General features: G+C 47.2%; 2 protein-coding genes across 2 annotated transcripts; both read right to left on the bottom strand.

Moving 5' to 3' along the window:
* Positions 1 to 24,131: 24,131 nt before the first annotated feature.
* Positions 24,132 to 318,439, bottom strand: LOC138528196 (vomeronasal type-2 receptor 26-like). Its single transcript, XM_069639649.1, has 6 exons — positions 317,148 to 318,439; positions 312,729 to 313,020; positions 279,457 to 280,299; positions 111,646 to 111,873; positions 46,815 to 46,938; positions 24,132 to 25,045 (listed from the first exon to the last, which is right to left on the bottom strand). Exons 1-6 carry the CDS (start codon positions 318,437 to 318,439, stop codon positions 24,132 to 24,134), a joined length of 3,693 nt encoding a protein of 1,230 aa, XP_069495750.1.
* Positions 318,440 to 436,799: 118,360 nt separating this feature from the next.
* On the bottom strand, positions 436,800 to 1,115,902 carry LOC138528195 (transient receptor potential cation channel subfamily M member 2-like). Its single transcript, XM_069639648.1, has 33 exons — positions 1,115,741 to 1,115,902; positions 1,105,646 to 1,105,734; positions 1,090,197 to 1,090,365; positions 1,059,569 to 1,059,749; positions 963,973 to 964,139; positions 860,613 to 860,793; positions 823,863 to 823,924; positions 798,170 to 798,370; positions 793,955 to 794,057; positions 733,460 to 733,581; positions 709,038 to 709,382; positions 706,344 to 706,355; positions 702,236 to 702,364; positions 698,911 to 699,040; positions 684,618 to 684,763; positions 668,183 to 668,295; positions 653,356 to 653,593; positions 624,360 to 624,478; positions 620,692 to 620,824; positions 620,432 to 620,603; positions 613,192 to 613,372; positions 611,222 to 611,403; positions 606,320 to 606,452; positions 602,440 to 602,527; positions 591,683 to 591,770; positions 587,705 to 587,856; positions 581,150 to 581,226; positions 529,901 to 530,002; positions 511,836 to 511,922; positions 452,243 to 452,348; positions 451,063 to 451,164; positions 439,814 to 439,924; positions 436,800 to 436,925 (listed from the first exon to the last, which is right to left on the bottom strand). Exons 1-33 carry the CDS (start codon positions 1,115,900 to 1,115,902, stop codon positions 436,800 to 436,802), a joined length of 4,509 nt encoding a protein of 1,502 aa, XP_069495749.1.
* Between the last annotated feature and the right edge of the window lie 37,531 nt (positions 1,115,903 to 1,153,433).

Here is a 1,153,433-nt window from a genome sequence, read left to right as displayed (position 1 = left end):
AAGCTGTATTCAATCTGTAAAGTGGACCTTCTCCCCGGAATACTCCAGTTTCTTTGCGGGGCTGGAGGACCAAAATCATTTAAGATGGTCCACCTATAAGGCGGCCATCTTGAAACATTTTTCTGTTCACAGAAATCCTCAAGAGGCTCGCAAGGCAGCCTACAATTTGCAATGTGGGGAGGATCAGGCCCCACAAGAATTTGTGCAAGAACTGAAACGTGCCTTTGCGCAGACCACCAGAAGGGTGCGCACAGACAGCAGAGAATTTATTAATACGTTTTTCCATGCCTTGCCCAAATATATAATGACCCAGCTCGTGAGAGATTTTCATGAGAAAAGATCTTTAGAATGGGTCATTGAACAAGCCACCCGCATCTACGAGGTGCAGAAACCGGTGGAAAACAAAAACCGGCCCAAAAACCCCAAAACTAACAGCACCCCTGCTGCTGCCAAGGTGGCAGAGGTAAAGGTCACCCCCGTTTTAGAGTTGGAGATGGGGGGGCCTAAAAACCTACCTGCACCTAATAATGCTAGGCCCAGAAGGTCCTCGGGCCAGTCACAGACAGGGAGCCAGGGAGGCAGCCCCACAAATGGGGTCCCTCGCTCTCCTGATTATGTAAGCCCCCGTTACAAGGGAAACAGACCCATCCTGGGTTATGTGTGGACTCCTCCAGCCCAAGGGGGGGGGGATCCAGCCAAGCACCTAACCCAGGGAACTTCCCTCCCAACTTCCCGCAGGAGGACAGAAATTCTCCAAATCCTGGGCAGAACTTTTTCCCCAGGTATCCACCCAAGTTCCAGCCCCAAAATCATCCACCCTTCTTTCCCCAATTCCCTGAGCCCAGACCACTGAATCCGGGAGAGGGGAGGCCAAGGGTGGAGGGCTACCCAAATCTTCCCAACCCGGGGTATTACCAGAGGAGGGACAGCTACCCTTCCCGGGATCAGCCCAGGGGAGAAAACAGGGCCCCGTATCAGCCGAGCGGGTTTCCCAGTTAGAGCGCCAGGTCCAAAATATGGCAGGGGATCTGGGTCAAATACTGAGGGCGCAGCAGAACCCTCAGATGGGCATGCCGGAACAGAATGCCCCAAACTCTGGACCTGGTACTCCAGAACAATGACGAAGGCAGCACCCCGATAACTCACCGGTTCCCAGGGAGGAGGCACAAAGGGAAGGGGGGTGTAAAGCCTTGGAGGAAGCTTCCTTCCTCACTTGTAAACAGCCCCTGGAAACCCAGGAACCGGAAACAAAATCTCTTGCCCCTGAAAGTCTGCCTCCTAAGGAGCAGAGGGGGGGCAGGAGAAACAAAAGACCCAAACAGACTCAGTTTGAGGAGGAGGTACAGATCTTCCAATTTGAGGGAGAGGGATCCTCAGAGGATCCTGGGAAAAGGATCTTCTCCTTCAGAGAGGGGGGAACTCCTCCCAAAGAAAAATGGGTGCCTAGGGATGCACATCCAGACTGGGGAGATGTGGAGACTGAGCTACCGCCACCCACCATCTCATCCCAGAACCAACAGCAAGAAAATCCCCTGGTTCAAACCCATCCTGGTGACTGCCTCCAAAAAGGGGGGGGGGGCGGCCCAGAACCGGAGCCAGGGGAACCCACAATGGCTCTGATCTCCAGTTGCCAACTTTTTCTTTCAGATTCCCAAGGCTCTCCACAGAAGTCTGCCCAAATTTCTTCTCTTGAAATGTCCAAGACCAGAAAGTTAGCCCACCAGTTGTCCAAAAATGTGCATTATCTGTGCCCCCTTGAGGAGAAGGAGGGAAGATACTATGCCCCGGTACAAGTACAGGGGCAGGGTACAATTTTAGCGCTGGTGGACATGGGATCTCAAGCTACCCTTCTGTCCAGAAGGGCCTTTGATGTACTGAATGCAGGAAGGGGAGAGAATTACCAAATTCCTCTCACCTCACTTCCTGGACAACTGCAGAACTTTGACGGGAAGGAAATTCCCGTCGAGGGGACGGCAGACTTGGACATTAAAATTGGGCGACACAAGTTGAAACACCCAGTCATAGTTGTGACTCCAGAGGGCACCCCTTGTTTACTGGGGAATGACCTCCTGAGGAGGTTGTCACCCTTAATAGATTGCGTAAACAAGGTCCTCTGGACCCAGACTAGCCGACCAATAAAATTAAAACAGAGTGTCAACCATGTTAGTTTAAACGGCACCTGCCACATGGTTGAACAAAAACCTGACCAAGTAGAATTTCACTTCCAGAATAGCCAAATTCCAGACGTGACAGTAATAGCAGTAGGACAACAGACTGGTGATGGAGGGTCCTCTCTATTTCTGAAAATCAACCTTCCTTCCAGTCTAAAGTGGTACTTCACGCTGGAAGGAAACACTCTGAGATTCTATACTAATCCACAATCAGAAACTCCCACTCCTATAGTCCAGAAAGATGTGAAATCATCTCAGAGCCTGAGTGATATTCAGCAAATTGGAGAGCAGTTGTTCATCCCTGTCCAGTTAAATGATGGGAAGGACTCTGTTCTCGCGCGAGTGTGTGTGAACAACGGTAAGAGCTTCATCAGCGAAGCCATGTTCCGCCAACTCCCAAAAGATCCAGCCATTCCCACATTCAAACTGATAGACAAATGGGAAATGGACCTGGAAGCGCCTAATTCCAAACATCTCCTGCAAAGCAGGTGTATGCTCAAAATCTCCATTGGCAACAAGAGCATAATCCATAATTGTTGGGTCGTGCGAGACGTCACTGCCGCCTTTTACTTAGGCAGTGACATTCTCAATCGCTTTGCCATTAGTTTGGACCTAATAAACTTCAAAGCTTGGTCCCGATTAGCGGATAATCCCATGGGCTTTGATGATCCAGAAAAAGCATTTAGGTCAGCTCAATTGCTACCTTATGCAGCTGAAATTCAGATCAAAGAGGAAGTCACCATCCCAGAAAGGACCCGACAATTCTCCCTGGAAGTGAAAGTTAAAAGAGGACAACATTTGAAAAACCCTGATGCTTACATACATCTAAACGCTTCTCTCCAACAGCAAGGGTTGGGGGTAAACCCAACTCCATTAGTCAACATAGAACATGACACCAGTCCAATAGAGGTGGATAACAGCGACTTAAAGAGTATTACTCTAGCCGCAGGCACCATTATTGGAATGGCGGTTGATGACCGACATTTTTCCATAGATTTAGGTAATGAACTGTTAGGGCCAATCCCCAAGGACTGCTTTGACAGTGACAGTGAGGACAATACAACACCAGACAGGATTTTTACCCGACATGGGGGGAACTTCCTGGTGTACACTTCCTGCCCCTATGGTAAGGAAGATGTGACTTGTGACTTCAGGAGGGATGAGGTGATTTTCCAGGTCCATGAGGGCTGCCTTTCCCACCTGAAGCCTCCAGTCCAAATCAGCACTCTGACCAGGGACTTCTCCACCCAGCTGGAGGAGGCCGCTGAAATAGCCAAACCAGAAGTCTTTCCAGGCTTCAGGCAGATGGTGGAAGAGAGAGTCAACCTAGCTGATGCCTGTGTGACTCTGGAACAGAAGCAAAAGTTGAAACAAGTTTTCTTGGATTTCCAAGATCTCTTTGCGGTAGACTCATATGACTGTGGTCGCACCGACATCCACACAACAACAATCCCCACGGACCCTGGCATGACTCCTGTGTTTGTGAAGCAATATCGCTTGCCTCTCGCATCAATGGAGTCCCTTACTGAAATAATTAAGAACCTTGAGTCCCGGGGAATAATCCGTCCTGTCCACAGCACCTTCAATAATCCGGTGCTGGGAATATTGAAGCCAAACGGCCAGTGGAGACTCTGCGCCGACCTCAGGGAGCTCAACAAACGGGTCCATACTTACCAATGGCCTCTGCCCTACATTGACCAAGGGCTGGCCCAGATCCAGGGGTCACAGGTATTCACTGCAATAGACCTGACCAATGGATACTGGACCGTGCCTCTCAGCAGGGAGGACCAATACAAACTGGCTTTTACCTTTGGGGGCCAGCAATACACATGGACCCGGACTCCCTTCGGATACCTCAACTCCGGTAATGAGTTCAATATTTTCCTACATAAAGCCATGCCCGACCTGGGTGCGAGGGGTAACCTGGCTTATGTAGATGATGTCCTCATCAAAAGTTCATCTGTGGAGGAACACATAGCGGAGATCCGTTATGTTCTGACGCAGTTGAGGGCTGCCGGAGCAAAACTTTCCTTTCAGAAAGCACAGTGGTGTAGAACCTGTGTTAATTTCTTGGGGCATGAGATTACTCCTCAGGGTCTCTGTCCCCAGGAAAAGAAAGTGGAAGCACTTCAGAAACTGAAAGACCCCACAACTCTGCGGGAACTAAGGAGCCTCCTTGGACTGACTAATTACAGCAGAAAGTTCATTGAGGGCTACACAGAGATCAGTAGACCCCTGATTCATCTCCTGAAGGGGCGGGTCAAGTGGGAATGGGGTCCAGAACAAGCCGAGGCAGTAAAACAACTCAAAAGAAGCCTCTCACAAGCGCCTTGCCTAGCTTACCCTGTCAGAAACAAGGAGTTCTTCCTGGAGACGGGGTTCTCTAATACGTGCTTGATGGCAGTATTATACCAAAAGCATGACAAGGTCAATAAAGTAATCTCCTATGCGAGCAAAACTTTATCCTCTGTGGAGGAAAAATTCAACGATTGTGAGAAGGCACTCCTGGCAACGTTGTGGGCATTGAAGAATTACCGCCCGTTTATCCAGGGGGAACACATCATAGTGGAGACTCCACACCAGCCTCTGCAATATCTCCAAAGTGACAGAATCCGGGCCGGAAATGTGAGTAATTCCTGAATTACTTCCTGGATTCTGTCAATGCAAGGCTTTCCTGTGGAGGTCAGATATGGCCAAAACAAGAAGAGTCCCCTCGCGCAAGGTCTGGCTGACTTGCATGATTGTGCCAGAGAAAACTGTCTCGAGGACGAAAGTCTAAAAATAAAGGACAACATGGAGGCATACCTTAATTCCCCCCACAAAGTCTTTGAAGAGGACAAATGTGAGGGAATGCCCACTGTATATGTGGATGGATGCTCTTACCATGTTGACAACGACGGGGAGAAAGAACTGGTGGCTGGCGTAGGGAATGCATGGGTGAATGAGTCCCCAGAACCCTCCGCTGGATACAAAATTGGTCCCCGAAGTAGTCAGGTGGCAGAATTGATGGCTGTGCATCAGGCCATCCTCACTGCTGTCCAGCATCAACTCCACGAACTGGTCATAATCACAGATTCGGATTATGTACGGAACGGGTTCGTGGAGCACCTGGTTAATTGAAAAACCAGAGGCATGTTATGTGCTAACAACAAACCCTTGAAACATGGGAAGTTGATCCAAAACATTGATGATCTGGTCACCTCGAATGAGATGACCATCTATTGGAAAAAGATCAAGGGTCATTCCAAAGTAGAGGGACCAGACAAAACTGGAAATGACTTAGCTGATCAGCTGGCCAAAACCGGGGCCATCCAAGGGGATCTAATTGAGATTGAGTCCCTGTTGGGGGAGATCCAGGTCGCTGCTATCACTAGGTCACAGACAAATGCTCACAACGACCTTTCAATTGCACAATGGAGTAAGGAGACCCCTGATGCTGATTTAATTACAGCTCAGAAAGGGGATCCAATAATTGGTAAGTTTTACCAACACCTTGAGGACCCTGAGAACTTTCCCCTGACGGATACCGATTACATTGGGAAAGAGGACCTAAGAGTGTTGATGAAATGTCCAAAAATTTTCCGAATCCAAGACGGTTTGCTGGTAAGGAAATCCAAAGCGGGCCACGATCAGTGGGTGGTTCCTACCTCATTCCGAAGCCTGATGTTAAGTCACGCCCATGATGCGGCCACCGCCGGTCATAGGGGGTTTCACACAACATTGGAAATCTTAAGAGAGGTTGCATACTGGCAACACATGGGGCAGGACCTCGACCAATACTTGAAGGGGTGTCTTGTGTGTGCACAATTTCAGCCATCATCCCTCACGCACCGTGCGCCTCTCCAAAAGAGGGGGATGACACTGCCATGGTCAGATTTACAAATCGACTTTGTAGGCCCCGTGATTCGCTCTGCTAGGGGGAATAAGTACATGTTGACTGTGACATGCTTGTTTACCAAGTGGGTAGAATGTCTCCCAGCCCCAAATTGCAAGGCAGAAACTGCAGCTGCCTTGATGATTAACCACATCTTTTCCCGTTTTGGTCTACCTCAAAGGATTGAGTCAGACAGAGGTAGCCACTTCACCAGTGAAGTAATGACAAAGATGTGGGAGATACTGGGGGTCAAAAGGAAGTTGCATATTGCTTACCGGCCAGCTTCTTCTGGAGCAGTAGAACGCTACAACCGGACAATTGTGAGCATCTTAAAAACGTTTGTGGCAGATTCTGGGCCAAGTTGGGATATCCGATTTCCTCTGGTCCTAATGGCCATCAGATCTACCACTTCATCTGCAACCAAAATGTCACCATTTGAGTTGATGACTGGGCGCAAGATGGTGCTTCCTCAGCATTTGCTCTACAGGACCCAAGAGCAGACACTGATAAATGCCTCCACAACTCTTGAGTATGTTGAGAATTTAAGGAAACACCTTCAACATGCTTTTGCTTATGCTCAGCGGAATCTAGAAAGATCAGCTGATAGCATGAAGACCCACTATGACCTGAAGACTTCCAGGAAGGAATATCAGGTGGGGGACCGGGTCTATCTATACAATTTCCAAAGGAACCAGGCAAAACAGCGGAAATTCTTGTCTACATGGAAGGGACCCTTTGAGATCATCGACAAGATCTCCCCTGTGGCCTACAAAATCCACAGCCCCAAAGGTCCTTTGGCAGCGGGGGAAGACAAGTGGGTCCACATAAACCAGTTGAAATCTTGCCATCCCAGGTACACTCTGCAACAACTGGAGGAATCCTCTGGAATCCTAGCGGGTACTGTCTCAGATTAATTCAGTTCCAACCATAAAACATACCACATCTAGTCTCTAAAATATTGTGATTTGCATGAAACTGTCTCTTAGTTATACTGTTTTTTTTGTTTAAAATAAGAATGTAATGTTTCGTTATGATGAAATGCATATGCTGCCCCACTATCTCAACAGTGGTGAAAAAATGTCTATGAATAGGTATTGCCGCTCTTCCTTTGTCGTCCTAGGAGAAAGAAAACCTGGAGACGGGCCAAGAAGGACGATCCGGAGACCGGGAGCAGAGACGCAAGGGGCCCAGAGTACCGCCCAATATTCCCATCAGGACCGGCGAGGAGAACCGATCGATCCGACCGGATGGAGAAAAAGATGCTGAACTGTGCCATCTATTGGAAGAAGATGAGGAAACATCCCAGGTCTTGCGAGTCCCATTAGTGAAATAGAATGGCCATCGCAAGAGGGGGGCTTGTGGGATGTTTTTATCCACGCATCCAAGCCCTACCTCAAAACTGTGCAGTACTGACATTGAAAACATCATGATGGCCAGAGCTTCCCAGAAAATGCACAGGGAAATGCATGAAGAATAGGCTGCCACTCATTTTTGCCGATGTTATGGGCACAGAAGGACACTGCCTAAAACCACCATTGGACTACCCACACAGTAGTCTGAAACCATTGGGAATGGCAATGCTGATTGCCAAAAGCAAACCCATAACTGTTGGGAATTCATTTTCTTAAATCCCAAAAAGGGGTGCAGTACCAGTACTCACCACTATCAAAAAGCCGGCGTTTAAAAACAACACCAGATTTTACTTTTTTTGTGTAAAACTGAATAAATGAACCCAAGGCAAGCCAAAGAAAGACTTACTGAGAGGTGGATCCAATGTAAAGTTATATTCTGAAGTGACTTGAAGGTTTATAACAAGACTGGCTGAGCTGTGGATTTCAGCAGTTTAAGTAAATTTGGACTGAAAGACACTAAAAATCTAAATGTTTAAAAGAAATGAGTGACCTACTTTGAGTGTCACATAGGTTGCAATTGTTTAAATGTCATAGTTTTAAACTTAGAATCAGCATTCTAGCTGCATATGTAAACATTGTCTTGACTTAAACTGGGTAACAAAAAGTGACATTTTATCTGAAACCTGGCTTAAGGAACTGAATTCTGCCTGACAACTACCCCATCAGGAGTGAAACTTGAGTCACAGCTGTGTTCCCAGGCCTATCTGCCTTTTGCTGGCCACACTAAGGATATGCCATCTCTCTGATAATTGAATTAAGGGGAGCCCCCACAGAATACAGGAGCTCTGAACAAAGCCCTGTCCTGACTCAGGCAAATGTTTTATTGGCGGGAGTCGTAAATGGAGCTTCCTCCTGGAAGGACAGGGGAGGAGCACTGCCTGTGAGAGCAAGCTGGTTTGGCAGAACTGGAAAAACCAGAAATTCAACCTTGTGCTGGGGGGAAACCACACCCCTTTGGGGCCAGAACATAACTCTAAAAAGATGAATAACTCATAGTACGGACTTGTGAAAATTATTTAAATGACACCATAATTCTTGTGATTTTTCTGCCCACATTTTAAGACGTGTTAGGACCCGGTGGTATGTTCAGGGGGGTTTTAGCGGAAAAGAGGATATTACTCAAAATGTGTGCATGTGAAAAATCTGACACTTCATCAACTAATGTCCATACTCCTTGCGCACATGTGTGTAAATTTGGGGTAATGTCCGGTATTGCAAACCAGTTAAAAAGTGCAAAATATTGCCATTTCTGAATGCAAGCTCCCAGGAAGAGCAGAGTTTGAACAGCGGATACCTCCTGTGATATGTGAGGGGTGCATGTAATTTTAAACAAATGTGTACCTGTGCAAATATGTTTTTTTAATCAAATATAGATTGGGTGCAATTTGACAGGGGAGTGTCCTCTCTGCAAGGCTGTAAAATGACATCACTCTGACACAATTTAGCTCCCCCAATCAGGGGAGAAATGAAAGCTTGGCCAATGATAAGTGGAGAGGGGTAGGGGCTAGTGATGCTGCACACACACCCATTTTCAAAACAGATAAAAGCAGACAGACAGGACAGATAGGGACCTTCAAATCCATTTGCAGCTGGAAGCTCTGCCGGGAAAATCCATACTTCACCTCCCTCAACCTTCAGAGAGCAGACATAGAGACTTCAAATCTATCAAATTTCCAGAACCAGAGAGAGAGCAGAGCTGACCCAGATCACTGTTAGCAGAACCAGAGACCCAGACCAGACCAGCAGAGTAGAGCTGACCCAGACGCTGTGCGCAGAGACCGTCCGGGGCGAGTGAAGAAAACTTGACCAGATCCGTGGCGAGGCCCATTCTAATTCAAGAATATAGTGTGAGTACCTAGTAGAACTGTGCAGAACCAATCTCATAGTTAAAATAATATAATTCAATCTATTTAATCTAAGTAGAACTGCCTCATAACTGTCACCTGTCATTTTCTAGTTGCAAGCTGCACTTGTCTTTTTGAACTTTAAAATTTCGAATCTGAAAAACGACCTTTATTTAATCGCTCATATCTCCGTGACCGTTTGTCCTAGAGACTTGCAGTTACTTTCCTCTGAAAGCTGAGAATCATGGCTTTCCTACGAACTTAGAACCGCATACCCCCGATACTTTTGCCGCAATCGCGGATAACGCACTCACGAATTTACCGCGATTTGCAAATTTCTCAACGTGTGAAAACAGCAGTTTTCTTGCTTTCAGTTGCCAAAAATTCGTTTAACCTGCTAGTTACACCCTAGATCCTTGCTAAAGTGAGCCTGGACTAATATTAACTTGATATCACTCACCCTGAACTCCTAGAGGGAATTAAAAGCATTTTAGCATATTTTTCACTTCATTGCCAGCACATATAAAAGCATTTTGGGCCTGTGTTTCCAACTTCTGTGGTCTAAGCTTGCTGGGGTGAACTGAATTACAGTTGATTGCATTTCTGAGAACTGTGTGCTTTCCTTCCATTTCCTTGCATTGCATAAAGGGGGGAGGGGATTGCCAGAGAAAAGTGATTACATTGTTTTGTTGAACGCATATTGAGTATTTTCTGTACTGCATTTTCATTCCACCTTGCATCCATTTGAAACCATAAAGTATTGTTGCTATCTTATCCATCCTATAACCACTCATCATTGCTTATAAAGAAGTGTGCTAGTGCCAGATTCCCCGTTGTTAATCTTTATCATATCAGATTAAGTGTGCTATTCAATTATTAATTTATTCTAAAGTGTGATATATATTATTCTGTCACATTTCAGGTGAAAAGTTTCTTTTCAAGCCTTTTTAAACCTACCTAACATTACTGGTGCTTGTTTATATATATATATATATATATATATATATATATATATATATATATTTCTCTTAAGTGTAACAAGTTTAGTTAAGGGACAATTACGGTGAATAAGATCAGTACAACAAAATTCTGGAAATTCAGAGAAAAACCTTTAGTTGAGTGATGTTAAGGAACTGATTTAATGCAACTAAATCCCTGTAATTAAGCAGGTGTTGGAAGCTACACCACCTTACCCACGAGGCCCCTATTGCACAGCCTCTAAGCACAATCATGACATCATTGAGGAAATCACATATGATGTTACTTAAGACATGTCAGATGCCATCAGTGTTGACCTCATTTGAGAAATCAGGCAGAACGCAACGTATGACCCCCTCGTCACCTTACTGGTAAGTACCAGCCATGGAGAAACATGTTTAACTGGATTTAGAGATAAAGGCCAGATGCTATATACCCTATATATGAAGGCACAAACGCATTTGACAAGCATTGCAAAGAATGGCAGGGCAACTACAGAATGTTGGTCTTGCACATAGCAACCTACAAATTCAGATGAAATACTGCAGAGCCTGCAACGATTGTATCTCCAAAGGTTTTACATTCCAACTTCCACAAGCCCTACCCAGCATAGGCAATGGTGAGGGATCATGGGAGTCATAGCTCAAAACATGTAGCAAAATGCCGGCTTCAAGCCCTGGCGCTAAAACTATTATAACTTTCTTCCATCCAGTACTGACAGTACGTAGCCTGATACATGAAGATGTATGAAGATACAATGAATTCAGAAACCTTTACTTCTCATGTTTGTTGTATTCCTCAGTGGTCTGGTGCAAAGCCGTTATTGTACTACCCAAATGTCTTCTGAATAGGGGACTGTTTTCAGAACAGCGTGATACAGGTACTAGAATATCTTCTAATGGTAAATTCTCATTAACTACAGAGCATCTCTAGTGAGTAAGAATACCGTGGTTATATATGGACAGTTTTTTTTTAAAACCACTCTTCTATGCAAAAACACACATTTAAAATTGTGCATCTCTCTTAGTTGCATGCTTGGTCTGCTGCACCATGTGTCATTGATGATGCACAAGTGATGTCATATCGGGTGTTGTCAGTGTTGTCTTTTGTGAAGTCATCAGTTTGCTTAGGAGATGCACAATGGGGGCCTCATAATTAATCTTCAATAGTTTCCAACACCTGCAGAGTTTGCAGTAAATTGGCACCTTAGTCTCATTTCAAATATATTTTTTTCACTGAATTTCAAGGGTCTCTTTGCATCAGAGACTAAAATGTTTTTACTGAGTTTCAAGTTTTTGTTGCACTGATCTTTTTCACCTTAAGTAAAAAGGTGAAAACGTTTCGTCCTTTAAGTAAAGATTTTTCACAGAATTTCAAGGGTTTTGTTATGCCATACCACCAGCTGTAATTGTGAATTATTTCTAAGAACATAACGGATGCATTTTCATTTATTATCAATATCTGCTCTTCAGCTGCGCAATGTCGTGTTCATCAAGTATTATGTCTTTTTTTGTCCACTGCATAATAATGAATTCTAATGGTGTACTGTGAGTAAGGATAGTGGGGAACTGTGGCGAGGAAGAGGGATGTGGAGGTGAAGGTTAGAGTAATACTGGGTACTGAGAAGACGAAGAGGGATGTCGGGTAAAGTTAAGATTAACATGTTATACTGGGACAAGGACAAGGAAGGAGATGGCAAAGTAGGATTATAATTAGTAATTGGGTATTATTAAGTAGTTACTGGGATGAGAAAGAGTGATGTGGGGGTAATGATAGTGAGAATTATTGGGAAATGTGACAAGGAAGAGTGTGGCCTGAGAAGTGGGAGTCTGTGATGATAAAGAGTGAGGTGGGATAGTGGGGGACTGTGATGAGGAAGAGTGAGGTGGGGATAGTGGGTGCCCGTGATGAGGAAGAGTGACATAGGGTTGTGGGGGATTGTGATGATAAAGAGTGAGGTGGGATAGTGGGGGACTGTGATGAGGAAGAGTGAGGATGGGGCAGCCGAGGACTGTGATGAGGAAGAGGTCATTGGGTTAGTTAGGGACTGTGACAAAGAGGAGTGATGTGGGGGTCAGGCTAGTTTTTAATATTGGGGTTCTGTGACAAGAGTGAGGTGTGTGTAGTAGGATACTGTGAAGATGAAGAATGAGGGGGGTACTGGGAACTTTGACAGGTATGAGGGAGGTGGTAGTAGTGGGGGACTGTGATAGGAAGAGTGTGGTGGGGTAGTGGGGTCTGTGATAGGAAGAGTGTAGTGGGCATAGTGGGGGACTGTGACAGGAAGAGTGTGGTGGGATAGTGGGGCACTGTGATAGGAAGAGTGTGGTGGGGTAGTGGGGGACTGTGATAGGAAGAGTGTGGTGGGGTAGTGGGGGACTGTGATAGGAAGAGTGTGGTGAGGTAGTGGGGAATGTGATGCAGAAGAGTGGCATGGGGTTTTGCAGGACTACAATGAGCAAGAGTGAGGTGGGGTAACAGGGGACTGTGATGAGGAAGAGTGTAGTGGGGTAGTTGGGGACTGTGATAATGAAGAGTGAGGTGGGGAATTGGGAAGGCGTGAGGAAGAGTGCGATGGAGGAAGTGGAGGACGCTTATGAGGATGAGTGATGTGATTCTAGTGGGGGACTGTGATAACGAAGAGGGAGATTGGGGTCATGGGGGTCTGCAATGGGGAAGAATGAGGTGGGCTTAATATGGTACTGTGAGGAGAATGCAGGAGTTGGGATAGTGGGGGACTGTGACGAGGAAGAATGAGGTGGGGTAGTGGTGGATGGCAATGAGGAAGAGTGAGACAGGGCAGAGGGGGATTCTGATGTGGATGAGTGAGGTGATTATGGTTTGGGACTCTGAGGAAGAGGGAGGTCGGAATGTGATGGGGAAGAATGTGGATGAGTAGTGACAGATGTTAGTGAGGAAGAATGCGGCGGGCTAGAGGACGATTCTGATATGGATGAGTAAAGCAATTATGGTTTGGGACTCTGGGGAAGAGGCGGGTGGGACTGTTATGGGGAAGAATGTGGTGAAGTAGTGACAGATGGTAATGTGGAAGAGTGAGGTGGGGTAGTTGGTAATTGTTATGAAGAAACGTGAGGGGAAGAGGCTGCACAACCACTCACACCCACACCCACTTCATCTGATGCACACAGGGTAGCTGAGATTTTGGGGGAGGGGTTTCAACAGTATTTAAGAGATTCAACAAGATTCTTTCAATCTGCCAACAGCTCACCCGTCTAAGTGAAGAAACTGCTGCCATGTCTATGGTCGACCCAACATCTCTACAGGCACCTCAGCTTTACCCCAGTGACTTCATTTATGTGCGTTCATTTTGTGTGCATATGGAGCGACTGTAGGTTCCAAGGTCTTTACAGGGTACTGCATGCTGCCTCGTCTGCAATGGGAGTGAATGAGCTAAAGTATTGGATTCATCTATCTGACATCCGGAAAATGAATGGTACAGCGCCGCCACCAGCAGGCACTCAAGAACAGTGATATTAAAAAAAATATATATAGTTACCTTTCTAGAGACATTTCTGCAAAACGCATCCCACTGCGGACACCATAACACTATGTCTTTCCCACAGCGTTCAGGATTAAGATGTAATGCAGTGTACATATTGTTGTGTATAGTTTTTTTTCTGTCTTCTTCTTTCTTTTATTATAGGTAAATGTATATGAGTTGTGCATAAAAAAGGGGCATGGGTATAACACTACCACTGAAACATTAAGTATAGGGATGGAAAGCAATGAAAGGGAAAAAGAAAATGAGATTGAATTCAATGAGTACAAGGGGGTCATCTTAGATACAGTAATGGATGTTCCCCACCCCGAAATGGATAATAAATAGTACATCCACATGGGGGATGGTATCAAGTAATATTATCCCCACCAAAAATATTGCTGTATATATGGTAGTTTGGAATGGCCATAGGCAATATTTCTGGGGTTTTTGGGGACGGGGATTGCTGGGGTGTCCCCCAGAGGTCCCATGCCTTAATATTGCCGCAAAAATATGGTGATAATTTTGTATGGCGATATTTTTGCGGGGATATTAACACATGGAACCTGCGGGAGGTGGGAAGAGCAAAGTCAAATGAGAGCTGCTACATTTGCGCCCTTATACCCCATGCAACAGGAATTCCCAAACTGGTCATCCCGCAAAAAATGCCAATTCTTATAGCCCAATGTTTAGTTCACCTGGCCCGTTGCAGAATACAAAGCTTCTTTCAGGGACACATGGTCCAGGCAGTCATAATGGACAGAGATGCCAAATAATGCTATTACTGAAATTTGAGGCTATTTCCCAATGACAGTTTGGTGAAAGGACTAGTGAGCTGTGCAGTGGGGGGTTTAATGGGGTTTTCGGAGGATGAAGTGGCACGTGCCAACCAGAAATGTTCTAAAACATGGAGTACTCATATGTCAAAACGTGCATAGATCGAACAGAACGAAAAGCCAGCCAAGGTGGCACATTTCTCCTTTTGCTTCAGAGGAAATAGCACTATATTGGTAGGCACAAATAAAAAGGGCAATAAGACTTTGTTCATTCCCGACTTAACTAATGTCACATTGGCATCAATGGATTTCTATTGGATGTGCAGACAGTATGCTTATCTCCACCTTCCCCCATCCCGGAAAGCTGTCTATTCGCTCACCACCTTGCATTCGACCTTTCTTATAGTGCCCGACACGCATTTCACCGTCATAAACGTGCCACCAACAGTCGCAACTGAAAATCCTTCCCATCAGAGTGCTCGCTGCTCACTAAGCGGTTGACGACAAAAGAGAGCAAATTATTGGTCCCAGGATTCCTCTGATGAGGTCAAAACGATCCCAGAACAATTCCATCTGTTCACAAAGGCGGAAGTGTTCTTTACCTCCCTCCTTGTGCCTGGAATCCAAACTTCAGCCAGTGCCAAGAAGTTGCAGATTGCCAGGTAGGACATGCTCCAGATAACAAACGAGGCAGAGCAGGGTCCCAATTCCAAAAAAACAGAATTACTGTCTATCCATCTCATGACCCTCCCGAACCAGCATGTTCTAGACGGTTACCAGTCAATTGGTCGAAAAAAATTGGTCGACTGGACAAATGGTCGAACCAATTTGGTCGAAAACCAAATGGTCGAATTTTTTTTATTTTTTATTTTCACCCTTTCTTTTTTTTTTTTTTGGTGGGGTCCCCCCAACCTCCTTTTTTTCCAAAAAAACCCTTTTTTTTAAAACAAAAACCCGAAAAATAAATATATAATTTTTTAAAAAAATTCGACCATTTGGTTTTCGACCAAATTGCGTCGACCAAATGTCATTCGACCAGTTTTCAGTCGACCAAATGACTGGACACCGTTCTAGACAGGCCTATGGCAATGGAAGGGTGCATGTGCAAAATGATAGGAGTTTCTTGCTGCAAATACACTCCCAATTGATACAGACAATGGATCTTTAATCCATGCCATAGGAGCCTTCCACATCTTATGGATTGCAATGAAAAAGAAAGCTGGAGTCCAGAGGCCAGGTCCAGGGTTGAGGTAGCAGGAGTTCCATCATTTTGGATTTCAGGGCTCATTATAAGATGTGTTCGTGAAAGTATATGGAGCTGTGGCTCTGTCCAGTGCATTAAGAGATGAGTCCCCCTTCAATCCCCCAGAGAGAAGTTATGCTAGAGAGTTATGCTAGTTCACAGGGAGCCATGCTGTGCCAATAACAGCTAATTGGGTGCAGCTGCAGAGGTCAGAAGAGAGCTGGGAAAGGAATGCTCGATCCTGGAAAGAAAGGCATGGTTGCGCCATTTGAGGACTGAGTTCATGTGAGTAGGGCATGTGCTTCTGTGATGCCAAGAGGCCTGATGAAGATTTTGAGCACTACAGCCCTCACCCGAAGAGCGATCATCCTATTTGAACTGCAGGTGCTGACCTCTAGGGATCCATAAACAAGCGAAATTCAAACATATGAGTGGTGCCCCGATCACGACATTCATGGCACCTGGGTTCCCAGAGAGATACGGGAGGAGATGTGCTAGGACTGTATCATGATTTGGGATGGGAGAAGCCAAGGTGATGTGTCTACAAGGGCAGGGAGCTGTCAGTGTGTGCCACAGTGTGGTATAAAGGGCAGGGCCATTAACCAAGTAGAGTTGACCTCGCTATTCACAATTTAATCAGGCCCCGATGGAGGGGTGCACATCACATGATTGTCAGGAAAATGTACTCATTAAATCAATGTAATATGGCAACAATGTACCTGGTTGTCATCCAACTCCTGAGTTTCTTACTGATGATGTGGTGGGTCATGTGTTCAGGGGAATGTGTTTTAGATAATGTGTGACCAAATGAGTAATGGGCTATAGGGTATATGTAGAATTCTATGTAGGTGTTAGTCAATGCGGAGTGCAGGATAATGTTGTAATCTTTATTATGCATATATCTGTCAATTTGCGGTTTTCCGCTATAAATGATTTGACTCCTGTGGTTGCTGAGAACTCTGTGTTAGTCCAGTTCTATGGGACCATCTGATACTTTTTGCATGTAATAAACCTTTGTTTTCCTTGCAGTGATCGTTTGGCATACATGGAATTGTTTTTTATTGTTCGGGTTTTGGGTCATTCACCTGCACTCACATTAAACATCTCACAGGCACAGAAACAGCTTCTTTTAATACAGATGGCTGTTGGACCATCTAACTATTCCACAACAGTTAGGGACATGTTTGACATTACTTGATACAGTCTGCTAAGACCTAGATTTGTCTATCATCTATTTTGATTTTTTCAAGTAATACAGACTCATGATAACTCTGGTGAATTGAAGTGAAGATATCTTAATATTCTGGCACAGGAGCCTCTGGTGATGTCTAGAGAAGGTTATGCTAATTCTGTCCGATGTTTCTGTTTTAACATACCCAGGCATTGCCCACGAGCATTAGCGGATCAAATGAATGAGACATCTGCTTGTATGCACTCCTCTTGTCCCAGGAAGATAACGAATGGTCCAGTCCCACCCAACCACTCTTTTGTTAGCTTAGATTGTAGCACCTCATTTACAAGTATACAAGGTTAATTTTAAGGGTGGGTATGAACGATGACCATCTCAATAGAAGCTGCTAGAAGGGGGTGGATGGGTAAAGGAAAGTTAAAAAAAGACTGGGAAGCCAAGTCTACTGGGATGACCTTGTGAGAGGAAATAAATTGACGGAAGAGACTGTTTAATCTTCAGGAGAAATACATGAGAAGAGTGGTAGAAGACATGGAGGATGGGACAGTGGAAGAAGTATTTCTGCCATCTTGGACTACTTACATTCATACCTTGTTCTACCCCAAAGTGAATTTGTGGGAACTGGGAGAATGAGTACTATATGAGACGACAGAAGTTTCAAGTTGTTCTTGTTGAATAATTGCAGAAGGATTGAAAATACACCAATCACCTTCCATAGGTTTGCTAAAAATGGGGTGTTCACCCCTCATCCTTCTGAATTAGTTAACAGTTTCATTCCGTTTGGGTGAAGAGATTTATTGGGAAAAATTGAATGGATGCCCTCCTCAAAGATCTCTACAGCATAGCGAGCCTTCAGCTAGAAGAACCTAGAGCCTGACTGAAGGTCAACATACTTTTACTGTGGCAGCCCAGGTACCCTCAGTGGGCTAGGGGTTCTGTAGGTAATATTAAACACTTGTATGTTATGTTATGTTATTTTGCATTTATATAGCGCCTTATATACCATTGGTATGGTCTGAAAGCGCTGGTAGGTTGAACGCCCTTGGGAACCGAAGTTCGGATCAGTAGAGAGGGTAGAGAGAGTCAAAGGGTGCGTGTGCGCACCAGGTATGTGTGCAGCTGGTGCAAAATTCGTGTAGTAGCTGCTTCTTATCAGTAGGTGTGGTGGTTGAGAGATCAAGAGTATGTGTTCGTTCTGGCAGGATTTATCCAGACCGAGTGTGGCTGCGTTAGGCCTGAGGAGAACGCCTGGCTGGGGGTGAGTAACCAGCAGTGATTACTTAGAGTGATGGGCAGTAAGCGGGAGATGTTGATATGAGAACAGTTATTCCGAATGGTGTCATAGTATCTCTGTGCTCTAGTTGAGTGGTGGTGTAAAGAAGAGAGTAAACGTGTGGCGGGTAATTATGGGATATATGCTTTTTCAAATGTTCCCTGCATTTCAAACCATACTATGTATGTCAAGTAATTCTATGGGATCAAGTCGGTTCTATGCACTTTTATTCATTTCATGGGCCCCAGATTGCCCTACACACTACGGTCTGCTCGACACACTCACGCACTCCAGTCCGCCTTGTGTGCTCTAGTCCATCCCTCGCTCCAGTGCGCTTTACGCATGCACTCCTGTATTCCTACGCATATGTTCCTGTCTTCCCCACTCATGCACTCCTGTCTGCCCCGCGCATGTACTCTTGTCTGCCCCGTGCATGCACTCCTTTCCGCCATGCGTGACCCGTTACGTCACACGCACTCCTGTCCCCACTGCGCACTCGTCCCCGATGCGCTCTCGTCCCCACTCTGCGCTAGTCCCCTCTAGGCACTTGTCCCTTCCAGGCGCCTGTCCCTTCTAGGCGCATGTCCCCTCTAGGCGCATGTCGCCTCTACGCACCTTTCTTTCGTATGCACTTGTTCGGTCAGCTCTTGTATTTGTCGGCTTTGCCAGTAGTCTGTTCTATGCAGTGCACCACTCTACATTTTCTTCCCAGCTCATCATCTCGCTCTGCTTATCCATCCATTCCCGTACTCATCCGTTCTATGCATTCATTAGCTCTACATGCATTCCGTATTCATCTGTTTTTCCTACTTATCCATTCTACGCACTCAACCGGTATATGTAACTCATCCGCCCTAGGTTTTGTCTGCCTTATGTCCTCGGATGCACTACACCTTCGTCTGTTCTACGCATTCATCTACCCTACGCAGTCACCATCTCCTCACACTCAATCGCTCTCCGCACTCACCTGTTCCCCGCACGTATCTGCTTGCCACACTTGTCCGCTCGCCACACCCATCCGCCGCTCGCCACATACATCCGCTCACCACATTCATCCGCTTGCCACACTCATCCGCTCGCTACGCTCATTCGTTCGCCACACTCATTCGCTTGCCACACTCATCCGCTTTCTATGTACATTAGTTACCTGCATTCATCCACCCCGCACTCATCCATTCTCCGCACTCCCCGCTATGCACTCATCCGCTCTGTGCACTCGTGCTTTCCACGCATTCAACTCATCCGCTCTACGCATTCCTCACTCATCTGCTCGCCTCATTCATCCGCTCGCCACACTCATTCGCTCGCCATACTCATCCGCTCGCCATACTCATCCGCTCGCCACACTCATCAGCTCTCTACAGTCATCCGCTCTCTACAGTCAACCGCTCTCTACAGTCAACCGCTCTCTACGTTCATCCGCTCTGAAGTGGGAGAATGGAAGAACAGACTCCCGCCCTTCCCCTCTCGCGCTTGGCCTAGAGGATCACGGCCTAGACACCCGCCACGAGAGGAGTGTGCCTATCTACCAGACGACCAAATACCCTGGTACAGGAACATACGGATGTGCCCACCTACCTGCCCAGCAGCCCGCCCTGCCCATGCCGACACCTGCGGCATGGATCAACTCGACTAAACCTACACGTCGTTAGAGATGCCATGACGACCTAGCCAACGGTCAGCACACCTGTGCAAACATGCACATTGGACACTCCCACACCAATCCACACGAAGAACATACTCAGTGCTATGACGTAGGTGACAGACATACCCACGGACGTGCATCTTTATTATTTTCCACATAGGCTCTCAAAATGCAGAAACGCAAGACGCATAATGAACTTATCTAAAAAGGCTTGCTCACGCTTCTTCTAAGAACCATGTACCATAATGAAGAATATAACGGAGACACGATACTGAGGATAGAGCAATATGATACTGCAACCTAAAGCGCTCTGCATCAAATGGTTCCACCTATGCACCAGGCCCAAGTAGGCGGCAAGCAAAAGCTTCCATGAACATTGAATGAGCAAGAGCTCGGTTGCTGACCCTGCAGAATGAGCCCGGCGAAAGCACACTGCCAAGGGCACGATGTTGCAATCTCGCACGCTGCAAGCCAACGCCAAGGTTGCACCTGCAAGATAAACCAGGCACACAGTGGGAAAAACAATATTAATTGTGCTGAATTCTGCCTCAAACACGGTCCCACCTCACGTGACAAAGCCAAACCTGACAGGATACGTAGCCCAGGAGGAAGGAGACGCCTGAATCCCACGTTTCAAGACACAGGCAGATACAATTAAAAGACTCATTGGACATCTGCAGCAGTGGGAGTAGTCGACCTCCCAACATATGAATAAATCCTCACATTGTTTACACCTACCCATAGTAAAACATTGTTGCAAATTACAAGTGCACCGCGAGCTGGGAACAGCGATAGTCCCAGACTGGGAGGCTCGCGAGTGGACCAATCAGAACATGGGGCCCTTATCACTGACGCCATTAACATCGACCAATCCTCAGAGGTCTTCATGTAACAATTTTCATGTATCAAATTGAAGGGACAGCCCAAGTATATCACCTGACTAACCCTCAACCACTAACACCGTTCTCTATATGTATGCTAAACTAACCCTACCACTCGAGTAACCAATCCAGAGTGGAAATAGGTTTTTTGCTAAACTTTGTAAGATGACGCAAGTAGCGTGTCATACTAAGGTAAAAAGGCTCTGCGAGCCCCACGATTGTGTGTGTGTCAGGACGGACGCGTACGATCCTTGACCCATCCCTGCCGTTTTGCCTAATAAACAGCAGAGTCACCTTGCTTCTTGCGTGTGTCTCATACTCTATCTCTTTTGGGATATACGGGAGGAGTTGGGCCCTCCCTGCCCGGAGGTCTACGGACGGCCCAGCCGACCCCGGCAGAATTTCCCCCCGACAGCTCTCTACGTTCATCCGCTCTCAATAATCATCCGCTCTCTACGTTCATCCGTTCCCTGCATTCATCTGCCCCCTACACTCATCCTTTCTCTGCACTCCCCGCTAAGTATTCATCCGCTCTATGCACTCGTGCTTTCTACGCATTCAGCTCTTCCGCTCTCCGCACTCATCCGCACGCCTCACTCATCCGCTCTCCATAATCATCTGTTCTCGGCACACATCCGCACTATGTACTCATCCGTTCTAAGCACTTGACCGCTCTATGCATTTCTTGTCTTGCACGTATTTGACACGTCTGCTCCCCGCACTCATCTGCTCTACCCACACTCATCTGCAATATGCACTCAACCGCCTCTAGAGTCATTCACTGATACGCAGTAATCTTGTTCATATGCATTCATCTGTTCTCTACACCCATCTGTTGTCTCCACTCCTCCGTTCTCTAGTCTCCTCAGTTCTCTAACCTCCTCCGTTCTCTATCTCTTCCGTTCTCTACACTCGTCTGTTCTTTACACTCCTCCGTTCTCAACACACTCATCCGCTCTGTACACTCATCCGCTCTGTACGCTCATCCACTCTGTGCGCTCATCCGACCTACACAATCATCCAGTCCACACACTCATCCGGTCCACACACTCATCCGGTCCACACACTCATCAGTCCACACATTCATCTGCACTACACACACATCCGCTCTACATACTACTCATTCGCTCTACATACTACTAATTCGCTCTACATACTACTCATCCGTTCTACACATTCATCTGTTCTACGTACTCATCCGCTCTACGTACTCATCCACTCTACGTACTCATCTGCTCCACACACTCATCCGCTCCGCACACTCATCCGCTCTACACACTCATCTGCGCCACACACTCATCCGCTCCACACTCATCCACTCTACACACTCATCCGCTCTACACACTCATCGGCTCCACACACTCATCCGCTCCACACTCATCCGCTCCACACACTCATCCATTCCACACACTCATCCGCTCCACACACTCCTCCGCTCCACACACTCCTCTGCTCCACACACTCCTCTGCTCTGCACACTCATCCGCTCTAAACACTCATCCGCTCTACACATTCATCCACTCTACACACTCGTCCGCTGTACACACTCGTCTGCTCTACACACTCATCCGTTCCACACTCATCCGCTCCACACACTCATCCACTCTACACACTCATCAACTCTACAAACTCGTCCGCTCTACACACTCATCCGTTCCACACTCATCCACTCCACACACTCATCCGCTCTACACACTCATCCGCTCCACACACTCATTGTTTCCACACACTCATTCACTCCACACTCATCCGCTCCACACACTCATCCGCTCCACATACTCATCCATTCCACATACTCCTCCGCTCCACACACTCCTCCGCTCTACACACTCCTCCGCTCCACACACTCTTCCGCTCCACACACTCATCCGCTCCACACACTCTTCCATTCCACACACTCCTCTGCTCTACACACTCATCTGCTCCGCACACTCATCTGCTCCGCACACTCATCCGCTCTGCACACTCGTCCGCTCCCTACGTTCATCCGCTCTGCACGTTCATCCGCTCTGCACACTCGTCCGCTCCCTACATTCATCCGCTCTGCACGTTCATCCGCTCTACACGCTCATCCGGTCTATACGTTTGTCCGGTCTATACGTTCGTCCGGTCTATACGTTCGTCCGTTCTGTATAGTCATCAGTTCTATGCACTCCTGCGTTCTATTCGCTTCTCTGTATTTACGCACTCATCAGCTCTACAAGTTCATCTGCTCTACACACACAACCACTCTACACACTCATCCGCTTAGCATGTTCATCTATTCTGTACACTCATCCGATCTACATATTCATTTGATCTATCTAGTCATCTGTTCTTCCACTCATGCACTCTTCCACGCAGTGCATTCATCTGTTCACCACGCTTCATCCATTCTAACTATTTTGTCCACGCCATTCACTTTGTTCCCTCCTCATGCATTATGTCCATTTCAGCAGCTGAGATCTCCTTACTTTTCCCTATGATTTATTCATCTTATCCACTTCACTGTTTTGATCTACTTTACTCGTTTAGTTCTGTTTGCCTTGAGAAGAGCAGAAGAAGGCCCCTGCTTGGGCACCGTTCCCATACTGTGCTGCCAGCATCTTTTACAGATCAAGAGGATAACCACTGACACTGCAGTTGGTTGAAATGTTATCAAGAAGAATGTGAGCCTCTTTTGAAAGATTAAGCCACATTTGTACACCTGACGGGGCCAGATGCTGCTTCACACTCCTGACTGCCAACTGATCCCCAGAGACCTGTTACACCTGAGGTGCCCCGCCAGCGATATCCTCATAGGAAGTAGTAACTGATAGCCGCTCAATACATCAAGAAACCTGGACTGAAAATTATACTTCTAGTGCAAGGAAAAGCACCAAGAAGACCTGCTGGGCTCGGCTAAGATTTCTAAAAGAGGCACAGGTGGGGAATTGTTAGACTAAGTGACCCTCTCTCGGGCACACTAGGTAGCCTAGAGCCCTGGCCTTACCTTGCGATATCAAGGCTTGTTAGGTATCTGTTTGCTGCCTTCACTAAGAACATTTTAAAGGATACTTACATTAATTGTTTTTCCATCTGTTTCCCATATTCCTTCACCCATTTACTTATGTTCACAGTTTACCTTTCTGCCTATAATGTATATTCAACTGTTTTATCTCTATGCCTGAAAAACCACTGAGCCGCATCATGGTACATGATTGTGCATAGTGCACTCAAGCCGTTGCTCTCCTGTGTACTTTTGTCCAGACCAGGATTTTGTCTCATGTAGCTAATTTTAAAAGTGCACTAAATTGTCATGTGCATTCCATACCACTCAGCTATTAGGAAGACACCTAAACCTCAACCTGTATTTACTTCGGTTACTTCATGAGGTTGTAAAATGTGCTTCCTGTTTAAGATGTCCTCTTCGGTTTTTGTTTGGTCTGATCAGAATGATATAACACTTGGGAAGGAATATGCAGCCGAGCAGCCCGGCACTGGAGCAGAGGATGGCAAACACCTCCACGGCCACCATGTACTTCCCGCGTGTGCTCAGGTACGCTGGGATGAAGGAGATCCAGACACTGACAAACATCAGCATGCTGAAGGTGATTAGCTTGGCCTCGTTGAAGCTTCCAGGGAGATTCCTGGAGAGAAAGGCCACGATAAAGCTGACAGTGGCCAGGAGGCCCATGTATCCCATCATGCAGTAGAAAAAGATGCCTTCTCCTTCATTGCACTCGAAGATGATCTTTTCACTGTACGTTTTCATGTTTAGTTCTGGAAATGGAGGAGACTTCACTAGCCAAACAACAGAAATAAGGACTTGCACCAAGCAGCAGAAGCAAACAATGCAGCATGGTATTTTGAATGCCAACCACTCCCTTGCAGAGCTGCCGGGATGTGTTGCCCTGAAGGCAACAACGACAATTACAGTTTTTGCCAGAACAGATGATACACTGAGTGAAAAAACAATCCCAAAAACAGGCTGTCGTAGCATGCAGGTGAGCGTCTCGGGACGGCCAATGAAAATAAAGGAGCAGAGGAAGCAGAGCATGAGGGATAGGAGGAGAAGATAGCTTAGCCCGCGGTTGTTGGCTTTGACAATGGCAGTGTTTCGGTACTGGATGAATACCAAAAGGATAGCAGCAGCTAGGATGATAAAGAGCGTAGCAGAGAAGGTCAGGATTAGTCCCAGCGGCTCTTCATACGAGAGAAACTCAATCATTTTTTCGATGCATTCATCCTGTCTTTCGTTGGGCCATTGGTCTTTGGGGCATTGCACGCACTTGACTGTATCTACAAAACACAAGGAGAATTAATCATTCTCTGAAATGCTGATAAATGATGCACCAACAATGTTTTATTTTACCAGTGAATCCTGCATGCCTAACTTCCCATGGAGGTTAAGTAAGGGATTGCTTCCAGGAGCTCCTTTAGACAATGTTGAATTACCAGTTCACCAGACTGTTTTAAGATGGTCATTAACCAGTAGAATATTTCAACGTAATATGGAGTCTATATGTTCCCATAGTTTTGACATAGGTATGACACATTTCTTAAGAACTGGAGCATTATTTGAACATAAATTGACATTACCTTGAATTATATGTAGCACATTTCACCTGTCAATCCTTACAAATGTTTTAAACTCTGTGGCAAAATAACATTGGGAGTGGCCATTGGTGAGGGCCAAGACATTCTTGGATATTTGGGACACAACCCGGTATGTGATATGACCCCTGGAGCTAGGATACAGCCGGTTCCCCAGCACCCCACTAGACCCCACAACCAATATCAAAGAAGGGAGCCGTATGGTTAGGAGGATTTCGCCGTCACATACCACAACCCCATAGAACCCAGTGATAAAGGCAAGAAGGAAGAAAGAGATATTATAACAGGAAGTCCAAATAAAGTGCCTGGGTATCTGCACCGTGGAATGAGGGACACAGAGCTGCCATGATTAATACCTTCCAACTCCGACGCCCAAGCCCAGCTAAAACAAGTCAGGGCAGTTGGACTCTCATCCTAGTACTGTTGGCCTGTACTGGAACAAAGCACAGAAATCCTGAATGTTCTTAATAGGGGCAGGAGAAAAGGGGACGCTTGTGGCACGACCACCCTATTCGGGGAGAGACCAAAAGGAAATTCAGGATACCTTTGATATGAGAATTCGAGGGAATTCTTTAAAAGTTTGGGGGAACTATAAACACTGGGGAAAACCAAGCTTCTTCACTTAGAAATCTTAGAGAGGGGAAAGGGACAGGAAACTAGACCACAGTCCATGCAACACTGACTTTCCCAAAGTTCTAAACATGCCAGAAGCCTTACATGCAATTTGACATCACTACACATCAAGCACTCACCTGAAAACAGTGAAACCATTGCAGAAATTTTCAAACTAGAGTCAAATAGTGATCATCGGGTTCCTTGACTCCCTGGGCAAATCAATCCCAGCAAGGATGCAGTGGACCCCAAGGGAAACAGCAGAATCGGGCCTGTGAAGAGAGTTGGAATGGTGCCTGACCTAAAAATGGCACCTGTCCATTAAATGACATTGGACCTTAAAATGAAGCCTGTCCCTGTTGAAATATGTCAAACAAATGCAGGGCCCACCTGCAGTCCATTACTCCATTACCCTTGTTATTCATTCTCCAAGGGAGGGCGCAACAATCCCTGAACAATGGGACAAACTGAACCCACAACACCTGGCCCTGAAGATTTGGTGAAGTGAAACACAGGCTGATAGTGTGGAACAATTACTGAACATCGAATCAAGAACATAGAGGCTAATGGTGAAACTGATGCACAACACAGCATGCTTATTGGTTACCAGGTTGTGAGGAAAAGAAGCTGAAGAGGCATGAGGTGGGTATGCCAGGTGGACCACACCAGAAAAAAGATGACAAGCAACAGTTGGGTAAGCCAAAAGATTGGCACAAAAACCAGAGGTGATCAATGTTGGGGGCCAACCCCTGGGAATACTAAGAAGCCAGAGGTGACAAGAACATGTTGCTTCATAGAATCTGGTACATGGAGAAACCGTGTATACCAAAATGTCAGTTTTGGTTATGTGCCTAAATAGAGATAGAGGAAAGGGATAAATAGAGCTGTCCGAGGGGACAGCTCCCATTGAGTTTCAGGCCACCTTCACATGAAGGAAATGGAAAGTAAAAAAACGGGGTTTTAATTAAAAAAAAAACAAGATGGGAAGAAACCCACATTTCTTGAAGCAGCAAAGATCCACCAAGCTAGCGGGATAGACGATGAGAGGTTTCCAAGCCCCGATGGCCACACCAAAACCCAGAGACAGACCAATGAAGAGGCCCACAAAAAGCTGAAAAGTGAGCCGATTTCTATATCTGCAGGAGTGTGTAGCACCCCGGGAAGCGAGCAGGCTTCATGAATGGGAAATCAGGGAGGCGCTGATGTGGTGGCTTATGGGAGGGATGAGTGGTACTCATTCCATACTGGAAAAGGGGGAAGGTCTAACAAGACCGACCACTTCGGATACCAACAACATGCAAGACTTGATCGGTGGGATAATTGCTTGGTCTTCACTAATACTCCCGTTGTCCCCAAACAGCGAATATAACTGAATACTCCCTTACACTCCTCTTCATTCTTTTCTTCTTTCCTCCTCTACTTTTACTGCCACAGGAGCACTTATAAGATGGCCAGTAGCCCCATGTACATGTAGAACATGTGTGTTTGTTTGTAAGGAATAACCAGCTCTTAATGCAAGAATCTAACAACAGTGGGATACTGATGCATATTTCTAATGCAAGAGACTGTTTACTAAGTGCTAAATAATTCTGTTTATCCAGGGTTGCTAACATCTGAATAGTGTGTATTAACTATATAAGGATATTGAGATAACTAACGAAATGTTATGCACAGTGTCACTGTCTCGATTACCTGTGATTTTGAACAAGGATTTTGTTTCTATTGTTGCATATACACACAGCTACGCCTTGACAAAGCCCGTATCGGGGTGCGGCATTAGCGTGTGCCACCATTGTGTTAATGTTGGTTTACACAACTTTAGACAGAACCTCACGCAACCTGGGATTGTACCTAAGGACCTCAGAGAGCTTTTGATCCAAACTAAAAATAAACCTTCTGTTTGATCATATGCACCCGTTTTTGATTCTATTTTTTGACGTGGGGCAGAAGGGGCAGAAACATAGCTAACTAACACACCGTTGTGTAACACAAAATAGCCTCTTTTCTAGTCGCCCCATGACAGTATGCGAGGAGCCAACCAAAATGTGTGGAGGAGCCGGTAGGTAATCCATGAAGGTGAGTGCGTAGGATCCCTCCCAAAATGGCAGGCGCAAGGTGCACTGACGTCACTTAGGAGCCATTTGGAAGGATATGGTGAATTCACACAGTAAATTCAGATCATGCATAGTCAAGGAATCAGTAACTGCATCTCTCAAGTAGCTCTCGGAAAGTCGCCTTATCTGAAAAATGCCCTGAGAACACCTCTTCCTACAACCAACTGCAGTAGAAATGACAGCAGGTAAGACACTAAATAGATCTTCTCATTCCAAGGGGAATGTTCATATACAAATGAGGGGACAACACGTGCTAATGACCAGAAATGCACAGTAAGCATCACAGAAAGGGCTGTGTAACCACCTGCACACTTTCTGCAATGTATAAGTGGCAGGGGAGCACGCACATACAGACTGTCTTGCCTATGCTACCCCTTGGCCATGCTCTGTTATATAATGTATTGATGATAATTGCGAGAAAATTAGTTACAATCAGTGATTGAAGTGTGTAGGAACGGTCGGCTGCGCAGTTCCATTAGTTTTATGTTTTGCTGTTAACAGTTCCACTACTTTTAATAACTACATTTTCAATTCTGAAACTGTAAACCTGGAAGATACTAACTAATCGCAGCAGCTGCTACTAACCGGCACCTGTCCATGCTTGTATGAAGCCTAAATGACAGCCTGGATGAATTCTAGCTGCCTTCATCTTATCCAGGGGAAGATGGAGGAGGTCCTGCTGACACGAAGAAGTAATCTATTTTCACAGACTCCCCCTGATTTCTGGACAACTTGTCAAGTTATTGTCTCAGGTTAAATGCTAAGACTACATAGTGTCTAAAGGTCCATGCAATTTGTAACGGACACTCGTTTAATATCAGACGTAAAGTTGTAGTAGAAGACTCAATGACTAGTCGCTTGGACTATTGCAATGCACGCCTGGGCGGTATTCCAATGAAACCTGTTAGCAGACTCCAGATTGCTCAAAACTGATTGGTTTCTGGATGCAGGAAAAGTGATCCTGCCCACGCTGCTCAGAGGAACCAAGTGTGGCTTCCGGTAAAGTAGAGAATATAGCTACAAAAACTGTGCATCCTTTTCAAATGAATCCAGGTGGCTACACCTGCCCACCTTCAGGATAGCATCCCAGAGTAATTCCCTAGAGATGATCGCATACTATTCAGCCATACACCTCTGCCAGGCCATAGGAGATAAGGCTTTCATTCCTGGGACCCAGGATTTGGAGTAAATTACAATGTTCTGTTCATGGGAATGCAGGTTATTTTTTAGTTCCAGACCCCTGTAGAAGCGCTATTAGTAAGGTAGATGTTGAGTATTTTATTCTAGTGTATTTGTGATCAGCATGTCTAGGCCATATATATGATCCCACCGACACACTGAGTGAGTAGAAAAAGACCAAAACAGTGGCACTGCCTACTTTTGCACATTCCACCCACTTTGCTATCAATCCACAAATCATTTGAAGTAACATCACCAAATGGCTGAATTTATAATGAGAAATTAGTGACATTTAAAAAATAAATGTCAGAATACATTCAAAGTCATATTCGCTGATTGCAGCTTTGTTGCTCTATATGGGTGATTCTATACAGTGCCTAGCCCTATTGGCCTTTCCTATCCGAACCTATCCTATCCTATCCCTCGTGATCTTTCTAATGACTACCTCATGGCGATTATCTCATGGTGGGACCACCTAGTTTCACACAAATTTAATTTGACAGTTGATATGTTAAAATGTTTCATATACAACTAAACTACTGATTGGTGTCGCCGCGCTGGTTATCCTGGGGCGGGCCTCTTCAGTCATTGGTGACCAATAGAATTGTGAGGTGTGAACAGTCTGGCAACAAAAAAGAATACTTTGCATCCTTTCTCATGAGACCTAAAAGGCTGGCACCAACTTACCGTTCTCAACCTTGTGACTGCTGAACTGGCAATCAATGTTGCAACTTCTTGCTTGAAACACATTTCCCTTCTCATGCTATGCCTACATGACTTCATGGGGCATGCTGCTTGACTTCTTGCTCTGAGACATGTACACAACTAAATTGTGTATTCAGTGAAAAGGTGGGTGTGCATGGTATGTATATCTAAATGCAGATGCGCTTAAATAAGTGCCAGGAAACTCCATGCGTTATGTTCGTACATTACTTAATATACATTCCTTAGATTCTACAACCTTATGTTAAACATCTGTGTATGTTCTTGATGAAAGGTTCTTGCACCTATCTAAAGCTTTTGCTTGCCTCCTAAGTGAATATTTTCCTACAGGGGCAGTGTGTGCGTGCTGTCTGAGAGACTTTGGCATATACACGTTTCTGCCTATTGCCTCATTTCCACCAAACTGTGACCTTGCATTTGTTAGCTTCTAAGAACATGGTCAGGGACTTCATTGGTTTTATATTTCATGTGTTAGCTGTGTGGGTCCTTGCTGCACCTTCATTTTTGTAACCAATCCCTACACAGCACTTTGGCAGCATTACAGCATTACATTTTGGACCTTGGATTGTGAAATGCTTCACTCATGCGTCAGCCACGCCCAGCTGCACCTGTGGACTCATAAGCAGCGGCCTCGCACCTGTGCACACACCTGGCCAGGTGACCTGCAAGTCACAGGACGGATCAGAAGATCGCGGTCCTTCTGTGATTAGTTTTCCCCATATGTATCTGCTTTCTAATATAATCTGTCAGACATGTATATCTTCCGTAGCAAGTCAGCCACAGAACCAATATCAGAAACAGTTTCCCCAGGAGGTAGTTATCACCAGGATCAAGCGGGGACATCTCGTGGGGAACACAATGTTCTGATTGCTTCAGCTACTACAATGTATATATTAGACTCTGGTGAGGGCGTACGAATGCTAACTACTCAGCTCACTTCTTTGAAGACTTTATCCCAGAATAACAGTGACTGGGCACAGTGCATGATTGAGCCAGTTACAGTAATGGCCAACACATGGACGTCATTTAGGGGCTGTCAAGGGTCGCACCTGCGACCCCTGAGGTCTCCCTTGCTACCCCTAAAAATGTTTACTTTTTTTTCTATTAAGGCTCATGGGCTGTGGCCAGCAGCATGTGGCTCTTTCTTTTTAGAGGGGCTGTTTTTCTGATATCTGTAGTGGTAAGATAGCTCAGTGGGTTGAGTCCTCGCTGCTGCAATGTGTGTGTGAGCTGCAGGTTGCAGGTTCAACTCCCGGCAAGGTGAACTCAGCCTTTCATTCTGCTGAGGTTGATAACACATGTTGGGTGATATTGTATGTATATTTCTTTTATATATAGTTGATGTGTATATGATGCGCATCACAGCTTGTGACTTTCTTCGCATTTCCCCACATCTTGAAGAGGTGGCGCCGCCGCTCTCACACACCACTCTGCCACTCACCGACGCTAGGTCGCTGGTACACGGAAATATTCATTATAAAGCCGATAAGGCAGGGACGTCATTTAAGGGTCGCCAGAGGTTGCAACTGCGACCTCTGAGGTCTCCCTTGCGAACTCTAAAAAAAATGTAAACATTTTTTTTAGTTTTTTTGTTTTTTGTAATGGAAGCTCCTGGACTGTGGCCAGCACCATTTGGCTCTTTACTTCTACTTCTGGAGTGGCTGGCTTTTTTGTTCAGGCCCCTTAAAACAAAGAAGAAAAATAAGAACAGGAGTGCCACAAGTCTAACACTTTCAGCACTGACCCTAAATAATAAAGAATAGGAATACCAAATCATGTGTCTTTCTATACAATAATTGCTAGACTCATTAAAGGTTTATTTCAGGCACACTTCAGGGGGTGAGTCACTGATTTAGTCTGTTCTTAAACACCTCAACTCAGCCTTTAATCCTTCTGAGGTCTATAAATGAGTACCAACACAGGTTGGGTGATATTGGGTGTATCTTTTTTCTTTATAAAGCGCTTAAGCGTAAGTGCTATACAATAACACATCATTATCATTTGGCCATGGACGTCTGCTTGCATTCATAGTAATTTGGTAATATGGGCCTATACACACTGATCTTAACGATACATATGGCAATCCATTCTTCTGTGAAATGTACATCACATTATAGTGATATCGTAACCATATTGTTGTAGTCTACAATGCTATGTGATGCCACTTCCTATTTTGTCAACGGGTGAAAGTTTGTGCTCCATCGCTTCCCTCAATATCACCTCGGGGTGGGGCCAAATGACATCAGCTCCTGTGATGTCATCAGGGGTCAAGGGCCGTGTGATGTCACTTCCGCTACCCCTGGCATTTTGGTGAAATGGCGCCCCTGCGATAAGGCGAGGGGACGGAGAGTTTGTGGAATAATTCTGATAAACTTAAGGAACTGTGATAAGCCTGTTTTGCCGGCTGCCTCTTTCAAAAAGCACAATTCCACGCAAGATTCCTTCCCACGTCTCGGTGCAAGCACTGGTAGACGCACAGGGATAGAGAGGGCAGCCTGCTTTGAAGCAGGTCACGATGATGACATCAGGGATAAGGGCCTGCTGAATTTAAACCGCTCACAGTGTATTCGGAGGGTTTATGTAAGAACATGTGGTGCCTCGGCCAGTAATACTAACAGCTCAGATAAATATGCCATCTCTGCTTGGCAGAATATACTACTAATGATGCGGAGCCCCAGGGCAATGTTCACCCTACCCTCAGAGGCATGAGCTGTTTTTGCCCTTAACATACTGAGCAGAATTAGAAGCCCATTCCTTGCAGTTAAGTGTACTCAAATTAAATATGGGGGAAATGGGCTGAGTCCCCCTCTCAACCAGCAATATCTGGAGTAGGTAAAACAGTTGACCGAAATGAAATCTGCGCTTTCACACATTGAATCTCTCCTTCAGGGGGAAAAAGAGAATCGGATACAGGGAGCTACTACCGCTGAGCTAGCTCTTCAGCGAGCTCGCAGTGACGCGAAGGGTGTTACTCAGCCCTATGGCCAAGGAGAAGGAAGAACCCAGCGTTACTTCACGGAATATGAGAGTCAGCCCCAAACCTAATATCTCCTGCGAACAGTCGCCATTTCATGCAAAAAAGCCAAATCAACAGTCAAAGAATTGCTGCAAAGTCCCGCACAATGTGTATCTAACAGAAGAGCTAGCCAATGAGGCACAATCAAATGACTGTACCAAGGGTAGGCTAAAAACGAGAAGGGTCGTAGGATCTACGAAGCTTATGTTGGAGTGAAGCTGCTCAGGTGTGAGCACCTATACTTACAAGTAAGGAAAAGTCAAGCTGCAGAGCTTCAGAGAGCTTGGAAAGAACATGCCCGGGTCCGTATTGCCCACTAGCAAGATTGATGAAATCAAAGACAAAGGTAACACCACCATCCTACTCCTCTTAGACCCCTCAGCGGCCTTCGACCTGGTCGATCACAAAATCCTCTGCAACCACCTATCTTCTGCTGCTCACTTCTCCTCCTCTGCTGTCATATGATACAATCCTTCCTGGCTAATAGAACCATGAGGGTTTTCTCACTTTCAGCCGCAGCAGACCCCATCCCTATCACCTGTGGTGTCCCACAAGGCTCATGTGTCTCGCCTACTTTGTATAATATATTTACAAAGCCCCTCTTTGACAAACTGGACCATCTGGGTGTCACCTAAACCAACTACGCAGATGACACCCAGATACTCCTCACACTCTCAGGCAACTATAACACCCACTCCATCCGGATTAACAAAATCTTCTCCATCATTCAGGCATGGATGGCCACACATGGCATGTGCCTGAATGACGAGAAAACTGAACTTCTCCTTGTCGGCTCACCCAATAACTTGCTGAAACTCAGCCCAGCTACAATAGCTTCATCATCGATGATAACACTATCCCCATTGTCAAAAGTGTGAAAACTCTTGGTTTCTATCTTGATGCCAACACCAATCTCACTAAACAAATTAATATGACTGCCTCTGCTACTGCCTACACGGGTAAGCTGATCAGGGCGTGTAGACCGTTCTTATCCACTAACAGCTGCCTCACGCTGGCCAGGGCACTCATACAGTCCAAACTGGACTACTGTAATAGCCTCTACCTAGGCGCTAACCAATACATAATCAACAAATTACAAATACTCCAAAACAACGCGCTGCAAGCAGCCTTAAACATCCCCAGGCGAGAGCACATCTCTACTGCCAGAAAATCATGCAAATGGCTCCCTATACAACAATAAATCGACCTAAAAACCATCTGTCTCACATATAAAGCCCTAAACCAGCTAGCCCCACCTTATCTCACCAACAAATTCACCTTGAAATCTACTACCAGAATCACCAGATCCACTAAAACACTATGCCTAACAGTGCCCAGATTCACCCAAAAAAGAGCTGGAGGATCCAGTTTCACGGTCCTTGCCTCCCAACTCTGGAACACCCTTCCTTTCAACATCAAGTCTATCAAATCCTTTCAACCCTTCAGGAAACAGGTTATTAGATGGTTACTGGAAAAAACTAGCACTCACCATCTTCTCTCCCCACTCCCGACGTCACAGCCCATTCTTTAATTGAGCAAACTGTATTATGCATATCTATAACTGTAAATTGTATCTAATGTACTATGTAAACTGTGTCTAATGTACCTGTAACCATGTCCTAAAGCGCCCTTTTACCTCTGGGTCTGGAGCGCTATATAAATAAATAAAACAAACAAAACAAACTTCAACTCAACAGAGACCACAAATACTTGCCACGGACAGTGAGACTAGTGTCGGGCAGGGCTCTTTTAATAACTCCTCGACCTCTTATGCAGATGTGGCGAGACAAGGAATCTCAATTCCACAGTGTGCAGATTCCACAGCACACGCTTGCACCTCTGCTCTCCATCTCACAGAGGAATCTGACTGATCACGAATTGATTATGCCCAGAAAGGGAGCTGGCCTCCAAGTTGCTGATCAGAAAACTGGATCTCTGATTCCCGTGGCTACTTTTACTGAGATTAGCAACGATCATCAGGAAGACGACTCTCTGTTAAATATTAATGTGGAGCTATTGTCCAGCAATCGGGACGTTAGGCGTATGGTGAAATTTGAGAAAGTGACAATGCTAAAAAGATTGGACTCCCAGAATAACTGGGCATGGCTTCCTAATTGTTTGACTACCAATTGTTGTTCGACGCAGATGCACAGGAGATGCTGCCCATCGATATGTAATAGGTTGAGCGTACGTCCATACATCCAAACCTTTAAGAACTGAGGATCGGACCCTCTACAGCAAAGCCTTTGCAGGACAAGGCCACAGTGTTGTGTGACGCAGGTCCACAGGAGACACTGCCCGTTGATACGTAATACATTGCACGTACATCCATGCATCCAAACCTTTAAGAAGCCAGCATCGGACCCCCTGCGGTAAAAGCCCTTGCAAAACAAGGCCCTGGTGTTGTGCGATGCTGGTATTTATTGATGAAGGGGCAGTAGTGCAGAGTGCAAGCACGTGGTGAAGCTGTCGACCAGCAGCGACTGAAAAAAGTAAGATATGTGCGGGAAGTGGGGGCAGCCACTACTGCTCTCTATTACACTTCCCAGCCTTTGCGTGTACTTCCACCTAACTGTCTGACATAATGACATAACATACACTGTCTCTGTACAACCCAAGGCTCCCCCCTTAGCGGTTAGCCGTACTTTGTATTTTTGTGTCCTTTCTTCACGTCCCCTTCTATTGCGCTTACTGTTGCTCTGTGTACTGTGTCCCATTAGGCTCTCTCCCGCTCTCTAGGAGCCCATTTATCTGTGGTTACTGCTGTGCTGTGAACTGTGTCCCAGTAGTCTCTCTCCCACTCTCTTGGTCCCCATTCATCAGTGGTTACTGTTGCTCTGTGTACTGTGTCCCATTAGGCTCTCTCCCGCTCTCTAGGACCCCATTCATCTGTGGTTACTGTTGCTCTGTTTACTGTGTCCCATTAGGCTCTCTCGCGCTCTCTAGGACCCCATTCATCTGCGGTTACTGTTGCTCTGTGTACTGTGTCCCATTAGGCTCTCTCCCGCTCTCTAGGTCCCCATCCATCTGTGGTTACTGCTGTGCTGTGAACTGTGTCCCATTAGTCTCTCTCCCACTCTCTAGGTCCCCATTCATCTGCGGTTACTGCTGTGCTGTGAACTGTGTCCCAGTAGTCTCTCTCCCACTCTCTTGGTCCCCATTCATCTGTGGTTACTGTTGTGCTGTCAATTGTGTCCCAGTAGTCTCTTTCCCACTCTCTTGGTCCCCATCCATCTGTGGTTACTGTTGTGCTGTGAACTGTGTCCCATTAGTCTCTCTCCTACTCTCTTGGTCCCCATCCATCTGTGGTTACTGTTGTGCTGTGAACTGTGTCCCATTAGTCTCTCTAACACTCTCTTGGTCCCCATCCATCTGTGGTTACTGTTGTGCTGTGAACTGTGTCCCATTAGTCTCTCTCCCACTCTCTAGGTCCCCATTTATCTGTGGTTACTGCTGTGCTGTGAACTGTGTCCCAGTAGTCTCTCTCCCACTCTCTTGGTCCCCATTCATCTGTCGTTACTGTTGTGCTGTGAATTGTGTCCCAGTAGTCTCTCTCCCACTCTCTAGGTCCCCATTCATCTGCGGTTACTGCTGTGCTGTGAACTGTGTCCCAGTAGTTTCTCTCCCACTCTCTTGGTCCCCATTCATCTGTGGTTACTGTTGTGCTGTGAATTGTGTCCCAGTAGTCTCTCTCCCACTCTCTAGGTCCCCATTCATCTGTGGTTACTGCTGTGCTGTGAACTGTGTCCCAGTAGTCTCTCTCCCACTCTCTTGGTCCCCATTCATCTGTGGTTACTGTTGTGCTGTGAACTGTGTCCCATTAGGCTCCCCCCACTCTCTAGTTCCCCTCCTTGCTGGGGGTAATATTTCTACTGCTGTGTTCACCTGTCTGCTCCTCCTGTGTGCTCCCTTCTGTGTGACCCTCCTCCCCCTTCTGCGTATCTCGCACAGTGCAGTGTTGGGATGCGCATCTCACCATTCTCTCTCTCACTCCCTCCTCCGACTTTCCTCCTTGCTCCCCCTGTGGTGCTCTCTGTTTCTCCTATCGTCTCTAACTGCTACTCTCTCTCCTATCCTATCCCTCTCACTAAGTCCGGAAGGAAGAAATTCAAGAGGGACATCCTGGTCTCCAACCCAGGCCTCCCTATCACTGATACCTACATTAGTGCTTCATCCAGACAGACTCTCAGCAACATCCTCTTTATCGTTGCCTCACAGACCTACAGACCCCTCATATGGTCTTGGCTCTCTCTCTCCTATCTCTTCCTCTCCCAATAATGGTGGTACTCAGTGGGAAACCCTCTTTGCCTCTTTCCACTCCTCCAAGATCATCATTAATGTCTATTTGAATGGCACCGTGTTGGTCCAGGGCCCTCAATCCAATCTCCTCCTTTTTGATAGGCGTCTCCTTCATCTTATAAACTTCCTTCTCCTGCTACCACTCCTAGTACCTCTGAGCACCTCTGCCACCTCCTTCTTCCACCACCTCTCTGGCACATTCCACCTCCTCTCTGTCTACTTTGCCACCTCCTGCTACCACTTCTGCCCACTCTCTGCCCCCCACCTCCGACGCTGGGTGTACCTCTAACCTGTTCCCCAGCCCGGATGTCTTTAAAATGTGGCAACTTGCTCCACATCGCTACTCTTAACTCTTGCTCTGCTGTCAAACAGTCCTCTGATATCTGCTACCTCCTTGAAGAACTTGACCTGGATGTCCTCGCTCTCCCCGAGACATGGTTCACAGCCAGCTCTGTCACAAGTTTTTACACTCTCCTCCCTGACGGTCACAAGGTCCTCTCCAAACCCAGAACCAACCGACCCGCAGGTTGAGTAGCACTGATATTGCCAGAGTGGGTCCCTGAATCTGTCATTCCTGTGCAGGCCTACTCCTCCTTTGAATGCATGGTCTGCTGCCCTCTTCCTCTCAGAGTGGGCGGACCTCTCCTTTTCTCTCCTTGCCTCTACCTCTAAACTTCTCCTCCTTGGAGACCTCAACATCCCCCTGGATACTTCTAATCCCTCTTCTGGGCTCTTCTGCAACCTCTGCGACACTCTCTCTCTTTCCATTTTACCCTCTGGTCCGACACACTCTGTTGGTCACACCCTGGACGTTCTAATCTCTTCAGATATCCCCCTCTCTAACTCTATCACCACTCTTCTCTCTTGGACTGACCACTTTCTGCTCTTCTCTCACCTAAAACTCTCTGTCCCTCAGGCTAAGTCCACCCAAGCACTGCCACCTACCTTCTCAGTCATTCGGCCCGTGAAGTGTGTGTCAGTGGATGCCTTTGCTGCTATTGTATCTGCTCTTCCTAGGCCTGCGGCTGACTCACACTCTGACACAGCCCTCTCTAACCTTCACTCTGGATAGCTTTTCTCATGTCATGAGGATGCACCTGAGCCTACCTTGGTATGATTCTGACCTCACCGCCCTGAACAGCAAGCGCAGGGTGGCTAAGCGGAAGTGAATGGCTTCGGGCGCATCCTCTGACAAATCTCCTTCTCCGCCGCCTTTCTCCTCTTTCTTTCCAACAACACCTGACGATGTTTCTAGACTAGTCCGATCTATGAAAGTGTCATCCAAACAAGTGCTTCCCTGCTCCTCCAGAACCATCAAGGACCACATTGACACCCTCGCTCCAGCCTTGGCCAATTTCTGCAATCACTCTTTTGCCACTGTATTCTTCCCCTCTCTCCTCAAGCACTCCCTTGTACACCCCCTCCTCAAAAAGCCTTCTGCTGATCCTACCTGTCTGGCAAACTATCACCCGATCTCTATCACTCCTTTCCTGGGCAAACTCTTGGAAAAGCTGGCCATCTCCCAGTTTACACTCCACTCTGAATCTGTTGGTTGTCTCCATTACCATCAGTCTGGCTTCAGAGCAGGGATAAGCAAGTGTTGTGAGCACAAGGGTTTCCTCAATTTTTTAAGGGGGCTGTGGTATGTGAGGAGAGATACAGCAGAAAAAAACGTACATATACCACTAGCTACCCACCTCTAACACACCAAAAGGTGGCTACTTGTCAGAAATTTACCTCACAGTAGGAATTTCATAGGATTATATCTCCCACCATAGACAAAGAAATGTGTTTAGCATACTTTAATTATTATATCAAACAACATGGTAAAACAACATAAAAAACCTATTTCCAGCGTTCGTTATTTGTAGAAACACAAATGGACACCAAAACATTTGCAATGTACAATTTGTGTGATGTTAGTAATGGTGTATTTTGATCACATTTTCAATTATACAACAACAAGGTATAATAGCGTCAACATTTGAATATGTTTCTAGGGAGAAGGACAACACTGTTGCAGTTTAAAGCTCGTCAGTAAAGTCCAACGCTCCGTCTTCAGGACGCGATAGGTTAAAGAAACACGTTACACTGGCAACATGGCGCCTATGTGTCAGTGTGGTGACCTTAAAAGTGATTTCTTTTGGTGTGATGGTCAAAGCGATTGCATGAATCAATTTAATTGAGGCGGCAGACCAGTCCGTCTTAAGAATTCAAGCACTTTATGTGTAAGGCAGGGATTTTTGTTTCAAGTCTTGCAGAGAAATTTCAGTGGTGTACCGAGTTTCTATGGTATTCCGGATACTACATGTCCCATAATGCATCATGGAATTTGGCCATAATGATCCCCAAGGCTGTCTTGCATTGTTATATATTGGGTTAGATATTTTAAACCGCTCGCGTGTCAGTGAATGGCTCTGTCGGGTGTGCATTTGCCTTCACAGAATCGCTTTGCCCCGTGGAAAAAGCCTCTGTCCTGTCCAAGAAGAGAGTCCACATCCAAGCCCGGGTCTCTGCGGCCTCTAACAACATGGCCAACCTCTCTAAAATCTACAAGGAGCTGGACAATCCTTCTGAAGTTTCCACCTCTCCTGTTCCTTTCCAGGCATTCTGTATGGGTCTGGCTTCTCACTTCACCACTAAAACTCAGGACATCCTGTCCTCTTTCTCCTCTTCCTCTCCCTCTATCACTCTCAGCCCCACTCTGACCGCCTCTCCTCCTTCTTTCTCCTCTTTCTCTCCAACAACACCTGTAAGGGTGACGGTAAGCTTACCAGCAACCTTGTTTCCAGACCAGCAAATTACAAGTTTGCCTGGCAAGGCCTCTGCACCCGACAGGTCTGACCCTGCCGGGTGCAGCGGGCACGTAAGGCAGACTCTTCACAGAAGCACCCGCTCCGTTACTAACACTGCCATCGCTTCCGTCTCCCGACTCTGGGACTCTATGGTAATGGAGAGTTACGAAATCTGGTGCCTGACTTCCCGCTCCGCCAGGGCTTGTAATGTCACGGTGGCACCGGGAAGGCAGGCGTCAGTAATATGTTATGAGTCTGGCGGAAGCCCGTTGGTAGCACCGGCAGGGTTACCGCCACACTCATAATGAGGCCCACTGTCTCCAGAGCCCTCGTTCTCTCTAGACTGGACTACTGCAACAACCTTTTCTCAATCTGCCTTCCCCTACTCTCGGCCCTCTGCAACTAATCCAGAACTGGACTGCAAGGACCGTACCTCTCCAGCCCTGAAATCGCTCCACTGGCTCCAGGTGGTTGCAAGGATCAAGTACAAGACCCTTTGCATCATCCACAAGGCTTTCTGGGGCTGGGTCCCACACTACATCCAACTTTCTCTTCCAAATTACCTTCCCTCTCGAGCCCTTCGCTCAGATACCTCAAACTCTCTGATGGTCAGACCCTTCTCCAGGCAGAGAGAGGGGGTAGATCTTTCCCCTCAGCAGGTGCCTCCCTCTGGAATGGCCTCCCTGCACCTTTCAAACTGTAGCTGGACCAGTTTATAGTGATTACATCGGATGCCAAAGCATCAAATGCCTTAGCATCTAAAAAAAAGCAATGAAAAAAAGCATTGAATGCATTTGAAAAAAATAAAAAAATGTAATGGGGGGGCCCTCTCAACCCCCGTTTTTTTACCACTTAAAACCCATTATAATTAAAATAAAACCTTTACCTTTGAAAAAAATGCATTCAATACTTTTTTTCCAATGCATTTTTTTTGATGCTTTGGCATGTATTTGATTCAATGACTGGATACCAGCTGGACCACCTGAAGTTCCGTAAGCAGTTCAAGACATTCCTTTTCTCCTCTGCTTTTTCTCTCTCTCTCTCTCTCTCTCTCGCTCTCTCTCTCTCTCTCTATCTCTCTCTCTCTCTCTCTCTCCCCACCCTTCTGACCTACCTGTCTCCTGTGCCGACTGGTTGCTTGCCTACCCTCACAGTCCTCTGGGTACCAGATTCCTCCATGATCAGTCTCCCCTGCACTGCCTCCGGTCCTACTGCCCACTTAGGGGGCAGTAGGACCGGAGGCAGTGTTACCCACAGTCCCCTGCCTCCTTGCACTTACCCAGAGCCACACTGCCCTGGCTGCACTTTCTTCGAGCAATGCTGCCCTGATTGTACATCCCCCCTCCCTTTCCCTGGCATTCACCCTCCTCCCTTCCCCTTGCACTTTTACAAAACCCCACTTCAACAAAATCTCCAAACGAACTCGCCAATCCTACTGCCGTCTCCATTTCTCCTCTGTCTTCCCTGGCCCTCTGCACTTCTCTGTCCTCGCACTTCATTACTAAAACTCAGGACAGCCTGGCCTCACTCTCCACTAAACCACACCTTTTTCCCCTCACACGCTCTCAGGCTTCCCTTTGGTCCCCCTTTCCGCCTACTCTCCTCTTTCTCTCCCACATAACCTGAAGATGTTTCCAGACAAGTCCACTGTATGAAAGTCTCATCCAAACAGCTGCTCCCCTGCTCCTCCAGAGCTATGAAAGACAACATTGTCTCTCTCCCCTCACCCTACTATTTATTTATTTATTTATTTATTGGTTTATACCACGCCGAAGCCCACAGGCATCAGGGCGCCACACAGAAACAAGGACAAGGCATGACAAAACAATTAAGGGCCGCTAATCCTAATCTTCATTTTTATTTTTTTGGTCTGAGAGATTTCAAGCTGAGGTTGGATTATCTGATTCACTTAAATACGTGAGTCTTCAGCTTTTTTCGGAAGCTGTGGTAGTTCCGTTCCTGTCGTAGCTCATTAGGGAGTTTGTTCCATATTTGGGCTACTCTAACTGGGAACGCTCTGCCCATGCCCTGTGATCATGTGAACGGGGTACTTTTTATCTGGTTGATGCCTTCTGATTTTAGGGATCTTGTAGGTGTGTATCGGGTGATCCTTTCTTTGAGGTATCTTGGAGCCTGTCCAAATAGGCACCTGTGTGCCAGGGTCATGCTCTTAAATATGATTATTTCTTCCACTGCAGCCAGTGGAGATCAACTTGGTCTTTAGTAATGTGTTCTCTCCGTGGTCTCTTTTTTATTATTCTGACTGAATCGTTTAGAATCGTTTAGCACTTGGCCAAGCAGCTTTTACTAGCGCCAAGCAACAAGGCATTTCCATAATCCAACCGTGATAGGATAATGGCTCTTGCTACGGTTGCTGTATTCTCTTCGCTTAAGTATGATCTAATCGACTGGAGTAAGCATGTGTAGTATTGGCAATACTTTTGTAGGTACATGACATGAGCCTCATCCCCCAGGGATGCTTCCATCGTCATACCTAGTGTTTTCACTTCATCTCTAACTGGGATGGCCGAGTCCTTGATCGTGAGAGACTTATACTGGGGACTGAGTTTATTTGTAGCTTGGGTGGAGCCGAAAATCATGAGCTCAGTCTTCTTCGCATTCAAGCACATCCAGTTGTTCAGCATCCATGCCTCGATGATGTTATATATGTCTCTCAACCTGGCGCAGTCCTGGCTGTAACTCCCGCTTAGTTCAACCGCCACCTGGGAGTCATCTGCATAGTTGTTAAAATATGCTCCTATGCTCTCGAGCACAATACAGAGACACCACAGGTATAGGTTGAACAATAGCGGGGAGAGACTAGCGCCTTGTGGGACACCACATTCGATGGGCATTTCTGCAGAGAATTTATCGCCCCAATGGATTTTGGATTTTCTCCCTGAGATGAAGGAAATCAGCCATTTGATGGCAACTGGGGAACAGTTTGCTACTTTTTCTCGGACTAACAGGAGCTGCTTGTGGTTCAGCAAGTCAAATGCGGCAGTTAGGTCAAGCAGAATGAGTAGACCTGTTTTGCCTTCGTCCCTGATGTTCAACATGTGGGTCTGCTGGTCTATCATGGCCGTTTCTGTACTGTTGGGAAATCTAAAGCCGGATTGTTGTTTGTGTAAAAATTAATTCTCTTCTACAAATTCTCATAGCTGGGTTGTCGCAATCTTGCCCATAATCTTAAAGAGAAAATTGCAGTTTGTTATTGACCGCAGGTTACTGGGTTCCTTGGGATCTTGTGACTGTCTTGATCTTCTTTGGGATTATCCCTTCTTTGAAAGATGCATTCCCCATCTTTGTTAGTAATGGTGCAAAAATCTCTTTATTGTCCAAGATGATCTTTGGAGGGAGAATGTTCTCTGCACAAGCAGACGGTATCATGGATGTCAGTATTTACAACATCTCTTCCGATCGTATTGGTTGGAGATCAAATTTATCCCTGATATCTGGTAACTTGGTCAGGGTGGCAGACTTTGGCTGGGATAGTTGTAAGATTTGCGCAATTCGTATGATTTCTCTTGCCTTGATTATTATATTGGGAAAGAAATCTTGCACTTTGTTACAATCTTTCTGAGATGGGGCAATAGGTGCAGATAGTGCCTTGGGTTTTTCAATCGATTTCAATATATGAAATAATATACTAGATGAGTTAGAGGCCTGCCGGATCGCTTCATTAAAAAAGTTATTTTTGCCTCCCCTTTTTCCTTTTTTAACTTCTCTAGTTCGGAGTTCGGAGTGAAACCATTTTTGGTGGTTTTTGTTTGCTCTGACTAACTTGTTTCTCCGAGAAGCTTCTTGATCTAATAGTTTTTGTATGTGTCTGTTATATTTAGTAATAATCTCCTCACAAGTGTCATCTGTGGGACTTTCTTCTAGAATGGTATTAAGACAGGTTTCTAATTTAGCAGAGGTAATGTTCGTTTAATTTCTGTTCAAGATTCTTACATGTGCATTGTCTTTTCTTAGCTGATCAATTTTTACGGTCATGGTGAAAGACACTTTATAGTGGTCGGTCCAGACGCAGGGTACCTTTTTCACTATTTGAGCATCGATTTTATGGGTAATTATCCAATCGAGTTGATTTCCTTTGTCTGTGGTTGGTTCAGAGTTAAGTACATGGTATGTGATATTGTTTAGTGCCTTCTCTAATTCAATTGCTTTCTTGTCCTCCGTGTTGCCTCTCCACCTATTTAGGTCACCCAGTACTAACAATGATGTATTTGGGTCTGTAATGGCAGTGAGCTGCTGGATAATTTCATCATTAAAGTCCAAAATTAGAGAGGGTGTACTATAGATCACTAGTATGTTGATACAGCTGTTGTTCATCGGTGTATATTTGAGGGGTAAGACCTCGCACCCTTGCCAATTTATGGAGGAGAGGAACATATGAATGGAATCCTTAACAATTGCTGCAACTCCTCCACCTGCTCCTGTTTCCCTGTTTTCATAGTTAATGGAGTAGTCTTCAGGTACTGCCTTGAGCCACAGGGGTCTTGGAGCTAGGTCTGCGTAAGAGACAGAATGTCTAAATCATCCTCGATAATTAAGTCATGTATGTTTAACACATGTTTGTTCATTGATCTGGTGTTCAATAAACAGATTTTCAATTCTTTATTTGCATTTGTTTGCTTGGGTAAGTTTTCCTTCGCTATAGGGTGGTGTTTCTTTCTTCTATTTCTGAGGGTGTTCCTATCTGGGCGTATTTGAACTGTAAAGACAGGGGTTTGGGATTCCTCAGGTGCCAGGGCATCTGTGCAGTCTTGCCCTCTCAACCTTTTACTTTCCATGTCATCCTGTACTGCTCTCTGTACATCCCCCAACCATTGTTGATGCTGGTTGGTGAGCATTTTCGCATGAATATGTTGGGTTCCTGCTTACCTTAGCGTAGCAGGGGGAGGAAGAGATCCTTTGTTTGCTCCCAAAGAATTCATATATGAGGCAAAAAACCATGGTGGCATCTTCAATTCCTCTCTCTCCTTCTCTCCTCACATCACAGACCTTGCCAAGAAGGCCCACTTTCAGCTGCACTTCTTCTAATGCATTCTCCCTTCCCTCACCTTCCTTCAAAAACTCAATGTCTCCAGAGCTCTGGTCCTCTCCAGGCTGGACTACTGCAACAGCCTCTTCGTCAACCTGCTTAATGCCTCCCTTTGCCCCCTTCAACTAATCCAGAATAAGACTGCAAGACTTATCCTTGGCCTCAAGCCCAGGGACAGCATCTATGCTGCCCTAACATTTTTCCACTGGCTCCCGGTTGCTGAGAGGATCAAGTTCAAATCCCTCTGCATTATCCACAAGGCTTTCTGGGGCCTGGGACCCCGCTACATCCAGCTCTCTCTGCCTAAATACCTCCATGCTAGAGCGTGTCAGTCTTCAAGCTCCAACTCTCTGCAGATCAGACGCTTCTCCACGCAGAGTGAGGGGTAGATCTCTCTCCCACGCGGGTGCCTCCCTCTGGAATGGCCTCCCTTCCCCTCTCAGACTTCACCCGGATCTCCTTAGTTCTGAAGCTTCTCAAGACCCTCCTTTTCTCTTCCTCCTTTCCTCTCCCCCTCCCCTACTAATGTTCCCCCTCTGCCTCTTGACTGGCTGTTTGATTCTGTCTGAGTCTTACAGGGCACATGGCCCTCGCTCACCAGTCTACCTCTGCACTTGGTCTCGCATGACCCCCTGCCCACCTTCACTTGCACTTAAGGGCTGCCTCCTTCTGCAATAGCCTGGCTGGACCTGCACCCACTGAGCCCTTCCAGCCCCGTGCCTCACTCTTAGCATGTGGATCTTCTGCCCCTGCACTCTCTTCTCCCTGGGCTCTGTCCACCTGGCCTCCCCGGGCACTCGTTTAACCCTCCAGCACCCCCTCCCCTCTCCTCTGCACTTCTGTTTACTGCACTTGCAGAAGGAGGAGTGTTTTTGTTTTGTCATCCCTGTCCCCTCCCCGCCCCTTATCTTGTTGCCTCTTGAAACACATTGTCAATAGGCGCATTATAAAAAACTCAATAAATAAAATGCATGATGACCACTGCTGAATGAGAAAGACACACCTTGTGGCAGAATGTTGGCAGTGCCTTGAGCCGCTGTTTCAGCTGCATCCCAGGGAGAGTAGTGACAATAGGCATTAATGAAGAAACCATTGCAGGTGAGAAAACAAGAGCATGATCTTCAAATACCCCTCTTCAGTACAGTGAAAACACAGGGAATACAGTAAACCTGCATGTATGTAAACTTTACACTAAAGGTCCAGCTGGCCCTCATAAAGCAAATAGAATGAGGTTAGCCCTTATGATATGATATGATATGATATGATATGATATATGATATGATATGAGTTTCAATAACAAATAATGGGACCTGAGCTTAAGACCTTTTTGGTAGGAAGACACAAAAGGGACACTTTGCTGATGGTGGTGCATTGTTTCCCTGTGAAAATTGTCAAAATCCCAGAGTTGATCGCTGCTCATCTGTCATTCCATAAATTAGGCTTTAGACCTACAAAATCAGGCTTTAGACCTACGAAATAAAGCAACCTCAAATGACATCAATCTTCAACACATTTCAACACCCACCTTTTTATATATTCTTTGCAACATTGCGCATACCAGGTACAGTTGATTTACATGAACTAACATGGCCACTAATTTGTCAAGAGTGTGGATAGCCAGGAGTCGGATGCCCAAAAGATTATTTCATTAAAAGAAGCTGCACCTCACCTGTGCCATTGCTGATCTCCCCTTGAAAACAAGGCACACAGTCATAGCAGCAGACAGGCTCCCCCTCCCGGGCAGCCTGTCTGTAACCAGGTTGACAGCCTTTACTGCAGGTCGAAAGTGGAGCCTGTGAAAGGAATATAGTGAGCGTTATTATTATTTTGCACTTTTATTGTTATTTACACATTTCTGCAACAAATTCTTAAAAAATGATGAATAAAATGTACATTTGAAGACATTCCGAGACAGTTAAAAGGAAGAAAAACATTCCAATACATACACCAAATTTATCACAGTACAAAAAAAAGAAATCATCAGAATTCGTACAATTGATATGATATGATATTTGATATATATCGCGCCCATACACAAGTGTTTCAGGGCGCGACGAGGCAATGGATGGGTACAGCAAGGAAAGGGTACAAGGGAGGACAGAAACAATGGATCTTTCACGGCCCAGTGACATTGGGAACACGCAAGTGCAGGGGAGAGGGAAGGGGGAAAGTGCAAGGGGCAGGGGAGGAGTGGAAAGTGCTGAACACATGATCAAAAACAATAGGTGTTGCGGCCAGCAAGTGGCAAGTGCATGAATTAAGCGCAGACAACGGGTATAGATAAGTGCAGGTAAGGGGACTGCAGGGTTGCAGATACAGACCCAAGTGCAAGGGAAGCCAGGAGGCAGTGCGGGTATGCAAATGGGTGGGGAGGGATCTGGGCCTGATATCAGAGGGTAAACAGATGCCCAGTGGAGAAACAAACAGAGATCAGCAGGGAGAGGAAGAGAGAAGGCAGAAGCAAAGAGGAAGGTCTTGAGGTGCTTCCGGAACAGAAGATGGTTCTCCTCAAGTTTCAGAGAGACAGGGAGGCTGTTCCAGAGGGAGGCCCCAGCCGGAGAAAGAGATCTACCACCAACTTGTTGCTTGGAGAAGCAGCTGACCCTGAGGCAGTTGGAGCTGGAGGAGCGAAGAGCTCGAATTGGAAGTTATTTCCGAAGGGAAAGTTGAAGGTATTGGGGACTCAGGCCTCAGAAGGCCTTGTGGACAATGGAAAGAGTCTTGAACTTGATCCTTGTAGCCACTGGGCGCCAATGGAGAGATTTCAGGGCTGGAGAGATACAATCCCTGGACTTGAGGCCAAGAACAAGTCTGGCAGTCCTATTCTGGATGAGTTGCAGAGGGTGGAGAGTAGTAGCAGGCAGATTTAGAAAGAGGATGTTGCAGTAGTCCAGCCTAGAGAGAACCAGAGCTCTGGAGACTATTACAGTAATCAATATCACAAATCTAACACTCCTTTTCAAAAATGTATTGCGGCTACCAGCCAATGATTAGGGCCACATCGTTTCATGACAAGGTGCCACACCATTTCAGTGTGTAAGTGATCATAATGCTTTAGCAAGTGACCAAAGTAGTGAAGACGTCTGTCTTTCAATACCGACAATGCAGCAAGATTTGGTGTTAAGTTTACACTTGACCCAAATCAGAACAGTGCCCACATATCCTTTGATCCCTGTTTTTTTTAAATTCTGGTACATTATTTCATTAGTGGGTAGTAGGTTTAACCTTAACCTCATTGCCAAGACACGCCATGAAGTACTCAATGACTTACTCAAGTATGCTGGGTACACTCCCACTAACGTCAATTAACATAACCACATATAGCCTATACATGCTCACTTCATCGATGGTGTGTATCCAGTCCATTTCTTTCACTTTTCTTTTAGCTTCTACAGGGTGGGTCAAAATCAGTTCTCTGGAAATACCAGAGACCTCCCAGATGGTATCACAATGTATCTCCCATTTATTTAGGGCAGGCCAGGATTTCTTCTCCAGTAGAAGTTTTAATTCCTGCCAGACCTTCCTCTGCACACCAAATGCTCCTCAACATTAAACAGTTTTTAGAAAGAATGTGGAACTTAATAGAGGAAAGGCCTAGTTCATAGCATATTACTGCTGCTGGTACAACATTAGGTAGTTGCAGCGCCTTCCACCAAAACCACCCTTCCAGTGCTTCCCAGTCGAAAAATATCAGGACCCCCAAATATTCACCACCATAGGTTATTACTGGGAAGACTTTGAATTTATAGAAGTCAAAGACTGGGGACAAAGAAAAGTAACCAAACCTGCGATTTATTGCAACAGTTTGCGCAGCCAGCATGGTCATTTTGCAGATTGCGCAGCCAGCATGGTCATTTTCGAGTGGTAGCAGCCAGCATGGTCATTTTGCAGCTTGTGCAGCCTGCATGGACATTTTGGAACAGTAGTAGTTCTGCAGCTTGTTTTTATTCTGCAGCTCGAACAGGCAGAGTCCCAAGCACACAAAGTTAGAAACTCTCTCCAGGGTTAATCCACTCAGACACCAGTGAAAATTCTTAAACCTTTGCTTCTGACCTGGCTTTCAAGCCACAATCTTTGATTTTGACATATGAATAACCAGTTTGTTCTGGGCAGCATTGATGGAAACACCAGAAAGACAGAAAGACAGCATTTCACCTGAAGGGGACAGATGTGAGCAGACTTTTCTTGCGGGAGCCACATGAGGAAAGGGAAGCAAGATGCTATTATTAGAAACACCTCTGTCACCTACGTTCTCATGCCTGCTCATCAATAGACAGCACATGATCTTAATGTATTGCTCTGTTTCAGGGAACCACTGGAGTTGTCATTCAGGTGTCAACATGTCCCATTAGGATACACTTTCCTTCAATCTCCTGCTGCAACTGGACTGGTTTCAGCTGTGCCTAAAATTGAGAGCATACCTTTAGAGCCAATCAGTAGCATCCTCTTTCCAGTTCATGCACACTTCCTGAATCCTCGGGTGGCCCAAGCTCTTTCTCATTCTCCATGCCACTTTCAGTTGATATTTCCATCTTCCGGCTCTGGTTTCCAGCTTCCAGACTCCAGACTCCTGACTTGGTAATTTGCCACCCTTTTTCTAGTTGGCAGATTTTATACTTGTTTTCCCTGAATCTGTCTGTAGATTTTAAGATCTGCTCTCTTGCTTCTGATCTTGTCACTGTGCTCTTTTTCATGAATAAGAATTCTTCTCTTGGGAATGTGTTTGTTTATGTATGCTGTTCCATACTGAAGACTTGGGACCGTCTCATTGGACACTGATCTCTAAGCTATACGTCTTGAAAAGCCACCTGGGATGTTGAACATCTCATACTGCACCTCTGGCATGAAGCCGCTGATCATTTGTATGTCGTATTGGTTGGTTAATGTATGATGTGTCCTCAACCAAGGGCTCATCAGGCACCATGAATCCTTTGTTTGTGCTTCTGAGAGATACTTGGCTTGTTTAGAGTGCCTCAAGATGATAATGTTATCTGTTGCTCCACTGGTTGATGGAAGACTGTCTCGGGTAATTCTAGTGTGTTGTATCCTACTATACCCTCTGGGCGACCATTTCCAGGTGGTACTAAAAGCAGGCAAACTTCACAGAAATCCATTTGTTTTATGTCAGCAGGAAAGTCTCATGCTGCATAAAACAGATGGTTTAGAAGATGGACAGGGAAGGGGAAACACAATATATATCCCCTTCCGCCTTCCACTCTTCCTGGAAAACCAATTTAAAACCACCCAGAGCATAATATGTAAATACTGATGAAACTGTGTTATGCTTTGTGTTAATGTTTTGTCAGCTCCAGGAACTAGACAGTGGATCTCATTCCGACTCAGGCGTTAGGGGGTTTACGGCGCCGTAAACGGCGCCGACCCTTAACGCCTGATTACAAGGTCCCCTTTGCGGGATGGCTGTTTAAAGGCTGCTTTTTGCAGCCGTTAAAAGCCATGCCGCAAAGGGACCTTGGCGATAATTACGGCACCGTAATTTACGGTGCCGTAATTATCGCCTTTCCCCATTCCCATTATGCCCTATGGGGCAAAAATGGGAAAGGGGAAGGGGCCATTGGTGAATGGGGAATTACCGCCCCACACACCTTGGAATGGGGCGGTAATTCCGCCATCCACCATGGCGGAATTGCAACCTTAGCGGCATCGACCATGGTGCTAATAGGACCATGGTCCTCTGCCAAGGTTGTAATGAGGGCCAGTGACACGCCAATGATTTCTTCATCAGCAACATTAACATGGTGGGATCACAGGATGCAAATTAAACTTGGTTTATAGCACTGATATCTGTGTATGTAGGATGTAGACATTGTGTGCAATTAGCCAATTCATGAAAAGCATTTTTGTATTTGCCAAGTTGTCTTACAGATAGGCAGTCGATGAACACTAAAAGCGCCCTGAGACATTCCCAGCTGCAGTCTCAAAAAGTGATGATGCACTCCATTAAGCAAAATTAAACAGAGTTCTTTTTCAAGGAATTCCTGATCAGGAAAAGACGCTCATAAAAATCATACATCTTTAATAATACGGTAAAAGTCTACACAAAAATACTTACAGCAGGAGAAGAGAATCCCAAAATATGAGGTTTTCAATAAGATGCCTAACACAGCAGTATTTGCAGGGTGGGCTCTCCCTAGTCTTAAATGTATGGTTTTTTTAAATCTTTTTCCCAACAAAGTGAGGGTTATGATCAGCACCTCCAGTCACCAATTCAGCTTGAGGCTAGGCAATAGGAAAAAGGAAATAAGATGTTATGCCTAAAGGGTCATCCATATAGGAAGACTCTTATTTGAGGAAGACAAATAGCTCGGATGGGGGTAAAAGAGTATACTAAATTAACTTCTGCAAATTATTTTAAGGTTGGGTCAACTATGGGTAGCAAGTTAATTCAGTATCACTTATTTAATCAAAGAATTCAGAATGTATAATCATTTTGAAATTATATTTTTTAATGTAATAATGTCAAGTGTTGCACATAGGTGTGCATGACATCATGTTTACATAATAGCTGAGAACGTCACATAGCTGTATAATTGGTATACAGTTGTTTTGCATTGCAAACAGGTTTTTTTTATTTTTACAAAAAATATTCATCCGGAAAACATTGAGGAAGGGTGAGTTAGGGGATCAAAGTGGTAGGGGGTTAGGGATATGGTTTAAATAATAGGCAAGGGGTTTGGGCATCCCTCCAAATATAAAAAAAATATGTTGATGAGTTTTTTCAATGAAAAATATTCATTAAAGAACCCATCGTAAAAACAAAAAACCTGGCGGTAAAAGGACATAGGACTGTAAAATGACTGTTTTTGAGCTCAGAGTAATTTGGAACCAATCAGACTGGCCCTAATGCTATTGAATGGCTCTAAATGAGTGCTTTGAATCAGGCATTGGGAAATAAAGTAGCATGCACTATTTAAAATAACTATAAAAAAACTAGACCTTCTGTTTTACTCAATGCAACATGGTCCAGTGCAACTCAATGCAACATAGTCCAGTGCAACTATCGACACGGGAAATACGTGAAATGATGTCCACATTCATGACAATGCTACACACGAATAGGGTACAGTGTGACAACAGTGATATATCTTTGTTTGATGTCCTGATGCATAAAAAGAAAAAAGCCTATCAGAGGGCGACTGCTTGTATCAGGAGATCAACCATACTGACCCAGGTGGGCAAAACAGCTGGCCTCATCATCTGCTCGTTATAAGAACTGGCTGATGCCAATTGGACATTCCTCTGCACCTTGTTAAAAGCGAATAACAGTAAAATGTTTTGATACTGTTACTGATAATATCTGGCTGAAAATAAGGCACAAGAGTTGAATTCTGATCTCTGAATCCACCTGGGAGACACATACTAGGGATCTAGTAAACCCATTTCAGCGCACAGCCTATTCATGGATTTTAACATCTATAACCAGCCGTGGCGCAGAGTGGCACAGCGACCCTGTAGCAGCACCAGTAACGCCCCCAATCCCGCCCCGTGCGCCAAAAACATCGCACAAATCTCCTACATGGCACAAAGGCCAGGGGACCAGCATACAGCCCCCCCAAGCACGAAAACACGTGTAAAAGTCCACGCACACCCCTCAGAATACACATACCGCTCTCGTGCTATCGAAGACGCGTGGAAAACTCCCAGCGCACGGCTCGGAATGCACATACTCCGCTTGCGCTATCGAAAACGCATGTAAAAGTCCACACGCACCCCTCGGAATACACGTACCGCTCTCGTGCTATCGAAAACGCGTGAAAAACTCCCTGCGCACCCCTCGAAATACACCTACCCCGCTCGTGCTATCGAAAACGCGTGTAAAAGTCCATGCACACCCCTCAGAATACACATACCCCGCTCGCGCTATCGAAAATGCGTGGAAAACTCCCCGCGCACCCCTCGGAATACACGTACCCCGCTCGTGCTATCTAAAACGCATGTAAAAGTCCACACGCACCCCTCAGAATACACATACGCCACTCGCATCAGGTAAAATGTGTGTAGAAATCCACGCGCACCCTTCGGAATACACGCATGCAGCCCATCCTCCCTCCCCATCCCCCACAGGCAGCCCATCCAACCTCCCCATGCCCCACAGGCAGCCCACACCACAGGGGACTACCCTACACCCCTGACCATGCCCCGCAGGCAGCCCACATGGCACCATGCACTTGTGAGCCCCAACACATGTCCCCCACCCACCGACCCACCATTGACGGCCACCTGCCAGCAGGCCCCGACTAATGTCCCCCACCCACCATTGACGGGCATCTGCCAGCAGGCCCCAACTCATGTCCCCCCACCCGACACGTCATCACACTCCAGAATCATTGCCCAAATCCCACCCCACGCCACCCCAGTCTAAACACCAAACCAAGCATTCCATTCACTCCACATTGAATTCCCAATGCCATGATAGAAAATAAATAACCAGCATGCCCATGAATACATGTCCCTCAGACACACACAATGGCGACACAAGACTGTGAAAAACCACATTGTGACATGCACAAAACAAATGAGAGATGACCACACAAGTAAAGTATAGAAAAAAAAGTGTATTGAAGAATAAACCAAATGAATAAAAAAAAGCAGACAATAATAAAATAAAAAATATTCAAAGTCCGGAAGTCCAAAAAATGAAAAAAAAATGAATGCTGTAACAAATAAAATCAAAAGTAAAATGGCTCCAATGAGTCCGTCCATCAGACAAAAATCAGAGTTCCAAAAAGAAAAGTATTCCACCATGTGTCCAAGAAAATGAAATCCAGGTCCAAAACTATTTACAAATGAACATGCAAGGGTCCATGAGCCCAACAATCCAAAGAAACCTAACCTAAATCCTACCTAATTAATAACTATATACAAAAAGGCGGGGCATAGTCCATGCGCCCCAAAGGAAATAAAAATAGAAAGGACACTTACACCTACATAACTATTTACAAAGGCGGTGGGTAAGTCCAAAGGCTCACTTGTTGATGTCCCGGGCCAGGGCATCATCGAACTCCTGTTCAATGTCTTGGAGGCGGGCCTCTTCCCTGGCCCCGAGGTCTCGCAGGGATAAAACCATGTCCACCTTCAACTCCCTGCGAATTTCCTCGAGGCACTCAGCCCGCCTCAACGCTCTGCGCATGGAGATCTCCGCCCTGACCATAGTGAGCCGCGCCTCTTCCGCCCGCCGCCGCTCCACATCTATTTGCCAGTCCAACCACTGCCACACGGAAGACACTCCCAATCTAGGGTCCTCCTGCCCTCTGGCCGATGCCTGCCCCTGTGATGTTGATGGCCCGAGCCCTCATCCCTCCCACCTTGAGCCTGCTGCTGCCGTGCATGTGCCCTGCCTGTTGAATGCTGCACATCCTCCTCCTGCTGGTGTCCAGTTGTTGGGGTGGCCACCCCTGCTGGACCTCCGACTCCCGACTGTGGCAGGGATGTGTCCTCCACCAGCCTGGCCACTGGTTCAGGGGCAGCTCCACAGGGGGCCAGGTGATACTTGGCCAGGAAGATGGCACGGAGGACAACTGGCGCATAGGGGGTTCAGTTGAGGAGGGGGTTGGTAGAAGGTCCAGCATACGGAGGAACCCAGCCACAGTGACCTGTCCTAGTAGGTTGACGCGGTCAACGAGGCATCTGTAAAAACGTGCATTGTCCACACAGGAACCCTGCATGTCTTCACGAATGCCACGTTGACGCAATGTCACCCCAGCCAAGACAGGCTCAACACGGTCCGGGATTGCCATGTCCGCAGGGAGAGGAAGGCCAGTTGTTGTTCGCGAATCCCCTCCCTGGGAACCGGTCTGGAGGGAGGCATCCCTGCTGGTGCCGGATGATGCAGTGACAGGATCGGGGACAGGATTACACACAGGCACCTCCGCGGCCGCCTATGCTGCCTCCTGTCCCTGCCCCTGGACTGCACCACTAGCTCCAGTGGAATACCCCCTCCAGGCCCCGTGCGTGGGCCTTCCACGGCCTCCTCCTCAACCAATCCCCCCAACAACCTGGATGACTCCATGCCATCTTCATCCATAGGCCCCTGTGGGGTCTCTGCTGCCGAGGAGTCCACCTCCGACCTCCGCCTCTTGGACTTACCCTCAGCAGCTGCGGCCGCGGGCGCGGCTCCAGACTCCTCACTCCCCGAACAGATGACAACATGGGAGAGGAGCTGGGCCTTGTGTCTCCGGCTGGCGGTGGGATCCCTGCCGCTGTGCTCCACAGCACCGTCTCCACCCTCTTCATCAGTTGACGCTGCAGACAGGGAGAGACAGAACACAGGCATCAGGGCACTGTACAATGGTCTGATACACACATGACAGTTGCACATGAGTGGCAATCTCGAACTTCACAGATGGTGTCATGATGCCTACCCCCGGGCATCAGGACCAAGTCCCTCAGCTCTGGGAGCAAGCATCCATATACTTGCTAAAACCCCAACAGCCCCGGCTGGGGGCTGTTTGGGTTCAGTCCTAGCGCCTTCGGCGCCAGGCTCATAGACTTTACGTACCTGATGCAGACCATGCTGCTAGTGAGTCCAAGCCAACGTGAGGCTTGGTTAGGACTATTTTGTTACAGGAACTATTTTTTACTCGGGTGTGGTTCTTGGGAACTTCTTACCTGGAACTACTTTGGAGGCTATTTAAACCATGGCCGATCAGCAGCACACGCTTTGCGTTATTCTGCATCCAGCAGTGTAACGCTCACCGTGCCTGCAGTCTGCATCCAGCCTGCTGCCACGCCCGCCTCGCATCTGGAGCTCCTAAAACAAAGAGGAAATTAAAGGACAAGGTTAGAAAACAAACTATTTTCAAATTCCTCACCTGATTTCGGATCCATCTTGCCTCCGGACCTGGAAAGAGCATCATTTCTGTTCGCGTCGCATCTCCAGCTGCAACGCCGCACCATACTCACCAGTCTTCACAGCATCTTTCGATTTGGCGCTGCCTCCATCATTTCTTCGCGGAACTCTGGCACCTGAGGGACAAAAGAAAACAACAAGGTGAGCCGAGAAAACCAACAAATATCACTCTTATCACCATAGACTTACCTGATTTACCACCGGAGGCATTATTCTATAACTCTCCACATCTTCATGTGCCGCATCTGCAAAGGGAGAGAAAACAACGCGTTAAACACGTGCAACATTTACCGGACAGCGTCGGGTAACACAGACTCTTACCTGAACGCCACCAGCTGCCACAAGGGTATCTTCTCACGATCCCAGCTGCAAGACAAGGAAGGAAGGGGGGACAAGAGTGAAACATCGGACATATTGAACTCTATGAACTTGATACTTACTGGATATTGCCAGGAACCTCAGAGTCAATACTCGCCGGAAACTCTCCCACGCCTTCAAACCAGTGAAGTAACTGGCATTCAACGCGCCCCTGCAATCCATGCAGGATGGAGACCTCATCATTTAAAAACATAAGGTGAGGCTCTTGAGGGGATATCGGAGGTGACCAGAAGGGAGAACAGTGGGAGGGGGCCATCACTGAAATCCACGGGTGGCTAAATCCCTTTCTCCACTTGCAGGAGAATACTTCTACGGATCAAGCAGACGAGATTAAGCGGGCCAGTCCAGACAGTTATCTCAGCACTTCGCATCACGTTGGTGGAGACCGCAGCTGTCCGGGTCCGATCGACCCCCCTGTGGGAACCAGGTGAGCGTAACAGAACGCGAAGACTATTTACAAATCCCCACCCGGGCGTAATGGAAACCTCAGAAACCGACCAACTAGCCCTATTGTTAGGGGAATTTAGGGCAGAAGTACACGCTGCGCGCCAAGAAACTAATGCCCTCAGGAGAGAACTGATTGTGTAAAAGAAGCGCACTGATGATCTTGCTAGACAATTGCTGCAAAACCAAGCTGGGCAAACACCATTACCTGGACTCTGGGGGAATCCAACTCCTATTTCATCGAGCAATCCTGTGCAAGTGGTTCTACCAGGGAGCATTCCTTTAGCTCCGCCCAAACGTTTTGCTGGGGACCCGAAAAAGGTTTGCCGTGTTTATGAACCAATGCCGCTTGCACTTTTTATGCAGACCTGGAGCTTTTCCGAACGACCAAGCCAAAGTAGCCTTTGTACTATCATACCTTAGTGGCAGCGCAGCGGATTGGTCAATTCCACTAGTCAACCAGGATGACCCTCTTCTTCGGGATTTTCAGGGTTTTCACTTGAGCATCGAAAGACTATTTGCCAGACATTCACAGGGACAGGCCCTGGATAATGAACTTTTATACCTACGACAAGGTAGCCAGGATCTACTAACCTATATCGCAACCTTCAATAGGTTGGTGGTGGAAACCGGATGGCCAGAGGGAAAACGAATTACATTATTTCATCGTGGACTTCGGGGTGAACTCAAAGATGTTTTGGCCCAAGTTGTGAACCCACCCCAGGATTGCGCAGAATATATAGACTTAGTGGTCCAGTTAGACCACCGACTTCAGAATAGAAAGACTGATTGAGCTAAGTTTGAGTATCGGGTATTGGTTAAACCCAATGTTACCCTCAAAGGAACAGATGCATCAGAACCGATGCAGATCGGAGGGGTCAAGGGGCCCTTAACTCAAAAGGAAAGAGAAAGGAGACGGCAGATGCAATTGTGTCTGTACTGTGGGTCCTCAGGACATTTTCTATGGGATTGCCCTATAAAACCATCCAAAAAAGTAGTCGGAGTTGCTGATAAGAATCAAACAGGTCCTGATTCGGGAAACGACCACGCCCGACAAGCGTAGAGGTCCGCTTGCCGAGCTTGAAGAAGGATACTCAGACCTCGCACTTCATCATACCAATGGTCTTCATGGATCCAAGGCAGCCATCACGTATGCACGCAGTAAGGGCATACATTGATAGCGGGGCCATAGGAAACTATGTGGACCACGAATTGGCTACTAGGATGAATCTATATCTTTGCAAAAAGACAACTTCGGATGTCATCACCGCTACAAAACCATTATATTAAAAAAAGACAGTCACAAGGGGGTCTTAACTCGTTGGAACTGAAATTGCCATTGGGTCTGTAACTCATTCCACCGCAGAGATGACACTATTGGGTCAGGATGGGCATCGAGAGACTATTGTGTTTGATTTAATCAAAGCCCCGCAGTTCCAAATAATACCTTGGTTGGAGACACATAATCCTTGTATTGATTGGCGAGAGAAGAGAATAACCTTCCCGGATTGTGCACATACTTGTTACCTGGAAAAACCCTTGAACAAAGGCCTGGCCACAGTCGCTACTCCAGTCGTGCAGTTACCTCAGGAATATCAAGAATTCCAGGATGTTTTCCAAAAAGAACAGGCAAACACCTTACCACCTCACAGATCATACGATTGTCAAATCGATCTCATACCCGGTGCACAACCTCCATGTAGTAGGATCTACGCCCTTACGGAACCCGAAAACCTTCATCTACGACAATACTTGGACCAGTACCTTGCTAATGGCTTCAATCAGCCATCCACGTCCCCTGCATCTTCAGCTTTGTTCTTCGTGCCTAAAAAGGAAGGTGACCTCAGAACGTGCATAGACTACCGTGCACTAAATCAGATCACGGTTAAGAACCGATACCCATTGCCTCTGGTTCCTGAATTACTAGACCAAGTAAAGGACGCTTACATCTACACTAAATTAGATCTCAGAGGGGCATATCATCTGGTACGTGTAAAGAAAGGCGACAAATGGACGACTGCCTTTCGCACTAAGTACGGGTTATTCGAATACCAGGTGATGCCCTTCGGGTTGTGCAATGCACCAGCAGCCTTCCAGTATTTTATGAACAATGTCCTTCATGAACTCATTGACCTCTGTGTTGTCGTATGCGTAGACGATATTCTAGTGTACTCCTCCTCAGAATCAGACCATGTGAAGAACGTTCGTGCAGTCCTTGAGAAACTACGCCAGCACAAGTTATATGCAAAATTGGAAAATTGCGTTTTTCATGCTACGGAAGTTGAATTCCTTGGATTTATCCTGACTCCAAAAGGCGTCCGAATGGACTCTCGAAAGGTGGACGCAATTTTCAAGTGGCCATCACCCAGTTCAGTTAAAGGGGTACAAAGCATGCTCGGATTTGCTAATTTCTACCGCAGATTAATTCCGGAATTCTCACATGTTGTACACCCTATCACAGCACTTTTGCGAAAAAACAAACGCTTCTTGTGGACCGAATAAGCTGAAAAGGCCTTCCAAGAGCTGAAAGCAAAATTCACGTCTGCACCTGTCTTAAAGCATCCACGCCCTGAACTTCCATACATAGTTGAAACTGATGCATCCAGTTTAGCCATGGGAGCTGTCCTATCCCAGAAGGATCCTGAAACCGGTCAACTTCACCCAGTAGCATTTTGGTCCAGAAAGTTCTCGGCACCCGAGTTAAATTATGCGATTACCGATAAAGAGTTAATAGCCATCAAATGCACCTTCAAGGCTTGGCGGCATTATCTACTCGGTGCCAGGCATACCATTACTGTAATCACCGATCACCGGAACTTGCAGTGTTTAAAAACAGCCAAGGCCCAATCGTCGCGCCAACTTCGATGGGCATTGTTCTTTGCCGAGTTCGATTTCGTGATCACTTATCGACCAGGCTGTAAAAATGGCAAGGCAGATGCCTTATCCCGAATAGGGATGGGTGAAGCATATGCGAACCCGGAACCGGTGCCTATAATTTCAGAACAAAGAATTCTTGGCATAACTACTCTACAGACACTAGAGGATATTCAGGGAAAGATCCAACAACTCTTCGATCCAACAGCCCTGCAGGACTGGGTAAGGAAAGGCCCGGACTACTCAGTCATCAATGACCTACCTTATTATCAAGGGCGACTATTTCTACCACACAAGGAACTACAAGAACTCGTCATCTCCAATTATCATGACACCCTGATGGAAGGGCACCCAAGTATCGCAAAAACTGAGGCTAAAATTAAGAGACAATTCTGGTGGCCCACCTGGCGAAAAGACATAAAGTCATTTGTGATGTCTTGTGGCATTTGCGCCCAAAACAAAAGTCAGAAGAAAAAACCAGCTGGCCTTTTACAACCTTTGGATATTCCACCTACACCATGGCACACCTTATCTTTAGACTTTATTACCGATCTACCTCCATGTAATGGATTTAACACCATTCTCGTTATTGTCGATCTTTTTTCCAAGATGTTCCCACTTTATTCCTTTAAAGGGATTACCATCTGCCTCAATTCTGGCCAAGGAGTTCCTCGAAAACATTGTTCGCATACACGGATTTCCTTCCGTATTGGTCTCTGACCGAGGTAGTCAATTCATTTCCCATTTTTGGAAGAAATGTTGTCAATTGGCGCAAATCGACGTGAGGTTATCAACCAGTCACCATCCCCAGACCGATGGTCAAACGGAGAGGACCAACCAGACCCTTGAAAAGTACCTACGTTGCATGCTACACCAGACCGAAAATAATTGGAAAGATATTTTATGGATTTCCGAGTATGCATATACCAACTCTGTACATTCAGGAACCGGACAAAGACCCTTTTATACCATATATGGACATCACCCTCGAACCTCAGAACTAAATTCGCCTCAGCATTTAGAAATGCCCGCAGTTAGTCATTTGCACTCTACTATTACACAAGCTTTTGAGGAGGCGACAGAACATTTGAAACAAGCAAAAGATAAATATAAGAAAAATGCTGATCAACATAGAAGTGAAACTCCACAATACCAGATTGGGGATCAAGTTTGGCTGGGCACAAAACACATACCTCTGAAGGGAGCTTGGACTTTTAACCCTAGATATTTGGGACCTTACACCATTAAGGCCATTATCAACCCTTTGGCCGTCAAATTGGAATGACCCTCTAATATGCGCATTCATCCTGTCTTTCATGTTTCACTTTTAAAACCAGTTCAACCAGGAACAAGATTAACCAAGCCACCCAACCCCATCTTGATAGATGGAGAACCTGAATTCGAGGTAAAAAATATCCTGGACTCCAAGATGGTTAAATCAAGACTTTTTTATTTAATCGATTGGAAGGGCTACGGACCACAAGAAAGGTCATGGGAACCTATTGACCACATTCATGCACCTAGGTTGGTGAAGAGATTCCATCGGGACTTCCCAGACAAACCAGGAACAAGGGGAAGAACAACTTTAGGAGGGGCCTTGGGGGGGAATGCTGTCATGATGCCTACCCCCGTGCATCAGGACCAAGTCCATCAGCTACGGGAGCAAGCATCCAGATACTTGCTAAAACCCCAACAGCCTAAAACAAACAGGGCTGTTTGGGTTCAGTCCTGGCGCCTTAGGCGCCAGGCTCATCATGGAAAACAGTCCTGGCGCCATAGGCGCCAGGCTCATAGACTTTACTTACCTGATGCAGACCATGCTGCTAGTGAGTCCAAGCCAACGTGAGGCTTGGGTGGGACTATTTTGTTACAGGAACTATTTTTTACTCAGGTGTGGTTCTTGGGAACTTCTTACCTGGAACTACTTTGGAGGCTATTTAAACCACGCCCGATCAGCAGCACACGCTTCGCGTTATTCTGCATCCAGCAGCGTAACGGTCACCGTGCCTGCAGTCTGCATCCAGCCTGCAGCCACACCCGCCTCGCATCTGGAGCTCCTAAAACAAAGAGGAAAGAAAACGACAAGGTTAGAAAACAAACTATTTTCGAATTCCTCACCTGATTTCGGATCCATCTCGCCTCCGGACCCGGAAAGAGCATCATTTCTGTTCGCACCGCATTTCCAGCTGCAGTGCCGCGCCATACTCACCAGTCTTCACAGCATCTTTCGATTCGGCGCTGCCTCCATCATTTCTTCGCCGAACTCCGGCACCTGAGGGAGAAAAGAAAACAACAATGTGAGCCGAGAAAACCAACAAATATCACTCTTATCACCATAGACTTACCTGATTTACCACCGGAGGCATTATTCTATAACTCTCCACATCTTCATGTGCCGCATCTGCAAAGGGAGAGAAAACAACACGTTAAACACGTGCAACATTTACCGGACAGTGTCGGGTAACACAGACTCTTACCTGAACGCCACCAGCTGCCACAAGGGTATCTTCTCACAATCCCAGCTGCAAGAAAAAGGAAGGAAGGGGGGGACAAGAGTGAAACATCGGACATATTGAACTCTATGAACTTGATACTTACTGGACATTGCCAGGAACCTCAGAGTCAATACTCGCCGGAAACTTTCCCACGCCTTCAAACCAGTGAAATAACTGGCATTCAACGCGTCCCTGCAATCCATGCAGGATGGAGAGCTCATCATTTAAAAACATAAGGTGAGGCGCTTAAGGGGATATCAGAGGTGACCAGAAGGGAGAACAGTGGGAGGGGGCCATCACTGAAATCCACGGGTGGCTAAATCCCTTTCTCCACTTGCAGGAGAATACTTTTACGGATCAAGCAGACGAGATTAGGCGGGCCAGTCCAGACAGTCATCTCAGCACTTCGCATCACGTTGGTTGAGACCGCAGGTGTCCGGGTTCGATCGACGCCCCTGTGGGAACCAGGTGAGTGTAACAGATGGCATCACACACCGCAGCACACATATCATTTGTACCCACACACATGTGCAAATAACAGGAATGATGCAGCAGGCAGCACCATCCATACGCATACAACAGCATGAGCATCCAAAGGTCAGCCTAACGTCACATGCAGCACGGGGAGTGCCAAACACATGCACACACGGCACCAGATATACATGCATCTGTACATCTCCACCACCTGTCACAGTGAAATCATCGGCAACTATGTCACATCTGCCAATCAGCCTCCTACATGTCGGTGTCACATGCATCCATGGTGTATCACAGTGGAACACATTTCAAATACACACACACGCATATGTACAACGTGCACGTACAAGAAGGTGGAACCAGCATCCATGTGTCACACCCCAACCATGCCATAGTGCATACACAGAAATGTAAACATGTGTGCAACCACGCATGCCTTTGGCCATCATGCATTTGAACACATACACCATTGATGTGACTCACACATGACTGGACTCACACGCGGCAGGCTCATGTCCCTGTACATACACATCCATACATGGCCCTTTCTAGACATAAGTCCAACCTGCACACTCCTGGCACACCTCAACATGCACTGCATCCAATCAGTACGCATGGACACTTACCGGTCGACGCCGGACGTGTCGGCATCTGAAGGACCTGGAGGTGGAGCGCTGGGTGTATGCATTCCAGGACCCTCATCTGGATGTTGGTGAGGTGGACCCGGCACCCCTCTGCATGCTTTGCCTTCAAGAGGTGCCGGGCCTTGCTGAGGGTCCTGGACCTGAAGTCCTCCCAGCACTTCCGGACATGTGCCATGTCGCGGGCTGCCACCCCATCCACGTTGATGGCAGCCACAATGTCCTTCCAGTTCCTCTTCCGTCCTTCATTGTCGGCGCGTGAACTTCCAAAGAGGGCATCATGATTCACCAGGACTTGCTCCACCAGGATACCAACTTCTGCGGCACTGAAGCTGGTAGCCCTCTGCCTCTCTGGCTGAGGGTTGCCAGTGGTCTCCGATGGTGTTTCCCCCGACATGGCAACTCCTGAGGCAGGTGTGTGTGGGCAACTGGGTCCTGGTGCTGGGCTGTGGAGCGATGTAACTTCAGTCGGGAGTCTTCTGTTCCAGCAGGGGTGGTCACAGCAACTGGACCAATGCAGATGGCTGACGTGCAGGCACCAAATAGCAGGGCACGTGGCCAGCAGGCAGGCATCAGCAGATGGCAGGTGGGAGCGGGCTCAGTGCTCCGGGGGGCAGGAAAATGGCCTTCTGGTCAGGAGCATGGTCTTCCGTGTGTTGTCGCGTGGCCAGCTTGATACGGAGTGAATTGGCACATGAAAAATTGCACATCAGCGTGTAATTCGAGGAAAGGCCCTTAGCGCATATGCGTGTCTGTGACGTGACACGCACGGGCGTTCCCCTGGCACGGGTTGAAGTTCCCACGTGGGTTTCCATCGCTCTGTACGTGCTTTTCGTGGAAAGCGGTGCGTGTGTTTTCCAGGCGTTGGGGTTCACACGCAATTACTTCTCAGCAGATGGGTGTTGGCTATGCGTTGTTCTTCTACACGCAAGGCAGACGGTGAGTCGCACACGCTATTTTTCCCACTGCGGGTGTCCCTGTTTGTCGCGTACCCCTTTTTTTACGGGTAAACTAGCCTGTGCGTTGATCGCGTACGTATTTTTTGTGCTCCTGGCTGGCACAGCGTACTGCTTTGTTTTTTTACACGCACGTGGGCAACTGGGGTCGCTTATCTCTTTTTCTTGCTTTTATGGGATGCCTGTGCGTTGTGTGACAAGCCATTTCTCCTAGGGCGCCACAGAATGGGTCATTCATCGTAGCTTTTTGTAATGCGCAGGGACGCTGCCTTCATGTGGCGGACGTGTTTAGGCCTGTGTGTGTCTTTGCCCGTGCGCGGGTTTCCCCTATTCGATTCCATGAATACGTGTGTTTCGCGTGCGTGTGGGCGTTCCATGTACTTCCCAGCAGTACATCCCAAGTTACGCCCTTATTTTCACACATTGTTCCCCATTCCGCGCATTACGCCCCGTGTTCTGCCCCCTTTTTGGTGTGTGCGCTTACGTTGTGCGCTTTCGCTGTGCGCCTCGCACACAGCATTCTGGATGTTGCAATGATGTGTGTGCCCGTGTGCGCCACGCACGGATTCGGCGCACTTCCCGGGGGAAACACGCGCAGGGCCTTCCATGAATCGCACGTGTGCTCGTGCGCTTGCGTTTTCACGCTTGCGCCACGATTTTCAGCGCACATTTCTTCCATGTATCGGCCCCTCAATGTCTCCAAACGTTTTGAAGTGGATGAGATTTTAACTGTTATGTAGAAATTAAAAGCCTCATGTGCCACCGGCCCTGACTCTGTAGCTAATGCTGTCATGAAAGCTAACCCTAACTTTTGGGATTCTCTGTTAGAGAGTTTGTTCTCTCGTATTCTGATCCTGGGCTTTATTCCATCGATTTGGAGGGAATCCATTCTGATACCGGGCCATAAAAAGGGGGCTAGAATGGACCCTTCCAACTACAGGCTGCTGGCCATGCTAGACTCCAGTTCTCACTCAGGGGCCGATTCATGGAAAAAATGTGCGCCGAAAATCTTGGCCCAAGCAGGCGCAGGCAGGCGCAAGCGTCAAAAAACAGGCACACGCACACGGGTGCGATTAATGGAAGTCCCTGCGCGTGTTTTCCTCAGGATGTGCGCCAAACCCGTGCATGGCGCACACGTCATTGCAACAGCTCGAATGCCGTGCGCGACGCGCACAGCGAATGTGCACAACCTTAGCGAACACACCAAAAAGTGGTCGTAACACGAGGCGTAACACGCGGAATGGGGAACAACGCGTGAAAAAGAAGGCGTAACTGGGAAGTACTGCAGGGAAATACACGGAACGCCCACACGCACACGAACAACACGTATTCATGGACTAGAAAACGGCACGGGCAAAGATGCTCACAGGCCTAAACACGTCCGCCACACGAAGGCAGGCGGTAGCGCCCCTGCGCATTAAAAAAATGTGCGCTAACAAAAAGCACGTATACACAGCTCTGATGAATGTCCCATACTGTGGCCCTCTAGGACAAATGACGTGCAAAGGGGTACGCGACAAACACGGACACCTGCTGTGTGAAAAATAGCATGTGCGTGTATTTCAGGGGTGCGCGGGAAGTGTTACACGCGATCGGGCCTGGGTGAGCGGGGTATGTGTATTTTAGGGGTGCGCGGGAAGTTTCACATGCGATCAGGCCTGGGGGAGCGGGGTACGTGTATTTTAGGGGGGCGCGGGATGTGTAACACGCGATCGGGCCTGGGGGAGCGGGGAACCACTCACCATCTGCCTTATGTGTAGGAGAACGCGTAGCCAACACCCACCCACTGTGAAGTAATAGCGTGTGAACCCCAATGCCTGGAAAACACATGTACCGCACCCCACGAAAAGCACATACAGAGCAACGGAAAGCCACGTGGGATCTTCAAGCCCTGCCAGGGCAACCCCATGCACTATACGTCACAGACGCGCTTACGCGCTAAGGGCCTTTGGTCCAATGAAATCGCGTATGCGTGCTGACGCGCTTATGCGCTAAGGGCCTTTCCTCGAATTACACGCTGACGTGCAGAATTTTCACGTGCCAAATCACTCCGTATCAAGCTGGCCACACGTAAGCACACAGAAGACCACGCTCCTACCCAAAAGGCCGAATGACTGCCCCCCAGAGCCCTGAGCAGCCTCCCACGAGCCATCTGCTGCTGCCTGCCTGCCTGCTGCCACCGTGCCCTGCCATTTGGTGCCTGCACATCAGCCATCTGCAGGGGTCCAGTTACTGTGTCCACCCCTGCTGGAACAGAAGACTCCCGACTGGGATACCATCGCTCCACAGCCCAGCCCCAGGACCCAGTTGCCCACCCACGCCTGCCTCGGGGGTCGCAATGTCGGGGCAAACACCATCCGAGACCACTGGCGACCACCAGCCAGAGGGGCAGAGGGCCACCAGCTTCAGTGCCACCGAAGTTGATGTCCTGGTGGAGCATGTCCTGGGGCATTATGATGCCCTCTTCGGATCATCACGCGCCAACAAGGAAGAATGGGACAGGATCTGGGACGACTTTGTGGTTGTTCTCAACGCGGAGGGGGTGGCAACCCGCAACATCAAGCAAGTCAAAAAGCGCTGGGAGGACTTGAGGTCCAGGACCCTCATAAAGGCCCGGCGCCTCGTGGAGGGGGGCCGGGGCCGCATGAGTACCATCCAGCTGAGGGTCCTGGAACGCGCATGCCCAGCGCTCCACGCCCAGATCCTTGAGGGGCAGACCTGTCTGGAGTTGAGCGGTAAGTGGCCAAGCATTGCTGTGTGAGACAGGGCATGTTGCAGTGTGCTGGTTGTCTGATACTTGCCTGTATGTGTGACATAGGCCATGTACGTATGTGTGTGTGCAGGTACATCATGGTCATGCATGTGAGACCAGTAATGTGTGAACCACATGGTTGGTGCATGTGTTTAGATGCAACATGGGGAGCTCTATGCGGAACGGACACATGAAAGCATGCCAGTCTCTGTTCCTGGACATGGGTGGGGGTGAGGGATGGGTGCTGATGCCATGTAAATGTATGGTGTCCATGTCTGTGTGTCTGACCTGCGTGTCCGTGACTTGTAAATGGCATGGGTGCATGACACATGTCTGTGACAATGTTCAGATTCACTGATGCAACCTAGTCATCCTTGTATCCACTGTGTCTGGGGTGTAGGAGTCCAGATGGATGAAACTACGGTGAAGTGTGTAAATGTGAAAGGCATGACCCATGCTGCATGTGAGTTCAAAACCACATTGTATGTTTCAAGAGTCCCTTGGACATGTATGCTAATGTCCATAGCATGCGCCATGCCTGTTACTGCATGTGTTTTGCCTGCACCGACCCATGTGCTGTGGAGGGACATGATGGAAGTGATGTTTGACAGTTCCACTCATCTGCTATTTCTTCCTGTCTAGGTGACCATTGTACAGTACCCTGATGCTTATGTTCTATGTCTCCCTCAACACAGCGGCAAGTGAAGAAGAGGGTGGAGCCAAGCGGCGGGGATGCCCCCACGGCTGCAGCGGAAGGGGTGGGTGATCCCCCACAGGGGCTTGCAACGGCGGAAGACGGTGTTGAGCCATCCAGGTTGGTGGTTTCCACAGTGGAGGAGGAGGCCGCTACTGAGCCGCACATGGGGCCTGGTGGGGGCATCCCTGCTGGTGCAAGTGGTGCAGTCCAGGGCCAGGGGCAGGAGGCAGCACAGGTCGCCGCGGAGGGGCCTGTGCATGTCACTGTCCCTGACACTGTTACTGCACCACCATGCACCAGCAGGGATGCCCCACCTCAGGCCCGTCCGCAGGTAGGGGAGATGTCCATGTCATCTGACACTCCTCTACCTGCGGACGAGGGGACACCCAGCCGTATGGAGAAGGTCCTGATTGGTGTCTCGTTGCGCACGGGTGTCATTCGTGATGAGCTGCGTGCTTCTCGGGGGGAGCACACACGTCATCACAAAGAGCACCGTGCCAACGTGGCCCAGTTGGGAGCGACCATGGTTGGGGGTTTCGTACATGTGTCGGCCACTCTGGCGACCCTCTCCTCTTCTGTGGAGGCTATGCGCCTGTCGTTCTCCATGCCGTCTTCCAGCCCAGATGCCACCAGGGCCCCCTGTGAACCTGCCCCGACCAACGCAGCCAGCTCGTTGGGGATCCCATCCCTGCCACAGTCGGGAGTCGGAGGTCCAAGCAGGGGTGGACACACCAGCAACTGGACCCCAGCAGATGGAGGATGTGACGGCATCATCTTGCAAGGCACGTGCACGACGGCGTCAGTGGATTCCATCAGCCTGGATGCCGTTGTGCTGGCAGAGGCAGTTGCGTCAGAGGCAGCGGCAGGCTCGACGTGGGAGGCATCATGGCTCTGGGCCATCAACATCAGAGGGGCAGGCATCGGCCGGAGGGCAGGAGAACCCTGGAATGGGAGTGTCTTCCGTGTGGGAGTGGTTGGGCCAGCAGATAAGTGCGGAGCGGCGGCGGGGGAACGGCTCACAATGGTCAGGGCGGAGAACTCCATGCGGAGGGCGCTGAGGCGGGCTGAGTGCCTCGAGGGTATTCGCAGGGGGTTGGAGCTGGACACCGCGTTATCCCTGCGAGACCTCGGGCCAGTGAACATGCCCGCCTCCAAGCCATTGAACAGGAGTTCGATGATGCCCTGGCCCATGACATCAACCAGTGAGCCGTTGGACTTGCCCGCCGCTATTGTATATAGTTAGTTAGTGTTAGGTTTCATTTTGGTTTTCATTTATTTTGGGGTGCTTGGACAATGCCCCACATTTTTGTATATAGTTCTTAATTAGTTAGCGTATTTTGGTAGGTTTCATTTCAACTGTTGGCCTCATGGACCCAGGATTTCATCCTTGTAAATAGTTGGACTGTGGATTTATCAGCTTTAGGAATTTTATTTCACCATGGAGCAATGGATTTTTCTTTTATCTTGCAGTTTGGATTTGCTTTATTGCAGTGAGAGTTTGGAGACATTTTGATTTGTGTTTCGTTGTGATTCTGATTTCAATTTTTTATCATTTTATGTCTTTCTGCATTTCATTCCTTATGTGCATTGTTTTGTGTTTTCCTTTGTTTCACTGCATTTTTGGTCCAATACATATTTTTCCTTAGTTCAATGTGTGGTATTCTCTCATTGGTTTCATGCATGTCACGATGTGGCTTTTCACATTCACTGTCCCCCATTGTGTGTGTGTGACAGACATGTGTTGATGTACATACATGCCATTTGGGTTGTTTCATGTAATGGCCATTTCTATGTGGGGTGTTTGTTAGACTTGGTTGGTTATTTGGCCAGGGGTGGCGTGCGGTTGGATTCGGGTGGACATGAGGGCCATGATTGTGGGTCATGTTGACGTGTTGGGGGGGACATGAGTGGGGGCCTGCTGGCAGGTGCCCCTGACTGCTGGGTGGTCGGGGTGCTGGGGGACATGAGTGGGGGCCTGCTGGCAGGTGCCCCTGACTGCTTGGTGGTTGGGGGTGCTGGGGGACATGAATGGGGGCCTGCTGGCAGGTGCCCCTGACTGCTGGGTGGTTGGGGTGCTGGTAGACATGAGTTGGTGATCATATTGCAACGTGACATGTGGCTTGGCTGGGGGGCATGCCCATGGTGGATGTGCTGCCTGCGGGACATGACCAGGGGTGCAGGGTAGTCCCCTGTGGTGTGGGCTGCCTGCAGGGGCCGTGGAGGGGGTAGAGAGGACACCTGGGAGGAGCCACACTGCCAATTCACATGGAGGACTCCCCGCGCACCCCTGAAATACACGTACACAGGCCAATCGCATGTGAAACTTCCCACTCACCCCTTGTCATGATGCCTACCCCCGGAGCACCAGGACAGGCCAAGCACCCCCGGGAGCAGGCATCATGCCCTCGGGTAAAAGCCCAGCGGCCCCTAATAGGATTGGGCTTTGTCCTGGCGCCAGGCTCATAAAAGAGGGTGTTTGGTGCACTTACCTGACGCAGACCATGCTGCATGAAGCCTCAAGCCAAATGAGGCTTAGGAGGGACTATTTTATCAAAGGAACTATTTTACTTGGGTGGGGACCGTGGAAGAATACTTACCTGGAACTTCTTCCAAGGCTATTTAAACCACGCCCGGACTGCCACACGTGCTTCGCGTTGCTCTGCATCTAGCAGCTGAACGCTCACCATGCCTGCTCCTGCATCTTCCCTCCAGCCACGCCTGCCTCGATCTTGGGATACCTGAAAGGAAGGAAGGGAAGAGAAAAGGTGAAAACCAAGAACTTAATCTAACTTCCTACCTGTGTCCAGAACCATCACGCCAGCGATGCTGAAGATAGACATTCTTTAAAAGCATTGCGCTACTTGTTGCAGCGCCGCGCATCACTCACCTGGCTTGTGGGCTCTTCACTATCCACCGCGACCTTCTGGGCATTCCGCCACATCTCTGCACCTGCAGGGGAGAAGAAGAGACAAAAGGTGAGCAGGAGGAACAAATGAGGAAAGCCTGATTTTCCGTCACAAGACTTACCTGGCCATATTTGATGGAACCACTCCTCATTTCGGGTCGGCGCCACTTCTTGGCCTGGTACCACACCCCAGCCCCTAAAAAAGAAAGACATTACTAGGGGGATTCAAACACATTTAAAGGGATCATTTTATCACGAACTCACCTGAGTTTATCTCCGGCAATATCCCTCAAAGCATCACTTCCACTCTGCACCTGAAAATAAGGACAGATCGCAGGTTAAGAAAAGCAAACAAACTTTTTAAACTGCATACTTACTGCATTTCGCCTTCCTAAACCAGTGAAGTAACTGGTCAAATACGCGCCCCTGCACCAGAAGCAGGATGGAGAGCTCATCCATTCAAACATTAAGGTGAGCATTGATTGGGGATTTCGGAGGTGGTCAGAGAAGAACAAAGGGGAGGTGGGAAGCAATCACAATACTCTGCAGTCAGTTAATCCCCTTTCTCCAATTACAGAAAGATTTTTCTACGGGCCAGACAAGCCAGATTTGGGGGTCCAGTTCAGTCGGTGTTTCGAATCCTGCGCATCACGCTTGAAGAGGTCACAGCAATCCAGACCAGGTCAGCGCCTCTGTGGGAGCCAGGTGAGCGTTACAGAACGCGAAGCCTTCCTACAAATTCCCACCCAGGCGCTATGGAAACTTCTGAGACTGATATGTTGGCCCAATTACTGGGGGAATTACGGGCCGAAATAGATGCCGCTCGTCAAGAGACTAATGCCCTCAGGAGGGAAATAATCGTATCTAAGGAACGAACTGATGACCTGGCTAGGCAGGTATTGCAAGGTCAAGCTGGGCAAACCCCTCTACCTGGTTCCGGGGGGAATTCTGTTCCTGTGGCTTCAAGTAACCCTGTGCAAATCAATCTACCTGGAAATATGCCGCTGGCCCCACCTGAACGCTTTGCTGGGGACCCCAAACGGTTCACCGTATTCCTGAATCAATGTCGTTTGCACTTCCTATGCAGACCTGGGACCTTCCCTAATGACCAGACCAAGGTAGCTTTTGTGTTGTCATACCTTAGCGGCTGTGCTGGCGATTGGTCAGTACCACTGGTTACTCAAGATGACCCAATCCTCCGGGATTTCCAAGGATTTCAAGCAAGCATGGAGAGATTATTTGCTCGACATTCTCAGGGACAAGCTCTGGATGATGAACTTCTATCCCTGCGACAGGGCAACCAAGACCTCCTCTCCTACATAGCAACCTTTAACAGACTAATCGTGGAAACTGGGTGGCCAGAGGATAAAAGAATCACATTATTCTATCGGGGTCTACGCGGAGAACTTAAAGATGTCTTGGCCCAAGTTGTAAATCCGCCCCAAGAATGCACAGAATATATAGACTTAGTGGTCCAATTGGATCACAGGCTCCAAAACCGAAAAGCGATCGGTCCAAGTTTGAAACCCGGGTGTTGGTCAAGACCCACGTCACTCCCAAGGGTGCCGATGTCTCCGAGCCTATGCAAATTGGAGGGGTTAGAGGACCTTTAACCCAAAAGGAACGTGAAAGGAGGCGGCAGTTAAAATGATGTCTTTATTGTGGGAACTCTGGACACTTTCTACGAGATTGCCCGGCAAAACCGCCCAAGAAGGTGGTAGGAGCCGCTGATAAAAACCATGAAGACTCTGTTTCGGGAAACGACTCCGCCCGACAAGCGTAGGGGTCCGCTTGCCGAGCTTGAAAACTAACTCTTAGACCTTGCATTTCATTGTGCCACTGGTTCTCGTAGATCCGGAACAGCCTAAGCGGTTGCATGCAATAAAGGCATACATGGATAGTGGGGCTATAGGAAACTATGTGGATCGTGAATTGGTCTCTAGGATTAACCTCCCTCTGCATCCAAAAACCAGCAAAGATGTCATCACCACAGTCGATGGAACTGAAATTTCCTCAGGACCGGTAACACATTCCACTACTGAGTTGACTCTTATTGGTCCGGACGGCCATCGGGAGGCAGTTGTGTTTGACGTAATCAAGGCCCCACAGTTTCAGGTTATTCTTGGAATTCCTTGGTTAGAGACACATAACCCTCGAATTAATTGGCGAGCAAAGAGAATAACCTTCCCGGATTGTGCACAAACCTGCTACCCAGAAAATCTGAAGATTAGTCTAGCATCTGTAACCTCTGTCTCCATGCAACTATCTCCGGAATACCAAGACTTTCAGGACTTCTTCCAAAAGGAACAGGCCAACACGTTACCCCCCCACAGATCTTACGATTGCCAGGATTTATGCCAGGATTTATGCCCTTACTGAACCTGAGAACCGGCATTTGAGACAATATTTAGATCAATACCTAGCCAATGGTTTCATTTGCCCGTCAAAGTCCCCGGCATCCTCGGCTTTGTTCTTCGTGCCCAAAAAAGAAGGCGACCTTAGTACTTGTATCGACTACCGCGCATTGAACCAGATAACGGTTAAAAACCGTTACTCTCAGCCTTTGATCCCTGAACTCCTTGACCAGGTGAAGGACGCTTGCGTATACACCAAGTTAGATCTCCGGGGGGCTTATCATCTGGTGCGAGTAAAAGAAGGCGACAAATGGAAAACGGCCTTCCGTACAAAATATGGTTTATTCGAATACCAGGTGATGCCTTTTGGGTTGTGCAACACGCCTGCTGCCTTCCAATTCTTCATGAACGATGTCCTTCGGGAACTTATCCATGTTTGTGTTGTCGTATATATCGATGACATTCTTGTGTACTCCTCTTCGGAATCTGATCACAGAAAGCATGTCCGGGCCGTCCTTGAGAAATTGCACCAGCACAAACTGTTTGCTAAGCTGGAAAAGTGTGTTTTCCATACCACCGAGGTGGAGTTTCTTGGATTCATCCTGACACCTAATGGGGTCCGAATGGACTCACGGAAAGTGGAGGCCATCCTCAAATGGCCATCTGCTAGCTCGGTAAAAGGGGTCCAAAGCATGCTTGGTTTTGCCAATTTTTATCGCAGATTTATTCCGGAATTTTCACGTGTAGTACAACCCATCACTGCACATTTGCGGAAAAATAAACGTTTCGAATGGACCAAGGAAGCCGAACAGGCCTTTCAGGAATTGAAAGCTAAATTCACGTCTGCACCTATTTTGAAGCACCCGCGTCCCGATCTCCCATACATAGTCGAAACTGACGCATCCAGTTTAGCCATGGGAGCTGTCCTGTCTCAGAGAGACTCTGAAACCAACCAACTGCATCCTGTAGCATTTTGGTCCAGAAAGTTCTCCCCACCTGAGGTAAATTATGCAATTACCGATAAGGAATTATTAGCCATTAAGTCCGCCTTTAAGGCTTGGCGGCATTATCTTCTTGGCGCCAGGCACACCATCACCGTGATCACTGATCACCGAAATTTACAATATTTAAAGACTGCCAAGGCTCAATCATCACGTCAGCTCTGATGGGCTTTATTCTTTGCTGAGTTTGATTTTGTAATCACTTACCGTCCCGGCTGTAAGAATGGCAAAGCAGACGCACTATCTAGAATAGGAATGGGAGAAATAGACACTAATTCAGAACCTGTGCCGATCATTCCCGAACAAAGAATTTTGGGATTAACCTCCTTACAAACCTTTGAAGACATTCAAGCACGAGTAAAACAACTCCTGGACTCTACCGCCTTGCAGGATTGGATCCAAAGGGAGTCTTACTTTTTGGTCAACGATGGCCTACCTTACTTCCAAGGACGCTTATTTCTGCCAGAAAAGGAATTACAAGAACTGGTTATTTCCCGTCATCATGATACCCTGATGGAAGGACATCCTGGCATTGCCAAAACTGAGGAAAAAAATTAAACGACAATTCTGGTGGCCTTCCTGGCGAAAGGATATTAAATCTTTTGTGATGTTCTGTGGAGTTTGTGCCCAAAACAAAGGCCAAAAGACAAAACCCGCCGGTCTTCTTCAGCCTTTAGACATTCCACCAGCGCCTTGGCACACCTTGTCACTAGATTTTATCACAGACCTGCCCCCTTGTAATGGATACAATACTATTCTGGTTGTGGTGGATCTATTTTCTAAAATGGCTCATTTTATTCCGTTGAAAGGATTACCTTCAGCTTCTGTCCTTGCTAAGGAATTCCTCGAAAATATCATCCGCTTGCATGGATTCCCGTCCATATTAGTCTCCGACCGGGGAAGCCAGTTTATTTCACATTTTTGGAAAAGGTGTTGTCAACTGGCACAAATCGACGTAAGACTCTCAACCAGCCATCACCCACAGACCGATGGTCAGACGGAGAGAACGAACCAGACCCTTGAACAATACCTACTGTGTATGTTGCACTAATCGGAGAGTAATTGGAAGGATTTGTTATGGGTGGCTGAATATGCATACAATAACTCGGTGCACTCTGGAACTGGACAAAGCCCCTTTTACACCCTATATGGACATCACCCTCGTACTTCAGACCTGGACTTTCCTCTGAGCCTTGAAATGCCCGCAGTAGACCGTTTGCATTCCACTATAACTCAAGCATTCAAGAATGCAACTGCCCATTTGCAACAAGCGAAAGAGAAATACAAGAAAAATGCAGATCTGCATCGGAAGGAGGCGCCTTCATACCAAATAGGAGACCTAGTATGGTTGGCTACCAAACATTTATTGCTCAAGGGACCTCGAACTTTTAATCCAAGGTATTTGGGCCCTTATTCGATCAAAGCTATCATTAATCCAGTGGCAGTCAAGCTCGATCTGCCAGCTAACATGCGGATTCATCCCGTTTTTCATGTGTCACTTTTGAAACCAGTGCAACCAGAAATAAAGCCACCAGAACCAATTCAGATAGATGGGGAGCCTGAATTCGAGGTGAAGAACATTTTGGATTCTAAAATTTCAAAATCAAAACTTTTCTATCTAATTGATTGGAAAGGGTACGGGCCTCAGGAAAGGTCTTGGGAACCCAGCGACCACGAACATGCACCTCGGCTGGTAAAAAATTCCATCGGGATTTCCCAAACAAACCGAAACCTCCAGAGGGAACGACCTTGGGAGGGGCCTTGAGGGGGAGTGCTGTCATGATGCCTACCCCAGGAGCACCAGGACAGGCCCAGCACCCCCGGGAGCAAGCATCATGCCCTCGGGTAAAAGCCCAGCGGCCCCTAATAGGGGCTCTTTGGACTTTGTCCTGGCGCCTTTGGCGCCAGGCTCATGTTGGACATCAGTTCTGGCGCCATAGGCACCAGGCTCATAAAAGAGGGTGTTTGGTGCACTTACCTGACGCAGACCAGGCTGCATGAAGCCTCAAGCCAAATGAAGCTTAGGAGGGACTATTTTATCAAAGGAACTATGTCACTTGGGTGGGGACCGTGGAAGAATACTTACCTGGAACTTCTTCCAAGGCTATTTAAACCACGCCCGGATTGCCACACGTGCTTCGCGTTGCTCTGCATCTAGCAGCTGAACGCTCACCGTGCCTGCTCCTGCATCTTGCCTCCAGCCACACCCGCCTCGATCTTGGGATACCTGAAAGGAAGGAAGGGAAGAGAAAAGGTGAAAACCAAGAACTTAATCTAACTTCCTACCTGTGTCCGGAACCATCACGCTAGCGATCCTGAAGATAGACATTCTTTAAAAGCATCGCGCTACTTGTTGCAGCGCCGCGCCTCACTCACCTGGCTTGTGGGCTCTTCACTATCCACTGCGACCTTCTGGGCATTCCACCACATCTCTGCACCTGCAGGGGAGAAGAAGAGACAAAAGGTGAGCAGAAGGAACAAATGAGGAAAGCCTGATTTTCCGTCACAAGACTTACCTGGCCATATTTGACGGAACCACTCCTCATTTTGGGTCGGCGCCACTTCTTGGCCTGGTACCGCACCCCGGCCCCTAAGGGGAAAAAAGAAAGACATTACTAGGGGGATTCAAACACATTTAAAGGGATCATTTTATCACAAACCCACCTGAGTTTGTCTCCGGCAATATCCCTCGAAGCATCACTTCCACTCTGCACCTGAAAATAAGGACAGATCGCAGGTTAAGAAAAGCAAACAAAGAGAAGACTCTACTCTGGAACTTTTTAAACTGCATACTTACGGCGTTTCGCCTTCCGAAACCAGTGAAGTAACTGGTCAAATACGCGCCCCTGCACCAGAAGCAGGATGGAGAGCTCATCCATTCAAACATTAAGGTGAGCCTTGATTGGGGATTTCGGAGGTGGTCAGAGAAGAGCAAAGGGGAGGTGGGAAGCAATCACAATACTCTGCAGTCAGTTAATCCCCTTTCTCCACCTACAGAAAGATTTTTCTACGGGCCAGACAAGCCAGATTTGGGGGTCCAGTTCAGTCGGTGTTTCAAATCCTGCGCATCACGCTTGAAGAGGTCACAGCAATCCAGACCAGGTCAGCGCCTCCGTGGGAGCCAGGTCAGCGTTACACCCCTGAAATACACGTACCCCACTCGCACAGGGCCAATCGCGTGTGAAAACACCCACGCACCCCTGAAATACATGTACCCCACTCACACAGGGCCAATCGCGTGTGAAAACACCCGCGCACCCCTGAAATACACGTACCCAGGCCAATTGCATGTAAAAGTTCCCGCACACCCCTGAAATACACGTATCCAGGCCAATCGCGTGTAAAAGTTCCTGCGCAACCCTGAAATACACGAACCCAGGCCAATCGCGTGTGAAACTTCCCGCGAACCCCTGAAATACACATACCCCACTCGCACAGGGCCAATCGCGTGTGAAAACACCCGCGCTCCCCTGAAATACACGTACACAGGCCATTTGCGTGTGTAACTTCCCGCTAACCCCTGAAATACACGTACCCAGGCCAATCTCATGTAAAAGTTCCTGCGCACCCCTGAAATACACGTACCCAGGCCACTCGCGGGTGAAACTTCCCGCGAACCCCTGAAATACACGTACCCCACTCGCACAGGGCCAATCGTGTATGAAAACACCTGCGCACCGCTGAAATACACGTGCACAGGCCATTCGCGTCTGAAACTTCCCGCGAACCCCTCAAATACACGTACCCAGGCCAATCACGTGTAAAAGTTCCCGCGCACCCCTGAAATACACGTACCCAGGCCAATCGCGTGTGAAACTTCTCGCGAACCCCTGAAATACACGTACCCCACTCGCACAGGGCCAATCGCGTGTGAAAACACCCGCGCACCCCTGCGCCCCCGCGCACACCGATAATAGTGTAACTGTTTGCATTAATCAGCATGGCTCCCTCACTAGGGTTATCCCCACAAACCGAGGCCTCTCACAGTGGTGCATATTTACTTGCTATTCAATCTCTAAATTCCCACAAAGAATCGTGGTGGAGGCTTTTTCATAGATGAGCTGCGCTGATGACACGGTGCTACTTGACCACACACCTATCGGTATCCAGAACTCCATGGACGCTCTGGCGGCCTTCACGGTTCAGAATGACATGGAAATAAATCCCATCCAATCGAAAATCATGGTCATTGGTGATAGATGCTGTAAAATAAAAAAAAATCCCCTGTAAATGGAAATTGGCTAATCACACACTAGAAATAGTGGACAGCTACTTATATCTGGGCTTTCCAATTAATATGGTAACCATATAATGGCTGATCATTAAAAGATTCCTCACCAGAAAGAGGGGTTATAACATTGAAGGCCTTTGCACTATACATTCCACGAGCATTGTACCGGGTCTCTTGTATGGTTTGAATCACTCACCAACTTCTACACGTCTTGGTTTGACAAGATGGAGGAAAATATACTCTGCTCTTTACTGGGCGCTCCCAAAGCAGTACCGGTTAAGGCCTTAAGGTGCGGACTTGTGCTGATATCCATCAGGACATATTGACTAATTCAGGAATGTAGGTTCTACATGAGACCCTGTACCTCTTCCCTGGAGCGTTCAATCCTACTGCGGAACCTGACTTCTCATTTGCAAGATGGTAATTTAAACCTTTTCTTGGCTGGCATGCAGACGACATCCTGGAACCATCTAGATAATATCGGTATGACTCTGGATCAAGATTGAACACTTCTGAATGCTGACATTATCATGAAAGACAAAACTAAGGTATGGGACGGATCAGAAAATATAGCAAAGCTGTCCCTCACAAAGCACTATACATACTACTGCAATAACAAACACAGTGCCCCATTTCATCACACAACAGCAGCACTGCTAGTGCCACACCCATGTACCCACGTACACCCACCCTGCAATGATGACCCAAGACCCCCAGAAGCGTATGACAGGCCGATAGGTATCCCAGAAAGCCACATGCATGAGAGCAATACACAGCCACAAGACAACCACCTGGAACACATGTCACTGACAGACACATCACGATACATCTGCTGCAATATAACAGGGTGCATGTGATGCCAATACAATGCATGATAACAGTGACACAGAATCCACAGACACATGCCATGGGATGAAGCCCCATACACATGCACATGATGACTATTTGCCATGATACTGTGTAAGTCCACCAGCACACATTTCACAGTGACTAATGTCTGTGCCTCTCCCCATGCAGGTGACTCCGAATATACGCAGTTGTCCTGGATAATGACCCCTGCTCGTGATCTACGTACACCGCACAACATAGCCCACAACCACGCACACAACAGGATCCATGTGTGCATTGAGCGCGCCTTATGGACTCTTGAAGGCACGTTTTTGCTGCCTACATCCTGCAGGTGGAGCCCTTATGTACGCTCCAGAGAAAGTAAGAAAACTAGTGCTAGTGTGTGCCATGCTACACAACATCTGCATATCAAGGAATGTACCCCTACCCCTGACATGGACATGCCAGCCCCAGATGAAGATGACGAATGCCTAAGTCAAGGGTCAAAGCAGGCAAAATCAGAGATGAAGTGAGGGATGGGATACTGGCTCGCCAGGCACTGATTGACAATTCAACTGTTTTATTCTAACTATGTGCCCTGACTATCCCACCTACCCCCTCCCACCACCAACTCCGCAGCACACTATCCTCCTCCCACCACCAACTTCCCAGCACACTATTCCCCCTCCCCCTCCCATCGCCAACTACCCAGTACACTAAACCCCCTCCCACCACCAACTCCCCAGCATGGCCACTCAGGGCAATACGTGTCTCTATGTTGCCTACAACTGTGGCCTCTCCCCCCCTACCAGCTCCTGGTCATCTTGGGCACAGATGGGGCTAGGACCGATGCCTCAGTGTGCTCTGCTGTGACTCCTCTGTGGCAGTTGTAGAATTAAAGGGATTGAGCCTGGCCCCCGGAGCTGTTGGCATGTCAATTTGCTGCCCTGGCAGATGGCCTCAGCGAGGGCTGAGACACCTGTGGGCGTCTCCCTGACTCTCTGCCCGTATACTGTCAGGGTGGCCATACAGGCAGCTGCCTCCACCCAGCTCCTCGCCATGTTCCGCGCAATACTGCGGGTGGCCCCTTGTAGGCAGTCACAGATTACCTGCAGATGTTCGGAGTGTGGGAACCCTATTGCCTTCATCTCCCTCTGTCTGAGCTCCACATCATTTAGCCTATGCTTGGCGGTGTGTGGTGTATGAGCGAGGGGATGTGCACTGGCTCTGTGCTGAATTCAGGGCGCCATAAGAGGGTGTGTCAATGTCCGGCTCAGGTGTCTGAGCACGCTGGCGGCAGCAAGGGCAGCTTTGGGTCTGCGGACGCTGGCAGAATGGAGGGCTCTCTGGAGTTTGTTGACACTGGTGGCATGGAGGGTTCTCTGGGGTCTGTGGATGCTGGTGGCATGGAGGGCTCTCTGGGATCTGTGGACACTGGTGGACTGGAGAGCTCACTGGGATCTGTAGCCCTTCTATGGCTGGTGACACCGGATTGGTGTCACCCCGTGTCTCCACATTTGCTCTACCTGCAGGTGAGGCCTCAGTGTTTGAGCCTCCAGGTGCAGGAGTGGGTGCACTGTACCTTGTGCTGGTCCTGGTGGGCTGTGGAGTGGATGTTGGCTTGGCCCTGCTGGGTTGTGGTGTCTCATGGTGGGACAACAGCATAGTTTTACTGTGCCTTTGCAGGGTGGTGGTGGTGGTGGGAGACCTTGAGGGCCCCAGATGCGCTGCCCCCAGATGGGCCTGCAACCTCCTCTTCCTGTGATGCCTCTGGTGATGCCTGAGGGCCTGTAGGGAACATAGGAAATGTTCTCAGGTTTGGTTCCATCACATGTGTTGGCATGTGAGACACATTTGCTACGGTTCAGATGCGACCCCACACATATGGGCAAATGGGCATGGTTGGTTAGGGGAGATTGCATGTGGGCTCAGCATCATGGGGATGCTTGTGGTAATGAGTGTGTGACACATGGCAAATTGGTCTTTGGCCTGTGTGTGGGGAGGGCAGGGTGTCCATGCTGGGGCAACTGATTTATGGCATGCATGCTAGTGATCCTTCAGGCCCCTACATCCCCTTCCTGGGTGGAACTCACCTGGTGGGGGTGGTGGCTTACTCAATGGGGCTCAATGGGGCACTCACTGCTGTGCAGCCAGCAGGGTTGCACTGTGGTGTACAGTGATTGGAAATGTGAGCGCATGTCGGTGTAGCGGGGCATGTAGTTCCCTGTGGCTTGTCTGCCATGCCAACATGGGGCAGGCCAACTGGTCCTGTGACATGCTGGAGTGACTGATGCAACAGTGTTCACTCATACACCACAATCCTGCTGGCACAGGGTGCGCCAGCAGGGGTGTGGTGTGCATGGCATTTGGATCGGCCACTTGCCACCCCTTCCTGCTGCTGTGACACTCATGGGTGCCCGTGGTCTGAAGGAACGCCCCTATAAACTCACACCAGCAGTGCACCCAGGTTTTCTTTAACATGGTGCAAAGCTTGGACGGTGTGCTCTTAAAGAGGCTGTTGATCTTCTCCACTATGTTGTAGGCTTGGGGTAATAAATTGAACACATCCAGTGTTTAATGACAAGTAGTGCTATGATCTCCCTGAAGAGCTCATTGAAAAAAGGTGGCGTTGACTTTAGTGCATCGCATGCGCCCCATTGAGGAAAAAATTCACCCACCAGAATTTTGGCAGTGCATTTGGTATCCGGATATGCACAAGGTCCAGCTTCGACCCATCGTGACAAAGGGCATACCACAACAATCAAAAATCAGGAACTATTGCATCTTTCTTCCATGTCTGCATAGTCTATGAGTAGCTCACGGAAGGGCCCAACGGGGTGGGGTAGGGTGCCTCGTAATGTCCGGAGCATGACAGACCGTCATGCACTGTTTTAGTGGTGTATGCCTAATCAGAGTAAAAGGTCATGTGGCAGCCTTGCAGTCGGGAAGCGGCATGCACAGAAGCTGCTCTGTCTGGTATTATTCTCTTGCCGCCTGCTGATATTTAGTGACCTAGGTACAGCACTTCCTGCTGGCAATACTGTAGCGTGGTTCTGTCAACTTTGTAGCCCTTTCGGGCCAGTAGTTATAAGAGAGTGATGTCATCTCTTCTGCATTGCTGCTCAGTGTCGCTGCACACAAGCAAATCATCCACGTACTGGATGATTGTGCTGGGTACTTGGATGTTACCTAAGTCAGCATGTAGCATTCTGTTAAAAATACTTGGGCTATCACAGTACCCCTGAGGCAAATGACTATGTTCGCAGTGCTTTCCAACATGAGTGAAGGTGGTCAAATATTGTGAGTCGGGGTGCAAGTGTATTGAGAAGAACGCATTCTTGATATCTACCGCTGTGAAGTGGGTTGCTTCTTTGGGGATGCTGCATAAAATGGTGGCAGGCTTAGGGGGCGTACATCCTGGATCATCCTCCAATTGCACCCCATTGCCTTTTTGACAGGGTAGATCACCGTATTACACAGAGATGTGGATGGCATTATTATGCTTTGATTGAGTAAGGCCTGTATTGTGTCTCTGATATTAAATAATGTTTCACTCGGGGGTATTACAGCTCCTACCTTTAGTGTTATGTGTACTGGGGTCACTTCCTTTAAAATCCCTACATCATGTGGGTTGGTGGTCCACAATTGGCCAGGTGCATACTCTAGGTCTGTTTCAATATAAGGGGATGGGGCTACAACAGCCATCAGGGGGCACTGAACTTTTCTGTATTGAACCATTATTTCAAAGTGGATGCACAGCTCTAGAATTATCTCTCCATCAGTGTCATTGTTCTCAAACAAGTCTGCATCTGTTACTTCCTTTAGGGGAACAGTGGGATCAATACAAAGCACTTTATGCCATTTGCATCCATGCCTGTCTGTTCCTAGAACAACCACTCTTTTAGCCGAGATCAACAATCCCTGCAGATCGAGACCACCACCAACTCTGGGGATTCCACAGGGAGAAGATAAAAATCAGTTGGGACTCCCCAGCAGTTTTTCCCAATTGGTGGTACTGCCTCCACAAGTAATGTTATCCCATATATAAACCTATCTGGGTCACTGGTATTTTGTGGACTACTACCTCTCCTGCTAGTGCCTGTATTACCACCATCGCTCTCACTCATGGCATGGAGCAAATAATGCCATGATCTTTGAATGAGATTGTCATGTTCAATTTGCTGATCATGTCTCTGCCCAACAGGTTGACAAGAGAAGAGTATAATAAGGGAGCGTGGACTGCTTTTCCTCCAACCTTTACATCCAAGTCTTTGGTGTACAGAACTGTGGAAATAGCCCCATAGAATCCCTGCGTGTTGAGAGTTTTGCCCAATAATGGAAAATGCCCTTCACTGATGAATGATTTTGCAGCACCTGAATCGACCATAAAAATGAATTGTTTATCTCCTATCTCTGCCCCCACCAAGGGTTCCTCGCCAGGGTTGAGGGTCATCGACAGGACCAGACACGCAAGAGTTCTGTGTGGGCTGTCTGAGACAGGATATGCATTTGTCCCGGGAAACGAGAAAGGATTCCCTCCTACCACGGCCGTGCCTGTGAAAGAGGCAACAGTACTGTTTGGAGTTTTGTTGGCCCGTATGCTGTGGTGTGTATGGTTGTACTGCCTGTTGCTGTTGGGCAGGAGGGACAATCATTCGTGGAGGTAATTGTGAGTAGGTCTGGTGTGCCTCATAAGGGATGGACGTTATTCTGGGGGCTGACCCTTGTGGGGGCCCTTGAGACAATGGGCGTAGCTGTAACCCATTCCTTGCCTGCTTCTGCACTCCCATTTGAAAGTGCCCCCACTTCCCACAGTTCCAACACTGTGAAGGCCCCATTCCTCCCCCTCTAGGTCCCATACCACCAAAATGGCATCCTTCCTGTACCTCACATTACAAATCTTGTCATTATAAAATAAGGTGGGGTGGCCATGTTCTTAGATCTGTTATGGGCAGTAAGTTTATGGTTGGTGGTCTGTGATCATCTACTATCATGGAATTCAGGGGTCTCGGGACCAGGGCAGTTGTAGGGGCTATAACTCGTAGTTGGCTGGGTGGGGTTTGGGGCCTGCGCTGGCCTAGCTGCGATAATGTGCACAACGAGGCGCCTAGTGCTATCTCATGGCCTTGCAGGGCACATTCCTTCTAAGACAAACATTAGAGCAAAAATGTGTACAACAAACGAGGGTCTACGTGGTGACTGGCAGCTCACTATTGCTTGGGCCTAGTCAGATTCCCCTTGTAGGTTTGCAGTCTATATCTAATGCACTGAACACTGCGCGGCCATGCAGGCTTTGTACATTGGTTATAGTTTACACTAAAATTGCGTTAACTCGCATACATGCATTGCGTCTAATATCTAAATTAGATGTAATAATATGATAGTACATGAGATACCAACATGAAGGCGAGTCCGTGGAGGATTATGTTACTGCTCTGAGACATTTGTCATTAAATTGTAAATTTGGTGGGGGGTTGGACGAACATATAAGGGACCAAAAATTTGTGAGGAAGTGTGGCTCAAAGATGATCCTAGTTTGAAGGAAGTTGCTCGTATAGCCAAAAGAATTGAACACACTTTACAATGTGTTGCTAAGTTGTCTGTTAATGTAACTAAAGCAATCCAGTCCACAGAGGTCTTGAGGGTGGGTGACAAAAAGAAAGAAGGTATGAAAGAAAAAAAGAGACACAAGGTCAAAACTGTCAAGCAGTATAATGCTAATCAAGATAGAGGGGGTGTGAACAAACTGGGCAATAAACGGCCTCAAAAATAAAGCTTGCAAGGAAATGCAAAGAGGGATGATAGATTGTGTTTTCGTTGTGGTAGTGCACGCCATCTATCCACGTCTCCTGTTTGTCCGGGGAGACGTGCCAATTGCGTCATTTGCAAGAGGTGGGGTCATTTCGAAAATTGTTGCAAAAATTACTGCATTGGTGGAGGAAAGGGAACCATGTTGGTTGATGAATATGATGCAATCTCATCGGAAGAAGGAGAAATGTCAGAAAATTAGATTGTTACTGTAAAAATGGTACAATGTTCGGGATATGATGAGTTTGAACACCCTTCTGCATGGGTTGAGGAGAATGGACATCAAGTGAAGATGTTGGCTGATTCTTGTTCGAAAATCACCTTGATGTCTAGAGTGGTTTATGAAAACACAATTGGCGGTAGTATGGAGGATTTGAGTACCTCGGATAAGAATCCCGGGGGATACAATGGAAGTAGAATTGAGGTACTAGGATGTTGTAAGGCTCAATTTAAATTCAAGGGTAGGGCAACTTATGGGAAAATGGATGTCACTAAGAAGGGTGAGACTTTGCTTGGATGGAGGGAGCAGAGGGGGCTGTGCATCAAACTTGATCCTAACAGTAAAGAACTGGTTCTGAATGTGGCCAACACGACTGGATTAGATAAAATTGCCCACAAGGGTTATGACACAATTTTAAAATATCCTGAAGTCTTTAGCAAGGGTGTGGGATGTCTAAAAAGGGATGTTGCACAAAATAGTGGTAAAAGAGGGAAGTATGCCTGTTGCAGCTAAACTTAGACCTTTGCCGTTGTCGATGCGCAATGCATGTCGCGAAGAATTAGAAAAAGCAGGAATAATTGAACCCGCCAAAGCTGTTGAATGGATTTCCCCAGTTGTAGTGGTGAAGAAAGCCAATGGTGACTTGAGAGTTTGTGTTGACTTAAGGGAACTCAATCGGTGTGTAGTAGCTGATCGACATCCTCTTCCAAATATGGGAGAACTCTTGAGACGCATTGGTAACGCAAAGTTCTTCGCCAAATTAGATATGGCGAGTGCTTATCATCAGATAAATTTGGATGTGGAGTCTAGAAAACTCAGTGCTTTGATTACATACGAGGGAATTTACCAGTTTCGCCGCATGCCCTTTGGACTGATATCAGCATCCTCTGTATTTCAGAAAGTTATGGATAAATTGTTAAAGGATGTAAGTGGAGTATGGTGTTTTCAGGATGATGTCTTTATATGCGGGAAGAGTGAGGAGGAATTGAAAGACAGGGTTGAGGTAGTATTGGAAATTTTCAAAGCAAGAGGTATAACATTGCGAGGGTAATATATATGTTTTGTTTATTTGTTTTTGGTAGCAAAAATTAATTTACACCTTTACAAAATTACTCATCAACAATAATAATACATAATCAAAACATATTTTGTATAAGAACACATCATAAGACATTTTAAAACATTTTAAAAAAAAAACCACATAACCAACAAAACATGAAAAAGCCAAACAGAATCCAAATGCGTTCAAATTGGTGGGCAGTTGCTACTTAGACAGAGATGAACAATCTAAGATCTGCCCGCTAAACATGGCATTATTTAGTGGCAAAAGGTGCTCCTCAATCATCAAGACAAGTCTAACGGTTGCCAGCATAATAGAGTTGGATTGGCCCCACATACAACGAAGCCAAACTAGATGACATTCAAAAAAGGAATAGGAAACCAAAAAAGCGCCCAGACAACGTCGCCTGTGTTGGTCAAAGTAGTTGCAATGCATAAACAAATGTTCTAAAGTTTCGAGGTCGCCAGGCTTTAGACAGAACCGGCAGCAATCCCACTGCCCCAGGTCCCTATACCCAGACCAATTCCTAAAACGGGAACCCGTATGGATAAGATCCAGGCGGAATCGCATATATGTCCTTCTTGCATTTTTGTCAGGGAAGCATAATACATAAGGCAACCGAGGAAAAACAGCATGCCAGAATGTAGCATAGTTACTGAATGAGGAGAAATAGAAGCCGGGCACTCTTGTATGAGCATTGACTTAAAGTTCTCATAGAGAGAATTAGGTGGGGGCGAGATCATTTTACTGAATGCATTTACCATCTGCCATTCATATTTGTCTGCCAAGGGATAAAAGCCCAGTTTGTGTATGATAATAGCTTTAGGTAAATATCCAGGTAGACCTAAGATCCTTTTCCAGAGTTTGCCTTGCATAATATTTAATAAAGGCCCCAACTTCAACAAACATAAGTCCACAGCGTAAAGTAAGATGGGCTCTACTTTCAGAGTGTAATAGTGCAAGAGGGGCATGAGAGAATATCTGCAATACCTTGAGAAAATAATTTGCATTTGGGCAGACAGGTGATTAAGCTTGGTATTCAACACTGTGCGCCACTTGCCGACAGACATCCCATTTGATATGTGGTACCCCAAATAGATTATCTCTTCTTTTCTCATAATCGTGAATGACAAAATTGAACCTGGGCATTTTTTTCTTAGATGTAAAGACTATAATGTGAGATTTAGCTGGATTGATTGTCATGTTGTTCAATACACAGTAATCGTGGAAGATATTTAATTTATTTTGAAGTCCAAATGGTACCTTATCAAATAGGATGACATCATCGGCATATGCCAACCAGTGAAGATGCAGTTTGCCCAAAGCTACCGGAAAGATGTTGGTTCCCAGCCAAATTCTTTCAATGTCGGCCAGGTATAGATTAAATAATACCGCGGCCAGAATACAGCCCTGTTTCACACCAATTTGCGTGGGGATGTTGTCGGTTAGGAGACCATCAGAGTTGATACGGACCCTATATGAGGTATTTGGATGCAATGCAATTGCGAGGGGAAAAGTGTGTTTTTTCAACCCGAGTGGTAGAATATTTGGGTCATGAAATTTCAGAGGATGGGTTGAGGCCGAAAAGAAATTTGGTGGATAGTATTATGAGAATGCAATCACCAAAGAGTAAGGCGGAATTGAGATTGTTTTTGGGAATGATTGAGTTTTACCATCGTTTTGTGGAAAACTACGCTGATAGTGTAACCAGTTTAAGGGCAATTTTGAAGAAGGGAGTAGAGTTCCTGTGGAGCGAAGAGTGTGAGCGAGAGTTTAATGAAATTAAATGGAAGATTGAAATGGCAAAGCCTTTAGCCATGTATGACACAAGAATGAGGACCAGAGGTTGTTGTGTTACATGCCTCTCGTATGTTGAAAGGTGCGGAACTTAACTATTCTGTCCTAGAAAAAGAAGCCTTGGCATGTCATTGGGGCATAGAGAAATAGAGAAGCTAAAAAACATTGTGTGGGGACAGGAATTCATACTGAGAACTGACCATAAACCTCTGAAGGCTATATCTGAAACCAAGGGCCTCGATAAAGTGTCAAGGAGGGTTGCCTGTTGGGTGACAAGGCTGCAATGTCATAAATTTGTTATAGAAGTGGTTTCTGGTAAAGAAAATGTGCAGGCCGATCACGCATCCAGAGAGAGGATGGAAGAGGTCAATGGTGAAGAGAGAGAGAGGTTTGTTGAGATGGGAAATATGGTGTTTGCAACTGTAGAAGTGTTATGAATGCACTACGATTTTGTCCCAAGTAAACACTGGGAAGAAACAAAAGACCACTTACCTGGGCTGTGGTATAACGAAACAGGAATCAGAAGTAGACCTGGTGTTTCTAGGAACTTCGTGTGAACCCTTGAAGAGTAATAGGAATTCCCCTGAGGACCCCTCGAAGGGCCTGCTCAGGGCTTGCCCTTCGAGAAACTCTGAGTGAAACCCTCGTGGGGAATAAAACCCTAGAAGAGCTGCTAGTGTATGTTGTCTTCCTGAGTTGACCAGGCGAAGAAGGCTGGTCTGGTTATTCTTCTGACAGGTTTAACGATTTGCTTTCGGAACTGGACTGTAGCAAGTGGATAGAGAAAAGACACTGTTAATCCTGATTATCTGCCTACCCTTTACTTTCAAGTCGTTTTGAACCAGCCTGGAAAGATGAGGTTTGTCTGAAATGCTCCAGCAGGGTATCGCTGAAAAGGAGGGATTTACAGTGAGTAGCGGGCCTCCGACAATCGTGAGACTGCCGAAAGGAAAGGGTGATACAACAGATGAGTACCTAGTGGTTCCCTGGAGGAATGCGTGGAGGAAAGCGTGGACTGTGCCTCCAAGGCACGGGATCTACGCGTGCTCTGGCATAGATAGGTCAGATCCGATTTCGGGAATGAAAACGAAAAGTTCCGTACTGACTCCTAAGATACGAGAGAGGAATCGGGAAAAGGAGGCGTAAGTAGACGAGGAAATAAGATTGAAATTGAGAGAGATTTTCGTAGCCCTAACAAGACGAACTTACGAAGCGTAGGCCGGCTCCTATGAGAGTAGCAACGCGTCTTCCTTCCGGTGCTGCCGGGCTATAAGTGGGTAAACAGGAAGTGATGGTAGAAGGTTGAGAGGCTTCCTGGGAATGAACAACTAGCCTGTGCAGTACGTTTGAGTTGGGTACCGCTGCGGCGGCCATCTTGGAATCAGGAACAACTAGACTGCAGCGAGGGTTATTTCTCAGGGCAGAAGCGGCGGCCATGTTGGAAGTAGGCCGGAAAGCGAAATTCGTATTTGTGATCATCACAAGAAGGTGTTATACAGAAAGATGAATGGACACAGGTGATGGAGTCTGATGAAATGTGGAAACGGTTAGTGAGTTTTGTTAAGGAGGAATGGCCAGAAAAAATGATATTGTCTGGTGAAGAGAGAGAATTGTGGGAAGTGAGGTTTGAATTGTCTGTGAAGGATGGGTTAGTGTATTGATGGGACAAGTTGGTTGTTCCGCATTGTTTGAGGGAAAAGCTAATAACAACGGCACATCAAGGTCATATAGGTGTGTACAAAACTAAAGAAATAATAAAAGATGACTACTGGTGGCCAGGTCTATATCGTGAAATTGAGAAAGTGGTTGGAGGTTGTGTAGATTGTATCAAATCAGGAAAAAACTTGTCAGCTGTGTCTCAGCCGGTGAACAAGGTTCAGGCACCCAGAGGAGTGTGGCAAGATCTTACCATAGATATTTTGGGTCCGGTTGATATGGGAACAGGGCGAGGAAGATTTGTCCTTGCTTTGGTAGACACATTTTTGAGATGGACAGAATATAAAGTACTTAGAGAAGTAACATGCCAGCATGTTGTGGGATTCTTGTCAGATATATTTGAGAGGGAAGGACTACCCATGAGCGTGCTTACGGATAATTGTCCACAATTTGCTGGGAGATTATTTGAAGAATATTTAATCAAGTGTGGGATAAAGCACAACAGATCTGCGCTGTATTATCCACAGGGAAATGGCATGATTGAAAGAGTAAATCGGTCCAAAATGGAAGCTATCAGAGGGGCGAGTGCGTGTGGCAGCGATAAAAAGGTGGCAGTGAAGGAACGCTTATATGCTTTGCGAATGGCACCGTGTGCCGAAACAGGAGTTAGTCCTTTCGACTTATGAGAGGTCGTAAGGGTAACGCACTATTGTCACCGGCCTGGCTGGGTAGAGCAAGAGAGACTGATATTGTTGTGGATGGTTTCATCATGATGTCACAAACTGGTCTGACATTCTATCTGGAAAATGTGTTCAGTTATATATTGATTTCTTTTTTGTTTAAATAAGGGAGGGGGGGTGTTATGTATATGCTTGGTATGTTTATAATATGGTATGTCATTTCTTGTAGAATGCTCTGTATCTGGCTGTGCTTATGAGGTCAGAGATTCTAGAGTTGGATTCCCCAGCCTGGTTGTTATTGCTCAAAGTTCATCAGTTTGATGTGGGCTGCTTTACTGGTTGGGGGTCTTTAATATATGTCCTTTAAATGCCAATAAACCAATTAAGGAATTCTGCTGGTGTGGTTATTGGCGCAACAGTCCTCCTCCCCCCTGGTGTATTATAGCTCTCTCAATGGGGCGATCCTCACTCTAAAGCGCCTACTGGGGTGGGTCGGGTTTTCCCAACAGTGTCCTGCCCCAAGGCTGCTGTGGAGGGTGGCGGATGTGCCACCCTGTCACTCCACCCTGTTGGCATGCCCAGCTTCGTGGTCTGCTGACATGTGTCCCTGTCCACTGGGGCATCTTATGCTGGGCTGTCATTTGGGCATGTATTTGTGTTGGTGGGGTTGACTCACCTCCTGCCTCCTGGCTGCTGGCACCCTCCTTGCACCACCTACTCCCCCTATTCCTTCTATATCCGGCAGTGTGCTGCACTTTTCTTCCCAGGCAGTGAGGACCAGGTGCTCCACAGTGCCTCCTCCAGTCACCAGGGACACCTGGAAGTGTTGGAAGAGCAGTCCCCGCACCCTGACCATCTGGTCATTTCACCGCTTGTAGCATTTCTCTCCAGGACAGGATACACTCGCCACTGCAGTCACCTTCTGGCTGATGGCATGCCAGATTGATGTGCTGTCCAGTGGTCTTATGCTGCCGACTGCCATATAATTTGTCGCAGTGGGCAATGACCTCATCTGTGAGGACCACGAGCTCCCCCTCACTAAATGTTGGTTTTTGCAGACGAAGTTCTGCCACCTTGCCTCCGATCCCCTCTTGAGGCATTCTGGCTTCTTTCCAGGACCAGATGGCTGCAGGAAGTGGAGAAGCCATTGTATCACTGGGTGGCCTTGACCTCATTGGTCACTCTAGCACCCTGATTGAGGCCTCTCGGGATATGCCCATCACAAGTTGTCGAAAGTTATCTTGACCAGTAAGAAGAGTATTTGGTTGTAACAATGTACCTAAGTATAATGAAACAATCACGTTACAGTGCTTCCTGTTGACGGCATCATTAGGTTATCTTGTAAGGGGTTGTAATAGATATGTACGACCAATGGGGAGTTGAACTATAGAGGATGTTTAGATTTTTGTATAGGTGTTAGCCAATGGGGACAGTGGGATTATGTTGTATCTGATACATTTTGTTTATGCTAATATGCAGTTTTCTGCTGGAAATGGGTGTGTCGAATGTGGTTTCAGTTTTCAGTTCTAACGGACTGACTGACAATCCCGGTCATATTTGCATGTAGTAAAACTTTGTTTTTTCTATTATTGACCCCTTCTGAAGTGATTTTTGTATCAATCGGTTTTTGGGACTGACCTACAAGAACTCATAGGAAGAATTCTTATTGTTTTTGTGTAAATGAACATTAAATGGCCCAAAATTCTCTACATGTTTTAATCACTAAAACAAAAATCATGTACACTTGCGCTGTAGTGTCTCTAGATTGTCATATAATAGGAACTTATACATGATGCTTTCAAGCTTCTGTTCAGTAATTATGTATATTAAATCGCTTAGATACTGATGCACTACACACATTAAAAAGAGCACTGTCAAACAAGGGATTCCCAATGTTATCATTAATATGCTGGAATATCATTTTACCACCCTACTATTTTCCTACTAATTTTTGGGACTCTAAAGCCTGTAGCGAATCAGCAATGAGCACAGCCATCTAAAATATGGCACATTACAACTTTAAGCAAACATTCGTATTATTGCTTTCAGGAAAAGGTGAGCCAGTGGACATGTAATACTTCAGACACTCGAACCCTATTGAATGGAAGGCCACAATCATAATCAAACCCATAGCTTCTAAAGGTAACGACCTGAAATCAATCCTACTAGATAAGCTGCTCATCCCATCTTTGAGAATTCAGTTTTGTAATCTCTGTTCGATTTTGGATCCGCTTTTGTTCAGGTTCATATGTGTAGCTCCACCCACTTGTAGTACTTCATATCAATCATTAATTTTGTTTCTAAATGTATTGCATGATTTCTAGCAGCCAGTCCTGCCAATCTCCCTTTTGAACGACATTACCTTTAATCTAGTCTGCCCCATTGGTCAATCATTTGCAACCCGTACTTTAAAAGAGGTGCATTATACCTTAAAATAATAGTAAGATCATTTTTCACAAATAATGACCTTGCAATGTCTTAATGCGAAAGTATGCTATCTAATATCATGTATAGTGGGCAATGATTCTCTAAGGGTGCAGGTGTTTATATTATTGAGGTACAACTTCCCTTGTAAGCATTAACATCATTACTGCTCAATTTAATAACAGGATGTGGAAAAGCAACTGGCCTTGTTTTACATCTTCAGTACTTCATGAGTGGTTGGTGTCTAAGAACAAATTCAGCACAAACCACAACTTTTGATTCTTTAGATGAACAACATCTGTATTAAACAAACCCACCTCTGCATGATTGAATTAATGTTTGCAAAGTAATAAAATAGAGCACTACTGCATTCCACATTGTGAAATGCGAAAGCAAAAAATGACTAGCGTGTTCAATGCAGTGTGTAGGTAACATGTCTTTAAACCACTTGTACCATGTATCTTTCTTATAGATATGCCATTGACACGCTATACTTGGGTGATGTATTTTGGAGTTCATTGAAATTCATTTATATGAGGAGTTTTCTGTCATTTTATTATGAGTGTAGCTTACAGACTGTGTTTTGGGTGTGATGGGAAGTTGGGCAGAATTAACTGACTGAGTCTGATCACCAAGGTGTACTAGAATGTAATCACTGTACCTTTGCATATTACATGTGTTATGGAGGATGGCCCACATTTGTCCCTTCTCTATTTTGTGCTGGTTTGTTTGGTGTCTCCATTGGTCATTCTTTGGATCCAAGTTTGTGATGACTGCTACGTGGGTCGGCTTCTATGTGGTCTGGCCTACTGGAGTTGTGTGTCAGCGTAGGTTCATCTGACTGTTTCTTGGGGGTCTTGGAATGTTCAGCCTAGGTTGGCTAAAAGGCTGAATATGTTCCAACTGGTAAGGTTTTTGAAGGTTGCAATGTTATCTAGTCTGTGGAGGTATTGCGAATACCAGGTTTGGAGAGAATTCCTGAAGACAAGGTAATCTTCCTGTGCATTCAGCATATTGGGTATTGAGTTCATTTTTTACACTGACATGCAAAGCAAAATTAAACACTCACTGAATGAAAAACCACAAAGTGCAAACACGTGAGTAATGAAACATCTGTAATATAGAGAAGCATTCAATGATCACAATGCAAAACAACGCATTGTGAATTGGATTTTGAACACCAAACCGATTTAAATTTTTAAAGTATTAAAACATATCTAAAACCAGCTCTCTCAACATCAGAATATCTCTCATGATTCCCTGATTCAAAGCAATATGTACATTCCCCTTTTCAGCAAAGATATGAGGCTTTCAATTATGGCCCATATTAATCGACAGTCAACTGAGAATTCTTTGACAGACTGAGAGATCCCCTGTGTAAGTGCCAAATGGTGTAATGGTCCAATGGAATGCAGTTTGATCTTGGTTTAAAATATGTGAACGTTTTCCTCTTGGGAAAATTGCAAAGTCAGCTAAAATATCTGGAGATAGCGGGTAGTGGAGAGACTCACCAGGTTGATATTCTCTTTCCAGGCTGTTCTCCACTGGCATCTGGACGCTATGGCATTACTCCATACATCTATCACTAACCTGGAAACTAGATCCACTTAGCAGGAGGGTGATAAATTGGCCCAGAACAGAGGTTACAACCGGATGTGTTCTGTCTACATTGTTCTATTTGCTTCTAGCCGCGATAAGCGAAGTGATGAACAAGAAGGACAGCAGACAGAGAACACAAAGGGAAGGTTTTCCAAAGAGCTGCAAGCTGCACGTGAAGAGTGCCGTTCAGTAATGAAAGGAACATTTGGACGGCCGTTGTTGCTGACTTTTTTAATTTTTTTATTTTTATTTCAAACCGTTGTTTTATTAGTTCGATCAACAAACTTTTACAACTTTCATAAAAAATGAGTTTTTCTTGTTATAATACAGTAGAAAGACATTTTTTTTTGTGTTTCATTTCTGCAATTTAACATATCTTATAAAAATATATTTTCTTATTGATAGCAATAAAAGTCCATTTTTATGTATCACCTCTAAAATATCGATGTGACAATTTGTTTTCTTTGATATACTATTCCATTTGGGTAGTAGGCACGAGTTATATACCTTTAAGTCATGACAATAGGTCAACGTGATGCATTTCTTATCCATTATAATAACGCCATTTTGACAACTTCCCATCTACCTATTTTTTACAAGAGTTCCAGCGGTAGACAACACAATATGATGTAACTTCATTGTCACACTTGCAATTAAATTCGAAATTAGGATATTAATTTCAACCAACAGTAAGGGAATTCAGATTCTAGGAGGGATTATGAATAGGAAAAATCAATTTACTAAGGATTGACATAACATATTCTAACAGTAGCTCCAATGTGCTTTATAGATCAGCTAAGTGCCATTATTTTCTTATTAGCCTCAGCAGGTGGGCTGCTCGTCATTCTTGTGAAACATCTTCTCAAGTTCATTGTTTATAATTACCAGCAATCTGCACAGTGCTAATATAAAGCTTGTGCGAGTCCCCCACATGCAAGCTAACCAAAGCCATTCCCTGCTTGCCTCAGTTAATATACAGTCGATTGCAATTGTTGATACACGTATTGCCACAAAATATGTACAAAATATAACCAGATGTTTTAAGGTTTCTTGAATCGAACCCTTCCTGCAGAACCTACATGCTAACTGCGCTTCTACTTTCCAGTGCAGTTTCCAACCACTGATTCTTTCTAGTGTAAGAGATTGGTTCATTTTAAATCGCACATAAGTTTCCCTAGCCTTATCACAGGGAAACTGGATTACGTAGGGTTTGTGAGGCCGTCTTGAAGAGCAAAAACGAACTGCTTCCTTGTAGCCTTCAAGACCCGCCATTCCTGCTAGCGTTTACACCAGTCATTTTCTATGATACGATGTTTGACATGATTAGGTCTAAATTCGAGATCAGCTGGTACAAGTGCAATTTCGTCCAATAAATGAAGCATTTGTGTATAATAGATCGTGATGGAAGATCGTTCAGACGCGACCATGAGTTGGCCCAAATCTTCATAAAGACAATTTGCAGGTGGGTGTAACATTCTTGCAAAATTAGCCAGTAAACGCCAGTTACGGCGAGCGGATAAGGCAGTAATACCAAGTTCCTGCCTTATTACAATATTTGGTGTGGATTTAGCCAACCTCAAAACCCCCTTCCATATGCACCCTTGCAGTTGGTCGAGGTAGGTGTTAATGTTTGCCAGGCACATATCTAAAGCAAAAAGGATAACAGACTCTACTTTTAGGATGTAAAATTGCATAAGTGGCATAAATGAAAATGTACAGAACTTTAGATATACCATCCGCATTTGCGTGGCAAGAGGGGCAGCTTTTTTTTGTAATATCTCCCTCCACATTGCTAGAGATTGGGAGTCATTTATGGTATATCCAAGATAGCGAATTTGAGGAACTATGGTTAGGGGAAAATTCTCAATTCTGCAATTGCGGGTGATGTTCTTTCTCTTGCGATTCCTAAATACTACTATGTTGGATTTTTCCACATTACATTTCAGATTATGAGTTAAACAGTAGGATGCGAATAATCCAATTTGGTCTGCATGCCTTTGGGTGTACGATCAAATATTACAATATCATCCGCAAAAGCTAGCCATTGTATTTTGAGATATCCAAGCATTGCTGGATAGGAGATCTGGGTGTTCCAAATATCATTGATGCCACATAAATAAAGATTGAAAAGGGTGGCTGCTAAATTACATCCTTGCTTCACACCAAGGTCGATCTTTATGGGATGTGTTGTAGCACCTTGGTTATTTACCCTTACCAAATAGGTGGTATTTGTGTGGAGCTTGGATATTAGTTGTATGATGTATTGTGGTATGTTCATAGCAGCCATTTTTTTCCATAAAAGTGATCGTACAACTGAGTCGAATGCGGATGAGAGGTCTATCGATGCCATGTATAGTGGGCCAGAATCCTTAAGTTTATGTTTAGCTAATAAATGCGCCATAATTGTAGCATTTAGAGGAGTCCCCATTCCTGCACGGAAACCAATCTGATATTTAGACAGGATCTTAAGGTTCCTAATGACTGTTTGTAATTCCCCCAAAAGCAAACTTGCAAACACTTTAGCAGCTGTGTCAATTAGCGCTATTGGACGAAAATTGCATGGCTGCGACCTCACTCCTTTTTTATAAATTGGAACAATGATGGAATTTAGCCATGACGGTGGGGTGTACACAGTTGTCAACATGTTATCAAACAGTTTCTTGAAAATCCCTGCCCACAAAGCTGGATTGCGTTTAAGAACGCAAGGCGGAATCCCATCTGGGCCTGCTGCTTTTGAGTATTTCAGGGCAATTATTGCAGCTTCAATGCTCAAAATATCCCAGAGTGGAAAGGAGGGTGATGCTAAACAGGTCCATTTATAAACAATTTCTACAAATGCAGATGGGAGGGCAAACTTTTTTTCGAAGTAAATTCTCCAAGATTGCGCAGAGATGGATGAAGATTGATCAGAGGAAAGTACAGTAGTACCTGCCCTAAGCAAACTCCAAGTAGCGCGCCTATCCCTGTGGCACAATGTGCTAAACATTTTCTGATTCTCCTGATTATGCATAAAAAGTCTGTGATCTCTACATTTATTCCGATAAGTGTTCAGAATGCTTTTTTTCTCTGCTAGGTAAACCTCCCATGTGGGAGCGGTTTTCAGAATACTCCCCAAGGCCGCCCTCTTTAGTCTTTTTGCTTCATGAATAAAATTCAGGGCTATCGGCGATGATCTTACTTCGGGAAGCGATGCATGCACTTGGAGAGATTGAATTACCTCTGTTATTATGCTAGATAGCACAGTAATCTCCTCAATAGAATTGTTAGAATAGAAGACAGAACTGTGGTGCAGTGTTAAACGTGCAGAGACCATGTCATTCACCTTATTACAGAGTTTAGTGGCCCAGCGAATTGACAGGCCAGGACGGTCCCTTCTATGAACCCTTGCTGGGGGTCCATGTGCAGGTGCATCATGTCACAATGAAGATTTAGATGGATCATGTAATGGTCACTAAGGCCGGAATCATATATTGCTATGTTATCGGAATACGATTGCAACCCTCGCGATATGGCGAAGTAGTCAATACATGTCGATCTATCCCCAGGTGTAACACCCGCCACTAGTACAAAACGGAATAATGTCAAGTTCCCAGGATTTTAAGTATTCTTGCCACAATCGGCCTCTATGCCATGTTTGGTAGGTACTCCCAGAACTCAACGGAGTAGAGTTACTTTTCATACAATAAGCATTGAAGTCCCCTCCTAATACAATATCACAAGCAGGATGACGAACCAAGATGTCATCGAATAAGGTATTGAGCTCTTGAAATGCACTTGTTTGGTTGATCGTATTAGGGTTGTGATATAAAGACACCAGGAGAATAGGAGCCAGCCGCGAGCCCTTGAGCAGGATTAGTACAGCCATCATTACAGTTGCTTTAAAAACATCAAGTACCAATATATTTAGATTTGTATTCAAGGCTATCGCCAACCCCCCGTATGGCCGACCACATGTGCCTTGTTTCGCGTGAGTTTGAATAACATTGAAACCGGGCAACACGAGATCGTATGTGCACATAGTTTCTTGACATAGCATAATATCACACTCCAATCCTACATGCGGCTTAGTAAACCATAGCTTCAAATTGCTGTACCCGCATGAATTCCAAGATAGGATGGAGAGAGATGCAGGCTACTTAGTGGGGAATGTTAGACATAGCTGAGTTTCGAGTATTTTGTAATGCGGCTAGCCATGACCAATCCTTACTAGTATTAGATAGATTTACAAGTTGTGCGATCACTTCCGCATTAATGCCGCTCTTAGAGTCAACAGTGTCCGACTTTGGCAATTCCGCCGGACCAGGCGCCAAAGGCATTTCATTAAATGAAATGGCATCATCGATGGAATCGAACGGATACAGCATTAGGCCAATAGAACGTAACTCATCCATGTATTGCAGGAGAAGGTTGGTGATAATGGCTGATTGCACCTTACATACCATGCGATGGTTTTGCATGGGTGGCAGGGTTATCCATTCGATATCATTCGAGTGCAACGTACGCAAACCAGGTATACGGTTGAAGGCTTGCATCAAGGCAGAGCGGTTAAGTCGCTTTATGCCATTCTTGAATGATATGATTTCCCATCCTAGGATAGTGGTGGATTGTTTTGTGGCTTCCCCGAGTTCTTCAGAGTGAGCCACAACCCGTTCTGGCACTGACTCCTGCTGCTTTTGCTTACCACCGACTCCCAATTTGTTTAACATAGGTGAGGATTTCTTCACAGTCTCTTGATCATTGCAGGGATTAAGTGACTCGATGTCATCGTCACCTTCTGTGGTCATCGCATCAGTGATCACCATCTCGGTCACCGTCCCCCCAATGATCAAGGGGGACACAACTACCTTACCTATTTGCGTTGATTTGTTATCAATAGGTTTAAAGAAGTTAGGTAGTTGCGTCTGAGATGAGGGATGTCCTAGCTCCTCATTCCCAGAACGGGGTATTTGGAGGTGCACTTTTTTTGTTTGTTTAGTTACAATTATTTCGTTAGTGTCCAAGTCATTTGCAAGACGTTTCCGTCCAGCAGACTTGCTCAGTGACTTCGCTGCACTCTTGTTCTCAATTTTTATTTTGTTTTTTTCATTCGATTTTGTGGGAGGAATTAATTCATCTTGGCACATCTTTGCCGTTTTTTTCCGATCAGCTTTCCTTTTTAAAGCACGGAAGAATAGCCTTTTTTCCTTCCTTGATATAAAGGACCGCTCGGGTAGTTGCGGGAGACTATTCTCATCAATAGATTGCCTGATATCAGGGTCAGAAGTGATGTTATCAAGATAGGAGTCAGTTTGGCTGGTGGTTTCAAACAGTTTAGTTAGTACAGAGGGGCTGTCCGGATGGAGTTCCTGTCCTCCCTCCAAGCAGGAATGATACGGGCCCGCTTTTTCCTCCACCTGGCTGGGTTGCAGGAAAAATAGGAGCTGTTCCAGCTTTTCCGAATGGATTGCTACTTCCGTACATAGTTGTGCGTGCGAGAGAATATTACATGTGGTAGGCGGTCTTGGGACTGCCAGGGTATGTGCAAAGAATTGCGGGAATGCATAAGTGAGTGTGGGGACATTCGTAGTAGTAGATTCATTCACTGGAATTTCTAACACATCTGTTTGGGTCGAGACCGAGCTGGTTAATAGCTCCTCTTTTCTCTGTGGTTTATGCCCGTCCTGACCCAGTCTGAGACTGTCTGCAAAAATGAAACCCTCTAGTTTATTTATTTTTAATAGGATTTCTGTAAGTGTGGTTTTGCAATCCCTCAATTCGTAGTGCGTGTACTCATGGCCACGATCCAACAAGTTTAGTATTCTTGTTAGTACCGGATAAGATGCTTCCAGAGATTGCATGTCAGCTGTGGGTTCCAGCATGTCAAAGCCCAATGGATGATTCAATGCCTTTTTGGGGGGGAAAAACAGGGGATCGGTTGCTGAAATATTAATACCAGGTACAACCCGGGTAAGGGAAGGTGGCCAAGGAGGTGAAGACGGCCATGAACTAGAAGCAGGTGAGGGGACAGACTGGTGTACATTAGAAAGGGGTGATGGTGAGCTATTTACGCCCTCCATGTGTATGGGGTCTTTGCAGTGAATGTGATCATCAGCTCTTTTGGAACTTGGAAAGGTAACTGGTGTTGAAGGACCCACCGATAACCTTACCCGTTTCTCCAGGGCAGCAAGTACCACTGGCGCTAATATAGAGTTGTCAGAGGGGGAGGGAGGAGTAGCGTCAATGGGATGCACGGGCTCAGAGACTACAGTGTCCATGCGCATACTCAAGAAGCTTTTATGGTCAGGTTTGGGTAAGGGCTTCCTAGGCGGGAATTTGCAATCAGCTGGGGGCGACCCATCTGGTGCTGGTGCAAGTGCCTGTGCACGCGCATAAGAGAATGCCACCTCATGTTTTATTAGATCATGATCAGTAATTGGACCCCAAAGTGCCGCTGTAGCAGTGCACGCACTCATTCCAGGAACAGCACTTTTCACAACCTCTTTAGGCAGTGACATTATTATTTTATTAGTTCGGCTTTTTTTGTTATTTTAGCCGGAGACGATTTCATGGGGCGCCCACTGCGCAAACTTGATACCATTTAATCCAGACCTACAAAGTTAGGACTCAAATTTCATAAAAGAAAATATACACTCACTTGTCCCGCGCTCCCAGCACTCCCAGCCTCACTGCCTAACAGCTCAACAGTCCACTTGGAGCCCACTTCGATTCGCACACGCGATGCGCTAGTGCACGGGCTAAGTAGGGAAGCTGGCAGCTGGCAGGGGGCCAGGGCAGCGAGCAGGGGGCGGAGCTACAAGACTAGTGAACTGCAACAAAATAGAAAAGAGATACTGGATAAGCACAAACACAAGCACAAACACAAGAGACTCCTTAAAACTGCCACGGCAGAAATTCCAATTTGAGAAAAAAGAAAGGAAGGAGAATCTAGGCCAAGTCTAGTCCATAAAAGTTCATTACTTGGTGTCCTGTTTCGCACACAGAAAACTTCCTCTTGCGCACGGCACGCAGCGTTCCAAGAAAACGAATAGGCACAGCCGATCCACCCAGCAATTCGGGACAGCCCAACAGTCCACTTGGAGCCCACTGTTGCTGACTTTGTAGATCTGACACCACAATTGGTGATGCGTCTATCTTCGCACAACATGTTCTTCACCTAAGGAAGACTCCCTTATGTTGTTAGGTCTGTGCACCATGCTTGGTGGCCATAGGTGGAGCAGTGCACTAAGAATGTTTATGTGGCAGCCAAGCAGGGGCAAAACAAGATGGCTGAAAGATTCTGACTCATTGCCTCCCCTTCTGACTGATCGTCTGCAAATATCTGCCAACCACATGCAACAAGGCTGGCCATATTAGCACAGGAGAGTGTGTTTTCCTGATTTTTGTTTTACCAGACCACAGCTGGGACTGCCCGAGTTGGCGTGACCTGATCTTCTTTTGTTAAATGTGGCTGTGTGTATTCAATGATGACGGTGCCTCGTGCATCAGGGCCGCTCTGGATTCTCATCGGGTACATCTGCATATAATTGGACATCAGTGAGCCCAGCAATCTGGGGCCCAGGTGGTCAAGAAATGCAACCAACATTACAGAACAGCTCAAGGACAGTGTGCCTGACTATTGCACCACAAATAAAGATATTGTCTAATAGCGATACACGCATCATTCTACTTTGTAAGCCAAAAGATGAACAAATGGGCAGTTCTATAATGTATAAGGCCTAAGCATTTTGACATTCCTCCTTTTTCAGGCAATAGTATTCTTAAACCACAAGCTATTGCAGGTAGTTATTCCTCCAAGTTCATGAAGAATGTACGGCAAAGGGTGAGCTCTGTTAATGGCATTTCTGCTCTGGCGTGTTCCGCTTTGAGTGCAGACATATAAGCACATGTGATGGACTGCTCAATACTAATGAGAGTGTAACCTGAACTGGTGCGTTAAGGCTAACGTGCAATGTCTTTGGGTCAGATTGTTGAGAGCGTGAGAGATGTAGCATAGACTAGCCTCATGAGTGGATTGTAGGCCCTGCTTTGGGTCAAATGGGTCAGGCATGCTGAGAACAGTGGCATTGTGCTACTAGAAATGAAGGGTCAGTCCATAGAGACCCTCTATGAACTCCCTCATCAATACTGGGGTTATGTTCAGTGTTATCTAGGAGCAGATGATGAGAAGTTGAAGTCCAGCTCTCACCATGATGCACTGCTACCATGCAGACAAACACGTCTTCCAGGGATAAGTTAAGGTCCTACAGGAACTACAAGGATAATGCAGGGGATATGGGGATATTTTTACGCAATATAGAAGTGAAAAGCCACTGCATTTTAAATTCCACATCTGATGCTGAATTTACCTTTATCTGCATTCTATATGGGCTCATCTACAAAGGTGGAAGCGACAACCAGACAGTGGTGGTGTACACTCTACAGCTTGTCAAATCCCACTACACAGTGAATGCCCTATTATATATGGCAGATCACTATGTTGTTGTGGCTTTTATTCTGCCAAAGCAGGTTCAGGAGGAGACAATCTCTTGCAGATCAGGGCATCATTTAATTGGTATGTATTCCTATCCCCTGGGAAATGGGGACGAGATGTGCCAGCCTAATCACTCAATACTGAGTCAAGGGGCACCCTGTTTCCTGGATAAGTGGCATAAATCATATGTTGAATGGAGCAGCATTTTTCTCTAAAGTTCATCTCAATAATGGCTACTACAAATTGGTACTGCACTCCCTATCCCAATATACATGCCACCATTTACCAGAAAGGTAGCTATATAACTGCCTCAATGTTGTTTTGTGACCAGTGGCCAAAGAGTTTGGGATGAATTTCACAAATTAAGAGCATGAGCACATTCTTGTCAGGATGGGTACCTTCTATGCCCGAATGACACACAAGCCTTCTTTGACTTTATCCTGGTTCGCCCTCAACCCTTTGACCTCCGCTATCCAGCTGATAGGTTCACTCTTGATATGGCATGTCTCCAGCCCTGAAAAAATATCCTGTTATCACCCTACTCAAAACTGAAATTCAGTGTTACCTGCGCAAGTGATGGAATTACCTCACCCCCTCACTTCCCATCACCTACACAGAGGCTCTTCTCACCTTCACTTCTGTCTGATCCTCTGCCAAATTATCTTAATTCATCAATATTATTCCTAACATATGCTCTCAACCTTGCAAACTCTCCACCGATCACAATATTTCTAAAAGCAGGTCTATTCTTACAACTCCTAAACCCCCCCCGAACATTCTTGTTCCACCCACAAACTCCCATATCTCCTCTGTATTGAAATTCTTCCTTTCTGTCAGTGTCTGTCCATCCTGCTCCAAGGTGACAACTGTCACTCCTCTTCTAAAAATGCAATCAACACACCCTTTGCCATCCCATCATCTATCAACAGGCTTCGCGCCTCCCTCTTTCCTCTTGGATCCTTATATTTCTAGGTTCCAGTGAATATGTTCTACTATGAATTGAACAATGTTAGGAATCCGCTTCAATCAGAGATTCACAATTGGCACTTGACTGAATCAGCCCTCATTGGATTTTCTAACCTCACCTCTGCTCAGTGTCCTTTTCTTCCATTCTAATCCTTGTGTGCGCAGCTGCCTTTTATACTGTGGATACATTCTTTCTACTCCAGGCCCTCAAGGGCCTTGGTATCCAGAGGGCCAGTCTCAGATGGATCACATATTACCTTTCTGATAATATCTTTTTTATCTCTTGCAATGTCGAAACCTTTGCCCCACCTCTGCTCCCTGCTGGGGTCTTGCAAGGATCCATACTGGGCTCCTTTTATTAACCATTTACACTTCCTCCCTTGGACAACGTATCTGGTGCGTTCTGTCCTCTGATCACCTCTTTGTGTATGACATCCCCCGTTTTCTTCTCCATCTCCACACTTACCATTCACCTCCTCTTTGTTTGAAATAAACTGACTGTCTGAAATCTGCTCCTGGGTGGCACTTTGATGTCTTATGTTGATCTCAACAATGACCAAAGTAATCTACCTTCCAGCCTACTGCTCCTCTGCTCCTCTCACTCATCTCCTTCCAACCCGATTCACTTTTCCCCTCTCCCAAGGAATGGAAGTCCTCTTTGACGGCAACCTTAATCTTTATCACTTCATCACCCTTATAGCAAAAGTTGCTAGGGTCAACTTTGTTGACATTATACAACATCTCACCACTCCTTACCTACTAAACTCCTCACTCTATCCCTGGATCTTAGACACTTGGACGTCTGTGCTAGCCTCCTCATAGCCTCCCTTTATGCACCTTTGCTAAATATGGTGATCAACATTGCCACATTGATACAATCTGCCTGCTCCAGTGGGAAATCGCTATTTCGTCAGCATTGTTCTACTTGTCTTCAAATCCCTGCATGAACTTGCCCCCCCACTTAGCAAACAGTACATCCCATGCAAATCTACCACACACCCATTGCTCTTCTTCACTGCATACTCTCTCTCTCGCCCATCCTCTCCTCTGACCTCTCTCTCGCTACCCCTCATGTCAAGCCATCCCCAGTACTGCCACCTACCTTCTCGGTCATCCAACCCATGAAGCGTGTTTCAGTGGAGGGTTTCGCTGCCACTTTCTCTCCTCTTCCTACACCTTTGGCTGACTCACACTCTGACACAGCCCTCTATAACCTTCATCTCTCTATCTCTAACACTTCTGATGTCCTTGGCCCCGTCATGAGGATCCGCTTGAAGCCCACTTCCAAGTGCAACTCTTGGTACGATTCTGATCTCGCCACCCTTAAATGGCAAGTGTAGGGCGGCTGAGAGGAAGTGGAGGGCATCAGGCGCACCCTCTGCCAAACTAGCCTGCCGACTGCGCCAAAGGCAGTACAGACTCTCTATCTTCTCTAAGAAGAGAGCCTACATCCAAGCCTGCGTCTCTGTAGCATCTAACAACTCAACCAAACTTTTCAAAATCTGCAAGGAGCTGGCCAATCCTGCTGCAGTCTCTACTTCTCCTGCTCCCTCCCAGACCCTCTGCCGGGCCCTGGCTTCTCATTTCACCACTAAAACTCAGGAAATACTGCCCACTCTCTCTTCCTCTACCGCCTCTTCCTCTTTCACCCCGGCCCGTCTTTGGCCACTTCCCCATCTCCTTTCTCCTCCTTTCCCCTGTTCACCCCTGAGAATGTTTCTAGACAAGTCTGATCTATGAAAGTCTCATCAAAGCAGGTTCTTCCCTGCTCATCCAGAACCATCAAGGACCACATTGACACCCTGGCTCCAGCCTTGGCCGATTTCTGCAATCACTCCTTTGCCACTGAAACCTTCCCCACACCTTTAAGCACTCCCTTGTAAACCCCCTTCTTAAGAAGCCCTCTGTCGATCCTTCCTCTCAGGCTAACTATCGCCCGATCTCCATCATTCATTTCCTGGGCAAACTCCTGGAAAAGCTGCTCATCTCCCAGCTTAATCTGCATACTAAATATATTGGTTGTCTCCACGACTACCAGTCTGGCTTCAGAGCTGCCAGGAGCATGGAAACTGCTCTCCTGAACACATTTGAATACCAGCTCTCTAATCCTGAGTCTAATCTTCCTTCTGTCCTTATCCTCCATGATCTATTCTCTGCTTTTAACACTGTCAAGTATGCCATCCTGCTCAATGGCCTTTGTGACAACCCGGTATCACTGCCCAGGCCCTGTCCTAGTTGGCCTCCTTTCTCACTGACTGACCCTCCCAGGACAAACTGGGGCCTTATCTCTCTCTCTCTACTTGTGGTGTTCCCCAGGGGTCTATGCTTTCTCCCTGGCTATTCAACCACTACCTGGCATCTCTGACCCACTGCATCACTACATTCTGTTCTAACTTTCAATGTTATGCGGATGACACCCAGCTCTCCATCAGGCTCTCTTCAGCTACCTCTGATCCTTCTCTCATACCAGACTGTGTGGTGGCAATTCATGAATGGTGTGCTGCCAATGAAGCCTGCCTTAATGCCAGTAAGACCGAGATCCTCCTCACCGAGACTCATGCTCCCTCCTTTCCTCTCTCTCTATTTCTGGCCGCCCACCCTGGACCCACTTCCTGCTCCTTCCTGTGAAGCTAAGAACCTTAGTGTCATCTTCGACTCCACCCTCTCCTTCCCTCCTCACATCTCTGATGTCTCAATGAAGTCACAATTTCAGCTGCACCTCCTTAGAGGTATTCTTCCTTTTCTCACTTTCCCCCAGAAGCTCACTGGGCCTCATTCCGAGTACGGCGCTAACCAATGGCGCTATTAACGCCTTGGTTGACGCCATACCCAGACCGGCAGCGCCTTGGTGGATGGCGGAATTACCGCCCCATTCCAAGGTTGGCGGGGCTGTAATTCCCCAATCCCCATTTACCCTTCCCCATTCCCATTCTTGCCCCATAGGGCATAATGGGAGTGGGGAAGGCGTTAATTACGCCACCGTAAATTACGGTGGCGTAATTAACATCAAGGTCCCTTAGCGCCATGGTTTTTAACACCTGCTAAAAGCAGGTGTTAAAACCTCCATGGCGCAAAGGGAACTCGGAGTATGGCGGTAAGGGATTACCGCCACCGCTCTCGTTAGCGGTGGCCGCTATCCCTTACCGCCATACTCGGAATGAGGCCCACTGTCTCTAGAGCCCTGGTCCTCTCCAGGCTGGACTATTGCAACAGCCTCTTTCTAAATCTGCCTGTCTCTACTCTTCGACCTTTACAACTCATGCAGAACAGCACTGCAAGACTTGTCCTTAGCCTCAAACCCAGGGATCGTATCTCTCCATCTGGCTCCCTGTGGCTGCAAGAGTCAAATTCGAAACCCTTTGTTTCGTCCACAAGCCTTTCTGGGGCCTGGGACTGCACTACTTCTCTTCCTAAACATATTCCTCCTCAAGCTCTTCGCTCATCCACCTCCAAATCTCAGAGGGTCAAACACTTTTCCAAGCAGAGAATAGGTGGCAGATCTCTTTCCTCAGTTGGGGCCTCTCTCTGGAACAGCCTTTCTGCCTCTCTCAAACTTCAGCAGAACCACCGCTGGATCAGGCAAAAAAACTCAAGACATTCCTTTTATCTTCCGCTTTCTTTCTTCCTCACCCCTGCTAATGTCCCCGATAGCCCTGCACGCCGGTCACCTTGCCACCCCTGAACTCAGGCCCAGGCTCCTGCATGTCCAGTTGTCCTCACACTGCCTCCAGGATCCCTCAGCACTTAAGGGTCTGTATCTGTAACCATACAGTCCCTTCTCTTTGCACTTAAGAGCCACCCTCTGCCAGCACTTATTGAGTCACCTGCACTTCTCCTCACCTCCCAACCCCGCGGGCACTTCTCCCCTCCCCTCTTTCCTGCACTAGCACAATCTGAATGACACAAGGCCTAGTAATATTGTTGTTTGTCCTCCTTTCTGTTTCCCCTCCTTGTGTACAGGCTCATTATAAATGACTTATATCATATCATATCATGTGCTCCACTCAATTATGCTCCTTCAAGCTTCTTGCCTCACTGATCATCCTTATTTACATGACCATTTGTGTCCATTTTCGACCTAACCTTCCAGGCAGAGCTTGAAAAGGATGAAACTATGAAACTGATGTTTTTGACAAAGTCACTCAGAAGGAGGATTATTGCTGTTCCCACTTCACAGACACATTCAGCTTTTAAGATAGCAACTTTTCAAACTCCTTGGAATGTGGCATACGGGGAGCGGTTCATAGAAAGCATCAACCTTTCAGACTCCTTGCAATGTGGTATACAGGGAGCGGTTCAGGAGAAAGCATCAACCTTGCAGACTCCTTGCAATGTGGCATACAGGCAGCGGTTCAGGAGAAAGCACCAACCTTTCAGCCTCCTCGCAATGTGGTATACAGGGAGCGGTTTTGGAGAAAGCATCAACCTTGCAGACTCCTGGCAATGTGGCATACAGGGAGCGGTTCAGGAGAAAGCATCAACCTTTCAGATTCCTTGAAATGTGGTATACAGGGAATGGTTCAGGAGAAAGCATCAACGTTTCAGACTCCTTGCAATGTGGTATACAGGGAGCGGTTCAGGAGAAAGCATCAACCTTTCAGACTCCTTGCAGTGTGGTATACAGGGAGCGATTTCAGGAGAAAGCATCAACCTTGCAGGCTCCTTGCAATGTGGTATACGGGGAGCGGTTCAGGAGAAAGCATCAACCTTTCAGACTCCTTGCAGTGTGGTATACAAGGAGCGGTTCAGGAGAAAGCATCAACCTTGCAGACTCCTTGCATTGTGGCATACAGGGTGCGGTTCAGGAGAAAGCATTAACCTTGCAGACCCTTTGCAACATGGCATACAGGGAGCGGTTCAGGAGAAAGCATCAACTTTTCAGACTCCTTGCAATGTGGCATACAGGGAGCGGTTCAGGAGAAAGCATCAACGTTTCAGACTCCTTGCAACGTGGCATACAGGGAGCGGTTCAGGAGAAAGCATCAACGTTTCAGACTCCTTGCAATGTGGCATACAGGGAGCGGTTCAGGAGAAAGCATCAACGTTTCAGACTCCTTGCAACGTGGCATACAGGGAGCGATTCAGGAGAAATCATCAACGTTTCAGACTCCTTGCAATGTGGTATACAATGTGGTATACAGTTCAGGAGAAAGCATCAACGTTTCAGACTCCTTGCAATGTGGTATACAGGGAGTAGTATACAGGGAGCAGTTCAGGAGAAAGCATCAACATTTCAGACTCCTTGCAATGTGGTATACATGGAGCAGTATGCAGGGAGCAGTTCAGGAGAAAGCATCAACGTTTCAGACTCCTTGCAACGTGGCATACAGGGAGAGGTTCGGGAGAAAGCATCAACGTTTCAGACGCCTTGCAATGTGGTATACAGGGAGCAGTACACACAGAGCAGTTCAGGAGAAAGCATTGTGAAACATTTGTTTGTTTTCGACTGCAATTTGCATGTCTCACCTCTGGCACTTTCAACTTTTTGAATTGCAGAGTAGAGTAGGTCTCGACAGGTTACTGAGATAAACTTTCAGCAATGGGCCCATGAGTCCAGTTGTATTGTTTAAACAATTTTGAGTGCACCAGTTCTTCCTGTTTCGAGCTTCTAACTCATTTCCAAGAGCTAGACCAATGTGTTTGCATATAGGGCAATCATGATCTCCCAATGCTTCATGTAAGGCCCAGATTCGTTAGCTAAACCCTAAGCTTAGATTTGTCTATAAGGTCAAAGGCTTGGGAGAAATCTTGGAACTCTGCATATAGAGGCACATTTTGGCAATTGCATACTTGTGAGAGATATGTTGAAGCATACAAATGTCATCGATAGTGGATTGTTCTGCTCAGAATCCAAACCTTCATGGTCCCCTGAGTTTCCAACACCCCCTCCACCACCCAATTGCTTAATAATTATTACATTCTGAAAAGCAAGGGTGAATTATTTAAACTTGCTCAAAGTATTGTGAGAAACCAAAGGGTGTCTCGCCTACTAGTCCCCAGGGATATCTCTCTCAGGTGGCTAGGGCACAGGCATTGCCGTTGGATCCAGGCCCTAGGGGTGCACCAGTCCGGGAGGATCACCTGGGTGAGTAATCTTCAGGGAGTGCGGGTGAGGCAGCCGATGCTGAGACGTGGTATCCCCCCTTTTTTGTACACCTAATCCATTCTATTTTTTTGGATGCTTCGATATCCCAACTCCCCCCGTTTCTACACAAACACTGGGCGTGGAAGACGGTGACTTAGAGTAATAAGACTAACTCTTATACATCGCACTGGACATTTCCCGCTAATCGGGTCAGGCAAAGTGAGGCACTTGACTTTAAGTGCATTCATCTGATACTAATTAGCTCTCCTCACACAGATAAAAGGCAGAACATAGAGACAAACTCTGAGCTAGGTGGAACACGAGTAAGAGCAGAATTTCTGGGGCAAAGGCAAACCTACTGGAGCAGAGTGACGGATCAAGGGACGAGAGCAGGGTGTCTAAATCCCCAGGAGTTCCCTACAGGAGGTTGTTGCCTCCAAAAGGCAGCAAAAGACATGTGGAGAAGGCCACATCCCAAAGCAGAAGGCTGCATTGTCTTTCAAGTACACCAGTGACCCTCCCGGGTGAATGGCAGAGTTGGGGAGGCATGGCCAAGTCTGACTCATGAATTGGGAAACTGTAAAGACAAGAAAGAAACGTGCACAGCCGGTGAGTTGGAAAACGACCTGAGAGACTTGTGTGTGTTAAGGAAAGATTAAAATTTCAACATTATATTGCAAGTGAAGGCTGCATGCGTGTGGGTGAGATGCCAAAAAAGGCAGATCTGTGAATGAACTTTGAAGTAAGGATAGCTGTGAAACCAGCGATACTGAGTAACGGAGTGGTCTGGTGAAAAGAAGTAGCCCACTCAAAAGTCTCAGTGAAAGGTGAATTGTTTGTAGCGACAAAGTGAAAGAACAATAAAAGCGAAGTGATTAAAATTAACCCAGAGAGAAGGGGAGAGTAAAATGCAGAACATTAAACTTTGAGTCCAAGTGGTCCTGCGCAGGTCTGTAGAGAAAGCCACGCACATTCAAAAGTCATCAACATCCGGAAATGGTCCGAGACTGACTGAGGGAGACATGAAGTGTAATAGGTTTGGTGAAGGGAACCCCCTGCAAGTATTGTAAACATTTTGTTTGAAGTGGCTTGAGCCCAACAGAGGGGGAACAGCGTGTACTTTTTGTTGAACGTTGCTTGGAAGACTGTAAAGAGCGACTTTAACATGGAAGGCCAGACGGACCTCGACCCACTTTTTGAACTGTTTTTGTGTTAAAAACCAGAGCCAGAGTGTGTTTTCCTGCCTACAAGGACCGCCTTACTCCGTACTGTCTAACGTGGGGAGAAGAGCTGATTCAGCTGCCTTTATTCTTTATATTTGAACACTGATTTTCGTTTATATACATTTCTCCTTTATACACTTTTTGTACAAGAGATAGGGCAGGCATTAGGTGCTGTTAGCATAGGCCATTTTGATTTGACGGACGCTACTAGGACTGCTTTATTTATTGTTTGATGGTTGAGACTAGTCCCATCCTAGTTATCAGGCAAAGTAGAAGTCTTTCCAAACCCAGAAACTTTAATAAATATTTTACAAATTGTACCTTTTGTGTCAGTGTTACACTTGTGATACCATGCCTCCCCTACAGTATGCTCAACTCTCAGTTGAACACAGAAAGAACAAATTAAGCCTCTTGTATTTCTCAGTCAACTATTGGTCTTGCTTTGGGACTTTAGTAAACAGTTGATAGTTCAAGGTGAAGACAACTCCTCCGTAGTGAGATTTATGACAACAATTTCACATGCAAGTTTTATATATCAAAAAAGACATTTGATTTACAATTCCCAGGCCAAAGAAGGTCCTCATACGCCTCCATTTGTATTTCCAAACTCACCTGAGAGGATCCATCACTCCACAAAATGGCACTTGCGTTGATTGTGACATCTTTGCCTCCTCTTGCTAATGGGTCCAGCTTTCCCACCTTAACAAGCTCCAAAACTCCATCCTGGGATATCTGGACATTAAGTATATCATAGTTGGCAGGTGCATCTCCATTTGCATCAAATGATATTTTCTCTCCACTTTCCATTTCAAAATGCACGCGTTTCAGATAATGAAGAACCTAGAGTGAGTTTATATGAACATACAAAGTAAAGTACCGTTCAAGGCCATTGATGGCGAACATATGTAGCATGGGTACCAGGTTTACCACTATGTCCTCTCTTTCCACCCTGCCTAAGTTTATATCCTGTCATTTTTACCTACTCATTTCCATTACCGCTTTGCCCGGATGAATATCTATATTACAGGGTCTGCGGTAGCAACCTAGTAGATATGCTTAAATTGTTCAACTCGTAGGAAGAAACATTTTTAGGTGGCTTATATCTTTGGTGATGTTTGAGAAATCTGCATAAAACGTAGCAAAAAAAGGATGTAGCCAACTTAGAATTATTGGTATACGTAGATCACATCGCAGAAGATTCAGTTGAAAAGGATTTAATAGAATTTTCTTTGAGCACTTTTCACTGCACATATATGTGGGGGGTTGGATTGGGGTAATAACCAATGTGGCGATATATGGGGTGACTGCGGAGGGTCTCCCCTGTATATATTTGCTGTGAACATTTCTTTTTTTTTAAATCCATCAAATTGTCTTTGAGAAAATATTCTCGATGAGATCACATAAATGTAAATTATTTTGCAAAGTTTTGTGTGGGTTCGTCAACGGGGGAACGTCATAGGATAGACATGAATGGACATTTATTTGCTCGCGATTACAGCCCAAACCGCTGCACAGATTTGTACCAAATCTGCGCAAGGGGCAGTGGCCTGGTCCCAAAAGCGTTCTTTTGCAAATTTTGGTGTTAATCCATGCAGTACATTTTATTTAAATGCCCCAAAGGTAGATCATAAAAATGTGTGATATCACCATTTGGTCCGCGGACTTACTTATTGGACATTCACCCACAGAACTGCCTTATACTTTTGTCTAGATACCATCAAACTGAACTAACTACTCTCATCTTCATGAACGTACGCTCTGCCCTCCTTAACCACCAACAGAACTTCCGCCATATATGTATATTGCACCTGCACCTTAAGTAAGTCATGCACTTCCTCTCCCCAACTACTTTGCCTATACTGTCGCTATTCAGCTACCTCCTCATACTAACACTACCTTTACATATTATTGCCTCTAAGGCCAACTACCAGATACACAACACCTTAGTAACAGCCAACACCACTATGGTCATGCCTAATGAGCCTCGGCTTTCTCTTACAATGACTACTCCACTACCATAGTCAGATCTTATAATACTGACAAAATTCTTACCACCTCTACAACTAGTCACCGACAACCCTACACCTATTTGCAATACTGTCACAAGCCCTAACTGTCTACTAACCCCAGCTCAATGGATCCAATGATATGCCACCTGGCCAACACCTTGCCAACCTTTCTCTACTAACTTCAGAAATTACAGACTTGCATCAGGACTGAAAAAGGACTTTCAACCGCCAACCATCAAAAGTGACAAACCAAATATCAAAACCTCACTAAAGAAGAGATTCAAACAAAAGCTTAACCACGTTATTTCTACCAATAACCAAACTCGAAAGAAAACTGTGCCCTATCCGCCAAACCCACCTGACAATGACTTACCACATATCAAAGGTGCATTTATAAATGCCAGATCTATGGTAGCTCATGCATTAGACATTGCTGACCTCATTGTCTGAAACCAACTAGATTTCCTAGCCATAATTGAGACTTGTCTTCATGCAGCAGCAGGACCAACTCTGTTACTAGTTATACCAGAATATTATATACCATATTAAGGTTAGATAGAGAAACATCCAGAGGAGGCGGCATTGCCTTCATTGCCAAAACAAAATTGGAACTCAGGTTCCTCCCACATCTCCTGTTCCCCTCAGGAGAACCCTTGACAGTCAAATTGCCACTCACTACGTCACACACTATAATTATGCACCTCATGTATAGACCACCTGGTCCTATCTCTACTTTTGAGGAAGATATCACTTCATTACTTAATATAAATACAACACCTAGTTCACAAATAATACTACTAGGAGACCTCAGTCTAGGACTTAATTACTTGAATGATGACAATGCTTTAGCACTCGGCAATACGATCACTGAATTAGGATTCACACACTGCATCAATGCGCCAACACATACTAAAGAAAGAACCCTAGTCTGTTAGCTGACCTCAACTGCGATACCAACATAATATCTAATGAACCTTGTGCCTGGACTGACAACCACCTTATCTCTTTCATCTTACAAGATAGCTCACAAACCAATTTGAGGAACCTTCAGGCCCCCCCCGTCACTTACTAGAAACAAGCATAACACAACAGTGGAGAACCTATTACCGTTACTCCAACTTATTACCAATTCCACTTACACTAGCTCAGACCCTGCAGCTCTGGTAGTATTATACAATTCTACAATCAAACAAGCCATTGAAAAAATAGTGACCTTGAAAATGTGCAAAGGTAAACCTCGAGCACACTTAAACTCCTGGTTTTCCCTGAATCTTAAAGTGTTATGGAACAGTAAAAGGAGAGCAGAATCCTTATGGAAAAATAACCCTACAGTTTTGAATAAGGAAAAATTCTCCAAAATCTCCACTAGATATAAATCTGACATCCTTCAAACTAAAAGGGACACCTATAATGACAGAATGAATAAAGCCAACTCTAGTACGAGAGAACTCTTCATAATCTTAAGAGAATTAGAGTCCCCTACTCCTCCTACTGAAACTTGTATCAAGGACAAGACTTGGTGTACAAATATTCAAACGGCGCTCTCTAAAAAATCTCTCTCCTACAAGAGAAAATAGAAATCTCAATCTTTCTAGGGACATGCCCTTGCGTGAGTCGCAGGCAATTCCCACAAAATCATGTTATCGCTTCAAATTCATCCCAGTTTCTACCCATTAAGTCGTGGGCATAATAGCCTCCCTTAAACTTTCTAGATACCAAGCGGATACTTGCCCGGCACCTACAATCAAAGAGGCAGCTAGGGATCATGCGCCATTCATCATCACTACCTTAATAAACTCTTCCTTTGCCACATGCACCGTCCCAACCAATCTAAAAGATGCATGGGTCCTCCCTCTTTTAAAAAATCGCAATCTTGACCTCAACAGTCCAACCAATTACAGACCAATAGCGACTGTTCCATTTCTCTTAAAAATTCTAGACAGAGTGGCCTACTCACAGATACAGGCCCACCCTGAAGCCAACAATCTCTTCGAACTCCATCAGTCAGGTTTCAGACCTAAACATGGCACAGAATCTGCTCTAATAGACCTGAAAAGTCAAATGGACGAGATAAAGGACAAACGGAAGCTTGCCCTCCTTATATTCTTGGATCTCTTAGATGCTTTTGATTTAGTTAAACAAAGTTTTATTTAGTCATTTGACGTCAGATGCGCACTTTTCCACCAAAGCCACTGCCAGGATACAATCCTTCTTGGATAATCTGCCTCAACTGAGCCTGCACCCATCACCTGTGGAGTACCCGAGGGTCGTGTGTCTCTCCCACGTTGTACAATATCTTCACCAAGCCACTTTTCGATGACTTTGATAATCTGGGTGTCGCCTACACTAACTATGCAGATGACACTCAAATTCTTATTCCCATCACTGGCGATCATCACATCAACTCAACCTTGCTTAATAAAAGTTACCTTATTTTCCAAGCCTGGATGGCCAATCGTCTTAACGATGAAAAGACGGCGCTCCTGCTTATTGGTTCTACATTGGCTCTACGGTAAGACTAAGCAAATTAAGCAAACCGTTTAAATCATTCAACATTGACGGTATAAATATCAAAGTTTCTAAGGAGGTAAAAACCTTGGGCTTTTACCTTGACTCAGCCTTAAACCTTAACAGGCAAGTCAATGCCATAGCTTACACTTGTAAATTAATTCATGTTTGCAAACCATTCCTCTCGACAGCTAGCTGTACCACCTTGGCTAGAGCAGTAATTCTCCACCTGCTCACATAAACTACCACTTAATAGTACCATGCCAGTGTTTACCAACTGAATTTCCTTTCATTACACAAATATTAATGTTTGTTAACTACTGCTGTACCTGTACACTGTATGTTCCTTATTAAAGTACAAATACAAGAGGCCTTACTAAAATGCTTCAGCTTTCCTTACATATACATCTACAGTGTTTTATATCCAATACGACCACATTTCATATAGTGGCACAATATTACACCTTAGGAAAGCAAGTGCCACTTAAAACAGTGGTTACAATATTTTGCAAATGCATGTTCCTTACTTCAAAAACACAGAAACATGGTGGAAGTGTCAAAGTATCTATGCATTTTTCCCTTTGACTGAATTCCTACTAAAACACACAATCCTAAACGCAACACTTTTCCTTACATGAAAAGAACTAGTCTTTTGCAACCACTGCTATAACACACCATATCCTGCAACATACACTGCTGCAACTGCAAGTTCCACGATATTACCACTAGCCCACAGTTTGTCCTACTTTTTTAAAATACTGCAACACATCTGCCATTTCCATATTAAAAGCACCAGAACTTTTCCCTGGTGCAAACATGCATTAAAAATGCATCTTATTTGCACTATGACAATGTTTAGCCTGTTGCTTATAATATGCCAAACTGCACTTGTCATAGCACAATCGTGTTGTAATGTATCCCTCTGTTTTTAAAAATAAGGTATTAACACTGTGCACCTTTCCACTGGCAGCAGTGCAAACATTCTATAATCTCGCCCCAGATTGTAACAACATAGTTAACATACTTTATCATTCCACACATAACACTACTTTATTCACTCTTTTTTTCGATAACTGCTCTTACCAGAATAAATAACAAGCTATGCTTCTGAAACTACTGTGTGGATGGGACTTTAATCACCTTAGCCCAAAGCAGGCCCACCACTTAAGAAACAAGCGCACGTTTTGAACGTAAAGAAAGTTTACCAGAGGCGTTAAACAGGGATGCCCGCTGGCGCTGGCACTTTACAATGCCTACATGGGAGACATGGCAGATCTAGAAGATACCATTAGATCTTTCCCGCCAACTATAGAAGAACAAAAGGTCCAACATCTCCTATATGGGGCCTCTTTTGGCGCAGTTTTGAAATTGCCAAATTCAACATCAATAGCTTGCATAAGGAAAGAACTCAGCCTGGTTTCATCAAAGGGAAACACTGACAGGAGCAGCCTGTTGTTTTTCGCGAAGATACAACGCGTCCTCCACCCAAACATTTTGGAAATAATCAAGAAGGAAATGGACGGAGGTAAAAACATGATGCTAACCGACTGGTCAAGAAGGAATAGAAACCTCCTAATGAGATTGGTAGCTCAGAAGAGGAGCAGGAACGCAACCCATCTAAAGTAAAGTTGAAACTTAAACAACAAGACTGGATCCAAACTATGGAAACGGCAACAAAGAATAAACTGACTGCACACCTACATATAAACACACAAAACGTCAACCAAGTCAGGAAATACTTTCTTGAAAGCACGACTAAACATCTTAAAAACCAATGAAATACTGAACATTCGAGGCTTATCGGCATCTAACACCTGTCGCTATTGCAAAAATAGAGAAACGACAGAAACAATCAGACAGCTCTTACTGTCATGCCCTGGCACAGCAAACTCAAGAAACATCTATCTGAGCCATAATTTACTGGACCTGTTTATGCACGAGGAGGAACTCTGGTGGCGCAGACAGATAAATGGCGATAGAACAAGCCTTGTCATTGTGACAGGACATAGGTTTGGAGCAGGAAACAGGCACCAAATCTCTCATCAGAACCACTTGAGACCAAAGCACATTCCCACCCTTCACAAATCTTAATTTTAAAGCAAGAAGCAATTATCTCAATTAACAAACCACAAGATAATGGAGGTGAAAAAACCCTCGCTTCACAGAAAAACCAAAGACTTTGGATTGTATCTTCATTTTGTAAAAATTGTTAAAGAAACAATTAAAAGCAAAGAAAAAAAAATAGAGTTTATTGTACAATAATCCTGGGAGGAGCTAGATGACACAGTAAAGTCAAACTAACCCAAATCTGACCCAACCACATAGGTTGACACATCATATACATTTCTGCAACAGTTAAAACAATCCTATATATTTCATTACAACCCAGCACCCATATGTGATTAGACGGAACCTATACATATAAATCCAATCTTTTTGGGATTTGTCCGTGGTAGGTCATGACATCATTACATGGTTACACATTTATATACAAACATGACATGCATTACTTACCGTAATAGCATTTCTGATGATTGTATCTGCTTAGAGTCACATGCTGTGCATATGGTCCGACATCCAGTGGTAACCGCAAAGTATTGCATCTTGTCTTTCGGGGACCGAAAGGGAACGTCGGCATAGGCGTGTCTGAAACACTATCCCTATCCTGACGTGTGTAGTACCCAAAATCCCTCACGCACCGCGGTCTCTCCGATTGTATTTTTTCTGCCATGAGGGAGCCCAAGGCTATAGTGAGTGAGTACATGAAGAGAGAAAGTAGTAAGAAGTCTATGTTCCTTCCACCCCGAGCGGGGAGGCAGGGAGGGCGCATGTGAATCTAAGCAGATACAACCATCAGAAATGCTTTTACGCTAAGTAATGCATGTCTTCTGATGCTTGTTAATCTGCTTAGAATCACATGCTGTGCATAGACTAGCGAGCAGTACCCGGAGTTGGAGGTGGGTTGTGAGAAGGAACAGTAGAAAAAAGATGTCTTAGTACTGCTTGTCCCACCTGTGAATCAGACCTAGAATGAGTGTCTAGGCAATAGTGTTTTGTAAAGGTGTGTACAGAAATCCAGGTTGCCGCTTTGCAAATGGACTCTAGGGGAACATTTGCAATGAATGCTATGGATGCCCCAGTGCCTCGAGTAGAATGTGCTCTAGGCTTGAAGGGCAGTTCTCTCTTTGCAAGAGAGTAACTTAGTGTGATGCATTTGACAATCCACCTTGATATTGCTGATTTAGAGACAGGGTCCCCTTCTCTACCAGCTGCCACTGAAACAAAAAATTGTTTAGTTTTCCTCAGTGGTTTAGTTCTATCCATGTAGAACATGACTGCCCTGCGCACATCTAGTGTGTGAAGGCTTCTTTCGGCCATGTTAGTAGGTCTATGGAAGAACGTGGGTAGTTCGATTAACTGATTCACATGGAACTTTGAAATAAATTTCGGCGCAAATCTGGGATGAGTGCGCAGAACTACTTTACCCTTGTGGACTGTAACAAAGGGGTCCAAGACCGAGAGGGCCTGTAGTTCGCTAACTCTTCTGATAGAAGTGATAGCTACTAGAAAGGCTGTCTTGTAAATCAGGTCTTTCAGACTAGCTTTATGCATAGGCTCAAAAGGGGGTCCCATGAGCCTAGTTAAAACCACATTTAGATCCTACCCAGGGGCTGGGTGAGTGAAGGGGGGATACATTCTTTTAACCCCTTCCATAAAGGCTTTAATCACAGGTAATTTCCACGTGTGCTGTGACGTGGTGTAGGCTGACAACGCCGCTAGGTGAACCTTTGAGGAATTGAAGACTAACCCAGAGTCCAACAGATGGGTTAAATATAACACAATGTGTGAAAGCGAACAATCGGTGGGATTGACGCCTTTGGAACTGCACCAAATGACAAAACGTTTCCATTTGCTGGCATAGCAATAACGTGTGTTAGGCTTTCTTGCCTCCCTCAGTATGTCCATGCATCTTTGAGGGAGTTGCAGATGTCCAAACTCTATGACTTCAGGAGCCAGGCTGCTAAGTTCAGAGTTTGTGGGCATGGGTGCAGAGTCTCCCCCCTGTCCTGAGACAACATGTTGTACGGACAGGGCAGCTTGACTGGTGGGGAGAGGGACATTTCCGTCAGGTGCGCGAACCAGGGTTGGCGGGCCCACATGGGAGCCACCAGAATCATGGTGACTTGTTCCTGGTGCATCTTGTGCACTATCTTGTTCAGAAGGGGAGTCGGGGGAAAAGCGTAAACAAATTTCCCCGACCAAGTTATCCAGAGACCAATCCCCTTGTATCGGTTCTGGGGGTACCTAGAGGCGTAATTTGGGCATTGGGCATTCTCCTGGGTAGCGAACAAGTTGATCTCTGGAAACCCCCATTCTGCAAAGACGTTGGATACAATGTCTTCGTGGAGACGCCATTCGTATTCTTCTGGCAGAGGAAAATCTCTGCTGAGTACGTCTGCCAGAAGATTGAGTTCCCCTGGAACATGTTGGGATATCAGGAACATCTTGTGTTTGAGAGCCCATATCCAGATGTTTTGGGACAGCTTGGATAGCCCTGGAGAGTGAGTGCCCCTCTGCTTGTTCAGATAATACATTGCTGTTGTGCTGTCGGTTAGGACCAGCACTGTCTTCCCTTGCAGTTGCTCCTGAAAGGCCTTCATTGCTTTGAACACTGCTAGTAGCTCCAGTAGGTTTATATGGTTGGACGCTACCTGAGGGGACCACACTCCGTGCGCTGTCTGTTGAAGCAGGTGAGCCCCCTACCCTGTGAGAGATGTGTCTGTCGTGAGAGTGGCTTCCACTGCAAGGGTGGTCAAGGTTTTCCCCTTCAAGAGGTTCTCCCTCGACCACCACTGCAGAGAGAGAACGAGGGCTGGCGAGACAACTAACAGATCTTCCCATTGTTCGCTGGCCTGACACCACTGGCTGTTGAGCCACTCCTGCATGGGACGCATGCGCAGCCGCGCGTCGGGGACCAAGTATATGCATGATGCCATCATCCCTAGCAAACGCACCTTCCGACCAGCTACATACTGAGGAACTTTAGAGAGCATGTTCTGAACCCTCTCGCTGGAAGGGAAGACTAGACCGTCTTCTGTGCGAATTAGAGCCCCCAGGAACTGTTTTACTTGGCTGGGGACTAAGCTGGATTTCTTTTCGTTGATAGAAAATCCTAGGCTGAACAGTAGGTCTACTGTCTTTTGGGTGTTCAAAAAACAAACGTCGAACGAGTCCCCCGTGATGAGCCAATCGTCGAGGTAAGGGTAAACTGGAACTGAAAATCTGCCCAGGTGTGCTGCTGCCACTGCCAGGACCTTGGTAAACACCCGTGGCGCCGAGGCTATGCCGAAGGGGAGTACCTTGAACTGGTAGTGTTTGTCCTGAATCACGAACCTTAGGAATTTTCTGTGCGCTGGCAGCATTGAAATATGAAAGTATGCATCTTTCATATCCCATGTTGTCATGAAGTCCCCTTGTTTTAGCAATGGGATCACCTCTTTAAGTGTTACCATGCAAAACTCTGGGGCTTTATGAACTTGTTCGCTGGGCGCAGGTCTAGAACAGGCCGCATGGTGATATCCTTTTTGGGTGCAAGGAAGTATATTAAATAAATACCCTTGTTTACCTGAAGAATCAGGACGGCTTCTATGGCATCCTTTCCCAGCAGCGCCTCCACCTCTTGGACCAGGATCTGCAGATGTTCCGGTGAAAGGCGTCGATGTTTCGGCGGTCTGAACTGTGGGGGTCGGGCGAATTCCATGCAATAACCGTGGGCGACCGTCTTTAATACCCACTGGTCTGAAGTTATCCCCTCCCATGCCTTGAGGAAAGATGTTAATCGCCCCCCGACTGGGGAGACATGGGAGGGGACCTGAACTTGGTGGTCATTTCTGACCCGAGGTTGACGCATCTCTGGAATTGGAGCCTCTGCCTCTATTCTTTCTGCGCTTCTGACCCCTCTGGGGATAGTAAGTGGGGCTTGCAGCCGGTTGACTTGCGTTGAAGTTGCCCGTGCCGAAAATATTTTGAGCGGCGCGGGCTTGTGCTCGAAAGGACCGCCGAGAATTGCTGCCCCTCTGTGAAGAGGGTTTTTGGGAAATGTGGTGCAGCGACTTAATAGTCTCATGCTCCTTCGTGGCTGTCTCCAACGCATCGTCTACCGCCTTCCCGAAGAGGTTGGCCTCTTCTATGGGTTTATTGATGATGGATGCCTGGGTCTCAGGCCTGAAACCCGACGTGCGCACCCACGCGTGTCTCTTTAGGAGAGTACCCTGTGCGAGAGACCTGCCTGCTGTCTCTGCGGAGTCCAGGGTATTCTTTACAACATTTTGATTGGCAAGTTTTCCCCCCCGAGACACTGGCGAGAAGCTTGGCTCTGGTTGGTTCCAGAACCTCCTGGAGGCCTTCCTGGAATAGGTTAAATTGGGCGTCGACATAGCTTGCCAGTAACGTTGTGTTATTGGCAATCCGGACGGTATAAGCAGCCGCCGACGTGACCCGTTTGCCTAAGGCATACAACCTTTTGTACTACTTGTCCGGGGGTGACTCTCCCGTGGCAAGGGGAACCCCTGCTCTCTTGCGAGTGTTGGTCACCACCAGCGAGTCTGGGATTGCGTGCCCTTTGATTTAAAGCAGGTCGGTGGGGGAGGGCCGGAAGAGTTTTTCGACCCTTGGGTTCACAGCCCTCGTCTGAGCGGATGTGAGTAAAGAAGGGGCCTGCCGTCTCTTTACAGAGCTCAAGAGAGGGAAAGACTGGCTAGCCGGAGGCTTGTCATTAATAATGTTTTTGGCGAAATCCTGTTCAATCAATGCCTCAATCGTGGCAATTTTAAAGAATTCTGCTGCTTTTTTCAATGTGTTGTTGAAAGCCATTTGATCATCCACCGGGGAAGCCTGCCTAACCAGTGTGGATGGGGGAGAGTCGAGGCAAACGATATCAGAATTCTGATCGTCCTGCTGGGTGTCCTCCCAGTTGTCCGTTGCGCCTTGATCTTCCCCATAATTGTCCAGAAAAGAGGTCTCCTCTTCTTCTGTATAGATGTCTCTATACATGTCTTTCTGGACATCTTCTTGATAATCAACATAGTGTTGAACATCTCGGTGTTGGGCAACTTGTGTATGAGGGTTAGAGTCTACCCGAGCTTTTTTCGGCGGAGGTTGATCAGAAGCACCGAAAACCTGCTGCAGCCGATCCATATACCCCTCAAATTGCTCCGTGGTCCACTTGGATGACCCAAATGGACCCAGCTGAGCAGGAACCGGGTCCTCCGCCCTAAGACGTTCAGAGGATCTCCTCAGGGTGCTTGAGATGGGTACCTGGCTCTCTTCGTAAGAGTCCTCAGGACCGTCTTCCAAAACCGTGGAAAACCTTTCGGCGGATTGGCCCATAACTGTGGGCGAAACCAGTACTAGGCCCACCGCCGTAGCAATCCTGTTGATGCTCTTACTGATAGTTACCGAATCTTCGGGGGACAACGCCTCCGATGATGGCTTCCCGGGTAGAGGCCTAGTTAGAGGGCTACTCGTAGTTTTCGGGCCTGCACGGGCCTTGGAAACCTTGAAAGTCGTCGAAGTTTCTTGTTCAGAAACTTCGGCGTGTGTAGTTTGGGGAGTAGCGCCTTTGTTAAGTTTATTAAGCCCAGTCGTCATGCGCTGCTGCGGATGCGGGGAAGGCTTCGGATCAGATCGATCCGATGGCGCGTGCGCCTTCTTCGACGTCGTCGAGGAGGGCGCTTGGGTTGTGTGTTTTGTGTGGTGCGATTGTACGCCCCTGTCACCGGGTGTGGCCCCTGTAGCAAGACCGGAGTCGAGCCTGGAAGGGTCGGGGACGTGCGTGGCGGCTCTAGAATAGTCCGCCTCAAGGTCTACAACATCCGCATTGGACGTTTGGTCATCCGATGTACCCCCCGTCACTCTCGGCTGGTGTCGCGGCAGGGGAGAGAGGCTCCACGCGTGACATACCGTATGCGGTCCACCGCTTCAACCGGCGCTCCTTAAGGGATTAGGTTTAGGAGTTATACGCCGAACACCGCTTTAGTGCTCTAGGGGGAGACAAGCGTACACGAAGTGTGCTTGTCTTTCCACGGATATCTGACCCTTCACAGAGGGCAGAATCTAAATCGAGTCCTTTCCATTGCAGAAGGGAAGGGTGACCAGACCAAAAAGGAAAGAAGTGGAAAAGAGGAAAGACATCATAGCAGTATGGCAAACCCCGAGCCCACTCTCCCTACTGTGTAGGCCAGCCAGAAGGCCCGACCACGTGGAGGTCCGAACGCCGGATCTTAGGTGCCGGAATCCACAGCCGTAGATGGTTCCCCCATAGTCTTTGTCAAAGATGTTCTTGATAGACGAAGTGACTTAACAGGGATTAAACCGACAATTCGGTAAGATAAACAATGTCTCATGAAGAGCTCTGCTATAGGGCGACCAGTTATCTGGGCGGAAAAAAACAATCTGAGGGACCTCGGCATGTGAGGGATTTTGTGTACTACACACGTCACGATAGGGATAGTGTTTCAGACACGCCCTATGCCGACGTCCCCTTTCGGTCCCCTGAAAGACAAGATGCAATACTCTGCGGTTACCACTGGATGTCGGACCATATGCACAGCATGTGATTCTAAGCAGATTAACAAGCATCAGAAAGTTCTTTACAAGTCACTGCTGGCCTGAGTCCTTTAACCTTGAACATAATTTGCACATGGTGTGCATGAATACTTCAAATGACACGAGGAGAAGGGAAATAAACAGGTTCTCTTTGAACTGACAATAACCATCTCACCCATTCTAACTTTACTTGCAGCTCGGAACATTCTAGTCTATTCATTTCAGCACTCACGGCACATCCTGAGAAGACAATAATCAAAACCACTGAGTATCAGTCACTCTGGCCCTGAGCCTCACTTCACCCCATATTTATTGTTAGCCAAACAAATGGCCGGGTCCCTCTGCAAACTCTCATGCACTTAAAAGAGAGTACATCTGCCTCCTGCAAAACTACCAGGCCATAAACACTCTGGCCATTTTGTCAGCTGACCATCGACTTGGTTAATCATTACTTCTACTTTGGCCTCCTGCAAGACTAGTTGTTCCCAGATGCTCTGAGTTCAATCTGCAAACTTCTGGCTGCAAAGTTTAATGAACTTGTAGAGAAGGCACAGCACATGTAGATTTATAAATTCCCTATGTACATATATCAGTTGGCATGCATGTTTAATAACTGTCATCTCTTCTTCACAATGGGTTCTTCATGACAAGCCCCCATTCCTTGCATGTGCATTTACATTCCCCATGCATCATTCGTGCCCAGAGAGTTTCAAGGCAGTCTTCGTATTTTATATTTATGAATTTCATTAACAGATTAGTTCTCTTGGTTTTAAAATAAGGGCAATATAAAATTAAATGTTTCAGCGTTTCGCCAGGTTCCTCACATGGATGGAAACGACATTTTTCATTTGTCATGACATCCTTAGCTTTGTTCCAATGTTTTGTCCTTTCCCTTGTATGGTATAGGTTAAATTTAAACCACATATAGCACTTTCTAAAGTGATTACAAGGGAAAGACTCAATGGGCCTCATTAGGACTCTGGCGGAAAACCATGGTGCTGTTAGCACCATGGTCGATGCCGGAGTCCGCCATGGCGGAATGGGGAATTACCACCCCATTCCAAGGTTGGCGGGGTGGTAATTCCCCATACCACCATGGCCCTTCCCCATTCCCATTTTTGCCCCATAGGCAACCCTTAACACCTTACTACGAGGCCCCTTTGTGGGCCCCTACTTTAACGGCTGGTCTAGACCAGGCGTTAAGGTCTGGACCCGCAAAGGGACCTCGTAGTAAGGTGTTAAGGGTTTAACGGCGCCAACACCTTTTACGGCGCCGTTAACCCCTTAACGCCTGGGTCCGAATGAGGCCCAATGTATTTGTATCTGGGAACACGTTTTTTAGTATAGATGGAATATTCAATGTATGTTTTGTATTTACGTATTTCTGTCAGAGTTTTACACCAGTCATACCCATAAAGTTTATTCTTTACATACCCATGTCTTAAACATAAATCATCAATTGTGAGGTTTGCCTCGACCATTATAGCCTGCAATTCACGATGATATTGATTAATTGACGATGTGTTATTCAACAAAAGATTCATTTTTAAGTCGACATAAAGGGAATTAGTCAGGGGGAACACATTTTAACATAATTGGTCAATTGTCTCAATTTCCTTCGAGAGGATAAAGCAATTAAGCCTACTTCATTTCTAATTACACAATTTGGTAAGGTCAATGGAAAGTGCATTGCTGATTTCAGAAGCCTTCCTTGCAAACTATCCAAAAAGATGTTCAGGTCGGTGAGGCAATTGTCCAAAGGGTACAAAAGGACACTTTCGACCTTTAGAGTGAAGAAATCTATTAAGGGTACCAGAGAAAACTTGCAATATTTTGCAAAAATTATTTTTAGCTTTTTAGAGCAAAGGTCGACTTTTTAAATTTAATAGTGAGACCCAAGATTTAATCGAGTTGGTCTCAGATATATGATAGCCCAAGTAAATTGTGTTTGTGATCAATGGTATTGATGTATTCAATAAGTACCATTGAAAACTTTTGCTCTTGTTCTTTACCCCTAATCTCATTATAGCTGTTTTAGTCGGATTTGGGGTCATATTATGCACTCTACCAAATTCTTCGAATAGTTGTAATTTCGTTTGCAACCCTGTTGGAGTGGGGTCAAAAATATTAATATTGTCTGCATAGGCGAGCCATTGCAGACATAATATACCAAGTTTAACCAAGAATAGATTTCTGTCACTCCAAGCATGGTCTAAATCCGCAGTGTACACGTTGAAAAATGAGGCAGCAAGATTACATCCCTGCTTCAGTCCAAGGAAGGTCCTTATTGGTTTAGTAGTTCTCCCATCAGCAGAAATCCTAATCCTGCATGATGTGTCCGTATGTAATTTTACGAACCAGTAAATTAGTTCAGATGGAATTCCCGATTTAACTATTTTGGCCTATAGTATATTACGGACAACACTGTCAAAGGCTGCAGACATGTCAATCAGGGCAATGTATACAGGATACGCGTTCTTAGATTTCACCCCAGTTGGCACATGAGCAATAATGGTAGCATTTAAGGTGGTACTCATTGCTTTACGAAAACCTGTTTGGAATTTAGAGTATAAACCTTGTTTCTCAATAAACTTTTCCAACTCATACAAAAGCAGGATTGCAAAGATTTTAGCATCTGTGTTAATCAGCGAGATGGGTCGATAATTTTCAGGTAAGGAAAGATCGCCCTTTTTATAGATGGGAATTATGTTGGAAGTCTCCCAAGATTGGGGAATGGTCCCGGTAGATATTATATCATCAAATTTTGATTTAAGGATTGCGGCCCCCAAATTTGGGTCGGATTTATATACACATGGAGGAAGCCCATCAGGCCCTACAGACTTAAAAAAAGATAGTTTATTGATTGCCCATTTTATGTCATTGGTCGACCATTGATATTGGCACATCTCGCTATAACACAGTGATGGATTTGGTTCGGTCATGAATTCCTCAGGAAGGCTAAATTTGGTTGTAATATAATCACACCAAACCTTCTCAGGAATGCAGTTTGGCATGGATGGTACAGAACGATCATCAGCACTTTTTATAGTTTGCCAGATAGTTCTGGTGTCATGTCTACATATTGCTTTAATCAGGGCACAGTTGACATTGTTATGACTGAGGATACGCACATGTCTCAGCTTGTTTTTATATTTCAACAATATCCGTTTGCACGATGTATGGTAATTGGGGGTGTATAATTTGCTATTTCTTAGTCTCCTCAATTCCTTATTTTTTTCCCTTTTTAAGATCTTACAAGTCGGATCATAAGAATGAGAATGAAATTCGTTTTATACCTAGAGCCAAAATGTACAAGTGCAATTTTTATTACTTTTGAGCACATTGCCTCCATATTGGCATTCGATCTGATCTGGACCATGTTGATCTTTGTAATATGCATAGAGACAAACCCAACAAATTGTTTGCATAGGCCAGTGTTCCATCAAAGCGATATGGAGTGACAATGGTCTTCTAGGAAAGCCAAGGAAGGATCTGAGTCTAGCATCGGGCAGTCGAGTCTTAGTGAAATAGATAACTGGACATGGTCATCATATAGTATTGGACTGTTTGTTAATGGACCTGCTATCGAAATGATGTTATGCGATAGAAATATGTAATCTATCATTGAGAAGTTGGAACCACAACTCCATGAGAATTGATGACCTGACACATTTGATTCGACAATATCAATATCCCAATCATGAAAGTATGAGTTCCAAATTGTTCCTCTCATTTTCATAGGGGCTCTGCAGTAGTTTGCTTGAAAATCAACTGAGGACTGTCTGTCAGAGTTAAAATCTCCACCAATAATGATTTCATAGTCACCAATCACAATAACCGATGTTTCAAGACAGTTATCCAGTTAATTGAGCATGATATCTATGGGGGTGCTACTGGGGTTCCAATATAAGCTTATTAATAAGATTGATTTACATTTCTTATTATTCAAGGTCAACCATATACCTAAGACAAGTTTAGTTTGGGCTCTGATGTTATAGTTTACTGCGATTGCTAGACCACCAGAAGGGCGCCCCAATGACGTTCACCTAGCTGGTGAAAAATATGTAGTATAACCTGTAAGGGTGAGAGAGTCCATTTTCATAGTTTCCTGGAGCAATATAATAAAGGGATAGTTGAGAGTAGTCAAAGTACCGAACCATTTGAATAGGTTATGAAACCCATAAGATTTCCATGACATGATCTCTAGTTCACCACTTGACAATGGCTATGTCAGACATGTTTCAGTTTTGGAATTTGAAATTTATTTTGACATAGGTTCTAAACATGACATGTCTTTATTTTTTCCTACTAGGTTCAACAATTCAACAATAGATGTAATCTTGTCATTAAGACCATTACTGGCTTGTTGGTTTGTTTCATCATTGTCAGCAGGACATGGGCAAGAGTACGATATAAATTCTTGAGCAGTCATTTCATTGGTGAAGGTAGTTAGTAAAAACCCTTGTTGCTTAATCTCTGCTCTGCAAGACCAAATACATTTTAGAATTATTTCTGAAGTAAGGTAACAAATCATCCGATAATTATTTCATCTTGCCAGTGAGATTCTTGCAAGATCCTCTGATTTGGGGATCCTTAATTGCGGTATACGAGATAGCAACGCAAGAAAGAAGGAACGATTGATTCGAGAGCTGCCAAGGGAGTTAGAGCTACCTTCAAGGCCAATGATGTGATCCCCGTCCGATGGTAACTGACCACTAGATGTGGGCGTTATTACCGGGACCTCCCTAGAAGGTGTGATGTTCAAAGACGTGAGAGCACTCTTTGCTGTTACCTTTAAATTTAGATCGATCGTAGCAGGTGTATGGAGTGGAGAAGAATTGGTCATTGTTTCAGCATAAATTTCTCCTTCCTGAATGGCCTTTCTCAAAGACACCAGGATTTCACCACGATTATCGTTAGTGTTACAATTTGGTGAAACATTATTGGGAAGTTTCTTGCATACACCCAACCCGTGCAAAGATGTTATTTGATCTTTGCTATTACAAGAAGGTCCAGATATGCCAATGCATAACAAACCCTTTAAGTTATGCACTTTAAGGGACTTAGGATCAATGGATAGGGACCGGGCTTTACTCCCCCCATTGACTATCATAAATTTATTGTTGTCAATTGGGGGTAGAGTACTGGCCGTAGATTGATCAGCCATGCAAACTTCGCTATAGAATTTTGTTTCCCGAAAGATTTGTAAAGGTGCCAGTGGTGCCTCCACCTTGGGTACTTCATGCATCCTTGTATCAGTCTGTAAACGATCAATGGTAGTACAACTCCTTCCACTAAAAGGGAAGTATGCATTTAGATTTGTTTTTAATTGTTTCAAGGGAAGTTCAGATGCTTCTGGATTTAATTCAGAACATTTAAGGACACCTTGGGGCTTTTTTATAGCAGGCGTGGAAATCGATCGAGATTGTGTAGGTTTGGCAAGAATGGCATCTGATTTATTCGGTATAGTCAATAATGGCACCTGGGGCATTTGATGATTACTAGGAGAAGACACGGTATCAGTACTTGTTGCAAGAGGAAATAGAGCAGCTTGGCTCTCTTTGGAGAGTTGATGGACATCAATGGGGTCTTCTTCGATGATTTCTGCCACCATACCTGTGGTGGATGACATAGGTACCTTCATATTAGAATCAGGTGACATATTAGCCTCATTCTGTCTTGCTTTGCCATTTAAGAAGGCCTCTTTGCGTCTTTTTGCATAGCGTTTAACAGCTCGCAAATGTGCTTTTTTTTGCATGGCGAGACAGAAAGCCTATGTTTTTTTGAGGGTCAGGGCAGGTATTTCCATCTTGGTTCAGGTGAGCCATTGCTTTTAGGAGAACTGAGGGGCTATCTGGGGGTTCTGAGTGTTGCATAGAGTTGGTGCAATGTTGGGCAATGATGCATTTCATGTAATCTATAGAGGCTTTCAGCTACTTCATCTCAATCCCAGAGCTACACGTGCAGAAATTAAACGGAGTAGCTCTAGGCTCGGGTGGAAGCAGTAAGGGTGTTACTGTGTCGGCAGGGAGGATGACGTCTAATTAATGTTGTGTTCCTTTTTCAACAAAGCACACCATAGGATTCAATGTACGGGCCTTAACTGACTCTTGTTTTTGGATCGTTATAGACTCCCAGGCTAGAATAAAACCCTCTATACGATCAATTTTGGAACATATCTGACGCATTGTACTTTTTAGTTCACGAAGTTCTAAATGTGACAAGTCATGCCCTTTATCTAGTAAATCGAGGATTTTAATTATTACAGGGAATGTGTGGGGAGACCACCCTTCATTGTTCTCCACGGATTGGGAACATGAGGAAGACAGAGATAATTCGTTTGCGGCTGAGTTAAGTCAGGAGAGTATAACATTTGTGCTGGTATGGGTTCTTTGTTGATATCAATGTCAATGATAGAATTTTTTATTAGGGCCATTGAGGGGACGTTACACAGAGGAGTTTTAGATTGAAGCTTCCACTGCGGCAACCTTGTAACAAGGGTAGTAAGCATACGTATGGATCGGCAAACTTGAATGTCCAAGTCTACCATATATCCGAGATCAGATTTAAGTAAGTCGTGAGTGAAGGAGCGAGAAGAAAGTGATTTTGAACAAGCTTTTTTCCCTTCAGCTCGCTTCCAACTCTCAGCACCCACAGAGTCTTCATAATGGGAAGGGTCAAGATCAGAAGACACAGGGGAAGTTGTGCATTCAGAGGAGTGAATCTGTGTAATGTGGGTTGGAAGCATCAAATGGCATAGTTTGGGAGAGTGAGTTAAAGGATCCTTAGATGTGGGAAGATCAACATACGAAGATCTACCTGGACAAATCATTGAGTCAATTGAGGTGCTCGTAATGGTGGGAGGCAGGACATCAATGCAGCGACTGCTGCGTAAGCCATTCACCATATACTTAACTAGTCAAGCCGATACATTTACCGCGATCACCCAAGAACCCTAGCAAAATCAAACAACGTATTGATAAGAGATTGGTTATAAAGCACAGCTGGCTCGAAAAGCACAAACCAAAACTTACTTTCCTTTTCCTTCCGGGCCGCTCCAATCACCCAAACAAACCACGATAAAGAATATTACAAAAAAATGTTCACAGTAAAGTTGTCAGCAATCTCATAAAAACTCTAAGAAGTCATGTTCTACGCTTAAAGACTTCCACAGGAAACTAATCCCCGAAGCTCTAATCAAAAGTGAATCTAAATTAAAGAAATCATTCTTTACATTGATTTTAAACAGAATAAAATCACTAACTAAATGAATCAATAAACTACAAAAAATACTTCTAAAAATGTGCAATGTCAATTTGTATAACTTTTCAAATGTCTGTGAATGTGAATGGTTTCCCACAAAGAGCACAGAACCATATGTCAATGAAGAGGCTTATAAACAAGAACACATAAACCCAAATGCCATGAACAACAAGGCGCGAGGCTATGGAGTGGCAGCACACAGCACTATGGTAAAAGAAACACTTTTTGAAAAATCTTCCACAAAAAACTTTTAACCCACTTTTCCTTTTAGCAAAACAAGTTATCCAGCATAAAAATGGACCAGACGCTCAATATGTAACATACTTCAACAGTCACTGAAATGTTTATGACAATTCCTCTATCACTATGTGAAACAAAAAGACAAAAGTAGAATTAAAGTTTTACAAACAATGTACTCCAGCCCAGTACGAATCTGAACTGGACTGCGAGGACATTCATTAGCCTGCATTTCTGGAACTGCTTGTAAAAGCACCTTCCATCACATCAAAATGTTAGCAACACATCATTCTGCTATGTAACACCGTGTCCATGGATTGCACTATGCCAAAAGTCCTGTACTACAACTGCAAAAATGAGAACATTCTCCTACATGGAACAGTTGAAGATATCCTTCGAGAAATAAAATGCATCCAAACTAAATATTTTGGAACTTAAGTTGACTTACTAAAAATTCAGTTATTTAAGAAAACATTAACAAACACCTCACAAACAGCAACCTCTGTACAAACATATACAAAAAAGAAATAGCAAAGTTTCAAAACACATCTGCTGAAATACCAGACAAACAGCCTCATCACCAATTGGGCTTAGAGCGGAGGTAAATGCTGCCAGCCCGAGATTGGGCAGCCCGTTAAATGTGGCGGTAATAGCATTAACGCCGGATTTAAGGGCTACCACCCAACTCGTGATGAGGCCCATTGACTTTCATCCTATATCTTCGAATTGGAAGTGTTTTACATGTCTATCTTGTGCTGCTAGGTGGAATTAAGTCTGCTATATACATATGATTGAAACAGGTTGTGCCACTAAACAGAGGGGTGTTCAAAGCTATAATCAAAAATGGAATCCACTTACTGTTTTTTTTAATGCCTCTTCATCAAGTTCTATTCAATGTGCCATTATATGCATTTGTTTATCTCTATCCTTTATGTGTCATGTTTTTTTCTTCGCCTTTTTGAGTCAATGTGTACAACATTCTTGTCCTTCAATGTAATGGCTTTGTTTATCTTTGGTATGATTCTCTCTTTAGTATCAAGTTAATGTATCATTTTTGTGATGAGACATGGGGTCTGATTCACAGAAGCATTCTAAAATGGTGCAATCCCTTTGCAAAACGATCGTTGAATCAGGCCCTTGAGCTTTTGAACTGTTTTGCTTTTCCATGTATTTATCTTTCATTTTATGCTATGATATATTCATAACTATGTCAACTGTCGACTTCTACAATGTGTCATTATACCATATAAATGCCTAATGCAGGTTACTAGCAGTAGAATTTTGGGGATACAAATTGCTGCTTTTTCCTTTCTGAAATGCCTCTCACCAACCCAGCTGCAAAGCACCATTGGAGATATAGCTGTTTTTGCGGAGAAAGGGTCCACCCCATTCTCTGTCAAATATTTTAAAAATGACTGGACGCAATAACCCCAGACCCTCCTGGAAATGGAGTCAAACGGTTCGTTCCTGTTTCATACCTGGTCCAATTCCATTCAGTTATTTTGGCTGTGCGCTGGAGTACTAGGTCAAAACAACATTTTGTTTTACTTTCTTAATAACTTCTTTCCTTCGTAATTGATCATTGTTTCCCACATCTGCTGATTTTCAAGGGCTTTGTTGCGTTAAATCTGCTCAATTTAGATACACTTTAACTAAAGTTTTTCAGCGAATATATCTCTCGCTGCATTACACGGCCCGCGGTAGCGGACGTGTAGCTATTGTTAAGTTGCTAAACTCATAGGAAGAGCACTTTTTCTGCATCTTATAACTTTGCTCCCCCAGGAGGAATGCTCACCAAACTTTGCAAAAAAAGTATATGGCCAGGTCTGAATGTTTTCACCAAGTTGGGGGATGTTTCATGCGGGGGGGTCAAATTATAGGGGGGTCCCACATTTGTTTTTTCCATAGATTGAATGGGGAAACACTTTGCTCACGGCTACAGGCCGAAATGACTGGACAGATTTTCACTAGATTTGCAGCAGGAATGGGGGGTTGGATCAGAAAGCGTGATTTTGTGTGTTTGGTGGAAATCCGACCAGTAGTTTTTTTGCAAAGTACTGAAATGTACGTCCCAAAAAATGTGTGATATCTGGGTCCGCTGCACAGACCCATTTCCCTTTTCGCACCATGGACAGAAGTGTCATTGGCTCGTGGTACGGTGTGCTGTCGGAGAAGTTTGGACACAGCCGGTGGTTGGCTGGAGGGAAGCATGGTGTACGTCAACATTTTTTGGGAAAGCTGCCATGGTGTATCGGAGGTCAGTGCACGGCAGAAGGGTCTGGAAAATGTACAGCACGGAATGTGTTGGTGGCAATATGGGAGGAAACGGGTGGGGGAGTGAGAAGTGCTTAATGTGACATAAGTAGGCGAGTACTGTGTGTGTTGATTGACGGCAGCTGTCGTAACGGCCCCATAGCTTCTGCCGCAACCTGTTTGCAGAGACCTCTTTTCGTGGTGGGGGTAGCAGGGAAATTGCAGAAGGGGAGTGATTTTTACATGACATAGGGTGGGTGGGAGCGTGGGTGGCTGTGCGCTGCGGATGGAATGTGGTAGTTGGCGACTTGGTGGCATGTATGGCTGAATGAAGGTGCAGTGGTTCTGTGGAAGGATTGGACTAATGGGTGCATGGGCGAAGGCCGTAGGCCGTAGGGTGTAGGGCATGCACTCAAGAGCGTAGGACTGCAACATACCCACCGCAGGAATGCATGTTTGACTCTGCATTTGGTACGTGGTGGTGCTTGTATAGTGTGGTATGTGCAGATTGGTTACAGTAGGGCTAGTGTTGCGACCAGAATGCGGGTAGGTTGGCAGCGACACATTACTTTGTGAATGGAAGTGGGACGCCCATAGTAAGTGAATGAAAGTGCACAGGGGTGCAGTAGAGAGTGTTTTCTTTGCACATTATGTTCACTGTTGGAATTTGTTGCTGCATAGCTGCATGGCGGTGCACATGTTGGGTAGGTGTGCTGGTGGCAGTGGTCTGTGTGTGGATGGTGGTAGTGGGTGCAATGTTGACATGCATGGTGGCATCTTGTTACTGTGGCTGTGTTCACGGCCTATGCTGTGTGCAGATTTCTTCAAGTAGGTCCAATGTTGTGAAAATGTTGTGGTTAGTGACACAATACTTTGTGAATGGCTGTGAGTAGTGGTGTGTTTGTGGAGTCTGGTAATTGTGACCTGTTTTCACGCATGGGTATTTTATTTGTGCTTAATGTTAGCTGCCCACATGGGCGTTTTGTTAATTGGTGCAATTTGGTGTTGCTTAGCGCCATGGGCGCTGTACAGTTTGGGTAGGAGTGCTGGTGGCTGTGGTGTGCATTTGGATTGTCGTACTTGCTGACATGATGACATGTATGGTGGCATTACATTGCTGTGGGTGTGTTCAAGAGCCTAGGCCTTGAGGACACCCATGGCAGTGCTGCATTTTTTAATGTGTACCACTTAAAAGGTGGTGACATGTAAGGAATGGTTGTGGAGCATATTTCAGCCGTTATAGGCCAGTGTTGCGAATAGATTGTGGGTAGATTGGAAGTGGCACAATACTTTGTGAATGGAAGTGAATATGCCCATAGTATGTGATTGAAAGTGCACAGGGATGTAGGAGAGATTGTTTTGTTTGTACATCATGGTAACTGTTGCAACTTGTTGCTGTATACCTCAATGGCGGTGCACTGTGTTTGCAGATGCTGCAGTGAAAAGTCACGCAGTGTGGGCTTTGGGTGCAGTGTTTGCATACTGTCAGTATGGTAGAGCTGTGGGTGTGTTGAAGGCCTAGACTATTGGGTGCATGGCCAGAGGTTGTAGGCCATGCACTGAAGAGCTTATGCCTTGAGGACATCCATGGCAGTAATGCCTTGTTGAATGTTCATCAGTTAGAAGGTGGTGTCATGTACGGAATGTTTGTGGAGCACATTTCAGCCGTTACAGCCCAGTGTTGCAAACAGATTGTGGGTAGGTTGGAAGTGGCACAATACTTTGTGAATGGAAGTGGGTACGCCCATAGTATGTGATTGAAAGTGCACAGGGATGCAGGAGAGATTCTTTTGTTTGTACATTATGGTAACTGTTGGAATTTGTTGCTGCATATCTCCATGGTGGTGCGCTGTGTTTGGAGATGCTGCAGTGAAAAGTCACACAGTGTGGGCTCTGGATGCAGTGTTTGCATACTGTCAGTATGGTAGAGGGTATGTGTGAAGGGCAGCTTATAGGTTCTTGGATAGTGTGCTGTGTGCTCAATGCATGCTGTATGGGCAATGTTGTAAACATTTTGTGGTTACGTTGGCAGTGACAGAATACCTTCTGAATGGAATTCGGTAAGACAATAGTATGTGAATGAAAAGGTGTAGGGGTGCCGGAAACAGTGTAATGTTCATACAATATAATAACTGTTGCATGTAATGCCGTGCATGTCCATTGCAGTGTGGAGGTTGGTTAGGAGTGCTGGTGCAAGTGGTGCATATGTGTTGGTGACATGCGACATGCATGATTGCATTACAGTGCAGGGAATGTGTGCAAGGAGCACACCCACTGGAGTAATGCAGGTTTGATAGTGCATGAGGCACAGGGTGGTGATCTTTGGAGAATGGGTGTGGAGCACATTGTCGACGTGCTATAGCAGTACAAGTAAGTTGCGAAGCATGTATTGTGCATTCCATGATTGTGGTGATAGTTGCAACGTGCTACAGTATTTGGTGTGCAGCAGGAGATGGTGCAGTGAGAAGTTGTGCAGTGTGGCCACAGGGTGCACTGTGTAGGTAATGTGAGTATGGTTGAAGTGCAGTTTACATGTGGTTGGTTACTGTGCTGTGTGCTTATTTATTGAAGTAGGCCCAATATTGTGCAGCTGTTGTGCATAGGTTGCCAGTGACACAATACTTTGTGAATGGCAGTGCATTGGGGTAATGCAGGCTGTGATATGTTTGTGGAATCTGCTAAGCGTGACATGTTTTCGTGAATGGGTGTTTTATGGTGTGGGGGAGTTGGGTGGGAGTGCCGCTACATATGTTACGTTTGTGCATAATGGTAGGTGCCCACATGGTCACTTGCTTGGATGTATAGTGTGGTGGTGGGTGTGAATAGGGCTGCAATGTTGTGTGCATGGCTAAAGGTGTGCTGGGTGTGTCTGAGGTTCTTTGTGGATGCTGCAATCGTGCATTATTTAGCAGAAGTTTTTGGTGGAGGGGCTTTGCAATGAAACGGAACGTGTACTGAGAGTGTTCAACAGTAAATATGGAGTGCTGTATGGAAATGACAGTGTGCAATGCAGAGGGTTTGTATGTCATTGCTGCATGCTTGTTTGACAATGGGGGAGTGCTGCAAAAAGTGACTGTGCATAGGGAAGAAGTATTGTGTTAGATTTAGTGGGCCGTGGATCTCACTGTAGATGGAAAAGCACATGTGCACATCCTGCTATCATGAGCAGGGTGGCAAGGGAAATGGAATTGTGGGAAATAGGCAAGTAGGAGTTTAGGGCGTGGTTCAAAGGAAGGGGCGGTACCATTTCCTCCCAATACTCTGTCGTGAGGGTAGTGGAGATGGAGAGACGCACAGTACTTATTGTCGGTGATACCTTTGATACCTTTGTGCACCATCTGTACAGGTGTTGTGTGCAAAGAGGCGTTGCTGGTAATTATGGTTTGTAAGGAGTGGATGCTCTCTGGGCCTGTCAGGGTGACTGCAGTTTCGGCAGATGGGTCGCCTTTGCAGATATGTGGCTTCCGTCAGAAACGTTGACTTTGTCGTGCTGCACTATGGAAGTCTACATTCGGGTTACCTGTCGTGTGGACAATTAATCTGTCATCTGAAGAGGTTGCTGACAGCAGTGATGTGTATTTTCCCTACTGCGAAGGTCGTTTACTAATGCATAACACCAAGAGGAGTTTGGGTCCATGACGGTGTAATTTGTCCACAGCCAGAGGTCGGAAGGTGTGCTATAAACAGAATTATGCGTGAGTTTATGCAGACTGCTGGCCTGTTCTCCATCCACTATGAGATCACGAGGTCGCTAAATATGCAGTGGTTCCATAGAAATGGCATTTATTTGAGTGCCTTTGGCAATGCCGTTTTCTTTTACACTGTGCAAGAAGCATTGACCAGAATGTGGTAAACATGTGAAAAGAGGCAAACAGATAATATAAAGAGAACATTTAAAAAAAAGTTGCTGGCACGCAGGTCACAAAAAAAACAAAAAACAAACACCTTCATACATCTACGATGGAAGAATGAATCCCCTACCCAGTTTGATATTGTTTAGCCCCCCCACACTATCACGAAAAGGTAGTGCATTACGCGGTACTTTCAGGATTACACGTGCCACATCTAGGGTGGCTATGGGATGTACAAGGATGGAGAACTCATGCATAATTTCATTGAACTTTGTAGTGGACGTGCTTTGGAATGGTACGTCATTTGTACAGCAAATGTGTAACAGTACATTTTTTCTTTAAACTTTGGTTTTATTGGTAGATTTTTAGAAAGAAAATACAAACGGCAACGCTGGGAGCGTTGTAATCATCACTTTTAACATTGTCATAAAACCCCCAGGTTCCCTCCCCCCCTCCCCCCCACCCCAACTCCTCCCCTCCCCCCAGATCAGAGTCACTTCAAAAGTCGAACAGCTGGAGCTGTCATCGTTGCTCGTTGTACGTTGCCACAGAGGTATGCTATACTCTCGCGTCCAAGTTGGCTGAGTGAGATCCGCTTTCTCCCGGGTCCTGGGCTACTCCTACATCCTTGATTAAAGCGTTCCAAACCCACCCCCCGCCATCTCGCCAGAGTGTTCTCATATTGTCAGTGGGGGTCCCAACCCCATGCCCCATAGACCCCATACCAGTTAACCTGAAAGGAGCCCAATTCATTATTTACCATGGCCGTCAATTTGTCCATTAAGAACATGTTTTTGAGTTTCTTAAGCCAATCTTCTTTGGATGGTGTCTCTGGGCTCTTCCACCTTTGTGCAAGGGCCACTCTACCCGCTCGCAACATCGTCTCCCACATTCTTGGGTACCTATACAGTTCGGTGTCCTCCGGGGGGAGGCCCAGCAACATCGTTAGTGGGTTGGGTGGGATTAGTTCCTCGGTGACCTCGGCCATCCACCCCCGTACCTTCTCCCAGAACTCCTGCACCTTGGGGCAGGACCACCACATATGCCCCCTCGACCCCACTTGGCCACAACCCCTTGGGCATCTGGGGGACACTCCCGGGAACATCTTGGACAGTTTCAACGGATCCCTGTGCCAGCCCTGTAGAATCTTGAAGTTGTGCTCCATGTCCGATGTAAATAGGTTCCCATGAAATGCTATCTTAAAGACTTTGGACCACGCCTCCTCTGAGAGTGGTTCTCCTGCCAGGTCGTCCCAAAACCCTCGAAACCCTCTTCTCCCCTCCAGGTTAACAGTGTTCAGTATTTGGTACATTTTGGAGACCGCCCCCTTCCTTGATGTGGCCGTGTCCAGAAACTTTTCGAAGGGGGTCAGCTGTCTCCGTAGGTCCTGGCCCCATGTTTGGTCACAAAGGATGCCTTTCAGGCGCAGATATTCAAAGATTGAAAGGGACTCCCGCCCCAGTGCGTCTCGCAGGGCCTCGTATTCGAGGAACTCGCCCTCTTTGAACAGTTGTCCCGCCCATTCCAGACCCCCGTCCGACCAGGACTGGGCACTCCTGAATCCCCTGCTACCTAGTTTGAGCGGGTGGCCCCAAAGCGAAGACATTGGAGAGGGCCATGTCGTGAGGTATGAGGTTGTGGGTCCCTCTTTCCAGATTGTCCAAAGTATTCCCAGGGTTGGGTGGGCTTTCAGTTTGCTAGGGATGAATCTACGTGGCAGCCACAGGAGGTCGCGCACTTTCAGAGGGTGGGCGTCCATGTCCTCCAGGTATGACCAGTAGGTGCCCATCCCCTCTTTCATGTGCTCCAGCAAGACCCGCAGCTGGGCGGCCCGGTAGTAAAGGAGAAAGTCCGGTAGTCCGAACCCGCCCTCCTCTCTGGGCAGTGTTAGGGTGGCCTTTCCTATCCTCGGGGCCCTCCCTTGCCATATAAACTCGCGGATTGCTTTTTGTAGAACACGGAGCAACTGGGTGGGGACCTCCGTTGGGAGTGCGGTGAATAAATATAGTAATCTCGGCAGAACGTTCATCTTTATCGCTGTCATGCGCCCATACCAGGACAGAATCATACCATCCCATCTCCTCAGGTCAGACGTAACCCCCGCCAAGATAGGCCCATAGTTCACCGGGGCCAATCTCGAGAGATCTCTAGTCAGGGTTACCCCCAAGTACCTGATGGAATCCTTCCCCACCGCAATCCCCGCACACCTGTCCCGGGGGTCCAACCACGGGTCCTGGACCCTCATGGGTAGGAGCTTTGATTTTGCTGCATTTATTTTTAGTCCCGAGAACTGCCCGAAGGCTGTCATCAGACGCAGTAGGGGGGGAGCGAGGAGCTGGGCTCCACCAAGTACGCTAGGATGTCGTCAGCAAACAGGGAGAGCTTGAACTCTACTTCTCCCCTTTTGATCCCTTTGATGTCGGGGCGGGCCCGGACTGCTATGGCCAGAGGTTCCATCGTCAGGACGTATATTAACGGAGAGAGTGGGCACCCCTGTCGTGTTCCCCTCGTGAGGGGGAATGAGTCGGAGAGTTCCCCGTTCACCTGCACTCTCGCTGTTGGGGCTCCATAGAGGGCGGAGACCCAGGTCCTGACGTGAGGCCCGAAGCCCATTCGACGGAGGAGGAGTTGCATGTACCTCCACTCAACCCTGTCGAATGCCTTCTCGGAGTCCAAGGAAAGCAAACTAGCCTCTAGGTCTGATTCCTGGGCATAGTGGATTAGGTCAATAGTCTTCCTGATATTATCCGAGCCCTGCCTGCCCTTCACGAACCCCACTTGATACCCGTGTACTAATTTGGGCATTATCCCCTCCAACCGTTTACCCATCACCTTGGCTAAGATCTTAACATCTATATTTAAGAGGGAGATCGGGCGGTAGGAGGAGCAGTCAGTGGGGTCTTTTCCTTCCTTGGGCAATACCACTATGATGGCTCTCATCATCGTTTCCGGCAGGGTGCCCCCCTCCAGTACTGCATTGAACACCCTCGCCAGGTGTGTGGCCAAAATGGACCGGAACCTCTTGTAGAAGTATACTGAGAACCCATCTTCCCCCGGGGACGTTCCCGCCTTCATCCCACCGATTGCATTCTCCACCTCCTCCTCTGTGACCCCTCCCTCTAGACCTTCTGCCATTTCGCCTGTCAGGGACGGGATCTGGATGGAGTCCAGGAACTCCTCAATCTGAGTGTCTTCCCCGGCATATTCTGACGAATATAGTTGTTCATAGTAACGTCGAAAAGCCGCTCCTATGACTGGGGTGCTATGGTCTAGTGAGCCCTGTTCGTTCCTGATCGCCCTCACCATTCTGCTTCTCTGGACCTCTCTAAGTTTCCAGGCCAGGATTTTATCGGCTCTATCCCCCTTCTCATAGTATTTTTGTTTCACTAGCTCGAGGTTGCGCTCAGTTTTATGCAACAAGAGATCTTTCAATTGAAGTTTGTAATTTTCTAGGGCAGTGATCTGTTCCATAGCCAAGGTTGACTCCGGGGGGCCTCCCGGCTGGAGCTGTGCGATCTTTTCCCTAAGGGATTTTTCCTGGGCCTCCCTTTCCCTTTTTTTCTGAGCCCCCATTCTTATGAGTACCCCGCGTAAGGTCGCCTTGAAGGCGTCCCACAGCACATGCGCACCCACCTCGCCATTGTCGTTCAGCTTGAAGTATTCCATAATGGCGTCCTGCACTTCCTGCGCCAGGACATCGTCCTTCAGCAGGGAGTCGTTGCACTTCCATCGCCCTTTTCTGCCACCTCGCCATTCCCCTATAATGGTGGTACGGACCAGGTCATGGTCGGACCAGGGGACCGGGTCAACCTCATAGCCAGAGACATATGGGCGCAGGGACTCGTCTACCAGGATGTAGTCTATTCGGGAGTATGATGTGTGGATTGCAGAATAGTATGTGAAGGAGGGGTGTTCTGCCCTAGGGGTCGGGATGGTGTCCTCTAGGCCCAGCTCTGTGTTGACCCATTGGAAGGAGCGGGCCATAATTTCGTCTGCAGCCCTGGTCGTTGTGATTCCAAGCGTTTCCTATCAACCTTCGGGTCCAGGACCATGTTAAAGTCCCCCCACACCACCATCAACCCGCGTACGAATAATTTCAATCTGTTCTTCACTTCCTCCCAAAATTGCGCCTGGCCTTCGTTGGGGCTGTACACAACTGCAAGTGTTAAGGGGGAGCCCCGCAGGGAGCCCCTCGTCAGCAGGAACCGTCCCTCTGGGTCTTTCAATGAGGCTTCTACTTCAAAGCCAATGTCCCTCGTTAGCACTATGGCCACCCCCCTTTTCTTGGTCTTGTGGGAGGCGCTGAGGACTTCCCCAATGCCCCCCCCCCGTAGCCTTGGTTCTTTCCCCCTCACCCAGTGCATCTCCTGAAGGAAAAGCACGTCTAGTTTAGCCCTCCTGAATTCCCTGCAAACCAGGGATCTTTTGGTGGGGGTGTTCAGCCCCCTCACGTTAAGGGAGCCCACGCCCAGGGTAGGCAGATCATCAGCCATTGTCTAAGATTAACCAGCTACTGGATAGCTGACTCGTGGCACTTTCCTTGTCCGGCTCTTTTCGTGTTATCCTCTGATCTCCCATTTCCCTTCCCCCCTCCCCCCAGGTGGTCCTGAAACCTTTCCCCAACTGACCCCTGGTCCCCCCTGTGAACGTAACCACATCAACAAACCCCCTACCCCCCTCCCCCCACCCCGGCGTCCAGCCAAACAGTTCTACCATTGTTGGTAGCTGGCCGGACCACCAGCCTACCGCCTCCTGCTGGGTGAATATCCATATTAGAGCCTCCATGAGGCCCCCCCCCTCCCCCCTCAATGTAACTCTCATACTTGCTGTTCCGGGAGGATCCACATAAGTTCGGACCCCATGGTCCTGGAGTTCGGCCTGTCTGCGGGCCGGAACAGATGGTGAGTCCCCGTGATGAATTCTTTACACAGTTCCCCCGAGGCTGATGTCGCCTGCCGTGAGATGCCTCAGCACCCTTCCTCCCCCGGGTCCGACAGTCCCGCTCCACCCTGGCCGGGTTCCGTGTCATTCCTGTCCGTCGATGGGGACGGTGGGTTCAATTTTTTAAATTTCCGTGGGCCAGTCTTTTTTCTCCTCTCTCCTCGTGACCGGCGCGCTCTGGCTTCATCCGCGGCGAACCCGGAGGGTTCCCTCTGCGGGGTCGGGTCCGTTGCGTATTCCTGTATGGCTCCCCTTATATCTTCCTCTGTAATCAGGTTCACTCGTTGGCCTTCGTATTCAAACGTGAGGGAGAAGGGGTACCCCTATCTGTAGCGCACCCCCTTCGTTTTCAGCATCTGGGTCAGTGGGCGGCACATCCTCCATTTGGCCAGCGTGTATGATGAGAGGTCCTGGAAAATGGCCACCTGAGCATTGTTATATGTTATCTCTCGGGATTTCCTGGCCTCCTCTAGAACCTTCGCTTTTTCAGTATAGTAGTGGGAGCGAACCAGAATTGACCGGGGGCCCCCAGCTCTTCCCCCCGCTCTATGGATCCGATCAAACGTCGGTTCGGTTGTCATCTCATCCGAGAAGAGGAGGGTAATGATGTCCCTCACCACCAGGGTCAAGTCTCTTTCCGTCCCCCCCTCCGACTCCGGCACCCCAAAAATTCTGAGGTTGTTCCTCCGCTCTCTGTTTTCAAAGTCGTCCATTTGTCTTGCCCTCTCCTCATCTCTCTTTTCCAGGGCCGTTAGTCTCAGGGCCGTGTCCAGCTCCTGGGTCGCTGCTGAGGACTGGTTGGACTCTAGTTGTGACATTCTATCCTCGACTTTGTCCACTCTGCGGTCCATGTTTTCCATTTTTTGGGCGTTGTCTGCCCGCATGTCCCTAATCTCCTGCAAGACCGAGGCAAAGCCCTTTTCCATGGTGAGGGTGGGCAGGGGTGGGGTCTCGGAATGGGACATGCCGGTCCGTCGGTCCGGGTCGCTGTTCTCCCTGCTGGTGTCTTGGTAGCGGTACTCCTGGAGGGTATGGCTCCAACTCATTCGGTCCTCCTACTTCTCCCCTCCGCTGGTGCGCCCCTGGGGGCAAGGGACAGAGCCCGGTCGGGGAGCGCGCTCTCTCTCCTTCTGGTATGGCCCTCTGTGGGGGGCCTCTTGTGGGCGGGCACTCGCCCCACCAGACCTCCGGTGGGGGCCTCACACCCCCTCCCCCCCTTGTGTCCTCTTCCTTTGGTCGGCGGTTCTTAGGGTGGGGGGGAGCGGCCATGGATGTCCAATAGCGGTCTGTTGGGGGGCTCTCAGGTGTGATTCCCCCAGCGAGAGCCCCCAGGCGGGCACTCGCCCTGGGATAGAGCCCAGGGGCCTCCACCTAGGGAAGTGATGAGCTCGAGGATACTCTCCTCCGAATGTTGTGTGTCACCTCCAGGACTGGGGACGTTTTCCCCCTCGTCTTCCTGATTTTTTTTTTTTTTTGGGCTTGACGGGGGGGGGGGGCGGGGCCGACTCGCCCCTCCGAGCCCTCCGGTGCGCCCCGCGACTGGTCCCCCGGGGTTCTTGAGGGTTGCGTGGGGGCTGGGGCGGGCTCCCCCCACCTACCTCGGCTCCGAACTCGGGAGCGCGGGCAGACCGCCTCTCCTTAAGCGGGTCGCGGCCCGCGTATCTTCCGGCTCCTCAGCGGGGGGACTTCCCCTCCGCGACGGCTCTGTGGTCGGGTGCTGCAGGGGTGTCGCCGGCGGGTCTTCAGCCGGGGCGCCGGCGTGCTCCGTGTTCGGGGAGGAGAGGGGGTCGTGCGCGCCTTCGAATCCAGGCCGCCGGCGCACGCCACTTCCTCCCTCGATGGTCGAGACGCTGCCTGGGGCTCTCCGGGGCTCCTCCCTTCGGGCCGCAGAGCTCGTTCTCGGGCACCCGGGGGTCCCCAGATGCCGCTCTTTCGCCCCGGGGGGCGCCCGAGGTTCACGGGTTCCGCGGACCGTGAATGTCCCGTGGGGGGGTTGCGGGGGGGCTCAATCTCTCTGCGTAGCCCAGTTACGGCGGGAGCGGCGTGTTCAGGCTGCCATTGCCTGTGCGCCCCCTGGTGGCCTCCTAACAGTACATTTTAAGTGTTGTACAGGAGTGACAGTGTTGGATGATGGCGGCTTTGATGCGACTGGTGGATGCGTGTGTGCATATTTACGCATAACCCAATGAAGTGGAGCTGCAGAGAACATAATGCAAAGGGAAGAAGGAATGGTCTAGCTTTACAGGGGCGCGGCTCTCGCGCTACTTTGGGAGGTGCACATACCAAAATTACACCACCTTGTCTAATTGGCATGGCAGTGTGGGGATTAGCCAATCAAGTAATTTCACTGTGGTTAACAGGAAGGGGAGGAGTAACTGTTTTACATTATATTCTGCGTACTGAGGGTGGCTGACATGGCGAAACGGATTATATGACTGTAGGTGATCCCTTTGTCATAGATCTGCACAACTATGCCCTGCAAATACACTTTGACAGCAATTTTCCTTTGGAAGGAGCGGACGCATCATGGAACGCTGTGTATGAGTGCAATTTCACCGATATGCCTGCACTTTGCAAATACCTCGCCACTTTTCAAGTAGTAGATGTCATCGTCATCCATTACGGCGGCATGCATATAGGTTGCCTGCCTTGCTTACATTTGTTCCGTAGACTGAGGAGATTGCTGAATGTCGTGAGGAAGCTTTTTCCCACCACAAAGGTGCTTTTCTCATCCATAATACCACAGAGAGTATGGCCTACCGCTCATGGTTGTTGTTCCAAGCCAGATGGAGGAAGGTGTCTCATTAACAGAAGCATGTATACTTTTTTGTACGCTTGTGGAATGTTCTTCTGCAACAATGACCGCATTAGCTGTGGAAATGCAGAGTGTTTCCAAGAAAATGGCATTTTGTTGTCACCCATTGGCAATGCAGTTTTGTTTGCTCATCTACAGGCTGCGGTGAAGAGTTTACGGTACTAATGTGTGCAGAAGAACTAAAAAAAGCTAATGAAAACAGAAAAAAAGGTGTTTCCGTAGAAGCATCTAAAGAAAAAAAAACAACCATCACTTTGACGAGTCGCCCCTTACCACAAACTACCCCTACCATGGTTGCAAGTTATTCCCCCATGCCCGAACGCAGCACGAAAGCTACATCCGGGGATTTTGCGAGTGGCAGCCACGAAAATGGAACTGTGGGGATTGTCCAATCACATGATTAGGGTGTGCACCAATAGGAAGAGGCACTGCTGCTTCATTTGGGCCTGGCCCTCGACGTACTTAGCGACCCACATGTGCCACATCAGGCGCTTCTCACCATGCTGGCCTATGGAAATGGGACTGTAGCGATTATCCTATCAGGTGGTGCTCAGGGTGTGCGTCACAGGAAAGAGCAACAATACGAAGAATGACTCCTCCTGCTGTACCAGGGCGTGGCCCGTGTGGTACTTAGAAAAAGGCACTTGCCACATTCTGCGCTTTTTAGCATGCTGGCCAATGGAAATGGGACTATGGCCTTTGCCCAATGAGGTGCTCAGGGTGTACATCCAGGAAAGAGCTCCAGTAGGGAGAAGGAATCCTCCTGCCTCACTGGGGCGTGGCCCTCGGGCTCATTGCGGAAAGGCACGTGGCACATTTTGCGCTTCTCACCATGGTGGCCAATGGAAATGAGACTATGGATTTTGGCCAATCATGTGCTCTGGGTGTGCGTCACAGGAAAGGGCGGCATTCAGTATTCCCATTACTTTGTGTACTGTGGCTGGCAAACATGGCAAGATGCACAGTTTTTGTCGTGGGTAATGGCTTTGTGGAAGATCTGTGCATGTATGCCCTGCGAGAAGACTTGTCTGGCAACTTCGGTTTGGAGGGAGTGGACACCTTGTGGTGTAGTGTCGAATCGTGCTGTTTTGGCGGACAACTTCTAGAATGACGACGCGTGGCCTCTTTGGCAACTGTACATTTTGTGATCGTGCACTTTGGAGCCTTCTTTTTGGGTTACATGCCTTGTCCCCCGTATGTTTAATCAACTAAAGATTATGATGAATGCAGTGCAGCGCATTTTTCCTACTGCCAAGGTGCTTTTCTCATGTATACCCCTGAGAATAGTGTGGAAGTATTCCAAGGATTTGTGTCGCCAGCCAGAGGTCGGAAGGGGTCTCATCAACAGTAGCATGCGCGACTTTGTGAGTGCTGCTGGGATGTTCTCTTGTCAGAATGAGAACATTGGTTCACGCTACATACACTTTTTCAAGGCAAATTGAATTTCTTAGTCGCACAGTGGCAATGAAATGTTGTTTCACAATTTACACACTGCAGTGAACACCCTATTATAAGAATGTGAGATGACGTTGAAAAAACACATTTACGCATGAAGACAACAAAAAAAGTGTTACCACGGAAGCACCTTTACAAAAAAAACAGAAAAAAAACAAAGGTTCTTTTAAGAGCCACCACACCTAACGATAAAGTTTGTGGGTGTGGTGTGTACGGACAGACTGTGGTACACAGTGTATTTGTCAACAGAAATGCAGAGGGTGCGGTTATGGCTGTGTGTTTCAAGAGGCAAAGCGTGCAGGTTTTAGGGGATTCTGACATACATTGAGTGAAAGTGAATGGAAAACACTGTGCAGTGGCTACTCATTTTGAAATATATCATGTGCATGTGTAGTGATATGGAGTAGCTATAAGGAAGTGCCAGATTTTGGTTTCTCTGTGTGCCACTTTAGTGACACGCGATCATGCCAATATTATTGCTGTTCATTGTGCAGGGAAAATGGCGCAGCATGTTACACAACCTTAAGTGCCATTTGCAATGAAGGCGACACTTGCCCAGTTAATGAGTTTGTTTCAGATCTCTTTCATACGTTTCTATCGCATTATGCAGCCACCGATGTGGCAGTGTAATTTCCTATTTGGTCTGTGAATGAAGACAGTGCGGTACATTGCAAAGAAGGGTATTTGTGGCTTTGTTCGACATGTGCCAGTGGCATCCTTCACCCATGGGACTATGACGTTTCACAGCACAAACACTTTTCCCCAGCTATAATGTTTTCCTTACTATGTGAGGCATCCGATTTTTGCACACCCCATCTAAATTGACTTGGTGCCCTTATTGAAAGTAGTGACTTTTTTGTACTTAGTGCTGCGCTGTGGCGCTCTTGAACACCTAAAAAAACCTCTTTGTACAGTGACCCCCTTTGTTATCAATTGAACTACAGTGGTTACCACACTGCCACGCCTCCCGCCCTCCATGCATGCATTGGCAATTCTGTTGTTGTACTGTGAAAGGTGCTTTCTTTATTTACCTTTTTCCCTTTCACAGTTCATTTTTATTTATTATGGTGTTCTCACACACGCCATAGAAGGAACGGCAGGAAAGGTCCGGTACAGAAGGGGCAGCACCTGTCTGGGTACTATAGGGGACGTGCCAGGAGACGGAATTATTGGGTGGTCCTCAACTACATAGGTGCCTGTCATTGTAATGCTCCCATAAGGACCGTTCCCACGCCCTTCCAAGTACCTTCCCTCTGTACAGTAGCGTGTTGCAGTACATGCACAATACAATGCCCTTTTCCAGGGAAGGTTCTGTAGCGCGGCATATGGTTTGCAAAGGTTGTTTTACAGCTCTGCTGCCTACAGGAGTGCCCCTCTTTTTGCCCCAAGCAGATGTGCAAAATGCTGTACATGAAAGTACCCTACATAATGGCTGGAAGGGCGGTAGCCTGCCACTGGTCCCTTGTGCTTTATTTTCAGTTGTCGTCATATGCAGTAGAAACACTTTATGCTACGCCATTCGTGTGAGGGGTAGCATTCATGGATATACATACATTGTGGAATACAAGAATGTTTACAAGGACGGGAAAGACAACTTCATTACGTGCAGCAGGAAGCCATTTATTCTGTGCGACCCATGCAGCTACAGCTCTTTTCTAACCGGCACTAAGGTTGTTTGTGCTCTGCATATTTTGCTGTTTCATTACTTGCCTTTACATGCACTAGTGTTACGCTCACCTGGCTCCCACAGAGGCATCGATCGGAACTGGACAGCTGCGGTCTCCACCAATGTGATGCGCAGGGCCAAGACTGGACTGGCCCACCTAGCTTCGTTTGCTTGGCCCGTAGGAATATTCTTCTGCAAATGGAGAAAGGGAATTAACCACCCGTGGAGTTGAGCATAAATCCCCCCACCCCCGCTGTTCTCCCCACAGATCGCTTTTGATGTCCCCTTATAGTCTGATGGTTTGAAAAGATGAGTGCTCCATCCTGCATTGAGCGCAGGGGCGCGTTGATAACCAGTTGCTTCATTGGCTCGAAGGAATTGGTGAGTTCCAGAACAATATTGACTCTGAGATTCCCAGCAAGACGCCGTAAGTATTAAGTTCGTAAGAGTTCAAATGCCTGACTTTCACTCTTGTCCGATTGCTTGCAGGTTGCAGCTTGACCCTAATGAAGAGTTCCTTGTGGCAACCGGTAGTATTCTGGTAAGGATTTGTATTTTCCAACACAGTTCGATAAAACAAAGTCAATATGTAACCTGTTGCTTTCTCCCTTATTCAGGCGCTGAGAGAAAGTATGAAGTCTTGGGGAATAATACCTCCGGCGGTAAAATCAGGTAAGTCTATTGTGGTGAGGAGGGTTCCCCTGGTTAGTCCCTTTGTTTCACCTTGCTGTCCTTTTGTTTTTCCCTTAGGGGCCAGGGTTTGGCGAAGATGCAGTGGAAGCTGCACCGACCCGTGAAGAGGAATAGTACCCCCGGTGGTAAAATCAGGTACGTCTATGCGGGGGTAACTAATATTCCTCTGTGTATTCCCTTAGCTCAAATTGCTGTTCTTGTCTTCTCCTGAGGTGCCGGAGTGCGGCGGGAACATGCGGGAGGATGTGGTGGAATGTGAAGATGCTGCGAAGGCCGGTGAGTTCAGCGCGGCGCTGCAGCAGGCGAGGTGATGTGCATAAAAATAACTTCTTTCTTCCAGCTCGAAGGCGCGATGGATCGGGAATTCAGGTAAGGATTAAAGGATAGTTCCGGGACTTTTTTTTATTGTCCCTACGGTTCGGCCATGTGTTTTTAAGCGTAAATCGGTAGATCGTAGAAAACTTTCCTATGGACCTTACCCGACTTTTCGTCCATTAACGCACTCGAAATTAGCCGCCATTTTGTGATAATCCTATCATTTCCCCCCATCGCCCTGGCTCACCTGCGTTTGCGGCACTAAATCAAATCCCCCGCCCCTGAGCCTGACATCAGCAGACGCGTACCGCCCATTTCCCAACGCCAAAGCACGTTTCGTGTCAACAATCGCTGCGCCTCAGCTAATGAAGTGTCGCCATGGAAATGGCAGGACGCCTCTTTCCTCAATAAGTATAAACACACCGTTTCACAACACACAGCAGCAGATTTTCGATTCCATTCCTCTCTCTGTGTTACTTTGAGTATTCTGTGACTCGTTTCTGTGCTCTGGTCAGCTACCTTCGCCGCTTCTAGGCCTTGTGAACACCTGTACCATCTCTGTAAATTATTTTACTTTCTTTAGCACACAATGGCTACAATAATGCCGTATATGTACGAGCCCGAGTACACCGAGGAGGAACTACTGGAAAGGCAAGCACGCGAAAACGATGGGGATTCGGACGGCAGTTGGGAGGACCAGTCAACGGATGAAGAGCCTGGACCATGTCGCATGGACGGCGTCTCCACCTGGTGCACGTGCAATCGGTGCGAGCTAATGCCAACTGAGGAGGAGAACTGCTGCTGCCGTGAAAATTCCGGGTGCTTGGCCTACATTTCGGAAGGCGACCCAAGTCCGCAATGCATCACCGAGCTGCCAGAGTTCAGGGAAGCCTGCCTCTCACGGACCGTGTTGAGGATGATGATGGTGCTTATGCACGAACTTCGTGGCACTGTTCGTCCGCGTAATCCGAGTAACGAGTAAGTATACTCTGGTTGTGATGTCAGTGATGCCACTACTATTTCATGGTCGTCTCCCACATATAAAATTAATCTACATATCATTCGAACGCATGTAAATTGGTTCCATTGCATCTTTCTTTTTCACAGGTGGTACAGGCTGGTGGCCTATCGTTGCTTCACTTGGTGGCTTCACGGGAGGCTCGGACACCGCGTTCGGAGAGTAATACCTGCCTGGGCGGTACTTGCCATTAGACAACATTTCCCCAGCGACAGTGGACAATACCGCAGATTTTCCCTGGATGTGCTGCAACCGGAACTTTACAATGTGTAATGTTTATTATTTATGTTCAATTGAAATTAAGATCTAAAATAAAACCCAACATATATTTTAACAATGGTTGTTTTGATTTTTTAAATGAATCTAGTGTGTCTCCATTGAATAGTCTTCCTGTGCCTTGTCTTGTCACACCACATGTCTCCGGCCAGCATCCTCCCTCACGCTGGCCGCCCACCTTCAATCCACATAAGTGTGTCTCCATTCACGAGTCTTCCTGTGTCTTGTCTGCGCGACCACCGCCCCAATCCACCCCCCGCCCTATCAAAGGCAGTTCGCACCGGGGTACTTGCGCTGGCAAGTGGAGCTGTCAGGGAGCGATAAAGGCCAAGAGGTGCCAACGACCATGTACACTTCAAAGTGGTCTATAGAGCATGGGTTGTTGTTCCCATGTCTACCTCCAGACCCCGTGTCTCCTGCCAAGCATCCTCCCTCACGCTGGCCGCCCACCTTCAATCCACATAAGTGTGTCTCCATTCACGGGTCTTCCTGTGTCTAGTCTGCACGACCACCGCCCCAATCCACCCCCCCCGCCCTATCAAAGGCAGTTCGCACCGGGGTACTTGCGCTGGCAAGTGGAGCTGTCAGGGAGCGATAAAGGCCAAGAGGTGCCAACGACCATGTACACTTCAAAGTGGTCTATAGAGCATGGGTTGTTGTTCCCATGTCTACCTCCAGACCCCGTATCTCCTGCCAAGCATCCTCCCTCACGCTGGCCGCCCACCTTCAATCCACATAAGTGTGTCTCCATTCACGAGTCTTCCTGTGTCTAGTCTGCACGACCACCGCCCCAATCCACCCCCCGCCCTATCAAAGGCAGTTCGCACCGGGGTACTTGCGCCGGCAAGTGGAGCTGTCAGGGAGCGATAAAGGCCAAGAGGTGCCAAAGACCATGTACACTTCAAAGTGGTCTATAGAGCATGGGTTGTTGTTCCCATGTCTACCTCCAGACCCCGTGTCTCCTGCCAAGCATCCCCCCTCACGCTGGACGCCCCCCTGCAAACCGCATAATGCCACGACATATACACGTCATTCATTCACAAACACACCCCTGTTTCGAATTCTTTATAACCCACTTCATATTTCGAATGAGAACTTCTTTGCGCTTTGCTAGTCAACCCGTGAAGGTGCTGGTTATCTGCTCTTCGTCTCTGTGAACTTCCGTGACCACCTAGCCTAGTAGGATCGTTGCCTGTCTTCTCCTTGTTCCCCCCCCCTGCCTCGCCACGCCTTGAAAAACTTTGTATAGGCGCGTTGCAAATGCCATATTATATCATATCAGTGACGATGTGGTCCACTGGCGCTCAGGCGGCTCTGAAAAAGGCGGAGGAGAGGGGGTGGGTTACTGGAAATGATGCACTGTCCTAGCTATGAAATAATTTCCCGACCTAATATATAAAATGAATCATTTTAATAAAGATCTGATGGTGAGACTCATTTCATTTTTTATGTTTTTAAAACAGGTACATCCTTCATTATTGTCCGTGTCACGAGTACCAGACACCGGCGGATGGGTTTTATAACCGCCAGTTGCTTCTCCGCGTGAACAACGTTACCACCCTGACCATTTTATGGGACGATCGCCAAGTACAAGTATGCCCTTACGCGGTACTAATGGCTAGATGCAACATACATACCGTTGTGGTGGCCTAGTGCCTCGTTGTTGGAACAGCCATGCGATTATCAGTGCGACCGAAGACCTTATTTTATCGTTAACCAACACCCTGTGTACTGCACACGAACATCGCTTGCCTCAAGACGAACTATTTTGGATCGAGAGCAAAGAAAAATGCAAATCGCTGAATATTCTCTAAACATTTGATGTCCAATAAATATACTTTACCAAATGTACCGTGTTGCTGTTTGATTTAAAAGTACAGTTTCATATTCCGAATTGTGGCGCGCTGTGTTGTGAGCTGATCTGTGTTGGTTTCCGGGTTCTGTGTGGAGTCGCGTAGAAGACGCCTGGGCGCATTTGCCTACGCAGCACAGTCACGTCACGGATAGAGGCGGGGAATATGAATGTTTTGATAAAGTCTGTTTCAGGGGCGGGGTATTTGATTTAGTGCCGCAAACGCAGGTGAGCCAGGGCGATGGGGGGAAATGATAGGATTATCACAAAATGGCGGCTGATTTCGAGTGCGTTAATGGACGAAAAGTCGGGTAAGGTCCATAGGAAAGTTTTCTACGATCTACCGATTTACGCTTAAAAACACATGGCCAAACCGTAGGGGCAATAAACCTTTTCTCCTTCTTTCTCCCTTTTTCTAGGAGCTCCAAACTCGAGGCGGGCGTGGCAGAAGGCTGGATGCAGACTTGCAGGCATGATGAGCGTTACGCTGCTGGATGCAGAATAATGCGAAGCGTGTGCTGCTCTTCGGGCGTGGTTTAAATAGCGTACCAAAGTAGTCCCAGGTAAGTATTCCTTCCCAGCCCCGCCCGAGTAAAAAATAGTCCCTAAGTAAAGTAGTCCCTTCCAAGCCTCTTTTGGCTTGGAGCTCTTGCAGCATGGTCTGCATCAGGTAAGTTTTAATCTATGAGCCTGGCACCTATGGCGCCAGGACTGACTCTCCACATGAGCATGGCGCCATAGGCGCCAGGACTGGACCCAAATAGCCCCTAGCAGGGGTTGTTGGGCTTGCTTAGGATAACTTGATGCCTGCTTCCGGGGTTGCTGGACGTGGTCTGGGCCCCCGGGGGTAGGCCTCATGACAACTAGTATGTGCGTGAGGAAGGTGCCGCAGCTTCTCCATTTTGCAGACTAAGTACAAACTGTCCCACCAGCAGTTACATGTTTTCTTCAAATGTACAACCGGCAGGCGACCTCATGATACTTTTGGTCACAACGCTGAGTGCAGAAACAATGTATTTGTTTCACGGGTCATGGAAAGGCAAGCAGCAGAAAAATTAAAGTCATGCGACATTCAACACAGCCACGTGACAATGTAGGTTGCTCGTCCTGGTTTAACAGTGGCCGTTATACAGTTAGGAGTACTGTAGCCACGCATTGGTAGGTTTGCAGAGCCACCCACGAAGTCGGCAGCAGTACTTTAAATGTGGTAGTTTACTGCATGATTCCGTAGGGCTGGTGACAGAGGCGGTGTTACCAGCATACAGTGGATGACCAATGCATGGGTCTCGGTGTGGAATGGAAACACGTGCGCTTCCACAACTACTTAAAAGTGCATTCGAAGATACGGCCATGCGGCCACTAATGGAGTCCTACGGATACTTGCAGTGTGATTGCACATACGCTGGCCAGGTGCAGTGTCCCTAGGAAACATCCATATTGCTCATCTGTAGTCATCTCGGCCAGGATTGTGCGGCACAGATTTATCATGCCCTGTTAACACAAAAAGAGTCACTGCCAGACTACACAACATTTACTATGTACATCTATAATTGGTATGATACGCCACACTATTCGGAAAAGTAAGGGGTAGCACAAATGGATACATACACCAGCCAATTTGCCCTTTCCATACATTTATCTTGAGGGCAGCCAAGGAATTACTAACAAACCGATGTTGACATGACGTTATGGTTATGTTGCCGTACGAAATACCTATCGTCTTTACAGAAAACACTATGATAAAGCAATGTTCTGCTTACAGTGACCTACTAAAAAACTACGAAATTCACTAACAAAAACATTGTTAAAGGGATGTTATGGTGAAGTTGCACTAGCAAAAACCTATGAAATTCTATGGAAAAACGTTGTTACAGGGGCGTTATGGTTACAGGTAAAAACGAAATTCGACAGTTATGGTAAGCTAAGCAACCATAACTCGTGCCACCACTGTACACTGCTAAGACTTACACCCATAACATCAAACATTCCCAAGCTGTTCTCAGAAGGGCCTGGAAAAATTAAAAACTTTGTACATAAGATACTGCTCAAGGCAAATGCAGTCCCTGTAAAACACAAAGTAAGGCCCGTCCATGTGACAGCTAGAGATATACTCAGAACTCAGCTCGACAAAATGGTGAAGGAAGGCACCATTGAAGAGGTCAAAGCTTCAGAGTGGTTGGGTCCCGTAGTTCTCATCAAGAAACAGAACTCACAAGACTTAAGGGTGTACATTGACCTTCGCAGCCCCAACCTGGAAGTCATCTCAGATAGCTACCCCCTTCCAAGCATTAATGAGCTCATTCTTATGATGAAAGAAGCCAAAGTGTTCTCCAAGTTAGACATGAGGGATGCGTATCATCAAATACACTTGCACAAAGACTCCAAGCCACTAACTGCGTTCATCACCCCATTCGGCACCTACCAGTTCACCAAGATGTCCTTTGGCCTGTCGTTTTCTGCATCAGCATTTCAGCGAATGATGGACCTATTACTATGAGACATAGGAAACGTGTCCTACTTCCAGGATGATATACTGGTGTATGCTGCAGATAAACATACACACAATGTCACTTTAAAGACGGTCGTCACCAAGCTACAGGATGCCGCAGTCAAGCTTAGGTATGAAAAGTGTGTCTTAAGGGCATGCAAAGTGGAATACTTGGGGTACAATATTTCGTCCCAGGTCATAAGCCCCAAACAAAACCTGGTATGAGCCATAATCAAGGCTGCAGAGCCAACTAACAAGGAAGAAGTGAGGTTGTTTCTAATACTCGCAGAGTAATATGCCAAATTTATCCCCAGATTTTCAGAAATCAGGACGCCACTGCGAGACCTACTCAAAAAAGGCACAGAGTTCACCTGGCGAGAAGCCCAAAACATAAAAGGGCGCATAGTGAAAGCACTTTGCCTGCAGCTGTTCAATCCTGAATGGAGTACAGTCATCACCACGGATGCCACTGTGTGTGGGTTAGGGGCCGTACTCACCCATGAAAAAGGGGATGCAGAACATGTGTGACATTCGCCTCTAAAACCCTGTCCACGGCCGAGAAGAACTACTCCACAGTGGAAAAGGAGATCTTAGCCTGTGCATGGGCTGTTGAACATTTCAGGACGTACGTGTGGGGCACAAAATTTAAACTGCTCACCGATCATAAGCCCCTCATTCATATGCTCAGTCCAGCAAGGACCAAATCGCAGCATGGAGAAATGCCCAGGCGGACTACATGTCAAGGCTACCGGAAGACAAAAACAGAGCCTCCACCTTCCTGCAGGATGAATGCATCGCAGCGTCAATTCAAGACCTCAGAGGCCTAGATTTCCTAGAACTAAGCGAGGGGCATTGGAATGAAGAAGACAGTAAGGACCCTACGATGGTGAGACTCAGAGAGTGGGTTAGGAATGGATGGTCAGATGAAAAGTCTGTACAGGAAGGCATGAGGCCGTATTGGAAAGTGGCAGAAGAAATTTCAGAGGTGGATGGATTGATCATGAAAAGCGATCAAGTGATACCACCGGTGGGGATGAGAAAAGTAGATCTGTGCAGAGCCCACTAAGGGCATCTAAGAAACACCATGATGCGGCGGAGAGTGATGGAAGTGTACTGGTGGCCCGCCATGGATCAAGACATTTGCGCAATGATAGAGAGATGCCACAAGTGACTCAACAGTGACAAGCACTTGAGAACAAGGCAAGCTCCGATGAACCCCACAGAGATCCCTGAAGCACTGTGGTCCAAAGTGGGGTTAGATTTTATTGGACCGCTGGAAGCAATGACACCCGAGCATCGATTCGGCATAGTATTGGTGGACTACCTGTCGAAATTGGTAGAAGCAGAATTCATCCCCAACATCACAATGCCCACTGTCATAGCAGTCCTCACATCCATATTTCAGAGGGAAAGTCTTCCCAAAGAGTTAGTCACAGACAATGGAGTACAGCTAGTGTCGAGGGATATGGAGTCATTCCTGCACAAAAAAAACATTAATCAGAGAAAGGCTGTGTTGTACCATCCCCAAATGGAATTGTGGAGAGAGCCAGTAGGTTGATTAAAGGAGTCATCCAACTAGCAACTGCTTCAATTATGGATCCCCTCAAAACGGTCAAGGAGGTCATTGCGGCTCACAGATTAACTCCCAACGGGATCACCCACATTTTGCCATTTTGCATGTTGAGAGGGAGGAGAGCAGCGTCTACATTGGTACCACCTTGGTTGACCAGAGTAAGAGAGGATGACGAAGTGGATATGACTGAAGTCGTGTGGAGACTGGAAAATAGTAAAGCATGCATGAAAAGATGGAGCAATCAAAGAAGAACAACCCAAGGTTGCAAAGTCAAGGAAGGAGACTGGATCAAAATACGACTACCAAATAAGGACCAAATGACAGGTTCGATGTTCAGTCAACCAATAAGAGTAATCCATAGAGGGACAAACCACGTCCGCACCAAGGGTGGCCGCACATGGAATATAGAGCGAATGGCCATGTTTGCGAAGCACCACGAAGCAGAAAGGTCACAAGAGGAACCCAACCCCTGCAAAAGATCTGACAGAGAGACTGCCCGAGAGCAAGAACCAGAAGCCATTGAGAGAGAGTCCATGGAACAGGAACAAAGGGAGATGCATCAGAAGCCTCTCCTGAAGCAAGACAGATACTGGATACCAGTGGCAGGAAAGAAGATCGGCCGAGAAGGGAGCACAGAAGACCGGGTAAGTATTATGACTGTTTTGCAATAGGTTTTGCTGCGCTATCAAGGGGAAGTGTGTAGAGATCTCACGTGACACTTAGTCTTGCGAGACCTCACACAGGACCTGGAAGAGCCGGGTTGCGTGAGCGCTAAGCGCCATTTGGAAGGAGCAGAGGACACGGAGCAAGTCGAGCCCTCGGCACCCCCTTTCTGAAAGGAATTGAACACTTTATAGAAACTTTGCAGACTGCATCATCCAGCACAGTTAAGGGCCTGTTGCCCATGGATCCTATGTCATGCATGTTAGTATGCCTTGGTTGGCTGGAGCCAGTTCAATAATAAGTTAAGTTCTTCACTCAAGAGTCTCCTGCTCATCATTATACAACACCCCCTTTTCTCTATTTTCCTACCCTGTCGTCGATATCCGGTCTAAGAGCAAATGAACCAGAGGGTTTACATGGCTACTATTTTGCATTCAAAAGGTGCTAGAAGCAGGCTGAGTGGATTTATGAGACCCCACTGCTTGGGGGCAAATACAAGATTGACCCTGCTTTACCTTTCTGTAGCTAAACATACTCATTGGGTTGTTATAACAGGCATTGAAGCATATGAAACATCATGTTCCATCGGATGGAAACCTGCTGTATAAGACCATGCTAGGGTAGGCCATCTGCAGTTGAAATGCTCTCAGTGTCCAGCAGGGTTTTACATAATGGCCAGACGTTTGATAAAATCTGAACTTTACATTGGCAACCTCTATGTCTTGTACTATAAGGTTCAAGCATTTGCCATTCAGCCTTCGATGTACAATATTGATACAACTAATATTCACACAAAAAAGTCAAAGTTTTGGTTGACGTCAACAGAAAACATGGCATTAAATACTGCCCTTATGTTTGCTAGCTTGTGTACTTTCTCCATGGCAAACATTGCAAGCATTGCTGACTGGTGAATTTGTTGTTGGTGTTGCAGCTGAGGTAGTCTAATGAGCAAATCATGAAAAGAGGCCTAATGAACAGTGATGTAAATATAGTTGGCTGCCTGCCCACTGCTCAACATGTCCTTTGTTACGCTAATCATGTGCACTATGACAGCAGCACTTTTACAATTATTGCTAGAATTGTGCAGTGAAGGGCAGGCAACAGTGCACAAATGTATGTGGATTTGAAATTGATATTTGGACAAACAGCTCTGAAAAATTCCAAAAAGGCTTCAGTGGCCGACAACTAATAGAGCAGGAGTTGCACTGCCAACATTTTGGCCAGCGCCATGTTTTAAATAGGCCGCGAGGGATGGATGCTGCTTGGTGAAAAAGAGTTGTGTTACTGGTTTTATGAGACTGTTTGACTGTAAAGTGTGCTTCCAGGGTGGGTGTCTGGATTACTAAGGGATGGTGGCCATAAAGGAGGAAAGGTGGATGGTTGGTTCTACATGGAGGCCCATGCTGATGGAATTGGACAAGTGTTCTAATGGATTGTCTTCTTGCTTGAAGCAAAACACTGTTCTGTCAGAAGGGTTACCGGACATTTGGTCGAAAAAAAAGGTCGACAGGACAAATGGTCGACGCAATTTGGTCAAAAGATAAATGGTCGAATTTTTTTGTTTGTATTTTCACATTTTTTTTTTTTTGGGGGGGGGTCCCCCAACCCCTTTTTTTTGCTTAAAAACCCTTTTGTTTTCCTAAACGAAAACCTGAAAAATATATATAAAAATAAAAAATAAAATTCGACCATTTGTCTTTCGACCAAATTGCATCGACCAATTTTCTGTCGACCAAATGACCGGACAGCATCAGAAGAGGTTCCAGCAGCTGACACACTTTGACTATTTTTCTAATGAGCATGCGATTGCCCTCAATGATTATTTCAAAGTGACTCCACCACTGTTATGACATGTGTAGAGAGTGAGCATATTGTAATTATTGAAGGTGACATTTCTTTATGTTTTTATTTTTTATTGAAGTGTTTGTGGTTAAAAACATAAACCTTAAACACTACATAATATAATAGAATACACACAAATATCAAAACATTAAATTCATAATATAATACATTACACTTTAATCCTTAATAATTCATAATATCTAGTAACTAAAAGCCTTATATGTTTAAACATTAAAATACATTACGATGATTAAAATCCATTATTCACCTTTTCAATTTTCTTCATCACTTGCTGCCAAATGTGATATAAATTATAACTCAAGTGTATATTTTGTCCAGAGTGCATGTATGTCCACGATTGATCTCCCCTTATGTTATGAATACTCTTGTAACCTCCAGAACCTTTCTGAAAGATGGCCATAACAGCTGGGAAACCTACATATCTGGAGTTGTGTGTTTCTACATGGCATAGTCAACAGAGTCTTTTCTGTCTGGGAATGGCAAACCAGGCACCAAGTCGTGACCAAGTTGGGAGTTGCTCTACTCTTAACTGCAAAATAAATCTATGCACCTTGAGATCCCAAAATATACATGGCTCGTCCCTCATTCCTAAAACTTTGTTTTACCTAATACACAAAGGTCGTTTTCCCCCCAATTCTCGCAGATTACAATCACGGTCCCAAACATCTGCTTTCTTTTTTATTTCTCTGGCTGCCACCCCAACATTTATCGGGTGCTCAATTTCATAGCCAATATTTTCAAAGAAGATCTGAATATCCTCCAGTCATTTCTTTAAAATCTTGTGTGGTAGCTCTAAGTCAAGTAGATCTTCAAAAGGTTGTATATCGTAGTCTGTTGAGTACACTTTACAATCATCTTTAAATAAAAGATACTCGTGGCGTGACAAGGTAAATGAGTACCAACTCACATCAAATAGCTTCAATAGGAGTTAAAGAGGAAAGGCCCAAAATAACTCATCAGATTCTACTCTCCAATTTCGTAAGCCACATAGGCTCCAATTCAAAGAATCCCGCTCGAAGAAGCGCGCGCACATCGTGCCGAGAACGATCATGCACCACGCATGTGCCAGCCATGGCACAAACCAGCAATTGCGCGGCACAAGTATTCATGGATTTTGTGAGGCATCAGTAATCGTGGCGTGATGATCTCTAGTACCACCCTAGCCAGAACCTGTATCTCATAAATGAACATGTCAACATCTGTGGGCACCCCCCTTACCGCAACCTCATTTGTCATGGTACTGATCATTAGCATTGCTCGCACTGGACACCCCCTAGAGTGGAGCAGACTAGTCCCCTTTCTGTAAAGGAGATGGTCGTATTAAGCTTACTAAGGAGGTCCCTCCCCAGCAAAGTTATGGGTGAATCTTCATGGTACAACAGAGGCGCTCAAACCGTTTTCCCTCCCACTGTTATGTCCAAATCTTTTGTGTAAGGAACTTTTAAAATGTCCCCAGAAAACCCCTGCGTTTCCACATTTTTCCCTGAGAGGGGAAACCGGCCCTCCATGAGGCATGATTGTTCTGCTCCCGAGTCCACCATACATATAGATGAACGGTATGTTTCCTATCTCTGCCCCCACTAGTGGCTCCTCTTCTGCACGTAGAGTAGTCGATAGGACTGGACATGCAAGTGCTTTCTGTGGGCTGTCTTAATCGGGGTATGTGTTTATTTTATTTATTTATTTATTTATTGCATTTGTTACTCGCCCAGACCCAAGGGTAACATCTTATAGAGTTTCTTATACAATGTTACATAACCATCAAAACAATAGTAGCAGACAGCTTATAGTATTTTTTATACATATCCATCAAACAGTAATAGTCGATCATTTAAGACTCTTGTTGCATAATAGGCCACTGGGCATACATTTAGTGCATAGGACCGGTTAGATAAATCGAGGTAAGTGTTACGCTCACCTGATATCCACGGGGACGCCTGTATGCCCTGGTTGCCGGATTTCCCCCAGATGTACTCAATTCGGGATGATGTCTTCTATGGCAGGTGGGCCTGAAAACACAGGAGGACTGGGCTTAGGTTCAGATTTCGTTTCTTCCCACCAGTCTCTTGGACTCGACCTGAAGGCCCCCCCTCCTCACCTTGTTATGATGTCTGACATGCTCTCCGTCCTGCTTTCTGCGCAGGGGCGTGTAGTTTCTGCAGGTTGAAGCGATCAAGTTAACTTCACTGATGCTAACTCATTCAAGTGTCTTTAAAGAGGTAAGTTTGATTATAGTAGTCTTTGAGGACCTTTGCTTTCTTGCGGGCTATTAATGTCTTTCCCGGATTGTTTCCCCCTTAGGTATGCTGAGGTTCGCTGGGTGCGCTGCTTGGGTTTGGCTCCTGCCGGGATTTATGGACACGGAGCGTATGAAGAAAGGTAGGCTCGGCGCAAAGTGCGGCATGCTAATGTCTTTTTGGGCTAACTTTATTCTGTATTCCTTTTCAGGTTACGATGGTCTTTCTGTGCGTGCAGTGTTTTCCGGAACGGAACCGGCCAATATATGCCCAGCCAGGTGAGGAGATTTTGGTTACTGCTGAGTTTGCCGTGAGTAACGTGTTTAACGTTGTCCCTTTTTCTCTCCTCCCCAGGTGCTTCGTTCCCGTGCGAGCGCGATGTCCTGAAGATTCTACCAACGGGATGGAAGACCGCGAGCAGCTGGGATCGAAAAATGGAAGACTGCAGGTAAGCTGGGACTGCTAATAATGTTCATTTGTCTCCCCTGCAGGCCCGTGATTCCAGGAATGCCGAGTGCTGGTCTCTGAACACGGTGAGCGTTACGCTGCTGGCTGCAGAATCACGTTCTTTAGCTTGGGTGTGGTTTATATAGCCTACACTGTAAAGTAGTCCAGGTAAAGTAGTCCAGGCTACCACACCCTAAAACACTGCACTGCAGTCTGGTTCTTAGGGACTAGATTGTGTGGGTGCCTCCATGTTGGCTGCAGGCCTCCATATGAAAAGTAGTCCCTTCAAATCCCATTCCAAATATGAGCCTGGCGCCAAAGGCGCCAGTACTGACTCCAGGAAAGTCTCCGGTGACAATGCAAAGCCCTTGGGGCCCCAAATAAACCCCGAGCCCTAACCCTACCTGGCTTGTCACCTTGACAGTGGGGTTGTGGGTCACGGGTCGTGACAGTAAGTCAGGGACCCTCGGGTACCCTCGCTGATTATGAATAGCTGAGTTTAGTATTTGGTGAACAACCAGGTTTTCAGGGCTTTCTTGAACCCTAATAGAGTGTCCTCATTTTTAATATTAAGTGGTAAGGCATTCCAATGAGTTGGGGCTAGGACTTTGAAACTACTTCCACCTGCTCTCTTATATTTGTATTGCAGTATTTCTAGTAGAGCCAAATTATTGGATCTGAGGGCCCTATGAGAACATTTTTTCTTGATAGTGTTGTTGAGGTAGCTAGGGGCTTTGTTTGTGATGCATTTATGAACAACACATAGTGTTTTGAAAATGATTCTAGCTTTTATAGGCAGCCAGCGATTTTCTCACCTAATGTTGGATATGTGTTCAGATTTCTTTATACCTAGAGCCGCTCTAAGGGCTTTGTTCTGCAATAATTGTATCTTGTTGATATTATTTTTGGAGGTACCTAGGAGAAGGATGTTGCAATAGTCCAATGTTGTTAAAATCTACGCTCTAGCCATTGTGATACAGTTTGTAGGAGTGAGGAATTGGCGACTGAGTGCAATAAGTTTGGCTGTATATGCTGTTGAGGAGGAGAGGGCTGATATTTGTAAATGCATAGTGAGATTGGCGTCTATATATAGCCCAAGAGTTTTAACTTGCAGTACTGGGATACGAGTGCCGTCTATGTTGATGTGTGATTAATCAGGATGGAGGGTGTTTATTCTTTTTTGTGAGCCCACGATGAGGCGTAGACTTTATTGATGGTTTGGGTATCTTGGGTGTAGTCACCCGTAATGGGGATGAGGATCTGGGTGTCATCTGCAAAATTTGTATAGATGACACCCATAGCATCTAGGGCTGAGAATAGGAGTTTAGTATATTTAGTATACTCAAATTAGCACCAAACCCACACATGAAAAAGGAAGGATACTTGACTGGGTTGCGGTTCTAAATTGTACCATCACCCTACTAGATCCGACTCCACTAGTATGGTCAGACCACCACCTTATCTCCTTTGAATTGCATATCAACAACTTGGAAAAGAAAAAGCCCATTATTGCTCCCCCCTGCCTCACAAGGAATAAACGTAACATCACAGCAGATGCTCTAGTTCCTTTGGTAGCCCCCCTACTCAATGCCCTACCGGACACCAATGATCCTAACACTCTAATTAACATTAACATCTACAATGAGACCATGACTAAAGCCATTGATGATATTGCCCCGCTAAAACTACGTAAAAGCAAACCCATAGCCCATCTTAACTCGTGGTTCACTCCAGAGCTAAAAACACTCTGCACTGAAAAAAGAAAATGGGAATCACGTTGAAAATCATCCCCTACACCTGAAAACAAAACTAACCTGCCCACTATCACTGCCACTTACAAAAATAAAATAATCCAGGCCAAAAAAGAAACCTATAATGACAGAATAGCCCAAGCCAGCTCCAGTACTAAAGAATTATTCAACATTCTAAGAGAACTAGAGAACCCCAACCCACCACCAGATACATGCAATAAGGATAAAGCCTGGTGTACCAGCATTCAAAATGCCCTCTCCAATCAAAGGACTGCAGACCAAAATAGCTGACAAAAGATCCCAACTAACAGTCACTACACCAGCTCCTACCTCTACTCCTCACATTAACTCAGGTTGCACATTAAAAAAAGTCACCATTCCTGAAGTCCACAAAATCATCGCGTCTCTTAAACCATCTAACTGCAAGGGCGACAGTTGCCCAGCGCAGATTATAAAAGATGCAGCTAGAGATCTTGTCCCTTTCATTACTAAACTTGTAAATTCCTCCTTCGCTAATAACTCCGTCCCAAGTAACCTCAAACAGCCCTGGGTTCTACCAGTATTAAAAAAAAAACAGACCCACTAACTATAGACCAATTACGACAATCCCCTTTCTATTGAACATTTTGGACAGGATAGCCTACTTGCAAATACAAGATTATCTTGAAGCCCACAAATTACTCGGCACCCGTCAATCTGGCTTCAGACCTCAGCATGGAACAGAAACCGCACTTGTCGACCTAAAAAGCCAGATCGATGAACTGAAAGACAAAGGAAAGATGGCCATACTACTTCTACTCGACCTCTCTGCGGCTTTTGATCTGGTGGATCACTCCATACTTTGTAACCACCTATCCTCAGCGGCCCATTTCTCCAGCTCTGCAGTTGCCTGGATCCAATCTTTCCTCGCCAACAGAACTATGCGAGTGTTCTCACCTTCAGCAGCTGCTGACCCCATCCCCATCACCTGGGGAGTCGCTCAAGGATCCTGCGTCTCGCCCACTTTGTACAACATTTTTACAAAGCCACTATTTGACAAATTGGACTGTCTGGGTGTCACCTACACAAATTATGCGGATGACATCCAGATACTCCTACCCCTCTCAGGAAACTATGATATAGACGTTGCACGGATCAACAAAGTCTACATCATCATTCAGGCATGGATGGACACACATGGCCTCTGCCTGAATGATGATAAGACTGAATTACACCTAGTCGGATCATCTAACAACCTTCTCAAACTAAGTCCTCACTACACAAATATCGTCATCGATGGGAACAGTATACCCATTGCCAAACATGTAAAAACTTTAGGTTTCTACCTCAATGCCCAGTCTAAGCTAACTAAGCAGATTAACATGACCTCATCGGCCACTGCCTACACCGGCAAGTTGATCAGAGCCTGTAGACCTTTACTATCCCCCACTAGCTGCCTTACTCTGGCGAGAGCGCTCATACAATCCAAATTGGATTATTGCAACAGTCTTTATCTAGGAGCAAACAAAACCATCTTAAATAAACTACAGATCATGCAAAATAATGCGCTCAGAGCCGCCCTGAATATTCCCAAAAGAGAGCATATATCAGAAACCAGAAAGCACCACAGGTGGCTCTCTATACAGGACAACATTGCCCTAAAAATTATCTGCCTCACTCACAAAGCGCTTAACCACCAAGCCCCCCCCCTACCTTATAGATAAGTTCACATGGAAGGTATCCAACAGAATCACCAGATCTTCCAACATACCATGTCTGGTGGTGCCCAGAAACAATCTAAATAGAGCCGGAGGTTCTAGATTCCCAGTATTAGCCGCCCAGCGTTGGAACACTCTCCCTCAGAATATTCAAACCATCCAAACCTTTAACAGTTTCCAAAGCCATGCTATCACTTGGATACTAAATAAAACATAAAACAACAGCTCTTGATACCACTAACCTTTAGGTGATCGGCACATACTACTGCTATGACCCGATGTATAATATGTATAATGTTTAATATGTATACATGTACCATTGTTACTTTACCTTGAATGTTCAAACTATATTCATGCATATAACTGTCTATTCCATGCCTTGTAACCACTACTATCCTATAGCGCCCAATTACCTCCGGGTCAGGTACGCAATATAAATAAAATAAACAAGCAAACAAATATGCGTTGTAGAGGGTGGGGGGAGAGGCATGATCCCTGGGGAACTCCTATGGGAACTGGTATAGGGTCAGCTGAATCATTTCCTATGGCAACTCTGGATGTTCAATCAGTTAAAAAGGTTTTGATCCAGAGTGTGGCATTGTTTGAGAAATTAAAGTCTTTTTTTAGTGTTTCACAGAGTTTGCCATGGTCTACCAGGTCAAATGCTGCTGATAGGTCTAGCAGCAGTAGTTTAGCCATTTTTCCTGTTTCTCTGATGGTATCTAATTGGCTTTTCAGGTCTAGGAGGGCCGTCTCAGTACTATGGTTAGGCATAAAGCCAGATTGTCTAGCCCCTAGTAGTTTATTTTGTTCAAAATGTATTTGGTTATAGGCTACTTTGTCAATGATTTTGAGAAGAAGGGGACAGTAGTTATGTGCCGGTAGTTGGTGAGAGCTAGAGGATCTAGCGTGGGCTTTTTTAGTAGTGGCGTGACCCATGCTTCTTTGATGCTAGCTGGGACCAGATTAGAGTTGAAAGAGGAGTTCACAAAATTGGTGATTATAGGGGTGAGGGTAGGGGCACATAGTTTGACTAGGTGTGCTGGGAAATTGTCTCCCTTGCAGTTGGATGCTTTGAGTTTAGCTATAGTATTTTGTACTACTTCTTGGGTGACTGGGGAGAAGTTGAAAGTAGGAGTAGTGTCTCCTGAGTGCTTAGTAATTTGGTTCGGCGTGAGGTGGTTTTGAAGAAGTTTAATTTTGGTTGCAAGAGCATCTTGAATGGTAGTGCACCATTATTTACTCAGTTGAACCAGGTTAATGATAGGGATGGGATTTTCCAACTCTTTAAGGATGGAGAATAACTCTTTTGTGTCAGAGGACGCATTTTTGATCCTATTATTGAGGGCATCTGCTTTATGAGCAATGATAGCTGCTTTATACATTTTATTGGTGGTATTGAATGCTTCTGCAGCTTCTGGAGTGTGGGTTTTGTTTAGACGGTGTTCAAGTGATTGTTTAGTCTGTCTAAGGGAGAATAATTCATCATTAAACCAGAAGGAGGATTTTTTGTCCTTATGTCTGGTTTTGGTGACACAAGGTGCTAGGGTATCTATTGTGTTAGTTAAGCATTTGTGGTAGGTGTCAGCCAAGACATAGGGGTTCTCATTAGTAATCATTTTGTCATTGAGGGTGAATGCTAACAGAGGGTTAAGGTTATCTGCTGAGAATTTGAGGATATTTCTAGTTACATAAGATGCCGCTATGTTAGATTTAGGTGGGTCTGGTTCATTACGCAGGATAGAGAAGTTTACACTGTGATGGTCTGACCAAGATACTGTGTTGATGGAGTCTATGGAAACTGAGGTATTGAGTGGTAGTGCCAATCTAGTATTCTCCCTTTCGTACGGGTAGGGTCGTTCACGAGTTGTGTGAAGGCCATGTCTTTAAGTGCACTGTGTAGTGCATCTGCTTTATAGTCTTGGGTATCATTGAAACCCAGGTTCAGGTCGCCAAAGAATGTGCATTTTGTTTTGGGTTTAATGAGTGGCATAACTAATAAAGGTATGTCTACTTCAGGATGAGATTTAGTGTTGGGCGCTCTGTAAATGGTTACTATGTTAATAGTAGTTTTGTGGTTAGTGGCTAGTTTAGCTAGTAGGATTTCATACCTGTCTGGGTTCTCTATGGGGCAGGCTCTTATTTTAAGTTGGGTTTTAGCAATAATAGCTACTCCCCCACCTATTGACTTTGTTCTGTCCGTCCTGAGGATAGTGTGATCTGGAGGAATGGCAATGATAAGTATTGGTCCAGAGGCTTGGTGGAGCCAGGTTTCAGTCACTATGAGTAGGTCAAGCTGTTGCTCAATAATGTAGTCATGTATTTCTGAGGCATGTGCCCCTATGGAGCGTGCAATAATGAGTGCTGCTTTGATGTGCTTAGAGGTGGGTGGCTCCTGGACTACAGGTGGTAAGCAAATGTTGGTAATCGCAACGGTAGTAGTTTGTTGTTTGCTTGTGCTAATCAATTTGGAGGGTTTGGGCTGGTAGGCTGATGCGTGTACACTGCCTGTGGTATTAGATGTAGTAGGGACAGGTAAGCTGGGGCAATTTATAAACCGGGATTTGAGTATTTGAGTTCTGGTGCTGCCCTGTAGCGGAATCTGTTTGGATTGCTTGGTTATGGTATAATCCCTGTCTGGACAACATGAGGTGGTGTAGGTCCGTGATCTAAGTCTAGCACCCTGAGTACATTGAGGACCGCGTAGGTCATTGTGGGAAAATTATTGGTAATGAGTGTAAATGGTTTGGACGTAATTTGCAGCTTCTGGGCCATTATAGTGTCTGTTTGCATGTTGGTCTGGTGATAGTGCTGGGGGAAAGGGTTGGTGTGTGGTAGGAAAGGCGTGGGACAGGGTATGGGGTGATGATGAGGACATGCTGCCCTGAGGAGGCCATTTTCATGGGTAATGAAGTGGGAGCCTGTGCAAGGCAATTCGCACGGTACAATGCAAAAGGGGAACATCATAAGCAGTAGCCAACCTGGCATGGTTTAATTGAATTAGAGGACTAGATGTCTTTTGTCCGTGGGGTGGCTAATGGTGACAGTTGGAGAGAAGGTGGCTGGGCAGGCATAGTGCTGAAAGTTCTCTAAGTCATTTGGTTTACCAGAGATGCGATTGTAAGGCAGTAACAGAATGGTAGTAGTTGCACTCATGCGCGTAATGGTATGACTGGTAAGGTTAGTCACAGAATTACAACACTGCACAGGTAGGGAGGGAAGATCACTATCTACAGTTGACTTGGGTGGTGTTACTGGGACACTTGCAATACATATGAGGAGAAAGTGATGCTAGAATACATGCAAAGTAACATGGTTATTGACTATGGCAAAGCAGCAGAATACATGGAGGGTAGTTGGTGATCAGGATATGCTCAGGAAACAATACAGATAAAGTAGTAAGTAAATCAGTGGGCAGTAGTAAGTGGTACAATAAGACTGTGTTTATACTTATTGTTCCTATTACAGTGATCTCACAGTCTTACCAGGTCACTGGCTGGGTTAATGGAGAGGCGATATACGGGTCCTGGGACGGTCCAGTCGGGCATAGTGGCTGGCCCTGGGCTCTGTTTGGCTCAGGACAGGATCCTTTGTTCTCCGCCTTAGTGCGGATGCCGTCTTACGCCTGCCGGTGAGTCAGGGTAGGAGATAAGCTATGGTGCAGCCAATCAGGTGATAGCTTGGGTGAGGGAGCAGCAAGCTCTATAGGTCGGCCAACTTAGAACGGTCTGACCACCTTAATACAACAGGGCATGTGGTGAGTAGATGAAGGCACAGCAACTGCAGGTGGAGGCTGCGAAAATAAATGCACATATCATGCGCAGCCAACAGGCTCCTGCAGGTAGAGGGAGGTGGGTGGACCCCAGGCTCGTATATAAATACAAAAAGGAGAAAGATTTGATACAAGTACATCAATATCTCATTGGCCCACAACTCGAGGTAGATTCTTCTAATACAGAACGCCCTGAAAAAATGGATGTCCTGCACACCTCAATTTTAATTATAAACATCAATTAAATTTATTCATAAAATTGTTACTTAAAAATATCTTCATCATGAAAGAATTTTTACATTTTTTTTAAAACACATCCCACATATAGACCCTTGAAAAACATACAATAGAAGGAAATCACCTGTGTTAGTCATAAGTGCATCAAATAAAACATATTATAACATACAAATAAGACCACAAATATTAAGACATAAAATCCTCAACAAGTATCTCTGAAACCACTATCCCAACATATTTCTGTTCTTATTGTCATGAATGACTGAACATTCTTCAGGGGAAATCTTTAGAATGTGGATTCCTTCAACACCAATAGTTCAAGGTCGGAAAAGAACTTCAGGAGAGAGATGTCTTTAAAACCTATTTATGGTTTTGAGTCCCCTGCAACTTTCTTTCTTTCCGTTAGTTGCCTAGTGCTTGAAAATTCAAGCCTTCCAAGTACACATAATGCTCACAAATGGCATTAGAATCCAAAGGTATGTTAGTGGTTCACAATTTTATAACCACATCCATGGCATCCATCCATCACTAGAACAAGAGCTCGGTACTGTCCATCAGTTACCCATAGTTCATATTTCACTAAACCGTTAGTCCATAGTACTGCTCGCCTTCTGTGCGCAGCTGGGCTCAGGATGAGAAGGGGGCACTACTCCTGCAATGTGCCTCGATGGGTGATGTACAAGCCGAAAAAAAGGGCTCCCATAGCGTTTAACCGTTATATGGTAGGACTGTTGGCAGAGTATGGGTGGCACCGGCCTAATCGGTGCAAACAGGGGTAAATAGGGGCCTTATGAGGGCCTTAGCTGGGCCGCCGGCGTATCTGCCTGCCGGCGAAGTTTGCTGCTTGAAATAGTGCTTGTTTCCTAGCAACGAGGCAGCAGCCTCGCTTTGGTGCCGTGCTGCGCTCGGCATCAAGGGGTCAGGCAAGGAAGGTCAGGCACAGGTTTCCGTGCTTGATTTGAATGAAAATACTGCAAATCAGAGGCAGCTGCAGTCCAGGCAGTATGGTGCAGCCTTTCCCAGTAAGGTGCTCTTCGCAGTACAGCTGGGCCTCGAGAATTCTTTGTCGCTGCACGAGGGGCAGGCAGGGCCACGTGTGGGGCGATCATCGTAGGTGAGGAGGGGCTCCTGCCCTCTCCTCCGTGTGGCTGCTGGGGGGACTGAGAAGGCTCCAGGGGTAAACAGGGGCCTTATGAGGGCCTTAGATGGGCCGCCGGCGTATCCGCCTGCCGGCGGAAGTTTGCTGCTGAAATAGTGCTAGTTTCCTAGCAACGATGCAGCAGCCTTGCTTTGGTGCCGCGCTGCGTCCGGCATCAAGGGGTCGGGCAAGGAAGGTCAGGCATGGGTTTCTGTGCTTGATTTTAATGTAAATACTGCAAATCAGAGGCAGCTGCAGTCCAGGCAGTATGGTGCAGCCTTTCCCAGTAAGGTGCTCTTCGCAGCACAGCTGTGCTGGGCCTCGAGAATTATTTGTCGCTCCACGAGGGGCAGGCAGGGCCACGTGTAGGGCAATCGTCGTAGGTGTGGCTGCTGGGGGGACTGAGTGTTGGTTCCCGGGACAGAGCAAACATTGTCTCCAATTACTGCTGCACCGCAGAACGGCGCTGGTGTGCCGTTGGCTGTAGTAGAAAAAATGTTAGGATGTGTGTTCCCCATCGTATTCTGGCATGCTGGTTGGGATTGCATGCCTTGCCTTGTGCTTGTTGTCTGTGTTGAATATGTTGTTTGTTTGTTTGTTTGTTTGTCTATTTTTTTAGCATGGCGCACAAAACCCAGAGGTAACAGGGCACAACAGAGAGCAGGAAGGAAGGATTACATAAAAATTGCAGGATAAGGCACACATGAAAAAGAAGCATAGCATTACATTGTGTGGAATGTGCATATATACATATAGTTAATAAATTGCTTACATATTTACATATTTAGTGCTGTGCATAGAAACAGTTCGGTTGAACTTACATATTTACATATTTAATGCTGTGCATAGCAGTCAGGTTTGAACAAAGGCATGGGCAGGATGAGATCGCAGGTTTAGTCATGGGGATCAATGGACCGTAACCAGGTGAGGGTATTTCTCCTGAAGCTATAGTAGGATTGGTCTGTCCTAATGTTGAGTGGGAGGGCGTTCCAATGTTGGGCTGCGAAGATAGGGAAGCATGTTGTGTTCCTTGTGGGTAATTTAGCTCATGTTGTCCATTGCATCCCAATGGCAATCCATATGGGCTGTCTGGGTGAGGGTGGCCGAATTGCTGTTCGTTTTCCATGGGAGGTGGTCCTTGATAATATCCCACAGGCCGTGCTCGACATTCTCGTGAAAAGTGTCCCCATCTCCCACAATTCCAACAAGACCCTTGACCCCCTCCTCACATCCCTTGTCCTCCAAACCCTCTGGTTCCCTGACCTCCAAATCCGCCTCTCTGTCTCCTGTACACACCTCGTCCTCTTGTGGGCCTTCCCTGCCATTGGGGTCCTTCGTACTGCTCCTCTCCAGCCCATTGTTCCTGTCAGTTTGCAGAGCATGTGGCTGCCATCCTTGCCAGTGTACTCCCTGGCCCCTCCTCCCAGTCTCCCTGTCTCTCAGTGGGTATGGCTGCATTAACCGCGGCAGCCTTCACCAGTTTATTCTGTACAAGCTTCACCTCGCCTGCCAACCTTCTCTGTGCAATTTCTTTCTGTCCTTCTTTGATTCTCCTACAATGATGTACTATAATGCTCTGAATCGCAGGCCAGCCTTTGGCTTCTATCCCAGCTATTTTATCCAAGGACTTTTGTACATCCTTTGGGAGGCCCCTTTTGATGATAAAGTAAAAGAGGGAGGTGGATTGCTCCCAAGCCGTGCCCGTTTCTGATCTCAACAAGTCCTGCACCCAAAGAATGAATTGCGCAGCCTCCTCCTCCTCACCCATGGTGCATTGCGTTACCAAATGTAAATCTGGGGTATCAGGGAAGGTTCTCTGCAGTGTTCTCACATTATTAAATCCTGACCCATCGTGGCAGTCACAATTTATTGTTACTTCCTTGAAACCTGCCTTCACCCACACCCCGTCTGCTTGGTCTCCCACTGTAGACACTAAAACTTTTTACATCCCCTATGGCCAAAGGCACTCATGCTGTGTTTTTTCAAATGCATGTATCCACTTTCCTGCCCCTCCCGAAAGTGGGGGAAGGACCGTCAACAAGTTATTCTTGCCCATGTTTGCCCATGGTATGTAATGGCATCTTCCTGCTCCCTTGTTGATGAGAGGCATTTGCAGTCTTGTTTTACTTCCTTTTTTACTTACCTTTACTCCTTTGGCTTTGCCCAATGACACATTTCCCAACCTGCTCCTCAACCTTCCCTGCCACCTTTCCCTTACTTCCCCATCCTCTGGGTCCTCTTGTAGTGGTAGGGATAATCCTGCTGCTGGTGCTCCTTCTTCATACTTGTCTAAATCACTCCACACCTCGTCTACCTCCCTGTCTGAGTCCCCACTTCCTTGTTCCTCCCCCGCTTGGCTGCCTCCTTGTTCTGCCCGCAAAATTTTTATGGGAGTATCATTAAGATGGAAGAAAAACTCTCCTGACTTCCACTCATGTTCGGCCCCTATTGGTAAATTCCCCCGTGGTAGCGGTGAAGGTGTTGGTCCACCCGCTGCGCTTGATGGTGCCTCTCCTCCCGCAGGCAACATTTGTCCTTTGTCCCATAATGCTCGTAATTATGTTAATTCCATCTGTGTGAAGGCAAGTTGTCTTCCCAAGTCCCCAGTGAGACATGCTATGTTTAATGGAGCGGCGCTCGTAGGTCTGTACAGCCCTCTAGGATCATAAGGAGGCAGGCTGTGGCCTAGTTAGTAGTGGGTACAATCTAGTGAGGTCATTGTCCCCTGGTTTTACCACTTTTTCTTCTGTTGTTACTTCCCCCTCTCCTGTTTTGGCTGGTGGCACTTCTGGCATTACCTCTTTTATTACATCATTACCGGGGGATGCATCTTCAAACAACCTCCAGAGATCCAATATTTCACGTCTATTTTGGAGCTGCTTACCTCGATACATTGCTAGCAGGTGGGTTGTCACAAGGTCTAGCCCTTTTTTATCAAATGACCCCCCTTCTGGCCACACTTGGGATGCTCCCTATCCATTTATTTCCGTGAGCCACGGTTCATGGTATTTTTGTATTTTCTCACTAGACAGGGGGAAGAGCGGTAGATATGAGCTAAAGGTGTTTCTGCCCTCATGGCTCCCCTGCTTACCTTTTGCGTTTACTCATGTGTGGGTAGTGTGTCACAATACAATTGAGGGAAAAAGATATGTCGGACACTCTGGCAATACTTCAACACTTACTGCATAATATTGCAAAAACTTTGTTACTTACACCTGCTTGTTTCTATATGAACAACAACGTACACACTTTCAATAGTTATTACGTGGACGACAAACGTACATATACTTTCTGAACAGACTAACAAGTTTGACTTTAACGACAGTTAACATATAACATATATTTTGCTTTGGTGCTAGTTACACTCCTACCCTATCCTAGTCGCACTTAGCCATATTCGGTTTTCCCATCCCCTCTCCTTGCCCTCCTTCCCTGAGCCCCTTTGGGCTGACTTTTAAAAGAGTCACACTTACAAGAAAAAGAATTTACTAAATATACTAATATCTCCCGAATCTACATAATATATTGAATGAAAAAACTTTGTTAGAGGGGCGTTAAGGTTGAGTTGGACTAATAAAAACCTATGAAATTCAATGAAAAACCTTTGTTAAAGGGACTTTACGGTTACAAGTAAAACCGAAAAACCCCAGAAATTCGCCAGTTGTGGTAAGCTAAGCAACCATAACTTGCGCGCCCACCGTGCACTGTTAAGATTAACACCCATGACATCAAAGATGGCATCACAAATGTCGCTCCTACCGCAAATATGGTGAAATCCAAACCTCACCAAACTTTGCAAAGAAATTCATAGTGAGCCATATACTGCAAAGTTTGGTGAGGATTCGTCCAGGGGTTATAAGCTGCTCAAAAAGTGCTCTTCCTATGGGTTTAGCAACTTAACCATAACTACATGGCCGCTACCGCAGGCCATGTAATGAGACTCCTACGTTTTTCATCTCCACTTATTTCCCGCACTGGTCGAGACAATGCTACCCGCGCCGCCTTTTTTCCCCTTCGGAGCTAGGTTCCCGTACTCTTCCCTTATTCCGTTAACTCTGTATTAACAACCTAATGGCCATATAAAGAAAAGATAAGAAAAAGCCTATCAGTTACATTCACACAGTCCCTAGACCCGAAATCTGACTCCCCACTATGTTACTTATTACGATCCTTGCACCACTTATATTCCCCTTCTTTGAGGTTCTCACAACCAGTACTCACATGTCTAAGGTGATCCGAGAGCCTCCGTTCACGGTCTATCCACAATTGGGGCCGCACCCCAACCAAGCCGTGACTCGCCCTGGCGAACAGTCGGGTATTCGCAATGCGGCGACCCTTGGAACCTCTTCTTTTTGTGCGCACACTGGTCAGCCGCAAGAGGCAATGGTTTTGCTGGGGGCGTCCCGGATCTCGCCACATGGCAAAGGGGTTTCTCTTGGTGCATCCTCGATCATGTACCAGGGGTCACCAAGTGAAAGTACTCACTCCCCACAATACAAATGAAATTCAGAATAAAGGACACATCCCAGTAGCGAATGAGACCACAAGAGATGATTTCAAGTTGTCAGAGATTTATATGAAATTCAGCATCCAGGGAAATCTGCTGCCTTGAGAACACTCTGGCAAACAATACAATACAATGGGCCTCATTACGACCGTGGCGGCCACGGTATGAACGGTGCTGGTAAGGGACCAGCAGCGTTCATACCGGGCGGCCACATTACGAGTTCTACAGCAGGTCCCGCTATGTATGCCTGGCCAGACCAGACGTGCAGAGCGGGACCCGCTAGCAGTACAGGATGCTAACAAAGGGGCCGTCATTAACAGGCCCATTGTTAGCATCCTCCCCATTTACATTGAGCTCTATGGGGGATCAAATGGTAATGGGAACGTACCGGGTCTGGGTCCCGCGAAAGGGAATTACCGGGCCCTCCAAGGTCGGAATGGCCCGGTATGTCCCCTTTTACGGGACCCGGACTCAAGTTTGGGGGTAGCGGTGCCGCTAAAAATGGCATGGGTACCTCCAAACACATAATGAGGCCCATTGTGTTTTTAAATTGTTACAGCATTATCAGTGATGATTTCTATACAACCAGCAAGTTACAATATCATTGGTTAGAAGGTAGGTGCACATATGGTTATTTAGGGGTCGGCTCCACAGGATTGGCCGATGACTTGACGGGAGGTTGGACATCACGTGATTCAGCTGGGCCGGTCCATGCGAGGTGAAGGCTAGGCCATGTCGGAGAGGTGGCTGGACCTCACTAGCTAATCTATACACTTATTCTAGACATGCAATAAACAATGAGCATCAATATACCTTTGAATAAATCTTAGAGGCTTATAAGTTATACATACATAACTTCATCATCTCACATTGGGTCATTCATAAGGTGAACGGTGTGGGGGTCTTGCCTTCTGTGATAACCTGAGGACTAGGCTGGTCTGGCACATCAGGACGAGGCAGGGAGTGGAGTGACACATGTTAGTTTAGGACAGGATATACTGTGACAGGGGTCTGGGTTTATTGGGGGCACTCTGGGGTGGCCAACACAGTAGGGGCATATTAGGCAGTATCCTGTGCAGTTCCCTTGGGGAACATTGCAAAAAGATTAAGACTACAGGAGTTAGCAGTAAATCCAATTGGTAGGAGTCTGCACCACCCAGATTTACCTGGTAGCTGTGGCTGAGCAGTCAGACTTCTCTCAAGAAGGGTATGACAGTATGTAGAGCATACACAATAGGGCCAAAAAACAGTAGAGCAAACAAACACTGAACAGAGCTTTGTATAAAAAGTATATAATTATTATTTAAAACACACTTTATGGCATATACTGGCATTCTCAATCAAAAGCAAGTTAAAACACAGCCAGGTAAAGTATACACACCTCCCTTAATATCTATCAGACAATTCAGGGTTAAAACACTACTATTTGTTAGAACAGATGTGAGCGCTTAACCAAGGTGGCACTCTAATAATGTAGTTAAAGGGAGAGAAAAAGGCAGAGCATAGAAATAAAACAGCTCCCAACACTTTAGGAATTCAGAGCAAGGGGAGAAAGTCAGGTTATACTGTAGAGCCACATTTCATAGGCCAGGCCCACTTTAAATGGAGCAAAGCAAAATGTGCCCAGGATCACACGGTTTAAAGTGCACTAAAAGTCTTTGCAGAGTGTTCAAAGGAGGTTGGGGTGATTCAAAAGATATAGTTAGAAGGCCTAGAGCCAAGCCAGTTTAGAAGCCAAGGATTTAAGGGTCACCTTTAGCAATCTGTAGAAAGGGAGGCCAGGCAGGACACAGTACCGTAAAAGGGAAAGGAAGCTCCAGCGGGGGAAGTTGTTCCTGGCAGTGGTTGAAGTTCATGGTTCCGTCTGGGGGAAGAGAAGATCTCATGGAGGAGGGAACATGGAGTTGTTGCACTGCACAGAGATAACACCAGCCGTGGAGTTCCTGATAAAAAGGTGCGGTCCTTTTATTCGCAGTCAAAAGTGGTGAGCTTGGCTATCCGGCTGCTGGGGTGCTTGGCAAGGGCGATTTGACCAAGAGTCGTCTTTGGAAGGTGAAAAGGGCAAACTGGTTGATCCCACCAGCTCAGGGGAAGAAGACTTGTCCAGTAAAAGATCTTCTCTTGTCGTCGGGAAAGTGGTGAGGCAGTTGAAGCAGGGCTTCACCGGTGGTGTCGTCATTGCAGATGGCTCAGCTTCTTCCCTCTATGGATTCTTAGGTCCTGTGGTGAATTCTGAAGTTCCAGTCCCAAAGGCCCTGCTTTTATGCAGAAAACCCCCATTCATCAGCCTAGCTGTCAATCACACATGCTAAGTGGTGAGCCGGGCGGCTCACCCCTGGGCCAATCAGAGTAGAGTGCAACTTGGGTTGCTAAGGCAATGCAGTCCAGGGTGCCAATTCCCCCCTCCACCCTTCCTGTGGAACCCAGACAGAGTGGCACCATTTGGAGGGCTTCTGTGGAGAAGCCCACCAAAATAGTGGAACAAAGGGCTCAGCCTTGGTCAGAGTTACAGAGACGGACACAAATGCCATTTTAGAATCAAGTTCTGGCAAAAAGACCCAACCGGTGATTCAATATTAAATAAATAAACCAGCAGTATCTTTAACATTGCACCAAAAAGTGATGCGTTTAAAATCAATGGGAAAATCCCATAGAGAATATTCCGGTGGAATATTTTGCATGGTAACCACTGCCACGAGCCAGAAACTCGACGAGGGGGGACGGGACAGTGCCCCCTCGAAAACAGACCCATGGGCAATCGAATTACCCCTTAACAGTACTTCCACAATATGATGGTTTGTACTGGTTCTGTTCACAATTTTGGACTAGTAAAGCCAATGGTGACTTTACATGCCCTCAAATTCTCATTGTGAATTTGAGGGAAAAGTTGTTCTTTTTCAGTTGTGAGATAAATAGTTTCTTCGTCTTCTTCTTTTCTTCTTTTTGTTCCTTTCTTCTTCTTCTTCTTTTTCTAAACATTATTTTACTATTATTATTGCATAATGATTAAGCACAGGTCTAGCCGGGGCGTGGCTAGGAAGCCATGTGAAAGGACGTGTCTGTACGGGGGCTCCCGCAGATCCGTACATTATCCGACTGAAAACCGTGCAAGGACCGATGTAATTTGGCTGAGACTGATATGGCTGCGTACATGAATCTCGGGTGCACGTGTGGACACATTTCGATACGGGCCTGCACCGTGAAAGCGCAACAAGAAGCTAAGAGAAGACTTGGAGGTGAGAGTGCGATGAACGAGAAAATGGCCGCCGCCGCTTAACGAAGGAACAAAGGAGTGATTGATCTGGGCGCCTGACGATCGCACTGGAGCGTGGTGGTAGTGAAGGAGCATGACTCGGGTGCATCGTGGTCATTAAGGACACCCGGGCCCGCGAGGCCGACGGCGTGGACCTGGGAAGGGAGCAGGGCCTGGCCGAAGGTACTTTGTAACCGGACGTGCGGATAGCATGGGAGCGTGCGGTGTGACCTGAAACTGTGCCCCTGACTCTTCATGGCCTAAAGTGCGCTTCAAAGGGTGAGACGCGACCTGGCCTAGCTAGTAGACAAGATGGCCGGGGGAGCCGGAGGGCAAAGGAACTTTGTGTCGGAGATGTGGCGATAGCGAGGGGACACCCGAAGAGCGCACTGTGACACCCTGCCCCAGATCCGAGCGGGGATAGAAGGACAGGAGACATGTCTAATAAGCTCCTGAGAGCGAAGAACAAACAGCCCACGCTCGACGAATACGCTAAGACGCCTCCCGGCCCAGACGGAGCCAGAAGCAAAGATAAAACTCAGGCCAAGGAAATGGCCGCCGGGGGTGCGAACCAGGAGGTCCTCGCTGCGATCGCGGACCTGAAAGCGACCTGGGAGACTAAGCTCCAGCTCGCTGTGGCTGAACTGAAGACCGCAATGGAATTCCAGGTTGGGGCGGTGCAGGAGGACGTGAACCTCCTAAGGCAGGACGTGCGTGCCTTGGCAGAGCGCACGGAGACTTTGGAAAAAGAAATGGGCCCTACCGCGGCGGACTGCGCTGTGCATAAGCGTGAACTCCATGCCCTGGTGCAACGTGTGGGCAATCTAGAGAGCAGGGCGGAGGAGGCAGAAGGACGCGCCCGGAGGAACAACATCCGTATCGTGGGCCTGCCGGAGGGAACTGAGGGCCATAATCCCACGGAATTCATCGAGAACATGCTACTGCAGGAGATCACAGGAGGCACCCTGTCACAGGGTTTTGCGGTGGAGAGAGCGCACAAGGCCTTAACTAGGAAGCCACCGCCGGGAAACCCGCCCAGGCCGGTGATCGCCAAGATCCTTAATTATCGGGACCGGGAAAGGATCCTTGAACACTTCCGCAAGGGAGGCACAATACAACGAGGAGCGGCGAACATAACTGCCTATCCCGATTACACCCTGCAGGTACAGTGCAGTCGTATGAACTTTGGATCGGTAAAGAGGAGATTGCGGGAAGCGGGGTTTAAATACATGTTGCTCTATCCGGCCAAACTGAAGGTTTTCTTTCAGAGCAAGCTGTTGTTCTTTGACACTCCGGAAGATGCCATGGAGTGGCTGGATGCGCAAAACTGCCCTCAGGAGCCAGATGTTCAGACGGCTGGCGAAAAAAAGACGAGATAAGTAACGCTGTGGGCCCGGTCGGGTTACGAACATTGGGACTTGAATATAGTCATTGAACTCGCTGGAGAACATGTGCGCGTCAGTAGTTATGAAACATGGTCCGTGAGCACGGACATGGTTGCGAGGGAGAGGAGCCTCCAGAGGCCGCTCTTTACACCCCTTTTTTGTGTTTAGTTTAGTCACTGTTAGTGGGGTGACACCCTGTCGGGTTCTCTATTTGGGTTTCCCAGAGAGGACCGAACACAGGGATGCCTGAGATCCAGGGATGGAGCTGGGCAGTTGTTTGGGTTAGGGGTTTGGGGTGTTTTAGTTTTTGCATGAGCCTGGGAGTGAAATCGGGATTGGGTGTCCGCAAAGTGGGGAGGGATTGCCTCGGATGGGGGGAGGAAACTACTGATAGGCCATGGGAGACCTCAGGATATTAACGTGGAACGTTAGAGGGCTTAACAGTTATCTGAAGCGAAATAAAGTCATGTTGTATCTTAAGAGGCAAAAGATAAACGTAGCCCTGTTACAGGAGAAGCATCTAAAGCGAGAAAAACTGGAGCTGGTAGGGAGGAAGTGGAAGGGGACAGTGGTAGGATCAACGTACTCCGCCTATGCCAGAGGAGTGCTGGTGTGGGTGGCGCCACATGTCCCATTTAAGCTAATTGAGGAGGTTGTGGAGGCGGATGGGAGGTTGGTTATGGTGAGGGGGTTGATAGAGAACAAAGTAGTGTGCATTGTAAACACATATGCGCCTAACCAGGACACGGCGACATACTTTAGGACGCTGTGCACTAAGCTCAGTGTCGGGATGGGGGGTACGGTGATATGGGGTGGCGATTTCAATTGTGTATTGAATCCCAGGGAGGATAGGTCGGATGACAAGATGGCTAAGCCCAGTCCGGCGGCCAAAGTATTGCAGACGCTGCTGGCGGATTTTGGCCTGGTAGATGTGTGGAGAGCGAAACACCCGGGCAGGAGGCAATACTCGCATTATTCGGCCCCGCATCTACTGCACACGAGGCTTGATTACTTTTTCGCCACGCCGGACATAGTTGCGGAGTGCGACCATATAGACTATAGAGCGAGAGTCCTCTCTGACCACTCGCCCCTGGTCATGCGATGGCAGCTGTATTCCCCACGAGCGCGTATACCAACATGGCGCCTCAGGGCGGAGGCGCTCAAGGACCCTGCCTTCAGAGAGGATATGAGGGAGGAGATAACTGCTTATTTTGAGGTGAACACAGGTAGCGTTAAGTCGGCTGGCACCTTATGGGAGGCCTTTAAGGTCGTAATGCGGGGGATCGCCATTGCGAAGTCTAAGGGATTGATGGGGGAGTCCTGGCGGATCTGCATAGAGCTGAGACTGAGTTGGAGGAGGAGCTGGAAGGTGGTGGGATAGATGCGGAGGCGGTCTCCAAATTGCAACAGAAGTGTGCGGAACATTGGGACAGGCTCTGTAATCTGAACTATAGAAAGTATATTGAGAGACTGCATGCGGGGGGAGACAAAACGGGCCGACTCCTAGCTTGGCTGTACAAGAGCGAGACCCCACGATCCCCGATCAGATTGGTAATCAATGAAAAGGGTGAGGAGGTGGACACCCAAGAAGGCGTAAACAGGGCATTCGTGGAATACTATAAGGTCTTATACGAAGATTGTGAGGGGGGCAGCCAGGAGGAGATAGACGAAGTGCTGGAAGACGTAGGCTTGCCCAGGGTCAGTGACGAGGAGCGAGAGGAGCTGGATGCTCCGATCACCCTGGAAGAGTTGAAGGAGATTGTGCGGCAGTTACCCACTAGCAAGGCCCCAGGGGCGGATGGGTTCCCCAGTGAATTTTATAAAGTATATGCGGAAGAAGTGCTCCCGCCCATGCTGGAAATGCTTAACGAAGCGTACGAGGTGGGACGGCTGCCGGAGTCACTCAGGGAGGCGATTATAATACCGCTCCCCAAGCCAAATAAACCGGGACATGGTTGTGGCTCCTACAGGCCCTTGTCGATGCTGAACCAGGACAGCAAGATCCTGACAGCTGTCCTGGCTGCTAGGATGCGGAGAGTGATCAGCAAGTTGATGCACCCTGACCAGACGGGCTATGTCCCAAACAGGAACATTACTCACAACCACAGACGCCTCCACAGGGTGGTCGAATGGGGATGTAGTGATGACGGCGAAATGGCGATAGTGGCATTGGACGCGGTTAAAGCGTTCGACTCTGTTCGGTGGCCGTGGCTGCTGGCGGCTCTGAGATGGTATGGGATGGGACCAGGTTACGTTAGGTGGGCCGAGATGCTATACAGTGCGCCACTGGCCAGGGTCCGCACGGGTGAAGTGGTATCAGAGAGATGGCAGTTGGGCAGAGGCACTAGGCAGGGGTGTCCCTGGTCCCCAATGTTGTACATCCTGGCCCTAGAACCCTTGGCAATTTACCTCCGGCAGCAATATGACCCGATCGGCATCGATGTAGGAGGAGAGTGTCACCTTATATCCCTGTATGCAGATGATATGCTGCTATACCTGAGGTATCCAGAATAAAATTTGCAGTATGTCTTAGAGGTGATGGGGAGGTATGCCTGGTTGTCCGGTATAGCAGTAAACCCCCAGAAATCCACTCTATTTCCGCTGGGTGGCTATGTGGGGACTCCGGTGGAGAGGTTGCCAGTGTTGCAGATCCCGTGGGCGACGAGCTCCTTCCGATACTTGGGAATAGACGTGTATCACACGACTGAGGAAGAACACAAGCACAACACTGAACTTGCTGTGGGGAAGATCGAGAAATGCATGCGGTTCTGGGAAAGATTGCCATTAGCGATGATGGGCCGGGGAGCTATGCTTAAAATGGTGGTACTAGCCAGGCTTTTGCATTATTTTAACAACATCCCTTACATTATCCCTAAGAAGTTTTTTGTGAGGCTACATAGTGTTTGCAGGGAATTCCTGTGGCACGGCACGCGTAACAGAGTCGCACTGTGGAAGCTGCAGAACTTCTACGAGAAGGGCGGAGTTAAATTGCCGAACTTTGAGGCCTATTATGTGGCAGCGCAGCTGCAATATGCGTCCAGGTGGCTCTCTGATGACGAGACCCCTGAACACAGGCTGTTTGGGAGGGATTGTTCCCCTTTTTATCTGCGAGAGGTGATCTGGGTGACTAATGCATGCATGAGGGAACGGCCTAGAATGCTAGCTTTGGGACGGAACATGTGGAGACGGGCCTGCCGGATGATGGGTAACCCTTTGCCGTGTGTGCCGCAGTTACCATTGGTCGCACTGGCGAAGGGAGACGGGCAGCTCAGAGCAATCATCCGGACATACTGGGAGTCAGTGGGGTTGGTCACCATGGGAGATATTTGGCAGGATGGGACCATCATGGAGTTCGAAGAACTAGAGGCAGTGTCGGGATTGCACAGGGGTCAATATGTAACATATCACAGGATAGTGCAGGAGATCCGGAGTAGGTAGCCTGAAACTACCTTGGCCGATGAACCGGACACCACGGTGGAGATACTATACGACACATCGGAGGGCGGGCATGAGGTCTCTAGGTTGTATGAGATGCTGATGGCAAAGGTTGGGAGTGATTTAGTGCACTTGAGACTGGAATGGGAAACGGAGATGGGGGCCCCGATGGCAGATGGGTTGTGGGAGCGTGCCTTGGGGTATCATAAAAAAGTATCGAGGAATGCCTGGTTTAAGCAAATACAGCTTTATATAACGCACAGGGCATACATGACCCCCTTGAGAATATCCAAATTTCGGGACGTCGGACGCCAGGCGTGCCCCAAGTGTGACGAGGAGAATGCAGACATGATACACATGTTCTGGGCGTGCCCAGTAATTGCAGGCTACTGGGGTGAAGTGGCGCAGAAGCTGGCAGGGAAGGGTATCACGCTCAAAGTGGATTCAGCCTGGGCCTGCTTGCTGGGGGGATATCCCAGAGCGCGTAAACTCAGACATGTTGAGAAATTGAAAGATTTGGCTTATGTGCTTGCTAAACGTAGGATTGCCATGGGATGGAAGGAGTGTCATAAGCCACGAGTGGAGGTCTGGTGGAGGGATCTCCAAAAATGGGCAGAGGCCGAGACGGCGGTGTGGCGGGATACCAGTATTGCAGGGGAGGAGGAGGAAATGTGCTCCCTCGCGGTGTGGAAATTGATGATAGCCGAACTGTTTGGAACGGGGTCGGCTCCAATTGAATCTGAGAGCGATGACGCCCCTCCGTTCACAGCGGATACCGATGGCGGACACCATACAGGCTCATAGGGGGGAGGGATGGGGATTGCAGTGCTTTTGTTGTTAAATGTGTTTATTTATGTTCTGTTGTATTGTTGTTTGGTTTATATATAAAAATAAAAATAATTTTGGGACATTTGGAGCTGCTTTCTTGATGCATATGGATAAACCTGATCTTTGACCTGGGGTAATATGTACTTACCCTTGAACACTCATAATCTGTATAATACCTATAGTTTGTGTGATGGTTTTTGTAATGCCCTTTTGTCTGAGGTATAGTATTTTGCATTGAAATTTTTGGTTTATGTCTTCTACTCCTACGCTCTTATTCTCTTTCTTCCTTTTCTTTTTCTTTTTCTTCTTTTCCTTTCTTCCTTCTTGTTCTATTTTTGATGGTTATATGTTTGGATTGTTTATGGCGAATTGATTACTTTGCTTTCACTTGGTTGATATGTGTGTATCTCATGGACTGCTGTTCATTTATTTATGTTTGCTTAATGTGAAAATAAAAAATTTGAATTCATAAAAATATATTTAAAAAAAAAAGCACAGGTCTAGCCTCAGGAAGCAGCAGAGTGCTCTACAAATCAAAGAGGGAGGGACTGTCAGGTCTTACTGGGGTGGGTCAGGTTAAGAGTTTCAGGCCTTAGAGGGGTGGGTCAGGTTAAAAGTTCATAAATACTTCTGTACTGATGTTTATTTCTTCATCCAATTAGGTTTGGTCCTTGACAATCCTTTTACAAATTGAGTTCTTCCCAAACCATCATGGCAGTGAAGATCCTGGGAGCTGATTGTTGAAGATCGATCTAAGCTGCTGATTGGTGGGCTTAGGCAAACAGGAGCAGGAATCAACATTCTAAACTGTCTTTCATTGTCCATATTAAAGTAGAAAGGTTCTGTTCTTTTAAGTTTCTCTGATAATTAGGCCCTTAGTGAAAATATATCATTTTATTCCTTCTGAAAACCCAGTGAAAGCAGCACTCAAGTCAGAGTGGAACAATACAGTGGACGTGTGGTGGGAACGTATAATTTGGAGTATCTGAGGAAAAGTAAGACTGGTTCAATTGACGGGTGTTTTTTTATCATCTGTTTGTAAGTTTAAGTTTAGGTATTTAGTTAGTTCAGCAAAGATGTATCTGATCATTTTGTTTGTCCATGTAAATACTTGTGGGAGGGAGAAACAAACTGAATGCTCCTAGCACAAGCAAGCGTATTAGCCTTCTCCCGTATTCAGAGCGCCGAATTTTAGAAGCAGTTACAAGCGACGCAGTGTCTATCTTTCAGAAGGACTTTGCCAGAGATGTGAGAGCACGTAAGGATTCAACAGGAGTTTTGGTGAGCACATGAGTGAGAGCAAGATAATTCATCTCGAAGCGTATGCACGCTCAAGGGAGCTAGGACATGGAATTAAAGGTAATAGAGTTCAGAAAATGTTTCTGACAAATATAAACAGAGCAAAAAGTTCAGTGTAAAAAGCCAGACACAGTGAAAAGCTTGAAGAAGGTAAAATATTACAGACTCAATTTTGGAAGTAGAAGTAATGTGACATTTTCAGGATTTCAAAAGGTTTGTCTTCTAATGTTCATGAGTGATCCAGGATCAGAAAAGTAACACATTACCTCATACCTGTTGTGGAGGTTAGCATAGGTACTGAAAGAGGTCAGGGGAGGGGGTGAGTAGAGAGAATGGAAATAATATATGGTGTTTTCTCATCCTCTGCAGAAATTTACGAGTAAGAACACAGAAATCTGATCCCTTTTTTATTTCATCCACTTCCCCTTTACTTTAGGGGTGTATGGATTTCAGCTGTTTTACAGTTGTTGACTATACATTCCCGGGGGTCTGTGGGGTTCAGCTGCTTCAGAGGGCAGGACCTGCCATTGTTGTCAAGGCTAAATGATAGCAAGTCAATAATCATTGCAAAGTGTTAGAGAGTGTTAGAGAGAATTCAGTGATTTACACCTGAGAATTTTTTCCAGGATTGGCCCCCAATGGTCCTGTCTATGGATGTACATGAGGAGACTATGGTCCTCATTACAAGGTTGCTGGATAGGTAGAATCGATGCCAGTAGCACTGTACCGGCATCCTTTTTCCTGGACCAGAGTATTCTGAGTCGCGATGCTGGTGTCACCGGCAGCGGCCCACAGTGGCAGGCCACACCATTGCCAGTATCAGCGTTGACACATGGCATCCGTGCCAGTGACACCGGCATGCCACAATTAGGCCCACATTAAGAGGTGCATGGACATCCAATTACCGGTATGGATATGCCGGTAATAATGGATACAATGATGCCATAAACACTGGCATTGCGGAGCAACCGTTAATAGGAATCTGGTGTGTAGAAACCTGCCGCAGGTGCTCACAATCAACACAGGTGGAGGCAATGGATTCTGGCAGAGCACAAAAGGAGCACTCCCACGCACCACACCCCTACCAAATCCACAATGCTACCATTAGCACTAGCAGTACTGGAGCTGGAGGACATGCCTGCACAGCTACTCTTTGAGGAGGCAGTGACCCTGAGTGTGCAGTGGAGGCGCAGGAGGAGACGGAGGGTGAGAATGTGCCAGCAGATACCCATTGTGCAGGCAGTTGTAACCCGCATCAATCCCTCCCCTAAGGGCCATCCCATTCAATCTATCCCCTGCTCAGATCCACACCCTGTACCGGCTGGACAGGGACACTATCACCACAATAGTGGACCTCATACATGATGACATGGTGAGCCTAAGCAATATCCAGACAGCCATCCCCCCCTTGCTGAAGGTAGTGTCTGTGCTACACTTCCATGCCACAGGCACTTATCAGCATACAGTGGGGCAGCTGCATGGAATCTCCCAACCCTGTTTCTCTTGTGTGCTCACCCAGGTGTTAGTTGCACTCCTGTCCCATGTACACGACCGCATTAGCTTACCACGGACTGCAGAGAAGGTGAATGACACCAAAATAGCATTCCATGCACTTGCAGGGATGCCAAATGTAATAGGTGCGCTTGACTGTACCAATGTGGAGCTGGTTGTCCAGCATGCTGTGGAGGTAGTGTACTGCACCAGGAAGCTGTAGCATTCCCTGAATAATCATGCATTGCTGTGCAAGATCCCCTGGCTCCACACATGACACCATGGTGCTGCGCAACTCCACGCTGCCCCTCTACATGGCACGACACGCTGGACATCGTACCTGGCTGTTGGGTAAGTCTAACCACAGGGGCATGAGGAGTGTTGAATTGGGGGGTGGGGCAGCAGTTACCAGCATAGGCAACCTGTCAGCTGGGTGGGCCATGAGGGGTGTTGAATTGGGGGGGCTGTTACCAGCAACTGCTGGGTGAGTCTAACCACAGGGCCATGAGGGGTGTCGGAAAATAGCATAGGATTGCATGTGTAAGGAAGGAAGGGGCGAATTAGCCCCCCCATGCATTCTACGTGAAATGAACCTCTTGCTGTTGCACTAGTGGGGGACGCCTCCATCGCCCTTCTGCTGCCCTGAGGAATAAGGCCTTGGCTGGAGCAGAGGTGGGGCTATTGCAAGACACACTTGGACTCCATTTTGTGTGCCCTCGACTCCATCTTTGGACTAGGCCGCAATTCGATAATACAAAGTCTCCTCTCCCCTCTGCAGCGCCACACCCTGCGAGCACTAACCGCCCCCACCTTTCCTGCACGGCCCAAGTCCCTTTCTCACAGATGCGCTGAAGTTAAATGATACAATTAAAACTATGTATTGTATCACCCTTCCTCTGAGATCACTGCCCCGTGTGTGAACCGGTCTGAACCATGACTTGTAGCTCATCTGTCTCCACAAACCTGCTCCTGCACTCCTCACCCTCTCTGTTGGAAAATTACTGCTTGTTTAACCCTGTGCCCTCCTAAGGTATTCTCTTGATGTAACATAAGTGTGCCCTGTTAGGGAGAATTCTCTTATAAGGCTAATTTCCCAAACCTAGTGAGTCCCCCAGCAGCTTTGCTGGATTTTTGGGGTTTGTTTTTTTCTCCTGCTAAGAATGAGACTCTTTTACTCCCACTCTTAGGCATGATTTCAGGTATGTCTTTGACTTGTTATGTGCTTATGGGCTATGGGGTTTCTTTTTACTTCATAGGGTATCATCTGTTTTTCTGTATGTGTGGTACACAGCACCCTCAGTGCAGTACCACAGGGGTGTCACAGTGACCCCCAAACATAAACTCCATACCCTAGGACTGACTACTAATCTTCACTGCCATGATGGTTTGGGAAGAACTCAATTTGTAAAAGGATTGTCAAAGACCAAACCCAATTGGATGAAGAAATAAACATCGGTAGAGAAGTATTTATGAACTTTTAACCTGACCCACCCCTCTAAGGCCTGAAACTCTTAACCTGACCCACCCCAGTAAGACCTGACAGTCCCTCGCTCTTTGATTTGTAGAGCACTCTGCTGCTTCCTGAGGCTAGACCTGTGCTTAATCATTATGCAATAATAATAGTAAAATAATGTTTAGAAAAAGAAGAAGAAGAAGAAAGGAACAAAAAGAAGAAAAGAAGAAGAAGAAAAGAAGAAGATGAAGAAACTATTTATCTCACAACTGAAAAAGAACATCTTTTCCCTCAAATTCACAATTACAAAACCATTGTATACCTGGATGAACCATAACAGTTGAAGGTTATAAACTCAAACCTAACCTAGACAACTATTAGCTCAAATGCACAGCTGTCTACCAATAACAGTCACCCACTTACCTCAAGAGGAGCACTCCAAGTGTTGAGTTCACAAAAATGAAAGAAATTGTTCTAAAAAAGACAATTATCTCAATCAAGCAAAGGTGACTGCCCGTATATTTACATATTGAGTCTACCCCAGGGAATATCACTGGAAAAGCCTTCTTTGAAGTCAACCTGTTAAAAAGAGGTGAATTGCTCAACACAAACACGTTAAAGATCCAGAGGAATGATTGTCAAAAGAAGAATGATGTTTCCAAATGACCCCATGTTTCAAGCATACACCTGAATACCGGCTTCAATGAAAAATCCATGGAGATAAAACACATAAGCATCAAGTATTGGAAGGCATTAACACAACTGATAATGTCATGGTCATGAAGTCAGTGGCACAGGCATGCAGGGGTCGCATGCACAGGAGACTTGGGTGTACACTGTCCTGGCTCCTTTGGCACCAGGCTGATGAACAAAAGTAAACAAGAACATCCATTTAACACCAAAAAGCTATTATGGACATAGCACTTCAGATGCATTAACCTTGAACATTCCATCCATTAAACAGGATGCATTAACCTTGAACATTCCATCCATTAAGCAGCCCCAAGTGTATTCTTGGGTGTTGCTGCTAATGGATTGCCTTTGCACGTGTTCACTCTCTAAGAGTGGCAGTGTGTAGCTGGTAAGCCAGCCCTATTGGGCATGCCCACGATCTCGGCTATATAAGCTGCCCCCATCCTCAAGACAGGTGCGTCGCGTTATTCTGCACTTGCAAGCAGCGTAACGCTCACCGTCGCCTGAGGTCAGACTTACCTTTGAAGATCCTGCTTCCTGGACATCCTGCTTCCTGCCAGCATGCTTACCAACTGGGGGAAGCTGTTCTTACCTGTACATCTCTTCAGTGAATCATCTTTACACCTTCTGGAAGGCCGAAATCTTCATCTTGGCACTGCAGCATGATACGCTCCATCGTTGACAGGAGCGCCTGCAAGGAAAAACAAAAGACAAAGTAAGACATCGAAAAAACAGTCAGTTTAAGGTTGCGCTTCGCCATACTTTGCACTTTCCTTAAACCATCACGTACCTGCTGACGAACATTGCAGTAGCATCCATCTTCCATCCCGCTGCATCTCGCGTCTCACAGCTGCATTGAGGCCACATTGCCATCTAAGGGGAGAAAACAGAAGAGAGACATTATTGCGGGCATACATAGGAGCAACATAAAAAGACATTAAACAGAACGAACAGCATCACAAGCGCTAAAAAAAAACCTTACCAATCATAAGGAGAAGCATCGTCACAGCAGGACTGGACTAATCCTTATCAGGGATCAGTGAAGGAACTAGATCCCATTCGACGCGCCCCTGCCAGAAGTAGCAGGATGGAGAGCTTATCTCCCATAATTCACAGGTGAGGTTTATGGGCCGGCGTATGCTCACAGAAACCGTACTTTGGGGTGAAGGGTTCGAGAGGTACAACAATCACAGTCTGGCTCACTCATACACTCTTATCTCCAATCAGGAGCAGTATCACCACGTACCACCGCTCACAGCTTTTCTACTAAGGGAGAGGCCTGAAGGGGGAGATTCAAGTTCAGGGAGGGCTCTAACCGTGCCCCAACGCCTCCGCGGAGACCAGGTGAGTGTAACAGAACGCAAAGCCTCTAATACTCTCTGCCTGGGCATTATGTAAACTTCAGAAACAGATCAGTTAGCGCTCTTACTAGGGGAATTACAGGCTGAAGTACATGCTTCAAGACAGTAAACCAATTCATTACGGAGGGATCTTATTGTAACTCGAGAAAGAACTGATGAATTGGCAAGGCAAATGCTACAAGCACAATCAGGACAGGTTCCACTGCCTGGAGTGACCCATTATTCTCATTCTTCCACACCACAACAATCAACACCAGTTCAGGTGGTTCTTCCAGGAGCAGTGCCTTTAGCCCCTCCCGAATGCTTCTTCGGCGACCCAAACAAGTTCGCTGTATTTATGAACCAATGTCGCCTTCATTTCTTGTGCAGACCAGGAGCCTTTCCTAATGACCAAGCCAAAGTGGCGTTTGTACTCTCGTATTTAGGAGGTAGTGCGGCGGACTGGTCTATACCTTTGGTAAATCAAAATGACCCTTTACACCGAAACTTTGGGAATTTCCAACATGAGATGGAGAAATTGTTTGCCCGACATACTCAAGGACAAGCTCTGGACAACGAGTTGTTGTCACTCAGACAAGGGAGTCAGATATATTAACCTATATTGCAACTTTCATTCGTCTCATAGCCCAGACCAATGTAACGCTCACCTGGTATCCACGGGGACATCACTCAGCCTGTTCTGACCTCTTACGACCTCAAACCCTTCCCTGGAGTCTACTCGACTGGAGAGTGGCCTTGTTTTCTTGGAAAGTGTGCTCTGCGTCCTGCTTTCAGCACAGGGGTGCATTGATTGATGCGGGCTTGTTGCTGCCTAGTTACTTCACTGGCAAGAGTCCGACAGGTAAGTATAATGAGTCTTTTGAACAGTTCTCTAACTTGGTTCCTTTCCTTCCTTAGATGATGGCCGGCGTCCGGAGATGGCGACATGCTGCTGAGATGAGTAGCGCTGAAGGTGAGTGAGAGCGCGATGCGAGATGCGACCCTTTCGTATTTGTATTGAACTGAGTTCTTTTTCTGTGTCTTATAGGTGCCGCAACATTTTCAGCGTGGATGCCGGTTATGAAGAAGAAATGCGATGAGTAAGCGCGGTATGCAGCGCCTCTAGATGTTTCCACGCTAACCTGGAGTGTCTTTTCCCTCTTGAAGATGGATGAGAAATTCCAGAGACAGAGTTCCCCTAGAGCGGCGTGTGTCATACCCTAGATGGGAATGACACTGCCGAAGATGCCCGCAGAACAGAAGGAGCGATGAATGATGGGCAGAAGCGCCGCAAGGTAAGGCTGTTCCTAGTGGTGTTCTTGTTCTTGCAGGAGCTGAGCGCAGAAGAAAGATGCAGGCCTACTGGAGACTAATCCGAACACGGTGAGTGTCACGCTGCAGGTGCAGAAAACACAAAGCATGTTTCTCAGCCTGGGTGTGGCTTAAATAGTCTCTGGGTATCCCAGGTGTCCCTGGGCTGAACCACACCCAAAAGACTAGACTGCACATGCAGTTCTGGGAACCAAAATATGTGGGGGCATCCATCTTGTCCCCATCAATGCACTACAAGTCCAATCCCCAATGTTATTCTATGGGAGTGAGTGAGTCTGGTGTCACAAGCGCCAAGTCTGACTCCAAGTGGGTCTTTGGAGGGATGGAGAGGCCCTTGAGGGCCATGTAGATAATCATGGCCTGGCTCCAGCCTGACATCTTGGAGGGTTTGGGACGTGAGGGGCAGGAATCATGACACAACTAGCCAGAAGAGAAGAGGACTACACTCTTTTACTGAGGGTCACGTGGAGAATTTAAGGATGTGTTGGCGCAAGTGGTGAATCCCCCTGAGAGGTGTGCGGACTACATAGACCTGACGGTGCAACTCGATCATAGGTTGCAGAAGCGGAAAATGGATTGAGCTAGATCAGAGGGACGTTCAGTTTACGTACGACCTCGTGAGAATCAGGCTAAACCACATGAACAGTCTGACCCAATGCAAATTGGTGGATTACGAAGTCCCCTTACCAAAGCAGAAAGGGAAAGAAGAAGATAACAACAGCTTTGCTTATATTGTGGACAAGCAGGTCCCTTCCTCCGTGACTGCCCGGTAAAACCACCCAAGAAAACGGTTGGGGCAACAGACAAAACTGATGAAGAAGAAGAACAGAACTCGGGAAACGCCAATGCCCGGCAAGTGTAGGGGTCCGCTTGTCGAGCATGAAAAGGGAATCCGTACAGACCTCACATCTAGTCATTCCAGTGCTTTTGGTGAATCACAAACAACCATCAAAAAAACATGCCTTGGAGGCATACATTGATTGGGGAGCTGTGGGTAACTACATTGACCAAGATTTGGCCCGCAAATAGGCCTTCCTCTCCGACAAAGGCAAAAATCGGAAAACATCACTGCTGTGGATGGTTCTCAGCTATCATCCGGCCCAGTGACACAATGCACAGAGAAAGTCAAGCGTATGTGTCAGGACGGGCATCAAGAGGACATTACCTTCGATCTCATCGTTGCTCCTCAGTTCCAGATAATATTGGGAATGCCCTGGCTGGAGACCCACAATCCTAGGATCGACTGGCAAAAAAGAGTTCTGACATTTCCTCATGATTGTGCCGACACATGTTACAAAAAAGATGACACCAATCTGAAACAGAAGAAAGGAATTGTGTTGGGCCTCGTCAGCTTCTTGCTGCTTGAATATCAAGATTACCAGGATGTCTTCAAAAAAGGGCAAGCCAACGTTCTACCCTCGCACAGACCCTACTATTGTCAAATAGATCTTGTACCCAGAGCCCAGATCTCTTGCAGCCGAATTCACTCTCTGACAGAACAGGAAAATCAGCACCTTAGAACTAACCTGAATCATTACCTTGCGAATGGTTTCATTCGCCCGTCCAAGTCACCTGCCTCCTTGCCCTTATTCTTCGTGCCTAAAAAGGAGAGGGACTTAAGAACGCGCATCGAGTATAGAGCCATCAATCAGATCACAGTAAAAACATCGATATCCTTTACCAATTATATCAGAGCTCCTCGACCAAGTCAAACATGCTCAAATCTACACAAAACTGGATTTAAGAGGAGCATACCATCTTTTAAGAGTAAAAGAGGGAGACGAGTGGAAAACGGCCTAGCGCACAAAGTACGGCCTCTTTGAATACCAGGTAAAGCCTTTCGGACTATGCAATGCCCCTGCGGAATTCCAATTTTTTATGAATGATGTACTCCGTGAACTACAGGACATTTGCGCTCTTCTTTACATTGACGACATTCTTATCTACTCAAATTCCATGGAAGAACATGTAGGCCATGTCCGGGCAGCAACACCAATTGTATGCCAAGTTGGAAAAATGTTTTTTCCATGTAACCGAGGTCGATTTTCTCAGTTTCATGCTCACACATATGGATACACAAAAGGTGGATGCAATCCTCCAATGGCCCTCACCAACATCCACGAAAGAAGTGCAAAGCATGCTCGGATTCGCCAACTTTTACAGTCGGTTTATAGCTGGGTTTTCACATATTGTACGTCTAATTACCTCCTTGTTAAAGAAAAATCCAAAGTTCCATTGGTCGACAGAAGCTGAAGAAGCCTTCCAGAAGTTGAAACTAGCATTCACTACAGCACCAGTCCTTCGGTTCAATTCTGGATGATGTACCATTATATAACGCCCCTCTTTTTGAATTCCCCCGGTCTCACTGAACCAAGAAATAGGTTTGTTTTGCAAATTAAAATATTTATTTGAGCAATTGAACAATATATAGATTACACTTTTATGAATATGAATAATATCTGAATATCACACTTATGAATATGAACAATGATCAGCAATGGGTAATATTACAATATCAACAGCCTCTTTAATCAATTAGGAGTAGGAATAGGAAGAATAGTGTATCAGAGAATAACTTTGTGTGGGTTAAGGAAATGCAATGATATGAAAGAATGCAACACAGAAATAAAACTTGATATGATATAGACAATATGATCACTCTTTCCCCTTGTTGTTACTCACTCCCCCCAATATGCAATATGAAGAGATGGAATGGGGGCACACAGGTATCAGGAATAATAATCCACAATTGCAGTTTCAATCCCACTTCCCCCCAGCAAGCAGAGAGAAACAGGGCTGATTTTAAACAGGTCAAAATGCTTTTAAATGTAATATGAATTGAATGGGAAAAATGCTACAAATGATTTTAATTCGCTCAATTGAATTCAGAACTAGCGAGAGTGGCTTGGATTGGGTCATGTCAACACTAGCAATGATTGCAGGATGATTAGCAGATGGAAAACGAAATTCAGAAGTTGAAAACAAGAAATAGCTATTTTTACAAAGAATGAAATTGAGCCAAATAGCAAATCGCTGAAACTTTTCCGCGTGCGGGAAACGCGATTACGGAAAAACTATAAGGAATTGGAATGTTGTTTTGGGTTCGTTTGAAAGCTGAGGATGTTAGCTTTAAAATGACAGTTACATTTTTGTGAAGGTCGATTCTTCAGAAACAGAGTCAAGATTTCAAAATGACAGATTGCGCTTTAAAGATTCGGAACCAATATGGACTTATACTAAGGGGCTATGAAAGTACAAGATATCCCACGGGACAACCACCAGAACAGGGCGCCTTCCACTCTGGTTGTTGTGGACCCATCAAAGATCTGGTCAAGGGTTTGGCCCCACTGCTTCAAAGTTCTAGAGTTTGGTTCTATAGTCTGGTCTCTGGATCTATGTCTGGAGCCTGGATCTTCCTGCAGGGTGATTCGCCAAGAAATCAGTTGAGGAGTGGAAAGTGTGCGTGTTCTCTGTCCTCAGCAGTCCCTATTTCTGTATTTCCAAAGTGGGTGGGGAGGCTTATTCTACTATGCCCAACCCTCTAAGGATCTGATAGGTCAGAGAATTTCCCCTCTCCTGATTTGAGACAGGAGCAGTGTGTCATCAGGTGTCAGAGTGATGCTGTGTTTATGGCCCAAAGGAAATCCCTCCCCTTTGCTTTTTCTTAGGAAATCTATTTTCCCCAAAAAACATATTTCCAAGATACACAAGTTGTTGAAAATAAGTAATTACATGACAGATTGCGTAAGGTACATTTCTCCCATCTTCCTGCGAGCTATGGTTCATAAATGACAACTTTTTCATGCTTTTGGTGGGCTTCTCAAGGTTAGTTCTGCACCAATATTTATACATGCATGCACGTCCTCTCTGGGCACATTGCTGTAATTTTTCATGTTCCTAACATAAACACAATGGCTACAATATGAATTATTTCCGGGTTTCAGTCTCAGAACATCGCACAGATTCCAACTTAGTCTTAAACTGTGAGCAAATTTTTCATTTTAACAATCTCTAAATTTCATATTTTTGTCAGTTCAGTACACATTGCTATAAGCATTTTTCTAAAAATATATTTAATCCAATGTCAAATCAACAATTTCAGTCTGGCCCGCCCCCAGAGCTGGGCTGAGTCAGAGGGTCACATGGCTTGCCTTCCTGCCAGAGCAGTTGTTGTGAGTTACACCGAATTAGCATTTTCTATTCAGCCCAAGGAACCCATTGTTTCTTTCTCCTGGCAGCAGAGGAAATCTCCTCCCCTTCTGATTAACATGTCAATGCGAAATGCTCTCCTTTTGGTGGGAATGAACAAGGTGTCAGTTTCTCAAGGGAAGAAAGCCTCTTGGAAGTTTTAACTGAATCAGGTTACCTTCTGGTCAATTGTAACATAGTTCCTTGTGAAAAAAATACATTTATAAATTTAAAATAAGCAAACCCATCTTTACTTCCAGTCCTTTTTCAACATGAAAATCAATGTGTGGCACTCTTATATGGCATTTTGATGGAACTCTCTTCTTTGGCATAGTTTGAGTTCAATGTTCAACTTTACACATGATAGGTTTTAAATCGCCGGCTTCTGACAGAGGTGAGTGACGGTACTACACCCATTTTTGACAGCTTTCTTTCCATTAAGTATCTTTAAAAGAGGATTTTGTTCTGATAACATATTATTCTTGCTGACATTGTATTTATGTGGATTCTTGCAGTAGAATAATGTGGAACACCCAAAAAGGAGGTTGGATCTTTTTGGTGATTTGTGAGCCATGATTTTTGCACATTTTTGACAATCAAGCTCTGTGTTTCTTTTTGGCAATCAGCATTGCTTTTTCAAGTGATTTCAGGCTATTTTGTGGGTAGCCCGATGGTGGGTTTTGGCAGTGGTCTCCTGTGTTACCACTGACATAGGCAAAAGTTGATGGCAGCCTATTTTACAGATTTTTACTGCGCACTTCCTGGTGATTTTTAGCAAGCAGCATGCTTTCCGGCGGCCATTATGATGTTTCTGCTGCAAGCAATGCACAGTAATATTGCAGGGCTTCGACTAGTGGGTTGAGACATCACACAAGACCTTACCTTATTGGGGCGAGACATACGGTCACTGTCATCATGGACCACCGTAACTTGCAATACTTGAAGACCGCCAAAGCACAATCCTCGCGTCAACTTCGTTGGGCTCTCTTTTTCACGGAATACAGTTTTATTATCACTTACAGACCTGGAGTATGCAATGGGAAAGTAGACGCTCTATCATGCATGAGTGGAGAAAAAGAGGCTTTTACAGCATCCGACCCCGTGGCCATAATTCCTGAGGAAAGGATTAAAACCGGAATAGCTGCCACCACGTGTGTGGATGAACAAAGAACCAGTTTGCAATCCCCGATGGATCAATCAACGCAACAGGAATGGCTGTTAAAAGGTGACCAGTACACCATCGAAGACAATCTACCGTATTTCTAAGTACGATTGCCAAAATCGATCTCTGGTTGTCCACAAGCCATCACCCTCAAACTGATGGGCAAACTGAACGAACCAACCAAGCTTTAGAGGAATATGTCAGGTGTATGTTGCAACAGTCCGAGGATTCTTGGAAAAATATACTCTGGATAGCTGAGTATGCATACAAAAACGCAGTTCACACAAGCATATGGCAAACTCCATTCTACACTGCGCATGGAAGACATCCAAGGACATCAATATTTGATCCACCCGATACCATGGAAATGCCAGCCATAAAAAAATTGCATAAAACCATCACTCGGGTTCTTAAGGAGGCGACAGAGCATCTGACCAAGGCTAAGGAAAGACAAAAACAGTTTGCTGATCAACATCGGAAGGAAGCTCCCGCCTACCAGACTGGAGAAAAGGTGTGGTTAGCATCCAAATATATTCCCCTGAAGGGGCTAAGAGCTTTCCGCCCAAGATACCTGGGCCCCTATACTATAAAGTCCATAATCAATCCTGTCGCCATGAAATTAGAGTTACCATCTCACATGAAAATTCACCCTGTATGTCATGTCTCTCTCCTCAAACCAATGAAGTCCAATACACGGCTTAGTTCTCTGCCAGAGCCCGAAGTAATAGATGGAGAACCAGATTATGAAGTCAAAAATCCATCCTGGACTCCAAGGTGGTTCGATCAAAATTGTATTACCTAATTGAAAGGTTACGGACCTCAAGACCAAACTTAGGAACCCAGTGAACACGTCCATGCTCTGCATTTAATCAGACAGTTTGATCATAATAATACCACCAAACTAGGACCGGGAGGAGAACCATCCTTGAGAGAGGCCTTGGGGGGAGTGCTGTCATGGTCATGAAGTCAGGGGCATAGACATGCAGGGGTTGCATGCACAGGAGACATAGGTGGAGACTGTCCCTTTGGTGCCAGGCTCATGAACAAAAGTGAACAAGAACATCCATTTAACAACAAAAAAACAACAAAAAGCTTTTATTATGGACATAGCACTTCAGATGCATTAACCTTGAACATTTCATCCATTAATCACTATGCATTAACCTTGAACATTCCATCCATTAAGCAACCCCAAGTGTATTCTTGGGTTTGGCTGCTAATGGATCACCTTTGCACGTGCTCACTCTCTAGGAGTGCCAGGATGTGGCTGGCAAGTCGGTCCTAATGGGCGTGCCCACGATCTCAGCTATATAAGCTGCCCCGATCCTCAAGAGAGACGGTTCGTGCTATTCTGCACTTGCAAGCAGCGTCACCGTCGCCTGAGGTCAGACTTACCTTTGAAGATCCTGCTTCCTGGACATCCTGCTTCCTGCCAGCATACTTACCAACTGGGGGAAGCTGCTCTTACCTGTACATCTCTTCAGCGAATCATCTTTAAACTTTCCGGAACGCCAAAATCTTCATCTTGGCACCACAGCACGACACGCTCCATCGTCGACAGCAGCGCCTGCAAGGAAAAACAGAAGACAAGGTTAGACATAGAAAAAACCGTCAGTTTAAGGTTGCGCTTTGCCATACTTTGTGCTTTCCTTAAACCACCACTTACCTGCTTTTGAACATTGAGGTAGCATCCATCTTCCATCCGGCTGCGTCTCGCGTCTCACAGCTGCATTGAGGCCGCATTTCCATCTAAGGGAAGAAAACAGAAGAGAGACATTATTGCGGACATAAATAGGAGCAACATATAAAGACATTAAACAGAATGAACAGCATCACAAGTGCTCAAGAAAACACTTACCAATCATAAGGAGAAGCATAGTCGCAGCTGGACTGGACTAATCCTTATCAGGGTTCAGTGAAGGATCCCATTCGACGCGCACCTGCCAGAAGTAGCAGGACAGAGAGCGTATCTTCCAAAATTCACAGGTGAGCTTTATGGGCCGGCGTATGCTCACAGAAACCGTACTTTGGGGTGAAGGGTTACAAGAGGTACAACAATCACAGACTGGCTGACTCACACATTCTTATCTGCACACAGGAGCAGTATCTCCACGTACCACTGTTCACAGCTTTTCTACTGAGGGAGAGGCCTGAAGGGGGTGATTCAAGTTCAGGGAGGGCTGCAACCGTGCCCCAACGCCTCCGCAGAGACCAGGTGAGCATAACAGATGATGACATACAATGAGCACCACTAGCAGACACTGGAAGACAGCATCATTAAGGTATATTCCTGTACTGAAACCTTTCTAAAGTCAGGTCATGGCACACGTTCTGACATGATTGCAAAACTGCGGGAAACATTTGTGCAAACCTGATCATTGCAGAGCATGACAGCTATAACAAAGAAACATCAGCCCAGCCGCACATACACACATGTATCAAGGAATCCATAAAATATGAAAAGAATATTTCTTGTTTGAGAGTATTTGAGCATCACAGATTCCATGCTTGTTTGAAGCCAGGGTCCTCTATCAAATAGCACCCAGATAAAATCAAGACATTTCACACCCTATGGCCAAGCCCTGCAAAGAAAAGCATGGAAGCAACATTGTGGACTTCAGCTACTTTGGAATCTACAACATCTCCCGATAAACCTGTTAGACAACTGTGAGACAGAACGATGATCAGCTTTGATATGAAGGCTCCTGCTGATCAAAGGCTGGAAGTGAACTTCACACCTTTCTTTGTTTATGAGCCTTCCCTCCCAGACATACGCACCATATGATAGCATTGTTCAAAACAATGCTCTCCAGGGTGCCATTCGTATCCCAAGAAGGGATCACATCTCAGCTGCCAGAACACAGGCGCACTGTCTACCCGTTAAAGAGCGTGTCATTTTCAAAACCTTGGCCCTCACCCATAAATGCATCAACCACGCAGCACCACCATATCATTCACAAAGACTCACCAGAACATTCACAGAAAGGCCTATCAGAACCCCGTACACAAACCTACTCTCAGTGCCCAAGATCACAGGAGTGCAAGTGTGTGGCGCCAGCTTCCCTTTCCTCGCTGCGACCCAATGGAACTCTCTTCCACTCAACCTCAGGGGAATCTCCTCACACTCAGGCTTCTGCAAAGAAATCAAAACACGACTGTTTATCCAAACTCCCTTAGGGTATACCTAGAGGGCTTTTTTATGCACTGAACTGTCTTGTATGTACCATCTAAGCAATTATGTCATGTTTTCGACTTTGCCATCCATGTACCGAGCTCCAACATTGCTGCGCTTCTTGTAACCAGTAAGCAAATGCAGAACGTGCAACTAAGTAACGTGTAACTAAGTCAAATTCTGTAACAGCATCTCGATGCCCGTGGGCTGGCAGTGCACTTTATGAATCCAAACAAATAAATAAATAAATTAGTATTTATAACATTCTCTGTTTGGAATTTCTCTCCGCTGTCTTATGAATTTTCTTTGTATGACATGTCTTGCTCCAAGTGTCCTTTTGCTAAAATTGTTTAGTCCATAGAAGCAGATTCTATGAGATGAGATGCATTGCTGATCAGTTTCTTAATCCATGACTTAGTCTTGACCTCATGGCAAGGTACTGGCCCAAATGATATACTTATGGGCATGGTTTATTGTACATTTCCCTGATGCACAGGCCTTGATCCCCTTCCCACACTATATTGATGATTCCCTTTCATTTGGGTTTTTTGTTTGGATTTTGATGATGCTGCACTTTGATCAGAAACCATTGCCACTGCACATAAAAATAGATGCTATTACAAGGATTAGACATTATTGATACTTGCTTTCTCTGCCTAGTCAGTCACATCCATTTGAGTTGGCCTATTACCTTCTTCTGACACTGAATTGTAGGCCCATCACCCCCAACCCCAGGCCTACTGTCTGTAGTTGTTTGCCTTCATACCTACATTCAGTGCTATTGATGTAATGCAGGTTCTCATTCATTCCCACTTTAGGCCTTGCTCTAGCCCTCCCTCCTCTGTATTCCTGTATGCAGCATCACAGCTGGGAATTGGGTTTGGAACCACAGTTGCAATGGCGCTGCCAAGTTGCCAAGTGGTATAGATGTACCCTGGTATGAATTTTCCAATGACTGTTGGACACAGTTGAATGATTAAGGTTGGTCGGATTTATTGGTGCGTTGGTCAAATCACAATAGTTGCCCAAGGTGGGCAGACAAATTTGTTTACAGTTGCATATTGGGTATATGCCGTTTGCATGTCATGAATTGCCAACACATGTTTCGACCTAGGTTCTTTCTCAAGGCGTCTAAGGGCAGGCCTGGTTGGTCCTGGATGTGAGTAGCTGGGTAGCCTCTAAAGCCCGGCGGGGCTTGGTGATAAAGTTGCAGGCTCATAGATAAGCTTATCAGACGATCGCCTTACAGTACAGTATCACAGTTGCCTGACCACAGACTGATTTTGACAAGACTAAACGCATTTAATGTACACTGATCCGTTATCAGTTCAGATCGATTTGCGGATGTACCATTATAATGTTATTCTTTACCATGGAGCCATCACACTGTTTTGCTCATATTTTCCATGCATGCCCCCACCACAACGCACTGGCCGATATTTACACCCCAGACCCTCTACATATCTCTCCCTTTCTCTTCATGGCTGACAATATACATCATGGCTGCTCCTAGAGAAACCGAAGACCAGTATGTCCCCCCCTTTTAACCCTCTCTGTCAGTCATCACTGTGCTCAATATTTGCTGGTTTACTTTAAATTAAATAAAGTGCTGATGCCCTTACCAAATTAATCTGAGATAGGACACATGCTTCTACTGAACAGCACATGCCATTAAGTAATGTCGATGACTTTAATGCAAAGCTATCGCTAAATTGTTACTTATACTTCACTCCATTGGATGAGGCAGATTGGTATGTAATAAGGGTTATATTTTATTTGTACTTGGGCATCAATGCTCTTCTTTTCACTGTTGTGCTTGATGTATCCACACTTATCCCAAAGCAGCCGCATCCATGGTAGTGCTATTTGCATCATGTATTCATATTATCACATATATGACCTATGTATTTACATGGTCTGATTGCACAAAATATTGTGTAAGGATTGTACATGTGCCTTGCCTGTTTTTAACATTCACTATTGAGCATTGTGCATCGAACATGCATCATATCCAGTGTATGTATTTGTGTGCAATCAATTGTGCCACACTAATAAACATGGATTTGACAAGTCTTTGACAGGCAAAAAAATGCAATACATATTCATAAAATGGTCACGTCATTGATTACATATGAAAGTAAGAGAAGTTGGATGAGCATAGGACCGTGATAGAAGGGAAAAGGAACAAGTCCAGCTATAGGGATGAACGCTTCTGAAGAATGTATATTAGCACCCGGGTTCTGCGAACAACCAATCAAGTTGCTTGGATTGTGGGTTGAATCCCCCAATACAAGCCAGTGTTCCTTCTATTCATGTCAAATTTCCCATCCCTTCCAGGCCCACTTACCTTTTTAATTCTGCGGCTGTGGCGCCCATCACCTCCACTGCTGCTGCCACTCAGTCTCCCTTTTGGCTGCCAGGCACATGGATGAGGGGCTGCGCCTTCCTGATCCATGGCGGCCATCTTTAGTGAGTATTTTGTTTCAATGAATGGGACAACATGAGGCATCCAGTTCATTGAAACAAAATACTTTACTGTTGCCACCATGGGTTCCATTCAGTTCCCAATCCAGAATACCAGGATGCTAAGAGCAAAAACAGACACAAGTGATCACAGTTCAAGGGTGTTTATTTAACTGTATGAATGGGTGAGAAAAAACAACTAATCTAAACCTAAATCTAAGGTCAGAGCAAACTACGACCATCAAATAATAATAAGGCAGTCCTAGTGACGTCTTGTCAAATATAAAGGGCCTATACTAAATAAACTATTGCTAATCCTTTTCTCTAAGTTACAAAAAAGTGTGGGATAATATTCACCAGAAAAGAAAGAAGTATTCACCAAATAATAAGTCAGGATGGTATGGCTGGGGTCTCCCTTCTCCATGTTTTTGACACAGGACAAGGTGGGACTTGTGAGCACTGCACACTCTTGGGCCTCGCCAGCATGAGGTTATAGTTCCTTTCAACTATACCAGGATCTTCTGGGGCCAAGTCTCTTTTCTGCAAAGTCTCTTGCCTTAGAAGGTCTGATGGACCATAAACAACAAATAAAAAGTATCTTCAATAAATCTTCACGTTGGGTGATTTCTCTTCAGCCTTGGATCCCCCTTAACCGGGCTCCAATCCTTCTTGCAATATGGGCCTCACTCAATCGGGTTCAGTACGGCCTATTTCTCAGAATATTTCACTTGTTGTATTCACAAGTCTCAATGTATTTTTAAACAATCTTTCACTAAGAACATCCCTCAGCCGGGTTCACTCTTGTCAACACAATGCTCACAGGGTTATCGTACTTCACACCATTTTGCAGGCATCCCTCAACTGGGTTCACACTTGCCAGTTGCACAGTTCACTTTGCTTTACTCCTGGTTACGGGTCAAAGACTTTCGATTGTACAAGGGGTTTTACTCGACCCTTGTGTGACCGCTTTGACCTCTTGCATCACCTATCCTTGGCTTCCTAGGATCTGTAGTTTTAACAAATGGGGACCGGTCAGTCTTTCGAATGAGCGCCCACGTGGCGCCGACCACTCTGCAGCTGTTCTCTCCGTGGATTGTTTCAGCAGTTCCATAACACACAATTATTTGTTCTTTGATACACATTATGTTGCCATTTGCAGCCTTCACTCAACAAAGTTTTGTTTACTATCGGTTCTCCCTCTGACTCACTGGCTGTGATGAACCCTTGGTATTTCTTGTCTCTGGAGTCAAGGGCGTTACCACAGTAGCAAGCTTCTCTCCCTGACTTGGTTATCAGTATAGGCGGGCTCCGTGCACCATTGGCATCTGTTACATCATGCGCTAGCTATCGTTCTTGGACTTATAATTCCTTTCACAGAGGCTTTGTGGGTCTGGGTTGAAAAGGGCTAAGGCAGTTGCCTCCTTGTCATCCGTTCGGTTATCACCACCTTTCTCCTCCTCTTGAACTGCCATTCTGGCATAGCTGCCTCGTCGTGCGGTCTGCCTTGCTCAAAGTATGCTCTCGTGCTCCACCTTTTATCCCTGTGGAGAAGGGAAAGGGTGTCAGGTGTGTATGGTTATTGCCAACTGCCTGACACTTGTTTTGGGACACGTCAGGTAAAGGGCCCTGGTGTTAGTCAGTTGTCTTTCGTGGTGTAAGAAAGTGTTTGTGTCGGAAAAGGGGGAGGTGTAGAGTTTCTCAGTATCCTATGGGGTAGGATAGGAAAAAGGTGTTATAAGGAAGGGGATACGGCATCTCACTCATTGGTGTCACACTTCCACTCCACGAGGACCCCCTATCCAGGTGATCCTCCCGCACTGGTCCAACCCCAGGAACTGGATCCAATAGGGATGGCCGTGTCCTGGCCACCTGGATGACAGATCCCCAGGGAGTAAAGCGTGAGACACCTTCAGGTTAGTCACAGAACACTGGGTGCTAATAGTCATAATCACCCATCCACCTCGTTTGAGCATATTGACTCAGGCCCTAGGCCATTATCACCTGTTCCAGCCCATGGAACAGGAGATTATGGCTAAAGAAAATGTGTGTTAACTTTTCATCAATGTGTATAGCCAGATACTTGTGTTCACTGTGATGACCCACTATCCATATGGTGAAACCGGTCATAAGGATTCTATTCTTTACCATGACTTACCAACTCCTGTTCTGGCCTGAAATCTCTTTATTTCTGCTGTGAGTGTGGGCATAGAGTGATTTATGGAGGACAATGCTACATTTCCGTGGATATATATCAGTTTATTTTTTATACTTTTTATGACATCTTTGTACAATTTTTAAAAAAAGAGCCTGATTTACATGTTGTACTTATTGTACATAGTTATTCGATTATAAACTTTATAAAAGGTTTATTATTATATAGTGAAACCGTACACACCTTCTAATGATTTGAATATAATTGTGTACATTAATGTTGAGTCCCTTAGGCATCCCCACCTTACCCAAAGTGTAAACAAAGGGCATGACAGAGAGTAACTAAACAAAGAAAATGGCTTAGTAAATAATATGACTTCTAGTTAGAGAAGCTGCAGGCAATACACTCTCTGCCTTTCCCCCTGCCACCCTGGATCATAGGCCTAGCCTTCAATGACCCTCTCCCTCTACCTATTCTGTTGTGATAAGTATTTGGGGGTTTGCGATGTGCAGATTATACCTGAGAAGTTGTCAGGAAGGCACAGGGCTTTCAATCTAATTACTAATGCAATGTAGATAGTGTGTAGAACACAAAAATGGCATCACAAGTGGCAATTAATTATTCTTAATTATATTTATTTTATTTATTTATAGTGGTGTTACAAAATAACAGTGCAATGTACATGTGAGAAAATCTAAATTTAATTCAGCCAAGAAAGAGTTGTCAGGTAAACTTGTCACAGCATGACACCATCCACATGTGCCCAGCCTCAAGATAAATGGGCATGGATGTGCAGACAGGATGTGCAATAGAGACGGATGCTGAATGCGCCCTCTGGTAAAGGTAAATGGGGCTGTGATGAAACCTGCGGAGCATCACTAAACCCCAGCCTAAAGTCTCCTCCCAGGTGGAATGGGGTAGGCACCCGCTACCTGATGTTAACCCTGCTTGGGGGTTGTACCATGAGGGAGGATCACATGGGAGGTTATGGCTGTCAGGGTGAAGTGGTGACTCTGTTAGGAGGGACGCAGTATTCATTCTCTCTGAGGATGGGATTTCCCTGATACCTAAATATCTAGTGGCATGCTGCAATATAAGGTTCCCTCTCCCATTGCTACCCAAAGTCAGAACATGAACACTCTTTTAACCAGCATGAAAGTGGTATATTGGGGGTTCAGGAAGTTTATCTCACAACTTCTCATTGTTGAAATTATGCCTTATATTGTGGTCTAAAACCCAAGGGCAAACCACCAACTCCTTTAACAACTTCCTTTGAATCTGAACACTCTGTTAACAAATCAACTTTAATGCTAGTAGTACTGGTACAAGGAAGAGGGACTCTGAGTTTATGAAGTATCATGAGCGGTCTAGTTATAATGGCAGAAAACACCTGAGCGGGACCTTTGAATATATAAATTGGCTTCAGGTGCAGAAGCAGGGAGAAGCTGATGGTGTAGTTGTGGCAGCAGCAAAGCGCTGTACGGGAGACGCTGTACATGCTGGGGCACCGTAGCCATGCAGATAATGCACTGTGGAAGGCAGTTCTGAAGCAATCCATGCCATGTGGGGGTCGAGCTCCAGACATGCCGTGAACTGCTCCGGTGCTGTAGTCGCAGAGGAGATCACTCAGAGCTGCCAGAACTCCTATGAAGAACTGCGTGTACAGCGTCAGTCAAACCAGAGCTGGCAGAAGCAGAGAATGCCTGAAGAGACCCACAGCAATACCAGCGAGTCAGAAGGAGATGCAAAGGCATACCGGTGAGTTGGCCTGAAGCTGGTGACCCCAGTGTGCTCTGAAGTAGACCCCCAGGTGAAAGTAATAATTCTGAATACCGAATAAATGAACGGATGCAAACTGGGTGCATATCTCCTAATAAAGAATAAAAATTAGGTAACCATTGGAACCTGCATTGCAAAAGCCAGAAAAGAGGAATATCAAAGCTAACTGGGTGCAACTAGCCTAACGAGGAATATCAATTGGGAAATAATTGGAATCCACATTGCCAGCAGCCAAGAGGTTACATAGCCAGAAGATAAAGGCAAGGGGAGCAAAGCCCTCCTTTTATGAGAGACCAAGGGGGAGAGAACTGTAACCTGCATTACCTACAGCCAAAAGGTGAGCAAGATAACAACTATTCTTTTATGGAATATCCATTTGGGAACAGATGTAACCCACTTTGTTGAGAGTCAAAAGACTATAAAGAGAAGCAGTTGGTTCAAACCGCATCATTCATGTTACTGGTGTGGAGAGCTTTGCAAGAAGAATTACCACAGAGTACAATTTTAGTAGTAGGAGATTGTATCCAAGCTAGGAGTAAACCAGGAAAGGGACCAATTGTAATTTGTCCTGGCATGTGAGTATACCAGGAAAGAAGATGATTTAAAGTACTGTGGGTGTGGTAACAAGGTGTGGTGGAATAGAAGGGTTAATTCCATCTCTTTGTCTTGATGAACTGTTACATTTCAGAAAGTGATTATTGAGCTATCCTGACTCAAGTGTTTCTTTTGAAGAATAAGTATGATATATTAACAATTGCTTGGCCTTTGACGAAGGAACATTTACCCTAATTTATGAACTTGTCTTTTGAGGAAAAGACTGTTGTTTTGTCAAGCAGGAGATTCTGGGCAATTGACAGTTGCTTTGATTTATGAACAAGCATTTGGAAGAATGATATTCACTTTGCCAAGTGAAACGATATATTGAATGGAAAAGACGTTGTATGTCATGCTGAATGGAACTCTATTATTGCAGAGAACATTCTTGAAAGGGAACTTTGCTTAAGGTATTCCTAAATGAATCCAGGGGAAGGGAATCCAACCCTGGTTACACGGAGTATCATTTCAAGCTTTTGAGTTTGAATTGATATATTCTTTTGTGGAATTTAAGACAACCAAACTAAGCTTGTATAATTTTATTGTATGTATTAGTGTGAGGGTCAGATGCTTTTAGGACACTATGTCATTTTTCTTTAGCCTTAGTTTGTTAGGCATTGACAATCCTAATAGGTAAGGGAAACATAGGCATTTGTGATAGGCGTTTGTATCACCCCTTTTTTATTGTATAAAATGGCAACTTGTGAGAAAACAATACCTTTAAACCCATCTCACATTTTGACCCCTCACAGGCGTCCCACACTAATGAAGCTGCATCCTGTTTGGTGGTGTGAATTTGGAAATATATGTGGGCGCATTTTACTGTTGTTATGGGTAGAGGTAAAAGATAAGAAAAATATGTTTTGGAACATTTACCAGTAGCATGGTGGGTGTGGGTGGGATCATGTACATTTGTAAAGGGGTTGAGGTTTACTGGGTGGCAAGACAGTCACATGGATGGCAATGAGGATCCCCTTTTCATAATTGTGTTCTCCTTGTTCAAATCAGTTACATCAGATGAGGTTTTCCTCCACTAAACTCTAGAGTTCCCAGAAAACATATGGGCGAGGTGACCACTTTTTTTGGAGTCCACCCTCATGAGTATTCTTCATTGTTTACAACAGCTCCATAGTCTCAATTTATAACTGTTCATATGAAAATAAAGAATGCTTGTGGGACAGAGTCCTTTGGGCTTTCCAAATAAATGAATTTAAAGGGAGGATGGACAGTTTTAACTGTTTATAGTAGCCAATAATGCATCTCATCTCCTGCACCTGCGCTGGGAGTTGCTGTTGGGATTGATACGAAGGAACACACAAAATTCTATGAATAGTTGTGTACATGTCAACAATAAGTATACACATGCATTTGTTTCAGCACGAATATGAAAAAATGCTAACGCCAATATAATAAGTACATTGATATAGCGGCGCATTTATGTATTGATGCTATCAGGGATTTTAAGAAGAACAGAGTGGACAGATAAATTGATGAATATGTGTTTCTTCATTTGTTTATCAAACTTTCTACAACATGCTTCCTAAATGCAAGATGCACCGTATTGTACTGCCTATCAGCATGCAGAATGTAGAAGTTAAGTGAAGTGATTAGCTTCAGGGGGGTCTGAAGCAAAAGTAGCTACATAATGCAGCTGTGTACCTATGGAATGTGAAAATGAGCTGCAATAAGTAGTGGAACCAAACATATACAAAAGCGAAAGTAGTGGGCTTCCGTCCATGTCAGTTCTAACAGACTTTTAGCATGGATACGATCATTTACATGTGAAATAAGCCAGGCACATTCTTTGATCCCTGGCAAGTATGGAAGGGATGAGGTAAATTAACATTTGATAAAAAATAATCACACACTCACCAGCTCACTCACCCTCACTCACGCATGAAATGACTTAATCACTCATTTATGCTTGCCCACTCACTTAGTCAGTGACCCAATCAATCATTTTCTCTTTCACTCTTTCATTAATGTTTCGTCTCCTCCACCCAAGCTGTCATTTCCTCAGCCATGGGGTCATTATGAATCAGTCAGTCAGTCAGTGCAGTTGAAAACATGTGGTATTTGGACGACTGCATTGATTTACTACCTTCCTCACTATGAGTGCATGTGGCATTCACATCATGCAATTGTTTCGTATCTCCCCGGGACTGAAATCTCTGCAATGGCTCCCAGTGGCTGCACAGATTAAGTTCAAAACCATATGCATTGTCCATAAGGCCTTCTGGGATCTGGGGCCTCAATACCTTCAACTCTCTCTTCCTAAATATCTTCCTTCTCGAGTTCTTCGCTCATCCGCCTCCAACTCCCTCAGAGTCAGTCGCTTCTCCAAGCAACAAGTTGGTGGTAAATGTCTTTCGTCAGCTGGGGCCTCCCTCTGGAACAGCCTTCCTGCCTCCCTCAAACTTGAGGAGAACCATCTCTGGTTCCGGAAGCACCTCAAAACCTTTCTCTTTGCTTCTGCTTTTTCTCCTCCTCTCCCCTGCTGACCACCTGGCTGTTACCTGAAACTGCATTGGTTACCTGGACACCCTCTGATCTCGGGCCCAGGTCCTCCCCCGCCAGTCACACACACCTGCACTGCCTGTCTGGCAACCTCTGCTCTTGTGGGACTGTCTCTGTATCCCTACATTCCCTGTACCTGCACTTGACACCTTATGTCTGCACTTGCCCTGGCACTTGCCACTGGATGGCCGTTACTTACTTATTGTTATTATCTATTCCCATGTACTGCACTGTTCCTTCCCCTTCCCATGCACTTGCGCGATCTGAATGATACCTGGCCTAGGAGGATCATTGTTTGTCCTCCCTTTGTTCCCCCTCTCTTGCCTCGTCATGCCTTGGAACACTTGTGTATAGGCGCGTTATAAAAGCACCAAAGCAGGAGGGAGTAGTTTCAGAGTCCTTGCCCCCACCCTTTGAAAATCCCTACCACTGCAAATCAAAAATGAGGAAACCATGGCCAGATTCAATAAATCTTTGAAAACATGGCTATTAAACAAATTCTGACTGACTAGGCCTCCCCTCCAGCATATTCGGAACTCTGAATCATCTCATTAAATGAACAACCCAATGAACAGTTCTGATTAACCACATGCATTACTGTGTAGTGTTTTCTGTTTGTTGTAACATTGTATAAGAAATGTATCAAGCTGTTATGTAACCTCGCCGTGTCTGGCTGTGTAACAAATTAAATAAACAATTAAATAAATAAATGAATATCATATATCATATCAATATTGCTAAACTACCTATTGTAGTAAATACGGTTCATTAATATTGGAAAAATCATTACATTGTGTGCTTATTAATTTGCTTATAAATTTGCATCAGCAACTTATGGTGTCTAATACAAAAGAAATTATTTTCTGATAACAAAAAAGTAATTTCAAAATAATTGTCACTAAAAGAGATAGGTTGTATTGAAGGAATATGGTAATCTAAGCAACTCATTTTTAAATCAGTGCCATGGCTTTTGGGAATGAATCAGATTTTCCTTTTAAAATATAGAGAACTCACTACCAAGTAGGAACTTTTATTTTGGAGAGATACAAATGCCTTGATACATGGAAGTCTCACACAATCAATAGATTATAAAATTGAAATGGAAAAAGAATCTGCAAATTAACTTTAATTGAAATTAGGAGTCAATTTAAGGCAGCATCCTTCTTGTTCCTTCTTATTTTCTTGGGAATGAAGGGGAGAAACCTCCTTTCCTATTCTATTTAATGAGTAGAAACTTCGATTGAGTATTATTTAAATAAACCATGGTTTTCAAAGGTCAAGAAGTGTATTAGTTCCAGCAAATTTGTGAGATATGTTGTACACCATACCCGCAAACCCAGGTAAAATGTGCTCCTGTTAAAACTCTTGTAATTAATGAATAATTTAATGTGTTACTGTCAGAGACAAATATGCCCTAAATAATTTAAGATGCTACGACAATCTGTTTTAAATATATTGCCACATAGCAGCAGGCGAAACCCAGACTCCATAAACAAGAACAGTTGCCTGAACTTAGTTTGTTTTCCTTTAGCGGTGGTAGGGCCAGTTAGATAGCTCAGGCTTGGCCAGACAACAGAGTTGAGTGGTATGCAATGTCCTGGCGAGAACCTGTTTGTTGATTTGTTAAATAGGGAACCTCCGTTCTAGCAATAGGTATACATGGGGGATTTGCTTTCTGTTTAACAAACCTTAAAGTGGTTTACCAACCAAAGATGTCCGGTTGTCCCAGTTCCATCTCCGATCCATCACACTACCTAATCCGTTCTTTTTCTTTTCTACTTCCAAAAATTCTTTCTGTGTGTTTCAATTTAAATAGCAATCAAACTCCACTCATGCAGTATCTTTGATAATTTTGGACTGAACAGCGCCACACCCACAAGGATACTCCTCTTTGTTTTGATTGGCCTTTTGAAATAGTTGTCATGAGGGCATGTGCTAGCATGAGGTAGCCCTTGTCTTTGGAAAGTAAAATCAAAGTTGGAATGACATTTTTATTTCTCTAATAATTACAGCGGTGATGGTAATACGTAATATACATTCAGATGTGCAAGAACATTGTGAATCCAGAGACATCCTTTATATTTTCTTCACTGAGTGCATAACAGCATTATTTAAATATGCAATTGTATTATCAATAAGTCATGTGCATGTTGTTTCCCTTGTGCTCCTAAATTCAAATCTGTTTTCAATTCTTAAATCAAATAAAGTGTTTTAAATAATATATCTCCAACTTTAAAATAGGTTGTTCCTTATGCAGCACAGAATTACATATGCTGCTTAGGTATTAGAATCAGTATAAAACATCTGCTGGTATGTTATAAATACAAGACCTTTTAAAAGGATACTTTCACAGAGCAGATACATTACAGAAGATTTATTATTGCTCTGCCAGGGTCAATGGTCAAGGCATGTTTGAGGCCTTTGCTATTATGAATGCACATTATTGACCCACCTGAACCTATTGATTTTCCTGTGAGCTTAAAATATACATCCATGGAATTGAGCTGAATTCAATATAACATTCATATTTACAGTATTCTCCTGGTAATTTGGAACACAGTCTTGGTTCTTCAAGTAAACTCATTTGTAACATTAGCCTTTTCAATGTATAAATATGGCAGATCCTTTGCATTTTCTAAATTAGTTTTTGGATACATCATTAGGTTTTATTATGTTTTACATTAGTTTACATGGTATCTCACTGTGAACTATTCTATGCTTTACATTCAACCAGATAATGTTTGTGATGACTTGCAAGATAGCCTGTGAGTCCTATGGCCTCTCTTATCTATTGTAGCTGAGAAATGTTGAACCCACCCACATGGTATAGAGTTGGTTCAGGCTCACTTTTTCCTAACAATTTTGAAAAAAATATGTACATGCCATCAATGTAAACACTTATCAGCTGGTACCGAAAAGCATGTTGGGCCTAACTATGAATTTGGCTGTTATTCCTAACAAATTAACTGAAACTCAGATACCATTACTGCCACTTGTATTTGGGAAAAATCTATGTGATTACAAATAGCAGAATGGTGGTATCGATCCCCATTATGGAATTCACAGTACTACATGGGGGTTTGGAGGAATGATCATAGATGATATTTTTGCTTATGGTAATTCTTCAATTCCTGGCAGAAAAGTGAAGGAGATACTACCAGCCACGTCCTGGATGCATCTCTTCCATTTTACAGTAATTCCAAGCTTGTTATGTGTCTGCAAATGGAATTACCACAATTTTATTGCAACTACCACTTTTTCCTGTCCGCTAATCTCTTAATATGGCAAGATATGTAATGCACGATCAAATATGTAAACAGTAACATTACATTACATGTTAGTGCTGTTTAGTTATGGTTAAATTGCTAATCCCATAGGAAGAACAATTTTTGGGCGGCTTATAACTTTGCTCCCCCTGGATGAATCCTTACCAAACTTTGCAAAAAAAGTATATGGCCCACTCTATATTTTGCAAATTTTAGTGAGGTTTGGTTCAGGGGGGGCAAAGTTATAGGGGGGGGGTCCCAAACTTTCTTTTTTCCCATAGACATAATGGGAAAAAACTTTATGCATGCCTGCAGCTCAAACCGCTGGACGGATTTCCACCGAATTTGGGACAGGAGCAGCGGCTTAGTCCCGAAAGCGTGATTTTGTTAATTTGGTATAAATCTGTCCAGTAGTTTTCATTTAAATGGCCAAAACGTAAGGCAAAAAAAATAGTGATATCTATGTCCGCTCTGCAGACACACTTCCCTGTTCGCTATGTTTCGATGCACCCGCCATCTTGGATCACCAACAGCACGGTTGCTTGGGGAGGGTTGAGGAGTAAGAGATGGGTCAAATACTGTATTTGTTTAGGTGGCAGGTGCCCTTGTTGTTTTCGCCATGCCCGCGGTCGTAGCAGCTGTCCACGGACATAATGAATGCACTACTAGCTATTTTACGTTGGTTTTGGGTTGTTAGTACAGCATTGATTATATGATTATTGTATTATATGATCTATAAGCAGCCCACATACCACAGTCAAAATGTTTGGTATTATAGGTGTGTTATGCTGTGGTGGTTGTGGCCAGGGCCTTCGCCATGCACCCAAGACTCTAGGCCCTGGCCACAACTGCTGCATCATAACACACCCATAGAATCAAACACCCATCAAATATCCACAACCCAAAAGTGTGTAATGTTTCATTTGTAGAGTTTGTATGTGAACTTTTGGCTAGGTTATGCAGTTAAGATTGTAGAGTTTGTAACAAGGAGTGCAGTGTTTCTGAGTTTATTTATTGGATACTTACTGGCTGAGTTGTTTGTGGTTGTATGCAGTTTTTTCATGACATGGGTAACTGGACCAGACATACTTTTGCAATCTCTGTGATAAAAGAAAATATCATATGTTAGAGCAGGTAGTTCATAATGAGTTATTGCATTTTATAATAGACATATCTGTATTTTCTTTACCCCCAAATTTAGTACTTTACATGTACTACAATTCAAACCAGTGTACTGTGCAATTTGCCCAGTTTCTGTGTTTGTTTTCTAAATCATTGGGTCTGTGGGAAAATAATCCATGCTGGATTAAAAAAAAAAAACTTCTATGGTGTGGTACAATACATTTCTTTCATTGTTTTACTGTTTATTTCATGTTTCTTGCTAATCCTCTATGTTTGGCTTGTTGTAGATTTGTGAGGCAATTAGATACCTGTTGGCGTATTATAATTGTTTATTTTTACTTTTATGCTATTCATCTATCTGTTGGGTTGTTGCAGATTTTTTGGGGCAGTTCGGTACCTGTTGGAGTATTCTAACTGTATATTTCTTGTTTGATTTTAGTAGTATTTGATTATCTGTTTGCTTGTTGCAGATTTTTGGGGCAGTTTGATACCTGTTGGCGTATTCTAACTGTGTATACCTTGTTTGATGATAGTGGTATTTATTTATGTGTTTGCTTGTTGCTAAATATGGGGCTGTTAGATACCTGTTGGCGCATTCTAACTGTTTATTTCTTGTTACATTTTAGTGGTATTTATTTATCTGTTTGCTTGTTGCAGAATCTTGGGGCAGTAAGATACCTGTTAGCGTATTCTAACTGTTTATAGTTTTCTAATTGAAGTTTTGTTAATGTTTATATATAGATGAGTTATTACATTTTGGTTTTAAGGATATTAAATAAGCTTTTATAAGATTTGCTGGTAATCTCTGCTTTGGAGTAATTGTACTATCATTACATTCGAACCATCCACAATTCTTTTTTATGTATGCAGTGTAGTAACCTGCATTGGTTGTGGCTCCTGCGTGGTAGATTATACCTATTGTTGTGACGGTTTTCTTGACCATGTGTATATCCAGTCAGCTTACAGTTGTTTTTGGTACCATCTGCGTTGGAACGTAAAAGCATTACTATTACCTATTTACTATGTGACTGTATTTGTACGGTGGAGCGATTATCTGAATTGCAGGTAGTACATAATCTGCCATGGTTTGCATTTTGTACAAGTTGTTGAAATGGAATGGATTGACCGTTAGGTTTGGATACAAACACAAAGCTTTCATTAGGGACTTCCTGTTCCACATGGTTGCAGAGAGTGCATGTATGTTTCCACATGTATGAAATCTGAAAGTTTTCATTTATATGTATGTTTTTGTTTTCCAGTACTTGTAGTAAGTACATTAGAAATTCTTGTGGATCTTCTTAAGAGTTTATAGTGAATTTGACAATTCCAGCACAGTAGTCCAATTCTTGTCTTATTCCATGAGCACTGTAAGTGTTGTCAGGATTGTTGGTTGCATTTCTATGAAGGACTAACATTTGCAAACACAATTGGTCTGTACTGTGTAAGTAAATGTCCTCAATAATTGGTGGCAATTGGAATAGAATATGTATTGCTACATTTGCCTAGAAATTTACAGCAGTTATATTTGAAAATTTGAATGGACCTGATAGTTCTGTGTGGAAGCCATTTGTTTGGAGTGTGTGTTGCTTCTTTGAAAAAGTAGTTGAGTTACTTTGACCACTAGATTCTTGTTTGATTGTGGTACTTGATGAAGTATTAGTTTCTTTTTTTTTCTTTGGAGGAATTGTAGTGATATCCTGTATCGTTTCAGTTTGAAGTAGTTTTCTTTTACAGTGTTTTGTTTGTTGTGGAACAGGATAGGTTTTCAGATGGGGTTGTGGAGTGAACGCAGCCTATTGTATTCTAGAATGCAAGGAATATCAGCATTTACTTTACTTGCAATAAAAGTTGATTATAAATATCCCGTCAAGTGTACGTAAGCGTGATAGTGCTACGCAGCTCATGCCTTCTTTAAAGACAGTGCTACCAATATCTATTAATGCTTTATCTTGGGTAAGACCTTGTGATTTGTGCATGGTCACTGCGTATGCTAGAGTTAGTGAAAATTGTTTTCCTGCGTACATACATGTCATTGAAAAGAAGGAAGCAGGCATTTGAGCATCCTATTCTTTTAGCTTCTGATAGTTTGTCAAAGAGAATATTGACAAACTGAATGTTGGTGTCACGTGGGTATGTTTGAAAGCCAACAAGTGTACTAAGTGCTCCATTAACTAGTACTTGCTCCACGTCAAGGTTACATTTAAGCATTACTCTACAGTTTAAAGATAATTGTAATATTTTTTCCAAACCAGCTGTGTTGGAGATAGAGTTTTCTAGGGTATTTAGTCTTGTTGTGGCTTGTTGACACATGGGTAGTGTCATACCATGTACGTCCAGTTTATCTGTGAAGCAAATTTCAATTATTGGTTGCATTTCTTTTTTCAGCATTGTTTCGTTGAATTTGGAACAGCTTGCAAGAGTTGGCATCAAGGACATACAATTGACATGTTTTGTGCTAATTGTTGCATGACATCAGTAGCACATGAGTTATGGCCATAGTGTGCATGGATGTGCCCGGTTTTTGTATTGCGCACCAGACCCAGGGGTATTCGGGCGCGAAGGCAGAAAGAGGGATGTTCAACTTAGGTTACATGTTGCAAATAAACAGGGAATACAGCTGCTGTTACAGTGCTGTAGACCTGTGGTGTCAGAGGATCCTATAAATATGTACAATAGGCGTACAAGAATACAGAATTGACAGATTAATAGAAAAGAGCGCATATACAGAATATACATGAGATCCCAAATGGCAGTACCGCGAGGTTAAACGTCATTAACTTTTAGCGATTGGATCAGGTTGGATCTGAATTGCTAGTAGGGGAGATCTTCCCTTAAATCAGTTGGGAGGGAGTTCCATAGTTGTGCCGCTTTGACAGCGAAGCTGCTCCCGCCAGATTTGGTGAGTTTAAATCTGGGTACTAACAGGAGGTTAGAGTTGGCTTTTTGTAAGGGACGGGATGCTGTTTTTCTGGTAAATCTATCTATGAGGTATTGCCGGGCTGCATGGTTGAGGCATTTATGGGTGAAGGAGGCTGTTTTAAGGAGGATTCTGTCTTTAGTAGATAGCCAGTTGGTGGATCTCCTAAGGTCTGATATGTGGGCATTTTTAGGGAAGTTAAGGGCGGCTCTCAGGGCATTGTTTTGCAATGTTTGAATTTTAGAGGTGATGTATTTATTGCTGCCTATGTAGACGGCGTTGCAATAATCTATTTTCGACAGGATAAGTGCTCTTGCTAGAGTGACACAATTGTTAGGTGAGAGGAAGGGCTTGGCTGCTCTAATTAGCTTGCAGGTATAGGAGGTGGCTGAGGCCATCGAATTCACCTGTTTATCAAAAGTAAGCGTAGAGTCTATGTAAAAACCGAGGGTTTTGACTACTTTGGCTACAGAGATGGTGTTGTTATCAATTATGAAGGAGTCATAGTTGGTGCCTAGTTTTTTGATGTTGGAGGAGGTGCCTAGAATGAGGGGTTCAGTTTTGTCATCATTCAGGCATAGACCGTGAGCGGCCATCCATGCCTGGATGATGAGGTAGACTAAGTTCACAAAGGTCAAATCCTTGTCATAATCTCCCGTCAGCGGAATGAGGATCTGTGTATCGTCTGCATAGTTGGTGTAGGTGATACCAAGACCGTCTAGATAATTGAAAAGGGGCTTTGTGAAGATATTGTAGAGGGTGGGTGATACGCAGGATCCTTGGGGTACACCGCAAGTAATGGGTGCGGGGTCAGCAGCAGCTAGGGGAGAGAAGACTCGCATTGTCCTATTGTCTAGGAAAGACTGGATCCATGCGAGTGCTTCTTGGGAGAAACAAGCTGCCGTGACCAGATGATTGCATAGTATTGCATGGTCTACCATATCAAACGCGGCAGAGAGGTCAAGGAGTAGTAGGAGTGAGGTTGTGCCATTGTCTCTTAGTAAGTCTATTTGTGCCTTAAGGTCTAGGAGTGCAGTCTCGGTACCGTGCTGACGTCTGAAACCGGACTGTCGGACTCCTAGGAGGTGCTTTACTTCCAGGTGGTGTTTAATTTGTTGGTAGGCCACTTTGTCTAGAATTTTCAATAGGAACCGCACAGTGGTAATGGGGCGGTAATTGGTTGGGATGGAGGGGCCCAGAGTTTGCTTTTTGAGGAGGGGGAGGACTCTTGATGACTCTCAGTACAATTCAGCTGTATTGTATCAATAACAGTGGATCTGAGCTGTTAACAGTCCTTCCACTCTGACGCCTAAAGTCTTTGCTGGCCAAACTTGTATATGTGCTGGATATTTGTTGTGTTATGTTATGTTGATTTATGCCATGCACTGCTGTCATTTTCATAGTCTCCAGATGCTTGTGTGGCCCTGTAAGAAAGTGAGTGGGGAAGGTTAACAAGGGAAGAGGTATAGGGGCTTTCAGAACCAGGAGAATCTAGCACCTGTGTGTGTCAGCTTCCTGATTGTCTGCAATGGGGTTCTATGTTCATTTTTTGACAGGCATTTTTTCGATGTGTTTTTTGCTGAATTAATTTTTCTTGATAAAAACCATCAAAGATTGTATTTTTCTTTTCCGGGGGGGGTTCGATCTTACACCATTCCTGCACACCCCAACCCCTTATACAACCTTCCTGACAGCCCACTATTTTTTTCCATGTTTTTTTGCAAAGAAAAAAAAAAGCAAAGAACCCATCATAAAAAATGCATGTCAATGAATGGACGTCGTACCGGCTTGTTGTGTCCGGAGGGGAAACATCCAGTGTCTGATTGTTCTTGTGGCAGATGCATGATGTGTGGCTTATCTGTTTGTGTGTTTCGTAAGGCTGACCTTTTGGGCATGTGTGCTACTTGGGAGGTGTGCTGGAGAGGATCAAGGAGCAGGTTGGTTAGTAGGTTAGTAGATTTTGGCTTATGGTGTGTCGTTGTTTTATTGTAAGTTTGATGATCTGGTCTGTCCCATTTTTACACAATCGGCAATGTTAGGCTGACTTTGTTTAAAAAAATGTGCACCTAACCCAAATTGCATTAAGTATTTAGGGATTCAGTCATACAACTCTCACAGACATACATGATAGATATAAAGCTCTTTGATCATACGTACACATGTTGCCAAAATGCTCTGCAATATACCGAACAGCCAAAACCTCATTTATTTTATTGGCCCCACTCCCCATTATAATTAGAGTTCTTTCTAATCAAAATACACTGTGCTAAGCAATAATTTCTATGTTCAAATACAAATGCCATGAATTTTTAAAAATATCGCAACAATTAGGGTTTCCATTTTCAAAATGATGCATAATTTTACATTATTATTAATATTATTATTTGTGTATTTATTTCGCGCAGTCCTAACTTTGAGAAGCAACGCAGAGGTTTATAGAGGTATACAACAATACAGATATATAACAGAGGGCTTTAGTGGTATTAAACACATGCCTTTGCTTAAGCCAAGCACAAAGTTCCTGTTGGAAGGTGACTCCAAAATCTAATGCGAAAAGAACAGCTCAGACGGAGAATATATGTTCTTTTCACAAAAGCAAGTTTATTGCATGTTGTCAGCTTGTAGGAATTAGGCAGCCTCATGAAGTTGAAAACTAACAGTTCCTTCCTGTGCTCAGCAAATTTGCACCTTTTATACAGACTGAAACAATGTACATAATTACACATATTTTGTTACAAAGGCATCTCACAAAATCCCATCGGCTAACCCTAATAAAAAGAAATCTAATCCCTTTACATTCTGCAAGGATCTCGCCAATCCTACTGTAGGCTCCACTTCTCCTCTCCCATCCCTGAACACCTGCACTGCACTGGCCTCCCACTTCATAACTGAAACTGGGGACATCCTGTCTTCAATCTCCTCTACACCCTTCCGTCTTCCCTCATCTGCTCTCAGGCCTCCTTTGAGCCCCCTCTCGCATTCCCTCCTACTCTCCTCTTTTAGCACTGAATAAGGTCTCTAGACAAGTCCTCTCTATGAAAGACTCCTCCAAACTGATGCTCCCCTGCTCCTCCAGAAGTATGAATGACACAGTTCCTCCCTTGCTACAGCCTTGGCTGATTTCTGCAATCACTCTTTTGCCACTGGCTCCTTACTGCTACCCCTCAAGCACTCCTTGTACACCCTTTTCTCAAAAAGCTTTCTGCTGACCCCTCCTGCCTGGCTAACTCCCTCCCTATCTTCATTGCCCCCTTCCTGGACAAAATCTTGTAAAAGCTGGGCATCTCCCAATTCATCCACCACACAGAATCTCTTGGTTGTCTACATGACCACCAGTCTAGCTTCAGAGTAGCCAGAGGCACAGAAACAGCTCTCCTGGACACCCGTGAAGACTTGCTCTCAAATTTTGATTCCAACTCTCCTCCCATTCTCCTCTATCTTGATCTTTCATCTGCCTTTGATACAGTCAGTCATGCCACCCTTATAAATTGGCTCAGTGATATCCTTGGCACCACAAACCTGGCACTGGACTGGTTGACCTAATTCGTCTCTGACTGACCTTCCCATGTTCAACTGGGCACTTTTCTCTCCTCCATCACCCTCTCCACCCATGACGTCCCCCAGGGTTCTACCACCTTGCTGTGGCTCTTCAACATTTACCTGGCCCCACTGGCCCTCTTGATCGCCACCTTCTCTCCTCACTTCCAGTGTTATTCAAATGACATGAAACTCTCCTCAAGCTTCCAGCCACTGCCTCTTCTTCTTCCTCTCTCATTCCTGACTGTCAGACTGCTGTTCAGGCATGGTGTGCTACTAATGATCTCTGCCTTAATGCCAGCAAGACTGAGATCCTTCCCATTGGGACCCCAGTTCCCTCCTACCCTCCTAGCCTCTGGCTGCCCTCCATGGGTCCCCTCCCTTCACCCTCTTGGCGAAAATCCTTGGTGTCATCTTCGACTTCTCTCCCTCATTCACTCCTCGCATTGAGACCTTGCCTAGAAGGCTGACTTTCAGCTGCACCTCCTCAGAGGCATTCTCCCTTTCCTCACCTTCTCCCGGAAGCTCAAAGTCTCCAGGGCTCTGGTTCTCTCTAGGCTCGACTACTGCAACAGCCTCTTTCTCAACCTGCCTTGATCCTCCCTTCACCCCATCAAATAATCCAAAATAGGATTGTGAATCTTATCCTTGGCCTCAAGCACAGGGACTGCATATCCCCAGCCCTAAAATCTCTGACTGGCTCCCGGTTTCTGCGAGGATCACGTTGAAGACCCTCTGCATCATCCATAAGGCCTTCTAGGGCCTGGGACCCTGCTACATCAAAATCTCTCTCCCAAAATATCTCCCTGGTAGAGCCCTTCAGTCTTCTAGCTCAGAATCTCTGCAGATCAGATGCTTTTCCAATTAGAGAGTGGGGGGTAGATCTCTCTCTTCTGCAGGAGCCTCCCTCTGAAATGGCATCCCTGCCCCGCTCAGGCTTGAGCCGGATCTCCTTAAGTTCCAAAAGCTCCTCAAGACCCTCCTTCTCTCTTTTTCATTCCCTCTCCCCCTCCCCTGCTAATGCCCCCATCTGCCACATTTCACTGCTGCCTGGTTCCTACTGAGTCCTACAGGCCACCAGGCCCTCCTTGCCCAGTCCACCCCTATCCTCGCACTTAGCATGCGGAGCTTCACTCCCTGCCATCCATGCATTCCATGTCACTTGTCTACCTGACCTCCCCTTAGTACTTGCCTAGCTCCTGGGGCCCCCTCTTCCCCCAGCACTTACACGTTCTCCACTCTGCCCTACATTTCCGTTCCCACCCTAGCATGATTGCATTCTGCTCCCACGGCACTCCCCAGCCTCCACACTATCCTCTCCCTCGCACTTCTTGTTATTGCATGTGCACGATCCAAATGACACAAGTCCTAGTAGGACTGGTATTGTTATTTTTCTTCTCTGCCCCCACCCCCCGCCACCCAGGCATGGTGCCTTGAAACACCAGTTGCTGTATAGGTGTTTTATAAATATCCAATAAATAAATGAAGACATTCTTCAACCCCATTGGACACATGAACAAGACATGATCCCCTTTCACCAAGTGATTGTTTCCGTAGTCTGTCACGACATCCTAAACATAATTCTCCTTAATATCTAAAAACAATTAATCAGTTAACTTGTCCCATTCATCAGAGAAACTTTAACCCAGTATGTGATGTTTGTGCAAGGCTTTTCATTAACACTTGAAAAACAAGAGGAGGGACCAAAACAAGAAGCATTCCTTCGAACCAGCAGTACAGTTCATATCATCCCAGGCAGGCTGGTGTCTCAACAACAAAAAAGTCTTTTTTCAGAGACGCGTTTCACCGTTTAAAAACAGAAGTGGCAAATAAATTGTGCAGGGCCCTGTGCATTTTTTTAGAAGTGCGCGGACCTCTAAAAACTGTGCAGTGCTGCCCTGTCACAAAAATTGCCCTTTTCTCTGGGAGGAAGTGGTGTCTCTGAAAGAGCCTTTTTGTGGTTTTTTTTGTGTTTCAAAAACTTCGAATGGTCAACACCTACTGCAAAATGGATTGCTGTAATTCCCAAAAAGGTTGCAATGAATTTTGTATATTTCACAGAAAAATCGGATTGCCAGCATAAGTAAGATGTACTCCATCTCTGCGAAAAATGTGTGTGCTACAAAACACAAAATTTTCATTCTGAAAAGAGGACATACCAACATCTCTCCAAAAGGCACAAATAGCCTTGTTAACATTGCGCCTTGCTTTCTCCATTTGTGTAGAAAAGAACGCACATTTGTCTCTGCGCAATACGGGAAAATATTACTCTGGAATTTGGATACTTGTCCATGGCCCTCAATCCGAGTGGGGCGGTAAGGGATACCAGGCACCGGTAAGAGGACTGGTGCCGGTAATCCCTTACCGCCCTACTACGAGGTCCCTTAGCGGGTCCCTTCCGTAACGCCTGGTCTGACCAGGTGTTAAGGACTGGACCCGTTAATGGACCTGGGCGCAAATAACGGGCATGGCATACGCCGGCCCGTTATTTTAACCCTCCCCATTCCCATTGAGCCCTATAGGGGCTCAGATGGGAATGGGGAATGGTTTGGTGAATGGGGACTTACGGTCCCGCCAAGTTCGGACTGGACCAGTAAGTCCCCATTTCACCAATCCGGACACGGTACCGTTATTGGTGGTAGTCATGGCGCAAATATACCACCAACCTCGTAATGAAGGCCCATGAGTTTCCCAAATCCTTCTTTCATTGCAAATTACAAAGAGATTCCAGACAAATGTCCTAAACTGTTCCCTCCACAATGAATAATAATAATGTCTGGATGACGCTGTGTCACCAAAGAAGCACAGAGAGGTAGCAAATCCACCCACTTCATTCCACACACTCCATACCAGTGCACTTCCACATGAGAGAATCCAAGATTTGCAGCCACTTCACAGTGATCTGCATGCACCGCCAACCAATTTAACCATGAATCTCCCAAAATCCAAACCACCTGCTTTCTGAAACACACAGCCATAGCTATCTGCTCTTCTCTCAGGGAAAACACCTACTGACAAACTCTCCCCTTCCACAACATACCCAGTAAACCTTATTGACAATACCTTCTCTGCTCAGACTCATTTGCATGCCTCGCAACCCCAAAATCCTTGTATGTAATACGCGCTGTCCATGAACAACCGTGCTGTCCGTGGACAAATGGAAAAATCTGAGTGTGGAGAATGAAAATTTAAATAGTGTGCCTCATTTCCCCTTTGAGGTTGGCTCTGGCATTTTAAAAAATGTTTGCCGATGCTTCATAAACACCTTTTTTTATTTATGTTTTCTTATTTTCCTCCAAAAATCTTCACATTAGATTCTCCAAAGCAACCCTTATGTTCCAAAACAGCATGGCATTTCCCATAAAAGATAAAGAAATGCCATCTTCTTTAAAATAAACAACATTACCAGATTCAATGTTCTCATTATTGCAAAAGAACATACCAGCTCTAACCATGAAAGCAAACATGCCTCGATTGATTGCACACATAGCAATATTTTGCTGAGGATAAAAAACACAACTATTGTCCCATACTGCTCTAGGTAGCAAAGCAGAAAAAATAACCGTGGCATTTGGAAGGACTTTCATGATTGCCTGAACTAAGTTTTGCAGATCTTGCAACAAAGTAGGGGCATTGATATAGCCCAAAAGAACAGAACCACAGTGCAGGACAACTACATGTGGACTATGAAACCTAGTCATATCCTGACAAACTACTAGAATTGCCTAAAAATCAAATCAGGCACAATGCTCCACACCACATACACTCCTTTTGTGGCAAAATGGTTAGCCACATTCCTATATTCAGCATACTGCTCCAAACCATTCACAAACATATCTCCAACCACCAACACCCTGACTTTCTGCACCTCCGCCATCTTCACTACACACAGTCGCTATCAATACGAAGCAGAACTTCAATACCTGATTGGCTAATCCTCAAAATACACTCCCACTTCATGCTCAGAAACCCCGGATGTGGCATGTCCTGTCTGCGAACATCCACGCTGTCAGTGGAGCGCGTAGGTAACACTGCGGCAGCCCTTCTAACCTTTCCACTACACTCTCTGCATCACTTCCTCATTGGCTACTGTTAAGCAGTCAAACAATCATCCACCAATCACATCCAAGAATTCTACATCTAACTCTGTCATCATAGATCAGCACTTTAGATGTACTCTTGTTTGTTTGTTTGTTTATTTGTATTGCACACCAGACCCGGGGGTATTCGGGCACGAAGGCAGAAAGAGGGTTGTTCAACTCAGGTTACATGTTGCAAATAAACAGGGAATACAGCTGCAGTTACAGTGCTGTAGACCTGTGGTGTCAGAGGATCCTATAAATATGTACAATAGGCTTACAAGAATACAGAATTGACAGATTAATAGAACAGAGCACATGTACAGAATATACATGAGATCCCAAATGGCAGTAGCGTGAGGTTAAACGTCATTAACTTTTAGCCATTGGATCAGGTTGGATCTGAATTGCTGGTAGGGGAGATCTTCCCTTAAATCAGTTGGGAGGGAGTTCCATAGTTGTGCCGCTTTGACAGCGAAGCTGCTCCCGCCAGATTTGGTGAGTCTAAATCTGGGTACTAACAGGAGGTTAGAGTTGGCTTTTCGGAAGGGATGGGAGGCTGTTTGTCTGGTAAATCTATCTATGAGGTATTGCGGGGCTGCATGGTTGAGGCATTTATGCGTGAGGGAGGCTGTTTTAAGAAGGATTTTGTCTTTAGTAGATAGCCAGTTGGTGGATCTCCTAAGGTCTGTATGTGGGCATTTTCAGGGAAGTTTAGGGCGGCTCTCAGGGCATTGTTTTGCAATGTTTGAATTTTAGAGGTGATGTATTTATTGCTGCCTATGTAGAGGGCGTTGCAATAATCTAGTTTCGACAGGATAAGTGCTCTTGCTAGAGTGACGCAATTGTTAGGTGAGAGGAAGGGCTTGGCTGCTCTAATTAGCTTGCAGGTATAGGAGGTGGCTGAGGCCATCTAATTCACCTGTTTATTAAACGTAAGCGTAGAGTCTATGTAAAAACCGAGGGTTTTGACTACTTTGGCTACAGAGATGGTGTTGTTAGCAATTATGAAGGAGTCATAGTTGGTGCCTAGTTTTTTGATGTTGGAAGAGGTGCCTAGAATAAGGAGTTCAGTTTTGTCATCATTCAGGCATAGACCGTGAGCGGCCATCCATGCCTGGATGATGAGGTAGACTCTGTTCACAAAGGCCAAATCCTTGTCATAATCTCCCGTCAGCGGGATGAGGATCTGTGTATCGTCTGCATATTTAGTGTAGGTGATACCAAGACCGTCTAGATCATCGAAAAGGGGCTTTGTGAAAATATTGTAGAGGGTGGGTGATACGCAGGATCCTTGGGGCACACCGCAAGTAATGGGTGCGGGGTCAACAGCAGCTAGGGGAGAGAAGATTCGCATTGTCCTATTGTCTAGGAAAGACTGGATCCATGCAACTGCTTCTTGGGAGAAACAAGCTGCCGTGACCAGATGATTGCATAGTATTGCATGGTCTACGGGATCGAACGCGGCAGAGAGGTCAAGGAGTAGTAGGAGTGAGGTTGTGCCATTGTCTCTTAGTAAGTCTATTTGTGCCTTAAGGTCTAGGAGTGCAGTCTTGGTACAGTGCTGTGGTCTGAAACCGGACTGTCGGACTCCTAGGAGGTGGTTTAATTCCAGGTGGTGTTGAATTTGTTGGTAGGCCACTTTGTCTAGAGTTTTCAATAGGAATGGCACGGTGGTAATGGGGCGGTAATTGGTTGGGATGGAGGGGTCCAGAGTTTGCTTTTTGAGGAGGGGGAGGACTCTTGATGACTCTCAGTATAATTCGGCTTGTATTGTATCAATAACAGTGGATCTGAGCTGTTAACAGTCCTTCCACTCTGACGCCTAAAGTCTTTGCTGGCCAAACTTGTATATATGCTGGAAATTTGTTATGTTATGTTATGTTGATTTATACCATGCACTGCTGTCATTTTCATAGTCTCCAGATGCTTGTGTGGCCCTGAAAGGAAGTGAGTGTGGAAGGTTAGCAAGGGAAGAGGTATAGGGGCTTTCAGAACCAGGAGAATCTAGCACCTGTGTGTGTCAGCTTCCTGATTGTCTGCAATGGGGTTCTATGTTCATTTTTTGAGAGGAATTTTTTTGATGTGTTTTTTGCTGAATTAGTTTCTCTTGATAAAAACCATCAAAGATTGTATTTTTCTTTTCGGGGGGTTCTGATCTTACACCATTCCTGCACACCCCAACCCCTTATACAACCTTCCTGACAGCCCACTATTTTTTCAATTTTTTTTGCAAAGAAAAAAAAAAGCAAAGAACCCATCAGAAAAAATGCATGAATGGACGTCGTACCGGCTTGTTGTGTCAGGAGGGGAAACATCCAGTGTCTGATTGTTCTTGTGGCAGATGCATGATGTGTGGGTTATGTGTTTGTGTGTTTCGTAAGGCTGGCCTTGTGGGCATGTGTGCTACTTGGGAGGTATGCTGGAGAGGATCAAGGAGCAGGTTGGTTAGTAGGTTAGTAGATTTTGGCTTATGGTGTGTCGTTGTTTTATTGTACGTTTGATGATCTGATCTGTCCCATTTTTACACAATCTGCAATGTTAGGCTGACTTTGTTTAAAAAAATGTGCACCTAACCCAAATTGCATTAAGTATTTAGGGATTCAGTCATACAACTCTCACAGACATACATGACAGATATAAAGCTCTTTGATCATACGTACACGTGTTGCCAAAATGCTCTGCAATATACCGAACAGCCAAAACCTCATTTATTTTATTGGCCCCACTCCCCATTATAATTAGAGTTCTTTCTAATCAAAATACACTGTGCTAAGTAATAATTTCTATGTTCAAATACAAATGCCATGAATTATTAAAAATATCGCAAATATTAGGGTTTCCATTTTCAAAATTATGCATAATTTTACATTATTATTATTATTAATTGGCCTCATGTAGATTATGCAGAGGCTTGAGCACATAAAATAGGGTCCCATTTTCCTATCCAAGTATCGTCTTTAATTCCAGCTTCTGTCTCCATGGCCTCCTGTAGATTATGCATTAGCTTGAGCACATACAATAGGGTCCCATTTTCCTATCCAAGTATCGTCTTTAATTCCAGCTTCTGTCTCCATGGGCTCCTGTAGATTATGCAGAGGCTTGGTCACATAAGATAGGGTCCCATTTTCCTATCCATTTATCGTCTTTAATTCCAGCTTCTGTCTCCATGGGCTCCTGTAGATTATGCAGAGGCTTGGTCACATAAGATAGGGTCCCATTTTCCTATCCATTTATCGTCTTTAATTCCAGCTTCTGTCTCCATGGCCTCCTGTAGATTATGCATTAGCTTGAGCACATACAATAGGGTCCCATTTTCCTATCCAAGTATCGTCTTTAATTCCAGCTTCTGTCTCCATGGGCTCCTGTAGATTATGCAGAGGCTTGGTCACATAAGATAGGGTCCCATTTTCCTATCCATTTATCGTCTTTAATTACAGCCTCTATCTCCGTGGCCTCATGTAGATTATGCAGAGGTTTAAGCACATAATGATAATGATAATGATGTATTTATATAGCGCCTTAATCCAAAGCGCTTTACAGAGCACATATTTACATACAATATGACCAAACCGAAATGTATCGACCTCGGAAGGATAAAAGGCTCAGTTGGCCTTGCCGGGATTCAAACCTGCGACCTGCAGATCACGCGCAGATCGCAGCAGCGAGCGCTCAAGTATCGTCTTTAATTTCAGCCTCTGTCTCCATGGCCTCATGTAGAATATGCAGAGGCTTGATCACATAAGATACCTTCCCATTTTCCAAATCATTGGGCAGCACACAAGTGCAGCTAGAAACCCCTATCTTTTACCATATCCACATTTAATTGCGGTAAAAGGTCTAGGCTGTACCGATTTTGAAGTGACATGAGATGCAAGGACCTTATTTCCTCACATATGGCATTAAAAGCAGATTCTGATTGTTTGGCAGGCTGAATAAATTCATACCTGGTGACCTGGAGCCATTTAGTGCTTGTGATGGCTTGAACACCCGGGGCCAGGAGAGAAGTAAAACATATATCAGTCTGACGAAAGAGTCTAAAATGATCAAGAATCTTCTTTAATGCCTCTGAAGAGGCCCATGAGAGATAATTACTCCAGGAATATCTTCTCCAAGGTTCAGCCTTTTTATGTCCTTTAACAGTCTCAAGTTCATATGCAGTCAACAAGGGAGAGGACACAGGGGGCACAGAAGTGGCTTAGGGTGGCCACGTTAGAAACAGCCAGATGGGCCTTGGGGACAATCATCACTGGGGAGTGCAAGGTAGCACAGCTGAACACTCACTTCTTGACCAGTGGAAGCTGAAGATACGACACGGTCCTAGAAAGCCCACTACCTATTGAGAATAGCAGATGTCCCACTGCCAAAATCCACAACATGAAAAGTCTTGGTACAATTTCCGTTTACTCCAACTGGTATAGTGCAAACACCCCTTAAGTATGTATTAATGAATCTCCCTATGTAATTTGCTCTTGTGCTGATGGAGGGTGCTGACATCTGTATGTCTGTGATCTGGATACAGCCAGTATTGCTCTCCACCTTCACTGCACTGTAGTCACATAGATGACCTTATGTGAACAATGGAAGCAATGGTGGCCCTACCGATTGACAAAGGTCCGAACACATACACAATCCCACAGAAGGAGCCACAGCCATTGTAGCACTTCTGATTCTTGATCAATGTCCTCTGTTGAAGCCGGCTGGTTGATGAAAAGAAACAACCTGTGAAGATATACATCTAACAGATTGGGTTAAGTCCCTAAGGTAGGCCCTAAACTCCTTCCCTAGAATTTCTGATGATTTCTGAGCATCTTTCCTCTCTGATCGACCCTCCCAGGTCCAACTGGGGTCCTTCCTATCATCTATCTTCCTCTCTACCTGCGGTGTTCCCCAGGGGTCTAACCTCTCGCCCTGGCTTTCCAACCAATACCTGGCAACTCTCGCCCACTGCATTGCCATTTTCTGCTCAAATTTCCAGTGCTACACTGACAACACTCAACTAATTTTCAGGCTGCCCTCGGCCACCTCCTCTCCCTCTCTCATCTCTGATTGCCTAAATGCTATTCAAGATTGTTGTGCCGGCAATGTTCTTTTTCTGAATGCCAATGAAATGGAGATCCTCCTCCTCGGCACACCTTCACCATCCTTTCCCCTCACTCTCTCGCTGCCCTCTCTTGGCCCTCCTCCTCCCCCCACCTGCGAGGCTAAGAACCTCAGGGTTATCTCTGAATCCACATTTTCCTTCTCTGCCCACATCTCCGAGGTCTCTAAAAAGTCAAACTTCCTTCTGCACCTCCTCAGAGGTACTCTGCCTTTCCTCTCCTTCCCCCAGAGGATCACTGTCTCCCAAGCTCTGGTTCTCTCTAGGTTGGAGTATTGTAACAGCCTCTTTCTAAATCTACCTGCCTCTACTCTCCGCCCTCTGCAACAAATACAGAACAGGACTGTGAGACTTGTCATTGGCCTCAAGCCCTGGGATCGTATCTCTCCAGCTCTGAAATCTCTCCATTGGCTCCCAGTGGATACAAGGATTAAATTAGAAACCCTCTGCATTGTCCACAAGGCTTTCTGGGGCCTGGGTCCAAAATACCTTCAGCTATTCCTCTGCAAATACCTCCCATCTCGAGCTCTTTGCTTCTCTACCTCTACTTCCTTCAGGGTCAGTCGTTTTTCACAGATACAAGCTGGGGGTAGATCTTTGACTTCAGCTGGTGCCTCCCTCTGGAACAGCCTCCCTGCCACTCTAAAACTTGAGGAGAACCATCTCCGGTTCCGGAAGTACCTCAAGACCTTCTTCTTTGCTTCTGCCTTTGCTCCCCCTCTCTCCTGCTGATCTGCTCTCTCTTGGCACTGTGCACCTGGCCACCCTTTGTCCCCTGGGCCCAGGTACCTTCTCACCCTGCCACCCTCCTGTACTGCCTCCTGGCCACCCCTTGCACTGTGGACTGTATCTGTACCCATACAATCCCCCACACCCTCATTTTCTTCTTTTTCTGCACTTATCAGACTTACCCAGTTCTGCTGCCGTAAACATAGCACTTGCCACTTGCTGGCTGCACTACAACTGTTTATTGCCTCCATTATCTATGTATTTGTATTTATTATTATTTATCTGTTTCTCCTCTGCGCCACACTTCCCACTCTCCCCCTTACATGCACTTTTCCCCTTTCCCTTTCCCGTGCACTTGCACGTTCTCAATGTCACTGGGCCTAGTAAGATCGTTGTTGTGTTCTCCCCAGTTCCCCTCCCTTGCCTTGTCGCGCTCTAAATCACTTGTGTATGAGCGTGATACAAATAAATATCATATAATCTGATGCTATGCGTGCGGGTGAACGTGGTTTATGCATTCGTCTCTCTGTGACTATCTCATGTAGGGAAAAAGGTGCTTATGAAGATAAAACAGAGCCTGAGGGAGGCAATGCACCCAGTTTTTTTTAAGATTAAATCAGAACTTTGACAATCTATTTTTCAGAAAACTCTTCATGTGCTCCATGAATCTGTTGGCTTGTGGGTGATACACCAAACAAAACTTGTCCTTAATGCCCAAAGTGATTTCTGCGAACAGCTCATTTAAAAAGTGAAATCCATTATCAGATTCCAAGACTTCACCTATTCCCCACCATGGAAATACCTCTTGCACCAGAAATTACCACTGTATTTGGGGTGTGCACAGGGTCCAGCCTCAACCCATCGGGTAAATGGATAAACTACAACAATAAGGTAACAAAAATGACTACACCTGTTTACCATATCCACATAACCAATGTGAAGTTCCCCAAAGTTCAGGGTAAAGTGCCTATTCATTTCTTCATTGTATTTCCATTTTTAAACTGATGACATGTTGAACAGTTAGCCACAAACTTACTCCTGTTCCTGTTTGGGATGTACATGTCTTCATGGTGGTCTGCTGTTATTTGCAGTTGAGAAGTGTGCGATGGATAATGCAGGTGCTCCAGAGCCCCGTTAAGTAACTCTAGAGGCATAACTACTTTACCTGTAAGCTTCTGTCTCCACAACAAATCCGTGTGCGAGAGGGCACATCCCAGTTTTGCCCATTTTTCCTTCTCTGCCTTTGGTGCTCGCTCCTTCATTTACATAATCTGAATTAGGGGAACTGTGGTATATGGGACTGTGTACCTGCTGAGTCACGAGTTCTACATTTTGAGGAACTGTAAATAGTAAACAGGCAGCCTCCTTTCCTGCTTTATCACCTGCATCATTACCAAGCACTATTTCCTCAGTACGGTTAAGTATGTGTGGTGCACTTAATAATGGTGTCTTCTGCTGGCAATGTGAGTGCTTCAATCAATCTGGACAGTAATGTAATGCAGCATGTTGGACAGGATCTTCTATATCCTCCCCTATGCCATCTAAGCAATCCTGAATATACAGCGCAGGTGAGATACGCAGAGTCAGAGTGAATGGTGACTGACTTCCCCTTATTCATCTCTAGCACCTCTATGAGTGCTACCAATGCAGCCTGCACAGAATATTGAAAAGGCAATCATTTTGTCACCCTGACCCAGTGTTCGTCATACACAAGGCACACAGCTGCCGCACCTGTATGTCTTTCTCCAGTGTCCTGATCAATTGTCGATGAACAGTCGACAAAGAATACCTCCCCTCCCTCTAGTGCATCTTCCTTGACATTTGTACTCTCATTCCCTTCTCCTTCATAAATCGCATAATCATGTACGACTTAGTCAGGTTTCACTGGCTCAGCTACAAATGTTGCAGGATTGATTACGTGATACCTCACTGGATGAATAGATGCATTTGACAAGATTACCTTGTGTCCTGACATTTTCTGGATATTGAGGGTCAATTTTGGATTACTCTAAGATTGCAAAAACTGCATGTTCGATATACAGTGTCACCGAGCAGCCCATAGTTATGGTTGAAGACTTTTGAATCACAAAAGCCACTGCGGCCAGAGCTTACTCACATGGGAAATTATCCTGCATGTTGGGTTCTAGGAGTCCACTGTAGTATGCCAGAGGCTTATGGCCCATAGACATTCTCTGGGTGGGGACCGTCTTCATCACCTGATCATATGAATAAGATAACAAATGAAATGGCTTCTTGCAGTAAAGGGTTACCAAGACTGTAGCACTAATGATTGCAGCCATAAGTTCCCGGAAACAAGCTACTATCTCTTCTGACCACTCATTCAGACGTTTTACCTTCTGTGCTTCCTTGAAACTGCAGCATCTGCTTTATGGTAATTGGCTTTGGTGTAGTCTGAACTGCCACAGCTTTCTCAGGCATCACTTTTCTTCCTGCTGGCAATATTACTTTCCCCAGGTACACTACCTCTGTCTGACAGTACTGTATTTTCTCCCTGTCTACTTTGTATCCGTTCCCTGCAAGCAGGTTGATAAGCGTTATTGAGCCTCCTCTACACAGCTCATCTGAAGTAATACAGACCAGCAACTCATCCACATACTGGATTACTGTAATGAACACATGTACTTTTCCCAAATCCATCTGAACCACCCAGTACCCATGTGGCAATCTCATTTACTGGAATCTTTGGTCACAATATGTCAACGCAGTCAGGTACTGAGAATCAGGGTCTAAGGGGACTGCAGAAAATGCATTCTTCAGATGAATTACAGTAAAGTGGGAGGATCCAGTTGTGATTTTAGAGAGAATGTTATCAGGGTTTGTAATCACTGGGAACTCTGCCTCAACAATATGATTCAAAGGGCGCAAATCCTGAACCATCTTTGAACTGGACCCTTTTGCCTTTTTCAAAGGATAGAAAGCTGTGTTGCATGGTATCACTGTAGGCTGAATTATACCTTGCTTCCACAATCCCACAATGGTTTAATAAATCCCTTTGCCTGCCTCCCTAGACATGGGTTACTGTCTCACACGTGGCAATATTGTGCCAGGTTTAAATGTTATGCTTTTTTTATTTTTATCGGCCAGCAGTTCAGCGCGGCATCATTACGCAATACAACTTCACCACACAATACAATTTCACTTCAGCATGTTGTCCCTCAACACAATCTTAGCCCACTGCATTTCCTACCAATCGGATACTTTATGCAGACGGTTTGCGCTTCCTAGGACCTATGTGTCCTTCCATCCCGTATTCAGCTCTCACAAGACCCAGTACCTTTACCTCTCTTGAGGCAACACTATTGCACAACCCTCATCCAACTAAGAATGGACTCTCCTGTATATATTTATTTTCTCACCAAATCGAGCATGACACTCCGACCACGGCGCTCATATAAACCTTAATGTCACTGCCAGGCACATTGCAATTAGTAGCAGCTGCCTAACTTACAGCTACATTGACGCCCCCACTTTTCTTCCCCTTTTACCTTTTGTTCATGCGGAGCCCAATGAACATTTTGCATACTGGATGATAATTCTGCCAATGGCTATTGCGAACCACACAGAATCTGCTCACCTTGAATCTTACCCATCTGATAAGATGCCATTTGGCCCCTTTCTTATACTCTCTCTACATGTCCAACTTTGACAAGCATCTAATTTAGTTTTATCTCTGCTTCCTCCCACTTTTGTCTCCTTTTTCCTCCTCATCCTCTACATATTGTTCTACTGTCTATTATGACTGACTGTCATTCGACGCATCTGTATAACATTGTAATCTAATTTTCTCTGCTTGTTGCAATGAAGTGACCAATGTTAAATCTCAAACACACTGTCACTTTTCACCACTAATCACAATCTCTTGACACCTTAACACAATGACAACACTGGCCCACTTGCCCCACAAAATGTATTTATTGGCATCCTGTAACAAATCAGCCTTGATAAAGACCCTCCGGGGTTGAAACACGTGTCGGCTGACCTTCTCCTTCCAGACAATGGACCTCATTACGAGTAGGGAAGTAGCCATGCTGCTTTTAGTGGCATGGGTACCCCCATACCGGGTACCGGGTCTGGGTTCCCAGAATGGGGAAATACCGGGCCATTCTGACCTTGGAGGGCCCGGTAATTCCCTTTCCTGGAACCTGGAACCCGGACTCGGTACATGCCCATTCCCATTTGAGCACCCATACAGCTATCGGGAGAATAGCCATCCATCCATTGTGCCACATTCGATTCAAATTATCCCTGCTGTCCTGGCTGTCTTTCCTGTCCCTCAATGGAGCTTGTAATCATTACCCCTTCTAAACTTATTTTAGCCAGTTTCTTTTGGACTAGCACTGTGCTTTCTGTGCCTGCTCTGTGGCCTCTTTTTCTTTATCTTGACTCCTTTTACAAAAATGCACTATATGTGCTTGAGTTTCTGGCCAACCCTTCCCCTCTATTGCCACTACTTTGTCCAGATCATGTTTTACATCATGGTGAGTCCCTTTTTTAACATGTGATAAAATATTGCCATGTTTTTATCCCATGCCTCCCCTAGCCTATGAAGGTGAGAGGCCCCTGCAGGCCTGTCGGTAAGCTACCGACAGAGTCCCAGGAGGGAATAAGACCAAGACCAAGCGAGAGTGCTGTTAAAGGCTTTATCTAAAGCTAGGGCAAACAGAATCTACTCTGCTCACGCCGAGAGCGCTCTGCAGGAAACACGTTACATTTCATTTATATACACAGAATGACACATCGAACATGGGGTGGCCTAGGGGGCACATATTTGATCGGGATTGGTCACTAAGGGGAGACACCTATGGGTGCTATATGGTCAGCGATAGCTGATTGCCCATGGGTGGGTGGTGACTTGACATCATGATGTGGTACGCAGGGTCAGTAGTTCATCCAGGCTCATCTGTCCAACTTCTGACAAATTGACACATCACATCCTGGCCCTATCACATTTTTCCCTTGTGGCCACAAATTCTCATCCGTTCATACATGTAATCATTTCTTTTGGCAGCAAGGCCAGTAGGTTGCACATGTAAAAAGAGGGCATGATTCTCTAACATTGAGCATCAATTATATGTTCTTTACCAAGGATATCGCTTTCATGTCAAAACACATTCGGATACCGGGTCGGAGGCATCTGTTCACTATTGGCAGGGGGGTGCGGGGGTATATGGTTGCTGTGAATGGATTTCAGGAAATACATCTCATCTTTAGACGTGTCCTTCCTTCGAGGGGTCTCACTGATTAGGTGTCCAAACAACATACCTCAACACGGGGCCAGGGTGTTCTGGAATGGGCTTAAGGTCCTCCTTCTGAGGTTTTCAGTTTCACATCCCTAAATGGCTTGGGTCTTTTATATCTACATATAACAAGTTACTGCTTCATGCACGCTTAACTGCTTCTTTACTCGGGAGGAATAAACTATGACATTGTTCAAACTTCATATACTTTGGGCAATTTCATAGCACAAGAACAAGGAGGTGGGGAGGAAGGGATGGCTGGCACGCAATCAATACGACACGGACAACTAAGTACGATCAACAGTTCATATGAATCGGTGTAATGGTATGCATAGACGTACATTCTACATTATCAACAGTGAGGTAGCATTGGTGAGTTTGCATAGGTCTCTGGCTTGTTTACTCGTTACGGAACTACACGTTAATCGTGCTGGCGTTTAAATGTTATGAGTCAACACACACTCTAATTTCAATGGAACAGGCTATCATAAAAACTTCTAATGATACACTAATATGTATTTACACTGTTATGCTCATTGGCTTTATTTGAGATGTCAGCGGGTTTACATATATTCCAAATGCAAGGAGAGGGCCTACTTTCACACATGTAAGTTGGAAAGGGAAGATACATTTGTCACTTTAAAGGTCTCTGTTGTTGACTCTGCTCTGAGGTACACAGGGATTAGGTGTCTGCGGCCCAGATTTGAAGGGTGCAGGACAGGTTTTTCAGAGACAGATAGCCCTGGCCTTCGCCTCCTCCCCTTAAGCTGCCTTTGAGTCAATAGAGAGAGTTGGGACGGCACGTGATACAGTGCAGAGTTTGTTGCTTTTCTGCTGCCAGCCTTCTCATGGGAACCAGGCAAAGACGGCAAAGAGGAGGTGGCAGGGGAGCGTTACACTGACTGTGCGCTTCCAAAGATGGTTGCAAGTCGGGTTGAAATCTGAATGCCCCCTTTCCTATCTGCAATATGGAGTCTGTATGGTACAAAATGGAGTCTTGACTTAACCTTATAATGGCGTTTATAAGAATATGACACTGATCATCGATGCTCTACATACTGCATGGAGGCTATGTCCCTGTCTAGCATACTCATCTGGGGTGCAGCTCAGATACATGCACCCTCCATCCCCCTCTAAATCTACCCATACCTCCTTATACCAGCATAACTCGCGGGGTTCTTTTATGGTTGTGTGGTATAGGCTATCAACTATGTGCCCTGTGTTATATACTGCAGTCATTCTGTATTTGGGACCCGGGGCATCCCGCGTTTGCACTTCCGTCTCGTCTTTTATCTGTGCACACCATTTGCACATCCCATTGTCACCATCATTAGCGCACCGTTTGGTACTGCATTTGCACAGCATCGAAGTCCTAATTGGCACACACAAAATATTAGGAGTAAAAACACAATGAGAGGCATGAGTACTTTTACAGTCATTCCAAGCCATGTGGGCACCCATGAGAATAGTGTGATAAAGTTCTGCTTAATGACTCCTAATGAATAGTGGATGTGGAGACAATTACTTTAAATTACATCATATGCTTACACTTACAATATAAGAAGCACTTTAAGAGGTGCCCTTCTCTAATATCAGCTGCTTGTTTTGGTTGCTAGGTAGCCAACGAGGCGGAGGACGAGACGCAGAGTGACAGTTACGTGTGGGTGTACTGAAGCTATACAAGTACGAGAGTTTAATGTTGTGTTCCTGGTTTACTGGCGCTGTTGCGCTGTGAAACTTTTGTTGAAGTTTATAATAATAAGGCGCCATTGCGCTGTGGAGCTCCAGTTCGCTCGTATTCATGTTGGGAGGGCGGCCGTTTGCCGGCATAACACGTTTCATTGGGAGCGCCTGAGGAGATACGGCCACAGTAAGAAAACTTTGGGAGGCTGTGTCTTCCTTTCCTCCGGCTCCAAAAGAGAACTGTTGACAGCGATCAGCTGGCTCGCAGCTGGAGCCTTTTGCGAAGCAGATCGCCTAAGAGGAGGAGGTGGGGCCAAAAAGAAACAGAGACAGCTGCGCTGTTCCAAAGGAAGAGAGGAGAGCACTCCGAGCATTTACAGAGTGTCGAAGCCGGCGAAGTGACAGGAGGTCTGTCACTGACAAGGTACGTGTGCCTATAGAGACAGTGAAAAGAGGTCCCTATTGGCTGCTAACAGAAGGAAGGCTAACATGAAGGGGAACAAACTTTCTTTCGAGATCTATGCAGGTGTGCAGAGTTTCTGTTAATAAATACTACGTCGATGAGGAGAAGTTGTACCCCAGCACAAAGTCAAAGTGAGGTCATCAGGCAAACGTTAATGCCCTAGTATCCGTAAACAGTTGAAAGGTAAAAGAAAGAAGGCGGCTGGGTAAAAGACAAGTGTTGTAAAGAGTTAGAAGACAAAGAAGAGAAAAGGGGAAGTCTAGAGATTTTATGAGGCAGTTTTGAAATTAAAAGAAAGAGGGAGTGAGACTCAGTGAAAGCTGTTACAAAAGACAGTTACAGAAAGTCGAAACTATGAGGAAAGAGACTGTAAGATTCTTCAAGTCCACTTACCTGTATAATTCTTCCGCCAGAAGAGGAGCGAGTAGAGAAGATATCTGAAGGATCTGCAGCAAAGACATATCCTGTTTCCCTAAAAGAAAGAGAGGAAAAAAGTTCTTGTTAATAAATAAATCTGTTGGGTAGGAAAATCCCACGAAAACTACTCTCTGGCTCTGTGTCCTTAATTTAACATAGAAGCATCTCCCTTACAAATAGGTTGTCAAACCAGGTGCTAGGCTTCGTTCCTCCTTCGTTCTTCATCCGATCACCGAGGTCGTGTACCGCAGCTATTACGTGTGACAGGGAACCATTCTCTGCGTCGGCAGAGGGTACAAATGTGCAACATGCACTCCCGATTTTTCAGCAAACACCTCCATCGATTGCAGTCAATAAGTCCAGTACGTATTGATTCTGCATTGTCATCAATCGCAAGGCCTGCAGTTCCACCTTGAGGCCATTAAACCCTTCTTCAGTGTCGTTGGCCAGCTGGATGAGCTCCCACCTTGTGATCTGCAACCACTTGGCATTTGCTCTCGCCTGGATGCTGGGAACAAGTGATTCAAAGAATGTCTCCACTGAACTAAATAGTCTGTACTTGCCTGGGATCTGGGCCAAAAGTTCGGATGACTTTGTGGAGATATAATTGGATGACCTTCTTCTCCTTCTGAATGTGCCTTGTTCCTCTCCCTCATTCAGAACGTCTGCAGGCTCTCTCTCAAACGGTGTTGGGAAGGGTGCATCTCCACTTGCGGGTGTTTCACGTTTCCCATTGATGTGGCTCTCTGGAATCACCATTTGTGCGGAATGCAGTGTTGCCATGGAGCATATTCCCTTCTAGGACTGCGGAAAATGCAGGTAGGCCATGTTGCCGCTAACCCAGTATGTGTCCATCAAAGCTGCAGTGCCTTTCTTCATGTCGGGGATTATCAGCAACTTACTGCAATTTTTGTTTCTTCCCATGTCCTTTTTCCCTTCTCCATTGAAGCACAGTTCATACGAGATGTTTTTCTGTAGCTTGAAGGTTTTTTTTGATGGTGCTAACCCATGTTAGTTTGCTTATATGTTTAGTCCACGTGGGAGTGCATGTTCTCTGTACCCATGCGAGTTTATCCTCTGAGAGGCCCCGGAGTGCTTCTGCTTTACACATGACTTCCTCCCTCTGCCACTTGTTGTCAGCATGCAACGTGCCTTTTATTACCAAAAAAGGTTCCTTTACGCAGCCTACTCCTTGCGGCCGGGTGTAGCATGTACGTTTGTTTTGTAACAGCTCAAAAGACACTGTGTTTGCTTGAAAAGTATTTTTGATTCGACAGTGTAAACTGTACAAGACATTGGGCATCTGCAACTGGTATTTCTTGTGGCAAAAACACTTTGGGAGTACCTGAGGCGTGGGGAATAAGGGAGCAGATGTAGCAGCTCTCATTAGTTGTTTGTTGTGCCATCTGACTCATATCAGAATACCATTTGTTTGCTTGATGCGGGTGTTGGGGATTATCAACTGTATCTAAGTCAAAGTTGTATTCTTCTTCCGCCCATCTGCCTCTGTGTCCCTTCTTCTCCTCTCCAATGTTTTCCCTCCCCCCCCTTTGCTTACTCTTCACAACACTATGGAAGTTGTCATTATCTCTGAACATCATTCCCCCTTCATCATACCCCCCTCTAGTAGTTGAGCCGGGGTATCCGCTTATTCCTTCTATTGCCATAGTGGTGGGGTATGGATGGGTCAGCACTCACGTTAGTTCTGAAGGTGTTTTATCATTCATTGTGTATACGTTAAAATGTGCATTTTGCACTGTTAGGGGTGATGTTGTGTTGTGCACCTCAGTGGCATTGATTGTAGTATTCAGGTCGTGTTCTGGGGTCCAGTAACCCCATATTAACCTTGCCCCATCCCATATCAGGTGGGTTCCTTTCTCTATTGTCTTTATGCCGGCACACCCATTACCAACATCAATTGAGATATACACTATGGCCCAGTACAGGAACAGGCCAAATAACACTGTAAAGAATACCACTGCGCACAAAAATAACACGCATTCATACGAATAGCTAGGACATAACTCTCTCCTCCTTCTATTTCTTTCTACACTATCGCTAATTGTATTCGGAGGCTTGTCCATGCCTGGTGAGTTTCCTAATAAATGAAACATAAGCACTTGTTCATCATGCATAGCAGTATATGCATTACATGTTTAACCATGAATGGGTTACTCTGAACTCTCATCATTATCGTTGTGTCGTTTAAGTTTTCTTGCATTCTTGCTTATAACTTATATTATTTACATGCCTGGCCATGTCCGTCCATCACTACTCCCACATCGTGCGTTTGGGGAAGAGAGAGGGAGGGAGGCATGTGCCATGCTTGTATCACTTCACTGTTAGGGAGAAAAAGACGTTGCTCACACATCGTTATTGTACACCATACTTTGAATCATGAAATGCAGTCATTTTCATTAGCTTTCTCATGTTTTATGGTACCACATATTGTTGCCACATTTACACTAATATTTACAGTTCTTACCCCCACTAGGGTTTGTAAAGCATTCAATGGGATACTAATGTCCCACCCCGTCCCATTATTGCGTTTGAGTGTCACCCTCTTCCACACCATCTTGGGCATTTTGAACATCTATGTTCCCGTGGGCCCTGCGCACATCTGTCAAATGCACCCAGTAATGTAACCCTTCTACCTTGACAGCTGTAGGGGTGCAGAATATTACCTTATATGGGCCATTGAACCTGGGACCATTCCATCTCCTTACAAAACTCCTGACATAAATCATGTCACCTGTCACCAGCTGGCAATTAGCATTTTCTGTTATAGGTGCTGCTGTGTTTGTCAGTGCATCATGCGTGAAGGGGGCGCTATTTGTTTTTCTATCACACATGCTGCTTTTGTCAGGTTTCTGAGATACTCATGGGATTCGCCACCTAAGACTGTGGCGCTTTGATGGGCATCTGACTGTCTGCACAGGGGCGAGTAAACTGTGTGCATTTTCCGTTCTGTCACAATTTCGTGTGGTGACAGGTGGTGGTACTTGCTGGGTTGGTGCCTCATTTCAAAAAGCGCTAGGGGTAAACAATACACAATACAGTTCCTTTTGAGAGTGTGACACAGTTTAGACAATCTACTCTTGAGCAATCCGTTCATTTTTTCTACCACGCCATTTGATTGCGGATGATAAATCGTGCAGAGCTTGTGTGTTATGCCTAGCATCACTGTAATGTGCTTGAACATGTTATTCACAAAATGTGTTCCGTTGTCGGGACGGATGACGTCACAAATACCCCAGCGAGGGAACACCTCCCTCACTCGGAATCTAGCTGCACATAGTGCATCTGGGTGGGCACATGGTCCTGCTTCCACCCACCGGGAGAATGGGCACACAACAACAATTAGGTATCTGGCTCCATTACACCGTTCTCCCATGTCAGCGTAGTCTATGTGTAGTTCTCTAAAGGGCCCTTCCAGTTTTGGTAGTGTTCCTCTGAGTGTACGCAGTGTCATGCCAGAATTGTAGGTCTGACACGTAACGCATTCTACTATCAGCTTTGTGATATGTTCCTGCAATCCAGGGGCAAACCATTTTTCCTGAATTTCTGCAATGATGTGTTGTTTGGCATTGTGGGCTGGGAAGTGCAACTGCTTAAATGCTACCTCTAGCAATTTGGTTGGCATCACCACTTTGCCGGTGATCTTTTGTATACAGAGTAGGTCAGTAGGGGACTGACCACACCCTCTCTTCACCCACAATTCCTTTTCCTCGCCCGATGCATCATGCTGGAGCTCAATTATTTGGGAAACTGGTAACGCATTGAAGCTCTCCGGCTGTTCCTCTTCTCTTACCTTCTGTAGTATGTACTCACCTGTTGGGCTCTTAGGTAGGTGGGAGGCCTCCTTGGCAGCAGCGTCTGCTGCCGCATTCCCTAATGAGATGACATCATCACCTCGAGTGTGGGCCTGACATTTCACGACCGGGACAAGTGTGGGCTCTTTTAGGGCGTTGATCAGATCGCTTAATAATGCTGTATGTTGTACTGGTGACCCATCAGCTCTCCTGAATCCCCTTTTACCCCACCAGGCTAGCCCTCCGTGTACTGTGGTTGTCATGTATGCAGAGTCTGTGTATATTGTTACCATGAATCCCTTTGCTGCATGTAGTGCTTCTATCAGCGCTACTAATTCTGCTGCTTGAGCCGAAAAATGTGGGGGCAACCTCTTCTCCACAATCACCTCGAACTCCCCATCCTCCACCCGTACTACTGCTGCTCCAACATGTTTTTCTCCTGTCTCACAGTCTATGGAGGCAGACCCATCCACAGAGTATACTTCTTCTGATAATGCAGTTTCGTGTGCTTGCTGTGTATCTCCGTCACTCCCCACATACGTAGCACAGTCATGTCGTTGCATATCTTCTACGGTGCATGCCTCTCTGATAAATGTGGCTGGATTTACACTTTTACACTGAACTATGTGAATGTTAGGGCTGGAAATAATTAGTTCATAGGCTATGGCCCTTTGTGTCGTCAATGTGCTTTTAGACCTTTCAAGTATGGCAAACAGGGAATGTTCTACATACAAAGTGACAGTGCATCCAATCACAATAGTAGAACTTTTTTCTATTGTGAACGCAGTGGCTGCGAGAGCCTGTCCGCATGCAACGTGTCCTTGCATCACTGTGTCGAGTGCTCCACTATAAAATGTCAGGGGTTTGTGGCCCAGCAATGTGGTTTGTGTCAGCATGGCAGTCATGAGTGAACCATTGCAATGTGAGAAAAGATTAAATTCCTGTTCATAGTTTGGGGTCGCAAGAACCGGTGCTTTGGATATCAGTTCCTTGAGTGTGTTAAAGGCTGTGTGCATCTCTTGTGTCCATTGTAGTTTAGTGTTGTCCCTGTGTGCCTCTTTGAGGGCCTGTAACAGGGCCTTTGTGTATGACACATAGTCTTATATCCATGCCCGGCAGTAATTACACATGGCGAGAAATGTCTGCATCTCTTTCACTGTACTGGGCTCTTTAACTGATTTTATTGCTGCTGCTCTGTCTGGTATGATTCTTCTACCATCTTTTGAGATCAATTGGCCTAAGAACAATACCGCTGTTAGGCAGTACTGCAACTTCTGTCTGTCTACCTTGTACCCTTTCTGGGCCAAGTGTGTCAGGAGAATATTTGAGTCTTTTCTGCACTCACTCTCATTCTTTCTGCAGACCAACAAATCATCTACATACTGAATTATAGGGCTTGCTGTGTGCATGTTCACGAGGTCTTAATGCAATATTCTGTTAAATATGCTGGGGCTCTCACAATATCCTTGGGGCAACCGACAATGTTCATACCTTGGGTGAATGCTGTCAAATGCCACGACCCTCGATCGACTGGTATTGAAAAGAATGCATTCTTCAAGACTACCACTGTGAAGTGCGTAGCTTATGTTGGAATGCTGCATAGTATTGAGGCAGGATTTGGAACTAGAGGAATTTCCTTCTGTACCACATCATTGAGGGGGCGTAAATCTTGGATCATCCTCCATGCTCCTCCCTTTGCTTTCTTAGTCAGGTAAATGCAGGTGTTACAAGGTGAGCTCGAAGGTACTATTATGCCCTGCACTATTAGTGCATGAATTGTATCTTTTATTCCTTCCTCCGCTTCCCTTGACATAGGGTATTGTTTTACTCGGGGTAAAATGGCCCCAGGTTTGAGCTTAATCTTTACTGGTGTAACTTCATGTAGCAGCCCTACGTCATGTGGGCCCATTGTCCACAGCTGTTGAGGCACTAGAGACATATCTTCTTCAAAATACGCGGGTGGGGCTCTGATCATGGCTACAAGGGGTAACTGTACTTCTCGCCTTTGGATCATTATTTCACAAGGGATTGCGATTTCCATCACTATTTCCCTTGTGTCTACTGTGTCAATGAAAAGTTCTTCATCATATAAATCTCACAGGGCCATATTGGCGCCGATGTACAGAACTGTTCTCCACTGGCACCCCTGCATGTCCATTACTATTACTGCTATCCTGTGCGCCGATACTTGCACAGTGTGTATGTCTAGGGACACGATGGACCCTGGCAGTATTTCTGGGTCTGCCACAGGCCGAAAGATGAACTCAGGGGGCAATCTCCATTTGTTGTTCTTTAGTTCTGGCACCACTCGTGTTAGTATTCTTAGCTCCTATATGAACATGTCAGGATTCACAGGTATGCCTCGTGTTTGCGGGAAGCCTGCTTGAGTGTGTATTAAAAACATTGCCCGCATTGTGCATATGCCAGGTGGAGCATATTATCCCTCTCTCTGTAAAGGAAATTGACATATTGAGTTTACTGAGAAGGTCCCTTCCCAGCAAGTTAATGGGTGATTCTTCATAATACAGAATGGGGGCACATACAGTCTTCCCTCCCACTGTTATATCTAGTTCTTCTGTGTATGGAACCTCGACCACCGCCCCAGAGAACCCCTGTGTTTCCAAAGTCCTATTCGAAAGCTGAAACCTGCCCTCCTTAAGGCATGATTTTTCCGCTCCCGAATCCACCATGAAAATAAATTGTTTGTTTCCTATTGCTGCCCCTACGAGTGGTTCCTCTGCTGCATCGCAGGTTACCGATAGTACTGGACATACAAGTGCTCTCTGTGGGCTGTCCTATGCTGAGTGCCACGGGAGCTCGTCTACGTCAAAAACATTCCCCGTTACTACTGTGGTTCTTCTGCATAGTGCTGCTGTGGCCCCATTGGCGGTAGTGGCGTAAGTCTGATTGCGCACATGGGTGGCATGGTTGTGGCAATGGGGGTGTGTAGATGAGTTCTGTGGGGACACTGGGTGCTCACTTGTGTGCCTGTGGTCAGGCTGACTGTTTCTCCTCCCACTACTCATCGGCAGCCCATACAGGCTTTTTGAGTGAGGGTGCCCGCTTGCGTATGAGTTGCTTGGCCTGCTTCGACACTCTTGCATACAATGTCCCCACCTCCCGCACTGCCAGCATTGTCCTTGCATTCCCCCTCGTGGCCCTCCATATCCTGCGCCCCCTCCTCTTGGTCTTCTAAATCCCTCTCTACTTCCTCGCCCACCTCTCAACTACCACTGTTGCCCCTCATATCCGTTCTCTTCTACCCATTGTTCCTGACCATTACATGTCCACTTGGCCACCATTCGCATTAGTATTCCCATCTGCCTGTCTTCTTCCTCCCACTCCCTTCCTGCTGCGCTGGTGACTACCGCTGCATTGACCTTCAGTAACTTTTAGCTTTGTCTGCCAGCCGCAGATCTCTTTGATCCTTTTGCAGTGGTGCACTATAATGCTTTGAATTTCAGGCCACCCCTTGGCTTCTATCCCAGCTATTTTATTAAGGGCCTTCTGCACTTCCTTTGGGAGCCCTCATTTAATAATAAAGTAAAACAGGGACATGGATTGATCCCAGGCCGTACCCGTTTCTGCTCTCCACATGTCCTGCACCCGGAGAATGAAGGACATCGCATCTTCCTCATCAGTCATGGAACATTGCATCACTGACTGTAAATCAGGAGTGTCTGGGAATGTTTCCTCAGCGTATCTCACACGCGTGCCCGCACTGTGTAAAACTGTGTTAAATGAGGCCCCATCATGGCGGTCACAATCTAACGTTATTCTTGGGAACCCTGTCTTTGCCCAAACCCTGTTATCCTTATCTCCCACTGCAGACAAAAGCAGGCTTTAAACATCCCCCACTGTCAAGGGCACTCCTGCTGTCTGTTTTTCAAATGCGTATATCCACTTGCTGGCGCCTCCAGAGAGTTTGGGTAACTGCTTGAGCAGGTTGGCTTTGTCAATTTGGGCTCATGGTATGTAATTTGGCCTTCCCACCCCCCCGGTGTATCAGAGGCAGCTGCACATTTTCCTCCCCTTCTTAGTACGCACCTTTTTCCCTTTCTTTCCGATCACTGCTATACACCCTGTCCTGTATACTATATGAACAATCAACATCCAGTATTAGCAAGCATTTATTTTTTACCAAAAATCCATAAAGAATATCATCACTTACCATCAAGTGACCTGTAATCAATAGCATTGGCTCATTAATGGAACCCATCTCATCATATATTGACAAACATCTACAACCATTGGCAGCTAACCTCGCCTCTTTCATCAAAGATACAACAGATGTCATAAATCAATTGGAATTATTTGAATGGGAACAAGATTTCAGACTACTAACTTTTGATGTGACTAGTCTTTACACCACCATACTTCATCAAAAAGGAATGGAAACAACAAAATAATTTCTAGAAACAAGATCCATCTCATATAAAAATCAAAATGAAATGATTCTAGAGATGTTGAACTTCACGCTCAACAACAACATGTTTCTGTTTAATGGTGACATGTATAAACAAAAATGAGGAACAGCCATGGAGGCAAAATTTGCCCCATCTTATGCCAATCTATATATGGGTTCTTTTGAATTACATCATGCATGGCAACATCGATCTTTCAGTGAATTAAACCAGATAATCTACTGGAGAAGATTCATTGACGACATTTTAATTATATGTAAAAGAGACAAGCAATCACTCAGTGAATACCACCATTTTCTAAACAACAACCAATACAATCTAAAATTAACCATGGATGAGAGCGTTTACAAATCCACTTTTTGGATTTAGAATTATACATCTGTAACAATAACCTTATACACGACACCCACAGCAGGCAACAGCATCTTGCATGCAGCAAGTTATCATCCACCTCAAATCAAAAATAATATCCCATATGGGAAATTTTTGAGGATCAAACGAAATTGTACAGAAAATGAGGAAATGCATTAGCCTGAAATCAGCAAAAGAAAAATTCTTAGAAAAAGGCTACAAAACTGATCTACTGACCATGGCCAAAAACAAAAGTCAAGAATGAAACAGACCAGATCCCTTGAGCTCCAAACCATGAAAACAAAATAAGGCGGCTAACGCAAGTGTTCCAACCATTAGATTTGTAACAACCTACAATACAGAGGCAATTTCCTTGAGGAAAATCTTGAAAGAATATTGGAATATATTAACCACAGATCAGGATTTGAGACCCTATTTACCAGAGACTCCATGCCTAACGTATAGAAAGGCACCAAATCGGAAAAATATTTTGTGTCCATCTCACTTTGTAGAACACAAAAAAATAAAAGGGCAACACCAACTTTGGGCAACAGAAAATTTGAAAGGATTTTATAAATGTGGAACATGCAAGATGTGTAACTATGCAACCAATGGCCTTAAGGAATGTTCAAAAGCAGATGGCTCAACCTAGAAAATCAAAGATTTTTTAAATTGCAACTCCAAATTTACAGTCTATGCCATTAAATTCATGTGTGCCAAAATATACATAGGAAGCACCATCAGACCACTCAAAATAAGGATTTATGAACATATTCAGACAATAAAATAACGTGATACCCGTTATCCTCTCAGCAAACACTTCCTAGAAAATCACAGACAAGAAGATATTGCTCTTATAAGATTCTTTGGTATAGAACAAGTAACAGTTTCAAATAGAGGGGGCAACAGAGAAAAGCAATTGCGCAAAGTGGAAGCAAATTGGATTTTCTACATGGACAGCACAAACAAAGGTTTAAATGCGGACCATTGAACTATGTCATTTTTTATGATCTACTATCATTACATAAAATGTCAATGCATACATGTCATTTTGGTTCACCTATCTTTTTTTGATTTACAGCATAGTTAAAACATTGGACACCCGAAGTGTTTTAACCCCAGATTAGTTAACCCCAGATTAGTTTTAAATTTTCCCTCAAAATGATGGCTCTCAAAAAGTGGTAAGAAAACAATCTATATATATTATGCCTTACCATAGACACTTGTGCAACACTTATGAGTTGGTCAAACTCATTGAAACCATCAGTAACATTAGCATGCCATAAACAATAGCGAACCTGGAACAAACAAGTTCATTGGTAAGACCATTTTTATTGACAAGGCACTAAAATGGTTTTTTTAGTGGCAATGTAGAAATGCAATCAACAAGAGATAAACCATCAAAATGGCAGCCGCAACTTGATGCAGGACATACACCAACGGGCGGATGATGTCATCACACTAAGGCACGCCTAAACAGACACCTGCCAAGTAATACCAAGAGCAACACCCTATATTGAGTGTAGCAAATGCATGACTAAGTCAGGCAAACATCTATTCCTTTATAATTAAAACATGCGACCTTAATATACTAGCAAAAGAGAAACTTTTTTCAATTTGATTAACATCTTGGATCCAACCGACATTCCAAAATGGCGTCTATAGCGTGATCACGTTCATTACGTATTTCTACGGATGACGTCATGACGCTATTAGACGCAAATAAAAGGCGGCCATTTTATCTGACCCGAGCGAGCAGTTCCAGCTATGATATACAATCAGGTGCAATCGCACAAAAGGAGAAACCCAGGTATGAAAACTTGCAACTCTATAAGATGCAGAGGTGATTATTTCAACTCTAGTATGTATATTTTTTAAATTAAAAGGATGGAAAACCTCAATCCATTACAAACTTAGTTTCTCTACTAATAAAGAAGCATAACTTCAGCTAAGACCCTTAAACCATCAAGAAGCACAGGAACTCAACCATCTAACCACTACAAATCACAAGGCAACATTGATTAGTAAGAAATGTTCTTTTATATTTTTGGTTCTTACCTTTGAGAAAAAAATGGGTAAAAATGAGACAGGAGGCTGAGAATATTATTCAATCTTGGTATACATTTGCACCTTTAGGCATCATGTTTGTTTAAATATCAACGGATATTCTACAATGATGTTTATGTGTTATAAATTGATCACACACCTCTTAAAATCTTTTTTTCTTCTAAATTGTACCTTTTCTTTTTCTTTTTCTTCTTGTTCAAAATAGCAATATATGCAAATTTACCTCCTGCATAACCACTGAACTCAAAGTGGGGAAACACATGTTGATGGCTAAACAAATGTGAAATATTCTTTAGATTTTGTGAAGACAACAGACATCCTTTAATAACAATTCAAATAAACACTCATTTTGGAGCACCTGTCAAACAGTGTTTGGATTCTTTTTTTAACGTCCTGTCCTGTTCCTCAGCCTCCCTGTCCATTCCTCTATCGGCAATAACTCTTCTGTGGCCGAAGAGAAGTCCCCTACCTTCTGTTCTCCCCCTGTTCTTCTATGTCATTCCAGTCCTCCTCCTCTCTCTCTGACAGTGCCCCTCCTTCTTCTTCTGCTTCCCGCTCACTTTCTACAGTGTTTATTTCTATTATTCGCGTTGGGGTATCATTAATTCGGAACAAGATCTCTCCCTTCTTCCATCCATCTTCCCCTGTTCCCATACTCGGTGGGGGAGTGTCATCTCGGTTTGCCCGTGGGGTGGATGTCCCTCCCCCTCTCCCAGCGCCCTTATATGGGACAGTTCTGTGCAGCCCATTGTGAGGCGTGATTCCAGATCTTGGGCTAATTTTCCTATATCGACTGTTGAGCTATCTAGGGGTCGTGTTACACTTTGGCTTTCGTATGGGGGTGGTGCAGTAGCCGATGTCTTGTGTACAGGCGGGGCTGTGGGCTGTGCTACATACACAGGGTCACTGTACCCTTCAGCAGGTTCTGGTTTTGACAACAAAGGATAGATATGTGTTACCTCTATGTTCTTCTCATCTTGAGTGGGTGGCCCTGCATTGCCAGCTGTTGTCAGGGGAGATGCATTCTGTTCGCTATCTTTACCTGGGGGCACCTCCTCAAATAGGTGCCACAGATCCAATATTTCTCTCCTATTATGGAACTGCTTTCCCTTGTACTTAATGAACAAACAAGTGGCGACCATATCCAATACTTCCTTGTCAAAAGACCCCCCCTTCTGGCCATACTTGGGGTAATCCCTCCCCCTTCAATTCTGTGATCCACTGCTCGTGGTATTTCCTAATATTGTCAGCATAACCTGGTAGTGTCTTACAAATATGAGCAAGGGGCGTTTCTGCACCCATTGTACCTCACTCTTACGACACCTTACCTGGTTGGCCTACCGTGTACTTATTCGTTGCTCGTATACTCAACTTCCTCTGTGTTACAATTTTCAACTGTTTAATTACCTTTTAGTATTTTCACTCTGCACTATGTACCAGGCAATTCCCTTTTTGAATCAACAAATCTGCATTGCACATTGCACACCAAAAATTGTCATTTCACATGCGGAATAGACATTTAACGTTTACACAGACAACGGAAAACATAGACACAAACACCCACTCCCTCGTTACTTTCCCAAGTTTTAACTCCTTACCCTACCATGTACCAATCCACCCAGTTAGGAGGGCAAGGCGAAGAATGAGATTAGAAAAAAGGTCATAAAAAAGCGTTTCTACCTAACACCCTGGGTCTATCTGCTGACCCCTTGATCTCTTTTATTTTTTCCCTTTTCACTTCAACTTCTTACACCTCTATTTCCTGTACTAGTCAAGATAGCACTATGCGGCGCCGCCTTCTACTCCCCACGGAGATAGGATCCCTGCTAGCTTCTTTTCCCTTTCATTCTGTTTATGTCCTAATGGCCATATGCGATAGTAGGAAAAATAGGAAAAGACCCCAGACTCCAGAACCTCTTGTCGCTCCGCCTCAGGTTCACCCTTACACTCCCGCGGGTTACCTGAATTATTTTCATTGTACCCTCAACCCTTCCTAATCTGACTCCCACCCGCGCCTTTAATATCACTTGCACTTAATACTTATACTTAATACTTAATATTCACGTGTCCGTCTTGATCCGAGACCCACTGGACCCGATCAGGCAGGGTGCCGCTCCTTGCTCAAAGACCCGACCCGGCTCCGGCGAGTCGTGCGTATGGGTTTTGTTAAGAGAGATCCCGTAACCGCTCGCCCTACTGCCTGCGCATGTCTAAGTGTACCGGTTGCCGTTGGCAGGCAGATCATGAGGGAGCGCGCTCAGGGTCAAAGCAGGGGGGCGTCTCGTGCCAGACGGATGGAAAGAACACAATCGCGTCGGGGTCACCAATGAAGGTGAGAGGCTCCTGCAGGCCTGTCGGTAAGCTACCAACAGAATCAATAAAGGTACATCACATGAGGGAATAAGACCAAGACCAAGTGAGAGTGCTGTTAAAGGCTTTATCTAAAGCTAGGGAAAACAGAATCTACTCTGCTCACGCCGAGAGCGCTCTGCAGGAAACAGGTTACATTTCATTTTTATACACAGAATGACATGTCCAACAGGGGGTGGTCTATGGGGCACATATTTGATCGGGATTGGTCACTAAGGGGAGACACCTATGGGTGCTATATGGTCAGTGATAGCTGATTGCCCATGGGTGGGTGGAGAGTTGACATCATGATGTGGTACGCAGGGTCAGTAGTTCATCCGGGCTCATCTGTCCAACTTCTGACGAATTGACACATTACATCCTGGACCTATCACATTTTTCCCTTGTGGCCACACATTCCCATCCGTTCACACATTTAATCATTTCTTTTGGCAGCAAGGCCAGTAGGTTGCACATGTAAAAACAGGGCATGATTCTCTAACATTGAGCATCAATTATATGTTCTTTACCAAGGATATCGCTTTCATATCAAAACACATTCAGATACCGGGTCGGAGGCATCTGTTCACTATTGGCAGGGGGATGTGGGGGCATATGGTTGCTGTGAATGGATTTCAGGAAATACATCTCATCTTTAGACCTGTCCTTCCTTGCATGGGTCTCACTGAATAGGGGTCCAAACAACATACCTCAACACGGGGCCAGGGTGTTCTGGAATGGGCTTAAGGTCCTCCTTCTCAGGTTTTCAGTTTCACATCCCCTAAATGGCTGGGGTCTTTTATATCTACATATAACAAGTTACTGCTTCATGCACGCTTAACTGCTTCTTTACTCGAGAGGAATATACTATGATATTGTTCAAACTTCATATACTTTGGGTAATTTCATAGCACAAGAACAAGGGGGTGGGAAGGAAGGGATGGCTTGCATGCAATCAATACGACACGAACAACTAAGTATGATCAACAGTTCATATGAATCTGTCTAATGGTATGCATAAACGTACATTCTACATTATCAACAGTGAGGTAGCATTGTGTGAGTTTGCATAGGTCTCTGTCTTGTTTACTCGTTACGGGACTACACGTTAATCGCGCTGGAGTTTAAATGTTATGAGTCAACACACACTTCAATTTCAATGGAACAGGCCATCATAAAAACTTCTAATGATACACGTATATGTATTTACACTGTTATGCTCATTGGCTTTATTTGAGGTGTCAGCGGGTTTACATATATTCCAAATGCAAGGAGAGGGCTTTCTTTAACGCATATAATTTGGAAAGGGAAGATACATTGGTCACTTTAAAGGTCTCTATTGTTTTTGATTCTGCTCTGGGTTACACAGGGATTAGGTGTATGCGGCCCAGGTCTGAAGGGTGCAGGGCAGGTTTTACGGAGACAGATAGCCCTGGCCTTCGCCTCCTCTCCTTAAGCTGCCTTTGAGTCAATAGAGGGAGTTTGGACGGCAAGTGATACAGCGCAGAGTATGTTGCTTTTCTGCTGCCAGCCTTCCCATGGGAACCAGGCAGTTATGCAGACGGCAAAGAGGAGGTGGCGGGGGAGTGTTACACTGACTGTGCACTTCCAAAGATGGTTGCAAGTCGGGGTGAAATCTAAATTCCCTTATGCCTATTTGCAAGATGGAGTATGGTACAAAATTGAGTCTTGACTTAACCTTATAATGGCGTGCATAAGAATATGGGAGTGATCATAAATGTGTTTGCACAAAAGGGGTGATGGTTCCCTGAGGTGTTCTCACATGAGTGCCCCAAGGGCGGGGCCCTGGACTTGGAGCAGGCATGACTGGGCCCACCTGGGAAGCATGGCAATAAGAGGGGGGGCTTGAATGTCCCCTCCTCCCACTCACCTGTTAGCCAGGATTGAATTCATAACCAGAGTATCCGGACACAAAACTCGTAAAGCTCACCACACATCTGCCCTACAATTATTAAAATGTGATCCATCATTATTATTTTCTCTATATGGACCCAGGGAGAAGTAATTACCCAACAGCCAACATAACACCAGCTCACCAGCTGTCTGTTTTTCTCAGTGCATAAATCCACTTCTGTGCCCCTGCAGTGAGTGAGGGTAGCAATGTCATCAAATTATTCCAGTCCATGTGTCACCATGGGACATAATATGCATTTCCTAATTCCTTTTGAAGCAACTGGAACTGTGTTGTTTTCCCTTTATCTAAGATTTCTCAGTTTTCCCCTTACCCTTCATTACTGCCATGTGACTACCATGCCGCATCCTAAAATCCCAGGGTGTTAATTCCTATATGGCTGCTGCAGTTGCTGCTGCACCCTGTTCTTCATCCGCTTCCCATTATTCCTCTTCGTCTTTCTCTACTAACACATTCATTGTCCTCTCTGAGTGCACCGAATCGTAGTCCATGCTGTGAGAAACCTGAAGGTGTCTCCCTGGCTAGTCCCCAGGGATCTGTCATCCAAGAGGCAAGGAAACGGCCATCGCTATTGGATCCAGTTCCAGGGGGTGGACTAGTGACGGAGGATCACTTGGATGATGGGTGCTTGGGGAATAGGAGTGGGACATTGATGGGTGAGAGACAGTATCCCCCTTCTTTCAACACCTTTTCCCCATCCCACCACATAGGACATTCTAAAACACTGCCCCCCCCTTTTTCCACATGATCACTTTCGCAGAACATGAAAGATAACTGACTAAAACCCGGGCAGTTTACCTGACGTATACCAATACCAGGGTCAGGCAAAGTCAGACAATATACCAGGATCATTCACACCTGACGGCCCTTCCCCACAGGGAAAAAAGGTGGAGCACAAGAACACAATACGAGCAAGGCAGACCGCATGCACAGAACTACAGTTCAAGAGGAGGTGAAGAACAGCAAATACTGAGAGGGTAACAAGGAGAGAAGTGACCTTGCCCTTTCTGACCAAGGCCCGTGAAACTTCCCCAAATCGAAACAAACCACAAAAGCCAGCATGTGTTGCAGCAGATTTCTACGGTACATGAGACCCTCTTCGGCTGATAACCAAGCCAGGGAAAGACGCAGGTCTCTGTGGTACTAACCCCGACTCGAAGGAGAAGAAAGTCGAGCAGTTCATCAGAGTTGGTGAGTCGAGGAAAAAGCTGATAAGAAACCGAACTGTGTTGAACGATAAACAGCCAAGGGTTAAATTGAACTTTAAAAGCTAAAGAGGTGGAAACCCACCAACAGAGGAAGCCGGCACCACTTAATACATGAACTATATATCATAAAATTAGTAAAGGTGAACCTGGTGGAGGGATGCTAATGAGAGGGGGCAAAGTCTAAAGTCCTGTGATGAACTGTCTATAATCATCAGCAAGATTGAACCCAGCAGAGGGAAGCTGACAACCAAAGGTTGGTGAGAGTGAACCCTGGAAAAGGGAAACAAGTAACGAGGGGCAAAGGCTGAATAGTTGATTAAAAAGACATTGAGATTTATGAAACCAAGACGTGTTGCAAGAAAAAGGGGAAGGAAAGAGTCCCACTTGTCATTTGGGATTTGAGCTCGGTCGAGGGAGCCAGGTGTGAAGCCGTCACAAAGTCTTTTGTTTGGTGAATACATCAGGACTCAAAGGAAAGAGACTTTTGTTGAAAAGAGACTTCACCATCTTAGAACCTGATAGCTGGAATGGAATTGTCAGCTTGTGCTGGGAAGGAGCGAGCCTGTGCTGTGCTCAAAAGTCCCACCTTGTCCCGTGCTAAAGACATGGGGATAAGGAGACCTCAAGGCAATCATATCCTGCCTTATTATTTGAACACAGTTTCCTTTGTTTTGATACCCTATACCACACTCTTTCTGTAATTAGTTGTAAGGGGTTGGCAATGGGTTTGTCTTAGTGCAGGCCCTTAGATTTTGACACAACGCCACTAGTACTGCCTTATTTTTCATTTGATGGTCGACGCTTGCTCCCATCTTATATTTAGGTTCAGGTTAGCCATTTTTCCATCCTGCATTGAAAGTTCAATAAACACACTTGAACTGTGATCACTTGTGTCTGTCTTACTGTTGCCACAATAGGTTCCTTTCAATGCTAGCATGGCACACTGGTTCTCTTATTGCTGGGTCAAATTATGCTTGCAAAGCAACACCTCCCTCTTCAACTTCCATCTTAACATCTTTGATAACAACCCTATCCATCTTGAAAATAACCTGCCCTAACTTCCATTCATCCAATCATGTCTCTACTGCCTGTCTGTTATGTTCTCCTTGCTCTACTCTTTGCTACCTTAATTATGCTAACTCTTCCTCTGCTTTCTGTAGTGCTTTCTCCATGCCGGATTCTCTACCACCTTCCTCAATCTGTCCTCAATCCTAGCCGTAGGAGGTGTTACTCTTCTTTCTTCCTCTGTTCTCAGCCTGTCTGCTAACCTGGAGGTTGGAGTCTTTGCTGTCCTTCTTCTTACAACTTCTGGCATGGTGGATGCAGATGGAGGCTCAAACTGGGGATTAGTATATATATGGTGGTGGGGTTGCACCTGCCCTATATCTCCATCCTTACCCCTTGTGGCCTTCACTGCCTCCTCGAACAACTTGCCTTTTCTCCAACTTGAACCCCTTATACCTTATAGATAAACATATATATATATTTTCCAACACCCCTTTATCATAAATCTCTTCTTCAGACCAAGATTTGAACATTCTACCCTTAGTTTCTTTTGCTCATTCTCTATGATATTTCAGAATCTGATCTTTATATCTTGAAAGTAACTGGCACAGATGATTGAACAGAATCTCCATTCTCCTTTAAAAAAAATGTATTTAACCAAAACACAAAGGTTAAACACAATGCCGAGCCTGTGGCACACCAAACCGTATTAAAATTCCAAAATGAAAGACAATTCTATCCCCCCAAATCTTTTAAACCCTTCAACAATTACTCGCCTTGTTACCACTTACTCCACAATCACCTAACAAAATGTGTCACTAATCCACACTAATCATTTTTACACAAAAGAAAGCATGTTATCAATAATAAAACAAAATACCATGGCTCCTCATCAATAAATCTCCTTCACTCGGGTACTGAAGGAGTGCAGTGTGGTTGACTACAGAACAGCTCTCTCTCTCTTTTCATCACTATTAGAGAATTTTCAACTACAATACTATCTTTTTACCAACTATGGAAAGATCCCCTTCCACTACATTGATTAACAATAAATAAAGGAAAAAGGAATAACAAAGCACTTACAACATATAACATTTCAGCATACCATCACATTCATAAGTAAAATCTCTCCCTTTCATTCAGTTTCACTTAATCTCCAAACAAAGCTCAACAACCTCTCTGACTGCACTCCTCTCTGGTGCAATCCCATAAATTAAAAAATAACTTTTTCCTCTATTTCCTTGGTTTTCTCTTAACGTAGACGTACATAAATAGTTGTCTGCTGCAGCTCTCTGAACTTTTGCCCTTTCAAAGAACATGCACAGCTGGACTGCGGCACCCCGGCTGAGTAAGCAGGCAGGTCTTCAATCAATTTAGTGCCTGCAGGTCGCTCTTGATGTGCACATAAACTGATAATTGCAGGTAGGAGCCACAGCCGAGTATGGATGACAGGGTAACCCCCAACCAAGGGGCTTAAGACTACGATACAGGTCACCAAATGTAGAAATGTGTCTTCAAAATTCAATGCCAGTCAGTCAAACAAGTTTATTCGGATTATGAAAAATCCATTAAACGACAAACAAGAACACAATTGATCACAAATATAGTTGCAATTCATAAAACTCATCCTAATAATAAAATCATAAGCATTTGTAACCATGAAAACCTGCCATATACATTGATCAAATAATTACATAAATGATTAAAACCCATGAAAACACTGGCAGTATCAGTTAGAAAAAAAAGTTAAACTTTAAATCCCAGAGTGCTAACTAGCATCTCCCTGCATTAATAATAGACCCTTTCTAAAGAACATCGCTCTCTTCAAGAACATAAGCAGTGCCCACGCTGTGTAGGACGTGTCGGCACTCAATAGAAACACGAGAGCTGCCCTGTGTGAGCGTATCGCTGTCTTCTTAAGGGCAGGAATCAAGGTCGCTCTACGAATGCCGACATAACCAGTACAAAAAAACAACAAATGGGCTAGATCCTCGAGATGATGACCACAGATTGGACAGCCTGCAGAATCAGGGAAGCCTTTCCATTTGTAGGTGTTCCCTTGTAACCTTAGGGAATCAAACCGTGCCCTCGTAATCAGCCACCTATCCTTTTTATGAGGGCTCCAAGTCAGATAGGGTTGTATTCCTGTGAGCCTGCTAATACTGGTGTGGAATTGACCAGATCTGTGGCCATACTCCTCCAGAGTTCTTTTCCTCACATTAATCTCCCCCAATGCTAGTTTATATTGCACCCCCTCGCTCTTTGTAATTAATGTGGTGGGTCGGAAGAGGGATCTTAAATTAGCTGCCCCAGAGTTTTCCAAACATATACAAGCCATGGGATTTTTTTCCAACCATCTCTGCCCAGCACAGCATGAATAATGGAATGGCAGAGAGAGGCATGTTCATTGGCCCATAACCGGACCCAAAAAAAAAGTGGAGCCATTGCCCACTGATCCTCCCAGAACTCCACGCCCAGTTCTCTGTGTACAGCTATTCCAGAGACGCTGGGCGGGAGTCCCAGCAGGTTTTTAAAAAATGTTGCCTCCTTCCTTTGTATCTCGGCTGCATTCTGGAAACCCCAAATAGACGCACCATACATAGTGGTGGCTACGGTTTGTACTCCGTAGATCTTGGTAATGACATCCAGTGGTTGTCCCTTACACTTGGTCATAAATCTAGATATGCCCCCTAGTTGTTGGCTCATCTTGGCTGATTGTTTAGCCACATGGGCTACACCGGTTAATGCTTCTGAGAATCTAATTCCCAGATAATCAAAAACCTTAACTCTAGGTATGGTTTCCCCAACACAAAGCATTAGCTTCATGGGGGCAGAACGTTTTCTGCCCACACAAGCCATGACTGCTGATTTCTTTGTGTTTATTTTTAAAACCAGGTTGTTCATAAATGTTGCATAAGCATTGATCAGAGCCTGTAGAGCCCTAGGTGTTCTTGCTAAAAGGACTGTATCGTCAGCATAGGCCAGTACCGGGTAGCCCCTACCCCCCAGAACCAGGAAGTCTGCCAGAGTATCAATAAGGTCCTGGGAAAGGCCGTTAATATAAAGACAAAAACAAATGGGGGCCAACACACAGCCTTGTCTTACTCCACACCCCACCTGAAAGCAGGCTGTGCAATGTCCCCCTGGACCACTGCGAACACATGCCTGGTTGTCTGTATGCAGATCAACCAGCGCCTTCAAAATATCCCCAGGGCAACCCAAGGACCCAAGCACAGCCCAGAGTTTAACTCTGTCCACTTTATCAAAGGCTGTGCTCAGGTCCATAAAGACCAGGTAAACTGCCTCACCCCGGCTAAATACTGAGTTGGCCACTAAGAGGTATAAGTTGAGGCTTTGTTCCATTGTGCCCACACCAGGGCGAAACCCAAATTGGATGTCAGAAAGGATAGACTGTTCACATATCCAGGTTTCAATTCGGGCCAACAGAATTCTTCCAAAGATTTTGAAGGAGGAATCCAACAATGATATTGGCCTATACGCACCAGGTCTTGACATGTCCCCCTTCTTGAAAATTGAGAAAATTATCGCCTTTTTCCAGGAAGGGGGATACTTCCCCGATCGAAGGCACGCATTAAACACCACCGTTAAAAGTGGGGCCCTTAAGTCAACAGGATCTTGAAATAGGTCAGAGGGGATCATATCGGGGCCCGGGGCTCTATTATGCGCTTGAAGCCTAATGGCCTTTTCAGTCTCCTCCACCTCGAATTTCAGGCATGGCCCAGCATAGTCATGGTACACCTGTATATTTGTTGACCCAAACAAGCTTCCAAAATGAGTTAACCAGGCTTCTTCTTCCACATGGGTACCACTACCCACGTTGGACCAACAACTCTCCGGCCCATTTTTTACAAAGGCCCAAAAGGCCTTCTGGTCCCCCCTCAAAGCAGCACTCAAAAAACCTTCCCACGCTAACCCTTCCAACTCCAGTTTCCTCCTCTTTATCTCAAGGCTATACGCCTTCCTGGCTATGGCAATCGCAGATCTGCTGCTCAAAACATCCTTGAGTGTCCGCAGCAGGGATTTCTTCGCCCTTTTACATGCCTCATCAAACCACCCTTTCTTCATTCAAAATTCAATGCAAAAAAAGCTCTGATGGAGAATTAATGCACTTTGTCACAAAAGCATGTCGGCTGGAAGGGGTTAGCCTTGTGAAGTTGAAAACTAACAGTTTCCATACCACCAGGGGGCGCACAGGCAATGGCTGCCTGATTGCTGAGCTCCACCGAAGTCAGGCCAGCAAAGGGGATTGAGCCCCCCCAAAACCCCCCAGGTGGACAGAATCAGCCAGACCGACTGGTGACCCCCCAGAGCCTCCCCCGCTCGAAAGAGCGACGTTCAGGGACCCCTGTGGGGCTGGGATCGAGCACCGCGGCCTGCAAGGGGAAAAGTGCTGGGGAGCTGCATGGCCGTGATGCCGCTAGAGGAGCCACGGCTCGCCGGAGCCCGGAGAACGTGCAGGGGAAGCCGGGCCCCTCTCCCCCTTCAGCCCGCTCATTGCACACGTCGGAGGGGGGCCTGGCATGAAGTTAACAGCACCAGAGAAGCCGGAGCGGGCCCCCCGAATGGGGCACGGGACCTCCCCACCCCCCCACTCGAGCGGGAGAAAGTTGTCCTGGGAGCGCGTGCCAGCGGTCAGCACAGCCTCATGGTCCTGGAGCCGCCTCCCTGAGATTTGGAACGGGGGAGCCGGGGAACATTGCCCCTCGGTTCTCGTGGTGGACGCGGGACGGCGACTTCGCTGGTCCGGAGGCAGAAGCCGGCCGTGATAGGGCTCAGCACGTACCTGGGAGGCCGGCCATCCCCACCGCGGGCGGCCCTGACCCTGCTCCGGAGTTCCCCCCACAAGAAGATCACGTGGACCATCGGGGCCCCGTGGAGCAGACGGCCCCCGTCACGGAGTCTGTTTGGGAAGGAGCGCCTTTCCCCCCTCCCCCGAGAGGCCCAGGAGAACACAGGGCCTGCATAAACTGTACGGTTAGAGAGGGGCAGAGGCATATTGCCCGGAAAAGTAGGTGGTGGCCCCTGGGACCATTCCCTGAGCGTGTGCCAGCCTAGAGTCAACCAGGAGTGAGCGGCTGGTAGGGACTCGCCTAAGACGACAAACATCATTGATATCCAGAACCACCCGTACCCCCTTGGCACAGTGGAGCAGTACATCAAGCGACTTACACCACGGAAACTGGCCTGGTGTGTTTGCTGCCCGGTCCCCGAAGCGGCCTAGCACACGTCAACAACAAATACAGATGGACGTGTGATTGTGGAGGGCGTTGGTAATCGTCGGGTTCACAGCACTGCAAAATAGTGTGTTGGGTAGAGTGGCGCACATTGCCGGCACACACTGCAGCGTGGGCGGGTCGATACCCACTAAAGATCACTGTCAATCTGTGCCATCTGCTTGCATTGACATTTAGTAGGTGCACTCGAGAACATTTGTGCATTGCAGGCAGTATGCAGTTCTAACAGGCAGCTTGAACTGAATGGCATACAGTGATAGACTCACGGCCTAACACTTTATTACAAGGCACTGGCGAGTGATGGCTAAGGGCTGTTGGTGGATGAGATGTTAACAGTCGCACTTATATTCTTGGTGCCGAATTCTGAGACTGGAAAAATTCAAGAGAATTCATAAATGTTTTCATGTGTGCACGTGTTGCCTGAAGCTGAGATAGAAAGCCATCAGGAGACACACAACAAGTGGGAGATGTCCGATCATCCACGATAATAAGCCTGGATAACCTCCTGCTGCAAAGACACAGCTAGGGCAACACAAGAAATGAAACTTGCCGAGGCAGGGTACATAACGGCAGAGGGCAAGTTCCGTGTTCTAGATACATGCGAGGACACAGCCAATTCCAGCAATACACAGCTATAAGAGTGAGGTACTGGACACCCGGTGACGCAGGAGTAACATCCAGGCATGAACTTGCGAATTAAGCTCCAGTGTGCTACGAATTCCCATTTAACACATCCGGCACTGCCTGCTGGCCGCATAGATTGGTTGACCAGCTGGCACGACCATTAAAATACTGCATGCAGGGATAGCAAAGCAGCATCATAAGGTAATCTGACACACAAAGAGGCATGTAAAGAACGCTGTGACACGACAAGGGAAGCTTCACTGGGCTCGTAGCAGATACCATTGCTAATAAAATAAGGCAGCTGGAAAGCACAACATGACCCTGATCGAACATCCGTGAGCTGTGGGTCTGAGGACGAGCCCGGTGTGTGGCGGAGCCCACTGCCTGGAGAAGTGAGGAGCCCACCCCAGGCGGTGGATTGGACTCGCGAACTGTGACAGACTGCGACGGACATATAATAGCTGATTACTCAAGCCAAACCCAAAAGAACATTGGCAACGATAGCAACATATACTCCACACTGGGAATAAAGCTTGCCGACAGTGGTCAGAGCAACTCAGATGCCGGGCACCAAATCTAAAACGGGCCCAACCAGAGCAAAAACCCCAGTGAGACCCCAGGAAGGGCAAAGTGAGAAGTGCTGGTGGCAGAGGCGTCAAACACATGCAGAATCGCCATCCCCTCCACCGGGGCCGACTCCTGCAATAAAGGACCTCCCAACTATCATAATGGCAACAGACAAAGATGAACTCTTGAACTGCTTGAAAGGAATGGAGGCCAGAATGACCAAAGCTTTCCATAGTCAAATGGAACAATTAAGGGAGGACCTGAAATCATCCCTCCAGGAGGTCAATAAAGAAATGGCGGAGATGGGTGAAAGAGTGGACATAGTTGAAAAGGGGCCTCTTGAATGTTACCGAAGAAACAAATCAAAATAGCCTGCTACTGGACCAGTTGGCGACCGCAACAAACAACCTAGAACTCCAGGTGGAGGATCTGGAATATCGCTCAAGGAGATCTAATATTAGGGTCAAGGGCCTGGTGGAATCGGTGCAGGACAAAGTTCTAAAAGATACCATGCAACTCTGCTTTAGCAGCCTGCTAGCAGATATCCAACCGGAGACGATCGGCTTTGACAGGATACACCGCGTGGGCCCAATACGCAATGAACCAGGGTCGAGACCTAGAGATGTCCTGATAGCAATGACATCGTATGGTCTGAAAGAGGAGGTGCCACGCGCAGCAAGAACAAACGGAGACCTTACGATAAATGGATCCCACATACAGTTATACCAGGACCTTGCCCTGATTACTCTCCACAAAAGAAGGCTAATGCAACCTGTTACGAAGGCCCTTCAAACACAGCAAATCCGATATAGATGGACGTACCCATTTGGCCTGGAAGGAAAACATAGGAGAATTGGGAACTGCGCAGAGGGCTTGGCTCTGCTGCACCTGGAGGATGAGCAACCAGAGGCACCCGTGCGCCCGCGCCCAAACATGAATGGCCCGTCCAGCAAACCATGGGAATGGTCAACAGAGAGAAAGCAAAGACGAGGGAGGAAAGGAAGAACCGGAAGCTCACAGCTGACTCATGACCGGGAACGGACAGACCCAACAGATCCGAACTCGGCCCATCACAAGAACAAGTGAAGTGCTATCCAAATGTGAGAAAACAGCACAGCTGAATGGAAGCGCCTGCATGGAGGTAGGAGGTCATAAATCTTGGAAGCAAGGTCAGCTAATATAACTCCCGACTATTGTGAACTGGGGAAGGGTTGGAGGCCCTAAGCCCACGGTGACCAGCGGGGGGCCCCTAGGGAGCCCATGCCTCATGCACTCCCAGGATTGGGGAAGGGGGGGTGTGTAAGGGAGGGAAAAGGAACAAAGGACAGGAAAGCAGAGAACCAGAAAACCGGGAAGAAAGGTGAGTCAGCTCCACGAATGTGTGAAACGGAAGCAAGAACAGGCAGAGAAAGCTATAGCGAACGAGAACATGGGGCCCAACAGGCAGATAATCCTCACCTAGGGAGTAATGGAGGAAATGAACATTGTCTCGAATAATATCCAGGGGCTAAACTCCCCTGCTAAAAGGCGTTTGATCTTAGGCAGACTGGAAGCTATGCAATCAAAGATAGCGATCCTACAGGAGACGCATCTGCTCCAGAAAGATGAAAAAAGGATGCGGAGCAGAACATACCCTCTTCACTTTTTCACCTCAAGCCAGACAAAAACAAAAGGGGTGGCAATCCTATGTAGCAGAGACTTAGACCTTCGCAAACAGCAAGCAATGAAGGATCAGGAAGGTAGATACCTGGGGGTGAAGGGTACTGTTAATGGCCAATTATATGCAATACTAGCACTCTACGTCCCCATTGAAAAACAGGACCAGTACATCCCTAAACTACTCCAGAGGGTGGGAGGATGGTGCGAAGGCTGAGTGATAATAGGATCTGATTTTAATTGTGTGATGGACCCGCAATTAGATAAAACACTCCCCCTAACCGCAGCAGATCAGCAAAACAAACAGGCCCTCAGAAAACTTTTCAGAGATTTGGAGGTGATAGAAATGTGGCGATTTTTCCACCCGGAAACCCGAGAGTATACACACTACTCAGCAGTACACAGCAGTACACAGGGGTTACTCTAGAATAGACATGATTCTGGTGTCCTCTACATTGATCCCCTATGTCAAAAAAATAGAAATCGGTGTTCAATACCTCTCCGATCACTGCAAGGGACAATAAATAGACCCGACCACAATGGAGGCTAAATGAAACAATCCCGAGGGAAATTGCACTTAGGGCACATATGGAAGAAGCCATAGGGAACTATTTCCTTGAAAATGACAATGGGGAGGTAGACTGGAGGTTGGTGTGGGACGCGGGGAAAGCAGTCATTAGAGGGGAATTCATAACACAAGCAACGCAATATAATAGGGAGAGATCCCTTATAACGCGCAAATTAGAAGAAGAGGTTAGAAATGCTGAAAAGCTCCAGAAGACCCGTCAGACGCCCAGAGCCTGGCAAGACCTTAAAAAGGCCAGAGCCAAACTAGAAAACCACACCGCAGATAGAACTGCACAAATACTGCTAAACACCAAACAATCATATTACATACACGGGGGGAAAGCGAGCAAATTCTTTGCAGCCAAACTACACAAACAGAAGGCGCGTAATCATATTACCCGGCTAAGAAATGGTAGAGGGGAACTGCAAACGGGAGCTGAGGAGAAACTAGAAACGATGGTCCACTTTCACAAAAAACTGCTGAGTAGCGAGAACCTGAATGCAGCAGAACAAGTGTCTTATTTGTCAGCCGTAAAACTGCCACAGATATCAGAACAACAAAAAGAAAAATTAGAGGACCTCCTCACAATACAGGAAGTGTGTGCTGCGATAGCAGCGCTACCCAGGGGAAAGTCACCAGGCCCAGACGGCTTAGGGAATGGGTTTTACAAAATGTTCCAGACAGAACTGGCAACCACCCTCACTCGCCTTTTCAATCTAATCAGGGATAGGGGAGCAGTTTCAAAGGACATGGGACACTCGACCACGATATTACCCCTAAAACCCGGGAAAGACCCAGTAGAATGCACCAGTTACCGCCCCATAGCTCTCCTCAACACAGATACAAAATTGTATGCAAAAATACTGGCGAATCGGTTGGCAGCAGTACTGCCCGCGATAATACACGCAGACCAGGCAGGCTTCGTAAGGGGGGGACACACTCAGAATAACGTCCAGCGCGTAATTGACATTATAGACTGGGAGGCCAGGGGGGCCCAAAAATTCTCGATCGCCGCATTAGATGCCACACGAGCATTCGACAGCATAGACTGGGAGTACCTAAGATTGATACTGGAGGGTTTTGGCTGTGGACCGATATTCACCAAGACGGTTCTGGAAAATTACCAGCATCCATCTATGCAACTAATGGTGAATGGCTATACCTCAGAAAGAATCAATATCCGCAGGGGTACTCGGCTGGGGTGCCCTCTATTCCCGCTCATATTTGCCATGGCAATGAACCATTTGCCTGCAGAATAAGGGAAGACCCGGGAATTAGATAGATGCGCATCGGGGAGATCCAAAACAAGATAGCCCTCTACGCAGATGATATCATGCTCTACATGGCAGACTCAAGACACACATTACCCAGAATAATTAGAGAACTGCAGAAATTCGAAAAGACAACAGGGTTCATAATAAACTATTCAAAATCTAAAGCGCTGAATATAACTGAAGGTAGCGGGGACATAGCTTTCCTGAAGGAACGTTATCCCCTGAAATGGGAAAAACAGTCCCTCGAATATTTAGGAATCCATATCACTAGAACTGTCAAGAATCTGCTCAAAGCAAACATTACACCTCTATGGAAGCGCCTGCGGGAAGACTTGCAGAGATGGGACGCTCAGGAATTATCATGGTTTACTAGAATAGCGGTGATAAAAATGACCATGCTACCCAAATTACTGTATGTAGTAAGCTCAACCCCAGTGGACACCCCCCCAAAACAGATCCAAGAACTCCCGAAGGCCGTGTTTAAATTTATCTGGGGAAATAAGAGGCTGAGGATCCAAAAACAGATCCTGATGCGGCCCACGCTTCTTGGGGGGCTGGGAGTCCCTGATATGGGGAGATATGTGTTAGCAGCTCAATTGGCACCAGCACTGAAATGGGTGGGTAAAGACCCTCTTCCAGGTTGGGGGAAAATAGAACAGACTGCGACAGATATCCCATTGGGAAAGCTACCATTCCTAAAGTCAAAAGCAAGAGATATGGGAGATATCCTATTAGCGGCCGCTAAAACGACTCTACACAGCTGGGATAAGGCTATCCATAGCAGGGGGGTCAAACTAGGTCTGGGCCCACTATCCCCTATCATGGATCTCACACCCAGAGGTAAAAAGAGCAGGGTTACGACCCCCGGTAGGCCTAGAACTAACAATACGGGAGGGGATACATGAAAGAGGGATTACTAGACTATACAAGCTACTAGACAAGGCGCAAACAGACGACACCCTCCAGTTATGAAGGACTGGGAGCGGGACATAGGAGATGAGATTACACAGGGATAATGGAGTCAAATCTGGAGGAGGGCTCATAAACTATCCAAATCCACGGCAATTAAAGAATCAGCATACAAACTATGTTATCGCTGGTATTTGCCCCCAAGTAGAATACACAGAATGATCCCCATGTACCCCCCAGAATGTTGGCGTCAGTGTGGAGAAAGAGGAGACATGTTCCATATGTGGTGGTCGTGACCAAGGATAAAAGTGTACTGGAAAGAAATACTGAGCCTGATCAGGGAGATAACGGGCGCAGACCTACCATGGTCCCCGAAAGTCATTCTGCTGGGGGCAGTGGCAGAAGGGATATATGCGTCCTCAGGAAACAGAGTGGCTCTCATAACCCACCTACTCACTGCAGCAAGGATGACAGTGGCCCAACAATGGAAGACAGTGGAGGGCCCTACACTCCATGGTGGTGGGTGAAAGTGTGGGGGGTCATGACAATGGAGAACATCTGCACCACAAAATCAGGGACATATCTGAAATTCTTGGCCATATGGAATCCACTTCAGGACTATGTGGAGGAGCAGGAGAATCAACACTTGAAACCCTGGGCTCTTAGAAACATCTATATCAGATAAAGACAACAGAAGATATGGCGGAGGGGTTGCCTCATGGAACTGTTCTGGTTACAACCATGGTTTTGATTGGTTCAATTAATAAAAGGAAGGGGGAGTGGGTGGGGGGGGAAGGGTGGGGAAAAGTATGAAGACAATACTAGACTCTACAAGAAAGTTCAAGGGTGTGGAATAAGAGGTTCTTGTTGATAACAATGTTCTTAACACATGTTGTAACGAAAGCTCAACTATTATCTTAAGTTAAAATGAAAATAAAGTTGGTTAAAAAAAAAGAAAACTAACAGTTTCTTCCAGTGTTCAGCAAAGTTGCCCCTTTTATACACATTGAAATAATTTAAAAATTTGACATATTTTGTTACAAAGGCATCCCACAAAATCCCATTGGCTAACCCTAATACAAAGAAATCAAATCCCTCTATATTCTCTAACTCCTTTTGACACATTAAAAAGACACAATCTCCTTCCACCACGTGATTCTTTCCATTGTCTAAAAACAATTAATCATTTCACTTGACCTATTCATCAGAGAAACTTCAACCCAGTACGTGATGTGCAATGCTTTTCATAAACACTTAAAAAACAAAATGATGGAGAAAAACAATAATCATTCCTTTGAACGCGCAGTCAAATTCATATCGCCCCAGGCTCAACGGCTTCTCATATTATTTCTTCCTACATTCCTTCATGTCACCTTATTTGTAACTACCATCTGAAACCATACACCTCAGCACAAATCTTGCACCTTTTGCTTAGTGCCCATGAAACACTGAAGAAGCTTTGCCCCTTTAAGTACCCCATGCATATGTTTTATTAACTAACCCCCAATTCAACCCACTGTGTAACTGGATTTCCTGTTCATTGAATAACAAACCTATATGCTCTCACAATGATTGCCTCTTGTATCTACAAACCCAGTCTGGACATAAAGCACAACCAAATGGTCTTTCATTCCATTCTCGCCTTCAGCCGTTTGTGATGCTATCACCTGCTGCTGTTCGCTAACAACCCCCTTTCATGACCTGGGTCATCCAGCTCTCCAAGTCAGGCAAAAACCATTCCTGCAACACCAAATGACTGTGCGACTTGTGCAGAACCCAACTAAGCGAAACCATGTGTTTCCTAATGTCCTAAAATGTGTCTGTAATTTAAACCATTGCGGGATGCACACATTTACACTGTTCAAGATTGCTGCATCCCCTCACATTGATTTCCCCTCAGAGAGCTTCTCGCTCGTGTGAGCATAGTTCCCTGTGCTTCTAAGCACAAGTTGTACATTGCACAATAACATTGTATGCATGCTACTGCTAATTATGTCGCTATCCATTGCAAATCTAAAATGTATAAAAATCTACACACTAAGTAACACTTATTCTGAACTACACACAACCACATATTTAGTTGCAACATTGCATCCAATCCAGCTGCATCATGGCCTAGTACAACTTGCGTAACGTAGACCTCTTTCCCGTGTTGGGACCTTGAATGTCCACCCCAATGTTCCGATAGCTGGAGATTGAAATGATGTTCAGATGTAAGCACTTCTTACCCTAACCGGGTTCCATATTTGGGAGGTATGTGGCCACATAAAATGGTGCAAACATAAAGAGATTGTCCAGAAGTTAAAATGGCAAGGAGAAAATCTAAATCTGAAAGTCAATCAAGAAACATGTGAAAGGATATGCAAAGCCATAGAAGAGGGAGAGCAATCAAAAACTGTGTGCCAAAGGTACACACTATTTTACAGCTATAGAGAAGAGAGGTCTGTGGTGTCCTATCAAGATATCACTTCAGCCATCTTTGCAGAAGCTGCCCAGTGCCAAGCAGGCAACTGGCATCCCTGCAGGATTCATCATGTGTCCATGATGACATTCAGCTGCGCACTCAGCACCACCAGGAGAACCAGCTGCAAAGTATCCCACACAATGCATAATAGTTACATGTATAACTAACCTTTACATGAATTAGATTTTAAATACAAGGTTGGACATTTGCAGTGTAACAGTACCTCAAACTACAGCAGGAAATGTGTATCTATAAGCCACACATCTCAACAATATTAAACATTTCAACCAGATCAAATGATTTAACTAACATGTTAAATTACCATGAATGCAACCTGGAAAGGCCCATAGCCTAATCCACCCCCACAAAGGTAATGTTGTGCTGGAATGGCCGACCCATTACTCAGTTTTGCCTTTGGATTGTTGGGTATGTTGGACAATAGCACAAACAGCAATGATGTAAGAAGTATTTAACACTTAATGTAATCTAATCAAACAATATAATAAAGTCCAGATGCATGTTTGTCCTGTATGTTAGTCTGATGCAGCAGCATTGCCTGTTGTCACCAATAGAGGGAGTTTTTACCTTAGGATATATAGAGACAATGCCAATTCACATAGTTGTGTCTGTTGTCACCGCTAGAGGGAGCTGTTTCCTTAGGATATATAGTGGTCCTACTGTGTTAATGCAAACCTGCACTTTGGCCCATGTACACAGGCTTCTACACTAGTTTGTTATAGAAGCTGCCTGCACTACACTGCACAGCTGCGAGGAATGATGTTGGTTTCCACCCTTGAATGTTCATTGTCACCCTTATCCATTAGTCTGTCATGAGAATTCACAGCCAAAGCTTCCAAGAACCTTCTCCAACTGGCTTTTCTCTACTGAGGTGTTTATGTCCAGAGTAAAAAAATGTCACTTGTGATTTTGCCATCTTGTAATGGTATTCAGCCCAGGGATTGGGGATACATGGACTGCATCAGGTGGTTTACCTTATTTCCATTTTTCCCCATACTAACGCCAGAGCTCAAACCATGGGAAGGAGGTTGAATTATTTATATTGAACATTGCTATATCATGTACCTGGTCTGCTTTCATATATTTCATATGTAAACTTTACCATTTCACAAGAAGGCATGTAGAAATGTAGCGATGTTGCGTGAAACATTCATATTACAGACCAGTATAGGTGCTTCTTATGGGGAGACAGCAGGCAACTCTGAAGAAACCAGATATTGGAATTGAAACCAAAATTCCTCATTCCAATACTCCCTCACTTATGTCAAGTTGGCAGGCAGCTTATGTTCTGATTGCTTCCTCTAAATGATTGTTTTCTAACCTAACCAAAAGTAGACAAATGGCCTCAACAAGTAGAATGCACTCAAATGTAGAACACACTGCCTTCTGCAAACCTTGGGCAGCATAGGCCTAGCTTCCTAGGTGAGTGTCGGAGGCGGCCTCAGTGTTTCTCTCTTGTTGATCACATGTATTCCGAGGTGTGGCTTGACACATAGACCCACGTTGCAGGGTTCTTTCCTCTAACCACTTCAGGTAGAGAGTGCGGGCCATGTGGTGGAGCTGAATCGGAATTGGAACAGAACCTGAACCCGAAGTTGAAGTTGAGCTGAAGTTGAGCGGGTGATCCTGTGTGCTGCGTGCCGCAAGACGTTGGGAGCAGAGAAAAGCTGTGTGAGCCGTGCGAGCTGATAGACCAGTGCCCGGTACTACCTCTTGGTCCCGTCTCATTGAAAGCAGTGGGTGGCAGTGAAGGCCTTTGGGCTACTGACGAGTAGAACGAGTCATCTGTAAGGGACAGGGGGCAGTGAATGCTATGGTCATAGCTTCAACCCGGATCTGCTTCGATATTGCCCCGATACTGCTCTGAAGTCTGCAAGCAGGAGAGCAAGCAAAATTAGTGTGATGAGACAGATCTCCCATTTATAATTTACAAACTGCTATCTACATTATTCAACCCTCGATCCCTAAGCATTAATCTAAAATCAATCCCCTCACCCACAAATTTATGCATACACACTCTTGACGCTACTGTGTGGTCCACCCCCGTTATTTGGCTCTCTAAGCGGCAAAAGTTCCACAAACTTTTTCAACATATCCATTATAGGATATTTGGATTTTTGCTATACCCTGAGTAGAGCCTTGACCCATAAAAAGTAATCGTCATTGGGGGTATTTTTGGAAGAAGGGGTACCCTATTGGCCTGATTGCAGTGATCACCTCTCCTTGAATACTCGAGGAAAAAGGGCGAGAAGCCCATTCCTAATAAAGTGCGGTCGTAATGAGCTGTCAAAGGGGGAAAAGTCTGTCTGCCCATTACTATGCCCTTGCTAAATTCACAAAAGGACATAAAAACATTCTTTTTTTCTTAAGAGGAGTCAACAAAGACTCAACAGTCTGTGTTATCTTGCCGCGGTACGACAGACCAAGATTCATTAATATCGATTGACAACAATGGATCGTTGTTAAAACTATGTAAAGTGGCCAAAAGAAATTCATTTATGCCTGGCGAGTTAGAGTCTAAGAATCTATTAATATCAAACATATCAGCCTCCCCTGACCTTGAACAATTAATGGACTCTTCTGAATCAACCATTGAATAGACAAACGACAAAGAGGCCAGTATGGCGTGTGAAGAAAAGGTAGCCAGGGAAAGTGAGTGCTTAAAAGAGGCATGCTGCCCATTATATCTGGTAAAGGGATTTGAGGCACTTGAAGTTAAGATCGAAGCCCTGTTCCAACTGTGTGTTAAAGTGACTACAGAACAAAAAGCTGCGAGAGAGGATATGGCAGAAGTTATTCTTCCACTGAAAAGTTGGAAGGATCTCGCTCCTGGGGAGCGGAATAAGCAGGAACTGGCCCATATTGAGATTCTGTCATGGTCATGAAGTCAGGGGCACATGCATGCAGGGGTCACATGCACAGGAGACTTGGTTGGACACTGTCCTGGTGCCCTTGGCACCAGGCTCATGAACAAAAGTAAACAAGAACATACATTTAACACCAAGAAGCTTTTATTATGGACATAGCACTTCAGATGCATTAACCCTGAACATTCCATCCATTAAGCAGGATGCATTAACCTTGAACATTTCATCCATTAAGCAGCCCCCAGTGTATTCTTGGGTGTGGCTGCTAATGGATTGCCTTTGCACGTGCTCACTCTCTAGGAGAGGCAGGGTGTGGCTGGTAAGCCGGCCCTAATGGGCGTGCCCATAATCTCAGCTATATAAGCTGCCCTGATCCTCAAGACAGACGCTTCGCGTTATTCTGCACCTCCGTGCAGCGTAACGCTCACCGTCTCCTGGGATTCAACTTACCTGAAGAGATCCTGCCATCCACAATCATGCTCACCATCTGGCAAATTCTGCTCTCACCTGAACGCTTCCTTCTGGCACTGCGGCTCACCTGCACACATCTTGGAGCGCAGTCATCTTCTTCCTGGCACCGCGGCTCACCTGCAAACATCTTGGAGTGCAGTCATCTTCTTCCTGGCACCGCGGCTCACCTGTAAGCATTTTGGAACGCAGACAGCATCATCTGGGCACCGCGGCACAACGCGAATCATCTGAACTCGGAGCATCTGCAATAGAAAGGCAAAAGACAAGGTTAGACACATAACAGACATTTGTTAAAGGTGTGCTGTCATTTAACCTCACGCCTTACAAAAGCCATCACTCACCTGCTGCCGGACATTTCGGTCGCATCCATCTTCCGCTCAACCACGTTCCGCACCTCCACCACTGTAGCAAGGCCGCATTTCCATCTATTGGGAGAAAACAGAGAGGAACGTTATTCAGGAGAAAACAACAACGTTAAGATCAAAAAACATCAAGAGACATTGAGATAAAGCAGAAAAAGGGGAAAGGACAAGAGACATTGCAAGAAAGCAGAAAGAGGAGCTTAGTCGCAGCAGGACTGGACTAAGACTCAGAAATCAGTGAAGGAACTTGATTCCATTAAAAAGCGCCCCTGCCAGAAGCAACAGAACAGAGAGCTCATCATTCACATTTACCATGTGAGCCTTATTGGCTGGTAGGTACCCCTGAAATCGAACCTTGGGTCGAAGGTTTAGGGAGATACCATAGTCATCTATCAGCGCACTCACGTTTCCCCATATCCATACAGGAGCAGTGCCACAGATTGTCGCCGCCCACAGCTATTTCGCAGGGGACGAAACCTGAAGAGGGTGATCTAATTCCAGGGAGGGCTGCAACTGTGCCCCAATGCCTCCGCAGAGAGCAGGTGAGCGTAACAGACTCTCAACTCATCTCCAAGAAAACAAGATTTGGCCCTAGATAGGTCGTATGTAGTGGCTGACTCAGACCGCAGGATGCTTGAGGCATTATGTGTAGAAATCTCTTATGAATGCCTCCGATTCCCCTCCAAGAAAATATTGGCGGGTTAAAGCATCTGCAGATCTGAGGAAAAAGCAAAAAACTACAAACAAGCAAGCAGTGAAGGAGCCACCATTTAAACAGCAAGTCCAGCTAAGCCCAAAACTTTAACAACGGTTACGAATAAGTTCTTTGACGTGGAAATTAGACAAGTACAACTCAGAGGCCCACTGGATGGCTGGATCTTTAATCCTCCACCTCCTCATACTAAGAAAGAGCTGAAAGTGTTGAACAAAGGGGAAGAAGGGCTCCAACAGCTGGTGGGGATTACTGACCAGTTCACCCATAAGGATGTCCCCCTCCTTGATTGTCAAAAAAGCCAAGTTGCAAAAGCCAACAATCAGGGCCAGTGGTGACTATAAGAGCAGCTGAACAATCGGTTGGGCAAACCAGGACAGCAAAAGCTAGTACACTGGACTCCCGGATATCCTGGGAAGGGAGAGTAAGCCAGTTAAGACCAAGAACTCTAATCAAAGAGCGACAAGCTAAGGACCCTCGTTGGTGCAAGGATTTAATGCACATGAAAATGGGGGAATGAAATCCCATGGCAAATAGCCCGTTGGTGATATCCTCTGAAGATATCGTAAAACAGGAACTACCTGAGATAGACATTGTGGATAACTGGGTGATAATGACCTGCATTTCCCCGGTGGTGGGTGATAGGATATCTAAAAATCAAGGAGCGTTAAACCAACTGGGATTTGATCTGTTTGTTTTCGTTGCTACTAACCTGGAACAGGTTTGTTATAAAGAAACCATAAATTAAAAAAAAACAGAGACTTATTGATAAGAAGTTATCTGATTTGGACGCTAGAAGAGTGGAAGGCCAATGGGAAGCGATCCAAGTAACCTCGGAGTGACAAAGGAATGTGGTACAACCTAGCAGAGGTTTGACAATTTTATCATGGAACTCTAGAGGACATGGGTCATTTTTATGTAATGCAGAGATATTGTCGACCCTGAATGAAATGTCTTGCTTTTGTTTGTAAGAAACCTGGTTGTGCAAAGATTGCGTGTTAGATGGCTACACAATACTACATAGATTAGCTTAACATCCGTTAACGGGAAGACCAAAAGGGGGCCTATGCATAGGGGCGAAAACCTGGTTCAATTTGGCGGAATTTACAGAGGGTCCCTGAAATCTGAATTTCTTAGCAGCCACTATTGATAAGCCCATTGATAGATCCCCACCTATATTGGTAGCAACGCTATACGACCCCCTGGGTGGGGCCATGACTTTGGAAATCAAAGATACTCTTATTAGAACACTTCGATCATGGAAAGCCATGAATAAGAGTGGGGTGGTGGTGATAGCTGGGGACTTTAACGTGGACTGTGGCTACCCTGTAGGGGGAACTCAGTTGAGAAAGAGGGATGGAATGCCATCATCTAGGGGGAAGTGTACCCAGAGAGCCACAGCATGGCTGAGAACAATGGCAGAATTTGACCTCACTCCTATTTACCCAGAGATTGGGGTAAAGAACACCACTTGGACAGACGGTAAATCCTCCTCAAGTATCGACTTTATATTTGCGAATAAGCAGGCTGAGCCTAATCCCTTGAAGTTAGAGTTAATGGCCACTAAAGTTAGGGACCACGTAATGCTTAGTGTCAAACTATATGAAAACATTCCTAGACCAAAAACATTTTTGAGAAACAGCGTAGAGGTCATCCCGGATAGCAACCGATTACACTGGACCCCAAAATCAATGCTCAGATTTAATGCTCTCCTAAGGACCCAATTGGTAGTCAAAGAAGGAGAGAGGGTACAAGACATCATTGATGAAGTTTTCTGCCGAGTAGCATCTGGGGCTGTTATATCTAAGAAAGGGGTGTATAAGAAGGTATTGCGATCAACTCAGCGATATGACCCCCTTATTGCTAGGAAGAAACAAGAGAAGAACTTGGCAATTAGGAAATTAGGGAACAACTTTAAAGGATCCCTGATAATTTCAAAAGAGTGGTTAACGGCTGTAAGGAATAATTATAAATCCTGGCTCCATAATCACAGAGAGTCCTTAGAAGATTAGGGGTGGAAACATCTGAACAGAATAATAAGAATAAAGGACTCAAAAAAGTTCTGCCACTGGCTAGGGAAGGCTCAGGGACTGCCGGGGCCACAGAAGGAGATGGTCACTGAAACTGAGGATAACTGGATGGAGTTTATTAAAAAATCTTCCTGGGGCCCGGAAAAGACGGTTCAGGTCACCCAGGACTTATACAACAGTAAAGTTGGTGACTTTTTGAAAACCATTGATCTTGTGGCATGAATTAAGAAATGAAAATCATCTAGCGCCACGGGTCCAGATGGCCTAAAGAATTTGACTTTGAAAAGCGACCCTGAGCTATGGGCCAGTACGTTAAGACAGATGTTTCTTCAGATATGCCATACTGGGGAGATCCCAGAGACATGGAAAGAGGCTATTTTGATCCCCATGTTTAAAAAAGGCCAGGGAGATAGGCCGGAACATTACTGACTCCTAGCAATGTTAGATTGCAGCGGGAAGGTATTTGCCAATATCCTTCTCGAACTACTCAAGATTGGGTGACCCAAATGGGTATTCTTACTAACCATCAAACAGGGTTCAGAAAGGGTGTTCTACAACCCACCCTATCCGGACCATGTTAACACTGATATCTGACCTGGATGCCAAACTGGGGTTTGCTCTGTTTGCCTGTTTTATACTTCATAAAAGCCTTTATGGAGATACGGCAGTAAGAATCAGGTTGTCTCAGGAGGGGCCCTTTCTGAAAGTATCCCTACCCGAAGGTGCTTGAAGCAAGGGTGTTCCCTAGCCCCTTTGTTCTTTAACATATATCTCTCCCTGCTGACAAGAAGATGGGGGGAAGTCCATAACACCCCACCGCAATATGGTAACAAGGGATTGACTTGTATCTCATATGCATAAGATGTGCTGATTCTGGACAGGACTAAAGTTGGGTTACAACACTCACTTACCGCACTATCCTCCTTCTCATTGGAGTTGTCACTCAAGCCAAACAATAAAAAAACAAGGATCATGATATTTGGTGACACAATGATGATAAATCACCAATCCAGCAATCCAGCAAGCATAATCAAAGACTGTGCGGCAGCATTAGCCCCCTTCATCACAGCCTTCATGAATGCTTCATTCACATCTGGCACAGTTCCATCTTCCCTTAAAGAAGCTGGGGTCCGGCCACTGCTAAAAAAAAACACACTAGACCCTGACTCCCCAAACAATTACAGGCCAATCACCACAGTGCCATTCTTGTTGAAAATCCTCGACAAAGCTGCCTATCTGCAGATCCAAACCTACCTCGAGGGCCGAGTCATGAGGGTTTTCTCAGACCAGGCATCAACCATCCCATCTCCTATTGGCTGTGGTGTTCCACAATGCCCATGCACCTCCCCTACACTCTACAACCTTTTCACCTTACAACTGTTCTATGACCTAGAAGACTTCGGCATAACATTCACCAATTATGCCGATGATTCACAAATTCTTCTCCCTCTTACTGGTGATTACGCACATGACCTCACAGCCCTACAAAACACATACGCCATCATCCAGGCCTGGATGGCAGCAAATGGCCTCTGTCTCAATGGAGACAAAACCGGAATTCTACCGGTTGGCCCCAAAGAGACCCTAAAAAAACTACTGCAGCTTCAGTCTCAGCTTTAGTCACAGTCTCAACTGCTGTAAAAACCCTTGGAGTCTTCCTGGACTCAACACTATCTATGGATAGACAAGTCAGCTACTTCTCCTCCTCAGCAGCACTCACAACCAAAATGATCAATGCTGTAAAACCGTAACTCTCAGCCAAAAACTGTCTCAACATTGCCAGAGCAACTATAGGTGCAAAACTAGACTATTGCAATGTCCTCCTACTCGGTACATCCGCCAAAAACATCAACAGACTACAAATCGCCCAAAACAATGCACTTAGAGCAGCTCTCAGCATTCCCAAGAGAGAGCACATCTCTCAGGCAAGAAAAGATGCCCACTGGCTCCCCATCAGAGAGCGCATGCTGTTCAAAGCACTCACAATAACCCACAGATGCCTATCCCAATCAGCACCCGCCTATCTAGTGGAACGAATACACAAAGTCCAAACATTCAGACCTAAGCGGGACATATACTCACACCAGCTCACTATTCCTACCTTCAATAGAACCAAAGCCGGTGGCACCAGTTTTGAGGTTCTAGCACCAAAATCCTGGCACTCACTTCCATTCGAACTCAGAACAGAAACCTCACTCATGGCCTTCAGAAAGGCACTGAAAACCACATTATTCAAGTGAACCTCACCTGCTCAGCTGTTCTCCCTGTAACCTCTGAACTAGAGCAGCGTATGTACTTAACTACTGAACCTCTACCTAAGCAATGTAACTATGTCTAACCTGCTGCCAAGTGAAAATGCTGTAACTGCGCCTCGATCCCCGAGGGCAGTTTGTGCGCTTTATAAATGCAAATAAATAAATAAGTAAATAAATAAATAAAATAGTGAGTGGTGGTTAGGGGGAGAAAGAGTAGAAACCACCAATAGCTATCGCTTTCTGGGAATTACCATAATGGCAAAGTTTACGGCGGTTTCTATCTTAGAAGAAGTGACCCAAAAAGCCTGGGGAAAATGGTTACCTCTTAGGCTCTTAGGAAAACAATTGACATGCAAGGAGGAAAATGTCTTGAAGCAAAACTTCTAGCATATAAAATATCAATTGTTCCCACAATTATGTATGCCTTGAAGGTCTTTCCCTGGAAAAGGGTTGCGGCAATTGAGAAACTAGAAAGAAGAATCTTGTGTTTAATGTTAAGTCTACCCCTTGGTACCTCAGTCCAGGCGATTAGACCAGAACTGGGGTTTGCTTCTCTGAGAATGCGATGGTCAGTAGCCTCCTGTAATTTGTGGGCTAAAATAAAGTTTGACCGAGCAGGCACAGATAGTTTACTTTTGCTCACTACACAACATGCAAACAGGTATGAGACCAGCCATTGGTTTAGGGAATTAGATTCTAGAGTAATACATTATAGGGATAAGATTGGGATTACACAAACCCCGAAAACATGGCTAGAATTTAATCTGGCCAAAATCCCTGATAAAGCAAGGATGGATGACATAGACTCTGCACTAACCCATCTTGGTAGATTAAAGAAATTTGGCGAGTATGTCAGGCAATCCTTTGATAGACACAGTCCCAGATTATACCTGATATGGAAGCGATACCCGACAATGACTAGGTCAATCAAACATTCAAGGTATTGGAAAACAGGGGTGCATGGAGTGGTATTCCGCGATCGCAAAGGCTTTGTAGACTCTGTGGGAGAACCATTGAGTATGCCAGGCATTTGCTAACACAATGTGAAGAACTAGGAGCAGGTTATAGGCGGGTGTATGAAAAATCAGTACTGCGGCGTTGCATGTGTGGGAGGTGGCTAGCAAAATGTTAATAAAAGTCAATGGGGACAGTTTTTAAGTCGTTTTAAGATAGTCCTTCATGGAGGACTTTTGTATGAATTCTATGTTTTTTTAATTATTTGAATGTATTTTAAATTTTGTATGTTATGTATTGGTTTTGATTATATGAGTGCAAAAACAAAAAAAAAAATAGGCCTGAAAACGTTCTTTCAACTAACATCACATAAAATATTACAGGCTTACAGGCTTGAATTAATAGACTGAAAGCAATAACTTTCTGATCCCTGACACAGCCTGTGAAACGCCCCTATGTTGTTATGGAGCCAAAATAGGGGACAAAATGGGGGCGGAGGGGCACAGTTTGGCCAAGGTGGACAGAGTGTGTTGAAGGGATGGAATCTGTTAAAGGTGCAAAGCATGGCAGCGGTGGAGTAAAATTGGGGAGTGATGTACATGCACTTATTTTATTGTTAATTTATAACACGCTTAATACCAGTGAGTGGTTTATAAGTGCATGATCGGGATTCAAAACTGTTTTGCACTGCGTTGTCATGCTTCCAAGACAAACGCGTTGCACTTGAGCTATCGTTCCTCCCGTTAGCTGGGCCTAAGGAAGCAGTACATTTAAATACACCACTGAATTAAAGTATAATTCTTTTTCCACTTGGTCCTATATAGCGAACTGGCTCATTCACTCACTGTTTCATTCACTCAATTAAGCAGCTTTTTTCCAGTGATTCGCTTGTGTGTTTATTAGCTCACTAATGCACTGACCATTTAAATCATTCACTCAAATAATCATTCACTTACTCATTCACTTCTTGTTGTACATTATCTCAACAATGCCTTGCCGTTGATTGCTTTTGTTTGTGATTTATGTGGATATCCATAACATCTCTTACCTGCCATGGTCTGATGTCTTTGATGTCTGCACATGTTCCATTCATGAAAGGGCCTTGACCGGTTGTGCAGGATATCAGATTGTCTAACGCATGGGCAAAGGCATACACTGCAAGGTAGCTGTGATACGTGTAACTTAGGTCATGCAGCTCAAATGTGGATGGTGTTCTTTTACCCAAAGTATCTGTCACTGAGCAAGACTCCATCACCCTGCCCTGAGCATTTTCAACCTTAGTCCATGTCTCATTGGATCTGGGCCATTCACAGCTGAAAGCCTGCTCCCAGAATTCTTTAAGGAACATATCATCAGGAGATGTGCTGGGATTGAGGTCCGACAGGAACTCTTGAAATCTGGGCATGGGGCCTGTGGACGGTACAAGTCCGATGGTCCCATTTAAAATGTTCCAAGCTTGGTTTGTGAAGAGACCAGGGGTTATTGCAAAGGATGCAGAGAATATCCAGACGTGCTGTGTTACCTTCTGCATGTAGAGCGTTTCCAGAAGCACCTTGACATGAACCTCTGCACTGTGAACAATAATCACCTTCGTTGAATAGGTTTGGATGATGTCCACCACTTGATGCACCTTCTCCAGAGTGTAGCGCAGGTGTATTTGTACCATGAACGCCACGCAGCCTCCGTTTCTCTCTATCCACTGCCTTACTTCCTGGCCCCCCAGGAAACCCAAGTCATCGTCTGAAATGACCATCCCCACCCACGTCCAATCAAAGTGGTTAATTAACTGTGCCAGTGCCATGTTCTGGAATGTGTTACCTGGCACAGTGCGTAGAAAGGACGGGAACTGGAGTTTATCACTAAGTGTGGAGATGACAGATGAATGGCTGATCTGTGTGAAAGAAAGAGAACATGTTCAGACATGAATCATACACATATTTACGGGTCCATCATATTAGTCATTGAAGTGCCAACTGTACAACAACTGCATTGTGTGCACTTGTTAGGAAAGATTTTCTTTTTGCAGCCTTTCCCTACCTAGTTTCTTATGGAACCCCATTCGTTCTGCTCTGTTGTTTTCCTGTCTTTACTTTTTTGAAGGGAAGTAAATCCTTCAGCTTCACTTCACTGGCCTGTTGATAATTGTTATGGGGAAACTGACCAGTCCTTCAGACTATCAATACTGGGAAACTTAATTTCCTCTTTGAATGCTTCTCCCTTTTAACATTGCATACAGCACCTTACAGTGCAGTGCAAAAGGGATACATTTCTATCACCCTAACATTTTACACTTGGGATTTTTGGTTTCTTTTATATGGACATGCTCGTTGTTAGGCAGAAACCTGTGCAGTTCCCTTGGGGAACACTGCAAAAGATTTAAGACTACAGGTAGAGCAGTAAACCCCTTTGGTAGCAGTCTGTACCACCCAGATTTACCTGGTAGCTGTGGCTGAGCAGTCAGACTTCTCTCAAGAAGAGTTAGGCAGTATGCAAAGTATACACAATATGTACCAACACACAATAGCACAAGCAAACACTGACCAGAGCTTGGTTTCAAAAGAATATAGTTATTTATTTAAAAACACACATAAGTAAAAAAACACTCTAGCAACGAATATGGTAAAAACACTTCAACACAGTTATACTGAAAGTAAATTCAATCCTTTCTCCTATCTAGACAACTCTAGGTTAACACCACTTAATTAAAACAGAGGTGAGTGCTTAACGTTAGATGACACTCTAGTAGTTTCCAAGAAAGGGAGAGAAAAAGCAGAAATAGGTTAGACACACCACTCTAAGGTCCAGAACACTTGCAATAGGCTTAAAGAAGAATAAAGTCACAGGTGAGCAAAAGTCACTAGGCAGGGCCCACTCTTAGAGTAGCCGGAGCGAAAATGTGCCCAAGATCACACTGTTAGTTAGAGATTCAAAGTCTTGCAAAGAGTCAAAAAGAGTTTAGAGTGGCTCAGAAAGTTTAGCCAAAGTGTCCCAGGCACTCCCAGGTTCGAAAGCCGGGGACTAAATCTACCCCGTACAGTCGGTGGCAAGGGAAGCCAGGCGGAACACAGTACCTTAAGCGGGAAGGATCCTCCAGCGGGGGCAGTTGTTCCAGGCAGTGACAGCAAGGCTCGACGTCGGTCAGGGGAGAAGAATATCTCGCTGAAGAGCAGAAGAGAAAGGTCGTAGCACTGCCCGGGAAGAAACCAGCCGCGGAGTCCTCCGGTTAAAGGGTTGGTACCGACTTTCGCGGTATGGGGGTAAAGTGTGGTATTCCGGATGCCGGGGTGCTTGGCACAGGCAAGGCGGCCACGAGATACCTCAAAAGAACGGAAAGAAGGCGAAAACTGGTTGTCCCCACCAGTCAAGGGAAGGAGCCACTCCGTTAAGAGTTCTCCTCGGTCGTCGGGAAAAAGTGGTGAGACGGTTCAGCAGGGCTCCACCGGGTGGTGTCGTCGAAGCAGGTCGGCTCAGCTCTTCCCTCGTCGGATTCTTGGTCCTGTGGCGACTTCTGAAGTCCCAGTCCCCAAAGCCCTGCTTTTATGCAGCAAGCCCCCATTCACCCAGCCTAGCTGTCACTCAAACATGCTAAGTGGTGAGCCGGGCGGCTCACCACTTGGGCCAATCAGGACGGAGTGCGACTTGAGTTACCAAGGTAACTCAGTCCAGGGTGCCTAAATCCCCCTCCACCCCTCCTAAGTACCCCAGACAGAGTGGCACCACTTTGGAGGGCTTCTGTGGAGAAGCCCGCCAAAAGTGGAACAAAGGGCTCCACTTTGGGTCAGAGTTACAGAGGCGAACACCAACGCCATTTTAGAATCAAGTTTTGGCAAAAAGTCCCAACCGGAGTTATAAAAATAAATATATAAACCGGCGGTATGTTTAAGGCTACCGTAAATAAATAATTAAATGTGTTAGCCTAAAACAATGGGAAATCCCATAGGAAAATATTCGCGGTCGAATATAAAAAGTAGTTTCCACTGCCACCAGCCAAAACTCGATCAGGGGGGACGGAGACGTGCCCCCTCGACTAACAGACCCTGGGGCAATCGAATTGCCCCAGCCAGTACGTCCACAATATGATGGTTTGTACTGGTTCTGTTCAGGATTCAAGACTAGCAAAGTCTTTTGTGACTTTACATGCCCTGGGAGACAGTAGTCAGTCCCAGGGTATGGAGTCTATGTTGGGGAGTCCCTAGGACACCCCTGGGTCACGGCACAGAGGGTGCTGTGTAACCCACATCACAAAAATACATGAGGCCCTATGGAGTAAAAGACCCCATAGCCCATTCAACACAAGGTTTAACCAAGAAAACACACTTCAACATGTCCAAGAGTGAGGGTAAAAGAGTCTCACTCTTGGCAGGAGAAAAAAATTAAACCCCAGAAATCCAGCAAAGCTGCTGGGGGACTCACTAGGTAGGGAAATTCAGCCTAAACAGAGAATTCTCCCTAACACTCGCCCCCCCCAGACTAAGGGACAGGAGGATTTAATCCACTCCTGGATGAACCTCATACCTCTAGTCGATGATATACATCCTAGAGAGTCCATCAGCATTTTGATGGTGACACCTTGACCTATGTTCAATGGAGAACTCAAAGGTTTTCTTTTGTAAGCTAAAGGACCTACAGACCCTTTGAGGAACATCAGTCTTTTTGTTATAGGGGATCTGGTTGACCAGTCCCTCAGAAGTTGGTACAACTTCTGAACCTATGTTAGGCTTTTTCAAGGGGTCCTTATAAAGGATTCCCTTAGATCTAGAGGGGCCTCCAAGGTTCCTCACCACCTCTCTTGTGGGAGCAGGTTGGGTCTTAGGCCTCTTGGTTGGAGGGGTTGGGGTTAGGCAATGTACCTGCTTCCCCTTCCTCTTAGATCTACCCTTACCTATTTTAGGAGTTTCCCCCCTAATATTAGGATTTGAGTTGGGGTCTTCAGTAGAAGGTCCAACAGTCTGAAGGTTTTTGGCCTTAGACTTTTCTTTTCTGGTTTTCCACCAGCACTGAGAATTACCAGTTCTCTCAGGTCCAGATAGGGGCCTAGTTGGTCTATCCACCTCTTCCTCAGAAGCAGGGGGAGTCAGAGACTCTGAGACTAGGGGAACAATGTTGGAGCTTGGTTGGGGCGCCCATGTTCCTAGCATACTATCCGGAAATGTGCCTGGGTTAGAGGTCAACTTACTAACACCAGGGCTTGTAGTGGGGTTCTCAGTAGAGGGTCCCACAGGCTTAGAAGGGTCCTTCAAGGTAGCCTGTCTAGCCAATTTGGTTAAGTTCTGCTTCTCCATACTAGGAGGCCTGGGGGTATGGGACACTACTCCTAGAGTTCTTAGGTCATTCCCCAACAGGACCTTCCCAGGTACCTCAGTCTGAACACTGACAGGGATCCTCACTGTCATGTTGTTACACTGAATGAGGGCTGGTAGAATAGGAACCATTTGGACAGGGCCTCCAGACATCTTAGTGGGACCTTTGGGTGCTTTGGCCACATCCTCAGGTTGAAAGAAGCTTTCATCCACTACTGTTCTGCTGGCCCCAGTGTCTCTCCTGGCAGGAGTATCCTGGCCATTGACAAGAACACTGTCCACATAATACACCTTAGAGTTAACAGGTAGGGAGTTATACACAACCCTATTCTGGGGACTAACCAGACCCATAGGCTCTAAGTTTACAGTTGCTTGAAGACCCAAGGGTTCTTCAGCAAAGAGTTCAAAGTGGGCACTAGCCATCTGTACTTCATCCTCAGGAGTGAAGGCTAAGGAGACTGTGCTGATCCCTGCAGGTTTACCCTTGCACTTGGGATCTCCTTTGATATGGTCAGTACCCTGACAGACATAGCATTGTCCAAATGCTCTCTGGAAGGGTGGCTTGTTCTGACCTCCTTCTGGCTTGTGGCCAGAAGGTACAGTAGCCTGAATAGGTTTCCCATGTGGCTTACCCTGGTTATTTTGTGGTTTGGGGCCCTCTTTGGGATAGGAATTATTAGAATTCTCTTTGGAGTCTTTTTTAGGCTGTTTCTCCCCATCCTTCTTCTGAGTTACCCCAGAATCCTTGTGAGTGGCCCTGTTGGCAACCCACAAGTCAGCAGCCTTAGCTAGTTTCCGGGAATCCAATTCCCTGGAATCAGCCAAGTGTTGTCTGAGCTCAGGAGAGCAGGCATCATAAATAGTCTCCAACATAAACAAATTCTTCATACCTTCATAAGTGTTCACCTTGTAACCCTTAATCCATCCCTCTAAGTTTTTCAAACATTCACTCACCCAGGTAGCCCAAGGGGTACCATCATGCTTTTTGAGGTTCCTAAACCTCTTAAGATACTGGGAAGGGGTCTTCCCAAACCTAGCTATCAAAGCTAGTTTCACACATTCATAGTCCTTCCTATCCTCCTCCCCCATCTCCATTACCACATCAGTTGCAACAGGGGGAAGCCTAGAGAACAACCAGGTGAGTAAGTCATTTCCTGTGATGTTCTGGAGCCCATGATTATATTCAAACAGAGACAACCAATCCAACACATCCAACTTAGGCTCATACATACCAACCAATTCTTTAGGCATCCGGGGTCTTTTAGGACTGGAACTTCTAGAGGAGCCAGAGAGAGAAACATTCTCAACAGATAATTTCTTCATTTCTAAGTCATACTTGAGCTCCATTTCCCTTAGCCTTAGTTCTTTGTCAGTTTGAGCATTAAGTTTCTTATACTCCAATTCTAGCTTCATTTTCTCCAGTTCAAAGTACTGAGGACTAAATGTGGGACCTGGTAAAGGTCCAGTAGGCACAGCAGGTAGAGCAGGCAGAGGCCTAGGGGGGACAGTTACAACAGCCTCACCCTCCTCTTCTGACTCTTCCTCAGAAACATCAACATTTTGCTCCATGTTAACTTCAACACTGTCATCTACAGTTGCTGGAGTGGTAGGTTCCTCTGAACCATCACCCAGACTTTGGTTAGCTAACAATCTTTCAATCAGCTCCATTTTCTTGCCCTTAGTCAGGAGATCCTTATGTTTACAGAGCACTCTTAAACAATCAGCAGTTTTGGCTGCAAGGGACTCTTGACTATAGCTTTCTATAACTGACATGTTAGAGGTTTTACTTTTTCAGTGCTAAGCTTTGTGGTTAGTTGCACTAAGGTATCTAAAGCACAATAAAATGTATACTCAATACAAATCCCACCGCTGTACACCAGTGTTAGGCAGAAACCTGTGCAGTTCCCTTGGGGAACACTGCAAAAGATTTAAGACTACAGGTAGAGCAGTAAACCCCTTTGGTAGCAGTCTGTACCACCCAGATTTACCTGGTAGCTGTGGCTGAGCAGTCAGACTTCTCTCAAGAAGAGTTAGGCAGTATGCAAAGTATACACAATATGTACCAACACACAATAGCACAAGCAAACACTGACCAGAGCTTGGTTTCAAAAGAATATAGTTATTTATTTAAAAACACACATAAGTAAAAAAACACTCTAGCAACGAATATGGTAAAAACACTTCAACACAGTTATACTGAAAGTAAATTCAATCCTTTCTCCTATCTAGACAACTCTAGGTTAACACCACTTAATTAAAACAGAGGTGAGTGCTTAACGTTAGATGACACTCTAGTAGTTTCCAAGAAAGGGAGAGAAAAAGCAGAAATAGGTTAGACACACCACTCTAAGGTCCAGAACACTTGCAATAGGCTTAAAGAAGAATAAAGTCACAGGTGAGCAAAAGTCACTAGGCAGGGCCCACTCTTAGAGTAGCCAGAGCGAAAATGTGCCCAAGATCACACTGTTAGTTAGAGATTCAAAGTCTTGCAAAGAGTCAAAAAGAGTTTAGAGTGGCTCAGAAAGTTTAGCCAAAGTGTCCCAGGCACTCCCAGGTTCGAAAGCCGGGGACTAAATCTACCCCGTACAGTCGGTGGCAAGGGAAGCCAGGCGGAACACAGTACCTTAAGCGGGAAGGATCCTCCAGCGGGGGCAGTTGTTCCAGGCAGTGACAGCAAGGCTCGACGTCGGTCAGGGGAGAAGAATATCTCGCTGAAGAGCAGAAGAGAAAGGTCGTAGCACTGCCCGGGAAGAAACCAGCCGCGGAGTCCTCCGGTTAAAGGGTTGGTACCGACTTTCGCGGTATGGGGGTAAAGTGTGGTATTCCGGATGCCGGGGTGCTTGGCACAGGCAAGGCGGCCACGAGATACCTCAAAAGAACGGAAAGAAGGCGAAAACTGGTTGTCCCCACCAGTCAAGGGAAGGAGCCACTCCGTTAAGAGTTCTCCTCGGTCGTCGGGAAAAAGTGGTGAGACGGTTCAGCAGGGCTCCACCGGGTGGTGTCGTCGAAGCAGGTCGGCTCAGCTCTTCCCTCGTCGGATTCTTGGTCCTGTGGCGACTTCTGAAGTCCCAGTCCCCAAAGCCCTGCTTTTATGCAGCAAGCCCCCATTCACCCAGCCTAGCTGTCACTCAAACATGCTAAGTGGTGAGCCGGGCGGCTCACCACTTGGGCCAATCAGGACGGAGTGCGACTTGAGTTACCAAGGTAACTCAGTCCAGGGTGCCTAAATCCCCCTCCACCCCTCCTAAGTACCCCAGACAGAGTGGCACCACTTTGGAGGGCTTCTGTGGAGAAGCCCGCCAAAAGTGGAACAAAGGGCTCCACTTTGGGTCAGAGTTACAGAGGCGAACACCAACGCCATTTTAGAATCAAGTTTTGGCAAAAAGTCCCAACCGGAGTTATAAAAATAAATATATAAACCGGCGGTATGTTTAAGGCTACCGTAAATAAATAATTAAATGTGTTAGCCTAAAACAATGGGAAATCCCATAGGAAAATATTCGCGGTCGAATATAAAAAGTAGTTTCCACTGCCACCAGCCAAAACTCGATCAGGGGGGACGGAGACGTGCCCCCTCGACTAACAGACCCTGGGGCAATCGAATTGCCCCAGCCAGTACGTCCACAATATGATGGTTTGTACTGGTTCTGTTCAGGATTCAAGACTAGCAAAGTCTTTTGTGACTTTACATGCCCTGGGAGACAGTAGTCAGTCCCAGGGTATGGAGTCTATGTTGGGGAGTCCCTAGGACACCCCTGGGTCACGGCACAGAGGGTGCTGTGTAACCCACATCACAAAAATACATGAGGCCCTATGGAGTAAAAGACCCCATAGCCCATTCAACACAAGGTTTAACCAAGAAAACACACTTCAACATGTCCAAGAGTGAGGGTAAAAGAGTCTCACTCTTGGCAGGAGAAAAAAATTAAACCCCAGAAATCCAGCAAAGCTGCTGGGGGACTCACTAGGTAGGGAAATTCAGCCTAAACAGAGAATTCTCCCTAACACTCGTGGCCGAAGTTAAATTATCACCTTATTTTTGGTCTGAACATTTGCATTTACTACGTATGGCTACTAAACCTTGTTAGTGCCCTAAATTAGCCACGCCACAAGACTTTCGCTTGTTCTTTGCCATATTGGTGTTTATGAAGCCAGAAAATCCCTTATAGGGTCATGCACTTGACTGCGAAAGCCACTGCTTTTGCCGGCTTTTGTACCTTAGTTTACTTTACTTTACATTAATCCATTCATAACGCCACTATGGACCCTGAGACCTAAGGGTGCACAAGAAAACATAACGTACATGACAAAACAGGACGGAAACACACATTTGAGAGTCACGTTAAATGAGAGGGAAGGCCCCAGCCTGGGGACAATCCTTATTGGAATATAAATGTTTTCAGCCTTTTTCTAAATATTGATGTAGAACTCAGTTCTCTTAGATCTGGCGGCAGGGCGTCCCATGCCCTTGGAGCAGCTGAAGCAAATGTACAATTCATGGCCTTGCTAGATTTGCATGCCAGTACCTTTAGCTGGTTAGTGTTATGAGACCTAAGTGCCCTTACACTAAAATTCTCAGTCAACACCTCACTCAGATAGACTGGCATTGATCCCAGGAGTCATTTATGGGTGATCACTAACAAGCAATAGTGAATCCTTGCCTCAACTAGAAGCCAATGCAAATTACGCCTAGCGTCTGAGATGTGAGTCTCACTCCACTGTTCTGAATAACTTGAAGACAATTGCATTCGGATTTAGAAATTCCCACTAAAAGACTGTTACAGTAATCAATTTCTGACCTGACAATGGCCCTCGCTACCGTCTCAGAATTGGCTTGAGAAATATATGGTCTAAGTTGAGCTAGAAATTTTATGTAATAGGCCGAGGATGAAACCATGTTGCTTTCATGAGCTTGCATAGTCAGGTTCTGATCTAAAACAATCCCTAACCTTTTCACTTTTTTCTTTGTCACAATATCACACCCTGCTACTCAAAAACAATTGTAGTCAGGACCATGTTTTCTTATTTTATTCTCGGTCCCTACCACCATCAACTCCGTTTTGTCTTTATTGAGCGCTAATCCATTACCTATCATCCATGTTTGTATAAGGTCATACATTAGATTGAGAGTTCTTGCATCCTCCATGTATATGCCGGGTAGCGGGATGACACATTGTGTGTCATCCGTGTAATTGGTAAAAGCAACACAATCTGTTTCCAATAAATTAAAAAAGGGAACGGTGAAAACATTGTGTAAAGAAGGTGACAAACAAGCCCCCTGTGGCACATCATAGGCTAGGAGCACAGGTGGGGCTTCTGTGTCCTTGCCACAGACTCTGCACCACCTGTTACTCGGAAAGAGGTGATCCAGAGAGCAGCATTGTCGGAAAAGTGAGCCACCTCTTTTAGTCTGATAATCAGCAGCGTATGATCGACCAGATCAAAAGCTGCGGAAAGATCCAACAGCATATGCAGAGCGGTTTGACCTTTATCGATGGAGTGTAGCTGTCTTGATTTCAAGTCAAGCAATGCTGTTTCGGTCCTGTTCCCCTGCCTGAAGCCAGACTGCCATTTATTTAAAATCATATGTTCATTCAAGTGTGCCGGGATTTCAATGTCAGCCACACAATCCAAAATGTTTAAAAGAAAAGGGGTATTAGTGATTGGCCAGTAGTTAGCTGCAGAACTCGGGTACAGTCTAGGGTTTTTTAATAGCGGTGTGATCCACGCACTTTTGAGCCCAGCGGGGACGTGATTTTCTGCTAAGGGTGCATTCACAAATGTATACAGAGGACTAATCAAGGTGGTAGAACAGGCCTTTATAATAATTGCCGGGCAAGGATCCCCTTTGCAGGAGACACTACTTCATCCGTGTTAACAGCTGGATCATTGTTGGTCCTCTTTGCCTCAATATACTTTTTTATCCGATCCAACATCCCCCACATCGCATCTTGAATCAATTTACAACAAGCCTCCCAGCCTATGGATTACTAACAACAGGAAATCAATGTCCTACATAAGAAAATATTGAGATCCCAGACAACCCAACTCCTAAGAAATCAAAACAGGGAGGTGACATGGAAGAAATTCCAGGAATCAGTGACATGTATGCGTTATTATTGAAGGTTTCTCAGGATGTAGGAGAAATGAAAGTCACTTTGAGTGAACTATCCGCTCACGTAGGTCATCTGGAGGTTAGAGTGACTAAAGTGGAGACAGAGAATACAACACTGGCCTCTGCAGTTGCTGGGAGCTATAGAGCATACAAAGAATTAAGCTATGAAGTCGCTGACTTAAAGAAAAAGAATCTAAGAATGGAAGCAGAACAGAGAAAACTGAACCTACGCTTGCTGGGAGTGAAAGAAAATCCAGACTTGGACAAAGACCTTAATTCAAGAGTCAAAGGAGTCCTATCTGAGACATTGGGGAGATGATGTCTGCACAATGGCGTAGGCATGTAGATCTTCTACACTTTCCCCTAGAGCAATTCTGTCACCGGTGGATGGAACTGGCTACAAATCGGCACCAACTACCTTTATAAGGTCTTGCTGGAAAGATCTCTGGAAGAAAAGCAAGAAGGAGGTTTCTGAGAACGGTTTTACTTCAATCTGGTTGAATCCAGACATTAAATTGGATGGAAAGACTCTTTTCTGGCCAAACTGGTTACTGGGAGGTGTACAGTGGCTGGAGGATCTTGTTGAAGGAGAAAAATGTATCCGTTTTAAATGATTGACTCTGATTAAAGATCTTGAAGATTGCATTATGGAGGAATATAAGAAGTTGAAGAAAGCTCTAATGAACAAGATTCTGGAAGAGGTTGGCAGGTCTGGCTGAGAGACTATAAATCTGAAAGTGGTATGGCTTCAAAGGTGTACAAAAATCAAGACTAGTATAAAGAACCGAATAAGGATTTACTGTCAAAATGGTCAGACATAATTGGATAAGAGATGTCTGAGGACAGGTGGAGGAATCTGTGCAAGAATGTGGCTCTAACCTCTTTGAATCTGGGGGAAAGAAATCGCCAAAGCAAAATTTGAAACAGTGAAAAACTACATGAAAGAGGTTTAATGGATTCAGATGTCTGTTGGAGGTGGAAGCATGCTAGTGGAACTTTTGAACATATGATTTGGGACTGCTATGTGTTAAGATCTATCTCGAATGGGGTCACTGGGAAGATGAATGTGATCTTGATGTTGCATGAAGATTATGATTTCATGACTGTAATTCTGGGAGAAGATGTTATGGTGGAAGATCTCTTCTTCCCACAGAGGAACTGGTTTTTCAGGGCAGCAAATTCCGCCAAAAAATCATCTTGAGGAAGTGGAAAAGTGAGGAAAGGACAACGATTTCAGAATGGATGGATGATCTAAAACATGTCTCAAGATTTGAAAAGATAATCCTTTACAGAGAAAAGAAAAAGAATTTATTTGATCAAATCTGGAGGATATTTTTAGATTTATGATATAATTGAATGATTATGTAATATTCCTTTTTCAGTTTGGTGCTTTGAGTAACCTGTTTGTGATGAACATAGTTGTACATTTCAGTTTTTGTGATGTTTGTAGATTTATGTTGTAATGTTTATAACATTAATAAACATGTAAATTAAAATAAAACAATTATTCTGATATGGAATTTTTAGTTCCCTCAATATTTTAAAAAGTTCTTTAGCTTCCGATTGAGATTTTGCTATACTCTTTATAGCTGCTATGACAGCTGTTATTTTTTTTCCAACTCTTTTTATTGAAGGGTTTTTGTGAAGCAGAAAAACAATGAGAAGAACATCAGGATAAGATTGGCGGCACACGTATGTGGGTTTTATAGTGCACTACAGACATGGTTTAGATTGCTTGGAATTCTTTTTATTGGATACAAATAAATGGTATGAGCAGTCCTGAGGTTCCCGTCTCTTCGGCGGTTTCCCATCTGAGTCCAGTGGGACGCCGTGTCCCTATTGCCCCCCCTTCCCCAACAACATAACTTAGAAACTCACTACTTGTCTGTCTTGTCCTGTCGGTGTGCAGGTTAATATGAACGACTAGATATATGGTTCTAACAGCGCCCCAAATCTGACTCCTCTATAAGGGCAAGGCCATGATTGCCGGTAAAAGGCAACCTGCTCGAGCCTGCTTGTCCTGGATAGAGTAGCGTCCCATTCTCTTTGCGATGGTGGGCTTGGTGCTTTCCTGTGCGATACAAGTAGTTTGTGTGCTGTGAATAATATGAGGTTGATAAACCTGCATGTTAATGCGTCTCCATGCCATTCCTCTTTTCCCATGCCTAGGAGCATTGCGCTGGGGGTGAAGTCGAGATCTGCCCCCTCTATGCTTGTTATTTGGTTATGTACTCTGCGCCATTATGGAGTTAGTACCGGGCATGTCAAAAGCATGTGCCCCATGGTCCCTATGTCTTTGCAGCCCCTCCAGCAACCGGCCGTCGGCTGGAGACCCATTTTATGGAGTTTATTCGGGGTATAAAAGAGTCTGTGGAGAATGTTCCTGTTTTTGAGGCAGATGGATACTTCCGGGATGGCCTGGATGCTAGCGATCATGTCTGGGCTATAATTTGGGACCCCAAGGTCTTCTGTCCATAGTGTGGCTAGCGCTTGTATCCTATCTTTGTTGTCTGGGCGTGACACAGTATAGAAAATGCAGAGCCGGTCAGGTAATTCAAGGTTTTGTTCCATTTCTCTCTCGCACGGTGAGAGGGGTCATAGGCGAGATTCTGCAGTTGTGTGTCTCTGGATTGTGGCCTGGATGGTGTGGTAGCACAGCCAGTCCCCCTCCCCATGTCCCAAAAGGTATTGCATTTCTTGAAAGCCTACCAGTGCCCCATCCTCTAGGATGCCCATGATACGTACTTTTTCCCATTCGGTCACTTGATTCTTGTGTATAGTGTGAGCTTGTCCGTATGCTAGTATTGATCTAAGGCTGGCCCATATAGGTGCTTGGTTGGTTGCCGCCCCCTGGGCTGCCCGTAGTTTGTGCCAATGTAGTATGGTCGGGCTTATGATTGGGTGTGTTTTCAGTGTTGGGGGAACCTTGTGCAGCAGAGTTGCCATGACCTCTATGGGGGTGAGTGGGGTCATTGCGGTTAGTTCCATGCTTCGCCAGCTGGTATTGTTTACATTTAGCCAGCGCTTCATCCAGCTCAATTGAGCCACCTGGTGGTAACACGTACGCAGGCTTTTTTCCCACGCCAAATTAATTTGGAGATGGCTGTGTTCAGGTCTTTGTACATGTTTGGGGATGGGCTATTTGGCAGCATCATGGTAATATAAATCAGTTTGGGGAAGGAATTCATTTTGAGGGTGTTGATTCTGCCCCTCAGGGACAGTGCCAGCGTGTCCCATCTCGCCAGGTCCACCTTTATGTTGCAAATAACAGGTGGGAAATTGACGTCCCTTAGTTCCGCTACTGCGGCACTTATGCGTATCCCTAGATACTTTATGTATAGGGGTTGTAGGGTAAATGGCGCGACACTGCATGGGTCTCAGGGTACGTCTTGCCGTAATGGCATTACTTCAGGTTTACTCCAGTTCACTTTGTATCCCACGATCGGGCCGATGTTTTGCATGAGGGAGTTGATGTATGGGAGGGTTGCTGTGATTATGCTGGTGTAAGCAGGTCATCTGCATACAATGATAGACGGTGTTCCTCTGACCCTTGTCGTATGCCCACCCAGTTATGGTCCACGCGCATCCTAATGGCTAGGGGCTCGATGGATAAGGCATATAGCAGGGGGGAGAGTGGGCAACCCTGGCGCGTGCCTGTTTGGATGCAAAACTCAGAGGAGGCAACCCTATTGGTGACCACTGAGGCAGTCAGATTTGTGTACAGGAGTCTGACTATGTGTATTAGGTGCTGGGGCAGGCTATATCTGGGCAGGACACAGAACATGAACTCCCACTGCACCTTATCAAACACCTTTTCTGCGTCGACTGTTATTATGGCATCTTGGGAATCCGTATCGCCCGCAATGATATGTAGCTGCCTACGTACATTGTCGCTGGAGTGGCACCCTTTAATGAAGCCTGTTTGATCCGTGTGCATTAGCCAGGGGAGAGTGTTTTCTAATCTATGTGCGAGGTATTTTGCCAATATTTTGGTGTCGGAATTTATTAAAGCGATTGGCCTATATGAACCGCATGTTTCAGGGTCCCCTCCCCCGCTTATGAAACACTATAATGTTGGCGGCCAGCATCGATTTGGGTAGTTGTTTCTGGGTGAGGACTTCTTTGAAGACGGCTTAAAATTTCGGGGCTTCTATGCATTTGTAGAGATCAACTGGGATCCCATTGGGTCCTGCTATCCCGGGGGTTAAAGATAGGATCACCCGGGTAATCTCTGCTTCAGTGATATGTGAGTCCATGTCATGGGCTTGTTCCTTTAAGATTTTGGGGATGGGGATTGAGTCGAGGAAGCTTTGCATGGCCTGCAGCGTGAATGAGTCAGTAGCCCTGCATAGTTCTTGGTAGAATTCAGCAAATCTCGCATTGATTAGCTCATCCCCCACTATTATGTTATCCGCCTTGTCCTTGATGGTTGTAATTATTTGGCCGGCTTTCTGTTTTATTTAATGCTAATGTCATCAGATGTAGTGGTCTATCATTCTCTATATAATATCTTTGCGACCAGTTCGTGTAAGAATTTTGTGCCCTATCTGTGGTGATGTGTCTGATCTCTGCTCTCAGCGTCTTGAGTTGGCCTCGTAAGTGTTTGTCTCGGGACGTCTTGTGACGTATCTCCACTGTCTTGCTGTGAGGCAGGCCTCCTTTTCCCCCCACCGCTTCTGTTTATATGACCACTGAGAAATGCATTGGCCCCTTAGGTATGCCTTGAATGCGTCCCAGCACCTGTACGAATTGAACCCCGGTGTGTCGTTATTGTCCCAGAAATCCTCTATGTGGTCTCATAGATGACCAACAATGTCAGGGTACTTCAGGACCCAGAGGTTTAGGCGCCACGACGGGGGGTTTGTGGGCAATATCGGGGAGTAATAATTGTAACGTGACTGAGGCGTGGTCTGAGATTGTGGTCAGTAGTATGGTGCAATTCTGATATCATGTGAAGTTTGCTGGCCGGCATCAGCCAGTAATCTAGTCTTGAATAACACCTGTGGTGATGAGAATAATGTGTCTTGCCTGTTCGCGTGGAGGTGACGCCAAACATCTTTCAGACGTAGATCGGTCATTAGAGTTCGGAGGGTCAACCCTTTCCTACTGGCGGATGGATTATCTTGACTAATCCCCTGGCGGTCTACGGCTGGGTCTAAGGTTACATTTGGGCCCCCCCCATCACTGTAAGATTCTGCATGTATCTGGCACATTTGGAAAATGTGTGGGTGAAAAAGGCTGGTGTGTCCTTTGTGGGGGTGTAAATATTTAGTAGGGTCATTGCTTGTTGCTGTATTTGGCCTTGCAGCAGAATTACTCACCCCATTTTGCCATTGAATGTGTGCTGCACTTGGAAGGGGACCCGTTTGTGTATCAGGATCGATACTCCCTGCTTCCTGTGGCATGGTCAGAGTAGTGTAGTGCCCACCCATCTTCTTGCCAATTTTTCAGCTTCAGTTTGGTTGAGATGGGTCTCTTAGAGGAATATTATGTCCCCCTGGATATCTCTTAGGTTTAATTTAGCTCGCGCTTGATGGGGTGACCTGGTCCCTGAATGTTGAGGGTCACTAGCGTCAGCTTAGACAGTGTGTGTGTGAGGGGAGCATCACAGTGTTCGGTCCCCAATGGTCTCTCTCCTGCAGACTGTGGTTGATTCTATTGGTATTGAGCACGTCTCACATTTAAACCCTGCAGTAACTAACAAGTGGATAACCATCAACCACAGTACAGAGAACAGGCCCAACCATGGGCCAGTGGTAAACAAACATAGGTGACATTGGGTGGGCCCAACAGTCGGCCCGTGCCCAATACAGGGCTGAAGAGCCCATATATGAGGTTGGAGGGTGCAGGCTCCAGAGATGCACCATCTTCCCATGTATCTTGTCTTAGTTGTCCCAAGTGGGCAATGGGTGATTTATGGGGTGGGTGTCGCTCTGGTTGGCGGTTGCCTAATCCTCCACCCGTTGGTCTTATGGAGAAAAAAAAAGAAAAAAAAGATTTAGGTTGAGTCCTGTCCTCACTCAGCATTTCCCTCAGCACGGATCGGGTTGTCTTAATATTGGTTCGGTTCCCATCGAAGGGTGGTTTCGAGCTCCCTTTCCTTGTCGGTGATCCTGAGGCGGTCTATCGTCAGGGTTTCTCAGTGTGTTTTTTTGAGCCGTGGCTCCATCCTTTTGGGCCTCTGTCTGCTTTTTGCCACCTCCACTTAGATCGTGAGCATTCCAATCTTGCTGGGGGGAGTGGTTCGATCTAGTGGCCTTCGCTGTCTGACTGTCGAAGTCCGTCATCACAATGTTCTATTGTTGTAAGAACCGCCAGGCAGGTTACGGGTCCCCAAACGAATGTCATGTTTTGTCTATTTGTATACACCAGATTGCAGGACATTTTAAGTAGTGTCTATGTTCTGTGGATTTGAGGGCTTCAAAGAAGGGGCTTAAGCCCTTACGTCTTCTGGACACTTCCTGTGAATAATCGTTGAAGATTCATATTTCCCCCTGGCTGATGCGCACTGGTGCTGCTGATCTGAATGCCTTCAGGATAGCCACTTTATGTTTAAAGTTCAATAAGTGCTTGGACGTTCATTTGGTGATGGCTTGGTGATTTGCAGGAGGTCACAGATGAATTTTTCCATGTTCATTCCCTCTGCGTTTTCCGGAACACAGACGATTCACAGATTATTCCTCTGGGACCTATTTTCCTGATCTTCGATCTTTTTGCCTAATCTTTGGACTTCCCTTATGACTCTGTCCATGTAGTTTTCAGCAGTCATCAGATTATCCTCCAGGGCGCTGATGCGCTGTTCATTTTCCATGGTTCTCTCAGATTGAGTCGTCAAGTGGCTTTGTACTTCTTGAAGGTCATGTTTTATGTCTAGGACAGCTGTATTTGTTTCCTGCATTTTTTGGCTAATTATTTTCATCTCGGCCAGTCTGGCCTGAAGTTGCGTTTGTAGCTCCATTTCAGGTTTTTTTCCTCACAGAGCGTCCGGGGAGGCCCCCAGTTTGCACATTATCTGGCCCGTCCCTAATATCTGAGGTGTGGGATTCTGATCCTGATCGCATGCCCCTTTGTTCTGTTGATGCTTTGTGGGGTAATGTTAGCTGGACCACAGTGTGATTGGGATTTTCTCCCCTGGGCGTGCAATGTTTGATTTCGGGAGAGCAAGTTCGTTGGTTATAGCTGCGTCAAATAGGTGTGGGGGGGATTTGTTGCTCCCGGACTCTGCTGTGGAAGGATTCACCCTTTGCCTTGTGTTCGGGCCGTTGACCCTGTGATGTCCTGAGGCTAGTTTGTGTCCCCCCACCGGTTTTGGTGCTGGGGCCTCCTCTGTGGCACACCTTTTGCTGCCATGAGGTACCGTTGCGGCCCTGAGTGCTCCCCCTCTCCTTGTGGTTAAGTGCAGGCCTTCCGTGAGACCCTGACTGCTTGTGCGGTTATTCTCGGTGGGCCTTATCCGGTCCTTGAGCCTAGGCTCCTACTCAGAGCTGGCATTTGCGCAAAATGAAGGGGGTGATGGCACCAATCCTGGGGCCTGGGCTGAAGATTTTGCCTGGGAGCTGTTGGGCATAGGGTTGAGTATGGCTGGATAGTCTGTGTGCAGCTGTGGCCTCTTGGGGGATGGGGGTTCTTTGTGCCCTGGCCACAGCGTTGGTGTTTATGAGAGACTTCCCCTCCTCCGAGGGTCTGCCCCTAGTCATGACCCGGGCCGTTCCCCCTGCGGTGTCGTGGGGCCGTTGCAACAAGCCTCCTTGATTGCTTAGTTGGGGGCTCTTCTGTGGTTCCCTCTGTGGAGCTCCGGGGTAATGCTGCCGCCCTGTGTGGTCTCCCTTTTCGTTTCTGGTCCCCATGCGGGCCTTCCGTGGGTTCATTAACGCCTGTGTTGCTTCTCTCAATTGGTCGGGGTCTTATCAGTTCCTTGGGTCTGAGGTCAGATATAGAGCGGGTTTCTGCACGATATACAGGAGGAAGCAGTACCACTCAGGGGCTGGGTTTGGGAGATGCGTCTGGTGGGTGCAAGGCTTAATGGCTGATGTGGCTGGTCTGCAGAAGTGAGGCCATGGTCCCTTGGGAGGCCTTCGTTGCGCCCCGTTCACGGTAGGGGTTCATCTTTGGGCGCTTATTATATAGCCTTAGTTATATTATATAGCCTCGGGGTCATCTTCGACTCCACACTCTCCATCTCTCCTCACATCTCTGACGTCTCTAAGAAGTCACACTACCAGCTACACCTCCTCAGAGGTATCCTTCCTTTCCTCTCCTTCCCCCAGAAGCTCACTGTCTCCAGAGCTCTGGTTCTCTCTAGGCTGGACTACTGTAACAGCCTCTATCTAAATCTTCCTGCCTCTACTCTCCGCCCTTTGCATCTCATCCAGAACAGGACTGCGAGACTTGTCCTTGGCCTCAAGCCCAGGGACCGTATCTCTCCAGGACTGAAATCACTACACTGGCTCCCAGTGGCTGCAATGATTAAGTTCAAAACCCTCTGCACTGTCCACAAGGCCTTCTGGGGCCTTGGGCCAAAATACCTGCAACTCTCTCTTCGTAAATATCTTCCTTCTCGAGCCCTTCTCTCATCCACCTCCAACCACCTCAGGGTCAGCCGCTTCTCCAAGCAACGAGCTGGGGGTAGATCTCTCGCCGCAGCAGGGGCCTCCCTCTGGAACAGCCTTCCTGCCTCCCTGAAACTTGAGGAGAACCATCTCCGGTTCTGGAAGCACCTCAAAACCTTCCTCTTTGCCTCTGCTTTCTCTCCCTCTCTCACCTGCTAAAATCACTGAACCTGCACTGAATCTGCAACTGGGCCACTCAGCGATCTCGTGTCCTGGCCCAGCCACTCTTGCCTGCACTGCCTACCTGCATTACGGGACTGTCTCTGTATCCTACAGCCCCTTCTCCCGGCACTTACCTTGCACTTGCCACCAGCTGGCCCTACTATTTATCTCATATTCTATTAACCATGTACCGCACTTTCCTTGCACTTGCCACCAGTTGACCCTATTATTTATCTTGTATTCTACTAACCATGTACTGCACTTCCCCTCTCCCCTTCCCCTGCACTTTTCCCAGTCTCACTACCCTTGCACGTGCGCGATCTGAATGACACCTGGCCTAGTAGGATCGTTGTCTGTCTCCCCCTGTCCCCCCTGCCTCGTCGCGCCTTGAAACACTTGTGTATAGGCGCGTTACAAATACCATATCATATCATAGCATATAATATCATATCATATCATGATATGCTATGATATGCTATGATATGATATGGCATTTATAACGCGCCTATACACAAGTGTTTCAAGGCGCGATGCGGCAAGGGAGGGGAAACAGAGGTAAACCAGAGACAGAGATCCTACTAGGCCAAGTGTTATTCAGATCGCGCAAGTGCAGGGGAAGGGGCAAGGGGAAAAGGGCGGAATGGGAGGGGGTGGAGACATTGCAGTACATGGGATAAAGAATAAATGTTAAAAAAACATAAGAGAAGTAGGGCCAGCTGGTGGCAAGTGCAAGGGTAAGTGCAGACATCGGGTGTCAAGTGCTGGTTGGGGACTGTGGGGGTACAGAAACAGTCCCCAAGTGCAGGGGTTGGCAGGGAGGCAGTGCAGGTGTGTAACTGGCGGGGCAGGGGACCTGGGGCTGAGATCAGAGGGTCAGGTAACCAGTACAGTACAGTTTCAGCCAGGAATTCAACAGGGGAGAGGACGAGAGAAATTAGAAGCACAGAGGAATGTGTTGAGGTACTTCCGGAACCAGAGGTGGTTCGCCTCAAGTTTGAGGGAGACACAGAGGCTGTTCCCCAGCCGAAGAAAGAGATCTACCACCACCTCGTTGCTTGGAAAAGCGACTGACCATGAGAGAGTTGGAGGCGAATGCGGGAAGAGCTCGAGTAGGAAGATATTTAGGATGAGAGAGTTGAAGGTATTGAAGCCCCAGTCCCCAGAAGGCCTTGTGGACAATGCAGAGGGTTTTAAACTTAATCCTCACAGCCACTGAGAGCCAGTACAGAGATTTCTTTTTTTTATTATAAATTTGGTTAGCTGATAACATCAACCTTTCAAATCAACAATTTATTAAATAATAACATTGTTCTGATTGTCCAAATACAAACAATAACAGAATATTCTTTTACAAATACAACAAAATAAAATGATATGCTAATACAATACAATTTCTTTGAAGGATAAAAAAAATGTAAAATGTAAAATATAAGGCAAAATAGGTTCAACAGATGTGCATAAGTCAACTTAAGTCACTGTACAATTTATAGGCCAACACTTGGCATAGATTAAAGCAACATAGAAACGTATTACTAGCTTATTATCTGCCAGGAGCATGCCCATGTGACCTATATAGAACTAGGGACATTGCTTTAAAGATGGCTGTACTGTCCTCTAACACCTTATAAGACAGAGTTATAAGAGTTGGAGAAAATTAGTTTTCGTATGCTGTCAGAGTCTAAAGAGCGATAAATGCAAATCACATTTTTAAAGTATAGCTGACGTTTGGTTACCAAAGCAGGGCAATCTACAATAAAATGCTGTAATGTTTCCTGTTGCAAAATATCAGCACAAAACCGGCAGATGTTCTGTTCTTTTGAAATCTTACCCCTTCTAACTAAGACATCATTAGTAGGCCATAAGTGTAACCTAAAACGTAGATATTGATTACGAAGATAGGGTGTTGGACACTTTACTAAATAGTCTGCCAAAAGCGAAATCTCTTGTGTCCAAATAGAGCCCCATTAAAATCTTTGTAAGGGTCATATTTAGAGTGATTGCTTGTCCAATCAAATTCAAATAATTTGATCTTTGCTCGGGTGGGATTCTCCAATAGGAGGTCCAATGTTATGGCGGTATCTGATGCGTCCAAAACACAAGTTTGCCATTTGCAGGGAAAGTAATGATCAGATTTCAGAAGATAGTATGTAACTACACTCAGAATGTTGTTTATTCTGAGGCCTAACAAACATTTGCGCAGCAATGTGGACATTTTCTATAAAACATGGACATGTAAGGAAAGAGAGCCCAATTCAAATCGTATGATTGGTAGGGGCGCGCATTTTGGGAGTTTTAATACTTGTCTCCAAAATCCCACCTCCAGCAGATCCCAACTTTATTTTGCTCTTGGGAGTCTTGCTTCAATCCTCTACAAGAGAATTGGGACAACTTTTTGTTGAAAAAACATCATTACATGCGTGCAGGAGAATTTGCCATATTTATACAACAGAATTTTTGTCTGCGAGATCAGTGTTGTTAGTTTTAAGTCTAGGCTTTGTTCAAAAATGGCATCTGACGAGTTGTTAAATGGCACCCCTAGTTATTTGTATTGCATAACTACCTTTAGTTCAGAGTAACGACCACTTGAAATTTGCAGTGATTGTATTTTAAGTAACAATGTTGCACACAACTACCTGTGTTTTGTCTATGTTTATTAACAAATTGTTGTCATAGGCGTACATGTTTAACCTATCAAGCAGATTTTGTAACCCTTTTGGGGTTTGGCATAGGAGGACAAGATCGTCCGCGTAGAGGAGCCATGCAACTCGTTGTAGGCCCAGTTTCGGTGCATCTGAGACTATGGCTGTGAATGTTTCACCCATGTCTAAAATAAATCGGTTAAACAGAATAGAGGCCAAAATGCATCCCTTTTTTAGGCCCTGCTCTGTCGGAAAACATGAGGACAATAGTCCTTCCAATGTTAGTGTCACCTGCATGGTTGTTTCTGTATGCAAAAGTTTAATTAAGTTGATGAGCGAACTAGGGCATTTGCAACGGATTCGTTTTTCATACGATAGGTGGCGGCCGATGGAATCAAATCCCATCCGGAAATCTACAAATGCTAAATATAGTGGTTGTTTCCGAGTGGAATAATATAATTTAATCATATTTAATCCGCTGATGTTGAGCGAGGTACCTAAAACCAGCCACAAACCCAGATTGGAAGGGGCCTCTCATGTGCATGTCTGAGGACCACTTATTTAAATCTGGCAGAATGATTCGACAGAAAATTGTACCATGGGCATCCAGGAGTGCAACTGAACGGTAGCTGGATGGTTTACATCAATCACCTTTTTTGTAGATGAGCAAAACAATGGAACGTTTCCATGATTGAGGTAGTTGCTGTGTAGTGTTTACATGGCTAAAGATGTTATACAACACCTCTGCCCAGATCTCTGGATGTTGTTTAAAATTAAAATTTGAGAGACCACCCTGGCCCAGAGCTCGCGAACGACTCACTTTATGGATGTAAAATAAAATGTCTTCTTTATCGAAGTCAAGATGGAATTTTGTTGTTTCTAATGCAGAGTTGAAATGCATTATTTCATCCGGGGCAGCATATAGTTGTGAATAATAGGTGATCCAGTCACATTCTCTGACCCCTTGGGATTGTAAAGCTTCCTGAAGCCCTGTGGACGCTTGGTTAATGGCTGACCATATTTCAGCTGTGTTTTTAGTTTTTAGTTTGCAATACACTCAACATCTTTGCTCCATCAAGTTGATACATAAGAGATTTACGACTACGGAGCCAGTTTTTTTATTTGTTTTTCAGTTGAATTAAGACTGCTCCCCGAGAGCCATCGGTCAGTTTTAAGGCTTCTGGTTTATGTAGTCGATACAGAGTTTTCTGTTCTCTTATATCTTGATTGTATACATGTAATTTTGGGGCAGTTTTGATTTGTTGACGAGTAGTAGATTGAAAAAGCTGCATTAGGTCATGATATATGATTTCCTGATGCGTTACACCAATGATGTTTTTATTTATTGTGGTTACTGAATAATTTCAAGGAAGACTCAGACCAACGTAACCTTTTACGACTAGGGCTAATTATTAGTTGACCCTTGGTCAGATTTTGGATGGTGGAGGCACAGGGGCTTTTTACAGACCATGGGCCTCATTACGAGTTTGGAGGCAGCCATGGTGCTATTAGCACCATGGCTGCCTCCAAACCGGGCTCCATTACGGGGTTCCTACAATGAGGACTTACCGGGTCATTCCGACATAGGAGGACCCGGTAATTCCTCCTTGCAGGAACCATTCCCCATTCCCATTTGAGCCGCCATAGGGCTCAATGGGAATGGGGAGGGAGGCAATAACGGGCACATAACAACTGGCCTGTTATTATCTCCCTCTTCCCCTTGCGGGACCCAGAAAGGACGCCTGTTTTACCAGGCATCCTTACAGGGGCCCGCAAAGGGAACCTTGTAATCGGCGCTCCGTAATGAAGGGGGCCGGTCCCGTACCGGCCCCCTTCATTACGGGAGCGCAAGGGTCGTAATGAGGCCCCATGTCATTATAAGCATGTTGTGGTCACTCAAGTCTGTTGACAGAACCCGAAAGTCAGTGACTTGGGTTATGAAGGCAGAATCAATGTAAACATAGTCAATAACTGCAGAGCTATTTTCTCTATGCCACGTTGGTTTTAGTGGAATGTCGGCTTTAAAGGTTCCATTTAACATTTGGAAGTTTTGAGTTTCAACAAAATTGCTCCATTTTGCCAGTATCCCAACAGACTGGGAGGGGTTGGTTCGTAAGCAATGAAGATTCAGGTCCCCCGCTATTATGATCTTTGAAACATTGGAATCCAGCAATATAAGTTCCGTTAAGATCTTTGAAGAAACGTTCATCAGATATTCCCATTGGGTTACAGTAAACATTCACTAAGTCGTATAACATGCCATAGTGGTGCAGTTTTACCATCTGTATGAAAGCATAAGAGAGGCCCATGGCTCTGAGGTAAAATTTGGGCTCTGTTTAATAGCAATTAACAGCCCTGAGGTGGGACGGCCACGCATGGCTTTGGTGGCTAGGGTCATGTGCACATCATGGCTATCCCATGTAGGGATAGAAGTGAGCCAAATCTCTGTAAGAAGATCACATCGTGATTGTTGATCTCAAGCAGACGATTGTTTAGTAGGTGTTTAAACCCCCTGGAATTCCAACTGAGTAGGGAAACTGAACTAGATGGTAAAGCATGATCTAGTTATTGATGATTTCCATTGCATTTGCAGACACATTGTAATGCCACCTGATCCGGTGTCTCTTGGCGTGGCTTTGAGGCTAAAGTCGAGGTGGGTTGTAAAGAAAGGACATTGGGCCCTGAACCCAGATTGTTCATTGGGGACGAGCCTGCCAACAGAATGAAGCCCATGGTGTAGAGTTGTGTTTTGGCAAGCAATATAGTGTTTTGAACCAGTCGAGATTTCATCCATATCTTGACAGTGCTCAGCTTGCTTTCTTGGGTAAATTCAACCAATTTGATATCTGAAGAGGCAATATCCTCTAATACTGGAACATCAGAAAATATTTCCATAATGGATTGCTGATTCAGGTCATATTGGGTGAATGGCATCGGTCTGCAGGATAACAGCAAGGAGAAGGGAGCTGGACATTTTACAGGTCGAATGGCTTGATTTTTCGAATGAGCCAATATGGGATGATTTCTAGCTGATTTTACTATTGGAGGGTTTCTTGTCTCTTTGTTGTTTATTAGGGCAGTATCAATCAAACGTAGTATCTCATGGGCGGGGGAGGCTAATGTAAGAGTCCCTTCAGACATATTGTGAGCCGTGTCATGAGCGGTTATTATCTTCTGCGTTCGTTCTAATAGTGAATTGTGACCTAGACTTTGAACATTTTCACCCTTCTTCACAGTGGTGAGGCCAGGTCTCACCCAGGACGCAGAGGCGTGTTGGAGAGGAGGACCCCCAAGCTCCTCTATGTTTTGATTTGTGGACTGCTTGGATGATTGATTGTCCAAGGACAGAGTGATGTATTTTTGTGATGGTTGGGCCGCCATGTAAACATCAACTGCTTTCTGGATTTCTTGCCGATAGAATTCATTAGAGCATTGTGGAGGTGCTTTGTTAGGTGGTACAGCCTTGGGTGGGACACATGCATCTTGGGGATATGGTTAATAATCTCTCTCATCAGCGGCCGCGGCTGTGGCTGCAGCGACCAATTGATCAAGTGGAGCATATGAGGGAATGCCCAGATTAGTATTAGGAATAGATTGCATTTTCCTGTCATGGGCTTGTCGAGCATATTTCATTGTCACAGCCTTTGAAGCTGTGAATAGAGCTCCCTTAGGTTGACTTATTGATGTGATGAATTGCTTCGTTTTTGTCGTGAGTGTTTTTACAGATTTTAGATTTTTGGATTTTTTGGTTTGTAGGTTAAGAGAGGGCTTAAATATTTCAGAGAGAGGTTTATTAGCATGAAAAATTGTGTATGCACGTTTACTACTGGAGGGAGGAGAAGAATGCTCATTTGTGATAGGCACATTTGCTAAATCCACATTTTGCATTTTTGCGATCCCATCATGGATAATATCGGCAAAGTGTGGTAGCATGACTGTCATGCTTTCGGGATCCTGAATCCCCATTGTTGGAAAAAGAGTGTCTAAATCATGCATATAAATAGTGGTTTGACAAGATACAGAAGTCATGGGAGCAATTGATCGAGGATATTGTTCATGGACTCGTGCCTCAAGACTTTGGGAATTACGTATGTTGTTTTGCCAAGTAAGAATTCTATCCATTTGGACAGCCTGATGCGTCAATTTAGCATCCAGAGTGTCAAATATTCTGGTCATCGAGTGTATGGCAAGATTCATGGCATTGGGCCTCATTACGACTTTGGAGGTAGCCATGCCCTTAGCAAGGGCATGGCTGCCTCCAAAATCGGGTCCGGGTTCCCTGAATGGGAACTTACCGGGCCATTACGAGTTTGGAGGGCCCGGTAATTCCTCCTTCAGGGAACCCGGGCCCGGACCTTCCCCATTGCCATTTGAGCCCCCATAGGGCTCAATGGGAATGGGTGCGGGAGCTAACAACGGGCCCATTACAACCGGCCCGTTGTTAGCTCCTGTCATGATGCCTACCTCCAAGGAGCCAGGTCCGACCCAGCAACCCCAGAGGCAGGCATCATTCCCCCCAGGGAAGTGCCAGCGGGCCCAAGCTGGGGCCCTTTGGACACAGTCCTGGTGCCTTAGGCGCCAGGCTCATGTTGGACCCCTGTCCTGGCGCCTTAGGCGCCAGGCTCATAAAGCTAGACATGTGTTCAAGTGTTTTAATGTGCACTTACCTGATGCAGACCATGCTGCTACATCCAGGCCCTCTTGAGGCCTGAATGGAACTACTTTACCTGTGGGACTACTTTCCACCTGGGTGTGGTCGGGGAAGGATACATACCTGATCGGTGGAAGGATACGTACCTGGAACTTCTTCCAAAGCTATTTAAACCACGCCCGATCAGCAACTCACGCTTCGCGTTGTTCTGCTCCTCGCAGCTGGACGCTCACCGTGTCAGCTCCTGCATCTGGACTTCAGCCACGCCTGTCAGCATCCTGGGTCGCCTGCAAAGGGAGATAAGAGAGAATTGGCAGAGAAAGAAGACCTTACCTGCTAAAGCTGCATCACGGAGACATCACACCGACGATCCTGAAAGGGAAGACATCATTTTAAAAGCATTTCGCTTTGATCGCTGCAGCGCTGCATTTCACTCACCTTTCCTGGGCGCCTCCATCTTCAGCAGCGATCATCCGGATCCGCACCCACTTCCCAGAGCCTAGAGAGAAAGACAGGAAAACAAGGTGAGAGAAGGAAGGGAAATAGGAAAAGCTCAGTTTTCTTCTAAGACTTACCTGTTGGGTCATTCCCATTTCGTTTCGGGTCCTGCCGCTTCCTGGCATTCCGGACCCCGGCTCCTATGGGAAAAAAGACAAAGACATTGAATGAGCGAAAGCAAAGACATTACCTGAACGCTCATCCAGAACTTACCCGTTATTTACTGGAACTGCACGTTTCACTTCGGGTCGGCGCCATATCTCCGGCATTCCAAACCCCGGCCCCTAAGGGGAAAAAGACATAAGCATTAGCGCTTGCTGCAATAAGATAATGAACATTATTATTTAAGCGTGAACTTTTGAACTTGCAACAGAACTCTTACAGCGCCTCACCTGAATAGTCAAGCTTATTTTGAACTCCCATCAAACCTCAATCCAGTGAAGTAACTGGGTTTCAACGCGCCCCTGCATCAGAAGCAGGATGGAGAACTCATCCTTCCAGACCCTAAGGTGAGACTTCACGGGGAATCGTGGAAAGGTATCGTGGAGGGTTGGAAGGGAGTGGGAGGCTTGAGCATTATTCCGTCAGTAGGTAATACTCCCTTTTCACGCACAGGGGAATATTCCTGCGAGCCAGAAAAGCCAGAGTAGAGGGGCCCTTCCTGTCCCTCTTCAGAGTCCTGCGCTTCACCATTGAAGAAGCATCAGCACTCGAAGCCAGACCTGCGCCTCCGTGGGAATCAGGTGAGCGTGACAGCTCCCTGGACCCCTCGCGGGACCCGTTCTGGACGTCTGGTAAAACCAGACGTCCACATCGGGTCCCGCGAGGGAACCTCGTAATATTGCGGAATGGGTTTAACGGCGCCGCCACCATTAGAGGCGCCCATTAACCCATTCCGCAATACTTATAATGAGGTCCATTGAGTGTGATTTCGAGCAATTTGGTTGAAGATTCCGATTGACTAGGGGGTTTGAAACTCAGTGATGATTCACGTGGTTTGCGAGGGGTAGGGGCTGAATAAGAGACCGCTATACCGGAATGTGGATGGCTAAAATCAGGGAAGAGATCTGGTGACCTGGAGAGGTTGTGAAAGGAGTCATGAGCCACGAAGCAGGTGCCATTTAGTTCTAGATTAATCACAGCCATGTCAATTGGCTCCAGTTGGTTTTAATTATTGTTAACAGATTGTACCGGAGCAGTAAATACATTATTCAATAGAGCACTGTCTGTTAAAGAAATGTTTAAATTAGAGCCTATTTGTAAGGCATTCGATGGTAAAGGCTTTGACATTGGTGAGGTTACAGAAAACGCAATTGTTTGTGGCACGAGGTCGCTAGAAGGATTAGTCTTGTCCACTACAGATTTTGGGTCTATTAGTTTGGGCGGGCCAATATCTGCATTTTGCAAGTGAATTGGTGACTCACCAGTCCAAACCATTGCTTATGTCCGGCTCCTTATAGAATGAGCGTCTATCCGTATTCATAGTTGGTTTGGTCGAAGAGAGCGTCAGTTTCTTGATGGAGCATGTTAATGGGCCTCATTACGACCCAGGCGGTAAGTTACCGCCTGGGTCGTACCCTTACCGCCATGTTGTAAACTACGTTTACACCATGGTGGATGGCGGATTTACCGCCCCATTCCAAGGTGAGTGGGGCGGTAAATCCCCATTTCCCATTTTACCCTTCCCCATTCCCATTTTTGCCCCATAGGGCATAATGGGAGTGGGGAAGGCGCTAATTACGCCACCGTAAATTACGGTGGCGTAATTAGCACCATGGTCCCTTAGCGCCATGGATTTTAACGCCTGCAAAAAGCAGGCGTTAAACTCACCATGGCGCAAAGGGACCTCGGAATCAGGCGTTAAGGGTCGGCGCCGTTTACGGCGCCGGTAACCCCTTAACGCCTGATTCGTAATGAGGCCCAATGTCGTGGAGCATGTTTGTTTGGAATCTTTCCGTTTAACACAGGCAGCAGGTGATTTGGATTGGACATTGTTGTTGTGAACGAGGGCCAGAGGAGGCATACCAGTCCTCAAAGTAAATACACCTCAGTGCATTTATCAGCCAAAATTGATAATATGCAAGCAGATGTTTTCACTACCAACCCTCCAGATGGAAAAAGATGCTAATATAAATACCAAGAGCCCTTTCTGTTCGCGAAAGTACTAACACGGTAGAATCACTTGACTGCAAAAGCGTGTCAAGCGCGGCAAAGCGGCCATGCCGATACTTCTGGGTACTTTGCTTGGGTGTGTGCACGCGGGTGCGTGCGTGTGCTGACTTTTGTAGTGATGCACCAAAAGGGGCGGGGCTCTTGCAGTTAAAGAGCTAATATGCTCTCAGTAGTGCCTAAATAACAAAGAAAAAGTTGGTATTTTAGTATAAGAGGCACTTCCAATAATGGTAGAATGCAGTAGTCCAGTAAATCAGTGTTATACTGTTGAGCAGAGAGTTGAAAAAACAAATCCACTGAAAGGGAAGCAGAGAGAACGGCCAATCAGATACTTCCGGGTACTTCGATTGAATGCGCGCACGCGGGCGTGCGTGCGTGCTGACTTTTGTTGTGATGCACCAAAAGGGGCGGGGCTCTTGCAGTTAAAGAGCTAATACGCTCTCAGTAGTGCCTAAATAACAAAGAAAAAGTTGGTATTTTAGTATAAGAGGCACTTCCAATAATGGTAGAATGCAGTAGTCCAGTAAATCAGTGTTATACCGTTGATCAGAGAGTTGAAAAACCAAATCCACTGAGAGGGAAGCAGAGAGAGCGGCCAAGCGGATACTTCCGGGTACTTCGCTTGGGTGCGCGCCTGTGTAGAGATTTCAGTCCTGGAGAGATACGATCCCTGGGCTTGAGGCCAAGGACAAGTCTCACAGTCCTGTTCTGGATGAGTTGCAGAGGGCGGAGAGTAGAAGCAGAGTTTCGTGAGTCCCTGTGGCGTCGTTTGCATGTTCCATCAGGGTGTCCTGTGCTCATGGTTCCACTGCTGGCATGCTGGGGTTTAGTTGCCTGCGACCCGTTGTGTGGGCCACCCCATGCCGCTGGTCGTGGGGAGGGGGTGCCTCCACTAGGCGCTGCACTTGCTTGACGGGCAGGGGTCCTCGTCCCCACGCTGCATCCACTTTCCCCTACCGGCATCAGGGGGGCCCGCTGCGCCAGCTGCAGCAGCATCGGAGTGGCCGCTTGTGGTGGGTGCTGAAGTCTTGTTTTTGCTACAGACTTCGCCCATCCCTGCCGGACATGTTCCAATTTGCATATCTCCGTTGAAGCGGCTTTAGGGGTGAGTTGGTGAGGTGAAGGTCGCTCATAAGCGACGGTCGTGAGCAGAGCTATGCTGACCCACCACCATTTTGCTTTGGCACTCGAGCGCCCCCTCTATGACTGCTGTTTTAGAAATGTTTGCAGCCATCTTGAGATGATCTCCATGCATAGAAATAGTCATTTTAATTTTTTGTAGTTCGGGAGTAAACCAGTCATTGCCCTTTTACTTGTTGACCGATTTGGTTTATGCGTAGCTTCCTCCAGGGATTGCATATAAGTGTTAGCCATGTCTTCAGCTGTCTCTAATTTACCAATCTCCTGCAGTATGGGCCGTAACCACGGCAACAAGGCTTCGGGCTTAAGCCTTTTAAAATTCCTAACTCTAATACTCTTTGTGTGTGTGTGTGGCCCAGGAAGGGGACGGGGACTGTCTAGTTCCAGTCCACATCCATGGTACCGCAAATTCTGGGTGTGAGGCAATTTTGAAACCATTAGTTGTCCCAGATGGGATAACTACTGGCTGTATTAATGGTGCATATCCTTACCATTTGGGGGGGTTGGACTTGCATCCAGCTCACAATTTAGATAAGAAGAGGATCTCCTCAGTCATTTCTTCAGATCTGCATTGGAGCCAAGAATCTCTCGCTGAAGGGTAGCCTGCAGAAGATCCAAATAGCTGAGAAGTGGCCCAGCATCTATTGCAGTATTGCGCCTTGAAACACTTGTGTATAGGCGCAGTATAAATAACAAATCAATCAATCAATCAATCAGCCTGGTGAAGCCCTGCTCCTTTGCCTAATCTCCGAAGACCATGAGCACTGCTCAGCCCTGGACTAGTAGGACCAACTAGTCCTGATGCCTTCTCGAGGATCCAGCACTTCAGAGCCTCCAGAAATGTCCCTGGACTGCATGTGGACTGATCAGCTCTCTCGTGTGCTTTCTTGCCAGAAGCATCACTGCCATTGTTTGAGTCCGGAACTTCAGTGGTAATCGGCCTGTGCTACTAGTAGCCAGCTCTCAGAATTTCAGCATTCTACTTTGAAGGATACCTATCCTGGATCAGTTCCTGTGACCGTGACTGGACGGATGTTTGTCATCACCTGTGTCCAGAGACCATCACTGGAACTCACCTTCCTCCAAGCTCTAAAGTGTCCTGAGGAGTTCTGCATTGTTGGATTCTTAATGTCTTCTCCGAAAAAAGTGTACATCGTGCATTTTCATTCAAACAAGATGACACAAACCTGCTACTTCTGGGCAGCTCTCATTGAAACAAATGGTGGATTGCCAGGGGACATTGCTGGCCAGATGTCGTCTGTTTGCCAGGTTTGGAATGAACAGTGACAACTTTCTACCAAAGAGGTTCTGGGACTGGCTAATTGCAGGCGATTTCAGCCCTCTCACAATCGCAGTGGTAGAAATACTTGAAGGCTGTAATATTGTGGCCCAATCTGGGGTATGATTTGGAGACTCTAGGTATGGGTTCTGAGGACTCCCTTGGTATATTCTTGGAAAGACTTTGAAGGATGGTTTAGTGAGTAGTTCGTAAATTGTGTTTTCTTTGTAGCAATCCTTAACTTTATTGTTTATGTAGGCAGATCTTTGTCTTTTTTATCTAACTCATTACTGCTTAATTGTAAATATTCAGAAGGGTGAGATCTCATTTCATTCAGTTTAACTGGAACAAGTGTGTGTGCAAGTTTTATAGATTTTTTAGATTTTTTGCTTTCTTTGTTCATTATTACATTTTTTCTTCTTTTTTTTCTTCTTGTCTTTTTTGGATTTAATAAGAGTTATATGTGAGATGATACTTAAGTATGAATTTGTTTGCTAGATTTGTAAAAGGTTGTTTCAACCAAATACAATAAAAATAAAATTAAAAAAAAGAGATTGCCCATGGGCAGGAACAGTGTCTGCGAAGGCCCCTATGAAAGAACCTAAGGGAATATCCTGCAACTCTCCATTGCTCGACTGGAGCAGCCCCAGCGGAAGCGATGTTTAAGAGATGCCCGAGGGGCCTCTTGCCGGATGCAGGTTACTGGCAACTGACAGTGATCGATGACCCCCAAGTGCCGGGGGACAGGAGATACCGAAACAAGGGCAAGAACATGAGACGGGGGCTTCGGCAGTACCAGTTAGCCCTGGGGGACGAGGTGATACTAAGAAATAGGCACCCCCAAGGGAAGCTGTCATTGACATATGAACCAAGCCGCATGGACGTGTATGCATTGAAGGGGTCTATGGTGACAGCCTCGGATGGAAATGCCCTTGTTACCAGGAATGCCAGTTTCTTCAAGAGCCTGGGAGATGGTGCACGGCCCGGTGTATCCCTGGCAGAGATTGTGCTGAGGAACCTGATGAAGGTGGTGGGACTGACTGCTCTCAGACTCCCTTGGACCGAGGGAATGCAGGTGAGGAGAGGCTGAGCTGGGAAGGGGGCAGATGGTAAACCCAGGGAGCTGGCAGAGGGAGACCTGCCCACCTGAATGACTATGTACTGGACCATAGAGTCAAGCAGCCGAGAGTTTCTGGAAACAGTTTAGAGGGTGTTATTTGCCACGAGTTTGTGTGGGTGGTGGTTTTGTGATGTCGTTGTTATTGTTATGAAAAAGGAAGAGTGGGGTGTCCCTTTAACGTGGCAGAGTGACATAACTCTGTCATGTGTGGAAAAGAATAAATGGGGTGTGTCACGTGTGCTCAGCAGAGCACACGTAGGACCCAGACGGGAAACAGAGTCTCCTGTGTCTTCTGTTGGTCGGGGGGCTCACACTATGATGGGAGGCCTCCTAGCAGGGGGCCTCCTTCCACAGTGCTCACATGACCGCTTCCTGATCTCACACATCACGTGACATTAGTAATTGCATCCCTGATGGCAGCCGGTATAAAATTACAGATGATATCATCACATGAGAAATCGCAAACACCATCATTTCAGGAGTAAATCATAAACCCAAAATATTAGAAAACCACCTGGATTTTAAATGCGATCCCGCAACCATAACTCAAAACCTCTACTGTGGGATTTTGGTAACTAACCATATCTTCCCATTTTAAAATAGCTAAATCTACTCCGCAGCAAGCCCTCACTTACCTGTGGGTAGTGAAAGACCCCTAGAATTCTGGCCATTGGAAGAGTCAACGCTGACATTGTCTCCGCAACGATTCCAGCCAATGGTGCTGCCTGCAGAGTGCGGTACCCAGGAGCGGCTCCACTCTTCCCCGCCAGGAGCTGGAGAGCCCCCTGGATGGCTCGGTTCTCAGACATGCAGGAATCCAGGATCTGGAACCCCAGGGTCACATTTTCTAGTATGTCAGGAGACTGGTTGATTTCTTCAATGGCAAAGACCATGGCCAGTAGTTCACGGTAATAACGAATGAAGAACCTGAATGTAAAAGAGGCATTTCAGGCAGATTCATTTTATACAAATACTGTAGCATCACTATCTACGCGTCCTATCTCTTCAGAGGTGCAACATTTGCATGCGCACAATGCAGCACTGGAAAGCTCCCACCTCAAGCTCATTCCCTGTGGAACTCTCCTGGAAAAAAAAACACATTTTACACGGGCATATCCAGTTACACAAAAAAGGGGTTTAAGCCGGCGTGTTGTGTGTGCTCATTTCAATGACTCCACACGCGGAACACAAGTGCCGTGGGACCTGCCCAGTGGTGAAAAAGCGCTTTGCACAGCCTACGTACCATAACATAACTAAAACTCTACACTTGAGTTGCAAACTATCCATATGTGTAACCAATCATTTTACTTTTTAAACTTTCTTTATTGTGTTTTCAACTTCCACAGTTCAACATACTATACAATTAGACGTCACTGAGGTGACATGAACTCCCAATGTAATGCCCCCCCCCGTACTCTCCCCTAGTCCCTTATGCAGGTTTCAGGCATGATGGCAGCATATATTGGCAATTGTGTTATTATACACACTCCCTAGTCGAAGACATGGAGACAGCACTGAACAGGTTGCAGACACCCAAAGATTACAAAGCTCCCATGTATTGGGCTCCTCATGCCTGTATTAGACTGATCCCTGTGAGATCTGTCCCTTCTTGTTCGGTGTGGGGGCCATTTCATCCATTTGCGCATTCAGTTTCCAGTCCAGGTAGTATTGTCGGAATGGTGGGCAATAGTCTATTGGTCTGCTGTTGAAGGGCAGAGTTAGGGAGTACCTGGATTCACGTTGCTCGCAAAGGTGCATGTAGTCCACCCATCTATTAAGGGTGGGTGCTGCCTTTTCCCCTACATGCTGGCTATGAGATATCTTGCTGTCTCAGAGGCCATACCAAGGAGTTTCTTTTCTCCCCTTGTGCCAGTCCCCGTCAGGGACAGGAGCCATATTGTTGGTGTGTTCTCCCATGTATTCCCCAGCATTCCCGACATGGCTTCTGCTATCCCTTCCCAAAGTGGGCGTATTCGTAGGCACGTCCAAGCAACATGGAAGATGTGAGCTGTCTCCATATTGCATCTTCTGCAGTTGGACGACGGCTCCGGGTAGATTCTGTGTAGTTTGGCGGGGGAGTAATATACTTGGTGTAGGAATTTGTAATGTGTCAGCCTAAAACGGTTATTCATGGAGAGGTTACGAGATTGGCGTCCGATGAGCTTCCATTGTTGGTCATTCATTGTTTTCCGGAAAGGAAAGGCGTGTATTACTACCTGCCAACCCTTAGTGCACTCCAGAGGGAATAAAATCCCAAAACGTATTAGTGTTGCAGGCACGTGGGCTATAGGAAGGTTCCCACTGCTTGCAATTCAGATTTTAACTGAAGGTATGATTTCTTTTTTTAGGTTTTAAATTCCTAAGGTACAAGGTGGTTAGGTAAGGTGTACAGTCACCGCTTCACTGTTGTGTTATATCCAACAATAGTATTTTACTTTTTTGGATTCAATTCACAGGGTGTCACAATTTCGCAAATCCGTTATTTGATACAAAATATTACAACCTTAGTGAAAGTAGAAAAACCCTTCATGGGTTATTTTAATCAAAATATATAGTTTTTTTCTCAAAGCCTTATTGTTAAATACATTCTAAATCATAAAACTTTGTTTTCATACATGAATTCACCAAATCCCTTTTTGGGTAATGACAAAATAAAGTAAGACAAATTTCTTGGTTAAAGTCACCAAACCAAACTAGTATCAAGATTTATCAGTGTGTTGCCAACGCGTTTCGGACTTTTCTGACAGTCCATCTTCAGGGCTAATGACACTATTTGTTCCAACAATACATGTGTTTCTTGAATTCAATTCCTACGATAAAAACATAGACAATATTTTCACTATTAGTGTTCTTGCATCACTTATTCAAAATAATGGGAAACTCAACAGTAAGAAATAACAACTTGAAAGGTTGCCTTTCAGACAATTCAAAACATTACTTTTAACGCACCTTTTTCTATTGCCTCTGGCACCTTGCTTCCTGATTCTTTGACACTATCTTGTTGATAGGTTAAATACACCTAATCTGCTCTGTGTGTGAACAATTGTACTTCAAGGAGAATTCTTCTCAAAGAGTTTCTAGAAAAAAAAAAAAACCAACAGGGGGAGATTATTTTTTGGATACTTGGTAGGCTCCACTGAGAATTATATTTGCAAGTTATAAAAGTGAACCGCTATGTGTTAGTAGAGTAGATCCAGGGGTATACTATTCCCCCATAATGTTAATCTGGCTGTATTCTTTTAACTAGATGCACATTGTGCATACTATTTATCTAGTCAAATGATGTAGGGACCAGGGCTGCGCCTGTTAAATCTGTTCTAAATCTCTTTCTCACCTCTAGGTGCAGCGTGTGGGTGCCTTGTAAGTCCTTGGGTATCCGGAGCATCGAGCGGAGCTCTTCGGTTCGTAGCCTTGCCTGGTGGTAACTGTTCTAAATAGTGTGGGGAGCCTGTGCGCATGCCCGTGAGCGGACCGGGCCGCTTACTATTCGCGCATGCGCACGGTGGAAGTTCGTGTCTAGTCTGACTTCGTGTGCGCGTGGGCGGGCTGTGCCACTGATTCCACGCGCATGTGTGTCGACAGGAGCTTGGTCCGATTTCGTTTAGGCATGCGCGGGTGCATTGTGTGAACCTCTGTTGCGCAGATGATGTGCCCGTCTAATCGCAACTCGGTTCAGGACCACTGTGCCTCCACGCATGCGTATGCATACCTGATGTATCTCGGGGAGGGGCGAGCCCTATGCTGACTTGCAGTTTAGTGAGCCGGTACTTGCTAGGTAAGGCATCTTATCCCATCCATTTGGGAAGATAGGATAAATTAATATGGTCAATCTCGAAAAAATAACATATGTTTTTTATAAAAGAAGGTTCTGCCAAAAATCTGTATCATAGAGCCACAGTGTGAATGAGTGGGGAGTGACGCAGACAGCTAGTCTGCTTGGGTCCCCTTTCATTCCACACTGTGGCTGAAACGTGACACAATAGTCTCTCTCCTGCCTCTCTGCTACCTGAAAGGCCTGTTGTTTCAACATTTTAACAAGTTGGTCTCTGCCAATTAGATGGCTCACATTCTGTGTGGTTTATGAGCCAAATTTTGCTTTTGCATATAATCAAACGTGGCTGACATCAAGGCATTTTAGACATGTACATTAGTCAGTTGGAATTACAAAGTTAGGTGCCCGGAGGTAGGGTAGAGTATATTTAACAGAAGAGACATCTGTACATTTACATACTTGTGACCCGAAACATGCATACATTCAAACATAACACATTAGATCAAACTCTATGTTCATGCCTCTAGGGCTAAGGCAGTCAAGGGTGTCAATCCATATTATCTCCCTCTGGTGGAGAGTTCTTAGAATGTTTCCGCCTCTAGGGCCAAGTTTTACATGTTCGAGTATAACACATTTCATTTGTGCTACCGAGTGTCTAGCTTCTGAGAAGTGTGTGGCCACGGGTGATTTCTGACTTTTTGTTCTGATGTTAGACTTATGCTCTGACCATCTGGTTTTTACTTTTCTGGTGGTCATGCCCACATAGAATAGGCCACAAGGACACTTGAGTCCATAAATGACATTTGATGCATCACACGTGCATGAGTGTTTCAAGGGGATAGGTTTTCCTGTGTATGGGTGGCTGATGGTATTGCCTTTTAATATATTGTCACAATGTTGGCAGTTGTGGCAGGGGACAGTACCCTTGAATGTAGTTTTTCCGGTTCCCATGGTAGTTATGTCTGCTTTAATCAGGCTGTTACGTAAGGATTTATTGTTCCTGTACGCGAACGTTGGTATATCTGGGAAGAGTTGTAGCAATTTCGGATCCATTTGGAGCAGGTGCCAATGTTTCTGAAAAATCCTTTTGATCCTCTTACTCTGGGTGGAGTATGTCGTAACGTATACCAATTTCTGTTGATCTTGGTTGGTTCTGGGAGTAAGTAGAGTATCCCTTTGGGTTGAGTTAACTTTGTCTTTGATTTCAGAAATTAGATTTCTATCATATCCTCTCTCGATAAACTTTGTTTGTAAGGTTGATGATTGTCTGGAGAATTCTGACATTTCAGAGATGTTTCGCCTGTATCGTAAAAATTGGCTCAACGGTACACTATCCAGTGTTCTTTGAGGATGAAAGCTTGTTGCTAGTAGTAAGTTGTTCCTGTCTGTCTCCTTTGTGAAGATCCTTGTTTCTAGTTTTCCTTCTTTCGCGTAGATTTCGACATCAAGGAAGTGTATTCTAGAGTCACTAGTGACTGATGTAAACTTGATTCTGGGGTTCATTAGGTTCATCATGGTAAAGAATTGTTCCAACTCGTCTGCTGGACCTGTCCAGATACCGAAGATGTCATCAATGTATCGTGTGTAGAGTGATAGGTGTCGAGACCATCTTGGGGGGGTGAGGACATTTTCATACTCTAGGTAAAACATGAATATATTAGCATAGCATGGTGCCATAGCGGCTCCCATGCTGGTTCCTGATACTTGTAAGAAATAGCGCTCTCCAAATTTGAAAAAATTGTTCATTAGAACCAATTTTAATAAAGTCAGTACAAACACTCGATCTGCCTTGCAATCTGCTGTTCTTAGGAGCATCCACTCTACTGCCTCTAGACCGGTCTCATGGGTGATATTAGTGTAGAGGGATGTGACATCCATGGTGAAGAGCATGTCACGGCCCGCTACAAATTCAACATCTTGTAGTTTTTGTAAAAAATGTGTTGTATCTTTTAGATACGTCTCTGTGTTCTGAATCAAAGGTTGCAGTATTCGGTCCAGATACTGTGCTAGGGGTTCTAAGATGCTATTTGTAGCTGCAATGATTGGTCGACCTGGTGGTTTCAATAATCTTTTGTGAATTTTAGGCAGTATGTATAGTACTGGCATAATTGGATGTTTGTTGTTAAGGAACTTATGCGTTTTCTCCGAGATTTTGCCCATTTCTTCAGCTTCGTCGAGAGTTTCCTCGATTAGTGTCATGATCTGATTTGTAGGGTCGGAGTTGATTTCAATATAAGTTTCTGTGTCGGCCAGTTGTCTCTCAATTTCCTCCAGATAATCGCTCTTGTCCATTAAGACTAGCGCGCCTCCCTTATCAGCGGGTTTGAAGATTATCGTCTGGTTGTCCAATAGATTTTTTAGAGTCTGCTTTTCCCATTTCGAGAAATTCCCATAGCCCCTGTTCTTGAATTCCAGTTTTTTGAGGTCTTGGAGTATCATTTTTTCGAAAGTAGAGAGCACATGGTTCTGTACTTGAGGATAAAAATGGCTTTTTGGATTAAACTCAAGAAATTCTGGTGTTTCTTTAGGGTCTTGATCTTCTTCGAGGTCATCGTAAAATATTTTTAATTTCATTTTCCTCAATAGTCTAAAGAAGTCTATTTTTTCTTTCAGAAGTGTGCTGTTGCTCTGGGGGACAAAGGACAGACCTTTGCGGAGTACCCGAAGTTCTGGGTGAGTCAGGGTGTGTGACGAGATATTGATTACTAGGTCTTTTTCTGGGTCTTCTTCCTTTGCGCGTTTCTTCTTTTGTCCACGTCTTGTTGGCCTATTTCTAAAAAAGGCGTTTCTTCTGTAGATGGTATTTCTTCCTGTGGGACAGTTGGTTGGGAGGTTTCTGGTATCACTGTTGGATCCATTTCTGTACTTGATGCATCTGAGGTTGTAACTTCGGCTTGTGGTGTGGCTGGTTTCATTGTTTTCCCCCAGATTGGCTTCCCATTTGGTTCTGTAGCTCTGTGTTGTATTGGCCCTCCCCCCCCCGATGTTGACATCAGTTTTCGGGTCGACAACAGATTTAATACGTACTGTAAGAGTGTCTGTGTAGTCAGACTCTGGGGAAGTTTGGCCATCTCATTCGCAGGACCTCTCTGACCCTATATCCAGTACATAAGCATTGTGACCGCAGTACATGCACTTTCAGATTGCAGCATATCCCACATGATGAACTGCCCGTCTTGCACCAGGTCCCCCAGCGTCTGGATGCCCTGTCTCTGGAATAATGTTTCAAAGGTTCTTTCATGTGTTAATGGAATCCCATGGGTGTTATATAATGGGATATCTGGTGAGTATGTGGTTGTGTCACCCATGAGGTGTAGTGTCTGACCCCATGCCTTATAAGTCACAGCTGAGGGTTGTACTTCTCTCTGTGGGTTTCTGGGTTGTGTACCACACAACATCCCCCCAATATCATGTGGGTGTGCAGCTTCCCTGGCCACTTTAGAGTGGGGGAAATCTGGGGTGGATTGTTTCCATCCCGCTATGTATTGCAAATGGGCTGCCAGATAATACATGCACAGATCTGGGTTTTCTAGTCCCCCCTGGTGGTACGGTTGGGTGAGGGTTTCGTAGGGTATTTATTCTTGCATGCTTCCCCGCCCATACCAGTCTGATCATCAGGCTCCGGACACGTGACCGGCCATATTGGGACGTTATATTAAATACATATAGTAGCTTGGGTAACAGGACCATTTTCGCCAATGCAATTCGAGCTGCTTGGGACAGGGGCAGATGTATCCAAAATTCTACTTTTAGCTCCAGGATCTCTAAAGTTCTCACATAGTTATGGGTGTATAGGGCGCATACATTCGTTGTCACCCTCACCCCAACGTAGCGCATTCCATTGGGGCACCAGCGGAATTCTGCACCAATGTCCGTTCGGGGCACCGCTGGGGTCAGGGGCAGTATCTCAGACTTGGTCGAATTGATTTTAAGGCCTGAGAGTTCACCAAACCTGGTGAACTCCCGGGTCGGAGGTGGGGATTTTCTTTGGGGTGTTTGACATATAGCATGATGTCATCTGCATACAGGGATATGATGTTAAGGTGCACTCGGAGACGTATCCCACGATGTGCGTGGTGGTCTCTAACGTGGCAAGCCAAGGGTTCCATCACTAAGGCAAATAGTATCGGGGAGAAAGGGCAGCCCTGTCTAGTGCCCCTGGATGGATGTATGAGCTCTGACATCATCCTATCCATATATATCGCTGCACTGGGGGCTGGGTACAATAACTTGACCCATTGTATAAATTGTAAGGCAATGCCCTAGCGCCTAAGAACTTCAATGAGAAATGGCCACTCAACCGAGTCAAGCGCTTACTCTGCGTCTAAAGCTGCAATCGCAATAGGGAGTTCAGGATCAACATTGTGCATTAGCCCAAACAATCTTCTCAGGTTGTGTTGGGTCGATCGGCCCGGTACAAACCATGCCTGATCCGGAACGACCAGCGCAGGGAAATGTGGGAGTAATCGGTTTATTAGGATTTTTATTATGTTCTTATCATCAATATTGATCAGGGATAAGGGGCAATATGAGGAGCACTTCTGGGGGTCTTTATGTCACGATCACCCGTCCCTGGAAACTATGGTGGAAATGGAAGAAGGGCTACTGAACGGAAACTAATGCAGCGCTCTAGTTGTTCACGGCGCATCACATACATATACGCGTCACGCCTAAGCGACAATGCGTTGCAACCCTCTATCTGTGTGTTTACACGCTTGTCCTCCGTCCACCATTCTTGTGGTTCTGTATCCCTTGTTTTCCGCTGCCTTCCTGCCTTCCTTGCTTGCTTTGCCTTCTCCGAGCCTCCTATTTCCTTTTTCTCAGCGGTTTGTTCTGTTCCTTCGACTGCCGCTCTGCCCCTCCCCTGTGCTCCGCTTTCCTTCAGAGCGTCCCTCCGCTCCGAGCCTTCTATTCTTACCTTGAGTTTATACTACGCATCATTGAGCCCTCTTTGGTGTCCTGTTCGCTCACCGGGGTATTCTGGGTATTCTACCGGCGGCAGGGTTGCTATCTGTGAAGAATCCCCTTCAGCACTTTCTGGAAAGTCAGGATTCGCCTTCGTCCCACAAAGTCTACTGCTTTCAAGAAACCACGGCTTAACATCGTCCCAGGGTTTTTTCTGCCTCGCTTTTCCCTGGTTGTGGGGCGGTCCCCCTCGAGGTCCCCACTGCCGGGCCGATTGCTATTAGGCAGGGTGGCCTCCGGCATGGCTCTTCCTAAAACTCACCCAAAGAAGCCGGAGCACGCCTGGAGAAACCGGAGGGAGATTTCTTCAGAAGATTCATCCGAGGAATCACGACAGGTGAGGAGGAAGGGGAGTCTGGGTCAGAAGAATTGTTCTTGGATAGTTTAGCCCACAATCCTGAGACTTTATCAGGTTTGAGTAGGACCATTATCAATGCCGTTCTTGTCAATATTCATCAGGGTTAAGGGGCGATATGAGGAGCACTTCTGGGGGTCTTTATCAGGTTTGGGTAGGACCGTTATCAATGCCATTCTTGTGGATTTGGGGAAAACACCTTTCGACAGGGCGTCATCATACAACTCTTTCAGGTAAGGGAAGAGGATGTCTACGTATGCTTTGTAAAATTCTGCAGTAATTCCGTCACTACCCGGGGCCTTAACACTCGGGAGGGACAGAATTGTTTTCCGAATTTCATCTTCTGTGATCGGGTTATTCAGTGCACCCCGTGTTTCTGGGTCTAGCCACCCCAGTGTGACTTTGTCTAGGTTTTGCAGTATGTGGCCATGTTGTGCCCTGGTTTGGGATGAGTAAAGCTGCTCGTAATAGTCTCTGAAGGTTACATTAATGGACTGCAGGTCTTTGACAAGGGTAACATAAACATTCTCTATGGCCATTATGGGGTTCAGCTGCCTTTGCTGTTTAACTGCCCTGGCTAGGGTTCTGCTAGGGCGGTCACCCTCACTATATTTCACTGCCGCGATTGGATCAACCGTGAACCTCTCTGCACTAGATGCAGTGGAGAACATTTCTTCCCTTATCTCCCTGAGGGCCCTGCGTAATTCTTCGGTGTCCCGTTCCCCTTGTCGCACCTCCAGGGTCTGTATCTGTTTTTCTAGTTTCCGCATGGTGCCCCTTAGTGCTTTAAGTACACCCCCCCGCCTTCCTTGGAAATACAGCAACCTCTTCTGTAGGCTTTAAATGCCTCCTATATCACTTCAGGTTCAGGCCAGAGTTTACATTTACAGTGAAGTACATCTGGATATCCTGGGCTATTTCATCCCGGAACGCCACGTCCTTTAATGCGGTGGCTCTAAATCTCCACTGTAGTTGTCTAAGGGGGGGGCCTGCAAACTGGCTTTGCGTACTAAAACAGGGCAGTGGTCAGAGAGGGTGCGCGGCAATATGAAGGATTCTGTCCCGTTTCTCGTTAAGGCGGTGGTGGCCATAATATAGTCTATCCTGTTTAACCAATAATTAAGGCACACTGAGACATATTACATAAATCTATCATATATTTATACTGCATATTTGCATTTATAACCCAAACACACCCTACAACAGATTTGACATGAGTAGTAAAACTGTCAATGTATTCATCACTCCTCTCTAGCCCTCTCTCTATCTGCCTGTATGTAATTAATTAAACAGATAACACTGTTTTCCCAATCCTTTTATGAGGTCAGACTTTTGGCAGCTGTGTGGCTTATTCATTGTAGGGGGGCCAGCCACAAAGCTATCATTTTCGTGCACATGCGCATACAAGGTTTCCTAAATGATGTCACTAAAAAAAGCACCACGTGCCTGGTGTGCACGCAATGCCATTTGCTCCATAAAACACACCACACCACGTCAGCATTGCATATGTGCAGAAGCACAAACAGGAGCACCTATTTATGACAATGTCATGTAGGGAAATGTTCTGTGAATGCACAGTCTGAAAACGGCTTTACAGGTGGCACTCTACAACGCGCCAGCCTCAAAGTAACCATAACACAAGTTACCGTCTGTGGAGTTCTCGCAGACTCCAAGACAGAAGAGAATAGTTAATGGTGACACCAACTAACCAACCCCGAGGTGACCCGGTGCACTGAGGTGATATTCCTGAGGTCTTGGGCTGTCCCTTGACGAGAGCGGCAGTGTTGTTACCGAAAGGGTCAGCCCGCTGCCAAGAGGCATACCACAATTACCACCCGTGTATTTCCCTACATGGATGCTAAGGGTGTTTTTTTTTAATTACAAAACAGGAACGTGTTATATCCGCCCTACGTCCCGCAGCGCGGTGACGTAGGGCCGTTTAATAAAAGCCCCGCCCCCGGCAGTGGGAGGCAGTTCCGGGCAAACCCAGCACAGCGTGTGGGTGTCTTTTTTGTCCGCGCTCCTGCCGATGCCGCGCCCCAGGCCGCGCGGCCTCCTGGACCGGTGCCAGCCCCACGTGCGGGGTCCTCCGGAGCACCGGTACTTAACAATGGCGACGAGGAAGTGAGCGAGCAACCACGCGCTCTAGATCAACTCACACGCGGACGCCCCACGGACGTCCCGTACGAATTTTTTGGACACCCGGTGGGGGCCACCGAGACCACGTGAACCCCACCCCAAAAAAAAAAAAAAAAAAAAAAAAAATTCTCTCTCATTCCCTATCCTAAAGGGGTCGAGAATTTTTTTTCTCTTCTTTTGCCATTTCTCCTGCATGGCGCACATGCTACAAGGCGCCCATCGGTCGGCGCACATTCACCGCAAAAGAACACTCCTCAATGCAATGTGCGGACGAACCCATGAGGCAGGACAACATCAGGCCAGCACGACAGCATAAACAACAAACCGAGGGTACGTGACACCATGGCGGCTGGGTCATCAACTCCTGGACCCTCCACGCCATCCAGGATTGCGGCAAACCTGTCGATGGCGTCACCACCACCCCGCACGCTGGGCAGTTCGTCGACGTTGGTTCAACCTTTCGACCCATTCACCGACCCATCATCCAGTGGACCCAGATGGCAGTTATGGCTGCAAAAGTTCGAGATGGCCATGGAATGCAAGGACATCACGTCATCCAGAAAGATGAAAGCTCATCTACTCCTCAGTGTGGGCGACGAGGTGCTACGCATCTTCAACTCCCTGCATGTTGATGATGGCCAAGACGCATACCTGAGTGCAAAGGACGCCTTAACGGCACATTTCCTCCCGCAACTAAATCCAGACTATGAGACTTTCATTTTTTGCACAACCATCCAGGCCACTGATGAGACTCTAGACGCCTACCACACGAGGCTGAGGAAACTGGCCATGTCGTGTGAGTTCACGAACACTGAGAGGGAGATCAGACGACAAATCATAAATGGCATACATTCGGAGAAGCTGAGGCGTCTCGTACTCAGTGAGAAAGGCATCCCTCTACAACGCATCCTGGAACTGGGTCGACAGAGGGAGCTTGCCCACTCCAGGGCCGCCAACATGGAAGCAACATTACAGAAACTGCAGCCGTCCCTCTCCACAGCGATGGTCGCCCAGATCTCCGACAGACCATTTACGAGAGGTGAAAGTGGCGGCAGCCACACCCAGAACAGGTGGCAACCTCGAGTACCAGGACCCACGGAATGTGGGTGGTGTGGTGGTCAAAGACACGGAAGGCGAAACTGCCCGGCGCAAGGCACGATGTGCGGAGCGTGCAGCAGGAAGGATCACTACGCGAAAGTGTGCAGATCAGCGAACACGCCACTGCAGCCCCCACAAGGCGCTCAGGAAAAGGGGTCACCGAAAAAAAAGAAGCAAGCCAGCGCAAGGAGGGTTGCAGTAGTCAACTCCTCGACGGAAGAGGAAGGGGATGATCTCTCAGCCCTACAAACGGCAGGCACGGAGAGCGAAGGAAAGGGCCGAAAGGTATACCTGGTATCTGTACTGAACCAGGGTCCAGTACCGCTGAAAAGAACCGCCAGGCGACGAAAATGCACGGTCTCCATCCAAGGCCAGTACGTACAGATGACCATTGATACGGGAGCCTCGGTAAACGTCATGCCAACCAGTGTCTTCCAAACTCTTACACCACCACCTGAGCTCAAATCTACAGACACTCGTCTATTTGCTTACGGTAGCCGGAGACCCCTGCCAGTCATCGGGAGGTTCCGCACCACTCTTGAACATGGCGAACAGAAGGTGTGGTCAAAGATATATGTCGTGAAGGCGGGAATCGAAAGCCTACTGAGCGAAGATGCGGCTGAAGACTTGGGCGTGGTCAAATTCATCTGCCACATTGACTACGCAGCCGAAGTCGAGAACTTTCTCAGGCAACACCCCAAGCTACAGAAGGGGATAGGCTGTCTCAAGGGAAAGACTACACATTGATCAATCAGTGCAACCACGTGCGGTGAGACACCGGAGGACACCGTTCCACATGAGGGAACAGGTAGAGAACGAGTTAAGGTCACTGGAAGCTGCCGGCATCATTGAAGAAGTCACGGGACCAACGCCGTGGGTCTCCCCGATGGTGGTCACCAGGAAGCCCAAACAGCCCGGAAAAGTCCGGATCTGTATTGACATGCGCCTGCCCAATGCGGCCATAAAAAGGGAACGACACATAACACCAACAATCGATGAAATCATCACCGACCTCACTGGGTCATGTGTGTTCTCGAAGGTAGACCTAAAAGCGGGGTACCACCAACTTAAGCTCCACATTACCACTTTCTCAACCCACCTAGGTCTGAGGAGGTACAAGCGCCTGAGCTTCGGCATCTCATCGGCCGCGGAAGTCTTTCAACAGACCATCCAGGAGGTCATCAGAGGCATACCAGGGGTATTGAACGTGAGCGATGATATCCTAATACATGCACCTGACACCAAGGAACACATCACGAGACTCAAGACACTCCTGGGCAGGTTGGAAGAAGCCGGACTCACAATCCATCGAGAGAAGTGCGAGTTCCTAAAATCGGAAATAACCTTCTTCAGGTACAAGTTTGACCGCACCAGCATCTCACCTGATCCCCAAAAAGTGCCGGACATCCAAGCTGCTAGTCCCCCAGCGACCCCCACTGAAGTACGCAGTTTTCTGGGAATGGCCACCTACTGTGGCAGATTCATTCGAAACCTAGCAACCCTATCTGAACCGCTACGGGAACTAACAAAGGTCAGCACCAAGTGGGTCTGGGGGCAGGAATGCCAGGAAGCTTTTGAGAGCATTAAAGACTCCCTGTCGACTGATACCAAGATGGCCTACTACGACACGGACCTCCTGACAGAACTATTTGTGGATGCCAGCCCAGTAGGACTTGGAGCAATCCTGATGCAGGTCACGAAAGAGGGCGAAAAAAGACTGATCGCATATGCATCCAGGGCACTCACAGCTACGGAACAAAGGTACTCCCACATAGAGAAGGAGGCCATTGCCGTACTATGGGGGTGTCGACACTTCCACATGTACCTGTATGGGCGCAAGTTCACGGCAATCACTGACCACAAGCCCCTACTACCAATCTTCACCGGGTCATCGGCACACCCACCAGCCAGAATCACCAAGTGGCTGCTACACCTCCAGCAATATGATTTCGAACTCGTCTATCAGCCGGGCAGTGGCAACCCAGCGGACTTCCTTTCGAGACACCCACGACCAGCCACTCAGCGGGAAGTTCTGATCGCCGAAGAAACGGAGGAACACATTTGTCAAGTGGTTCGCACCATGAGGCCCAAAGCGGTAAACATTGAGGACATTGCAACAGAAACCCAGAATGACCCCTGTTGCGACCTCGTAAAAGATGCCATCATGTCAGGTAACTGGAAGGAATTCATGACGCATACCCGCAACAGAACCGAGGGGGCTAGGGAGTTCCTGTCCGGCATGTTCACGGTTCGACAAGACCTCTCAATCACCGAAGGAGGGCTCCTGCTAAGGGGAGATCGCATCATCATACCCCCAAATTTGCAAGACAGGATAGTAGCCCTAGCGCATGAAGGACACCAAGGTCTCGCAAGAACAAAGGCCCGGGTCAGACACAGGGTGTGGTTCCCTCACATCGACGATCGTGTCGAAGGCTTAGTGAACACATGTTTGCCCTGCCAAATAACGGGTGGGCCCCCAGATCCAGAACCGGCCGGGCACGATGGGAAGCGATCAGTATTGATTTTTGCAAAATCAGAGAGGGTCTACATCTACTGGTGGCAATCGACGATCACTCACGCTATCCAGAGGTCGAGATACTGGAGTCCACCGCCGCGGAAGTGGTCATCCCGGTGATAGAAAAGATGTTTGCCACTCATGGTCTGCCCACAACCATCAAGAGTGACAATGGACCCCCGTTCACAGGCGAAGAGTTCAAGCAATATCTACAGGAACTGGGCATCAAATACCACTACATCATGCCGAGGTGGCCACAAGCCAATGGGGACGTCGAGCGGTTTATGAGGACCATCAATAAGGTGCTCCGAGAATCAAGGGCAAATGCCAGCCCGTGGAAGATCGACCTATACCGCTTCCTGCGGAACTATCGGGTCACCCCACACAGCACCACGGGCATACCACCTGCTGACCTCATGTTTGGAACCATCATCAAATCGTCGATTCCCCATCACCCAAGCAGGACCCCCGATGACGTCAATAATGCCCGCATGGAGATGAGAAGAACACGTGCCAATGCTCACATGAGTGCCAAAAGAAGAGCAAGGCCGTCCGACCATCGGGTGGGTGACCAAGTCATCATGTTACGAAACCCCACGAAGTCCAAGCTAGACACCAGGTACGAGGAACTGCCATGGACTGTCAGCAACCGGCGCGGGACCATGATAACGGTGACCCGGGGGCATCGGAAAGTGACAAGGAATGCCTCCTGGTTCAAGCCCGTGCCCTGCACTCTCTGGACGGATTGCGAGGGCCCTCAAGACGACGACAACTTACAACAAGACAGCGAAGAGCTGGGACAAGACCCAGAGGAAGAAGCGGCCTGGGACCGCAGCTGGCAACCAGAGAGCCTGGCCGGCAGTGGGGACGCATAGGCAGTGAAGGTGAGCAGATTCACGAGCCGAGCGGGGACAGCCCCCAGGTGAAGCGGTATAGTCTGAGAACCAACACGAGGCCGCCCGCGAGGCTGAATGACTATGTATGCTGAGCGGACTGTGTCAGGAGTTTGAAGTTGAGTATGTTGATTGTGTTGATGTTAAGTTTATTTGAAATAAAGGAGGAATGTTATATCCGCCCTACGTCCCGCAGCGCGGTGACGTAGGGCTGTTTAATAAAAGCCACGCCCCCGGCAGTGGGAGGCAGTTCCGGGCAAACCCAGCACAGCGTGTGGGTGTCTTTTTTGTCCGCGCTCCTGCCGATGCCGCGCCCCAGGCCGCGCGGCGTCCTGGACCGGTGCCAGCCCCACGTGCGGGGTCCTCCGGAGCACCGGTACTTAACAGAACGTACCTGCAGAAAGCATCAGTCCATTTTCAATGTCGATGACTGTGACATCATCAACATGAAAAGGGACTGAGGGAACTGCAGCACTGCACGGTGACGGGCTGCAGAGCGATATTTTATATATACAAAAAAATACATTAGCACCCGTGTAGTTAACTACACAGGTGCTACGGTGAGGGGGAGCGGGGTAGGGGGGCGTTGATTACCCAGCTTGCTCGGAGCATGGTTTTGTACCAGACAATACAGCCCGCATTACGAGCATCCTGATTGGTCAGCACCACCTTCCAGGGTGCTAATAAAATAAAAGCTTTTTCTTCTTTTAAAATCTGCTTTGCTTCCCCCGAATATTTTATTAGGATTAATTGCACATCAGCTCTGTGTTACTCATCACAATCGATTTTTAACTGAACTTAGTTCATTTGTTAATGCCTTTTTGGAAGAAGTGGGACTAACTGTAACACAGTTGATGGAACTCCCGAATCCTACTCTTCCGTTGAAAAAGCACCTTAGAACTTGGGATATTAATAATAGCTTATCTCGATTGGCAGCTAAAAAGAATTACTCTACCTAGATAACATGCAGAGTTTTACGCCTAACTCCCCACGCACCTATCTCACAAAGCTTTGTTCTGTTCATCTAAGAAGATTTGCCATGTATAAACATGTAGGAAGATGGAAAGAAAATCCCACGCGAAGACAGGTTTTGTCGATTATGTACTACATACATCAAAACCGCCCCAACACATCTTGGCTAAAAGTTCCCAGTTAAAAATGTGTATTTGAATGGATATTTAGACATTGCGCCTTCCCTTGACTTTGATCAATTGTGGGTTAACATAGTTGGTGCTGAACCCCTTGTGATAACAGCGACTGCCTTTCATATCTGGGTAAAGATTCAAGAAACAATTGAAAGCTTAGGTATGCCGGTGGTTCACATTGCTTCGGAATTCATACAGGGTGCTTTGAAACACAATTTCTTGATGCATAAGCGCCTTACAAATGCACAATCAATAAATAAATAAATTAGATATTTTTATGCTTACCTTGTTGCTGATATATATATATATATATATATATATTACACAGTCACGGTAGTGGCTGTGTAGTTATGGTTAAGTTGCTGTTTCCAAAGGAAGAGCACTTTTTGGGCAGCCTATAACTCCGCTCCCCCTGGACGAATCCTCACCAAACTTTGCAAAAAAAGTATATGGGCACTCTGAATTATTTTGCAAAGTTTGGTGATGTTTGGTCCAGGGGGGCAAAGTTATAGGGGGGTCCCAAAACGTCTTTTCTTCCCATAGACTGAATGGGGGAAAACTTTGCGCACGGCTACATGCCAAAACGCTGGACGGATTTGCACCAAATTTGCGGCAGGGGCAGGTGCTTGGTCGCAATAGCGTGCTTTTATAAATTTTGTGACAATCCGTCCAGTAGTTTCCTTAAAAACGATCAAAAAGTATGTCTCTAAAAATTAGTGATATCTATGTCCGCTCCGCGGTCACACTTCCCTGTTCGCTCCGTGGAGAAGATTTCAATTGGCTATTCCATGGCGTGCTGCCCGCGACCATGTTGCGCTTTCACCGATTGGTTGTGCCACAGCGTGAAGTGCATCATAATCGTTCGATACGGCCGCCATGTTTACTTCGTTTTCTGTTGTACGCGGACATCGCTGCTAACATACATAAACGAAGAAGACACCAATGCACTTGTTACACTTATGGAACACTGTTTCGAAAGGTGAACGTTAATGAGATGTGGCAGTAGAAAGTCAAACATTGGTGTATTCTTGTCACCAGTGTCATACGGTACAGTGGGACTTGCTACTCATTGTACGACATGAACTTACTGCGTCCATGTTACAATACATAAACAACATTACTGCGGTCAGACTGGCGTCCTACAGTTTGGAATCTGAGCCAGCCACCTGCACTGTTTCGTATACACAGCACTTCTGCGGGTGTACGGGAGTAGCGCTTCTCATGAATAGCTGCTGATATGTTGTTTCAAAATGACAATGTATTTGCATTCGGAGTGAAGGTCACTTGATTTTCTCTTTTCAATACGAGCTCAGTACGGCCACATATTTGTCGGCACCCATAAGGGTCACTTGTTTTTTTACCTTGAGCTACAGGGAAAAAGCAGAAAGAATGCAGGGAGTAACAGTTTGAAAAACATATCGTTTGATAAGGTTATGCTTCAAAAACGGCCACATATTTGTCAGCACCCATAAGGGTCACTTGTATTTTGACCTTGAGCTACAGGGAAAAAGCAGAAAGAATGCAGGGAGTAACAGTTTGAAAAACATATAGTTTGATAAGGTTATGCTTCAAAAACATTTGTAAGGAACATGAAATATCAGTTCCCGAAGAGGCACTCTTCCAAATACCCTACTGTCTGACTGTACCGAACGCAATGGAGGCGGTCCACATTATGTAAGTTTACTTTTGACGCCTGTATACCGAACTGGCATTACATTTTTAATTTCGAAAAGAAAAAATGTATTATTGCTAATGAATTACAAGCTTTCTGTGCTGTTGAATTTTTTTTTTCCATTATGGAGATTGCACATTGTCGCCGTTTGTAGGGTGCCACTACATTTCCCCACATTAAATTAATATTTAGTAAAAATGGTATTTGTTACAACGTTGGTTTGTGCAGAGGTTGCGTATTGATACACGTTTTATTTCCCCTTTCCCGCTCAGCTACTTCCAAACAAAAATGTTATTATTAATAATGACGTACCACCTTTCTGTGGCGTTGAATTTTTTTTCCCATTATGGAGATTGCACATTGTCGCTGTTTGTAGGGTGCCACTACATTTCCCCACATTAAATTAATATTTAGTAAAAATGGTATTTGTTACAACGTTGGTTTGTGCAGATGTTGCGTATTGATACACGTTTTATTTCCCCTTTCCCGCTCAGCTACTTCCAAACAAAAATGTTATTATTAATAATGACGTACCACCTTTCTGTGGCGTTGATTTTTTTTTTCCCATTATGGAGATTGCATATTGTCGCCGTCTGTAGGGTCCCACTACATTTCCTCCTATTAAATACATTTTTACTGAAAATGTTATGTATTACAACTTTGGTTTGTCCAAAGGTTGCATATTGATACATGTTTTATTTCCCCTTTCCCCCTCAGCTACTTCCTTCCCTATTGTGATTGTCACGGATTGCAGCTGCTGAGTGACGGCTTTTTTAACTGTCAAATGCAACTGTTCGTCACCGGTTGTCGACCAAAGAGACAAACTTACTATTTCTATGGAAATGTGAATAGGGCGATCATTTTGCACAGTTTATTGTGAAATAAAACTACTTTACTGATTCTTAAATGTTAGGGTTTTTTAACAATTTCACTCTCCTATTTCAAAATGCGGCGTGCTACGTCGCAGGTCGTAATGTGTTCTTTTGTAGGTGATGCATCACGGCATGTAAGTCCTTATGGACACATTTGTTTATGCTGCCAAGGAACGTTATGGAGAAAGGTATTGCATACCACTTGCTTTGGCTACGGGAGGGTCAGGCCAATCTCATATGCTTTAGTGCCGTCAGGCCAATTTCTGTCACCCAGATGCCCCATTAACCAACATTAGTTCAGAATGATTAGTATCTTTCTAAAAGAGGAAAAATGAGGTAAGGTGCACTGAAAGTGTTTGCTGTATAGAAATGTTTGTAAAATAATACATGGTTACACCCTCCCAATACACATATCTTCACACCTTTCGACCTGTGCCACTTACGAAATTATGTGTCGAAAGGTGAGTGGTAATGGTGTTGCTTGCAGTATTTCTGACGTGATTGCACTTGACATCACAGAGTTTGTTGGGATTTTGTGCAGACGTAAGAAGACTACTCCTTTGCGTTTTCTTAGCACATTTTTACAAAAAGAAATTACTGCATGTACAACACATGTATGTAAAGGTCATTTCCAACGACCGAAAAGCTTCGTGTTGTGCATGTGGTAGTGTTTTGATATTTGACAAGTGTCGTCATGTACATAACACATCAACGGTACAGCTTCCGTCTCTGAGGGGTAGGCTCTAGGCATAGTTAGTGGCCACAATGTCGGGGATGTGGGTACTGGCCATTACTGGAAGGGACAAAACATTGCATTGAAGTCGCCATGTCCACCAGGGACTGGCTTTCTGGTAAAGGTCTTGCTCATAACGACACATCTCACAAGGAAGAAAAATGTGGTCCTGCTATTACGGTCACCCGTCTTCCCTTTCTATGGTGGCCATCTTGGAAAAGGATTTGATTTCTTCAGCCGGGAATGCCGGAGGCGTTCCGGTTGAAGACAAAAAATCCTCTTTTTTGGTACATTTCTGATGTCATCTTTGATGTTCTGGGTGTTAGTCTTAGCAATGCACGTAGGTGGCGCGAGTTATGGTTGTTTAGCGTCCCATGTTTAGGGATTGCCAAGTGTTTTTCGGTTTTACTGTGAACTATAACGTCCCAGTAACAAAGTTTTTTCACTGAATATACATATGTATATATATATATATGGCAGTGAAGAAAAACAAAGGGGCGAAACATGTGATGTCGTCAGTGATGTCATCAATGACATTTGTGATGGCATCTTTCATGTTCTGGGTGGTAGTGGTAGCAGTGCACAGTGCTAATGGCAGGAGTGGGTGCTTAGCCTACCATAACTGGCAAATTTCAGGGGTTTTTAGGTTGTAATGTGATCCGTAATGGCAGGCTGGAAACGTTTCTTTAGTGAAGTGCACATGTTTTTGGTAGGGCAACCTAACCATAACGTCCCCTTAAAGTTTTTTTTGTAGTGAATATATATATATATATATATATATATATATATATCACTACAACGATATATATATATATATATATATTCACTAAAAAAAACTTTTCCACCTCCCCATTATAGTTCAAATTAAAACCGAAAAACCCCAGAAATTTGCCAGTTATGGTAAACTAAGCCACCATACCTGCCATCACCACTGTGTACTGCTAACACTAACACCCAGAACATGAAAGATGGCATCACAAATGTCATTGATGACATCACTGACGACATCACATGTTTAGCCCCTTTGTTTTCGTTCACTGCCATACATATATATGTCCATTCAGTAAACAAACTTTGTTAAAGGGATGTAACACTTCACATTGAAACCAAGAAACACTGCACATTCCCCAATTATGGTAAGCTAAGCAACCATAACTCGCACCACCAGCGTGCATTGCTAAGCCTAACACCCAGGACATCAAAGATGACATCACAAATGGTCATCGTACGCATTTGTCTGCAAAATTGCAGAATTGGCGCAACATCGCCATCAGCCTCAGCACTCCACACCACCTCCACTCCTCTCACATCGAAATGGTGTGCCACATGCCTACTATCGGCATAGTGCTGTAAGCCATGGGCAAAAATATCTCCAAACACCAAAAGCCTGACTCTCTCCACCTCTGCCATCTTCAGTGTACGCACCGTCTTTCGACACAAAAGAGCAATGTGAACGTCTGATTGGCTAATGCCTACAGTCCCCTTTCCATGCTGGATCTGCTGTAGAAACCCATATGTGACACGCCCTACCCGTGGACAAGCATTGTCTACGTTACCCAGTCCTTCTAGCCTTTCCACCTCAGTCGCAAATCCAGTTCCTCATTGGACACAACTAAGCAGTCACACAACCATCCACCAATCACATTAAACATCGCTAAATCTAACTCTGTCAGCAACATTGCGCACTTCAAATTTACTATCGATGACTCTGAATGGAAGTCACATATCGTTGCAAAGCACCTACCTCACAAACGACTGTGCAAGTGTTGTGGATTTCTACATACACCTCCATGCATGTGCACATTTATGAGTATAGAGTACAGGTATGCATATTTTAATCAGAGAAGATGTGCAACCCTTATGATTTCAATTAAACAAATTAATGCCACTAAATCTGCATAGGCAATACATACCGCTTCTTCCCATTTTAAGTGCAAGATGTCCGATTTTTCATTGGCAAACCGCACTATGCCTTATTGTCTCCCGCATAACCTATACATACGTTACATGCATGCCTATTTAGCGCGAAACTCGAGTTTACATTCAAAATGTCTGAGTTGTGTACTGTGTACGGCCTACAGTAATGCTACTTGCAATGCGATCTTATGGGAAAAGTAAGCGCTCCTGATTGCTGTGGTGACATCTCCCTCTGAGGGTCTCTTGATTTTTCGGCATCGTACTTATAATTTGAAAGTAGAAAATGTTTTCCCATCTACTATAATGTCCTATCGCTTACAAGCCTCTCTCCTATAGATAAAATAGCTTTAAAAAACAAGGCATTATCATAACCTTAAAATTGTTCTCATTTCTGAAGGACTTGCAAGTAACATATTGCAAAAAACATACAAAGACAGCACATAGTGAAGTGAAATGCACACATGCACTGTGTTGCAATATGAAAGGAGAATACTCTGACAAATGAAGCACAATTAACTTATACCGTATCATCACTGCTTTAAACACACAAAGTGAATATTTTTTTTTTCTCAATCGCAGTGAAGACTACTCTCCTGGGAAGCAACAGCATCTACACTGCAAATGACATATCCCAAGAAACCTGGTCTTTTCGCAAAAACTATTCCTCAATGAGGGTGCGTGGGTTATTTGTTAACTTTGGGCACCAAAGCAAACATTGATTTCTGCACCATTCTACTCACAAATCACCATTTGTTAAACAAAGAATAACAGGCAGAATGGCTCACAAATCCCCGTGTGTTTGGAACTGAAATAATATGTGGAATCATTAGAATGTTAGTACTAGGAAAGAAATAGCTGTTTCAATTTTATGCCATTTTGTTTACAAATAATGCTTCTCGTCACCACTAGGCCATTTTGTACTGTCATCTGAAGCACATTGTAGTGCTATATAAATAGAAAAATAGCCTCCCAAATCATTGCAAGAGTCCAATGCACATTCACACACCACGGCAAACAGCTTCCCCATCAAAATCATGCACGCATGCACACAACACACATACATTGTACAACAGACCAAAGCATGCCTTCTTTTTTTCAACAGACACCAAAGAATGCCTACCAAAAAGCAAGTCCGTAGAAAGGAACGCAGAATTAGAGCAAATAAAAAGAAAAGTGTCCAATCTAAGCATCCATCTGTAGTAGAGTTTGTAGAGAACGTAGGAACAAACCAGCTAATACAGTCGTTTAGCAAAACAAAGGAAGCGTCAACTACTGAAACTTTACCTCCACAAAACACAAATATCTTGGCAAACAATCGGCTACCAGTATAGCTAGCAATGCTCCTAATAATCCTGATATAGTAACAAGAACCCACAGTAAAAAAAGTATTTTACCAAAAAAGTTTCGCCAGAGAGTCCTTCAGAATCTAATAAGAAGAGGTCCGAAATCATCCTCAACCCTTAAAACCTACCGTAGAAAATGAATCCTACAAGCTCTCATGGACAGTGCAATCCTTCTCAAAAGGAAGTTGTTTATATTAGTGTTCAGTAGGATGAAAGCACTAACAAAACTAAGTACCAAACTACAAAAGAAACTCAGCAATAAACGGAATGTGAACAAAAATAATTTCTTAAATGTTTGTGGAGGTGAATGGAGTCACACGACAACCACAGAACCATATTGTAATGAAGAAGAATACAAACAAAATCAAACAAACACAATTGCCATCCATAGCAGTGGACGAGGGTATGAAAAAATCAATAATACCATCATGGAACAAGAAACACTGCTTACAAAAGTATCCCCTGAAAACTCAGAATTACCTCTCGATTCTACAGAACCACACCGTCCAGTATACAAATGGCCGCGCACATCAATGTGTGCCATTCCAAACAAATCTTTCAAATCTTTACGTCAGTTCCTCAATCAGTATGTAAAAGGTAAAGACAAAAGTAAAATGAAAGTGCTGCAAAATATGGATATTTTTCCAGTGCGCAAATACACAGGACTACAAGGACATTCATTAGCTTGCATTTCTGGACCTATTTGCAAAAGCACCTTCCATGATATCAAAAGGATATCAGTACATCATTCAAATGTAAGAAATCTAGTGTATAAAATATACTATACAAAAAGTCCAGCTTCAGAATTAGGCAATTTAAATAATACTCTTCTGCATGGTACACCCAAATACTTACAAGAAGAAATTGACCGTATTCAGGGAAAATATTTTGGAAGTCAAAGCCACTTACAAAATGCAATAGTTTTAGAACATAGTAGCAACAGTTCTGCACATAGCAACCTTCTATTACACACATACAGAAAACAAATACTAAAATGTAAAAGGGCATCGGCTGAAGTACCAAACCAAGTGTGTGTGTGTTGCCGCAGAAAGTTTTACAAAAGGAACACAAAAAATATAGACATAGCATACAAAATAGAAAACAATGAAGATTCTAAATTGTTTGAATTAACTGTCTACCTTTTAGCAGAAAACAAATATGAACTGAACGCCTAATATGTTGCAGTTACTGCACTACAAATTAGACAACAACCACACTCCTTCACGTGCTATTACAAATAATTTGGAATTGTTCCCACTACCAAAAATCCTGCAACAACTCAATTTGTATTAGAGCATCATAATTCAAACAGTTCACCCATTTCAAGCAATTATAAGCCTTCATCCAAAAACAGCAAAATTACCTCCCTCTGAATTGGTGAAAGGCATTTGTGGCAAAGTAGCTTATTTGCCATTAGATCTAACTGAAAATGTACACACTCTAGGAGGGCAACGTTCAATAGAGCATTCTTTAATAGTCTTGGTAAATGGTGTACCAACAAAAGACAAAAGAATTTGGCAACAACTGGTGGATTTACATAAAGTTAGACAAGCATTGCAATATCTAAAAGACAATAACAAGTACTACACGGAAATAAATATTGAAGAAAGCTTAAGGGAAACAACTGAAATAATTCAAGAGCCGTCAGAAACTGGACAATCGAACTTCTGGATCGTGCTACAGTATCCACTCTTTTGGACCAGTACACAATTCATCCATTGCATTCCAATGAAAGCATATATGATGCACTAGAAACTTACCAAATGTGACAAACCAAAGGTTCACCAATGAGTATATGGGAAAAAAGTATAGACGCACGTGCTTTTCCACTGCTATTTCCTACTGGAAAAGGTGGAAGATACGATGATAGACACATTCAGATTGGGGCATCAGAATACCGCTCATTACAAATGTGTTCGCAAGATCCCAGATTTAGACAAAATGTGGAATACATATTCCACCTACTCTATGAAAGTGAATTAGCAACGCTATGTCACGGAGGGCTCAATGGGAATGGGGAAGGCGGTAATTACGGTACCGCAAATTGCGGTACCGTAATTACCTCCAAAGTCCCTTTGCGGGTCCTCCCTTAACGGCTGGAATTGGGCGGTAAGGGATTACCGGTACCGGTGCCCTTACCGGTACTGGTAATCCCTTACCGCCCGGGTCGTAATGAGGCCCTATGTATCAGTATCAAGAAGATACAGAAAACTTAACTGTACAACAAGCAAAACTTAACAAAGATCAGCGCACCATTTTTGAAGATGTAACAAAACAAATTGTACATGGTGTACAACACGAAAATAAAGAATGTAACTGCCAAAATTACAAACCTATACTGCTGTACGTGAGTGGTGAAGCTGGATCAGAAAAAACATTCTTGATCAAAATCATCAGCAAGTTTCTTCAACAATTGACAAACAACAAACTGTCAGCTGTTGTAACGGCCCCCTCAGGTTTAGCTGCCTACAACAACGGCGGTGTCACTTTACACAGATTACTACTGCTTCTAGTAGAGCATCAAAATAAATTAGACTACTACAAACTTTCTGCAGAAGCTGCAATGGAAGTATGCAGAGTATTGAAACAAATGAAAATGCTACTAATAGATGAAGTGAGCATGGTCTCCAACCTAATGTTGGCTTTGATTCACCTCAGATTGCAGGAAGTACTTAAAAATAACAACGAAGAACTCTTTGCAGGGAAACACATTATTGTTTTCAGAGATCTCCAAATGACACCAGTGAAAGGTGAACCTATTTTTGAAACCTTAGGCCACAAACTCTGACGTAAAACTGTTGGCAGCATAGGTAATGTCAACCTTTGGCAACATTTCCAATACAGAGAATTAACAGAGAACATGCGGAAATCCGCAGATCTCACTTTTGCCAACATCTTAAAAAGTATTAGAGTTGGTGTACTATCGCAAGAAGCACAAGTAGTATTGAAAAACCGGCACATTCATGCACTTTATGGCGATAATGCATGTGCAACTGATGTTATGGAACAATTAGCGCACAAAAATGTCAATTGTATGGCATTAATGCCAACTCTTGCAAGCTGTTTCAAATTCAATGAAACAATGGTAAATAAAGAAATGCAACCAATAATGGACATTAGGGATACAGACAAACTAGACGTACATGGTATGACAGTACCCATGTGTGAGCAAGCCACAACAAGACTAAATAGTTTAGAAAATTCAATCTCCAACACAGCTGGGTTGGAAAAAATATTAAAATTATCCTTAAATTGTAGAGTAATGCTTAAACGTAACCTTGACGTCGAGCAAGGGCTAGTTAATGGAGTACTGGGTACAGTTGTTGGCTTTCAATCATACCCACGTGATAGCAATATTCAGTTTGTCAATATTCGCTTTGATAAACGTTCAGAAGTGAAAAGGATAGGGCGCTCAATTGCTCGAATCTTTCTCTTCAAAGACATGTATGTACGTAGAGAGCAATTTTCTCTAACTCTTGCATATGCAGTTACTATTCATAAATCCCAGGGTATTACCCTAGACAAAGCATTGATAGATATAGGAAACGCAGTCTTTAAAGAAGGAATGAGCTAAGTATCATTATCACGCTTACGTACACCTGACGGTCTATTGCTAATGAACTTTGATGCAAGTAAAGTCAGAGCTGATATTCCTTGCATTCTAGAATACAATAGACTGCGTTCACTGTACACCCCCCATCTGAAACAATATCCTGTTCCAGATAAAGTAAAACGTGGTAAAAGAAAACTAAATCAAACAGAAATGCAACAGAATCCAACAGCAAATCCCTCAAAGAAAACAAAAGAAACTAAAGCTTCATCAATTACCACAAACAAAGAAGAACCTATTTGTGAATGTGAACCAGGTACGTCTTCAAAGAAGGAACAGAAACTCTCAGATGCAGAACTAGCTTGTCCATTCAAATTTGCAAATGAAACTGGGGTAAGTTGCTTTGCAAATGTAGCAATGAATATTCTATTTCAATTGCCACCAATTGTTAACAATATTTACTTACACAGTACAGACCAATTGTGTTTGCAAATGTTAGTGCTTCATAGAAACGCAACAAACAATCCTGACAACACGTACAGTGTGCATGGAATAAGGCAAGAATTGGACCACTGTGCTAGAATGGTGAGATTCACTATAAACTCACAAGAAGATCCACAAGAATTTCTAATGTACTTACTACTAGTATTGGAAAACAAAAGCATACCTGTAAATGAAATCTTCCAGATTTCGTACATGTGGAAACATACATGCACTCTCTGTAGCAATGTGATACAGGATGAAATCCCAAATGAGCGATTTGTGTATGTTTACATACCTAATTGTGAATCTATTCCATTTCAGCAACTTGTACAGAATGCAAACTATGGCAGATTATGTACTATTTGCAATTCGGACAATCGCTCCACCTTACTGATACAATCACATAGTGCCTACATAATACTTATGCTTCTACGATATAATGCAGATGGTACTAAAAACAACTGTAAACTGACTGGATTCACACACGGTCAAGTGTCACTTAGAAAGAAAACCTTTACAACAATAGGTATTATCTACCATGCAGGAGCTACAACCAATGCAGGTCACTACACTGCATACATTAAAAAGAAATGTGGATGGTTCGAATGTAATGATAGCACCATTACTCTAAAGTAGAGATTGCCAGCTAATCTTACAAATGCGTATTTAATCTTCTTAAAGCCAAAATTTTATAAATAATGTGTACTTCAAGATTACCAAAAAATTATGTGAAAGACTACAAACAGTTAGAATACGCCTACAGGTATCTAACTGCCCAAGAGGATATAACAACGACACAAATAAATGAATATCACAGATCTGTAAGAACAAATGCACAGTTAGAATACACCTACAGGTATCTAACTGTTGTTAAAAATCGGCAGCAAGGCAACAAACATAACATTAATCAGAAAGAAGAAGGAAGCATTCAAAGGAAACAAGGAAGTAGTTAGTACCATAGCAAATAAAGTTTTTTTTTAATCCGAAAAGGATTTTTTTTTTCCCAGACCCAAGGATTAGAAAAGCAAACACAGAAACTGAGTGGAATGCACAGTACACTGGTTTGTAAACTAAATATGAGGGTCCAAAAAAAAAAGTTTACTGTCCATTATGCAATGTAGTAAGTTTTCATAAAATGCAAAGACTAACATACCTTTTTCTTTTATCACAGAAATTAAGAAAGGATACTTCCGCCAAGTACTAAAGGCATTTTAAACATATATGGATTCCGAACAAAGTAAGGTGTAAGTATATTAGCAGTCATTTTGTACACATGCGAACCTACACGTCAAATCTATGGTAGCAATATGCTGCTGTGGCTGTAGGCTGGCCCTTGCATCTTGGTTGTGTAAACTACCACCTACGCCTTACGACCAAGGTACAAAGAGTATAGTTCCTACCCACATCCATCGCTGCATATCAAAACCTTGGTCCTTGTAAATTAACTACTTTTAAGTTAACTTTTGGGACCATCGTCTGCAGCCATGCAGCCAAGATGCTAGGACGTGTACACAACTACCGCATTACACGCACCCATATTCACTTATAACCCCACTGCTTATGACTTCAGTCTTGGGTGCATGGCCTTTGGGCATGCAGGCAACACTCTGGGTCCGGGCAGAAACACCACAGCATATCGGAACCACTGTGCCTTGTAATTTCACTACTTACAAAGTTGGTTTTCAGAGCAAAACGCTACGCCCTCCCCACAACCATCTTAATGATGTTGCATAGTACAAGTGTACCTATAGCTGTGATATGCTGCAGTAGTTTGTAGCCACGGGCTACAGACATGTGTGTGAGGTCATAGATTTATCAATGAATGGGTATACAGTATATAAAATCCATAGGTGCTTACAACTGCAGTGCATATTACTTTGTTCAAATACTCTATATCCTGGGCACTACTACCACACCATATGACATCCATTGGGGCATATAACAACACTACGTACAAATGTGCTTTTGGGGGCATGGCCTTCGGCCATGCATCCATAACTGCAGCCCCTCCCCACAGCCGCCTGAGTGATGCACTACCACACCATATCACACCCATTGTGCCTTGTAAGTACACTACATATAACTGTGCTGTTGGGTGCATGGCCTCCGGCCATGCACGCATGACTGCAGAACCTCCCAACAACCACCTCAGTGATGTGTGGTAGTTGGGGTTTTTCTATAGGTGTGGTATCCTTCAGTGCTTCTGGCCATAGGCTGCACTCCTAGCTGTATGCCCATAGATATTACATGGGATAGGTGTGCAGTGGCTTGGACGTCCAGTGCTTATAACTTTGTTCTTGGGTGCATGGCCTGTGGCCATGCACCCAAGAGTGTACATACTCCCCACAACCAGGCAATCGATATGCAATACTACGGGTGTATTCATGGGTGTGTCATGCTGCGGTGGTTGTGGCCAGGGCCTACAGTCGTGGAAGTAAGGCCTTCGGCCTTCGACCGACGGACATGCATCCAAGACTCTAGGCCCTGGCCACAACCACCGTAGCATGTCACACCCATGGCGGCATACTAATGAATACAATACCCATAGGATAAAGTAATGCAATTGCGACATGTTGTCAATTTCAATGGTCGCTAACACCGCGCGTGTTCCTACAACAGTTACAAGTTGCCTGTGCACTGCATGGACTGAAATACTACCGTTATTGGACCCCTCATTTTCTGTGCGTACAAAGTGGCCATAGAAAATACACCATGAAGACCGACCGCCAGAACAAATGCATTGATCACCCATGTCTTACTGTCTGAACCTTTCCCAACGCTCTATGACACAGCAAAAAAAAAAAGTTTTATAAATATAGCATGTTTGCGCTGGTTGACGCTCCGCTATCGGCGGATCCAAGATGTCGGGCGCATCCAAACAATCTGACGCAGAACACATCTTGCTGCAACCAATCGGCAGAGACGTCGCGTGTCCGCGGTAATGACGCCAGCCCCTTAGCCAATCAATATCTTGTCCGTGGACCGAACAGGGAAGTGTGACCATAGATATCACTAATTTTTTTAGACCTACTTTTTGGTCATTTTTATGAAAAGTACTGCACGGAAGGTCACCAAATTTACAAAAACACGCTTTCTGGACCAAGCCCCTGTAACTGCCGCAAATTTGGTGAAAATCCGTCCAGCGGTTTGACCTGTAGCCGTGCGCAAAGTTTTTCCCCCCATTCAGTCTATGGGAAAAAAAGACGTTTTGGGACCCCCCTCTATAACTTTTTCCCCCCTGGTCCAAACCTCACCAAACTTTGCGAAAAAATTCAGAGTGGCCCATATACTTGTTTTGCAAAGTTTGGTGAGGATTCGTCCAAGCGGAGCAGAGTTATAGGCCACCCAAAAAGTGCTCTTCCTATGGAAACAGCAACTTAACCATAACTACACAGCCACTACCGTGGCTGTGTAATGTTTGTTTGTTTCATTGATGAATTGTTCTTAAATGTTTGCTTGTATTAATGAAACTTCTATGGATTATGTAATTAATTAATTTGTGAAATAAACCAGCCATCTCGCCCCAACGTATTAGGATTCTGAGGTGTATTAGTTGTGAATCATAGACTATCCCCCATGTTTTAACTCAGGGGACAGTGGTGAGGTTGGGTAAAGCTGGCCTACTAGACCTCTTCTGGAGTCTTCTATGGACATGCACAGTTCAGCCAGGAAGTTGGGATACTTGATAGCTGTAATATGCCACTTGGTTAACGATCAGAAGATCAGTCTTTAGTCGCCCATGAAAGCCGATCACACACCTCTCTTAGCCCCCAAGGGACGTTCCCAGTAAAATATGTATGTCACCCTTTCTTAAACTAAAAGTTGAACTGGAGAAAATATGGAGATCCACTCTCGGCAGAGGACCATGTGGGCTGAGGTTTGTCACAGATTTCATGTTCCTCTTTTCATCTGTATAGTTGACCTTTGCTAGGGCAGCAGAAGGTGGAAACGGCTACTTATGGTAAAATAATCTTGGTTTTAAACATTGTGAAAGGCAATGACCAATTTAATGAGTGGAAAACAACAAACATAAAATACAGTGGTAATATAACATCAATGAATTTGTTTGTGCACTGTGGTTTCATCGAAATCAAGTAACTATGTGGCAATTTACCTGATGGAAAATTACTCAGTGGAGTAAAATAGATAGCAGTATATAGAGCGTTAGGGGTGGGTAAAGGTAGGGTTGGGTAGGTTTGCACCCTGGCTGAGGACTAGGTTAAACATTATCCAGATTATGCAATTCCTTGAAAAAATATATCTTTTGCACTAGGGTCATATTTGCTCTAGTGCTAATTACACCGACGCTGGATCTGAACCGCTCCTACCCACAAATGCAGTCTTACACGTGTGAAGGAAGCAATACCAGAGAGCAACGTGGTAGCAAAGAAAAGTGCTTCAACAGAGCTTCCTTAATGGGCCACTGCACAACCACAGTGGCAGGCCGCTAAATGTGGGTAGCGTGGATGAACTCAAGAGTTCATTGTGACAGAGATGCTGCGAAGAACGTCGAGTCCAGGCAATGGATCATCTGAAAATAATACAAATGGCTTAATTAGCAACCCCTGAAAGATTGGCATAAATATTAATTAGGATGTAAGTATTAAGAACTATTATATAATTATATATTTAATGTCCATTTAAATGATCAGGCAGCAGTATACAGGGCATTCCGCGTGCTGGCTAGTCTATAATTATTGTTATTAATAGGGTAATTATCGAGCATGGCACTAGCTTCGGGAAGCAATAGAACACTTTACAATTCATAGGGGAAAGTACACTGTGAGGGAAGCGATTGCAAGGGATGTGGTATCCTAAAGTTATGGCCAGATGAGAAAAGCTACCTCACAAAGCCCAGGCCAAGATGAAGCATGTTTAACAATGTTGGCTGGGGGCGTGGCTTGGAGTCATGGCGGTCGGCACGGCTCTGTAAGAGCTCCCGGCTGAAGCCACGCACCTTTTAGTAATGCACCGGGGAGACTGAGTTATTTGTACAGCTTTTGCCAAGACTTTTGAAGCGGACCTCCCACGGCAGTCCCTGGTCGCCTTCGGAGGCAGGAAACGGCTGTTTTAAGCACTTTGTGGGACCCGGGGGAGCAGCGGCGGGGGAGGCTGCGGAGATCAAGATGGCGGACGCCTGAGGCAACGTTCACCCAGGGGTCCGCAACCCGTGTAGCATCTACGGTCCAGCAGAGCTCCTCTGAGCATAGCGCCGCTGACCCCCCTGTGCCCCGGGGCAGCGACCCGTCGGGTCTCGGGGCGGAGCGCGTTCTGAGGCGAGTGAGAGGAACCCGAGTTGGTGGAGCCCGGTCGGGGCTGTGAGCCAGCGGGGCGAGGAAGTATCCAGCTGCCGAAGGCTACAGCGGCGGTGAAGCGGCCCGCTGGAGTGGTGATCCCGCGCCCCCTCCACCCCTCTGCTGGGGAGGTCAGCAATTGTGAAGTTGGGGATCCGCGGCGGGACAGCCATGCTCTGGTCCCGCCTGACCTGGCGGCCATCGGCGGGGGCCGTCCTGGGTCCCGCCGTGGACGGCACTTCTGCGGGGCCCACGCCGGGGGCCGGAGGCTGAGCGGGGGCAACACAACGCGTCGCAAAGGCCACATCCCAGGACTCCGGAGGGGAGAGGTGGAGCTGCCGGGTCCTGCGTCGTCTGGGAGCGGTAGCCTCTCACGGCCCAGCTCTGATAGCGGAGCGGTGCGGGGGCAGAGCAGGGGCACATCCCATCGCCGCGGCCCGCTTGGTAGCGGAGCCCGTTCCCTCTCCTCCCAGCAGAAGACCAAGCCACGTCACCGCAGCTGAAGAGCCCAATTCAGAGGTGGGTGCTGCGTCTCTGTCGGCTCGGCTGAGGAGCACAGAAGCGGGAACCCAAGCCCCGGGGGGGAAGAAAAATACAATAAAATAGTCAGCCAGGGGCACTTGCCCAACAAAACGCAGGCAAGAGGGGTTGGAGCCCGGTGGGAGCAGAGGCAGACTCCCGGGCCTGGTCCAGCAAGACAAGAAGCAACTCAGACATTAGCAGTGGCAAAGGCCACCCGGGGACACTTCCCCCATGAGTTCCACCCCCTGTGGTCAAACACAGCCGGAGCCCAGTCGTCAGAGGTGGAGTGGTTCGGGGGCTCAACCCAGCGCCAAGGTGGTAAAGTCCCACGGGAGCCAAGGCACACAATCCGATCGCGGACGCCTGGCAAACAATCAACCACAGGCAGCCCCACCATGTCAAGTGCCAGACGGGGGTCGCACCACCCCCCACGCCAGAAGGGTAAACATATCCGGTCAACACTTGTCGGAGAGTGTCCCCCGGGCTGGGAGCTTCATCGCACCCCACCTGCATCAGCTAAGCTAGTTGCCTTCTGGCGGAGCCGTACTCTCCCCTGCTCCTCTGAACTGTATTCCAAGATCAGCAGTGCGCCGCGCCGTCGTCAAGCCCCCAACCCAAGTCACCATGGCTAAAAATTCCAGCAGGCAAACCGACATTGCAACCCTCTTATCCACTCCGGCCACAGATAAACCCAGGAGAGGGGAACGCCATGAGATGGGGGAGACAGATGTTGAAAACACTCACGGGCCGCAACCCCAGGGTGAGCAGTTGGCAGCGGTAACAAAGTCAGACCTCCAGGAGCTGCTCTCGGCATTAACTAAGGAGTTTCAGAGAGGGACGGAGGAAGTGAAAAACACAATCACCGCGCTGGACTGCAGAGTGGGGGAACTGGAAACCAGGACTGCAGAAGCAGAGAACACCCTGTGTGAGCATGAATACGAAATTGAGAAGGGGTCAGACAGACTGGCGGCACTGGAGGCCAGATGCGAGGCCCTCGAGCTGAAACAAGAGGACACAGAGAATTGCTCTCGTCGCAATAATATACGTCTGAGGGGCATACCCACATCAGTCCCGGATGCTGACCTGGAGAGCTATGTGCGTGACCTCTTTCACTTCATCCTAACGCTACCGGACGACAGGCCCCTGGTGATTGATAGGGTCCACAGAACCAGAGCCAGGCCCAACCCCTCGGTCCCACCGGACGTCCTTGCGAGACTGCATTATTACAAGGTAAAGGAGGAGATCATGATGGAAGCTAGAAACTCCCCCCGTATCCTGTTCAGAGATGCCACAATTTCCCTATATCAGGATCTTGCGGCATCGACGTTGGCAAAGAGGAAGGCGCTGAAGCCAGTCACAGAATGGCTAAGGGAGAAGGGAGTCTCATACCACTGGGGATTCCCCACTGCACTAATCTTCTCTTGGAACGGGAGCACCCGCCACATACGCAACACTCACGAGGCAGAGGGGTTATTGTTCCCGGATGGGGGCGAGGGAAGCAACAATGAAGACCCGCCCTCCGAACAGGAGGAACGAAAAGCCTCCCACCAGGCCTGGTCACGCGTCGAGAGGAGGCGCCGGAGGACCAGAGGCCCCCCACAAAAAAGCAAATGGCCCAGCAAAGATGGCTAAGGCGCCCCACAGAGCCCTGAGGCCGAAGCGTCACCTATTGGTCCGAATGCCACCGGCGGACCCCACCATTGTGCGAAACCCATGCAAGTAAATCTACGACCAGCACACATACTCAGTTCTCACCTGTTAACAGCAAAGGCCAGTTGGCCCATATCCCAGAAGGCAGCGTTAGCCCAGCCGGAGCCCCCCCTTTGTTTGAAGGCTGGTCCGGAAAACCAAGTTCTGTTGTTTTTTTGAGGGGGGGGGCAGTGGAGTGGGGTCTAATACCAGTAACACAGAGGGCAGACACAATGATTTCTACCCATACGAAGCGGCAGAGAAGGGTGGGAGGCAGCAATAAGGATCAGAAATGGGGTCACCTACCACTAACCTAACCATGATCACATGGAACGTCCAGGGCCTGAACTCCCCCAGGAAAAGGAAGTCCGTGGAACATCGCCTGGCCCAACTTGAGGCGGACATAGTATGTCTGCAAGAAACTCATCTCCTGGCGGCAGACGAGCAACGCATCAGGTTCCATAGATTCCCCAAGAGATTCTTTGCTTCCTGTGGCAAGAAAAAGAGAGGGGTCGCTATTCTACTTAGCCAAGCGGTGGCGCTCTCCAAGGTCACGGTCAAACGGGACCCCAAGGGCAGATTTTTGCTGATTAAGGGACTCCTGGTCGAACTTCCTATCACCATCGCAGCCATCTACTGCCCGAATGAGGCCCAGGAGCGCTTCTTACACAAGGTGCTCCCAGTGTTAACCACCTTTACTGAGGGGAAACTACTAATTGGGGGGGACTTTAACCTTACCCCGGACCCCACTATCGATAAGTCCCTGCCGCCCAATGGATCAGACTTCTCAAAAGCACTGGGACTGGCGGAATTCCTGAGGGAGACGGGGACGGTTGACGCATGGAGATTGGCTAATGACAAAGCAAGGGACTACACCTTTTTCTCACACGTCTACAGAGGTCTGTCGAGGATAGACAACCTCCTGTTCTCGAGCGTCCTGTTCCCCTGCATCACAGATATCCATATAGGATTGAGGATCATCTCGGACCATGCCCCAGTGGTGAACTTCGCAAAGCAAAAGTAGTCCTCGAAATGCATCTGGCGGATCGGACGGCCCAAGCTCTAACATTTACAAAGCAATATTACTACCTAATAGCAATAAGGCCAACCGTCTGCTGGTGCATAAGCTGAAGAAACTGCACACCAGGAATACCATCAAAGTCCTCTGGGACCGAGAGGGGATACCCCGCTGTTTGGACTCAGAAAAGCTTGCCATTATCACCAAACACCACAGGGAGGTGATGTCTGGGAAACCCACAGAGGTGGATCAAATTGCGAAGTTCCTGCAGTCAGTCCCAAAGCCGCCCCGCCACCCACAGATGGACGCCCTGGAGGCTCCTATCTCCTCGGAGGAGGTGGCTGAGGTGATCAAAACTATGAAAAACACAGCTCCAGGCCCACATGGCTTTCTCGCCCCATTCTATAAGAAATACAGCCACATCCTGGCCCCGCGTCTGGCCTCTTTGTTCAACACCTTCCTGGAAACAGGCTTGGTCACCCCCTCCATGGAGGAATCTGATCCCAAAACCCGGGACAAACCTGGAACTTTGCTCATCGTACCGCCCCATTGCCCTACTAAATGTAGACAATAAGATTTTTTTGAAGCTCTTGACACGTAGACTCGCTGCTCTCCTCCCAGACCTTATACACCCAGACCAGACGGGCTTCAATCTGGGTCGCAACACCCAGGACAATATTAGACGGAGCATCAACATCATCGAAACAACCAACAGAACTGGAGAGGAACTGGCTGTGGTGTCGCTTGACGCACATAAGGCCTTTGACAGGCTGGACTGGGGCTTTATGAGAGCTACACTCCAACACTATGGGGTGGGACCAAGGTTCCAGAAATGGATACTGGCAAACTATCAACAGCCCACCACAACCCTCAGAATCAATGGGGCGTGGTCCCCTAAAATAGCGATCACCAGAGGAACCCATCAAGGATGCCCCTTGTCGCCCCTCATATTCGTGTTATCCATGGAGCCATTCGCTGCCAGGATCAGCCTAAGCCCCACTATCCTAGGCCTAAAATATAAGCAAGAGACGTATAAAGCTGCCCTGTATGCGGACGATGTGTTGCTGACACTGACCCACCCAAGCTCATCTCTCGTGGCACTAGAGGAGGAGTTGGCGGGCTTCAAAGCTGCTTCCGGGTACACAATTAACCCCAAGAAGTCAGTGGCTTTGGGCATTAATATGCCCACAACAAAGCTGGAGGCGCTACTAGCCGGCCTCCCAATCCCGTGGGCCAAAACACATCTGAACTACCTGGGTGTTCAACTTCCCAAGCTGGCTGAACACACGTACAAGCTGAACTTCCCGTCCCGGTTTAAGGACCTGCAAGCGCACATGTCCCACTGGCAAAAACAAGAGATATCTTGGACGGGGAGGATCACAGCAATAAAAATGAACTTGATTCCCAGACTGCTCTATCTCTGCCAAGCTCTCCCAGTAGCGATCCCCTAAAAGGCCAAGCAAAACCTCCAAGCCAGTATGATGAAATTTATTTGGGCAGGAAAGAAGCCACGAGTCGCCTGGAAAATCATGCTAAGGAGCCCCGGCTCCGGCGGCTTGGGGGCACCGGAGGTTGAGAGATACTGCCTGGCCGCCCAGCTCTCTGCAGCATTCATGTGGCAAGCGTCAACCAACAAACCCCGCTGGCTCAAGTTGGAGGAGGAATGGAGCCACCACCCACTGGATTCCCTGCCACACATCACAGGGCGTAGAAACCCGCCAAACTCTGGCCCGCTTACATCAACCTGGAACACAGTTAGCAGCTAGAGGCAGGCGACGAGGAGGTGGAAATGCAGGGGCCCAGCAGGCCCCCTCTCCCTGATCTGGGATAACCCGGATTTCACTCCTGGGGTGGGTCAGGGTGCCTTTTCCAGTTGGAAGGCAGGAGGCCTGAAGCGGGTCGCAGTCTTTTTCGACAGGGACGTCCTGCTCACTTTTGAGGACTGCAAAAGTAAATTCCAGGTCCCGGAAGCCGAAAGATTCCGATATACCCAACTGTGTCACTGGCTTTCGCAAAACCCAATGAGCAATGAGATCACGGGCACACAGAGAACTCACGGCACTGGAACAAACGGTAACAACCACCCCGCCCAAAGGAAAGATCTCATCCCTATATAAGCTACTGGATAGGGTAAACCTGGACTCGAAGGAGTCCTACATGGAAAGGTGGGAGCGAGACCTTGGCAAAGAACTAGATATGGCTAGTTGGATTCGCATATGGACGAGAACCCACAAATCCTCGAAATGTGTCACGAATAAAGAGGGGGCCATCAAGGTCTGCTACAGGTGGTATATCACCCTGGAAACCATGCACAAGTGTGACCCCACCATCCCGCCACATTGCTGGAGAGGTTGCGGAGTCACCGGCACGCTGTTCCACCTGCTCTGGACCTGCCCGAAGGCCGAGAGGTTCTGGAGGGAAGTCCTAGAACAGATCCAGCTCATCACAGGACTGACGATTCCGTGGGATCCGGGAATCGTCCTTCTAGGTGATACAGGGGAGGGTCAACTGCTGTTGTCAGGCAACCTGGCAAGCCTCTGCACGCACTTACTCACCGCAGCCAAAATCTCCATCGCCATGTTGTGGAAGCTCCCGGAGGGTCTGACAATCCCTGTGGGGTGGGTGAAATGTTGGGACATTGCAGCCGCGGAGAAAATCATGGCCCTCTGATTCGGAAACAGCAATAAGTTCTATAACATCTGGTCCCCATTCCTGGACTACGTGGAGAAATTCCCCGGGGTGGCAAGACAACCCCTCTCCCTCTGTTGGTTGCTGAAGATGGACTAGCCCCCCCACCCCTCATCCGATATCATCTGCTCCCTATTCCGCTGTCGCCCTTGAACATAGCCCCTGTAACCGCGATTTAAGACTGCAGAACCCCCCCTCCTGAGGTTTCCTCCTTGACCCCCCCCCGCCTTTGTTCGCCTCAGAGGAGGCCAAGTTCTTTTGGTTGATTATTAACGAGATAATATGGTAATATGTCATTGTGAATACTGAAGCCTCTGTTTTCTATAAATGCCAATAAAAAGAGTTTTTGAAAAAAAACATTGTTGGCTGAGCTCAATATGGGCTTGTATTGAAGAGCGCTCGAGCAGGTGACAACGCTCCAGGAAATAGATGATGCCCATGGAGACGATAGCTAGAGGTGAGCACCTCAGATTGATTAGGAGGTCTTCCCTGTGTGGATAAAATGCTTCCAAATCCCAGAAGGATCTGAAGAAGTACAGGTGTCATGCCTTGCAGTGCTCATCTTAAAGAATTGTTTCAAACCTTAAAATAATGTTTAGTATAAGTTTTAATCAGCGGTAACTCTGTAAAGTTGATGCAGCATGGTATTTGGACCAAGCCTGTAAATACATGCTTGCCCTTGTTTATGGTTTAAATCGATTTTAATATTTTCTATACATGCCTTTTGATTAGAATCCAAATAAAAGTGATTTGAGCTACAAAAAAAAGCATAATATCAGAATGCTATCCCATGAAATCAAACAGAGGGAAACCTAACATTGTAACAAGTTCAAATGATATGTAATGACAACGAAAACATTTTGCAAAATGCTCTTATTGTGTGAGTTGATCGAATCAAGGTTTGAACCTCTCAGATCCTTCTGAGTTTCAACTCCAAATATTTAATTCATTAGAATGGATTAAAGTTCTGATTGTTAAGGTAAATTCACAACATGATCTGGAGCTGGTTGTTAGACAGAAACCTGTTCAGTTCCCTCTGGGACCACTGCAAAAGGCTTAGGACTACAGGTGTTGGCAGTAAAACCAATTGGTAGCAGTCTGTACCACCCAGATTTACCTGGTAGCTGTGGCTGAGCAGTCAGACTTCTCTCAAGAAGAGTTAGGTAGTATACAGAATATTCACAATAGTTCAAAAGAACACAGTAGAACAAGCAAACACTGACCAGAGCTTGGTGTAAAAGGGATATAATTATTTATTTAAAAACCACATCTAATAAAACAAACTGGCACTAAGATCAAGCAGTTCAAAAACACGGTCACTAAAAGATATACACTCCCTTCAATGATTATTAGACAAGTCTTCAGTAAAGCAACACTTATTTTCAGACAGCGGTGAGCACTTAGCGAAGATGGCACTCTAATCAATCGGCTTACAACGGAGAGAAAGGCAGAGCAAAGATAGAAACAGATCCCAACACTTTCGTAAGCACACAGTAGGAGTAGAAGGCAGGTTAAAACCGTAAAGTCAAAGTTAACAAGGCCGGACCCACTTTAAGAGGCTCCGGACGAAATGTGTCCAAGGTCACACGGTTTAAAAGTGCACAAAAGTCTTGCAAAAAGTTCAGAAAGGAGTTGGATCAACAGAAAGGGACCAGTTAGATGGTCAAGGCGGCCAGCCCAGTCCAGAAGGTTAAGGGGTTATTATTACCTTGTAGCAATCTTTAGAAAGGGAGGCCTGGCGGACACGGTACCTTGAAATGGTGAGAACGCTCCAGCGGGGGCAGTTGTTCCTGGCAGTGATTGCAAGTCGGTGCTTCGTCCGGAGGAAGAGAGGATCTCGTTGAGGAGGAGAGCAGGAGTTCGTTGCACTGCCAGGGAAGAAACCAGCCACGGAGTTCTCAATTAAAAGGAGCGGTCCTTTTATTCGCGGTGCAAGGGTAAGTGGCTATCCGGTTGCCGGGGTGCTTGGCACGGGCAATTCGACCACTTGGACGTCTTGGAAGTGAAAAAAAGAAGGTAAACTGGTTGTGCCCACCAGTCAAGGGAAGAAGACTCTCTAGCAGGGAGATCTCCTCTGTCGTTGGGAAGTGGTGAGTCGGTTCAGCAGGGCTCCACCGGTGGTGTCGTTGTAGCAGGTCGGCTCAGCTTCTCCCTCTTCGGATTTTCAGGTCCTGTGGAGACTTCTGAAGTTCCAGTCCCAAAAGCCCTGCTTTTATGCAGCACACCCCCATTCACTCAGCCTAGCTGTCAATCAAACATGCTAAGTGGTGAGCCGGCCGGCTCACCACTTGGGCCAATCACACAAGAGTGCGACTTGAGTTACCAAGGTAACTCAGTCCAGGGTGCCTAAACCCCCTCCCACCCCCCCTGTGGTACCCAGACAGAGTGGCACCACTTTGGAGGGCTTCTGTGTAGAAGCCCGCCAAAAGTGGAACAAAGGGCTCGACCTTTGGTTTGGAGTTACAGAGGCGAACACAAACGCCATTTTAAAACCGAGTTTTGGCAGAAAATACCAACCGGTGAATTAATATTAAATAAATAAACCGGCGGTATGTTAGAGGCTATGTTAAAAAAGTATTAGCCTCGAACAATGGGAAAATCCCATAGAGATATATTCGCGTTTGAATATAAAAAGTAGTATCCACTGCCACCAGCCAAAACTCGACGAGGGGGGACGGGACAGTGCCCCCTCGAATAACAGACCAGGGGCAATCGAATTGCCCCTACCAGTACGTCCACAATATGATGGTTTGTACTGGTTCTGTTAGTAATTTGGGACTAGTAAAGCCAATGGTGACTTTACATGCCCTGGGAGACAGTAGTCAGTCCCAGGGTATGGAGTCTATGGTGGGGTGTCACTATGACACCCCTGTGTCACTGCACTGAGGGTGCTGGGTAACACACATAGTAAAAACACATGAGACCCTATGGAGTAAAAGACCCCATAGCCCATAAAACACATTAACAGTCAAAGGAACGCCACAAATCATGTCCAAGAGTGGGAGTAAAAAAGAGTCTCACTCTTGGCAGGAGAAAAAAACAAACTCCAGAAATCCAGCAAAGCTGCTGGGGGACTCACTAGGTTAGGAAATTCAGCCTAAACAGAGAATTCTCCCTAACACTGGTCCACCCACCCTAATCACGAGCAATCGAACAGCTTTCAAATCAAATCCACAGGAGAAGACACAAAAGCATTAACATTTCCTTAATCTCCTTCATCTTCTCCTGGTATTCATGATCAAGCCCATGCCTGGGTTGAATCCTGCTTGGCACTTTGCCAATTCTCTGTCTCCTGGAACAACAAAACATCTCAACTCACTCTTCTAACTATTGGTGTTACACAAGGCTCTGTCTTGGGTCCTCTCATCCTTACACTCTCTACCTGTGCTCTTGGGGAACTTTTATTTTTTTATTGTGGTTTTTGTTAAACAACTAAACTTTCACATGTTTACTTTACAAAAACAATAGTCATTAATTTCTATATATGACATAGGAAAAGTAAATTATGCATGTTCGTTATATTGCAATACAACAAATTATCAAACATTTATATTCATATTCATATTAAAAGTAAGAAGCATCAAAAGGTAAGATTAGACTTGGCTTCTAGATTAGATAAAAAGAACTACAAACCGCATGTCCTAAAAACTATACAAAGTTTAACTGATGTTATCACTGCGATTGTAAGATGGGTTTCATCTACACTGGACAATCCCAACCAAAGGTCCTCTGGACCAATCATGTGTCAGGCACAACAACTAAATGCCTTTACTTGATATCTGTGAAGGGTTTCACAGTCCATTAAAAGATGCCTCAGGGTTTGAATGGTGGCGCCATCATTGCAAATTGAGCAGAGTTCGGATATAGTCTGAGAATGATTTCTGGTACTTCTCATCTGGTTAGTAAGTACTAAATTCAAACAAAATCATAAAACTTGCTGTGTAAAGTATGAATTTGGAAACTCAGAAAAGTATCTTGACCGAACACCCAAAGGTTTGTCCATTAGGTCAGACTTGAGTGTATCCTTCAATTGTGCAATACTGCAATAGTTTCAATCAAATCATTTTTTAATCATTACAATTATAATTGTTCTTTTTCAAAGCGCTTAATACCTACCGGTTTCTAAGCACGAGCCCGGGATTCAAACCCGTGTTGCTATGCGTTGTCTTGCTTCCAAGACTCACACGTGGCCCCTGAGCTAAATCTTTAATCCTAGTTGGATTTTCACAAAGGTCCACAGTTCTACAGTCTATGGTCCTCAAAACACAATCTGCTCTGCTATAAAAGTCAACCATGAGACCAGATGTCTTTCCCAAGGACTCTGCCTTAAGGTTGACCTATAAAAATTCATCATATGACGAGAGAATATTTCTGTAAAAGGACAACACTCTCCAGTCCAAGTGAGCCTTCATAGATGTTATAACTAGCTCGTATCTCAATGCAGTCATCTGCAGGATCTGCGTGATTTTTCCGTCACAGAAAAGTCAGCAACGGAAACGTTTGCATGAGAAATGTGCGAACCACAAAAGGTTCGCACATTTCCCATGCGAACACGCATTGAAAACCCTTACATACCCACACCCCCACCCACACCCACAATACTCCCCCGCCAACACCCTCAACACACCTCCACCCACTCCCCCAACATAAACAAACCCTACTTACCTTTATTACATGCTGAGTCCCTGCAGCGCCAGTTCCCTTTCACTTCCGTGATCGGGAACCGGCGCCACGCACCGAGGGTTCCATGTCATTTCATCGCAGGATGAAACAGTGATGGGTTTTTCTCAGTTGATATTTCAACGCGAAAAGCAATATTTTTTTTTTTATTCCATCCCCATCCCCTTTAATTATTTAACTATCCCCGAACACCCACACCCCATCTATATATTTTTTTAACCCCCCTACAAAATTCGACGAGTTTTCACGTTGAAATGACAACAGTGAAAAACCCAGCGTCCCCTCATCCCACGATGAAAGGGCGGTGTACCGCACCGAGAAGGACACTGCACGAGCCTGCACGCAGAAGAAAAATGCACAACACGTGTATTCATGGAATTCTTCACATAAAGTAACCGTATTCGCAAGTCGCGCCTGAACGCCCCTGCCCGGCCCACCCGCAAAGCTGAAAACCGCTAGATCAGATACATTTGCACGCTCCTCTGCAAATACATGCACCCTTCAAACAGTGTGTGGGGTCCCCTGTAAACAAGCCTGCGACTTGGGGATCGTGCTCTTGGTCCATGCAACTGTATCCGGCACCCCGACAACTTGCGTATAAAAAATCATAACTCAGCAATAAGTCAGGATATCTGCGTGCGGACTCAGGTAAAACGTTCCTGCACCCTGCTACACTGCTTACATGCACCCTGAGTTACATAATTTCCCTGATTGAGTACATGAACCCCAAAATCCGACTTGCGACTCCACCTGCGCGCTGCATATCCTACGTGCAAGTGTACCTACGCCTGCCTTCGATTGGTGGATTTTATGAAAGACTTGCATGGCCATTTCCAAGCCGAGAGGTTGCGCGATTGAATACATGAATACGTCTCGTGCCTCGCAATAGTGGGTGTCCTTGGAACACCCAATTTTTTGCAAGTTCTTCCCCATTTTTGGTGTTCCACTCCCTTCCCAGCCCTCTGCGCAGGACACACCCACACTCAGCTCGGAGTCTCAGGCAAGGCCCTCGTCGGCTTGCACAAACGTGCCGAGCCAGCATGAAATCCATGGAAGTGCAGGGAAAGTACAGAGCATTCTATTCCATGAATCGACAAAGGTGGATTTTCGTGCAGTTGCGCGCAAGTACCCTATTTTCTTCACAGATAATTCCATGAATCGGGCCCACAATGTCATTGCGCTATTGTCATACTAGTGGGTCTCTCGGATATAGCTCAGTCAGTAGTGCAGTGAGAAAAATGTGGCCTAGCCTATTGGACTTTTCAAGCTACACCTCCCTCAGCTAAATCATATTTTATTGTTGTACATATTCCTCTACAGATGCCAATTTTAATTCTTTACCTCATGCCTTAACTGGTCCAGCCGCCTCATGCCTCATCCTTTGTCCAACAACACGTGTGCCTGCTTTATTTATATTATTTTTGCTCAGACCAATATACACATTTTTCCTGAAACACTCATAATGTTTGGAACAAATATGCACGTTTTGGCTTTTTCGGTTTATGTCTTAAGTGCACCCGAGCTTCTTCAATAGTAAACTCCTAAAGCGTTCTATTCCCAGCCTTTTGACTTGCTCTTGCACGTGAAGGAATAAAGTGCTTTCTGTGTCATGGACTGAGATTTCTAAGTGCAGCCCATAAAGCGTGCAGACCTGCAGATAAGATTATAAACGATGCCTGTGTGGTCTGAGAAGAAAGCATGCCAGTGGAGGTGTGACTGCTCTGAGCTTGAGCCCAGCCGTGTGACTGGTTGGATAGTCTACCATTTAAGCACTGGCCTCTCACCTGGGTTCAGCCTGCACTTTACAAGATTGAATCCTGCAGCAGGACTGTATCTGCCCGCGTTTCTCCTGAGGTTCATAAACTGAGCAACAGTAAATGGGGAAAAATAACACCAATTATTAGAAACGCTTAGAAGCACGTTGAATCTGGCATCAAGCGCTACAAGAAGACACGTTGGTCATATTTATCGAAAGTGGCACCCATTAGCTCTTCAATGAGTTCATTCTACTTTTTAGGACACAGGATGTACTTCCTGGTCATCTTTATATCAGAAGGATGCATTTCTGCTAGTCTCAGACTCAGATGATAAATTGTGAGTGACCAAAATAGAGGAAAGGAGAAACGTGAAGCTTGTGAGGCAGCTGAAAACAATGGCATGAGAGCAAATAACAGCTAGAGACCTAAGAGATCAAAGTAACTCTACTGACGATCAGATCATTCAAACACAACTGATGAAAACTGTTCCCACTAGTATGACTTGTATAAAGTTTTGAAAAAGGGATGGACGCGATCTCTATAATTCGAATGCAATCGTAGGCTGTTATTGTGTTAAGCTATTTCTCTACATAGCTTCATGTTTGATTCACCTGTCTGACTATTTGGGTGTGGTGGGAAAACAAATGATTGTGCCATTTAATGCTGTGCCGAGTATTTCTAAAACAACATCTCCCTTCACTTATTTAGTGGTCAGGCGCGTCAGCACTGGTGCACCATCACCCACCTGGTCAGCACCAGACCGCGACGTAGCGCTGGAATGCTGCTAGTTCTCCTGTTGTATTTACTGTTTTCCATGTTGGTAAGAAGGCACTGGCACATAATTCATATGTATGCTGTTGTGACCCGGGTGGCGTAGCTTCCCACCATCCTGCATCCGCTTAACCACTTAATTAGCTGGAGTGCATTGTCCGCCAACGCTATGTCTGAGTCCCCTACTACTTAAGGCATTGCTGATATGCTGTTGTTTTACCTTAGCACAGGGCTCTAGAGGAAGTCTTATCCTCTAGAGATGTAGGCCCCCTTAAAGTTAAAGGTACTCCTATTGAACAGTTGATTTCCTCCCCTTTGGGTCGCCTGGGATAGGTAACATTTTATGAGATAATGTTATGTCTGCTGGAGGAAATAGTTTCTGGTTACGATTGGTGGCGGATTGGAGTTCTTGGAAGTAATGGGTGGCTTTGGCAATGCGAATGGCTGTTTTATATTTGTTGCAGCAGTGCCTCTGGGGTGTCCTGGTTGAGGGGCGTGAGTCATATTGCAAGGCTCTTCCTAGGTGTCTGTGTTCATGCGCGAGAGAGAGGAGGGAACTGTTGAACTAGGGTTTGTGCTGTTTATTGTGGTGTTTTTGTAATTTGAGAGGTGCAGTTTTGTCGAGTGTCTGTGTGATGATGGTGGTGTATTGGTGGAGTAGGATGGAGGGATGTGTGTGTTGTGTGGGGGAGTGGTGTTCGTGGTGTTAGGGCCATGTCTGCAATGTTTTTGGTTTGTCTGGCTCTGGGATTAGGGGATGTGTGGCAGGTGGTGGGATTCTGTGTGGTAGGGTGAGCTTTAAGGGCATATCAACGTGGTCTGATCACGATACTCAGATTTGATTATCCACAGAGAGATTATTTTTGCGTGTGATCAAAACTGTCAGGGAGTTGCCAGCAGTGTGTGCTGGATAGGTGATGAGGTGTGTGAGGTTGTAAGGTGTGAGTTGAGGGAGGATACTCTTTAGTATGGCATTGGTGTCTGGAAGGGAACTACTATGGTAGAAGTTGCCAAGGTAGATGTTGTTGCAGGGGGGGTGTGGCGGTTAGTAGTGAAGTCAGTGTAGAAGTTTGTATTGTGTATAGGAGGGTAGCACATGAGGTAGAAAAGGGTAGGGTGTGGGTCTGAGGGAGGAGAGCAAGTGAGAGAGAGTGTCAAAGGATTTGCATGGCGTTGTTTGTGATTACTAATTGTGAATGTGTCTTTACATATGATGGCAATGCCACCACCTTGTTAAAGTGGGCGGTCTCAGTGGTTGATGAGATAGTGAGTGGGAAGTTTGCCAGGGATAATAGGTGTGTGGTGAGGTTTGAGCCATGTTCTGTTACTACTGATCTCTACTTGAGTCACATTTTCAGGTTTATCACAAGATGACTTGCTCCCAAATCCAGGTCAGTGCCCCCCTTCTGACAATAAATATTCGGACACATTGATATATCAAGACTGATGACCTAATAAAACCCAGCCCAATATCTTATTGTGAAGTTCACAACAGAAACACTTGTGTACAGGTGTGTTATAAATGACATATCATATCATATAATAACATCATGGGATATATGTGGAAGACCAAACCACCACTTTTCCAACTGGTGGTTCTGTTTTTTCCAATTCTGTCCTTCCACTTCAAGGAGGCGTCCCCTCTCATACCCCCATTTTCTCCCATCCACCCCCCCAAGTTCCCTTTTGCCGATAACCCATTTAAACACATTTATTTTCAATTATATCGAGAAACAATACATCAATCTTAATATCAACATAAATCCTCACAACATCATACATAATTAAAATTACAAAATATTACTTAAATACTGTTTAAAACTCATACAAGTGTTTCAAAATTTTTCCAAATAAAATGTGCAGCCAGCAGCAAACACCAGCGACTCCCCAGAGTAGGTGGTACTCCAAAATTGATCAGTGTAAATTGATTGTAGGTTACTAACAAATGTGTGGCAACCATTGACATTCTTTCCCTGTAATCATTCAATAAATATCTAGAAGTCTCAACCGACATGTTACACAGTCTGCAAGTCTTATTTACATATGGGATTTTTTTCCAGGCTCCTCTATTTTCATAGGTTTCAAGGAGATTACGCTAAGCTTCGCAATAAATCTTCTTAACAAGGCACATTTTGTTTTTGCAATGCATGAGCAAGGATGAGGGAATGGTTTTTGGTTTAGCGGATACTTTCTCCAACAATGTCCCTCTTTCCCATATTATGGCCTTGCATTTCATTAGGTTGGTACTCACTCTTACATTAAAAGGTAATTCCATTTTAAAATAAATCCAATTAAAAAATGCATACACTTGATCAATATTAATCTGGAGTACTCCCATCAGTTTCCAAGTACCCCAAAACCATAGGTAAAAAACATCCAAGCAAATAATATGTGTTACCACCGTCTTGCATCTTCAAGTATAAGGAACATCTCTGAATCCCCCAAAGATTCAGGATGGAGTTGAGTCCTACTTCACAGCAGATTGCCTCAGATGGTACACATTGAGGCAAACCAAGAGTACGCTCCCACATTTTACTGTCAATCTGTTGAAGATAGAGTACCTCATCTTCAGTAAGCATCTCCATCCTGTTCAAAAGGCTTGGTATCAAACAGGCCTTGTATAGGGTTTAAAAACACTCCACAGATCAATCTCCCTTTCCACGAAATGACGCTTTTTTCAATAACTGGGGCATTATGGATCTGCGTAATGCAGATTTATGTAATTTGGAATTAACTAACACACCCAGGTAGACATCATACTCAACTATTTCAATGTTTGCCCTATCCATTTTCCACTTGAATTCCCTAGACTTTTTCAGCCAATTTCCCACCACCAGTATATTGGTTTTAGAGGGATTCCTGAAGAGGCCATTCTCTTTGGAGTAGTGAGTCAGGGCATCAATACTGTGCTGCAATCCAATGGGCATCCTATCCAGTAAGACAGTATCATCTGCATAGAAAAGCAAGAGCAGCATGCTGACCCCAATCCTGCTCAGGAATTTGCATCCAATCTCCCTCCCGGGTCTGCCACAAATATAAGTTATAGAATAATGGGTCCACATGCAACCCTGTTATACTCACTGATTTGTGACAATATTGTGAGACACACGCCCTTCGAGAACAAGCGTTACCCGCACGGAGGTACATCTGTGTGACCATAGCAACAATTGAAGGATCACAACCCCAGGCAATCAGTTTCTTCCACAGCTGCTTTCATACCAATCGAAGGCTGCAGAATAATCTACAAAACATACAAAAAGCCTGAAGCCCTTATTTGACACAGTGGATCTCATAAGGTACAGAAGGCCCCAAAGATTGTAAATGGCACCCATACCTTTTCCTGAATCCTGAGCACTTGTTATCACAGAAAACTGTTCTTACCCCTCACATGTTATTGGCTGTGGCTCTTCTTCAAATGTGGGTTCCTGTGACGTGAAGAGTGAGTGAACTACAAAATCTCCTCCAATGAGAATGTCTCCCTCCCTGGAGTAGGGTTCCCGCTTCCAGGGGGGGAGCTTGCATGCTAGTTGCACCCTTCCCTTCCCAATTGTGGAGAGCAAAATAAGCAAGAAGAGAAAGAAATCCATTGGTGGTGAGAAAGGTCCACTAGAGCTTCTTTCAATCCAACAAATGTAGGATTACTATAGCAGTGAATAATGTAGCATTCAGGAAACATGCCTGGTAAAGCTTCATTAAAAGTGAGAACTAACTCTGTCGTTTAACATGCCATCAGTAAGCCTAGAATGCACAAAACATATTTAAAATAGCCCTTACTGTACACCCTTTAAGAAGCACCAATAATTGCTCCTGTTTGTTAGTTTGCCTAGTAAGTAGTTTTATACTGTGTGCCAAAAACCCCAGAGTGCAGGCAGACCTATTATTTCAAAGTTCATGTTTTAAGTACATGGGGAAATTATTACTATAATTGTTATTTTATAATGCACTTAATACCGAAGAGGTTTCTAACTGCAGACCTGGGATTCGAACCTGTGTTGCTCTGCGTCGTCTTGCTTTCAAGGCGAGTGCTTGCCACTGAGCTATACTACCTGGGCCTATGATGAGCAATCTCCTCTAGGTATTAGCCTCTTCCTCTTAATCACTGTCTTTAGCATAATAATACGTTGTGTAATGCCAGGTTTAGAGAACCTCATTGTTGAAGACGAGTTGTCTTATTCTGCAGGTATTCATTAAGAGACGGTCTCCATGAGGACTATCGCAGCTGTTCAACATCTGTGCTAGTTCGCTCAGGGATGCGTCATCTCCTAATGGCTGCCAGTCAGAGACCACAGCATGTGCAGTAGAAATAATGACTCTGGCCTTCTCTTTCTGTGCCTCGTTCTTTATTTATGCTCTGCTAGTGTGATCCCCTCTCTTCTAGAACAGACATTCTAGCTGCCAGGTCAGACCCACTGGGATTACCCCAGGTGTATATTGGGACGTAGCTGAAACTCGTATCTTTTGGACACCATGCTACTCACCCTTTGGGAAGAATGGCAGGAAGAGCTATCACTATCGCTGACACATCCACTAAAATGACCCCCACTAGAGTAGTACTTGGCTTGGCGGCTCAAGATCACTGTTCGCCCCCCCCCCTGGGTATCCACTGCCCCAATGATTTCTCGAAAGCATGCAGGCTTTTCAGCATTTCAGGTTTGCTAGCCTTACTGCTATTGTATTCTTTTGTTTGTTTTATATGTATACCGCCCTTTCCCCATTTGTATGGCCTCAATGCACTGTGGTGGAGTCCACTCTTCCGACATGGATCGTGAAGGGCACTGGGCTTCAAGCCCTTCACTGTATTCATGCTCTGCTCCAAGGTGCCAGTACATTAACCGGCAGTACCTTTCTCTTGGCTGACTATGTTGTACTGCTCTGCAAAGTACAGTGCTGAGTAGGGGTTACAACCCCCACACTATTGCTAAACCATCAGTGATTTTAATAATAAAGGTGGATCACTTGAAATCAGGCAGATATAGCTCCTTTAACTCTTGTGGTGACGTAAGCTGAGGGCAGGCTATACACTAGGAGGGGTGTCAGCTAGCAGCAGGCCACACATCAGTACCACAGTACCAAAACTAAAGAATGTCCATACCTGCATCTTTAAAAATAGGAGGCTTTAAACTAAACATACTAATACATTAATAAAGAACAAGTTATCTACCTCAGTAGGAGGAGGCACGAATACAAAGGCAATATCGCAGCTGGAAAGTTAAGTTAAACGAAGACAGCGGGCCTCATTACGAGTCAGTCGGTCCAGAAATAACGGTGGCGGTAAACCCGCCGCCACGTTGTTTCCGGACCAGCTGATCTCGAGTCCTGCGAGCGGGAGGTGTCATTCCCGCCAGGTCTGACCTGGCAGGTTTAACACCACCTGCCTGCAGGTGGACGTGGAAACACCGGCACCATTACAAGATGGTGCCAGTGTTTCCACTTCCCCATTCCCATGGAGTCCTATGGGACTCCATGGGAATGGGGATTTACTGAATTCCGCCTCCGGAATTACCGGGTCACCGGGGTTGTAATGCCCCGGTGATTCCGGGAATCACGGAGGCGGAATGGTAATACGAGTCCGGCGGTAACCTGCCAGAATTTCAGGCACGGTTACCGCCGGATTCATAATGAGGTCCAGTATTTAAGAGTTAAGGAGCTGGGTTTTTTAATTCCACTAGGGTCCTCTAAGGCAGACATGGGGTATTTGAACCACTTCATTACTTGGCTAGGCTGACATTTTGGGCCAGACAGTCTAGCCATTTCATAGTGTAGCATGACCTTTTTTCCCAGGGGACTTATTTTAAAGCAAGCATTTTACATGTTATTACGTGGCTACACTGGCATTTTGGGGTACCCCGTCACACCATTTCATACTGGGGTAAAACACCTCAATATCAACATCCAATATGATCATCCACTTCAAAGGACAGGTGCCATTTAGATTATTCCTCAATGGTGATCCTCAAAGTGAAGTTCTTACTACCTGATTTAGAGATACATAATCTACCCGCATTGATAGACCGTGGTGCAGCAGGTCTCTTTGTGGATGATCAGTGGCCAGGAACAACAGATTACCTCGCACACCCAAGGAAGTTTCCATCCCAGTGGAAGGAGTGGATGGTAGTCCATTAACTTTTGGCCCTATAATTGAACAGACCGTTCTCTTATCGATGTGCATTTATTCTCACAAGGAACTAATCACTTTTGATATAATTAAGGCTGCACATTAGCCATTTATATTGGTGTTACCTTGGTTGAGGTTACATAATCATTACATGAACTGTGCTGCTGGATCCATGTTTTTAGGTTCCGAACATTGCATATTTCACTGCCTAACAGAAGGTTCAGTAGGGTTACATACCACCTTGCCTCTGGCTATTGTCTCCAAGACTAATACAGTGATTGATAATATTCTAGCCTTAGCAGAGCCGTAGCGGGAATACCAAGACGTATTCACCACACAGAAATATTCTGATTTACCCTTCCCCCCATCATAGGGATGATTGCGTTATCCAACTCCTACTTGACCAACCAATACTCTTCAGGAGAATGTATATTCTTTCAGAAAAAGAGAAATCAGTACTGAAGGAGTACTTGCAAAATAATCTCTAGAATGGTTTGATCACCGAATCGACCTCTCCAGTGGGAGCTTCTCTATTTTTTGTATCCAAAAAGAATACAGATTAATTAGATTCCTGCATTGATTTTCATGGCCTTATCAAGATAACGGTACCAGATCTTTATCCCTTGCCCTTAATCCCAAATATCCTGGAGGCGGTTAAGGGTGCATCCATTTATACCAAGTTATATCTCAGGGATGCCTACCATCTCATCCGTATCACAGAAGGTGATGAATGGAAGACAGTCTTCAGCACTCCCTTTGGACTTTTTGAATACAAGGTGATGCGCTTTGGTTTATCAAATGCCTTTGCCATCTTACAACGATTTATGGATCACATTTTTTCTGATCTATTATAACACTCAGTTATCATTTACCTCGACAATATCCTCGTATTTTCACACAATACTTTTGATCATGTCCTTCATGTTCAGATGGTACTGTCCAGATTCCAAGAAGAACATCTTTTCTGCAAGCTGGAGAAATGCAACTTCAACCAACCTGAGGTCCCTTATCTTGTACATATCCTATTTGCTAAAGGCATTTCTATGGACCCAGAGAAGGTGCCTGCTGTATTAGATTGGCCTCCTCCATCCATAGTGAAAGAGGTACAACGGTTTCTGGGATTTGCCAATTTTTACAGGCAATGTATATCCCACTATTCACTCTTCACTCACTAGTCTTCCCTTAATTGCTCTTTTGAAGAAAGGGGTTTTGTTCTCATGGACAGATGAGGCTCAATGCGCCTTTACAGAACTTGAGACCCTATTCTCCTCGGCACCCATTTTGAAAGCACCAGATCAGAATAAAGGGTTCATAGAAGAAACCGACACATCCCATTATGCTTTGGGGCTGTATTATTACAGGAATCAGAAAAAGGAATTGACTGTCCAATGGCTTATCTTTCCAATACCCTATCTCCCTCAGAGTTGAATTATATTTTGTCTTAGAAAAAAACCTCTTAGCGGTTAAAAGAGGCTTTCATGATGAAGACATCTCCTTTTGGGTGCTAAATTCCTGTGGTGGTCAGGACGGACCATCAGAATCTAAAGAGCCTTCAATATGCTGAGGCTAGGACCAGCCGTCAAGCCAGATGGGCTAATTATTTCCGATATAACGTTACATTTACCTTTATCCCAGCAGGGCTAAGCTCCAGGCAGATGCTTTGTCAAGAAAGGACACACGATTCCCTCCATGTTTCCAATCAGAACACCTTTTTCCAAAAGCCATATTTATCCATGTGGTCTCTGATTTTATTCAAACAGTTCATAGAGAGACAGCAGCTAATGATAGCTTGTTATAATCTACTGACGCTAACTTCTACCTGATTTACGAAGGTGGCTACTATTTCTGTGGTGAAAGGATTTGCTTTCGCACAATTGCACTTCAATGCAAAGCTCTTCACATGTACCATGCCTCAGTGGCTGCTGGTCATCACAGAATTACTACCACCCTAAACCTCATACAGATGCGCTTTTGGTGGCTTACCTTGGTCCATGACATTCAGGAGGACTACATTGCTGCATGTACATCTGTCTACAAACTAAAGTACCTAGGAAACATCCCCAGGGCCAGCTAGTGAGGATGCTGATACATGCCAAACCTTGGCAAATCATCTCCATGGGCATTGTGGTGGATTTGCCTCCTACTAAAGGATCCACTGCGGTCATGGTAACCATTGACTATTTTACCAAACTCTTGTTGTGCCGGTTGCAGGTCTAGTGTCCGGATCTGATGCTGACTCCTTCCTGTTTCCTCCTCAGTCCAGAGTCAGTATTAGTTATATGCAGTCTCCATGGGAACCCCAGTGCATCGCTACTCTTCGCTCAAGATGCTCTATAAGTTCGAAATCTTTGCCTTCTGTTACTTACTAACACAGCTCCCTGAATTTCTGTATCTGTTGCCTTGTTTCTTTTCTTGCTCATTAGGAAAACCCTGGAAGTGCGCTTAGGAAGCCTTCTTCTACCTCGCGCATGGTGCCTTCATGGAAGAAAGCATTGGCACATTCCTTATGACACACGCTACAACTAATTGTCATTCAGTCGCTCTCCCTCTCTAATTCTGTCTGTATCTCTCTGTCCCAGCACACCATCGTCAGGCATATTGCACCAGAACCCACATGGTGCGAATAATGTAGGCTGACATTGACAGTCCACCTCCTAGTCTCTCAACTCGATTCCTGATCCTGCGATTCTACGAGTGGCTGCATATCTACTGCAAAACTTCAGATCCAGACAATAGGGATTTCCTCCCCAAGGGGTTTTCCCAGGGGCCTTTGTTTCTCCCTGTCTTACCTTATCAGAGAATGGAGGAGTGCAGGGGTCTTGGGGAAGCCTTTCGTTTTCCCACTGTTCTGTGCCTGATCAGGTTAGTTGCGTTCTGTTTACTCTTGAATGTAACTGGGTAAAAGAGTTGACATAATATACACCGTCATTGTAACATGTATGTTGTTTTTCCACAGTGGTAGGGCCAGATAGTGATTAGGTTTGGAATGAGGACTTCTTCGGACGACGGAGAAGCCCCCTTTGATTCGTTTTGTAGGTAGGGAAAACCCCTATCAGCTGTGGGGATGGATAGGCTTTTTCATATTACTTTAAATAGACGCCCTTGAAATGCCATCCTTGAATCTGTCTCTTTCTTCTGCTTTGCCACATATGGCATTTTTCACTGGGCATCTAAGATAAAGCAAGAATGATGTGTTATTCCGTGACTAGACTGGCATTTGAGTGCAGGCATTATCCGCAAAGCAAACACGAGTATATTTTTATATGGGAATACTGGCATATGTTAGTGCAGCCAGCATGGAAATGTATGGGTGGAACCAGGGTGAATATGTTTTCATAAAGGATTATATTGTGGGCAAAGGCATTATGAAAATTATGAAAATGTGTTGGAAATGCTATTGTGCACTGTTGCATTGGTGATTTTTGGATTTAAGTTTCACTATGAAACTAATTACAAACTGGCTGGCTTTTTTACACAATGTGTCACGCGGTAGAATGCATAATTCTAAGCTGTTATTAGAAGACATTTTCCCGGTAGAAATTCCCCTCAACCTCCTTGTCTCCTTTGGGCTCCCTCACTACTCTCGGTGGCTCAGGTATACCTGTGGGAAATATTAACGCCACTACTATAACAAAAACCAGCCGCTACTAGTAATAAGGTGGGCGAGCCCCTTTCTGTATCAGGGGCTTTCTTGCAGACACAGGCAGGGTTTCAGAGGCAGAGCACAACCAGCCCGCGTACTGATGTAGGTGGACTGGGAGGGAAACAGTCGTGATGTGTTACCATGTATTCATTTATTTCTTAGTGTTATTATTGTTCCATAAGATGCGAATGTCATAAGCAGATATCATAGGGGAACCCTATAAACATACTCTCTCCTCACACATTCCAATGTCCACGTCCATAGACAATATAGCATGGTCACTAAGTTCATTGACCTTGAAATTCGAGATCAAGCGTATCGCTGAATTGTGCTGCTTGTTGAACATGGGATCCTTGAGGCTGCAGGTAAGATGTATTTAAGTTCTTTATTATGTTTCTTCAAGTTACTTCATAAGTAAGAGCTGAAGCACCTGGGAGCCCACTGGCTGCCACCACCCAGGCTACATAACTCCAACTGCCTGAGCTGGAACCACAATCATACACAAACATTCTGGTCACTCATTCAACATTCTCTCTCTGACATCAAGCAGGAAGGCACAATAAAACACACCTCCGTTCCTTTAATATTAATGAAAGAATGCAGCTGCACAACACTTACGCTAACAGTTACATTCAAAACATTAGGATGCCGCAATGCAACACACCTTCCTTCCAAACACACGAGTTACCTGACCCACACACATCTGCAGGAAGAACAGAGGGATCCTGACTCTGAAGGTGTAACTCACCATCCAAACAGCATTCCCGCACCACAGTCCCTCATTCTAAACCAGATGAATTATAACTTAATACCTTCTACCCAAAACTGCCACCAAAGGGGTGCAGGCCTGCCACGCCTAAGTAGAAACCTTCCGATCCTTGGGCCTAACCCCTACATTCTCTGCAAACTGCAACTGCAATAAAACTCCTTTCATCCATTAGTGCCACTAATGGACCTTAGGGCTGCCACCAATAAGTACTGACCTTCCCCTTCTTTGGCGGGTATGCAGACTTACTGCACCAAACATGCATAACTAACAAACATAAGAAACACATCTCGTTGAGATAACACTACCTGCAGGAAGAATACCAGTATACAACCATACATAATGCAAGCACGCGTGCAAACACACATCTCTAAACGCAACACACATACCCACAAGGTGACAACATGCCACAATCAAATGTTTACCTACTTGATGCTCCATGCAGAAACATAACAACACTTCCACCTTGCCCTAGTTTGTTAGCCAGACAAACTAGGCACCATATAGTGAAACTCAACAGAGAAAGACAAATGCTACACTTCCATCCAAGAAAACAAGTTGCAGCAACAGCTGAAACAACAGTTGTCATACTGACCAAAGCACAAGATGGATTTTGCTCTTCCCTAGTGTTGCTGAGCAGCGTCGTTCAACAAAAATAAGTTTCCTTTCACCACTCTTTTCCCTGAGTTAGCCTGCCCCTATAAGGCCAGGGGACGGCAGCCGCTACCTGATCCTGACCCTGTGTGGCGGCTATATGAAGGAGGACCACCCGGGGGAGATGTCTCTCAGTGAGATAAGATGACATCATTGATGCAAGTCGCATACCCCTTTTCCCTTCCAGGGATGTTTCCTCTATTACCCATACCTTAATGGCATATTGCCACACTCTTCCCCAACCTCTAGGTACATCTACTTTGACTACTCTCCAAATTCCCATTAGGAATAACATATTGACAACTGGGAAAAGGAAGAGGCAGGGAGCAGTGAGGATCACTCCTAAGAAAGTCCAGTATCCACTTCCACCACGGCATCCAAGAGATGGTTGCATAACCTCTGATATGAGAGAGAACAACAGAGTAATGAAGATCACTTGAACCGGGTGGCCAGCGCAGCAGTCTAGCTGTTGGAAAAGGTATAATCGAGCCAGGAAGTTGAAGTGCGAACCGGCTACAGCTGACAAAGAGGTTAGGTTGACCTATGATTCATATATGTAGTTTGGGTTACATATATGAAATCTCTGTTACACTTGTGACACTTTCCCGAAATGAGCTGATACATATATGCACCAAAAAAATAATTATTTCTGTGCATTTTTTAAACATTTGGAGATATACATTCAATGCAGCTTCTTCTAAAGCCACTGACTACAGTCTTTTTTTGCATTAAGTGCATTTCTCACAAACATTTTGAACATTTTCGCACTTTGCATCACTGGTGACAAAGAGAGAAAATTGTGTTTTTTTCTGTGGGGGAAACACTTAGAGTGCTGAAAATTAATCTGTGAGCTCACTAGTACCAAGCCATTGCAGCCATCTAATTTAAATTCAGCAAACATGTAATACCTTTTTGAGGCTCCAAGGGGTACAAACTCAGAATTTTACCCTACACAGAGTTCCATGGCATCAGACCGAAAAAGCACATGTTTAACATTTGCAGATATACATTCAATGCAGCTTGTTCTAATTCCCCTGAATAGTCTTTTTGAGCATTTCTCATGAATATTTAGAAATTGTTTGCACTTTGCGTCACAGCTGATAGAGATAAGAATTAGTTTTTATCAAAAGGTGACTCCCAGAAATCCTGATCTTTGACTCAAGTCCAGAAAGAAAGACACAGAGAGAAAAATGTGTTTATTTGTATAGCGCCTCTATAAATATACTAATAATAACAGATTTTTACATAGCTTCAGCAGAGGCCCCCATTGCCTTCAGAGACCCTCTCATAGTCCTATAATACCCATACAGCACTGGCACCTCCCGCCACACACACCATAGCTATGATAGTCTCTCTTGAGGCTACTACCCGATGTATTGATGTATACTCTGCTCGCACTGCCAACTGTTATGATCTCCAGTGCTCCATTGTGTGTATCCCCGCCTCCGGTCCTATATGTTGCATGGCATGCTCCCCCCTTCCCATGGTCGCTCCCCTACCATTTATTGTATGTTTGGAGGGCGTATCCCCCCTCCATTGTTTATATGTTTTGTAATGTGTGTCCCCCGTCCATTAAGCGTATGTATTGCAATGCGTGTCACCTTCCCATTGATCATGTGTGTGGAGTGCATGTCCCCCCTCCATTGGTTATATGTATTGTAATACCTGTCCCCTCTCCATTGAGCGTATGAGTGGAGTGCATGTCCCCCCTCCATTTGTTATATGTGTGGAGTGCATGTCCCCCCTCCATTTGTTATATGTGTGGAGTGCATGACCCCCTCCATTGAGCGTATGCATTGTAATGAGTGTCCCCTTTCCATTGATCATATGTGTTGTAGTGCGTGTTCCCCCGCCATTGATTGTATGTATTGTAATGCGTGTCCCCGCTCCATTGAGCGTATGTGTGGAGTGTTAGGAAAGATTTTATATTTTAATGTAATTTTCCCTCCATGTGTCAACCCCCAAACGTTTTGCTGCTGTTTTACACCCTGATCTAACCTTTGCCAGAGAAGCACAGCCCTCAGCTGCACTCCTCTGGGCTTTCGCTCACTTTGAATGGGGAAACTGACATGCCCTTAAGACAGTCAGTACTGGGAGACTTTGTTTACCTTAGTCCTTTCCTCATGTTGCAGCTTTTGTGCAACATGTAACAAGTGTGCAATATAACTTACTTTACCGCACCCTTGGGTCTCTAGTCATTCCAAAGGCCCTAGAAACTCTTGTTGGACTTTTTATGAACTGTGCAGATGTGTCATGGACATGACTGGTGGCAGCTATCATTTTACTGTATTTTTAACCCATTCTTGCCATGTAAAACATGCTTACCGCACTTGGCACAAATCGGTGGCCTGGCTCCAAAATGGCCATGCCATGAGGTTCTTTGTCCTGTCCTTTGGCCATCTTGCCACTTCACCTTCCCCAGGTCGAGCCGACCCGGGTCAGTCCTTATTTGGTCATGCACTTTCCCGCGAAACCCAATGCTTTGGCGGGCTTCTGCATGCTGTGTGTGTGTGCCTCCAGGATGTGGGCTGGGATGTCTGTTCCCAATACACATCCTGAGTGCCAGAGAGTCTGGACTGTCCTGAATGCCTGAGACCACCATGGTCCATGATTGGTCCGCATATGGAGTGAGTGTTTGTGAGCAGATCTCCCAATGGGTCCTCTCCGTTTTGGCGCGAAGGGAACTTTGGATAAGAGGAGGCCGAAAACACCACTACCAAGTCGATCTCCTGAGTTCACATGAACAAAGGATAAGGAGCCAAGTATCCTGCAACAAGAAGCCGAGTCGAGGAACCGCTGGTGACCCGCTGGAAGGTTTGGCACCCTGAGCCCGCTGTCGTCCTGTGAGACCCCTCTGCATCTGATCGTCCTAGAAGGTCTGTGAAGACGCTTCGATCCATTGGAATAGTGGGATCAACTATTCTCGGCACTTTCAACAAACCCTGCAAGTAAGCCTCTTCCGAAGTGTCAGTGGGCCAACCAGTGGGCTGACCAGCTTACAAGGGACATTTGCTCTGTTACCACCGCTGTTTTGAGGAGGTCCTCGAAACTTGGTAGATTGTTTGCTCTGTGTCCACGGCACCCTCACACAGACTTTCGTACACTTGGCATTCCCTGGTCTGAAGTGAGACGAGTGCGCCCGGACCGGAGTAAACACGGTTACCATGTTGCCCTGCTGTGGCAATTACCTGTGCAAGTTTGCTGAACTCGTGACCCCCTTGACCCTGAAGCCTGCTGCAGTGGAACTGGGCCGATTCTTCCCCCCTGAGTGGAGAAATTGCCACTGTCCTGTTTGGGAATCTCTGCTGTATCTCGGAAGCTACACGGTGCCGAGACGTCGTGATTGTCGCATTCGAACCTGCCAGGGAAGTGGACTGTACTGGCGAAGTCTGGGTCTGCCTGCGTCGGGGACCGATGAGTAGTCCTTACCCCAACCGGTGGCCCCTAGCATAGGAGCCCATTTTTATGCATGAAGTGGCCCCCAAGGGCCCCTTTCCTTTCCACAGATTTTTGCAAAATAGCAACCCCATCCCACACTCTCAAAATGCCTCTGCCCTCCAGTGGAGGTCCTGCTTGAATAGTGGGAACTTGTTCTCCATCGCCGCATCCACCTTCTTGAGTTGCCAGAGACACTTGAAGAGACCCTATTTTGTCCATTGGCACCAGTGCGTGCAGATACTATTGAGCATAAGGCTCTTCTCTTCGTAGGGCTTGGACTGCCTCTTAGTTAGGTGTATTCTTGATGTGGAACTGGGTCTAAAGATTACTTGCACTGCCTGTTTTCCTCCCCCTCTAGGTGGTCTACATATTTCGTGCTTTCTATTCCGTTAGACCCCTCTGGTCCTGTATATATATTGTATTGATTGTGATGTGTTGGTTTACTTTAGTGTTACTGTGATTCTTTGCTATGGTCTACATTACAAAGGCCTTGTAATAAATGTGTCTATATTTTAATATAACATCTGTCTGGAGTAATTTGTAAGTGTCCTTGCTTTGTGTGCTCATTGAGGTCTTTCAGTCACCCTCACCCCTCTTGAGAGTTAGTCTTGACCGCTTGCCATAGCTACCCTGATTGGTCTGGCTTGTCCAGAGGTTACCCTGTTCCAAGAAACTAGGTTGGCCTTCTGAACCTCTGCCCCTCGAGTTCAGAGTTCAGAAATCCCTCTTAACATGGAGTGCCTGTCCCACCTCTATTGGTTATGTGTATTGTAATGCATGTCCCCCTCCATTAAACGTATGTATTGCAATGCATGTCCCCTTCCCATTGATCGTATGTGTGGAGTGTGTGTGTCCCTCTCCATTGGTTATATGTATGTATTGCAATGCGTGTCCCCTTCCCGTTGATCGTATGTGTGGAGTGCATGTCCCTCCCTCCATTGGTTACGTGTGGAGTGCATGTGCCCCATCCATTGGTTATATGTATTGTATTGCTTGTCCCCTCTGCATTGAGCGTATGAATTGCAATGCGTGCCCCCTTCCCATTGATCGCATGTGTGGAGTGTGTGTCCCTCCTCTATTGGTGATATGTGTGGAGTGCGTGCCCCCCCTCCATTGGCTGTATGTATTTTAATGCGTGTCCCCTCTCCATTGAGCGTATGTATAGAAATGCGTGTCATCTTCCCATTGATCGCATCTGTGGAGTGAGTGTCCCTCCTCTATTGGTTATATGGGTGGAGTGCATGTCCCCCCTCCATTGAGCGTATGCATCGTAATGAGTGTCCCCTTTCCATTGGTTATATGTGTGGAGTGCGTGCCCCCCTCCATTGGTTATATGTGTAGAGTGTGTCCCCCCTCCATTGGTTATATGTGTGGAGTGCATGTCCCCCCTCCACTGGTTGTATGCATTGCAATGCTTGTCCCCTTCCCATTGATCGCATGTGTGGAGTGTGTGTCCCCCCTCCATTGGTTATATGTGTGAAGTGCGTGTCCCCCCTCCATTGTTTGTATGTATTGTAATGCGTGTCCTCCCTCCATTGGGTGTATGTATTGTAATGCGTGTCCCCTTCCCATTGATCGCATGTGTGGAGTGCGTGTCCCCCCTCTATTGGTTATATGTATGGAGTGCATGTCCCCGCTCCATTGAGCATATGCATCGTAATGAGTGTCCCCTTTCCATTGGTTATACGTGTGAAGTGCGTGTCCCCCTCCTTCGGTTATATGTGTGGAGTGTGTGTCACCCCTCCATTGGTTGTATGTGTTGTAATGCGTGCCCCCCCTCTATTGAGCGTATGTATTGTAATGTGTGTCCCCTTCCCATTGATCGCATGTGTGGAGTGTGTGTCCCCCCCTCCATTGTTTGTATGTATTGTAATGCGTGTCCTCCCTCCATTGAGCGTATGTATTGTAATGTGTGTCCCCTTCCCATTGATCGCATGTGTGGAGTGTGTGTCCCCCCCTCTATGGGTAATATGTGTGGAATGCATGTCACCCCTCCATTGAGCGTATGCATCGTAATGAGTGTCCCCTTTCCATTGGTTATATGTGTGGAGTGCGTGCCCCCCTCCATTGGTTATATGTGTAGAGTGTGTCCCCCCTCCATTGGTTATATGTGTGGAGTGCATGTGCCCCCTCCACTGGTTGTATGCATTGCAATGCTTGTCCCCTTCCCATTGATCGCATGTGTGGAGTGTGTGTTCCCCCTCCATTGGTTATATGTGTGGAGTGCGTGTCCCCCCTCCATTGTTTGTATGTATTGTAATGCGTGTCCTCCCTCCATTGAGTGTATGTATTGTAATGCGTGTCCCCTTCCCATTGATCGCATGTGTGGAGTGCGTGTCCCCCCTCTATTGGTTATATGTATGGAGTGCATGTCCCCGCTCCATTGAGCATATGCATCGTAATGAGTGTCCCTTTTCCATTGGTTATACGTGTGAAGTGCGTGTCCCCCTCCTTCGGTTATATGTGTGGAGTGTGTGTCACCCCTCCATTGGTTGTATGTGTTGTAATGCGTGCCCCCCCTCTATTGAGCATATGTATTGTAATGTGTGTCCCCTTCCCATTGATCGCATGTGTGGAGTGTGTGTCCCCCCCTCCATTGTTTGTATGTATTGTAATGCGTGTCCTCCCTCCATTGAGCAGATGTATTGTAATGTGTGTCCCCTTCCCATTGATCGCATGTGTGGAGTGTGTGTCCCCCCCTCTATTGGTAATATGCGTGGAGTGCATGTCACCCCTCCATTGTTTGTATGTATTGTAATGCGTGTCCTCCCTCCATTGAGCGTATGTATTGTAATGTGTGTCCCCTTCCCATTGATCGCATGTGTGGAGTGCGTGTCCCCCCCTCTATTGGTTATATGTGTGGAGTGCGTGTCACCCCTCCATTGAGCGTATGCATCGTAATGAGTGTCCCCTTTCCATTGGTTATATGTGTGGAGTCCATGTCCCCCCTCCATCGGTTATATGTTTGGAGTGTGTGTCTCCCCTCCATTGGTTGTATGTGTGGAGTGAATTTCCCCCCTCCATTAGTTATATGTATTGTAATGCGTGTCCCCTTCCCATTGATCGCATGTGTGGAGTGTGTGTCCCCCCCCTCTATTGGTTATATGTTATATTATGTTATTTGGCATTCATATAGTGCCTTATGTACCATTGGTATGATCTCATGTGTGGAGTGTGTGTCCCCCCCCTCTATTGGTTATATGTTATATTATGTTATTTGGCATTCATATAGTGCCTTATGTACCATTGGTATGATCTCAAAGCGCTGGTAGGTTGAACGCCCTCGGGAACCGTAGTTCGATACAGTAGAGAGAGAGTCATAGGTGTGTGGGTGCACCGGATATGTGTGCAGAAGGTGAGGCAGTTGCATGATAGCTGCTTCTTAGCGGTAGGTGTGGTGGCGCGGCGGTCAGTTATATGTGTTCAATTCTAGAGGGTGGACACTCAGACTGATTTATGGCTGTGTTAGGCCTGAGGAGATGCTTAGGCTAGCGGTGTGTGCTTGGCTAGATGTGTTTAATTAGGATGATAAGGAGTTTGTGGCGAGTGTTAGTATGGGAACAGCTATACCGAATGTGTCATAGTATCGCTGTGTTCTAGTTGAGTGGTGGTGTATAGGAGAGAGTAAGCGAGGTAGTGTGATATGGTGGTTATCAGTAAAGCGCTAGAGATCGAGTACTCCATCTGTAATATCTATTCTATCTGTTTTGTTTACTCTGTCCATTCATTCCACTTCGTCTGTACATGCATTTCGTCTGCTACATCCATTTAATCTATTAGTCCTTCTATTCATTCCACCACTCGACCCTTCATCTACATGATCTAGTCCTTCCATTCCGTAGACCTATATCATCCATCCCATCCGTTTAATATGTTCTATCCGTTCCATCCTTCCTATTCATTTGATCCGTTACATGTGTTCCACCCATTCACTTGTTCCATCTATTCAGTCCGTTCCGCCTGCTTTATCCGTTCTATCCACTCCATCTGTTCCATCCACTCCATCTGTTCCATCCACTCCATCTGTTCCATCCTCTCAACCTGTTTCATCCTCTCGACCTGTTTCATCCACTCCATCTGTTACATTCACTCCATTTGTTTCATCAACTCCATCTGTTGTGTCTACTGTATCCGTTTCATCCACTGCGTCCCTTTCATCCACTCAATTTGATCCATCTATTCCATCTTTTTCACCTGTTCCATTTGTTAAATCTACTCATCTTTTCCATTCATTCAATCTGCTCATTCATCTCGTCTGTTCAATCTACTCATCCGTTCTATTCATTCCACCCCTACATCTGCTCTGTCTGTTCCTTCCACTCAGTCTGTTCCTTCCACTCCGTCTGTTCCATCCACTCCTTCTGCTCCATTTAGTCCATCTGTTCTATCCACTCGTCCGTTCTATCAGTTTGATTCACTCCATCCGTTCCGTCCACTTGGTCCGTTCCATCCACTCTGTCCGTTCCATCCACTCCATCCGTTCCATCCACTCCATCCGTTCCACCCAGCCCATCTGTTCTATCCACTCATCCGTTCCATCCACCCGTCCACTCCATCCATTCCATCCACTCCATTCGTTCCATCCACTCCATCTGTTCCATCCTCTCGACCTGTTTCATCCTCTTGACCTGTTTCATCCACTCTATCTGTTACATTCACTCCATTTGTTTCATCAACTCCATCTGTTGTGTCTACTGTATCCGTTTCATCCACTGCGTCCCTTTCATCCACTCGATTTGATCCATCTATTCCATCTTTTTCACCTGTTCCATTTGTTAAATCTACTCATCCTTTCCATTCATTCAATCTGCTCGTTCATCTCGTCTGTTCAATCTACTCATCCGTTCTATTCATTCCACCCCTACATCTGCTCTGTCTGTTCCTTCCACTCAGTCTGTTCCTTCCACTCTGTCTGTTCCATCCACTCTGTCTGTTCCATTTAGTCCATCTGTTCTATCCACTCATCCGTTCTATCAGTTTGATCCACTCCGTCCATTCCGTCCACTTGGTCCGTTTCATTGACTCGGTCCGTTCCATCCACTCCATCCGTTCCATCCACTCCATCCGTTCCACCCAGCCCATCTGTTCTATCCATTAATCTGTTCCATCCATCCGTCCACTCCATCCACTCCATCCGTTCCATCCACTCCATTCGTTCCATCTACTCCATCCGTTCCATCCACCCCATCCGTTCCATCCACTCCATCCGTTCCATCTACTCCATCTGTTCCATTTACTCCATCTGTTCTATCCACTCATCCGTTCCATCCACTCCATCCATTCCATCCACTCGATTTGTTCGATCTGGTCCATCTGTTCTATCCACTCATTCGTTCCATCCAGTCATCTGTTCCATCCGCCCGGTCCGATCTACCCCCACCGTCTGTTCCATCAGCTCTATCCGTTCCATCAGCTCTATCCGTTCCATCAGCTCTGTCCGTTCCATCAGCTATGTCTGTTCCATCCACTCCATCCATTCCATCCGCTCCATCCGTTCCATCCATTCTATCCATTCATCCGTTCCATCCTCTCCATCTGTTTTATCCGCTGCATCCGTTCCATCCGTTTTATCCACTGCATCCGTTCCATCAACTTCATCCGTTCCATCCACTTCATCTGTTCCATCCACGTCATCCGTTCCATCCACTTCATCCGTTCCATCCACTTCATCCGTTCTATTCACTTCATCCATTTCTTCCATTCCTATCTGCTCCATCTGTTCCAACTTCCATTTGTTTCGTCAATTCCTTTTTTTCCATCTATATCATCCGTTCCATTCATTCCAATCAATACACCCACTCTGTTTCGTCTGCTCTGTTCACTCTGTCGGTTCCATCTATTCTGAGCAGTGCATCCTCTCCAGCTAGCATTCCGTCCCATCCACTCCAGCTAGTACGGCCACTCTGTTCCATCTGTTTCATCTGCTCCATCCGCTCCGTCTGCTCCATCCACTCCATCCGTTCGTTCTGACCAGCTGACTCAATCGGACCAGCTCTCTGTTCCATCCATTCTACCTGTTCCATCGGTTCATTCCTTTCATTCAGTCTATCCGTTCCATCCACTCCATCCGTTCTATCCACTCCATCCGTTCTATCCACTCCATCTGATCCATCTACTCCCTGGTTCAGATCATTCACCCTTTCATTCCATTTCATTCCTTTATCCACTTTATCCATCCACTCCATCCTTTCTACGCATTCAATCTACTTTCGGTTTTGTCTACTTAATTTGTTCTTTACAATTGATCAGTTTGTTACATTTCTTCCGTTCTCACTACCTCTTCTGTACCATTCATTTCTTCCGTTTCACCCGCTTCATTCCAGTTCATCCGCTTTGTTCCAGTTCACCCACTTCATTCCAGTTCCATCCACTTTCTTTCAGTTCCATCCACTTCCGTTCCATCCACTTCTTTCGTTCCATCCACTTCTTTCGTTCCAGTTCCATCCACTTACTTCTGTTCCATCCACTTACTTCTGTTCCATCCACTTCTTTCGTTCCATCCGCTTCATCCGTTTCATCCACTTCTTCCGTTCCTTCCACTTCATTCGTTCCATCCACTTCATTCGTTCTACTCAGTTTATCCATTTTATTTACACTGGCCGTTTGGTTTTCTGTTTGATCGATCGGGTCTCTATGCAGGATTGTTATCTTTGTTCAAACAACCATGGGATTCTGTTTATTGTTGTTGTTTTATCCTGTTTGTGCTATTAGTTGATTTTTAAGGGAAGAGCCACATTTTCAGTTGTTTGCAGAAAGACATGAGGTCTTCGGTGAGTCGAATGTTGGGTGGAAGTGAGTTTCACAGAGTGGGGGCCAAGGCTGAGAATGATGATCCACCTAACCTGACTGAGTTGGTGTTTAGTATCACTAAGAGGCGGGCAGAGCTTGATCTTAAAGTGCATGGTGGATGGTAGGGTTTTAGCTTGTCCTGAAGATATTGAGGTCCGGTTTTATGCATTGCTCGGTAAGAGATGCATAAGGTTTTGAATGTCACCCTTCGTCCAACCAGGAGCCAGTGGAGAGTTTTGAGAGCTGGGGAGGTGTGATCTCTAGGGCCAAGTGCTAGTAGTAGTTTGGCTGCAGCATTTTGCTCTACGTAGTTTACTCAGGTGGTATGCTTGGACTCCGAGGTAGAGGGAGTTAGCATAGTCCAGTCTTGACATTACAATTGATTGGACAGCGGCAAGTCTATTGGGAAAGGAGAGGTATGGAAAAATGCACCTAAGAATTTTGAGGTCGTAGTAGCAGGACTTAGAGACGGTTTATAGTCATAATACCGAAGTTCTAAATCTCGAAAAAAAAATCTTGAAAAAAAAAAGGCCGAAAAAAAATATCGAATTTTTTTTTATGACGTTTTTTTTTCGAAAAGGGTGGGGTTCCCCCCCAACCCCCATTTTTTCTATTTTTTTTTATTTTAACCCTTTTTTTTACTTACCTGACCCAAAAAATACATATATAAAAAACAAAACAAAAAATCGATATTTTTTTTTTCGCCCTTTTTTTCCGAGATTTTTGTTATTCGAGATTTTTTTTTCTGCCTTTTGACCGACCACCCTTAGAGACATTGTTGACTTGGTGCGAGAGGGTTAGGTCAGAGTCGAGAGTGCATCCAAGGTTTTTTACTGAGGTTGTCGGGGGATTGCCCATGGATAATGGCCAGGGAAGAGGGTACAGGAGTAGTTTGGTGTTGCCACACACCATGATTTCAGTTTTGGTAGGGTTTAAAAGAAGGTGGTTTATGGTCATCCGGTGATCAATGTCAAGGAGGCAGGCAGCGAGGTCAGACTGGCAGCTGGGTTGTGAGTTAAGGAGTTTTAGGATTAGTTGGGGGTCATCGGTGTAGTTATAGCACAGGATATTGTGTGAGCGGATTATTCGTGGGAGGGTGGACATGTAGAGGTTGAACAGGAGGGCTGATAGGCAAGCTCCTTGTGGAACTCTGGTATTGACTGGTCGGGCAGCGGAAGCAAGGGGGGGGGAGGTTTATTTGGTTCCTATTGTTGAGGAAGGATGCTATCCACTTGAGAGCATTTCCACGGATTCCTATGGAGTGGAGGTGGTCGAGGAGCATGCAGTGGTTGATTGTGTCAAAGGCGGCAGATAGGTCAAGAAGGATTAGTGCAGCGCATCTCGCAGAGTCTGCAGTGTTTTTAAGGTCATTCAGATTGAGGTCAGGGTGGTTTTGGTTCCGTGTCGGGGTCTGAAACCTGACTGAGCGGGGTCTAGAAGATTGTTGGCTTCGACAAAGGCATTTAGTTGGGAGTAAGCGGTCCCCCCTCCAGTGAGCGTATGCATCATAATGAGTATTCCCTTTCCATTGGTTATATGTGTGGAGTGTGTGTCCCCCCTCCATTGGTTGTATGTGTGGAGTGCGTGTCCCCCCTCCATTGGTTATATATATATTGCAATGCGTGTCCCCTTCCCATTGATCGTATGTGTGGAGTGCGTGTCCCCCCTCTATTGGTTGTATGTATTGTAATGCGTATCCCCCCTCCATTGAGCGTATGTGTGGAGTGTGTGTCCCCCCTCTATTGGCCACACATTTTGTAATGTGTGTTCCCCATCCCGTGGTCGCAGTTCTTGCATCATGCTCCCCCCTCCCCCTGACCACTTGTGATGGGGTACGTATACCGCCCCCCACCGTAGGACCACATGTGTATAAGGTAATCACCCTTCCACTTTATGGTAGCCCACACATTCACATCCACCTACCTGAATCGTTCACCCCTCCCAATCCCCAGTGCTGTTTTGTTTCACCCTTCTCACCTGTTGCGTAGTGTTTATGCCCCCCCCACACTCTCCCCTAGTCCCGGCGTTTGTATGTAGCAGCCGCACTGCAACATGGGGCAGGCACCATGTATTTGCTTACCTACTTTGAGGCCGTATACATACTATGAGGTAGCTCCCAGTAACAAGAGGCGAGAGCCCCTTAGTATCTACCCCTTGCACTCCCAGGTGCTGCCTGCCTGCTTTGTAGCACTGTATTTTATATGCACTTTTGAAACCATATTCTTAAGCGAAAGCGCCTTGGCACCCTAGGGTTTTGGGCGCTATACAAGAACAATAAATAAAATAAAAATAATCGCACCCTGAACCCTCTCTCTTTGCTGCTTCCATAAATCCAGCATAACTAACAATGTTCCTGTGTCACTAGGCCTATCGCTTTAAAGCAGTCCTTTCCTTGTGGGTGTTTGTGTTGTAAGCAACTGGGTTAGTGTCTCCCCCATGGGTGCGGCTGCGAGGGGGACCCCCCTGAAGGTGCATTGACCTGCTGCTTGCTGCCTACACCAGCACTCCGCCCCCCATCATAACTATGCTAAAGTGCCCCTGTGACCTCACTTTGTGCTGCATGCCCCGCCCCAGCAGGGGGTGGGGAGGCCCTGATTGCTCTAGTGTCATGCAGCCTTCACTCTGGGAGGCTGTGAACCACCCCTGCAGGGAGGGGGAGGGGCTGAGTCTAGGCCAGTGTGCTCAGCTCGCGGCAGCCCCTTGTCACACCCGCTTACCTGCCGCTCTTCAGACCCAACCCATATCCCCCTCCCATCTACTAATGTCTGGACTCTGGAAATTGTCATCTTTTCTTCCCCAGAGCTCCATTAGAATATGTGGCATGCACGCCTAAAAGATGGGCTTCATGGCACTTAGAGTGCAGGGATGCCAAGGCAACCAGTAGATGTGTGGGAGGTTTTGCGGTCCCTTGGCAATCCCCAATGATACCCTTCATCCAACGTGACTCTGAACATTCTATTCAACCTTGCAGTGCTCCATGCCACAAAGAGGCCGCACCATAAACATTCCTGTGACTGCCTCACTCACTCAGACAAATACTCTCCTGTTCTCTAGCAAAAGATAAAAGGCTTCATGAAAACAACTTCGTGTTGCCCCAAAATGCATAAGTGCATCAGTGAACAGCATAACTCTGAACCTTGCCGGCTGCTTGGAGGGTGACAGTTAGGAACGGCGGTAACGTTCTACGGCCTTTCACTGCTGATGACTTCACAGGAAATGATGTCACATGACATTTGCCACCAGACACATCTCATGAAGTGACTTCCCTGAAGCAGACAATACATAACTTGCGAGAAGTGTGAGTTTATTTTAAAATGTATTAAATCCGTTATGCAAGTGCTGACACTTGTGTGTTTGAAAGTTTGAAGAGCACCAGTTTCGGGAAGTAAATGGCACAGCAGACTAGAGGTGACTTCAAATGTAAAAGAATGGGAGCGACTGTGGGAATATTTTTGTGGAATATGGAATGGAAGTGAAACTCTCCTTTTGATCCTCTTTCCAACATTTTCAAGAATGGCTGTTAGGTAAGATTTCCACGGAGCTGGTAAATCTTCCTTTCCTGGTTCAACTGGTTCACTCCAGAACTTTTTGCTTTTCTAGTGGGATATTTTTCATTAATACCTCAGTGAGTGGGAACCTTTTCCACACTCACCTAATCTTTAACTCTTTATGGGTGTCATTTTTAAGACTCTCCATAGTTTATTTTTAAAAGTTATCATGTCTAACAATTTATTGGAAAAAAGTGCCTGTTGTTGTTTGGTTGCCCTAGGGGCTCCCCATTTAACTTTCTTGTGCTAACCTTGAGTGAACTACAATTCCCAAGGGTAGAAAGGATCTTTGGATCCTTTTACATTTTTTTCTGTGAAACCAGCACACCCCAACTTATGTGGAGTGCTGGGGAGATACAGTTTTAATGTGAAAGGGGATACATTGTAACAATTATGTTACAGTGACAAGCTTACCTTTAATGGCTGGTGGCAGTGATACCTTTTACTAATTTGGGGCACCTTTACCGCGGGCTGTAATCCCAGCTGCAGTAAAGGCACCTAAGGGTGCTCATTTTACCAAAATGGCCCCTGCCTTCTTTTTCTGTCATTTTATTGTTTCTTGTCATTTCTTGTTCCTTCCCCTGACATCCAGGGTGGGAAATTCCTTTGTTTGAGTTTTGTCTTTGGCGGGAGTCCCCTGGACACCCCACCCAGGCTCTAGTCAGTCTGTAAGCACAGGAAGTGGGGGAGGAGTCTAAAACTCCTGCATCCTTTGTCTTACACCTTCCTTCAACTGGGACAAATCCCAGTCGGGGGCTGGCTGTCCTGATTGGACAACCAGACGCCCCTTTCTTGTAAAATGCGGGGAGAGAATGCAGAGGTTGTGCTGTAGTTGCTGATAAATACTGGAAAGCTGGAAGCTGAAGTCATGTCGACCACTGGAACAGAAAACCGAAGAGGATGATGAAGGAAAAGCGGCAGGAATGATTTCCAGCAACTGGAGAGCCTGCTGTGTAACCAGAGCCTGCTGCAGCCCTTCCTTCCAATCGACCTGGGATCTCCGAAAACGACAACCCGAACCCAGAGCCTATTGAGACCCACTAGACTCAAGAAGACCTGCATTTTGAGCCACCCCACAGGTTGCTGCAACCTTGCATTCTTGCAATACCCCAATACCCTGGGACCTCCAGCCACTGTGCGGCGCGCAGTGTTCCAAATTCCGAATCTCAATGAAACTTCGTGGGCATCCTGGTGTATCTCCAGAGACATGGCTCAAGTCCAAAAAGTCCCCTCACAAGAGTGCTGGACCTTTTCAACGACGAGAATTCAACCCTGATTTTCTGTCTTCTTCTGTGCTCCTTGAAAAGGCGCCAAACCTGCAGAACCGCTTTCAGCCATGAGGGAAATCTTGCCTAGAGCCTTCTTCATTGATCCCTGCTGCAAAGTCCCTTCTGAGGTCTTGTGTTCAGTCTCCAGGACAAGGAATCCACTGGCCGGGTATTTGGCTGCAGTCCCTGAAGTTCTCCTGCTGCAATCTCTTCTTCATTGCTGAGGTACTGTCTTGGCTTGGGTATATACTTACCTTAAGCCTGTTGGGATTTCTGTGTAGCTTTGGGGTGTCTTCTGTGATTGGGAGGTCCCTCATCCAGTGCACCCAGTCCCACTGCTAGAATCCTGCTGGGGTGTCTTCTGTGAAGCCCTGGACCCTCTTCTAACCCTAGAAGTAAAGTACTCATCTGTTTGCCCAGTTTTCCTAAGGAACTCTGACTTTTGCTACTAACGAACTTATTCTAACACTGCCTGTTGGTCACTAGCCCTAGTGACCCCCCTTCTGCCACTGAGAACACTTATGCTCCAAGAATAAGGGAAAGGCTTTGAAGGGACTGGGACTTCTGCCTAGAAAGGAAATCAAGTGTTTTACTTACTTGTAAAGAGTCGGTGGGTAACTGTAATTCTAAGAGTGAACAGTTACAAAAGTTCTTACTGATCTTGAATGTGTGATGCACTATTCTTAAAAGTATCGTTAACATCTTTTCTTCCTTAGCCACTGTTTTGCCAATCTAAAAGAAAGTAGATGTAAAGGTGTTTTACTCTCCTGTGATTAGGTTGTGCTAGTTTCACCAGATTATTCCTGCAGGGTAATTGTACGAGTGTCCTCCAAACTGTTGGTATCACCAGGTTAGTCCTGTTAGGATAACTGTATGAGTGTCCCCAACTGGGTCTTGCTTCTCCTGACTTGCTGCTGACCTGTCCTTAATAAGTCTACACTAGGTTGTTGCCTACCTAGAATAGCTATTCAGTAAAGTGTGACATTGTGTTTTACTTTCCGCCTTCATTGTGAAGTTAAAGTAAGTGGGTTTTACTTACCTTGTGTTAGCTGTGTGCCATCCAAAACAAGTTACCAGAGTTATTGCTTACCTCAATCCGGGGTTCCCTGATTTCCAAAGCATCTGTAATTGTGTATTACTTCATTAGGTTTCTACTGCACCTAGAATAAGTGTTTCACTATTCACCAAAAAGTATATTGTCCAGTTGACTGTGTATGTGATTTGTTCCAAGAGTCACTGTACAACTAGAAGGGCCTACTGCCCTTGTATTACCAAAAGTAATCTGAAAGTTACCATTGGTCTTTTACTCCCAAAGAATAGGCTTGACCTATACTAAATGTGTATAACAAGGTTTTGACTTCCCTGGAACTACTGTTTGGTGTTCCCAATAAGGTTTCTACTTGGGTCTGTGTACTTTCAAGTATAGTGTTGTGTTTTATATTGTGATTTTATATAATGTGTTAGTACTTACTTAACCCCTAGATTTATCTGGGCCTACCTGTATTTAAATAACTCCTTTACTTTTACAATACATAGTGTTTCAGTGTTTCTTTGGATCATTTGTATTACAATTTCACTTGTACTGTATCTACTGCCCTCTCTCCCTCCTAAAATAAGCCTGGCTGCTCTGTCTACGCTACCCTGAACTCAGGTGGTACAGCCTTATACTAAGAGTGGAGTCTTGTACTGCCTCAGTTGAATGGTTTTACTAAGCCCTTAGTTGGACTTCAGAAAAACTGTCCTAACACTGTTGGCATGCACTGGGATAAAGGTGGATTGCATTGCATTGATTATTGATATACTTTGTGTCCAAAGGAAACCATCCAGTAGGTTTGGGTTAGCCATGGTAAAGTGTACTTATTGTATTTAACACAAGAACCAACACCATGGCTTGTTTTAGGCCTGAGGACTATTCTTATGCTGCAATGGAAAATGTGGTCACAATGTGTATAGAGAAGGGCCTCGATTGTGAAGGAAGTAGGCTTGAATTATTACAAAGGTTATGGGACCATATGCATGGTTTCAGTGAACCTATGTCCACTTCTAACAATATTGCTGGGAGTGAGGATGATGAGGGTTCAGACAGCTGTCCAAACTCCTCAGAGGAGGAATATGAGGGTTCTGATGAGGAGGATGTTAGTTAACCCCCTCCCCTTCTCTTGCCTCTACCTTACTGCCTACCATGTGCTCTGAGATATCTAAGGAACTGGATATAAGAAAACTCCTGTGGAAAAACAATATGATAATGTGGGAATATGGGAAAAAGTCTAACAGGTCTGTAGAAGACAGTTTTCTGCACCCCTCTTCTTTTTCCAGGTCTTCTGTGTCTACAACTTCCAGGTTCCCAGAATTGGTGAGTCTGTATGATCTGAAGTATGACATTGTTGTATGGCTGAAAACCTTTGACCTCACTTGTAAAAGGTTTGGTCTGTGCGAGAGTGATAGAATACCCTGGGTTCTTTTTAGACTTCCCAAGAGAAACTATCAAGTTCTCTTGGATTTACATGACGTAGAAAGAGGTAACTGGTCTAGGGTAAAAAAACAGCTCTCAGGTATCAGAAGAAAGCTTCTCCATATCTAAACCTCTTAAGGGACTCTGAGAATAGAGGTAGGTCAAAAAGTGCTCTCTCCTCATCCCTTAAGAAATCTGTCAATACTGAGTATAGCAGAAAAGTTGTGGTCTTAGACTCAGCTGAGACCTCTTGTAAAAAGGCTGAGGCTCTTAACCTTGAAGTAAGAGAGGTCCCCTTAGGAGACCCCTCCGAGATAAAAGGCATTAACTGCCACTCTGAAGGGCACTTGGGTGTAGCACCCATAACTTCAAATAGGGACAAAGCCCCTAGGCCCACAAAGCTAGAGGTCACTTCTGTGACCCCACCTTTAGCTGCTGCTAAGGTGATAGAGCCTCTTGAAAAACCACATGTAGTGGAAGTGGTTCAACTAGTTCCCAGAAACTTAAAAAATTCTGTCCTAGTACCAATATGGTGTAATACCATTAACCAGGTCACTGTTGTGACCCCACCTTCAGTTAACACTGAGTTAAAAGAACCTCTTGAAAACCCACCTAGAGTGGAAGTGGTTCACCCAGTGGATATAAACGTATATATTCCTGTCCAATCTATAACACTGTGTAAAAACGTTGTTGAACCTGACAAGAACCTTAGTGTTCATGTCACACACCCTGTGTGGTGTATGTCCTTTAGAATAAAGGCCCCTTCAGTTAGACCTGTAGTGGCTGAAATATTTGAAAACCCACTTACAGTGGAAGTGGTTCCTTAAACTCTAAACATGGATACACCTGAAAACCCACTTACAGCGAAGGTGATCCAGATGGATGTACAAAGCTTAGGTGTTTTTAACAACCCTAAGAGGGCAAGGAGTTTCCTTGACCCCAAGGTAGGAATTGAGTTTTCTCCTTTAGTTCAGAGTGCCCAGAATGTAACTTCTAGGCCTGAAAAACTGAAAACCAAAAAGAGTTGTAAGAAACCTAAGAATAGCTTTCTTCCTAGGCCTTTGTAATAAAAAGCCTGTGACTCCAACTACTACAAGAGAGATGGATAGGTGTTCTGACAAGGCTAGGGTCCCTGTTTCAAGAGACCACTCTAAACCTGTGGGATCCTCTATAGCGAATCCTACTGAACGTCCTAATGTTAGAAGGGAAACCTCAATAAAAGGCAAATCAAAATCTAGAATATTAGGGAAATGGGAGCCCAAACCATGCCCTGCCATTTCAGTTTCAATTCTAATGTCTTTGACCCACGCTGCTTCTGAGGAAAGGGTGGATAGACCAGTTGGAAACCTAACTAGGCCTTTGAGGACTGGTAAACCTCAAAGCTGGTGGAAATCCAGAAAAGATATGTCTAAGGCTAAACCTCTTGACATTATGGGCTCTTCTGCTGAAGACCCCCTTGTAAATCCTAGTGTTAGAAGGGAAAACCCTAACCAAGGTAAAAATAGATCTAAGAGTAGGTGGAAGGGTGTACAATGCTTTGCCACAACCCCTCCAAATAGGATACCTGAGACCCAACCTGCTCATGTGAGAGAGGTGGTAAGGAATCATGGAGACCCCTCTAGGTCTAAGGGATTTATTTATAAGAACCCTTTTAAAAAGCCTATTTTAGGTTCAGAGGTTGTCACAACTTCTGAGGGACTGTTTAATCAGATCCCCTATCCCTTAGACAAGAGTAAAGTGCCCAACACTACTTGTAGGTCATATAGTTTGCAAATGATAACTAATATAAGAAAAAGTATCACAGCAGGGGTTACAAAAAGATGGACTCAGCAAACAGTTTTACCGACTTGAAACAAGATATCCATTCAGGTAAGGATTAGCTTCTCCTGTTCCTTAGTCTGGGGGGACAAGTGTTAGGTAAGATTTCCACAGATCTGGTAAATCTTCCTTTCCTGGTTAAACTCCAGAACTTTTTGCTTTTCTAGTGGGATATTTTTCATTAATACCTCAGTGAGTGGGAACCTTTTTTCACACTCACCTAATCTTTAACTCTTTTTATGGGTGTCATTTTTAAGATTCTCCATAGTGTCTTTTTAAAGTTATCATGTCTGAACAACTTATTGGCAATAAGTGCCTGTTGTTGCTGGGTTACCCAAGGTGCTCCCCATTTAACTTTCTTGTGCTAACTTTGAGTGAACTACACTTCCCAAGGGTAGAAAGGATCTTTGGATCCCTTTTACATTTTATTCTGTGACACCAGCACACCCCAACATATGTGGAGTGCTGGGGAGATACAATGTATAGAACTGTATGATACCTTTTACTAATTTGGTGCACCTTTACTGCAGGCTGTAATCAGAGCTGCAGTAAAGGCACCTAAGGGTGCTCATTTTACCAAAATGTCCACTGTCTTCTTTTTGTGCCATTTTAGTGTTTCTTGTCATTTCTTGTTCCTTCCCCTGACATCCAGGGCGGGACATTCCTTTGTTTGAGTTTTGTCTTTGGCGGGAGTCCCCTGGACACCCCGCCCAGGCTCCAGTCAGTCTGTAGGCATAGGAAGTGGGGGCAGAGTCCAAAACTCCCCCTCCTTTGTCTTATACCTTCCTTCAACTGGGACAAATCCCAGTGGGGGGCTGGCTGTCCTGATTGGACAACCATATGCCCCTTTCTTGTAAAATGCGGGGAGAGAATGCAGAGGTTGTGCTGTAGTTCCTGATAAATACTGGAAACCTGGAAGCTGAAGTCATGTCGACCACTGGAACAGAAAACCGAGGAGGATGACGAAGGAAAAGCGGCAGGAATGATTTCCAGCGACCGGAGAGCCTGCTGTGTAACCGGAGCCTGCTGCAGCCATTCCTTCCAATCAACCTGGTGTCTCCAGCCACTGTGCGGTGCACGGTCTTCCGAAATCCGAATCTCGCTGAATCATCCTGGTGTATCTCCAGAGACACGAATCAAGTCCAAAAAGTCCCCTCACAAGAGTGCTGGTACCTTTTAAACGACGAGAATTCAACTGTGACTTTCTGTCTTCTTCTGTGCTCCTTGAAAAGGCGCCAAACCCGCAGAACCGCATTCATCCATGAGAGCAATCTTGCCTAGAGCATTCTTCATTGATCCCTGCTGCAAAGTGCCTTCTGAGGTCTTGTGTTCAGTCTCCAGGACCAGGAATCCACTGACCGGGTATTTGGCTGCAGTCCCTGAAGTTTCTCCTGCTGCAATCTCTTCTTCATTGCTGAGGTACTGTCTTGGCTTGGGTATATACTTACCTTAAGCCTGTTTGGGATTTCTGTGTAGCTTTGGGCTGTCTTCTGTGATTGGGAGGGCCCACATCCAGTGCACCCAGTCCCACTGCTAGAATCCTGCTGGTGTGTCTTCTGTGAAGCCCCTGGTCCCTCTTCTAACCCTAGAAGTAAAGTACTCACCTGTTTGCCCAGTTTTCCTAAGGAACTCTGACTTTTGCTACTAACAAAAACTTATTATAACACTGCCTATTGTTCACTAGTCCTAGTGACCCCCCTTCTGCCACTGAGAACACTCATGCTCCAAGAATAAGGGAAAGACTTTGAAGGGATTGGGACTTCTGCCTAGAAAAGAAATCAACAGGCCGATGCATGGAATTAATGTGCGCTGAAACTTTCCGCCCAAGCGTGCACAAGCGATTCATGGAAGTCGGTACGCGTGTAAATCCATGGATGTGCGCTAAAATCCTGCGTGGCGCACGCTGGCACACTGTGATGCTGGAAATGCATCGGAGGGACAGGGCATCCGTATCCTTGTCCTTTACAGCTTTTTATCGTGTGTTCTGTCGTGTTTTCCACGCAGGAGTTCATGTGGGACTCCTGGCGGTGTAGCTCTCTTTCTTTTGGTTTGGTGAACGGACCCGTGGGATACCCTTATGGCACCCATGGGTGGGGGTACAACCCTGTGCCCCTAGTGTATGTTTTTGGGCACCTGTGGGTGGCCCGCAGAGCAGGGTATGGGCCGGTGGCAGCTCCATGCTGGATTTGACAGGTGCGTGGAGTATCCTCCATTTTGGGATACCCCGGCCCTGCCATTGGGATCAGTTGATTCCTGATGGAAAATAAGATGGCCCCGGTGGCCTCTTGCTTTCTATTACCCATTACCTTGTTTTCCCAAAGTCCTGGGAAGCCCTGACTCTGTCCCTTCCCCCTGACTGGCTGTTGGGTGGAAATGCCATATATGGTGTTGTTGTGAAGGCCCGGCCAGACTAGCTGGAGCCTTCCCAGTGATGTATGTTGTGGGTACCTCCTGTGGGTAGGACCCGGGTGAATAGAGTGTGTGACGAATGTGCATTCTGTGTTGTGGATGTCTAGTATCTGGTGGTTGACACAATGACAGACAGCCCTGCCCGAAACCGGTATGAATGCAGCTTGGAGTGTTGAATGCCTCGGTACTTGTCCCAATACACATAACTTGTTGTGAGTGTCTGGAGAGAAGTGAATGGCCTGAATACCTCGTGTGCCTGATTGGCTGCCTGCCTGCATGAATGCCCTTAGTCGTGATTGGATGCTTGAGTGTGACCCAGCGGAATGAATGGGAGATCAACAGTATATCTGGGAACCTCTCAACGCTAGGAATCGTGTTCAGATGCTGAAGTCCACAATGACGAGTAACTGGAGTAGCTGACGCTTGACCTTGAAGCCCTGCTGGACGAGAAGAATTGCTGTTGCTCTTCTTCGCAATCTGAAAGCTGCTGTGCCTCCAAGGACTGACCCAGAGAGGACCTGGTAAGGCGCCCTCTTCCCTAGCTACGAGGGACCATCGTGCACAGCTGATATTTGCCAACGCTCCCTGGTAGACAGACCTTCGACAGGCTGCCGACCCGATACGGGGACTGCTGCGGAAATCCAAGGAGAAGCACTCAGACTGTTGTCCGCCACTGTCGACGACCGCCGTCGCCGACCGGAGCCGCCATGCTCCCGTTTGCCTAAGAACTTCCATTGATCATCGGACAGTCTCGTCTGCATCGTCACCTGCTTGTCTCCCGCTGGAGAAGGCCTGACCGTCGACGCGCCGAGGAGCATCCACCGGTGGGTTTCCCGCCACCTAAAGACCACAGAGACGCTGACTACTCGACGCCCTTGCTGGGCCACAGTTCTTCATCATCTCTTTGCGGTCCAGAACTATCATCACCGAGGTGCCCTGCACGCCTCTTCGTTGCAGGACGCCAACGCTCTGTCGTCGACTAGGACCGCTAGGAACAAAGCTGCCACTTCACGGCCGTAGTTCAACCTGTTCACCGTCGGACGTTCGACGACCCGTGACTCCTGTCTTAAAGGGAGGGCACTCAAGAAGGGCTGTCGATTCCCCGACACTGAACGCCGAGTTCCTCGACACCTCTCGACGATCCGTGGCTCCTGCCTTAAAGGGAGTCCCTCAAGACTGATCGGTCGATGCATCGTCGGAGAACTCTACTCCACCAGGTACGTTGGGGGGTAAAACCTTAATAGGAAGTAAGACTAGTGAACATTACATGGACTGAGCTTGTGCTATATATATTTATTTACAGGTTGCCCAGGTGGGGGGGGGATTTCCACACAGATCTGTGCCTCGTGGTAGGGGTCAGCATTCTGCCTACCGTTTCAACCATCTTACGTTCCTTCCTATCTCTATTGCTGGTTTCCTCGTTATTGATCTGTATGACATTTTAACAGTACAGTTGATGCACTTTAATGAGATTTGATAACATTGGTGGTACCACTTTAGAATTGTATATATTTATCATTATTGACTTCCGAGTACAAAGTGCGTTATTGTGCTCGTGAACATACCTTTGAATATTAATTATATAAAGACTGTGTTTTCAGTAATACAGTGTGTGGACATTCCTTTGTGGGGGATCGGGGACTACACTGTACTTAAGAACCAGCCTGCATCACCTCCTGAGAAGCTAGGCCTTGATTGCTCGACCACGTACCAATAATAGAGAATCTTGGCTGGGGTCCTCTGTGCCTCTCCTCTACCATATAGAGAGCGGAAGTACAGACAACCCCTACCAGTCTTTACACTGGTGGCAGTGGTGGGATGCTTATGGTTTTAAGAATCAGTGTATAACCGTGCCACTTACAAAATATCTGCACTTTATTAGATTAAGGTTTGGGTGTGTACAAAATAACTGCATCACAGGCAATGGAGTCTATTGCGAATGGTAAATTGACTCGGATGAGCTTAGAGGCTCTCCAGAGTGCTTGTGAAGCCAGGGAGTTAGACTTTGTGGATAAGTCTAGGGCTGAGCTGATAGCTGCCCTGGTGGACTACCAGACCGATGGTGAAACTCTTGATGAGGGGGGGAATGCAACCAATGAGGACTCTGCCCCTGGGGTTTCTACTGAATCTGTTTCTGGAAAGGCCACCATTCCTGCTGCCTCTGTTCCGAACCCCAGCAATTCCTTGGAGCTTGAGTATTGGCCTTTGAATATCGCAAGTTGGAAATAGACGCTGAGCTTAAGAAGGAGGAGTTGGCTCAACAAGTTGAACTCAAAAATAGGGATCTTGAACTCAAAGACAAGGACACTGAATGTCAGAGAATCCAGCTAGAGAAAGCTCGAGTGGAGACTTCAGCGAAACCCAGTGAGAGTGTCAGGTCCCCAGCAACTAAATTTATGAAGGATTTGGTTGGTGTGTTTTCGGAGGGTTCTGATATCCTCCAATGGATTGAAGCGTTTGAAATGGCTTGTGCAATTCATGATGTTGACAAAAGAGATCGGGCTAAGTGTTTGCTAAGCAGAGTGCCTCAAACTGGATATGACTGTATTCTGAAGCTGAGTGTGGAAGAAAGGGGTCAGTATGAGTGTATGAAATCTGCTTTGATTGCCAAGTTTGGCAAGACGCCTACCCAATACCTTAAAAGGTTCAGGGATTTTAAGAAAAGAGAGAATGTGTCTTGGGTTGACTGGGTGAGTTCTGCACACATGAATATGATGGGGTGGATTGATGGTTACAAGGTGAAAACTTTTGTTGAATTGTCCCACCGGTTGTTTTTTGAGCATTTTTCTGAAGCCTGTTCACCAGAGCTGCGTCAGTATGTTGCTGACCAGAACATTTTGGATCCCTTTAAGCTGGCTAGGTTGGCTGACAAGTGGGTCTCCCACCGGGTGTCCCCTAAGGACTCCAGTGGGAAGGACAAGGACCAGGAAAAGGGGGCCTCTCAGAAAGCTGAGGAGTCCCAAAAGCAGTCACAGTCGAAAAAACCTAAACCCTCCTCTCCTAAGACCCAAAATCTAATGGGGATAAGTCATCTGTGGGTGGGAATAAGAGTAGTGGTCCACCTGCTGCAAAGCAGACTCCCGGTGGTTCCAGTACCGTACCCCGCACTCCCGGCACTTGTTGGGACTGTGGGCCTCTGGATCACAAAAGGGGTGACTCCAAGTGTAAAGGTAAAGCACTCGGAGTACAGGCTGTCAGCCTGACCTACCCTTACCCCATGTCTGAGGTGGAGGCCACTGTCCTCCCCTCCTCTACAGTGATCACTGTTGGTACTCCCATAGAGATTTCCTTAGTGTCCCTTGGGGCCTGGGACCAGTACGCGGAAGTACTGGCGACTATCCCACAGAACACCCGTAGATTTTTGAGAAGTGTCCTCCTGAATGGCCAGCCTTCTACTGGTGTGAGAGACACTGGGGCAAGCATGACAGTGGTGGACAGGACCCTGCTCAAGCCAGAGGACTATGTAGATGCTCCTCTGAGAACCACCAGGTTAGCTGGTGGGCCTCCCAAATTATCGCCTGTAGCCCGAGTCACACTTGTAATTGGAGACAAGACAGCAAAGCTTCCTGTCCTGGTTCAGGACAATGTCCCTGCTAACATTCTGTTAGGTAACGATCTAGTAGAGTTGGGGTTGATCGTGGATGGTCTTCCCATGGCTGCTGCTGCGGTCACTAGAGCACAGGTGACTCCGGGTCTGGCTGTGAGTCAGGTACCCGAGCCGAAGGCGCGGCCTAAGGCACGACGAAGGAAGGGCAGGAAGGCCACCTCTGTGGAGGGAGCTCCTTCTCTTCCTGCTGTTCCTACAGCACCCATTGGGATCCATGCTCCGGACGGGCTGGGTCCAGTGGTAAACCCCGTCTCAACTCCTGTGGGAGAAGAGCCAGAAGACTCTCCTGTGGGAGAGGTTTTCAACCCGGAGGATCATCCCGATCTTCAATGCTTGTTAGCTGAAGGGGGACCCTCCCGGGCAGACTTCTGTAAAGGACAGAGAGAGTGTCCCTCTCTCTCAAGGGTCTGAGGAAACAGGCCCTGTCCCAGGCACAAGGAGAAGTGCCTAGGATTTTCCGGATTTATTGGGAGGGTGAGCTCCTAGTTAGTGAGCCCACTAAGCCTGAACCTGGTGCCCTCAAGAGGTTGGTGGTACCCCAGGTTTACAGGCCCTTCCTACTGCAGTTGGCGCATGAGGTGCCCTTGGCTGGTCATCTTGGTACCAAGAAGACTAAGCAGAAGCTCCCTGCCCATTTCTACTGGCCTCGGATGGGAGTAGAAGTGGAGTCCCACTGCAGGTCCTGCCCAACTTGTCAGTGGCTGGCAAAACTGGAGGCAGTGTCATTGCCGCACTACAGCCATTGCCAGTGGTTGGCACACCGTTTGAGAGGGTGGGCATCGACATCGTCGGTCCCCTTGACCCTCCCACGTCAGATGGACATCTGTTCATCCTGGTTTTGGTAGATCATGCCACCAGGTACCCTGAGGCTATACCCCTTCGGATTGTTACTGCCAAGGTGGTTGCCCGGGCCCTCCTAGGCATTTTTACCCGTGTTGGATTCCCCAAGGAGGTTGTCTCTGACCGAGGATCCAACTTCATGTCTAGTTACACGAAAACCATGTGGAAAGAGTGCGGGGTAACCTACAAGTTCTCCACTTCTTACCACCCCCAGACCAATGGTCTGGTTGAGAGATTTAATAAAACTCTCAAGGGCATGCTAGGTGCTTTGGAAGAGCCCCTAAGGAGGAAATGGGATCTCCTCCTGCCATGCCTGCTGTTTGCTTACAGAGAGGTACCTCAAGAAGGCGTTGGTTTCAGCCCCTTTGAGTTACTCTTTGTTTATCCCGTGAGGGGGCCCCTCGCCTTGATCAGAGAAGGTTTGGAAGCCACCCCTCTCGGTCCTGCCAAGCAAGTGGGGGACTATATGTTAGGCCTCAGACGGAGGATGACACAGATGATGGGTCAAGCAACAGCGAATCTCAAGGCCAGCCAGGAATTGAACAAAATACTGGCATGACCTTAAAGCATTGCAAGTGGATTGGACTCCGGGACAGGAGGTCCTCGTGATGGAGCCTACCAAGCCTCGGGCATTGGCAGATAAATGGACTGGACCCTTCAGGATAATCTCCAAGATGGGCGAGATCAACTATCTGGTTGACATGGGAGTCCCAGGGGTAGCCCATCAGGTATTCCATGTCAATAGGCTCAAGCCTTTCCACAGGCGAGCAGAAGTCTCATGTCTCTTGCTAGCTTCAGAGCAAGAAGAGGATGAGAGTGAGCCCCTTCCTGATTTGCTGCATAGCAACCCTCAGGATGGCTCAGTGGAGGGAGTGCAGCTCTCTCCAGATCTGACAACCGAGCAGCAGAGGGCCTGTAGTACTTTGCTCCAGCAGTATGCCTCTCTGTTTTCGCTGACGCCGGGCCTTACACCGTGGTGTAAGCACGAGATTGACACTGGTGACAGCGTGCCTGTCAAGAGCAGGAGCTACCGAATGTCAGATAAGGTTAAGAACCACATCCAGACTGAGGTCGCCAAGATGTTGGATCTGGGTGTTATTGAACCCTCAAACAGTCCCTGGTCCAGTCCCGTGGTCCTTGTCCCCAAGGCAAGTTCCCAGGCAGGTACCAAGGATTGGAGGTTCTATGTGGACTACCGAGGAGTCAATGCCGTCACCAAAACTGACGCGCACCCATTGCCCAGGGCTGATGAGATCGTGGACACCATAGGTGCTGCCAAATTTGTGAGCACCTTTGACCTCACCTCGGGCTATTGGCAAATAGCTCTGACGGACCATGCCAAGGAAAAGACGGCGTTCTCAACACCAGAAGGACTCTACCAGTTTAGGGTCATGCCTTTTGGGTTGAAGAATGCCCCTGCCACCTTCCTTTCAATCATGCTCTCAGTGGGCTGGAAGCCTTTTGTGTGGCTTATTTAGACGACATTGCCATCTACAGTTCTACTTGGGAAGAGCACTTGACACATCTGGGTAGATTGTTGCAGGCCTTAAAGAGGGCTAACCTCACTATCAAGGCCACCAAGTGCCAGATAGCTCAGGGGAAAGTCACGTATCTTGGTCATGAGGTAGGAGGGCGTCAAATCCAAACTCTCCCCAGTAAGGTACAGGATGTACAGGACTGGGAGACTCCCTCTACTCAAACCCAGGTGAGAGCTTTTTTGGGCCTCACTGGGTATTATCGCAATTTCATGGCGGACTATGGAACCATAGCTGCACCACTGACAGCTCTAACTTCACCCAAGCAGCCTAGGAAGGTCAATTGGACTGAAGACTGTCAGAGGGCCTTTGATGGCTTGAAAGAAAGTCTGTGTCGGGCACCCGTTGAGTGCGCCTGACTACAGCCGACCCTTTATCGTCCAGACGGATGCCTGCGACACCGGAATTGGAGCTGTCTTGTCCCAGTTAGATGACAAAGGGAGAGAACATCCTATCATATTCATCAGTAGACAACTCAAGGGTAGAGAACTTAGGTGGGCTACTGTTGAAAAGGAATGTTTTAGTATAGTTTGGAGCCTTAGGCGTTTTAGGCCCTACCTTACGGGGTCTACCTTCAAGGTCCAAACAGATCATAAGCCCCAGAAGTGGCTTATACAGATGAAGGGTGAAAACCTGAAACTGCTCAGGTGGTCCATTAGCCTGCAAGGGCTAGACTTCACCATAGAGCACAGACCAGGGAAGAGTCACGATAATGCAGATGGCCTTTCCAGAAGGTATGTTGACCGTCTGGATGAGGGTGTCTATCCCGTGGGAGATTAGGCACCCTCCACCTCAGTCTGGGGGGGCCGACTGTGATGCTGGAAATGCATCGGAGGGACAGGACTCCGTATCCTTGAAATTTATGGCTTTTTATCGTGTGTTCTGTCGTGTTTTCCGCACAGGAGTTCATGTGGGACTCCTGGCGGTGCAGCTCTCTTTCTTTTGGTTTGGTGAACGGACCCGTGGGATACCCTTATGGCACCCATGGGTGGGGGTACAACCCTGTGCCCCTAGTGTATGTTTCTGGGCACCTGTGGGTGGCCCGCAGAGCAGGGTATGGGCTGGTGGCAGCTCCATGCTGAATTTGACAGGTGCGCAGAGTATCCTCCATTTTGGGATACCCCTGCCCTGCCATTGGGATCAGTTGATTCCTGATGGAAAACAAGGTGGCCCCGGTGGCCTCTTGCTTTCTATTACCCATTACCTTGTTTTCCCAAAGTCCTGGGAAGCCCTGACTCTGTCCCTTCCCCCCGATTGGCTGTTGGGTGGAAATGCCATATATGGTGTTGTTGTGAAGGCCCAGCCAGACTAGCTGGAGCCTTCCCAGTGATGTATGTTGTGGGTACCTCCTGTGGGTGGGACCCGGGTGAATAGAGTGTGTGACGAATGTGCATTCTCTGTTGTGGATGTCTAGTATCTGGTGGTTGACACAATGACTGAGACAGCCCTGCCCGAAACCGGTATGAATGCAGCTTGGAGTGTTGAATGGCTCGGTACTTGTCCCAATACACATAACTTGTTGTGAGTGTCTGGAGAGAAGTGAATGGCCTGAATACCTCATGTGCCTGATTGGCTGCCTGCCTGCATGAATGCCCTTAGTCGTGATTGGATGCTTGAGTGTGTCCCAGCGGAATGAATGCGAGATCAACAGTATATCTGGGGACCTCTCACTGCTAGGAATCGTGTTCAGAAGCTGAAGTCCACTACGACGAGTAACTGGAGTAACTGACGCTTGACCTTGAAGCCATGCTGGACGAGAAGAATTGCTGTTGCTCTCCTTCGCAATCTGAAAGCTGCTGTGCCTCCAAGGACTGACCCGGAGAGGACCTAGTAAGGCGCCCTCTTCCCAAGCTACGAGGGACCATCATGCACAGCTGATCTTTGCCAACGCTCCCTGGTAGACAGACCTTCGACAGGCTGCCGACCGGATATGGGGACTGCTGCGGAACTCCAAGGAGAAGCACTCGGACTGTTGTCCACCACTGTCGACGACCGCCGTCGCCGACTGGAGCCGCCGTGCTCCCGTTCGCCTAAGAACTTCCATTGATCATCGGACGCTCTCGTCTGCATCGTCACCCGCTTGTCTCCCGCTGGAGAAGGCCCGACCGTTGACGCGCCGAGGAGCATCCACCGGTGGGTTTCCCACCACGTAAAGACCACAGAGACGCCAACGGCTCGACGCCCTTGCTGGGCCACAGTTCTTCATCATCCCTTTGCGGTCCAGAACTATCGTCACTAAGGTGCCCTGCACGCCTCTTCCTTGCAGGACGCCAATGCTCTGTCGTCAACGAGCACTGCTAGGAACGAAGCTGCCACTTCACGGCCGTAGTTCAACGTGTTCACCGTCAGACGTTCGAGGACCCGTGACTCCCGTCTTAAAGGGAGGGCACTCAAGAAGGGCCGTCGATTCCCCGACACCGAACGCTGAATTCCTCGACACCTCTCGACGATCCGTGGCTCCTGCCTTAAAGGGAGTCACTCAAGAAGGATCGGTCGACGCATCGTCGGAGAACTCTACTCCACCAGGAACATGGGGGGGGTAAAACCTTAATAGGAAGAAGTAAGACTAGTGAACATTACATGGACTGGGCTTGTGCTATATATCTTTATTTACAGGTTGCCCAGGTGGGGGGATCTCCACACAGAACTGTGCCTCGTGGTAGGGGTCAGCATTCTGCCTACTGTTTCAACCATCTTGCGTTCCTTCCTATCTCTATTGCTGGTTTCCTCGTTATTGATCTGTGTGACATTTTAATCGTACAGTTGATGCACTTTAATGAGATTCAATAACATTGGTGGTACCACTTTAGAATTGTATATATTTATCATTATTGACTTCCGAGTACAAAGTGCGTTATTGTGATCGTGTACATACCTTTGAATATTAATTATATAAAGACTGTCTTTTCAGTAATACAGTGTGTGGCCATTCCTTTGTGGGGGTTTGGGGACTACACTGTTCTTAAGAACCAGCCTGCACCACCTCCTGAGAAGCTAGGCCTTGATTGCTCGACCACGTACCAATAATAGAGAATCTTAGCTGGGGTCCTCTGTGCCTCTCCTCTACCATATAGAGAGCGGAAGTACAGACACCCCCTACCAGTCTTTACACGCACACGTCTTCAAACAGCGTGCGCTACGCACACAGCAAATGCGCACATAGCGCAGCGCACACAACAACAGTAGGCGTAACACGGGGCATAACACGCGGAATGGGGAACAACGCGTGAAAATGTGGGCGTCACGGGGGAAGTACAGGAGGCAAATGCGCGGAACGCCCACACGTGCGCCTACAACATGTATTCATGGATCGAACGGGGCTAATGCGTGCGCCAAAAAAGACGCGCTAATCTGGAAACACGTACGCCAGCAGGAAGCAGGCGTACGTGGACCCGCGCAGCATACAAGTGCGCGTAAACAACAAACAAGCTCAGACGCCAAGATGAATATACCGTTCCTTGCAGCAGTGGTCGTGGGATACCGGAGGAGGAGGAGGAGGATAGGCAGGCCCAGAATTTTTACACCCAGAACCAGCTTTTTTGGGATGCCTCATGACCAGGTGTATGGGAGGTATAGGTTTCCACCTCACATAATACTCGACCTGGTGACTGTCATGTTTTTGCAATGTTTCATGGCGTGTTGCTGTTATGTGTTGGTGGTAAGTATTTGTTCATATGTGCTGTTTGTTATTGATTACTGGGAGCATATTGTCTGTGTGCAATTTCCATTTGGGACAGTGCACTTTGTGACACTTGTGTCAGGTCTTGTGCATTGCTTTGTTTTCTTTCACATTGCATGACATGCCATAGTGTGTTGGGTGGCGGAGCTGGGGAGGGGTTGGGTGACATGACGCTGTTTTCATGTTGTATTTTGCAAGGGGGTTATCAATTTAGCAGCATAGATGTATGTCTTATAATGACACAGCATTGGTGGTGTTTCGGTAGGTAGGGATGCACACAATGTAACGCTTCCAGGTGACCAATCTCAGGCTGGTATGGTTGTGACAGTCCCTTATGTCATCATCATTGATTGTCAGCTGGTATGTGCCAGGGCTGTGTGGCTGAGAATCCTCCTGGGTCTGCACCATCTCCTGAACCTCACCAGCATCAAGTGTGTCGTCACCTGCAAAAACATGAAATACAAGAAATGGAAACCGGCATGAGCACCATAGCACACACATAGGCCTGACAAGACAGAGATCCTGTACATGGCTTACACATGTCCCACATGACTATAACCCTGGCATGCATGCACTGTCAATGTGTTTGAAGGGGAGTCAAAAAGGCAGACAATCAGGACACCGAGATGGAAAAGCAACACATTCGCAGCATGTTGTGTAGCACTGGCATCACACATCAGCCTGTAAGTGGCATGTCCAATACACATACATGACACATGCCAGCACACAGATGTCATGTAGCATAGCCATGGTAAATTAGACAACTACAGCGATATGTCAGTGAATGAGTACTGTCACACATCCATGTCACATGGACATGATGAGAAGATTAATGCAGAATAGTGTTGCAAAATATGCATGTGCCACACACTGCAACACATCCAGTGTACAATAAACAGTGATTGTAGGCAGATGTACACATCAATGGTTGGTCACTTCAACATGACAGTAAACAACTATCATGTTCCACATGCAAACAGGCCCTAACAATAAATTTCAGCAGGCCAATACTCCCTCGCCCTGAATGGTCTAATCATTCACATAACCAGGTAACTAAAGTGGCACAATGTGGGGGTGTAAACAATGACAGAAGCATGTCACATATGTGGCATTAGGGATGAAAAAAGCATATGAAAAATGGGATGATCTAAACAATCAGCCTGAATGAACACAGAAAAAATCAGAACAATGTTGTTGCAAGATGATGTTTCAAGGGCAACAGCAGTAATGTGGGGCTAATTGGCTACTGTGGGCAGAAGGGATACTGTCATACCCAAATCAAAGGCACGTGAATGTATTGGAGGAAGCACATGGGTGACCCATAACACTTAGGAGTACACACCCTCACCTGGCACTCAATCAGAACCCGTCACCCAAACAACATACACATGGATTACACACACATGCATGGGCACTCACCGGACAATCCGTCATAATCAGGTAGGTCTCCCACGCCTTGGATCTGTTCCTCTGTGACGAAGATCCCAGCAACAGACTCATGTTCAGTGAGTTCATTGTCCTCTGGTGGAGACCCACCGCCAGTCACCAGAATAGCGGCATGATTTGAGGCCAGCTTGTTCTTTGCTCTGCGTTTCAGGTCATTCCACCGCTTGTAGCAATCATCAGCTGTGCGCCTCACAAATCCAAGGGCACTTATGCGGTCCGCGATGGTCTGCCAGTGTGCCCTACGTTGACCAGGTGTGGTCTTGCACCCTGCAGTCACCACCATTTTGCGGCTTTGTGCCGACACATAGGTCACAAGTGCATCAAGTTCGGCGTCATTAAAGCTAGGCTTCCTTGACGTGCCGGAGTGTGTAGCCGTGTCTGGGGTCTCAGCCTGTAGTGCCAGAGCACCCTTCCTCTTTTTCAAAGGTGGAGCAGAGCCTGAGTGGCTTACGCTGCTCTGGTCAGTAGGGGCAGAAGCGCCGGTGGACTGGGTACTAGGAGTGTGCGAAGGCACAATGACCATAGGTCTTGGTGCAGGCATTGGCTGAAGTGTGATGTTGGCAGGGGCAACGTCAGTTTGATGGACCTGGACCGACACTGTCCCGGCTGGGAGACTCAGAGCTGGGGTGGATAGAGCTGCAGCTGCCCCTGCATCCTCCCCACCCTGCCTACTTGGGGCAGCAGATGACATTGCTGCCCCAGATCCTCGTAGCCTGGTGACACCAACTTGCACCACCACACGTGGCTTAGACTTGCTGACCTGGAAGTCAGCCTGGGAGTCATCCTGTGCCGGGTCAGGTGCCACAATGGGCTGGTCCAACAAGGGCTGAGCTGGGATGGTGTCAGCTACGTTTCCCACAACCATGGGGGGGGGCATGGGTGTCCCTGATTGGTCGTCCACACATGAGGGTCTAGGGGCACCCTGCAAATCCTGGCCACGTCCCCTACCGCGCCCACCACGCTGACCTTTTGGAGGTCGGCCACCTTTGCCTCCCTTACCGCTTGGTCGCCTCCCAACCATGGCAGTGATGTTGTTGTGCGTATGGGAGTAGCAGTAAACGATTGTCCTGGGCAATTGGGGGTGAAAAGGGTAGGGTACTAGATGGAAATCGTACCCTAGTGCTCTAGCAAGGCTGTCTGTGACCCCTGGGGGAAGATGACGGGTCACTCAACGCACAGGCACCCCGAAAACAAAAAATAACATGTACGCAACCCCTCGTAGACCACGTGCGTGGAAAAATGACCCAGCACTACGCTGTGGCACCCAGGAACATAAAAATAAGTGTACGTGTGTTACACGCAGCCTACAATGACCTCTGAAGGGGTACGCGACACACAGGGCAAGCACAGTTGGTAAAAACATGCGCGACTCACCATCTGCCTGGAAAAAGAACGTGAAAAAAACACGTGTGTGCGCGTTGGCAACACCCACGCCAAAAGAAGAATTGTACGCTGTCTGAGGAGACAGGACAAAAGAAGAAGTGAACGCTGTTTGAGGAAACAGGCCCAACAAAAAAATGAACGCTGTCAGAGGTAACGGAGTACGAACTTGAAACGCTGTGAAGTAATCGCGTGTGAACCGACAAGAAGTACAGAATTCACCCACTCGCTCTCCACGAAAAGCACGTACAAGGAAATGGGGTCCTACACGTACCTTTTAAAGCAGCCCACATGTACAACATCACTTACGTGTGTACGCGCTAAGGCCCTTTCCTCCAATTACACGAGCCGACACTCGGACGTGCAGTTTTTGGACGTATATGATGAACATGCACCCGTGTTGATGGAAACGCCCGTGTGCGTCACGTCACAGACGCGTAGGCCCTTTCCTCGGATTACACGCATAAAAACACACTGACGTGCAGTTTTTTCATGCGCCATGAGCCACTATGCCCACGTCACGAGGGAAACGCCCGTGCGCGTCACGTCACAGACGCACTTACGCACTAATGGCCTTTGGTCCAATGAAACCGCGTACGTGTGCTGACGCGCTTATGCGCTAAGGGCCTTTCCTCAAATTACACGCTGACGTGCAAGATTTTCACGTGCCAAATCACTCCGTATCAAGCTAGCCACGCAACAACACACGGAAGACCACGCTCCTGCCCAGAAGGCCGAATTACTGCCCCCCAGAGCCCCAAGCACGCTCCCACCTGCCATCATCTGCTGCTGCCTGCCTGCTGCCAACGTGCCCTGGTAGTTGGTGCCTGCACATCAGCCAGGGTTCCAGTTGCTGTGTCCACACCTGCTGGAACAGAAGACTCCCGACTGGGATACCACCGCTCCACAGCCCAGCCCCAGGACCCAGTTGCCCACCCACGCCTGCCTCAGGGGTTGCCATGTCGGGGCAAACATCATCTGAGACAACTGGCGACCCCCAGCCAGAGAGGCAGAGGGCCACCAGCTTCAGTGTGAAGGAAGTTGGTGTCCTGGTGGAGCATGACCTGGGGCAGTATGATGCCCTCTTCGGAATATCACGCGCCAACAAGGAAGGACGGGAGAGGATCTGGGACGACGTAGTGGTTGCCATCAACGTGGAGGGGGTGGCAACCTGCGACATCAAGAAGCGCTGGGAGGACTTCAGGTCCAGTACCCTCCACAAGGCCCGGCGCCTCTCGGAGGGGGGCCGGGTCAGCATGAGTGACATCCAGATGAGGGCCCTGGAACACATATGCCCAGGGCTCCACGCCCAGATCCTTCGGAGGAAGACCCATCTGGAGTTGAGCGGTAAGTGGCCAAGCATTGTTGTGTGAGACAGGGCATGTTGCAGTGTGCTGGTAGTCTGATACTTGACTGTATGTGTGACATGGGCCATGTATGGATGTCTGTGTGCAGGGACATCAGGTTCATGCATGTGAGACCAGTAATGTGCGAACCACATGGTTGGTGCATGAGTTCCAATGCAACATGGGAAGCTGTATGGCAAATGCACACATGAAAGCATGCCAGTGTCTTTTCTTGCACATGGTGGGGGTGTGAGAGATGGGTGTTGCTGTCATGTACATGTATGGTGCACATGTGTGTGTGTCTGAGAAGTGTGTCTGTGACTTTGATACCCCATGGATTCATGACACATGTCCGTGATGATGTGTACATTCACTCATGCAGTGTGGTCACCGTTGTATGCACTGTGTCTATCTAATGTGTCTGTGGTGTACAAGGCATGATGCCTGACCCTCCGGTGATGTGTGTGCATGGGATCAGTGTGAGCCATGATGCATGTGAGTTTGAAGGCAACATTTTGATTAATAGAGGCCCTTGTACATGGATGCTGATGTTGATTGCAGGCGCCATGCCTGTTTATGCATGTGTGTTGCGTGCATTCACCCATGTGTTGTGGAGGGACAGGATGGAAGTGACGTTAGACACTGCCACTCATGTGTTATTGCTTCCTGTCTAGGCGAATATTGTACTGTACCCTGATGCTTGTGTTCTATGTCTCCCCCTACGCAGCGTCGAGTGAAGAAGAGGGCGGAGACGGCGCTGTGGAGCCAAGCAGCGGGGATGCCTCCACTGGGCGGCGACGCAAGGCCCAGCCAACCTCCCAGGACTTGCCATCATCTGGGAGCGAGGGGGCTGGTGCCGCGTCTGCCACTACGGCTGTGGCAGAAGGGCCGGGAGAGCCCCCACAGGGCTTGCAATGGCAGAAGATGGTACGGAGATATCCAGGTTGGCGGTCTCCACAGAGGAGGAGGAGCCCGCTACTGAGCCGCACATAGGGCCTGGTGGGGGTAGTACCACTGGTGCAAGTGGTGCAGTCCAGGGCCAGGAGGCAGCACAGGTCACCACGGAGGGGCCTGTGCATGTCCCTGTCCTTGACCCTGTGACTGCACCACCATGCACCAGCAGGGATGCCCCGTCCCAGGCCCATCCGCAGGTAGGGGAGAGTGCCATGTCATCTGCCTCTCCACTACCTGCGGACGAGGGGTCCAATGAACGTATGGGCTCTGTCCTGATTGGTGTTGAGTTGCGCACGCGTGATATTTGTGATGACGTGCGTTCTTCCTGGGCAGAGAACGCACGCCATCACGAACAGCAGCGTTGCGACGTGGCACTGTTGGGAGGGGCCCTGGTTGGTGGGTTCCTACATTTGACACGCACTCTGGCAGGCCTCTCCTCCTCTGTGGAGACTATACGCCAGTCATTCTCCCTGCTGTCTTCCGGCCCAGATTCCACCAGGGCCCCCTGCGGACCTGGCCTGACCAACACAGCCAGCTTGGTAGAGATCCCATCCTTGCCACAGTCGGGAGTCGGCGGTCCAGCAGGGGTGGACACCACAACTGGAGACCAGCTGATGGAGCATGTGCAGGCATCATCGGACAGGGCACATGGACAGCAGCAGCAGCAGGAGCAGGCTCTAGGTGGAAGCAATGATGGCTCAGGCCCATCGACATCAGGGGGGCAGGCATCGGCCAGAGGGCAGGAGAACCCTGGAATGGATGCGTCTTCCGTGTGGCTGCGGTTGGGACAGAGTATAGGTGCGGAGCGGCGGTGGGCGGAGGAGGCGCGCTCACCATGGTCAGGGCGGAGTTCTCCATGCGTCGGGCAGTGAGGCGGGCAGAGTGCCTCGAGGCGACTCGCAGGGAGTTGGAACAGGCCATGAGTGCCTCCCTGCGAGACCTCGGGGCCAGGACAGAGGCCCACCTCCAGCAAATAGACATGGAGTTCGATGATGCTCTGGCCGAAAACATCAATGAGTGAGCCGCAGGACTTGCCCATCGCCATTGTAAATAGTTTATAGTGTTAGGTTTCCTTTTTTTATTTTTATTTTGGGGCTTTTGGACTATGCCCCACACTTTTGTAAATAGTTTTTTGGTTAGGTCGGTTATTAGATAGGTTTCATTTGTTTCGTTGGGCTCATGGACACTTGAAAATTGTATTGTACATAGTTGGACGTTGGATTTATTTGGACATTTTAATTTCATTTCACCATGATCAATGGATTTACCTTTTTGCGTTTCATTTGGATTTGGTTTGGTGGACAGAGAATTTTGGCCATTTTTTTTTTTTTGGATTACTTGGGTTTATTTTTTTTTATTTGGACATGCATTTCATTTCATGTTTGCCATTATTTTATGCTTTAAGTACTTTCAATTGGTGTTCATGTTAATACATTTTGATCTTTTACTTCAATGTGTGGGATTCACTCATTGGGTTCATGCATGTTGACATGTGCGTTTACTCAATCAATGGCAACCTGTGTGTGTGACAGACATGTGTTGATGTACATAGTTGACTTTTCGTTTGTGTCATGAGATGGTCATGTCACTGCTGGGTGGTTGAGTGGGTGGGGGGACATGAGTGGGACATGAGCGGGGGCCTGCTGGCAGGTGCCCCTCACTGCTGGTGGGTGGGAGTGCAGGGGGACATGAGTGGGGGCGTGCTGGCAGGTGCCCCTCACTGCTGGGGGTGGGGGTGCAGGGGGACATGAGTGGGACATGAGTGGGGGCCTGCTGGCAGGTGCCCCTCGCTGCTGGGGGCTGGGGGTCCAGGGGAACATGAGTGGGGGCCTGCTGGCAGGTGCCCATCACTGCTGGGGGGTGGGGGTGCAGGGGGACATGAGTGGGACATGAGTGGGGGCCTGCTGGCAGGTGCCCCTCACTGCTGGGAGGTGGGGGTGCTGGGGGACATGAGTGGGGGCCTGCTGGCAGGTGCCCCTCACTGCTGGGGGTGGGGGTGCTGGGGGACATGAGTGGGGGCCTGCTGGCAGGTGCCCCTCACTGCCGGGGGGTGGGGCTACTGGGGGACATGAGTGGAGGCCTGCTGGCAGGTGCCCCTCACTGCTGGGAGGTGGGGGTGCTGGGGGACATGAGTTGGTGATCATGTTGCAAGGTGACATGTGGCTTGGCTGGGGGGCATGCCCATGGTGGATGGGCTGCCTGCGGGACATGACCAGGGGTGCAGGGTAGTCCTCTGTGTTGTGGGCTGCCTGCAGGGGACGTGGAGGGGGTAGAGGGGAGGACACCTGGGAGGACCCACACTGCCAATTCACGTGTAGGACTCCCCGCACACCACACTGGATACACTACCCCGCTCTGACAGCAAAATCGCCTGTGAAACTTCACGCGCACCCCCGAAATACTCGTTCCCCGCTTGCACAGGGCCAATCGCGTGTGACACTTCCCGCAAACCCCAGTAATACACGTACCCCGCTCACACAGGGCCAATCGCGTGTGAAACTTTGCGTGAACCCCAGTAATACACGTACCCCGCTCGCACAGGGCCAATCGCGTGTGAAACTTTCCGTGAACCCCAGTAATACATGTACCCCGCTCGCACAGAGCCAATCGCGTGTGACACTTCCCGCGAACCCCAGTAATACACGTATCCTGCTCGCACAGGGACAATTGCGTGTGAAACTTCCCGTGAACCCCAGTGATACACGTACCCCACTCGCAAAGGGCCAATCGCGTGTGACACTTCCCGCAAACCCCAGTAATTCACGTACCCCGCTCGAACAGGGCCAATCGCGTGTGAAACTTCCCGCGAACCCCAGTAATACACGTACCCCGCTCGCACAGTGCCAATCGCGTGTGAAACTTCCCGCGAACCCGAGTAATACACGTACCCCGCTCGCACAGGGCCAATCGTGTGTGAAACTTCCCGTGAACCCCAGTGATACACGTACCCCACTCGCACAGGGCCAATCGCCTGTGACACTTCCCGCAAACCCCAGTAATTCACGTACCCCGCTCGAACAGGGCAAATCGCGTGTGAAACTTCCCGCGAACCCCAGTAATACACGTACCCCGCTCGCACAGTGCCAATCGCGTGTGAAACTTCCCGCGAACCCGAGTAATACACGTACCCCGCTCGCACAGTGCCAATCGTGTGTGAAACTTCCCGCGAACCCCCGTAATACACGTAGCCCGCTCGCACAGGGCCAATCGCGTGTGACACTTCACGCGAACCTCAGTAATGCACGTACCCCGCTCGCACAGGGACAATCGCGTGTGAAACTTCCCGCAAACGCCAGTGATACATGTACCCCCCTCGCACAGGGCCAATCGCGTATGAAACTTCCTGCGAACCCCAGTAATACACGTACCCCGCCCGCACAGGGCCAATCGCGTGTGAAACTTCCCGCAAACCCCAGTAATACACGTACCCCGCTCGCACAGGGCCAATCGCGTGTGAGACTACCGGCGCAGCGGGGTACGTGTATTCGGAGGGGTGCGCGGGGAGTTTTACAGGCGTTTGTGGTTGTGAGCCTGTGCGCCATGTACGGGATTTGTGCGCTGTACATGGGGCACGGGGAGGGGTTGGGGGCATAACTGGCGCTGTTGCAGGCTCGATGCGCCACTCTGCACCATGGCTGGTTTTGGATGTTAAAATCCATGAATACGCTGTGCGCGGAAATGGATTTTAGCGCACGGTGCTGGCGCATTAAGTCGCACGAGCACACTGTGCGCCAGCGCGTGCGCCACTTGTGCGCTGAATTCTATGAATTACCCCGCAAGTGTTTTACTTACTTGTAAAGAGTTGGTGGATAACTTTAATTCTAAGAGTGAACAGTTACAAAAGTTCTTACTGATCTTGAATGTGTGATGCACTATTCTCAAAAGTATGGTTAACATCTTTTCTTCCTTAGCCACTGTTTTGCCAGTCTAAAAGAAAGTAGATGTAAAGGTGTTTTTCGCTCCTGTGATTAGGTTGTGCCTCTTTACAAAAGTAATGTGTTGGTTTCACCAGATTATTCCTGTAGGGTAATTGTACAAGTGTCCTCCAAACTGTTGCTATCACCAGGTTAGTCCTGTTTGGATAACTGTATGAGTGTCCCCCAACTGGGTCTTGCTTCCCCTGACTTGCTGCTGGCCTGTCCTTAATAAGTCTACATTAGGTTGTTGCCTACCTTGAATAACTACTCAGTAAAGTGTGAAATTGGGTTTTACTTTCCCCTTCATTGTGAAGTTAAAGTAAGTGGGTTTTAATTACCTTGTGTTAGCTGTGTGCCATCCAAAACAAGTTACCAGAGTTATTGCTTACCTCAATCTGGGGTTCCCTGATTTCCAAAGTGTCAGTCCAGAAAAGAATAGACAACCCTCGATCGTTAGGCACTATACTTTGTTGGCCAAAGACCAACCGTCTCATGTGTTTAGTAATAGAAAAGGTGTAGCAAAAGTTAACCATGGTGTGGCCATTTTAAGGTGACTGAAATCACCATTTTGTTTTCTTTTTGTTTTTCTCTAACGTTGCCTTTTTGCCTCATGTAAAACTGCTTTGCTGAAATATTATTCTGCTTCACTGGTGCACAATGCAAGGCCGCGAGTGGCATGTTGAAACATAACGCAGTAACCCGGACAGAAATGCCCGGTCCCCTCCCTCGCATATCCTTGGAGAGTGAGCAGCAAGGCATTCTAATCAGTACAGCAGGTGCCAGCTAGTCTCGGTAAGCACAGTAGAAATGCTAGAGCGAACATTAAATGACTTGAATTATGCTCTTCTTTGCGGCCCCCCTTTCCTGAGCCCGGTAGAGCCCTGGAGAGCAAGTTGACACCCAGTACATGAATAGAAACGAGGAGATAGCAAGGCCTGGAATGTGTCTCTCCCTACGCACAGCTTGCTTGTAGAAACAGAAGCATTGTGTTCTTTGTGTTCTTTAAAACAAAGACTTATGTCTGTGAGCTTACAAAATTGCAAACTGTTACTAAATGAATGTTTGAAGGTATCATACTCGTCACCATTGTCAATCATCGTGCCTAGTTCAAAGGAAATGCAGCAGGGGCGGTATAAGTTGTGACACTACTGATTACTAGATGCTTGTTTTGTATATATGTAACTGTTGTACGAATTTCTCTCTCTTGCGTGCCCCGAGGTCTGGTAGACACACGTTGCGGGGCGTGGGACCAGTTGGCCAACTGAGACTATTTGCTTTGCAATAAACCCTAGATTTTGGGAATACAACCTCATGTCTGGCGTATCAGTTTGTGTATGGTGATTGTGCCTTGTTTCCATACGTTAGGGTCCCTCAGGGGCCCCTTCAAGATGGCGCCCGAATAGGGACCCTCCCCCACTTGTTCCATCGTGTACGTTGTAAAATAAGGAAGGTGGAGAGAACGGCGAGGACGGGACGATCGAGCCGGGATCAAGAGGTGTTCGGGGCACCCCTGCGAAAGCGATGAGAGATTCCTTTGCAGATCTGCAGACAACTGATCCCTGATCAACGTGCCCGGCCAGAGAACAAGGGGGCGAGGGTCCCGAAACGAGGCAGAGTGAGCCAAGATACGCAGACACAACGTAATTGGTTGCGTCAGTATACCGACAAATTGTGTCTTGAAAAGACAACTTGATTGATCAGGTGAGTCGTGCCCCAATTCAAAAGTGATCCTGATATTGGTGAGAGTTGATTTTGCAAAATCAAACACCCAGTGTAAGTTTGATTGGCCATGGGTAAGGTTAAAACATGCCTGGGGTATTGTCCCCCCCTAGTGGGATTTTTCTACTGCAGCCGACAATCTTTGGAAACTGGCCAGGTTGCGCCACCCGAGGAGTCGCCGGCGTATGAGATGTATCTGAAGTATGGTGTGGGAGCGATAATGTTTTGTGAGATTTGGCATAAGCAAACCAGAAAGCAGGAAGATCTTCAATGGCCGAATCATGGGAGTTTTGAAATGACGAGAATAGATAATTTGGAGAAGGTGTTGATGAAAAAGAAAGCACGTCCTGCAGCATTTGATATCCTTAGGGACTGGAGAAGGGAAGCAATGGTTTACTGGAAAAATAGAGAGAAACATGCGCGCAGGCATAAGTCGAAAGCAGAGGGAGCGAAGGAAAAGGAAGAGTGGAATGATAGACTGAGAAAGTCAAATAGACGCCAGCAATTGAGCATAGAAAAGATATACCCACAGCGGGAGTTGCATTCATCAGACAAATTAATAGATAAAATATTGACAGACACAAAGCAAGGTCCAAGAAGAGAGACTAAAACGATCACATCAGTAGCAACTGCTCAGCCCCCTCCTGTTGCTCAGCCTCTCCCAATTGACCAAATCCCAGCCCAGCCACACACTGCACAAACAGTTCCTCCCATTAGCCAGTCAGCGCCGCAACAGTCAACTGCCAGTCCTGCTGTCCCATCCGCACCTCCCTCTCAAGAGATTGGTTCTGTCCCATCTTCCCTTTCTGTGATTGAACTTGAACTTGTTGAAACAGACGAAGGGGCTGAACAAAGGGGATGTACGAGAGTAACTCGTAGTGCGATTAGCAAGGAGAGGAAGCGAGAGTTGCAAGAACAGGCCGAAATGTATATAGATGGTAATGATGAAACGTCCGCGATGGCTTCAATATTCAACTTCAGGAGGAGCAACGAAAGACAGGTAGTGTTGGAATGCATGGGGGAGTATTTAGTGGCGAGATGGAAACAGTTAATTGGGAAGCTGCCTCCGCAACGACTGTTGGATTTGAATGCATTGGCACGTTGTAGAGGGAGGGATGAAGAGATGAGGGAACATGTAGACCGACTTTTTGAACTCAAGAATGAACTGAATAATGGGCGTGGCCAGCGCGCGGACGATGCAAACGTGAGCCGAGTGAGCTCCCGCAGGCGCCAAAATAATCCTGCATTTTCATCCTGATTCCTGGGGATTTCGTGCAAATAAACACTGCGACCGAGCCCATAACGCTGCGGGCCCGGATTGACGGAGGTGGTGGCACCTGCCTGCCTAGACGACGGAGATAAATCCACATTTTGCCGAGGCCCGGCAGCGGAGCTACGCGACCAAGATGGCCGCCGGTGTCTGGGGACGGACTTCTTCTGCCTGATCGAGAGGCCCGAGACGACCTGACACGGCGGGGCACGGGACAGAACGTGAGGCGGACGCCCGGAACCTATCTTCCTCCACCGCCGAACATGAGATTATTCACCGGCTGAGCCTTGCTGACACCCGGAGGATGCCCGAACGGATTCGATCCGCGAGAGAAGTGCGGGGGAAAATGGCAGCCTCCTGAGGTCCCGGTGGGGTGCGGCTCCTGCCTCCTGACTGCAGCCGTGTTAGAAGTAAGTGACCGAGCCCTGCCCGGTGCGGACTGTACTGTACCGCCCGCTTGGGGGAACAGCTAGAAGTGCCGGAGGTCCACGCGTATTGTGGAGGCCCACTAAAGGGCGCTGGGCCTTAGAGTACTCTCGTCACATAAGCCCCAGGCCCTGGTGGAGAAAGCTTTTGGAACTCATACCCCCTCACTTGACTCGCTGCTCGGCCACCATCCCATATACCGGGGGGTACGACCACTCCAACGGCGTTCATACAATAATTCCAGCCCCGTCGTAGCAGACACCACACTACTCCCGAGAACATGGGGAAGGACAGGCAGAAGAAACCATCTACACAGAGCAGCATGGACCAGTTTGCCGTTGATACCACCCCAGCCCCGGCGGACCCTGCAACACGACCAAACTCCCCCACGGGAGATGAATCCCTCTCCTTACGGGACGTAATGGCGGCCATCGCCAACTCTCGCTCCTCCATGGAGACCAAAATAGACAGTATGGCGGCGGATGTCTCCTTCCTACGCCACGATCTGCAGAAGCTGACTTCCAGAACAGGAGTCGTGGAACACCGCATCTCCGAAGCGGAGGACAGCATTGGCGGGATCAACCGTCAGCTGTCCCAAGCCTTAAACCGCCTGAAAGCCTTGGAGGCGAGAGTGGATGATGGAGAGGGAAGGTCCCGCCGCAACAACGTTCGCATCCTGGGCCTGCCGGAGGGGGAAGAGGGACAATGCACGGAATTGTTCCTGGAGCGGTGGCTCGTGGACATCTTCGAACTCCAATCCTTCTCAAAATTCTTTTCGGTGGAGAGGGCTCATAGAATACCTTCGGGCAAACCGCTCCCGGGCGCTCCGCCCCGGACTATCATCGCTCGCTTGCTCAACTACCGCGACAGGGATGCCATTCTGCAATTGTCACGCTCGCAGGGGACGATCACCCATAACGGCTCCCGAATCGCCTTCTTCCCGGACTATACCCGAGAAGTGCAGAGGGCACGACAATCCTTTGAACCAATCAAGAAACAACTTGCTTAGATGAACGTGAAATACGGCCTGCTCTTCCCGGCCCAACTTAAGATCTATCATAAAGGCACTACTGTCCACTTCACCGACCCACAAGACGCCTGGAAGTGGGCAGAGGCTCACATAGAGGGCGATTGGACTGCAAGACCAAGGAGACCGAGAGGACGACCCCGACCCGGGCCGAGGCGGGCCTCCCCGAGGAGACACCCTGAACGGGGAGGACAGGAGATCCCGGAGCCACCGGCACAACAAGAAGAGGAATGAACTAACTATAGTCCCCTACGAGGACCTTAGAACACTGCTGGGACACACGAGGGTGTACCGACCGTGCCTCTGATACCGACACGCAATTTACCCACCATGGAAGAAGTCGACGATGGGCGCAAGGTGGGAACTCTGGGGAAAGGTCTGAACTCTCCCCTGGTTAGACCTCTTCCCCCCCTCTCTTTTTCTTGTTGGTTTCGACCCTATCTAAGGGTCTGGTTTTTGAGCTGACACCTTAAGTTGAAGGATCAGCATGGGCGACAGGTACTTCGTGTTGGGGTGGAGTATGGGGTGGGGGTGTGTTGGGAAGGTTTTAAAATTGTTTGTTGGTTTCTTCAGGACTGCCACTTGCTCATGGGCCGAACTACTCACTGTCCCCTGTTAGGGGCGTCTCGCACTGTTCCACGAAGCAACCCTGCTTCCTTAGTACAGGCGAACAATACACCGCCATCTCTTATGAATCGCTATACCCCAAATATCCCCATCATACGTAGTAAATATCCTCTACGCAAACTCACATATCCCTCATGCAGCACACTAAGTCCTTGAAACTCCTTACCTGGAATGTGAATGGGATGGGGTCAGGAATTAAACGGCGCCTTATCATGCAATTCCTACATAGACATTCCCCTGATGTGGCCCTCCTTACGGAAACCCACTTGGCTGGGGTAAACTGTGTCTTCTTCCAAAGAACTAACTATCGCCTTGCCTTTCATGAGGGATACACAATGGGCTCCAGGGGCACCCTTATTCTGATACACAAACGTATACCATTTATTCAGCATACCGTAGAACAAGATCCCAGGGGCCGATACGTGTTCATCCTGGGAACGATCTGGGGTCAAAAGGTGGCAATTGTCTCGATCTATTCTCCACCGGGTCTGGGACAGGAATTACTGGATGACCTCACCACCCTTATAGCTAAACATCACCCTGACATATACATCCTAGGGGGGGATTTCAATGACACCATGAATAACAACACTGACCGCTCCCACCTCCGAAATCGTAACCCAGATACCCCTACCAAATTAGCCAACTTTACATCTGCCCTTGGGTTCCGGGATGTATGGAGGGAGCTACACCCCGATGTTAGGGAATATTCATTCCACTCTGGTGCCCACGGTTCTATGTCCAGACTGGATTATTTTCTTCTATCGCACACTGACCTCTATAGGGCAATGTCCGCAGAACTGCTCCCTCGGGGCATCTCGGACCATTCACCGCTTTCGATGGAAATATGTATGCACGGCGCCCTCCCCCCCAGAACGTGGAGACTTAATAGCTACTACCTGGGGTTCCCGGAGCTGATAGATCGCCTAGAGGAAATATCCGCCGAATACTTCGAAATTAATGAAGGATCGGTAGATAACCCCGTGACTGTATGGGAGGCATATAAAGCAGTGCTTAGGGGCGAAATCCTCTCCTGGACGACACATAAAAGGACCACCCGGCTCCAAAAGATACTAGAGGCCGAGAAGGAAGTGAGCGACAGGGAGGCTAAACATATTTCCGACCCCACGCCTGACACCCATCGTTCCCTCCAACGTGCCCAAGAGCGTCTTCGGAACAGAGCGATGGATGACGCTAAGCAGGCCCACTGGCAGGCTAAAGCGAGAATATACGAACTAGGGGACAAAGCGGGCAAATTGCTCGCCTGGCTGCAGAAGAGAGACGAAGGACAACGCCATGTCCGGGAAATAGTCACACCACAGGGCGACAGCTATCACTCTGACGCTGAGATTGCTGAGGCCTTCTCGATGTTCTATGCAGACTTGTACCGAGCCCCAGCCTCTCCACTAGACCCATCCCTCTTAGCCGAGCTATCCTTGCCGACGCTCTCCGTGCAGCAGAGGGAGCATCTGGACTCCGCCGTATCAGAGGCCGAGATTTCAGAGGCACTATCTCAGCTCCAGTCGGGGAAAACACCGGGCCCGAACGGATTCCCCGTTGAAACCTGGCAAAAGCTAGGAGCAGACAAGATGGTGGCCCCCCTGCACAGAATGTTCCTTGCCGCCCGGGAACAAGGGACCCTCCCACCAGACCTATGTAAAGCGACCATCGTGGTCATACCCAAACCTGACAAACCTCCACACAAATGTGCTTCCTACAGACCTATCTCATTGATTAATGGAGAGGCCAAGGTCCTCGCAAAACTCCTGGCGAACCGGTTACAACTGGTTACATCCACCCTGATTCACCCGGACCAATGCGGATTTCTGCCCCACAAATCGACCCGGATGAATCTACGCCGTCTCCATTTGGCAATGGAGAAATCCCCGATCATAATCGGACCTTTGGCCCTGCTGGCAATCGATTTTGAAAAAGCGTTCGATTCAATTCGATGGGATAGCCTTTGGGAGATTATGCGCCGTATGGGATTCGGGGAAGTCTTTATAGGATGGGTACAATTACTTTATACTAACATCCAAGCGGAGGTAAAGGTAAATGGTGGTCCTCTCGATCCTTCCCCTTGGGCCGAGGTACGCGGCAAGGATGCCCGCTCTCTCCCCTTTTGTTTGCCCTTGCAATCAAACCACTCGCTGTTTGGCTTTGCCAAAGCACAGCCTGGACGGGGTTTAGTTGGCCAGAGGGCTATGAGGACCGTACATCTCTTTACGCAGACGACCTCCTTATATACCTGGGAGACCCGCCTCGATCATGTCCCATCGTAACACAGCTGCTCATCCGCTTTGGTAAATTTTGCGGACTCAGAATCAATTGGGATAAATCAGTTTTCTTCCCTGTGAAGGGTGGAGAGCAGGCCATCCCCCAGGAATGCCCGTACCGAGTTGAACGACAAGGCTTTCGATACCTGGGAATCTGGATATCCGGGGACCTAACAAGCTATGTAGAACACAATCTCCGACCGATCGCAGACCGGTTCATTATCGATGTCCTTATGGGTAGAGCGGCACTCTTTAAAATGATGACCCTTCCCAGATACCTCTATGTCCTTCAAAATGCCCCACACAGAATTCCAGACTCAGAGTTTCACCTAGCAGAGACACTTCTTAGGGACCTTATATGGGGGGGAGGTCAACCACGAATAGCGTTAACCACCCTTCAGAGATCGATCTGGGAGGGGGGAGTGAGAGTCCCCCGTCTCCACACCTACTACTGGGCATCACAATTGGCTGTGGTTAACGATTTGCTTCACGGGAATCGGGACCTACCTCACATACGAGTTGAGATGGCCACTATACAGATGCAGACCCGCTGGCCATTCTTTATCAACCCCTCCCGAGAACCCCCCCACCCACAACTACAACGCACCTCACTATGGCACACCGGTTCGTTGGGTGGGATAATAAAGTTACCATCGCACAACCTCTCTGGCAAAATAATAATCTAGCTGCGTCCCGTAACCTAGAGCCATGGCCCAACTGGATGAAAGCAGGGGTCACGCGAGTGGGGGATATGCTCACAAATGGGAAACTGGCCTCATTTGAAGATCTACAGTCACACTTCCAGATCCCAAATACGGAACGGTGTCACTACATACAACTAGCCCATGCTTTAAGAACCCACTTAACAGCTGACACAAGGCTACCGGACTACACCCCCGTAGAGCGTAACATCCTACCAGCGTATATCCCCACCAAATGCACTTCCATCTTATATAACGCCATATCCTCCTTTGCTACCCCCGAACTGAATGAGCTCAAGGTAAAATGGGAAGCGGATGTGGGAGAGATAGATTCGGAGGACTGGATACAAGTCCTCATGCACTCTCGTGAAATTGCTATCTCCTCTAGGCTCCGACTGGTGCAGTTGAAGATACTGCACCAGGTATACTACCCTAGGACACGACTATACGGCTGGAAAAGGGCCCCAAACCCAAACTGTCTCCGCTGCGGGGAGGAGGGAACCTTCTTTCACACCTTGTAGGCATGTCCCTGGATGCAAGCCTTTTGGAATGCATGCTGTGGGGAGCTCTCCAGGGTCCTGGGCCAGACCATACCACTGGACCAAAAAGCCCTACTCCTGGGAATACCTAATTAAATCGAAGCTAACAAGTGGGAGAGATTGCTCTTACACACGGCAGCAAGGCTGATCAAGCGTAATATAGCGCAGAAATGGGGAGCCCCTGACCCCCCGACAATGGATCAATGGAAACTGGATATGGACGTGTGCGCCATGATGGAGCATAGGATCTATTTGGCAAGGGGTTGTCCCAACAAAGCCTCGAAAATTTGGGATAGGTGGGAAGATGAAGCGATCTAAGACTCCCTCCTGCATGCTGGGGAGCGTGCAATGGGTATTATGTACTACACGCCGATATATGTACTAAGGAAGACTTTTGACCACAGCTGATATGTGCACTGCCTTTGTTGATTGAGACTGACCATGATAGTCCTTATGTTGATTTGTTTTTGATTTTTGTGATTGTTGTAATACTATGATAATAATAAAATACTAAAAAAAAAAAAAGAATGAACTGAATAATGAATATGCTGAAATGTTTGCCACACCTGGGTATAGGAGTAGAGATATTAGGAGAGATAGAACTGAAGCGGTAGAGCCCTATATACAGCGGCGATATTTGTCATTGTCAAGACGGACAGGCGACCGACTAAAAGTGTGTATACGAGAGGCGTTGAAATGGATTTCAGATCCTAGTATTCTCACAATGGAGATACATGAGATATTTGATAAATAAACCTTGCCCATGAAAAGAAAAGCACTGCAGATAATGGCTGAACATCTGATAGACAAAGATATAAATGAGAAGAAAGCCAGCCCCTCTGAAATAATAGCAGTATATAAGAGGGCATTTGAACGCGGAACAGGAGAAACAGCCTTATCACTCGACATGGGAATATTACTACAGATGAGAGAGGGGGGAGGAACAGTGAGTGCGGTATTTCCCATGAGAGAAGTCCCACCTACCTTTGTGCCAAAAGTAGAGATTCCTGCAACAGGCACCGTAGCGGCGCAGGTAACGCCAGCCCATTATACCGCCCAATATGTACATGTTCCCTTTTCCAGATAGGAAGTGAACAACATAAAACAGACGATTCCCGATATAAGAAAGAATCCTGCAGGATTCTATAAAGCAATAGAGTCCTGTTTGCAGTCATCCGTACTCACTATGGGTGACATAGATTTAATATTCCCAGTAATACTGCTAGCAGACATATGGAAGCAAATAAGAAAAGTGGATGATGCAACGGCCTATGGCGCCACATGGGCAGTTTTAGTACTAGAGGATAGGAATAAAGAGGTGGGAGGGAAACCAGGGCCAAATATGGCAGCATTACCAGCACGAATAATACAGAAATTGAAAGAAATTGTTCCAGAGAAAAGAATTCAATGGGACAAATTGACTGCATGTGTTCAGGGCAAGGATGAACTAGCCACAGAATATTTCAAGAGCTTCGAAGAAGTATTTACAGATTTCAGTGGACAGGATGGAAGTACAGAAGCAGGAAAAAGGCTATTTGTCAATAAATATGTGAGAGGGTTAATACTTCCCATTCAAAACTTAATAATGACATTGGAAAGTGCATGGCAAGCAAAAACGTTGAGTGAAGTACTACATATGGCTCAATATTATGAGAACAGAGTGAACGCGTGAGAAAGAGGCGAAGGATAGAACACATTTAAAGACAAGGGTGCTACTCCAGCCGGTAGCGGCGACACAATAGAGGTAGAGGAAACGCCCAGGGCAGAGGTAATTCGAACATGCGTGGAGGGCCCCTGGGACTGAATCAATGCCCGTATTGCAGAGAGGAAGGTCACTGGCGAGCGCAATGTCCACACTTGCAAAATAGAAATGGGTACGGCCAGAGAAGACAGCATAAGGGGCATCCAGGAGCAAATGGGCATAACAGAAATAACATGCAGCAGCACCAAAATAGTCAAGGGAATGGTGCCCAATATAAGAACCAAGCTCAGAATCAAACCTCTAATCAGAATCAGAGCCAGCAGAACATGCAAAATGGGAGTAGAGGAAGGTGCGGGAACATTTTTGATACTCATGCGAATGCGTACTTTCATAACAGCAGCGATTACACATCGGATGATGTGTTGTTTCCTCAATAGGACAGCCCAAGACAGGTGTTGGAGCCAGTGTCTATTCCCGTGAATCAGAAAGGACCCGACGTAGTAATGAAAGTCGGGAATAGTGAGCACAGATTCCTCGTGGATACGGGGGCACAAAAGTGTTCGATAAACCATCACTTGATTCCAGAAATACCACTGTCAGGGCGAACAAATATTTCAGTAGGGTTCGCAGGCATCCCAGTGATAAATCCAATGTCCCACCCAGTAGCAGTGACATTAGGCCCATTCACTGAATACTGTCCTTTCCTTTTAACAGAGAACTGTGGGGAGAATCTCTTGAGATTAAATGTATTGAAGAAATTGAGTGCAGTAATCCACTGTACACCAGATGGAGTATTTTTGACCATTTCACCACAGAATGTACCGGTATCCGAATTTGTGTCTAAACCTTTGCCAGGCGAATTGAGTAAGGTGCCAACTTGTATTTGGGCTATAAATGACAATGATGTTGGATGCTTGAAGATAGAACCAGTGAAAATTGCTTTGAAAGAAGGAGTAACGTTACCGCGTATTCCGCAATATAAAATCTCAGTAGAAGGAGATAAAGGATTGAAAAGTATTGTTTCTGATTTGGTAAAATTGGGGGTGATTGAAGAGATTACAGGCAGCACGTGTAACAGTCCCATTCTCCCGGTGTATAAGAAAGGAGGTAATGAGGTACCGTACCGTTTCATAATTGATCTGCGGCATTAAACAAGGTGGTAGATCCTCAATTCCCGTTAGTCCCAGATGTTAGCACGATGTTGACCATGATTCTTGCCTCAGTTGAGTATTTTAGTGTTATTGACTTGAAGAATGCATTCTTTAGCATTCCAGTGCACAAGGAAAGCAGATTTCTGTTAGCCTTCACGTTAGGAGGACGATCGTTTACATTCACGCGCATTCCACAAGGCTACACAGAAAGTCCGAGTATTTACAGCAGAGCATTGAAAAACAACTAGACATGCTAGAGTTACCAGCAGGTTGTGTATTGTTACAATATATAGATGATTTGTAGCTCGCTGCAGATACAGAAGAGATTTGTAAAGAGAGTACTGTTTTATTACTTGGCAGCAGTTGGCCACAAAGCGAGTTTAAAGAAGTTTCAATATTCTCGAAAGGAGGTGATTTATTTGGGTTACCTACTTTCGAAAGAAGGGAGAAGACTGACGCCAGAGAGAATAGAGAGCATTTCTGGTATGCCTATTCCAAAAACACAGAAAGGAGTCAGAGCTATAATAGGCATGGCTTCTTATTGTCGGCAGTGGATTGTGAATTTTTCCCTAATTGTGAAGCCAATGGTGGATTTGACAAAGAAGGATTTTGTGATGCCCTTGCAGTGGAATGAAGAATGTCAGAGAGCATTTGAGATGCTCAAAACTGCGTTGTGTTCTGCTCCAAATTATGAAAACATTTTCAGATTGTTTGTACACGAGAGTGAAGGCTGCGCGTTGGCTGTTTTGAGACAGGAACAAGGTGGAAGAAATAGGCCATGCAGCTATTTTTCTTCTGTGCTGGACCCTGTAGCGCGTGCACTACCACAATGTTTGCGAGCTGTTGCAGCGGCTGCTGCGTCAGTGAAACAAACAGAAGGGATGGTATTGGGGCACACCTTCATTTTGATGGTGCCACATGCCATAGACGTTCTACTCAATAGAACGCAGACGCAACACCTCACCTCTGCTAGATTGACTAGATATGAAATTGTCCTCTTTGCGCCACACATCCAAATTATGAGGTGTATCGCTTTGAATCCTGCTGAATTAATGCCACTACCCATGGGAAAAATTGATGGGAATGAATCACCTCCCCATGATTGCTTAATGGTTACTGAGGAAGAAACGAAGGGGAGAATTGATTTAACAGATACCCCACAAAAAGAGCCAGATGGAGAGTTGTTTTGTGACGGCTCCTGTTTTAAATTGCCAGATGGCACATCAACTGCTGCTTATGCTATCACCATGTTAAAAAGTATTGTGGAGAGTAAAAGAATCCCCTACAACTCTGCACAAGCGGCAGAGATAATAGCCTTGACCAGAGCTTGTGAGATTTCTGAAAATCTGAGTGTAAACATCTATACTGACCGCCAATACGCCTTTGGCGTGGTTCATAACTTTGGCCGACTCTGGGCTGAGAGAGGTTTCCCATCATCACATGGGGCTAGAATACAACATGGCCCTTTGATGGCACGATTATTGTCTGCACTTACGCGTCCAAAGCACCTGGCAATAGTAAAATGCGAGGCGCATAAAAAAGTAACATACAAAGTGGGAGAGGGAAACGCATTTGCAGACAGAATTGCGAAACAAACTGCCACTGATCTGAATACCAAAATGTTAACAGTACAGTCGGAGGAAGTGCCCTGCATGATAGAGAATGGAATTGCCACTGTCAAAGAGATGCAGGCAGAAGCCTCTGCAGATGAGATAAAAGGGTGGGCTGAGGGCTCTGCTGAATTAGATCTGGAGGGATGCTGGGTAGACAAGAAGAGTAGGAACTGGATGCTGCCCAATTCCTATGTAACTGCAATGGTCACGATGGCCCACAGCCCTACTCATATTTGTGCCAAAAAGATAGTCCAACATTTAGCCACAGTATGGGAGAATGCGCACATAAAGAAAAATGCCGAGAGGTTGGTCCAGAATTGTATCACGTGTCTACAACACAATGTGGGGAAGGGAACAGTGACTCCAACAGGAAGTTCTGGCCATCCCTCTATGCCTTTTGAGGTAATCCATTTTGATTTCATAGAGATGGAGAGATGTCAAAACTCAAAGTATGTTCTGGTGGTCATATGTGCATTTAGCAAATGGGTGGAAGCATATCCATTGAAAGACTGCACTGCCATGAGCACGCGAAAGTGATGTTAAAGGAATCCCTTTTGGTTTGCCCCGTGTCATATGGTCAGACAACGGTCCACATTTTGTGGGCGCAGTAATATTACAGATTTGTGCAGGTCTCCAGATTGATAAGCGATTCCATTGTTCTAGACACCCCATGTCTGCCCGTCTTATTGAACACCACAACGGTATCTTGACATCTAAGATAAGCAAGGTATGCGCAGGAAACAAGTTAAGCTGGGTAGATGCATTACTGCTACCGTTACTGTGCATGCGCACATCTGTGCAGGCAAGAACTGGGCTCTCCCCGTACAAAATCGTTATGGGGAGACCGTAGAATGTTTGGTGTGCACCTCAGCCAAAAAGGCTGAGGGAACTCGAATACCCTGGCAGACGTAGAACGTGTACCACTTTGGCGGCCACCCTCTTTCATTGCGCCGCAGCCTGAAAGGAAAGCTTCATCATCACTGTGGCACCCACCATCATCTACTAGTGCGCCACAGGCGGACTCCGAGCTGGAGTCTGGAAGTGCATCCGCACTATTCATTGATCACACGATACCAGGAGCAAGGCGATACAATTTGCGGCCTAGGAAGAAGGAGTGATCAAACCTGCATTTCTGTTGATCTTTTTGTTGCCTCTGTTTCCTATTCTCTAGGAACTGGAGGCCTAGAGGAGAGCGGCGTGAGGGTTGTGCAAATCAGACAGCCCAATAAATGAGGCTCCTCAGTGCTAACATAAAATCCATGTTTCCTGAACCCGTACGAACGAACGGGGCACACATGGTACGAAGGCAATTGATAACTGCTCTGGAGTTCCTTGAGCAATGTGCAGACGCACAGAGATCTTGCCCAGCATGTAGCAATCCAGGCTGCTAAGAACTGGCAGAAAAGACTGTGACATTTATCAAACTTATTGACATTCCAACGTGTGCAACGACGAGAGACATTCACAACAAACACTGCAGAAGAAGAAGGACAGTGAGAGAAAAATGCCGGAACCAGCTTTTGCCCCCTCCTGCACCACTGCTGATAATGAATTAAACATAGCGCATAGAAGGGCACAGAAAGTAAATGGTCAAAGAAATTGTATGCTGAGCTTAACGATAATAATGTGTATAATGAGTATATTGGCCCCAATAATGACAGTATTGGTATTATGGTATTTGGAAGAAATGCACCCATTAGAAATGTTCTTGCCCATGAGAAACATCTCCACCACTGAAAGCCCTGTTCATGTAATTACTTACACTCTGTCCCCAATGGAGGAAACACATAGGGAAGGTTATGGAAACAACGCATTACTGCAAATAATGAATATGACACATTCAATTTTGAAAAAGAACAACTGTTGGGTGTGTGTTCATTTGCCACAGCATGGTGGCAAATGAATAGGTTGGTACGTGCAGCCACTGACATTGAGTTCTGCATGCAGTGCATCCCTGAGTACATTATATTATGGGAAATGGACTAAAAGTGAAACGGGTCAATTAGATAGCACAAACATGAATGAATTTGAGGAGATAATTATGAGACCTATAGGTTGCTCCGTATTTCATAGAGCACAAATGATAATGCCAAAAGCTGTGCCCAAACCAATGCCACACAATAGATTGTTCATGCCGGAAAAATCATCTGTAATCATATTTCGTATGAGATCAGAAGGAAATAAAGATGCAGTGCCTCCCCCCTATACTGTAAACTATAGCCCACGTTCTGTTCCTTTTTGCTTAAAGAAGAAGGGCTCCTATTCAGTAGGGACATTCACTAGATGTATGAATACAGCGATTCTTAATAGGGAAGTAGAACCAGTGTATGTAGGTGACCCTGTATATTTTATATGTGGGGAAAAAGCGTATCCCTGGTTGCCTAGAAACTGGGGAGGTACTTTGTTATTTGGGACTTTTGTTCCCAGGAGTGTTTCTTTTAAAAACAACAGACATAGCCAAACTAGATAGGCCACAGAGGAGTAATGAAGACGGATTAATAGTAGAGGACGTAGCAAAATCATTTATACCATTATTGGCCCAAGCAATAAACTCCTATAATATACGACAAATATCCAGAATCTTAGAAAAAACAATAAATGGAACAACAGATATATTATACAACATGACATTAGAGGAGTAAGGGATTAGGTTAATGACACTACAAAATAGAATGGCGCTTGATGTAATCCTGGTTGATCGTGGCAGTGTTTGCAAAATCGTGGGATCAGCATGCTGTGTATTCGTAAACGACTCCTCTCCCACGATTTTTGAAGCGATAAGAAAGCTACATGTCTTGAGCTCTGAACTCCATACCCAGGAAGGAGGTTGGGATATAGACTCCTGGTTCTGGGAGTTGTTATATTTGTGGGGATGGAAATTATTTGCGATCCTAGTAGCAGTACTAGGAATATTCATGACATGTTGTTCCTGCATACACTGCCTACCTGTAATATGCACTGAAATAAGTGAAGAGTGTGTACATATGATAGAAAAAGAGAGCACTATTAAATCAAATACTCATGGTAATGATGAAACAAGAACAGTAAAAGAATTCATGTCAATTGATATTGAGTATAATGAAGATGAGACCAGTAGTGTGCAAGATTCAGAATCTGATTCAGATACTCGGTCGGAGGAGGATGCAATGTATGGATGAGGCGTTTGGCATACAGCCAAAAGGAGGGTTTTGTCAGTCCAGAAAAGAATAGACAACCCCTCGATCGTAAGGCACTATACTTTGTTGGCCGAAGACCACCCGCCTCATGTGTTTAGTAATAGAAAAGGTGTAGCAAAAGCTTAACCATGGTGCGGCCATTTTAAGGTGACTGAAATCGCCATTTTGTTTTCTTCTTGTTTTTCTCTAACGTTGCCTTTTTGCCTCATGTAAAACTGCTTTGCTGAAATATTATTCTGCTTCACTGGTGCACAATGCAAGGCCGCGAGTGGCATGTTGAAACATAACGCAGTAACCCGGACAGAAATGCCCGGTCCCCTGCCTCGCATATCCTTGGAGAGTGAGCAGCAAGGCATTCTAATCAGTACAGCAGGTGCCAGCTAGTCTGGGTAAGCACAGTAGAAATGCTAGAGCGAACATTAAATGACTTGAATTATGCTCTTCTTTGCGGCCCCCCTTTCCTGAGCCTGGTAGAGCCCTGGAGAGCAAGTTGACCCCCAATACACAAATAGAAACGAGGAGATAGCAAGGCCTGGAAAGTGTCTCTCCCTACGCACAGCTTGCTTGTAGAAACAGAAGCATTGTGTTCTTTGTGTTCTTTAAAACAAAGACTTATGTCTGTGAGCTTACAAAATTGCAAACTGTTACTAAATGAATGTTTGAAGGTATCATACTCGTCACCATTGTCAATCATCGTGCCTAGTTCAAAGGAAATGCAGTAGGGGCGGTATAAATTGTGACACTACTGATTACTAGATGCTTGTTTTGTACATATGTAACTGTTGTACGAATTTCTCTCTCTTGCGTCCCCCGAGGTCTGGTAGACACACGTTGCGGGGCGTGGGACCAGTTGGACAACTGAGACTATTTACTTTGAAATAAACCCTAGATTTTGGGAATACAACCTCGTGTCTGGCGTATCAGTTCGTGTGTTTGTTGATTGTACCTTGTTTCCATACGTGAGCGTCCCTCAGGGGCCCCTTCAAAAGCATCAGTAATTGTGTATTACTTCATTAGGTTTCTACTGTACCTAGAATAAGTGTTTCATTATTCACCAAAAAGTATATTTTCCAGTTGACTGTTTATGTGATTTGTTCCAAGAGTCACTGTACAACTGCAAGGGCCTACTGCCCTTGTATTACCAAAAGTAATCTAAAAGCAACCATTGGTCTTTTACTCCCAAAGAATAGGCTTGACCTATACTAAATGTGTATAACAAGGTTTTGACTTCCCTAGAACTACTGTTAGGTGTTCCAAATAAGGTTTCTATTTGGGTCTGTGTACTTTCAAGTATAGTGTTGTGTTTTATATTGTGATTTTATATAATGTGTTAGTACTTACTTAGCCCCTAGATTTATCTGAGCCTACCTGTATTTAAATAAATCCTTTATTTTTACAATACATAGTGTATCAGTGTTTCTTTGGATCATTTGTATTACAATGTCACTTGTACTGTATCTACTGCACTCTCTCCCTCCTAAGATAAGCCTGGCTGCTCTCTCTACGCTTCCCCGAACTCAGGTGGTACAGCCTTATACTAAGAGTGGAGTCTTGTACTGCCTCAGTTGAATGGTTTTACTAAGCCCTTAGTTGGACTTCAGAAAAACTGTCCTAACAATGGCAATGTACCCTAATGTTGCTCCCATAGAGTGGCTAATGCGCCGCCTCTCCTCGCTGGATTTCAGGAATGACCGGATTACAGGAGGTCATCTTCATTACTCTGAGGCACACTCTTCCTCGTCAGCTTCCCATGTGAAGGAGGCCTGCATCCCCAGCCAACGTTAACCATCTCCCTTCACCTCCCCAATCATTTTCCCTAGCTCCTGGTCCTCACAAAAGGACTGCAACCTCCCCCCTGTTCTATCTGTAGGTGCCCACCCCCCTGACACATGATTGATTGATTGATTGTTTATTTGTATAGCGCCTATACATAATGTGTTTCAAAGTGCTTCAATGTAAGGGAGGGAGCAAGGGAAAATGCAATGACATTCTTACAAGGCCTTGAGACATTAAGAATGTGAAATTAACTATCTTACTAGGCCTGGCGACATTTCAGACAGTGCAAGAGCTTTGACAATGATAAGGAGGGGAGGGAGGGAGGGAGGGTAGGAGATGAGACAGACAAAGACTATCATACTAGGCCTGGCGACATTTCAGATAGTGGAAGAGCTATGGCAAAAATCGGGAGGGGAGAAGGGGGCGTAGGAGATGTAAAAACAGACAAGCGACTATCATACTAGGCCTGATGACATTTCAGATAGTGCAAGAGCTATAGCAAAAATAGGGAGGGGAGAAGGGGGGGTAGGCGATGTAAAAACAGACAAGCGACTATCATACTAGGCCTGATGACATTTCAGACAGTGCAAGAGCTTTGGCAGTGATAAGGAGGGGAGGGAGGGAGGGGGAGGTAGGAGATGAGAGACAAAGACTATCATACTAGGCCTGACAACATTTCAGACAGTGCAAGAGCTTTGACAGTGATAAAGAGTGGAGGGAGCGGGGTAGGAGATGAGACAGTCAAAGACTATCATACTAGGCCTGACGACATTTCAGATAATGCTAGAGCTTTTCTTTCAAGACATGCACGCTGCCCCTGAGCTATTCGCATGTTCAGAAATAGCCCTGTAAGTAACATAGCAAAGGTCCCAACTCATACTGCTACTGACAGCACTCCTCCAAAGGATGCATCACAGTCTCCTCCTACCCTAAGGTGGTAGTGGGAAACTAAAGGGTGTGTAGAAATGCATGTGGCTGCCCTGCAAGCATCAGGTAAGGGGGTATCTATAGCTTCCAAGAGGTTGCCATCTACCAGTGGATCATTCCTGCGTCAGAACCTAAACCCTGCGCTAAGATTCTACTATGGTGGCCCAGACTCATTTTCTCAAAGTGGCAGCATATGGGCGTGCCACCTGGCCAATTTCCTGGTTGATATGGAAGGCTGTCCCTACACAAGAACAAGAGGAAGGTCCCAAGGAGGCAGTTCATACCAGGGAACTTTGAAGTGCTCGAGAGGCAAACAAGAGTACAGTTGAGAGCCCACATCATGGTTCCCGAAAAGCATGAATAGCTTCCCATTATACCCGCAAAGTGGACATAGATATCCTAACGAGGATCCCTTCATGCAAGAATGCCCTTTCATGCCCTGCCTGGAGGGCAGACACAGCCTATAATGGCACGCCAGGCCGAGCTAAGGCAGACCTAAGTGAAGCGAGGGCCTCAGCTCGGGCTGTGGGCCGTTAAAGGCCATGTCCTCCAGCCAGGCAGGGCATGAAAGCCATTCGCACGCTGGGTTTCAAATGGCTTTCACAATTTTGCCTCAGGAGATCTGCACTGCTTGCGCAGCCGATCTCCCGATGTAAAATGGAAAAAACGAAAGATGGCCGCCACCATATGGAAAAGCATGTCTATGGCGGCAAGACGGGAGGTGCTCCGGGACCGGAGCATTGCGCTCTGGCCCGCAGGTAATTGGAGGGGGTGGGGAGGGGAAGCGGGACACAACTTTGCATTGCACTAATTTTGATATTATTTATACATAATTCATGCATTTATAAATTGTACTTATGCCAGCCTCAGAAGAAGAGACATTCTCGAAACACGTGTCAGGCTGATTCAATCCACTGTTAAATCTGCATAACTATGCAATGAAAAGCTTTGTGTTTGGTGCAGTGTGATTGTACAAAACGTGTGTGATAGCATTCTGAATTGTGGTGTGTAGGGCAATACACCCACACGGTACATATATCGTGCAGCCGTTGAACAAACACTTATTGCAACATAGTGCTAGCGCTGGACGTCTCTGTTCTTTCTTGCCCAAATAGCTTCTCCTTTTCTACATAAGCTTGAGATATCTAGCTGCTGCACGGTAGACCTTTTAAATTATGGCAGAAGCAGCCGAATATATTCTCACTAGGGATGAGGATATCAAAGCATTGTTTGCCCCAAGAGGGTCAACCCTCAATCCATTTAAAAGACTTTATAATCAAAAAGAGGACCCAGTTCCAAATTTGTCAAATTGGAAAGATTAAGTATCAAGGAAATAAATAAATTCTGGGAGAAAACTATGCTCAAGCACTACCTAGCAGAAAACAAAATACCGAGGGGACTTAGAATCCTTATCTTACCCGATTTTGAGGATCCTCTAGACAGCAACCTAGCTTTAGAATGGGAAGCAAATCTGACCTCATGCTCCAACAATATGATGAAATTACTCATAGAGGATGGGGAAAGGGAACATGCATGTATAGTTAATCAAATTGATGAGTTGAAAAATGAAATAGAATTATTTGATGCACCTAGTGCAACGATTGACAAAGATTTTAAGACCATGTACAATATACTAAGAAAACACCAGGATGAGGTGAAAATGAGGAAATCAAGAACATGTTCGCGTGATGACAGACTATAGAGACAATCGTGTTTACACATGTCAACCGAAATTTGATGAAGTATCAAGATCACGTAGCAGCAGCTTAGCCTCATCAGTTGCAAGCTCTGATATTGGTAGTGATTCTGACAAAACAGATACTACTACAACAGTAGAACCTGTGGAGCCCAATAATTAACAAACTGATGAGGAAGAAGAGGTACCTCATGGACTCCCAATACCAGGACCATCGTCAGGTCCCCTTTTTTTAGAACAAATCAGACAATTCAAAAAAGGCAATCGACAAGAAGCTATACGCAAACAGGTCAGATTCCGACTTCCATCAGGTTCATATATTGTAACACCTGGTGCAAACCAAGGGGCACAAGGGGTGGCAAACATAGGCGTAGGAAACACAGCACCAACAGGATCTCGATTGACCAGAGCCTCTTATCAGAAAGCTCAACAAAACCAGAACAGATAGATTTAGTCTATAATTTGAGCCAGCATCAGCTCTAGCCAGCTTTACATTCTGTCTTAAACAAGGGACTATCATTTGCACCGTCTGGTACAAATGATTTGGTACGGATTCAAATTGATCTTTTTAAGTTCATTAGAAAACAAACTAAAAAAATACTTTGCTACACAAATTAAAAAATTCTCAAGCAAGACTCGGATACTGGAACCATCAGAAGTATCTTTGCAGACAATGATGACCACACATATACTCATGTCCCTAGACGATGCCGCGGCTGATAGGGACCTGAATATAATGGATACTTTGCAGGATCTAGATATCCAACAACAAAACTTAAAAATTTAAGAATTTCACAAGCAATCCAAGTTTACGCCTATTTTTTCTGAGAATAATATTATTGACACCTTTCACCGTGCTGTAACTATTGATATCCAGGCTTTGGCAGACAATCCACAACATAAGACTTTCAATTCTAATCTCACACGTTCTGAAAGGGTAGCGTTACAGAATTTGGCATCGAATAATGCAGTGATTATTAAAGAAGCGGAAAAAGGTTGGAATGTTGTAATTTTGGACAGGCAAGACTACATTGAGATGGGGCTATGTCACCTCAATACGATTGGATGCTACGGGATCCTTAAATTTAATCCACTGCCTACTCTGAAACAAGAACTGAAGATTCTCATAGACAAATGGCATAGCAAAGGGGTTATTTCTGATGTTGAAAAACTTTACCTTATGGTTGACTGTCCAACTATTCCGACCGCCTATTTTCTTCCTGAGATCCATAAGGCCTTTGATAAAATACCAGAGGGGAGACCTATCATTAGCAGTCAAGGTGGACTTATGGAACCAATATCAATTTATGTTAATGAATGCTTAACACCATTAGTGTCTCTACAACACCAATTTATATACGTGACACTATGCGTATCTTGTTGATACTGGAGCAACTGAAATATTGTCTGAATCTAATCTTAGTTACACTTGATGTAAAGGTGTTATATATGTCAATCGACCATAAGAGAGCTATTGACAGTGTTGACTATATTTTTGACAACAATCAGCTTCCTATCATTTGGTTTAGTAATGATCAAAGAACTATTGATTTGCACTCCAAAACAATGTTTTTTTTTTCGATAACATTTATTTCAAACAACTCATTGTTATTGCTATGGAGGCTAGTTTTGCACCATTAGTGGCTAATATTTTTATGCATCAATTTGAGCAGCAATATGTCTTCACTAACAAAACATTTTCCTCTGTGATTTATATTTGGAAAAGGTTTATTGATGATGTCTTTGTGATTTGGTCTGATACTGTTGACAATCTATTACTATTTGTTCAATATTTGAATAATAATGTATGGGGTTTGAAATTTACACTTCAGTGGAGTGAATCCTCAATTGATTTTCTTGATTTAACGATTTCAGTGTCTACAGATGGTTTCAAGACCAAAACGTATCGCAAACCTACTTCTGTGAATGCCGTATTGCATGCATCTAGTTGTCACAAAAAGTCAGTGATTGATAATATCCCAAAAGGTGAATATATTCGGGCTAAACGTAATTGTTCAGCTATTTCTGATTTTGATGACAAAAAAATGTTAATTCATCAAAATTTTAAAAATAGAGGATACAAGCCCCCAATCCTTAACAAAGCAGTAAGAGATGTTACAAATCTGATGAGAGCGGACCTACTGACTCCTCGTTCAAAATATAAGAAACAACCCAACCAAATTAGACTGATAACCAGATTTAATGCTGACAATAATAACATCTATACAATTTTGAAGTTCCATTGGCATCTGCTACACTTGGATCAAGATCTTACCAAATGGCTTGAACCAAAACCGGGGATCATTTTTAGCAGAGCCCCAACGCTTAAAAATATTTGTGTCCATCATACATGCAAAACCAAAAGAGAAGCAGCACATGGTTATCTCTCGGGTGTCCGAATGGTTTCTATAAATGTGGTAATTGCAATATGTGTGCATATACATTAGAAACATCAACGTTAGACTAGACGAAATTTGTAGTTTATTGCATAACTTGTATCTGTGGACTGCGTTACATTGGAAGTACCATTAGACCGTTGAAAATTCGGATTAGAGAACATTTGTCATCCATATCTAATTGTGAGAGTAAATATCCTCTGGCAACTCATTGGCAGGAAAAGCATCAAATGGATAACAAGCAGGCTATTCGATTCACGGGCATGGTCCAAGCAAGCATTACACAAAGAGGTGGGGATCGTGAACTGAGATTGAGGCAACTGGAGGCTAGATTAATTTGCAAATATAGATTGACAACTCGGGGCCTCAACTCAGATCATGAATTTCATGTATTTTTATAATTAATAATGAGTTAACAAGACACTGTACCTCAGGTTGTTCGTTTGTGTATGAAGATCATTGCTAACCTGCAGTTTTAATTTTGATAATTTATGATTTTCTTTTATTAATTAATTTCCCACTCGGATTGCATTACTATCACACTGATGCAGAATAATGCTATTTAAACTTAAGGTCATAGAGAGCGCACCCAAGATGTGTCATGGCGCTATCAATATGTGTATATTTGAAAATATATTGAAAACAACGGTTCACAATATATATATTATTGGTTGTTTATCAGAACATATCTTTTGGATTGTAAAAGGTGCCGCTGATGGCGACGATGGAGTGCATCGCGTGTCTGCATAACTCGAATGTAAGTCTGCATTGAACGCGTAAATGGTGATTGCTACAACTTCTACCTTTAATCCGCAAATATCTAGGATCTTAAGTACTTATAATATTTAATCATCAGTAAAATAAAAAACAATGGTAGCGATCGAATTATGGATGGAATTGGTGAGCGACTGTTATTTACTCAACCAAGATGGCGGACGCACGGAAGCGGCTACAGGCCAATGTTAACAGTCTAGTGTGTGTTTATACATTCCTAGGAGAGACGGCGGCGGTTTCTCCCGCATAGCTGTCAGAAGCCGAAAGGCTGGTGGGTGAGATGGTTGTGTGTGTTTATCTATGGTCCCTAAACAGGCTGATACGATTACCTATTGACAAATTGGATGAATAATGACTAATTAGATGCTTGTTTGCATTTTCTATTTTTTTGGGTTACCTACATGTTTGGCTATTCGCAATCTGTTAACTTGGGATACAATTTGGATGGTTGCCTTATTTGGCGAATCGCGTGCTGTTTAATATCGGCGCACAGTTCAACAATCCGTTAATTAACTAGCATTACAAACTTAATGGAAATGGCAGGTAATTAAGGAATTTTCTGCGTATTTATATAGGTGTGGAAAACAAATGACTAATGAAATCAGAAGTGTATCTGATAGGGGATTTCGTTGATTTACAGATATATGTAGCATACTAAGATACATGATTTACTAATGCTCGTGTTGGTAAGTTACAGTCTTCAATAATATGGCATACTAACAATAGTCTATATATTCAATTGATGACAATTGGTCTTATCTTTTATCTATTTTTTCTTGCATAATTGGTGGCTATTTAAGAAATCGGACTAGTGGAATTGGTAAATATATTACTTGGTTATATACACTTCTGATCATGACGTGACACACTTTATCGCTGTGCATTCAACTGAAATGAGATGGCCAATAGACCAATGAGTCTTATTTCTTTATTCTTTGGCTATTCTTCACTTATTATTGCCTCACAACAATTGGTATGTACTCATGATTATGCATTTCATTTATTGTCTGCACAACTGTAATATGAATGGTTTGGATCACCCCTTGAAACTCCTTGCCTTGCACTACCTATTTGGAATGTCAACTTTGCATTGCACTAATTTTGATATTATTTATACATAATTCATGCATTTATAAATTGTACTTATGCCAGCCTCAGAAGAAGATACATTCTCGAAACACGTGTCAAGCTATCCCAATCCCCTATTAAATCTGCATAACTATGCAATGAAAAACTTTGTGTTTGGCGCAATGTGATTGTACAAACCTTGTGTGATAGTACTCTAATTTCTCATCCTTAATAGTTGATAGTTAAACTACAATTGTACTGCACAAAATTCAGGGTAACTCATATATGCTTGGTATATTTCTGTCTAAAATAAAACATTTCAAACAAGAAAATAAATACTAATTATTTGCAACAAGTATTTTACTGTATTCAAATTAAAAAGTGTGTTTATTAAAAAACAAACGCGCCACCCAGGGCATACATGGAGCTCAGTTCTTCCACATCAAGTCCCATTTTTACATTATTAGCAAATGGCTGCTCCTGCCATTGCTGCTGAACTAGGACATAGGCTGTCAGCAATTTAAGTACTTTGTGAGCCAAGCAGACAGACGCGCTTTACTTTTTTTTCCATTGTTTGCAAATACTTGTGTACAGGCGCGTTATAAATGCCATATCATATCATATCAATAAATACAGATAGAAAACAGATTAAAATGTAAACATCAGTAAAACAAAAAGAAAAAAACGAGACTTGCATATAAAGGACAGCCAACAGTGGGGTAAATCCAAGTAAGGATGCTAAAATGGTACTACCATTTTTCTCAAATTTTATTTTGCTGCATTTTTGACCACTATTTTTTACAGCAAACACACAGATGGGAGTTTCAGGTTAGAAATATAGAGAGCGGGGAGGGGCGAGGGGAATCCTGTGCTTTTTGTGGTAAAAAAAAGAGGTAAAATAGTCAAAGAAAAATGCAATGAGAATGTCATTCAGCAACAAACAAAAAAGTTGGGTAATCTTCATAGATCCGGGGAACTAGCAAACTGGATGAACTCCATGAATCTGGAGTGTTTCTCTGCCATCACCTTCTGCTTATCTCTGCCATCACCTTCTGCTTATCTCTGCCATCACCTTAGGGTTATCTCTGCCATCACCTTCCGCTTATGTCTGCCATCACCTTCCGCTTATCTCACCTTCCCCTTATCTCTGCCATCACCTTCCACTTATCTCTGCCATCACCTTCCGCTTATCTCTGCCATCACCTTCCACTTATCTCTGCCATCACCTTCCGCTTATCTCTGCCATCACCTTCCGCTTATCTCTGCTATCACCTTCCGCTTATCTCTGCCATCACCTTCCACTTATATCTGCCATCACCTTCCGCTTATCTCTGCCATCACCTTCTACTTATCTCTGCCATCTTCTTCCACTTATCTCTGCCATCACGTTCCGCTTATCTCTGCATGTGCATCTACAATTCAGACCATTACAGATTGTCGCTCCAAAACCACTTCACTGGGCACCTTACCAAGAAAACATTTATCCATGGCTGAGAATTATATTTTCTTTCTTTGAAAATATCAATATAATAATTTAGATTATGTGGGTTCAAAATCACAATCCTGCTCATGTATAAAAGACAAATGCACCATACTTGTGTAATAATGATGTCAAATAGAATATGACCATAGATATACAATCAGTGCATGCTAGAGTTTCCACTGAAGTGCAGCAGACCAGGCTTTTAAAGTGACATGCGACTGTGACATGGACTAGCCTCTGACTTTACGCTGTCTGTGGGATCCGGTTTGAACTGGTCCTGGATCTGCAGTTGATTCTGGTGTTTAGCTTAGTCAGAATTTACACAACTGATAATTTCTTGGCTGGTGTCACAGGTACTAGATATGGCTTGAGGTCCAGGTGTCCAGGTGTTTAGTGGAGACCTTTCCTCTGATTATGGAAGTACCACAGGACCAACGATGCTTCAAGCTGTGCTGGCATGAAGTTGCCCCTTTTCCCTGAGAGCTGACAGTCAATCACATATTAGAAGCTCTTGCTGGAGCCATGCATGCTGCAGATGGTTGGAGAGTGCTTCCTGTACGAGCACGGTCCACTCTCCAGAAGCAACCTCATGATGTTCTCTTCCGCTTTCCAGAGTTCTGTGCCACCGTCTGGGCTGACCATGCCTTGTGTCCTTGCTTACACCAAATAGATGTATTTAAACCCTGTGTTATGACACTCTTTTGCCCGCCAGGCACAGCCTACTCTGCTCAGTAGTGACCAACAAAAGGGCTTTTTCAGTGGCAAACCCTTGATCCAAGAATGCGTGGTTTTTCCGAGCACTCCCACTCACTTCCTTCTTAGTAATACATGGTTTGCCTGCCCAGTAATGTGGCTGTAGCTCTGTGAGGCTACTAGCGCCCATCTCAGTAGTGAGCTCTAAAGTTCTCAGTCGCTTTACGGAGAATTTCCTTCTGATTTGCAAACAGCGGAATCTTCTGATCCACGACCTGCCAGCGGATGGAGAACTCAGGCTCACGGTCCAGAATATTCTGCAAGAGATACAGTCACATTGAGTTACCATCAGTCAAGGCCCAAGTGTTTAGACAGTCCCTACTACTGGTGTGCACATTATGGCGCGGGGCATGATTGATGAATGAGCACACATGAAGTGTGAACTCCTATAGTCTCTACAATTGTCATACGATATGATTGTGGATATAAGGACTCAAAGAGCAGTAAATCCACCCACCCTGAAAATAACCTATTTGATGGACACTAAATGGAGAAGCAGAATACAAACAACAGTCCCAAAAGTACTAGGTGAACAGTCCTAGGCAAAAGGAAAGGGGTTACAGAAATCTCATCTCAACCTTGGCACACAGGTTCAATCTACAAGAACATGCTCATAGAATTAGTCTCTTCATGTTTGTTCTACCAGAGGCCTGCACTCCAAAAATATAATCTCAAGTTAGGATTTTTGCTTGCTTGTATAAAGGTCAGGGCATTCAGTCACAAAGCTGTCAGTACAAGGACCAGCAGCAGTGGGGGGAATCCCCAGCACATGCACTGGCTGACCCCTCCCCTCTCCTTCTTAGCCCCACCCTCCCACTCCTAACTGGATCATGCCTTTGAAAGAATGAACCAACAGCCTTCCTTCTACTTCATGTCAGCACTCACTGATATGTGATTGCACCACCATTTCCCCAAACACTGACCACACACGTGAGTGGAGTTGGTTCATTCACTTGCTGCTCTGTGTTCCAGAACACCCTCCCCTTTCCAACAGGTTCCCTGCACAATCTTCATTTTTAAGCTTCCAAAATAGCTGTGCCACGCCTAGCAGGTGGGGCCCAGCAAAGTAATGGTGTGGCGATCTGGGTGCGGTTAGGAGAGGCCAGGGCGCGTCTGCCAGGTGCAGCCTGTGAAGACGGTGGCATCTGGGGGCAGGGTCAAAACTCCAAAAGTGAGGAGGAGACATGCATTGGAGGGGCGGGGGTTAGTGCCCGGGCCGCGTCTGTCAGGTGCATACCAGGCGGGGTGGTGAGCTGTCTGGGTAGCGGGGCTGCTCCCTGGTGGTGGCACTTAAACTACTGTGTGGCATGCATCCTCATTCCCGAAAACAAGGAAAGGGGTGCTTTTTGAAGTGTAAAACACAGAGGTTTGCCTCTGTAAAATCCTGATAAAGGATTGATTTTTTAAAGTCTTTTTATTACTGGGCTGGGGCAGACACAAGTGTGAAATGGAGAATGCTAATGGCCACATTTCCTGACATGTCACTGGGAAGGAGTCATTAGCATTCCAAAGCCCCTCATTCTCCGTATAATCCACAGTAAATGACTGCACCACATAAGCCTGATTTTTTTCTAGCCAGTCTGCAATGTGTTTAAATTGACCTGAAAACAGTGAGGTAATAATGCATACACACTTGCACCTTTTATTTAGACGATGCATGTGGTAACATTTTGTGATATGTAGACAAGTTGGGCAATACACAGATGTCTGGTGGTCTTAAGCAGGTTAGAGTGCTTCAAGCATCATGGTGTTGTAATTGTTTTACGGACTCCTTGATTTGGGGAATAAGGGGTGTTTAAAAGGAATGTTGAAAACAAGGAAAGGGGGTGTTTTAAAAAAAATGGAGAGCAGCGTGGGTACAACTTTAGACTAAGTGTGCCACCACTGGCGGCTGTTCTTAGCTCGGAGCTCCCATGAAGTGAGGGAGCGCTGCACTCAGAGCGCTGAGCGCAGCTCCGCCTTGTACATCGCTATGACGCTTGCCACAATCTGCAAGCTGCAACGGTTGGTATAGCTCACAGATTAGCCAATCGCTGCAGCACATGCCACTGTGGGGTGCACTCTTTACTTTTATTTTATTGATTTATTGCATTTGATAAAGAGCTGACCTAGCCCGCAAGAATCAGCAGGGGGGCGCACCCAATAAAAAAGTATCTGTCAAGGATGTTCCAAAGCAATTCATATTTAAATCATAAAAATACTCTAAAAGAATGATAATTAGGCTACAAGCAAAGCAATCTAATGTAATACATTAACCACTCAAAATACAAAGAACAGAACAGGTGTTTAGGGAAAGTTAATAGTATTTCAGATAATGATCTTCTGAAATAGGTATTTAGCTTTTCATGACACCCTGATGGCAAATGGCAGCAGCAGCGTGACCCTGGCTGTGAGTTCCACTAATAGGCACATAACCAGAAAAAGCTGGAGGATTATTGCCGCGCCCCAGATTTCGCTATTTTATTACAATGACCTCTTTGGATGTCCATTCATCTCTGCAGCAACATGACATAATATCTAGAACTCTTAAGAGAATTGTGATACAGCACACAAACCATGACAACCTACAGGTAGTGCACACACAATATTACATCAACACTAAGGACGGTCCTGTGTGATGAAAATCCTATGAATTTTTAATATACTCCATAGAGACAGCATGTGCATGCTTGGCAATCATTTTGTTTAATTTCCTTATAACTTATGTTATGATTTCCATTATACTTGCTCTTTAACACATATATTATGTTATTTTGATTCAATTTATTACATACACATGGCATTTTAGGGACCTTGAAGAAGGTCATTAGAATTATCTGGCAGTGGAAACACTCAAATATATGTCTTGCCAGCAAGGGTTTGCGTAAACTGTTTTTGAAACAGATTTGATGAAAATGAAATGATCCTACCTCATAGAGAAATGTGGTCACGTTTAATGAAAGGCTGGCAAATGTCTTTGATTATTGCAACTGTTGGTTATCGTCAAGACATTAAGGGAAATCTAAACTATTTTGTGCAAGCTTGGAAGTTCTACGGGAATCTTTCTGTGAGAACTTTGTATATTTTGTGTAAGGTTGAAATTAACCCATATCAGGATAAATAAATAGAATAAATAAGCCATATCATCACATGATAAATGCCTTACCTGTGTCAGCTGATCCAGCTTCTCCGCAGACTCCAGGTGCACGTTTATCGCCAGTGTCTCGATCCAGGCGTTGTCGGTGTTCCTTGGGTCATCCAAGTAACCCCTGTACACCTGTGGGCGGAGGGAGAGGTTAAGAAATACCCAGTGGAAATAAACACCACATGTTTTGTTTTGTTCCACACACAGAAAAAAATATAAACACAAAATACAAATGCAGGTCTCATCCATGCAGTTACTTGCCGTATAAATAGACCTATGCGACAAAAGACAATATATGCGATTGAACAACATTACGATTTCCAACTAATGGCTAAGCAATAGATATACAGCTTGACAACTACTGAAAACGAATCAATCTAGGGCCACTAACTGTAGAGAGTCCCAAAAATAAAGCTATAGATCAGCATATTTAATAGATACATTTCTAGCTAACAATAGCTAATAGATAGTCTTGGGATTTGTAAAGGTCTCAAAGAAGGAAGCTGACACAAAGGTGGCATGGTTTTGGTTATACCCCTTTATTTCTCAAAAATAAACCTCACTGTCCCCATCTCTAAGAGGGGCTTCCTTGCCTTGAACTAAAACTAAAGGAATTGTCAGAAGGTCTGTGAAATCAAAGTCCCACCGTCCTGTGCCAAATCCTACTCTAACCACCCCATCAGCCTTGGGAGGATAGCTCAGGGGCAACATGCTCACCTTGGAAGCAAGACGACACGGAGCACCACAGGTTCAATCCCCGGGTCCGTGCTTAGACACCTCTGGGTATTAAGCGCGTTATAAATAACCTATCATATCATATCACTATAACTAAAGGCATAAAGGTCCTTCTTCGGGAGGATGGCTCCGTCTCCTGCTTCTTGAATAGTGTCCTAGAATGTTCTTTTCCAACAGAAATGCTGGGGGAATAACTCCCTTCCCCTGGCTTACGTGCTTCACCCAGTCTTCATGCAGTACCCAGGAGAATGACTCCCTTCCCCTGGTTTACGGGCTTCACCCAGTCTTCATGCAATGCCCAGGAGAATTACTCCCTTCTCCTGGTGTAAACATATGCAGTTCCCAATAAAATCAGGGGGAATGACTCCCTTCCCCTGGTGTCTCCAGTACAGCTCTTAGCCCAGTACCAAGAGAATACCTCCCTTCTCCTGGTGTTAATTTGCACAGTTCACCACAAGGCCAGGGGGAATGACTCACATCCCCTGGTGTCTTCAACACAAGTCCTGGGCCTCTACCAGGAGAATGATTCCCTTCTCCTGGTGATGCTTGGTTCAGTTCACAATACTGGCAGGGAGAATGAGTCCCTTGCCCTGGTGTCTTTTCACAGATCTTTGTTTGATACCAGGAGAATAAATCTGTCCTCTTCATATTACTTGGCACAGTTCTTTCTCACTGTTGGGGTTCCAGACCCTTCTCGGTTGGCCAGTGATTTCCTTGTTACCACTGCGCGGAGGAAGATTTCCTATGATGCTCTCTTTCTCACTGTTGTGGTCTGTGAGAAACAAGAAGGTGTCTCACTCTCTAGTCCCCGCAGATCTCTCTCTCTGGTGGCCAGGGCACAGCCATCGCCTTTGGATCCAGACTCTGGGGGTGGGCCAGTGCAGGAGGATCACCTGGATGAGGGGTCTTTGGGGAGTGGAAGTGGGACACTGGATGGTGAGACGCGGTATACCTCTCCCTGTAACACTTTTTCCCCATCCTACTCAATGGGATATTTAGAAACTCACCCCGCCGCCCCCTTTTCCTGCACAAACGCTTTTACATGGACAGCCCGCTCTGAGAGAAAACAGATTCACACCTGAGCTGTGTACCTGACATGTCTCAATACTATGGTCAGCCGAGTTCACGCCATTATCGACAATCACTTACACGTGACTTCAATTACACTTCCCCATATGGATAAAAGGCGGAGCACAAGAGCACACTTTGAGCAAAGCAAAGCACACAAAGGTACAGCAGTTTAGTTTTGAGTCGGCAGCTGGACGAGAGGAGAAAGACGGCAAGGCACGAGAGGTTTGTGAGGGCAAACCCCTTGACTTTTTTGGCAGGAAACCGTTACTTTCAAGAAACCTTCAAGGCAGAAAGCATAAAACCAGGAAACCAGGCTGAATAATCCTCCATTGTGTGTCATAGATATCGAGGGCCCTCCTGTGTAACTGACCAAGGTGGGGAGGAGCTGCAGACACCGTTGTATTGTCCTTGGCTCCAAGAAGAAAGAAACGACAGAGGACAACACAGCTGGTTAGTTGGGGAGACCAATACCAGACCGGTCTGTGTTGAACTCATGGTTGCAAGCAGCAACATTATAAAGCAAACTTTGTTAAATGCGTGTGATGAAAGGCACGAGTACAGCTACATTGCTGGTGACTATATGACCTTAAGAAAGAAGGATACAATGCGGTTGATAGTGGGCTCCCTGACAAAGGAAAGGAACTTTGATGTTTGTTTGTTACATCATACCCTCTGCAATAAGAGACTGTCATTGTGAGAGGGACTTTGGCAGAAGGCCCTGATGCATATGTGTTGAACTGTTACTTCCTGGTCAAGAAGCCAGAGTGTGTGTGAAGCCTGCACATGCCGGCCTGGCCCCCTGCTGAAAACGTGGGGAAGGGAAGCCAACTGCTCAACTATGCTGACATATAATTTCTTGAACACTTTTCTTTTGCATACATTGTTATCCCACACCATTCTGTGTTTAGAAGTAAGGATTGGCAATAGGTTTATTAGTATGGGCCCTTTTATTTTGACAGACTCCAGTAGGACTGCGTTATTATTGTTTGATGGTCGTAGCTTGCTCACATCTTCAGATTTAGGTTTAGATACGCATTCAGCCAACCCATTTAAAGTTCAATAAACACCCTTGAACTGTGATCACTTGTGTCTGTCGTCACTGTTTGATACCATGCCTTCCTTACAGGTCCCAGACCCTTCTCTGGTGGCCAGTGGTTTCCTCGTTAACACTGCGCCAAGGAAGATTTCCTCTGATACTCTCGTTCTCATAGTTGGGGCCCCATAACCTTCTCTGGTGGCCAGTGGTTTGCTCGTTACCACTGCATTGAGGAAGATTTCCTCAAATGCTCTCTTTCTCACTGTTGTAGTTCAGACCATTCTCTGGTGGCCAGTGGTTTCTTTGTTACCATTGCGCCGAGGAAGATTTCCTCTGACAATCTTTCTCACTCTTGGGGTCCCAGACTCTTCATCATTATTCCCATAAACGTCTTCGCTAATACTGGGCCGGGGGAAAGCCACCTTAACCTCTGCATCTACCCCTAACTCCTGTCCGGTTCAAGTGTACCTCCCCTTACCTCTTATGGGGCTCTGGTATGTTGCCGGGACTTCCTGGAACCAGGGCACACTTCTCCAGCTCTGTGCAATTCTCTCCACTGCACTCGTGGCTTCAATGCGTCTTCCTGGCTTCGGGATTTAGTCTGCCTCAACTTGGCAGGCAGAGTTCTTTGGCATACTCTTGCCACTCTCTGCTTTTCCCCAGCTGTTGGTCGGCTTTTGAATCTCCCACACTGGAGAATTCGTACGTCAGCTGCTTTCCCCAACAAGACTGGATACTGCTGTACCTGCCACCACTGTGCTTCTCATTACACCTGCGTTTGGCCCCGTGGCCGGGCTTGACACGTCTAACGGTCCTTTGTTCCTCTTCATACATTGCATCCATTTCTTCTAATGCAGATTGCACAAGTCCTTCACTTTTACTGATCTGATCCTCATGACTCCATGGGGCCATCTTGTAACAGTGTCATTACAGTCAATGTTCTTTATGTCTCCTGTGTTCTGCCTTGTCCTAGTGCTTTTGGCTGTAGGCCCTATGTTACAACCATAAATGGGTTTGCTTTCAATGAAGTGGCTCTGGACATTACGGAGTGCTAAGGAATGTCAGGGAGTAACAGCATTCATTGGCCTGTACCCCAGGTGATCATCCTTACCAGAGGAGGAATCAGAAGTCCTCCTGCATTAAAGCACCCCTAGGGAGACTATTGGGTAGCGGCCATACCTCCCTAGCCTCATGAAAAGGGGCTCCCCCTCGGGAGAAGTAACAACGCCTTGTGAATCGTCACAGGTTGCATAGCTGTAGTTGAGTAGAGTCCAAGCTACGTATCTATAACAAGTTAGTGGCTTTATAGGAAGTATGGCGTATCATTGCTTCAAAACCCCTACCGAGAGAGTGGGGCAGGATTATCATCCAGCTTCAGAGGTTGGGTTTACCTACCTGTGCAAGTACTGCTGCGGGAGGTGCACCTTCAGCTCCAGAGTCGGAGATCCCAAGCAAGATGTCCTGTGGCCTAAACAACCACCAGAGAAGGTCTGATGACAAGGTCGAACATAGGAGTTGTGATTGATTCCCCTGCATGTGCCGGGAGTAGGGATGTATGTGCGGGTTATTGAAGCTGGATGCCAGCATCTGCCATGAAGAACATGGGGGAGAGGTCCTCCAGATCACACCATTATGCTCCATGTCCAAGGCATGGGAATATCATCAGTGGTGCACCCTTCGTGCCACCCCAAGTTATGTAGGAGTCACTTTCCCCCTGACCCTGCCAGATAAGGTCCTCAAGTGGAGCCACAGAAAGGGAGAAAGACATTAGAGATTCTTACAGTAATGTGCAACCCCCTTCAGCAGCAGGCTGGATGTGCCCAGGCACGTGTGTATGCTGCCTTTTGCTCTGCACATTAATGACCAGAATTTGGTGTCAGGGACCTGGCTACTCCTGAGTGCAAACTTACCAGGTCCCTGCCATCAATTTGTGATTTTATATAAAATGAGCTCCCAAATAGGTGGGAAGAAGGAGAGAGAGAAAGGAGGTTATTAACCAACTATCCCTATATTTGCCTTATTTAATGTCATCAGCCATTGTATTTTCATTATACCTGTGTATAAAAAAGGGCAGTGGACCAATCCCAAACATGATAGAATCTTAGCTATGCTGGATGTGTCAGCTAAGATCTTTGCATAGGTACTTTAAATTGAGTTAAATCATTGGGCTTCGGATGCAAACATTATACCCTTCAATCAGATGGGAGTTCAGAAGGGCGCTGACATTCATGCTAATGTCTTAGCTCTGGTATCTACGGTCGGATTTCCGTGGAAGGTTCAACAGCAGCCCATTTATGCAGCCTATATCGTTTATAGTGCTGCTTTTGACACGGTACAGCGTGAGGTCGCATGGGAAAGGTTAGCTAAATGGCTGGGCAACTTAAAATGATTATTACCCTCCACTCTGACACTAGTGTTAATGTGAGGTTATCCCTCACTGAAGCGGTCACTAATCTGAAGCACTCATTTCATGGATTGATGCAGGGTTGTGTTCTTGCCCTCACCCTATTTAATCTTCACCTTTTCGACCTGTCTAGTGAGTTGCTTTCTACTTAAGCCTTCCAACATAGATTGGGAAACATGAACATTCTAAATCTTGGGTATGCTAATGACCTGGTTCTCTTAGATTGCACTCCTAAAGGTCTCCAGCAGCAGCTCAAGATCCTGAATTCTTATTCATGTAAGAATTAATGATCTATTTATGTTCATAAAACAAAGATTATGGTGTTCCATCCTGGCCAACCTAAATCAACTAAAAGGTTCTGCTGGAAGATTGGCTGCTATCCTTTAGATATGGTTACTCAATATGACTACTCAGGAGTCACTATTGATAACAAGCTTACTTGGCAAACCCAGCTGAACAAAATTGGTATTAAAATGTGCCAGCAGCTTGGAGCCATTTTGGCATTCTCTTGGAAGCACTGCAGCTATTCCTTCAATTATATTTTCTCAGTATATAAAACTAAAATCCCTCCTGTCCCGCTTCTTCAAGCAGAATTTGGGGACATAGACATGAAACTAGAGACCCAATGGGCCTCATTACAGCCATGGCTGTCCGGGAACAACGGTACCAGTAAGCATGCCGGTACCGTGGTTCCCGGACCACCATACTACGTGCTCTGCTCGCGGGTGCTATTTCACCCGCCAGGTTTTTCCTGGCGGGTGTAACGGCACCCAAGAGCAGAGCACGTCAGGTGCACCGGCACAACTCTGAATGTACCGGTGGATCCGACGTCCCCATCCCCATTCAGCCCTATGCGGCAGAATGGGGATGGGGACGCCCTTGATTCCGGCACCCAAAAATGGGCAATTACCGGGTCCGCCGAGCTCGGCATGACCCGGTTCTTGCCCATCCACGGGTGCCGGAAAAAATGTAACTCTTAATAAGGGCACGGCTACCGCCAGAGTTGTAATGAGGCCCACTGTCTCAAAACCAGCTCTAAATGCCCCAATAGCCTGCCGATTGAATTCCTACTTTTGGAATTTGGCCTCAATAGTATTGCTAGTTCCCTTAAGGTGCGTAGAGTAAATCTCAATTGGAATTCTTCTGATAATTCCCTTTACCACTACATTAGGACTGCTTTTGACACTGGAATAATTGGCTTGAGGAACACTACCCTGACTTTTATGCTTAGTGAAATCAGTGGTTTGTGTCAACGCACTAAAACCAACCCTCTCAGCATTACATACATTCGTTTTAAATTTAGTCAAAAATGAAATCTTGGCTGTTGATTCTAATCCAACCCTGATTTATTTGGCTAGCAGATCTTTGATCAGCGAGTACATTTTGCATGATATTTTGGGTATGAAAATTCCCTTATATATTTGTGAATATCTGGTTAATTGGATTCTACATGAATATTTGAGAATCAAATTTACCCTGGCCAATATCATGGAAATTTTGGGAGGGAGAGTGGGATTAAATGGGGATTGAAGACGCTGCAGATTATGTGGTAAGAATGTAATGGAGAGAGTAAAAAGCACCTTTTACATGACTGTGATCTTATCTTGCAATGAAGGAACTTTCTTCAAGTTTATGGCACACCTTCGTATCCAGTCAATACCCTGGAAACAATTTGCGACAGTTTCCTTTGCGTAAATTACATTACGTTGACATACTGAATGGCAAAAATGTGCTGATAATTCTATTTTAGACATTTTTTTTTAAAGCATTTGTTTATCCAATTTTTCAAAAACAAATGTGACTAATTCAACAAACAAAAAGTAAAAGCATATGTAAATAGAGACAAAGGTAAATGCAATTGAGGGTATAGGCTTATAAGACAACAATGAACCAGCAGGGTAACTAGCGATCAGGTCAGAAGATGTCCATGTAAACTCTGACACTTAGTACTGAAATCAGGAAACATCATCTCCTCAACCTTACAGCCCAGCCCCTGGTTCGCCCCCAGCCTCAGCAATGAAACAGGTGAGGACTAAATCAGGGAAAAGTGTTTAAGCAGCTGTGGATTAATCGAACGAAGAGGATACCCATTGTAAAACACATGGAAAGGAAGCCAAACCCCAATGTGGATAGCCATACAACCCCGAGTAGTGGTGCAAATCTTTTCTGATGAGGCTATTTCACAGATTTTGTACTACCAGATATTTATGTGTGGATCCTCCTTCAATTTCCAGCACATGACCAATGTAATCCGGGCCACCCATAATAGGTGGCTAATCAATGACACCTTGTGCACATGCATGGGGTAGACAGCCTCTACCGTTTCACTCAACAAAACCACCAAGAGGCCCATTGGCAACTGTAACCAAATTATATCCTTTATCTAAGCCACAATTTCCTTCCAGAATACTGGTCCACCAGAGGTGTTAAAAAGTCTCCCTCCAACCCATAATCTTTCTGGCACAGCGGAGAAATGGAACCATTGACCCTATTCAGACGGGACAGCTACATGTACCACCGAGTATGTGTTATCTTTGTTTGTCACACATCGAGATACCGCTGCGGCCCTTGCACAGGTTCTGCCCCAGGACTCGTCAGAAATTGGCTGCACCAAATCCCTCTCCCACTGCGACACATTTGAAAGCTGCATCGCCGGCCGGGTCTGATATGTCTAATAATATATAGAATCTAGTTTTTTTTGTGAGCCACCCTCCCATAGTGTGAGCCCCAATTCAGTGGGTGCCCGTGTTCCAGCCCTGCACACCGTGGCACTAGCCGCCCAGTGCCTGAGTTGGCAATACCTAAACCGCTAAGACTCAGAGACCCCAAACTCTTTACACTCTTCAAATGCCAATAAAGTGTCCCCGTGATACAGCTACCTCAGTCGTCAGTCGTCCCCCACACCAAGCACCAAAGGCCCCATCCACCAAGTTTAGCGTAAAATCTGAAGACTGGCGACAGTGGGCCCATACTCCCAGGGAACCCTCCATAGCCTTATAGCCTTATCCCAGTAATAGAGCAAAGCCGACGAGGAGGGAAGGAGAGTACCTGTACTGCACGACCCAAGTGCGGTAAATCCCATAGGGATTGTGCAGAAAATGATTGCTCAATATCCACCCAATCGGCCCCATCCACATCCCCCTGCCACTCCAACAGGTGCGATAAATTGGCTGCCATGACAGTGATAAAGAACCGGAAGGCCCAGGCCTCCGCCCTATTTGTCAGCATGGAGTACCTGTCTAACCACGCGCAGCTTACAATCCAACCACACAAATTTCATCATCTTCTGATGGAGGGATTGAATAGCGGCGGTAAGGATCGGACTCGGCAAAGCCATCAGAGAATAGAAAGTATGGGGACGATATACATTTTTTTCTGCTGTGATCCGACCCATCCGGGAGATCTCCTGGTTACCTCACCGTAAAATGTCCTCAGCCAGATCTTTAAGCAAGGAGGGGATATTAGCCTGGTACAAGCCCCCACAGGTAGGCATTAACCTAACCCCCAGCTAGTCTAACTGGACATCACTCCAAGTGTAAGAAAATTTGCTTTGAATCCCGGCGATTTCAACCGGGGACTCTGAGACATTTTGTCCCTTAGATTTGCTTAGATTCACACGAAAACCTGAGGCTTGTTCAAACTGGTGTAGTTCCAACATCAACGCTGACAATGATGAGCGAGTATGCAACATCATCGCAAAACATCATCTGCGTACAAGGCACCCTTATGGTCCATCCATTCAATCGGATACCGCTAATTCCCAGGTTGTTTCTAATTCAGGTCTCCAGGGATTCCATCACAAGGGCAAAATTGAGGGGTATAGGGGGCATTCCTGCTGCATTCTTCTAGAGATTGGTGTATAATGACAGTATAACCCATTAAGGTATATCCTCGTTTTCGGAAATTTGTAACAAGCTAAGACTCTGGCAATACATTGGGGCCAAACCGAAACATCTGGAGCGTTGCCTGAATAAAGCCCCAATCAATACAGTCAAAAGTGATATTAGCGTCAAGTGCCAATATTGTCATTGGCATTCCCCCCAATGTCCTGCCTCCACAACATCTATAGCTCACCTAATGTGATCATGCATGCTACGACCCACAATAAATCCTGTTTGATCCTGGTGAATCAAAGACGATAAAACCCCCATCACCCGAGAGGCCAATACTTTGAAATATATCTTGGCGTCCGTGTTGAAGAGGGAAATTGGGTGATAGGAATCACACATTGTAGAATCTTTGCTTGGCTTTAAAATCAAGGGCAGCAAAGAGTCACCCATTGTGTCTGACACAGCTCGTGTTCAAAAAGGAATTAAAAAGTACCTGCAAGGGAGCTAACAACTGGGCCTTGAAGGTTTTGTAGAACAATGGAGTGAATCCATCAGGCCCCTGGGCCTTCTGAGTAAGGAGCAAACTGATAGCCTTGTCAGTTTCCTACACCATAATAGGGAGCTCCAACTAGTCACAGACCCCTGGGAAAGCCCGGGAAGGTCAGTGAACGCCAGGTAAGAATCCAGCTCACCCAAGGCCAGACTCTACAAGGTCATCTTGTGCTTGTGGAATGCTGAAAACACCTTGAGTTTCCCATCTTCTGTGAACTGTAAAGTTCCAGAGGAGTCCCTAATGCCTGCAACATGGGTCCTGGATCTCAACTTCCTCAACTAGTACACCAACAGCTTATTGGCCTTATTAACGTGTACATAGTAATACTACTTCATGTGCAGTAGGGACGTGGCGGTGCAGTTGCCATCAGTGCCTCCAAACTAGATCTAGCCAACCTCAATCCCTGAGATTTTGACTGGGTGTGAGCCTTTTCCCGATGGCGAACCCCGGCCTCCAGGTGCTGTCTATTCTGCTTCTTAGATCTAAAGTAGGACATGGACCTCCCAATCTCACCAGCGATGTCAGAGGTCCATTGCTGCACCCCCAGGCGCCCTGAACAGGGGGGGAGAGGAAGGAGAGGGATCCATGCAGCGCTCCTCACCAAGCGCTTGCGAGAAGGGAGCCCCCAGCATCCATCCAGAGTGCCACACCCCCAGTGAATCTGCTTCCAATGGAGCCGTCTGCCGCTTCCTGTGACTCCAGGGGAGCTCCAGTGCTGTGCTGTACTAAATCCGGCGTGTGTGGAGCAGTTGCGGGCCCCACGTTGCCCAAGGTCCAATGCCATCTTTCTCCTGGCCAAGGCCCCATTTTAGACCTTTTGATCATGTAATTGTGTATGACTGTATGATTTTGTTTGACTGTGTTATTGTATAAGTATAAATTCATTGGCTAAATTATAATAAAATAAGTAAATAAATGCATTGATAAAATATGTGCAGTGAACATTCTGTAATGAATTTCCTGGATGCTGGACAGCCAGTGGTGGTTGGAACATGTGCCCTTTTTCCTGACCTCACCTTGTTTTTGCTAATTGCAAGCCATTACAGGATGTAGTAGCATTGCTATGGTTCATAAGTACTTCTGTCCAGTATTTACTGGTATCGCACGAAAATACCATATATAAAAAACTGAATGGTTCAAATGATCGGATTTTGGCTGTATCAGCCGAAAATGCCGAATATTTTAACCATTCGGTTTTCATCATAGCGAACAAGGGAAGTAGGTGTTGCAGGGGTATCCCCCACATCCAAAACAAAGCTTTGGTGGAAAAAAAGAAAAGAAAAGGACCCTGCAGCGCCGGTTCCCATCCACGGAAGTGAAGGGAACTCGCGTTGCAAGGACTCAGTGGCACGCATCGAAGTGTGCCACCAAAAGGTAAGTAAGGGGGCGGGGGTAGCGGGGTATAGAAAGGCAATGTAGTATAGGGTGCTTATTTCGAATACCAACATTTAGAATGGAAGATTTCCGTCTTCGTAATGTTCATATTCGAAATAATCACGTACATCCATTCTGTCCCAGCTCATTGTAAATGTGTGTCGGGCTATCATGTCCCCCTGCCAGTCTCACTTCTTCAGGCCAATCATACACATTCCTCTGTTGGTGCCAGAACCTCACAGTTCTTTGATGAATATGCAAACCCACCTCTGTGCCCTGGACCTGCATGGCCTCAAACTGATGCCAGAATTCCTCTTTCAGAATCTCCTTCAGTTTGGAAGGTAACTTCTCCCCTGGTGCCAAGGTTCCCTAGAATTAAACCAGAAATTAAATGAGTTAGAACTTCTCATGAGGTGCCGGGCCCATATACTGCTAGACTACTTTAAGAAAGATTTCAATCCAGCCGTGGCCGGAGGGTATGTGCCATGGCACTGCCATCCAGCGTACGTGATTCCAAATCACCGCCCTGCTCAAGCACTAGGGACCACAAGTGTAGATCCGCGCAAGCTGAGCAGTCCCTGAGAGCAGTGAAATGATATGAAGTGTGGCAGCTGTGATAGCCAATGACTGGGCTCATAACAAGTGTGCCAAGCTGGAAAAAATGCCAGTAATTCCAGCTTTGGCATTTTCTCTGGACGGCACACTTTAAGTTTGCCAGTGGTGGCCACGGATCTCCCGGCAGGCCTGGCCTGCCAGTAGATCAGGCCCCTACCAACAAAGAAATGCCGCAATTAACGGCACCAGTAATACCTATGAGACGCCATGGGAATGGGAAGTTGCCGGCACTCTGCCGCCCGTAATATCCCAGTAATATCAGGATATCAGGCGGCGGAGACAGTAAGGGCAATTTTCCAGTATCCCGCCAGAATTACCGACAGGATACCGGGAAACTCTTAATGAGGCCCTTCTCTGGAGCTGTACAGGGAAAGCAGTTCTGATAGTCTTCTTTCTGGCCAGAGTCCTTGCAAAATAAGGGACAAGAATGGAGATAAATGGTGCAGAAAAGGGAGGCTACCCTGGTATTACACTCCAATTGTGTTACGAAGCAACTGCTTTCACAGTTGTATCATGAAACTATAATACATAAGTACACAAATGCACAGACTCTCTAGGACTTGGGCAAGTTGACACAAGCACAATGAGAATCTGATTAAGAGGTTTACTGGGATTCATTTGAAGTTGTAAAGAAAGGCCACAATCTCCGTTTGGTTGCTGCATGGAATGTGCACCAGAAATGCAACACCAACCGGCCTTCTCAGCAGAGAGAATGACATTCTAAATTCCATCTGATTCTCATCTGAGTGCCTTGGCTTGAAGGTGTTCTAGAGAGCGGCCTAGTGAAATCCCTCCAGTAGCCCCTCCCCCCCATTTCCCTGGTTTATCTTACCCCTGGAAGAGCCCAGTGTTCTGATGTGACCGGTTTCACTGCCAGGATTTCCAGCATCTTCTTAGAATTCTTTCTACTAATCGATCCATTTATATTTCTCCTCCAGCTGTGAAGAGATAACATATAATCAGACTGTATTAATGGCTGTGTCTGTTCCAATAAAGTGAGCCTCTGCTGCCTACTGCCCTATAGACCTGCATTACAGCAGATGGTACGTACACATGTCCTGCTTTTCAGTTTATTCAAAGCATGTGAATCTATGAAAGATCCAGTGCTGGAGAAGACTGCAGGTCTCCAGCATTGGTACCTTATATAGAATCACATGGAAACCACCCCCCATCCCCTCTGGAGAATCCACTGGTTCGTAGCTGGTACTTCAGCCGGCTAGAATCTAAATACAGCTTGAAGGGTTGGGGCTGAGAACTCAACGTCCTGTTGGCTGAGAGAGAAATAACATAAAACAAGGTGGATGAGCAGCAGTAGACACTGCTTTTTTGCTTTAACATAGTACTGAAGATTACCAGCCTGACATGGGGAACTATTCAAAGCATGTGAATCTATGAGAGCCAGTGCAAAAGAAGGGGGCTGTTTCTGAGAACCCTCGATGAATATCTTCCGTTTAGAAAAGCGTTGAAAACCCATCTTTTCCAAATTAACTTTCTCCTTCCCTGTTAGAGCGTGAAGCAATGTCTGTCCTGAGTTGCTCCTGTTTTTTCGTTATCGCCTAGGTGCCTTCTGACCTTAGTTCGCACTCTACACATTTTCAAATAACAATACTTGCATCGATGTCACTTTACCTGTATGAGGTCAACCTACCTGACCTGGAACATCGTGAGTCACTTCCTGCTAAACTGGGTAAATAAAACACACAATCGATGTCTATGCTACGTGGAAAATGTTATACTTCTTGATACCACCGAAATAGGGCTAGAAACGATCTCCAAACAAATGGCCAAAAGTCACACATCACATGCTATGAAAATGGCAACATGGAAATTGTTCCTGGGAGGAGTTTCGAATGGATTGTGTCCTCCAACGTATTCCTCATCTTTGACATGTACTGTCCAGCTTCAGCTGCATCGGAAAACCTTTTCAGCAGAGGGTGCCGTGCGTCAGCGGCATCGAGTCGATGTCCCTCGAAGGTCACCGTCGAGGGTGACGTCATTGGGGATGATATATAGCACGCGCGGGCGCCGGTTGGGCTCAGTTCCGTTTTTCCGTGACAGCATTAGCTTTTGGTGCGCCTCATTGTTCTTCACATTTCTTTAGAGAAATTCTTTGATTTCGATCGTCATGTCTTCATCTTCGATGCCATCTACGCCGAAGACCGGCTTCAAAAACTGCGGGTCCAAGATGTCTCTCACCGACCCGCATTGTGTCTGCCTATGGTGCCTCAGGGAGGCTAACGACTCGTCTAATTGTGTAAAGTGTCAATCCATGACAGGAAAGTCCTTGAGGGTGGAGCAGAAAGGGAAACTCCAGGTAGGAAGAATATCCAAGTCCCCTAAACACCGACCTGCTAAGCCTTCAACCGACGAGTCGGGAGGAGACTTTCCTCGAAGGAAGAGGTCTAAGCACTCCAGATCTAGGAGTGGCTCCCACCACTCATCGTCTTCCTCGAAGAAGTTGAAGAGAAGGCACCGGAGGTCGTCTTCATCGACTTCTTCGTCCGACGCCTCACCCGAAAGGGTCACCTGTCCCACCAGAAAATCTACCCCAGCAGAATGGGAAGCTTTCCGAAAGGAAATGTTCAAAGTTTTTGTGAAAGGTCAAGTCCCTACTGTGCCTTTAGAGCAAGCCGTCAAGGAGAGGACTCGCCCAAAATCCTGTGTGCCCTCGAGCTCGGGAAATCGACATGATAAACATTGGGAGCCATTGAGGCCCTCTTCCGATGTCAAGCACAGGGAAAAGTCGAGGTCATCGACGCCTTCAAGACCTTCGATGCCAGCAGTGTCTTCGACACCTGCTAGGCCCTTGACAACGAAGGTGTCCTCGACACCAGCCGGGCTCTCGACGTTGAACAAGAAGATTTCAAAGCCTTCAAAGCCAACTGCACCACATACGCACTACGGTAAGCCTTGGGGCATTATCTTGCATCTGCAGAAGGGTAACTATAAAATTTGCAAATTTGAAATTTGCCATCCACTGGCCACTTAACTATAAAGGGCTACCCTGTAACCATTTCTGCGCTTCTGTGAATTGTGCAGATTTGACTTCGCCATTACCGTGTAGCTTATACAAACCCAATGCACTCCACCATGGCTGCTCTGCGTCACTAGGGTGCTCTTCACCAAACCAACCCATACATAGCTGCTTAAGCTAACCAATGACTTGGGCAGCCTGCAAGTTTATACGGTTGCTGCATTCCAGATACACATTGCCCACCTACTAGTCACATGCTACACCTGATGTACCCTATGTCACCATATATTCACTGTTAAATTTAGTAATACTTCCAATTATCCTATGTTTGTTATCCCATGATTCTACACACGCCTAATTGCATTGCTGCTGCTAATGCCTCTGCCCCTGCTTCTGCCTTTGCTGCCTGCACTGTGCCTATGCTATCTGAAATGTAATCTTTATAGACCATCGTCCTCATGCTTCTTGAACCTTAGTCACTGCAGCCCTTGTGCCTATGCTGAGCCCTGCTCACTGCGCCATTGTTTCACTTAATCACTGTAGCCTATTGCGCCTTTGCTAAACTTTGCCTACCGTGTCCTGCTTAATCCAGTCACTGCAGTCTACTGTGCACATGCTGAATCCTGCCTACCGTGTCTCTGTGTAACTTAGTCTTTGTAACCCATTGAGCTTTTGCTATCTGAACTTTAGTCACTGCAACCTATTTTGCCTATGCTGAACTTTGCCCACTGTGCCATTGTGTAACTTCGTTTCTGCAGCCCACTGTGCTTATGCTACTTGAACCCTAGTCATTGAAGCCTACTGTGCCCTTCCTACTTTGCCCATTGTGCCCTTGTATAAATTTAGCCCATCCTACTCGAAGCATTGCCTGAAAACCTGCCTGACCTTTGCTACACTAGTAAATCGCATCTAGACTGCCTAAGAACCTGTTATATTTGGACTATCCTAGTATACGGTATCCAGATTGCCTGAGAATTTGTTGATTTCCACTACAATAGTAACATTGCATTTAGATTGCCGAAGAACCTGCAACAATTGGACCATTTTAGCAAATTGTATCTAGATTGCCGAGAACCTGACTATCTTAGCCATAATAGCAAAATTGTATTTAGACTGCCTAAGAAATAGCTTCATTTGGACTTTTATCAAACCGTATCTAGACTGCCTGAAATCTTTGCTTGATCAAATTTCGTAGCTGGTCCTGACTGTTCTTAGTGGCAGCTTTGCATAATGTCAAGCTTACTTAAAATCTACTGCATATTGGCCATGTCTACATTCCATGTCTCTAGTAACCAGCAATGCCACATCGAAGTCCCCCCACGTGAGCTAGCACTCGCCCCCGCTTCCTACCGATCTTATCCAATGCATTTAATAACTCCGCCCTCACTTGCTAAAGCACCATGCTGCACTAGGACCATTAGCCTATGCTTCTCAGCCCAGCTCGACCAATGATAGAAATAACAAACTACGAGCCAGAGTCAACAAACTACACAAGCCGCCTAGAAGACTTCTCCCTGTTATAAAACGGGATATGAAAGGCCAACACATTACGGAATGTAGTGTTCCTAATTTCCCCCCTGCCCCACCAGCCACTACGAACTCCCTAACCCTTAAACCTAAGCTTAAGTCTAATGCTAAAAGTATACCAAAAACCACACAAATCAAAGTGGAATCGGAAGTGCATTCCTACAAAGGAGCGCTCCTTAATGTAAGATCTCTAGCTGCCCATGCCCTTGATCTAGCTGACCTAATCACAGAAACCAATTTGGACTTCATTGCTATAACCGAGACATGGCTACATAATGCGGCAGGGTCGTCACTCATGTTGGCCAGCCCTGACGGTTATACTATATTTAGGCAAGACCGAGAGGGCTCCCACGGAGGTGGGATTGCCATCATATCCAAAATTAACCTATCACTAAGGGTAGCCCCTATCCAAACCTTGCAATCTTGTGAAGCTCTTACAGCCAAAATCCCTATAAACAATACCCAATCTCTAATCATATACCTAATTTACAGACCACCGGGCCCACTAGGAACCTTTGAGGAGGATCTGCACAGCCTACTAACCAGCAATGTTAAAACTACCTCACAACTGTTCGTACTAGGGGACTTTAACTTAGGTTTTAATGACCAAGCAGATGCGCACGCATCAACCATTGCCAATACTCTCAACTCACTAGGACTATCCAAAAAGGTCAATAATCCTACCCACTTGAAGGGTAGAATATTAGAATGGGTTGCTGATTCCAACTGTACAGCCGCCATCTCCTCCATCACGCCTTTATCCTGGACCGACCACTCACTGGTGTCCTTTAATCTCCTAAACACCAGACCTTCCACCTCAGCCCCACCTACGGCTCCATCCTACCTAACCAGAAATAAAAAGAACATGACAGTGGATAACATTATTCCTGCTATCCTCCCTACCCTAAATGCACTGCCAGATAACCTAGACCCCAGCAGACTAGTTCACGAATACAACAGTATCATGTGTAAGACCATGGACAAAATCGCCCCACTCAAATTGCGAACAAGCAAACCTAGGGCACACCTAAACAAATGGTTCACGCCGGAACTCAAGGCCTTACGCCTAACAAAGAGAAAATGTGAATCAACTTGGAAACTTTTCCCAACTGACAAGAATAGGGCTAACTTAACCTGTATTTCTCGCCATTATAAAAATGAAGTCTGCCTGGCAAAGCGAAACTCCTACAATGCTCGCATCGCCAACTCTAATTCAAGTATGAAGGAACTCTTTTCCATTCTAAAATAACTTGAGTCACCTATTGCCACACTAGACAACTGTACTAAGGATCAGACCTGGTGTGCAGATATCCAACATGCATTAGCAAATAAAATAAACACCCTCCAAAACAAAATCCAACTAAAAAAAGACTCACTAAACCTCCCTAACAAGTCTCCGCCTAATGTCATCCTCAACGGCCATACTAATAAATTCTCCTTCACTAAAACCCCTACAATAGAGTCAGAGAAAACTATCCTCTCCCTTAAACCTTCCAATTGTAAAGGCGATATCTGCCCAGCACAAATAATAAAAGACGCTGCCAGAGACTTATCACCTTTCATTTCCAAACGTATTAATGCCTCCTTTTCTACAGGTAGAAGAAGACTCTAGACCCTCTCATCCCTACCAACTATCGTCATATGACTATGGTACCATTTCTACTGAAGATATTGGACAAAGTTGCATACACACAAATTCAAAGGCACCTTGAAATACACAAATTATTGGGAGCTAGACAATCTGGCTTCCGACCCATTACATGGAACTGAAACAGCCCTCATTGACTTAAAGACCCTAATAGATGAACTGAGAGATCAAGGAAAGACAGCACTCCTCCTCTTACTTGATCTCTCAGCTGCATTTGATCTTGTGGACCACAAGGTCCTCTGCAGACATCTGGACACTGCTGCTCATTTCTTCAGCCAGGCTATCAGATGGATAGAATCATTTCTGAGTGAGAGAACCATGAGAGTGTTTTCCCTCGGCAGCAGCAGACCCCACACCAATCACATGTGGAGTCCCTCAGGGCTCCTGTGTCTCTCCAACATTATACAACATATTCACCAAACCCCTTTTCGATGATCTGGACCATCTAGGTATCACCTACACTAACTATGCAGATGATACACAGATTCTCCTCCTGCTTTCTGGGGATCACAGTAGGGACAGGGAGTTGGTGAATAGGGTGTACCTCATCATTCAGGCTTGGATGGCATCTCATGGTCTTTGCCTGAATGACGATAAGACAGAGCTGATCATTGTGGACACGCAGGCTAATATCAACAAATTAGGCATGGACTACTCCGCGTTCAGTATAGACGGCAATATCATTAAGGCCTCTAGAGAAGTAAAAACACTTGGTTTTTACCTTGATTCCACCATGTCATTCACCAAACAGGTCAATTCCTTAGCTTCCACCACAGCATATACCTGTAAACTAATAAGAGCAGACAAGCCCTTCCTATCCAACGATAGCTGTATGATCCTGGCGAGAGCCTTAATACTATTCCGACTTGAATACTGCTGTCATGATTCCTACCCCCCCGGGAGCACCAGGCCAGGCCCAGCACCCCCGGGAGCAGGCATCATGCCCCCGGGTAAAAGCCCAGCGGCCCCTTATAGGGGCTCTTTAGACTCTGTCCTGGAGCAGTTGGCGCCAGGCTCATGTTGGACATCAGTCCTGGCGCCATAGCCGCCAGGCTCATAAAGGAAGGTGTTTTGTGCACTTACCTGATGCAGACCATACTGCAAGATTCAGGCCTCCCTGAGACCTGAAAGGGACTATTTTTTCATTGGGACTATTTTGCCACTCGGGCGTGGGCAGGGAAGGATACTTACCTGGAACTACTTTGGGGGCTATTTAAGCCACGCCCAGACAGTAGCTCACGCTTCGCGTTGTTCTGCATCCAAGCAGCTGAACGCTCACCGTGTCTGCTCCTGCATCTGGTCTCCAGCCACGCCCGCCTCGATCCTAGAACACCTGTAAGGAAAGAAGAGAAGAGAAAGGTGAAAACCAAGAATTTTATCAAACTTCTTACCAGCATCCGGAACCTTCACGCCAGCGTTCCTGAGAAAAGACTTTCATTTAAAAGCACCGCGTTGCTCGCTGCAGCGCCGTGCTTCACTCACCTGTCCTCTGGAGTTCTTCTGGCTCCACCGCGACTGTCTGCACCGGTCGCCACATCTCTGCGCCTAGGGGAGAGAAGAAGAGACAAAAGGTGAGCAGAAGGAACATATGAGGAAAGCCTAATTTTCCGCCATAACACTTACCGGTCTTCTGTTGGTGGACCATTCCTCATTTCGGGTCGGCGCCGCTTCGTTGGCAGGTACCGCACCCCGGCCCCTAAGGGGAAAGGACAAAAGACATTACTGGAGGAATATAAAGACATTAAGAGGGATCGCCCCCATCGCTAACTCACCTGAGTTTACCATCGGCAATTCAATCCCTCAACGCATCGCCTTCATTCTGCACCTGAAATAAAGGACAGATCACAGGTTAGGAAGGCAACAGAAAAGGAGGCTCTACACTTGAACTTTTGTAATCTTCATACTTACGGCGTTCCGCTCGGAAAAGTCAAGTGGATTTTGCCATCGCCATTCTGAAAACCAGTGAAGTAACTGAACAAACACGCGCCCCTGCACCAGAAGCAGGATGGAGAGTTCATCCTTTCAAACCATAAGGTGAGCTTCAACCGGGGATTTCGGAGGAATTTAGAGAAGAACGAAAGGGGGAAGGGGGAGCAAGCACACTATTCTGCAGACTGTTAATCCCCTTTCTCATCTGCAGAAGGATATTCCTACGGGCCAGACAAGCAAGTTTTGAGGGTCCTGTTCAGTCGGTGTTCCGAGTTCTGCGCATCACGCTCGAAGAGGCCACAGCAACCCAGACTAGACCAGCGCCTCCGTGGGAGTCAGGTGAGCGTTACAGAACGCGAAGCCTTCCTACAAATTCCCACCCAGGCGCTATGGAAACTTCTGAGACTGATCAGTTGGCCCAACTACTGGGGGAATTACGGGCCGAAGTACACGCCGCTCGTCAAGAGACTAATGCTCTCAGGAAGGAAGTGATTGTATCAAAGGAAAGAACTGATGACCTGGCTAGACAGTTTTTGCAAGGTCAAGCTGGACACACTCCTCTACCCGGTTCCGGGGGGAACCCCGCTCCTGTGGTTCCCAGTAACCCTGTGTAAACATGCCGCTGGCCCCACCCGAACGCTTTGCTGGGGACCCCAAACGATTTGTCATATTCATGAATCAGTGTCGTCTGCACTTCCTATGCAGACCTGGGGCCTTCCCTAATGACCAGACCAAGGTAGCCTTTTTATTGTCATATCTCAGCGGCTGTGCTGCCGATTGGTCAGTTCCACTGGTTACTCAAGATGACCCGATTCTCCGTGATTTTCAAGGATTTCAAGCAAGCATGGAAAGGTTATTTGCTCAACACTCTCAGGGGCAGGCTCTGGATGACAAACTCCTATCCCTGCGACAGGGCAATCAGGACCTCCTATCCTACATTGCAACCTTTAATAGACTAATTGTGGAAACTGGGTGGCCAGAGGATAAAAGAATCACGTTATTTTATCGAGGTCTACGCGGAGAACTTAAAGATGTCCTGGCCCAAGTTGTTAATCCGCCCCTAGAATGCACAGAATATATAGACTTATTGGTCCAATTGGATCACATACTTCAAAACAGAAAAGCAGATCGGTCCAAGTTTGAGACCCGGGTGTTGGTCAAGACCCACGCTAACTCCAAGGGTGCTGATGTCTCTGAGCCTATGCAAATCGGAGGGGTTAAAGGACCTTTAACTCAAAAAGAACTTGAAAGAAGACGGCAGATGCAATTATGTCTTTATTGTGGGTCCTCTGGACACTTTCTACGAGATTGCCCGGCAAAACCCCCCAAGAAGGTGGTAGGAGCCGCTGTTAAAAACCATGAAGACTCTGTTTCGGGAAACGACCACGCCCGACAAGCGTAGGGGTCCGCTTGCTGAGCTTGAAAACTAACTCTCAGACCTCGCATTTCATTGTGCCAATGGTCCTCGTAGATCCGGAACAGCCTAAGCGGTTGCATGCAATAAAGGCATACATCGATAGTGGGGCTATAGGAAATTATGTGGATCGTGAATTGGTCTCTAGGATTAACCTCCCACTGCGTCCTAAAACCAGCAAAGATGTCATCACCACAGTCGATGGAACTGAAAATGACTCTGGACCGGTAACACATTCCACTGCCGAGGTGACACTCATAGGTCCGGATGGCCATCGGGAGGCAGTTGTGTTTGATGTAATCAAGGCGCCACAGTTTCAGGTTATTTGCGGAATCCCTTGGTTAGAGACACATAATCCTCGAATTGATTGGCGAGCGAAGAGAATAACCTTCCCGGATTGTGCACAAACCTGCTACCCAGAAAATCTGAAGATTAGTCTAGCGTCTGTAACCTCTGTCTCCATGCAACTACCTCCAGAATACCAAGACTTTCAGGACGTCTTCCAAAAGGAACAGGCCAACACGTTACCTCCCCACAGATCGTACCATTGCCAAATCGATCTGGTGCCCGGTGCACAACCCCCTTGTAGCAGGATTTATGCCCTTACTGAACCTGAGAATCTGCATTTGAGACAATATTTAGATCAATACCTAGCCAATGGTTTCATTCGCCCATCAAAGTCTCCGGCATCCTCGGCTTTGTTCTTCGTGCCCAAAAAAGAAGGCGACCTTAGAACTTGTATCGACTACCGCGCATTGAACCAGATAACTGTTAAAAACTGTTACCCTCTGACTCTGATCCCTGAACTCCTTGACCGGGTGAAGGACGCTTGCGTATACACCAAGTTAGATCTCCAGGGGGCTTATCATCTGGTGCGATTAAAAGAAGGTGACGAATGGAAAACGGCCTTCCGTACAAAATATGGATTATTCGAATACCAGGTGATGCCTTTCGGGTTGTGCAACGCGCCTGCTGCCTTCCAATTCTTCATGAACCATGTCCTTCGGGAACTCATCGATGTTTGTGTTGTCGTATATATCGATGACATTCTTGTGTACTCCTCTTCGGAATCTGATCAGAGAAAGCATGTCAGGGCCTTCCTTGAGAAATTAGGCCAGCACAAACTGTTTGCAAAGCTGGAAAAGTGCGTTTTCCATACCACCGAGGTTGAGTTTCTTGGATTCATCCTGACACCTAAAGGGGTCCGAATGGACTCACGAAAAGTGGATGCCATCCTCAAATGGCCATCACCTAGTTCGGTGAAAGGTGTCCAAAGCATGCTTGGTTTTGCTAATTTTTATCGCAGATTTATCCCGGAATTTTCACGTGTGGTACAACCCATCACTGCACTCTTGCGAAAAATTAAACGCTTTGAATGGACCGAGGAAGCCGAACAGGCCTTTCAGGAATTGAAAGCTAAATTCACGTCCGCACCTATTTTGAAGCACCCGCGTCCCGATCTCCCATATGTAGTCGGAACCGACACGTCCAGCTTAGCCATGGGAGCTGTCCTGTCTCAGAGAGACCCTGAAACCAACCAACTGCACCCCGTAGCATTTTGGTCCAGAAAGTTCTCGCCGCCTGAGGTAAATTATGCAATCACCGACAAGGAATTATTAGCCATTAAGTCCGCCTTTAAGGCTTGGCGGCATTATCTTCTTGGCGCCAGGCATACCATCACCGTGATCACTGATCACCGAAACTTACAATATTTAAAAACTGCCAAGGCTCAATCGTCACGTCAGCTCCGATGGGCTTTGTTCTTTGCTGAGTTCGATTTTGTAATCACTTACACTTTCACTCATTGGGACTATTTTGCCACTCGGGCGTGGCCAGGGAAGGATACTTACCTGGAACTACTTTGGGGGCTATTTAAGCCACGCCCAGACAGTAGCTGACGCTTCGCGTTGTTCTGCATCCAAGCAGCTGAACGCTCACCGTGTCTGCTCCTGCATCTGGTCTCCAGCCACGTCCGCCTCGATCCTAGAACACCTGTAAGGAAAGAAGAGAAGAGAAAGGTGAAAACCAAGAATTTTATCAAACTTCTTACCAGCATCCGGAACCTTGACGCCAGCGTTCCTGAGAAAAGACTTTCATTTAAAAGCACTGCGTTGCTCGCTGCAGCGCCGCGCTTCACTCACCTGTCCTCGGGAGTTCTTCTGGCTCCACCGCGACTGTCTGCACCGGTCGCCACATCTCTGCGCCTAGGGGAGAGAAGAAGAGACAAAAGGTGAGCAGAAGGAACATATGAGGAAAGCCTAATTTTCCGCCATAACACTTACCAGTCTTATGTTGGTGGACCATTCCTCATTTCGGGTCGCGCCGCTTCGTTGGCAGGTACCGCACCAAGGCTCCTAAGGGGAAAGGACAAAAGTCATTACTGGAGGAATATAAAGACATTAAGAGTGATCACCCCCATCGCTAACTCACCTGAGTTTACCATCGGCAATTCAATCCCTCAACGCATAGCCTTCATTCTGCATCTGAAATAAAGGACAGATCACAGGTTAGGAAGCCAACAGAAAAGGAGGCTCTACACTTGAACTTTTGTAATCTTCATACTTACGGCGTTCCGCTCGGAAAAGTCAAGTGGATTTTGCCAGCACCATTCTGAAAACCAGTGAAGTAACTGGACAAACACGCGCCCCTGCACCAGAAGCAGGATGGAGAGTTCATCCTTTCAAACCATAAGGTGAGCTTCAACCGGGGATTTTGGAGGAAGTTAGAGAAGAACGAAGGGGGAAAGGGGGGAGCAAGCACACTATTCTGCAGACTGTTAATCCCCTTTCTCATCTGCAGAAGGATATTCCTACGGGCCAGACAAGCAAGTTTTGAGGGTCCTGTTCAGTCGGTGTTCCGAGTTCTGCGCATCACGCTCAAAGAGGCCACAGCAACCCAGACTAGACCAGCGCCTCCGTGGCAGTCTGGTGAGCGTTACAACTGCAATGCCCTTTATAGCGGTGCCAATAAAGCCATCACCAAAAGGCTACAAATCTTACAAAACAATGCCCTAAGAGCTGCTCTTGGCATAAATAAAAAGGAGCATATTTCCTTTATCAGGCGCCAACATAAATGGCTCTCCACTGACAACAAAATACACTTAAAAATGATCTCTCTGACCCATAAAGCTCTCAATAATGCTGCACCTAGCTACTTAATGGATAAAATAAAAAGAAAAACTTCCAGCAGACCGACATGAACTACCAATTCTAATTGTCTGATAGTACCTAGATTTAAACTCGCCTTCCCTGTGATAGCTGCCAAATTGTGGAATGCTTTGCCACACAACCTGAGAGCAGACCAACCGTTCTCACACTTTAGAAGGAACTTTATCAAACACATTAACTCGAACAACTTGTAACTCACCGTTAGATACCCTGCAGCGTCAGCATAACTGGATTGTATATATGTATTATCAGAAATATATTAACAAGGTATATAACCACTACTTTGCATGTAAATGATTGTATCTTCTCGATTTAATTGCCTTTAACCACTGGTTTATACCTGAACCATTGTATAGTATGTATATTGTACATTTTTGCTTCATTGTAAATATCTGTAAAGTTGTAGATTCTTGATTCTTGTAACACTTAAGCTTTGCATATTCTTTCTGCTGCGCATTACAAATAAATAAACAAACAAACATACGCCAGTTGTCCAATTGAAACCCAGTGTCCCTCCTCTGTCCCTTTTTTGTCAAAGCCTGTTTCTTCCATTCCTGAAAAAGTTGTCACTCGCTTCCTAGAAGAGTTTTTCAAGTCACTGTCTTCAATTTATGAAGATGAGAGTTCAGAGGGGGAAGATGCCCCATTTGGGTTGCAGTATGGGACACCCAACTTTCCTGAGTGTCTAATTTCTGAAGAGTCCAGTATTAAAGACTTATACTACTTCTTACAGTATACAAGTGGAGTAGACACTTCACCAGAGCTGGAATTTGGGCGACCTGAGCCGGGCTGGACCTGAGCCGGGTGAAAATGCAGACGCTCCATATAGGCAACTCATGTCCAAAGTTGTTAAGTACATGGGATGGAGCAGACCACTACTCCCTTATGAACAGGATGACCTAACTGATATATTGGATAATGGTCCGCAGAAGGACCCTTCTTTGCCATTCCATGTGGCATTGCAAAGAAAGGTGGCTAAAAAGTGGGAAACACCGGAGACCAATCCGGCAGTTAATAAAAATCTGACAAACAAGTAGTGACCCTGACTACCTGTTGAAACACCCCACTCCGGAGAGTATGGTGGTGTAGGCAGCTACAACCACTTCAAAACAGACAGCGTACTCTACCATCGCTCCTGATAGGGACGACAAATGTGTAGATGGATGGACAAGAAAGGTATTTTCAGCAGGGAGCATGGCCTTGAAATCAGCCAACTCCACTTGTGCCCTGGCAACATTTTCGTACACTCTGTGGGATTGCATATCCATGGCGGCAGAGCATATTCCCGAAGGGGAAGAAAGGCTTCTTGGCTATAATTAAGGATGGCAAAGAGGCTAGTTGTGAATCCCTTCAGTCAGGATTGGATACTGCCGATAGTGTCAGCAGATCCATGGCTACAAGCACCGTAGTACGTAGACATGCGTTGTTGAAGAAGTCGGGTTTTGCACCAGATGTGCAATCTAGACTGCTCAAAATGCCTTTTGATGGGTCTCATCTTTTTGGCAGCAAGCCTGATGAGAGCCTTGAGAAGTTGCAGACCTACAAAGCGGCGGCCAAATATTTAGGCCCCACTGTTAGGCAACCTCAGCCTTTTCTTCCTAGGGACCAACCTTGTGGGGGTAGACCTTTTCGCTGCTACTCCTCAGTTGGAAGGGCAAGAGGAATGGCCAGTCAAGGGGGCCAAAAAAGGTTTTCTCGTGGTGGACGAGGTAGAGGTGCAAAGCCAGCTCAAGCAGCAGCCTCTTTACCATTGGCCTCTGCAGAAGCCGCCACAAAACCACTCTGAGGTCTTGAGTCACAGTACACCAGTGGGGGGCAGACTGTCTCAGCAGCTGCAAGAATGGTGAGACATTACTTCAGATGCTTGGGCCCTGGAAACAGTAGCGCACGGTTGCTGCCTTCCCTTCATAAGAAGACCTCAGAACAATCCACCGGGGAGCCGTTCTTTGAGGATTCCGGATCCGGGCCTTGTGCAGGAAGTTTTAACCAGTACCAGTAGCGGAGAGGGACAAGGGATGGTACTACCCATATGTTTCTATCCCCAAAAAGGACTGAGGACTGAGACCCATCTTGGACTTGACTTGAACAAGTTCCTCAGGAAGGACAAGTTCAAGATAGTCACACTTTCTCAGATCCTTCAGGCCCTCCAATTTCAGGATTGGTTTGTGTCATTGGACCTTCAGGATGCTTATTTTCATGTGCCAACCCATCTCAAGCACAGAAAATACCTGAGGTTCGCAGTTGGCAGCTCTCACTATCAATTTCGAGTTCTGCCATTCGGCTGACCTCCGCCCAAGGGTTTTCACCAAACAGATGAGTCCCATATGACAACTTCTCAACAGCTCCAGTACATCGGGCTGTTTAGGACACTTCCTTGGGAAAGAGCTCACCACCCAAGGTGAGGGCTCAAGACATTCTTCAGATGGTTACCAAATTTCAGAGTGGCCAAAATTTTCTGGCATTCGATTTCTTAAGGTTGCTTTGTCTCATGGCATCCTGCATTTTTCTGGTGCCAGAAGCCTGCCTGAGAATGAGATCCCTTCAAATGGCTCTAAGAACACAATGGTCCCAGTTCTCAAGAAAGATGTCGGACCGAATTCAGATTCCAAACAGGGTCTCACAGGATCTTCTGTGGTGGTCTGCGAGGACAACATTCTGAAGGAAAACCCTTTTGGCAGCCATGGCCGGAGATTACAGTAGTGACGGATGCCTCACTCACGGGGTGGGGAGCCAAGCCAACGATCTGATAGTCAGCAGTCATTGTTCTCCATCAGAGTCCAAACTACACATCAATCCTTTGGAGTTGAGGGCAATCAGACTAGCACTGAAGGCCTTCCTGCCCTCTGTACAGGGAAGGAATGTCCTCATAATGATGCACAACTTGGTGGCTATGTACTACCTCAACAAGAGAGGAGGTGTAGGGTCACTACCACTGTGCAGAGAGGCAATGCAGCTCTGGTACTGGGAAATTTAAGAAGGAATCTCCCTATTGGCAGTTCACCTAGCCGGAGAGGAGAACACGGCGGCGGATGCTCTGAGCAAGCAGAGCAGAGTCTCCTACGAGTGGGAACTAGCTCAGGAAGTCCTTCACAAGATCTTCACCCTTTAGGGAACCTCTGAAGTGGATCTGTTCGTGACCAATGTCAAATGGAAGTGCGAACTGTACTGCTCAAGGGAATTTCCCTCAAGAGGAGGTCTAGGAGACGCATTCGTGGTGGACTGGGAGTTTCCACTCCTGTACGGGTTTCCTCTAGTCCCTGTCATTCCTCACGTGATCAGGAGGTTGAGAAAGTTCAGGAAACACATGATCCTTAATTGCCCTGTATTGGGCCAGTAGGACATGGTACCCAGACCTTCTAGACGTGTCCATCTGTCCTCCGATATGTCTTTCACAGAGAGAGGATCTTCTCTCATGAGAGGAAGCTCAGGTTCTCCATCCAGAGGTCAATACTCTGAACCTTCACGCTTGGTTTCTGAAAGGTTGAGGTATAAAGATTGGGACCTCCTGGATGACGTGATGGAGGTGTTGCTTTCGGCTAGAAGACCAGAAACAAAATCCTTGTACCGTTGCCATTGGAACAAGTTTTGCAACTGGTGCAAAGATCAGAATGTAGATACTTTTCTGCGTAAAACACCATATGTGTTATCATTCCTTCTATCTTTAGCCAATTTGGGGCTCCGGATTGGCACTATTAAAGGCCATCTGGCAGCGCTATCCATTTTTAAGCACTTGTCAGAGGAATGTTCCTATTTCAAAATCCCTCTGGTGACTCAATTTCTAAAACGACTCACTAACTTATATCCTCCGTCTCCTTTCAAGGTTCCTGTTTGGGACCTTAATTTGGTTTTGAAATTCTTGATATGTGCACCCTTAGAAACCCTGCACATGTGTCCTTTAAGGTTGTTAACCTTGAAACACATTTTATTGGTTGCTCTCACATCAGCACGCAGAGTGAGCGAGTTGCAGGCACTGTCAGTAAAGCCACCCTTCACAGTATTCTACAAGGACAAGGTTGTCCTGAAGGTCAAGACTTTGTTTCTCCCAAAAATAATTTCGGATTTTCATTTGAACCAGAAAATTGTCCTACCTTCCTTCTACCCTCTGCCTCACCCTAGTAAGGCGGAGGAAAGGCTTCATAGGTTAGATGCTAGAAGAGCTTTAAGCTTTTACATTACAAGAACATCCAAAATACGGTTAGATGATCAGTTGTTCATAGGGTATACAGCACAAACTAGGTCAGGCTGTTACCAAACAGACCTTATCTAGGTGGGTAATTATAAGAACCAGGACGGGAGATGGTATTGATGCTTCAAATAATACTTTATTTCTTTAAGGTTCAGGATGTCCTTTTCTCTTTAACAAACTATAATAAGGGTTGTTGGTAGTTTCTTCACTACCTCAAAGTCTTGGGGATAGGCTGTTTCTCAAGAGGCTCCTTCTAGTCACTCGAGCCCGGATAGGCCCACCATTCACTTCCTCTCTCCTCTCCGGGGTTCTGGAAAACAACAACACAGAAGAGTCCACGTTATCCCTTTTATACTTTGCAATTGGCTTATGTCCCCACCAATCAGCCTCTGGCCAAGTCTCTCCCCTTCTGATAGACTGCTATCTACATGTGTCACTCCTGATAAAAGGAGTTGCCGTCCCCTCTGCAGCAAGTTCATGGACGGAACCTTCCCAGCAGTCTTCTGGGTAATGATGCCTCTGCAGCCGCCTCCCATTCCCTGCCCCATTCTTGGCGTGCCATGAGCTGCCGTGAGTTCTTCCCCTCCCAGCTTCGGTGTGCCTCAAGCCCCGCCCCCTTCCAGGAAGTCTCATTATTGGAGCTGCGTAGGCCGTGTAGGCCATGGTTACAGGTGCGGCACATGAGGTAAGGGGCCTGGGGTTGTGGGCTGTTTCCAGGGGATGATAGACTGCTCCCCCTCCTCTTCCGGTCTGGCAGGCAGGGTATGGGGCATGTATGTCTCTCGTCTGTGGCCGGACCGCAGCAGGGTGGGAGGGCATCCTCTCCCTGCTGCTCGCTGCGGCCGTGGCGTGGGCGTCTCACGCCCAGCTTCATTGCTGCAGCTGGTGTTGTTGTTCACCGTGTGCTGGCCGAGAGCGGCGCAGCCGTGCTGGGAGACACTGTCCGCTCCTCGTCCATGCCTATAAGTGGGCTTGCACCTGTCCAGACCCCACTATCCCCACATACCCCCACCACAGACCCAGGCCAATCGGGCAGGGTCGAGCATCGGGACAGGTAATCAGCCATCAACTGGAAGCCAGCTGTACGGTGAAGGGTAATAAAGTCGAAGGGTTGTAACGATAAAAACCAACATAGCACCCTCTGATTGGAGACCTTATGCCTAGCCAGCCATTGCTGGGGTGCATGATCGGTGTACAATGTGAACTTCCTCCCCAATAGGTAATAACGCAGGGAATCCACTGCCCACTTGATTGCCAAGCATTCTTTCTCAATCGTCGAATAAACTGCCTCGTGTGACATGAGTTTGCGGGTAATGAAACAGATTGGGCGGAGGAATCCCATAGATTCCTGTGAGAGGACTGCACCTAGTCCCTGTCCAGAGGCGTCCGTCTGCAGAAAGAAGTGTCTGGTGAAGTCCGGGCACAGTAACACCGGGAACAACGTAATGCAGCATTTGAGGTTGTCGATGGCTCGAAGGGCTGCCTCGTTGGAGGAGAGATCGGGCGATTCACCAGCTCTCAAGGCATCAGTCAAAGGGGCTGCTTGCATAGAGAATTCAGGGATGAAGCGCTGGTAATAGCCGATGAAGCCCAAGAAGGCTCTTATCTGCTTCCTGGTGGTCGGTGTCGGGATGTTCCGTATAGCTTTAAGCTTGGAGACCTGAGGACGTATAGTCCCCTTCCCAACCAGGTGACCTAAGTACTTGTTCTCTTGAGCACCGAGCATGGATTTGTTTGGATTGATGTGCAGGCGGAGCGTCTTAAGGTCCCGATCACCCTTTCTAAATGGGATTTGTGTTATTCCCATGTTCTACTGTATATCACAATGTCGTCCAGGTATGCTGCTGCGTAGCTCTCGTGCTGTTGGAGAAGTATATCCATTAAACGCTGAAACGTGGCCGGTGCTCCGTGTAATCCAAAAGGTAACACTTTGAAGTGGAGCAAACCTTGGGCTGTTGAAAAGGCGGTTTTCTCTGTATCTGCCATTCTTAGCGGGATCTGCCAATATTCCTCGGTCAGGTCCAATGTACTGAGGTATTGGGCTGATCCCAGCCTCTCTAGAAGTTCATCCATCCTAGGCATGGGGTATACCTCGTATTGTGAGATGGAATTCAGCTGTCTGTAGTCCAAGCAAAATCGGACCGATCCGTCTGGTTTTGGTACCAGGACTATAGGGGAACACCAGGCACTAGTGGAAGGTTCAATGGTGTCCAAACTTAACATTTGCCTTAACTCCTCTTTGATCACTTTTCTTCGTGCTTCCGGGATTCTATATGGACATAGGCGGACCTTCTGTCCTGGCGTCATTTTGATACAGTGCTCCATCAGCTGTGTTCTTCCGGGTAAGGAGGATAAGGTTTGCTTGTGTTCATTCAGGGTTTCCAATATCTCTTTCTACATCTTGTTTGTTAGGGTCTCCCCCATTTTACCCCTCCCAGGGATTCATCCCTGGTCTGAAAATCCTCACCTTCTATCCCACTAGGGTTTAATACAGCCATGGGTTTAGGTTCCGTCCATTTTTTAAGGAGGTTTATGTCGTATACCTTGGTAGAGGGGGTTTGGTCTGGTTGGTGGATTTTGTAGTTGACTGGTCCTGGGGCCTCCTTTACCTTGTATGGTCCTCTCCACCTGGCTAGTAGATTGTTGGTGCTAGTGAGTAACAATATTAACACTTGTTCACCTGGTTGGAAGCTCCTTATAGGACTTCCTTTGTTGTATGCTCACTCTTGGTTGGCTTGGGCTTGTCCTAGATTAGCTTCTGCTAGGGCCAGTAGGGCAGATAGGTGAGTTTTTAGGGTTTCAGAATACTCCATTAATGAGGTTTCCTGGGTGTTTTCCCAGTCTTCCTTCACTATGTCCAACACTGTTCTGGGTTGTCTCCCGAAGAGCAGTTCGAAAGGGGAGAACCCAGTTGAGGATTGAGGTGTGTCCCTCAGTACCATGAGTATTAGAGGCAACACCCGATCCCAATCCAGTCCTTCTGGTCCTGTCACTCTTATTAGCATTTTCTTGGTGGTTTTATTGTAACGCTCTGCCAACCCATCGGTTTGAGGGTGATATACTGAGTTGCAGAGTTGCTTTATGCCTAATCAGTTACTGACCTGGTGCATGACGGTTGACATAAAATTAGTATCTTGGTCCGTGAGGACCTCGGTGGGTAATCCTACCCGAGCAAAGAACGGGATAAATTGGCCAAATATCTGCCTCGCTGATGTCCCCTTTAACGGGAAGGCTTCCAGGTACCTTGTAGCATAGTCCGCAATGACTAACAGGTACTTATATCCCCTGCTAGCCGGTTCCAGTGGTCCCACCAAGTCCATACCGATGCGTTGGAAAGGAATAGTGATGAGGGGCATGCATTGCGGAGGTGCCTTTGCAGGTTTTTACCCACTTGTCAGCTGGCAAGTCAGACATTCTTTGCAAAATTTGGCAACATCTCCATAGACTCCTGGCCAATAGAACCTTTTCAATATGTTTTGTTGCGTTTTCAGCGAGGCCATATGGCCTCCACATGGATGATTATGTGCTATCTATAGGATAACCATTCGATGGGTCTTGGGTAGAAGAAGTTGTTGCCTTTATATCCCGTTTTCTGCATTATAGGCCCTGTATAGTAGACCGTCTCAGGAGACAAACCCAGGACCCTGATTCAGGTCAGGGTTTGGTTCTTAGAAAGCCCTTTCTTTGGCTACCTTAAGGGTGGGGTCTACCAAAGTTTCTCCCCAAATGGAGTCTTCGTGCTCCTCCGGGTTCCATTCAACTCATTTGTGTGGCATATATGGAACGGCAGTATGCTAGCCTGTTCTCTCTTCACTTGCTCAAGGAAATCTTCGGGCCCTTTGTATCTGCTTCTACCGGGTCTTGGGGAAAAAGGGGCTTCGGACCACCAATCGGGATCCATGGACTTCATTGTTTGATGGAAGAGGGGTAGATCTGTCCCTATAACGACTGGAGCTGGTAGGGAGGGCAGGACGGCAGCTCGCAGATTAGCCATATCATGGCCTATTTCCATCTGTATATTTTTCATAGGATATGATCTTACGTCCCCATGTATACAACAAATAGGCACCCGTATATTAGGTAAGTAGGGGTTTTTACTTATAGTTGGCGAAATGGCGGTCTGTCTGCTTCCGCTGTCTATTGATGCTTGCAACGGAATCCCAGCCACCCGGATGTCCATAGTATATGGTCCCGAAAAGGATGCTCGTGTATCTGCTTTCATGTACCCGATCTCCATGGGTTGCGTTGTTAGGGAGAATTCTCTCTTTAGGCTGAATTTTCTAACCTAGTGAGTCCCCCAGCAGCTTTGCTGGATTTCTGGAGTTTGTTTTTTTCTCCTGCCAGCCCACTCTTGGACATGATTCATGGTGTTCCTTTGACTGTTGATGTGTTTTATGGGCTACGGGGTCCTTTACTCCATAGGGTCTCATGTGTTTTTACAATGTGTGTTACACAGCACCCTCCGTGCAGTAACACAGGGGTGTCATAGTGACACCTCACCATAGACTCCTGGGACTGACTACTGTCTCCCAGGCATGTAAAGTCACCATTGGCTTTACTAGTCCCAAATTATTAACAGAAACCAGTACAAAACATCATATTGTGGACGTACTGGTCGGGGCAATTCGATTACCCCGGGGTCTGTTAGTCGAGGGGGCACGTCTCCGTCCCCACTGATCGAGTTTTGGCTGGTGGCAGTGGAAACTACTTTTTATATTCGACCGCAAATATTTCCCTATGGGATTTTCTCATTGTTCGAGGCTACCAACTTTAATTATTTAATTCTCATAGCCTCGAACATACCGCCGGTTTATTTATTTAATATTAATTCGCCGGTTGGTATTTTTTGCCAGGACTCGATTCTAAAATGGCGTTTGTGTTCTCTTCTGTGAGGCCAACCCAAGTCGAGCCCTTTGTTCCACTTTTTGGCGGGCTTCTCCACAGAAGCCTCCAAAAGTGGTGCCACTCTGTCTAGGTACCACAGGGGTTGTGGGAGGGGGTTTAGGCACCCTGGACTGAGTTACCTTGGTAACTCAAGTTGCACTCTTGTGTGATTGGCCCAAGTGGTGAGCCGGCCGGCTCACCACTTACCATGTTTGATTGACAGCTAGGCTGAGTAAATGGGGGTATGCTGCATAAAAGCAGGGCTTTGGGCACTGGAACTTCAGAAGTCGCCACAGGATCTGAGAATCGACGAGGGAGAAGCTGAGCCGACCTACCACGACGACACCACCGGTGGAGCCCTGCGGAACCAACTCACCACTTCCCGACGACAGAGAAGATCTCCCGGCTGGAGAGGCTTCTTCCCCTGACTGGTGGGCACAACCAGTTTACCTTCTTTCTTCGCACCCCAGACCGGTTTGTGGTCGAACTGCCCGTGCCAAGCACCCCGGTGGCCGGATAGCCACTTACCACTGGACCGCAAATCCACGGACCGCTCCTTGTACCTGAGAAACTCCGCGGCTGGTTTCTTCCCTGGCAGTGCAACGGACTCCTGTCTTCCTCCCCGACGAGATCCTCTCTTCCCCCGGATGAAGCACCGACTTGCATCCGCTGCCAGGAACAACTGCCCCCACTGGAGTATTTTCACCACTTTAAGGTACCGTGTCCGCCAGGCCTCCCTTTCTAAAGATTGCTACAAGGTAATAATAACCCCTTCACCTTCTGGACTGGGCTGGCCGCCTTGACCCTCTTAACTGGTCCCTTTCTTTGGTCCAACTCCTTTTTGAACCGTTACAAGACTTTTGTGCACTGTAACCGTGTGACCTTGGACACATTTCGTTTTGATCCTCTTAAAGCGGATCCGGCCTACTGACTCTGAACTCACGGTGTTACTTTGCCTTCCTCTCTTGTTGTGTTCGTGAAAAAGTGTTGGGATCTGTTCCAATTTATTCTCTGCTTTTCTCTCCCTTTTTAAAACGAATTATTAGAGTGCCATCTACGTTAAGCACTCACCGCTGTCTGAAAATAAGTGGGGGCTTTACTTAAGACTTGTCTAATATTCTTTTAAGGGAGTGTATATCTTTTAGTGACCGTGTTTTTGAATTGCTTACTATTAGTGCCTGTGTGTTTTTCTAGATGTGGTTTTAAATAAATAATTATATCTCTTTTACACCAAGCCCTGGTCAGTGTTTACTTGTTCTATTGTGTTCTCTTGACCTATTGTGAATACTCTCTATACTGCATAACTCTTCTTGAGGGAAGTCTGACTGTTCAGCCACAGCTACCAAGTGAATCTGTGTGGTACAGACTGCTACCAAGTGGGTTTACTGCCAAACACCTGTAGTCCTAAATCTTTTGCAGTGGTCCCAGAGGGAACTGCACAGGTTTCTGCCTAACATCCGTCCCTCTTCTCTTCGGGCAAAATCTGGCCATATGACCCCACTGGCCGCAATAATAGCACTGTGGCTGGCGGAACCCGGTGGTTGTAACAGTGGTTTTCCCTTCGGTCCCGGTTCTTCTCTCCTCCTCTGGTCTGTGTATGCATTCCTCAGGGATTCTCCACCTAGGTATTATGGCTCGGGCTCCTTTATTTGGTTGTGGATTGTTGAGGGGTATTAAGGTTCTGACGGGTGAGTTTGTTACAAACGGCCTGTTCACCCCAGCCGTTTGGTAGGCGGAGGCAATGTCCACAGCCTCTGCTAGTGAGAGTCTTTGATGCTGGCGGACCCATCTTTGCATGGGGGAGGCAGGGCCTCCACAAAGTGTTCCATAGTAACTTTATCCAGTATGTCTTGGGTGGCTGGGTTAGAAGGTTGAAGCAATTTTTCCACAAGGTCCTTGAACCTATAAAACAACTGACGTGGGATTTCTCCGGGCTTTAGTTTGGTGTCTCTCAGTTGTATGTGGTAGGCTTCTTCATCCAGGCCCAGTCTATCCGAAACAACTTTCTTTATTTCTGCATAAGGTGTATTCCCATTGGGGTTTACAGCTTGGTAGGCCCCTTGGATTATCGCTGATAATAAGGGAGCCACATACTGTCCCCATCGTTCCACTGGCCATTGTGCATTCCGGGCTATCCGTTCAAATCCGGTGAAGAAGAAGGCAGGATATTCTCCCTCTTAGAACTTTTGTAGGATAGCGGAGGGAACCAGTGGTTGGTTATGGGAACTCGCCACCACATCCGTCAGTCGAAGGATTGTCTCATGTTGTTTGTCCTGGGAGGCCGCCTGCAGGGAACTTGTAACTGGATCGCCTGTTGGAAAGCCTGTCGGTCGGCAACGGCTTGTTGGGACTGCATTTGTAGCAGCTGCTGCAATTGCTGCTGACCCTGCGATAATATTTTTATGAGGGTTTCCATTGCGTTATCAATACGCCACTTGTAAGAACCATGACGGGAGACGGTATTGATGCTTTAAATAATACTTTATTTCTTTAATGTTCAGAATGTCCTGTTCTCTTTAACAAACTAGAATAAGGGTTGATGGTAGTTTCTTCACTACCTCAAAGTCTTGGGGATAGGCTGTTTCTCAAGAGGCTCCTTCTAGTCACTCGAGCCCGGATAGGCCTACCATTCACTTCCTCTCTCCTCTCCGGGGTTCTGGTAAACAACAACACACGAGAGTCTGCGTTATCCCTTTTATACTTTGCAATTGGCTTATGTCCCGACCAATCAGCCTCTGGCTAAGTCTCTCCCCTTCTGATAGGCTGCTGTCTACAGGAGTCACTCCTGATGAAAGGAGTTGAAGTCCCCACCTCCTCCTCAGCTGCAGCAAGTTCATGGACGGAACCTTCCCAGCATTCCTCTGGGTAATGATGCCTCTGCAGCCCCCTCCCATTCCCTGCCCCGTTCTTGGCATGCCACGGGCTGCCGTGAGTTCTTCCCCTCCCAGCTTTGGCTTGCCTCCGGCCCCACCCCCTTCCAGTAAGTCTCATTGCTGGAACCGCATAGGCCGTGTAGGCTGTGGATGCAGGTGTGACACATGAGGTAAGGAGCCCGGGGCTGTGTGCTGTTTCCAGGGGATGATGGACCGCTCCCCCTCCACTGCCGGTCTGCCGGGCGGGGTATGGGGCATGTATGTCTCTCGTCTGCCGCCGGACCCCAGCAGAGTGGGAGAATGGTCCTCTCCCTGCTGCTCGCCGTGGCCGCTGCGCGGGCATCTCACGCCCAGCTGTCATTGCTCAGCTATCATTGCCGTGGCTGGTGCTGTCCGCTCCGCGTCCGTGCCTATAAGTGGGCTTGTACCTGTCCGGATCCCACTATCCCCACAGTGATTTTGGCAATTTCTGAGTGCTACAGGCTAGCAGGAAAAGACCCTCCCGAGGGTTTGCAGGCTCATTCCACTAGGGACATGGCCACATCGACAGCCCTGCAAAGGGGAGTTCCCATTAGAAATATATGTGATACGGCAACGTGGTCATCAGTACACACGTTCACAAAGCATTATGCTCTGGATGCTTCCCAGTCTCAAGATCTTGTTTTTGGCAAGGCGATACTTTACTCTGCCCTTGACAATGTGTAATTTCTAAAATTCTTCTACTTCCTCCAATCATAAACACTGCTTTGGGAGTCTGTCAATGATGAGGAATATGTTGGAGGACACAATCCATTCGAAGAACAAGTTACTTACCCCTGGTAACGTTCTTTCGACTGGATGTTCCTCCAACATATTCCTCGTAGCCCTCCCAGCCTACTCCTCTAAAGAATTTCCCATGCTGTTACAGCTTCCGCTCCACCAAGGTTGATTACTGTCATGTCCATATTTGTGGACATCTGGGCTACATGAGGAGGAAGAAAAACAGAACTGAGTGCATCCTGGTACAGAAGGGTTAACACTGCGGTACATTGGGATACTGGACCAGAAGCTATTTCCGTACCATCAACAGTGGTGACTGTGTCAGTGGTTGACTTGGGTCATAAAGGAAGCTCCATCTTTCCTGAGAGATCTTGGTCCATATAGTTCCCAACTGCTCCACTGTCTATGTATGCTTTTATGGCATGCATCCGAGATGGTTGTTGGTGGTTGATCAAGATCACTGACGATGCAAAATGGGAGGTCGGTAGTTCACTTTCTTCGCTCAACAAGCGGACCCCTACACTTACCAGGCTTGGTAGTTTTCCGACTCTTTGTTGGCGTCTTCCTTGTCAGTGGCCCCTGCGGTTCTCCTTGGTGGTTTCACTGGACACTCCTTAAGGAAATGGCCTGAAGTTCCGCAGTACAAACATAGCTGCTGCTGCCTCTCTTGTCCCTTTCAGCCTTAGTCAAGGGGGCCCTTACCCCTCCGATCTGCATTGGTTCCCCTGAACTTTCTATTGCTTGTGGGACATTGTCCTTTGATCGTACATACATAGGGCGAGTGTCATGATCTCTGCTTCCAAAAGGTCAGGGTTTTCCCAACTCCCTTGGAAGCAGATCCATAACCCAGGTTCCGAGGGCCAACCAGTCCCAATTGGGACCTTTTGGACCCAGTCCTGGCGCCAGTGGCACCAGGCTCATAAATATGCCCAGTCCCAGCGCTGGAAGCGCCGGGCTCATAATGCTTGGGTGGACTTACCTGCAGCAGACCATGCTGCTTACTTGCCTGCCAGTTGAGCCTCTGATCCTCTTCTGTTTGGAACTACTTTTCCTGTTCGGAGGGGCAGGAGCCACTCCCTAGGTTCAGAACACTGGAACTCTTCTGGAAAGCAGGAACTCTTTTCTTACCTAGGCGTGGCTGTGGAAGGAGACACCTAAGCACTACAGGAGGCTATTTAAACCACACCCGATGGATGAATCTTGCTTTGCGTTATTCTGCATCCTCTGCAGCAGAACGCTCATCGTGTCTTCTGCATCTGATCCTGGGCCTAAGGAAAAAGGCTTACCATCCTGAATCCAGTCTTCAGCAACACCTATAAAGACAAGAAAGAACAGGTTAGCATTACGGTCTTCAGTGACAGCGCTTCACTTACCTGGTCCATCGGCTATCATCAACGCCTCGCGCTGCATTCCGGCATCTGAAAGACAAATGCTTACCTACTCTTCGTGCGCTCCGGAGGTCTTCGCACTGCATTCCGGCATCTGAAAGACAAAAGCTCACCAACTCTTCGCACGCTCCTGAGGCCTTCGGCTCTGCATCCCGCATCTGAAAGACAAAACAAGGTGCGTTTAAAGACATTGGGGAACTTTAATACTCACGTGCCATTACTCCTTTCCACATCTAACCCAGTGGGTATTCCGGCACCCTGCAGCCGCTCCGAACTTGTACCTGCAAAATAAAAAGACAGTTAGAGCGCATCGTGAAGCAGGCAACAAGCGCTTACTTACGTGCTTCCAGGCGCTTCTATTCATCACACGGGCTCCATCTTCAACTCACTTCAGCCCGTCATCCGCCATCGCCGGAACCCTGCAAAACAAGAGACATCATTACTAAAGACTTTTAAAGACATTAGAATTACTCGAAACTTACCGTTTGTGCAGTAAACGACGGACAGAAGTCAAGAGGCCTGCTCCCCTTATCCAGTGAAGAAACTGGTTACAGCACCCTGCCCCGAGGCAGATGGAGAGCACGGCGTTCACTTACCTAAGGTGAGAGCGTTGACCTTTGGGGTTCTACAGGAGAAGAGAAAGGGAAGAAGAGAGAGACATTCAATAACCCAGTTCATTAATCCCATATTTTCTATCTGCAGACATCTTACCCTTCGAGTCAGACATACAGTGCACAGAGGTCCAGCCCAAAGAGCCAGCCGTGTGTTACACATCACCTTTGAAGATACGGCATACGCCCAGTCAAGACCGGCGCCTCTACGGGAATCAGGTGAGCGTTACAGAACGCAAGGCCTACCGCAAAACTCCCGTCCAGGCGCTATGGAAACCTCGGATACCGACCAGCTAGCCCAGTTACTTGGGGAACTAAGGGCAGAAGTGCATGCAGCCCGTCAGGAAACGAACGCTCTAAGAAGGGAACTGATTATTTCCAAGGAGCGAACAGATGATCTCGCTAGACAATTGCTACAGTCACAAGCCGGACAGACCCTGTTACCCGCATCTGGGGGAAATCTTCCTTCTACATCCTCTATGAATCCAGTGCAGATCAACCTACCTGGGAATGTACCTCTGGCTCCGCCCGAACGATTTTCTGGTGACCCAAAGAGGTTTGCAGTATTTATCAATCAGTGCCGGTTGCATTTCTTATGCCGGCCAGCAGCCTTTCCAACTGATCAAGCTAAAGTAGCTTTTGTACTTTCGTACCTTAGTGGCAATGCGGCAGACTGGTCGATCCCTCTAGTAAATCAAGATGATCCGGTCCTCCATGATTTTCAAGCTTTTCAGCTCAGTATGGAAAAACTGTTCGCAAGACATTCACAGGGGCAGGCCTTGGACAATGAGCTTCTTTCGTTGCGACAAGGTAATCAAGACCTTTTGGCTTATATTGCATCTTTCAACAGACTGATAGTGGAAACTCAATGGCCTGAGGACAAAAGGATTACGCTGTTTTATAGAGGTCTACGTGGAGAGCTCAAAGATGTGTTAGCCCAAGTAGTGAATCCCCCACAAGATTGTTCGGACTACATAGACTTAGTCGTTCAAATAGATCACAGACTGCAGAACAGGAAGGCCGATCGTTCCAAGTTTGATGCTCGAGTATTTTCCAAACCGCCAACTCCTTCCAAAGGAGTAGACTCCGGGGTACCCATGCAAATAGGGGGCCTGAAAGGTCCTCTAACACAAAAGGAGCGGGAAAGGAGAAAACAGTTGCAATTATGCCTCTATTGCGGAAACTCAGGGCACTTTCTTCGAGACTGTCCGGTGAAACCTGCCAAGAAGGCAGTAGGAGCTGCAGTTACCAAAGTTACAAACTCTGAGCAGGGAAACAACCTCGCCCGACAAGAATAGAGGTCCTCTTGCCGAGCGTGAAAACCAGTTCCGTGACCTCGCATTTCGTGATACCTATGGTCCTCATTAGCCCTGATAATCCGGATCGATTACATGCAATTGAAGCTTACATCGACAGCGGTGCCATCGGCAATTATGTGGATCATGAAATGGTTTTGAGGATGAATCTAACTCTTTGTCCCAAGGCGGTAAAGGACGTCATTACTACGGTGGATGGAACGGAGATAGCCTCCGGACCAGTAACGCATACCACTCAAGAAGTGACGCTAGTAAGTCAAGATGGACACCATGAGAAGATCGTGTTCGATGTGATCAAGGCTCCTCAGTTTCAGATTATTCTAGGAATACCTTGGTTAGAGAAACACAATCCTCTGATCGATTGGCGAGCAAGAACGGTCCAGTTTCCAGAATGTGTCTCTACTTGTCACCCTCCACCTGGTGTTGCACTGGCAGCAATTTCTTCAGAGACTCCCCAGTTACCTCCCGAATACCTAGAATACCAAGATGTCTTCCGGAAGGATCAGGCTAACTCTCTACCTCCTAATAGGTCTTATGACTGCCAGATAGGCCTGATACCTGGATCTACTCCTCCTTGTAGTAGAATTTATGCCCTCACCGAGCCTGAGAACCTTCACCTGCGACAATACCTGGATCAATACCTGGCAAATGGGTTTATTCGTCCTTCCAAGTCCCCTGCTTCTTCAGCTTTGTTCTTCGTTCCAAAAAAGGAAGGAGACCTTAGAACTTGTATAGATTATCGCTCCCTGAACCAGATCACCGTCAAGAATACCTTTGATCCCTGAACTCCTGGACCAAGTCAGAAAAGCATGCATATATACAAAGCTGGATCTTAGAGGAGCCTACCATTTGGTACGAGTAAAAGAGGGCGATGAATGGAAGACGGCCTTCCGCACCAAATATGGGCTATTTGAATATCAGGTCATGCCCTTCGGACTTTGCAATGCCCCGGCCGCCTTTCAATATTTTATGAACGATGTCCTCAGAGAACTCATAGATGTGTGTGTTGTTGTTTACATTGACGACATCCTCGTTTATTCTTCATCGGAATCTGAACATCGGAAACACGTGAAAATGGTCCTCGAAAGATTGCGTCAACACAAACTTTTCGCTAAGTTGGAAAAATGTGTTTTCAACGTGACTGAAGTTGAATTCTTGGGATTCATATTATCACCTAGCGGAGTGCGTATGGATTCAAAGAAGGTCGATGCAGTTCTCAAATGGCCATCACCATCCTCCGTAAAAGGTGTGCAAAGCATGTTAGGCTTCGCTAACTTTTATCGCAGGTTTATCCCCGAATTTTCTCGGATAGTCCAGCCCATCACTGCCTTGTTAAAGAAAAACTAACGTTTTGAATGGTCTACCGAGGCGGAACAAGCTTTCCAGGATTTGAAGACTAGATTTATCTCTGCACCAATCTTAAAACACCCTCGCCCCGAACTCCCCTACATCGTGGAAACTGATGCTTCAAGCCTTGCCATGGGGGCAGTTCTATCACAAAAGGACCCGGTAACCAATCAGTTGCATCCCGTGGCATTTTGGTCCCGCAAATTCTCGCCTCCTGAAATCAACTACACGATTACTGACAAGGAACTTCTGGCTATCAAGTCTGCCTTTAAGGCTTGGCGGCATTATCTGCTGGGGGCCCGACACACCGTTACTGTGATTACGGATCACCGAAACCTGCAATATTTGAAAACCGCAAAAGCCCAATCCTCTAGACAACTCCGTTGGGCATTATTCTTTGCCGAGTTTGACTTCATAATTACCTATCGACCTGGTACAAAAAACGGTAAAGCTGATGCCCTTTCTCGGATGGGAGTGGAAGAACATTTGATCAACCCTAAACCTGTACCAATCATTCCCGAACAAAGAATTCTGGGTGTAATCGCCACACAATCCATAGAGGAAGTTAAGGATAAAGCCAGGCAACTTGTAACTCCAGCAGACATACAGAATTGGCATCTGCAGGGAAAGGACTTTGCAGTAAAGGACAACTTATTGTATTTCCAAGAACGATTATACCTGCCCAGCACAGATTTACAGAAAAAAGTAATCTCTTGTTATCACGATTCTTTAATGGAAGGACATCCCGGTATGGCCAAGACCTCAGAAAAGATCAAGCGCTACTTCTGGTGGCCGTCTTGGAAAAAAGATATCAGAGACTTTATAATGTCCTGTGGAGTATGCGCCCAAAACAAGAGTCAAAAGGAAAGAACAGCAGACCTCTTACGCCCTATTGACATCCCACCTCGCCCTTGGCATACGCTTTCTATGGACTTCATCACCGATCTACCTCCATGCTCCGGATACAATACGATTCTAGTAATCGTGGACTTATTCTCCAAGATGGCGCATTTCATTCCGCTCAAAGGCTTGCCAACAGCAACTCTGGCCCGAGAATTTCTCGAAAACATCGTCCGACTGCACGGTTTTCCTTCGGTTCTAATTTCGGATCGAGGTAGTCAATTTATTTCTCATTTTTGGCGAAGTTGCTGTCGGTCGGCTCAAATTGATGTGAGACTATCGACCAGTCACCACCCTCAGACCGACGGACAAACCGAGAGGACCAATCAAACTCTGGAACAGTATTTACGCTGCATGCTGCAACAAACTGAAAAAACTTGGAAAGACATCCTTTGGATAGCCGAATATGCCTACAACAACTCTGTCCATTCGGGAACTGGGAAAACCCCGTTTTTTCTTTTATACGGCAGTCACCCTCGAACCTCGGAGTTGGATCCCCTCCAAGATCTTGAAACACCAGCAGTAGACTACCTGCATTCTACAATCACCCAAGCCTTTAAGGAAGCTGTTTCTCACCTTCAAAGGGCTAAAGAACAATACAAGAAAGGAGCAGATCAACATCGGAAAGGAAGCCCCTCAATATCAAGTAGGGGATCAAGTCTGGTTATCCACCAAATATCTACCTCTAAAAGGGCCACGCACATTCAACCCAAGATACCTTGGTCCCTATTCCATCACTACCATAGTAAACCCAGTAGCGGTCAAGTTGGACTTGCCCCCGCACATGAAGATACATCCGGTCTTCCACGTCTCTCTATTAAAACCCGTGCAACCTCAAACCCGACTAACTAAATCTCCAAAACCCATCCTAGTTGATGGAGAACTCGAGTTTGAAGTCAAAAGCATTCTGGACTCCAAGATCTCCAAATCTAAACTATTTTACCTAATTGACTGGAAAGGCTACGGCCCCCAAGAGAGATCCTGGGAACCTGCTGAATATGTCCACGCTCCTCGCCTAATCAAAAGATTTCACCGAACATTTCCTGACAAGCCAAAACCCCCAGAGAAGCCCGGTTTGGGAGGGGCCTTGAGGGGGGTACTGTCATGATCTCTGCTTCTGTCATGATCTCTGCTTCCAAAAGGTCAGGGTTTTCCCAACTCCCTTGGAAGCAGATCCATAACCCAGGTTCCGAGTGCCAACCAGTCCCAATTGGGACCTTTTGGACCCAGTCCTGGCGCCAGTGGCACCAGGCTCATAAATATGCCCAGTCCCAGCGCTGGAAGCGCCGGGCTCATAATGCTTGGGTGGACTTACCTGCAGCAGACCATGCTGCTTACTTTCCTGCCAGTTGAGCCTCTGATCCTCTTCTGTTTGGAACTCCTTTTCCTGTTGGGTGGGGCTGGAGCCACTCCCTAGATTTAGAACACTGGAACTCTTCTGGAAGGCAGGAACTCTTTTCTTACCAGGAACTCTTTTCTTACTTAGGCGTGGCTGTGGAAGGAGACACCTAAGCACTACAGGAGGCTATTTAAACCACACCCGGTGGATGAATCTTGCTTTGCGTTATTCTGCACCCTCTGCAGCAGGACGCTCATCGTGTCTTCTGCATCCAGTCCTGGGCCTAAGGAAAAAGGCTTACCATCCTGAATCCAGTCTTCAGCAACACCTATAAAGACAAGAAAGAACAGGTTAGCATTCCGGCATCTGAAAGGCAAAGGCTTACCTACTCTTCGTGCGCTCCGGAGGTCTTCATACTGCATTCCGGCATCTGAAAGACAAAACAAGGTGCGTTTAAAGACATTGGGGAACTTTAATACTCACGTGCCATTACTCCTTTCCACATCTAATCCAGTGAGTATTCCGGCACCCTGCAGCCGCTCCGAACTAGTACCTGCAAAATAAAAAGACAGTTAGAGCGCATCGTGAAGCAGGCAACAAGCGCTTACTCACGTGCTTCCAGGCGCTTCTATTCATCACACGGGCTCCATCTTCAACTCATTTCAGCCCGTCATCCGCCATCGCCGGAACCCTGCAAAACAAGAGACATCATTACTAAAGACTTTAAAAAGACATTTGAATGACTCGAAACTTACCGTTCGTGCAGTAAACGACAGACAGCAGTCCTCTGAAGTCAAGAGGCCTGCACTACCTATCCAGTGAAGAAACTGGCTACAGCACCCTGCCCCGAGGCAGATGGAGAGCTCGGCATTCACTTACCCAAGGTGAGAGCGTTAACCTTTGGGGTCTACAGGAGAGGAGAAGAGGAAAGAGATAGGGACACCCCAATAACCCCAGTTCATTAACCCCATATTTTCTATCTGCAGACATCTTACTCTACACGTCAGGCATACAGTGCACAGAGGTCCAGCCCAAAGAGCCAACCGGGTGCTACACATCACCTTTGAAGATACGGTAGTCGCCCAGTCAAGACCGGCGCCTCTGCGAGAATCAGGTGAGCGTTACAGAACGCAAAGCCTACCGCAAAACTCTCGCCCAGGCGCTATGGAAACCTCGGATACTGACCCCCTAGCCCGGTTACTTGGGGAACTAAGGGCAGAAGTGCATGCAACTCGTCAGGAAATGAATGCTCTAAGAAGGGAACTAATTATTTCCAAGGAGAGAACAGACAATCTTGCTAGACAAGTGCTACAGTCACAAGCCGGACAGACCCCGTTACCCGCATCAGGGGCAAATCTTCCTTCAACATCCTCTATGAATCCAGTGCAGATCAACCTACCTGGGAATGTACCTCTGGCTCCGCCCGAGCGATTTTCTGGTGACCCAAAGAGGTTTGCAGTATTTATCAATCAGTGCCGGTTGCAATTCTTATGCCGGCCAGCAGCCTTTCCAACTGATCAAGCTAAAGTAGCTTTTGTACTTTCGTACCTTAGTGGCAATGCGGCAGACTGGTCGATCCCTCTAGTTCATCAAGATGATCCGGTTCTCCATGATTTTCAAGCCTTTCAGCTTAGTATGGAAAAACTGTTCGCAAGACGTTCACAGGGACAGGCCTTGGACAATGAGCTTATTTCGTTGCGACAGGGTAATCAAGACCTTTTGGCTTATATTGCATCTTTCAATAGACTAATAGTGTAAACTCAATGGCCTGAGGACAAAAGGATTACGCTGTTTTATAGAGGTCTACGTGGAGAGCTCAAAGACGTTTTAGCCCAAGTAGTGAATCCCCCACAAGACTGTTCGGATTACATAGACTTGGTCGTTCAAATAGATCACAGGCTGCAGAACAGGAAGGCCGATCGTTCCAAGTCTGATGCTCGAGTATTTTCCAAACCGCCAACTCCTTCCAAAGGAGTAGACTCTGGGGAATCGATGCAAATAGGGGGTCTGAAAGGTCCTCTAACACAACGGGAGCGGGAAAGGAGGAAACAGTTGCAATTATGCCTATATTGCGGAAACTCAGGGCACTTTCTTCGAGACTGTCCGGTGAAACCTGCCAAGAAGGCAGTAGGAGCTGCAGTTACCAAAGTTACAAACTCTGAGCAGGGAAACGACCTCGCCCGACAAGAATAGAGGTCCTCTTGCCGAGCGTAAAAACCAGTTCCGTGACCTCGCATTTCGTGATACCTATGGTCCTCATTAGCCCTGATAATCCGGATCGATTACATGCAATTGAAGCTTACGTCGACAGCGGTGCCATCGGCAATTATGTGGATCATGAAATGGTTTTGAGGATGAATCTAACTCTTTGTCCCAAGGCTGTAAAGGACGTCATTACTACGGTGGATGGTACGGAGATAGCCTCCGGGCCAGTAACGCATACCACTCAAGAAGTGACGCTAGTAAGTCAAGATGGACACCATGAGAAGATCGTGTTCGATGTGATCAAGGCCCCTCAGTTTCAGATTATTCTAGGAATACCTTGGTTAGAGAAACACAATCCTCTGATCGATTGGCGAGCAAGAACGGTCCAGTTTCCAGAATGTGTCTCTACTTGTCACCCTCCACCTGGTGTTGCACTGGCAGCAATTTCTTCAGAGACTCCCCAGTTACCTCCCGAATACCTAGAATACCAAGATGTCTTCCGGAAGGATCAGGCTAACTCTCTACCTCCTCATAGGTCTTATGACTGCCAGATAGACCTGATACCTGGATCTACTCCTCCTTGTAGTAGAATTTATGCCCTCACCGAGCCTGAGAACCTTCACCTTCGACAATACCTGGATCAATACCTGGCAAATGGGTTTATTCGTCCTTCCAAGTCCCCTGCTTCTTCAGCTTTGTTCTTCGTTCCAAAAAAGGAAGGAGACCTTAGAACTTGTATCGATTATCGCTCCCTGAACCTCTCCAGATCACCGTTAAGAATAGATATCCGTTACCTTTGATCCCTGAACTCCTGGACCAAGTCAGAAAAGCATTCATATATACAAAGCTGGATCTTAGAGGAGCTTACCACTTGGTACGAGTAAAAGAGGGCGATGAATGGAAGACGGCCTTCCGCACCAAGTATGGGCTATTTGAATATCAGGTCATGCCCTTCGGACTTTGCAATGCCCCGGCCGCCTTTCAATATTTTATGAACGATGTCCTCAGAGAGCTCATAGATGTATGTGTTGTTGTTTACATTGACGACATCCTCGTTTATTCTTCATCGGAATCTGAACATCGGAAACACGTGAAAATGGTCCTCGAAAGATTGCGTCAACACAAACTTTTCGCTAAGTTGGAAAAATGTGTTTTCAACGTGACTGAAGTTGAATTCTTGGGATTCATATTGTCACCTGGCGGGGTGCGTATGGATTCAAAGAAGGTCGATGCAGTTCTCAAATGGCCATCACCATCCTCCGTAAAAGGTGTGCAAAGCATGTTAGGCTTCGCTAACTTTTACCGCAGGTTTATCCCCGAGTTCTCTCGAATAGTCCAGCCCATCACTGCCTTGTTAAAGAAAAACAAATGTTTTGAATGGTCTACCGAGGCGGAACAAGCTTTCCAGGATTTAAAGACTAAATTTATCTCTGCACCAATCTTAAAACACCCTCGCCCCGAACTCCCCTACATCGTGGAAACTGATGCTTCAAGCCTTGCCATTGGGGCAGTTCTATCACAAAAGGACCCGGTAACCAATCAGTTGCATCCCGTGGCATTTTGGTCCCGCAAATTCTCGCCTCCTGAAGTCAATTACACGATTACTGACAAGGAACTTCTGGCTATCAAGTCTGCCTTTAAGGCTTGGCGGCATTATCTGCTGGGGGCCCGACACACCGTTACTGTGATTACGGATCACCGAAACCTGCAATATTTGAAAACCGCAAAAGCCCAATCCTCTAGACAACTCCGTTGGGCATTATTCTTTGCCGAGTTTGACTTCATAATTACCTATCGACCAGGTACAAAGAACGGTAAAGCCGATGCCCTTTCTCGGATGGGAGTGGAAGAACACTTGATCAACCCTAAACTTGTACCAATCATTCCCGAACAAAGAATTCTGGGTGTAATCGCGAATCCATAGAGGAAGTTAAGGATAAAGCCAGGCAACTTGTAACTCCAGCAGATATACAGAATTGGCATCTGCAGGGAAAGGACTTTACAGTAAAGGACAACTTATTGTATTTCCAAGAACGATTATACCTACCCAGCACAGATTTACAGAAAAAAGTAATCTCTTGTTATCACAACTCTTTAATGGAAGGTCATCCCGGTATAGCCAAGACCTCAGAAAAGATCAAGCGCTACTTCTGGTGGCCGTCTTGGAAAAAAGATATCAGAGACTTTATAATGTCCTGTGGAGTATGCGCCCAAAACAAGAGTCAAAAGGAAAGACCAGCAGGCCTCTTACGCCCTATTGACATCCCACCTCGCCCTTGGCATACGCTTTCTATGGACTTCATCACCGATCTACCTCCATGCTCCGGATACAATACGATTCTAGTAATCGTGGACTTATTCTCCAAGATGGCGCATTTCATTCCGCTCAAAGGCTTGCCAACAGCAGCAACTCTGGCCCGAGAATTTCTCGAAAACATCGTCCGACTGCACGGTTTTCCTTCGGTTCTAATTTCGGATCGAGGTAGTCAATTTATTTCTCATTTTTGGCGAAGTTGCTGTCGGTCGGCTCAAATTGATGTGAGACTATCGACCAGTCACCACCCTCAGACCGACGGACAAACCGAGAGGACCAATCAAACTCTGGAACAGTATTTACGCTGCATGCTGCAACAAACTGAAAAAACTTGGAAAGATATCCTTTGGATAGCCGAGTATGCCTACAATAACTCTGTCCACTCGGGAACTGGGAAAACCCTGTTTTTTCTTTTGTACGGCAGTCACCCTCGAACCTCGGAGTTGGATCCCCTCCAAGATCTTGAAACACCAGCAGTAGACTACCTGCATTCTACAATCACCCAAGCCTTTAAGGAAGCTGTTTCTCACCTTCAAAGGGCTAAAGAACAATACAAGAAAGGAGCAGATCAACATCGGAAGGAAGCCCCTCACTATCAAGTAGGGGATCAAGTCTGGTTATCCACCAAATATCTATCTCTAAAAGGGCCACGCACATTCAACCCAAGATACCTTGGTCCCTATTCCATCACTACCATAGTAAACCCAGTAGCGGTCAAGTTGGACTTGCCCCCGCACATGAAGATACATCCGGTCTTCCACGTCTCTCTATTAAAACCCGTGCAACCTCAAACCCGACTAACCAAATCTCCAAAACCTATCCTAGTGGATGGAGAACTCGAGTTTTAAGTCAAAAGCATTCTGGACTCCAAGATCTCCAAATCTAAACTATTCTACCTAATTGACTGGAAAGGCTACGGCCCCCAAGAGAGATCCTGGGAACCTGCTGAATATGTCCACGCTCCTCGCCTAATCAAAAGATTTCACCGAACATTTCCTGACAAGCCAAAACCCCCGGAGAAGCCCGGTTTGGGAGGGGCCTTGAGGGGGGGTACTGTCATGATCTCTGCTTCCAAAAGGTCAGGGTTTTCCCAACTCCCTTGGAAGCAGATCCATAACCCAGGTTCCGAGTGCCAACCAGTCCCAATTGGGACCTTTTGGACCCAGTCCTGGCGCCAGTGGCACCAGGCTCATAAATATGCCCAGTCCCAGCGCTGGAAGCGCCGGGCTCATAATGCTTGGGTGGACTTACCTGCAGCAGACCATGCTGCTTACTTTCCTGCCAGTTGAGCCTCTGATCCTCTTCTGTTTGGAACTACTTTTCCTGTTGGGTGGGGCTGGAGCCACTCCCTAGATTTAGAACACTGGAACTCTTCTGGAAGGCAGGAACTCTTTTCTTACCAGGAACTCTTTTCTTACTTAGGCGTGGCTGTGGAAGGAGACACCTAAGCACTACAGGAGGCTATTTAAACCACACCCGGTGGATGAATCTTGCTTTGCGTTATTCTGCACCCTCTGCAGCAGGACGCTCATCGTGTCTTCTGCATCCAGTCCTGGGCCTAAGGAAAAAGGCTTACCATCCTGAATCCAGTCTTCAGCAACACCTATAAAGACAAGAAAGAACAGGTTAGCATTCCGGCATCTGAAAGGCAAAGGCTTACCTACTCTTCGTGCGCTCCGGAGGTCTTCATACTGCATTCCGGCATCTGAAAGACAAAAGCTTACCAACTCTTCGCACGGTCCGGAGGCCTTCGGCGCTGCATCCGCATCTGAAAGACAAAACAAGGTGCGTTTAAAGACATTGGGGAACTTTAATACTCACGTGCCATTACTCCTTTCCACATCTAATCCAGTGAGTATTCCGGCACCCTGCAGCCGCTCCGAACTAGTACCTGCAAAATAAAAAGACAGTTAGAGCGCATCGTGAAGCAGGCAACAAGCGCTTACTCACGTGCTTCCAGGCGCTTCTATTCATCACACGGGCTCCATCTTCAACTCACTTCAGCCCGTCATCCGCCATCGCCGGAACCCTGCAAAACAAGAGACATCATTACTAAAGACTTTAAAAAGACATTTGAATGACTCGAAACTTACCGTTCGTGCAGTAAACGACGGACAGCAGTCCTCTGAAGTCAAGAGGCCTGCACTACCTATCCAGTGAAGAAACTGGCTACAGCACCCTGCCCAGAGGCAGATGGAGAGCTCGGCATTCACTTACCCAAGGTGAGAGCGTTAACCTTTGGGGTCTACAGGAGAGGAGAAGAGGAAAGAGATAGGGACACCCCAATAACCCCAGTTCATTAACCCCATATTTTCTATCTGCAGACATCTTACTCTACACGTCAGGCATACAGTGCACAGAGGTCCAGCCCAAAGAGCCAACCGGGTGCTACACATCACCTTTGAAGATACGGTAGTCTCCCAGTCAAGACCGGCGCCTCTGCGAGAATCAGGTGAGCGTTACAGCTTCCAAAAGGTCAGGGTTTTCCCAACTCCCTTGGAAGCAGATCCATAACCCAGGTTCCGAGGGCCAACCAGTCCCAATTGGGACCTTTTGGACCCAGTCCTGGCGCCAGTGGCACCAGGCTCATAAATATGCCCAGTCCCAGCGCTGGAAGCGCCGGGCTCATAATGCTTGGGTGGACTTACCTGCAGCAGACCATGCTGCTTACTTGCCTGCCAGTTGAGCCTCTGATCCTCTTCTGTTTGGAACTACTTTTCCTGTTGGGTGGGGCAGGAGCCACTCCCTAGGTTCAGAACACTGGAACTCTTCTGGAAAGCAGGAACTCTTTTCTTACCTAGGCGTGGCTGTGGAAGGAGACACCTAAGCACTACAGGAGGCTATTTAAACCACACCCGATGGATGAATCTTGCTTTGCGTTATTCTGCATCCTCTGCAGCAGAACGCTCATCGTGTCTTCTGCATCTGATCCTGGGCCTAAGGAAAAAGGATTACCATCCTGAATCCAGTCTTCAGCAACACCTATAAAGACAAGAAAGAACAGGTTAGCATTACGGTCTTCAGTGACAGCGCTTCACTTACCTGGTCCATCGGCTGTCATCAACGCCTCGCGCTGCATTCCGGCATCTGAAAGACAAAGGCTTACCTACTCTTCGTGCGCTCCGGAGGTCTTCGCACTGCATTCCGGCATCTGAAAGACAAAAGCTCACCAACTCTTTGCACGCTCCTGAGGCCTTCGGCTCTGCATCCCGCATCTGAAAGACAAAACAAGGTGCGTTTAAAGACATTGGGGAACTTTAATACTCACGTGCCATTACTCCTTTCCACATCTAACCCAGTGGGTATTCCGGCACCCTGCAGCCGCTCCGAACTTGTACCTGCAAAATAAAAAGACAGTTAGAGCGCATCGTGAAGCAGGCAACAAGCGCTTACTTACGTGCTTCCAGGCGCTTCTATTCATCACACGGGCTCCATCTTCAACTCACTTCAGCCCGTCATCCGCCATCGCCGGAACCCTGCAAAACAAGAGACATCATTACTAAAGACTTTTAAAGACATTAGAATTACTCGAAACTTACCGTTCATGCAGTAAACGACGGACAGCAGTCCTCTGAAGTCAAGAGGCCTGCTCCCCTTATCCAGTGAAGAAACTGGTTACAGCACCCTGCCCCGAGGCAGATGGAGAGCACGGCGTTCACTTACCTAAGGTGAGAGCGTTGACCTTTGGGGTTCTACAGGAGAAGAGAAAGGGAAGAAGAGAGAGACATTCAATAACCCAGTTCATTAATCCCATCTTTTCTATCTGCAGACATCTTACCCTTCGAGTCAGACATACAGTGCACAGAGGTCCAGCCCAAAGAGCCAGCCGTGTGTTACACATCACCTTTGAAGATACGGCATACGCCCAGTCAAGACCGGCGCCTCTACGGGAATCAGGTGAGCGTTACAGCGAGTGTCCAGTCTGATTCGATCTGCTCTTTGGTCTTGCAACCTATGATCTAGTTGAAAAACAAGGTTAATGAACTCTGCACAGTCTTTCGGTAGGTCAAGCACTTGAGCAAGAACATCTTTTAGCTCCCCCTGTAGGCCCTGATGAAATAACGTGGTTCTCTTCTCCTCAGGCCATCCTGCTTCGACCACGAGCCTATTGAAGGTTGCTATGTATGTTAATATGTCTTGGTTTCCTTGGCGAAGGGACAAAAGTTTGTTGTCTAATGCCTGTGCATGGGGACCACGAGCAAAGAGTTTCTCCATCTCCGGCTGAAAACCCCTGAAGTCGTGTAGCAAAGGATCATCCTGACTGACAAAGGGCACAGACCAGTCTGCAGCACTGCCGCTCAGATAAGATAGCACGAAAGCAGCCCTTGATTGGTCGTTTGGGAAGGCCCCCGGCCTACAAAGGAAATGAAGACAGCATTGGTTCATAAATGTTGCATACTTCTTGGGATCTCCCGTGAATCGTTTAGGTGGGGCCAAAGGAACTGCCCCAGGAAGGGTTATCTGTACATTATTGGCTGATGGTACTGGCATTGATGAAACGTTATCGGGCAATGGTGCATGTGACTGTAGAAGTTGCCGGCTCAAGTCGTCAGTGCGTTCTTTAGTGACTATCAACTCTCTCCTCAGGGCATTGGTCTCCTGCCTGGCTGAATGTACCTCAGCACTTAACTGCCCCAGCATTTGGGCTAACTGGTCGGTTTCTGGTGTTTCCATGACATCCAGGTGGATTATGGTATAAAGGCTTTGCGTTCTGTAATGCTCATCTGATATCCACGGGGACGCCACTCAGCCTGATTGGCCCACTCACTATCTCGAACCCTTCCCTTGAAATCTGGTTGACTGAGGATTGGGCCTGAAATACAGGAGTTTCGGATTTTAACTTTACTGTTTCTTGTTGCTTGCCCCCCACCTCCCTTGAGAACCAAACCTTCCCCTATGGCCTCTCCTCACCTTATTTTCTTGTATTGTGCGCTCTCCGTCCTGCTTCTCGGTGCAGGGGTGCGTTGTTTGATGTGGGCGCGGCACAACCTAATTGCTTCACTGATGCGGGCCCAATGAGTCTGGACTTGCTGTAACTCCAGTCCGACAAGGTAGGTTTGTTGATTTTGGTGAACTGTCCTTTTCTTTTCCCTTGCCCCCGTATGGCAGCGAGGGGTCCTCAGGCCCCCTCGCATCGTACGCTCCTCAGTACAAGGCTTGGACTGCATGCCTCCGGTAGTGGTATTGCCCCTTGCCCTTATGTAAAGTTAACCACGGTTGACTGCTACATAGATGGGACTACTGAGCAGGACACGGGGCATCCATCTTTTGTGCCCCCTTTCGACTCCATCTTGGGTAAACAGGCCTCACTGCGATAGTACAGCAATGCTCAGCTCCCCTTTCCACCGCAGCAGCCAAGGACAGAGACACACACACACAAGGCGCGCAGGCAGCTGGCTGGCCCCCACCCTTGCACTCCCCCTGCGAAGGAAAGCTCTGCGCTTCCATTCTCACGCTGAAGCTGGAGAAAGTTGCAACAATCAATATGCTACAGTTTTCTTCCTCTGAGATCACTGTTGGCCTGAAAACCGGCATGTGAACCAGGACAAGCTAAGCACTTTCTGCTCGATTCGTCCTCATAAACGTGCAAGCCACCCACCCCCATTAGAACAATTTATTGCCATCCTGACCCTGCACCCCCTGTAAGGTATTTCTTTCAAGTGCCAGACCCTCGCCTGTGCTGCGAAACCCACCCAACACACCCACTACTAACCTTAAGCATTTTTATTATTATATATGCTTTTACTTGCACTAATGAGTTTGAAACCTAGAAAGAGATGCGAAACATAGCCTGATTCTTTTACATGCACAATAAAGGTCAAGGCCTTCAATTAAAGCGACGAATGACCCAATTGTACTGACAATAATCATTGTGTGTAACTTATGTAGAAATGTGACAAGTAGCATAAAATGTTTTAAATAATTTGTCATTTAGTATGCAACAATACTAGCTTAGGTAGTGACCACAGTGACCGGACCCCGACCTGCATGGAGCGCAAGATGTTTGACGTCCGTCAGCTACTCAGCCAACCAGGAGGAAGAGATGCTACCCACACCTACAGCACCACACCGTCTGGCCAATCGGGTCCATATAGTATTTTTTGTTAGAGTTACTTTAACTAATATAAATGTTGGCACTGATGTAAATGAGGGAGAGTTTTTTTTGGGTTATTTCCTAGCTGGAGAAATAAACCATCCTTTGAACTCTTGCAGCCGGGTCTCAGTGCCTCTTTCCCCGACAAGGGGTTTTGTCTGCTATTTTATTTTTTCTCTCACACGTAGTAAGACGGGGAAAGGCACCTACATTTTTGGTGACCCCCGCAATGTGATTTAGAGAGGTGCCTTGAGGCCTGAGCCACCCGGCAGCGAGATCCAGGGCGCCCCCCAGCAGAACCATCGCCTCCGCGGTTCACCAGACTGTGCACACCAAGAAGAAAGGGTCAAGGGTTCCGGTTGACGAATACCCGATCGAAAAAAGCTGCTCGCCAAGGCAGGCCACGGCTTGGTTGGGGGACGGACCTGAGCGAGGTCCGGCCGTGAGCGGCGACCCTCGGAGTACCTGACTGAACACGTGGAGTCCCGGTTGCAAAGACCCCAAAGGAAGGTAAGGGGAAAATACGGGAAGAAGGGAATTAGCAACAAAGGGAAGGTAGCCAAGAATAGGGTCTGCGTGAGTGACGATGAGGCTTTTCTGATCTATCCTTTATATGGCCATTAGGTGTTGTAAGAAGTGAGAAGAAGAAGTGAAGTGGTATCCTAGCCCGTAGGGGGTAGAAGGCGGCGCCGCGTAGCATTTGTCCCGACCAAGTGCAGAATAGAGATAAAGAGAAAAATAGTAGGGGTCTCGTGTAGGCTCGGAGTAGTTTTTAGAATATTCTTTTTCCGTGGAAGAAATCTTGAGACATAATAAAGGTGGAAGAGGTGGGGAGTGAATGCGAAATAGTAGGTAGTACAGGGAAGAAGAAAAAACAGGAACAGTAACGGGAATAGGGAAAGAACAAATGCGCGCAGGCAGTGCATGTGTATGTTGCATGATTATATGTTTGTTGGTCTGCTTTTATGTATATGTTTTATTGAACACGCTAAAGTATTTTAATACAAGTAATTTGTGATTGATATAAGGTAAAGCAGAAGAAATAAACTGTGAGGGGTGATCAGGTAACACCTCTCAAAAAGCTAATGTGACATATGGTAATTGTAAGCATTGATAAAAAATGTATTATTTCCACATATTGTAACTGACATACCTAGTTAGAGGTGGGAAGAGATTCAAAGGTACCAGAATACACAAGAAAGGAAAAGAAACATTGCCATGGGGGGAGTAACACCACTAGCACATATTTGCCAGCACCTTCCACTATATAGCGACAGGATACAGAAATATCACGATCAGTGGATCACTGAGATAAAGGGAGACGGGGTCACACCAATTTGGCCAGAAAGAGGATCATTTGACAAAAGAGTGTTGGACCTAGTATCAACACATTTGCTAGCACGATACAAAGGGAAACAGTTACAGAACCGGAGAGGTGTTAGATTTATGGCGAATGTTTGAGGAAGTTGCCCCCACGGCAGAGGTAGGTACAAGCCGAATGACAGAAAAGCAGAAAAACCCTGAAAAAGTAGACGGGACACCAAAAGGGGAATGCTCAACAACTACAACCGAAAACGAAGTAACAAAAATCTATCCCTTAATGACTAGGCCAGCGGTAGGGTTTAGTGAACCCCTGTATATACCACCCACCGCCACTGCCCAGAGCGGGACAACAGCCCCCTAACTGCCACCATATGACAAAGGAGGACTGTATGGCCCCACAAGTGCGCCTCCTGTGGACATAGCATGTTTAACAGGTGATTTGAACCGTCAGCTAGCACACGCACAATTGGAAATAACACGGTTAAGAGCTTTATGTGAGAAAGGGCAATTATGTGACAAGGGGCAAATGCTGCCAGGGGGAGGGGAGGTATCCCCGCTGTCACTGGCAGATCTCACACCCCCTATAGGGGCAGCAAACAATGCAACCCCAGTAGCCTCGGTATCAGGGCAGTCTATAGTATCGCAAGGGACGTCATCGCAGCAGAGGCAAGAACAAGAGTGGCAGTCAGGACAGTTCCTGTTCCAATTGAATAACAAGCCAGTGAGAATTATACGCCCAGATACACCGGAGAGTCAACAAAGTGGAGATCAGAGTGAAAGACAAGGAAGTGAACCCAAGGAAAACTGGGAGGATAATAACGAACTAGAGTCAGAAATAGAAGAAATATGGGACGATTTAGATGAATACGAAGAGGCAGCTGCCGCAGAGGGTTCCCCACTGCCAAACCGCCGTTACCCAGACACATTATCACCACCATTATGGCAAGGTAGATTAAGACAACGAACAGGGAGGATAGGAAACATACTGTTAAGTAAAACGAAAAAAGGGAAGACAAGCAGAACGGGAAAGAAACAAAAACTACAAATGCCACTGATACATAAAGGAGCAGGTAGGCCAAATTACAATCCGTGGGCCCAAATGGACAAAACCAACTTGTTAAAACTCCTCCCCCCGCTGACGGGCGGGGCAGGTAAGTGGATACATGTATTTGAGAAGAACACGGCAGGTGTGCCGTTAGCTATAGGTGATGTAAAAAGTCTATTAGTTTCAGCAATCGGGGACTAAGCAGACACAATCTGGGAAAGGGCAGGGTTCCCAGGAGTAACGATGAGCTGTGACTGACACGATGGATCACCATTTAACAATGTTCGAGCACAAGTGTGGGATGCATTGCGGCGTGCATTTCCAGACGTTCCAGATTTACATGCAGTGATGCAGCGCACGATGGAGGAGAACGAGGATCCTGCGCAATTCATTTTGCGAGTGCAAGATTTATGGAGAAGCGAAACTGGTACGGCATGGAATCAATCAACAGCTTTATTCTATTTTCTCATTAAAAAGGGGTTGCCGAAAGAGGTGCAGAAGGCCTTGGACAAAATAGCTGGGATCGAAGCCAAAGGGTGGCCTGAAATTCAGAGCATAATTTTACACCACTGGAGGAGGATCAAAGAGAAGGAAAAGGAGGTCACGCAAAAGAGGCTGGCTGACGAAGCAAAATTGGTACAGACGAAATTAGTGAAGGTCGCCACCATTACTGCCAGTACAACAGCAGACAGAGGAAACGAAGGAGAGGAGAACGCGGGAGGAAGGCCCGTTGGGATAGCAGCGCAGTGGGTTTGTGAAGATCAGGGATAGTGGAACAGAGAGGGACAGCCATGCCAAGGATCGCAGTGGCAGAACAGGCCGGCCCAAGGAAGAGGTGGGTACCGCGGGCAAAGGGGAGAATACGGAGGAATGGGAAACAGAGGGTATAGCGGGCAAGGACCAAGGGGAGGACAACAGGGATCGTGTTGGAATTGTGGAAGATGGGGACATTATTCACGAGATTGTAGAATGCGACCATCAGGGTATTTTCAACAGCAACAACAACAGCCCATGAACAATGAACAGGGGTGGGGCTGCCCACACCCAGGTAGCCCTTGTGGAGCTCCAATGGGGAGGGAGCAACAACAGGATCAATACTGCTATGACCCCCAAATACAACAGAGACAGCCAGCCCCACAACAGCAGCAACAGCAGCAGCAGCCACAACAGCAAAACGCACTACAGCCTATGGCGAGACAAAACCCAGTAGGAAACATAAACAATAACCCTTTTGCAGCGGCCGCAAACGGTGCCCCTGCACCATTCCGCAGCGTAACGGTCGTGGGTGACAATGTTTTTTCAATGCCAGGTCAGCAAAGATACCAAGACTAGGACAGCCCACAGGGAGCACTTGCGTGGCCAGTCCTATCCACCACACAAAGTGCAAATGAGGAACCACTAGTGGCGGCAGAGATAGGAAACAAGCAGTTTATCTTTATGGTAGAATCTGGAGCAGAAAAATCATGCCTCCCAGAAGGGCGGTTTCAGCTCTCGGGAAGACATTTGGAGACGCAGGGGTTCTCTGGGGCTATTTTAAAAGTTCCTTATACAAAAGATCTTGATGTAACAGTGGGGGGAAAAACAGTGCGTGCACCCTTATTGTATTACGAAGACGCGCCAATCAATTTGATGGGACGAGACCTACTCAGTAAGTTAAACATGACCATAGCCTTTACTGAAAGAGGAATAGTGTGCTCGACGCCAGGGGTATGCCCCGTACGGGCACTCTTGATAATAAGCACGATTACAAAGGAAGTTGCAGTAAGAGGGATTCCCATTGACATGGACATGTTTGTCTATGGAATACAGGTATTAGCCCGAGTAGTGCCTGAAATAACACAAAAAGAGTGAAGAAGACCATCCGACTTCATATTCCGCCCAATTACACCAACAGATGTAGTGCCAGGCACAATTATGTCTATAGACATTGAGGCAGTTCAAGTTTGCAACAAACGCATTGTGGTCATAGGCCTGGACACGCAAGGATGCGAGTGGAGAAGTGTGCTATGCATAGAGCCAAACATAATGCTAAAAGATATTACTGATGAAGAATTGTTTACTGATTACGAAGGGGATGGAGAAATAATAATGGAAATAAGCATACCATGTGACATTATGATTCAATACAGAGAAATACACAACCCACTCATGGCTAAGATAAAGGCCCCACTGACAATATTTGAAGAAGACATGGCCAGGGTAGCACCTGAAATTTGGACTACAGGACCACACGATGTAGGATTGTTACACGAGGTAACTCCCATAAAAATAAAACTGAAACCAGGTGCCCTCCCACCCAGAGTGAAACAATACCCAATATCCAAAGAAGCAGAGGAAGGTATTAGAGAAACAGGGAATGCACTCCTAAACCAAGGTATCTTAGTGCCATCAACTTCCCCATGCAACACAGCGATTTTTCCGATTAAGAAAGCAAAAGGAGGGGTGTGGAGAATGGTCCAGGACCTCCGCCCACTCAATGACTTCATCCAAAAAGAGTTCCCTTTAGTGCCTAACCCGTCATCAATATTGTGTAGTATACCAAAAGAGGCAACTTGCTTCACTGTCATTGATCTGAAAAATGCCTTTTTCTCTGTGCCACTCGCACAAGAGTCGCAGTACCTTACAGCTTTTACATTAGGAAACAGCAGATATGAACATCGCAGACTCCCACAGGGGTATTGCGAGAGTCCAAGCATTTTTAACAGAGTACTACGAGACGACATTGGCAACATAGATGTAGGGAGCACCATTATACAGTACGTAGACGATTTACTCGTCTGCAGCAAAATAGAAGAAGAGTGTAGAGAATACTCGATAACACTGCTTAACGTATTGGCTGCCAAGGGATACAAGGTGGACGTTGTATATCTCGGTCAGCAAATATCTAAAGATGGAAAAAGAATACTACCAGACAGAGCAGCAGCCATTCGACACATTATCATACCAAAAACAGTGAAGGACATGCAGAAATTTCTTGGCATATGTAACTATTGCCGAACGTGGATCCTCGATTACGCAGAATACATACGGCCAATGCTACAAGCACTAAAAGAAGCACAAAAGAACAGAGCCCCAATAAAATGGACACAGGAGACAATTGCTCGATTCTTTCGATTAAAAGACCTTATTTCAGACGCCCCAATCCAGATTATGAAAGGGAATTTTTCCTGTTTTTACACAGCAATCGAACATTAATGACAGCAGTATTGACACAAAAGACATCGCTAGGCCACAAACCATTAGCGTACTACAGTGGAATATTAGACCCAGTAATGCAGGGACATTTCGCTTGCGAACAGACCCTCGCCGCAGCGGCCTTCGCCATTGAGAAAAGTGCCACAATCGTAATGGGATGTTCAGTGACGCTATATGCGGAACACTCGTTATTTGCTATCTTAGAAAGATCAAAATCTACCCTCACAACACAGAGAGCCTCTGCTTATGAAATAATAATATCAAGTCCAAATGTACATGTGGTCAGATGCAAGACAGTGAACCCAGCTGCCTTCATTACAGAGCCATGCACAACTGAGGATTTACAGGAACACGATTGTAGCACATATGAGGGAGAGGACGATGACATTCCCAAAGCAAGCGAAAACGCCCTTACAGAAGGAGAAATGTATTTCATAGATGGGTCAGCATCCATAAACTCAGAGACAGGAGAGAAACATGTGGGGATGGCGGTAGTGCGCATGGAAGAAGACACATACGAAGTGATTGTGCAAAAACGCCTCCCCTCACATTACGCTGCACAAGCAGCTGAACTGACTGCACTAATCAGCGCGTTACACACAGCCAAAGATTGTGCCGTGACAATATATTCAGACTCAGCTTATGTCACCACCACAGTTCACTCAGGGCTATCACGTTGGCGAAGGAGAGGGTTCAGAAGAGCAGATGGGTTCCCTGTACAACATGCCACGCTGCTTAATAAACTAATAGAAGCTTTAGCAAAACCATCGGTAGTAGCGGTGGTTAAATGCCAAGCCCATACCCATAACACAGACGCCGTCTCATTGGGGAAGGCGGCAGCCGATGCAGCAGCGAAAGAAGCCTCGTACTTCAATAAGACACCAACATCAGAGTACATTGTAAAAAAAAACACAGCAGAATAACCAGCAGATGCATAAAATAACACGCCCATAGCACAATTGATAGAACTCCAGAGAAGGGCCCCACCGGAAGAACAGGAGTTGTGGGGCAAACGAGGGTCTAAGCAATCAGCCACAGATCTCATTTGGAGACAGGAAACGACAGGCATTTTCCAGCTCACGTTGCAAAACAACACATTGCCTCAGATATTCAAGAGGATTGGTTTGTTCCTAATCTACACGAATACTTGACTAAATTTGTGATTGAATGTACTACATGCCAAACTTACAATTCAGGAATGACCTTATGAACCCTGCGTGGCATTTTGCCACGCCCTACAGGTCAATTTAGAGAACTACATATCGATTACGCCGATATGGGAGAAAGATGTAATGGAGCAAGATACATGATTGTGGTGGTATGCCCTTTTTCACGGTGGGTGGAAGCGGGCCCCTGTCCCCATCCTGATGCAAAATGTGCTGCCAAGTTCCTTTTACGAGAAGTATTCTCGCGGTGGGGAATCTGTGACGTGATCCGTTCAGACAAAGGCATGCACTTTGTGAATGACCTCTTCAAAGAAGTAACCTCCCTTCTGGAGGTGAAACACAAGTTATGTTCGATTTATCATCCAATGGCCAATGAAGTTGTGGAGAGGATCAACAGGCTGCTCAAAAGCAATTTATCTAAATTATGCAGCACGTTGAAAAGAAATTGGGTATATTGCCTGCCCCTAGCACTGTTCCAACAAAGAAACCAACCATGCAAGGATCATCATTTAAGCCCGCACGAAATCGTGAAGGGAAGGAGAATGCACACACCGCTCTCCCCTGTTAGGAGGGCGTCTGATGCGCACAGGGCTGCCACAGTGCTGGGAGAAGAGTTTAAGGAATACCTAACACAGCTAACGCGCGCAGTACGCAGCATAGCAAAACAAATTGTTTCACCATTTACTGAAGATGTAGCAACAGACACCTCCATGCCAACAGCAGACAGCCCGGAGGGGCCTTTAACACCAGGGGAGCAAATTCTTGTCAGAAACCTTGTAAGAAGGTGGAATTCACCAAGATTTCATGGTCCATACACAGTGGTGTACAGCACCCCAACTGCAGTTAAGGTTACAGGGTTAAAGTACTGGGTGCACCTCTCAGACATAAGAAGGGCACACAGTGTTACACCTCCCCAAAATGAAACTGACTGTGTGGATGCCATCATTGGCACAGGTTGACATGATGACAATTGCAACTTAGACAGGGACAGTATAGCGGAAAAGCAAAGGTTTTATATATTTTTGTCTCTCTCTCTCTTTTTTTTCTTTTCATATAAATCGTGTTGTTTTTTCTATTTTTTCCTAATTTATTCCATGATGAAATGAAAAGGAATTGTTACATGCCTAACTGAGTAAAGAAATGAAACAGAATGAATAATTGCAATTATTTTTCTTCCATATGACTTAACGAATTTGTCTCGTCCACATAGGTTCAACATGAGCCAATGCGACGAAATGGCTTAGCAAGCTGAAATGTTAGATAGAAATAGGGATGCCACTAGGGCCAGTAGATTAAATAATTTGGAATGTGTTATAAAATATGCTGCCATATTATTTGCAATAATGATGTTTTATCTTATTTGGTATAATGTTGTTTTATATGTGACAAATGAAATGAACAAAGGGGGGAGCGGAACTGATATGACAAAACCAGGGTCTAAACTAATATGGACTGAAGCAACGGCTATTTTGAAGGACACATATAACATTGAATTGAATAGTAAAAATATAACATTGCCCTTTGTACAATTGCACGTAAACAAAACTGCTATCCCATTGTTGAATAATACTGTGGTCAAGGAAATAGAGCTTGGATGGAATGTAAATGATGATTACTATTGGTTAACTAATTCCAGAAATACAAGCATGCGTACACACACTGCACCAGAAACCACTACTGAATACACACGTCACCATGAACAATATAGATGAAGCATGGTCTAGAATATTCCCTATGCAATATCCACGAGTTGGTACCCAATTAAAAAACAGAAGGAGGAGAAAAAGGGGGGTGGGAAAAAACAGATACGATATTTATCATAACCTGGGGTTAGATGAAATAGAGGATCCCCGACACCCTGACCAATCAAACAAATAGTATTCAGACATGAGCACAGCAGCAAAGCAAGCAAGTAACGAAAGTTATGTGTGCTCACTTATTCCTCACGCAACTGGAACCCCAAAAATGTTAATCCCACAGGAAGTACCCTTGTCTGAGGCCCAATGTTTGATTCATATGATGCTGTGTAGAATAAAAAAGACATTTCAAGCACACACAGTCACTATGGAAAAATTGGAGAACGAACAAACTTGCACCAGCAGACGACAAGGAGTAATCTGCCTCCAGGAGCCATTTTTCATTATAAAAGGGACAAGATATGCAGAAGTGGCATGATAAAACGATTGAATGCAAAGCTGAGGGGCTTCGAAGGCTGCCAGATGAAACATATGAATGGGCAAAAGAAACGTGCATCCCCATCTGGTCACAGCATATCACCAAGCTGACATGGGTCACACCCTTGGAGAGACCCATAAAGATTCAAAAGGAAATACCGCACAAACTTTGCTTCCATGGACAAGGGAAGGTGAACATGGGAACCGTGCGGCAGTGCAATAAGACTTTAATAATGCCAGTTATGAAAAAAGGCACTGCTGCATTAATGGACATATACTGGATCTGTGGCAAACGAGCTTACCTGCATCTCCCAGCATCCTGGAGGGGCACCTGTGCCCTAGCCACACTTCACTCAGCACTAATGGTGATATCAGAGAGCCACGTCCAGTTTACAGCAAGGCCTTCGGCTGACACATCGACAGCAGGCCAATCGACTGACACATCGGCAGCAGGGGCAATCGGCTGAACCATCGACAGCGCCCAATGAGGCAATCAGAGAGCCCCCAGCATACGAACTATTGTCAGAAGAAACTTTGAAAACCAAGTTGTCACGCAGCAAAAGATCCAATTATATTTCGTCTAAATCGTCAGAACTCCTTGCGAAAATCCCACAACAGTATAAGCTTTTCTCATCTGCAGAAACATTCTTTGCATCGTTCCTAGCACCAGGCGTTCAAGCAAGGGCAAACGCGAAATGGCTGCAGATAACACGCTGGGAGCTCATCCAGCTGGCCAACAACACTGAAGAAGGATTCAACATCATAAAAATAGAGCTCCGTGCACTGCGCCTGATGATGATGCAAAACAGATATGTCTTAGATCTTATCACAGCGATGGACGGTGGTGTTTGCAAAAAAATTGGGGGGCGTGTTGCACGTTCGTACCAACTTCCGATGCTGATAACGGGACACTGTCACATGTGATAACAGCAGTGCATAATTTAGGAGAAGGAATGAGAGCAGAAGGCGGAGTAGACAACCACACGTGTTTCGATGATCTGTTCAGCTGGATACCATCGTGGGTGAACATCGCAGCAAAGATACTCATTCCCATCATAGTCTTTCTTCTCTTAATATTCTGTGTGTGCCAACTGGGACTAAGATGCTGTGAAAATAATATGCCTAATTCAGCAATGATGATGGTAACAGTGGGCCGACAGACAACGGTGGCTACCATGATAGATGCCCATGTACAAACCGGAGAATACACCGCGCCACAGTATAGGATGACTGCCATCTATAGACAGTATGGGGACGTGGTCGATAATCTACATTACACTACCATTAGAGAACCAAAAAACTTGCTGTGGTATAACGAGGTATGGATAGATTTAGATGGGGATGGTGGGATATACTTAATGGTCACCCCATAAGAATATGCAAGAAGGGGTAGCATCTTAAGAAGCGTGTGTAAAGCATGGATGCCAATAAAGGGTACACCTGCTTGGGATGAGGCTGTGGCTGAAGCTGAGCGCTACCGAAGGGAGAACGGAAAGAACGAGATAAAGTAGTTTGTTACTTTAGATGTAACGAAAGGGGGAATGTATGGGAGCGAGGGTTCCTCAGGCCCCCTCGCATCGTACGCTCCTCAGTACAAGGCTTGGTCCGCGTGCCTCCAGTAGCGGTATTGCCCCTTGCCCTTATGTAAAGTTAACCACGGTTGACTGCTACATAGATGGGACTACTGAGCAGGACATGGGGCATCCATCTTTTGTGCCCCCTTTCAACACCATCTTGAGTAAACAGGCCTCACTGCGATAATACAGCAATGCTCAGCTCCCCTTTCCACCGCAGCAGCCAAAGACAGAGACACACACACACAAGGCGCGCAGACAGCTGGCTAGCCCCCACCCTAGCACTCCCCCTGCGAAGGAAAGCTCTGCGCTTCCATTCTCACGCTGAAGCTGGAGAAAGTTGCAACAATCAATATGCTACAGTTTGTGAACCAGGACAAGCTAAGCACTTTCTGCTTGATTCGTCCTCATAAACGTGCAAGCCACCCACCCCCATTAGAACAATTTGTTGCCATCCTGACCCTGCACCCCCTGTAAGGTATTTCTTTCAAGTGCCAGACCCTCGCCTGTGCTGCAAAACCCACCCAACACACCCTCTACTAACCTTAAGCATTTTTATTATTATATTTGCTTTTACTTGCACTAATGAGTTTGAAACCTAGAAAGAGATGCGAAACATAGCCTGATTCTTTTACATGCACAATAAAGGTCAAGGCCTTCAATTAAAGCGACGAATGACCCAATTGTACTGACAATAATCATTGTGTGTAACTTATGTAGAAATGTGACAAGTAGCATAAAATGTTTTAAATAATTTGTCATTTAGTATGCAACAATACTAGCTTAGGTAGTGACCACAGTGACCGGACCCCGACATGCATGGAGCGCAAGATGTTTGACGTCCGTCAGCTACTCAGCCAACCAGGAGGAAGAGATGCTACCCACACCTACAGCACCACACCGTCTGGCCAATCGGGTCCATATAGTATTTTTTGTTAGAGTTACTTTAACTAATATAAATGTTGGCACTGATGTAAATGAGGGAGAGTTTTTTTTGGGTTATTTCCTAGCTGGAGAAATAAACCATCCTTTGAACTCTTGCAGCCGGGTCTCAGTGCCTCTTTCCCCGACAAGGGGTTTTGTCTGCTATTTTATTTTTTCTCTCACACGTAGGAAGACGGGGAAAGGCACCTACACCCCTAATAATGTCTCCTCTTCTCCCTTTAGGTGTTGGAAGAGGTCGTTGATGATGTCGTGCTGCTTAGGGGGCCGAGCACGAAGCGGTGAGTGAAAGTGCGATGCACAGCGCTGTTCGCCTTTTTCTTGTGCTGACCTATGTCTCTCTTTTCCCTTGCAGGCCATTGTAATGTCCCAGTATGGCTGCCGGCTGAGAGAATAAGTAGCAGTGAGTAAAGCGTAATGCGCGGAACCTTCTTGTCTTCTATGTGCTAATCTGTGTTGCTTTTTCTCCTTTGTAGGTCAATGGTATGCTCCGGAACTGAAGTGGACATGAGAGGCTCGAGTCCAGGTAAGCGTGTGATTATCCTTGGTGGTTTTTTTGGGGAATCGGAATATGAGAACGCTTACTAATGTCTTTTCCCTTTGTTCATTTCTTCCCAGGATGCGGGGTTCCGCATTGGAGATGGCGCCGCCCAGATGCTGTCCACTGGACCAGAGGAACGATGGATGGAAGCAGGATTATCCTCAAGGTAAGTGTTGTGCTAATGTTTCTTTCATGTACGCGGTACGAGGAGGGCAGGCGAAGATCTCAGGGGACCGATCCGAATGCGGAGAGTGTCACGGTGCAGGCACAGAGTAACGCAAAGCGTGTTTCTCTGCCCGGGCGTGGTTTATATAGCCTCCAGGTATCCCAGGTCTAGGTCGAACCACACCCAAAAAGTTAGACTGCAAAGTTCAGTTCATGGAACTGAGCTATGTGGGGGCATCCATATTGCACCAAAGTGCATTACCAAGTCCAGTTTCCAGTCTTTCCTCTGAACATGTATGAGCCTGGTGCCACAGGCGCTGCTAGGGAGAATTCTCTTATAAGGCTAATTTCCCAAACCTTGTGAGTACACCAGCAGCTTTGCTGGATTTTTGGGGTTTGTTTTTTTCTCCTGCTAAGAGTGAGACTCTTTTCCTCCCACTCTTAGGCATGATTTGAATTTTGTCTCTGACTTTTTATGTGCTTATGGGCTATGTTCTTTTTTTACTCCATAGGGTATCATCTGTTTTTGGTGTATGTGTTACACAGCACCCTCAGTGCAGTAACACAGGGGTGTCATAGTGACCCCCAAACATAGACTCCATACACTGGGACTGACTACTGTCTCCCAGGGCATGTAAAGTCACCATTACCTTTACTAGTCCAAAATTGTGAACAGAACCAGTACAAACCATCATATTGTGGAAGTACTGGAAGGGGTTAATTCGATTGCCCCTGGGTCTGTTTCCAAGGGGGCACCGTCCAGTCCCCCCTTGTCGAGTTTCTGGCTGGTGGCAGTGGTTACCAGGCAAAATATTCCACCGGAATATTTCCTATGGGATTTTCCCATTGATTTTAAACGCACCACTTTTTGGTGCAATGTTAAAGATACCGCCGGTTTATTATATTTATTTAAAATTAAATCAACGGTTAGGTCTTTTCGCCAGAACTCTTTTCTAAAATGGCGTTCGTGTCTGTCTCTGTAACTCCAACCAAGGTCGGAACCTTTGTTCCACTTTTTGGTGGGCTTCTCCACAGAAGCCCTCTAACTGGTGCTACTCTGTCTGGGTTCCACAGGATGTGTGGGTGGGGGAATTGGCACCCTGGACTGCGTTGCCTAAGCAACTCAAGTCGCACTCTGTTCTGATTGGCCCAGTGGTTAGCCGCCCGGCTCACCACTTAGCATGTGTGAGTGACAGCTAGGCTGTTGAATGGGGGGTTTTCTGCATAAAAGCAGGGCTTTTGGGACTGGAACTTCAGAAGTCACCACAAGACCTAAGAATCCGAAGAGGGAAGAAGCTGAGCCATCTGCAACGACGACACCACCGGTGGAGCCCTGCTGCAACGAACTCACCACTTTCCCAACGACAAGAGCAGATCTGCTGCTGGACGAGTCTTCTTCCTTTGAGCTGGTGGGATCAATCAGTTTGCCCCTTCGTCTTCCAAAGACGTCTCTTGGTCGAATCGACTGTGCCAAGCACCCCGGCGGCCGGATAGCCAAGCTTCACCACTTTGGCCGCGAATAAAAGGAACGCACCTTTTAACCGACTAAAACTCCGCGGCTGGTTTCATCCCTGTGCAGTGCCTCGACTCCAAGTTTCTTCCTCGACGAGATCCTCTCTTCCCCTGGTCGAAACAACGAACTGCAACCACTGCCAGGAACAACTGCCACCACTGGAGCTTCCTCTCTCTTTAAGGTACCGTTTTCTGCCTGGCCTCCCTTTCCACGGATTGCTAAAGGTGACCCTTAAATCCTTGGCTTTCCAACTGGGTTGGCCCCAGACCTTCTAACTTTGCATCTCGAATCACCCCAACCTCTTTTGAACATTCTGCAAAGACTTTTAGTGCATTTTAAACTGTGTGATCTTGGGCACATTTCGCTTTGCTCCATTTAAAGTGGGCCTGGCCTATGAACTTTGACTCTACAGTGTATACTGCCTTTACTCCCTTGCTTTGAACTTCTAAAAGTGTTGGGAACTGTTTTATTTTTATGCCCTGCCTTTTTCTCTCCCTTTAACTTAACTATTGGAATGCCATCTAGGTTACACGCTCACATCTGTTTTAACAAATAGTGGTGTTTTAACTCTGACTTGTATAATAGTTATCAAGGGAGGTGTTTATACTTTACCTGACTGTGTTTTAACTTGCTTTTGATTTAGAGTACTAGTATATTGCCTAAAGTGTGTTTTCAATAAATAATTATATACTTTTGATACAAAGCTTTGGTCAGTGTTTGTTTGCTCTACTGTGTTTTTGGCCGTATTGTGTATACTCTATATACTGCCCTACTCTTCTTGAGAGAAGTCTGACTGCTCAGCCACAGCTACCAGGTAAATCTTGCTACCAATTGGGTTTACTGCTTACTCCTGTAGTCTTAATCTTTTTGCAGTGTTCCCCAAGGGAACTGCACCGGATTCTGCCTAACAGGCGCCAGGACTGACTACAAGTGGGTCTCAGATGAGATGGGGAGGCCTTTAAGGCCTCTAAGGCCCATATGGAGGATCGGACCCTGGCTCCAGTGTTTTGCCTAAGAGGGTTTGGGACAGGGATAATGACAACTTTTGGTGGGAGCAGATAGTCGGCTTCTTGCGATGGGATGCCCAGCAGATAATCTTCACAATACTGGCTCGTTAGGACTCGATGTAGGCTTCAGTTCAGCGAAGGTTGTCACATGACAGGCTTCTCTCGGTTTCTCGGCCCCTGACTTGGAAGAGGAGGTGTCTCAGAGTGGGAAAAAGTCACAGCAAGGATGCCCACAAGGTTCCAACCAAAACCCCACTTCAGGAGACGGTGCACAGCAAAATGGTCCCAAGTATTGGGAGATTACAGCCCAGGATGGTCGCAGCTCTTCTAGGGATGGCTCAAAATGCAGTTGGTCTCAAGACTGGTTAGACCCACTATTCCAAGGTGGAAGTCATCCAGTCTGGATTTTCCCTGTCGAGTAGAAGAGGAGGTTGGAGCAGCAGCGGCTACACAGCAGTCCTTGGCGGTCGCTGGAGGTGGCTGCAGACATCCTTCTTCTTTGGATTCTTCTTTCCATTGGTCGGCTCTGCCTTTCTGCTCCAGGAGCCCCGCCTTTTATGATGGAAAACGTCGCCAGTTACCATTCAAGCCTTCATGCAAATCTCGGGGCTGTACTGTCCAAAAGGACAGCCAGACACCCAGTTCGAACTGGATCCAGGCAGATACACTGCAGTACAAAGGGCAGGGGAGTTTTCCCACTTCCTGTCTTTTCAGGCATGCAGAGAGCCTTAGCCAAAGACAAAGGACTTAGCAGGACCTCCTCCATCCAACTAGGCAGAAGAAGGCTCAAGAAAGGACACGTCAACAAGAGTTGGTGAAAAGAAAGTACAGCCACCATTTTAGGTCAATTATGACCCATGTGTCCCTTACCGCAGTTGCAATAGTAGCCTGCATGTTCAGTTCACAAAACCTTGGTAGAAATCCTCCACTGCCACCAGCCACTCAGATGAACTTGTCACTGTAACTAGAAAGCTACAGCAGAAGTGGGAAAAGGGATACATTATGTCCCCTCAGCACTCGACATAAGGTGGGGTGTGCTGATTCTGCAACAATAAAAGTCAGGTAGGATTAAAAGTATCCACCCTGTCCTTGCAACGATTGTTATCACCAGGAAAAGAAAAAGAGCAGCTCAAGGAGCTCCCAGCAACAGTGCACAGAAAGTGCTGTGTACCACAATAATAAATTGCAGATGCCTAAAATGTTGGAGGAAAGTATACCTCAGAAAAGAAACAACCAAAAGGGTTGAAAAATGTTCCCAAAGTTAGAGTAAACGACTGGGTGAGTGTGGAATAAAGTTCCAACCACTCAGGAGAACTGGTTGAAAAACGTGCTGGCGACTCACACGTGGGGAGAATTACAGCCAAAAAGGAAATTGTTCCCAACACATTGGGACACATCCTTATTGCTTCAGCCACTTTGGTCACCATGCACTACCTCCTTTTCTCAGCCATAGTTTGATTTACAAAAAATCAAACCCTATTCACATTATTACAGCAGGTCAATTTTTGAGGAATAAATCTGTGTAAGGCTTGGATTCTGTGGTGGATCAATATACATTAATTCCCTGTTCTCTTCACAGGGCCTCTGCAGCAGATTGCCACCATTTATATGCCATAAGGCATTCAGGGAGAAGGGAGAAGGGAGAAAAGGATACTGGAGAGCCACACCACTGTCAATTGCTGGAAATTCTAAAACATGCAACACATCTGAGTGGGTCCCACAGCTCCACAGTTTGTAATATCCTGTGAAACCGGAAAGAGTGTTGGCTACAAAAAAACTCCAGCCTAAGGGGGAAAAGCAGGGATTGTGCTTTCAAAAGCATGGATAACCTCCAGTCAGAGATGTCATTGGGGGGTCGCAGTTGCGACTCCTGAGCTCTACCATGCTACCCCTAAAAAAAAAGATATTTTTTATGGATGCTGTTTGCTGTGGCCCGCGCCATGTGGCTTTTTGTTTCTGGAGTGGCTGGCATTCTTGTTCAGGCCTCTGAAAATAAAACAGGAGGTTCCACAAGTGTAACAAGTTAAGCAGTGACCCTAAATAAAAAAGAATAGGAATTCTACACAATAATTGCTAGACTCATTAAAGGTTTACCTTTTTAAAATTACTTTCAATGGCCGGCATGGAAAGGGAGAACAGACTTCATTTTCCCTTCCACGGCGGCCATTTCATTGTTTTTTTTGTTTTCTTCCTTAAGTACCCCAACCAAAGGGCCAGGTTACGAATAGCAATAATAACCTCGCTGGGGGGGTATTACCGAGTCAGGTAATGCCCCGGGCCTTCGTTAAGGCCCTTGCTATGCACAGGCCTGTAACTATGGGCCCCGGAGCATTACCTGACACCGACTCAGGGGCTACCGCTTAAGTAGTGGTTCATAACACAATGGTACATATTTTTAACTGCACAAAGATGTCAATTCTGACCCTTTCAGGCATTACATGGGCAGGATGGTGATAGGGGGGGACATCAGACATGCCCTCCTTCCCATCCCTTACATGTTCCAGCCTACATACTTTTTTACGTATTGAAAGGAAGTGACTGTGCTTCCCATCTGTACAGTTACAAAAATGTTGTGACCAATGTGACCTTTTTACCGCCACCTCTTTGCCAGAGATCAAAATGGGCAGATTTCTGCTTTAGTAATCCAATGTGTAATACCTCTGGCGGTATTCCTTGGGAACAGCCACAGAAGTATAAATGAAATGAAATACCCCAGTTTTTTTTTACTATCACTGCCCACTCATTATGACCCACGTATGTGGCAACCACACAGAACAGTTGAAGACATCACAATGAAGTGGAGACACTACAGAGTGTGAACCAGATGCAGAGAATGATGTGTATTTTTACAGTGGGTAGCATGACTGAGAATCAGAAAAGGTGCAGCGTAATGTTCACCACTTACCGGGTTAGAACTGGGTGTAGAGAATGGTTTGGCCCATAGCATCTCAGACTTCCAATCCCTCGTATTCCTGTCCGGCCCATTGGATTTCTGCAAAAATGCCAAAAATATTCAAGATTAAAACAGATCCTTAAACTTAAAAATATTCAGTATTTTCATAACTCTTTATTAGAACCTAAAAGGGGTCCCCAAAAATGTAAAGATTCTATTTCACTTGTGAAGAGCTATATCGATTCTGAACGTCTGGGCTGAGCACTGAGGTACTGTCTGGCATTAATGCCAGACTGGGCTGTTCTCTGAGGTGCTGCTGGCATGAATGCCAGACCGAATTGCTCTCTGAGGTACTGTCTGGCATTAATGCCAGACTGGATTATTCTCTGAGGTACTGCTGGCATGAATGCCAGACTGGAGCGATCTCTGAAGTACTGCTGGCATTCATGCCAGACTGGATTATTCTCTGAGGTACTGCTGGCATGAATGCCAGACCGGATCGTTCTCTGAAGTACTGCTGGCATTCATGCCAGACTGGATTATTCTCTGAGGTACTGCTGGCATTCATGCCAGACTGGATCGTTCTCTGAGGTACTGCTGGCATTAGTGCCAGACTGGGTTGTTCTCGGAGGTGCTGCTGGCATGAATGCCAGACTGGGTTGTTCTCTGAGGTACTGCTGGCATGAATGCCAGACTGGGTTGCTCTCTGAGGTACTGCTGGCATGAATGCCAGACTGGATTGTTCTCTGAAGTACTGCTGGCATTCATGCCAGACTGGGTTGTTCTCTGAGGTACTGTCTAGCATGAATGCCAGACTTGATTGTTCTGAGGTACTGCTGGCATTAATGCCAGACTGGATTGTTCTCTGAGGTATTGTCTGGCATGAATGCCAGACTGGATTGTTCGCTGAGGTACTGCTGGCATGAATGCCAGACTGGGTTGCTCTGAGGTACTGTCTGGCATGAATGCCAGACTGGATTGTTCGCTGAGGTACTGCTGGCATGGATGCCAGACTGGATTGTTCGCTGAGGTACTATTTGGCATGAATGCCAGACTGGATTGTTCTCTGAGGTATTGTCTGGCATGAATGCCAGACTGGATTGTTCGCTGAGGTACTGCTGGCATGAATGCCAGACTGGGTTGCTCTCTGAGGTACTGTCTGGCATGAATGCCAGACTGGATTGTTCGCTGAGGTACTGCTGGCATGGATGCCAGACTGGATTGTTCTGCGAGGTACTATTTGGCATGAATGCCAGACTTGATTGTTCTGAGGTACTGTCTGGCATGAATGCCAGACTGGATTGTTCGCTGAGGTACTGCTGGCATGAATGCCAGACTGGGTTGCTCTCTGAGGTACTGTCTGGCATGAATGCCAGACTGGATTGTTCGCTGAGGTACTGCTGGCATGGATGCCAGACTGGATTGTTCTGTGAGGTACTGTCTGGCATGAATGCCAGACTGGATTTTTCTCCGAGGTACTGCAACAGAGAAGAAACCGTTGGTGCCCCCCAGACCGCAGTCCTAAAGTCAGAGTCAATCCAGCATAGCATTGCACCCAGCCCTGAGCAGAAGTGTCTCTGCTCTGCATGCTGTGACATGTACGTGTGACATTATCTGCATGTTAGGCGCAGATTTAGTGTAACCTCTTGCAACTGTGTTGATACATTGGTTTGATAAATGTTGGTCAAATGCAGTGGACATCTTGGGTTCCCAGATGCACCAATGAATGGACTGGGCCATTCCTATTGGTTATGAAGATGCTTTCCTGTTAGGAGCATTAATGCTTAGGTTTCGTCTCATATAATTAGTTTGGGTGGATTCAATTAATCGTCACAGTGAAAAAAGAAGAAAACTATTTAGTGCTTTCTTTTGGAAAAATTCCTTGTCGAAATTAGCTACCTTTAACAATTTACGACTAATATTGGGCTCAGGGTGCCTCATTTAACAACTACCTTCAATGTATTCTGTGCTTTAGAACAGACAGATTATTGATTATTGTCCCAATCCACAAAAATACGCCTTAGGGAAAATCAAGATAACTACAGATCAATTTTACTTTTAGATTCCATTGGGAAATTATTCTACAAAAAGGCATATTATCACTTAGATTATTGAATTGCTCCAAAAGTATGTTCTATGAAAAAGAAAAGTGTACACATGCTTTGTTGATTTAAAAACTGCATTCGACGTATTGAAATGCTTACTAAACTAGAAAATACCAATTCTGACCATACAATCGATTTTATGGTTATAGCCTAACAATAATAATTCAGTAAGGGGGGGCATGCATGGGGAAAGCACCAGCATGTTTAATGTTGGCAAAGGGTTTGAACAAAGCTGTGTGCGGGCCCCTACGCTGTTCTGCGTCTATATAGACGATATCGCGACAGAATCATACACCATCCAAACAAATGCTCCGGTTATAGGCAGTGATAACATTCCAATGCGGTGCTACTATCTAAGACCATAGGTGACCTAAAGAAGTTGGGGGATACGTTTGTCAATCCATGCCAATGCAAAGGCATAGAGCTTTATATATCTAAGACCAAAACTATGGTTGGTACAAATAAGAAGGCAATTAGCAGGACAATTAATTTGTTAATTAATGGTGAACTAGTCAAATAGGTTTTATTTTTTGACTAACTTGGCATTCGTTTTACCAGAGTAGGGGCATAGAAGAAACACATGGAAAAGTCAACATGCACATTAAAAGGTTACTCAGAAGCGACATTAAGCTTCTCTCGCCAGCACGGACTGAGAGCGGTGGGTCCCACCCTCTCTGTCTACAAAAGTGAGGCCAGACAAGCCACTATATATGGAACATTAATCTGGTGCCACGCAGGGGCACAGAATTTGCATCTCAGGACAATGGGCTCTTAAAAACAGTATTATGCTTAACTAAATCAACACATACCCCAATTCTTTGTTTAGAACTCAATTGGCAAGCGATGGAACTCATTCTGAAAACGAGAAAATAGAGAAGGCAATGGGCTCTTAAAAACAGTATTATGCACACATTTTCTATTGCCTTTGGCTCTGGTCCTCCCCAGTATTAGGCAAATATAGAGAAGCATCCCCGATGTGATAAACATCCAAAACAGTAGGACCCTGCCTTGGCTCCATCACGTAAAGACACTTAGTGAGAAGCTTGGTAGATCACACCTAGAACGATGTAGGCAACCTGGCTCCATCACGTGAAGACACTGTGTGAGAAGGTTGGTAGACCGCACCTAGCATGATGGAGGCAACCTGGTGTTAGGCAGAATCCTGTCCAGGTCCCTTAAGGAGCACTACAGAAGATTAAGACTACAGGTGAGAGCAATAAATCCCCTTTGGTATCAGTCTGCACCACAAAGATTTAGTTGGTAGCTGTGGCTGAGCAGTCACTCTTATCTCAATGTTAGGGAGAATTCTCTTAAAAGGCTAATTTCCCAAACCTAGTGAGTCCCCCAGCAGCTTTGCTGGATTTTTGGGGTTTGTTTTATTCTCCTGCTAAGAGTGAGACTCTTTTCCTCCCACTCTTAGGCATGATTTGGGGGTATCAGGTAATATTATCCCCATATATATGGTTGCCGTAAATAATATCGCCGGGAAAAGGTCGTGGCGATATTATATGGGTGACCATATATATGAGGACAGGGGCAAAAAAAAAAGGAAAAAAAAGAAAAAAAAATGTGGGGGTTGCGGGGGTGTCCCCTGCATGTTCCATGCAATCATGTCGCCACAAGAAATGGCCATTTTTCGGCGATATTTTTGCATGGAGAGATTTTTGTGGCGACATTATTACATGGAACCGATTTGAGGTATGTCTTTGACTCTGTGTGCTTATGGGCTATGAGGTCTTTTACTCCATAGGGTATCACCTATTTTTTATGTGTGTGTTACACAGCACCCTCAGTGCAGTAACACAGGGGTGTCATAGTGACCCCCAAACATAGACTCCATACTGTCTCCCAGGGCATGTAAAGTCACCATTGACTTTACTAGTCCAAAATTGTGAACAGAACCAGTACAAACCATCATATTGTGGAAGTACTGGAAGGGGTTAATTCTACGGCCCCTGGGTCTGTTTTCAAGGGGACACTGTCCAGTCCCCCCTTGTCGAGTTTCTGGCTGGTGGCAGTGGTTACCACGCGAAATATTCCACCGGAATATTCTCTATGGGATTTTCCCATTGATTTTAAACGCCCCACTTTTTGGTGCAATGTTAAAGATACCGCCGGTTTATTTATTTAATATTAAATCAACGGTTGGGTCTTTTTGCCAGAACTCTTTTCTAAAATGGCGTTCGTGTCCGTCTCTGTAACTCTAACCAAGGTCGAGTCCTTTGTTCCACTTTTTGGCGGGCTTCTCCACAGAAGCCCTCCAAATGGTGCCACTCTGTCTGGGTTCCACCCACAGGATGTGTGGGGAGGGGAATTGGCAACCTGGACTGCGTTGCCTTAGCAACTCACGTCGCATTCTATTCTGATTGGCCCAGTGGTGAGACGCCCGGCTCACCACTTAGCATGTGTGAGTGACAGCTAGGCTGTTGAATGGGGGGTTTTCTGCATAAAAGCAGGGCCTTTGGGACTGGAACTTCAGAGGTCGCCACAGGACCTAAGAATCCGAAGAGGGAAGAAGCTGAGCCATCTGCAACGACGACACCACCGGTGAAGCCCTGCTGCAACGAACTCACCACTTTCCCAATGACAAGAGAAGATCATCTGCTGGACGAGTCTTCTTCCTCTGAGCTGGTGGGACCAGCCAATTCACCCCTTTCGCCTTCCAAAGACGTCTCTTGGTCGAATCGCCCGTGCCAAGCACCCCGGCGGCCGGATAACCAAGCTTCACCACTTTGACCGCGAATAAAAGGAACGCACCTTTTACCAACAAACTCTGCGGCTGGTTTCATCCCTGTGCAGTGCAACGACTCCATGTTTCCTCCTCGACGAGATCCTCTCTTCCCCTGGTCGAAACAACGAACTGCAACCACTGCCAGGAACAATTGCCACTGCTGGAGCTTCCTCTCTCTTTAAGGTACTGTGTCCTGCCTGGCCTCCCTTTCTTCGGTTTGCCCAAGTTGACCCTTAAATCCTTGGCTTTCCAACTGGGTTGGCACCAGACCTCCTAACTTTACCTTCTTGAATCGCCTCAACCTCTTTTGAACATTCTGCAAAGACTTATAGTGCATTTTAAACCATGTGATCCTGGGCACATTTCACTCTGCTCCATTTAAAGTGGGCCTGGCCTATGAACTTTGGCTCTACAGTGTATACTGCCTTTATTCCCTTGCTTAGAACTCCTAAAGTGTTGGGATTGTTTTATTTCTATGCTCTGCCTTTTTCTCTCCCTTTAACTGAACTATTGGAGTGCCATCAGGTTACACGCTCACATCTGTTTTAACAAATCGTGGTGTTTTAACTCTGACTTGTCTAATAGTTATCAAGGGAGGTGTGTATACTTTACCTGACTGTGTTTTAACTTGCTTTTGATTTAGAGTGCTAGTATATTGCCTAAAGTGTGTTTTAAATAAATAATTATATACTTTTTATACAAAGCTCTGGTCCGTGGTGGTTTGCTCTACTGTGTTTTTAGCCCTATTGTGTATACTCTATATACTGCACTACTCTTCCTGAGAGAAGTCTGACTGCTCAGCCACAGCTACCAGGTAAATCTGGGTGGTACAGACTGCTACCAATTGGGTTTACTGCTTACTCCTGTAGTCTTCATCTTTTTGCAGTGTTCCCCAAAGGAACTGCACAGGATTATGCCTAACACTGGTGTACAGCGATGGGATTTGTATTGAGTATACATTTTAGAGTGCTTCTGATACTTTAGTGCAACTAACCACAAAGCTTAGCACTGTAAAAGCTATTTTTGTTAACAAGTCAACTATGGAAAGTTACAGCCAGGAGTCTCTTTCTGCAAAAACTGCTGATTGTTTAAGAGTTCTTTGTAGACATAAGGATCTTCCTGTAAAAGGCAAGAAAATGGAACTTATAGAAAGATTGTTAGAGAATCAAAGTCTGGGTAGTGGTTCAGAGGAGCCTACCTCCCCAGCAAATGGAAACCACAGTCATGAGGACGATATGAATCAAAGTAATGATAGTATTGTTGTAGAGTTAGAAGAGGAAGAGGAAACTAATGTAACTGTCCCCACTGGCCCTCTGCCTGCTCTAGCACCTCAGCCTGTGCCTACTGGACCTTTGTCAGGTCCCCCACTAAGTCTGACATTCATTGAACTGGAAAAAATGAGACTTGAATTAGAGTTCAAAAGAATTAGTGCCCAATCTGAACAAAAGCACCAAGAACTAAGGCTCAGAGAAATGGAGCTCAAGCATGAGCTAGAGATGAAGAAATTGTCTGTTGAAAATACTTCTCTCCCCGGATCCTCTAGGAGTTCCAGTCCCAAAAGACCCTGGATGCCTAAAGAGATTGTGGGTATGTATGAAACTAAGTTGGATGTGCTAGATTGGTTGGCTATGTTTGAGTATAATCATGGGCTCCAGGACATCACAGGGAATCAGATGCTTCCTTGGTTGTTCTCTAGGCTCCCCCCTGTTGCATCTGATGTGGTAACACAGTTGGGGGAGGTGGATAGGATGGACTATGAATGTGTGAAGCTAGCTTTAATAGCTATATTTGGGAAGACCCCTTCCCAGTACCTTAAGAGGTTTAGGGCCCTCAAAAAGCATGAGGGTACCCCTTGGGCTACCTGGGTGAGTGAATGTTTGAAGAACTTAGAGGGATGGATTGAGGGTTACAGAGTGAACACTTATGAGGGAATGAAAAATCTTGTTGTGTTAGAGTCAATTTATGATGCCTGCTCTCCTGAGCTCAGACAGCACTTGGCTGATTCAAAGGAAATCGATTCCAAGAAGCTAGCTAAAGCTGCTGACTTGTGGGTTGCCAACAGGGCTACTCACAAGGATTCTGGGGCAACTCATAAAAAGGATGAGGGGAAACAGCCTAAAAATGACTCCAAAGGGAATTCCAATAATTCCAATTCCAAAGATGGCCCCAAACAGAACCATAAGGGTAAGCCACATGGGGAACCAAATCAGGCTAGTGTACCTTCTGGTCCCAGACCAGAAGGATGTCAGAACAAGCCACCATTCCAGAAAGCATTTGGAACATGCTATGTCTGTAAGGCTACTGACCATGTGAAAGGAGATCCCAGATGTAAGGGTAAACCTTCAGGGGTCCACACTGTCTCCTTAGCCTTCGCTCCAGAGGAGTAAGTACCAATGACAAGTGAAAAATTTCTACTACTGGCTGAAGATCCCATTGGAGTCTCAACCAGTGTTTCTTTAGTATCCCTGGGGTTGTGGGAACAACAGAATTTAGATGTATATAATTCTATCCCAGATAATACTAAAGAGTATTATAAGGACAGTGTCTAGGTGAATGGTCAGGAGACTCCTGCCATTAGGAACACTGAGGCCAGCATAACTGTGGTGGATGAATCTTTTTTCAAGGCAGCGGAGGTTGCTAGGGCACCCAAATGCCTCACCAAGTTAGCTGGAGGGCCTGTGCTGATGTGTCCCCAGTTGCCAGTTCTCATCCAGTGCAATGATATGAATGTGAAGATACCTGTCAGTGTACAATGTGAGGTACCAGGAAGGGTTCTGTTGGGAAATGACCTGAAAACTCTTGGAGTTGTGACACATACCTCCAGACCTCCTATTAAAAGGTTACAGGAACTAACCAGATCTACAAGGGAGAAAACCTTGAGAGGTTCTCCTAAGGAGATGATGGAAGAAGAAATCACTCCTACTCCACTGGAGCTACTTACCGCTATAGCTGAACAACCAGAAGCAAAGGGGAAACCCAAGACTTCTAGAAGGAAACCAGCAGCAAGCACTCCAGTGCTTCCAACAAGGACTTCCCCTAGGTAGTCCAAAGTTACACCTGAAACTGCACCTCCAGCTGAGGCTGAGAGGGAGGTACAACCCTGTGTGGTTGAACTAGACTCTGAAGAAGAGCTTGTAGGAGGCCAAGAACTTATTGGAGATCTGGACCCTGTTGACCATCCTGAGCCGCAGCCTTTACTGGCAGAAGGTGGACCCAGCAGGTCAGGTTTTCGTAAGGGACAAAGAGAATGTCCAACTCTGGAAGGTCTCCGCCACCAGGCAGATTCTCGGGCTGATGGGCAAGAGCCTGGGAAGTATAGGTTACACTGGGAAGATGGCCTCTTCTACAGTGAACCGACTGAGTCTGCACCTGGAGACTACAAACAACTTGTAGTCCCTCAAGAAAACAGACTCCAGTTCTTGCAGCTAGCCCAAGGAATTCCTTTGGCTGGTCACTTGAATTTCAGGAAGACCAAGGAAAGGCTCTCACTCTATTTTTATTGGCCAAAGATGGGGGCTGAGGTAGATAAGTTCTGCAAGAACTGTCACACTTGCCAAACTTCTGGTAAAAGTGGTTCCAAGAATGTGGCACCTTTAGTGCCCCTCCCAGTAGTGGGAGCCCCATTTGAGAGGGTAGGGATTGACATTGTTGGTCCCCTTGATCCCCCAACCTCCTCAGGCAACAGGTTTATCCTTGTTGTAGTAGACCATTCTACTAGGTACCCTGAGGCAATTCCTATGAGGACTGTTACAGCTCAGGCTGTGGCTAAGGCCCTCCTTGGTATTTTTGCCAGGGTTGGGTTTCCTAAGGAGGTAATCTCTGACAGGGGGTCGAATTTTATGTCCCACTACATGAAAGCCATGTGGAAAAACTGTGGAGTTACCTACAAGTTCTCTACCGCCTACCACCCACAGACAAATGGGTTGGTTGAAAGGTTTAATAGAACAATAAAGAGCATGATAGGTGCTTTAGAGGAACCCCTTAAAAGAAAGTGTGATCTTCTACTGCCATGCCTTCTATTTGCTTATAGAGAAGTCCCTCAGAAGGGAGTAGGTTATAGTCCCTTTGAACCTCTTTATGATCATCCAGTCAGAGGTCCATTGGCCCTGATTAAGGAGGGGTTGGAGAGTGCTCCTACCCCCAAGCCAGTCAGAGTGACTGACTACGTGATTGGACTCCGGAGGAGAATGTCACAGATGATGGCCCAAGCTAGTGATAATTTGAAGGCTGGTCAAGCTTTGGTCAAGCATTGGCATGATCAAAAGGCTAACATGGTTGAGTTAACTCAAGACCAGCTAGTTCTTGTTATGATTCCAACAAGGCAGAGGGCCTTGCAAGACATGGATGGGACCCTTCAAGGTTGTGGGAAAACTTGGAGAGGTGAACTATCTGGTGGACTTGGGCAATCCCAAGGAGGCTCCCAGAGTCTTCCACACCAACAGACTAAAAGCGTATGTCTCTAGACCTGAAGTAGGAGCCTTGCTTCTAGCTTCAGCAGAAGAGGAAGAAGAGAGTGAACCTCTCCCTGATCTCCTCAGAGGCTTACCTTTGGATGAAAAGATTGAAGGAGTTAATCTTTCTTCAAATCTGACACCTGAGCAACAAGAGGAGTGCAAATCTATGTTAAATCAGTTTGCCTCCCTGTTCTCACTTTCACCAGGCTTGACCCCTTGGGGCCAGCATGATATACTCACTGGTGACTGTCTGCCAGTAAAAAGCAGAGGATACAGAATGTCAGAGAATGTAAGAATCCACATCAAAGGAGAGGTCAGCAAGATGCTTGACCTCGGGGTAATAGAGCCCTCTACTAGTCCATGGTCTAGCCCAGTTGAGTTAGTACCAAAGGCAGGATCCAAAGAATTGAGATTCTGTGTGGACTATAGAGCTCTTAATGCAGTCACCAAGACTGATGCCCATCCTTTGCCAAGGACAGATGAGTTGGTGGATAGACTTGGTTCAGCCAAGTACCTCAGCACATTTCATCTGACGTCAGGCTATTGGCAAATAGCCCTGACAGACCATGCCAAGGAGAAAACTGCATTTTCTACCCCAGTTGGCTTATACCAAGTTAAGGTTATGCCTTTTGGACTGAAAAATGCACCTGCTACATTCCAAAGGATGGTAAATCAGGTTCTGGCTGGGATGGAGGACTTATGCATGGCATTCTTGGATGACATTGCAGTGTTCAGCCAATCCTGGGAAGAGCATGTTGACCACCTAGGACATGTTTTCCAGGCTCTAAAGCAGGCCAATCTGACCATAAAGGCAAGTAAATGCCAGATTGGACAGAGTAAAGTGGTCTAACTTGGACATGAGGTAGGAGGTGGAGAAATAAGGGCTTTGCCCAGCAAGATTGAGGCTGTGCAAAATTGGACAATACCTACTACTCAGACCCAGGTGAGAGCCTTCCTAGGCCTCACTGGGTACTACAGGAATTTCATATAGAACTATGGGACCATAGCTTCTCCACTGAATGTGATCTCCTCTGCTAGGTTCCCTAAAAAGGTCAGATGGAATGAGGAGTGCAATCAGGCTTTTGAAAACCTGAAGAAAGCCCTTTGTCAAGCTCCAGTGCTAAGAGCTCCTGACTACCACCAAACTTTCATTGTACAGACAGATGATTCTAATGCAGGTATAGGTGCAGTCCTTAGTCAACTGGATGGGAAAGGTAGGGAACACCCCATTTGCTTCATCAGTAGAAAACTGAAGGATCCTGAGACTAGGTGGGCAACTATTGAAAGAGAGTGTTTTGACATTGTGTGGGCTTTGAAGAAGTTTAGGCCATACTTGTATGGTTCTACTTTTGTTATTCAGACTGACCACCAACCCTTGAGATGGTTAATGCAAATGAAAGGGGAAAACCCAAAACTATTGAGATGGTCAATCTGCTTCCAGGGGTTTGATTTCACCATTGAGCACAGGTCAGGGTGTCACCACCAAAATGTGGATGGTCTCTCTAGGATGTTTATAACAGACTAGATGTATGAGATTCATCCAGGAGTGGATTCAATCCTCCTGGTCCCTTAGTCTGGTGGGGGGGGGGGCAAGTGTTAGGGAGAATTCTCTTATAAGGCTAATTTCCCAAACCTAGTGAGTCCCCCAGAAGCTTTGCTGGATTTCTGGGGTTTGTTCTTTTCTCCTGCTAAGAGTGAGACTCTTTTCCTCCCACTCTTAGGCATAACTTGAGGTATGTCTTTGACTCTTTGTGTGCTTATGGGTTATGGGGTCTTTTATTCCATAGGGTATCACCTATTTGTTATGTGTGTGTTACACAGCACCCTCAGTGCAGTAACACAGGGGTGTCATAGTGACCCCCAAACATAGACTCCATACCCTGGGACTGGCTACTGTCTCCCAGGGCATGTAAAGTCACCATTGACTTTACTAGTCCAAAATTGTGAACAGAACCAGTACAAACCATCATATTGTGGAAGTACTGGAAGGGGTTAATTCGATTGTCCCTGGGTCTGTTTTCAAGGGGGCACTGTCCAGTCCCCCCTTGTCGAGTTTCTGGCTGGTGGCAGTGGTTACCACGCGAAATATTCCACCGGAATATTCTCTATGGGATTTTTCCATTGATTTTAAACGCACCACTTTTTGGTGCAATGTTAAAGATACCACCGGTTTATTTATTTAATATTAAATCAACGGTTGGGTCTTTTTGCCAGAACTCTTTTCCAAGGTCGAGTTCTTTGTTCCACTTTTTGGCGGGCTTCTCCATAGAAGCCCTCCAAACGGTGCCACTCTGTCTGGGTTCCACAGGATGTTTGGGGAGGAGAATTGGCACCCTGGACTGCGTTGCCTTAGCAACTCAAGTCGCACTCTATTCTGATTGGCCCAGTGGTGAGCCGCCCGGCTCACCACTTAGCATGTGTGAGTGACAGCTAGGCTGTTGAATGGGGGTTTTTCTGCATAAAAGCAGGGCCTTTGGGACTGGAACTTCAGAGGTCGCCACAGGACCTAAGAATCCGAAGAGGGAAGAAGCTGAGCCATCTGCAACGACGACACCACCGGTGAAGCCCTGCTGCAACAAACTCACCACTTTCCCAACGACAAGAGAAGATCTTCTGCTGGACGAGTCTTCTTCCTCTGAGCTGGTGGGAGCAACCAGTTCACCCCTTTCGCCTTCCAAAGACGTCTCTTGGTCGAATCGCCCTGTGCCAAGCACCCCAGCGGCCGGATAGCCAAGCTTCACCACTTTGACCGCAAATAAAAGGAACGCACCTTTTACTGACGAACTACGCGGCTGGTTTCATCCCTGTGCAGTGCAACGACTCCACGTTTCCTCCTCGACGAGATACTCTCTTCCCCTGGTCGAAACAACGAAATGCAACCACTGCCAGGAACAACTGCCACCGCTGGAGCTTCCTCTCTCTTTAAAGGTACTGTGTCCTGCCTGGCCTCCCTTTCTTTGGTTTGCCCAAGGTGACCCTTAAATCCTTGGCTTTCCAACTGGGTTGGCCCCAGACCTCCTAACTTTACATTCTTGAATCACCCCAACCTCTTTTGAACATTCTGCAAAGATTTTAGTGCATTTTAAACCGTGTGATCCTGGGCACATTTCGCTCTGCTCCATTTAAAGTGGGCCTGGCCTATGAACTTTGGCTCTACAGTGTATACTGCCTTTATTCCCTTGCTGAGAACTCCTAAAAGTGTTGGGACTCGTTTTATTTCTATGCTCTGCCTTTTTCTCTCCCTTTAGTCTTAATCTTTTTGCAGTGTTCCCCACGGGAACTGCACAGGATTCTGCCTAACACTCAAGAGGGAGATAAGCAGTATTCAGGGTTTACACAATAGGCCTACAGTACTATGGCACAAGGAAACACTGACCAAAGCTTTGTATTAAAAAGTAGATATATATTTATTTTATACACTTCTAATACAACACATGTATCACAGTCATCAAGCAAGTTAAATAAGTCAGATGAATAATATACACACTCCCTAGTTAAATTGTAGACCAAGTGAACCAGAGTGAAAACTGAGCAAAACGGCACAGTGAAAACCACACACAAGGGATACTCTATCAATTTCTCACAAGGGAGGGACAGCACAAGTTATCGAGAAATAGCTTCTTATGCACCCTAGAAACACTTCCCATAAGTTTGTGAACCAGATTAGGCAAGACAGTGCATCAGTATAGGCAATACTTAGATGAAAACGGGGCAAAATGGCATTTCACACGGTTTAGAAAGGGGTAAGAAAAGGGTAGTTATAAGAAGTAGGTGCACCAACACAGTTCTAGTTGAGAATCAATCTAAAGAAGGCAGTTCTAACTAATGTAGCCAGAGTCAGTAGGCCTGTTCCAGAGTCAGTGGTACAGGGCAAGGGCCCAGGAGCAAAATGTTCTTGTAGCTGCAGTCAAGTCTTTGGTTAACGATTTTGAAAAGGTGCATGCAGAAGTTGAAAGACAATGTTAAGGGAGAGGGGCGGCCAACCCAACAGGTAGGTAAAGGATTTAAAACACCTCTAGTGCTACCGCGAAGAAAGGGCGGTCTGGCGGAACAATGTACCTTTAAAATGAAGAAGCAGCTCCTGCAGTGGCGGTTGTTCCTGGTAGTTCCTGCAGTTTGGGTGATCCAGCAGTGGAAGAGAGGCTCTCGTTGTGGAGGAAGGTTCGAGTTACTGCACTACCCAGGGATGAAACCAGCTGCGGTGCTGCCCGACGAATAAAAGGTACGCTCCATTAAATCGCAGTCTGGGTGGACTGGTGCCTGGCTATCCGGCCTCCGAGTACAGGGTACGGGAGATTCGACCAAGCCAGGTCCGGGAAGGCGATTGGCCAACTGGTTGGCCCCACCAGCTTAAGGGAAGAAGGCTCTTGCAGATGAAGATCTTCTCTTGTCGTGTGTGAGAAAAGTGGTGAGATGATGCAGAAGGGCTTCACCAATGGTTCAGTCGTTGCAGATGTCTTTGGCTCCTCTCCTCTTCGGCTTCTTAGTTCCGGTGGCGACGTCTTGCTATTCCAGTCCTCAGGACCCTGCTTTTATGCAAAAAGATCCCCATTCATACAGCCTAGCTGTCACTCACACAGTGGAGTGGTCAACTTGGCGGGAGACCTTCCAGCCTATCAGGATAGAGTTCGACATGGGTTGCTGAGGCAACCCTGTCCAGGGGTCCTACTCCCCCTCCCACACAATGGATCAACCCCAGACTCAGTGGCGCCGAAAGGAGGGCTTCTCGGCAGATGCCCGCCAAAAGGACGAACAAAGGATCCCTGACCTGGGTTAGGAGTTTAGAGAAAGAGACAAGTTCTGGCAAATAAAACCTACCGGAGTCAAGTTAATATTAAAATGCACCCGCGGTATGTGAGAGGCTGTCAGAAAAAGTGGTAGCTTCGAACAATGGGAAAATCCCATAGGAAAATATTTGCGGTTGCATATTTATGGTAGTAACCACTGCCACCAGCCAGAAACTTTTGAGAGACGGACTGTACGGTACCCTCTCGAAAATGAACATAAGGGAAAAACTATTAACCCTTTTCAGTACCTCCATAGTAAGATGGTTCGTACTGGTTTAGTTCATAACAATTGACTAGTAAAGTCAATTGGGACTTTACATGCCCTGGGAGACAGTAGTCAGTCCCAGGGTATGGAGTCCATGTTTGGGGGTCGCTACGACACCCCTGTGTCACTGCACTGAGGGTGCTGTGTAACACATGTCAATAAAGATGGTTCCTATGGGGTTGAGAAAATCCCATAGACATTAAACACAAAATAGCCTAGAACACACATAGCAAAAAATGCCTAAGAGTGGGAAAAAGAGTCTCACTCTTAGCAGGAAAAAAGAAACAAACCCTTAAAATCCAGCAAAGCTGCTGGGGGACTCTATAGGTAAGGGAAATTAGCCATAGAATGAGAATTCTCCCTAACACCTGGCTCCATCATGTAAAGACACTGTGTGAGAAGCTTGCTAGACCATACCTAGCATGATGGAGGCAATCTCCTAGGCCTTCTTGAAAACCAAGTTAATTGAATGCAATCTTTCTTTGTTGTTGAATACATTATTTATGCATTAAAGATGGAACAGGCATAGCAAAATATTTAGACCTCACCAAACCCCCTTTAGAAGTACCTTACTCTTCAAAACTAAGAGCTGGCATATTAGCCTTAAGTACATTTACTGTACTTGGAAGGATGGTGGTTCACAAATATGTCATCTCTGTCCGCAATGCAGGAAAACAGTATCCCATTTCCTGTTCATCTGCCAGAATTTGCTAAATTCAGACAGACCAATTTAAAACCCTGATTAAAAGAAATCACTGAATCAGTGATATGCGTTCAACAGGATTGTTCTGCTAAAATTGGAATCAATAGGTGTAACTTTCCCTGTTGTCCATTGCATAAGCAGCAGAGGGGTCGCTATGGGCAGCTGGGGGGGCTATAGTCCCGGTTCCCAGCAGTCCCGATATTAGCATAGTCCTGGATCTTTTCCAGACCTAGCACCACCCCTGGTAAGCAGAATTAAGTTTTTAAAAACTTCTGGTTAGAACATAAGGGAACTTGCGCAATGGTCATGCTTACAATGATACCGGGATAGTTAACGGGGAGCTCACTTTAGAGGGGATCTAAAGGTGGCTTCTCATTTTCTTTTCATTAGTTAGATCTTGCCATTCGTCCATAAACTGTTGATTGCTGCATAAGGCTTAACACAATCTAGCCCACACTAATACATTGAACCATTGATGAGATCGAAAATGAATGGATTGATGACCGATCAAGGCATCAATTGAGTATGCGTTGGTTAATTTATTTATTTAAACATGGCTGCTTTTAGTGACACAAATCTTATTTGGTCATTTAAGGACACGTGCCACGTGAATCTAGCTTTTGCTTTTATGATGTTCGACCATGCTTTATTTTTATTTTGATCTTTTTATTGCTGTTATGGTGTTCATGCCGAAATAGAGCTTGCATTGATTGAAAGTATGTGTTAATTGCCTGCCGGGCTCCACCAGCACTTGTACTTGCGTGTTGCTGGTGCACTGGCACAGAGCGCAGTGTGTTCACGAAGAGGGAGTCACCTCTACTCTTCACTTTCACTCCCTGCTCCGTGAGAGATGAAACGTGTTTTATAATGAAGTCCTGTGGAATCCGGCTGGTATAAGCAGGTGCTAAACCGATGCGTATTCCAAAGGAATCCTTTGGTTTGGTTTTACACAAGCATGAAAATCTAATGGAGGCATAAAACCATGTGCTCTTCCAAAGAAGAGCAGGAAAGCAAAGCAGCGATGCCAACTCTGCTTTGCTGTTCTCCTACACGCAGCTAAGGCACACAACTGAGCCGGAGCGGAAACACAATACACCACACAGGAAAATGAACCCATTGTATATTTTTATGCATGTTTCTAGAACTAGTAGAACTAGTACCAATAGCACATGGGTAGTCACTCAAATCATATACAAGGGTTATGTGTAAGCACTCAGAGCAGGCAGGCCCATAATGGCAGCCTGTTTGCTTCATGTACTACCTTTACTTGCGGAAGAGTCACCCTTACCTTACACTCACTACTCAGAGACACTACCAATGAACACTGCAATGTCTAAGCAGTAACACGTGATTGACACTACTATCAGGACAACCTTTCTGCTGTGAAATGCTCATGCCCTGAGAAGACATACACAGTAGAGTAGCCGTGCAACGTCTACCCACTCAACGCTCAAACCACTCCCAACAGCTCTCAGTGTTGCACTCCACACTTCTGGACCAACATCCCAAAAGAAATAGGAAACACCATAGATCACCTAAAATTCAGGAAATTACTAAAAACCTGGCTCTTCAACACCACAGACTCAAACTGAAAACTGAAACAAAAATTACTAAACTGGAGAGGACACTGACAGCCCCAGTTCCGACGGGAAAGCCCCCACGGCACCTGGACAGGTAACGCCAGGTAGAGTGGAACACAGGCAGCACCCATAGAAACTGAGTCAACAACCTCTGCCAATCCTACCTAACATCCTCACTCACCCCTTAGGTGCTACTAGGTACCACAGTGTTGTGGAATTGTCGGGATATCGGCATTCACCACACTAGCTGAGCTGTGGACATGGGCAGGTCCACTGGCCTTATGAGTGGGAAGGGAGGACAGATGGGGTTGTGAGGGAGGCTGGTAGAGGTTGGGGCCAGATGTGAAAGGGACCTTGAATACTGAATTGGCCCAAATCAGGACAGAGGTGCATGGTTGCCCCCACACATCACCTGGGGGAGACTACACAAGCCCAGCGCCTCAATTGAGGCTAGAGAGGCCAACTAACCAATTCCACTAAAAATTTCCCCCTTCTGCATACACCCCTCAAACTCCAAACCAAACACAACCACAGACCAACAGCACAACAAATCGCACAAACTTCACTGCATTGCAAGAACAAAACAAAAAACACACAGACTCGTACAACAGCACATGACGACTACCGGCCGCAAACCCTCCAGGCCCAGCCAACGGACCCACCGGGCTGAGGCTACCAACAGCACATCACTGCCCTCTTGCACTTTTCCAGCTTCCTCCCACTAACTCACCCCCCCTTCCTCTTTCAGAGCCGCCAGAGGGCCAAGGGACCACTCCGGTGGTGATAGTACGCGGTACAAATGTCCTTTAAGATTAACATTAACTTCTAAAGGGCATTACTCACTGGCAAAGCCTATTGCAACTGGGGATTGTTTGTAAGCATGTAGGTAGGGTTATCCAACTCCAGGCTTTGTGGGCTGGAAATATGTCGGGATTTTCAGAATATGCCTCATTAATATTCATGAGATACATTTGCATACATTGATTCTAAATATGAACATTCTCATGAATATTAATGAGAGATATCCTCAAAACCCGTCAGGATTCCAGCCTTCAAGGACTTGAGTTGGACAACTATGAGTAGAGTGTGTTGGGTGTAGGTATTGTGCACATTTTGTGTGTGTCCGCCTAGTGGTGGTATGTTCGAGGGCTGTGGATGGAATTGTAGTTGGGTTTGGGATGGAAGGTTAGCAAGGTGACTGGAGGCTGTTCTGCAATAAGGCGGGCATTTCTGTCCATCTGAAGACTTTGTGTAACATAAACATGTGTTTCCAAGCTTCTATGCGCTGTGACAGTGGCGGCGATGACGCAATTTCAAGCAATGGTGAACCCCTCAGCCTTCCCCAGATGCAAAGCCTGCTTATTCTATGCAATGTCCCGGCATGTAGTGGGGCCTGGCCCCTCACTATGCCACGCCCAACCCCTTGCAATAGTCATGTGGTCAGTCACTCACAGTGGCAGCCCATCCTTCACCATGTAGGTCCCACAACAGCTGCGCAGGTCGATGAGGCCGTCCAGGGCATTATACTGGCGCGTCAGCAGATGTTCAGGTGACCTGAAAAATAGGAAGACATACAGTACAAACACTTAAGAAAGCAGTCAGACAGGACAAAACATCAAAACTAATCTGGAAGTGGCTGAAAGAGTGAATAAAGAGGCAAGCATGAAAACACAATATACTGAAAGAAAAGGTGGATGAGGGCAAATTATTTTTTTCGATTTTCTGTAATAACTTTTGATTTTTATATTTTCAATAGGTTTTCTACAGTGAGTTAACTTATTATTCATAGGCAAGGGGCTCTTCTTTCAGCCTCCTTGCTCGCCCTTCCATCCACTGTGGCTCTTGTAGACATTGACTACACAAGCAAACACCATGTCTACATTTATTTATTGAGTGTTATCTGTTTAAGGATACTAAGGAATTATTCTTGCAATTTCCCTCCTGTTGAGCATTCATCCAATCAGGTTTGTGCCTGACAATTACATGACAATTCCTGGAACAACCTGATTGGATGAATGTTCCTGTGAATCAAACCATAGCACTACCTAAAGAAAAGTGCCCCCCTGCTTGCACTCTTTAGTGCCCTCTGTTGAGATGGCTTTTATTAGCCACATAAAACAATCCATGTAGAAAGAGCTGTTGAGCAGCGCTGCAACATACCCGGCACTGCTTATTACAATAATAATAATAATTGTTTACAGGCTTAATACCCAGAGGTGTCTAAGTGCGGACCCGGAATTCAAACCTGTGTTGCTCTGCCCCGTCTTACTTCCAAGACGAGCACGTTGCCACTAAGCTATACTACATGTGTGAACTTGCTGCAGCCAGCGTGTTGCCATTGCTAGGCAACCAAGTGTTGAGATCCCACCTGTGCCACTGTGTGTCTGGTTCTACATGATGTGTGTTGCTTCAGCCTCCTCTTTTCCTGGTAGTCCGCACACCAGTCCTCCCTTTAACCCGCCCGTGCTCATATTGTTCCTTCCTGCAGATCCCCCCACCCACTTGCGATGGAGCCTGATGTCCCGCTGGACCAGTGTATAGTGTGTACCCTAGGCCAGGGCTGGTGGTAGAATGAGCAGCTGAGGCGTCAACCACGTGGATCCTAGGCCAGGGCTGCTGGTAGAATGAGCAGCTGAGGCGTCAACCACGTGTACCCTAGGCCGGGGCTGCTGGTAGAATGAGCACCTGAGGCGTCAACAACATGTACCCTAGGCCGGGGCTGCTGGTAGAATGAGCAGCTGAGGCGTCAACCACGTGTACCCTAGGCCGGGTCTGCTGGTAGAAGGAGCAGCTGAGGCGTCAACCATGTGTATCCTAGGCAGGAGCTGCTGGTAGAATGACCAGCTGAGGCGTCAACCACGTGTATCCTAGGCCGGGTCTGCTGGTAGAATGAGCAGCTATCCTAGGCCAGGGCTGCTGGTAGAATGAGCAGCTGAGGGGTCAACCACACGTATCCTAGGCCAGGGCTGCTGGTAGAATGATCAGCTGAGGGGTCAACCACATGTACCCTAGGCCGGGGCTGCTTGTAGAATGAGCAGCTGAGGCGTCAACCACGTGTACTCTAGGCCGGGGCTTCTGGTAGAATGAGCAGCTGAGGCGTCAACCATGTATACCCTAGGCCGGGGCTGCTGGTAGAATGACCAGCTGAGGCGTCAACCACGTGTATCCTAGGCCAGGGCTGGTGGTAGAATGAGCAGGTGAGGCGTCAACCATGTGTACCATAGGCCAGGGCTGCTGGTAGAATGAGCAGCTGAGGCATCAACCACGTGTATCCTAGGCCGGGGCTGCTGGTAGAATGAGCAGCTGAGGCGTCAACCATGTGCACCATAGGCCAGGGCTGCTGGTAGAATGAGCAGCTGAGGCGTCAACCACATGTACCCTAGGCCAGGGCTGCTGGTAGAATGAGCAGCTGAGGCGTCAACCACGTGTACCCTAGGCCAGGGCTGCTGGTAGAATGAGCAGCTGAGGGGTCAACCACATGTACCCTAGGCCGGGACTGCTTGTAGAATGAGCAGTTGAGGCGTCAACCATGTGTATTCTAGGGCGGGGCTTATGGTAGAATGAGAAGCGGAGGGGTCAACCACGTGTACCCTAGGCCAGGGCTGCTGGCAGAATGACCAGCTGAGGCATCAACCATGTGTTCCCTGGCCGGGGCTGCTGGTAGAATGACCAGCGGAGGCGTCAACCATGTGCATCCGAGGCCAGCGCTGCTGGTAGAATGACCAGCTGAGGCGTCAACCACGTGTATCCTAGGTTGGGGATGCTGTTAGAATGAGCAGCTGAGGCATCAACCACGTGTATCCTAGGCCGAGCATGCTGTTAGAATGACCAGCTGAGGGGTCAACCACATGTACCCTAGGCCGGGGCTGCTTGTAGAATGAGCAGCTGAGGCGTCAACCACGTGTATTCTAGGGTGGGGCTTATGGTAGAATGAGCAGCTGCGACGTCAACCATGTGTACCCTAGGCCGGGGCTGCTGGTAGAATGACCAGCTGAGGCGTCAACCACGTGTATCCTAGGTTGGGGATGCTGTTAGAATGAGCAGCTGAGGCGTCAACCACGTGTATCCTAGGCCGGGGATGCTGTTAGAATGAGCAGCTGAGGCATCAACCACGTGTACCCTAGGCCGGGGCTGCAGGTAGAATGACCAGCTGAGGAGTCAAACACGTGTACCCTAGACCGGGGCAGCTGATAGAATGACCAGCTGAGGCGTCAACCACGTGTACCTTAGGCCGGGGCTGCTGGTAGAATGAGCAGCTGAGGGGTCAACCACATGTACCCTAGGGCGGGGCTGCTGGTAGACTGACCAGCTGAGGCGTCAACCACGTCTACCCTAGGCTAGGGCTGCTAGCAAAATGAGCAAGTGAGGCATCAACCACGTGTATCGTAGGCCGGGGTTGCTGGCAGAATGACCAGCTGAGGCATCAATCACGTGTAGCCTAGGCCGGGGCTGCTGGCAGACTGACCAGCTGAGGCGTCAACCACATCTACCCTCGGCTGGGGCTGCTGGTAGAATGACCAGCTGAGGCGTCAACCACGTCTACCCTAGACCGGGGCTGCTTGTAGAATGACCAGCTGAGGCGTCAACCACGAGTACCCTAGGCCGGGGCTGCTGGTAGAATGACCAGCTGAGGCATCAATCACGTGTACCCTAGACCGGGGCTGCTTGTAGAAAGACCAGCTGAGGCATCAACCACGTGTACCCTAGGCCAGGGCTGCTGGTAGAATGAGCAGCTGATGCGTCAACCACCTGTAGCCTAGGCCGGGGCTGCTGGTAGACTGACCAGCTGAGGCGTCAACCACATCTACCCTAGGCTAGGGCTGCTGGCAGAATGACCAGGTGAGGCATCAACCACGTGTATCCTAGGCCGGGCTGCTGGCAGAATGACCAGCGGAGGTGTCACCCACGTGTACCCTAGCTCGGGGCGGCTGGTAGACTGACCAGCTGAGGCGTCAACCACATCTACCCTAGGCCGGGGCTCCTGGCAGAATGACCAGGTGAAGCGTCAACCACGTGTATCCTAGGCCGTGGTTGCTGGTAGAATGAACAGCTGAGGCGTCAACCACGTGTATCCTAGGCCTGGTCTGCTGGTAGAATGAGCAGCTGAGGCATCAACCATGTGTACCCTAGCCCAGGGCTGCTGGTAGAATGAGCAGCTGAGGGGTCAACCATGTGTATCCTAGGGAAAGGCTGCTGGTAGAATGACCAGGTGAGGCGTCAACCACGTGTATCCTAGGCCGGGGCTGCTGGCAGAATGACCAGGTGAAGCGTCAACCACATGTATCCTAGGCCGGGTCTGCTGGTAGAATGAGCAGTTGAGGCGTCAACCACGTGTATACTAGGCCGGGTCTGCTGGTAGAATGACCAGCTGAGGCATCAACCACGTGTACCCTAGACCGGGCTGCTGGTAGAATGACCAGCTGAGGCGTCAACCACATGTACCCTAGGCCAGGGCTGCTGGTAGAATGAGCAGCTGAGGAGTCAACCACGTGTACCCTAGGCCGGGGCTGCTGGCAGCATGACCAGGTGAAGCGTCAACCACGTATATCCTAGGCCGGGGCTGCTGGTAGAATGACCAGCAGAGGCGTCAACCACGTATATCCTAGGCCGGGGCTGCTGGTAGAATGACCAGCAGAGGCGTCAACCACGTGTATCCTAGGCCAGGTTTGCTGGTAGAATGAGCAGCTGAGGCGCCAACCATGTGTACCCTAGGCCAGGGCTGCTGGTAGAATGAGCAGCTGAGGCATCAACCACATGTATCCGAGGCCAGGGCTGCTGGTAGAAAGAGCAGCTGAGGGGTCAACGACGTGTATCCTAGGCCAGGGCCGCTGGTAGAATGAGCAGCTCAGGGGTCAACCACGAGTAGCCTAGGCCGGGGCTGCTTGTAGAATGAGCAGCTGAGGCGTCAACCACATGTACTCTAGGCCGGGGCTTCTGGTAGAATGAGCAGCTGAGGCGTCAACCACGTGTAGCCTAGACCGGGGCTGCTGGTAGAATGACCAGCTGAGGCGTCAACCACGTGTACCCTAGGCCGGGGCTGCTGGTAGAATGAGCAGCTGAGGCGTCAACCACGTCTACCCTAGGCTAGGGCCGCTGGCAGAATGAGCAGGTGAGGCATCAACCACGTCTATCCTAGGACGGGGCTGCTGGCAGAATGACCAGCTGAGGAATCAACCACGTGTAGCCTAGGCTGGGGCTGCTGCCAGAATGAGCAGCTGAGGCATCAACCACGTGTATCCTAGGCTACGGCTGCTGGTAGAATGACCAGCTGAGGCGTCAACCACGTGTACCCTAAGCCAGGGTTGCTGGTAGAATGAGCAGCTGAGGCGTCAACCACATGTATCCTAGGCCAGGGCTGCTGGTAGAATGAGCAGCTGAGGCGTCAATCACGTGTACCCTAGGCTGGGGCTGCTGGTAGAATGAGCAGTTGAGGCGTCAACCACGTGTATACTAGGCCGGGTCTGCTGGTAGAATGACCAGCTGAGGCATCAACCACGTGTACCCTAGACCGGGCTGCTGGTAGAATGACCAGCTGAGGCGTCAACCACGTGTACCCTAGGCCAGGGCTGCTGGTAGAATGAGCAGCTGAGGCGTCAACCACGTGTACCCTAGGCCGGGGCTGCTGGCAGCATGACCAGGTGAAGCGTCAACCACGTATATCCTAGGCCGGGGCTGCTGGTAGAATGACCAGCAGAGGCGTCAACCACGTATATCCTAGGCCGGGGCTGCTGGTAGAATGACCAGCAGAGGCGTCAACCACGTGTATCCTAGGCCAGGTCTGCTGGTAGAATGAGCAGCTGAGGCGCCAACCATGTGTACCCTAGGCCAGGGCTGCTGGTAGAATGAGCAGCTGAGGCATCAACCACATGTATCCGAGGCCAGGGCTGCTGGTAGAAAGAGCAGCTGAGGGGTCAACGACGTGTATCCTAGGCCAGGGCCGCTGGTAGAATGAGCAGCTCAGGGGTCAACCACGAGTAGCCTAGGCCGGGGCTGCTTGTAGAATGAGCAGCTGAGGCGTCAACCACATGTACTCTAGGCCGGGGCTTCTGGTAGAATGAGCAGCTGAGGCGTCAACCACGTGTAGCCTAGACCGGGGCTGCTGGTAGAATGACCAGCTGAGGCGTCAACCACGTGTACCCTAGGCCGGGGCTGCTGGTAGAATGAGCAGCTGAGGCGTCAACCACGTCTACCCTAGGCTAGGGCCGCTGGCAGAATGAGCAGGTGAGGCATCAACCACGTCTATCCTAGGACGGGGCTGCTGGCAGAATGACCAGCTGAGGAATCAACCACGTGTAGCCTAGGCTGGGGCTGCTGCCAGAATGAGCAGCTGAGGCATCAACCACGTGTATCCTAGGCTACGGCTGCTGGTAGAATGACCAGCTGAGGCGTCAACCACGTGTACCCTAAGCCAGGGTTGCTGGTAGAATGAGCAGCTGAGGCGTCAACCACATGTATCCTAGGCCAGGGCTGCTGGTAGAATGAGCAGCTGAGGCGTCAATCACGTGAACCCTAGGCTGGGGCTGCTGGTAGAATGACCAGCTGAGGCGTCAACCACGTCTATCCTAGGACGGGGCTGCTGGCAGAATGACCAGCTGAGGCGTCAACCACGTGTACCCTAGGCCAGGGCTGCTGGTAGAATGAGCAGCTGAGGCGTCAACCACGTGTACCCTAGGCCGGGGCTGCTGGCAGCATGACCAAGTGAAGCGTCAACCACGTATATCCTAGGCCGGGGCTGCTGGTAGAATGACCAGCAGAGGCGTCAACCACGTATATCCTAGGCCGGGGCTGCTGGTAGAATGACCAGCAGAGGCGTCAACCACGTGTATCCTAGGCCAGGTCTGCTGGTAGAATGAGCAGCTGAGGCGCCAACCATGTGTACCCTAGGCCAGGGCTGCTGGTAGAATGAGCAGCTGAGGCATCAACCACGTGTATCCGAGGCCAGGGCTGCTGGTAGAAAGAGCAGCTGAGGGGTCAACGACGTGTATCCTAGGCCAGGGCCGCTGGCAGAATGAGCAGGTGAGGCATCAACCACGTCTATCCTAGGACGGGGCTGTGTCACGGCTCGCTCCCTTCGCTCCCGTTCCCGCCACTTGGGGGCATGTTTTGGGGTTTATTCCCTACTGGACATTTCCTCCGAACCTTATGCTACAGTGTCCTGATGAATTGGGAGCGCTAAAACCTTATTTCCCAAATTACTTCCCTTCCGGATCCATTCCAGGTTTTTGGCAGCCAGCATGCTACTGCTACTTTAATCAAATGACTATGCTTCCCAGAATGCCTGGCTCACTGCTTCACCTCCTCCCTTGCAGGACAAGGCTGGGTGAAGGATAGGCAACACCTGTGGCTGCAGGTGCAGCAGGCGGCACGCCTGAGGGGTGTGCTCGTTAAGCAGCTTTAAAAGCCTCAGTTTGCTTCAGTCCAGCGCTGGTCATTGTTGCTGTGTTCCTGTTGTGACTGGTCCCTTGTTCCTAGCTTTTGTGCCTAGTACCTAGTTCCTGTTCCTAGTTCCTAGCTTTTGTGCCTAGTGCCCAGTTCCTGTTTCTTGTTCCTCTGCCCTGGATTTCGGATTCTTGTGCTTAATTGATTTCTGCTCACTGGATTTCCCTTTCTGTCTTCCTCTGTCTGCAGGCAGCCTGTCTCTGTGCATTACCCTTTAATGCTGCCCAATTCGCCTGTGTTTTCTGTTTCTTTGTTGCTGTCCTTTGCTACTGAAAAACCTGATGCTTTAGTCTTTCCCTTTATAGATTCAGCTTCCTGCCTCAAGGTTTCCTTTTGTGATATCATTTCCCTGCTCCTGATCCTTACTTTCTATTGGGATCCATTCCATGTTTTCCATCTCACTTCTGCATTCATTTCCCATGGATTATTAGGTGTTGGTGTTATTGTAACTAGTCCCAGTGTAAATGCCCTTTTTGTTTCCTCACTATTTTATATCACTATTTCTACTCGCCCCTTGACTAGGGTCTTATGTATTTAGTTTCCTCCACCCATTGCTGTTATAGCCTTCAGGGTTCCTGTTTGATCAACTGGGTTCGTGAGTTTACTGACATTCAAGTGGTCTTTCCGGTCCTCGTGAGTACAGTTTCTAAGTTCCTTATTCTGTATCATCCAGAGTGTCAGCTCACAGATCCTGTCCTTGCTTGCCCTCTACGTGGGTTTAGCGCTGTCAGTATCTGTAATAGCATAGTGGGTAAGGAGTTTGCCGACTTTCCTTTCAGTCATAAGGAGGTTCTAAGTGCTTACCCCACATTCCTTTTCATATATAGGTATTATTGTTTCTCCTGGGTTTTAGTACACACAAGTCTTGGGTTTTGTATGCACATATTTAGATTCAAAGTTGTACAGTGTGAGATTCCGTGCACATTGCCTTCTTCCTTTCTTAACAGAATGACCAGCCGTTATTCCTGTTTGAATATGGCCAGTTTAAGAAAGAAAGGCAGCAAGGTCACTAACAAGTTAGTACAGAAAGTTTCCCCTAAGTCTACCTGTGACAATCAAGTCATTGATCCTGACTTAAAAGAACTCCTTGATCCAAATGGGTATTTACGTGCTGAGTATTTTACCCACAGGATGGCCCATCGTACATTGCCTGATCCTAGTTCTGTCTTTAATTTTGATCCAGATTCTATGTCCGCACAAGCCTTAGCAGCGGAAAACAACACACTGTTAGATTTATTACACACAAGAACGTCTGTTGTTGAACCCCATGATTCCGGTTGTGCTTTACCTCAGATTGAACAGTTTCATGATTCAAACATAAAGAATGGAGGGGTTCATTGCATATCTTCTGTTTTCAGCCCTCAGTCAACTGCTTACTCCTCTGCACAAGTACTTACTGTAGTCCCTAATGTCAAGAGGTCTGATGTCAGTAGTCTGCTTAATGGTAACACAGACCAAGTCGGTAAGAGTGAGTATAGATCACAAAACCTGCAAGCAGCAAATGACAATGTACAATCAGTGCATACCCGGATGGTTGGGGCAGGATCCAGCCCTGATGCCACCATGCCTTCCCCTGTGCCTACTGATAGGGATGTACAGTTAAGGCGGGGCATGCTAAAAGCTGAACTTGAGGAGTTAAAACAAGAATACATTACTTTACTAGAGGAGAATAAGACGTTACAGTCTTTTCTGAATACACCTCAAACATTATCCGTTGATGAAGTGAATACTGTTCAATCCCTGAGTGCGGAGGTTTTTGTAGGTCATGATACTTGTCAATATGAAGATTCTATCGGGAGTGAAAGTTCTCTTTCTAGCACAACACTTATTCAGGGCACAGGTTCTGACAATTGTTCTACCGTTTGTCAGGAATTGCCGTTAGTTGAAGTTTTACAAGCCACTCCTTTACCTAAGATTTCCTGTTTAGCAGTCAGTCATAATTCTGAGCTTGAACACATACATGCTTCTGATTCCCAAACACAATCCATAATGGTGGCATACACAGAATCAGTCACTACTGTAGGCTTAGGTTCAGCCCTTGATCTAGCTGCTGAGACTGAAGTAGACATTCAAGCTGATGTGGAAAACGATGCTACCTCTGTGTTCGCTCCTTCTTCTGCCAATTTTTGTCTCAATGAACAGTCAAAGACAGTACAAAATTCATGTTTTGATGGACTCATTCCACAGTATACTGAACCAAAGACCCGGCAGGCAATTCCTGAACTGTTGATTGTTAATATGCCACTTTCAGAAGCTAAGTCAGAGGAATGGACATTTGACGAAATCCTGACTAACAGAGACTTTACTATGGTGATTCCTCTGGTTGATTTTGACTTTTACAAAGGAAGAGACTCTGCGTCATCCACTAAGGAGAGGGACGGCATGGTTACAGCTCAGTCTTTGGTTACTGGTGCCAAGGAGTCAACCGCCCTAAAGGTGCATTCCATTCCTGAGCCACAAATGTGTCTGTCGACTTCTGGGACTTCTGTTTGTCCTCCTACAACCATTGACTCTTCGATTATCCAGTCCACGGCTCTGCAGTCATCATTGTCTAACGTGTCTTCAATCAATGAACAATTGCTATGTCTGCCAATCACTCAAGAGCCTTCACCATGTACGTGGTCAGAGTCAAAGACCTTGACAAGTTTGTCATCAGCTAACGAGACGGCTCCAGCTTGCATGCCCTCAGCCTCTGAATTTCCTCTGGCATGCCTGTTTTCGGCTACAGTGACTCATCCAGCGGATTATCCTTCAGCCATGGAGCCTCTGGTAACACATCCTGAGTGCCTGTCTTCGGTCCCAGAGCCTACTGCTAGTTTGGCTTCAGTTCATGAAAGACCTGTATCCTGCTCAGCCTCGCTGCCAATATCGGAGGTGCACCTGTCTGCTCTGTTTGATCGTGTTGCAGATTCATCTACTTCAGAGCTACCCCCTAAATCCCAACCATTTATTATGGATGAACGTCCAATCTGCCCTTCTTATGCTTCAGGAGGATCACCAGAAGGCCTGCCTTTTACACAAGTTAATTCTCCCAACTGCTTGACTGTAGAATCAGCACCTCCCGCATATGCTACATCTGAGTCTGAGACTTCTGCCAGAAACATCAAGCTGGATCACGACTCGGGAGGGCCTTACATGCAAGGCCGTTGGACTTGCCTGGAGTGTTACAAGAGGGAGACGGATACCATCCGCCATGGCCCAGACATCGAACAAGTAGCCAACCAGGATAACGGGCTGGACGGTTCACATTTGGGGGCCGGTTTGGATCAGCCGCTTGACAGCCTTTTTGTTGCCGGATCCCACATGAGCCTGAAGGAAGGGACGGGCACGGCCCCCCAACTGCTGCACCATTCGGGTGCTAGTAACCAAAGGAAGGATATGACTGCTGCAGTTCAAGATGTGCCCGTTATTGCTCCTGCTGCGAGTGTGCCTGATGTACCAAGTACTGCGTCTATCACTCCTATCGGTATGCCAAACGTTCCTGCGGTTGTATTCCATGTGCAACAAGGTGGCTACATGACTGACACCAAGAGTGCCAGCCTCGTACAACCCATTGGACTTCCAGGCCCCCAAGGCGTGGGACAGATGCAGTCGAACCTTGGTCACCCTCAACCACAGGCCTTTAATCAAATGGATGATGAGAGAAGATCCGAACCTCTACCTCGGCCGCCACCTTCTTTGTCTGAACATGAACATTTCCTGAAACCTGCTGATTTCTCACCTCCTGTGTGTCCGCTCTCAGCAGGGGGGCTACCAGAGCATCAATCATTGTCCAAAGCATGTTGCACCAGCCTGCCTCCCTCCTCAATGATGTATGAGTGTTCGCTCCCAGAGACTGAGCTTTCTGGACCTTCCAAATCTGCTTCAGGTCCTGCAAGTCCTTCATGCCTTTCTTCGACCCATGAGTCTCTTCCTCACCGAAAACCTGCCTATGGCTCTTATAGACTGCGGCCTGATTCTATTCATTCCAGTCCTTCTGCTTCTGCCCGTGGGTCATCGTTTCCGTCAGTGCCACTTCTGAAGACAAAGCGCTCCTGTCATGGAAAGAAGATGTTTTGTGCGAGTAACGGCCGCCTGGAGTCGGCCGTGGGAGGGGGTATAGTGTCACGGCTCGCTCCGTTCGCTCCCGTTCCCGCCACTTGGGGGCATGTTTTGGGGTTTATTCCCTACTGGACATTTCCTCCGAACCTTATGCTACAGTGTCCTGATGAATTGGGAGCGCTAAAACCTTATTTCCCAAATTACTTCCCTTCCGGATCCATTCCAGGTTTTTGGCAGCCAGCATGCTACTGCTACTTTAATCAAATGACTATGCTTCCCAGAATGCCTGGCTCACTGCTTCACCTCCTCCCTTGCAGGACAAGGCTGGGTGGAGGATAGGCAACACCTGTGGCTGCAGGTGCAGCAGGCGGCACGCCTGAGGGGTGTGCTCGTTAAGCAGCTTTAAAAGCCTCACTTTGCTTCAGTCCAGCGCTGGTCATTGTTGCTGTGTTCCTGTTGTGACTGGTCCCTTGTTCCTTGTTCCTAGCTTTTGTGCCTAGTACCTAGTTCCTGTTCCTTGTTCCTAGCTTTTGTGCCTAGTGCCCAGTTCCTGTTTCTTGTTCCTCTGCCCTGGATTTCGGATTCTTGTGCTTAATTGATTTCTGCTCACTGGATTTCCCTTTCTGTCTTCCTCTGTCTGCAGGCAACCTGTCTCTGTGCTTTACCCTTTAATGCTGCCCAATTCGCCTGTGTTTTCTGTTTCTTTGTTGCTGTCCTTTGCTACTGAAAAACCTGATGCTTTAGTCTTTCCCTTTATAGATTCAGCTTCCTGCCTCAAGGTTTCCTTTTGTGATATCATTTCCCTGCTCCTGATCCTTACTTTCTATTGGGATCCATTCCATGTTTTCCATCTCACTTCTGCATTCATTTCCCATGGATTATTAGGTGTTGGTGTTATTGTAACTAGTCCCAGTGTAAATGCCCTTTTTGTTTCCTCACTATTTTATATCACTATTTCTACTCGCCCCTTGACTAGGGTCTTATGTATTTAGTTTCCTCCACCCATTGCTGTTATAGCCTTCAGGGTTCCTGTTTGATCAACTGGGTTCGTGAGTTTACTGACATTCATGGTCTTTCCGGTCCTCGTGAGTACAGTTTCTAAGTTCCTTATTCTGTATCATCCACAGTGTCAGCTCACAGATCCTGTCCTTGCTTGCCCTCTACGTGGGTTTAGCGCTGTCAGTATCTGTAATAGCATAGTGGGTAAGGAGTTTGCCGACTTTCCTTTCAGTCATAAGGAGGTTCTAAGTGCTTACCCCACATTCCTTTTCATATATAGGTATTATTGTTTCTCCTGGGTTTTAGTATACACAAGTCTTGGGTTTTGTATGCACATATTTAGATTCAAAGTTGTACACTGTGAGATTCCGTGCACATTGCCTTCTTCCTTTCTTAACAGGCTGCTGGCAGAATGACCAGCTGAGGCATCAACCACGTGTAGCCTAGGCCGTAGCTGCTGCCAGAATGACCAGCTGAGGCATCAACCACGTGTATCCTAGGCTACGGCTGCTGGTAGAATGACCAGCTGAGGCGTCAACCACGTGTACCCTAAGCCAGGGTTGCTCGTAGAATGAGCAGCTGAGGCGTCAACCACATGTATCCTAGGCCAAGGCTGCTGGTAGAATGAGCAGCTGAGGCATCAATCACGTGTACCCTAGGCTGGGGCTGCTGGTAGAATGAGCAGCTGAGGCGTCAACCACGTGTACCCTAAGCCAGGGCTGCTGGTAGAATGAGCAGCTGAGGCGTCAACCACGTGTATCCTAGGCCACGGCTGCTGGCAGAATGACCAGCTGAGGCATCAACCATGTGTACCCTAGGCCAGGGCTGCTGGCAGAATGACTAGCTGAGGCGTTAACCACGTGTACCCTAGGCTGGGGCTGCTGCTAGAATGAGCAGCTGAGGCGTCAACCACATGTACCCTAGGCAAGGGCTGCTGGTAGACTGACCAGCGGAGACGTCAACAATGTTTATCCTAGGCCGGGGCTGCTGGTAGAATGAGCAGCTGAGGGGTCAACCATGTGTACCCTAGGCCAGGGCTGCTGGTAGAATGAGCAGCTGAGGCGTCAACCACGTGTATCCTAGGCCAGTGCTGCTGGTAGAATGAGCAGCTGAGGCGTCAACCACATGTACCCTAGGCCGGGGCTGCTGGTAGAATGACCAGCCTACGCGTCAACCATGTGTACTCTAGGCCGGGGCTGCTGGTAGAATAACCAGCCTAGGTGTCAACCATGTGTACTCTAGGCCAGGGCTGCTGGTAGAATGAGCAGCTGAGGTGTCAACCACGTGTATCCTAGGCTGGGGCTGCTGGTAGAATGAGCAGCTGAGGGGTCAAACACGTGTATCCTAGGCCAGGGCTGCTGGCAGAGTGACCAGCTGAGGCATCAACCACATGTACCCTAGGCCAGGGCTGCTGGCAGAATGACCAGCTGAGGGGTCAACCATGTGTACCCTAGGCCAGGGCTGCTGGTAGAATGAGCAGCTGAGGCGTCAACCACGTGTATCCTAGGCCAGTGCTGCTGGTAGAATGAGCAGCTGAGGCGTCAACCACATGTACCCTAGGCCGGGGCTGCTGGTAGAATGACCAGCCTACGCGTCAACCATGTGTACTCTAGGCCGGGGCTGCTGGTAGAATAACCAGCCTAGGTGTCAACCATGTGTACTCTAGGCCAGGGCTGCTGGTAGAATGAGCAGCTGAGGTGTCAACCACGTGTATCCTAGGCCGGGGCTGCTGGTAGAATGAGCAGCTGAGGGGTCAAACACGTGTATCCTAGGCCAGGGCTGCTGGCAGAGTGACCAGCTGAGGCATCAACCACATGTACCCTAGGCCAGGGCTGCTGGCAGAATGACCAGCTGAGGCGTCAACCACATGTACCCTAGGCCAGGGCTGCTGCTAGAATGAGCAGCTGAGGGGTCAACCACGTGTATCCTAGGCCAGGGCTGCTGGCAGAATGACCAGCTGAGGCATCAACCATGTGTACCCTAGGCCAGGGCTGCTGGCAGAATGACCAGCTGAGGCATCAACCACGTGTATCCTAGGCCAGGGCTGCTGGCAGAATGACCAGCTGAGGCATCAACCATGTGTACCCTAGGCCAGGGCTGCTGGCAGAATGACCAGCTGAGGCGTCAACCACGTGTACCCTAGGCTGGGGCTGCTGCTAGAATGAGCAGCTGAGGCGTCAACCACATGTACCCTAGGCAAGGGCTGCTGGTAGACTGACCAGCGGAGACGTCAACCATGTTTATCCTAGCCCGGGGCTGCTGGTAGAATGAGCAGCTGAGGGGTCAACCATGTGTACCCTAGGCCAGAGCCTCTAGTAGAATGAGCAGCTGAGGCGTCAACCACGTGTATCCTAGGCCAGGGCTGCTGGTAGAATGAGCATCTGAGGGGTCAACCATGTGTACCCTAGGCCAGGGCTGCTGATAGAATGAGCAGCTGAGGCGTCAACCACGTGTACCCTAGGCCGGGGCTGCTGGTAGAATGACCAGCCTACGCGTCAACCATGTGTACTCCAGGCCGGGGCTGCTGGTAGAATAACCAGCCTAGGTGTCAACCATGTGTACTCTAGGCCAGGGCTGCTGGTAGAATGAGCAGCTGAGGTGTCAACCATGTGTATCCTAGGCCAGGGCTGCTGGTAGAATGAGCAGCTGAGGGGGTCAACCACGTGTATCCTAGGCCAGGGCTGCTGGCAGAATGACCAGGTGAAGCGTCAACCACGTGTATCCTAGGCCGAGGCTGCTGGTAGAATGACCAGCTGAGGCGTCAACCACGTGTATCCTAGGCCGGGTCTGCTGGTAGAATGACCAGCTGAGGCGTCAACCACGTGTATCCTAGGCCGGGTCTGCTGGTAGAATGAGCAGCTGAGGCGTCAATCATGTGTACCCTAGGCCGGAGCTGCTGGTAGAATGAGCAGCTGAGGCGTCAACCACGTGTATCCTAGGCTGGGGCTGCTGGTAGAATGACCAGCTGAGGCATCAACCACGTGTACCCTAGACCGGGGCTGCTGGTAGAATGACCAGCTGAGGCGTCAACCATGTGTACCCTAGGCCAGGGCTGCTGGTAGAATGAGCAGCTGAGGCGTCAACCATGTGTACCCTAGGCCAGGGCTGCTGGTAGAATGAGCAGCTGAGGGGTCAACCATGTGTATCCTAGGCCAGGGCTGCTAGTAGAATGAGCAGCTGTGGGGTCAACCACGTGTATCCTAGGCCAGGGCTGCTGGTAGAATGGGCAGCTGAGGCGTCAACCACATCTACCCTAGGCTGGGGCTGCTGGCAGAATGACCAGCTGAGGTGTCAACCACGTGTATCCTAGGCCGGGTCTGCTGGTAGAATGAGCCGCTGAGTCGCCAACCATGTGTACCGTAGGCCAGGGCTGCTGGTAGAATGAGAACCTGAGGCGTCAACCACGTGTATCCGAGGCCAGGGCTGCTGGTAGAATGAGCAGCTGAGGGGTTAACCATGTGTATCCTGGGCCAGGGCTGCTGGTAGAATGAGCAGCTCAGGGGTCAACCACGTGTACCCTAGGCCGGGGCTGCTTGTAGAATGAGCAGCTGAGGCATCAACCACATGTACTCTAGGCCGGGGCTTCTGGTAGAATGAGCAGCTGAGGCGTCAACCACAGGCTAGGGCCACTGGCAGAATGAGCAGGTTAGGCGTCAACCATGTGTATCCTAGGCCGGGGCTGCTGGCAGAATGACCAGCTGAGGCATCAACCACAAGTAGCCTAGGCCGGGACTGCTGCCAGAATGACCAGCTGAGGCGTAAACCACGTGTATCCTAGGCCAGGGCTGCAGGTAGAATTAGCAGCTGAGGCGTCAACCACATATACCCTAGGCCAGGGCTGCTGGTAGAATTAGCAGCTGGGGCATCAACCACGTCTACCCTAGGCTAGGGCTGCTGGCAGAATGAGCAGGTAAGGCGTCAAACTTGTGTATCGTAGGCCGGGGCTGCTGGCAGAATGACCAGCTGAGGCATCAACCATGTGTAGCCTAGGCCGGGGCTGCTGGTAGACTGACCAGCCGAGGCATCAACCACATCTACCCTAGGCCGGGGATGCTGTTAGAATGAGCAGCTGAGGCGTCAACCATGTGTACCATAGGCCAGGGCTGCTGGTAGAATGACCAGCTGAGGCGTCAACCATGTGCATCCTAGGCCGGGGATGCTGTTAGAATGAGCAGCTGAGGCGTCAACCATGTGTACCATAGGCCGGGGCTGCTGTTAGAATGAGCAGCTGAGGCGTCAACCACGTGTACCCTAGGCCGGGGCTGCTTGTAGAATGAGCAGCTGAGGCATCAACCACATGTACTCTAGGCCGGGGCTTCTGGTAGAATGAGCAGCTGAGGCGTCAACCACGTGTAGCCTAGACCGGGGCTGCTGGTAGAATGACCAGCTGAGGCGTCAACCACGTGTACCCTAGGCCGGGGCTGCTGGTAGAATGAGCAGCTGAGGCGTCAACCATGTGTACCCTAGGCCGGGGCTGCTGGTAGACTGACCAGCTGAGGCGTCAACCACGTCTACCCTAGGCTAGGGCCACTGGCAGAATGAGCAGGTTAGGCGTCAACCATGTGTATCCTAGGCCGGGGCTGCTGGCAGAATGACCAGCTGAGGCATCAACCACAAGTAGCCTAGGCCGGGACTGCTGCCAGAATGACCAGCTGAGGCATCAACCACGTGTATCCTAGGCCAGGGCTGCTGGTAGAATTAGCAGCTTAGGCGTCAACCACATATACCCTAGGCCGGGGCTGCTTGTAGACTGACCAGCTGGGGCATCAACCACGTCTACCCTAGGCTAGGGCTGCTGGCAGAATGAGCAGGTAAGGCATCAAACTTGTGTATCGTAGGCCGGGGCTGCTGGCAGAATGACCAGCTGAGGCATCAACCATGTGTAGCCTAGGCCGGGGCTACTGGTAGACTGACCAGCTGAGGCGTCAACCACATCTACGCTAGGCCGGGGATGCTGTTAGAATGAGCAGCTGAGGCGTCAACCATGTGTACCATAGGCCAGGGCTGCTGGTAGAATGACCAGCTGAGGCGTCAACCATGTGCATCCTAGGCCGGGGATGCTCTTAGAATGAGCAGCTGAGGCATCAACCATGTGTACCATAGGCCAGGGCTGCTGGTAGAATGAGCAGCTGAGGCGTCAACCACGTGTATCCTAGGCCGGGGCTGCTTGTAGAATGAGCAGCTGAGGCGTCAACCACGTGTATTCTAGGGCGGGGCTTATGGTAGAATGAGCAGCTGAGGCGTCAACCATGTGTACCCTAGGAAGGGGCTGCTGGTAGAATGACCAGCTGAGGCGTCCACCACGTGTATCCTAGGCCGGGGCTGCAGGTAGAATGACGAGCTGAGGCGTCAACCACGTGTACCCTAGGCCGGGGCTGCTGGTAGAATGAGAAGCTGAGGGGTCAACCATGTGTACCCTAGGCCGGGGCTGCTGGTAGAATGAGAAGCTGAGGGGTCAACCACGTGTACCCTAGGCTGGGGCTGCTGGTAGAATGAGAAGCTGAGGGGTCACCCACGTGTACCCTAGGCCGGGGCTGCTGATAGACTGACCAGCTGAGGCGTCAACCACATCTACCCTAGGCCAGAGCTGCTGGAAGAATGAGCAGCTGAGGCATCAACCAACCATGTGCACCCTAGGCCAGGGCTGCTGGTAGAATGAGAAGTTGAGCATCAACCACGTGTATCCTAGGCCAGGGCTGCTGGTAGAATGAGCAGCTGAGGCGTCAACCATGTGTACCCTAGGAAGGGGCTGCTGGTAGAATGACCAGCTGAGGCGTCCACCACGTGTATCCTAGGCCGGGGCTGCAGGTAGAATGACGAGCTGAGGCGTCAACCACGTGTACCCTAGGCCGGGGCTGCTGGTAGAATGAGAAGCTGAGGGGTCAACCATGTGTACCCTAGGCCGGGGCTGCTGGTAGAATGAGAAGCTGAGGGGTCAACCACGTGTACCCTAGGCTGGGGCTGCTGGTAGAATGAGAAGCTGTGTGGTCACCCACGTGTACCCTAGGCCGGGGCTGCTGATAGACTGACCAGCTGAGGCGTCAACCACATCTACCCTAGGCCAGAGCTGCTGGAAGAATGAGCAGCTGAGGCATCAACCAACCATGTGCACCCTAGGCCAGGGCTGCTGGTAGAATGAGAAGTTGAGCATCAACCACGTGTATCCTAGGCCAGGGCTGCTGGTAGAATGAGCAGCTCAGGCATCAACCACATGTACCCTAGGCCGGGGATGCTGTTAGAATGAGCAGCTCAGGCATCAACCACATGTACCCTAGGCCGGGGATGCTGTTAGAATGACCAGCTGAGGCGTCAACCATGTGTACCATAGGCCGGGGCTGCTGGTACAATGACCAGCTGAGGCGTCAACCATGTGCATCCTATGCCGGGGATGCTGTTAGAATGAGCAGCTGAGGCGTCAACCTTGTGTACCATAGGCCGGGGCTGCTGGTAGAATGACCAGCTGAGGCATCCACCATGTGCATCCTAGGCCGGGGATGCTGTTAGAATGAGCAGCTGAGGCGTTAACCATGTGTACCATAGGCCAGGGCTGCTGGTAGAATGAGCACCTGAGGCGTCAACCACGTGTATCCTAGGCCGGGGCTGCTGGTAGAATGAGCAGCTGAGGGGTCAACCATGTGTACCCTGGCCGGGGCTGCTGGTAGAATGAGCAGCTGAGGCGTCAACCATGTGTACCCTAGGCCAGGGCTGCTGGCAGAATGACCAGCTGAGGCGTCAACCATGTGCATCCTAGGCCGGGGCTGCTTGTAGAATGAGCAGCTGAGGCGTCAACCACGTGTATTATAGGGCGGGGCTTATGGTAGAATGAGCAGCTGAGGCGTCAACCATGTGTACCCTAGTCCGGGGCTGCTGGTAGAATGACCAGCTGAGGCGTCAACCACGTGTATCCTAGGTTGGGGATGCTGTTAGAATGAGCAGCTGAGGCGTCAACCACGTGTATCCTAGGCCGGGGATGCTGTTAGAATGAGCAGCTGAGGCATCAACCACGTGTACCCTAGGCCGGGGCTGCAGGTAGAATGACCAGCTGAGGAGTCAAACACGTGTACCCTAGACCGGGGTAGCTGATAGAATGACCAGCTGAGGCGTCAACCACGTGTACCTTAGGCCGGGGCTGCTGGTAGAATGAGCAGCTGAGGGGTCAACCACGTGTACCCTAGGCTAGGGCTGCTGGTAGACTGACCAGCTGAGGCGTCAACCACGTGTACCCTAGGCCGGGGCTGCTGGTAGACTGACCAGCTGAGGCGTCAACCACGTCTACCCTAGGCTAGGGCTGCTGGCAAAATGAGCAAGTGAGGCATTAACCACGTGTATCTTAGGCCGGGGCTGCTGGCAGAATGACCAGCTGAGGCATCAATCACGTGTAGCCTAGACCGGGGCTGCTGGCAGACTGACCAGCTGAGGCGTCAACCACATCTACCCACGGCTGGGGCTGCTGGTAGAATGACCAGCTGAGGCGTCAACCACGTCTACCCTAGACCGGGGCTGCTTGTAGAATGACCAGCTGAGGTGTCAACTACGTGTACCCTAGGCTAGGGCTGCTGGCAAAATGAGCAAGTGAGGCATTAACTACGTGTATCTTAGGCCGGGGCTGCTGGCAGAATGACCAGCTGAGGCATCAATCACGTGTAGCCTAGGCCGGGGCTGCTGGCAGACTGACCAGCTGAGGCGTCAACCACATCTACCCACGGCTGGGGCTGCTGGTAGAATGACCAGCTGAGGCGTCAACCACGTCTACCCTAGACCGGGGCTGCTTGTAGAATGACCAGCTGAGGCGTCAACCACGTGTACCCTAGGCCGGGGCTGCTGGTAGAATGACCAGCTGAGGCATCAATCACGTGTACCCTAGACCGGGGCTGCTTGTAGAAAGACCAGCTGAGGCATCAACCACGTGTAGCCTAGGCCGGGGCTGCTGGTAGACTGACCAGCTGAGGCGTCAACCACATCTACCCTAGGCTAGGGCTGTTGGCAGAATTACCAGGTGAGGCATCAACCACGTATATCCTAGGCCGGGCTGCTGGCAGAATGACCAGCGGAGGCATCACCCACGTGTACCCTAGGTCGGGGCGGCTGGTAGACTGACCAGCTGAGGCGTCAACCACATCTACCCTAGGCCGGGGCTCCTGGCAGAATGACCAGGTGAAGCGTCAACCACGTGTATCCTAGGCCGGGGCTGCTGGTTGAATGACCAGCTGAGGCGTCAACCACGTGTATCCTAGGCCTGGTCTGCTGGTAGAATAAGCAACTGAGGCATCAACCATGTGTACCCTAGGCCAGGGCTGCTGGTAGAATGAGCAGCTGAGGGGTCAACCATGTGTATCCTAGGGAAAGGCTGCTGGTAGAATGACCAGGTGAAGCGTCAACCACGTGTATCCTAGGCCGGGGCTACTGGCAGAATGACCAGGTGAAGCGTCAACCACATGTATCCTAGGCCGGGTCTGCTGTTAGAATGAGCAGCTGAGGCGTCAACCACGTGTATACTAGGCCGGGTCTGCTGGTAGAATGAGCAGCTGAGGCGTTAACCATGTGTACCCTAGGCCAGGGCTGCTAGTAGAATGAGCAGCTGAGGCGTCAACCACGTTTATCCTAGGGCGGGGCTGCTGGTAGAATGAGCAGCTGAGGCGTCAACTACGTGTACCCTAGGCCAGGGCTGCTGGTAGAATGAGCAGCTGAGGAGTCAACCACGTCTACCCTAGGCTAGGGCCGCTGGCAGAATGAGCAGGTGAGGCATCAACCACGTCTATCCTAGGACGGGGCTGCTGGCAGAATGACCAGCTGAGGCATCAACCACGTGTAGCCTAGGCCGTAGCTACTGCCAGAATGACCAGGTGAAGCATCAACCACGTATATCCTAGGCCGGGGCTGCTGGTAGAATGACCAGCAGAGGCGTCAACCACGTGTATCCTAGGCCAGGTCTGCTGGTAGAATGAGCAGCTGAGGCGCCAACCATGTGTACCCTAGGCCAGGGCTGCTGGTAGAATGAGCAGCTGAGGCATCAACCACGTGTATCCGAGGCCAGGGCTGCTGGTAGAATGAGCAGCTGAGGGGTCAACCACGTGTATCCTAGGCCAGGGCCGCTGGTAGAATGAGCAGCTGAGGCATCAACCACGTGTAGCCTAGGCCGGGGCTGCTTGTAGAATGAGCAGCTGAGGCGTCAACCACATGTACCCTAGGCCGGGGCTTCTGGTAGAATGAGCAGCTGAGGCGTCAACCACGTGTAGCCTAGGCCGGGGCTGCTGGTAGAATGACCAGCTGAGGCGTCAACCACGTGTAGCCTAGACCGGGGCTGCTGGTAGAATGACCAGCTGAGGCGTCAACCACGTGTACCCTAGGCCGGGGCTGCTGGTAGAATGAGCAGCTGAGGCGTCAACCACGTCTGCCCTAGGCTAGGGCCGCTGGCAGAATGAGCAGGTGAGGCATCAACCACGTCTATCCTAGGACGGGGCTGCTGGCAGAATGACCAGCTGAGGCATCAACCACGTGTAGCCTAGGCCGGGGCTGCTGCCAGAATGACCAGCTGAGGCGTCAACCACATGTACCCTAAGCCAGGGTTGCTGGTAGAATGAGCAGCTGAGGCGTCAACCACATATATCCTAGGCCAGGGCTGCTGGTAGAATGAGCAGTTGAGGCGTCAACCACGTGTACCCTAGGCTGGGGCTGCTGGTAGAATGAGCAGCTGAGGCGTCAACCACGTGTACCCTAAGCCAGGGCTGCTGGTAGAATGAGCAGCTGAGGCGTCAACCACGTGTATCCTAGGCCAGGGCTGCTGGCAGAATGCCCAGCTGAGGCATCAACCATGTGTACCCTAGGCCAGGGCTGCTGGCAGAATGACCAGCTGAGGCGTCAACCATGTTTATCCTAGGCTGGGGCTGCTGATAGAATGAGCAGCTGAGGGGTCAACCATGTGTACCCTAGGCCAGGGCTTCTGGTAGAATGAGCAGCTGAGGCGTCAACCACGTGTATCCTAGGCCAGGGCTACTGGTAGAATGAGCAGCGGAGGCGTCAACCACGTGTACCCTAGGCCGGGGCTGCTGGTAGAATGACCAACCTACGCGTCAACCATGTGTACTCTAGGCCGGGGCTGCTGGTAGAATAACCAGCCTAGGCGTCAACCATGTGTACTCTAGGCCAGGGCTGCTGGTAGAATGAGCAGCTGAGGTGTCAACCACGTGTATCCTAGGCCAGGGCTGCTGGTAGAATGAGCAGCTGAGGGGTCAACCACGTGTATCCTAGGCCAGGGCTGCTGGCAGAATGACCAGCTGAGGCATCAACCATGTGTACCCTAGGCCAGGGCTGCTGGCAGAATGACCAGCTGAGGCGTCAACCACGTGTACCCTAGGCTGGGGCTGCTGGTAGAATGACCAGCTGAGGCGTCAACCACGTGTACCCTAGGCCGGGGCTGCTGGTAGAATGACCAGCTGAGGCGTCAACCACGTGTACCCTAGGCCGGGGCTGCTGGTAGAATGAGCAGCTGAGGCGTCAACCACGTCTACCCTAGGCTAGGGCCGCTGGCAGAATGAGCAGCTGAGGCGTCAACCACGTGTACCCTAGGCTGGGACTGCTGGTAGAATGACCAGCTGAGGCGTCAACCACGTGTACCCTAAACCAGGGCTGCTGGTAGAACGAGCAGCTGAGGCGTCAACCACGTGTATCCTAGGCCAGGGCTGCTGGCAGAATGACCAGCTGAGGCATCAACCATTTGTACCCTAGGCCAGGGCTGCTGGCAGAATGACCAGCTGAGGCGTCAACCACGTGTACCCTAGGCTGGGCCTGCTGCTAGAATGAGCAGCTGAGGCGTCAACCACATGTACCCTAGGCCAGGGCTTTTGGTAGACTGACCAGCGGAGACGTCAACCATGTTTATCCTAGGCCGGGGCTGCTGGTAGAATGAGCAGCTGAGGGGTCAACCATGTGTACCCTAGGCCAGGGCTTCTGGTAGAATGAGCAGCTGAGGCGTCAACCACGTGTACCCTAGGCCGGGGCTGCTGGTAGAATGACCAGCCTACGCGTCAACCATGTGTACTCTAGGCCGGGGCTGCTGGTAGAATAACCAGCCCAGGCGTCAACCATGTGTACTCTAGGCCAGGGCTGCTGGTAGAATGAGCAGCTGAGGTGTCAACCACGTGTATCCTAGGCAAGGGTTGCTGGTAGAATGAGCAGCTGAGGGGTCAAACACGTGTATCCTAGGCCAGGGCTGATGGCAGAATGACCAGCTGAGGCATCAATCATGTGTACCCTAGGCCAGGGCTGCTGGCAGAATGACCAGCTGAGGCGTCAACCACGTGTACCCTAGGCTGGGGCTGCTGGTAGAATGACCAGCTGAGGCGTCAACCACGTGTACCCTAAGCCAGGGCTGCTGGTAGAATGAGCAGCTGAGGCATCAACCACGTGTATCCTAGGCCAGGGCTGCTGGCAGAATGACCAGCTGAGGCATCAACCATGTGTACCCTAGGCCAGGGCTGCTGGCAGAATGACCAGCTGAGGCGTCAACCACGTGTACCCTAGGCTGGGGCTGCTGCTAGAATGAGCAGCTGAGGCGTCAACCATGTGTACCATAGGCCAGGGCTGCTGGTAGAATGACGAGCTGAGGCGTCAACCATGTGCATCCCATGGCGGGGAATGCTGTTAGAATGACCAGCTGAGGCGTCAACCATGTGTACCATAGGCCAGGGCTGCTGGTAGAATGAGCAGCTGAGGCGTCAACCACGTGTATCCTAGGCCGGGGCTGCTGGTAGAATGAGCAGCTGAGGCGTCAACCACGTGTAGCCTAGACCGGGGCTGCTGGTAGAATGACCAGCTGAGGCGTCAACCACGTGTACCCTAGGCCGGGGCTGCTGGTAGAATGAGCAGCTGAGGCGTCAACCACGTCTACCCTAGGCTAGGGCCGCTGGCAGAATGAGCAGGTGAGGCATCAACCACGTCTATCCTAGGACGGGGCTGCTGGCAGAATGACCAGCTGAGGAATCAACCACGTGTAGCCTAGGCTGGGGCTGCTGCCAGAATGAGCAGCTGAGGCATCAACCACGTGTATCCTAGGCTACGGCTGCTGGTAGAATGACCAGCTGAGGCGTCAACCACGTGTACCCTAAGCCAGGGTTGCTGGTAGAATGAGCAGCTGAGGCGTCAACCACATGTATCCTAGGCCAGGGCTGCTGGTAGAATGAGCAGCTGAGGCGTCAATCACGTGAACCCTAGGCTGGGGCTGCTGGTAGAATGACCAGCTGAGGCGTCAACCACGTCTATCCTAGGACGGGGCTGCTGGCAGAATGACCAGCTGAGGCGTCAACCACGTGTACCCTAGGCCAGGGCTGCTGGTAGAATGAGCAGCTGAGGCGTCAACCACGTGTACCCTAGGCCGGGGCTGCTGGCAGCATGACCAAGTGAAGCGTCAACCACGTATATCCTAGGCCGGGGCTGCTGGTAGAATGACCAGCAGAGGCGTCAACCACGTATATCCTAGGCCGGGGCTGCTGGTAGAATGACCAGCAGAGGCGTCAACCACGTGTATCCTAGGCCAGGTCTGCTGGTAGAATGAGCAGCTGAGGCGCCAACCATGTGTACCCTAGGCCAGGGCTGCTGGTAGAATGAGCAGCTGAGGCATCAACCACGTGTATCCGAGGCCAGGGCTGCTGGTAGAAAGAGCAGCTGAGGGGTCAACGACGTGTATCCTAGGCCAGGGCCGCTGGCAGAATGAGCAGGTGAGGCATCAACCACGTCTATCCTAGGACGGGGCTGTGTCACGGCTCGCTCCCTTCGCTCCCGTTCCCGCCACTTGGGGGCATGTTTTGGGGTTTATTCCCTACTGGACATTTCCTCCGAACCTTATGCTACAGTGTCCTGATGAATTGGGAGCGCTAAAACCTTATTTCCCAAATTACTTCCCTTCCGGATCCATTCCAGGTTTTTGGCAGCCAGCATGCTACTGCTACTTTAATCAAATGACTATGCTTCCCAGAATGCCTGGCTCACTGCTTCACCTCCTCCCTTGCAGGACAAGGCTGGGTGAAGGATAGGCAACACCTGTGGCTGCAGGTGCAGCAGGCGGCACGCCTGAGGGGTGTGCTCGTTAAGCAGCTTTAAAAGCCTCAGTTTGCTTCAGTCCAGCGCTGGTCATTGTTGCTGTGTTCCTGTTGTGACTGGTCCCTTGTTCCTAGCTTTTGTGCCTAGTACCTAGTTCCTGTTCCTAGTTCCTAGCTTTTGTGCCTAGTGCCCAGTTCCTGTTTCTTGTTCCTCTGCCCTGGATTTCGGATTCTTGTGCTTAATTGATTTCTGCTCACTGGATTTCCCTTTCTGTCTTCCTCTGTCTGCAGGCAGCCTGTCTCTGTGCATTACCCTTTAATGCTGCCCAATTCGCCTGTGTTTTCTGTTTCTTTGTTGCTGTCCTTTGCTACTGAAAAACCTGATGCTTTAGTCTTTCCCTTTATAGATTCAGCTTCCTGCCTCAAGGTTTCCTTTTGTGATATCATTTCCCTGCTCCTGATCCTTACTTTCTATTGGGATCCATTCCATGTTTTCCATCTCACTTCTGCATTCATTTCCCATGGATTATTAGGTGTTGGTGTTATTGTAACTAGTCCCAGTGTAAATGCCCTTTTTGTTTCCTCACTATTTTATATCACTATTTCTACTCGCCCCTTGACTAGGGTCTTATGTATTTAGTTTCCTCCACCCATTGCTGTTATAGCCTTCAGGGTTCCTGTTTGATCAACTGGGTTCGTGAGTTTACTGACATTCAAGTGGTCTTTCCGGTCCTCGTGAGTACAGTTTCTAAGTTCCTTATTCTGTATCATCCAGAGTGTCAGCTCACAGATCCTGTCCTTGCTTGCCCTCTACGTGGGTTTAGCGCTGTCAGTATCTGTAATAGCATAGTGGGTAAGGAGTTTGCCGACTTTCCTTTCAGTCATAAGGAGGTTCTAAGTGCTTACCCCACATTCCTTTTCATATATAGGTATTATTGTTTCTCCTGGGTTTTAGTACACACAAGTCTTGGGTTTTGTATGCACATATTTAGATTCAAAGTTGTACAGTGTGAGATTCCGTGCACATTGCCTTCTTCCTTTCTTAACAGAATGACCAGCCGTTATTCCTGTTTGAATATGGCCAGTTTAAGAAAGAAAGGCAGCAAGGTCACTAACAAGTTAGTACAGAAAGTTTCCCCTAAGTCTACCTGTGACAATCAAGTCATTGATCCTGACTTAAAAGAACTCCTTGATCCAAATGGGTATTTACGTGCTGAGTATTTTACCCACAGGATGGCCCATCGTACATTGCCTGATCCTAGTTCTGTCTTTAATTTTGATCCAGATTCTATGTCCGCACAAGCCTTAGCAGCGGAAAACAACACACTGTTAGATTTATTACACACAAGAACGTCTGTTGTTGAACCCCATGATTCCGGTTGTGCTTTACCTCAGATTGAACAGTTTCATGATTCAAACATAAAGAATGGAGGGGTTCATTGCATATCTTCTGTTTTCAGCCCTCAGTCAACTGCTTACTCCTCTGCACAAGTACTTACTGTAGTCCCTAATGTCAAGAGGTCTGATGTCAGTAGTCTGCTTAATGGTAACACAGACCAAGTCGGTAAGAGTGAGTATAGATCACAAAACCTGCAAGCAGCAAATGACAATGTACAATCAGTGCATACCCGGATGGTTGGGGCAGGATCCAGCCCTGATGCCACCATGCCTTCCCCTGTGCCTACTGATAGGGATGTACAGTTAAGGCGGGGCATGCTAAAAGCTGAACTTGAGGAGTTAAAACAAGAATACATTACTTTACTAGAGGAGAATAAGACGTTACAGTCTTTTCTGAATACACCTCAAACATTATCCGTTGATGAAGTGAATACTGTTCAATCCCTGAGTGCGGAGGTTTTTGTAGGTCATGATACTTGTCAATATGAAGATTCTATCGGGAGTGAAAGTTCTCTTTCTAGCACAACACTTATTCAGGGCACAGGTTCTGACAATTGTTCTACCGTTTGTCAGGAATTGCCGTTAGTTGAAGTTTTACAAGCCACTCCTTTACCTAAGATTTCCTGTTTAGCAGTCAGTCATAATTCTGAGCTTGAACACATACATGCTTCTGATTCCCAAACACAATCCATAATGGTGGCATACACAGAATCAGTCACTACTGTAGGCTTAGGTTCAGCCCTTGATCTAGCTGCTGAGACTGAAGTAGACATTCAAGCTGATGTGGAAAACGATGCTACCTCTGTGTTCGCTCCTTCTTCTGCCAATTTTTGTCTCAATGAACAGTCAAAGACAGTACAAAATTCATGTTTTGATGGACTCATTCCACAGTATACTGAACCAAAGACCCGGCAGGCAATTCCTGAACTGTTGATTGTTAATATGCCACTTTCAGAAGCTAAGTCAGAGGAATGGACATTTGACGAAATCCTGACTAACAGAGACTTTACTATGGTGATTCCTCTGGTTGATTTTGACTTTTACAAAGGAAGAGACTCTGCGTCATCCACTAAGGAGAGGGACGGCATGGTTACAGCTCAGTCTTTGGTTACTGGTGCCAAGGAGTCAACCGCCCTAAAGGTGCATTCCATTCCTGAGCCACAAATGTGTCTGTCGACTTCTGGGACTTCTGTTTGTCCTCCTACAACCATTGACTCTTCGATTATCCAGTCCACGGCTCTGCAGTCATCATTGTCTAACGTGTCTTCAATCAATGAACAATTGCTATGTCTGCCAATCACTCAAGAGCCTTCACCATGTACGTGGTCAGAGTCAAAGACCTTGACAAGTTTGTCATCAGCTAACGAGACGGCTCCAGCTTGCATGCCCTCAGCCTCTGAATTTCCTCTGGCATGCCTGTTTTCGGCTACAGTGACTCATCCAGCGGATTATCCTTCAGCCATGGAGCCTCTGGTAACACATCCTGAGTGCCTGTCTTCGGTCCCAGAGCCTACTGCTAGTTTGGCTTCAGTTCATGAAAGACCTGTATCCTGCTCAGCCTCGCTGCCAATATCGGAGGTGCACCTGTCTGCTCTGTTTGATCGTGTTGCAGATTCATCTACTTCAGAGCTACCCCCTAAATCCCAACCATTTATTATGGATGAACGTCCAATCTGCCCTTCTTATGCTTCAGGAGGATCACCAGAAGGCCTGCCTTTTACACAAGTTAATTCTCCCAACTGCTTGACTGTAGAATCAGCACCTCCCGCATATGCTACATCTGAGTCTGAGACTTCTGCCAGAAACATCAAGCTGGATCACGACTCGGGAGGGCCTTACATGCAAGGCCGTTGGACTTGCCTGGAGTGTTACAAGAGGGAGACGGATACCATCCGCCATGGCCCAGACATCGAACAAGTAGCCAACCAGGATAACGGGCTGGACGGTTCACATTTGGGGGCCGGTTTGGATCAGCCGCTTGACAGCCTTTTTGTTGCCGGATCCCACATGAGCCTGAAGGAAGGGACGGGCACGGCCCCCCAACTGCTGCACCATTCGGGTGCTAGTAACCAAAGGAAGGATATGACTGCTGCAGTTCAAGATGTGCCCGTTATTGCTCCTGCTGCGAGTGTGCCTGATGTACCAAGTACTGCGTCTATCACTCCTATCGGTATGCCAAACGTTCCTGCGGTTGTATTCCATGTGCAACAAGGTGGCTACATGACTGACACCAAGAGTGCCAGCCTCGTACAACCCATTGGACTTCCAGGCCCCCAAGGCGTGGGACAGATGCAGTCGAACCTTGGTCACCCTCAACCACAGGCCTTTAATCAAATGGATGATGAGAGAAGATCCGAACCTCTACCTCGGCCGCCACCTTCTTTGTCTGAACATGAACATTTCCTGAAACCTGCTGATTTCTCACCTCCTGTGTGTCCGCTCTCAGCAGGGGGGCTACCAGAGCATCAATCATTGTCCAAAGCATGTTGCACCAGCCTGCCTCCCTCCTCAATGATGTATGAGTGTTCGCTCCCAGAGACTGAGCTTTCTGGACCTTCCAAATCTGCTTCAGGTCCTGCAAGTCCTTCATGCCTTTCTTCGACCCATGAGTCTCTTCCTCACCGAAAACCTGCCTATGGCTCTTATAGACTGCGGCCTGATTCTATTCATTCCAGTCCTTCTGCTTCTGCCCGTGGGTCATCGTTTCCGTCAGTGCCACTTCTGAAGACAAAGCGCTCCTGTCATGGAAAGAAGATGTTTTGTGCGAGTAACGGCCGCCTGGAGTCGGCCGTGGGAGGGGGTATAGTGTCACGGCTCGCTCCGTTCGCTCCCGTTCCCGCCACTTGGGGGCATGTTTTGGGGTTTATTCCCTACTGGACATTTCCTCCGAACCTTATGCTACAGTGTCCTGATGAATTGGGAGCGCTAAAACCTTATTTCCCAAATTACTTCCCTTCCGGATCCATTCCAGGTTTTTGGCAGCCAGCATGCTACTGCTACTTTAATCAAATGACTATGCTTCCCAGAATGCCTGGCTCACTGCTTCACCTCCTCCCTTGCAGGACAAGGCTGGGTGGAGGATAGGCAACACCTGTGGCTGCAGGTGCAGCAGGCGGCACGCCTGAGGGGTGTGCTCGTTAAGCAGCTTTAAAAGCCTCACTTTGCTTCAGTCCAGCGCTGGTCATTGTTGCTGTGTTCCTGTTGTGACTGGTCCCTTGTTCCTTGTTCCTAGCTTTTGTGCCTAGTACCTAGTTCCTGTTCCTTGTTCCTAGCTTTTGTGCCTAGTGCCCAGTTCCTGTTTCTTGTTCCTCTGCCCTGGATTTCGGATTCTTGTGCTTAATTGATTTCTGCTCACTGGATTTCCCTTTCTGTCTTCCTCTGTCTGCAGGCAACCTGTCTCTGTGCTTTACCCTTTAATGCTGCCCAATTCGCCTGTGTTTTCTGTTTCTTTGTTGCTGTCCTTTGCTACTGAAAAACCTGATGCTTTAGTCTTTCCCTTTATAGATTCAGCTTCCTGCCTCAAGGTTTCCTTTTGTGATATCATTTCCCTGCTCCTGATCCTTACTTTCTATTGGGATCCATTCCATGTTTTCCATCTCACTTCTGCATTCATTTCCCATGGATTATTAGGTGTTGGTGTTATTGTAACTAGTCCCAGTGTAAATGCCCTTTTTGTTTCCTCACTATTTTATATCACTATTTCTACTCGCCCCTTGACTAGGGTCTTATGTATTTAGTTTCCTCCACCCATTGCTGTTATAGCCTTCAGGGTTCCTGTTTGATCAACTGGGTTCGTGAGTTTACTGACATTCATGGTCTTTCCGGTCCTCGTGAGTACAGTTTCTAAGTTCCTTATTCTGTATCATCCACAGTGTCAGCTCACAGATCCTGTCCTTGCTTGCCCTCTACGTGGGTTTAGCGCTGTCAGTATCTGTAATAGCATAGTGGGTAAGGAGTTTGCCGACTTTCCTTTCAGTCATAAGGAGGTTCTAAGTGCTTACCCCACATTCCTTTTCATATATAGGTATTATTGTTTCTCCTGGGTTTTAGTATACACAAGTCTTGGGTTTTGTATGCACATATTTAGATTCAAAGTTGTACACTGTGAGATTCCGTGCACATTGCCTTCTTCCTTTCTTAACAGGCTGCTGGCAGAATGACCAGCTGAGGCATCAACCACGTGTAGCCTAGGCCGTAGCTGCTGCCAGAATGACCAGCTGAGGCATCAACCACGTGTATCCTAGGCTACGGCTGCTGGTAGAATGACCAGCTGAGGCGTCAACCACGTGTACCCTAAGCCAGGGTTGCTCGTAGAATGAGCAGCTGAGGCGTCAACCACATGTATCCTAGGCCAAGGCTGCTGGTAGAATGAGCAGCTGAGGCATCAATCACGTGTACCCTAGGCTGGGGCTGCTGGTAGAATGAGCAGCTGAGGCGTCAACCACGTGTACCCTAAGCCAGGGCTGCTGGTAGAATGAGCAGCTGAGGCGTCAACCACGTGTATCCTAGGCCACGGCTGCTGGCAGAATGACCAGCTGAGGCATCAACCATGTGTACCCTAGGCCAGGGCTGCTGGCAGAATGACTAGCTGAGGCGTTAACCACGTGTACCCTAGGCTGGGGCTGCTGCTAGAATGAGCAGCTGAGGCGTCAACCACATGTACCCTAGGCAAGGGCTGCTGGTAGACTGACCAGCGGAGACGTCAACAATGTTTATCCTAGGCCGGGGCTGCTGGTAGAATGAGCAGCTGAGGGGTCAACCATGTGTACCCTAGGCCAGGGCTGCTGGTAGAATGAGCAGCTGAGGCGTCAACCACGTGTATCCTAGGCCAGTGCTGCTGGTAGAATGAGCAGCTGAGGCGTCAACCACATGTACCCTAGGCCGGGGCTGCTGGTAGAATGACCAGCCTACGCGTCAACCATGTGTACTCTAGGCCGGGGCTGCTGGTAGAATAACCAGCCTAGGTGTCAACCATGTGTACTCTAGGCCAGGGCTGCTGGTAGAATGAGCAGCTGAGGTGTCAACCACGTGTATCCTAGGCTGGGGCTGCTGGTAGAATGAGCAGCTGAGGGGTCAAACACGTGTATCCTAGGCCAGGGCTGCTGGCAGAGTGACCAGCTGAGGCATCAACCACATGTACCCTAGGCCAGGGCTGCTGGCAGAATGACCAGCTGAGGGGTCAACCATGTGTACCCTAGGCCAGGGCTGCTGGTAGAATGAGCAGCTGAGGCGTCAACCACGTGTATCCTAGGCCAGTGCTGCTGGTAGAATGAGCAGCTGAGGCGTCAACCACATGTACCCTAGGCCGGGGCTGCTGGTAGAATGACCAGCCTACGCGTCAACCATGTGTACTCTAGGCCGGGGCTGCTGGTAGAATAACCAGCCTAGGTGTCAACCATGTGTACTCTAGGCCAGGGCTGCTGGTAGAATGAGCAGCTGAGGTGTCAACCACGTGTATCCTAGGCCGGGGCTGCTGGTAGAATGAGCAGCTGAGGGGTCAAACACGTGTATCCTAGGCCAGGGCTGCTGGCAGAGTGACCAGCTGAGGCATCAACCACATGTACCCTAGGCCAGGGCTGCTGGCAGAATGACCAGCTGAGGCGTCAACCACATGTACCCTAGGCCAGGGCTGCTGCTAGAATGAGCAGCTGAGGGGTCAACCACGTGTATCCTAGGCCAGGGCTGCTGGCAGAATGACCAGCTGAGGCATCAACCATGTGTACCCTAGGCCAGGGCTGCTGGCAGAATGACCAGCTGAGGCATCAACCACGTGTATCCTAGGCCAGGGCTGCTGGCAGAATGACCAGCTGAGGCATCAACCATGTGTACCCTAGGCCAGGGCTGCTGGCAGAATGACCAGCTGAGGCGTCAACCACGTGTACCCTAGGCTGGGGCTGCTGCTAGAATGAGCAGCTGAGGCGTCAACCACATGTACCCTAGGCAAGGGCTGCTGGTAGACTGACCAGCGGAGACGTCAACCATGTTTATCCTAGCCCGGGGCTGCTGGTAGAATGAGCAGCTGAGGGGTCAACCATGTGTACCCTAGGCCAGAGCCTCTAGTAGAATGAGCAGCTGAGGCGTCAACCACGTGTATCCTAGGCCAGGGCTGCTGGTAGAATGAGCATCTGAGGGGTCAACCATGTGTACCCTAGGCCAGGGCTGCTGATAGAATGAGCAGCTGAGGCGTCAACCACGTGTACCCTAGGCCGGGGCTGCTGGTAGAATGACCAGCCTACGCGTCAACCATGTGTACTCCAGGCCGGGGCTGCTGGTAGAATAACCAGCCTAGGTGTCAACCATGTGTACTCTAGGCCAGGGCTGCTGGTAGAATGAGCAGCTGAGGTGTCAACCATGTGTATCCTAGGCCAGGGCTGCTGGTAGAATGAGCAGCTGAGGGGGTCAACCACGTGTATCCTAGGCCAGGGCTGCTGGCAGAATGACCAGGTGAAGCGTCAACCACGTGTATCCTAGGCCGAGGCTGCTGGTAGAATGACCAGCTGAGGCGTCAACCACGTGTATCCTAGGCCGGGTCTGCTGGTAGAATGACCAGCTGAGGCGTCAACCACGTGTATCCTAGGCCGGGTCTGCTGGTAGAATGAGCAGCTGAGGCGTCAATCATGTGTACCCTAGGCCGGAGCTGCTGGTAGAATGAGCAGCTGAGGCGTCAACCACGTGTATCCTAGGCTGGGGCTGCTGGTAGAATGACCAGCTGAGGCATCAACCACGTGTACCCTAGACCGGGGCTGCTGGTAGAATGACCAGCTGAGGCGTCAACCATGTGTACCCTAGGCCAGGGCTGCTGGTAGAATGAGCAGCTGAGGCGTCAACCATGTGTACCCTAGGCCAGGGCTGCTGGTAGAATGAGCAGCTGAGGGGTCAACCATGTGTATCCTAGGCCAGGGCTGCTAGTAGAATGAGCAGCTGTGGGGTCAACCACGTGTATCCTAGGCCAGGGCTGCTGGTAGAATGGGCAGCTGAGGCGTCAACCACATCTACCCTAGGCTGGGGCTGCTGGCAGAATGACCAGCTGAGGTGTCAACCACGTGTATCCTAGGCCGGGTCTGCTGGTAGAATGAGCCGCTGAGTCGCCAACCATGTGTACCGTAGGCCAGGGCTGCTGGTAGAATGAGAACCTGAGGCGTCAACCACGTGTATCCGAGGCCAGGGCTGCTGGTAGAATGAGCAGCTGAGGGGTTAACCATGTGTATCCTGGGCCAGGGCTGCTGGTAGAATGAGCAGCTCAGGGGTCAACCACGTGTACCCTAGGCCGGGGCTGCTTGTAGAATGAGCAGCTGAGGCATCAACCACATGTACTCTAGGCCGGGGCTTCTGGTAGAATGAGCAGCTGAGGCGTCAACCACAGGCTAGGGCCACTGGCAGAATGAGCAGGTTAGGCGTCAACCATGTGTATCCTAGGCCGGGGCTGCTGGCAGAATGACCAGCTGAGGCATCAACCACAAGTAGCCTAGGCCGGGACTGCTGCCAGAATGACCAGCTGAGGCGTAAACCACGTGTATCCTAGGCCAGGGCTGCAGGTAGAATTAGCAGCTGAGGCGTCAACCACATATACCCTAGGCCAGGGCTGCTGGTAGAATTAGCAGCTGGGGCATCAACCACGTCTACCCTAGGCTAGGGCTGCTGGCAGAATGAGCAGGTAAGGCGTCAAACTTGTGTATCGTAGGCCGGGGCTGCTGGCAGAATGACCAGCTGAGGCATCAACCATGTGTAGCCTAGGCCGGGGCTGCTGGTAGACTGACCAGCCGAGGCATCAACCACATCTACCCTAGGCCGGGGATGCTGTTAGAATGAGCAGCTGAGGCGTCAACCATGTGTACCATAGGCCAGGGCTGCTGGTAGAATGACCAGCTGAGGCGTCAACCATGTGCATCCTAGGCCGGGGATGCTGTTAGAATGAGCAGCTGAGGCGTCAACCATGTGTACCATAGGCCGGGGCTGCTGTTAGAATGAGCAGCTGAGGCGTCAACCACGTGTACCCTAGGCCGGGGCTGCTTGTAGAATGAGCAGCTGAGGCATCAACCACATGTACTCTAGGCCGGGGCTTCTGGTAGAATGAGCAGCTGAGGCGTCAACCACGTGTAGCCTAGACCGGGGCTGCTGGTAGAATGACCAGCTGAGGCGTCAACCACGTGTACCCTAGGCCGGGGCTGCTGGTAGAATGAGCAGCTGAGGCGTCAACCATGTGTACCCTAGGCCGGGGCTGCTGGTAGACTGACCAGCTGAGGCGTCAACCACGTCTACCCTAGGCTAGGGCCACTGGCAGAATGAGCAGGTTAGGCGTCAACCATGTGTATCCTAGGCCGGGGCTGCTGGCAGAATGACCAGCTGAGGCATCAACCACAAGTAGCCTAGGCCGGGACTGCTGCCAGAATGACCAGCTGAGGCATCAACCACGTGTATCCTAGGCCAGGGCTGCTGGTAGAATTAGCAGCTTAGGCGTCAACCACATATACCCTAGGCCGGGGCTGCTTGTAGACTGACCAGCTGGGGCATCAACCACGTCTACCCTAGGCTAGGGCTGCTGGCAGAATGAGCAGGTAAGGCATCAAACTTGTGTATCGTAGGCCGGGGCTGCTGGCAGAATGACCAGCTGAGGCATCAACCATGTGTAGCCTAGGCCGGGGCTACTGGTAGACTGACCAGCTGAGGCGTCAACCACATCTACGCTAGGCCGGGGATGCTGTTAGAATGAGCAGCTGAGGCGTCAACCATGTGTACCATAGGCCAGGGCTGCTGGTAGAATGACCAGCTGAGGCGTCAACCATGTGCATCCTAGGCCGGGGATGCTCTTAGAATGAGCAGCTGAGGCATCAACCATGTGTACCATAGGCCAGGGCTGCTGGTAGAATGAGCAGCTGAGGCGTCAACCACGTGTATCCTAGGCCGGGGCTGCTTGTAGAATGAGCAGCTGAGGCGTCAACCACGTGTATTCTAGGGCGGGGCTTATGGTAGAATGAGCAGCTGAGGCGTCAACCATGTGTACCCTAGGAAGGGGCTGCTGGTAGAATGACCAGCTGAGGCGTCCACCACGTGTATCCTAGGCCGGGGCTGCAGGTAGAATGACGAGCTGAGGCGTCAACCACGTGTACCCTAGGCCGGGGCTGCTGGTAGAATGAGAAGCTGAGGGGTCAACCATGTGTACCCTAGGCCGGGGCTGCTGGTAGAATGAGAAGCTGAGGGGTCAACCACGTGTACCCTAGGCTGGGGCTGCTGGTAGAATGAGAAGCTGAGGGGTCACCCACGTGTACCCTAGGCCGGGGCTGCTGATAGACTGACCAGCTGAGGCGTCAACCACATCTACCCTAGGCCAGAGCTGCTGGAAGAATGAGCAGCTGAGGCATCAACCAACCATGTGCACCCTAGGCCAGGGCTGCTGGTAGAATGAGAAGTTGAGCATCAACCACGTGTATCCTAGGCCAGGGCTGCTGGTAGAATGAGCAGCTGAGGCGTCAACCATGTGTACCCTAGGAAGGGGCTGCTGGTAGAATGACCAGCTGAGGCGTCCACCACGTGTATCCTAGGCCGGGGCTGCAGGTAGAATGACGAGCTGAGGCGTCAACCACGTGTACCCTAGGCCGGGGCTGCTGGTAGAATGAGAAGCTGAGGGGTCAACCATGTGTACCCTAGGCCGGGGCTGCTGGTAGAATGAGAAGCTGAGGGGTCAACCACGTGTACCCTAGGCTGGGGCTGCTGGTAGAATGAGAAGCTGTGTGGTCACCCACGTGTACCCTAGGCCGGGGCTGCTGATAGACTGACCAGCTGAGGCGTCAACCACATCTACCCTAGGCCAGAGCTGCTGGAAGAATGAGCAGCTGAGGCATCAACCAACCATGTGCACCCTAGGCCAGGGCTGCTGGTAGAATGAGAAGTTGAGCATCAACCACGTGTATCCTAGGCCAGGGCTGCTGGTAGAATGAGCAGCTCAGGCATCAACCACATGTACCCTAGGCCGGGGATGCTGTTAGAATGAGCAGCTCAGGCATCAACCACATGTACCCTAGGCCGGGGATGCTGTTAGAATGACCAGCTGAGGCGTCAACCATGTGTACCATAGGCCGGGGCTGCTGGTACAATGACCAGCTGAGGCGTCAACCATGTGCATCCTATGCCGGGGATGCTGTTAGAATGAGCAGCTGAGGCGTCAACCTTGTGTACCATAGGCCGGGGCTGCTGGTAGAATGACCAGCTGAGGCATCCACCATGTGCATCCTAGGCCGGGGATGCTGTTAGAATGAGCAGCTGAGGCGTTAACCATGTGTACCATAGGCCAGGGCTGCTGGTAGAATGAGCACCTGAGGCGTCAACCACGTGTATCCTAGGCCGGGGCTGCTGGTAGAATGAGCAGCTGAGGGGTCAACCATGTGTACCCTGGCCGGGGCTGCTGGTAGAATGAGCAGCTGAGGCGTCAACCATGTGTACCCTAGGCCAGGGCTGCTGGCAGAATGACCAGCTGAGGCGTCAACCATGTGCATCCTAGGCCGGGGCTGCTTGTAGAATGAGCAGCTGAGGCGTCAACCACGTGTATTATAGGGCGGGGCTTATGGTAGAATGAGCAGCTGAGGCGTCAACCATGTGTACCCTAGTCCGGGGCTGCTGGTAGAATGACCAGCTGAGGCGTCAACCACGTGTATCCTAGGTTGGGGATGCTGTTAGAATGAGCAGCTGAGGCGTCAACCACGTGTATCCTAGGCCGGGGATGCTGTTAGAATGAGCAGCTGAGGCATCAACCACGTGTACCCTAGGCCGGGGCTGCAGGTAGAATGACCAGCTGAGGAGTCAAACACGTGTACCCTAGACCGGGGTAGCTGATAGAATGACCAGCTGAGGCGTCAACCACGTGTACCTTAGGCCGGGGCTGCTGGTAGAATGAGCAGCTGAGGGGTCAACCACGTGTACCCTAGGCTAGGGCTGCTGGTAGACTGACCAGCTGAGGCGTCAACCACGTGTACCCTAGGCCGGGGCTGCTGGTAGACTGACCAGCTGAGGCGTCAACCACGTCTACCCTAGGCTAGGGCTGCTGGCAAAATGAGCAAGTGAGGCATTAACCACGTGTATCTTAGGCCGGGGCTGCTGGCAGAATGACCAGCTGAGGCATCAATCACGTGTAGCCTAGACCGGGGCTGCTGGCAGACTGACCAGCTGAGGCGTCAACCACATCTACCCACGGCTGGGGCTGCTGGTAGAATGACCAGCTGAGGCGTCAACCACGTCTACCCTAGACCGGGGCTGCTTGTAGAATGACCAGCTGAGGTGTCAACTACGTGTACCCTAGGCTAGGGCTGCTGGCAAAATGAGCAAGTGAGGCATTAACTACGTGTATCTTAGGCCGGGGCTGCTGGCAGAATGACCAGCTGAGGCATCAATCACGTGTAGCCTAGGCCGGGGCTGCTGGCAGACTGACCAGCTGAGGCGTCAACCACATCTACCCACGGCTGGGGCTGCTGGTAGAATGACCAGCTGAGGCGTCAACCACGTCTACCCTAGACCGGGGCTGCTTGTAGAATGACCAGCTGAGGCGTCAACCACGTGTACCCTAGGCCGGGGCTGCTGGTAGAATGACCAGCTGAGGCATCAATCACGTGTACCCTAGACCGGGGCTGCTTGTAGAAAGACCAGCTGAGGCATCAACCACGTGTAGCCTAGGCCGGGGCTGCTGGTAGACTGACCAGCTGAGGCGTCAACCACATCTACCCTAGGCTAGGGCTGTTGGCAGAATTACCAGGTGAGGCATCAACCACGTATATCCTAGGCCGGGCTGCTGGCAGAATGACCAGCGGAGGCATCACCCACGTGTACCCTAGGTCGGGGCGGCTGGTAGACTGACCAGCTGAGGCGTCAACCACATCTACCCTAGGCCGGGGCTCCTGGCAGAATGACCAGGTGAAGCGTCAACCACGTGTATCCTAGGCCGGGGCTGCTGGTTGAATGACCAGCTGAGGCGTCAACCACGTGTATCCTAGGCCTGGTCTGCTGGTAGAATAAGCAACTGAGGCATCAACCATGTGTACCCTAGGCCAGGGCTGCTGGTAGAATGAGCAGCTGAGGGGTCAACCATGTGTATCCTAGGGAAAGGCTGCTGGTAGAATGACCAGGTGAAGCGTCAACCACGTGTATCCTAGGCCGGGGCTACTGGCAGAATGACCAGGTGAAGCGTCAACCACATGTATCCTAGGCCGGGTCTGCTGGTAGAATGAGCAGCTGAGGCGTCAACCACGTGTATACTAGGCCGGGTCTGCTGGTAGAATGAGCAGCTGAGGCGTTAACCATGTGTACCCTAGGCCAGGGCTGCTAGTAGAATGAGCAGCTGAGGCGTCAACCACGTTTATCCTAGGGCGGGGCTGCTGGTAGAATGAGCAGCTGAGGCGTCAACTACGTGTACCCTAGGCCAGGGCTGCTGGTAGAATGAGCAGCTGAGGAGTCAACCACGTCTACCCTAGGCTAGGGCCGCTGGCAGAATGAGCAGGTGAGGCATCAACCACGTCTATCCTAGGACGGGGCTGCTGGCAGAATGACCAGCTGAGGCATCAACCACGTGTAGCCTAGGCCGTAGCTACTGCCAGAATGACCAGGTGAAGCATCAACCACGTATATCCTAGGCCGGGGCTGCTGGTAGAATGACCAGCAGAGGCGTCAACCACGTGTATCCTAGGCCAGGTCTGCTGGTAGAATGAGCAGCTGAGGCGCCAACCATGTGTACCCTAGGCCAGGGCTGCTGGTAGAATGAGCAGCTGAGGCATCAACCACGTGTATCCGAGGCCAGGGCTGCTGGTAGAATGAGCAGCTGAGGGGTCAACCACGTGTATCCTAGGCCAGGGCCGCTGGTAGAATGAGCAGCTGAGGCATCAACCACGTGTAGCCTAGGCCGGGGCTGCTTGTAGAATGAGCAGCTGAGGCGTCAACCACATGTACCCTAGGCCGGGGCTTCTGGTAGAATGAGCAGCTGAGGCGTCAACCACGTGTAGCCTAGGCCGGGGCTGCTGGTAGAATGACCAGCTGAGGCGTCAACCACGTGTAGCCTAGACCGGGGCTGCTGGTAGAATGACCAGCTGAGGCGTCAACCACGTGTACCCTAGGCCGGGGCTGCTGGTAGAATGAGCAGCTGAGGCGTCAACCACGTCTGCCCTAGGCTAGGGCCGCTGGCAGAATGAGCAGGTGAGGCATCAACCACGTCTATCCTAGGACGGGGCTGCTGGCAGAATGACCAGCTGAGGCATCAACCACGTGTAGCCTAGGCCGGGGCTGCTGCCAGAATGACCAGCTGAGGCGTCAACCACATGTACCCTAAGCCAGGGTTGCTGGTAGAATGAGCAGCTGAGGCGTCAACCACATATATCCTAGGCCAGGGCTGCTGGTAGAATGAGCAGTTGAGGCGTCAACCACGTGTACCCTAGGCTGGGGCTGCTGGTAGAATGAGCAGCTGAGGCGTCAACCACGTGTACCCTAAGCCAGGGCTGCTGGTAGAATGAGCAGCTGAGGCGTCAACCACGTGTATCCTAGGCCAGGGCTGCTGGCAGAATGCCCAGCTGAGGCATCAACCATGTGTACCCTAGGCCAGGGCTGCTGGCAGAATGACCAGCTGAGGCGTCAACCATGTTTATCCTAGGCTGGGGCTGCTGATAGAATGAGCAGCTGAGGGGTCAACCATGTGTACCCTAGGCCAGGGCTTCTGGTAGAATGAGCAGCTGAGGCGTCAACCACGTGTATCCTAGGCCAGGGCTACTGGTAGAATGAGCAGCGGAGGCGTCAACCACGTGTACCCTAGGCCGGGGCTGCTGGTAGAATGACCAACCTACGCGTCAACCATGTGTACTCTAGGCCGGGGCTGCTGGTAGAATAACCAGCCTAGGCGTCAACCATGTGTACTCTAGGCCAGGGCTGCTGGTAGAATGAGCAGCTGAGGTGTCAACCACGTGTATCCTAGGCCAGGGCTGCTGGTAGAATGAGCAGCTGAGGGGTCAACCACGTGTATCCTAGGCCAGGGCTGCTGGCAGAATGACCAGCTGAGGCATCAACCATGTGTACCCTAGGCCAGGGCTGCTGGCAGAATGACCAGCTGAGGCGTCAACCACGTGTACCCTAGGCTGGGGCTGCTGGTAGAATGACCAGCTGAGGCGTCAACCACGTGTACCCTAGGCCGGGGCTGCTGGTAGAATGACCAGCTGAGGCGTCAACCACGTGTACCCTAGGCCGGGGCTGCTGGTAGAATGAGCAGCTGAGGCGTCAACCACGTCTACCCTAGGCTAGGGCCGCTGGCAGAATGAGCAGCTGAGGCGTCAACCACGTGTACCCTAGGCTGGGACTGCTGGTAGAATGACCAGCTGAGGCGTCAACCACGTGTACCCTAAACCAGGGCTGCTGGTAGAACGAGCAGCTGAGGCGTCAACCACGTGTATCCTAGGCCAGGGCTGCTGGCAGAATGACCAGCTGAGGCATCAACCATTTGTACCCTAGGCCAGGGCTGCTGGCAGAATGACCAGCTGAGGCGTCAACCACGTGTACCCTAGGCTGGGCCTGCTGCTAGAATGAGCAGCTGAGGCGTCAACCACATGTACCCTAGGCCAGGGCTTTTGGTAGACTGACCAGCGGAGACGTCAACCATGTTTATCCTAGGCCGGGGCTGCTGGTAGAATGAGCAGCTGAGGGGTCAACCATGTGTACCCTAGGCCAGGGCTTCTGGTAGAATGAGCAGCTGAGGCGTCAACCACGTGTACCCTAGGCCGGGGCTGCTGGTAGAATGACCAGCCTACGCGTCAACCATGTGTACTCTAGGCCGGGGCTGCTGGTAGAATAACCAGCCCAGGCGTCAACCATGTGTACTCTAGGCCAGGGCTGCTGGTAGAATGAGCAGCTGAGGTGTCAACCACGTGTATCCTAGGCAAGGGTTGCTGGTAGAATGAGCAGCTGAGGGGTCAAACACGTGTATCCTAGGCCAGGGCTGATGGCAGAATGACCAGCTGAGGCATCAATCATGTGTACCCTAGGCCAGGGCTGCTGGCAGAATGACCAGCTGAGGCGTCAACCACGTGTACCCTAGGCTGGGGCTGCTGGTAGAATGACCAGCTGAGGCGTCAACCACGTGTACCCTAAGCCAGGGCTGCTGGTAGAATGAGCAGCTGAGGCATCAACCACGTGTATCCTAGGCCAGGGCTGCTGGCAGAATGACCAGCTGAGGCATCAACCATGTGTACCCTAGGCCAGGGCTGCTGGCAGAATGACCAGCTGAGGCGTCAACCACGTGTACCCTAGGCTGGGGCTGCTGCTAGAATGAGCAGCTGAGGCGTCAACCATGTGTACCATAGGCCAGGGCTGCTGGTAGAATGACGAGCTGAGGCGTCAACCATGTGCATCCCATGGCGGGGAATGCTGTTAGAATGACCAGCTGAGGCGTCAACCATGTGTACCATAGGCCAGGGCTGCTGGTAGAATGAGCAGCTGAGGCGTCAACCACGTGTATCCTAGGCCGGGGCTGCTGGTAGAATGAGCATCTGAGGGGTCAACCATGTGTATCCTAGGCCAGGGTTGCTGGTAGAATGAGCAGCAGAGGCGTCAAACACGTGTACACTAGGCCAGGGCTGCTGATAGAATGAGCAGCTGAGGCGTCAACCACGTGTACCCTAGGCCGGGGCTGCTGGTAGAATGACCAGCCTACGCGTCAACCATGTGTACTCTAGGCCGGGGCTGCTGGTAGAATAACCAGCCTAGGCGTCAACCATGTGTACTCTAGGCCAGGGCTGCTGGTAGAATGAGCAGCTGAGGTGTCAACCATGTGTATCCTAGGCCAGGGCTGCTGGTAGAATGAGCAGCTGAGGCGTCAACCACGTGTATCCTAGGCCGGGTCTGCTGGTAGAATGAGCAGCTGTGGCGTCAACCATGTGTACCCTAGGCCGGGGATGCTGGTAGAATGAGCAGCTGAGGCGTCAACCACGGGTATCCTAGGCTGGGGCTGCTGGTAGAATGACCAGCTGAGGCATCAACCACGTGTACCCTAGACCGGGGCTGCTGGTAGAATGACCAGCTGAGGCGTCAACCATGTGTACCCTAGGCCAGGGCTGCTGGTAGAATGAGCAGCTGAGGCGTCAACCACGTGTATCATAGGCTGAGGCTGCTGGTAAAATGACCAGCTGAGGCATCAACCACGTGTACCCTAGACCGGGGCTGCTGGTAGAATGACCAGCTGAGGCATCAACCATGTGTACCCTAGACCAGGGCTGCTGGTAGAATGAGCAGCTGAGGCGTCAACCACGTGTACCCTAGGCCAGGGCGGCTGGTAAAATGAGCATCTGAGGGGTCAACCATGTGTATCCTAGGCCAGGGCTGCTGGTAGAATGAGCAGCTGTGGGGTCAACCACGTGTATCCTAGGCCAGGGCTGCTGTTAGAATGACCAGCTGAGGCATCAACCACGTGTACCCTAGACCGGGGCTGCTGGTAGAATGACCAGCTGAGGTGTCAACCACGTGTACCCTAAGCCAGGGCTGCTGGTAGAATGAGCAGCTGAGGCATCAACCACGTGTATCCTAGGCCAGGGCTGCTGGTAGAATTAGCAGCTGAGGCGTCAACCACATATACCCTAGGCCGGGGCTGCTGGTAGACTGACCAGCTGGGGCATCAACCACGTCTACCCTAGGCTATGGCTGCTGGCAGAATGAGCAGGTGAGGCGTCAAACTTGTGTATCGTAGGCCGGGGCTGCTGGCAGAATGACCAGCTGAGGCATCAACCATGTGTAGCCTAAGCCGGGGCTGCTGGTAGACTGACCAGCTGAGGCGTCAACCACATCTACCCTAGGCCGGGGATGCTGTTAGAATGAGCAGCTGAGGGGTCAACCACATGTACCCTAGGCCGGGGATGCTGTTAGAATGAGCAGCTGAGGCGTCAACCATGTGTACCATAGGCCAGGGCTGCTGGTAGAATGACCAGCTGAGGCGTCAACCATGTGCATCCTAGGCCGGGGATGCTGTTAGAATGAGCAGCTGAGGCGTCAACCATGTGTACCATAGGCCAGGGCTGCTGGTAGAATGAGCAGCTGAGGCGTCAACCACGTGTATCCTAGGCCGGGGCTGCTTGTAGAATGAGCAGCTGAGGCGTCAACCACGTGTATTCTAGGGCGGGGCTTATGGTAGAATGAGCAGCTGAGGCTTCAACCACGTGTACCCTAGGCCAGGGCTGCTGGTAGAATGAGCAGCTGAGGCATCAACCACGTGTACCCTAGGCCAGGGCTGCTGGTAGAATGAGCAGCTGAAGCATCAACCATGTGTACCCTAGGCCAGGGCTGCTGGTAGAATGAGCAGCTGAGGCGTCAACCACGTGTATCCTAGGCCGGGGCTGCTTGTAGAATGAGCAGCTGAGGCGTCAACCACGTGTATTCTAGGGCGGGGCTTATGGTACAATGAGCAGCTGAGGCGTCAACCATGTGTACCCTAGGCCGGGGCTGCTGGTAGAATGACCAGCTGAGGCGTCCACCACGTGTATCCTAGGCCGGGGCTGCAGGTAGAATGACCAGCTGAGGTGTCAAACACGTGTACCCTAGGCCGGGGCTGCTAGTAGAATGAGCAGCTGAGGCGACAAACAACCAGGTGTACCCTAGGCCATGGCTGCTGGAAGAATGAGCAGCTGAGGCATCAACCACATGTATCCTAGGCCAGGGCTGCTGGTAGAATGAGCACCTGAGGCATCAACCAGGTGTATCCTAGGCCAGGGCTGCTGGTAGAAAAGCTGCTGAGGTGTCAACCAACCACGTGTATCCTAGCCAGGGCTGCTGTAGAGTTGGCAGCTGAGGTGTCAACCAACTAGGTGTACCCTAGGCCAGGGCTGCTGGTAGAATGAGCAGCTGAGGCGCACCCGTGATCCCTCTCTGTGTAAACGGGGTTGGTGTGCTTGGTGTGCGGTTGCTGAAAGATCTTCGAGAATCCTGTCCCATGACAAGCATTTCTTTTGTGGTGCATGCACTGTTCCTCTCGTACCCTTTGTTGCATACACTCACATTTCCTTGCCTCTGCACGGTAAACGGTGGGATCATGCTATGCACCCTTGTTGTGGGAGCTTTCTACTCCTGTCTTTATACTCACTCATTCACCAGTCCTCATCTCAATATTTTACCCATCCTTACACTCATTCATCAATTTCTACATTGTTCTGTAATCTATTCCTTCATATCACACATATTTATCTATATACATCATTACACTATATGTCCTTTAAGTTTCATTTATTCATCTTCATAACATTTCATTTAACCCTCTAGCACGATACTCTTACCCATTCCTCTTTCCTCATAAGAACTCATTCACACATCCGCCCTCAGTCTCATCCATCAATCAATCAATCCTCACATTTGCAGTGATTCACCACTCTTGCACCCTTTGTATACTTTCCCTATTCATTAATCTTTAATAACGCACTTAATAATGGAGATCAGTCTCTAAGTGTGGGACCGGGATTCAAACCTGTCTTGCTCTGCGTTGTTTTGCTTTAAAGACAAACATGTTGCCCCTGAGCCATTCTACTGGCCTGCCTAGGTCTGCCTACGTGGGTTTGAAATGGCTGGGTGCTATGTAGCTCCTGCTCGAACCTAGAAAGCCTGGTTATCCTGAAACCTACAGCTACCAGGAGCTTCTTTTCTTTCTCCAGACTAACTGGCACCAGACAAATACACACATTTGACATTAACTCTGTATATTTGGGAATGTTTATAATGGGAAACACAGGATAGATCCAAGGGATAGCAAAGCAGTATGGAACATAAATAATGGACCATGTGAATGTTAGGTTTCCGGTGCACTATATACTTGCTCTTGGTTCCCCAGAGCTCCTGTCTCCTGGGGGATGTATAATACCAAAGAGCTGCTTTTAGCTTCTGCTCATCAAATCTTAATTTTGATCCCTAGAGAACAGGCAAATGATTGGCTTTCACTAGTGCTTGTTTTTAACTAGGAAAGAACGTCAGTTGCAATGTCATTATCATCTCTACCCGACTCTACCATATGCACCTTATTAGTGCCTCCAGTGCCCTCGGCTTCTGAGTGTGCTCCATGCCCTGCCAGTCCTGCTGGGACATTTAAATTCTGCACTTCTAGGTAGGCAGTTTTCAGTCTTCCTGCACCAGGAGGTGGATGTGTTTGCTGCACACAGAACAGGTGCACCCACCTCAAGCTTTGTGGCTTGACAGACTCAATATGATAAATGACATTTTAAGGAACTTGTGGGTCGGGGGCACAGACGCCTTTGGAGGCCCTAGACCAAAATAAATGAAGGGATCCAGACACTTCTTTCATAATACAGCCATGAGGAAGGCATACCAGCCAGAGTGTAAATGCAGGGCACAGATCAGGAGCTGTATGAACAAGCATTGACAAAGACAACAGTTTTGGCTTGTGTATAAGTGTTAGTTAGGTATATGCCAGGCACAGCTATTAAATGCAGGGTTCGAAATTGCAGAGAGCTGTCTTGCTCCTGGTTATATAGAGCCAAGGGCAGCCTGGCTAGCTTGACACCAACAACTACCAGGAGCTACACTTGATTCCTCTGGCAAATAGTGCCAAGCAAACATAGCTATGTGATATTAAATGTGTAGCTATGGGAATAACTTTACATGACAATAAATGACACGCCTAAGGGACATTTAAAGCATATTGTATAATATGCAAATGGTCAACAAGTGAAAGTTTGCATTTTGCGCTCATGTTATATTTGCTGTGTGCTCTGGGCGGACTCCTGGCTCCCCAGAAGTAGCTCCTGCGTAACGGGTGATGCTTTATACCCAGGAGCTGTGTTTTGCTCCTGGTCAACAAATCCCTATTTCCATCCCTGTAAATGCCCGGGTACTCGCACCATGTTGCACCTGCTATCATCAAAGGCCAGTTAATACCACTATGGCAGTACCTGGCAAGTGCCTTTCTCATGCCTAACAAAAGCCCAAACTATTGGTATTGCCAATGTTTGTTTACAGCTTGTAATGGAAACCAGAAACCGTTGCCACAGAAAAGGAATACTTAGGAGTGCACTGCACACCCAGCCCACTTTCCTGTAGTGTGTGCAAGTAAAAACAGCGGGAAAAAGACAAAATGTCTAACTCTGTTGCTCATAGACACCCAGCTCAAGGATGAAAACGCACTTCATTATGAGGACCTACACTTTGAATATTGACTCTAAGCAAAAACAACACGAGTAGCTGAAGTGTATGCTAAACGTGGACATGCCGAGACACATTGCCAGAGTGCAATATAATTGGAAAGACTTAATTCAACAAGCGTCTTCCCCATGCCTACATAAAAGCCCAAACTGTTGGCATTGCCAATGCTAGCTTAAGAAGCTTGGTAACGTGGGTGAACAAGTTACTCACCAACTGGTAACGTTCATTCGATTGGATGTTCCTCCAACGTATTCCACATCTTTGACATGTAATGTCCACAGCTGTGTAGTTCGGAAACTTTTTCAGCAGAGGGCGTCCTGCGTCGATGACATCCGGTCGATGTCCCTCGAAGGCCTCCGTCGAGGGCAACGTCACGAAATGTTATAAATAGGATGCACAACGCCTGTAGCCTCAGTTTATGTTTTTTACCCCATAACGTGTGGCACCAATACAATGCCTGCTTGACTGCACATAGCTTTGCGGAAACGTAAGCTGCAATCGCATAGGAAATCCTCCAGAGGGGCAGGCTGGGAGGGGGATGTGGAATACGTTGGAGGAACATCCAATCGAAAGAACGTTACCAGTTGGTAAGTAACTTGTTTTTCGAATGGATCCGTATTCCACATCTTTGACAGACTCCCAAAGCAGTACCAGAAAATGAAGAAGGGAAAATTTAGAATACCCAATCAGATAGCGGAATAAAGAACCGCCTTACCAAAGGCCATATCTTGACCAACGCTCCTATCCAGGGAATAATGTTTAACAAAGGTGTGGATAGAAGCCCATGTGGCTGCATCACAAATATTCCTAATATGAACTCCCCGTTGTAGGGCTGTGGAAGTAGTCATGCCCCTAGTGGAATGAGCCTGCATCCCTTCAGGAGGGTCCTTACCAGCCAATCGGTAACATTCAGTAATGGTGAGGATAATCTACCTGGACAAGGTCTGTTTGGTAACAGTCTGGCCCAATCGGTGTCCAGCATATCCCACAAAGAGTTGATTGTAGAGTTGATTGTCCATTCTGACCCTGGACATCCTAGAAATATAAAAGCTCAGAGCTCTCCTAGGATCCAACCGATGGAGTCGATCCTCTTCCTTACCACGATGAGGAGTAGGATTGAAAGATGGAAGAACCACTTTCTTGCTCAAATGAAATTCAGATACAACCTTAGGTAGAAAGGAAGGACGTACCCTTAGTACAACCCTGTCCTTGTGGAATACAGTAAAGGGCGGCTTAGAGGAAAGTGCCTGCAATTCCCTCACACTGCGAGCGGAAGTAACCGCAACCAAAAACACTGTCTTGAAGGACAATAATCTCAAAGGACAAGAGTGCAAAGGTTCAAACGGAGCACCCATTAGACATTTCAAAACCAAATTCAAATCCCAAACCGGCACCTGGAAAGGGGACGGCGGGAAAACATTAGTCAGTCCTTTTAGAAATTGAGAAATCAAAGGAATCTTAAAGTAAGAGCATTCTTCAGACGAGTGCTTAAATATAGACAGTGCCACCAGGTAACCTTTAATGGTACCGACTTGAAGGCCCCTGTGGGCCAAAGAAAGTAAGAAAGACAAAACCATAGGAATGGAGCACTGAACAGGATCAACATTTTGTCCCTTGCACCAGTCGCAAAACTTATGGCAACGGCAACGGTACATGGATTTTGTTGCTGGCCTTCTGGCCGAAAGCAACACCTCCATCACATCATCCGGGAGGTCCCAATCGTTATATCTCAACCTTTCATATACCAAGTGTGAAGGTTGACAGTCCTGACCTCTGGATGGAGAACCTGAACCCCCTCTCGCAAGAGTAGATCCTCTCGGTAGGGAAGACGGCGTGGAGGGTAGATGGATGTTTCTAGAAAGTTCGGGTACCACGCTCTCCTGGCCCAATCCGGAGCAACGAGGATCATGTGGGAATTGAACCTCCGTAACCTCTGCAACACTTGAGGAATGACCGGGTCTTGAGGAAACGCGTACAGTAGTGGGAATGACCAATCCACTACGAATGCGTCGCCTAAGGATCCTCTCGGAGGAAAGTCCCTTGAGCAAAATCTCTCGCACTGGTTGGCACTGGTGGGGTTCCCCAAAGGGCAAAGATCTCCAGAAGGACTTCCTGAGCCAACTCCCACTCGTGAGAGATCGTGCTCTGCCTGCTCAGAGCATCCACTGCCGTATTTTCGTCTCCGGCCAGATGAACTGCCGAGATCGAAATTCCCTGCTGGATGGCCCAGAACCAGAGCTGCATTGCCTCTCTGCACAATGGGAGTGACCCAACCCCCCCCCCCCTTTTTTGTTGGGATAATGCATGGCCACTGTGTTGTCCGTCATGATCAGGAAACTCTTCCGTCCGCACAGACTGCAGAAAAGCCTTCAGGGCTAGCCTGATGGCCCTCAGCTCTAACAGATTGATGCTAAAGGCAGCCCATTCCTCCGGAGTCGAGGACTTCGTTGGGCCAGCCGCTTTCCTCGAGGCACCATCCTCTGAGGAGGACGGGGAAGGCGACCGGTGATGGCGCTTCCTTGAATGCCGAGACGAGGACGACGAATAGCGGGAACCACTCTGTGACAGAGACCCCCGAGAATCCTTCTGACTCTGAGAGTCGCCCCTCGAATCATTGGTGGACATACCCTTGGACTTGGAAGTACGTTTGGACTTACTGGGTTTAGCACCCCTACCTACCTGAAGCTTACCCTTACCCTCCCGCAAGGCATTAGCAGTCAGCGACTGGCATTTAGAACAATCGTTGTTGTCGTGACTCTCGTCCAAGAAGACATCTTCACAAGGAAAAACATGAGGCGTGCCGAGTCTCCGAAGCAAACACGTTTGCAGAAAAAACAGAAATGAGGCTACGGGCGCCGTGCGTCCTATTTATAACATCCGGTGATGTCGCCCTTGATGGAGGCCTTCGAGGGACATCTACCCGACGTCATCGACGCAGGACGCCCTCTGCTGAAAAAAGTTTCCTAACTACACAGCTGTGGACATTACATGTCAAAGATGTGGAATACGTTGGAGGACACAATCCATTCAAAATGTAGTTAATATATATGTTTACTTAAACCATTTTGGCCTGTGGACCCTTATTTGGTTCACACCCCCTGTTTTATTTGTGTTCCCTGGTCCACTCCCTCCCAGCCACCCCGCCAATATTGATTTCTAGAGAGGCCACAGCTGCCATATGTTTAGATGATTTCATTGCTATCGGAGAACGCTTGCACTGCCGAGACTTTTATTGCAATAGGAATCTGGCTCTGCGATCTAAAGATACTTTCAATCATCACTATGGAATTGTGCTCAGCGTGCTGCTACTTCTGTCTGATAAAGCCGGGGCCGGTCTCTGAAACCCTCATCTTCCTACAACAGGGACATGCTGCGAGGGGACTCACGTAGCCAATACCAGCAGGCCCGAAAACAGGCAAAGAGGAGAGGATAAAAGCATAGGATACGAAATATTACATAACATCCGCAGCCAGCCAAAATCTACTAACGCCCAGAGTTCTTAAAGGCTCTCTCAGACCTATTCCAATTCTCACTGTTAATCTGACCCCACCTCCCATGCAATTGTGTCCCAGGCCCCATTTGTACTCACTATAGCCAGGCGACACAATATTTTGATGCCTGCCGTACCCGCTCGTACCCGCATCAAATCAGAAGGGAGCCTGACCCTTTCAGTGTGATGTTCATAAAACCAGAACTCTAGTTGACGTGAAAGTCACGCCAGGGAGGGCCGTGGTTAGATCCTTACCACCTGCTACAAACGGTGTAGCTTCGGGTTGGTGACGATACATGTCAATCAGTCTCCATCTGCCTGTATGAACAAGCACCCTCAGAGCCCAAGAGAAACGTCATGGGCTATTCCAACTATTTCTGTCCCTCGGCGTTCATCACCGTCAAGAAAGTAAAGTGAGACGCAGTGTTAAAAGCTTGTCCTGTTTATTTTCTGCTTTTAAATTTGCCCAGTGTCCTCTTCGTTAATAACAACGCAAGCAACGAGACTGCATAAAAAACTAGACAAATACCTCACAAGTCCCTACATGTACAATTTGTAAGCCATTTTAAAAGAAAACTTAACTCTTACAACACCTGCCTAAATGTCATTAAAAAACACTAAAATATGTAACGTTACTTAACATATGCTGTAATTATTTTTAAAAGCATCAATTGACTGAAAATACTTTTTTATAACATTAAAACATGGCAGTCGCCATTTTGGAAGTAAAAATGGCCAACAAATCCACCACACAGTAGAAATTCAGCCAAAGAGTGGAAAAAGAGGCATGTCGTGGTTGGAGATAGGTGGGAAGGGGTGGGAAATCCCATCCATTTCACTTAGCAATGGGCGCTAAATGGGTGGGACACATAGTCAAACTACCATGTATCCATCCTTATATGCCAACCTGCATTGAAAAGCATTACAACAAACCTGCATCCAAAGCCCCTGTTTCAAGCTCTCATTTTAAAGCTCTTATTATAATGACAATAGTTTCGTCTTTTCTGAAAGGCTGGCTGTCTTTAACATAGATATTGTGCAACTCTGGTTAGTCCCAGGAAACGGGACAGTGAGGAAGAAAACAAGATGGCTGACATAAATTATGAGCGGTACAGTACTGTCAGAGGCACTTGCAGTTTCTCTTTTCACACCTACTCTGTCAGTGGCCCAAAGGCTCCTCGGTCATCTCTCTCTGCGATATGGAAAGGTGGGTCATAGATCAGGAACTCCACCTATAGACAAGAAACACATTATAGCATTCATCACAAAGAAACTCCTAAAGAAACACATTCCATGCACTGTTGTAAATGGTGTACTACCCCCCTCCGGCGTGAACCAGTCCAGTATAGAACCAAAGTGCATCCAGTCTTTAAACTGCCTTGAAAAGGTGCAACCATTGGTGGGGTTAAGATTGCGCTGGCCAACGGATAACTGATGCACTTCAGGCTACCGGAGAAGAAGTTCAGTACTCCTAAGTTTTCATCATTACAGCATTGGCTGTAGGGACAACAGGCACAGAGATACCTATTGCTTAGCAATGGACACCCTTTGCATGCATGTATATTTCGGTGGACAGTCATAATGTCGACAAAAAAATGTCGAAAAAAAAAATGTCGACTTTCGTTTTTTTTAATTATATATTTATTTTAGGGGTTCGGACTAAAAAAAAAGGGAAAAATTTAAAAAAAAATTAAAAAAAGGGGGGCTGGGGAGGAACCCCCCCATTTCGAAAAAAAAATGCATTGAAAAAAAAAAGTCGACATTTTTTTTTTCGACATTTTTTTTTTCGACTTTTTGACTGTCGACATTTTTGTTGTCGACATTATGACTATAAACCGTATATTTCATGGTCACTTGTAGCCAATGAGCTTTTGTGTGAAGAAATGGAGGCACATTGACTGTTCTGAAAATGGTTGGCGCCTGTGGGGGAGACACTGGGAAGGTTAAAAGGTGCATGCTTCCAAAACATCCTGTGTCCCTCCCAACTTCGCCCATGAATGGCTCATGCCCACAGTCAGTGGTCCAGGGCTAACTGACCTTCCAACCTCACCCATGCATGGCTCATGCCCAGTCAGTGGTCCAGGGCTAACTGGGCTTCCAACATCACCCACGCATGGCTCATGCCCACAGTCAGTGGTCCAGGGCTAACTGACCTTCCAACTTCATCCATGCATGGCTCATGCCCACAGTCAGTGGTCCCGGGCTAACTGACCTTCCAACTTCACCCATGCATGGCTTATGCCCGCAGTCAGTGGTCCAGGGCTAACTGACCTTCCAACTTCACCCATGCATGGCTCATGCCTACAGTCAGTGGTCCAGGGCTAACTGACCTTCCAACTTCACCCATGCATGGCTCATGCCCACAGTCAGTGGTCCATGGCTAACTGACCTTCCAACTTCACCCATGCATGGCTCATGCCTACAGTCAGTGGTCCAGGGCTGACCTTCCAACTTCACCCATGCATGGCTAATGCCCACAGTCAGTGGTGCATGGCTAACTGACCTTCCAACTTCACCCATGCATGGCTCAAGCCCACAGTCAGTGGTCCAGGGCTAACTGACCTTCCAACTTCACCCATGCATGGCTCATGCCCACAGTCAGTGGTCCAGGGCTAACTGAGGTGCTGTGTTTGCTTTTCAATGGAAGAATTAGGAGGCCCTTTTCTATGTATGAATGTAAGTGTGCGTCATGAAGACATATTTACATGTACACATAGGAAGTTGAATGGATGTAAAACGCTGCACACATGCTTGAGTGTTTTGGTGCGCTGGTTCGCTGACAGTAGGTGCTGGGCGAGGAGGACCACATGTGATAGGAGGAAGAGGAGGGGGCGATAGCCCAGGGGGATCAAGTTCAGTTATATATCAAAGGGGTTACTATCCAGACCTGTCTCTGTGTGGTTTGTGTGTACAGGCTGTGTGTTACGAGGGTAACAACTGCCGACGAGTGACGGAGACAGCCTACGCATTGACATCCCACTGAACACTGGGGGATAACGGCTCATTACCACGGGGGTGCCTGGGTACAGTGGGGCACCTGCTGTACATACATTTGCTGATGTAACTGACTGTACCAGCCTAGCAGCCAGCACTGTTGATGGAAAGAGCCCTGCTACGAGCAAATGGGGCCGAGCTGGTCCACACAACCACTTAGAGCCACTCAGGCCAGACCCCCACGTGCACCAGTTAGAGGTTGGAGGTAAGAGCTGTGGCGGACCGCAAGTTCGCCGCAGTATTTTCAACTCGCTGTTGGCAGCGAGTTGAAAATACTGTGAAAGGACGGACATGGGGTGGCAGGGAGAAGACACTCTAGCGCCTCAGCAGACCAGTGCAAAGGTGTCCTTTTTAGGAAAACCTAGCCCATTCGCATCGCAACCGCAGCAGAACAAGAGCCCACGGTGGGTGGAATGGGTTGAGGAGTTTGATGACTTCATAAAAGCACAGGGGAGGAGAAGTCATCCGTTCTCAAGGAAATGTTCATGAATTTGGCTGGTAAGGAGATCAAGAGATTAATTAAAACGATCCCAGCGGAAGAAAGGGTCGCCTATGACGACCTTGTGACAGCGCTAAACAAGAAGCTGGTGATTCAACCCAATAGAGACTATGAGAGGTACGACTTCAATCAATGTTTGGAATCACCACATGAAACTGTGGAAGAGTTCATAACCTGCCTCAGGCAAAAACTGGTGCACTGCCAGTAATCGCAGTTCTCGGATGATGAGGCCATCCAGTTACGTGTCATTGAGGGCTGCGTGTCGTCAGCATTCTGGAAGCAGCTATTGAAGAAACCCCTGGCGATTGATGAGGTGATTGAGCTACCGTGAGTTCATGAAAGGGTAGAGATACAGGCTAATATCTTGGCGATGCCAATGAGGCAGACAGAGAAGGACACAACAGTTGCAGCCCTCTCGGTGTCCAGGGACACGAGCAGAGGACCTGTGCAGAGCCATCTGCATCCCAGAATGGGGCCTCACCACAGAGGTCATGTTTCAGATGTGCCCAGGCATTCCTGCATGCTGGCATGCTCCCCGCTGTTAGTCAACAATGCTCCAAGTGCAGGAGGGAAGGCCATTTCCACTCCGTATGCAGAGAAGGGAGACCATTCCTGACTGGCCGGCAACTGACCCTAACCCCCCCCCCCGAGCTGGAAACATGTGCCCAGAAAGACCCTGCAGATTGCGTGGAGGCCGACACCTGCTTAGCCGCTGATGCCAAGAAGGATGACAAGGGCCCTGGACCAGTATCCGGACTATGGGGAAGCGCAATATGAAGAACAACCAGGCCAAGCTATCTACTACCCTGACCAGTATGAGTATCCGATGGACATGTAACCTGACTATGAGGGATATGCACAGGATCTGTACCCAGAGTGCACTGATGAGTTTGTCAGCCTCATGCACAGTGAACAGGAGGGGCTGGAAATCCGTAAAGTAATGGTTAAGATGGGAGAGGCAGCACATTGCTTCCTAATAGACACGGGTGCCACCGTCAACATCAGGGGGAGCAAGAGTTTCTACAGACGGGATACCAAAGCAAACTAAACATCAAACGTATGCATTTTTCTGTGGGGGGCAAATACATTGCTGCCATCTATGGGGCACTTCCAACGGACACTGTTGCATAAAGGGAAATCGATGACCACCACCATCCCTGTCCTCAGAAGCCCTGCAAGTAGCTCAGCTATAGGACAGCGAAGCAGCTAGGACTCATTGACCTCCACTACCAGGGCAGTGACATAGTGCAGTGCAGCGTGGACACCACCAGCACATAAAGCATCTCCCATATGAGGGGGACGAATATGGGGAAAAACGTTATCAGACTTACGTTTCCAGAGCTGTTCAGAGGACTAGGAAGACTGCAGGGACCGTGGTCAGATTACACATTGATGAGAGGGCCAGGCCCGTAGACAGCACTCCAGGAGGTGCGAGGTTCCACTTGCAGCAGGCAGTGTCCCAGGAACTACAGCAACTAATAGACAATGGCATCATAGAAAAAGCAGTGGGGCCGAAGCTTCTGGATTTCACCTGTGGTGGTAGTACCAAAGGTGGGGGACAAGATCAGGCTCTGCATTTTCATGAGTGGCCAACACATCAATACAGAGGGAGAAACATGCAGAACCACAAATAGAGGACATGATCCTCCAACTAAACAGAACAACCAAGTTCTCGAAACTAGGCCTCAACCGGGGTATCACCAGCTCGAACTACACCCTGAGTCGTGGCTCATCACGACATTCTCCACCCGTGTGGGTTTGTTCAGGTATAATCGCCTCAACTTTGGAATTTCATCGGCCACAGACACTTTTCAGGAGGCAATCAGACAGCTGCTCCTTCCTGTCAAGTCGGCATTCACATATTCAGATGACATCTTGGTATATGGAGCAACCCAAAAGGAGCATGACCAGACTCTCATGTCTGTGTGTAACATTTTGTGCAGGGAGGGCCTCAAACTGAACTAGGAGATTTTTAACATTAACAAGGACATTCTACGATTCTATGTACACATTTTCTCCAGCTGGGGGTTGCAGCCAGACCCTGAGAAAGGGACGTACCCAATTTGATTGTTTTGAATTGATCCTATGGTACATCTGGCCGAATTCGGCCAGTACCATTTGATCGATTTGAAACGATAAAATGGGGTATACAGTACCAAACATGGGGAGTGGGGGTCCCAGGGGTGTCCCCCGCTCTCCATGTTTGGTAGTGATGGCCTTTGGGGGTAGCAAGGGTGTCCCCCGCTTCCGGAGGTTTGGAAGCGGGGGACGGGAAAAAAAAGAAGAAAAGGGGACCCTGCTGCGTTGGATCCGACCCGCATAGGAGGAACAGAACTGACGCTGCAGGGTCAGAAGAAAACCAGGCATGAAAAGATAAGTAGGGAGTGGGTGGGGGGATGTATTGGGGGCCGTGGGGGTTAAAGGTTGGCTGGAATTGGCCACGGCAAAATTGTCTTCACAGCAAAATTGACCACGGTAAATTCGGCCACGAAGAATTCTTCCATGGCCAAATCGTATACATCCCGAGAAAGTATGCACCATCAGTGAACTGCCTGCACCACTGCAAGTGGCCGACGTGCGCTCATTCCTGGGAATGGCTGATTATTGTGCCGTGTATCTCCCCGAATACGGCATCACCACAGAGCCTATGAGGAGACTGCTACGAAAGGAAGTGCCGTTTTGATGTTCACTGGAGTGCCAGGAGGTGTTCTACTACATCAAGGATGAGTTGGCGAGGGCGACACACCTGGCCTATTTTAACCTGGCATGGCCCACTGAGATCATGATCGATGCCAGCCCTGTTGGGCTGGGGTCCATACTGGCTCAGCTGGAAGAACTGGAGGCACCAGAAAGCTACGTCGTGGCCTATGCTAGTTGGGCGCTGTCACTCACAGAGGGAGCCAAGAAGAAGAACCTGGCCGCCGTCTGAGCTTGTAAGCACTTTCACCATTTTGTAATAGGCAAGAAATTAATGCTTTTGACGGAGAATACGACTATGACATAGGCTGGGGAGAGCACAATCCGGCTGATTACATCTCAAGGCACTGGAGCAAACAACAGCAAACACTGAGGGATGGCGATGCAGAGCACTTCTACTATGTCACTGAGCACGCCCTACCACCGGCACTGACGATAGAAGAGCTAGCCCAAGCATCGATGAGGGATCCGTCCATTGTCAGGGAAACAGAACTGAACACCACCAATAAATGGAATGATTACAGGAGACGGCTGTCAATGCACAAGGACGCTGACAGAAGGGAAATTGAAAGGCTGGCCAGAATAAGCACGGAACAGGCGGCCATCGGACCAAGGGATCCTCCTAAGGGGATGCAGTCTGGTCATACCAGCCACCCTCAAGCGAGGCATGGTGCTGATGGCACTTGAAGGCCACAGGGGAGTGGACGCTACCAAGAAGATACTCAGACAAACCGTATGGTTCTCATTCATGGACAGCATCAAGAGACCCGTCAGACTCATCGAAGAGATGTGAGATGGATGTAAGGAGATATGTGAGGGGGAGGTGTTGCGGGGATGAGGGGGTTATGACATGAGCCTAGGCAAGGGGAACCAGACGTGATAGGAGAAAGAGGAGGGGCGAGAGCCTAGGAGGCACGAGTTCAGTAAGAAATAAAAGTGGTTACTAACCAGACCTGGCTCTGTGTCCTTTGTGTGTACAGCCTGTGTGTTAGAAGGGTAAGAGATGGTAGCCCAGAGTCATCACCAAAGGAAAAAGAAATAAACCTAAATCAGCATGAAGACTGCACTTCATGCAGAGTAACTTCAACTTTAACTTGAATTCAATACGGACATTCCAGACGTGGACCCTTTTTTTCTTTGTGCTTAATTAGGCGCTGCAAGTCCATCACAAATCAATGACGATGTCCAACTAGGGAGAAACCTGTGTCTGGGGTTGTTGTTGTTGCTAGTCACCAGGAATTTCATTCCTGGACTGGTCTTGTGGGTAGAGCCAGACTGATGTGAAAATGGATATTTCTCCTCAGGTGTTTTATAGGGAACTGAAAGGTTGGTGCAGAGCTTAACGTGTGGGCAGCACCCCATAGTTCTCAGCAAAGAGGAGGTCACATTTCTGGCTTGTATTCAAGATTATTTTCATCGTGGACCATGAGATGAAGGAATCCCCAGCAAATTCTGCAATGCACCACCAAACATTAGCCTAGGTCACATGTCAACTCCCAAACGCCTGATACCATTCTCACCTGCCATGGAACCATCTCATCTGGAACTGGGAAGCGGTGGACATTGGAGTCAGGATACAACAGCTCGCGGGCGTTCACGTGATAAGGATATGCAACGCCTTCTGCTACCTCCCCAGCGCCCGCCTCGCCTTCTTCAAGTGACTTACTGTGCACTGAAATACAAGTCGAGAAGCCCCTTGAATGCTGAAACCTTCAGAATTTCACACTCTACTCAAAAGGCCAGGGAGAGGAACTGAGGTGGGGTGAGTGGTCTAATTGAAAGCTTTGGGGAGTGGGAACAGAATGCCTAAATGTAAAGTGTGTGATGGAGGGAGAAGAGGTTCAATGTACTATGGAAAAAGAGAGTGTGTGTGTGCGTGTGTGCGTGCGTGCGTGCGTGCGTGCACCCAGGCATTCTTCGGTATGAAGCATGACAGTGCATTTTAGTGGATTAAGGATGGTTATTTTTATCTGTACTGATGGTCTAATGCATGCTTTACCTGTCAGCATCTCTATTTTGGAATGATTCTTACCACGTACATGGCTGGCACCCTAGGCACTGTGCTGTCATCCCCTTTCCTCTTTGTTGTTCTAACAATTAGATGCCAACATTGAAGAACTATGGGCATATGGGAGTGGAAGCACATTAACCCTACTCATTACAATTACAGATGTCCCTTAGTCAGTCGTGCTAGATGTTTCTTCTGTGTGAATCATGTTAATTTGCTCAGATCACGTATAAGGCTCTTTCTCAGGCCCCTGGATCTAATGCTGTCCTCTGTCCTCCTGTGTACAATGTACCACATGGGTCAGTCCTAGATCCCCCATACATTTCTCTTAATCGTGCCAATCTTTCTCTGATAAATGTTCCTCAAATTGATTCTTTTCTCTATTTTCTGATGCTCTTCCAACTCATCTTACTCCTCATCATTCTGTGGCTGAGAGATGGTTGGTGGGTAATATTGTGCACTCAACTGCTTTCAAAACAAGATATATAGGCCGGGAGGATATCTCTGGGGCAACGTGTTTCTCCTGAAAGCCAGACGACACCGAACATAGGGGTTGAATCCCAATCCTACGCTGAGAGGCTGGTCTCCAGTATTAAGTGCTAGATACATGATTAATTGAATGTATATACTTTCCTTGTATTTGCTACCATTAGCCCATACATTTCTTTATTAACCTCCCTCATCTAAGTCTTTTTTTTTTCTCAGCGCATAATTAGGGTTTTATTTTCATTTCCCCTCTGCACAGAGCAGACTGCTGCAAGGTATGTGGCAATCAGTTATTTAGCTATTTTCACTTCTCTAAAATTCCTTCTGCAGACATCAGTGCTCGTTTGTTTTCATTTTTCTTTCCCTCTTTATATCACACTTTCTCAATATGAAACTCATCTCTGATCTCTTTTGGGTTTTCATTGACTACAAACTGGCCCTCTTAAGTAAACTACCCTTTTCAGGGCCTTTGGAACCCAAAAGATTATGATGGCCTGACCCCAAAGGTACCTCACACCCTGACAGGTGGAAACTGCGTGACAGCTGAGGTGATCCGGTGATGGGCGAGCTTGGTGTTGCAAAGTGGAAAAAGCCTAAAGGCATTCAGAATGTCAGGTGGGGTCAGGAATCAGACTGGGGGACCAGGTACAACAATCGAGAAAGAGTAGAGCACCTGTGGGCTGACAAACCCAATGCTTTGGGGACCAAGCTTGAAGCATTCTGATGCGCTAGAGACACACTGGGAAGAACAATTACAGCAAATCAGAATCCAGAAATGTGGCGTGCTGTCTTCAGATTGGACAACCTGTGAGACTATAGGAACTGGTTTAGCCAGCAGAATGACTCAGCAGACCACATTCCAAGCCTATCTGCAATGCATATTGTACCGGCAGCCAGTCCCCACGATGGACCTGGGTCATTTGCATACTATGACAGGCTTGTGCACATTCTGTTAAGGTAAAGAAGTGGTCATTAACCCAGGAAGTAGAGATCACTTGTATCCACTATTTGTCATGAAAGGGGGAGAGGGGCTATAATAGCTTTATGGAGCCCACCCTTGAGCCAAACTGGGTGTTATCAGCGCATAAACCTCGTTAAATGCCCTTGTGTGGTCTTCGGGGCCCATATCAACTCCTACTGTCCTTGGAGCGGCTCTATAAAGATTGATGAGAACATGGCAATATTGTCAAGGCCATTGTAGACAATTCAGAGGCAGAGGGCAATACTAGCTGGTACAGGGTCTGCTAGCCAATATCTTCTTCTGCCCAACCACAAAATGCCAAGAGTTTGCTGGCTCTTAGCGCAGGGGCAAGGAAGACTAGGTCTTTCACCACACACCCCTTTGCCACAGTAGAAAGGTACCAAATGCTGTAACTTGTCAAGGGGCAAGATCATTTCTATCAGCTCCCAGCAGGGGATAAGATGTCCCTGTAAATAACCGATGTGCGGAACAACCCTTCTGCCAGCTCACAGAAGGAGAGAAGCCTACACTGCATGAATCCTTCTGGCGCCCATGCCATCCTTTCCCACCAGGCAAAGCCAGACTCCCATTATGGCACGTTCCACCTGCCCGGATTCAGAACCTTGTTTCACTGATCTGCAAAAACCTCAATACCAAAGGCCCACAGAACAAAGGCTTGCTAAATGTTAAAATGAAAGGATTTTAACACCATTGGACTATTTTTGATGTAGGGTTGTTTGTACCCGTTCCTGCCTATGGGATTTGATCCTGTTTCATATATTCTTAAAATATCATCATTAACTACCGTTTTGTAATAGCAGTGCTTGTGTTTATGCTTGGACATTTAGTTCCCTTTATTAAAATGAGAATGTTCTGTTACACTGTGCTTTGCCATCAACTCATTCTCTCCTGTAGGGATTAAACCTTTTATCATGGCCAGGCATGGTGAGCCAAGAGTGGGTCACAGAAATCTTTTCCTTCCAATGTGGTACCATCTCCCTCGGAACAAGTCAAGTCACTTGATCTATCCCCATTTCTGCTTCACAACACCATGGGACTAAGAATTTGAAAAAAAGCATGTTTGGGGTGTAACTCAAGGAATCTGAGGAGGTGATGTCTAAATGAGGCAGCTCAGTGAAAGAAGTGTTTTGAGCGATGGGCACAATTTTGAGAGATGCCCTAGAGGAGAGCAGACAGAAAAAGTCAAGAAGTGGATGGTTGCAATAACTTGAAAGTGAATCGAATGGATCCCAGCGCCAACCTCCAATAGGTGATTGGAGGATCAATCAAACAAGTCTTCTTGGTTCATGAGAACAGTATCATACATTCAGTAAATGTTGGGACTCTCAAACCTGTTTCTGTTTTTAAACGGGCTTTGCCATTATTCGATTCACTGCACAGTGTGCACTGAGACTCCTGGACCATCACCAGGAAAGGTCTTTATTGGAAAACAGTGAGAATTTGGACACAGAAAGGGGCATAGACACCCAAAACCAGAACCTGTTCTCGGGTTGCTGAAGTGCTCAGGCAGCTAAGATCCAACCCTGGAAAGTCACTGAAAGCATGTTTGGGTAAAACCAGCCCTCGATTTTAGAAAGTTGGTAAACAGTCAAACAATATTTGAGTGACTGAATACTGGATTTACTTCATAAGGGAGGCATCTGAAAACACAAAAGGTCCAGTACCACCAGTCTTGGTGAGTAAAGAAGTGAGCAAGCATATTTTGCACTCAAGAGATCTACTAGAGGTGGTTACAGTCGGCTTGAGAGGTCTGCATTTGTGATGCTCAGCTTGTCGATGAAGGAGATGAAGCAGACAAAAGGTAAATATTGTCCAGATAGTTAAAGAGACAGAGAGATGGGAGAGGGAAGACCAAGGAAGAGCAGAGTTTCAGAAGCCGGCAAGTCTTCAAGCTTGCATGGTGTTTACTGGCACTATACTCTTCTATAAGGACTACAGGCCTAAGTGTCGGTGTGCACACAAACAGCATGTCTCAAATGTACATCATCTCTGACCCTTTCATCCTTGACCTCCGCTACTTACCCAGGACGGGAGCATTGGCCTTCGATCCAAACCCCTTTTCTGACAGCACCTCAATGATCCAGCTCAGGGCCTTGGTGGACTGGATCATCTAAGTAATAGTAATAGAAGTAATGATCTATACTCGGAGACAGGAACTTTCTTCATAAACGAATATACATTCAGATAAAACATACAGACTGTAACGTGGCATCGTTGAACATTGCAATCAGAGTCTGTCTAATAGACAGTGTAACAAATGTATAACTTAATAATACCGTTAATAAAATAACCTGCTGGCCCTCCACTCCACCCTGCCTCTCCCGTGCTGGATCTCTAGATGATGGCTAGATGAAGCACTCAAAACTAATGCCTTTAAATTTAACTTCCTACACATAATCCACGGCATGCATTAGAATCTCCTATATAGCTCACCTTGATGACTGCAGGATCCCCTTATTGTAGAGCTGCCAAGTGGCTCAATTTCAGGAGGGACCTCCTACTCCACTCCAGGGATTTGCTTTTACCTTAATTTGACTTCAGTCCATTTTATTCAATTAGAGTGCCCACACACTCCCTGCAGGCAATTGACAGAGAATTGAAAGCCCAGGACTGGGACATTGTGCCCATACTGACATGGAGTCATCTGGAAACCCAACCTTTGTGCTGGCTCTGGGAACTTGAACCTGAAACTCATTTCTAATTTCCCCACCCGCTGTCCCAGGAATTCCTCAGGTGCAAGAGCAGCACGTAAAGGCCTCCCAATCTTGATGCAGACTTTCCTTACATGGTGATTGTTGGAAATGTATTTGTTCCTCTCTGTTCCGATTACCTGCGCCATTTACCCTTCATTTTCTACCACTCTGAGACGCTCACTCACTTGTTACCTTCTCTTTATCCCCTGCATCTCTTCCCTCCTTCAGCAGGATCAGGAATGCAACCTCGCCTAGGTTTAGATGGTATAGTCCCCTGATCTTCACTCTCTACCTCCCTGTCTCACTCCCACTCTATAGCCTGGTTCCGTAATGCAACCCGTCACAAACCAGGATTTAACTGCTATAGACCCCTCACCTTTACCTTCAACATCACTGCCTCCCTGTTTTGTCTACTGTCAAATGGGAATATGCCTTTTGCATTGTTATGTTGCAAACCTGTTATACTGCGCTTTATCGCCAGCATAATTCCTCAGAGCGCCTAGGCTTGACCAACAAGAGGTGAACTGTGCCCCCGCCAGGCATTTCCAGACTGCGGAAAAAGTTGAAAAGGAGAGAGAGTAGAGGGAAAGGGTACGAACGGCTTAAAACAGACTACGGGTAGTGATTGTGGGAGCTTGGATGTGTGAAGCAAGGACCATGAAAAACATGGCAGAAGGTGAGAAGTAAGCTCCAGGTTGAGGAACTAAAAGACAAAGGCAGAGTTGCCATCCTACTTCTCTTAGACTTACCTGCAGCCTTTGATCTGCTTGACCATAAAATACTATGTGATCACTTGTCATCGGCAGCACACTTTTCTAACTCTGCTGTCACATGGATTTAATCTTTCCTTGCAAATAGAACTATGCTCGTCTTTCAACCCACTGCTGCGGCCGACCCGATCCCCATCCATCACCTGCGGAGTCCCACAAGGCTCCTGCGTATCGCCCACTTTGCACAATATCTTTACAAAGCCACTATTTGACAAACTAAACCGTCTGGGTGTCACCTACACTAATTATGCAGATGACACCCAGATATGCCTAACATTATCAGGCACCTATGACACAGATGTCTGCCGGATCAGCGAAGTCTGTACCATCATTCAGGCATGGATGGCCACAAATGGCCTTTGTCTGAATGATGGCAAGATTGAGCTGCTCTTAGTCTGCTCTTAGACGGCTCACCCAACAACCTTCTGAAACTTTGTCCGAACTACACAAGTATCCTCATTGATGGGAACAATATACACATTGCCAAAAATGTAAAAACCTTAGATTGTTACCTCAATGCCAACTCTAATCTAACCAAACAGGTAAACATGACTACCTCAGCCACCGCCTACACCGGCAAGCTGATCAGGGCATGCAGACCCCTATTGTCTTCCAATAGCTGCATCACACTGGCCAGAGCACTTCTACAGTACAAACTGGACTATTTCAATGGTTTATACTTAGGCGCTAACACATCCATAATGAACAGATTGCAGATTCTACAAAATAATGCGCTCAGACCAGCATTAATCATCCCCAGAAGAGAGCACATTTCGGCAACTAGAAAGCATTGGAAATGGCTCGCCATACAAGGGAAAATTGACTTAAAAACCATCTGCCTTACCCACAAAAGCGTTAAACCACCAAGCCCCAACATATCTCACTGACAAATTCACACGGAAATCGTCAACCAGAACCACAAGATCCACCAACACCTCCTGCCGGGTGGTGCCTAGGTATAGCCTTAAAAGAGCTGGCCAAACTAGCTTCCCGGTTCTAGCTGCCCAGCTATGGAACACACTCCCACTGGACATCAAGACTATTCAAACATTTGAAAAATTCAGAAGCCACGTTATCACATGGCCACTCAACAAAAACGAACCTCACTTACCTGACAACACCCTGCATATCCACGATCCTATTCCTACTACATGCATGTAACCCTCTCTTTCTTTCTCTGTTCATGTTTTAAATATTACTGATTTGCTTCCATGCACTACCGTCTATCCCCTGTATCTTGATTGCATAAACTGTATTTCATCTGTATAATCTGTATCATGTAACCGTCATTTTTCACCTAAGCGCCAAGATACCCCTGGGTCAGGCGCGCTATATAAATAAAATAAACAAACAAACAAACCTTTATTGAATTAAGCTTTAGGCCTTGCCTATTTACATATTTCCCTATTTTCCTCTTCTATCCCACAGTTAATGAACCAAGGGATCACACATTGATCTTTGAAGTTATTTATGCCCTGACTTTTTCATCATTTTCACACACCTGTCAGCTGCATAGAATCACATGGACCTGTTTTTTTGGGGGGTAATGCATGTGCATGTGCCAATGGTTCACTTGCTCCATCACTGGCCTATTACACTCTATAGTCAATTGTTTTAAGAGCCCATCCTACCGGGACTCTATTTTTACCCGCATTTTTTGATAGTATATCACAATGATTCACTTGTATGAGATTCGAATCATAGCCCTCTTCATATTTGTCCCTTCTGTGCACTACAGCTCCCATATGCCCTGAAGTCCCCACCTTTTTTAGACGTTATCAGGCACGTTAGCGCCGGCTCATCTAAGCTGGTTTGTGCCCGCTTGTGGGAGGTGAGAGGGCTCTACAGTCTTTACCCCGCTTACCGGTGTGGCTACATTGTTAAAAATAGTACGTGCTAGGTTTCTGTAATAACGTTTGTTAAGCTTATACTGATTATTTGCACTGAATTTCGCGTAGTGAACTAATCAGCCGGATTCAGCATAATCGTAAAATGAGGCTACAAGCCCTTAATCGAGACTGTGCACAAGAACCCGTCCCACTAATTGGTGCACACACAATGGTGTTGAACCAGATGGGTGCAGATAAGCTCCTTATTTTGGAGGAAATTGCGGGTACTATAGCAGTCATGAATCAAGCAGAATCTGAGCCAGTAGTTTACCATCTGGCCCCCACTGTTTCCCTTAAAACAATGCTGTTAAACACACGCTCTTTGGCATTTCATACTTCTAAGGTGGCCGACCATATCCAGTCGGAAGAACTGGACTGGATTATCCTAACGGAAACTTGGCTCTGTGAGGCTAATTTACACTCAGCCCAATTAGCCACACCACCTGGTGACAAGATCCTGCACTCAGCCCGGGTGGGACAAAAGGGAGAGTGGTGGCCATAACCTACAAGGATAATCTTAAACTGCTTTCATCCAGTATACCAGTGTTGGATGCCTGTGAGACCATGTTTGTGAAATTAACCCTTAATTATACCTTCACACTCATTTTTTGTTCTCCACCACCCACCTGCCTCCACTGCAGCCTTCCAGGAGAAACTCCTGGCTTTCCTCGGATCTCACACTAAACCACAAGGCCTGCTGTTAGTGCTAGGAGACTTCAATCTCTGGGCATATGCCCCTCCAATTCTGAAGCCAGTGCATTTTTGAATCTTTTAGAGATTATTGTGCTGAAACAGTGTTTTAATGTGCCTACACACCAATGGGGTCACGCTTTGGACTGGATTTTATCCAGAAACGAGACCCCACATTGGATGTACAAAGATGCTGCTGGTCTGACCATCACATTCCTGTCCCCGTTTCAGTAAAGGAAAGTGTTTGCTCACGCCCTAAGGCCATCTTGCGTAGAGGCACTCGGAATGTCTCCCAGAGGCTTCCCACTCTATTGTCTCATCCCATTTAGCCGCTCTGGAAGTAAATTGCTCCTTGGAGTCATTTACTGTACAGTTACGTGACACAATGAATAGAGCTTTTGATAAATTAGCACCCATTAAGGTAATATTAAAAGTGAAAGATATTTCAAACCAATGGTTCTCTCCAGACACCTTGGCAGCTAGGCAGCTTAAACGCCTGGCCGAAAGTAGCTGGAGAAAAGAATCCCTCCAATATTTCTCTGGCAATGTACAAAGAGGCAGCTAAAACTTACTAAGGTGCTATTTTTAAAGCTAAAAAGGACAAACTGGAGGAACGAATCATGGGGTCGAAATCAAGCCCTAAGGAGCTATTTATTATTTTGATAAAAGCTCAAAGGTACAGCTCCTGAATCACATATAACTATTGACGATACCAGGTATGCACACCAGCTAACACCCTTATTTCACAGGCCATAGATATAAGTTCCAAAATTACTAGCACGGAGGGGGACAGTGCAGTGAATGCGTTTGTTTTTCAGCAGGTCACAGTCCAAGAAGTGTCAGCAACTGAGGCCCAAATGAAACCCACGTCCTGTAAGAGTGACATTTTTCCAGTCCCATATTTTAAGGACTACTTTACTATCATTGCGCCATCAGTTACGTCCTTCAAAAAACAATCTTTTCAGGAAGGGTTGGTTCCTGATCATATCAAAGAGGCCTGGATCTACTACTGGACTACTAAAGAAAGAGGGTCTAGACCCAAATGAGCCTGCTACCTATTGACCTATAATTAATGTACCTTTTTTGTTAAATAAGATTGCCTGTACGCAGTACAATGCTTTTGTGGAAGAGAAAGGAATTCTGGCTAAAGGGCAGTCAGGCTTTACGAAGAAGCATGGGACCAAAACTGCCCTGGTGGACGTCAAATCCTGCTTGGCTGAGATTGTGGATCAGAGTAGTCTGCCCACGCTATTGCTGCTAGACCTGTCCGCCGCTCTAGGTTAGCAGTGAAATGGTTTAGATATTTTCTTGGATCGAGGAAGGCTAGGATTGTCAGGGGGGACTCTCAGCCACAACAATCTTTACTCAGTTGCAGAGTACCACAGGGCTCCTGTGTTTCACCTCTGCTTTATAATATCTATTCGAAACCCTTAGTCGATCTCCTAGATGGTCTGGGCATCAAATTCGCTAATTATGCGGTCATTCGGGAGCTCTCTGGATCTTATGAAGTAGATCTATTGAAAGTCGGCAAGATTTTCAATGCTGTCAAAGCATGGATGGCAGAGAATTGTCTTCACCTAAACGATAAGAAAACAGAGATTTTGATTCTTGGGAGTGCTACAAAGTTGAAAAAACTGGATATCCAGTATGGGGCACTAACATACAGGTCTTCGACCATGCGAAAACCCTGGGGGTCATTTTTGATCGCAACCTCAATTTCGGTCAACACGTGTCTTACTTGAGCTCCTGCTGCGCTTCTATGACACAGCTAGTTTGGCAGATACGCCTGTACCTATCTGAGGAAAACAGGGCTCTGATTGCAAAAGCTACAGTAAATTCCAGGCTGGATTATTGTAATGGGTTACTAGTTGGCTCCTAGCAGGCAAACGGGAAGAGGCTGCAGACCATTCAAAATGGTGCAGTCAGAGCTGTATGAGGGACTGACGAGTAGATATCATGTTACTGCTGCCCATAGGAAGCTACAGTGGCTCCCTGTTGACCAGAGGATTTGCTTTAAAGCATCCTGTCTGGTCTATAAATGTCTAGCAGGTGATGCCCCAGATTACCTCAGTTCACGAATCACGAGGCTGCTGCATAGACACATTTTACGATCGAGCAATAAGGACCTGTTGATACAGCCTTGCTTTTCATTAAAGAGTTTTGGAGACCTGAGCTTTAATGTCTGGGCATCGAGGGTCTGGAATGATCTTCCACAGTCTCTGAAACATCTACCGTCAATTGTCCAACTTAAGAAAGCCCTGAAGACACATCTGTTTGATGGAGGAGGAACCTAGGATTCTCCGCTCTCTCGTAGGCTTTCTCCCATCAGGTTTCTCTCTCATCGACTCTTCACCACTGTTCCACACCTCTCTTTCGTGTTTCTTGTTTGTCTCCAGTCATGTGAACGCCCTGAGGCCTGCAGGCGTGTTGGCGCTATATAAAAATTCTTTAGAATAGATATTGTGGCAGAGCCACCAGGGGGCGCGGACATGAGCTGAGCTCCTATGTTGCGCTCCGCCACAGAGGCTGCTAAAGAGGAACTGAGCCCCCGCTAGCAGTGCCTGAAAGAGTGAACCGACCGCCCCCCCCATGAGATAGCTAACCCTGTGGGGCCTCCGCAGTGCAAAAAAGTACTCTGGAGCCCACGGGGAGTGGAAGAGACGCCATGCCCCTCAGAAGGCATACCGCAGGCCCAGAGTACATGCACAATCACCCCCGTGAGTAAGCGAAACTCGCACCTAGAGGGGGAGGGGACTTAGACTGCTGGAGGTTAACGGGACTCCGGGGGAGACCCCTCCGCCTGGGTCGGACCCCCAGGACAAGCCGCTTACAACACCACCAAGAGAGCAGTGACTGAGGATCGTAGGACCACCCACCGGTGATGCGGCTCCCACCCCCTATCCTGAGGGAGCCGGCCAGGCCTGCGTCTTCTGAACACCTTCTCAGCCCTGGAGCCATGCAGGCCGGATGCAGCTATCGTCCAGCCCCGATCCCTGAAGCTCAAGCCTGCTCAAGCCAGGGCTCCAGCAAGGAGGTGAGTGAGCCCCCGGCCTCCGCTACCACCCTCCAGGATCGTTGAAGAGCGGGTCTTCCCCACTCACACACAGGGCCCCCGCATGGAGGCGGGAGTGAACGCTGGTCCCCACTGCGCCTCCCTGAATGGAGCGAACCGCCACCTGGGGGCTCCATAAACATCCTCCTAGTCATCCTGGACATGTATTTGTTGAGGGCAAATGGCAGCTGCCAGCTTAAACTTGAATGCCCTAAAAAAACATCCATCTTGCTGGTTGGGCTGTGCCGTGGAGACTGTTTTTCTTTACTGCAAAAGACACAGGTTGATCGTGGGAGCCCCAGGACAGCATTGATTTAAGCTCCCCCACATCCTGCCGAACTGCCAATGTATAAACTGTTGCTAGTGAGTTCACACACGATATAGGGGTTATAGCATTGCATCCATCAATAGGGCTTTTGGCGACAAAGCCCGCCTTGCCAAATCCTGCAACAGCTAGTTCATCGAGAATGGCACGGCTACCGCCAAACTCGCATCCGACACCGGCATCCACGAATGGGCAATTACTGGTCCATTCCGAGTTTGACAGGCCGGTAATTGCCCATTCGTGGGTGCCATAGGGCTGAATGGGAATGAGGAGTGCGGATGCACCGGCACCGTTTACAACGGTGCCGGTGCACCTGCGAGATGTGCTCGAGGGTGCCTGACAGCTGTCAGGCACCCGCGAGCACAACTCAGAGTATGGCGGTGCGGTACTGCCATACTCCCAATGAGGCCCAATGTATTATTGGAAGGTTCTGGATCTGTTCGTGTTTCGTTTTGGTTTGTTTACCATGTAATGTTCAATGTGTAAACTCAAAACTACTCAAATGTTTTATTTAAAAAAAATAAACAGCATAGAAGATGAAAGAGAGACATCCTTTGCAGGCCTGGTAACCAGCTTTACCTGTAATGTATATTCATTGCCTTAGATTGCTTTTAGGTTGTTCTTAGTTAACTGCCCTTAGAACCCATGGACTTGTGATAGAGTTTCTAACCCTTTCCTTTTAGTTATTATTCACCTGTCTTCTGGCTCATCACTCCTGACAGCACCAAGATTGTGAGTAAGATAGACGTTTTACTTTTTCACAATGCCTACACACACGATGCTAATTGGTTATAGGTTGCTTTAACAGTCTAGAATTGAATAGAAGTATAAGGTGCTAGGGATCTATTCAATTACTTTATTGCTCATATAGGGAGGTGCATATTGTTTGACTATACTATTTTGAATGCTCATATTATTTTTACAATAGAATACATACACGGAAATGCTAAACAAGAGAGCGAGACCATTCTTAATGTGTTTCTATTCATTAGCAAGTGCAAAATCCTACTGGTTTAGTAATAGCATTGTGTAGGGAAGATGTTAACATAGAATGTTTATTATACACACAAGGATAATAAACATTGGTTCTTAGATACTCTAGAGCTAGACACAAGGTATTGCTGTCCAATGGTAAGCCTGCCAGGTGCTCATGGATAGGGGCTTCTCTTACACTTAAGCGCAGGGACCAAACTCTCGCCAAAGCCTTGCATGGGGTACAACACTATTCTCTGCCACAAAACCTGCCACAGCCCCAGGTGGGCATTTAGACAGAGTGTGGGGTTGATATTAGGCTCTGGCATGCAGGGATGATGAACATCATAATACAACTGCTGCTACTAGATTGTGGGATTCAGCTAATAAAACTGGCCAGAGAGAAAGGAGAGTATATTTTCTACACCCATTGTGTGTGTGGGCAGCTGGTGCCCACAATGTCTCCTTCCCCAGTGCTGAGAGAAAACTAAAGCAACTCACCGACCCACTCGTATGTCTGGTTCCGAGAGGGCGGGTCATGTATAACACTGCTGCCGTTTCCCCGAGAACACTGGCACTGATCTCACCCTCCTAAGGCCACATCCGATGCAGGGATGGCGTTGCTCTGAAGTGGTCCCCAGCAGCAAGGACCTTGCACTCTTTAATAGTGATAACCCCCACCTGTGGCAGCAGCAAAGCTCGCTCTTTGACTTGGCCTGCTACTGAAACATTCTTCCCGCAACGCAGTGTAACAGGCAAACAAATACATCAGTTGACTATTTCAACCAAGAGCATAGCAAGCACAAGAATAAAGCTGAACATTGAAAACCCAGGAAGCACAGAAGCACCCTGCACTCATTTCTAAAACAAACACCCCAAGATTAAGCTTTAAAGCAAAACGCTATCAAAAGTGGCTTATGCGTTGAAAGAGCAACAAGGAAAGCAGATGGATATAGGAAAGGATGGAATTTCATGGTCTGGACATCAGGGCTTTGAAGTGCCCCTATCACATGTTCAGGAAAGTTGAAACTGCACATTGCCCCAGGGTTTCATGGGAAATGTACCCAGCTTGTGAAAGTTGAAACTGCACATTGCCCTAGGGTTTCATGGGAAATGTACCCAGCCTGTGAAAGTTGAAACTGCATATTGCCCCAGGGTTTCATGGGAAATGTACCCAGCTTGTGAAAGTTGAAACTGCACATTGCCCAAAGGTTTCATGGAAAATGTACCCAGCTTGTGAAAGTTGAAACTGCACATTGCCCTAGGGTTTCATGGGAAATGTACCCAGCTTGTGAAAGTTGAAACTGCACATTGCCCCAGGGTTTCATGGGAAATGTACCCAGCTTGTGAAAGTTGAAACTGCACATTGCCCAAAGGTTTCATGGAAAATGTACCCAGCTTGTGAAAGTTGAAACTGCACATTGCCCTAGGGTTTCATGGGAAATGTACCCAGCTTGTGAAAGTTGAAACTGCACATTGCCCCAGGGTTTCATGGGAAATGTACACAGCTTGTGAAAGTTGAAACTGCACATTGCCCCAGGGTTTCATGGGAAATGTACACAGCTTGTGAAAGTTGAAACTGCACATTGCCCCAGGGTTTCATGGGAAATGTACACAGCTTGTGAACTTTTCTTATGCTGCCGAAATTTCAAGTGTAGAACGTGAAGCATAATCCTCGCGTTCAGTCTTGCCACAGAATTTAAAATCATGACGCCTATTTTATTTTCAAATAAAAAAGGGGTCACTAGAGAGGTACCCATTTCTAGTGGGTTGTTTTTATTTGTTAAGGAAAAAGAATAATATGAAGATACTGTGATGTGTTGAAATAATGCTTTTGTTTAATCAGGCATTATTGACTGTGGGGTTGTCCTTAATGCACATGTAATGTTCAACCATTGACTTTGCTGTTGGGGGTTCCTCAGAATCACTTTTCCATTCTACAGTATCATTCATTGTCACCAGATCCACCTAGCATAACGCTGGAGTTTGTAAGTATGTATTTATTTTCATGTATGGTTTTGATATGTGTTGCTAAGCACCATCACATGATTCCTATTGTGAGTTTGAGGTTTCCAATCTGGCCTAGGATGGGTGGGAAAAGCTCCACCTCTTCAGACTGAGGCCATCCAGGCACCACAGTGTTGTGATGTTTGGGATACAGTGTTCAATGCTGTTGGCAGGGGGAGGTAGTAAGAAGAGTGGAGATGATTCGAGCGTAAGATCCCAGATGGACACTAAAACCATGCATTGCAAGGAGTCATCACAGGACGGATGAAGGGGCGCAACTGCCTAAATAGAAAGGAAGTCCCTAAAAGGGTTTTCTGTACACAGCTTAAAATAATGGAAGAACATTCTAACAAATCAAAGGAAAGGTCCCTGTCCCCTCACCTGCACTTCCAGGAGTGCCAGCTTCCGCTCCATCATCCGTGACCGCTTCTCCTGGTCAATCTCCAACAAATTCACCACTGCACTGACCCTACAAAGAGGCAGGAATACAAGGCAAAGCTCATAGGTGCTTCTTGTAAGGTTCACAGTGCATGCATGACTGAGGCAGCTGAGTTCCCCGCTCAAGCTTGCTGAACTCGTAACTCATTATCATTCTTGGTTTTGCTAATGTGCTGAGAGATCCAATGGCCTACTTCAGATTATTCGAGAATTCAGCATGAGACGTGGCCCAGAGCTTCCATTAACACCCTTTGGAGCTATCTTCTGTCTGTAATTCAGGTCCTCTTCCGTTGCTGCAGCATTCTCGCTGTAAGTGCCCGAACGCTGCAGCAACGCGTGGTCCATGCTGGCTGCTAATCAGGGGATTCAATCACACCGATGGTCTGAATAATTCGAGTAATGGCATCTACTCTAGCTGAATAATTCACACCCCAAACTTGAATCCAAACGTCCATCAAAAGGACATTGAGATCTGTACCCTATGCTATTTCCTCACAGGGTATCCGGGTATGTAAGAAATACCAGAAATTTGGCAATATTCTTCTAGATTCATATGGGAGTCTTTGACCAATTCGTGACCACGCCGTGACTAATTGAGAACACGAGAACAGTAGGACACCTTCAGTTCAACTTGTTTCCCGTCCTGATGAAGGCCAACCACTTGCCAGCTTTATGGATCAGCTGATGAATGGTCAAAACACAGAAGTGTTGACTCCTTTTTCCCACAGTTTGTAGTGTCAACACTGTCATTTATGTACTGTTTTGTACTATATTGACATGTTACTTGTACACCAAAATCCCTAGATTCTGTAAGGGATTATACATGTTCATTTACACTGAGGTCCAGTCAATGTGACTGGATAGAATATCAATATATTGTTTACAGATTTTGTTTTGTTATCATTTTGTTTCCTGCTCTGATAGACAACTTTGAAAATGACTTTTTATGCATTAAAATAATTGGGCAAACAGCCAAATTGTTCATACTTTGACGTAGAACAATGTCTCTCTTCTCTTCTGTGTAGGGTCAATGTTATGAGTGTACATAGGTTCAGTCTCCCTGATCACTTTGCCATATAGGTTTAGGACACAGACTTTTAAGTTGAATTTACTGACTCAGACTATCCTTAGTTTCTTTAGGTAGGGAAATCCCACCTTAGCATAGGGCAAATTAGGCCTTACATCATCCTGACATTTAAGTTCATAACAAGTTTTTGTTTGAACTTAGAATCTATTGTCTGTGTCTTGCTTCTTGATGCCTTCACAACACCCAAAGCACATGACATCTGTATGACATCACGTATGCATGGAGTACACTCTAACAGCATACCACTGCATTGGCAGAGAGTACAGTATAAGTACTACCTAATATCATGTTACCACACTAAGTACAGGATAGAATATTCTCCAACAGTATGCCCCCACCCTGGAACAGAGTAGACATTAGAATACCCCCCAAGGTGATGGCAACAGCAGACATTGACAAAGTCTGAGCACAGGGTACAATTCTCTATGAAAGCATTGTACCACACCAGCGCCAAGTACAACGTAGAACACTCCAGTGATATTGGGAGATGGGTTCATTACTCTCCTATACCATGGCACTGGTCTGATAATGGGTGCAGTGTAGATGACTCTCCTGCTGCTCGTACAGAAGACTAGGCAGGTCTTAATGCAGTTGAGATTTGTTCTCTAAGCACAAGTAGGGTTCTGACACCTTATGCATGTTGACAAAAGGTGGTTGTGTTAGGTTGCTTGCGCGCAGCCTTAACAAATTGTTGGTTCACAAATGAAATTTTGATAAGTGGTTTGCTAATTACTTTTTTTTTTTTTTATTATTGGTTATATACCAATACTTATAATATAAGGACATGGGTGCCAACATACTCCATTTGGAGGGACGTGCAGTAGTTTCTCTCTTACCTGGGCTTGCTCAAGGCACACGTATGATTGTATATACAGTATATAGTGTTGTTCTATAAGCACACTCCTTCACAAGGTTTGCACATCAAAATAAGGTTCATGTAGGACTGAATATGCAGGTTGCTCTTAATGCAGATTAAAGAAAATCTGTATATGAGAACAATTACCTGCATATTGAGTGTGTATCTGTGTAAGCAAACCATACATGCTTAAAAGTGTGAAGTAACACTGGCTCCCAGTTAAGCAAAGAGTGATGATTATACCCCTATGTCCCACTCATCGAGACCACATCACGCTCCTGCTGGAATCCAGACACTGGCTCCCAGTCAAGCATAGAGTGATGATTTTACCCCTATGTCCCACGCATCGAGACAACATCAGGCTCCTGCTGGAATCCAGACACTGGCTTCCAGTCAAGCAAAGAGTGCTGATTATACGCCTATGTCCCACTCAACGAGACCACATCAGGCTCCTTCTGGAATCCAGACACTGGCTCCCTGTCAAGCAAAGAGTGATGATTATACCCCTATGCTCCATGCATCAAGACCACATCACGCTCCTGCTAGAATCCAGACACTGGCTCCCAGTCAAGCAAAGAGTGATGATTATACCCCTTATGTCCCACTCATCGAGACCACATAACGCTCCTGCTGGAATCCAGACATTGGCTCCCAGTCAAGCAAAGACTGATGATTATACCCCTATGTCCCACTCATCTAGACAACATCACGCTTCTGCTGGAATCCAGACACTGGCTCCCAGTCAAGCAAAGAGTGATGATCATACTCATCAAGACCACATCAGGCTCCTGCTGGAATCCAGACACTGGCTCACAGTCAAGCAAAGAGTGATGATTATACCCCTATGTCCCACGCATCGAGACTACATCAGGCTTCTGCTGGAATCCAGACACTGGCTCCCAGTCAAGCAAAGTGTGATGATTATACCCCTATGTCCCACTCAGAGACCACATCACGCTCCTGCTGGAATCCAGACACTGGCTCCCAGTCAAGCAAAGAGTGATGATTATACCCCTATGTCCCACTCATCGAGACCACATTAGGCTTCTGCTGGAATCCAGACACTGGCTCCCAGTCAAGCAAAGGGTGATGATTATACCCCTATGTCCCACTCAACGAGACCACATCACACTCCTGCTGGAATCCAGACACTGGCTCCCAGTCAAGCAAAGAGTGATGATTATACCCCTATGTCCCACTCAACGAGACCACATCACACTCCTGCTGGAATCCAGACACTGGCTCCCAGTCAAGCAAAGAGTGATGATTATACCCGTATGTCTCACTCATCGAGTGGAATGGGCAACAGGCTCCCAAGTACCTGGCTAAAGAGGTACATTATTATATCCAGTGCACCCTGCACAGGATCATGCAAGAAAATACAACATGGCGGGAGAGAACCGGCTGCCTCAAGCCCACACTCAGGAATGAGCGATCACAAAACAAAGACTCCATGATGGCCAACTAACGTGCAGAAAGACAGAACACCCGGCTATGGCAACATTGCTTTCTATATCAATGCACACCTCCAAGAATTAACTGAAATGATTCCCAAACTATGAATGAACCGGGATAAATGGTATGTGACTTACCTTAAGCAACAGAAGTTGCTTACTCTACAGTTTGCCAATTTAGCCCAGTGACATACTTCAGGTTGTTCCCTCTCCCTCCACTCCTTACCCAAACCCTTCCTTCTTGGTGCTCTGACGGGGGAGGGGGAACCTGATGTGTAGCGTGGTAAACAAATAGATAACTATTAGGCTCTGTATGGATTGAATTATGCCCCATGTGAGACAGGTGGTTGGAATGTTGCTCCTCATGGACCGCAACTACGTTTTGGAAGGGTCAGGTCTGGCCTGAGCGTGCACGGTGGTCCTTACTTTTCAGAGGTGTCCCGGATCTTCTGGTCTGTGCTCTGCTGCTGCTTATACTGCTGGCTCTGGAGGTAATTCTCCTTCATGTAGGACTCCCAGGATAGCAGCGCTGCCGACTCGCTCTCGTCCAGCGTCCGCACTGTCAGATAACATGCAAATACATGAATGTTACTTTCCTTCACGAAAATAAAAGCGTGGCCTCCAAAAACTGTCCTCCATCAGAAGAAGCCTTTATGCTCTATGGCAAATCCACCACAGAGAACACTGTCTCTGCAGTGCACAGATATCCATGGCAGTTTATTGCACAGTGAATGGCCCCGGAAATAAGCCATTTAACCAGAAAGCTGTGGGTTTTCACTGTAAAATGGCTGCCAATGGACTACTCATCATGTTTAGCCGTACAATGCAGGACACTCTTTCACAAAACGCCTTCTCCATAAGAGAATGGGGAACCCTTTCAAGAGAAATGCTGAGAGGATGGGCTGAAACTTCAGGATTGGCTGTCTCAGGCTTATCCTTTCCATGAGACCACAGCATGCACCAGAGGCTAGGACAGCAAATTAGTACTACTGGTCCCATGTAATCTGCCCACTTCCCTTCCCACATTTAACAATAATCAGCATAACCATCTGATCTTTCTTTGGTGACACTGACTGTCTGTACCTTCTTACTCCTTCACCAGCTCTCAATTATTCAACTAGTGGGTTCCTTCTTTCTGGAGGCTGTGTGCTGCATTTTCTTCTTTTCTGACTGTCTATATTTAAACGTTATGTTTCACTTGTCCTATTACTACCTTAGGAAGAGACCCATGTGGTCTTGACAGCTAATAAATAAAGGTTAAAGGAATTGTCCCTGCAAGAACCCCTGACTTTGCCTTCAAAATAAAAAGAAAACAGCAGAATTATTTTGTAGGAAGTAAAGTAAGTATTCCCATTCCCAATAAGCTACACTTCTTTGCAGCTACTAGCTTGAAGTACCTTTGCGTTCCTTTTCAGATCAGGCAGTAATGATATTAAGAGTACCTACCAGTGGTGCTGGTAATCTGGTAAATGGGTGGGAGCAGGGGGAAATCTCCATCATGCCCGTTGTTTGCTGTGTTTTCCTAAGTGTACTTTTACTCCCTATTTTTGCTGCAAGTGTCTGCCTATTTTGGTAGTACAGGTGACTCATAGGCCCTCATTATGTTGGTGCTGTCGGTAGTACTGGCGGACTACTGGCAAACTCGGCTTACCGTTTCCGATGCCCAATAACCCAGTAATACCGGGATATTACAGGCAGCGGTGGAGCGGTAAGTTACCATTCCCGTAGAGTCCCATAGGACTCCCGGGGAATGGGAACACTGAAGCACTGGCACCGTCGGCACCGTTAGTAACGATGCCAGTGCTTCAGTGAATTATCTACCAGTAGGGGCCTGGACTAGCGGCAGGTCAGGCCTACGGGTAGTTCACAGCCCCTACCAGCAGACTCAGAGTGAGCCGGTCCTGGAAAAGGTCCCACTAACGCTGTCACTGGCACCTCATTTTCGGACTGGCTGGGGGGCCCCCTCTAATACAGAACAGCATCCTCCTCTGATGTGTTTGTTCCACATGGAAATAGTATTGCACACAGGTTATTTTTCAATCGCCCTTCTTCAGATATGATGCTTAAATGGCCACCCATCTCTGGACACATTACAATGTGCCTTTATCCTTTGTGAACCCTTTAACAATTTGTTGAATCTTCAGGATGCATTACAACAAGAACACAACCCCATTTTGCAGCATCTAGGTTGGATGTAAAGGCAGGGGGGTCATAAGGCCTCTGCCGGTCTGTACAGAAAGTGCCGGTATTTCTGTATACTGGCACATTTCCAGACCGGCAGAGTCCCATTTTGCTGGTGGGGGGTCAGGGGCTACCTGATTTACATCCAGCCAAGAGCTGTATTACTGGCACTGGCCTTACTGATGCCAGTAATACCGGCAATCCCCTCCATGGAGTCCTGTGGGTTGCATGGAATGGGGATTTATCACACTTCCCCCTGTACTATGCCAGTAATGCTGGGGCATCAGGCGGCGGGAACGGTAATACCATTTGCCGGTATCCCGCTGGAATTACCAGCAGGATACCGTGAAACAGGGTCATTACGCGTTTGCCTGTACCCCATCGGTAATTCTGGCGGGATACTGGCAAACGTGTAATGATGACCCTCAATGACCACTCAGTCGTTTCCCAGGACTGTAAGATCTAGAAACTGTTCTTTGAGGGGTGGGGTCTTGGATGACTTTCTCGAAGAGACTGGGCAAGGAACCAGGGGTGAATGAGGTACTGAGGGACTCTGTGAAGGAAGCCGTAAGAACCTGGGTGTGGCCTTGGCTATGGTGGCTGGGATTGCATCATCTTGTACTGGGATGGCCGAGGCTTTGGTTTGGTTTAGATGGTGAAAGCAAGCGTCCCCAAACAGCACGATCCTCCCCGCAATGAGAGACAATGAAGGACTCTCCCAAAATGGGAATAAGGCCAAGAAAGAGTGCGGGTGAGCGTAAATGGGAATTTATCAATCAGAATTGGGCATGCAAAGAACTCTGCAAACTCCGAGAGCGCTCTGTCTGACAATAGCAAAGACAGGCGTATATATTTACAAAAAACGTCATCAAAACCTACATACTATAGGGGGCACAAGTTCATTGGGATTGGGTGGCGAGGGCTAACTATAGGTGCTGCTGCGGCGTGGTTGGTCTTGGCTGAAGGACGTCATTGGTCACCCTCGTGGGTTGGGCTGGGCCTGGCAGGTCGGCTTGAGTTCATCCGGGCGGTGTTGGCGTGCCAATGCTGCCTGTGGCAGAGATTAATGCCTTTTCTGACTTACTTGCCCTCGGCCATGCACACTGCAGTCATTCAGTCATTTACAGTGCTATTCTCTTTAGTAAATCTTCCAATAGGTTATTTTTATAGGTTAATGCAACACAGGAGGAATGCACCTTGTGAGGGGTCTGGAGGTAATATATCGAGGCCTGGTTACTTGTGACCTGTTGACCGGGACCATAGGTCGAGGGGCTAAGCTTCGGGGACTGGGGCGGGTGGTACAGGTCTTCCTGTCTTGTTAGAAGTGGTTATGGATGTTTCGCTGTGTGTTGTCAAAGTGTTGGGTGTCCTGATTGCACAGGGCCATAAGTCTGAGACAGTCCGGTGGGTTGTGGGGTTTACGAGGGGGCGCTTGAGTTTAGACAAAGGTTTACTGCTGTGCTGTAAATAATGCAGGTGGCTGGCCGCGGCCTTGGGTGCTGCAGTGGGGCTACAAGTCTTTGAAGCGGCTCCAGTCGGGTCGGGGGAGGCGTGATAACGCAGAGCGGGGCTCTGTTCTCATGTCTTGGCAGCCTTCGCAGGGAGGGAGGGGGATACATCGAGACCTTGTACGCATTCACAAAGGTATCTCCCTCGTGTGTTGCTGAATGTAGGTAAAGACATCGCAAACATTTGAACACTTTCTATAATACTTATTTAAAATCACTTCAAAACATGCATTTAACCTTTGCTGGATGTGTCTCGATTATACCCAGTCCGAGCATCATATTTGTACATTATATTCTAGCAGCTACAGTGTTTTAGTTACATGCATATACATTCGCAGTAAATGAGGTAGTAGTTAGATCAGTGGAGTACATAGAAAACGACCCGCCACTGTACGTGACGGTGGTGGCACATAAGGGGCTTAGACATACACACATTATAAGTGCATTCTCGCGCATCCTTTACATGAGTTCATAGTATAGTTGCATTCGCTTTCTCGTGTATTCTAGCAGCATTAGCTTTAGTTATGGCGCAAAACCATGGGAGGTAGGCTGCCCAGTGATATACGCAACAAACAGATCCCTGGAGCGTTCCTTTATTATTAGTATCCACCTGCAAGGGTGTGAACTCGCCATTGCTTATATCATGGGAGCATGCTTTCTCATTTTAATACATTCTACAGGCGTTTGTAATATAGGAGATTTTGTGGAAGAAAGCATACTTCGCAAGAGGTCTTGACATTAATATATACATATATATAAAGACTGTCTGCCATCAGATGACCATTTTGCCGTTTTTCTCATTGCTCAGGCCTGCTGGCCGGGTCATGCTGATAGTGATAGTACACTGCGGGAGGTGAACTGTTACAATGTTAGCGTATTGCGCTAGCTCATGTCCGTCTTGTTCGTGGGAACGTGCTCGCAGCGGATCTGCCAGGGTGCTGCGGCAACAGGGATGTACTCCAAGGGTGGGGGCCGCGCTACAGTGCGCTGAGCTCGCACCATCTTTACCGGGCAAAGAATGGTTTCTGGGCCTAGCTAAATTTGTGTTGTAATCAATACATGTGGGTATTCGATACGTGTGGGCAATGTCTCCAGTGGGTGAGCCCTCCACCACCTGGGCCCGGGTGGCATGAGGGAACGCCCAATGGGCCATAGCCCTCACCTGGGGAAGAAACGCAGGCGAGAGGGGTCTCCTGGACCAGTCCTCCCCTACAATGGTGATAGAAGAGCAGATGTTGGTACGGCAGTAATGGTCAGCTGCTGGGGGTGTAGAGAGGCACGCTGGGTAGTGATTTTGTTGTGGATGTTTTGGAACTGGAGACTTTGGGCGGTTGCACTGCGAGTGAGGAGTGCAGAAAGAGTGTAGAAGGATGTGGATAGTTTAACACTTTAAGGCAGCCAAGAGGCAAACTCATCCACAGTGTGTGCCATATAAATGGTCACACTCCCTCACCACTTCTCTGCCTCCCGTTGATATATAAACAGGTCTTCATTTCCAAAGAAAAATATAGAATTCCCCACAGTGAAAGGGTTAATGTTGGCCTCAAACATTCTGGAAGTCCTGACCCTCTTCCAGCGCCCCCCCACCCACCCCCATATCTGATGCCCACCCCATGGGGCACCAGCAGGCCATACTCACTGAGATGTTTCTGCCCCCGTGCTGGCCTGCGCATCATGACATATTTCACCAGGAAGTGAAGGTGACTGAGGAGGATGAAAGGGGGAGGCGCAGGAGGTCGGTTGTTGTACTCTTCGATCAGGTCATGGCGCTGGAACTTCCAGATCTGATCAGTGTGATCCTGCACTTCTGCAAAAGTATAACTGGGAGAGGAGAAAGGAGTGAGATCCAACTAGCGTCCAATCATAAAATAAGCGTCATATGCCTTGAACTCAACTCATGCCCCCACATCTGCACCAACTCATACTATGCGCCTCCCCACAGTTTCAACCATTCAAAGCGGTCCTGGCTTTCAATTCAGGAGGCGATGTTGTCTAGTGGCTAGTTGATTAATTTTCATCCATAAGACTTGTCTGTGTACCTAGGCTTCACACTTGTAGACCTAAGGGTACCAAAATATTGTTGGGGAAGGGCTTCTGGAACAATTTAAAGGCAAGAAGAAGCTTGAATTGGGAGCAGTTGCACATAGATGGCTACTCAGTGCAACAGCAGCGCAGAGAGGTCAGCGATGAACAGGGGAGTTTGGAGCAGGTAGCAAAGTTCAGCACTTAACAGCGAGGAGCAAAGGCACAGGAAGAGGGGGTGCAGTGGTGGAAAGGGTGGAGATAGATGGCTAGCCCGTGTAACTGCGGCGCGCGGAAGTGGATGATCAACAACGGAGCTTGGTTGAAGGTAGCAAAGTTCAGCTCTTTGCTGAGAGGACCAAAGGCTCAGGAGGGGTCCCGTGAGGAGCTGCTGCAGTAGTGTAACCTGCTGAAGGGTGGAGATAGATGGCTATCCTGTGTTACTGGAGCGCAGAGAGGTGGGAGATGAACAGGGGAGTTAGTGCAGCACTTTACTGAGAGGAGCAAAGGCACAGGAGGGAGGCGGGTCCCATGAGGACCTGCTGCAGTAGTGTAACCTTCTGAAGGGTGGAGATAGATGGCTATCCTGTGTTACTGCAGCACAGAGAGGTAGGAGATGAACAGGGGAGTTTGGTGCAGGTAGCAGAGTTCAGCACTTTACTGAGAGGAGCAAAGGTACAGGAGGGAGGCGGGTCCCATGAGGAGCTGCTGCAGTAGTGTAACCTTCTGAAGGGTGGAGATAGATGGCTATCCTGTGTTACTGCAGCACAGAGAGGTAGGAGATGAACAGGGGAGTTTGGTGCAGGTAGCAGAGTTCAGCACTTTACTGAGAGGAGCAAAGGTACAGGAGGGAGGCGGGTCCCATGAGGAGCTGCTGCAGTAGTGTAACCTGCTGAAGGGTGGAGATAGATGGCTATCCTGTGTTACTGGAGCGCAGAGAGGTGGGAGATGAACAGGGGAGTTAGTGCAGCACTTTACTGAGAGGAGCAAAGGCACAGGAGGGGGGCGGGTCCCATGAGGACCTGCTGCAGTAGTGTAACCTTCTGAAGGGTGGAGATAGATGGCTATCCTGTGTTACTGCAGCACAGAGAGGTAGGAGATGAACAGGGGAGTTTGGTGCAGGTAGCATAGTTCAGCACTTTACTGAGAGGAGCAAAGGTACAGGAGGGAGGCGGGTCCCATGAGGAGCTGCTGCAGTAGTGTAACCTTCTGAAGGGTGGAGATAGATGGCTATCCTGTGTTACTGCAGCACAGAGAGGTAGGAGATGAACAGGGGAGTTTGGTGCAGGTAGTAGAGTTCAGCACTTTACTGAGAGGAGCAAAGGCACAGGAGGGAGGCGGGTCCCATGAGGAGCTGCTGCAGTAGTGTAACCTTCTGAATGGTGGAGATAGATGGCTATCCTGTGTTACTGCAGCGCAGAGAGGTGGGAGATGAACAGGGGAGTTTGGTGCAAGTAGCAAAGTTCAGCACTTTACTGAGAGGAGCAAAGGCACAGGAGGGGGGACCCATGAGGAGCTGGTGCAGTAGTGTAATCTGCTGAAGGGTGGAGATTGGTGTTTTAGTTGAGTAAGGCATCAAAGACTCACCTGAACATAGCGATGAGCAGGTTTATAATGAGGATGTTGGCAAACAGCAGGTAGAGGCAGAGTAAAATGATGGTCAGCCATTCCGGGAAGAGCGGGTTGCCCGCGTCATCAGCATAGGCACATTTTGGCAAGTTCTGGTCCGTTGCATTAGGTGAGCACTTTGTTACGTCAAAACCTGAACCTTAAACACACAAGAAATACTGCCACATGTTATATATATTTAATAGTACACACAGAATATACCTAATGCGCGCGGACACATGCACACACACACGCACACACACACGCAAATATAGCAAGTTCCTTATCCCAAGATGCACCATCCACTACATATACAAACAAATGAATTTTTCCAGTGCCCTTTTAAAGTTATTTCACCTAGAATAGTGTGTATGCTTTGCACCAGTCCTGCTAAACGACCACTCAGGAAATGCAGAAGCGTTGATGTTGGAGGAAGAAATGCTGTTATACAGGAGCCTCTCGGGTGGATAGCACAGGGGCAACCCGCTCCTCTTGGAAGCAAGACAACACTGCGCGACACAGGTTCGATCCCCGGGTCCGCGCTTAGAAATCTCTGGGTATTAAGAGCATTATAAATAACCCATTACATTTACATTCAATGAAAGCAAAATTGCACACACTCATGACCAGCCTACAGGGATCAATAGCTTGTTTCTGCGCGTGATCTACCCACCTGCACTCCGCTGTTTCCTACATAAGGTTGCCTTGTGTACATGCTAGGCTCTCAGGGGGCACTCATATGTTCAGTGTAAAGGCACATGGGCCATGTGACCTGGAATTCCTAACATAGGTAAATCCTGCTGTGCCGGAGCACATCTGGAGCAAGTGCAGGACCGCCTTTGATTTGCACACGAGATGCTTGAGGCTGCAGCGAGTCAAATGTGACCCTCAAGGCTAGCTTGTAAAATGCACCCATAATAGAATTGCACGACAATGCTAGCGGCCCTTCTGATATGTGAGGACATTACTAGTCACGTGCATTTTATTCAACTGTGATTAAATGTGAACTATTTCAAGATCTAAATTACAAACAATAGTATAACTTAAGAAACCTTTAAAGAACTAGGCAAGGTTCACTCTGGCCAGGCCTTGGAAGAATCCTTGATCTAATAAGATTCCCACCGCCAGCAAGGATGCACCCTCTGGGGTCCCTCCAAGCAAATGGGTCTTTTGTGCTGGGAGGGCCGGCGGGTTTACAATTGCCTGTGCAGCTTACTAGACAGGCTACACCTCCCCTCACGAGGCAAATGGGGGCCTGGCTTTACTGAGCCAGAGGCACTGGAAGGAAGGGTCAAAGTTTGAGCTTGCTTTGCTCAGGACTCATTACAGGCGTTCATCTTCCTTAGAGGGGAAAAACATAGGACAGCACGTGGGTCAAAAAGGGAACAGTTATGCAGGCTGGGCGAGCCCACCTTGTGTTATGGGGGGCTTTATCAGACAGCACAGGAGTCAAATAGGTATAGTTAAATGGAGTGGTCAAGCCTCTCCTCATGTTGCGGGAGGTTACATAAGATAGCAGATGGGTCGAATAGGTACAGCTATGCAGACTGGAGGAGCCACACCTCATGATACGGGGGGGCTACAACAGAAAGCACGAGTCAGATAGGTGTAGTTATATGGACTGGCTGAGCCTGTCCTCATGTTAAGGGGGGCTACATCAGACAGCACATAGGTCAAATAGGAACAGTTACATGGGCTAGCAGAGTCTAACTTCCTGTATAGAGGGGCAACATCAAACAGACTGCCTTGCAATAAGGACTCTGTGAGTTGGTGCGATATAAGCATTAAACGTATAAGTAAAGGTCTTGTTTACATGAAGTGCACTGTAGAGGCACCTTTAACATTGGGTGTTGAAACAAAAATGGATGCACAAAGCTAAGACCACCCAGATTTGATTTATTTTACATCAGACAGTCTACAAACTAAAACGAAAGTGGATTCACAAAACTAAAATCATCTAGATTCGATTTTTAACATCGGGCACTATGCGCATTAAAACAAAAATGGATGCGCAAAACTAAAATCACCTAGATTCAATTTTTTTACATCAGGAAGTCTATGCATTAAAACAAAAATGGATTATTGAAGACAAACAACTCTAAGACGTGCATGGCAAGGTGGTGTTGACGTAGTGGTTACTGGAAGCTAACATATGATAGTCAGGAAAGTGTGTAGCAGTCAAGGTGAACAAGGTTTGTGTCGCAACAAGGAGTATCACACCTTGTGCCTCATGGCTGCTTACCGGGCGAGATAGAAGCCTGATGGAAGCCGCAGTGTTGTGTGTCCAGAGTGAGTTTTGCCGGGAAGCCCTCTTTCCTGCTCAGACAGGCTTGGACAGGGGCCTTAGTGTGGGCCTTGGTGCAGGGGGCCGGCTTCTCACCTGCCAGCAACCCTGATTTGTGTTCTATGGTCCAGGCCGGCCAATCACTGAAGCTGCAGGCCAGGCTGAGTGAGGCACTTTCAGTATGCAGAAAGTGTTGGCCATGTTGAAGGTGGTGGGCCAGGCGCAGCACAAAAAGTGTAATAAGTGAACATAACACTTTTAAATTAGTCGCCCAAAGCCATCTAGGCCTACCTGCTGTGGCGCGTTAGCTGTAACCTCAAGGCACTGGGCCAAGAGCACAGTGGGAGGCTGAAAGCGTGCACCAAACTGATGGCCATGCATCCTTACTTGCCCTTGTTAAGTGCCCTACCTGTTATAAGAATGTTCTTCCTTTTCAAAGTTCTTCACTCACAGCATCCGCCAAGCAGACCCGAGGTGGTGCAACTCACTTCCAGAACGACCTTTTCTCGCCTGGTACTTTTCTTCATGTCATTAGAGTTGCACCGAGGATTCCTACTTTGGGCCTCATCACGAGTTTATTACCGCCGGATTTAAGGGTCTGCCAAATCAGAGCTTCAGCGGATTTCTCCCCAGCTCTGAAAATTACCGCCACGGGAAATCCGCCGGCGGTAAAAGCGCAAAAATTCCCCCCTTGAGCCCAATGGGGAATGGGGCATTCCCGAATGGGCTCAGTGGGGAATTCCATTACCGCCAAACCCGTGATCCGGCGCTAATAGCGCCGGGGGTTTGGCCGTAGGGCTAATACCGCCGGCGTTACCCCCAACTCGTGATGAGGCCCATGTATGCCGGAGAGGAGAGGAGGAATGTAACTTACATTTTCGTAACTCCCTTCGCCACTGCCAAGCAAATACTCCAGCATTTGCGTCAGCATCCATTTTCATGCAAATGTTGGGGATTCCTATGGAATACGCTGTTGTTTGCACCAGCAAAAGCAGGCAGACTCCATTGTAAACAAACTGTCCAGCATACATGGCAGGCAGGCAGCGTTTACTCAATTTGCACAGCAGAGTGCAAAAAGGCGGCCTACATGTGTGTAGGGCACCTTTTTACCCTCCTCATTTACACTTCACTGTGCAAATGAGGAAAATACAGTGGCAGAGACTGTGTACGTGAAAATGTATCGTCCTGCCGCCGAATTACAGGAGACTAGAAAATGAGCTCCTTAGTATTTTATACCACTAATTTTGTGGACCATAGACAATTATCTCTTGACTATTTTCAACTGGTGTCACTTTTTCATGCACTGACTAGCATCTTGGGCGTTAAACTTTGAGCTTGGTCTAAGCTACCAAAGGGAGAGCTAAAGGTCCCTCACAGAGTCCTGGCTTACCTCAGTGGTTGTAGTGTATGCTGCCATGCCAGGGCTGCTGTGGGAGCTCTGCTAGACACATTAAGCTTCTTCTCACTTGCAGTCAAGCCAGGATGCTCTCACAATTTCCCACACACACAGGTGGACCTTCCTTGCCAACTCTCCCCATCACTGAGTTGTCTAACTTTTTTAAAGTCTGTTTGTTCTAGGCTTGTTATAGCTCAGCTTCATCCTCAACCAAAATGTGAAGCTCTGCCCCTTTCAAATATGTTCTCATTGCATGAGTAGTAAGGAGCAGACCACAAAGATAACTTGATATTGGGGTACTCATAATGTGTTTTATCCTCAAAGTGAAAAGGGGAAACACAAACCCAACAGATAATCCAAAGTAAAAAGGAACTTCCTGGTCCTCTGTTTAGATTGAATAGGAATATTTTGAATCGCAAACAACCCTCTCTCTTGGAGGTGAAGCGGTTCTCTTCTGGGTCTGAGCCCCCTTCAATTTCTTGAGGATGACCTACAGGGTGCAGCACCGCTCAGGAGGGCATTGTCCTCACAAAGGAATAGCTCAAACCTTAGATAAGGAACCTTTTCGAAGGTTCCTAATCTAATGGACTGGAGGTCCAGCGCCATTCCCTGCTCTCAAGGAGAAGCAAAGGTTCTCAGTCATCCACTCAGGATCATGTCCAGCCAAAGCTCACAGCCTAAGGAGTTTAAGGACGGCTGCATACTTCTTTCACAAGGTTTGGCTTCCAGTTGAGATTGGGGTCTTTATCTTGGCTTGGACCGGGAGCTTGCATTATCAAGTGAAGTGATATGTTTGCGGCAAAGACAAGGCAACGGTCTGACAAGCTACTTGGGCAAGAGCTCAAGGGTCAACCCCACCCGCTTGCCATAGGCATATTTAGCAGATAAGCACATGTTGGTATTCGCCCGCCCCCCAATATGGCTACTCCTGGATAGAGGCTCTAGCCCTTTACTTAGGTCAAAACTAGCAAGTGTTACTTTGTTTGTGCAGGTGGCTTTGCTAGTCTCACCATTGTCTGGGATATAGCTCACAGCCTGCCTCCACTCACCCTTTCTTAAAGGGTTTTAGGGGGAGTTCAGGGAGCACTTCTTTTCCAGTCCTTAAAATCAGGCTACCTGGATTATACAGTTCTACTGTTTTACAGACTTGGCTATCCTCAAGCTGTGGCTCAACTGGCGCAGTCTACTCGCCTGCCCACAGGTACATTCTACCTGGCCCCTTGGCTTGGCCACATCACTGCTCTTTCTCCTTTTATTGTTTTCTCTCTCTGGTCAAAATTCTCTGTTAGGAACGATGACTTCTGTCACTGCAAATCAGTCAGCTTCTGTTCCCTTTTATACTCTGGCTGATTGGGTGAGTGAGTGATTCAATGTGGTTTCTGATTTGTGGGCCTGATTTCCTTCCTTCCTTCCTACTTCATAACCCAGGATTGGTCCTGACATACTAGGTCCACCTCCTCAAGAATTCAACTGTTGGTTGTTGTAATTCCCTCCATTATGGTGCATAATTACTCATTATTGATTGGTCCAATCTCAGGTCCTGTTGCCCAAAGAAATAAGTATTCTGTCCACCATGTTGGAATGAGGTGCCAGAGAAATGATGACTGGGGAGCCGGCACGTAGCCCTCCCTACTTCGCTGACGGTAAGCAGGTCCTTCCACAAAAGCACTGCATCAAACATGAGTATTGATCGCCTAGATTGTTGGTGTCTGTTCGGAGATTGTCAAGAAGCCCCAATCCAAAGTCAATGCTGGAGTCTGCTTACCTGGTTTAGACTCAGCACAAGGTCCCGCTCCGCACATGGACCTGCACAGCTTTCAATAAAGCAGATGTCAAATCATTGTTTGGGGCAGCTCTTTCTTTGCAAGCTCTTTCACTCCATCTTGCCCTCTCTTTACCCTGGATGTCATCACTGACCCAACGGCTGAAAAATACCATGCACCTCCATCTGCACAGATGGGGAAGGTCTTGCTGTCCCACTCTCCTTGCACCAACAAAGAATGCTCGTTAGCTCGCCCCAACACACTAGAATCTTAACTACTGCAGTAGATTCATCTTGTGACTGTACTCTCACTTTGCAAGCTATTCTCAGACCTCCAGATTATGCTAGCTAGCCCCCATCCCCACTTCATCTCCTCTTCTTGCCATACAGGTGAGTTTGCCTTCTGCTTCTCCCCCATCTGTTCTAATATAAGAGGCACTTTTACAACATTCACGACTCTCTCCCCCACCTCTTTCATTGTACACACTCTACAATAATTTTCGTACATCAACACAACTGAACTCATATCCATTTTCCGATCTAACAACCTCACTTGTGCTCCAGTGTACCCATTTGCACCAAAGACAATTAAGTAGCGTCACCCCTTACCTGCTTTTTCATCTCCTTTATTCAACCTACCGCTAGCCCCTGGACCATCCCAGCTTGCTCCAAGATAGCTACCCTCCTACCCATCCTGAAAACAGCATATGCCAAAAACATCACAAATGATTACCCAGTTGTATAATGGCCTGTCTCCCATATGCCCTTCTTTTCGCAAGTCCTTAAACCTACTGTGTTCAACTGCATGAGACCCTACCTCGAAGTCACATAGAAACAACACAGGAATTGGATCTTGCCTGTACGGATACAATAAGCCAGTGCACAGAACCAATCATTTGCAAGCCAACGCACAAAGACGCTAGTTTCTCTGATTCTGGACCTATCCTATCACTCTTCCCTCAGTTACAAAGACAGTGGGCCTCATTCCGAGGCTGGAGCTATCCATGGAGTAAAGAGCACCATGGTAAGCAACCATGGAGCTATTTACTCCATAGAAATCCGGCATGGTGAATGGAGTAATTACCGGTCCATTCCAAGGTTGGAGGGACCGGTAAGTCCCCATTCACCATACCGGTTCCCCATCCCCATTCCTGCCCACATAGGGCTCAATGGGAATGGGGAAGGAGTAAATTACGGCACCGTAAATTACGGTGCCGTAATTTACTCCAAGGTCCCTTTGCGGGTTGGATTTTTAACGCCTGCTAAAAGCAGGCGTTAAATGCCAACCCGCAAAAGGGAACTCGGAATATGGTGGTAAGTGTTAACGGTCACCGTTGCCATTAACGGTGACCGTTAACCCTTACCTCCAGCCTCGGAATGAGGCCCAGTGTTCTTTCTTGCAGAGCCACGTGAGCACCTGGAGACTGCCCTTGGGCGGTAGCGGTGCACGGTATAAATCCACATAACATAAAATACTCCCTCAGATATCAAGAGACTTGCTTTCCAGTGCAGTAAAGTACATTAAACCCATTGCTATCAGCCTAGCACGTGCCACCAAACATCAGTGAAATTATGCCATATTTGTAATATACTGAGATGTATAATCTAATACACTGCAAATGACGTCATACCATAATCAGTCCTGTATTTTATGTCACCAACCATGAGCAGAAAGATTCACTGACTGCCCAACAGTTCAGGGACTGAAGCAAAGACAAAGGCAAATCTCAATGGTGGCTCAAGGGAAATCAGAACGAGCAAGTCTTTTGCTGCTTACGTTCGACATCAGTTGGGATTTGTCCGAAGAGGGTGAGGAAGGGCTGGTAAACAACACTACGCAGAATCCAGTCCAGGCGATCTTCATTGTGGACCAGGATGGCCTGCTTGGCAACGCCGTACGAGACGATCCACACAGCCAATAGGAAGAGGAAGAAGAAGATGTCCTTCATCTGGAAGCCAGAGAAACAATGTTTAGAAATCTGAGGGGGAGCCATGGGCTTTTCTTAGCACAGAGCTTGCATGCACATCAAGGTTTACCATTCTCTGCATCATGATGATCTTGGGCCCAAGGACTTTACTGACGGTAAAAATATGCATTAGACGGATGCAGAAGATGATGAAATCTAAAGACAGTAAAATTCTGCCCAAGTAGAGGGTGATCGAGAAGAATCTGAAATAGGAAAAAACAAGCCCCAAATCATCTTATTGTACAACTCTCATATAAAGAATAAGACTTCCTCCTTCTCAAGTCAATACATGACCTTGGGGGCTGACGCGTCATGGTCATCATTGGTCTATATTTCTTCCTTTCCTCATACAGCAGGCCAGGGGAGGAGTGAGTCCATGGGTGTCAGAGTGGAGTAATGGATCCAAAGAGATACTCTCTTCATCATAGCAGTGCATTTCAATGAATACCTTTGCCTGCACTTTAGGCGTTTGAAACACTTACGGCCCTTTTTTAGACACTAAGAACGGGGTCACATGAGTGGTGAAAAGGAAACATGAACAGTGTGCACGTCTATTCTGGCTTATCCTTGATATAATTCTCATCAGTGTGTCACATTTAGGGTTCTCCACACAGGGAAGAAGATCTGACTGAAGTCGCACAATGGTTTGTGAGCTTGTCAGGACTATAATGTTTTGGAACCATTTTTTGAACTTTGCCCTCATTCTAGGCCATTCTGCCCCAATCCAGATGTCCCAAATCTAGATGTTACTGCATTTACTGTTGCGCCCCCATTTTAGCCATGTGTCCCATTCAGATAAAATTGAGAAGAGTAAACATGCGTCACACTTAGAAAGAATTGTGAAGATTACCCATGTGTCACACTTCAGAGTGAAATGTGAAGTTTAGCCATGCATCAAACTTAGATAGAATTATGAAGTTTAGCCATGCATCACACTTAGACAGAATTATGGAGATTAGTCATTTGTCACAACAGATAGGACTGTGTAGACTAGCTGCATAGAAGAACTTAGTGGCTAGCCAAAGCACTAACTACCCTGCTTCTACTTCCTCAAAAACACCACCCAAACTATGCACGCCCACTGGGCTAGCCAACCTATACTGTAACACACATCAAACACAAGCAACACACACTTACACCAAACAAACTTGGGCCAAGGACCTTCCCCGTATGGACACAACAAGCCAGTGCGCACAACGTTAAACAACTGCCAATCTACACATAAAACACATACACGTCCCTACATAACAAACTGTCACATAGAAACATGCCAGGCATTGAGCCTTAAGTGGGTGGATACAACACGCCCGGGCGCACAACCCTAAATACCAGCAATCCACACATAAAACACACAGATACACCCCAACACAACAAACAGCCACACAGAAAACATCCCAGGCATTGGACCATACCTGTACGGCTACAACAAGCTGTTGAATGCAACCTACCCTCTGCAAGCCAACACACACACAGGCCAGTTTCTCCTGGTTCTGTACCTATCCTATCATTCTTCCCGTGCTATCCAACCATGTCCTCTTTCTTGCAGACCCACTTGAGCACCTGGAAACTGTCCTTGGGCGGTAGCGGTGCATGGTATAAATCGACATAACATAACATGACAACTTACCACTCAAAATAGCTCGGAGGCTGCAATTCTATTTCATTAAACTGATTTCATGCTCTGTTATGTTACTAATTAGCTGTAAAGTGCACCAGTGACAATAAAGTGGGTTATTGGTGCCAAGGTTAACATTGTGCTATTGAAGGAGGAAAAAAGAGGCAGAGACATTATTATTACTGTAGCGGTGCACAAGGGTCTTTGTTTCAGATTGTATTAGGTGTTGAAAGGGATCTCCACAGAGATTGTGTTCAGTGCCAGGAGAGGTCCCTCAAAAGAGAGGCATGAGAGGCTTGGCCACCCTTCTTGGTGATCTCAAGGGTCTCATCAATACCCTCATGGTGCCAGTCTTGGTACTGCAGCGGCAGCGCCCTGGTGGCGTATGTGGTGGTCCGCTTAATTATGAAGCTGGGGAAGGCTTCACCAAGGAAAAAAGGTGTGTGATGTGGGAGGATTTGATAAGGTTATCAACCCCACTCCCTCCCCGGGTTTCTTTAGAGGTGGAGGGATTTAGGCTGTTTTCATGGAAAGATGAGAAGGACCAGTATCAGGATGAGGCAACCTCGGGGAGGAAGCCCTGCCGCTAAAAACCCAAACAGAAGCTATGCCCAGACCACTGCATTCAGCCAGTATGGCCAGAAGATGGCCTAAAAATGCAGCAACAGCAGGAAAAGGCAGGAAATCCTCGAGTGGGTAAGCATACCTGCCCCCTTTGCAAAAATCCAGCAGGACTTCACTCGGTTCTATGTCTTTTTGTAGGTCGCCTTACAAAAAGACTTATTTTTTTCAGCTGATTTAAGGCGGTCTACAAAAGGTGAAACGGCAACATTGCTTTGCCCCCCTTACATGCCTACCCCCACCCTCTCTGGAGGTGTTAGTCTGAAATCGAGGGAGTACACCACCGAACCTCCCTCCCTCAGCCCCGTCCGCCTCTCCCAACATAAACACATATACGCAATAGATACACGAATACAAAAACTTACCGGTTCTCCCCCGACGGCGCATCCAGGTCCTGGCATGCCTGTCAGCCCCTGAACCACTCGTGTGCATTGCAGGGGCTGACAGTTCGGTTTAGAAAGACCGATCTGTGTGACCACAGAGCAGTCTTTCGAAATCATGGTCACAGAGCGGTCTTTCTAAACCGATCTATTTTTAAATCGTTTTTTTAAAAACGAGTAATTGATTTAAGAATTTTAGCTCAGGAACAAGGTTTCCCCCACGCATTCCTTCACTCACAGGGCTCCATCAATCCTATTTGGAATTTAAAACAAAGGATTTGGCAGACAGATAATCCTGTTGGCCCCATAAACCACCAAACACCCCGGAGCACCCTCAGAGGAAGAGTAGAGGCCCGGGAACTAGTCAAAACAAGTCTAAAGACTATGGAGGCTGCCGGCTTGGACTTCCAGGGAGCCCACCTGGGCCGAACAGCCACTTTTTTGAGGTCTGCCTCATGTTTTCCCTGAACAAGTGAGCTCCTAAAACAAAATGGCAGAGGGTAAGAATTGTAAATACCCATTAGTGCCTTGATAGCTTCCATAAAAGTGCATTGGGCTACTAGAGAGGTGAATCGGCTTACACCCCCATTGAAGCCAAAAATAAATATTAGCTGCCACCAGCCTACCCCCTAAAATCACTTTACAGACATAAAATCAGCCTATGGCAAAAGTGAGAGGCACCCCTGTGACTAGGCACCGTATAGGCAACCCAATACCATAAAGCTGAAGTAAGGTCATGCAGCATGTAGCAGCAGGAGGATTTCAACAGAAGTCCCTCGGACTACCAAAATAAATTAGAAAACCCAAAAAAGTCAAGTGGGTAAAAGCAAAACATGCAGGGTTCCCATAAATGAGAGTACAGAACCCCTCAAAAGGGAATCCTGCGCTAACAGAAGTAAATTTGCTGGTAGTCTGTTTCTGATGGTGGTTTGGGAAGGACATGAGCTTTACTCGCTCTTCCTGAGCACTCTACAAGGTCAGGAAGCACTTCAAATACGATGTGCAGATTAATGGCATGGTCTGCCATTGACTCTGTGGAACCTATACACAGTTTTACTTAACCCAACTGTATGGGCAAGCCTCTTGAGAAATAGCCAACAGAGCATGAAACTCACTACCAACCTGCAAGCCAGCCCCGTGATGAACAAGACGAGACCCAGAGCATCCATCTGGTTCCAGAACTTGCTGATATACAACAGGCATCTCTTCTTAAATCCCGTACCCTCCGGATCATAAAAGCACTGTGGGGCAAAGGAAACAGAAGACAACTGAAGGATATTCACCTATTTGCATGAACCCATACTCCAGAGACACCATAGACCTAAAAGTCTTGCTGGCAGAAGTGCAGTGTGGTGATGGCGCGGTTCTCACATTTTGCAAAGTGTGACTACCACGGCCTACACCGACATTTTTTGGGACTTTTATTTTGTTTCCCTTATATTCTACAATATCATATAGAAATATTAAAACTATTCACCAGGGATATTTTTGGCCGGGAAATATTCAACAGATTGGACTAATTATTTGGGATTGAATATTTAATAAAGGTCAGTGTCAAGATCCACACTGTGGGTCAGATAAAAGAAATAGTCCTGCCATCAGCCTTTCTCTTTCAAGCAAATTGTTGAACTGAGGGTACACATGTGGAACAGTTGTCAGGGGACATGGAGTAAGGATTGCATGGCAAGAAGTAGGTGTGCCCCAACATGGAGCAGGGCTCAGCAACACAGTGGACCCCCACCGCCACCGCAACAAAACCTGCTCGGTGCCACAGGTGAGTGTGGCTCTGCCCACCGAAACACACAGATTTAGGGCCTGATGTCTTAAAGGAGGGGTTAGTTTAACTTGTGCAACATTATTTCTTGAACATTTCCAGGACTGGATATGGGTTGGCTGCTAGAGACTTGGAGTTACCGGGCAGTCTGCAGGGGCAAAAACACCACATACTTGCAGAGAAAAAAACTCTATTAACAGGCGAGGTGTAATAATGTTGTATTCCTTTTTATGCATTGTGTGTCTAATCATGACACTGTTTTATGTTTCTTCTGATTGATGTTTTTCATGACAATTTCTTTACAGCTTGGACATTTTAGCAGAGATACATTTTGATGTATAAGTGCCAATATGAGACCACATCCCTTAGGGTTGTTAGCACAGCTTACGCGGCCTCAGTTGGAAGAACAGATGGCACATTAACAAATAGGCAAGGGCGGCTTTAGGCAGCTGGTTCTAAGCAATGATAATGCTGCTTCCTCAGAGACATCACTTGGCGTGGACACTTCAACAATAGAAGATTAAGGAATTGAATGTGGGGCTGGAACCCGGGTGAACCCTGGGACTGGAGATTTCCAGAAGGTTCTGAGTCAGGTCTCTGAAACCTATTGGGTGAGCTTTGTTTCTCTGGCAGTCAAAAAGAGTAGGAGTTTGGAATGCCTTCTGTAACACAGGTTTTCCACAAACATGGTTCTCCCATACGAACTGGAGTTTGTGTATTCTAGCACACACCCAACTGGGCTGCAGAATGTGAATTGCTGGGTGTCACAGAGGAAGCACTGACACCATTCTTGGGTACAGATCCTGTATACATCTTACACTAATAGATAACTTTGCGGAGTTGAACAACAGAAAGCAGGAAAAAGAAAAGAAAAGCAATGGATGGATATGCTGAGGAAATCCAGCACCCTCCAGACCAGTTTCTTAAAGCTCCCAACTTTGGGAGGTAAATCAGCTGGGTCACTGGGGCAGGACATTATTTAACGTTACAAGTATCAAACTATTGAGGAACCGGTTATGATTAGATACGAGAGCCAATCCTGACCCACTAACCACATCGAAAACATATAAATAATATTCTTCTGCCCCTTTAATAATGTTGTGCTCTACTCATAGGTGCAACAGATCTCTGCAGCTTAGCAGCTGAACTCACAATCCCTCCGTGGTTTTCTAGTATAACATTTTCAGAACAAGATCAACATGGGCAGGGAAAAAAGTCAGAAAAATGATAAGACCCCACTGATATCCTCCCTGTCTTTTACAATATCTCTGGAATTGCGACCATTCAACATAAGACATCTCGTTTCTGACTGGTACCCCCTGTCCCGCAGCCATCCTAACACAGACAAACACACTGAGTGGTATTTACTCATGATAAGGCCTCTTTCAGATATTTCACCCTCATGAAAGAAGATGGTACATGTCACTCTGAAGAAGCATTGGATTCAAAAAATGTTCCTGGTAAGGAAAGTCCATCACCAACTTCTCTGAAAGAGAAAGACCGACAATGGTTTCGTGCCACAGCAAGCTGGAGAGTTAAGGCCCTCTTGATGAGGTGCAGACGGCTTCTCATCCTCGCCCAGCTCAAGCACTGCATTGACCGTCATCTGGAAGAAGCTTCTGGAGATCAAAGTCTTAAGGTCCCATCAGAAGCCTTGCTGCTGCCTTTGACCTAGATGACTATAGAGCACTTCATCGTATCAGATCTCAGACTTAGTTCAAATGGATCCCAATAAGGACAACCTTGCACTGACCCTACCCTGCTACTAGAAGCAGCAAGGTGGACAGTAGGAGAAGAAGATGCAGAAACACCACAGCTGCATTGTGTTAGGAAAGATTTCCCTTAGGTACAATTTTCCCTCTATTTGTGAACCCCCCAAACTTTCTGCTTTCATTTGGAGTAACTAACCTGACTTTTTCCAGTGGAGCACAGGCTTCAGCTCTCGGCTGTCACTCATTCGTTATGGGGCAACTGACACGTCCTTCAGGGTGTCAGTACTGGGAAACTATGTTTCCCTTTGTTAGGCAGAATCCTATGCAGTTCCCTTAGGGAGCACTACAGAAGATTAGGACTACAGGTATATGCAATAAATCCCCTTTGGTATCAGTCTGTACCACACAGATTTAGTTGGTAGCTGTGGCTGAGCAGTCAGACTTATCTCAAGAGGAAGATGAGCAGTATTCAGGGTTTAGACAATACGACTACAATACTATGGAACACGCTTTGTATCAAAAAGAATATATATATATATATATATATATATATATATATATATATATTTATTTTACAGCAAGTTAAAACAGTCAAGAAAAGTATACACAACTCCCTATTCAAATTGTAGACATGTTAGAGCAAGAGTGAAAACTGAGAAAAACGGCACAGTGTAAACCAAGCAGAAATGGCACTCTAACAATTCCTTCAGAGAGAGGGAAAGGACAAGTTATACAGGTTTAGACTCTATAAAACACCAGCAACACTTCCCAAGGGGATTGTGAACAAGTTAGGTAAGGTAGTATTTTAGCATAAGCAAAACGTACGTGAAAACCAAGCAAAATGGGGTAGGAAAAGGAAAAGGGGAAGGAAAAGTTGGTTATAAGAGTTTAGGAGCACCAACGCATTTCTTGATGAAAAGCAATCTAGAGAAGGCAGTTGTAACAGAATTAGCCAGAGTCAATAGGCCTGTGCCAGAGTCAGTGGTACAAGGCAAAGTGCCCAGGATCAAACTGTTCTAGTAGCTGCAGTCAAGTCTTTGTTTAACGATTTGAAAAGGCGGATGCAGAAGGTAAAAAGATAATGTTAGACGATAGGGGCGGCCAACACAGAAGGTAAGTAAAGGATTTAAAGCACCTTTAGCAGTACCCAGCGAAACGGGAGGCCTGGCGGAACAATGTACCTTAAAAGTGGAAGAGGCTCCTGCGGTGGTGGTAGTTCCTGGCAGGTCCTGCAGTTTGGGAGATCCAGCAGGGGAAGAGAGGATCTCGTCGTAGAGGAAGGTTCGAGTTACTGCACTGCCCAGGGATGAAGCCAGCCGCGGTGCTGCCAAAACAAAATAAAAGGTATGCTCCTTTAAATCGTGGTCGTGGTGGACGGGTGCCTGGCTATCCGGTCTCCTAGTGCAGGGCACTGGCGATTCGACCAAGGCAGGTCCTGGAAGGCGATTGGCCTTGAGCTGGTGGTTGGCTCCACCAGCTCAAGGGAAGAAGACTCTTGCAGGTGAAGATCTTCTCGAGTCGTTGGAGAAAAGTGGTGAAGATCTGCAACAGGGCTTCACCGGTGGTTCAGTCGTTGCAGATGTCTTCAGCTTCTCTCCTTTTCGGGTTTCTTAGTTCCAGTGGCGACGTCTTGTCCTCCAGTCCTCGGAGCACTGCTTTTATGCAGAAAAACCCCCATTCATACAGCCTAGCTGTCACTCACACAGTGGGGTGGCTATCCTGGCGGGATAACCCCCCAGCCTATCAGGGCATAGTGCGACTTGGGTTCCCTAGGTATCCCTGTCCAGGGTGCCTATTCCCCCTACCACACATCCTGTCTACCCCAGACTCCATGGCGCCGAAAGGAGGGCTTCTGTGTAGAAGCCCGCCAAAAGGACGAACAAAGGATTCCCGACCTGGGTTAGGATTTGAGAGAAAGACACGAGAAAGAAATATTATTAAAGATCTGGCAATAAAAACCTACCAGAGTAAAGTTTTTTTTTTTTTTTTAATATTTTATTGATTTTATATTTTAGAAAACCAAACAGCACACAACACAATACGACTGTTACAGCATGTCGTCATCGAAGCACCATATAATATAACAAAAACACAAAAAATACGAAAAACTCCCCCCACCCCCCATCAAGCCAGAGCCGGCTCCCTTGTATCATCAGTCGGGGCACCGTCGGGTGGAGCATTGTCCGTATGCCCCTCATCCGAATTCTCAGATTCGTCCAAACCCTGTTGTGGGTTGGTCATAGAGGCCACCAATTGTCACCAGGCCAGCAAGGGCCCTATCTCCTCCTCGCCCCCTCTAGTGACCGCTTCAAACCACACCACGGATTCCGCCTCCGCCCACCTCACGAGGTCCGCCCACCATAGTTCCACTCTCGGCCTGCTGGCCGCTTTCCAGTTCATAGCAATCCTGCGTTTGGCCAGAACATATGCCAGGTCCCTCATCTTGCTCAGGTGCCTCGAGTGTCTGGGCCTGGGGAAGATCCCAAGCATACACGACCAAGCCGATCCCACGTCCAACACCACTCCCCCACCTGCAAGCTTCATCTTAACCTCCTCCCAAAATCTGCACACTTCCGGGCAGGCCCAAAACATGTGTAGCAACCCTGCATCCACCTCCCCGCACCTGGGGCATTTTTGAGTGATCGAGCCTCCAAACCTTGCGATCTTCTGGGGAGTCAGGTAGGCCCTGTGAGTAACATACAGCTGGAGTTGTTGGAGTCGTGCATTTCGGGACACCTTTTTATGATACCTCAGGACCCTCTCCCACTGACCCTCTGTCATAAGTCCACCCATCTCCTCCTCCCATTCATGCCTCAGTTGGAGCAACTCTTTCCCAGCCTTTGCTCTAAGGAGTTCGTATATCCGTGATATTTCATGCCCGCCCTCTGAGACATCATACATAGTTTCAAGGGAGGCATCAGGGTCATCTGCCAGTGCCGTCTCCGGCCATCTCTCTCTTACTCGTTTCACAAGCCTGGCATAGGTGATGTATTGGCCTCTATGCACCCCCGTCTCATCCTGCAGCTTTTGGAAGTCCAACGCATCCCCTTCCTGCCATATGTCCCCGAGCGTGGCCAGGCCCACCGGCTCCCAATGTCTACGGACAGACTGAAACAGTTGGGAGTCGTTCCCGCACAGCGCCACCAACGGGGCCTGCTGAGAGAGCGGTTCCGACTCCCCCATCAATTTCCACGTTCTGTGCCAGACCTCTCATCCCAACCTCAATAGCCGCCCTCTTCCCGTCAGTTTGTTCCTCTGTAGCCACACTACCTCTTTTAGGAAGTATGGGTCCGTGTCCTCCCGCAACAACCTAGATTCCGCCGAATCTTCATCAGACAGCCACCTGGCCACATACAACAGCTGCCCCGCCAGATAATATAGTTCGAAGTTGGGCAGGCCTATACCCCCCTTCTCGCACGGGTTCTGGAGCTTCCACAGGGCCACCCTATTCCTGGAGTTACCCCACACGAAGCCCCTACACATACTATGAAGTCGCACAAATAGGTTCCTAGGGATCAAATACGGGACGTTCACAAAGAAATGCAAGAGTCTGGGAAGGACGACCATTTTGAGCAAGGCCGCCCTCCCCATCATGGATAGGGGCAATCTAGACCAGAATGCCATGCTGTTCTTGACCCCCTCTATGGCTCTCTCTGTGTTATGCTTATGTACCGCCTCAATCTGGTGGTAGATATTTACCCCCAAGTACCTGAACGTGTCGGTCCGCCATGGTATTGGCAACACAGGCAGCCTCTCCAACGGGACATCCCTGTACCTGCCCAGAGGGAACAAGCTAGACTTCCTGGGGTTCACTGATATGCCCGAGAGGACGGCGTAATGATCCAGTACCTCCAGTACATACTGCAGGTTCTCCTCCGGGTAGCGCAAGTAAAGCAACATGTCGTCCGCATACAAAGATATTAAGTGACTGCCACTGGCAGTGCTAATGCCCACCTCTTCGTATTGTTGCCGCAGGCATATCGCCAGCGGCTCCAGCGCGAGTATATATAACATAGGTGACCAAGGGCATCCCTGCCTGGTCCCCCTACTGAGTTGCCAGGCATCCGAGACTGTGGCTCCCGTCTTGACCCTCGCCACCGGGCTGCTATATAACAACTGGACCCATCTGATATACCCAGGACCCATGCCGTATCCCTGCAGGGCCGCTTTTAGCCAAGGCCATCTCATTGAATCGAAGGCCTTGACCGCATCCAGCGACACTACCACCATCTCGCCCATGTCGTCCTTAGTATGGTCGATAACATGGTGCAGCCTCTTATGGTTGTCAGTGATATTCCTGCCGGGGACATATCCCGTTTGGTCCGGGTGGATCAGCTTGCCGATCACCTTCTTCAACCTATTGGTCAGCACCGCCATGAGTATTTTGCTGTCCTGGTTAAGCATGGACAGAGGTCTATAAGATCCACACTCAACAGCCGGCTTACCTGGTTTCAGTAATGGGACAATCATGGCCTTACGGAGGGACAACGGAAGTTCTCCCTGCTCGTATGCCTCATTAAACATGGCCAGCAGTGGCTGGAGCAGCTCCTGCACGTATACCTTGTAAAACTCACTAGGCAATCCATCCGATCCAGGCGCCTTACACGTGGGGAGGCCCCGAATCAGCACCTCCAGCTCGTCTGAAGTGACAGGGGCGTCCAATTCCTCCCGCTCCAGGTCGTCTAGGGTGGGCAGACCAATGTCTTCGAGTGTGTTCAGGATGTCCTGACTCCTGTCTTCCCCAGTGTCCTCATACAAACGTTTGTAGAACCTGAGGAATTCCTCGTTTACCCCGTCCTGGGTGTTGCGAAGACAACCGTCCTCACCACAGATCTCATGAATTACCACCTGAGGGGCCTCGCTCTTGTATAGCCAAGCCAACAGTCTGCCTGGCTTGTCGCCCCCAGCGTGCAGCCTCTCGGTGTATTTCCTGTGGTTCAATCTGCACAGTCGATCCCAAAGAGCACTGCACGCTACCTGAAGGTCCCTTGCCTTAGTCTTGTCCTCCTGGGTGGCGTTCTCGAGACGAGCTAGGCTCTCTAGTTCCCTTTCGGTGTCCTGGAGCTCCCTCTCGATACCCCCTTGAAGCCCTTTGGATTTAGAGATGGCCACTCCACGCACCACTACCTTAAAGGCCTCCCACAGAGTTCCCACAGAGCGCACGCTACCCGTGTTTATCTCAAAGTATTCCCCGATGGCAACCCTCAAGTCCTCCCGGAACCCCTCATCCTGCAGTGCCTCCGACCGAAGCCTCCATGTAGGGACCCAAGGCCTAGGGGGTTGGTGTCGCCACTCTACCACCAAGGGTGAATGGTCTGATAATACTAGGGCTTTGTATTCTGCCCCCACTATTTCTCCCGCTATCTCGGCAGTCCCAAACACGTAATCCAATCTCGTGTATGAGTCATATGGCGCCACATAGTGCGAATACTGTCTATCTGTGGGGTGGAGTTTCCTCCACACATCTACCAGTCCCAGGTCTCCCAGCAATGTCCCGAGCGCCTTGGCCGCCGGCGACATTTTCCCTTTTGTATCAGCGGACCGGTCAATTCTGGGATCCAAGACGCAGTTGAAGTCCCCACCCCACACCATCGCACCCCCTACCAGGGGGCCTAGTTTGCCATAGAGGGATCTAAAGTAGGCTGCAGTATCATGATTGGGGGCATACAGATTGAGGATGTGCACTTCCCTGTTTTCCAGGAGCCCTGTTACCGCCACCATTCTGCCTTCCGGGTCCACTATCGAGTCAAGCACCCGGAACGGCACGTGCGGCGCCACCCAGGTGATAACCCCCCCTAGCGTACGCCGAGTACGTGGCACCCACCACATTGCCCTTCCACTTTTTCTTGACCACCTCCAATTTCTCCCTAGTGAGGTGGGTCTCTTGTAGCAGGGCTATATCTATCCGCATCCTTTTCAGGTATAGCATTACCTTGTTCCGCTTGAGATAGCTATTGAGGCCTCGGACATTCCAGGTGGCTATGCGCAGATTATCCGATGCCATCAGTTCGGTCTGTACTCAACCCCGCCCTCCCTACAATGCTCCCTTTGTCTAACCCTCCGCCGGCTCTCCCATCCTTGATCCCCAACCCGCCTCCCTGTTTCCTAACTACACACCAGAGCAAAGAACCCATCCCACCCCAACAAAGGCCCAGCTCCATCCCTGGATCTCAGGCCCACCCGCGTCTGGTCTTATCCCGTATACGAGGAGTAGGACACCGCGGGGCGTCGCCGATCTAACAGCGACCTAAGTAACTAGATATGTTACTACTGGGGTCAAAGGAAGCCTCTCGGAGCTCCTAGCCATGTAACCAAAGGTAGGCACGCCCAATGGGCCAGCCAGTCAGAACCACATCACACACACCATGTGCCGTATAAATGACTATATTCAAGTCCCAATGTCTCGGCCCTATCACCCTAGGCGACACAGCCGTAAGCTACTTATCTTCCGTAGTCTCCGCCTGGATGCCCGGTTCCTGAAGACTGCCCAGCGTGTCCAGCCAGTCCATTGCTTCAGTCGGTGTTTCGAAGAACAGGGATCTGTTTCTGTAAAAAACTTTCAGTTTGGCCGGGTAGAGCAGCATATAGCGATGGCCAGCTTCTCTCAGTCTCCTTTTCACCGACCCGAAGTTCATCCGACTCCGCTGTACTTGTAGCGTGTAGTCGGGGTAGGCCGTAATCCTGGCAGATCCTCTGTCAATCGTTCCCCCTTTTCGAAAGAATTCAAGAATCTTTTCGCGATCTCGGTAGTTCAGGATTTTTGCGATCACCGGCCGCGGGGGGGCCCCAGGAGGCGGCCTCCTGGTTAGGGCCCTATGCGCCCTCTCGACTGCAAACCCCTGGGTCAGCACCCCGCCAGTAATCTCCTGCAGAAGCATGGATTCCACAAATTCCGTGGGGTCTGATCCTTCCGTTCCTTCAGGTAGGCCCACAATACGAATATTGTTGCGTCTGGCGCGTCCCTCCGCCTGCTCCGCTCTGTCCTCCAGGTTGCCCACCCGTTGCACAAGGGCGTGGAGCTCCCTCCTATGAGTGGCGCTGTCTGCCGTGTTCGTGGCCGTCTCCTTCTCAATGGTCCCCGTGCGCTCCGAGATCGCCCTTACATCCTGTCGTAGCAGGTTTACCTCCTCCTGGACGGCACCGATCTTGAGGTCTAGGCCTTCCTGCAGCTCTTTCATGGCAAGGCCCACCTTGGTCTCCCATGACACTTTTAAGTCCGCAATCGCCGCCAGCACCTCCTGTATCGTGCCCGGCGACTCTGCGACCGCCATGGGGGTCTCTTTGTTCTTGCCTCCTTCCGCCCCTGAGGGGGATTTGGCGTAGGCCTCCATCGTGGGCTATTTGGCCTTGGGTCACACCCCTCTCATGGTCATACTGTTGTATGAGTCTGGCGGGAGCCCGTCCCGCCAGGCACCGAAGGGAGTTCACGCCACTCAGTGCAGGCGCAGAGCCTGTCCCATCACACCATGGGGCACCCAACACGCCCAAAACACACCAGCTCCCGGGCCCACGGTCCCGTCGTCGCAGCTACATCCGTTCGATCCTCCAGCTCGCCGGACCACCGTGCGTCTCAGGCGGTGCTCGTCGTGTGCTGGTCCCCACACAAAGGGACCAGTAGGTCCTGCGCCCGTGATCGCGACAATGTCTTCACGGCCTTCGATGTTCACAAAGTGTCACCGCCATTTTGTCTTGTCCGCCTACACAGGGCTCATCCCAGTCAATCGCATTTATTTCGGTTTCCGGGCCTCCCAGACATCACAAACTTTCAGCGGGTGTGGTGGTGGCATTCCCACACCTGGACATCGATTTCCAGCGTCGGCCGGCCCCCGTGGACGCACCTTTCCACCAGGATCAAGACAGGATCAACAGAGCTCCTCCAGAGTGCGACCCTTTACATGGCCGTCCAAGCCACGCCCCCCAGAGTAAAGTTAATAATAAAATAAACCAGCGGTATGTTAGAGGCTGTCAGTAAAAGTGGTAGCCTCGAACAATGGGAAAATCCATAGGAAAATATTTGCTGTCGAATATTTACGGTAGTAACCACGGCCACCAGCCAGAAACTTTGGAGAGAGGGACTGGACAGTACCCTCTCGAAAATGAACACCAGGGAAAAACTATTAACCCTTTCCAGTACATCCATAGTAAGATGGTTTGTACTGGTTTTGTTCATAATTATTGACTGGTAAAGTCAATGGTAACTTTACATGGCCAGGGAGACAGTAGTTAGTCCCAGGGTATGGAGTCTATGTTTGGGGGTCACTATGCCACCCCTGTGTTACTACACTGAGGGTGCTGTGTAACACACATGCAAAAAGATTATTCCTATGAGGGTGAGAAAAACCCCATAGGCAATAAGCACCAAGATAGCCTAAACACACACTAGCAATCTGTCTAAGAGTGGGAAAAAAGGGTCTCACTCTTAGCAGGAGAAAAAAATAAACCCTTCAAATCCAGCAAAGCTGCTGGGGGACTCTATAGGTAAGGGAAATTAGCCTTAGAAGAGAATCATCCCTAAAACCCTTAGTCTTCGACTTTGTTGCCATTTCATGGTAACGTTTTATCTATGTGCCAAGTCCCTTACAGTACCACGCATAGGGGTCCTTTTGTGTTATGGCCCTAGCCACCCTCTAAGGATTTTCTGGTGTTTGTACAAGTGTGCCCAGGATGAAATGGTGGCAGCAGTTTACATTTAAAGTATTTTTACTTTGTTTTTCTAGACCATACTGTGTTTACTGCGTTTGGCCCAAAACTGTGGCCAAGGCCGAAAATTGCCATTTTGGCCCTTTTCCTTCTCCCAGTTCGAGAGACCCTGATAGCCCTTATTTGGACATGCAGCCTCCAGCGAAAACCGCAGCTTTTGCTGGCTCTAGCATGTCACGTGTGTTAGTGCCCAGGAAGAGGGTTGGTGCACTACTGGTGCACCATTAAGTGCCATTAAGTCTGGTAGCCATGAATAACTGGAACCACTGTGGGCCACGATTGGCCCATGCATGGCGTACATGCATTGGCTATCTGTGATTTGAGCGCAAACCAAATCTTGGATAAGAGAAGGGGCTCTGCATCCATTCCAAGTTGATCTAATGAGGGTCACATTGAACCTCATAAGGAGGCAAGTATCCTTAAGAAGAAAGCAGACTCGAGAAACCGCCGGTGACGTGCTTGGAAGGTTTGGTACCCCGACCTTGCTGTTGTCCCATCGGACCCCTGTTTCTTCATTGCACCAAGAAGGCTTGCAGGGGCGCTTGGCCCCTTTGGAGTAGTGGGAACAACTACTCTCAGCTTCTCCTACTCACTCTTGCAAAGAGATTCTTCTGTAGTGTTCTTGGGCCATCCAGTGAACTCACCAGCTTAAACCCAGGGTATTGCACAGGAATGCTCCCGTCCCGAGTTGAGACTCAAGACTTGGGAGATCACTAGATTGTCGTACTGGGCCCTCTCCCGCCAAACCTCTTTGTCCTAGCTCCTTTAGGTTGCGATTTACGAGAGTGTGCCACGCCACGCTACACGCCACAAACATTTGCAATCCCTGCGTCGCCCCGCTACGGTGACCATCGCTGAAAGTGCCTGCAGTTCTTGCCACCATGTCCTGAGACGAGCCGCATCAGAACAAACCTTCTTCCTTCAAGGGCTGAGAAAAAGCAAACGTCCCGTCACGGACGATCGTCCTGTACCGCCGCCGCTGAGAGCCGGAGCATCCCAAAACTGCAGGGTTAATACCAACAGGCGAAGTGGGCTAGACTGACAAAGTTTGGTCCAGACTGTGCCAAAGACCAATGAGTACTTTTCTAACTTACCGGTGGCCTTCTGGCACATCCATTCATTTTTACTCACAAGTGTCCCTCAAAAGATACTCAGCCTGGCTGGGATAGCCTGTGCTCTCCAGCTATTCCCGAACTCTGAAAGTCGCTCTATCCGCAAGGGTAGACCATCTTCTAGGAATAGGAACTTATTCTTCATTGTCTCCCTTCCTGAGCAGCTACAGCCCCTGAAGAGAACCAGTTTTTTCGTTTACGAGCGTTGTTAATGCACAACTGTACTTTAAGTGCTAGGCTCCTCTCTTCGTAGAGCTGGACTACATAAGTTAGACAATCAAAAAATAGTCCATAGGTGCACCTCTGTGAGAACCAACATGGCTAAATGACCTGTTCTTTGGGATGGTACCCACTCGAGAGTCTGCAGCCACACTTTAGCTCACTGCACCTTTCACAGAAGGGAAATATCCATTTGCACATCAGTCTGTGTCCCACCCACATGGGCAGTCTATCACCGAAATGCTATGGCAATTCTCTTCTGAACGAGAGTACCAACAGCAACCCCATACACGTGTTTCAGTCTTGTTGGGCCTCATCAGTGAGGCGGAGCTGTGTCTGTCTCAGGACAGTGAGCAAAGGGTCCACGTCTGGATGACCCTAGGAAACTTAGGGTGACTAAACCTAAGTTCGTTAAACAATCAAAAAATATTCCATGGACTATTTTGTGACTACATAAGTTAGACATTGTAGATGAAGGACTGCCTAAACTGATATCTGTGTTGATTAAACCCCTTTACTGTTACAGGTCGTGGTTATTTTCTTCCCCCATTATCCGCCTTAGTCTTATCGTACGATTGTATAGATGTTAGATAGTGTATGATCGTGTGTGGTATTGTTTCTTCATAAGTGTGGTTTGATTGTGTTTTCCTTATAAGGCCTATAATAAATGTATTTTTGATACATCTGTCTAAGAGTATTCTGTGGAGTGTTACTGTGTGTGCTCATTGTGGGCTTCGGATCACTCGAACCCCTCCTGAGACTTATTGCATCATTACAAGTCCCGCGGTAACCCTGCCGGTCATACCGGCGGGTTGTCGCCAGACTTGCAATATTTACTGGCACCTAACTTGCTGGTAACACCAGGGGATTGCAACCCGGCGTTCCGGGAAGTCAGGCGCCGGTAAATTGTAATTCCCCATTTCCATTACAGTCCCATAGGACTCAATGGGAAAGGGGACCACAGAAGCAGTGGCACTGTTAATGACAGTGCTGGTGCTTCCGTGAAACTCTGCGGGCAGGTGCCGTTCCACCTGCCAGGTCTGACCCCGCCCACAGAGTCGTACTGTGCCAGTCTGGTAACAACAGTGCCGGTAGGCTTACCGGCACCGTTGTTTCCAGACCGGCACAGTCGTAATGAGGCCCTAAGTCTTGACCGCCTGGCAAGCCACCGTAGATTGGTCTGGTTTGTCCTCTCTCCCTGGCCTGTTCACCCAATACCTGGCACCTCTTGCGCACTGCACTGCCGCTCTCTGCCCCGACTTCCAGTGCTATCCGGTTGACACTCAGATCGTTTTCAGGCAACCCTCTGACACCTCTTCTCCTTCTCTCATCTCTTACTGTCTGTCTGATATCCAGGAGTGGTGGGCCACCAACTATCTCTGCCTTAATGCCAGTAAGACAGAGATTCTCCTCATTGGCACACCTGTACCCTCCTTTCCTGTCACCCTCTGGCCTGCCGCCCTTAGCCCTCTTCCTGCTGCCACCTGTGAGGCTAAGAACCCCAGAGTCATCTTCGACTCCACACTTTCCTTCTCTCCTCACATCTCTGACATCTCTAAGAATTCAAACTACCGACTGCACCTCCTTACAGGTATTCTTCCATTCTTCTCTTTCCCCCAGAAGCTCACTGTCTCCAGAGCTCTGGTTCTCTCTAGGCTGGACTACTGCAACAGCCTCTTTCTAAATCTGCCTGCTTCTACTCACTGCACTCTGCAACTTATCTATAACAGGACTGTGAGACTTGTCCTTGGCCTCAAGCCCAGGCATCATATCTCTCCAGCACTGAAATCTCTGCAATGGCTCCCAGTGGCCGCGAGGATTAAGTTCAAGACCCTCTGCATTGTCCACAAGGCCTTCTGGGGCCTAAATACCTCCAACTCTCTCTTCATATATACCTTCCTACTCGAGCTCTTCACTCCTCCACCTCCAACTCCCTCAGGGACAGTCACTTCTCCAAGCAACGAGTTGGTGGGGCCTCCCTCTGGAACAGCTTCCCTGCATCTCTTAAACTTGAGGAGAACCATCTCCGGTTCTGGAAGCACCTTAAGACCTTTCTCTTTGCTTCTGCCTTCTCGCTTGCTCTCCCCTGTGGATTTTCTATATGAAAATGCACTAGTCACCTAGCTACCCTCTGATCTCAGGGCCAGGTCCCTGCCCGCCCAATTGCAGCCCTGCACTGCCTCCGGGCAAACCGAGGACTTGGGTCTGTAACTGTAACCCTACAGTCCTCATACCTGCGCTTTGAACTCCTGCTGTCTGCACTTGCCCTTGCACATGCCACCCGTTGGGCGTACTTCTTTTTATTGTTTTGATCCCATGTACAGCACTTCCCCGTCCCCTTACCCCTTGCACTTTTCCCCTCTCCACTCCCCTGCACTTGCGCAAGCTCAATGTCACTTGGCCTAGTAAGATCGTAGTCTCTGTCCCCCTTCTGTCCCCTCCCTTGCCTCGTCGCGACTTGAAACACTTGTGCATTAGAGTGTTATAAATACCATATCATATCATTACCTTAATTTAAATATAGGGACACTGGACTAAAAGGACTCTGGTCAGCCCTGGTTGAAGCATAAACAACATATGAAATAAAGACCGGGTGCTAGAGTTTACTGCTACAGGAGGCCATGCCACAGAAAGGTCATTTGTGAAGAGAGAAAAAAAAAAAGAAATTCAATTCGCTCTCTTTATTTACAAAAAGTAAATTGCTAATGTATTAATCTTTAAAAAAACACACTAGTCGCAGTTAAAACTTCAATTTAGTGTTAAAGATAAAACAAACAATGAATACCTTGTTAGACTATTTCTTAATACATAAACATTGTCAACAATTGATTTCAATATTAATACACAGACAAAATACAGAAAAATACATTATTCACACAACAATTATTAATTCATAAAAAACATAATGTAAAGCGATAAAAAAGTGCTTAAGTGACGATCTATTACAGTTTGTCTAGCCTTCAAGGTAAGGCTAATAGCTAGCCAACATGTTTCATTCCTATCGAGATGTTCAATAAAATTATATGAACTTCTTCAGGGGGATTCTGTTTAATTTCTGTGTCGTGATGAAAACAACCTCCAAATGGAAGTTGATCAGTCCTTTTTTTTTGTCCTGTGGTATCCTAATGTATATTCTTTACATAGGTTATCTCAAGGAGTTTAATTTCGCTCATAACTCTCTTGTCAGAGAGTTGTGCTTGTGCTTAGATGTAACTAATGTGCGAGTGCCTTCTTCTTAGCAGTAGCCGTAGGTCTCGCGCAGGGGGTAAACACCAGACATTTCAGAATGTCGAGTCCAGTTTTGCTTGTGTGGGGTCCTTAATAGCCGTCTACACTCAGCAACAGTTGCCTGTTTATCGGTACAGGGATCAAATGGTCTTCGGTTCTTCCTCGCCGCTGTGTCGATTACTAAAGACGCTGAGCTAGCCACACCTATTGTCATCCAATCACTGCAGAGCCTCATTACCTCAAAGGAACAAGGAACATGTTTTGGGCTTGTTAACTGTCTTTTCTTTACCTATAGCCCCAGTCTAGCCCAACTCATAACTTACACCTGTTCCTTCTCAGTCAGCCATCCACCCCTTCCCTTTCTACTCACCCACCTAACCTCTGTCTCTCTTGGTCAGCACCCTCTCATCATTGTCTTTACCTGCCTATTTCTTCTACCCTCTATCATGCATCTTGGCCGTTCCATTCCTCCTTCTACTCACTCTTCTCTTTCCCTTCTCTCATAGCCTTCAGCCTCACCTTTGTGTAACTTCTGCATCACTCTCCGGCCTCCCATCGTCCCCCTGCATCTGAATCACTCAAAAAGACGCCCCCTTCCTCCCAGGATCTCCAAACTCATCTATCTCCCTTGGCTACTGCACAACACCTGCTCCTCTCCCCCACCTCCTATAAATATTTTACTTGGCCTCTGGAATGCACAATGCCAACACGTCTTTCTATATCACGGACCACTTCGACACTCATCACTCTCATCTTTTATTTCTTGCCATCACAGAAACCTGGATCTACCCTCCACACACTGACTCTGCTTTCTTCTAGCACTCCCTTCAATCTGTCTGAAAGGACAACAGTGCCGGGTTGCTTATCAATGAGGCCCTCAACACTGCGTCTATACCACTGTCTGACATCAACTCTTTCTCTTTTAAACATGTCCCTATTCAACTCCTCTCTCCTATTCCTTTCATTGTTCTGGCTCTCGATCGACCCACTGGTCCTCTAGACCTCTTGTTCCCTTATCCTTGAGTCAATTTCTACTGCCATCCCAATTGCCATGCCGGGGGACTTTAACCACCCAAGCCTGCTGCAGCCACTTGCCTTGAACTCAACTTCCTCCTAAATTCCTTAAAGTTGTTCTGTAATCGCATTTCTTGCGCGCTGAAAAGTTTGCCGCGATTTGCATTTGGCTCAATTTCACTCCATATAAAAATAGCTATTTCTTGCTTTCAACTTCTGAATTTCGTTTTCCATCTGCTAATCACTCAACAATCATTGCTAGAGTCTACCTGAACCAATCCAAAGCAACTCTCACTAGTTCTGAATCAATTTAGCGAATTAAAGTCATTTTAGCATTTTTCCCATCACTTCGAATTACATTCAAAAGTATTTGACCTGTTTAAAATAATTCCTGTTCTCTACTCTTGCTGGGGGAATTGGGATTGAACTTGCATCTGTTGATTGTACATTCCTGAAACCTGTGTGTCCTCATTCCATCTCTTCATACTGCGTATTAGGGGGGATTGAGTAACAGGGGGAAAGAGTGATTACATTGTCTTTGATTGAATTCATATCAAGTTTCATTTCTGTGCTGCATTAATTTCATATTATTGCATTTCATTGAACCCACACGAAGTTATTCTCTGCTACATTATTCTTATCACTCATACTCCTATTGATTAAAGAGATTGTTGATTATTGTCTTATCACCCATTGCTGATCATTGTATAAATATTAATAAGTGTGATATCTAGATATTGTTCATATTCATAAAAGTGATATATATATATATATATATATTGTTCAATTCATCAAATAAATATTTTAACTCTGCAAAACAAACCTACTTCTTGGTTCAGTGAGACCTTGGGGATTCAAAGAGGGGCGTTATATAAGGGTACATCATCCAGAAATAAAAGAACTTTTGACATACAAATATATAAATAAGGGTTCCAGCTGGGCATCTCATGCTAGGCATTGACTTAGGTGGAGTACTGGGTTGAAGCCACTTACAATCCCTGTATTTTAGGATTTAGCTATTTCCAGGTATAGACTGTTTTAACTGGTGCAGCCAGGCTCTGTGGGTATAGTTGGCTACACTTGTCATCATGCGTCGCTTCACATAGGGCCAGGGCATCATTAAGATACCTGACCCTCGATGATTGCATTAATGGGATCAGGTGAGCGGCTCCGGGTCTTTATAAAGAGGGCAACAAAATACAAAATGGTACAGGGACTCAACAATGTCATTACAGTGAGGGCCAGAAGCACTGTAGCTTGTATTCCAGAGATTCTCTGGATGACCTCACGGGAAGGTACCTAGCCTAAATCGTATAAAGAGTGATCTGGTGAATTGGGGTTTGATAATGTCTAGGCGTAATCCAAACCCTGGCCAGTATTTATTCAGTAGCCCAGAGCCCTGGCAAGATGCAGGCACCTGCTCCACATTATGCCCCCTATAGAAGGATTTCACAGATACCTGGGGCGATTTATCGATTGTCCAGGGATTAAGACATAAGTCATTCATGTTCAGTTCTTGCAGCGTGGCTTAGTTATACCTGCACCATGACATTTTATTTATTTATTGATCATTTGTAATGCGCACTATACATCAAATTGTGTTTCAAGGTACATCAAGACAAGGGGGGAGGGAAAGGCAAAAGGTACAAAAATTTAAAAAAGGAGAAACACGTTCTTAAAAGGTTTTGAAACATTCGGAATGTGCACATGCTATAGCATGAAAGCAGGGGAGAGAGGGAGAAGGGGAAGTGCAGAGAGGGGGTAGACAAACAAAAAGAACGTGCCCTGCTGCTTCACAACATCCCTTAGTCCCTCCTGAATTTATATTAAGCAGGTGTAGGACCAAACTCTTATCCAGAATAAGCACCAGGTCATATTCAATATTAGGCCAGTTCAGTTTGAGTTTTAACTATGTGTTTCTCGTAGATTTGGTTAGGGATACCAGTTTTTTCAAAAAGATGTTCTCTATTATGGTTATTTTACCAATATTACCAAAACCTCATAGATCTGGACCATACATGGTGGATGCTTTTGCCTTGGCATGATACAGTTGTAGCGCTGGTCTCACTGCGCTATTCCCATGGCTAATTGCAAGTGTAGCAATAGCACCAGATGATTTTTCGAGGATAGAATCCGATTTCACTATTTGCCTTGTCCATGTGTCACCTGTTCAAGAGTTACACGTTCTAACTTAATTGTTAATTTAGGGAACATTTTTGCCAGGTGTGTGGAATGCTGTGATTTTGGTCCTTGTCATATTGATTTCCAGCCCATTCTCCTGACAAAACTTAAGAAACAAATTACACTGTTTATGTAGACCTTTTGGTGTCATGGAAATTAAAACGGTGTCCTCCGCGAATATGAGTAGTGACAATCTATCAAAGCCCAATACTGGAGCATCCACAATGGAATGATCAAACAAATCAAGTAGAGGGATGACAAAAAGGCATAGCAAGGATTAAACACCAGGGTGACCAAAAAGTTGAGCGGAAGCCTACCAGGAGTTGGAGAGAGGAGAGGAAGTAAAAAGGAAGATCAGCTGGAGAACAGAAAAGCAGGAGGCAGAGAGGATTGACCAGAGACTAGAGGGGAAGACTGACAAGAGCAGAAACTGAATGGCAGAGTTGGGCCTGAGGGATGTTTGGCGGGAGACACGTGGGGATGAGGCGGGTTATACGTTTTTCTCGGGAGTGCATGGGACCGATTCTAGGATAGATTACATGTGGGTATTAGCGTCCCTCCTGGGGCGGGTTAAGGAGGTGGAAGTGGGTCCCTTGGGTATAGCGGATCATAAAATTCTTACTATGCATTTAGAACTAGGGGAGAGGAAGAGGGGGATTTGGAGCTGGACATACCCGGCGGCCCTCATGAGAGATCCAGTACTCAAGGATGAAATAGAGGGTAAAATGATAAAGTTCATGGAGGAAAATAGAAGAGGGGATATATCTGAGGGGATAAGATGGGACGCGTTTAAGGCCACTATCAGAGGCGAACTTATAGCAGCCAAGGCCAATCAGGGTAGGCAAATGGGGGAGCTTGAGAGACAACTGGAGGGTGAAGTTGAGGCTGTCTGACTAAGAGAGGAGGCAGCACCGTCTAGATCCTCTCTGAGAGTATAGGCGAGCTGAGGGGCAGCTCTGAATCCTCTGAATGAAAAAAGCTGAGGGGGCCTTACTGTTCGTTCGACAAAGATACTATGCCAAGGCGAACAAATCTGACGCCTTATTGGCCAGACTCCTGAGAGGGGAAGCAGCGAAGAAGGTGATAGTGGCCCTTCGGTCAGAGGCGGGAGAAAGGGTAACGCGAAATGAGGACATCCAGGAACTCCTCGCAGCCTACTAAGAGGCACTCTATACATCACAGCACCCCACCCCTCGAGTTCAGGAAGAACTGCTAGGGAAAGTTAATTTGCGCAAAATCAGTGAGGAGTCTCAGGTGAGCATAAGCCAAGAGAAAACAGAGGACAAGGTGAGAAGAACAAGTTACTTCTTACCTTGTAACGTTCTTTCGACGGGATGTTCCTCCGACGTATTCCTCATCTTAGATATCTCCTTCCAGCTCTGCTGGCCTCGGAACATTTTTTCTCTAGAGGGCGCTGCGCGTCGACGTCTTCCGAGTCGATGTCCCTCGACAGCCGCCGTATCGACGTCGACGTCATCCTGCCTATAAAGGCTGCGCGCAGCGTCCGTTGCTCAGTTCCGTTTTGTAGCCCACAATAATATTTTCTGGACTAAACTAATCACCCTGAAGGAGCGTAAGCTGCAACAACAAGGGAAGTAGAACTGCGGGGATGGATGGGAGGGTCGATGAGGAATACGTCGGAGGAACATCCCGTCGAAAGAACGTTACAAGGTAAGAAGTAACTTGTTCTTCGAAGGGATTGTGTCCTCCGACGTATTCCTCATCTTAGATAGGCTCCCATAGAGTATTCTATTATTGGAGGAGGGAGTACTGACTTCACGCTGTCTTCTATTGATGAATAGAATGCAGTACAGCCCTTTCAAGCCTAGTCTCTTGACTGGAGGAGGAATCCAAATTGTAAAATCGTGTAAAGGTATGGACAGACGACCATGTAGCGGCCGCACAGATGTCTTTAACCGGCACGCCTCTTTTGAGGGCCGATGAAGCTGCAATACCTCTGGTCGAATGAGCCCTAAGGTTTTGAGGGGGCTCTTTCCTTGCCAGTTTATAACATTCCAGAATGGCTAGAATGATCCATCTGGAAATGGTCTGCTTAGTTATTGGTAACCCCAGCTTGTGACCTGTGTAACCTACAAACAGCTGGTCTGCCTGTCTTATCCTGGCTAGTCTACTGATGTAAAAACTTAAAGCCCTCCTAGGGTCTAGCCTGTGTAACCTCTCTTCCTCTTTCCCCGGATGAGGAGGAGGATAGAAAGATGGTAGGGTAATGTTCTGAGTGATATGGAATTCAGAAACCACCTTTAGGAGGAAATTAGGCTTCACTTGCAGGACAACTTTGTCTTTGTGAAATATTGTGTGAGGGGGTTTACAAGAAAGAGCTTGTAATTCGCTCACCCTTCTAGCAGATGTAAGTGCTATTAATAAAACAGTTTTAAGCGTAAGGAATCTTAACGAACAAGAATGGAGTGGTTCGAAAGGTGTGCCCATCAGGAAAGTTAGTACTAAGTTTAAATCCCATAGGGGAACTTGGAATGGTCTTGGGGGATAAACATTGGTTAACCCCTTTAGAAACTGTATTACCAAGGGTAACTTGAAATAGGATGGTTCTTCCGCAGTGCGCTTAAAGATGGATAGCGCTGCGAGATAGCCCTTAATGGTGCCAACTTGAAGGCCTGAATTCGCCAAATATAGAAGGAAGGACAAAGCCATTGGTGTACCACATGAAAAAGGGTCGATATTCTGTTCTCTACACCAGCTGCAAAATCTGTTCCAACGGCAGCGGTATAAAGACTTTGTTGCTGGCCTCCTTGCCGAAAGCAACACCTCCATAACATCATCAGGGAGGTCCCAATCCTTGTACCTCAACCTTTCAGAAGCCAAGCGTGAAGGTTGAGGGTTTTGACGTCTGGATGGAGAACCTGACCTCCCTTCTGTGAGAGTAGGTTCTCTCTGAGTGGAAGTCGAATTGGAGGGCAGATGGACAAGTCTAGAAGGTCCGGGTACCACGTTCTCCTGGACCAATCCGGGGCAATTAGGATCATGGTTCTCCGGAATCTTCTCAACCTCCTGATCATTTGAGGAATGACAGGGACCGGTGGGAACGCGTACAGAAGCGGAAACTCCCAGTCCACTATGAACGCGTCTCCCAGAGCTCCTCTCGGGGGAAATTCCCTTGAGCAGAACAGATCGCATTTCCTGTTTACACTGGTGGCGAACAGATCCACCTGAGGGGTTCCCCAAAGGGCGAAGATCTCTTGAAGGACTTCCTGAGCTAGTTCCCACTCATGGGAGACTGTGCTCTGCCTGCTCAGAGCGTCCGCTGTCAAGTTCTTCTCTCCGGCTAGGTGAACTGCCGATAGAGAGATTCCTTCTTGGATTGCCCAAAACCAGAGCTGCATCGCCTCTCTGCACAGGGGTAGTGATCCTACGCCTCCTCTTTTGTTGAGGTAATGCATGGCCACTGTGTTGTCCGTCATTATCAGGACGTTTTTCCCCTGTACAGCTGGCAGGAACGCCTTCAGCGCAAGTCTGATGGCTCTCAGCTCTAACAGGTTGATATGTAGTCTGGGCTCCGATGGAGACCAACGACCGCTGATGGTCAAGTCGTTGGCGTGGGCTCCCCACCCCGTGAGTGAGGCATCCGTGACTACTGTTATCTCCGGCCAGGGTTGCCAAAACTGTTCTCCTTTCAGAATGTTCTCCTGACAGGCCCACCACTGAAGGTCTCGAGCCACCCTGTCGGGAACCTGAAGAAGATCTGTCATTCTCCCTGAAAATTGTGACCACTGAGTTCTCAGTGCCCACTGGAGGGATCTCATTCTCAGGCGAGCCTCTGGCACTAGGAAAATGCAGGATGCCATGAGGCCTAGCAACCTCAAAAAGTCGAAGGCTGGGAGACGTTGGGCATCTTGGAACTTGGTAACCATCTGTAGAATATCTTGAGCCCTCACCTCTGGTGGCGAGGCTTTTCCCAGGGAGGTGTCCAGGATCGCTCCTATGAACTGGAGTCTCTGCGATGGTATCATTTGTGACTTCTTTAAATTGAGGGAGAAGCCCAGTCTGTGAAGGGAGTGGCACACGTGATTTAGCTGGATCTGAGCTTGTTCCGAAGAGACAGCCCTGATCAACCAATCGTCCAGGTAGGGGTAGACGTGAATCCATACCCTCCTTAGACTTGCCGCCACTACCGACATTAACTTGGTGAAGACCCTTGGGGCGGAGGTCAGCCCAAATGGCAGCACTCAAAATTGATAGTGAGAGTTGCCAATTGCGAACCTCAGGTATTTCCTGTGTTTGAGATAGATAGGCACATGGAAATAAGCATCCTGAAGGTCCAGAGATACCAACCAGTCCTGGAACTGAAGGGCCTGGAGGATCTGAGAAAGAGTGACCATCTTGAATTTGTCTTTCCTGAGGAATTTGTTCAATTCTCGCAAGTCCAAGATGGGTCTCAGTCCTCCGTCTTTCTTTGGAATGAGAAAATAAGGGGAGTACCAGCCCTTGTTCCTCTCCGCTACAGGTACCGGTTCTATGGCACCTTTCTCTAGCAGGTCCAAAATGTCCTGCCAGAGGAGCGGATCTGGAGCTTTCTGAGAGCTGATCCCCGGTGGATGACTCTAAGGTATGCGTAGGAGAGGCAGGCAGTAACCTTGGGCAACTGTTTCCAATGCCCAAGCATCTGACGTGATAGCCTGCCATTCCGCCAGATGTTGAGTCAACCTGCCTCCTACAGGTGTCCTGTGAGGGAAGTCCTCGGAGTGGTTTTGGGGCGGCTGATGCGGATGCCGATGGTAAAGAGGCACCTGCTGTTGCTGTGGCTTTTGAATATCTACCCCGTCCACCTCGGGTAGTTCTTCTTTGTCCCCTTTGAGCCGGTCGTCCTCTACCTCTTCCGAATGCGGAGTAGAAGCGAAAGGACTTGCCCCTCGCAGAGGTTCCTGTGGGACGAAAAGGTGTCTGACGGATTGCAGCGCCTAGGGATTTTGCAGCTGCTTTTGAATTTTGCAGTTTCTCTAAACTGTCATCCGCCTTTTTCCCGAACAAAGAAGAGCCATCGAATGGCATGTTCAAGAGCCTGGCTTGCACATCAGGGGCAAAACCAGACTTTCTCAACCAAGCGAATCTCCTGGTTGTTGTACTTGCCGCCATTGCTCTGCTGATATTGTCAGCCGAATCAATGCCCGTCTGGAGGGATTCGCACATAGCGTCTTTACCGTCCTGTATGATATTCAGGAACGCCTCCCTTTCTTCTCCCTCCGGGATGCAGTCAGCCGCTGTAGAAGCACCCTCCCAAAGTGTATGGCTGAATCTAGCAAGGCTGCAAGTAGCATTAACAGATTTTAACGCCATGCTACATGCCGAAAAAACTTTCTTTGCCATAGCATCATATTTTTTATCGTCCCTGTCCTGTGGGACGGTAGGATAAGCCGTCTTGACATCGGTAGAAGATGCTGCCTGTACCACCAGACTTTCTGGGGATGGGTGTTTTGACAAAAACTCCGGGTCTGTAGAGGATACCCTGTATTTTGTAGACAGTTTTTTATTTACTGCAGGGACGACATCTGGGGTTTCCCAGTTCGTCATAATCTTCCTCTGAAGAGCTTTATGAAAAGGCAACACAGGATCCTCCTGTGGGCCTTTGTCAAGAATATCCGTGAGGTCATCTTGTTGGAAAGATTGTGAAGGTGCAGACCACCCCACAAACTCTGTGATTCTGGCCATTAAGGCTCTATAGGGGGTTTCAGCATGCTCCCCCGGGTCTGGCCTAGCAAACTCCACCTCAGGGGAAGTGTCTAACCCACTTGCCTCATGTAAGGAATCATGAAGATCCTTTAACCTGCGTTCTTCAGAGGAAAATTCCTCTCTAATTGGGGTTACAGGTCCATGCAACTCAAATGTGTCTTCCTGTTCAGACAATTCACCCTCTTCCATAATTGAGGACATAGTTCTCAATTGTTCTGAACTCATAAAGGGTGTAAATCCCATTTCCAAGGCAGAGGGGGCCGAACTTGTCATAATCGGCCTCGAAAACGTCGATGTCGTCGACGCCGAAGGCTTCGAGCGTGGCGTCGAAAACAAAGGCGGAGGCCTCGATGACCTCGACAGAATTGGGATTCTACTCGACAATCTCGAAGCCATCGTCATCGAGGACCTGGGGATAGTCACTGGGTGTGTCGTGACCGTGACTTTTCTTGGCGTTCACGTCGGTGTCGAAGCTGGCGTCGAGTCGACAGACCCGTGTGTCGAAGGTCCCTTCGACAACGGCGTCGAAAGACACCGACCTCGGCGTCGACGGAACCTTCGAGGAAGGTTTGGAGGTCATAGTCCTACTCGAGGGTTCGAGACACACTCGAGAGGTTTCCTTCGCCGGGTACTGCGACTCGCGGCGTTTTTGACCTTCGGGTCTTTCGACCAGAGCATCGCTCTCGGCAGTCTTCGAGGGGGTCGAGGCTGCTTTCTCGAAGACGCTCATCATATTTTTGCGGAATTCCTCCCATTCAGCCCGGGAACTATGTTTCGTGGGGCAAGGGATTCTTTTTGGCGAAACAGGGGAAGAGGAAGACGGAGAAGGGGATCTTCGACGTCTCCTCTTCGAGTGCTTCGATCTCGAGGAGTGATGGGACCCACTCCGAGACCTGAAGCGCGAATGGTGACGAGGAGACGAATGTCTCGACTTCCTCGACGAAGAAGAAGCTTTAAAAGTCTTACCTTTCTCCAGCTTCCCCCTACGCTCCTTCAGGGCCTTAGCTGTCATGGACATACAGTCCTCGCACTCCGAACAATGGTGTTCAGCTCCCAAACACCACAGACAAACTCTGTGAGGGTCAGTCAGCGTCATCTTTTTCCCACAATCTCGGCATTTTTTGAAGCCGGATCGAGGAGTTGTCGGTTCCGACGAAGAAGCCATCGAGTACGGATCGAATAACTCGAGGTAAATAGGTTTAACCTGACAAAACTGAGCAACGGTATTCCGAGGCACTGAGTAAGCGCGGAAAAACGGAACTGAGCAACGGACGCTGCGCGCGGCCTTTATAGGCAGGATGACGTCGACGTCGATACAGCGGCTGTCGAGGGACATCGACTCGGAGGACGTCAACACGCAGCGCCCTCTAGAGAAAATGTTTTCCGAGGCCAGCAGAGCTGGAAGGAGATATCTAAGATGAGGAATACGTCGGAGGACACAATCCCTTCGAAAGGTGATATTATATTAAATCTTCCCCCTTGTAAGGCTCCAGGCCCTGACGGCTACATGGCCGCATTTTATAAAACATGCTCGGCTTTTCTTGTCCCGCACTTGACCCACTTATTCAATACGTTTAAGGACACCAGACGTATCACTCCCTCTATGGAGGAAGCTAAAATGTCCCTGATCTTGAAATCCCATAAGGACCCCCTGGAACCGTCTTCGTATAGGCCGATAAAATTGATTAATATTGATGCTAAAATCTACACAAAGATTTTGGCCAACAGATTAGAGGGATTGCTCCCGGAATGAATCCACCGAGACCAATCGGGGTTTATCCGTGGCAGGTAGACGGCAGATAATCTACGGCGTATAGCACATTTAGTGGAAAAGACACAGAAAACAAACACTCCTGCGGTCCTACTCTCTTTGGATGCTGAGAAGGCCTCCGACCACGTGCAGTGGTCGTATCTCTTTCGCACTATGGATAAGATGGGTCTGGGAGGGGACTTCTAACAAATGGTGAAAGCCAATTATCAAGAACCAAAAACCCAGATATGGTGAATGGGACCCTCTCACGCATCTTTCACTTAAGTAGGGGTACAAAACAAGGCTGTCAATTGTCCCCGCTGCTTTATGCCATATACTTGGAGCCACTCCTGCAAATGATACGGGATGAAGATGGGATACAGGGGATTCTGTTCGGGGGAAAATCACATAAGGTCACAGCATTTGCTGATGATATGCTTCTCTCCGCAACCAACCCAGTAGATTCTATCGAGGCTAGTAAGAAGGTACTGGATAACTGGGTACTGGAGGCCCCCGGGACTTTGCATCAATTTGGGAAAATCGGATCTTATGGGTTTGTCCCTGGGTGGGGCCTTGAGCGACAGATTGAAAGTGGATACTCCGTTTATCTAGTCCCCCGGAGGGAATTAAATTTCTGGGAGTGCGGTTACCCCTACTCTTAGGGATGGGACGCGGCTAACTATCTCCCTCTCCTGCACCGGATTAAAAGGGACCTCAGGAGCTGGGGGTCACTACATATCTCCTGGCTGGGGCGTCTGGCTGTGATCAAGAAGGTCATATTGCCACGTTTGCTTTATTTGTTTCAAGCCATCCCGCAGATGGTCCCAGAGAAATTGTTTAGGGAGATCCAAAGCTTAACAAAGGAGTTCATCTGGGAAGGAAGACGGGCTAGACTCAGCAGAGGCCTGCTAGAGGCCTCCAGGGGGGATTTGGGGGGGGGGGGCTCTTCCTAATTTCAGGCAATATTACGAAGCAACCCAGTTATGAATTATCAGAGAGTGGTTGCGGGAAGGTGAGGGACCCTTATGGGTTGGCATGGAGGGGGTTTTGTGGTTGAGGAAGGACCTGCCACCTAAACATATGTATGAAAGGTCCATTACGGGCTTAATGGCGTCCAACTGGGACCGGCTGGCTAGTAAGAAGGGAATTATGTCCTTCCCATCCCCTTTTACACCGATATTTAACCACGCTGACTTCACCCCCGGAACCGAAAAGGGAGCATTCACGCAATGGGAGGAGGGGAGATGTAGGCTAATGTGTGACATGTTTCAGAATGGGGAAATACTGTCATTTAGAGACTGTAAAGAGGCCTTTGGGATCGGCGAGCGAGAGAGGCTTAGATATGCTCAACTGCGCCATTGGCTGCTTCAGCCCCCAAACAAACAGGCGGCAACAAGGGAAGTCACTTCCCTCGAGAAATTCCTACTCACCAATGATAGGTCTAAAGGTCTAATTGGCAACCTGAATAAGATCTTGGAAGAAGCTACCCCTCATGAAAGATGGCCCTTCATGACAAGGTGGGAGCGGGTATTAGGGAGAGGGTTGTAACTCGAGGTTTGTTCCCGATTGTGGAGGGAAATCCCTAAGGTGGCAAAGGCTTCGCAGACACAAGAGGCCTGGTATAAGATAATATACGGATGGCACTATACAATGGTAATCCTGCATTGGATGAATCCTGAGGTCGCAGGGGAGTACTGGAGAGGCTGTGGGCAGGAGGGAATGGCTGAACATATCTGGTGGAGGTGTCCTAAAATCACTCCATTCTGGGAGGAAATACAGAGGGGACAGGAACAAGCAATGGGAGAGGGGGGATTGAACCTCCTGAACATATACTGTTGGGCATCCGAGGCGGAGGCGCGGCCGGGGAACCGCGCAGCAGAGTGAGAGCAAGGGTGATATTGACACTTACGGCTATGACTCTTATTGCCCAAAGATGGAGAAGTATTAATATTCTGACCGTCCAAGACTGGCTACGAAGGTTATGGGACACTGTCACTCTTGAGTGGGCGACTTATGCAATGAATGGGGATTTGTCGAGATTTGCAAATGACTGGGGAGAGACATTGGCCTACCTCAGAGACGATTACAGAGCAAATTGGTGCCCCCAACGCCTTAAGATTTTGGACTTGTATCAAGCTTAATGTGTATGCCCAACCAGAGGCTTTACTGGAAGGGTGGAGATACTCGCCCGTGGGGGGAGGGGGGTGATTTGGACGAGGGTTCTGTTGGTTTTTTTCTTTGTTCTATGTTACCGTTCATGTGTAAAATATAATAGAGATGTAAAAAAAAAGAGCAGGAACTAGTTTCTCTGGATTCTTCCAGGTATAGCCAGTATCTGTACCTTATTATTTGTAGAAGGGCCTATTGAGGTGGTTTGCACGGTCCATTGAAATGATCAATGGTTAGAATAGTAAAGAAGTGAATGTCTACAGTTCTTTGATAGAGATGGACACGCTCACCCAAGGTCTTACTAGATATGACAGAATTAGTGGCTCTAGTAGTCGGAAATCCTAAAATCAAGCAGATTGAATTTTAGAATTTAAGAAGGTTAGAAATCTACAATTGGGTGAACAGGTGAGAATTTATTTTGACTTCATACTATGTAAGAGCATCTATTGCGGCCATTTGAAAAATATGACGTGTGACGATTTTGTGGACGATGCACAGATGCTTGTTTGCAACAGAAAGGTAAGCACGTATGTCTGAAGATGCTTGATGTCCTTACCTGCCTCAGTTCCTCACATAGCACAGAGAAAATCCAGACATAGAGCAGGCACTCCCTCCAAGATGGCAAGGTCTGGAAATCAATCATGAGGACGTGGGCGAAGAGCCAGAGGAAGCCGATGTAGGATATGACGTTCCAATAGAAGACCACCACGGGGGCCGCGAAGAAACCACTGAGACGTGCAATGCAGCTGAGTGGCTGAGGCTTCTTAAGTCCGTCAGAAGAGGATATGTTGGTCCTACCATTAATACATTTGGGAAAGCAGAACCAAATTTACATGAACTCCATAAAAACAATCTTAGAAATACAGTATTTTCTAGGGTGGCATATTAAAGCGCTATTAAAATCATTTGTTTGTTTAAAATGTATCATAATATTGAAATGCTGGCAGGCCCTTGTGAAGATGGATTTGCAGAGGGCCTTAACCAGTCACAAAGCTTGATGTTTTGCTCCAACGTTCTGTCTCAATGCACCGTGCTATCCTTAGCCAACATTGCATTAGGAAAATCCTCACTGCAAGATTATCTGCACCTTCTCCAACTGTTGCACTTGTTTTTAAGCTGTTTTTGTGATTTAGCCACATGATAATGGCATTACAGCCCTAGGGAGAGGGATGCAACAGGTGTTATCTGCCCACTCCATTACCCCTTCTTATGCACCCTTGGGTTCACCCCTGGTCCGGAACTGGAGTGTGGGCAATGACACCTCTTACAGCCCCCTCCCCAAGGACTGGAATGCCTCATCACATTCTTCTTTTTCCCTGCCTCTTGTAGTTATTTTGCACAGTCACCCATCCACTCTCTCTAACTGTACCTCTCTACATAAGGTGCCAGAGTGGACCAGAAGACATGGTGCTGATCAGGCCAGACAGGTGAACAATGACATTATTGACTAGACAAGGAAAATGACAGCAGTCTGGTGCAGGCAAAAACCCAGACCAGGGTAGGGCATTACAGAATGTAAGGGGTGGCAGGCGACATGTAGTGGTGTCTTGGACTATTTCAGCAGAAGATTTCAATGCGAGTTGGTGAAACAGTTGCTTGGGGTAATCATATTTTTATAAAGATGCACTGTGTTCCAGAATGAATAAGCAGTGCATAGGTAACAGAGGGGACACAAAATGCCTCACAAAAGGCAAAAAAGGTTGCAGTTTTCACGGGGCCCACATGAATGAAATGGCTGTTTTGTTGGGGTTCAGTAAGGGCTGGAAAAAATAAACTGCTATTTTCTGATTTCACCAATAAATACAATAAACAGAATGGGAATGAAATGAAAGTCCAAGTCAAATCCACTGCATTTGGCAAACACCTGGTCTGGCTGCATCCAAACATGCCAACGCTAATGCACGTATGGACAAGCATGCATGTGACATGCTCAGGAGGCACAAGCATGAACATTACGCTTGAAATATACATGCGCACAATCAACATACTCTTAAGGATTATGTGAACCCAGGTCTCCAAACGCAACCCACACAAGCAATCTGCACCACACACACAAACACAGGCAATAGCCCAAGAGAAGACACTGAGGGGAACTACAAACATTGCACTCAGAATAAGTGTATACAGATTCAATATGGCCAAACTGTAAGGAAGCACAATAGGCACATCTAATATGCATGGAACGGTAGTGAGCACAGACAATACACTCAGAATCTGCAGGCACACACATGATACAAACAGGCAGGCATTTAGAATGTATGTAAGTACAGAGCATCCATTCGTAATATGCATACACAGAAACACACACACTCGTTCATCAACACACACACATATACAGTGAACACACAAATAAAAAAAGGAAATCAGTGAAAATAAAAATGTATTTTTAAAGACTAGCAATGCTGGTTATTGCGTGCTATACCCTGCGAGCAATGCAAAGCCAGTCCTTCCCCTGAGGAGGATGACATCAGTTGAGAGGGTCCAAGATCCTATCCCCCCAGCATGCGATTATGCAATACACCTTTGTCTCACACCATGCACCATATACAAAGATCTCCCAAGACTCTTCCTGTTTCTTGTAGAGAAACCGAACTGACTATGAGCCAAGGTAAGCCATACCAGAGAGAGAGAAACCTCACAAGAGTCCCATGAACTGTCATCAGAAGGCAGGACCTGAATACAGGCAACACTCCAAAATACAGCGCTAACAGCGTCCCGCACTGGAAAGAAAAACAAACCAGCCGAGCAGTAGCAAGGTGGTGGAGAACAAAGTCGCATAACGTTCTCCAGCAGCAATGCTCCGCAGCCGGTGGTTTACTCCTTAGACCACCAAGGACTTTCCAATGGGGTCTTCACCTCCAAAGGAACTGTACTCACCAGGGGGGAACTAGAGCCCAGCTCCCTACAATGGTCAGGAACACACAATGCCTCTGGCTGCCAGCAATATTCTGCAACAGGCCCGCACAGAGGAATGGGGCGGGGCTTATCCCACCATTAACATTTCTGCTGATTATGTCACACCCCGGAAGGGAAGGACAGGGATAGATTGGATAGGGGAAGTGATGGCAGGAGGTGGGGGAAACTAAAAGGAAGAAAAAGAAGCAGGAAGTTGTAAGTAATTCGGGTGAGGTCAGAGGAGGTGGAGGTGGCAGACCACGAGACCAACAGGAGGAAGGAAGGTGCAGCGGATTGTGAGAAAAGGGTGAGGTATTGGTTAGTGAGCGCAAGTGGTATTGTATTTTGAGTGTGCGTGTTAGTGTGGAATGTATTCTTAGCAGAATAAGGATTGAATGTGAAGTGTTTGGAACTAAGTGGGAGGAGAGTGTCTTAGTAGAAGGTGGGTGGAGGGGAGTAATGGGGTGGAGGAGGGAGTATTAGCGAGGGAGAGGGTGGAGTTACATCATGGGGTGGAGGTGAGGCCTAGAAGGAACAAGTGACATCTGAGGGACGGAAGAGTAAAAAAGGAGAGAACAAAGGTGGGTGGAGTTGGAGACAGAGAATCGGGAGAGCAAAAAGTGAGCATGGCAGAATATGCACTGAAGTAACCAGGGTGTCTGTAAGGTACGATTCCCTATCCGTATAGAACACTAACCACTGGTTATAGTAGGGACCGTTTTAAGAAGTCCCTGAGCGAGATTGTTATACAAGGCAGTCCTATTTATTACAGGAAAGAATTTAGACTACAGGGGATAACATTCAGCGTATACTAATCTGGGGTCCGGGATGCTTCAGTTAGGGAGGTGGTGCGTTTCAAGATGAAAGAGAGAGAGAGAGAGAGAGAGAGTGAGAGAGAGAGAGAGAGAGAGAGAGAGAGAGAGAGAGAGGGGGGGGGGGGGGAGTCCTTAATGAGCCCCTGTGAGGAATTGCCATCTGGCACGGGTACAAAGCCCTGGCCTTTATTATTTTTATTAGCACATACAAAAGCATATTGCACTTGTGCCCTGCTGCATCAGTAGCCCGATCCGCAGCGCTTGCTCTGCTTGTGACGCAGGGCAGGTTCCAGAGTCATAAAATGCCTACTCAACTGCCGCAGCGACAGCAAAGTCACTGCAGCACAGGGGCAACATTTAAGATATGTCCCCTGCACCAAAACTACGATGATCATGAGTATTCCATGCTGGTGGCAGGGGAATCTCCAAGCATAAGCTACGTCTTAGTTTAGGCATTATGCATAGCGATACTTATGATCATGGCCACCACGTCAAAGTTGATATTGCACATCTGTCAGCTCCTGTGAGTCAGCCCTGCTGTGGAAGGGAATGTGTATTTGGTTCAGAGGGCTGATACTGCCACATGGCAGGACATACACCCAGAGGATTCAGCCTCTCTTTGATTCTCTTTTGTAGGGCTGGTAACCCCTTCCCCAGAGACAGCAGCACAGCTGGAAGCCGTCCTGGGCCCAGGTATCAAAGGGGCACATCCATTCAGGAGGAGTAGCCTCACACCAGGTAGCTGTATATCCAAAGATCTTTGCTTTCAGTAGGAGGGAAGGGGGCGGGAGAAGGATAGGCAGACGTGCTCTGGACATTGGAAGCTATGCACACTGGAAGAAGCCTTCCACCATCGTGTTTCTCACTGTCTCTATGTCCCTTTCCTGTCTGCTCCACTTCCCCCGGAGCATAGCACTTTGGGTGCAAGATCAACAGGGAAACGTCCACTCCAGCCAGGAGTAGTGATTGGTCCCCTAAAGCAGGCTAGCTTTAGGCCAATCTCCCGAGGACGTGTGCCTTTAAAAGAAGGAGTCTCGCACCCCTTCAACAGAATTCCTACAGTTCCTTAAGCATCCTTTGAGGTTGAAGAGACATTCTGAACATTCTCAACTGGATTTCCTTTGGAAAGTTGCACTGTCCAAAGCCCTCAGCCTGAGGTGAAGAAGGAGCCATCCAAGACAGAAAGAAGATATGTCCTCTAACTGTCGAACTGGAATATTAAATTATGCCTCCTATTGTAACGATTGTACGTATATTGGCCTACGCCAAGTTGCTTAAAATTGTACGCGAATAAGTCTCTACGGCAAGGTCTAGACCTTAGAAATTGATGTAAGCCGCCATCTTGAATCAAGCCTCCATTTTAGGTTAGAACAGCCATTTTTGGGGTTTTGACAAAGTCACCCTGTAATCTAAAATGGCCGTCTCGTGTGCTCTTGTTCTTGCCTCAACCTCTTCAACCTCTGTAGGAGAGTTAATGTCCAACCTGCCTTCAGGCTACATGTTAGGGTCATGTAGACCTTGTCCTTTGTTGACCTCGGGAGCAGGGGATTACTTGAATCAGCAATGTTAAACTACAAGTATACAAGAACAGTAACGCTATCCGAATATAAAATGCGAAACATTTGTTTGATCTGTATTAAAACAGTATGTAAAGAGTGTAACGTTAAATTAAAGAATAATGGAGTGTGTTAGTAAATGTATTCAAAAGTAAACCGCATGCACGAGATATGTAAATTAGGAAAGTCAACCTGGCGCGACCCTAGCCCAATGTATTATTAACTTGTAAGAGGCTGGATATCATTTTTACAAATTGTATAAATACGTCGATGTCCAGCTAGGAATTCTATTCACTGCTCACATTGAACCCTGCTGGTGGTCTCTGTGATTTATTGATGGCCAAATAGTTATTTGTGTACTTTGTTGAATACTGTTCAGTTTTGTAATAAAGATTCTGGGAATCTTTACAAGCCCATGTCGGTGTATTTTCCTTTGCTTGGTGTAACAGCTTTGATATTGTATTTTTTCTGATGCCACATAACCACTCCATGGGAACATTGGGAGTGACTAGTGCTGTGGACCAGGACCAACCATTCTGCAACTGTCCCTCTGTGCCAGAAGAGCAGGTCCTGAACTGGAGTATCCTGTCCTAAAGGCCTTTACGAAGTCCTCACAGCAACTGGAGGGATAGACCAGCCGAAGCTCCCTGTTCTATCACAGAAACGGTTGCTCCATGTTCCCCGTATCCTGAACAACAGGAAAGGTGCTAGTGCTGGTGTCTGTGTTCCTCAAACCAGCCAAACTATTGCACTTCATCTAAACTAGCTTGATACTGCATCATGTCCTCGTGAAGCATGTCACCTGTTAGGCCCGAAGTGTCTGCTCAACGCCGGAACCCGAACCAAATCTCTGGAGAATCACTCGCCAACTAACTGGGGGTTACAACCATGGCTCGGACCAGCTAGCCCGAGAACCACCGCCTCATTGACTGCATATTGACAAACCTAGATCACCACTTCAACGGCCATCATCCGTCAACTCGAACGGCCATCATCCGCCAACTCGAACCTCAGGAGCGTCACTCACCGACCTCTCCCAGCAACCAGAGCCTGACTCGGCCTGGCCAACTGTGAAGCATTCTTGGGACTGCCCTGATCTTCGTCATTGGACCGCCGTGGTTTGACCGCACAGAGCACTGGCATTCGGCCCTACTGGACACCTGCTTGCTGCCAGAGCCTACTATGTGCCCGACTGAGCCTGATCAGCTCAGATCAATGTTCGAACCTTGGTCTGATGCGTCAGCCGACCAAAAACGGAATCCAGGTACTGTAACACTGAACTGCCCCACATGGGCCCTAGAGACTGGGTAGATCACGATTGCTCCTGTTTTCAACCTAATATCTTTTTATGGTAGTACCTTACCTACCACCCCTGGAACTAAGCTTGAAGTGCTACTTTATCCAGTCTGTCGCATCTTCCCTGTCTTTCCTCTGCGGTGGGTCTTTGTACAGTAATCTCTTTTCGTTCTACTTGCAGATGGTACATTTTATTAAAGTGTTTCTATTTGTATAAAAACATTGATTGGACATTGCCTTTATTTTGGACTGCGGTACTGTATTGTTTGGGTCACTACTGGTTCACCTCTACACCCCTCTTGGAAGTATAGCATTCACTCGGCCCGCGTTACCGCAAAAGGCAAAGGAGGTATATCTCTTGATTGTCCCTGTTTTACCTTTATGATTGCTTGAGTTTTGGTTTGTAGAAGTGTGAGGACTGAGTGGGCCATTTTACCCCTACTCATTCGTGTACTCCTGCGAGGCGGAATCCAATTCATCACAGCCCCTCCAAGACGGATGGCCCTTACTGAGCCCCTCCAACCACCTGATACCAATACTGAGGTCATTCTATGCTTAGTTACTAAACTGTGTAATGTGCGCCGAAGAGCTGGGGTCCCTAACTGGAATAATAATTTCTTGAAAAGGCTTTTATGAAAATGTACTGCAGCCAATTTTATAATCTACTCAATAGAAAAGTTTAAAACAGGAATTTATTTACAAAACAGATGAACAACTAGACCCAACAAAACAAAGACTTCAAACTGTAAGACTTTCTTCATAACCACATCAGTAGCACCAGTACTCAGGATATGAACTCTATTATGTCTAGATTGTAACCTAAATGCTTGCGGGTCGCTTTTATGAGTAGTACATGTTTCTCTACATAGGTGTGTATTGTCAAAAGTATGTATTGCTCAGAATCAAAACAATTAACACTTTGTAGCCCCCTAGTGTTTAAACATGAGACCTTGTTATCTGTTACTGTGGCAGTTTTCTGTCCCTCAATACAGGCATCTTGCACAACACTTATCCGGAGCCCTGGGTTCTTAATTGAGCCAACAGGGCAGTTGAGTGGGTATTTGCTGCTGCCTCCGCCGGATCCTCAATTTCAGGTAATAGGGCATGGCTGGGCTACAGTATAGCTGAGATGTCCGACAAGATGGCCAACCTCAGAGTCTCACAATTGTAGTGTTTTGTCCTAAAGTGCAGTGTCTCAAGCATTTCTATGGTTTCTGCACCTTTTTCGTTGTGGCTAACCTCAAAGAAGGTCCTTTGTCTCTCTTTGCCTACACATGCTTTTAGGACAATTTCCAGGCCATATACATGAGATATGTGGTGCCGTGGCGTGACCGCAAGCAAGTCGTGGTGGACAAGTGGGTCCGTAAACAACGCTGATACCACTTACTTTGATGTAAACCGAACCGACTGAAGAAAGAACAGGGAAACCACAGAAGTTATGAGAAGCCAAACTGACAAGTGAAAGAATGGGTCTCAGCTGCGACGTTACCCCTAAACAATCCAGGAACCAGGAAAAGCAGGAGAACCAGGAGGGGGAGAAAAGATTATTACTGGAACGTTCATACTCATCCCAGTTGTGGCAGAGTATCAAGAGTGAGTGAAGAGAAAGAGCATCATTATGGGCATGGTCATATGGTTTCAGTCGAGATAAAGTATCAAGGGTAAATGAAGAGGGCGAGCATCATACTGGAACGCTCATACTCGTCCCAGTCGAGATAAAGTATCAAGGGTAAATGAAGAAAGCGAGAATCAAACTGGAACAACTTGTTCCAATCGAGATATAGTATTAAGAGTGAATAAAGGACAAGAGAATCAATACTGAAACATTCAAACTCTTCACAGTCAAGAAAAATAGTTGACATTGAATATGGGAAAAACCTTAAGTCTGAATAAGGAGAAAGGAATAAACTTATCCCATGAAACGAAAGGGACAAACCAAACTAGAATAATACAAGAGAAGAACAAGAAGGAAAGAAAGAGTAATCAAGTGAAAGAGATGGTTGAAACCTTGAAGGACCCAGTATCAGTACTGTGTGACTTAAAGGAGTTACCACGACCAACCTAAGGATACTTTATTGAACTGAACTTGGTGAACACCAGCTCACAGGAGAAGGGAGTCATTCTCCTGTGCTTTAGTTGTTCTAACATACATTAGTTGGGAGAGTGGACTGATCTTGAGTAGGAGTTTTCACTTTTCATTTAATCATATTCAGCAGTGAGATGGAAAATCAGATTCTGTGTTCTTCTTCTGACCCACCGCAAGAGGGAGTAATAATTGGAGAGAGGAGTAGTCGTGTGGAGGAGGGAGTAAAGCAGAGAAGGAGGTAGTAATAACAGTGGAAGGATGGCTAACATCAAAATGTGAGGGCAAGAACTAGCATGAGTGCGAACATCAAATGGACAGAAGAGTGCTGGGAGGGGTGAGGCACAGAGGACAAGATGAGAGAGCAGTAAAGGGAGAGGTGTGAGTGTTCATGTAAGACAAAGTCTGAATCAAACAGAGTATTTGTAAGGCACCATCTTTAATCCTATTAGATTACCCAACTATGCAAGTGTGGCCATTAAAACCTAAAAAAGAGAATACACCCTTAAACAAGTATGAAAAGTGTCTCCTTGAACATAAGATCTTACTAAGATATGCCTGCTCATATTAATCAAATAACCTTCCCTCCCCACCCATGAGTCCTCTACTTGACTCTACCACACCTTATGACCCTAACTACCGCCCATGTCCACATTTAGATATTACTGGACAACCTTGAATCTGCCTTCCTGGGCTCTGCGAAAGGATACCAAACTTGAACATACATCCACCTGTCTTATGTTTGTTCTAATATAAATGTCGTTCAAGCACCAGAATTTCTGTTACTCATAATCCTTAGCAAAAATATCATCCACACTGTGTAACTGAACTGTCAGCTCAAATATCAGATACTGACTGTAAGTAAGCCGGCTACTTGGAAGTGTAACCTCAACTCATGCTTCCTATGCTTTTGTACGCATGTCACACAAGCACTTAGAAGCAGTACCTTTGCAATGCAATATAAAACTCAAATACTAATTTGCCTTTTAAGTATTTTGAGTGGGCAAATATCATGCTCAGTGTCTCCTACTTTGTTAACATTACCCTGTAGGCGGAGAGCAGGAATGCAACATCATTTATTTGGCATGCAAGGAATAACGGGTATGGACTATGTCTGGCATTACTTGTACAAAGTATTAGAATGACTGATATTCAGACAGCTAGAATGCCTTTCACACAATCTGCATCCTTTCCAGGTTTTCAGAATTGCATTGGGCATAGACCGTAAACAAATGATATGGCAACTCGCTGCTATACAAAAACGGTTTCACTGAGCACTCGTATAATCCTACCGAACAATGTTAGGGTAGGGTATGTTGTAAACAATTTCTATACACTGCTAAATAATTGTGTACATGAAGAATTGTGACATGTTAAAATGCACATAACATCACAGTGATGCTTTAAAAATGTTTTGCTTGAAAAGTATTGTGGCTATGCAAATATCCCAGTAAATATCTCAGTAGAACAAGTTACTTACCAACTTGTAACGTTCTTTCGATTGGATGTTCCTCCAACGCATTCCTCATCTTAGATGTATATCATCCAGCTTTGCTGCTCTTCGGAAAATTTTTCGCCAGAGGGCGCCGTGCGTCGATGTCGTCCAGTCGATGGTCCCTCGAAGGCCTCTGTCGAGGGTAACGTCATCGGGTGTATAAGTAGCACACGCGGCGTCCGTTAGCCTCAGTTCTGTTTTTCCCGTTTTTATCTTTGATCTTGTACTGTGTAGATTGTGCCGGCAGACAGGTATGAGCCTTGCGAGATTTGAGATGGCAATAACACGGAAACATCTACAGAGGGGTAGGCTGGGAGGGCGATGAGGAATACATTGGAGGAACATCCAATCGAAAGAACGTTACCAGTTGGTAAGTAACTTGTTCTTCAAGTGGATTGTGTCCTCCAACGTATTCCTCATCTTAGATAGACTCCCAAAGCAGTATGGACAATTCCTCTGGAGGAGGGGGTAGATTTTTCGATACTCTTAGATGGCTGAGTATAGTACTGCTTTTCCAAAAGTTAGCTCCCTAGACTGGGAAGCATCCAGGTTATAGAATTTTGAGAAGGTGTGCAGCGAAGACCAAGTTGCTGCTTCGCAAATGGATCTTATTGGAACACCTCTTTGAAGGGCCGTGGAGGAGGCAATGCCTCTAGTGGAATGAGCCCTTAACCCTTCCGGAGGGTCTTTTTGAGCTAGTCTGTAGCATTCTGAAATGCAAAGCACATTCCAGCGTGAAATTGTCTGTTTATTCACCGATTTACCCAGTTTCCTTCCTGTGTAACCTATAAACAGCTGGTTAACCACTCTAAGTCTAGAAAGTCTATAGATGTAAAAGCTTAAAGCTCTTTTAGGATCCAACCTGTGTAATCTTTCCTCCTCCTACGAAGGATGGGGTGGAGGATAGAATGCGGGTAAGACAATTTTCTGACTTAAGTGAAAATCAGATATTACTTTCGGTAAAAATTATGGTTTTACCCTCAACACAACTCTGTCCTTATGGAACACAGTATAGGGTGGCCCAGAAGACAGTGCCTGCAATTCGCTCACTCTTCTTGCTGATGTTAGAGCAACCAAGAAGGCTGTTTTCCACGTTAGTAATCTTAATGGACACGTGTGCATAGGCTCAAAAGGAGCACACATCAATAATTTTAGGACTAAATTGAGATCCCAGATCGGTACTTGAAATGGGTGAGGAGGAAACACATTAGTGAGCCTTTTTAAGAATTGTATTATCAAAGGAATTTTGAAGTAGGAGCATTCTTCCGACGAGCGCTTGAAAATGGAAAGCGCCGCAAGGTAACCTTTTATTGTTCCAATATTCAGACCTCTATGTGCTAGGGTCAGAAGGAAAGATAATACTTCCGGAATAGAACATAGAAAAGGATCGACATTCTTTTCTCTGCACCAGTTGCAAAACTTTTTCCAACGGCAACGGTACAGAGACTTTGTTGCTGGCCTTCTTGCCGAAAGCAACACCTCCATAACGTCATCTGGAAGGTTCCTATCCCTGTATCTAAGCCTTTCAGATACCAAACATGAAGGCTGAGCGTTTTGACCTGAGAGAGAAGGTTCTCTCTCTGTGGAAGACGTATTGGAGGGCAGATGGACATGTCTAGAAGGTCCGGGTACCCGTTCTTCTGGCCCAATCCGGGGCAATTAGGATCATGCGGCTCCGAAACCTTCTCAGCCTCCTGATGACCTGAGGATTGACGGGAATCAGAGGAAACGCGTACAATAGTGGGAAATTCCACTCCACCACGAACGCGTCCCCCAGGGCTCCTCTCGGGGGAAATTCCCCTGAGCAATACCTTTTGCATTTTCGGTTGATTCCGGTTGCAAACAGGTCTACTTGAGGGGTTCCCCAAAGGGCGAAGATCTCTTGAATGACTTCCTGGGCCAGTTCCCATTTGTGGGATACCGTGCTCTGCCTGCTCAGAGCATCTGCCGTCATATTCTCTTCCCCGGCTAGATGAATTGCCGTTAAAGAGATTCCCTCCTGAATCGCCCAATACCAGAGCTGCATTGCTTCTCTGCACAGGGGTAGTGACCCCACGCCTCCTCTTTTGTTTAGGTACTGCATGGCCACTGTGTTGTCCGTCATTATCAGGACATTGTTTCCCGTGACAGATGGCAGGAAGGCCTTCAGCGCTAGTCTGCTTGCCCTCAGCTCTAAAAGGTTGATATGTAGTTTGGACTCCGATGGAGACCAACGACCGCTGATTGTCAAATTGTAGGCATGTGCTCCCCACCCCAGGAGTGAAGCGTCCGTCACTACTGTGATCTCCGGCCATGATTGCCAAATGGGTTCTCCTTTTAGGATGTTCTCTGTACAGGTACACCATACAAGGTCTTGTCTGACCTTGTTCGGAATCTGAAGAAGATCCGTCATTTGACCCGAGAACTGGGACCACTGAGTCTTTAGGGTCCTTTGAAGGGATCTCATCCTCAAGCGTGCGTCTGGCACCAGAAAGATGCAGGATGCCATGAGGCCGAGCAACCTTAAAAAGTCATAAGCCTGGAGATTTTGGGCATTTTGGAATTTGGAAACCATCTGAAGAATGTCTTGAGCCCTCGACTTGGGAGGCAAGCTCTTTCCCAAGGACGTGTCCAATACAGCTCCTATGTACTGAAGCTGTTGGGAAGGTGTCATCTGTGACTTCTTGAAATTGTGGGAAAAGCCCTGTTTGTGGAGGAAGTGGCAGGTGACTTTCAGATGATCCAGTGCTTGCTCGGCAGAGCGCGCTCTGATCAACCAATCGTCCAGGTAGGGGTAAACATGCATCCCCCCTCTCCTGAGGTGCGCTGCCACCACTACCATTAACTTGGTGAAGACCCTCGGGGTGGAGGTCAACCCGAATGGCAGGACTCGAAACTGATAGTGTGAGTCGCCAACTACGAACCTCAGGTATTTTCTGTGTTTGAGATGAATTGGCACATGAAAATAAGCATCCTGGAGGTCCAATGGCACCAACCAGTCTTGGAGTTGATGGGCCTGAAGGATCTGAGAAAGGGTAACCATCTTGAACTTGTCCTTCCTGAGGAACTTGTTCAAGTTTCTTAAGTCCAAGATGGGTCTCAGTCCTCCGTCCGTTTTGGGGATCAAAAAATACGGGGAGTACCAACCCTTGTTCCTCTCCGCTGCAGGTGCTGGTTCTATAGCACCTTTCTCCAGCAGGGTTAGAACTTCCTGCTGTAGGAGCAGGTTTGAAAGTTTCAACGGGTGTCTCCCTGGTGGATTGCTTTGAGGTTGCTTTAGCAAAGGAAGGCAACAGCCTTGGGCTATTATTTCTAGAGCCCAAACATCTGAAGTAATGGCTCGCCATTCTTGCAGATGCTGCGACAGCCTGCCTCCTACAGGTGTTTTGTGGTGCAAGTCATCAAAGTGGTTTTGTGGCGGATGTTGCAGCTGCTGATGGCAAAGAGGCTGCAGCTGGAGCTGGCTTAGCACGTTTTCCTCGTCCACCACGAGTGGCCTTTCTTTGGCCCCTTTGACTGGCCATTCCTCTTGTCTTCCCGTATGCGGTGTAATAACGATCGGATCGTCCCCTCCATGATTGCCCTTGCGCACGAAAAGGCTGAGGTTGCCTAATAGCAGCTCCTAAGGATTTTGCCGCTGCTTTTGAGGTCTGCAACCTCTCAAGGCTCTCGTCAGCCTTGTTGCCAAAAAGGTATGACCCGTCAAAAGGCATGTTCAGGAGGCGGTTCTGTACGTCTACTGCAAAACCCGACTTCCGTAACCACGCAAACCTGCGCATTACCCTGCTAGTGCCCATGGACCTGCTTACACTATCCGCAGTGTCCAATCCAGTTTCCTAGCCTAACGATGGCTAGGAAACCTTCCCTTTCTTCCCCTTCTGGTATGTGCTCCGCCGCCATTGCGATGCACTCCCATAGAGTGTATGAAAATGTTGCCAAGGCACATGTGGAGTTGGCAGATTTGAATGCCATGCTCCCGGCTTAAAATACCTTCCGTGCCCAACCATCCACACGCTTATTGTCCCTGTCTGGAGGGATAGACGGGTACGCAAGTTTGTTGGAATCTGTGGCTGCTTGTATGACCAAACTCTCAGGAGTTGCATGTTTTGACAGATAGCTGGGGTCGCTACTGGCTGGGCAGTATTTTGATGCGAGGGATTTATTTACCGGAGGAATAGAATCCGGAGTTTCACAATTTTTGGCTACCCTGTTTTGTAAGGCTACATGAAAAGGTAGTACTGGGTCTTCAGTGGGACCATGGTCCAATATGTCTGTTAAATCGTCCTGTATGAATTGGGCTGGTGGTCTAGACCATCCCAAGTAATCTACCACCTTGGTCATTAACTGACGGTAAGATGGACTGGCATGCTCTCCTGGATCTGGTCTACCGAAGTCATTCTCAGGAAAGGTGTCAATGCCACTTGCATTGTGTAAAGACGCCACCAAATCCCTCATTCTGCTTTCCTCTGAGATCAAGCATTCTGGGACATTTGGGGTGCCATACTCCAATCCAAAAGGTACATTTTCCTCCTCAGATCTCTCCTGTTCCTCAAATATTGAGGTCAAGGATTTGAAAAACTACTTCCTAGGGCGAGGCTTGAAAACCTTCTCTGGGAGAGGAGGAGGAAGGAACAAGTTACTTACCTGTAACTGTTGTTCTCCAGCATGGGTCTGGCATGGATTCACATGCGAACCCTCCCGCCTGCCCCTCTGCAGCTCTTCACTTGCTCATACTGCCACTTTGCGTGCTACCAAATCTGAGGATGGCTGCCAGAGGCGGGGCTTAGGGAGAGGGCAGTCATTGGCTGGGGGCAGTATGACCCAGAGATCAGTGATTGGTTACTACTAAGAAAGACAGATCAGAAACGAAACTTATACTGATTTTTTCTTTACCGAGGATTCCCAGCCTGACGACGGGGAATATTCATGAGCATGTGAATCCATGCCAGACCCCATGCTGGAGAAGTTAGGTAATGTCACTTGAGAGACAATGTTTCCGGCAAAGCACACATCTCAGATACTATCCTATCATCTGAGAGAGACTACAATGCAGACTTCAAAAGTCTTTAAATGACTCATTAATGTATGACACATGGTATTACAAAGCTGTGCAAAGCACTCAGCGTCTCCTGACCCACACTAGCATATGATGTGACTGAAGAAGAGCACAAAGCCTGCCGAGAGCTGAGCATTCCCTTCCCACATTCCAAACAGCACACCCAGCATCCATCTCACACTGACTATTCCAGAATCTAAAGTCTCACCTGAAGGTAACGAGGCCGGTGTAGATGAGAGGGAAAAGCAGCATACACAGGAGGACTGAGACAAGGCCATTATCCACAGAGAGTCGTCCCCACCATATTTTGGTCAGAAGTATCTACAGGAGGGGAACATTTTGGGAAAACCAAGATCAGCATGTTATCTTCAGAGCACATTTTCCATCGCTGTCTCAGAGGTTTCAAAGTGCAGACCCGGGATTCGAACCTGTGTTCTGCATCGTCTTGCTTCCAAGACGAGTGTGTTGTCCCTGAGCTATCCTCCCTGCCCATTGCTGAAAGAGTGTAGGAGTACCTGGAAGTGAGGATCTCAAGGGTGGGCACCCAGGAGAGAACTCAGCTCAATACAGGAAATGAGTGACTTCCAACGAGCTTTGACCTTGGTTGCTTAGGACTAAGGTGATTGTGAGGATTGTAAAGTAAATTATATTAAACTGATTGAAATACTGCCTGGGTTGGAGCATAGGCAAATATATCTTGCTAAAGGAAATATTATCTTCAATAAAATGCTAGACATTCCTTATAAGAAGTATTCAAAAACTTGCCATGATCAGTTGTTTTGTCCTGCGACTCCCATGATCGCTGACAAAGCTGGCTGGGGCTGATGGGAGTTGTAGGCTAAAATATCTGGTGGCTGCCAGAGGCTACCCATGGTCTAGGTCGACTAGAATCAGGCGCTAAAAATATACCTCATTGGGGAGGCCTCAGTGACACTGTCCTGACTTATGTCTGGGATTCGAGTGAAAAAGGCAAAAAGGTACACTCAGATGGCAGATAATGTTGAGAGAAGAGCCAATAGTCGGGATAACAAAGGAGATGCAGAGGATGTAAGGAAGAAAGAAAGTAAGCCTTGGATTGAAGCCATTCAGGGGAGAGGGCGGATTGGTCAGAATCAAATCACTAAATAGACCAAAATAAATGTATGGTAAGACTTGTGTTTTTAAGAATTAGGTTTTTATTCAGGGTTGTCAATTAGGAATTTTATTCAGGGTTGTCAATCTTGGGGTTATCTTCAACCCATCGCTTTCCTTCATTCCACAAATCAATGAGATCATCAGAAAAATCACATTTTGAAGTCAACATGATAAGACAAATCATACCCGATCTAGAAATGTAAAAAAAAATGGACTTGACCAAAGGCCTAGTGCTCTGGAGTCTGTAATATTACAGTAGTCTCTACACTGGCCTCAACAAGTCCTCTGTGCTCCTTCTACAAGAGCGGGCAGATGTAGCTCAATAAGGAAACCACAGTATCGGACATCAGCCGGCTTAAAAGTACTCAACTGGCTCGCTATAGAGATAAACTCCAGGGTGGCTTTATGCATCAAGCACAGGAGAGTTTAAAACATAATGACCAACTAGAAATCTAAGAGCTGCATGGAGCAATGGTCTCATCCCTGACAAATACAAGGAAACTAGGCTAGGGGACACACCTTTGCCACCTGTGCCCCTAGTCTTTGGAATATACTGTCTTCACACCTAAGAAACAATAATAGCTTTAACAGTTTCAAAAGGAATTTCAAGCTAAGGTTTTGGGAAAAAGACAAGCCTCCCTTACCAATGACCTTGCTTCACTGCTGAGTCTACACTCCCCCATATGGTACTTCTGAATTACCAATGTTATGCTATGTTATATTAATTACACTTATAAGGCGCCAAAGCCCGCAGGCATCCAGGCGCCGAAAGACAGAAGTAGTTGCAGACAGAGCTGGAGTTATTCTATTCAAACAATATAGTCTTCAACTGTTTACGAAAAACAAGGTGGTTTTCTGTCAGGCGCATCTGTGTCGAAAGTGACACTTTCAGAGCTTTTTAATTATAACGCTACCCAGAAGCTAGAGTGCATTGGACCCAGACTGAACTTACTTTTTTACATCAATCCGGTACTGCGAGCTCATCTACGCTCTTGCCGGCAACTGCCCTTCCAGCGCGCTTCCTGGAGGAGGCGGGGCAACATTGTGACACGTGACTCCTTCACGTGATCCTGGGATCATTTAAAGACCGGAGGCTACTGCCCGCCCAGTGTGTGCTACCCAGTAGCTAGAGTGCATTGGACCCAGACTGAACTTACTTTTTTACATCAATCCGGCACTGCAAGCTCATCTACGCTCTTGCCGGCAACTGCCCTTCCAACGCGTTTCCTGGAGGAGGCGGTGCAACATCGTGACACGTGACTCCTTCACGTGATCCTGGGATCATTTAAAGACCGGAGGCTACCACCCTTGCGGCGTTAAGCCCGACAGGAGTAAAGCCCTGAGGCTGTTGTGTGGCTGTTTGGTGGCGATGGTGCAAGGCAGCTGAAATTAAAACAGACCCTGGCGCAGACAATCCTCACGAAGCAAATAGGGACTAGGCAAGAATTGACAGTGGAGACTGCGGGCATATAGCCTTTGATCCACTGCAAGATACAACGGTCTGACAGATACATCCAGACAAGAGGCACTAGTAGACTCAATAAAAGACCAAACAACACTCATGGCTTTGATACACTCCAAAAAAGTTATCTAGAGCAACGCATGAATAATATATTGGAGCGACTAGACATCGAAGCACAAAATAGCCACTTTTGGCAAAGCAGGCTATTTGACATCGCCCGTAGCGACAGAGCTGAAAAGACAGACCTCACTAACGCACTAATTAAAATGATGACAGAAACTAACCAAGTCAGATCAAAGCAGATGTCTCATGCAAAATACCAAAGTCCTAGTAATATGAAAAAACAGAAAGAATGGACTGAGAACAACGAACCCTCATACTTACTGGAAAAACATGAAGCAAATAGGAACCTTAATCCTGCAGAAATAAATCTTATTGACCTTACCCGAGAACCCTCCAAGGAAAGGAAGGCACACACCCATACAGATACAGACAAAGGAAAAGAGATTAACAAACCAATTGACGATGAGGGACTTATACCCCATTCAAAAGGGAAAGTGACGTATGAAATCTTCTCCAAAGGAAACAAGATACCGCCCAACAGAGAGCAAGAAAAAAAAGGAACAATACTCAATAAACAAAAAAAGCAAAGGGGCTCACAAGCATTCTTGAGAAATCTAACAAATCCTCCAAAAGAATTACATCCCAAGATGAACAAAGCAACACAGCAGAATAAGCAAAACAAACTTGAACCCAAAGCAAAAAAGAAAAACCCAGACAACAATGAAGTAGACACAGAATTAGATGAACTAATCAACCTATTAACCTACACGGAGGACGAAATAGATCAATCTGAAAAAGCCCAAATTGAAATGGCAGAGGCATCATTGATTACGGTAGATGAACATGAAGGTGAGAAACCAGAAGAAGACCAAAACCTCGAAGAATCAGGATATGAAATGACACTTGATGAAATATCCAAAATAGAATGGGAAAACAACGATGAAACAGCATCGGATGCGAATAACCATCCCTCACCCATAAGGGAGCCCCAAAGCAACAACGATGATGATAAAACAACCGATGGACAAACAGAAAAAATAAAACTGCCAATTTTTGTGCTTCCACAAAAACAGCAGACAGAAATAAAAGTCAAGAAAATAAAATGATCAAGAATAACAACAAAAAATGATAACCTAATCATGAACCGCTCAAATGTACTAAGATTGATACAAGCCATTCCTAACATGAAAGAAATTACAACTAAAGATATAAGAACAGTCGAATTCTGTGATGAAATAACATTGGACCAAGTGAAGATATATTTTCAATCTGAAAAAAACCCTGAACAAAATAATAGACAATAAAAATATTTGCAAGCAGCTAGGCTTCGAAGTGACCCTGATCGAAGAAATACACAACAGAGAGGAGAAAAAAACAAAAAACAGTAAGCTGGAGCCAGCCTGAAATGAACCAAAGCAAATACGAACTGGATGATGTCTATAGGAATAGATCACCGGAACACAAGAACGATGGCGAGATGTATGAGAGTAGAGCAAATGACAACAAAGATTATCAAAGTCATCATGACCTTCATAGAAAATATGGACTATGGAGGTAACCAGAGAACTCACCCACAAATACAGAAGATAGACACAACCAAAGAAGATAACAATTAAAGGAAGAAAGTCTGCATCCAACCAGGATCTGCTCATGGAACACGCAGGGACACAGCCATTTATTCAATACAACAAATTGAAATTTTATTATGGCTGACATAATCTGCATCCAAGAGTCATGGATAACGCAACAACCAATAGCAGATAGATACACCATACTAATGAATCCTGCAATCCAAAAGCAAAAAGGCAGATCGTCTGCCGGACGCCTAACGTTAATCAAAAATGGACAAAACATTGACATACTAGAACACGACAACAAGAAATAGAAAAATCTAACCTATCACCCCGAGCTAAATGCTGGACTAAAGAATTATATTGCAGAAATATTAGGAGATCTGACAGTATCGACACAACCAATGGAAAGCAAAAGGAAACCTGGGCAAGAGGCAAATCCACTGCCATAATTGATTACATATACCTGACCGAAAATTTACATAAAGATTTGCGGGAATCCAGAAATATCAAAACGGAAGAAAGTGATCATTACATACTGGAAAGAACGCTGAATACTGGAAAAATGGTGAAAGATAAAGCTGATTCAACAAAAATCAAAATACATATCAGCAACAACAGATTAAGAATTAGGGGGAAAAGAATGGAAGAATTGCCAAAAATAATGAATAACTCAACACTAGATGATCTAGAAAAGATCAACAATGGAGGTTTACTGTCACCTTACAGATGCAATAATACACAAAATGGAAAGTCAACAGCTAAAAAACACATCCATGCATACAACAACAATATAATGAACAAGAAAAGAGAATTGAGAACAAAATTGAGAACAAAAATAAAATTACTAATTAAACAAAATTTACCGGATAAATATAAAGAAATCAAAACAGCAAAACAACATTACAGAAATTGGCGAAAGAACAACAAAGCCTTGATATTACAAGAGGATGCAGAAAAGATGCTGCTGACACTAAAGAACAGAAACACAAAACAACTATGGGCGTTACTACACGACAATACCCACACACAAAACAGCATGGTAACTGATATACCAGAAGCAAGTTGGACAGAATATTTCTCAGAGATCTATGGGGGCAAATACCCAATGAAAGAAGCAAACAATATACAGCAACACATATGGCAATGGGACCGTGAAGATCTAAAAAGGGCGATTAATACTCTAAATGCTTCCAGAGCCCCAGTCTGTCCAACATGATAATCAAGCAGAATGCAGCAGTATGGACGGAAATATGCGAAAGCATCTTCCAAATGATACAAAACACAAAAACAATTCCAAATACATGGAAGCAAGCCACCATCGTACCCATATTTAAGCAGGGCGACACAAAAGATCCACGAAACTACCGACCGCTGGCGCTCCTAGACCCTTTGGGCAAAAGTTTTGCTAAAATATTACTAGATAAACTAGACAAAATATGCCACAAGACAAACTGGTTTCATTAAAACACTGGGCACCAACATCAAACTATTTCTACTAAACATATTAAAGCATGAAGCCATAAGATACAAAATCCAAATCTATGCCGCTTTTGTCAACTTACGGCTAGCATTTGACTCTGTCAACAGAGACATTCTATGGGATAAACTGACCGGTAGGTAGTGTCCAACAGACATCATCGAACCGATTAAACTCTTATACGCGGACACCAGCGTTAGAGTCAAATTATCGAAAGAAGGGGCACTCACAGATCAAATCAGAACATGGAATGGACTAAAACAAGGATGCCTATTGGCAGCCACTTTATTTCATCTCTATATGGCAGATCTTGAACGAAATATCTATACACCTCAAACAAACCCCCCAAAAATCAATAACACAGCAATACCTTGCATTATATATGCTGACGACATAGTACTCCTGGCCAAAACTCCGAGAGGTTTACAGATTGCACTTGAAAAATTAGAAATATATATGACAAAGAACAAACTGAAAATAAATACGAAAAAAACAAAAATCATGACTCTAAAAAAAGAAAACAATATCAATCGCCAGCTCGTCTACTTTTATATAGGCAAGGAAAAAAATGGAAACAGTAAAAACCATAAAATATCTTGGAATATGGATATCCCAATCAACAACAGAAGAAGAATGGGCAGCACACCTGAAAGAAAAAACCTTGTCCCTAGCCCGACAAGCAAAAATAATACATCGAAAGTATGGAAAATTCTCCATGACCACAGTAGCTACATTTTACAAAAAAAAGTCACGGCCATCTGGAGCAGAAAGCATGATAAACACCAACAATGACATCTGGGATAAACTAGAAGGGAGTTTCTGGAAAAAAGTACTAAATTTGCCAGCTTCGCTACCTACGATACGAATCCGAGCTGAATTTGCACTTCAATCGCTTGAGTCCATTGTTCTATGGAAACAACTTGACTTATACAGGAAAATAATGACTAAAACCAACACCCCACCTTTGGAAATATTCAGAACAGAAAACAGCTGCAACTACGATCATGTCTTGGAAAAATGGAAAACAGCGACAGAAGTGAAAAGAAAAGAGCAAGAGATATCGATGGAAATGCTAATAGAGAGACCAGAAAAAGCAAAAACAAAACTAAAAGAAAATGATTGGATGAAAACCAACCGAGAGAAAAACAAATACCGGCACAACATACAAAATCCATCTGACAACAGAAGACTCAATCAACTTCCTTCATACTTACAAATATTTCCATCGTCTAAAACAAGAGACACATTTATGAGATTGCGGCTAAATATCCTCCCGACCCGAGAAATAATGGCAGCCAGAAAACAAATACCCAATTGCAAACAATACTGCCGATTTTGCAAGAACCCCCAGATGACCGAGAGCCTTCATCATATAATTATGATATGCCCGGCACTGAATGAAAAACAACAACAATCGAGAGAATGGTTCATGAACACACAAACTGTTCTAACACCAGAAGATCGTTGGGCAAGAATGCTCTCTGGAAACGAAAAAAAAACGAGTATTCGCCCTGACATCGTTCTGGAACAACATCATGAACAATAAAGGAACAGCGTAAAATATAAGCACGCGGGATCAAAACAAGAAGAAAGAACAAGAATAAGGATAACATTTCACTAGCCCACACTCTGCAATTTGAGCAATACACACAATGAAAGTCAGATGAAAGGTTTAAAGCGCAAACCAAACATAAAAAAAAAAAAAAAAAATGATAATCACCAAAACTTTCACCTTCCAGATTTCTGCTACACAGATGACGCCTACCCTATTACCACCCTGTACTTTTTACAAAGCACCCGCTTTTAACACTCAGTAATTTAGCTTGCAATGGGGATGGGTCAAGCATGCATATTCTGTGTACGAAGGGACATTTGTACATAGCTGTTTGTTTGTAATCTTTCTCCCTCCTTATTATAGGGCATAATAATAAGGGCATATATATTTTAAGATTATTTTTGCTTTGATGATCAGGAATAATTGTTGTGCCCTGTATACAGGCATGTTCCAATTGATGGTGAGGGGTAATTTGTGTGCCCTGTACACAGGAATGGTCCACTTGGTTCACTTTATGATGCCTGCCAATGTCCGAATAATAGCTTTTACTTTACTTTACTTCATTCAATTTGTAACACGCTGCCTTGGACCCGGAGGCGTGAGGGCGCGAAAGACAAGACAAACAGGACAATAACCGTTAAGAATGGAAGTGAACAAGTCAAAGAGGTAGAGAGACAAGAGGAGCATGAGGTGTGGAGCGGCCACAGCCGAGAGGTGCAAGAGTAGTTTGTTTAATAGAAGAAGTGCGTCTTGTGGTGCTTCTTAAAAGAGGAGACGGTTCTTTGTTTCTCTTCTGGACAGTAAAAAAATGTAAAATAAGTCTGGAGAAATGTTCAGATTTTTATCTCCAACCCCGAGGTCCTAGAAAAGGAACTGCTGGCAATGAAGCTTGCATGAAAAGAGTGGCATCATCTGTTGTGGGTGCCCCATGGTCCACAGAAATACACACTGATCAGCGAAATCTACAGCTCCTACAAAAGTATGATTGTTGGTCTAATTTCTTTTCTCTTTATGATTTTAAGATGCCATTCATCCCTTGCTATACTAACCAAAAACTGTTGTTTTTCTTTCAATAACGCATGTACATTCCGCATCCTCACTCATGACACAACAGTGACCGGACATCGAGGGATCACTTTCACTTTGGAGCTAGTTCAGAGATATTGTTGTTGGCCAAAGATGCAACAAGAGGTACATGAGTATGTGTTAGCTTGTTCACTTGTGCTCAAAACAAGAATCCTGGAACATATCTTGTACACAAGCCAGAATACCAGACAGGCCATGGCAGAGAATATCAACAGATTTCATAGTGGATCTGCCCTCCTCAAATGAGGGCACTGTGGTCGTGATAACTATTGATTTTTATTACAAGATGGCTCACTTTTCACCTTTGAAGAAGAGGCCTTCTGTATATGAAATGAGCCAAGTGTTCTTATGGGATATATTTAGCCTGCATGGGATACCCTAGGTCATTACCTCAGAGCAAGGACCCCAATAGACTTCTAAGTTCTGGTCTGCCCTCTGTAAGGCTTTGGGAGTCAACAGAGCCACTTCTTTCGGTTATAATCCTGAAACAAATGGACAGACGGAGAGAATAAATCAGAACTTTGGACAGAATCTCATGATCTTCACTAAGGCCACTCAGCATAATCGGGCTATGTGTTACCTGGTTGCAGAGTTCTCATACAATAACTCCTACATTCGTCCAGCAAGATGAGCCCTTTTTTTTACCCATGGGTACCATCCCATATGGTTGCCTTCTTTACCATGTACCAATTTCAGGAGTGCATTTGGCAGAAGAAGTCCTTCAGGAATTACATGGCATACATCATCTGCTCAATAAGCCTTGTTAGATGCACAAGAAGAAACAAAGAGATATGTAGACTTCAAACGGAAAGAAGCATCGACCCATAAACCAGGAGATCTAGTATGGTTATCCTCAAAATACCTGCCCAAACATCGAACACTTTCCAAATTCTCTCCCAGGTATTTTGGGCCTTTCAAGATAATCAAGATAATTCATTATGTGGTTTACAAACTATAAGTACCTCCAGGATTGCATTGAATACATCTAGTTTTTCATGTTTCCTTATTGAAACCCTAGCTACACTGATAAACAGGATAGCAACACTAGCGGAGATGCCACTGGAGGAGCGTATGCATAAGGATGAGTGTTACCAACATCCAGATTAACTCGTACACTGACCACCACTTCGAAGAGCCAAATTCAAGGCACTGCCAGCGGGAACTTTTCCCACAGACGGATTACTGACGGTGCAGAGTATTTACTAGAGATGAATTACTGATGGTCATGAGACCCTTCTAAAGAAAGGGCCCTTCAAAGAGCATACTGGGGATTGAGTATATTGATAAGATTCCCCGCAGACAGCCTCACACACCTACCCAATCGAGCCTGGGTTGTGACAGCAGCGTACAAGCAAGATTGGTAACAAACTAAAACTTCAGAGCCATTACACTGAGTGTATTTCTAAAGAAGTGACAGAAATTTGCCACCTCCTGATGAATGTTCGCCATTTGTTGGAACAGAACTGAAACATGTTGAGCTGAATGTTTAGGCCAAATAGCTTTTACGAGATACGTGTTAATTAGAACAGAGACAATATCTTCATCAGTTTAGAAAATATACTGCATGTCTGAAGTACCATATATACCACCCACTAAAAGTGGATAAGACATTTGCATAACCCTAGTCACTCTTTAAGAATTGTATCTAAACTTAAGAATTCACCATCTTGGATCATTGTATTTATGGATTTTTTAACTACTTTGGATTTAATAAATGTATATTTGTTTGAAATTAATTGTTTGTTGATTTGACTGCTCAACATCACAGGCTGTGATTTCTCAAACCCCTATTATCCTCGAACCTATTGAAACCCATCATCATGAGAAAACTTGCAAGTCCCAAGCTATTTTGCTATACTGTTGCTGACAGATCCTGGGAACCAGTGGAAAATGTTAGTGCCCCATGACTGGTTCGTAAATTCCATCAGCTTTTCCCCTGGAAACTGGGAGAAACTTGCGTGGGAGGGGACATGATGGCAGAAGGGGCCTCAAACGGCTCCCAGCTTCTTACCTGTCGTTAAAAAGCCGCAGGAAGAGGAACCCATCTTTCGTCAATTGGAGGATATACCAACCGGTTTGGCAGACGCCAATCCAAAAATGGCAGAACCACGCGTTATACTCCTGTGTGAGCACATATGGAGACGCGAAGTGTCATCACGCCAACATGGCACCGTGGTCTGGGAGCCATGGGAACACAGAGGCTACAAGATGGATTATCCCGAGGTAAGCAGTGAGTCACAACTCTCCCTGGTATGTTGCATACGCTGTGTTAACTAATCTCTCCCTGCCTTCCTTTTCTCTAACCTCTGTCCTTACTACCTGTACTCGCGCCCCTCCCTGATACCAGCCCTGCCTGTCCTGCTCAGCTTCCTTGATTCACACTAGATTGGACCTAAATTCATATCTGCTGCTACCAGCCATTAGGCTTACCTTACAGACTCCTGGACCTGGATTCCTTCATCCAGGAATTGAATATTAGTCCCCTTTAGGTTTTTCCTCCTTTGGACCACACTCAGCATCCAGCATTCGGTTCCCATCCAGAGGGGAAGGTGGCTGCTTTGGCAGAACAGACCCATCAGGTAAGGCCAGTCGCAGAGAGATTGCGATGCCACCTACAGCACGATAGGATGGAGCAATTAGAGGAGCTATTAGAAGCCATCCAAGCCTTTACTACAGAGGTGCAAAATCCTAAGGCCGTTAATTCCATATTAGGCTAATTATGGTTAAAAGAGAGGAAGGTTTTCCTCTTTGAGGGGCTTCCATAGGGAAGCTTCATGGAGACCCTAAAAGGCTCAAAGAATTCTTAGATGCATGTACCGTGGCCTATGTTTTTCGGGCCTGCCTCGTTTCCCATGTATGGCTCAAAAGTGGAATTCTTGATATCACATCTTGCAGGTAATGCACTGGCTTTGTCCACCGCTCTCATAACCACAGGTGACCCCCTGATGGACGATTACATAGGATTTGTTACTGCTTTCAAACGGTTTTTTGACAGACCAGTGTTGATCTATACTTCACAAGATACAATTTTGGACTTTGCTCAAGGCAATTTGGATGTTTTATCCCGCACCAGCAAGTTCAAACAACTGGCTCAGCACATAGCCTGGCAGGAGGAAGCTTGCCAAGGGGGCTGTCAGATGAACTTAAAGATGAATTGGTCAGAGTTGCCCATCTGGCGAATTCAAAGATTTGATTAGGATGGTCTTGCAGCTAGATTTTTGTCTACAAGACCGAAAGCAGGAGAAGAGAAGGGGTAGGATTGTAGTCCCTTGAAACCAGTGTAACCTAGCCACCAAGTGGTTCATATGCTTCAGATAACTCCGAACCAATGCAAATAGGGACAGCTCCCAGACCCCATTTGGATGAAGAAAGGATTTGGCAAAGGCCCAATGGTCTCTGTATGTAAGAAATCAAGTGGGTATACATGCTAGAAGTGGTTTAGCACTGTCCTTGTTGTATTTTATGTTGTATTGCACTAATCATACTGTGCTTGGGATATATTATATAGTCTGGTTTTGTGTTTATACCAAAACGTGGGTTTAGAGGATTGACATGTTTACCCTAATTGTCATGGATAATAATAACAAATGATATTCTGTTCCCCAACGTGCTAGTATTGTCCTGAATTTCTGGATGCACCACATTCTTTAAACAGATTGTTTAATTCTTGTTTAGGGCCATGTACTGTTAGATTAGTTAGCATATAGCAGATGGGGAGCAGGTGCAAGTGGATCTAGGTCACCTGGCCTAAGCCCCGCCCACCTGGTACCTTCCTGCCTGCTGCTATTTTTCACCACTTAGCAAGCCCCACCCACCTGGTGCCTTCCTTCACCATCACTGTCTTGTGGCCAATGCTGGATTTGACTTTTATGGACTTCATTCATTCACGGTGCGTCACTCTTTCTCAACTCTCATGCTGGACTTCCTTTGCATCTTGTACTCATGGTGGCCCTGAATCATGCTGTTCCCATCTTCATCTTGTATCCTGGCTTGCAACATTATGTGTTACTACTGACTTCTGCAATTGTATTCGCTCTCCACTCTTGCTTCTCCACTCTTTTTGACTGCTTACTCTCTTTTCTCTCCTCCTTTCCCTTCTCCCTTTTCCCATCTCCTCCCCTTACTTTCTTCTATGCACTTACTCTATCAGAACTGTCCCTGGACCTAATATGATAGCAACCTCGTCTGTTTCCACCACCCTCCCATTACTGTTTTTTTTAACCCCCACCACCCCTCCAGCACTATCTGAAATGTTGTCAGCCCTAGTATGATAGTCGCTTGTTTTGTTCCTCCCCTCCCTTTCTGCACCCCTCTCCCTCAGCTTTTATTTTTTCCGGCTCTACCAGAAATATCGTCAGGCCTAGTACGGTAGTCGCCTGTCTGTTTCCATTTCCTTCCCACTCCCCCCCTCCCTTCCTTATCTATGTCTTAGCTCTTGCACTATCTGAAATGTCGTCAGGCTGAGTACGATAGTTAATTTCACATCCTTACTGTTCACGGCCTGTAGAAATGTAGTTGTATTTTCCCTTGTTCCCTCCCTTGCCTTGAAGTGCTTTGAAACACATTGTGTATAGGCGCTATATAAATAAACAATCATATCATAACGATCATATATTAGATCTGAGATATTCACAGCATATTTCTCTGTATGTACTGCAGGTCTGCAGGCCATCTCTTTAGTCTTTGTCCCCTGGCTCCTCCCCACAGAGGGGGAAATGCCAGCTCCAGTTCATAATTGAGATACATGTTCTGGAGTTAGACCAGAGTCCCGTGCCACTGAAGGAACAAGGGCTAGGCCATGGCTCTTCTGGAATTGAAGGTGCATCTGGAGTTGCTACGGATCACATCACAGAAACAGCATCTCTGGTGGATTCAGGAGCAGCTGGTGTCTTCATGGACAAGTCTTGGACCCAGAAATGGGTATCAAGAGCATCACTAAGGAGGTGGCTCAGCCAGTGGAAAGAGTCAATGGAGACCCTTGAAAATATAGAGGAACTCACAATGGAGTTTGCATAACACACAGAGATCTTGTCTTTTGTCCTAATAACTGCCACACATTTTCCAATTATTCTGGGGATTCCCTGGCTAACCCTTCATAATCCATACATTAACTGGACCACTCGTACCTTGTTCTTAGGATCTTAGGATAAGAGACATGTGTAAACAGAGGCAAGACCCTGACTGACAAAGGTGACCGGACACAAGAAAACGTCACCCTGGTAGCTCAAGTACAGTATGCTATTCTAGAGAAATATTGCAGCTTTTCAGAAGTATTTCAACAATAGATTAACAAACATTTGCCTCATCATAGGGCGTAGGATTTCACAACAGACCTACTTCCTGACACTACAGTTCCATTCAGCAGAATGTATATGTTGTGTCCTGGGGAGAAACAAATCCTCAAGGAATATCTGCAGGAAAACTGCAGGAGTGGCATGATTACCGGATACACATCTCCAGAAGGAGCTTCATTGTTTCTTATCCCAAAGAAAGAAACTTCAGAGTTAAGACCATGCATCGACTACAGGGGTTTGAACCGGATTACAGTGAAGGATAAATAGTCACTTCCGCTGAATCCAGATATACTGGAAGCAGTACATTCAGTTCATAGTTTTGCTAACTGAATTTACAAGGTGCCTATCACCTCGTACGGATAGGAGGAGATGAATGGAAAACGTCTATTCGGACATTTTCACTACTGCGTTATGCCATTCGGGTTATCAATGGCGCCGGCTGTTTGCCACAGGTTTATGGGTTACCTACTTCTTAGGTCAGCTATCATCTATTTAGACAATGGGCCTGATTACGAGGTTGGTGGTAATCATGGCGCTATTAGCGCCATGACTACCACCAATAACAGGACCGTGTCCGGTCCCGTTCAATGGGGACTTACCGGTCCAGGCCGACCTTGGCGGGACCGGTAAATCCCCATTGGTAAAGCCATTCCCCATTCCCATTTGAGCAACCAAAGGGCTCAATGGGAAGGGGGAAGGCGGCAATAACGGTACCGCAAATTGCGGTACCGTTATTGACCCCGAAATCCCTTAACGGGTCCCGTCCATAACGCCTGGTAAAACCAGGCGTTAAGGGAGGGACCCGCTAAGGGACCTCAGAATAGGGCGCAAAGGGATTACCGACACCGGTGTCCTTACCGGTGCCCGGTATCCCTTTGCGCCCACCTCGTAATGAGGCCCAATATCTTGATTTTTTCGAAAGAAGCCAAGGAACAGTAATATCATCTTACAGAAGTCCTGCAAAGATTACAAGACCAGCAGTTATCACTCAAACCCGAGAAGAGCCTTTTCAATGTGTCGCCAGTTTCCAATCTAGGATACATTTTGTCTGACCCAGGGGTTTCTATGGACCCAAGAAAGATCCAAGCTCTCACAGATTGGGACGCCCCCAGATTGGTAAAAGAAATACAATGGTTCTTGGGTTTAGCAAGCTTTTACAGCAGGTTTATACCTGTATTTTCTTGACTGGTTTTACCACTCACTAGGTTACTAAAGAAAGACATCCCTTTTTGATGGGCAAATGAGACAGAGAAAGCCTTCCAACATTTCAAGGTGCGATTTATCTCTGCCCCTCTTCTTAAGCAACCTAACCCCGATAGGCCTTTCATTCTGGAGACAGATGCTTCAGAAAGTGCAGTCGGTGCAGTTCTGACAGTAATTCTGATACATCTTTCTTTTTTTATACCAAACTCGTAATGAGGCCCTTGTTTTTTTTCTATCCAAAACAGAGTCTACAAATTGTAAATTAAGAGGTATTAAATGTAAAACATGAGAACGATTTGAATACCATCGTTATTATGATGGCACCTGCAGTACTATACCATTATACATTTAAATTTGCACTGTTACCCTATTCCAGTGGGCACTGGGGATCTCCAGATTTTCTGGACTATGATTTCCATGATCCCTCATCATTCACTGTATGATGTGATAGGTTATTTATAATGCGCTTAATACCCAGAGGTTTCTAAGCGCAGAACCGGGGATCGAACCTGTGTCACACTGCATTGTCTTGCTTCCAAGGCGAGTACGGTGCCGCTGAGCTAGCCTCCCGGGACCCGGCTGGGGCCGATCAGAATTGTCAACCAAAATGTCTGGAGTGCTAAAGGTTGCAGAGGCCTGCTTACTTTATGGCACTCCTTTTACCCTCCTTGCATGCATGAAAGCAGTCAATCAACAAGTATTAAATCGTGCTACTGGCATGTACCATGCTGATTTCTCGAACTTGTAATATAGCCTACAAAACTCTGAAGGAACTATTTCATATTGAATAAAGTTGTACGTTTAGTAATTATAATTATAAATGATTATTTATAACATGCTTAACAACCAGAGGTTTCTAAGTGCGGACCCGGGGACCGAAGCTGTGTTGCTCCGCGTCAATGCGTTGCCTTATAGCTATAGAAAAGTCAAAAAGGAACACTTGCGGTGAAAGAGAAAAGAAAGGCTCCACTAAGGGGCAAATTGAAATAAGACCATGCAATGAGGCAATTTCAAAACGACAGCATCAAAATAAAGGTGAGAGTGAATAGTGTGCAAATCCAGGGCGTAAGGTAAAGGGACATACAAAGAGAGAGCAGTGCCAATATAGAAGGATTGGAGAAACATAGAAATAACGTTTTATCAAGCACAAGAGAGACAAGAATAGAAAAAAAGATATCTCAAGAAACGGAAACAAAGGGAAAGGTTAATATAATACTCCTGCAATAAGACAAACGTTAGGATTGGTGAGAGAGCCAGGGTGTGGAGGGACCCAACCACCTAACGCCCTGAAAGTAGAACATTCAGAAATGTGACATCCAAACCTCTTGACGGCCCCAATGCAATGTACTGCTTAATCAATGAAAGTCAACATGTGTTTATCATCTCTAGGCGCTTTATCAAGGCAAGTATTGTCTAGAGTGATCCTGAAAAAAGGCAAAAGGTTGTTAAAAAATCATTCAGGCTTTATTGGCCAGTGTAATCACTGGGGAGAATGGGGAAGGGTGCTGGTGCTCCACTCAAACATCAAAAAGATATTTCTTGTTTATTTACACAAGTTGCAGGTTCAAGTTACTCTCAAGTTTGCGTAGCTATGGAGACACCTGCCAACCGTCCACCCCACTCTACTCACACCAACATTCCACTCACCTGACCATTCACTCTTGCACGCACCCTTGTGGAGGTTACGTCCCCAAGAGTGGGCCACACAAATATAATTCATTCAACTGACATGCATGCGAACGTTGTAGACCAAAGCACAACAGAATGTCCTCCAGGCACACAGCAAAATACTGACCTGGACTCCACCCTGCGACATGAAGCGCATGGCCTTGGCCTCCCGGGCCAGCTGTAGGCAGGTGGTTTTACCCCAGGCTGGGGAAATGCGCGTCAGGAGCTCCTCAGCCCGGATTTCATTTTTTCGATAGCACTCTGAAAACACCCCTAAAAACAGCATAAAGTATCAAATTTAATGCCACAGTCCTGCTAAAAGATGGCCTCTGTGGCAGCAGGTTAAAGTTTCAGTACCACTGGATCCAGCGGCAGCGTACAAGGTTTTATATGCATTCAGAACAAGGGGAATAATAATGGCAAAAGTCACCTCCTGAGACTAATACACCCCATTGGGTTCTGGCCAACGGTTCCACAATGAAGCTGCAAGGAAATGGAATGGTCTCAACTACGGTTCAATAGATGTGCAGCAACTTGATCCAGTTTGAATTATTTGAATGGGAAGTACAACCAATGGAAATTATATGCCACATTTTAAATATGTATAAAAGTCAAGATTAATCCTTCGACTGTCCCCATCACCCTCTATTTCCCCACATGTCCATTTATCAGTGTTTTCCCTGGTTCATGTCCTAAGAACTAACATCACTGACTCACACTCGTATTGCTGCGTAAAGCAACCAGTCTCATGATCGCCCTGATTAACATATGCATCTTTTGTAAGTGTTCCTGTTCAAAGCACATTGTTTCTCAGACCATTAAATACAATAAAAAACTATTGCCGTGCCTTTTAATATATAACAGCAATGTATGATAACTGAATCGAAAAGATCAGGAAAACACATAAAACACAGCAGCTGAGGAACACTGTATGAAGATTACATGACACATCATACACCCCAGAGTATGGTGAGATTAGGCCTGTAACTAGAGTAGTTCCACGGCTGAGGCCCACCAATGGGTATACTCAGCCGAATAATGGTACAGATGACACTAATCCATACTCCACTTCAAGCTGCAGGTCCATCCCAAGGCTGACATTGAGATTGGCCATGGAGAGCCACATATTAAGGATCACAGCTTTGAGTCTAGGTTTCTCTCTCCGGGAGGATCCTTTAAGACATCATACAGCCGGTGGACAATGTCATTTATCCAGCGCGTTCCCTAAATATGCTACCCCAGGAATGCTGACTCAGGTTTGTACAGTGGAGATGTTCTCATAAAGCTGCAGTACTCATTCCAGGCAAGTGTCAGGGATATATCGGACACCCAAAAAAACACAAGAAACAAGTCATGGTCAAGAAGGTCCCTATCTAAGGGCATATCTCCAAGTGTGAGAAATTGGCCACTGCACAGCCATTTGTTTATGCATTCGACTGGATACGGTCCAATGGAGACTCATCAAGAGGGATCAGTGCCCCCTGGTATTAGGGTATGAGCTACATTGGAAACATCTGGCTACGCTTCAGTGGGTTCACTGGTAGCTAGAGCTCAGTTTAATCAGAGTACCAAATAGAACGTCGTTGCAGCAGCCTCCCAGAACCATTCAGTTTATGATGTAAAGAGTATTTTATTTATTTATTTATTTAGACATCTGTAAAGCGCACCTTGCCCTGAGGTATCTAGACGCTAGTTTTTTTAAAGGTACAGTAGAAAAGTAAGTGCGTACAGGTGTAAAAAAGTATAGGTTAACGGTTCTGTACAGCGTAAAGCATACAGTTAGAAGTGCTGGAGAATGTGTGCGGAATTGTGCGGTATAAAGGTCATATGTAGTTAATGTGTGGTGGTGCAGGCCCTTTCCCCTTTACAGCCAGTAACGTGTAGCGAAGTCCCATTCCTAAAACAGTGGCTCTACACCATGCGCTTGGTTTTTATTGTGAGAGAGTCTGCTACAATGTTTTACAGGACCTAAGATAGTGGCCAATGAGACATGGTCGATGAATGGTGCAGGAACCACTTTGGCTTCAAACAACTGTCAGTGTTGACTATAAACAAGCTCCCCCGAGGTCTGCCCTGCTGGGGTGATTCTGTGTGCCACCTGCAAATGATCATAACACTTTATTATTATTGTTATCACCCAGATTACGCTAACATAGAATAAATCGCCCATGATTTTGACCTCTACACACTGGGATGAAGGATATTGGCTATTGTAACGGACCTCAAATAAATACAGGGGATGTGGCCGTATTCTTTGCCTACATAGTAACTGCTCTCCTTACCCCCACTCCTTTCCTTTCATTCCTCTCTTGTAATTCCTTTTTGTTCCTCAAGGACCCCACATGGGCACTTCCACACCGTGACGTGATGTACATTGGCTCAGGATACGCCACCTCCCCCAGACCTAAGAGAAAACAACTTTGGGCCCTTTACCCCCATCATCTTGTGAGAACAAAAAAAATCCCGCTCTCTCCTTCATTCCTCACATCATGGACCTTACTAAGTAGTCCCACTTCCAGCTCCACCTCCTCAGCGGCATCCTTCCTTTCCTCACCTTCCCCTGAAAGCTCAATGTCTCCAGAGCACTGGTCGTCTCAAGGCTGGACTACTGCAACAGCCTCTTTCCTAATCTCCCTCTTTCCTCCCTACGCCCCCTACAGCTAATCCAGAATAGTGCTGCAGAACTTATCCTTGGCCTGAAACCCAGGGACCGTACCTCTCCAGTCCTAAAATCTTTCCATTGGTTCCGGGTGGCTGCAAGGATCAAATTCAAGACCCTCTGCATCATCCATAAGGCCTTCTGGGGGGGCCTGGGACCTCGCTGTGTCCAACTTTCCCTCCCTAAATACTCCCCTGCTAGAGCCCTAGGCTCCTCTAATTCCAACTCTTTGACTGTCAACCGCTTCTCTAAGCAGAGTGGAGGGCAGGGCTCCCTCCTCGGCTGGCGCCTCCCTTTGGAACAGCCTTCCTGCCCATCTCAGACTTGAGCCAGACATCCTCAAGTTCAGGAAACTGCTCGAAACTCTGCTCTTCTCTACATCTTTCCCTTCCATGCTAAACACTCTACTGCCACTGTGACTGGTGGCCTGGATTCCAGGCCCTTCTTCCCAGTCTATACCAGCACCCCCCTGCTGCACTGCCCTGCAGGCCCCTGTTTGATGGCACTGCATCCCACCCTTGTGAGTCACGTGCACTTGCCCTTAGCCTGAGAATTCACCCCTGTTCCCTTACCATTTAGCCTCCTACTCACTCTCTGAGATCAACCTGTTTGGGAAGTAATCAAGTAATCATGTGATTACATACGTGTTTCAATATGATTGTCAATATCGGACGGTTCACTTCCTTCAGGGACGACTCTGTTGTCCACCCAACTTTCAAAAGTATCTTCAGAGAGTTTGTTTGCCATCTCTCTGGGCTGCTGTTATAGATCAGTTTATGTTGGTTATTGTCAGTGATCGAGGATCAAAAGGTGAGGTTGCCTTGTTCTACCCATACTGAATTACTACTTTCAAAATGCGGGATTTCAGCTCCTGAGCATTTGTCTGCATACGCCTTGTTGGTATTGCACCTTTTTCTGTGAGGTCTGCATCTAATCAGACATGTCAACACCACAATGGTCCTCTGGTATGCATGATCTTGCAACTCTTCCAAACATTACCTCCGAAAACATTTGTCTGTCGTGCTGCGTGTAGTTTTGCGGTAATCCCTCAACAATTGAGAGTTTGCACTACTGGACCTGCGGTTATCCGACAAATTTGCAGAGTCAGTTTCACGAAAGATCCCACAGACCGAAAATGGAGTCACTGGACAGTGATGTAAGCTAAGATATCCTGCAACTAACTTGAAATCCCTGCCACCGAGTGGTGGTCCTTTGTCAGGTTTGACAATGTATGCAATAACATTTGCAGCAAAACCTTTGTCTAATGCCAGAATAGTAGAGGTTGCTACTGTGGATGAAATCACATGCTGTTCTAGATATCGCAAACACTCATTAGGAACCACCATGACATATGCATCTGTGTGTCTGGGTAAAAAAAGAAATCAACAGCAACATCTTCCAAGATGGCTGCCGGAAGCGGCATCATCTGTAACAATTCAGGGAAAGTTGTTTTACTAGGTAAGTCTATTTTGGGAAACAAGACCTTTTACCACAACAGCCTTTTTGTGGCAACCATGCCCAGTTGACACTCGTGGTAGGGGCGGGGGGTGCCAATATCTTCTGAAACAATGGAATTGGTATGACAATCTTAATTTTGAAAAGTATTCATGAAGTGGTCATGGATAAATATTCCTTGCTCAGAATTCATCTTTTCAAGCGCATCTTGGTCGATGTTTGTGACAGATTGAAACATCTTCTTAAAGGAGAGGTTCTCCCAGGAGTTGTAATTGATCAATCAACAAGGCATCTATTTTTTAGCACATATCAATCTTACCATATCTTTCCAGACATTTAGACATGCAAACCACATGTGTCCGAAACAGCCATTGTGTGATAATCTAATCAGTCGATCGATCGTCCTATGCTGAAATGCCTTGGCGGCAATACATCATAATATGTGCCCCTGTATGTGACATCAGCATACCAGACCGCTGTGCTACGTACCTTTCAAGACATCAGTGCACAACATAGACAAACGTCCTCTGTACACAATTTATTGATGTGTCGCCATGGAAATCACAGCAAACCTTTTCCCCTTGATAACATTATAGTTTCTCCTGCCTTCGTGTCCATCAATTTTATTTCCTTCAAGGCTCGTTCTTTTTGCTCTGTTCAGCTACCAACTATGATGCATACAACACAAAAAGATACTGCCACTACTAAAATGACTTTTCCCCACATGTGCTTCTCATTTACATAATTCCGCAATTGACAAATGTGTTTGCTAAACCAGGTATAAAAACGAATCTTGGACCAGTACGTTATTTCATGTGCAAATTATCACTTTGCATATGTTTGCCTAATGTGGCGTATTTGATCTAATCTAACTAATGTATTTTTTTAAATGCATAATTGACTATACATTGATTTTCTCAAAAGAGTTTGTTGTCTCTTTGTCATTTCTCTAAAAATACCATTTATAAACGACCCATCCATATATATAGATATATATATTTAATAATAAATCTACATATTTCTTTTCCACGCAGTTTTTGTTCACCAATTGCAATCCTCAAGCATTATGGACAGTATTGATGTATGAACCAGAATACAAGGATGAGGAAATGTATGAGAGGGAAAACCAGCAACAACATTTTCAAGGACTGAAAAGTGGTTTAGGTGATTCACAGGATCCAGATCCGAGTCAAATGGAAGACTTTTCCAATTGGTGTACGTGCGTTAGATGTCAATTGATGTCAACGTGGATTGAAAACACATGCGGCCACGAAAATTCAGGCTATTTGGCCTACATATCCGAAGATGAAACTCCAGCACTATGCGTGACGCAGCAACAAGACCTCTGGGCAGCCTGCCTTACACGTTCTGCATTGGGAATTATGCTGGTGCTTATGAACAAACTTCGTGGAACCGTTCACCCTCGTGGTCCTAGCAATGAGTAAGTGTTGGGTCCATCTTTTTTAACTGAACAAACGGTGCACTATTGCCTTATAAATTATTTTAAAATGCTAACGGGATCTCATTAGTTCACTATATTTATAGTCATAAATGTATTATATGTATGTTTTGATAAACAAATCAATATACTTTTTCTATAACTCCTCATATTTCCTTATCATAGTCATAACATACCACCAAAAAACTTCCTATCAAGTTAATTATTTCCCTGGAAATATCAATTTGCATATCTTAGTTTCCAAATATTTGACGTTGAACTCCTTATCTCCAAATATATATTTTTTCTTTCTCCTACATATGCCTAATATTTTTTTGTTGTTGTTGTAGAAAATAACAAATTAATGATCCTATCATTTCTCTATCATTTTCATAGATGGTACAGGCAAGTGGCCTAGAGATCGTACATGAGGCAGAGTCACAGAACATTGAGGTTCCAAGCTCCAAGTGATCCAAGCAGGACATCACGCTTGTGAATGGGGAACGGAGGTGCCGCCTGGATTCAATTGATGATCCACAGAAGGAGCAAAGCCCACAACAAGAAATGAAGGTCCTGCAGAAGATGACCAAAATAACTGTGGTTAACGAAACCACCGGTCGACCAATATGCCCATGAGCCTTCTCATGAGCGCAACGATGTCCAACTAATGAAGCTTGAACACGTCTTAAATTACTTCTTTTACCGCACAATTCCGCTTGTGTCTCACCTTTTTAACCCATTCTTTAGGTATATGTGTATACTTGTTGATTAGGGAGAGTCTCCTCGCTATCCCTTTTAGATAGGCGGTGCACCACCAGACACCTAGGGAGAGATATCCCTTATAGGGTCACAGTGTTCTTATTAGTAGGGACAGTCTGCATGTGTGTTCCGTCAGCAAGATGAACATTTTGTCTTTTCCTCTCACTTCATCCAGATCTCCCCTCTTTGTTATCAAAGACAGTTCTCACTTTGGCCCTGCTCTCGCAATGGTGATGGTGGGTGGCCCACTGACCTCCACATCCCAGGTACCGACCAGAATGTACAACTCAAAGGGGTCTTGCGTCTAGGAACCCTTAGCCACAACATAGACCCAGTGTTCCCATACTTCTCTTTGAAGACAATGTCCAGGCAATCACTATATGTATGCCAAAGTTCACGCGGGCAGGCATCTGTTCCGCTGGCCTCATCCTGACCCCCCCCATATCAAAGGTAGTTTCTCACTTTCGCTGTGCACTCACAATGGGACTGGGCGAGTGTGCCCACCATCCTCCACATCCCAGGTGCAAACCGCAATGTAGAACTCAAAGAGGTCTTGCATCTAGAGACCCTTGGCAACATGGCCAACCCAACTCCATACTTCCCCTTGAAGATAATGTCCAAACAATCAACATATGTGTTTCACCATCCACAGGGGCATGGACCTTTTCCGCGGGCTTCATTCTGTGCCACCTCTCTTTTCAAAGTCAGTTCTCACTTTGGCCCTACTCTCACAATGGTGGTAGGTGTGTTGGCTCACCATCCTCCAAGTCCCAAGTGCCAAACACGAGGTAAAACTCAACAGGTTCTTGCATCTAGCGACCCTTGGCCACATGGCCACCCCAGACCCGGTGTCTCCATACTTCCTTTTGAAGACTCTGTCTGTGCAATCAAGATATGGGTGTCACCTTTCCCACGGGCCTGGAGCTTTTCCGTTTGCTTTATCCGGATCCCCCTTCTTCCTTATCAAAGGCAATTCTCACTTTGGGTGTGCACTCAAAAAGGGGGTTGTTACCTGTGCCCGCCGTCCTCATTTTGCGGGTGCAGGCCACATTGTACATCTCAGTGAGGTGTTGCATCTAGTGAACCTTGGCCACATCACACCCGAGGTCTCCATACTCCCATTTGAAGACAATGTCAAGGCAATCATAATATGTATGTCACTGTTCAGGCGGGCCTGGGGCTTTTACACTGCCTTCATCCTGATTCCCCATCTCCCTTATCAAAGGCAGTTCTCCCTTTGGCTGTATTTGTATTTAAGTTTATATAGCGCTTTACGCCAAAGCGCTGCACATTTTATCAACAGGGTACATTTAATGATAACAAATTAACAGTAACAGTAGTAGCAAATTACAATTTTGAATCAGACCAACAAAACAGTATGTAGAGCAATTGGAGAGAAGGGAAGGGGAGAGTAGTGGAGTAGAACTGAGAGGAAGAGGGAGGGATGGGTAGGAGGGGAACCGGAGGGGCGAAGGGGGTGTGAAAGGGGTGGGAGTGGAGGGAGATGATTATGGGGAAGAGGGAAAGGGTGGGAGAGAGGGAGTGATAAGGGGGAGGGGTATCATGGCGGGGAATGGAGAAGGAGAGATTTAAGGGAGGTGCGGAATAAGGAAAAGGTAGGAATAGAGCGGATTGAGAGAGGGAAGGAGTTCCAGTGGAGGGGAGCTAGGAGTTGGAAGGAGTGGAAATGAGAGGAGGCACAAGGGGAAGGAGGAACAGTGGGAAGGAAGTGGTCAGTGGAGCGAAGGGAGCGACAGGGAGTGTAGAAAGAGAGAAGGGAAGAGAGATAAGGGGGAGCCAGATCATGGAGAGATTTGAAGACTAAACAGAGAAAGTGAAATTTAAGTTGGGAGTGAAAGGGAAGCCAGCCAAGGGAGGATAGGGAAGGAGAGATGGAGTCTCGGGAGGTGAGGAAACAGAGGGTACAGATGGCAGAATGGTAGATAGATTTGAGGGGGGCGAGATGTGAAGTAGGTAGACCAAAGAGTAAGGAGGAGCAGTAGAAGAGGTGAGAGAAGATAAGGGAGGAGATTAAAAGTTTAGTGGCATGGAAAGTAAGAGAGGGGCGGACTTTGCGAATATTATAGAGGTGGTAGCGACAGGCACGAGAGGTGAGAGATATGGTGGGAAAAAGTGAGAGAGGAGTGAGGAGTCAAAGTGAATGCCTAAGTTGCAAGCGTGGGGGGAGAAAGTAAGATAAGAGGGGGGAAAATGAATGAAAGGAGGAGGAGCGGGTGGGGGAAGATAGTTGGAGGGGAAGAAAAATACTTCAGTTTTGTCAGAGTTAAGGGAAAGAAAGCGAGAAGACATCCAGTTTTTAATGGCAGTAAGACAGGAAGAGAGTTTAAGGTGGAGGTCAGGAGAGAAGGAAGAGAAGGAAAGAAAGAGCTGCGTGTCGTCGGCATAGAAATGGTGAGAGATGCCAAATGAGGAGATAACAGGGGCAAGGAGGGAGGTGTAGATTGAGAATAGGAAAGGGCCAAGCACCGAGCCTTGGGGAACTCCGTATTCCAGAGGTGTGCTCTCACAATGGCCGTAGTTAAGCACATGGTCTAGTATGTAATTTTACATCATCAATCCTGCATCCACCTCAAAGTTTGCACACAGCCATACTGGGGTACATCCTCAATACATATCACGCCCTGAAAAAAACTACCAAGAGATTTCAAGGGTAGTCCTTCCGCTGTCCATCTTCACATACACACTCAGTTATCCTACTGTTTTTAAACATCTTTGAACCCTTAGCCAGTAAGCATGTCTAACTTCTACTACGGTGTCATTGTCCCTCCTCCCTGGAAGGTGTGGGACCGATGACGCCGGTGTCATTAGCTTGCAATCACGTTCTCGCCGGAACACACTGGACCGCTCTCGTCTTCCTTCAAGATGTCACCGCCCCATTCTCTACAACTGTAGCCTCCAGACTAAATGCAGCCGGGTAAGATGCTGTTTTTCCTTTGCGTTTCTTTGCCCTTTCTCCAGCCCTTGCAGTTCTAAATCTCTCTGAGTTCCTGGTACTGCCGCTCCCTCCTGCGGACCTCCAGCCTTTCGATTTATTGCTCTGACTTTCCTGTGCCTAATTGTTCTCTTCCTGCCTTCCTGCATGCTGCTACCTTTCGTTCCACTCCAGTCTAACTTCTGATGTTCCCTTTTCAACAAGCAGCTTGATTACTCTTGCTACCTTCCTGTTATCATTTGTTTCCACCGGTGCTGCTGGTATCAGTACTACCTTAACACCAGGGATCGATCAACACTGGATGGACCCTGTGGAATATTACAGAGACCTATTTCTAATACCTGTGTATTCGATCTGCAAAAGATTGAAGGTTTATTTTTTAAGCCTTCTGGCTTTTTTCTCTTTGCATTGCTGTTTTCGGGCATTGTTCTCTTTCCTTAGCTGGTTTTCCTGGCGGGCATAGTGGCTACCCCTCGGGATCGGCCTTACCTCTATAAAGACTAGCAGGATCACTTGAACCGACTACAGAGGAAGAATCAGGTGAGGGGGAATCTGTGGATTTTGACATATGGACATTATCAACACACAGCTATTTGTCTTTGTTGCAGAATCCCCACGTACATCTTTTAATACCACAGGTAATATTATTTACAAAGTGCATTCATAGTACTTTTTCATGCTGGTTTCCCTCCATTTTGACTTTTCTTGTATCTCCATTATTTTACAATGTTCAACATTTGAATGTATTTTGAGATCCTTATACACTACATGACATTATGTTATTTTGTTAATAATGTACTGTTTTATAAATCAGTTGCATACTTTGATAATTAATATTTACTTTTTAAATGTATTTTGAGAACTTCTTGTGCAGCAAACAATGCCTTCCTATATTGGGTTGAGTTGTCCAAATTCCAGCCATTCCAAGACTTCTGCTACAGTGCTGCACATTTTCCTGAAGGACATGTCTTTGATACAAGTATGTTTGTCCAACTGTGGCTTCCCAGATTCTGGGCTGGAGAGCGAAGCCAAGAATGTCTTGAAGGATGTAAGGTTTAATCGATTCTGCATGTGCAGCATCAACTTCTCATCAGATAAATATGAATCTTCAAAATTCACTAACAAGGGTCGGCCCAGACTGGCCTGTCAGTTACTTGCCAATGCTGTTGCAACTGTGTTTAATCACACACACACAGTTAGGTAAGCAGTGTAAGGTAAGTAACAACTACCAATAATTATTGTATATATATTACTTGGTGTATCCTTATACGATCTCTCCCGATTTCTACTGCAATAATTTCCTGCTAAATTTCTGTTCTTTTACAAATTGATATGATAACACTTGTAATATTGTGAATTTTATGTAATAGCAATTGTCTTTATTTTTAATTTTATGCAAGCTTATATTCTTAATTTTGTTTAACTAAATCAACTAATAGCAATGTCACCCTCCCTGTTAGCAAGTAATTGTAAGACCTGTTATTTTATTGGTCAATGCATTGTTTTATTAATTTAAAAGTTTTTAATTACGTAGATACAGCAGGTGGAAGTGCAGCCGGCTACTTCAGAAGAAACGTCAGACACTTCTTTGAACCCTCCAGTGAGCCCTTATGATGACATGCCTAGCGGTTACAATACTTTTATTTGTCCATGTTTTAGATATACTATGTTTTCTAGTGAGTGTGTTCATAGATAATCAATTCTCCACTGGATCAAGCTTCCAAGTCATACAATTGTCCAGGATCAACAGAAACCTTAATTGCCTTTCAAGTGCTATTATTGTATTTCCTAATGTGGCTACATGTAGACTGTAGCTGCATTAGACTCTAGACTGTGTGCTATAGCAGACTCAATAAACTTGATTTGTTTTGTTTAAAAAAAAAATCTTGTCATACATTGCTACCTTTCAATGAATACATTCATCTTATAAATAACTGTATGTCATATGCAAGAGGACGCTGGTACGTCATCAACTTAGCCTTCTTCATTTGGTACTGCTCATGCTGAGGAGGTATTAAATATAAAAAAAGTAAACACTTTACATATGAAATAAATGCACAAATAAATAAATATATAAATAAATATGATGTTTGTCCTTTGTTTAATGTAGTTTGTCACATTTCTCCAGTTTATTTTTTTCAAGGTGTACATTTGAAACTTCTATGGGTTTTTGGATGTGATTGAGTGTGTTATATCATATTCTCTAACATGTACCATTGGAAAAATATTAAAACATCATATCTTAATTGCTGTGTTGAGCACGTTGCACCCTTTACCGTCAGCAGTAATACGTAAATGAGAGTTTTGGTTGATATCATTGACTTGTTTTCTCCTCTAAATGCACAACGTACATGTTTCTATACTGAAAACCTAAACAGCAAGCCAAGTACTGCTACTGCCTATATATTGTGTTCTTACTAATTTTGATTTAAAGGTGGCTGTGGTGCTAAATTTGACATCTATGTCCCATGACACTAGCACTGTGCAACAGGTATATATTATATAAGTGTTTTATTTTAAAACCTGAAGTGCAGAATTACTGTACCTGGAAGATTAATTAAATATAGAACAATATCTGTAATCACAAATTAAATGCAACTGAGAGTCAATATTCATACTGTCAATGATTTTCTGTATGCTTATTTCATGTGTTACTATGTCCCAGAAGTCAACTACTGATGCGGTGGAGCTGTAAGAAATACAAGGAGCACAGGTCAAAAAAGGTAAAGTGGCAGTCCTAGTTAATTATTTGTTGTGGTGTCATGTACCTTTCCCTGTGAAAAGTGAGCATTAAAGTGAAATTGTGTGATATCTTGAATGGACTTACTGTCTTTGTAATGCTAATTCTACTTTTTTGCATGCAAGCAATAATATTTTTCAATGTCAGATTATATATTGTGTTCAGATCACTTTTTATCTATGATTTGCAGAAGGATACAGTTGTGCAAACCTTCTGCTCTATTCCCTATGACACTAGCGATGGATAAAAGATATTTCCCATCACTAGCCGGGCTCCACCTGACATACGCAGCTCAGCTCTGAAAATGATTCTAGCCTCCCAGGAAGCAGACTTGCACTGTCTCCTTCCCTTCACTCCTTCTCTGAACAGTCTTTTTCTAGCAATCTTTCTTTCCTTCAGAATGCTCTCTTCCCTGCCCAGTCCACTGCTGGGCAGGAGGTTTTCTCCAATGTTCTCTGTTTTTCCTTTCTTTCACATGGTGGGCTGGATGGTTGAGTCCAGATAAGACCTTTGTAGTTAACCCAGAAACACTACATACACTATATTGTTCTCCACACCCTGGGGTATGTGCCTTTATTTCTTTATTTCCCTCACAGTACACACATGTACGCTACCTAGACAGGCCCAAATTGGGCCAATGGCTACAACTATATAATAATGTACTATTCTGCTGGTGTCGTTCTTGTATCAACTGTTGGTAAAGGGTGTCTGGACAAATAGTCAGTGAGGTTTTCCAACTTTCCAGGCTTTGTATGAAGTTCCATGAACTGAGGAATGTGATGTCTGAAAGAGCAGTAGCAATAATGAAGACCTCAGAACCTAAAACAATGAGGGAAATGCAACCATTTTTAGGCCCATGTAAGTATTGCAGGCCCTGGGTATTCGATTACATTACTTATACAGTCCCGGGAGGATAGCTCAGTGCAATGTGCTCGCCTTGGAAGCAAGATGACACAAAGCAACACAGGTTCGATCCCCGGGTCCGTGCTTAGAAACCTCTGGATATTTTGAGCGTGTTATAAATACGCAACTAAGACAAAAAAAAAAACACATTTACGCTAAAAAAAAAAAACGATTCCTGTAACAGCACCTCGATGCCCGCGGGCTGTGTGAGCGCTTTCAAAATGCAAAAATAAATATATTCGACCACTTTTAAAAGGGCTTAAAGAAACACAGCTGGACAAGAGGAAAATAATATGGACAGATGAGATGACTTTAGGATTTGAGTAATAATATTTAATCAAAGGGCACGCCTTCCTCATATTATCATTTTACTGATGTTTCTTCTTAGGACACAGATCAAATTCCTGTGAGAACGGTATTGTTTTTTTACATAAGGTCTGCGATAATGTTCCTTTTCTTGCGAAAAAACGAAAATGTTTGGCTTGAAATCGTCTTCCTTAGATTTCAACAAATCTGTCAAACTCACCAGTTAGTCCTCTTTTACCATCCCGACTGAAGGCAAACCCCCCAGCCCTTTCCCCAATATAATTTTAAGCTTTTCTTTTTCTGATCTTGCAGGATTCTCGCAGAAACACTTGCATCGAGCATTAAGAATGTGGCGACTTTTCATTCATGAAAAACCTCACTTGCTGCTCTACACTATAGGAGATATGTAAACTAAGTTTGCGCCAAGGCACCCCTTTCTCAGCCAAATTTTAAAACAACTTCTGGAAGGATCTGCACCAAAACACGAAGAGGCAGCTCTGCACCACTTTGCACCCAAGTTGTTTCGAATTTGAAGCAAATCCATCCAGCGGTTTCAGCTGTGTGCCTGTCCAATGGATGCACATTTGTGCCTATTTTGAAATTTTGGGTAACAGGTCAAAAACAAACCCCTTTTCAATGTAATATAACTTTTAAACTGTTTGACAAATGTCTCCAAAACCTTCCAATTTTGGGGGGCCTGCACCAGAAAACATCTTTGGAAAATGTTTACAAAATCAATGGATCAAAGGTTTCACCTTAAGTATGGGGAGATTACTGTTACCCTATAATTCTGGTCCTTTCTATTTCTTCCTAGACCAATTGCTAAATAAGGCGACGCCCTCTATATATTGAGATAATATGTATCCAAGTTGGTTGGCGGTGAATGCAAAGACAGTCGGGTAGACACAGGCTCTCTCCACTCTTAGATTGCATGGATGCTGCATATTGGGTTACCCCTAAAGTAATTTAAAGTCTTGAAAATAGCAATACAAATCGTTAAAGAAGGCCCACTTCACCATGCAACCATAATGTAAAGGAACATTAGGACTTGAAATGTCATACAAGCATAGGCACACACTGATACAGAGAAGGGCTAATTGACACCGCCAACGTGTTTCAATGTTTGCATGTATGAGTATTTGCGTCAATCGTGCTTCAGAGAACATCTTCTCAAATAGGAGTGGAAAGGTAAGCGCTGTATTCGTACCCACTGCCCGCTCCTCATACAGGGCTGCCAACGCCAGCATGTTCTCGGAGTTGTCCGCCTCATCTGCCTCCTTTGAGAGCTCCTTCAGAATTTTGCTGCATGCCAACGCGGCCACAATGCAGTCTTGATCCTGAAAGAGAGCAAGCAGTTACTAGATGTGAGGCCATCCATTAGGGGGAAACAATCCTCTAACCAACCAAACCCACCTCTCACAGGTAAGGAACAGGAGTTCAAGGGTCTCGGAGCACTGGCTGATGTCTATCAGACCTTCCAAGTGAGGAGCATATGGGTGTGTGCCCTGCTCCCAGGACATACCCTGGGCGGTTAGTGTTGAACATGTTGAACGTAGGTCTGGAAAATGCCCTTTTCATATTTCCTTACAGTAAAACCATAACTGTTGTTTGCCACAAAGGGTCTGAACCCTTCCAACTAGTGGTGGAAGTGAGTGACAAATGTAAACTTCAATGTCATTTATTCCCAATATTTCTGGAATGCCTGACAAATCCCCAAACTAGAAACAGCATGATCATCTGTTCCCTAAATGAACACATTGAGAAAAGATCTTCTTCAAGCCTTGCAGGGAGGTAGATAATAAAACAGCTTTGTCGGCAAATAAAAGAATGTTTAAGCGCATCTTATTTATCAAGGGGGCATCTGCCTGGAATGCTAGTAGCGAGCTGGCAAGATCGTTAATAAATAAGGAAAACAGAAAAGGTGCCAGAACCTAACCTTGCCGTACTCCTCTAGGAACCGGGAATGAATCTGTCCTCTGCCCCTATTTTCCCATCGATCAATGGCATTATTTTCTGTGTGTGTCGACCATATGCAATTTACCAGCTGCAAAGGGATGCCAAGTCTATACATTGCACCCCATAATAGCTTGCGGTTTACATGGTCAAAGGCTGTCTTCAGAGCGATCAAGATCATATATAAAGGCATAACTTTCTGTGTAACATTATTGTCAAATCAATGTCAATCGGAAGGCCTGTTCTATAGTTCCAGTGCCTTTACGTGGTGCAGAAGATATCCTTCATTCATAAGTTTGAGTAGCCTGTAAGCCAGAACCTTTGCATATACCTTTCCCAGACTGCCAAGGAGGGTGATAGGCCGCAAATGTGAAGGGTTATTTCTATCCCACTTTTTGAAAATTGCGATGATTCCTACTGATCGCCATGATGCTGCTGGTTCGTTATTAGTATTAAGCATATTACCTTTTTTTATCAAAACAGGGAGCCAGTAGGCGGACTCTAGTTTACATAGGTTGACTGGAATCCCGTCAGGTCCGGGCACTTTAAGAGTTCAGTGGAATTCTGGCCGTAATTCTGCCGAAATGCCATCAAACTCAATTACTGTTATGGTTTCATGGAATTACCACGGGATTACAAGTGGTAGTAATTCCCCATGTTTGGAGGCCATAGGACTCCATGTAGATTTTTGGAGAATTTACCACTGGTGGAATTACTGTGCGGTAAATCTGCCGATTTCTAGGGGTTAAGTGGAGGATTTACCGCTAGCAACATGCTGGAGGCGAGTCTACCAGTTTCCCTCTGAAAATGGATGCATTTACCACACAGTAATTTCGCTGGCAGTAAATCCACCAAAAATTTCAATCTGGCGGTGCAGAAAAAGTGGCACTAATGGAATTACTGTCACTTTTCTCATGCAGCGATAAACTAGCTCCTTGTATTATTTGCTGCACACTCATAACTGCACCACTACCACTGGCCCCACTGCAACAGGAATGGAAAACAGTGGAGTCAGCTGTTCTGAATGTACCTGGGGTGTTGATTGATCTACTCTTGTTATCCAGCTGTGGGAAGTGCCAGCTCTGCCGTGTGGCACAGTGTTACAGAGCCTTCGCCGAGAAGGTCATTGGTCGACACCAAACGCTGTTCAAGAGCAATCAAAGTGCATTAAAATGTTCTGCTTTATCTAGAAGATTGTGTGAAATGAGCCATACACAAAACACAGGTCATAGCATTGCCCAAATGCGGCTTGGATCTCAGGCAATAGACCAAAGGCTGGATGGTCAACACAGAGAGATTGCTTCAAACCACCCACCTAGCCTACAGTTCTTCCCTGATCTCCAGGGTGGAATTCATGGTGCAGAATCTGTCCTGCAAAGAGGTACTCCATTCTTTAATGCTTAATATTCAAGCTTTTCACGGCATTTGGATTCTTATTTTAAATTAAAAAAGTGCATGCGGCTGAGCATTCACAGCATGCAATGGATAAAGTCCACATTAAGATGGAGTGTTTTCTAGGGTCTTGGAACATTTCCTAATCACAGTAAATGTATTCGGTGGCATGGACATGAAAAAGACTAACCAAAATAATAAGAGAGTTCAAAACACTTTGTTTTAGATCTGCTGTGAGACACTCATTTCACTTTTTTAAATTCCCCAGTGGGTATTAGTACCCGGGGAATGTGCAATTATGCAGCGCACTTTGGCAATGTTTATGGCAGAGTACTGGAGAAATAAACTGCACGTTGTTGCAAAATAAGGCACATAACGCTGTACCTCCTTGATCATCTGCAAATGTTGCTCTATGTGCATAGTTTTCGTTTTTAATGACTGTATGTTGTGTGCTCCTGTGTTTGTCGAGTGGGTGAATTTAAGTGTTTTTGACATTTCTTTATTGTGTAATATGTATTAGCACCATGGAGAGAGTGCGGACCCAAATCTGTAGTGGCCAGTTGGTCTACTAATGACATTTTGTATTCTTTTGTACTACCCTGAATTTGCTTAGGATAAAGTTCCTTCTTCCTATTTTTAGATTGTATAATATCCGTACATTAGCTGAGGCCAGGGTGCCAGTGTTCTCCCCCCCGCCCCCGCAAGAAGGTTGCCCATTCTATTTATGGTTTTATTGAACATGCATCATTCGTGAGAAAATCAAATGGTTTTTAAAGAAGGACAAAAGTACTTAAGCAGATGTTTTGCATTTTGTTTTCTTGTATGATTTCTTTGTACTTTTGTGAAATGAAAATGTAATTGAATATCACAAGAGATACTTGTGTGATTCTGGAGTGAACTTTACTGGGCAGAATCCCTGGACATAACTGCAACGGCACCAGGACAGGGCTGCCTTATATGGTGCATGACACCAACCACATGTGAACACACCTGTTCTATGACCCCCTAACAGGCTGTTTCCGGGATAAAAAGGGCAAGTCGCTAATCATTTCTGCACTTGCTGGTTTGCATGGATTATAAAGTATTAGTTAATCGTGCTTTGTGTGTTGGTGCTCATGCATCGGCCCTATGGATCGCATCTCTTAGCTCAGGTCATCTTTTCGTAAATGGGAAGAGCCATTTCATACCTGAGACCAGGCGATCTCAGCCAGCTCCTCGCGGTTCTGAAGGATGGACCAGATGAGAAGATCCCGCAGGGGGTAGACAGGCAGCGGCGGGGCTTCTTTGGGATGGGTTTTACGCTTCTTACCCAATATCTGAAAACACACATAAATGGGACATTTGACATATATTCGCAACCTCAGACATGACCAACTCTTATCCACCTCATATCTGGCTGCCTGACTGCTATCAGGCACGGTGCTCTGCCAGTGATCTCAACCTTAATGTCAGTAAGACGGAGATCCTTCTCATTGGGACGCCTGCTCCTTGTTTCCACCCCACTGTCTGGTCAGCCCCCCCTTCCCCTCTCCCCCACCTACTTATGAGGCAAAAAACCTTGGGATCATCTTTGACTCCTCTCTTTCTTTGTCTCCACACATCACAGACCTTGCCAAGAAGTCCAACTTTCAGCTCCACCTCCTCAGGGGCATTCTACATTTCCTCACCTTCCTCCAGAAGAGCAACGTCTCCAGTGCCCTAGTTATTTCTGGGCTGGATTACTACAATTGTGTCTTGATCTAACTAGCTGTTTTCTCCCTTCACTCCCTTCAACTAATCCAGAATAGGACTCCAAGACTTATCCTTGGCCTCTAGCCCAGGGACAGCATCTAAAAGCTCTCCACTGGCTCCCAGTGACCGCAAGGATCAAATTCAAGACCCTTTGCATCATCCACAAGGCTGTCTGGGGATAGAGACCTCGCTACATCCAGCTTTTCCCTGCTAAATACCTCCCTGCCAGAGTCCTTTGGTACTCTGGCTCCAACTATCTGCAGGTCAGACGTTTCACCAAGCAGAGAGTTGGAGGAAGATCCCTTTCCTCAGCTGGTTCCTCCCTCTGGAACAGCCTCCCTGCTCCCCTCAGACTTCAGCCAGACTTGAGCCGGATCTTTTTAAATTCTGGAAACTTCTCAAGACTTTCCTTTTCTCCTCTTCCGTCACTCTCCTCCTACCATGCTAACTCTCCCTATGCCGCTGCAACTGGGGCCTGGTCCCTGAGTCAAAGGGGCCAGACCACCACCCTACCAGTCCCCCCAGCATCCCTTGCCAGCACTTACCCTCGGGCTCCCTTCCCCGGACTAGCCCTAACCTGGTCCACCCTGCCCACCGCACTCATCCTCCCTTCCCCCCTCTTTCCACTGGCACTTGCCATCTTGGCCCCCCAAGCACTTGCCCTCCCCCCTCCCTTTGGGCACCCCATTCATGCACTTCTCCACTTACCCCGTTCACTTACCACCGTGTCATGCACTTGCACGGTAGGCTTGTCACAAGACCAATATAACCGTTTTTGTTGTTCTACTTTCTTCCTATGTTCCCCTATCGCCCACCCTCCCAACTTGTCTTGTGGCCCCTGGAAATACTTGTGTATAGGCATCATACAAATGTCCAACTAAATAAATAAAATAAATAAAAACCAATGTATTGACTAGTGCAATTGATGCCATGCAACATCCCTGCCACACGTATTTTAGGAGAATTTCTTTGAGATTAATATTTTGCACTGAAAAAAGGTATCGTCCAGACCTACTTAGAGAATGTAGTGTGAAATAACACATCTTTACGACATTCCATTTAGGGGCAGCTCGTCCATAATAGGCAGGGGCATCGACCTGTCAAAACCCCTGCTCAGTATGGAGGACTATAGTGATTTATAGGCTATTTTAGCATACTGGCCAAAAAGAAACCTAGGGTCCTTTACTCTATTTGTTTATGTCACTTTGCAATGCTAGGAATGCATGAACGTTTCAGATATTTTATTGGCACTGTTCGTATAATAAAGTGTCTGATATGTGTGGAAGCAGAATTACAGTTGATATTCTGTGCGCAAACATTTGAAGGACACCCCCCCTAATAATCAATGCACCAACATAAATTCCCTAGAATGAGGGCATGCCATGCACCAGGTTTAGGGAGTGAGGGTGGGCATTTATTCTTTAAAAATGTACATTAAAGGAACATGCCAACCAGCACATTCAAAAGCACAGCGTGTCGCATCTAGTTTTTCAACTTGTGTAGTAATGTTCCGGATGATTAAACATGTTTAAAATGCTGCTGTTGTGGGCTCTGACAGCATATATGTGCATATATTAAAACTACAGAGGACACATACATTGGACAAAACATGTACCCCCAATTATACCATCCCCACAACATTTTCAAGTATATAAATGCCACTGCTCACAAGAAACGCAAGGGGAAGATAGTTGCTAGGTATGAAAGATTGCTAAAAGGCTCCATTTTACTTTGACAAGCTCGAATCTGATGGAAACGCCTCTGTGCCTCCTGAATGATCTGTGTTGACAAATGAAGACTGTGAAAAAACAGGAATAACCCTCCAACCCTTGCACAATTCCCTTACTTACCCCCAGTCACAAACAGAACGCCACTGCTTGTTCTTGCACTGGTCCTACGCATCACACCAGCTCCACCAAATCCTCTGGAGGGGATAGTCGATGATGGTTCACCACACCTTCATTTGGTGGTCATCATCTCACCAGTCGATCCACAAGCCACCAACAGGCGAAACCAGACACTTCCAGAAAAGGCACTCCTTTCACTTACAGCCTCATAATTGTCCAACCTCTGGCCATCCAATATAGAATGAACAAATAGCTTCATTTACCCTACAACAACGAAAGATGGCTCATCCAGAATCTGAATGACTACGGTCCCAGCTCCACCAACACTCTTAGAATACCAGCCGCACCAGGAACGTGGACTTGCCTTGTGTGAGAAACCAGAAGGTGTCTCACCCACCAGACCCCAGTGATTTATCATCCAGGTGGCCAGGAAACAACCGTCACTTTTCGATCCAGTTCCTGGGGTTGGTCCAGTGCAGGAGGCTCAATTGGATGAGGGGGCTTCGGGGAGTGGGGCACTGCATGGCGAGACACTAATCCCTTCCCTGTAACACCTTTACCCCATCCTACCAGTTAAGATACATAGGAACTCTATCCCACCCCACCCCGCCTCTTTCCTACTCAAACACTTTCACACGGACAGCCCGCTCTGGGAGAAAACAGACTAACACCCGAGCAGTATACCTAACGTGTCCCAATACAATGGTTAGGCGAGGTCAGGCAATTATTGACCATCATTCACACTTGACTTCCATTAAGCTTCCCCACACGGATAAAATGCAGAGCACGAAGGTAAAATCTGAGCAAGGCAAAGCACATGAAGGAACAGCAATTTCGAGACGGCAGGTGGATGAGGAAGTAAAGCCTGCAAACACAGAGGGTTTGTAAGGAAGGAAATTCCCTTGACCTTTCTGGCAAGAAACAGTTGCTTTCAAGAGCCCTCAAGATTAGACAGCTAAAGACCAGGAAACCAATCTGAAAAATCATGCATTGTGTGTCAAAGATACCTGCAGTACTCCTGCATGACTAATCGAGTCGGGGAAAAGCAGCAGCCGCTGTGGTACTGTCCTTGACTCCAAGAACAAGGTAGCATCAGAAAAATCAACACAGCCGGTGAGTTGGGGAGTCCGATACAAGACTGGTCTGTGTTGAAGCCAAGGGTGCAAGCAGCAACATTGTATAACGAGCGCTGGGACGAACATTATCAAAACGCGCGTGATGAAAGACAAGAGTAAGGCTAAACTGCTGATGAATGCTTGAGCTTTGAAAGAAAATGTACAATACTGTTGATAGATGGTCCGGCACTGCGTGCATGCTCAATTGAAGGTCTCTGTAAGGTGCCCAGCTGAGAAGTGGCAGAAATAAAAGTTAAAGAATTGTAGTAAGAAAGAAATCGTGAATCGAAGTGATCCTGTGACGGGTCAAGCAAAATCCCATGCCGAGTCGAAAGTCTTCGATTTGTGATGCAGAGAGGAAAGTTTGGAAAGTGAGACAAAATGGTCTGAGCCTGATTGAGGGAGACCAATTCAGAACATTGTGTTAAAGTGGGTCTGAGCCCAGCAGAGGGGGATCCGGGGTGAACAGTGAATCACCCGAGAAATTGTACATGTGAAATTCCTGCGAAGAAAGAAACTTGTATGTTTGTTTGTTGCATCAGGCCCTCTGTAATAAGAGACTTTGAATGGCAAAGAGACTTTGGCACAGAAGGCCCTGTTACTGAGATTTTGAACTGTATCCTTGTGCTAGAAAAGCCAGAATATGTGCTAGGCTCGAGTGTGCTGCCTTGTCCTGTGCTGAAAACGTGGGGAAGGTAAGCCAACTTCTCAGTTAGCCTGATATATTGTTTCTTGAACACTTTTCTTTTGCATACACCATTGTCCCACATCATTTGTATTTAGAAGGGTTTTTTAGTATAGGCCCTTTTATTTTGACAAGACTCTACTAGGACTGCGTTATTATTATTTGATGGTTGTAGCTTTCTCCCATCTTTAGATTTAGGATTTTACCAACCCGTATGAAAGTTCAATAAACACCCTTGAAGTGTGATCACTTGTGTCTGTCTTCACTGTTTGATACCATATCTTCCTCACACTTCACACATCCTAGCTTCCTGGCAGCTCACAGGAGAGACTCTCAAAGCAGCATTCTGGTGGGGTATAGCTCAATAATATGGCACAATGATACCGTCTTTACAAATTGTAACGTCACTGAAACCCCATCTTCTTGTCTTCTCTAGGAAGACAACCCCACTTCATTGACTGATCATAAATGTAGAGCACTAAAGAGCAGCCAGTTGGAGCCTCAGGGCACACCTAGTGCAGAGTTCAGCAAGGATTGGAAGAAGGCCTTCAAGACAGTAGAGAATTTACCCTATGGCATAGGGTTAATTAGCCGGTCTAAGCTTTCTTCCAGATATAAAATAAATAAAGGTGGTATGTTAAGGAGGGGGCGGGGGTGAAAAGCATCTGTTCCTCTCGAAGAATAACTTTATATTCAGTGCCATAGCATCTGTGCGGACAAGACCACATTCCTTGTTGCATCCACCCACAGACTCAGCCACATATGTAAGGTTTTCAGTGGCTTGGGCTACCAAATCCTAAACAATTCCATAGTCTACCAAGCCTAGATTGATCACTCAGCAGGTCCATTTATCTCTCCCAATGCTGGGGTATTCCAAAATCCCAAAATCCCCTCCCGCACTTCTGGAAAGTAAACATGAACAGTATTCTGGGATTTTAAAGATCTTAAAGTGGCCTCAATGTATCACTTTCATTAGTTTATCTTGTAATGTGATAATGAACTCAAAGCACCCAATGGACCAAATTCTTCACACATCGATAAAGTCTTGTTATTCATACAACACTTTCGGTCTCTAATGAGGCACAAAAGAATAGGTCTGCTTATAAAAAACTAAAACAACCACTGTAATCAACATCAGAAAACACTGCACGACATCAATTGCAGACAAAGAGCACATCTTCACGTAGCTTCCCAAAAAATGCCTTGCTGTGTCTTTTTCATGTCTTGCTAAATCTAGCTTCTTTATTGTTTACAATCCTCTACAACCTGCTCACCATTATATTTTCTACCTTACATGAGAGTGTGCTGCTCCCAGGTGTCCAAGAGACTGCTGTCATTTTTGTGAACACATGTTTCACATACAGCGGGAGATCTGACACAGTAGCACATACCCCGAGAGCAGGAGAAAGTCAGATGTTGGGCTCTAGTGGATTACAGTAGTGCAGAGAAGAGGGCAGTGCTTTGTTGTTGCTCAGAGCTGCCGGCAGTGTGGTTGTCGATCTATAGCTTGGGTATCAGTCATTCATTTGGTGAATACATTATTATGACTCATACAAAAACGATTTCATAGTCGAGAACTAAATGTGTAGCAGCTATGCTGGCAAGTGCTGGTACTGTCCTATCAAAAGCAGAACAGAAGGGCTAAGTCTATAGTCCCAATGAAATAATTAATGTCTTGCTGAAAGGTGCCAGTCCTTTCCTTTTGTACAGTCAAAATAACCTAAACAAGCGTCCGATGAGAAAAAGTACCTGAATTGGTCTAACTCGGAAGCACGTATCCTGTCCATTTGAACTGGCAGGGATGGATCTGCAAATAGACTGAATGGAATGACATTAGTTGATGAGCCCATATGTTTATGTTGAGTCTGCATTGACAATTGGGAGTCAACCCAAAAGCCAAGAAAGTTCACAGATGTGGAGACAGGAGTTGTGACACTATCATGTGGTATCCAATGATTTACAAGGATTGTGGAACAAGAATTAGAAACAAACCGAAGTCAGTCTTAGAGGTGTTTATAAATTATCATTCCCCATGCCCCCAATCCTGCAATCCCCAGGAAGTTCTTCTGCCGGGGATATCCCGATATCCCATATGAGGAGCTGAGTGTCATCCTTGGTGACTCCCCACCTGCTAGATATGGATCTTAAATAATCATTCTTGGAAGAGCCACCGGAGAACTGTGAAGGGAGGTTCCCGGACAGTCAGGAGGAGCTCTATGGCAACGAGATATGCGTAGGAGGGATATTGTGCGTGCCATAAACAGACTGAATTCAATAAATGCATAGGATACAAGTATTATTTCAGGTCTTTTTAGTTTTAATTCACATGATTTTCAATAGTTCAAAATGTAGCCAGGAGTTTATGCAAAAGACTTCCTTTAATTGGCATGGCGATAACTTTCTGCTTCCAACAATGCTCTTGAGTGAAACTCATTGCAATATGAACAGATAAACAGTTCTCAGTACTCATTCAGTACTCATTCAAGAGAGCACTCAAGACTCTACTCCTGCATCTCCATGGCCCTCTAGCGCTTCCCCGTGAGGCCATTTCTGTCCCTCTCTTACAACACTCTGCTGCTTGCCATTTAAGTACACACCCATACTTACACACATTTACCTTTATGTTGATTTGTGGCACTATAGATGAGCGGGAGCTTTTGAAATTTGGATAGAGTAGCTCTGTAAACTCTCCCAGAAGCTCCTTTATGACCCGGGCGACATGGTGGAGCTGGATGTCGGAGCGACCCTTCGGCTGGGGCAGCTGCTCCTCCTCTGCCAGGAGCTTCTCCAATTTGCTGTAGACTGGACTGGACGGCTCCATGTTGTTGTAGAGTAATTTCAGGGCATCCCATGTCAGGAATTCCTTCAGGCTCACTCCATGGTCCAGGAAAAGCCGCACAAAGTCAGGCTTGTTATCGATCAGTGCGATGGTCATCACTGGATACAGATCGGAAGGCTATCAGACAAACAAGATATTCCATAAGTAAGCAAATACAGAGCTGAACATCCGCAAATACAGATCAGAGCATCCCATTACTAGGAACAATCCTTGGTGGCTCAACATAATAGTTAGAGGAGGTACACTGGGAACAGATGAAGATTCAGGGACTGCAGAAGTACACAACACTGGTCTTCAACCCTTGAACAGTAGTCACCAGTGCCATACTCATGGCCAAAAAGTTAAGCTTTACCCAGTGGTTTGTTACCTAATAAAGTCTTCAATTATGTTTATTTGGATATAAAAACATTCATCAAACACAGACAATATGAGGTATCATTAAAATACTGCATGTCGATAAAACAATTACCATAACAAGTTCAATACCTTTGAACAGAAACATTAGAACCATAGATCTCAAAATACCAAAACCATTTCTATCCCTTTAAAATCCCCTTTCTTCTAAGCATAGCACTTTTCAGATAAGGCAAAAGGGCCCAGGCAGTCAATTCTGATTCCGCCAACAAAATTAACAACAAGGCGGGCCTATAGCAGCGAATATCAGTGAGCTTGATAATCTGCAGGATAGTATGTTGTCTGATGTCACCGTACCCGGGGCAAAATAACAAAGTGTTTCAGATCCTCTCTTGGCGCCCAACACGCTGGGCAGCCAGGATCATTTGGGTATCCTGACCACTTTCCAGTATTTCCCCTTAGCAGTAGGCAGTCAAACCTAGCCCTTGTTTTGAGCAAACAAGATATTCCATAAGTAAGCAAATAGTGAGCTGAACATCCACAAATACAGATCCGAGCATCTTATTACTAGGAACAATCCTTTGTGGCTAAACACAATAGTTAGAGGAGCTACACTGGGAATAAATGAAGATTTGGGGGCTGCAGAAGTACACAACACTGGTCTTCTACCCTTGAACAGAAGTCACCAGTGCCATACCCATGACCAAAAAGTTAAGCTTTACCCAGTGATTTGTTACCAAAGAAAGTCACATCTGGCCCAATAAGGGATGCATGCGTATAAAGAACACACAATAGTGTCTGTGCCTAAGCCTAGGTGAACTGCCTATTTCTTTACCGAATTGTGAAATCTTTTCAGCTGCAAAATGTATGGGGGGCACCCCTCACAGCCGACCTTTTAACTCCCAACCACAACCAGCACCTCTTTAAACTCAATATACTCTTATCCAAACCAATCTACCCTTTTCTCCATGTTTAGTCAGTGGATTACATTGTAGTGAACATTCTGCACTGAAGAATATTTGCGGTTAGTATTTTTCTGTGAAATCACTGAGGCCAGACTTGCTAATGAGACTTTCAACTCTTCTCCTGAAATTTGGGTTGCTTATCGAGTCTTATTTATTTGCATTTATAAATCGTGTATCAGCCCGGAGGCATTGTGGCGCTATTAAAAGCAGAATGACCTGGTTACATAGCACAATGGATATATACAGTGGGATAGCAATGGGGGGGGGGGCAGATAGGGATGAGTGTATTCAGTTGTTCAGTTGAAGAGTGAAGTTTTTATCATTTTCCTGAAAGCTGTGAGGGAGGTCTCCACTCTGAGAGCTGGGGGTATGGCATTTCAATGTTTAGGTGCTTGATATGAGAATCCAATCCCGCCTGCTTTGGCCCTGTTAATGAGCGGGATGTGTCGTTGTTTAATGTAGAAAGATTTTATGGGGCGTGCAGAGTTGGTTCTCGCCAGGGGCGTTGCTAGGGGGGGCTAAGGGGGCTATAGCCCCTGATCTTTTGGCTGTAGCCCTGGATAGAATGTCAGGAGCTACAGCCAAAAGATTAGCTAGCCCCCAGTCCCAACAGTTCCGACATCAGCTTAGCCCCGGGTCTTTTCCAGACCTAGCAACTCCCCAGGTTCTCGCAATGGCCTCTGATAGGTATGGTGGGGCTGTGAGGGACAGGCATTTGTGCGAGAGAGTAAGGATTTTGAAGGTTATACGATCTCTTATGGGGTGCCAGTGTGCAGCCTGCCTAGCTTGAGTGATGTGATCTCTTTTGGGAATGCTCAGGGCTGCTCTAAGAGCATTGTTTTGTGTGATTTGGAGTATTTTTATATTTTATGCCGACGTACCTGCTAGCATTGCAATAGTCTAATTTAGCCCCAATGGTGGCTCTAGCTATTGACATACAGTTTTGTTTGGATAGGTAGGGTTTAATCGCATTAATAAGTTTGGTGGTGTGAGCGGAGGCCGCGGTAATGGCGCTAACCTGCCTATTCATAGATAGCGTAGAGTCTAAGTAGACCCCTAGAGTCTTGACTGAGGAAGATACAGCGATGATAGTGCTGTCTGTACTGAAGTTATGCTGTCCTAGTTTGTTCAGAGTCATTTTAGATCCAAGAATGATAATCTCAGTCTTTTCTCCATTAAGACAAAGGCCATTGGCCGCCATCCAGGCTTGGATGGTAGCGTAGATTTGATGCAAAGCTTTGGTGTCTTGATCATATGAGCCGGAGAGTGGTAGGAGTACTTGTGTATCGTCAGCATATTTAGTATATGCTATAACAAGTGCATCCAGTTTATCGAAGAGCGGTTTGGTGAAAATGTTGTATAGCGTGGGGGCTGTGCATGAACCGGGGGGGACTCCATAGTGAATGGTGGTGTGAGCAGCGCTAGCCTGGTTAGAGAAAACTTTCATAGCTCTGCCTTCCAGGAATGATGTGATCCAAGAGGAGGCATCTTTAGAGAAATTGGCAGTCTGGGTGAGATGTGATGTAAGGATTTTGTGATCCACCAGATCGAAGGCAGCCGAGAGATCCAGGAGTAGTAGGAGTGCTGGCTTGCCTTTGTCCATGATTTGAGTGATTTGGTTTTTAAGGTCTACCAGTGCGGTTTCTATGCCGTGCCCTTTACGGAAACCAGATTGTCTATTGCCTAGGATAGAGTTAGATTTAAGAAAGTGTTGAATCTGGGTGTGGACTGCTTTATCCAAGATTTTTAAGAGGAAAGGGACAGTGGTTACGGTCTGGTAGTTATTGGGCAAGGCGGGGTCTAGAGTGTTTTTTTAGGAGGGGCATACCCATGCAAGCCGCGACGATACCCGTTTTGAATGAAGCATTGATGAATGCTGTTAGGAGAGGGGCAAGGGAGTCAGCACAGTCGTTGATGATATTAGGTAGCTAAATGTCACCTTTGCATATAGACGGTTTGAGGGGCTGGAGGAGGTTGATGACTTCTGATTCTGTGATGTCACGGAAGACGAATAGGGGATTATTTGACTTCGAGGTGTCAAGGGCTGGGTGTGGAGGCTGGATGAGGTGAGGTCAGGCTTTGTAATGCTCCTGGATTTTAATTTGGAGTAAGTCAATTTTACTGAGCAGTGCGGTTTGTATACTTGAGTACTAGGCTTCATCTTTGATGATCTCATCTGGGCTGTCGGGAGGGGAGATGAGTTCATTGGAAATTGAGAACTTTAGTTTGTGAATTGGCTTTGGTGATCCGGGAGTTGAGTTAGCTTTAGCTGTAGTGATGGCCCCTTGTACTGGGTGGAAATCTGTTTGAAGATGTTTTTTATTTTTTTATTCGTATTTATATAGCGCACAACAGCCCAAGGACATTGTGGCACTTGTTACAGTACAAAGCTTAGTTACTTAGTTACATGGTCATTAGCAATATATATACAGGTTGCAATGTAGTTACATAGTCATTAGCAGTATATGTACAGGTTACAATATAGTTATATTACATTTGTGTTATATTACAATATACATGGCAGAAGTGGAGGAGGCAGTCCTCCACTTGCTAGTTGAGGAGAGTGGCCTTGAGGTTGTTGCGGAAGACAGAGATGGAAGTTTCAGCTCTAAGGGTGGCAGGGAGCGAGTTCCAGAGTCTCGGTGCAATATAGGAGAGGCCTAGACCTCCCGCTGTGGCTCTCTATATGCGTGGTATGTGTAGCTGGTTGGTGTACTCAGCTCTGGTGGGGCGAGTGGATGTGGTCCTTGATATTGCTTCAGATAGGTATGCTGGAGTGATTTTGTTGATGCATCTGTGAGTGATGGTGAGGATTTTCAGAGCAATACAGTCTTTGACCTGGAGCCACCGGGCTTCACGTCTGGCGGGGGATATATGGTCTCTTCTACGGATGCTCATGGCGGCTCTGAGGGCATTGTTTTGTGTGGTTTGCAGTCTGTGAATGTTTTTGCCGGAGGCGCAAGCTATGAGGGCGTTGCAATAATCGAGTTTGGCTCCTATAGTTGCTCTAGCTATGGCCAAGCGGTTGGGGGTGGATAAGTAAGGTTTAATGGCATTGATGAGTTTGGTGCTGAACGCTGATGCAGGGGCTATGGCGCTGACTTGTTTGTTCATCGATAGATTTGCATCAATGTGAACACCCAGAGTCTTGACAGAGGATGATACGGAGATGGTTGAGTTGTCTATGTTGAAGTTGTTGTATTGGGGGCTTAGTTTCGATAATGTGTTTGTCTGGCCCAGGATGAGAATTTCAGTCTTCTCCCCGTTAAGACAGAAACCTTTGATTGCAATCCAAGCTTGGATAGTGGCATAGATGTTGTGAACGGCTGTGGCGTCTTGGTGTCCTTGGTCTGATCACTAGGGTCAGCTTGCCAATTGTTTAATGCCTCTCATTTGCTTGAACGTAGATCCTGTAGTTCCTCAGTGAACCAGGAGTTGGTGTGCATAGATTTTTTCTCCTTTTTGCATTCGATGGCGGCTATAGCTTCAATAGCTTTGGTGAGGGTGTCCGTATATGTTATTTGCCATTTATATAGCACCTTATATATATCACTGGTATGACCTCAAAGCGATGGTAGGTTGAACGCCCTTTGGAACCATAGTTCAGGTCAGTAGAGAGAGATAGTGTCGTATGGTGCGTGGGTGCACCGGATATGTGTGCAGCTGGTGTAGTTGTTGGATGATAGCTGCTTCCTAGCGATAGGTGTGCTGCTGAAGATATCAGTTGGATGTGTGCAGTCTGGTGGGTGGATACCCAGACTGGGTTCTGGCTGCATTAGGCCTGAGGAACGCCTATGTGAGCATCTGACCGGAATGTGCTCAGCTAGCTGCGTTTTATTAGGGTGATGAGGTGTTCATGGGGTCGTATTTGAATGTGGACTGCTAGGCCGAATTATCAGGGGTATAGCTGTGTTCTGGTTGAATGATGGTGTATAGTAGAGAGTAAGCGTAGTGGTATGATATGGTGGTTATCTGTAAAGCGCCTGACAGGCACGTGAACAGGACGGTGGGACATACATAGCGACATATAGATATAGCGACAGGGGTCAGTACAGATATATATGGGGATACAGATATATAGCATATACAGGGGATACAGATATCTGGCAACAACACGGGAGAAGGTGCACAGTGATACAAAGCATGGGGTGAGTTTCAACGGGTTAGACTCATTCTATTCTGCCCCATTCGTTCAGTCCACTCTGTTAATTTATTCTGCTTCGTATACTCAATCCATTCCACCTATGTTATCTATGTCACCTATTCCACCTATTCTATTCACTCTATTCATTCTACCTATTCTCATGCGGGATATGCTATCATTCATAATTCTAGCTAAGTGAGAGGTATGCTACCAATCATAATTCTATCTAGATGAGGCACATGCTAACATTCACAATTCCATCTACGTGTGGCACATGCAATCAGTTACAATTCCAACTAAGTGAGGGATATGCTACCAATCATCGTTCTATGTAGGTGAGGCACATGTTATCATTTCTAATTCAATCTAGGTGTTGAACATGCTATCATTTAGAATTCTATCTAAGTGAGAGATATACTATCATTCACAATTCCATCTAGGTGTTGTACCTGCTGTCGTTTACAATTCAATCTAAGTACAGGATATGCTACCATTTGCAGTTCCACCTAAGAGTGGGACATGCTATCCTTTACAATTCCATCTAGGTGTTGCACATGCTATTATTTACAGTTCTATCTAAGTGCGGGATATGCTATCATTCACATTTCCATCTAAGTGTTGCACATGCTATCATTTATAATTCTATCCAAGTGAGGGACATGCTACCAATCATAGTTCAATCCAAGTGTGGCACATGCTACCATTTACAATTCCATCCAAGTGTGGGACATGCCGGCGAACCATGGGCTAGATGCTGCCACACTTGTGAATCAAGTTTGGTTTGTAAACTGTCTTGCGAAATAGAGGTATACCAGTATGAGCAGCAGGAACACTTTTACCACCTTTTTACTGCCCCCAGACTTTCGCCAGTAACCTTGTGTACCTTGATCGACACTAACATGGGAAGGCTGTGGACTCCCACTTAACAAAACCACCATATCTGAAAATGTATCCCGTTCCAATGATCAAACATCTGGCGTCAATTTACACTCACCTCATGGGGTGCATGTCTTACAGTCAGAGGACGCCATTGTTTAGATTGATAAAGATTTGCAATAAGAATAAGTTTAGAGTCTGTACCTGTACACTTAGGTTGTGTTCACCTTTCCTTGTAGGATTTCTTTTGAGCCTTTATAGTTTGGATCCAAGCTAAGGGTACCATTATAAGATGATAAGAATATATTTAGACTGATGTCACGCCAGTTGATGAACTCCCAGAATACAGTTCAGGCCTTCACTTTTCCTTCCATTTGTATTGTTCTAAGATAATCTGGTTTTAGACATCAGACTCGGCATGCAAATTGCCAGACTTGATGATTCCCACATTGTGCCGCTAGTGAACAAGATTGTAACATCTCTCCTCTCACCCTGAAGAATGTCCACATGGTATCAAAGACAAACAGAAACATGTTACAATCAACTATTTCCATATAGTTTCTGAATGAGCGCACAGTATACAGTGATGACATATTGGACATTAGGGATAGACCTGGCACCAGATGCATGCGTTATGCACACCAAGGGACTAGTCAAAGTGACAATTATGTCTGTAATAATCCCTAATGCGACTTTGTTTTTCTCCCATATTTTTTCCTCTACTCATTTCCTTTTTCTTTTATAATATCCTTTTCCTTTGTAACTATTAGTTTTCTCTTTCCATACAAATGGCAATTTATTTATATGGATTGGTTTGTGTATTAGGTTATGTTTTAGCTTGATGGTCACTGCCGCAGATCGAATGGGAAAAGTGACTCGAAACACCTGTTTTTTTCGAAGATTTGGTGAGAAAGAGGGACTTGGAGAACGAGAGGATGAAATTCCCATGACTGTAGCCTCAGGTTTGGAGTCAACACCAGAAGGTAGAGCGGAAGACGAGATGCCAACACCCGGCGGGGCAGACGGCTATGCCACTAAGGCAGTGGAGTAACTTTGCTGAAAATGTTGGGGCCGGGGGGGACATGACATCTGAAGAAAAGTTGGCCCAGCCAAATGAATGGGGACAAAATGGTGTGTCATGAAATTTGGGGGGGGGGGACAAACAGCCCTGTCCCCCCCATAAAATTACGCCCATGCACTGAGGAGGCAGGCAGGAAAAGATATCTCAGCCACGAAAGAAGAAGGTGCCATGCAAGATTCCAGGACTCTATAATGGGAGACTAGGCTTGAAAGGACACGGACGAAAGCATGCCACCGATGTTGCCCATGTTGGGCCAAATAGAGTTTGGTATGTTACCATGTTATGCCATGTTTGAAGACTGTCATGTTTACACTGACGTAGGTATGAATAAAGGGTAATCCCTATTTTTTGTTGACGGGGGATCTAATCTGATGGAAGGGATGATCTGTGAAGAGAAATTGTGAAATACAGATTGACTACCCCTCTCTTTTAGTCTTGTATGGATCCCAGGTCGGGAATCAGAGCAACCTGTGTATTACATTAACTAGGTTATCGCTTAGTTGAGAGAAATTGCGCTACAACTGCAATTTTATTACAAAATATATCTTTTTAATAGTCATAAAACATCTTAAAAAACATTTCAGACATGATTATCAGTCATTCCATTCATTCGTCATACATATATTCTAACAGGGGAGTTCTACAACTGAGGAAAAGACTTGTGCATAACAGTTGTTCAATGTATGCAATTTAGACATTGGAAAAAGACATTGGATTTTCCTTAGGCAGTCGACATATGTTTCGGCCCCTTATAGTATACCACTTATGTCAACAGTGGTCACCACAGTTAGTATCGGGCCATCTTCAGGACAGTTATTACTTAATGGTGGATCAATCTTCTTCCCCATTAGCACACTCACACATACATGTGCGTCTTCTGTGTGTGTGTCTTTAAATGCCGTCTTGCTATGGCTGTGGCTGACTCGGTGTCTTACATGCTATTGTTACGTAAGGCTCTTAGAGATAGTATACAGTGGACTTCTCTGATGTTTGTACAGGTTAGCTGCTGCTATTTGTATATTGGGAACTGGTCTTGCTTTTGCTGCGTGTGGCCAAGTTTCCTTTTGTACAGGTTATTTGGGCATATGTTCCAATAATGGATTTGTTGCCTTTTTCTACTCCGTCCGTGCACTGGAAAGGGAGCCTGTCGACAGGCTCGACAAGTCCACTGTATACTATCTCTAAGAGCCTTACGTAACAATAGCATGTAAGACACAGAGTCAGCCACAGCCATAGCAAGACGGCATTTAAAGACACACAAACAGAAGACGCACATGTATGTGTGAGTGTGCTAATGGGGAAGAAGATTGATCCACCATTAAGTAATAACTGTCCTGAAGATGGCCCGATACTAACTGTGGTGACCACTGTTGACATAAGTGGTATACTATAAGGGGCCGAAACATATGTCGACTGCCTAAGGAAAATCCAATGTCTTTTTCCAATGTCTAAATTGCATACATTGAACAACTGTTATGCACAAGTCTTTTCCTCAGTTGTAGAACTCCCCTGTTAGAATATATGTATGACGAATGAATGGAATGACTGATAATCATGTCTGAAATGTTTTTTAAGATGTTTTATGACTATTAAAAAGATATATTTTGTAATAAAATTGCAGTTGTAGCGCAATTTCTCTCAACTAAGCGATAACCTAGTTAATGTAATACACAGGTTGCTCTGATTCCCGACCTGGGATCCATACAAGACTAAAAGAGAGGGGTAGTCAATCTGTATTTCACAATTTCTCTTCACATGTTTACACTGACTACATTCAGGAAATGTTTATTTCATTGTTACCGAAAAATGAGGAATGTGATGTGGTCACGTGGTGCGACAGGAACATTCTGCCGTTACGCGTGTTAAGGAAGAAGAGGGCGATCCTGCACCACGGCAGTGCGCACCGGGAGCCCAATACGGCAGGACCTGTGTCCTTCTGTTCCATTCAGGGACATGTGGGGCAAGGCCTGCATGCGGGGGTCCTGGGGCAATACGGCTTATAACAGATGTGTAGAACGTGCTGTAAAAGTTCTGAAATGCTACTTAAGTGGTGGAAAATGAAGTCCTTCACTAGTCCTTTGAGCTCTGAGGATCAAGCAATGTTAATTCCGGATATCGCATGCCCAGGGCACCAGTGTTGCCAAGCATGACCCCTTGGGAGAACCTAATTTCAATCAGCAGTCCGGCTAAGGACATTAGCAAAGGAACTGCGTGACTTTAGCAGCTGCAGATTTCTGCCGCAATTGTTAATTGTTCTTACTGCAAAACGGTTAAATCAATGCACTGCATTCTGGGCTGGCACCTGATTTAGTTAAATGGTGCCTACAGCTAAGCGCTGAAAAGAGAATAGTAAGATGGTGCATGATAGTGTGTCACTGGACGATCTCTGCTTGGTTTGTGAAACATGAATGCTCTTTCTATGCGTGAATTGATATTTGTTCTTTAGTACAACAGTCACAGCAAAAGATCTACAAGTAGAGCAGCCACAAACAGGCAGGAGGGAGATCGGGTGAAACCCATGTGTACTCCCCTCACCCCCTGGTGTGTCTGTAGTCAACATCAGACGCTGAGCTTCTCTGACATCCAAAAGCTGTGTTGAGGATTTTCTAGTCCTTTCCAGAGAGCCCTGGGTGTGTAGATTGGAAATGCTATTATGTCGAGGTAATTGATGGGAAGGGATATGTTCTGACGTAGGTGTCTATAAATATGACTCTAGAAACACAAGATAGGAAAAGACCTGAAGGAAAGAGACCTGTGGGAAAATGAGAGGGTTATAAGCTGCAGACGTGCACAGGGGTGCATGCATGTTGAGACTTGAATGTCGTGTAGGCAGAAGAGACCTCTGTCCCCAAGTGTCACACAGAGAGAACCCAAAGTCACTCCCTGTGCAACCCTTGAGGCCACAAGTGGAAGATGTTCAACTCCGGAACCACGAACCTCTGGAGACCCCAATCCACTGCAAATAAATACTGATTAAGTACCAAGCCAAAACAGTTAACAACAGTGCAAAAACAATGTGGAATGGGCTTACCAGAAAGGCCAGAGAGGAGACTGCTAAACATATGAGGTTGAGGGTCTGGGACTCACGTGGGCAGTGCTCCTCATGGTGGAGCAATCCGTGACAGAGCCCAAAGAGTAGTGCGGTATGAGTCCACCTGATTGCAAGAACGAGATCTGGTAACTGTGAAGAACTGAGCCAGGAAGCAAAAGAACCAGATGCAGAAGGGAAATCCGATAGCAATCCAAAGAACAGTCCGTGGTCAATCCGTGAAACACATCCAAGTTACCAATTGCCGATAGGGTATTCCAGGAGAAGTCCGTAATTCCAAAAACCAGGGTCGAATCCAAAATGTCTAAAGAAGTCCACAACGAACGTGTGACGCCAAACAGAGTTACAGGTAACAGCTGTGAAGCGGCGAGTATATGGCAATCCGTGTTTAAATACTCGCATTTCTGGCGCTACTCCCAGTCACGTGACGAGCAACCGCATCACATGGGCGGAATCCCAGGTCACGTGATCGAGACTTTGGAGGATAGAGCATCCTGAATGGTGGTTCACCAAGCTTTACTGGGATTTATGGGGCTGGTCGGTAGGATGGGGGATTCTAGATCTCTAATAATTGTAAATAATTCTTTAGTGTTGGAGGCCGTGTTTGAGAAACGGTTATTGAGCAATTCTGCTTTGTGAGAGAGTACACAGAGTTTATAGGCTTTAGATAGTTGTTGCAGTTTGGTTTGGAGTTCTGGGCAGTGGTGCTTCTGTCTAAGTGTTATAGATCTCTTTTTTCCCTTCCGAGTTCTACGAGTTTGTTATTGAACCAGGGGGCGCTGTGTTTGGGTTTGGGCACTTTGGTTTTGAGGGGGGCCACTTCATCTATCGCTAATTGTAAGCACTGCTGGTAATGCTTCGAGATGCTCTCTGTGCTAATACTGTCCAGTAGTTTAGTGTTGAGCAGGTCATTAAATACTGGATTTAGATTCTCAGGGGTAAGCTTACGCGCATTTCTGACCTGAATGGGCGCTGGGCTACATGTTTCTCCCAATAAGAATTGGCTACTTTTCCCTAACCATTATTTGCCTTTCTTCCCTCCCCGGTGCATGAATGTGTAGGAAACGTCTTGAAAAGGGGGCTAAGCCAATCCCAATGTCTCTGTGTGGGTTTTCCACTTAATGCCCAAAGCAACATAGAAAGTTCAATATCCCAGTTTGTGTTTGGAGATCCATTCCTGTGTTTTTGTTAAGTTCGGGGCATGGAATTTTCTCTCCCCTTCTTTGCATTTGCTGGTCTAGGAGACCTTTAATTTATGATGCAAGCTTGCCGGCAGTCATAGCCCTTCCCGTGACGTGGGATTTCGGCACTGCACTAGTGCACACTGTCTCCCATTCTTAGGTAGGTGCTCTGCTGAGCGTTGATCTCTCAAGGGCTGTGGTGGATCTTCTTGGCTTTTCTTTTCCATTGGAAGCCTGGGACCCTGTTGTAGGTTCTCTCGCGTGGCCTTCTCTGTTTTGCCTCAACATTGCTCTGGAGCTTCCTGAAAGTAACAACTAACACTGGCGAGTATCCGCACCAAGAGGCAAGGCTAGAGATAAGGAACAAGTTACTTACCTGTAATTGTTGTTCTCCAGCATGGGTCTGGCATGGATTCACATGCTCATGAATATTCCACGTCGTCAGGCTGGGAATCCTCGTTAAAAAGAAAAAAGCAGTTTCAGTTTCATTTCTGAACTGCCTCTCTCCTAAAACCAAGAGTCTAGAGTCGGCCAGGCAGTGCTGCGCAACCTGTTTGATTGAAGGTGAGCCTGGTGAGGAGGTAAGAGATGCTTAATGTTGAGTTGTTGAGATGCTTAATGTTGAGCCTTGCCACCTCCAGTGGTTGTACATTTGTGTACTGCTATGCATTCTTTGTTCATGAGCATGTGAATCCATGCCAGACCCCATGATGGAGAAGGAACAAGTTACTTACCTGTAACTGTTGTTCTCCAGCATAGGTCTGGCATGGATTCACATGCGAACCCTCCCGCCTTACCCCTCTGCGGCTCTTCACTTGGTCCTACTGCCACTTTACTATATGTGCTACCAAATCTGAAGATGGCTGCCAGAGGAGGATTTTAGGTAGAGGGCAGTCATTGGCTGTTTACAAGAGAGGGCCTGGATCTCTCCCACTCGTTGTGTAGAGGTGATGGCCACAAGAACCGCTGTTTTCCACGATAAAAACTTCAGCAGTGCCGAATGCATAGGCTTGAACAGGGGACCCATGAGCCTAGTCAGCACCACATTGAGCTCCGAAGCCGGGGCCGGAGCGTTCAACGGCAGGAACGAACAGAAAAGTCCTTTTATGAATTCCTTGGCCAGGCGGTGTGACCGCAATGGCGACCGCCCCAGAGTTCTGGTGTAGCGGGAGATAGCTGCCAGATGCACTTTGATGGAAGCATGGGCCAACCCTGCCTTGGCCAGCGACATCAAGTACAGCAGCACCTGCAGAGCCCTAATCCGTAGAGGGTCACGTTTCTGTGCGCAGCACCAGACGGCGAACCTCTTCCACTTATGTCCATAGCATTTCAGTGTAGACGACGCGCTGGCCTTGGCAAGCACTTCCTTGCAGTCTGCCGGGAGATCGTATCCACCAAACTCTAGCGCTGCAGGAGCCAGGCCTGCAAGTTCAGCGACCCTGGGTCATGGTGCAAAATCGCACCCCCTTCCCTGGCGAGAAGATCTGCATCCACCTGAAGCCTGACTGGGGTGACGCTGACATGTCCAGAAGGTCTGGGTACCATATCTGCCTCGGCCACGCAGGTGCGACTAGGATCATCATGCACCGGGACCGCCTGAGTTGCTTGATGAGTCGCAGAAGCAATGGCATCTGGGGGAACGCATAGAGGAACAGGTGGTCCCAGGTGAGGAGAATGCATCTCCAATGCTCCCCAGCTGGGGAAACCTGCTGGTGAACCTCCGGCACTTGGTGTTTGTCGCCGTAGCAAACAGATCGATGTGGGGATTGCTCCATCGTCAGAATAGAAGATCCACTTGGTCCTCTCGAAGCTCCCACTTGTGGCAACAGTGTTCTTCACTCCTGCCAGGTGAAACGGGACGAGGAACATCTCCTGGGTGACGGTCCATCTCTATAGGTCCTGCGCTTCTTTGGAGAGCGCCGGGGATCTGGTGCCCCCTTGCTTCCGGATGTAAAACATTGTGGTGGTGTTTTCTGTGAAGATCCGCACCACCTTGCCCTTGAGGGATGGAAGGAAAGACTTGAGGGCCCAAAACACTGCCCTTAGCTCCAGAACGTTGATGTGCAATGACTTCTCCTCCGGTAGCCACAGGCCTCTTGCGTGGAGACTACCGTTGTGCGCTCCCCATCCTTCCAGGGATGCGTCCGTCGTGACAGTCTCCTGATGGGGTTGGGGGGTCTGGAAATCCGCACACGCCGACAGATGCGCGGGTACCCCACCACCGAATCGCTCAACAGAACCTCTCGTCGAGGGCGATCTTGTCCTCGAAGCTTCCCGATACCTGGTCCAACGGGCGTCGAGGAACTCCTGCAGCGGTCCCATCCACAGCCTGCACAGGCGCACAAGGTATATGCACAACATCATCATGCCGAGGAGGGGCTTGATGGACCTCACCCTTGCGATCTTCAGGGTCAACAGCCTTGTGTACCTTGCCCAAGATGGCCACCATTCTCTCCTCCGACGGGGACGCCAGGCATGACACCATGTTGAGCCTGGACCCCAGAAACAGCGTCCTGCAATGGCACCAAGCAGGACCTCGCAAAGTTTATTGAGAATCCCAGTTCCGCGCGTAGCCGGACGGTCCCCGCCGTGTGCTCGACGGCGGTCTCTCTCAACTTTGCTCAGATGAGCCAATCGTCCAGGTATGGGTAGATGTGAATCCCCTGCAGGCGCAACCGAGCCACCACTGGAATTGGTAATGCTGCCCTTGGACCACGAAGCGCAGAAATTGGGTTGTCCTTTGTGAATGGGGATGTGGAAATAGGCATCCTCCAGGTCCAGCGACGATAGGAAATCTCCTTCTTCCAGTTGTCCGAGCATGTGCTGAAGGATGGCCATCCGAACTTCTGGGAACTGACGTACTTGTTGAGGCGGCGGAGGTCCAGTATGGATCTCCAACCGTCCGTCTTCTTTCTGACGAGGAAGTACACTCCGGAGCCCCAGAGTCTTTTTGGGACGAGTTCTTTCTCGCCCTTCCTCAGCATGGCCCATATTTCCAGATGAAGTTGAGGGACATGGTTTTCCTTCCTGCGTTGAACTTCCATTGAAATTCCAGGGTGTGCCCATGGGCCAGGGCGTTCAGCACCCAACGGTCGGTGGAGATGGAATTCCACATGCTGGCGAAGTTCGCCAGCTGGCCTCCCACCGGGGTACGCAAGTGGGGGCCCGACATAATGGCCAGTTCAATCCTGCTTCGCCGTGTGGGCGCCACTTTGGAAACCTTGGCAACGGCGACCTCCTCCGGACTTGCTGCGGCCCCTGTAGGCTTCCTGCACTGCAGAGCGGGGCGGTTGATGATAGGATGAAGAGCCACCATCAAAACCTTTGGAGTATTCCCTGGGACTTTCCTTCGGAGGTCCGAAAGGACGGTCGTCACTGCTAGAGCATGCACAAAGCCCGAGCCATCTCGGTATCCGCCTTAATGGCCAATCCTGTGTCGGTGATGCCCGTGGCCACAGTGATGGCATGGTCTGATGCCACCTCGCCTTCCTGCAGGATCTCCAACGCTTCCGCTCTCTTGTCGTCAGGAAGGAAGTCGCCCCATGGCATCCAGCTTCTTTCCCTTGCCGTCCAGAGGACGTCGACGCCGAAGATCCAGAAGACTTCTTCGCCACCGCCGAGACCACTGAGTCACAGCTGGGATCTGAGACACTTGGGTGCAGAGTCCGGCACTCTGTACTTCTTCTCGTACAGGGCCAAAAAGACTGGTTCGTCATAAGGGGCAGTCCCTCGCCTCAAATATCATCCAAAAGAGGGATTGAAAGCACGGTCTTCCTCTTAGCCTCCTGGCGCTGGTAGAGGAAGTCTTCCTTCTCCTCCCCGGGGGCCAGCTGGAACATTTCCAAGGCCCTAGAAATCATTGCATGGAAAGAGGCAATCTCGTTGGGCGGTGAGGCCCTGGGCACTGGTGGGCACTGGTGATGGGAGGTCCACCCCGTCGCCGTTGTCCGTACCCGTGCCCGTGCCCGTCGTCGCCGTAACTGGTTCCGTATCGTCCCTCGGAGGAGGGGATGACGGCAAAGTATGGAAAGGAGGAGGAGGGTGAACTCTCCTTCTCTTGACGAGGGTTCCCCCGACGGTCCAGGTGCCGCGGGATCTCCTGCCAGCGACAGAGGCATCCTTGTCCGGATCTCGGATCTCTGAGCACAAGGTGTGCAGTGCCTGTAGGATGTCCACTGACATGTCCGCTGGCGGCGGTTGCTGTGGTGGCTAAAACGGGAGCGATGGCAGTGGCCTGCTGTCCTCCGGCTCCTCACCGCCCTGCTGCTCCTTGACAGTTTCCTTGCTGCTCTCCACATCCGCCTTGCTGGGATCCTTCCCATAGGAGCTGGCCTCGACAAACTTCTTATCCAGTACGGCCTTCAGACCAGAAATTTCCTCCTCAGAGATGTCCGAGCCCTGCAGGACTACTGCCCTCCCCCCCCTTCTGCTCGACCAGCGGGGATTGTCTAGGGGAAATGATCGGCATCGTCTTCACCATTGTCTTCTCAATGGGTAGAAAGGCTGATTCTCTCTGAGCAGGCAGAGAAACTCTCGTCTTTTGGGCCGCCTCCTGCGAATCCACGGCCTTCGCTAGGGACGCCACCACTCCTTCAAGAGAAAATTTCACCTGTTGAAACTGGGACTCCAGATCTCCAGAAGTTTACCCAGATAGTCCGACTTCCTCTTCTTCGCTGACCAGGAGTGGTCCTCATGGTCGAGGGTGCCAGAGATGTCGTTCCCGAACTGGCCACGAGGAGCCTGCCCAACGGCGCTCCCAGTGCCCGCGGGCTCGCTGTACTTTGCCTTGTGTTGGGCCCCCGTCGCCAAAGCACCCCCAAAGGTCTTAGAAAACCGCTCAGATTTCCTCTTGCTGGGTAAGGCTTCCTGCCGGGACTCACCCGCCGCCGGGATCTTCGTCTGGATCCACTCGGAGAGCCGCTTGCGATGGTCCTTCATGCTGCGAGGCACCATATCCTTGCAAGACGCACAGGCCTCCTCCACTTGCGTTTGATCGGAATGTAGGCAGTAAAGGCACAGGGAGTGCCCATCGTCCAGGAAACGTTTCCGTAGTCCACATCCAGGGCAGATCCTGAACAGAGGCGTTGAGTCTCCTTTATCTTCAGCCATGTCCACGCGGAGTAGGCCTCAAATAATCTTCCGGAATCCTCCAAGAAGGGAACTCGACGATAAATCGCCCTTGAGGGGTGTAGACATTTCCGAAAAACGGGTCCCCGTTAGTCGGATGATGGATCGATGGAGCTTGAGGCACGATTGACCGGAAAAATAGAGTAAACTCTAAGAAAAAGCGCAAAACGCAGTAAAAAGCCCGAGAGCTAATCACGAGAACTCCTACCACTCTAACGTGCGGTAAAAATCTGAAGATGACTGCCAGAGGAGGGGCTTAGGTAGAGGGCAGTCATTGGATAGGGGCAGTATGAACCAGAGACCAGTGATTGGTTGTTAGGATACCCCGTCTCCTTCCACCATCCACTTCAGGGGTAGGACTGGCACTGGATGGCTCCTTGGTAGGTCTCCCACCTGAGAAGGGTTCCCGTCCCCTCTTGACAAGGCCCAGTTACTGGCCTTGTCACAGCATTCAAAATACCAGAAGTAGATCCAGGTGTTTGCATGTGAGATGTGACAAAATGTATAACCAAATTTAGATTGTAGATTTAGATTGAAATTGAAATTCAAGAACCAAAAATAGAAAACACAAAGAACCATGAATCAGTGGTATCAAAAGATCATCGTGAAATTACGTGTCCAAGAGAAAGAAAGATAACATGACACCAATATCGTCAATTTCCGCCTCACCCAATGGAGAACTGCTTTAAGCCACTTTGAAACTAAATCACACATTCACGATTACCATCCACCTGGTCTATCATACCCCTGGGCCAACAGTATCCTTCAAAGAAGATATCATGCATACTTTGTTCACCAAGACCAAACCCTCATCCAAAGTCCTGCTCCTGGGAAACAAACTTGGGATACAATGACCGTGGCGATAACAATGCCTCATCGCTAGCTGCATCCATGGCCTCGAATGGCTTCACACAACATATCCTGACCCCCACTTACTCTAAAGCCTGCATCTTGGATTGGCTCACAGACCTCAACAACCAAGCCTCAATCACCTTCATTCTGCCTTGCCACTGGACGGACCACCATATCATTACATTCTCCATTCTCACTGACACCTCCAACCCAATGCCTACCACACCGCTGCCTACCAAATAGCATGGAAACACCTGCAACATCATCAAAAACAGCATCTTACTCTTGCTGTAAGAGTTGCAGCCACTATTCAATCAGCCACCTGATGTTGCCATCCTAGTAGAGTTCTACTATTGACTCTATCACTCCTCTGACCATGCTCAAACCTAAACCCACCAAGCATCGGAACAAGTGGTTCACTATTGTCATCTGCACCCTCCGACAAAATAAACATGAGCCAGAAATCACTTGGAGGAAAAGTCCAACAGACAGCAAAAAAGCACTCTCTGCCTCCTTGGCAAAAGAATACAAAATAGCTTTACTACAGGCTAAAAGAGCCACATACAATTCCAGAATCTCAAACGCCAAATCAAGGTCACAAGAGCTTTTCTCTATTCTGTGCAATCTAGAATTACCCACTGTCACCCCATCGACCTGCACCAAGGATGTAGCCTGGTGCTCCAGCATATATGTGGCTCTCATCAACTCGAGACTCTCGGAAAAAAAAGATCTTCACCAAAAAAATGACTCAGTGTGCCCACCCTCTGCCCCCACTCAACAACATCCCTCCGGCAGACCGACCAAACCTTCCACTTTCATCAAGCCGTTGTGGCTGAGTTCCCTCTACTCATGAAAAGCCCAAAACCCTCCCGATGCCTTGGTGACACCCGCCCAGCCATGGTCATCAAAGACTGCACTGATGCCCTAGCACCTTTCATCACCGCCATCATTAATGTCTCCTTCTCGTCCTGTCAAGTGCCAGCCAGCCTGAAGGAAGCCCGGGTGTTCATTTTACTGAAGAAATCCACCCATGACCCAGAAATACCCACCAACTATCGCCATATTATACTGTCCCATTTTTATTGAAGATCCTCGATAGAGAAGTTTACATCCATATACAAAGCTACCTCAAAACTAACAACATCTTAGGCTTTAGCCAATCTGGCTTCAGACCTGGGCATCGAACTGAATTGGCACTACTCGACTTATAAAAACAGTTAGATGACATTAAGGATGCTAAGTCAGCGATCCTGCTCCTGATTACCCTATCTACCACCTTCCATTTGGTGGACCACCAACTATTGTGCTAGCACCTTGCCATAGCATTTAACTTCTCACCGGAAGACATTCACTGAATAGCCTACTTCCTGGCCCACAGATCCATTAAAGTCTTTTTGGACACACCAGCAACCTCCCCCTCCACCTCACCTGTTACCAGTAGTGTACCACAAGGATCCTGCGTCCCTTCAGCCTTGTATAACATCTTCACAAAAACGCTATTAGATCTGCTCAATGAGCGAGGCATTTCTTATACCAACTATGCGTATGACACGCAGGTCCGTGTCCTACTCTCCGGCAAATATGCCTCTGACTCCAACATGCTGCGCTTAGTATACCAAATATTAGTATTTGTATTTATTGATATCCATGCCTGTAAATAAAACAGGCATGGATGACCTCTCACCTGTTTTGCCTGAATGACGACAAGACTGAGTTCCTCCATGTTGGCTCCCAAACCGTCTGCAATAAACTACACATTCACCATCGATAGGTTAACAATCCCAGTATCGAGCTACGTTAAGATCTTGGACGTACATCTCTCTGAAGGAGCATCACAAATTTTTAAAAATCACGTGCCGCAGGGCCTGATGTTGTGTGTAACTTATTAATAAAAAAGCAACCAGAGCTTTGGGCTACTGCACCTACTATTCGTTCAAATGGGTAAATAGGTAAGATAGGTACCATCCCAAAAACTTGGCAATCTAGCCATATACTAACTGTCCATAAAAAAGGTGCGTGGGATTGTCCTAACAACTTCTGCATGTTAGAAATGCTTGATACATCATCCAAGATAGTTGCTCGTGTCCTTCTGCAGGAATTGAATTGTGTGGATTAGAGACAAAAAGATATTACCAATCAAATTGGATTCCGCGAGGGGTCTAGCACTGTGCACGGATTGTTACTGAGTGAAACGTAATCTCGTGTGTATATCGACTTCTCTGCAGCGTTCGATACGGTGAACAGAAACCGTTTATGGAAGAAGTTGCATGCATGGGGTATCCCTTTGGGTCTCCTTCGGATGCTCATGTTGCTGCATACCAATACTACGGTGCGGATCTGTCTAAATGAAATGGGTAAATTGTCAGCCTCTATAACGACAACTAGTGGTGTAAAGCAAGGTTGCATGGTGGCCGCACTACTATTCAATCTATACCTGGCGGACATGCAGACCGCATTTCAGCTATACACAGCTAATCCAGTGAAGATCACCGGTGTAATCATCGGATGGTTAGCCTACGCCGATGATCTCATTTTACTGGAGTAAACGTCTGCTGGTCTCCAGCAAATGCTGGATGCCCTTGGTAAATATTGTGCTGACAACGGACTGTCGATCAATATTGATAAATGCAAAGTGATGGCTTTCACAAAAAAACGTCAACCTAAAAAATATGTGTGGAGGTTGAGTGGTAAAATAATGGAACAAATGACGACCTATAAATATTTGGGCATCATTGTAGATGATAAATTAATGTGGGCCGCTCGCTGGATTTCACTTCAGGAGCGGTGTTCAACAGCAACTAATACCTTGAGTATATTTATTGGTCGCAACAGTGGTTACTCAGTCTCAGCGGTTTTTACCATATATTTGGCAAAAATAAGATTGATACTTCTATATGCCATCATTATATGGGGCCACAATCTAATCAAACGGGTGGAGTGTTTTGAAGCACGTCTGTTACGCAAATTGTTCCGATTCCCAACGAATGTAAGCGTTGAGTATATTTACTTGGAATTTGACTTAATTGGTATTATACACGCATTTACCCACCACTGTGTGATAAGTTGTGAAGCTAAACAGACTTGAAATAGATACAATTAGGACACCATATATAGCAGCGTTTCCGAGACTGGATGCAATGCTCTTTTTGGCATCATGGCCAATTTAAAAATGCTCCACGTTAAGTGGGTTGGCATGCTTAATCATAAACAATTCAGTATATACACCATGAAACTCATGCTAAAAAGAACATTTAAAGAGGTCAGTTATGAACAACAGTTAACCAACTTAGCCACAACATCACATAGCAGTAATTATATCCAAGAACGAATACCCTAGATGCTCCACTCCGGCATATATCAATGCATACCCTAGTCCACAAGTTGTCAGGCTATACCTGCTGTTGCAATTTAAAATGTCAGAAGCATTGGAAACAAAAGCAGCTGAAATGGGCATACCACACGACCGTTGAATGTGTCGCCTGTGCGGTAACAAAGTCACTGAGTCCTTACACCACTTAATGATTGTATGCGATAGCCTATATGCATTGGGCTATAAGCATATGAAGTCATACAAGAAAGTCTTTGTGCCTGTCGAAATAGATATGTTATGGCAGCTATTCCTAAGTGGCAATGATATCAACCTGATATACTTCATGGTTGCTTTTTACAAAAGGATCGTATTGATTTTAAGATGTATTGATTGATTTTATTGCATATTGATTTGCACAGTGCTGCGAGATTTGATTGTCGATTTATGTTGATTTTAACAGTTGTGATGTAAATGTTAATCTGTGTGATACAAAGCATTTGTTTTGCTATATGCCCAGCACCCTCGCCAATTGTAAAAAACCTGGGGATTCTGATGGACAATAATCTCTCGCTAGAGCCACAAGTAAACTCTCTCCTCAAGAAATGCTTCTTCCTCCTGCGAGCGGCAAAGAGGATCTTACCGTTCCTATCGTTCACCAACAAAACAACCACCATCCTCGCCCTCGTCATGTCCAAAGTAGACTACGCCAATAGCCTATACCTAGGCATGCCTGAATGACTCTTAAAAAAACTACAACGCATTCAAAACGCGGCAGCCAGACTACTTCTGAAACTACCCCAAAGAGAAAACACTGCACCAGTGCTGAAAACACTACATTGGCTACCAATAAAACAACGAATAAAATTCAAAACAATGTGCATTACGCACAGAGCAGTACACAACAAAGGCGCTGAGTTCCTAAGAGACAAACTGCGCCTACATCAACCAAGAAGAACGCTTAGATCAAGCATGGACATCCGCCTGGAACCAATGTCCTACAACAAAAGAAAACTCTGAGGATCCTCCTTCTCTCACCAAGCCCCGAAAACCTGGAACGACCTTCCAAAGTACATACATAACACAAAAAACCACCTATTATTCAGGAAATTACTCAAAACCTGGCTCTTCACGTTATAACTAGAAAGACCGGCCAATGGGGCACACGCACAACTAAATCATCAATGAACGCAGAGAGACCCTGATACACACCGACCAATCAATGGGGATAAGCTAAGGTAAATATCCCACGACATACTAAACGACCAAACGGGAGACAGCCGCAACACGACCAAAAACAGTACATATAGCAAGACAAAGACAGAAACACTAGGATGAATCATCAAGAGGACCATGACCTTAATTACAACCATCCCCAACAGCCCTAAGGACAAAATATAGAGAGGGAAAGGAAGCACTGTACCACAAACCCCAATCCAGCGGGTGAGAAACAGAATGTTTCATCACTACACACCATCCACCAATACACAGCAGGAAGCACAACACCCCATCTCACTAAACTACAACTAAACAATAGCCCCAAGGATGTTCACCCTATGGAAACTAAAAAAACAGTCAGGACAGAAGGAAACGAATGACTAAACACACAGGCTCACCAAGACGGATGCACCAGGACCACATCAACACGGCTCCGAACCATTCAAAGCCTCAACCGACCAGGGTCACACTAGATAACCTGAGAATAGATACTACTCACCCAGTCCCACACCTGAAGATCGGGTTCAGACGCACCTACCAATCCAAACATTACTCAATATGACACAGCTGGATCTGCACATAACCACCAAAGCGAGTCGACCCACGAGGAACAAGCAACAACCCAACCCACAGGCATACAACTCTAACGGAACCATAAGTACCTTAATAAGGATACAGACCCCACTAACCCAACCCTCAATCTTCTGCATAATTAAACCCACACAAAGCTACACAACCATCTCTCTCAGAGCAATCCGCACGCACTTTACCACACCGCATCAAAAAGACAAACTTCACCCACAGCACTCGTGGACTTGCCAGATCCGATACTAGCACCAATGCCCAGTACTCGGTGTATACCGAGCTGAAGCTGCCAACAGCACATCACGTCTCCCACTCTCCTGCTCCCCTCCTCCCGACTAACCCTACCCGCCCTTCCTGTTTACAGATCCGCCAGAGCGCCTGGGGACCAATTCCATTGGTGACGGTGCGCTATACAAGTACCTTTAACATAACATAACATATGTATACAATAAACTTTGAAACTTTGAAGGAGCAGGTCAATGCCATTGCCTCTTCTGCAGCCTGCTCCACAAAACTACTCAACGACAGCAGACCGTTTCTCTCCCCCGATAGCTGTCAACTTATCACCCGGGTGCATATTGGCTCAAGGATTGACTACAAGGATTGACTACTGTAACTCTCTTTGAAGGTGCATCCAGCCGAAATATCAACAAGTAGTAGAGAACAATGCCATCAGAGCTGCACTTAATGTCTCTAAGCGTGAGCATATATCCGCTGCCAGAAAACAGGCTCAGTGGCACCCAGACAGAGTGTGCATCATTTTTAAAACATTAGCCATTACCCATAAATCCCTCACAAACGCTGCCCCTGCCTACCTGTAACACAAGTTTAACAAAATGCAGTCCGCCAGACCCACCTGCTCCACTTTTACCCACAGGCTGAATACCCCAAGATGCAATCTAAAGAGATCAGGTGGCTCAAGTTTCCCAGTCATTGCCTGCAAATGCTGGAATACGCTGCCCCCACGCTAAGAGCCGATATGATATGATATGGCATTTATAACACGCTTATACACAAGTGTTTCAGAACAATCCTATTGGACATTCAGGAAACTCATGACTCTGCTCTTTGCGCAGGGTCCACTGTAAAAGACTGGACGCTGACAACCAACCACAGACTCTGCATCTTTGTAACCAATCTATGCAACCTTTGTAACCAGCGCCTTGATGCCTAGGGGTTTAGTGCGCAAAATAAATAAATAAATACATACATTTCAGAAGGAAGCTGGGAATAACAAACAACAACCACCTTCACACAAAAAAAGGGAATGTAAACACAAAATGTAAATAAAAGGTTTGTCAGCACCGATCCATTCTTAATATGTTAACCAAACAAAGAGAGAAAATGCCAATTCAAGCGGCATATCAAAGACAGTCAATGTGCATTAAAGAGCCAGATAACCATTGGCACAGCGAGAAACTAATTCCGTGGTCATAGTCCGCTGGCATCACTTACCTTCCATTGCTTATCATCGGTGAAGATGTCGCTCTTTGCGATATCCACCCTGTTCCATGACACAGCCAGCTTCAGTTGGTAGTCCCAGTTCTCATGGCCATGGTGATCAAGGCGGGCGGAAGCTAAAGAGTCGAAAAAGAAAAAAAGAAAAAAAATACAGCTTAAGTAGTAGCACTGCTTCAGGGGTGTTATTAGTTGACATGTTATTAAAAAGACACTGATTTGTTAAGTATTTGGGAAACTGCCGTAAATTAAGCCTTATAGAAGAAGTGAGGGCGCGTTATTACAGGATAATGACCCACCCCTCGGGCAATACTTTGGTTAAGCAAACAAAGGAGGGTCTGGGAATCTCTCTACCAGCACGAACACAGCCCAATGACCTGTTCTTGGGTGAATAACCCCTGGGAGAGACTCTACCAAGTCTTTAGCTCACTGTCCTTTTCACAGAGAAGACATTTCCCCGCATATCAGCCTTTGTCCTGCCCAGGGGCAATTCTCCTCTGAACAAGAGTACCACCAGTAACCCCATACACGTGTTTCAGCCTTGTTGGGCATCATCAGTGAGGTGAAACTGTTGCCTCTTTAGGAACAGTGAGCAAGGGGTCCACGTCTGGATTGCCCTGTTAACTTAGGGTGAAACCCAAAGTTAATGTATGCAAACAAAGGGGGGTCTGGGAATCTCTCTACCAGCACGAACACAGCCCAATGACCTGTTCTTGGGTGAATAACCCCTGGGAGAGACTCTACCAAGTCTTTAGCTCACTGTCCTTTTCACAGAGAAGAAATTTCCCCGCATATCAGCCTTTGTCCTGCCCAGGGGCAGTCCAGCGCCGAAATGCTAGGCAATTCTCCTCTGAACAAGAGTACCATCAGTAACCCCATATACGTGTTTCAGCCTTGTTGGGCATCATCAGTGAGGTGAAACTGTTGCCTCTCTAGGAACAGTGAGCAAGGGGTCCACGTCTGGATTGCCCTGTTAACTTAGGGTGAGACCCAAAGTTAATGTATGCAAACAAAGGGGGGGTCTGGGAATCTCTCTACCAGCACGAACACAGCCCAATGACCTGTTCTTGGGTGAATAACCCCTGGGAGAGACTCTACCAAGTCTTTAGCTCACTGTCCTTTTCACAGAGAAGAAATTTCCCCGCATATCAGCCTTTGTCCTGCCCAGGGGCAGGTGCATCATCAGTGAGGTGAAACTGTTGCCTCTCTAGGAACAGTGAGCAAGGGGTCCACGTCTGGATTGCCCTGTTAACTTAGGGTGAAACCCAAAGTTAATGTATGCAAACAAAGGGGGTCTGGGAATCTCTCTACCAGCACGAACACAGCCCAATGACCTGTTCTTGGGTGAATAACCCCTGGGAGAGACTCTACCAAGTCTTTAGCTCACTGTCCTTTTCACAGAGAAGAAATTTCCCCGCATATCAGCCTTTGTCCTGCCCAGGGGCAGTCCAGCGCCGAAATGCTAGGCAATTCTCCTCTGAACAAGAGTACCATCAGTAACTCCATACACGTGTTTCAGCCTTGTTGGGCATCATCAGTGAGGTGAAACTGTTGCCTCTCTAGGAACAGTGAGCAAGGGGCCCACGTCTGGATTGCCCTGTTAACTTAGGGTGAAACCCAAAGTTAATGTATGCAAACAAAGGGGGGTCTGGGAATCTCTCTACCAGCACGAACACAGCCCAATGACCTGTTCTTGGGTGACTAACCCCTGGGAGAGACTCTACCAAGTCTTTAGCTCACTGTCCTTTTCACAGAGAAGAAATTTCCCCGCATATCAGCCTTTGTCCTGCCCAGGGGCAGTCCAGCGCCGAAATGCTAGGCAATTCTCCTCTGAACAAGAATACCATCAGTAACCCCATACACGTGTTTCAGCCTTGTTGGGCATCATCAGTGAGGTGAAACTGTTGCCTCTCTAGGAACAGTGAGCAAGGGGTCCACGTCTGGATTGCCCTGTTAACTTAGGGTGAAACCCAAAGTTAATGTATGCAAACAAAGGGGGGTCTGGGAATCTCTCTACCAGCACAAACACAGCCCAACGACCTGTTCTTGGGTGAATAACCCCTGGGAGAGACTCTACCAAGTCTTTAGCTCACTGTCCTTTTCACAGAGAAGAAATTTCCGCGCATATCAGCCTTAGTCCTGCCCAGGGGCAGTCCAGCGCCGAAATGCTAGGCAATTCTCCTCTGAACAAGAGTACCATCAGTAACCCCATACACGTGTTTCAGCCTTGTTGGGCATCATCAGTGAGGTGAAACTGTTCCCTCTCTAGGAACAGTGAGCAAGGGGCCCACGTCTGGATTGCCCTGTTAACTTAGGGTGAAACCCAAAGTTAATGTATGCAAACAAAGGGGGGTCTGGGAATCTCTCTACCAGCACGAACACAGCCCAATGACCTGTTCTTGGGTGAATAACCCCTGGGAGAGACTCTACCAAGTCTTTAGCTCACTGTCCTTTTCACAGAGAAGAAATTTCCCCGCATATCAGCCTTTGTCCTGCCCAGGGGCAGTCCAGCGCCGAAATGCTAGGCAATTCTCCTCTGAACAAGAGTACCATCAGTAACCCCATACACGTGTTTCAGCCTTGTTGGGCATCATCAGTGAGGTGAAACTGTTGCCTCTCTAGGAACAGTGAGCAAGGGGTCCACGTCTGGATTGCCCTGTTAACTTAGGGTGAAACCCAAAGTTAATGTATGCAAACAAAGGGTGGTCTGGGAATCTCTCTACCAGCACAAACACAGCCCAACGACCTGTTCTTGGGTGAATAACCCCTGGGAGAGACTCTACCAAGTCTTTAGCTCACTGTCCTTTTCACAGAGAAGAAATTTCCCCGCATATCAGCCTTTGTCCTGCCCAGGGGCAGTCCAGCGCCGAAATGCTAGGCAATTCTCCTCTGAACAAGAGTACCATCAGTAACCCCATACACGTGTTTCAGCCTTGTTGGGCATCATCAGCGAGGTGAAACTGTTGCCTCTCTAGGAACAGTGAGCAGGGGGTCCACGTCTGGATTGCCCTGTTAACTTAGGGTGAAACCCAAAGTTAATGTATGCAAACCAAGGGGGGTCTGGGAATCTCTCTACCAGCACGAACACAGCCCAATGACCTGTTCTTGGGTGAATAACCCCTGGGAGAGACTCTACCAAGTCTTTAGCTCACTGTCCTTTTCACAGAGAAGAAATTTCCCCGCATATCAGCCTTTGTCCTGCCCAGGGGCAGTCCAGCGCCGAAATGCTAGGCAATTCTCCTCTGAACAAGAGTACCATCAGTAACCCCATACACGTGTTTCAGCCTTGTTGGGCATCATCAGTGAGGTGAAACTGTTGCCTCTCTAGGAACAGTGAGCAAGGGGTCCACGTCTGGATTGCCCTGTTAACTTAGGGTGAAACCCAAAGTTAATGTATGCAAACAAAGGGGGGGTCTGGGAATCTCTCTACCAGCACAAACACAGCCCAATGACCTGTTCCTGGGTGAATAACCCCTGGGAGAGACTCTACCAAGTCTTTAGCTCACTGTCCTTTTCACAGAGAAGAAATTTCCCCGCATATCAGCCTTTGTCCTGCCCAGGGGCAGTCCAGCGCCGAAATGCTAGGCAATTCTCCTCTGAACAAGAGTACCATCAGTAACCCCATACACGTGTTTCAGCCTTGTTGGGCATCATCAGTGAGGTGAAACTGTTGCCTCGCTAGGAACAGTGAGCAAGGGGTCCACGTCTGGATTGCCCTGTTAACTTAGGGTGAAACCCAAAGTTAATGTATGCAAACAAGGGGGGGTCTGGGAATCTCTCTACCAGCACGAACACAGCCCAATGACCTGTTTTTGGGTGAATAACCCCTGGGAGAGACTGTACCAAGTCTTTAGCTCACTGTCCTTTTCACAGAGAAGAAATTTCCCCTGGGCAGGACATGCGGGGAAATTTCTTCTCTGTGAAAATGACGGTGAGCTAAAGACTTGGTAGAGTCTCTCCCAGGGGTTATTCACCCAAGAACAGGTCATTGGGCTGTGTTCGTGCTGGTAGAGAGATTCCCAGACCCCCTTTGTTTGCATACATTAACTTTGCATTTCACCCTAAGTTAACAGGGCAATCCAGACGTGGACCCCTTGCTCACTGTTCTTAGAGAGGCAACAGTTTCACCTCACTGATGATGCCCAACAAGGCTGAAACACGTGTATGGGGTTACTGATGGTACTCTTGTTCAGAGGAGAATTGCCTAGCATTTCGGCGCTGGACTGCCCCTGGGCAGGACAAAAGCTGATATGCGGGGAAATTTCTTCTCTGTGAAAAGGACAGTGAGCTAAAGACTTGGTAGAGTCTCTCCCAGGGGTTATTCACCCAAGAACAGGTCATTGGGCTGTGTTCGTGCTGGTAGAGAGATTCCCAGACCCCCCCCTTTGTTTGCAATACTTTGGTTAAGGGTCACTATTATAACAATGAACCCTCCCGAGCTCCAGAAGGCTAAAAAGTAGAACATGGCCTTGTGAATCCAGTGTCCCTAGGGCTTATCAAAAAGGTAGACCTGCTGCTTCTCTCGAGCAGCTGCTATGCTCAATTGATATAGAAAAAACTTGGCCTGGAAATATTCCAGTGTGCTGTCACCGGTGCGCAGAAAAAGAAATGGTATTACCTAAATTGTCCTTTTACAATTGACCTTTTGTCCTAATTGACCTAATTATAGTGGTCCTAATTGACCTTCTGCACAATTCACCTTTATATTATTTTAGTCATTTATATATGTATTGGGTAGGTTTTGGATTATAAATAATATAAGGGGATTGGTTCTGGGGTTGTGCAGGCGTTTGGATTGGGTGGGGGTTTGGGGGGGTTTCCCCCCACATATATGTCCTAATTGACCTTTTAAAATAGGTCAATTCTCCAGAGGTCAATTGTGAAAAGGTCAATTAGTATACATCCAAAGAAATACCACCCATTTGCTGTTAAGCATCAATAGGTACATTGTTATTTTGGTGAAATTATTTATATTCTATGGTTTGTGGTAAAGGATCTTGTTAGCAAATAGTATTATTTCCTTACTTTTGACGATAATTATGAACAATAAAAATACATTTGCTTATGGCACTGTTGGAAGGTGCTACTTTGGCAACTACGACTTAATGTTTTTATTCTCATCATCTCTGGCAACTGATTATGATATCAATAATAACTGTAATCAGACTAAGGAAATTCCACCTACCTGGAAAAAAGCAAATATTGTCCCAATCTTCAAGAGAGGCGCAACTGACGATCCAAAACAGTACAGGGCGATTGCCCTTTTGGAAGTCATGGGGAAAGTTTTTTCGTCCTTTGTATTGGAAGCTTTCCAAAGGTGGACTCGTTCTACCAATTCCATGGACCCCTTCCAGAATGGTTTCATCAGAAACTCAGGAACAACTACCAACATCTTGCTCATGAGCCCCCTGAAGGCTAAAGTTCTACAAGATGGCCTCCCGATCTACGTTGTCTTTATTGACCGGGTCCAAGCCTTTGACCAGGTCGATAGACAGCGCCTCTGGGCGAAATTGGAATCAAAAGGATGTCCGGATTCAATCCTAGACCCCATAAAGGCTCTACATCAAGGGACCTCCATACGTGTTCGCCTTAGTGCGGATGGACGCTTGTCTGAGGAGATCGGGACAGCCCGAGGAGTTAAACAAGGTTGCCCCTTGGCTCCCTATACAACTCCTACATTGCAGATTAATGGGGAATCAAGTCAAACGGTCAGGCACTTTCCACCTTCGTTGGGAGGAGAGAAGATCGATCGCTTATTGTACGCCGATGACATCATCCTGATGGATTTGACGCCCATTGGCCTTCAACGCCAATTGGACAATTTGGTGTCATACATGTCAGAAAACAACTTACGGATACATAATGAGAAAACCAAAGTGCTCTTCCTGGGCAGGCCTGCAAAGAAGAAACAAAAACCCTCTTGGCACTGTGATGGCAAGAAACTGGAAACAGTTCATGCTTTTAAATATCTCGGAATTACAATCAGTAATGATAGGGATGAAAAGACCATGCAAGAAACAATCTGGTCAAAACTAAAGAACCTCACAGTGCAAGCAAAGCTGTGGACAGGAAGCACGGTCGCTTTTCAATTATCCCCATCCTGAGATTCTTCAAGTCAAAGGTGGTTCCTGCCTTGTTATACGGCATGGACGCAATGCCACTGGCTCCAAACTCCATATAGGAGAAATACGAAAGCTTTTTCTGGCGAAACGTCCAAGGCTTGGCGACATCCAACCCAATATCACTAATAAGGAGAGAACTTTGCATATCATCAATGTTAGCAACAAAAAAGAGAGCCACCTTGATGCTATACCGCAAAGTCATCAACAAGCCAGAAGCACGAGTGCTAGACCTCATTCGAAAGGAAATCATAGACGGTGACAACTGGATGCTCGCGAAATGGGAACAAGCCAATTTATCGATCTTGAAAGAATTGGACCTGCCAGTGGAAACACTAATCCAAAATCCCAACAGAGTGGCGAAAAAATTGTTCGAAGCAGACTGGATTCATACGCAAGAAGTGGCAAATAACTACTCTTTGACAGCCAGTTTGCCAAGTGCTCAGATGAAGCTTAATACGGTGCGAGGTTACCTCCATAAATTTCCAGACAAGAGCCTCAGTCGCACGTTCTTACGATTTAAATTAAACCTACTGAAAACCAATGAGATTCTGGCTATTCGTAAGCAAGTGCAAACAAACACATGTCGCTTTTGCAAATCACAGGAAAATATAGAAACCACAAAGCACTTGATACTTGAATGCCCTGGCCTGGTGACAGAAAGACATTGCTTTCTTATGGACCCGCTGAAGCACTATTCAACCCTAAACTTGGAAAACCTTTGGTCACTGCTGACTGACGGGAACAATAAGCGATGTGTCATAGGAGTGGCTCTGTTTCTCAAATCATTGAACTTAAACTAGAAGGAGTTAGCTCCGGGGAGGTTTGTCATCAATAACTCTCAACTGTGAACTCACTGAAGCTCCCCTCCTCCTCTGGTGTATTGGGACTTAGGTTCAAAGACTGAGCAAAGCCAAAGCAGAGATTTGACAGGAGTTTACAAACAGCCTCTGTTTTTGTAAAAATTGTTATACAATTAAATAAAAAATAAAATAAATAAAAATAAAATATCTTTAATATCTTGTGAAACTATTGTGGGGATGCCGAGGAAGCCAGGTGCAAAGGACAGAGTTCAACCCAGCCGTTATGGGTTTCGGGTCTCGGGGCGTGGTTGGTTAAACGCCTATTGGACATATAGGTAACAGCTCTAACAAAATGAGCCTAGCTATTACCAAAAGGTGTTGAGGCAAGAATAACAGAAAGTGGACATGGCGCCCATGAAACCCAACCTCGAAGGCTCCAAAGAAATCAAAGAACGATAGTTCCCTAGGCTTAACAAGTCCTTGGCCCGTAGGGACACCCTACATAATCCAAAAGAAAGACCAAAAGTGATGGCAGAAAGAAATGCGAAAGCCCGCTCACTCTTAACCAGTCCCGTTAGCCCCCAGGCTAATCAACAAATAGTCCCAAAATGTTCTGGCCAATAAAAATCCACAACCAACCAAGTAAGGCATGGTCCAGCCCTAGGATACAAAGCAAGTATAATCCAGCAGTGGCCAGCACTGCTTTCAGTGGCTTCTTTTTCCTGATCACCGTGGTTCAGTGTCTGATAAGGTCAGACTTCCACTAGGGCCCTTTGTAAAGACTGGAGGGGGTGTCTGTACTTCCGCTCTCTATATGGTAGAGGAGAGGCACAGAGGACCCCAGCCAAGATTCTCTATTATTGGCAACGTAGTCGAGCAATCAAGGCCTAGCTTCTCAGGAGGTGATGCAGGCTGGTTCTTAAGTACAGTGTAGTCCCCGAACCCCCACAAAGGAATGTCCACACACTGTATTACTGAAAACACAGTCTTTATATAATCAATATTCAAAGGTATGTACACGATCACAATAACGCACTTTGTATGTACTCAGAAATCAAAAATGATAACTATATACAATTCTACAGTGGTACCACCAATGTTATCAAATCTCATTAAAGTGCCTCAACTGTACGGTTAAAATGTCACACAGATCAATAACGAGGGAACCAGCAATAGAGATAGGAAGGAACGTAAAATGGTTGAAACAATAGGCAGAATACTGGCCCCTACCGATCGACACAGTTCTGTGTGGAGACCCCCCCACCTGGGCAACCTGTAAAATAAAGATATTTAGCACAAGCCCAGTATTGATCCGGGCCTTATTTCCTCCTATTAAGGTTTTAACCCCCAAGGTACCTGGTGGAGTAGAGTTCTTCGAAGACGCGTCAAAGGATCCTTCTTGAGTGACTCCCTTTAAAGCAGGAGCCACGGATCGTCGAGAGGCGTCGAAGATGGTGAACTTGGCGTTGACGGCGGCGATGAGAAGTTCAAGTGTGCCGAGACCCCGATGTCGATCCAGGCAGTGCTCGTCAGCGACGTCCTACGAGGATGAGGTGTGCGGGGCACCTCGGCGATGGATTGTTCAGGACCGCAAAGAGTTTCAGAAGAACTGTGGCCCAGCAAGGGCGTCAAGTCGTCAAAGTCTTTGTGGCCTTCAGGTGGCGGGAAACCCACCAGCGGATTCTCCTCGGCGCGTTGGTCGTCCTCGACTTTCTCCAGCAGGACAAAGCGGTCGACGTTGCGGGCAAGGGAGTCCTTGGATTCAAATGTTCTTAGGCAAAGGAGCGGGCGGCTCCGGTCATCGGCGGCACGGCGTCAAGTGGTCCCCACGGCTGGGCAACACAACTTCGACTGGCCTCCAGCGGTTACACAAACCTGCAAACCCTGGTCGAAGGCAATAGACTTCGACAGCGGTGAAGTCCAGGTGCTTTGCTTTGTTCTCTTCAGCGGTCCCGTCTCGGGTCGGCAGCCTTTCGAGGGTCTGACTTCCAGGGAGCTTTGGCGAAGGTTAGCGGTGCTCGATGGTCCCTCGGAGCACGGGGAGAGGGCGCCTTACCAGGTCCTCTCACGGATCAGTCCTTGACGAGTTCGTCAGCTTTCAGATCAGGTCGAAGCAAATGCAACAGCAAGTCTTCTTCTTCCAGCTGGGCGTCGAGGATCAGCAGTACCAGTTACTCTTAAAGTGTAGAAACAGCTTCTGAACAATTTCCAGTGGTGAGAGGTCCCCAGATATAATATCTTGTCTCTCATCCACACTGCTGGGTCACTCTCAGCAGCCAATCCTACAGAAGGGCTTTCATGCAGTCAGTCAGCCAATCAGGCACACAGTGCATTCAGGCCATCCTCCTTCCTCTCAGACACTCACAACAAGGAATGTGGATTGGGACAAGTACCCAGCCATTCAACACTGCACACTGCATTCAGGCCAGTTTCGGGCAGGGCTGTCTCAGTCTTTGTCTCTCATACCAGAAACCAGACAGCCACAACAAGAAGTGCATATTGGTCACACACTCCATTCACCCAGGTCCCACCCACAGGGCGTACCCACAACATACAGTCACTGGGAAGGCTCCAGTCAGTCTGGACTGGACTTCACAACACCACCATATATGGAACTTCCACCCAACAGTCAGTCAGGGGGAAGGGACAGAGTCAGGGCTTCCCAGGCCTTTGGGAAAACAAGGTAACAGGTAATGGAAAGCAAGAGGCCACAGGGGCCATCTTGTTTTCCATCAGGAATCAACTGATTCCAATGGCAGGGCCGGGGTATCCCAAAATGGAGGATACTCAGCGCACCTGTCAAATTCAGCATGGAGCTACCACCAGCCCATACCCTGCCCTGCGGGCCACCCACAGGTGCCCAAAAACATACACTAGGGGCACAGGGTTGTACCCCCACCCATGGGTGCCGTAAGGGTATCCCACGGGTCAGTTCACCAAACCAAAAGAGAGAGCTGCACCGCCAGGAGTCCCACATGAACTCCTGCACGGAAAATATGACAGAACACACGATAAAAAGGCAGTAAAGGACAAGGATACAGAGGCCCTGTCCCTCCGATGCATTTCCAGCATCACACCCTTTCCCTCAGCCCTTAACACTTAGTTTGTTCTTTTACCAGAGTCAACAGAAAAGCTACCTCTGCTCAGATGGAGTCTTCCACTTTCTCCAGAGGTGGCGCACAAGGGTACTAACACTCCTTCTGGTGTACAACGCTCCAAGTCTTCCGAGTATCAGGCAGTGTTCTCACATTCATTTGTGTCCTCCAAGTTAAGACGTGACTGCCTGCAGCCTCTTTTGTACCCATGAGGCAGTGGGCTGTCATTTAAGTCTGCTTCTTATTGGCCCAATCGGGGACCTTGCAAGATACCCTGTACTGACTGGGCTTTAGGCAATTCAGATATCATTTTTCTATTTGTTTATTTTTGTCTCTCCACCATTGGTTACTCATGAAAGAGGAACCCACATGCGTCAATGCTGGCAGTCGCAAGGCTTTAAATGTTTGTGGTCTTAGGCGCCATCTTGGAATCTCTACAGCTTTGCCCACTGATCCGTCGCATTCCGAGACCGCCAACCTCCTTCCATTATGTGCCAGTGGAGTGTTTGCATGTTCACGACTCAAACAAACAAGAGGTTTTTGCTCTGCTCATGGAAACATTCAGGTACATTTCCTCGGGTGCCTTTCTTAATTTTTTATGCTCTGCTCTGTGGTATTTGTTGTTTCTGGTGCAGGGCTGCTACCTCACGTGGTCCTTTTGGGTTATTCTGGAAACAGGGCTGCCCTTTGTGGTCAGGGTTTTACTGCATCGCTGAGGAGACATTGAGTCTAGGGGATCCTGCTCTGACTCAGTTTTGCAAAAATAAAGGATGGTGAGCACCCATGAACACATATACCTTTGCTTTCTTCCTGGCTCCCCTTGGATTTTCAAAGCGATACCCAAACAGGAAGCCTGCATTATAATGGGCGCTGTCCTGCCAATGGATACCTTTAAAGGTGTGCAGTTAAGAGAATGGGGAGCCATCGCATAATCCAATTACTGTTGTCCTTATTCTTAACCAACCATACCAAAAGTGCATGAACCACCTCCAGTTGAAACCTTTGTCTAGCTAGTTAATACTTTAGGAACCCCACAGCCACTTAATAGCGAGGGACTCAAGTTCGATTGTGGAGAACCTCATCTCTCTGTCAAAAGGTTTTTGGCTGGTAAATAATATTTGTTAGGAGTTACGGAGAATTCTCATTCAATGGCTAATTTCCCTTACCTAGTGAGTCCCCCAGCAGCTTTGCTGGATTTCTGGAGTTTATTTTTCCACTTGGTAAGAGTGTGCCTATTTTTCCCACTCTTTCCTGTGTTTTGCCATGTGTATTTCATCTGTATTTGTGATTGTGGACTCTGGAGTACACCACTTCCATAGCCCCTTCTTTTGTGTGTTTCACAGCGCCTTCAGTGCAGTGACACAGGGTTGTCTTTTAGACTTCCCGACTCCATTTCTGAGGCTGACTACAGTCCCCCAGAAAAGGGTAAAGTTGCCATTTACTTTACTTAGTCAAATAACCACAGATCCAGTACACCCCATCTTACATGGAGTACTGCGAAGGGTTAATCCTCAGCCTTTTTTATCAGTACCTCCTAGAGCATTGTTTCGCTCTTTTAACATTTAGACTTGGCTGGTGGCAGTGGTATCTACCCTAACTTTTCTACCGCGATTATACTATATAAACGTGGTATTGTTTTAGGCTGTTATATTAGCCTCGCACATAAACCCACTTGACCAAATGCTCTTTCTTTTGGCTCCGGTTGGGTTTATTCACCATTCCTTTTTGTTAAAGTCCTTCTTGTGTTTTACTTTGCGCAGCAAACCAGGTTTGCCTTCTTTGTTCACTGTCTTTTTGCGGGCTTCTGCCAAGAAGCCCTCCTCTAGAGCCTGGGTGTCTAGGTGGGCTGCATGTGAGGGAAGGGTGAAGTCACCCCCTGCACAAGGTATCCTAAGTCGCACTTTGCCATAATTGGCTGAGGTCGTTGTCCGGGCTGGACAACCCCCCTGCTGCGTGGTTGAAAGCCAGGCTGTGTGAATGGGGTATTTTCGCATAAAAGGCAGAACTCTTGGGCTAGAAGTCAGAGTCGCCACTGGAACTACAAGGAACCGAAGAGAAGCGGGGAGAGCGACGGCTGCTGCAACTATCCCGTCCCGGTGAAGCCCTGCTGCAGTCCTGAGCTATCTACCCTTCGACTACCAGAGAAGATCCAGTCCGGAATCTTCTTCCCTTGAGCCTGGTGGGGATAACCAGCTCACCTTCCACAGCCAGAGGATCTTCTTTGTGGTCGAAATCGCTGCACACTGCTGTAGTGGTCCGGATAGCCATCTGAAGAGCCTCTCCTGTTTTTAAGGAGCATACCTGTCATTCGCCGCCGCTGCTGCCGGTTTCATCCATGTGTGGTGCAGACCCCTCCAGACGTCCTCCTTCGTACCAAAGCTCCAGGAACCGTGGGTCTACAGGATATTACCAGGAATAACTGCTGTGGCACCAGCTTCTTCATTGAATAAGGTACTGTGTTCTGCTTGAGGAATTAGGGTGAATCCCTTCTTTCCTCCTCCAAGGCGTGTGTCATGACCCCCATCCAGAAGACCCCCTGGCAAGCCCATGGGCCAGGAAGGTTCCACTAAAACCAGGCAGGCATCCTTGGCCTAGGCCTTCTTGGGGCCAGTACTGGCGCCTTTGGCGCCAGGCTCATACTTGATAAAGGACTTGTATTGGGAACTACTTTATTACAGTGTCAATCAACATGGAGGCATCCACATAGCTTGGCTCCTTGGAACCAAGCTATGCAGTATAGTATTTTTGGGTGTGGTACCATAGGAACTATTTTACTTGGTCTACTTTCTTGAAGCTATCTAAACCACACCCGACTGGGATAACACGCTTTGCGTTACTTTGCAATTCTGCAACGCGACTCTCACCGTGTTCAGCTGCACCCGCGAACCTCGGAAGAACAGCATCTGCTAAGGAGAAAAAGGACATCGTTAGCATAGCATCTTACCTGTAATTTCATCGTTAGCTGTCCACGGCTCTTGAGATCAGCATCCTGGAACCAGCGCTCCTCCCCAACCGACGGATCTGCAAAAAAGGAAGAAACAAGGCATTAGACATTTTTACAATTTAATGAACGGTTCCGAAAAGCTTACCTCGCAAGCCGCTCCTCGACCAGCATCGTCTCAGGAATTCCATGCACCGGGTGAGCATCGCGACCTGTGGGAAGACAAGACAACAGGTTAGCAAGAGGCAAGGCATCATAGCGCTGCGCTTAGCGCCTACTCACCGCATCAAGGCACTCTAAAAACGCCATTACTTACCGGCGAGACCCAATTCAGTCTATGCCACATATTGGACTTCCGCGGACCTAAGGAAGAAAAAAGACATTAGTTAAACCAAAAAGGCATGCAAGGACAATACTATAGCACAGCAATAAGACCTACCTGAAAGACTCAAAGCGGGCCGGCATCAGTGAAGGAACTCGATCGCAAACGCCCACCAAGCACAATGCGCCCCTGCCAAGAAGGCAGGATGGAGGACACACCTGCATTAAAAACAAGGTGAGGAGAGGTCCAGTGAGGCCGCAGATATATAGGGGTGGTGGGGGACTGTTTACCCCAGTTGCCCAGTCTTGAACATTGCCCACCTGGATTCCAGGCAGAACCCTCCCGCTGGTCACACCTGGGAACCGCAGAGAAGGATACCTGAGTCCCAACTGCTGGGTGGCATCCCCATGGAACCAGGTGTGCGTAACAGACCTCGGAACTAGACCAATTGGCCCAATTAATAGGAGAACTGCGCGCTGAGGTTCATTCTGCCCGACAGGAGACTAACGCTCTCCAAAGAGATTTAATAGTGACTAAGGAGCGCGCAGAAGACATTAGCAGACAATACTTGCAATCACAAGCAGGACAGACACCTCTGCCTGGAAGCAACCCGACAATGCAGAATCCTACCCTGCCATCCACTTCCTCTACTCCGGTACAAATTATTCTACCAGGAACAGTTCCTTTGGCACCGCCGGAGCGGTTTACAGATGATCCACGGAAGTATGCAGCTTTCATGAATCAGAGTCGCCTTCACTTTCTTTGCAGGCCAGGAGCATTCCCAAACGACCAAGCTCGGGTAGCCTTTGTTTTATCATACCTGAGCGGTGGCGCAGCAGATTGGTCTGTACCATTGGTGACCCATGATGATCCTTTATTACATGACTTTGGGGGATTTCAGAGGGAAATGGAGAAACTTTTTGCTCGCCATACCGAAGAGCAAGCAGTGGACAATGAACTCCTTTCCCTTCCGACAGGGGAATCAGGACTTGTTAACGTACATTGCTACTTTCAACAGATTGGTTGCCAAAGCTAGGTGGCCTGAAAACAAAAGGACCACGTTGTTTCATCGGGGCTTACGAGGAGAATTAAAAGACGTTCTAGCTCAAGTAGATGATCCTCCTCGAGACTGTTCTGAGTTCATACATCTGGTCGTACAACTAGACCACCGGTTGCAAGACCGAAAAGCAGATCATTCCAAAATGGATCCTCGGGCTGTGTATGTTCGGTCTAGAGACAATGTAACCCAAGCACAAGAAAGCACTGTGGAGCCCATGCAAATTGGGGGGGGTGCGCCCTCCTTTAACAAAACAAGAGCGAGATAAAAGAAGGCAACAACAGTTATGTCTGTATTGCGGATAACCTGGGCATTTCCTGAAGGACTGCCTGGTGAAACCTCCAAGGAAGATCGTCGGGGCCACGGAAAAAGATGAAGAGAAACAATCTAAATCGGAAAACTACCCAGCTCGGCAAACGTAGAGGTCAGTTTGTCGAGTGAGAGGAAAGAGCCACCGACCTCACACTTTGCAATACCAGTGATCTTAATCAATAACCAACGGTCGTCAAGAATGCATGCCCCGTAACCCAATGCACAGCCGAGATAACCTTGCTGTGCCAGGACGGGCATCGGGAACTCATTTTGTTCGATCTCATCAAGGCACCTCAATTCCGGCTTATAGTAGGGATGCCATGGTTAGTCGCTCACAACCCTTTGATCGACTGGCGGGCCAGGAAATTAACCTTCCCCAGTGACTGCTCTCCAGCCTGTTATTATCAAGAACAGAAACCAGCTTTCAGTATTTCTGCAACTCCCGGAGCGACAACATCAACCCTGGTTGTAACTAATACCTTGCCAGAGGAATATCGCGATTTCCAGGATGTATTCAAGAAGAACCAAGCAAACACCCTGCCGCCGCACAGGCCTTATGACTATCAAATCGACCTTGTTCCTGGTGCTCAAGTCCCTTGTGGTAGAATCTATGCTCTTTCGGAGCCTGAAAATCTTCATCTGAAGTCTTACTTAGACCAATACCTTGCAAATGGAATCATCCGTCCATCAAAGTCCCCTGCAGCCAGTCCTTTGTTCTTCGTGACGAAAAAAGAAGGGGATTTAAGGACCTGTATTGACTATCGTGCATTAAACCAGATCACTGTAAAGAACCGTTATCCCTTGCCACTTATCCCAGAAATGCTGGACCAGGTCAACGATGCTCAGATTTACACCAAATTGGATCTTCGGGGAGCGTACCACCTGGTCTGGGTCAGAAGCGGAGACGAATGGAAAACTGCTTTCCGTACCAAATATGGTTTATTCGAATATCAAGTCATGCCCTTTGGGTTATGCAACGCTCCGGTAGCATTCCAATATTTCATGAATGACGTCTTGAGAGAGTTAATTGATGTCTGCGCCCTAGTGTACATAGAAGATATCCTAGTGTACTCAACCTCAAAACAGGATCATATCAAGCATGTCCGTTCAGTCCTCGTCAAGCACCGTGAACATCGTTTCTAGGCTTTATCCTTACTCCAGGAGGCATCAGGATGGACCTGCACAAAGTTGACGCCTTTCTGAAGTGGCCATCACCAACGTCAGTAAAAGGAGTGCAAAGTATGTTGGGCTTTGCGAACTTGCTCTTTGCTCTTGCTGGACGGTTAAAGGGGCCTGATGATGTCCATGACTACACGGTACAATGGTACCTTTATGATGGGGAGTTTCTGCAATGAGGCCTTTGGGACATGATCCCTGGCTCTCTTCTGGCATACCGGACAGGATGCCACATTGTTACCAATGTCTTAGTTTTGGCCAGGCCAGAAAAATCTAAATTATATTTAATCCTAGGTTTCAGTGATTCCCTGATAACTGGCTTTGAGGTGTGAATGTGACATCTCCATTACCTCCTTCTGAAAATAGCTGAGAACCAAATGCTGGAATCTAGGGAACCCATCCGTCTTGGGATCGTTCTCTGATCAATATAGCAGGCATTTGCTTTCAACAAAGTAATGTACTTGATTAAGTACTGTGACAGGATCAGTAATCTGACCCTGTCAAGATGGGATGGGGACCTCTTCCAGCCTGGGTTGGAAGGCCTTCTGAAGCGGAATCCAGAGTCAGTCCTACCCAGAGGGGGAAGGTGGCAGTTGGGAGGGCCGCAGTCCCTGTACTTCTTGTTGTGCAGGCATGCCTGTGCAGAGTAACACTGATGATCACCCCATGCCTGTCCCGCACAATACTGGGCAGTTTATTTCTGTTTTTGTAGGGATCTACAGGCCACCACACTTACCTACCTACTAACAATGTAACAATCTCCTGAACCAACAGCAGTTCCTCAGCATTCTGCACCACCATCTATCTTCTGCCTGTTCTCTCGGTCCACCACCCCTCCACCTGACTTCACCAGACCATCTTTCACCCTGTCTTCTATTTACTGCCCTTTTTTACTCCTGTCTTCCTGTCCCCCTCATTCTATTGGTCCACCATCTTAGGACAAGGGTGCAGTGTTGCGTGACGCAGGTGCGCAGGAGACGCTGCACGTTAACACGTAATTTGTTGCACCTATGTCAACGCATCAAAACCTTTAAAAATCAAGGATCGGACCCTTTGCGGCAAGGCCATTGCAGGACAAGACCGCAGTGTTGTGTGATGCAGGTACACAGGAGATGCTGCTTGTTGACATGTAATACGTTGCACCTACGTCCACACATCGAAACTTTTAAAAACGAGGATCAGACTCTGCTCCCCAGCACTTAAAGGTCTATATTTGCAACTCTACAGTCCCTTCTCTCTGCACATATGAGCCACCTGCTGGCTGAACTTGTGAGTTAACTGTACTTCCACCTTTCGCCTCCCCCTGGCACTTCTCTTCCCTCTTTCCGGCACTTGCATGATCTGAATGACACAAGGCCTAGAAAGATCATTATTTCGTCCTCCCTTTGTTTCCCCCTCCTTTTCTTGTTGCCCCTAGAAACACTTATGTACAGGCGTGTCATAAATGCCACATCATATCATATCTGCGGCAAAGCCCTCACAGGACAAGGCTGCGGTGTTGTGCAATGCAGATGCGCAGGACATGCTGGCCGTTGGCCCGTAATATGTTGCGCCTACATCCATGCATCGAAACCTTTAAAAACCAAGGCTCGTACACACTGCAGCAAAGCCCTCGCAGGAAAAGGCCACATAGTTGTGTGATGCAGGTGCGCAGGACATGCTGCCAGTTGGCATGTAATATGTTACACCTACGTCCACACATCGAAAGCTTTAAAAAACAAGGATCAGACCCTCTGCGACAAAGCCCTTGCAGGAAAAGGCTGCATTGTTGTGAGATGTAGGTGTTTGCTGGCAAAGGGGTAGCAGCGCTGGGTGCGAGTGCGTGACGAAATCGCTGTCCATCTGCGTCCGAAAGGTAAGAAGGTGTTGTGAGGGAGAGTAGCACTACTGCACTCCATGCAACTCCCCGTGCTTGCGCGTCTTTCCTCCTGACTCCACATGCGCTGTCCCCCCCGCAACTCAGGCTCCACTTCTCCCGGCCTTGACCGTCTATCCCCTTTACGCCCAACTCTATGTGCGCTGTTCCCCTCGCAACTTGCAACTTAGGCTCCACTTGTCCCGGCATTGTGTCTCCTTCCCCTCTCCGCCATACTCCAGGTGCGCTGTCCCTCTTGCACCTCAGGCTCCACTTCTCTCTTCTCCTCCTATCTCTCCAGGTCCCCCCCCAAGGTGTTACTATTGTGTTATATATTTTTTGTTGTATTGCATGCATTTCTCCTTTTACTACTCTAGGTCCCCCAGGGGTTACTATTGTATTGCATATTTTGTATTATGTTTTCATTTCTCCTTTCACTTCTCTTCCCCCTCCCCCAGGGGTTTCTATTGTATTACTGCACTGTATCCCTCTCTTTAGGCCCTGCCTCCTAACTGTGATTACTGTTGCTACTGTATTCTGCATTGACTGTATCTGTCCTGCCCTTCAGCTTTCCCCCTTTGTGCGCCCCTAGTATGTGACCCACAGCCTACCCTCCTGCGTGGGCTTCCTCCACTTCCTGCACCTCCACACACCCCTCTATGGTGCTCTCAGTCTCCCATATCTTCTCTAACTGCTACTCTATCTCCTATGCTAGCCCTCTCACTATGTCTGGTAGGAAGAAGTTCAAAAGGGACATCCTGGTCTCCAACCCAGGCCTCCCTATGGTGATACCTACACCAGTGCTTCCTCCAGTCAATCCCTTAATGACATCCTCTTTGCTGTTCCCTCTCCAGGCCTATGAACCCCCCATATGGTCTCTGTTCCCCCCTTTTTCCCCCATCAATGGTGGCCACTGCTCCAAGACCATCATTAATGTCTATCTGAATGGCACCATCTTGGTCCAGGGACCTCAACCCAATCTCCTTCTTTTCGATAGACGTTTCCTGTGTCTCATCAACTTCCTCCCTTCACCTCTCTGGCTCCTCCACCAACTCCCTCTTCCTCCACCTCTCTGGCACCCTTCTCATCTTCTCTGGCTGCTCCGCCTCCTCCTTCCTCCATCTCCTCTCTGGCATCCTCCTCATCCTCTCTGACTACTCTGCCATCTCCTTCGGTACCCTCTAGCACCTCTGCAGGGTGTACCTCATGCCTGTACCACTCCACAGAAGTCTTTCAGAAATAGCAATCTGTTCCACATCGCTACGCTTATCTCTCACTCTGCTGTCAAACAATCCTCTGACATCTGCCGACTCCTAGAAGAACTTGATCTGGATGTCCTCGGTTTCACCGAGACATGGTTCACGGGCAGCTTTGTCACGAGTTTTGACACTCTCCTCCCTGATGGCTACAAGATCCCCTCTGAACCCAGAAACAACCATACAGGAGGTGGAGTAGCCTTGATCTTCCCGTAGTGGATCCCTGCTTCTGTCATTCCTATGCAGGCCTACTCCTCCTTTGAATGCCTGGTCTGCAGGCTTTCAATCTCTCGAGGCCTCTCTCTTACTGTGGCAACCATCTACATGCCACCTGGCTAGGTCGCTCTCTTCTTCTCCGAGTAGGCGGACCTCTCCTCCTCTCCTTGCCTCTAACTCTCAACTTCTCGTCCTCGGAGACCTCAACATCCACCTGGATGCTTCTAACCTCTCAATAGGGCTCTTTTGCAATCTCTGCAAATCTCTCTCTCTCTTTCTGTTCTACCCTTTGGCCTGTCACACCCTGCCGGGCACCCCCTGGATGTTGTCATCTCTTCATACATCCCCCTCTCAAATCCTCTCACCAGTCCTCTCTCTTGGACAGACCATGTTCTTCTCTCCTCCTAGCTGTAGCTCTCTTTCCCCCAAGGTGAAGCCGACCCCAGCATTGCCACCCACATTCTCGGTTATCCGGCCCATGAAGCGTGTCAATGGATGCTTTTGCCGCTACTTTTTCTCCTCCTCCTACGCCTCCGGCTGACTCACACTCTGACACAGCCCTCTCCTAACTTCATATCTCTATCTCTAACACTCTTGATGTCCTTGCCCCTGTCATGAGGATCTGTTTGAGGCCCACATCCAAGTGCAACTCTTGGTATGACTCTGAACTCACCACCCTTAAACGCAAGTGTATGGTGGCTGAGAGGAAATGTAGGGCATCAGGCTCATCCTCTGACAAACTGGCCTTCCGCCTGCTCCAAAGACAATACAGACTATCTGTCCAAGAAGAGAGCCCACATCCAAGCCTGTGTCTCTGCGGCATCTAACAGCACAGCCAAACTCTTCAAAATCTTCAAGGAGCTGACCAATCCCGCTACAGTCTCCACCTCGCCTGTTTCCTCCCAGGCCCTTTGCACAGCACTGGCCTCTCACTCCTCCAAAACCATCATGTACCCCAACGACACCCTCGCTTCAGTCATGGCCAATTTCTGCAATCACTCTTTTGCAACTGGAACATTACCCTCCCACTAAAGCACTCCCTTGTGCATCACCTCCTTAAGAAGCCCTCTGCTGATCCTCTCTCTGCGGCCGATCTCTATCACTGCTTTCCTGGGCAAACTCCTGGAAAAACTAGCCATCTCCCAGCTTACTCTCCATATTGAATCTGTTGGTTGTCTCCATGACCACCGGTCTGGCTCTAGAGCGCCAGAAACACAGAACTGTTCTCCTGAACACTCATGAAGACTTGCTCTCCAACCTCGAATCTAGCCTTCCTTCTGTCCTCATCCTCCTTGCTATATCCTCTGCTTTCCACACAGTCAACCACCTGATCAGTCATCTCTGGGACAACCTGGGCATCACGGGTCAGGCCCTAGCCAGGTGTAACGCTCACCTGGTTCCCACGGAGGCACTGGTCTGGTCTGGGTTGCTGTGGCCTCTTCAAGCATGATGCGCAGAATTCGGACCACCGATTGAACAGGACCCCCAAATCTTGCTTGTCTGGCCCGTAGGAATATCCTTCTGCAGATGAGAAAGGGGATTAACTGTCTGCTGAATAGTGTGCTTGCTCCCCCCTTCCTCCCTTCGTTCTTCTCTGACTTCCTCCAAAACCCCCGGTTTAAGCTCACCTTATGGTTTGGAAGGATGAACTCTCCATCCTGCTTCTGGTGCAGGGGCGCGCGTTCGTCCAGTTACTTCACTGGTTTTCAGAATGGCGCTGGCAAATCCACTTGACTTTTCTGAGCGATACGTCGTAAGTATGAAGATGCAAAAGTTCAAGTGTGAGCCTCCTTTTATGTTGTTTTTCCTAACCTGTGATCTGTCCTTTATTTCAGGTGCAGAACAAAGGCAATGCGTTGAGGGGTTAAATTGCCGGTGGTAAAATCAGGAGTTAGTGATGAGGGCGACCCCTCTAAATGTCTTTATAATTCCCCAGTAATGTCTTTTGTCCTTTCCCCATAGGGGCCCGGGGTGCGGTACCTGCCAAAGATGCGGCGCCGACCCGAGATGTGGAATGGTTCACCAAGAAAAGCCGGTAAGTAATATGGCTGAAAATTCGGCTTTCTTCTTGTGTTCCCTTGCTCACCTTTTGTCTCTTCTTCTCTTCCCTAGGTGCAGAGATGTGGCGACCAGTGCTGAGAGCCGCGATGGAGCCGGGCGGCGTCTCGGGAACAGGCGAGTGAAGCGCGGCGCTGCAGCGAGCAACGCAGTGCTTTTAAATGGAAGTCTTCCTTCAGGAATGCTGGCGTGAAGATTCCAGATGCAGGTAAGAAGGTTGAATAAGTTCTTGGTTTTCACCTTTCTCGTCTCTTCTTTCCTTACAGGTGTTCCAGGTTCGAGGCGGGCGTGGCTGGAGTCCAGGTGCAGGAGCAGACACGGTGAGCGTTCAGCTGCTGGGATGCAGAACAACGCGAAGCACGTGTGGCTGTCCGGGTGTGGCTTAAATAGCCTTGGAAGAATTTCCAGGTGTCAGGACTGACTAGTTTCTTAACAGGAAGAGTAACTAGATTAACATTGTGCCTTTAGAGCTGGCTGGGTTAGTTGTGCTTTCAGAACTGGCTGGTTTAGTAACCGGAAGAGTTTGTTCAGAGAATTAACATTGTGCTTGCCCAAGTCAAGATGGAGTGAAAGAAACTTAATCTGATTGGTTAAAGAAACAATGATATGTTTGGTTGCCTGATTGGTGGAGAGGACAATGGGGTTGATTCTTGGGAGATGAGCAAGATTCTAAACTGCCTTTCATCCAGAGAAATTCAGTGGCTGGTTGTGTATTAGTTAAGCTCCTTAAGTAAGGCCTTTCCAGAGCTCAGAAAATCTACCAAAGAAGTAAGAATATCGTTTGCTGATCCAATTTGAACAAGAAGTCATCAGGTGGGATCGTTCTTTTAAAGATTTTGAAATTGTCACAGTGAACTTTCATTTTCTTTTATAAGAAAACTTAAAGAGTAAAAAGGTTTCAAGCTCATTTGAGAAAAGAGACATTACAGTTAAAGTTATTATAAGGAAAACAAGCTTGAAGGTTGTGCGTAGGATTTTAAAGTAGATTAACTGCGTGTAATGTTCTTCAAGACTGTTTAATGTGTGCGCGAGCTCGCAAGTTGTCGTTTGCGTGTTCTTTTTAAAGTGCGTGTACATTTTTTACGTGAAAGACGTTTCCTGAGAAAGCACGTGTGGTTTGCGATAGAGCGCGTGCCAAAAAGAATTGTGCGTGTGAATTTTAGCGCGTGTACATTTTTTTCACGTGAAAGTCGTTTCCTGAGAAAGCGCGTGTGGTTTTGCGATAGAGCGCGTGCCTAAAAGAATTGCGCAAGTTAACTTTAACGCGTGTATATTTTTTACGCGAAATACGTATCAAGAGAAAGCGCGTGTTGGGTTGCGATAGAGCGCGAGTCCATTTTTATCAGCGCGTGTTATTTTTTATCGCGTTTACGTATTTTTTCACGCGCGCGGGTTTGTAAAATAATCGCGTGTGTATTTTACACGCGAGGACAATTCTTCACGTCTTCTGATTTCACGTGTTTATCGCACACGCTAGTAAAGGAAGAAACTATACGTTCTTTGTGTAAATGTGTAAATAAGGAAAACAATTCACACGCAGAAAGAAAGCAGTATTCCAGGAAGTTAACGAATATAATTTAAAGTAATCTATGCAAATAGAACTCAATGTTTTCAGAGAAAGACTGCAATTTATGTAAGCATTGAAAACTACATAAGATCAGAAGAACTTTGAAGTAAGAAGAATATCTAATTCTGAAAAGATGTTGCAAAGGCCATCACTTTAGGATTCTAAAGAGACTAGGTTGGCTTGAACTATTTGCACAATACAAGATATATTTACAAGATATTCCACAAAGATTACTAACCTCTAAGTCTTTTACTGAGGTTTAAGAGGTAAAGAGTTTAGAGTTTATTTAGCATAAGTTAGAAAAGAAGTTTTCTTATTATATTAGTAACCTGGTGTATTTGTTTATCACAGATACCAGAGCCTACCAGACGGTTGAAGGGCAGCTGTGTCTCCGTTGTTATTTTCTCCAAATTCCCCTTTCCCTTTCTTGGGGTTTTCAGCTCAGCTTATATTTAAGGGTTGAGAGGTGAACTCCTGGTGAGGGTCTGTGGGGCCAGCATCAGCTCCTGTGGAATTCAGTCAAGCCGGACCCTGACACCAGGTGAGTATTCTTGCACAGCCCCACCCAAGTAACAAAATAGTTCCTTCAGAAAAATAGTCCCTCCTAAGCCTCATTTGGCTTGGTTCTTCATGCAGCATGGTCTGCATCAGGTGAGTGTGCAGCATGGTCTGCTTCAGGTAAGTGCACCAAACACTTCCCCTTATGAGCCTGGCGCCTATGGCGCCAGGACAGAGTCCAAAGAGCCCCTATAAAGGGCTGCTGGGCTTTTACCCGGGGGCGTGATGCCTGCTCCCGGGGGTGCTGGGCCTGGCCTGGTGCTCCGGGGGTAGGCATCATGACACCAGGTTGACCTCCTTCCTCTCGGATAGACCCTCCGATGTTCAAATGGGGCCCTTTCCCCGCACCACCTCTCTCTCTCCACATGTGGGATCCCCAGGATTCTAACCCTGGCTCTTCAACCTTTACTTGGCACCTCTGGTCCACGTCATCTCTACCGTCTGCCCTAACTTTCAGTGTTATGCTTATGACACTCAGCTCTCCTTCAGGCTCCCCTCAGCCTCCTCTACTCTCTCATCCCTGACTGTCTATCCACGATTCAGGAATGGTGTGCCTCTATCAATCTCTGCCTTAATGCCAGTAAGACTGAGATCCTTCTCATTGGGAATCCTGCCCCCGCTTCACCTCTTTCACTATGGCCGCCCTCTTTGGGCCCTCTACCTGCAGCTTACTGCAAGGCAAAAAACCTTGGTGTCATCTTCGACTCCACCATCTCCGCTCTCCTCACATCACGGACATTTCTAAGATGTCCCACTTCCAGCTTCATCTCCTCAGAGGTATTCTTCCTTTTCTCACTTTTCCCCAGAAGCTCACTGTCTCCAGAGCCCTGGTTCTCTCTATGCTGGACTACTGCAGCAGCCTCTTTCTAAATCTGCCTGCCTCTACTCGTCACCCTTTGCAACTAAACCAAAAGAGGACTGCAAGACTTGTCCTTGGCCTCATGCCCAGGGATCGTATCGCTCCAGCCCTGAAATCTCTCCACGGGCTCCCGGTAGCTGCAAGGATCAAGTTCAAGACCCTCTGCATTGTCCACAAGGCTTTCTGGGGCTGGGGACCGCACTACATCCAACTCTCTCTTCCTAAGCATTTTCCTTCTCGAGCCATCCCCTCATCCACCTTCAACTCCCTGATGGTCAGACGCTTCTCCAGGCAGAGAATGGAGGGTAGATCTCTGTCCTCGGCTGAGGCCTCCCTCTAAAACAGCCTTTCTGCCTCTCTCAAACTTGAGCAGGACCACCTAAGGTTCCGGAAGCAACTCAAGACCTTCCTTTTCGCTTACGCTTTCTCTCTCTCTCTCTCTCTCCCCTGCTGATGTACCTGTCTGCTGTGCTAACTGGTTACCTGGTCACCCTTTGAACCTTAACAGGCACCATACTCCTTCACGACCAGCATCCCCTTGCACTGCCTCCGGGCCTCCTATGTACTTAGGGACTATATCTGCAACCCTACAGTCCCCCACCTTCTTGCACTTACTGAGCTAGCCTTTCCAGCAGCACTTACTTAGCTTGCCTATTGCACTCGCCCCCCTCACTCCCCCTGGAACTGCTCCTCCTCCTTCCCCCTCGCAATTGCACGATCTGAATGACACAAGGCCTAGTAAGATTGTTTGTTTTGTCCTTCCTTTGTCTCCCCTTCCTTTTCTTGTTGTGCCTAGAAACACTTGTGTACATGTGCATTATAAATGACTTATCATATCTCACCTAACACTAAGGGCCAATCTTTGTCTGCTCTATACCCAGGGGTCTTCACAAGGTACGGCTTCATAAACTCATGTTGGCTCATATCTTTTTCGAGCACAGGATTCAAAACTGTCGGTGACCCCCAGGTAAGTTCGGTGTTCGTTTATGGCTGCTGGCTCCATTCATTGCAGTGAGTACTGCAGGGTTTGTTAAGGCGTGCATTGAATGAGGGTGTTTCTGAGTTTGAGCTCAGACCGGTAGTTTTTCTCTACATTTCGCTACGGTCCCAGGTGGTTGCTAGGGATTCTCATACTTTAAGTTCTGTAACAAAACAAATAGAACTTAGGCAAGCATCATAGCAGTAAGCCATTGGGTGATGGAAAATGGTACCAAGAGTAGAAATGAGGGGCCATAAGGGGGCAGAAACTGGGGCTCTCTCCACTCCATCACCCTACCCTTTTGGCAGGACTGGCCCTGGGAAAAGCATGGTAGGACTCCTGCCCCTGCACCAGAGGGGTCCCTGTTCCTCCTTGATGGGATCAAGCACCTTACCCCGTCACAGAGTAGGGTAATTGATGATTTAACTGTCCAGATCGGAGACCCCATTGGGCAGTTAATTTGTGAGGTGATCTGCCAACACATGGTGGTCAAAGCGCCACCTGTCCTTAGTAAAACCCAGAGATGCTGGGGTACTTTTGTTCAACCTCAACATGGAATGAGATATCGCTCAGGAACTTAAGCCTTCAGCACGCTGAAAATACCAGACCAGAGGAATTCATCTTTGATACCACCTGTGAGAAACCTGGGCATATTCTCGCTCCTAAACCCCCTGGATCCTCTTCTGAGGTGGCCGGTGTAAGGACATCACTCTTGGATCCCTCCCTTGGGGTTGGAGAAGCGAGGGACGATCACCTGGGTAGAAAGTCCTCGAAGATTGGGAGTGGGGTGCCCACAGGCGAGACATGGCAGCCCCCTTTCCCTACTGATAACCAATCTAACCTTGCCCCAACGTTTATGGGCTACTGCAAGACCTCGCCCCTCATTTCCCCACATTTAACACGTGAAAGTACTGGGACGAGGAAGTGGAGACTAAGAGTAATTAACACTACACCTTCATTTTACCACTCTCGTACTGTCCCCTTCATCAGGCATGTCCCCTTCATCATGGTCAGGTAAAACTAAGTAAAGATCCACACCTGCAACCTGTTAAGCGGTTGCAGGTGTATAAAATGAGGGTCAGAGAAGAGTATGAGGAAAGTAAAAAAGGGAAGCCTGCGTGGGAGAGATCAGCAGAGGCACTTTTCTGTGTGGAGGAAGCCGTGGTGGGACCCGAGAAGGAGCCAGGACGCCGCCAGATACTCCAGGGAACTTGTGGGGCCCAAGACAAGTGGGCCATGTCGTTAAAACAGGTGTGGGAACCTCCAGGACAAAGCGTGAGCAGCAGGCGTTGCGGGCGAACCAAGGAGAGAGAGGACGCCATACGGATCCGGGGAGAAACCACTCCAATTGCCGGCATGCGGAGGAAAATGCCCAGCATGCGAGCAGGGCTCTCAACAGATGGACCTCCAGACAAGGAGAGAGGAAGCTGTGGGGGGGGCGTTGGAAGGAGACAGAGAGAATCAATGGGTGTCAGGGAGAGCACTTGGGCAACGGGGCACGTGAGCAGACTGTAGGTAAGTAACGGTCCTTGAAAGCAAGTTCAGCGAATCATATTGAATACCGAATTGAACAAAAACCTGAACTTAAGCATAACAAATACATCTTAAATCCCAAACTGACTGCAAACTTGAAATCAAGCATCACAAATGCATCTTAAATACCGAACTGAAAGGAAATGGTAATATTGAGACTTTTGTGGAACTTTCTTGGGGAAGGGGAGCTGAAAGAGAACTGCTAGCTGGAAGAAGCTCTGAACGTTGAATTAAACACTATTTCTTTTGTTAGTAACATCCCTACACATTGGTTAATGTTAGTTGTGAGGGCAAGAATAGGTTTTGGACACAGACTTTTAAGTTGAACTCTTTGACTCAGACGTTTCGTTCAGGTAGGGAAATCCCACTTTATCATAGGGCAAGTTAGGCCTTCAACCATCCTGACATTTAAGTTAATACATATATTTTGTTTGAACTTTGAATCTGTTTTCTGTGTCTTGCTCATGTTGCCTTCACACACTTCACCACGATTCGCTGTGAAACCCAGTTAAAGGACACGTTTCAGCAAGAAATCCCGGAGAAAGACTGTTTGACTGCTAAAGGCAATCCTGTTGTGTGCTCATGGGATTGATCTAAGCATAGATGTCACCTACCGTTCTCACAATGCTCTGGCCTGGAATGGGTGGGTGGGGGAGTGTAAGGTTTGTTACAAAAAATATATACTTCAGCAAGAGTGATGAAAGGCCCCAGCCCTTGCTGGGTAACACTCATTCCAGTAGCTTCTTTCTCCTGATCACGGTTATTCAGTGTCATTACTGAAGTCAGGCTCCCATTGGGCACTTCCACTAGGGCTCTGGCCATCGACACTTAACTGTCAAAATTGTGCTTTTATTGGCTTCTATAGACTATCCAGTGTTAAGTATGAACATCCGGACAACTGCAAGTTAAAGGAACTGTTTATTTTAAGTTATATTTATAATGAAAGGACCTCCAGCTGCATAACACTACAACCAGGCAGATAAGAAAGCAGCAACAGATTCACTTGGAATGCCAACAAAAGTAAACAGCAGCATCATAGCAAAATGGAACGTTCTCTTACAGTATGACATACCTCCATTCCAGGCTACATTGAATAGACAGGGCTGTATTCTTTCCATGGCAATACTTGCTTTCCATTGTCATTGAACACAACATTTAACTTGCTTATATTTCTAGATCTTGAACCTACATCTTAATTGACGTGTATATATGTCTCATAAAAGCTAGACCATAACAGATCTCCCTCCTTTATTTTATTCCAAAAACATCATCCACCCCTTTTCACAAAGTAACACGATTCAAGTTCCACACTTGTCCTACTACCCGAATCGCTCCACGCAACACAGCAATTACCTTTACAGGTTCGGAATATAATGCTTCTCCTTTCTTCTTCAACACCCCTTTCTTTATCTTCACCATGTCTCCACATTCAATTCTCAAAGTTTTCTTCCCTCTCCTTGCATTCTCACGCACTACCCATTCCTTCTTTTTCAAATCTTTTCTCACACCATCTACCACATAATCACTTTCTCTGCTTCTTCCCAACCATGGAGGACTGACCACCGTGTTTGGTTTACGTCCTCTCATTAACTCGAAAGTGGTTATTCCCGTAAATAAATGAGGTGACATGCGCAGACCAAAAACCCTGTCCTGGATTGCAACTTTTCTATCACATCCTATTTCATTTGCCATCCTAATACTTTCCATGATACATCTATTCATTCTTTCCACACACCCATTCGTCTCCGGGTGATATAACGCAGTCCTCTTGTGTTCGATTCCAGCCTCTTTGACATATTTTGCAAAACATCCACCAACAAATTGAGGACCATTGTCAGTCAGAATGCTTTCAGGGACACCTTCCCTAGCAAATATCTGCTGTAACTCCTTTACTAAGGCCTCTCCTCCGGTGGTCTCCCTTACTATATTAAACTCACTAGTGTGAAAATAGATCAACTAGAACAAATATAAATTTTCCTCTTCCATACCCTAAATCAACTGGGCCCAGGATATCCACTGCACATCTCTCCAAACTCCACCTGGTACTTCTACCTCTACAAGGGGTTGTTGTCTAGCCACTTCTCCTTTTCCAATCTTAGTACACATAGGACACTCAGCCAGTCTTCTTTCTATGTCCCTGTCAAAACAGGCCACCAATAATTCTTACGTAAAACACTTTTTGTTCTGCTAATGCCAATGTGTCCTACATGAGCTAAATCAGTCATTCTGTTTCGTAACATTTTGGGAACCACAGCACGCTCCTATCTGAATAAAATACCACCTACCACACTTACCTGACCATTCCTGACCTCCCATAATGGGACGGTATCTTCTTTCAATTCTGTTTTCTTGGGCCACTCACCCAAATCCACATATGTAATAACCAACTTTAAAGACTCGTCCTTGTCCATTTCCTCCAACCATTCTTCCTTGAACACTATGCCCTCAGTATTAATGAAAACCATTTCCATTTCCATATTCTCACCATATGAATCCTTTTCATTCTCTTGTTTCCTTAACCTTCACAAACTATCCGCTAGTATGTTTTCTTTACCCGCAATTACTTTAACCACAAAACTGTGACATTGCATGCAGGTAATCCATCCGGCAACCCTCCTGGACACTTTATCTAGGCCTTTATTCTCTAAAATGTCTTTAAGTGGTTTATGATCAGTGCACAACATAAAACATGTTCCCCATATAAAATTTCTGAATTTCTCCATGGCCCAATAACAGGCTAAAGTCTCTTTTTCAAGTACAGAATACCTAAATTCAGCTCGTCTTAACCCTTGAGATGCATGTGCTATAATCTCTTCCTTTTCCTGATCATCCACTTGAGACAACACTGCACCAATCCCCATTTCGGATGCATCAACAGTGACTTTACTCTGTCGGTACGTATCAAACTGTCCTAATGGTTGTGCTAAATCTATTTCCTTCTTCAATCTGACAAATGCACTCCCACATTTGGACGACCAGACAAACTCAATTCCTTTCTTCAGCAGTTTTCTCAATTCAGTCACCTTACTAGCATAGTTGTGTACAAACCTCTGATAAAATTCAGTCATCCCTAGGAATGATCTCAATTGTGCTTTGTCCCTTTGGCTTTTGATATCTTTTATGGCACTTACCAAACTCTCTTTTGGCTTTAAGCCATCTGCCGATATTTCATGGCCTAAATATTCAACTTTAATAACACCAAACTTACATTTTCCTTCCCTTAACACTATGTCATTCTTTTCAAATATCTCCAAACTCTATGCAGTGTGTTATTGTGTTCCTCTTCACTCTTCCTACAAATCAAAACATCATCCTGAAAACAATATACACCTCTGATTTTTCCAACTAATCTGTCCATAACCTTTTGAAAAACTGCAGCAGCAGATACAAGTCCAAAAGGCATGCGTGAGAACTGGAAAACTCCCTCATGGGTGACAAATGCTGTGAGCTTTCTGCATCGTTCTTCCAATTCTACTTGATGGTCAGCAGAAGCCAGGTCTAATTTCGAGAATGCCTTTCCTTGCCCAATTCTCGAAAGCATCTCTGACAGATTAGGTAGAGGATGACGATCTACCAACACACACTTATTGAGTTGATGTAAGTCTACACACAAGCGTAGCTCACCTAAGCTTTTCTTAACTACCACTAGTGGAGATGTCTAGTCTACCCCTCCTGTTCTTTCAATAACACCTAGTTTCAACAATTTCGCCAGCTCCTCTTTAACTCCTTCTCTAATTGCCAAAGGTACTGGCCTCAATTTTGCAACCACAGGGATAATCCCTTTTCTTAACAAGATTTGATGCTGCATACCTCTAATCTTTCCAATGCCCTCTCTAAATACTTTGGGGTGTTTACTAATGATTGATTCATTCACTTGCAACACTTGTTCAGGACTACTGGGATCTAACTTGATCTTCAATTTCTTTTGTTCCCTCCACCCCAGTAGAGTAAGACTTCTCTTGGTTACATACATTTTCCCTTCACATTCCCTTTCTTTAAATTGAAAGCGATTCTTACTATACCCTAAGAGATCAATGGGGTCCTGATTGTAGCCACCAGGCCTAATATCAGGTTTAAAAAGTCCTCGTACATCCCCTTTCACTACTCTTTCAAACACTTCCTGGGACATGAGTGTCATTTTTGATCCTGAATCTGCCATCATTCATACTTCTTTACCATCCAATTTAACAATCGCATAAGGACGCTCACATTCATCATCTTCATTATCAACATCATCAACAGCATTAATGGCATCAATGATGGTGTTAACAATAACATTATCCACTGGAAATGTCCTTTCCTCTTGCATTTCGAACAGGTTGCTCTTCTACCAGGACAAACTACTGAGACAGCAAAGTGTGAACTACTGGCACAGCGATAACACACGCGTTCCTCTTTTTCTCCTTTCTCTCCCTTCTGACTGTAGTTCTTTGACTCTGTTCCTCCTCGATAAGACTGTTTTTCCTCATCTTTGAATTTCTTTTTATTCTTGTGTTCATTCACATTCAATGTCTCTTGCTTCACCTCTTTTGTATCTCTCTTTGCCAGCTTAGCAATGCATGCCAAAGAATGTTCAACTCTTTTAGCAATGGTTATTACTTCATCCAACGTGGGCTCATCTTTGAGCCATAACTCCTCACGTATGCGATCAGAGTTGCAGTGAGTCATGAATTGGTCACGCAGATGCTCATCATATGCTCCAAGAAACTTGCATGAGGATGCTAACTATCGGAGTGCAGTTATGTATTCTTCAACTGATTCACCAGACTCCTGTACTCTCATGCAAAAGTTATACCTTTCCAGTATAATGCTTGTCCTCGGGTTAAAATGCAAATCCAACTTCGCAAATGCACTTTCCAGATCAGAGATGTTGTCTCCCTCACCATCACTTGCAACCTGTGGCAAAGTCTCAAAAATTCTCTGTCCTTCATAACCTAAGTGGTGCATTAAAAGAGCAAGTTTTCTGTCATTGGAAAATGAATTTCCGCCACCTGCTTTCAAATAGTGCATGAAACCCTTCTTCCACCGTGCCCATTTGATTTTTATTGGTCCTGGAGTGGACATAAACATGGGTGGGCCACTAAGGTTCGACATAGCCATTATGCTATTTGTGAATTATCACTTGTTATGGTGCAGGTAAAACTTCTCCCACTTCTCAACTTAAGTTTCTTCTTGCAGCTATTTATTCCACTATAGATTGATGCCTGTGATCACTGAGAACACCTCTCCCTGAGCAAACACATAGGGCAATGTTCTGCTTCAGGTCTTAGGTCCCAGGTCAATTCAGGTTTCAATTGAGCACAATGAAGGCTGCCTTCTGATGAGTTTCTGAAGATGCAGCCACCAGCTGAAACCCCTAATGCAATAATGTACCTTCTCTGACAGTACTTGTTTGTATGCTGTGTCAGCAACGTGCCTGCTTCTCAAAATTTCTGTATGTAACAATACATCATCTTAACTGTACTTGCTTGCACACTGTTGGCTGTGTCTGCACCGTGCCTTCTTCCAAAACTTGTTCTATGCACTTCCTTATTGCTTAGAAATATCTTCCTGCTCCTATTTGTAACTCAAATTATATGGAGGTCATTACAACCCCGGCGTTAAGGGTTAACGACGGCGTTAACCCTTAACGCCGGATTCCCACTTTAACGCCTGCTTTTGGCAGGCGTTAAAGTCCATGGCGCTAACCCGCCATGGTGCTAATTACGCCGCCGTAATTTACGGCGGCGTAATTAGTGCCTTCCCCACTCCCATTATGCCCTATGGGGCAAAAATGGGAATGGGGAAGGGAAAATGGGAATTTACCGCCCCACTCACCTTGGAATGGGGCGGTAAATCCGCCATCCACCATGGTGTAAACGCAGTTTACACCATGGTGGTAAAGTTGGTGCACTTAGCACCAAGGTTGTAATGACCTCCTATGTCTCTTCAATGTCTCACGCTCCACATGGAACATATGTCTATTTAATGTCCCTTTCTCTTGTGGCTGCTTCCCCCCTTTTCCTTACATGTCATCACATGTGTCCTCAATGTTCACCCCTCCACACTCCTCATTCCAAATCAGTCTATTGCTTCGCTTATTGTGCTAAGGCGCGGAGAGTAAATGAGAGGGGAAGCCACTTACCAGGCAGCTACAAACATTCAAAGAACGGAGCGGCTGCTCACCAGTGTGCAGAGGACTTCCCGACTTGCTTTAGGTTGGCTGGGGACAGTGGTCTCTCTTCTTTTGCTGCTCCCCCACCACAGCTTTACTCTGCTTGTGCATCAGGTTCTTGAAAATCCTCGTTGCCAATGTTAAGTATGAACATCCGGACAACCGCAAGTTAAAGGAACTGTTTATTTTAAGTTATATTTATAATGAAAGGACCTCCAGCTGCATAACACTACAACCAGGCACATAAAAAAGCAGCAACAGATTCACTTGGAATGCCAACAAAAGTAAACAGCAGCATCATAGCAAAATGGAATGTTCTCTTACAGTATGACATACCTCCATTCCAGGCTACATTGAATAGACAGGGCTGTATTCTTTCCATGGCAATACTTGCTTTCCATTGTTATTGAACACAACATTTAACTTGCTTATATTTCTAGATCTTGAACCTACATCTTAATTGACATCTATATGTCTCATAAAAGCTACACCATAACATCCAGCTTCTCTGAGGTAGGGTCTTAACCCTCCTGCAGGGGTAGAGAACCAGGGTCTTCCCTCTCCGCCTGGTGTACAGCCCGCTACATCTCCCTTGAATCAGGCAGCATTCTCCTCTTACAAAAGAGAGCTGGGGGAGAGACACCTTTCTTCTCCAGGTCCAAGAAAAGAAATGACTACCTGTAGCTACTTTTATATCCATGCGGCTATGGGCTGTTTGTCAGTCCACTACTGATTGGCTCAGTCTTTGACCTCTCAAGGTCCCCTGTTCGGATAGGGCCTTGGGTAGTAAGCATTAATATATCCTCGTTATTTGTTTATTTTTGTCTCACCCCCATTTATTAGGAACCCATGTGTATTAAAATGTTCCCTTGCTGATGCTGGGTGAGGCTTTATATATATTTGGGCACTCTGTGCCATCTTTAAATCTCAGCAGTGTTTGCCTGTGGTTCTGTGGTGTTCCGAGACTGCTAGCTGCCTTCCATTGTGTGTCAATGGAGTGTTTGCATTGTCACAAGGTAAGAGAACAATATTGTGATACTCTGTCTAGTGGTTTTATGCGTTTCTGCAGATGGGCTGCTGGCACATATAGTCCCTTTTTAGTTATTCTGGATACAGGGCTCTTGTTGGTGCTCGAGGTTGTACCTCATCACAGAGGAGATGTTGAGCAGAGAGGATCCGGCTCTGACTTAGTTCACCCCATATGAAGGATGGTGAGTGCCTTTGACTCACCACACTATGCAATAATAACTTTTGTTACAATTAGTCCTAAAGAGCTTCTGTTAGATGTAATATTTTATCCAGATTGACGTGACTGATTGGTATAGGCAAGACTTTATTGAGCATACACATGCCAATGTACTTTTAATGGCTGTAAGTGGTTATTTTTCAACCCTTGTTCTCTTTGAACGTTTCCTCCCCTAACTTCTCTTTTGATCGCGGGAAGTCTTTCAGCAGCTAGTGCTGCAAATAGTGCCTTATGAATCATAAATAACTTAACAAATCATTATGAGTCATTGAGCATGTCTATGGATATCACAATCAATGATATTACTAGCTCAAATAGACTTAAATGAGTGGCTACTTTATGTCCTGCATGGGGAGGAGCAAAGAAAAAGGGCCAGGGAACTTCTATCTTCCAGAATGTCATTGTTGGAGAACCCTCTCAACTTGGGGCAAGAGGCCTACCAGGGTGCTTACCAGCACTGTGGGAGAAGGTGTGGTTGGAGTGTAGTGAGAGGAGAGTGTAGTGGGGTGTAGTGGCAGTAGAGAAGGAAGTGAGGAGAGTGTAATTGAGAGTAGTGGGAGGAGAGAGAGTATATTGGAGAGTAGTGGGAGTGGGGAGAGTAGTGTGAGGAGAGGGAGTAGTAGCGATTAGAACAGAGGGTAGAAGTAAGCAGAAGAGGGGAGAGAACATCGGCCGGACAAAAGAGAGATGAGAGAGATGGCAGGAGGAAGAGCAAGGAGGAGAGTAGAAGGAAGGGAATGAGGCCGGGTGTGAGTATTGGGAGGGCCCAGTCTCTGTCCCTTCTACCCGTGCCTGTCTAAATGATCAAAGTACCACTTGCAATTGGCCCATATCGGCTCTGCAACATGCTGGCCAGTGTTGTATAAGGATTCCAAGCGGTAAAGTCCCGATCTCGCAGCTCACCATAGAGAGAGGGGCAGAGACACACGCAGAACGGAGGAAGAATGTCCCATGCATCAAACTGGCAATCCAGACGCTCCACTTAATATGAACTGTAAATTTGACTATACCTTTAGTGGCTCTCCATTACCAAATGACGGCAGACTAGCGTATGGAAAGGGGCAGGGCTTAAAGTCAGTTATATGTTCTCTAATGCCTATAAACCCGGCACCTGGGAAAAAGTTAGTCAGAGGTTGGAACAGGATACCAGCTGACAGTGAGAACTAGCGGAAGTGGAAGGGTGGGTAAACATGGGAAAAACTATCAAGGCAGTGTGGGTTGTGCGGGTGAAGTAAGGGGAGGAGAAAACTGTCAAAGAAGCCAGCCAGAGGACGGACATTACAATGGAGCGTGGAGAAATGTTACAGAGTATGTGAGCAAAGTAAGGTATAGGCTGGTGAGAGAACGTGGTACTTGGCTTTGAGTGTGCCTGGAAGGTGAGTGAGCGAGACTAAGGGAGAGTGTAGGGGTGTGAGGTTTAGTAATATGGAAAGGTGACTTGGAGAGTAAAAGGAGGGGGACTGTGGGAGAAGTTGTGGGTGGAGTGTAGTGGGAGGAGAGTGTAGTAGGGTGTAATGGTAGTAGAGAAGGAAATGGAGATGTGAGTAAAGTGTATTGGAGTGTAGCGGGAGGAGAGTATATTGGAGAGTAATTGGAGGTGAATGTAGCAGAGAGTACTGGGAGGAGAGAGCAGTAGGATGGGGGAGTAGTGGGAAGAGAGAGAGTAGTAGTGACTAGAGCGGAGGGTTTAAGCAAGAAGTATAAGAGAGAGAGGGTGCATCAGGCGGACAGAAGAGAGAGCAGAGAGATGATAGGAGGAAGAGCAGGGAGGAGAGTAGGTGGATGGAAAGGAGACAGACCAGGATGAGGAATACAAGGGCGTGAGAGGGAAGGGCACGTGGAGCCTGGGAAATTGGAAGACAGCTATCCCAGTAAAAACAAAATCCTCCTTATTCTGTGGGACCACTGAATAGGATCCACCTAGGAAATCCCAAAGGGTGGCAACTAGGTAAGGCGTCAGCCTTTAGGCATCATAACCAGCCAATCAGCAGGTAAATAGTAGGGTTTAACAATCTCTCGTGAGCATTTTGGGATTTAGTAATGCCTGAGTTAGAGAGGGAAAAGCCCACGGGATGCTATCCCACCTCTCACCCCATTCAGACCTACCCACTCCAGACAAGGCCTCTTGCCCAGGTGGTTCACCCCCCTTCTCAAATCTCTCAAATCACACAACCACTCCCTTGAACATAGGTGGTGGGCTTACCTAATACCCCAAAACAACCTACACCCAGCAATATCATATCTACAGTGCCGAAATCCGTAAGGCCAAAAAATACTTTAGTATGGAACAGTTGGCAGATCTCAAATCAGCAGCATAATCATTTCCGGAGTGGTATGTTGGCATATATAGATTTATAGGACCATGTTGGCATTATTGTTGTAGGAGGCATCATGAATATATACTTTACAGTGGCATGTTGGCATACATTTGGGTATAGCTAGCATGAGCATGTTTTAGAAGGCCAGGCATGTTGGCATACATTGTTGACACAGACATCATGAACATATACTTCAGTGTGGCATGCCAGCATTCATTTGAGCACAGCCAGCATGAGGACATGTTTAACAGGCCCATACTGGCCTCATTGTGTACAAAGGCATCATGAAAGGGTGTAGCCTTATGAACATGTTTTACTGTGGGAATGCTGGCATATATTGTGGGCACAGCATCATGAAAATCAATGCTGGCTTATATTGTTGGGCATAGACATCATAGAAATGCTGTAAAATGCTCCTGTGCTCTGTTTGTAACCTGGAATCTATTGGAATATTTCACGCGCTTACCATTCATAATCAATTGTAAATTGTTTGATTTTTAACCATCTTTTTCTCAAAAACTGCACACAGTAGAAGGCCCATCTCCCACATGTCCAACCATCTGCGGCATTCCCCCCACACAAACTGACTTCTCCACACATACAACCACCCCATGTTGTAGGTGCCCCTCCTCCCCATGCACACCAACCATGTGCAACTTGTCTCAGTTTCCAACATACCCCCCACACAGTCCTGTTCAGTTTGTCCCACCTCCCAGAACAAGTCTGTGACTTGTCACTGTACCAACGCCCACACCCTAAACCTTCGCAGCATATCCAAGTCAAAGCAAAGCCGGATGGTGTTGTCATGTGCAGCACAATACAGCCATACATACATTTGATCACACCCATTCAGTCAATGAGATCCAGCACCATTTAAACAAATGCGCTCATCAACACATCCATTCATCCTCCATTCATTTAATCAAGTCCTCCGTCCAATCTTCTATACATGGTCAGGGCCTCTCCAGCGGTCCTTTTTAGTCCACTCTCCCTTTCCCCACTACAGCTCCTATCCTCCCCGCTAACAGATTGGGGACTCTTTGGGTCAGAGCCAGTTTCATTTAAACTCTCCCAGGACAGCCTTGCCTGGCCAGCCGGTGTAGGGCCAAGGCAAACAGTGATGCCTATTTGTTTATTTTCTGTGGTACCCAATGCCCAAGACCTGGCCAGCCACAACGCCTAGCCAAGAGCCTCCGGCCGATCAAAGCCCAGTTAAGAGACGCTGCGCAACTATGATATCCCATCATTAATTAATGGTTTCCCCACTGTATTTTCATCCTTCATTAACTGTAGGCCATAGATAAATAGTTGCCAGACCGATTTTTCTGCCTTAAATTATTTGGTACCCCATTGTATTTTTACCCCTGGTATCCTAGATTTTTGAAAGAATATATTGCAGGTGCCTTCAAAAGTCCTTTTATTTTAACCACTTCATTATAGGTTTGACAAATATAGATGTACATATATTTTATTTATGATAAGATACAGCATTTATAAGGTGCCTATACACAAGTGTTTAATTTAATTTCATCATTTGTATAGCACCTTTCACTGTGGGTATTATCCCAATGCGCTGTATGTTGAACGCCCTCGGAGATACCAAAGTCTAAAGGATGGGAGATTTGTTGGTGCTATTATGCATGCGTACATACTGGCCCTTGGCGGTTATGCAAGTGGCCATGTCCCTACTAGCCAACCACGTCTAACCTGCATGTTGATGGGTTGAAGAGGTACACTAGGGAAAGAACTTGAAGATGGTGTGCAAGAGAATAGACAATTGTGTGTAGCTACAGTTCCGTTTTTTGTTGTGAAAGGTAGCTGCGTTCTTATGGAAGATGTATTGTGCAAAGTGTCATTCGAGTTGTGTGTGAAAGCAGATGCATGCGGAAATGTGGCCTTGCATTCAGCTAATTCCATAGATGCGAGGTGTGAGGGGAAAAAATGAAGTGGTTATACATAACGGAATCAGTACATTCCGCAAAATTCTAACATCTGGATTAAAATATAAGGTTGCATCATTCTCTATGCATTCGGCTATCATGTAGTGATACTTCCTAGAAATCCGAATTGATCTTAAAGGCTGCATTCTGCCAAAACCTGTATTACACGCAATAGACAGTTATGAATACATAGTGTCATAGACTTCGTATCCTCAAAGTGCAATACATTGCCCACACTCCAAATCCATCTGAGTGCAACACTACAGTCACCATAACAACTCCTCCAAGTGCAAAACATCAGTTATCCTTCACATGTTCTATATTTTATATGTGCCATAAATAGCATGCCCTAAGTGTTAATCTGAGTGCGATACGCTGCCCACTGTGATGAATCTGATCATGTATTCACTCTTTTCCTGGAGGTAGTCTTTCCTCATGTGACCATGGGACACCTGATCAGACCCTGGGGGCGTCTATATGAGGGAGGACGACATGGAGGGAGACGACGCTCTGGGGATGACCCGGCATCATTGGATGAAAATGCTTTTCCCCTTTCCCTTTTAGGGATATCCACTTCTGCCTGTATGGTGTACTGAGACAGTCCCCTTCAACCACCCATAAAACCTATTGATGACATCTTTTAATATTCTGTGAAGAGAATGCCAAAGACCGCCTATCATTCCCATTTATATAGAAACACTAGGACGGGGATGCTGAATGGAACAATGAGGATCGGTGAAGCAGAGAAGCCCAGGATACGCTTCAGTGGTTGTGAGCTATGATAGGTGCTGGGACATTTAAAAACCCTGACCAACATGGAAGCGGGAGACGCTGTTTGGAGAAGCTTTGTCGTCCTGGTGCTGACCGAGGGACTGGTGACCCGCAGAGAAGACTGGAGCCTGGAGGCTCAGGGGAAACGGCGGAAGGAGGAGGACTGCTGGAGTGGGTTCGCCACGCTGGGACTGTAATAGGAAAAGAAGGGAAGTCTTCCTGGCAGCTACAGGAACTGAGAAGCAGCACCAGTGCTGCCTGAACATTGAGAAGGGCTAAACCGCGGAACAGGAGCCGCAAAGGACGTGGAAGCCACTATGGGAAACCAGTGACCCCAAGAAGCAGAGATGGGACACCGGAGCATTGGTTCACACTGACTGTGAGAAGACCAGAGCACGCCACCAAAAGCTGGTGAATCCTGAGAATGGAAGCTGCAACACCAGGGCACTTCAACAATGCTATCAAGGTCAGATAAGAGCCAGTGAAGTGAATGAAAAGGGATTTGAAACCAGATATGGCAAAAGGAATAATACCAGAAGTCAAGTTTGCACGTTTATAAAGTGGACTGTTCAAGAAAGTCTTGGAAGGAGAGTATACCAGGGAAAATCAAGTTTGCAAGTGTGTGAAGTGAACCACATGAGAAAGGCCTGACAGGAAAATACACCAGGCGAAAAAAAGCTTATAAGTGAAATTGCATTGAATGTGGAGAAAAAACTGGCTGGGGAATATACCAGGTGGCCTGCGAGGTTGAGACCCGCATATAAGTTGTTTTGCATTCAAGTTGTTTTGTTGCACAAAGAATCCAAAGTAAGACTCATGCCTTTAGGATTTTGAATTGTTTGAACAGACCTGCGGAAAGGAGACATTTCCCCTGGAGTGGAGTGCAACGCCAAAAGGATGAAGTTATCTTCTTGGGCTATAAAGAACTTTGACTGTCTTGTTGAACTGTTGTATTGATGAAGAGGAACCTGGGGAAGGGAGTACTTACCTGAAACTAGGAACACTATCCATTGGGAACTTTTGTGTTGTAGTTACAGCTTTCTTTTGAACTTGAACATTTGTGCACTATCACGGCAAAAGACGTTTGGCCTCATTACGAGCTTGCCGGTCCGGATACAACGGTACCTGTAAGCTTGCCAGTACCGTTGTATCAGGACCGGAAAACTCTGAGTTGTGCTTGCGGGTGCCTTTCATTCTGCCCGGTCTGACCTGGTGGAATGAAAAGCACCCGCAAGCACAGCATGCCTGTAGCACAGGCACCGTTATGCACCTTGCTGGTGCTACAGGTATCCCCATTCCCATTTGAGCCCTATGTGGCTCAAATGGGAATCACCCAATTACAGCACCTGCGAAAGGGCAATAACCGGATCCGACGGGGCCGGAATACCCCGGTAATTGCCCATTTATGGGTGCCGGACTTTCTTGCAAGTTTGGATGTAGCCTTGCCGGTTTTGCAAAGCTACCTCCAACCTTGTAATGAGGCCCATAACCTTTAGCACTTTAAGAGTTATTTTTACAATGTGAGGGCTAGAATAGGATTTCGGACACAGGACATTTTGATTTGGACATCTTGACAGAGGACAGACCATTAGTTTTGTTTGAGGTAGGGAAATGCCTCCTAGAATAGGGGTGGTGAGGCATTTTCCAACGCTTTAATATTTCAAATACAAGTTTGTAACCACAATCAGAAATCTCTGTATCTGTGTCTCATTCCTTGCTCCTCACACCACTCTCAAGTCCGCAAAACTGCAATGCACTACCCCATCAGACAGTTCAGGTGCAGACAGAAAGCCCTCCCCACATTCCTTAAACACGATTACATTGCCCACCCCTATAGAATACAAATTAAACACATTGTATAACCCCAGATCCATCCAGGTGCAACACATTTCCCGCCCTCATGATTCAATCTAAGTGAAGTATATTGTCGATCCTCAGTGTTCATCTAAGTGCGATACTCTGCCCACTCACAAGTCCGTCCAATTGCAATGCATTACCTCCATGACGACAATTCAGGTGCAGAGTCAAATCCCCCACCCCTAAAATGCATTAAAGGGTAATACATTGTCCATTCCTAAACAATCCCAATGCAACACAATAGTCCATCCCCAAATCCATCTAGGTGCAACGCATAGCCCACTGGTCAGGAATCGGCCCAGTGTTAAATGATGCCCAGCCTCCAACCCATGCAGGTGTAATATCTAGCCAATTTTGGAGTTCTTCCAAGTGTGGAGGGCTGGACGCCCCAAGACTCCTCAGGCGCCATACCTTGGCCACACTGATGCAGTAGGGCCATGGCACAAGGGGAGAGGATGAATGAGAGGACGGGAGCAGGGCCCAGAACAAAGATAGAGCAGTTACGCATGGAGGATTAATTGCTGCAGGCCATTGCGTGTGGGTGAGAGGTGGCAGAAGGGTTTCAGGTCGCAGGGGTTTAATTGGCCTTCCTGAAGGAGAATTGGTGCTCTATGAGGTGGAGGGAGAGGAGGAGGGAGTTCGGAGGGCGTGTGCAGCAGCCATGCAATAAAGAAGAGCCTTCTATTAGCTCCTATAAGATCACCAAAAGATAAGCTTTCCATCCGTCCACACGCTGGAATGAAAGAAGAATTGGGGACCGGAATCAATCAGGAGCTACCAGACAAAGTTTTGTGGCTCGAGAGGTCCTGGCCGAGGAGGAAGAGCCGTGTGTCTCAGATGCACTGAAAATCAAGCAGGACAACTGCGGCCCGAGGGACAGAGAATAGAGGGATTCTGGAGCAGAAACCACGCAACAGGCGACCTCTGCACTTAGGAGGCTGCATGCCCACTCACAAAAGCAGCGAAGAGGGACAAGCTCTTGTGGACGATCGCTGCGAAGAACCTGCAGCAGACTAAGTGAAGTTCTGCTGGCAAGAAAGAGTGCAACCCCACAGAGACCCAAACAACACGCCTCACAGAAAGAAAAGGCAAAGGCAGCAAGTGCAATGAAGGAAGCGAGAGATCGTGGGGTGTCAGAGCCCCCGCAGGGTGCAAAACACAGTTTTGTGGACAGCTGAGGGCTGAAGGCCAAGTCTACTGAGACAGCGGGCAAGCAGGAGAACGCTCCTAGCCTGTGGGCAAGAACAATAGGGGATGAGGAGGAGTGGCGGTAGCCCCGCGGGTGCTGGGAAGACCAGAATACAGAGTGCATCAGGGAGGAGACAAACGGTAGACTGATTGTAACTCCCCCACCACATACGCACAATTTAATACATTACCCTGGCCCCATCCACACACTGAAAAGGTCCATGGCCTGTGGACCACTGCCCGCGTTAGCTGCTGAGGGAAGAGTCCGGAGGCAGCGCAAAGAGGCTAGCGGGAGTCTCTGTGGTATGCAACTGGTCCAACCACTGAATAAGATCGCATAAGCAATCTGGCACAGGTGCAAGGGTATTGAAGACTAACAACTATAGGAGTGCAGAGTGTGAGTTCACACTGAGCAGGAGAGAGGTTGACACTAAGACTCACATGCAAAGAGCTGAAATTGCACTGAAGGAAATCACCCCAAGCTAATCAAAGAGCGACAGAAATACAGTGGCCTGGGAGCCTCGCACACACACTGAATACAATTGGCAGGCAAAAAAGGAAAGGCCAAGCAAACTGTCATGGAAGCTTATGCACAAAAGGGGGACACCAATGCGAATCAGCAGGGAGAAAAATCAAGGTCAGCCTCAACACAGCAGGTGACCATGCACGAAGAGGGCCCAATCTGTGCAGCTATAGCATCGCTCAAGACAGAGTTGGAGTACAAAACCATTGTAAGAGCACTTGCAGACCATGTGGGCACAGCAGAACAGCAAGTGCAAGATAATACAATGAACATAGCCAGCACCCGGACCAAAAGAGAAGAACTGAGAGAAAAGGTGAAGGCTCTGGAACAACGCGTAGAAGAGGCAGTAGGAACAGCCCGCAGGAATAACATAAGGATACTTGGACTCCCCGAGGGAGAAGAAGAGAGACCCCACAGAGTGCGTAGAAAACATGCTGCTACAAGAAGTGGGTCCAGGCATGCTGTCTCAAGGATTTACGGTGAAGAGAGCACACAGATCGCTAAGGAAGAGACACCAGCCGGGTACCCATCCGAGACTCATAATAGCCAAAATACTAAACCATAAAGATAGAGAAAAAGTCCTTGCCTTTTCTAGAAAAGGAGGGAATCATTAAGAGAGGAGCCTCGAAATGGGCAACATACCCTGATTATATCACCCTATTCTAACAACAAAGAGCACAGTTGGCCCGGTAAAGGAGCGACTGAGAAGGGGGAACTTGCACTACATGTTAAACTACCCTGCTAAACTGAAATTATTGCACAAGAAGAGATTGCACTTCTTTGACGACATGGAAAAAGTGCAGGCTTGGATGGACACACAAGGGATATCACAGCTCCCACAAAGAAATGGCGATGCACCATAGCAGATTGACTCTGGCACAATTAGATGCAGGCCCCAAGAACTGAAGCACACATGAGGGTGGAGGACATAATGAGGATAATGCGGGTACGTGGAAACTGAAACATTGCAGCAAGAGCAGGTGCCACTAGACGGTTGCTCGGGAAGCGGCTGCGAACACCACTTGAAAACTTTGGATGTCAGTTTTGAGACGTCGAGCTGCCGCACGCGTGCCGATGGGAGGAGAGACTGGAGCGAGAGAAGCAGCTTGGCCCAAGCGAGAATATTAACACTGGGCCACTGTTTGGTTTGGCACTGGTTTGGGGAGTTACCAGTGGGATAGGGAGGGCGAAGGGAGGAGGAGAATGGGGCACATAGGGGAAGGTATCGGGGGACTGTTTGGTTATTAGACAATTGGAACCATAAACACGAACGGACAGACAATGCAAAGTTGCTGAATGTAAGAGTGAATGGGACCATCAAGGGGAGATGACTAGAGGAGAAATCAGACCACGTCATGATAAACATAAAGGCATGTCATGGCCCAGATCAGAGATGGGCATAAGTATGCATGTAGCAACACTTGCCGAACTGATGGGGCAATGGGAGTCAAGAGGCCCAGACTCCCGATATCTTAAGTGGTTAATATAATCACCTGGAATATGAGGGGTCTGAACAGTTATATAGAGAGGCTGCGAATACATACCTACCTGTCCGCTAAGGTCATCCAAGTAGCAATGCCCCAAGAAGAACAAGTTACTTTCTTACCTGGTAACGTTCTTTCAATGGGATGTTCCTCCAACGTATTCCACATCTATGACAGCAATCACCACAGCTGTGCTGCTCCAAGAAGATTTTCGGCATCTGTGTCCTGCGTCGATGACGTTGATACGCTGTCCCTCGAGGGCCTCGCCGAGCGCTGACATCACTGGATGTTATAGGTAGGACCCACAACGCCTGTTGTAGTTTTTTCCCAGAACGTGTGGCACCAATCTTCTGCGAGTAGGACCACAGAAAGCCTTGCGGAAACTTAAGCTGCAATCGCATAAGAAATTCTGAAGAGGGGCAGGCTGGGAGGGTGCGATGTGGAATACGTCGGAGGAACATCCCATCGAAAGAACGTTAGCAGGTAAGAAAGTAACTTGTTCTTTGAGGGGACTGTGTCCTCCGATGTATTCCACATCTATGACATACTCCCAAAGCAGTACCAACGTATGGAGGTGGGAAAAGAATTTAGAAAATTAGAATGCCCAATCAAATTGCAGAATAGAGGACCACCTTGCCAAAGGCCAAATCTTGCCCATGGATAGAATCCAGGGAGTATCGTTTTAAAAAAGTATGGATAGAGGCTCATGTGGCTGCTTCACAAATATCACTAATGGGAACACCCCTCTGCAGAGCAGTGGAGGCAGCCACACCCCTAGTAGAATGAGCCCGTAAGCCCACCGGAGGGTCCTTATCCGCCAGACGGTAGCATTCAGAGATTGTCAAGATGATCCAACAGGACAAAGGACAAAGGTCTGCTTAGAAACAGCTTGACCCAAACGCCTTCAAGCGTATCCTAAAAATAGCTGATCGTCCACTCTGACCCGGGACATGTGTGAGATGTAAAAACTTAAAGCTCTCCTAGGATCCAACCTATGGAGCCTCTCCTCTTCCTTACCACGATGCGGAGGAGGATAGAACGCCGGAAGAACTACCTTCTGCTTCAAATGAAATTCTGACACAACCTTTGGAAGAAAAGAAGGACGAACCCTAAAGCCAACCCTGTCCTTATGGAACACCGTGAAAGGTGGCTTGGCGGATAGTGCCTGCAACTCACTCACTCTGCGAGCGGAAGTAACCTCAACTAAAAATACAGTCTTAAAGGACAACAGTCTCAATGGACAAGAATATAAGGGCTCAAACGAAGCTCCCACCAGGAACTTTAAAACAAAGTCCAAATCCCAACTGGGCACCTGGAAAGGTGACGGAGGACACACATTAGTTAGCCCTTTCAGAAACTGAGAAATCAAAGGAATCTTAAAATAAGAACACTCCTCGGACGAGCGCTTAAATATGCACAGAGCCGCCAGGTAACCCTTAATGGTACCCGCTGGCAGGCCCTTGTGGGCTAATGAAAGCAAAAAAGACAGAACCACAGGAATTGAACACTGAAAAGGATCCACATTCTGTACCCTGCACCAGTTGCAGAACTTTCTCCAACGGCAACGGTACAGGGATTTTGTTGGGGGCCTTCTATCCGAAAGCAACACCTCCATCATGTCTTCAGCGAAGTCCCAATCCTTATACCTCAGCCTTTCAGATGCCAAGCATGAAGGCTGAGAGACTTGACCTCTGGATGGATAACCCAACCTCCCCTCCCATGAGAGCTGATCGTCTCAGTAGGGAAGACGGCGTGGAGGGCAGATGGACATGTCGAGAAGGTCCAGGTACCACGCTCTCCTGGCCCACACCGGAGCAATGAGGATCATTTGGGAACCGAACCTCCGTAACATCCGCAACACTTGCAGAATGATGGGGACTGGAGGAAGAACGCACAGCAGTGGGAAGGACCACTCCACTACGAACGCGTCCCCTAAGGCTCCTCTTGGAGGAAATTCCAGCGAGCAGAATCTTTCGCACTTCCGGTTGACACTGGTGGCAAAGAGATCCACTTCAGGGGTCCTCCAAAGGGCGAAGATCTCCAAAAGAACTTCCTAAGCCAGCTCCCACTCGTGAGAGACCGTGCTCTGCCTGCTCAGAGTGTCCGCCACCGCGTTTTTGTCTCCAGCCAGATGAACTTCAGAGATCGAAATTTCCTGCTGGATGGCTCAGAACCAGAGCTGCATCGCCTCTCTGCACAGTGGGAGAGACTCTTCAAAAGGCGTTGAGGACGTCGATGGAATCGGCGTCGACATCGAGCGAGGCGCCAATGACATCGACACCGGCGTCCCATTCCGCCGGTGATAAATGCTTGTTGGGACAAGCCACCCGCCGTCTGGGTGAGCCTTGGACGAGGACGGGGAAGGCGACCGGTGACGGCGCTTCTGAGAGTGTCTAGAAGAGGCAGAGGAATGGCGGGACACACTCCGAAAACAAGACCCCCTGGACTCACGCCGATGCGGAGAGTCACCCCTCGAATCGTTGGTCGAAAGCCCAGCGGATTTCGACTTACGGTGCTTGGAAACCCTACCTACAGACAACTTCTTCTTCCGCTCCCGCAAGGTCTTCGATGTCAAGGACTGGCATTCATCGCAGTCATTGGTGGCGTGGCTCTCACCGAGGCACCAAGGCAGATGTCGTGCGAGTCCGTCAAGGACATCTTGGAACCACAGTCACGACACTTCTTGAAGCCCGACCGCGGGGTAGAAGACAAAGACATTTTTCACAATAACCAAGTTAGAAGAACCGATTCAACAGGAGAAGAACCGAGGCGCGCCGAGGTTCCAAAGCGAACACGTTCGCAGAAAAAAACGGAACTGAGGCTACCGGCGTCGTGCGTCCTACATATAACATCCGGTGATGTCGGCGCTCGCCGGAGGCCCTCAAGGGACAGCGTGTCGACTTCATTGACGCAGGACGCAGACGCCGAACATTTTTCCTAAGCAGCACAGCTGTGGTGATTACTGTCATAGATGTGGAATACGTCGGAGGACACAATCCCCTCGAAACACCCCTTACGGAAGAGAGCCAGGGCACACTCGCAAAGAAATGGGGTGGTGCAAACTATACGGCTCACCCTTCTCGGCGTATGCAAGGGGAGTCCTTGTTTGGATTGTGCCAAGTTCAAAAAGGACAATGAGGTGAGAATGGCCGTTGTACATGGACGGTGGGAAAACATAGAGGTAAAATACATACGCTTTATAAATACATTTGCTGCAAACCATGACCCTAGTCTTCTTTAGATTATCATATGCAAGGCTGTCTATGTACAGGCAGGCAATATGGGTATGGGAAGGAGACTAACTGCACACTAAATCTGATGCTGGACAGGTCAGACACCAAATACAAAAAGCTGGCGCAGCCAACCAAAACCCTCAGAGGCCCGTTACGATATTTGGGACTGGTGGACATTTGGAATACTTTACCATCAACACAGAGTTGAACAAAGGAGTACGGTTTGGGACGAATTCAAAGTGGTCATGCTAGGGAAAGCTATAGGAATAATGGGAGGCCTAAAAAAAGAAACACTCAAGGCCCTAGAGGATCTCAAAAATGAAATAGCAAAAGTATAAGGCGCAGGAAAAGAAACATCAGTTGAATCAGGGCGGCTGATGAAATTTAGACAGGAATACATGGGGGGCGGAAAAAACGGGAATGCCTGGACTTTGAAAAATGCACTAAAAACGAGTGACTTGTGGCGTGGCTATGCAGACGTGAGGAACATGGAGAGGGGATCAGCACCATTACTGATGCACAAGGGAACTTGGTCAGGACTCCGTTAGAGATCATCGAGGTGTTCTCCGACTTTTAGAAATCCTTGTATGCAGATGAGGCAAAAGGGAGTAGGAGTGACATGAATGAGGCATTTTCCCATATAGACTTGCCGAAACTCAGGGAGGACCAGACAGACGAGCTCGATGCACCACTGGCGCTAGAGGAATAAGTGAAGTTATAAGAGAGCTGCCTACTTCCAAAACCCCAGGACCAGATGGACTCCAAGGAGAGTACGACAAAACATATATAGACATACTGGCACCCAAATTGCTGAGTGTCTTCACAGGAGCACTACCCAATAGTCTGAGAGAAGCCACCATTATACCTAGCCTCAAACCATACAAAGCACCACAGAGGTGTGGATCATATAGGCCCCTCTCCATGGTAAACCAGGATTGCAAGATCCTGACGGCGGTCCTAGCAAATATATTAAAGAGGGTAATAGGAGACTTAATACACACTGACCAAACAGGGTATGTCCCATGGCAAAACGCCACATGGAATCTGCAAAGGCTACACCATGTAATAGATAGCCCTGACCACCTGTCGGATGAATGCGCAGTTGCATCATTGGATGCAGTCAAAGCCTTTGACTGTTTATTGGGACTGGCTGCTAACGGCCCTGGCACATTGTGGCATAGGGAACATCTTCTTACGATGGGTCAAACTGTCTACACAGCGCCCGTAGCCAGGGTGAAGACAGGCAGGCAGAGCTTCGAAGCATGGGAGGTGCAAAAGGGAACAAAACAGGGCTGCCCACTGTCACCAATGCTGTATATCCTGGCTATAGAACCACTGGCTGTGTTTCTCAGAAAGGAATATGCAGAGGCAGGAATAGCTTTGGATGGAGTGGTGCACCCGATTTCCCTGTATGCGGATGGTATGCTACTGTATGTAAACAGGCCAGAGGACAACCTACCACATTTGCTGGATGTCAGATGAGTTGGAGAGCAAAAAGTGCCCGTTAGGCCGCAAATGGCAGACGCAGACCTTTCGCTACCTGCGGATTGCAATACGGCACGACCCGGAAATCTCCAATAAGAGCAATACGCAGAAATCTGCAGATGGTGTGGCCAGCTCCATGAAGGTCTGGAGAAGGCTGCCCCCCTAGGAGTCACATGGAGAGCGGCTCTCCTGAAGATGGTCGTACACCCCCCCCCCCCAGGCTCCTATACTGCTTTACAAAAGTGCAGTACAATATACTGACACTCTTCTTCCGAAAACTGAATGAGCAGGACAATTCCTGTGGGATGGAGGCAGAAACTGATTTGTCCTGAGTACTCTGCAGAGGGACTATGCCGAGGGTGGGATGAAGGTGCCCCACTTCGAAAACTACTACTTGGCAGGGCAGTTGCAACATGTGGTGCGATGGCTGAGGACAAGACCTCCCTGGAAACCTTACTGCTACAACCACAGTTGAACCAATACTTTCGGAAGAAAGTATTGTGGGTAAAAGAGCTCGCCTTGCAGCGACCTTCCCAGTTGCTGGAGTTAGGCAAACATATATGGCACAGAACCTGAAGACACCTAAGCAGCCCAGATCCCTGTTCGGTGCACCTCGTCCCCCCTGACAGCAATAATAGGCGAACAACAGGGCGCACACGCGTAGTAAAGGAGACACTGGGAAGATAGCGTAGTGGCCACTATCGCGGACCTTGTGAGAGATAGCGAACTGATAACCTTCCAGACCCTGTTCGATAAACATGGCATTGTCGAAGGTCATTTCCTATGGCATGATCAGAAGAATTAGGAGGAGATGGTCTGATCCACAAGATGAAGTAGGGTTTAACGTGACACCAGACACCATGTAGGATGTATCTGAAGGGGGCACATGGTCTCCAGACTCTATGAGCTGTTTTTGAACAAGGTGGGGGAAACGGAACTCAAGGTGCGCCATAAGTGGGAGACAGACATTGGGAGAGGGCTGACAGACTCCGAGTGGAAGAGAACTCTGCTTTACACGAAAGTAGTTTCTAGAAATAATACATTTAAACTGACCCAATTATATGTCACTCACAGAGCATACATGAGCCCACACAGGTTGTCACTCATAGCTGGAACAAAAGTCCAGGTTTGCACAAGATGCGCCCAGGAAGGAGCGGACTTGATGCATATGCGTTGGGGGTTTCCGATTATTCAGATGCAGACATGGCCCGCAGAGTATTATCTGCTGGGATTGTTCGCTAGGGGAGGGAGACCAAACGCCCACTTTGCCAAAATGAAAGATCTAATCTGCATACTAGCAAAACACTGGATTGCCATGGCATGGAAATCGACTGAGGGTCCCAGACTGGAAACTTGGTGGGTAGACTTAAAATGACAGGCATTGGCAGAAACAGCAGTGTGGCTCAGAGTGCTACAGAAGGGAAATCATGAAAGGCGAGAGGGGATTGAAGCATGGAACACTTGAACAAGGAATATGTTCCAATCTAAAGTAGATAACCCAGGTGAATGCATACAAAGTTTCTTTCACATTGTTATCCATCTGGCCGTCCCACGATCATTGAAGGTCCCACAGTAGCTCGGCGTAACGGTGAACTGTGAAAGCAGTGTTACATTGTATGGCAATTGTAAAAATGGCACTAGTTGAAAAAATAACAAAGAGGATACATTTCAAAAGACAAATTGGATGCTTTATTTGAACACTTCATAAAAACATTGTTGATAAAAAAAAGATGGTAATCATTTGTACCTGGATTTGAACTGTTCCACAAGCTCTGCTTTAGGTGGACAGGGCACTGTGGCAATGTATGTGTACTCGGAACAAAATCACACGCAATTCCGTGATTATGCATCTCCAAACAATTAATAATAAGATCTTTCACAAAATCAAATTCCATTTCCTCGTATACTGGCTTGACCACCCATTTTTTGCTTCTTTTCGTAAAGGCCATAGTGTAGCGAAGCATCCCAAGGTTTCCCGCAGTCCTCGATTGTTCACGGCCTACATTCTCGTTATGCGCTAATACCGCTAGTAATGTCTTCTCAAGGGCTTTGTGTTGAGGTGAATATGGAATCAACAACTTCTTCCGTTCCTGCTCCAGGGACAAAGGGTCGTCATGTTCACATTTTTCTAGCAGAATTTCCACAGACCCACCACAAGTTTCGGAGCTCCACCAAAGATGGTTGCTGAAAGACTGGGACCCATGTGAAATACTTTCCTAACCTTTGTTTTTCCCTGCAGCTGAGATTTTTTATTGATGGATTTGGCAACGTGCCATACATCAAATTGATGGCGAATATTTGGAAACTGCTCTCTCATTGTCTTGGCTATTGAAACGTGTCATTCCTTGGCTATGAGGTCGATTTGCATTCCCCTCGATTGGACATCTTCCAGTGATTTAAAAAAAAAAAAGTTTCTCCATGGCCACTGAGGATTTACATTCGGACACCTGCACGACCACCAAACTCACAATTTTGTTACTTTCCATGTCCTGAAAGTGGTATGTGCAGTAGTATGCTGAAAATCTGGGGCTGTCACACTGTCCATCACCAGCTAGCCTGAACCGTTTTTTGGAGAATGTACTCTGAATTGAAAATTGTTCAATTTTCCAAGCTTCACTAATGGCAGGGAATAGATATTGACGTTGATGTTTGTAGTACTGTGTTTTAGAAATGAAAAGCAGTCCCACAAATTGACAGAAACTGGACAACTTAATGAGACTAGAGCCACTGAAAAGTAAAGCTGCTGCACACAGTAGATTGCCAGCTCGCAGTTTCCCCAGCATTGGTTGAGCGGACCAACAACATTTTTCATGGAACATATCACAGGTGGCATGTATTTTGAGGTTACTGTCTTGTGATACACGAGTCACATTCACCAATGGCTTCCCACATATTTCCCATCTCACTGAATGCACACATTTCAGCATCTTTATAATCTCCATCAAGCTGCAGTCGAATACTATGTATTTGGCCTCCTTTATTAGACTGTTATCCTGCATTAATGTTGTTTCTGACTGAACTGTGGTTGACGTATCGGCCAAACTGGACATACTGTAGTTTCTTTAGTTCCTCGGTCAATTGTATTGATGCTTCAGTCTCTGTCATTCCAGCGTCTGTTACTTGTACGTGAATCAGAGAAATCATCAATGTCGATTGATTTTTGGGAGGCCCTTTTTTGGCTGGTGTCGATTATGTCAAGTGGTCTGCGACTAATTCAAAAGCATCTTCAATACATTCAGTTTCATCTTCATCAGGTGGAGCAGTCGCATTGTAGCAATGGTCCAAAAACACTTTGCTGGATTCGACGGTCACATTAAATTCATTTTCTGGCCATTGGGCAAATGCATTTCGAGTATGAACACGCTGCGCCTCGATTAGTAGTTGCTCCATGGTGTAATCAGTTTGGCAAGCAGCATCCCTCATTTATGTCGCTGTCTGTGTCTGCATAGTCCGTACACCACCGGGCAACTAGAAGACAGGTTGGAAAAAGATGTTCAATGTAAATCCATCATACAGTATTGGACAATTTACATTTAAAAAAAGCATATTATGCAGGCCCCAGCACAAAACACTGTTTAAAAATTAAATTGTTTATAAATTACCTTCTCTTTCTTGCTTTTTGTTGAAACCTTCTTTACTGTAACATCAGCAACAGCAAGCTGGTCCACCGACTCGGATCCACGTGCCTCCTCTTCTATATCTGGATCTTGTATACATCCCTAGAAAAGAGTATCCATTTAAAATAAGTTATTTGTATTAGAAATCAAATTATTCCTTTGCACAAATTGCTTACACAGATAAACTGGTACATCGTGTACGTCATTTAGTCAAAATATACATTTGGAATTTCACTTGACTGATGGCTAGTTTACTCGATCAAAGTTGACTGTGCGAAGCACACTCTTCGAAATGTTGCAATAAAGCAATTTGCAAAAACTGCTTGTTTCTAATATTGTCACTGTCTAATAGTATCAGATCTAGGACCAACTTTCTTTCATGCGAGGGAACCGTCAGTACGCATACCTCTGGCTCTGGATCAACTACAAGGGATAATGTAATTGTAGTCGAAACATCAGCATCTACCTGTAACACAGTCCTTGTTTTAGTATGGATGAAAACATTTGAAATTTAACACACAATGTGACAGACAATGGTACATATCTATAAAAAAAAAGCACGAAAGAACAGTGTGTAAAGGAACGACACGATATGTAAATATGATGAGATTATCTCATTAGAGGGAACTGTCAGTACGCATACCTCTGATTCTGGATCAACTACAATGGATGATGTAATTGTAATCGAAGCTTCAACATCTACCTGTAACAAAGTACTTGTAGTAGTATGAATGAAAAAATTGAAATTGAACACACACATTGTGACGCAGACATTGGTACATATCAATAGCAAACCACTAATGAAACATTGTAAAAACGAATGACATGATACGTAAATATGATCAGATAATCTCAAATTCCATGCATAAAACAATTCCAGAACTGAATAGCTAAGTAAGACTACCTGATACGCGCTCGAAGTGGTTGTTGACTCCAGGCAAGACATGGACGCTGAATCTTGTTCCTTCATATTCAGTGCATAGTCATGGAGTTGTAATGTAAAGGGAAAATATTAGTTGATTTAGAAATGCTAATCTTAAAAATTGGCATGCATGGAGACAGATTACGAAAACATTATGCTTATTTCAAAGGACACTATAGCATAGTTGTCTGTGCCCATAAATCAATTTTCTATGAGGCTTCTAAAACCAAGGCCAGATGTTTAGCAAAATGCTCTTTATTCAAAAAGCAATACAATCTTGTAAATATGAAAAGTATTATAAGGGAGATTTACACCTAAAACACCAATCCGTCCATTTAGTTACCTGTTCACTACCCCAAGGGCTACAGCTAAATCCGGAACCGTGACTCACCTGAGGCGGCATGTGAACGAATACAGTTGGAATTGCATTTGGGACCAATTTTCGAGTTGTTCTGAGTTGATTCTTCTTTGTGTACATGGATGGGTCGTACATATTCGGGGTAAAGTGCAGGCTGCAGATGCGGTATCGATCACACCTCTTGTCATGCAAGACTTGTTTGACTCTACTTTCAAACTCTGCCGGCGCATAGCCGCAATATCTGACCTATTCTCTTATTCGATGTATAGTCTTTGGGAATACATGCATTGTAGTGCCTTCAGATTTCTCATGGGTCTTAGAAGGGCAACCGAAAATCACACATGCAGGCATTGTTGGAAATTCTGCAAAAAAAAAAGGTCAACATTATTCGAAAATGACTTTTCATTAAAACATGAGAAAGAAGGAGTTATAGCATACATTCTTCTAAGCAAAGTATGTTTTGGTCACCACCGCAAAACCAGTGTAGCGTGGCCGGCTGTACTATAGGATAACTTTCATAAACCATTCATTGATGTAACGAAAATCAGAACATGTTACTCGTCCCTTGAATGTACTATCGTGCATCAAAAGGAAACATGCTTATATTATAGACATGCAATTCAATGACAAATGACACTGATGACAATTGTTATATCGATAACATAAGAAATTAAACTCAAGTCAATGGCAATGAGACGAGTGAACATAACACTACTGGGTACGTTCGTTCGAAATATATCGAAATTTCGAGATCAAAGAGATATGATTAGGAGACATGCCCTTACCTTGACCAACAGTTAGATTCAGCAAGCAGGGTAGTTAGTGGCAGGAGAACAGGGAGATGTTCACAGCTAGCACGACAACAAGTTAACTCGCAGTGGTCACAGAAGTTCTCAGGTAGCATGATGACGAGCAGATTCCCAGTGGTGACAGAGTTTCTCAGGTAGCACATTCACGAGTTGACTTGCAGTGCTCAAAGATGTTCTCATGATAAATATCAAGTGGTTTATAAAGAATTAGAAGAGGGTGTGTATGTGAATGAATGACGTGTGTATGTCGTGGTCTTATGTGGATTGCAGGGGCACGGCCTGCTTCAGGGGATCCTGCCTGGATACACGGGGTCTGTGGAGGTCATGTGTTCAATGGCCCCATGGCGTAAGATCACTTTGAAGTGTACATGGTGTTTGGCTCGGAGGAGCCTGAGAAACCTAGAAAGAAAAACCGCAGCGTTTTCAAACACAATAACGTTGTATTTATGTTTGCGGTAGCTTCAAAAGCTACCGCAAACATAAATACAACATTTTTAAAGCTGCTGTTTTATTTCTAAGTTTTCCGGGCTCCTCCAGCCCGGAAAACTTAGAAAAAAAAACGCAGCTAGTGCTTATTAAAAAAAAAAAAAAAATAGCACTTACTGAGATTCAGCTGCAGCTTTTCTGCCTGTAGTCTCCGGTCCGCGTCCTCCGAGTCCCGGCACCAATGAAGGAAAAGCCTCCCAGTGGTAGCTTTTGTTTACTACAGCTGGCTGGCTTTTCCTTCACTAGTGCCGCAAAAGCAAAAGCCAGCACAGGCGGGCATCCATTTCACAAAATGGATGTGCCCATGTGCTTGCTTTTCCAATTTTTGAGCTTGAATTGCTCAAAATTTTACATAGGAACTTTAAAGAAAAAAGTACGAGTATATTTGCTTTATTATTGCCCATCTTTTTGGGCAATAACATTTTTTGGGCGAACCATTCCTTTAATTTTATGGCACAAATGTACTACACATTGGGCCTCATTACGAGGTGGGCGCAAAGGGATACCGGGCACCGTTAAGGACATTGATGCCGGTAATCCCTTTGCGCCCTATTCCGAGGTCCCTTAGCGGGTCCCTTCCTTAACGCCTGGTTTTACCAGGTGTTATGGACGGGGCCCGTTAAGGGACTTCAGAGCTAATAACTCCTGAAGCTATAAGAAAGTGAAGCTATAAGAAAGCATAACATGCTGAGACCAGGAGTCGGAACTCCTGAAGCATAATGAGAAAGTGAAGCTATAAGAAAGCATAACATGCTGAGACCGGGAGTCAGAACTCCTGAAGCATATTGGGAAAGTGAAGCTATAGGTAAACATAAAATCCTGAGACCATGAGTCAGAACTCCTGAAGCATAATGAGAAAGTGAAGCTATAGGTAAACATAACATGCCGAGACCGGGAGTCAGAACTCCTGAAGCATATTTGGAAAGTGAAGCAATAGGTAAACATAAAATGCTGAGACCAGGAGTCAGAATTCCTGTAGCATAATGAGAAAGTGAAGCTATAGGTAAACATAACATGCCGAGACCAGGAGTCAGAATTCCTGTAGCATAATGAGAAAGTGAAGCTATAGGTAAACATAACATGCTGAGACCAGGAGTCAGAACTCCTGAAGCATATTGGGAAAGTGAAGCTATAGGTAAACATAAAATGCTGAGACCAGGAGTCAGAATTCCTGTAGCATAATGAGAAAGTGAAGCTATAGGTAAACATAACATGCCGAGACCAGGAGTCAGAATTCCTGTAGCATAATGAGAAAGTGAAGCTATAGGTAAACATAACATGCCGAGACCAGGAGTCAGAATTCCTGTAGCATAATGAGAAAGTGAAGCTATAGGTAAACATAACATGCCGAGACCGGGAGTCAGAACTCCTGAGGCATATTGGGAAAGTGAAGCTATAGGTAAACATAAAATGCCTCGACCAGGAGTCGGAACTCCTGAAGCATATTGAGAAAGTGAAGCTATAAGAAAGCATAACATGCTGAGACCAGGAGCCAGAACTCCTGCAGCATACTGGGAAAGTGATGCTGCAGGTAAACATAACATATAAAAAAACAGCAAACTGGACCAATAAATAGAGGATGACAGATCGCACTCATTTATCGTTTTTCATATATCAATAAATGTTTTGTTTCAAATCTATGTTCCTTTTTATTTTTCAAATAAATATTCAATGAAAAAATAATATTACATATTACATGACACATTTTACCACAGAAAAATATTCTTATTAGGCTCACATCGCTTTTCCCCACCGTTCATTCACTCACATTCATCTACATACATTTCGTCCAATACATACATAATTGACCTTTTACACTAGGTCACTATAAACAATCTTAAATGTAAACAATTTTAGTTTCCCTCTGCCTGTTCTCAGGTAACTCAATCTGTATATAATTGTTCCAACAGATATTCTGGTCGACACGTGTTTCGGTTGTCAATAATGGACTTCAAATATCGTGTCCATTCAGTAAAGCAACCTTCGTCAGGACAAAAACAGGGAACTCATTAGGTCCCATTTCACACCACAGGTATGGGGGAAGAGCAGATATGATGGATACATTCTCACGCCACTTGAACGTGCATCCAAATAAATTTGGACCAACTTCTATCATAAAGAATACTTCTAGTCGCCTTCATAACATACTGAGAAGGGAGTCAGAACTCCTAAAGCAGACCACAAATGTGCAATTAAAAACATAAGTGGAGAAGAACCATGCATATAGACCTCCTTTGTATTTTTAAGACAACCCATAACAAAATATAATTCCTGAACTACAAGGAGTGCTTTATGTCATCATTTTTGTTGAGTCTGTCACAAGAGTGATGACTGGCTGTGGAGGCAAATGCAAGACTGTGGAAGGAGGTATGTGGATGTGGGGGAGATTTCTGACTACATGATTGATCTTTGACCATGGGGGTGATGAGAGGCTTAGGGTGTGATGTGTGGCTGAGGGGTGTGCTGGGAGGATGAAGGGTACAATACTTGCCTGTGAGGTGTGCTGGGAGGCTGAAGGGTGCGATGCTTGCCTGATAGGTGTGCTGGGAGGCTGAAGGGTATGATGCTTTGATGAGGGGTGCGCTGGGAGGCTAGGGGCTGTGATGCCTGGTTTAGGGGTGTGCTGGGAGGCCCAGCGGTGTGATGCTTGCCTGAGGGGTGTTCTAGGAGGCTGAAGGGAGTGTAACTTGCCTGAGGGGTGTGCTGGGAGGCTGAAGGGTGTGATGCTTTGATGAGGGGTGTGCTGGGAGGCTAGGGGCTGTGATGCCTGGTTTAGGGGTGTGCTGGGAGGCTCAGGGGTGTGAAGCTTGCCTGAGGGGTGTTCTAGGAGGCTGAAGGGAGTGCAACTTGCCTGAGGGGTGTGCTGGGAGGCTGAAGGGTGTGATGCTTGCCTGAGAGGGGTACTGAGAGGCTGAAGGGTGTGATGCTTGCCTTAGGGGTATGCTGTGAGGCTGGAGGGTGTGATGCTTGGCTGTGGGGTGTGCTGGAAGGCTGCACGTGGCAATGAAGGCCAAGGGATTTGATGGGTGTCTGCAGGGGGTGTTGGGTGTTTTAGGGGATGGTACGTGGCCACAGGGGATGATACATAATCAAGGAGGAGGATGCGTGGCCAATGAGGCACATGCAAGACAGTGGAGGTAAGTGCAAGGGTACTTCGACTGCTGTGAGGCTGAGTGGGGTGGGTTTCTGTGGTGGGTGAGATGTGGCTATGGGATTGTGCTTAGTAGATGGTGTGATCATTGCCTCTGGGGCAGTGAAAGGGCTGAGCGTTGCTGTGCATGATGGTGTGGTGTGTGCATGCCCCTGTGTGGGATGGTGTGCAGGCTGATGTTGGTTTAAGGTGTGACATGGTGTAAGTATGTGGGGTACTGTCCTATTATCAGTCCTCTAACAGAGCACATGCCAAAGGGCCTCTCTTTTATTATGAGGCTCAAGAAACCAAAGACAGCATGCAGCTGGTTCAGGTCACTACCCAAAGGCCGGGAAAGTAAAACATCAACTGCACCAGCCACCTAAAAAGCTCTAGCTCCCTCCCCAATGAACCACACTCTGCCAGTGTAAGTAAATGGCAGCTCACCCCCACATGTTCTGGAAGAGTAGATGTTCCTTCCATGACGTCCCAACCAGCTCCTCCATCATTTTTGTCATAAAGTGTGTGATCACTTCCGGGGCCAGATAGAGAAGTACTTTTGGGAAGATGCCCTTGAGGGTGATAAGGCTCAATAGCCAATGTTGAATACCTCTTCTAAAGAGTCATAGAAAAGAAGAGTTGGAATTTAGCCAAATGGCTCATCCTTTTCACCTGTGAACTAGGAAAAAGTCACTAAAGTAGTTCTGACATTGCCCTATCCTGGCTGTGCTTGCAGACTCCCTTTTTGTTGGTCTTTGGCTGTAATTGCATTTGCATATACTTATGATGTTTAATAATTTGCTGTTGCTTATTTGCGTAGATAAAGGAAAGCCACCAGGTCCCGCCCCAACTTTCTTTGATTAAGTGCAAAACGTTTCAAACTCCAAGTATTTTTGATTGTTATTTCCCTGAAAGTGAAGTTATAGGGTGATCAAAAGTGAGTACAGTAAGATAAATATGGTCTTACATAGTGCAATAGTTACCTCTGTAGCCAACCTTGCTGTACGCCTTTTAATGCAAACTAAAAGTGAACTTGTGTTTCTGTTGCTGCATCAAGCTGGGTGCTCTTCCGATTACCTCCCACATTTACACCCACATGCAGAATAGAGTCATCAACATCCCTCGAGAAGATGCCACTGTGTCAGTATCCAGTCAAGAGGCTTGTAATGAAGGCTCTATCTGCCAGTAGGAGCAGGAATCAAAGCTTCCTCTGATTTGGCTTCCTGAGCGGCTATTCTACCATTTTAGCTTTCTATGTCATCTTCAATCAAATTCTTTTCTCCTTAGCTTTACTGCCACACCGCTCATCTTTGTTTTTTTAATGGAGTACAATTAATTTGTCTGCCATGTTCAGCATTCAGAGGCTATATCCCACAGTTAACTGAATGTCCATTTAAAAGACCTGCAGGACTTGGTGGGCATGTTAGGTTTACTTTTCTCAAAGCAAATTGAGCAGGTCTGCTGTTCCCTTCCAAACCTCCAAAACATGGCATCTATTTTGCTCCTCATACCACAGCATCTATTTGCTCCTGTTATACAACTTAGTTGAGATGACTCCATCCCTCTTCTTGGCCAGGTTTAGGAGGCGGGGGGTATGAGGTGAACATGATGTGGGGACTGGATACACATTGAAATGCAAACTATTAGTTCATCTCGGAAGTGAGACTGGTTTACTTTTTGGAATAACCCAAGAATGGGCCTTCCCACTGGCTCATAATAGTTACATCTAAAGTGAAATCTGTTCTGATGGAACAGAGAAAAAATGAAGAATAAAGGCGGGGCACTGCCTGTTGTGGACCACCCGCTCCACCCCCAAACTTTCAACTGGTGTGTAGGCCTTGTCCCCACCAGGGTCACGGTTCCACCACGTCTTTTGTTGCCACTGATTTTGAGTGGGGGAAAAGACGGAGTCCAAACCCTCTTCAACAGTGCTCATAACTGAGAATAGTCAACTAAAACAGACCTAGGAATTGAGCAAAGAAGTTATAGTCCAGACCTGGTTAACCCTGAATTGCCCTTGCTGGTCCCAGCCTCTATGAGCAGGGCATGTCAGCAGCCAACCGTCTGGGCCAGCCAATGAGGCATTGCCAAACTCTCAGGGCTCCTGAGCAGGGCACTGATAATGCTTTGGCAAACGATAATGCAATACCTGCAGCACAGGGCATTCAAACACTAATGGAAGCACAATCCTTTGAGTTCCTTGAATCTCTTCCCCGGAGATCCACGTCTCACCTCACCAGTCACTTTTCCCGACCATGGCCTCACCTTTCAGGAGAGCCTGGAGAATGGCCACGTCCACGTCCTGAGCCCCATCCTTGTCCTCCCGGAAGATGGTGAGCAGCTGGCTCATGCGCACAATGTCCTGGATCTTAGAAAAGGAAAGACAGAGGTTTAAGGTGAAGGAGAACTCATCCTAGTCTCTTGCACTATGAGGTGGATGGGCTGTAGCCCTTAAGCACCACGCACACCAACCCGCCAGACCAACCACACAGCTATATAAAGAGGAACATTGAGTCATAAGATAAAAGGCTAGAAATATCGAGAGTCAGTGGCTTCTTCAGGTCACAATGGCCATGGTTGTGGAAGCCGACTGAGCATGAGGCTTGCCTTTGAATAAAATAAGCATCAAAGTTCAAACAGTTGAAAGATAAGGGGATGGCAGGCCAGACATTTATTTTTTAAATGTACTTGTGGACGCAGACAGGAAATAGGCAAAAGCAGGACGGGAGACAGGCATGATTGAAATGGCTATGGAAAATGTAAAGTAGTGGAGTACTGAGGAAAAATGCTTCTACCACCCCCTGGGGTTAAGGCAACCCTGTGCCATAGCCGATGGTCCAGGATGTCTTTCCCGGATGGAACACAGTCTCTCATATACAATGAAAAAGAACCAAGAAGGCCAAACCCAGCTTGGGGTCCAGGCTTCCGTTTTTTTGGGGAAAGGAAGTCATGCAACTCGAAATCCAAAAATGTAGTCATTTCATGTTTTTGGAAGTCAAACTACTTCCGTGGTCAGCAAATAGAAGTCAATTGTTGGGTTCAAAAAGGCAATGGATATTCAAGTCTGAGAAAAACATGAAAGACAAAATACCAAGTCCAAATATGCATGCAGTGGATGGAGGAAGCAACTCTTGAAGACGGTAATGTAAACTGAAAATGCAATCAGCATGTTTCGGAAAATCTTTGAGCCTCCACAACAGGAAGTCATATTTAAACACTCTTCAATTTATGGAAGATTTTAACTTCATGGTACATATTCTTTGGAAGGTTTTCTGGTTTCTTTTCTACCTAAAAACATTCAAAAAGAGATGAACTGAAGCACTGCAAAGGGCCTCATTCATAATGCAATATTTACACAATGTCGGGTGAATTTACTCGCTGAAATAGCACTCTATAAACAGCCATTTTGACAAATTCTCAGCACGTGGTTAGTTGTTGATAATGATCTGCTAGTTTATGCAACTGGCCCATTTTTTCCCTGTATAATCTTCAGGTCATTGTTTTCTGGCCAATCAGTCCCATTCTGAGTTTGGCGGTACTATACAAAAATGGTGATCATTCCAACACTGGCACATTTTTGGCAGTAACAAATCAACGCCATGTTTACTGCATCTCTGAATTCAGAGTTCGGAGGTGAAGTGGAGGATAGAGCATATAGCTGAAGGTGAGACCCCACTTTCCATCCAGAATTGATAGATTCACCACAGCAGAACTATTGCTTCTCGTAAATCCCCCAAAATCCTCATGGAGTTTGAAAATGGACATTAACTGGGCCGTTATCTCACTTGCAATCTGACAGTATTTGAGTTGAGGCATAATTCCACAGTGAACATCGTGGAATTCCTGGCAAAGTGTTAATGAGGCTATTTGTGTATCAGAAGATCTAAGTTCAAGGTCCTTTAGCATTAAATGTTCTCATGCAGTATCTCGACCTATCCCATAGTTGTCTTTGTTCGGCAATTATATTTGCGCTGCTGCTGCATATCTTGCAGTTTTGAACAGAAAAAAATCCTTTGCAGAAGGGACTCCAGACCCTCAAACAAAGGCCTGTGATCCCAATATGCACCTCTATGACATGGGTACCCTCCAACGGCAACAGGAAAACAGCCCCCTACCAAAGCTCAGAGAATGTCCATAATCTTCTTGAGATCTGCCAATCATGCAGAAACGATGGATCAGAACCCAAAATCTAGCTATTAAGTAATACTGTTCCAGAACTTTACTTCTTGCACACAGCACTCTCAAAAGTTCAGACATGCAGTGACAGGTTCAAATCCTGACAAGTCCAGCTCAGACCATCATTCCTTTGAGATTGATGAATTAAATAACATTAAATTGAATAATTTAAAGTGGCAGGAATGCAACATAAAGTGGGATATAAAACGTGATGTTAATAACAGCTCCCCAGATCACCAGCCCTATCTGATCCGCAAAGCAAACTCAAGTCCTTAGTCCAAAAACCACTACAGAATTTGTAATCATGACCTAAAGCAATCACAACAAATCCCTCTTCCCTGGCCTGAAACTAGAGATCCACAAAACCCTAACGTTACCAAACATGCAGGAGTACATCTTATTAGTACCCAGCAGAGGGGTTAAGGGCTGACAGCCACCCAGTCAATGAGGAGGCTCGGAACGGGGGCATTACCACATGGTAATTCTGCTGCTGCGAGCCTTCTCAGGGCTGGAGGCTGCATTCTTCTCCGTCGGAGATCCCCTCCATGCCGCCATCCCTTCCCTCTTCCCCCATCCACAGATTTCCCTCTCCCCCCACTTACCTTCTTTCTGGATCCTTTTCGGCAGTGGGTGCGCTCAGAACACTTCTGTCCTCAATGCGGTCACTCCCGATCTATGACACGCCACCATGGAAAGGAAGAAGAGACTCTCGTTCCATGATGGCCATTTTGTTAGTTTACTTTTTTTTAAAAACTATTTTCAATGGCCACCATGAAAAGAGAGAATGGACTCCCTTTCCTCATCCTTGGCCGCCTTTTTTTTCTTTTGTCAGTCACGAAATCTCGGAGCATTTTGCACATGAAAAATTGTGTTTTTAGTACCCCGGTCTTACAGGTCGGGGTAATAATAAAGCAATAGAACCTGAGGAGGGGGCGGTCTGGTAATGCCCCCTTGGCCATAGTTACTAGCCTGAGTGAAGCAAGGGCTTTAACGTAGCTATTGCTGTTAGTCCCCCGGCACATCGGTGTTTTTCTCTAGCTGGGAAATGACAATGAAACCGTTTCTCGACTCGATAAAAAAAAAAAAATGTCTACAAGGGATCGGAGAGAAGGGACTATACGTAGTCCCTTCTCCCTTTCCATGGTGGCCATTAAAATCAATGAATACAAAATAACCAAAGAAAATGGCCACCATGGAAAGGGGAGAAAGGGACATGTAGACCCTCTCCCCTTTCCATGGCGGCTATCGGGTGGCGGATATGCAGCAGGAACAATCCTGTTCCCGGTACCAGTGAGCGACAATGCTGCAGACGGTAAGTCGGGAGGACGAGGGGGTCTTAAATATGTGGATAATTGGGGTGGGGTGAGAGAAAGGGGGCGTGGGAACACTTACCTGATTCCCGCCAAGGGAAGATGGTGGCCTCCCACTTAGCGGAGGCTAGTAGCAGGTCATACGCTGTGTGATAAGGGGCCCATAGTTACAGATGCTAGGGCTACAGATCACATGTCCTACACATTTTCTTACTTGCTACCTATAGAAATCCTCTCCCCACTCATAAAAAATCCACCATGCCTGTTAACACACTCACCCCAATTCCGCTTGCACTGGACCCCCCCAAATCTGCCAACACTTCTCACCTGGCCTCCAAAAGCTCAACTGGATGCCTTGTGTGCTAATCATTCATCATTATGGTTCTGTGCCTCTGGAAAAGCCTATATCAAAACAGCCAAACTACGTGTACAATGTGCTTCCAGAAACCCCCTCCCGCTGACCGTATTACCTTGGCAGGCATGCCTTCTTTTTTTGTCCTTCTGAGCAATGTGTTACCACTCGCCTCCTAGGAACATCGGCACCCATGGGATGGTAACTACCCATTCTTTCTATCCCTCTGTTACAGACAGCCCGTCCCCTTTCCTGCACCCGCTGCATCATGATGTTAAGGGCTGAAAATCCAGTAAAATCCCCTCTCCATTTCAGAGGGGAAGCCACCTTCTCAACACTGTGACACTTCCAATGGTAGTTCCCTTAGTAACCTAGAAAGCCCCTTAATGACAGCTCAAGGTGATTGCCACGTGTACCTGTGAGCACCAGCAAGAGCACCTGACATTTTATTTTGAATTTTAAAGCGAAGTGATACTACCCATATGGTATACATCTCTATAAAAAATGAACTGGATAAATACAACTTGCGATAATGATTACAGAAGTTGTATAATGAGAGAAAGTTAGTGGAAGTTGACAGAGAAGCCAGCACAGAGACAAAGTGCAGCCACTTATACACTGTGCCGTATCAAGCAGTCTTACTTTCTTGGTCCACTCGATGATGTGGATCTCCGTGAAGGAATCAAAGGCTTCCGGGAACAGATAGCGCAGTTTATCCTGAACCAGGGCGATGGTGATCTTTGAGCTGTTCAAATTACCCACCTCGGCTATGACATCAGCAATGCCTCCCGAACCTTCAACAATAACGCATGGGGTGTTCTCGGTCATGGTGGTATGAATCATCTGGAGGACAAGTTTGGAAAATAATGCAAGAAGCTGTGGTCACTCCTCCATGTTTCTAAGGGATAAGCAAACACCAGTGGAATATAGAGTTCATTGGATTAGGGACACATAATAAAGATAGGAATTGAGGGCTCGACAATGACATGGACAGTGACAGGGACAAAATAAACTAATGTAGATTATTCAAGTACAGATAAGGGCAAATATACAAAGGGGATTATATTGCGTTTAGCCCAAATACTTAAAGGATTTATTTCAAGGTATACATGTTTGGACAAATACCTCTCTTCACTCCAGCTTATGGTACCAGTGCATCATCAGACTAAGAATTAGGCAAAAATTGACCATATTGAGACTAGCTCGAGGCATAACCAAAATCCACCCAGGCTGCTTTCAAGAGCAATATAGTTGCTGCATACAGGAGGGCAATGGAAAGTGCAGTTTGTTTTTATTGAAAGATTGTATTGACTATTTCTTTGTTACACAAATGCATTGTTTGTCTCATACTTCCAAGACTTTTTCCTGGCTTTCTTTAAAAATATACACTGAAACCAAAGGAATGGAAATGGGACAGCTGCCAAGTTTATATAGAAGAAAAATGTACCAACATGGTACCCCTTTTCCTTCAAACCAATTGTCGCAGCACTCAATCATAAGATGCAGTCTTCTTCTAAGGACTAATGCGCATGCAGTAAGGGGCAGCCAGGATATCCTTTGGTGAAAGAGTGAGAGACAGATAGGAAGGATTGAAGAATAGATCGGAAGAACAGAAAAATCAAAACGAGGTATGGAAAGACAGATAGAAGGAAGGAATGATACAAAGGATAGAAATATACAAACAATGGAAAGTTAATAAGAGCCAGAAAGATATGAAGGAAATGATAGAAGGAAATTATAGTTATAACACATGGCTCTGACACCTTTCAGGTGAGGAAAATAATACAAAAATATTGGCCCTTGGCACGCCTAAATTTACCAGAAGAACAAACACCACGTTTTGCGTTCAAACGAGTGAAAAAAATTCGGGAGCACCTGTTCCACTCCCAATATATGAAAGAGACACCAAGAACTGCCCTTTGGAACTTACGCACAGTGAACAGCGGAAATGCACCAAAATGTCACCCTCAGAATTCTGACTCCCGAGATAAAGACTTTTTTCCGCCCCCACCTTACAACACATATATATGAAGGGTTGTGGGGGGTCTCCCCCCACATTTCCATATGGTATAAAGGGTGTTGGAAAAAAGAAAAAAGAAATCGCCATTTTCGGCCGTCAGAATTCTGGGGGTCTTCATGATCATAATAGATCCTGAACGGCCACGACCCTTGTTGAAACTGCGTGGCATGTAAATTCACCACTAAAATGCAAACATTGGAAATAGGAAACAGACAATAGACCCTACAGGACATGACAAATTGCAAATCAAACCAAGTAATATATTGCATACAGTGCCCCTGCGGACTCAGGTACGTTGGAGAGACTATGAGATCAGTCAACATCAGGATCTCAGAACATAGATCAAAAATCAGCTGAAAGAACTTTACTGCGCAACTTGTGGAAAACTACATCGAGGCCCGCCACACACTGGAGGATTTGTCCTGGTGGGTCCTAGAAAAAGTGAAAGGGGGACCAAATGTGCAAGAAGCCTTTTAGAAAAAGTCCAGTTGGATCCATAGACTGGACACATAACCATAGCCTAAATGAACAGTTTCCACCATTGATCACTTAGGCTAGCCCTTTCTCTCTTGCACCTTCCATAATGAGGGGGCACTGATTTATACTCATTTACCTTGATGTACAGCACTTTTAGCACTCAATTCCCCTAAGGGAGGGATCCCCTCATGATCCGAGGTCTCTAAAAAGTCAAACTTCCTATTGCACCTCCTCAGAGGTATTCTGCCTTTCTTCTCCTTCCCCCAGAAGCTCACTGTCTCACAAACTCTGGTCCTCTCTAGGCTGGACTACTGCAACAGCTTCTTTCTAAATCTACCAGCTTCTACTCTCCGCCCTTTACAACTAATCCAGAACAGGACTGCAAGACTTGTCCTTGGCCTCAAGCTCAGGGATCGTTATCTCTCCAGCTCTGAAATCTCTCCATTGGCTCTGAGTGAATGCAAGGATTAAATTCAAAACCCTCTGCATAGTCCACAAGGCTTTCTGGGGCCTGGGTCCAAAATACCTTCTGCTATCCCTCCGCAAATACCTCCCCTCTCGAGCTCTTTGCTTCTCTACCTCTAACTCCCTCAGGGGCAGTCATTTTTCAAAGAAACGAGCTGGAGGTAGATCTCTGCCTTCGGCTGGGACCTCCTCTGGAACAGCCTGCCTGCCACTCTAAAATGTGAGGAAAACCATGTCCGGTTCCGGAAGAACCTAAAGATCTTCCTCTTTGCTTCTGCCTTCGCCCCCCCCCCACCCCAGCTGATCTGCTCTTACTTGGCACTGTGCACCTGGCCACCTTCTGTCCCCTGGGCCCAGGTACCTGCCCACCCTGCCACCCTCCTGCACTGCCTCCTGGCCACCCCTTGCACTGGGGACTGTATCTGTACCCATACAGCCCCCCCCCACCATGTTCTTCTTTTTCTGCACTTATCAGACCTTCCCAGTCTGCTGCTGTAAACACAGCACTTTCCACTTGCTGGCTGCACTACCATTGTTTATTGACTCCATTATCTATTTATTTTTTATTTATTATTTATCAGTTCTCCTATGCATTTTCCACTCTCCCCTTGCATGCACGCGTGCGTTCTCAATGTCACTGGGCCTAATAATATCGTTGTTGTGTTCTCCACTGTTCCCCTCCCTTGCGTTGTCACGCTCTGAAACACTTGTGTATGAGTGCGATACAAATAAAATATCATATCATATCATGCTTGCAACTCACGTTATTCTTAGGGGGCAGTTCATCTAATTGTCTATAGTAACAAAACCGACCGGCCCCATCCCCGATGCACAAACACCTTTAAGCAGCTGCTAAGTCACGCCCATCTGGCTTGTCCTGTTAGATATCTGTTCCCATATTTATCGCTCCAATGACAATTCCACCTTTGAAATGCGATTTTAGAGAGGGTTTCACGTTCAAATTCCAAAACATGTCTTCCCAAGAGGCTCGGACCGCCACAATGTACCTTCAACAAGCCGCCCGACATAGGATATTCCTCACCTCACTTGGGCCATGCCCACCTGTCACATAGCGTCCTGGTTTCCATGACTATCACGCCAGAACACGTTGGCAAGGAAACTTCCACACAGACGGGACCAATCAGAGTGGGCTAACATGTGGTCTCCATGGCAACCAAAGCTTTTTTCATACAGCATCAGTACCATTGGAGCCCGTAAACGCTGCTGCATCTCCCCTGACACTTTGCAGTGAGGAACACCGAACTTCAGGCATTTTCCTACCAGAAGAAATACCCCATAGACAATACTCCCCAGCACCATAGAGCCTTCGTGCTGCATTGGTACACATGGAGATGCAATCAATCTTAAGTGTCATTTTATTCTTTTCTCACTTCGATTTTAAGCAGATCCAGCGTATCCTACACACGGTAATCCAAGGTTGAGGCCACGGCCACCACAAGACACCCATGAGAGAGGCTTTCTCCACAAACAGGTACGCTGTAATGCTCAATGCTGAGCCCGATGTACATCATTCTCAGAAATTAGGGAGCCCCAGACACCAACAAACAAGCCACCGTATCTACAGTAGGCGCAATACCGGCCCCCTAATAGCAGGGACAAAAAGGAGTATCCCGGTACTAGTATCAATTCTGTTAAGTATTTCAATCAGGCGACGCACACCTTAGTCTCGGCCTAGTCTGCAGCGCACGATTGAAATGCTTATTTTTTTTGTTAGATTCAATATTGAGATGGTACACCACTCATATCACACACCCTTTTCAAATACCCCGGGTCACAATGGACCATGAACCAGGCTAGTTGATAAAATGTAATATTTATTTATTTTAAAATTCAAAAGAAATCATACAATTTTTAAAATGGGGCAGCAATCACCAATGGGGTGATAAGAACAATAGGAATGTAAGCAATGCGCTTAGTTTAACCTTCTATTGACAACTACAACACACCAGGGTAAAGGAGCACTTTTTGATTTTAGGTAAGATAGCACTTGAGTTAGAATTTCCCCCTGCAATGTTCCCTCAACCCACAAATAATCAATTCTAAGTGGATAAACAGAAGCATCAGGTAATCAGGAATGACAACTGGAAAACAGAATGGAAATCCGACTTTCCCTCCCCAAACAAGAGAGAAAAACGGATTTTAAACCTCAGCAATGCTAAAATGACACTCCGAAATGGATGAATAAATGAATGAATGAATGTGTATAACTCTTGAAACAAAAACAATTCTTTACTGGAGCAACACTGGAAAGATACTAGCAATCACAAGCAATGGATTGAGCAAAAGCAGACAATTCGAAATTGAATGGAAGATTTAAAACAGTTTATAATCAAATGACACGTTGTAAATTTAGCAAACTTTTGCAATTCCCGTCTGAATTTACCAAAATGGTTTTTAATAAAAACTTGTAAAATATTTTATGCGGTCTTTTTATTGGGGTGTAGCTATGGATCATAGGTACAATATGGAAGTGACATTATGTCTCTAGTTGGTAAATTGAGTGCGTTATACAAGATCTAGTGAGGTACGTTTTTAGAAAATGAAGGCGCGAAAAACGAAAATAAATCAGTTTTGACAAGAACAGTTTTACTCGACACTAGGGCATTCAGGCTAGGCTACCAGATTGAGACACAGTAAGCTCCAGGGTTGACTCGTAAAATCAATCCTAGCACATCCGCGCCCGCCCTGGCGGAACCAGTCCGATCACTCGAAAGAGGACTAAGGGCTTAGGATTTCACAAGACAAAATGATTAAAGAAGTTAGGGCTCGCACAAGAAATCAAAGGCAGGGTTTCAGCAATGATGTTTGACAATATTGCAGGTTATCAGGATAAGGATAGGATGACTTAGAGAGAGGAACTAAGGACAAGGCAAGGCAAGATATACTATGGTTTTCTATGGTTCCTATTGATACTCACAGTCCACTTTTTAGTTTGGATTTTGGACAGACAGCGGTTCTGGTCTAACAAAGCACAGTCGGACAAAATCAGCGGGACAAGATCAGCTGGGCAGGGACTGGATACCAAAGGATAGTTCTTATGGACTGTCAATTCTTGTTACAGGATGCTACAGGTCATCAGAGTAGCAGGATAGCAGCAGCATGCAGTGAGTGGCGGCAAGGCAAGCTGGATTAGGATGCCAAAAGTACCACAGTTTCTTCTGGTTACTGGGAGATTAGTGGGTTTTAATATTGTAGGGAAGGCCTTGCCAGAGCAGGATCAGCAATGCTTGGGTTTTGCAATGGGCCCTGGAATAGGATCAGCAATGCTTGGCCTTGTTGTTGGAATCTGGAGTCTGAAAGATGAAACAGGAACAGGAACGCAACGCAGGAAATCAGGAAGAGTGTGTCCAGGGTCTTGTCAGGGACTCTTATTTATCATGCAAAATGACATCAGCAAGGTAGAGGCTGGGCAGGGTTAACTACGCCCACCCCTAAACTACTTGGATTCGCATGGGAGCTAGTCTCCGCCTCGCTCTCAGTTGGTTTGACTTCTAAGGGCATGATGTCAGATTTATGAGGTGAGGTTTACAATGTCCAAACACTCGCACATTTACTTTACTTAAAATCCGATTTTGCCAAAAACATACATTTCTTTACTTGTAATCTCTTGGAAAAGTGTACGCACAGGTTACATATTATGTGCTTCACATTTCAGTCCAATCCTCATGTCTGTGCGACCTTGTTTCGCCTTTCTGATACATTTTGGTAATTTTACACATTAAAGATTTGGCCTAAAATTCTACAATTTTATACACAAATGCGAATTGTCCCCAGGGATGTATGTACCGAATTTTATGTTTGCCACATTAATACTTTCCTTGGAATCTGTCATATTCATAACTTCTGTACCCCATGCGGCAATGAGTTCTACCAAGTTTTAAAACACAGCCCCCAAAATGAATCTAAAACTGTGCATTTTTACATTTCTGCTAATTCTTGCTACAGAAATAAAAGTATTTAAAGTTTCTTCCTAACGTGGTCTTTGGCACCAAAAGGCAGTCCCTTTGTTACCAGATCATGTTTTTTTGTCTTCCTCCAACTGCAAGCAGTTGTCATTTCCTTCCAGGCAAAGGTGTTTCCAGTCTTAATTGAAGGTTTTATTGACCCTTCACACTTGACAGGTGAGTGTCCCAGGACTGCCATTGTCACAGCCTGGAGCATAGACGAATGTCTGATGAGCATGTGAACTTTCATTGTCCTGTCCCATTCAAAGTTTTTCAAGTTGGCACGGCGCACCTACGTTTCCTGGATTTATGGTGTATCTCCCTTCCTTGGAGGAGTTTCATGGCTGGCAACTGCAATAACAGTTTTTTCTGAGAGTTTGCAAATCCATCCCATGTGTTTTAAACGGTTTAATTTCTTAATTTGGGTCTTGAATTAAACAAACCTATGACAGAAGATATCCTATGCGTGTATTATCACCACTAACATAATTCCTTTACATTGCTAAGTAAGCAGGCTTTCATTAACAATTGAGTTTTAAACAGGCCATTTTTTTTCTTCATTCAGCACAGCCCATTTTTTCACGTGTTAAAAACTGCTAGCATTTCTTTTTTTTATTTGCTTTGCAGCTCCTCAGATTGCCACTGTATTTGAAGCTGTAGTCATTTCCCTGCAGCAGGTGTTTTATCTAAAGTATAGCTACATTTATCCTTGATCTGGCACAGAGAGTAAAAAGTCTCTTTGAACTGCTGCGCCTGGATACATTTTGGCAAGAAATAAACGCATGTTCCCGTGCATGTGAAAAGAAAGTTGCTTGTTGATTTCTTTCAAATCTACTCTACAGGACCTGTCATTCAGGAATTATGCCTGGTTTTTCTGAGGCACAATGACTTATCCTGGGCCTGGCAGGGCTGTTTCCATCACAGTGGTTTCAGAATGCACAGATGGAAATAGCATAACAGCATTTTGAAAAGGTGAAAAGGGTTGCATTTTGAAGGGGAATTTTTGGCTTTTGCAGCAATGCAGTGCTGCCTGTTCACTTGATTCCATATATATGTCTCAGAACACACTGCATTCTTTTTCAGTGTGTCCCCTTGTTCCATCTTGCCTGAAGTGTACTAGGCAGGATGGTGCAGCCATCTTTTGTTGCTGCCAAGAAGCAGTTTTGAGGGCCTGGTGCGCACAGGAGCCAGCGCCACCAGGTTGCTATTTCTTGCGCAAATACAGCTTGGTGATGTGGTGCAATGTGGTTGAGTGGGTCAATATATCCCACAATTCATAGCTCATCCAGACTTTGCCTCTTCCTCTTTTAGGAACTGGAAGCCGGACACAAGGAGGTCAGAATCCCTTTTTGTCCGATGCCAGAGAACCAGACCAGTCCAAACCAACAATTAGATGTCCACGTTGTGAACTGGATACAGTTGTCCACGCCCAGGGGTTTGAGATATGGAGTTAGAACTCTGGGGTAAGTAATTACATGGGTTCAAACTAGAGGCATCATTACTTATTACCATACCATCATCGGCCTAAACACCCTTAACATATATGTATGCTCTTTCAGGGACTTTAACTTATGCCCTGAAGAAGGCGGTCCTTGATCAAGAAAGCTGCCGAAATGTGACCTGCTCTGGGAGAATCACGTCCACAGTCAACCTACCCCAGATAATCTTGCTAAGCTTTTCATGTTGGCAGACCCTTCTATACGACTTACAATCTCCTCCTGACAAGAGGACAATTAGTCAGATGCTGAGTGACCAGAATTAATGTTCCTTAGTGCACCCTATGAAATATATCAAAAGAAGATATAAAACCTAATGTAGTTACACGCCGTGTGAATAATGAAGTAACTTATAAGCCGTAACAACTAATAGGAGAAACAACCCAGGGAAAACAATCACACCAGTGTTCCCCAATTGAAATTTTTTGTTTAACGTTTGAAGATGGTCTAAACAGTGTCCTTTTTTTTGTTTATTGCTTCATTACCTAAGGCATATGTCAATATGGAATAACACTATTGACCCATATTATTTGACTCATTACGATAATGTGATTTCTTCTCTACCTTTACTACCCACTTCTGGTCTCATTTTTCCACCTAATCAGCTACTATTCTTTTTTACCCTATTCATAACTTTAGAGATTTGTTCAGAGGTTGATTTGTATATGCTTTTTGAAATATTGGTACATGAATTAATGAATTCCTTGTTTACTTTATGTCAAATACGGTTTTATCTTCTACACATGGTTTAAATTTTAACCATGATATGCAAACTAAATTACCTGAGAAATAATAATAACAAATACAAAATATTTAATTTTATATATGTTTGCTGATAGTGTTTTTGTGACCGATGATGGTAAGGGGGACAATGAATGTAAAATCCACACCCCAAGTGAATCTGATCTAAATTATGATCAAATATTCAAATTTACTGGTTGTGCCCCCCCCCTTATTTGTTGCTAGGAAATGATCAAAAGTACTGATAAGAAAGATTAAACATTACATAGACAAATGAGGAGATACGTAGATTGTATGGACGAATTGAAGACAAAGGATAGATTGGCAGAATAGATTAATAGTTAATAGGGATGGACAGAGGCAGGATAGGTAAGATGGATGAAAGGAGTTTTCAATTATACATGCTTTTTCAAGGTCATGGAGTTCCCTCGCAACTAGTTCACACATGTGGAAGGGTGTTCTTCAGTGTCTCACTGCTCTTGCTTCCATTGTGGTGTCGATATGGAGTTTTTTGATCGCTCTTTTAGACACCCAATGTCTCACAGTAAATTGGGATGCTTGGACAGAAGATCTTGGATCTGTTGGTGATATCTTACATATGAATTGTTTGACGCCCAGATTTTCAGCTGATTCCCAACATAGAAGGCACTCCAAACTGGTGTTTGCAAAGTATATTTTTTATCATATGGTATTGCCCCCTTTTTTAATTGGGCCCGGTAGCATCCTAGAACTCGTCAGGGTTTTCGACACTCATTTGTATAGAGTAGCATTTCTGTTTTTTTCAGTGCTGGTTTAGGGCTTAATTTTGCATATGTTGACTGTGGTATGGTGTTCACGGATGCTGCAGTGTTGACTGTGACAACCGTCACCTGCCGTTGATTCATCTTCATCTTCTGATTCTTCTGTGGATGAGCTGTCACCTGCATCTACATGTCAAGTCTTTGCTTGTTTTTTTTCCGGCTCGCTCTTTGTGGCGTGCAGCGTCTCAGTGCTGCTGGTGCTGAGGACTGACACACTTTTGCATATAGCTATCTTCATGCGCTGCACGTCGTTCCTTGTGCTGGACAGTCTTTTCTCCAGTGGTTTTGGCCTGAGCACCAACCGCTCTCTTTGGGGCCTTGCAGGCATGATTGCCACATTGGGAGGCTTCCTGCAGTTCATTTTTGGTGCCTTCGTGGACTGTAGTAGGAAACTCTAGCGACTGTCATGAATCGGGTGATCTTTAATTTCTGTAGGGTGTTCCCCATTTGTGCAGCTCTCACATGGGCAAGTTCACGTTGGCAATCATACTCTAATATGCAGTGTAAATGGATTCCTTTTTTCGCTAAGTACAATTCGCCTCAATTTCTCAGAGGGCATCCCATTGATGACCTGACGTCTTATCTCCTTCTCAACCACTTCAAGCTCACAAGATAAAACTAACATGAGCAGATGCGTGTGGTAAGCATCAATCATCTCCGATTCCTCTTAAACCGTCGTGTGGAATATGAATACCTCAGAATCTGGATTTAGTTGGGCATGAAGTGATTCATGAGGGCTTCTTTAGTGGTGCCTAGTCATCCGGGGCTCCTGTTCGCAAGTGAATAAAATATGTGTAACGATTCATCGCCTGTGCTCAAAAGGAGGTGCAATCTCTTTTACTGGAGGTTGCTACATCACTGCAGTCCATCAACATGTCAATTTTCTTTGCCCATATGGCCCATCTGGGGCCAACTGATGATGGGTCAGTATACGGGTAAAAAGGGGCCAACTGCATTCCTGACTGTCATGCCTGCTGGACATATCTCTGGACCAGGAACAACCTCTCCATACAAGATGAGTTACGCCCATAGAACCACTAGACCATTCTACTCAAAATGGAGGTTGTTCGATGCATTGCCCGGAAAACGACGTCTGCATTTTTCACGTTGTTAAATTTCACGTGATTTAGGTCCGTCACGTGTATCACGGCAGTGCGTACATAAGCAGCGTGGGAACTATGATCGCTGCTTCTGATTACGTCAATTTTGGCGTTTTGGTAGCTGAACTCCGGACCTGCGTTCTCGCATTCCCTTCAGCAACTTCTTTGGCCTATTTTGAGTGTGTTTCCTCCACACGCTAATTCCGGAGCTGCGTGTATCCTGTTTGCGTGCCAAATCTCCACGCGGAAGCTGTCTGCAAGCGCGGCTGTCCTGAGCTGCGTGAATCCTGTTCGCGTGCCAAATCTCCACACGGACGCTGTCTGCAAGCGCGGCTGTCCTGAGCTGCGTGAATCCTGTTCGCGTGGCAAATCTCCACGCGGACGCTGTCTGCAAGCGCGGCTGTCCTGAGCTGCGTGAATCCTGTTCGCGTGCCAAATCTCCACGCGGACGCTGTCTGCAAGCGCGGCTGTCCTGAGCTGCGTGAATCCTGTTCGCGTGTCAAATCTCCATGCGGACGCTGTCTGCAAGCGCGGCTGTCCTGAGCTGCGTGAATCCTGTTCGCGTGCCAAATCTCCACGCGGATGCTGTCTGCAAGCGCGGCTTTCCTGAGCTGCGTGAATCCTGTTCGCATCTCAAATCTCCACGCGGACGCTGTCTGCAAGAGCGGCTGTCCTGAGCTGCGTGTATCCTGTTTGTGTGCTAAATTTCTACACGCAGACGCTGTTTTCAAGCGCGGCTGGCCTGGCTGCGTGTATTCTATTGCGTGCAATCCTGCACGTGGTTTTCTGAACTATTTTGAACCATTGGTACCTGTGACAGTTAACAGGTGAAATTCTAATTTTTGTTCATCGTGGGAAAGGAAGTATTTCATGAACTATTGGAAGGTTATTGTGCATAGTACTTTGGACGCTATCCTGTGGTGCACCAACACGGTATCTAGCGAGAGCCTCGTGCCGTTCAGGATAAGTCTCCCTTACTAATCTTCCCTTCCTTTGTCGTTTGTTCAACTTCTGGTTTTCTTCAAGAAACTTTTGTGGATTACTTCAGTTTTTGCCATAAGGTCAGTGTCTGAATGAATGCTAATACTGTGTTATCTTAGTAATTCGATTGGGACAGTTTCTTATGATACTTTATCTATCCTAGGCATACTTCCTACATAATTCCCACGCCCTTTCCAGTGATCCATCTCTCTGCCTGTTTCATCCAGTCAGAGAGTTGTATCATTTGGAAGGTCTAATTTGACCTACCTACAATCAAGTCGTGTGAAAATAGGATCCGGAAGAGCCCTACCAAATTGTATCCTTTTTTGGTTACCGTATCCTTTTCAGTTGATACATTGGTGATTTATGACACTGACCCACTATGGTTGTACGTTATAGTTGAGGGATAGAAACTGGCTGCTAACCTGTTTGATGCTGGGGTGCTTGTGAGCAGGCTGTGGTCTGGGGACTCTTTGCTCCTGGTGTTTCCATCATGTTACTGTCAGTTGTCCTTTCTAATATCCTCAGCCCTCTGTGTGGTATTTGCTGTGCTAAACAAAATGTGTTCTTTTTTATTGAAAGAAAGATGTTTTAATCTTTTTTTTCTTGTGTGTGTGGCGGTGATCCCGCTTTGTTGTGTTCCTTGCTGCAGCATTCGGTGAGGCTCCTGCAGCGCTGGAACCTAAGGGGACTTGCTCACTGTGCCCAAGGTCTACTGCTGCACAGCGTGGAAAATGAGAGCTGGAGACAGTAGGTGCATGTGCGGCTTGTGCTGCATGGCCAGTGACCCACAACCCTCAGTTCACGCCGTATTTATTCATACGCCACCGTCCGTGCACAGTAACGTCTGGTGTGGAGCGAGGACATAACACCCGCCCCCGATGCTAACCTGGCATAGAGTGGTATGTTAGGGAGAATTCTCTGTTTAGGCTGAATTTCCCTACCTAGTGAGTCCCCCAGCAGCTTTGCTGGATTTCTGGGGTTTATTTTTTTCTCCTGCCAAGAGTGAGACTCTTTTACCCTCACTCTTGGACATGTTGAAGTGTGTTTTCTTGGTTAAACCTTGTGTTGAATGGGCTATGGGGTCTTTTACTCCATAGGGCCTCATGTATTTTTGTGATGTGGGTTACACAGCACCCTCTGTGCCGTGACCCAGGGGTGTCCTAGGGACTCCCCAACATAGACTCCATACCCTGGGACTGACTACTGTCTCTCAGGGCATGTAAAGTCACCAAAGGCTTTGCTAGTCTTAAATCCTGAACAGAACCAGTACAAACCATCATATTGTGGACGTACTGGCTGGGGCAATTCGATTGCCCCAGGGTCTGTTAGTCGAGGGGGCACGTCTCCGTCCCCCCTGATCGAGTTTTGGCTGGTGGCAGTGGAAACTACTTTTTATATTCGACCGCGAATATTTTCCTATGGGATTTCCCATTGTTTTAGGCTAACACATTTAATTATTTATTTACGGTAGCCTTAAACATACCGCCGGTTTATATATTTATTATTATAACTCCGGTTGGGACTTTTTGCCAAAACTTGACTCTAAAATGGCGATGGTGTTCACCTCTGTAACTCTGACCCAAAGTGGAGCCCTTTGTTCCACTTTTGGCGGGCTTCTCCACAGAAGCCCTCCAAAGTGGTGCCACTCTGTCTGGGGTACTTAGGAGGGGTGGAGGGGGATTTAGGCACCCTGGACTGAGTTACCTTGGTAACTCAAGTCGCACTCCGTCCTGATTGGCCCAAGTGGTGAGCCGGCCGGCTCACCACTTAGCATGTTTGAGTGACAGCTAGGCTGGGTGAATGGGGGTTTGCTGCATAAAAGCAGGGCTTTGGGGACTGGAACTTCAGAAGTCGCCACAGGACCAAGAATCCGACGAGGGAAGAGCTGAGCCGACCTGCTTCGACGACACCACCCGGTGGAGCCCTGCTGAACTGTCTCACCACTTTTCCCGACGACCGAGGAGAACTCTTAACGGAGTGGCTCCTTCCCTTGACTGGTGGGGACAACCAGTTTTCACCTTCTTTCCGCTCCTCGAGGTATCTCGTGGCCGCCTTGCCCGTGCCAAGCACCCCGGCAACCGGAATACCACACTTTTACCCCTAACCGCGAAAGTCGGTACAACCCTTTAACCGGAGGACTCCGCGGCTGGTTTCTTCCCGGGCAGTGCAACAACCTTCTTCTTCTGCTCTTCAGCGAGAATTTCTTCTCCCCTGACCGACGTCGAGCCTTGCTGCCACTGCCTGGAACAACTGCCACCGCTGGAGGATCCTTTCCGCTTAAGGTACCGTGTTCCGCCTGGCTTCCCTTGCCACCGACTGTACGGGGTAGATTTAGCCCCCGGCTTTCGAACCTGGGAGTGCCTGGGACACCCTGGCTAAACTTTCTAAGCCACTCTAAACTCTTTCTAACTCTTTGCAAGACTTTGAATCCCTACTAACAGTGTGATCTTGGGCACATTTTCGCTCCGGCTACTCTAAGAGTGGGCCCTGCCTAGTGACTTTTGCTCACCTGTGACTTTGTACTTCCTTGAGCCTATTGCAAGTGTTCTGGACCTTAGAGTGGTGTGTTTAACCTATTTCTGTTCCTTTTATCCCTTTCTTGAACCTACTAGAGTGTCATCTAACGTTAAGCACTCACCTCTGTTCGAATTATGTGGTGTTAACCTAGAGTTGTCTAGATAGGAGTAAGGGTTGAAACTGCTTTCATTATAACTGTGTTTGAAGAGTTTTTACTATATTTTTGCTAGAGTGATTTCAACTTATGTGTGTTTAATAAATAAATAACTATATACTTTTGAAACCAAGCTCTGGTCAGTGTTTGCTTGTGCTATTGTATTTGAGTACCTATGGTGTATACTTTACATACTGCCTAACTCTTCTTGAGGGAAGTCTGACTGCTCAGCCACAGCTACCAGGTAAATCTGGGTGGTGCAGACTGCTACCAAGTGGGTTTACTGCTATACCTGTGGTCTTAAATCTTTTGCAGTGGTCCCCAAGGGAACTGCACAGGTTTCTGCCTAACACTGGTGTACAGCGGTGGGATTTGTATTAAGTATACATTTTAGTGTGCTTTAGATACCTTAGTACAACTAACCACAAAGCTTAGCACTATAAAAGTAAACCTCTAACATGTCAGTTATAGAAAGCTATAGTCAAGAGTCCCTTGCAGCCAAAACTGCTGATTGTTTAAGAGTACTCTGTAAACATAAAGACCTCCTGACTAAGGGCAAGAAAATGGAGCTGATTGAAAGATTGTTAGCTAACCAAAGTCTGGGTGAGGGTTCAGAGGAACCTACCACTCCAGCAACTGTAGATGACAGTATTGAAATTAACATGGAGCAAAATGTTGATGATTCTGAGGAAGAGTCAGAAGAGGAGGGTGAGGCTGTTGTGACTGTCCCCCCTAGGCCTCTACCTGCTCTACCTGCTGTACCTACTGGGCCTTTACCAGGTCCCACATTTAGTCCTCAGTACTTTGAACTGGAGAAAATGAAACTAGAATTGGAGTATAAGAAACTGAATGCTCAAACTGACAAAGAACTAAGGCTAAGGGAAATGGAGCTCAAGTATGAGCTAGAAATGAAGAAATTATCTGTTGAGAATGCTTCTCTCTCCGGCTCCTCTAGAGGTTCCAGTCCTAAAAGACCCCGGATGCCTAAAGAATTGGTTGGTATGTATGAGCCTAAGTTGGATGTGTTGGATTGGTTGTCTCTGTTTGAATATAATCATGGGCTCCAGAACATCACAGGAAATGACTTACTCACCTGGTTGTTCTCTAGGCTTCCCCCTGTTGCAACTGATGTGGTAATGGAGATGGGGGAGGAGGATAGGAAGGACTATGAATGTGTGAAACTAGCTTTGATAGCTAGGTTTGGGAAGACCCCTTCCCAGTATCTTAAGAGGTTTAGGAGCCTCAAAAAGCATGATGGTACCCCTTGGGCTACCTGGGTGAATGAATGTTTGAAAAACTTAGAGGGATGGATTAAGGGTTACAAGGTGAACACTTATGAAGGTATGAAGAATTTGTTTATGTTGGAGACTATTTATGATGCCTGCTCTCCTGAGCTCAGACAACACTTGGCTGATTCCAGGGAATTAGATTCCCGGAAACTAGCTAAGGCTGCTGACTTGTGGGTTGCCAACAGGGCCACTCACAAGGATTCTGGGGTCACTCAGAAGAAGGATGGGGAGAAACAGCCTAAAAAGGACTCCAAAGAGAATTCTAATACTACAAATTCCAAAGAGGGCCCCAAACAAAACTATAAGGGTAAGCCACAAGGGAAACCAAATCAGGCTAGTATACCTCCTGGTCCCAGACCAGAAGGAGGTCAGAACAAGCCTCCCTTCCAGTGAGCCTTTGGCTCATGCTTTGTTTGTAAGGCTACTGACCATGTGAAAGGAGATCCCAGATGTAAGGGTAAACCTTCAGGGGTCCAGCTTGCCTCCTTAGCCTTCGCTCCAGAAGAGGAAGTACATATGGCAAGTGGAAACTTTCTATTACTAGCTGATGAACCCACTGGAGTCTCAGCTAGTGTTTCTTTAGTCTCTCTGGGGTTGTGGGAACAACAGAATTTAGATGTCTATAACTCTATCCCAGATAATACTAAAGAGTATTATAAGGACAGTGTCCAGGTGAATGGTCAGGAGACTCCTGCCATTAGGGACACTGGAGCCAGCATAACTGTGGTGGATGAATCATTTTTCAAGGCAGAGGATGTTGCTAAGGCGCCCAAATGCCTCACCAAGTTAGCTGGTGGGCCTGTGCAGATGTGTCCCCAGTTACCAGTTCTCATCCAATGTAATGATATGGCTGTAAAAATACCTGTCAGTGTACAATGTGAAGTGCCAGGTAGGGTTCTGTTGGGTAATGACCTCAAAGCTCTTGGAGTTGTATCTCATACCCCCAGACCCCCTAGCAAAAGGTTACAGGAACTCACAAAACCTGCAAGAGAGAAAACCCTGAGAGGGTTATCTCAGGAGATGATGACAGAAATCACTCCTCTCCCACTGGAGCAACTTACTGCAGTAACTACCAGATCAGGAGCAAAGGGGCAACCCAAGACTCCTAGGAAAAAGCCAGCAGCAAGCACCCCAGTGCTTCCAACAAGGACTTCCCCTAGGTTGTCCAAAGTTACACCTGTAACTCCACCTCCAGCTGAGGCTGAGAGGGAGGTACAACCCTGTGTGGTTGAGCTAGACTCTGAGGAAGAGCTAGAAGGAGGCCCCAACCTTATTGGAGATTTGGACCCTGAGGACCATCCTGAGCTGCAGTCTTTGCTGGCAGAAGGTGGGCCTAGCAGGGCAGCTTTTCGTAAGGGGCAAAGAGAATGTCCAACTCTGGAAGGTCTCCGCCACCAGGCAGCTTCTCAGGCTGATGGGCAAGAGCCTGGGAAGTATAGGTTACACTGGGAAGATGGCCTCTTCTACAGTGAACCCACTGAGTCTGAACCTGGAGACTACAAACGTCTTGTAGTCCCACAAGAGAACAGACAACAGTTCTTACAACTAGCTCATGAGATACCTTTGGCTGGTCACTTGAGTTTCAAGAAGACCAAGGAAAGGCTCTCACTCTACTTTTATTGGCCAAAGATGGGGGCTGAAGTAGACAGATATTGTAAGAGCTGCCACACCTGCCAGACTTCTGGTAAAGTTGGTTCCAAGAATGTGGCACCTTTAGTGCCTCTCCCGGTTGTGGGAGTCCCATTTGAGAGGGTAGGGATTGACATTGTTGGTCCCCTTGATCCCCCAACATCCTCAGGCAACAGGTTTATCCTTGTTGTAGTAGACCATGCTACTAGATACCCTGAGGCAATTCCTATGAGGACTGTTACAGCTCCGGCTGTGGCTAAGGCCCTCCTTGGTATTTTTACCAGGGTTGGGTTTCCTAAGGAGGTAATCTCTGACAGGGGGTCAAACTTTATGTCCCACTACATGAAAGCCATGTGGAAAACCTGTGGAGTTACCTACAAGTTCTCAACCGCGTACCACCCTCAGACAAACGGGTTGGTTGAAAGGTTTAACAGAACCATGAAGAGCATGATAGGTGCTTTAGAAGAACCCCTTAAGAAAAAGTGGGACCTTCTACTGCCATGCCTTCTCTTTGCTTATAGAGAAGTCCCTCAGGAGGGAGTAGGTTATTCTCCCTTTGAACTTCTCTATGGCCATCCAGTCAGAGGTCCATTGGCCCTGATTAAGGAGGGATTGGAAGGTGCTCCTCCCCTCAAGCCAGTCAGAGTGACTGACTATGTGATAGGTCTCCGGAGGAGAATGTCACACATGATGGCAGAAGCAAGTGACAACTTGAAAGCTGGTCAAGCTCTGGTCAAACATTGGCACGACCAGAAGGCTAACATGGTTGAGTTTACTCAAGACCAGCTAGTTCTAGTTATGCTCCCAACAAGGCAGAGGGCCTTGCAAGACAAATGGATGGGACCCTTCAAGATTGTGGGAAAACTTGGAGAGGTCAACTATCTGGTGGATCTGGGCAGACCCAGGGAAGCTCCTAGAGTCTTCCACACCAACCGACTAAAAGCATACATCTCCAGACCTGATGTAGGAGCCTTGCTTCTAGCTTCAGCTGCAGAGGAAGAAGAGAGTGAATCTCTCCCTGATCTCCTCAGAGGTGTGCCTTTAGATGAAAAAGTTGAAGGAGTCAATCTCTCTTCAGACCTGACACCTGAGCAACAAGAGGAGTGCAAATCTATGTTAAATCAGTTTGCCTCCCTGTTCTCACTGTCACCAGGCTTGACCCCTTGGGGTCAGCATGAGATACTCACTGGTGACTGTCTGCCAGTCAAAAGCAGAGGATACAGAATGTCAGAACATGTCAGAACCCACATCAAAGGAGAGGTCAAGAAGATGCTTGATCTCGGGGTAATAGAGCCCTCTACTAGTCCATGGTCTAGCCCAGTTGTGTTAGTACCAAAGGCAGGATCCAAAGACTTGAGATTCTGTGTGGACTATAGAGCTCTAAATGCAGTCACCAAGACTGATGCCCACCCTTTGCCCAGGACAGATGAGTTGGTGGATAAACTTGGTGCAGCCAAGTACCTCAGCACATTTGACCTGACGTCAGGCTATTGGCAAATAGCCCTGACAGACCATGCCAAGGAGAAAACTGCATTTTCAACCCCAGTTGGCTTGTACCAGTTTAAGGTCATGCCTTTTGGACTAAAAAATGCACCTGCCACATTCCAAAGGATGGTGAACCAGGTTCTGGCTGGAATGGAAGATTTCTGCATGGCATACTTGGATGACATTGCAGTCTTCAGCCACTCCTGGGAGGAACATGTGAACCACCTAGGACATGTGTTGCAGGCTCTGAAACAGGCCCATTTGACAATCAAAGCCAGTAAGTGCCAGATTGGTCAAAGTAAAGTGGTCTACCTTGGACATGAGGTAGGAGGTGGAGAAATAAGGCCTTTGCCCAGCAAGATTGAAGCTGTGCAAAATTGGACAACACCAACTACTCAAACCCAAGTGAGAGCTTTTCTAGGCCTCACTGGATATTACAGGAATTTCATTGAGAACTATGGGACCATAGCTTCTCCACTGAATGTAATCTCCTCTCCCAAATTCCCTAAAAAGGTAAAATGGAATGAGGAGTGCAATCAGGCCTTTGAAAAACTGAAGAGAGCTCTTTGCCAAGCTCCAGTCTTGAGAGCTCCTGACTACCACCAACCTTTCATTGTACAAACTGATGCTTCCAATGTAGGTATAGGTGCAGTTCTAAGCCAACTGGATGAGAAGGGTAGGGAGCACCCCATTTGCTTCATCAGTAGAAAACTGAAAGATCCTGAGACAAGGTGGGCAACTATCGAAAGAGAATGCTTTGCTATTGTGTGGGCACTGAAGAAGTTTAGGCCATACTTGTATGGTTCTACTTTTGTTATTCAGACTGACCACCAACCCTTGAGATGGTTAATGCAAATGAAAGGGGAAAATCCAAAACTATTGAGATGGTCAATCTGCCTGCAAGGGTTTGATTTCACCATTGAGCACAGGTCAGGGTGTCACCATCAAAATGCTGATGGACTCTCTAGGATGTATATCATCGACTAGAGGTATGAGGTTCATCCAGGAGTGGATTAAATCCTCCTGTCCCTTAGTCTGGGGGGGGCGAGTGTTAGGGAGAATTCTCTGTTTAGGCTGAATTTCCCTACCTAGTGAGTCCCCCAGCAGCTTTGCTGGATTTCTGGGGTTTATTTTTTTCTCCTGCCAAGAGTGAGACTCTTTTACCCTCACTCTTGGACATGTTGAAGTGTGTTTTCTTGGTTAAACCTTGTGTTGAATGGGCTATGGGGTCTTTTACTCCATAGGGCCTCATGTATTTTTGTGATGTGGGTTACACAGCACCCTCTGTGCCGTGACCCAGGGGTGTCCTAGGGACTCCCCAACATAGACTCCATACCCTGGGACTGACTACTGTCTCTCAGGGCATGTAAAGTCACCAAAGGCTTTGCTAGTCTTAAATCCTGAACAGAACCAGTACAAACCATCATATTGTGGACGTACTGGCTGGGGCAATTCGATTGCCCCAGGGTCTGTTAGTCGAGGGGGCACGTCTCCGTCCCCCCTGATCGAGTTTTGGCTGGTGGCAGTGGAAACTACTTTTTATATTCGACCACGAATATTTTCCTATGGGATTTCCCATTGTTTTAGGCTAACACATTTAATTATTTATTTACGGTAGCCTTAAACATACCGCCGGTTTATATATTTATTATTATAACTCCGGTTGGGACTTTTTGCCAAAACTTGACTCTAAAATGGCGATGGTGTTCACCTCTGTAACTCTGACCCAAAGTGGAGCCCTTTGTTCCACTTTTGGCGGGCTTCTCCACAGAAGCCCTCCAAAGTGGTGCCACTCTGTCTGGGGTACTTAGGAGGGGTGGAGGGGGATTTAGGCACCCTGGACTGAGTTACCTTGGTAACTCAAGTCGCACTCCGTCCTGATTGGCCCAAGTGGTGAGCCGGCCGGCTCACCACTTAGCATGTTTGAGTGACAGCTAGGCTGGGTGAATGGGGGTTTGCTGCATAAAAGCAGGGCTTTGGGGACTGGAACTTCAGAAGTCGCCACAGGACCAAGAATCCGACGAGGGAAGAGCTGAGCCGACCTGCTTCGACGACACCACCCGGTGGAGCCCTGCTGAACCGTCTCACCACTTTTCCCGACGACCGAGGAGAACTCTTAACGGAGTGGCTCCTTCCCTTGACTGGTGGGGACAACCAGTTTTCACCTTCTTTCCGCTCCTCGAGGTATCTCGTGGCCGCCTTGCCCGTGCCAAGCACCCCGGCAACCGGAATACCACACTTTTACCCCTAACCGCGAAAGTCGGTACAACCCTTTAACCGGAGGACTCCGCGGCTGGTTTCTTCCCGGGCAGTGCAACGACCTTCTTCTTCTGCTCTTCAGCGAGAATTTCTTCTCCCCTGACCGACGTCGAGCCTTGCTGCCACTGCCTGGAACAACTGCCACCGCTGGAGGATCCTTTCCGCTTAAGGTACCGTGTTCCGCCTGGCTTCCCTTGCCACCGACTGTACGGGGTAGATTTAGCCCCCGGCTTTCGAACCTGGGAGTGCCTGGGACACCCTGGCTAAACTTTCTAAGCCACTCTAAACTCTTTCTAACTCTTTGCAAGACTTTGAATCCCTACTAACAGTGTGATCTTGGGCACATTTTCGCTCCGGCTACTCTAAGAGTGGGCCCTGCCTAGTGACTTTTGCTCACCTGTGACTTTGTACTTCCTTGAGCCTATTGCAAGTGTTCTGGACCTTAGAGTGGTGTGTTTAACCTATTTCTGTTCCTTTTATCCCTTTCTTGAACCTACTAGAGTGTCATCTAACGTTAAGCACTCACCTCTGTTCGAATTATGTGGTGTTAACCTAGAGTTGTCTAGATAGGAGTAAGGGTTGAAACTGCTTTCATTATAACTGTGTTTGAAGAGTTTTTACTATATTTTTGCTAGAGTGATTTCAACTTATGTGTGTTTAATAAATAAATAACTATATACTTTTGAAACCAAGCTCTGGTCAGTGTTTGCTTGTGCTATTGTATTTGAGTACCTATGGTGTATACTTTACATACTGCCTAACTCTTCTTGAGGGAAGTCTGACTGCTCAGCCACAGCTACCAGGTAAATCTGGGTGGTGCAGACTGCTACCAAGTGGGTTTACTGCTATACCTGTGGTCTTAAATCTTTTGCAGTGGTCCCCAAGGGAACTGCACAGGTTTCTGCCTAACATGGTAGCATCCCCCAATGGGATTAATTTAATTAACAATTCCCTTGCATCATTTTCACCGGCTGTTTTAAGTCAGGCATTCTACGTCATGCTTCATTTGAGCCATGTTTCCCTGTTACTTGTGAAATGAAAGTTACCGATGGTCCCTAATCCCATGACAGCTATTCCGGAATAGTATGGGGAGTGGAGTTTGGAGGGGGCTAAGGGGATACACCCCCTTGCATTTGCTATGGTGGAAACTTACTCGAGCTAGGAGCAGCATAGAAATGGTTGCCATCCCCCTCATTTGCACCAAGTAAAGAACATTCTAGTTAATTCTATTTTTCTTTTTCTGGCAGAGTTTTTGGGTTTTCTAGGGCACTTGTTAATGGACTATGTGCCCTTCATTTCATACCAGACCTTGATGCTTTGAGAGTTAAACTCACCTTTGCTCTGATAATCTCACTCTCACTGGTTTCACCTCCTCATATGGTTGAGCACTGTAGGAGTTTGGAGTGTCTACATGCTCATCTGACAACTTGCTGGCTAGAAAATTGTTGTCTAATGGATGGTATTTTTTCTAGTCCCTGACATGACAGTGAGCCCCTCACGGGTACTGGCGAGGGACCCAAACCAGCCCCGAAGCCAGATTTCCCTGTGGGAAGTGTTTACTCTTCAACTACTTCCACTAAATGTAAGGTGCATGCTTTCTAGCATGGCAAGTACATAGTATATGAACTGGTACTGCATTAGATGTGTTTTGTCTATCGAAAGGTGGCGGCATAGCACTCATTGTCAAGGAGTCGATCTCCATCAGAAAGGTTGAAAAGTCTACCCTTAGTAACTGCGACGCCCTAGCCCTTAAACTCAACATCTCCCTCAAATGCACCATCACTCTCTAAATAGAGTACCGACGCCCGGATCCCCTAGCAGACTTCCATGCTATCACCCCCCTCCTCTCTGACAACCTAAAGGCCTCCTCCAAAATTCTCTTGGAAGCTGATCTGAACCTAGGGCTTCACAAACCCAAAGACACCCCATCCAAGTCCCTAGCAAAGGCCTTGGAACCTTTAGGATTCAAATACTCTAACTTGTAACCTACACACATCAAAGGCTGGACCATAGACTGGCTAGCCTACCACAACTGCCTGCCAGTCGTCATCGCCAACACTCCCCTCCCCTGGACTGACCACCACCTTATCCAGTTCACTCTCTCCCTCTCCAATCATCAGAAACAGCCGGCCACACCCCTCCCTCCTTTCTTGCCAGAAGCGCACGCCTACTCACCAAAGACAGACTCATCCGACATTTTCGAGTCCCAGCCCTATCTCCCATGTTCTCTAATGATCCTAACATACTGGCACCCACTTTCAACTCCATTATAACTAAAGCAGTGGATGGCATCGCTCCCTTAGCTACACAGAAAGCCAAACCCATCAAACACTCCAATACCTGGTTCTCCCCGGAACTGCTGGAGTTACGCACCAAGAAACGGGCTGCCCTATCCACCTGGCAATCCAACCACTTGGAATCTGCTAAACAGGCGTTCAATCAACTCTCCAAGGAATACAAAAAAGCGATCATCCAGGCCAAAGCCAACTCCATCAGTACCAGAATTGCCAACGCCAATTCTGACACCAAAGAAATATTTGCCATTTTTAGGGAACTTGAAACCCCTGTTCCCCCCGCCGCTCAGACATTCAAACAGTTATGCTGCACAAGCTGAACACACTCCACTAGAATCCCTGCCAACCAACACCGCCCTAACCCCCCCCCCAAGCTACCTCATACACCCACTCCTAAACCGAATGCCCCCCCACCACTCTTCTCGTTCAGGGACATGAACAAATCAGAAGTCCTCTCACTCATGAAGAATATCAAACCATCCATGTGTAAAGGTGACGTCTGCCCGGCCACCCTTATCAAAGAATGCACTGACACACTTACACCCTGCCTCACAGCTTTCATTAACGCCTCCTTCACTTCAGCTTCTGTCCCACCCTGTCATAAAGGGGGAAGGGTTCGCCCCCTCCTAAAAAAAATCCCTCGACTCAAACAACCCCAATAATTACAGACCTATAACCACTGTGCCCATCCTGTTTAAAATCTTGGGTAAAGCAGCTTACCTACAAGTCCAACACTTCCTAGAATCTAACAATGTCCTAGGCTCTCGACAATCCAGCTTCCGCCCTGGTCACAGAACTGACACTATCTTGCTTGACCTTAAGAACCAAATTGATGACATCAGAGACACAGGCAAACCTGCCCTGCTCCTCCTCCTTGACCTGTCTGCCGCGTTTGACCTGGTAGGCCATAAGCTACTGTACCAACACCTTGCATCCTTGTCACACTTCTCCGCCACTGCCACCGTCTGGATCTCCTCCTTCCTCCAAGGTAAAGCCATGCATGTCTTTTCCGACCAAGCATCTGCCAAACCCGCCATCATCCAATGCGGACTACCACAAGGCTCCTGCATCTCCCCTACACTATATAACATCTTCACCAGGCCCCTCTTCAGTACACTGGACTTCGTCGGCATCATGTACATCAACTATACTGACGATACTCAAGTCCTCCTCCATCTGTCAGGCGATTACAAAGAGGATGCCAGGACTCTTAACACCACTTACACCACCATTCTCACCTGGATGGCCGAAAACTGGGTGTACCTTAATGGCGAGAAGACAAAGCTTCTACTAGGATCGACTGACACTCTCAAAAGACTTGACATGCGCTACTCCTCCTTCGACATTGTTAACACAGCCATTCCAGTCTACCAAACAGTAAAGGCACTAGGAGTCTACTTAGACGCCAGCCTATCAATGTCCAGACAAGTTAGTGCCATCGCTTTATCTGCAGCCTACTACACTAAACTTCTCAACGCTGCTACGCCTTTCCTCTGCATCGCTAACTGTCTGACCATCTCAAGAGCCTTAATCAGATCCAGACTGGACTACTGCAATGTCCTCTTCACGGGCACCTCCACCAAAAACTTGAATGAACTCAAACGCATCCAAAACAACACCCTACATGCCGCCATACGCATCCCCAGAAGAGAACACATCACTGCTGCTAGACGGCAAGCCCACTGGCTGCCTGTCCGCGAACGTGTCCTCTTCAAGATACTTGCCCTCACCCACAAGTGCATCCATCACACTGTTCCTCCCTACCTCACCACGAGAGTGAACATATCCCCCCTCTAGACCCACTAGAACTCCCTATGCCAACCTGCTGACTGTACTGAGAGTCATGCGTGCCAAAGGGGGTGGAGTCAGCTTCCCCTTGATTGCCGCCACGCAATGGAACGCTCTCCCACCTGCCCTCAGACTGGAACCCTCTCACCTGGCATTCTGCAAAGCCATCAAAACTATGCTATTCTCCTAAACACTGCCCGACTCCACAACCACTATGTGTATAGATATTATAACAACTGCTGCAACATTATGGGATTAGCCACACACTATGGAACCTGTGTCGCTGTATTACCCAATGTAAAACATAAACATATCTGCTCACCCATCTGCAAAGGTAACTAATCTCTCCTATACTGTAACTAATTTCCGATGTAGCAGCACCTCAATGCCTATGGGCTGCCTGCGCACTCTATAAACGCAAATAAATAAATAAATAAATGTGATAGTTTTATGCCATTTCATCATATAGGCCAATTTTGCATATTTAGCACTGAAAATAGTTATCGAGCTAATTACCCAGTTGTGCAAATAAGGGGTGTTGTATAAAGTGTTAACCCGACTTAAAATGAACAGGCTGTATCAAATTATACCAATGTATATGTATATTTCAATGCTGTCTCTTTGCCTAATTTATTTGTTCTCTTCTTTGATTATTGCATTGGTTTATGAAGTTATGGTGACAATGAGCACTTTTGTAACTCATTTGAGCTTGGGTTAGAAGGTGCAATTGCACTCCACGAGTTTACGAATGAGAACTCATGCTATGCCCGGGTTGTCCTCCCTTCCAGCATAGAGAAGCGAGGGACCGTTAGACGTGCAGCTTTCAATATTCCTAAATGTCACATAGAACCATGTTCTGTAGTAATACTTACATCAAGCGTTTCTGGCCCTCCCTCCAACACCACACGCACGACTGGGATCTTGAGGTCAACACCTAGGGTAAAGAGAGGGTCACACAGGGTTAGAGAGGTCCCCAAACAAAAAACGTATGCATCAAATAGTATTGCCTGCAGAAGACTTGCCATGAACAGCTTCCCACATCATGCAGTGAAAAGCTGTCATGTAGAATCTGTGTGCCAAAAAGTTATGAATTCATGAGGCAGTTTAGTTTAGTTTAGTTTATTATTTGATAATGTGCTCCAAACCCAGGGGTAGCCGGGCGCAGCAGTCACAAGAATACTTAAGCTTAGGTTACATTACATACAGAGGATACCAACAAAAGATGCATTACATGTGTTATTAACATATTTACAATACATATATACAAAAGATGCAAGAAGTGGGTACCTCACATCACACGGGGCAATGAGATAGTCTATAGACTAGGGAATTATATGTAATGATCCGGGCCTAGAGCAGGTGATCGGTTTGTAGGTCGTCCTTAGTCCACAGCCAGCTTTTCACATTACATCTAAATCTAGAGTAGAGTAGGTTAGCTCTCAATGCGATTGGGAGTGCATTCCAGGCGCGGGCAGCTCTGACAGGGAAGCTTGCTCCACTCGCATTTGTTAGTCTGAATCTGGGAGTTTCAAGTAGGAGGTGGCTAGAAGCTCTAGTGTGGTGGCTAGAGGATTTTCTGGTCAGTCTAGCAGAGATGTATGAGGGTGCAGTATTGTTCAGTCCTTTATGGGTGAGAGAAAGCGTCTTGAGGAGAACTCTGCCACTAATTTTTAACCAGTGATAGTCTTTCCTAATGTTGGATATGTGCGCTCTACGGGGTATGTCCAAGGCTGCTCTAAGAGCATTATTCTGCAGTATTTGCATTTTGTTTATGACAGTTTTACTGGCGCCCGCATAAAGGGCGTTACAGTAGTCCAATTTAGACATTACTAGGGCGTTGGCTAGTGTGATACAGTTGGTTTTGGAAAGGTAGGGTCTGCAGGCTCTGATTAATTTACAGGTGTAGGCTGTAGAGGAAGCCAAAGAGTTGACTTGTTTTTTGAGAGATAATGTGGAGTCGAGGTAGAAACCTAGTGTTTTTACCTACGTTGCCACTTTAATTATATTGCCATCTATGTTGAAGGCAAGATAATTAGGGCTACGTTTTTTGAGGTTAGAGTCGGAACCCAGGATCAGTATCTATGTTTTGTCGTCATTCAGGCAGAGGCCGTGGGAGGCCATCCATGCCTGAATGAGGAGGTAAATCTTGTTTACTAGAGCTGTGTCTTCGACAAAATTGCCAGATAGTGGTATGAGGATCTGCGTATCGTCTGCATAATTAGTATAAGTGACCCCCAGTCTGTCAAGTTTGTCGAAGAGTGGCTTAGTGAAGATGTTGTACATTGTGGGGGAGACACATGAACCTTGTGGGACGCCACAGGTGATTTGTATTGGGTCCGCTGAAGCTAAGGGGGAGAACACTCTCATCGTACAGTTGGCTAGGAAGGATTGTACCCAGGCTATAGCTTCGCTTGAGAAATAAGCGGCAGACGCTAGGTGGTTGCATAACACTGCATGTTCCACCAGGTCAAAGGTCGCCGACAAGTCGAGGAGGAGGAGCATAGATGTTTTACCTTTATCCTTCAACTCGTCGATCTGTGTCTTAAGGTCAATTAAGGCCGTTTCACTACCATGTAGTGGTCTGAATCCAGATTGGCGTGATCCTAGTAGTTGATTTGACTCCAGATAGTTTTGGATCTGGAGGTAGGCTACTCTGTCTATGATTTTAAGGAGAAATGGGACCGTAGTAATGGGCCTATAATTGGTAGGGATAGCTGGGTCGAGGGTCTGTTTTTTAAGGAGAGGCAGTACCCAAGATTCTTTGAGGTTTGTAGGTACAGTGCTGGATGTAAAGGAGGCATTGATTAATTTAGAGATGAAGGGTGCCAAGTCTCTAGCTGCGTCCTTAATAACTTGAGCTGGGCAGCTGTCACCTTGGCAGTTGGATGGTTTCAGGGCTGATATCACCTTTTCAGTTTCCAATATAGGTATGTTGGTAAATCTGAATGGTTTGCAGTTGCTTTGTGTAACTGCTCTAGGTGTATTTGTCAACTGGGTGGTATGGGTTCCAGTGGAACTCAAGGACACTTTCTTCTTAGCAATTTTGGATTGTAGGGTTGTGATTTTATTAGCTAAGGCATTTTGGATGCTGGTGCACCATTGTTTATCCTTGGGGACATTGTCTGTGGGGGCAATCGGGTTTTCCATTTCCAGGAGGATGGTAAAAAGTTCTTTCGAGTTTGAGTTAGCTTTACTAATTCTCTCATTAAATGTGTCTTTTTTGGTTTGGATGATTTCCTTCTTGAATTTTTTAGCAAGGTTATCAAGTAGAGTTGTATTCTCAGCTGAGGGTGTATACCTCCAGATAGCTTGGAGTTTACACTTTTGGATTCGCAGTTCTTTGAGGTGAGGGTGAACCATGAGTTGAGATGAGATTCTTGTTTACTTTTACGTAGTTTGATAGGGGCAATTATGTCCAAGGCTTTGGACATAGTGTTGTTGAATGTCTCAACTAGCGTATTAGGGTCAGAGTTAATAGTGCTGGCAGTGAGAGCTGGTTGGAGGAGTGGGAGGAGTTTTTCAGCCGTAATTTCTTTTTTACTTCTGGTTGGCATAGGTGGTGCTACTTCCGGATTATCTAATTTAGGAGGCTCTATAGTAGATGAGAAGCAGATGAGGTGGTGGTCAGTCCAGGTTTGTGGTAAAATATTAAAGATGGTAGTAGCACAGTTTCGGTTGGCTATCCAATCTAATGTGCGTCCTTTTATATGTGTGGGGATAAAACTTTTTGGGTAAGGCCGTGATCGACTAATATTGATTGGATGGAGTGGGCCTGTTTGTCCCCATCGTCATTGAATGCCAGGCTTCTGTGAGGACCATATATAATTTATGTTTAGATAACATTTATAAGCTTTTACTGAATTCCAATTCCTGGTAGCTAGATTGAAACTCCTAAAGTCTTCATATCATTTGGTAAAATCACCAACAACATACCAACCATTGCCACTGCATCAGTGCATACATATATGGATGATTTTCAGGCAGTCATATTCACAATACAAATGTTTCATTGTGTAGTGTATTGTAATTTCCAAATGATCGTTGTCCGTGAGGATTGTCTCAAACTTCCATTTGTGTCATTAAGGTTTGAGCGTTGATATGATATGATAGTTTATTTATATAGCGCCTATACACATTGTGTTTCAAAGCGCTTCACGGCAAGGGAGGGATCAACGGAAAATACAATGGCATTCTTACAGACCATTAACAACAAGAATGTGACATTAACTATTGTACTAGGCCCGAGGACATTTCAGATAGTGCAAGAGCTTAAACGCAGATAGGAAGGAAATGGGAAACAGACGGGCGACTACCGTGCTAGGCCTGACATTTCTGGTAGAGCCAGAGATTGACAAGAGCTGAGGGATGGGGTGTGGAGAAAGGAGGAAGAGGAACAAAACAAGCGACTATCATACTAGGCCTGACGACATTTCAGATAGTGCTGGGGGGGAGCAAGTAAACGGAGGGGAGATGGGACTTACAGTCTCAAAGTTTCGCTTTTCAGTACCAAGGAATGCACACAGCATCACTTCACAAGGACTTGGAGAACCATTACATAAAGAACGAAAAAGAAAGAGTTGAGTAAAAAAAGGGCTACTGGGTCCATGCAACTTAAGCCCTGCCAATATTTTCACATGTGGCCTAGAGAGCTGGAATTACAAGGTGGCGAGATGTGTGCTGTCAATGATAAAAAGCACTGAACTAGTGCTTTCCGCAGGCAACTTCTTTGCTGCCATTGAGTAAGCCTGGTAAAGGGTATCCAGTCATTTCCTCGACAGGAATTATGGAATTCTGCCAAAGTAATTTACTTCGACAGAATTCTGCTGGAAAAAAAAACAACTAATTATATGGGTGTGAGTGGGTTAAGCGGATAAAATGTGTCAGGTGCCTAGGGTAGGGGGATTAGTGTAGGGAAGGGGGGGTCCCCCCACACACATTAGAAAAACAAAAACATTGGTGAGGGTTTGGGCAGAATTCCTGTCGAAACAATGACATAGAAGCGTGCAGGTAGTTCTGGCAAAGTGATTCAGGTGGCATGGGCTAAAGAGCACAAACATGGCTGCGTGGTTCGATTTTGGACACAGTCTTGTGTGGGCTGAGGCAGGGGTTTGTACACCACCTGGGGGAGTTGGATTTAGTTAATGGATAGGTAGAGAATTTATAGGATTGTTGAGGGGAGAGGTAGAAAAATGAAAAAGAATTAGCCATTTTTTGTGACTACTTCTGGCAAACATGCCTGTGCCCTGGAGGAGAACAAATCGCAGAAGTGTTTGAAGGCAACAGCAGGAAAGTGATTACTTTCAGTCAGGGTGTCACGTAGGAGTACCCAGGAGGTAGCGTCTGCTACCCAAGCCTTCCCCCTCTGGCACGGCTGCCATTGCACTTGCTACCACTGGGTGTGTGAGGGACAGAAGACAGACAGGGCTTCAATCTAGTGCGTAACTGTCTCTGAAATATCAGTCTGTGGAAAGAGACAGTTTTGGGGCCAGCTTTCAAAACTGCCTCCAAATGTTCTCAAGTTAAATATCGCTGCAGGGCTTCCACACGTGTGAAGTGTAAGTAATAAGTCACATAATGTATGTCTGTTTTGCCCCAGGTGCCGAACCCGCCTCCACATCAGATCTGATCCAAGCTGCTGAATTCTATTTCGTCCCAATACTGCAATGAAGCATTTTCATCTCAGTGTTGTTCGCCTTGATTTGTGCATCCAAACTCTTGAAGAAAATCTTCCCATTTGCCGCTTTCCCACAGAAATGTACCAGCATCATTGTAATCGTCATTTCAGTGATGGACTATGCTAACAGTCTGTATTTGGGTACTCCAGTTTAGCTCCTACCCAGGCTTCAATGAGTCCAAAACACAGCCGTACGAATGCTTTTACGCATCGGATTCAGAGACCTCACATCTCCAGCCCTGCTCTGACCTCACTAGCTTCCAGCAGGAAGAAGAATTTCCTTCAAAACTCTTTACAAGCCAAAACATGAAACTGACCCGAGTACCTGAGAAATACAATCAAAATGCACATCCCCAGACGCTCCCTTAAATCATTGTAGTCCCCCGTTTCTCCAAACAGGGACCAGGTGGATCATCCTTTTCAGTCCAAGCCCCCAAACTATGGAATTCTATCCCTCCCAGCATCACGACCATACCCACATACAAAGGATTCAGAAGATAAATCAAAATGTGGCTCTTGGCTTACTAAGGGTCCACACAGGGATCTCACCCTGAAACACAGCAACATCATTAACAGGACAACTATCATTATCTGTGAACTCGTGACCAACAAACGTTGCATGACGACACTTTTACCTTCCCATTACTCTCAGAAACATACATCATTACCTGGTCTTGCTTCACAATAAGCTTGGATCAGCAGTCTCTGCCTTCTATAACAATGTCTTATGTTGCACGCTGTTCACCACCAATCCTGTACCCAATGAATAATAAAATAGGACAGCTCGTCCAAACACATTTTGGTTTTTTGACTCCTTGGGGGTATCAACTTCTGATTGATTGATTTGAGTCATTTATAATGCACATGAAAACCGAGCAGACTTATCTGCATCTCAGGGCAGATGGATCAAAAAAAACTCTGATGTCGAAATCAAGACTACTTTTAATTTTCTTCTGATAATCGAACAAGACCTACGAATATGTCATAGACTTTGCACGTTGCCTCTTCTTGGCCTACAAGAGAGCACCATTATGTTTATGCTGACTGACATCTTTGAATCACAGGTACTAACACACAAAATGTCAGGCTGCTGCTAAGATTTTCTTTAAGATTAAACACATTTGCAATACGCCATTACCTGTCAAATCCTTAACTCAGAGTTAGGGGGAAGCTTTATGGCACCAAACAGAATAATATAACCTATTCATCTCTCCTGCTCACCTTCTGTTTGCCAAACTCACTCATCTCCAACACGTTCAACACTTGGAGCGGGCATTTTATTCAGCGTGCTTGGCAAAACCAGTGATCTTCCAATCTGGTGAAAGCCCCCACAATACTAGGGCAATCTTGAGCACCTCTCAAGTCCATCACACAACCGATCTAGCATCCAGATTTAGCACCATAAATCAAACTACCCATAACCTTCTCACTTTCCTTAGACAACAGTCTTCAATTATCACACACGCACCCAGAGGACTAGAACCATATACCTCTACCCTCCTTTCTTCTCATTCTCCCCAATCTGTGTATTTGTATTTTGTATTTTATAAAGCACCTTAATTCAAGGTGCTGTACAGAGAACAAGGCATGGTACAATATAATGGATAAATAAAAAATTCAGAAAACAATCAATCAAGGATGTTGCAGCAAACGAGACTTCAGCAACCCATGAAATAAAGAATAGACAGAAATGGAACGAAGAGAGTAAGGACGAACATTGCAGTGAAAAGGGGCTAAACGCTTAAAAGTGCAAAAACGAGATTGGGCACAAGAGGGACAAGGTGCCGCCAATAGAAACTGGATAGAAGAGTTGAGGGAATGAGAATGAGTATCGAAATATATCAGAGCAGGGAGATGGCTAGGAGCAAGACCATAGAGGGACTTAAAGGGACTTAAAGACAAGAGAGAGAAAATTGTATTTAATTTGCCTGTGAAAGGGTAACCAGCCAAGAGTGGCAAGAGAGTCTCGGAAAGAGAGAAGACAGAGAAGACGGATAGAAGAATTGAATACAGATTTTAGAGGGGTAAGATGAGAACTACGAAGTCCAAAGAGGGCAGAGGAACAGTAAAAGAGTCGGGACAAAATTAAGGAGTAGATTGGGAGTTTAGAAGCTTGAAAGGTGAGACATGGATGGGCTTTACAAACATTGTGATGGTGGAAGCGACAGGCGCATGAGGTTAGAGAGATGTGAAGAGAGAAAGAGGGATTAGAGTAAAGGTTGAGGGCAAGATTGCGGGCCGTGGGGGAGACAGAAAGCTGGGATGGAGGAAAATAAATAAAGGGAGGGAGAGGGGGGAGGATATTAGTGGTGTAAAAGAGGGCCTCAGTTTTCCCAGCATTGAGCGTAAGATAGTATGAGGACATCCAAGATTTAATAGCAACTAGACAAGCAGAAAGAGTGTGGTGAATTTCATAGGAGAACGAAGAGAAAGGGACAAAGAGTTGAGTGTTGTCAGCATAAAAGTGATGTGATAAACCAAAGGAAGACATAACAGCTGCAAGAGGGGAGGTGTAAAGAGAGAGCAGAAAAGGGCCCAAAACTGAACCTTAAGGCACACCGTGGGCAAGCCGGAAGGATTTAGAGGACTTGCCGTCGCAAGAATCAGAAAAAGATCTTTGAGATAGGTAAGAATGAAACCAAGACAGGGCAGAGCCAGTGAAACCAAAGGAAGAAAATGACGCTGATAGAGAGTGGTCGACAGTGTCAAATGCAGCAGATAGATCCAAGAGGATGAGAAAAGATGAGTGTTTGGAGTATCATGCAGAAAGAAGGGAGGCCAAAACCAAGAAGAGAGCGGTTTCCGTGGAGTGGAGAGGACGAAAACCAGATTGGAATTGTGGGAGAATAGAAGAATTAGAGACAAACGTAGAGACTTGAGAATAGACCAGCCGTTCCAGTAATTTAGAGAGATAGGGTATTAAAGAAATAGGATGAAAATTTGAGGCAATCAGTGGATCAGCGGTAGGTTTCTTTAAAATTGGGATGATGGAGGCATGCTTGAAGGATGTGGGAAAAGTAGAGGTAGAGGCAGACGTGGAAAGTAAGGTAAGACACTAGTGAAGGGTAGACCTTAAGAGTAAGTGTGGAAGGGATAGGGTCATTTCTATCATCTTACTATCTGTTCCATCTCTAACTCCATTTTAGCTCTTCCAAAAGTTCAGGATCTGACAACACACCTAATTTTCAGACAAGGCTTAGGTACCGTAAAACCACTACGATGGTAAACGGCGCAGTACAAATGCTGGTTAACATAACATTTCATTCTGACAGCAACCAGTTACGCAGCACTGTTAGTTTCTAATGTTTTTTTTGTTCCAGAGGCCTGCAACAAACATTATGCAGGGGATAAGCTCTAAACGGAAGAGTCATTTATCTGACAATCTATAAATGTTGGTATACCAGCAAAATAATTACACAACATGTGATATTATCCCAATATATTTCTATGGGGCACTGGGGTCATGCTTTGTATATGATGGATGCAATTAGATTTGTAAGGCTTAATTTTACTTCTGGTGACTGTACAGTGCATATTGTCACAGTGTATAGCTAAGAGGTCACCTGTGACATAGGTTCAGCCTGCACTTAATATGTGATTGATTACTTCAGTACAATTACATTGGGTATTCATGTGAGGAATTGCCATCTGCCAAGGGTATAGAAGCCCTTTTTTTTTGTATTCATTAATACAATAATGTGGGTAATCTCTGAAAGGGCAATCTACTGATCAGATTCCCCTTTCTTAGGTTCCATGTAAAAAGCATAGTATACCCTTGTGCCCTGCTTCATCAGTATCCTGACCTGCAGCACCTGCTCCATCAGTGGCACAAGCACCATTTGATAATTCGTCTACTGTTCTGGTGGGAGCATAATCTCTAAATAAAAGCCATACCTGATTTAGGGTATTGTGGATGATAATCTCATAATTATTACAGCCACAACAGTTTTATATCACACATGTGTCGTCCCTGTGAGCCCAGCTCAGCTGTGAAAGGACTAAGTGTATTTTCCCCAGACACGGCTGTCTCTGCTACAGCTTAGGGGTTTGCATCTCTTGGGAGTCCTTTGTGATGGGTGGTAACCCCTCCCCCAAGAGACAGCCACTCCACAGGAAGCTGACCCGGAAACAGGGACAAAAGTAACACATCCATTCACACAGAAGCAGCATCACACCAGGGTGCTGCATATCGAAATTCTTTTGATTCTGTTTAGAAGGGAAGGGGCAGGAATAGTATAGAAGGAGCTAATGTCAAATAGAAGGTTCTACCACCTTGTTTCTCTCTAACGCTATCTCTCCTTCCTGTCCCCTCCACTTCCCTTTACACAAAGCACTTTGGGCATGATGTCAGAAGGAATAGTCAGGTTATTCCAAGAAAAGGACTTGGACCCCTAAAGCCGACAACCGCTAGTCCAATCACATGTGGGCTTTTGCCTTTAAAAGAAGGGGTCTCCCACCACTTATTTGATTCACTATGGAACAAACACCTGAGCAGGATTCATTTGGACCTTATTTGGGAGAGTTGTACTTTCCAAAGCCCACAACCACTGAGGTGAAGGAGAGCAGTCCAAGTCATGGGAAGGCTCTGCCCCCAAACCCACTCCCAGGGCACATTGGGGTGAATCTTGCTGTGGGCCAGGACCTGCCACTCTGCACCAGAATCTCCCAAGGCTGGGAAATCAGACCCCGAGAGAACTCATCCTGTCCCAGAGTCCCTGGAGTGGGATGTCAGCTTCTGAAGGACCAGATCAGCTAAGGCTCCCTGTTCAGCCACATTGAACCGGTCAAAACTGCTTTTGCCGCTCATCGAATGAGAGGGATCCTGCCAGTGCTGTCTTTGGCACTCCTCTGAACATTACAGTGCCTGCATCTCATACTAGCTCTATGCTGCATTGGTCTCTCGCCAAGCTCGTCACCTGATAGGCTTGATACAACTGCTCATCACCGGGACCTGACTCGAACTGCTGGAGAGTCACTTGCCACCTTGAAATTGGGGTTACACTATAAATCAACCCAACTCGCCTTCAACTCCTGTTTCACCGAATTGCACACAGGTGCAACAGGCTCACTGTTTTGAACAATTGTCATCTGCTGACTTAAACTGCTAGAGTGTCACTCATCTACCCTTCCCGGCAGTTACAACCCTTGACATTGAACAGATCCTGGTGAGCAACCCGACCTGCTTTGCCAAACGTTGTCTTGAAACCGAAATGAGTATCACATTCGGACCTGCCCAACGCACGATGGCTGCTTGGGCCCACATGATCAAACATACCGGAACTGAGTTTGATTCGCTCGCATCACTGCTCGAAGCCAGGTTCAACAACACTGAACCTCAAAAGAACCGAAAAAAGCTACTATTGACCAATAACTGCCCCCTGGTCCATTTTGGGTCATAGAGACTGGCTAGGTCACTTGTGCACCTTTTTCATCCAATATCCTTTTTGTGGTTTCTAAATGTGCCTACCTCCCCAGTGCTACATTCCTCTATCTGCTGCATACTCTCTTCTTTCCGCAGGAGTGGGTTTTGTACAGTGTTCTCTATTTAGTTTTCTTGCAGATGGTGTGTTTGTTTAAAGTATATTTTCTTTCTTAGAACCTTGACTGGACATTCCCTTTATTATGGTCTGTGTTACTTTGTTGTTTGGGTCTTTACTGGACCACATTCATACCTCTCTTGGGAGCATAGCCCAAATTACCACAAAAGGCAAAGTGGGCTTGTTTTAACTTTATGATTGTGTTGGCTCTTGGTTTGTAGAAGTGCGAGGTCTAAGAAGGCGGTTTAGCTACTACTCATCTTTGTACTCCTGCAGAGCAGACGTCAGCTCATCACAATTAATAACAGATATTATTACAGAGCTTAGAATATTGAGAAACCGGCATGCAGCACTCCATATCAAGATGTATTACTTGCCACTGCAAGGCATTATAAAGGCATTTCACGCTGCACTTGGCAACTGAACATGTAAAGCTGTACCTTACATATGATGACCATACCAGACATTAACCCACAGCAGATGGCATTTCTGAGTCATTTTACACTGCTTGGCATGAGATGGCAACACCCCAGGGGACATCGCTGGGGAATTTGTGGCTGCACTTGCCATACACTGGCAGCACCTAGCCATGTGAGAATGTACCTTGCCAATGATGACTATACCAAGGCAAAGTGGCATTAACTGGCATTCCTGAGGCTTGCGAGGATGCATTTGGTATAAGAAGGCAGAACCTGCACGTGTGAGGATGCAGCTTACATCTGCTAACCATACTAGGAGTATGAGGCACTTCATGGCATCAGAGGACATTTCTGAGGAATTGAAGAATGGACTCGGCATAAGTTGGCAGCACCTGGATATGCCAGGATGTTATCGTACATATGACATACCTCCGGTGTGATGGTATGACAGCCATAATATGATCTAGGCTACCCAAGGCAATGTGGCATCATCTGGGAATGTGGGGCTTCATTAGGAATGTAATGACTACGCCTGCCATGTGAGGCTCTCACTATCATTAGATGGCAGTAAATGGGCATATGCAAATGTGTTGGCATATGAAGGCAGTGCCCCAGAATTGCATTGGCTCTGCTTGGAGTACATTAGCCATATCCCCACCAAAGGCATATCAAGGCAGCACCCCAGCAAACACATGAATGGTAAATAAAATCGCCTTTTGTCTGCTTTAGTAACTATTATTTTATTAATTGTATTAGCATTCAGAATGAGTGGTTATTCTCAGGATAGGGGCTGTCTCATTTTATGAAATTTACTGTATATTAGTAAGACTAATACAGTAAATTTCATAAAATGAGACAGCCCCTATCCTGAGAATAACCACTCATTCTGAATGCTAATATTGATTGTGGGTACTTTTTTTTTAGAGAATTACCTAGCATGTTGGTGCTATACCGTCCTTATGGGTGGGGCCAGACTGGTATGCAAGCAGACATTTCCTCCCTGGTAAAGCACAGTGGGCTATCCATGATTGCCGGCCCCCCTGTGGGGGCACATTCCCACGCAATGTGCTTTTTCCACAGTACAAGGCTCTCACATTATTGGTCATTAATATTATTATTATAATTACTTTTAGTGTATTTATGGAGCGCAGACCTGGCTTTGGGATGCAAGGGAGCTCTTTACAATCATAGGGGGAAGAACACACTGAGGGAAGCGGAGAAAAAAGGAGTGGGGAGCTAACGGAAGGTTGGGCAATTGGCAGCTTGGGGGGGAAGACAGTGGGGAGCAGATCACAGAGTCTCAGGTAGGCTGGGGAATGCAGTGTGTGTGTGTGTGTGCTCATGTGATATGATATTCCTGTGATGTCATCAGGTGTGTGATATCACTAGCGCTACCTCGGAATGTTGAGGAACTGACATCCCTGCATTCAATATCCAACAAAGTTTGATATTTGTCTGTGCCCAGTCCATGAGCATGCTGAGTGCAAAGAAAAGTCTTACAACTCTTTTTACCAAAGAAATGTTGTAGACATTCTTTTAGGTGAGAGTGAATTCAGAGGTTGTAAATGAGAGTGTTGTATTAGATGGCCAGTGCAAAATGTCAGTGTGTATCGTAGCCACACCAACAGCGCTAACACCACAAACACCTCCAACATCAGATGCATCCTACAGTCCACATCATATCCTACAATGAAATCCCAAAGAATGCATATTTTTCGACCAGGTGTGACAGTTTCAGGGTCATAACCCTTTCAAGGGGGAACAGGGAACGTCCTCAGCCTGGGACTCCAGTCTCTGCCCCACCTTCCTGTGCCATTCTTGTGGAAAACTGTACCACTGTCGATCACCCAGTGTCTGCCAAACTCTATTCTGCACAGAATTATTTGTGAATCATTACTGCACTACCAGTTCCAGAAGGACTTTTAGCAACTGCAACAGAATGTCACTGTGTCCCACAGAATGGAGCAACAGACTTCCCAAGTCATTAGAGAACAGAAGCACCAGTAAAACAGCATGTCAAAAAAAACAAAAGGGGACTCGCTGCATCTCCACGATAGCCCAGCAATCCAACCTGCACCATAGAGACTGGTTCAAGCACAATGCATGCAAAGCGCTGGTTGGCCCGAAGATTCAGATAAGCAGGGCAACCAATGGAAGAGTGAGGGAAAGAAAGGAGGTAGAAGTCGGGGAATACAAACCCTATGAGGGCCAGAACAGATGAAGGGTCTCAGGTGAGGTCAGGTTGAGTGGAGGTGGACCGAGAGAGAAGGTGGAAGAAGGATGGTGGAGTGGAGCAGAGCATTGCTGCCATTGTTTTGGAACTTATTGCAGTTGAGGTGTTGCTAGGAAGAGAGAGGGGCTGTCAATGAGTTAGTGTTTGGTAGATCTTGTGAGAGGGGATAGTTAGGTTGACTGAGTGAGAGCAAGACGAGTGAAGAGGAGTAACAGAGTGAAAGGAGTGCTTGAAAGTAGAGGGGAGAGGAGAGCAGAGTAGAGAGGGGAGAGAAGAGTAGAGCAGAGATGGGAGAATACAATCAAGGGAGGAGAAGAGAGGAGAGCCGAGGGGGAAGAGGAGTGAAGAGGGCAGGGGAGTTGAGAGTGGAGCGAGACGAGGAGAGGGACAAGCAGAGAGGGAGAATTCAGAAGGGTGAAGAGAGAGGAAAGGAGTGGGGGAGGAAAGAAGAACTAAAAGAGAATGTGAACATCAGCGGGATAGAAAGAGAGAGCAGGAAGACGTTTGGAGGGAGTGAGAGAGGATGGAAGAAGGCCAATAAAAGAGTGATTGAGGGAGAGAGTGAGCCAGAGTGTCTGACATTGGTAACTTAGAAACTTGATTTTCCGATTGAGAAACCTAGCGAGTGGTAGGTTAAGGTGTGAAACTGCAATTTCCTATGATGGTTTATCATGTGATTAATCCATTAATTTATTATTCATTCATTCACACATGCATTTATTTTGAATCCAGTTAGAATAGGGTATGTTTGAGCACTGTAGTTTTGGTCTAAGATACTATGGTTCAATATATGCTGAGAGCCATGTGATTATGTACACTTGTCATTTATAGCACAATATAGTGTGCTTTTAGGCGCTAGATATGATCTGCTTTGTGTCTCTGTCCATCTATGAATTTGGCTTCTTGCTGTGCACGGAGAGGGAATTGTTTTTGCAAGCGAACACAGTGTGAAATGTTTTGATAACAACTACATCTTTGGCAGACAGTCAGCTACTCCTTGGCACAGAGAAACGACCTTGCTGAGTGAGGAGACTGCTATGTTTTGGGTTTTGCAAACAAGACTGCGGTCTCATTGCGAGAATGTTAGCGATAGCTTGTTCTGTTCTTAGGAGAATGGAGAGACATGTCACTGTGACTAGTATAGTTCACGCCATAACAATGCATGCACGTAGATAGACACATGCTGTTTTCCATGAAATGCTTACTGCGCATATATGTAATGAGTGTGTCACAGCACTACAATGCTAATGTATAACTGTGGGGGTTTCTGTTGAGTAGATTCAGATGGCAGTAGATGGAGAAGGAGAGGGGAGTGAGTGTGGGAGTGAGCTCTCAGAGGAGAGTGTGTGTGTGTGCAAGTTAGAGCTAGGGTTTGGGATGCTGGGAAGGGAGCTCTCAGTGCTATGGTGGTGTTTACTGGAGCATTGCTGGAGAGAAGCCGGAAGGGTTGGGATTACTAAAAGCACTCATAGGCCAGAGAGTGCTGATTGCTTTGCTTTCTTATGTAGTGATTAGTGACATTATGTCAAGCAATGCAAGGCATGAATAAAGATGCATTTTGTGCTTTGAAATGAACCGTTTTCCTGTGTCTTTGTGATTCTGTTTTGTTTGCATAGTATCACAGTGCAACATTTCTAGTTTCACAAAGGCACCTTTGGAACATGTCAACATGTCTAGAGGGAGCTAGATAGATGAGGCTTGGTGCCTTTTCGCCTTCAAATATAGCAAGACCTAGATTGGAGGTGTTACCAATTACTAGTTGGAAAACCTGGGCTTAGGAACACCTGGGTTAGGGTGGAGAGAGCTCACTGAAGGTTGAGGGAGGAAAGGCCATCAGTGTACCTTTCCTGAACCCTGAACATTGAGGTGTAGCTTGGTTATCTAGGCCTTATTAATGATGCCCAATGTCTGGAGTTGCTCGTGGTCTCTTTCAGAAGGGATGTGACCAAGCAATTCGGGCTGGACTGCCCCTTCTGGCCTGATTTTCACACTGTCTTTCTCCTATCTGTAAGGGCTTGGCAGGCTGAAGAGTGATGGTCCGAAGGGATGCCAGGAGCTATGCCAGAGATTAAGAATAAATCTAACCCTTCCAGCCATTCCCTCTTTTGCTGTGCTTTTCGTATGTTGCAGCCAGCATGAAAATGTGTTTTACAATGCTGCTGCGGATGACTGTTTTGATCACCTTGCACCTATTGGGGTTTTTCCATGTATTTCCCTACAGAACCAATCATAACATGTATGGCTTTTCTAGCTATTTAATTCTGAAGTTTGTGCTGTTCGATGCACCATTGCAAACAGTTATTTGAAAATAATCGTGGAGTCGGGCAGCATAGTCTCTAGCAGCAGACTCGAATTTTGCAACGCTCAGGATGTTCCAGGATCTGCAGTCCTCTTTCTTTGTTTGCACCAGCGTCGAGCTCCAGTGCCTTTAACAACCCCAGATTGCTGCGGAGTGGGCTGCAGAGTCGGGCGGCAGAGTCTCTAGTCTCTGGCTCGAGAGCTTGAGGGAACGAGGAATCAGCCTGCAACGGACCGTGAAGTTAGGATTCAACCAGGACCAAAGAACTAGATCGATAAGATAGCTGGAAGAACACTTACTTTTCGGACCCGCCTTACAGTGGCTTTCAGCCTATCGTGCACGTGACTGCAGGGTCTTGCCTTTGAACGTGTACATAAGGCTCTCATCTCATCCAGATCCTCAATATATTGTGCATGTGACTGCAGGGGTCTGCCCTTTGAACGTGTGCATATGATCTCATACTTTACAGGCGAGCTCACGCCGGACCTCCTCTGACACTTTGCAAAACCACCTATGATTACCATACCTACCATTAGTGACCCTCCTTGGCAGAGGTAAGAAGACGAGACTGGGGGCAGCACCCTTTGATCGTCCTCACACTGAGAGAAGGCTGGCCAGCCCACCCCACTCAGAAAACCAGAAGAGCCCTTTCTAAGACCCCCAGTTCAGTTGCACTGAGCAACGATTCCTCACACCACGACCCACAGTGCTAGCAAATAGGCCACGTGGCCTACTGGTATCTTACCCGGACCCCCTTGTTACCTACCTCCCTCCCCCCATTCCTGCATATTCTGACCAATTCTCCTCCAACATCTCAAACAAGCAGATGGCTTCAAGCATCTGTCTAAGTACTGGAAAGAGGGGGAAGGTAGAGACTGAGGACCTCATGGATACCTTAGCCACCAAACATGGGCGCCAACCTTTAATACACCAGGCACTAAGCAAGAAAGCAAAACCAAGAGTGATATCTCTTCTAAAGAGCACAGTGACTATTGAAGAGACAGCACTACCCGCTGACCCAGCCAACCAGCAAAGATGTGAAACCCTTATCCAGGAAAACAAAACGAGAACACAAGCCCATACCATATCGAATGATAACCGAAAAAGCCAATCCAGTGGGGGTCGGTTTAGCGCACCGAACCCAAGTAGACACACTCCACAAGTATGTGTCTAACTCAGCCGAAAGCTCTTGGCATAAGAGAAAGTCTCAACCACACTGTGCCCCCATTGCCGTTTGGGCAGCTATGCAGGCGCTCCGTATCCTGGCCGAGGGACTATGAACCAGGAGTGGAGGTCGCAGATGAGCTGAAACCATCAGAAGGTCCAAAGTTCAATGAGACGACACATACTGAAGCAGCAGAGACTCCAACAGACACCATGGTTCACACACCCAGGGAACATCTAGAAAGCAAAGGTATAAACGCAGTCACTACAAGAAACATTACTGAAGGAGAACAGCCCATAACACCACTAAATTCGTTAGACCCGGCACTCCAACGGCTCACCACCGGCACAGAGAAAGTCACTACAAGGAACGACCAGAACCGTATAGAGACGGTCGAATATAGGCAAGAACAAGAACCAGCGGAATCAAAGAGAGATGTCTCTGTTGAGCCAGACAATGCTCCACCTGGGATAGCAGTGCCAACTATTCCTATCCAGCCTAATCTGAATCACACTGATACAGTGGAATCGACGACCAAAAGAAAAGAAAAAGCTAGAAAAGCAAGAGAACTGTGGATGCAATTACAAGACAAGACCCGGCTCAAAGAGAGAGAAGCAAAGGGATGGCAACATAAACCCCCTCAGAAGTGCCCGCCTATCATTAGATCCATTGGAATTGAATTCAATCATGAACCCACATGAAAAAATGCACGGCTACCAGTGGAAATCAAATGGAGATGGGAACCCGAGGCACTGTTATACCTCGACACCAGCCTATAAACAGCTAGAACACAACTTCTCGTTTACCACCAAAGAGGAGAGACGTGACAGGGAGCGGAAACTGGACAACTTGCACAGAGCCCAAAAAGAAGAAATACCTAAAAAATATGACCAAAGTCAACAGACGCCCCCAGAAATACCGGACCTTAACACACCGACCGAACTGCCTGGAGCTCACCCATGTACACGATTACCAACAACAATGCAAGAACTACAAAACCTTTTGATCACAACAACAATGGAATCTATGATTCCATATCTAAAACTGCATGAAGCAAATGTCGATGCGATAAAAGATCAGGCGACCTTACTAGCCCGTAAGCATACGAAAAAAACACATTCATATTGAGAATTTTATGGCTCAGTTTCAGCAACGGCTGGAACATGAGGCTGAGACAAGTAGGATTTGGGAAGCGAGATTAGCAGATATTGCCATCGCTGATTGTGCAAACAGAGTACATGCAACAACAGCCCTAGTGTCATTAATAAAAGAGATGTCCAAAATAACTAAACTGACAGACTCCCCACCTTGCTCCACAACCATACCTCAAACGGTCCAGGTACAAACCCAAGCGCCAAAAAAAGAGCATGAACAAGTCCCTAAAGAGATTTCGACCAAGATAGGAGGCATCCAGCCGCAGCAAGACCAACCACGGAATCAGATCCAAACCGGGAATGAACCACAGACTTTCCAAATCTTCTCAAAACAAACGATCATGAACCCTCCACAAAAGACAAAACCAAATGGGAAAAAGACAGCAAAGCGGACCATGGGATCACGAGCATTCCTAAGGAATCTCACGTTACCACAACCCACCCCCACTGGGACAATACCGCGGCCTACAAACAAACGACCAGAACCTCAGCAGCCCACAAAACAAGCAGATCCACATAATAGCCGTAAAGCATCGAGGGATACCCCCATGATACAAAATGACGAGGACACCACCACACAGAAAGAACTAATGGAACTTTCAACATACGAAGTGGAATCTGATTCAGAGACGGCGGCATATGGACAAGAACCTAATGAGGAAGAAATGATTATACTGGACCAATACCCAGATAATCAGACATGAGTCGAAAACAAAATACAATCCTGACCTGTGAGGAGATCTCAGACGAAGAGCTGGAACTCGCTAAGAATCTACCGAAAGAAGACATATCGAAAGAAAAACAAAAGAAAACCCACGACCCAGAGAACAATTCAAAAACCAAAGCAACAAAAACAGCAGAAACCTTGAGGAGAGAAACTTTGCATACCCCCTGTTGCGAATGTCAATCTTTATAAACCCTATAAAGATGCAAGAACATTTTTGGATAACACTGAAGCAAACAAAACCATCAAAAATGCCAGTGACATTAAATAGAATGAATACACTACGCCTACTAGGAGCTTTCCAGCAGCTGAAACATAAGATCTCAGGATATTAACCTCGTCAGATTCATAGACGATGACTTGCTCAACATAGTACAAAGTGAATTAAAGGCAAAGACCAACATGCAAGAGATATTAGATATAGCAAAGAACCGAGGAACAACACAGCAACTAACCCACCAAAAGATCAACAGAGGAACCAGAGAATTTTTTGCCGTGAATCAATGGAGAGAAGTATTTATACTGAATACACGGACTCTGACGTTTCTTATATAACACCAAAAGGAAGCTCTAAAGAAAACCTGAACAAGAACTATAGATCGGGAGATGACAAATGCAAAGAGACGAATGCAAGAACACATCCAACCACCCAAGAAAGATAATATTACCAGAGGCAAACCAGGATGAGATGAAATTGGTCTCATGGAACACCAGCGGGTTCGGCCATCTTTTTGAGCAGACACATACGACCTTAACTGATGGACACATCATATATTTATAGGAAACGTAGATGACGCAGCCACCAGTCTGGGAGGGTTATACTATCATCCATAACCCAGCACAAACTCAACAAATGGGAAGACCATTGGCAGGGCAACTGATGCTCATAAAAATTGGCTCATAATGGACACCAATCGATTACAAAAATATAAATCCCTGGATACAGTATGTTATACTGCAAAGAGAAGTAGCATTTGGGCCCCAGAGGAAGAACATATGAGACCCCTCAACAATACTCCTAGTCAATCTCTACTGGAACCCACCGGCAATCAATGAGAAGATCTTCATTGATAAACTCATGACTGGACTCGACCGCATAATCATAATATACTTCACCATTGAAATAGTTATATCTGGCGATCTGGACATGCATCTAATGGATCAACAAGGGAAACCCATAGAACCGACCCTATTAACGACTAAAGAAAAATTTTGGATCATAGAAATGCAGATGAGATCCATGATGAATGCAGGAATATACCATAACCAAAAAGAAAACAAAATGATTCCAACTTGGAAACAGCGCTCTGCTGAGTCAATAGTGGACTACATCTTTACTTCCTCAGGTATCTATCAAGCACAAAGAAAGATGGAAATAATACATACCAGCCATAGTGATCATAGCATCTTAACACTGACATGGTCGACAAAAGGTCCACAAAGACATAAACAATATCTTCCAACAAGGACACTCAACATGCAACAAACGCAACTCAGAATGAACCCAAAATCAGATGGACGCCATGATAGGAACCTTTTTGTAGACAGAGAAAACTTCGATCGAACAGCTCAACTATGGATGGCTCCTGATTCCATACCAGAGAATAAAGACGCCCAGCTTAATTGGTAAATCCTTGCATAAGCATTATTATGATCCCATAATCAGAGAAAAAAAAGAGAGCTGAGGTAAACTCTTAAAGAAAAACCTCAATCCAAGTTCCAAGCAAGCAATTCAAAAAGAAAAAAACTTCTACCGAAATTGGATAAAGACGCATCAAAGCGCATTACTACAGGCTGATGCAGAACAAATGCTTGACTGCCTTAAAAATCGTAACACCAGAGCCATCTGGGCGCTCCTAAACTCAGCATACTCGACACAACATCACCTTCTCAAAACGTGCTTGAAAAGCAGTGGATAGAGTATTTTTCTGAACTTTACGGAAAGAGGCACACGGCAGCTATTGACAAGAGCCCCAATGCCACCAAGTCGTCAATTTCCAGCACCAAAGAGGATATCATCCAAATAATCGCCAAGTTAAATACATCACGGGCTCCTGGGCCCGGTGGGCTGTCAAATGAAGCAATAAAGAGTGCCCCAGATCTATGGGCAACGCTAATGGTTGAACTTATAACCATAATAAATGAGCACAACAGAATACCATCAACATGGAGGTCCCCTACGCTCATCCCAATATACAAGCAAGGGCTAAAAGAAAATCCAGCCAACTATAGGCCAATAGCCCTCCTAGATCCCTTGGCGGAAATCTTAGCTACAATCTTGCTGCAAAACCTAACAACATGGGCAAAGGAGGAAAAACGGTTTGCTAAGAGACAAACAGGTTTCATGCGACAAGTAAGCACAGAAATAAATCTCTTCCTACTGAATTTAGTAAAGCAAGAAGCCATGAGGACAAAAAGAGTCTGGATGGCGTTTGTAGACTACATTTAGCGTTTGACACCATAAATAGGCAGCTCCTCTGGAATAAGCTTGAGGACTGGAAATGCCCAGACCATATCTTGCAGCTGATCAAACTGATGTATTCTGATACCAAAATAAGAGTAAGACTGACTAATGATGGAATACATACAATCGAAACATCGAATGGCCTTACACAAGGATGCCCTTTGGCAGCAACCTTATTTAACTTGTTCACAGCAGAGGTAGAGCAAGAAGTGAGCGATCTTGATTTCAATCCACCCAAAGTAAACTCTGCACCATTGCCCATAATGATGTATGCCGATGATATAATACTGTTAGACAAAACCCCACGAGGTTTACAAATCAGCATGGACTGACTATCAACATACATGTCCAAAACATGAGCTTAAAATGAACATCGCTAAAACTAAAATCATGGCCAACAGGAAGCCTAAAATCAAGGAAAGGAGCCCAAACATAAGGATTAATGGTCATCAACTAAAGGTAGTGCAATCCTTTAAATATTTGGGAATTACGATCAACCAAACTAAAGAAGAAACGGCATGGGCCTAGATGCTCCAAAAGAAAACCTTTGTGCTTGCAAGACAAGGAGTTATATTACACAAAAAGTACGGGAAATTTTCCTTCGTGCCAATAACAACCTTCTATAAAACCAAAGCTATTACAGCATTAGTGTATGGAGCAGAAACATTGATAAAACTGGACGCAGCGATCTGGACCAAACTAGAGCAATATTCTGGAGGAAAATATTAAACCTACCTTCGAGTTTTCCAATGCCACGAATATGCTTTGCTGGCACTACAATCTATAAGGTCGATAGTGTGCTGGAAAAAACTAGGTCTTTATCGAAAGATAAACACAGAGGACACAATGTGCACAATTGAAATAATGCGAATAACACCGAACGCAACCTCCATTACAATCCTAAGAGAATGGATGCAAGAGCAGAAGCAATACCTGAAGAAGATATATCAGCGGAGATGTTGTTACAGTGGCCACAAAAAGCAAAGAAAAAACGGAGGTGAAATGACTGGTGCAAAACCATCGCAGAGAAAAATACCTATAAAGAAACCTTGAACTGTGCACTAGAAACAAGGGCAATAACACAACTACCAGCATACTTGAAGATCTTTCCGGATCCAAGGATAAGAACGTTATAAATGAGGCTGCGCCTGAATCTACTGCCCACCAGAGCAAGAATAGCGATAATCAATCAGCAGGACAAAGGAAATAGCCAATGCAGATTCTGTGACCAAAATGGAACCTTAGAAACCCTACATCACATCATAATGGTGTGCCCGATATTACAGGACCAAAGAGCACTATGCAGAACTTACTTCAATACCAGCAAAGAAGCATACTCCCCAGAAGAACTTTGGGAAAAAATACTGGTGGGACACAACAGCAAACTGATATTGATCATAATAGCATTTTGGGAAAAATTCATGAAATGAGAACCAGCGAGATGCAGTACACACGACTCGAGAACCTGAGAAATATGAGAGAGCCAGCAACGAAGATTTGAAATTCACTACAGTATTAATGAAAGAAACCTATGTATAAACTACATCATTTTAAATAAAAAAATAATAATAATAATAATCTTGCAGTGAGATTCTTCCACTCAATGATTTGGGCATGAATGCTGTACTCATGGCAACTATATGTTAGACTTTGATTTATAAGCAGGAGATGGCTTTCATAGAATATGTTTCAAATTTATACTGTTACGCTGTCATTCATGCAGATATATTGACAATTATACATATCCTCATTTGAAACTGGGATTTGTCTACTGAGTATGCATTGCAACTTGTCACGGATGTGACTGCCAAGTGTGAATGTTGATTTTGATTGGTCATTGTGCTTGTAGTTTAACGTTAGGCTTGTGGTGGTGGCACAAGGGGGATTGCAGGGTCCCAACTGGAGCACAACACTTCACAAGAATTCCCACTAGCCGAAGGTCAGGCACACAGGACTCCCCCGAACAAGGAAACGGATATTCAGGGACTCAGGTGAGGGTGAGGGGGGGTGAGTGGTTTTTCTCTAGCGTATCGGGCACCTTGGAGAGTGGTGATGTCATGGAGGACGAGGCAGCATTTTTCTCTACAGATGGAGATGTATTACCGCCATCATGGTTATATCCAAAATAAAACAATTGTACTGCAGTAACCCGATTAGACAGACAAGAGGCCATGCATTGAATGAATCTTTGACATATCTGACAATTGGGCATGTAATTTGCATGCGACTGCATGTTATTCAGTGTGCATGTGTTTTACAAGTAAAGTACAGCAGAGCCACCAACTGTAGGCAGTTTCCTTAGGGGTTGATAGACTATTTATAATAACCATTCCCCCCTCTTGCGCTGCACCCATAGAATACAGCTGAGTCCAACAGAACATTTGGTCCAGTTATCACATAGTCACTGACACAGCAGTAATCTCTGGGCCTGAACACAATGCGCTGCATGGGTTTTATAAGGTTTTAAACTGGTCATCTCTGCTACTAATAGTCACCAAACTTTAATTACTATTCTCAGTCAATGTAATGCCTTTTTATTTTCATGTTTGCACAGACTACGATCTTCCGAAGGGCCTTCATCCACCACAGCACTTCGAAGCCATAACAGTGGCAATAGGGGCTATATAAATATCAATGAACATAACATGAGGCATGAGGCCCACTGCACTCCACTTTAAAGAGTCAGTAACTCACCAGCAGCCCCCACCTCCTTACCCACGCCAGAATGTACGTGTCTCCTGAGACAAAGTGACCTGCCTAACTTTGGTAACCCACAATTGGATGGTCAATGGGGCAGGGTGGACCCCCTGAGATGAGCTAGTGAAACCTGGGGGGGATACATGGGAATGCCAAGATGCTGCTGGGTCCCAGCTGTAAGGCAGGGGCAGCCACAGGAATACTCAGCCCCTACCACTCAGACAGGTATGTTGGGAATCCGGGGGGATAGCCAGACAGATGTGCATAACCCAAACCCTTCTACCCATGTGCAGAACCACTAACAGAGTAGCACTTGGGAACTCATACTCCACTGTTCATTAAAATGTGTGAGTCCACAAATGGGGGAGTCACAGACACCCTCACACCACCCTCCACCACAGGGATGGGGGATGGACCTAAACCCTGATATGATTTGATTTGCTATGATAAGGAATTTATAACGTGCCTATACATAAGTGTTTCAAGGCGCGAAGAGCCTCCGTCTATCAGAAGAACACACTTAGAGAGCCTTTCAAGCTTCATAGCCAGATCTAAACATCTAGTATAGGAAAGGTAGCCTCTCCCTTTAGGAGGGCAATATTGCACCATTTCAAGCCTACTGATGACCAGGGAACACACATGTCACCCCCAGCTAAACATCTAGCAAGGGAGCAATGTTGCACCATTCCGATCATATGGGAACAATCAGGGACACACATGTTTCTCCTCTGCACTGGTGCTGGAGACACCCTCTCACATTCTGAGCTATTCACATAGCCAGCTGCCGTCCCGGGATTACAGAGACATGCTCTAATGATGAGGAAAGGATCTGTGCCGAACCTGCAAAGGAAGAGATGAACAATCCCAAGTCTCTCAGCATTGCGGGGATAACAGACTTGCTAATCCCCCATGACAAAGGAAACACAGATGAAGACATGTTTCCATGCTTACAGGAATATTTGCAAACCTTAACTTTGCACGCCGGGAAACGAGGCAGATACTTTCTAATGGGCAATAACAGCTGGACTCCAGGGGGAGGGAGGGAGACTCCATACCTGACCATAGCCCTTCCACAATCCAAGATCTCAGCAGGCCTTCATGTGACATCGAATGGCCATGAATTCATTGAATCAGAAATGTCCGAAGGAGAACAAAACGAAAGTTATTGTACCAAAAATAACTTTCGGTTTTCTATCCCGCTGACATTTCTGACAGCTCGTTTTCCCCCCACCTTCCTTACTTACCTGTGGCCAGCACACCTCCTTGTGTGCCGCTGTCTGGTGCATCTCTCTGTAACCCGGGTTCCCTTCACTTCCGTGCATGGGAACCGGCGCTGCAGGGTCCTCTTTATTTTATCCAATCTTATTATATGGGGATCAGGGGACACCCCCACAACCCCTAATGCTGTTATAGTGAACAAGGGTGCGAGGGACACCCCTGCAAACCTCCCTCCCCTTGGTACTGAATGGTACGTTTATTCGAAATGTTCGGATGTTCGTATTGTATCAGTGCACCAGTGTCCTCAGTAGCATTGTGCACCACCTGATGGGAGGACAGACCCTCATAAAATGCAGCTTTATCAGTCTGGCAGTATGGGGTGTTCTGGCGTTGGGCAAAGGAGTTTGGTGGAGAGTGGTGAGTGATGAATCCTGAGAGGAGAGCAGGAGGAAAGTGTTGGAAGTTGGAGGCAGAGTCTGGAAGAGGTTCGAGGAAGAGAGAGGTGTATGTTAGAGGGAGAAGTGCTGTTGGAGAGTGAAAGAGGTGGGACCAGTAGATGTAGAGATTTGTGGGGAGTTTGGAAGAGAGGTACCATCAGGAAACCTACAGCCAATGAGGGGGAAGAAATCTGAATCCCTTATCTCTGGGGTAGAGGAAAGAGATAGGGGGAGCTACACTTACTATACCTGAGTAGTAAAACGTGGCAGCCCTTCTTAGAACAGGTGTCTGTCACAAACCTGGGGGGAGCAGCAAACCATGGGAGACTTGGACCAAGGAGGAGACCCAAAAACATGAGAGCAGATGGCGAAGTACTCTAGGGAGAAAGTCCTGCTGAGATGCAAGCTTGGAGAAGCATGTGAAACTATAAAAGACTGGACTTCTAGAGAGAGAGGCCCTAGAGGTACATACTTGGAGTGGGAAAGAAGTAGTAACACCTGAGAAATAAGAGGGAGAGTGGCCCAGAAGTATTTATAGAGCGAGGAAGTGATTATCTGGGAAGAAAGAGAGGACGGTACTGGCTTGGAAGTAAGGGGACCCAGCTCGGAAGTAAGGGGTAGAGACGATGAAGAGATTTAAGAATAGAGCAGACAGATAAGTTGTTTGACCGATGAGAAAGGATGATAGCGCAAGGTTGAAGGAAGAAGAGAGATAGAGAGAGAGAGAGAGAGAGAGAGGGAGAGAGAGAGAGGGAGAGAGGGAGAGAGAGGGCGAGAGGGAGAGAGAGAGAGAGAGAGAGACAGTGGGGAAGACTCAGTGACGGAGACCTTAAAGAGAGAGGGAGTGGGTAGAGTGAGAAGACAGAAGGCGACCATCACAAGAAATAAAGTACAGTGAACAAAGAAAATGGTTGGTATTGGTTGAGGAGTGAGGAAGAAAGCAATGAGCAGGAGAGGGCCATAGACCATTTGGGACAAAGGTAAAGGAGAGGAGAATATCCGAATAAAGAAGATGGAGCCAGATGGAGAGAATAGGAAAAGCTGAGAGAAGAATGGCAGACCCGGGAGAAAATATCAAGGGAAGAAGTGGACATTTCGAAGCAGTGCCATGCCTCTGCATCAACCCTCAGCAGTGCCAGCAACACCTTCCAGCAAGGAATCCTGAGTCTATCACAGGGAGAACACCAAGGAGAGAAAGGTCTGGTAGAGCACTGAAACACTGGCCTGGCCAAGAGCTGTGGCGTCACAACATAGGACCATTTAGGAGACAAGATGATTTCCAGAGGCACACACCACCCAGCTTATGAGTAAAGCAGGAGAGTAGGGGCCTCCCTGAAAGACTTTCGTAAGAAATTTGTGTTTGGAGTCTGGATGGTTCTTTATTGGTTTTTTTGTTGCTAAGGACTTTGAGGATTTTGTGTTGGACCTTTTGAACTCTGGACTTTGGGACGAGGCACCCTATGGTGTAACAAGGGATCACCTGCTCATTTGAATATGAAATCCATTGCCTCTTTCCTCATTTTAGAAATGGACAACTTGAGAACATCGCCCAGCACTTTACTTTTGGCTTTGAGTAGTAGACTGACACTTCTAGCTACATGTGTACAGCATCTTGACTCTTTATGTGTAACTGGAAATAAGCCCTTAGAACACATTAGTTCTTGTCTGTCTCTATTATTGGTAACACACCTGATGAGGTGGCGAGACCATATGGCAGCTCTACTACAGAAGGTGGGAGGTGAACAGGACCTCTTCAGAAAAGAGATGAGAAAGTTTCCAGCAGACCAGGTAAGTCCAGGGCAGAAAGTAGAAGAGCCGGGAGGAGGAATAAGATGTTTCAATCTCACCAGCTTACACTAATGGGGATCAGAGAGGAGGTTTGACCATGATCCTAGCTCAGGAAAGTGGTCAACTGGCCAAGGGCACCCCCATCCCCAACACAAGAATCTGACAGAGATGGTCAGTCCTGGCAAGACTCACGGGGTCTCTTGGCCTGCTGGGGGATACATGTCGACTAGTACAAAAGCAGAGAGAGCCTACCATGGAAGGCCAGCCATCACAAGGGTTTGGGTTTGCGAGGCTGCCCAGGAGAGGCAATGGAGAGCCCCTCCCACAGCCCTTCGCCCGATGATCGCTGACGACTCCTAAGAAGCGCTGAGTACCCTAACTACGATCACCTGGCAGGGTAAGCCAACTGAGCCCCCTTGAACCCTCACAGCCTCTCAGCGGTCCATCTGGGGCCATCATGTTTGTTCGTGATCATTTACTACTGTTCCTCATCTGCGGGTGCCAGAAAATGGCTGGCGCTCTTGTTGCCCTTGGTTGCCTAGCAACCGTACGAGTGCCTGATTGGGTGTTGCATCGTATTTCCTGCCTCGAATAGAATCGCAAGGCGCTAGCAGGCACTTCCGTCGAAGGCACCCGTTTAAGGCTGTTTGTAAAGCCTATCTGTACCACTCTGCGGCGCTGCCCAGGAGAGGGAAGGCGGGCTGGAACCCCTCCCATAGCCCTTCGCCTGATGATTGCTGACGACTCCTAAGAACCGCCGAGTACCCTAACTACGATCACCTGGCAGGGTAAGCCATCCGGGCCCCCCTGCACCCTCATAGCCTCTCAGCGGTCCATCTGGGGCCATTACGTTTGTTTGTGATCATTTACTCCCGTTCCTCATCTGCGGCCGCCAGAAAATGGCTGGCGCTCCTGTTGTCCTTGGTTACCTAGCAACCGTACGAGAGCCCGATTGGGTGTTGCATCGTATTTCCTACATCGAATAGTACCGGAAGGCGCTAGCCGGCACTTCCGTCGCAGGCACCCGTTTAAGGCTGTTTGTAAAGCCTATTTGTGCCTATCCGTGACTACACGGAACACTCGGCACAACACTGTACTGTACTCCTACTTAAGGGACATTTTGGACAATACCTCGAGGACATATGAACAGTAACACCTTGTCTCATGGTAAGATAGCTATTCAAACTCCCGTTGAGAATCCTCCTCACACTACCTAGCAAACCTGTATGAAATACTATTGAGCATACTATGCTGATCATATCGTTATTAACTAGTATCGCCGGACGTATCTCATAGATACATTGTTCTGCCTCTGGAACACGCTACTCATTTGCCTACTAAAATAGCCTTATGTGATGCATGTCCAAGTGTAGTTTTGCGCCTACGAGTTACCGATGACCCCTGTGCACTGTCAATAGACATATTACTTCGCTGTCCAGTAACTGCCAATGACTTCCTGTCTAACAGTACCTGATGCCATAGCTTAGTTTGTTAACAGTTACTGCATCTGATTAGTAATTTAGCCATTCAAAGTAACCTTGTACTGCTGCAATACCTCTGATACTGCTCACAGGTTTTCGACATCAGATAAACTAGATTGTTAAACATATTTCACTATGTACTGGCTTACTCATAGTCTTGGGATACTCTTCCTGTCCACGGCATCCTGAGTGTTTAATATTAACATCTGTCCTCACTCTTTTCACACCAACATTGTTCCCACACACTACTATATCCAAACCTGGGTTATCTATACTGCTTGAACTCGTCCACCCCCATCGGACGACCACATCTTTCCACATCACTCCTCAGTACTGTTCCAAGCCAAAGCAAACTATGTCTAGTGTCAATCCATACTTGAACTCACCAGCTCTCTGGCTTGACCACTTCGCACGAAAACCTACATCAAACCAACCTTGCACACTCACTCTCAGGAACTATAGACTCAGTTCCAGATTCTGTAAAACGACACATTCCCCTTACACCAAAACTAAATCTATAACACCTATTACCACCCTTACCAATATTACCAACACTTGCTCTTCTCTCAAAAATCCACCAACCACTCACCTAAGCATTTGACATTAGAAAAAACGAACTTGTTCAAAGGAGCATTAATTAACGCCAGATCTATCCCAGCGCATGCTCTAGACATTGCAGACCTCATTGTAACAGTGAGGACCTAGACTTCTTAGCAGTCACGGAAACATGGTTGCACGCAGCCTCTGGACCCTCGCTAGCCCTTGCAATACCAAACAACTATGCCATCATTACAAATGACAGAGACACTAATCAATCAATCAAAAGGAGGAGTAGCCTTGATCTTAAAAACTACACTTGAACTTAGACTAATCCCTAATATCCAGATCCCCTACGCTGAGCTACTATCGGTAAAGCTATCATTATCTCCAAACCAAACTACCACAATGCACCTTCTCCTTCGCTGAGGATAGCTCCTCCCTTCTCACAGTCAACACTAAAACTAACTCTAAAACAATATTACTTGGTGACCTCAATCTCGGATACCAAGACCCCAATGACACCAAAGCCCAGGACTTTGCTAGCTCTTTGACTGACCTAGGATTCAATCATCATATTCACAAGCCTACACTTATCAAAGGAAGATCCCTTGAATGGCTTGCTGACCTAAATTGCAGTATCAATCTGATATCAGTCACTCCATGTATCTAATCTGACCATCATAAGATAATTTTCTCAGTCAAAGCATCCCCCACCAATCCTAAACCTAGTATTGCACCATCCATCACCACCCGCAACAAGAAGGGCAGTGGCGGCTGGTGAGTTTGAAAGCTGGTGGGGCGTACATTTTACAGGTGAATTTCGTAGCGAGCGGGCGCAGCGCGTGAGCCCAACCCCTCAGGGAGGGTGCGGGGGGTTCTCCCCCCCATGAAATTTTTGGAAAAATGGCCTACAAAATGTGCAATTTACACCTTAAGAAGTGCTAGATAAATGCTAAACAAGCATTGGCAAAGCCAACAGTGTTTCCTTTGGTGTAGGCATTGCAATGATGGTCTGTGAGGCGAGAAGGCTGGGCACTGAGGGAAAGAGAGGTTTTGAGAGGAAAGGGCTTTGCGAGGGAAAGAAAGGCGCAGAAGAGGGAGGGAAAGAAGTTGGGGACGAGCGAGGGAAAGAGTGGCGCTTGCATGGCACTATCTACAGCTGCACGGACGGGATAAGGAGGGTGGTGCAGTGCACGTGGATTGACAGAATACGACTTCAGTAGAGGCCCAAAAAGCTGTATGTCAGCAAATGGATCCAGGTGACACCATTTGGAATTAATCGAGGGGGTGTCCACTGTCCACCAAGACACTCTACTTCAAGCAACAACAAAAAATTAGACAGCAAAGGCTGCTTTCAGGAGCAGGATGCTTGAAGTTGCACTTTGCCAGCCATGAATGGCTCATGCTAGTGAAATATCTAACTGGCATCTAAGACATGGCTTTTACTGGATCCAGGTGCGACACATGAGTTTTAATAATGGAATTTCTATTTACGTGATAAAATCAAACCACCCCCAAACTTTCTTGATAGAAATTCTGTAGATGCCCAGACCCCCATGTGGGATCCTGCAGAAACATAGTCAGCTGCAATGTTTTCCTGGACACCCTAATGCGATAGGTTATTTATAATGTGCTTAATACCCGGAGGTTTGCAAGTGCTGGTCCGGGGATCGAACACGATTTGCTCTGTGTCGTCTTGCTTCCAAGGCGAGCACGTTACCACTGAGCTATTCACCCGAAGGCGAGAGCCAGCAAAGGTGAGGAGGCGTCCTTGTCATGCACTGTCAGCAAAGAATTGTGTGCACTTCATAACATTCACACTTGGTTTATTAAACATGAAGCACACAAATAGTCGCAAGTGCTGTTTCTATGGGCCTTCAAAATACATTTTTATAAAGGAAATTATGTTTTACCTAGAATGTACTTTGTGAACACCTTTGTGTCGAGAGGGCTAGGGGGTTGTGCTGTATGTATCGCACCACCCTGTAAGCTCAGGTCACCAACGGCCGAAGCATTTCTCTCTCCCCTTTTTCCCCCCATGCAAAGCTCTTGTAACTCCCTCCACTGGGACCAGAACTAAGGGATAGAGACAGCCTGGAACAGGAATGAGGCCTAGAACTCATGAGGGACAGAAGGCGAGACAAAGACAAGACACCGATCCAGATTGCAACAGTGGGAGAGCTAGTTACAACATACAGAACCATAGAGATAGAAACTAGACAGAGGGGAAGAAGCGAAGAACTACAAGACACAGGCAGAGAAACAGCGAGAGGGAAGAGCCGAAACCCCGAGATAAAAGGCAGCAGCGACCCGAAGTGCAGGTAGCAGACCTAAACAAACGGCAGTTGACAGAATGCCGAAAGCCCAGAGAAAGAGGCATTAAAGAAGGGGGCAGACGACGGGAGAGGTAGAAAATGCAAGGACATGGAAAATGAAACAGAGCGATACAAAACGGATGGGGCAAGGGACACATGAGGAAAGATGGGAGTACAAATGCGGTCAGGTGGAGAGGGGAACCTGGACAGTAGGATCCTTGTTAGGGTGGTGCCAAAATGCCAGCGGCAGAAGGATTTCTGTGGGTATGCCACACAGAGAAACAACGGCAGAACGCGGAGAGCAGGGAAATGGGCCCAGCAATTACAGGACAGGTGCAGGCTCTGCACCCAGATGCTACGTGGAGACAGGCAAGGCACCAGAGAAAATACGCGGACTAGGAAGCGCTGAGAAAAGATAGTGCAGCCATGGACAGTAACGGTCACAGTGAGAGAGGGTGGATGACGGGCAAAAGGAGCTACGTGGAACACTAAAAATGCAGATGCAAAGGGGGAACCGGGAGCTACTGGCTGAGGGGCAGGTACGTTAAGTGACAGCCAGACAGAGAGGGTGAGTTGGACTGGTGGAAAGGTAGATGCCTGGGTAGGGTAGCATGGAACTACTGGCAGCGTATGCTACATTGACTGTGACACAGAAAGAGAAGGGTGAGCGGGCAGAAGGAGAGACGCTGATAGGGAGCGTGTGGTAAATGGGCAGTGACACCAACCCTCATATAGTGGAGAAGAATGGAGGCAATGGTCGTAAATGCGCCAAGGGAAAGGTTGAAAGATTGAACCAGGGTGCGTTCTCGGTGGACATAAAATAAAGAAACAAAACCAGAGCATTTTTTTTTTTTTAACAACGATTACCAGTGGCACGTGTAGGCGAAGTCGAGCCATCGCCACATACAGGGCCCAATTCAAAGAAGCTTTTTTATAATGACAAAACCGCGCTGGGCCAGTACTCAGCCACGGCCCCTCCTGCATCATGCTAGACCTGGCCAGTGGCCACCAGGCACCAGCCGTGGTGGTGCGCCACTGTGCCAGGCCTCTCCCACGCGCTGCCGGGGCTCTTGTGCCGTTTAATATTTTCGGCATTTTTTTGTCCAAAAATGCCGAAAATATTAAACGGCACATTTGGATGGACGGAGTCGGAGAAGATTCTACGTAACGCGGGCACTGCAGCACGCCTGCCTGGGCCTTGCTGTCCGTGGCCCAAGGCCCTTGGGCTTCCTTGGCCCACGGACCGGGGGTAAGAAAGGCCCAGGCCAGGCAGCCCCCGCCTTGGTGGTAGGCGGGCCCGGGCCGCTACCACCAAGGCAGAGACACAAGGCCCCAATTTACACACGGTCAGCAACACTGAAAGACGTAGGCCCTGGCCTACACGTCTTTCAGTGTTGCTGACTGGGGCCGTGGACCACGTCCCCAAAAACAGAACATCTGGGACCACCTACTTACCCGCCTGCAACTCGTGGTCCACACCGTCTCTGCTGGGCTGGTGGTCTTCAGGGCAGGGCAGCTGAGGCTGAGCTTGCGTCGTGTCTGTGACTCCTGCCGTGCCATCCTCAGAAAAGAAAGAATCCAGGGGAGAGAGTGCATAGATACAGTAATGTCATTGGCTGTTTGCCATCCAATGCAAGGGTTCATTGGCTGGCAAACAGCCAATGACATTACTGTGTCCATGCAGGGGAGGGACTTAGGAATTTCATTTCCTGACCTACTACCTAGTGCGCTGTTTGCGCACATTTTAGACTGGCGGGGCCACCCCTGAAGCGCCCCGCCAGCCTTCTAATTAAAGGGGCTTACGTAGAGTGCGTGGAGCTACGAGCTCCACGCACTCTACTATTGAAGAAGTTAGACGTAAAAAGGGACGCGCCCCGCTGAGAAAGCAGCCGGGCCCGGCCCTTAGTTATTGTTGCCTAACTTGACTTGCCACAGCGCCCCCGCACTGTTGGCAAAGGAAATGCAAGCTAAAAAAGAGATTCAATCACAGAAGTTCTCTGATTGAATCTCTTTTAGCTTCCTCTTTCTTTTCTGGGGGGGCGGCGCCCGGCCGCCCTATGATAGCAGCCGCCACTGAAGAAGGGCATTACCAAGGAGAGACTACTACCGCTCATCCTTCCCCTTCTTAATAAAGCCACTGTATCCTGCACAGACCCAACTGTCCTGGTAGATACTTATAATCAAACCGTATTAAAAGCCTTAAACTCCATAGCCCCGTTAAAACTGCGCAAACCCAAACAGCGTGCACACCTCAACTCATGGTTCACACCACAGCTGAGACCTACGCAAATCAAAAAGAAATGCAGAGTCACATTGGAAAAGTCATACAACTGACGCTAACAAAAATACACTTATCTCTGCATCAGTTAACTATAAGGCAGCAATCATCTCAGCAAAAAAGGATACTTATAATAATCGGATCCTCCAGGCAGAATCCAATACAAAAGAGCTCTTTAAGATCCTTAAAGAACTTGAATCTCACATAGCCTGTACAGACAAGTGCATTACTAATGCTGATTGGTGCACTAGCATACAAAAAGCACTTATGGACAAAATAGCTACTCTCAAGATCAAAATCAATAACACAAAATGTAGCCTACCTGCTGACCTCCCTTCCAAAGCACCGGTTGGCAACCCTTCGGTACCCAGGCACCCCTGCAAACCATTTAGCTTCTCCCAGTTATCGATCAGAGAGGTGGAAAACATCATTAAAAAAGTTAAGCCAACTAACTGTCACAGTGACTCTTGCCCAGCTCCGATTATTAAGGAAGCTGCTCATGGAGGCCTGGGTCAACCCTCTCATCAAAAAACCCACTTTGGACCCTAGTAACCCGTCTAATTACAGACCGATTACTACAGTGCCCTTCCTCTTGAAAATATTAGACTGAGCAGCCTACTTACAAATTCAGGAATACCTCGAGTCTAATAGACTCCTCGGTCTCCGACAATCAGCTTTCCACCCAAAACATGGCACTGAGACAGCTCTCATTGACTTAACAACACAAATCCAGGACATCAAATACAAAGGCAAACTAGCTTTAATATTACTACTTGACTTGTCGGCAGCATTCGACCTGGTCGATCATCAAATACTCTACCAACACCTCAAAACTGGAGCCCATTTCTCTGATGAGGCCACTGCCTGGATCAGTTCATTCCTGCAAACAGAACAATGCGTGCCTTTTCACCATCTGCCTCATCTGAGCCGTTACCCATCACCTGTGGGGTCCCACAAGGATCTTGTGTATCCCCTACACTATATAATGTGTTTACCAAACCATTACTTGCTATTCTCGACTATATGGATGTCACCTATACCAACTATGCGGATGACACCTAGATACTTATTCCCATCACTGGCAACTATGCAACTGACTCAAAAGTCCTCAACATTATCTACTCAGTCATCCAAGCCTGGATGGCATCCCATGGCCTATGCCTAAACGATAAGACTGAGTTACTTATCCTTGGTTCACACCTCTGACTCAATAAATTGGACCCGGCTTTCAAAGTCTTTGTCATTGATGGGAACACTATCAAGGTGTCGCATAATACTAAAACATTAGGCTTCCACCATGACTCTACCCTCTCCTTGACAAAACAAATCATTTTGGTGGCCTCTGCAGCAGCATACAAGTGTAAACTTGTGACAGCATGCAGACCCTTCATTACCGCCTCTAACTGCATCATTTTAGCAAGAACTCTTATTATGGCCAATATTGATTACTGTAATGCCCTATATCTAGGGACCAGCCAAAAGAACATTAATAGGCTTCAGGTAATACAGAATAATGCTATCAGAGCAGCCTTAAATATCCCTAGAAATGAGCATATCTCCGATACCAGACGGAACCTCCACTGGCTCCCGGTGACGCACAGAATATCTCTTAAAGCCATCGCACTTACCCACAAGTGCCTCTTTAAGCAAGCACCAGAATACCTGGCCAACCGCTTTTCTGCACACACAGCTACCAGACCACTTAGATCTGCACAAGCTCACTCACTTGCTATACCCAGATGTAAACTACAAAACTCAGGGGGATCCAGCTTCCCGGTTCTTGCGTCTAAACTGTGGAACACATTCCCAAACTCGTTCAGAAATGAAGTCTGCTACTCTGCATTCAAGAACAAAGCTAAATCCTGGCTCGCTGAGCAAGACTTAGCCACCACTCGAGTCTGATTGTACACATTTATTACGCTATATTACCCGCACTACCAAGTCTTGTGTAGGTGTACAGCCTCTAATCTTAATAATCAGGATTAATCATAATTTGTCTCATATGCATATATACTCTGTGACCATTTGCTACTGTAATATTTACTGGGTTTTTTTTACTTCTACCATGTTTACCTGCTATTATGTGCCTCCACCTCAAGTAGCTGTATCTTGAGTCTATAACTTAACCTGTAACCTTGCAATAATTACGCCTAGATGCCTGCGGGCAGGGTGCGCAATATAAATAAATAAACAAACAAACAAACCCAGCAGACCTGCAGCTTGAGCCAGGGTGAACATACCCCATTTCTGTAACTGTTTAAAGAGACTTTCCGCAAGGCTATGCTGCCACACGGCTAATTCCCTAGGCTCCATACAACTCTGAACAGAATACTATTCTTCAAACAAGCAACAGCTGGCTCGAGCACAGCTGCTTCCTGTGTTTTACCTGGTTATTACTAAACACTCAATGTGGCCCATTTTCAGAACACCTGGGCTTATGGGGTACTTCACCCCATCCTGTTGGGTTATAAATTCATGTGATGTTCTTGGAAGGTCATAACGTGTGTCATCTCACCTCCGCTATCACTGTGTTTGTACACGCCACTTTGACCAACATATGCTCCTCATACATTTGTCTGCTGGTAATCATATATTAAAATGGTACCTTAAGAGGAAAGAGAATGCAATCACAGACCCCCCCAAACCCTGCCCCCCCAACAAAAGCTATTGTGGAGGTTAAAGTTGGCATTTCTATAGGATGAAAATCCACATGTAGTCCAGAAGTACTTAACTGCCAGCAGTATTTATTCCCTAGTGTTGGAGGGACATACCCTTGAAAGGGAGGTAAATGAGTAGTATGTTGAAAGTATCTCCTATGTCAGTGCTATGAAAAAACACCCGTAGCATGATACGGTCCAAAGTGCTCAGCACAATCTTTATGGAATTTAAAGGGCTTGGCAGAAACCCAGAGGTGGTGCTAATAACAAGGCTTACGAGCCGCCACCACGTGGGGTCTTTGCTTTTAGGGGTGGGCAAAACAGCAACCAATTTTACTGAAAGAAACCCAGTAGCCTGCTGTGATGCAGTGCAAGTATACCCAGCTTAAAAGTGGGCCTCATTGGGTGTGGGTCGACGCGCATTTCCCTTGAGTGTCTTGAAAGACATGAAGTTTCAGAGGATTCAGAGCCCCTGGCCCTGTGAGCCCTGGGTGGGGCTCTTCCTGCTGAGAGTCAGCACACACATGCCAATCTGTTCTTACCTCCTCTCTCCATCGATTGCTGCGAGATGAACTTCTCCAGTCTGGTCCTGAGGGGAGCCTCCACTCCTGGGCGCCCATGGGTGCCGTCGTCCACCAGCATGAAGTGGGAATGGTTACTGTCCAGACAGCACAGTTTGCCCTGGTTCTCTTCATCCAGTGTGTACTGCGCAGGCGCGGCGCCCTGGGGTGAGACGGGAAAAAAAACATTGCTTATTATTACCTGCACTGCACTGTCATGGCCTGACTTGTCTCTGTATGTGGGGGGTTGTATTCCAGCCAAGTGGCCCCCGCATCTTGTGCAGGTCTCCTGCTGCATTTCCCCCCCACAATGTCTGCGTGTGAGATCATGTGACTGACGCATTTCTACCCCGAGTTCCTGCTCTCTCCCGCGCATGCGCAGCCGTTACCCCTCGTGCCACGCAGCATTCTACTTCCGGAGGGCCCTTCTGCCAGGAAGAATTCCCAAATAAACACTTCATTGGCCATGTCATATAAGCAGGATTTGAATGGCGTCCACACCAAGATAAAGCATGATAATTATGGGTTACAAACATGTGGCTACATGCAGCCGGGTCTGCTCTGCATTTTAACATCCATGCATGCATGTCAGTTACAAGTACACTGTGATGCGCAGCCAGGAGTAGAAAGTCTAGTTTGCGCAAAATTACTCTTTTACAGCTAAAACCTTGCTCGTGCAAGAAAGAATGAAATGGCACTCGCTTTCAAGCAGTGATCATATGATCCCCAAATGATGTTCCTTCAATTCAGGGCAACAGAATTTGCTAGTCGATGCATCAGATCAACAAGTCTTTTTGGTTGGGAATGGTACATATGTTTTGGGCATGCCTGGAAATTGGGGGTTTCCGGAGGGAGGTAGCCCACCGTCTCACTGAGAAAGGGATTACATTTGAGGTGGAATCCTTGTGGGCGTGCATGGTTGGGGGATTTCCAAGACCATGCAAGTTGAAACATGTGCGTAAACTTAAAGACCTGGATTATATACTAGCCAAGTGCAGAATTGCTATGGGTTGAAAATAATAGACCAAAGGTGGAAGTGTGGTGCATAGCTCTCAACTTACACGCTTTTGGCGGGTGTCACACGCCTTGTAAACAGCCGACTCACCCGCCAAGCCTCCATTATGCCCATTCGTTTCAATGGGCCTCTCGCTCACCAAAACTAAAAACAGGTGTTTTCAACTGCCTTTGCGGCACAAATGGATGACCGCTATGGTGGTGGCACAACCTTGTGTGGATGCGCAGACAGCGGTGTGGAGTGAAGCAGTTCACAGAGAAGGGGATGAAACGGGGGAGACGTTGATGGCTTGGAGACACTTAGTGGCCACACTGTTTGAGCCGGCCCAAACCTGCCCTGATGATGACGATCCCTCAATAGGAGCGCAGGGGGAGGCACCCTCATGTATAACGATAGACGATGGTCAGGTAGAGTAGGTTCGGGTTCAGGGGGAGGTTGCGGGGAGGCAGTGAGCATTTATGACATTGTTGATATTTCTGATTGCAACACATCGTCTGTTTTTTGTTTTGGTTGTTTATGTTTAATAAAATCAATAAAATAATTGTATAAAAAAAGTCTTTTTGGTTGTGTTGTGGAATGGGGAAGCAGAGGAATTAATCAATGCGGTCACCGTGGGTGTAACGCTCACCTGACTCCCACGGAGGCGCTGGCCTGGTTCGCGCTGCTGTGACCTCTTCTAAGGTGATGCGCAGGGTTCGGAAGACGGACTGGACCGGGCCCCCAAATCTGGCTTATCTGGCTCGCAGAAGTATCCTTCTGTAGGCGAAAATAGGGGATTAACTGTCTGCGGGGTAATGCAATCGGCCTCCCACTTTCCCCTCTCACCCTCCTCGAAACCCTTCTGTGATTCCTCGTAGCGTCTCACCTTAGGGTCTGGAAGGACGAGCTCTCCATCCTGCTTCTGATGCAGGGGCGCGTTGGTATCCAGTTACTTCACTGGATTTTCGGATTGGTGAGAACCAAACTTGCTTGGCTTCCAGGTAAGTTCTTTGATAAGAGGTTCCCCTTGTGTCCATGCATTAATGTACTAATGCTAGTGTCTTTTTCCCCATAGGGGCCGGGGTACGGAATGCCGGGGAACAGGCACCGGCCCGAGATGAGAGGTGAAATCCTTGTAGAAATCAGGTAAGTCTTTAATGAGCGTTTTTTGGTAATGTCTTTTCATTCGCTCATTAACGCTGATGTCTCTTTTTCCCCTTAGGGGCCGGGGTCCGGAAATGCCAGGATGCGGCGCGGACCCGAAATGAAGAGGGAATGAATCAACAGGTAAGTCTTAACATGGAGATTTAGCTTTCCTTATTCCCTTCTCTCTCTCACCTTTTGTTCTGGTCTTTTTCTCCCTAGGCGCTGGGGCGTGACTGCGAATCCGGATGATCGCTGCTGAACATGGAGGCGCCCTGTAAAGGTGAGTGGAATGCGGCGCTGCAGCGATCGAAGCGATGAGCTTTTAAATAAAAGTCTTCCTTTTCAGGATTGTTGGCGAGATGTCTCCGGGATGCGGATTTAGCAGGTAAGGACTTTTCCTTCTTCTGTTCTCTTCTTCTCTTCCTTTGCAGGTGATCCAGGATGCTGGCAGGCGTGGGAGAAGTCAGGATGCAGGAGCAGACACGGTGAGCGTCCAGCTGCTAGATGCAGAACAACGCGAAGCACGTGTGGCTGTTCGGGTGGGGTTTAAATAGCCTTGGAAGAAGTTCCAGGTATGTATCCTTCCTCCAATAAGGTATGTATCATTCCCCGACCACGCCCGGATGGTAAATTAGTCCCACAGGTAAAGTAGTTCCTTTCAGGCCTCAAGGAGGCCGGGATCCTGCAGCATGGTCTGCATCAGGTAAGTGCACCCAAGCACTCCCATAATGAGCCTGGCGCCTATGGCGCCAGGACTGATGTCTTTTATGAGCGCGCCAGGACACTGTCCAAAGGGCCCCTATATGGGGTTGCTGGGTCCTTCCTTGGGGACTGGATGTCCGCTTTCGGGAACGCAGGTGCTTGAACCGGCTCCCCGGGAGCGGGCATCATGACAGCACTCCCCCCCAAGGCCCCTCCCAAGGTTGTTCCCTCCGGGGGCTTGGTTTGTCTGGGAAGAGTCGGTGGAATTTCCTGACTAATCGAGGTGCCTGCACATGGTCGCTGGGTTCCCACGACCTCTCCTGAGGTCCGTATCCCTTCTAATCAATTAGGTAGAACAGTTTTGACCTAAACATTTTTGAGTCTAAAATGTTCTTCACTTCGAATTCGGGCTCCCCATCTATTAGAATAGGTTCTGGAGGTTTGAGTAGTCGGGTTCCGGGTACCACTGGTTTTAGAAGTGACACATGAAAAACAGGGTGAATTCGCATACTAGCTGGTAAATCAAGTTTAACAGCCACTGGGTTAATTATTGCCGTAATAGAATAAGGTCCCAGATATTTTGGGTTAAAAGTTCGAGGCCCTTTGAGTGGTAAATGTCTGGTAGCTAACCACACTTGATCCCCAATCTGATACGGAGGTGCTTCACTCCGATGTAGATCAGCATTCTCCTTGTATTTTCTCTTGGCTTGTTGTAAATGCGTAGTTGCCTCTTTGAAGGCTTGGGTAATTGTAGAATGCAGATGTTCTACTGCAGGCATTCCGAGGCTCTGAGGTGAGTCAAGGTTTGAGGTTCGAGGGTGATGCCCAAACAAAGTATAAAAAGGACTGTGGCCCGTTCCAGAGTGTACCGAATTATTATATGCGTATTCGGCTATCCAAAGAATGTCTTTCCAGTTGCTTTCAGATTGCTGTAACATACACCGCAAGTACTGCTCAAGGGTCTGATTTGTCCTCTCGGCCTGACCATCGGTCTGAGGGTGGTGACTGGTCGATAATCTTACGTCGATCTGCGCCATTTGACAACATTTGCGCCAGAAGTGGGAAATGAATTGTCTTCCCCGGTCAGAGATTAGTATAGATGGGAATCCATGTAACCGAACAATATTTTCGAGGAATTCTTTGGCTAGGACAGAAGCTGAAGGTAAACCTTTCAAAGGAATAAAGTGGGCCATTTTGGAAAACAAATCCACAATTACCAGAATAGTATTGTACCCCGAACAAGGAGGCAGGTCCGTAATAAAATCCATTGATAGGGTGTGCCAGGGTGCTGGCGGTATGTCAAGAGGTTGAAGAAGACCGGCTGGTCTTTTCTTTTGACTTTTATTTTGGGCGCAAACACCACAGGACATCACAAAAGATTTAACATCTTTTCGCCAAGAGGGCCACCAAAATTGTCGTTTCACCTTTTCCTCTGTCTTGGCAATACCGGGGTGTCCCTCTATTAATGTATCATGATAACCGGAAATAACTAGTTCGTGTAATTCCTTATGTGGCAGGAATAAGCGTCCTTGGAAATAAGGTAAACCATTATCTATGGTAAAGTCTGATCCCTTTTGTATCCAATCCTGTAAGGTTGTAGGGTCCAGGAGTTGTTTCACTCTGGCTTGAATGTCTTCAAGCGTCTGTAACGAAGTCATGCCTAGAATCCTCTGTTCGGGAATTATTGGTACTGGTTCTGAGTTTGTATCAGATTCTCCCATTCCAATTCGGGATAAGGCGTCTGCTTTGCCATTTTTGCAGCCAGGTCGATAGGTAATCACAAAATCAAATTCAGCGAAAAACAAGCCCATCGGAGCTGCCGTGATGACTGAGCCTTGGCGGTTTTCAAATACTGTAAATTCCGGTGATCAGTGATCACTGTGATGGTATGTCGAGCACTAAGCAGATAATGCTGCCAAGCTTTAAAAGCGGACTTAATGGCTAACAGTTCTTTGTCCGTGATTGCATAATTAACCTCGGGTGCCGAGAATTTTCTGGACCAAAATGCTACGGGATGCAGTTGGTTGGTTTCGGGATCTCTTTGGGACAGGACAGCTCCCATGGCTAGGCTGGATGCGCCAGTCTCGACAACATAAGGGAGATCTGGACGCGGGTGTTTCAATATAGGTGCAGAGGTAAACTTAGCTTTTAAATCCTGAAAGGCCTGCTCGGCTTCTTCAGACCATTCAAAACGTTTGTTTTTCCTCAAGAGTGCAGTAATGGGTTGTACCACGTGTGAAAATTCTGGGATAAACCTGCGATATAAATTGGCAAAGCCGAGCATGCTTTGAACCCCTTTTACAGAGCTAGGTGATGGCCATTTGAGGATGGCATCCACTTTTCTTGAGTCCATTCGGACTCCTTTGGGTGTCAGGATGAAACCTAGAAACTTGACTTCTGTGGTATGGAAAACACATTTCTCCAATTTAGCAAGTAGTTTGTGTTGGCGCAGTTTTTCAAGTACTGCCCTGATGTGTTTTCTGTGATCAGATTCCGAAGAGGAGTACACCAGAATGTCATCGATATATACGACAACACAAACATCGATGAGTTCCCGAAGGACATCATTCATGAAGTATTGGAAGGCAGCCGGCGCGTTACACAATCCGAAAGGCATCACCTGGTACTCGAATAATCCGTATTTAGTACGGAAGGCAGTTTTCCATTCGTCGCCTTCTTTAACTCGTACCAGATGATAAGCACCCCGGAGATCTAACTTGGTGTATATGCAAGCGTCCTTCACCTGGTCAAGGAGTTCAGGGATCAGAGGCAGAGGATAACGGTTTTTAACAGTTATCTGGTTCAATGCGCGGTAATCGATACAAGTTCTAAGGTCACCTTCTTTTTTGGGCACGAAGAACAAAGCCGAGGATGCCGGGGACTTTGACGGGTGAATAAAACCATTAGCTAGGTATTGATCCAAATATTGTCTCAAATGCAGGTTCTCAGGTTCGGTAAGGGCATAAATCCTGCTACAAGGGGGTTGTGCACCAGGCACCAGATCGATTTGGCAATCGTACGATCTGTGAGGAGGTAACGTGTTGGCCTGTTCCTTTTGGAAGACGTCCTGAAAGTCTTGGTATTCCGGAGGTAGTTGCATGGAGGCAGAGGTTACAGATGCTAGATTAATCGTCAGGTTTTCTGGGTAGCAGGTTTGTGTACAATCCGGGAAGGTTATTCTCTTAGCTCGCCAATCAATTTGAGGATTATGTGTCTCTAACCAAGGGATTCCAAGAATAACCTGAAACTGTGGAGCCTTGATTACATCAAACACAACACCCTCCCGATGGCCATCGGAACCAATAAGAGTCACCTCAGTAGTGGAATGTGTTACCGGTCCAGAGGCAATTTCAGTTCCATCGACTGTGGTGATGACATCTTTGCTGGTTTTAGGACGGAGAGGGAGGTTAATCCTAGAGACCAATTCACGATCCACATAGTTTCCAATAGCCCCACTATCGATGTATGCCTTTATTGCATGCAACCGCTTAGGCTGTTCTGGATCTACGAGAACCATTGGCACAATGAAATGCGAGGTCTGAGAGTTAGTTTTCAAGCTCGGCAAGCGGACCCCTACACTTGTCGGGCGGAGTCGTTTCCCGAAACAGAGTCTTCATGGTTTTTATCAGCGGCTCCTACCGCCTTTCGGGGCGGTTTTGCCGGGCAATCTCGTAGAAAGTGTCCAGAATTCCCAAAATAAAGACATAATTTTAACTGCCCCCTCCTTTCACGTTCCTTTTGAGTTAAGGGTCCTTTAACCCCTCCAATTTGCATAGGCTCAGAGACATCAACTCCCTTGGGATTAGCATGGGTCTTGACCAACACCCGGGTCTCAAACCTGGACCAATCTGCTTTTCTGTTTTGAAGTCTGTGATCCAATTGGACCACTAAGTCTATATACTCAGTGCATTCTTGGGGCGGATTTACAACTTGGGCCAAGACATCTTTAAGTTCTCCGCGTAGGCCTCGATAAAACAACGTGACTCTTTTATCCTCTGGCCATCCCGTTTCCACAATTAGTCTATTAAAGGTTGTAATATAGGATAGGAGGTCCTGATTGCCCATGTCGCAGGGATAGAAGTTCGCCATCCAGAGCCTGCCCCTGAGAGTGTCGAGCAAATAACCTTTCCATGCTTGCTTGAAACCTTTGAAAATCACGGAGAATCGGGTCATCTTGAGTAACCAGTGGAACTGACCAATCGGCAGCGCAGCCGCTGAGATATGACAATACAAAGGCTACCTTGGTCTGATCATTAGGGAAGGCCCCAGGTCTGCATAGGAAGTGCAAACGACACTGATTCATGAATACGGCGAATCGTTTGGGGTCCCCAGCAAAGCGTTCGGGTGGGCCAGCGGCATGTTTCCAGGTAGATTAATCTGCACAGGGTTACTGGAAACCACAGGAGCGGGGTTCCCTCCGGAACCGGGTAGAGGAGCTTTCCCAGCTTGACCTTGCAAAAGCTGTCTGGCCAGGTCATCAATTCTTTCCTTTGATATTATTAATTCCCTCCTGAGGGCATTAGTCTCTTGACGAGCGGCATGTACTTCGGCCCGTAATTCCCCCAGTAATTGGGCCAACTGATCAGTCTCAGAACTTTCCATAGCGCCTGGGTGGGAATTTGTAGGAAGGCTTCGCGTTCTGTAACGCTCACCTGACTCCCACGGAGGCGCTGGCCTGGTTCGCGCTGCTGTGACCTCTTCTAAGGTGATGCGCAGGGTTCGGAAGACGGACTGGACCGCGCCCCCAAATCTGGCTTATCTGGCTCGCAGAAGTATCCTTCTGTAGGCGAAAATAGGGGATTAACTGTCTGCGGGGTAATGCAATCGGCCTCCCACTTTCCCCTCTCACCCTCCTCGAAACCCTTCTGTGATTCCTCGTAGCGTCTCACCTTAGGGTCTGGAAGGACGAGCTCTCCATCCTGCTTCTGATGCAGGGGCGCGTTGGTATCCAGTTACTTCACTGGATTTTCGGATTGGTGAGAACCAAACTTGCTTGGCTTCCAGGTAAATTCTTTGATAAGAGGTTCCCCTTGTGTCCATGCATTAATGTACTAATGCTAGTGTCTTTTTCCCCATAGGGGCCGGGGTACGGAATGCCGGGGAACAAGCACCGACCCGAGATGAGAGGTGAAATCCTTGTAGAAATCAGGTAAGTCTTTAATGAGCGTTTTTTGGTAATGTCTTTTCATTCGCTCATTAACGCTGATGTCTCTTTTTCCCCTTAGGGGCCGGGGTCCGGAAAGGCCAGGATGCGGCTCGGACCCGAAATGAAGAGGGAATGAATCAACAGGTAAGTCTTAACATGGAGATTTAGCTTTCCTTATTCCCTTCTCTCTCTCACCTTTTGTTCTGGTCTTTTTCTCCCTAGGCGCTGGGGCGTGACTGCGAATCCGGATGATCGCTGCTGAACATGGAGGCGCCCTGTAAAGGTGAGTGGAATGCGGCGCTGCAGCGATCGACGCGATGAGCTTTTAAATAAAAGTCTTCCTTTTCAGGATTGTCGGCGAGATGTCTCCGGGATGCGGATTTAGCAGGTAAGGACTTTTCCTTCTTCTGTTCTCTTCTTCTCTTCCTTTGCAGGTGATCCAGGATGCTGGCAGGCGTGGCAGAAGTCAGGATGCAGGAGCAGACACGGTGAGCGTCCAGCTGCTAGATGCAGAACAACGCGAAGCACGTGTGGCTGTTCGGGTGGGGTTTAAATAGCCTTGGAAGAAGTTCCAGGTATGTATCCTTCCTCCAATCAGGTATGTATCCTTCCCCGACCACGCCCGGATGGTAAATTAGTCCCACAGGTAAAGTAGTTCCTTTCAGGCCTCAAGGAGGCCGGATTCCTGCAGCATGGTCTGCATCAGGTAAGTGCACCCAAGCACTCCCATAATGAGCCTGACGCCTATGGCGCCAGGACTGATGTCTTTTATGAGCCTGGCGCCATAGGCGCCATGACACTGTCCAAAGGGCCCCTATATGGGGTTGCTGGGTCCTTCCTTCGGGACTGGATGTCCGCTTTCGGGGACGCAGGGCTTGAACCGGCTCCCCGTGAGCGGGCATCATGACAGCGGGTGCCCGTAAGATTGGTCAGAAGAGGAAAAAGGGACCACTAACTACCTGCCAAAATAAAAACCCTTACTACGATCCTCTGATAGCAGGGAGGAAGAGAATATTGCATAGTAACCTTTGTTCTGCCCACGCTTAGATATAAATTCCAACAGTGGGCCACATGCAATTTCATCTCTCTGCACTGTGTATAAGAACTGGCTGTGTGTGCATAAGAGCTCACGGCACCCGGCCAAATGGTTGGTACTATACAGGCTATTGCAGAGAAAAGAAAGCAAAACATTTTGGCAAGTGTATAGAGAGTTATTGGGTGCGAGCGATAACATTGACATCAACCCTATTAGTGAGGACGATTGGATTGCTCATGTTGTGTCATTACATGACTCTTCTACCGTCTGCCGTACATCTCTTCCTTTTTTTGATCAACCTGCTCTCCTTGATACTTCAGATTTTCCATCTCTTCTGAAAAAGAATTCAGCAAAAATTAAAAGGATTAAGTCCTCCTGGGCCCCTGGTCCAGATTGTTTGACTAACATCATATTTAAGAGTGACCCCAATTTGTGGGCTGGTATCCTTGTCGGTCTGTTCCAGAAAGTAATTACGGAAGGCCAAGTTCTCTCCTCCTGGAAGAAATCGATAATGATACCCGTCCACAAAAAGGATTCCAGGAGAAATGGACGATAGGAGATCAGACTCTGGACCAAGTTGACTTTTGTATATCCGAATACCTACTTGACCTCTACTCTCTCCTCCAAATTGCTTCAAACCTATATTATCCCAAAGGCCTTGTCCAAATTTGGAGAAGCTTGTACCTTTACACAATACAAAGGTGGGTCCTCAGTTGAAGGCCTTCTTATGATCTATAACCTGAGTGTCATTCTGGGCCTTGTCTATGGCATGGAGATTTACACAGAAAACCAACTACGTTGGTTGGATGTCCAAGAGGGCAAGTTGTGGAAGCACAATCTTGGGCTCCCTCAATCAGTTCCAGTGGCTACACTACGCCTGGAATGGGGCCTTGTGTTACTACCTACCCAAGTCAAGATTAAAAGATCAGTTTTGTTATTCAAAACCCTCCAAGATGGGGAAAGGACTATTCTTTCTTGGCACCACTTTTTGACGCCTTTGGTTCACTGCTGCTCTCCTAGTCCTTTTGAAAATATGAAGGCGGCTTGTGAGGATTTTCACCAGGTGATTGGTTGGGAATGGCCTGCCGAAGATAACTTACTTTTCATGCTGGCCAGACACTTATTAATCGACAAGGCCACCCTTGGGACGGGGCTCAGACTGTTGACTATTTGAGTAGGAGTCATCATACACTGAATATGCCACACAAGCTTTTCTTGTCTCTAAACCGGATGATTATCTAATGTATACCATTGATCAGGGTTTGCAACGTTTTATTACGATTTTGCATTTCTGCCCACATTTAAGCTGCTTGGAGCAAGAAAGCAGATCCCTAAGGACCAACGGAGATGCTGCCTTTGTCACGTTTGTTTAGAGACGTCTAGACCGCTATTGAATCAATGTAATTATCTGAGCGATTTGTAGGAGTCCCCGGGGGGCGTGGCCAGCACACATTGCATAAGGAAGCAGTTCCGTTGAGCTCCTGTCTGAGATCCAACATTCGATCCTGTTGTAGCGGTTAAAAATTCAGATCTCTGCACCCGAAGGCAGCAACAGAAAGCAGAACCCTTTCCCCTTCATCCGGCCTGTTTCCCGAAGTGGCTTCAAGTGGAGCCCCTTTGCCCCGCAAAATTGCGCTGTCGGCCTGAAACGCTTTCCTTAACGCGAGGGATCGCGTAAAACACTGCCCACCATCGGATCGCACAGCGGAGCCATCCGTCCTCCCCCACCAGAGCCTGCAACACTGACCAGCTCTGGAGCAACCCCCGGCCGGCCCGGCCGTAGAGCACTAGGTTCACTGAACACTTGTGGGATGTTTTTACCCATGCATCCAAGCCCTACCATAAAACTGTGCATTACTGGCATTGAAAACATTATGATGGCCAGAACTCCCCAGAGAGTGCACAGGGAAAACATGAAGAATAGGCTGCCACCCATTTTTGCCTATGTTGTGAGCACAGGAGGGCACTGCCTAAAACCACCATTGGGCTACACACACAGTAGCCTGAAACCATTGGGAATGGCAATGCTGATTGCCAAAAGCAACCCAGAACTGTGGGGAATTCATTTTCTTAATGTCAAAAATGGATGCAATACTGGTGCTCACCACTATCAGAAAGCCGGCGTTTTAAAACCACCAGACCTTTGTGTAAAACTGAACAAATGAACCCAAACCAGGCCAAGGAAAGACTTGCTAAGAGGTGGATACAATGTAAAACTATATTCTGAAATGACTTGAAGGACGTAATTATTTAATGTATATATAAAAAATAGCTGGGGATGTCAGCAGCTTAAGTTAAATGGACAGAAAGCCACTAAAATCGAAATGTTTAAAATAAACGAGTGACCTACTTTTGAGTGTAACATAGGTTGCAACTGTTAAATGTCATAGTTTTGAACTTAGAATCAGCATTCTAGCTGCATGTGCAAAAATTGTCAGTTTGATTTGAATGTAGAAAACTGGGAACTAAAGGGACATTTAGCTGAATTCTGCCTGACAGCTACCCCCGACAGGAGTTGAACGGCTCAACAACTATTCCCAGGCCTGGCTGCATTCTGCTGCCCCTACCAAAAGGAGGTGACACCTCTCTGATTGATTTAGGGGAGTGGTACCTGGGGACTACAGGAAACTAAAGAAAGCACTGTCACTGGCTCAGGCAAATGTTATATTGGGGGGGCCGTAAAATGGCTTCTTCTTGGGAGAAACTGGGAGGGGCAGTGCCTGTGAGAGCAAGCTGAGCTTGGGGGAAGTGGATAAACCAGAAATCTCACCATGTGCTTTGGAAAACCACACCCCTTTGGGGCCAGAGCATGATTTTAAAAAGATGGATAATTCATAGTGCAGACTTGTAAAAATTATATAAACAACATCATCATTCTTGGGATTTTTCTGTGCACATTTTAAGAGGTGTTAGGACCCTGTGGTATGTTCTTGGGGATAGTAGCGGAAAAAAGGTTGTTACAAATGTATGCATGTGAAAAATCTGACACTTTTTCATCTGAAACCCATATCCCTGGTGCACATTTGTGTAAAATCTGGAAAGGTTTAGAGGTCGTTATCTGGATGAAAAGGGGAGAATTCTGTCATAAGTGGAAACCACATCTTACAAAGACAGGGATCGGATGGTTTGGTGCTACAGAAAATATGTTAACTGGACCTATAATATTAGAAAGTTTTACATAGATAAATATGTATTTGGGTCAGAAATAGATTTGTGTGCAATTTGACAAGGGGAGGTTCCTCTGACCATAAAACCTACAGCATCACTCTGACACTCCATTTCTTTTCCCCAATCAAGGGAGAGAGGAAAGCTTGGCCAATGATAAGTGAGAGGGGCAGGCTTAGCTAGGCTTAGCTAGGCCCAGGCACACACCCATTTTCAAAACACATAAAAGGGAACATTGAAACCCAGGTAGGCACATTCACTTTCCATTTTCTTGCGGGACGCTTTGCCGGGAGACTTCAGACTTCACATCCAGAGATCCAGACTTCAAATCCATCAATCTCCAGAGACCAGAAATTAACTCCAGAATTTGTAGCAGAGAGGCCTGAATCCACAAGCTGAATCCTCTTCAGCAGGCCTCAAAACCAACCAAACTATTCAACAGTCGGGCGAGCTGTTTGAATACTTTGCCAAGAACTTTTGCAAGAACCTGTAGCAGTATCCAGAAAGCAGTGCTGTATCCGGAACTGCTAGCAGAACCGATAACAGAACCAGAGACCCAGAGACCAGATCGCTGTGAAGAACCGCTAGCAGAAGTTCAGCCAATCCTGACCCGATCGTTGACGAAGTCGCATTCCTGTCCAAAATCTAGTGTGAGTACCCAGCTAGCACTGTGCCAAAACCAATCTCTTAGTTTAAAATAATCTAATCCAAACTATTTTAGCCTATTAGAACTGCCTCCTAAAATCGTGTAATTCTGTCATCTTTAAAACTGAAAACTGTCATCTGTCATTCTGAGCTTTAAAATTTCAAATCCGAAAAACTACCTTTACTAAATCGGCCGTATCTCCGGAACCGTTCGTGCTAGGAGCGAGTTTTAACTGTCATCTTAAAGCTAAGATTCTAAGCTTTCCAACGAACCGACTCCTTATAGTGCCTCCGTAAGTGCGCTCGACGCACGCGACTACATTTTCCGCGATTTGACATTTTGCTTAATTTCAGCCACGTGCAAAAATATTTGTCCTTGCTTTCCTTGTTGAAATTCGTGTGCAACCTGACAATCATTCATAGAGCATTGCTAAAGTGATCCTGAATTAATTTAAGTATCTCTCACTCACCCTGAACCTCCTATAGGGAATTAAAAGCATTTTTCGCATATTTTTCACTTAATTGCAACCACATCAAAGTATATTGCCTGTGTTTAAAACTCCTACCTGTTTTCCTCCAAGCTTGCTAGGGGGGAACTGAATTATATTTGATTGCATTCCTGAGAACTGTGTGCTTTCCTCCCATCTCTTTATCTTGCATAGAGGGGGGGGGTGAATTGTCAAAGAAAAGTGATTACATTGTCTTTTGTTGAAGTCACATCAAGTTTATTTTCTGTACTGCATTTTCATTCATCATTGCATTGTCCTTGAAGCAATAAAAGCATTCTCAGCTACTTTATCCTCTCTATATCACTTCAAAGCCATCAAAAAGAGTGTACCAATGTAACATTATCCATTGTTGATCACTATCATCTTCACAAGTGTGCTATCAAACATTAATTTATTATAAAAGTGTGATATGTATATATATATTGTTTAATTTTCAAATAAACTTTTTAATTTGCAAAACAAACCTACTTCTTGGCTCAGTGGGGTCAGGGGGATTCTAAGAGAGGGGCGTTATATAAGGGTAGTCATCCAGAGTAAACAAACTGGACATAAAAATATATCAATAAGGGTTTCCCTCATCCCAGACTAGGCATTGACTTAGCTGTAGTGTTGAATTGAATCCGCTTACAAAGTGGGGGCTCGTAGCCGGGATATTCTGGATTAGGTTTATCACTTGTGCAGCTTAATACAGTGTGTCAACTGACCGGATACACATATCTGGTTATATCACCACGCTGTTTTACACTGTGAAAGCACCCCTCAAAGGAACGCTCTAAGGAAACGGTCTGTTTTGCAAAATAAAATATAAACTTCTGTAAGTCAGGAAGGAACTCAAATTCCAGAATGACGACACTGGTAGACATCAAAATAGCCAGAGAGCACTTCTTACATAAGCTATTTTTGAGAGGTGAAAGGACTGAGCAGGGCCAGGATGCGAGGTTGCAGGCAATCACACGACAGGTCACTGCAGCTGGGTTAGATATCTGGAGAGATCAGGGTCCCTTACATGTGGCCCTGAGTGAACTATACATGGCTCCTAAAGCTAAAGATGAACACGACAAGATGGTTAGGATAGCGGCATATTTGTATCTATATATGGGAGCCATGCAGGACAAATGTGCTCAAGGCCAATATCTGGCAAATAGGCAACAAATCGCGTTAGAGAAGGCCCAATCTGACCTAGTCTCTTCTGAGCAGAGGATGCACAGAAGCCAGGAGTCCGAAAATTAGAGCAGACAGTATCTCATTAAAATCAAAGAGGACATGTGTATCCTGCAACAGGAAAAGTCTGACCAGGATACCAGATTTCTGGCCTTGCAGAAGGAGTACCAAGAAGGTTTGGACTCCCTACTGCATAGCCAGAAAAAGCTGGAGCAACAATTAGATTTCAATAGGGCATGTGCTGAGCAGGTAGTCACCTTGCAAAGCCACCTAGATAGGGAAAAGGCAGAGAGCAATAAACTGATCCTGAAAGACCTGGATACCCAGGCAGAGTTTGATCAGGAGCGCCAGAAAGCTGGTGCCTTTCAAAGGCAGAGGGACGACCTGGCGTCACAAATGCAGGCTCTTGGTCAGGAAAGGGATACCTTAGGCCAGGAAGTCTGCCATTTAAAAAGAAAAATTGAAGAAAATCACTTGGCCCTCCAGGGGCTGGGTGACCTCCAAAAAGAGCATCAGGGCTTGCTAGGTCACACCAGGAGGGTGGAGGAGGCTCTGGCAAGAAAGGAGCAGGCCAGTAGGGATGGGACTCAGGAGGTAACCCTCCTGCAGCAGAGACTGGCCCAGTACTCCAGGACCAATCAGGAGGCACAGAGAGAAAATTATGCTCTCTGTCAGCACAATGATAGGCTCCAGCAACAGGTAGCCATGCAAGAGAGACTGATAGAGTCTAGTAAGGCCTTAACTGAGGAACTGAAAGCGCAGGCTCTTGCATTGCAACAGGGAGCAGGGGCTGACAGAGATGAAGTTCGCTGGGAAAGGGAAACACCTGAGCATAACCTCAGAAGCCCTAGTACCAGAGGCCTTCATCTCTCTCAGTCCCTGGACTCTGCCACCCCCATGTCCCTTGGCGCGCATGAGCACAGGGCCATAGGAATGGCAGATTACTATCCAGCCAAAAGTATGGGGCTCATAGGCCAGTACCACCCAGGAATGGATGGGCGGGCATCCGGAAATGGGCGCCTGAGTACAGTGCAATTTAGTGGGGAACCCCAGGAAATTAGGCCCCCTAAGGGCATCCTAAAAACCTCTGCCCAGTTAGGTCACTGGGGGGGGGCACCCATCAAATCCTGGTAGCAAGGAGGGATCTGAAGACTCCTCTGAGCGTCACAGGATACAGGAGACCAGGTCCCCACATTCTGCCAGCTATTCCCAGGCTCGCAGAATCCGGGAAAACCTGGAAGATCAGACGGGCACCTCTGGGAGCAGTGCTTCTGAATCAGAGGATGAATGGACCAGGGTTACCCGAACCAAAAAGGCCAATAAGGTGAAAAGGGCCTTGCTTAAGGACCCCTTAAAACAGATTAAGGCAATCAGGAGTGTCATCACGCCTTATCATAAGAACGCCAAGTATTCTGTTTGGGAACACTTGGAACTCTATGAGCAAATGATGGAGACTTTCCATTTGAAGGACAGCAGTGGCTGCATCCTGTCATGATGCCCGCTCCCGGGGAGCCGGTTCAAGCCCTGCGTCCCCGAAAGCGGACATCCAGTCCCCAAGGAAGGACCCAGCAACCCCATATAGGGGCCCTTTGGACAGTGTCCTGGCGCCTATGGCGCCAGGCTCATAAAAGACATCAGTCCTGACGCCATAGGCGCCAGGCTCATTATGGGAGTGCTTGGGTGCACTTACCTGATGCAGACCATGCTGCAGGATCCCGGCCTCCTTGAGGCCTGAAAGGAACGACTTTACCTGTGGGACTAATTTACCATCCGGGCGTGGTCGGGGAAGGATACATACCTGATTGGAGGAAGGATACATACCTGGAACTTCTTCCAAGGCTATTTAAACCCCACCCGAACAGCCACACGTGCTTCGAGTTGTTCTGCATCTAGCAGCTGGACGCTCACCGTGTCTGCTCCTGCATCCTGACTTCTGCCATGCCTGCCAGCATCCTGGATCACCTGCAAAGGAAGAGAAGAAGAGAACAGAAGAAGGAAAAGTTCTTACCTGCTAAATCCGCATCCCGGAGACATCTCACCGACAATCCTGAAAAGGAAGACTTTTATTTAAAAGCTCATCGCGTCGATCACTGCAGTGCCGCATTCCACTCACCTTTACAGGGCGCCTCCATGTTCAGCAGCGATCATCCGGATTCGCAGTCACGCCCCAGCGCCTAGGGAGAAAAAGACCAGAACAAAAGGTGAGAGAGAGAAGGGAATAAGGAAAGCTAAATCTCCATGTTAACACTTACCTGTTGATTCATTCCCTCTTCATTTCGGGTCTGCGCCGCATCCTGGCATTTCCGGACCCCGGCCCCTAAGGGGAAAAAGAGACATCAGCGTTAATGAGCGAATGAAAAGACATTACCAAAAAACGCTCATTAAAGACTTACCTGATTTATACAAGGATTTCACCTCTCATCTCGGGTCGGTGCCTGTTCCCCGGCATTCCGTACCCCGGCCCCTATGGGGAAAAAGACACTAGCATTAGTACATTAATGCATGGACACAAGGGGAACCTCTTATAAAAAAACTTACCTGGAAGCCTAGCAAGTTTGGTTCTCACCAATCCGAAAATCCAGTGAAGTAACTGGATACCAACGTGCCCCTGCATCAGAAGCAGGATGGAGAGCTCGTCCTTCCAGACCCTAAGGTGAGACGCTACGAGGAATCACAGAAGGGTTTCGAGGAGGGTGAGAGGGGAAAGTGGGAGGCCAATTGCATTACCCAGCAGACAGTTAATCCCCTATTTTCGCCTACAGAAGGATACTTCTGCGAGCCAGACAAGCCAGGTTTGGGGGGCCCGGTCCAGTCCGTCTTCCGAACCCTGCGCATCACCTTAGAAGAGGACACAGGAGCGCGAACCAGGCCAGCGCCTCCATGGGAGTCAGGTGAGCGTTACAGAACGCGAAGCCTTCCTACAAATTCCCACCCAGGCGCTATGGAAAGTTCTGAGACTGATCAGTTGGCCCAATTACTGGGGGAATTACGGGCCGAAGTACATGACGCTCGTCAAGAGACTAATGCCCTCAGGAGGGAATTAATAATATCAAAGGAAAGAACTGATGACCTGGCCAGACAGCTTTTGCAAGGTCAAGCTGGGCAAACTCCTCTACCCGGTTCCGGAGGGAACCCCACTCCTGTGGTTTCCAGTAACCCTGTGCAGATTAATCTACCTGGAAACATACCGCTGGCCCCACCCGAACGCTTTGCTGGGGACCCCAAACGATTCGCCGCATTCATGAATCAGTGTCGTTTGCACTTCCTATGCAGACCTGGGGCCTTCCCTAATGATCAGACCAAGGTAGCCTTTGTATTGTCATATCTCAGCGGCTGCGCTGCCGATTGGTCAGTTCCACTGGTTACTCAAGATGATCCGATTCTCCGTGATTTTCAAAGGTTTCAAGCAAGCATGGAAAGGTTATTTGCTCGACACTCTCAGGGGCAGGCTCTGGATGACGAACTTCTATCCCTGCGACAGGGAAATCAGGACCTCCTATCCTATATTGCAACCTTTAATAGACTAATTGTGGAAACGGGTTGGCCAGAGGATAAAAGAGTCACGTTGTTTTATCGAGGCCTACGCGGAGAACTTAAAGATGTCTTGGCCCAAGTTGTAAATCCGCCCCAAGAATGCACAGAGTATATAGACTTAGTGGTCCAATTGGATCACAGACTTCAAAACAGAAAAGCAGATCTGTCCAGGTTTGAGACCCGGGTGTTGGTCAAGACCCATGCTAATCCCAAGGGAGTTGATGTCTCTGAGCCTATGCAAATTGGAGGGGTTAAAGGTCCCTTAACTCAAAAGGAACGTGAAAGGAGGCGGCAGTTAAAATTATGTCTTTATAGTGGGAATTCTGGACACTTTCTATGAGATTGCCGGGCAAAACCGCCCCGAAAGGCGGTAGGAGCCGCTGATAAAAACCATGAAGACTCTGTTTCGGGAAACGACTCCGCCCGACAAGTGTAGGGGTCCGCTTGCCGAGCTTGAAAACTAACTCTCAGACCTCGCATTTCATTGTGCCAATGGTTCTCGTAGATCCAGAACAGCCTAAGCGGTTGCATGCAAAAAAGGCATACATCGATAGTGGGGCTATTGGAAACTATGTGGATCGTGAATTGGTCCTAGGATTAACCTCCCTCTCCGTCCTAAAACCAGCAAAGATGTCATCACCACAGTCGATGGAACTGAAATTGCCTGTGGACCGGTAACACATTCCACTACTGAGGTGACTCTTATTGGTCCCGACGGCCATCGGGAGGGTGTTGTGTTTGATGTAATCAAGGCTCCACAGTTTCAGGTTATTCTTGGAATCCCTTGGTTAGAGACACATAATCCTCGAATTGATTGGCGAGCTAAGAGAATAACCTTCCCGGATTGTACACAAACCTGCTACCCAGAAAGCCTGAAGATTAATCTAGCATCTGTAACCTCTGCCTCCATGCAACTACCTCCGGAATACCAAGACTTTCAGGACGTCTTCCAAAAGGAACAGGCCAACACGTTACCTCTTCACAGATCGTACGATTGCCAAATCGATCTGGTGCCCGGTGCACAACCCCCTTGTAACAGGATTTATGCCCTTACCGAACCTGAGAACCTGCATTTGAGACAATATTTGGATCAATACCTAGCTAATGGTTTTATTTGCCCGTCAAAGTCCCCGGCATCCTCGGCTTTGTTCTTCGTGCCCAAAAAAGAAGGCGACCTTAGAACTTGTATCGATTACCCCGCATTGAACCAGATAACGGTTAAAAACCGTTATCCTCTGCCTCTGATCCCTGAACTCCTTGACCAGGTGAAGGACGCTTGCATATACACCAAGTTAGATCTCCGGGGGGCTTATCATCTGGTACGAGTTAAAGAAGGCGACGAATGGAAAACTGCCTTCCGTACTAAATACGGATTATTCGAGTACCACGTGATGCCTTTCGGATTGTGTAACGCGCCGGCTGCCTTCCAATACTTCATGAATGATGTCCTTCGGGAAATCATCGATGTTTGTGTTGTCGTATATATCGATGACATTCTGGTGTACTCCTCTTCGGAATCCGATCACAGAAAACACGTCAGGGCAGTACTTGAAAAACTGCGCCAACACAAACTATTTGCTTAATTGAAGAAATGTATTTTCCATACCACGGAAGTCGAGTTTCTAGGTTTCATCCTGACACCCAAAGGAGTCCGAATGGACTCAAGAAAAGTGGATGCCATCCTCAAATGGCCATCACCTAGCTCTGTAAAAGGGGTTCAAAGCATGCTCGGCTTTGCCAATTTCTATCGCAGGTTTATCCCGGAATTTTCACGCATGGTACAACCCATTACTGCACTCTTGAGGAAAAATAAACGTTTTGAATGGTCTGAAGAAGCCGAGCAGGCCTTTCAGGATTTAAAAGCTAAGTTTACCTCCGCACCTATATTGAAACACCCGCGTCCAGATCTCCCTTATGTCGTCGTGACTGACGCATCCAGCCTAGCCATGGGAGCTGTCCTGTCCCAAAGAGATCCCGAAACCAACCAACTGCATCCCGTAGCATTTTGGTCCAGAAAATTCTCGCCACCTGAGGTTAATTATGCAATCACGGACAAAGAACTGTTAGCCATTAAGTCCGCTTTTAAAGCCTGGCGGCATTATCTGCTTGGCGCTCGACATACCATCACAGTGATCACTGATCACCGGAATTTACAATATTTGAAAACCGCCAAGTCTCAGTCATCACGGCAGCTCCGATGGGCTTTGTTTTTCGCCGAATTTGATTTCGTGATTACCTATCGACCTGGCTGCAAGAATGGCAAAGCAGACGCCTTATCCCGAATTGGAATGGGAGAATCTGATACAAACTCAGAACCAGTACCAATAATTCCCGAACAGAGGATTCTAGGCATGACTTCGTTACAGACGCTTGAAGACATTCAAGCCAGAGTGAAACAACTCCAGGACCCTACAACCTTACAGGATTGGATACAAAAGGGATCAGATTTTACCATAGATAATGGTTTACCTTATTTCCAAGGACGCTTATTCCTGACACATAAGGAATTACACGAACTAGTTATTTCCGGTTATCATGATACATTAATAGAGGGACACCCCGGTATTGCCAAGACAGAGGAAAAGGTGAAACGACAATTTTGGTGGCCCTCTTGGCGAAAAGATGTTAAATCTTTTGTGATGTCCTGTGGTGTTTGCGCCCAAAATAAAAGTCAAAAGAAAAGACCAGCCGGTCTCCTTCAACCTCTAGACATACCGCCAGAACCCTGGCACACCCTATCAATGGATTTTATTACGGACCTGCCTCCTTGTTCGGGGTACAATACTATTCTGGTAATTGTGGATTTGTTTTCCAAAATGGCCCACTTTATTCCTTTGAAAGGTTTACCTTCAGCTTCTGTCCTAGCCAAAGAATTCCTCGAAAATATTGTTCAGCTACATGGATTCCCATCTATACTAATCTCTGACCGGGAAAGCCAATTCATTTCCCACTTCTGGCGCAAATGTTGTCAAATGGCGTAGATCAACGTAAGATTATCGACCAGTCACCACCCAGACTGATGGTCAGACCGAGAGGACAAATCAGACCCTTGAGCAGTACTTACGGTGTATGTTACAGCAATCTGAAAGCAACTGGAAAGACATTCTTTGGATAGCCGAATACGCATATAATAATTCGGTACACTCTGGAACTGGCCACAGTCCTTTTTATACTTTGTTTGGGCATCACCCTCGAACCTCAAACCTTGACTCACCTCAGAGCCTCGGAATGCCTGCAGTAGAACATCTGCATTCTACAATTACCCAAGCCTTCAAAGAGGCAACTACGCATTTACAACAAGCCAAGAGAAAATACAAGGAGAATGCTGATCTACATCGGAGTGAAGCACCTCCGTATCAGATTGGGGATCAAGTGTGGTTAGCTACCAGACATTTACCACTCAAAGGGCCTCGAACTTTTAACCCAAAATATCTGGGACCTTATTCTATTACGGCAATAATTAACCCAGTGGCTGTTAAACTTGATTTACCAACTAGTATGCGAATTCACCCTGTTTTTCATGTGTCAGTTCTGAAACCAGTGGTACCCGGAACCCGACTACTCAAACCTCCAGAACCTATTCTAATAGATGGGGAGCCCGAATTCGAAGTGAAGAACATTTTAGACTCAAAAATGTTTAGGTCAAAACTGTTATACCTAATTGATTGGAAGGGGTACGGACCTCAGGAGAGGTCGTGGGAACCCAGCGACCATGTGCATGCACCTCGATTAGTCAGGAAATTCCACCGACTCTTCCCAGACAAACCAAAACCCCCGGAGGGAACAACCTTGGGAGGGGCCTTGGGGGGAGTGCTGTCATGATGCCCGCTCCCGGGGAGCCGGTTCAAGCCCTGCGTCCCCGAAAGCGGACATCCAGTCCCCAAGGAAGGACCCATAGGCGCCAGGCTCATTATGGGAGTGCTTGGGTGCACTTACCTGATGCAGACCATGCTGCAGGATCCCGGCGAGAGGTCACAGGAGCGCGAACCAGGCCAGCGCCTCCATGGGAGTCAGGTGAGCGTTACACATCCAGTACGTCAAATGGACATTCTCCCCTGAATACTCCAGTTTCTTTGCGGGCTGGAGGAGCAAAACCATTCAAGATGGTCCACATATAGGGCGGCCATCTTGAAACATTTTTCTGTACATAGAAATCCCCAAGAGGCTCGCAAGGCAGCCTACAATTTGCAATGTGGGGAGGATCAGGCCGCACAAGAATTCATGCAAGAATTGAAGCGTGCCTGTTAGGCGGAAACCTGTGCAGTTCCCTCTGGGACCACTGCAAAAGATTTAGGACTACAGGTGTTTGGCGGTGAACCCACTTGGTAGCAGTCTGTACCACACAGATTCACTTGGTAGCTGTGGCTGAGCAGTCAGACTTCTCTCAAGAAGAGTTGAGCAGTATGTGGAGTATACAATATAGGACAATTCTTCACAGTAAGACAAGCAAACACGCAACAAGGATTCAGTGTAACGATATTAAGGTATTTATTTATAACGGAACATCTATAGAAAACACTATGGCACTATCACGGCAAACACTTCAATTACAATTACTCTACGCAGAAGAAAATGATCAATCCCCCTAACAATATTTCGACAAGTCTAGGTTCTACCGGTATCACTTATTTTCAGACAGAGGTGCATACCTCAACCTAGATGGCACTCTACTATTAGTTAAGACGGGAGAGAAAAATAGGCAGGTTACGAAATCAACACAGTTCAATACTTCACGGATAAAATGCTAGGCACGAAGGCAAGAACCACAATAGATCATAAAGTTCAGAGGCCAGGCCCACTCGGAGAGAGGCAAGGCGATATGTTCCAAAAAGTCTCTAGTGGAAATGCGTCCGAGTGTTTGTAGCAAATTGTTATCGGCAGATTGAACCTGTTCAGAACAATACGTGAGAAAAAGCTTGGAGGCGACCCAACGGAAAGGCGAGGATTAAGACACCTCACTCGAACCGATCGAAGGGGAAGCCAGGCGGACACGGTACCTTGTTGTGGAGAGACAGCTCCGGCGGGGGCAGTTGTTCCTGGTGGTGGATGCACGACCGGTCTTTGCCAAGAGTAGAGATGATCTCGTCGTGAAGAAAAGTGAAGTCCGGTGCACCACCAGGGAAGAGACCAGCCTCGGAGTGCTCCGTCACAAGGCACCACCTTTTGGTCGCGGTACAGAGGAAGTGGCTATCCGGTTGCCAGGGTGCTCTGCACGGGCAATTCGACCACCGCGTCCTGAGGCGAAGAAAAAGCAAAGGGGACTGGTTGTTCCCACCAGTCAGGGGAAGAGACTCTCCGGCAGGGAGATCTCCTCTGTCGTCGGGAAGTGGTGAGTCGGTTCCGCAGGGCTCCACCGGAGGTGTCGTTGTGCAGGTCGGCTCAGCATTACCCTCGTCGGATTCTTAGGTCCTGTGGCAACTTCTGAAGATCCAGTCCCAAAAGCCCTGCTTTTATGCAGAAAACCCCCATTCATTCAGCCTAGCTGTCAATCAACACTCGCTAAGTGGTGAGCGGGGAGGCTCACCACTTGGGCCAATCACTCCAGAGTGCGACCGGAGTTGGCAAGGCAACTCGGTCCAGGGTGCCTAAGCCCCCTCCCACACCTCTGTGGTAACCCAGACAGAATGGCACCACTTTGGAGGGTCTCTGTACAGAGGCCCGCCAAAAGTGGAACAAAGGGCTCAACCTTTGGTTTAGGAGTCACAGAGACGAACACAGACGCCATTTTAAAAACCGAGTTCTGGCAGAAAATACCATCCGATAAACCTATTTAAGATAAGTAGACCGGTGGTACGTTAGAGATTAACGAGGAAAAGTATCAATCTCCAACAATGGGACTAATCCCATAGGGTTATGTCCGGGGTCGAACATAACAAGTAGTTTCCACTGCCACCAGCCAAATCTCGACGAGGGGGGATGGGACAGTGCCCCCACGAGTAACAGACCCAGGAGTAATCGAATTACCCCTACTAGCACATCCACAATAAGATGGTTGGTACTAGTTCTGTTAGTAAATTTAGGTCTAGTAAAGCCAATGGTGACTTTACATGCCCGGGGAGACAGTAGTCAGTCCCCGGGTAGGGAGTCTATGGTGGAGGTCCGCTAGGACGCCCCAGTGTTACGGCACGTAGGGTGCGGTGTAACACACATAGAAAAACATATGAGACCCTACGGAGTAAAAGACCCTATAGCCCATAGAACACATCGACATTCAAAGGAATTACACACATTCATGTTCAAGAGTGAGAGGAAAAGAGTCTTACTCTTGGCAGGATGGAAAAAACAAACTCCAGAAATCCAGCAAAGCCGCTGGGGGACTCACTAGGTTAGGAAATTCAGCCTAAACAGAGAATTCTCCCTAACAGTGCCTTTGTGCAGACCACCAGAAGGGTGCGCACGGACAGCAGAGAATTCTTCAACACATTTTTCCATGCTCTTCCCAAGTACATAATGACCCAGCTCGTGAGAGATTTTTGCGAGAAAAGATCTTTAGACTGGGTCATTGAGCAAGCCACCCGGATCTATGAGGTGCAGAAGCCCATAGAAAATAAAAGTAATGCGCAGAAAAACCCCAAAACCAACAGCACCCCTGCTGCTGCCAAGGTGGCAGAGGCAAACGTTGCCCCCGTTTTAGATTTGGAGATGGGGGGGCCTAAAAACCTGCCTGCGCCAAATAATTCACAGCCCAGAAGGCCCTCAGGCCAGTCACAGACACAGAGTCGAGGAGGTAGTCCCACAAATGGGGTCCCTCGCTCCCCTGATTATGTAAGTCCCCGCTACAAGGGAAACCGACCCATCCTGGGTTATGTGTGGACTCCTCCAGCCCAAGGGGGGGGATCCAGCCAAGCGCCTAACCCGGGGAACTTCCCTCCTAACTTCCCCCAGGAGGGCAGAAATTCACCCAATTTCCAACCCCAAAACCATCCATCCTTCTTTCCCGAATTCCCTGAGCCCAGACAACCGAATCCGGGAGAGGGGAGGCCAAGGGTGGAGGGGTACCCAAATCTTCCCAACCCAGGGTATTACCAGAGAAGGGATAGCTACCCTTCCCGGAATCAGCCCAGGGGAGAAAACAGAACCCCGTATCAAACTGAGCGGGTTTCCCAACTTGAGCGCCAGGTCCAAAATATGGCACGGGATCTGGGTCACATACTGAGGGCTCAACAGAACCCTCAGATGAGCATGCCACCGCAGAATGCCCCAAACTCTGGGCCTGGTGCTCCAGAACAATGACGGGGGCAGCACCCCGATAACCCACCGGTTCCCAGGGAGGAGGCACAAGGGTTAGGGGGGTGTAAAGCCTTGGAGGAAGCTTCCTTCCCAACTTGTAAACAGCCCCTGGAAAACCAGGAACCGGAAACAAAATCTCCTACCCCTGTGGGGATTGAGCTGTCGCCGCCCATCATTCTATCCCAGAACCAACAATACCAAAATCCCATGGGTCAAACCTATCTTGATGACTGCCTCCAAAAAGGGGGGGGGCAGTCCAGAACCCGAAACCATTTCCAGTTGCCAACTTTTTCTTTCAGATTCCCCAAGCTCTCCACAGAATTCTGCCCAAATCTCTTCTCTCGCCATGTCCAAAACCAGAAAATTAGCCCACCAGTTGTCCAAAAATGTGCATTATCTGTGCCCCCTTGAGGAGAAGGAGGGAAGATACTATGCCCCGGTACAAGTACAGGGGCAGGTTACAATTTGGGCACTGGTGGACACTGGATCCCAAGCTACCCTTCTGTCCAAAAGGGCCTTTGATGAACTAAATGCAGGAAGGGGGGAGAATTACCGAATTCCTCTCACCTCTCTTCCTGGACAACTGCAGAACTTTGACGGGAAGGAAATTCCTGTCGAGGGGACTGCAGACTTGGACATTAAAATTGGGCGACACAAGGTGAAACACCCGGTCATAGTAGTAACTCCAGAGGGCACCCCTTGTTTACTAGGGAATGACCTCCTGAGAAGGTTGTCACCCCTAATAGATTGTGTAAACAAGGTCCTCTGGACCCAGACTAGCCGACCAATAAAATTAAAACAGAGTGTCAACCATGTTAGTTTAAATGGCACCTGCCACATGGTTGAACAAAAATCTGACCAAGTAGAATTTCACTTCCAGAACAACCAAATTCCAGATGTGACAGTAATAGCAGTAGGACAACAGACTGGTGATGGGGGGGTCCTCTCTATTTCTGAAAATCAACCTTCCTTCCAGTTTAAGGTGCTATTCCACACTGGAAGGAAACACTCTGAAATTCTTTACCAATCCACAATCAGACACTCCCACTCCTATAGTCTAGAAGGATGTAAAATCAGCTCAGAGCCTGGCTGATATTCAGCAAATTGGAGAGCAGTTGTTCATCCCTGTTCAGTTAAATGATGGGAAGGACTCTGTTCTCGCCCGAGTGTGTGTGAACAACGTTAAGAGCTTCATCAGCGAAGCCATGTTCCGCCAACTCCCAAAAGATCCAGCCATTCCCACATTCAAACTGATAGACAAATGGGAAATGGATCTGGAAACACCCAATTCCAAACATCACCTGCCAAGCAGGTGTATGCTCAAAATCTCCATTGGCGACAAGAGCATAGTCCATGATTGTTGGGTCGTGCGAGACGTCACTGCTGCCTTTTACTTAGGCAGTGACATTCTCAATCGCTTCGCCATTAGTTTGGACCTAATGAACTTCAAAGCTTGGTCCCGATTAGCGGATAATCCCATGGGCTTTGATGATCAAGAAAAAGCATTTAGGTCAGCTCAATTGCTACCTTATGCAGTTGAAATTCAGCTTAAAGAGGAAGTCGCCATCCCAGAAAGGACCCGACAATTCTCCCTGGAAGTGAAAGTTAAAAGAGGACAAAAATTGAAAAACCCTGATGCTTATATTCATCTAAATGCTTCTCTCCAACAGCAAGGGTTGGGGGTAAACCCAACACCATTAGTCAACATAGAACATGACACCATTCCAATAGAGGTGGATAACAGCGACTTAAAGAGTATTACTCTAGCCGCAGGCACCATTATTGGAATGGCGGTTGATGACCGACATTTCTCCATTGATTTAGGAAATGAACTGTTAGGACCGATCCCCAAGGACTGTTTTGACAGTGACAGTGAGGACAATACAACACCAGACAGGATTTTCACCCGGCATGGGGGGGAACTTCCTGGTGTACACTTCTTGCCCTTATGGTAAGGAAGATGTGACTTGTCACTTCAGAGGGGATGAGGTGATTTTCCAGGTCCATGAGGGCTGCCTTTCCCACCTGAAGCCTCCAGTCCAAATCAGCACTCTGACCAGGGACATCTCCACCCAGCTGGAGGAGGCCGCTGAGATAGCCAAACCAGAAGTCTTTCCAGGCTTCAGGCAGATGGTGGAAGAGAGAGTCAACCTAGCTGATGCCTGTGTGACTCTGGAACAGAAGCAAAAGTTGAAACAAGTTTTCTTGGATTTCCAAGATCTCTTTGCGGTAGACTCATATGACTGTGGTCGCACCGACATCCACACGACAACAATTCCCACGGACCCTGGCATGACTCCAGTGTTTGTGAAGCAATATCGCTTGCCTCTCGCATCCATGGAGTCCCTTACTGAAATAATTAAGAACCTTGAGTCCCGGGTAATAATCCGTCCAGTACACAGCACCTTCAACAATCCGGTGCTGGGAATATTGAAGCCAAACGGCCAGTGGAGACTCTGTGCTGACCTTAGGGAGCTCAACAAACAGGTCCATACTTCCCGATGGCCTCTGCCCTACATTGACCAAGGGCTGGCCCAGATTCAGGGGTTACAGGTATTCATGGCAAGATTCAACGATTGTGAGAAGGCACTCCTGGCAACGGTGTGGGCATTGAAGAATTACCGCCCGTTCATATTACCGCCCGTTCATCCAGGGGAAACACATCATAGTGGAGACTCCACACCAGCCTCTGCAATACCTCCAAAGTGACAGAATCCGGGCCGGAAATGTAATTCCCGTATTACTTCTGTCAATGCAAGGCTTTCCATGATTGTGCCAGAGAAAACTGTCTCGAGGACGAAAGTCTAAAAATCACGGACAACATGGAGTCATACCTTAATTCCCCACACAAAGTCTTTGAAGAAGACAAGTGTGAGGGAATGCCCACTGTCTATGTGAATGGATGCTCTTACCATGTTGACAACAACAGGGAAAAAGAACTCGTGGCCGGCGTAGGGAACGCATGGGTGAATGAGTTTCCAGAACCCTCCGCTGGATACAAAATTGGTCCCCGAAGTAGTCAGGTGGCAGAGTTGATGGCTGTGCATCAGGCCATCCTCGCTGCTGTCCAACATCAACTCCACGAACTGGTCATAATCACAGATTCGGATTATGTACGGAACGGGTTCGTGGAGCACCTGGTTAATTGGAAAACCAGAGGCATGTTATGTGCTAACAACAAACCCCTGAAACATGGGAAGTTAATCCAAAATATTGATGATCTGGTCACATCGAATGGGATGACCATCTACTGGAAAAAGATCAAGGGTCATTCCAAAGTAGAGGGACCAGACAAAACTGGAAATGACTTAGCTGATCAGCTGGCCAAAACCGGGGCCATCCAAGGGGATCTAATAGAAATAGAGTCCCTGTTGGGGGAAATCCAGGTCACTGCTATCACTAGATCCCAGACAAATGCTCACAATGATCTTTCAACTGCACAATGGAGTAAGGAGACCCCTGATGCTGATTTGATTACAGCTCCAAAGGGGGATCCAATAATTGGTAAGTTTTACCAACACATCGAGGACCCTGAGAACTTTCCCCTGACGGATACAGATTACATTGGGAAAGAGGACCTAAGAGTGTTGATGAAATGTCCAAAAAGGTTCCGAATCCAAGACGGTTTGTTGGTAAGGAAATCCCAAGCTGGCCATGATCAGTGGGTGGTCCCTACCTCATTCCGAAGCCTGATGTTAAGTCACGCCCATGATGCGGCCACCGCCGGTCATAGGGGGTTTCACACAACACTTGAGATCTTAAGAGAGGTTGCATACTGGCCACACATGGGGCAGGACCTCGACCAATACTTGAAGGGGTGTCTGGTGTGTGCACAATTTCAGCCATCATTCCTCACACACCGTGCGCCTCTCCAAAAGAGGGGGTTGACACTGCCATGGTCAGATTTGCAAATCGACTTCGTAGGCCCTGTAATTCGCTCGTCTAGAGGAAACAAGTACATGTTGACCGTCGCATGCTTGTTTACCAAGTGGGTGGAATGTCTCCCGGCCCCAAACTGCAAGGCAGAAACAGCAGCTGCCCTGCTGATTAACCACATCTTTTCCCGTTTTGGTCTACCTCAAAGGATTGAGTCAGACAGAGGTAGCCATTTCATCAGCGAGGTAATGACAAAGATGTGGGAGATACTGGGGGTCAAAAGGACGCTACATATTGCTTACAGGCCAGCTTCTTCTGGAGCAGTGGAGAGATACAACCGAACCATTGTGAGCATCTTAAAAAAGTTTGTGGCAGATTCTGGGCCAAGTTGGGATATCCGATTAACTCTGGTCCTAATGGCCATCAGATCTACCCCTTCATCCGCAACTAAAATGACACCATTTGAGTTGATGACCGGACGCAAGATGGTGCTTCCCCAGCATTTGCTCTACAGGACCAAAGAGCAGACACTGATAAATGCCTCCACAACTCATGAGTATGTGGAGAATTTAAGGAAACACCTCCAGCATGCTTTTGCCTATGCTCAGCGGAATCTAGAAAGATCAGCTGATAGCATGAAAACCCACTACGACCTGAAGACCACCAGGAAGGAATATACTGTGGGAGACCGGGTCTAGCTATACAATTTCCAAAGGAACCAGGCCAAACAGCGAAAATGTTTGCCTACGTGGAAGGGACCGTTTGAAATTATAGACAAAATCTCCTCTGTAGCCTATACGATCCGCATCCCCAAAGGCAGTTCGGCAGAGGGGGAAGACAAGTGGGTGCATATAAATCAGCTAAAGTGTTGCCATCCCAGGTACACATTGCAGCAACTGGAGGAGTCCTCTGCAATACCAGAGGGGACGGCTCCAGATTAATTCAGTTCCCATCCCAAAATATCCCACATATAGTCTCTAAAATATTATGATTGGAAAAAAAATATTTCATGTTATATCTTGTTTTAAGATAAGACTGCAAAATGTATCCTGATGTATAAAATGTATATGCCGCCCCACCATTAATAGTGGTGGAGAAATGTCTACGAATAGGTATTGCCGCTTTTGCTTTATCATCCTAGGAGAGATGAAACCACGGAGACTGACCAAGGAGAACGACCCAGAGACCGGGAGCAAAGATCCGAGAGGCCCGGGGTACCGCCCAATATTCCCATCAGGACAGGCGAGGAGAACCGATCGATCCAACCGGATGGAGGAAAAGATGCTGAACTGTGCCATCTACGGAACTGGAAGAAGATGAGGCGAACATCCCAGATCTTGCGAGTTCCATCAGTGAAAGATCAGAATGGCCATCGCAAGAGGGGGGGCTTGTGGGATGTTTTTACCTATGCATACAAGCCCTACCATAAAACTGTGCATTACTGGCATTGAAAACATCATGATGGCCAGAACTCCCCAAAGAGTGCACAGGGAAAACATGAAGAATAGGCTGCCACCCATTTTTGCCTATGTTGTGAGCACAGGAGGGCACTGCCTAAAACCACCATTGGGCTACACACACAGTAGCCTGAAACCATTGGGAATGGCAATGCTGATTGCCAAAAGCAACCCAGAACTGTGGGGAATTCATTTTCTTAATGTCAAAAATGGATGCAATACTGGTGCTCACAACTATCAGAAAGCCGGCGTTTTAAAACCACCAGACTTTTGTGTAAAACTGAACAAATGAACCCAAACCAGGCCAAGGAAAGATTGCTAAGAGGTGGATACAATGTAAAACTATATTATGAAATGACTTGAAGGAAGTAATTATTTAATGTATATATAATAAATAGCTGGGGATGTCAGCAGCTTAAGTTAAATGGACAGAAAGCCACTAAAATCGAAATGTTTAAAATAAATGAGTGACCTACTTTTGAGTGTAACATAGGTTGAAACTGTTAAATGTCATAGTTTTGAACTAAGAATCAGCATTCTAGCTGCATGTGCAAAAATTGTCAGTTTGATTTGAATGTAGAAAACTGGGAACTAAAGGGACATTTAGCTGAATTCTGCCTGACAACTACCCCCGACAGGAGTTGAACTGGCTCAACAACTATTCCCAGGCCTGGCTGCATTCTGCTGCCCCTACCAAAAGGAGGGAACACCTCTTTGATTGAATTAGGGGAGTGGTACCTGGGGACTAGAGGAAACTAAACAAAGCACTGTCACTGGCTCAGGCAAATGTTATATTGGGGGGGCCGTAAAGTGGCTTCCTCTTGGGAGAAACTGGGAGGGGCAGTGCCTGTGAGAGCAAGCTGAGCTTGGGGGAAGTGGATAAACCAGAAATTCTTTGGAAAACCACACCCCTTTGGGGCCAGAGCATGATTTTAAAAAGATGGATAATTCATAGTGCGGACTTGTAAAAATTATATAAACAACATCATCATTCTTGGGATTTTTCTGTGCACATTTTAAGAGGTGTTAGGACCCTGTGGTATGTTCTTTGGGATAGTAGCAGAAAAAAAGGTTGTTACTCCAAATGTATGCATGTTAAAAATCTGACACTTTATCATCTGAAACCCATATCCCTGGTGCACATTGGTGTAAAATCTGGAAAGGTTTAGAGGTCGTTATCTGGATGAAAAGGGGAGAATTCTGTCATAAGTGGACACAACATCTTACAAAGAAAGGGATCGGATGGTTTGGTGCTACAGAAAATATGTTAACTGGACCTATAATATTAGAAAAATGGTACATAGATAAATATGTATTTGGGTCAGAAATAGATTTGTGTGCAATTTGACAAGGGGAGGTTCCTCTGACCATAAAACCCACAGCATCACTCTGACACTCCATTTCTTTTCCCCAATCAAGGGAGAGAGGAAAGCTTGGCCAATGATAAGTGAGAGGGGCAGGCTTAGCTAGGCCCAAGAACACACCCATTTTCAAAACACATAAAAAGGAACATTGAACCCAGGTAGGGACATTCACTTTCCACTTTCTTGCGGGACGCTTTGCCGGGAGACTTCATACTTCACATCCAGAGATCCAGACTTCAAATCCATCAATCTCCAGAGACCAGAAATTAACTCCAGAATTTGTAGCAGAGAGGCCTGAATCCACAAGCTGAATCCTCTTCAGCAGGCCTCAAAACCAACCAAACTATTCAACAGCCGGGTGAGCTGTTTGAATTCTTTGCCAAGAACCTTTGCAAGAACCTGTAGCAGTATCCAGAAAGCAGTGCTGTATCCGGAACCGCTAGCAGAACCGATAACAGAACCAGAGACCCAGAGACCAGATCGCTGTGAAGAACCGCTAGCAGAAGTCCAGCCAATCCTGAGCCGATCGATGACGAAGTCGCATTCCTGTCCAAAATCTAGTGTGAGTACCCAGCTAGCACTGTGCCAAAACCAATCTCTTAGTTTAAAATAATCTAATCCAAACTATTTTAGCCTATTAGAACTGCCTCCTAAAATTGTGTCATTCTGTCATCTTTAAAACTGAAAACTGTCATCTGTCATTCTGAGCTTTAAAATTTCAAATCCGAAAAACGACCTTTACTAAATCGACCGTATCTCCGGAACCGTTTGTCCTACCTGTTTTCCTCTAAGCTTGCTAGGGGGAACTGAATTATATTTGATTGCATTCCTGAGAACTGTGTGCTTTCCTCTCATCTCTTTACCTTGCATAGAAGGGGGGGGGGGTGAATTGTCAAAGAAAAGTGATTACATTGGGCCTCATTACACGGACGGCGGTAAGGGTTAACGGTCACCGTTAATGGCAACGGTGACCGTTAACCCTTACCGCCGTACTACGAGGTCCCTTTGCGGGTTGGAGGAATTAACGCCTGCTTCTTGCAGGCGTTAAGTACCAACCCGCTAAGGGACCTCGGAGCTAATTACGGCACCGCAAAATTGCGGTGCCGTAATTAGCGCCTTCCCCATTCCCATAGAGCCCTATGGGGAAGGGCAATGGCGGAAGGGGGATTTACCGCCCCTCCAACCTTGGAATGGGGCGGTAAATCCCCTTTCCGCCAAGGCGGTGCCGGTAATTTACCGGCATGGTCCATGGTGCTAATAGCACCCTGGATTACCGCCTTCCGTGTAATGAGGCCCATTGTCTTTTGTTGAAGTCACATCAAGTTTATTTTCTGTACTGCATTTTCATTCATCATTGCATTGTCCTTGAAGCCATAAAAGCATTCTCAGCTACTTTATCTTCTCTATATCACTTCTAAGCCATCAAAAAGAGTGTACCACTGTAACATTATCCATTGTTGATCACTATCATCTTCACAAGTGTGCTATCAAACATTAATTCATTATAAACGTGTGATATGTATATATATTGTTTAATTTTCAAATTAACCTTTTAATTTGCAAAACAAACCTACTTCTTGGCTCAGTGGGGTCAGGGGGATTCTAAGAGAGGGGCGTTATATAAGGGTAGTCATCCAGAGTAAACGAACTGGACATAAAAATATATCAATAAGGGTTTCCCTCAGCATCCCAGACGAGGCATTGACTTAGCTGTAGTGTTGAATTGAATCCGCTTACACGCAGCAGCTCACCGGCCACAACAGACCGCTCCGGGACCGCAGGAAGCGGGAGGTGAAGGGCGCCCTCAGCCTCGTTGGCGCTCACCCATCCACTGCTTAGGACCCGCTGAGGCGAACCGCCGCACCCGCAATACGCGGGACCCCTTCTACTCAGCCCCACACGCTGCCCACACTAGAATTGATTACATCCATGTATCCGAGGAACAACTGGCCACGTTCAGCGACACACAATACCTTGCCAGAGTGTTGTCGGACCACTCCCCATTAATGACAACGTGGACATTGTTTGCACCCAGACCCCCCGCCCCCACCTCGAGGCTCAGGTCGGAAGCCCTACTAGACGAGGCCTTCTCCGAACAGATTAGGAAAAGCACCCTAGACTACTGGCAAATTAACATGAATAGCGTACAACACATTAGCAAGGTATGGGAGGCGTATAAAGTGGTCATGAGAGGTGAGATGATCGCTACCATAGGAGGAGCCCAGAGGTCCATACTCACCACACTTACACGCAGTGAAGACGAGCTACAAGCACTTGAAGCCAAGGCCCCCATAGACCCCACCCACGTCCAAAGAATGATAGAGTTTAAACAAACCTGCCTGGGGCTCTGGGAAAAACTTGGGAAGCTTAGCTACTCTAAACACATTAAACGAACTCACGCCCTTGGGGACAAGCCCGGGAGGCTCCTAGCCTGGCTCTACAAGAGAGAAACCCCCAGGACACCCATTTGCCAAGTCCGTAATCCAGACGGCACTCAGACGCGCATGCAGGCCGGTGTAAACTCGGCGTTCACCGGGTTTTACCAGGCCCTATACATTGAACCCCCATCACCCAAAGACATCGAAATAGATGATGTCTTAGACATCATCGAGCTACCCAAACTAGACACGCAACTAGCGGAGGCCTTGGACGAGCCCATCACCCCAGAAGAGGTCATGGCCACCATTAGATCCTTACCCTCTGGCAAGGCCCCCGGAACGGACAGGCTCCCAGGGGAGTTCTATATAACGTATGAGGAAACGCTGGCCCCGCTCCTGGCCAAAGTATTCACTGAAGCATACGAAATAGGATCCCTCCCAGACACTATGAGGGAAGCCTTGATTATCCCCTTACTGAAACCAGGAATGGACAGAGATTAGTGCACCTCTTACAGGCTCCTGTCTATGCTCAACACTGATAACAAGATCCTAACAGCACTGTTAGCAAGGAGGCTGCATAGAGTGATCCCACTCCTAATCCACCAAGACCAAACTGGGTATGTACCCAGCCGAACCATTACAGATAACCTGCGTAAATTACACCACGTCATACATAGCACTAACAGCAGGTCCGAAAAATGCACAGTGGCATCCTTAGACGCCACTAAAGCATTTGATTCCGTCCGATGGAAGTGGCTGCACACCACCATGGCCAAGATGGGTATAGGACCAGCCTTCCTAAAATGGACCAAACTTATATGCACTGACCCCACGGCCAGGGTGCGCACTAACAATACCTATTCAGATAAGTGGCGCCTCTACAGGGGCACGCGACAAGGGTGCCCCCTCTCCCCCATGCTATACATTATTGCAATAGAGCCCGTAGCAGCATATCTAAGGCAGGAATACAGGGACGGGGGCATCGTGATAGATGGAGTGACCCATCTGGTCTCTATGTGCCCAGATGACACACTACTCTACCTGAACAACCCGGAACATATATTGCCATACATACTGGAGACTCTGGATGGGTTCTGCAGGTACACAGGGATACAAATTAACCAGGACAAGTATTGCCTCTTCCCCCTCGCATCTCTAAGTAAAGTCAGCGAAGAAAGACTCCCTGCCATGGCCATCAAGGGGAAGACCCCCTCCTTCAAGTACCTTGGTATAACCATTCATCGAGACCCCAAAACCGAGCACTCCCTCAACACAGCAAGAGCAAAAGACAACCTAGAGAAGGCAATGGACTTCTGGGGCAGACTCCCGCTCTCAGTCGCAGGGAGAGCTGGGCTTTTCAAGATGGTGGCGCTGCCCCACCTCCTGCACTTCTTCACCAATGTTCCTTACAACATCCCCCGGCAGTTCTTCAGAGACTTAAACAGTCTATGCAGGCGTTTCCTGTGGCAAGGAGGGAGACACAGAGTGGCGCTAGAGGTAATGCAGAGACCTTATGACAGGGGAGGCCTGAAAATCCCTAACTTCGAACTGTATTACTTAGCAGGCCAACTGAAGCATGTAATCCAATGGATGGCAGACAAAACCACAACCGACACCCGCCTCCTACAACCAGCCATCCCCCACATGCTACTCAGAGACCTATTCTGGACCCCAGTCGGAGTGAATCAGCACAAACCTTACCTAATGAGGCTTGGAATCCAGATCTGGAAAAGAGCCTGCAAAATCATGGGGACGTCTGACCCATAGTCACCTCAAATACTGATAGCAGCAATTATGGCAAATAGGCCAGGGGGCTCAAAAGAAATAAGGAACACGTGGGAACCCTGTGGGGTCGCCACCCTCAGAGACCTTGTGGACGACCAGGATATTCTAACGTTCGCAGAGCTACACAAGACCACGGGATTACCAGTGGGGCAATTCCTACTTCATGCAGCGGTAACAAGGAAGCTTGCAGATAGATGGCCTGAGGTCGAGAACCTCGAAACTGGACTTGATAGCATCGAAAACATATTAAACACTGCCGAGGGCGGTCACGAAACCTTGCGACTCTATGAAGCATTGCTAAACAGCGCAACCAAGCAACCAAGCAAGATCTTAAATGCAAAGCAAAATGGGAACGAGAGCTTGGCCTCCAATTTGAAGACAAAGAATGGGAATCTATAACCCACTATCATAAAAAAGTGTCCAGAAACGCCCGACTGCAACTCATACAGTTTTATATTACCAACAGAGCGTACCTCACACCCGCGGCAATCACCAAATTCAAGGGAGCGAGGACAGTTGAGTGCCCAAAATGCAACGAACCCCGGGTGGGGATGACCCACATGTTTTGGGAATGCCAGGCCATACAATCCTTTTGGTCTCAGATCGCAGCGAGGGTCGCCAACCCGGACATTATTTTGGACGTGCAGTCACCAAGATCGTGCATCCTGGGCAGATACAGGAAAAGCAAAAAAAAGCAAAACCCTTAAACAGGCTCAAAGACCTGATATATATTTTAGCAAAGAGACGCACCGCCATGGGGTGGAAATCTCCCAAGGCCCCCAGCGTAACATCATGATGGGAGGACCTCCGCAAATGGATGGCGGCAGAAACAGGTGCATGGGAGAGAGCAGAGACTGGAAATCAGCGAGGACCTACAACTATGGGTGGCGCTCACGGTGTCACTATTTCATCCAACTGAACTAGCTTCCACATCTGACGGCACCGGCAGCCCAGGAGGCCCATCCGGAAAGTGAAGGATCTATAAGAAATAGGGGGGTCTTGGAAAGTTGGGGGGAGGAAAGGGGTGTGAGGGATACGTTAGATCTTTAAATGGTGCAATAATGATGATAATTGTTGTCTCGTTATAAAACCAATAAAATACATTAAAAAAAAAATGTGTAGGAGTCCCATTATTTTAATTGTATAACTCACATTGAGGACAACAGACTGGACCAGTTTTGGTCCACTGTTGGGGGCGCTCATTCAAGAGTCGTGACAAATGCGGCTTTCTTGGTTTGGAAAGTGATACTAATGAAATTGGAACCATGTTTGTGCTGGCTCTGCTGGTTAATGATGTTATTATTTATTTTAATTATGTATGTATTACATTATGCATCTGTATTACAATTATCAAAGTACTGCGTGACCAGGGAGGTCACATAGGGAAATTATGGCCCATATTAGCATTGGCACAAGCTCCCCGGACTGAGGAGTTACTGTGTACCTCAAATAAGGTTAAATGAGACAATGTCAAACCCATTCTTTGGCTGGCTTATGATTGAACAAATTAAACCTTTCTTGTGAATCTAAGGAACGCAGGCCAGAATATCTAACATTTGCACCAGTGCTAAAAATGAAGCAAGTGCTTTTATAATACAGAATGGGGCAAACAGGTTTTGTCACAGTCCATATCATCTAAAAAAACATTTGCACTTAGGCAAAAAGGGAATGTGACATTTTGTACTATGTGCACTGCATAACATAAATGCATAACATAAAAAAGAAATGTGTTTACTACAATTATTTTCATGTTACAGAGAAAATATACTGAATAAAAGTACCTGCTTCTTCTTTGCCTTAGTGAAAACATTATTAGGTAATACAGACTGGGGCTAAACCTGTTTGTTCCATTTCGTATGATCTAAGCAGCAACAGTGGTACTAAATTAATTTGCTTCATTGCTCTGCATAAGGGCAATGATGTGCTGCACTTCCTGACCCGCATGTACCATGTACCGTTCTGAAGAGAACTACCCAGTAACTCTGAAGGCAGACGCCTGCTCCAGAGAATGTCAAGTAAGACTGCAGTGGCACTTGAAAACTGTTCTTCTAAGCTACTCCTCTGCTTTTGAATCTGCCAAACGGGACTTCTATCTCTCTCTCATTTCCTCTCAATCCTCTCAACCTAGGAACCTCCAAACATCTCTCAACTCAATTCTCTCACCTCCGAAACCCTCCACATTTCCTCTACTCTTTATGCTAACGATCTAGCTCTCTATTGTGCTTCAAACATTTCCAGCATTCAAAATACCCTTGCAAATTACCTTCTATCCCGCCACCTGCTCACGTTTCTCTACCACCTCTACCCTCCTATCCTGCAACAATGTCTTCCTTTACCCCACTAAACCTGATCAGATTATTGCCCTTCTTCTCAGGCCTAACCTTTCATGTGCCCCCATTGACCCTCTATCCCGTATCCATATCTTACTTCCCTCTTCAACTCCTCTCTCGTCAGTGGCACTTTCCCATCATCCTACAAGTCGCATACTATCATGTTTAAGAAACCTGGCTTAGATCTCAACTGTCCTGTCAACTTTTTTCCTGTCTCTCTTCTACCTCACTATTCTAAAATCCTAGAGCATGCAGTTTTCAACCGACTCACTGAGTTCCTTGACACACACAACCTCCGGGATCCTATTCAATCTGGCTTCCAACCTCTGCACTCCACTGAGTCAGCTCTCCTCAATATCAGCTACTGCATCTCTTTTGCTCGTCAGTCTAACCGTTAATCTATTCATATTCTTCCTGACCTCTCTGCTGCCTTTGATAACGTGAACCATTCTGAACTTTTCTCAACACTCTCCCCTAGGCATCAGTGACAAGGCCCTCACTTGGTTTGCTTCATATCGCGCCCCCAGATGCTTCCAGGTGTCCTGGAACAGCCTTACCTCTCCACTCACCCCTTTTTCTGTTGGTGTTCGTTAATGGTCAGACCTAGGTCCACTTCTTTTCACTCTCTATACCTCTGCTCTTGGCACCTTGATCTCCTCCTTTGGTTTATCCTATCACCTCTGCAGTGATGACACTCAGACCTTCTTTTCCTTTCCCTGCTTATCTGATGAGCTACAGTCAAACATTTCTAACTGTCTCTCCACCATATAATACTGGATTGCATCTCACTTGCTGATGCTCAACTCCACTAAGACCGAAGTTCTCTACTTCCCATCCAAGTGGGCTATCTCTTCCTCTTCCCGTCTTCTAATCATCTATGCTGAATACCTTCACTACACTGCTTTTGGCAAACTTGGTGTCATCTTCAAACCATCTCACAACTTGTCGTTCTTCATCTCCAGATCTGCCACTGTGACCATACTTAATCTCCTCAACATCAGAAAAATAAGACATCTTCATCCCTTCAACACTACTCAGCACCTAATTTCTTCTTTAGTACCCTGTCAGTCTGACTATAGCGCAAGTCTAACTCTATGGCATTCCAAACTATGCTTTTCCACCTCACAAAAAAGTCCTCAACTTTGCTGTCTTCAACTTTCCCCGTTTCACCTCGACCTCCCCAGCCCGTTGTTAGTTAGGCTTGTTTTATGAGACGAGGGCGAAGTATAAACTCATTCTCATCATCTTCAGAACTATCCATCGACTCGCGCAAGCCTACCCATCAGCCCATCTCACTAACCACTATCTCCCTCGCTCCCTACAATTGTGTTCGGCTCATCTTGCCCACTCTCGTGCCCCTTGCACTCCATCTCATTTCTGCTCTCTTCCTCTCCTCATCCCTTACTCTGGAATGCTTTTCCTCTCCCTCTGAGCACTAATCCCACTCTACCTCTGTTTAAATCAAACCTCCTAGCACTCCTCCTTTCTGAAGAACTACTAGCATAGCATTCCATGCCACCACATCTCCCTGTTCTCCTGTCCCCTACCTATCTACGCCAACCTCACGGCACCTATCCTTCATCCCTTCATCCTAAAACGCAGCACTTCCTCCACTTTCCCATCCCTATATCATGCTCTACTGTATTTATCCCCTGCTCTTGTTTCTACCTCCCCTGCATCATCTGGTCCCAATCCCCATCCTCTCACCCATTGTTAAGGACACTGGTCTTCTGCTCTGTAAATCAAAGTTAAAACGTTTTGGAAGCATGTTTGTGCCCCAAATGCATGTTTTGCTGTAATTTTCATTAAATAAATAAAAATGAAATAAAAAATAGAATAATTCACAGCCCTCCGATGATATTGATAGACAAGCGGACACCATAATGAAGGGACCATGTGCTTCTGTGCCCTTTGTTGTCAGGGCATTGATTAAAGCAACCATTGCTGCCAAGGCCTTATTAAAAGACCCATTTTGGGGAGAGTTCAGACTTCTTAGAGATGCTGTTAATGATGCACAGCATTGCACAGTACACCTGGGACTCCTGATACTCTCAGGTTCTCTGCTGTGGCTGTTTACCACGGTGAATATTGAATGGGCGGAGTAAAGATGGAAGATCAGAAGCGTGGGGTGCAGCTCAGGTCACGTCCTGTGTCTGGATGGCACGAGGCACAGCCCAGATTGACACATAACTGATTTTCCTCAGTCCAGAGTGAGTGGTAAAGGAAGGGGGTTGCCCTCTCTTATGATATGATATGCCATTTGTAACGTGCCTATACACAAGTGTTTCAAGGTTCTAGGTTCACATGTGGCTCCTCTTCATCAGTGATAACAGCAGCCCTGACAACCAACTCGCTATGGCCCCCGTCAATTCTCATTCAGAAGAGCCAGTGGGAGCCAAGTTTCAGGCATTTCTTCAGTATAGGGAAATTCATATCAGAGTCATGCGTACGGAACATACTTACACAGGGGTACACAATTTGGTTCACCAGCCCCCCTTCCGTGTCCGGATGGAAGGGGGGCTACCCCTATGCTAAGGGGTCTACTGAAGGCTTAGGATCTAGTGTGCAGAATCTGCAGATTAAAGAGATATCTGCCCTACAGCATAGGATGAAACAAGGCTATAGGGGGATGGAGCCGGTGCAGGGCCTGAAGCGGGTGCGCTGGTAAATTCAGGATGTTACTTTCATAACATGGTTTCTCTTCCACCCACTTCTCTACTAATTTGTAAAGAAAACATCATGTTCTCTATCGATTTTGAGGATGGCTATTTCACACCCCAATAGCTCATCCTTCCTCACATTTGCTGTTACAAATTAACACTTTCTGTGTTTTGTTCTGCCATTGAAACTCAAGATGGCCCATTAGCCTTTACTAAGGTGGTAGGACCACTGGTGCATGTTCTCCACCCTCATGTAGGCAGCTCGTGGTCCATTAACAGTCTTTGGATCTTCTGAGATCGTATTCTCATAGACGGATTCATCGTTCTGATCGTGTGGCTCAGTTTTCAATATAATAAAGTCACAGATTATACACTCCACTCCCATGGAATAGTTTATGAAGGCCACCTTTGCCTACTTCCCCACATTTCTGACACTTAAGGCACATTTTAGACCCTCTTGGTCAGTAGGAAAGCCCCAGCACATCATTGGTGTCAGCATTCCAGCACGATGCCCATCTCCCTCTTGCTGTTCAAGGGGCAGGACTCCTCAGGCACGGACATCGGATGGGATGTTCTTCTGGTGACCTGAGTGGCTTAATTCTGCTTTTCCACCCTTTTCCAATTAGATTTGGATCTAATGTTAGTCCCGTAGTGATGCACAATGATTTGGTTTGCTGGGATGATTCATCTGGCTTGAGGTGGTTGTGTCTCTCACCAACAAACCCTCAGAGGTTTTCAATCCTCCCAATCCAGTCCTTACTCAAGCTCAGACTGTCAGACTGACTGCTGAGAGGGAGGGGTTGTCTATATGGGTCTGTATGTCGATCCGGCAGTGACAAGGCACTTTGTAGGTATATATCTGACATTGGGTACTGTTTTCAGTTTTTGTGACTATCTAAGGGCTGGCTCCCTGTATCCTGTGATCAGTTACTTATTCAAGAATGTTTGCAGGATGGGTAAAATCTGGGTTTGGTGCTGTCCTCTTTAAAGAAGTCATTAGAGCATTCAGGAACACCAGGGGACATTTAGAAAGGGGGGCCTAACATTTCTCCTTGAAGCTTGCTTCTGTCACGCCCCAGTCTCTTGATTGTCCATACTTAGGACCTCCCATTGGCTTGGTTAGCTTAACAGCCTACAGTTTGAACCCCTGATGTTGATCTGATGTTTTTGTCTTTCAAAACATTGTTCTTAGCTGTAGTTAGTCTGATTGGCACCTCAGGGGATTTGGGCCCTCCTGTGCACTGAACTCTGCATAAGGGTTTTGCCAGATGGCTTGCTCCTGCTTCCATCTCATTCCTTACTTCCTACGCTCATGACTGCCTTTCACTTGTCACAGGAGTTCATTCGTTCCACTTTTGGTACATTGGGCTCCTCTAGGCCTGCGGAGCATTTATTGGACAGTGTTCTGGGTGCATATATGCACGGCATGACTTTGATTGGCACTTCTGACTTTTTCCTTGCTGTCTGTGGTCCAGAGCACAGGGCAAGCATTCTTCCACGGCTGCTCTGAATAGATGGGTGGGGCAGACCATTGCAACTGCGTATGTGAACCAGTCGGTAGCATTGCCGACAATGATTCAGGGTGTTTCCACTAGAGCGAGATGAAGGTTGTGTCCTTGTCCCCGACTAGTCAGGCTGCTACAGGGGCTCTCTTTGCACATTCCTTAAGCACCACAGGCTTCATGTAGGAGCTTCTGAAATGTCACATTTTAGTGTGGCTGTTTTGCAATCTTCCTGATATTGCGTGATCTTATTAAATCAAAGTGGTAATGATGCCCAATCTCTTGTGCGATAACTGGCAACGAATGGATGCTTGCTGCATCTTCATGAGTGAGATGAAGGAGAGGGATGAGGTGGTAATGTCCCCGATTACTCACCAACAATTTTCATTACTTGAAGTTATGGTATTCCTTGTCCCAGTCCCCTCTTCCCATGACACGGCATATCTTTGCTACCAGACTGCCAGTGCTACTATAAGGACCTCCAAAGAAGCGGGGCCCAAAAAGGGCAATCAAGTATTTGACTTGGAACTTTGGCTTGGCAAAATGGGATATCTAGTGGCAGGATGCTTCATGAGGTTAGGAGTGGGGTGAGAAGTGTAATATTAGAGTGGTAACGATTACTGGTAATCCAAGCATCATTGGGCTGAGGAGATGGGAAGATGTGCCTGCGAAGAGCGGTGGACATGCTTTTTACACTGTGGCAGAGTTGGGGTGGAGGTTCAGGAGCGCACACAGTGTTGGAATGTACTCACCTGCCACCCATTGATTTGGAGTGGATAAAACATTGAATTAAATTGCTGCCAGTGGGCTGGTGGCAGGCACTGCGGCTTAATTGCAGCGTCTGAGCATGCACGCTAAATTCCCTGCTATCCATGTCTGTCATGGTGCAATGGCTGGCCTAGTTCAGCTGACTGTTCTTCCTGTGGGCTCTGGCTCCAGGAGTGAGATTGTTACATGCAATGGAAGATCCAACCGTCACTGTGTAGTTATAAACCTGTATGACTTTATTTCTCCATTTTATTAATATGATATTGAAAGTCAAAAACACAAATATGTTATGTTAAAGGTTCTTGTATCGTGCACAGTTGCCACTTGTGTGGTCTCTTAGCGCTCTGGCGGATCTGCAATGCAAGGGGGGTAGCAGGGTTTGTTTGTTGGATTGAGTGGGAAAAGAGCAAGAGAGCTTTGATGTGCTGTTGGCAGCTTCAGTTCGGAGAAACCGGTCACTGTGTGTTGGTGCATTTTCGGTCGGCAGCCGTCAAGTGCTGATGTGTGGAGCAACAGATAACAGGGGGCTCCTTCATTGATAAAGCAGGCGGGGAGGCATGCTGGCTGTAAAGACTGGTAGCGGGTGTCTGTACTTCCGCTCTCTATATGGTAGAGGAGAGGCACAGAGGACCCCAGCCAAGATTCTCTATTATTGGTAACGTAGTCGAGCAATCAAGGCCTAGCTTCTCAGGAGGTGATGCAGGTTGGTTCTTAAGTACAGTGTAGTCCCCAAACCCCCACAAAGGAATGTCCACACACTGTATTACTGAAAACACAGTCTTTATATAATTAATATTCGAAGGTATGTACACGATCACAATAACGCACTTTGTGCTCGGAAATCAACAATGATAAATATATACAATTCTAAAGTGGTACCACCAATGTTATCAAATCTCATTAAAGTGCATCATCTGTACGGTTAAAATGTCACACAGATCAATAACGAGGAAACCAGCAATAGAGATAGGAAGGAATGTAAGATGGTTGAAACAATAGGCAGATGTCTGACCCCTACCCTTAGGCACAGTTCTGTGTGGAGATCCCCTCACCTGGGCAACCTGTAAATAAAGATATATAGCACAAACCCAGTCCATATATTGTTCAATAGTCTTATTTTCTCCTACTAAAGTTTTACCCCCACAATGTACCTGGTGGAGTAGAGTTCTCCGAAGATGCATTGACCGATCCTTCTTGAGGGACTCCCTTTAAAGCAGGAGACACGGATCGTCAAGAGGCGTCGAGGAACTCGGCGTTCGGTGTCGGGGAATCGACGGCCCTTCTTGAGTGCCCTCCCTTTAAGGCAGGAGTCACGGGTCGTCGAACGTCCAACGGAGAACAGGTTGAACTACGGCGGTGAAGTGGCAGCTTCGTTCCTAGCGGTGCTCGTCGACGATGGAGCGTTGGCGTCCTGCAAGGAAGAGGCGTGCGGGGCACCTCGGTGACGTTAGTTCTGGACCGCAAAGAGAGGATGAAGAACTGCAGCCCAGCAAGGATGCTCTTCGGCGTGTCGACGGTCGGGCCTTCTCCAGCGGGATAAAGCGGGCGACGATGCAGACAAGAGCGTCCGATGATCAATTGAAGTTCTTAGGCAAACGAGAGCATGGCGGCTCCGGTCGGCGACAGCGGCCGTCAACAGTGGCAAACAACAGTCCGGGTGCTTCTCTTTGAGATTCCGCGGCAGTCCCCGTCTCGGGTCGGCAGCCTGTCGAAGGTCTGTCTACCAGGAAGCTTTGGCAAAGATCAGCTGGTGCACGATGGTCCCTCGTAGCTCGGGAAGAGGGCGTCTTACCAGGTCCTCTCTGGGTCAGTCCTTGGAGAGCAACAGCAATTCTTCTCGTTCAGCAGGGCTTCAAGGTCAAGCTTCAGTTACTCCAGGTACTCGTAGTGGACATCAGCTTCTGAACAATTTCCAGTGGTAAGAGGTCCCCAGATATACTATTCGGTCTCTCATCCACACTGGTAGGTCACACTCAGCAGCCAATCATCCAGAAGGGCATTCATGCAGTCAGTCAGCCAATCAGGCACGCAGTGCATTCAGGCCATCCTTCTCCCGCTCAGACACTCCCAATACGGAATGTGGATTGGGACAAGTACCCAGCCATTCAACACTACAAACTGCATTCAGGCCAGTTTCGGGCAGGGCTGTCTCAGTCTTTGTCTCTCATGCCAGAAACCAGACAACCACAACAAGAAGTGCATATTGGTCACACACTTCATTCACCCAGGTCCCACCCACAGGAGGTACCCACAACATACATCACCGGGAAGGCTCCAGCTAGTCTGGCCGGGCCTTCACAACAACACCATATATGGCGCTTCCACCCAACAGCCAGTCAGGGGGAAGGGACAGAGTCAGGGCTTCCCAGGACTTTGGGAAAACAAGGTAATAGGTAATAGAAAGCAAGAGGCCGCAGGTGCCATTTTGTTTTCCATCAGGAATCAACTGATTCCAATGGCAGGGCCGGGGTATCCCAAAATGGAGGATACTCCGCGCACCTGTCAAATTCAGCATGGAGCTGCCACCAGCCCATACCCTGCTCTGCGGGCCACCCACAGGTGCCCAAAAACATACACTAGGGGCACAGGTTTGTACCCCCGCCCATGGGTGCCATAAGGGTATCCCACGGGTCCGTTCACCAAACCAAAAGAGAGAGAGCTGCACCACCAGGAGTCTCACATGAACTCCTGCGCGGAAAACACGACAGAACACACGATAAAAAACAGTAAAGGACAAGGATATGGAGGCCCTGTCCCTCCGATGCATTTCCAGCATCACAGTCGCCACCCCCAGACTGAGGTGGAGGGTGCCTAATCTCCCACGGGATAGACACCCTCATCCAGACGGTCAACATACCTTCTGGAAAGGCCATCTGCATTATCGTGACTCTTCCCTGGTCTATGCTCTATGGTTAAGTCTAGCCCTTGCAGGCTAATGGACCACCTGAGCAGTTTCAGGTTCTCACCCTTCATCTGCATAAGCCACTTCAGGGGCTTATGATCTGTTTGGACCTTGAAGGTAGACCCCGTAAGGTAGGGCCTAAAACGGCTAAGGCTCCAAACTATACTAAAACATTCATTTTCAACAGTAGCCCACCTAAGTTCTCTACCCTTGAGTTGTCTACTGATGAATATGGTAGGATGTTCTCTCCCTTTGTCATCTACAAGACAGCTCCAATTCCGGTGTCGCAGGCATCCGTCTGGACAATAAAGGGTCGGCTGTAGTCAGGCGCACACAACATGGGTGCCCTACACAGACTTTCTTTCAAGTCATCAAAGGCCCTCTGACAGTCTTCAGTCCAATTAACCTTCCTAGGCTGCTTGGGTGAAGTCAGAGCTCTCAGTGGTGCAGCTATGGTTCCATAGTCCGCCATGAAATTGCGATAATACCCAGTGAGGCCCAAAAAGGCTCTCACCTGGGTTTGAGTAGTGGGAGTCTCCCAGTCCTGTACATCCTGTACCTTACTGGGGAGAGGTTGGATTTGACTCGCCCCTACCTCGTGACCAAGATACGTGACTTTCCCCTGAGCTATCTGGCACTTGGTGGCCTTGATAGTGAGGTTAGCCCTTTTCAAGGGCTGCAACACCCTACCCAGATGTGTCAAGTGCTCTTCCCAACTGGAACTGTAGACGGCAATGTCATCTAAATAAGCCACACAAAAGGCTTCCAGCCCACTGAGAGCATGATTGACCAATCTCTGGAAGGTGGCAGGGGCATTCTTCAACCCAAAAGGCATGATCCTAAACTGGTAGAGTCCCTCTGGTGTTGAGAACGCCGTCTTTTCCTTGGCATGGTCCGTCAGAGCTATTTGCCAATAGCCTGAGGTGAGGTCAAAGGAGCTCACAAATTTGGCAGCACCTATGGTGTCCACGAGCTCATCAGACCGGGGCAATGGGTGCGCGTCAGTTTTGGTGACGGCATTGACTCCTCGTTAGTCCACACAGAACCTCCAATCCTTGGTACCTGCCTGGGAACTTGCCTTGGGAACAAGGACCACGGGACTGGACCAGGGCCTGGCTAAGGGTTCAATAACACCCAGATCCAACATCTTGGCGACCTGAGCCTGGATGAGGTTCTTAACCGTATCTGACATTCGGTAGCTCCTGCTCTTGACAGGCACGCTGTCACCAGTGTCAATCTCATGCTTACACCACGGTGTAAGGCCTGGCGTCAGCGAAAACAGAGAGGCATACTGCTGGAGCAAAGTCCTGCAGGCCCTCTGCTGCTCGGTTGTCAAATCGGGAGAGAGCTGCACTCCCTCCACTGAGCCATCCTGAGGGTTGCTATGCAGCAAATCAGGAAAGGGCTCACTCTCATCCGCTTCTTGCTCTGAAGCCAGCAAGAGACATAAGACTTTGGCTCGCCTGTGGAAAGGCTTGAGCCTATTAACATGGAATACCTGAGGGGCTACCCCTGGGATTCCTATGTCAACCAGATAATTGACCTCGCCCATCTTGGAGATTATCCTGAAGGGTCCAGTCCATTTATCTGCCAATGCTCGAGGCTTGGTAGGCTCCATCACGAGGACCTCCTGTCCCGGAGTCCAATCCACTTGCGATGCTTTAAGGTCATGCAAGTATTTGTTCAATTCCTGGCTGGCCTTGAAATTCGCTGTTGCTTGACCCATCATCTGTGTCATCCTCCGTCTGAGGCCTAACACATAGTCCCCCACTTGCTTGGCGGGACCTGGAGGGGTGGCTTCCAAACCTTCTCTGATCAATGCAAGGGGCCCCCTCATGGGATGTCCAAAGAGTAACTCAAAGGGGCTGAAACCAACACCAGCTAGTCTGGCCGGGCCTTCACAACAACACCATATATGGCGCGTCCATCCAACAGCCAGTCAGGGGGAAGGGACAGAGTCAGGGCTTCCCAGGACTTTGGGAAAACAAGGTAATAGGTAATAGAAAGCAAGAGGCCGTAGGGGCCATTTTGTTTTCCATCAGGAATCAACTGATTCCAATGGCAGGGCCGGGGTATCCCAAAATGGAGGATACTTCGCGCACCTGTCAAATTCAGCATGGAGCTGCCACCAGCCCATACCCTGCTCTGCGGGCCACCCACAGGTGCCCAAAAACATACACTAGGGGCACAGGGTTGTACCCCCACCCATGGGTGCCATAAGGGTATACAACGGGTCCGTTCACCAAACCAAAAGAGAGAGAGCTGCACCGCCAGGAGTCTCACATGAACTCCTGCGCGGAAAACACGACAGACCACACGATAAAAAGCAGTAAAGGACAAGGATACGGAGGCCCTGTCCCTCCGATGCATTTCCAGCATCACACTGGCTACCCTGGTACCGTCCTTGACTCCAGCAGCAAGCCAAGAGGACTCAAGACAGTCGGTCAGTTGGAGGAAGCTGATAGGAAACTGAACTGTGTGTGAGTCCAAGGTTGCAAGTGGCAACATTAGATGAATGCAGGACTCTGAGAAGAAAGAACTTGTGTGTTTGAACTTTTGAGAAAGTCCAGAGAAGGGTCAGCTGCAGAGTGTTCAGGCAACATAGGAGTGCTCATTTGAAAGACTCTCGCCGGCTTTCGTGTATTGAAACTGAAAGTTTGTTTGTTTGTTTGTTTTAATCACTTGTGATGCGCACCAGACCCAGAGGTTCCAACCAGCTCTCACTGCCAGCACTATTAAAGGATAGTTCCGGGACTTTTTTTTATTGTTCCTACGGTTCGGCCATGTGTTTTTAAGCATAAATCGGTAGATCGTAGAAAACTTTCCTATGGACCTTACCCGACTTTTCGTCCATTAACGCACTCGAAATCAGCCGCCATTTTGTGATAATCCTATCATTTCCCCCCATCGACCTGGCTCACCTGCGTTTGCGGCACTAAATCAAATCCCCCGCCCCTGAGCCTGACATCAGCAGGCGCGTACCGCCCATTTCCCAACGCCAAAGCACGTTTCGTGTCAACAATCGCTGCGCCTCAGCTAATGAATTGTCGCCATGGAAATGGCAGGACGCCTCTTTCCTCAATAAGTATAAACACACCGTTTCACAACACACAGCAGCAGATTTTCGATTCCATTACTCTCTCTGTGTTACTTTGAGTATTCTGTGACTCGTTTCTGTGCTCTGGTCAGCTACCTTCGCCGCTTCTAGGCCTTGTGAACACCTGTACCATCTCTGTAAATTATTTTGCTTTCTTTACCACACAATGGCTACAATAATGCCGTATATGTACGAGCCCGAGTACACCGAGGAGGAACTACTGGAAAGGCAAGCACGCGAAAACGATGGGGATTCGGATGGCAGTTGGGAGGACCAGTCAACGGATGAAGAGCCTGGACCATGTCGCATGGACGGCGTCTCCACCTGGTGCACGTGCAATCGGTGCGAGCTAATGCCAACTGAGGAGGAGAACTGCTGCTGCCGTGAAAATTCCGGGTGCTTGGCCTACATTTCGGAAGGCGAGCCAAGTCCGCAATGCATCACCGAGCTGCCAGAGTTCGGGGAAGCCTGCCTCTCACGGACCGTGTTGAGGATGATGATGGTGCTTATGCACGAACTTCGCGGCACTGTTCGTCCGCGTAATCCGAGTAACGAGTAAGTATACTCTGGTTGTGATGTCAGTGATGCCACTACTATTTCATGGTCGTCTCCCACATATACAATTACATCTACATATCATTCGAACGCATGTAAATTGGTTCCATATTGTGCATTTTCTAGATAGAATTTTTTTCAAAGCAGAATGACATTTTTTACCTGAATCGACATTGATAAGAAAGTTTTGTCATTTTAATACAGTTTGCATCTTTCTTTTTCACAGGTGGTACAGGCTGGTGGCCTATCGTTGCTTCACTTGGTGGCTTCACGGGAGGCTCGGACACCGCGTTCGGAGAGTAATACCTGCCTGTGCGGTACTTGCCATTAGACAACATTTCCCCAGCGACAGTGGACAATACCGCGGATTTTCCCTGGATGTGCTGCAACCGGAACTTTACAATGTGTAATGTTTATTATTTATGTTCAATTGAAATTAAGATCTAAAATAAAACCCAACATATATTTTAACAATGGTTGGTTTGATTTTTTAAATTAATCTAGTGTGTCTCCATTGAATAGTCTTCCTGTGCCTTGTCTTGTCACACCACATGTCTCCGGCCAGCATCCTCCCTCACGCTGGCCGCCCACCTTCAATCCACATAACCGTTGAACCCATATGCAGCAGACATACATATGTTATTTTGCGGGTTGGCATCAAGCCTCCCGGCCTTGCCTCCTCCCCCAAAAATACTTACCACACCACTTTGTTCAAGCGTTGGCAATAAAAGGCTGTTAGATTTTATTGATACAAAACATGGTTATAGGTAAATAATCAATATGGTTGATCATAATAAATCATCCTTTTGGGCACCGGGTACAGGCTGACTAACTGCCTAAGCATCCAGGGTCTCCAGGGTGAACTGCACCCATATATTCTCCTGGGAGGGTGAGGTATTTATAAACTCACCCCCCTGCCTTCCATGTACTAGATCCTGCAGCCTGCCTCTTACATGCAGTTAGATGGCCTCTCCTTGGTGAGGCCCTGCGGCAAACGAGTCTTGTCTGCACGACCACCGCCCCAATCCACCCCCCGCCCTATCAAAGGCAGTTCGCACCGGGGTACTTGCGCTGGCAAATGGAGCTGTCAGGGAGCGATAAAGGCCAAGAGGTGCCAAAGACCATGTACACTTCAAAGTGGTCTATAGAGCATGGGTTGTTGTTCCCATGTCTACCTCCAGACCCCGTGTCTCCTGCCAAGCATCCTCCCTCACGCTGGCCGCCCACCTTCAATCCACATAAGTGTGTCTCCATTCACAAGTCTTCCTGTGTCTAGTCTGCACGACCACCGCCCCAATCCACCCTCCGCCCTATCAAAGGCAGTTCGCACCGGGGTACTTGCGCTGGCAAGTGGAGCTGTCAGGGAGCGATAAAGGCCAAAAGGTGCCAAAGACCATGTACACTTCAAAGTGGTCTATAGAGCATGGGTTGTTGTTCCCATGTCTACCTCCAGACCCCGTGTCTCCTGCCAAGCATCCCCCCTCACGCTGGACGCCCCCTGCAATCCACATAAGTGTTTCTCCATTCACGAGTCTTCCTGTGTCTTGTCTGCACGACCACCGCCCCAATCCCCCCCCCCGCCCTAACAAAGGCAGTTCGCACCGGGGTACTTGCGCTGGCAAGTGGAGCTGTCAGGGAGCGATAAAGGCCAAGAGGTGCCAAAGACCATGTACACTTCAAAGTGGTCTATAGAGCATGGGTTGTTGTTCCCATGTCTACCTCCAGACCCCGTGTCTCCTGCCAAGCATCCCCCCTCACGCTGGATGCCGCCCTGCAAACCGCATAATGCCACGACATATTCACGTCATTCATTCACAAACACACCCCTGTTTCGAATTCTTTATAACCCACTTCATATTTCTAATGAGAACTTCTTTGCGCTTTGCTAGTCAACCCATGAAGGTGCTGGTCATCTGCTCTTCGTCTCTGTGAACTTCCGTGACCACTTCGAGCAAACTCGTCAGTTTGCAACCTGTGAACTGCTCCCTGTTCTACGACAAGAAACTACTCTGATCCCTGCATCTAACTGTTTGTTCGTCAAGGTAAGGCCATGTACCATAATCATTTTGCGTCCAATTTTTTAATTTATATCTATTTGCTAGTAGTCATCAAATTGCATCCATGTTTTCTTTTCGTTCAAGACAGTACATGCAAGGAACTAGTCACATGTTCTGAGTTTAGTCAAATTATTTTTCTATTTTTTTAAAGTTATTCAAATACTTATCCGCATGTGAATAACGTGTATAGTTCCAAGAACCAAAACGAACCTTGCATTGAACCTTTTATGTGTCATTTAATTTTTTAACACATTGGTATTCATAGAGAATTGTTGATCTTTACTTTTCAGAACTTTCCACAATGCCTGCCTGTTCCATTGGCGGTTGCCCTTCGAAGACCCATAAAAAATCTGAAGGTACTATAATGCATGTTTTCCCTAAAACAATAGATCAGATAAGAGAATGGGTCCGATATTGTGATATCCACCGTCTGAGCTTGAAAGTAGAGTCCTAGAAGTCTTTGCGGACAAGGGGGGTGATCGATACCGCATCTGCAGCAGGCACTTTAGCTCAGACATGTACTCCACATCATTGCTAATAAAGAAGAACACACTGTCATGATCTCTGCTTCCAAAAGATCAGGACTTGCCCGACTCCCTTGGAAGCAGACCCATAACCCCGGTTCCGAGTGCCAGCCAGTCCCAATTGGGACCTTTTGGACCCTGTCCTGGCGCCAGTGGCACCAGGCTCATAAAGATGCCCAGTCCCAGCGCTGGAAGCGCCGGGCTCATAATGCTTGGGTGGACTTACCTGCAGCAGACCATGCTGCTTACTTACCTGTCAGTTGAACCCCTGATCCTCTTCTGTTTGGGACTACTTTTCCTGTTGGGTGGGGCAGGAGCCACTCCCTAGGTTCAGAACACTGGAACTCTTCTGGAAAGCAGGAACTCTTTTCTTACCTAGGCGTTGCTGTGGAAGGAGACACCTAAGCACTACAGGAGGCTATTTAAACCACACCCGATGGATGAATCTTGCTTTGCGTTATTCTGCATTCTCTGCAGCAGAACGCTCATCGTGTCTTCTGATCCTGGGCCTAAGGGAACAAAGGCTTACCATCCTGGAATCCAGTCTTCAGCAGCACCTGTAAAGACAAAGAAAGAACAGGTTAGCACTACGGTCTTCAATGGCAGCGCATCTCTTACCTGGTCCATCGGCTGTCACCAACGCCTCGCGCTGCATTCCGGCATCTGAAAGACAAAGGCTTACCTACTCTTCGCATGCTCCGGAGGTCTTCGCACTGCATTCCGGCATCTGAAAGACAAAAGCTTACCAGCTCTTCGCACGCTCCGGAGGCCTTCGGCGCTGCATCCTGCATCTGAAAGACAAAAGAAGGTGCGTTTAAAGACATTGGGCAACTATATTACTCACGTGGCATTACTCCTTCCCACGCCGAATCCAGTGGGTATTCCAGCACCCTTCAGCTTCTCTAAAGCTCCGAACTTGTACCTGCAAGATAAAAGGGACAGTTAGTGCGCATCGTGAAGCAGGCTACAAGCGCTTACTTACGTGCTTCCAGGCGCTTCTATTCCTCACGCAGGTTCGATCCTCAACTCTCATCAGCCCGCCATCCGCCATCGCCGGAACCCTGCAAAACAAGAGATATCATTACAAAAGACTTTTAGGACATTTGAAGTGCCCAGAACTTACCGTTCGTGCAGTTAACGACGGACAGCAGTCCTCTGAGGTCAAGAGGCCTGCACCCTTATCCAGTGAAGAAACTGGTTACGGCACCCTGCCCCGAGGCAGATGGAGAGCTCGGCGTTCACTTACCTAAGGTGAGGGCGTTAACCTTTGGGGTTCTACAGGAGAAGAGAAAGGGAAGAGGAGAGAGGCACCCAATAACCCCAGTTAATTAATCCCATATTTTCTATCTGCAGACATCTTACTCTTCGAGTGAGACATACAGTGCACAGAGGTCCAGCCCAAAGAGCCAACCGTGTGTTACACATCACCTTTGAAGATACGGCATTCACCCAGTCAAGACCGGCGCCTCTGCGGGAATCAGGTGAGCGTTACACACACCGCGAGCGAAGCGAAAATTGCTCTCAACCGCTATTCCCACTCTATTCGTCCACATCCCTCCACTGGTGAGTCAAGTTTACGGATTTAGCTCTCGGCCTTGCGGTAGTGTGTAGCATTAGCTAACAATAATTTCCCCATTTATGTATCCACTCAATATGAAGGCAGAAGATTCTCCATCCGTGTCGTTATTGCAGTCATCAGCCACTTCAAGCGCCTATCGGGTAATCTTACTTAGCTATTCTGCCACTGACTTGTTTTAGGCATGTAAATCAATAGTTTTAATTTATCGTGTAATTATTTTACCTAATGGTACACCCTAGTACTCGTCCTCTAGTCTTTGTTTTCAGTTATAATTATTGTTATCCAAAATAATGCAAGTACTGTCTTTCAGGGAGATGCTGAGGAGTCCAACGCATTGACGACAACCGTTGATGTCACTCAGATGCTCGAGGTACGTTTCCGGACAGTTCCATCGATGGAGATCATCAGATCTTGCATTCTTGTAGCGTGATTGTTACACACAATGTTTCTTTCGTTTTTAGCCATTGATATGTCCTTCTGTCATCGCCCTCCTATGTGTCTTCTTTTTTCAATATTGTGTTCATTACTAATGAAAGTCCTATGTTTCAGGGAGTCGATGGAGCATTAGTCCAAGAAGAAGGGGGAGCATGCAGTTACGGGTCGGTGCAATGTTCTACAAGAACATCACCCCTAGTAGTTGATGCAGATCTCTGGGTGGTGACACTTCCAACGATCGAGCAAATCGAATCATATTTAGATATCCATTATTTATTTTAGACAACTGATCATTTGTGCAGGTCTATTTAGATGAGCCGTTGACGCCTGCACAAAGTTTATGTTCTTTTTAACAAAATAGAAAACCATACTAATGCAATTACTGTGTTTCAGGGAGTTGCTGAAGCGTCATCTTCAATAATATCATCAATGGAAGTCTATGCTGAGCCCGAGGTATGGATCTTGACAGTTCCATCTAACTAGATCAACAATGCGTGAATAATTGTCGTTTGAATGTTCTACACAATGCGTTCATTCGTGTTTTGCTATTGAGATGTTCGTGGGTATTGGTCCCCAAGTACATTTTGTGTTTTCAATATTATTATACATACTAATGAAAGTTATATGTTTCAGGGAGTCGATGGAGTGTCAGTGCGTGATGGATGTGCTTATCATGAAAATATAGTCGTTGCAGCGCAAGAGGAAGTGGAGACATGCACACATGAGTCGGAGCAACAGCGTCCTGATGTTGAAGTTCGAGGCAAGAAAGTTTCAAAGAAAAGAAAGCAAAAGAAGATTAGTGTCCTGGTCACTATATTATGTTGTTTTTCACTGTTAATAGTTCAATACTGTAAGTTGTGTTTAAACTGAACATCCCTTTTCCAATCTGTCCTCTAGTTGCGAGTGGGTGTACGAACTAGATCTACACAGACAGTGAAGCGAACGAGAGATGTTGCTTGTCAAACCTTTTGGCAGGGACTTGAGACTGGAGATGCATCGTGCCAATGGGAAGAATATGAAGTGATTGACAACGGAGCTATACCACCACCAGCCATTGATAGTGAATGTCCTCCTGGTAGTTCGGATGCAGTCGGAGATGAATTCACAGAATCCACACCCGCAAAAACTAAGACCGCGAGAATGTTGAAGAAATTGTTTTATTCACCCATCGCCGGAGAAGGAACAGATGTTGCAATGGAAGAGAATGAAGTGGACGACAATGAAACACCATCAATATCACTGAACATAGCGGAAGACGATATCAGAGATTCTACCTTTCATGTGAGTGACATGTCCTCAACGTTACAGGCCGAACCAGCTGGGATGCAGAGTGACAGTATAAGGAAAGAGGCCAAATTCATTGTATTCGATAGTTGTTTGATTGATATTATTATTAGGATGAAATGTGGGCATTCGGTTGGTGGGGAAGTATGTGGGGAGCCATTGATTAATGTGACTCGTGCAATTCGAGGCACTAACCTTAAAATACATGCCACCTGTACAAAATATCATCCTTTCTCATGGTCTGCACAACCCATGCTGGGGCAACTGCCAGCAGGCAATCTACTTTGTGCAGCGGCCGCACTTTTTAGTGGTTCAAGTTTTAAAAAGTTAGAGTATTTCTTTCAGTTTGTGGGAATCCATTTCATTGCGAAAACTCAGTTCTACAAATACCAAATCGATTATCTATTTCCAGCCATTAGCGAAGCTTGGAGAATGGAAAAAATGTCTATTGATAGTACATTCGCGGGCAAACGGTTCAGGCTAGCCGGTGATGGACAGTGCGACAGCCCAGGATTTTCAGCCAAGTACTGCACCTACTACTTTCAGGACATGGAAAGTAAGAAAATTGTGAGTTCGGTGGTCGTGCAGGTGTCACAAAGTACATCCTCAGTGGCCATGGAGAAAGTTGGCTTTGTAGCATCATTGCAAGAACTACAATCGCGGGGAATGGTGATCGACCTGATAGCCACGGACAGACACGTTTCAATTGCCAAGACAATGAGAGAAGAGTACAAAAATATAAATCACCAATTTGACGTATGGCATCTTGCAAAAACAATCAATAAAATAATGTCGGCTGCAGGTAAAAAAAAAGATATGCAAGGTATTTCACAGTGGTCCAAGTCAATCAGCAACCATCTTTGGTGGAGCTCAAAAACATGTGGAGGGTCGTTGGAAATTCTACTGGAAAAATGGCGGTCAGTAATGCTACACTGTAGCCACGTTCACCGCTGGACCACAAACCAACATTTCCACAATTGTGAACATGGCCATTTGTCCACAGAGGAGGCACGGAAGAAGAAGTGGTTGATTCCTTCATCACCCACTCACAAAGCCATTGAAAAGATTGTATTTGATAAAACTATAACAAGAGATTTGAGGGGACTCACGGAATTCTGCCAAACAGGAGATTTGGCAGAATTCCGTGCAATATGTGCCTAAAGTACAGGCCAAAACGATTGCATTTTGGCATGGAGGGCATGATAAATCGGACTCTTCTAGCGGTCTTGGCACATAACCATAATGTTGGCCGTCAACAAAGTAGGACGACCAGAACTTTAGGGACGCTTCGCTACAATAAGGCCTTCACTAAAAGAAGTAAACAATGGGTGATCAAACCAGTGTTTCAGGATATGCAATATGAGTTTATTGAGAGACTTATTGTTGATGTCCTAGATAGGCACATACATAGAGTTGTGAACGAACCTGTGCAGGGGACAACTGCATTGCCACCCAACATTGCCTCTGTTCCATGTCCACCTAAAGCAGAGCTCATTGAGAAATACACATCACGGTTTAAATGATTGTAATTTGATTGTCTGTTCTCTCGAGTCTCCTCATGTTGCAGGCCCATTGAATATGTGTATCTATGTAATGTGTAAATAAAAGTGATTGCTCAGTGTACATGCAATGTGTCTCTCCACCGTTGCCCCTCCCTTCACCGTGCAGTTGTGCGAACCACCCGGGTGTCACCTGTGACTTTGCTCTGGAGTCTCCTCATGTCGCAGGCCCATTGAATATGTGTAGCTATGTATTGTGTAAATAAAAGTGATTGCTCAGTGTACATGCAATGTGTCTATCCAACCTTGTTCATTTGCGCATTAAATTAAACCAAACAGTAATATAAATCATTTTTCAAAAAATATAGAATGTCTCCGTATTTATGGTTCTCTGGGGCTGCAAATGCACGCAGACAAAATGCAAAGATGGAGTGTAAATTTCAAGTCCTGTGAGATGGCCTTACACTGAATGTAGCTAACTAGGAATGTGTGCTCGTTCAAAGTGAAGGTCAGCTGCTTTGATTTTTTGCTCGGGTGCCGGAATGGCCCACGACTCAGTATAAGGTTCTATTGTTATTTGACCTTGACAGGCCGGGACCATCCCGAATGACTTCTTTTTGGGGGTGTGGTGCAATAACGTAAACGATAATGAATATAATTTCAGAAACGAAAGCCATTTAATGTTCGTTCATTAGAAGAAATAACGTCGGCATAGAAGGAGTGGTATTTCGGGGCTGCCCTACGCACAGACACAATGGAAAATGCAAATATAATGTAAGTAACTCTTTAGATGAGTTTATACCGCAACTTAATTACTATACAGTAGCTTTAAAGACGGGTTAAGTTGTACTTCTTCGTTCTATGTGGCATATTGTTTTGTACCGCGCACTATCTTGAGGAGAACCATCTCCTTTTACGGAAGCACCTCAAAACCTTCCTCTTTGCTTCTGCTTTCTCTCTCCCTCTCCCCTGCTACAACTGGTCCACTGTCTGCGACCTCGGTCCTGGGCCCTTCCACTCTCCACCTGCACTGCCTCCCTGTCAACCCCTGCACTGGGGGACTGTCTCAGTATCCTACAGCCCCCCCTTCCCAGCCCTTGTTCTGCACTTACCTTGCACTCGCCACCAGCTGGCCCTATGTATTTATTATTTTGTGCTACTTACCTTGTACTCCACTTCCCCCATCCCCTTCCCCTTGCACTTTTACCTTCCCCCTACCCATGCACTTGCGCGATCTGAATGACACCTGGCCTAGTAGGATCATTGTCTGTCTTCTCCTTGTCACCCCCCCTGCCTCACCACGCCTTGAAACACTTGTGTATAGGCGCGTTGCAAATGCCATATTATATCATATCAGTGACGAAGTGGTCCACTGGCGCTCAGGCGGCTCTGAAAAAGGCGAAGGAGAGGGGGTGGGTTACTGGAAATGACGTATAATACCCAGTTGCACTGTCCTAGCTATGAAATAATTTCCCAACCTAATATATAAAATGAATAATTTTAATAAAGATCTGATGGTGAGACTAATTTCATTTTTTATGTTTTTAAAACAGGTACATCCTTCATTATTGTATGTGTCACGAGTACCAGACACCGGCGGATGGCTTTTACAACCGCCAGTTGCTTCTCCGCGTGAACAACGTTACCACCCTGACCATTTTATGGGACGATCGCCAAGTACAAGTATGCCCTTACGCGGTACTAATGGCTAGATGCAACATACATACCGTTGTGGTGGCTTAGTGCCTCGTTGTTGGAACAGCCATGCGATTATCAGTGCGACCGAAGAGCTTATTTTATCGTAAACCAACACCCTGTGTACTGCACACGAACATCGCTTGCCTCAAGACGAACTATTTTGGATCGAGAGCAAAGAAAAATGCAAATCGCTGAATATTCTCTAAACATTTGATGTCAAATAAATGTACTTTACCAAATTTACAATCTTGCGGTTTGATTTAAAAGTACAGTTTCATATTCCGAATTGTGGCGCGCTGTGTTGTGAGCTGATCTGTGTTGGTTTCCGGGTTCTGTGTGGAGTCGCGTAGAAGACGCCTGGGCGCGTTTGCCTACGCAACACAGTCACGTCACGTATAGAGGCAGGGAATATGAATGTTTTGATAAAGTCTGTTTCAGGGGCGGGGGATATGATTTAGTGCCGCAAACGCAGGTGAGCGAGGTCGATGGGGGGAAATGATAGGATTATCACAAAATGGCGGCTGATTTCGAGTGCGTTAATGGACGAAAAGTCGGGTAAGGTCCATAGGAAAGTTTTCTACGATCTACCGATTTATGCTTAAAAACACATGGCCGAACCGTAGGGACAATAAAAAAAAAGTCCCGGAACTTGCCTTTAATGTTCCCAACAATCCACCTAAGTGTAGTGCATTTCCTACCTCCAACAATCTATCTAAGTTCAGTAACTTCTCCCCCCCCAACAATCACTCTAAGTGCGGTACATTTCTTAACCCAAACAATCCATCTAGGTGTGGTGCATTAAAAAACAAAAAATAAACTGTCTAAGTGCGTTACATTTATGTTCCCAACAATCCATCTAAGTGTGGTGCATTTCCTACTCCCAACAATCCATCTTGGGGGCGGTACCCAGCACGATACAGATGCTACACCATGCCCATCTCATGGCGCTGCAGGAAGCTTAAAGCTAGCCCATACAGTTAGACCAGATGCGGAACATGGTTAATGTAGGAAAACAGGTTAAGTGTACACATGGGTAATTTACACAATGGGGCTACATGCAAGATAAGGCTAATCCTTATACGTAGACAAGAGCAAATAGGTATACGATATTAGGTAATAAGACTGGTGGGGTTGTACTGGAGTGCAGTAATGGCTTCACTCCCCACCCAGATCACACCTACCTTATCAGTCGCTGCTGGTTGACTGTGGTAGGCTTCCCAGGTGAACATGGGTAAACACAGAGTGCAGCTGCTTATTCTGTAGCTGCACTTTGCCTTGTGGCACCTTAGCTGAAGGGTGCCTAGGCAAGGCTGCCCTGGGTTCTGCTGTTAAGAGTGTGGCTAAGACTTCCACCAACCAATGGGTGCACAGGGAAGGCAGGAAGAGGGAGGGAGGGAGAAAGGCCAGGGGAGGGACAGAGGGGGTAAACATGGAAACCAACATGAGGAACGGAAAAATAGAGAGAAAGAGGCATCAGAGAGAAAAGAACAAATGGGTCAGAAGACAAGATGGGGCCACTCACCTGCTTTTGCGTGGCAGCAGCAGGACCCGCTTGCACGGGTCCTCTTCAGTTTGGAACTGCTGCTTCAAAACACAGGGTGAGGAAGCAAGGCTTCCACCAACCAATTGGTGTGCAGGGAAGGTGGGAAGAGGGAGGGAGAAAGGCTGGGAGAGGGTCTGAGGGGTGAAACAGGGAAACCAACATGAAGAATTGTAAAATAGAGGGAAAGAGGCAATGACGGAGAATGAGACTGGCAGGAGAATGCCAGTCTCATTCTCCGTCATTTCACTGATGAAGCAAGTGTCAGTTGATACTTTTGCCGCCACTTTCATTCCCCCTCCCACTACGGCCACTGACTCTGACATTGACACAACCCTTGCTAACTTTCACCTCTCCACCTCCAACACTCTGGACATCCTTGCCCCTGTCATGAGGATCCATATGAAACCTGCCTCCAAGCACAACACCTGGTATGACTCCGGCCTAGCCTCCCTGAAATGCAAGTTCAAAGCAGCAGAGCGGAAGTGGCAGCTTCGAGCATATCCTCTGACAAACTGGACTGCCACCTGCTCCAAAAGCACTACAGACTCTCCATCGGCTCGAAGAAGAATCACTATATCCAAGACCCCATCTCTAGGGCCACTAACATGGCTGAATTATTCAAAATCTGCAAGGAACTCGCCAATCCTACTGCAATCTCCCCTTTTCTGTCATCGCTGACCCTCTGCATTGCACTGGCCTCCCACTTCATTAACAAAACTCAGGACATCCTGTCCTCACTCTCCTCTACACCCCTCCATTCTCCCTCACCTGCTCTCAGGCCTCCCTTGGCCCACCTCTCCCCTTCCCTCCTACTCTCCCCTTTCTCAGACATATAACCGGATGAGGCCTCTAGACGTGTCCTCTCTATGAAAGTCTCTTCAAAACAGGTGGTCCCCTGCTCCTCCATAATTACCAAGGACAATATTGCCTCCCTTGCTCCAGCCTTGGCTGATTTCTGCAATCACTCATTTGCCACTGGCTCCTTCCTGCCATTCCCTTGTGCATGCTCTCCTCAAAAAAACCTTCTGCCGACTCTTCCTGACCGGTTAACTACTACCCTATTTCCATTACCCCCTTCCTAGGCAAACTCTTGGAGAAGCTGGTCATCTCCGAGCTGATCCACCACACTGTTGAATCTGTTGATTGTCTCAACAACCACCAGTTTGGCTTCAGAGTAGCCAGAGGCATGGAAACGGCAATCCTGAACATCAGTGAAGACTTGCTCTCAAATCAATTCCAACTCTCCCGTCGTTCTCATCCTTCTTGACCTTTCCTCTGCCGTTGATACGGTCAAACATGCCACCCTTATCCGTGATACCCTTGGCAGCAATGACATGGCACTGCACCGGTTGACCCCCTTCCTCTCTGACCGAGCATCCCAGGTTCAACTGGGCCCTTTTCTCTCCTCCATCACACTCTACACCTGTGGCGTCCCTCAGGGCTCTATTCTCTCGCTGTGGCTCTTCAGCATCTACCTTGCCCCTCTAGCTCATTTGATCTCCGCCTTCTCTCCTCACTTCCAGTGTTATGCGGACAACACGCAGCTCTCCCTCAAGCTTCCCTCCACTGCCTCCTCTTCTTCCTCTCTCATTCCTGACTGTCTGATTGCTATTCAGGCATGGTGTGCTGCTAACAATCTCTGCCTTAATGCCAGTAAGACTGAGATCCTTCTCATTGGGACCACAGCACCCTTCTTCCCTCTACTCTCTGGCTACTCTCTGGCTGCCCTCTATAGCCCCCCCTCTCAACCTCCTGTGATGCAAAATAACTCTGTGTCATCTTCGACTCCTCTCTCTCTCCTTCCATCCTCACATCACAGACCTTGCCAGCAAGGCCCACTTCCAGCTGCACCTCCTCAGAGGCATTCTCCCTTTCCTCACCTTCCCCCCAAAACTCAGAGCTCTGGTCCTCTCTAGGCTGCACTCCTGCAACAGATTGTCAATCTGCCTAACCCCTCCCTTCACCCCCTTCAACTTATCCAGAATAGGACTGCAAGACTTATCCTTGGCCTCAAGCTCAGGGACTGCATCTCTCCAGCCTGAAAATCTCTCCACTGGCTCCCGGTTGCTGCGAGGATCAAGTTCAAGACCCTCTGCATCATCCACAAGGCTTTCTGGGACCTAGGACACTGATACCTCCAACCCTCTCTCCTTAAATACCTTCCTGCTAGAGCCCTCCGGTCTTCTAGCTCCAGCTCTCTGCAGATCAGACGCTTTTCCAAGCAGAGAGTGGGGGTAGATGTATCTCCTCTGCAGGTGCCATCTCTGCCCCTCTCAGACTTGGGCTGAATCTCCTTATGTTCCGGAAGCTTCTGAAGACCCTCCTTTTCTCTGCCTTCTTCCCTCACCCTCTCCCCTGCTAATGTCCCCCTCTGCCTCATTGACTGGCTGCCTGGTTCCTTCTGATTCTTAAAGGGCACCAGGCCCTCCTCAACCAGTCCACCCCTACACTTGGTCTCCCATTACCCCACTAGCCTGCACTTACCCTACTGGTCTCCATTCCCCTACACTAGCATGACTGGGCCTGCACTCCTTGAGCCCATCCAGCTCTGTTCCTTGTACTTAGCATGTGGAACTTCTTTCCCTGCACTCTTTGCAGTCCCCTGGCACTTGTACACCTGGCTTCCCCTTAGCACTCGCTTAACCCATGGGCCCTTTTTCCTCTACACACACCCCCAGCAATTGCACGCTTGCCACTCTGACCTGCACTCCTCCCCCTCTTCTTGGTACTGCACTTGCATGATCCGAATGACACAAGGCCTATTGCGACTGTTTGTTTCTTCATCCCTGCCCCCCCCCCCCTCTTGTCTTGTTGCCCCTTGAAACACAATTGCTGTATAGGCACATTATAAATATTCAATACATAAAAATAAAATACATAAATTGACAGTGTAAACACGTTCTGTAGCCATCTATGGCCCCTTCTATACTTAAGCAACACAGGCTAAGTCTAAAAGCATTATGTATCCATATCTCGTAACCTCTATGCTCAATCAACACAGGCCAAGTGTATAAGCCTGGCATATCTATCTACAGTACCTTCTATGCTTGATCGACACAGGCTACGTTTTACAGCCCTGGGCGTCCATCAATGGACCCATGTATCATTGATCATCACCACTGTTAGTGCCCAGCAACTGCACACCTTTCTTTATAGATGTTTCTTTTGGTTTCTTTTGGTTTTCTGCATAGGTCCATCCTTTGCTGCTTCATACCCTATGTTTCATCACTTAACGCTTTTGCATTTCTATTTGTATAGACCCTAGTGAATTTTAAATGATTTTTCGTTTATTACGTTCTCGTTTCTGTATGGCAAACTATTTTTAATTGTGCTGGGTATTTAACTCTGCTGCCCTGCCTCGGAAAAAGAAATGCTTTATATGTGGCGAGCTAACATCGTGTAAACCTTAGGTAGCCATCAATCCCTCTTTGTACTCCCAGTCAAAGGCAGGTTTTTGCTTGAATTTTGGTTTGCCACATGTGACGGAATGGATTCTGCCCTGCAGAAGTAAAAGGATGAGTAGAGGCTAACATGCCCACTGTAGGGAAGGCATGGTATCACAAGTATTGACAGTGACACAATGGATACAATTTGTGAAACCTTTATTGATAATGTTGGGGTTGGAGAAACTCCTATTCTGCCCTATAACTAAGATGGGAGAAGTCTTGACCATCAAACGATAAACGAAACAGTCCTAGTGGTGTCTGTCAAATCAAAATAGCCTATACTAAAGAAAACCTAATGCCTGCCCTATCTCTTGTACAAAAAGTGTAAAAAGGAGAAAATGTATGCAAAAGGAAACGTCAGTGTTCAAATAATAGTGTGGCCGAACCATCTCTTCTCCCCACGTTAGGCCTCACGGGGTAATGCGATACTTGTAGACAGGATGACACACTCTGGGTCGGCTGCCAACACAGTGCACAACCATGGATCGAGGCCCGCCTGGCCTTCCACGTTTAAAGTCCCTTTCTCTGCTTTCAAAATGTTTCAACCAAAACATTCAAAGGTCCCCCTCTGCTGGGCTCAGACCTTTCACCACACAGTTCTCGTAGGCCCCCCTCTGCCAGGCACAGACCGCTCACAATGTAGTTGACACAAAGCAGTTGCAAGGGGACTCCCTTACCCAAGCTTAATACACTTTGGGTCTCCCTCAATCGGGCTCGGACCACTTTCGGATGTCGAAGTCTTTCGAATGTGTGTGACATTTGGTTACAGACCACCGCAGGACAACTTCGACTCAACGTTCACTATTTACTTTCACTGTTGCTGTTTGTTCGCCCTTTCGCTTCAAACAATGAACCTTTCACAGAGACTTTTGAATGGGCTACTTCCTTTCACCGAACCACTCCGTTACATAGTATGGCTAATATGGCAGCTGTATTTCACTTTAAAGTTCATTCATATGTCTGCCTTTCTTGCGTTTCATCCACACGCGCGCAGCCTTCACTTGTGAAATGATGTTGCTACTTCATTCACTTTAACACACACACCGGTCTCGCAGGTCGCTTGCCAACTCACCGGCTGTGTGCGCTTCTTTCTTGTTTGCCACTTTCCGATTTTCGAGTTACGGTTAGTACCACAGGCTTGGCCTCACTTTTCAACTCTGCCGTTCACCTGGGAGGGTTGCTGGCGTCCTTGAAACACAATGCAATCTTCACTTGTGAGATCTGGCCTTCTTCACATGCAACAACCTTCAGTAGGGAAGCCTTGGGGTTTTTAGCCCGCTGATCTCGTTCCTTGGTCCATTGCTCTGCTCCAGTAGGTGTGCCTTCATCCCGGAAGTTCTGCTTGTTCTTGTGTTTCGCCTTGCTCAGAGTGTGTCTTTAGGTGATGCCTTTTATTTGTGTGGGGAGAGCTAATAGGTATCAGGTGTATGCACTTCGGGTAAAGTGCCTGGCTTGATATTGATATTTTATTTCTATCGCGCTCGTACACAAGTGTTTCAGAGTGGGACAAGGCAAGGGAGGGAAGGGGAACAGGGGAGAATAAAACAACGATCTTACTAGGCCCAGTGACATTGAGAACGACAAGTGCATGGGAGAGGGGGAGGGGAAAAGTGCATGGAAGGGGGGAGAAGTGGAGAGTGCGGAGCAAAGGAGAAACAGATAAATAATAATAAAAAATAATAAAGGCAACAAACAGTGGTAGTGCAGCCAGCAATTGGCAAGTGCTGGGTTTAAGGCAGCTGACCGGGTGGGTCTGATAAGTGCAGGAAGAAAAAAAGGGGCGGTGGGAGTCTGTATGGGTACAGATACAGAACCCAGTGCAAGGGTTGGCCCAGAGGCAGTGCAGGAGTGTGAGCAGGTACCTGGGCCCAGAGGACAGAGGGTGGCCAGGTACACAGTGCTAAGAGAGAACAGATCAGCAGGGGAGAGGGGGAGCGATGGCAGAAGCAAAGAGGAAGGTCTTGAGGTTCTTCCAAAACCGGAGATGGTTCTCCTCATGTTTTAGAGTGGCAGGGAGGCTGTTCCAGAGGGAGGCCCCAGCCGAAGACAGAGATCTACCCCCAGCTCATTTCTTTGAAAAACAACTGACCCTGATGGAGTTAGAGGTAGAGGAGCGAAGAGCTCGAGAGGGGAGGTTTTTGCCGAGGGATAGCTGAAAGTATTTTGGACCCAGGCCCCATAAAGCCTTGTTGACAATGCAGAGGGTTTTGAATGTAATCCTTGCATCCATTGGGAGCCAAAGGAGAGACTTCAGAGCTGAAGAGATACGATCCCAGGGCTTGAGGTCAAGGACAAGTCGTGCAGTCCTGTTCTGGATTAGTTGCAGAGGGCAGAGAGTAGAGGCAGGTAGATTTAGAAAAAGTCTGTTACAATAGTCCAACCTAGAGAGAACCAGAGCTTGGGAGACCATGAGCTTCTGGGGGAAGGAGAGGAAAGTTAGAGTACCTCTGAGGAGGTGCAGTAGGAAGTTTGACTTTTTGGAGACATCAGACATGTGGGCGGAAAAGGAAAATGTGGAGTCCAAGGTTCTTAGCTTTGCAGGTGGGGGTAGGAGGAGGGCCAAGGGAGGCCAGCCAGAGAGTGAGGGGAAAGGATTGGTATCCTTTTCCTGATCCGATTAACATCCAGTCCAGTATGATGTGAGAGAGTTAGTATGGTTACTCTCAGTCACCTTCTTCCTCGGCCTAGTGTTTGTGTAAAAAAGGGGGGGGGGGCTAGGACTTCGGAAAATCCAAAAAAATAGGATGGGGTAGATGAACAAAAAAGAGGGGAATACTGTGTCTCACCATCGGCTATCTCACCCCCACTCCCTGAAGACGCCCCACCCAGGTGATCCTCTCATACTGGTCTGGATCCAAAGGTGATAGCTGTGCCCTGGCCACTTGAGAGAGAGATCCCCGGGGGCTAGCAGGTGAGATACCCTCTGGTTTCTCACACCACTCAACCCTCACAGTGCTACAAACCAAGAGCCAAGACAATCATAAAAGTAAAGCACAATCATAAAGGAAAAGCAGACATAACTAAGAGATAGGCTATAATCTCAAGAGGGGCGTGAATGTGATTTAGTAGCGATGAAAACAGCAAAACATAGCATTCAAAAATAAAGGGAATGTCCAATCAAGGTTCTAAAAAAATTGATATACTTTACCAAAACACACCATCTGCAAAATAACTAAATATGAAAACACTACACATAACCCATCTCTGAGTCCAGAATAGAGAATACGCAAAGATAGCACAATGCCGCACTCTGAGTAATTAATCAGGGGTGTAAGGCAAGTAAAATCCTCAATGTTCTTTTAAAAAGGATAAGTTTCTTGGATGCAAAAAGGGACTAAGTGACCTGACCAGTCTCTAGGGTACAGGACTGGATCAAGGGGGCAGTTAATAATCAATAGCACATTTTTGCAGTTGTTGGAGGTTCAACAGCATCGAACCAGGTTTCGAGCTGTTGTGCAAGAGGGTCAAGCCAAGTTCGAGGACGTGCATGGTAGTTGGTCCAAGCATTGAGGGGGTGTCGAGCAGGGTCGAATAGGGTAGCTCTTAGGCAGAATTATGTGCAGTACCCTTTGGGAACACGACACAATTAAGACTACAAGTGACATTACAAATTCACCTTTGGTACATGCCTGTACTACACAGTAAAGTGGTAGCGATGGCTGAGCAGCCAGACTTATCTCAAGAGCAAGTGAGCAGTATCAATAGTTACACAAAGAACAGCAATTACTATGATTCAAACAAAAACTGACTCAAGGTTTCTGAGTAAAAGAATATACATTTATTTACACATCAGTTGTAAAACATTTCACTAAAGCAAAGCAGTTGGAAAATCACGTTACTAATAAACCACACCACTCCCAATAGATTCTGGACAGGTTAAACTCAAAATGAAGTATGAGAAAAATGGCACTCCAGTAATTTAAAAAGGGAGGAAAAAACAAAGTTAGGTAAAAATTGAGCAGCACCAAAAGGTAAGTGCAGGGCAATCTAGAAAGAGGAACTACAGTGACAAAATCAAATCAAAAAAGGCTTAGGGCCAAAGTCAATAGGACAAAAGTTTTTTGCTCAAGATCACACAGTTCAGGGTAGTTCGCGGTTAAGTCTTTGCCAAGAGTTCCGGACACAGTTGGTCGGCAGAAAAGTTAGTTTAAAGAGAAGAGAAGGACAAGCCCTCAGATTGGCAAAAGGTTTCACACACCTTCACCGCGGCTGAACGAAACGAACAACCGGATTTGCACAGTACCTTTAAATGGAGAAGCTGTAGCTGAGGCGGACGTTCTTGGCAGGTCCAGAAGGCTCACGGTTCCTGAAGTGACTGTCGGACTGACATGAAGTAGGAAGACTGGAGGGTCCTGCACTGCCTAGGGAAGAAGCCAGCAGCAGAGCAAAGCAACAAATAAAAGGCGCGCTCCTTAAAACCCAAGCACGGTCCGACCTTCCTGGCTATCCGGTTCACTGTAGCTCTGTACAGCAAATTCAACGAGAGGAGGGAGTCCTGACTTGCAGTTGGGGTGAACTGGTTGGTCCCGCCAGCTCAGGGGAAGAAGATTCCTGGTAGATCTTGTCTGTCATTGGAATCTGAAGATTCGGACCTGCAGCAGGGCTTCATCGAGCGGTTCAGTCGTTGTAGGGGTCCTCTTCTGTCAGCTCCTCATTGGTTCTTTCGTTCCAGTGGCGACTCTGCCTTTCCAATCCCAGAGAGTTTTCCCCCATTCACACAGCCTGGCTGTCAATCACACAGCAGGGTGGCTGTCCCGCCGGGACAGTCACCTAGCCAATCGAATAGGAGTGCGACTTGGGTTACGAAGGGAACCCACGGCAGGGGTCCAAAAACCCCTCCCTCACATCCTGCCTACCCAGACTTTCAGGCACCTAAGGAGGGCTTCTGTGGAGAAGCCCGCGAAAAGACGGCGAAAAAAGGAACCAAACCTGGCTTGGAGCACGGAGTAACACGCAAGAAAAACATTTTCAAAAAGACATGTTGAATAAACCCAGCCGGAACCGTATAAAAACGTATATGGTCCAGCGGTTTTAAGTTCGAGGTACCAAGATAGCCTAAAACAATACCAAGGTTATTTAAGATAACCGCGGTAGGAAAAATAGGGTAGTTACCACTGCCACCAGCCAAGTCTTGATGAAAAGGCAGCGAAACAATGCTCCAAGAGAAACAGACAAAAAGGGATAAGTATTAACCCTTTCCAGTACTCTATGTAAGATAGTTTGCACTGGGTCTGTGGATTTTAAAGAGACTAATAAAGTCAATGGCCACTTTACATGTTCTGGGAGACAGTAGTCAGTCCCAGAAAATGGAGTCCAAGTTGGGAAATCTAAAAGACAACCCTGTGTCACTGCACTGAAGGTGCTGTCTAACACACAGTAAAAAGATGATGCCTGCGGAGTAGGTGAGACTCCACAGTCTATGAACACAAGAATGTTAAAACACACACAGCAAAACACATATAAGAGTGAGAAAAAAAGACTCACACTCTTACCAGGTGAAAAAAATAAATCCTAGAAATCCAGCAAAGCCGCTGAGTGACTCAGTAGGTAAGGGAAATTAGCCATCTGGAGAATTCTCCCTAACACTGCCCCCCACCAGACTAAGGGACAGGAGGGTTTAATCTACTCCTGGATGAATCTCTACCTCTACTCGGTTAAAAAACATCCTAGAGAGACCATCAGCATTTTGGTGGTGACATCCTGCTCTGTGCTTAATGGTGAAATCAAACCCTTGTAGACAGATTGACCATCTCAGAAGTTTTGGGTTTTCCCGTTTCATTTGCATTAACCATCTCAAGGGTTGGTGGTCTGTCTGAATCACGAAAGTAGATCCATACAAGTATGGTCTAAACTTCTTCAGAGACCACACAATGGCAAAGCATTCACGCTCTATGGTTGCCCACCTTGTTTCTGGTTCCTTCAGTTTCCTACTGATGAAGCAAATGGGGTGCTCCCTACCTTTCTCATCCAGTTGACTAAGGACTGCACCTATACCTGTATTGGAGGCATCTGTCTGCACAATGAAGGGTTGGTGATAATCAGGAGCTCTTAGGACTGGAGCTTGACCAGGAGCTTTCTTCAGGTTTTCAAAGGCTTGAGTGCAATCCTCATTCCATCTAAGCTTTTTAGGGAACCTTGGAGAGGAGATCACATTCAAGGGAGATGCTATGGTCCCATAGTTCTCTATGACATTCCTGTAGTACCCAGTGAGACCTAGGAAAGCTCTCACTTGGGTTTGAGTAGTAGAGGTGGCCTAGTTTTGCACAGTTTGTACTTTGCTAGGCAATGCCCTTATTTCACCTCCTCCTACCTCATGACTGATGTAGACCACTTTGCTCTGACCAATTTGACATTTGCTTGCCGTTATGGTCAGATGGGCCTGCTCAAGAGCCTGTAAAACATATCTTATGTGATAAATATGTTCTTTCCATGTAGGGCTGCACACTGCAGCCATGCAGAAGTCCTCAATCCCATTCAGAACTTGATTGATCATCCTTTGGAATGTAGTAGCAGGTGCATTCGTTAATCCAAAAGGCATAACCTTGAACTGGTAGAGGCCTGCTGGGGTTGAGAACGCAGTATTCTCCTTGGCATGGTCTGTCAGGGTTATTTGCCAATAGCTTGACGTCAGATCAAATGTACTGAGGTACTTGGCTGAATCAAGTCTATCCCCCAGTTCATCTGTTCTTGGCAAAGGATGGGCATCAGTCTTAATTACTGCATTTAAAGCTCTATAGTCCACACAGAATCTGAACTCCTTGGATCCTGCCTTTGGTACTAGAACAACTGGACTAGACCATGGTCTTGTAGATGGCTCTATAATCCCGAGATCAAGCATCTTGTTGACCTCTCCTTTGATGTGGGATATCACATGTTCTGACATTCTGTAACCTCAGCTTTTCACAGGTAAACAGTCACCAGTGAGGATATCATGCTGGCCCCAAGGGGCCAAGCCTGGTGAAAGTGAAAACAGGGAAGCAAACTGATTTAACAGAACTTTGCACTCCTCCTGTTGTTCAAATGTCTGTTGCGAAGAGAGATTGACTCCTTCTATTTTCTCATCCAAAGGTTGGCCTCTGAGGAAGTCAGGTAGAGGTTTCCTCTCCTCCTCCTGTTGAGCTGAAGCTAGAAGCAAAGCTCCCACTTCTGGTCTCGAGACATATGCCTTCAAACGGTTGGTGTGAAAGACTCTGGGGGCCTCCTTAGGTCTGCCTAAGTCCACCAAATAGTTCACCTCTCCAAGTTTGCCCACAACCTTGAAGGGTCCTATCCATTTGTCCTGCAAGGCCCTCTGCCTTGTTGGCACCATAACTAATACAAGCTGGTCGTGAGTAAACTCAACCATGCTGGCCTTCTGGTCATGCCAATGTGTGACCAGAGCCTGACCTGCTTTTAAGTTATCACTTGCTTCTGCTATCATGTGTGACATTCTCCTCCGGAGACCTATCACATAGTCAGTCACTCTGACTGGCTTTGGGGAAGGAGCGCTCTCAAACCCCTCCTTAATCAGGGCCAATGAACCTCTGACTGGATGGCCATAGAGAAGTTCAAAGGGACTGTAACCAACTCCCTCCTGAGGGACTTCTCTATAAGCAAAGAGAAGGCATGGCAGTAGAAGGTCCCACTTTCTCTTAAGGGGTTCTTCTAAAGCACCTATCATGCTCTTCATAGTACGATTAAACCTCTCTACCAGTCCATTTGCCTGTGGATGGTAGGCTGTAGAGAACTTGTAAGTGACACCACAGTTTTTCCACATGGCTTGCATGTAGTGGAACATAGAATTGGATCCCCTGTCGGATATCACTTCCCTAGGAAACCCTACTCTGGTAAAAATACCAAGTAGAGCCTTAGCCACAGCCTGAGCCGTAACAGTTCTCATAGGTATGGCTTGTGGGTATCTTGTAGCATGGTCTACTACAACCAGGATAAACCTGTTCCCTGAAGATGTGGGAGGGTCAAGGGGACCAACAATGTTGATGCCCACACTCTCAAAAGGCACTCCCACCACAGGGAGAGGCACCAGGTGTGCCACATTCTTGGCTCGACTCTTGCAAGTGTGACAGTTCCTACAGAATTTGTCAACTTCCGAACCCGTCTTAGGCCAGTAGAAGTATAAGGAGAGCCTTTCTTTTTGAAACTCATCTGACCAGCCAAAGGTATCTCATGGGCCAACTATAGGAAATGGAGTCTGTTGGCAAGGGGCACTTCAATTCTTTTGCCGTCCCCAAGGATAGACTCTGTTGGTTCACTATAGAAGAGGCCATCTTCCCAGCTTAACCTGTGCTTAACAACTTCTTGCCCATCAAGTTGGTTAGCAGCCTGTTGTCGAAGACCCTCGAGATTAGGACACTCTCTTTGTCCTCTGCTGAAGTCTGCCTTGTTGGGTCCACCTTCTGCCAGTAAAGACTGCAGCTCAGGATAGTCAACAGGGTCAACATCTCCAATTAAAACAGTGTCTTCTTCCAGATTTGACTCTTCAGAAACTGGCTCAACCATCAAGGTCGTACCTCACTCTCTGCCTCAGCAGGTGGAGGGATCACAGGTGTGATCTTGGACAATCTTGGGGATGTCCTTGTTGGTAGCACAGGGGTGCTGTCTGACTTTTTACTTGAGGTCTTGGGTTTCCCCTTTGCCTCTTTCTTTCCAGAAATTGCAGTGAGCAACTCCTGTGGAGTGGGAGTGATAGTTTCCTCTATCAACTCCTCTGTAGAGCCTCTTAAGGTAATCTCCTGTGCAGGCCTAGTGAGCTCCTGTCTCCTCTTACTGGGAGGCCTGGGGGTACTTGACACAACTCCAAGAGTTTTCAGGTCATTACCCAACAGAACTCTCCCAGGCACTTCACTCTGCACACTAACAGGTATTTTGACAGTCATATCATTACACTGGATGAGAGCTGATAACTGTGGAAGCATTTGCACAGGGCCTCCAGCTAACTTGGTGAGGCGTTTGGGTGCCTTAGCAACATCCTCCACCTTGAAAAATGATTCATCCACCACAGTGATGCTGGCTCCAGTCTCTCTGATGGCAGGAGTCTCCTGGCCATTCACAAGAACACTATCTTTATAATTAGTTTTGTTGTTTTTTTTTGTTTTTTTTTCCATTTTATGATTTTGCAAAATGATTTTCCTTTCCTTTCTTTCTTCTTTCTTTCTTTTTTTTCTTTGGTTTCTCTTTATTGATTTATCTGTTTTGAGTCTGTTGTTTTTAGGCGTTGGACCAGACTAGTCGGCCAAGCTCACTGTGAGTTGCTCCGTCTCTTGTTTCGCGCATTCGTCCAAGGCGGCTTTTAGGATTTTTGCCGTTGCTAGGGGCCATGAAGATTTTGAGCCACTCATTAGACGGGACCACCACACTTCTTCTTCAAACAGAGAGAATGGTGCAAGTAGAGGGCCGAGGAACGCTCTTCTCCATTTGATAGTCTTAGAGCAGTTTAACAGAAGGTGTTTCACTGACTCCTTTTCTGATGAAACTTTGCACAGGCGACAATGGTTTGTCGTAGAGAGCCCCCTTATGGCCCGAACTTCATTAGTTGGCAGTAAGTTCAGCCTTGCCCTTAGGAAAGTTGAGCGAAGAGCTCTGTCTGGAAATCTTTTGATGATTTCAGTTGTGGCGTGCAATTTTTTTGCTTGAGGAGGGAGATGCACCACTAATTTGTTTTTTTCTGCAATTGTTTGGGTTTCAATCCAGTCTTCTTGGTCCATTTTCTTTTTGACTTTGGTTGGATTTTGAGTCAGTATCTCTTCTCTGCATGCAATGTTAGCCAGGCTTGTTCTTTGTTTGGTCGCCTATGCAGTCAAAAACTTGCAGCTATCGTTATTCATTTCCATTTTTATCAGGTTGTATAGCGGTGGAGATTCAGACATGAGCACTTTCCTGAAAAGGGCCATTTCTCCTGCCTCTTTTACTGCTTTCAGGGAGCATAGGCCCAATTCTCTTCTGATGGCTGCAATCGATGTTGAATTTGGAAATTGGAGAACTTTCCGCCAGAATTATCCCTCCAATTTTTGCCAGATTGTTGATGGGATCGCGGGCAAAGCTTCGCCTAAGTAGACCAAGGCACGGCACCACTTTCCCTTTGTAGAATTTTACCACCGGTAGCAGTGAGAACCGACCATATTTCCTGTCGATGATCAGAGCCTGAGTTGTTAGCTTCCGTGTTTTTTCCCACAGGTGCTTTTTCATTGATACTTCTGTTTTTGAACTGTCTATCATCACTCCCAGGTATTTAAAGTTTTTGATTACCTCCAGGGAAGCTTTTTCAATGTGCCAGCTTGATTTTTTTGACTTCTTTCCAGGTGGTTTTTCCATTATCAAGATTTTCGTTTTCTCCTTGTTTTTTTTTTTTTTTTTTTTTTTTAATACTTTTTTTATTAAGGTTCAACCAACAAAACAATACAGACCAAATATACAGTACAAGATGCCATAATACAGTTTCGAATGTGTATCACATACAATTTGATCTCTACTCCCCAAAACCCCCCCCCCCTACGAGCCCATCCGGTCTGTTCACTCTGTGTTCACGCCGCGCGGTGGGGTCTGTTCTCCATTAGAATCTGCCAGATCTGGCATCGTTCCAAACAATTCCGCTATCAGTGATTTCCAAGCCAACAGGGTTCCCACCTCTTCTTCCCCTCCTATCATACTGGACTCCTGCCATACCATAGTCTCTGCTTCCGCCCACTTCTGCAATTCCTTCCACCATATCTCCCCCTGTGGTTTATGACAAGCCTTCCACCCCATGGCAATCCTCCTCTTAGCCAGCACATACGCCAAGTCCCTCAATTTGTTAACATGCTTCAGTTTCTGCGATCTAGGGAACCCCCCCAATAGGCAGGCCCAAGCTGACTCTACGACCAGCGTGACTCCTTTATCCGCCAGTTTCGCCGCTATCTCGCTCCAGAAACGCCCAACCACCGGGCAGGACCAAAACATGTGTAACATGTCAGCCCGTTCTTCATCACACTTGGGACATGCTTGTCTACCTGCGTTTTTAAACTTTGATATCCTCAGGGGCGTCATGTACGCCCTATGCGTAATATATAATTGTATCTGTTTCAGCCTAGCATTTCTCGACACCTTCTGATGATACCACAGAGCCCTCTCCCACATCCCATCCTCCATCGGGCCTCCCACCTCTGTTTCCCAATCTAATCTGAGTTGCGTTGGTTCTTTACCAATCCTAAGCATCAGCATGTCATACAATCTTGAAATCTCGTGCCCTCCCTCTGTTACGTCATATATAGTGTCTACAATACCATCCGGCTCTGCTTCTAGAATAGTTTCGGGCCAAGTCTTCTTGATTTCCCGCGCCAGTCTATGATATGTAATATATTGACCTACGTGCAGCCCTGTGTCCTCGCCCAACTCCTCAAAACTTATGATGGCTCCCTCCCGCCAAACATCTCCCACCGTTGCCACCCCCACTGATTCCCAGTGGTTTCTAATCCTCCTCCGCAGTTGCACATCTCCTTTAGCCAGTGCCACCAGTGGTACTTGCGGGGAGCACGGAGCCGGGATTTCCATCATCCTGCACGCGCGGCGCCAAATCCTCCACCCAAGCAACATCATTTTGGGGCGCCCCTGCATTTCTGTTTCGGATAGCCAGATCATCTCTTTTAAGTAAAATGGGGCACAGTCTGCACTAAACAATCTGGATTCGGGGGTACTTTCATCCGAGAGCCATTTAGCAACGTATTGCAGTTGGCCTGCTACATAGTAGGCCTCATAATTGGGGAGCCGTATCCCCCCTTTTTCGTAAGAGTTTTGCAGTTTCCACAATGCCATCCTGCATCTAGTTCCCTGCCACAAAAAGTCCCTGCATATACTATTAAGCTTGACAAAAAACTTCCCAGGTATGAGGTATGGAATGTTCCCGAAATAATGCAGGAGTCTGGGCAAAACCACCATCTTAAGCATTGCACTACGTCCCATCATAGCTAGCGGCAGCTTCCCCCAAAATTGCATACTTTTCTCTATTTTCCCCACGGCTACCTCCGTGTTGTGCTTATGTTCTTGTTCAACCGTATGATACACGTCTATCCCAAGGTACCGAAAGGTATCAACTGCCCAAGGGGCTTGCAACACCGGCAGCTGTTCTACAGGGAGACCCCTATATTTACCCAGCGGGAAAATCACAGACTTCTGTGGATTCACAGCTATTCCAGACAGCCCCGCATACCGATCCATAACCTCCAAAATATACTGGAGATTCTCCTCCGGATACTTCAGATACAATAACATATCGTCTGCATATAAAGAGATCAAATGTCGCTCCCCACCCACTTCGATGCCTATGGTGTCATACTGCTGTCTGAGGTATATAGCCAAAGGCTCCAATGCCAATATGTATAACATAGGGGACCACGGGCATCCCTGTCTAGTACCTCTGCCTAACTGCCATCTCTCTGAAATAACAGCTCCCGTCTTAACTCTAGCGAGCGGCGCACTGTATAACATCTTTGCCCATCTTACATATCCGGGCCCCAACCCATATTTCGCCAGAGTAGACAGCAGCCATGGCCACTTAACAGAATCAAAAGCCTTTACCGCATCCAAGGACACTACTGCCAAGTCGCCCTCATTTCCCCCCGCCCATTCGATGACTCGATGGAGTCGCCTGTGATTGTGAGTTATGTTCCTGTTTGGAACATACCCTGTCTGATCCGGGTGTATAAGTTTGTCTATGACTCTTCGCAGTCTGCTCGCCAAAACAGCTGTTAAAATCTTGCTGTCTTGATGCAGCATTGATAGCGGTCTGTAGGAGCCACAACTGTCCCCAGGCTTATTCGGTTTAGGGAGCGGGATTATAATTGCTTCCCTTAGCGACTCCGGCAGCTGTCCCGTCTCAAACGCTTCATTCAACATATTCAGCATCGGGGGGAGCACCTCTGCCATGTATGCTTTATAAAACTCGCTCGGAAACCCACCCGCCCCCGGGGTTTTACTAGTAGGCAATTGTCTCACCACTGCTTCCAGCTCTTCTAAAGTGATTGGTGCATCCAGCTCTTCCCTCTCTTCAGCACTTATCCTGGGCAGACCTATATCTTCGAGTGTTTCTTTTATCCTCCCTAGATTATCCTCCTCAACGTCCCCATACAGTTCTCTGTAATACGTGGCAAATTCCTGATTAACTCCCTCCTGGGTGTCCGCTACACTGCCATCATCTCTTGTTATTGCTCTGATGGTGGATCTGGGGGTTTCGCTCTTGTATAACCAGGCCATAAGCCGTCTTATCACCACCCGCGTGCTGTCTCTCTATGTCTTTCTTATAATTCAATTTACACAACCTATCCCAATGCTCTCCACACTTCTGTTGAAGTTGAAGTATCCGCTCCGTATTCGAACCAATATCGCCATCCTCCCTTTGTGCTTTTTCCAAATCCCCCTCCGCCTCCTGCAGATCAGCCAGGATACCGCCTTGCAGACTTTTGGACTTTGCTATGGCCACGCCTCTCAACACTACTTTAAAGGCCTCCCATAACGTGCATGCCGAATCTACACTACCCCTATTCTCCTCAAAGTAATTTATGATCTCCTCCCTTACCTCTTCTTTGAACACAGGATCCTTAAGCGCCTCCGCTCGGAGACGCCACGTCGGGATCCTTGCTCTTGGAGGGCAGTATTGCCAGCTAACAATCAAGGGCGAGTGGTCCGACAGGACTCTCGCTTTATATTCCGCCCGCCCCATTTCCATTATTATGTCCGACGTAGCAAAGACATAGTCTAGTCTGGTGGACAGCTGTTGTGGGGCCGAGTAGTGAGAGTACTGTCTTTCTTGGGGGTGCTTCACTTTCCATACATCAGTCAAATCGAAATCATTGAGTAACGCTCGCAACACCCGTGCCGCCGGGGCTGGTTTTTCCAACTTCTGGTCCGATCTATCCACCCTTGGGTCTAGTACACAGTTGAAATCCCCACCCCAGATTACCGCACTTCCCATGCACATACCAAGGTTAGCACTCAGGGTTCTAAAATACATCGCTGTATTCTGATTGGGAGCGTATGTATTGATTATACTTATTTCTCTGTTCTCTACCAGGCCCCTGAGTATGACCATCCTCCCGTCCCCTTCAGCAGCTTCCTTTAACCCATGAAAGGGGACATGCGGGGCCACCCAGATAAGGACCCCTCTAGCATAAGCTGAGTATGTTGAGCCCACTACCACTCCTTTCCATTTCTTCTTGATCATTCCCAGTCTCTCTTTTGTCAAGTGGGTCTCTTGTAATAGCGCAATGTCTATCTTTTGTCTTCGCAAGTATAACATGACCTTGTTTCTCTTCAGATAACTGTTTAGACCCCTAACATTCCACGTGATTATTTTAAGGTCCCCCATGGCTTGTTACATTTTCCACCCCCACCCCAGCCGCGCAATCCACTGTTCGTACCTGTTCTCGTCTACGTAGGCTCGTATCCCAATTCAAACTTCCCTTAACTGCACACACCCCAAACACCCCTCCCTTCCCCTCATCCCACCCAACCACACCCAACTCCCCACGCCTCCCACCCCCCATTTTCCCTCCCAACCCCCCCAACTCCCTCCCCAAATGTTGCCCAGCTCCATCCCTGGATCTCAGGCTCCCCCGCATCTAGCACTTTCCTGGCTCCCGCCTGTACTCGCTGCTCCGAGGGGTAAGGCCGCCCTACTGGCTAGCCTGCTAGGACTGTTATGGGGGGATAGGGTGCTCACATCCTGCCGCTCCTATTTGCTATAAACTCAACACACTTAACTGTACAAATACCCCATATATTTACGTTTTGCTATATTCAAGTCCTTGTGTCCGCTCCAGTCCATGAGATCTACTTCAAGTGCCACCCGTCCCCAGTGATGTCCCTCAACCAGAGCCACCACCCACATTTCAAATGGATACCCACTGCACATCATGTCCCGCTACATGTAATGTCTCAGCCACTTATCGTATTACTCTTGCGCTTGATCCGCTTCTTGTTCCGGACAGCCCTGAAGGTCTAGCCAGGTCGTCGCTTCTTCGGGCGTGTGGAAGAAAAACATCTTGCTCTTATGTATCACTTTTAGCTTTGCGGGATACAGCAGCATATATTTGATCCCTGTCGCACGTAGCCTTCTCTTGATCTCCACGTAGCTGTACCGCTGCCTTTGGACCAACACTGTGTAATCTGGATACGCCGTGACAGTGCATGACGCCCTCTTAATGGTTCCTCCTTTACGGAAGTATTCTAAAATCTTCTCGCAATCCTTATAGTTCAGTATTTTCCCTATTATTGGCCGGGGAGGAGCCCCCGGTTGTGGCCTCCTCATGAGGGCTCTATGCGCTCGCTCCACAGCAAAACCTTGCGAGAGATTTTCGGCCCCTATTTCCTGCAAGAGTAAATTCTCGACGTAGTCAGTGGGGTCTCGGCCTTCCTCTCCCTCTGGAAGGCCGACCACGCGAATGTTGTTCCTCCTCGCTCTTCCTTCTGCCTCCTCTGCCCGATTCTCCAGGTTAGCTACCTGTTGCTTTAGCACGTGAACCTCTTTCGCATTGCTGCTACTAGTGTCCGTGTTGATTTTCACCGCACTTTCCAAGCTACTCGTCCTCTCAGCCAACGCTCTAACATCCTGTCTCAGCAAGGCGACATCGATGCCCACTGCATCTATCTTGGCCTCCAGGGAAGTGCGCAAGTCCGCCATCGCCAACCCCCATGAGTCTTTTAGTTCCGTGATAGCCGCCAAAATTTGGTGGTTTTCGATCGTTGTAGAGCTCTCCATTGGTGCTGACGCGCCCCTTGGTGCTGCGGTCCCCGGAGACAACTGCGTCTTGGCAAATGCTTCCATTGTGGACTGTCTACCCTTACTCTTGGTTGCAGTCCCTCTTCCCGTCATCTTGCCTGCGGTAGCTTGGTCTCTGACGTGTCGGCTCCGCACTACTAGATCAATGCAGACCCAGGTCCCAGAGAGCTGCCCAGGAGAGCTTCCGTACAGGCATGCGTTCACCGGGCTATTCCTGGAATGGGTTGTGCTCTCCCACGTATTGGTTCATTGGATTGACCGCAGGGATAAGTTCTCCTCGCGTCGCAGGCATCCAACTTTAGGGCCCTCCGCCCAATGTGCACCGTTAGGTATGTCTTGCACAATCTTCCTCGCACCCTACCCTGTGCAGTGCTTCGCTGTGATGCTGGTTGCACTTAGGCTCTGTTTTAACACGCTTCAATATACCATTTGGCAGCGCCTACCAGCACAACAGTACCATGCACCATGCTCCCATGACCCCACATATGTATCCTCGCTGGCTCACCTTCCCAGTAGTGTCGTGGCTGGGCTCATCGCATCATGGGACGGGCTAGGCGTTAGTTCGCTTGCATGGTGGCTTTTTGCGGGGCAACCTGTGTTGTAGCGCCCATTTAGGCAGTCCAGCATTCCACCCGTACTTCGCCGATGGTGCCCTTCTCACTTCTCCATGCCCTTTCAGCGCATCTTCCAGTGGCAGCCTCCTAGTGCCTCAAGGTTTGCCATCTCCTTTGTGAGGGGCTGCTTTCTTTGCGACACCCACCCAGTATTCCTTTCTTTATCGTGCTGCGCCCTGATCCACGTTCTGGGCGCACTGCGTGGTGCACCTTGACCTGCTGGGGGGTTAGCGCAGTAGTGCAACTCGGCACCTCGTAGTCTTTTGCGACACCCACCCAGTATTCCTTTCTTTATCGTGCTGCACCCTGATCCACGTTCTGGGCGCGCTGTGTGGTGCACCTTGACCTGCAGGGGGGTTGGCGCTGTAGTGCAACTGGGCACCTCGTAGCAAAGCTGCATCTGCCGCTTCTTCGTTTTACCGGCAGGTCATAATGGTTGGCAGTGTCGGTATCCTTGTTCCCTTAGGTTCGTTTGGCTGGAGTTCCCTTTGTTTCTTATGGGGCACGTCTCCTGTGTATCACTGCCACACTTCCATTATGCGTGCGCCCGCTATGATCCCTCGTCTTTCACAGCCGCTCTTCGTTTCGGCTGCAGAGGTGGCCACCGGCTGCGCCCGGTACCGCCGAATATATCCCAATTCACGGGCGTTCCATGCCCTCACTGCGGGTCCCCAGGCACCGCGGCACGTCGTGCTCGCTCATCCTCCAGGGGAGTCCGCTTTGCAGTCTCAGACTCCTCCGGGGCAGCCCCCCGCCGCCACGTTCTCGCGGGTGTTCCGGTGCGAGCAGGCTTACTCTGTTGGGCTTCCCAGTGCCCTGTTGGGTGTGTGCTTCACGGTGCCTGGCTATTATCCGCACCTCCCTGGGAAGCGCCGGCTCCTCTGACCACTTCAGCCCGAGCGACGGGCACGGTCTTCACTCCCGTGGGTTCCTTTGTCCGCGTCTCGCCGCCATTTTGATATCAGCTCCGCAGCGCTCACCAGCAGCATCAAAGTTCCGTAACTTTTGATGTATCAGTCCAAGCAGCACAGAGCAACGTTCTTTGGAGTCCACATGTATTCATAACGGTGCAATCATAATTTCTTGTCGGAATTTTCGGTTCACATGCGTGCGCTTGTACGGATCAATGTTCGGATCCAGGAGCTCACAGGAAAAGCCGCCTAGTCCATGGCTGCCAAGCCACGCCCCCATCCGTTTTCTCCTTGTTTATCTCCAGATTGTTTTCAGATATCTAAGAGGCCAGGTTATCCAGTTGTCTTTGGAGGCCGATTTCTGCCTGGTCGAGGAGGATAATGTCATCAGCATGAAGAATTCGAGCCAAGGCTGTTTGGCCAATTTTTGGCGGAAAAGATCTTATTTGATTTGCACTCTCTTTGTAATTGCCTAGGAAGGAGATAAACAGGGCTGGAGCAAGGGGACATCCTTGCTTAACTCCTCGGAATGTTGGTATTTCTTCGGAGAGAAGGCTTTTCTGGGTCAATTTAACTCTCATTGAGGTTCCGGTGTGAAGGGCTTTGACAGGGTCCAGTATTGTGTTTGGGCAGTTCCAGGTGGCCAATTTTGACCATAGCATCTCCCTGTCAATTTGGTCGAATGCCTAGGTGAGGTCGATAAAAGTGAGGAAAACCTTTCCTGATCCTTCCATGAGTTTGTTCTTTAAAATACTAAGGATCATGATATTCACTGTAGTTCCACAGTTCTTCATGAAGCCCGCTTGGAAAGGGTCGTTGCATTGAGCAGATTTTGCCCATGTTTGAAAGCTCCTTTGTAGGAACGAACCATAGATCTTTCCGATCGTGTCTAGCAAAGCAACTGGGCGGTAGTTTATAGGGACCGCCCTGTCTCCTTTCTTGTATAAAGGGGCAACCACTGAGGTAGTCCAAGAGCCTGGAATTGTTCTAGACAGGGTACAGTTTTTGAAAACTTGACTGATAAATGAGGCCCATTCTATCGGATGGTTTTTCAAATCGATGTTGGTAATTCCATCGGGTCCGGGTGCTCTTGAGGGTTTTAGCCTTTTTATGGCTGTCACAATGTTGTCAATATCAGAGAAGTCTTCCCAGGTGGTAACTTCGGAGGGTTCTTCCGTAATGTCTGAATTCTGCTTGGGGAGCTTGAAAGTGGTAGAAAAATGAGATTTCCAGACGTCCTCCGCGACACAGTTAGTTGGTAGGAGGGTCGAGGGATTGTCATTCTTTCTTATCAATTGCCAAAAAGCTCCAGAGTTTTTGTCCGCCAGTTTCCTTAACATTTCTTCAGCGTCTTGTTCATATAGAGTAAATCTGTGGAATCTTCGCCATGACTTGTATCTTTTTTGTTCTTCCAAGAAGATTTTCTCAGCATTATTTGTTTTTAAGTTAATCGCTTGCCTCTTCAGTTTCCTCAGTTTTCGGCTTTTAATGACCAACTCCCTGTTGCACTTGTGAATCGGGTGTGTAGTGACCCTTGCTTTTTTCTGTATATTTGAATAATAAGGGAGTAGGAGAGACTGGTAGTCTGATGAAGGCGTTAAGGCTCCTGACTCCCTGTACTGCTGTCTAGTATAGTTTCTTGTAAGTTCTCTGATCCTTTCAGTCGTGAGTCTGAGACGATTTCCTTGGGCTGTGGGTTCCGTAGCCTCAGACGAGTACTCCCTTGGGCTAAACCCCGAGAGCCGACTGATTTTCAGGATATTATGGTCACTGGCGGTGGTCCGTAGGACTTCGAATGATGTGATCCGAGTAAGCCGACCCTCTGATGTAAAGATGTAGTCAATGGTCCCCTTTTGAGTGCCTCTTTCCCAGGTCGGAATGTAGCATACTGGGGGAAGGGCCTCCTCGATGTTGTGAAGATTTCTGGTAATCATAAGAGATTGCCATTTCTGCCCTCGAGACTCTGCCTGGATTTTTGGTCGTGAGTGGTTGGTGTTCTGGCAATTTTTCGGGCATTTAGCGTTTAAGTCGCCACTTATTATGATTAGTGGCTCTTCCTGAGCTGCCAAAATTCCATCAGTCTCTGTTTCGATGATTTTAAGGAATTTTGCATCTGTGATAGACTGCAGATTCCAGTACGTTGTAATTATGGCCAGCCAATTGATCTCCTTTTTTTTGGTCGTTTGTACAGAGGGTCTTGCCCATTCCACCAACACCGCGAGGTGGTTTTGGGTTGCAGCTAGGCGTTTCTTAATTGTCAGACAGCTCCGAGCCGGACTGCTACCAGGAGACCGGAGGACGGGCGACCCAGTCGACCTTTGCTGGCTGGTGAGACCATTACTGAGAAACCATCAATTCATGGTTTGTCGATAAACCATGTTTCTTGTAGCGTTATGATGTCGTATTCCGCAAGGTTGACTTCGCCTGGACTTGTTAGGTGACTAAATCCTCTTGTGTTCCCAGAAATCATTTTAAGGACGGAGCTTTCTTGCATCTTCATGCTTTGAGCGGCTGCTGAAGGTGGTAGTTGAGTCTTTTCTCTCTTTAGCAGGCTCCTTGGTGTTAATTGCTATTTTTTCATCGAGTGCATTGGAGCTTTAGGCAACCACGCTAGCAGTTGTTTGATAGGAGCGAATGTTGACGAGATCTTCGGGGGTGGAAGAGGGGACCTCTCACTCAGCGCTTCATTTGACTTGCCGTTCACGTTTTTAATTGTTGTTTTAGGTGTCCCGTGTGGTACTGGGCTTAGGTTTCTCCTTTGTCTTACCCTGCTCGTGGGATTTTGGTTGCCTTTCCTGTTCGAACGTTTGGCCTCTGCACCAAGGTCATGGAAAGTGGCCGTCCGATGGCTCGCTGGTTTAGGGTGATCATGTGGGCTCCTCTGGGTTTCCGCTATGGATGGTTTTGGCTTGGGGTCCATATTCGTCGAGTGTTCAATTTCTTTATCTGTTGAACTTGTCCACTCTGTGATGGTGTATCCACATTTGAGTAGGTCGGATTCGCCTTCTCTGGAACTCTGCTTCACAGCGTGTATTTTAACATGAAAAAGGCCTTTGCCTTATGTCCTTTGTGGTATGGCTCGACTAGCGTTAAGTCAACCGTCGTCAGATGCTTAAAGTCTTTGGAGTGCTTCAGAATTTTCAGGACTGTGCCCCTGTTCAGGGTTATCGCTTTGGAGTTTTGCGGGATCTGTTCTAGTTTAAAGATGATAGAAGGAGACAGGTTGTGCTGAGGCCTGTGGAGACGGGAGGTGTATTTTTGTCTGTATGGACTTCTTTGCTTTTTCGGACTGGATCCTCTTCGGGGACTGTCCGCGCTTCTTCTGTTTCTTGGCTTTTGGTTCTCACGGGACCTTATGTCCGTTTCTTTTTGACTTTTTTTTGAGGTAATGAAAGGTTTTTCAGCTTTAGCGGACCTCTTGGATATCTGGAGTTGTTTGCTTGGGTCTCTTCCGTGCGAGGACCACTCATTCGCCTACGTTTTTTAGAGACTGGAGAGACAATCTTGTTACGTTTTGTAGACGTGGTTTGCTTGCCAAAGTGCCAATTTTGGGGGTCAACGGCACTCGTAGGCGATGTATGGAGGGTTAAGTTCATGAGATTTTCATCTCTCATGAAATCATCTGCTGTGATTGGTGACTTTCTTGAAGGGGCCAGGATGAAACTTTTCTCTGGTGGAGACCTCTTCGACGTAGGCCTCGAGGATTCACTTTCCTTATGATCTTTCACTTTTGGCCTGACCGAGGGGCCTGCTTGTTGAGTCTGTCGTTTTATTTCTTTTTGGTCGGGTTGATCTGAGGCTTTGTCGGCCTGTAGAGAGGATTTTACTTTCTCTGCCCGCTTTGCAGGCGTCTGTGCACCAGACTGGATATCCGCAGGTTTCGAATTTTCTGACAACTTCGTTAATGGCCCTTTTGATTGTGAGAAGGGCTTGGAGGACCCCTGTTTACTAGTTCCAATTGAGAATAAATTGGATAGGTCAGGGTGACCAGGGTGAGACTGGTTCTTTTTTTGTTTGCTTTGATGGTCAGGACAATTGCCAGGAAGGGACCTTATGTCTGCCGCTAGTGGTTTAGGTACCAACAGTTGCTCGGTTGTAGTGGTGATTTCCGTTTCAGAGCCTTCGTCTGTTGAGTCCTTGATAACAATGGTTCTCTGGAATGGAAGCTCCGGTGTTGGCCCAGGTCTCGTAGGGGCCAGCAGAATTTTATTAAACAGTTCAGTGTCCTGTTTTTCTTTAGCAGTGATATATCCTTCCAGAAAAATCAGTTTAGTGTGAGTCATTGCCAGTAAAGTTGTTTGGTCCTTAAGTGAGTCGCTTATTGCCTTGTATAGTTTGCCGAATGGGGTAGTGGCAATTGTTGTTGCAGACATTAAGGTCGCTAGGTCTAGTCATTTTGGAGGCGAGTCTTTCTGTGTTTCATCATGTAGCTGCTTGCCAGATTTGCTTTTTCTTCTTGGTGTGGTCGGAGGCAGAGTCGGAAGTGGAGGGAGCAGTGGTGCACTTTTTGTTGGACTTGAGTCCTTAGAAATTGGTCATAAGACTGGTCGATGTACCGGGTGCCCTGGGGGCAAGCTTGTGTGGTTGACCACTGGATCTGCCTGAATTGGGGAGGGAAGGAAGTCCTCGGACGAAAATTGAGGTCGCCGCACTCTCTCCGATGGTGTTGTGTTGGGCGAGAGAGAGCGCGGAAACACTGGTTCTGTAGGGGTTGGTGTTGGCGAGGAGTTGAGTGCTGGGTGAGTGGAATTGACTTGCGCCCGGTCTTGACTCTGAGCTACACAGATGGAATTAGTTGGGGATGGTAAGTTTGCAGCTGTTGGAGGAAGAATAGAACGGGGAGGCCTCTGATTTTTGATACTTGCACTGGGGTCGCTGAAAGGGCCCTTTACTTTGTTTTGGTCCTTTGTTGCTACTAAGGCGGGTAGACTTTGTATTGGACCTATTGGGTGTTCTATGGTAACTTCCAATATCTCTGCGTACATGAGTTCTTTTAGAACATCGTATTTTCTTTTTCCTTGGCTCACGAAGTATTCCTTCAAGGAATTACATATACTTGTTTTGCACAGGACCTTCAAAGCAGATGTTTTTTTTTTGTTGTAAAGTTTGCTGAGTGGTTTTTTGTTTTGTTATTTTTTGACGTTGGTATGTGGGACACTTTTGGTCCAGTTCTTAATTTGTTTTTCTTTTTTGGGGAGGGGTCGCTGACAACGAGGTAGAAGATTCTATTACTTCTCCCAGTTCTTCTATGGAGTCGTCTGCTTGATCACTGGTTCCCGAGGGGGAGGCCCGCATCGCTCTTCCCTCTGGCGTTGTCAGCCTGACTCCTTCTGGGAGCCACTTAGCCGCACCTCCACTCGGAGGCGGGGCCGCGCCTTCTGGGGCATGGATAACGCCTCCACCAGCCTTTTCTCGGATGATGTGCCGAGGGGGGGAGACCCCCGTCCCCTCTCCGCGCCGCCCAGCACCACTAGCGCGGAGGCGGCATCTGTGCCCGGGACTCAGAGCGGGACTTCAGAGGCCTCGAACAGCGTGCCACGAACACCCGTCGTCGGCGCCGGAGCAACGGTGAGGTTGAATGAAGGTGGTTGGGAGGGCTGCACCTCATATCTTGGAGCAAGCCCGGCGGCACAACTCGGACCGGCTGGTGAATCCCTCGCAGACCGCCCTTCGGCAGGCTGCACTGGGGGCGAGCCGGGAGTTTGTACCACCTGAACGTGCTCGGACTGTATTAAAACGTCCGGTCCTGTGTCCATTGCTACTCCCGATGCTACTCCCTGTACAGTTTCCAGTACAGCTGGAGTATGTAGTTTGCTAGAGTCTGCCAAGTCAGCCAGGGCCGATGAAATCTGGAGAAGGGGGGGCAAGCGACCCGCACGAGCGGCAGATGCGGCTGATGTTGGCGCAATTACAGCGTTTCTTGTTCCCTTTAATTCTTTGGCCAGTGGTTCTTTAGACCATGTCAATGGAGGGCCGCCACGCGAACCTGGGGTCGACCGGGCCGAGGGGCCCCGGTTTGACTCTGGTCTGTTGTAGGATAAGCTGGCACTCTGCATCCAGCGCCCATCTTCTTCCGTACCACCCGAAGGGTTTTCAGATTCCATATAGTGGTGGTCTGCCAGTCCTGTCCATGGACTGCAGCAACTCAACTCAGCTGCCAACTCCGCGGCCACTCCGCACATAGTATGGGGTTTTATGGGTCCTCCCACAAACAGGAACACACTGCAACTGAAGAGAGACTCAGGTCTCTGTAGAGAAGGAGAGAGTAGACTGCCACAGACTGCAGCAACTCAACTCAGCTGCCAACTCAGCTGCCAACTCCGCGGCCGCTCCGCCGATAGTATGGGGTTTTATGGGTCCTCCCACAAACAGGAACACACTGCAACTGAAGAGAGACTCAGGTCTCTGTAGAGAAGGAGAGAGTAGACTGCCACAGACTGCAGCAACTCAACTCAGCTGCCAACTCAGCGGCCGCTCCGCGGATAGTATGGGGTTTTAGGGGATCTCCCACAAACAGGAACACACTGCAACTGTAGAGAGACTCAGGTCTCTGTAGAGAAGGAGAGAGTAGACTGCCACAGACTGCAGCAACTCAACTCAGCTGCCAACTCCGCGGCCGCTCTGCTGATAGTATGGGGTTTTATGGGTCCTCTCACAAACAGGAACACACTGCAACTGAAGAGAGACTCAGGTCTCTGTAGAGAAGGAGAGAGTAGGCTACCACAGACTGCAGCAACTCAACTCAGCTGCCAACTCCGCGGCCGCTCCGCGGATAGTATGGGGTTTTATGGGTCCTCCCACAAACAGGAACACACTGCAACTGAAGAGAGATTCAGGTCTCTGTAGAGAAGGAGAGAGTAGACTGCCACAGACTGCAGCAACTCAACTCAGCTGCCAACTCCGCGATTAAGTATTATCTTTATAATACTCTTTAGTATTATCTGGGATGGAATTCTAGACATCTAAATTCTGTTGTTTCCACAAGCCCAGGGACACTAAAGAAACACTAGCTGAGATTCTCATGGGCTCATCAGCCGGTAGGTGTAAGTTTCCACTTGCCATAGGTACTTCTTCCTCTGGGGAGAAGGCTTAGGAGAAAGTGTTTACCCTTACATCTGGGATCCCCTTTCAAATGGTCAGTTGACCCACAAACATAACATTTCCCAAATGTCTTACTGAATGGGGGGTTGTTCTGACCTCCATCTGGTTTGGGTCCAGATGGTGCACTAGCCTGATTCGGTTTCCCTTGTGGTTTACCCTTATATTGTTGTTTGTGGCCCTCTTTTGGATTGGAGGTATTAGAATTCTCCTTGTTATCTTTCGTTGGCTGCTTTCCCTCATCCTTCTTCTGAGTTGCCCCAGAATCCTTGTGAGTAGCCCTGTTGGCAACCAACAAGCCAGCAGCCTCAGCTAACTTCATTGGATCTATCTCCTTAGAATAAGCCAAGTGCTGTCTGAGCGCAGGAGAGCAGGCATCATAAATTGACTACAACATAACAAGATTTCTCATACCTTCATAAGTGTTTACTCTGTAACCCTTAACCCAACCATCTACGTTTTTCAAACATTTACATACCCAGGTAGTCCAAGGGGTACCATCATGCTTTTTGAGGGTCCTAAACCTCTTAAGGTACTGGGAAGGGGTCTTCCCAAATCTAGCAATTAAAGCTAACGTCACACACTCATAATCCATCCCATCCACCTCCCCCAACTCCATCACAACATCATATACAACCGTGGGTAGCCTAGAGAAGAGCCAGGGAAGCAACTGATTCCCTGTAAGACCTTGAATCCCATGGTTATATTCAAACATTGCCAACCAATCCAAAATATCAAGCTTAACCTCACAGATACCCACAATTTCTTTAGGCATACAGGCTCTCTTAGGACTGGAAGACCTAGAAGACTCTGGGAGAGAAGCATTTTCAAGAGATAACCTTTTTATTTCTAGTTCATGATTCAACTTCATTTCTCTGAGCTTAGGTTCTTGATGTTTTTGTTCAGTTTGAGCATTTAAACGTTTGAATTCCAGTTCAAGCCTCATCTTTCCTAGAGCAATGAATTCAGGAATGAGTGTAGGACCTGGTGGGGTCCCAGTGGACAAAGGTTGAGGTTGCTGTGCAGGTAGAGGGGCTGTGAGGCCTACATTATGAGACACATCTTATTCCTATAACTCATCAATAACAGACACATTATCATCCTCATTATTGTCCACATTTGCTGAGGGGTCAGGTATTTCAGATCCACCCTCCAGACTTTGTTCCTCTAACATTCTTTCAATCAATTCAGACTTTTTGCCTTTAATAGAGAGATTCCTTTCTTTACACATATTTTTTAGATAATCCACAGTGTAAGTAAGGAGGGTCTCCTGACTATAGCTTTCCATATCAGACATGATTAATATTGCTTTTTAGTGATGTTTAGCCCTATGGTTAGTTGATCGAAAGTAGTAGCAGCACTCTAAGTGTAATCACTATACTTGATCCTCACCGCTGTACACCGGTGTTAGGCATAATTATGTGCAGTACCCTTTGGGAACACCACACACAATTAAACCTACAAGTGACAGTACAAATTCACCTTTGGTACAAGCCTGTACTACACAGTAAAGTGGTAGTGGTGGCTGAGCAGCCAGACTTATCTCAAGAGCAAGTGAGCAGTATCAATAGTTACACAAAGGGCAGCAATTACTATGATTCAAATAAACACTGACTCAATGTTTCTGAGTAAAAGAATATACATTTATTTACACATCAGTTGTAAAACATTTCACTAAAGCAAAGCAGTTGGAAAATCATGTTACTAATACACCACTCCCAATAGATTCTGGACAAGTTAAACTCAAAATGAATTATGAGAAAAATGGCACTCCAGTAATTTAAAAAGGGAGGGAAAGACAAAGTTAGGTAAAAATTGAGCAGCACCAACAGGTACATAAGCAGGGCAATCTAGAAAGAGGAACTACAGTGATGGAATCAAATCAAAAAGGCTTAGGGCCAAAGTCAATAGGATAAAAGTATTTTGCTCAAGATCACACAGTTCAGGGTAGTTCGCGGTTAAGTCTTTGCCAAGAGTTCCGGACGAAGTTGGTCGGCAGAAAAGTTAGTTTAAAGAGAGGAGAAGGACAAGCCCTCAGATTGGTGAAAGGTTTCACACACCTTCACCGCTGCTGAATGAAACAAACAACCGGATTTGCGCATTACCTTTAAATGGAGAAAAATCTGTAGCTGAGGCAGACGTTCCTGGCAGGTCCTGCAGGCTCACGGTTCTTGAAGCGACAGTCACACTGACATGAAGTAGGAAGACTGGAGGGTCCTGCACTGCCCAGGGAAGAAACCAGTAGCAGAGCAAAGCAACGAATAAAAGGTGCGCTCCTTAAAACCCAAGCATGGTCCGACTTTCCTGGCTATCCGGTTCACTGTAGCTCTGTACAGCAAATTCGCCCAGAGGAGGGAGTCCTGGCTTGCAGTTTGGGTGAACTGGTTGGTTCCACCAGCTCAGGGGAAGAAGATTCCTAGTAGATCTTCCCTGTCATTGGAGTATGAAGATTCAGACCTGCAACAGGGCTTCACCTGGTAGTTCATTCGTTGTAGGGGTCCTCCTCTGTCAGCTCCTCGTCGGTTCTTTCGTTCCAGTGGCGACTCTGCCTTTCCAATCCCAGAGACCTGTTTTTTATGCAGTTTTCCCCCATTCACACAGCCTGGCTGTCAATGACACAGCAGGATGGCTGTCCCGCAGGGACAGTCACCTAGCCAATCAAACAGGTGTGCGACTTGAGTTACCAAGGGAACCCATGGCAGAGGTCCTAAAACCACTCCCTCACATTCTGCCTACCCAGACTTTCAGGCTCCTAAGGAGGGCTTCTGCAGAGAAGCCCACGAAAAGACAGTGAACAAAGGAACCAAACCTGGTTTGGCGCACAGAGTAAAACACGAGAAAGACATTTTCAAAAAGAAATGGTGAATAAACCCAGCCGGAACCATATAAAAACATATATGGTCCAGCGAGCTTAAGTTTGAGGCTACCAAGATAGCCTAAAACAATACCAAGGTTATTTAAGATAAGCGCGGTCGGAAAAATAGGGTAGTTACCACTGCCACCAGCCAAGTCTTAATGAAAAGGGAGCGAAACAATGCTCCAAGAGAAACAGAGCAAAAGGGATAAGTATTAACCATTTCCAGTACTCTATGTAAGATAGTTTGCACTGGGTCTGTGGATTTTAAAGAGACTAATAAAGTCAATGGCAACTTTACACTTTCTGGGAGACAGTAGTCAGTTCCAGAAAATGGAGTCTGAGTTGGGAAGTCTAAAAGAAAACCCTGTATCACTGCACTGAAGGTGCTGTGTAACACACAGTAAACAGATGATGCCTATGGAGTAGGTGAGGCTCCACAGTCTATGAACACAAGAATGTTAAAACACACAAAGCAAAACACATGTAAGAGTGGGAAAAAAGGTTCACACTCTTACCAGGTGAAAAAAATGAATCCTAGAAATCCAACAAAGCTGCTGAGGAACTCAGTAGGTAAGGGAAATTAGCCATTCTGGAGAATTCTCCCTAATAGTAGCTCAGGAGTTCAAACGTGGCACTCAAGTGATGCAGGTCGGAATGTGATCATAGTAGGTTTGAATTCAAACTGGTTCATGACGGGTATATCTGCTGATTGGGATCGATGAATAACACCCCAGCAGTTTGTGTTAAGGTCCGGTATGGATTTGAAGCAGTGACCTTGATATTCCAGTATGCGGTTTGGCGAGGAGGTGGTTTGAGGTCAAATGGGATTACATTTTTTGGTAATAGCTTGGAGGAAGTCATCAAGTGACGTCCCAGTGGTTCAAGTCGAGAGTCGGAAGGGAGCAGTTAATTCGAGCTGAGCAGGTGACAGGCTCGGAAAGGTATGAGTCAGTGTCAAGGTGATTCAATCGGTGCAAGCACGTTGGGTCGAAGTGTTGGAGGACAGCAGCTGTATAGTTCCACATTATGAACAGTTGTCGAGCCGGGTTGAGGAAGAAGTACAGTGCTGAAGAAGTGCAGATCGTGAGGGCCAGCAATGTCAGTATAACTGTCCAAATGACAGCGAGAATGCTGGTGACAGGATGCGCAGATAGGTTTGAGGCAGCGTTCAAACATCGCTGTTCAAAGGAGTGCCCCAGGGCATGGTGGACTAGTGATGAAGATTAGCAACAAAGGTGCTGGTGGTTGAAAGGCAGTTTCAAGGCTGCCTGTGCAAAGAAGGTCTTCTGGTTTGTGGCAAGATAATAAAATGCTGAGCACACGTGGTGCGGCAGTGAATTAGTTTGAACACACAGCAAAGCGGTTTGAGATGGTTGAAAGCAGCTCTGCAGGGTCCGGTAAGTTCTAAGACATTGAATCAGGTTTGAATCACAGTTCAAAGTAGTTTGACTGGAGAACCCAGGATTCCTGGCTGGCTTGGTCCTCTGGTTGCTGTGAGTCCAATCCAGGGGTTCAAGAATATGTTTTAGTCATTGTTCTCAATCTCCCAAGCACTAGGGAAGCAGGTCCACAACTGCAGGTTTCCTACAACACGGTGAGGCCTTGGGTACATTTGTGGCTGGCAGAGAGGCAGGTCATCCCCAATGGTCCCTGGGGAAGGTTAGGGGATAGAGCTCGCCTCTGCCTTGGACACTCAGTCTTCACCTCACTGGTGGAGGACTTTGGAGAGATCAACTCTACCCACAGAGTTCCAGCAAAATCTTCTTGAAGGGGTGGGGTCCAAAAGATGATTCAAAGAAGTGGTGCGAGACACCTTCTTTTAAAGGTGAAAGTCCACAGGTGATTGGACTAGCGCTTTACTTTAATAATTTCTACTGTGTGCTAAATGACCCGGAGGCTTATGGGTGCAACACAGGCAACAAAAAAAGGACAACAAAGAATGGATCACAATAAAATAATGATCAGCTGGTCCACAGTTAGAAGTTAGCAAAATGGAAAGGTGATGGCTGGAAGGTTTTGAATAAATCATAACCATGGGCACAGCTCTGGGCAACCCTCCAGACCATCATTTTTCAGCCTGCCAAGCCATTACAGAAGGGAAAAAACCATATGCAAATCAGGCTTAGTCCTACCCCAAAAGGGGCAGTCCTGCCCGAACTGCTAGGTCACATCCCTTCTGCACAAGACCACAAGCATAGCCAAACATGGTTCAGCCTTGTTGGGCGTCAGCAGTGAGGAGTAGCTTGGGTCTCTACACCCGGCAGACTCGGGACCCATGTCTGGGCATACCCGTCCCACTCGGGGTGACTTTAGCAAAACGGAAAGGTGATGGCTTGAAGGTTTTGAATAAATCATAACCACAGGCACAGCTCTGGGCAACCCTCCAGACCATAATTCTTCAGCCAGCCAAGCCATTACAGACGGGAAAATACAATATGCAAATCATGCTTAGTCCTACCCCAAAAGGGTAGCTACTCCTAGCAGTTCTGCTGGACTACCACAAGCCTGATTTGCATATGGTCTTTCCCCTTTTGTAATGGCTTGGCAGGTGAAGAACGATGGTCTGGAGGGTTGCCCAGAACAATGCCAGAGGTTAAGATTTATTCTAAACCTTCCAGCCATCACCTCTTTTGTTTTGCTATTATCACCCCGAGTGGGACGGTTAGTCCCAGACGTGGGTTCCGTGCCTGCGGGGCCTAGAGACCCAAGCTACTCCTCACTGATGACGCCCAACAAGGCTGAAACATGTCTGGGGATGCTTGTGGTCTCGTGCAGAAGGGATGTGACCTAGCAGTTCGGGCTGGACTACCCCTTTGGGGGTGGGACCAAGCCTGATTTGCATATGGTCTTTCCCCTTTTGTAATGGCTTGGCAGGCAAAGAATGATGGCCTGGAGCGTTGCCCAGAGCAATGCCAGTGGTTAAGATTCATTCTAAACCTTCCAGCCATCACCTCTTTTGTGTTGCTATTGCCACCCCGAGTGGGACAGGTATGCCCAGACGTGGGTTCCGTGCCTGCTGGGCCAAGAGACCTAAGCTACTCCTCACTGATGACGCCCAACAAGGCTGAAACATGCCTGGGGATGCTTGTGGTCTCGTGGAGAAGGGATGTTACATAGCAGTTCGGGCTGGACTACCCCTTTGGGGGTGGGACCAAGCCTAATTTGCATATGGTCATTCCCCTTTTGTAATGGCTTGGCAGGCGAAGAACGATGGTCTGAAGGGTTGCCCAGAGCAATGCCAGAGGTTAAGATTTATTCTAAACCTTCCAGCCATCACCTCTTTTGTTCTGCCACAGTAGGAAGTCCCAGTGAGTCCTATCTAAATAACAGTTTCTTCCTAAATAGTCCTGTAGAGTGCTCCTCTCTCAAATCAGGAGGAATATCGTCCCAGGCTTTAAGGGCGGCAACAAAAAAGGCACCCTTACTGACCTGTGTGAGAGAACATCTGGGCTCCTTCAACTGATTGGTATTATTAGATCTGAGAGTTCTGGTGTTTGATTTGTTCATTCATACTTCCTAAAGATAACATGGACTCCCACCAAACAGATATTTGTGAGTAATTACCAGCAGGTGAACATCAATCCTAGCCTCAATTGGAAGCCAGTGTAATTCCTGTCTTACCTTAGTAACATGATCTTTCCGTCTGAGGCCAACTATGACCCTGGCAGCACTATTCTGTATAACCTGAAGTCTGGCACATTATGCCTTATGGATTCACGTTAAGAAACTTCTACAGTAGTCTATTTTGGATCCTGTAAGTGCTCTCGCTACTGTTTCATAGTTAGCCTTAGAAATGTAAGGGCATATTTGTGCTAGCAGCTTAATATAATATGCTGAGGCAGAAACCAACATATTCACTTGGGTATTCATGGTCATATGTTGATCTAAATGAACCCCCAAAGTTTTAACTCTCTTTTTTGTCACCAACTCGCATCCAGCCACCTCAAAGGTCCTGTAATCTGCTCCTAGCTTAGTGATTTTATTTGGAGTTCTTACGACCATCAGTTCAGTTATTTCTGTAATCAGAGCAAGGCCATTCTCAACCATCCATACCTGAATTAAACATTAAACCTCATTCACCCTTTTGACATCATCCTCATAGAAGTCAGATAACGGAATGACACACTGGGTGTAATTGGCATAGTTTGTAAAACGGATAGCTTTCTCCTCCAATAAGTTACAAAGGGAAACTGTACGAATATCATAGAGCGAGAGGCAAGCTCCTTGGGGCACTTCAAATTGCATCAATGCTGGTGCAGCATAGGCTGTTGTTTCGCTGCAAACCCCACACATTCTGTTAGTGAGAAAGGAACAGATCCACTCAGCGGCCCTATCTGAAAAAACAGCAACTTCTTTCAACCTGCTGATAAGTAGTGGATGGTCCACCAGGTCGAAAGCTGCAGATAAATCCAGTAACATGAGTAAAGCTGTTTGTCCTGTGTCCACAATATGTAAAAGTCCACAGGTGAATGGACTAAAGCTAGCATGCTTTAGAGTCCAATTGTTGCTCTAGAAATATGTGGACTTTTCCCTTCTGACATCACACCCAAAGTGTGCTATTTGTATTTGTATTTGTTTTATTTATAAAGCACAGCCAGGCCCAGGGGCATACGGGCGCGTAGGTTTAGATCTGGTTACATAAAACTGGGTTACAGTTACATTAGTATGCAGGAGGCAAAGGTTTCAAGGTTACGGTTACAGATAAATACAGACATTGGTGTTACAGGTACACACATACAAGTTGTCATTTTCATGTGGTAGGCAATGGAGGGTGCAAATAATAATATAGCATATAATATAATATATTATTTACATACATACATTAGGCAGGCAACACAATTATGATCTAGGAAGTTGGGCTGCCATTGTGTCAAGGTCATGATGCCAGCGCTTAGTGTTACGTTTGAATAGGTTGAATGAGGGTTCTGACCTGAGGAGAGCGGGGAGTGTGTTCCATAGCTTTGAGGCTTGTGCAGGGAAGCTAGCTCCTCCCGAGTTATGGAGTTTAAATCTCGGTATGGGCATGGTGTTAGCTTGAGCTGCTCTAAGAGGTCTTAATGATGTGTGTGGGGTAAGTTGGTTGGTGAGGTAGGATGGTGCAAGGTTGGCCCTGGCTTTGTGTGTAAGGGCAAGAGTTTTGAGGGATATTCTGGGCTCTACTGGGAGCCAATGGAGATTGCGTCTGGTCTCAGAGATGTGCGACTTCTTAGGGATGTTGAGGGCTGCCCTGATGCCATTATTTTGAATTACTTGTAGATTGTTAATATTTTTGTGGCTAGTGCCTAAATAGAGGGCATTACAATAGTCAACTTTGGACAAAACTAACGTTCTAGCAAGTGTAATGCAGTTAAGTGTGTAGATGAACGGCCTACATGTGGTGATAAGTTTACAGGTGTAGGCGGCTGATGATGCTACTGCATTCGTTTGTTTAGAGAAGGATAAGGTGGCATCCAGGTAGATACCAAGGGGTTTAGTGTTGTTTGAGACGGGAATAGTGTTACCATCTATAGTGAAAGATTTAAAAGCAGTATTTCGTTTTTTTAGTTTGGCATGAGTACCAAGGATAAGCAGCTCCGTTATTTCGTCATTGAGACATAGGGCCTCATTACACGGTAGGCAGTAAACCATGGCGCCATTAGCGCCGTGGTTCATGCCGGTAATTTACCGGTACCGCCTTGGAGGAAAGGGGAATTACCGCCCTATTCCAAGGTTAGGAAGGCGGTAATTCCTCCTTCCTCCATTGCCCTTCCCCATTCCCATTTTTGCCCCATAGGACATAATGGGAATGGGGAAGGTGCCAATTACGGTACCGCAAATTGCGGTACTGTAATTAGCACCCCGGCCCCTTTGCGGGTTTGTTTTTTAAGGCCTGCTAAAAGCAGGCGTTAATGTACCAACCCAAAAAGGGACCTCGTAGTAAGGCGGTAAGGGTTTACCGGTACCTGTAAAATACCGGTACCGGTAAACCCTTACCGCCTACCGTGTAATGAGGCCCAAAGTCAGTGATGAGCCATCCATGCTTGTATTACTGCGTATATTTCATTAAGGGTTATGCTGTCTGTTGCATAGTCACCAGATATGGGAATGAGTATCTGAGTGTTGTCCGCATAATTAGTATACGTGACACCCATATAGTCAAGGATATCGAAGAGGGGCTTCGTAAATACATTATAGAGTGTTGGAGACACACAGGAGCCTTGCGGGACCCCACAAGGTACCGGTGAAGGTTCAGCAGAATCAGTGGGAGAGAAGACCCTCATAGTTCTGTTTGCCAAGAAGGAGCTGATCCAAGCAGTGGCTGCGTCAGAGAAGTGTGCTGCAGATTTCAGATGGCGGAAGAGCGTTTGGTGGTTGACCAAATCAAAAGCTGCTGACAGATCAAGCAGTAAGAGGAGTGCAAGTTTACCATTGTCTTTTAAGATTTGGATCTGAGTAGTGAGGTCTATTAAGGCAGTTTACGTGCCATGTCTGGGTCGGAAGCAGGATTGCCTTAGTCCCAAAAGATTGTTCGATTCTAGATAAGCCTGTATTTGCAGGTAGGCTGCTCTATCTAGTATTTTTAGTTAAAAGGGTACAGTTGTTATCGGTCTATAGTTAGACGGGTTGGCAGGGTCAAGAGTTGGTTTTCTAAGTAGTGGAATGACCCAGGCGTCTTTTAAATTATCAGGCACTACTCCGGTTTTGAAGGAGGCATTGATAAGGTTAGTAATGAACAGTGCCAGGTCATGTGCTGCTGCTTTGATGATCGGGGCAGGGCAGGCGTCGCCTTGGCAGTTTGACGGTTTGAGTTTCCTAATGATGTTTTCTACTTCCCAAACTGAAAGGGGTGAGAAGCTGAATGGCTTACAAGTTGACTCAAAGGTGGGTGACTTGTTGGGGAGTTGTTTGTAATCAGGGTCAGAGAGTAACAAGCATTTATTTGCATTGATTTTCGATTGTAATCGAGCTATTTTATCTAATAGTGCCTTCTGGATGTTGCTGCACCATAGTGCATCTGTGACACATTTGTCAATAGGGGCAATAGGGGATTCTAATTCTTTTAGGATCTTGAACAGTTCTTTTGTGTTAGATTCTGCTTGCGTAATCCTTTTGTTGTAGGTGTCTTTTTTAGCGAGTAAAATGGCTTCTTTGTAGCTAGAGGATGCTAGGGTTAGCTCATTCTTGTTGGTATTTGTAGGGCATTTTTTCCAGTGTGCTTCTGCAGTTCTTTTAGTTTTGCGTAATTCTCTTAGATGCGGTGTGAACCATGTATTAAAGTGGCGTTGTGATTTAGATTTCCGCAATTTTAGTGGTGCAATGGTATTCAGCGCTTTAAGAATGGCCTGATTATAAATGTCCACTAAGACTGTAGGGTCAGAGGTGGCAGCGTTGTTGAGAAGGGGGAGTAATAGTGGAAGGAGTTTATCCAGTGTGATGTCTTTCTTGTTTCTCGTGGGGGTGGCAGGAGCGATGATAGGAGCCGGGTGAGGTGTATTGGCTTTGATGGAAAAGGTTATTTTATGATGATCCGACCAGATACAAGGATCATTAGATAGGAGATCAATAGAGCAGTAATATTAGTGAGCCAGTCCAATGTTCTGCCTTTGATATGTGTAGGCTCGTGAATAATGTGGGTGTGACCTAAGTATGATAGGGTGTTGGCTAGATCATGGGCTTTAGTATTCTTAGGGTCGTTAAAACCAAGATTAAAGTCCCTGAGTAGGATAGTTTGTGAGTTAGGTTTAGTGTCCGTGGATATAAGGGATACAATATCCTCTATGAATGTGGAAATAGGTCCTGGTAGTCGGTAGATGAGGTGCACTGTTGCTGTATGGTTAGGTGATAATGGAAGTTTGATGGACAAGGATTCAGCAGAGGGGATTTGGGCGTCCTGAATGACTCTAATGTCAAAGGTGTTTCTGGAGATGAGGGCGAGTCTGCCTCCCTTCGCCTGATTGGTGTTTCTATCACGTCTGATGATAGCATAGTCATTAGGTATAGCAAGGGCCAGAGATGGACCAGAGGCTGCATTTAGCCAGGTTTCCGTGACCGCGAGGAGATCGAGCTTTTCATGAGTTATGAAATCAGCGATGTCCAGAGCATGGGCGGGGAGGGACCTAGCATTCACCAAGGCTGCTTTGATGAATGTGTCTTTTGCAGGTTTTTTTTGTGGAGGTAGGGGTAGGTAATGCAAGGAGATGGGGTCTAGATTGCTATTTGAATCAGTGGCCAGATTAGCTAGGTTGTTATCTCTATGCAAGTGTTTGTTGCTCTTGTGTGCATGTGGTTGGGGGTTTTTATTACCCAATCAGGCTCTTAATCTCGAATTTCTAGTTAAAATGCTAGGGTGATGAGAGCAAGGTGAGGTAGGAGCGAGATTGTTCGTGATGTTTTTGCAAGATAAGGATGAGCTATTATATAGCTTCAAGTATGGGCGCTGTTTTAGTGGGGTAGTTCTGGAATTAAGTCTAAGGTTTCTATTAGTAATAGTACAAGGTTGATTAGGGGATGGTCTGGTAGCAAAGTGGTGTATCCAGAGTGCCGGATCATCCAGGTATGGGTTTGCAGGGGCCATAGTACTAATCCACAGGGTGTGGGTAGTAGCTACCTTAAGTGTGCTGGTATATGTGTATTGATTAGTATGTAGGAGAGGCTGACAAGTCCAATGTCTAGTGTAAGTGTACAATAGGTGGAGGAGAGTAGTTAGGCACCAATACATAGTGGAGGTAAGCGATGCCGGTGGGCAGTGATTAGGAACTCAGTGTATGTGGTACTATTGGAACTTGAAGATAAAATGCAGTGTCTACAGCTATGTTCACTGAAGTTCGTCTAGGTTGCCGCAGCGAATAAAGCCACAGCTTTAGTGCCCCAGTTAATCAATTTGGCTAGGTTGTAATAAGGTGATACCAAGTAGTTCAGAATAGAAGCACTTAGCCAGGAGTTACATGAAGGCAGCAGCTAGAGGAAGTAGAGGGGACAAGAAGGAGAGAGAGAGAGGTGGGGAGAAACAAGATGGTTGAACCTTCCCCCAACTGTACAGAGCTCTCCCTGTATTCACTGACCCTGCCCCTTCCCTCCTTAATAGGATCAGAGGCCCCATTGGTATAGAGCACCCTGGTGTGAAGCAACTCCTTTTGAATGGATGTGCTCCTTTGATTCCTAGCCCAGAGCAACTTCATGATGTGTGGCTGTCTCTGGAGGAGGGGGTTATTGACCTTCACAAAGAGATCAAAGAAGAGGCATGGCCATTCAGGTTTGCGCCCTGTCACTTGGCACGACCAGCATGTTCGGTCAGAACATGCATTACCTTTCACAGCTGAGCTGGCTCACAGTAGCTGACCTGTGTGATATCAAAGTTGATGTAACTGCAATGGGGAAGAAGGATAAATCAGGGGCAACGTGTTTGTCTTGGAAGCAAGACAATGCAGATCAACACAGGTTGGAATCCTGATCCCGTGCTTAGAAACCACTCACTGGTATTAAGCGTGTTATAAAAGAATAATTATAATAATAATAATAATGATCATGAGCAGGGATAGGCACCATGCCCTATGTCAGGCACAGCTTATATTTAGAGTTTATCCTGCCACCAGTATGGGCTACACATAATCATGATATTTTGGAACAGGTGTGCGTGCATGTCTTAAATCTCACCATTGTGCTGCAGTGATTTTGGCTATCACTTCAGCTGTCACGAGGGAAGGCACCTGTGACCTGAACCTGCTCTGAGACACTGTAGGGAACATGCTGTGATCAGGCTAATGATGCAGCAGTGCACAGGTGCACACTATGCTTTTGACATGGAGTGCATTGTGAGGGTGCAGAAGTAAGGCTCAGCCTCAACGGTGGCATGTTTTTGGGTAGAAACTTTTATTGAATGAAAAAGGGTCGGAAAATGCCTCTCTGTCCCTAAAACTAAGAGGGGTTTCCCTTCCTCTAAGAAAACTAAGGAAATTGTAAGAATGTCCAAATTATAAAGTCTGTCATTGTTGTGTCGCAAAAAACCTACTTTTGTCCTTAATACTAATAACCTAAACCAACTATGCAAGGATGATCTCTTCTCAAAGTAAAGTGTTCTGCGTAGATCCAAGCAACAGAAACGTTCCCAGTCTCTCGGGTAATCGCAAATGGCAGAAGTAAAGAAATGTTCAAACCTGTAGGACTACAAGGTAAGGGTTGTAGTCCTTTCCCCTAGTATCCTTTTTATAGTGTTTCTCTCCCTTTGGGGCCTCTCAGGCCTGTACTTGTTTATACAAATGTCAATAGGCAGTACACACGAATATGCTTCTTATGCTTCTCCTGTTTATCCCAACAACTTGGCACACTCCTTTTGTTTGCACAATGTATTCTTCACTTATTTTGGGTGCAGGTCCCAGACTCACAGTATTCCAATTGGCTTGGTTTCTTCCTTGCCAAGCAAGTGTCCTCTCATGGACTGTCCCTCTTCTGGGTGCGATTCCCAGACTTGCAATATAACTGCATAGTTCACTCTCCTGATAAGCAGTTGCCTTTTCATGAACTTCTTATTTGGGTGCGGGTCCCAGACTTGCAATATTCAAAGTGTCTTGGTATACTCTCCTGCCAAGCCTTCATCCTCTCAAAGATTGTCCCTCTTAGGTTGCAAGTCCAAGACTTGTAACATTCACAGTAGCTTGGTTTACTCTCCTGCCAGGCAACAGTCCTAACGTGGACTAGCTCTTTTTGAGTGTGTGTCCCAGACTCAAAATATTCAATTTCGCTTTGTTACAGTTTCTCATAAGGTTGTGGGTCTCAGACTCGCAATATTCGGTTTGGTTTTTGTTTCTGTTTCTCATATGGGTGCGTGTCCCAGACTCGCAATTCATTACCAGGGTCCCATACCCTCCTGATCCGACTTCTGCCTTCTCCTCCTTGCTCCCCTGGACCTCCAGCACCACTCGGGTAACCTGTGTACCTGTTTGCTTCTCTCTGGTAGGTACTGGGGTTTACTGAGCAGTTGCTGCATCTCTTGAGGCTCTGGTAGCATTTGGGGCTTTGTCATGGTCTGTAGCGGCTCTCCTGACGTCTGCTTCTCCCCGGTGGTGCGTCCCCTCTCATGGGCACTTTCTTGGTGCTCTGGATGCCTGGAGGTTTCACACAGCAACAAGCCGAGCAGTCCTTGCTTCTTGGACCCTGTTTGGCTTCTCGTCCTCCGCTCTTGTCTTCCCTCCTGCTGCCTTACATCCCTTTCGCTGCTGCATGGCTCACCGGATTCCTCCTTGGAGGATAGCTCTCTTGTTGCATCTCAGCAGTGGGAAGTTTAAAATCCTACGTTGAAAAGGGGAGTTGCTCTGTGCTAATCACATTCATTGAGAAGCTAGAGAACTCACTCTGCTTCTCCAGAGTGATCCTTGGACTCATAATCATCTTCTTAGTCATTGAGAAGCTAGAGTGCTCATTCTGTTCCTCCATAGTGATCCTTGGACTCCTGCTCATCTTCTTCTTCTCAGTACATGCCATAGAGTCAGATGTAACATACTTTGCATTGTATAAGGTTTCAGTCTCATGAAGTAGATTACATTCCCCAATGCTTGTGATAGAGCCATATGCCATATACCTTGCATTCTCTGGGGTTTTAACATTATCAAGTGTAGTAGGTGGACTAACCAGACAATAGTAGACACGGGCCCTATCCACAAGAGGGGAAGGCGGATTTAACAAGCAGCAGGAAGGTTTTAGGTATACTAACAAAGGGGAATACCACGCTGTCTGAGGATGGTCGTCCCCAATACGATAAGGGGGTTCCTCCCCGATGCGATCCTCCCCCGGTGCACCACCCCCAGGGGGACTATTGTACTGTGGACGCACCACCCTGGCCCCATGGGAGAAGGGACAACACCCACAGGTTCATCCCAGGATTCAAGGGAATTTGATCAGCAGATTACCCTTTCAGAGATGGAATTACCTGCATCCTTTTACTAAATTAATATAAACAAGGCCAGGGTTTCTACATCCTTGCCAAATGGCAATCCGTCACACCACTCGTCTAGCCATTTATGCACACACTCCCTCTAACTGAAGGTAGAGAGAAATCTTGTTAAATAAACAACTCCCAGTGAGGTCATTCCTCCACAACCAATCTTCTCCCTTATAGCACACATTTTCATACTCACCACTTTGCTGATCAGACTGTCCCGGTTGTGCAGAAGCCCCCAGTTGGCGATACCAATAGCGATGATGTCGCTGTCCATCTGGCTGCTGGTCATGCTGAAATCTCTGACAGCTTCGCCAACATGTTTTGTCACGCCGGAGTGAGTGCCACCTGTTATGATCCAGGCTCCTTTAGAGACCAGATCAAGAGATGGAAGTCTTTGATTGATTGTTATTCCATTAACACATTATATCCGCTTTCCTAATAGATATATTTGCTCATTCAGAACAGTTCAATTCATGACTGTCTAACCAGAGAAACAGAGTGCCTGTAATTATCGATTGGGTACATTTCCCACAAACAATGGTGCACAGTAGAGATCCTAAATGCTTTGAGATGTCTGTATGTTCTAGTAACCTTGAGTCCTAACAATATGCTAGATTGGTTTAAGCAATGAGCTTACGTGTAACTTTGGATGGGCAGCGCACAAGGCTGGAAATCTACATCTGCTGAGCAGCACTCAAGTACCCAATGCCTTTATACGGTGCAGCATGTACGACTTGTTTGTTCTGTATGGATATCCCTTGAAAGTCTAAAGACCATCTTCTCTTTCACTGCAGTAAATTGACTCTAGCAGTTCCAGAAGGCCTCCACAAGGTGCTCCACGGCAGACTTAATGTTTCCGAGGCTATGTCCAAGGAAGACTGTGGACATAGAGTTCTGAAAAAATGTGCCCAATGTTTGAGACAGATCTTTGACTTTCACACATACCAGTGCTGAGGAAGTCTGGCATGGACAAATCCAAGACCAAAAGTCACAGGGTCGTTGTTGAAACTCAGAAAGGTTTTTGTTTCCCAACTGGACATGTCCTCTAGCATCAACTAGATTTTCTAGAGAGACCACGAACCCACAATTAGAAATGTGAATTTACATGAAAAGCAAACATTGGTAAAAGAATTAGAACAACTTTTGTGGACCAATTCCAGCTTTCTGGAAACTTTGTTCACCATAATTGCATTGTAATCATACATTATATGTGTCCACACAGTAGATTCACATGTCTGAGCCCCACCTGCTACAGTATGCATTTCTCTGTTAAGCGCGTGGCTACTACATGGAGCAACCTCTGCCTGTCCATTGATTTCTCATACAAGCGTTGATAAGAGAACTCGCTCGCACAATTTGAAATCTCATACGAGAACACATCTTGTTTAAAACCCTGGCCATCACACATACATTTCTCTCCAATGTGGCCCCCATCTACCTGTCTGAAAAGTTCAATAAAGCCCATTCGACAAGACCCACCCGGTCCTCTATCTCTCAACAGCTGGTCACACCTAGATTTATATGATGCAGAGCTAGAGGCTTGAGCTTCCCCGTCATCGCTAGCTTGTTTTGGAACTCACTACCTCTGACATTGAGATCAAAAAGTCTTGTTGGACCTTACACAGGCAGCTTAAGACACTGCTCTTCTCTCAAAGCATGACCCTTGACTGAGCCAACCCACCTGACATTACTACTCTGTGCTTGACACAATCCTGATCCTCGCAACCAGTGCCTTGATGCTCTTGGGTTTAGTGTGCTTCTACAAAGGTATGAATAAAGAAATACATTAATATGAATAGGGAGAATAAAGGGCCATTTCACTGCCTATTTTGCTTGACGTGAAAGATGCTTTCTTTTTATAACCGCTGCCCCCAGGAAATTGCAGAGTGTAGGGGGCCTCTTGAGATTTTCTATAGCACAGTCCACGAGCAAAGGCTCAGAGGAATCTCCTGGTTTATGACTGTACAACATGAAGGAGAGGCAGAACTGCAACGCTTTGCACACAAGGCTAAACAGATATGTTACAGTTTTCCGAAGATGCAGATTTTGAAGAATAGGTTTTGTGCTACACTTTCCACTGCGTGCTATAAATACAAAATACAGGCAAATTGGGTCAACGTCTTTGAACAAAGGCAAACCAAACTGTAGGAATGTAAATAATCTGATACATAGCCATAACATGTTTTAAATTGTATGGTGCATTTGGTGTGTCACAATGTTAGACTATACATGCGTGGTGTCTGTGTGTCAGGGGTGGGGGGTGGGAGGCTGATGGGCTGGGAGGCTGATGGGCTATCTGTCTCTCCTATGCAAGCTCTCCATAAAGCTACCCAGGACTTCAGGTAGCCAAATGGCTGCCCAAAGCCCTATGCTCCGGTTATAGAACCTTGCAACAGATAACTACAAGTCACTAGTTCAAGCCTTGGTGTGACAAAACGCCCACTGCAGGAGTACCGACATGAGCATTGGTTTCTGAACTCAAACTCAGGCCCACACAACTACTAAAGCAGCAGTGATCTCAGTCAAAACGTTGAAACAGGCAAAACAGGAATAGTAGGCCTCCTTTGCCTTTTTAGTGTAACATGGACCGAGGGTACACTATACTTCTTGTTGTTACGGCTGGAACGCTTCAATGTGATATAGTGACGTTCCATATTCACGGTTTGAAAATCACAGCTTGTCCATAATTGTTGGCACACTAGGGGTATATATTGGAAGCATTAGGTTCCCTCATTATTAAGAGGGCAGTTTTTGAATATTGCCATAGCCTGGAAGAAGGCAGTTGGGTCGAAACACGTGTCGGCTAAACTCATCCTGGCATTTTGTTTTCGAAGCATATTAAATTCATTGCTTTTTCGCAATGTGGCTGTGTAACTCTTTGTATGTACATGGTGTGAGCCAGGAAGTAAGCATCCTAAATAGGAAAAGTACTGTTGTTCCCAAACAAAAGAAAAGTATCATAGTTCTATAAATGTAGGACTTTAATTACGCTAAAAGGACAAACCATTAAAAACACTAGCAAGCCACCCCTGTAAGGAAATACACAGATGTTTAGTAAAAAGGAGACCTCAGATTAGTGAAGAACGTGGTATGCAGGCAAATAGTCTTTCTAGCAAGTTCAATTTCAAGAATCTGCCTCATAAGATATAAAGTGGGGCCTGAAATGTTGCTAGGACCCGCAGAACATGGACGGGGGAGAAGAACCACTGTTTTATACCTTCAATCTTCTTTCATGGGCTCGTTGGGTCGAGCTGGCTTCTAGGTGCTTTACAGTGAGTCAAGTCAGGCTTGAGTCGGTCAAGTTGGTTCAACGGGCCACAGCAACACAGTGCAATAAACAAACTGTGAAAACTCTACACTTAAAGAATCTTGGGGCATGTCTCAAAGTGCCGATCAGCGCAGTTCAAAGGGTCAAGAGTGGCTTGATGATTGAATGCAGTGATTCAACTTCATCAGCAAGCAGGCTTGACTGGGGTCAACATAGAATCAGGGGTCAGTAGCGGAATGGCTCAAAATTTGAAGGAGCGCAGATAAATGGGAGTGATGTTGAATCAGGGTCTCGGAAATGCTCAAGCTCTTCAAAAGTATCTCTCGTGGGTCCTAGCAGTGGCTCGAAGGGTCCCCAAGGCTTTCAGAAGTTCAAAGATGCAGGGAGAGCTAGAGGCAGGTTCCATTTCATTATGTGGTGCTTTAAGGCCTTGTCCAGGGTCTCTGGGGAAAGGATAAGGCCTTTTTATGCCCTGCCCGTTCAGGAAGAATGTCAGTTGTAACTAGCAGTTTTGCTCCTTTAGCAGGCACAGTCCTGGGTACCAGTGTCCAAATAGCAGGCATCCCTTTTCCAAAACCGAGTCACTTGAAATGTTCCCTGGAAGTGGGTAATGAGACAGCCTTTTTCCTTCCTTGGACATCCTTATCTGCACTCCAGTGGCTGGGAACTTTGGGCGGTCTTTACCCTAACAAGATTCCAGTAAAACCCTCTTCAATTGGGTTCTTTCAAGATTGGGTTCTTTCAAGATAATTAAAGATAATTCAAAGAATGTTCAGTCATGGGTAGCATCTCACCCCTTTATTTTGTAATTTTACCACAGCTAATTGGTCCATTCCAAGCATTCTATAAGGGGCCAATTCTTGCTGCTGTAACAAGGGGTTTGTCTTCTGATGTTAGCCCCAGAGTACTTTCTTTGCAGGATGTTAGGAGGGATCAGTGTTGCCTGAGCATTTTCAAGATGGCAAACCCATCTGCTGGCCCTATACTTTTCCCTCTCCTGTCTGCCTGAGATCGAACGTTTTCCAGAGATTATCCATCAATTATGTCTTCTACATTGTGTTGTAGAGATCCCTCTTAAGCTAACATGCCTCACCCAACCCACTAGGGGTTTGTCCTGTTGTCCTAGGAAGGTGTCAGGACTTCCCAGCAGAAAACAAGTGGTACGCAGGACTGGTTCAGCATATTTTGTGGGGAAACCCCTCTACCTCAGACAACAATATGCAAAGACTCTGCGATCTGCAGGATTCATGCAACACCAGTTTGAAAATAAAATAACATCAGATGAATTTTGACAGGTATAATAGTATATCCCCATAGGCCACTATACAAAACTATATATAATTTTAAAATTACATTTTACCAAAGTCCTGCCACCAGGCCATCGGGATACCAAGTCGCATATAGTTTCAATCATGGGTGCCCACTGTTAAAGGCAGACTGTAACTGTTGGAATTCATTTTGTTCCAGCAGGCTATTTCTGGAAGGCACATTTTACTCTGGTGGTGCTGTGTCACCAAATCGCACTGCTCTGTCAGTTGACAGAGCCCAGCAAGAGTACACATCTGTACTAAATTTGTTTAGTATGGAGCATTAGAATGTGAGGCCTAGAGGCCACGGCCAGGTGACGGACCATGAATATGTGGTCCCTATTTGCACTGTCATACACAGCCCTTTTGGCCCCCATTAACCTGCTGTGAGGAGTCAGGAAAAAGAGCCGGACACAAGGTAGATATATTTCCAAGCATAGCCATTTATTAATATAGGTTGGGAAACTGCCTACCTGTCCCTATTGAAAGAGGAATTTCCCTACCTAAAAAGCAAAACTATAAGGATCAGTCAGCATCAGAAAGTCAGAAAAGCCATCTTTGTGGCCAAAACGTTCTATGTTGACCCTCACACTAATAAACTAACGAAAGGGTGCAAGGAAATGTCTTTGTTTCCTGATGTTAGCAAAAAGTGTTCAAAACTAAAATGTAATAATGCCTCCAACAGAAATGTTCTTTGAAGTAGAAACCCTTGTATTTAGAGGGTAAGCCCCTTCCCCTGGTTTCTTAAATAAGATAGCAAAAGTGCCACTTTCATAGACAGTTCATTTGTTTCTTTACTTGACTCACAAAGTTCTTGTTTCAATCACAGGTTTTGCAACAGTCTTTCTGTAAACTTGCCTTTAACTCTGTAATAGTTCTGCAGATTACCTGGTGCACTCCCCTGCTGGAAGTTGTCATTCAATCTCAACCACCTGGTATACTCCCCTCCCAGGATGTCTGCTATAGCTCCTTTAATTAATGTCAATTACCTGGTATACTCGCCTGCCAGGAATCTTTACATAGCTTCAATTACTTGGTGTACTTGCCTACAAGAACTTCTCTTAATTGATTCACAGTTCCTTTGTTGTTCAGAAATAGTATATCATGTAAGGTACTTTGTATACTTGGCCATGATAGCACTTGCACAACTTTCTCCCCCAAACTAGCATCTCGTGCACCTGTATTGGTTTGGGGCTTCTCTTGGTACTGTGTCTTGTCTGCATACAAACATTCTTCTTATTGAGTGTTACGTTAATATTTTGACTGCTTTCACTTATTCTTCTTATGCTCTTTTCATTGTTAACAATCTCATAGTTATCAAATATGGGCTGGCATGCTTGTCGGAACGCCCACGGGGTCCCCTGCTGCTTTGGGTATACTCACCAACCTCTTCCAGCGTCTTTGACTCTGGCCGCGCTTTTGTGGAACATCTGCTTCCTTTGCTTTCTACCCTGGAGTCAACAGAGGTCTCTCAAGCATTTCCTGCAGCTACGCAGTCAGACGCTGGCTTCCCTTCTCAGTTGGAATTTTCAAACTCTGCTTTCACAAGCGGCCTGACACACACAAGCTTCTGTGCGGCTCCTCGCATCGCCACAGCTTTTACTGCTCATTTGTGGCATCCCTCCTTCTGTCCTGGTAACCTTTTCTGAGTGACTGGTTTCTTCTATGGGTTTGTTAATAAGAGCGGCCTGTGTTTCAGGCTTGAACACAGAGTTGCATAGGCAAGCGTGCCACTTGAGTAGTGTGCCCTGGGCCAGGGACCTGCCTGCTGTCTCCACAGTGCTCAGAGTGTTTTTAATTATATTTTGATTTACCTGCCTGCCCTCGGCTACGATTGTGAGTAGTCTGGATCTAGCGGGTTCAGGAACCTCCTGGAGACCTTTTTGTACAAGGTTCCATTGTGCGTCTGCATAACTGGCAAGCAACATAGTGTTGTGTGCTATGCGTGTTGTGAACGCAGCTGCCAAGGTAACACTTTTACCTAAGGCGTACAACCTTTTAGATTCCTTATCCGGAGTTGCCTCCCCCGTAGCAAGGAGTACCCCTGCCCATTTCCGGGTGGTAGTGACTACCAAGGAGTCGGGGGTGGCGTGGCCTTTAATATATTGAGGTCAGTAGGAGATGGCCGAAATAGTTTCTCCACTCTTGGATTCACTGCCCGAGTCTGTCCTGGCGTGACCAGGGAGTGGGCCAACCTTCTTTTAATAGAGTTCAGGATAGGAATGGCTTGGCTTGAGGGGGGGTTTCTCTTTGAGAATGTCCTCCACGAAATCTTGTTCGGGTGCCCCCTCCTGGCTGGTGATCTTAAAGTGCTCTGCTGCCTTCCTCAAGATGGCATTGAAAGCCATTTGATCGTTCACAGGCGACGCCTGGCGGGCCTGAGTGGAAGGAGGGGAATCCAGGCATAAGACATCAGTGTTCTAATCCTACGGAGGGAGCGCCCATGGCTCCATCTCCACTTGCTGGGTCTCCTCCCAGTTGCCCATGGCATCTGTCTGGTCATCAGTGTAGTCTTGCAGGAAGGAAGGGTCTTCTTCCTCATCATAGATGTCTTCGTAAGTGTCCATCTGGACCACATCTTCATGGTGGACAGAAGCAAAAGGGTCTTGAGAGTCAAGATATTCAGGGAAACGTGAAGCTGACACCAAAAGAGGGTCTTCATGAGATCTCTTAGGGGAAGGATGCTCTGAACGCGAGACCATCCTTTCTAGGCGGTCCATGCATCCTTCGAACTTTTCCCTGGTTCTGTCATGATCTCTGCTTCCAAAAGGTCAGGGTTTTCCCAACTCCCTTGGAAGCAGATCCATAACCCAGGTTCCGAGTGCCAACCAGTCCCAATTGGGACCTTTTGGACCCAGTCCTGGCGCCAGTGGCACCAGGCTCATAAATATGCCCAGTCCCAGCGCTGGAAGCGCCGGGCTCATAATGCTTGGGTGGACTTACCTTCAGCAGACCATGCTGCTTACTTGCCTGCCAGTTGAGCCTCTGATCCTCTTCTGTTTGGAACTACTTTTCCTGTTGGGTGGGGCTGGAGCCACTCCCTAGATTCAGAACACTGGAACTCTTCTGGAAGGCAGGAACTCTTTTCTTACCAGGAACTCTTTTCTTACTTGGGCGTGGCTGTGGAAGGAGACACCTAAGCACTACAGGAGGCTATTTAAACCACACCCGGTGGATGAATCTTGCTTTGCGTTATTCTGCAACCTCTGCAGCAGAACGCTCATCGTGTCTTCTGCATCCGGTCCTGGGCCTAAGGAAAAAGGCTTACCATCCTGAATCCAGTCTTCAGCAACACCTATAAAGACAAGAAAGAACAGGTTAGCATTCCGGCATCTGAAAGGCAAAGGCTTACCTACTCTTTGTGCGCTCCGGAGGTCTTCACACTGCATTCCGGCATCTGAAAGACAAAAGCTTACCAACTCTTCGTGCGCTCCGGAGGTCTTCGGCGCTGCATCCCGCATCTGAAAGACAAAACAAGGTGCGTTTAAAGACATTGGGGAACTTTAATACTCACGTGCCATTACTCCTTTCCACATCTAATCCAGTGGGTATTCCGGCACCCTGCAGCCGCTCCGAACTCGTACCTGCAAAATAAAAAGACAGTTAGAGCGCATAGTGAAGCAGGCAACAAGCGCTTACTTACGTGCTTCCAGGCGCTTCTATTCATCACACGGGCTCCATCTTCAACTCACTTCAGCCCGTCATCCGCCATCGCCGGAACCCTGCAAAACAAGAGACATCATTACTAAAGACTTTAAAGACATTTGAATGACTCGAAACTTACCGTTCGTGCAGTAAACGACGGACAGCAGTCCTCTGAAGTCAAGAGGCCTGCGCTACCTATCCAGTGAAGAAACTGGTTACAGCACCCTGCCCTGAGGCAGATGGAGAGCTCGGCATTCACTTACCTAAGACATCTTACTCTACACGTCAGGCATACAGTGCACAGAGGTCCAGCCCAAAGAGCCAACCGGGTGCTACACATCACCTTTGAAGATACGGTAGTCGCCCAGTCAAGACCGGCGCCTCTGCGAGAATCAGGTGAGCGTTACAGAACGCAAAGCCTACCGCAAAACTCTCGCCCAGGCGCTATGGAAACCTCGGATACTGACCCCCTAGCCCGGTTACTTGGGGAACTAAGGGCAGAAGTGCATGCAGCTCGTCAGGAAACGAATGCTCTAAGAAGGGAACTAATTATTTCCAAGGAGAGAACAGACAATCTTGCTAGACAAGTGCTACAGTCACAAGCCGGACAGACCCCGTTACCCGTATCAGGGGCAAATCTTCCTTCAACATCCTCTATGAATCCAGTGCAGATCAACCTACCTGGGAATGTACCTCTGGCTCCGCCCGAACGATTTTCTGGTGACCCAAAGAGGTTTGCAGTATTTATCAATCAGTGCCGGTTGCACTTCTTATGCCGGCCAGCAGCCTTTCCAACTGATCAAGCAAAAGTAGCTTTTGTACTTTCATACCTTAGTGGCAATGCGGCAGACTGGTCGATCCCTCTAGTTAATCAAGATGATCCGGTTCTCCATGATTTTCAAGCCTTTCAGCTTAGTATGAAAAAACTGTTCGCAAGACATTCACAGGGGCAGGCCTTGGACAATGAGCTTCTTTCGTTGCGACAAGGTAATCAAGACCTTTTGGCTTATATTGCATCTTTCAATAGACTAATAGTGGAAACTCAATGGCCTGAGGACAAAAGGATTACGCTGTTTTATAGAGGTCTATGTGGAGAGCTCAAAGACGTTTTAGCCCAAGTAGTGAATCCCCCACAAGACTGTTCGGATTATATAGACTTGGTCGTTCAAATAGATCACAGGCTGCAGAACAGGAAGGCCGATCGTTCCAAGTTTGGTGCTCGAGTATTTTCCAAACCGCCAACTCCTTCCAAAGGAGTAGACTCCGGGGAACCCATGCAAATAGGGGGTCTGAAAGGTCCTCTAACACAAAGGGAGCGGGAAAGGAGGAAACAGTTGCAATTATGCCTATATTGCGGAAACTCAGGGCACTTTCTTCGAGACTGTCCGGTGAAACCTGCCAAGAAGGCAGTAGGAGCTGCAGTTACCAAAGTTACAAACTCTGAGCAGGGAAACGACCTCGCCCGACAAGAATAGAGGTCCTCTTGCCGAGCGTGAAAACCAGTTCCGTGACCTCGCATTTCGTGATACCTATGGTCCTCATTAGCCCTGATAATCCGGATCGATTACATGCAATTGAAGCTTACGTCGACAGCGGTGCCATCGGCAATTATGTGGATCATGAAATGGTTTTGAGGATGAATCTACCTCTTTGTCCCAAGGCTGTAAAGGACGTCATTACTACAGTGGATGGTACGGAGATAGCCTCCGGGCCAGTAACGCATACCACTCAAGAGGTGACGCTAGTAAGTCAAGATGGACACCATGAGAAGATCGTGTTCGATGTGATCAAGGCCCCTCAGTTTCAGATTATTCTAGGAATAGCTTGGTTAGAGAAACACAATCCTCAGATCGATTGGCGAGCAAGAACGGTCCAGTTTCCAGAATGTGTCTCTACTTGTCACCCTCCACCTGGTGTTGCACTGGCCGCAATTTCTTCAGAGACTCCCCAGTTACCTCCCGAATACCTAGAATACCAAGATGTTTTCCGGAAGGATCAGGCTAACTCTCTACCTCCTCATAGGTCTTATGACTGCCAGATAGACCTGATACCTGGATCTACTCCTCCTTGTAGTAGAATTTATGCCCTCACCGAGCCTGAGAACCTTCACCTTCGACAATACCTGGATCAATACCTGGCAAATGGGTTTATTCGTCCTTCCAAGTCCCCTGCTTCTTCAGCTTTGTTCTTCGTTCCAAAAAAAGAAGGAGACCTTAGAACTTGTATCGATTATCGCTCCCTGAACCAGATCACCGTTAAGAATAGATATCCGTTACCTTTGATCCCTGAACTCCTGGACCAAGTCAGAAAAGCATGCATATATACAAAGCTGGATCTTAGAGGAGCTTACCACTTGGTACGAGTAAAAGAGGGCGATGAATGGAAGACGGCCTTCCGCACCAAGTATGGGCTATTTGAATATCAGGTCATGCCCTTCGGACTTTGCAATGCCCCGGCCGCCTTTCAATATTTTATGAACGATGTCCTCAGAGAGCTCATAGATGTATGTGTTGTTGTTTACATTGACGACATCCTCGTTTATTCTTCATCGGAATCTGAACATCGGAAACATGTGAAAATGGTCCTCGAAAGATTGCGTCAACACAAACTTTTCGCTAAGTTGGAAAAATGTGTTTTCAACGTGACTGAAGTTGAATTCTTGGGATTCATATTATCACCTGGCGGAGTGCGTATGGATTCAAAGAAGGTCGATGCAGTTCTCAAATGGCCATCACCATCCTCCGTAAAAGGTGTGCAAAGCATGTTAGGCTTCGCTAACTTTTACCGCAGGTTTATCCCCGAATTCTCTCGAATAGTCCAGCCCATCACTGCCTTGTTAAAGAAAAACAAACGTTTTGAATGGTCTACCGAGGCGGAACAAGCTTTCCAGGATTTGAAGACTAAATTTATCTCTGCACCAATCTTAAAACACCCTCGCCCCGAACTCCCCTACATCGTGGAAACTGATGCTTCAAGCCTTGCCATGGGGGCAGTTCTATCACAAAAGGACCCGGTAACCAATCAGTTGCATCCCATGGCATTTTGGTCCCGCAAATTCTCGCCTCCTGAAATCAATTACACGATTACTGACAAGGAACTTCTGGCTATCAAGTCTGCCTTTAAGGCTTGGCGGCATTATCTGCTGGGGGCCCGACACACCGTTACTGTGATTACGGATCACCGAAACCTGCAATATTTGAAGACCGCAAAAGCCCAATCCTCTAGACAACTCCGTTGGGCATTATTCTTTGCCGAGTTTGACTTCATAATTACCTATCGACCTGGTACAAAGAACGGTAAAGCCGATGCCCTTTCTCGGATGGGAGTGGAAGAACACTTGGTCAACCCTAAACCTGTACCAATCATTCCCGAACAAAGAATTCTGGGTGTAATCGCCACAGAATCCATAGAGGAAGTTAAGGATAAAGCCAGGCAACTTGTAACTCCAGCAGACATACAGAATTGGCATCTGCAGGGAAAGGACTTTGCAGTAAAGGACAACTTATTGTATTTCCAAGAACGATTATACCTACCCAGCACAGATTTACAGAAAAAAGTAATCTCTTGTTATCACGACTCTTTAATGGAAGGTCATCCCGGTATAGCCAAGACCTCAGAAAAGATCAAGCGCTACTTCTGGTGGCCGTCTTGGAAAAAAGATATCAGAGACTTTATAATGTCCTGTGGAGTATGCGCCCAAAACAAGAGTCAAAAGGAAAGACCAGCAGGCCTCTTACGCCCTATTGACATCCCACCTCGCCCTTGGCATACGCTTTCTATGGACTTCATCACCGATCTACCTCCATGCTCCGGATACAATACGATTCTAGTAATCGTGGACTTATTCTCCAAGATGGCGCATTTCATTCCGCTCAAAGGCTTGCCAACAGCAGCAACTCTGGCCCGAGAATTTCTCGAAAACATCGTCCGACTGCACGGTTTTCCTTCGGTTCTGATTTCGGATCGAGGTAGTCAATTTATTTCTCATTTTTGGCGAAGTTGCTGTCGGTCGGCTCAAATTGATGTGAGACTATCGACCAGTCACCACCCTCAGACCGACGGACAAACCGAGAGGACCAATCAAACTCTGGAACAGTATTTACGCTGCATGCTGCAACAAACTGAAAAAACTTGGAAAGATATCCTTTGGATAGCCGAGTATGCCTACAATAACTCTGTCCATTCGGGAACTGGGAAAACCCCGTTTTTTCTTTTGTACGGCAGTCACCCTCGAACCTCGGAGTTGGATCCCCTCCAAGATCTTGAAATGCCAGCAGTAGACTACCTGCATTCTACAATCACCCAAGCCTTTAAGGAAGCTGTTTCTCACCTTCAAAGGGCTAAAGAACAATACAAGAAAGGAGCAGATCAACATCGGAAGGAAGCCCCTCACTATCAAGTAGGGGATCAAGTCTGGTTATCCACCAAATATCTATCTCTAAAAGGGCCACGCACATTCAACCCAAGATACCTTGGTCCCTATTCCATCACTACCATAGTAAACCCAGTAGCGGTCAAGTTGGACTTGCCCCCGCACATGAAGATACATCCGGTCTTCCACGTCTCTCTATTAAAACCCGTGCAACCTCAAACCCGACTAACCAAATCTCCAAAACCTATCCTAGTGGATGGAGAACTCGAGTTTGAAGTCAAAAGCATTCTGGACTCCAAGATCTCCAAATCTAAACTATTCTACCTAATTGACTGGAAAGGCTACGGCCCCCAAGAGAGATCCTGGGAACCTGCTGAATATGTCCACGCTCCTCGCCTAATCAAAAGATTTCACCGAACATTTCCTGACAAGCCAAAACCCCCAGAGAAGCCCGGTTTGGGAGGGGCCTTGAGGGGGGGTACTGTCATGATCTCTGCTTCCAAAAGGTCAGGGTTTTCCCAACTCCCTTGGAAGCAGATCCATAACCCAGGTTCCGAGTGCCAACCAGTCCCAATTGGGACCTTTTGGACCCAGTCCTGGCGCCAGTGGCACCAGGCTCATAAATATGCCCAGTCCCAGCGCTGGAAGCGCCGGGCTCATAATGCTTGGGTGGACTTACCTTCAGCAGACCATGCTGCTTACTTGCCTGCCAGTTGAGCCTCTGATCCTCTTCTGTTTGGAACTACTTTTCCTGTTGGGTGGGGCTGGAGCCACTCCCTAGATTCAGAACACTGGAACTCTTCTGGAAGGCAGGAACTCTTTTCTTACCAGGAACTCTTTTCTTACTTGGGCGTGGCTGTGGAAGGAGACACCTAAGCACTACAGGAGGCTATTTAAACCACACCCGGTGGATGAATCTTGCTTTGCGTTATTCTGCAACCTCTGCAGCAGAACGCTCATCGTGTCTTCTGCATCCGGTCCTGGGCCTAAGGAAAAAGGCTTACCATCCTGAATCCAGTCTTCAGCAACACCTATAAAGACAAGAAAGAACAGGTTAGCATTCCGGCATCTGAAAGGCAAAGGCTTACCTACTCTTTGTGCGCTCCGGAGGTCTTCACACTGCATTCCGGCATCTGAAAGACAAAAGCTTACCAACTCTTCGTGCGCTCCGGAGGTCTTCGGCGCTGCATCCCGCATCTGAAAGACAAAACAAGGTGCGTTTAAAGACATTGGGGAACTTTAATACTCACGTGCCATTACTCCTTTCCACATCTAATCCAGTGGGTATTCCGGCACCCTGCAGCCGCTCCGAACTCGTACCTGCAAAATAAAAAGACAGTTAGAGCGCATAGTGAAGCAGGCAACAAGCGCTTACTTACGTGCTTCCAGGCGCTTCTATTCATCACACGGGCTCCATCTTCAACTCACTTCAGCCCGTCATCCGCCATCGCCGGAACCCTGCAAAACAAGAGACATCATTACTAAAGACTTTAAAGACATTTGAATGACTCGAAACTTACCGTTCGTGCAGTAAACGACGGACAGCAGTCCTCTGAAGTCAAGAGGCCTGCGCTACCTATCCAGTGAAGAAACTGGTTACAGCACCCTGCCCTGAGGCAGATGGAGAGCTCGGCATTCACTTACCTAAGACATCTTACTCTACACGTCAGGCATACAGTGCACAGAGGTCCAGCCCAAAGAGCCAACCGGGTGCTACACATCACCTTTGAAGATACGGTAGTCGCCCAGTCAAGACCGGCGCCTCTGCGAGAATCAGGTGAGCGTTACAGGTTCGCTTAGAGGGGCAAAAGGTGGAAAAACATCGACTTCCTCTCGTTGGTGTAGAAATTTGTCCCCAAGGGTGTTGGACAGAGGCTCCTGACTGTCCTCGTAGGTTTCATGAGAACTGGGTCGTCATGGCGTGTCTTTAGACCGGTCCGCGGTACGCTTCATGTGTTTCAACAGTTTATTAGGCGTCAGCCCAACCGCCGAAGTAATCCTCACAAGACTATCCTCAATCTCCACCGAATCGGCGTGAGTGAACGGGTCAATGGTAGATTTACCACCTAACACGACGCCAGAGGGCCTAGCGGTAGATTTTTCACCTGTGGAAAGGCTAGGGGGCATAAGAGTAGGTTCGGGACTACCGGGGGCGCCGGGGCGTTGAATGATCGCACTTCGGCGTCCAAATATGATTTAGAGCTAGTGCCCTTAACTTTGGGGTGTCCAGTCGCAAGACGCTACTGCGGATGCGGGGAAGGCTGCTGATCTACCAGACCAGAGGATTCAGTCTAAATTATCGGCGGTCCTGTTGGCGATTTCACTCCTTTTCTATGGAACCGTTGAAACCGGTGATGGGGTTGTGTGCTTAGTGTGTGGTTTCTGTACGCCCTTGTCCCTTTTCGCCGGGTGTTTTCCCCAAAGTGAGACTTACATCAGGCCTAGAGGGGTCAGGGGCGGGCGTGGCGGACCTAGAAGCGTCCACCTCAAGGTCGATGACATCTGACACGGATGTCTGGTCATCATCAGTGCCCCCGTCATTTCTTTTTGGCGGGTGTGGCAGTGGGGGAAGAGGATTCAGCCCGCAACATGCTATATGCGGCCCATTGCTTTACACAGCGCTCCTTAAGGGTCTTCGGCTGAAGGAGTCTACAGGCTGCACACCGCTTCTCGTTGTGATCTATGGGTAGACAAGAATTACACGTTCTATGTTCATCTTTCCACGGGCATCTGACTCTACACTTAGGGCAGAACCTAAATGGTGTCCTTTCCATAGCGAAAGGTATAGACAAAGATGACCAGATCTAGAGGGCAAAGAGGGGGAAAGAGGAGAGACATAACGAAAGATATGGCCACCTCGACCCCACTCTTCCTACTGTGTAGGCCGGCCAGAGGGCCCGGCCACGTGGATGGCTCCGCCGCCGGATCTTAGGAGCCGAAATCCACCGCCGTAGAAACTTCCTGCAGTCTTCGCCGAAGTTGCTTGAATCGCAGCCGAAGTGACTTATGGGGAAATAACCGACAAAGTCGGTATAAAGATAAACAATGTCTCTTATGAAGAGCTCCGCTATAGGGCGACCAGTTATCTGGGTTGAAAAAAACAATCTGAGGGACCTCGGCATGTGAGAGATTTTGGGTACACTACACGTCACGATAGGGATAGTGTTACAGACACGCCTATGCCGACGTCCCCTTTCGGTCCCCAAAAGACAAGATGCAATAGTGTGCAGTTACCACTGGATGTCGGACTACATGCACAGCATGTGAATCTAAGTAGATTAACAAGCATCAGAAACTGCAGTTGGATTGTATACTCTAAACAGCTGTAAACAATGTGTATTTCTACAAACAAGCAGATATAACTCTTGGCTGAAGACCTTCAATTCCTACAAAGTGTCCGAGAATGACTGCGGGCGCATTGCAGTCTTTGAGCTCTCTTGAGTGTGACAGCCATCTACTTTTATTGCGACCTCTGAGAGTGACTCCTGGCTTACTGTAGCCTTTGAGCTCCCACTAGCAAGAAGGTCTCCTTCATCTATTTGCACGGCGACTGCTGAGAGTGGCGTTGGGCTCCCTCACTGTTCTCTCGGTTCGGCTGTGCTTTGTGTGCTTTGTGTGTACTGCATATTGACTTGGGGGAACATTTCTTTTTGGGGCAAACAATTGTTTTTGATCCCCGACCTTTTGGTGTGCCCAAGTGGTTTGGGACGAGTGACAACTGGCCTGCAAATCCATTCGACTTCTGTTATGTTGGTTGGGGCGGTGACTGCGGGCATAGGCCTTTGAGACGCTCCTCCATATTAACTTTTGAGTAACCTTTACGAGTCTCTCACGTGATTCTCCTGTGCTTTTTCTACACTTATGTCAGATATTTTAAGTGGTCTACATTGTATGCTCATGTGTTTTACCTGTTTTAATCTTGTTTTAACCAGTTTTCGCCTTTTTAGACTAGTCTGAATGTGATTATAGTGTGTCATTTATTACATTTTGCTACCCCTTGACTTCCTACGATTATCTCCTAGAAGCTAGTGATCAACAGGCTATTGTATTGGTGTGTCTGTCCCGCTTGTCCGGTTTGTGTTTGCTCCTCCCGTATAGTCCCTTTTTGACAACCAGGAAAACCGCCTGGGTTTGATTTACATGGTGACTGGCATAAGAAGCAAATTCACCTTGGAGGAGTCCACGGAGGAAAGGTCGGACAAAATGGCTGGCAAACAGAAGTTGTCACCTTTGGGGGGAAAGGGTTCTCTAACTACGGTGGCACAAGTCCATGCCCCCAAAATGCTGGTCTGCTCTCAATAGGCCTCCAAGGAAGCCTTCTTTGAATTCATGAGGAAAGCTTGTCTCCTTCGTTCTGCTAACGGGGACGAGTCTTTGAACTCGCCACGTACCTCTACCAGGATTCTTCCTAGGGTCGGCCCCCAGACCCAGGTTAACCCCCAGCCATCTGAGATGGGGGAGAAGGAGGCCTGATTATGGGGTAAATGGTGTTGAACCCTCCAACATCGGGTGCCCAGGTAACGTCTGTACTGGGGTGCGACAGGTAAATAGGGCCTTGCTTCCCCCAGGAAGAAATCACGGACCGGGAGCCGTTAGCCTTTAGGGAATTATTTTTTTCTGGTTGTACGGAGGAGAAGGGGCAGGGTCCAGGCTCTAACATGCCGGGGGGGGGGTTAGTGGAAACTGCCCTCCCTGATTGAAATTCCCCAAATGCGCCTCCTAATGATCAAGTAATGGGAGATACACAGGGGAAAGAACAATCCGGCAAAGCAAGAGATGGGGAGGAGCGAACGTTAAGCACCATTATGTACTCCCCAACTTCAAAGGCTCCCAGTCCGAGGGGAAACCTGACAAAAAGTGAGAGGGGACACAAGATTGAGAGGCCGGGGGGAGGAACTTTGGGTGCCCTAGCAAATAGTAACCAGGTGCAGGAAGGCAAACTAGTAGCGGTATCCCCCGGTGGTAATAAAACTGGGGAGATCAGCCCACTTACCCTTCCCTTTTAGGGTTAACATAGAGAGCAGTAACTTTGCTTTTCCTAAAGGGTTGACATCAAGGCTGGAGGGACCTAAATTGCCTAGGTCAGAGCAGGGAACCACCCAAAAGGTGAGATGGTATTTTGTGGCCAGACCCCCACTGAGTGGTAATCCAAAAGCATCACTGGGAAACAACCAGTCACCGGGGGTGCTACACTGGCAACCGTAGAACCCTGCAACCAGCCCCTGAACAAGAGTGCCCAGTGCCATATACAAACTATTGATCCTGCCCAGAGGGAGATGATGCGTACCCTGGGATTGGTTGCTAAGGTGCTGGAACTTGCCCTGTCAACACTGAACACTGTTCAGAGGGACCTAGTGCACACGGTGGCAAACCAAGAGAAAGTGCTTGCTTCTATGATGGCGAAATTAACCAACATTGAAGGCTACATAAGGGGGTTAGATGCCCGCTTGCCCTTAAACAAGGGTGAGGCGGAAAGGCAGCAAACAACAGTAATGGGTACCTCTATCCTAGGTGTTATGTCAGTGGCCTCAGCTGTGGTGGAGGAAGTGGCTAACACCGCCATGTGCTATGAGTAGGGCGTCTCTTCCAGAGAATGCAAGGAGAGTATCTCAATTAGAGAAGTTGAGGAGGGGTATTCCCTTCCTATCAGGTGTCCCCAGCCACCCTCCAGGTTGTTGAAGACCTGCTAAACGAGATTGAGCCTGATCAGCCAAGTATGGGAGAGGGGACCTTAGTGTCTGACAAGTTTGAGATATTCAACCAGGGTAAGGGGAAAAAAAAGACCAGGGCTGATAGCCTGTAACACCATGGGCCAGAAATAAAAAACAAAAAGGGGCAGAAGAAAACTGTCCGGAAGGGGGTTACACAGTTTATTCAGAATCTATCTTCGCCTCCAGCCCCGAAACAGAGCGTGAGGGTGGTTGGCAGTAGAATAACGCGGGGGGATCCCCAACCCTCCACACTACAGGAGAGGAGGGAGGTGGATCACACAGAGGAGTTGGTGGTCGCACCCGCGGATTCGAACGTTCAAATTGTCAACTCCTTTGACACAGGGTGTGACTCGGACAAAGGGAGGGAGTGGGAAATTGTGGGGAGGAATCGGCTGTCGCGGGCCCCTTCTGAGATTTTCAAGAGTGCTGGAGAGGTGAAATATGTGGGGGTTGCACCGGAGAGCCAAACTTCCCGAGGTATGAGAGTAGACCAAACACAAACGGGGGGCCCATGTAAGGACTGTTTTGGGGACTTAAATCACAGGGCGGCCCGTTTATGACTCTCGAGGATCGCAGATTAGCGTTAAGGGGTGACTTAGATAATGTAGTGGAAATGAACACGGGGGAGTTCACAAACAAAGTGGTCCTCTATAAACTGCCTCTGGACCAAGAGCAGATTGTCCTAACTCGCTCCAAGGTGTTGGCTATCTTGTGGAAATCACAGGCCTTAGCAGATTCATCCTCAAGGGACATTACCCAGGTAGAATTCTGGAATTGTTTTAACATGGACAAAGTGATACTCCATGTTGCCTCCAACATGGTCCTTAACCAGGTGTTGGCAGAAGCGGATGCAATTAGAGCTTGGGGCTACGACCTCTATAAACTACCAATTAGGAGTGGGGGCCCTCTGACGCCAGCCAGGGTGCACTAGGCAGAGCCTATGAATGTTGCATTTGTGTTGGAAAATTTGAAATTAACAATAAGATCCTCAGGGCAGGTTGTAACGTGAGATAATTCTCAGTGCGGGCGGATGGCTTAAGTCACCCGGTAAGGGAAGAAGACTAGTCCTTGGTGGTGGCCAACTTAAACTGTGAGGCCTAGCGGCCCAGTATGTAGGGGGTCCCACGTGTGGTGTTCATACTAAGGTTGGCTTAGGTTGGCTTGATTTCATGGCATTGTAGGGGTTTCTCACACTTGTTTCAGCCTGATAGTGTGGACCTCTTAAACTCTGATCTGTTCTCCTTACAAGAGTGCTGGTTGACAGATCCACCTGTCATTGACGGGTACTTCGTTCTGCTTACACCAGCTATTAGAGGTGATAGGGTGCGCCCTCCGGCTGGACTGGTGACAGGTGTGTCAGAGAAGGTTTGGGTGGAGGTAGAGAACTTTGCTAATCCTAATCCCTACGTTCAGGGAATCAAGCTCGTCTGGAATAAAGAAATAAAGAAAGCTTCCCGGGTAGAACCGACACTCTCTAAATTAACATTTATTGGACCAATGCAAACATTTCCCAAACAGACTTGTTGGACTCAGTTAAAGAGATCCTGTTGAGTTGGGTTGGTAAATGTCTAAACTCTGCTATCATATGTGGAGACCTGAACAGTAGGTGTTTGGAGTGGCCAGCTGGTAAAAGTGCCTTAGGGCCCGAAAAGTTAAGTCGGGAAGGGGGCGGGCGTGGGGGGAACTTATGGAGGAATGATGGTTATTAATCCTCAACAGTAACATCAAGGGTGATGAAGTGCCACAGCACACTTGGGAGAGGGGTGCCCAAAGTAACATTTTAGATTACATCTATGTTCCGGAGGATATTTACCCCAAGATTGAGTCTTTGTCAATAGTGGAAACTTCGGTGAGTGACCATCTGGCACTGAGAATTACATAGGCTGTCCCCTCAAGTAAGCAGAACCCGGGAGGCTACGCCTTTGACTTAGATGTAAACGCGGGGGTGACAAAATAGTTTGGAATGAGCATAAATGACAGCCTTCAACAGCATTTTGGCCTCCGGAGAATTTAACACCCACTTTGAAGCAGGGTTTGATGGAAAGAGTGTGCAGGGAATTCGGGAGCAAATCTACAACCGCCTGCCAAAAAGGAAACCAGGCACAATTATCCATAGGCACACATTTTCCTGGGTTATCTTGCTTTGAAAGAGAGAATTACGGCGCTCCCTCAAGGAGACCTGCTAAGACGATCTGTTGGGCAGGAAGCATCTGAAGGCGGTTTATAAGGCCTGGTTACGACATTACCGCCATCAGATGACCCTGAGGGACGCCCGTACGGTGCTGCAGGTCATGGCAAGTAACACCTCACATGACTTCGGGAACTTAATTAAAGATAACGATAGGGTTCAAACAGGGTCCCAACTAAACCAGATATCTGAAGAAATGTGGACGGCTCATTTCTCCGAGATTTATAATTCAAATGGTGACTTTGAGCATGGGTGGATTCTGGACATGAAAAAAGAATGACAGAGTGGGTGTTAATATGCTGCACTTAATCTCAAAGAGTAAAAAACAATGGCTCTGGAGCCAGATGGCCTGGCGATGTGCGTCCTTAAAAATAATCCAGAAATCTGGGTAGGTGTCCTAGACAGTATGTTTAGGACTATACTCAGGGTGAAATCCGTGCCAGAGTCTTGTTTAATAGCAATTGTAGTCCCAATATTAAAAAAGGTCTCCCGCCTAAGCACCTCCAACTATAGGCCGATTTCCTTGTTGGATTGCCCAGCCAAGATATTCACAGGCCTAGTATTAAGAGATCTCCGAAACTGGGCAAAAGAGAGAGGAAGGATGGATCTCTTCCAAACAGTTTTTTTTTCAAGGTGTAGGGACTGAGATGAACGGGTTTGTGCTGGAACTGCTAAAGAAGGGGGCGATGAAAAATAACAAACCACTTTATGCTACCTTCATAGATTTCTCGATTGCTTTTGACACTGTCCTGAGGAACACTTTATGGGCCACATTGAACAAGTGGGGTTGCCCACCTCCTTTACTGGTAATTTTAATTGATTGTTTATAACGTGCTTAATACCCATATGTTTCAAAGCGCTGACCCGGGGATCGAACCTATGTTGCTGCAAGTCGTCTTGCTGTTATGTTATGTTATGTTATTTGGCATTTATATAGCGCTTTATATATCATTGGTATGACTTCAAAGCACTGGTAGGTTGAATGCTCTAAGGAACCGTAGTTCTGGTCAGTGGAGAGAGATAGTGTCGTAGGGTGCATGGGTGCACGAGATATGTGTGCAGGAGGTGTAATTGCTGATTGGTATCTGCGTCCTAGCATTTAGGTGTGGTGCTGGAGATGTCAGTTAGATGTGTGCAGTCTGGTGAGTGGACATCTAGACTGGGCTCTGGCTGCGTTAGGCCTGAAGGACGCATATGTGAGCAACTAGGCCGGAATGTGCTCGGCTAGCTGCGTTTTATTAGGGTGATGAGGTGTTGATGAGGTGGTATTCGTATGTGGACAGCTAGGCCGAATTAATCAGGGGTATAGCTGTGTTCTAGTTGAGTGATGGTGGGTAGTAGGAGTGGTGATGTGATGTGGTGGTTATCTTTGGAACGCCCGAGGCCAGGCACGTGAACAGGATGGTGGGAATATAGCAAGAGAAACTTAGAGACAGGGGCTATACGGGTATATTGGGGGGATACAGATATATAGCAACAGCCAATACCAAGGCATGTGCGTTGCCCCTGAGCTATCCTCCTGATAGTGGCATCCGTGTGTAATGCTAAGTGTGTTTGATTGGCTAGAGAGGGCAGATTATCTGCTCTGATTCATTCGGCAAGAGACCTGAAGCAAGGTTGCCTACTGGTACCGATTTTATTTATTCTTTTCCTTTCCGATTTGGGTGAAGCCTTTTTGGATACCAAATGTTTCCCACCAAAACTAAATGCTATAGTGACTAACTGCTTACAGTATGCTGACAACCTGATTTTAATGGACCATATGCCCATTGGGTTGCAGCGTCAGTTGAACGTCTTGGGGGTTTATACCAAAAAAGAATAAATTAACGATTGGCGTCCCCAAATTGAAAATCCTCTCTATGCAAAAGGGGCCAGGAAAGGCAGGAGGACAATTCAACTTGTCCATTGGTGGGAAACCCTTAGATAAAGTGGATTATTTTGTTTATGTGGGCTTCCCAATCTTCCCGAAAGAAAATAGAGCCCGGCGGTACGCTGCAAAGAAACAAAAGATCACGGCGTTGCCCGCACAGGCCGTATGTCTAAATAAGTCATTTGAGCACTTCTCGATAATCCCTGTATGAGAGTTTTACTGCAAAAAGGTGGTCCCTGTGGTGACCTATGGTGCAGAGATGACATTATACTCTCTGAAAGGGCAATGGCCCAAGCTTGAAGGAGCGTTTTGGAGGAGAATTTCAAAGTTACCAGCCAGCGTTGCAGTACTGGTTCTAAGGTAAGAATTAGGTCTGGTTTCACTGGAAGCTTGGGTTAAATGGAAAAACCTTAACTTTCTCCGAAAGATCTACCTAGCGGAAGAGGGTTCAAGCTTAGAGATCTAAAGTGTGGGCTAGAGTCTAAGTCCCAGACCGGTCTCTTAGAATGGCTCAGACTCTGTATGGAAATACCAAGTACCATTGACTCCTCGGTGGAGTACCTACTATCGAACCCACTAAAAGTAAAAAAGAGAGTTTGGGAGACTGACTGGATTGACACGATTGATCCCGTTAGGAAGTACCATTTACTCTCGGGGCTGTTGTAAGATGTCAGACCCTACAACATATTGCCATATTACCTGAGTAAATGCCCGGGCCTATAATGGCGTGGCCAGTCTCTATGCTTCCGCCTGAATTTGTTTCCTACCAACAAAATGTTGGGTGCCCAAACTGGTGTAGGCTGTAAATTACTTATGGTGTCGTAGATTCTGTAAAATGGGAAACTCGATCAAAACTATACAACATCTGACGGTTAAGTGCGCCGCGTTGAGCCTGCAACGTCAGATTCATTTTTCGCATCTTTTAAATGATTTTAATAAAGTACACCCGGGCAGGGTATGACAATGCATCTGAAGTGGGAGAATGGGACAACACCCTCCCCCAATCTCATCCAGACCATGGCCAAGAGGATCACGACCCAGACACCCCCCACAAGACGAGTTTGTCTATTTACCAGATGACAAAATACCCTGGTTCAGAAACGTACACATAAGAGGAGTATGGCCACCAGCACGGCCCGCACCATCCCGCCCGGCTCAAGCCGACACCTGTGACATGGATGAGCTTGACTAAGAACAACATCCACAAGTATCCACATCTTTAGAGATGCCATAATGACATAGCCAAGAACACACGTGCCACCATGCACACTGGTTACTCACACACCAACCTACACGAAGAACATACACAGTGCTATGACGTAGGTGACTGACACACCCACTGACGTGCATCGTTGTTATTTTTCACATAGGCCTTTTCACAATACCGCAGAAACGCAAGATGCCTGAAGAGCTCGTGTATATGCTTGCTGACGCTTCTCCCGCCACCCACCCATATGACGACACCATCATGTATATCTAATACTGCTTGTGACGCCCTGTCAACCCGAGACCCCCATACCATGGATTATGTACCACCACCCATGTACTAGACCCGGCTGGGCCGCAAGCAAGAGTCACCCAGGCAAGAGCCTCACCATGAAAATCCTCTCAGAACAAGAGTACAAGTGCTGACCATGCAGAACGAGCCCCCAGCAAGAGCTACAGCCAAGGCCACGATGTTGCAACTGGCATGCCGCGAGCCCAGTGCCAAGGTTATACCTGTAAAATGCCAAACCCACAGCCGAACTGACAATGTGCCAAGTTCACAAGGCAGAAAGCCGCCTGGGTCCCACGTCTGGGAAACAGGTTGCAACAACGAAGCGGCAAGATGGACACCTACAACGATGGGAACGAGCCGCTCACAAGCCTATGAGCAGACCTGTCCGTTGCCTGCACAAACACATAGTTGCACATTGTTGCTAATGACAGGTACACCATGAGCTGGGAACGACGATGGTCCCAGGCTTGGGGGCTCGCGGGAGAACCAATCAGAACACAGGGGGGCTCATCACTGATGCCATTAGTGTTAGCCAATCACCAGGGGTCCCCTTGTAACGATTCTAAAGTAACAACTATTAGGGACAATCCAAGTGTACCACCTGATCCATCCTTATCCACTAATATCCTTCTCCATATGCTACCTATACTAACCCTACCACTCGGGGAACCAATCCAGAGTGGCAATATTTTTTTTTGCTAACTTTCCCAGGTGACGCGGATAGCGTGTCATACTGCTGTAAAAAGGGCCTGCGAGCCCCACTAAGAGTGAGAGTCTGATCGGACGCGTATGATCCGAGACCCATCCCTGCCGTTGTTATAATAAACAGCAGAACCACCTTGCTCCTTGTGTGTGTCTCATACTCCTTTTGGGGACACGGGAGGAGTTGGGGCCTCCCCAGCCCGGAGGCCTGTGGACGGCTCTGCCGGCCCCAGGAAAATCACCCCGACACATCTTAACAGACAAACCCTTTAAATGGTCATTAGCTGCTATACGTTTTATAAAAGAGGTTTTAGTACTCAGGTAGGAATGTGATTGTTATTGTGTGATCAGATTGTCAGATGTTAATTAAGGCGAAGTCTATTATTCAGTACTAAGTTATTCTAATGAATTGGTTCATTGAGCTTTGTTTTTATTAGGCTGAAATGTGAGGTTAAGAAAATGAAATGTAAGGGGACGATGCGAAGGATGTGTCGATGTTAAAGTTGATGTCAAACTGTTTTTGACATGCTTCTATTTATTCCGATTTTTTAATTCTGATGTTTTTGATGTTTTATTCTGTTTATATGTGAAAAGTTCCTTGTGAACTATAAAGCATCAATTAAATAAATAATAACAATAGTCATCAAGCAGTTCACACTTACCATATTTTGGCTCAATATATTTAATCCATAGTGCATCGCTGACTATGTTAATAATTAACGAGGGTTTGATTCCCTTTATACTATTTAAAGTATGGCATAATTTCTTGGTATCACCATTCCTCGAGATCATGAACATAGCCTGGCATTGGACATTATTTGCAGTGTATCTATGTCTTTTTGTCCAATTGTTATATTTATTCTTGAGTTTCCCAATATGTGATTTCCTGACTATCTCATAGCTGTGGGACCTCTTTATCTGCCTTCTTTGTTGCCTAAGTGTCCTCTTGACATCTCAAATAATTCTATCGAAATTCCTTTGTGTACCTTAACACACGTGTAAGTATAACATCAGCCAACTGGCATCATAGCAGTTTTAAAATGCGGGACCCATTGTACTATTTGGTCAGAATCCTGTTCCTTCAGGTGGTGTATGTCACAATAGTCGAAACCTGCAACATGTCTACTAATCGTTTTTAGATTACCTTCCATCTATTTGATGCTATTGGCACAAGTACTGATGTCAACGTCACATACTCTTCTAGAATGTTCATTTGGCCACTCCAAAGATGGGTGTAATGTGATCACGGCATGGTCGCTAAAATCATTAAATATCAAGCTACAATAGACTGCACAATCTGTAGCTTCAAAGTTGCCAAAAAACAAATCTATAGTGGCAGACTTGTTTCCAGCTCTCCAGATATAATTACCCAGAATATCTCCTTTGAGTCGACCATTAAACCATCAGGTCCCAAACCTCCATAACCCTCCTCCATACCTTACCTTGCTTATTTCAAACCCTCTTCAACATCGTAGTATGTCCCTCCAGATATTTGGTGTCACCAATTTCAATCTTATCTATACAGTGGGCATTTAAATCTCCACCAATGATTTGCATACCCTTTCCGTTTTCATAATTATTCAATAAAACATCATATACACTTGATTGAATGTGTTCAGTTTCTGTTCTACACGGTGGGTCGTAGACATTCAGCATGTGTCAATTTCTACCACTAGAATGTTATACTCATTTTCTGGGGTACAAATTTCATAGACAATATACTTAGAACAGAGTCTAATTATTAGGCCCCTAGCTGGACGCCCAGCTGGTCCTTTTTTGCTAATTTTGTGAAGATTTTATAATCATCAAGAAAAAAAAGGAGTAGTTAATCAACTTTCCTCAGTCATAAAGATATCAGTATTAAACAATAAGCTGGGGTTTCCCTTGCCACATGCAAACTGTCTATTCCCACGAAATGTTCCATGTACCGGTTTTAAGGGCAGCCTTGGAAGAAAGCCAGGGAAGCATGCCCACTCTGGCATGTTATCTGCCCTTTTTAGGGCTGGTAAATTCACTTAATACCATCCTCCCCTCTTTCAAGGGAATTATTATTAGTTGTTTATATTTGGTCTTCAGATGCCACAGCTGTGACCTTAGGATAATAGTGCACGTCAAAGCCCATCTTAAAAAGGTTGGGCAAGTATACTTTTATGATATTCACAGTGTCACGAGATGCACAATGTACATGAGTAGTGGATAAAGGAGCATTGTCTATAAATTCCATATAGTGAATATCACTAGATGTTAATAATTCACAAGCACATACTTTCTATCTGGGAATAAGTTACAAATCATAATTGAGGACCCTGCTGCTACTATCTCATTGCAGTTGTATGTGTCTCAAAGGAGCCTGGCTTAGTAGGCTCCTGTCACAGTGCGGCCGTGGAAATTGTGGAAAAGATGGAGGCTCAACTATGACACTGCAGCATGGCAATGTAACGTTCTAGTCTTCCGCGGCTGTGGGGTTTTTATGGCGACCACGCCCCCAGCGAGTCGCGTTGCAACTTGTTTCAGTCAGTCACTCTTGGCTTTCTCTCCCCTAGCAGACCCCCCCCCCACCAGTGCTTCCCTTTGTTTCCTGCTGTCCCTTTGCCTGCCTTTGATCCATGCCTCGGCATTTCAACTTGCCGGTCCATTCTTTGTCCTCTCTTGAGAGTTTGCCTCTTAGCACGACTCCTCTTCCTCAGATCTTCCGGTGTCAGTGACGGGTTCTGTTTTTTCTTGGGTGCAGCAGCGGGTTTAAGTTTGCTTTCCTGTACCTTGCCTTATTATGCATCCATCTCTATGCTCCGTTTCCTTCCTGTGTGTATGACAGGGTTCCTTCCTCGCTATCTATTTTATTACGGTGTATCCAGGGGTCTTTCCTATCTCGATTCTGTTTTCTGCCTTTCTGTGGGTACTTACTCTCTTGCTAGCTTTCATCTTTGTCGTATCTCCCGCTTTCTCTTTCGTACCTCCGGGACCACTCTATTAATTCCTTTGCGACCACGTTATCACAAGCTTGCTCCTTTCCGTTGCCAGTCTTTTTTATTTCACAGCTTTATTTATCTGCCCTAATCCTTCTCTTGTCTGGTCCTTGTCTAAAGGAATACTCTCAGTTGGTGCCTTTCCCAGTATTTCTGCTACGTCTCGGCTTTCTTCCGTTTTGTCTCCTGTGAACTGTGGTATTAACAAGAGTAACGCTTCAGTCCTTGTTTACTTCTACTGGATTTCCACCCAAGAACTCGGATTATTGACAGTCAACCAGCCTCCTTCACATCCTGTACAGCCTTTCAGACTGATCCTACGGAACCACAGGGTTTTTTCTGCCTCAACAGGCTTTTTCCCTGTACAAAGGGGCAGACTCTTCTGGGGTCTCCTGCCTGCCTGTTTACACCGCAGTCAAGGTGGCCTCGGGTGGAGACCATCCTTATCTCTATGAACGCAAGAAAGAGAAAAAGACTCAAAAGACCAAGGACGATTCTGAGGACCCCAAGAAGTAAAGAAGGATAAGAAAGAGGACTTCTCCTGCTAGGCTGTTTACACCACAGTCAAGGTGGCCTCGGGTGGAGACCGTCCTTATCTCTACGAATGCAAAAAAGAGAAAAAGACTCAAAAGACCAAGGACGATTCTGAGGACCCCAAGAAGGAATGGAGGAGAAGAAAGAAGACTTCTCATCGAGATAGCTCCACAGAAGAACCAGGTGAGGAGACTCAGTGGGAGGAATATTTAGATTCTGACAGTTTGCAACGCCTACAGACCAACATGGCCTCTTTCGAGCAATTCCAGGAGATGGTGACTGATATACAAGGACTTCAGGCAGAGGTTCAGACTCTTCGACCGAGAACGTTAGCCTGCGGCAGCAAGTAGCGGTACGAGAAGATACTCAAGGAGATCTACCCCCCTGATGTTCTCCTTTGGGAAGTATGATGGCAACCCCAAACATTTGAAGGAGTTTTTGGATGCCTGCATGGTCTACTTCACATTCCGTCCCAAGGCATACGAGTCGGACAGAGCAAAGGTCGGCTTGCTTGTGTCAAACTTAGTGGGAAACACCCTGGCATGGGCTACTCCGCTAATTGCCCAGGTGAATCCCGCTATGAATGACTATTCACAGTTCACTCAACTAATGCGAACCAGATTCGACAGACCAGAAGTTCAGTATTCTTCTTACGAAGCTCTCTTGGACATTCGTCAAGGGACAAATGATGTGCAGACATATGCTTCTGCATTTAAAAAGTTGACAACGGACGGAGGATGGCCTGACTCGGCACAACAAACCCTATTCCGTTGAGGTTTGCATGATGAGGTGAAGGACGAGGTAGCTAGAGTGGCTTGTCCCTTCCCTTTCCAAGAACTGGTGACGTTGACTCTTCAGCTGGAATACCGTTACAGGGTTACAGGAGCGAAGACAGGAGAGAAGAAACCCACTTATCCTGTTCTTGTTGGCAAAAACAGCGGAGATATTGCTCTAGGTTGGCGTTTAAGCGTTCGGTCTGTCTGTTGCTTTGTGGGTGGTATCCAGATGATAACACTCTCTTGATCCCCACGGAGCTGCATAGAGCTGACCAGAACCTTGATGTAAATTGGGACCCTCTATCAGACACAATAGATCGGGTCAAACCATGTAGTCTAACAATGCCCTTAAGGAACACTTCTACAGCTTCTGGTGCGGAGGGTAGGCCCAGAAGAGGAGAGAAGTGAGCCATCTTGCTCAGGGTATCCACCGTGACGATGATTGCAGTGAAACCCCTAAAAGGAGGAAGGGCAACAATAAAATCGATAGATATGAGTTCCCAAGGTCTTGAGGGCAATGGTTCTTGTTGCAGAAGACCCAATGGACAGTGAGTGGTGTGTTTACTGGAGGCACATACTGGACAGACCTCCACATATGCTTTGACATACTTAGCCATGGTAGGCCACCAAAAGTACATTGACACCAGATTCAGGGTAGCACCCTGGCCCTTGTCTCCTGCAGAAGGGAGGTTGTGACACCAAGACAATGCTTGAGTTTGGAGTTCTTTGGAAGGCAGGAATAGCATTCCCTGATAGAAATACAACCATTAAACCTGAAAAGTGCACCTTCGAGGCTTCATCAGTGTTCTATTTAGGGTTCATCCTCTCAAAGGAGGGTGTGCAGATGGATCCTGAAAAGGTGAAGGCGGTTCTACAATGGCCCACTCCTAGAAGCCCTAAGGACATTCAAAGGTTTCTGGTTCTTTCAAACTTTTACCGAAGATTTATACCTAACTTCTCGGATATTGTACTGCCCATTACCAAGCTGTTAAAGAAGGGTATAATACAGCTGAACGGACCTGGGAAGCCAGAAGCCACATCCATGCCCCACGTCTTTTACGTCAGTTTCACCGTCTCCATCCCGGGAAGCCCGGAGGAGATCAGATAAGGAGGGGGCATACTGTCACAGTGCAGCCGTGGCAATTGTGTAAAAGATGGAGGCTCAACTAGGACACTGCAGCATGGCAGTGTAACTTTCTAGTCTTCCGCAGCTGTCCCTTTGCCTGCCTCTGCTCCCTGCCTCAGCATTTGAACTTGGCGGTTAATTTTTTGTCCTTTCTTCAGAGTTTGCTTTTTAGAGCAGCGACTCCTCCTCGGATCTTCCGGTGTCGGTGACGGGTTCTGTTTTTACTTGTGTGCGGTAGCAGGTTTAAGTTTGCTTTCCTGTACCTTGCCTTATTATGCATCCATCTCTATGCTCCGTCTCCTTCCCTAGTGTATGACTGGGTTCCTTCCTTGCTATCTATTTTATTACGGTGTATCCATGGGTCTTTCCTATCTCAATTCTGGTTTCTGTCTTTCTGTGGGTACTTACTCTCTCGCTCTTTTTCATCTTTCTCGTATCTCCTGCTTTCTCTTTCGTACCTCCGGGTCCACTCTATTCATTCCTTTGCGATCACGTTATCACAAGCCCGCTCCTTTCCCTTCCCAGTCTTTTTTCTTTCATAGCTTTATTTGTCTGCCCTAATCTTTCTCTTCTCTGGTCCTTGTCTAAAGGAATACTCTCAGTTGGTGCCTTTCCCAGTATTTCCGCTACGTCTCAGTCTTCTTCTGTTTTTTCTCCTATGAACTGTGCCATAAACAAAGGTAACGCTTCAGTCCTTATTTCCTTCTACTGGATTTCCACCCAAGAACTCGGATTATTGACAGTCAACCAGCCTCCTACACATCCTGTTCAGCCTTTCATACTGATCCTACAGAACCGCAGGGTTTTTTCTGCCTCAACAGGCTTTTTCCCTGTATAAAGGGGTGGTTGACACCGAGTCAAGGTGGCCTCGGGTGGAGACCGTCCTTATCTCTACGAATGCAAGAAAGAGAAAAAGACTCAAAAGACCAAGGATGATTCTGAGAACCCCAAGAAGGAAAGGAGGAGAAGAAAGAAGACTTCTCATTGAGATAGCTCCACAGAAGAACCAGGTGAGGAGACTCAGGGGGAGGAATCTTTAGATTCTGACAGCTCCTCATGCTTACACTTCCTTACTATAAACTTTTGATCCAAGCAAGGTGTGTCCCTTTCCAGAGTGGAGCATTACTTCTCGGTGTGACTCCTTTTTTCATCTAAAGTGGTTCTCGTAGTTACCATCTCCTTCAGGTCTTCGTTTTTCTCAGTTTCCACTTGCTGCTTGATTACCCAATCCGTTTAAAGTACTGCAGATTTATGACCTCATTTTAGTCTTCTGTTAGCTCTTTTCTTTGCTTTTTTAGAGGGAACAGGTTGTGGTATGTCACCTGTCAAAAGTCTTGCTACCCTGGTATTTCGTCACCCTCTGAAGATTTTTTTATCTTCATCCTCTTTAGACGTCTTCACTCTTTTCTTGTAATATGTACACTCCCATCATTACTTAAATGCTGATATACTTGAGCGGCACTTTGTTTGTATCTACGTTTGGTGTTTCCCTGTTTAGACACTACTTGGCAGTATCAGTCGGCAGTATGTTGGTGATAAGAGCATGTAGAACCATTGGATCTTCAGCGGCATGTTTGCCATTAGGTGTTGCTTCGATAGTCAGCAGAATGCTGGTTTGGTAACAAATGTCCTGTAGTTTGTTACATTATTTAATCAAGACCCCCTCAGACCCCCATCGACGTGGAGAGGGCAGGGGCCCCCCACCACCGTCCAGGAACGCAGGACGTCCAGGATCTCAGCGGAGACCTCCCGACTTGACGGAGGCGGCGTGTTCCCCTCACAGGATCCGCAGAAGATTTCTGCCATCTGCCTCACCTGGGCACCCCCCTGCATCTGGCCATCTGCTCCCCCTGGGCACCTCAGCATAGAAGCAGAAGCCCCTTCCGCCTCCTGCGCCCCTAGAAACACGGGCGCCGACATTTTTAAAAAAAAACAAAATGTCGGGCGCGATGCGGCCCGAAAGCGAGGCTTGGCATTACACGTTGCCTAGCAACGGTGTGTAGGCTGCTTTTAAGCCCACACATCCGCCGGCAGGCGGAAGCCGGCGGCCACCCAAGGCCAACATAAGGCCGTCTGCCCTGTTTGCCCCCCTCAGACCCCCATCGACGTGGAGAGGGCAGGGGCCCCCCACCACCGTCCAGGACCGCAGGACGTCCAGGATCTCAGCGGAGACCTCCCGACTCGACGGAGGCGGCGTGTTCCCCTCACAGGATCCGCAGAAGATTTCTGCCATCTGCCCCCCCTGGGAACCCCCCTGCATCTGGCCATCTGCTCCCCCTGGGCACCTCAGCACAGAAGCCCCTACCGCCTCCTGCGCCCCTAGAAACACGCACGCCGACATTTTAAAAAAAAAACAAAATGTCGGGCGCGATGCGGCCCCAAAGCAAGGCTTGGCATTACACGTTGCCTAGCAACGGTGTGTAGGCTGCTTTTAAGCCCACACATCCGCCGGCAGGCGGAAGCCGGCGGCCACCCAAGGCCAACATAAGGCCGTCTGCCCTGTTTGCCCCTGTTCGCTCCGGGGAGCTACTGTTACTGATAGACCCCTCATTCCCCACGCAAAGTTCACAGGCAAACTCTGCATTAAGGAAAAACCTTTTTAATGCACTGAACGCGGATGATCGTATATATACTGGACATTATCCACGTGAGTACTGTTACTGTTAAACTGCTATGCTATAACTAGCTACAGTAGTGCTCCCCTGTTACCCCTGTCACGTGCTATGCCCCATGCCCTGGATCAGACACCCATTGTCCTATGTTGTGCTTTTTGATCGTTATATGGTTCATGCTATGCCTGGTGTTGTGCCTCACGGTAACCCACAAGTGAATTGTGCCCCATGGTCGCCTACAGACCAGTTTAGAATTGTATTGTGCCCTATGGTCGCCCACAGACCACATTTCAGTTGTGTTGTGCCCCATGGTCGCCTACAGACCAGTTTAGAATTGTATTGTGCCCTATGGTCGCCCACAGACCACATTTCAGTTGTGTTGTGCCCCATGGTCGCCTACAGACCAGTTTAGAATTGTATTGTGCCCTATGGTCGCCCACAGACCACATTTCAGTAGTGTTGTGCCCCTTGGTCAAATTGCTCTTTTGTGATATTGACTGCCCCAAACTGCCCTGATTTACTTTGTGATCTGACCAACAGCGTTTTTGCCCACCTACCTGTACATCTCTTGTTTACCAATGCAGCCCCCTAGCCCACACCCCAAAGCGCCTACATACCTCCCTTCCACTTTTTCCATCTTTCTCACATCCCTCTCCTTTCTGGCCACCTGCAACATGCTGCATGCGCACCCAGACCAACATGCCCACCTTTGCCCTACCCCACCATCTGATCTCATACACAACACACCGTCATATGCACTCCATCCCACACTCAACTTCCTTACCGATCCGGTCGGACACCACCCACTCCACCTCAGGCTCTGTAGACTAAGAACTCGCACCAAACACCTCCTTACTCTCCGCAGTACTCCACACTCCTTAGGAACTACAGACTCAGCTCTCGCACCCATACTTCAGCCGCCCAGACTTCCTTCCCTGACCACGCTCACTACCTTAGCTCTCATCACGCTGCATGTGCCACGCCCAAGCCTCACACACCCAAATTCACACCGCCCACGCGCAGCACCACCAACACACACACTCTACATCCAAACTTAAGATGCGCTCTCATCAACGCGCGCTCTGTCCATGCCCATGCCATTGAAATCAATGACCTTATCACCACCCACAATCTCGACATACTTGCCATTTCCGAAACCTGGCTCCATGAAGCCTCCAGTCCTTCCATTCACCTCGCTCTCCCTGAAAACTATACCATCCTTAGACAGGACCGTAAAAACTTAAAAATTGGTGGCGGCGTCGCCCTCATCTTTAAGGACACCCTCTTCATAAGAATGTGTAATCAACAATGGGACAATAACGCCGATCTCCTCACTGCCAAACTAGCCCTTTCACCTAATTGCACCATAAACTTCTTTATCACCTACAGACCACCAGGATCTCCCCTTGACTACCAAAAGCAACTCCTCCAAAACATAGGCAACAACCTCAAAAGCACCACCAAAAGCATCCTTCTAGGGGACATTAATCTTGGCTTAGCTGACCCGAAGGACAAAGCAGCCGCAAATTTAGCCAAAGAATTACCTAACAAGGGGTTCGAACACAAAATTACTGCACCCACTCACAGCAAAGGCAGATCCATTGACTGGCTAGCTGATCACAACTGCTCATCTGCAATTACCTCCATCTCAGCCCTTCCATGGACGGACCATCACCTCATCCAATTCACCATTCCTACCACGCCCACTCATAAAACCTTAACTCATGCCCCACCCGCTAAAGTAAGAAGCTCCAAAAAACTCACTGCTGCCAACCTCGCCCCTCTCCTTGATACCTCGAAACTCAAGCATCCATTCCCCCTTGACCCTACATCTCTAGCCAACATATACTCCAGCACACTCACTCAAGCCATCGATTTCATTGCCCCGCTAGAAGAAAAAAAAGGGAAAAAATCAATACACTGCAATTCCTGGTTCACTGAAGAACTATTCGTCCTACGCACTAAGAAACGCAAAGCCCTATCCAGGTGGCAAGCAGCGCCTAACCAATCCTCGCTTAATGACTTTAAAGAGATCTCTCTGACCTACAAAAAAGCCATATTCCTTGCTAAATCCGAATCCTACAACCAGAGAATCACTAATGCCAGTTCCAAATCAAGAGAAATTTTCTCCATATTCAAAGAACTCACCACACCAGCCTCCAGCCCAGACGAAATCATCAAGGATGAAGCATGGTGTACAGGCATCCAGGCTGCTCTCCTCAACAAAGTTAAATTACTCCAAGACAAAATAGCCTCCCAACGCAAAGCTCTCAACACCCCCACCTGCCCGCCCATACCTCTCACCTACAACTCTCCTTCACAAACACCCCTTTTTGCCTTCAGAGAATTCTCAGAGACGGAAGTCAAGGACCTCCTTAAAAAAATCAAACCCTCCACAATCAAAGAGTGCGCAGAATACCTCACCCCATCATCACGGCTTTTATCAATGCCTCTTTCGCATCTGGAAGTGTACCACAATGCCTAAAAGAGGCCTGGGTCCGCCCGCTCCTAAAAAAACCCTCTCTCGATCCTTCCTCCCCTAACAACTATCGCCCCATCACCACCGTCCCCTTTCTCCTTAAAATCCTAGACAAAGCCGCACACAATCAAATCCAACACTACCTGGAAACCAACACCATCCTAGGCAAAAGACAGTCAGGTTTCCGCAAAGGCCATGGGACTGAATCTGCTCTTCTAGATTTAAAAAATCAAATTACTAAAATAATGGACACAGGCAAACCTGCCCTCCTCCTCCTACTCGACCTTTCTGCAGCATTCGATCTGGTCGACCACAGCATTCTCACATCGCACCTCTCCAATGCTGCACACTTCTCTCACAAGGCTACCACGTGGATCACATCCTTCCTTGAAGGCAGGGCCATGAAAGTGTACTCTGACCAGGATAGCGCCCCCCCCCACCACTATCAATTGTGGAGTCCCACAAGGGTCCTGCACCGCACCGACCCTCTACAACCTATTCACCAAACCCCTCTTTGACTTACTGGACTCCCTCAACATAGCGTACACCAACTACGCTGATGACACGCAGGTCCTCCTCCCCCTCTCTGGAGACTACGACCTTGACTCAGAAGCCCTCCTCAAAATCTACTCGACTATCCAAACATGGATGGCTATCAATGGTCTCTGCCTAAACTGAGACAAAACAGAAATCATCATCCTAGCCCCTAACGAAACTCTAACCAAACTCAGCCCCGATTATTCGCACATGATCATCGACAGTATTAGCATACCTGTCTCCTCTGCCGTCAAGACCTTAGGAGTCTACATTGACGCGACACTCTCAATGACAAGACAAACCAGCGCCATTGCCTCAGCTTCTGCTCTGACTACCAAACTCATCTACGCCATAAAACCCTACCTCACCACGCCCAACTGCCTCTCCATAGCCAGAGCTACTATAGGAGCCAGATTGGACTACTGTAACGCCCTCCTGGCAGGCACCTCGTCAAAAAACCTAAACAGGCTCCAAATAGTGCAAAACAATGCCCTCCGTGCTGCACTACACATTCCCAAAACTGACCATATCTCACAGGCCAGAAGACGCGTCCACTGGCTCCCAGTCAAGGAAAGGATCAACTTTAAAATCCTCACCCTCACACACAAATGCATCAACCACACAGCACCCCCCTACCTATCTGAAACTATAACCAAGAACTCCTCCATCCGCCCCAGAAGAAGTCATCACGCCAACCAACTCCAAGTACCCACTGTAAAAAGAGCCAAAGCCGGCGGCATTGGCTTCCCTCACATAGCACCTAAGCTCTGGAATGCCCTCCCCAACTCGCTCAGAGCAGAACCATCTCTGTATCTCTTTTTTTTTGAAAATATATTTTTATTGACATTTTACAGGTTATTACTGTGAACATTGCACCAAGAAGAAAACAGTATTACATTTATTGAAAGCGTACCCACCAATAACCCTTTTATCCCCCCCCCACCCCCCTAGCCGATTAATCAAAATAGAATCTGGATTTAACACCCCGTAGCACAATGCACAGTCCCAGAGCACAGGCGATGGATATTTTTTTGCACACTTGCCCTTGGGCTCAACCCATTGGGACCCCCTTGTGGGGGGGAGAGAACATGTCCCGATTAATGGGTGCCATTGGAGACCCCGACTTTACAGTTTCACAGTGTCTAAAGGACAGAACCGGGCCCACCATAAAAATTAGACCCCTCATGTACTGCGTTCGTATTTTTCAAAAAATGGGAGCCAGAGTTCTCCGATATTGGTTTTGGATTCATCAAGAACGTGCGTAAGGAATTCCATGTCATAAATCGCTCTGACCTTGATGACCCATTCCTTTTCCTGTGGCATGTTTGGGTTTTTCCACTTTTGGGCCAGGCAACACCTGGCTGCCACAAGCATGACCTGGAGCATGTGGCCCTGAGTGTCCTCCTGGTCGTCCCCAACACCAATCCCAAAGAGGAGCAGCCAGGGACAGAGGGGTCTGTCTATCCCATCCACCCCCCTGATCCAGGATAAGACCTCTCCCCAATACATCTGTACCCTGGGGCACGACCACCACATGTGTATGTAGTCTCCGGTGGTGTTTCGGCATTTCCAGCAGTGTGGGTCGTAACCTGGGAGCATTCTGGATAGTCTCTGGGGGGGATAGTGCCACCTATGTAAGACCTTTAATGCCTGGTGTCTGTATTGGAGGGACGTGGTTGAGCGATGGGCTCGGATACACATCTTGGTCCATCTCCTATCGTCTATTGCCATGCCAAGGTCTCTTTCCCATTGCGTTCGTGCTGGGGGGGGGGTCCCTTGGTATTGAAAACAAGAGGAGTCTGTACAACCGAGCAATCACCCCCTTGGAGCCCCGAGTAGAGATGATCTCTTTCTCAAAATCCGTAAGGTCCCTCCTAAGAGTGTCCCCCCACGAGGGTTCTGAGAGAACTCCCTTAAGCTGGAGGTAGCGGAACGGTGACAACTTGCCCAGACCCAGAGCCTCCTCAAGGTCAGGAAGGGGCATGAAGGATCCCCCCACCCATAGATGGCAGGCCCTGACCAAGCCCGCCTCGTACCAACTCTGGTATGCTGCTGGTTCCGCTATTTTGGCCAGGAATGGTGGCGCCCAAATGCAACTTAGCGGGGAGGGCCAGGTCGTAAGCCACCTGAAATAGCTCCCCTCCTTCCAGACCGACCAGAGAACCCCCAGCACTGGGTGTTCATGTACCCTCCTGGGGATGCGTGTTCTTGGGACCCATAACTGCTCGTCAATCGTGACTGGGGCAAGAAGTCTATTGTCCAGAGCCACCCACTGTTTCTCCGTCCCAGGATTAAAATGGTCAACCAGAATCCTTAGCTGTGATGCCCTGTAATACGCATCGAAATCGGGAAACCCCACTCCTCCATCCTCCTTCGGTCTTGTCAAGACATCGTAGGAGATTCTATGTTTCTTTCCCGCCCAAAGGAATCTAAGCAATACCCGCCTCATTGAGTCGAAAAAGGGCTTCGGCACTTGGGTGGGGAGCATCTGGAAGAGAAATAGAAACTTGGGGAGTATTACCATCTTAATCAGGTTGAGCCGTGCCATCCACGAGAACCCCGCCGCCGCCCACCTCTCAATATCTCTCTTAACAGCCGTCCATAGTGGGGTAAAATTGCGCGCGAAGAGGTCACCCGGGGAGGATGGGATTTGGATTCCCAGGTATCGGAACCCCTCTCTCTGCATTTGGAAGGGGAGACTTTCCACATACTGTACTTCTGTTTCCGGGAGCTGACCCCCCACGAAGGCCACTGACTTGTCTAGGTTAACTTTCTACCCCGAGAGGTTACCATAGCGCGTCAGGGCCTGTAGTACATGAGGGATCGTCTGTGACGGCTTGGTAACATACAAAAGGACATCATCTGCGAACAGACTAATCTTGCAATGGGAGCCGCCCAATTGGACCCCTTTGATGTTTTCGTTGTTACGTATAGAGATTGCCCAGGGTTCCATAACTAGGGCGTATATCAAGGGGGATAGTGGGCATCCTTGTCTTGTACCTCGCCCCAGGGGGAAAGACCCTGACTTCGTCCCATTAGCTACCACCCTAGCTGTTGGGGAAGAGTACAGTGCCGCCATCCAGCCCAACCACCTTTGGCCCATTCCCACCGCAGACAAGACCTCTCCCATGAATTCCCAGCTCACCCTATCGAAGGCCTTCTCTGCGTCTAGGGATAGGAGCAAAGCTCCCTCGTTCCGGATCTCCCTTGAGTACAGCACGTGGAGAGTTTTACGCATGCTGTCTGAGGCCTGTCTGTTAAGTATGAAACCCGCCTGGTCGGGGTGAACCAGTCGGGGAAGGCACTTTTCTAGGTGAGATGCCAGAATTCTAGTGAATATCTTTGCGTCGAGGTTTAAGAGGGAAATGGGTCTGTAGGAGCCACACTCCCTCGGGTCCTTTCCCGGCTTTGGGATAACCGTGATGAGGGCCTGGAGGAAGGAGGGTGGGAGCGTCTCCTCGTTTCGGATTTGGTTAAAGAGTTTGGCTAGGGGTTCCACCAGCGAAGATGAGAATTGCTTGTAAAAATCGGCTGTGTAGCCGTCTCCCCCCGGGGCCTTACCCACCCTCAGCCTCTTGATGGCCGCCTCTACCTCGTCAATAGTTATGTCCGACTCTAGCGCCTGTAGTTCCGCCTCCCTCAAGCGTGGCGGGGGGTATTCCTCTAGATATGCCCGTATCTCCTCTGGTGATGTTCCCCCTTGTTTTGTATATAGTTCCTTATAGTAGTCTGCGAAGGAGCCCACTACCTCTGCTTTGTTGTTGAGCATGGAGCCCTCCCGGTCCTTAATGGGGCCCACCCTTCTCTCCAGTCTACATCCCCTGGATCTACGAGCCAACAGCGTTCCCACCCTGTCCCCCCTCTCATAGTACCTCTGCCTTGTGTATCTCAGCTTCTTTACCACCTCTCCTATGAGAGCCGTGTGTAGGGCCTGTCGTTTCTCGCTCATTTCCACTAAGATGGATTCCCTGTCCGTCCCCGCCTGATTGAGTCTACCCCGCAAGGTTCCAAGGTCCGCCCGTATCCTGGCTTCGACGAGCCCTCTTTCCCGTTTACGTCTGGCTCCTTCTGCTATGAGGAGGCCACGGAAGGTGGCCTTTGCTGCCTCCCACACCGTTGGCATGCCTGTTTCCCCATTATCATTTGTTTCAAAGTATGCCGCCATTTCACCTTTTAGGAAGTCCCTAAAGACTGGGTCTCTAAGAAGCACATCATTGCACCTCCAGTGAGTTGATCGGGGGGAGATGGGGAGAAACCAGCTCGCCACTAGGAGCTCGTGATCGGACCAGGTTATTGCCTCGACACGCGGGTCCGTGGCCACTCCGCCTCCCTCCTTGGATGTCAGAAGCAGGTCGATTCTGGTGTATGTGTAGTGTGGGGGGGAGAAAAATGTATAGCCTCCCGGTTCTGGATGTGTTACCCGCCAAACATCTTCCCAGTAGTGTTCCCTCAGGAGAGTCTGGAATGAAATATTATCTTTGGATATTGCCTTGGGTCCAACCCCTCGGGCCGTCCACCAGTCTAGTTTGGGGTCCATTACGAGATTGAAGTCACCTCCGAGGATCATGGCCCCCTCCGCCCATTCATCGATTACTCCCATTATTTGGGTTAGGAACCTAATCTGGCCAGAATTGGGTGCGTAGAGGGTAGCCAGAGTGATACGTTCGCCTTCATGAGTGCCCTTGATTGCCAGGAACCGCCCCCCAAAACCCCTCTTGGTTTCGGTATTGGAGAGGTGGAACGTTTTATTGAGGAGGATCCCTACCCCCTCCTTCTTCGAACTTCTGTGTGAGGCCCAGTAATTGGATCCAATGTCCCTTCCCCTTATGGGTGATTCCTTGCCCTGTCTGTAGTGAGTTTCTTGGAGGAAGAGTACCGTTAGTTGTTGCTTGCGAAACATGTTGCTCGTCAGGGATCTCTTGTTCTGAGAGTTAAGGCCCTTGACATTGAGTGTGCCTATCTTTCCCTCAACCATTGTCGTATGGAGAGGCCACCTCTGTTTGTCCTGTGTCGCTGAGTTGCCCTGTGGACTGTGTCCGTATTGTAAACCCTAGTTTGATTCGGCTATTACCCCCTTCCTCCCCCTGTGTTCCCCACCCCCCTACCCCCACCCATTCCACCCCTCCCGCCCCTTCCCCCCATTCCCTTTTCCCTTTCATTGTAAGGCGTCCGTCCACGCCCCCCAACTAATGTCGGGGTTGGTCAACGAACCACCAAGGACTCTTACCCCAGCCCCGGGTATTTCTTATATTAGGGATCCCCATCTTTTGTTCTTCCCTATATATCGACCCCATCCGTCACCTCAGTGGAGGTGATCAACACTGGAGCCCGAGAGCCCCTCGGCCCCCACACCCACCCCCAGGTCCAAACTCAACCCCACACCGGGAAAAACACAACCAAACCATTAACCTTGCATCAAACTGCTTCCCGCCCTCCAACCCGGCGGTCCAAACTCGCGCCAACGTGGCGCCTGGCCTTGGCTTTATGAGGCCAGGCCTCATTTTCCAGCGCTATCAAAGCCTAAAACATAGGAGCATCAGTAGGGTTCCTCGACCCCCGAAAGAGTGGTATAGTCATGAGTTCGGAAGGACCTCAGCGGACGCTGATGGGTGTCTTGTTTTCTGGAATTTACGAGTACCCTTGACCTTAGACTTGCCGCTAAGCTTTCCCGGACCGGCCGGGCCTCTGGGGAGATCTTGGGTGTCACCCACTCTGCCGCCCGAGGGAGCGGGCATGTCACCAAGGAGGTCATCTGTGGCCCTCTGAATGTCCTCCTCCGAGACCAGATGGTACTTCTCTCCCTGCCATTCAAACGATAGGCGAAAGGGGTGGCCCCAGCGGTATCTGACCCCCTTCCCTTGTAGCCATCTTGTGAGGGTGCCACATTTCTTCCTCATTAGTAGGGTGAGAGCTGAGAGGTCCTGAAATATGGACACCCTAGAGTCCCCGTATTGGATATTGCCTAGGTTTTTTGCCTTTTCCAGGATCCTGGCTTTGTCCTTGTAGTGATGCAGTCTAGCCAGCACTGAGCGCGGGCCCCTGCCTCCTCCGCCCGCCCGGTGGACCCTATCAAACTTGATCTCGCCTCCAGCACTCTCGCCCAGGGCAATCCTTGTGATATCCAGTACTTTACCCTCCAGGCCTTGTATGGTCTCGCCCTCTGATTCCACCAGCCCAAAAATGCGTAGGTTGTTCCTCCTTTCTCTATTTTCCATGTCGTCCACTTTAAACCGGAGTTCCTCCTCGCGCCGTTGCATGTCCTGGAACCTGACCTCCATTTGGGTCTCGAGGAGGGTTGTGGAGAGCTGGTTATTTTCGACCCCCTCCATCCGGTCCTCGAGGGTGGTAACTTTGGTGGTAAGGTCCGCCAATTTGGCCCCCATGTCAGTTCTCATCCCACGTATCTCCTCTAGGATTATCTGGATATTGTTTTGTATAGCCCCCAGGTCGGGGGGGGGGTAGAGGAGCCCCCTGCCGCCATTCCACCTCCAGAAGCCACAAATTGGTATTTGGCGAGGGTCTCCCTCCAGCTCATGGGGGGGGGGGGGGACTCCGGTGGGCTGTATTCGGTGTGGCCTGTCCAGCCCACAATCTTGATCTTGGAGTGCAGCGTATAGTTAACGACCCCAGAGGTGAGACAGGTAGGCACCTGGTGGGCGAATGTCCCCCCGATGACGATCCCAAGCGATGGGCGCAGCCAGGCCGAGGTTTCCGTGTATGGTACGTTGCCCAGTCGAGAGTCCGGGGGTCTGGTATCGGTGGGGCCCTCTGGCGTGCCCCCGGTGCCCTCTCCTCCCGCGTCGTGCTCCAGTGGGGTGATCGTGAAGGGAATGGTCCGATTGACCTCTCGCCAATAGTCCTTGGTCCCTTATGTTCCTCCGTGTGTCGGCCCCCCGGGGGGATCCACTGTAGCAGGAGCCGCCCCAGGCCCCATTCAAGGTTAGAGAGAGGGGGGGGGGGCCGCGCCCCTGCGTCGGCCTCCCGAATCCGTGGGGGAGTCTGGGGTCGCTATTCCGCCTCGGGCCCCGGGCGTCTTCCGGGGAGGAAGGTGTGGTGGGGGGGGGGGGGCGCGCTCCTGCGTCGCCCCTCCGGGCCCGTACGTGTGCCGAGGGCGCTCTCGCCTCAAGCCCCGCTTGTCCCCGAGGGGGGAAGAGTCAAAGCCGGGGGGATTCACTGTGGCAGGAGCCGCCCCAGGCCCCGTTCAAGGTTAGAGAGAGGGGGGGCCTCCCGAGTCCGTGGGGGAGTCTGGGTCGCTATCCTGCTCCGGGGAGGAAGGTGAGGCGGGGGGGGGGTGCGCTCCTCCGGGCCCGCAAGTGCGCCGAGGGCGCTCTCACCTCTCGCGCCGGGCCGACGCGCTGCTCTGTGGGTCCGGGCTTCAGGTCGTTTCCTCGTTCGGCCGCCGGTCCCGCGTGTGGTCTCCGCCTTAGCCTCTGCGCACTCTGTGCGCATCTGATCTCTCCTTCTCCTGGTCCTGCGCGCCCGCCGCGGCCCTCAGCCGTGCTCCGCTCCGCTCCAGAGTGTGGGGGGAAGGGCCGATGGATCCCCCGGGCGGCCGAACTCGATGAAGCCTGCACGGCCGAGGGTCGGAGTTGGACCCAGCTGGGGGGCGAGGGCTCCCACAGTCTCGTGGGGGGGTCTCAAGGAGGGTGGGGGCCCCACTCTTCTTCACTGCCAACGATAACCCGGGGCTGGGTACGGAGCTCTCTGCTCAGGCAGCCATGTTGCCTGCGCCCCCTGGTGGCCTCCATCTCTGTATCTCTTTTGCAAATCCCTCAAAACCACGCTATTCAACTAGCTCCACCTTCCCTTCACCCACTTCAGCTCGCACACATCTGATACGAAAAGTGTTCGACACGAAATGCTTCCTGTAATGAAAATTGCTTTGTAACCATCTTCCTTCCATTGTAACCAGACTATGTATGTATTCATGTAACAGCGCCACGATGCCCCCGGGCTGACGTGCGCTTTAAATAAATCCGAATAAAATAAAATAAATAAAAATAAAGATTTCCATGGCAAATTGGTGGGTTCGGATAGTGGCAACCGTTGTCGAAGTACTTTTTTTCGATGTCTCATGACTATTCTTTACATAGGAGTCAATAAGCAGTTCCAAGGTAGCCGATAAACTGTCATCCGCAACTGCAGTGGCTCTTTATTGTTTGATGTCAATAGGCCCCTCCTGCTAGGATATTGGCAATTTTTGTTTGCAGTGAATAACAATATCTATTGGCGTTAACCTAGATGTATTAGTATCCAGTGCTATTGCTTGTTCCTTTGCAGGTCTATGTATAGGGCCATCAGGAGGGAAATGTGCAGTTATTTTCCCTTTCGAGTTGTTCATATCCGTTGGCACCTGATCGTTTTCCGTGCCTTCCTCATTTGGCAAAGGCCTTAAATTTGACATGATGTGCGAACACTCAATTGCCTTGTTAATATTCCTGTTTTGTAAATTGTACGTTGACTTTTAAGTTCTGTGTTTAGGAGGCATTATTAAAGAGTGACAGCACACAATAGTCCTGCCCAACTTCTAAGCAGTTGATACGGGGAGTCCCGCCACAAATAATCACGTTGGCTCTTATGAAAAAACCAAGGGTGTTCATTAAAATAAATTGGCAGAATGGCTGTTTCGTCAATCTCTTTTTGGGCTTTAAGGGACTGGGGAATACTGGCTCTAGGGCCATCCCTCTCTTCACTTGACTTCCCCAGGCTGTTAGTGTCTATGGATTGGTAACCCCTAGCTGTCACTCTTCTCACTACAACTAAAGGTGTTTGCCCTAAGTCGTTGTCTATCTGGCTTCCTATGGTACTTCTAACTCTCCCTTGCCTATCATTGGTAAATTGCTGGGAAAAAAGGGAATGGTGCCTTCTTTAACCCAGTGTCAATTACACTCCTTCCACAACCTCTCACTCCTGACCCTTTGCTTTACAAATCCCTTCCTGCTGTTCTCCTCCCAACACGTCACTGACCCTTCCAATCTCGCACTCCGCCTTTCCACCTCCAGCCTTCAATCTTACTTCCTTTCCCACTCCTGTTCTTATATCGACTGAACTCTTGTTCTTATATCGACTGAGATCTTCCACAACTCCTCTACCATGGTTCCCTCTTCTCCCTCCTTCCTCTCACTCTACTTCTCTGCATCCTACTACTATTCCCCTAATCCGAACTTCTGCTTAACTCTATACAATAGCTGTTCCTATTCTCCCACTCACTGACACTCTTCCACGGCTACTGTTCCAACTCCACTACTACCACTGCCTTTTTCTACTGCCTTCAAGGTCACTCAGGGATATAGTGCCCTGCTCACGTTCTGTACTAGCCCCTGTTTGACCTTCAGGGAGTACCAGCGATATAGTGCCCTGCTCAACCAGGGATATGGTGCCCTGCTCACTTTTCTTCCACTAATTCCCATAATTCCCACTCTACCACTAATATCTTTCGCTTGCTACTCCCACCACCTACTACCTCTGCTCCAAACCCCTATCACTTCCACCACTCTACTACTCCTACGTCTTGCACATTCACACAGACTTACTTAAATACCCCACCCCCTCCCAGGATTGGCCAATTACCTTAACCAATAGCTTACTTGGCTCCCAGGGGTGTGACATGGGATGGCCAAGGCAGGGCTTAAAAGTGCTAGTAAGCCCTGCCCCTTTTCCAACATGTGCCCTGTAGGCGTAATCAGACGCTGGAATCTCTATAAAGCCTGTAGGCTCCTAAAATAATTGCCCAAATCCCTGGTGGTTTAGTGGGTTATGGCCGCCATGGGGCCTTCTTTTATTAATTATAAATCCCTGGTAGATTAGTGGTGGTGTTCCTGCTCCTTTTGCAGGCTCCAGCTGACTCTGTAATATTTGCTGGTAATTGCAACCCCAAAGTAAGAAGTCCTGAAATGTTCAGAGCACGGACAGCGTACGTCTCTGAGCGACAGTCGTATGATTTGTATTGCGATGTGCTGGGAGGGATAAATTATAGTTCAAAACGAGGGTGAGACCTTGAAGCTGGATGATGCGGAGGGAAGTGAGTGAAATGTGTGTTTGAAGGATAAACTGCCCCAGAGCCTCCTTTGTGCCAGTTTTAAGGCCTGCCAGGTGCACAGTCTGGTGATAAAGTAGCATTGTGTTAGGAGTGTAGTTAATTTGTTCTTTGACCTTCAACGTGAGAAGATGATCACCGCAGCACCCACATGATGGAAGACGGACAGACTGGTTTGAACCAATGGCCTGGCATCTCTTATGGAGCGGGAGGATCATGTATAGGCGCACACCAACCAGCCGTGCAGGTTTCTACTGTATATATTGCGTCATCAATGACAATGTTTTTCCTTATAAGATTCTGCTTGTACTACTTTTTGGCAAAATGTTCTTAGCAGCAGAGTTCTTTGCTGTTGCTCTCATCTGCGTGTGAGATTAACCCTAGCGGGTTGTATTCTCTCTGGTGTGAGCGTTCAGGGACTTGCTTTCAATCCGTCAAATCGAAATGGCCTACACTAACAAAACCTAATGCCTGCCCTATCTCTTGTACAAAAAGTGTGTAAAGGAGACTATGTATGCAAAGGAAAATCAGTGCTAGAATATACAGAATAAATGTGGCTGAGTCAGCTCTCCTCCCGACGTCAGGCGGTCCCCGTAGACAGGATGACACACTCTGGCTCAGGTTCTCAAAACAAAGGCAGTTAAAAATGTGGATCGAGGCCCGTCTGGCCTTCCACGTTAAAATCTCTCTTTCCAGCTTTCAAAACACAGTTCAACAAGAAGTTCACGCCGGTCTCCCTTAGTCGGGTTCAGACACTTCAAAGAAAAAACTTCACGTAGGTCCCCCTCAGTCAGGATCAGACCTTTCAAACACAACACTTGCAGGATTCCCTTCCCCAAGCTTAATTCACATCCTTTAAGGGGTTCCCTTCCCCTAACTTATCGCACTTCCGGTCTCCCTCAGTCGGGCTCAGACCTTTTCCTTTTCCTGATGCTGAAGACTTTCAAATGTGCATGGCTTTTACTATAGAACTCCACAGGACCACTTTGACTTTTCCTTCAGCTCACACTCTGGTGTTATTTGGCCCAGTGTCTCTTGCTCTGGGTAGTTCGATGCCATGAGCACAAAAGTTCAACGTTCACCCCCCCCCACCTTTTTCCCAGGGTTAATTTTGATCACTGCGCCTTCTATAGTTCACTCACTCTATCGCTTCATAACAAAAACATTTCACCTTTCACTAAGACTATCTAGCAGACTACTTCCTTTCTGGGGACCACTCAGCTACTATTAGTACTGCTGGTTTCACAGCTATCAGTAATTCAAAGTTCATCACAGGTCTGTCTTCCTCTGTGTCTCATCCATACGCGTGCAGCCTTCAATTGTGCTATATACTGCTGCAACTTGGACATTGGAGAATCCTATAAAATAGAATGGGTCATGGGTATGGGAAAGGGGGGAATACCGCGTCTCACTATCGGTCGCCTCACCTACATTCCCGAAGACCCCTGCTAAAAATGATCCTCCCGCACTAGTCCACCCCCCGGGTCTGGATCCAAAGGCGATTATTGGGGGGGGTTGGTAGTGCCAGGGGTCACCCAACTGTAATCTGCTTCATCTTTTATACCCAGCCAATCACCACTGGAGAGGTGATACCCCACTGTGTAGGTTGTGAAATCACAGACCGCTGGTATGAGCGCTTCATCCCCATCTGTCTGATTGCTATGGCTACCACTGTTCGTTGGTTGATTTACGATTGGCCGGTTATGTTGGTGTTTTCCAGGCTCCTTTCATTGCCATTATATTTCTTAGAGGGTCATGCCAAAGCAGTTCATCCTCAGATCCATGCCTATCTACAGTGTGTCTTTATTACCACGTGACTTTTACTGAATCTCCATTTTGGATTTTGTTGCTTTCTTTTAAACCAGGGCTGTATCAGGTATGCTGGGCTCAACCTTGTGATATAAGCTTGTTATTTCGATCCCTTCTGCTTTGCCGGTCAATATTTGGAAACACTTGTGTTATGATGGGTGCCCTTTCCTAACTGCCAGGTGCTTGTAGGACCTTTCCTGATGAGCATACTTTCAACTTCACAGTAGAACACACGTATGTATTTGTTTTCCAAAAGGACTAACAGTAGGGAAGTACACTCAATATTAATTGTGGGGTGTAGACGTGATCCCCAGGATTGATTAAGGGCGCCACAAGATGTACTATGGACAGTCCGAACAAAAAGAATATGTTAATAATGCAAGCAGGATTCCTTCTCTTTAGATTGTAAGTAGACTGCAGGCTCTAACTACCAATAAAAGCCTGAATTCCATGCTTCGCTTCTCCTCTTCTCTAGGCACTATTTCCAGCTCTCTCTTGACAATCAGCAAGCTTGGAATGGAGGCTCTACCAGTCACTAAAAGCCTGGATTTCAAGCTTCCTCTTTGAGAAGTGTACACACTGGGTACTGGGAAAGGAGGCGTGCGCTTTGTCATAGGAAGCCCCAGGTGAAGCTTCCATTTTTTTAACCTTGTACAACCTCTAATAGCGTTAGAACGCTTACCATTAGGCACTATTGTCTGGTAGGCGACATTCACCTACGTTAGAGGCCCTTACCTGTGGCTCAGGACGGTACATTGGGCAGTGCTCAATTACCACACAATAGAGCCCTACAGTGCAGACTCAAACATTTCATTAATTGACAATATTTTTAAATTGCTTTCATTGTGATGTCAGTGAACTGTGATGGGTCGAAGGTAGGGCTTGGTCAACTGGACAAACTTAATTGGACTTTCATTAATAGAAAGAAAGAAAGTCTCTGAAATAGCCCTATTGCTAGGATTGGATTAATTATCTAGGAAGGAAAATAACAAAGGCGCTCGTCAGGACATCTTACATAACAATACTGTCCTCTTTCCAAACCTAAACTAGCACTATGAAGAGAAGAAATAAAAGTAGTTCAGATGATTACTCTGAATTAGTTGGTTGTTGGGTAATGCTTGACTCCCCCCACCCCTCTGCCACTCAATATAATTTGAAATGTTCTTTCCAGCTTTCCCTGGCGTTTGGCTTTCTTCAGAGTTACAACACAAATCTAAAAAGTCTTGTATGAAGGTGAAGTTTGAAGTTATCACTCTGTTTGGTTTCTCGTCACAGTCTTTAAAATCCACAGAAAACAGTTCTATGTAGGTTTTATTAGGTGGTTGATTCAGGCCTCTGTGTCTCAGCTCCATGTCCCTTACGGGTGAACTAGCCCATTCACCCAGACCCCTCTCGGTTGAACTCACACCCCCTTCTGGGTCATATTCTTCTCGCTCTTCCACCTGGGGTATTTCTCTTATGCTCTGCTTTCTTTGGGCCCCTTCACTTGGGAGGGATATTGGTTCCCTTTCCTCGAGTCCCCTCCTCTGTTTGGTCAGACTTTCACCCCCTCTTCTGTATACCCTTTTGGCTCACCCCCTTTGGGTATTGCTTTTGCGTTCTGTTTTCTAGAGTCCCTTTTATCATAAGGGGTATGGCTGCCCCTTCCTTGGGTCTCAAACAGGCTGAGCAGTTAATAGAAGAGTACTCAATGTATGTACTTGAGAAGGATGAAGGGCTCAGTGGTTGATAGAAGCGTGCTCAATGTATGTATGTACTTGAGAAGGGTGAAGGGCTCAGCAGTTAGAAGTGTACTCAATGTATGTACTTGAGAAGGATGAAGGGCTCAGTGGTTGGTAGAAGCGTACTCAATGTATCTACACGAGAAGGAGGAAGGACTCAGGGGGTTGCCAGAAGAGTACTCAATGTATCTACTTGAGAAGGATGAAGGGCTCAGTGCTAAGTAAAAGAGTACTCAATGTATGTATGTACTTGAGAAGGGTGAAGGGCTCAGCAGTTAGAAGTGTACTCAATGTATGTACTTGAGAAGGATGAAGGGCTCAGTGGTTACTAGAAGAGTACTAAAGGGATCTACTTGAGAAGGATGAAGGGCTCAGTGGTTGGTAGAAGCGTGGTCAATGTATCTACACGAGAAGGAGGAAGGACCCAGGGGGTTGCCAGAAGAGTACTCAATGTATCTACTTGAGAAGGATGAAGGGCTCAGTGCTAAGTAAAAGAGTACTCAATGTATGTATGTACTTGAGAAGGGTGAAGGGCTCAGCAGTTAGAAGTGTACTCAATGTATGTACTTGAGAAGGATGAAGGGCTCAGTGGTTACTAGAAGAGTACTAAAGGGATCTACTTGAGAAGGATGAAGGGCTCAGTGGTTGGTAGAAGCGTGCTCAATGTATCTACACGAGAAGGAGGAAGGACTCAGGGGGTTGCCAGAAGAGTACTCAATGTATCTACTTGAGAAGGATGAAGGGCTCAGTGCTAAGTAAAAGAGTACTCAATGTATGTATGTACTTGAGAAGGGTGAAGGGCTCAGCAGTTAGAAGTGTACTCAATGTATGTACTTGAGAAGGATGAAGGGCTCAGCAGTTAGAAGTGTACTCAATGTATGTACTTGAGAAGGATGAAGGGCTCAGTGGTTACTAGAAGAGTGCTAAAGGGATCTACTTGAGAAGGATGAAGGGCTCAGTGGTTGGTAGAAGCGTGCTCAATGTATCTACACGAGAAGGAGGAAGGACTCAGGGGGTTGCCAGAAGAGTACTCAATGTATCTACTTGAGAAGGATGAAGGGCTCAGTGCTAAGTAAAAGAGTACTCAATGTATGTATGTACTTGAGAAGGGTGAAGGGCTCAGCAGTTAGAAGTGTACTCAATGTATGTACTTGAGAAGGACGAAGGGCTCAGTGGTTACTAGAAGAGTACTAAAGGGATCTACTTGAGAAGGATGAAGGGCTCAGTGGTTAGTAGAAGAGTACTCAATGTATCTACTTTAGAAGAATGAAGGTCACAGGGGTCACTAGAAAAGTACTCAATATATCTACTTGAGAAGGATGAAGGGCTCAGTGGTTGGTAGAAGAGTACTCAATGTATCTACACGAGAAGGAGGAAGGACTCAGGGGGTTGCCAGAAGAGTACTCAATGTATCTACTTGAGAAGGATGAAGGGCTCAGTGCTAAGTAAAAGAGTACTCAATGTATGTATGTACTTAAGAAGGATGAAGGGCTCAGCAGTTAGAAGAGTACTCAATGTATCTACTTGAGAAGGATGAAGGCCTCAGTGGTTAGTAGAAGAGTACTCAATGTATCTACTTGAGAAGGATGAAGGGCTCAGTGCTAAGTAGAGGAGTACTCTATGTATGTACTTGAGAAGGGTGAAGGGCTCAGCAGTTAGAAGAGTACTCAATGTATCTACTTGAGAAGGATGAAGGCCTCAGTGGTTAATAGAAGAGCACTTAATGTAGTTACTTGAGTAGCATGAAGAGCTCAGTAGTTAGTAGAAGTGTACGCAATGTACCTACTTGAGAAGGATGATGGGCTCAGTGGTTAATAGAAGAAAACTTAATGTAGTTACTTGTCCTGTCCTGGGAGGATAGCTCAGCTGCAATGTGTTCTCCTTAGAAGCAAGACGACACGAAGCAACACAGGTTCGATCCCCGGGTCAGCGCTTAGAAAACATCTGGTTATTTAAGCGCGTTATAAATACACAACTAAGACAACAAAATTAAAAAAAAAATACAAAACAAAAATTCCTGTAACAGCCTTGATGCCCGCGGACTGTGTGAGCGCTTTAAAAATTCAAATAAAATAAAATATATAAAGGTTGAAGGGCTCAGTGGTTAATAGAAGAGTATTCAATGTATGTACTTGAGACGGAGCATGGGATCAGTGGTTAGTAATATAGTACTCAATGTATCTACTTGAAAAGGATGAAGACCTCAGGGGTTAGTAGAAGAACACTGTAGTTACTTGAGTAGCATGAAGGGCTCAGTGGTAAGTAGAAGTGTACTCAACGTATGTGCTTGAGAAGGATGGAGGGCTCAGCAGTTAGTAGAAGAGTACTCAATGTATCTACTTGAGAGGGGTGAAGGGCTCAGCAGTTAGAAGAGTCCTCGATGTATGTACTTGAGAAGGATCAAACACTCTTTAATACTTTATTTTTGCATTCATCAACAAACAACTCAACATGGAGTCCGATTTCCCCCCACCCCCACCACACCCCCAAGATGTACAAAATGTGAAGAAGCACACATGAGTCACAGTGGCAAGCATACACAGCATTTCTTAACCTCAACAGCTTGTACCTTTTTATCAATCTGCAGCAGTTATCAGGTATTGAATATAGGGGCCCCAAACATCTGGCGGATGTGCATGCAAGGGGAGAGTCTGCTGTTTCCATGTCGTGACAGTCGGTGACATCCTGGAGCCACAGTTGAGCACTGGGGGGTGGGGAGACCCTTTCCCCTTGCCATGGGCACCCTCCTGCATGCTAGTACTAAGAGCAGTCCCGTCAGTCTCCTCACTGCTGCCTGCAGGGGTCTAGTGCATCCTAATAGTGATGTACGTGGATTCATCTCCAGAAATACCCCAATAATAAGCAAAATCTTGGGCAGCACCTCTGACCAGAACTGACAAACCCTCGGGCACTCCCACGCTAGATGAAGGAAGCCCGCCGGAGCATAGCCTCATCTAGCACATGCGTCAGGTGTGTAAGGGAAGTGGCTGTGTAATCTTGATGGGGTGTGGTACGCCTGGTGTACAAAATTAAAATGGATAAGTTTATACTTATGTTGTAACAAGTCGACTTTGGATGATAAGGATAACTTGGAGTCAAGAACACCAATGCCCGCTTTAAGGTCCAACAAAATGTCTCTAATGTACGCCTCTGGAGTTTGGGCAGCGCTCATTTCTAACTCCTCCGTTGGGTCAGCTAACTCCACCTGAAGTTGTGGCCTGGGTGTCCAGGCAGAAGGTCTGCTTTCGAAGTTAAGATTCAGCTGTGTTTTGTCCGATTTCCCCATGCTCTCCTTCTGTCCCACTCAGGGCCGGCACCAGCAGCTTGGGACTGGTTTTGATGGCTGCAAGTGCCCGTCCACTCCCTCCGTGCAGGGTTGGCAGGTATGCAGTGCTATGTGCTGGATCTTTGAGCTCACCAGTTGTTCAATGTTCACACTCAGCTGCGCTAATTTGCAGTTGAGTTCAGCTCCATTTCTTTAAGGCAGGGGTCTGGAGGTACTCCTCGTTGGAGTAGTCTATCTAGGAGCAGAGCGAGCCTGCACTGGTTCCAGTCTTGTGCCACTTTTCCTGCCCTTCTGTGTGAGTTACACTGGACTTTTCCCTGTACCAGGGTACTCTAAGAATGTTTAATATATGTCATTCAGGTACCTTCCCACGATGGTCAGCCTGGTCTGCCTCTTGCCCATCATTTAGGGAAATATTGGAGTGTTACGAGAGTGGCCTGGGGTCTCTATGAGTCATGTTCTTGTCAGTCAGGTGGTCTGCTTCCCGCAGTTCACCAAGGGAGGGGGGGCGAACCCCAAGCTTCTCCTCGCTCCAGCTGTATGTAGGGTTGGTGGATAGCCTTTTGGGTCAGCCGGAGCTGGCTGTTCATCCTGTTATGGCTAGGCAGCTGGCACTCCCCAAACTCCCTGCACAGATGTGAGCCAATGTGAATGGGGTCCTTCGGGTTTTCAGCGTGGGTGTTCTCCCAGCGCCAGTGTTATTTTCCCTGGGGGGGGGGGAATGGACTCCTGACTGCCACAGTTGTTCGGTTGTTCATTGGACCAGCAGGTGGAGTGTTGGTTTATCTGTGCAGCTGGTCTGTGGTTGCCTTAGGCAAACAACTGGGACCTCCTCTGCTTTCTATCCTGTGGTATGTAGAGCTGATAAGTCAACGGCCATGCTCACCTGTTAATTACTCCCCTGCTGACAGCGCTGGCTGCTTAATGGTCGGCAGGGGGCGGGTGCCACACTGCCTTCAGTCCACGATCAAGTGTTGCCAATGTGGATGGTCGTACTGGTCTGGTGAGTCAGCCAACTGTGTCACATCATGGGTTGGCCGTGAAGGATAGAAATTTCACTCCCCCTGTTAATTTTCTTTAGCCAGGGGCTGCAAACACACCAGCTCTCTGCGCTGTAGCCCCCCACCACAGGGCCGGCACGCAGTCTGGGGGAAGGGGAAGGTGGCCCAGTACTGTGGTGCCGAGGGGCTCCACACCTTCCTCCGGCTCTGCAGTGATATCCCCACGCAGGCAGAAGATCCCTGGGTATTCTGGGTTGTTGGAGCAATCTCAGTGCTCACTGTCCTCTCAGCCAAACACCTTCCCTCACTGCCAAGACCACTGTGCCGTTTATCGGTGAGAAATGGCACAGATCAGGGTATCAGACCGGGCTCCTTACTGCCTCCGCTCTGAGCTGCACTGCTGTCCAGTGGGAGTCTTTATGAATGTGGGGGATCGCAGGCCCGTGTCTCCATGCAAGGGAGCTGTGTTCTCCCCCCGCCGTCCTTTTGCTGCTGTAAGCCCACCAGCTTGACCCTTCAACAGGGTATTGGACCAAAATGGTGGCCCCCGGATCTGTTGTGTGGGTCACTCATAGCCCCTCAATACCTGGGGAGTTTTTTCACATGCCAGGTCCGCCGCTATGTTTCCACGGGAGGCTTTGCTGCAACTGACAGGGTAATTCATAGAAATTCACACAAAAGTGGCGCAGGCGGCTGGCGCACAGTGTTCCCGTGCGATAGACTGCACCAGCCGCGTGCAATAAAATCCATTTCAGCGCACAGCGTATTCATGGATTTTAGCCTCCAAAACCAGCCGTGGCGCAATGACCCTGCAGCAGCGCCAGTTACGCCCCCAAGAAAGCCCTTGCGCAAGGAAAAGGCATCAAAATCCCCAATCCAGCGCAAAGGTCTGCGACAACCCAAAACCAGTTTACCGGACTGCCAAACAGCAAACGCCAAGCGGGGAACATGTATTACGGGTTTCGCGGTAACTTCCGCACACGAAAGGGCCTGTGCGAGCGGGTACGTGTATAACTGGGGTTCGCGTGAAGTTTCACACGCGATTGGCCTGGGTATGTGTATTTCAGGGGTGCACGGGAAGTTTTACACGCGATTGGGCTGGGTACGTGTATTTCAGGGGTGCGCGGGAAGTTTTACACGCGATCGGGCCTGGGGGAGCGGTGTACGTGTATTCCAGGGGTGCGCGGGAAGTTCTACACGCGATTGGCCTGGGTACGTGTATTTCAGGGGTGCGCGTATGTTTTCACAGGTGACTGGCCTGGGTACGTGTATTTCAGGGGTGCGTGGGTGTTTTCACACGCGATTGGCCTGGGTATGTGTATTTCAGGGGTGCACGGGAAGTTTTACACGCGATTGGCCAGGGTACGTGTATTTCAGGGGTACACGGAAAGTTTTACACGCGATCGGGCCTGGGGGAGCGGTGTACGTGAATTCCAGGGGTGCGCGGGAAGTTCTACATGCGATTGGCCTGGGTATGTGTATTTCAGGGGTGCACGTGTGTTTTCACACGCGACTGGCCTGGGTACGTGTATTTCAGGGGTGCGTGAGTGTTTTCACACGCGATTGGTCTGGGTACGTGTATTTCAGGGGTGCGCGGGAAGTTCTACACGTGATTGGCCTGGGTACGTTTATTTCAGGGGTGCGCGTGTGTTTTCACATGCGACTGGCCTGGGTACGTGTATTTCAGGGGTGCGCTGGTGTTTTCACACACGATTGGCCTTGTTACGTGTATTTCAGGGATGCGTGGGAAGTTTTACATGCGATCGGGCCTGGGGGAGCAGTGTACGTGTATTCCAGGGGTGCGTGGGAAGTTCTACACGCGATTGGCCTGGGTACGTGTATTTCAGGGGTGCACGTGTGTTTTCACACGCAACTGGCCTGGGTACGTGTATTTCAGGGGTGCGCATGTGTTTTCACACGCGATTGGCATGGGTACGTGTATTTCAGGGGTGCGCGGGAAGTTTCACACGCGATTTCAGCAGGGTACGTGTATTACTGGGGTGCGCAGGAAGTTTCACACGCGATTTCAGCAGGGTACGTGTATTACTGGGGTGCGCGGGAAGTTTTACACGCGATCGGGCCTGGGGGAGCGGTGTACGTGTATAGCTGGGGTTCGTGTGAAGTTTCACACGCGATTGGCCTGGGTACGTGTATTTCAGGGGTGCGCGGGAAGTTTCACACGCGATTTCAGCAGGGTACGTGTATTACTGGGGTGCACGGGAAGTTTCACACGCAATTTCAGCAGGGTACGTGTATTACTGGGGTGCGCGGGAAGTTTCACACGCGATTTCAGCAGGGTACGTGTATTACTGGGGTTCGCGGGAAGTTTCACACGCGATTTCAGCAGGGTATGTGTATTACTAGCCCACTGCCCTTGTAAATAGTTATGTAGTTAGTGTTAGGTTTCCTTTGCTTTTTTATTTATTTTGGACCTTGTGGACAATGGACCACATTTTTGTATATAGTTTTGGGCAGTGGGCCCATACTTGGCCCCATAAAAACACATGTGCAACCTGCACACTACTGGCACACCACCACACGCACAGCTTACAATCAGGATGCATGTACACTTGCCGCTCGACTCCAGACGGGTCTGGCTCTCAAGGACCTGGATGTGGAGCGCTGGGGATATGCGTTCCAGGACCCTCATCTGATCTTCCGACAAGTGGCCCCGGCGCCCCTTAGCATCTGCTGCCTTCAAGAGGCGCCGGGCCTTGTTGAGGGTCCTGGACCTGAAGTCCTCCCAGCGCTTCTTGACATGATGGAATAGTCGGACTGCCACCCCCTTCGCGTTGATGGCAGTCACGGTATCCGTCCAGATCCGAGTCCGTCCTTCCTTGTCAGCGCGCAAACTTCCGAAGAGGGCATCATACTGCCCAGGGCTTGCTCCACCAGGACACCAACTTCGGTGGCAGTGAAGCCGGTGACCCTCTGCCTCTCTGGCCGGGTGTTGCCAGTGGTGCCAGATGTTGCAGTGCCCGACATGACAACCCCAGAGGCAGGAGTGGGTGGGCAACTGGGTCCTGGGGCTGGTCTGTGGAGCGATGGAATCCCAGTCGGGAGTCTTCGTTTCCAGCAGGGGTGGTCACAGCAACAGCACCCCTGGCTGATGTGCAGGCAGCAAATGGCAGGGCACGTGGGCAGCAGGCAGTCAGGCAGCATCAGATGGCAGGTGGGAGCGTGCTCGGTGCTCTGGGGGGCAGTAATTTGGCCTTCTGGGCAGGAGCGTGGTCTTCCGTGTGCTTACGTGTGGCCAGCTTGATACGGAGTGATTTGGCACGTGAAAATCCAGCACGTCTGCATGTAATTCGAGGAAAGGGCCTTAGCGCGTAAGCGCGTCAGCACACGTACGCAAATTCATTGGCCCAAAGGCCCCCAGCGTGTAGGCGCGTCTATGACGTTACGCGCATGTACGTTTTCCATGGCGCGTAGAAAAAATAAGCACGTCAGAGTGTCATAGCGTGTAATTGGTGGAAAGGGCCTCAGCGCGTATGCACGTCTGTGATGTGCGTGCGCGGGCGTTTCCCTGTACACGGGTGCATGTTAGACATCCAATGACTGCACGTCAGAGTGTCCGCTCGTGTAATTGGAGGATAGGGCCTTAGCGCGTACACGCGGAAGTGACGCTGGACGTGTGGGCATGTTTAAAAGGTACGTGTAGAATGCCATTTCCTTGTACGTGCTTTTCGTGGAGAGCGAGTGGGTGAAATCTGTACTTCTTGTCGATTCACACGCAATTTACTTCACGGCGTTCAAGTTCGTACTCCCTGTTACCTCTGACAGCTTTTTCTCTTTTTGTCTTTTTCCTGGGCCTGTTTCCTCAAACAGCGTTCACTTCTTCTGTTGTCATGTCTCCTCAGACAGCGTACAATTCTTCTTTTGGCGGGGGTGTTGCCAACGCGCACACGCGCATCTTTTTCACCCTATTTTTCCAGGCAGACGGTGAGTCGTGCACGTATTTAACATCTGTGCTTGCCCCGTGTGTCGCGTACCCCTTGAGAGGTCATTCTAGGCTGTGTGTGACACGCATACGTTAATTTTTGTGTTTCTGGGTGCCACAGCGTAGTGCAGGTTTATTTTTCCACGCACGTGGTCTAGGAGGGGTTGCGTGCCCATTATCTCCCTTTTTAGGGGTGCCTGTGCGTTGCGTGACCCGTCATCTTCCCCCACGGGTCACATACAGCCTTGCTAGAGCACTAGGGTACGAATTCCGTCTAGTACCCTACCCCTTTGACCCCCAATTGCCCAGGACAATAGTTTACTGCAACTCCCGTACGCACAACAACATCAGTGCCATGGTTGGGAGGTGAGCACGCGGTAAGGGTGGCAAAGGTGGCCGAGCCTCAAGATGTGGGCGTGGTGGATACGGTAGGGGACGTGGCCAGGACTTGCAGGGTTCCCCTAGTCCCCCATGTGTGGATGACCAGTCAGGGACACCCATGCCCCCCCCCCTGGTTGAGGGTAACGTGGCTGACACCATCCCTGCTCAACCCTTGTTGGACCAGCCCATTGTGGCACCAGACCTGGCACAGGGTGACTCCATGGCTGACTTCCAGGTCAGCAGGTCTAGGTTACATGTGGCAGTGCACATTGGTGTCACCAGGCCACGTGGATCAGGGGCAGCTATGTCATCTGCTGCCCCGAGTGGCAGGGTGGGGAGGCTGCAGGGGCAGCTGCAGCTCCATCCACCCCATCTCTGAGTCTCCCAGCCAGGACAGTGTCGGTCCCAGTCCATCCTGCTGACGTTCCCCCTGACTATATCACACTTCAGCTAATGCCTGCACCAAGTCTCATGGTGAGTGTTCATTCCCACACTCCTAGTCCACAGTCCACCGGGGCTCCTGTCCCTAGTGTCCAGAGCGGCGTAGAACACTCAGGATCCCCACCACCTTCCAAGCGGAAGAGGAAGTGTGCTCGTCCAGTACAGGCTGATGCCCCAGACACGGCTACACAGTCCGGCCCGCCTAGGAAGCCCAGCTTCAATCAGGCCGAACTTGATGCACTTGTGGAGTATGTGTCCGCACATGACAGCGAAATGGTGATTACTGCAGGATGCAAGACCACACCTGCACAACGTCTGGCACACTGGCAGACAATCGTGGACATCATAAGTGCCCTTGGATTCGTGAGGCGCACAGCTAATGATTGCTACAAGCGCTGGAATGACCTGAAGCGCAGGGCAAAGAAAAAGCTGGCCTCAAGTCATGCCGCTACTCTAGTGACTGGAGGTGGGTCTCCGGCAGAGGACATTGAACTCACTCCACATGAGTATGTTGCTGGGACCTATGTCACGGAGGGACAAATCCAAGGCGTGGGAGACCTGCCAGATTACGAGGCATTGTCCGGTGAGTGCACATGCGTGTGTCATCCATGTGCATGGTGTGTGTGTGAGGGCTTCTGATTGAGTGCCAGGTGAGGGTGTGTGTGCCTGAGTGGTTTGGGTCACCCATGTGCTTCATCCAATACATTCTGTGCACCAGGATTTGGGTATTGCAGTATCCCTTCTGGCAACAGTAGACATTTAGCCCAACCTCACGCCAGTTGCCCTTGAAGTGTCATCTTGCCACAACATTCTTGCGTATTATTCTGTGTTCATTCCAGCTGATTGTTTGCATTCCACCACTTTCACTAGGCATTTCTCAGTCCTATTGTCACATGTGTGACATGGCTATGGTACATGCCATCTGTGTGATGGCATGTGTCATGTATGTGTATTGGACATGCCAATCACAGGCCAATGTGTGATGGCACTGCTAGCCAGCATGCAGCAAATGTGTTGGTCTTCCATCTTGGTGTGATCAATGTGTGCCATTAGCCTCCCCTTCACACGCAGTGGCGGTGCATGCATGGGAGGGTTATAGTCATGTGGGACATGTGTCAATGAAGTACTGATTCTGTTGCTTCTCAGCCCTAATTGTGTGCCATGGTGCTAATGCCTGTTCTCATTTCTTTTCTTTCATGTCTTTTGCAGGGGATGACGCACTTGATACTGCTGGGGTTGTGGAGATGGTGCAGACCCAGGAGGGGTCTCAGGCCCGGGCACCAGTGAGGGACGTGGTGTGGTGGTGGGTGAGAACCCACACTTGCTGCAGACCATTCTCTCAAGGGGTGTCTCCTGGTGCACCTCCCCCAAGCTCTATTCAGGTGTCGATTCGGATGATGAGACCTATGTGCCGTCGCAGGTAAGTGTTTCTGGGAGGGATTCTGTACTGTCCAACCCACCTGCACCAGGGGTAGAACCCTCAATGGGGTTGTCAGTGTTGGTAGGTCCGCCTTTGGTGGTTACGGATGTAGGGTCACACTCCGCAACATCTGATCCTGTTCCTGGGCCAGCAGATCAGAGGGGGAATGCAGTCCTGCAGCCTCAGGCAGTGCCGGCACAGCAAGGCGCAGTTCGCCTTGCCCCAGACAGGTGTGGTGCCCGCCGACGCGGTGGCCGTACGCCACCTGGCAATACCGCATGGGAGCAATCCATATACGGTATGGCAAACCAACAGGCAGCATTATCTGAGATGATGGCTCAGGCCATGGATAGGGTGGCCACTTCCATTGTCCCCCAAGAAAGGCTGATGGAACAACTACAGCAGGCAACAGACTCCATTTGCCAGTCAGACAGGGAGGACATGTTGGCGTCCAACAGGGACAGACGGGCGGCACTGGAGACTCTGCGGGAAGCCATTTCTATTGAGTCCCAGGGCCACAGGAAAGCCCTGTGGGTGGAACTCGGTCAGCTCAGGGTGACTCTTGTTGAGCTTGTGGCTTCAACTGACACGAGGACAGAACAGCAGCTGGAGCGGCTCACATGTACGCTCTCAGCTGAGATGCAGGCAACTAGGGAGGAGGTCCGGGCATCCCGTGAGTTGTTGCATCAGGACCTCTGCACGATTATCCTCCAGAACCAGACCTTTCACACCCGCATGCTTGCTGCCATGGAGGACCAGACTAGGGCTTTGCGTGGGCTGCCTCCCATAGTACCACCACCTCCTGATGCAGCTGCAGAGGGTGAGGAGAGCGACAGCAGCGATTCTCTCACAATGGGGTAGCCGTGGGCATACGCTGTATTGTGGCTAGGCACATGAAGGCTTGTCCTGAATTTGGGTTAGATGCTTGGGTTTGTGTGACACACACCCCTCCTGCTTCCCGTTTCCATGGGCTTGCAAAGGGTGTGCCCAAGTGACATTGACTTACACAGTGACGTTGGACTCCCATTTGATGTGTGGGCAGTCTGTAGTTAATACTGTGTATACATTCCTAGTGCATATTGTTGTTGTATTGTACACTGCATGGTGTATTGATATGTGCCTCTGCATCCATCTCATCCTCCTAATTTGCAGGTCCATTCCTCATGTCTTCACAAGGCGGTCTACTTTGGAAATGGAGTCCATGTTGTAAACAGTGCACCTACACTTTTGCGTGGCGCTAACACTGTACAGTTGGAAGTGGTCGAAGTGCTGGCATTATCAGGTTGTTACACTACCAATTTTTTAAATCCGTACTGTCATGTTTATGGTAGGTTTGAGGTTGGGTAGGTGATTTCTATTGTTGCTAAATATTTGGTAATGTGTGTTGTTGGTCCTGCATTACTGTGAACATTTCATGTGTGGCCAGTTTCCATTAGGGACAATGTACTTTGTGACACTTGTGTCATGTTGTGGGGATTACTTGGTTTGCTCTCACATAGCATGACATGCCATGGTGTGTTGTGTGACGGTGCCGGGGAGGGGTTGGGTGACATGGCACTGTTCTCATGCTGGATTTTGCAAGTGGGTATTCATTTTTGCTGCACAGAAGTGTGTCTTTTGATGACACTGCATTGGTGGTGTTTGTGTAGGTAGGGATGCACACATTGTGACACTTCCAGGTGAACAATCTCAGGCTGCTATGGTTCTGACAGTTGACTGTCCCTTCATTCATCATAATTGTCAGATCGAGTCATCATTGATTGTCAGATGGTATGTGCCAGGGCTGTGTGCACTCCACAGGGGTGTGATTTCTATGTGAAGTAATTAGCCACCAGCTGCGTACGGGCTGCCTCACCCCGTGCCCTTTCCCCTCCCATGCGCCGCGGGCGTGCATGTGGTTGGGGATGTGGGGGCACCACCATGTCCACAGCCAGGCCCCGGCGTGTTGCAACATTGTGCAGGACACATGCTGCCACTATGATCCTGCACACTACTGGGGAAGCGTATAACAGCTGCCCGCCAGAACGGTCAAGGGAGCGAAAGCGTGACTTGAGCACTCCGAATGTGCGCTCCACTATGCCCCGGGTTGCAATATGGGCTGTGTTGTATCTTACCTCGGGAGGCGTGATGGGGTTCCGAATTGGCATCATCATGTGGGTGCTCAGAGGGTAGGCACTGTCCCCTGGGGAGGTGGTGATGGGTATCATTAGTGGGGTAGTGACATTACTCTGTATCTGACATGCATGCGTGTGCAGCAGCATTTATACTCACCAGGCAGCCATGCATCGCCATGCCGCCCAGCTTCCATGTCCCGGTTTAGGATTGACATCCTGTAAATGAAGCTGTCGTGGGTGGACCCTGGATAGTTGGCATATACTGAGGTGATGATTCCCTTGGCATCATATACTACCTGGACGTTGGTGGAATGCCAGTGCTTGCGGTTTCTATGCGGACTGATGGGCGTGCAGTGATGATGGCCAACACCTGGTGTAGGCACTGTGACTGCGTGGCCTGTGACAGACCCCCTACTATGTGTCACAACCGCGTGTTCCTGGCGTTTATGGAAGAGCTGGAAACATGGCGGCCGTCCGACTGTGCCGCCACGTTGTGCTCCCAAGCGCTGTTAGCGGTCTAGTCCTTTCCATCATGGCCGCCGCCGAGTGTATTTCCCTGTTTACGCTCGGTGGCTGGGCGCGTTGCAACTTCTGATTCCTCTTTGTTGCTAGCGCTCCGTAGTTCCCTCGCTTGGCGGAGTTCCGCTCCTGTCCTCTGTTCCCCTGCTTGGCTCTCTCATTCTGTTGTCTTCTCTTCCCTCTCTTGCCTGCGCCCCGTTCTTCTCTTGAGCGCTTGGTTTACTCGCCCCCCCTTCGCTTTCTCCTACCTTGCCCTATTTGAGTTTCCTCTCTCTCTCTCCCCCCCATTTGATTCCATCAGTTCCGTTCTCTCAACTCACCTTGCTGAGCCCTGACCTGCCAGGGTTTTCCGGTATTCATATTCAGCTAGTCTTGGATTCCCTCTAGTTCCGTTTCATCGGATTTCTACGCTCCGAAGGGGTTTTTGTGCCGCAAGGCTTTTCCCCTTGCTCGCTTGTCTGTCGCGGGGGGGAGTCACCGTTGATTCGTTCCCAAAGGGTCATGGTGGCTTCCTCCCGAGGCCGACCCTATCTACACAAGGAGAGGAGGACTCTTACTCGTCGATCCCGCGGAAAGAAGTTGGACTTCTCATCATCATCAGGTGAAGAGGAAGGGGAGCTTGAAGACTCTCAGGGTTCGAGTGGGGTGGACAACATAACGGATAACCCTGTCGATACGCTCACAGCGTCAGGCATTGTTGATACTATGGCACTTGTCCGCTGAAATGATCCGGTAGCCAAGAAGTGCAGTACATTGAGGACCTTCTCCAGGGGGCTGAGTGCTTGGGAGCACACGGTGGGTGATGTGAGGTCATCCTCCCACTCACTGATCAGGTTGAGTATTATGTGAGGTGGAAACCTGTACCTCCCATACACCTGGTCATCAGGCATACCAAAAAGGCTGGTTCTGGGTGTAAAGATTCTGGCCCTGACTATCCTCCTCCTCCTCCTGCGGTATCCCAAGGCCACTGCTGCTAGGAACGGTATATTCATACTGGCGTCTGGGGGTTGTTTGTTGTTTGCGCACACTTTTATGCTGCTCGGGTTGACGTATGCCTGCTTCCTGCGAGTCGACGTGCGCCTGCTTCATGCAGGCGTACGTATTTCCGGATTGGACCGTCTTTTTGGCGCGTTGTAGGCGACCGTGTAAATCTTCCCGCCCACCCCAGGAATACACAGGCCCAGTCGCGTGTAAATCTTCCCGGCCACCCCAGGAAGGTGCACCACTCTCCCAGGCCCAGTCGCATGTGGAAGTTCACGCGAACACGTAATACACGTACCCTGCTGAAATTGCGTGTAAAACTACCCGCGCACCCCTGAAATACACGTACCCAGGCCAATCGCACTGCTGGGGGTGGGGGTGCAGGGAGACATGAGTTGCACATGAGTGGGGGCCTGGTGGAGGGTGCCCCTGCCTGCTGGGGGGTGGGGGTGCTGGGAGACATGAGTGGGGGCCTGGTGGAGGGTGCCCCTGGATGCTGGGGGGTGGGGTGCAGGGGGACATGAATGTGGGCCTGGTGGAGGGTGCCCCTGGATGCTGGGGGGTGGGGGTCCAGGGGGACATGAGTTGGACATGAATGGGGAACTGGTGGAGGGTGCCCCTGACTGCTGGGGGGTGGGGGTGAAGAGGGAAATGAGTTGGACATCAGTGGGGGCCTGCTGGCAGGTGCCCCTGGATGCTGGGGGGTGGGGGTGCAGGGGGACATGAGTGGGGCCTGGTGGAGGGTGCCCCTGGATGCTGGGGGGTGGGGGTGCTGGGAGACATGAGTGGGGGCCTGGTGGAGGGTGCCCCTGGATGCTGGGGGATGGGGGTGCTGGGAGACATGAGTGGAGGCCTGGTGGAGGGTGCCCCGGGATGCTGGGGGGTGGGGGTACAGGGGGACATGAGTGGGGGCCTGGTGGAGGGTGCCCCTGGATGCTGGGGGTGGGGGTGCTGGGAGACATGAGTGGGGGCCTGGTGGAGGGTGCTCCTGGATGCTGGGGGGTGGGGGTGCAGGGAGACATGAGTGGGGGCCTGGTGGAGGGTGCCCCTGACTGCTGGTGGGTGGGGGTGCAGGGAGACATGAGTTGGACATGAGTGGGGGCCTGCTGGCAGGTGCCCCTGGATGCTGGGGGGTGGGGGTGCAGGGGGACATGAGTGTAGGCCTGTTGGAGGGTGCCCATGGATGCTGGGGGGTGGGGGTGCAGGGGGACATGAGTTGGACATGAGTGGGCCTGGTGGAGGGTGCCCCTGACTGCTGGGGATTGGGGGTGCAGGGGGACATGAGTTGGACATGAGTGGGGGCCTGCTGGCAGGTGCCCCTGGATGCTGGGGGGTGGGGGTGCAGGGGGACATGATTTGGACATGAGTGGGGGCCTGGTGGAGGGTGCCCCTAGATGCTGTGGGGTGGGGGTGCTGGGAGACATGAGTGGGGGCCTGGTGGAGGGTGACCCTGACTGCTGGGGGGTGGGGGTACAGGGAGACATGAGTTGGACATGATTGGGGGCCTGGTGGAGGGTGCCCCTGACTGCTGGGGGGTGGGGTTGCAGGGGGACATGAGTTGGACATGTGTGGGGGCCTGCTGGCAGGTGCCCCTGGATGCTGGGGGGTGGGGGTGCAGGGGGACATGAGTGGGGGCCTGGTGGAGGGTGCCCCTGGATGCTGGGGGGTGGGGGTGCTGGGAGACATGAGTGGGGGCCTGGTGGAGGGTGCCCCTGGATGCTGGGGGGTGGGGGTGCTGGGAGACATGAGTGGGGGCCTGGTGGAGGGTGCCCCTGGATGCTGGGGGGTGGGGGTGCTGGGAGACATGAGTGGGGGGCTGGTGGAGGGTGCCCCTGACTGCTGGGGTGTGGGGGTGCTGGGAGACATTTGTGAGGGCCTGGTGGAGGGTGCCCCTGGATGCTGGGGGGTGGGGGTGCAGGGGGACATGAGTTGGACATGAGTGGGGGCCTGGTGGAGGGTGCCCCTGGATGCTGGGGGGTGGGGGTACAGGGGGACATGAGTGGGGGCCTGGTGGAGGGTGCCCCTGGATGCTGGGGGGTGGGGTGCTGGGAGACATGAGTGGGGGCCTGGGGGAGGGTGCTCCTGGATGCTGGGGGGTGGGGGTGCAGGGAGTCAAGAGTGCGGGCCTGGTGGAGGGTGCCCCTGACTGCTGGGGGGTAGGGGTGCAGGGAGACATGAGTTGGACATGAGTGCGGGCCTGCTGGCAGGTGCCCCTGGATGCTGGGGGGTGGGGGTGCAGGGAGACATGAGTGTAGGCCTGTTGGAGGGTGCCCATGGATGCTGGGGGGTGGGGGTGCAGGGGGACATTAGTTGGACATGAGTGGGCCTGGTGGAGGGTGCCCCTGACTGCTGGGGGGTGGGGGTGCAGGGGGACATGAGTTGGACATGAGTGGGGGCCTGCTGGCAGGTGCCCCTGGATGCTGGGGGGTGGGGGTGCAGGGGGACATGAGAGTGGGCCTGGTGGAGGGTGCCCCTGGATGCTGGGGGGTGGTGGTGCAGGGGGACATGAGTTGGACATGAGTGGGGGCCTGGTGGAGGGTGCCCCTAGATGATGTGGGGTGGGGGTGCTGGGAGACATGAGTGGGGGCCTGGTGGAGGGTGACCTGACTTCTGGGGGGTGGGGGTACAGGGAGACATGAGTTGGACATGATTGGGGGCCTGGTGGAGGGTGCCCCTGACTGCTGGGGGGTGGGGTTGCAGGGGGACATGAGTTGGACATGTGTGGGGGCCTGCTGGCAGGTGCCCCTGGATGCTGGGGGTGGGGGTGCAGGGGGACATGAGTGGGGGCCTGGTGGAGGGTGCCCCTGGATGCTGGGGGGTGGTGGTGCAGGGGGACATGAGTTGGACATGAGTGGGGGCCTGGTGGAGGGTGCCCCTAGATGCTGTGGGGTGGGGGTGCTGGGGGACATGAGTGGGGGCCTGGTGGAGGGTGCCCTGACTGCTGGGGGGTGGGGGTACAGGGAGACATGAGTTGGACATGATTGGGGGCCTGGTGGAGGGTGCCCCTGACTGCTGGGGGGTGGGGTCGCAGGGGGACATGAGTTGGACATGTGTGGGGGCCTGCTGGCAGGTGCCCCTGGATGCTGGGGGGTGGGGGTGCAGGGGGACATGAGTGGGGGCCTGGTGGAGGGTGCCCCTGGATGCTGGGGGGTGGGGGTGCTGGGAGACATGAGTGGGGGCCTGGTGGAGGGTGCCCCTGGATGCTGGGGGGTGGGGGTGCTGGGAGACATGAGTGGGGGCCTGGTGGAGGGTGCCCCTGGATGCTGGGGGGTGGGGGTGCCTGGAGACATGAGTGGGGGGCTGGTGGAGGGTGCCCCTGACTGCTGGGGTGTGGGGGTGCTGGGAGACATTTGTGAGGGCCTGGTGGAGGGTGCCCCTGGATGCTGGGGGGTGGGGGTGCAGGGGGACATGAGTTGGACATGAGTGGGGGCCTGGTGGAGTGTGCCCCTGGATGCTGGGGGGTGGGGGTACAGGGGGACATGAGTGGGGGCCTGCTGGAGGGTGCCCCTGGATGCTGGGGGGTGGGGGTGCTGGGAGACATGAGTGGGGGCCTGGGGGAGGGTGCTCCTGGATGCGTGGGGGTGCAGGGAGACATGAGTTGGACATGAGTGGGCCTGGTGGAGGGTGCCCCTGACTGCTGGGGTGTGGGGGTGCTGGGAGACATTTGTGAGGGCCTGGTGGAGGGTGCCCCTGGATGCTGGGGGGTGGGGGTGCAGGGGGACATGAGTTGGACATGAGTGGGGGCCTGGTGGAGTGTGCCCCTGGATGCTGGGGGGTGGGGGTACAGGGGGACATGAGTGGGGGCCTGCTGGAGGGTGCCCCTGGATGCTGGGGGGTGGGGGTGCAGGGAGACAAGAGTGCGGGCCTGGTGGAGGGTGCCCCTGACTGCTGGGGGGTGGGGGTGCAGGGAGACATGAGTTGGACATGAGTGGGGGCCTGCTGGCAGGTGCCCCTGGATGCTGGGGGGTGGGGGTGCGGGGGGACATGAGTGTAGGCCTGTTGGAGGGTGCCCATGGATGCTGGGGGGTGGGGGTGCAGGGGGACATGAGTTGGACATGAGTGGGCCTGGTGGAGGGTGCCCCTGACTGCTGGGGGGTGGGGGTGCAGGGGGACATGAATTGGACATGAGTGGGGGCCTGCTGGCAGGTGCCCCTGGATGCTGGGGGGTGGGGGTGCAGGGGGACATGAGAGTGGGCCTGGTGGAGGGTGCCCCTGGATGCTGGGGGGTGGTGGTGCAGGGGGACATGAGTTGGACATGAGTGGGGGCCTGGTGGAGGGTGCCCCTAGATGATGTGGGGTGGGGGTGCTGGGAGACATGAGTGGGGGCCTGGTCGAGGGTGACCTGACTGCTGGGGGGTGGGGGTACCGGGAGACATGAGTTGGACATGATTGGGGGCCTGGTGGAGGGTGCCCCTGACTGCTGGGGGGTGGGGTTGCAGGGGGACATGAGTTGGACATGTGTGGGGGCCTGCTGGCAGGTGCCCCTGGATGCTGGGGGGTGGGGGTGCAGGGGGACATGAGTGGGGGCCTGGTGGAGGGTGCCCCTGGATGCTGGGGGGTGGGGGTGCTGGGAGACATGAGTGGGGGCCTGGTGGAGGGTGCCCCTGGATGCTGGGGGGTGGGGGTGCTGGGAGACATGAGTGGGGGCCTGGTGGAGGGTGCCCCTGGATGCTGGGGGGTGGGGGTGCTGGGAGACATGAGTGGGGGGCTGGTGGAGGGTGCCCCTGACTGCTGGGGTGTGGGGGTGCTGGGAGACATTTGTGAGGGCCTGGTGGAGGGTGCCCCTGGATGCTGGGGGGTGGGGGTGCAGGGGGACATGAGTTGGACATGAGTGGGGGCCTGGTGGAGGGTGCCCCTGGATGCTGGGGGGTGGGGGTGCTGGAGACATGAGTGGGGGCCTGGTGGAGGGTGACCCTGACTGCTGGGGGGTGGGGGTGCAGGGAGACATGAGTTGGACATGAGTGGGGACCTGGTGGAGGGTGCCCCTGACTGCTGGGGGATGGGGGTGCAGGGGGACATGAGTTGGACATGAGTGGGGGCCTGCTGGCAGGTGCCCCTGGATGCTGGGGGGTGGGGGTGCAGGGGGACATGAGTGGGGGCCTGGTGGAGGGTGCCCCTGGATGCTGGGGGGTGGGGGTGCTGGGAGACATGAGTGGGGGCCTGGTGGAGGGTGCCCCTGGATGCTGGGGGGTGGGGGTGCTGGGAGATATGAGTGGGGGCCTGGTGGATGGTGCCCCTGGAGGCTGGGGGGTGGGGGTGCAGGGGGACATGAGTGTGGGCCTGGTGGAGGGTGCCCCTGGATGCTGGGGGGTGGGGGTGCAGGTGGACATGAGTTGGACATGAGTGGGGGCCTGGTGGAGGGTGCCCCTGGATGCTGGGGGGTGGGGGTGTTGGGAGACATGAGTGGGGGCCTGGTGGAGGGTGACCCTGACTGCTGGGGGGTGGGGGTGCAGGGAGACATGAGTTGGACATGAGTGGGGGCCTGGTAGAGGGTGCCCCTGACTGCTGGGGGGTGGGTGCAGGGGGACATGAGTTGGACATGAGTGGGGCCTGCTGGCAGGTGCCCCTGACTGCTGGGGTGTGGGGGTGCTGGGAGACATGAGTGGGGGCCTGGTGGAGGGTGCCCCTGGATGCTGGGGGGTGGGGGTGCAGGGGGACATGAGTGTGGGCCTGGTGGAGGGTGCCCCTGGATGCTGGGGGGTGGGGGTGCAGGGGGACATGAGTTGGACATGAGTGGGGGCCTGGTGGAGGGTGCCCCTGGATGCTGGGGCGTGGGGGTGCTGGGAGACATGAGTGGGGGCCTGGTGGAGGGTGACTCTGACTGCTGTGGGGTGGGGGTGCAGGGAGACATGAGTTGGACATGAGTGGGGGCCTGGTGGAGGGTGCCCCTGACTGCTGGGGGGTGGGGGTGCAGGGGGACATGAGTTGGACATGAGTGGGGGCCTGCTGGCAGGTGCCCCTGGATACTGGGGGGTGGGGGTGCAGGGGGACATGAGTGGGGGCCTGGTGGAGGGTGCCCCTGGATGCTGGGGGTGGGGGTGCTGGGAGACATGAGTGGGGGCCTGGTGGAGGGTGCCCCTGGAGGCTGGGGGGTGGGGGTGCAGGGGGGCATGAGTGTGGGCCTGGTGGAGGGTGACCCTGACTGCTGGGGGGTGGGGGTGCAGGGAGACATGAGTTGGACATGTGTGGGGGCCTGGTGGAGGGTGCCCCTGACTACTGGGGGGTGGGGGTGCAGGGGGACATGAGTTGGACATGAGTGGGGCCTGCTGGCAGGTGCCCCTGGATGCTGAGGGGTGGGGTGCAGGGGAACATGAGTGTGGGCCTGGTGGAGGGTGCCCCTGGATGCTGGGGGTGGGGGTGCAGGGGGACATGAGTTGGACATGAGTCGGGGCCTGGTGGAGGGAGCCCCTGGATGCTGGGGGGTGGGGGTGCTGGGAGACATGAGTGGGGGCCTGGTGGAGGGTGACCCTGACTGCTGGGGGGTGGGGGTGCAGGAAGACATGAGTTGGACATGAGTGGGGGCCTGGTGGAGGGTGCCCCTGACTGCTGGGGGGTGGGGGTGCAGGGGGACATGAGTTGGATATGAGTGGGGGCCTGCTGGCAGGTGCCCCTGGATTCTGGGGGGTGGGGGTGCAGGGGGACATGAGTGGGGGCCTGGTGGAGGGTGCCCCTGGATGCTGGGGGTGTGGGTGCTGGGAGACATGAGCGGGGGCCTGGTGGAGGGTGCCCCTGGATGCTGGGGGGTGGGGGTGCTGGGAGACATGAGTGGGGGCCTGGTGGAGGGTGCCCCTGGATGCTGGGGGGTGGGGGTGCTGGGAGACATGAGTGGGGGCCTGGTGGAGGGTGACCCTGACTGCTGGGGGGTGGGGGTGCAGGGAGACATGAGTTGGACATGAGTGGGGGCCTGGTGGAGGGTGCCCCTGACTGCTGGGGGGTAGGGGTGCAGGGGGACATGAGTTGGACATGAGTGGGGGCCTGCTCGCAGGTGCCTCTGGATGCTGGGGGGTGGGGGGTGCAGGGGGACATGAGTGGGGGCCTGGTGGAGGATGCCCCTGGATGCTGGGGTGTGGGGATGCTGGGAGACATGAGTAGGGGCCTGGTGGAGGGTGCCCCTGGAGGCTGGGGGTGGGGGTGCAGGGGGACATGAGTGTGGGCCTGGTGGAGGGTGCCCCTGGATGCTGGGAGGTGGGGGTGCAGGGGGACATGAGTTGGACATGAGTGGGGGCCTGGTGGAGGGTGCCCCTGGATGCTGGGGGGTGGGGGTGCTGGGAGACAAGAGTGGTGGCCTGGTGGAGGGTGCCCCTGACTGCTGGGGGGTGGGGTTGCAGGGGGACATGAGTTGGACATGTGTGGGGGCCTGCTGGCAGGTGCCCCTGGATGCTGGGGGGTGGGGGTGCAGGGGGACATGAGTGGGGGCCTGGTGGAGGGTGCCCCTGGATGCTGGGGGGTGGGGGTGCTGGGAGACATGAGTGGGGGCCTGGTGGAGGGTGCCCCTGGATGCTGGGGGGTGGGGGTGCTGGGAGACATGAGTGGGGGCCTGGTGGAGGGTGCCCCTGGATGCTGGGGGGTGGGGGTGCTGGGACACATGAGTGGGGGGCTGGTGGAGGGTGCCCCTGACTGCTGGGGTGTGGGGGTGCTGGGAGACATTTGTGAGGGCCTGGTGGAGGGTGCCCCTGGATGCTGGGGGGTGGGGGTGCAGGGGGACATGAGTTGGACATGAGTGGGGGCCTGGTGGAGGGTGCCCCTGGATGCTGGGGGGTGGGGGTGCTGGGAGACATGAGTGGGGGCCTGGTGGAGGGTGACCCTGACTGCTGGGGGGTGGGGGTGCAGAAAGACATGAGTTGGACATGAGTGGGGGCCTGGTGGAGGGTGCCCCTGACTGCTGGGGGGTGCGGGTGCAGGGGGACATGAGTTGGACATGAGTGGGGGCCTGCTGGCAGGTGCCCCTGGATGCTGGGGTGTGGGGGTGCAGGGGGACATGAGTGGGGGCCTGGTGGAGGGTGCCCCTGGATGCTGGGGGGTGGGGGTGCTGGGAGACATGAGTGGGGGCCTGGTGGAGGGTGCCCCTGGATGCTGGGGGTGGGGGTGCTGGGAGATATGAGTGGGGGCCTGGTGGAGGGTGCCCCTGGAGGCTGGGGGTGGGGGTGCAGGGGGACATGAGTGTGGGCCTGGTGGAGGGTGCCCCTGGATGCTGGGGGGTGGGGGTGCAGGGGGACATGAGTTGGACATGAGTGGGGGCCTGGTGGAGGGTGCCCCTGGATGCTGGGGGGTGGGGGTGTTGGGAGACATGAGTGGGGGCCTGGTGGAGGGTGACCCTGACTGCTGGGGGGTGGGGGTGGGGGTGCAGGATGACATGAGTTGGACATGAGTGGGGGCCTGGTGGAGGGTGCCCCTGACTGCTGGGGGGTGGGTGCAGGGGGACATGAGTTGGACATGAGTGGGGCCTGCTGGCAGGTGCCCCTGGATGCTGGGGGGTGGGGGTGCAGGGGGACATGAGTGTGGGCCTGGTGGAGGGTGCTCCTGGATGCTGGGGGGTGGGGGTGCAGGGGGACATGAGTTGGACATGAGTGGGGGCCTGGTGGAGGGTGCCCCTGGATGCTGGGGGTGCTGGGAGACATGAGTGGGGGCCTGGTGGAGGGTGACCATGACTGCTGGGGGGTGGAGGTGCAGGAAGACATGAGTTGGACATGATTGGGGGCCTGGTGGAGGGTGCCCCTCACTGCTGGGGGGTGGGGGTGCAGGGGGACATGAGTTGGACATGTGTGGGGGCCTGCTGGAGGGTGCCCCTGACTGCTGGGGTGTGGGGGTGCTGGGAGACATGAGTGGGGGCCTGGTGGAGGGTGCCCCTGGATGCTGGGGGGTGGGGGTGCAGGGGGACATGAGTGTGGGCCTGGTGGAGGGTGCCCCTGGATGCTGGGGGGTGGGGGTGCAGGGGGACATGAGTTGGACATGAGTGGGGGCCTGGTGGAGGGTGCCCCTGGATGCTGGGGGGTGGGGGTGCTGGGAGACATGAGTGGGGGCCTGGTGGAGGGTGACTCTGACTGCTGGGGGGTGGGGGTGCAGGGAGACATGAGTTGGACATGAGTGGGGGCCTGGTGGAGGGTGCCCCTGACTGCTGGGGGGTGGGGGCGCAGGGGGACATGAGTTGGACATGAGTGGGGGCCTGCTGGCAGGTGTCCCTGGATACTGGGGGGTGGGGGTGCAGGGGGACATGAGTGGGGGCCTGGTGGAGGGTGCCCCTGGATGCTGGGGGGTGGGGGTGCTGTGAGACATGAGTGGGGGCCTGGTGGAGGGTGCCCCTGGATGCTGGGGGGTGGGGGTGCTGGGAGACATGAGTGGGGGGCTGGTGGAGGGTGCCCCTGGATGCTGGGGGGTGGGGGTGCTGGGAGACATGAGTGGGGGGCTGGTGGAGGGTGCCCCTGACTGCTGGGGTGTGGGGGTGCTGGGAGACATTTGTGAGGGCCTGGTGGAGGGTGCCCCTGGATGCTGGGGGGTGGGGTTGCAGGGGGACATGAGTTGGACATGAGTGGGGGCCTGGTGGAGGGTGCCCCTGGATGCTGGGGGGTGGGGGTGCTGGGAGACAAGAGTGGGGGCCTGGTGGAGGGTGCCCCTGACTGCTGGGGGGTGGGGTTGCAGGGGGACATGAGTTGGACATGTGTGGGGGCCTGCTGGCAGGTGCCCCTGGATGCTGGGGGGTGGGGGTGCAGGGGGACATGAGTGGGGGCCTGGTGGAGGGTGCCCCTGGATGCTGGGGGGTGGGGGTGCTGGGAGACATGAGTGGGGGCCTGGTGGAGAGTGCCCCTGGATGCTGGGGGGTGGGGGTGCAGGGAGACATGAGTGGGGGCCTGGTGGAGGGTGCCACTGGATGCTGGGGGGTGGGGGTGCTGGGAGACATGAGTGGGGGGCTGGTGGAGGGTGCCCCTGACTGCTGGGGTGTGGGGGTGCTGGGAGACATGAGTTGGACATGAGTGGGGGCCTGGTGGAGGGTGCCCCTGACTGCTGGGGGGTGGGGGTGCAGGGGGACATGTGTTGGACATGAGTGGGGGCCTGCTGGCAGGTGCCCCTGGATGCTGGGGGGTGGGGGTGCAGGGGGACATGAGTTGGACATGAGTGGGGGCCTGGTGGAGGGTGCCCCTGGATGCTGGGGGGTGGGGGTGCTGGGAGACATGAGTGGGGGCCTGGTGGAGGGTGCCCCTGGATGCTGGGGGGTGGGGGTGCTGGGAGACATGAGTGGGGGCCTGGTGGAGGGTGACCCTGACTGCTGGGGGGTGGGGGTGCAGAAAGACATGAGTTGGACATGAGTGGGGGCCTGGTGGAGGGTGCCCCTGACTGCTGGGGGGTGGGGGTGCAGGGGGACATGTGTTGGACATGAGTGGGGGCCTGCTGGCAGGTGCCCCTGGATGCTGGGGGGTGGGGGTGCAGGGGGACATGAGTGGGGGCCTGGTGGAGGGTGCCCCTGGATGCTGGGGGGTGGGGGTTCTGGGAGACATGAGTGGGGGCCTGGTGGAGGGTGCCCCTGGATGCTGGGGGGTGGGGGTGCTGGGAGATATGAGTGGGGGCCTGGTGGAGGGTGCCCCTGGAGGCTGGGGGAGGGGGTGCAGGGGGACATGAGTGTGGGCCTGGTGGAGGGTGTCCCTGGATGCTGGGGGGTGGGGGTGCAGGGGGACATGAGTTGGACATGAGTGGGGGCCTGGTGGAGGGTGCCCCTGGATGCTGGGGGGTGGGGGTGTTGGGAGACATGAGTGGGGGCCTGGTGGAGGGTGACCCTGACTGCTGGGGGGTGGGGGTGGGGGTGCAGGGAGACATGAGTTGGACATGAGTGGGGGCCTGGTGGAGGGTGCCCCTGACTGCTGGGGGGTGGGTGCAGGGGGACATGAGTTGGACATGAGTGGGGCCTGCTGGCAGGTGCCCCTGGATGCTGGGGGGTGGGGGTGCAGGGGGACATGAGTGTGGGCCTGGTGGAGGGTGCTCCTGGATGCTGGGGGGTGGGGGTGCAGGGGGACATGAGTTGGACATGAGTGGGGGCCTGGTGGAGGGTGCCCCTGGATGCTGGGGGGTGGGGGTGCTGGGAGACATGAGTGGGGGCCTGGTGGAGGGTGACCATGACTGCTGGGGGGTGGAGGTGCAGGAAGACATGAGTTGGACATGAGTGGGGGCCTGGTGGAGGGTGCCCCTGACTGCTGGGGGGTGGGGGTGCAGGGGGACATGAGTTGGACATGTGTGGGGGCCTGCTGGAGGGTGCCCCTGACTGCTGGGCTGTGGGGGTGCTGGGAGACATGAGTGGGGGCCTGGTGGAGGGTGCCCCTGGATGCTGGGGGGTGGGGGTGCAGGGGGACATGAGTGTGGGCCTGGTGGAGGGTGCCCCTGGATGCTGGGGGGTGGGGGTGCAGGGGGACATGAGTTGGACATGAGTGGGGGCCTGGTGGAGGGTGCCCCTGGATGCTGGGGGGTGGGGGTGCTGGGAGACATGAGTGGGGGCCTGGTGGAGGGTGACTCTGACTGCTGGGGGGTGGGGGTGCAGGGAGACATGAGTTGGACATGAGTGGGGGCCTGGTGGAGGGTGCCCCTGACTGCTGGGGGCGCAGGGGGACATGAGTTGGACATGAGTGGGGGCCTGCTGGCAGGTGCCCCTGGATACTGGGGGGTGGGGGTGCAGGGGGACATGAGTGGGGGCCTGGTGGAGGGTGCCCCTGGATGCTGGGGGGTGGGGGTGCTGGGAGACATGAGTGGGGGCCTGGTGGAGGGTGCCCTTGGAGGCCGGGGGTGCAGGGGGACATGAGTGTGGGCCTGGTGGACGGTGACCCTGACTGCTGGGGGGTGGGGGTGCAGGGAGACATGAGTTGGACATGAGTGGGGGCCTGGTGGAGGGTGCCCCTGACTACTGGGGGGTGGGGGTGCAGGGGGACATGAGTTGGACATGAGTGGGGCCTGCTGGCAGGTGCCCCTGGATGCTGGGGGGTGGGGGTGCAGGGGAACATGAGTGTGGGCCTGGTGGAGGGTGCCCCTGGATGCTGGGGGTGGGGGTGCAGGGGGACATGAGTTGGACATGAGCCGGGGCCTGGTGGAGGGAGCCCCTGGATGCTGGGGGGTGGGGGTGCTGGGAGACATGAGTGGGGGCCTGGTGGAGGGTGACCCTGACTGCTGGGGGGTGGGGGTGCAGGAAGACATGAGTTGGACATGAGTGGGGGCCTGGTGGAGGGTGCCCCTGACTGCTGGGGGGTGGGGGTGCAGGGGGACATGAGTTGGATATGAGTGGGGGCCTGCTGGCAGGTGCCCCTGGATGCTGGGGGGTGGGGGTGCAGGGGGACATGAGTGGGGGCCTGGTGGAGGGTGCCCCTGGATGCTGGGGGTGTGGGTGCTGGGAGACATGAGCGGGGGCCTGGTGGAGGGTGCCCCTGGATGCTGGGGGGTGGGGGTGCTGGGAGACATGAGTGGGGGCCTGGTGGAGGGTGCCCCTGGATGCTGGGGGGTGGGGGTGCTGGGAGACATGAGTTGGACATGAGTGGGGGCCTGGTGGAGGGTGCCCCTGACTGCTGGGGGGTAGGGGTGCAGGGGGACATGAGTTGGACATGAGTGGGGGCCTGCTGGCAGGTGCCCCTGGATGCTGGGGGGTGGGGGGTGCAGGGGGACATGAGTGGGGGCCTGGTGGAGGATGCCCCTGGATGCTGGGGTGTGGGGGTGCTGGGAGACATGAGTAGGGGCCTGGTGGAGGGTGCCCCTGGAGGCTGGGGGGTGGGGGTGCAGGGGGACATGAGTGTGGGCCTGGTGGAGGGTGCCCCTGGATGCTGGGGGGTGGGGGTGCAGGGGGACATGAGTTGGACATGAGTGGGGGCCTGGTGGAGGGTGCCCCTGGATGCTGGGGGGTGGGGGTGCTGGGAGACAAGAGTGGGGGCCTGGTGGAGGGTGACCCTGACTGCTGGGGGGTGGGGGTGCAGGGAGACATGAGTTGGACATGAGTGGGGGCCTGGTGGAGGGTGCCCCTGACTGCTGGGGGGTGGGGGTGCAGGGGGACATGAGTTGGACATGAGTTGGGGCCTGGTCGAGGGTGCCCCTGGATGCTGGGGGGTGGGAGTGTTGGGAGACATGAGTGGGGGCCTGGTGGAGGGTGACCCTGACTGCTGGGGGGTGGGGGTGCAGGAAGACATGAGTTGGACATGAGGGGGGCCTGGTGGAGGGTGCCCCTGACTGCTGGGGGGTGGGGGTGCAGGGGGACATGAGTTGGATATGAGTGGGGGCCTGCTGGCAGGTGCCCCTGGATGTTGGGGCGTGGGGGTGCAGGGGGACATGAGTGGGGGCCTGGTGGAGGGTGCCCCTGGATGCTGGGGGGTGTGGGTGCTGGGAGACATGAGTGGGGGCCTGGTGGAGGGTGCCCCTGGATGCTGGGGGGTGGGGGTGCTGGGAGACATGAGTGTGGGCCTGGTGGAGGGTGCCCCTGGATGCTGGGGGTGGGGGTGCAGGGGGACATGAGTGTGGGCCCGGTGGAGGGTGCCCCTGGATGCTGGGGGGTGAGGGTGCAGGGAGACATGAGTTGGACATGAGTGGGGGCCTGGCGGCGGGTGCCCCTGACTGCTGGGGGTTGGGGGTGCTGGGAGACATGCATTGGTGGGCAGTAGTGCAAGGTGACATGTGGGTTGGCTGGGGCGCATGGCCATGGTGGATGGGCTGCCTGCGGGACATGTGCAGGGGTGCAGGGTAGTCCCCTGTGGTGTGGGCTGCCTGCAGGGGCCGTGGAGGGTGTAGAGGGAACACTTCACGTGTAGTACTCCCCGGCACCCCCGAAATACACATAGGCTGCTGGATTCGCGTGTGGAACTTCCCGCGCACCCGAAGTGCATGAACCCTGCTGAAATCGCGTGTGGAACTTCACGCGCACCCCAAAATACACGTACCCTGCTGATATCGCGTGTGGAAGTTCACACGAACCCCGTAATACACGTACCCGGCTGATGTCGCGTGTGGAAGTTTACGCGAACCCCGGAATACACGTACCCTGCTGAAATCGCGTGTGAAACTTCACGGGCACCCCGGAATACACGTACCAAGGACAATTGCGTGTGGAACTTCCCGCGCACCCCGAAATACACGCACACGCTATTTTTCACACAGCGGGTGTCCGTGTTTGTCGCATACCCCTTTGCACCTCATTTGTCCTAGAGGGCCACAGTATGGATCATTCATCATAGCTGTATATAGGTGCTTTTTGTTAGCACACATTTTGGCGCATATTTATTCCAGGCGCAGGGACGCTACCGCCTGCTTTCTTGTGGCAGACTTGTTTGGCCCTGTGCGCGTCTTTGCCCGTGCGCTGGTTTGCCCTATTCGATTCCATGAATACGAGTTGTAGGCGAGCGTGTGGGCGTTCCGCCCCGTGTTCCGCCTACTTTTGTTATGTGCGCCGCGCAATGTGCGATTTCGCTGTGGCCGTGGCGCACGCCGTTGGATGACCTGTGCACCGGCGTGCGCCGCGCCCTTTTTCAGCGCACATCCAATATTTTTCTCGCGCATGGACTTCCATGAATCGATGTGCGCTGGTTTCCCTCCGATTTTCGCACTTGCTCTGCGATTCGCACGTTTTGGCACCTCTGCGCCGGAATTTTCGGCGCACATTAATTTCATGAATCGGCCTGTGAGTTTCTGTTGCTGGATCCGTCACCCTCCTAAGTGGGGCGCTTGGCTCGAGGCTCTGCCACTGATTCCGTGTGCGTGCTAGGTCACTGATATTTCGATCCAGCAGCACCTCTGAGGATTGTGTCTTCTCCGGGGTGGCTTGGAAGGCTCGTGAGCTCATCCACCCGCTCCACACCAACCGTTGGGCCTCCACTGCGCTCATACCCGCCAGCCGGCCCTGGGATCGCAGCTCTTCTCCCGTGATCAGTGAAGACTTGCGGGTGATCTGACGCTGACAAATGCCTATGGGGTAATTTAGCGAGCACTGGGCACCTTCAAAGTATCGTTATTATCGCCTCAGACACAGTTTTTATCAGGATTGTTGGGAGCTCTGCGCGGAGCTCAGAGAAGAGCCGCCATCTCGGTCGAGGAGATAAAGGAGTATTCAATGTATACACTTAAGACGGATGAAGGGCTCAGCAGTAAGAAGCGTACTCAACATATCTACTTGAGAGGGGTGAAGGGCTCAGTGGTTAGTAGAAGAGTACTCAATATATCCACTTTAGAGGGGTGAAGGTTTCACTGGTCAGTAGAAGAGGACTCAATGTATCAACTTGAGAGGGCTGAAGGGCTCCATGGTTAGTAGATTACTCAATGTATCCACTTGAGAAAGATGAAGGGCGGCTCAGCAGTAAGAAATGTACACAATGTATCTACTTGTAATGGATGAAGGGCTCAGTGGTTAGTAGAAGAGTACTCAATGTATCTACTTAAGAGGGGTGAAGGGCTCAGTGATTAGTAGAAGAGTACTCAATGTATCTACTTAAGAGGGGTGAAGGGCTCAGTGATTAGTAGAAGAGTACTCAATGTATCTACTTGAGAGTGTTGAAGTGCTCAGTGGTTAGTAAAAGTGTACTTAATGTATCCACTTGAGAAGGAGGAAGGGCTCAGCAGTAAGCACTGTACACAATGTATACTTGTGATGGATTAAGGGCTCAGTGGTTTGTAGAAGAATACTCAATGTATCTACTTGAGAAAGAAGGGCTCCCTGGTTAGTAAAATAGTACTCAATGTGTCTACTTGAGAAGGATGAAGGGCTCAGCATTAAGAAACATACTCATTGTGCCTTCTTGAGACTGATGAAGGGCTCAGTGGTTAGTAAAAGTGTATTCAATGCATATGCTTGAGTGTCAAGAAGTGCGTCCCGAGGACGCTGCGTACCTGTGTTTCCTGAAGGCTTGCGTGCCGGGGTCGCCAGGACGTTGACTGTAGAACGAAAGAGGACAGGGAAACGCCAAGAACCGGCCCAGGTCCCGTACCGATTTGCAGGATTGAAAATGGGTCCGATTCCTGACGCCACGGATGGACACTTCCCTGGATTTACGTGGCGCCAGAACAGTGCGAGCACTGAACAGGGAAGGTCGGTAGATGTTAACAGCAAGCTTGAGTACGTTGCTTGATTCTGCAGAGACCCTCTCAAAGATGGTGGAAGAAGGCAGCCGAAACTGTAGTATGGCAGCAACTGCAGGCAGCAGAAAAGGCAGAGTAAAGGCACCGTAGAGGTACTGGTACCCAAGCCCAAAGCAGAGGAGTATTCAGGCAAGGGAAGGTGGGCAGGCAGGAGAGGGGTAAGGCGGCAAGAAGGGAAAAGGAAGGGACAAGGGACTCCAGACCAGGACCAGACTAAGCACAACCCAGGGAGGCCAGACCCCCAACCAAGGAACCAGACCAACAGGACAGGGGAAGGCAGGGCAAACAGGAAGGGAACAAGGAAGGCAAGCGGAGTAACCGAGTAGGGACAAGGTAATCCAGTAGCGAGCGGGAGGTCAGGACCAAACCGCGTTGAGACGCGGCGAGTACAAGACCAGGAAGCTCTTTTATAGAGACTCGGCATGGAAGCGAGGCTTGACCCGCAATCTGAGTCGGCGCATGCGCGGAATCAAGGTATTCATGGAAACGAGGCTTGAACCACAAGCCCGTTCCCTGCCGCTTCCGCGTATGAACGCATGCACCCCGACTCGCCCGGTGCGGGCACGCACTCCAAATGAGCGATGACCTCGGAGAATACACCTTAGGCCAAGACGATACCGCGGGTACAGCCGCCAGGCATCTCCCCGCCCACGAGGATACGGACGTTCCCGTTCCCGGGTGAGTGTCCTAGCACCATGCCCCCTCCCAGAAAGACCCGGGGCCCCCGGTTTACAAGGATGGCGTAAATAGAACTCACACACCAAACGAGGAGCATGGACATTCCCAATAGGTTCCCAAGTGCGGTCACAAGCTGAATACCCCTCCCAGTCCACCAAGAACTGCAATTGACCCCGATGGAAATGAGAATCACAGATTTCCCGGACCTCAAATTCAGGAACACCCTGTACCTCAATGGCCGCAGGACGGGAGCCCGAGCGCCCATAGGGGTCATCCAGGTAAGGCTTAAACAGGGAGACATGAAAAACGGGATGCACCCGCCAGGATGGGGGCAAATCTAGTTTGAATGCCACCGAGGAAATCCGTCTAGTAATTCGAAAGGGCCCTAGGAAACGGGGAGCAAGTTTCGTAGGTAAGTTGCGAACAGGTAAGTTCTTGGAAGAAAGCCACACCTTCCTCCAACCCTAAATGTGGGTTCAGGGGTACGCCTCCTATCTGCCTGGGCCTTCATGTCCTCACGTGCCTTAACCAGGGTACCAGTCGCCTGAGCATGCAGTCTTCGTATCTCTTGAATCAGCTGATCAGCAGAGGGAACCGTGCTCGGTCGTACAGGAGCAAACGGAAAAAGTCTAGGATTGAGTCCACAGGAACAAAGAAAGGGGCTTAATCCTGTAGCAGAATGGATCGAGTTATTATAAGCCACCTCAGCTAAGTCCAAATGCAATGCCCAGTTGGTCTGAGAGGCGTTGGAAAAACAGCGCAGATACTGTTCCAACGTCTGATTGGTCCTCTCAGTCTGTCCGTTGGATTGTGGATGATAGCCGGAACTAAGCGCCAGATGTATGCCCAGGTGACGACACAGCTGTTTCCAAAAAGATGATATGAACTGGGAACCACGGTCCGAGATGATCTTTTCGGGTAGTCCATGTAACCGGTAAATGTTGTGCAGAAATGCTTGGGCCATGGAACTAGCAGAGGGAACTTTGACCAAGGGGATAAAATGAGCCATCTTGGAAAAACAGTCCACTACTACCATTATGCATGTGAAGCCCTCGGAAGGTGGTAGTTCCACTATGAAATCAGAAGCTATAGTATGCCATGGATATGGCGGTGTCTTGATTGGTTGGAGTAGACCGAGTGGCTTCCTTCTGGGCATCTTTACTTGGGCACATACTGGACAACATTCCATGTATTGTTTAATCTGTTTAGCCAATCCTGGCCACCAAAACTGTCTGGCGACAAGTTCTTGTGTTGCACGTATGCCCCGATGGCCCCCAATCTTCGAATCGTGAAATGCTTGCAAAATGGCAATTCGGAGAGAGTCGGTAGGTGCATATAATCTCCCACTGAAGAAGAGCAACCCCTCGTTCTCACTAACTTGGGGTAATTTCAATAGTTCCGTTCTGTAGGGATCTGCCAACATTTCTTGTAAAAACGTATCCAGACAATGAGACACGGAAAACAAAAAATGTTCTGGGGCTAGCAATAGTTGATTCTGGCTGTCTTGCTTGATGTCTTCCAAGGAGCGAGACAATGCGTCTGCTTTCAGATTCCGAGCATTGGGTATGTAAGTGATTGTGAAATCGTAATGTGAAAAGAAAAACGCCCAACGGGCCTGGCGGGAAGTGCGACATTGAAGAGATCGTAGGTACTGTAAATTTCTATGGTCGGTACGGACCTCAACAGGAAACCGACCTCCCAAAAGGTGATGGCGCCATTCTTCAAAAGCTAATTTGATAGCTAAAAGTTCTTTCTCGATCACGGCATAATTCCGTTCGCTTGACGTTAATTTTCGGGAAAAATAAGCCACTGGGAATTCAACATCTGACTGCGGGTCCTTCTGTAGCAGAACAGATCCAACAGCGAAATTCGACGCATCTGCTTCCGCAATGAATGGTCTACTCTCGTTGGGATGATGTAGGATGGGAGAAGTGCTGAAGGCTTCCTTGAGACGTTCAAACGCATTAGTAGCTTCCTCATTCCACACAAACGACGTCTTACTGCTGGTTAAACTGGTTAAAGGTGCTGTGAGATTCGAGAAACCTGGTATAAAGCGCCTATAGAAATTGGCGAATCCAAGGAATCGCTGAAGGGCCTTCACATCATTAGGTTGTTGCCATTCTTGAATTGCCCGTAACTTAGTTGGGTCCATCTGTATGCCAGAACGGAAAATCACGTACCCAAGAAACTCAATCTTGTCTTGATTGAAGAGACATTTCTCAGCCTTGGCGTATAAGTGGTTCTGACGTAAACGGCTGAGAACTTCTTTGACATGTAAAATGTGTTCCTTCTTATCTCTTGAAAAAATCAGTATATCATCTAGATATACCCACACAGATATTCCGAATAAATCCGAAAATACGTCATCCATCAAACGCTGGAAAACGGCTGGGGTATTGCATAGTCCGAAAGACATTACACGATATTCATAATGCCCCAAGGGTGTCTTAAAAGCCGTTTTCCACTCATCACCAGTCTTAATTCGTACTAGATGATATGCCCCTCTTAAATCCAACTTAGAAAATACACAGGCAGAGTGCAAGGATTCCAGGATATCACATATTAGAGGCAACGGATACCTGTCCTTCCGAGTAAGATCATTTAACTGCCGATAATCGACACAGGGACGTAAAGTGCCCTCCTTTTTCTTGACGAAAAACAGCGGAAATCCTGCAGGAGACTTGGAAGGGGTGATATACCCTTTCTGAAGACAGTCGTTTAGATATTCTTGTAAGGCTGTTCTTTCTTGTGGGGATAAGGAGTACACTCGTCCATGTGGAATCACAGAATCTGGCAACAGATCTATGGCACAATCAAAACTTCTATGAGGAGGGAGAGGTATGTCTCCTGGTTCCGAAAACACAGAAGAGTAGTCTGCATATTCAGATGGTACGGTAGATATCTGGCATACATAAGATTTTCCATTCACCTCTGTCTGTGTGGCAGTTGTGGATATCCCAACAGACAACCCTGAGGAGGAACAATCCAGTAAACAACAATCTGAATTAAATGTCAATGTACGGGTTGCCCAATTAATTTTAGGGTTGTGATACAACAACCAGGGTAAACCCAACACGATCGGATAAGATGGTGACTTAATCACATCCAAAGATATCTTTTCCCGATGTTCATTGATCCACAACTGCAGAACTCCGGTGTGATGTTGAATGGGACCAAAAGACAAAGGTGTACCATCAATGACCTCAATCGGTGTGACTTGATTCTTCTTAAGTAGAGCTATCTGGTTCTTCTTGACGAACTCAACATCAATATAATTGCCAGATGTTCCACAATCTAGAAGACCCATGATTACAGTTGACTTGTCCTGCCAGAGTACTTTAATTCGGAGTACCAAAAGGGCTGCGGGTGACATGGGCCGTAAGGACTGGTTTAAACGGTGGGCCTGTCATTGCCTTCCTTATACATGACAGGCCTATTAGTTTTCCGACTTCCTGAGTGGTCGTAACTGACAAGTACCCAAATAGTGCCCGGCTGCACCACAATACAGGCATAAGTTCAAGTCCCTTCTTCGTTTCCTCTCCATCGCGGACAAAGGTCCTCTAAGTGCCCCCAATTGCATGGGTCCCGGACCCGTTTCTGATGTACTTGAAGCACCAGCAGGTAATGGAAAAGACCTGGAGTACGTCCTCTCCAACCGACGTCTTTCTCCCTTCCGTTCAGCCAAACGGTGATCGATTCGAAGAACCTGTTCCTGAAGTACCTGTAAAGTATCCGGTTCTGGTATATGAAGTAGTTCATCCTTGTACTCCTCTCTCAGGCCTCGCTGAAAAAGCGTCTTTTGTGTAACTTCTGGCCATTGAGAATCCGCCGCCAATTGACGGAACCGACCGATGTATGTGATCAGATCACTTGAACCCTGCTTTAGATCCATCAATTGATTTTGTGCAGTGGTGGCCAAGTTAGGTGACTGGAACACTTCCAGGAACGCTTTCTCAAAGGCGGCAAAATCACTCAGAATTAGACTGTTTGAGGACACCAAAGGAGCTGCCCATGCAAGCGCATTTCCGGTTAGATTCCCTAGAATATACCCAATCTTCGCCTTCTTGTCGGTGAAACTGGAAGCCCGGAACAAAAAATGAATCCTGCAATGATTACAAAATTTGCCCACTCTTCTAGAATCCCCATCAAACTTCATGGGTGTTGTCTGTACCATGGCAGAATCAACCTGAGTTGTGGTGCTAGTCCTATGCACCACCATCTGACGTAGTGTCTCATTTTCTAGTCGAAGCGCTGTCATTTCAGCCCTTAAAGATCTGATTTTGTCTCTAAGATCAGAGGATTCCTCCATCTCTGGGTCCGAATCGGAGGTTAGGCGTCTCAATCTGTCAAGATGTGCGTCCCGAGGACGCTGCGTACCTGTGTTTCCTGAAGGCTTGCGTGCCGGGGTCGCCAGGACGTTGATTGTAGAACGAAAGACGACAGGGTAACGCCAAGAACCGGCACAGGTCCCGTCCTGATTTGCAGGATTGAAAATGGGTCCGATTCCTGACGCCACGGATGGACACTTCCCTGGATTTACGTGGCGCCAGAACAGTGCGAGCACTGAACAGGGAAGGTCGGTAGATGTTAACAGCAAGCTTGAGTACGTTGCTTGATCCTGCAGAGACCCTCTCGAAGATGGTGGAAGAAGGCAGCCGAGACTGTAGTATGGCAGCAACTGCAGGCAGCAGAAAAGGCAGAGTAAAGGCACCGTAGAGGAACTGGTACCCAAGCCCAAAGCAGAGGAGTATTCAGGCAAGGGAAGGTGGGCAGGCAGGAGAGGGGTAAGGCGGCAAGAAGGGAAAAGGAAGGGACAAGGGACTCCAGACCAGGACCAGACTAAGCACAACCCAGGGAGGCCAGACCCTCAACCAAGGAACCAGACCAACAGGACAGGGGAAGGCAGGGCAAACAGGAAGGGAACAAGGAAGGCAAGCGGAGTAACCGAGTATGGACAAGGTAATCCAGTAGCGAGCGGGAGGTCAGGACCAAACCGCGTTGAGATGCGGCGAGTACAAGACCAGGAAGCTCTTTTATAGAGACTTGGCATGGAAGCGAGGCTTGACCCGCAATCTGAGTCGGCGCATGCACGGAATCAAGGTATTCATGGAAACGAGGCCTGAACCACAAGCCCGTTCCCTGCCGCTTCCGCGTATGAACGCATGCACCCCGACTCGCCCGGTGCGGGCACGCGCTCCAAATGAGCGATGACCTCGGAGAATACACCTTCGGCCAAGACGATACCACGGGTACAGCCGCCAGGCATCTCCCCGCCCACGAGGATACGGACGTTCCCGTTCCCGGGTGAGTGTCCTAACACCGAGAAGAATGAAGGGCTCAGTGGTTAGTAGAAGAGTACGCAATGTATCTACTTGAGAATGAAGGACTCATTGGTTAGTAGAAGAGTACTCAATATCTAATTGAGAAGGATGAAGGGCTCCGTAATTAGTATAATAATACTCAATATATCCACTTGAGAAAGATGAAGGGCTCAGTAGTTAGTAGCCAGGTTTTCAATGTATCTACTTGAGAAGAATTAAGGGCTCAGCAGTAAGAAGCATACTCATTGTATCTTCTTGAGACTGATGAAGGACTCAGTGGTTAGTAGAAGAGTACTCAATGTATCTACCTGAGAAGGATGATGGGCTCGGCAGTAAGAAGCATACTCATTGTATCTTCTTGAGACGGATGAAGGACTTAGTGGGTAGTAGAAGAGAACTCAATGTATCTATTTGAGAAGAATGATGGGCTCAGCAGTAAGAAACATACTCATTGTATCTTCTCGAGACGTATGAAGGACTTAGTGGGTAGTAGAAGAGTACTCAATGTATCTACTTGAGAATGATTATGGGGTCAGCAGTAAGAAGCATACTCATTGTATCTTCTTTTGATATTGATATTTTATTTCTATTGCGCTCATCCACAAGTGTTTCAGAGCGCAACAAGGCAAGGGAAGGGGAGCAGGGGAGAACAAAAACAACGCTCTTACTAGGCACAGTGACATTGAGAATGCACAAGTGCATGGGAGAGGGGGAGAAGTGCATGGAAGGGTAGAGAAAAGGAGAATGTGGAGCAAGGGGAAAACAGATAAATAATAATAAATTAATAAATAATAAAGGCAAAAAACAATGGTAGTGCAGCCAGCAAGTCGCAAGTGCTGGGTTTAAGGCAGCAGGCTGGGTAGGTCTGATAAGTGCAGGATGAAAAAAAGGGAGGGGGGCTCTATGGGTAGCAGGGCCCGGAGGACAGAGGGTGGCTGGTGGACACGCAACCCCAACAGGAGAAGGAAGTTGACAGTTTGCAACGCCACCCACCTACGATGGCCACTCCGGAGCAAGTACAAGAGTTAGTTGCCGCAGTACAAAGCCTCTCATTAGAGATGCAAAACATGAAGGTGGAGAATAATCTACTAAAGCAGATGGTAGCGGCACGAGAACCCCAGTCCACTGACTTGCCACCGATGGCCTTATCCTCGGGCAAATATGACGGTTCCCCTAAGAAACTAAAATAATTTCTTGATGCATGCAGGGTCTATTTTGCTTTTAGAACCCGCACTTATGCTTCAGACCATGCAAAAACAGGATTCCTGATATCCAACATGATAGGCAATGCCCTAGCTTGGGCCACACCGCTAGTTACTGGTATTGACCCAGTACTGCAGGATTTCAGGGCGTTTGTGGAACTGTTAAAGCGTACTGTTGAGAGCCCAGAACTCTCTTTGGCAGCCGGGGAAGAATTGTTAGACGCACGCCAAGGTCAGGCTGATGTAAGGTCTTACATTTCATTGTTTAAAAGACTGGCTATGGAAACTGGTTGGTCTGACCAAACCCAGTATATTCTCTTCCGCCATGCCCTTAAGGAAGAACTGAAAGATGAGCTGGCACATTTTCCACGTCCTGCCACGCTACCTGAACTGATGACTGCTGCTCTACAAATGGAAGCCAGAATGCAAGAAAGACGTAATGAGAGATGGAAATTACGATCTTCATACACCGGACCTCCCTCTCCTGTCCCACCTTCCACCAAACGCACGGATGAACCCATGCAGATAGGTTCAACCCGAAGATCACTAACTCCTGAAGAAAGAAAAAGAAGGAGAGAACAAGGTTTATGCACCTATTGTGGTTCCGACAGACACACAGTAAGAAATTGCTAGGCTTGGGAAGCGGTATTATGATCGCTTCTCTAAGCGACTCCGGCAACCGTCCCACCTCAAACGCTTCATTAAGCATTTCCAGCATTGGGGGGAACACTTGCTCTCTATATACTTTATAAAATTCACTAGGGAACCCATCTGCTCCTGGGGCCTTACTGGTGGGCAGCTGCCTCACTACTTCTTCTAACTCCTCTAAAGTAATTGGTACATCAAGCTCCTCTCTCTCCTCTCCACTTATCTTGGGCAGTCCTATATCTTCTAGTGTTTCGGTTATTTCCTCATGGCTGCTTCCCTCCTTGTCCCCGTATAGCATCCTGTAATAATCCGCAAACTCCTTGATGACTCCTTCTTGGGTTTCCGCTACCCCGCCGTCTTCTCTAGTTATCATTCTAATCGGGGGCCTAAGGGTTTCACTATTGTACAACCACGCTAAGAGCCGTCCCGTTTTATCCCCACCCGCATGCTGTCTCTCTATATACTTTTTATAATTAAGGTAGCAGAGCCTTTCCCAGTATTCCACACACTGTTGCTTACATACTAGCTCCATGTCCACGCTTCCACTTTTTAGTGCTTTTTCTAGTTCTTCCTCTGCCCTTTGTAGGCCAGCCAAGACCCCGCCCTGTAGGCCCTTTGACTTAGCTATGGCAACCCCCCGCATCACTACCTTAAAGGCTTCCCACAATGTGCCCGGCGAGTCAATGCTACCAGTATTCACCTCAAAATAATTAGTAATCTCATCTCGTATATCTTCTCTAAAGACTGGATCTTTGAGCGCCTCTGCTCGGAGGCGCCATGTCGGAATCCGCACCCTCGGGGGGCAATATTGCCACCCGAGGACCAGGGGCGAGGGATCCGAGAGGACCCTCGCCTTATATTCTTTGAACAATCTCTGACATTACATCTGGCGTGGCAAAGAAATAATCAAGTCTTGTAGGCAGCTGGTGCGGGGCTGAATAGTGCGAATATTGCTTCCCCAAAGGACATTTAGTTCTCCAAACATCTGCCAAGCCAAAATCGTCTAGCAGCATCTGCAATGCTTTAGCCGCTGGGGTAGGCCTATCAATCCTGCCATCAGATCTTTCTACCTTGGGGTTCATTACACAATTGAAATCTCCACCCCAGATCACTGCACTACCCACACACATACTAAGATTGGTGCACAGAGTTCTGAAGTATGCCGCCGTGTTTTGATTGGGGGCATACGTATTTACAATGCATACTGCTTTATTCTCCACCAATCCCTTCAATATGACCATCCTCCCATCCACCTCCACCACTTCTTGCAATAGCTGGAACGGGACGTGCAGCGCCACCCAGACAAGCACTCCTCTAGCATAAGCAGAGTATGGCAAGCCAACTACAATGCCTCTCCATTTCTTCCCTACCAACTCCATCTTCTCCCGCATCAGATGCGTCTCTTGCAACAATGCAATATCTATCTTTTGCCTTCTCAAATACAGCATGACCTTATTCCTTTTCAAATAGCTGTTAAGTCCCCTGACATTCCACGTCATTATCTTAAGGTCTCCCATGGCTCGTTAGTACTCCCTTCCCTTACCTCCAGCCGATCCCTCCTGCCCGCGCAATACAGATACATCCATCTAGCTCTTCTATGTAGGCTCACATTGAGACGAAAACTCCCCATAATTATATGCACACCAAACTGCCCGCCTCCCTCCCCTCCCTCCTCCCAACCCTTCCCAAACAACACCCTCCCCTCCTCAACTTCAAACCACTGCATTCCCTCCTCCCTCTCCCCCCTCCTCTTCCCCCCCTTTAACTGTTGCCCAGCTCCATCCCTGGATCTCAGGCACCGCCGCATCTAGCTCTTTCTGGCTCTCGCTTGTACTCGAAGCTCCGCAGGGTGAGGTTGCCCTAGCAGTTAACCTACCGCAACTATAAACAATGTTCGGGGGGTAGGGTGCTCTCGCCCTGCCGCTCCTGTTTTGCATCAGTTCAACTACACATTGCTGTACATTTTACGTAAGTGTACGCACTACTATATTCCAGTTCCTTAAGTATGTCACAGTTCAATGTGTCCGAGCCAAATATCAACCTTACTTAGTTGCTCCCCTTAGCCTTAATCTCAATCATAGGCGCTGCCAGGGTGTTCACTCTGCGCCATATCAATATACATACAGTATCCCAGTCACTTATCGTGTTCCTCTTGAGGCCGCTCCGTATCCCGTTCCGGGCAGGCCTGCAGGTCCAGCCATGTCGTTGCTTCCTCTGGAGTCTCAAAAAAGTATGTTTTACTCTTGTGCAGCACCTTCAATTTCGCAGGGTACAGAAGCATGTATTTTATACCAGCCACGCGCAGCCTCCTTTTGATCACCACATAGCTGTACCATTGTCTCTGGACCAGCATTGTGTAGTCAGGGTACACCGTAATGGTGCTTGAAGCCCTTACAATCGTTCCCCCTTTCCGGAAGTATTCCAACATCTTCTCACAATCTTTATAGTTGAGTATTTTCGCGATTATTGCCCGGGGAGGAGCCCCAGGTTTCGGCTTCCTCATAAGGGCTCTGTGCACCCGCTCCACTGCAAATCCTTGCAAGAGTTTTTCAGCTCCTATTTCTTGTAGAAGTAGGTTCTCAACGTAGTCTTTCGGGTCCTGTCCTTCCTCTCCTTCCGACAAGCCAACCACACAGATGTTATTCCTTCTTGCCCTCCCTTCCGCTTCCTCCGCCCGGTTCTCTAGGTTAGCTACTTGTTGTCCTTAGCGTTGTTGGAGCTGTTGTCCGTATTGATTTGCACTGCGCTCTCCAGGCTGCTCGTTCTCTCTGCCAACGCCCTAACATCTTGCCTTAGCAGGGTAACATCTATGCCTAATGCATCTATTTAAGCCTCCAATGACGTGCGCAGGTCCGACATCGCTGTTCCCCATGAGTCTCTCAGATCCGTGATAGCCGCTAATATTTGGTGATTGTCTGTGCCCACGGTGCTTTCTACTGGTGCTGTCAAGCCTTTAGGCGCCGCAACCACAGGAGACTGTTGTTTTGTAGCAAATGCCTACATTGTGGGTTGCTTGTTCTTGCTTACAGCCCCTCGCCCCGTCATCTTGCGGCCTCAGTTATGCGCCTGTGGTTACTTGTTCTCAGGTGTGTTCATCCTGCTGCTCAGAGTTGATATGTCACCAGTGCATCTCCCCGGGTCGGGGAAGGTATCCCAGAGTAGACCTGTGTTTGCTGGGCGAATCCTAGAGTGGATTGTGTCCTCCCACGTTTGGGGTTGTCTTATTGTGTCTTAGGGGCTGCGCTTTCCCTTTTTATCATCACCTGTCTACCAGGCTCTTTGCATGCTGCACATCACTGTTTACGTCCACAGCAGTCCCTCTTCCATCTACATCCGCTAGGATTCGCTTTGCATATCGTGCCTTTCTGTGGTAGCATCCACTCTTTACCCCTTTGGCTCCACTGGGGTCATCTGCTCATCCTCAGCCCCTTAGAATATCCACTGCTCCCACTGCTATGTTCCACCTTGTCCCTCAATGCAATGAGGGTCTTCTTTGTAGCCAGTCTAGTTGTCTTTTGTTGTATCCTCCGGTAGCCTTTGCTACCAGGGGCTCATTTCCGACCTCACCAGCCGCTATCGTACTCCATAAGCAGCCTTCGTTTACCTCTGCTGCCCATGCTGCTTAAAGTCCACGTTATGTGTGTCGAATTGGCTCACATGCTTCACTGCCTCCCGTGTAGCCGTCCCGAACTGCCGCATCCATTCCAGGCATCAGCTGTGTACCCTGTGTCGGGCGCTCGCAACAATGTTTCATATGATCCTGATGCACAGCTTTTATTTACAGAAATGCTCAGATGGCCGCTCTGACTGCGCTCGACAGCATCAGGTCCGCGCAGCCCGCTCCAGCGATGGATCTCGCGGGGGAGCCCCGCCCGCACAACAATGTACCTTTGGTACACCGCTCCTTACCTTCCCTCCGTCAGCTGTTTCATACAAACTACCATCAAGCAGACAGGCTCCCCGCCCCGGTGCGAGCTTTCCGTTTTGTTATGCGTTATCAGGCTTCGTGACCCTGACTGCCAAGGATCCCGATTCCTTTGTAATCCGCCATTTTGTGGGACTGCAGGCCCACCGAGCCGCGCATAAAGACACAGATATCTCGGACACGCTCACTCCGATTAATCTGCAAATTGCTACGGCCATGGGGCACACCTTCCGATGCCTTAACTTGCTATTTCTGGAACTCTTGGTCCACTTTCAGTGCAGTAACACGGATCAACGTCGGATCACCAGGAGCTGCTGTCCAGGAGCACGTCCTACTCCATGGCTAGTTAGCCACGCCCCCGTGTTCCAACTTCTCTTCCGGCAGTGGATGAAGTGTTGGCTCATCTCAAAGACACCCAGGAAAAAGCTAAACTAAATTTGGCAGAGAGTCTCAGAACATACAAGAGACAAGCTGATAGGCAGCGACAGGAAGTCCCTGAATGGAGAGTGGGTTCTAAAGTATGGCTTTCTACCAAATATCTACCACGATGGTCTCATCCATCCAAGCTTTCACCACGCTTCATTGGGCCCTATCCCATCACTGCTAAGATCAATCCTGTGGCTTTCCGCCTTACGTTGCCTAATACCCTAAAACGCATTCACCCAGTTTTTCATGCTTCTCTACTAAGAAGTGCCGACCAATCTTGCATTTCTAGATCTCTCCTGGTCCCATCTTCTCCTGACGTACCAGAGTACGAGGTGTCACAATTGAGGGATTCCAGATATCATAAAGGTCACCTAGAATACCTGGTACATTGGAAAGGCTTCTCTTCTGCAGAGGACTCCTGGGAACCCCTTTCGCATATACATGCCCCTATCCTTCTTAGGAAATTTCACAGGGCTCACCCAGGCAAACCCGGGGGTTTCGAGAGGGCATACTGTCATGCGACGCATTGGATACTGGCATCTGTGGCCCCGTTTGAGTCTCCACCGTACTTCGTGATTTTCACCACCCTTTCATCTACGTGCACGTAGCGATCTAGTTCTTTTTCACATGATGCACGTAGAACCATTTAGGCACACCCCTTTTTGACATCTGCGCATTGCAACCTTTTGGTTAGCTGTGTTTTGCTTTCGCTGCCGTTGTTGCGCTACGCAGTGTTATTTCCCAGACTCTTCCGGCCTCTTTATCTTGCCTTATTATTCACTTTCTCTCCTCCTCTGCTCTCCCTGTTATTGTGCTGCCTTCCTGTGTGCGCTTTCGCGCACAGGTCTACGGTACCCTGCGGTGCCTCTGCCTCTCTCTCTTTCCCTGCTTTCTTTTCTCTCCTCCTCAGTGCATCCGCCTATCGTTTTTGGTTCTTCCAGCGGGAGTGCCTTCCGCACTCTGCTCCACTATCCCTGGTGGTACCGGTTGGGATCTGGCCATTCGAGGTCCCATTGCCAGACGTTTCTTACTCTGTCGCTTGTATCCAGTTCTACTGTACACCGCTTCAGAGGGTTTTTTTGCCACATTTGGCTTTTTCCCCGTATTGGTCCCTTCTGGGAAGGGGGCCCAGGGAAGTGCTCCCAAGTAGCCTTCACTGTGGCTTCCTCCTGTATGAGACCCACGCTACACAACAAGAAAGAAAAGGACTACAGATCCCACAGATCCTTGAACCCAGTGGAAGAAGACACGGATTACTCAGGTGAGGAGGTGGAGGAGGGAAACTGGGACACTCAACCCCAACAGGAGAAGGAAGTTGACAGATAGTTGGCAGGACAAGAAGGATCAGCTGTGGGTTTCTTGAGAAGAGAATGCACAAGGGAGTGCTTAAGAGAGGCGAGGAGGATCCTGAGGCAATGGAGTGGTTGCAAAAATCAGCAAGGGCCGGATGGAGGGTATCAATGTGGTCCTTGATAGTTTTAGAGGAACAAGGATGTACCTGTTTCGACGAGGCTTTCAAAGATCGGACTTGTCTAGCGACCTCATTAGGGGAGAAAAGAGGAAAGGAGGAGGAGGGTGGTGGGATGGCTGGAGGAGGGTCAGCGAGTAAAGACAGAGAGGGGAGAGGAGAGGGAGTGGAGGAGAGTGTGGACAAGATGTCCTGGGTTTTTGAGATAAAGTGAGAGGCAAGGGCATTGCAAAGAGCCTGAGAGGCAAGAGGAGGGGTAGAGACTGCAGCAGCTCTTTGCAGATTTTAAAGAGTTCAGCTGAGTTGTTAGATGCCACAGAGACACAGGCTTGAATGTGGGCTCTCTTCTTGGTACGTACAGAGAGTCAGTATTGCCTTTGGAGTAGGCGACAGATCAGTTTGTCAGAGGATGAACAGGAGTCCCTCCATTCCCTCTCGGCTGCCCTGCACTTCCGTTTAAGTGTAGCTAGGTCGGAGACATACCAGGAGTTGCACTTGGCTTTGTACTTCAGGCGGATCCTCATGACAGGGTGAGAGCATCAAGAGTATCAGAATTAGAAGAGTAGAGAAGAGACAGGGCTGTGTCAGGGTGTGAGTCAGCCAGAGGATGAGGGGGAGAGGGGGTGGGCGAGAAGGTGGCAGCAAAAGCCTCAACTGACACACATTTCATAGGCCGGATGTCCAGGAAGGGAGGTGGCAGTTTTGGGGTAGGCTTGGTTTGGGGGAAGATAGAAAGAGATGAGAAGAGAGAAGGCAGAGGTCACTCCAAGAAAGGGGAGTGGACAGTGAGATAGAGAAGGGGAGGCCAGAGGAGATCAAGACATCAAGTGTGTGTCCTGAAGAGTACGTTGGGCCAGAGGGGAGGATAGAGAGGGAGAGGTTGTGAAAGAGCAAAGCTGAGGGACAGGGAGAATCAAGGTGGATGTTGAGGTCACCAAGTAGGAGGAGTTGAGTGGTTGAGCCCAGGAGAGAGGAGGAGAGGTCAGCCCACTCGGAGAGAAAAGGGGTGATTTGACCAGGGTGGCCGGTAGAGAGTAGCAATAGTGAGAGAGTAGCTAGGAGAGATTGAGAGCCTGCATACCATATCTCAATAAGACTGAGGACATCAAGGTCCAGTTCTTCAAGGAGGTGGCAGCCAAGGAGTGGGAGGAGGAGGAGATTGGCCTGAGGACCTTGGACCATGACAGTGCCATTTAGTTAGACATTAAGGATGACTCTGGAGGAGTCGAAGGAATCCATGAGGACTTCCCAGCAAGTGCCACCATTATGGGGAGAGGAGGAGACAGGACAGAGCACAAAGATCATATGAGGAGTCCATAGATCTGGCGAGGGGACAACAAAGAGGATGTCGGTGAGGGTCTGTCTGGAAGAGACGCTGGAATAGACGCTGGAATAGGTATCGGCGATAGGGAGACGTGGGTTGGAGGCCAAGATATCCTTTTTAAATTTCTTCTTTCCAGACTTAGTGAGAAGGGAAGGATAGTTGATAGAGAAGCAGTTTGAGTAGATGGGAGTACATGGCAAGGAGAGCTGAGGGTACCAGCAGAGAAGGAAGTATAAGGGAAATCAGAAAGCAGGGACTAACTCATGCAGAATGTGGCTAAAAAGTCATGGTAGTCCAATAGTGGCTGCCTCAGCGAGGGTTTGGCTGTGGCTGAAGACTCATCTAGCGGCCTGTAAGCGGACAGGGAAGCTGACAGGGGCCTTAGTTGCTGGTGCCGGCTTCCGCCTCCCGGGGTCAGTGATAGGCCAATATGGAAGTCTGTGCCCAATCACAAAGGGCCAGGCTGAGGGCACAAGGAAGAGCCACTAGTGTGGTAAAGAGAGGCGGCCATCTTCAAAGGGGGCAAAAGTCAGGGCAAAAGCACAACACAAAGCACCCAAAGCACTGCTCACACAAGGTCATTTTTTCAATCAGGGTGAAGATGAAAGGGAAACAGAGCTGCGAGCGGCAAGGGCCTGGCAATGCTTTTACAAAAGAATGAAAGTGAATTAGGTCGTGTCGTGCCCCTGATCCGAGGAAAAACAGCCCAATTGCAGATTTATTCTGACAATGACGGCAGGGAGGAGTAATGCCGTCTGAAAGCCTTGCAGGCCTACCTTGCTGATGGAGCTGGTGGGCAGCTCAGGGCTCAGCTGTGTCATAGAGGAAATGAGGAAGACGGATTCTTGAGAGGATGAAGGGCTCAGTGGTTATTAAAATAGTAATCAATTTATCTACTTGAGAGGGTTGAACACAGAATGTTGGCAAGTATGGGCTAACATAACACGAAATGTAGAAGGCAGATATTTTATGCTAAGCAGCAAACAAAGTACAGAACACGGTCTAATTAAATTCTAGGCTAGTCACATCTTTTCATATAATATGGAATGGGACAACACATGTTTGCGCCTCTCTGTATTCCCTAAATAGCATCTGGTGCTTTGCGCATTTGCTAATTTTTTAACACAGTCGCAAATACAGCAGCCCTTTCATGGGCCTGCAGTCCGCAGCTTTCAGGCCAGGGTCGCGGTCCACAGGCTACAGGCGGCAGCCATTTCATGGGCCTGCAATCCGCAGCTTGCAGGCCAGGGCCGCAGTCCACAGGCTACAGGGGGCAGCCATTTCATGGGCCTGCAATCCACAGCTTGCAGGCCAGGGCCGCAGTCCACAGGCTACAGGTGGCAGCCATTTCATGGGCCTGCAGTCCGCAGCTTGCAGGCCAGGGCCCGCAGTCCACAGCCTGCAGGCGCAGCCATTTCATGGCTCTGTAGTCCACATCCGTTTCACAGGCCTGCAGCGCCCACAGCTGTGTAGCAGTGCTCACCTGTGGTCTGGGCCGCTTTGATGAGCCCTCTGTTGAAGAGGTTCTTCAGCCTCGCTTTCATGCTGAAGTTCTTGGTTCCGCCAGTCACCGATATCAGCAGGTTGGGGGCGCTGAGGTTCCACTTCCTGGTCATCATCTCATAGAGAACCTTTGAAGCAGTGCCATTGGACACACGCACATACTGCCAAGAAAGGACTAGTGTTAGCTCCAAGAGTCATGTGGGCCCAGCCTTCAAGTGTGCTCACTGCAGGCATGTCTGCTGCACTTTAATTACTACACAGGTTTATTATTAACACACAAACAGTAGTTATCATCACCATTAAAAACCACAGTAGACAACCATTCACACAACCTATTGGCCTTCATATTCACTTTTTACGATCTGGCGCCTCTCCGATTTTCTCTGAATGAACTCTCTTGTGGCGCTCTAGAGGAAAGACATCATAAGACTGCAGTGTAAACCAGCACAACCACCTTGCACTTTCTACTATGCCTGCTTTTACCATTTGCCTGGCTAGTGTGGTGTATATCACAGCAGTAAACTTCAGTCCTGTGTCTCTTCAATGCACAGACTTTAGGTCTAATTAACTGGTCATTTAAAAAAAGAAATATCTGTGTTCTTGAACATTATATTTTAGTCATAAGCGGAGTTCACTAAGGTTTACATCTCATTATCTCAGGGGATTTGGGGCAGAAAAAGCAAGTTCCTGCTGTGAGCTAGTAAATACGACAGTGCCTGTATGTGCTCAAATACGCCAATGTGTGTGTATGACACTTTTAAAGGTATCCTCTCTCTCGGTTTGAAATGGGAGGGCCCCCGTCCGAGTCTGCTGCGCGTATCTGTTGCTCTTTGCCAGATTCTGGGGGCCATATTTGTGAGGTTGCCCCCTTGTGGCACCCGCCAGCACAGCTGCTTAAAGAGAGTGGCGTTCTTGCTGGGAGCTAACATGACATTTCAACCTGGCTTGCCTAAGTCTTTACAGGCTAAAGGAATTTCCAACTATAAGGAGAGTTTCAAACAAATGAAAGTGTCACAGCCTTTCTTTTGGGTAGCTCTGCTGGGATGTGAAGACCCCACATGCCTAGAGCTGTCATGAACTACCTAAACCTGAGCCCCTATCTCTGAGGCTTTTTCAGAGAATATACATCCCTTTTTCAGTCTTGCTTAAACCAGATCCCCAACCTTTTAGAGTCATCATTGTCTACCCATCTTCTTCCTGCCCCCCTTCCTTACTTGGACAGGAGTGTCTATCACCTGTGGCAGCCATCCTCCGACCCACCACTCAGGGAACTCATGCTCGGCCCACCTCCTGTTTTCTTTTTGTCCTCTATGGAACATCTTTCAGGAGAGGAGGGGCTATCTAATGTTTACTATTAGTGTATTTATTTGCATATTTATAAAGAAGCGCACAAAGCCCATGGCCATCGAGGCGCTAGTTACAAAGGTGGGAAAAACAGTTATAGTAGGAGTAAGTTAATGGGGAAAGGAAGGCGAGAAAATGTCAGTTGAAGAGGTAGGTTTTGAGATGCTTTTTGACCGAGTTGTAGGAGGGTTTGTCTCGCGGGTGGGGTGGGTGTTCATTCCAGAGGGCGGGTGTGCGGACTAGGAACTTGGCCCCCTCATGATTTCTATTGGTTGAACCTCGGTGTGATGAGGCGATATTTGTAGGCCAATCTTACAAGTCTTGTCGAGGAGTGTTTCTTGATTTTTCCTGGAAAGTACTGGGGGGCGATGTTTTGAATTGTTTGCAATTCATGCATGTTTTTTTCTGAGGTACCGCATAATAATAATTTCGCATTTATATGGCGCTACGAACCCTCAGGTATCTGAGTGCTGCTTATTATTACCCACGGTGTGTGGTGCTCATTTATTGACCTCTGAAGGATGAAAGGCTGAGTTGGGTCCTGCCGGGATTCGAACCTGTGTTAGCAGGATCTGTACTGGTGTCAAAGAAAGTGCTCTACTCGCTGTGCCACTATAATAGTGGATTACAATAGCCAGGTTTAGACCCTAAAAGGGTGCAGGCAACTTCGAGCCAATTCTTGGCAGTAAGGAAGGGTTTGCTGGCGTTACTGAGTTTGGTGGCGTAGCCTGCTGAAGAGGAAATGTGGTTGACCTGTTGGGTCATGGTGACGGAAGAGTCGAGATACACATCTAGAGTCTTAACGTAGGTGGTGACAGTGATATTGTGACGGTCGACGATGAATGATTTGTACCCTGGTGAAGTTTTGCCAGGCTGGCAGGAGGTCCAATGTGGAGAAGTTCAGTTTTTCATCATTGAGGCAGAGTCTGTGCGTGGCCATCCATGATTGGATGGTTTCGTACATCGCTTTTATTCTGAGAGTTTCTTTGTAATGGTCACCAGTAAGGTGGATGAGAATTTGTATATCGTCGGCGTAATTAGTGTATGAAATGCAGAGAGAGTCGAGATGAGCGAAGAGGGGTTTTGTATACACATTGTAGAGTGTATGGGAGACACAGGAGCTTTGTGGTACTCCACATGATGTGGGCGTGGGATTGGCAAAAGCATCCCCGACGAAGACTCAGGATGATCTATCAGCCAGGAAAGAGCCAACTCACTTGGCGGCGTCCGGCGAGGAAAAGGCTGGGGAGATGAGGACATGACAGAGAATCTTGTGGTCCAGGAGGCCGAATGCTGCCGAAAGGTCGCGCAGTAAGAGAAGTGAAAGGGAGCCCTGGTCATTGGCGTCATCAAGCTGATTCTTCACGTCTAGGAGGGCAGTTCTGTGTTTTGGGCGTGAAGCCCGATTGTCGGCTCCCCAGAAACTGGTGGAGTTCGAGGAACGACTGGACCTGTAGGCAAGCGACTCTGTCCATGATTTTCAGGAGGAAGGGGACTGTTGTAATAGGTTAGGTTAGTAATTGGTAAGGATTGCAGGGTCAAGCAAGGGCTTTTTAAGTAGCAGGGAGATTCCGGATTCTTGCAGGTTGGAGGGGCCAGTGCAAGCGGTGAAGGATGATTTAATAGTGGTAGCGATAAGGGCAAGGGTTCTGCGCACTCCTTTACTGACAGGCATCTCCCAGGCAAAGGGAAGGCTTGAGGCCTTTGATGATGTTGGCAAGGGTGGAGCTGCTAGTGGGTTGGAAATGGAAGAGGGGGATGTCTGTATGGTCTTTGGGATGCAGAGCTGGAAGCGGGCCTGGTAATATGGTGTTTGTTTGGTTTTTATTTTTGCTTGTAGCTGTGAGATACTGCCTGTCAGGGTGTCTTGGATACTGTTGCACCAGGCGTTATCTTTTGTGGTGGAGGAAGGTGGGCAGATGGAGGTCTCCAGCTCCCTGAGGATGGAGAAGAGCTCACGTGAGCTGGAGGCTGCTTAGTGATTCTCTTGTTGTAGGCGGCTGCTTTGGATCTCAGGATGGCTTGTTTCTAATGGAGGGAGAATTTGGACGGGTGGGTTTTGTTGGTTCTGGTGAGGTCTTTGTGCCAAGGTTCTTCCGCAGTTCTTTCAGTGCATCTTGTGGTGCGAAGGTCAGGCATGAACCAGGAGTTGAGGTCTGAGGTCTTTTTAATTTTCTGGGCTTTGAGAGGGGCCAGCAGGTCTACGGTTTTGCATAGCAGGGCATTGTAATGTTGAAAAAGGGAGGCAATGTCCTGTGTTGGGGGGAAGAGTTGGTTGAGAAGTGGGATGATCCTATTGCTGGTCAAGTTGCATGTGCTGCGTGCCATGGTGGTGGCTGGGACATATTTGGTGGGCATGGCGATGGTGAAGGAGATAGTGTGATGGCCTGACCACAGGCATGGCAAGCTGGATAGCTTGTTCTTTGCTAGTCCCGAATGAGATCTCAGTTTAGGCTACCCCGCTGGATGAGGAGCATTAATGAGGACAAGTACTTTGCTCCTCTTTGCCCCCGCAGGGTTTATGCCTGGAAGAGGTACGGCGAAGCAGCAGTTCCATTGATCTCCTGCTAGGAGGTGCCCCCCTACATGAGCCTGACCAGTGAGACAAGGTCAGGCAAGGGGCACACGCTCACATTGAGGCCCCCCCACCTGGTAAACTAGGGCTTTTTCTCCCCTCGCAGGATTCTCACACCTAGGTGGCCTCTCCACTGGGTACCTAATACGTTTTTACTGTGTTCACTGTGCTCTCCAAATTGTGGTGAACTAGGGCTTTTCTCCCCTCGTAGGATTCTCACACTTAGGTGGCCTCTCCACTGGGTACCTAATACACATCTACTGTGTTTACTTCTGTGTTTACTGCTGTTCTGAATTGTGTTAACTAGGGCTTGCAGCTCACTCCCTGTCCCCTGCTCTCGTCTGTCTCCCCCCTCCCTCCTATTCCATGGTGCTCTCTATCTCGCCTATCTTCTCTAACTGCTTCTCTATTGACTATCCTGCTCTCCTCACTAAATCTGGTAGGAAAATGTTTAAAAAGGACATCCTGGTCTCCAACCCAGGCCTCCCTATCCCAGACACCTACACCAGTGCCTCCTCCAAGGAAACTCTCACTGACATCCTCTTTTTCGTGCCTTCTCCTGACCTATGGTCCCTTCATATGGTCTCTGTGCTCTCTCCTTTCTCCTCTTCTCCCATTAATGGTGGCACCCATTGGGATGTCCTCTTGGCCTCCTTCCACTCCTCTAAGGCCATCATTAATGTCTACGCTAATGGGACCGTCTTGGTCCAAGGCCCTCAGGCCAACCTCCACCTCTTTGATAGACGCTTCCCGCAACTCATCAACTTCCTCTCCTCTCCTGCTGTCCCCCCTCCTCTGTCCTCGGCTACCTTGCCTCCACCCTCCCTCCCTGCCCCCTCTTGTGCTCCTTCTTCACCTCCACAGGGCGTACCTCTGATCTGTACCCCTCCCCGAAATTCTTTCAAGGATGGGAACCTTCTCCACATTGCCACTCTTGACTCTCGCTCTGCAGTCAAACATTCCTCTGACATCTGTCGCCTTCTTGAGGAACTGGACTTTGACGTCGTTGGTCTCACTGAGACATGGTTCATGGCCAGCTCTGTCACCAGCTTTGACAAACTCCTAGCTGATGGTTACAAGATCCTCTCTGTGCCCAGGCCCAACCGTGCTGGGGGGGTGTGGCCCTTATCTTCCCTGAGTGGATTCCTGCCACTGTCACTCCAACTCAGACTTACTCCTCTTTTGAATGCCTTGTCTGCCGACTCTCTCTCTCTCCTAGCCATTCCCTTACCGTGGCTACTATCTATCGGCCAGCTGGTCAATTTTCCTCCTTCCTCTCCGAGTGTGCAGACCTCTCCTCCTCACTCCTGTCCTCAACCACTCAACTCCTCTTTCTTGGAGACTTCAACATCCACCTGGATGCCTCCTGTCCCCCCTCTGGACTCTTTCGCGACCTCTGCGACTCCCTCTCTCTCTCTATTCTCCCGTCTGGGCCGACTCATTCTGCAGGGCACACTCTTGATGCCCTGATCTCTTCTGACCTTCCCCTCTCTGTCCCTCTCTCCACTCCTCTCTCCTCGAGTGATCACTTTCTCCTATCCTCCCACCTCACCTTCCCTACCCTACAGGCAAATCCACTTCCATCATTGCCACCCACCTTCTCGGTCATCCGACCCATGAAGCGCATGTCAGTTGAGGCTTTTGCCGCCACCTTCTCACCCCCCGCCCTTCGGCTGACTCCCACCCTGACACAGCCCTCTCCACGCTCCACTCTGCTATATGTGATACTCTCGATATCCTTGCCCCTGTCATGAGAATCCGCCTGAAGCCCAAAGCCAAATGTAACTCCTGGTATGACTCGGATCTCGTCACCCTTAAACACAAGTGCAGGGTGGCAGAGAGGAAATGGCGTGCTTCATGTTCATCCTCTGACAAACTGGCCTGCCGCCTGCTCCAAAGGCAATACCGGCTCTCCGTTCTCACCAAGAAGAGAGCCCTTATCCAAGCCTGCATCTCTGCGGCATCTAACAATTCGGCCGAACTCTTTAAAATCTGCAAGGAGCTGGCCAACCCTGCTGCAGTCTCTACCTCTCCTGACCCCTCCAAGGCCCTCTGCACGGCACTGGCCTCTCACTTCATTTCAAAAACTCAGGACATCCTGTCCTCACTCTCCTCCTATCACCTCCCCCCTCTATTCCCTGCTCTTCCTCTGGCCCTCTGCAGCCACCCCTCCTCCCTCCTTCTCTGCCTTTCCCCTTTTTTCTGCTGACGAGATTTTGAGACAAGTCCGATCTATGAAAGTCTTGTCAAAACAGGTCCACCCTTGTTCCTCCAAAACTATCAAGGAACACATCGACTCCCTGGCTCCTGCCCTGGCCGATTTCTGCAATCACTCCTTCACCTCTGGAGTCTTCAAGCACTCCCTTGTGCACCCCCTTCTTAAGAAACCCTCTTCCGACCCCTCCTGCCCGGCTAACTATCGCCCAATCTCTATCACTCCCTTCCTGGGCAAGCTCCTGGAGAAACTGGCCATCTCCCAGCTTAATCTCCATGCTGAATCTGTTGGTAGTCTTCATGACCTTCAGTCGGGCTTCAGAGCTGCCAGAAGCACGGAAACTGCTCTCCTGAACCTCCGCGAGGACCTGCTCTCGAACCTTGACTCTAACACTCCATGTGTTCTCATTTTGCTTGATCTCTCTTCTGCTTTTGATACTGTCAACCATACAATCCTGCTCAACCGCCTGCGTGATAACCTGGGTATCACCGATCAGGCTCTGGCGTGGCTGACCTCATTCCTCTCTGATCGACCCTCCCAGGGCCAACTGGGGTCCTTCCTCTCTGACATCTTTTTCTCTACCTGTGGTGTCCCCCAGGGATCTAACCTCTCTCCCTGGCTGTTCAACCAGTATCTGGCACTTCTTGCCCACCGCATTGCCGCTCTCTGCCCCAACTTTCAGTGCTATGCGGATGATAACCAGCTCATTTTCAGGCTACCCTCGGCCTCCTCTTCTTCTTCTCCTTCCCTCATCTCTGACTGTCTTTCTGCTATTCAGGAATGGTGTGCTGCAAATGACCTCTGCCTTAATGCCAGTAAGATTGAGATTCTACCCATCGGCACACCCACTCCCTCCTTCCATGCAGCTCTCTGGCCGGCCTCTCTTGGCCCTCTTCCTGCTCCCACCTGCAAGGCAAAAAACCTCGGGGTCATCTTTGACTCCACACTCTCCTTCTCTCCTCACATTTCTGACGTCTCTAAGAAGGCCCACTACCAGCTACACCTCCTCAGAGGTATCCTTTCTTTCCTCTCCTTCCCCCAGAAGCTCACTGTCTCTAGAGTCCTGGTTCTTTCGAAGCTGGATTACTGTAACAGCCTCATCTAAATCTGCCTGCCTCTACTCTCCGCCCTTTGCAACTCATCCAGAACAGGACTGCGAGACTTGTCCTTGGCCTCAAGCCCAGGGACCGTATCTCTCCAAGACTGAAATCGCTACACTGGCTCCTAGTGGCTGCGAGGATTAAGTTCAAAACCCTCTGCATTGTCCACAAGGCCTTCTGGGGCCTTGGGCCAAAATACCTTCAACTCTCTCTTCCTAAATATCTTCCTTCTCGAGCTCTTCGCTCATCCGCCTCCAACTCCCTCAGGGTCAGTCGCTTCTCCAAGCAACAAGTTGGGGGTAGATCTCTCTCTGCAGCAGGGGCCTCCCTCTGGAACAGCCTTCCTTCCTCCCTGAAACTTGAGGAGAACCATCTCCAGTTCCGGAAGCACCTCAAAACCCTCCTCGTTGCCTCTGCTTTCTCTCCCCTCTCCCCTGCTAAAATCACTGAACCTGCACTGAATCTGCAACTGGGCCACTCACCGATTTCGGTCCTTGGCCCAGCCACTCATCCCCTGCACTGCCTCCCTGGCAACCCCTGCACTGCGGGACTGTCTCTGTATCCCTACATCAACCCCCCCTTGCCAGCACTTGTCTGCACTTACCTTGCACTTGCCACCAGCTGGCCCCTAGTATTTACTTTGTTTTTCTACTAACCCTGTACTGCACTTTCCCCTCTCCCTTCCCCCTTGCACTTTTCCCTTCCCCTCTACCCTTGCACTTGCGCGATCTGAATGACATCTGGCCTAGTAGGATCGTTGTCTGTCTCCCCTTCGTCCCCCCCCTGCCTCGTCGCGCTTTGAATCACTTGTGCATAGGCGCGTTACAAATGCCATATCATATCATATCATATCATATCACCTACCTGTGTCCTGCAGGCAACTAAGACTTTGGCTTTTTGGCCACCCAGTCCTCTAGGCAGCGGACACTCAGCGGGTGGCTCCCCTCAAGTCTGCTCTCTTCAGAAACACGTTAGAAGATAGCGATTGGGCTCTGAAATAAGGTGGTGTTTTTGAGCCCCTTGTTAGCCTCAAACCTTAAATTGAGGCTCTGTACAAAATCCAATTAGCATGATTGCAGCTATTGTAGGAGCATATTATTTAGAAAGTACGATTTGTGTGTCAAATGTTTGGTGGTGTTAAGCGATGTCAGTAAGGATGTCAGTAAAGATGGTACTCTGGCACGATGGGTCAGGGATCAAAATTAAGATTGGATAAGCAGGAGCTAAAATCTGCACCTGGGTATCCAGCATTCTCCAGTGACTAGTATCTACTGCTGGGAAACCAGGAACTAGTACAAAGTGTTTCCGCAAATCTAACTTCCACATAAGATGCAAACAGATGCTTTGTCCATTATTTGATTCCTTATGCTTTAATTGTCATACAGGTATGTAATAACACTGATTTATAGGGATCGCCCCAAATGCACAAAGTTAATGTCACTTAGGTATGTTGGTTCAGCATCAGTTGGCCAGGGGAGCCAAAAGTAGCTCCTGGTAACTGTTGGTGTCAAACTAACCAGGTACCTCTAGGCTACAAGCAGGAGTAAAAAGCTCCCAGCTCCCCTCAATTCAAACTCTGTGGGTCTGCTACATGTCTTATGCCCACCACAAGATTTACAATGGGGAATTCAAAGTAATTTTCCCAGGGGCATTCCCACCAGGTGTATGGTCTTGGCACACCCTTCTTTTCCTTTCCTTGCAAGTTGGATGGAGATGAAGGGCCCAGAGACTGTGTCCTCTGTTCCTGAATATTGTTGTAAACTCATAATTCGGTTGTCTGAAAATATTGTATGTGATTAACAGCACGTCACAAAATCACTGCTGCGCTGCATGAGGGATGAGTAGGGAATGAACCCCATACTCAGCCTCATGCTGTGTGTCATTCAGATCGTACTAGTGCGATACACAAAGTGCAGGGGAGGCAGAGAGGGGAATTGCCATGGGGAGGTTAGGGAAGGGCAATCAAGGCAGCAATACTCTTGAGTAAAGGCAGCCAGTGCAACACGCCTCTGGGTAAGTGCAAGGAGGCAGGAGACGGTAGGATTCCAGATACAGCCCCTAAGTTCACGGCAGGCCTGGAGGCATTGCAGGGACTACTGTTCAGGGGGGGGGGCTGATACCTGAGAGACTCTGAGGGTAGCTAGGCAGCCAGTCAGGGCAGCATACAGGTTGGTCAGCAGGGGAGAGAGAGGCAGAAAGCAGAAGTGAAGAGGAAGGTCTTGAGCTGCTTCCTGAAATTCAGGTGGTCTGGCTCAAGTTTGAGAGGGCACGCAGGCCATTCCAGATGGAGGCACCTGCAGAGGAGAGAGATCTACCCCCCACTCTCTGCCTGCATAAGCGTCTTACCCTCAGAGAGTTGAAAGTGGCTTAGAGAAGGCCTTGAGAAGGAAGGTGTTTAGGAAGAGTTAGGTGTAGTGCGGACCCCAGCCCAGGAAAGCCTTGTGTACGATGTAGAGGGTCTTGAACTTGACCCTTGCATCCACCGGGAACCAGTGAAGAGATTTCAGGGCTGGAGAGATACGGTCCCTGGGCGTGAGGCCAAAGACAAGTCTTGCATTCCTGTTCTGGAGTAGTTGCATAGGGCAAAGAGTAGAGGAAGGCAGATTGAGAAAGAGGGTGTTACAGGATGGCTCAGTGGCAACACATTCGCCTTGGAACGAGACGACGCAGAGCAACACAGGCTCGATCCCCGGGTCCACGCTTGGAAACCTCTGGGTATTAAGCACGCTATAAATAACCAAGTACAATATTACAATAGTCCAGCCTAGTGAGAACCAGGGCTCTGGAGACAGTGAGCTTCTGTGGGAAAGTGAGGAAAGGAAGAATACCTCTGAGGAGTGTAACTGGTAGTGGGCCTTCTTGGCAAGGTCTGTGATGTGAGGAGAGAAGGAGAGAGTAGAGGAGAGAGTAGAGTTGAAGATTACACCAGTCTCACAGGAAGTGAAGGAAGAGGGCCCTAGGAGGGCTGCCAGAGTGAGAGAGCGAAAGCGGGAGCAGGGGTCCCAAAGAGAAGGCTCTCAGTCTTACTGGCATTAAGGCAGAGATTGTTGGAGGTGCACCACTCCTGAATCGCAGATAGACAGTTAGGAATGAGCAGGAGAGGAGAGGAGGCTGAGGGTAGCCTGAAGGAGAGCTGAGTGTCATCAGCATAACACTGAACGTTAGAGGAGAAGGTAAAGATAAGGTGGGCCAAAGGGCCAAGTAGACATTGAAGAGCCAGGATGAGAGGGTAGAGCCCTGGGGAACACCACATGCGGAGAGAGAAGTAATGGAGAGAAATGACATAGTGTGCCCACCCCCTTAAATAGGAAATCTGCCACAGCGGCAGTCCATCTAGCCCTCTGTAAATGCCCAATCCTGGCTGCTGTGTGTAGTCTTTTGCCTGGTAAGGTCATACCCAGAGGGCTTTTTCGGCAGGAAGTGGCTTGCAGAGCTTGGCCATTGATGCCTGGGTTCCCTCCAACCCCCCTGAAAGCAACCTGGTCTCTGGGAATGTGGCAAGCCTTCCCAGGCATGGACAATGTGGTTTGGTGTGCTAAAATCCTGTTGTGCAGTGACCCCAATACCAGACATACAAATGTACAACCTCTGACAGTTAAATAGCTCACCAGAAACCAAGATGACAATAAATGACATCATCAGTTTTGGCCAGCATAGGTGTAGCTTTCCATAGGCCATCAAAGCTAAAACCAGATATGGCTTTGTATTATTTAAACTGCCACCAGGTCTGCTTCTTTACTTTCAAAGGGATTCCTTTTTTCATTGCAAAAAATCAAAATGCCTAATTAGAATAACTTCTCTATGCATGTCAGCTAGAAATAATTTGGGAGAATCTTCCAGAAGTAGTCATGAGTGATCCCTCCTAACATTTGTACCAAATTTGGCAACCAAATCGGTTTTACACTTTAGTGAACAAATTGGTTGAGCACTTTTGAAAGTGTCTCCCAGTGCTGCTAATGATGAACTTAATGTTGCCGTGCAATAATTCCACTCCACACTTTCCCTCACCCTATAATACTAGATAAACAACGGAAGACGTGTCAATAGACAGATGTATGATGTGAAATTGTTTCCTTAGTGCCAATTAAGAATTTAAAAGGAAATTTAGATAAGGACCCTTTCCTCATCATCCGATGTGCTCATTTATGTGGATGTATTCTCTAATGTTATGAAATATGTGTCCTAACCTGGTGTTGGCATGCCATCTACCAATGCCCAGCAGAAGGTATACATGTGGTGTCTTATATATGGGTGTTGGTCAGGTCATCAGGTCAGTTATTCACCCCATGGCTCGCAGGTTCATCTGGATACAAACCCAATTACATAAATGTTTAAAACACAGAGCAGTGCTGACTTTCATGACATAATTTATTTAGAAGAGCTCCTGAAATGTCAAAATCTCTGAGATTCCGCCTAGCAGATGGAAATCCATCATACTGCATATTTTCAAATACCAATGAAATTTTGTTGAGTTTGGAGAATGTAGTTTCAGGGCCCTTTCTGTCTAATAATGGCAGGTTCTGTTTTCCAGCTCCACTATATAGGCTCTTCAATTTACCAGTTTAATCCTGTCTTCTCACCCCACATCGCTTTGCTTTCTAAATGTCCTTCGTGTCTTTTCAGCTCTCACATGAGAACTCCCAGCTCGTGGGTTGTGGTTTCCAAAGTTTCTCTCCTCAGACAACGCTCTCTTCAGGACTCTACCATCTTTCAAACACAACGACCCGGCCTAAGAACCCCTTCAATTACTTGGTTTGTCTTGTGCAATCCTCCACCCGGCTATGTCACAGAGCCTCTTCTTTCCATCTCTCTGCAAGGCTTGTGAAGCTACTGCACCTGAATCACTGTGATGAATTGACTTCTGCCTTGCAGAAGTACAAGGATTAGGAGAAGCTATAGCACCTACTCACCCCTCACACCTCTACAAACCAAGAGTCAACGCAGTCATAAAGGTAAAGCAAGCGCAGTTAAGCGATGTATCTCCTTCGTCTTTTGTGGTAACATGGGCAGAGGGAAAGCTATACCCTCAAGAGAGGTGTGAGTGTGAAACCAAGACAGCAAAGTACAACAGTCCAACATAAAGAAATGTTCAATCAAGGTTCTATACATTTTTTTATTTTTACTTTTTTATTGAATCAGCTGATATGAATCAACTTTACAATAAGTCAACCATTTTTAAATAGCATACATACTAGTATTTAAAAGCAATGATAAATCATTTCATTAGAATAAAAGGAAAACATTATTTTACAATGGTATTAAAATAAGAATTAAATTAAACTTAGTTCATTCCGATATACATGATTGCTCAAATGACACTTGCTGCAGCAATGCTATGATCTACAGGGACCCTTGATTGCATGCTTCAATGAAAAGGAGCATTGATTGCCCAATGTTTACCTTCATCATAGTACATATATGTTAATGCAAGACAGCACAGAACTTATTTATTGCTTGATACCCCTATTCAGCCATGTAAGTCAGAGGTATTGATCACCTGGTTGAACTTAACACACAACCTCTAGAAACTTAGACATGTTGGGGGATCATGCTCACAATTCCGATGGATAAGCTCAATCCTCAAGTTTCAAGGCATTCATAAATCTAATGGTCCCAAGTCTGAGAGAGGTTATGCTTCCATTGAATATTAGCTGCCAAAGTGATTCCGGAGATACAGCTTCATGTCTTTGGATAGGAGTTTTCAAATATTGTATACGATTTGCCATTAACATTTTGCAGTCAATCAATAGATGATATAAGGTTTCTGGTTGATCTTTACATTGACAAAATCGACAAACATTCTCATGTGGCTGAATACTAGCAAAAAGTACACTTACTCCATATGGGTTCTGTAGACAGACATAATAACACTCTATCAATTGTTGAAAATCAATGATCCTGTAGGTCACTGTTCCGAGTCGTTTATCACTTGATGTGCTTTGCACTCTAAAGTAAACTGCACCGCGTGGGGCTGGCTGACGTACCTCGGAGCAGAAGCAGAGGGGAGGTGAGAGTTTGCATACTGCAGCATACTGGGACCCTCTGTGCGCTCTCCCGACCTGTTGCCTCACCCTGGCGCGCTGTAGTGTGTTGCAGTGCAAATATCTCAGAACCCGTGCGTCTTAGGGCCTTGAAATGGTATTACCCAAATTGTTCGTTTACAATTGTTCGAATGAACAATTGACCGAATTTAAAGGGTCACAATTGACCTTTTCACAATTGACCGCATACAATTCGGTCAATTGTGGAAAGGTCAATTGTCATTCAAAGTGTTGTAATACGAACAATTCGTATACAACCCTTGAAATGTGGTTTTAATATTGACATTGATATTTTATTTATATTGCGCTCGTACACAAGTGTTTCAGAGCGCAATGTTTTCAACATCTGAGTTTTGATCCTCGTGTTGAGATGCTTAAAATGAAATTTGTCCAGTCCTTCTATGACCACGTTGATGTTTTGCACATTTCAGGCAACCGTCTCATGTGTGAAGCGGCTGAAATCCGGTGAAATGGCTGCAGTGTCCAAATGTCATATAACTAGGAATGTCCAGAGGGTCCGAACAGGTAACTACGTAAAATCTGTTGCAGATGGGTGGAACGTGTGGAATTGAATAAGGAACAAACTAACAGATGTTGTGCTATATATATATTTATATGTTCAATGAAAAAACTTTGTTGAAGGGACATTATGGTTAAGTTGCACTAATAAAAACCTATGAAATTCAATGAAAAAACTTTGTTAAGGGGACGTTATGGTTAAGTTGCACTAATAAAAACCTATGAAATTCAATGAAAAAACTTTGTTAAATGAACTTTATGGTTACAAGTAAAACCGAAAACCCCCTGAAATTCGCCAGTTATGGTAAGCTAAGCAACCATAACTCGCGCCACCACCGTGCACTGCTAAGACTAACACCCAGGACATTACAAATGTCATTACTGACATCACGTTGCCCTCTAAGCCAATCGGAGTCCTGTCCGTGGACCGAACAGGGAAGTATGTCCGCAGAGCGGACATAGATATCACTAATTTCTTTGCCTTATGTTTTGGTTGTTTAAAAAAAAACTACTGGACGGATTTACACCAAATTAACAAAAGCTTTCGGGACCAAGCTGCCGCTCCTGCTGCAAATTTGGTGAAAATCCGTCCTGCGGTTTGGGCTGTAGGCGTGAGCAAAGTTTTTTCCCCATTATGTCTATGGGAAAAAAATAATTTTGGGACCCCCCTATAACTTTGCCCCCCCCTTGACCAAACCTCAACAAACTTTGCAAATACATTTAGTGTGGGCCATATACTTTCTTATGCAAGGTTTGGTGAGGATTCGTCCAGGGGGGGGCAAAGTTATAAGCCACCCAAAAACCATTGCTCTTTGTTTGTTTGTTTTAATATTTGTAAAGCGCACCTAACCCGTGGGTAGCAGGGCGCAAAGCAACATGAGGAGTGTACAACTTAAGTTACAGACGCAGTAAATTAATCCAACTGGGTTGCAGTGTTCATTTGGACCAAAACATTAAAGGATACATTAGGTGAATATACATAATTTACAAGTTGTAGATATATCTAGACATAGCGGTGGGGGGATATACAATTTATATACAATTTTCAGTAGGCACGGCAGTGAAAGAGAATGGATGTCATAGCATTAGATGTCATGTTCCTTGATCCAGCGGATGGTGTTAGATCTGAATTGTGGGTAGGGAAGGTCTTCCCTGAGAGATGGTGGTAGGGAGTTCCAAAATTGTGCTGCTTTGACAGGAAAACTATTCCCTCCAGACAAAGTACGTTTGAATCTTGGGACAAGGAGGAGGTTTGAGTTGGCCTTTTTAGAGGGGCGGCAGGAGGCCGGTCTGGTGAATCTTGTTATCAAGTATTGAGGTGCCATTTGGTGTAAGCATTTATGAGTCAGAGAGATCGATTTAAGGAACATTTTATCTTTTGTAGAAATCCAGTTGTACGATCTTCTCGTCTCTGAAATGTGTGCTTTCCTCGGGAGGCTTAGGGCTGCTCTTGAGGCATTGTTTTGTAGGATTTGAATTTTATTTGTAATGCATTTGTTGCTGCCTACGTAAAGTGCATTGCAATAATCCAACTTGGATAGAATCAGTGCTCTGGCTAGAGTGATACAGTTGTTTGGTGAGAGGAACTGTTTGGATGCCCTAATAAGTTTACATGTATAAGATGTGGCGGAAGCCATGGCATTGACTTGTTTTTTTTTAGGTGAGGGTTGAGTCTAAATAGAATCCTAACGTTTTAACCTCCTTAGCTACAGTCATGATATTATTGTCAATGAAGAGAGAGGAGTAGTTTTGGCCTAATTTATTGAGGTTGGGTGCTGTGCCTAGGATGAGGAGTTCGGTCTTATCATCATTCAGGCATAGACCATGAGAGGCCATCCATGTCTGGATGATGAGGTACACTCGATTTACAAAGGCCAAATCCTTGTCATAATCCCCCGTCAGCGGGATAAGGATCTGGGTATCATCAGTATAGTTTGTGTAGGTGATACCCAGGTCACCTAGATCATCGATAAGGGGCTTTGTAAAAATGTTGTACAAGGTGGGGGAGACGCAAGAGCCCTGTGGCACACCACAAGTAATGGGCATAGGGTCATCAGCCGCTGAGGGGGAAAAAACTTGCATAGTGCGGTTGTTGAGGAAGGACTGGATCCATTCAGTTGCCTCCTGGGAGAAATGAGCTGCCGACTGTAAGTGTGTGCAGAGGATCTCGTGGTTGACCAGATCAAATGCAGCTGAGAGATTGAGAAGTAACAGAAGTGCTGTCTTGCCCTCGTCTCGCAGCTCATCTATCTGTGCCTTAAGATCGATAAGTGCCGTCTCGGTCCCGTGCTGCGGTCTGAAGCCTGACTGTCGGACTCCTAGGAGGTGATTGAGTTCAAGGTATTGTTGAATTTGTTGGCATGCTATTTTATCAAGGATTTTGAGAAGAAACGGCACAGTGGTAATGGGACAGTAGTTGGTAGGGATGGCAGGATCTAGATTCGTTTTTTTAAGGAGTGGGAGGACCCAGGATTGTTTCAGATTGTTAGGTATGGTACCGGCTGTAAAGGAAGCATTTATTAGTTTAGTAATAAATGGTGAGAGTTCTAGAGCTGCATCCTTTATCAGTTGTGCCGGGCATGGGTCCCCATGGCAGTTCGAAGGTTTGAGTGCAAAAATAACTTTTTCAACCTCTTTAGTAGAGACTTTGCTGAAGTTAAGGAGGGGGGTGGGCTCAGGAGGTGACGTCCGGGTAGGATGAGGTAGGGTAGAACTGGTATTACTAAATTTAGAGATGGAGAGAAGGGAATCTCTTTTGTTACTGATTTTAGTTTGCTGTGAAGTAAGTTTATTGGCAAGAGCATTTTGAATATCTGTGCACCAGTTTTTGTCCTTGATGCATGAGTCAGGTGGCTGGATGGCAGTTTCTATTTCTTTCAGAATTGAGAAGAGCTCTTTAGTATTAAATTTCGCTTGAGAGATTCTAAGGTTATAAGAGGTTTGTTTTGCAAGGATAATGTCTTTTTTGTGCTGGGAAGCTAAATTACTTAGGTTTATCTTATTAATTTCAGAAGGGTCTGATCTCCAGATTTTTTCATAGCGTCGTTTCTCCTGTCTGATAGCCTTAAGGTGAGGAGAGAACTAATTGTTCACATGTTTGCGAGGTTTGCTCTTTCTCACTTTGAGAGGTGCTATGGCATCAAGGGAAGATAGCATTACTTTATTGTACAGATCTACCATGGTTGAGGGATCTGTATGGTCAGGAATAGCGTTAAGAGTGGGTAAGATCAGAGGAAGAAGTTTTTCTGGAGTGATGTTTCTCTTATTTCTATTTGGGACGGCTGGAGCTATACTGTTAGATTGTAGCGGTGGTGTGAGCTCTAGTGAGAATGTGATCAGGTGATGATCAGACCACGGCTGTGGAATTATATATGAGACTGTAAGTGGGCAGTTATGCACAGCTAGCCAATCTAAGGTTCTACCTTTAGCATGGGTAGGCGCTGAGATTTTCTGAGTGAAACCTAGTTCCTCTAGGGTGTTATTGATTATAGTAGCATTAGTGTCTAACGGGTCGCTAAAACCAAGGTTAAAATCTCCTAATATAATGCTTTGGGAGGAGTTCTTGAGATTATGCAATATAATATTTGTTAGGTCATCTTCAAAGGATCCAAGCGGACCAGGGGGTCTGTATATTAGGTGAATGGATACAGTCTGCGTATTAGATAGAGTTAACTTAGCCGTTAGGGATTCACAAGAGCTTATGTTGTGTGGTGGTGAGAGATTCACTGATAGGTTGGTTTTAGCTATGATAGCAAGGCCACCACCTCGAGAGGTGGTACGGTCAAATCTTAGGAGGGTGTATTCGTCTGGCACGGCTAGCATAATTGCTGGGCCGGCTGCTGGGTGGAGCCAAAATTCGGTAACCGCTAAGAAGTCTAGGTTTTCATTGTGTAGTAAGTCAGCTATGTCAGTAGCATGAGCTACCATAGAGCGTGCATTTATAAGAGCAGCTCTCATCCCAGACTGAACTGGTTTCAAGATTGATGTGTTTTAGGTTTGCATTTTGGGAGAAGGGTAGGTTCTCGGAAGAGTCTGCTGTTAAGTTGGAGAGGGTGCCGGTGATGGCTTGAATTACGCAGGCTGCGAGTGGCATTGCTGTGCGCTGGATTGGTTGGAGGGTCATAAAGCCTAGGTAGTCTAGCACGTAATTTAAGGTTCCTCTGTGGAACAGTGCAGGGTATGGTAATCACGGCAGCCTGTTTGAGGACATTCTGTGCTGGCGCAGGTAGGGGTGGATTAAGGGACATGGTATGGTCATGTAGGCTAGTAATGTATAGGGGGGTTCTTAATAGGACAGTGTAAAGCATTGGGAAATACACTGTATGCAGGGAACTGGTAAGAGCTCAAGCAAAGTATAGCAGATGTCCATACATGATAACATAGGTGTAACACAGGCAATTGTAGAGACCGAGTGCTATTCAATAGGGGCTGGGCAAGTATCACACAGGGTGTAAGAACAGTCTAGTGCTAGTGGCGTCCATGGCAATTCAAATTTGAGATATTTGACACATTTAGGGCACATTGACGCTTGGTGCACTGCAGTAGTAGCTGATCAAATACCGCATCAGGTAGGATATATGCAGAGTATACTGGCATGCAAGTGAAGCAGGATAATAGGGAAAGCTTCAAGGTGTAGAGAGGAGACTAAGTACAATACTGGTAATCGAAGAAGGCATATACGATGCTGCTATGTCTAAGCTTGAAAACTAGACATGTGCAGGCTAAAGAGCTGTGAATGCACAAACAGTGGAGCATCTAGATTCGAATTTTAGCAATCAGGGCTAAAGTGAGGCCAATTACAGTGAGCACAAACAATGGAGCATCTAGATTCGAATTTTAGCAATCAGGGCTAAAGTGAGGCCAATTTAGCATGGGAGCAGAGAGGCACTTGTGGGTTACTCACAGTCTCAGTGTGCATGGGCAGGGGGTCTGGCCCTGGGCTCTGGTCAGCTCAGGACAGTCTCAGGACAGTTGTTGGCCTTGCCCTCAGGGCCTTTCCAGGAAGGGCCGGCTTACGCCTGCTGGCTTCCAATAAGCTCTAGTAGTCACAGCACGGGCCAATCAGCAAGAGGCTATTCTCTGCTGTGTTGGGAGAACGGGGCACATCAGGGCACGAACACTCTTAACCATAAAAGCAACTTAAGCATAACTACATGGCTGCTACCATATATATATATATATATATATATATATATATATATATATATATGTATATATATATATATATATATATACAAATTAAACACAACATACGCTAAATAGAAAATACTACAAAAACCCACCCCATAGATAAAACACAGAATATGCAAGACAGTAAGATGTAGCACTCTGGGTAATGAGACAGGGTTAGAAAAGGCAATACAAAAACATAATGTTCTTGTAAAAGGATATGTTCTTGAAGTGCAAAAGGGATTTAAGCGATCTAGCCAGTCCCTAACCCCAACATGCACCAGGTGTGCAGTTATCAGGCAATAATACCTTTGCAATGTCTTGGCGGTTTGGCACTGTTGGGTGGTTTGATTTGGTTCAAAATGAGGTAGTCACAGTAGTTCAGTGGCAAGCAGATGTTCAGGCAGGGTTAAACTGAAGAAGGCTGTAGTGTGAAGCGATGCGGATTGTGGATGTCACCAGGCTCCGACGGTGGACAGGCTGATGGCGGGATGCACAGGTGAGTTGGTTCAATACTGTGCTCGAAGGATGCGGTTTAGAGAGAACACCAGGGTCAGTCCGATCGTTGACTGGATTGGCGATGAAGAGGCTAAGGGTTTGAATGGTGGTCTGAGCATTACAATGTGCAGCGATGCTTCTTTGTTTGAGTCGAGCCAACGACACACTTCAGATGGCACAGTTTGAACAGGCAGTTCTGCAGTTCAAAGGTTGGTGAGTGCCAAAGGCAGCTGCGGAGTGTCTTGCTGGTTTAAACAGTGTCAAACATGCTTGAATTATGAGTCACAGTGGTGCAACTATGTCGATACAGGAATCCTAGCTGTCCTGGCACCCGGGAGCTGCGAGTCCCCCATCAGGGTCTCAAGGGCTACAGTAGACCTTGATCTAGGGCTCCCAAACACAGGGGATGCTCGCACACACTCTCAAAGGTTCTTCAGCATGATGATGCCCAGGGTGGCTGGCAGAGGTGCATGTCCTGTTCCAGCAGCAGGTCATTCTTGATGTGCCCTGGGGATGTTTAGGGGACAGAGCTTGCCTCTGCCTTGGACTACCTGTCATCACTTCACAAATGGAGGCTTTGGAAAGGACTGCTCTCCCAATAGAGTCCAAACGAAATGTTCTTCAATGGATGAAGTCCAGAGATGATACAACAAAGGCGTGGAAGAACCCTTCTTTTGAAGTCAAAAGTCTACAGGTGATTGGGCAAAATCAAGCTTGCTTTAAGGATCCAATCCCTGTTCTTGCAACAAGTGGACTTTGCCTTCTGACATCACACCCAAGTTGCTTTGTGCTACAGGAAGTGAAGGGGACAGGAAAGAACGCTTGCTAGGGTATTTGACAAGGGCGCATTGTACCTATGCTGAGAACCTTTCCCTGAGCGCCACTTACTCTCCGGGGCAAAGATGCAGTATTGTAAAGGTACGACTGAATGTTTTGCCCGTGAGGGCGCGGATGACGTGGTTGTATAACACATAGCTCTGCATGAGTGGAAGCGGGATTGATGAAGAGTTCATTCACTTTCTTTTAATCTGCCCAAAATTATTGGATCTGAGGCGTATTTGGCTAAAAAGTCTTTTTATTGCCAATAATATCAGGCATGTTTCTGACACAATGGATTTTGTTCTGAAATGCATTTTATTAATGATCTGTGTGAGTATATTACTGCAGCTTATCAACATATGGCAAGAAAACGTTAAGCCTTTCTTCTATGTGTCCATTTTAATATGACTTTTTTTTAAACAATTTGTAACTGTACAGTTTTTTTGGTTTTTTTATTTGCTGTTAATGGTGAAACCGAAATAAAGTATATTTTTCTCAGGAAAGAAGAAAGGCAAAGATAGAAAACAAGGTGGTCCGAGCTCCCTCTGTCGACACTAACCCTGCCCCTTCCTCTAACAACAGCATCAAAGGCCCTTTTGGGATGCAGATCCCTGGTGTGAGGCTAGTCCTTTTGTGAAGGGTGTGCCCTTTAATTGCTGCTCCCAGGACAGCTTCTGTGGAGTGGCTGTCTGACTGGGGAAGGTGTTACCTGCCATCACAAATGATCAAAGAGAGGCAGCCCCAAGTGCTACAGTCTTGCTGGGAGCAGGAGAGCCAGCCTGGCTGGGAGAATACACATATCACTTCTACAGGTGAGCTGGGCTCACAGTGCTGACACATGTGAGATATGGCTTGGATAATTATGAGAGATGCTAACCACCATACCTCAAACTCAGGTGTGAGGTATATGCACTGTTTAACATGCCACCAGCCACAAACTATTTTTATGGAACAGAGGTGCATATCTTAAATGCAGCCACAGTGATGTAGTGACTTGGACATTACTGCAGCTGTCAAGATGGCACCTGGGACCTGAACCTGCTCTGTGCCACTGGAGGTCCAGGGGCACTGCAGATCAGGCTGCTGATTCAGCAGGGTGCAGGTGTACACTATGCTCTTGTCATGGAGCTTTTGAAGGGGGACCTGGTTAGCAGGTCACCTTTTCTGGGATGGAAATACACGCATCATTTAAGGGCTTCTGCCCCCTTGCCAGATTGCAATTCCTTGTGCTCACTTCTTACAGATCTCCATTGTTTCCCCTCTGTTGCTTTGTCACTTCCCGTTCTCTCACTTGTCTCATAGGTTTAATATTCTCTGTCTCTTCCTCATTCCCCCACAATCAAAGTCTCTGAGCTCTGGACTCATGATTTAGGGAGAGCCGATTATAGAAGCTCAGGCCGCTATCTTGTATCTTAATATTATTTCTGGAGCTGGTTGATCTGAACGGTGTTCTGGCTGTTGCCTGGGCATATCAGGTCTAACGGGGTGGGTAACTGCCTCCACCTTGACTTGCAGGCAATATATAGGTCCCAGTCCATATTTAATTGTCATGCAATAGGGAGTTCAGGTTGCTCAAAATGCAATATCCAATTACTGTTACATGCCCTTATCTGTAGCTCGCCCAAAGAAAATAAATGCCAGCGGGCACAATGGAAAGGACATAAGGGGCCACAACACGGCCACCTTCATGTGTTCACAGCATTGTTAGCCTGGGATAGACCCAATAAGTCTAGTTATTTGCCCTTAACTTTCATGTGACATTTTGCCTGTGGCATCCCTTAAAAGCAGGGCAAGGACAAATAATTAAGCACTATTGCCTGTTCCTTCAAGAAATATGGGCAATTATGTGCCTGGAAGAAACATGGGCCACAGTTAAGCGAGGCCACATACAGAGGGCTTAGGGCACTTAACTGGCAGAGAGCCCACACCAATGGGAAATGATGCTATTTGCACTCTGCCCATGGGCCAGGTGGTAGGATGATCTCAATTTGTCTTTGGAAATAAAATAGCCCAAAAGTGGCTTAAGGCCACTCAAAGATGGCTGCCTAGCTATGGATGTTAGGCGGCCTTGGAGACATTGTACTTCCCTTTGCGATGAATATTAGCAAGGGTGGCCAGGCGACGGGTGGAGTGATAGTCGTCGAGATTGGAGACAAGTTAATTTGGCTACCGTACCTCTATGCATTTTAGATGTTTTACCCATTACCCTTCTTTAAACATTACCCGTGATCCTTCAACAGCACTTCAGGATGCTTTTATTAAAGTCACAGATGAGGTTGCACCTTTCAAGTCAGAACGGAGACCTCATAAGCACTCTGCACCCTGGAATTCATCCTCTTTGCAGGCTCGTAAACCCTCATATAAGGCTCAGCGCACCTGGCACTCTGCCTATCATCCGATGGATAAAGCAGTCTTACAACTCTACCACGTGACATATCATCAGGCCATTAAATAGGCAAAATCTGTCTAATTTGCCAACTGCATTTCACAGGCTTTCTACCTCACTTTCTATTCTGTCACCCTTGTCACACGAAGGACTGTACTCCACATTTGCTGACACCACACAGGGCCAGCTTCTTGGAGTAATTTCATGGCTCAAGTCTTGCTCTCCCCTGGGCCAAATTCCTTTACAAGTGCTAAAGGAGATTAGCATTGCTCCAGCTCTCTGCAGTGAACTTCTCACTGAGCCATGGTCATGGTGTTCTTCCTATAGCTGTCAAACATGCACTGGTTACACCTCTTCTTAAAAAGCCTAAACCGGATCCTGCATTGCCTGCTAATTTTCGTCCCATTTTTCTCCTTATGTTTTTTGTGATGGTGCTTGAAGCTATAGTTACCCCTCAATTTAAGAATTTTCTTGAGGATGCTCGCATTCTGGACCCTTTTCAATCAGGCTTCCGCCACTTGATGGTTACTGAGGAGGTGCTGGTTTCAGTTATTGGTGACCTCTGTTAGAAACCAGAAGGTGTTGCACCCACTAGTCGCCGGGGATCCATCATCCAGGTGGTCAGGACATGGCCATTGCTTTTGGATGAATTTCCTGGGTGTGGACCAGTGCAGGAGGTTCACCTGGGTGAGGGTTCTTCAGCGAGTGGGAGTGGGACACTGGAGACGCAGTATACACTTCCCTGTAACACCTTTACCCCATCCTAATCGGTAGGATATTTAGGAACTGTACCCAACACAGTCGGTGAGTTGGAGAGACCGATACATGACTGGTCTGTGTTGAATCCAATGTTGCAAGCAGCAACATTGTATGGCGAGCGCTGGTGTGAACATTAGTAAAATGCGTGTGATAAGAGACACGAGTGTAGTTAAACTGCTGATGAGTGATTGAACTTTAAAGCAAGTTACAATACCTTTGACGAGTGGTCCGGCACTGCGTGGGTGCACAATCAAAGGTCTCTGTAAGGTATCCAGCTGAGAAGTAATAATAGTAGATACATTTGTTCTGAACCCAGCGGAGGGAGACCAATTGAAAGAGAACGAATAAATGTGAATCGAAGTTGTTATGCGAGGGGTCAAGCAAAATCCTCTGTGCATTTGAAAGTCTTTGATGTTGATGAAATAGAGAAAGTTTAGAAAAGTGTGTGAATTTGGTCCGAGCCTGGCAGAGGGAAACCAATTGAAGGTTTGTGTTAAAGTGGGTCTGAGCCTGGCATAGGGGGACCCAGGGTGAACAGAAAATCACCTGAGAAGTTGTATAACTGAAAATCCTAAGAAGAAAAGAACTGTACTGTTTTATTGTGTTGCATCAGACCCTGTGAAATAAGAGACTTTGATTGACAAAGAGACTTTGGCACAGAAGGTCCTGATGTTGAAGTCTTGAACTGCATCCTTGTGCTAGAGAGTTATTGGAATTTGCACTCACTAACCACTTTTTTCAATTTGAGGATACTTTCTACCTGCAAATCCGAGGGACAGCCATGGGAGCAGCATTCACCCCGAGCATGGCGATCATCTTTATGGCAGAATATGAATACAACAATGTACTGAATACATGTAACCCATTTCTGGACAGCATAGTGCTTTGGCACAGGTACATAGATGATATTATTTTTATCTGGAAAGGAGAGGAGGACAACTTGACAAACTTTTTCAACTGGATCAATAACTGTACGGAAGAAATAAAATTTACCATCAACAGCAGCAATTCCAGCATCAATTTCCTTGACTTGACCATCAAACCCAAAAAGAATCAATTGGAATGCACCATGTTTAAAAAGGAAACTGATCGGAATACAGTCCTTCACTATACAAGCAACCACCCGCGCAATCTAAGAGACAACCTCCCATATGGACAGTTTCTACGGGTGCGTAGAAACTGCACAGACATTGCAGAATTCAAAACAAACGCGTCTGCCCTAGAAGAGAAGTTGAAAGCCAGAGGTTACCCCAAAAAACTGCTCAGAGATACCATGAAGAGAGCCAGGTTCACGCCCCGTGAAGCTTTACTTGCACCTAAAATTCACAGTAACCAAGAAGACAACATTATGGCCTGTGTCACCACATTCGGTCCTAATACAACCAAGCTCAAAGGCCTTATAAGAAAATTCTGGCCACTTATTCAGCTCAGCTTGCCGGAAGAACCTATACCAAGAATGGCCTGGAGGAGATCTAAGAACCTTAAGGACTTGCTTACCCATGCTAGGATGAGCAAAAACAGCACTAGATCTACCTTATGGAATCTTAGGGAAATCAATGGTCACCATCCGTGTGGCAATTGTACTGTATGCAAACAGACCAAAAAAATGACCTCCTTCAACATCGGCCCTAAGGAATGGAGATTAAGGCACTTCTCTAATTGCAAATCTAGCAATGTGATCTACATCATTGAATGCCCCTGCGGGCTAAGATATGTGGGGCAAACATCAAGACCGGTTCACAAGAGAATTGGGGAACACCGGTCCCGCATTCGGTGCAAAACCATCACGGCACCACTGGTACCACACTTCCTCGAATACCAGCACAACCCGGACAGTTTCATATGGTGGGTTGCTGACAAAGTACACAACACCAGCAACCTCATCAATTCCTTGAATTTTAAAGAGTCCTGGTGGATGTACAAACTTCAGGCCATCACAAAAGGCCTTAATGAAGCACAACCCAGAGCCATTTCTAATGATCTCCATGCCTTGCATCCATAGAGCGCATTTGACATTCCTCATTCCGCCCACACATAGGAGCCCATACGTCCCCCACTCCTTCTACACGTCAATTACACCATACAGGGACATCAACTTTATTCACATTTTAGACAATCCTCCCTTTCTTGTCTCTTGTTCGTCATCACTAATCTGGGGCAATGCGCCTTTGCCCGGTTTCACAACCCATTGGTTGTTAGGGTCCATATTCCCCCCTCCTTTCAGAAAGGTCCCTTACCTCCAATGTGACAGGACAGGAGACGTTTACTTCAGCTATACGGAGCTGTCCGTACGCTACCTGTAACACAGACAGCTGCCGACTGCAGTGCTCTGGGCCTCGGTCTCACGGCAGCTCACTTCCGCATTCACGGGGCCGTTGCCGGGCGACCAAGACACCGGCCCTACAGAGCTCTACTACGCATGCGAGCCGGATCAGTGCATATACTTAGGCGCATGCGCAGCACCCTGCAACCCTGCAACGCCGCACAGCTCCTTCTCAGACGCCTGCAGGCAGCCAGAGCGCCGTATTTCTTACAGCTCCCCAATGAAAGGTAAATCATTGTTCTGCTAGCCAGCCACTGTCTGACCCTCTATCCTTCCTCCAGATCAGGCCCAATTTATGCCGTTTTTCTAATTTGACTGTTTCTCTGTTCAGGCAGATGCTTGCAGCTCCTTTCAGATCCAGCATGCTAGGCTCCTTCCAGCACGCCATTTTCAGCCCACACACTGCATAGCAGCAACAGATCACTATGGGGTTGGCTTGCAGCACCATCTAAAGGTACATTTTGTACCTCCATTTTTTACTCACTTCATGTATCTGACATCGGGCAATGGAGGGGGAGTTGGGCAGATTTTGCACTAGAGCCCTTCCAGTGTACATCCACTCCTCCATCTAGTGTATTATGGCAACATGCCTTTTTAATTTTCAGAGGAATATTTTATTTTATTACATTTCCACTAGCCTCTGGCAGCTATCCAGAACCCAGGCCGATGTGAGGCCAGTCTCTGTCCACCAACACGAGTAAAACTAGACATGTTCTCTCTAGTTTTAATCATGGGGTCTTGTTTCTTTGTGACAATGACATGTTTATGTACATGCCTTTTTAACCACTGTGCGTTTTCTACACTTTTGATATTTCACTTTAGTAACCCTAGCTCCCCTTGATCTTCCACAGGGGACTCCTTTCCTTGGCTCCATGAAGAAGGCTGTGACCCTCTAAAGCCGAAACGTCCTGGGACTCCTTTACCCTAGCGGTGTGGCGGGGTCCCCCTTAAATCTTAGTAGAGATTACTTCAGTGACGTCAATCAACTACCTTTTGGTCACCCTTTAGCCTGGCTTAGTTAGACCCATCCAAGGACTTTACTTTTGAGGATTATTTAGGTTTCACCAGTTTCATGTTGCATTGGGTAAACCTGTTGTAAACCTGTTGGGTTAAATTGATCTACAATTAGAAAAACAGAATGTATTAGCAACAACAGGATGCCTTTATACTTCTGTCATGTTTTGTACTAGTGACAACACACAGCATGTGCATGTTTGACTTTGCTTTATTCTCTGCTACGTGCCTTTCATCTGTATTTGTTTGTATTTTGATGTGTGATTTGGGTGAAAAATTTACACCCTTGTATATTGTACTTACAACTCCTTCACAAAATGTGTAAAAGAATAAGGACAGCCACTTAATAAAAGCTGTTCTCTCGCAAACTAATGATCTAGCACATGTGGATTATTACGTTTTTTTCATGTACTGCTATCCTTGGTAATATATAAATTGTGACACCCAAAGATAGCACATTGTCTTTAAACTTAGACTGCAATTAATAAGCTGCAGTCGGCTTAAACTTCTCCAGTCAGGACACCCCCCCTTCTTGTGCACATTTGTAAATGGCCCTCAGTCCTGAGTATGGTTAAGGCTCTCCCTCCCGTATATACAATCCTTGTGCTAGTCAAGCTAGAGAGCGTGCTAAGTTTGACTGTGCCACCTTGTCCTGTGCTGAAAATGTGGGGAATGGAAGCCAAAGCGTGAATATCTGATATATCATTTCTTGAACACTATTCTTTTGCACAACATTGTTTCCCACACTATTTGCATTCAGAAGTAAGGATTGGCAATTGGTTTATTAGTATAGGCCCTTTTATTTTGACAAGACACCACTAGGAATGCGTTATTATTTATTGATGGTCGTAGCTTGCTCCCATCTTTAGATTTAGGATTAGATGGGTGTTTTCCAAACCCAGTTCAAGATCAATAAACACCATTGACTGTTATCACTTGTGTCTGTCTTACTGTTTGATGCCATGCCTTCCTTACAACGCACTCTAATAAGAGATCAGTGTGGGTTTGGCTTGCTAATACTCTTTGATTTGTAGGCTGCATTTGACACCATCGACCACCCCACCCTGTGTCTGTGACAACAGGAGGTTGGTATCACTGGGAGAACACCCCAATGGTTTGAATCTTAACTTTCAGATTAATCTCAGACTACTTCTCTTCCTCTCTTTAGGTCTGCATCATCTTACCTGTGGGGTCCTTCATGGCTCGGTGGTCTCTCCTCTTCTCTTTAATATCTACGTCTGGCCCCTTGCCAGCCTTATCCATTCCTATGGCTGCCGATTTCATTCATGTGCAGATGATGCAGAGCTGATCCTTCGAGTGGATCAGAACCCTACGGAGTCAGCAATTCGTCGGAAGGCCTGCTTGGCTGCGATAGGCAATTGGATGAACAATAACTGGCTTAAGTTAAACAGTGACAAGACCGAAGTTCTGGTTATTGGTCTGCCTGCTGCACGTTCTCTTTTGACCCCTGGTTTTTGGCCATCTCCGGTAGACTCAGTAAAACACCTTGGAGTCAAGATTGCGGCCTCTATATCACCTGATTTGCAGGTTGTGCCTGTCACGTCGGCTAGCAAGGTTCCCTGTCCCCCCAGCTCCCCTGCCATTGTTTCTAGTCCCTCCCGACCCCATGCCCGGTTCCGGGTTTCACCTGTGCCCTCCTCGCTTACTTTGCCATCACCTGGACTCTAGCGTGCTGCTACCCGCTCGCTGCAACACCCGTTTCGGTGGCGACTCCCATGGCGATTGAAGGATCGGCTTTATGCCGTCGCACATCCGCATACCAGGAATGCTTCCCGCTCTCATAACATGGCTGCGGGTCACGTGACCCAAAAGATACACACACGTGCTGTACCCGCAGATCACGTGACCAGAACCTGCGGATCACGTGTCCGAAAGGGAAGGGAAGCGCCAGTATTTAAACGTCTGCGTCGGTCCAACCGATGCTTCACAGCTGTTTAATTTTAGACACTGTTCAGCGCTACATACCTGATTTCTTGATCATCTGGATATCGACCTTGGACTGCCTCACGGATTGGTTTTGGATCTCCCCGGTTTTTGTCTTCTGCGTTGCCTATCACGGATCACGGACTGCTTCTTGGACTCCCGCTTGCTTTATCCCTTGGCACTATGTTTACTTGGTTCTTGTTCAGGACTCTGACAACAGGTGGGCCTGGCCCATTAAACCCACATCTGGCCTTCCGGCACTTCCCTCGGAGTAAGGAGGGCCCTTGGAGAATCCCGGAAAACCCCCATAGCTATACAGGAGTACCTCACCGCTCCAGTGGGTAAGACCGTTCCAGTTGTTTGTGTTTGGCTAGTGGTTGTTGTTAGGTGCATAACTTAACCAGTGCTTTCTTTGCAGTGGTCCGGGGTTCGGAGGGTCTGCGGTTGCGGAGGAAGAAGATCTCCCACCTGTGGCCTCAAGGGTTGCACAGGGAGTGTATTTTGTTCCTCCCTGTGTGGCACTTGTGGAGAGAGGACTCTCCTGACTACACGACAGTCAAGACACAACAGTGCCAGGTGCAGTGCTGTTTCTTTCAATTTAAAACCTTAAAAAAAGGTGGTAACTTTCTTACTGTACCCATTGAGGGGACCAGTGGTTGCGTCTGGGATTTTAGGTATTCTTGACTACCGTAATGCTACTCTACTGAATCAGCCTAAATATCATGTCAAGAGACTTCAACTTCTCCAAAACTCTGCAGCCTATTTAATTGTTGGTCTGCCTAAATATATACATATCTCCATGGTTCTATCTCAGCTTCACTGGCTCCCAGTTGAAAGCAGAATTAAATTCAAAGCTCCCTGTTTCCCTCATAGAGCCTTGCATAAACAGGGGACTCTTTATTGTCCAGAGAAGATTACACCTTATTCATATGATATGATAGATTATTTATAATGCGCTTAATACCCAGAGGTTTCTAAGCACAGACCCGGGGATCAAACCTGTGTGCTCCACATCGTCTTGCTTCCAAGGCGAGCACGTTGCCACTGAGCTATCCTCCTGAGCTATTCTCCAGTTAGAACTCTTTGTTCGACAAACTCAGGTGTCCATGTTGTCCCAAGGTTAAAAAGAAATGTGTAGGTGGAATAGCGTTCTTGGTCACAGCCCCCTCTCTTTGGAACACTCTTCCCTCAGCTCTGAGGTTGACAGAGGATCACACCCAATGTTGGAAATCTTTGAAGACCTTTCTCTTCCCCAGGTAAAACCTTGTATATCCTCTCACACTCCCTTCTGCTGATTTTTTCCCTCCCTAGTGCCAGGATACCATTGGGTCGCAGTGCGCTATACTAAAATCATTTAACATAAAATAGTTAAGTGCACAAGCAAAGAGGAGGATGACGGTTGTAAGTTACAAAGGAACAGGTGATTGAGGGGTGGTGGATAGTATATGATATGGCATTTGTAACGCACCTATACACAAGTGTTTCAAGGCGCGATGTCCAGGGAGAGGTGTTGAATCCTGTGAGCCATGTGAATGAATATTGCCTAGAAGGCCTGGATCCCAATTGGCTTCTCAGGATCATGTCATTACACTCTGGGTGAAAATTAGCAAAATTATCCAAATCTGTAATCAGTAAAACTACATTACTCGAGGAATGGCACACTGTGCTCTGCCCGAGTCATAACACAAAGAACAATACAAAAGGTACATTACAAACCAGTGGCTTTCTTCTCTTCAACAGAGAAGCACAGATCCTGGGGTGGACATTCCCAAACCTGTCACTGTCTTCGCTATACTGAAGTATGTACATAAATCAAAGAATGGTTCATACCAGAATATTGTCCCACATATGTGATGTACTGAGAACCTAATAGACCTCATTTAATCCAAAGCAATCACGTACCTTCATGACGCTCTTTCCCAGGCCAGTGAAGGTGAGATCCCCGTAGGCATCTGTTGGCTCCTCCCGGATTTGCTCTTCAGGATTCCATTCTAATCCTTCTTCATAGGGAGGGTCCGTGTCCTGCTCTGAATGCTGATCCCTCCTGTAGCCACATCCACACACTTCCTTCCTAAGAGAGGAGAGGGAGCTGGAAGTCAGGACATCTTAAAGACAAAGAGCGAGGTTCAAGTTGGAGGGGAGGAACGAGCAGAAAGAAGTAGCCACTTAAAATTAGATACAGCATTAGTAATATGACCAATGTATTAACCGAATATCTATAGCTTATAAATTGTATTCTGCCATCGGTCGCATCAACTCAGACCTTCACCTCCCCAATACTCAGGTCAATCAATTGAATGGAATGGAAAAGGACTCTCTGCAGCACTGTATGAAACACCAGAATTAATGAATTGTAATGTATACAAGGGTAAGAAAAGCCATTGTTTAGCACTTATACAGATCTGAGAGAGATCTCTTGTGAATGAATGAGGCAGGAAGCATAAACAAGTTTAACAGATGTGTCAGTTGCTGGTAATCACAGTAGTTAAGGGATAAGAAGTCACAGTTCACATAGAGTGAAGGGAAATGGAATCCGAGAATGTCGCTGTTTTTGAAACTTTATTACTCACCACAAAAGGCCCACAGAACACAAGACGGGGTCGGCTCTGAGGTATACACCAAATTGTTTGTTTACAATTGTTCGAATGAACAATTGACCGATTTTAAAGGGTCACAATTGACCTTTTCACAATTGACCGCACATATATATATCACTTTGGTAATATATAAAGGGGTTTTGGGGGGTGTTCGGTTGGGTGGGAGGTTGCGGGGGGTTTCCCCCTGCATATATGTTACAATTGACCTTCACAATTCGGTCAATTGTGAAAAGGTCAATTGTAATTCGAACAGTTGTAAAATGAACAATTTGTATACAACCGGCTGTGATGGTGAAGAGGTACTCGGCACAAAGGGAAGGAGAGACAGCAATGGGTGCAGTGTTTGCATGAATATTAACCTATCCGAATCGAGTTTTTAAAACACTACTCTACAAAATACCACTGGAAATATTCAGTAAAATATGCACACTGACAAAAAGTCACCCAGAGATAGAATGAAATCAAATACTGCATGAAATACTTCAAATGATAGCAAGGAGAGTGCAGGGTCAGACTGGCCTATATGTAGGGTTCATGCCAGTAAATATATTATGTGTGACTACAGCAGACTTAGTCACATCTTACTTTAGTAGCCATGCACTGACTGAACCCCAAGACTGCAATCTCTGGAACTCCCTAACAGAGGGTGCCTCCAAACAAACTTTCAAATGGAATCATTTCATTTCATGTTTGTCTTTTCTATGCAGAAGGTAATAGTGTAGTAAGGTGGATGGGCTCAACATCTTAGTGTGTGAGGGTGCCTTGGGGACAAGGATGGTTCAGCCGCTACCCGATGAACTCCCAGAAGGTGGAAGGATTGCTATCCTGCAGGCGTGTCGTCCCCACTGAGGAGCAGTATTAGGTGCTCTGCACGCCGTCAGGGATGTTTAAAACCTCTAAAATGACCTTGTCAGGGACCATTTAAACATCTCTCTTTACAGACCTCTAACACATCCTTACCTGAGTAGATCAACTCCCTCATAGCCAGGGATTGTAATGTTACGTCTCCACTATAAGCCTCTCCAAGAAGGACCCCAAAAGGCTGCATACTAACAAGCTCTCGTCAGACTGACACAGTGTTTGCCAATAAAATGGAGAGTCAAAGAAAACATGTTAAAAGGAGTTCAAAAGATCATCAAAGCAAAGAGGTGAGTAAGATCACGTAGTTAAACACTTCAATTAGGTTCAATTAAATAGACTTACAGGACCATTAGGCACGACCGATTACCAAAACAGGGAATCAAACATTTCTAAAGGCCTACTAATCGGCGGGGCAAGACACCGGATAAACACTTCCAATTTGTATAAAAAGTGACTAGAAAGCCTAGAAGAGGAGAGAGGAACACCAGCGGCAGTGACAGTCAGATTTGGGACTGGAGCAGAATTAAGGTGGCACATGCAACACTCTTCCTACAGGAGTAGGAAGACCACGCCTGAGCAGAAGGTGGCGACCTTGTTAAGCAAACTGCTGACTCCCCCTACTGTGTCTCAAGGGAAAGAAACCTGTCCCAAGCCCAGGATGGACCTGGCCAGAGAAACCTTGAGTACCCAGATCGTGGCGAGACCAGGCCTTGTGACTAGTGATATCCGGTCGTGGTGGGACCCCCTTGTAAGTGCTGATAGCAGGCCATGCTGAGACAATGTTGGGAAGGGGAGACAACCATCCGACATCCCCAAACGGTTCAGGATAAGGCAAAGGCCATAAGATGTAATGTAAGAGACCAGGGGGTAGGGGGCGCTCTTAAAGTCCTACACACAATCACATTATTGCATGCTTTGTAGATGTAGTGCACATGCAGGAATAAACGCCATTTTAGATATTAGCAGCCATATTGAAGTGTAAGCCTAAACGCTGCACAGCAACAAGCATCACAAACGGGAACATGAGGAAAAGGAATAGGTTGTATCCCGGGCATTGATGAGAAAAGCCAGAGCCGCAGAGATCCATAATCCCTTCACTATCTTAAAAGCTGCCAGCCTTCATGCTCTTGGAAGAATGTGCCCTGCAAGGCCACAAGAGGAGGGCCAAGCATCTCTGTATGATACAATCCCACGAGAAGGAGGGCACGGGTCTCCAACCCCCACCAGTCCCAACTCTAAGGTATAGCACCCAAAGGCCCTAGCCTTAAGACCCCTGATTTCCAAGGTACTAGCCACCCCCAGACCACTGATCATAAACCTGTTTGACCCCTGATCGATCAGAAAGATCAGAAAGCAGGGCATTTTTGCCTGCACTTCTGGGTCAAATGATTTGTGCTGCGAGGTGCAGTGAGGGATAAAATATTAGCCCAGAACGAGGGTGGAAGACCTTGGAGAGGTGCCGGCCTGTCTGGAATCCAGTGAATACTGTGAGCTAGTGTGACCTTGGCCTATGTATAGGGTCTCACCAACCAGCCGCACAGATTTCTACTGTATGTAATGATGTAACTGATGACATTATGTACCTTCTTAATGTGCTGCCTATGCAGATTTTGCAGGAACGTTCGGCAGCAGCAGAACTCTTTGCTGATGCAATCCTATATTTTGGGAATAAAATACTTGTTATCCTCGCAAGAGGTGTCTTGGGATTTTTTCCCCGAGTGGGTTGTATTTTTTCTGGTGTGAGCATTCAGGGGCTTTCCCACAACATGTACAAGTAAATGCTGATATACTAGGTTATCGGGAGACCTGTCATTGTGAAAGAAAATTACAACGATCCTAGTGGGGCGTACCCGAACGACTACAAGATCGTAGAGGGAGACCGATATTGGTGAACTCAGAAGTCTGAGTTGATTACAGAGGCTGTTACTTGTCTTCCCTCCTTCAGCTACTGCAGTAAGTTTTTTCTACCTGCAACCAGGTCCATACCCTGCTGCCCTTTCTCTCCCCTCCTGCAGGACCTGGAGCTTCTCTCTACTAAAGCATGACTCTACCTCCAGGCTGGCTGTGCACCCATTCTTTCTCACCCTGTTTTGATGCTACCAGACCCACATTCCTTGAGTTGTCCATATTGTGCTGATGCTCATGCTTAGACCAACTTCTGGTACGCTGTTATTCCTCGTTCCGTTGTGGTCTCTTTCTGGCTGGCTCTCCTGGTATGCTCCCTCCTATGATGTTATCGCTTCAGTCCTCTGCATTGCAACTTGTGCCCTCTGGCACAGCCTTCCTTACCTTTCGTTCTACGTTCCTGCTGCTACTTTCCTCTTTGACTTCCTAAATGATGTTGATCTGCGCTACATTTCATCCGATTGCATTTTGTCTCCCATCCTCGCTCTGTCGTTGCCTCTGCGGTCCAGCTACTTTCCTCTTTGACTTCCTAAATGATGTTGATCTGCGCTACATTTCATCCGATTGCATTTTGTCTCCCATCCTCGCTCTGTCGTTGCCTCTGTGGTCCATGCTTACGGGCCTGCATTGACTTTGACATTTCATTTTCATCCATGCTGTCTTTGCCTCCAACCTTAAATGTTGCCATTGTTATGCTGCCCTGCTCTCTTTGTGATGTGGTAGTACTATGTATTTCACTTCCTGCCTACTTGCATCTGATACTGGCTGTAACCTTCTACTCTGTACTGTAATGAGCTGCGTCACACAATGGCTTGTTTTTTAACCTGTTGCACTTATTACCTCTCTCCTTCCTCCCCTCCTGCACTGCGTCCCTTTTTATTGTTAAGGACTTGCATGATCCAAATCGCCTCACGGGCTAGTCAGATTGTTATTGTTTGTTTTCTTCCTCTTTTCCCCCCTCCTTCATTTCCCCTCCTCCCCCTCTCCCCTTCTCCTATCGTATAGCACTAACACGTTCCAAATGTTTCAAGGGCTTTTAAGAACATTTTTTGTTTTTATTTTACACTTCATCCTCTTCCCTTTTCCCCTCCTCCTTGTCTCGATGTGCCTTGAAACACTATTTTTGTTGTACAGTGCAAATTATAAATAACCAATAAATAAATAAATAAAAGGGACCTGGGAAAGGTCTGCAGGATCGAAGTGAAAGCAGGAAGACCAAGGAATGGTGAGTCCCAACTGTGAGAAAACTTTGAAACTAGGGCCGAACATTATAGAGAAGGATTTGTGAACTCTTCTGTCGACCAATTCTTGGAAAGTTTGGTTTTTAGCTGAGGGACTAGCCAGGAGGCTAAGGACTTATTATGAGAACTTTCTGTTGGCCACATCTTTGAAATCTTGTGTTGTATACTAGGGATTCAGTGGAGAAACAAGGTCTTATTAGTTTGGGTTGAACTTTCTGATTCGACCAACTCCACAGGAGGTCATGGACGCCGGAAGCCTACTTCAATTTACAGGAATAGGCCAATTTGACTGAAAATAATTTACTGTATGGCCTAGTTGTCCGAATTTAGGCTGTACGAAATGATCGTACAATCATGGTCAACTAGGCCATACTGTTCCATTATAGCGAACAAGGGGAAGAGGGTTTGCAGGGTTGTTCCCTGCTCCCTTTGCTCGCTATAATGGTGACAGGGGTTGCGAGGGGGTCCCCCGCTTCCAGGACATTGGAAGTGGGGGACATTAAAAAAAAAAAGAAACAGAGAAAGGGACCCTGTGGCGTCAGTTCTGACCCGCGTTGCAGGGACGGAACTGATGCTGCAGGGTCAGAATGAAAGCGGACGTGCAAAGTTAAGTGGGGGTCTACAGTCAATTCCGCCGCGAACAATTATGCCACGGTCAAATCATACTAATCCACTTTACGGTGGTGCTTTTCACACATGGTTTGGATTTAAATGTCTCATTCCAGTTGCAAAGACTCCCCAAGAGCATGTTGGCATTTGCTCCAACCCGTACCTTGAAAGGCACATCAATAAAACATCTTGTTTAAACTACAAGCTGATTTTGTAAAGTATCATTACTCGCTGCTGGTTTGAATAAAGGCCAAGCTTTCTAGAGCTGGGTTTTTTGATGGTCCATGGAATCATGGCTTCTGGTGAAGGACTTTAGTAGTCACCTCTCAATCAACGTACCCTTTGTGAGCATAGGATTGAACAAACCAACATGGAAAGCGGTCTGCACACACCGTCAGATACAAGGACTGATTTTAGGCAATACATCAAAAGACTCTACACTATTTACATATGTAGAGGTGGGATTGCAGGGTTTGGGAAAGGGAGGGCAACACTGAGGTGATTCTTCGAGTAAGAGTAGGTGACAGTAAAGGGATTTTGAAGCCCATTACTGTGAGGGTGTTCTCAATATCGGGGGTTACGAGTTCCAGTAGAGGTGGCAGGTTGTTACAGCTGAGAGATCAACAGATAACCCAAGTCCAAGGAACAGTTTACTATTACTATTACCTCCCCAAGAAGGGATTATGTTTGATCAAACCCACAGGAATGGTATTCGGGATAGTACAACTATCAGTCTGAGTCCCACGCCCCAGTTTCTACCTAGGACTTTCATCCTCAGGCTGTCCTTCTCTCCATTAGAGCAGGGACACTTTCTGTTTCTAGAATTCTATAGTGCTCTAACAATTCGTTCTCGCCTCTGGGTATTTTGTGGTGGCGGTTAATGTTCTCCAGATCATGCCTTAGTGTGCACGGGCAATCATACTAGGTAACCCCACTGGTATCCTCATATCTTCCAGTCGGGGTCTAGCGTCAGGCAACATACACGCTGTTGTACCAGAGGTGTCCATCTGCTTTCCCATCCTGATCAGACTCGCAACTGACCTGGACTGGAAATTCTGGTTCATATCTCAGGCCCTAAGTATGGTCCCTTTTCCACTCCAGGGCCTCCATTCATCCAAGGTCCTAAAGAGCCCGTCTTTCATTCTGCTTAACCCCTTTCCTCCTCATCATAGCCCTCCATTTCACTCTTTGTTACTTACCTTCCTCCTTCTTTCTTCCTTCTCCTCCCCTCTGATTTTGCTACTTTTCCTTTGCAGCCCCCTCTTCCTCTCTATCTATTCCTGTCCTCTATGCTGTCTCCTCAGCTCTTTCTAGCCTTCTCTCCTCCACCTCCTCGCCTTCTCTCTCCTGTTCCCATAGCTGCTCTGCCATGCTCTACTCTTGACTCTCCCTCTCTCCTGCACTCCTACAGTGCCCCACTGCTTTACTCTCCTTATATACTCAAGCAGGACTAAGGTCCAGAGGCTCCATGTGCCGAGTTTAGGAAGCTTGTGTTGGCCATTTTGGAATTAGTTGCCCATTTTCCCTCATTGTCTGATTCTCTGATGAGACTGCCTGAGTCTGAACCTGAAGTTTCTCTCCAGTAAGGAGTCTTGTTTCCTCCTGACAGCTATGGGCCCCCTTGGAGTGAGTTGAGAAGGGCTCATGGCAGTACCCGCAAGTACTGATCGCATCTAGTGTCTCTCTAGCGGATAGGATTAATTACAATGAAAACATGATTTATGAAGTCCCATTGTCATGGGTCCACTTGCAACTTGTTCCCCTCTCTTTCAAGCTCCCCTTTCAATATCTATTGTAGGGTTCTCGGGGGTTAGTGTCTAGTTATGGGATAAGGGATCTGGCCCCACAGTCACAGCGCTCCCATCTCCGAGCATCTGGCATGTTTCCCCTCCATATACAGCCCTATCTTCTGTGAAGCTCCCTTCATCTCTAATAATGTGTAACATCTTGGAAAATCACCACTCACCTACAGGCATCCCCATCGATATATTTACTGATGAAAGGTCTGTGAGCAATTGGAAGTGTCAGCCGTGTAGGAATATTTCAAGGCCACCATAGCCCATATATCGGCTAGGCATTCTACTTTGGTTGTTGTGTAATTCCTGGGCAGATCTTTACTAGCCCCACCCCCGTCCCACTTCTGAGAAGGAACTGCCTCCAGATCTACCTTTAAAGGTTTGGCGATGAGGAGCGTTGGATGGCAGAGATAACATATCAATTCATCAAAGGCACCCTGGCTCTAGCTGTTTCATTGTAGGTGGTTGGGTTTGGAAACCTTAATGTTGGTATGGAAAGGGTCCAGCAATTGTCGTAAATGAGGGGATGAATCATCATATTATCTAGCTAGCCATTGGAAGAGCCACAGCTGTTTCCTGTTGGTGCAGTGCAGTTATCACTTCCTTTCTTGCGATTGCATGAGGCCTTTTACCACCTGGAAGCCCAGGCATCTATCAGTGGGCTGGGCAAGGTGACGCTCGCCAGTTGTCTCTTAACACCATCTTCCTCAGGGTTTATGTTACCAGGTACAAAGGTCTCATGAGCTTGCTTCCAATGTGTTTATGGATCATAGTGTCATCCAGGTAAGTATGGCATAGACATGGTGGTCCATTAGGCCATGAAAAGTGGTGTCTGTGCCTTGAGACACAGAAAGCAGAGCTGTGAATTGAAGCGTTCCTCCGGTGTGTGGAAGGCAGTCTTTTCCTTATCGCCAGAAAGCCGAGGGATATGCCAATAACCTCTGGCACAGCGTTGAGATTTACATGCACATGCCTTTTTGCACAATCATTTTATTGATCCCGGAAACTGGATAGGCCTTACCTTTCCAGAAATTGGGTCAAAAACACCAACCTCGCCTGGTTTTTCCAAAGACATGATTGGACAAGCCCAGTGACTTTGGGAGGGTTCAATGACTCACAACTCCTCCAGCTTCCGAATTTCCTCCTTGACAACCTGTCCTCCCACTTGAAGGGGGCAGTAGGCCTAGAGCTACCAATTTTTCAGGTGCTTTGCAAATGTGATGAAACAAATGCTTTGCTTGTCCCGGTATATCTGAAAGCACTTCTCGGAAGTGCTTGAGTCAGCTGGGAATATATTTGGACGCACTGTGTTGCAGGCTTTCTGGACCTATCATATGAGGTGGGGAAGGGTTTAGTTCTTCTGGATCTTCTCAGGTAGAGGGCAGCCACCACAGTCACGTCATCTGGGTCCTTCCACTCCCTCAACCAGGTTATGTAATACACCTAGGAAGGCTTTCCAGTGTCCCTTTGTTCCATCCTGACATGACAGTATAGGGTGCATGCCATGACAGCACAGGGTGCAGGCCATGACAGCATAGGGTGCTTGTCATGACAGCACAGGGTGCATGTCATGACAGCATAGGGTGCATGCCATGACAGTATAGGGTACATGCCATCACAGCATAGGGTGCATGTCATGACAGCACAGGGTACATGCCATGACAGCACAGGGTGCATGCCATGACAGCATAGGGTGCATGCCATGATAGTATAGGGTGCGTGACATGACAGTATAGGGTGCATGCCATGACAGCACAGGGTTCATGCCATGACAGTATAGGGCGCATGCCATGACAGAATAGGGTGTGTGCCATGATAGTATAGGGTGCATGCCATTGGGAAAACAGCTTGTTTTCTGCGGCCAGAAGTCAAGTCAGGACTTTGTCCTCTACATTGAACTTGTATAGTTGGGCCTGCTGATCATACAGTAACTTTTGCTTGTTCTGAGCGTGGCACATGTGTTGGTTCTCACAGGTTCACAGATGAGCATAATTTTCTCTCTGACCCTTTGGAGGAAATGGGCCAAGTTCACAGCCGGGTCATGTTGGTTCCCCCCAGCTTTCCATCAGCATTTCCAATACATTGTGGTCTTCCTCCCTGAGATGAGTTTATCCCTGAGACTCTTGTACAGACATACAGGGTCTTCAGGACAGGAAACAAGGCTCACAGGATCAGGTCAATTGTTCCATTTCCGTCCACCAGTTTCCAGAACATGTTAGTCAATGTTTGAAGTGTTCAACTGAGCTAGTATGCAGAGGTTCAGAGAGTCTGAACATGCACCAGGGTCCTACTGTCCTCTATAATCCCCCATAAACATGGATTCTTGATCTGTTAGGATCAATTTCAGGACCCCTACCTTTGATAAGAACACACCAGATGATTAAGGTTTGGTTGTGTTGTGTTGTTCTTTAAAGGGAACATGTTTGGGTACTCGGTGGCGTGAACAACTTTAACTAGTATCAGTTTCCTGCTTTAGAAGAATCCAAGGAACACATATTATCCATCCACACTCTATATAAATAGCCTTGCGTGTTCTAAAGCACCAGGCTCAGACGGAATAGCTATTACAAAGTCTTCTGAAACACTCATGCCCCCCACCGCCTGAAGGTGTATCAAAAGGCTATTGAAAAGGGAGGTTTGCATCAAACAATGAGAGACACCACTATGACTCTATTATATTATTAAAACCAGAGAAGGAACGAGAACAATGTTCCTCTTATCGCTCTCTCTCTCTTACAAACGTTGATAATAATAATATATACCATAGGTTACTCCCGTGCATGCAAAGGCTCGGAATCCTGGATCAATCGAATCTTGCATCTATCGGGATTCATGCCCGGAAGAAGTACGTCCTATGGCCTAAGGTGGTGTTTTGGGCTTCTGGATCTGTTGAACAGGAAGTTCTAGCAATCTCAGTACTAGAAGCTGGAAAGTCATTGGATTCGATTGAGTGGCGTTTCTCGTTAGCTGTCCTGCTCAAACTGGGACAGAGGTCTGAATCTGTCTCCAAGGTGGCTATTCTATACAACTCCCCCAAGGCTAAGATAAATATAAATGGGCAATTGTCAGACTCTTTCTCATTGGGCAGGGGCACAAAGCACGGCTGGCCCCTCTCGCCAATGCTCTTCGCCCTGGCCATTGAGCCTCTGGCGGCTCTGCTAAGAGACCAACATTTAAACAGGACATACAGCTATACCTAGAAATGTATTATATCTCTGTATGCGGAACCTTGCACTTATAATGCATCAAATAAGCCTGTTTGGGGAACACTCCGGTCTGCGTATCAATCTTGGAAAATCCATTATTTTCCCCTTAACTGAGGGAGCCCCCGAAGCTTCAAGAGTGTTGGGTTTAGAAGGGAAAGAACTAGATTATTGGGGATAGAAATCAGGAAAGATCCTGATCTGCTGTTCAGAGAGAATTATGGCAAAACCATAGACAACTGAAAATACAGGTGCTGAAATGGCGTGATCTACCTCTGATACCAATTATTGCACCCCCGGATCATCTGTATTTGTTTTTCAGTGTCCCCTTGATTCGGCCAGAGTGCTTTTTCTGTTAGCTCAGGGGTTTACTGTTAGAATTGATATGAGCCGGGAAGCACGCGAGAGCAAGCTGTGAATAGCCAACAGCTCCTTGGAATAAGGTGGTCTTGCCCAGCCAGACTTGGAAAGTTACTAGCCAGCATGACAGACCTTCTTCCTGTCATTCTGGTACCCCAAAAGGCCAGAAAGACAGTGTGTACAGACTAAGAGATAAGTAGAAAGGAAAAAATGATTAACTAAATATTGTAGCTTGCACACATCGGGCATGGAATAGGATAGTGGCCAAACAGGGCATAATTAGCCCATATTCCCTCATTAGTACCGGTCAAATGGAAAAAGCACTCAAGAAAGTATATATAGCCTTGGTGACTAGACTGGGAATTACCACGTTCGGGGACTACTCCCTGGGCGTTCTTTTGTAACACTAACGGCTTTCAAGGAAGAAGGGTGATTTTCTATTTCAGACAACTAAAAAATGTATTTAGAGAAAATTGTCTGTCCTTTCCAGTTCAACCCCCCAATCTTTACACCACTAAATAACACCAATGTGGCACAGGCCGAAGTTTGTTTGGTCTCAAGGATATATGGAAGACTCTTGCAGGATGCGCCGGACAGTGGGAGAACAATTTGGGCCATGATATTCAGGTCGAAGAATGGTCCCTCATTTCCACCAGGTACAAAGGTATACATTTCAATTGTATTCACCAGACTTGCTGCACTGCAGCCAAACTACACAGCTACTACTCAGGGTCCTCATGACTGTACTCACTGTAAAGCCCGCATGCTGACCTTATGCTTTGGGCCTGATTATGCAACACCATATTTGAGCCTTATAGAACTGTGTTATTTCGTCCTAAGACGTATTAAGGAACACATGGAGTTGTTGCCTATGTTCGGCTTACCCGTTCCATCCAGGTTTCGCTCAGAAGTTGGTTGGACTAGTTCTGGCTCAAAGAAGAGTCCTAATAGCCTGGTGGAAGGCTCCAACCACCAGGTTTAAAGACTGTTTATCCAAAGTTGCTTATTGCTATTACATGGAGATTGACAACATATGTTCCAACTCATTCGGGTTCCATATCAATACCATTTAATACCAGAACCCCAGGATACGTACTCAACATGATGGCAAAGACTAAATGCCAAGTCGCAGTGCATTGAAGGCGCATACGTATCCTTTTAGTACAATTATGAAGTATGCTCTAGCAGTAGCAGAGGCAGCTTCTGGTGCCAGGGGGTGCAGATAATAGGGCACCAGTGTGAGGCTGCAGGGCATACTAGGCACCAGAGGGGATCTGGGGAGTTGGGGGGGGGTCACCGGCCATTCCCCTTACTCTCCCCCTGGCACCAACACTGTGGCCTTGTCACATTGATGCATGTTTTATTTAATGAACTGTTGGCACCAATCTTGATTAGTCTTTGTAGAATTTCTATTGAATATCATAAATAAAATATATTTTAAACAAATCCATCCACACTCTAGAAAAAGGGTCTTTGTTAAATGTAAGAGGCTGGTGAGGGGGTTTAACCCACACCTAGGCTGGAGGTCTTTTGACATATGTGACACATTTCACAATTCCTCTTAAAATCCCCCGGCCAAATAGACCAACTATGGTCGTGCTCTTGAGTCTTGACTATCCCCCGAAGGCTGGCAGTCAGGTATCATTGGGCCAACTCTAGTAGTGGATGATGGAAAGGAGTGCGGACTAGGGGTTGGGAATGGGAGGCCTGCCCGCTCTGTTCCATTATGTTATCCTTGGTAAAGTAATCCATTATTTCCTATGAAGAAGGGTCCTTGTTTATGGCCCCCTCTTCTACTGGCATCACTTGATGAAAAGCATTCCAGAGAAAGACCTCATTATGCCAGGCAATTGCAAAATCTGGGAAAAGGTAAAAGTCTGCATTTCGTGATGAGGGATCCAGTTGGCGAGTACAGCTAATTGGCCCGCTAGGTCGGGCCAGCTCCTTTACCTCATCCATTCCGGTTTAAAATTGAGCTCAGATATATATTGAGCTATTGGGTACCCAATGTGGATGGGAAAGGGATATACTGAATGATTAATAGGTAGTGCCATCACCACGCCCCTATAGCCTTTGTCGATAACTCTGGATCTCACATTGATGCCATAGTCTGCCCCTAACCCCGACTTGAGGGTTAATTTTATCATAGATTTATCGGAGGAACACGATTGTCAAGTCTGTAGAAAGAAGACCTTGATCCCAAGTTCTGCTGTAATGTGTAGATAAAAGCCAGCCACCCTGCATGGTTCAGTATGCATGGTATGATCTGGTTGGACACCCAACCACGGTCGGAGGGGTGCAGATGTAGGGCAGGTTCAGACTCTTGCTTGGGGTCCTGCTGGCCTCTACCTCACCACTTCAGGAAACTCCATAACACCCAAATCTTAAAGAGTCCACCTCCCATTGTTCCCTCATTTTTTTCTACTCCTTTCTACTCTCTTATTTTCTCCTCCTCTGCACTGCACCATTTCCTCTAATTCTCTCCTCCTCCTCACTTTTGTTCCTTCTCCTCTCTGTCCTGATTTTGACCTTTTCTGGTCCACCTGTTCCTCTCCTCTCCATCTCCTCCTTTCTTCCTACTTCCCCTTTCTACTCTCTTCTTCTCCTATCCTCTCCTCTTCTCTGCTCTCTCTCCTTCTCCTCACTGCTCCTCCATGCTCTACTATGCACTCTGTTTCTCCTGCACATCCACATTCTGACTCCTAACTCCCACACCACCCCATTTCTTCAGTCCCCTTATATACTTTTGCAGGGCTGGGGCAGCTCCATCTGAGTGAGAGATAAATGCAACACAACCACACTTAGTGATTTGTTAAAGGCCCCACTTTGTCTAACTTGCTCAGAGGACCGGCTCTGCCCACCAAGGTTAAACAGCAGCTGTCCGCCATCTTGGAATCAATCTGCCCCTTTTCTCTGATCGCCTTATTCTCTGATATAACCACCAGGGTCAGGGCCTGAAGTCTATATGGGGAAGTCTATATGGGATAAGGATCCTAATTTCCACATGCCACTTGTAGGTTCCAGCAGACTGAGAACAGTGAGCCATATGGCAGGTCCCCTGACCCGAGCGTTCGAGCTTGTGCATTTCTAGTATAAGTTTAGTTCTAGATCCATTCTAGTTAATGTGAAGCTCACGTAGCCATGCTGCTGCAGGTCTAGGAGTGGAGAGGTCCTCTCTCTTCCAATCTCCCTATTCAATATCTAGTGCATGTTTTTGGGAGCAGAACAGAGTGTCGGGGGGGGTTAGCTAAGGGTGGGATGAAGGGGCTGGGTGATACTCTGTATTCTGCCTCAAGCACTAGCATTATTGAGTGGGTGACAAGTCACTGTCCCCTGTGTATTCCTACTCTCATCCCTAGCTTCCAGCATGTGACTTTGTCACAGGGGAGAGGAGGGAGAATGAGCAGAAGTGAGATGCAGTGCGTAGGGGCAGGGACAATGAGCTTGAGCAGGGTTTGGAATTTCAGGGTGCGAAGAAAAGAGAGAGAGTGGGGGAGCGGGGAAATGGATGCCTGTGGACATATTTAAATGCCATGAAAACTCATTTAAAAAGGGAGTGTTGGTGCATTGTGTGATAATCAGCATCACGGTGGTGGCCAGAGGTGGGAGGGAATCGAGGGAGATCAAAGTAAGCGCGCAGGTCAAAGTTAAGAAGTTTCTCCGGAGGGAGAAAATAATAGAGTTGACGACCCAGGAAAAGACTTGAGCAAAAGTCTACTTTTCTGAGGACTAGAGTGGCGTTAGAGTTTTAGCAGCGTGGAAAGTAAGGCGGGGATCGATTTCCCTGATGTTCAGCCTGGCTTCTATTGAAATAGTAGTAATTAATTGCTGGAGCCCTATGGGGAAGGGGGTATGAGAAGATTAGAAGGAAATGATATAGGAAAGGGGAGAAGTGGGTTTGTGTTTGAAGGAGGGAGTAAGAGCACTTCGGTTTTTGAAGCGCTAAGCATCAGGAAACGCAGTGCCATGCAGTGATGAATGTGTGAGAGAGAGAGACAGACAGTTATTGGTGCAGGATGAGAATACTGGCATAAAGGAGGGGGACGAGAGGGAGGGCTTGGGTATCATCAGCAAAGGGATGGTATGAGATGCAAAAGGAAGAGATGGATTTCGCAAGAGCGGAGGTGTAAAGAGTGAGGCAGAAAAGGCCAAGGGAAGAACGGTGCAGGAATCTCTACAGGAAGGCAAGTGGTGGGGAGGGTGCCAAAGTTCGGCCATATGGACGAGGAGTGGGCAGACGAAAAGGTGGCAATTCATGGGAGGGTAGTGTCCTGGAGACCAGGTGAATGCTGGTGATGAAGGGAGAAGGGTTATCCACCGTGTTGAATGTAGCAGAGGTGCCAAGGAGAATGAGAATGGATGAGAGAAAACCAGTAGTATGTTGCTGGGGTGTGTGGAAGAGATAGTCCCATAGGCCTCTTACTGCCTTAATCAGGGAAACGGTTTGTGGAGTAAAGGTGCGATCAGTGATCTGAGCAGCATAGTGTAATAAAGCCCCACCTGTTGCAGCCCGGTGGTTTGGAAAAGGGGACGATGTGGTGAAAGATATGAGGAGCTAGGGTGAGATGAGGCGCAGCAGCTCACGTGGTGCCCTAAATTAGATTCCTTAGAATCATCAGAAGGTTTGGGGAGTGGTTGCGATTCAGTTAGATCTATAATGATATTCTGGTATGATCCTGTTAAATACTTTTAACCCATCATCAAAATGTGGGTGGAATTATGTGATACACTTAGAGGTACAAGGGATCAGTGTTACTTCGTCGTAAGTTTCTTTCTTACCCTTCGTCTGAAGATTTGGCGCTTCTCCTGAAATGCACACATTGCTTTTTCTTAATGTTTTGTAAGAACCAGGAGTTTAGCAGTTTTTTCTGAAAAAAGAAGAAATATAGACAATGAGCTTTACGTGGTCAGCATGAATCTAAGATTGAAAACTGGACACTTTCTGTCTAGTTTATGAGGTGAACATCAACCAAACCGAGTAGGGAGAGATACATTCAGAGAAGTCTCAAATGCAGCAGAAGATTGAAACAGCCATCTAGTTTGCCAATTTCCTAATTGCATTTTATGCCTGGTCCCCAGCAGTACCCATGATTAATCAGTGTTGTTGGTTGGTCCATTTTCCCTCATCTAGGGAATTTTTTTTAGGTTTACAACTTTGCCTAATAGCGGACAGCTGACGGAGATGTTCAGCCGCTTCATACCCCTTTGTGGGCTACTCTGGTGGTGGCCGGAAGAATAAACAACACATCTTTCATGGAATGCTATCAGGTGGTTCTGCGAGTAGCCTGATTGTTGCCAAACAGTCCCTCGTGTAGTCCCCAATGTCTATCGGGCTGCAAAGCACTGTATCAATCTGTACACATGTCCAAGTCCATTATGGTCATTTCAAGTTTGCCGGTTTAAACAGTAAATCCCCATTCCATGGAATCCCATAGTAATACCAGCGTTTTCTTTGCCGGTGGGTTGGATTTACCTCCAGCTCAAAGCTGGAGATACATTCTCCAGCCGTACCGCCAAACTTGTAGTTTGCAGTTCAGGTAAACGTTATTACCAGACCAGCAAACTTGTAATGACTGAACATGTATCAAAGCGGAGAAGCAAGTCACAGGACTCCCACCAGCCAACCAACTGAGCTAAGCTTGGTGTGGAAGGAAGAGGGACACCACAGAGATGCAGGGCACATATGGCACATCTGCTGCTATGCTGCCAGAGCTCTGCACAATTTGAAGAAATCCCTTTCAGGTCCCAGGTGAAGAGGGCAGGGAATACTGTTACTATGTATCTGGGTCTTTGGGTAGAAAGTACCAATGACAATGATTTATTTATATAGTACTTACGCCTAAGCGCTTTACATAGAACGTATGTACATACAATATCAACCAATCGGAGTTGGTACTCATTTATCAACCTCAGAAGGATTAAAGGCCGAGTTGGCCTTGCCGGATTCGAACGTCCAGATCACACACAGATCGCAGCAGCGGACGCTAAGCCCGCTGAGCTAGCTCACTGGCTAATGTTGAGGGAAGCAGAACTTAGGCATCGGGTTGATTAAAAAAAAGGCCAACAGACCTTGGGTGAGCACATACCAGAGTGCACCCCTTTGTGAATAAAGGAGGCTCTCCGGCAAGCACTTCAAAGAATCCAAGGACTGAAACTTCACACAGATTTTGTGTGCAATCAAAATGGCATGCAAAGGGCATTTGCTCATTTAGTTATTTTGTAAAACAACCCAAAAGTAAAACTGCCCCCCTAGTTTGGTTTTGGCTATTAGGTGGTTCTAGCCACTTATAAAGCCGAACCTACTGACATGGGATTAGCAGATATAGAGGAGATGGCATCTGATGAGGGAAACACAGCCTGCAGAAGTTGTTTGGTGATTTTGTTGCCCAGTCGACACACATAGCTATGCTAAGGCCTGTGTGACTTCACTCCACGTACCTGGCCCTCTCCTCCTAAATCCCTGCAGTGCACTTAAACTTCTGCGTGGTACGCATCCTCATCCCCAAAAAAGAGGAAAGGGTGCTTTCTTGATGTGTAAAACACAGATGTCTGCCTCCTTGAAATCCTAACAAAAGGGTTGCTGTTTTGGTTAATGCAGGTTGACACTAACAAGGGCTTTGAAGTAACAAAGACAAGCTATGGTACGCCATAGCTGGGCTTCACAGGCCACATGTCATTGCCGAAGCCTGTTTCCTTGATGTCTTATCTTTTGTTATTAGGCTGCGGCAGACACGTGTGAATTGGAGAGTGCTAATGGCCCCTTTCCCTGACAAGTCACAGCTCACTGGGAAGGGGCCATAAGCCTGAAACAGTGTATTGCATGCACACGTGCACATTTTATTCATAAGGTGATTGTGTGAAACAAGTCTGTGGTAAGAAAACAAATCGGGCAATACACATAGATGTCTGGTTGTCTTATGCCCGTAAGACATTTTCAAGAAACAGGGTGTTGTAAATGTGTGCAGACTCCTTGATTTCGAGAATAAGCGATGCTTACAATGAATGTTGAAAACAAGGAAAGGGGGTGTTGGAGACGAGCATGGGTCCCACTTTAAACTGAGAGTATCACCACCGGGCATAAACCACACCAATTGCAAACTCCGTTATGTGTAGCCAATCAGCCACATTCTCTCAGAAAGCCTATGATGCGCAGCTGTTGGACACTACTGGAAATTGGAAACTGAACAATGACCTCAGAGAGGTCAGTCATGGACTACCTTCTCACCGGAGTCAAGTCCTAAAAATTAAAGTGGGGGGGTCTCATGAAGAAACACAATGATATGTGAGGTCACCAGAAATTAGCATATCAAGGTGAAATATGCACATATCATTAATTTGGCTTTGCATAACAACCCAAATTGCACACAACAAATGGCATTTGCCTTTCATAAAAACAACACACAAACAAAACCAAGAGAGAATATTTTCTTCTAATAGTGTTTTTGAAAACGTTAAAAGGTGTGCATGTTGTTGGGGGTTTGTCCAGACCCCCCATGCGATGCCCGTAAGCCCCCAACTCCACAAGGACGACACACACACACGTCCTTGCTGTTCGGGCTTCCCGGTCGCTGTGCTCGCGTCCGGGAACGGCCCCCTTATTTATGCTGCACGCTGCGGCGTGCAACGTCACGCTGCCGCGTGCGCGTCCCTGTAAAAGGGGCAGCGCGACACATGTTTTAACCTCCAAGAACCAATACAAATGTTTTCCCTGGAACTTGCAGTACCGAAATGGGACATTTCAACTTTATTTATTTGTTTTTTTTCCGTCAGGTTATATAGTGCAGTGGTGAAGTGTCTGTCCTGCAAACCAAAGGCTGTGGTTCGATCCCCGAGGTTGTCTTTAATTAAAAGAGGACATTGAATGTTTCTCATTTTAGCTGGGGGGACTGAGTCCACCCTCTGAAAAAAAGTAGGTGGACTCCGTCCACCCGCGTGGTACCGTCGACTTTAGCCCTCCTTCTGCACGTCACTACCCATACCGGGAAACTGACCTCTCGTTAGTTTGTTCGTTTTTTTCACCCTATTTGCTTCGTTTTGTGGAACTGGGTTGTTTGGGTGTTATTTTGAACTGATGAGCTTTTTCTTTTTTATACCAGGTCTGTGTAGATTATGGCAATACAGGGAGCTGTGAGCTGATTTAATTTCTAACACATATGCATACACACACTGCTTTTAGACTCACACATAGCACACTAGCCCATCCACACTTCTACTGTCCCACACACATTACCCCTTATACAATGACCCCACACACACTGACCCCCACATACACAGCTTCCCACAACCACACAGTCCCCACAACTGCACTGTCCCACCACACACACTACCCCCACTCACACACTGACCAACCCAAACACACTGCCTGAATGCAAAATCCCCCCCTACATTCACACTGTCCACACACACACACACACATACACACTGGCCATGCCCACACCCACTGCCCTCACACACATGAATACTGCCCTCGAAACACACTGCCCACTCACATATAATTCCTCCAAACACTGCTCCCACAAACTGCCTCCTCCACACTTATCTCGCACATTCACTGTCTCCCACACTAAATGTCATCACCTACACTGACCCCACTCACACTAACCGGCCGCACATACATTGGAAGCAAGACCATGCAGAGCAAGAGAGGTTCGAATCTCGGATCCACTCTTAGAAACCAAACTCAGGTATGGTATTAGGTGCATTATAAAAAAAAGTGATTACATAATTAAATAAAGAAATTAATAAAATACACTGCCCAATGGGCATACTGCCCGACACACACACACTGCTCTCTACCCCCAAACACACTACCCCAAACACATTGCCCGCTGCATGCACACTACCTCAAAATAAAAGCCCCCACACATTTCCCAACACATCGCTTACAGACACAGCACCACCACACGCACACATACACACATTCTCCCCAGAAAACCACACTCTGCCTGCCCACACGCACACTATCTGCCCCCACACATTGCCAGGTTCCACAGACACATTGCCACTCACAATAGCCCACAATACATGCCCAGACGGACCCCACCCACACTGCTACACACACACACTGCCCGTACAATCTGCACACTACACTCTCTGCCCCAGTGCGCACACTGCCCCCACATATGCACACAAACACACACACACACACACACACACACACTACCCCCAAACCCAGGCACACTATACCCACAAACACCCTGTCCACTCACACCCATTGACCCCACACACCTCTCCCACTCCCACAGTGGCCGCCAATATGATGGACTAAAATCAAGCAAGGGTGAGAACATTCTGGCTTTTTTTTGTTATTAAATTAAAATGTATGTGGGTATCTCCATCTCGGAAAAGGTCATCTGCTGATTAGATTCTCCTTTCATAAGCTCCATGCCAAATGAATAGTGTGTACCTGTGCACTGCTGCATCAGTATCCTGAGTCACAGCACCTGCTCTACCAGTGGCCCAGAGCAGTTTCAGAGATCCCAGCTGCCCATTTTACAGCTGCAATGACTGCCAGGTCTTTGCAGTGCAGTGCCTACGTTTAAGATACGCACCCCTGTACCCAAGACTATAATGTTTAGAAGTAGCTCATGCTGGTGGCAGGGTAAACTCTAAATATAAGCCATGTCTGAGTTAGGCCTGGTGCATGGTACTGCACATTATAATTGGAGCCACATCCAGTTGATATCACACATATGTCAGCTACTCTGAGCCAGCTCAGCTGTGGAAGAAGATGGCAAGTGATAGGACAGGAGCCTGAATGGCCATGCTTCTTCTTCAATCTCTTTGTTTGGGTAGGTAACACCCTCTGCCAGAGACACTCACACTTTCCTGGGCCCAGGCATCAAAGGAGCACAGCCATTCAAAGTGAGTAGCTTCACACCAGGATGCTGCATCCAAAGGGGCTTGTGATCATATTGATATGGGAAGGCGGGGGCTTAGTGTAAACAGGGAGAGCTCTGTACAGTTGGGGGAGGATTCCACCATCTTATTTATCTCTGCCTCTCTTTCGCCTTCCTGTACCCTCCACTTCCTCTACTGCAAAGCACGCAGGGTGTGATGTCAGAAGGGCAAAGACCACTTCTTTCAAGAACATGGATTGTACCACTAAAGCAGGCTAGCTTTAGTCCAATCACCTTTGGACTTTGACCTTTAAAAGAAGGGGTCTTCCACCACTTTTTAGATTCACTCTGGAATGACACCTGAGAAGGATTTACTGGACCTCTTTTGGGAGAGTTGTACTTTCCAAAGCCCGGAACCACTGAGGTAAAGAAGGAGCAGTCCAAGGAAGAGGAAAGCTCTGCCCCACTAACCACTCCCAGGGCACATTGGGAGTGACTCTAGATGTGCACCAGGTCCTGCCACTCTGCACCAAATCTTCTGAAACTGGGAGAGCAGACCCTGAATGGACTCATCCTGTCCTGGAGCTCCTGAAGTGGGTCTCACAGCATCTGGAGGACCAGATCAGCTAAGGTACCCCATTATGCTGCATCAAAGCCGGTCGACCTGCCGTTGAAGCTGAGCTCGATGCCAAGGGATTCCTCCAGTGCTACTTTCGGCTACTCATCCAAAACATTGAACTACAGAACCCGCTCGACGCTGCATTGTGCCCTTGCTGAACCCATCACCTGCTAGAGTTGAATCATCCACTCGATGCCAGGCTCCTACTTAAACCACTGGAGAATCACTTGCTGACTCAAACTAGGGGTTAGGCCATGACTCGATACGACTCACCCTCAAATACTGATTCACCAAACCGTATACTGGACCAACAGGATTATAATTTCAACATTCGCGCCTGCCGACTGGAACCACTGGAGCGTCACTCATTGCCCCTTCCTGGCAGTTACAATCCGACTTGTCTGAGCTCGACCGTGAACAGATCCTGCTTCACCAAAAGCAAACATTGTACAGCACAGAGCTACCACATTTGAACCTGCTCAACGCCTGCTTGCTGCTTGGGTACACACTATCCAACATGCCCGAACTGAGCTCAATCCACTCACACCACTGCTCAAAGCCAGGTTCAATGCCATCGACCTGCCAAAGAAATTGCTAAGGTCACTTTTTCATCCAAAGACTTATCCTTTTTGTGGTTCATACTTGGAGTGCTACATTCCTCTATCTGTTGCATCTTCTTTGTTCTTTCCACAGGCGTGGGTTTTGTACAGTGTTTTCTACATAGTTTTCGTGCAGATGGTGTAGTTTATTAAAGTGTATATATTTTAATAGAAACTTGACTGGACATTCCTTTATTTTGGACTGTTATACTTCACTATTTGGGTCACTACTGGTTCACCTTCACAATCCTCTTGAGAGTATAGACTTCCCTCAGCCCACATAACTCTGCCTGTCATTCCTTTGTGAGTGTGTTGGCTCTTGGTTTGTAGAAGTTTGAGGGCTGAGTGGGCATTTTCGTTCCTACTCATCCTTGTATTCATGGAGGGCAGAATCCAATTCGTCACACCCACATACTTCCCCCACAAAGTCACTTCCCACACAATAACACTGCCACCACATACTACACACACTGCCCCCAAATCACACACACTGCACCCTCACTCAATCTGCTCTCCCCATACACACCGAAGTTCAGCTTGCAGTAACTATTCAGCAGAACTCCGGATGAAAAATAACTATTCAGCTCCGCTTTATAATTACTTACTATTCGGCTCCAGCCAAATACTTTGTTGTTTTTTTTCATTAAAATGAGAATAACGAGAGGCAAATATAGAGTGCAGATTGCACAAGGGAATGGCCGTGAAGTATGCCTGAAAGCATTCATGAATAAATATAAAACTACGGTGCATGTGTGTGTGTATTGGAATGGTGAAGATGAGCATGGTTTGTTCCTATGGAGAAACGTGAAGTCTTAACAGGTAGTGGGGAACAGTAGTGCACCGCCTCAAAGGAGACAATAACCGTGCTTCTATCAGGCATGCTAGTCTGGGCCTGCCTCAAAGGCGGTAAAGGTAAGCCCGCCACTGGAGGCCTCACACACTTGAATATGGAGATGCCAGGTGAGTGTGGTCAAGAATTAAATGTTCATTTGGAGGATGGGGCATGTACATGCCCACCCACATCTCACAGAAAGCAGGCCAAATATGTGTGCTGTGACCCGTCGATGCAGCCCACATCCTCACTGATGTACTTCCTAGTGTGCTATTTTAGGTGTGATAGGAGGGCTGCTGCACTTATGTTGTGGCCTTCCTTTTTTCAGTGGGTTCTGAGGGGCTTATAGGCACCACCAGGGTGACCTTTTCTGCCCCGCTGTGGGCCTGTTTGCCTCTCTCACTGCCCTTATTCCTTCTGGAGGCCTGGCCTGTGCTCTGGCCCCGGTTCCATGTGTTAAAATCGCGGCAAAAATTGCTGTGGTTAGAAAATATCGCGGCAAAAATGCTGTGGTTTTGCCGCTGCAATCCTTGTAAAGGATGCGGGGGACACCCCCGCAACCCCGGACCCATTATACCATTTAAGGGGAGCGGGGGTATTACGGGGTTCATCTTTACTGGTTCAAACCACATCATTTTTGCCGCAATCTTTTGTATAGGCGACATTTTTGCCGCAATGTTATCACTGCATACCCTGGCCCCTGCTCACATGTGCATTCTAGGGGGAACTGTGTGCTGAGGGCTCTTTGTCCAGTGTGCCCCTCAAACAATACATGCAATAGACTCTTGCTTCGCACTCCAGCTCACCCCTGAGCCCATTAATTGCCTTTTGGGTAGGATTTCCGAGTCATAGCAACAAGCAGTTAGCTAGACAGTGAGGTACCCTTACATCCAACTAAACTGGGTTGAGGTTCAGATTTGTGGGCTGACCCTTTCTCAATTGTAACCCAAAGTTCAGATAGGGTGATGGTTTCACCTCTGGTTCCCCTTCTTCTGGGCTGACCCTTCTCAATTGTATTCCTTAATTGTATGGGTCAGTTCTTTTCTTACTTAAAGTTTGGATGATAGCTTCACCCCTGGATCTCCATCTGCCGGGCTCCGACCTCTCTTCACTGTCAGTACTCGGGTGATGGCTTCACTCCTGGATCTCCCTCCGCCGGACTCGGACCACTCCTGACTGCCAGTATTTGGGTGATAACTTCATCTACTTTCTTCAACCTTTGGGTTTGACAACTATTCACCCTGTGGATCCCCCCTCTGCCGGGCTTCGACCCCTTCTTGAGTATTGGTCTCCCTCCCCGGGTTCACTCTGGCTATCGATTGGGATGATAGTTGTTCACCCCTGGGTCTCCCCCTTCTGGGCGCTGACCCCTCTTTACTTCCAATGTTCTCTTTTTACACCATTCAATGATTGTGGGAATTACCTCCCTTTCTTCACATTGTTTGCAGATCAAAGTCTTTCGTTTGTATAGGGATTTTGCTTGACCCCCTGTATGACCACTTTGACCTATTTTGCTGGCCCCCCTTTGGCCTCCTGGTATCTGTAGTTTCTCAATCAGTGATCAACCAGAGTCTCTCAGTCATTTACAGTTTCTTGGAAGATAGTCCAAACTAGCCACTCCTGCGATTCTCACTCAACACAGCCCGGTTCTTATCGGTTTCCCTCGCGACTCACCAGCTGTGAAGAACCGCTTGGCTTTCAGCTGCTCTGGAGTCAAGGCCGGTAAAACGGGCACAGAAGCTTCCCCTCACATTAGGGTTAGTAGGGTTTTCGGAAGGGGAATGTGCAATATGATAATCAGAGGAATGTGATTGTTGGGATTTGTGAGGCACACAGGAATAGCTGGGAATGTGAAATGAACACAGGGGATTGTGGGACCGGTAGTGTTTTGTCAGGGTAAATTGAGTTTTCAGAAAAGAATAATCAGAAGTATGTGGTGAAGAATGGTTGAGAGTTATCGGGTAAAAAGCAGGAAAACAGGGATTTTGGGAAATGTGGTTTTCCAACTTAATAGGGTTCTTACTCCTAAGTGATTTACCAGATGGGGGGTGTGATAGATTTTAATAAAGGTGGCTCAATGTGGCGCAGCCCACAAAGGTCTCAGGGATCTCCCCCTCCTCGCCTTCTTCCCTGGTAACATACCGCGTCTCACCTTGGGTATTCCCCCTAGCATAACCCCAGGTTCCCCTACCCAGGTGATCCTCCCCCAGTAGTCCACCCTCAGGAACTGGATCCAACAGCGATGGCCGTGTCCTGGCTACCTGAATAAGGGATTCCATAGGTTTTACTGGGAGAATACCTTCAGGTTTCTCACAGTATATATCAGTATATATGTATTGAGTATGTGTTTTGACCAACTTTTTTATACGTTAAGGTATGGCTGAGTGGAATTTCTTCAGTCTACATTGTATTTGCTGTGTATACACTTTTTGGTTCTTGTTTTCTCTTTTATTTATTTGTTTAATGTTAAAATTGTTTAACAGTATGTATATTAATGTGTGCCTAACCAAATGCATAATGTTTGATATATGGCGAGAAATGAAAAATGTCTTAATCTAGCTTTATATGATTGTGACATTTCTTGGTTACAGGCTCTCCATAGATAGGCCTCAAACTCAGAGCATACTCACAATTTTCACACCTTTGAAATATCAGAAATTAAGTTTCAGATTAAATGACTTGCCTGTCGGGACAGCCCCTTATGTTATAATTTATGATGTTTCCCCAGTCCCAGCCAGAGTAGGAGATGGTCCTCAAGTACAAAGTTGCACTCTAGCTCATACACAATCATTTCATTCATACACCATCATTTCATTCTGGGCTCGCTCCCAACGTCAAAGGAAATCAGGTCTCCTGACATTGCAGTGTGGTATGGGAGTTCAGCTGTTTACTTGCTGCTAGCCTCCAGTCCCAGAGTACTGACCTTTTTTGCAGAACACCTAGCACCGCCATCCCCCCTCACGCTCCTGCCCAAGAAAGTCTTACCTTCTCGTGGTCCAGGTCTACGAACTGGGAACGCGCAGTCTTCCACCTGTCACCATGCGGTTTGGAAGGCGGCTGTAGATGAAGGTCCCGCAGACTCGTCTGGGCAACAATAGGTCCATCTGTCCCATCCAGGGGGCCTTCATCTGGCTCCAGGGATCCCATGATGGTACACAAATGTCCTCGCCTCACATTAAATCGGCACAGATTCAGAGCGTATCCTTCTAGGATGGCCAGAAAACAAGCTGTGGCAGGGTTTCATCCTGTGTTAGGAAGACATGTGCGTTCTGTTTATTAAAAGATTTGAAAGAGACAGACAACTTGAAAAATCAATTAAATAAACACTTTTTAAAAATAAGTTAGAGTCAACAATGATATAACAAAAAGTCTACCAAAATTGTACTGCAGAGGTCCCATATTCTTACAGGAGCATCGAGAAGTCTGTGACACTGTGCGGCCCCAATAACACTCACCATGAGTTGTAGTGTGACCAGCCATGTTTGGGCACATTCAAGGTAGGTCATGGGAAGGAAACAGGTCTCCATCCACACAATTTGTCATCCCAGAAGGCATCTGAACAGGAACCACGTTCCCTTCTATTTGTCAAGATTGCATGTTTTCAGCATCTGAGTTATTTGCCGGTCAGTCACCACATTAGGAAGCTGATGGCTATGACCGGATATAATGACCGAGGAACACTCTGGCCTTGGTAGCAAGTCAAGTTGTCCTGATACAGTAGACATCATTTTCATCATTAGGTTTCTGAACATTGACTGTGCACGTCTATTAGAAACTTGGGGAATTCTCCATTAAGTGAAAATAACTGCAACCAACTAATCAAGAAAAACCAGTTACCAGTGCAAACGTGCAACTGAAATTGACTGAAATTGTACACACAACAGCTCAATAAATGCCCAAAAATGTCCAGTTCAAGCATCTGGACCCAGAAGAAACCAAACATTTGTAACTGGTAAATTGGGCTTTCCGCTGGGATGTCCAGAACTCAGGGGAAATTCAAGGTGAGAGAAATACCACTTTCAAGGCGCTATCAGCGAATGTGTGGATCATGGGAATGTCATGGGACTTCAGGGACAGTCACTAAGAGTTCTGAGGCTGTAAGGAGATATTGACCATTACACATTAGATAACCTTGAATTCTCTGTATATGTCCAAATACTGACTACAGCTCAGGTTTTGCATAAACATGCAACAACTACCGGTCGGGAAAAGTCTTTCTTCAGTGTATATAACCACCAGACGTGGCCTGTGGAGCCGCGTGTACTTCAAGTTTTTAGAGATAGGAGGGTCCTGGAGGCTCCTGAGAGTGTGGGGAGCAGTGACCACAAGCTGGGAGTCGTGAATGATCTGAGGTATGTCAAGCCACATCTGAGCGAAGGGTCTCCAGATGGGAGCTGATCTTGAGAAGTCTGAGTGCATTAGAGTGGCAGTGAGGATGATGAAAAGATCTACTGTACGAGCTGTAATGAAGCTGTACCTGAGTTGGTTCCTTGCTGCACGAAGACCAGATGCTGTTTGATCCAGGTCACGATATGGCATTTATAACGCGCTTATACACAAGTGTTTAAAGGCGCGACGAGGCAAGGGAGGGGGTATAGACGGAAGACCTGGTCCTACAAGACCAGGTGACATTGAGATTGCGCAAGTGCAGGGGAGGGGGAAGGGAAAAACTGCAGAGGAACGGGGAGGGGGTCAGTGCAGTACATAGGATAACAGTAAAATAAATACATAAAGGCAATAAATAGAAGTGCGGCCAGCTGGTGGCAAGTGCAAGGGTAAGTGCAGACATCAGGTGTCAAGTGCTAGTAGGGGCTGTAGGGATACAGAAACAGTCCCCGAGTGTAATAATTGCCTGAAGAGCAGTGCAGGTGTGCAATTGGCAGAGAGGGAACCTGGCCCCAAGATCAGAGGGTAGCCAGGTAACCAGTGCAGGTTCAGATTCAGCCAGGAGATCAGCAGAGGAGAGAAGGAGAGAAAGAAGAAGCAAAGAGGAAGGTCTTGAGATGCTTTCGGAACCGGAGATGGTTCTCCTCAAGTTTCAGAGAGGCAGGGAGGCTGTTCCAGAGAGATGCCCCAGCAGAAGAAAGAGGTCTACCACCAACTCATTGCTTGGAGAAGCCACTGACCCTCGCTTCGAATGGCCTGTTTGTTGCTCACTTGCTGCGAGATGCAATGCCTGCAAAACAACCACCGATGGTGGGGAGGGTATCTAGAGAGATGGGAAACTTCCAAAATGACTGATAATAAATGACTGAATGCGTTATTTGGCCAAATTTCGGCCTTTCAAAAATTACAAACAGCCAAAAAGTTCGAACAGATCACGCATTCGGAGCTAGGGGCTGTGGAGGGTGCAGGCGTGTCCCCCACGCCCTTGCTCACTATATTGTGAGCAGGGGTTGCGGGGGTGTCCCCCGCATCCATCACATAAAAAATAAAAAGGTAAGGACCCTTTGGCACTGGTTCCGGATCACCGAAGTGAAAGGGAACAGGCGTCTCAGGGACACTGCGAGTCAGTGGCTACAGGGTAAGTACAGGGGCTGGGGGGTGGGGGTTGGTAGGGGCTAAGTTGGTAATGCTCAGGAGAGAAAAGACCGAAGGTTATTTCAGAAAAATAATGCTTAGTCTTTTCTCCCTCGAACATTTGGATCTCGGGCTTTCAACCCCGATCCGAGAGATGCACATGAGGACAAGTTCAAGAGAGGGTCTAATGAAATGAGGAGGAAGACAACACTATGGAGCCTCCATGAGTCTGGCAGACACAGACGTGAGAGAAACGTGCAGAGTTGAGCCAACAGGTCGCAGGAAGTTAATCAAGAGAGTGCCTCTGACACGGGAACCAGCAAGAGAAATGGTGGGGTGGGGGTGGGGGGGCAAATAGCACCACGTTAAGAAGGAGGAGGAGAACAGGGAACTACAAAGCCACAACAGGAAAGAAGGGTGCCGCCGAAGATGGGTGATTAAGAGATTTGAGGAGGAGAAGGAGAGTTAGGCATTGTTGTCCACATTTCCAGCTTACAAATCAAGACAACTAAAACGGAAATAAAATCCATATTTGATGCTGATAGATATTGTGGGATTAAAACTGAATATGAAGTAAAATATGATGTGTGCACCTAGGAACTAGTAGTAGCACTAGGCTCAAATGGGCTGGAAACCATCTTGAATTGATACTTCATAGAAACTTCCACTTACATGCTCAACAATACGCGGGCTTGGTCTTTTCTATACAAGGTCTGTGTGTGTTTTGGATCTGCCTCACACAGCACTGTGAAATAAATATTCTACCGAATTGGTCTCACCTAAGTTATGATGGGAACCCAGTATTATTGTCCAAAACTAAGAGAAGTGAAGCCAGAAACTATTGATGTGCAAGTCTAAGAGAGGAGAAACAAGTCATTCTGGCAGAACGCTGGTAGATGTTACTCAGGTAACCAGCTCAATTCTAAGTGAAGTGAAATAGGGGTCACCTCTGTTCATGTCAAAAAGCAATGAAGCAATCCATTCATGTTGCACACTAGAAGATGTGGTCTATCTGGCCATCTAAGTTTCAAAGAACTGAAACAAGCAATTTATGGTGCATGCTGGTATGTGCATTTGAAGATACCAACTCAAGTCTATGAGAAGTGAAACAAGTCATTTGTGGCATATGCTGGTAGGTGTGTCAAGTCTAAGAGAGGTGAAACAAGTCAGTTATATTACATGCTTCCAGGTGTGTTTTAATATACCAGCTCAAGTCTAAGGGAGGTGAAACAAGTCTGTTATACTGCATGCTTCCAGGTGTGTTTCAAGATACCAGCTCAAGTCGAAGGGAGGTGAAACAAGTCCGTTATATGGGGGCGCTGTTGTGTGCAATGAAGATGGCCGCCTGATTGAAGAGCTCCGATCCCCTGAACATCCTGTAATCAAAATAATCTTTTTCAGAGCCATTGCAAGGGATAACGCTCCGTTTGGCAGGTGAATTAACACCCATACCCCACTGTGGGCAAACACGGAAAGAAACTGCAAAGACAGTGCTGAGTTCTCGCCATTCTTAGCAGCAGCAGGTGGACCCGCATGCTTCGTGCGGACTCCTAGAATTAGAGAGTGGCCGCGCTATGCCGCAGTCGAATGACCAATGCAAGGACGCAAAGGGGGAGGACCGTTCCTCCCGTTCTTCAGCCACATGTGCCCAGATATACAACACACGCAAGGCTCTGGCCGGAGGAGATCTGCACCCTCGGGCAGACACTGGAACCAGCGGCAGACTGCTCGCAATCCCCTGTGGTGCATCGGGGCGCAGAAAGGCTGAAATCCTAACCAAACCCTGTGGTGTGCGTGCGCTCCACCAGAACAAACAAGGCCCAGCAGAGGGGAACCTCTGGACACCGGCCCACAATCGCCGGGCGGGAGAACTGTGAGGACAAATGGCGAGCGACGACCCGACCGAGAAGCGGGACACGAACCAGCCAACAACGCAAAGGTACGCGCCCACGCAATGGGTGAGGACCGGCGTTGCCTAGGCACTACCCCACGGTCCCGTAGTACGTGAGAGGAGACAGTCCACCCGGGGAGAGGCCAGAGTGCCGGCTCCTTAGAGGGTCCTTACACCGATGCTGGGTTGGTGATATTGGCTGGATTGATCAAGGGCACTGGATACTGTGATAGGCCCGGGGCCATAATACTCATAGTCGCGCACCCAGTCCCAGCCCAAACCGCAACGCAGGGAGAATGCAGTGGGTAACGAAGAGACTGTGATCAACACTCCCCGAGCCCTGGATCGTTAAGCTCCTGTCAGACACAGCCTGATTTGGAACAGGCCTCTTCTTCTGACCTTACACACCCGGTCACACCTGCATTCTGAACCTGAGGCCCACGGCTAGTGGATCCTCGATCACCACGGAGGAGGGACCGAGATACCACACAGTGCGCACTGCAGCCAGAGACAAAGGTACAAATCCACTGCTGCGAATGTATCGCCGCACACCGCACCATGCTCCTCCAATACGACAGGTGGGAACGTGGGCCCCTAGCAAGAACGTGTCTTGACGCAATGCCTCACAGCAGGCAGTTACAAAAAAGCAGGGGGGCACGCAGCAAATCGCCCTAGCTGCCAGGCTGAAACAGGATGCGGGCCTGCACGCAGTGAGAGTCTCCTCAAGACACTTTAAACAACCACTCTAAACCTATAATTAAACGGAAGTTGGGCCCAAGAGACAACCAGCTATACAACAAGGCCCTTGCCACAGCGGGGAGAAACCCAATTGAAAAAACTCAGACGCAAAACACAAAGCCATCTCGGCAACAATGCAGGAGAAATCCATAAGACCCAATAACACTAGAGCCTACATGGACAGGCTGTGCAGGCGAGACACCTGATTTGCCCTGGCAACTATACAAGAAAACTGCCCCACAGAACTGCGGGACATGGGAGAACACAATCCATCTTCGATTGGTATACTCGCAATATCGGCCGCCACGAGAAGAAAGGTACAGGTGCCAGGAAAACCGGCCCAATGGACTCCTTCACCAGCTCCCAAGTACACGGGTCAGCCGCAACCGCGCTGCCAGTGGCAGACAGCCAGGCTGATACTTCAGCCAACGCCAGAGAAGACGGGCTAATAACAATGGTGCAAAACGGCTTTCTTGCAGTAAATGTCAAACTGGACGACATTGTGGCAACGATCAGCTCCCTGAAGGCTAGGGTAGACAAGGAGAGCACCCGCATCACTGAAACAGAAAACAGGATCAGTACCAACGAAGATATCCAACACAGCCGAGACACTGCACAATTGAAGGGGGAACTACACAAACCTAAACCAAATGCGAGGACCTCGAATCGAGATCCAAGAGGAAAAACATCCGAATTGTTGGAATCTCAGAGTCCTTCTGCAGAGGCCCGATGGAGCGACACAGAGAACATTTTGAAAACCCTGTTAGGTGCAGAATCCTTTTCAGATCACTTTCTTGTGGAAAGATCCCATCGTACCCTGGCGCCACCGCCCAAACCCGGGGCGCCTCCATGTACGATAATCACTCGCCTCCTTAACTACAGGGACAGGGATGCAATCCCTGCACTACGAGGAAAATAGAGTGCACATCTATCCGGATTTCTCGACCAGTGTCCAAACACAAAAGAGGTCCTATCAACCAGTCAAGAGGCAACTCAGGCTCCACCATGTTCCGTATGCTCATCTTCCCGGCGAAGATGCAAATCCAATATGGGGGCAGGACACACTTTTTCGAGAATCCTTTGGAAGCTGTGACATACATCGAAGCCTCTATCCCTATCCCTCCTAAAGACAAGGCACGAGATCAAAACATGCGACCACGACCAGAGGATGCGAGACTCAACCCCGCCGACAGAGTTGGAGGCATGCCGATATCCTTATACAAGGTTGGATGACTTTAGCAATGATGAATGGCTCTGAGCAATATGTGTTAATATTAGGATCGTGAGCCTCTGTTGATGGCAGGCCGTGCGGCAGCAACGAGCAACCCTCCGGAGAATTCCACAAGTTATGGGAAATGGGATACATCATCGTGTTGGGGTTGAAAGTGCGGGTGGGGGTGGGGGCGGGGGGCGGAGTTTGGACTTACAGGATAAAAGTTTAAAAGTAGAGAGGTTGGTTACATTGGACACAACTGTAATAACAGATTCTTCTAGCCGCCCAGGTCACAGACCTATGACTAAGGAAGACCATGGCGCAGGGTGATAAATGTATAGCTATTAAACTCCTTTCATGGAATGTACGAGGCCTCAACAATCCGATTAAGGCCCGAAAAATTGCAGCCAGACATAACCCCCAGATCTTATTACTTCAAGAAACACATGCTACTGGTCAGGTCTGGACTGGCTTCCTTCCAAAATGGGGTCCGCTAAGGCATTATACTGAGTCTTCGACCCATGCAAAGGGGGTGCTAACATTAATCAATCGAAATTGGGATTCCGGCTCCGGGATACCAAAATAGACACCCACGGCAGATATGTCCTGGTTTGGGGGGAGGTGGCAGAAAGACAGCTTGTTATAGTTAATACATATGGCCCCAACATTGACAACCCTGAATTCTACAGCACCATACATAACATGTTAATCACAACTGATGACTCAGCAGTAATATGGGAGGGGACTTCAACACGATACTCAATACAGCCCTGGACCAGTCCTCGACTGCCACCCTTGCCCAAACTAAGGCTGCTCTAACCATACACCAGATAATGCATCAAATGTCCATTGTAGATATATGGCGCGACCTACACCGACAGGAAAAGCGGTTTACTTACTATTCATCAGTACACAACTCTGAGTCACGCATAGATTACTGGCTTATTGGCTCCACCCTTTTAGACACAGTATCGAACTGCTAGATGTACCCGCGTACGCTCGCAGACCACTCCCCAAAATCAATCACCCTAACAATGCGAAACACCACACCGAAGACTAAACGTTGGAGGATGCCCCCCACTATACTAAGGGACCTCCACGTGTGCGAATCCCTACACATCGAAATAGAGGAATTCTTTCAACTAAACGAGAGATCAGTAGACAGATATGCCAGGGTATGGGAAACATTCAAAGTATTGCTGCAGGGTGCCATCATGGCCAAATCCACTGGACTGCTGAGGTCTGTCAGGAGAGAATTAGACACAGCGGAAGCGAAACTTGAACTACTTGAGTTTGAATACAGCACCACACACAGTAAAGGATCCCTCTCTGATATACATACAACACTGGGCAAATTTAATAAACTTACAGAGCGGGAGATACAGTACATAGCCACCCCAGCCCAAGCTCGGAGATATGGGGAAAGCAACAAGGCTGGGAAATTCCTAGCTCAGATGCTCAAAGCCGAGAGCCACCATAGCACCATCACCAACATACAGACACCTAATGGGGAAATGGTAAATCGAGAGCAAGATATCAATACGTTTGCCGAATTCTACAAGCCATTATATTCCAACCTAGACATTAAATCGAAGGAGGAGATAACAAATTACTTACACACACCTGATCTCCCGACATTCACATCGGAAACCCGAATGTTATTAGACACTTCCATTACATTGGAGGAAATTGTAGAGGTAATTAATATCAAGACAAACTAGCCCAGCTCTTGCTGAAAGTATGGAAGGAAGCAATGGAACGGGGAATACTACCAGACTCCATGCGTGAGGCAGTTATAATGGTTCTCTACCAGCCCCGTCGGCCTGCACAAGATATGGGCTAATAGAGACCCCTTTCGCTTATTAACACAGACGCAAAAATCTTTGCTAAGATTCTAGCGACCAGATTGCTGCCTTATATGCCCATATTAGTGCATCCCGACCAGGCCGGCTTCATCCAACTAGGTCCACGGGCGTAAATTTGCGACGACTCTTTGGAATAATGGCACAAATAGACCCAAAGGCGAATACTGCCATAGCGGCCCTGGACGCCGAGAAGGCCTTCGATTCTGTCTCCTGGTCGTACCTGTTCTAGGTACTCGAGAGATTTGGATTAGGTCAATATTTTGTAAAGTGTGTCCGGCTATTCTACACTAACCCAGTTGCGCAAGTACTAACTAATCACACTATGTCACCTCCGTTCTTATTAAATAGAGGTACCAGGCAGGGGTGTCCTTTCTCCCCCATACTGTTTGCACTCACAATAGAAACTATGACCGGAACCCTGCAAATAATCTCCCTCTCCGCAGACGATACCCTGCTATACATTCGAAACCCAAAAAAAGAAACCTGGGCCCCATCATGGCATACATTGAGACATTCTCTGAATACTCAGGATACAAAATCAATATATCCAAGTCCGAACTGTTCCCAATAACCTCCAACACCGGAGGTATGTCCAACATACAAGGGTTTAAATGGTCCCCCGTGCACGTCTGGTATTTGGGAATTATGATTTCCAGGGATAAAAACACACTATACGCTGAGAACCATGGGGAATTATTACAATCTCTTTCCATCAAATTACAGATCTAGTCCAAGCTTCCCATCTCGCTTTAAGGACGAGTAGCACTTCTCAAGATGGTGGTGCTCCCCAAACTACTTCATTATTTGGGCGGGAAGAGCAGTCTTCGCAAAATTTAAGACCTTAACTTCCTCCAATGTGTGGGGTGGCAAAACAGCCAGGTTGAAATGGTCCAAAATGGCAGAGCTTTTTTCAAAAGGTGGGATCTCGGCACCCGATTTTGAACTATACTACTTAGTATCTCAGGCACACTTTGCAAGACACTGGTTCGATCCAGATGATACAGCCATGCATAGCCCCCCGAAAAATATGCAGCCTCCCCGACTGATTTGCGATCCGTAAAGTTCGACCCCAAACGCAAGAACTCCTGCGAATACGACCCAGTGAGCACCACCACGCGGGCGTGGTTTAAGATATATAAGAGAATCAGGTTCACGTCCCCATACGACCCAGAGATACCACTATGGAACTTTCCTGACATAACACCCACCTTTGACGAGGCATTAAAGAGGGCATGGGATCCAAATAAACAGTTTAAGATGAGAGATATATTCCCAGACGGCAAGTTCTGTGAACTAGGGGCTTCATCGAGGCAGTGGGTAGGGGATACCTTAAACAATTCCAATTCTATAGAATGAAAACCGTTTTCATCGCCAAGTGGCCCACTTTCCCGATAGAACCTCCTACTCATGAATGCATCAGAGCAATGACAGGGACAAGTGGACACAGGAAAGGAGACTCCGTACTTTATAATTTGGTCCAAACACACTCTAAAACATGTAATAACATCAAAGAAGCCTGGGAGCGGGATTTGGGTGTAGAACTGGGCGAAGCGTGCTGGCTGAGATGCTGCCAACTCACTAAGAATGTCTCAGGCCTGAGACTGATCCAATTTAAGGTACTCAACCAACTTCACTACACCCCCGCCAAACTGGCTAAGTTTGTAGAAGGCCACACAGGTAAATGTCTCAAATGCGATAGCCCCAAGGCAGATGCGTACCATATGTACTGGACTAGCCCACCCGTGGCGAGATTCTGGGGGGAAGTGGTGGAAATCCTAGAAGACATCACCATGGTCCCAGCCACACCCTCCCAGCTGAAATACCTCTTTTGGGATATCGGCAAGGTAGCGGAGACCACCAGACGACTGTTTAAAATTGCATGTGTCGTTGCAAAATGAAACATTCTGAAATGTTGGAAATCCGTAGAGGACCCTAAAAGGGAAGACTTCTTGAAAGACTTATCAATGATAAACGAATGTGAGGAACAATTTATTATAACTGTATCGTCGCCGTGCCGACCTAAGGACATTTGGTCACTCTTCCGACTTTATGTATTTAATATGCTCCCTGAAGACAACAGCAACACACTGTCGCCATCCTGATTGTCTGTGCACAAAATGGAATGTATACATTGATTTAAGTGTACCAAATGTTAATGCAATCTACCAATTACCTGGAGCGTTGATCTGATGTAACTCTCTCTGAAAAATAAAAGTTTTTTTAAAAAAACAAGTCAGTTATATTGCATGCTTACAGATGTGTTTCAAGATACCAGTTCAAATCTAAGGGAGGTGAAGCAAGTCTGTTATATTGCATGCTTCCAGGTGTGTTTCAAGATACCAGCTCAAGTCTACGAGAATTGAAACAAGTCATTTATGACACATGCTGGTTGGTGTTTTTCAAGATACCAGCTCAAGTCTTAGAGGTATCAGGTAATAATGTCCCCATAGAAAATGTTCCCATACATGATGTCACCGGGAAAAGCCATTGGCGACACTATATATGGTGACATTATGTATGGTGATGGGTTGTGGGGATGTCCCCCGGTCCTCTTGTACATTGTTCAATGTAACAATGTCTCTGCAAAAACAGTGACTTTTTTTGTCAGGAGACATTTTTGTGGGGACATTATTTCATGGAACCATCTAAGAGAGTTGAAACAAGTGTGTTATATTGCATGCTCCCATGTATGTTTCAAGATAACAGCTCAAGTCTAAGAGAGTTGAAACAAGTCTGTTATATGGCATAGTCCCAAGTGTGTTTCAAGATAACAGCTGAAGTCTGGAGAGGTGAAACAAGTCACTTATATTGCATGCTTCCAGATGTGTTTAAAGATACCAGGCAGTGATATATACCAGCAGGTCTTGTGGCCCCTGCTGTAGAGCAAATAACCCCCCCGTCAAAAGCCTGCCCCTGACTCCTGCATGCAAAGAGCTTGTCTAGCTCATGTTGAAAACCAGCAACATTATACAGGATGGGGTCGTCCTGATTCACTAAAGGGACTGACCAGTTGGCTGCATGGATCCCTCCCCCCCAAGTATGATAGCACAAAGGCTACCTTGGTCTGGACCGTACAAAATGTGTAACCTGCACTGGTTCATAAAAATAGCATACCTCTGTGGATCACCTAGGAATCGCTCAGGAGGGGCCAGGGGTACTGCTACAGGGATGGTTACCTGAATATGGGGTGGCCCAGCTACGGCCCCATCAGATGGGCCAGGCAGTGGGTCCTGACCCACTTGTGTTATGGTCAGACATTTAGCAAGATCCTCTGTCCTTTCCCTGTTCACGACTACCTCTTTTCTTATGGCATTAGTCTTGGAACGGGCTGTGTGCCCCTTGGCTCACAAATCCCCCAAAAGGGCTGCTAACTGATCTACCTCCGACTCCATGACACTCGGGCAGGGATTGAGACATGGGCTTGGGGTTCTGTAAAGCTTACCGCTGGTGCTCTGCAGGAGTGCCTGATCCAGACTGTTCTGAAGCGTTCCCCCCACAGGATAATTCTGCTATGGTGAATACCCAAGACACTCCTTTCCCCACTGGTCTAAAGTACAGAGAACAGTGAGGTTGGGAGGGACCCGGTAGAACTTGGAGCCTCTGGTAAGATGTGCAAGGGGGTCTGGGTGAAGACCGAGGAATAAGTGCAGATATTCAATACGCGTTCCCCAGCTCTTCCCCCCACCTCCACCTTGTATCCCTCTAATTAGGCTGGCTGGCGCGCTGATGCTGCTGCTCACCACATTTGGATGGAGAAGGCGGACCGGAGATATCAGGTAAGCATCTGACTCCAGTTGCTTCACTAAGAGTAGTGGTCCAGGCCGCTGCAACGCACTGGATTCTGAAGTTATGAAGGTAAGTCTTTGTGCAACACTGCTTGTCTTCCTGGAGCCTTAGCAGCTTGCGGAAAGGAGCAGAGCTTATTTCCTGTTGTTTGCTCTCAGTGAGTGCCGCGATGCGCTCTAACAAATCTCTTTCTCCTCCTCTCCCCAGGTGCAGGTCTCGCAGAATGTCTTTTCACTGGATTGGCCACAGTGGGAAGAATGAACGAGGTGGCTGATCGCTTGTTTAGGTAAATTGTGCTAAATGGGAAGTTTGGGGGGGTTTGGCAGCTAAGTTAAGTCTCTTACTATTGTTTTCTTGTTTCAGGAGATGCACTTGCTGTGGGCCTCGATCGGATACGATTCCAAGTGAGTATCAGGGCAGAAACTTGAAGCAGAACTCTTGCGATGAAGCTCTCAGGTACGTACGGCTGCAGGTGAGTCTGGGCTGCGATTCCAGGTGAGTATCAGGACAGTGCTTGAAGCGGGACTCCTACGATGTGAAGTCTTCGGGTAAGTATGGCTGCAGATAGGTCTGGGTGTGCACCGCACGTGGAAGAACAGGAGTGGTAAGCATTACACTGCTCTGGTAGGTAACAGATAAAACGCTAAGCACAGGGTGTGGCCGAGGGCGTGTTTTTATAGCTTCTGGCCGCACCCTGTTAACACTAGACCACCAGGGAAGTCAGATCTTTAGGTCTGCCAGAGGCCATCTTAAGTTCCAAGATGGGTTCTGTCTTGGCGGCCATGTTGGTGTGGGTCAAAGCAACTCCTATCAAATGCCTGTGCCAGCCAGCCACCCTACATGTCAAACTTCTCTGTACACTGCCATGGGAAGTTGTGCGTCAGGTCCTAATGCACATGTCTTGTGCCTTTACTGGGATCATGACAGCACTCGCCTCCAAAGCCCCCCCCCAAGGGTAGCCAACCCAGGTCCTGGCCGAGTTGGATGATTGTGGTGATAACGAGCTAGTAGGCGAGGTGCATGAATGTTTTCTGCTGGTTCCCATGTCCTATCTAACACGCTGTAGCCTTTCCAATCGACCAGGTAATGTAACTTTCTTCTGATGATTTTGGAGTCTTAGATGTCTTGTACTTCATATTCTTTTTCCCCATCTATCGTTTCTACTGGTGGAGGTACATGAGTTTCGTGTGCCTGGGTGTACAGGTTTTATCAATGACACGTGGAAGGCAGGGTGTACTTTTAGGGATGGGGGTAACCCTAGTTTAATTGTCACAGGGTTAATGACTGAAACGACAGGGTAGGGGCCAATGTATTTGGGATGGAATCTTTTGGGCCCCTTCGGTTGGATATTGTGGGGTATATTTACTAGCCCCAACAGAAAACCCCTGCATCACGAAACTGCATTTTAGCAGTTACAAAAGAAACTGCTGTGCTTTTGTCTGCTAACCACATATGGGGTGAGATTGAACATAACCACCCCAGGAATGGCTGCATTTTGTTTTCTTCATGTGAACCCAAAGAAAATATCTCAAAGGTAGAATGACTCAGCGCTGCTGTTCTGTCATCTCAAAAAACGCAAAGCTGCACAAGAAAATGGCCTGGATTTAAAATGACCTCGCAGTGGTGCTACTTTCATTTTAAACATCACACAGTTTTGTTCTAGTAAAACACAGCCACGTCCATCTATTTCATGTTGAACTCCATCAAATAAGGCCTTCCCTCCCAGAACGGCATTGTTATATCAAATAAAGTCTGTGAAGAGCAGAGAATTTCATTTCAGTCCGCACGGCAAGGATTCACTTTGGAAACAAATTAACCCATGCTAAGTACTTCAAAAGAAAGCTCCCTCTCTCTTGCTATGTGTCAATTATCAAGAAACCATTTTTCAAGCATATCCCTGTGTACAGAAACTGACCAGAGCTGAAAAAATAAATAAAAAAGCCCTCAGAAAGCAAATGCAAAGAAAACTGCATCTTGTGTAAATCCGTTTTTGCAAAAGGAAGAAAACTTCTCTTTTGAAATTTAAATATGAAATCATCCCAATACTAGCACAGAAACTATTATATGTGTGGGGCTGGGGTGGTTTAAATGTATTACACGTATTCCCAAAAAGACTTAGTTTCTGTGAAAGAAAGAGAGAAAAAGAAATAAAAATGTTTTGAAACGAGCAGAATAAGTTTGGCCTAGGCAGGCACTTCAAAGGTACAAACCCCCCTCGGAAAATAATCCCCTCCACAAAATATGAAAGGGCCAAAGTGTGGAAATTCATGACCTTGTCAGACTGGCCAGCATTTCAACAGGAGTACTTTGGACCTGAATTGAAACACTGTAAACTGCTGTGTTTTCATCTGTTTGTGAGGTCAGAATCTTTTGTGAGCAGCTAACAGACCTTTTAATTGCACCTGCCACTTTAATCCAGCTGAACACGCCCATCCAGGAAGTGGCGTGTTCAAAAGAAGCTTGCCGATACCCTTGTGGCATTAAGCCCGCATGGGAGAAAAGGGTGCAGCTGTAAGGCTGCTGGGCTGGGGGCTCGGCATCGGTGCTAATATTCTTTGCCTGGTCTTAAAAGAATTTTGGGAGTTCTCAGCTTCTGACTGTGTTCGCTGGAAAATCTGTTTTGTCATCTCCTTAACAGTGCTCAAAATGCCGCCTTTTACTCCACATAGCCGCTAAACATTGAGGTGCTGCGAAGTGTGCACAGATCTTTGTATTCGACAGATTGCTGGTGAATGAAAGGTGGTCAATTATCTGGACACAGCCATACTACGCCACTCGAGGTAAGAGTGTGTTATAAGTATTGGGGAAAATGCTGTGCAAAGCGACTACAAAGAGCAAGCATTATAATTTAAGGAAGAGCAAACCCTATGGAAAATGTACAGGCCATCAACGAGAGGAATGTGCAATTGGGTCTAACAGGAACTGTGAGATCACTAACTACTCCTTTTCTGATGTACCTGTTGATAAAAAACGAGTTAACAAAGTCAAAACTTCATGCGTTTCTGCGCCCATTACAGACTTTTTTTAAGTGGGAAATGAACTTTCTAGAAAAGCTTGTCAAACTGTTAGCATTGGAAAAGTCATTCTGCAGACATCCATCCACCAATGGGGGAAATGAGTGTGAGTACTCCCCCCCCCACTTCTTTAGATGCTATTGATGACAATTCGTTATTGGAGCTATGTTATCGACTTGGTGGGTCCAATAGAGCTGATGTTGAAGCAGAAGTTGCTATGGCAGAGCAGGTGAATGATAAATCTATCACTAATACCATAGAAAAATCATGTCATTATGTTGAATCTACAGCACGCTTATCTAGTACACCTAGTTTACTCCCATTGTCAGGCTTGCCTAGCTATCAGACACCATGTAACTCGACACAGCCTGAGGTCATTAACATCTCTGACCACAATGGCCATGATAATAATCACTCGATGGCGGCGCCAAAAGAGTCTATTCCTTCTGGACCAACACTTGTACCGTCGGCTGGCCTTCTTCATTTTGCTTTGAAAATATTGATCAAACTTGTGGATGAAACGTTTTATCAAACTGTGAAAAATGGTCAGCTATTGGACACTTTGATGCAAGCGAAAGCCACTACAAAAGTGACTGATCATTTAAGTGGGAATGATAGTCATAGAGAAATAATACATGAGCCCAGTGCTCCTATTTCTCCTACTGAAGGTACTGAAGTTGCTAATCCCTATAATATAACTGAATCTCCAGGTAGATATCTAACTCACAAAGATCGGAGAAAACAAGTAAACCGAGATCTCCTCCACCTGCCCCCTCTATTATTAGTGTGGATGCCCATAACGATGAAAGCTTACCATTAAATTCTACAGTAGCCTCACTAGTTGCAATAAAAGTTAAAGCAAAACGCCTTAGAAAACGCGTGAATAGAAAAAAAAGAGCATCTGCTAAATTGGGCACTTTGACAAGTTGGTTGACTTCTAATGATAAAATCAGTGAGACAATATCTATAGCTACCAATAAGCAGAGATTAGCACACAAATCATCCGGGGAAAATAGTGAAACTACCACACATAATATGCGAGAGAGACAATCCTGCAATAATCATAACAGTGAATGCGAAGAAAAGTCTTATAACACAAGTGCCATGGCTAAAGACAACAGAGTTATCACTATTAGTGAATGGATGGAAAGGCGCACAAAGAAAGCCTTTAATAGACCTGCACTACTTGCTAAGATTCCAGCGCTACACATTTTTAACTCCTGCGACTTTGAGTTTGTCCAACCACTAAAACAGCAATTTGGGACTATTTCTCTAATCCATTGTGTGCTTCCTTCCACAGCGTGCACTATCCGTGCCCAAACAGAGTCCTTGCTTTTTTTGGCTTATGAACTTGATTTTCCAATTTCAAATAATATGATCTCTCAAGCTTGTGAACATTGTAAACCTTCTAAAACTAAATCCATCAAATCTCCTCCTGCTCAGTCTGTTAGTTCAGCTGAAAATCAAGCAGACTGGAAATGGCTTAAAAACCTGCTGGGACAACTAGCAGTGAACCATTACCCTCGCATCCTGGAACACCAGAGGGCACTCCCATTTCCTCCAGTTGGGTGGTTCACTTGATGTGATTATTAGACATTCCATGTTTCTTTTGCAAGAAACCTGGCTAATGGATGATTTTCACATTGACTCAAATTGCATTTATCAAAAACATGCAAAGAAAGGAGAGAAAGGCCGGCCATATGGTGGATTAATTATAGGTATCAGTCATTATTTTTGGTCTGATGAATTAAGTATTACAGCTGGCAACGATTACGCTCTGGCAGTTCAAATTAAAAGTAAAGATGGCCCACTCATTCCTAATACCTTAATCATAAATATATAAGATCCACCAACTAAAGAATGTACGGAACAGTTCCTTCAAAGTATTCAACAAAGGTAGCAGGCGCCCCTCTCTCGGAAGAACAAGGCATGATAACCTGTTCAGTGGTTTTTAACCACATTGAGAGTTCACAGCCATGCTTAGAGAGGCTCAGCTTCACCTCACTGATGATGCCCAACAAGGCTGAAACACGTGTATGGGGTTGCATTTTGGTGCTGGACTGCCCATGTGGGCGGGACAAAGACTGATATGCAAATGGGTAAACAAATTGATGCAAAGTATGTGAAATTTTCCATTTTACCAACCATGCAATATTGCAAGTGCAAGACAATACCCCAGTTATGTTATGGTCTTGAGTTTTTCCCACTTTGGGTAATGGAACAACTAGTAAAATATGAGGCATTTTTATTAAAGTCGTTGTTTAAATGCTTACCAAAGTGTGTACCCGTGGTTGCTATACGTTATGACCTCGGTTTAGCATCTATAGGAAGTATGGTCACGTGGCGAAGGGTCTCTCTCTTTAGAAAGTTAGTTACTACCCCGAAAGGTACCTTGTATGATCTATTGGGAAGTGGCTATGGTAGTGATTCCACTACCTCGGGCTATCTAAAAAACCTTAAAGCAGAATGCCTGGATTATCTGAATAAACTAGGAGCATCACTGGATCTGCTTATTTTCAATCCAGATAAAGTTAAAAAAACTCCTTGAGTGGATGGATTGGAGTATCACTAAGGGGAAAGTTCTATAACATTTATAAACAGTTGGTTTCAAATACTAAGCATGGGGGGGACCCAGGAGTCATATTTGACCCCATTTCCAGATTAGCGAGTATGACATGAGTTCATGCGTTTTAGATTTAATGTGTTGCTAACCCATGGGATCAGTGACATGCGGGAAAGGAGGAAAGACCCTCAAGCACTGTGCAGGCTTTGTTGTATTAAATGCCTAACTGAAACATTGGAACATCTACTAATTGACTATATCACAATAAGAATGGAGCGTATTGAATGTTTCTGTACATTTGTACCAAATACTGAATCCCTAAATCTTGACTGGTTATGGTGGCAAATGCTCCATGGAAAGAGGACCCCCTTGCAGTTAGCTGTAATTATATTCCTGAGTAATACCTGCAAATCGACATCTATTGGAAACAGAGAGTTAAATGGTTATTGGATATATTAGATAGATCGCCGTAATATACCGCTGTATATGCAGCAATCTATTCAGCCGTAAGTAGACCACTGAATATGTTCGGCAAACAGTTTGTTACAGTCATTTGAAGTCATGTATTACAAGGTATCTTAATTAAGACCTATGTTTTGTGTTGTTATGTTTCAGGAAGATTAGTTCTTGTATGTAGTATTTTTTTCTTCATATTCTTATTTTATGTATTATTGACTGTTGTAATTGTACCGGTTATAATATGTGCTTTGATATCTTTTTTAATAACTTGGAAAATTCTGAAATTTTGTTTTTACACTTCTTCTTTTGTAAAGGTTATGTTATAACCAAATACAAAAGAATAAATAAATAAATAACAATGAACTCTCAACTGCCCAGTAGAGTAAGGAGACCCCAGATGCTGATTTAATTACGGCACAAAAAGGGGATCCGATTATCGGGAAATTTTACACATTGAGGACCCTGTGAACTTTCCTCTGACGGAAACTGATTACATTGAGAAAGAGGACCTCAGGGTGTTGATGAAGTGTTCCAAAATGTTCCAAATCCAAGACGGTTTGCTGGCAAGGAGATCCTTCTCTGGATGTGACCAGTGGGTGGTACCTACTTCATTCTGAAGCCTGATGCTAAGTCACACCCATGACGCGGCCACAGCCGGTCATCAGGGGTTTCATAATACTCTAGAAATCTTGCGGGAGGTTGCATACTGGCCACACATGGGGCAGTGGAATCATATGGGTGTTTCCCAATTTCTTGTTAAAGGGGGGTTGAGTTTATGTAGGGAGAGTGAGCCAGACAAAAACAAAATTAAAGTCAACTACCCTGTCTCAGTCATGTACCGGGCAGGCTTCCACAAAACAGTTGGTTGCTAAATTAGTCCCAACATATTTATCATGTCCAGGTCCTTAATGTACTTTTAAAACAAATTTTATTCAAACAACAATTATATTTTTTCGTTGTACTTTACAACTAAAAAATGATTAAGAAAATATGTACACTTTCCACAAGGCACATATATATAAAATAAAGATCTATGACTTAATCAGTGCGATATTCTATCAGATAGTGGGGTTAGTAAGTGATATATACACACAATTTGAAAATTTTAATACAGTTTATTGTTAGGATTGTTGTTTATATCTCTAAACAACAAGCCTAACAATCAAGAGAGGACAATAATTAACTCTCTGTCTTAGCAACGGCTATTAAGGAATAGTGCAAATGTACAAATTTACAAAACTGTATGAAAATATGAAAATTGTCAAATCATGTGTATATATCACTTACTAACCCCACTATCTGATACAATATCACACTGATTAAGTCATAAATCTTTATTTTATGTATATGTGCCTTGTGGAAAGTGTGCATCTTCTCAATCATTTTTTAGTTGGTGGACTCTCTTGGGTACACAATGGTACCTCGCGTGGACGTATGTACAAGGGCACCCCCCCTTCCGAGCGGGACCGATCTGTCTTTCTTTCCTGTAATCGGTGGTTCAATTGTACCACCAGGTCTATATATTCCGAGCAGCGCTCAGTCGGGTTGACCACTTGGGCTAGGACATCCTTGAATTCACCACGAAGACCTCGGTAGAAGAGTGTAGTTCTCTTTTCTTCCAGACAATTTGTTTTGGCGACGAGTCGATTAAAGGCAGTGACATATACCAGCAAGTCTTGTGGCCCCTGCCATAGAGCCAATAACTCCCTGTCCAAAGCGGGGACTGTTACAGGGGTGGTTACCTGAATATGGGGGAGCACAGCTACGGCCCCATCAAGTGGGCCAGGCAGTGGGACCTGACCTGCTTGTTTTATGGTTAGATGTTTTGCAAGTTCCTCTGTCCTTTCCTTGTTCACGACTACCTCTTCTCTCATGGCATTAGTCTAGGAACAGGCTGCATGCACCTCTGCTCGCAAATCCCCCAAAAGGGCTGCGAGTAGAGGTGATGATCTACCTCCGACTCCATGACACTCGAGCAGTGCTTGAGACGTGGGCTTAGCATTCTGTAACGCTTACCTCTGGTGCCCTGCAGGAGTGCCTGGTCCGGACTGTTCCAAAGCATTGCCCCCACAGGATAATTTTGTTATGGTGAATACCCAAGCCACTCCTTTCCCCACTGGTCCACTGGTGAAACAAAGCCCAGAGAACAGTGAGGTTGGGAAGGACCCGATAGAACTTAGAGTCTCTGGTAAGATGTGCAAGGGGGTCTGGGTGAAGGCCTAGGAATAAGTAAATGCGAAATTCAATACACGTTCCCCAGCTCTTCCCCCCACCTAGCCCTTGCATCCCTCTAGATAGGCTGGCGCACTGATGCTCACTGTCTTTGGATGGAGAAGGCGGACCGGAGATATCAGGTAAGCATCCGGCTCCAGTTGCTTCACTAAGAGTAGTGGTCCAGACTGGCTGCTGAAGGTATGAAGGTAAGTATTTGTGCAACTTGTCTTCCTGGAGGCCTTAGCAGCTTGCGGAACGGAGCGCAGCTTATTTCGTGCTGTTCGCTCTCGTCGAGTGGCACAATGCACTCTAACAAGTCTCTTTCTCCTCCTCTCCCCAGGTGGTGATCTCGAGGAATGTCTTTTCGCTGGATTGGCCGCTGCGCGAAGAATGAACGAGGCGGCTGAACGCTTTTTCAGGTAAATTGTGCTAAATGGGCTGCTTGGGTGGGATTAGCAGTTAAGTTCAGTCTCTTACTATGTTTTTCTTGTTTCAGGAGCTGCACTTGCTGTGGGCCTTGATCGGCTACGATTCTAAGTGAGTATCAGGGCGGACATTCGAAGCAGAACTTTTGAGATGAAGCTCTCGGGTACGTACGGCTGCAGGTGAGTCTGGGATGCGATTCCGGGTGAGTATCAGCTTGAAGCGGGACTCCTACGATGAAGTCTTCGGGTAAGTATGGCTGCAGATAGGTCCTGGCGAGCCCTACACGTGGAAGAACAGGAGCGGTAAGCATTATACTGCTCTGGTAGGTAGCAGACGAAACGCTAAGCACAGGTGTGACCCGGGCGTGGTTTTATAGCCTAGGGCCGCACCCTGTTAACACTGGACCACCAGGGAAGTTAGACGTTCGGGTCTGCCGGGGGCCATCTTATGTTCCAAGATGGGTTCTGTCTTGTCGGCCATGTTGGCGTGGGTCAAAGCAGCTCCTATCAAACTCCTGCGCCAGGCAGCCTCCCTACATGTCCAACTTCTCCCTACACTGCCATGGGAGGATGTGCCCCGGGTCCTAATGCACATGTCTTTTTCCTTTACTGGGATCATGACAAGAATGATGGCTGCACCTCAGACAGTGCACAGCAGCACTCACATGGCTACAGAGAAAAGGCATGGGTGAGGGAGTCTCCTTGCTACCCACTCTGTCTTCATGGGTGGCTGACTGTCCCAGTGAGTGGCACCCAGAGAGACGGCCGGACATCAGATAGTACATGGCAGCCCGGGACGGCAGCACTCGCCTGTCTCACAGAGGGCAAGGTATGGGTGGTTGACACCTTTCTGTCCATTTCTGTCTCGATGGCTGTCTGACCATCACGCACTGTGTCCGATCCCCTGGGGGAGGCTCCCACAGCACACTGCAGCAGTTACCACAGACTGATAGCCTCAGGCATGGGTAAAGGTCAGCCCTGTCCATCACGACTGTTCTTCATTTTCACTGTGTTTTACATGCTGTCAAAGCTTGCACTTATATTAATAATACACGTCTCTTATCTGTGTCCATAAATCCGGCTTCAGTGAGGTGATGCTGCTACCAACAAGAGGGTGCAGGGTGTGGGTTGGGGCGCATTTCCCTGCAAGGATCCAGATGGCAGCCAGGAAAGGGTCTCCTTTTAGGAAGAAGCTGAGAGAGAGAAGTGACCCTAAAAGAACCAGGGCACAGAGATACGGCACCTCATTGAGGAGGAGAGGGTGCAACCACTGCCGCAGGTTGACCTCAGTGAGAAACCTGAGATAAACAGTGCCTAGGGAGTGACCTCAGTGAGGGACCAAAGATAAACAGTGCTTGGAGATTGACCTCAGTGAGGGACCAGAGATAAACAGTGCCTGGAGATTGACCTCAGTGAGAGACCAGAGATAAACAGTGCCCGGGGAGTGACCTCAGTGAGGGACCAGAGATAAACAGTGCCTGGAGAGTGGCCTCAGTGAGGGACCAGAGATAAACAGTGCCTGGAGATTGACCTCAGTGAGAGACCAGAGATAAACAGTGCCTGGAGGTTGACCTCAGTGATGGACCTCAGTCAGAGACCACAGATAAACAGTGTCCGGGGAGTGACCTCAGTGAGGGACTAGAGATAAACAGTGCCTGGAGATTGACCTCAGTGAGAGACCAGAGATAAACACGCCCCGGGTGTGACCTCAGGGAGGGACCAGGGATAAACAGCGACTGGAGTGTGGCCTCAGTGAGGGACCAGAGATAAAAAGCGACTGGAGAGTGTCCTCAGTGAGGAACCAGAGGTAAACAGCAATTGTAGAGTGGCCTCAGTGAGGGAAAGATCAGAGGCGTCTGTTAGTGGTGATCCCTATAGATGAGTTGAGATGACCCTAGGAAGACAGCAGGTGGCGATGGGGGCAGAGATGTTATTCAATTTGCTAACATGCACCAATATATTTTACAATGTCTTAAGAGCTAGTTCACAGAAGGCCACAGGAGACGGTGCCCTAACAAAAGACTGCACATTGGGGGTGGAGGGATCAGCAGGTGGCAATACCTTAAAACGACAGTGCAGGCAAGGATGTCTGCTTGCATGGTTGCTTTAGGAGGAGTCTGTTGTGTCCTTGTCGATGGGCCATTGTGTTATGGACTGTATTTCTTGTCTATTTGACGGGTAGCCTCTTATTATTTCTGTTTGTTCGTAATGGAGGTCAATGAGTGCCAGGGCTCTGGCTTTTCTGTAGCTGAGGAGGCATCGTCCAACTGAGGGGCTTTGTGTGACATGTATAGTCGTTGGCACAGTGAGGCCTCTATGGGACACATCACAGAGGAACTGCCCTTTGGATGTTAGGGGTAGTGCTGCTCCCCATTGGCAGATGTGTGTTTTCGACTGGCATAGTGGGTAGAGGTCTGCTATTGTGTGATGTAGTTCCTCGTTCGTCACGTTGACAGTGGCCCCTGGTTCAACAACAAACTGGTTCCGGGTGTCTCCCATTTGCACTGTCACTCTGGGGGCAGGCGTGTCATCGGCAGCTGTGCTGAGAAGTCTGACGTATTCTCAGTCATAGCCATCTTGCAGGTATAGTGGGTATTGATTTTCTACAATTAGTGTCCTTGGCGGAGTGTTATTGTACGGGTCATAGTTGGGTATCGTGGAGGTCATGCTGCCTTCTTGTTACTGGGTTATTGTGTATCCCCTGGCGTAGACCTCTTCGGGGTTAGTCGTTTGGTGTTGAGCATACTTCTGGTAATCATATAGTTCGTGTGGCTTCCTGTCGGTTTCGATTTGTAGTCCTTCAAGGGCTCTTACAATGTCTGGGCGTGAGTGGGGCACTGTGGGGTATGTCATACCTCTTTCAATTGGTCGCAGGTCATATTGTTCTTTGTTGTTCCTGGTGTCGTCCTGTGTTTTGCAGTGGTTGTTGCTGAGTTGGTCCTGTTTCTGGTAGCTTCTCTTTGCACATGGTCTTGAAGCGATTTTCATGGCAGCAGCGCATGCACCCTTGACCGATTACGGGGCATGGCCCTTTGTGGGGGTATTCAAAACCACACCGGTAGCATTGTCTGTCACTTTGGGGGCTTCTGAAGGTCTGTTGGTTTTGTGGGCATTGGTATCTGGTGTCATGGTCACAATGATATCTCCTTTTTTGTTGTTTTCGATGGCGGCGGCTTGGACGTCTATCCGTTCGTATACTCTTGCCAGGTCGAAGATCTCCTTGAGGGGGAGGGGCTTCTTCAGGAGGTGTTTTCTGAACATTCGAGATGCATCCTTCAATTATTCGCAGTCGTATCGCTTCGTCATCATTGAAGTTGGCAAAGTCACATTTTAGAATTTTCCTTTGCAGGTGGATGACAAATTTGCTGATAGATTCATGAGCGAGCTGGGCACATTGGTTGAAGGCATAGCGCTCGTAGTCCCTGTTTGGTGTCACTACCAGTTTGCCATTAATGGCTTCGAGGAGGCGCTGGTACGGGGCTCATTCTTGCAGTGGAATCGTTCTTATTATGTTCTTGATCTCTCTTCCCGCTACATTCGTGAAGATGCTGATTTTGTTGGGAGGGTCCTGGGTTCCTATGGCACCCACAAAGTCTTCGAATTCCTCAACCCATTCTTCCCACCGCTGTCCCTGATCGTGGTGCGGGTTGAGGGTAAAGGGGTTGGGGCATCTCATGAGGCTGGCATGGGATGTGGGACTTTGATTGGCTGCTGGCAGTGTCCTGGCATAAGCGGCTGCTTGTGCCTGGTCAGTCATGGCGTCCCTGTTCATGGTGCGCTGGTCAGAGTGATTGAGACTTAGACTTAGTTAGTTGGTGGTGGTCGTGGTTTGCTTACTGGGTGTGATGGGGTGGCCAGCTTGTGACGTTGTTTGCCCCTCTGTCTGTTACTGCTGTTGGCGGTATTCAAACCAGGCCGTGGGTAGGTGTGGCCCTCTTTTATCACTTATTGCTGGTCGGGGCTTGTTTGGGCGCCCTTTTGCCGGTTGTCTACGTTGGGTCATGCCCGGATGTCGGGTCTTTGCGGGTGGTGGGCTTCTGCGCCAACTGGAGTCTTCAGTGTGCCCTGTGGCGAGGTGTCCACTTTGTTTGGACGGCTGGCTTTTGCTGCTGTTGGGTTTGGCGCTTTGGTCAGTGATCCTTGTATTCTCTGCAAGTTGTCGTTTTTGACGCTCGCAGGAGTGTTTTGGCACGCTGTTGTGGGGCGGATTGGTGCCGTAGCTCTCTGCTCGGCTTGTGGCGGTGTGGCCTAAGGGCCTCTTATCCGTATTGTCTGGGAAGCTCGCAGGAGCATTTGGTGCGCTTTGGTGGGGTGGTTTAGTGCCATGGCCTGCTGCTCAGCTTGCGGCGCTGTGGCCTCGGGTCTTCTTTCCTGTGTGCCGGTCGCTTCTCCTGTGTCGCTTTCTGTGTGTCGAGGTGGGTTGCTGGATCCCTGTCCCAGAGTGTGTTCTGCATCACGGGCTGCAGGGCTCAACTTCCTTTGTTTCCCACAAGCATAGGCCGCTGGACTCACTGTCTTCTTTTCTCCTGGTGAGGTACGTCCGCTGCTTCTTTCTGCACGTGGGCTGTCGGTCGTCTTTCACTAGTTCTCTGGGCGTCTGCTGGGTTCACAGCCCTCCTCCTTCTGCTGCACTGCTGCACCTTTCCTACTGCCGGGCTCACCCGACCCGTCTCACAGCCCTGTAGGTGCTGGTTCCTTGTTACTGCGGGTATGCGACCCCTCCACTGCTGGACATACGGCCCGCCACTGCTGGGCACTCGTCCCATCACTGCTGCTGGTCACGTAGACCCCTTTCTGCAAGCTGCGGATGCAGCTGCTTCATCGCTAGTTGTTGGCTCCTAATGTCGCCTCCACATACTCGCGCGCCACTCACACAATGAATGCCGGAGCCAGGTATCGGGTCGACCTTTCCTTTATTCTCTCAACTACAAACTGAAATTCCCCTTCCCTTGTCCCTCCCCTTCCACCGTCCTCCCGCTCCCTGGCGTGCCCTCCTCCTTAAAGGGGCCATTTTGCTTTATTCATCTGCAACAGAGTCTGCACGCAGGAGACAGACTGGCGCTGGAGGTGCACGCAGGTAACTGCTGATGCGAGATGCAGGGACGGTCTGTCGAGACATTGCAGCAAGCAGGCTTCTGAGGCACCTGCATATCAGCAGCAGGGGCTGGACGTCAGCACACCTGATGCCTGCATCCTGGCAGAGTGCTGAGACAGGAGCACCTCCCAGTCCAGCAGCACGAGGAAGGTGTCAACACACCCCATGCCTGCACCCAGGCAGAGTGCTCAGACAGGATCCCCTCCCAGTCCAGCAGCACAAGGAAGATGTCAACACACCTCAAGCCAGCAGCCAGGCAGAGTGCTGAGACAGGAGCCCCTCCCAGTCCAGCAGCACAAGGAAGATGTCAACACACCTCATGCCAGCAGCCAGGCAGAGTGCTGAGACAGGAGCCCCTCCCAGTCCAGCAGCGCCAGTCCAGCAGCACAAGGAAGGTGTCAACACACCTCATGCCAGCAGCCAGGCAGAGTGCTGAGACAGGAGCCCCTCCCAGTCCAGCAGCACAAGGAAGGTGTCAACACACCTCATGCCAGCAGCCAGGCAGAGTGCTGAGACAGGAGCCCCTCCCAGTCCAGCAGCACAAGGAAGATGTCAACACACCTCATGCCAGCAGCCAGGCAGAGTGCTGAGACAGGAGCCCCTCCCAGTCCAGCAGCACAAGGAAGGTGTCAACACACCTCATGCCTGCAGCCTATCAGAGTGCCGAGACAGGAGCCCCTCCCAGTCCAGCAGCACAAGGAAGGTGTCAACACACCCCATGCCAGCAGCCAGGCAGAGTGCCGAGACAGGAGCCCCTCCCAGTCCAGCAGCACAAGGAAGGTGTCAACACACCCCCATGCCAGCAGCCAGGCAGAGTGCCGAGACAGGAGCCCCTCCCAGTCCAGCAGCACAAGGAAGGTGTCAACACACCCCCATGCCAGCAGCCAGGCAGAGTGCCGAGACAGGAGCCCCTCCCAGTCCAGCAGCACAAGGAAGGTGTCAACACACCCCCATGCCAGCAGCCAGGCAGAGTGCCGAGACAGGAGCCCCTCCCAGTCCAGCAGCACAAGGAAGGTGTCAACACACCCCCATGCCAGCAGCCAGGCAGAGTGCCGAGACAGGAGCCCCTCCCAGTCCAGCAGCACAAGGAAGGTGTCAACACACCCCATGCCAGCAGCCAGGCAGAGTGCCGAGACAGGAGCCCCTCCCAGTCCAGCAGCACAAGGAAGGTGTCAACACACCCCATGCCAGCAGCCAGGCAGAGTGCCGAGACAGGAGCCCCTCCCAGTCCAGCAGCACAAGGAAGGTGTCAACACACCCCCATGCCAGCAGCCAGGCAGAGTGCCGAGACAGGAGCCCCTCCCAGTCCAGCAGCACAAGGAAGGTGTCAACACACCCCCATGCCAGCAGCCAGGCAGAGTGCCGAGACAGGAGCCCCTCCCAGTCCAGCAGCACAAGGAAGGTGTCAACACACCTCATGCCTGCAGTCTATCAGAGTGCTGATATAGGGGCCCTTCCCTGTCCAGCAGCACAAGGAAGGTGTCAACACACCTCATGCCTGCAGCCTATCAGAGTGCTGATATAGGGGCCCTTCCCTGTCCAGCAGCACAAGGAAGGTGTCAACACACCTCATGCCTGCACCCAGGCAGAGTGCTGATATAGGGGCCCCTCCCAGTCCAGCAGCACAAGGATGGTGTCAACACACCTCATGCCTGCACCCAGGCAGAGTGCTGATATAGGGGCCCCTCCCAGTCCAGCAGCACAAGGACGGTGTCAACACACCTCATGCTTGCACCCTGGCAGAGTGATGATGCGCCTCATGCCTGCACCCAGGCAGAGTGCTGTGACAGGAGCCCCTCCCAGTCCGGCAGCAGAGATGGATGTCAGCACACATGATGCCTCCACAAAGTCCCCCCAATCAGTCCTGCTACAGGAGTCCCTCCCTTCTAAGAGCTCACTGCCCCATCCACACTTTATTTGTATTTTAATTTTAATTTTTTGCAGCGCGCTAAATCGCCCACAGGCCACGAAGCGCATAAGGAAACAAACGGGACACAACAACGAAAAATAGGTAAGGCAGTGCAGGGCAGAAGAGGACTAATATCTGACTTAATAAGGAGCAAGAGTGTAGAAGAGAATATTAACACCTTAAAATCGGATACCCCAACTCTCCGTGAAGTAATTGTCATCGCCCACTTACCTGAGCCTCCTTCAGGGCAGTGTAGCGCGAGAGTAACCCCGCCCGGGCTTGAGTTGGCAGTCTATGTGCCCCCATAACCCCCTCCAGCCGCCCAGGTTACGCCACCCGAGCCATGCGTGCGGCAGCAGTGAATCCCCCCGTCCAGTGACAGTGTGAAAAGGCAGCACCTGTTCTTTCATCGGGCTGCAGAGGGAAGCAGGATCCCCAGGGGCCAATCAGCGCGCAGGAAGCACCTGGGCCCCAACTCACAATAACATCAGCGTCCTGGAAGTCACGGAACTCACACACACACACAGCTCCTGGGACTGGAGAGGCGTGGGGCGTGGCAGGGCTGCGTTTAACAGAAGGGCACTACATTGGCGTATAAACCCCAGCCCCCCCTCCCTCCCCTGGCTATAGTGCACCTATTCTAAGCTGTGCCTTGTAGTTTGCTCTTAAACCACCGGCACTCTTAAGCCACCGGCTGCCCTTTTAAAATTAGAATTGACAAAACCAATAGGTCTGGCATTGTAAATATAGTCGTTAAGCATACAAAAAACTCACAGGATAAAAGAAGGGGGACCCTTTACATCAAAAGCGAAATCTATCGCTTTTGTCAATGCCTATTTTTCAAATTTGCACTCCCTTGAATATAATTGGCAAGGCTTCCACCTTCTAATGTCCGCCCCCTCTATTCTCGGGGGCCTTATTTGTGTTCTAGTGACTATTGGGCACTAATCGGGCAGGTCTCATTTGCATAGCGACCAACCCCCGTTGTCTGGAGTGGGCACTGCTGGTTTCTTGCCCACTGTGTGCCATTGTCGTTCAGGATGGATTACAAATCACTGACTGGAGGGAGATGAGAAGATGGACAGTGGTGGGCGAATAACCCAGGCCAGCCTCGCTTTGAACTAGTGCCATATATACTCCAAAGAAATCTACTTTAAAAGGCATGGGGCATGAATTATTACAGCGCTACAGGACTTAGAAATTGGCACGAAGCACTATACAAATCACCAGATGGTCAGCACTGCGCTGATAACCAGTGCAAGTTAATTTAACAGAAGTAATGCAGCCAGATCCCAGGCCCCCCTTCCACCTCGTGGAAGGAGTTACACCCCACAATGAGCGTGGCCCAGCGGGCCTTTTAGCCCATATTAAATGTTTATAAACTAGAAAAAAAGAGGACTACAGACATGCTTAATGACTTGAATCTGAATTTAATGTAACGTGTGCATTACTTTTTATTAGCAGTTCAATACTTTTCAGTAAAATATCTAATGCTTCGAAGAAAGGTGAATATTCCCATGGGTAGCAGGCGCGGCGGGCCACTTTAAGTTTCATGGTCACGCCACTAAGCCATAACTCTCTCAGGTCCAAAGGGTTGGTAGCAGAAGCTGGGCTACATGTACAGGGTGCCCATCAGGACTGGGGGGCAAGGTTGAACCGCCAGCCACAGGTTGGTAGGAGAAGCTGGGCTACATGTACAGGGTGCCCATTAGGACTGTGCGGACGGCAATATACTGTTCCCCAAAGATCACAAGGCTGCGTTGCACCCGTGTATGCAGTCCATTCATTCTAAGTTAAAATGGAAACCGCAATACGCCATAGCAATCATAAAATCAGTACAAGTCAGAAATGCCATGTCCAATTCATAGATTGATCATGCGTTATGGCTCTTCCCCATGCCAAAGGACGCACGCTGGGTTGGATAGCAGACCTCAACTGCCAGCCAGGTTTCCATCAGCTCAAACGCCCATTGCCCATGTTCAGACCACCATGTTGTGTCCTTCACCAGCCAACCGACACCTCCCCCGCCTTGCCACCCACGTTGGCCCGCCGCTCCTGTAACCTCAAGAAAGAACGAATCCTGCCCCTTCTTGACACCTTACAAGTTCCTTCATAGCCTAGACCCAGTCATGCTAGCCAATCTTTACTCCAAGACATTGGCACTAGCTGTTGATTCCAGTAAACTCCGCCCCCCTAGCGTCTCATAAAACCAGACAGACCAGGCATCGGAACTCCTGGTTTACACCAGACCTCCAAGCCCTCTGCACTCAGACCTCCAAGCCCTCTGCACTAAAAAGCGTGAAGCAGAAACACAATGGAGAAGTTCCCCTTCTGACTCACACAGGCCATTGTTCACCACAGGAGCCAAACTAGACAAACAAGCCACCATTCCTAACCAAGGATAGCTGCCTCTCCATCGCCCGAGCAACTATAGGAGCCAAACTAGACAATTGTAATGCGCTCCTAGCCGGCACCTCCCAAAAAAACTTATCTAGGCTCCAAACAACCCAAAACAACGCTCTCAGAGCAGCCCTCAGCATACCAAAAAGAGAACACATCACACAAGCCAGAAAGGCAGCTCATTGGCTCCCAGTCAAAGACCGTATCTCCTTCAAAATTCTCACAACCACCCATAAATGCATCAACCTCACAGCTCCCTCTTATTTATCTGACACGATAGGTAGATATCAATCCACGAGACCAAGAAGAGCACAATACACGAACCAACTAGCAATACCTCGCATCAACAGAACCAAAGCAGGAGGCATAGGCTTCCCCTTCCTCGCACCTAAACTCTGGAATTCCCTACCTTCTGACCTCGGAGCTGATGCATCTCTTTTCTCCTTCCGAAAAAAGCTCAAAACTGCCCTATTCAACTAAACCCGTTTTCATGTGCTCCTGCTGCTCTTGCATATCTGTAAAAAAAAAAAAACAACAAAGTATATCTCGTCCAATGTAACCTTACGGACATGAACTGTATGTAACCAAGTATAAGCAACACTGTAACTAGCGCCACGATGCCTTCGGTCTGATGTGCGCTCAACAAACGCGAATAAATAAATAAATAAATAAATCTTCCTTGCAAAATCCACTAGTTGCAACACAGGAATGGCCAACGCCAACTCAAACACTCGAGAGATCTTCACCATCCTCAGAGAACTAGAAACTCCCTCCACCCCCACTCTCAACGCCACTAAAGATGAGGCCTGGTACATTAAGATGCAAAACTCCCTAGTAGACACAATCCACACCCGACACAGAAAAATTAAACTCAAGCTAAATACCCGTAGCACCATATCACAGCCTCCTCCTATTACCTCACCTAACATCGTCCTACAAGACCTCCCCACCTTTCGCTTCAGCAGCGTCACGGTCGCTGAGGTCACTGCCATCTTGAAGGGCCTGAAAACATCTAGATGCAAAGGTGACGTATGCCCTGTTGCTATCATCAATGACTGCTCTGAGACCCTGGCCCCTTTCATCACCACTTTCATCAACTCTTCCTTCGCCACCATCCTTGTCGCCACCAGCCTCAAGGATGCCTGGGTACTCCCAGACTCAAAAAATGCACCTTAGACACTACTGCCCGAACAACTGCCAGCTCATCACATCTGTCCCCGTCCTTTTAAAAATCCTAGAGAGGGCGGCCTACCTACAAATCCAGTAATACCTAGAATCTAACCATATCGTGGGAATGCGCCAATCTGGGTTATGTCCTGGCCATTGTACTGAATCAGCTCTGCTAGACTTAAAGAACCAGCTTCATGAAATCAAGCATGAAGGAAAGCCTGGTCTACTTCTTCTCCTTGAACTCTCAGAAGCATTCGATCCGGTCGACTACAAAATCCTCTGACAACGACTTACTTCTGCAGCCAATTTCTCACCTCTATCTCTGGTGGTGTCCCGCAAGGTTCATGTGTATCCCCTACACTACATCTTTACCTAACCACTATTTTACCTCCTACACTCAATTGGTATATCATATACAAACTATGCCAACGACACCCACATTCTCCTCCCATTCTCAGGCAACGATTCTGAAGACTCTGACACAGTAAAAACTGTCTACCATATTATCCATGCATGCCATCCAGGGTTGGATGGCTGCACTCCTCTTTTGTCTCAATGATGAGAAGACTGAAATCCTCCTGGTGGGTTTGTCGACGGTGATCAAGAGTCTTAACCATCAATATGCCTTTTCAGAATAGACCTTATCTCAATCCCCGTCTCTCCAGTAGAGAAGACACTGGGAGTCTATTTCGACACCACACTTCCCCTTACACTGTCCCTGACATTGGAAAATGGAAGCATCAGGCACCATGACACTTCAATTGCCGTCATTGGGTCCCTTCTTCTAATCTTCATGGACCGACTGGCTGGCTGCCAGCGTGTGTCGGTTCTGCAGTCCTGAGGTGTGCTATGAGGTGTATCCCTTGCCCTTGGTGGCTGATGGCCTGGCTGGCGCACTGGTGGGCTTGTATGCTGGGGCACTCTTAGGAAAGATTTCTCTTTACTGCATACCCCAAAAAACGGGTGCTCCTGGTGTAGCAGGCCCTGCCGTGGCGCAGGGGGACCCACCACACACCAGGTCCGGTGGGTCCCCGGCCCAGTCCTCACCCATCAGGCCCTCAGTAGGGGTTGGAGTTGACCATGACATTTGGTACATGTCACATGCCATGTTGAGCTCCAACCCCTTCTCCCTCTGCTTATTTGCAGCTCACATACAGGAACCAGGAAGCTCTTGGAACTTCCTGGTTCCTGTTTGTGAGCAGCACGGAGGAGCCAATGGGGCCTGGACGGACGGACCGAAGCTACAAGAAAAAGGTAAGAAGGCCTTTTTTTAATAATGTGATGTGTGTTTTGCATGTGTGAAGTGCGTGTCAGATGTATGTATGTAAATGGTGGGTGAATGAGAAGTGATGTAACGTGTGTTTTTGAATGTTCTGGGTGGGTGGGCGTGTGTCTGTGTAGAGAATGCAATGAGTGGATGCAAGAGAAAGTGTGAGTAACTGGTGGGTGAATGAGGAGTGATGTGTGTTTTTGAATGTACTTAGGGTTGTGTGCCTGTGTAGAGAAAACAATGAGTGGATGTTGTTGTGTACGTGGTACACGAAGCGCGCATGCGCGGCTCAGCGGGCCGGCGCATGCGCGCTAGTTGATAAAGGCGGTGCCCCGGCAGTTCGCGCCGGAGCGCCGGAACAAGCAGACGTCCCCGGCGTGTGTTCTAGCGCGCCGCCAGCGCGCGCTGGTGTCCCGACCCAGGGAGGCCTGCACACCACCACAGGGCCTCCCCCAGGGCACAACACTGGCGACGAGGAGGTACGGTCTGCTTCCGTGCCCCGACAACATCAGAGAGACGGAAAGTCTTCCGTATTACGGACCCGCGGAGCGCCGGCGGCCATCTTCTTTTCACTCGCTCCACCTACACACGTGGCGGCCGTGGTTGCGGCCCGAAAGGGTGCTCGTGCGGCACTCGCCAGCTGTGTTGAAGGACACAGTCAATTTTTTGGAAAGCCCACAGTCCTGCAGGCGCAGGGCTGTGGCAATTAAGAAGAAAGAAGTGGGTTTTTACACCCCTACACTGCCACGAGACCAGGACAAGCCGCCCTTCTCTCAAGACAGACAACTGTGAGTACGTGGCGCAGAAATGGGTGAAGAGGCTGACGATGAGGGTGCCGCCGCCCCAATCCCCCGCAGAGCTCGCAACTCCCTAGCCCCCATGCCGGAATTCGATACTACTGGGCCCCCTTCCAAGCTGGGCCCGAAATGGCTATTGTGGGTCAAAAGACTAGATATGTTCTTCAGGGCATCTGGAGTGGACGATGATGACACCAAAATTGCGACCATGATCTACTCGGCAGGCGCAGAAGTCCACAAGATCTACGACTCTCTCGTCATCCCCGTGGTCACGTATGACGCAGTCAAGCAGGCACTCAAAGACCATTTTCTCCCCATGGCTAACGTGGACTTTGATAGGTTTGTCATGGGCGCTGAAAGACAGCTGGACGACGAGCCCCTAGACAAATTTTGCGCCAACCTGAGACACCTGGCGACCTCCTGCAGATGGGTCAATGAGGAAGAAATGGTCCGCAACCAATTGCTGCAGGGGTGCAGCTCCGGAAAACTTCGAAGGCAGGTATTGAGAGAACCTGGCCTGACCCTCCAGCAAATTTTGGACCTGGGTAGAACAGATGAGCTGGCGGAAGCCAGAGGTGCGAAAATGGACGCTGCCACGCGACCGAAGAATGACGAGGATGCATTTGCAGTGGGACGGTCAGCAGCGGGAAGGTCAAGATGGGCGCCGAGAAGGCCCGATACCACGCCCACGCCAGGCAACGCCCCATCATGCTCATACTGTGGATATGACCTCCCCCACAGTGGTGACTGCCCGGCAAAGTCGAGAACATGCGCCCGGTGTGGCACACCGAGGCACTATGCCAGGATGTGCCGAGCCGCCTCCCCCGTTGCAGCAGGAAGGGGACCGGAGAGAGTTGGACGAGGAGGCGCTCGCAGAGTGAGAGGCATCTCTTCGATCAATCAGGGCCTGCAAGACCTGGACATCGCGGAAGAAGAAGAGGAGGAGGAAGAGATTTTCTTCATCTCCAGCATCGCAAAAGGTCCGGGCACGAGGCGCCAACCCACATGCACTGTCAACATCGATGACGTTCCCACCCCCATTCTCATCGACACCGGGGCTTCGGTCTGCGTGCTAGCCACCAAACATTATGAAGCCCTGCCTGGCCCACCGGAACTGTCAGCGTCCATGGCACGAATATATGCATTCGGGGGGGAAACACCCCTACCCATCCAAGGTGTGTTCGTTGCCCCGGTTTCTCATGGACAAAACGCCATCAAAGCAAGGTTCTTTGTCACCAGCGTCAGCCCACATTCCCTGTAGAGCTGTGCGGCGTCGGAAGCACTCGACATTGTCCATTTCACGTTTGGGGTATACCACGCCGATCTGGAACACAGGGTAGCCGAATTTGTGAGGACCTGCATCCCCTGCCAGGCCACGAGTCCTGCGGAGAGGGGTCCACCCATTCAGGCCATGGAACGGAGCGACGTGCCATTGGGAACAGTGCACGCAGATTTCGGCTCGACCGGAAGAGGTCTATATTTCTTGGTGGTCACAGACCAGTGGTCGAGGTACCCGGAAGTGGAACTCGTGGAATCCACCGCCAGCGATCACACCATCCTGGCCATGGACAAAATCTTCGCCACCCATGGGTTCCCACTTGAGATCTGCTCAGATAATGGAGCGCCGTTCCAAGGGCAGCGGTTTGCCAGGTACTGCGCGGAACGAGGCATCAAGCACCGGAAGGTGACCCCGCTGTGGCCAAGGGCCAATGGAGAGGTTGAGCGTTTCATGCGGACGCTTAACAAAATTTTTCGTATTTCTGTCAATGGAGGGGAGGACCTGCGACACAACCTAATCGACTTTCTCCGTGAGTACCGGTCCACCCCACATCGGTCCACCGGAATCGCACCTGCCGAGGCGCTGTTCAGGCGAATACCCAGAGGGCTGATACCCGAAGCGGGAGACCGACGCCCAGGAGTGATTGACAGAGCACAGGTGACAGCAGACAGAGCCGCGAGAAACGAGAGCGAAACAACAAGGCGGAGGCTGCCGGGAAAAGAGATAGCAGTAGGAGACACCGTCCTAGTCCGGAACAGGAAACCGGAAGGAAAACTCTCGATGACTTACGAAACCCAACCAATGGGAGTAACTCATGTCAAAGGTTCGATGGTCACAGCTGCGAACGCGCGAGGAACGGTGACCAGAAACGTGTCCTTCTTCAAGCGCATAGGACCCGTGGCAGCGGAGGAAGAAACCGATCCCGACCAAGGACAAGCAGCAGAGGCGCCGCAGGAAGGCGGTGAACCGCCCGAAGACCCTGGGGGACCAGAGAACCTCGAGAGAGGCTCGCCCTGTACCCGCGCAGAGAAGGGCGCCGCCCTCCGCAAAGGTTCCAAGACTTCATCATGGACTCGGCAGCCTGAGTAACGAAGTCTGTTAAGTACCGTTTGTTTTGAGCTATGTTGGCTCCCCATGTTTAATGTGTTTGTTGTTTGAGGGGGAAAAGGAGGGATGTTGTGTACGTGGTACACGAAGCGCGCATGCGCGGCCCAGCGGGCCGGCGCATGCGCGCTAGTTAATAAAGGCGGTGCCCCGGCAGTTCGCGCCGGAGCGCCGGAACAAGCAGACGTCTCCGGCGTGTGTTCTTGCGCGCCGCCAACGCGCGCTGGTGTCCCGACCCAGGGAGGCCTGCACACCACCACAGGGCCTCCCCCAGGGCACAACAGATGTAAGAGAAGGTGTGAGTTACTGGTGGGTGGATGAGAAGTGATGTAATGCGTGTTTTTGAATGTTCTGGGTGGGTGTGTGCCTGGCTAGTGAATGCAATGAGTGGAAGGGTGTGTGCCTGTGCAAAGAATGCAATGAGTGGATGGGTGTGTGCCTGTGCAGAGAATGCAATGAGTGGATGGGTGTGTGCCTGTGTAGAGAAAGAAATGAGTGGATGTAAGAGAATGTGTGTGTGAGTGACTGGTAGGTGAATTAGTATGAATATGATGGTTTGTTTCTGAATGTTCTGGGTGGGGTGGTGGGTCCGTGTGTGTGGCACCTGTGTAGAGAATGCAATGGCTCAGGCGCGCGTTGAGCGGAAGTGCGTTGGGCGAAGTGTGATGGTTGTCTTGCTGTGGACCTCTTGCCGAATCTCTACTGATCCTGCGACTTTGCTGCGCGTTACATGCTTTGTGTTTTCCTGGACAACCGTTTGCTATTGGCTGCGGTGGTAGGCTATATCCAGAACCAAGGACTGGACTTTTACTACCTTTACTATCTTTTAAAAAACTCAAACTTGTGCCAAACTTGTGGTTCTTGCACATTTTTCCTGCTCTTTGCTTCAACCTAGGACCTTGCCCTGCCTTCAATCCCGCCTTCACCTTTACAAAAACATTGTGCTCGCGCGTGAGCGCATTTAGCGCAAGTGCGTTGGGCGAAGTGTGTTGGCTGTCTTGCTGTCTCACGGGATAGCGGGGGCGGGTGCACACTGATCTATATTTTTTTGTGGTACGAATTGTTTTATTTAATTATTAATTTACTTTGTTTATTTTTAGTTTTTTCTTTTGTGTCGACTTGTAACTATTTATACACACTATAACTATCATCTGTGTCAAACCCCTAACTCGAAGTATATCAAATAATGTCTATACGTTAAAAAAAGGAATGCCAAAACTTGGCGCCGAAGTATATAGTCTCACACACCTACAAAGCAAAAAAGCTTTAATTGCTCAAAAGATCAAAGAGAAAAAGCGATCGGTCTCCCTTAATATGGACATCCAAGGCTTCCATAAAGCGGATGCCCCAAAAGGGAGCAAACCCATCCCACAATTGCTTATTGATGACCCAAATGTACAATTGACCCACATTATTCTTCCCAGCATAGAGGCAAACATGCCTGCCAGTCCGATGACCTCGAATGTTGCAAGCGTTTGGAATCAAACTAGGAGAGAAATAACTGAAACGACAATATAATTGGCATGTAATACAGGGGAAATATGCTCAACACAAGTTTATAAGACTGAATCTAGTTTGGAAACAGATCAGTGTAGATCACCTCTGAAACCCCCCCCCCCCCTCCCCCCCCCAATGTGCACTGTTCAGGCGCAACAGATGTTAAGAGAGGAGCATGGAAAGTTAACGTTGGCTGGTGAGATTGATGAGGATATTCTGGACTTTAGGAATACGACAAATAATCAGATGTGCAGTACATATGTTCCAACACAGGTGACCGGATGCAATTTGATGAAGGTATAGACAGACGAGTGTCACCAAATGATACTGTAATTAATGTATCTAAGAAAGATGAGCATGAGCTGTACAAATCGCTGATAATGTTCGAAAAGTCGTCATCTGGTGGTTCAAATAGGTCCCTATCATTTGTAGCGCCTACACCAAGGCAAACAAGATTCAGTGAGCCCAT

This window comes from Ambystoma mexicanum, chromosome 7q (assembly GCF_040938575.1).
Source record: "Ambystoma mexicanum isolate Mex_15411 chromosome 7q, UKY_AmexF1_1, whole genome shotgun sequence".
Taxonomy (NCBI): domain Eukaryota; kingdom Metazoa; phylum Chordata; class Amphibia; order Caudata; family Ambystomatidae; genus Ambystoma; species Ambystoma mexicanum.
The sequence above is the reverse complement of the archived record's forward strand: the minus strand, read 5'-3'. Positions and strand labels throughout refer to the sequence as shown.

Bases quoted from the DNA above. Each gene is read 5' to 3' on its own strand.
- LOC138528196 (XM_069639649.1), bottom strand. From the start codon at position 318,439: ATGAAATTAAAAATATTTTACGATGACCTCGAAGAAGATCAAGACCCT. The intron at 313,021-317,147 runs GTCAGAATTCTC...TTTTACATTCAG, and splicing joins AGGCGAAACATCTCTGAAAT to GTTCTTCATTCGTTATTACC. The intron at 111,874-279,456 runs GTAAGAGATGTT...AACTCACTCTAG, and splicing joins AAGACATCAGACCATGGCAG to GTTCTTCATTATCTGAAACG.
- LOC138528195 (XM_069639648.1), bottom strand. From the start codon at position 1,115,902: ATGGGATCCCTGGAGCCAGATGAAGGCCCCCTGGATGGGACAGATGGA. The intron at 1,090,366-1,105,645 runs GTAAGAAAGAAA...CTCCTCTCTTAG, and splicing joins GCCAAATCTTCAGACGAAGG to GAAGGAAGTGTGTGGATGTG. The intron at 451,165-452,242 runs GTAAGATAAACC...GTTTAATTCTAG, and splicing joins AACACTGGGCTCTTCCAGGG to GGAACCTTGGCACCAGGGGA.